General features: G+C 37.6%; 3 protein-coding genes, 1 long non-coding RNA gene and 2 pseudogenes across 22 annotated transcripts; 2 read left to right on the top strand and 4 right to left on the bottom strand.

Moving 5' to 3' along the window:
• Positions 1-59,228: 59,228 nt before the first annotated feature.
• Positions 59,229-73,848, bottom strand: SYCE1L (synaptonemal complex central element protein 1 like). 9 transcript variants are annotated; one of them, XM_055366617.2, is made up of 11 exons: positions 73,758-73,788; positions 66,818-66,934; positions 65,112-65,171; positions 64,842-64,916; positions 64,237-64,284; positions 63,909-63,963; positions 62,104-62,167; positions 61,178-61,247; positions 61,008-61,095; positions 60,731-60,803; positions 59,229-60,540 (listed from the first exon to the last, which is right to left on the bottom strand). In XM_055366617.2, exons 6-11 carry the CDS (start codon positions 63,941-63,943, stop codon positions 60,235-60,237), a joined length of 636 nt encoding a protein of 211 aa, XP_055222592.1. In that variant the 5' UTR covers positions 63,944-63,963; positions 64,237-64,284; positions 64,842-64,916; positions 65,112-65,171; positions 66,818-66,934; positions 73,758-73,788; the 3' UTR covers positions 59,229-60,234. The 9 variants fall into 9 exon arrangements, with proteins under 9 accessions (XP_055222592.1, XP_055222591.1, XP_063556416.1 ...); XM_055366616.2 differs by having other exon boundaries at positions 64,842-64,911; XM_063700346.1 differs by lacking the exon at positions 73,758-73,788 and adding an exon at positions 72,207-72,284 and having other exon boundaries at positions 66,875-66,934.
• Positions 73,617-83,673, bottom strand: MON1B (MON1 homolog B, secretory trafficking associated). Of its 4 annotated transcripts, none has more exons than XM_019012677.4 (6): positions 82,328-83,673; positions 81,620-81,786; positions 79,480-79,806; positions 78,118-78,937; positions 77,590-77,737; positions 73,617-75,160 (listed from the first exon to the last, which is right to left on the bottom strand). In XM_019012677.4, exons 1-6 carry the CDS (start codon positions 82,510-82,512, stop codon positions 74,960-74,962), a joined length of 1,848 nt encoding a protein of 615 aa, XP_018868222.2. In that variant the 5' UTR covers positions 82,513-83,673; the 3' UTR covers positions 73,617-74,959. The 4 variants fall into 4 exon arrangements, with proteins under 4 accessions (XP_018868222.2, XP_018868221.3, XP_063556414.1 ...); XM_019012676.4 differs by having other exon boundaries at positions 79,468-79,806; positions 82,328-82,352; XM_063700344.1 differs by lacking the exon at positions 82,328-83,673 and adding an exon at positions 82,004-82,318 and having other exon boundaries at positions 79,468-79,806.
• A 145,637-nt stretch (positions 83,674-229,310) lies between these two features.
• Positions 229,311-709,310, bottom strand: LOC109023603 (uncharacterized). 6 transcript variants are annotated; one of them, XR_008672812.2, is made up of 5 exons: positions 708,576-709,310; positions 694,088-694,165; positions 654,093-654,219; positions 643,737-643,836; positions 638,657-639,130 (listed from the first exon to the last, which is right to left on the bottom strand). It is a non-coding gene; the product is annotated as an uncharacterized lncRNA (long non-coding RNA). The 6 variants fall into 6 exon arrangements; XR_010131592.1 differs by lacking the exons at positions 638,657-639,130; positions 643,737-643,836; positions 694,088-694,165; positions 708,576-709,310 and adding exons at positions 229,311-232,664; positions 554,381-554,543; positions 654,566-654,717; XR_010131593.1 differs by lacking the exons at positions 638,657-639,130; positions 643,737-643,836; positions 694,088-694,165; positions 708,576-709,310 and adding exons at positions 385,188-386,407; positions 554,381-554,543; positions 654,566-654,717.
• LOC101144325 (mitotic spindle assembly checkpoint protein MAD2A-like) lies at positions 392,348-407,024 on the top strand (annotated as a pseudogene).
• A 20,124-nt stretch (positions 709,311-729,434) lies between the features above and the next one.
• CNTNAP4 (contactin associated protein family member 4) lies at positions 729,435-1,010,454 on the bottom strand. 3 transcript variants are annotated; one of them, XM_004058016.5, is made up of 24 exons: positions 1,009,919-1,010,453; positions 970,827-970,937; positions 931,830-932,023; positions 859,141-859,288; positions 838,424-838,627; positions 837,685-837,869; positions 836,779-836,922; positions 833,879-834,140; positions 824,550-824,699; positions 819,136-819,307; positions 810,631-810,737; positions 807,125-807,244; positions 796,829-797,026; positions 791,646-791,802; positions 788,019-788,146; positions 765,734-765,904; positions 764,790-765,008; positions 752,851-753,090; positions 750,301-750,525; positions 748,801-748,934; positions 747,863-747,950; positions 735,157-735,375; positions 734,751-734,822; positions 729,435-730,182 (listed from the first exon to the last, which is right to left on the bottom strand). In XM_004058016.5, exons 1-24 carry the CDS (start codon positions 1,010,001-1,010,003, stop codon positions 729,989-729,991), a joined length of 3,927 nt encoding a protein of 1,308 aa, XP_004058064.5. In that variant the 5' UTR covers positions 1,010,004-1,010,453; the 3' UTR covers positions 729,435-729,988. The 3 variants fall into 3 exon arrangements, with proteins under 3 accessions (XP_004058064.5, XP_055222587.2, XP_018868366.4); XM_055366612.2 differs by lacking the exon at positions 752,851-753,090 and having other exon boundaries at positions 1,009,919-1,010,454; XM_019012821.4 differs by lacking the exons at positions 838,424-838,627; positions 859,141-859,288; positions 931,830-932,023; positions 970,827-970,937; positions 1,009,919-1,010,453 and having other exon boundaries at positions 836,779-836,917; positions 837,685-837,772.
• Positions 1,010,455-1,052,496: 42,042 nt separating this feature from the next.
• Positions 1,052,497-1,053,078, top strand: LOC101142250 (large ribosomal subunit protein eL18-like; annotated as a pseudogene).
• The last annotated feature ends 21,131 nt before the right edge of the window (positions 1,053,079-1,074,209 follow it).

The raw sequence follows: 1,074,209 nt of genomic DNA, 5'->3' as shown, positions 1-1,074,209 counted from the left end.
TACAGATGGCTAACAGGCATGTAAAAATGTGATCAACATCACCAATTATCAGGGAAACATAAACCCACAATGAGGGTTTGATACCTCATACCTATTAGAATGGCTGTCAAAAAGACAAAACAGTAAGTGTTAGGATATGGAGAAAAGGAATCCTTGTACACTGTTGATTAAAATGTAAATTAATACAACCATCATAGAAAACGATATACAGGTTCTTCAAAAAACTAAAAATAGAATTAAATATTTGATCCAGCAATCCCACTTCTGTGCATATATCCAAAGGAAATGGAATCAGTATGTTGAAGAGATATCTGCATTCCAATATTCATTGCAGCATTATTCACAAAGCAAAGTTATAGAAGCAAACTAAGTGGCCATTGATGGATGCATGGATAAAGAAAATGTGTTTATATATACCATGGAATATTCTTTACTCCTAAAGAAATCCTGCTATTTGTGACAGCATGGATGAACCTAGAAGACATTGTGCTAAGTAAAAGAAGCCAGACAGAGAAAGGCAAATACTGCATGCTCTCACTTATGTATAAAATATAAAGTACTTGGATACATAGAAGCAAAGAGTAAAATGGTTGGGGTGAGGGACAAGGGGAAATTGGGAGATGTTAGTCGAAGTATCCAAAGTTTCAGTTATAAGATGAAGTTATAAGTTCCGGAGATCTAGCATACAACATGGTGATCAAGTCTACAGTTTATATTATAGACTTGAAATTTGCTAAGAGGGCAGATCTTAAATATTTTCACCACATAAAAGAAGAAAAGGAAAAAAAGAAAGGGAAGGAGAGAGGGCAAAAGGTAGGAAAGAAGAAAAGAAAAAGGGAAGAGAGAGGTAACTAGATGGGTGATGGATATGTTATTAGCTTAATTGTGCTGATCATTTCACAATGTGTACATACATAAAAAGTCAAGTCATACATGTTAAATATATACAATTCCTATTTGTCAATGATACCTCAATAAAGCTGAGAAAGAAAGAATTTTATGGTTTTGAAGTTGTGCAGGAAATAACGATAAGCAGGTTGATTCGTGGATGAGATTTTGTGAGGCCTTGGATCATCCAACCTCAGCTGCCAACCTCTTGGCACAGGTGCATGGCTGAGGTCCTCAAAGGACTGAGAGCTGGCAGCCTGGGGAGTGGTCAGCTGCCAACCCTTTCCTCTCTGCAGAGTGGGAAGAAGTTGGTTCCTGTGCGACCATTAATTAAATCCTGAATGGGTGGGCACTTTTAACGTCTTTTCCAGTGTCACGGTCTTGCTAGCAGAGTTCATAACTGAACTGCAGCCAACCTCAGTCAGGGAACAGGAAACAAACTGTGGCTAGGGCCAAAGTACTTGTTCTCCATCCAAATGTAGTCACCCAGGTAGAGGTCTCAGTTGGAGGTCAGCCTGTAATTCTCAATGGATCCATTGTTTCCACCCATCTCCCCTCTGCAATGTCCGGAAGACATGAAATAGGATTTGGGGCAAGATTAATGTGCTGCTTTACTATATTGTCTCTCTGGAAGGCACACTTTGGGTATTGTTTGCTAGCACAAAGAGTCTTTCAGAGTCGCCTTGTAAAGGATTGCTTTTTGGAAGATTATATTTGAGAGTTAGGTGTCTCAGTATCAACAGGATAAAGTGGCAGAGAGATTTAGCAGTGATCTAGATAATCTTATCAACCCAGATAATTCAGACTTTGGTTTTACTGCCTTCAAATGCAGTAGCCAAATAATCACCAGCTAGCTTAATTCCTTTCCACACAAAAAAAGAGGGCTGACACTTACTAAGCCCCAATTATGGGCCCAGATACTCTCCTAGGCACTTTATCTGTACTCTTTCCTTTAGTTCTCATATCAAATCCCTTATTGTAATTTCCTCCCTTTTAAGTAGGAGGAAAATGAAGTTCAGTAAAGTTAAATAATTCACTTAAAATCACACAGAAAATAAACGATGTAACTAGGTTTAGAATTTAGTTTTTCAAGCTAAAGTAAAGGTCTTTCTACTTAGAAAGGAAGTAGAAGAAGCCAACTTTTAAAATAACAAGCCAATAATATGATCTATTTAGATATTGTCTGTGGCTGCTACTTACTATTTGATGGTAGAAGCTTCCTGCAAACCTACTCCTAAACAGATAAAGTTTAGCTAAAACATGGGGGGGAAGAAACCTACCTAAAAATTCTAGAAAGTAAATATAAGCAGAAATGTTGAGAAAAGTCAAGTGTGGAGAAGTAAAGTGCAAAAAGTTTTCTTTCTTCTCTCTTTTCTTTTTTCTTATTTATGGCTTTATCTTGAGGGCAGGTTATACACACAGCACAGCATCTGGATGAGGGGGGCTAGAATCCCGATAGAATTTCTGGATGAAAGAACTAGGGAAAGGAACCCCAAATATCAGATCAGGCTCCCAGATAAAAAGGGAGGAATCCCACCTAAATGGGCGATGTAAAAAAAGGGCATTCCCTAATCCTCAATATGAATTTCATATAAATCTCTGACCTGGAGAACACCATGCATGTGTGGGAAAACTCAAAGCATCACAGCAAAGGCTTAAAGAATTAAATTGAAATTTGAACTAATAACCACAGTAAATGAAACAGAGCTTATACTTTGGGTCTGATCTAATGAATTATCTGCTAAAATAAAATCATTGTTCTTCAGAGGAATGTAACAGAACCCAGAGGCCTTCACATTATAACAGTATGCTAAGGATCCAATCGAAAATTACTCAACAAAGAACTGACTAATATGAATCATTTCTATAGGAAAAGATGATCAACATATGCCAACCCCAAAATGACCCAGATGTTGGGAGAATCCATGTGTTTAAAGTTACATAAGAATTTTAGAGCAGATCATAGAAACATCCTTGATAATAACAAGAATGCGTTCAAAATGAAAAAAGGATAGAAATATTATCAGGGAAATATAAAATATAAAGAACCAAATGAATATTTTAGAATTGAAAAATATTAACAATAAAAATTTACTGCCTGAGCTTAATGAAATAATAGATATGACAAAGGAAAGAAACAGTGAACTTGAAGATAGATTAATAGAACATATCCAATCTGTAGACAGAAAGATAAATGATTTAAAAAAACAAGGAGCTGGGATAATGGTGGGGTAAGGACCTCCAAAAATCACTTCCTCCATAAAAGCAATGAGTGGGGAGGGGCCAAGATGGACGAGTAGAAGCAGCTTCGGGCTGTGGCTCTCCCTGAGAGGAAGGAAAATGTCAAATGAATTCTCCACCTTCACCTGAGGTATCCAGGTTCTCGCATTGGGACTGAATAGGCAGTTGGTACCACCCACAGACAGTGAGGAAAAGTAAGATGGGGTGACAGCCCACCTGGGGGTGGCATAGGGTAAGGGGAGATCTCCCTCCCCCAGCTAAAGGAGGTGGTGAGTGAGTGTGCTACCCCACCTGAGAAAGCACACATTTCCCATGCATCTTTGCAACTCGTTGATCAGGAGATCCCCTCGTGAGCCCATGCCACCAGGGCCTTGGGTCCCAAGCACAGAGCTGCGCAGACTCTCAGTGGCTGCTCAGGCAGCCAATGAGACAGGGGAGTTGTTTTGGATACTCCAGCCCTGGGACTTCTGGTGAGGCAAGAAGGCAGCTGAAGCCAGGGAGCCAAGTGGTATCATTCAACAGGCCCTGCTCCCACAGAACCTTACCAGCTAAGATCCACTGGCTTGGAATCCCTGGCTGGCCAGTAGCAGCAGGCTGGAGACTGCCTAAGATGACCAATTTCCAGGGGGAGGGGTGGCTGCCATCTCTGCAGCTCCAGTCAACTGTTTTCCCCCACCGGTGCCAAGGAAACTGGGTGGTTTGGACGGGGAGGAATTCCCCACAGTGCAGCACAGTGGCTGTGCCAGATTTGGACAGACTGCTTCTTTAAGTGGGACCCTGATCCATCCCTCATCATCAGGTGGGGCTTCCCCACCAGAATTTCAGCAACTCCAGCCAGGGGTTCATGGACAGATCTTTGATCTCCCTGGGACAGAGCCCCTATTCAGAGGAATGGCTGCAATCTTCGTGGTTCAGCCTATTTAATCTTTCCTGCCAGCTGGCTCTGGAGAGTCCGGACAGCACAGAGCACCCACTCTGCCAAGGGGCAGCAAGACTGCTTCTTTAAGTGGGTCCCTGATCTAATTTCTCCTGTCTGGGTGAGACTTCCCAACAGGGGTCTCCAGATACCTCACACAGGAACGTTCCAGCCAGCATCAGGTAGGTGCACATATGGGACAGAGCTCCCAGAGGAAGGAGCAGGTGGCCATCTTTGCTGTTTTGCAGCCTCCACTGGTGATACCTCCAGGTGTGGGAGGGCCCCAGGTGAATAGGGTCTGGAGTGGACCCCCAGCAAACTGCAGGAGCTCTACACAAGAGGAGCCTGAATGTTAGAAGAAAAAACAAAGCAACAAAACAAAACATCAACAAAAAAAGACCTCACAAAAAAACCCATCCAAAGGCCAGCAGGCCTCAAAGATTGAAGGTAGATAAGCCCACAAAGATCAGGGAAAAATTCAACACAAAAATGCTGAAAACTCAACAAGCCAGAGTGCCTCTTCTCCTCCAAATGATCGCAACACCTCTCCAGCAAGGACACAGAACTGGGCTGAGACTGGGGTGGATGAATTGACAGAAGTAGGCTTCAGAAGGTGGGTAACAGTGAACTTCACTAAGCTAAAGGAGCATGTTCTAACCCAATGCAAAGAAGCTAAGAACCATGATAAAACATTACAGGAGCCGATAACCAGAATAACCAGTTTATGGAAGAAAATAAATGCCCCGATAGAGTTGAAAAAACACAACATGAGAACTTTGCAAGGCAATCACAAGTGTCAAGAGCCAAAAAGAAAAAGCAGAGGAAAGAATCTCAGAGCTTCAAGACTATTTTCCTGAAATAAAACAGGCACACAACATTAGAGAAAAAAGAATGAAAAGGAATGAACAAAACCTTTGAGAAATGTGAGGTTATGTAAAAAGACCAAACCTACGACTGACTGGGGTACCTGAAAGAGATGGGGAAAACAGAACCAACTTAGAAAATATACCATCCAGGAGGACTTCCCCAACCTAACAAGACAGGCCCACACTCAAATTCAGGAAATCCAGAGAACCCCAGTATAATATTCCCTGAGAAAATCAACCCCAAGACATGTAATCATCAGATTCTCTAAGGTTGGAATGGAAGAAAAAATGTTAAGGGCAGCCAGAGAGAAAGGCCAGTTCACCTACAAAAGGAAGTCCATTAGACTAATAGCAGACCTCTCAGCAGAAATCCTTCAAGCCAGAAGAGATTGGGGGCCAATCAATATTCAACATTCTTCAAAGAATTTCCAACCAAGAATTTCATATCTGGACAAACTAAGCTTCATAAGCAAAGGAGAAATAAAATACTTTTCAGACAAGCAAATGCTGAGGGAGTGCATCACCACCAGGCCTGCGTTGCAAGAGCTCCTTAAGGAAGCACTAAATATAGAAAGGAAAAACCATTACCAGCCACTACAAAAACACACTGAAGTTCACAGACCAATGACACCATGAAGCAACTACATAAACATGTCTGCAAAATAAACAGCTAGCATCATGATGACAGAATCAAATTCACACATAACAATATTAACTTTAAATGTAAATGGCCTAAATGTTCCAATTAAAAGACAGAATGGCAGGCTGGATAAAGACCCACCAGTGTGCCATATTCAAGAGACCCATCTTACGTGCAAAGACACACATAGGCTCAAAATAAAGGGATGAAGGAAAATTTACCAAGCAAATGGAAAACAGAAAACAGTAGGGTTTGCAATCCTAGTTGCTGACAAAAGACTTTAAACAAAAGAAGATCAAAAACGACAAATACATTTATTACTAATCATAAAGAGATCAATTCAACAAGAAGTGCTAACTATCCTAAATCTAAATGCACCCAACCCAGGAGAATCCAGATTCATAAAACAAGTTTTTAGAGACCTACAAATAGACTCCCACACAATAATAGTAGAAGAACACCCCACTGTCAATTTTAGACAGATCACTGAGACAGAAAATTAACAAAGATATTCAGGACCTAAACTCACCTCTGGATCAAGTGGACCTGATAGGTATCTACAGAACTCTCCACCTAAAAACAATGGAATATACATTCTTCTCAGGCCACATGGCACTTACTTTAAAATTGATCACTTAATTGGAAGTAAAATACTCCTCAGCAAATGCAAAAGAACTGAAATTATAACAGTTTCTCAGACCAGCACAATCAAATTAGAACTCAAGATCAAGAAACTCACTCAAAACCACACTACTACATGGAAATTGAACAGCCTGCTCCTGAATGACTCCTGGGTAAATAATGAAATTAAAGCAGAAATCAAGAAGTTCTTTGAAACTAATGAGAACAAAAAGACAACATACCAAAATCTCTGGGAAGCAGCTAAAGCTATGTTAAGAGAGAAATTTACAGCGCTAATTGCCCACATCAAAAAGCTAGAAAGATCTCAAATTAACACTTAACATCACAGCTAAAAGAACTACAGAACCAAAAGCAAACAAACCCCAAAGCATGCAGAAGATAAGAAATAACCAAGATCAGAACAGAATGGAAGGAGATAAAGACAAAAAAAAAACCTTCAAAAAAAAAATAAATGCATCCAGGAGCCGGTTTTTTTTGAAAAAATTGATAAAATAGATAGACCACAAGCTGACTAATAACAAGAAAAGAGAAAAGAGTTAAATAGACACAATCGGAAATGATAGAGGATATCACCAGTGACCCCACAGAAATACAAACAACCATCAGAAAATACTATAAACACCTCTATGCAAATAAACTAGAAAATCTAAAATGAACTGATAAATTCCTGGATACATACACCCTCCCAAGACTGAACCAGGAAGAAGCTGAATCCCTGAATAGACCAATAACGAGTTCTGAAATTAAGACAGTAACAAATAGCCTACTAACCAAAAAAAAGCCTAGGACCAACAGATTTACAACTGAATTCTACCAGAGGTACAAAGAGGAGCTGGTACCATTTCTTCTGAAACTATCCAAACAATTGAAAAGAAGGGACTCCTCCCTAATTCACTTTATGAGGCTGGCATCATCCTGATACTAAAACAGGGCAGAGATAAAACAACAAAAAAAGAGAACTTCAGACAAATTCCCTCATGAACATTGATGTAAAAATCCTCAGTAAAATACTGGCAAACCAAATCCAGCAGCACATTAAAAAGCTTATCCACCGTGATCAAGTCAGCTTAATCCCTGGGATGCAAGGTTGGTTCAACACATGCAAATCAATAAATGTAATTCATCACATAAACAGAACTAAAGACAAAAACCACGATTATCTCAATAGATGCAGAAAAGGGCTTTGATAAAATTCAACCTCCCTTAATGTTAAAAACTCTCAAACTAGGTATTGAAGGAATATAACTCAAAATAATAAGAGCCACTTATGATAAACCCACAGCCAATATCATACTGAATGGACAAAGGCTGGAAACATTCCCTTTGAAAACCAACATGCAACAAGAATGCCCTCTCTCACCAATCCTATTCAATATAGTATTAGAAGTTCTGGCCGTGAGACAAGAGAAAGAAATAAGGGGTATTAAAATAGGAATAGAGAAAGTCAAATTGTCTTTGTTTGCAGATGACATGATCCTTTATGTAGAAAACCTTATCGTCTCAGCCCAAAAGCTTAAGCTGATAAGCAACTTCATCAAATCTAAGGATACAAAATCAGTGTGCAAAAATCACAAGCATTCCTATATACCAACAACAGACAAGCAGTGAGCCAAATCATGAATGAACTCCCACTCACAATTGCTACAAAGAGAATAAAATACACAGGATTACAGCTAACAAGAGAAGTAAAGGACTGCTTCAAGGAAAACTATTGCTGAAGGAAATCAGAGAGGACACAAACAAATAGAAAAATGTTCCATGCTCATGAATAGGAAGAATCAATATTGTGAAAATGGCCACAATGCCCAAAGTAATTTATAGATGCAATGCTATTTCCACTAAAACTACCATTGATATTCTTCACAGAATTAGAAAAAACTATTTTAAAATTCATATGAGACCAAAATAGACCCTGTATAACCAAGACAATCATAAGCAAAAAGAGCAAAGCTGGAGGCGTCATGCTACCCAACTTCAAACCATACTGTAAGGCTATAGTAACCAAAACAACATGGTACTGGTACAAAAACAGACACATAGACAAATGAAACAGATTAGAGAACTCAGAAATAAGACTGCACATCTACAACCATCTGATCTTCAACAAACCTGACAAAAGCAAACAATGAGGAAAATATTCCCTATTTAATAAATGGTGCTGGGAGAACTGGCTAGCCGTATCCAGAAAATTGAAAGTGGACCCCTTCCTTACACCTCATACAAAAATTAACTCAAGATGGATTAAAGAATTAAATGTAAAACCCAAAACTACAAAAATCCTAGAAAAAATCCAGGCAATAAATAGACACAGGACATAGGCACGGGCAAAGATTTCATGAGAAAAATGCCAAAAGCAATTGCAACAAAAGCAAAAATTGACAAATAGGATCCAATTAAAGAGCTACTGCACAGCAAAAGAAACTATCATCAGAGTGAACAGACGACCTACAGAATGGGAGAAAATTTTTGCAATCTATCCATCTGACAAAGGTCTAATATCCAGAATCTACAAGAAACTTGAATTTACAAGAAAACAACCCCATTAAAAACTAGCCAAAGGACATGAACAGACACTTCTCAAAAGAAGACATTTACACAGCCAACAAACACATGAAAAAAGCTCAACATCACTGACTATTAAAGAAACACAAATCAAAAACACAATGAGATAACATCTCACACAGTCAGAATGGCAATTATTAAAAAATCAAGAAACAACAGATGCTGGCATGGCTGTGAAGAACTAGGAATGCTTTTACACTGTTGGTGGGAACATAAATTAATTCAGTCATTGTGAAAGACTGTGGCAATTCCTCAAAGGTCTAGAATCAGAAATACCATTTGACCCAGCAATCCCATTACTGGGTATATACCCAAAGGAATAAAAATCATTCTATTATAAACATACATGCATGCATGTGTTCATTGCAGCACTATTCACAATAGCAATGTTATGGAATTAACCCAAATGCCCATCAATGATAGACTAGATAAAGAAAATGTGGTACGTATACACCATGGAATACTATGCAGCCATAAAAAGGAATGAAATAATGTCATTTGCAGGGACATGGATGGACCTGGAAGCCATTAACCTCAGCAAACTAACTCAGGAACAGAAAACCAAACACCGCATGTTCTCACTTATAAATGCGAGCTGAACGATGAGAACACATGGACACTGGGAGAGGAACAACACACACTGGGGCCTGTGTGGGGAGGGGGGGGAGGAGGGAGGGAGAGCATCAGGAGAAATAGCTAATGCATGTTGGGCTTAATACCTAGGTGATGGGTTGATAGGTGCAGCAAACCACCATGGCACGTGTTTGTTTACCTTTGTAACAAATCTGCACATCCTGCACATGTATCCCAGAACTTAATAAAATATTTCAAAAATTTTTAAAAAGCAAAGAGAACATTGGAAAAAAAATGGAATCAATCTTTTCAGAACTCAAAATTAACCAAAGACTTGCAGCAATCCAGTGGCCATTTTATTCAAGAAAAATAGCTGAATATTTGTAAGAACAGTGAGTTTTGTAGCATTTGACTTGTTCTATTCCTATTTTTCTCTCCCCAGCAACATGGTAGCCTTGAAAACCAAGAGTCTGCAATCATAATGAAAACCAACAACCTGGTCACTGGAGGCAACAGAATGGCACTGGGGATCCTTCCAAGCACAATTCTCAGAACTGTTATCATTTGACCTGACTAGTGGTGCCTTGGAAAACCCCATTCACAGGACTTGTCCCTAATTGACCTGACTCAGATCATTCAATGCAGTCTTTTTCTTGGAGACACTTGTAAAAAAAAAAACAATCATTAGCAATTAGTTAACATTGTGGCTGCGTGAGATGTTGGATAACATTTGGGGAAAACAATTGGCTAATCAAAAGTCTTAAAAGAAAATTTATGAGGAATGAGAGGTCCATAGGAGCTTTGAAAAGCTCTAACATATTCCTGGAATTCAAGAAGGCCATGTACATGTGTAGGGCTGAGCACATGCCCACAGCTGCACATGTTCAGGAAATACCTAAAAATCCATACCTAGACTGACATGGAGGCTCTGCATAGGCAGCAAGCAAAGGCTAAGGCAGAGTTGTAAACTGCCTTGCTGAGTACGGAAAGCATACTGCAACATGAAAACAGAGCTCTTGGCAAAAACAGATATTTGTATTTATTGTTTACATGCATTTAAGAAAATCTCTGTCCAAACATTATCTGACCACTAAACAGTGCAGAGACTTCAGTGGCCACACATGAGAAAAAATACAGTCTTACAGAGTTAGTTCAGAAAAGTTATTAAAGCAAATAGCAAGAGCAACAAAAACAAATAGCAAGAGCAGAAAAACAAACCATGGAAAGTGGGAGAAATATGATTTTCAGACTGCCATACTATATTTTTTAAATTGTAAATTTTCCAATGACAGCAACCACAAAATACAAAACATTTAAAGAGCAAAAAAATATAGTTGTTGCACTGGGGAAAAAAAAAGGATAAAAATTGTTCATGTGCACATATTGAGCTTAGTAAAAAAAGTCTTTAAATCGGCAATTTCAAGTATTTCAAAAATGAAAAAAATTATATCAATAAACAAAAGTATGAGAACTATAGTAAAATATGAGAATGATGTCTCACCAAATAAAGAGATCACAATTATTTAAAAATAGAAATAAAAATTATAGAGTTTAAAAAGTCCAATAAAAATTTACTAGAAAGACTAGATAGCAGAGTTGATCAGGCAGGATAAGAATCAGCAAACTTCAGCTGAACATAAATCAACTGAAATTATTTAGTCTGATAACAGAAAGAAAAAAGAAAAAAAATTAACAGAGCCTCAGAGACTCATGGGATACCATCAAGCATACCAATGAACCCATAATGGAAATCCCAGATGGACAGGAGAAAAAAAGAAAGAATATTTAAACAAATGATGGCTGAAAACTCCCCAAATTTGGTTTAGAAAAGTAATTTACACATTCAAGAATCTCAGTGAACTCCACGTAGGAAAAACATCTATATACTTAATAATAACATTTCATAGTTAAAGCCAAACATAGGATCTTAAAAACAGCAAAAAGGAACTAACTCGTCACATACAAGTGATCTTGAATAAGATGAATAGCTGATTTCTCTCTAGGAGTTATAGATTTCAGAAGGCAGTATGAAGGCATATTCAAAGTCCTGAAAGAAAAGACTGTCAACCAAAAGTCTACACCCAGAAAGACTATTCATCAATAATAAAGGAGAAATTAAGGCACTCACAAATAATAAAAAACAAGCATATTTTGTCACTAGCAGACCTATTCAACATGAAATATTAAAGGAAGTACTTTAGGCTAAAATGAAAGGACACTAGATAGTAACCCCAACTCTTCAGAAGAAGAGTGCCATAGAAACATACAGGCAAATGCAGAAGACTACTACATACTTTTGAAGTTAAACTGATATAAATCCAGACTAGATTGTTAAGATCTCAATTACAATCTTCAAACCCCTAAGAAAATTATTCATAAAATATAGTGAAAGAAATTACAAGAGAAATAAAATGGCACACTAGAAAATATATGTTAAACACAAAAGGAGGAATTAATAGAGGAATAGAGGAATACAATAATACATAAGCTACACAAAAAATAAACAGCAAAAAAGGCAGCTATAAATCCTACCTAATAATTACATTAAATATAAATTGATTAAATAGCCAAGTAAAAGGAGAGATTGGCTGAATAGATTTTAAAAAATAATGCAACTACAAGCTATCTACAAGAGACACATTTTAGATTCAAAGATACAAATAAGTTGAAATTAAGAGGGTAGGAAAAATATTCAAAGGGTAACAAATGAGAGTTGGAGTGGCTGTACTAAAATTAAATAAACAGACTTTAAGAACAAAAAATGTTACTAGACACAAAGAACATTTCTGAATAATAATGGATATGTCCACCAACAAGATATGAACATTGAAATCATACAGAGTATGTTCTCTTACAAAAATGTATTACATTAAGGTAGAGGACCATAAGATATCTATGAAAATCCCAAATATTTAATAATTAAGCAACACAATTCTAAATAATACTGGTCAAAGAACAAACCACAAGAAAAATTAAAACACATTTTGTGTTGAGTTGCATTGCTAAACCAATGCTTAAAAGGAAAGCAATGGCATTAAATGTTCATATCAAAAAGAAAAAAGGTATAAAATCATAAACCAGAGATTACATTCTGGGAAGCTAGACAAAAGAGAGCAAAGTGATCCTACAGTACAAGCCATGAATACAGTATTAAATAAAAAGCAGAAATCAACAAAATAGAAAACAAGTAATTAAGAAAATTTAAAAAGCCAAAATCCAGTTATGTTAAACAACAAAACTAACAACCCCCCTAAACAAGCTGATTAAGAAACAAAAGAGAAACACGAATCACAACTGGCAGAACTAAAAGGAGGGATTATCACTACAGATGCTAAAGAACACTGAAGGATAATAAGGTCATATTTGTGACTGACTTTACTCCAAAAACCCAATAACTTAGATAAAATTTCTAAATTCCTTGAAAAACACAACCTACCAAAATTATCACAAATAGCCTTTATCTTTTAAACTGATTGAATTTATTAGCAAAAGCCTTCCCACAAAGAAAACTTGAGGCCCAAGGAGTTTTACTGGTGAATTCTAGCAAACTTTCAAGGAAGAAATAACACTAATAGTACACATTTTAAAAAAATAGAAGAGGCTGAGACATTGACCAATTTGTTTGAGGAAACTTACAGCAATAAACACCTATGTCAAAAAAGCGAGAAAGATCTCAAACAACCTAATACCTCAGATGAACTAGAAAAACAAATTAAGCTCAAAATTAGAAGAAATAAATCAATAGAATTGGAACAAATAAATGGAGACTAGAAAACTAATTTAAAAATTAACTAAGAATTAGATTTTTGAAAAGATAAAATCAGCAAACCTTTAACTAGACTGCTTTAATAAAAGAGATGACTCAATACATACAATCAGAAGTGAAATAGGAAACATTATAAGTGATACCACAAAAATACAAAAGACTGTAAGAGATTACTGTGAACAACTGTATGCCAATCAACTGGACAGCCTAAAAGAAATGGATAAATTACCAGACACAAGTAACCTAGCAAGACTGAATAATGAAGAAACATAAAATCTGAACAAATCAATAATGAAGAAAAAGACTTAATCAGTAATAAAAAGTCTTCCATCAAAGAAAAGCCTAGGACATGATGACTTTACAGGTGAATTCTACCAAACATTTAAAGGAGAACTAATACTGCTCTTTCTGAAATTCTTTCAAAAAATTGAAGAGGAAGAAATACAGGTTGTGTGTCCCTTATCTAAAGTGTTTGGAGGCTGGGCACAGTGGCTCACTCCTGTAATCCCAGCACTTGGGGAAGCTGAGGCAGGTGGATCGCCTGAGGCCAGGAGTTCAGGACCAGCCTGGCCAACATGGTGAAACCCTGTCTCTATTAAAAATACAAAAATGAGCCGGACATGGTGGTGTGTGCCTGTAATCCCAGCTACTCGGGAGGCTGAGGCAGGAGAATATCTTGAACCCGGGAGGCAGAGGTTGCAGTGAGCCGAGATCATGCCACTGCACTCCAGGCTGGGCGATAGAGTGAGATTCTGTCTAAAAATAAAATAAAATAAAATGTTTGGGACCAGTGGTGTTTCAGATTTTAGTTTAAGAATTTGGAATATTTGCATTATACTTAGCAGTTGAGCACCCCAAATCAGAAAATTCAAAATCTGTAATGTTCCAATAAACATTCTTAGAGCATCATATTGGCGCTCAAAAAGTTTCAGATTTGGGAGCACTCAACCTGCACTTTAAAACTCCTATTACAATGCCAGCATTACCCTGATACCAAAGCCAGACAAGGACATTACAAGAAAATGATAGGCCAAAATCCATGATGAACATAGATGCAAAAATTCTCAACAACATACTAGTAAACTAAATTCAACATCATGCTAAAAAGATCATTCACCATGATCAAATGGAATTCATCCCAGGGTTGCAAGGATGGTTTAACATACATGAATCAACAAACATGATATGTCACATTAAGAGAATCAAGGACAAACATAGTAAGTCACATTAATAGAATCAAGGACAAACACCATATGATAATTTAAATAGATGCAGAAAATGCATTTAATAAAATTATTCTGCGGAGCAGTTGTATTACTCTGTTCTCATGCTGCTATGAAGAAATACCCAAGACTGGGTAACTTATAAAGCAGAGAGATTTAATCAACCTGCAGGGCTGGAGAGGCCTCAGAAAACTTACAATCATGGCAGAAGGGGAAGCAAACACATCCTTCTTCACATGGTGGCAGGAAGGAGAAGAATGAGAGCAAGCGAAGGGGAGAAGCCCCTTATAAAACCATCAGATCTCATGAGAACTTACTCACTATTGTAAGAATAACTTGGGGAAAACCACCGCCATGATTCAATTACCTCCCACCGGGTCCCTCCCACCAGATGTGAGGATTATGGGAACTACAATTCAATATGAGATTTGGGTGGGGACACAACCAAACCATATTAGCAGTCTAGGGAAAAAAAGAAAAAAAACCCTCAACATGTCTTCATAAAAACTCTCAACAAATTAAGTATAGAAAAAGCACACCTCAACACAATAAAGGCTGTATATGACAAAACCCCAGCTAACATCATAAACAATGGGGAAAAGTTGAACGCTTTCCCTGTAAGACCAGGAACAAGTCTAGGATGCACATGCTTTCCACTTCCATGCAACATAGTATTGGAAGTCCTTGACTAGAATAGTTAGACAAGAGAAAGGAAAAAAAAAGGCATTTAAATAGGAGAGAAAGAAGTAAAATTGTCTGTTTGCTGATATCATGATATCATGATGTTTTTTATAGAAAATCCTACAGATTCCACAAAAATATGTGAGAATAAATGAATAAAGTTCCAAGATATGAAACCAACATAAAAAATCAATAGCATTTCTAAGCAAAAAAAAAAAAACAAAAACAAAAACAAAACAAAAAAAAAAGGGGGTTGCAATCCTAGTCTCTGATAAAACAGACTTTAAACCAACAAAGATCAAAAGAGACAAAGAAGGCCAACACGTAATGGTAAAGGGATCAATTCAACAAGAAGAGCTATCCTAAATATATATGCAGCCAATACAGGAGCACCCAGATTCAATAAAGCAAGAACTTAGAGACCTACAAAGAGACTGAGACTCCCACACAATAATAATGGGAGAATTTAACACCCCACTGTCAATATAAAACAGATCAAGGAGACAGAAGATTAACAAGAATATCCAGGACTTGAGTTCAGCTCTGCACCAAATGGACCTAACAGACATCTACAGAACTCTCCACCCCAAATCAACAGAATATACATTCTTCTCAGCACCACATCACACTTGTTCCAAAATTGACCACATAGTTGGAAGTAAAGCACTCCTCAGCAAATGTAAAAGAACAGAAATCACAACAAACTGTATCTCAGACCACAGTGCAATCAAATTAGAACTCAGGATTAAGAAACTCACTCAAACCACACAACTACATGGAAACTCAACAACCTGCTCCTGAATTACTACTGGGTAAATAATGAAATGAAGGCAGAAATAAAGATGTTCTTTGAAACCAATGAGAACAAAGACACAACATACCAGAATCTCTAGGACACATTTAAAGCAGTGTGTAGAGGGAAATTTATAGCACTAAATGCCCACAAGAGAAAGCAGGAAAGATCAAAATCAACACCCTAACATCACAATTAAAAGAACTAGAGAAGCAAGAGCAAACACATTCAAAAGCTAGCAGAAGGCAAGAAATAACTAAGATCAGAGCAGGAATGAAAGAGATAGAGACACAAAAAACCCTTCAAAAAAATCAATGAATCCAGGAGCTGGTTTTTTGAAAAGATCAACAAAATTGATAGCACTAGCAAGACTAATAAAGAGGAAAAGAGAGAAGAATCAAATAGATGCCATAAAAAATGACAAAGGGGATATCACCACCAATCCCACAAAAATACAAACTACCATCAGAGAATACTATAAACACCTCTAGGCAAATAAACTAGAAAATCTAGAAGAAATGGATACATTCCTGGACACATACACCCTCCTGAGACTAAACCAGGAAGAAGTTGAATCTCTGAATAGACAAATAATAGGCTCTGAAATTAAGGCAATAACCAATGGCCTACCAACTAAAAAAAGTCCAGGACCAGACAGATTCACAGCCAAATTCTACCAGATCTACAAAGAGGAGTCCGTACCATTCCTTCTGAAACTATTCCAATCAATAGAAAAAGAGGGAATCCTCCCTAACTCATTTTATGAGGCCAGCATCATCCTGATATCAAAGCCGGGCAGAGACACAACAAAAAAAAGAGAATTTTAGACCAATATCCCTGATGAACATCGATGCAAAATTCCTCAATAAATTACTGGCAAACCGAATCCAGCAGCACATCAAAAAACTTATCCACCATGATCAAGTTGGCTTCATCCCTGGGATGCAAGGCTGGTTCAACATATGCAAATCAATAAATGTAATCACTCACATAAACAGAACCAACAAAAAAAAAACCACATGATTATCTCAATAGATGCAGAAAAGGCCTTTGATAAAATTCAACAGCCTTTCATGCTAAAAACTCTCAATAAGCTAGGTATTGTTGGAACCTATCTCAAAATAATAAGAGCTATTTATGACAAACCCACAGCCAATATCATACTGAATGGGCAAAAACTGGAAGCATTCCCTTTGAAAACCGGCACAAGACAGGGATGCCCTCTCTCACCACTCCTATTCAACATAGTGTTGGAAGTTCTGGCCAGGGCAATCAGGCAAGAGAAAGAAATAAAGGATATTCAATTAGGAAAAGAGGCAGTCAAATTGTCCCTGTTTGCAGATGACATGATTGTATATATAGAAAACCCCATCATCTCAGCCCAAAATCTCCTTAAGGTGATAAGCAACTTCAGCAGTCTCAGGATACAAAACCGATGTGTAAAAATCACAAGCATTCCTATACACCAATAACAGACAAACAGCCAAATCATGAGTGAACTCCCATTCACAATTGCTTCAAAGATAATAAAATACCTAGGAATCCAACTTGCAAGGGATGTGAAGGACCTCTTCAAGAACTACAAACCACTGCTCAATGAAATCGAGGAGGACACAAACAAATGGAAGAACATTCCATTCTCATGGATGGGAAGAATCAATATCGTGAAAATGGCCATACTGCCCAAGGTAATTTATAGATTCAATGCCATCCCCATCAAGCTACCAATGACTTTCTTCACAGAATTGGAAAAAACTACTTTAAAGTTCACATGGAACCCAAAAAGAGCCCACATTGCCAAGACAATCCTAAGCAAAAAGAATAAAGCTGGAGGCATCATGCTACCTGACTTCAAACTATACTACAAGGCTACAGTAACCAAAACAGCATGGTACTGGTACTAAAAGAGAGATATAGACCAATGGAACAGAACAGAGGCCTCAGAAATGCACCACACATCTACAACCAACTGATCTTTGACAAACCTGACGAAAACAAGAAATGGGGAAAAGATTCCCTATTTAATAAATGGTGCTGGGAAAACTGGCTAGCCATAAGTAGAAAGCTGAAACTGGATCCCTTTCTTACACCTTATACAAAAATTAATTCAAGATGGATTAAAGACTTAAATGTCAGACCTAAAACCATTCAAACCCTGGAAGAAAACCTAGGCAATACCATTCAGGACATAGGCATGGGCAAGGACTTCATGTCTCAAACACCAAAAGCAATAGGAACAAAAGCCAAAATTGACAAATGGGATCTAATTAAACTAAAGAGCTTCTGCACAACAAAAGAAACTACCATCAGAGTGAACAGGCAACCTACAGAATGGGAGACAATTTTTGCAATCTACTCATCTGACAAAGGGCTAATATCCAGAATCTACAAAGAACTTAAATTTACAAGAAGAAAACAAACAAGCCCATCAAAAAGTGGGCAAAGGATATAAACAGACACTTCTCAAAAGAAGACATTTATGCAGCCAACAGACACATGAAAAAATGCTCATCATCACTGGTCATCAGAGAAATGCAAATCAAAACCACAGTGAGATACCATCTCGCACCAGTTAGAATGGCGATCATTAAAAAGTCAGGAAACAACAGATGCTGGAGAGGATGTAGAGAAATAGTAACACTTTTTACACTGTTGGTGGGAGTGTAAACTAGTTCAACCACTGGGGAAGACAGTGTGGCAATTCCTCAAGGATCTAGAACTAGAAATGCCATTTGACCCAGTAATCCCATTACTGGGTATATACCCAAAGGATTATAAATCATGCTACTATAAATACACACACACACATATGTTTATTATGGCACTATTCACAATAGCAAAGACTTGGAACCAACCCATATATCCAGCAATGATAGACTGGAATAAGAAAATGTGGCACATATACACCATGGAATACTAAGCAGACATAAAAAACGATGAGTTCATGTCCTTTGCGGGGACATGGATGATGCTGGAAACCATCATTCTCAGCAAACTATCCCAAGGACAGAAAACCAAACACCGCATGTTCTCACTCAAAGGTGGGAATTGAAAAATGAGAACACTTGGACACAGGGCAGGGAACATCACACACCAGGGCCTGTCATAGGGTGGGGACTGGGGGAGGGACAGCATTAGGAGAAATACCTAATGTAAATGACGAGTTGATGGGTGCAGCAAACCAACATGGCACATATATACCTATGTAACAAACCTGCACGTTGTGCACATGTACCCTAGAACTTAAAGTATAATTTTTAAAAAAATCAATAGCATTTCTAGACACTAATAATGAACTATTAGAAAAAGAAATCAAGAAAATAATTCCATTTACAATAGTTACAAAAAATAAAATACTCAGAAATAAATTTAACCAAAGAGGTGAAATAGATCTACAATGAAAACTATAAAACATTGATGAAGAAGTTAAAAAAGATACAAATAAATATCAAGATATTCCATGTTCATTGATTGGAAAAATTAATATTGTTAAAATGTACACACATACCCAAAGTGATCCACAGATTTAACGCAATCTCTACGAAAATTCTAATGTCATTTTTCACAGAAACAGAAAAATAAAATCCTAAAACTTGTATGAAATCACACACACAAAAAACACCCTAAGCAGCCAAGGCAACCTTAAGGAAAAAGAACAAAGCTGGAGGCATCATACTATCTGAATTCAAAATATAATACAAAACTAAAGTAATTAAAATAGCATGGTACTGTCATCAAAATACACACATTTAACCAATGGAACACAATAGAGAGCCCAGAAATGAACCCATATATTTATGGCTAATTGATTTTTGAACACACACAATGGGGTAAGGACAGTCTCTTCAAAAAGAGTTGGGAAAACTTCAAATTCACCTGCAGATGAATGAAATTGGACCCTACCCTATTTCACACCCTATTAAAAAAATCAACTCAAAACAGATTAAAGACTTAAATGTAAGTCCTGAAATTATCATACTAGAGGAAAAAAGGGAGAAAGTTCCATTACATTTGTCTAGGCAAAGATCTTTTGGATTGACCCCAAAAGCTTTGGCAACAGAAGTAAAACTAGAGAAATGTGATTACATCAAACTAAAAAGCGCTACACATCGAAGAAAACAATCAAGAATAAAGAGATGGCCAGGCATGGTGGCTCGTGTCTGTAATCCCAGCACTTTGGGAAGCCGAGGTGGATCACATGAGGTCAGGAGTTTGAGACCAGCCTGGCCAACATGGTGAAACCCCATCTCTACTAAAAATACAAAAATTAGCTGGGTGTAGTGGCATGTGCCTATAATCCCAGCTACGTGGGAGGCTGAGGCAGGAGAAATGCTTGAACCTGGGAGGCGGAAGTTGCAGTAAGCTGAAATCAAGCCACTGTACTCCAGCCTAGGTGACACAGTTAGACTCTGTCTCAAAAAAAAAAAAAAAAAAAAGACTAAAGAGATAACTTACAGAATGAGAAAAATTATTTGCAAGCCATACATCTAATAACAGTTTAACATCTAAAATATATAAGGAACTATAAAAACTCAACAGCAAAAAATCCAATAACCCAATTTAAATTACTGAATAGACATTACTCAAAAGGTGACATAAAAAATGGCCAACAGACATACAAAAAAACACTCAACAGTACTGTTCATTAGAGAAATGCAAATTAAAACCACAATAATCTATCACCACACACCTGTCAGAATGGTTATTATCAAAAAAGATGAAAGATAGGTGTTGATGAGGATGTGGAGAAAAAGGAACTGTTGCATACTGTTGGTGGGAATGTAAATTAGTACAATCAATATAAAAAACTATATAGTGGTTCTTCAAAAAACTAAAAATAGAATGATCATGAAGTCCAGCAATCCCATTTCTGGGTATATATCCGAAGAAATTAAAATCAGTATGTTGAAGAGATATCTACACACCCATGTCATCGCAGCATTATTCACAATGAGCCAAGACCTGGAATCAACCTAAGCATCCATGAACGGTTGATATTATACAAGAAAATATGGTATTATACACAATGAAATATTATTCAGCCATTAAAAGAAGGAAATTCTGTCATTTGTGGCAATATGAATAAACTTGGAGGACATTATGCTAAGTTAAGTAAGAGACACAGAAAGACAAAAACTACGTGGTCTCACGTATATGCAGAATCTAAAACCAGTGAAGTCATAGAAATAGACAACAGAATAATGGTTACCAGAGGCTGGGGGAAGGAAGAATGGGGAGATGGTTCAAGGTACAAAGTTTCAGTTAGGAGAAATAAGGTTTTTTGAAATCTATTGCATAGCATATTAACTGCAGTTGATAATAATGTATAGTTCAAAATTGTTAAGTAGATTTTAAATGTTCTCATTACAAAAATGAAAAGTATTTGAGGTGGATATATGTATCGGCTTGATTGAATCATTACACATTATACACACGTATCATATTACTTTGTAACCCACAAATATATATAACTTATTTTATGATAAAATAAAAAGATTACTGACACATGCTAAAACATGTATGAATTTTTAAAACATTTTGCAAAGTGAAAGAAGCCACATATCATTTCATTCCTATAAAATGTCCAAAATATTGAAACCTATAGACTCAAAGTAGATTAGTGGTTTCCTAGGGATAGGAAGAGCCTAGGGGTCACGGGGGTGATAAAGTATACAGAGTTTCTTGCTGGGTGATGAAATGTTCTAAAATTGAGTTTGAAGATGGTTGTGAATGTATCAGAATCATAGAATTTTGCACTTTAAATGGGTGAATTGTGTTTTTAAAAAAAGTGGTCTCTGGAGATCGCTAGTACAGGGGTTTTCATCTAGGGGTGCATATTAGAATCACTTGAAAATCTTCTAAAATACATGTTCGTAGGCCAGTGTAGATTTTCTACACTTGATCTTAGCCAAAAGGCCGAGAAGTGATCCAATGTAGATTTTCTAAATACAAGTATCTGGGAGTGAGGTCAGAGTTTTTGACTCTTTTAAGCCTACAAAGGTAATTCTAGTATGCAGTCAGGATAGAGAACCCTGGCCCCAACCGAATGCCATTCAACCTAAGTTGCCTGGCTAGCCTAAGGCAAAGCTGACACTAGAACCTGATTTTCCATGACTTCTAGTCTGATGGCTTTCTATGGACTACGCTGTCTCTCAAAAATCATCAATTCAGCCCACTTCTCAACAAGTAATGGAACCCAATATTTTGTTGTCTGAGGATCTTGGATGTCTGAGGGTCATTACTCAAAGAAAAAGATCTTAAGATTTACTGTCTCGGTAGGGCACAGCGGCTCAAGCCTGTAATCCCAACACTTTGGGAGGCTGAGGTTGGAGGATAGCTTGAGGCCAGGAGTTCGAAACCTGCCTGGTCACCAAAGTGAGATCCCATCTCTACCAGAGAAATTTAAAAAAATAGCTGGGCTTTGTGATGTGCACCTGTAGTCCTAGCTACTCAGGAGACTGAGGCAGAGGATTGCTTCAGCCCAGGAGTTCAAGGCTACAAGTGAGCCATGATCCTACCATTGTACTCCAGCCTGAGCAGAGTGACACTTTACCTCAAAAAATAAAAACAAAAATCATCTCTACTTTCTGAATTGAGTAGATATAATTAAGTACAGTAATTACCAGGTACATAACCATAGTACATTGGAAAGAAGACCATATCGGAAGCCAAGAAACCTAGAGTTTAGACTTTGCACTAATTCTCTGTGAATTTGATTCATTCTCATACCCTTTTTGAGCCCTGGATATCATTAGAGCTTGTGCTTCTCAACCCCAAATGTATATTATAATAACCTGAAGATAATGTAAAAAATATGCCCATGCCCCACCGCCAGAGATTCTGATTCCTCTGATTTGGGATAGAGCTGTAAATTCCCCAGGTTATTCTAATACTCAGTAAGGCTGAGAATCTTTGGTTTGGTTCCAGCAACATTGTAGATGAGTCATTTAAGGGCTCTCCCAAGCCCCTGAATCTTCGATAATTCTATGATGATTTCCATTCTCACTGAAAATCTTAGAATGACTTCAGCCTATTGTGTAAGTAGCCTTAAAGTGCAATAGCTAAAGCTATTATTTATCTGCATTGGGTGGGTTCAGCAAGCAAAGATTGAAAGCATCTGTGCTCAGTATTAGTTGCTGCAGTGACATGGGACACAATGAGGATGAGCAGAAGTGGTCTTCAGGGAACCTGTTGGCCAACTCAGACTAAACCTTTTAGATGTCACTGATGCCATGCTAGCAGCAAATGCCCTGCCTACACCTTGGTGGTGAGTTTGGTGCAGTGAGGCTGTTTGCAGTAAAGTTCTCTTAATCCACAGATAGCTTATTTTCCTTCTCACTCAGGAACATCTGAAAACCCATGCTGATACTGGCACAACTGCCAACAATGAGAACTACTTGCACCAATTTTAGACAGTGATGGTCATAGAGAAGTGAGACTGGGGACTTAAGTGAGCCCTGATCTACACAGATTAAAAAAAAATACAGCTTAAATTCAAGGTTGAATTTTAAAAAGTCATTGTTCTCTCTCTGTCCACTTTCCAATTCCATTTCTCACTCCCAGTTTTCTTTTATTATTTTGAGATGGAGTCTCACTCTGTCACCCAGGCTGGAGTGCAATGGCACGATCTTGGCTGACTGCAACCTCTGCCTCCCGGGTTCAAGCAATTATCCCGCCGCAGCCTCCCAAGTAGCTGGGATTACAGGCATCCGCCACCACGCCCGTCTAATTTTTGTACTTTTAATAGAGACAGGGTTTCACCACGTTGGCCAGGCTGGTCTCAAACTCCTGACCTCAGGTGATCCACCCACCTCGGCCTTCCAAAGTACTGAGATTATAGGCATGAGCCACTGCGCCCAGCCTCACTCCTAGTTTTATAATAGAATATTGATCTTCAGCCCTCAGCAAAGCCTTTGCCATTGCATTTATTTTTCCTTCTCCAGGAAATATACACCCCTCTCTGGAAGTTAGGATCTTGCGTGGAGAATAGAAAACACTGGAGTTCAGCAAGTAATGAGGCTTCCTCCAAGTGTTCCCTTTTTTTAAAGAGCTCTTGTCTACCCATACCTGGTACCAAATGCCCGAGTCTTGTTTTAATGTTTCGAAGTCAACACAGGAAGGGCGTGGTGGCTCACACCTGTAACCCCAGCACTTTGGGAGGCAGAGGCGGGCGTATCACCTGAGGTTGGGAGGTCAAGACCAGCCTGGCAAACATGGAGAAACCCCATCTCTACTAAAAATACAAAATTAGCCGGATGTGATGGTGCATGCCTGTAATCCCAGCTACTCAGGAGGCTGAAGCAGGAGAATAGCTTGAAGCAGGAGAATCGCTTGAACCCCGGAGGGAGAGGTTGCAGTGAACCAAGATCGCACCACTGTACTCCAGCCTGGGTGACGAGCAAAACTCCATCTCAAAAAAATATATATATTATATATATATATATTTATATTAGGAAAGCCCACATATATATATATATACACACACACACACACACACACACATGTGCTTTCCTAGTCACTTCTGGCACATTTAAGCCATTCATTCTATATTGTTGTTCTTCAAGAAAGACTTGAGTGATGAGGTTAGAGATTGAAGATTATTAAAGTGACAAAAGAATAAAAAGAAAAATATTCTCAAGCAATTTAATTCTCTTGTTTTTATCAAGGTTAATTAACTCTCTTATCTAGTGTCTTCCATGAAAAGTATGTGTTAAAATGAGGCCTCAGTTTTTCCCATTTGCTAAACACTAAATTTGGGCACTGTAATTTCCAGTGCTTTTTACTGTTCTAATAGTTGTAACTTCCATCTTATCCCAAGTTTTTCCTATAGAAACTCGTTTCCTATTAAAAGTAAACTTATTTTAGTGTTTAATTTAAAAATAGATATATGATGCCTTTTACTCTATCTTAGGTGCTGTTTCTACTTTGGTTTTTATTAGTATCGATTTTGGCCCCGAAACAAGGTGAGGGATAATGAGATGAGAAAAATGAGAGTAATTCATTAAAATATTCCTTAAGTACCTGTTATTTGCCAAAATTTAGAATTAAAAACAGTAGAGAAGATGTGGCCCTTTATTTTACATACCTCTTGGTAGAGAGATAGACTTTGTACTTTACAATAAAAATGCATCTTTTTATAAGAGTATATACAAAATGCTCTAGGAAAACAAAAAGAAAATGATTAGTTCTGTTTATAGATTCAGAGAAGGCTCCACAAAGTTGGTTGCATTTGAGATGATTCTGCAAGGAGGGACAGGATATTTCTTGGTAGAGAAGAGGCAAGAACAATCAAGGCAAAAGGAACAGCATGTTCCAAGTTATGGGCATCACAACTGGCTTCCAGAAACTCCCTCAGTGACCTCTGTCTCCTGGTATTCATGCCTTTGTGTAAGTTCCCTCTCACACTGAAAAAAGCTGACCTGCATAACTTATAAAATATTGCTGAAATAATTGTGATTTCCAAGGCTAGGCCACAACAAACATTGGGCTTTGGCCTTGCTCCCTCTTGGACTTTAGACTCTACAGGAAGCCAGTTACCATGTTGTGATGGTCCTCAAGCAGTCCATGAAGAAGAACTGAGGTTTCCTGACAACCACTGGGCTATGTGAGAAAGCCTTCCAGAAGCAGATTCCCCAGCCCAGCTGAGTATTCAGATAACTACAGCCCCACCTCCAATCTTTCTTGCAGCCTGATGAGAGACCTCAAGCCAGAACCACACAGCTAACCATTTCTGAATTTCCATGCAATAAATGCATAATGTTATAAGCCACTATGTTTTGGGTTAATTTGTTACACAGCAATAAATAGCTAATATAGGTGGCATCTAAGTTTACGTCATGCTCTAACATAAGGAGGATGAAAAGGAGCGGGGTCAAAAGGGAAAGAGGAAGATCATGTTGGAAAGGTTTTGTAGTTGGAATGAATCACAATAACTATAAAAAAAGCCATCGTTGATTTTGGCAATTAAGTGATACAATCATACTTATGAGTTAGAATAAATGCCTAGACATGACAGCATAATCTGAAGAAAGGTGCTGGCAAATGTGGAATTATGAACAAATTATAATGAAGTTTTTTTCTCTTGGATTCTTTGTGCCTACCTTAAGGTCAACCTTAAAAGTTACAAGGAAATGTATAGATTCCCACCTCCTTTTCTCTACAAGACTCTCATCCACAGCCTGCTTGAGTGATTACTTTCTTGCCTGTTTCAGCAGCTCCAGGGATGGGAGCTCACCGCCAGTTGAGCCAGCCCCCAACATGTTAATTTCAAGAGCTATATTACTCCTTATAATTATAACAGACTACCAGACTGGATTTTAGGCTTGTCTTTTCCACTCAAGAACTGGTGACTCTGGGACTAGAATTTGTAAGATCAGTGTAGACTAGGATGGGATTTACAATTCTGGTGCCAGCTACCAATCTTCTTGTTCTTTTGAGACAATCATCATCTTCATCTTTATTATATCTGTAATAATGTAATTATTCTGAGCTCAATCTCGACAGATACTTATTAGCTCTAGGCTGGTGTCTGAGAAATAGAGTAATTGAGACTATTTTTACCACCATTTCTAAATCTGGCTTTACAAAATTGAGCACTATATGGCCAGGTGCGATGGCTCATGTCTGTAATCCCAGCACCTTGGGGGGCCGAGGTGGGTGGATCACATGAGGTCAGTAGTTTGAGACAAGCCTGGCCAAGATGGTGAAAACCCATCTCTACTAAAAATACAAAAATTAGCCAGGTGTGGTGGTGGGCACTTGTAATCCTAGCTTCTTGGATGGCTGAGGCAGGAGAATCACTTGAACTTGGGAGGCATAGGTTGCAGTGAACTGAGAGAGCACCACTGCACTCTATCCTGGGTGACAGAGTGAGACTGTGTCTGAAAAAAAAAAAATCAGCACTATAATCATCAAAACTCATCTCAGTCTCCCTCTACTTGACATCTTTTTTGCAGCTTTTAAAAAGATTTGAGGGAGCATTGGATTGAAAGGAGAAGTTCGGTATTGATTTGTAGTTTTCTGAATACTCCAGAGAATTTATACTGTGCCAGATCCCATGTCATTCCATCCTGATAGCCCTCAAGTGGCCATCAATGGAGGAGGTTGAAAGGGTGCAGTCCCAGGATGTCTATGATGGAGATGAGGTCACGGCTAATCAAGACTTGGCTTAGACCAAGCCCCGCTAGAGGAAGCAGAAGCAGCAATCCAGCGTGTATTAATGCCTTGCCTCTCCAGCCTAGGGTTACAACACTTGGCAACCATGAGAGCCTGTTAAGCAATTTGGAGGTCCATACAGTTGCTTAATCAGTGGGTTCAATCATCTGGGATTTTAATAACTGTTAATCATTCAGTGTATTATATGATCCTTGTAGGTCCTGCCAAGACAGTTTCATGAGAGAGGAAACAGTAATGGAACCAAGACTAGAAGGTCACCTTGTATCTTGTTTTACAAAGGACCTTAAGCTTAATGTCGTATTTATGTTGGTATTATGCTAAACTTGGTCATGCATTTGATCATTAAAACTTTATTTCAGAATATATAACAGGAGGCCCTTTAAGCTTCAAAACTGTAGTAGAAAATGGGCTTTAAAGTCAGACTGACCTACCTTCAAATCGGGGATTTGTTGGAACATCTAGATTAAATGTGGCAAGGAATACAGTGAACTGACAACTTCCAGCTGCAAGGCCTTCAGAACACACCTCAGCTTCTGACCTCCCCGCATGATACTGGATACTGGAGCATGACTATTCTGCCCAGTTTCAGGCACTTCTAGTGGGCACTTTTTCCTCTGGAGATCCCTGTTGTATTGGGCAACACTTCCTCAGATGTGCATCATGTTTCTGTGGCTATCCTCGCCAAATCCTGTATCCTCATCTCTTTCTCTTTATATGCATCAGATCCACATTGCAGTCTGAAGCATTTTGTGCTTAATTCTGGTTCCTTCCTGCTTTATCTTTCAAAAGCATCACTTATGCAAACAATAAACCACTTGCACTCCTGACTCTGTCTGGGTGTCTGCTTCCCAAAAGACCCAACTGACCACAGTAAGTTACTTATACTCTGAGAGTCAATTTCTTCCTCTTTCAAACTGCATTGCTACCATATACATCATTCAAATTAGAAGAGGTTAAATGAGGTAAAATGCCTAAAGTGTCCTGGCTCATAGTAGATCATCATCAAGTTTTTTGGGTTTCTTTCCTGCACTCAGTTCACTAGTGGCATCTTTTTTTCTGGTTTTTGTTTTATAACCACTTATATTAAAATAAGATACATTCTTCACTTTCGTTCACCAACTATAATATTCCTAGAAGAGCATTTGCCAACAGAGTATGCGATGCTGGAAACACACAATTACAGAAGAGTCTGTAAGCATTTTGAGGGTGGGGCTTTGGGTTTTCCAAGTGCTATGATGAATGTAAATGCAGGGCATCTGAGGGGCATGGAAGAGTGGCATCTATCCTGCCATGTCAAGAAAAACCACCCGGGATGAAAACACTTGGTTTGAATGTGGAAGGAGTGTAAGTTCATCAATCAAAATAATAGGTTGTCACCAGAAACAGGAGCACCCTTTGCCAATCCTCAAGGACATTGGAGAACAAGGTGAGCCAGAGAAAGCCAAGATTGCCCACAGATGTTTTAGGGCAAATTGGGGAGGGGAGAAAAGGTGTCCCAGCTGAGCAGTCCTAAGAGAGGTTCATGACTGGAGTTATCGGCTTCATTTCACAGAAGGAAGCTGAGCGGTACCCGGGGGGGCAAAACACTTGGCCCAAGTTCACAGAGTAGTAAAGTCACTGAGCCGCCCTGAGACACAGTGCAGGTGTTTGATGGTCCTTTACCTGCAAGTGTATGGACCCCTTTTCCCCAAAAAGGGGGTTACTGATGTGATTCAGACACATCACAAATGGGTCCTAATTAGCTGATCCCACATGGGAACAGGGAGATGAGTGCAGTAAATAACCTCAAAATCAATGCTTAAAGCTTTTTCTGGGGAGAGATTCCCCGTGCTCAATAGTTCAGGGAATTGGAGCTGCTTTAAAACACTTCTGGAGCAACAGAAGCCAATGTACACATTCACAGCTTTCAGTTCCCCCAAATCAATTATGCTTAAGTGATGTTAAGGGCCTGACAGAGCCACAAAAGCAAAAACAGTCTTTAGCCTCAAAATGGAAGCTGATCCTCGTGCCTTAATCTAGGCCAGTGTGACTGGCCCTATTTGCAGGCCCAGGTCTGATTCTCATTGCTCTTGTGGATTTAAGTAAAATCCTTCACATAATGTAAATTAGGGTTTATGTCAATGCTATTTATTTTAATATAAGAAAAAGAAAGAAAATACCCAAATCCCTAGAATCCAGGACACAAGACTGCCTCAGCAGTAAGAGTATTTTCCTGAAGAATGAGGGTGACATTGATGTTGGCATGAGGGGTGAAGTGCAGCCCCATTAAAAGAGCCAGATGGGTTTGGGCTACTTCCAACCCCTGATGGTGTTCATTGGTGCAAGGAAGCTAATGCAAACCATACAAGACCAGAGGCTACTACAAGAGGCTGCAGGCCGGGCATGGTAGCTCATGCTCATAATCCCAGCAGTTTGGGAGGCCTGAGACAGGGAGATCACCTTCAGCTGTTTGAGACCAGCCTGGCCAACATGGTGAATCTCCATGCCTACTAAAAATATAAAAGTTAGCTGGGTGTGGTGGCACATGCCTGTAGTCCCAGCTATTTGGGAGGCTGAGGCAAGAGGATCTTGAACCCGGGAGGTGGAGGTTACAGTGAGCCAAGATCGCACCACTACACTCCAGCCTAGGTGACAGAGCAAGACTCTCTCCGCCAAAAAAGGAGGCTACAGTGATAAACTGTGGAACTACTGCTGGATTAAAAGCAGGTACTGGATTAGTGGATGCTATTCATCTAGAAAGAAACATCATCTCATGCTGGGTAAGAACACAGAGACCAATCTAGCTTCACTCTTTCTTTCTTTCTTTCTAGATGGAGAAATGCAGGCAGAATTAGATTCCAAACTTTCTGGTTTCCAGACCGTCAGTCTTATTTGGTTCCCCTACTCAGAGGGCAATGAAAGGCTTCTGTTTCCAAGTTTTTCTCTCCATTTCGGTGGCAAAAATGGGATACAATACCCGAAAAAAAGGCTGCCCTGTGAACAGAAGGAAAATATGGCATTGGCAGCAATAAAAATGTTGCAAAGCACATTTTAGATTTTGCAGATCATCATCTTCTTTCCTCATATGAGGATGGGTATTTTACTCACATGGCTCTATGTAAATGTAGATCTGTCAGTTGCTCATGCCAGGGGGCTTAAAATTGACAGGTGCAGCCTCTTATCAACAAAGGGAGCACCGCCCCTTATATGTGATGCTGAAACTACAGAAAGAAACACTGAACACAGCTGATGTGAGTAGAGAGAAAAAAAAAGATTTTCAAAGTGGAAAAGTCTCTTAGGAGATCACCTAGTTCAGTATGTTCCAAAGAATATTCCAGGGGATGGTGATTTGCTACTATAGCGGGAAATTTTAGTTTAATCCAAATTAAACAAGTTTCTTCACTGCAGGACTTCTCAGGGTCTTTACTATAGTATGTATTGAAGATTTCCACAAAAAAAGAACATAAGATGCAAAGTTTCCCAGACTTCCATGTCCACTGACACCCTTTTCATATTGAAGACAATCTCATGGGCCTAATAATGTTGATCTTCTCCAAAATCAGATGAAAACACAAAACAAAACAACGTGCACGTGTATGATCATTTGTAAATAGTGTATGTAAATAGCACTATTTACAATAGCAAAGACATGGAATCAACCCAAATGCCCATCAATGATAGATGAGATAAAGAAAATGTGGTACACATATACCACGGAATATTATGCAGCCATAAAAAGGAATGAGATCATGTCCTTTGCAGGAACATGGATGGAGCTGGATGCTGTTATCCTCAGCAAAGTAATGCAAGTACAGAAAACCAAACACTGCATGTTCTCACTTATAAGTGGAAGGTGAACCATGAGAACACATGGACACAGGGAGGGAACAACACACACTGGGGCCTGTGTGGGGGAGAGGGGCAGCGGGAGGGAGAGCATCAGGAAGAATAGCCAATGGATGCTGGGCTTAATACCTAGGTAATGGAATGGTTTGTGCAGCAAACCACCATGGAACACTTTTACCTATGTAACAAACCCACACATCCTGCTCATGTACCCTTGAACTTAAAAGCTGAAGAAAAAAAAACTAAAAAGGTCTGAAAGAAAAAGTTACTTTTCCCAGATCACAAAACCCATCAGTAACAGAACCAGGACTCAAACTCAGACCTCCAGGCTACAACCAAAGAACCAAATCCCGTTCTTCCTGCTATATCCCTAATACTGTATGTCTAATAGAGTTATCAATAAGTAGTAAAGCAGTGACTAGTAAATAATTGGCAAGTGCTTTATCTACATTATCTTATACGAACTCAGTTAAAATCCCAAGAAAATACTTTATTTAGAAGGAATAGATACATTGTTACCCATTTTACAGATAAGGAAATGGAATCTTAACACAAATAGCCATTTGACCTTAGTCAAGTGGTAGTGCCAGAAAAGAGTGAATGGGGCTGGGCGCGGTGGCTCATGCCTGTAATCCCAGCACTTTGGGAGGCCCAGGCAGATCACGAGGTCAGGAGTTTGAGACCAGCCTGGCCAGTATGGTGAAACCCCGTCTCTTCTAAAAATACTAAAATTAGCTGGGCGTGGTGGCATCTGCCTGTAGTCCCAGCTACCTGGGAGGCTGAGGCAGAAGAATCGCTCGAACCCAGGAGGCTGAGGTTGCAGAGAGCCAAGATCGTGCCACTGCACTCCAGCCTGGACGACCGAGCGAGACTCCATCTCAAAAAAAAAAAAAAAGAAAAAAGAAAAAAGAGTGAATGATACAGAAGACACTTTTTACTACAGATAAAAATGACTACCCCCAGTAATTCCTGAAAAGAGGCGGCTACAGAGATAAAGGAAGGAAAATAAAGTAACATGGCTTCCTTGTGGCTGTGGCAGAGATTCCTCTATCAAACTTGAGCTGAAGACAGACCCTGCCATTCACACCCAGACCCAATAGCTTCATAACTCAGTCCGTGACCAACACAGTTTGTGCACAGACTAGAAAAGCTATGCAGGTCTTGCAACGTAACCTCATTCTGAGGCTGTATGATTAAAGCCTGAGAGGTCGCATCCTGGCTACATGGAGGGCATTAGCCCAGCCCTCCCACGCTTCCATTGTCTCTTGAAAGTTGCTCAAGTCTCTTCTGCCATCACAGAAATCTCGTGTCTTGGAACTTCAAATTGTTTACCATCCTTGCCCTTAATTCTGTGCTGTAGTCTCTACTGTTTTTTTTTTCTTTTTTCTTTGTTTTTGAAATGGGGTCTCACTTTGTTGCCCACGCTGGAGTGCAGTGGCACGATCATGGCTCACTGAAGCCTCAACCTCCTGGGCTCAAGCAGTTCTCCCACCTCAGCCTCCCAAGTAGCTGGAACTATAGATGCCTGCCACCACGTTCAGCTAATTTTTGTATTTTTTATACAGGTGGGGGTTTCGCCATGTTGCCCAGGCTGGTCTCAAACTCCTGAGCTCAAGTCATCTACCCACCTTTGCCTCCCAATGTGCTGGGATTGCAGGAATGAACCACTGTACTCAGCCTGTGCTCTAGTCTCACCATAGAAAATCCTCAGAATTTAAATCCAGAAGACCTGGCACTGGAACCAGGCCCTGGGCTTTACATACTCTGTGACCTGGGATAGATCACGCGAGGGTTAAGAGAACCATTATTATCATCTTCACTTAAGTGCTTATTGTTGGCTTTCCCTACCATTACCAGTTTCAAGTTTCACAATAAACTACTAGGGCAGCTGTTATTCTTCACTTTATTTATTTATTTATTTATTTAGAGACGGAGTCTTGCTCTGTTGCCCAGGCTGGAGTGCAGTGGCCCAATCTCAGCTCACTGCAAACTCTGCCTCCCAGGTTCAAGCAATTCTCCTGCCTCAGTCACCCAAGTAGCTAGGATTACAGGCACACACCACCACGTCCGGCTAATTTTTGTATTTTTAGTAGAGACAGGGTTTCACCACTTTGGTCAAGCTGGTCTCGAACTCCTGACCTTAAGTGATCCACCCACCTCGACCTCCCAAAGTGCTAGGATTATAGGTGTGAGCCATCGTGCCCAGCCATTGTCCACATTTTATAAATCAGGCAATATGGCACAGGTTTTAAATGTCTGACCTTTGGCAGGCAGCAGAGACAGATTTTGAACATAAGCAGTCCGACCTCAGGCCCACTGGTTAACCACCACTGATAACACTGCTGAGGCGCCAGGCACTGTTGGTGTGTGCAGGTGTGAATGAATTCTTCTCTGCTGTCACAAGCCTATGACGTAGGTATTATCATCCCCATTATAAGAAGACTGAGTCTCAAAGAGATTTGAGGTTTAAAAACCTGCTGAACGTCACACCGCAAATGGATAGTGGAGGTGGAATTGGTGCTGAGAGCTGGACGTCCACAAAACCCAAGCTCTACTGACTCTTATTCCGAGGTTTCCAAGCCAGTTTCCTTGTTTGCAGAAGAAGGTAATAATAATGCCTCCCTCTCAATGTCTACAGTGAGGATCAAAGAAAATCATGGTATGTGAAAGATCTCATCAACTGTTTGCCCCATTGTCGTAACCTAGTCTCATCTTTATGCAAACCAAAATCAGGAGTCTCTCTGGCTGGGTGCCGTCTGCTGACTCTGGGTTCATGTGTTGGCTGGACATTTACAGTCACTCACCTAATTTTTTAGGACCTTGTAAAACGTATGAGATAATTTGTCTTTGTTAGTGAAAAGATTCAGGATGAATCCACCCTGCAGCAATAATTAGCCCCAGGCCTGTCTGTCCCTGAGGGGATCCTTCCTATCTTAGCAAAATACAGGCAACCTGATGCTCAGGGGCACGTCATTTTACAGAGCCTAGCTGATCTAACACAAAATGCGTTGAATCAACAGATCTTTATTCCTGCCACCTCAAAGAGACTCCAGTTCTCCCCAAAGCAAAACAAAGGAATGGTTTTTGCCAGCATTAAGGTTGATTAAATAACACAAATTCCGACTCATAACTATGAAGAATTGCTGGACTCTTGATTTGTATGTCTACAGTTGCTTCTTTGGGTTAAAGGAACAAAGAGGTACCCTTAGGAAGCGGAAGATACTTGTTATGCTTGGTATGGCTTCAGGAACATGCTTCTACTTGATTTCCAAAAGACTTTCGAACACAAAGGAGAGGGGGTTGTCGGTTCACCTCAAAATGACAGAAGGATTTGCTTAAAAGAGAGCTTGCAAACTTATTTGAGACTGAGTCTTGCTCCATCACCCAGGGTGGAGTAAGGTAGCGTGACCTCGGCTCACTACAACCTTCTCCTCCCAGGTTCAAGCAATTCTCCTGCCTCAGCCTCCCGGGTAGCTGGGATTACAGATATGCACCACCATGCCCGGATAATGTTTGTACTTTTTAGTAGAGACAGGGTTTCGTCTTGTTGGCCAGGCTGTTCTTGAACTCCTGAGCTCAAGTGAGCTGCCTTGTATGTGAGTTTTATGACCCGGGCCCCCAAATACCTTGAAACACCCTCCGTTACCCTTTTGAAATGCTCCCCTGAGACCATGATAAAACAAACTGTCTAGTCTACTGGAGGATAAGAGGCCAGGTGGAGAAGAATGAAAGTGACTCAGAGAATGCCAGCATCCACTGCCAGAAACTTGAGGCCATCTGGACCATTTACCCAAGTTGACCTAACATATTATGACAGCCCTACGTGGGGCCCCAGGTAAGCCAAGAGAGGAACCACCCAGACCCAGACCAAGCTTCAGAATCATCAGCAAATACATGATCGTGGTTTTCAATCACAAAACTTTGGGATAGTTTGTTAGGACATCTTTCTTGGTGTTTTGGAAAAGTCACAAGTGTATAGGAAGTCACAGATACCTTTGTGTTTGGGAAGGCAGATTATTCCCATGGGAAAATCCTCTTTCTCCCACTCTCTTTATCTAAGTCACTCCTATTCACTCACTTTGCAGGTCACAGATTAGACAATCTTCCCCTGGGAATTATTCTCTGACTTCCGCAGTTATACTACATTTCACGCACCCATGCTTGTAATGCCTGTTTTTCCCATCAGACCGAAGCCCTGGGAAGGCAAGGACAGAGCCTGCCTCGGTCACTGTCATACTCCCAGCATCTACTTTAGCACGTACCATCCGTGGAAAGAATTTCCTGCTTATGTGTTAATATCTCATGAGTCCTTCACGTGTTTACTGATCCCTTAACCAGGCTACCCGTTTCACTATAGGATCATGCTGTGTGTGACAATGTTTCTCCTTAAAGGATATACGCTCTGCCTCTGTGTCTACCTTCTGTTCATAGCTCTACACCTGATCACTAAGAGCCCTTCAAACCTCCCCCGAGTATGTGCGTATTTGAATACAGGTGCAATGCCCTCTGTAAATCATCTCTTCTTCAGCCTATAGTATAAAAAACAGCTGAGGGCCCTGGGAACATCTGGCCTGGGGTAGTACTTCACCATCCAGAGCCTTCTCCTGCCAATTTTTCAGTCACTCAAAACACCTTCAAAGTGTAGCATCAAAAGCTCAGCACCACCAAGAGTGGTCTGACCAAGGCAGGTTAGAGAAAAATTGTTACATTCATGGCTTCAATCTTTTTTCTTTTGTTAATGTCACTTTAAGCTCATGTTGATTTACCAGATAGCTTTGTTTTGCTGATTATAAAGGCCTTGCAGCCAGCAGTCACCTGTGTAAAAAAGACTCCTGGGTCGGCACTCATTCACATCTCACCTCGACCTGAGAACATGCACTTTGTTTTACTTATTAACATTTTAGGGAACAAGCACAGCATGTTTCATCTACTCTTGTTCTATTTTACTTTTCTTTTGAGACAGAGTCTCACCCTGTTGCCCAGGCTAGAGTGCAGTGACAGGGTCTTGTCTCACTGCAGCCTCAACATCCTGGGCCTGAGTGATCCTTTCTCCTCAGCTTTTGCCTCCCGAATAACTGGGACTACAGTCGTGTACCACCACACTCAGCTAATTTTTTAATTTTCATAGAGACAAGGTCTCCCTATGTTGCCCAGGCTGGTCTCAAACTCCTGGCCTGAAGCGATCCACTTGCCTCGGCCTCCTAAAATGCTGGGATTACAAGCTGTGAGGCCTTAGCCTTACTTTAGAATGTATATGGTAATTGGACTTTCTAGGTGCTATTATGATTACAAAAGACTGTAATATGCAATGCTCCTGAGACTCTACATGAGGCCAGAATTCCATATTATATTTCACTTAACCAGAACTTGCTTTTGGTAGAAAAGCTTCTATTTAGCCGTTGGTAAAATTATTTAGTTCAATAGTGATCTGTTTGGAAAATTTTTAAAAAAAGCCAGGCACAGTGGCTCACGCCTGTAATTCCAACACTTTGGGAGGGCGAGGCAGGCGGATCACCTAAGCCCAGGAGTTTGAGACCAGCCTGGGCAACATGGTGAGGTCCTGTCTCTACAAAAAATAAAAATAAAAATAAATAAATTAACGGGGCATGGTGGTGTGTGCCTGTGGTCCCAGCTACTTGGGGGTTGAGGGAGGAGGATGACTTGAACCCAGGAGGTCGAGGCTGCAGTGAACCAAAATCGTGCCACTACCCTCCTGCTTGGGCAACAGAGCAAGACCCCATAAAAAAAATAAATTACAAGTGACACTGAATTTAATTTTCGAAGGAATTTTCTCTTGTTCCAGCGTTGCAGGGGGAGTGAAGGCTTTAACAAGAAGGGATGATTTAGAATTAGACAAATTTGGGATTGCATCTCTTTTCTACCAACCTGTAAATCAATCACCCAGAGTATTAAGCGGGCGGGGTAAAGGATAAAGGTAAAGGATAAAGTTACTTTCTTATGTTAAACTACACATCTGTGTAGATAGATATGATCTTTTAGTGTGTGCATCTGTGCTGAGTATACTGAAGCATGCATGCAACTCGTCCTAGTTCTTTGCTTTTTCCCCCTCGGTGGCTTAAGTCTAAAAGAGGTGCTAAAAAGATGGCAGCTCCTTCTGAACCTTGCTTGGAATTGGTGGCTCAGTGGCCTTGCCTCAGCTTGGGGGCGGTGTGTGTCTACGCAGAGTAGTCACACCTACGTGGACAGTAACAGGGCGCTCTTGGTGAGTAGTTGCACATGTGGGTCGGGGAGCAGAGACAGGAGGCTCCGCAAAGAAAGCCTCGGAGCCAGCCCGGCTCAGTGCCCAGCCGCGAAGCCGTGGCGCTCTCTGGTGTTCCCTGAACATATTGCATGGCGTCACAAGGCGGTTGGGACCGCTTGGAGCATCTCTGAGCTGACGCTGCCATCTCCTGGTGAGAGTCGCTTTCAGCAAATCTCCAGACCATTCAGCGTTCTAGGCTAGTAGCCACAAGGACCGGGCCACTTTCGCCCGAATTCCCAGGGTCCACTTTTGGAAGGCATGAAAACACACAGGAAAGACAAGTTGGCTGCCAGCAGAGCCCATGATGACTTCAAAACATCCTCTGGGCCCGCCTTCCCCTACACAAATCTTTACCACTGTACTTCTGTATGTTTGGCGAGGGGCTGGTTGGTTTTTTTTGTTGTTGTTTTATGATTTTGTTTTTTTGAGACAGGGTCTTGCTCTGTCACCCAGGCTTGAGTGCAGTGGCACAATCACAGCTCACTGCAGCCTGGACCTCCCTGGACTCAAGTGATCCTGATGCCTCAACCTCTTGAATAGCGGGGACCACAGGTGCACACCACCACGCCCAGCTAATTTTAAAAATATATTTTGCAGAGGTGGTGGGGGTGAGGGTCTCGCTGTGTCGCCCAGGCTGGTCTCAAACTCCTGGCCTCAAGGGATTCTCCTGCATCAGCCTCCAAAAGTGCTGGGATTACAGGCATGAGCCACAATACTCACGCTGCTGCACTTTACAAACCACCCTGTGCTGCTTGTTTTCTTTCTGGTCTTTGAGGCCCCTACATGATTCTGAAGCAAATTATGTGAAGATGTTGTTGTCAGTGGTAGGAATTAAGCAACTTTACCAGAAAGTAATTTTTCCATGTTATTTATGCATGGAAACAAATATGTATTCTAAAGCAATATATACTGTTATATTTACTGTTTAACCTCATAGAAACCTTGCAAAATAGAAGCCACTTAAAGCCACACACCCAAACGTCTATTGGAACCTTTTCACTTGGCTTTGTGTGTACTTATAGAACAAATTAAACACATAAATACTAAAAACAAAAAGCAACTCATAATCCTCTCCTTTTGTCCTTAAAAAAATTATTTAAAGGCTTAACATGTATTAATTTAAAGGGAAGGGCAGGAAATGAAGAAAATGTCTCCTCATCCTGTCTTCCCAAGGGAATCCTGTGTAAATCATTCCTCAAACATCCTCCTAGGTTAAAATGAAGACACCTGCCATGTATATGTAGACAGTATGAATCTCAGTCCACACAGGTGTGAAAAAAGCTACACTCTTTGTATCAGTCCGTTCTCCCATTGTTACAAGGAACTATCTGAGACGGGGTAACTTATGAAAAAAAGAGGTTTCACTGACTCACAGTTCCGCAGGCTTAACTGGAAGCACGGCTGGGAAGCTTCAGGAAACTTAAAATCATGGCAGAAGGTGAAGGGGAAGCAAGCATCGTCTTACTGGGGCGTCTTACCAGGGCAGAGCAGGAGAGTGAGTGAGAAGGGGGAGGTGCCACACACGTTTAAAGGATTAGATCTCCTGAGAACTCAGTATCGTGAGAACAGCAAGGGGGACGCTGACGTGCAAGATCCAATCACCTCCCACCAGGCCCCTCCTCCAATTCGACATTGAAGATTTGGGTGGGAATACAAATCCAAACCATATCAGCTTTAATTTTTATAACTAACTTATTTTCGGGTGGCCCACATTTTGACAGGTGGGTGGTAATTATATGCTCCAACTGTTATCGGAGAGGGGTCCTGATCCAGACCCAAGAGAGGGTTCTAGAGTCTCCCGCGGGAACGAATTAGAGGTGAATCCATAAAGCGAAAGCAAGTTTATTAGGAAAGTAAAGGAATAAAGAACGGCTACTCCATAGGCAGAGTAGCGGCTTGGGCCGCTCAGCTGCTCAGATTTAGTGTTACTTCTTGATTACATGCTAAACATGGGGTGGATTATTCATGAGTTTTTTGGGTAAGGTGTAGGCAATTCCCAGAACTGAGGGTTCCTCCCGTTTTTAGTCCATATAGGGTAACTCCCTGACATTGCCATAGCATTTGTAAACTGTGATGGCATTGGTAGGAGTGTGTTTTAGTATGGCAATTCATTGTAATTAATGTATAATGAGCAGTGAGGACGACCAGAGGTCACTTTCATTGTCATCTTGGTTTTGGTGGGTTTGGCCAGCTTCTTTACTGCAAGCTGTTTTATCAGGAAGGTGTTTGTGATGTTTGACCTCCTAATCTCATCCTGTGACTTAAAATGCCTAACCTCCTGGGAATATAACCCAGCAAAGTCTCAGCCTTATTTTACCCAGCCCCTATTCAAGATGGAGTCGCTCTGGTTCAAACGCCTCTGACATAACCTCTAAGGGTGATGTTAGGAGTTACGGTGTGGAGGTTCGTTTGGTTCTTGGCCATCTATTCTACCAGGTGATTTTTGAGAGATCTCTGAATTCTGGACCTTTCAAGAGGTCCTTGGCCATTTCCATGGTGTGCACAGGATGTGGGGGGTGGAGCTGGGTGGGGGAGGCTCTTTGCCAATCCCATGTTTGTATAAATATGCCACTGGGCAGGTCTCTTTCAGTCCTGCAACTTGTTTGTAAACACCACATAAACCTGGGACTCCTCGTCCAAGTCCAGGGCTTCCCTCCTCCCTCACTCCCTTCCCAATCCAGAGGAAGCTCCTTCTCATCTGCGAGAAAGCATCTCTTTTTTATACTTCACTTTTGACAAAGTAGCCCTATTTTCATCCATACCCGAGAATCTTATTTACTCTGTGGCTTAAGATTTGGGCAAAAATATAGAAGGATTAGAACGATCTCATTTCTTATTTGCTTTGTTTCTCGTCTGAGGCCATAATGAGAGGAACAATTACTTGTCTCCAAGAAACAGACATCAGAAAAACATCCTGTTTTTTTCACAGAAATTAAGTATATCAAACTATTTTTGTGCTCTATTTTCCCATTATCTTTGTGGTTATGAGAGTGGCCTGAATGTGGAGCATGTTGATTTCAAACTCTAATTACAGTGGTTGTTTCCGGTTTGGGACAACTATTAATAAAATTTGCTATGAACATTTACGTATACTTTTTTTTAAAAAACGGAGTCTTTCTCTGTCGCCCAGGCTGGAATGCAATGGCGTGATCCCGGCTCACTGCAACCTCTGCCTCTCCAGTTCAAGCCATTCTCCTGCCTCAGCCTCCCAAGTAGCTGGGACTACAGGCACCCGCCACCACGCCCAGCTGATTTTTTTGTATTTTTAGTAGAGACGGGGTTTCACCGTGTTAGCCAGGATGGTCTCAAACTACTGACCTCGTGATCGCCCGCCTTGGCCTCCCAAAGTGCTGGGATTACAGGCGTGAGCCACCGTGCCTGGCCTTAACGTATACTTTTTAATGAAGCTATGTATTTTCATTTCTCTTGGGTAAATACCGCAGAGGGGAATTTCTGAGTCATATGGTAAATATGTGTTTAAATTTAGAAGAAACTACCCGTTTTTCAAAGTGTTTGCACCACTTTGTGCTTCTACCAGCGATGTTTGAGTGTTCCGGTTATTTTACAACCTCCCCCCAATGTGTATTAATATTTTTACACATTAGTGAGCCTGTAATGGTATCTCTTTGTGTCTTTTAACATTTTTATTATAATAACATCTATTTGCTTATAAAAGAAATATGTACTTAGTGTATTTCAAAAACACAGAGAAGTAGAAAAAAGGAAAAAAGTAGCAATTGTCATTATTTCATAACTATAGCACTCTAGGAGGCTGAGACGGGCAGATCACCTGAGGTGAGGAGTTTGAGACCAGCCTGCCCAACATGGCGAAGCCCCGTCTCTACTAAAGACACAAAAAATTAGCCAGGCTTGGTGATGGGTGCCTGTAATCCCAGCTACTCGGGAGGCTGAGGCAGGAGAATCACTTGAACCTGGGAGGCAGAGGTTACAGTGAGCCAAGATGGCACCACCGTACTCCAGCCTGGGTGACAAGAGTGAAACTCCATCTGGAAAAGAAAAAAAATTAGTTTATTTCCTTTTCATTATTTTGCTGATATTTTTACATATTTATAATTCTGCATAAGCAGTCTTGATTCTTGCTGTTTATATTTTAAAGAATCCTCATTTTTGAAATTTATTCTTCCAAGAGTTTTTTATATATTGTAGATATTAAATCTTTATCCATAATATATGTAACATATTTTTTGAACATTTATGGTATTTCTTTCCATGGAAATTTTTTTATGTAGTCAAACTTATCACCTCTGGGTTTTGAGTCATAGCCAGAAAGCCTTTTCCTACATCAGAATAAAAAGAAATTCACCCGTGTTTCCATCTAGCACTTGTATGCTTTCATATTATTACATTAGACCCTTTATTCGCTTGTTCTTGTGGTGGATGGTGAGACATGGGCCTAATTTTAACTTTTTCCAAATAACGATTTAGGTATAGAGCTATTCAGATTTTCTATTTCCTCCTGCATCAGTTTAAGGGATTTGCATATTTCAAGAAATTTGTCCATCTCATCTAAATGTTTTAATTTGCTCTCCAAAGTCATTTATCTCACAAACACACACCCTTTTATTGTTCTTTTAATGTCTATAAGACCTATAATGACACAATGGGAAAAGACCATACCCAAATGACTGATGCTTATGTAATAACATTAAGCAGAGGGCCTGCCACTAAGCACGTGAGTGATTGCATTTTATTTTTAAATTCCATAATCTTCAGATGCCTGCAAGTGAATTGAGCAAAATTACGTTTGACGACATGACTGTTGGGAATGATAGCACCATGTAGTGCTGTTGATAGAGGGAGATGATTTTTTAAAAATCATGGTGAGTTGGTTAGATGCTCCAAAGATGCTCTCCTCTTACAGCAATTACTCAGTAACTTGTTATACTTATTATTCTATGAGATAATATGAAAATTAATAAGGTACAACCTCATTTCTTAGAATGTAAGCTCTCAGCCAGCACACGAAGGTGTATAACATCAGTGATCATACTTCATCTAGACATGGTATAAGTAGTTTGATAATCAAACACAGAGGAAACAGAGGTTGCTCTCAGAGAGGTCAAGGAAGGCTATATGATAAAGGGGCACTTAAAAATGAATAGCTTCTGGTGTTTGAAGATAAAATACAATCAGAGTAAACACCACGCAGGGAGAAAAGTCATATTCGAAAAGAAATCTTGCCTTGCATGAGTTGCGGGTGGACAGGGAGGGGTCCAGAATGGTGAGAGGTAGTAGTGGGATGTACGGCTGGAAAGGTAGGTTCACATAAGACCATCAGAGAGGGACTCGCATTCTGGAATAAAGTTTTCGGATTTGACCCTGTAGTTCATGGGAAACCAGAGAAGTAAAGAGCTATGAGTGAATTAGTTCTGACTACAATGTGATTGACAAATGGAAATGAACAAGACTAGAGGCAGAGTGGGAAATGAAGTTCTCCCGTAGCCATGCAAGTGGCAATGCCAATCTGAGCTAGGATATTGGCGCTCCAGAAAACACAAAGATGGACGTGAGAACACAGCCGGCAGATATGAGGAAATAAGCAATAGGAATTTAACACAGTATTATAAGTTCTATTTCAAAATTTCAAAAATACTTGCCTTTGCAATGCAAACTGAAAGAGCCACTATAAAAATATCAATTTTCTTCACAGCAGGACACCTGGGCAATGTCCGGAATGAATGAGCCTCAGTGAACCATTCTAATGGCAACCCTAGTTCAGCAAAATGAACAAAGGACTGTGAAGGGTGATCGGAAGCCAGTAATTCCTGGATCCCTTCATGGAAAAGGGCCTTTGGAATTTTAAAAGTGACATATCAGGCCAGGCGCAGTGGCTCACGCCTGTAATCCCAGCACTTTGGGAGGCCGAGGCGGGCAGATCCCCTGAGGTCGGGAGTTCGAGACCAGCCTGACCACCATGGAGAAACCCTGTCCCTACTAAAAAAAAAAAAAAAAAAAAAAAATTAGCCATGCATGGTGGCACAAGCATGTAATCCCAGATCCCAGCTACTCCAGAGGCTGAGGCAGGAGAATTGCTTGAACCTGGGAGGTGGAGGTTGCAGTGAGCTGAGATTGTGCCACTGCACTCCAGCCTGAGCAACAAGAGTGAAATTCTGTCTCGAAAAAAAAAGTGACATATCAGAGCTAAGGAGCCATCAATTTAATTTAAAAATTTGAAATGGATGATGTGCATTTGTTAGAGAAGTCTCGCCGTGGTCTAGCTCGTGAATAATTTTATAGCATGGAGGTCGTTAGTATATTTTGGTAATTGTTTTTCAGCTTCATTTTTGTAGAAACCAACAATTCAAGGCCCCTCAGGCTTAAAGGGAATTAAAATAGGGTATAAGCTAAAGGTCATTACTCTGTAAAGCTATAGCTTCCATTGACTCAAATGTAAAATGTCATTCCCCTAAAGACAGTCAGAGGACTCTCATATGATATAGTAGAAGGTATATAGATTTTGGATCCAGGTGGGCCTCATTTGGCTTCTTTGAGCTGTTTTTTGACCTTGAACAAAACACAGAATCTCTCAGAAATTAGGTTTCCTCACCCATCTATTAAAAAAAAGGGGGGGAAAGACTGGGCGCGGTGGCTCATGCCAGTAATCCTAGCACTTTAGGAGGCCAAGCCAGGGTGATTACCTGAGGTGAGGAGTTCAAGACCAGTCTGGCCAACCTGGTGAAACCCCATGTCTACTAAAAATACAAAAATTAGCCAGGTGTGATGGTATGCAACTGTAATCCCAGCTACTCAGGAGGCTGAAGCAGGAGAATTGCTTGAATCCAGGAGGCGGGGGTGCAGTGAGCCGAGATCACACCACTGCACTCCAGCCCGGGCAACAAGAACAAAACTCTGTTTCAAAAAAAAGGGTGGTGGGGAAATGGCAAACAATGCACACAATTCTTGGTAGAATTAAATAATGTGAAACAACGTCAGTCCAAGTCACATCAAAAAACTATTTCATGCTTATAATTGTACCAAAAAAAATTTATAAGTCCCTATAGTATCTGTGCAAGCCTCATTTTCATTTGTTTTTTTCACCGTGTGGTTGCCAATCAGGCTTTTCTTTCTCTCAAATATACAAATATCCTTTCTGCTTAATGCTGTTAATTCTGTTTAGAATTACCCCGTCTCCCATATACCCCCCTCCTTTAGTCTTTAGGTCTCAGATTAAATGTCACCATGTTCAGAGGATCTTACTGATTTCTCTAAATTAGACTAGACTCCTGTGATCTCACTGGTAGTGCCCTGCAGTTCTTCAAAACCCTTCTCATAAAGTCATCACATCATTCTTTATGTAATTATTTGTTGATGGTCTTTCTTCCCTGTTAGCTCATTGAGGGCTAGAACAGAATCCTTCCTCATTACAGTAGTTCTAGTAGTGCCTAGTGCACTCACTGCCACGTTGCTGGTGGTTAAGTATTTGTTGAATGAAAGAATAAATGAATGAGTACAGTTCAGTAGCCAGACCTCTTATTTATTTGAACAATTGAAACAGAAGACAAGCCACATGGGAAGATGCAGAGCTGAGATTTTGCAGCTGACTGCTGGAGCTGACTCTGAAATGGAGATCAGCATTCTGAATGTTGATTAGGGACTGATCTTGGGATCAACTCCCATGGAAGAGAAAGAAAGGGAAAGGAAGGAAGCAGGATTGAGCAGAGGGAGAAATTTCAATGGAAGCATTAGCCACCCTCATGGAGAGTTTTAAGATGGGTTGGCCATTCCAAGCTGCCCCATGTTCAGCCACGAGGGTCAGGCCTTCATGACCCATGGGCTTTTTTACACTTCTAAGCCAAATGGTTATTGCATGTGGCCTCCCCCAAGAAGAGGCATAACTTTAACGGAGTTGACCCTTGCTGAGGGGGTTCTTGAAGGGGACTGACACTGAGGGCAGCTTTCCAGCAGCAGCAGCACTGCTAGCAGCTGCAGGAATAAGCCCTCTGTTCCCAAAGTGGGATCCAGGTGGTGCAGTGCAACATTCACCCTGATTGACAGCATTTCGGTACAGATGTTCTCTATCAGGTATCCTGGGGGGCTTGACTTGGCATTGGGTTTGGTAGCAGGGACTTCAAGCTCTCTCTCCCACACCAGCTGCTGGTGACTTTAGCCACAGACCCATTCATGAAATATACTTTTGTGGCTTCTATCTGGGTTACAACCCATGAGGAAGCAACAACAATGCAGAGCTGGAAGGGAACAGAGTTCAGCATAAAGCGTGGCATGGGGTTGAAGATCAATAGACTTGAGTTTAAATGCAGTATTAGCTATGAGAACTACAGAAGGCTGCAAAACTTCTCAGAGCCTCAGCCCCCTCATGGGCAAGAGGATGACTCAAAGTGTTAGTAAGAGTCTGTAACACAGCAGGTACTTTCCATATATGAATTCCCTTTCTACACTCCCCCCACCCCAACACACACATGAACTTCAATCAGGCCTTTACCTTAACATCCCAACCATCATCCATACTGGCTCTGGCACGCTCCTTACCTGCTGCTTTCCCTGTTGGATTGCCTCTGGTTTTGGAGCTTGCCCCGTCCAACGTGGCTGCTGATTCTACTGCTGGACAGTGGTATCTGTTAGCAAGTCCTCATTTGCCTCTCTGGTTCTTTTATCCCATGATATATGCTCAGATATATAAAGATGATATTTAGTACCCAGGTATCTCTTCTTCAGAATAAATATTCTTAAATCCTTCAGCCTTAGCTCTCGTAATCTACACTTCAAAACCTCTATCCTACTAGCCCCTTCCTCCATCTGAATGGGCTTTATTTTGTTAATATTCAACTCAAACTGAGTTTATTATAGTTTTATAAAATGCCCTGAGCAGGGACAAGTTGGCACAACCATGATCTCCTTGTTCTGCATACTAGAGTTCTATCAATGGTTTAAGGTGCAAAAACCAGTTTTAAAGAGTTATCAAACATTCCTGCACAATGTAATCTAAACCCTCAAGATCTGTTTCACAGGAACCTCCGCTAAATTGTTTATACCCTAACCCTGGTATTTCGGCATCATATATATTATTCACACTTATCCCATAAGAATGTTGACTCTGACCTCTGTTTTCAGAGTTTCCGTATACCAGTCCTCCTCTCTCCCTATGAACTATTTAAGGCTGGGATTTCTGTTGCACACGTTGAAGTATGGAAAACAGTGACATTGATGCATGCCTTCATTGGTCACAACTTTGTAGTGTGTTTTAAGCATTCATTTCAGTAAACTGATTGTTAAATTTATTTTTAAAACATTTTTATTATCATATATGAAAACCTAGTGCTACTTGTCTGCAAAAGAAGGTAAACAAATGTATTAAAGTCTAGAAAAATATATTTGCCTGTCAAAGGCTTTATTTTAAAGGGGACATTAGAAATTTAGAGATGTGCTTCAGGCACTTAAAACTAAAATAAGATGTTTTTAAAAAATGTATTTAAACAATTTTTGGAAATTTTTGAATGGAGAATAACATTCTACCATGTGATTCAATGCTATTGAGCACCAGTGCCACACAGATCACAAGTGATTTTTGTCCCACACTTTGGGGAAATATCTAAGCCACTGATAAAAAGTATTACATTGACAGACTATTTAGTATTCTTAGCTGGGATCCAGGGTGAACACATAAATATGCTTATCATTCCCATCAAAGCACAGACTTCATAATCCCCTTAATGTGGAAGGGAGAGAAAGTGACATCTTATCTTCACAACAACGTTATTAAAACTGGGATTATCTGACTTTCTAATTTACAAGTGATGTAACTGAAGATTAGAGAGCAAAATAATTTGTCCTGGGTCACACTTTTAATTGTGAGGAAGATTCCAGGTTTGAACCCAAAATTCCTGACTCCAAAGGGTATTTTCATTTTTATTCCATCACAAAAAGTGGGAAAAATTCAGGAACTCTTCCTTGTGATAGTTCAAGAATTCTCAAATCTGGGCATTAGAATCACCTGGCAGGCTTGTTAAACCCAAATTGCTGGGCTCTGCCCCAGTTTCCAATTCAATAGATCTGGGGTGGGACCCAATAATTTGCATCTCTAATAAGTTCCCAGGTGATGCTGATGCTGTTATTCCAGGAATCACATTTCCAGAAGCACTATCTTAGTCAATAGGTATCCTTTTATGTCTGGATAAATGGTTTGCAACTCCAACTGCACATAACCAACTGAAAAATTTTAAAATAAATATACTCGGGCATTATCCCAAACTGAGTGAATTATACCTTCTGAAAGGGATTCTGGGAACTTCGTAGCACTGCTATTGATTGTAGCATGTAGTGCAGTTTGAGAATCAGTGGGTGACAGCAGATACACAGGGGTTCCAAAGCTTGCAGTTACTAACACAAGTGTATTAGTCCATTTTCACACTCATAAATACCTGAGACTGAATAATTTACAATGAAGAGGTTTAATTGACTCACCTTTCTGCATGGCTGGGAATGCCTCAGGAAACTTACAATCGTGGTGGGAGATGAAGGGGGAAGCAAAGCACTTCTTACATGGCAGCAGCAGGAGAGAGAAAGAGAGAAGGGGAAACTGCACCTTGTAAACCATCAGATCTCATGAGAACTCCCTCACTGTCACACTAACAGCAAGGGGGAAACTGCCTCCATGATCCAACCACCTCCCTTCACCAAGTTCCTATCCTGACACATGGGGATTACAATTTGAGATGAGATTTGGGTGAGGACACAAAGCCAAACCATACCAACAAGTGTGTTTCTGATGCTTATTACTTTTGTTCTCTAGCCTTTCTTCAGATGAATAACTGAACTGTTGAGATTTTCCTCTAATTTGCTCTTCAGGCCTCTCTGGAGAGTGGCGATAAAGCTTGGCCCTGCTAGGGCTCCAGGGGAGATGTTCACAGGTGTTTACAGTGTGTCTTTCACATGATGCTTCTTTATCCTGATTGACAGCCTAATGCCTGAGTCTGATCCATAGCCAGCTGTCTCTCTCAAAGGAAATCCAGCAGACACGCTTTGTGGCTCTTGTCTGATCTGTGTCCAGTTTATTTCTGCCAAGATAGCCACTCTCTAGGAGAGCGTGTTGTAAGTGATAACACTCCTGGAGCCTCTGGACCTTGCATTTTGGTTTCCTATTCTCCTTATGTCCTAGTTAAGGTTCAGGTGTGCCAGTCAGGAGAGACAGAAGGAAAATGGGAAAACGAAATGCATGACATGAGAGATGACCAGCAGGAGCACGCCTTTATCAAGGTCTAGGGGCTCCATGAGTGTTCTCACTTAGGCTTTCCACAGGGGGTTGTGAATTTGCTAGTTTAAGGAAAATACATGTGAGAAAGGGAACTTACCTACACGACTCTGGTGTTGGCCATTGGGTTTCATCACGGTCAGCAGCTGTGGGATATGTTGGGTTTGGGTTCAGTGGAATGAGGAACAAGTGGGCTATATTGCAAACAGCCACATGGGGAGAGGAAGTTTTAACTAGGCCAAAGGTGACAGGGTACAACTGGACTTCAAACAACTTATGTCAGGCCTAACAATGGATGCCAAGGCAGCAACTGCATTAAACAAGTTTATGACATAGACATAACCCAGAAATGGGCATCTCTATGCATACGCTTAGCTTGCATGGGAATAGAGATAGAATAATTGCTACTTCATGATCCACATCAGAGAAGGAACTGTTCTTTTGATAGAACCTATTCAAATGTATGTTGACTTTCTGCTTGGCATCTTGGAGCAATAGGAAGGTGTATATTTCTATTGCTGGAAAGCCCTCTCGATCTCACATTCAATCACCAGGTGCATTCAGGCCTAAGCCCCCTTTGGGGTGTGTAGGTAATCTCTATTTCCATGCCAGCACTGGCCTAGTTACAGTACTAGGAATTCGTTCTGACCAACTGCAACATTCCTGACTTCCACCTCCTTCTAGACTCCCAGGGCTGTCAACAAGTCGTATCTTTCATCCTCATCACGTCCTTTTACATTCCCACAGCAAGAAAGGAAAAGCAGCCCATGATGTATTTTTTTAACAAGCCACTGGGGACACCCTGGAGCCAGTATAAAAAAAGCACGCCTGGCTGAGCACGATGGCTCACGCCTGTAATCCCAGCACTTTGGGAGTCCAAGGCGGGCGGATCACTTGAGGTCAGGAGCTCGAGACCAGCCTGGCCAACATGGTGAGACCCCCGTCTCTACTAAAAATACAAAAATTAGCCGGGCATGATGGCACACACCTGTAATCCCGGCTACTCAGGAGGCTGCGGCAGGGGAATCACTTGAACTCGGGAGGCGGTGGTTGCAGTGAGCTGAGATCACACCAGTGCACTCCGGCCTGGGTGACAGAGTGAGACTCCATCTCAATAAATAAATAAATAAATAAATAAATAAATAAATAAATAAATAAATAAATAAAAGCATGCCTCAAACTTAACTCCAGCCAAAGGCCAAAGGAGCTGGAGAATTTATGCACAGTAAGAGTCCAATCAAGGGAGAAAAACTATGCAATAATTTGAACAGATAAAGTTTAAAATACATCATTATTAACTAAAATGGGATATTGGGGCAGTGAGGGGTTGACTAGGAAAAAGCAAAGAGAACTCTAAAGAATACAGAAAGAGCCGACCTACGCAGCAGCTACTGCCTGCAGGGCTGAGCTGGAGCGTCCAAGGGAGACCCTCTACCCACAGGGTGAGGTCAGGTCCTAGTTGGACAGGTCATGGCTGTGACTCACTGAAGGGCAAAGAAGTTGCTGTAGTGCTGCCTTTGTAGAACTTTCTGGAAATCTGCCCTCTAAACCTTGCCAGAAATCCATCTTCTGAGGTGTTGGGGAACGTTGTTCATGGAGAGGTGTCTCACTAGAGTCACTGCTACAAAACTACCGAAGGTGGTGTCTTGGGACGCTGCTGACTGCCATGCACTACAGGAACCTGCGCTGGAGAAGTCGTCCACCCTGCAGAAACCTACCTAGCCTGAAGACCAGAACCAAAGCGGAAACGTCTCCCTGGCGCCCTCTACTGAGCAAAGCTTAACATCGTGTCAGCTGGCAAAGGAAACTGTTTCAAGGGCCTGATCCATTTTCACAAAGCAGGTGGTAAAGGTGAATTTGGAGCTGAGAGGCAATACATTGTTAACTGGCATATACACCCAATCCTATCGGTCAATAGAAGAAGGCTGTTCTGAGGGTTAGGGAGGCAGAAATTCATTCTGCAACACTTCTAGCCCACCACACAAATAGGCCAGGCATACTTCAGCATCCATGTCATGGAAAAATGTCATGGAAAGGAATTTATGTCCTGGCAGATGGAAGCTGGCCTGGCGTGCAATGAGGTGTAAGACAAGTGAGTACAGGTAGGCGCTGACCCTATCTGCTAGAATCAGTATTCCATTTTCTACCTGCAATAAGATCATGATTGTGTTCATGCACAAGCAGGCCAACCCCAACCAGAATCCCATAGGAGGATGTGTTTCCTGGCACTTCTCCTGGTAGCAAGATTGTCAGTCAGGGTCTAATCAGATAAAAAGATAGAATTTATTTACAGCAGAGGGAATATAATTGCAGGTGTGATGGCTAATTTTAATGTGTCAACTTGACTGGGATAGGAGACGGCCAGAGAGATAGAAAAATATTACTTCTGGTTGTGTCTGTGAGGCTGCTTCTGGAAGAGAGTAGCATTTGAATCAGTCCACTAAGGGAAGAAGACTCACCCACACCAGCGTTGGGGAGCATCATCTCATCTATTGAGGGCCCATCTAAATAAGACAAAAAGCCAGAAGAAAGGTAAATTGACTGTCTTTTTGAGCTGGGACATCCATCTTTTCTTGCCCTCAGACATCAGAGCTCCTGGTTCTCAGGCCTTCAGACTCCAGGGACTTAAGCCAGTGCCTCCTTCAGTCTCAGAGTGGGAGTTATACCACTGGCTCCTCTATTTCTCAGCTCTTCCAACTTGGACTGAATTACACCCTGACTTTCCTGGTTCTCCAGCTTGCAAATGGTATATCGTGGGACCTCTCGGCCCATGTGACCATAGTCACATGAGCCAATTCCCATAATAATTCTCCATATGTGTGTGTGTGTGTGTGTGTGTGTGTGTGTGTGTGTCTTTTTGGTTCTTTTCCTCTGGAGAACTTGGACTAATACAGCAAGGAGTTGCAGGTGCTGGAGGATCTGAGAACCAAACATGTGAATAGCAGTTAAAAAGAGATTATCATTGGGAGGCCGAGGTGGGCAGATCACTTGAAGTCAGGAGTTTGAGACCAGCCTGGAGAACATGGTGAAACCCTGTCTCTACTAAAAAAGAAAATACAAAAATTAGCTGGGCCTGGTGGCAGACATCTGTAATCCCAGCTCCTCGGGAGGCTGAGGCAGGAGAATCACTAGAACCTGGGAGGCAGAGGTTGCAGTGAGCCAAGATCATGCCACTGCAATCTAGCCTGAGTGACTGGGAGACTCCATCTCAAAAAAAAAAAAAAAAAAAAAAAAAGAGAGAGAGAGAGAAAGAGAAATTATCAGGGAGTCAGAGTTACCAGTGCCCAGGGCCTGGGATCACTCGATGGAGGCTGCAAGCAGAATAGATTTGTCTAGGAGGAGGTAGAGGCACTGAGAAAAAGCCACCATTATCCTAACACTGCTTCCTTCTGGATGACTCCACTCACAACCCAGATGGCTGGAATCTTAGGCAATAGAGCTTACAGGGGAAGGGAAAGGAATGTCCGTGAAGGCAAACAATCTCCAAACTGGAAAATTAGGCAAGATTGTTGGCTGAAGACACTGGGTTATGTAGGTTGTTATTACATAAAATGGAAGAGAAATGCTGCATGAAAGATTACATACACTGAAGAAAAAGGCATGGATGGGAAATGTCCGTAACATTCACACTATGAAACACGATAACTGAGGGTGGTATTGCTCTTAATTCCTTTAAAGATATGAGACTGACTTTATCTTCGGAGGTAGTGAGCTTGATTCAATTATTAACTTGCATCTGATTGTGATAATAGTGAATTTTTAAATTCAGGATGTCGCCTCTTTTTTTTCCCCCTTTTTTGAAATAAACCTCTGGAATTCTTACTGCTTCCAGAACCTATTTTAATCTTCAGACCTTGGAAGGTATTCATATCTCATCTTATAAGAATAATGTAATATATGGGGGCAAAGATGCAGCCAAGTAGCTCAGCACTGGAAGCTAAGATGAAGAAGAACTCCATGGCTTCCAGGACCTTCCCCTTGGTGCTGTGGTCGACAAGGAGGGAGGTGACCCAGGCACTGCAGAACACCAGCATGCTGAACATCAAGAACTTGGACGTATTGAAGGTTTCAGGCAAACCCATGGCCAGGAAAGCCAAGGCAAAGCTCCCCAGGGTCAAGGAGCCCAGGTATCCTAGGACATGGTAGAAGACAGTGCTGAAACCTCACTGCATGTGAGAACTACAGATCCAAGCTTAGAGAGTGTGTCTGTGTCAATGAAAGGAGGAAAGTTTCTCAGCCCGAGCTGACAGATCAGGAGATAGATTCCACTTGGATCAGGGAGAATATAAAAAGGACAAAATTAGGAGATCCTGATACCAATCACCATTTTATTCTCCCTGGCATTCTGGCCTTCAGAGCCAGAACTACAGTGATGGTTTTGGTCAGAATGATAGAAATAGCCATAGTAAACACAACTCCAAATGCTATTTGTTGGAGTCACCACGTAGCTGTGTGGGGGTGGCCAATGCATAGGGCAGAGCAGAGGAAGCACAGTGTGACGGAGGCCAGACTTTCAGCAGGGTGCAGCTGAAAGCCCATGTACTGGCTTTAACTGAGGGGATTTCCTGCTGCTTCACAAATACCCCAAGGACCATTGTGGTAAGGACAGAGAGGCAGGGCTGTGCAGGCCAGAGACATCCCCAAAGGGCCTTCAAAAGCCAAGAAGTTCACATCCTTTGGAAGACAGTAAATTCTCTGAGTATTCTGATATTGATCATCTGGACACTTCTTATACTGAATAGTATCTGAAAAACAAAGCAATGGTTTTTTGTTCAAGGTTCATAAATCCTTACTGATTCCCAGAAACAAAAAAGTCATTTTTGGCCTTGTAGGGCACCTTGTCCATCTCAGTGCTATACTCAAATGTCATGCTAAAAGCATGTTACAGAAGCAATAATTTCAAACTAACATGCCAATTCTCTCCTTGGTTTTATTTCCCAAAATAACATTTTCTCTCATTGTTCATTTCTCCACATGCCAATGAATTCTTTTCCATTTTCTTTCATAATGAAAGCATTATACTCCCTTAAAAATTTAAATATCCATTCTCTAGGCCAAGAGTCCACAAACTACAGCCTACAGGTCAAATCTAGCCATTAGTAATTTTATAGGGCTTATAATCTATGAATGTTTTAATACTTTTAGATGGTTGCATTTTAAATGGTTATACAAGTATTTACATATTTTCAATTTCACCTCTTGGCTTGCAAAGTCTAAAATATTTACTATTTGGCCCTCTAAGAAAAACATTTTCTGACCTCTGCCTTATCCTGGATTATTTACACAAATGACAATTATTTTCTGAGAATTTACACTGAACCAGATGACTTATTAAGAATGGGGACCTGTTCAACTTTTAACAGGTATCAAAGAGCCCCTCAGGTTCTAATAGCTAAATATTTCTTAGTGTATCCCTTCCACATTTCGAGGTAGAATTCCATCAGCTTGATGTGGCAGGAAAGGTCTTAATCATCTTGTTTGTACATAGGTTTCTGGCCTTATCTTTTGTCATAAACTAAACACTGGATCAAAAGATTCTGATGTAGAGATTTATGTATCATACTCACAGTGCTCATGCCTTCTCGCTTTGCCATGACCTTCTTCTACAGGGAGTTTCTTTTGCTCTCTTCTTCGCTTGACTAATTCCTACTTGCCTTTAACAATGTAGTCAACATTACCTGCATTAGGATGTGCCTGCATGCCTCCCCACACTCTAGTATGTGCCTGTGTCTTTGAACCCTTTGTCCTGGGTTGCCTTCCTCATTAGGCTATGAATTATCAATGACAGTATAGTTTTATCAAACAAACCCTGAAAAATTAGATACCTAAATAGACAGTCAAGTAAAGAAACATACGAAGAAAAATATTCCTAAAAATACATTTATTGTCCGGGCGTGGTGGCTCACGCCTGTAATTCCAGCACTTTGGGAGGCTGAGGTGGGTGGATCACCTGAGGTCAGGAGTTCAAGACCAGCCTGGCCAACATGGTGAAACCCCATCTCTACTAAAAATACAAAAAATTAGCTGGGCATGGTGGCAGGTGCCTGTAATCCCAGCAATTCGGGAGGCTGAGGCAGGAGAATTGCTTGAACCCAGGAGGCAGAGGTTGCAGTGAGCTGAGATAGTGCCACTGCACTCCAATCTGGGCAACAGAGTGAGACTCAGTCTCAAAAAAAAAAATTATTGTAGCAACATTATTATCAGGTAAAATAGAATTCAAAGAGATATACAGAGGAGAAGAACACATAAAATAAAAATTAGGCCAGGTGCGGTGACTCACGCCTGTAATCCCAGCACTTTGGGAGGCCAAGGCAGGCGGATCACCTGAGGTCGGGAGTTGGAGAACAGCCCGACTAACATGGAGAAACCCTATCTCTTCTAAAAATACAAAATTAGCTGGGCATGGTGATGCATGCCTGTAATCCCAGCTACCCAGGAGGCTGAGGCAGGAGAATTGCTTGAACCCAGGAGGCGGAGGTTGTGGTCAACTGAGATCACACCATTGTGCTCCAGCCTAGGCAACAAGAGTGAAACTCTGTCTCAAAAAAAAAAAAAAAAAATTAAACAGATAAAACAGACTCTTTTCTCCTTTAGAAGGCTCAATATAATGATACTAATTTCCTGCATGTTAATGTATATATTTCATTCAATACAAATATCAAATAATAATAGGGGTTTTTTGTTGTTGTTGCTGCTGTTTAATTTTTTTTGAAACAGAATCTCACTCTGCCACAAGGCTAGAGTGCAGTGGCGTGATCTCTGCTCACTGCAACCTCCGCCTCCTGGGTTCAAGTGATTCTCCTGCCTCAGCCTCCCTAGTAGCTGGGACTACAGGCTTGTGCCACCACGTCCAGCTAATTTTTTGTATTTTTAGTAGAGACAGGGTTTCACCATGTTAGTCAGGATGGTCTTGATTTCCTGACCTCATAGTCTGCCTGCCTCGGCCCCCCAAAGTGCTGGGATTACAGCTGTGAGCCACTGCGCCCAGCCAGGTTTTTTGTTTTTTTGTTTTTTTTTTTGGAAATAGACAATATGATTCTAGAGTATGCATAGGAAAGAAACTATCCTTGAAAAATTCTGAAACAGTAGGAAAATGTGGAGGAGGTCTCACCAAGTGAGTTTCATAATATTATTTAAGGGTATAATAATAAAAAGTTTAGTATTTGTGTATAAATAGGTAACTAGATAAAGGAATAGAATAAACAGTTCAGAAATTGACCAAAATAGACATGATTATTTGGTATATGGCGAGGATGGCATTGCATTTGGGGGGATACATGTGCTATTCAGTAAATTCTCTCCAGATTATGTACAGACACAAAATAAATTCCAAATAGTTCAAATATAAACTAAGTTATAAAAGTATTAGGGCCCGGGAGCAGTGGCTCATACCTATAATCCCAGCACTTTTGGAGGCTGAGGTGGGTGGATCACCTGAGGTCAGGAGTTTGAGACCAGCCTGGCCAACATGGTGAAATCCCGTCTCTATTAAAAATACAAAAATTAGCTGGATGTGATGGTGGGTGCCTGTAATCCCAGCTCCTCGGGACGCTGATGCAGAATTGCTTGAACCCAGGAGGCAGGGCTTGCGGTGCGCCCAGCCTAGGCAACAGAGCGAGACTCCATCTTACTAAATAAATAAATAAATGTATTAGAAACGGTGACTTAACATATGGTGGGCAGGAGGGTGGGCAAGTGGTCTCTTCAGGGCAGGGTCCTCGCTAGTGCTGTGGGCACCAGAAGGGGAAGAACAGCCATGTGCTCTCCTCTGGGTAGTAGGATACTGAAATTGGGATATTTTGGGGTGTATGTTTTTTGAAGCTTTGACTGTGATTTTTAAACAATAAAATGTTCTAAAAATATAAAGGTAATCACTGAGAAAGATATTTAATCTCAGAGTGGAAGAGAAATTTATAGGTAATGGGCATTTTAGATAATGTAGGTTTAATAAGACTTTAGAAATAAGAAGACACACGGAAAGTAAAACAGGCTTTCCAAAAATCAGGCACAAAATATAAAGACAATGACTCCAGAAAAGAAGGTCATTAAATGCCTACTGGCTTTCATAAGATACAATTGGAAGGAATCTTTATAACTCTTAAATAGGTCTGATCACAGAAGTAAAACATGACTGCACACACTTGGAAGAAATCAATCAATTTTAGCAGGGCATGGTGACTCACGCCTATAATCCCAGCACTTTGGGAGGCCAAGGTGAGTGGATCATTTGAAGTCAGGAGTTTGAGACCAGCCTGGCCAATATGGTGAAACCCTGTGTCTACTAAAACTACAAAAATTAGCTGGCCGTATTGGTGGGCACCTGTAGTCCCAGCTACTTGGGTGGCTGAGACAGGAGAATCGCTTGAACCCGGGAGGTGGAGGTTGCAGGGAGCCGAGATTGTGCCACTGCACTCTAGCCTGGGCGACAGAGTGAGAGTCCATCTCAAAAAATAAATAAATAAAAATAAAAAAGAGATAAATTAATTTCAGAGTTAACACCAAGGAAGGACTACAAGACAAAAAACAGGCACCTACGCTATTCAAATCATCTCCATCTAATAATGACTTGATAATGAAAGGAAGAAGAATGGAACTAATGTAATCTCTGGGTAAATGTTACTCAAGATCCCAATGAGAAAGATTACGGTGAGTAATAGGTCACAAAAACAGAGTTTGAGTTTTGTAGGAAAATGGAAAATGAAGTCTAGGTACTTGTGAATTTTGTAGGTATGGCAAATATGTTAATTCTGCCACTGACCAGTCCCTTAAAACAGCTGGTAGATCAGCAAATAGAATATGCATGGACCTCTCACTGTTCTACTCACTGGTTAGCATCACTGCTTAACAAGATCCTAGAATGGAGAAAAGTAAGAGCTCAATATCCAGGTTCCCAGGAAAAGGTGGCCTGGGATTGTATTCACCTATACTTGATGTTTTGATTGCTGTCTGAAATCTAAATGAACACATAATTGAGAGATCAAAAAAGAAATGGTGGATACCTTTGATTCTCTGAAACGTAACATGCTACATGTCCTCAAAACCTTATGAACGGCCAGTCACGCTGGCTCATGCCTGTAATCCCAGCACTTTGGGAGGCCAAGGCGGGTGGATCACTTGAGGTCAGGAGTTTGAGACCAGCCTGGCCAACATGGTGAAACCCCGTCACTACTAAAAATACGAAAATTAGCTGGGCGTGGCGGTGGGCGCCTGTAATCCCAGCGACTCGGGTGGCTGAGGCAGGAGAATCCCTTGAACTCAGGAGGTGGAGGTTGCAGTGAGCCGTGATCTCGCCATTGCACTCCAGCCTAGGCAACAAGAATGAAACTCCATCTCAAAAAAAAAAAAAAAAAAAAAAAGAGGGAATTTAAGTAACCTGAAGTTACACAGCTAGTATGCAGCAGAGCTGGGATTCTAACAAAGACAGTCTGGCCCTGGGTTCTGTTCTGCTAACTAGTGTGGTCTATTAGGTAGTAATATTATTATCCTCCGGGAGATTCTACTGCAGTCACTTTGGCCACTCTCTCTTCCATGCCTTGTCTAGCTTGCTACTCAGGATGTGCTATGTTTGCATCTCTTCGGGCCCCTCCTCTGACTCCTCTGTTTTTCAGTGGGTTTCTTTCTGGCTTACTTTTTTCAAGAATGTCCTGGCCGGGTGCGGTTGCTCATGCCTGTAATCCCAGCATTTTGGGAGGCCGAGGCGGGCAGATCACGAGGGCAGGAGATCGAGACCATCCTGGATAACACGGTAAAACCCCGTCTCTACTAAAAATACAGAAACACATTAGCCGGGTGTGGTGGCGGGCACCTGTAGTCCCAGCTACTCTGGAGGCTGAGGCAGGAGAATGGCGTGAACCTGGGAGCCGGAGCTTGCAGTGAGCCGAGATCGCGCTACTGCACTCCAGCCTGGGCGACAGAGCGAGACTCCGTCTCAAAAAGAAAATAATAATAATAAAATACTACTACTACTACTAATAATAATAAAAAGAATGTCCTTCGGCCTTTTGGCAACACTGAGCTCCCCCAGGCTCATTCACATTTGAACCTGAACTACAAGCTAAGAAGCTTGAGAATTATGGTAATTGAATGCAAGCCCTGAGAAACGCTGTTACAGGAAGTGAGTGAAGACTTCCCAGGCAGCTGTCAGTTATTTCAATGAAAGGAGAAGTAGCCCTGCCAGGAAGGTCAGTTGAGTCAGGAGAACACAGGGCAAATCAAAAGCCAAAGTCTCGCTCTGTCGCCCAGGCTGGAGTGTAGTGGCGCCATCTTTGCTCACTGCAACCTCCACCTTCCGGGTTCAAGCAATTCTCTGCCACAGCCTCCTGAGTAGCTAGGATTCCAGACACCCGCCACCACCAAACCAAGGGGTTTCACCATCTTGGCAAGGCTGGTCTTGAACTCCTGACCTCGTGATCCACCCGCCTCAGCCTCCCAGAGTGCTGGGATTACAGGTGCGAGCCACAGCACCCAGCTGGTCATTGAGTTTTAGAGACATTAAGCAATTTGCCTGAGGTCATCCAGCTGGTGAACAGGGAAACCAGGACTTGAATCCTAGGTGCCCAGTGGTAAGTCGGCAGAATATCCAAGCTGACCCCATTTGTGTGACACAGAGAGGATGACAAAGACGATACTGAAGTTCCTTAGAGATTCCTGGAGACTGGCCTTAGCAAGTAGGTGGTGTCAGTGGGGCAGGGGACCACAGCCTGGGCCTGGAGTCAGCTCTGCCCGGATGCGAGTGGTGACTCGGGGACTAAAGCTCCCTGGGCCTCATCTGTGGACTAGGGATAATAATGGCAACAAACGTGAGACCCAACATTTATTGAGGGCTTACTGTACAGATTCACTATCTCAATTTTCCTCATCGCTAAATTGGGAATAACAACAAGAATAGCAGTGAGAATAATAAATGATAGATACCATTTATTGAGCATTTATTTTATAAAAATCTCTGTTCTGAGAGATATACACACCTTGGTGTTCCTCATCTGTAGCCTGGGAATAATAATAATAAATCATATGAACCACTTACTGATCACTTAATGGACAGAAGCCTCTGATCTAAGTGAGTCACACGTCTCAGTTCCCATTCTCTAGGGACTGGGAATGGTGAATCATCCCAACAGTATGTGAGAGCTGGCATTCACTGAATACTGACTGTGTGCCAGGTCCTCTTCTACACACATTAGATAGTGTCCAACTTGACTGGTCCTTGGCAACTCTCCAGTGTCGTCTCCCATCCCACTCTACCTCATTCCACTCTACCACGCCGGCCTCCTCCAGACGGCTCCTCAAACACAGCGAAGTGCAGCCTCACCTCCCGCCTTGGCATGAGGCATGTCTTCTGCCAGGCGCACCTTTCCCCAGACACCCACAGGGCTCACCCCCTCGCTTCTCTACCTCGCTTCTCCGCTCAGATACCACTTCCTAGGTGAGGCCGTCGCTGACCTCGCTGTTTAAAATCCAGGGCTTAGAACAGTGCCTGGTACCCAGCAGGCAATCGGCAAATGCCTGCTTAGTCAGTACATGCTCAGTCAATGGCAGCAGCCTGGTGCTGGGTGCCTTTAGATTTGGGTCCCAAAGGCCGGCCTCCGGAGTGGCGGACACATTTAACAGATCTGAGGTTGCCTGGGGGATGTGACCCCAGAGAAGGACCAGTAGGGCGAAGGCCCCGAGGGGACACGTGTTTTGGAGTGTTTGAGAAGGGTGGAGAGGCAGCTTTGGCTAGAACCCAATTTGTGAGGGGAGCTCAGATGGGCGGGCATGTCCCAGAGCCAGCGCGAGTCTGCGGGTCTTGCAGAGACTCTGGGTTTCCTGAGACCACCGGAGACGCACAGGCCCCGAGGACCGGAATGGGTTAACACCTGCCCTCTAGCCCCTGTTGACAACATAGATGGTTTGGGAACTCGAGATGAGGCCGTGGGGCGGGGGATCCTGACACCCACTTACTCTCTCTGAACTCAGGAGCATTTACTCAGCCTCTGTACGGCGCCCGGGGCTCGACTGGTGGGCGGGCTCCGGCAGAGGCCCCGCCTCGAGATCCCAGGACGCCCCGCCCCGCTCCACCGTGTAGCACAGACTCCGGGGAGAACGCGAGCATGGTCGGAAATCATCGCCTTTATTTCTTGGCGGGTCTCGAGGGAAGGTCGGGACCGGACGGGTCCTGCTGGCCTAGAGGGCGTCAGGGGCAGCCACCGGCGGCTCCGGATCCTCCTCGTCGCGAGCGCGGGGGAACTCAGGTCCGGCCTGCCGGGGGCTGGGTGAGGCTGCGGACCAGGTTCCCACGCTCCTCGCGTCCGCCCGCGTCTGCCCTAGGCCTCCACCGCGGCTTCCTCTGTCCCCGGGGCCGCCCTGCTCCCCACAGACCCCACTCTCGGGGGCCGCTCCCAGGACCCCCGCCCGCTCTCTCCTGACTCGGTCCCTGCCCGCCCCGCCTCCCTTTCTCGGGCTCCCTACCTCTCCCTCGCCGGCCCCGACCTCGGGAGCGCTCTGGACCTGCTCCCCGAATATCTCCAGCTCCGCCTTCAGCCTGCGGAGAAGGGGCCGAGGAGACAGGAGGAAGAGAGCGAGAGTCCAGGGGACGAGGAGGAAGCCACGGAGACGCGGAGACCCGACGACGCCGAGGGAGGCACAGGCCGGGGAAGGGGCAGTCGGGGGCGGAGCAGGGGACCTGGGCGGGTTCCCCTCCGCCCTGCCCCTGCCCTCCTCGCCCACGCCTCCCTTCCCCTCTCACCCGTCATTCACCGCCACGGCGCCCTCGACCTCAGGTGGCGAGCGCAGCCGCCGCTCCACCTCCCGCAGCTTGGCGCGCACCAGCCTCCCTGCGGGTGGGCGGGCGTCAGGGGCAGGGCCGAGGCCCGGGCACATCCCCCTCCCCCCGCCCACCTGGCGCGGGAGGCTCACTCTCCGAGAGCAGCTGCTCCTTGCTTCTCTCCAGGGCACGGATCTCCCGGGCCAGTCGCTGCTCCAGCATCTGCGAGGACAAAGAGGAGGCCTCCCCGTTTGGCCGTCCTCTTGGCTACACGGCCCGCCCCTCCCCTTTTGTGCTTCTCGCGAAGTCTTCACCTATATTAAGTCATTCATTCATTCATTCAACTATTTATTAACTCAAGTGCAGTTCCTGCTGTGGCTGGAGACCCACCCACCTCCCCCTAAACGCTCTCCATGTCTCCAGGCACCTCTCAAACTTGAACTCTTCCCACTCTCCTCATCCTCCACTCCCCAATCTGCGGCTCCTCAACGGTTTCAGGCACCGTCCAGCCCCAGGGCCTTCCTTCTCCACCGATACCTGCACGGCTTCTTCCCTCACTTCCTTCATCTCTGCGTTGAGATATCACTTGCTTATAGGCCTTCCCACTGAAGTTCCACGATCTAGCCACTAACTTTCTTGGTGCCTCCACTGTCCCCAACCAGCCTGGGACAGCAAAGACGTGGACTCTTTGATCTGCTACCCTCCCTCCCTGCCTCAAATGCTGACCGGTGCAACCACTGACATTAGCTAAAGGAAGGAATGACCTGACCATGGCTTTCCCTGGGCTGCCATTTGCCACTGCAAGGTGAACATATACTAGATGAGCAGGGGGAAAGCAGGATCACAATGGTACTGCACCCGTCTGGGCAGGTGATGCTGGGTGTGGCAGTGGGGCATGGTGAGACGTAAGTTGATTTTAGATAAAAGCTGAGGGACTGAATAGGTGGGCAAGAGGAAGCAAGGAATCAAGGACTATCCCGCGGCATTGGGCCTCGGCAGGGGTGGACTCTGGGCCAGTCAGTGCGACACTAAAGCCAGGGAGGAGTGGCTTTGGTTGCAGGCAATGATAATGGCTCACGTGGAATTCCCAGAGGTCCTTGTGCTGGCCCATCAGATCCTCCAGCTGTCCTTTGACATCCAACCTGGAGGCCGACACCCAGGAATAAGAGAACACATGCTAGGCCTGACACCCTGCTGGGGGCTCCTCATGCACAGGCCTTCAGATCCTGCCCATGCTCCCTCTGCTGGGAGCCCCTTCATGGGTTTTATCCTCTAAGCTTTGGTTCCCGTAGCACCTCTTCCAACAAACTCTCCCTGATGCAAGCCCTGTTCCCACTTTCTATACAGTGGCCTGCCAGGCCCCAGGCTTGGGAGTTACCCCAGATTCCTCTGTTTGGGACTCTGAAACCTGAGAGTTATGGGCAAAAATTTGTGCCATGCACTCTTGCAACATTTGCTTCCTGGGAAGGGAAAGACAACCCTCAGTCATATTCTCTGAATGACCCATCATTCACTCCAGCAGGAGTGGGAGTTGGGATGTCTGTTCACAGCATTCACCTTTCTTGTTTCTCCTGTTGAATGAGAACCTTCATGGGCCTCTGTTGAGAACATTACCCTGTCCATCCTGTCCCCCATGGAATGAACTCTGCCTTCCCAAGAAAGCTTTGTGAGGCGTGTGGTAATTTGGCACCATAGATTCTATAACATCCTGGCTTGAAGCCTGATCTGTTACTTCACCGTGACCCTGGCCAAGTTACTTAACCTCTCTGGGTCTCAGTTTCCTAATATGTAAAATGGTGGTAGTGATGGGAGGGTGACATTAGCCTTAACTCCGATAATTATCATTGTGAGGATTAGGTACATAAATGAGCATAAATGCTCATCATACAGTGTGAGTAGTGTGGTTAAGTATCACACATTAGCTAACATCAGGTTTCCCCATGCAATTAAAATCATGGTGCACCAGGATGAGAGACCTCTGGTAACAGGAGTGTGCTAAGTAAAGGTTCAGAAGATGCTGGGTGTGGTAGCTCATGCCTGTAATCCCAGCACTTTGGGAGGCCAAGGTGGGCAGGATCACCTAAGGTCGAGAGTTCGAGACCAGCCTGACCAACATGGAGAAACCCCATCTCTACTAAAAACACAAAATTAGCCGGGCATGGTGGCACATGCCTGTAATCTCACCTACTCGGGAGGATGAAGAGATGGATGGATACAGGTTGGATAGACAGTTGATTGGATGTGTGAGTTGCTGGCTGGAGAAATGATAGCTGATTAGAGAAATGATTAGTAGAGGAATAGTGGCTGGATAGAGAAAGAAAGGATTGCTAAAAGGAAGGATAGATGTCTGGATGGATGTTTGGCTAAGTGAATATATGATGGAAAGAATAAAGACAGGATGAATGCATGATTGGATGGATGGAAGATTGTTAGGTGGAAGGCTGGAGATAAAATAGCCATCTGGCTGGATGACATGGTTGGATAGATGGATGAATGGATGAATGAGTGAGTAGGTGAATGGCTAGATGGGTGGATAGATGAATGGGTGGGCAAATGGATGACTGGGGCTTAAAATAAGCAGGCAAATAAGCAAGTGAATGGATATCAAAGGAGCTGGATAGCCAACAGAAAAAGACTGAGGCTAAGACCAATGGAGGGAATATATTTGATAAAGAAATTAGTAACGAATAATTAAATGAGTAAATTAATCTTAACACAACCATTTAACATCAGAGATAACCAAGGAAATCTTTTGTCTGGCTGCTCTATTTTATAGAAAGGTAAAATGAGGCTTTTGTGTCCAAGATTCATTTCCACAGCTCTTGCTCCCTCCTTTTTCAGCTGGGGAATGAGGTAGGGAAGAGCTGAGGCAGGGCCTCTTACCTCTGAGCCTCGCTTTCCTTCTCTTGGCAGTGCATCTGGAGGATCCTCAGTGCCTCTGTGGGGAAGGAACCAAGGGGACCCTTTGAGAGCTCTTGGGGAGTCAGGGTTGGCCAGAGGTAATGGGCCCCACATCATGTCAGGCATTGGAGGGCACTGTGAGGACTTGGGTGTTTACTCCCAAGTGATGTAGCAATCCAGGGAGAGATCTGTGCAGAGAGGGAAGCACCCTGCCTTAGGTTTCAGTGGGATTACTCTGGCTGCTCTGAGGAGCATAGACTTTTGTGGGGTGGAAGAGTAGAATAAGGAAGACACATCAACTGGTAAATACCTTGCTTTTTGCCCAAGACCTCCTCTAGGTGCACTTTCTCTCCATTCACTGGAAAACACAATGACACTTTCTGCCTCCAGGCACCCCATTGCCATCCCCAGTGCAACTTCATATAAGGGGAAAGCCACACAGAAGGTGTAGTACAGCCCTAGGAGAGGTGAGGTATCTTCTTGCCACCCTTGCAACCATCTCCCACAAGGACCATCCTGATCCAGCTTCTCCCCCTCTATGCCCACATTCCTTGTAAATGTTGAAGGAGTGAAGACCCTGAAGAATGTACAAGGTTTACACTGAGGAGAAAGATGGCTATAAAGAAATACACACACAATGTCAGGTGGACATAAAGGCTCTTAAGAAACAAATCAGCCAGGGGCGTGAGAATGACCAAGAGAGGGCGGGATTCTATTCTTAGATGAGACCATCAAGATAGGCCTGTCAGGGTGAAATCTGAGCTGAGAGCTGAAAGATGACATGAGACAGTGAGAGGCAATACAGATTATGTGAGCTAAGAGCATTGTAGGCCAGGGAACAGCCTGTGCAAAGGCCCTGAGGTATGCACAGGAACATCTGCAGTGTTGATGGGTCCCTCTTTTGGCCCCACTTACAGGAGTCTAATTCCCTACGCAGGTCCTCCCAGAGACTGTGGGTCTCTCTCAATTCCTCACTGGATTTCTTCTTTGCTGGGCCAAGAAGGGAAAAAGACACTGTATGAGTGTAGTCTCTAGCCTTGCTGTTCTCTCACAAATATGACATTGCATAGTCATCTTCAAACAACCCTAGAGGGGCCTAGATTTTATAGATGAGGAGATGGATTCATTATAAATCAAGTCCCTTCCTGCTCACCCCAGCTGGCCAGTCTAGGTCCCCAAGTTTACCTTGCTGAAGCTCGTTAATCCGGCTAATCAGGTCCTCTATCTGTGGCTCCAGGCTTCCCTCTGAAGAAAGAAAGGAAGAAAGACTGAGCCAGAGAAGACTGGTGTCTGGCTGTCCAAGGCAGACAGAGAAGCACTGTGTCTGCTGCTATCAATTAACAGGCATATATTGAGCACCTGCTGTGTGTTGAGCTCTGCCAGAGCCCCTTGAAGGGCTTGCATTCTGGGTTGGCAAGACGGACATTGAGCAAAGATAAATAAATCAATTCAGGTGGCAGTAACTGCAGTGAAGAGAAATAAAGTGAGGCAAAGTGTTGAAGAGCAAAAGGGTAAAAGGCATGTCTGGGGATATGGAAAGACCCCAGATGAGAAGAAGGAAGCAGGTCCTGCAGTTCTGTGGGGGTAAAGAGTGTGGAGGGGGGACCCATTCCAGGCAGAGTGCAACAAGGCAGAGGGAACAAGTGCAAATTCCCTGTAGTGTGGTAGGAGCGGGTGAGACACGTGTCCAAAGTAACAGTGAGGGGCTGGTGTGGCTCAGGTCTAGTGAGCAAGTGGAGAGTAGCAGAAGGTAAGGTGGGGGAAGTGGGAAGTGATATCACTAGGGCCTCTTGGGCCACCGTAGAAGCCTTTAGATGTAACTCTGAGTGTGGTGTGAGCCAATGGAGACGTCCCACCTGCCCCGCCCTGTCAAAAGCCAGGCAGGAAGGGTTGTCACTCTGTCAGTCTGGGCTCTGGTACTGGCCTCATCTGAGAAATGGGGAAACCCTGCTTTTACACTGCTGATGGCAGCTTGCAAGTTTCCCAGTGACAGGGTGATCACTATCCCTTTAGGGAGTCACCTCTAACTTCTCATAGCCCATTTCAGTGCTCTGTACGCAGAAGACTTCCTTCTCATCCCTCTCCGGCTTCAAGGTTGCCAACACGGAACTGGGGCAAAAAGCTGCCCAACCCTTGCCAGATCTCACTGCTGATCCCTCAGACACTCTGGGGTTAATAAACTCAGACCATGGATTTTCCAAGGTCACCAACTCCAGCTTCTGTGATTTCCAGGAGAGTGGGTGCTCTCCACGGTGCTAAGACTGACAGAAATCTCTGGGGGTCTTTGTTTTACTGGAAATGATCAGGTTGGGTCACTGCATTTCTGGCCCTGCAATTTCTCTCCCTAATTTTACCGCAGGCAGCAGTCCCAGTGCACTTCTTCTGCAAGCAGCCACAGAATGGGAGAGGGGGAGGCTGCTGCTTTTGTTTGGAATAGACTGACGTGATAGTATTTTAAGATGAGAATGGGCTGGGGGTCTAACCTCTGGCCAGCACTGCCTCAGCTCTGATGTAGATACTGGGTGCACGCTGGCTCCCAGGTTTCCCGCAAAAAGCAAAGCAAGGTGCAAAATCAACTGCATTGCCATTTGTGTGTAAAAAGGGAGGACAAAAAATATAAAACCATGAATGCATTTTTTAAAAATCTCTGGAAAGATACTTAAGAATTGAAAAACAATAGCTGCTTGCCCATGAGTCAGGGAAATGGATGACTGGTGTGTTGGGGGAGGGAGTAGGGATGGCGGGGGAACTGGTTTTTCCATTCCTTTAAGCTTCTCGAATTTTGAACTGTGGGACTGTATTCTTGGTTCAAAGAATTAAATTGTATAAGAGGGAGAAAGTGCAATGGGACAATTTTCTGAGGTTGTGAGTTGAGGGGGCTGAATTTGTACCATGTCTTTCTGACTTGAAACCCCAGGCTGAGGCTCAGAAACAAAGAGACATATGACCTTTCTGCAGCTTTATCACCATTGCCAGCAAGTCTTCAGTCTTCAAAGACTTGGCTTGCCCTGTAGAAAGGAAAATCAAAATTACAGGACACAGTGAGAGTGAGAGGGGAGAGAGAAGGGAGGTAGGAAGTCCCAGTGGGCTCTGCAGACACCTGTGGGCTGGGGCTGAGGATGGGATGAGAGACAGGTTTCCATCTGAAGCAGGGTCCCTGTCTCTTGCCCTTGAGGTTTATAGTGTGTGCCAGATAAATCAGGACCCCTAAGGGTCAGCTTCTCCCTGAGGGGTTAAAAGACACCATCACAAACATCCCCTTAATGAAACTCAGGGGTGAGAGAAGAGAATGCATGTTTGCTGATGCTGCTGTTCAAGATCATTATGAAGTTCTAACCAGAACAACAGGGCAGGAAGATTTCATATGAATTTCTTTGAAATAATTATAGCTCATAATTTATAAATTCTTAATGAACTGATAGATCTAGGTAATAGTTACTAATGGCTACTAACATCAAAAAAAGACAACTGGATATTATAAGCCTCTCTCTTTTTCTTTTTATACCCTGCAGCTCCAGCTCAAAGGATTTTTATTTTTATTTTTAATATAGAGAGTTTATTTCAGCTAAGTTTGAGGACTGCAGCTCAGGATGCACTTACAAGCTGCCTTGGGGAGTGCTCCCTATGAGCCTCTAGATGAAGGAACACAACACGGCTGATGAAGGATTTTTGCCCCAAAAACCCCCACCAAAAACAAAAAAGCCTGATGGAATCTCATCAGGTCTCCACATCTAAATACGAATTCAGAGGAAATACAAAGGGCAGGAAAACACATTAAATGACACCACTGGGGATGTGCTCAACATCATGTGGACTGTGGGAAACTGCACAAGAAAACCTGGTTTCTTCCACAAATAAGGTGTAAAGAAGAAAATGAGGGAGAGAGAAAATCCTACAGATTGAAAAAGACTTGAGGCATACATCAATCAACTAAATGAACAGACCTGATTTGAACCCTGATTCACCACACTTTTCACCATATATACTCGTATGCATACATATATATATATTTACTTCTATGTATATTTTAACATGAGCCTGTGTTACTTCTAAAATTCAAAGAAGAAAAACCACAGGAAAATATTAACATAAAAAAAATTCTTAAGTCGAAATCAGTGGTAAAAGTCAAATCTCAGTGACCTACGCCTCTCTAAGGAAAATTGAAGAGAAGACGAAAGGCAGCTCACAAAACATGATAGCCAAAAAGTTAATGAAGAAATGCTTACCCACAATAGTATACAGTGAAAATTCCCTCTCCCTCAGATTTTAAATTCTCCAATTCTCCTCCTCAGAGGCCACTAGCATTACAAGCTATGTGTAGGTACCTGGAGATAATTCAATGTATATACAAACATACCTCCCACATCATCTTTTTCTTTTCTTTTTTCTTTTTTTTTTTTTTTGAGATGGAGTCTCGCTTTGTCACCCAGGCTGGAGTGCAGTGGCACGATCTCAGCTCACTGCAACCTCTGCCTCCCAGGTTCAAGCAATTCTCCTGCCTCAGCCTCCTGAGTACCTGGGACTAAAGGCGCACGCCGCCTCACCTGGCTAATTTTTTGTATTTTAGTAGAGATGGGGTTTTACTGTGTTCCCCAGGCTGGTCTCGAACTCCTGAGCTCATACAACCCTCCCGCCTCAGCCTCCCAAAGTGCTAGGATTACAGGTGTGAGCCACCGCAGCCGGCCACATCCCACATTTTCTATGTAAGTGGTAGCATGTTGTACATGATGCACCCCATCTTGTATTTTTCATTTGACAATGTACACCAGTGATCTTTTTATTCTTTTTAGTGGTTGCATGGCATTCCACTGTGTGGATATACCGTAATTTCAAAGCAATATCCTATTGATGATATTTAAGCTGTTTATTTTGCTGTTACAAGGAATGCCACAACGATCATCTGCATTTGTGTTGTCAGGCTGCCATAACAAAGTACCACAAACTGGGTCTTCCCTGTCTGTGTCTTCACCTGCCACTCTCATATCTTTATGTGTCTATTTTTCCCTCTACTTATAAGGACACCAGCCATTGAATTATGGCCCTCCCTAATCCAGTGTGACCTCATCTTAACTAATCATAACTGCAAAGACCCTACTTCCAAATAAGTCACATTTCTGAAGTTCTGGTGGACATGAATTTTGGAGGCACACAATTTAACCTAGTACACCATCCTTGTACATTATTCTTTGTGCTTGCATTAGAGTGTATCTACTGGGTACACATAGAGTACTACCTAAACGCTACCTGGTGGACCAAAGGGAATGTATATTATGGAATTTGGCTGATAGGAAATTGCCTTTCACCTGTCTCAGGCCCCAAAATCATACTCTTACCAGGCAAGTATGTTTTTAATCTTCTTCATTTTTTTTTTGCCAACTGGACAGGCAAAAACTGTTTTATTTCAGACTTTCTGATGAATAAATACCAAAACCTTATTCATTTCCTCTTGATCAGAAATTCCACTCCTAGGAATGTGTCTTAAGGACATAATTAATAATGGTGGGCGAGATGTTTTTTCACTGCTTATAATTTTAAACTTGGAAGTAACAGCCGGGTGCAGTGGCTCACGCCTGTAATCCCAGCACTTTGGGAGGCCGAGGAGGGTGGATCATCTGAGGCCAGGAGTTCGAGACCAGCTTGGCCAACGTGGCAAAACCCCGACTCTACTAAAAATACAAAAATTAGCCGGACGTGTTGATGCACGCCTGTAATCCCAGCTACTTGGGAGGCTGAGGCAGGAGAATCGCTTGAACCCGGGAGATGGAGGTTGCAGTGAGCCGAGATGGCACCATTTCACTCCAGCCTGGGCAACAAGAGCAAAAAACTCCATCTCAAAAAAAAGAAGTAACTTGAAGATACCTTAGGGGATTAATTACAGCATGTTTGCAGGCTGAAATTCTTTGCAGCCATTAAAATCCATGTTGTAAATCAGGGTTTTTTAACCTGAGCTTATTAGATTTTTTTCGAAATATTTGGTGGTATGTTCACCTTCTTTATATCTTTTTGTTTGGCCTGAAATCCTTTACAAATTAGTATGTATTAATTTGCATTTTAATTTTTACATTACATAATAAACACATGTAGAATAACTTACATAATAAACAAACGTGGAAGAATAAAATAAAAAGGAAAAGTCTCCCCTCACCAGCAGCCCCTTCTCCAAGTCACTCCTCTTCCCAGAAGTAACCACTGCCAGCAGTTCGGTGACAACACTTGGTCTTTTAGTAAAATACATTTCATGTATTGCTTTAATTTTTACTTTCTTATTCGAGTAAAATTCTAAGAAAATTCAAACAAAGAAATATGTGATGTAAAAAATGAAATTTTCTCTTCTCTCCTTAATCCTAAATCTCACTGCTTCCCCGACACAATCATTTTGAACAAGTTGGCATGTCCCTGCCTGAGATTTTTTTAATTTTAAAAATATTCTTAATATTTTGGAAATAAGACAAAAAAGTAAAGCTACTTTAATAACAAGGGGAGGTGTTTGTGATTGTTTTATTTTTAATACCTTATTATGAGAATTTTCAAATGCACATGAGAGTAGAGAGGATATTATGATTAACTCTGATATGCTCATTGCCTAGATCTGACAATCATTAATATTCACCCTATTTATTTCAGCTATGTTTTTCCTGGGTTGAATTATTTTTAAGCAAGCTCCCGGCTTCTTGACATTTTATTCCCAGATACTTCATTAGGAGTCTCAACTACTTAAGGACATTTTCTTAGATGACCCCAATCCTATAATCACAACTGACAAGATTAATACTCATCAGGTAATATCTCCTAATACCCAGGCTATACGTTAATTTCCCAATTGTCTCATCTTTTTTACGGCTGGCATTTGCAACCATTTCTGCAAAAGCTCCATCTGTGTTTTTCCTTTCTCTGCTTTCTAGTGCTAGTCATGAAATAAGGCCAAGAGTGGGTAATAAGTAAATCTTTTAAATAATCCAACTAACATTTTGACACACACACACAAAGTCCATTACAAAAGAAAATGGCCAGCACAGTAAGAGCACCCTTTTAAACATTTTATTTTGAAACAATTTCAGATGTACACAAAAGTTGTAAAAATAGGCCACAGTGCTCCCATTTTTTCCTTATATCAGATTCCCCATTTGTGAGTGATTCTGAACAATAAGTTGCAGACATCTTGACCCACTACTCCTTACTATTCCAGTGTCTATTTCCTATATACAAAGGGAATCTACCAGGTAACCACAGTACAACAATCAAAACCTGGATGTTAATACTGATCCAATATGAATATAGGATCCTCAGTTGCCATTCAATATTTTGCCTCTTCTCCCTTATATTTTAAAATTATATATGACTAGTTACATTTTTCTAGAAGAAAAATAGAACAATAAATCACAAAAATGCCTCTACCTCTGCACTACTCCCAAAAATCGAAATCCCTTGTCCAGAGTTATCACTTAGGCCTTTACCATTCAGACACTTTTTCTGTACAACATACACAGGGCTATACCACCCTCTATTTTTGTTTCAATCCCAGCTGGCTTGTCTCTAATAAAAATACGATCTCTTTTGGAGCTCCTTGTGTGTCAATAATAATCCTGTCAACTTATAATTTAATTTTAATACATTTAAATTAGAACTTATAATTTAATACATTTAAATTAGAATTTATTTTTTTCTGCCTCTTAAAAAAAAATCCGCCACAGAGACACTCCACAGCATGCACACATAAACCTAGACTTAGCAATTTCTGTGACTACTTCTTGTGTTGTGCCTACATCAACACTCCAGTGACCATTACTGGTCCATACACTTATGTATTCTCTGATTACATCGCATGGTCACTGCCGAAGTGGAAGAGCATTTTAGATGCTAAAAATACTCTGCCGACTGCCTCTAGCAAAGCCTTTACTTTGAGTCAGCTCTCTTCCCTGAGGCAGGAAAAGGCCTGTGTCTCTACAAGGTCGTCAATACCAGATACTATGCTTCCCTTTATAAAGCCAATTTGATGGGCTAGAAATGGCAACTTGATACATCCTTCAATTTTTCCTTTGCTGGTGAAGTTAGTCATAACATTAATTTTGAGGAATTTGAAAGGTTGATACTAAAATTTTTTTTTTAATTGCAGTGGCAGCTGCATTACACAGTTAATAAATGAGATCTATTTGCATCCGTCTTATTTCCGTCTGTCTTTTGTTGAATGCTGGCACTTAGTATGTGCCTCTAATCTAAAAGAGCTCTCTGCTCTTGAAGTTATTTCATTAGTCACACATTAAAAAATTACTGAGCACTTACTTTACACCAAGCAGGCATTGTTTTAGGTGCAGGGGAGCGAGAGGTAAACAGTCTCTGTTCTCATGGAGCTCACATCCTAGGTCAGGCAATAAGCAATAATCATTACTTTGATGTCTGTATGGGTAGGTCTGGCAGGATGCAGTCTAATGTGTTTGTTAATACAGTGGTTTAAAGAGTGTGCAGAAAGGGGTGTTCGAGATAGATAAAAGTGGGGCAGAAAGGTGACAACAGTTAAAGCATACTGATAGGTACACATGGGCTTTGTTTAAAGATATTTTCTCTACGTTGGTACACTTTGAATATTTCTATAACAAAAAAAATGCTAGTGGCATACAAATGCATTACTGCCTTGGGAGATTTTTTTCTTTTTGTTTTCTTTTTCTTTTTTTTTTTTTTTTGCTCACTCTGTCTTCCGCGCTGGAGTGCAGTGGCGCAATGTCAGCTCACTATAACGTCTGCCTCCCGGGTTCAAGCAATTTCCCTGCCTCAGCCTCCCGAGTAGCTGGGACTACAGGCGCCCGCCACCATACCCGGACAATTTTTGTATTTTTAGTAGAGACGAGGTTTCGCCATGCTGGCCAGGCTGGTCTCAAACTCCTGACCTCAGGTGACCCACCTGCCTCGGCCTTCCAAAGTGCTGGGATTACAGGCATAAGCCACCAAGCCCGGCCAAGGGAGAATTTTTTCTTTTTTTGAGACGGAGTCTCACTCTGTCACCCAGGCTGGAGTGCAGTGACATGATCTCGGCTCACTGCAACCTCCGCCTCTCGGGTTCAAGCGATTCTCCTGCCTCAGCTTCCTGAGTAGCTGCGATTACAGGCCCACGCCACCGCGCCCGGCTGATTAGTATATATATATAAATACACATACACACATATGTATATGTATATATAGTTTTTTAGTAGAGACGGTGTTTCACCATGTTGGTCAAGCTTGGCCTCGAACTCCTAACCTCGTGATCCGCCCACCTCGGCCTCCCAAAGTGCTGGGATTACAGGCGTGAGCCCCCGTGCCCGGCCTGAGATTTTTTTTCTTTTGGATGGAATTTCCAATAGTGTCTAGGCCGACACCCCTCCACCCTCCTTTGCCTGTCATTCAAGACAATACCCTTGAGAAAAGAGGCTGTGGGGAAGGCCATGTTCGATTAGGAGGTTTAAAAGTCCATCAAAGTGTCATATGTGTTAGGTGTGAAATGGCGACACTGGGAATTACTGTTAATAAGGGGTGGCTGCAGCAAGGTGATTGTTATGAGAACATCCCCACCGCCCCACTTTTGTTTGAAGACTTTCGTACTGAACTACGTGTTGTTTACTTTCAACAATGTATACACTACAGTTGACAAAAGTTAATCTCGGTGATAAGAATATGCCTGTTAATTTATCTCCACTGTGCTGAACGGTTAAAAAATTGTTTTTCTTCAATAACAAAAGGCTTAACATTTTATTTAAAAAAAATTAGAATATCATTATTTCATTATTGTAATGGGACAAATCCTTCCTCCTTTCTGCCCTGGTTGGAGAGAAAGGAGTGCAGCCCACTTGCCCTCACTACCTTCAGCCTCCTCAGCGGCTTCTGGCGCCTCCACATTCAGAGGTTTCAGCTTCCCCGCCATTTTCCAGCGCGGGGCCTGCGCGCGAGCCTCGCTTGATGACTGGTTAAAAAAGAAACCACGTGAGGGTGAAAGGCTTTTCAGCACGCATGCGTGCAACCCCCGGTTATGCCAGCGGTTAAATCAGGAGTCAGCTCTGAGCAGGCGCGGAACACACTGCGGCCCTGATTGCCAGCACGCATGCTACACCCTTGAGGCTGTAACTCCACAAACAAGGGCAGAACTAGGGTAATGGCCAGTTGGGGAGTGAGGGTAGTGTGCACACATACAAAACCCTAGGGAGGTCTCTCCTGCTTTCGGCTGCTTGTCTTGTGCAGGTTGTCAAAGTCTGGGACAGACGTGCATGTGCTATGTGGTGGTACACGATAGTTCGAGTCTGTTTTCGTTTACAAATCCTCATCAAAGAGTTCATGAGAGAGGGTTACTTATCTCTGTTTCACAGATGAGTAAAATGAGGCTTAGAGGCTAAGTGCATCTCCTATGTAAAAATGCTGGATTTCAGCCACTGTGTGCAGTCAGGTGCTGTGTCCTGGGTTCCACAGGTGGACACTGGAGGCCACCTCATTAATGTTAGCAGCAGCCAGCATTGAGGGCGGGTCATTTCTGGCAGGGTAAAGATGAAGAAAAGTACAAGAAGGGCAAAGGAATATCTTTGTGGGTCTTACTTTTAGGCCTTTTATGTAGTTTTTTTCTTTAAAATACCCTCATGCCAGTCCCAAGCATAGCCTGGCCCTGAAGTGCCAATTCCAGCACCCCTGTGGGCCACGCTAGACACCTTGGCCAGATCTGGACACTCAGGGCTGAGATTCAACTAGGAGGCAGACCACGGAAGCAAGTTTGGAGGGGACAGTCCCTGACAGAGGCTAGAGCATCATCCAAGTGGAGGAGATGAGACAGAGGGAAGGGACAGGGAGGCCTAAGGATTTCCCCAGAGGGGGAGGTGCATGACCGGGCAGGGAAAGCAGCCTGCTCGCCTGGCGGCTGCCACCATCTCTCTCATCGGCGGGCCCTCAGACCTTGCCCCATTGCTTAGGGAGACAATGACTGGCCACAGACACACCCCCACACACATTTCCAGGGTAGACAGAAGGTAAAAAACAAAGGTGGTTGCTCCCAGCACTGCCTGGTCTGGGAGCTCCAACTATCAGAGTCCAGTGAACAAGCCATTATGGGCAGCTTGGTCCGTAGAGGTGGCTGGTGGTGTGGAGTACTTGGGTGGGTAACGAATGAAGAGCCGGTCCTCCTCTTTCTTCACCCAGCGCAGGAGTTTGGTCACTACCAAGATTGCACCTGCCTTGGTCACCAGAGGGCTGAGGCAGGTATAGAGCTCGAATTTGGAGGTCACCTGGGGGTTTGGGAGGAGACAGAGTCAGATGGGCCAGAGCTGGCTATGGACAATCCTGCCTACCCCAGTGCAGCTGCATGTCTGCTTCCTGCAACCTGGAACCTGTACCTGGCAGCACCTCCTACCGGGTGCTGCCTAGATACTGGGCTAAGGTAGGTAAGCTGATATTGTGCAATTTCAGCTGGACCTAGTGACTTCAACTGGGTGATGCTGGTTGTGTGTGTGGGTACTCTCTAGACCTGTTTGCTCATTGGGAACTGGGGAAAACAGTAACAATGTTTAATATTCTGTCAGTAACCTATTGTGTACAAGGTCCTGCTCTAAGCTCCTACAACTATGTTTTCATCATCTACAGCCAGGGAATAATATAAAGAGGAACTCAATTTATGCCTCATACCACATGGAGAGGCCTGACCCCACAAGGTCACTAGCGCCTTTCCTGTGCCACCTCCCAGAGCTCTCCCCTTCACTCCCTCTGCTCCGGCCACTCTACCCTTTCCTTACTATTCCTCAAACACAGCCAGGCTTGGTTCCACCTCACAGCATATCAGTCCTTTCCCTCTGCCAGGTGTACTCTTCCTCCTAATATCCACGTAGCTCAATACCTCCCTACTCCACTCAGATGCCATCTGCTCAGGGAGGCCACCCTGATCACTTGGTTTAAAATTCTGCTCCTAACATACATTTTGTTTTTGTTTTTTTATTTTTGACATAGAGTCTTACTCTGTTGCCCAGGCTGGAGTGCAGTGGCACGGTCTCGGCTCACCGCCACCTCCGCCTGCCAGGTTCAAGGGATTCTCCTGCCTCAGCCTCCCGAGTAGCTGGGATTACAAGCGCATGCCACCACACCCAGCTAATTTTTTGTATTTTTAGTAGAGACGGGGTTTCACCCTGTTGGCCAGGCTGGTCTTGAACTCCTGACCTTGTGACTCACCGCCCACCGCCCCCCCACTCCCACCCCCACTCAGCCTCCCAAAGTGCTGGGATTATAGGTGTGAGCCACCATGCCTGGCCCATATCTTGGTTTTAAAACTCCAATCTCTACTAAAAGGTACAAGGGCTCCATGGAAAAATGGCTGAGTTGAGGACTGGAATAGAGAAAGTCAAGTAAGATGTGCTCACATAGTGAAGGGGACGTGTCAGAGACACAGGGATCAGCCTGGCTAAATCAGGGTACCCACTGGCTAAATCAGAGGCAATTTGAACACCAAAATAAATGCTAGAGAAGGATTTTAGCTCACTGAATTAAAGAAAAATCCATGAGACAATATTGATAGAAAATTAAAAATTCAATAAATAGGAGAAGGAAAAGTTATTCCTTTTTTTTTTTTGAAATGGAGTCTTACTCTGTCGCCCAGGCTGGAGTGCAGTGGCGCGATCTTGGCTCACGGCAACCTCCGCCTCCCAGGTTCAAGCGATTCTCCTGCCTCAGCCTCATGAATAGCTGGGACTACAGGTGCGCACCACCACGCCCAGCTAATTTTTGTATTTTTAGTAGAGATGGGGTTTTGCCATGTTTGCCAGGCTGGTCTCGAACTCCTGACCTCAAGTGATCAGCCTGCCTCAGCCTCCCAAAGTGCTGGGATTACAGGCGTGAGCCATCACGTCTGGCCCCATGTTACTCTTTATAGTAAAATCCCAGCCAATAAATGTAGAAAGAATGATGGAGTTACGAAAACCACCATCTGACCAGGCGTGGTTTTCACTATGCCCTTTATAACTCTTTATAAATATAAATATAAAAACTCTTTATATTGTTTTTGCACCTTCTTTCTAAGTCTAAAGTTACTTGAAAATGAAAGTTAAAAAAATTTAAAAACAAAATTCTTAGCCTAGGACAATACCTGATCCACAGCACTCATGCAATAAATTAATAAATATGCATTACATGGCACGTGCCATTTCTGATGAGGCCCCCTTCACTGGCCTCCCTTAGTAGCTGACCTTTAGCAAACCCATAGGAAGTGAGGGCTGGAGCCCAGAGGAGACCAAAGGGAAGGATACCCCAGGTGGAGGGCACAGCAAGGGACCACGCCTGTAGTGTCTGAGGAGTGCTGGGGACTCATGGAGTCACAATGAGCTGGTGATGAATGGGGTGCCTCCAAACACATGGATTGGGCTACTGGGGAATCGGCAGGCACAGCAGTGGTAGTTAATGGGGCCTCTGGAAAGTCAAAGACACTGTCCTGTTGCTAATCTGGGAGAAGCACACAGGAGGGTGAGGCTAATGTCGGATTAGAGACACGGTCATTAGTTGTTAGGGGCTTCAAAGATGTGTGTGTAAAGGCAGGGACAGTGTCGCAGGCAAGGCACAGCCCAGCCAGAGGCCTGCTGTGTTTGGTGGAGGCGCTATGGCTGGAGGGGATACAATATAGGGAAAGGAGGCTTGAAGTGGGGAATTAATTCACTCAGAGCCCTGCCCAACTTACCCAGGCCAGTAGTGTCTCCTTCTCAGCCACGTGGTAAATGAGGCGCAGGGGTCGGGAGGTGCTGTGGAGACGAGCATGCAGGCGGTGGTACAGGTCCGACAGCCGCTGCCGCTCCTCCTCTCTGCTGTAGGGGGCCTCTAGCTCAGGGCTGCCATGATGGAGGGAGGTGGAGGGCAAGGTTAGTCCAGGGCCTTCTTGGCTGGCCCATTTCCTCCCTCAGTCTAGAGATTTCAATGAAGTTAGGGAGCTGAGCCTCTCCCATGAGACTTGAGGATTCTCAGGGGTTGGAGGCTGACCTTCCCTCTTCAAACTAGGGGATTCCCTGAGTACCAGGGCCCTGCTGTCCACCAGAAGAGGGGGATTCCTTTAGGTCTGTGGCTGATGCTCCATCATCAGACAGAGACTTGTTCTCTTCCCTCTTTCTTAAGCATGGCCGGTTATCTCTCCTGAGTCACATCCCTGAGATGCTGAATTTCCTGGTTTGACAGGGCTTCCCACCCAGCCAGTTGCCTTAGGGTCAGGGCCTACCTGGTAAACTGGGGCAGTTGGCGGTGGTGGTCAGGGATGTCCAGCGGCTTATACAGGAAGTGCCGGAGGCCCGGCGCCCCGACAGCCTGCACGCTGTAGGCAGGAGCACTGGCTGATGAGGCATTAGAGAAGCTGGCAGCCTCCCCAAGGGCACGCATGGCACCGAGGGCATGCATCCCATCTTCGACCAGGCGCCGGCAGGCGGCCATGGCATGGAAGGCTTCACGTTGGGTGCCAAGCAGCAGCAGGCAGACAGGCATAGCATCCAGGCGGGCCACGTAGGCGTAGAAAAAACCATCAGGGTTGAAGCGGGGCAGGCACACAGGTGCCCAAGCCTCACCCGCCGCAAAGGCTGGTGCACCCACCCAGTCGAGCAGCAACTGCAGGTCAGCTGGGTCCAGCCGGCACTCGGCCAGCACATTCCGCTCCTGGGCTGCTGTTATCAGTCGACCGCCCACTGCCAGCACTGACAGCGCCAGGCCAGGCGCTGTGCAACGTCGGAGGAGCGCACCTAGTGCGTCTCGCAGCGGGCGGGCAAGGGGCACACAGCGCACGGCACCCAGAAGCAGGGCTCCTGGGTCCTGCTCCATACTGTCCAGAAGTCTGTCCAGTGTGCGCTCTGAGCCAGCCAGCAGGCGGCGGAGGTCATAGTTCTGCTTGTGTGCGAAGATGCGGGCGACACTTGCACGTGTAAGTGTGCTCACGATCTGTGCGTGCACAGCTAGCAGCTCCCCCCGCAGCTGGGCTGCTGACTGAGAAGTCCGTGACATGGCCACGAGCAACAGTGGGCCCTGTTGTAGGAACACCAGCTTGTGGTCCTCTGGGGAAGGAAGGGGTAAGAAGGGGGGGTACAGCTGGATCAGGAATGACCAGAGGGAGACAGTGGGCCTACCATACACACACCAGGCCTGAGTCCACATGCTCACTCTGTGGGCACCTGGACTGGCGTAAGGACAAGCTGGAGGAATCTGGACATTTGCAGAGACATGATGGGATGGACAAAGGAACAAGTAGGTTAGATACACAGCACAGACCAAGGGCAGGCGGGTAGAGATGGTACAAGGGCTGACACAGAGCCAGAAAGACACAGCTCAGCCACACAGCCCCCACAGTTATCCTCTCAGGCGACATAGAAGTATCCAGCTAGTCACTCAGATCCCAGCAAGTCAGTCATTAAGAAACCAGCAGGCCAGAGATGAACCCCCCCACCTCCCGCCACTGACAGTTAGAGCCCCGGATGACCATCCACACACATGGACCCAACCCTGGCTGGCTGGATAGTGCCTGAGGCAGACAGACCTACCCATGCCAACCATATTCCCAATCACTGTGCCCCATTCTGCCTCCCACCTGTTTGCTCACCAGCGTAGATGGCACGGATGGCATCTCCCGCACTCTGCACAAAGGACACCAGGGCGGTCATTACACCCATGGTAGCCGACAGCGCCTCCACACTACCATACCGTGAGTAGATGGGCTTGCCAGCCTCACTCAGCACAAACACATGCTTCCGCTGGCTGCGCCACTCCTCATCACTGGGGTCCCCGCCCTGGCCTCCAGAGCTACTCTCAGGGCTACGTGTGGGACTATTCTCAGGGGCTGCAGGACTCCAGAGCCGAGAGGTGCTTGACAGGGCCTCTGACTGGGGCGGTGGTGATGGGCTGGGTGGCTGGTCCTTGTCCTTGGATCCTGAAAGGGAGCCCCTGGTTGGTCATCTGCATGTGAACTCCTAACTAACCCCACATCCCCAAGGACCCACCAAATATCTACTAGCCCCTCCATGACCCCTGCATGCTGACGCAGAACTCCAAGTGTCTCCTATGCCCCTCAATGACCCGATGACTGCCCTAGGACCCCGCAATGATCTCCACTAACATTTAGGTTCCAATGATCTTCCTAAAACCCTAATAAACCAACATATTCTCATTGTTATTCCACTGGACCTGCTATGTTCCTACAGACCAATTACTTCCCTTTCAATAACTGTCATTCCAAAGTCTTCAAAGCACCCCATTGACTCTGGATGACGATTATTCATCTTCAATGATCCCCCATTAACTCCTCTGACCCCTATTTTTTCTCCTGATATCTGCTCACCCAATGGCCACCATTAACATCTATTAATATCTTAAGTGTTTGAAAGCCCCACCCCCTGCCACTACCCTATCAGTGATGCCCACTGATACCTGATGACCCCTACTAACTCTCCTGGTCGCCCATTTATATTCTTGGTAATGTCCACTATTTCTCCCAATGACTGTCGTTAATATCCACTAACACCCAGATATTTAGGACTCCCCTAATCCACTATTCACTCCCACTGTGGTTCACAAACACCCCATGACCCCACATTAACAATCATTAACACCTGGTTTTGCAGTGACCCTCCATGACTGCCCTGATTCACAATTTATTCTACTCCATGTCTACTCCTCCCTACCCCCAACAATGACCATCATTAACCTCCACTAACACCCAGCACTTGAGAGACCTTCAGTCACTCCCCTGACCACCTTCAATCTCATTGATATCCACTCCCCTCCCTACAGTAACCATCATAATATCCACTAACACACAAGACTTTAATGACTTCCATTGCCCCTACCCATGACCATCATTAACATTCACTAAAACCCACAACTTCAACGGCCCCTACTGACACATCCATTTATTCCCATTGATTTCCATTCATCCCCTAATGACAACCATTATTATCCATGCGCAACTATGTCTCAATAATTTTCCCATAAAATCCCAATAATTGCATATTCTGTCACTGACATTCACTGACACACCCATGTCCCCAAATATCATTACTCCCTCCTAATAACTGCTCTTACCTGCTATTAATTCCCAAGTCCTCAACCTCCCCATCCACATTTATTCTCAGTGAAGTCCACTGATCCTTCCCAATGACTCCATTTACATCCACTAATTCCAAAGTGATCAATGGCACAGACTTCTCAGTGACTTCCATTAAATCCCAGATGAAAAACTTTACACATCCACTAACTTGTGGTTCCTTAAAGACTTCCCCAACAGTCTACCAGTGACTTCAATGATGTAAATACTCTGAGTGCCCATCGAACTCCACTGATTCCCCTTCCCACTTCTATTATTTAATAAATAACACCCTACTCATCAAAAACACTAACTTCTCAACAGTCCTCCTCGGAGTCTAATGCCTTTCTTCATCTCATTCTTTGACCTAAACACTCTAAATCTTCAGTGACCCTCTTTGGTCCTAACAGCCACCTTTCTGATTCCTCAGTGACCTAAAGTCACACCAAACCCCCAGTGAACATCCGTTGACACCCAATGACTTCCTCAATGATGTAAACTACACCATGTGTCCACAGTGACCTCCTCCTGACCCGGCGATGGTTTAAGCCACTTCTCTTGAGTCCCAAGACTCCCTACTGGTCACCCACTGACCCTTCCCCCGTCCAACAATGACAACCCCTAAGGATTCCTTTTAAGACCCCACTAAGTGGAGTCATACCTGTTTCCTCCAGGCCCTCGTCTTCGGGATCCGGCGGGACCGCGTGAACCCCTCCACCTTCTCTAGCTTCCTCACTGGGGAACTGCGTGTCCTCCGTGTCCTCCAAGTCCTCCGCGCCCCCGGGGGCCGGGGCAGCAGTGTCTCCTCCGACCTCCATCTGCACATCCCTGAGGGGGAGGGGAATCGAGGGTGACGGGCGGTGAAAGAAACTTCTGAAAAGCCCTTATAGAGTCAGGCCCCCTTGGACACACTCCTACTGCTCATTTCCCCACGGATTTCAATAGGACACGACATTCAAAATCCTGCCCAAATACGTCCCCCCTCCAACACTTTCCGAAAAGAGGAGACTCTACTGGGCCTCAGGAAATAGAGATATACAAACACCTGTTTTAACCCCGAATCTCAATTGGCCGGATACCATTACTTCTCCGTAGCGGCGGTGGCATCACACTTCCGGGTGCGGCCGGGGAGGTGCCACATTTCCGGGTGCGACGCCTCCCAGAAAACACTTCCGGTTGCGGAGCTTTATTGGCTCCTCGCGGAGTCCCTCTCCCGCCGCCTACGGGTGTCCCCTCATAGTTGAGATGGCGCGGGCCACTTCGGATCTACGTCAGGTCTGTTCGAGAGCGCAATGAGACCTCTCTGCACTCCTTTCAACGGATCTAGCTACGGCTGCTAACCCGGGAGAGCGAGGCCCACTTCGCTTACCGGTGGTTGGCGTGGGGGGGCGGGGGGGGCGCGGCTCGCTCTAGCCAGTCCAGGAGTACATAGGGCGCGACCGCCTTCTTTCTGGGCCAATCGAGATAAGCCGCCTCATTTCCCCGCTGTCTACTCCCCCCGCCAAATCCTAACCAATACTGTGCGTTGTGTTGCGTTTGCACACGCCCATCCATTGATTGACGTCTCCCTCGACCCAATCGAAGACTCGAGCCTATTCCTTGTTTTACAAGAGGACTTTTGCAGCCTAAGTCCGGATGGATACCTGTGCCGGCCCCACAAATGGGCTCTCCCAGAACTGAGGCAACTCCACTTTCTCTTATCCCTTAACCCTGCCAAGAAAGTCAAGGGAGGGGAGAGGCGCGAATGCTTGACGGGCAGTCGCCGCTTCTAATCGGCGTGCCGCGCCAAGTCTGGTCAGTTTGTAGGACTCGGATCCTAAAATAAGAGGCAGGTCTCGCAGAAGGAACTATTCGTTGGTCTCTCCGTGTTCACCCAAAGGGCTCGGCGGCCTTTGGAAAAAAGGAAGCGTGAGCCACGGACATCCTCGTGGCGCCTGGCTAGGGGGTTGCCAAGGCAAAGCTCAGGCTGATTTAGATTTGTCCAGACCCGCAAAAAGCCCGGCTGACCTCACTTGCGTGGGCAGCGTCAGCAGGCAGAACCGTGCAGAGGAAAGCCCAGGCCCACCGGGGGTGCGTGTGTGGGCGCGGCGAAGAGGCTGCTGAGTCCTGACTGGCCGAAGACAAGGCCGCGTCGTTCTCCGCGCGTCGCCCTTGGCTAGCGCGACGGCCCCTGCAGCTGGGGCCCGTCCCCTGTAAGCTCTACTGTTCCCTGGAAAGTAGAGCGCAGCGGCTGGATAGGATCTTACTCGGGTGTTGCCAGCAGCCGCAACCTGCAAGCTGCCAGGGGTTCGGGCTGCCAGCGGAAGGAAGGCGGTCCTAGCTGACAATTTTAGCCTGAGGGCGAACGCGGGTGTAGACGCGCCTGGTCTAGGCAGCCCATCTCGTTTGCTCTAGGCGTCTCTAACTCTGTCTCTTCCTGCGACTCTCCGAGCCTGTCTCAGGGTGTCTGCCTGCGCCCCCGTCTCTTCCTGTATTTGTGTCTCTGAATGTGTAAATGGACACCTTTACTCATCCACGTGCGCTTTCCTTCCTCATCTCCCTACCTCCGCCTCTTTCTCTAGGTCTCGGTCTCTGGGTCGTTCTTTAGCTTTCTCTCCGGCATTTCACTTACTTCCCACCCTCTCTCCCAGGGCAGAACAGCGGCGCCCCAGGGGCCCTCGAGGGTCTTTCGGATCCCGCAGCTCCGTACCCTGCCGGGTTCCCACGTCTACCTGCAGCTGGGGGAAGAACTCTGCCAGCCCAGGGCAGGGGCGGGCACTCACTTGGACCAGGACCTGCCCGACGCCCCCGGTCCGCCGGGCGAACGGGTCGTCACTTCCTGTGATCAGTTTGGGAAAAGGCCTGGGGGCCCTGCCACGGGCGAGTGTGGGAACCCAGGGTTCGAATTCCCGCCCCGACGCTGCTTCCGGACCGAAAGCCCTCTGAACGCCTTGCCCCAAGTGCCCTGGGCCTCGGTTTCTCCACCAGTGAAACAATGGTGGGAATCGCTTGACGTGAAGTGAGTGGAGGTGCTGGCACACTTCGAGTGATTGCTAAGTGGAAGCCTTTGGTACTAGTTAGGATAATTATTTTAATTACAGTATAGTTAGGGTAATGAATTCCAAATACCAATGTAGCATCATGTGCCTTATATACAATAGGTAATCGATAAGTAATAAATATTAAATTTATATAACAGAAACAATAGATAAATTTATGTGCATACAAAATATATTTACCTAATACATTTAGAAGTACATAATATATAATAAACATGTAAAAAAGTACAATAAAATAACATCTCATAAGCAAACTTATTTATTAATCTCGCTGTGTTACCCAGGCTGGAGTGCAATGGGGAGATGTTGTTGACTCATTGCAGCCTCCGCCTCCCGGGTTCAAGCAATTCTCCTGCCTCAGCCTCTGGAGTAGCTGGGATTACAGGTGCCCGCCACCAAGTCCGGCTAATTTTTGTATTTTTAGTAGACATGGGGTTTCGCCATGTTGGCCAGGCTGGTTTTGAACTCCCGACCTCAGGTGATCCACCCGCCTCAGCTTCCCAAATTGCTGGGATTACAGGAGTGAGCCATCATGCCCAGCCCAGCGCTACACACTTTAAACAACCAGATCTCGCAATAACTCCCTCAGTCACTGTCACCAAGAGGATGATGCTAAACCATTCATGAAGGATTCACCCCCAAGATCGGATCAACTCCCACCAGACCCCACCTTCAATAGTGGGGATTACCATTCGACATGAGATTTCGGTGGGAACATAGATCCAAACCTTATCAGGGGAGTAGAGGAATAGTCATGCCTTCATCTAGCTTTGTCAATCTGCATTTTTACCTCAGAGGAAGCAATCAGATATGCATTTGTTTCAGGTGAGCAGAGGGATGACTTGGGGTTCGCTCCTTTGTCTCGCACCTGTGAAGATAAACTATCAATTTACATTGTCAGGGTAAAATTCAACAGAACCGTTTTAGAGTAAAGATCTTGCGGCCCACAAGGAATCCCTAGAGTGCAAATTATGAGGGAAGTATGTAGCTTTCTTATCTTTGTAGCTATCTTATTTAGGGATAAACTGGGAGGCAGATTTGCCTGATGCAGTTCCCAGCTTGACTTTTACCTTTGGCTTAGTAATTTTGGAATCCTGAGATTTATTTTCCTTTTACACCTGCCTTGTATTTCAACAAAACCATATCACAATTAGGCTCCTTTTAAAAATTCTTGCTGACGTGCTCTGTGAACTTTAATGATTGTTTTCCAGGGAAAATGGCAGAACTAAGAACAATTGTCACACAATCTCTTATCTGAAACCCTTAGTGCCAGATGTGTTTTAAATTCACACTGTTTCCTGATTTTAGAAATGAAATTAGGTGCATGTGCCATATATTATATAGAGCCCAGCAAGGGACTGGGAAACACCTGATAACTAAACTGATTTTTTCTGAGTGAAACTTTTTATTACTCCCACTAAGAGAAACACTAAACCGTCTTATGTTAGTTTAGTTCAGGTTTTACCTCCAAGTGAGTTTTTAAAAATTATTTTTCTGGAGCTTTTTGGATTTCGAAACTGCAGACATAAGTTTATGGAGCTTTATTAGCATTCCATATTTGATGATTTGCTACTCTAAACAATTTCTACAATCAAAGATGAGAGATGGGAACAAGTGAAGGAACATACAGCCATCTCTGGTGTGTCTGCCTTTTTTTTTTTTTTTAAATCAGAAAAGCAAAGACCAAAAATATCTCAACAAACCTCTCCAGTAGATTTTAAGTTATGGCTCATGGCTTGAACTGCAGAGTGTTTACAAATTGTAAACACACACACAGACACAGAGTTTTTTTCTGTTTGTTTTTTTTAACAGATCAAAGATGTCTTTGTGACATTATATATGTTTATACTTCCTGACTTTATGGACACTGTAAGTCCCAGGTAATCCCAAGCTACAGATGAGTCTAAGCAGGTGATAGAATTGCCTGATCATCTTGGACATATCATAGTCCATCACCTAGGGCTATTGACTTGGCCAATGTCTTTTCTCCGTAACAGTCTACAAGAATCACAAAAAGCAGTTTTCTTTTATCTTGCAGGGCCAGGACTATACATTCATGGTATTTCCTGAGGCCTATAGTTCACCTGCTATCTGCCATAATATAATCCTCAAAGATATTGATCATTTTTTTGAATTTTGAATATTTATTATCTTTGTAGTTTAATCTTTTATGTATATATGTATGTAAGTATGTATGTATGTATTTAATTTATTTATATGTTTTTTTGAGAGGGAGTGTTACTCTGTCACCCAGGCTAGAGTGCAGTGGCATGATCTTGGCTTACTGCAACCTCTGCCTCCCAGGTTCAAGCAATTCTCCTGCCTCAGCCTCCCGAGTACCTGGGATTACAGGCATGTGCCGCCACGCCTGGCTACTTTTTGTAGTTTTAGTAGAAACTGTTTCACCATGTTGGCCAGGCTGGTCTCGAACTCCTGACCTTGTGATTCACCCTCCTCGGCCTACCCAAGTGTTGGGATTACAGGTGTGAGCCACCGTGCCCAGCCCTAATCTTTTATTATTCACAATTTCAAACACATAAAAGTAGAAGGAATAGTATTATAAACCCCTACTACTCATTACCCAGGTTCAACAATTATCAATATATTGCCAATACTGTTGATATTATCTTGACATTCTACAAAACATCACAGTGATCTACTACACCGATGTTATGTTGAATGGATCTGGTGAGCTTGTACATGAGATGTCTTAGACAGCCATATGCAAATGACAGGGTAGGAAACAAATGGCATGTCCCCTCAGTAAAGTTTCTGGGAGTTCAATGACCATGACAATGTCAAGTTATTCCTCCAAGAAGAAAGACAAATTACACCTCTCACTATCTACCACACAAAAAAAGATGCACAATGCTTGTGTCTTAGTCATCTTTGGCTGCTATGAACATAGACTAGGTGACTTAAACAACAACAAAAAATTATTTCTCACAGTCTGGAGGCTGGGAAATCGAAGATCAAGGTGCCGGCAAGATCAGTTTCATTCTGAGGCCTCTTCTTGGCTTGGAGGCAACTGCCATCTCCCTGTGTGTTCACATGACTGTTTTTGTTTGTTTTGTTTTGTTTGTTTGTTTTGAGACTGAGTCTCGCACTGTAGTCTGGGCTGGAGTGCAGTGGTGCGATCTCGGCTCGCTGCAACCTCCACCTCCCAGGCTCAAGCAATTCTCCTGCCTCAGCCTCCCGAGTAGCTGGGAGTACAGGCGACTGCCACCAAGCCCAGCTAATATTTTGTATTTTTAGTAGAGACGGGGTTTCACCATGTTGGCCAGGATGGTTTCAAATTCCCGGCCTCGTGATTCTCCCTCGTTGGCCTACCAAAGTGCTGATATTACAGGCGTGAGCCACCGCACCTGGCCTCACGTGACTTTTTGTGTGTGTGCAGGGAGAGAGTGGAGCAAGCTCTCTGGTGTCTTTTTATAAGGGCACTGATATCATGAGGGCCCCACACTCATGACCTAATTACCTTCCCCAGGCTCCATGTCCAAATACCACCACATTGAAGGGTTAGGATTTTAACATATGAATTTGAGCCTGATATAAATGTTCAGTCTATAACGCTTAGTAGGCTTTTTTATATTTTGGAACACTTTTAGATTTTGGAGGCAACACATACCACATTTCAGTGTGTGACTTTGACTCATTTACAGAATTACCTGTAGATTTCAAGAGAGAAGAACAAAAGAAAGCGAGTTCAGACTGCAGGTTAAGCTAATCCACCACTTGGGGCTTATGATCCAGCAGACCCATAGATTTTCAAACTGTCCATGGCAAATAGGGATGCTCTACAGAGCATCTGGCAAGCAACAATAGGAAAAAAAAAACACTACACAGATGTGTAAGATTTTGAAATAAATCTATCCTCTCTTCTGTAGTTAATGATTCTTCTTTTGAACAGGTTTGGGACCAGGCCTTGGTAAAGAATGAGCACCTAACCATGGGATGTCAGGTGATTGCACAGCCTGAGATTTTGATCATGGGCTGGGTGTTGGATACTCACCTAGCTATGAGGTTGGGTGCTTTATTTATTTATTTTATTAATATTATTATTATTATTTTTGAGATGGAGTTTCACTCTTTTGCCCAGGCCGGAGTGCAGTGGTGCGATCTTGGCTCTCTGCAACCTCTGCCTTCTGGTTTCAAGCGATTTTCCTGCCTCAGCCTCCCCAGTAGCTGGGATTACAGGAACCTGCCATCACGCTAATTTTTGTATTTTTAGTTTCACCACGTTGGCCAGGCTGGTCTCGAACTCCTGATCTTGTGATCTGCCCGCCTCGGCCTCCCAAAGTGCTGGAATTACAGGCATGAGCCACTGTACCCAGCCTGACATTGGACGCTTTATTATCAAACACAAATGGTACGTAAGAGATCAAGCTCAGGCTCAACATGAGGGTCTAACTGAGTTCCTGTCCTTAAGTCCTAGGCACTATTTTGTGTTTTCCTTTACGTCCTTTGCTGTCTCATTTTGTCCTTTCTCCATATCACTATTTCCTGCTCCCTTTCTGGTATCTCTCTCTCTCTCTCTCTCTCTCTCTGCCTGTCCATCAGGGCTCCTTCTTCTTTTGTTTTCTTAAGATGAGCTGGAATTCTGGTGAAATTCCAGTAAGCAATGTCCCATAATTCCACATATAGGTGCATCTTTGCCTCCTCTGATGAACTAAGTAGGTTGAATTCCAATGTGCAGACTTTTAGAGAAACCAAACAGTGAAATAACCAGTACATGATAACAGATGTTTTTTTCATGAACTCACATGACTCTCCTTGGTGTCTTATCCTTGCAAATGGACCTACTTAAATTCCAGTCTTCCAAGTCTTTATGATCCTTACACTTGCCCATAGCCTGTTGAGTAAGCCTTTCCTCAAGCTCAGCAGCTGCTCAAGGTCACCAGCTACATCCTTCCCACAGTTTCCTCCATGCCATCGAATTCTGATTATGAATGCTTGTAATGTTCTGTTTCTTGATCTGTGTGTTGATATATAAAATAAAATAATACAGCATCTTCTCGGCTTAATTTTTATAAATTAATGGGCATATGAAAACCAGGAAAATGAAGTATTTTGTCAAGAAAAAGTAAAATCAACCTAGAGCAACCACAAGATGAACCAGATGTTAAAAACACAAGCCAAGAATTGTAAAATAATAATTATAATAATTCTTAGCGAAGCAAGGCAATATGCTTAGCATAGAAATAAAAATTCTAAAAACAAATATATTGAAAACTCTGGAATTGAAAACTATATTATATGAAGTTTAAATATTTACTGGATTGTGGCCAGGTGAGGTGGCTTATGTCTATAATCCCAGCACTTTGGGAGGCCGAGGCAGGTGGATCACCTGAAGTCAGGAGTTTGAGACCAGCCTGGCCAACATGGCTAAACCCCGTCTCTACTAAAATTACAAAAAGTAGCCAGGCAGGGTGGGGCCTGTAGCCCCAGCACTTTGTGAGGCTGAGGTGGGGGGGATCACTTGAGGTCAGGAGTTCGAGATCATGCCACTGCACTCCAGCCTGGGCGACAGAGCGAGCCTCTGTCTCAAATAAATAAATAAATAAATAAATAAATAAATAAATAAATAAATAAATAATTTACTGGATGGACCAGCTGGTGAAATGAGATGATGAAAAAGTTAAAAACCTATTCTCCAAAAAAATGGTACATCAAGTTCCTTTTGCTGCAGGGAAATTGAATCAGAAACTTAGATCTTTTGAAAACTAAAAGCACTGGGAATACTTGGGGAAGCATTGGAAATGCTAGATATCTTGGTAAATGCAAGAGACACTTTCATTTTTTAAATTCTTTTTCTCTGAATTTCTACACAAACCATATAAATGTTTAAATAAAAATAACACTGTGCTGTGATGTTTATAATGTATGAATATGTACTACATATAACATCTACTAAATACAAGTTTACAGTTTTAACTATAATATAAAAGTTTAAAAGGTTAAAAGTTGTGAAACAACTCTCTAAGAAGGGGGAGCTCTGCAGAAAAAGGGCTCTGAATATCTGCAGAGTGGGCTCCTTGAATATTTGCTGGACATAAAGCTGAATGAGCATATGGGATCAACCATTAGCTGGGCAAAGAACAACTAGGGAGCTGTAAGATGACCATCTCACACAGTTAATGTGCTCATGCATTTGGTTGAATAGTCAGAATGGAATGTCCTTGTTAATTACCTAGGGCATTGGTGTGAGACTGCAGAACTCACGCCACAATATAAGTGCTAAACTATCCCAAAGTCATAAGAGATTAAGCTGATCTCCAAATAACTGGTTTGCCTGACAACACAAAGCCTAACACTCAAAATAAGAAAACAAATTCGAGAACTATACAGCATAATATTTTTGATGTCAAACATCCAATTAAAATTATTAGTCATGGAAGCATGAAAGCGTGACCCAAACCAGGAAAAAAAATTAGTCTTTAGAAACGAATACAGTTAGCAATATAAATATGGCCAATATATCCAAGGATATCCATGAAAACATGAATAAAAATGAAGAGAAATGGAAGATATTAAATCACCAAATGGAACAAGCTATAAATGGAAAACGCAATATTTAAAAGAAAAGTTCAATGAATAGGATTAACAGCATATTAGACACTGAAAAAGAAAAGACTAGTGATTAATAATACAGAGAAAAAAACTAAAAAGAAAGATAAGTTGTGCCTTAGTGCATTTTTTGACAATACCAAGTGGCAAATATATATGCAATTGAAGTCCCAGGGTAGATTAATTAGGGGGTACAGAAAAAACTTTTTAAAAATAGCAGATAACATTTTCCAATTTGATAAAAATTAATTCACATATTCAAGCAGCTTAACAAAATTCATGCAGACAAAGAATCTCACCAGGGCATATTCTCAATAAATTGCTGAAAAACAGTGAAAAGCAAAATATTATAAGTAGTCAGAAAAATAAGACACATTACAACAAGAAGAGCAAAGATAAGAATTAAAGCAGACTTCTTATGAAAAACTATTCAAGCAAGAAAAAAAAGGGAACATTATTTTAAGTGCTATAGAAAAAATTAAATCTATTAACCTGAATTTTATACATTTGATAAAAATTTGGAAGTTTTCAAAGGCTATTTGAAAGTATTCCTAGTGAATTTTCTATTAAAATTCTTTGTCTATTTTTCTATGGACAGGTTAGTATTATTCTTATTGTTTTGTTTGAGCTTCAGGTAGCAGGAATTTTAAGGATTTCTTTTTATACCCTGTAATATTTGCTTTCAAAATGAAGGCAAAATAAAGACTTCCAGACAGACAAAAACTGTGAGAATTTTTCACAAGCAGATCTACACAATAAGAAAAGTTAATAAAAAATTTTGAAAATAAAAGTTAAATAATAGTTGGAAAACTGATGTATGTAAATGAATGAAATATACCAGAAATTGTTAACATGTGGATAAATAGTAAAGTATATTTTCTCATTTAAGAATATAATTGACTATCTAAATGCAAAACCGATGTATTGTGGGGTTTATAATGTTTGTAGAAATAAAATGTGTGGCAGCAATAACACAAATGACTGAAGTTATACATGATAGCACATTATTGTAAGGCTCTCACATTTTACATGAAGAATTATTATTTGAAGATATATTGTGAGGAATTAAAGAAGCATTTTGTTAACATGGGGAAAAAATACAGAAATGCCAAAGAAATTTAATGCCAAAGAAATAATAGGCCAAGAGTTGAGATAAAGTGGAATACTAAGTGTATGCCATCCAAAAGAAAGATGAAAAAGAGGAACAAAACAATAAAGAGCAGATTGGACAAATAGAGAACAAACAGCAAGATGCAAGACACTAATTCAACTATGTTAAAAATTGCATTAAATACAAATAAATAGTAGAATTAAAACAGAGATTGTCCAACTGTATATAACATCAGGGCCTAAACATAGGCTCACTACAAGATCTCAGTGTAATTATGTGGTCTGTAAAAATATAAATGGGCCAGGCGTGGTGGCTCATGCCTCTAATCCCAGCACTTTGGGAAGCTGAGGTGGGTGGATCACTTGAGGTCAGGAGTTCGAGAAGTTGTATTTGAGGACTGGAGTGAAATTCTCGTCCACCCACACCGACCAGATGTCGAGCGAACACATGTGGAAAACAGGGACTCGTCTCCTTCCCATATATCATACTCACAATTTGTTTGTTTCCACGTACAGTCTGTGACATCAGGTTCAGGGCAGGTGCGCCAGCAGAGAAGGCAGGGCAGAATCTGGAAGTGAAGCGGCGACAGTATGCTTTTGTTGGCATTCCCTTCCCACCTCCTGTTAACACACCCCATCCTGGAAAGATAAGCCCACCAGGGGTCTGGGTACTGAGTGATGCTACCTGGGACAGTGACGGGGCAGGGAACAGGAAGGCCTGGGATAGGAAGAAGGCAGGAGAGAGCAGAGGCCTGTTAGAGGGCAGAGACAGCAAAATGGATCTGGGAACAGGGACAGGGTGCAAGAACCAGTGCCCAGGCATCACGAAAACCAAACCAACATGCTGAGGCATCCACTCACTTGACAGTTACATCCTGCACTGTACACTCACTGGAAACCTAATTGCTGATGTGGCGTAAGCCGATTCCAGAAATAAAACAGATGGCATCTTGTGAAGCGCACCTTCCCCCTGGTCAGGTAACCTGTGGCAAGCAGAGGGCATGGCCTGAGAGTCAGTTCAGCAGGGAGGGTTGACCCTTGGGAAGGACATGCTATGGCTCATAGGTAGTCAGCCCCAGAAAGTACAGAAGCCCTAAGGCGGATACAGTCAGCCATGACTGGCTGGTCTGGGGTTTCCTGGGAAGAATCTGTCAGACCCTGGAGAACGAGTTTTCCTTGGTCTTTGGTGGTGCTAGAGTTGGGGAGAAAGATGGTGCTTTCAGGCGGAGGTACGCGGTGGAGGGGCTGTGTGTAAATAGGAGTGCTCACCTGCAATAAGTAATTGTGATTGGTGAGAATTCACCACTGTGTAACCACAGTCCTCCACTCTGCGGGGTGTGTAGATATGATGGATTTCAGGGGTCCCCTTGGGAGACTTCAGTATCTGTGATGGGGAGGGAGAGGGTGTTACGATCGTGTATTTTTACAGAAGTTCTTGGACTCCAGAAACCAACTCCCTCAGCAAGAGCAGATTGGAGAGATTTCATTTCTGGGGAAGGGGCTAAGAAGAAAGGGGCTATTGGATATACCTTAGTGACGTTGACTTTGAAAATTCGTCTAGTTGCGGTGATTTGTCCTGGTCCCAGTATATCAACAATTATGACTTGAAGGAAGAAGAAATGGGTCAGGGGACATAGGGGTTTACTGACTTAAGATTCTCTCATCCTAAAACCTCCGCCACCTCCGCAGTTCTATACCCCAGTGGTGAGACCATCTCCTTGGTAGACTTCCCTGGTGTTTCCCTAGACTCACCGACATCCGTCATGCAGTAAACAGTCTGGGGGTGCAGTAATTTACAAAGACAAGCATTACAAGGTGGCAATAAAGCCAGCAGCAAAGGAAAGGCCAGCAGGAATGAAGGGTCCATGGTGCGTGCTAGAGGGACACAGGGCGTAAATTGAGGCATGAACATTTTCTATCCCAGCTTCCCCTCCCCCTTCAGTTCTAGACCAGAGCTGGGCTGGATTTGAGAACCCACCCCCTTTCTTAATGTCCGGGGACTTGGGGGGGATGGAGTGGTCTAGCTCCTCTGATCTTGTGCCCCACATTTGAAATGACTCACCAAAGCCAGTCTCAGCCAAGGCATACCACAGCTTTTGCAGAACACCCAGCCCCACAGATGGTATATAGTCGTTTGCATGCCCTTTTCAACCCTGGGCCATGTCCTTTACCAAGGTACGGTGTGATTACCAGGTGTACTTGTTACTTGGAATGTTCATCTCTCATCTGCATTTTCTTTTCATCCTTCAAGCATATCAATCAGGCAGGTACAATATCATTACTGGGTGAACTTGCCACTTGGAATCCTCTTTCTCTGTATAGTTATACAAAAGGCACCAACTCCACTCATTCACGGATAATGTTATGAGCTGAATCATGTCTTTCCTTCACCTCCCACCCCAATACATGTATTGAAGTCCTAACCTCCAATATACCTCATAATGCTAGTGTATTCGAGATTGGATCATTAAAGAGGTAATTGAGGAGAAATGAGGTAATTATGATGGGTCCAAATCCAATATGACTGTGTCCTTTGTAAGAAGAGGAGCTTTAGGAAACAGACACACAGCGTGAAGACCATGTGAAGACAAAGGAGGAAGACAGCTACGTATAGGCCAAGGAGAGAGGCTCTTAGAAGAAACCAACACTACTGACATCTTGGTCTCAGACCTCTAGCCTTCAGAACCTTGAGAAAATACATTTCTGCTGTATAAGCCACTCAGTCTCTGGTACTTTGTTATGACATCTCTAAAAAATTAACAAACTCCTTTGCTTCATTGAAAAAAATATATAATATATATACATTATATATAATATATACACATATTATATATACATAATATATATATAATGTAGGGGCTTTAAACAACTTAAACTTGCATTAGGAATTTGAGATAAATAAATCACCTCCAACACCAAATGTATAAAACCAGATTTATTCAGTCACCCAACTTCTCTTCACTCTCCATACCTCCGTTCTCTGTCTTATTCCTATAGATTTTCATTTATTATGACTTATCCTCCATTGCTCTTTTAATTTTAAACATCTATAAACATAGCACCATAAACACACACATCTCCTTTTTTTTTTTTTTTTTTTTGAGATGGAGGCTTGCTCTGTCACCCAGGCTGGAGTGCAGTGGCACAATCTCGGCTCACTGCAACCTCCGCCTCCTGGGTTGAAGTGATTCTCCTGCCTCAGCCTCCCAAGTAGCTGGAGCTACAGGTGCCCACCAGCATGCCTGGCTAATTTTTCTATTTTTAGTAGAGATGGGATTTCACCATATCGATCAGGCTGGTCTCAAACTCCTGACCTTGTGATCTGCCCACCTTGGCCTCCCAAAGTGCTGGGATTACAGGCGTGAGTCACTGCACCCGGCTGCATCTCCTTTTTAGGTAAAATTGTAGCACACTTTATGTAGCTCTTGTCACCTCATGTTTTTAATTTTATAATATATCCTAAGATGGTACCATAGTAGTATATACATTCTTCATTCTTCATACAGTTGTATAATACTCCATGTTGAAGTGCCTTAGATTATCCAACCTATTCCTAATTATTGGTCCTTTGAATAATTTTCTGTTGTTTGCTCTTACAATAGTACCGCAATGAATAGGTTTGTGAGTAGAGTTGTCTCTCGATATATACTGGGGTTTGGTTCCAGGACTGCCCACTATACCAAAATCAGCATGTCCTCAAGTCCTGCAGTCAGCTCTTCAGAACTTGCCTCTATAAAAATCAGACCTCTGTATATGCGGGTTTCACATCTTGCAAATACCATATTTTTGATCTGCATTCAGCTGAAAAAGATCAGCATATAAGAGGAAGCGTACAGTTCAAACTCATGTTGTCCAAGGGTCGACTGTATACCTTTTCTTACATTTGCAAATATGTCTTTAAAAGTGATTCCTAGAAATAGGGTTGAGTTCAGGGCCAATTGCAGTTCTTTTCTGTGATTTGTCCGTATGTCATGCACTACTTTCTATAAGGTTGATTGACTTTTCCTTTGATTTTAGAAAATATAGTTTAAAAATACTAACTCTTTATGACATGACTGTAAATACTTTTCTCAGTTTGTCATATAACATTTACATTTCTTGAGTTAAAAATATATGTATATTTAATAGGATCTACTTCAGAATTAAGGATCTATTTAATAGGATCTACTTAAGGATCTACTGCCACTGGAATTTGACTCATAGTACAGAGTCCTCCTACTAACAAGGATTAGAGGATTTTACCCATTATTTTTTCCCTATTTATGCAATTTCTTTTTTAAAATTTAGACCTTTAACCCATTTGGAATTTATGTTGGGGTTACTGTGAGGCATGTGCACAATTTTATCTTTTTCCTAATTAATGTACAATTAACCAAATACCACTAGCACAAAGAGATCCTTTCCAAACTTAATTAAGCTGTCCTCCTTATTATATACGAAATTTCCACATGCATTTGAATCTATATCATGATATTTTATTCTATTCAGTTTGTCTATGTGACCATTCCTGCACCAATGCCACACTACAGAGACCTCTGAAAATATTTTATTATATTCTAAACATTTTGATATTGTTCTAGAGAAGACTCTCTTTTTTCCCTCTTCCATCAGCTAGATGTTGCTGGCATGCATTGGCCCATGACCCCTTCCATCTTTAGTCTAGCCACCAATGTCTAGTCAAGTCTTTCTCACATCATATCATAGGACATGGACTCTTCTGCCTTCCTCCACATTTAAAAGATCTTTATGATTACATTGGGTCAACCAAGGTAATCCAGAATAATCTTCTTTTTTTCTTTTTTTTCAGACAGAGTTTTGCTCTCGTTGTTCAGGCTGGAGTACAGTGGCACAATCTCAGCTGACTGCAACCTTCACCTCCCAGGTTCAAGCGATTCTCCTGCCTCAGCCTCCTAAGTAGCTGGGATTACAGGCACCTGGCACCACTCCCTGCTAATTTTTTGTATCTTAAGTAGAGACGGGGTTTCACCTTGTTGGTCAGGCTGGTCTCGAACTCCTGACCTCAGGTGATATGCCTGCCTCGGCCTCCCAGAGTGCTGGGATTACAGGCATGAGCCACCGTGCCCGGCCCATAATAACCTCTTTAAATTGGCTGATTAGTAAGCTTAATTCCACTTGTAACTTAACTTCCCTTTGTCTTTTAACATAACATATCCACAGGTTCCAAGGAAAAGGTCATCTCTGGTGGGCATTATTCTGACCACCATGGGGTGGAATTGCATTCAATGTATTAATTTACTTAAGAAACATTGAGATATACACTCCTATTCCAGGACTTAGAAAATCAGAGCTCCACTAGACATACTCCATCCCTTTTACCCTTTGTGAGGTTCATTACAATCCTATCTCCATGCAAATGGAGCCACATTGCTGTGAATTGCACAGTTTGTGTGGAAAGTGAAAGGGCAGGATGTTTAATCCCAGCTTTGGAAAGACCATTTGCCAATGAATTTCAAAGAGCACAGAAAACCAGGTGCACAAGGTCAGACGACTCTGAGGCCAGACTAACACACTAGTACCCCCTGCAGTCCAAGCCTGAAAACTGCTAACGATGGTATTTTAGCCGCAGATTGTCCACTGGCTTGGTTCCCTTTCTTGCCCTGCTTCTTCAACTCTCTTGCTGCTTTTATCTGCAACACGTCCTTCATAAATAACGAAGGCCTTAGTCTTCATTTTAGAGCTTAAATCTGGAGAACCTCAGACATGCTACATCTTTCCAGTCATTCAAGTTTATATTTGTGTCTTTTGAGACTTTATAGTTTATTTTATGTGTTTTGGAACTTCTTATTGAATAACAATGTTTTTACCTCTTTAAAAAGTGCATGCACAGGCTAATTTTTGTATTTTTAGTAGAGACGGGGTTTCACCATGTTGGCTGGGCTGGTCTTGAACTCCTGACCTCAAGTGATCTGCCCATTTTGGGTCTCCCAAAATGCTGGGATTACAGGCATGAGCCACCATGCCCAGCCGAGTGCTTTCTCTTTTGAGGTCTGTATTTGTGAAATCTACTAACCTTACATGTGTAGATTCGTTTCTGCACATTTTGTCCCGTAATCTACACATCTATTTTGAGATAAATACTACACTTTGTTACTGTCAGTTTATAAAATAATTGAAATTTGATAATGTAATTCTTTCAAATTTGTTCCTTTTCAAAGCAATCTTGGTTGTTTCCATTGCATGTAAATCCCATTGCATATACATTTTATTATTTTTGAGACAGAGTCTTGCTCTGTCACCCAGAGCTGGAGTGCAGTGGTGTGATCTCAGCTCACTGCAACCTCTGCCTCCCGGGCTCAAGCAATTCTCCTGCCTCAGCCTCTCGCATAGCTGCGACTACAGGCATGTACCAAGCAACCAGCCTACATATATATATATATATTTTTTGAAACAGAGTTTTGCTCTTGTTGCCCAGGCTAGAGTGCGGTGGTGCGATCTCGGCTCAACAAAACCTCCATCTCCTGGGTTCAAGCGATTCTCCTGCCTCAGCCTTCTGAGTAGCTGGGATTACAGGCATGCACCACCACACCCGGCTAATTTTGTATTTTTGGTAGAGACAGGGTTTTTCACGTTGGTCTGGCTGGTCTCGAACTCCCGACCTCAGGTGATCTGCCCTCCTTGGCCTCCCGAAGTGCTGGGATTACAGGCGTGAGCCACCGCACCCAGCCTGCCTATACATTTTAGATACTGCTTGTCACTATCTGCAATACTCTGAGCCAGGTCTTGACTAGGAAAAGGCTGGTGAGACAAGGTCCTGTGTTGAGAGGTCAGTCTGTTGCCTACAGGCCTAGGTTGTCAGCAGGTTACCCTGCCCAGCCATCTGGTTATGGAGAACCTGCTGAGGGGTTTCAAGATCACTAATAACATAATCAAAAGGCACATACAGAATACTGTTTCAGAATTTCTCTTCATGAAATGAGGAGGATGAGCAAATGTAGTTCACATGTCACAGATGTGATAGGGAAGGAAGGAGCCATGTGCAACCCATGGAGTGTATGGGAACTTGAGCAGGAGACCTTCACCTGCCTCGGTGCTTATATTGTAGAAATGGGTCTCATCAACATTTTAGGTTCAAACAAGGACACGTATAACTGGTATGAGTTGGAAGGCTAGGAACTATGGGCAAAGCCGTGGTGAGAGGATTAGAGAGGAAGAGAAGCCTTCTACCTCTCAGCGTTCTGGTTCTCATGTGCTCCAAAGTGCAGGAGATGAGAGCTGTCAAGTTCACGAATCAGGGTGACTGATGGCAGGGTGGTATCCACAGAAATGCAGTAGGGAGGAGGATGGCCAAGGTTTTGTTAAAATAATTTTTAATAGTAAGTTAATATAAAATTATTTTAACAATAAAATATTTTTTCTTTAAATTATGTGTAGACACACAATTTAATTAGAAGAATTTAAGCATAATTTAACTAGAGGAATTTAAGTGAAAGTGAACACACTGGCCGGGCGCGGTGGCTCACGCCTGTAATGCCAGCACTTTGGGAGGCTGAGGTGGGCGGATCATGAGGTCAGGAGATCGAGACCATCCTGGCTAACACGGTGAAACCCCGTCTCTACTAAAAATACAAAAATTAGCCAGGCGTGGTGGCGGGCGCCTGTAGTCCCAGCTACCTGGGAAGCTGACGCAAGAGAATGGCATGAACCCGGGAGGCGGAGCTTGCAGTGAGCCGAGATTGCGGTACTGCACTCCAGGCTGGGCGAGAGAGGGAGACTCTGTCTCAAAGGAAAAAAAAAAAAAAAAGAAAGTGAGCACACTTTACATGATTGGAAAAATATTTAACCAAATAAACTTTGTGTTTTCTCTCATAATGCAATAGTCATAACATGCAAACAGTCTTTAAAGATCTGTTTTTTGGCAGGTATTTTAAAGTGGAATTTTCATGAAAGGAACAAGCAATTAAGGGGGTTCTCAGCTTCCCATAATTGATAAACTTCTATTTTAATTTACTACTACTACTATTACAACAAATATTAGCACTATTATTATCTCAGGATGTTAAAAGATTAATTTTTGGCAGGTGTTTAATTTTTAATTATTTCAAAAAGGGATAATCAGTCAGCTGTCTTATTTTTCGACTTTATTGCATAAAATATTCAATAATTTCTCTTAGTCTGTCTTGCTTTTTTCTTACAGCATCCTTTGAAGAGCAGAAGTATTTTATTTTAATTAAACAAAAGTTAAAAGAAAAATATGTCATGCTTTTTTTTGGTCCCATCTTTGCTTACGCCAAGTTTGCAAACATTTTCTACACTGTTTTTCTCTAGAAGTTATACATCGTAAATTTTTACATTTGGCCTGTGATCTATTTCAAGTTAATTTTTTTGTGGTTGGTCTGAGGACAGGATCAAAGCTAATTATTAATACTTCCCAGATGATATAAATTGTTGTGGCATCATTTTTTTGAAAGAACCAGTCTTTCCACTATATCACTCTAGCTACTTTGTTGAAAATCAACTGAGCTTACATGTGTAAATTTGTTTCTGGATATTTTGTTTCATAATCGATACATCTAAATTCAGGCTAATACCATAACTTGTTACTGTCGCTTTATACAATAATTGAAATTTGATAATGTAATTCTTTCAAATTTCTTCTTTCTCAGAGCAATCTTGCTATTTCCATTCCATGTAAATCCCACTGCATGTATATTTTAAATACTGCTTGTCAATATCTGTAAGAATGCCTGATAGATTTTGATTGGAATAGATTTGACTCGAGAGAAGATTTTAAGGAAAAGTGACACCAATATTGAGTCTTTAAATCCTTGAACATTTTATACCCCTTCATTTATTACATCATTTTATATTTCTGTCTGGCAATTGTTTAGCATCTTCAGTGTTATGACTCTTGCACACATTTTGTTTAATTTGTTCTTAACTATTTATTTTTATGCTATTGTAACAGATATTGATTTTCAATTTCAGTTTGTAAGTGTTCCTGTCATGTAGAAATACACATAAATTTTGTACATTGTTCTTGTCTCATAACCTGACTAAATTCACTCATCAGTTACTATAGGTTTTCTTTAAATTTCTCAAGAATTTTTACACATATGATAATGTCATCTCTGAATAAAGCCAGTTTTCCTTCTTCCTTTTCAATCACTGACTTTTGTTCCTTTGAATTGCTCTATAGAATGACTATAGAACCTTTGTTATAACCATGAATAGAAGGAATAAAAGCAGAAAAAATCTTTATCTTGTTACTGATCTTAAGAGGAAATCATTCAGCCTTTATGACTAGTATGATGTTAATTGTAAGGTGTTGTACATTTTTAAATAGGTTAACAATGTACTTTTCTATTGCTATGTTTCTGAGAAATATTAAGAATGGACGTTGAATTTTTGTCAGATGTTTTTCCTTCGTCTGGTTATATAATCAAATAGATGTTACCCTTATTTGGTTAATGAGGTGAAGTACCTTGTTTGTTTGAGTTTCCTAAAGGTAAACCAACTTTGCTTTTGGACCTAAATCCCAATGTTACTATTGCTGGATTAGTTTGCTAATATTTTCTTTTGGGATTTGTACATATGCTCTTGAGTAACATTGATGTTAGAGGGTATTTTTATGTATTTTCTCTGATTTTTAGTATCAGGATAATTTTTTACTGATTAAATATTTGAGAAAAGTTTATTTCTCTCTTTTTTTCAGATGAAGCCTCATTCTGTTTCCAGGCTGGAGTGCAGCTGCACAATCTTGGCTCACTGCAACCTCCGCCTCCTGGGTTCAAGCAATTCTCCTGCCTCAGCCTCCCAAGTAGCTGGGACTACAGGCCAGTGCCACCATGCCCAGCTAATTTTTGTATTTTAGTAGAGACGGGGTTTCACCATGTTGGCCAGGATGGTCTCGATCTCTTGACCTCGTGATCTGCCCGCCTCGGCCTCCCAAACTGCTGGGATTACAGGTTTGAGCCACCGCGCCTGGCCTATTTCTCTTTTATTTTCTTAAAGTGTTTGTGAGTGTATTATTTCTTTCATAAGTATTCATTTGAATTCAGTTAAACAAACTATTTAAATTGTAAAACCAATTCAATATGCAAAGTCTGTTTCTTTAATGATTTCCATGCTATTGAAATTTTGTATTTATTCTTGAGTGTATTTTGGTAATTTTTTTTTTAAATTTTGTTTGTTTGTTTGTTTAGATGGAGTCTTGCTCTGCCACCTATGGTGGAGTGCAGTGGTGTGATCTTGGCTCACTGCAGCCTCCACCTCCCAGGTTCAAGCGATTCTCCTGCCTCAGCCTCCTGAGTAGCTAGGACTACAGGCAGTCGCCACGATGCCAGGCTAATTTTTAAAAAATATTTTTTAGTAGGGACAGGGTTTCATGATGTTGGCCAGGCTGGTCTCGAACTCCTGGCCTCAGCTGATCCACCTGCCTCGGCCTTCCAAGGTGTGGGATTACAGGCATGAGCCACTGCATCTGGCCCTCTTTTGGTAATTTTTATTTTTCAAAGTAAATTTGCCCAATTCATCTAAGCTTTCAAATTAATTAGCATAAAAGTTTTCTTAATTTTTTATTCTACTTTTATGTATGTAAAATCTGTAGTGATATCCTTTTATTATTCCAGATAACGGTCATCTGCACCTTTTCAAATTTCTCCTTGATTAATAAACCTAGTGGGTTGCCCTTTTCAAAATATAACCTTTTGGTTTAACTGAAATTCTCTAGTTTTCTCTCTTTTGATTTATACTCATATTTATCTTTTTCTGAAATTTCGTTATAATATATACTTCGTTTCCAACATCTTAATGTGACAATCTTAGGGTTGCTAATATGAAATCTTTCTACTTTTTCTAGTTTAAGCATTTAAAGCTATAAATTATACTCAACACTGTTTTAAGTCCTATTCCACAAATTTTGAAATGTTTTGGTTTTTTATTCAGTACAAAATATATTCTAATTCCCTCTGTGATTTCTTCTTTGTTTTCTGTGGGTTATTCAGAAGTGTGCTGTTTAACTTGTAAATTTCCGAACACTTTCAAATAATTTCAGTTATAGATTTAATTCTCTGTGATTAGACAGCATAGTCTGTATTATTTGAATCCTTTTATATATTTGAAATTTATGTCATAAAATATCATCCCTATTGGAGAATGTTCCATTTGCAAAAGAAAATAATTGTTATTCTGCTGTTGATCATGTTGATTGTGTTGTTTATGTTTTCTAAATACTAAGTAATTTTCTGTTTATTTTTATAAGTTACTGAAGGGAGAAGCTGAAATATCTGATATGTCTAATATATTTAATAGGATATATTTCAGCAAACTCAGGTTAGTAGCTTGAGATTGGCAATGAGATGATGAAAGTATTTACACCATAGAAACTGGCAAATTGTAAAATCCAAGGCTGTCCACTCCCATTCTTGGGACTGCTGATTGTTAACTAGCACGGCACTGGACAATTCCTACAGAAAAGAAAGAGGAAACCTCACTTCCAATTGCCCCAAGTCACCATGCTTCTCCTTACTTGGTAACTTTTAGGGTATGTGTAAGACCTCTCAGATAGTGATCCGGCCTGGGCCTGTGATGGCAGGCGAGAGAGTAGTAGAATGAGCAGACGTTCACTGAGCACTTATGTTGCCCTCCCAGTGATATTAACAACAGTAAGGGAAGGCTTGGATTCTTGTTTCTCCAACACATTAGCTTCTTTCAGTTCTCATTATGGTAGTGTGGTATTGCGTAGTATTTTATGTAACACTTTTTTTTTTTTTTTTTTTTTTGAGACAGAGTCTTGCTCTGTCACCCAGGCTGGAGTGCAACGGTGCAGTCTCGGCTCACTGCAACCTCCACCTCCCAGGTTCAAGCGACTCCTCTGCCTCAGCCTCCCAAGCAGCTGGGACCACAGGCACACGCCACCATGCCCAGCTAATTTTTGTATTTTTAGTAGAGACGGGGTTTCACCACATTGGCCAGGCTGGTCTCGAACTCCTGACCTTGTGATCCGCCTGCCTCAGCCTCCCAAAGTGCTGGGATTACAGGCATGAGCCACCGTGCCCGGCCTTTATGTAATACTTCTAAGTCGCCTAGTAATCCTTGGTCTTTGATTGCCTCATATGGGTGCATTATGCAGCAAGAATTATCTAACTCTGGTCTACTTGTGCTTGTTCCCATCAGCCACGAATTTTGGAACCAAGACGGATGGGGACATTTTGTCACACTGGTTGGGCATATGTACTAACTTGTCACTGCATCATCTAATGTCTCATCTACTAGTTTGAGTGTCAAGAATTAGCCTTAGTTGCACCACAAAATTGCTTTATGATAAGGAAGACTTTCTTATTCAGTTCTTTTCTAAAAAATTAGGAGGGATTTTTTTTTTAAGCTCAGAGAGGGGAAACATCCCTTTATATCTATTGAATATATAACTATTGAATATAAAACAAAGTTAAACACAGGTTTACATTCAGTAAAGCTGGTTTTGAACACCTAAGCTCAACTTTGAGTTGAGAAACTCAGATTTGACCATTTTGCTATGCTTTACCTAAGGAAGAGTAATTAAGGTAACAGCAAAATTACTAATTAATTGTGTAAATACACTAAAAGGTGAAGAGTGTTAGGATGTTTAGATTGAGTGACAGAGTAAGTTTTGTTTAATGACTAAAACAAAAACATGAGGGAGATATGAGTAAAGAAGTTTTAAATTTATTTTTGGTTTGTATTTTTACATTAAACTTTTTTTCATTTTCTTCGTTGACCATAAGAATAGTGGCCATACATCAGTAAATAATTAAAGTGTAACTTATTAAGTGCCTAATATAAATCAGGCCATGAGGAGCAGGGAACAAAGGCAATTTTTGCCATTAAAGATTCCAAGTTAATGGAAGGGCATGTGGGTGGTGGCAGGTGGCTAGGAAGTATATCATCTTAGGGTCACAAGTGCAGTGGGGCATAAAAGAGAGACATTTTATATGGTCTTGGGGTGGGATAGGGCATGAGAGAAATTTATTCTTTTTTTTTTTTTTTTTTTTGAGATGGAGTCTTATTTTGTTGCCCAGGGTAGAGAGCAGTGCCGTGATCTCGGCTCACTGCAACCTCCGCCTCCTGGGTTCAAGTGATTCTCCTGCCTCAGCCTTCCGACTAGCTGGGATTACAGGTGCCCACCACCATACCATGCTAATTTTTTGTATTTTTTAGTAGAGACAGGGTTTCGCCATGTTGGCCAGGCTGGTCTTCAACTCCTGACCTCAGATGATCCACTATCCTTGGCCTCCCAAAGTGCTGGGGTTACAGGTGTGAGCCATCGCTCCCAGTGAGAGGAATTTATTCTAAGCTTAAAATTTAAAGAAATATGCAAAAAGTTGTAATAAGAGTTTAATAGCTAATCTTTAGTTTTGGTGGAATCAGCTCTAGAATAGGAGATAAAATGGACTCCATTTCCATTTTACCTATCTATAAAATAAAAGGAACAAGTGAACAAAATTTGACATCTTGTTTCTTTATAAAATATTTTTTCTATTATAAAAGACATAAAAAAAAGACACATCAGAAGAGAGGATTTTATCAGTCAAAAGATAATAGGGACCATGATCATAACAAACAAGAACAGGTGAAAAAAAGTATTAAGAAAACTTAACATTCAAAATTTAGAAATAAAGCAAAAGATGAGATCCTGTATTTTCAGTGTCAAATGAAGGTCATTGTGAAGAGGTCTCATCCAAGGATTATTTATTTAAGACAATGCACCTATGTTTAATTTTGTTCTTTATTGTTTGATGGGAACATTGATAATATAATTTTGTGCGTTAAGTTTTAGATTTGTTTGATCAGAACTCTAAACGCTAAAGGTGACTGTTTCATCATCTTTAACATTAAGCGGGTTTGTATCTATTAACAAATTAATTTTCACATTCCATTGAGTGACTATTTAAATTTCTGTTCCTTAAATTCTAAATTGAAGATGAGGTGTACAAAGGAATCTTTGTATGTCTTTATTTTATGTTTATATGAAAATCCTGGTTTTAACTTTTTGAAATTATCCTTTGACAAAAGTCATTACTTTGTGAAGTTCAACAAAAAATACTAATGTTTTTAGACTATTTGGTAATAGAAAACTCACATCCCCTCTGTTCCTCTGAAAGCCTAATTTGCTATTGGCTCATAAACTGAACCAAAACTTTAAAGTTCCCAATGGACTCTACCTCAAAGATAAGGCCCTAGAGATAAAATGGTCCATCATCTCAACAAGATCAAGCCTTAATGTCGAGTCAAAAGCTGTTATTTTGTTCTAAAACTAATTTTATATGTACACAAAAATAAATTTGAGAGTATAATTACCATATCATAGAGCAAGAAGTTATAAAATTCTAAGATACTTTCATTTCCCACTTTATACAATTGTCATTTAAATATTTGAAAATATATTTGGTTAATATTCAAAATATATAAAGAACACATACAAGTCAATAGCAAAAAAAGCAAATAACCTGATTTGAAAAGTGGTCAAAGGTTCTGAATAGCCGTTCCTCCAAAGAAAACATACAAATGGCCAACAGGTATATAGAAACGTGCTCAACATCACTGATCATCAGGGAAATGCAAATCAAAACCACAATAGGATATCACCTCATACCTGTTAGGATGGCTGCTATTATGTTTATTGTGGCATTAGTCACAATAGCAAAGACTTGGAACCAACCCAAATGTCCAACAATGATAGACTGGATTAAGAAAATGTGGCACATATACACCATGGAATACTATGCAGCCATAAAAAATGATGAGTTCATGTCCTTTGTAGGGACATGGATGAAATTGGAAACCATCATTCTCAGTAAACTATCGCAAGAACAAAACACCAAACACCGCATATTCTCACTCATAGGTGGGAATTGAACAATGAGATCACATGGACACAGGAAGGGGAATATCACACTCTGGGGACTGTGGTGGGGTGGGGGGAGGGGGGAGGGATAGCATTGGGAGATATACCTAATGCTAGATGACGAGTTAGTGGGTGCAGCGCACCAGCATGGCACATGTATACATATGTAACTAACCTGCACAATGTGCACATGTACCCTAAAACTTAAAGTATAATTAAAAAAAAACCCCAAAAAAAACCCAAAACATAAATGTTGGTGAGAATGCAGAGAAAATAAAACACTTGTACACTCTTGGTGGTAATTTAAATTGGTCCAGTTGTTATGAAAACCACTGTGTATATTCCTCAAAACATTAAATATATAACTACCATATAATCCAGCAACGCCACTTCTAGGTATACATACAAGGGAATTGAGATGAGGATCTTGAAGAGATATCTGCATTCCCAAGTTCATTGCAGCACTATTCACAATAGCCAAGAAAAAGAAACAACCAAAATATTCACTGATGGATCAGTGAATTAAAAAAACATGGTGCATACCTACAATGCAATATTATCCATCTTTAAAAAAGAACAAAATTCTGCCATTGGTGACAACATGAATGGATCTGAAGGGCATTCTGCCCAGTGAACACCAAATACTGTATGATCTCACTTACATGTGAAATTTAAAATAGCGAAACCCTGAAGCAGGGAGTAGAATGGTGGTTGCTAGAAGTTGAGGTGAGGGGTAGTTGGAGAGGGAGTGGTTAATGCCTACAAGGTTTTATTTATACAAGGTAAGTTCTGGTGAGCTGCTATACACGATAAAACCTACAGCTAACAATATTGTATTGTATACTTAAAAATTTGCTAAAAGGGTAGGTGTTGTGTTCTTACCACCAAAAATAATAATAATGAAGACAGGAGGAAATTTTGGGAGGTGATGGATATGTTTGTGGCTTGGTAGTGGTGAGAGTTTTATGGGTATATACTTATCCCCAAACTCATCAAGTTGTATACTTAAAAATGAACAGCTTTTTATATGTTAAAACATATTTGAAAATGAGTATACATTAACTTTAAATAACAAAACAATAATTAAATCCTACATTAAACAATGCTGGTTTTCAATAATGTTTGAATAATGTTACTTATCTATGACATTAATTCCTACTCTAACCCTTTGCCATCATCATGGGTAATTCAGTATTGACTAACTCACATAAATGTTTTCTTTCATTGGATACTTAAAGGATAGTAAGAATAATAACACCACTGCCACCACCACCACCATCAATCCATTGAGCCAATATTGTGTAATATATATAGAGAATGTCTGATATATATACATTATATTATATATTATGTATATATTACATATATACATTATCTTATATATTATGTACATATATTACATATAGATACATTATCTTGTTTCATCTCCAGAACAACCCTTTGGAATGGATATAGCCAACCCGTTTTAGCGTTAAAGTACACAGATGTTTAGAAAGTTTAAATTATTTAGCCAAGTCAAACTTGAATTCGCATCTGAGATTTCATGCCACCCAATCCCACGCCTTATCTACTATTCCTCCCCATTTTAGCTCTCCCTTACAGTGTTCCTATTAAAATGCAAAAACATGAGCAATTTCCAGGCCACAATTATCTCAGTATTCTTTTGGATAAATCTCATCTGGCCACCAAAAACTTAGATGGTGTAAATTGCAGCATGATGACGGATGAGTAGCTTTGTCTTCACAGGTCTCCAGATCTGTTTTCCCTGTGGAAGTAATGAAGCCCGTCAGTATCATCACTCTTCAAAGAATTAGGAAAGAAGAAGGAGCACAAAACCATTTCCAAGTTACCTGCTGCCAGCAAAATAAGATTTGAATGGGTTTTCTAATGTTTCAAACTACTTCCTTTCAGACGGCTAAGAAATTCATAAAACCAGCCATGAGAGTTATATTGCCTGCAAGTGTAAACAGTTTTGATAGAGGAGTAACTGCCTACTCAGAGAGCCTTTTGAGAAGAGACTGATAAGACTTTATACATCTCAGAGAGAGAAGAGGGCCTTTTTGATCATTCTCATGCAAATCTCCAATAGCTGACAGAAAGCTGCTTTAGGTTGTCCCATATTTTCTTTTTAAAATGCATATGGAACGCGTAGCTTAGAAGTAATGCTTTCCTTTTGAAGATTTTTTTTTCTTAAATTTGAAACAATTATGGGTGTTAGACTTTTCCTCTTTAAATAGATATTTTCCTTATAACTTTCCCCCTGGAAAATTCCTTTAGCATTAAGACAACCAACCAATGCAATTGACTTCTGGATTTGTTTATCGGAATGGGTCAAAGTCACTTCTTCCTTCACTCCATCTTGTATGTAATCAGAAAAAAGAAGCCCATAGCATCAGCACTATCTGCCTCATTTCCCCTTCCTTGGATTTCAATAGAGACACACTTAATGGTCTCCTGAGTCAGCTGAAGGAGGTAGAAAGTTGTTGTTTAGAATCTTCTTTTTAAAAAATATTTTAACATATATATATGATATCACATATATCTTATTTCGATAGCTTTTGGCCCCCAAATGGTTTTTGGTTGAGTGGATGAATTATATAGTGGCGAGTTCTGAGATCTTAGTGCACCCATCATCCGAGTAGTGCTTATTCTATCTACTATGTAGTTTTTTATCCTACACCCCTCTCCCACCTTCTTCCTTCTGAGTCTCCAAAGTCCATTAAATCACTCTGCATGCCTTTGCATCTTCATAGCTTAGCTCCCACTTATAAGTGAGAACATATGGTATTTGATTTTCCATTCCTGAGTTTCTTCACTTAGAATAATGGCCTCCAGCTCCATTCGAGTTGCTGGAAAAGACATTATTTCATTCCTTTTTAGGGCTGAGTAGTATTCTATGATGTATATATGCCATATTTTCTTTATCCACTCATGGGCCAATGGGCACTTAGGTTGGTTCCACATCTTTGCAGCTGTGGATTGTGCTACAATAAACATATGAGTGCATGTGTCTTTTTTATATATGACTTCTTTTCCTTTGGGTAGTGGGATTTCTGGATTGGATGGTAGACCTACTTTTAGTTATTTAAGTAATCTCCATACTGTTTTCTATAGAGGTTGGACTAATTTACATTCCCTCCATAGACATTTCTCAAGAAGACATACAAATGGCCAAAAATAATATAAAAAAGGCTCAATATCACTAATCATCAGGGAAATGCAAATTAAAACCACAATGAGATTCCATCTTACTCCTACAAAAACGGGCATTATTAAAGAGAGTCCTCTTTGGCCGGGTGTGGTGGCTCACGCCTGTAATCCCAGCAGTTTGGGAGGCCAAGTCGGTGGATCAAGAGATCAAGAGTTCGAGACCAGCCTGGCCAACATGGTGAAACCCCGTCTCTACTAAAAATACGAAAATTACCTGGGCGGGGTGGTGGGCTCCTGTAATCCCAGCTACTCGGGAGGCTGAGGAAGGAGAATTGCTTGAAACCAGAAGGCAGAGGCTGCAGTGAGCTGAGATCGCTGGCCACTGCACTCCAGCCTGGGCGTAAGAGAAAAACTCCGTCTCAAAAACAAACAAAAAAAAAATTCTTTTTTTGTTTAATTATCTGTGACCTATTTCTCCAACCACAGTCCCTTCGGTGTAGCCTCTGATTCTCTGACCACTCTGATGGGTCATTGTCAGGTGAAGTGGGATCTCTTACTGGTAGTATTACTCCAGTTCTCTCCTCAGTTTTCTGAAATAATGGTATGATTCTGTACCCTACAAGTGGTATTCCCCAGTCAGATAGGGAGCAGGAGTGCCTTTGCTCAAGCCCTTCCTCCAGGATGGGGTACTCCTCTCCTTCCAAATAAATATTACAAGTACAGCTTCAATGCTGCCTCCTCTACTGACAGAACTCATTCTCTCCAGCAGGCATCTCAGAATTTTTCTGAACATTTGACAGACGTAATCATCAGGCCCAAAGAGGAGACTGGGACTTCACTGTTCTCTAATTATTTTTGGGTAACTTATATTTCATTGATTTTATTTTCTTATTATTAGAATACATATTTATTGGGGTCCTGTGGGAGATGATTGAAGATTTAGAACCCACAGTCCCTGTCCTTAACAAGCTTCCAGTTTTCTGGAGGATGCAGACAGGTCAACGTTTGCAGCTCAAAAGGATAAGTCTACTTAAATTCAAGTTGTTCCAAATGGAAACTCATCTCCTTTTCCCAAACTTGTTTCTTCTCTTAATGTTACCAGAAGTTAGCCCCACAGTGACTTATGTCCCTCACCTTGGGGTCACCCTTGCCTCTGCCTTCTCCCACATACCTAGGTCCAATTATTAATGATCAACTCAGGACTCTCAGAACTTGGATGAGTTCTTAGAGTAAACCACACTGTCTCTTCTGCCTGAGTATTCTCCATTAGTTTGGCAAAACTGGAAGAAAAGCATCTATGAAAACTAAGGTGAAACACATGGAAAGGTTTCTTGGAACCCACATGAGCTATAGATTTTATTAGTATTATTATTATTTTAAATTGCAGAAAACCCAACTTAAACTGCCTTAAACAATGAAAACACTTTATTGGTGAGTTGAAAAGAAGGTGAGGGCAATCTTCAGGTGAGGGTTGATCCAGGGCTCCAATGATGTGGCCAAGATTCAGTTTCTTTCTTCATTCCTTCCTCTTCTTCCTTGGTGTATACTCCATTTTCTAGCAGTTTCTCCCTCCAGGTCTCAAGAGGGCTCTAGCTGCTTCTGTGGCTACATATATGTCTTGCTTTAAGTCCAGAAGGGATGGGAGAGAATCTATTTCTCAGAAGTCTCAGTGGAAATCTCATTGACTCTGGTTGGATATGTGTCCATGCCAGAACCAATCACTATGGCCAGGAAATGATTCATTTAGAATGGGCCAAGGCAATGAAGGTTCACCCTGGGCTTGAAAGTGAGGCCAAGATCACTCAAGTCATCATAAGGAGTAATTTTCCAAAGGAAGTTCAGGTTGTTGCAGCTGCTGGGAATCTGAATGCCCAGGAAGCAGGAAATAAATTTCTCTCATAGGCCCTGATCAAAGAATGCCAGGAACAGCATGATACAGTTTTAGACTGAAGGATGGTGGCAGGAAGCCAGTGGAATCTTTGGGTACAAGTATGGCAAACTTGAAAATTGCTAAGAGAGTAGATTTTAAGTGTTTGTATTGCAAAAAAAAAAATGGTAAGTATGTGAAGGTAATGCATATTTAATTAGCTTGATTTAGCCATTTCACAATATCTATACATATATCAAAACAGCATGTTGGACATCATCAATATATATAATTTTTATTTGTCAATTAAAAAGATGAATGAAAAAGATTATTCTCTCCTGATTTTTGGATGGAATAACGATGAAAGGAAAGAGATTTTAGAAGCAGGTGGGATGCTAATGAGAATATGTCAGTCCTTCGAATAAAAGCTTGGGAGGACTTAAGCCATTTCTGTGGCACGGAGAATAGAAAATTGTGATTTAAATAAATCCCATCAAATAAACAGATTACTGTCCATTATTAGTGCGATGAAAACCTTTTGATAATTTGTCAAGGAGTATCTACATATTTGAAATAAACAACTTGCTCATTGATAATTTGCATTTTACTTATGGACTTTAGGATAAATGAAGCCATAATTCATACAGTCTCTACAAGGAAATTGAAAAGGAAAACCTTCCCCAAGAGGAAGATGATGTCAGAAACATTATACTCAACTACCTTATCACTGAGTTGTCCTAGGGAATAGTAACTTCGTTGTCTAGATGTTATAATTTCTCCTCGATTTACTTTAATTAATGAGGCAAGTATAGATATGCTTGTCCAAATAAAGATTTAAAATTGGAGGGACTCAGAACACCAGAGTATTAGAGCTAACAGGGACCCACCAGTGTGATTTATCTTATAGATGAGAAAACAGTTTGGGGAAGGAAAAGTGACTTAGCCTGCAGCCACCCAGAGAATCAGTGGCTCAGCTAGTGCTATTCTAACAACTTATCCCAGCTTTGTGCCTCCCTGAGGACTAGGACCTTTGCTTTTATTCCAATTTCAGAGGCAATTTTAGGGGAACTCCCTGAAAAGCGTAAACTGAAAAAGATGCCTGGGAGCCTGTGAGGTTCCTATGTAGTGCTCTAGGTGGGAAACCTTTGCTCACATAAAGATGACTGTCTTTATCAAAAGTGGCCACTAGATGGCAGAAAAAACCCATGTACCTGATATGGAAGCACCTGTTCCAAAGATTTTGAGACTGAGTATTTCTGAGACCAGCTCATCTGCCTGGTGAATATAGAAAATTAGGGATCATTGTGATATCAGTCCACCCCCATGTAAATCCCCCAAATCTGTACCTCTCTCAAGAGTCCTGTGGTTAATCTCATCCTTCTCTTCATTAAAACCCATAAAGGAAATAATTTACTTTGAAAACTATTTTATAAAAAGCTTGAATGACTATTAAGTAGCATTTTATGGTTTCTACTAGGATTTTCTGCATAACAATAGAAATTATTTGACAACTCAAAGTGTGAATGAATCTCTGGTGGCCAGAGTGGTGTATGAAATAATTTTGGATAAGGGAGAATTCATCTGCCTCTGAAATCCAGTCAATGGGGAAAGCCAGGTACTTCCAGTAATAAAAAGAGCTGATATTTACTCAGCACTTTACCATGTGCCAGGCACTGTGCTAAGCACTTTATAGGAATAAATTTATTTAATCGTCACAATAATTATATGATGCAATGCTCAGTAAATCTGTTTTACAGAAAAGTACACAGATCTCCACAGAGTTCACATAACTTGTTCAAGGTCATATGGTTAGAAAAATATACGTGGCTATTTTCTTTTTATTTATTTATACTACATGGAATTAAAAATATGGTGCTTTATGTTAGTATAATAAGAGTTTTATGAATTCAGATGAAAAGTAATTGCTCTCCTGACCCTGTGACACATGTGCTAAAAATCTTCTCATTATTAGACCATTAGAAAGAGTAGATATGGTAAAAAATTTTTAGCTGTGTTACAGCAACTGTGACCATAAATTAATGCTTAAGGAAACGCTGTGACGATAGCTAGGACGATGTTAGCAGAATATTCTAAACCAGCACTATCCTGCTAGCTCCAGGTTACGTGACCCTCTGTAGTGCCATGGGGTGGCTAAACCCATGTCCTAGGGCCTTCAAGGGATCCAAGGCTATCCTCCACCTCCTCCACAGGCAAAACATCACCCATATTTTTCCAATCTGATGTCTTTTTCTGCCGGCATAACTTGATGTTCAAGAGCTTCCTGCAGCAGCTCAGCATCCCTGGGAGGAATGAGCTTTGTCAGTGCTGGGATGTCTGTGTCAGGGTCCTGTGCCCAGAGAACAGCCTCCCCACTCACTGGCCCATTTCCTAAAACCCACTATGGTGGTCAGGATTCTTGGTTGAAAGTAGGAGAAACCAATCCCAGGCATCTCATTGAAAAAGTGGCTATGAAATCAGTTAAAGTTAAGTCATGGCGGGCAGGATGGAAAATGGCTGAACTCCAGGAAAAATGGAAGCAGAAACTGGAAAGAAAGATTCTGAAAACTCTTTTTCTCTGACACCCAACCCCTGCCTATACTTCTCTCCATGCATCATTATTCTTGTTTCTTTGCCCACAACTTTTCCTGCTTCTTAGTAAAATTCCTGGCCATCCACAGCTCTAAAAATTCCCATTAGGTATTCTGCCACACAAGAAAATCTGACTTGGCCCCCATTCCAGGTTCCTCAGGAAAATATATTGCTAGGCTTAGTTCTGGGGCAATGTTATGCAAAGACCTTAATTTTTCTTTATCTCAGGCCATGCATGATTTAGAAGTTTTTTGTTTTGTTTTTCTGTTGTAATGGGGCTGTTCTTGCTCTCTTTAGATAAGGCTGTATCAGCTCTTTATAACCTGCTAATTTCAAGGGACTTAATACGTTGGCTGTAATTCACATTTTCAGAATTGGGAAAAGCTGTGTCTTTTGAGATAGAAGTGTTCTTTTTCTTTTAATTCCTGTTTTGTTTTATTTTTTTTCCTCCCCAAATATTGGCATACTATTTTTTCAGGTGTCACATAGCTCTTTGACAACAGAGATTACTTCAGTTTTTTTTAAATGAACATTATCTCCAGCTTCTCAGCTGCGAGAAGTTTCTTAGTTTTGCAATTTTTAGGGGTGTTGAGAGCCTCCTACCCGATGTGCCCTCAGTCTGAATCACTGATGCTTTCCTGGGTACTAGGGATTCTTGATTCTGTACTTCAGGGGGCGCTAGCACTCCTCCTTTCTCTAAGCCTGTGAGCAGGTAAATCTGCTGGTGAAACTGACAAGTGGTCACCATATATATTTGGGCCTCAGCTACGTGTTTTTACTGCCCTTTCTTCCTTGTATGCCCACCCAAGCATGATGGGAGGTTGACCTGTGACACTTGTCTGGTGTCCTGGGAATTGATAAATGGAACCCAGAAGCAGGTATCAGAGACCAAACGACTAGGGTGAAACCCTAGACCCCTAGAGAAGTCTCCAAGTTCTCTGTGCTGCCTCAATCATCATCCAATCCTTATTTCCTGCCAAGCTTATATGAACAGAAGATTAGAAAGAAGGATCAGGGTGTGATGTGGCTCTTCCCACAGTGAAAAGCCCATACTTCAACCTTTTAGAGATTTTCAGGACCATCTTTTATGATGGATGAGTGCTTCAGAAGGACAGATAGGCAATCTCTTTTGCTGGCTGGATGTGTCTGCTTATATAGGAAGCTTGAAGAGTGGGAAAGAGAATTTGACACAGGCAGGAGGAAGGAAGGAAGACAGAGTGCTGTGGCAACCTGGTAATTTTGGAGGGGCAAGGTCATGACTGTCTCATGAATCAAAAAGAGTCTACTGAACAATTAGGTGGTCTTGAGTATTTTGCTGGTTTTGTCGTATAAATATCATTAATTATTATAAACTCCCTTTCCCATACCGTAAACAAAAATCAATTCCAGATGGGTTGTAAATGGATTTTCCAGATGGGTTGCTCACTGTGAGAGAGAAAGCAATCATGATTCTAGACAGGATTTAGGAGAATATCTTCATAACTTGGTGACTGGCAATAATTTCTTCAATGGGCCACACCCACATACAGTATGCATCAATGCTATACAGTGCAAGGTGTTTTACATAGTTTAATTTTCTACTTACACAGTCCTGTGAGGTAAGAACAACTCCTTACTTCTGAGTCTTGGAAAATTAAAATTCCATATTTGACATTTTTAGGGAAACTGAGAAGCCTAATGGGAGCCCTCTTCTAAGCTCCTGTCTCAACCCACAGTTGGCTGCAACAATATTTGTAGTTAAAATCAAGACTCTTTTCCAACAGAAGTAATAGATATACTCAAACTAAGAGGAAAAAATATAATATTCATTAAGCTCATATTATGTCAGGGATTGAGCTAGCTTATTTACAGACACTACCTGGCTCAATCTTTATAGCAATCCATGAGGGAAATATAATTATGCCCATTTTTATAACTGATGGAACCGATAGACAGGTTAAACCTCCTACCCAAGGTCACAAAGCCAGCTACCAGAGGAGCCAAGACTGAGATCCAGATAGTCATCTTCATTTATTCCCCATGAAACCAAAATGATGGAGATTATTTGGCTTACACCTTTTTCAGAGCACGTTATCTGCCATTGGTCTCCACTACAAGACAACCTCAGTTTTCTTTCCATAGAACTGCAGAACTTCCATGTTCTTCCCTTCCAACAGCCATCCAAAAAGGTTATTTTTCAATTAAACTGAGAGATGACTGGGGCTAGACTTATTTAACTTTTGGAATTTTCTGCTGAGTGATTTTAAATGGTATGTCTGGCTACATGACTATAGGTATTCTGTGCTTGATATTCCAGAGTAGTGATCAGTGCTTCTTTTAGAAATGGATTTGAATTTTCAATTTTATCATAGAATTGGGACAAATAAGATATAGTACCATGGGGCATAAGTATAATACACATTTTGCTGTTTCAGGAAATATTTTTCTTTATTGTCCCTCTCCCCCAAAAAAAGGTTCAGAGGCAGAGAAAATGCAACTGATGAAGATCATTTATTCTATTATTTGATTCAAGCCTTTGTATTTTTTTACCTTTCCTTATTCCCCTCCAAGATTATACAACACACACTTTTCTCTAAAATTTGTCATTCTGCCTCTCCTTCCCTCCTTCCCTCCCTTTCTCCCTTCTGCCTCTCTCTCTCTCTCTCTCTCTCTTTCTCTCTGTAAGCACCAAAGACTCAAGCCAAGAAGTACTTGGTAGACTGCACTCAAGCAGGAGCCCCTTCTTTGTCTTTCCCTGTTCCACTCCTTAGAGATGATTAGAAATATGTGTGAAACCTAATAAGTCAATCTGTAGCTATATTGGAGGACCAGAAAATTGTATGCGATCCCTAAAAGTCTGAAATCAGAAAGGATCATATTGAAGTGGTGATAGCAAAGCAAAATGCGTTCAGGAATATTAACGGGAGCTCAACTACAAAATATGGGTATCATCCATACTCTAAACCTAGAAATTAGGGAAGCTGGAGCCATCTGATGGGGGGAATTTTAGGGACTACATACACAGGAGCAATCAGAGTAGTTAGTCCTTGTGCATCCCTCCCCTCCTCCCCTCCATTGTGTCTGTGTTTAAGTCAGAACAATACTGGAGGTAGAGACAGTTCAATGGCCCAGGTGGCCAACAATACCTTGGAAAATCAGAAACGGCCATGCTGAGAGGAAAAGTCACCTGAAACAGCCTCTACCTAATAGCCTGCTCCGTTGTCACTGGAAACTGTGCAGGGCACAGGTCCGTAAGTTACTTCTACGCTTTGCTTCCTTCAGGTGTCTACAGAAGCGGGGGCAGGAAGAGGAAAATCGAAGGAACTATCCTTGAAAGATGAGTTCACTATCAAGAATCACTAAAATACTTTAGTACTAATTCTAAAAAGAGAATCTACAAACTGAATAAGAAAGGAATTTATAATGAGGCAAATGTTGGTAGAACAATCAGAATAAGACTTTTAGTATAATTAGTATCCTTAGAGGGTTAAGGGAGAGTATCACCATAAAATAGAAAGAGAGGATACAAAACACGAGCAGAAATAGACTGCTCTGAAATAGATGCAATGAAAGAGCCAGGAAACCATCGCATTGCAGTCCAGAAAATAGCCACTCTGAAAGGAAACAATTCTTATCCAGATAATTTTGGTTTTGTTGAATTTCACTGGACTTTTAGGAAATGTGTGGACTTACCATAAGATTTACAAGACCTGCACTGTGTATCCCTATCCAATATTGCTGTCATTGATTATCTTATATCCTTGATAAAGAAGACACAGGATCCCACCCAATTGAGAGGCTATCCTGAGAGCTATGTGGTTTCCTAACTCTGTCTTTTATTTTATTACTATTATTATTATTTTTGAGGCAGAGTCTCACTCTGTTGCCCAGGCTGGAGTGCAGTGGCACCATCTCGGCTCACTGCAACCTCTGCCTCCTGGGTTCAAGCAATTCTCCTGCCTCAGCCTCCCAAGCAGCTGGGACTACAGGTGCGTGCCACCACGCCCGGCTAATTTTTTTTGTATTTTTAGTAGAGATGGGGTTTCACCATGTTAGCCAGGATGATCTCACTCCTGACCTTGTGATCCATCCGCCTTGGCCTCCCAAAGCAAAGGGATTACAGGTGTGAGCCACCACGCCTGGCCCCTAACTCTGTCTTTTAATGAAACACAAAAGACACTATGTGCAATGGTGTGATTCGTTAACATTAAGTGTCAACTTGACTGGATTCAAGGATGTAAAGTATTGTTTCTAGGTGTACCTGGGTGTTGCCAGAAGAGATTAACATTTGAGTCAGTGGACTGGGAGAGGAAGGCCCACCCTCAGGAAGACCCACTCTCAACGTAGGTGGGCACCATCCAATCAGCTCCCAGTGGGGCTAGAAAAAGTGGGCAGAAGAAGGTGGAAGAAGCTGACTTGCTGAGTCTTCCAGCCGTCATCTTTCTCCAGTGCTGGATGCTTCCTGCCCTGGAACATCAAATGCCAAGTTCTGCAGCTTTTAGATCCTTGCACTTACACCAGTGGTTTGCAAGGGGTTTTCAGGCCTTCAGCCACAGACTGAAGGCTGCTCTGTTGACTTTCCTACTTTTGAGGTTTTGGGACTTGGACTGAGCCACTGCTGGCTTCCTTGCTCCTCAGCTTGCAGATGGCCTATCGTGGGACTTCACCTTGTGATCGTGTGAGTCAATTCTCCTTAATCAACTCCCTTTCATAGATATATATATATCCTATTAGCTCTGTCCCTCTAGAGAACCCTAATACAAATTGGTAACTGAGACTCTGGAAAATTCCAAAGGAATACACGATGATTTTTTTCTCTCTCTTCATTATAAAAGTTATATGTAGGCTGGGCTCGGTGGCTCACGCTTGTAATCCCAGCAGTTTGGGAGTCTGAGGCAGGCAGATCACGAGGTCAGAAGATCGAGGCCATCCTGGCTAACACGGTGAAACCCCATCTCTACTAAAAATACAAAAAATTAGCTGGGTGTTGTGGTATGCACCTGTAATCCCAGCTACTCGGGAGGCTGAGGCAGGGGAATCACTTGAACCCAGGAGACAGAATTTGCAGTAAGCTGAGATCATACCACTGCCCTCCAGCCTGGGCAAACACAACGAGACTCCATCTCAAAAAAAAAAAAGTTATATGTAAAGGAGTAACAATATTTTTTAAATGTTTTATTTTGGTTTAGTTGGCCACAATTTAAAACGTTTTTATTTCTTTCCATATATTTATACCACAATAACCTTAAAATCCTCAGTAGATGGCTGAATAATATAATGGACATACTTGATTAGTGAATTGAATCCAGCTCCTAGAAGGGAGGGGAAATGATACTTACAGGGTAACCCAGATACTGGGCCTTTTTCATTCCCAGACGAAGCTTCCATCAAGATATGACAAGCAAGAAGTTTGGCCTTACTGACTGCTTTTGAATTGTCTGTCCTTTCAGGAGTGCAACCTTTCCCCAGTTTCTCTGGACCACACTGCCTCTTCTCTTCCCCCAAATACTTTTTTGTTTGTTTGCTTTGTTTTTTTAAACAGAGTTTCACTTTTGTTGCCCAGGCTGGAGGGCAATGGCATGATCTCGGTTTGCTGCAACCTCTGCCTCCTGGGTTCAAATAATTCTCCTGTCTCAGCCTCCCGAGTAACTGGGATTACAGGCACATGCCACCATGCCTGGCTAATTTTTATATTTTTAGTACATAGTTTTAGTGGACACGGGGTTTCATCATATTGGTCAGGCTGGTTTGAACTCCTGACCTCAGGTACCCACCTGCCTCAGCCTCCCAAAGTGCTAGGATTACAGGCGTGAGCCACCACACCTGGCCCCACCAAATACTTCATATTTTTCTATTTTTTTTTCCTCACCCATGGACTCAGGTCAAACCCCAAAGACTTCTTTCTTTGAGTCTTTCTTTGCAAATTTTCATACATGTCTCTCAAAGCAGTATTTTAACTTCTGAGTCCTTCATCCTGTTAAGTAAGATTTATGGGAGGTCACTGCTTTGGACTGAATTCCATCTCAACAGACAAGACTGAACCAGAATGGAGTCACTCATGCTAGGAGCCACAAAATCAAACAGAACCTAGAAAGTGCCCATTTTCCAAAAACCAGGAGATTCAGAGGAACCAAAGGGGGTCTGTCAACCTCAATCAGCATGATAAGAAAGTCCCCTCTGCTTGAACCCATTAAGGAAATTAACTTTAAAAATATCAATCCATTTTTTTTTGTTTCTTGTTCTTTCTTTCTTCAGCCATTTCTGTCTATAAATCTCACCCCCCTCTGCTCAGTTCATTGGAGTGCCTTTTTATTTCAAAGATTCAATACCACCTGATTTATGAATTGGGAATGAAAGCCAATTAAATCTTTGAAAATGAATATGTTAAAATTGTATTCTTTGACCGTCCCCACTAAGTCAGAGCCATCAAGACCAGAACACATGGAGCTTTTGTTGAAGATCACTATAGCCTGTGATGCCAAAGGCCTATGGAGGGGCCAGAGGCAGCCACAGTACTCTAGGTCACCTGGCCTAGTAGGCATTCCCAGGATGAGGTATACTTTTTACACTCTAACCACAGAAAGCCTCAGGCTTCTTTTACTATTAGACTTTTGCAGCAAGCACCTGCACATCTATCAAGGGGGAACAGGAATTATCCAGAGAACAGTGTAATCTAAGATAATATTGGTATCAATGAGCAAGGTATCATGAGCATTTTTTCATGTTCTATTTCATGTCTGCTGGAATAATATAAACTATATTATCGTTTAATGTTTGTTCTTTTCCTCACCCCAGATAGGGCTCTTATCGGCCATTCTAATGAGGTCTGCATTAAATTGTTTTGTTTCTTCACCCACCTTTGATGAGGAACAGATGGAACACTTTGCTCCATTACATAGGAATAGAGGGACAAAGGAACATTATATTAGTTTTCTATTGCTGTATAAGAAATAGCCACAACTTAGCAGCTAGCAAAACAAAACAAAGTAAAACATTTATTATCTCATATTATCAGCTCAAAACTCTCGTGGGCTTACCTGACTTCTTTGCTCAAGCTATTGGCCAGCTGAGTTCACCTAGGGTTCAAGGTCCTCTTCAAGCTCTGTCATTACAGGAATAGCAGAATTTATTTCCTTCTCAAATTTCCACGTGGCCCCTCCAACTTCAAGCCAGCAATCATGCATGTAGTTCTTCTCAAACTTCAAATCCCTCTTTTTCCGCCTCCGATCTCTGCTTTGAAGGGCTCATGTGATGACGCTGGACCCACCTAGAATGCTCCATGATGATCTCCCTATCTGAAGATACTATTCAGGTCAACTGATTGCTAACTTAATTACATCTGCAAAGTCTTTTGCCAAACAACGTTTCTTATGTTTGTCTTAACATTTTCTCATCATATTCACAACTTCTGAAGATTCGAGAAGGACATCTTTAGGGGGCCATTTGAAAAACTCCCCTTAACGCAGGCATGGAAACCCAAAATGGGGGGAATATTAGAGACCGGCCTTGCAGAAACTGCGTGGGCAGGCAGAGCCCCTAAGCTGCAAGATCTCAGCCCTCAGTGCTGTGTTACCCACCTGACTTAGTTATGCAACACACCTGATTCTTCCCTGCCTATCAGCTGCTCTCCCAGCCCGCCCTGATTTCTGCTGCCCAACTTTATTTGCACATCACATAGCCTACTGATGTGGACCTTATCTATAATTAAAACTTTGAACCCAAAGTCCCACCGCTTCTTGGAAAACTCTTTGTATCTTAGTTCAAATGTCTGAGTGAGAAGTAGACTGGTTCAGCTCATCTTTTCGAGCCAGGTCTTCCAGGACATGGGGAGCTTGTCCACCTTTGCTTGCAGTGCTCACCCAATCAGCTGAGGTCAGGAGCATCAAGGTAGTGAAACATGGTGAACCAAGGGTTATGTCATGGTGGGTTAGAGGATACTCTCTACAGCCAGAATGCCTGCATCCAAATTCTGACTCCCCTTGATATGTTGTTGTTTTTAACTCTCAGGTGATAATCCATTTATGACTCTATTGAGAAATAACCATATATTATAATAGGATAAGCCCCCATGTATGACATTATTAGAAAATAACCATTTAACTTAGCATTTTGTATTTTAAGTTATTTCAGGTGTGTGGCTGAAAGTCATGAGACTTTGAGAAGTGGTACATCTTGGATGGAGAGCCAGAGGATGACTAACAACATCATGTAGTTGCTCAAATATTTATTTAAAAGGAGGGGGATCTGGTCCTGAGAAGTTTAGAAACTTATTATTGCAGGTTTGGGGGCTGCAGTGAGGTCCTTTTGGCTTCAGCTTAGTTTAAGCCTCAGGGAGAAACCTGGCAGGACAAGCCTAGGGGCAAATTATGTTCAGATGCTCTTCATGAGGAAGGACAGCCAACAAGTCATAGAATGCCTGCAGGGGACACTGTCCCTTGATCCAGAAACTCTGGGCAGCAGGACCTGGGAAAGTATGCCAGGTTTATTTTATCTGTTTTATCTGTTCAGATAGAGGATAATGGCTTCTCAACATCAGCTTCAGTCTGATGCTTGGGAACTGGAGATAAGTTTTAAAAACTGGAACCTGACATACTGTTTTGGTTTAGTGTACCTATCCTTGATGAGGGGTCTGTTTCTTTCACTCTTGTTTCACATTTTACTTAAGAACATTTTACTAAATGTTCTTACTAGCACATAACAAACAAGGTAGGCTTGGTAAAGTTTTAACTTTTTTACTAAAGTTAATTTTATTAAACAGCAACAGTAATAACAGCCATATAACAAGAAGATCTGATAGAATTAACTAAAGTTGAAATTACATGTTGTTGGACTTTGAAACCTCAATTGGCTATATCTTAGCTGGGTGACTTTAGTCACATAACTTAATTATTTTGGTTTAGTCTCCTCATCTGAAAAATTGGGGAAACAATATTTAACTCTTAGAGTTTTTATGTCAAAAAAATGAAATAATAAATGAAAAATCCTAGTTCAGTGCCTGAAACTTAGTATGGAAACAAAAAAATTTTTGTATAGACGAGTATTCAGTATCTCACACACATCAGGGAGTTAGAATTACACCTGAGTCCTTTCCTCCTGACTGGAACCTACTTTTCTAGCAAATATAGAACCTACAAACATAGGGCTCATGAAAAAAAACAACAAATTCTTGAGATTTATTTTGCAAATGCAGTGTATTTCAGTGACGGCAAATTCACTGCTCACAGTTACAAAATGTACATGAAATCTTATATAGCCCCCTCTCTTCTTCCCATCAAAAAATTCTAAAGAATTTATATTGGGTAACAATTAGAATCAGTGAGAAACTATGACCAAATTAAAAAAAAAAAACCCAAATAAGAGGAAATTTGGGTACCTTTGAGAGGAAAGAAAGCCCTTCTTTACCTCAATTAACCAGGAAATTCAGGCAAAACCACTGGTATTCCGCCAGAATGACAAAAGTAATTGAAGTTACATATATATGTTACAAGAAAATAGATGCTTCTTTGACGATGAAATTTAATAAGTACCTTAAAGATGATTCAAAGATGTGTAGCTTCAGGCACAACATCAGAATTTGATTTCATAAGGGACAACCTGAGTGTGAAGAACTCACTATAGTAATGTTTCAAAAGTGAAAGTTTGGGGAAATCCAAGCCATCCCACTCCGCTTAACTCCCATTTCCCAGAGCTCAGTCCCCTGCCATGGAAGGGAGGTCTGCAAGGCATTGGTGGGACTCAGTTCTACTCTTAGCCGAGCTAGCTCAGGACCCGGTCGATTGCAGTTTTTGCAAAGACAAAGCTGATGGCTATATTGCAACCAATGTATCTCTTTATTCTGTCTTATTCCTGTTGGTACTCATATTTGCAGCCAGGGATAAAGGTCCTTAAATACTTTTTGTAGCATTTCACTGTTTTGCAAGATCAGAATAATAGCATAGAGGGCTGTGAGTGCAGATAACAGAATATGACTCTGGGTAGCTTAACTGCAAAAGGAAGATATTTCAAGACTGCTGGGTAGTTCATTAGATCAAAGGAAGAACTGAAAAGTAATTAGGGACAGTATCAAGGGCCCCTCCAAGAATCCAGTAGCAAGAGCAATTGGTCCAGTCTCCTTTGGACACTGATATTAAAATGGCTTAGCTTCACCTCCATTCTCATTATGTGTAAATTTTCTTGAGATTTACATTCCGGGAAAGGGAGTTGGATTGTCTTGAAAATCCAGTGGGGAAGGGAAGGGTGTCGGACACTGTGATTGACACAACCAAAGGAATTGATCAGTTGCAAAGAAAAAAACAGAACACTGTTACTTAAAGAACATTGAAAGTATTCTGAGCAGGCAAAACCTGTCTCTACCAGTCACATCACGCTGGTGGGTAATGATGTCACCTGGAGTTAAGCTTTCCCAGTAAATCAGCTGCTAATGATAAAGGAAATAGGGCCCACTAATGATCTCTCTGACACCTCTCTGCTACTAGAGCTCAACAACAGCAGATGACTTTGGCATAAATAATCTCAGAAAAAAGGAAAAAAAAAAGAGGAAAGAGCAAAGAAGAAGAGGAAGAAGAAGGGGAGAGAGAAAGGAAGGGAAAAAAGTGGCTCAAGTCTCAGCTGTTGTAACTTGAAGAGTCCTAGGGTGGTGGAGTACCATCAGTCCTTCCATCTGCCCTATGTCAAGTGCACTTCACAGAGTGCTCTCCCCATGCCATATGGTGACTGGGAGAGCATGCAGAGAGTGCCTCTCTCTAGATTTTTTTTTTTTTTTTGAGATGGAGTCTCGATCTGTTGCCCAGGCTGGAGTGCAGTGGCACGATCTTGGCTCACTGCAACCTCTGCCTCCCGGGTTCAAGCAATTCTTGTGCTTCAGCTTCTGGAGTAGCTGGGATTACAGGTACGCTCCACCACGCCTGGCTAATATTTGTATTTTTTTAGTAGAGACTGGGTTTCGCTATGTTGGCCAGGATGGTCTCAAATTCCTGGCCTCAAGTGATCCGCCCACCTCGGTCTCCCAAAGTGCTGGGAATACAGGCTTAAGCCCCAGCGCCCAGCCAAAAAAAAAAAAAAAAAAAAAACTTCCTCTAGATCAGCACTATCCAATAGAAATATAATGTTGGGCACATATATGATTTTACATTAGAAAATGGAAAAGATGCACGAAAAGTAAAAAGCAACAAGTAAAATTAATTTTAATAATATATATTTTGTGTAATTCAATATATCCAAATTATTATCAGTTAAATAATCAATATAAAATTATAATTAATGATTTTATATTTTTTCATACTACATCTTTGAAATCTGGTGTGTATCTTACACATCCAGCATGGTGTGGGTGGAATTGTTTCCCTCTAAAATTTATATGTTAATGTTCTAACTCCCAGTGCCTCAGAAGGTGACTTTATTTGGAAACAGGGCTATTGCTTCTGTAAAGGTGACAGTCTCGCTCTGTCACCTAGGCTGGAGTGCAGTGGCGCCATCTCAGCTCACTGCAAGCTCCGCCTCCCGGGTTCTCGCCATTCTCCTGCCTCAGCCTCCCGAGTAGCTGGGACTACAGGTACTCGCCACCACACCCAGCTAATTTTTTTGTATTTTTAGTGGAGATGGGGTTTCACTGTGTTAGCCAGGATGGTCTCGATCTCCTGACCCTGTGATCCACCCGCCTCGGCCTCCCAAAGTACTGGGATTACAGGCGTGAGCCACCGCGCCCGGCCTGCCTATGTAATTTTTAAGATAAAGCCATACTGGAGCAGGGTGGGCCCCTAATCCAATATGACCGCTGTCCTTGCAAAAAAGGGTAATTTGGAAATAGAGACATCCATGCAGGGAGAATACCACGAGAAGATTTGAGTTACGTTGCCCTAAGTGAAAGAAATACCAGAATCTAGGAGAGGGTGCCTGGAACAAATCCTTACAGTGCCTTCAAAAGGAGCATTTCCCTGCCCACACACTGATCTCAGGCTTCCAGCCTCCAGAACAGTGAAGCAATGAATTCCTGTTGTTTAAGCCATTAGGTTTGCTACATTTTGTGAGGACAACTTGGCCAACTAACATACGGCACATCTCAATTTAGACCAGCCACATTTCTTTAATTTTTTAATTTTAATTTTTTTAACTTTTAACTTCCAGGGTACATGTGCAAGATGTGTAGGTTTGTTACATAGGTAAATGTGTGCCATGGTGGTTTACTGCGCAGATCATCCCATCATCCCATCACCAAGTTACTAAGCCCAGCATCCGTTAGCTATTCTTCCTGATGCTCTCCCTCCCCTCAACCCCCAACAGGTGCACAGTGTGTGTTGTTCACCTATGTGTCCATGGGTTCTCATCAGTCAGCTACCACTTATAAGCGAGAATATGCGGTGTTTAGTTTTCTGTTCCTCTGTTAGTTTGCTGAAGAGTAATGGCTTCCAACTCCATCCATGCTTCTGCAAAGGACATGATCTCATTCTTTTTTCTTAGACTAGCCACATTTCAACATCCTCATGTGGCTGGTGGCTGCCAACACTGACTCAGAAGATTCTGATATTCTGGGCTTTGCTTTGAAAACCTCTAGTTTTCCTTCATATACAATTGTAGTTTATCTGGAGTGTGTATGAGGGTGGGGTGTTTTGGTTTTCTTTCACTTTATGCAAAAGTAAAGGCAAACACACTACACTTTATTTCCATTCCATGATTACCAAGCTAAGATGCTGTGTGTTTCTGATTTACAGTTGTAATTTTTTCCAGTTCCTATTCTGAGCTGTCGACGTTTTGTGAAACTTCAAAAATGCTTACTTGGAGACAGAAGAGAGAACAGCAATACAGATCAGGAATTTGAAGCCAGGGGAAAGTAGATAATTTGCCGAAAGACTGCAGCTGGACGGCTGCAAAGCTGGGGTTGGAGCCTTATTTGTTCCATCCACAATATGGTCCTGAGGTTTGCCTTGCATCAGACCTCCTGGGAGATGGTCAAAATATAGCCTCCCTGCACTGGGATGGAAGAATTAGACCGTGGATAAGAGGATGCTGCCTGCACTTCCTCCCTGTTCAGAATAACCTTAGTCTAATCTGTGCAAAGGCAGTTGCTTATCCACATCTAAAAATATTTTGTCTAAGGACTAAATGTTTGATGATAAACATGTGTTAAAGTTTCATTCTCTTGGTTACAGGGAAGCTATCTCTGGGGCATAGCAGGGCTTGGAGAATGACTGGTGCTTTCTTTTCTTTCTTTCTTTCTTTTTTTTTTTTTTTTGAGATGGAGTCTCACTCTGTTGCCCAGGCTGGAGTGCAGTGGTGCGATCTCGGCTCACTGCAACCTCCGCCTCCCGGGTTCAAGCAATTCTCTGCCTCAGCCTCCCAAGTAGCTGGGATTACAGGCACCTACCACCACGCCTGGCTAAGTTTTGTATTTTTAATAGAGATGGGGTTTCACCATCTTGGCCAGGCTGGCCTTGAACTCCTGACCTCATGATCCACCTGCCTTGGTCTCCCAAAGTGCTGGGATTACAGGCATGAGCCACTGCTCCCGGCCATGACTGGTGTTTTTATTGGACTCACTTGGCTCCCCTTGACTTACGAGCCAGTGTAGGTAATCTGTAAATTTTTTTAACAATAGGTTTCTTTTTCTCATTTTGACAGTAGCATATAGTTAACATAGACAATTTAGAAAAAGATAGGTTTTTCTTTCACAAGTATACAGTTGACTCTTGAACAACACAGTTTGGACTGTGAACATCTACTTATACCCATTTTATCAACCTAAGGTGGATTGAAAACCTGTGTATATGAAGGGCCAACCTTTCTCTCTCTCTCTCTTTTTTTAGACAGGGTCTCATTCTGTCAACCAGGCTGGGTGGGGTGCAGTGGCACCATCACAGCTCACTGCAGCCTCAACATCCCAGGTTTAAGTGATTCTCCCACCTTTAGCCTCCTGGGTAGCTGGGACCACAGGCACACACCACCATGCCCAGATAATTTCTTTGTTTGCATTTGTTTTTATAGAGATGGGGTCTTACTACATTGCCCAGGCTGGTCTTGAAATCCTGGGCTCAGGCAATCTACCTGCCTCAGCGTCCCAAAGTGCTGGGATTACAGATGTGAGCCACTGTGCCTGGTCTCCAACAGTTTTTTATACGTGGGTTCCATAGAGCTGACGGAAGAACTTGAGTATGCATGAATTTTGGTATATGTGGGGGTCCTGGAACCAATCCCCTGAGTATACTAAGGGATGACTGTAAGTAAATATCACCTATATTCTTAGAAGTCGAGGGTGGGGAGAAACTCAAAATTTGGATATGTTTTCTTCTAGTATCTTTTCAAAACATATGAAAATAACTTGTGCATTTTGTTTTAAGAACAATGTAGTTATATTGTATAATTTATTTTATAATCTTTTAAAAAATTTATTAGTATTTTTATTTTTTATTTACTTATATTTTACTTTAAATTCTAGAATACATCTGCAGAACGTGCAGGTTTGTTACATAGGTATATATGTGCCATGGTAGTTTGCTGCACCTTTCAACCGGTCATCTAGGTTTTAAGTCCTGAATGCATTAGGTATTTGTCCTAATGCTCTCCCTCCCCTAGCCCCCACCCCCCACAGGCCCTGGTGTGTGACATTCCCCTCCCTGTGTCCGTGTGTTCTCATTGTTCAACTCTCACTTATGAGTGAGAACATGTGGTGTTTGGTTTTCTGTTCCTGTGTTAGTTTGCTGAGGATAATGGTTTCCAGCTTCACCCATGTCCCTGTAAAGGACATGAACTCATTCTTTTTTATGGCTGCATAGTATTCCATGGTATATGTGCCACATTTTCTTTATTCAGTCTATCATTGATGGGCGTTTGGGTTTAACCTGCTTATTTTTACCCCTTGCCCCATTGCTTCCTATGGGTGGCTTTGGGTTTCTGGTCATTCTTCTGGGTCACCAGTTGCTTCACATAAGTCCTTTCTGTCTGGCCCCTGATCCAGTTGGACCTGGGCCCGCTGCTGCAGGTCCCTATAGAGAGAGAAAGTAGAGGGAATGTGTAGACCCGTGCTCACAGTGGCTTCTGGGCCCACCAGGCTATGGGACAGGCCCAGAAAAGGAAGAGGCTGGGGGACTCTGAAATTGACTAGCCACTCCCACCAGCTTCCCTGAAGAGCCCCAGGACTGAGTATTCTAATAGATTAATTTTTTTAGAATGCAGAAAAGCCTGTTTTGGCCTGCTGGACAGTTCTGAATATAGCTAGAAGTGTGTCTTAGTGCTTGCGGGATTGAAAGAAGGTATTTAGCACTCTGGGACTCAAGAAAAGGTTTTAGAAGGAAACAATGAGTTCAGCGCATGGGTGTGAATGTGCATTCTCAGCTCAATGTGCGGTGGGTACACTCAGTTACACAAAATCCAGGACCCTGACATTTAGTCAGCATGGGCTCGGGCCCCTCTATCCCCCAACACACAGTCGTATCAGCAGTCCCAAGTAAGTCTCAGCAAACAGACACCAGGCTTTGCTTTCCCGACTTTGGGGATATAGAGCCTAGATGGGCCTTGCGACGAGGCGTTGGTTGTCCAGGTGGCTGTGTGGGGACAGTGGGCAGTTGATGCATGTCTGCCCCCCTGAGTTCATGTTCCTACTCACCAGACCCATTTGGCTGGAGCTGAGAGTTTATTTTCCACCATGGGAGAGGTCCTTAACTCCCTTCTCCTAAGAATCAGGAAGCAATTAATTATACTGTCACACTAACAAGCAGCAGCACACATTTCTCTTACTAGTTTTTTTTACAGATATATTTGTTGACCTATAGCCAAAACTTATCATAACACATTGTGCTGATGACTGCAATAGAGAAGAGAGTGAGGAGAGATTATTTTTTAGCTTGCTAAGATATGAGCAATGGAATCTCTGTCTTTATTTTCTTTATTAATAAAATGTACTTTCTACAAATATAGAATATGACAGGAGTGTATGCATAGATAATTATAGGAATTCAGCTCTCTGTTTACCTAGGGAAATCAGCTCTGTTTCAAAGAAGATTTTTAAAAAATGCTTTCTCATAGTACTTTTTCTCCTGTTGATCACCTTCTGATTGTTGACAGTAATGTTTGCAATTTCTTTTTCTCAGAAACTTTGTGCTCATGTCAGGATTCTCTCCACAGTGTTCCTGCAGGTGTATTGATTATTCTTTCCCACAGTAAAAGAACAAGTCCACCTTCAGTGAGGCCACTCTGGCTTAGAATGATCAAACATTCTACCATGTACACTCTGTGTGGATCTGGGCAGATCACACCCACTTCATGGGCCAGATTTCTCACCTGCTTTGTTGGAATGATGAAGTCTACCTCACTGGACTGCAGCACAAATACATCGAGATTCTAATTGTGAATGCCCCTGAGGAAGTGTGTGGCTTATTAAAACACTCAGTGGGCTGGGCGTGGTGGCTCATGCCTGTAATCCCAGCACTTTGGGAGGCCAAGGTGAGCGGATCATGAAGTCAAGAGATCAAGACCATCCTGGCCAACATGGTGAAACTCTGTCTCTATGAAAAATACTAAAATTAGCTGGGTGTGGTGGCGCATGCCTGTAGTCCCAGCTACTTGGGAGGCTGAGGCAGGAGAATCGCTTGAACCTGGGAGGCTGAGATTGCACCACTGTGCTCCAGCCTGGCGACAAAGTGAGACTCCGTCTCGAAAACAAACAAAAAACCAAAAAACACTCAGTGAGCATTCTTGTCCTTCTCTTCCTCAAAACAGAATAAGAATTCCTCCCATGTATTGAACATGTGATGTGCACTAGGCATCCAATCTTCATGTTCTTCTGTTATCCTCAGCACAATATGAGGTAGGCACTACAAATTCATTTTGCAGATGAAGAAAACGAGAGATTTAGAGATTTGACTTTAGTTTCTTAATTATAACAGGAAGAGCCAGAATTGGAAGCCAGATATATCTAACTTCATAATGGATTAATTCAAGCACCACACTAGCTCCTCCTCAATCCTCATAGAGAGATGGCTTGATATGTTGTACATAAGCTGGTTTGGGTTATATGCATGTTTTACCACTTGGGAGTCACATATGTAATGTCAGGCACTGAAAAATCCTCCCCTTTTCCCACAATGAGACACTGTTTCCCATATCTCTGTATTCCAGAGCAGTAGTAACCAAATAGTGCCACACATTTCCTTCTGCCTGGTGAAGGATTCCCTTTCAGAGGAAAGAGACTCAGAGCCTCAGGTCCCTGGATATCTTCTGTCCTTCGGAGGCAACTGACCTTTCATTTTGTTGTTGTACAAACTCAGAAACTCATTGCAGACTCTGCAAGCAGCGAGTACCCCTTGCTAACTTAGAAGGGTTTTGAGCTAGCCCTGGAAGATGGTCCTTCTCCATGTCTTCAACAACACCTGGAAGCTGCCTCTTTCTCTGTAGTCTTAGCCCACTTGTTATGATCATTCTACTAATGCACGGTGGCTTCTCCTGCCACAACAATGCTTTGTGAATATTTTCATTGGATCTGTGAATTCCTTCGTGGACCAGGTCCTACGCTAGAAGCTGGGGATTCAGAGAGGCCAAACTATAATATGCGAGGAGTGCTACACTCTCTGACCAGAAGAACAGATATTAAAACAATATTCCAAGTAAGTATTTGCAAGAGATCTATGCATAGTTAAGAGAAGCACAGAGTCCTGTACAAGCATGAGACAAAGGGCCTTGAAGAGCCTGGGGCATAAGAGTTGAGAAGTATAATAGTTTCCTGTTGCTGCTGCAACCAATTACCATACAACTGGTGGCTGAAGACAAAACATATTTATCATCTTACAGTTCTGGGAGCAAGAAGTCCAAAATTCATCTTAAGGGGCTAAAATCGAGCTCTTGGCAGGGCTGTATTCCTCCTGGAGGCTCTAAGGGAGATCCCATTTCCTTGTCTCTTCCAGCTTCTGGGGGCTGTCTGCATTCTTCAGTCCCTGGCTCTCAGCCTGCAATCGATCACAACATCTGCTTCCATCCGTACATCCCCTTCTGAAGGAATACTACTCAGCCATTAAAAGGAATGAATTAATACTGCATTCACAGTAACCTGGATTGGAGACTATTATTCTAAGTGAAGTAACTCAGGAATGGAAAACCAAGCATTGTATGTTCTCACTCATAAGTAGGAGCTAAGCTATGAGGATGCAAAGGCATAAGAATGATTCAGTGGACTTTGGGGACTTGGGGGGACATAGTGGGAAGTGGGTGAGGGATAAAAGTTGACAAATTGTGTTCAGTGTATACTGCTCGGGTGATGGGTGCACCAAAATCTCAAAAATCACCACTGAAGAACTTACACGTGTAACCAAATACCACCTGTTCCCCAAAAACCTATGGAAATAAAAAATTAAATTAAAAAAATCTTCTGACTCTCCTGTCTTCTCTCCTTGATAAGGACCCCTGTGATTATATTGGGCCAACTGGCTAATAGACAATAACCTTCCCATCTCAAGATCCTTAATTTAATCACCTCTTCAAAGCCTCTTTTGTTGTCCACAGATTTCAGGGATTAGGATGTAGACATCTTTGGGGAGGCCATTATTCTTCCTACCACATGGAGTAAAAAGGAGTTGAGAAAAAGGCATTAGGAAGAGAGAGCTTTCAGAAAAAGACGTAAAGGTGAGTAGGAGGTAAGTGGGTGTCGTGGGCGGCAAGAACACGCAATCCAGAGTGTCTTATGGAAAGCGCCAGAGGTGGGATGAGATTTAGCAGGCTGGGATTGAAAGGGCCCTGGACAGGTGGTGTAAGGAGAGGAAAAATGAGAATGGATGAGACCCAGAAAGATTTGATGTGTCTGAGAGGACTGGGGAGGAAAGACTTAGGCAGGGAAGGCATGGACCTACCTTTGTGTGTTACAAAGATAACTGATGGTTCTCTGGAGGATCAGATTAGAGATGGCAAGATTGCAATCTTGGGTGCCACTGCAATAAGAAGGAAGAGATAGTGGTGGCTAGTCTAGGACTATGGGGCCAGATTCAGAAGATATTTAAAAGGTGAAGTCCACTGAGATGGGTGATAGACACCACTGAGTGGGGGAAGATGAGGTGTCATGGGTGACCCCAAGACTACAGGTGTGAACACCTGGATGACTGGTTGTACGTACATGAAGACAGGAAACTTGAAGGGGTGGCAGTGTGAGGAGAGTTCACGAATAAAGTTTGGGACCTAGCTTGAGTTACGTAAATGACATTCACGTTGAGCCATGGAGCAGGCATATTGGTATGGAATAAAACTTCAGTCTGGTCCTCTTTTAGAGAAATTTATTCAGGAAGTGTGACATGCTATGAAAAAAATACTATTTGAGTTTGCCTGAGCTGTTTTTCCAGCAACTCTATGTGACTGGGTCAAGCCAGACAAATCCATAGTGCTTCAGTTTCCTCCTCCTTAAAATTGGTAGAACTTTTTACTCTGCTAATAATACCAGATCATTCTAAAGATTAAATTAGAAAATAAATATAAAAGTGCTTTGCAACTTTTAAATGCTTTATAAAGATTTTTTTTTTGTTTTTTGTTTAAGAATGATTATTAGTATACCTCAATCAAGAGGGGTATGTTACCATTACTGATTACATAATTATTTATTTATGTATTTACCTATTTATTTTTTGAGATGGAGCCTCACTCTGTTGCCCATGCTGGAGTGCAATGGGACAATCTTGGCTCACTGCAGCCTCCGCATCCTGGGTTCAAGTGATTCTCCTGCCTCAGCCTCCCAAGTAGCTGGGATTACAGGTGCGTGCCACCACGCCCGGCTAATTTTTGTATTTTTAGTAAAGACCGGGTTTCACCATGTTGGCCAGGATGGTCTTGAACTCCTAACCTCAGGTGATCTGCCCACCTTGGGCTCTCAACGTGCTGGGGTTACAGGCATGAACCACCGCACCTGGCCAATTACAAAACAATTTAAATTACATTGAATATTTTTCTTAACCTTCTTTCTACATGGACTAAATAACTTCTCATATTTTCTTTGAGATTCCATGATATAATCATTTGGTCATTCCTGTGGACAGAACTGTCCCTGGACAAAACTGCCAGGAGAGTGGGGGGATCTGGGACTCTCATGATGAGGTGGTGGCACAGGCAACTGGAGATTGCTTGCAGGAGAGGTGGTCAAGAGAAGGTTTTTTGCATGCCTGCCATCTGTGTGTATCTCTGAATCACCTTACAAGATTATTTCCATTTTGTTGATAGGGAAACAGCATTTTCAGCAAATTCATCGTCTTTGTCAAGGCCACTCAGGCGGTGAGTGGTGCAGCCATCAGCATCTGGAGCCCATGCTCTCTGGCCATGCCCAGAAGCCTCCTATGGGACTTTGGTGCCCTTTTCCCCCTGGAGGTGCTCATTGAGCTGACACTTTCCTGGTTTAAAAACATGAATCTGATTGTCTGATACTTACTGGTACTTTTAACTTAGTGGTGAGCTCCTCATTCCAGAGAAAAGCTTCTTGAAAATGGAAACTCTCTCTTTCATTGTTGCTTGTTAATACTCCGAGAGTATATAATACATATTTCTTGAACTGAACTAAATGGCTCCTCTCAGTGTCATTTCTATTATTTAAAAAAAAAAAAAAGAGTCAGAAATGGCGATAGCTCCCTTTGGCAGTATTTCAGATGGAGAGAAAGTCTATAGGAGCAATTAATGTAGTGCACTCTGAAGTCTAAGGGGGCGCCCTCAAATATGGCTTCCCACTTCATTGGCTCATAATTCTCGCTCCGGCTGAAACTCTCCTCTGGAAGGCACTTACTCCAGTTCTCCATCTGGCCCCTGTTTAATTCTTGGTGAGCACAGTGAGACCCAAGTTCTCTAGTCTGCCCAGGATACAGGGTAATATTTTCCATTTGCTTTCTTTCTCCAGGAAAATGAGTCAATGCACGGAATTAAAAAACGTAGCAGATACATGCATTGTCATTTGTAGTGGCAAAGTCTGGAATATACACCCTTCTCTGACAATTAGGCTTCTTGCTTGTTCACTTCAAGCTCCAGTAACATCTAACACTTTGACATGATTTCCGATGTGATATTTTTCTGTACAGATGAAAGATAAGACATTGACACTCACTTTGCATTTGAGAGGAAGTTGTTACTACAGCACTTACAGTTCAGGAAGATATAGGAAAATATTTCATATTTGCATGATTTATTCCCAAGACCCATTATGACAAAATGCTCCTGATAATTTCAAGTTCATATTAATTTTCTGCCATTCAGACAAAGGACAATTTGGGCAAATAAGTGCTCATTAAAATTTATTTAGAGGGAATATTTTCCATTAGGGTGTTTTATTATTTAAGAAGAAAACAGAAGCTCATGCAATAATGCATAATGCTCACAACAACATGGCATTTCAGATAAATTACATTTGGATAAAGATGAACGTGTCTGGGTTTGGGAGGCCAATTGATTCTAGCTGGTACCATAGTTGCATAATGATAAGCCAAGTTGAAAAGAGTTGCTATAAACAAAGATGAGCCCAAAGAAATCCACCACCAAGTGTAGAGAAAATTGTTTCATGCTGGTCTAACTTTTGTTCCTTTGGAACTGAAGTTTTGGGGCTCTATATCAGTGGAGCAGGCCCATCCGTGTGAATTGCTATGACTCTGTGGGTAGGTTAAGGGGAGATGGAGGTGGTATGCAGGGTGAACAGGGAATAGTGGCACCCTGAAGAATACAGACACTGCCCAAGGCACCATGTTCCATTATTTTTAAGGCAAAGGAAGACTTAGGCCAGATTTGGGGTGCAGGCCACCAATGTATAGCCATGGAATTGTAGTAACCACACCTTCCTCTTAGGAGTTGCATTTTCCACCTACAAGTCTGGTTTCTTTCAAAAGGCCTCATGGCAGCTTCTCAAGATGTCCACTTTCTGCATCAAGGCTCTTTGCCCAGACATCCCGGATGATTTTAGCTTTCTCGCCATCTCCCTCCAGGTGTCTTCAATTAGCCCCCTTTCCTGGCTCCACATCTTCCCCAAGTGGCATACTCTGCAAATAGCTGCCATGTTTACTCTCTCCCATCTTTCTATCTTTCCCACAGCTCCTGCAATCCGACGTTTTTCACAAACTTTCACTTAGCCTCTCAGGAGGCATGTGGATATATCTACCTTACTTCTCAGCTGCAACTCCAGATCCTTTCTCACTTCCCAGGCCCCATGGCTGCTTCCTGCTGAGCCAGCAGAAAAAAATGAGCACAGCACAAGTAGGGAGAGCACTGCATATTCGCCACAGCTTTGGGACCTGGGTCAAGAAAACCCGTCAACTGCCCTAAGACTCAATTTCGTCATGTATGAAATGAGCACAAGAAGTATCTTACAGGGAAATTTTGAAGATGAAATAAAATAACATATAGGAAAATGCAAGCAAGTTGAATTAAGCAGCATTCTATGTACTGTACACTACACAGTATTTCCTGATCCTTGTTCTCATTGTGTCCACAGTCTGCTGTCTGGAATGTGGATGGCAGTTAATTAGTGTTAACAGAGAATGATACTACCAAGAAAAAAAAAAACCTCACAAATATGTCCTTTATTCTGTGCATTGAATGCTTAACAACTTCTTTACTCAACTGTGTATAAGATCAACATTCACTAACATTTCTGAGTGGATTATCTGCCATGGTTTGGAACTTCTGAATGACAAAAGCCAAATCAGGTTTTTATCTTAGTGAAATCAATCATCCTATGTCATTAAGCATATATAAAGAGCAAGCCTCATATATCTGATACATTGAATGATGTCCAGCATACTTACGGTAGGAAATATGTGCTCACCCAACTGAAATACATAGTTACCAATAAGTTAAAAATTGGTACCATTCTCCCTCACATTATTTCACAAGTTAACTAATTGTGGCTAACTTGAACTTCTGCAGAAATAACTGTCAAAATTTGCAAGGCCTATATAGTAAAATGGATTTTCCTTCTAAAAGATCACCAATGTCTTCTTTTAACTTGTTCTACATTTTGTTTTGTTTTTAACCATCTTTTATTGTGCTTACTGAGCAGCTCTGTGGTAGCTGGTATTACCATCTTTGAATCCTCAGAGAAGCAAAATTGATTGCAAGATTTAGATATAAACTTTTCAGAAATAGCAAGATAAAACAGAGAGGGGGGAATTAAGACATTTAATTTATCTCAAGGTATTTCTTGGGAAGCCTGAAGCTCTAGGTCTCATGCTTATAATTGATGATTCCTTATATCTACACATTGCCGCCCTGCTAAGGATCTGGGTTCACATTCTCATGTTTTTCGCTGGATACAGGCTTTAGAGAAATAATAGGGAAGCTCCAGACCTTTCCTATAAAGTAGGTCAGTGGCACATTTTCTGTCATGGATGCCTGAGGGCATCTTCAGACACGTATATTTTCAGGTAACCTAAACCCTCCTAACCAATATACATTTAGTGTCAATTTTAAAGCCTTAACTTTAGAATTCAGACTGAGCTTTATTCTCACATGAGCTGCTCATTAAAGTCAAGTGTTGTTTATTTTATTCCTGGGAAGTTGTGGTTTGTAGTTCAACTTCAGAACTTGACATTCATCCTTGTTAACATTCACCTCAGTTCATCTCATTGTGAATGCAGACAGAATGGTGAATGGGGAATTAATAGAACAGGTGAGTGTACGTTCTTGTTTGTAACAAACTTTTATTTCTCTTTAATCCTGAGATTTTTAAAAGAATATAGCTTCATTTTATGACACCCAGATAGCTGGCTGCATGGTTGGAAAAGAAAATGCAGATTTGGATATTGTTCTACACAGAATTATAGAGAAAGCATAACTGGTATAACCTGGCAGTGGTCAAGTTAAACTGTGTTGTTCTGCTACCACCAGTTATGTGTGTCTTATGTTGACTTAAATAAAGAGCAGCAAACTTAATAAGAATAAGATATAAGAACCTAGAAATGAAAAAACAGTATTGTTCCTTCAAAAAATATTAATACTTTAAAAGTACGTGAACCACCAGGTCATTTAGTTTGAGAATCCATAATATCAATAGCATGTGAATAAGGACATATGTATTAGGGCAAAGCTGAAATAGACTCAACCTCATACATTCTAAAAGTGGGCCTCACTGGAACAAAATAATCTGTTGGCACTTTTGCTGCCACCCAGGATAAAAGTCAACACTCTTTGGAGAAAGACAGGATAAAAAGAGTCTCACCCACAATGCTCAGCATGTTAGTATGCATGACGAGAAGCAAGAAAAAGTGTACAAAAATAGATAAAATAGTCAATAGAAACAGATGTGGAGATGATCTACAGCTGGTAGGCAAAAGCTTCAGAAAACTGGATACTACATGAAATAAAAGAGAAGAAAGGATAAAATTAATGCAATATGAACTACATAAATGAAGAATTGAGATATGTAAAAACAATCAAATGAATGTTCTATAATAAGAAAATGTAGCATTTGAAATAACGAACTCACCGAGTGAGTTGAACTGTAGAATGGACACAACAGAAGATAGGATTAAGAAACCTGAGGAAAGTTCAAAGGCCAATGTACATGAAGAGCAAACAAAAAACAATAACAAAAAGAAACAAAAATGAGCAAACAGGAAATATGGGACACTGTCAGAAGGTCTAATATACATGTAATTGGGTAACCAGGAAGAATGGAAAGAAAGATATATAGAAATGATAGCTGAAGAAATAAGAGCCAAGATTTTTCCAAATCTGATGACAGCCATTACTCCATAGATCAAGAACCTCAATTATCACCAAGACAAATAACTGCAAAAAATGCAACACCCATATGCATCATAGTCAAACCACAGAAGTCCAAACATAAAGAGAAATTCTTAACAGTATAAGAAACAAACATTACTTTCACGATAACAGGAATAAAAATAATGGCTAACATTCTAAAAGTATAGAAATAATAAGAAATTGATTGGACATGGTTGGAAGGAGGGGAACAACAGACACTGGGGCCTACTTGAGGGTGAAGGGTGGGAAGAGGGAGAGGTTCAGGAAATAAAACTACTGGGTACTATGCTTAGTACCTAAGTGATGAAAAAAATCTGTATCTCAAACGCCCGAGTCATGAGTTTACCCATATAACAAACCTGCACATGTACCCCTGAAATTAAAATGAAAGTTAAAATATTTTTAAAAAATAAAAAAGAAAGAAATTGGTTGGGATACTTAAAGTGCCAAAAAGAAAAAAACAAACATTACAAACTTAGAATGTGAAATTCAGAAAAACAATGCTCAAAAATAAAGACCAAATAAAGACATTTTCAGCCTAGAAATTGAGCATTTATCACCAGGAGATCTGCTTGCTCTATAAGAAATAATAAAGGGAATTCCTCAGGCTAAAGGAAAACCACCCCAGCTGAAAACAGAGGCGTGCATGAAGGAATCAATAGCCCTAGAATGAGTAAACAGAAAACAATGAGAGGTTTATAACAAGTATAGGAATAATATTTGTAGTGACAATAACAAAAACAACAACCAGAAAGCCACAAGGGGAAATGGAATTAAACTTTTAATGGCCTCAAGCATAATTCAGACTATGATAGAATAATCAGTTAAGGTCTGCTGTAATAAGTACAGTGTATGTATTGTAGTCTTGAGTGTAATGACAAAAATTAATAAAAGGTAGAACAAAAACCAGAAGATTATATAGTTAAGTTAAAAAAGAACACACAATGAGGTGAAAAGATATGAAGAAAGAGGACTAATGGAATAAAGAACAGAGGACTAATGGAATGTTCTTCTGGGTTTTGATATTGTCCCAAAGCTCTTTGATATTTCATTCACTTTTTTTCACTTTCATTTTACCCATTTGTGCTTCAGATATTTATTTTTAGTTTCGCTAACTAGTTCCTCAGCTCTGCTGAGTCCTTGGATGGGCTCCTCAAACTTTCTTTATTCCGACTTTTATCTCATAGTATGGACATTTGGGTCGTTCTAATGGTTTTCCTCTCTCCAATGAAGTGTTTTACTACAGACTTTAATAAATTAATTACATATGTATATATAAACAAACATGTGTGTGTATATGTATATATATATATATGTATATGTAATATTTTTCCCAATTCCCTGGCTGTTTGGATAACTGAGTCATCTCTGAATATAGTTCTTTTGATTAGTTTGTTTTTTAACAGATTTTTTATTTTATTTTATTTTATTTTTTGAGACAGGGTCTCGCTCTGTCACACAGGCTGCAGTGCAGTGAAGTGATCTCGGCTCACTGCAACCTCTGCCTCTGGGCTCAAGCAATTTTCTTTCCTTAGCCTACCAACTAGCTGGGACTACAGGTGAGCACCACCACGCCCGGCTAATTTTTGTATTTTTACCAAAGACGGGGTTTCTCCTTGTTGGCGAGGTTGGTCTCCAACTCCTGGCCCCAAGTGATCTGCCCTCTTCAGCTTTTCAAAGTGCTGGGATTACAGGCATGAGTCATCATGCCCAGCCTGACAGTTTTTTTTGTTTGTTTGTTTGTTTTGTTTTTTAGTCTTCTGTTTTTGTGTGTGTTTTTCACACTTTTTTGGGGGGATAGAAAACTGGCCACCATGTGGATAGTAGAGATGGAATAACACTATGTTGGGAAATGGCCCACCTCTTCTTCCAGTACACTTTTAGTAAGGGGTTTTGGGGCAATCTAGTTAGTGGGTAAGCTAGGTCTGCATTTTGTTGTTGCTGTGGTTACTTTCAGTTGGCCACCATCTTTGAATTCTTCCAGCTTTACCTTGTGCCTAGGGTAGAGCTGGGTAGCCAGAGGATTTTTCTCAATGTTCTTGTTCAATTCTTAACCTTAGGCTTTCCCTGTGAGCCAAAACCTCAGAGATGGTCTTTCTGCACACTCTTGCTCCTCTCCATGTGACAGACAGCTCTTCTTTTGGTGACTCATACTCCCTGGCCTGGTTGAGGGTACCGGGCTGGAGAGTTTTCTCTGGTTTTCCTTCTTTAACCTCAGTCTTGGGCTTCTACTGTATCCCTGGGTCTCACTGGTGGAGCACATTCAGTGATCCTGCCACTCCTGCAAAGGTCATAAATTTCTGGTTTTCTGACATTTTCCTGACAGTAGTGGATTTTTTCCTTTTTCCTTTCTCTGGCTGCAGTGGGTCTTTGCCTATGTTCTGGGGTTGACAGTTCTTGTTGCCTTTTGCCCAACAGCCTAAGGCTTTTGTTCCACAGGGGAGAAGGATCTGGGTGGAGCTTTATGCCTTCTGTATCACTGTGTTTCCCATTTGACTTCTAAGTTCCCAGTGATGTCAACTGAAAATAACCATTAATTGGTACAAACTCCCCTTGTGTCCGAGTCTCCCAGGGGTTCCATATTCTCACACTTTCCCATACTTAGCCTTCAGCAAGTTATTAAAACTTTTAGTTTAAATCTTACTTGTAAGGCTCATAAGGCCTGACTTGGTGAAGAAAGTAGAATGATTTCCTTACTCTAGGCAAAGTTCTGTCCATATCAAGCCTTTCTCTGATTTCTAGAAGCCTACCTTTCCCTACCCTTCTTCCCTACCCCAAGATCCAATGCCAGGCAACTCTGGTGTTTGGATGGTGCCCATTCTGGGAACAAAGGACTGTGGCTCTAAGCTATAGATAGATTCTGAAAACGATGTCTTTATTTTATGATTTATCAAATTTTATAGTCTTTCAGATTCATAGTAGTCCGTTAAGTTCCCTAGGAAACTTCATCTTCTGTAGGTACATGTAGAACAGAAGAAATCTTTTAAGACCCTTACCACGCAAATTTGTACCCAATATGCATGGCCCTAAACCACAACTCACACTGAAACACCATGAAAACTGATGTTTCTGGGGAAGGGCACTCACTGTAAGATTTGCCTTGAGGTCTAAATTTTAGAATTACTTAAAAAAAATCAATAGGGCAGAATACTTATCATAGGGAGGAGGGATCCCTTTCACCACATTGCCAGAACTTACTGGTTGTTCATACAATAGCCATTACCTCATTTTTTTTTCTTTTTTAAAGCCTTCTGGTTTTGCTCAAGTATGTACCTTTCTTCTTATGATCAGATTTTTCATTAGGCCTCTCTTGGTCATCCCATTTCTTTTGCCAGGGACTAGTCTAGAAATGAAAATGGGAAAATTATGATCATGAAAGGATGCATATGTGTGTGTATTTGGAGAGGTCTCCTGGATGGTCTGCCAGTTAATATTTCTTTGGAGGAGACATTTTGAAAGTAGCCCCTCTTTTTTCACTGAATTTCATTGGGTCTTCATATAACAGCTGCTACTGCAGCAGCCAATCTGTATCCTAACAGAGCAGCAAGAAAGAACCCAGATCTCCTTGATGGTGTTGTCAAGGCAGTAAGATACAAATAACTGAACAATATGATTAAATAATTAAAAGAAATACAGATAACTTAAAAGTATGTACCATATTCTAATTTAATTTTAATTAATAAGTATCTTAATTCCTCAATAGCAAGATGAAAATATATTCTTAGTGGAAAATATATTCTTAGTGGATACATGTAAGACAAAAGCTGATCTACATAAACAGAACTATCTCGTTACTCCAATCTTTCTTAACTGGGCCCTGTCTCACTCCCATCTTCAGAGGTAACCACTGGCCATTGTTGGATATGTGTTCTTCTCATTCCTTTATCTTGCATTTAAGAACTAATATATGGCTGTATAGGCACATATAGTTTTCTTGTACAAAACAGATCATAGTATATGTCTTCGAAGTGATTTTTTCACTTAATTTTAATGTCTTTAGGTTACATTTCCAAGTCAACACTTATAGTGCATATTTGTATACATATATAAGAAATTCAGTAAGACAAGACTCCTGGAAGAGGACTTACTGCATCAGTGGCTATACCTTTTTAAGTTTTGACTGATACTACCAGATTGCTGTCTAAACCAGCTTTACCAAGTACACTTCTCCCAAAAGTGTATATGAGAAAGAAATTTTGTATTTTCTAGAAGACACTTTTGGGAGCAAAATACAAAATAATAAGTAGTTTTATTATAGGTATTAGATTTTACAAGTGTATGCCCTTTGACACAGCAATTCCACTTCAAGAAATTAATCCTATAGAAATAATTACACACATGGACAAAGATAGATCATAGGGATGGCAAATATAGCATTACTTACAATCTTGAAGAATTGTAAATTCTTCAACACTAAATGTCTGGCAAAAGACAATTGGTTAAATGAATTATGATATAGAGAGACTATGTGCTTGAAAAGAGATATTTAATATGTCAAATAACCACCAAGCTCAGGAAATAAATGTTCAAGGATCATAAAACCTAAAATCCAATGCTCTTAGTTCCAGCAGGCTCTGGGCAGCTCCATAAACGCTTACCCCACTGGTAATGGGTTAAGATGTGGCAAATGTAGTAATAAAATACAGGATTTCAAATTTATATTTTCAAATGTTTTAGTATAATTTTGAAAAAAGACAAAAATTCATAAACTCTTTGGCTTCAGAACTTTAAAAATCAGTATCAAAATAAACTACTAGATATTAGGAAAAAATAATTGAGATGAAGGTTGAAAGCTATAAAAATTAAAGTGTAAGCAAAAGCAGAAATATTTGCTAGGATGTATGAAGTTGTAGCAGACACTTTTAACTTCTACCCAGTAAACATCCTCCTCTCATTTAGTAACAGAACTTCGATTTTTTTTTTTTTTTTAATAGAAAGCTACTCAAGCTGCATTCCTAGTTCCCCATTGTCTCATGTTCTGGCTCTGTGACTAAGTCATGGAAGATGGCGTAGGAACAAAGGTATGGTCTAGAAAATCTGAGTAGAATAATAATGGGGGCTAAATTGCTGGTGAGGTGATTTTTTTTTTTTTTTTTTTTTTTGAGACGGAGTCTCGCTCTGTAGCCCAGGCTGGAGTGCAATAGTGCGATGTCACCTCACTGCAAGCTCCACCTCCCAGGTTCACGCCATTCTCCTGCCTCAGCCTCCTGAGTAGCTGGGACTACAGGCGCCCGCCACCGCACCCGGCTAATTTTTTCTATTTTTAGTAGAGACTGGGTTTCACCATGTTACCCAGGTTGGTCTCGATCTCCTGGCCTCGTGATCCACCTGCCTCGGCCTCCCAAAGTGCTGGGATTACAGGCGTGAGCCACTGCGCCGGGCCTTTCTTTTTTTTTCTTTTCTTTTCTTTTTTTTTTTAGACGGATTCTCGCTCTGTCGCCAGGCTGGAGTGCAGTGGGGCGATCTTGGCTCATTGCAACCTCCTCCTCCTGGGTTCCAGTGATTCTCCTGCCTCAGCCTCCTGAGTAGCTGGGCCTACAGGCACCCGCCACCACACCCAGTTAATTTTTGTATTTTTAGTAGAGATGGGGTTTCACCGTGTTGGCCAGGATGGTGTCAATCTCTTGACCTCATGATCCGCCTGCCTTGGCCTCCCAAAATGTTGGGATTACAGGCATGAGCCACTGCACCTGGCCAGGTGATTCTTTGATCTTTCTCTTCTTCTACCTGCTGCTTGCCAGGAACACAGATCTGATGACTGGATCTCCAACAGTCATCTTGAATGATAAAGACCACAAGGATGGAAGGCAGGCATCGGGAATCAGGGCATGAGATTGAGTCTAGATCCCTGAGGATGCTGAGGCACTGGCATATCTGTCTCAGACTGCACACCTTGGTGTGTCTCTTACTTGAGAAAAAAATAAACGTTTATCTTAAGACACTGTTACTTAATTTTATGTAACATACTGTATCTTCTATGTTGTGCAAAATACAAATTTTATTTCTGATAAGAATACAAAAGAAAATCCCAGAGAAACGTGTGTGTGTGACAAATGTATGAGAGAGTGAGTAAGTGAGAGAGAGAGAAAGAGAGGAGAAAATAAATATACAAGGATACAATGTTAATAACGAGATGTCATCTTCAAATATGGAAGAGCTTAAAGATTTATATTAAAGCTTCTTATACAAACCAATGACAATAGGAAATCTTGGAGAAATGGCTAACTTGTTGTCACAATGTAAAATACCCCATTTGACCCAATATGAGAGAAAATCTGAACAGACCAATAACCATAGCCAAATTTGGTGGCAGGCTCAGATGGTTTTACTGCTGAGTTTACTCTAAATTCAAACATCATGTAATTCCTGTGCTATTTAAATAATTCTAGTCCACAGAGAAAGTTGAAAGATCCTTAATTCATTGTATAAAGTATCATGAAGATACGACACAAGAGAAAATTAGACAAATTCCAAGTATATAGAGGTAAATATTTCAAATAAATAATCAGATGTCTGAATCCAGATATTTATTTATCAAATTATATGACATGAAGAAATGGAATTAATTACAGTAACACAAGGACTTAAAAAATAGGAACTTTATCAACACATTTGATTATATCAGTGAACCAAAGGATATCAATAGATGTTGAAAAGCTATTCAATACAATGTAGAGCTATTGTGAATATTACAAAGAAAGTAGGATAAGAAGGAAGCTAAAACATACAACTGTTATTTACTAAAAATAGCAAACAATATTTTAAAGGGTAAGATATGAAAGACATTCCCATTAAAAACTGAGATTAGATTCTATCATTACTCTATTTTGATCTTTGTTTTTGGAGCAGCAGTTAATGTAATATAAACAAAAAGTGAAATATTTACAATACTTATTGAAGAAAAGAGACATGTTGATATGTTTATAAAGGTAAAAACTCTAAACTATGAAAGTTAAGAGAATTGGATAAAGCATTGAACAAAAGATATAAAACTCCTTTTTTATATTTACAATACTAAATTAAAAATAAAAATCAGAAAATAAATCCTATTCAGAATAGCAACAAAGATGTAAATTCCTGGGAATTAATATAACCAGAAAGTATAAGCAAAGAAAACCATAAAGTCTTAACAGAAGGACTTAAAAGAATTCCAGGACAAAAGGAAAGACTGATCAAGATCCTAGATGGAAGAACTTAACCAACCAAAAATATTAATTCATGTCACGTTAAGAATACAAACCATGGCCGGGTGCGGTGGCTCACGCCTGTAATCCCAGCACTTTGGGAGGCCAAGGTGGGTGGATCACGAGGTCAGGAGATTGAGGCCATCCTGGCTAACACGGTGAAACCCCGTCTCTACTAAAAATACAAAAAATTAGCCAGGCGTGGTTGCAGGCGCCTGTAGTCCCAGCTACTCGAGAGGCTGAGGCAGGAGAATGGCATGAACCTGGGAGGCAGAGCTTGCAGTGAGCTGAGATGGTGCCACTGCACTCCAGCCTGGGTGACAGAGCAGACTCCGTCTCAAAAAAAAAAAAAAAAGAATATAAACCATCAGTTTTCTCAGAATCCTAATACTAATAGAACTTTTAAAACATTGGTCATGTCCCACGCATATGCTCATCACTGCAAAGACATGGAATAGCAAAGACATGGAAGCAACCCAAATGCCCATCAATGATAGACTGGATAAAGAAAATGTACATATACACCATGGAATACTATGCAGCCATAAAAAGGAATGAGATCATGTCCTTTGCAGGGACATAGATGGAGTTGGAAGCCATTATCCTCAGCAAACTAATGCAGGTACAGAAAACCAAACACTGCATCTTCTCGTAAGTGGGAGCTGAATGATGAGAACATATTGACACATGGTAGGGAACAACACACACTGGGGCCTGTTGGAGGGAGAGCATCAGGAAGAATAGCTGATGGATGCTGGGCTTAATACCTAGGTGATGGGTTGATAGGTGCAGCAAACCACCATGGCACAGGTTTACCTATGTAACAAACCTGCACATCCTGCACATGTACCCCGGAACTTAAAATCAAAGTTGAAGAAAAACAAAAACATAAAAATAAAAATAAAACTATTCTAAGTGAAAAAATGGTTGGGCATGTCTGAAGCCTAATCTAACATAGATATACAGTTCTATCTAAACAAGGTAAATTAAATGTTCAGTGAAAAACTACAGTTTTATCTCAGTTATTATAATTGTTATGTGAATTTGTTTTCTTAAAGTACCAAGGAAGGAGACATTTCCCTTCTCAAGAGGAAACATAAAATTTTATAACAAATGAATTTGTGGCAATACCATCAAACTGAATTCCTCTGTCAGATAAGAAAGTGCATTTGGGCCTGGAAGGAGCCATTGGTTTATGAATGCAACATTTATAGAGATCCTCAGTATGTCTGTCCTCAGGGATCTTACGTGCTCACAGGCGGAAGAGAAAGTACAAAAATGTTTTCAGTGTGTGACAAACCACAGATAGGAACACATGTAACAGAATTAGTATAGAGAAGGAACACTGGAGGGTGGGGTGATGGCTGATGAGTAAGATTATTCTAGAGGACTACCCAGGAGTTTTCCAATACACACAATGGAAAGGGCATTGGTAGGCAGAGCTCCCCACAGGAGCAAAGGCAAGGAGGCAAGACACAGCATGGTTTGGGCAGGCCCTGTACTTCAAGTCAGCTGGTAGGGCTGGAGTTTAAGAGGAGAGGCAGGGAGTGGCAGAAGAACAGGAGGACAGGCTGATCGTGGCTGGAGGCAAAAAAGGACAAAACTCTCATCTTGCTAATGTAGTCCAGATTTTGGTGTGTCATTAAACCAAATCAAGGACATGACCTGACCTTTTTTTTCTTTTGTAAAATAAAACTTGAAGCATAGAATCAAGAACCTGAAAGGAGCCCTGTGGAACACGAGGTTACTGAGCGTTTAATTGCCAAAGAGTCAATTAATTTAATTGCCAACTTGTCTAAGCTGTAAGCTGTAAGCCTAAAACCATTCGTAGGCGGCAGTGGACAGAGGAGGAGTTTGAATTTAGGGCAGTCTGACCCAAGAGAATGCCCTTTTTCTTACGTTATACATCTGTTTTTACCATTCTTTACCCAGCTAATGCCCACTTACTCATTGAAACTCAGCCTGTTTCCCTTTAGCCTCTTGGCCCCACAGTCCAGTTGAGACAACTCCTGCCTCCCATCTCCTGGTTTTCAACTTTTATTTTTTCAGTGGCCACACTGAACTGTCCTACCCTATCCTATAGTATCCTATGGTATCTTATACTACACTACTTTTTCCTTCCCTTCCCTACCTTACCCTGTTGTACCCCACCGTGCCCTACCCGATTCTATTCTAGCCTATCCTTTGCTATGTAGACTGTACTATAAGAATTGACTTACTGATTTACTCTCTGTATCTTCCAATAGGTTGTAAATTCATTGATTGATGAAGTCCTGCCCTTTTAGATCGTATATCTTCAGCTCCAAGAATCATGTTTGGAACATAGTAATAGGTAGTCAGAGGGTATTCTGATGTATGGACAGACTGGCTCACTGAATGAATGGAAAATGGGAGGCTGTACTTCATCAGCTGATGCATGAGTTGGCATGGGGAGGGAATTACAGATTTGAGAAGAATTTGAGGTGGCAGTGAGAAAAACTTTAATATTATCAAAGGTGTTTCTAAGACTTGAATTTATTTTTGTTTTACTACTTTTTCTTAATGAAGTTATTTTATTTTGTATCTGTATAAACCATACAATGTTTTAACAAGCAACTTCCAGATTTAGGAAAGGTTATTATTTTTATTTTTGAGAGATTCTTGCTCTGTCACTCAGGCTGGAGTGCGGTGGTGCGATCTCGGCTCACTGCAACCGCTGCCTCCTGAGTTCAAGCGATTGTCCTGTCTCAGCCTCCCGAGTAGCTGGGATTACAGGCACCTGCCACTATGTCCGACTAATTTTTGTATTTTTAGTAGAGATGGGGTTTCGCCATGTTGGCCAGGCTGGTCTCGAACTCCTAACCTCAGGTGATCCACCTGCCTTGGCCCCTCAAAGTGCTGGGATTACAGGCGTGAGCCACTGTGCCTGGCCAGATATTATTTTGAATTACTTTTGCTGTGGACTAAATATCACATGTTCAGCATAGAAAAATGTAGGACAACGGGAGAGGAGCCTCAGCCTCAACTTCATGATTTCTGAAGAGCCCAGGTCAGAGCATACCATGATGGGATCAGCATGAGATTCACGTATGACCATGGCTGGCAAATCACCTTTCTGAGCCTCAGATCCTTTTCAGTGATGAGAATTTAGTACTTATTTCACACAGCTGTTAGTAATGAAATAGACTAGGGTAGAGTCTGATCTATGAATTTGATCTATGAAAATTCAAATGTCTATTCTAGTCTATTTTGCCACAAATCTGTCCGTTAGGGACCAGACTCAGGATTGAGACTCCTAATCCCACTCTCTTCAATGTGCTTCTTTCTAAAATCCCTAAAACCAGGAGCTCAGGCTTTCTTCACAATGAAATTGGGCATAACAGGAGGGGTGCCCCCTTGCCTCCCCAGAGCTCAGGCCATTGACCATAACTGCCCTTTGCATCTGTGGAGGCTCTGGGACCATCCTGCCCTCTGTGGTCAGGGCCCTGTTCCATGTTCAGACCACTACATCCACATCCATCTCGATTCTGTGGCACCCACTCTGGTCACTCACTGAATTCCAGCCTTTAGATTGAACTTGGTTTTTTGCCTGCTTTGCTGACCATGGACTAGACCCAGTGGGGAAAGTAGAGAGCATTACAAATTATTGTCTGGTGAGAAATAAACCTGGAGAAGAAGGCCTTTGTAAGCCAGGTAAAGAATTTGGGTTTATATTGCTGGGTATATACTTGAAAGAATATAAATCATTCTATTATAAAGATACATGCATGCTTACGTTTATTGCAACACTATTCACAATAGCAAAGACATGGAATCAACCCAAATGCCCATCAGTAATAGAGTGGATAAAGAAAATGTGGTACATATACACCATGGAATATTATGCAGCCATAAAAGGGTCATGTACTTTGCAGGGACATGGATGGAGCTGGAAACCATTATCCTCAGGAAACTAACACAGGAACAGAAAACCAAACACCACATATTCTCACTTATAAGTGGGAACTGAACAATGAGAACAATGGACCTAAGGAAGGGAACAACACACACTGGGGCCTGTCAGGGGAACAAGGGAAGGAAGAGCATTAGGATAAATAGCTAATACATTCAGGGCTTAACGCCTAGGTGATGGGTTGATAGGGGCAGCAAACCACCATGACACACGTTTACCTATGTAACAAACATGCATGTCCTGCACATGTATCCCAGAACTAAAATTAAATTAAAAACAGAAAGAGTAAAAAAAAATAATTTGGGTTTATTCTAAAGGCAATGGGAAGCAACCAAAGGAATTTAAGCAGAGAGATGACATGATCAGATTTGTGCCAAAATTCCTGCCTATTGCTTCCCAGAAGCCAGTTGAATAGGCTCTTGTAGGTGCCTGGGACTTGAGAGTTGGCTGACTGGTGGACTGGGAAAAGAATTACCTAGATCCTACTTACTGTGTGCAAGCCCTCATGTCTCATGGCTTTACATTGCAGAGCAGGGAGACAGACAGGGAACAAGTAGATCAGCAGATGAGGAAGATAACCATGAGAGTAACAGGTGTTATGAAGAAACAAATAGGATAAAGCAGGTGATGTGATAGTGACAGGGGACTCTGGGAAGGTAATGTTTATTCTGACATCGAATAAGAAAGAGCGCTGGGACCCCTGGAGACTGCTGCAGCTGGAGGAAGCTGCAAATGCAAAGGCTTAGAGTCAGGAAAGAGCTCGGTGTGGGACATAATATTGGAAACGCAGGCAGAGCCCTCCTCTTGTAGGGGCCTGAGAGATTTGAAATGTATTCTAATGGATTTTCAGCAGGGGATAGTGATCTGATTAGGGACCTAGTGTGTGACAGACCGTGAAATGTGAGAGAAGAGAACAAAGCCAAAGGTGGTGCTCAGGACTGTGTCCTGGGTGCCTGAGTGAATGACAAGGCCATCTCCTATGTAGTAAATACTTGTATGAGCTGGCCCCTTGTTGCTTAACTGCCACTTGGATAGTATGGTCTGGGTGCATGTCATAACAATATAATTTGTGTCTATACTTATAATTTTTTTAAAAAAGTTTGATATATAGAACCCAACAATTCATTTTATAGAATAGAAAGGTCCTTTGCAGAACATCTGCAAATTAATTCCCTTTCACCTCACTTATGACTTTTTGTTGCCAGAGAAGATAATAGACCAGTTGTGGCTTAAAACCTGGTTGAAGAAAAGATAATTCGGTTGACCTTTGAACAATGTGGGTTTGAACTTTGCCGGTCTGCTTATATGCAGGTTGTCTCCCGACTCCACTACCAGAGACAATAAGACCAACCCTCCTCTTGGTCCTCAGTCTACTAAATGTGAAGATGATGAGGATAAAGACCTTTATGATGATCCATTTCCACTTAACGACTAGTAAATATATTTTCTCCTCCTTACGGTTTTCACTGTAACATTTTCTTTTCTGTAACTTATTGCCTACAGTATACAATACACAAAATATGTAGTAATCAACTATGTTGTCGGTAAGTCTTCTTGTCAACAGTAGGTTATTAGTAGTTAAGTTTTTGGAGAGTCGAAAGTTATACGTGGAGTTTTGACTGTGCGGGTACCGCTACCCCCTACGTTGTTCAACGGTCAACTGCACTCTCACTTTTTTAAAAAAATTGCCTTTTCAAAGTAACACAATCTCACTTAACAAATATGTATCGGGACTCCTCTTATAAATTAGGTGAACCAGATAGACAAGGCAACTACCCTTAAAAGCTTAAACCCTAGATTTGGAGGTTGGTGGGGGCAAGGAGGCACATGATAACCAAGTTAGCAAGATAATATCAGCTAGTGCTAAGTGCCTCTTGTGTGATAAGTACTAAAAAGAAAATAAAATTAGCTGTTGTGTTAGATTGTCTGTGAGGAGGCTGCTTGGTTCAGAGTGGATAAAGAACATGTTTTTGAAGAGACGACATTTTAGCAAGACCTTGAACCATCAAAGCTCTCTTGCCCTGAGATGGAGAATGAGTGTCAAATGCCACACTTTGAGATATCTGCAGTCAGTGGTGCATGGGTTCGGAAGAGGAGGAGGAGGAGGAGGGGGAGGAGGAGGAAGGGGAGGGGAGAGGGGGAGGAGGGGGAGGAGGGGGAGGAGGGGGAGGAAGAGAGGGAGGGGAAGGGGGAGGGGAAGAGGAAGGGGAAGGGAATGGGGAGGGGGAGGAGGGAAAGGGGAAGGGGAAGGGGAGGAGGGGGAGGGGGAGAGGGAGGGAGAGGAGGACCTCCAGGAAACAACATTGTTTTTAGGGCAAGGTTGGAAAATACTCGCTGCAGCCAGAGGAAAGAGGTCACTGTGCTCAATCACAGAGGAACATCTCTTCCTGCTTCCAGCCATTCTACTGATCCCGGTGGACTTGTGAACCATGCCAGGAAATGGGAATGGCTCTTTACAAACCTCAGGTTTATTCAAACTCCAGGGAAGAACAGGCTCCTCTACCTGAGCCTGCTGGTCTTGGGTATGTTGGAAAAATTGTTTGTTTAGCTGCAAGGAAAATATAGAATTACTATAGCCAAAGTCCACCAGGAACAAACCTTTAATGCAACGAAATATATTTATTGACTTTCGGCAATCAGGGAGGGTATGCTAGGTGAATCGTGAAGTGTCTCTTGGTAAGAAGAGATGGAGAGAATTTTCTATGGAGCTGTTTCTGTGTTAGATGAGTCTTAGGAAAGGCTAGAGAAGCATGAATCAGTTCTGAATTGTTTGCTATTATGAAGTGTAAATTTTTGGGGAGGTGGAAGTTGCAAAGCTGGGCTGGGGATGCCTTTTTAAAAAAAAATCAGTAGTCCTCAAAGAAGAGGGTCATTTTGATATGCTATCGCTGCAGCATGACCTTTGGAGAAATACTCTCTACTGTTAACTTTGCAGTTGCCTTTATCTGTGTCTGTTATCACAATCTGGTTAATAGCAGGCCTGGTATTTAATACCTCAGAGGAAAAGTGTAAAACGTCTATGACATTTTTAGGAAATCAGGGCTGTAATCAATGGTGTTTTTAGCCCCACTGTGCTGAAACTACAGAATAAACCTAGAGAATAGATGCAGGCTGCCTTATGTTAGACTATCTTTCCTTCAAGCCAGTCTGGCCTCTGTTTAGGAGCAGAGCTTGAATTGGAACGGCCTATCTTGCTAAATTGAAATGAATCTAACTACTTATATTCTTTTGGAGACAGGATCTTGCTTTCTCACTCAGGCTGGAGTGCAACAGCAGGATCATGGTTCACTGCAGCCTTGAACTCCTGGGTATAAGCACTCTTTCCACCTCAGCCTCTTGAATATCTGGGACTACAGGCATGCACCCCCATGCCTAGCTAATTTAAAAAATATTTTTGTAGAGGCAAGGTCTCACTATGTTGCCCAGGCTGGTCTTGAACTCCTGGCCCCAAGTGATCCTCCTGCCTCGGCCTCTCAAAGCGTTGGGATTACAGGTGTGAGCCCCTGTACCTGGCCTTAAATACTTATTTTTTATTGAAACTCTCCAAAAAATTGCCAAAAATATTACTCAAGGCAAAACAATCTAACAAACCAATTCAAGTGAAAATTTTGCCATCTTGCTTTTTACAACCGTGACATCCATACACTGTCTGCTTGAGTTAGTTAAGAACCTTTAGCATGGATTTTGCAGAAAAGCAATCTGGTTGGAAATGTCTGGAGGAGAAAGAAAGGATATCAACATACATCTGGAGTTTATTAAGCAGAAGCAGAGTGCTTGGTCCCTCCCTTCTTCATCCTTCTCTTCATAAACATCATGACAAACATTTTCAGATGCCTTTCCAGGTGCTGGAGAGACGAAGAGGAATGACACTGCCAGTGTTTTTCACTTTACAGAATTATAAACCGAGGTCCAGAAAACTTAAATCAACAAAGAAATACACCTGGTAATTGACTAAGCTGGGATTTCAATTCATGCCTGTCTGAACACAATTCCAACAAAGAAATCCTTTGTTGGAAAGAAACCAACACTTTGGACAACCCTAGGCAACTATTAAAGTGTCTCTCAGGTATTTTACGTTCACACAATCATCTTTAAAGTTTTTTTCTTCCTCACCTCTGCACCTCCACCCAAAGGCCCACTGTCCTTTTGTCATCCATATTCACTTACAAGTCCAACATAGATTTGTATGAAGGAAGGGCATTCTTCTTTTTGTCCCAAGAAAGAGGCATCCTTAGCTTTCTCTGGGTTCAAAGGGAAAATTAGGCTTCAATGGAGGAACTGGAAATTGACTGAGCTGATATGTGACTTTCAGCAGAGGAGGCTACATATTTTCTTGGCTCCAGGCTTCTTTTCCTCTACTTAAAAATGAAAGTTCATGAAACTCACCTCCCAGTGAGAGCTTCTGCCCTCGAGACTGATAAGAACCCAGTGGAGGTGGCACAGATATTTCAAAGAGCATAATCATTGAGCAACCCTGCAGCTTTCAATCACGTTACTGGGAATGTGACTATCAATGTAGAAAAAAAAATCTTGGAATGGCCACTCAAGAGTTAGGTGGCTGACCTGGGAGACTAGTGAGGTACCAGATGGTTACTATTGGAAGAAACGCCATTTCTTATTTTCCTCTCCTAATAAGACGTTTGAACACATAAATGAAATAAGAAATAGACTCAAAGCACTGCTTTTGAAGGCTTCCAATCTTACATTTGCATCCAAGGTGGAGAAAAGAGTAAGACTGTAATATGGCAGGAAGGTTGCCTCTGTGCTACTTTTTTTGTTTTGTTTTGTTTTGGTCCTGAGGTAAAATTTAATGAGGGGAAAAAATGCAGGGGAGTGACAAAATATATGACTGATATTTTTCTTTACAGTGTTCCTTTTTCCTTCCACTCCATCCTGTAAGTGGCTGCTCACAGAGAGAAAGAGAGAAAATTTAATGACCTATGGCAACAGATGCCTGCTTTCCTAGGCAATTCTTCAGTTGATAAAGTGATAGCAAACCTGAGGAGTAAACAGCATTTTTATTTAACTAATCTAGAATTGAGGGCACTTATAACAGCTTTGAAGGAAAGGCAATCCTCTTTGGACAAGGATGATACACGGGTGGATGAAAATTGTTTTATAATTTTTTAAAATAGATGGACCAGGTAATATCTGGGGCACATGCAAAGAATCTTAACAGTGTTCATTCTTGTGTCTCTTACGGTATTCAATATTCTTATATTTAAACTGATTAATATATACATCCAGCTGTTATGCCTCACTCTTTGCTGGAGAAAACTAATTTACCAAAATATATCTGAGTGCTATAAAAAAGATGACTACTCACTTTTCTGAATATTTTGGAAAGATTTTAATTTTTAGTAAAGATTTATTTGTTTAGGTTGCATATAACTGGAAAGTAGTTATATATTGTGAGCTCTAGACACTTAGAATTTTGGCTGCTGCAGAAAACTCCATACTTATAATGTGAAGCAACCTGTATATACCACATTTTCAAACGAAAAATAAACAGCTCTTGGTTCATCTTTAATATGAAGATAACACTCTGACAAATGCGAAGGGTTCCTGTGATTTCATTTCTTAAGCACTGCTTTTTATGCTTTTCTCTGATTATCTTTCATCGTGCTTTCATCATTCAGTTGTAAAGATGTAGAAGGCAGGTGTTTTGTAAACACTAGTTAATGTCAAAAGCACCATATAAACCCACATTCAGAGGGTAAATTTGGGAAGAGATTCACTTGTTTCTTCTTAACAATGATTATACGAAGATAAAGGCACTTCTCTGGACACACTAGCGACTCTATTTTAATGTAACTCTCCTACCAAAACACAGTAGTTTTCAGTGTGATTTTACCTCCCTAAGTTTATTCCTACGTATTTTATTCTTTTTGATGCTATTGTAAATGGGTTTTATTAATTTTTTTCTTGAAGAGCTCATTGTCAGTGTATAGAAATGCAAATGATTTTTGCATGCTGATTTTACATCCTGGAACTTTGCTACTAAATTTATTAGTCTCTCTCTATCTCTCTCTGTCTTTCTCTCTCTGTCTCTCTGTCTCTCTGTCTCTCTCTCTCTCTCTCTCTCTCTCTCTCTCTCTCTCTCTCTCTCTCTCTCTGTGTGTATAGAGTCTTTAGGGGTTTCTACATATGAAATAATGTCATCTGCAAACAGAAATAATTTTACTTCTTCCTTTCTGAGTTAGATGCATTTTATTTCTTTTTCTTGCCTAATTGCTCTGGCTAGGACTTTTAGTACTATGTTGAGTAGAAGCGATGAGAATGGGCATTCTCATCTTGTTCCTGATCTTAGAGGAAAAGCTTTCCATTTTTTACCACTAAGTATGATGTTACCTGTGGACTTTTCATATATGTCCATTATTATATTGAAGTCATTTCTTGTATTCCTAGTTTTTAAATTTTACTTCTTAAAATCTACCAAGGAAAAGAACACATATATCTGCACAAAAGCTTACAAATGAATCATAGCAACATTATTTATTATTTTTTGTATTTTTTTTCAATTTTTATTTTACGTTGAGGGGTACATGAGTGGGATTGTTACAAAGGTATATTGTGTGACACTGAGGTTTGGGAAATGATTGAGCCCATCATTCAGGTAGTAAGCACAGTACCCAGGAGGTAATTTTTGAACTCTGTCCCAATCTCTTCCTCCCATTCCTGTAGTTCCCAGTGTCTATTGTTCCCACCTTCACGTCCATATGTATCCAATATTTAGCTCCCACTTAGTAGTAAGAACATGTGGTATTTGGTTTCCTGTTTCTGCATTAGTTTGTGTGGGATTATAGCCTCCAGCTCCATCCATGCTGCCATAGCAGCGTTATTTATAATAGCTAAGAACTGTAAACCACACAAACATCCCATTGGTTGAAGATGAATGAACAAAATGTGGTATATTCAGGCAATGAAAGACTACTCAGCAATCAAAAGGCAAAAAATACTGATATATGCAACAAGAATGGATTTCGAAAGCATTTACTAAGTAGGCAGGCACGCAAGACTACATATTGCCTGATTCCATTTATGTAAAATTTATAGAAAAGGCAAAACTACAGAGACACCAAACAGAGCAGTTATTGCTTGGATTTACTAAAAATGGACATGAGGGAAATTCTGGAGTAATAGAAGCATTCTGTAACCATACAAATTTACCGAAACTCACCAAGCTGTGTACTGAAAGAGGATGAATTTCGTAGTGTGGAAACTACACCTCTGTAAAGCTTAGTTAGAATCGGCTAACGAAGATCCAAAGTGACATTTCAGAGAGGCATACTGATATGGTTTGGCTGTGTCCCCACCCAAATCTCATCTTGAATTGCAGCTCCCATAATTCCCATGTGTTGTGGGAGGGACTCGGTGGGAGATAATTAAATCATGGGGGCTGTTTCCCCCATGCTGTTCTCGTGGTAGTGAATAAGTCTCACGAGATCTGATGGTTTTTTAAGCGGTTTCCCCTTTTGCTTGAGTCTCATACCCTCTTTGCCTGCTGCCATGTCTTTCGCCTTCCATCATAATTGGGAGGCCTCCCAAGCCACATGGAACTGTCAGTCCATTAAGCCTCTTACTCTTTATAAATTACCCAGGCTCAGGTATGTCTTTGTCAGCAGCATGAAAACGGAAAAATACACATACACGGAGGACTTCAGGCATAGTGATGGGTAGTTGTGACAGACTTGCCTTCAAAGTGCAGGTATCTCTATAAAGGTCAAATTTCTCTATCTTATATAACAACAGTATCTGTATTGTTATTATTAAACAAGAAGAAATCACTCATCCTTAGATCAATGTCCAAAATATGTGGGGCTTTTATGCTGGAAGTAACACTGTCTTTAAACTTCTCACTCTTCTGCCTATACTTTCCTGATTATAGAATTAAGGATTATGTTCTAATAGGTCAGACTCTTCTCATTCTCCTGACAATGGATTCTGGGCAGAACGATACTCTGCAGAAACAAGCAGCACAGCAGGATAAGAAAACCCTGTGTGTGTGGTTATGTTTTTCCACTGGACTGTAACTTGAAACATTCTTCCAGATCAGGGAAGAAAAAAGATATTCTGCAGAACAGAACAGACACACTGTTGAGTTTTTAATTTAAAAGGGAATGAAAGCAGTGCACCTGTTTTGAAATGGCAGTTTTTTACCCCCTCTTGGTTGGGTACACATTTTTAAGCTAGGACTTTCAGCAAGAAGGCTCACCAGTTCTTTCTCAAAGGAGAGAGCTGTGAACGGGGCTTCCAGGATCCATGTAGAACAGCTGAGAGACTTCATCAGGGTTTGTTGGAAAATATCTCACCACAATAAAAAATAAACTCAATTCCCCAGGAAAGAGACTACATAGGGCCAGTTCCAGGATTTATGCATACAATTAACTCTTTCAGGAAAGGAAATCACTTCCTTCTTCAATCCCAGCACTGTTAGAACAGTGCCTTGCAAACCTGAGGATGTCACCTGCGGACCCTGTTGAAAGGTATATTCCGTTTCAGCAGGTGTGGGGCAGGGCTCCTAGGCCACACTTTGAATCATGAGGAATTATAGAGGGTTTTGTGAATTTTGGAAGAATAGAGTACAATTCATTTGAACAGTAGCTCAGGAAGAAATAATTTCTTTTTTCATCAATATTCTTATCACAGACAATAATAGAGATTTTTGTGAAACTCGTGAAGCTGAAGAATAATAATTATTGTTATGGAAGACTTTAGAAAGAGAAAGAAACCTCTGTTTTCACTTAGCCAATGGGCTAACCAAGGTCAAGTGATATTTCCGGGGCTTACACTGAGTCTTTTTTTTTTTTTTTTTTTTTTTTTTGAGATGGAGTCTCACTCTGTCACCAGGCTGGAGTGCTATGGTGGCGTGATTTCGGCTCACTGCAATCTCTGACTTCCTCGTTCAAGCGATTCTCCTGCCTCACCCTCCTGAGTAGCTGGGATTACAGGCATGCACTACCATGCCCAGCTAATTTTTGTATTTTTAGTACAGACGGGGTTTCATTATGTTGGCCAGGATGGTCTTGATCTCCTGACCTTGTGATCCACCTGCCTCGGCCTCCCAAACTGCTGGGTGGGATTACAGGTGTGAGCCACAGTGCCCGGCCTACACTGAGTCATTTAGCCACAGTGTCAGGTAGGGTAGTTCTGAGAAATACTTCCATTTAGGAAGCAACTGTCTCTGGGAAGATCAAACTTCTTTTATTTATTTATTTATTTACTTATTTATTTATTTATTTTTGAGACAGAGTTTTGCTCTTCTTGCCCAGGCTGGAGTGCAATGGCAAGATCTTGGCTCACCACAATGTCTGCCTCCCAGGTTCAAGTGATTCTCCTGCCTCAGCCTCCCAGGTAGGTGGGATTACAGGCATGTGCCACCATGCCTGGCTCATTTTGTATTTTTAGTAGAGACCGGGTTTCACCATGTTGATCAGGCTGGTCCCAAACTCCCAGTCGCAGGTGATCCACCCGCCTTGGCCTCCCAAAGTGCTGGTATTACAGACGTAAGCCATTGTGCCCGGCCGAAGATCAAACTTCTTTACCTTCTCTATTACTTTTAATATTGTTTGCATTGTTATTATTAAAAAAGAGGAAATTACTTATCCCTAAATCAGTGGCTAATATTCCTAAAAGATAAGTTATCATAATTTAAAATTCTATGGCACCCTGTCAGAGACTTTTCTAAGCAGTATGCTGCATCTATGGAAGTCCATTTAACTTTCACAACAATCCTATAAAGTAGGCGCAATTATTATATTTCAGAGATGAGGAGACTAATGCTTAGAGTGTGAGTATCTCATTTAGATCACATTATCTGTCTTTCTTGCTTCTTCCATAATGCTGCTTCTGAACCACTAGACTCTACCACAGGGCAGAGATTTTTAAATCTGGTTACACATTAGAATTACTGTCATAGTCAGTTCAGGCTGCTGTAACAAAAATACCACAGACTAGGTGGCTTACACAACAGAAATCTACTTCTCACAGTGCTGGAGGATGTGGAGTCTAAGATCAAGGTGCTGGTTTATTCAGTTCCTGGTGAGGGACGGCTCTTTTCCTGCTTTGCATATGGCCACCTTCTTGCTGTATCCTCACAAGGTAAAGAGAGATATCTCTCATATCTCTTTTTAAAAGGGCAACTGATCCCATTCTTGAAGGGTCTCTCCTTACAACTGGATAACCTCCCAAAGGCCCCATACCTCCAAATACCATTATATCAGGGATTAGGGCTCCAATATATATTTGGGGGGAATATAGACATTCAGTCCACAGCAATCACCTTTGGGCTCTCCAAAATATTGGTGCTTAGACCCCACCAATACCAATGGAATTCCTCATTGAAGTGTAGGCAGAGATTTTTTTTAATATCCCAGATGATCACCATGAGCAGTCAGGATTGAGAGACTACCATAAGGCACTTTTTATAGAAGTGTAACATGGTCTGAATTCAGTTAAGTAAGTCTTCTCGGGTAAGGCCCAGGGCTAGGCATAGGAATATGATGATAAGTAAAGACAACAAGTTACTGAAACAGTCCTGCCACCAGGGTGCCCCTTCCCTTCTTTGTGTATTGATAAATACCAATTCCTTTCTAAGATCCACTTTCCCTTCCACTATCTCTTCATCCATGACATCTTCCATGAATCTGACTCAAAGCACAGCTGGCAGAATCTCTCCTCTCCCAAGTACGCCCACTGTCCCTAATGCACATCCCTGCTATGGCTTCCATCCCACTGTATAGCATGTCTTGTCACTTGTAAGCTACCCAAGGGACCACAATTTCCTCTCTTTTTGCTCCTGTAGAATGCAGTGCCACACCTATTAGCGGACCTCAATAAATATTCCTGGAACAAAGGAGAGAACTTTGGATGGTAATAAAAATGAATAAAGAATTACATTTTACCTCTTTCAAGATTTCAAACAAAATAATCTATGTAAAAGCATTTAGAAAACTGATAGCTGCAATATATGTAATAATACCAGTAGTGCTCATTAACTTAAATGAGTGTTTTTTCAGACTCAACTACACTATAGAGGAATCCAATCTGAGAGTGCACTAAACTATAGGGTGACCTCATATTGCTAGAATGTCTACAAGGAGCCCTAATTTTGGCCCTTGAGGAACTAGGTGAGAGGACTTTGTGATTAAAAGCATATAAAAGCTGGGCACGGTGACTCACGCCTATAATCCCAGCACTTTGAGAGGCCGAGGAGGGTGGGTCACGAGGTCAAGAGACTGAGACCATCCTGTCCAATAGGGTGAAACCCTGTCTCTATTAAAAATACAAAGATTAGCTGGGCGTGGTGGCGTGTGCCTGTAATCCCAGCTACTTGGGAGCCTGAGGCAGGAGAATCGCTTGAACCAGGGAGTCGTAGGTTGCAGTGAGCCGAGATTGCACCACTGCACCCCAACCTGGGTGACAAAGTGAGACTCCATCTCAACAACAACAACAACAAAAAAAGGCAAAAATTAGCTGGGCGTGGTGGCACACATCTGTGGTCCCAGCTATTCAACAGGGAGGCTGAGGCAGGAGAATTGCTTGAATCCGGGAGGCGGAGGTTGCAGTGAGCCGAGATCATGCCACTGCACTCCAGCCTGGTGACAGAGCAAGACTCTGTCTCAAAAAAAAAAAAAAAAAGCATATAAAAGGGTTGATATCAGAGGCCAGATATTGTCATTTCACATTTTTCTTCAGTGAACAATAAAAAATTGGGACAAAATCTACAAGAAAGGAAGTAAAAATCAACAGAGAACACAGATGACCAGCAACCTGCAGAAATCACCTGCTGATATGGTTTTGCTGTGCTCCCACCCAAATCTCACCTTGAATTGTAGCTCCCATAATCCCCATGTGTTGTGGGAGAGATCCCTTGGGAGGTAATTGAATCATAGGGGTGGGTTTTTTCCCTCTGCTCTTCTCATGATAGTGAGTAAGTCTCATGAGATCTGATGATTTTATAAAGAGGAGTTTGCAGGCACATGCTCTCCCTTGCCTGCTGCCATGTAAGATGTGACTAGCTCCTCCTTGCCTTCTGCCATGATTGTGAGGCCTCCCCAGCCATATGGAACTTTGAGTCAATGAAACCTTTCCTTTATAAATTACCCAGTCTTTATTAGCAGTGTGAGAATAGACTAATACACCCGCCTTGGATGCAAGTTAGAAATGGGCTGCAGCTGAGACCAGCTAGGATCTGTGCCAAAGCCTGTGTCTCAGTCCTTTTGGGCTGCTATATCAAAATGCCATAGACTGGGAAGCTTTTAAACAATACAAATGTATTTCTCACAGTCTTGGAGGCTGGGAAGTCCAGGATCAAGGCACTGGCAGATTTGGTGTCTGGTGAGGGCTCACTTTTTGATTCATAATTGGTGCCTTCTCGTATGTGTCCTCCCATGGTGGAAGGGGCAAACTACGGTTTCTTCAGCCCCTTCTACAGACAGCAACTCATTCATGAAGGCTCTCTGCCAAGCCTGTCCAGTCTGTGGCCCACATGCCACTTGCCCAGGATGGCTTTGAATACGGCCCAACACAAATTCATAAACTGTCTTGAAACATTACAAGATTTTTTTGGCAATTTTTTGTTAGCTCATCAGCTATCATTAGTGTATTTTATGTGTGGTGCAAGACAATTCTTCCTTGGCAGCCCAGGGAAGCCAAAAGATTGGACACCCGTGCTCTATGCTTATGACCTAATCACCTTGACAATATCATCACATTGGGGCATTAGGTTTCAATAAATGAATCTTGAGGGTTGCAAACATTCGGTCCCTAGCTCCTGGAGAAACAGTTCTCAGTATGGTTCCCAGGCCAACATCAGGAGCACCAGTAACTTGTCAGAAATGCAAATTCTTGGCCACACTTCAGGCCCAGTGAATCCAAAGTCCTGAAGGAGGGCTCTGACAATCTGGATTTTAAAACACTTTCCAGGTGATTCCAATGTCCTCTAAAGTTAAAGAACAACTTATCTATTGTACTCAAAACCTTTATTGTCTTCTCTCTCTCTCTTCTGTACAATGTTACTCTAGTCACAGGGTTCATTTATTACATCACAGCTTCTGCCTGGCCAACAGCAATCAATCGTAAGATGCATCTAGATTTTAGAGCCATTGAGATGTGAAAAATCTGTGTCTTCAAATCACTGACATATGGTGGAATACAGAGTGCGTCTGCATTGCCAGTCATTTCTAAAGGAACCCTAAAGGGAAAAGGAAGGAGCTACATGTTGATTTTGCCCCAGAGGTCTGTGGGATTCCTGTTTTCACTTCTTTTGTTGGTGATACGATACTGGTGGATGAAGTCGGTAGAGGGACTAAAGGTGCCAGGACTCTGGTGCCTGCTCCTGACCCCAGGACACAGACTAGCTCACTTGGATGATGGATAATCAGGACTTAGCACAGGACATCTCCAGCTCCCTCCTGGCCTATCTCCCCTGAGTAAGGAATTCTACATGGAGGTCTAAATTGATTATCTTGAAGCTCAATAAAGTTAGATTTTAAATCCTTCTTACCACAAAAGAGGTAACTTTTCTTGGAAATGTTAATTACCTTTGTGTGTGTGTGTGTTTTCACAATCTATACAAATGTGTATATATTGTGTTTTCACAATCTATACAAATGTGTATATATTGTTTTCACAATCTATACAAATATATTTGTGATTTCACAATCTATACAAATATCTAAACATCAAGTTGTATATCCTAAATATATACAATTGCTATTTGTCAATTATACCTCAATAAGACTAAAAAAATGAGGACAGTCCACTAAACTATTGGTAATAATTTCCTGTTGGTAATAGTGCTCCTGGAGGCTAGAAAAGAGGGGTGGATTTCACTCTCAATGCTACCTATAAAAGATACTTATGTTTAGTTTTTTCTTTAATTGAAAAAAGTTAAGGAGAAAATAGTTTGTGTAGAATAAGTGCACTGATATAGGAAGCTATTCATATCTTAAATGAGAAAGTGATTTAAAAAATAAGTAGACACTATACCATTTCATTTTGTTAATTATACACACACACATGGAAGTTTGTAAGGCTAGAAAGCAGTATATTAACAATGGCTGTCACTAAATAAGAAGGTTGTACATAAAAAAAATTAGCACCCTGTTAACAGAGTTTGCTTAGTTAAGGCCTGCTTATTTTCTCAGGGATTAAGTTGCAAACTCCTAAGCATTCTGATAGTCAGAAGTGAGTTCTGGTAAAGAAGATAGAAAAAAATCTTAATTCAGCCCTCTCTCTCTCTCTTTCTCATTTTATAATAGACTGTGACTTCATTCTTTAACAAAAGCACTCTTCCAGTGAAAAGACCCTTTTCTGTATGTGGAGTTTTTTTTTTTTTTTCTTTTTGAGATGGAGTCTCGCTCTGTTGCCCAGGCTGGAGTGCAGTGGCACGATCTTGGCTCACTGCAAGCTCTGCCTCATGGGTTCATGCCATTCTCCTGCCTCAGCCTCCCGAGTAGCTGGGACTACAGGCGCCCGCCACTACGCCCGGCTAATTTTTTGTATGTTTAGTAGAGACGGGGCTTCACCGTGTTAGCTAGGATGGTCTTGATCTCCTGACCTCATGATCCGCCCGCCTCGGCCTCCCAAAGTGCTGGGATTACAGGCGTGAGCCACGGCGCCCGGCCTTATGTGAAGTTTTTTAACTGATCACAGTAGAGCTTCAGACCAGTGATAAGCAAAGCAGAGATTTGCTATTATCTTAAAACAAGGGAGGCTTGTTTTAAGTAGATAGTCATCACTGCGTTAACTAAGCCCACAGAAGAAAACACATTAAGAGAAAATGAAAAATGAACAAAAACAATTGAAATATTCTTTCCGTGAATTAGAAGAGTGTTCTTAAGCAAAAGTAAAGTAAGTGAATTAAAATAAGCTTCATTGGGAAATATTTTTTCACCTTTAGAGTTTATGCTTATTTGGATACAATGAAAAAATATTATTTGTTCAGTTCTCTACAGTGATGAGAAACAAATATTTTTAGAATATTACATAAAAATGAAAAGGACAAATAAATGTTTCTTACAGTTTTCTGAATGATCTCTAATACTAAACTCATAATAAATGAAGCTTAATAAATGAATATATTAAGCTTAAAATATAAATATGGAGTCAATGTATTCATCCATAAAGCCTATCTTTAAAAACAGTAAATATCCTTGTATATGGTAATTGTCATATCATTTGTAGATTTTGATTTAGTGTTGCAGTAGGTAATTATCCTAAGACCCTGAGAGTAATTTATCAGTAAGACAGAAAGAGAGTGTATGCTTACTTTAATTAAGAGGGATGCTCACACATGGAGCTCAGTTGATTCTAAGTGTTTAAAAAATACATGATTGGCTCTCAAATCTAGATGACCTCTGGTCATAATTAGTGTGGTGACCCTGGAATAATTTCCTATGAACACTAGTGGAACAAAGCTTTCTCTTTCTTTTTACAGAACTGAAGACTTCAGATTTTAGTGAAGCTAAGTCTTAACCTCCATGCTTTTGAAGGTAACTTATTTGGACTCTGGGATGATTGTACCATGACATAAGATAGGAAATTACAGGTGTTCCCATGACTCTCTTTCCTTGGCCTGGGCCATGACAACAGTGGTCGGGTGACCCTGAGCAGGGCTGACCAAAGCCTTTTCCATGAGGACCTACTCTTGCAAGCAAGCAGGGACCATGGCAGAAAGCTGAGCTTCCCCTTCCCTCTCCCCCAGGCCTGGCAGCTAGGGGTAGAACTCCCAGGATTGCCCTACTGATTTTCAAACTGACATATTTACAGTGGTTAATTCCTCATCTTAAAAAATCACAGGATAGACACTAGTACACCAATGTTCAGAGAAGCATTATTCACAATAGGTGAAAAGTAAAAACAACTCAAATGTTCATTGATGATGACTGCGTAAACACAATAGGGTACCTACATACAACAGAATATTATTTAGCCTTGAAAAAGATGAAGCTGTGACATACGCTACAACAGAAATGAACCTTGATCACTTACCACATTGTGCAAGGTAAAATAAGCCAGATACAAAAGGACAAGTACTACATGATTTCACTTATATGAGGTACCTAGAGTAGTCACACCATAGCAAACAGAACGGTGGTTGCCAAGGGCTGAGAGGAGAGAGACATGGGGAGTTATTGTTTAATAGGTAGAGTTTCTGTTTGGGAAGGTGAGTTCTGGTGGTGTATTTCTGGAACAAATACACACACAAAAAACAGGTGCTTTCCTGGATCCATTTACAATCTAGGAAATAACAGGAAACCAACAAAAGTATTTGTAACATAAATAAAATACTCTGAAATCGAATTTTACAGTTTCATACCAGACACTCCATATTTTTCCCTTATATTTTTACAGAATCAGGTGTGTATAGTGGAAAGAGTATTGGTTTGGAACTACACTGTTGACTTTTAGTGTTGTACCCTTGAACTTCTCAGCCTCAGTTTACTCACTGCTAGATTGGGAAAAATGGTACTGACCTTTCAGAGTTTCTTTGCAGAGTAAATGAGATAAGGAAAATGCCAAACATAAAAGACTAACACACAGCAAATATTCAGTAAATTCTGGCTTGTTTCCTTTCTCTCCTTTCCCCTTTCACATTTAATCAAGATTTCGGAAGTGCAGGCATGAGGTTGGAAGGAATAGTGTAGAGGAGTGGGTAGGAACGTGAGTCATGATGAATGCCAGCTGTCAGGAACGGAATCCCAGTGCAGCAATCTGCCAGCTGTGTAACCTCAGGCAGGTTTACCTAATCCCTCACTTTTTGCAGAAATATAATTTAGCCTAGGAAATTATAAATTCACTTTACATTTTAAGTGAAAACAGTATGAAATGGAATTCATCAGAATTTATTTGTTTGTAAGGCACACTTCTATAGTAGTATTGCAAAAAAAAAGATACATCTGTATGTGAACTTGCATGTTTAAAAAACACCAACTATGACACAGGGAGGGGAACATCACATACTGGGGCCTGTCGGGGGTGGGGGGACTAGGGGAGGGAGAGCATTAGGAGAAATACCTAATGTAGATGACGGGTTGATGGGTGCAGCAAACCACCATGGCACGTGTATACCTATGTAACAAACCTGCACGTTCTGCACATGTATCCCAGAACTTAAAGTATAATTTAAAAAATTCAACCAACCATGTTAGAGGAAAGATAAAATTATTCTATTCTTTTTAGAGAAAGTGGAAACACAGTTGTTGTCATATGAGAAAGCAATAAAAAAAATACAAGCCAAGAAAAGTAGGAAAATATTTTCTGGAGATGTGTTAATAAAAATGTGAGTCCAGATTTTGTAATAATTGTGGTATTTTTCAGCTTTTTATAGATTTCTGTGATTTCTTTTTTATTCCAAATAAACACACACATTTGTACATAGTTCTGTCTTTTTCATTTTATATTCTTTCTCTTAAATTGAGCACCATAGTTGGTTTCTGGAATTGCCTCTTACCATATCTTGTTCAAGTGAGTTAAGAAGGAAGTAGAGGCTGGGGCAGAAGTTTCAGGGGTGTGAGAGACAGGAAGTCCACCTACAGAATCATGTCCTCTTTGTGTAATTGTCCTAAAAACTGTGGTGAAAATAAATATAAGAAGAAAAACAATACCCATAACTGCTTTTTGAAGATCTATTATTATTTTCATATTTTGAGACTTTTTTTGAGATATGAAATGGTTGAACTAATTTACATTCCCACCAACAGTGTAAAAGCATTCCTATTTCTCCACAGCCTTGCCAGCATCTACTGTTTCCTGACTTTTTAATAATCGCCATTCTGGCTGGCGTGAGATGGTATTTCATTGTGGTTTTGATTTGCATTTCTCTGATGATCAGTGATGTTGAGCTTTTTTTCATATGTTTGTTGGCCACATAAATGTCTTCTTTTGAGAAGTGTCTGTTCATAGGCTTTACCCACTTTTTGATGGGGTTGTTTTGTTTTTTTCTTGTAAATTTGTTCAAGTTCCTTATAAATTCTGGATATTAAACCTTTGTCAGATGGATAGATTGCAAAAATTTTTTCTTACTCTGTAGGTTGCCTGTTCACTCTCATGATACTTTCTTTTGCTATGCAGAAGCTCTTTAGTTTAATTAGATCCCATTTGTGAATTTTGGCTTTTGTGACAATTACTTTTGGCATTTTTGTCATGAAGTCTTTGCCCATGCCTATGTCCTGAAGGGTATTGCCTAGGTTTTCTTCTAGGGTTTTTATGGTTTTGGGTTTTATGTTTAAGTCTTTAATCCATCTTGAGTTAATTTTTGTATAAGGTATTACATTTTCTTCTAGGTTTTTTTTTTTTGGTTGTTTATCTGGCATGTACTTTTTTTTTGGTTGTTTATATGGCATGTACATTTTATGAAATCGAGGTTAGGCTATTTAGAGTTTTTCATTATGTCTTTTCACCTCATATTATATTATGTTCAAAAGTCTTCAAAATGTGATGTTTCAAAGATATATTCTTTGAAAAATAAATCTATTTTAAGTTTAAAAATTATATCCTATTAGACATTTTGATTATTTATATTTCTGCCATATGAAATAAATAATAGGACTTACTGGCTGAAGGGATGTAGGGAAATCTTGTTCAATCATTTGTTGACAATCTGCTTAGTGACTTCCATAGTCACATATGACAAGGAATACAGGCTGTACAGAATTAGGAAGGTAAACAAGAATCAACAACATCAACATCAACAAACTCTGGGGAAGAGGGAGATCTGATTTGATAGTTGATGCATTATATTATATACAATGTCCGGTCCTCAACAAAAAATTTATCAGATATATGAAAAAACAGAATAGTACATCTGACTCATATACAAGGAAAAAAGCAGTCAATGTTCCCAAGGAAGCCTAAATGTTGACTATATGAGACAAAGATTTAAAATCAATTATTATGAACATGTTCAGAGAACTAAGGCAAACCATCTCAGAAATCCACGCTGAGACACATCATAGTCAAATTCTGAAAAACCGAAGCAAAGGAATCATGAAAGCAAAAGAAACTTAAGATACTTAAGGTATTTTTTCCTTCTTCCAGATAGGAAAATATACATATATACTGGGAATGCTCAATAATTTCAGTATTTACTGCAAAGTAATGGAATATCAGTGTCAAGGCATTGTATGAATAAAAAGCCTTTCCTAAAATTGCCCAGAAATAAATCAATAGGACAGTTTATCAGGATTTTTAGGATCCAATAGACTGCAAGCACAGGAATCCAAGCTGTAGTGGCTTAAAACACAAAAGAAGATTAAGAAGTCAATGTTAACAGGGTTATTTAGCTCATCAGTGGCATCAAGGCCCCGGATTCTCTCCATTCCGCTTCAATGAGGGCCCTTCTCATTTCAATGCTGGTTGTTTTATGGTCACAGATAACTACAAGGCTACTCATACAGCTGCATTCTTAACAGGAAGGAAGAGTCAGAAGTAGGTGGGATCTTTCTTCTGATCTGAGTTCCCCCTTATGTCTGCTAGCCAGAGCAAGCTCACATGACTACCTGTAGCTGCAGAGGGGTCTGGGAGTGTGTGTTTCTAGCAGAGGGAATACAAGAGACATGACATGAGTAGCTTAGACCAGTCATGATTCATCCCTTATAGCTTGGCACATTGTCATCCTGGACAAAGCTTAAGTTCTGTTAGCAAGAAAAAAGGGAGCGGGCCGGTCGCGGTGGCTCATGCCTGTAATCCCAGCACTTTGGGAGGCCGAGGCGGGCAGATCACGAGGTCAAGAGATTGAGACCATCCTGGTGAACACGGTAAAACCTCGTCTCTACTAAAAATACAAAAATTAGCCAGGCGTGGCGGCGGGCGCCTGTAGTACCAGCTACTTGGGAGGTTGAGGCAGGAGAATCGCTCCAACCCGGGAGGTGGAGGTTGTAGTGAGCCCAGATTGTGCCACTGCACTCCAGCCTGGTGACAGAGCAAGACTCTGTCTCAAAAGAAAAAAAAAGAAAAAAGGGAACAAGGATGATGGCTGACTAGGTAACTAACAGAGTCCATGACAGATGGGAAATCACCTTTTTGGACATTTTGTTGGACATTAAAAGTAATGGCAAAAGCCACAATTACTTTAGCACCGGACTAATAGTTGAGAGTAAGAATTATCCATTGTATATCTCCCAACTTCATATTTCTTCAGTGCTCAGTAGAATGCTTGTTGAATGGTACCTGCTTTTTAGCTGTAGGTTGGATATATAATGACTAAATAAAATGCTTGGTCTTTGATAACTTGTACTTTGGGCTGAAAATTACTCAATCCATTGATAGAAATAGAAAATCAGGAGCAGAGTGTCTGTACACTGAAATTTTGTGCCCAGAGAAAATTTTTAGTTATAACTGAAGAGAATCTAAAGTACCATATTAACTAATTTTCTAGCTTTTACATAAATAGGAAAGCTCTGCAAGTGTCAAAGATTTAGTATCCCTTAGCAGTGCTTGAGCCTCAGAGGCAGACGCAAATGGGCTCTTTGCCATCTTCCCACATAAGCAGGAAGCACTGAGCAAGTGTATGTTTCAAACCTCTTTCCTGGAAATGCTGCTGTAGCAAGACAAAATCTTCAAGAGTAAAAAGGCTGATCAATGAATTGTTTGCAACATTCTTACTGGTGCTGTGCTCAAAAGCAGAGCTTTCCCATAATGGTTTCCTGATGAAGTTGGGAGTGTGTGTTCAGATGCGTCATTCTCTCTGTGTGTGAATTGGAAACTTGGGACGTTACAGATGATTTTGTGTGACACGTCTGAATAATGTGCAATGAATTTTTTCTGTTATATAAAATTTGGGATTTTAAAAGACAAGAATCTGAAATTAAATTCTTCAGGAACTGCAGGGGAATACATTTTCTACAGCAATGTACAATTTAGATAATAAATGTCAGTGTAAAACCCTCATAATCCTATAATCAAGACACTTGCTGCTAACATTTTGGTGAATTTCCTTTACTAGTTCTAATTTAATGTCATTTAAAAGTATAAAATTAATGTACATTCACTGTAAGAAATAAGAGTGGTACCAAAGGTAGAAATCAATTTGCTTCTTCAAACTCCACGGACTACTCTCCAAAGTTAACTCCTGTTAATGCATTACAGCTTATCCTTCCAGGCATTTCAGCATGCTTATTTTTAAAGCTCAGAAAGCATTCACCACCCGTCATCTTATTCCATGAGAAATAGAAGAGTTAGATTGTGCTTTATGTAAAGAGACTCTTCTGAGGGTCCTGATAGATAATGCATTCAACTTGGATATGAAAATCTTTTATTTCCAGCTCAGCTTAAGACTCACTTCTGAAAGTCACTTAAGTTCTTTGCGCTATTTATCCATTTACAAAGTGAATAATGCATAATTCAATTATTTCATACATATTTATAGCATAACTACAATGTGCTTGGCATAGTACTGGGTATTTAGAGGGCTGTGCAAAATTTGGTGCTGAGCCAGATTTGTGTATGCAACGCAAAAGAAAGAGCAAAAATTTTTTGACTCTGATTGTTTTAGTTATCTGTTTACATAGCAGATGCCCTTAATACTTAATGACGTCAAACAACAACAATAATCAGGTTATAAACATGTGATTTGGGCAGGGCTTGGAAAGAAGGCTTGTTCTTGCTTCATATAACATCAGTTAAAGCAAGTTGACTTGGGCTGGAGGATGTACTTACAGAATCCTTATACTCACATGACTGGCAATATGATCCTCGCTGTTGGCTTAGAGTTCATGGGAATGAGTGCCTGGACCTTGTTTCCTTTTTGCATGGACTTCCCACAGATGTTTCTGTAGCATTGTGTTTGGTTTGCAAGAATGAGCCCAAGAGATAGGATAGCTGCCAGTTTCTTAATTCTTTGGATTGGAAACTGGACAGCGGCATTCCCGCTATATTCTAATGGTCAAGCAAGCACAGAACCAGGTTCAAGTTCCAGGGACTTAGACCTGCTTCTCAATGGGAAGCATGTTAAAGGAACTTGAAGCTGTACTTCTTAAGTGGATATGTGTGTGTGTGTGTATTTAATGTAGCATTGTCACCCTTCCTCTGATAAGATAATTTGTCTCTTTATGGGGAATTTGTTCATCTTTACCATCCATTCCATAGAATGCTGGTGGTTTCAATGTTTTCTATCCACTGACCACAAGGTGGGTATATGATCTCAGTCTGGCCAATGGTAATACCTATACACATGGCCACAGTGATCGATGCTTGGCCCTAGGTAGACACATGCTCCATTAGGCCAATCATATTTCTTCACTGGTACTACTATAAACAGAACGAAAGATAGAACATTCTTCCCTGATTCTTCTAGTATTGCTTTGTGGTGATGGTAAAAGCCACACCCTTGCCACATGAAAGAAGCTTGTCTGAAATAGATGTGGATCTCATATGCCACGTAAATGCTTGTACATAAAAGACAACTTCGCTGGGTGTCAATTTCCTCTTTAGTAATACTATCTACTTTGCAGTGTTGTCATAAGGACTAAATGGGACATGGTAGACACTCACTAAATGTATAATTATCATGGAATTATTAATATAGATATAAATCAGTGAAAATATTGAAGTTCCTTAAAACAGAAGTTTCCACATGTTTGAAGGCATATAGCCCTTACCTTTTGGAGGGCATGACAACTTGATCAAAGGAACAGATGTGAATGAATGATGTAAGTTAGCAAAAGTGAACATACACGTAAAATGTGCACTGAATTTCATCCAGGGGTACGTGTTATAGGGTTTCAAATAACAACAGTTATTACAATAATTAGACATTACAAATATATTTCATTCTGCATTTATTTTTCTTATCTACAATATGATGAAGAAAGTAAGCTTTACATGCATGCTACGACAATGGTAGCATTTATTTTCTGTAGGCAGCATCCCTTCAAAGACATCTAGGAGACATGCCGTATTAATGAGCATGGAGGAGGAAGTATAATATTAATAGACAAAGATTGGCTTCATAAATGGTATCCTCACAAAAGTTCCAAACGTAAACATTTCACAAAAATGGGACTGTACCTGCAATTGCAGATACACATGCAATTAAATTACGACTAACTTGTTTTTCTGATTTCTGCATTTTATAAATAAAACCTTAGGGTTTTACCAGTGATAGACCACATAACTCATCTGTGATAAATTCTTTTCAGTTTTGAAACCATATTACTTAACTGTATATTAATATCTTCCTGAAAACTGAGTGTACTTTCTTTAAAATGGAAAGTATGTGTCAAGACATAATAAGCTTTGGTGGAATGCAGAAGATACAAGAAGGGCTGAGGTTAATGGCCCATTGGTGAAAATGTCTGTCTTGGAAGAGTTGTGCAATATTTTTTCCTGCCAGAGAGATCTGTCACCCAATTCAGTTTATCTAGTTAAGGAAGCAGGTGTAACAATTCAGATATTATGCCCAAATTAGGTTTTAAGAGGCCTTAATTGGCTCTTGCATTATCTGAGTGGACTGCCCAATGTTATTCTTCTAGGCCTCTACTTTTCCTCCCAAACCATAGGGTTGTCATATTGGGTCCTTAGATTTGAGCCAAGATGAAAAATACACACCCAAACACACCCAAAATGAAGAACTAATATTACATTTGTAGAAAAGCTTATTGTCAATAAAATTTTCTCAACATTAACTTAAGCTATGAAAGACGGTGTTGATGAAGTAAACTTTCTTGACATCTGTCCCAGGGTATGTAAAATAGTATAATAGACAGAATATCTGATTACCAAGGGTGTTTCCATTTTCCGACTCTTTTCAATGTTTATTTTCAGACAAAAAATACGTTGTTGCTCATTTTGCTACATTAAACACTGTATTATCAGAATTCCATTTTCATATTTGCTACTGTTACTGGCATATACATTTGTTTTTGCCTTAGGTTCAGTAATATCAATGTCACTTTGAAAAAGTCACCAATATGGCAGTGTCTGCTGATGCAAAACCAATAAAATCTACTGACTTTATGTAAGCATAAGGAAATAACTTGATTAGAATACCTGATGCTATATTCCAGGCTAACCAAGTAATCTGAATGTCCTCTGTTGATTCACACTGCATAAGCCACCCATTACACCAGATTAAAACAATATTTGACATCCTTTAAAGCAGGGATGAATACACTACCCCTCCATTATTTCATTAGAAACTATTTTTAAAGTACCTTTAACTTACTGAATATAACATTATAAAATTGAATATAAAGCTGGAAGATTTCTAACAGTATCAGGCTCTGTGTACTTTCCTCCCCCTTTTATTATTTTTATACATTATGGGGACAGAAAAGCTGTACAATCTGCATGGTGGAGAAGCTGGAGTCAGCTTGGCATTAAACAAATACCCACAGATCATCTTCCTAGTTACCTTTCAGCTTTCTCCCAATGCTAAAGTTGAACCAGCAGTGTTCCCAAACAAATATATCTTAACCACAATTTAAAGACAGTTTTAAAGGAAACAATCTTTCTCGCAGGTATAAATCATTCTTGCTTAATCGCTACCTTCCACAGAGTGGGTTTTCAGAACAGTTTCTGTTGCTCACAGCACCGCTGGAGGAGATAGAAGGTACAAGCAAAGGATTATTAAACACCTGCTGCAGTGGAACTCCACATCATCCTCACACCTGCCAAAGCAGCTGGCTCCTTGCTTGGGGACAAAGACACAAAGAGCCCACTTTAATGAGTTACCTCTTTGAGTCTGAAGAAAATTTTGTATATTGGAAAAAAAACTCAGAAAGGTCTTAAGCAAAACTGTAATATCTATAGATGGGATATAGCTTGGTAGATATTAGCAATGATTACAGTGGCATAATGATGACTTTCATGTTTTTTTTCTATTTCCATGAGCTTTTTATATTTTCGACAACAAATATCAACGTATTTTGTAATCACAAAAGCTATTTAAAAATGTATGCTTTATCCAAGCTCTCATATTTACTTTTTATTTTTGTTTTCTTTTTAAAGTCAGGAAGAAACTTTATTCTTGAAGATAGCAGTTTCAAGTGTCACGGCATTCATTTAATTTGCAAATACTTAATATTCAGGCATCATGAAAATACTTAAGTTAATATAGAGCATTTTGTTTGTTTGTTTGTTTGTTGTTTTTTAGACAGAGTCTCACTCTGTTGTCCAGGCGGGAGTGCAGTGGCTCACTGCACAACCTCCACCTCCTGGGTTCGAGCGATTCTACTGCCTCAGCCTCCCAAGCAACTGGGATTACAGGCATGCACCACCATGCCTGGCTAATTTTTGTATTTTTAGTAGAGACAAGGTTTTGCCGTGTTGGCCAGGCTGCTAGTCTCTAACTCCTGACCTCTGGTGATCCGGTACCCTGGGCCTCCCAAAGTTCTGCAATTACAGGCGTGAGCCACTGCGCCTGGCTGGTTAATATAGAGCTTAATCAAACACAGGTCTTTTTCTGGAAAAGTTTGCCATGGAGTAGATAGCTCACGTATGCAAATAGCTTGCCGAATGAAGTGGGACGTGGGGAATACCACATGAAGGGAGCAGGTAAGTCTCTAAATGTTCCCAAACAGAAGGAATACTGAATACAGCATCTCATATTTAAAAGGATTGTAGAATAGCAACTCATATTTCAGTATTTGGTGATAATTTATTTTCTGGAGTCTTGTTTTTGAGATAGAAGTCCATAAAAGCATCTCCAAAGCATTTTCTCTCATGAGAACCATTCTTACCCCAAATTTGGGAGGAGACAGAAACTACTTAAGCATCTCTCTGGCAGTCTTGGAATATTCCCAGTTATGCGGTGCTGTTTCTTTTCCTTTTTTTGTTTTTTGAGACAGAGTCTCACTCTGTCGCCCAGGCTGGAGTGCAGTGGCGTCATCTCGGCTCACTGCAACCTCTGCCTCCTGCGTTCAAGCAATTCTCCTGCCTCAGCCTCCTGGGTAGCTGGGATTACAGGAGCCTGCCACCACGCCCAGTTAACTTTTTGTATTTTTAGTAGAGACGGGGTTTTGCCATATTGGCCAGGCTGGTCTTGAACTCCTGACCTCGGATGATCCAGCCACCTCAGCCTTCCAAAGTGCTTGGATTATAGCCGTGAGCCACCATGCCCGGCGTGGTGCTGTTTCAGATTGGTTCCAAGGTAAGACAATTTTCAGATCTCTGTGGGGAAACAGGTGGGCCACCTGAAGTCACAGGCCTGATGGAAAAAACGTAAACCTAGCAGGAGGAATGTTCACTAAAAGCAGATAATAAATCACTCAACTGGTAAAAACTGACTCAACTGGGTCTAAGAGCCATTCATTACTTTGATCTATTCCTCAGCTGCTTAATTTACTTTTGGGGTCAGTTCTGGCTCTGTGGGTCTTGGAACTAAAAAAATAGACTTCCTGATAGGTGAATCCTTTTGAAAGATTAGGTGGAGAGCCAGTTGTTATGTTCACAGAAAAGCGCTTCAGCTTTTCAAAAAGACACATGAGAAGCTGGCAAGAGTTATTGCCTCTACAGAGGGGACTTGGGATTCTGGATGCGGGGGTGACCTACTTTTCCTGTATACCTTTTATACTATTTGTAATTGTCACTATGTCCTTGTGCTGCTTTTTCCATTAAGCAGCAACTAATTATGCAGAGTTCAAACTTGTGTTTTCTGACTTTTCCCGACATGATTTAAAAAATATTCTGCTGGAGATGGCATCGCTATAAATAGGTAAAACTTTTTTTTCTAGGAAAGAAATATATAAGCAGGTTCCTAAAATAAATATTTATGAAATATTCTTGGATATTCTAGGCTTGCATTTTCTTTTTGCCTCATCCAGAGGGTCTTGTGTAGATCACTATCCTAAGGAACAATGTTTTTATTGTGTGAGATGTCATGAGATATATCTTTTTTGTACTTTTAGAAGCGGATGGAAACTCGCCATGCCTTTTCTCAGCAATGGTTTGGTGTCATCATCTGCAGCCTCATTACTTCTCTTACTTTCTAGATATGGCCTGCAAGTCACACAGGCAACTCACACCCAACTTCTTTTTTTTCCCTGCTTATTCATTCAAGCAGAAGGCTGGGAGTCACTCCTAATTTTCTGTACATTTTAATTACTCTGCATCTCCCTACTTTTCATAGACATGCAATCAGCCACTAAGTCCTGAAGCAGCTACCTCTTTGTTTTTTTGTTTTTTTTTTTTTTTTGAGACAGAGTCTCACTCTGTCTCCCAGGCTGGAGTGCAGTGGCCCGATCTCGGCTCACTGCCACCTCCGCCTCCTGGGTTCAAGCAATTCTCCTGCCTCAGCCTCCCAAGTAGCTGGGACTACAGGCATCCATCACTATGCCTGGCTATTTTTGTATTTTTAGTAGAGACGGGGTTTCACCATATTGGCCAGGCTAGTCTCAAACTCCTGACCTTGTGATCTGCCCACCTCGGCCTCCCAAAGTGCTGGAATTATGGGCGTGAGCCACCATGCCTGGCACAGCTACCTCTTTAAGATCATCTCATCTCATCTCATCGCTTTCCCTACTGTTGACTACTCTAGGTTATTTTCTCACCTCTTTCTAGCCTCGATGCAAAATCCTTTCGTAAGTGCTCTTGCTTTTAGTCTGGTCTCCATTGCATCCATCTTTCAACTGGCTGCCAGGTGTTTTATGTAAGATGTGCTGAGACCAGCTTGGTCAGTTGGGGAGACCGTAACCCAGCAGCGCTAGAGGAATTAAAGACACACAGAAATATAGAGGTGTGGAGTGGGAAATCCGGGGTCTCACAGCCTTCAGAGCTGAGAGACTTGAACAGAGATTTACCCACATATTTATTGACAGCAAGCCAGTGATAAGCATTGTTTCTATAGATTATAGATTAACTACAAGTATTCCTTATGGGAAACAAAGAGATAGGCCAAAGTAAAGAGATGGGTCTGGTTAGTTATCTGCAGCAGGAGCAAGTTCTTAAGGCACAGATCGCTCATGCTATTGTTTGCGGTTTAAGAATGCCTTTAAGCGGTTTTCCGCACTGAGTGGGCCAGTGTTCCTTGCCCTCATTCTGGTAAACCCACAACCTTCCAGCGTGGGCACCCTGGCCATCACGAACATGTCACAGTGTTGCAGAGATTTTGTTTATGGCCAGTTTTGGGGACAGTTTATGGCCAGATTTTGGGGGGCCTGTTCCCAACAAAAATGCATAGGCCATCTTGTTGCTTTCTATTTAAAAATCCTTTAATGACGTGCCTTTTTTTTTAGGATATTGTACTCAAAGTGGTTTGTGACCTACTCTGGGTAGAAAGCTCCACTCTCATTCCTCAGAACTCTTTTATACTATAGCCATGCCTGATCTCTTAAAAATGTTCTCAGTGGGGCATGCTCTCTTTCTCTGATGCCTTTACACATCCTGTTTCCTTGGCCAAAATAGCCTTATCTCCCTCGCTGCCTTTCAGTTCTTCTTCATTCACAACATGGTTCTAGTCTCATCTTTCCCAGTCCTACTCATCTATTCCCTTCATGTGCTCCCATTGGTCCTCTCTACATACATCTACTCTTACTCTTTTTCTGGAATTATAAATATTGCTTTACTTATTGCTTTCTATACCAGATTGTAAATTCCAATTTATAATTTGTGGAAGGAGGGCAAGAGTTTTTAGAGAAAACAAGAAGGATACAAATTTTAAAGACTCACTTCTTTATCCCCTTATTATTAAGGGTTCAACTCCATTTTTCATGTTTAATACTGATGTCTTTTAATTCTCATCACACCTCCTTCCCCTTTTGCCCCACATTTGGAACAATAAAAGAGCCCAATTACTCCCTCCTTTGGCACCAGCAGGAAGTTCACACAATGCAAGTCCTGACCCTTGTGTAGGAACCCTTGTCCCAGCCCCATCCTGTAACAACATAAAACCCTAAGCTAGTCTTCTTCCTCTGCTTATTCGAGGAATTCTTTTCCTAGACTTGCTTGGGAGACCACACAGCTTTCCACAGAGAGCTTTACTATGTGAACAATAAACCTCTCAAATCACAAGTCTCCAGATCCAATTAATATTATATTGTATGCACATGATACTCATATAGTATTTATTGCATAAACAGAAGTAAAGAAGACATTCCCAAGCAGACCCACATGTAGGCTGCTCCATTCAGACAGAGAAGCTTGGTTTAACATTTTTTTTTGAGGTGGAGTCTCGCTCTGTTGCCCAGGCTGGAGTGCAGTGGCATGATCTTGGCTCACTGCAACCCCCGCCTACAATGGGTGAACTCCAATGGCGTTCATGCCATTCTCCTGCCTCAGCCTCCCGAGTAGCTGGGATTACAGGCACCCGCCACCATGCCCGGCTAATTTTTTGTATTTTTAGTAGAGACGGGGTTTCACTGTGTTAGCCAGGATCGTCTCGATCTCCTGACCTCGTGATCTGCCTGCCTCGGCCTCCCAAAGTGCTGGGATTACAGGCTGTTTAACTTTTTATCTGGATCATGAGAGGAGGTGAGTGATGGAATATAAACATTCAAACACCCCAAAGAAACTTATAGATATGAACTATTTTCATTGCATTATATACACTTGTTTCTCAAATCATTATTTTGTGAATGTCTATAATGGGTGTTTCCACATCTCACAGAATAGAAATACATTTTAGGGTATTCCTTTTGCTACAAATGTCATTTAACCAGTGGGATATTTTCCATTAAAGTTATTTTTATAAGAACAAAGCCCTGCCCAAGAGCTCATTTCCTGGCACCTGCCAACTTCCATGAATAAGCGGGCAAGGCTTTAATTCTAGTGAGCTCACTTCCATAACCAAGCAGCATCAATTCACATCAACCTATAAAGTCCTGTGCCCTGTGAAAGGAATAGGCTTGAAGGGCGGATGAAGGATCTAAAACCCCTTGTTTGAACGGTGGTATCATTCAAACCTAGGTCTTCCTCTTTGGGGATTTTCAAGGTCATGGTGGCCCAGACTTTAAAGAACTCAGAATAGCGATGAATTCTGCATTTCAAGCCACATAAAAATTGGTGTTAGTAACTAACAGAACATGAAGACTCTCACTAAGTAACTAATCCCAATTCAAGCACTTTGAAACTAGCTATAATGAAAATCACACCAGGAGAAGGACATCAGACGTCCGTTAGCAAAACAAAGCATAATGAAACCCTTTACTTTACTCTATTACGAGTACCCAAATCACGGGGTACTGAAGAGACTTTATAGAACACCATTTCTTTCTGTCTTCCTTTTTCAAAAATGTTATTGATGTAACAACACAAAGGAAATGTCAAAAATAGAAAATGTGTCCTATAATCCAACTCTTCAATATGCATCATTACTGTTCAAGCCTTGTGCTAAAGATTATATATTTTTAAGTAGGTAGGCATAAATCTTTCACGTTCTATTTTAATATATAATATTTTTTCCTTTTGGAAGCTCGGTTTTCAAATGGTAATTTAAAAATAACTGCATGACAATATAGCTAATTAACAAATTACCCTTTCCAAAACTAAATCCCTTTGGTCAGGCAATTAAAAGTTTTCCAATGTTTTCTATTATAATTACATGCAACAATAGTTTTTAAAGATGTTGAGCCCATCTATATGTTAAATCTTTTATAGAATCAGAGCGAGCATCTCTTCATTGGGTCTGTGTATCTGTATCTTTATAAACAGGAATAGGAAACTGAAAACAGATTTTATAAACAGTGGTACTAATACAGTTAAATTCTTCTGGACCAAATGATAAAGTTGGATTTAGTTGTAAGTATGATGTTTCTAATTTTCAACAAGCATAGCAGATCTGTTACATGCTCTTTAGTGCTAGAACACAGTAGTACTAAACAGTACAAAAACTATGTCATTACTCTCTAATACAGAAGGGCTCATTTTCAACATAAAGACATACTTGGAAAATAAATATCATTAACATCTGCAGTTCACAAATATTATTCTTGAGGAAAAAAACACATCATGATAGCTATACTTGACCCAAAGATTATCATTAAAAAGAACACAATAGAGCAATAAGACAAAGACGAGTTTGGTTTCTTTCCTTGGGAAGTGACATTTTAATGCAGGTGATGGACAAGAAAAGAGGCAATGAAAATGTAAGGAGCAGCTAGGCCAATCCTAATGAGACCTGCCTTTTTTTTGTGGTCAAGAAAAATCTCTGGGCTGGGCACAGTGGCTCATGCCTGTAATCCCAGCACTTTGGGAGGCCAAGGCGGGTAGATCACTTGATGTCAGGAGTTCAAGACCAGCCTGGCCAACATGGAGAAACCCTGTCTCTACCAACAATACAAAAATTTAGCCAGGGGTGGTGGCGGGCACCTGTAGTCCCAGCTACTTGGGAGGCTGAGGCAGGAGAATTGCTTTAACCCAGGAGGTGGAGGTTGCAGTGAGCAGAGAGATTGTGCCACTGCATTCCAGCCTGGGCCACAGAGTGATACCCTATCTCAAAAAACAAACAAACAAACAAAAAAAGCATAATCTCTGAACTTATGACTGTAGGAGGAAAGCTGCTAGTAAAAAATGGGAAAGACTTTGAAATGAGCAAAAATGATAAATGGATGTTCTTTCTAGGGTACGCTTCCAGCTTAACTGGGTCTTTCATTGGCTTTGAGCTATTTACAACTCTCTAAGTTGTAGAAAGCTGATGGTAATGCAGATGATTATTGTCCATAGAAATGTGAATACATTTTGTCTGGTACTGAATAATTGATTGTTGCTTTGTGACTATTCACCAGTTTTGCCTCTGTTTATGAATTCATTTTAGTATTCCAGATTGCCTATTTATATCTATCTTCTCAGAATTCTTTGAACAAATTTTAACTTCTTACTGATGCCCTTGTTAATTAATAAGTTAAATAAAATCTTTTACAAGCGTTCATTTTCTATCTGTATGACAGTCATGAGTTCAACATTTTTTTGGAAGAAATATGTCTTAACACTAGGGTACAATAGCTGCTTAGTAATTCTCTCATACAACCTTTAGTAAAGGCCACATTTGGCATTTCACAGGTTTTCTAACAAGACTGACTTTCAGTGACATAATTTTGCAATTATCCAGCCTAATTCATGTCCACAAAGATTTACTGAGCCTTTGTTCCATGCACGTGTATCAGAGATCAGTAAGATCCACTTGGGTCCCATATAGTTCACATGGGTACAATTACAGCTCTAAGCTTGATGATGCTATGTGTTATGTTATGTGTAATAATAGAATCCCATGCAAAATGTCTGGGGAGACTGAAGAAGCAATGAATTCCAATGAGACAGAATGTGCTATACGTTATGAAGGAGGCAGCATTTGAGTTGAGTCCTGTAGGGTAAGTAGGGTTTTTACTGAAAGAAAAGAGGAAAGGGCAAATATTTGAAAAGGCAGTGGGGCATGGAAGGGCATTTTGGCTGGAAAATTATCTCCCAGGTAGGTGGATGTGGGTGTGGACATGGGTGGGGACATCCCTGCAGGTAAATGGGAAGATGTGAAATTTGGGACAGGACCAAATTATGAAATCCCTCAATATCAAGCTTTGGAATCAGGCCAGAGCAGTTAAGACCTATCACAGGTTTTAAAGCAGAGAATGATGTCATTAGATCTTAATGGAAGACAGAGAGTTGACATTGTGGTGTCTTAAAATATCCTAGCTGCTAAACTGCTAGAAGAGATTTGTGATATAATCAGTATATTTGGGTTATGTTTACACTAGACAATCTGAAAGGGTATACTAGCCAGAATACCCTCTTATTATTTTTGCTCATTTTAAAGTCTTTCATATATATTTCTGACAGTCTCCCCATCATGATCTTGATATTCCCAAGATATTTTTAATCATGCATTCACAAAAAAAGACTGGTCTCCCTATCACAATTCTCTTCCTATCAGAGAGTCTGGGAAAGGTCATAAGTATTTTAGAAACCCTGCTAAAGGGACATTAATTCGGAGATACATTTGGTTAGTATTAATGTCATATATTTTATGGCTGTTACTTCCATGGATAATTAAATTAGTACTAGCCATATCCGTATAGGAATGTCTTTCAGGAGTATTCTTACTACCCACCTTGCTGACCCATCTTGCAACATGATTTCAAAGTACAGGACCAGAAAGTCTACAGTGATAGAAATGTATCTTACAACTCTTGGCACTATAAGTAGTAGGAGAAGCAAGGTATAAACTGTCCAGAGCAGATGCTAATATCTGGAAAATGACTGGTTTGGGTGACGCTATTAAAAATATTGTATTTTTCTGAATATTTTCTGATTTGACAGTTGTTATTTCTTATTCTAACATAATTTTAACAACTTTCTGATTTTTTTCCTTAAAGAGAGATTCCCAAATTGGTATAAATTTTGGCTCCTATAAAACCGGATTCACTCTTGGGTATATGCCAGTAGATTTATTATAATAAGTTTATGCAACAAAATGTCTGAAGATGACCTCCAACCCCACTATTGCACTGAAAATCTTGCCATTTTTTTTTTTACCAATGACTTAATGACTATAATACCAATGACTATATTTGGTGGGTAATTTTCTCATTTAAAAGTGATAACCATAACTATGTGTAAAAAATGCAGAAATTATATAAATGGTTAAAGTAAGAAGTATAAATTTTCTTTCATCCCACTCTGCTTCCAATTCTACACACTTCTCAATGTGTAATCACTATTGACCATTTGGAAGATTCTTCTGCACCCCATTCTCTTTGCATTTGTGTGTGCATCTATGTGTTTATGTGTGCATATATATATACTTATATTTATGGTATGTGTTTGTGTTTCTATATAGACAACTAATATTTTATGTTTTTTACATTATGGAGATAATACTATACATATTCTGCAATATGCTTTCATTTAAGAATATCTATTACAGCAGCAGTCCCCAAACTTTTTAACAGCAGTGGCTGGTTTTGTTAAAGACAACTTTTCCACAGACTGGTTTCGGGATAAAACCGTTCCACCTCAGATCATCAGGCATTAGATTCTCATATGGAGCATGCAACCTAGATCCTTTGCATGCACAGTTCACAATAGGGTTTATGCTCCTATGAGAATCCAGTGCCACTGCTGATCTGACAGCAGCCAGAGCTCAGGTAGTAATGCTTGCTCACTTGCAGCTCACCACCTGCTATGTGGTCAGGTTCCTAACACGCAACAATGGTCTGTGGCTGGGGGTTGGAGACTCCTGTATTAGAGATTTTCCATGTTGGTATAAACAGAAGTACTTCCTTCCTTTTAGTATTATTAATAATGCATAGGATGAAGATACCATAGATTTATGAACCATTACCTTATTGAGAGACAGGTGTCTTCAAATTATTTGCTAGGGTCAACAATGTTGCTTGCATGTGAGCATCCTTACATATACAATATTATGTAAACATATGTTCATTTCTATAAACTCATAGAAGCAGAATTCCTCTTGACATTGGAGAATAAGGAGACATATTCACTCATACAATAGGAGGCAAGAATAAAGAGAAATGAGAAGCTGAGAAACAAGAGTTAACTGGGGATTAGTCAAAATGAAGAAAGGAAAATTACAGTGAAATGTAGGCTATGTGTTCAAATAGGTCTGGAGGCTAATGAGGGGGATTGAGAAATGTCATGATATTTGCTCTGGATATTTAAATACCAGCCTGCCTCCTGGACTCAAAGACTTTTCAAAGAGCTCTGTGTTATATTGTGCACCAGGGCCTGGAGAATATCCTGACAATCCGTGGGAAGTTTTGCACAGTAATGGGGGCCTTGAGGAAAGTGGCATTTGGCAGATTGTGACTTTACAGGGAGGAAATACTAAGGGAGCCTTTCCCAGAACTATAGAGCGCTGATCTCCCCAGGTCTCACACACTGCTTGGTAACTGAGAGTGATTGTAAGTCTTGCAGTCTTACAGAAATAATTGCAAAGAAGTGACTGAGTGAGGAAAAGCCACAACATCGTGTTAACCAAATCAGTGAGATTTTAAGGGAGAAGATGAGGTCTCCTGTGCCCATAAAGCAGTGGTTCTCAAACCCTCGTTGTTCATTAAAATGACCTGGACAACTTTAAAAAATCTTGATTCCCAGGCCACTACCCTGACTAATTAAAATTAAATCATAATCTTAGAGGGTGGAACCTAGCATCAGTATTTTTAAAGCTCCCCAGGTAATTTCAAGGTGGCTTAAATGCTAATGAAATTAGAAATTACCAGCAATCAATATTCATGAGTCACAAGGAATTATAGTTATGGATTTTGCCAGTCATGTTCAGATCTGGAATATGCCCTCAAGTTACATAGCATTTAGCAAAGATGCTTTTCCTAGGCTATCCCATTGCAATTGATTCACTCTCTGATCTTAAAGACTTTTACTATTAGTAAATAAATATATCTGTAGGTACTAAATCTATGGAATATATTTACTGAGTAAGAATCCATTGCAAATTGCAAATGGAATAACTGGTTCCCGTTAGCAGTATTTGTCAAATGTGCTTTTCCTTGGGTTTTGCTTTTGGGTGTGAGATTTCCTTGCAATGTCATAGTGATGAAAGCATTAGCATTTCACTTAGGGTGTCCTTGCCTCTCCGTATAATTCATCATCTAAGGTGGGGAACTGCCTTGTGTTCACCTGCAATTATTTCTTGTAATTAGAGCTGCCCCCACATGTAATGCTCTCCCCGTGAGATCCCAGATAATACATTTCAGGGCAAGGATTATTTAATTCTTCCCTGGTGAACTGATCCATCACCAAAGTGTTTCAATTTGTATTGAAAAATGCTACATGGGGTCAGTTCCTAGATGAGTATATCTTGTTCTGTCATTTTGCTGTAAAAAATTCTTATAAAAATTTCCTTTAAGAAAGTTGGACCTATGGCAGTTAAGGAATGAGAAAATACCTACATTTTTTTTCTGATGTCTATTTTCCTTCAAAGCAAACTTCACCAAGTTTTACACATAACGTTTCCTTAATTTATTGTCAAAGAGATTGCGTGCCTATTATGCATTTCTTTCCTCTTTTATTTCAAAGTTTTCTACATTTCACAATATTTTCTGATTTTTTTTTTTTTTTTTTGAGACAGGGTTTCAATCTGTCCCCCCAGGCTGGAGTGCAGTGGTGTGATCTTGGTTCACTGCAACCTCTACCTTCCAGACTCAAGCAATCCTCCCAATTCAGCCTCCCAAGAAGCTGGGACTACAAACGTGTGCCACTGTGCCTGGCTAACTTTTGCATTTTTAGGAGACAGGGTTTTGCCATGTTGCCCAATTTTCTGATATTTTTTAAAAAAATTCCTAAACTTTTAAACATTATTTAAATTTCTCTATAAAAACATTCTTTGGGTCGGGCACAGTGGTTCATGCCTGTAATCCCAGCACTTTGGGAGGCCAAGGTGGGTGGTTCACGAGGTCAGGAGTTCAAGACCAGCCTGGTCAAGATGCTGAAACCCCGTCTCTACTAAAAATACAAAAATTAGCCGGGCGTGGTGGTGGGCGCCTGTAATCCCAGCCACTCAGGAGGCTGAGGCAGGAGAATTGCTTGAACCCAGGTGGCAGAGGTTGCAGTGAGCTGAGATTGCACCACTGCACTCCAGCCTGGGCGACAGAGCAAGACTCTGTTTCAAAAAAAAAAAAAAATCTTGGTGTCATGATCCTAAAAAGTTCTCATTCTTTCTCCCTCTGATTGAGGTTGGATTTGACTTGACTGTCAACTATAGAACAACCAGTGATGGTTTCCAAAAAGTCACAACTTTGAAGTTTAGAATTTTTAAACCCCTTATTGTGATACAAAGTTCTCAGTACTTGGAAACACCCGTCATCGAGAAGTTTCCCTAAACCTACACTGACGATGTGTGCACCTTTTGTAGTTTTTCTCTGTAATCGTGAAGGTAGAAATCGAAGGTTTCTTCTAAATTTGTTAAAAGAAGGACAGCTGAGAGGAGGTGGTGATGAGGAGCAAACTCAGAACAAACTGGAAAGAGGCCAGTTAGATGGGGCGTGTGACTCCTTGAATTACCGCCTGCAGGCAACACCCTTCATTACGGTGGTAATTGGACTGAACTGTCTTCATGTCAACATAATGATGTCTCCAGACCTCAGTAAGAAGACCTCTGGGTGCGATTTGTCATAATATTCTCTCTTCTCAGCCTAACCCTTTTGAGTGCCCACGTTTAGACCTTTCCCCACAAATCAACTTTCTTTCCACTTCCCAAGATACTTGGGTAGAAGTTTCCCAGGCAATTACTTTATCAAACAGTGCCTAAGTGTCCAGTTTCCATGACTTGTACCCTCAGTTGTCCTTTCCCAAAAATCACCTCTTTGCAAACTGCTTGGTCTTTTGTCTGTCTATAATCAAGGGGTGCTTGGAATTGGTTCATTTTTACTCATTCATTTACTTAGTCTTCAGTGTTGATAAACATTTTATGTATTTGATGACAAACCCTTAAGTTTACCGGTTTGCAGAAGAAAAATACTCATTTTAATCTCTAAGGTGGTTATTAAGACCATGACAGAATTACAGAATTAGGTTAGTGTTAGTTTTTCTTTCTTCTTCTTCTTCTTTTTTTTTTTTTTTTTTTTTTTTGAGACAGAGTCTCACTCTGTCACCTAGGCTGGAGCACAGTGGCACAATCTTGGCTCACTGCAACCTCCGCTTCCCGGGCTCAAGCAATTCTTCTGCCTCAGCCTCCCGAGTAGCTGGGACTACAGGTGCATGCTGCCACGCCCGGCTAATTTTTGTCTTTTTAGTAGAGACGAGGTTTCACCATACTGGCCAGGATGGTCTCTCTCTCCTGACCTTGTGATTCGCCCACCTCAGCCTCCCAAAGTGTTGGGATTACAGGCGTAAGCCACCACGCCTGGCCTAGTGTTAGTTTTTCTGTTAGTACTAGCTACTTAATAGGAAGTGGATTTCAGCACTGTCTTTATGTGCTAATAAATAATGTGTAGAGATGGACATAGTGTGGAAAAATAGACTTTGAAGACTTGGATGGGTGGGACAGGGGTAGGGATGAGAAAGTATTTAATGGGTACAATTTCTGCTATTCAGGGAATGGGTATAATAAAATCCCAGACTTCACCACCACACAATACAGCCTTGTGTCAAAACTGCATTTGTACCCCCCTAAATTTATACAAATAAAAATTGAAAAATGAATTTTGAAACATAAAAGGCAATTCTTCTTACATAATAGATGATTCCCTCAAAATTTCATCACCATTTACCAAGTATTAGCTTGGTGCAAAAGTTACTATGGGGTTTTGTGATTAAAAAGGCAAAAACTGCAATTACTTTTGCACCAGCCTAATAATTACTCACTCAGTACCAGGCACTGTATGATTTTTCTTTAATCTTGAAAACAATTTTTTAAGCTAAAGTTGATGAGGACCCTGAGTAAGCACACAGATAGGTTTTTAACCTGGGTCACAGCATAATTAAGGAGATGAAAACCAACATATGGTCATGCTATGGCCAGTGTCCTGATGCTTCTTTGCACATTTCACCATCTGTGAATGCATACATGTGAATGTGCTTGTGTGCAAACATACATGAAATAAAAGCTTCATAAAACATTAATGTTTAATTATTTGGTGCATTCTGATAATGTATATTATTTAGAAATGGTGGTTAACATTTACCAAGTCGATTCGATGATCCACTGACGTGAGTTAAAATCATGCATTGCATCAAGTGTGTTCATGTCATTTTGCTCTTTCTTCCCTTAATGTTAAAATTTTTAGCATTATGAGGACATTATTTCAAGTCATATGCATTTCCAGTACCCTTGAAATAACAGCAGCAGCATGATCAACCATCTGCATACTTACATATAAGTTTAATGGTTAATTCAACATAATTCAATGGTTAGTTGTTGATTCAAGACAATAAACTTATAGTGGGAAGGCAGGGGTCTGGGCCTGGCTATTGTCTCTCTTCCTGGGCTCAGCTTCCTTCAGTTCCCCATCTGTATCACATAGTTTAGTCTTAAAAGCAGGTTGGTTGTTCATTTTCCATTTGTTTGGTTTTTGTTGAGACAGGGTCTTACTGTGTTGCCCAGGCTGGAGTACAGTGGTGCAATCATAGTTCACTGCAGCCTAGACCTCCTAGGCTCAAGCGATCCTCCCACCTCAGCCTCCTGAGTAGCTAAGGCTATAGGTAAGAGCCACCACACCTGTTTTTTTTTTTTTTTTTTTTTAAACTTTAGTAGAGACGAGGTCTCAGCCTGGGCAACAGCCCAGGCTGGTCTGGTCTCAAACTCCTAGGCTCAAGCAATCCTTCTGCCTCCCAAAGTTCTGGGATTACAGGTATGAGCCACCATGCCTGGCTCAGAGGTTGTTTTTTTTTTTTTTTTTTTTGTTGTTGTTTTTTAACCCCCACTAGTCTCTTACTACTATGGCTTTGGAACACTTGCCACCATTATCAGCTGGGTTAAATCCTAGTTATCTTCCAAGGCTCAGCTCATAAGATGAGCAGTCATGATTATTTGAATTAATACATGGATGAATTGGTAAATAAATCCTAACATCAAAACTTTCTATCTTTGTCCAGTCCTGGCAGTGTGAGGAAGGCTGCTGAGGCATCTTACTTTATTTCTTCATTTTGGAAATAGCATTTCCTCATCTGTAAAACTGGAAATATAACTTCCCAAGGTTGCCATGAGAATTAAATGAAACACTAAGTTTGAAGAACTTGGCACATAATTGTTCTTAAATTTTGCAAAAATATGGCAATACCATAGATTGGACACAGGTGCTAGAGATGGTTAATTTGAGAGAAACAGTAGTTGAATTTTTAGGAATTTTGTAAGCTGATTAATAAACCATCAGTAGCTTGATATTAGGCACAGTGGGTGCATTTATGCCACAGAACTATGGCAAATACTATAGATCAGGGCTTTCCTGCCTAGAGCTGCTTCTTGCCATTTTCCAGCACACCACTGGCTAGAGACTTCAATGGGATGAATACAGGGGTGGCCCTGCTTTCTTTGGAAAGCAGATGCTAAGAGTTTAGTAAGCAGGAGCCTTAATAAGGAGTGAACTTAGGACAACACATGTTGAAGGGAGGGAAAAATTTGGAGTTCGGGAAGTTGAGCTACAGTTCAGACCCCATATGCCTTGCCTGAATGCATGGAGAGGTCTGCGGCTAGAATAGTCATTCAGAACTGTCCTGAGTCATCCTGGAAGATTAGGACTTCAAACTCCTGCATCCATCATCCATTTGACACAGGCCACCCCAGGCAGGGGTATGACCTGGCATGAGGCAGCGCTGCAGCTGAGGCAACCCCTAAAGGTTGAAAGCACTCCCATCTGCTGGGAGAATGAATCTTCCCTTGCAGGATGATCTGGACAACACATCACAGGGTCCATCAAAAGGGTAAAGGAAATCTGTTCTTGTATTTAGAAAGCTCATGGACTGGTGAGCTAGACAAAAGAAAAAAAAATCCTTGAATATATTCTATGGGTCAGTGCTAGGACTGAGGAAGACAGGTTCCTGAGGATACGGGTTGTATGAGAATGTGTACATGAAGAGGAAAGAAGGGGGAGGGAAATAGAGTGTTAAACTAAGCTCTGCTCTTCGGCAGGCAAAGTTGCCATAACAAAGTCAAGAAGTCATTTACTGACTCTGATGGACCGGGAAATGTTATAATGGGGAAGAGGGCAGCAGCTTAGGATGGTGTCGAATACCTATTTGGTGTTCATCAAATAATATAGTGATGGGTCAACTTGAAACTGTTAGAACAAGGTGGAGGCCAAATAATTCCTTTAAAGGCATGTGCATCTTGCTAGATGGACGGGGCAAATTGGGCATGATTTTTCTTTTCTTCCACATTCCCTAAAAAACAATAACATCTTCTGCAGTACAGCAAAGTACAGAATGTAATAAATACCCAAACCCAACAAACTCCTCTTCCTTACCTTCAGCACCATTGATCTGAGCACAGCTGCCATGGGGAATTTGCGGCCCAATGGCAATGCTTGTCAATATAAAAGCCCGAGTCATTTTCCTGCTGACACATGCCCCACTTTCTACCTTCTTGTAGCTAGGAGGAGGGGTAGATGAGAAAACTGACCATGGAGCAGCTGCTGATTTATATTTCTTTTCTGGACCAGGGAATTCATATTGATTAGTTGGATGAATGAGTCCGTCCCTTTGTTTTAAAAGATTGGAGTGAGTGTCTGCCCTTGGAATATAGCACAGCTCCATTGCGACATAACGAATAAGATCCACTGTGTGTGTTTTTTTTTTCTGTAAATCTCAATGCCTTTACTATACTTATGAAATACACCTGTCGAAGATGCTTAACCTGGTTATGGAAAAATAGGTCTATAGGGAGTTCTGAAGAATCTGCCAGCAAAGACATCAAAATGTGTTGTCAGATTCTGTCTTTGAGCTCTTTCATGTTGCTTAATATAGTTAAACTGAATTTGTCATCAAAGTAGTGGATGGCATATTTGTTACTCATCTGTATTCCATTTTCCTCTTATTATTCTGTTGTGGGAGCTCATAATTGATCAAGCTCATGCAAATGACTTTGGCTGAGTTCCTCTTTTATAAGACTCACTTGCTTACTGGGGGGCAGACAGGGAAGGAGGGATTTGCCGGGTGGGGGGACTACCACAGAGCATACATCTACATTTTAAAGGGATATTTGTCTTTAACATTTATAATTAACATGTTTATAAAAATACATTCAACATTTATGTTTTCCAGGAATACTCTGGATGAAGGTGACTATTTGGAGGAAATACTTTTTATATTGGTCCCTTTGCTCTATGTTGATTTTTGAAGGAAAAGATTGACTTTTTAACAAAATTGTATTCAATTTTAAAGGGTTAGAAATAAACTTATTCCCTTGTGCTCAGTTTTGTCTCCTTGAATTTTTCCCTTGGTGCATCCTGGGTTTTTCCTCTGGAGGAGTTCAAAACAAATGTTCATCCTCTTCAACTTGGTTATCCTTCAGATGGTGAAGACAACTCTAATGTTTTCCATCGATTTTTCTCTTCCTCAGATAGACTATCTCTAGTTTCTTCAACCACTCATAAATTAGTGATTAGTATTTCTAGGTGCTTAAGCCCACCCATTGATACCCCCACCAGTGGTCAAGGCTGCAGGAAAGTGCTCAAGGCTCTCCCCACCGCATCAGCTGGAATTCACCTCTTCCTCTCCCTTGCTCCTGAAGAAGTGTGTGCTTTGGTTGCAACATTGCTCCTGTGCTTTCTGGGTGATTTGCGATTAATTTTAGCTCCCCTTCCAGCAGAAGTCTGAGCCCCTCTTTGTCTTCCAAGTGACCTGGAGACACCTCTAATCCATTTGACATTTCCATCTCAGTAAATTCATACATGGACGGGAGAGAGAACAGAGGCAGTGGTGAAGGATGAATAAAACGTAGTAGAATACATTTTGAAAAGGGGCCATCATTTTTGTTGCAGTGCTCTTTGAGAGTCAGTGTCTCTCACACAGAGATTTTTCTGAGTGAAAAAATGTATACTCCAGATATGATAACTTCTAGGAGCAATTCAACTTCAAGTAATGCTTTTTTCCCCACAGTACTCAAGACTTGAGATTTCAGTTCTATTCTCGGCAACTTCCTGGGTGTGTATAGAACATTCAAACATTTCCACACATGTTCCCAACTCAGACATAAATAATCATGTTAGTGCTTCATCATTGTAACTCTCCATCTAATGTATTTTTACGAAATTTATAAACTCAAGTCAGGGAGCACCCTGTGCCATAAGCTGCCTTTTGTCCACTCATTGGGTAGACATTGGGGTCATTTCACCACCACTTCAAATCCAGAACACCATTTACAAAGGTTCCACTGTTCTTACTTTTAATTATTGGCATGCACCTCTATTCTAGCCTTGCTTTCACATGTTCACAGGGCCCTTATCTTTTTATTCAGTGAAAGGTTCATGCTATACAGCACATATTTTGATTTTGTAAATATTGGATTTTTAAGATAGGGCATTCTCTTAAAGAATCAGAATGCTATAAGTTTATAGGTCTCTTCAGTTGCCATCAGATTAACTTCTCAGAAGGTGCGATTATCAGGCTCCGTGTCCTCTGCTGTTCTTGGCATCTTCACCCTCTAATGTTCCTGTTGGATCACTCTTTCTCACCTTCTCCACAGTATCATATTCAGTCAATAGATGGCAACTGCGATTAGTGTGAAGCAAAAACTAGTGCCAAGCATCCAATGGATAAAATAAAACAAACAGGATTGAAAGCAGATGAGGCAATCAAAAAGCTCAGATGAGTGAGACTTGCTGAACACTAAAAATTAAAGATGTGAGGACACATAAAGCTGGAAAATATGGAGCTGTCTCTGTTTCCCTCACCATGCCCCTGGAGAAATTTGAAACAAGTTTTGCCCAAAGCCAGTCTCATTGACAGTGTCCAAGGATTCCCAATGAGCTTCCCAGATATCCCAATTCTTAAAAGCTTTTCCTGTCCCAATTGCAACAATTGACTCAAGCTCTCTTTGCATACTCGGCTCTCTCCCCCTAACCTTGGATTCTGGAAACTCAGAAGACCCCGAGCCTGCCCTAGAAGGTCACAGTAATTCCTATTCACCCCTTACTTCGGATATCTCCTAGAAAATGCCAGCTAATTGCTTGAGTTTTCAACCTTAACATTACTTTCTGCTATGGTTTGTTTGTTTGTTTGTTTGTTTGTTTATTGAGATGGAGTCTTGCTCTGTCGCCCAAGGCTGGAGTGCAGTGGTGAGATCTCGGCTCACTGCAACCTCTGCTCCCGGGTTCAAGTGTTTCTCCTGCCTCAGCCTCCTGAGTAGCTAGGACTATAGGCATGTGCCACAATGCCCAGCTAATCTTTTGTATTTTTAGTAGAGACAGGGTTTCACCTTATTGGCCAGGCTGGTCTCCAGCTCCTGACCTCAAGCAATCCACCCACCTGGGCCTCCCAAAGTGCTGGGATTACAGGCGTGAGCCATCACTCCTGGCCGGTTCATTTGGTTTTAATGCTGCTCTGGATCATGAAGTGACTCTGATCTTGTCTCAGCAATGTGGGTCCAAAGTGGCTCCAGCTATCCTGGCTTATGTCAAGAACAGGTCTGCAGTTTAAGAACCCCAGATTTTCTTGCTTTTATTAAGACTGCAGTGCATGTCAGCCCACTCAAAAGTGAGCTACCTTAGGTCTATGACATGTGTACCTGAGCACTTTGAGGGAAAACCACAAGGACCTCTGGTTTTATACCACTACCATCCTATGATATAAAGTGGGTGAAATGAATCCAAACAGAAATTAAACTCTGAGTGTAGGGAGAGGCTATGAAGGGTCAGACACTGTCTAAAAGCTTGTGGAGGAGTGTGAGTCATGGTCCTTGGCCATCACTGTGCTTATAACCTAGACAAGGAGATAAGCCATGAGTGGGAAAAGCAACAGCCATGTATTAAAACAGCAGTAATGAGGAGGTACTAAGGAGGGAGAGACGTGGAAGAATTATGAGCCATCTTTATCAGTGTTATTTAACCCTGATTTATGAAAAACTTGTTATCTGTAGGAGTGAACTTTTGCAATCTGGCTGATGAATGACTAGGCTTTGTGATGTTACAAATGCGAGCTTCCTTGGTAGGAAGGATCATTAATAGATTAATGCAAAACACATTTTCCAGTGAAAACATGCTAAAAATGGTGGTTAGGCCTCCAGAAACCAATGTAACTCAGAATATAACTGAAATATTATGATGTTGTATTACAGGTTTTCATTCTATACTGAAGGACTAAGCCTCCCATATTTCAAGTCACTTGGTTGCAGTTTTTTTTGTTTTTTTTTTTGAGATGGAGTTTTACTCTTGTCACCCAGAATGGAGTGCAGTGGTACGATCTCAGCTCACTGCAACCTCCGCCTCCCGGGTTCAAGTGATTCTCCTGCTTCAGCCTCCCGAGTAGCTGGGACTACAGGTGCACACAAACATGACTGGCTAATTTTCTTATTTTTGGTAGAGACGAGGTTTTACCATGTTGGCCAGGCTGGCCTTGAACTCCTGACCTCAGTTAGGAGTTAGGAGTTAGAGTGTTAGGAGCACTCTATATGTCTCAAACCTCAGGGTTTACTCTTCTTGCTCCCCAGTCATGAAACAGTATTATTTTTTCTCTCTTCCCTCTTAGGCCAACACACATTGTTTCTGGAGGTAGTGGAAACACTGGAAGAAGGTTTTTGGTTATTCAAAAACTGGAAGGTTACTGCAGAGGAAAGGTTGGGGGTAGTAGAATGAGTTAACTTCAGTAGTAACACAGGATCTATTGAGTTGAGAGTGATCTAAAAAGTAAGGTCACATATTTCAATAACAAATAGTTATAAGCCATAGCTCTCTGTTTTCTCATGTCTCCAAAAAGTCAGAACATTTCTGTTAATCTACACTTTTCCACTTTTAAAAATGACTTAATACCTATTTTGTTATCTCATTTAGTTTAATGGGTTGATTGGGCTCAACAGGGCAGTTCTTCTGCAGCTCTGGCCTGGGATGTCCCATGCAGCTGTTGTCACCTGGCAACTGAGGCTCTACTCATCCGGAGGGTTGATGGAGGTGCTGGGACAACTGGGCTTTTCACCATCTATATATAATATCCCAGCGTTTCCTCTCCAGGTAGCATCTCTACGTGGTTTCTCCAAGTGAACTCTCCAGCAGAATATATTGACTTCTAAATGATGTTTCTGGGCTCCCAAAAGGTAAAGCTGCTAGAACTCTTTAAGACTTTGGGTAGCTTTTGTTGCATGGCTTCAAGTTCACTGATCTCGTCAGTGTCTTACAGCAAGAACAGGTCTGAAGCTTGGGCAACCCAGATTTCCCTGCCATCAGATTAATTTCTCATAAGGTGTGATTGTCGGGCTCTGTTTATCTGTCATTAAACTCATTGAGTGAACTGTTCATTTCAGATCTGGCATTTTTCATCTCTGAAAGTCCTGCTTGGTTCCTGCTTATCCATTTCTCTTTTTTATTATCTTTTTCTTTAAATTCTCAGCCTGTCGAATAGTTATAAAGGGTGTTTTAATTGTCTTAGACAATTCTATCATCTTCATCATTTATGGTATTTTGTTGACTGATTTTCTGCCCAATATGGATCCCATTTTTCTGTTTATTTCTAGTATATTTTATTAGCCAATGGACATTATGAGATTTTAATTTTTCAGTGCTTATTTTTTTTTCCTTAAGAAGTGTCAGACTTTAAGGTGGACAGTTAGACTACTTGGGAATAAACTGAATCCTTTTAAGGCTTATTTTTAATCTTCTTAATGGTAACTCCGGAGTAGGGTGACCCTTTGTCCTAATTTGTCTGGGACTGAGTGTTTTTCAGAGATGCAAGATTTTCAGTGCTAAAACTTCAAAAGTTGTGGGCAAACCCAGGCAAGTTGGTTATCTTCAAACTCTAGAATAGACCTTACTAAACTTCTGAAAAAGGTATTTAGAAAGTATAATTTTTGAGATTCTATAGACTAAAAGTGCCTTCATTCTACCTTGTACATTCACTGGTAGTAACCTGGGCATAACGCTAAGTTAGGAATTTATTTTACCTAATAATTTTGAAGGCATCGTTTTGTTGCTTTTAGCTTCTAGTATTGTTACTAACTACACTGGAACCTTTGGACGTGACCAGTTTTTGTTATTTGCTTTGCTCTTCTTGGAGTCTGTAGGTTATTTCTTCCTCCCCTCCATCACCTGCCAACCCCTCCCACCCCTGCCCACCCCATCAATAATATGTCTTGGTCTGAGCCTGTATTCTCATTATCCACTTCATCTGGCAATACGTATCCTTCAGTTCTAGGGAATTTTCTTGTGTTTATACACAAATTCTCTATCTCTAGCACTTCTGATCACATGTTAGTCCTCTTGAACTCTTCTAATTTTCTGATTTTTTTCAATATTTCCTCATTGAAGTGTTCTAATTTCTGAAAGATGTCCTCAGCTAAACTTCTAAATTTTCTATTGAGTTTTTCATAAGTATTTTTGGGGACCTTCCATATGTGTTTCCTTTTTCATACCATCCTTGTTTCCCGGCTCTACTGTTTTCTCTTGACTCTCTCAGGATAACCATGAGTGTTTTGATTTTAAATTGTACTCTCCTTGTATTGTTTCCCATTCTTCTCAGGAAATATAAAGTGTTAGTGTTTTTGCAAGTATGTGGCAAGAATCTGGATATCTATCTCCTTCTTGAGAGTTTCAACTCATATTCCTACTTTTACCCCCATCCTTTCATGTTCATTTTCTGGCAATGTGGGCATTCTGTGTCTAAATTCCATTTTTCTCCATTTTCCCCAGTGCTGTCTTATTCAGCTTCTCAAGCATGCCAAGTTCATGAACACTCTTCCTGTTTACCAGCCTCCGAAATATGGTTGTTGTTCTTCCTTTTTCCATCCTCTAAGTTCCTGTGTTTCAATGTCTAAAAATATCTTCACTTTTATTTTAATGTAATGAGAAAGGATGCAAGTCTTTCTGTGTGTTCAATTCATTATCCTGTTTGTTTTTGTTTAACATTATAATCTATATTTTTTTCTGTTAGCCAAAATACTTATAATGTTTAATAGATACATCTTAGATATTTTATTTAAACATTGTTTGGGCTTACCCTCGATGGGAAAGTAAAAAACAGATTCCTAAAGATCTTAAATACACTTTTACATTTCTATAGAAATCTGAAATTATTTTTGATTTCTATAAATTCACATCTATATTACAAATTAAAAGTCATGAATCAATATTTAACTGCAAATGGGGAGTATTGTAACAGAAATATTATTATAGTCAGATAATAAAAATCAAGTTAAATGTAAAATACAAATTACTTGTAATTCCAAGTTACAAGTATTGGTGTATTTTTGGAAATCATGATTTTTTTTTTTTTTTTTTTGAGATGGAATCTCACTCTGTTGCCAGGCTGGAGTGCAGTGGCGCAATCTCAGCTCACTGCAACCTCCACCTCCTGGGTTCAAACGATTCTCCTGTCTCAGCCTCCCAAGTAGATGGGACTACAGGCACGTGCCACCATGCCAAGCTAGTTTTTTATATTTTTAGTAGAGATGGGGTTTCACCATGTTGGCCACGTTGGTCTTGAACTCGTGACCTCAGGTGATCCTCCTGCCTGGGCCTCCCAGAGTGCTGGGATTACAGGCATCAAATCATGTTGCTTAATAGGAGTCTAAACTCATTGCATAGTTTCAAGTGTTAAATTCTTAAAGTTAAACTGTTTTAGTTGTGCAAATTAAACTAATCTACCATCAGGAAGGATACAAAGCAGCTGAAATGTATTTTCTGATTTGTTCTTTTCTCACTATGGACACTGCTAGTAACATATTCATTTGGAGAGAAACATTACAATGTTATTTCTTAGTGATGGAAATCAAAGATGCAGGAGACAGAGTTGAAAGCTGGAGCAGGATGCCTTTTGAGATGGCCAGACTGCTGAGTAAAATGGCTTATTGCTTTTTAAATTGCCTTATATTTTCTCCAAATTCTTAAACAGGCCCTAGAGAACAATTCATCCTATGTCTTTCAAAACTAGCTACTTTAAGAAATGCTGATTTAGTTTTTTAGTCAAAGTTGCAACAGTTGGAGAAGATGATGTAAGATTTTGACCTTACTGTTAGTGTGTGGCCTTACTGTTAGAGGCAGCAGCCCTCTTTGGTTTGTTCCATGTGATACCAAGAAACTCTGAACAGGTATAGGAAAAACAATTCAGAGATGATCATTCTTTTCTTGTAACTTTCTGGGTTCAATTCATTTCATTCTTTTTCTGAGTGCTTCTCTATTTTTTTTTTCTTTAGTGTTCTGATTTATACCTTTTATTTTATTTGGGTCAATTTCCCCCATCCAAACCAATTCAGTCCAATTCATTCTAACCTAACCCAAATGAGTTAAATAAGCATTCCTGGTGTCAACCTGACCTTCACTTCCAGTTAGAGAAAATCAGATGGGAGCTCACATATGTCTGGGTTCCAAGTGTTCATATTTACTTTAATTTGTACTTGTTCTGTCTTCCTTCTCTCTTGGGAGGATAAAGGAGCCACCTGTTTGCCCATCTAGCACTAACGCCTCTACCTGTGCTGGGACCTTTCATCTTCTCCCTTGGCTGAGAAACTTTATCTTCTTTACCTTGCCTTTGCTTATACATTCATCTTCTCCTACTCAGTTGGTCCTTCCATCAGCTTCTATATGTGCTCAGAATTTTTTCATGTGAAACAAAAACAGAAATATTCTTTCCCAGTTCCACTGTCTTGATAGAGCTTTGCCCTGTTTGAGTCCACTCATCTAGAATGCATAGTCTGAAGTTGAGGTTTCCACTTTCTATCCACCCACTCAGTACTCAATCTAGCCCAGTATGTCTTCTGTGCTCATCACTCCACTGAAGCCACCAATATCGCCAGTGTCACAGGATCTAGTGGGCATTTTAGGTTCTGTTCTTCTTGACTTCTCTGCAGTATTTCACACTGATGCCCACTCTCTCCCTGAAATACCATCTTGCCTTGGCTGCCTCCTGCTGTTTTGCCCTTCTCTCCCTGTATTCTTTGTGCACGAATTTGGAGGAATATATGTCTCCAAATATTCCTCATGGCATTTCCCGGACCCCCTTTCTTCTCACTTTGCACACTCTTTCTCAGTGGTCTCATTCAGGCACATAACTTTAATTACAAACTGCATAGAATATACTCAGGTTTATACCTGACACCTAGGCTTTCTGCGCCCTTCAGATCCATGTGTCTAATTGCCCATTCATCTCACTGGGAATGTAAATCAACCTGCCCACAATGGAATGCTTCATCTTCAGTGATTAAGTAAAATTCACTTTTTACATTGACCCATCTTCATAAAAAGCCTGTCCTTCTACCCAGTTGCATAAATTTAGGGTCTTCTCAGTCATCCTCAACACCCCCTTCTCCTGCACTCTCATCTACAATCACTGAGGGCTCTGAGTTTTAATTTAAAATATTTCTTGAATACACATACTTCTTTCCATCTCTGCTGTCACCTGTTCTGCCCCTCCAATACTTCTTTGTTCAAGCAAACATCATCTCTTTTGTCTGGATAGCAGCAATAGCCTTCTACCTCTTTGCTCACATCCTCTTCAATGTCTCATTCAGTCCCAATCCTTGAGTCAGAATAATCTTTTGAAGGATAAATCTTACCATTGTCATTCCTGTACTTATAATGGTTTAAGAGTTTCCTGTTGTTCTTTGAATAAAGGTGACATCCTTACCTCTTCACAAAAGCTCTGCATAATCTGCTCCCACGTCCACACCAAGCACTCATTGTGCTTTCTGCTTCAGCCACCCTGGCTTTTAAAATTCCTCAAACATAACCTGTTAATCATTTCACAAATTATTTGCGTGTGCTTCTTCCTCTCCTTAGAAAGCCTCATTGCTCTTCTTGAATGGTTAAATCCTTCTCCTCCTTTAGATAGCAGATTTATCATTATTTCTTGAGGAGCACCTTTTCTTAATCCCTTTGATTTGGCACAATTTCCCTATTTATGTCCCTGTATGCAGGTAATGCAGTGGTGCACTACCAAGATGACCCCTCAACTAACAGATGAGTTACTTCCATCTGCTGGGAATATTGGCTGCTAATGGCTCCCCAGCTGCCCCTCTTCAAGCCTTGCCCTCAGCCAAAGGGTGCTATACCATTCAAGATTATACCTTACTCACGGAGACAAGCCCATGTCCAGCAATAGGTCAGTAGAGGAGCAGGGGTTATAAACTCTTGCTTCCTTCTCTGAATTTGGAACGTCTTCATAAGATCATCCTAGCTCTAGTCCTGCCCATCACATTGGCTAAGGCCTCTGCTGTGATTGCATAACTGTTCACTATCTCCCTCCTCTCATTCCTGCTTCTCAGCCTCTTATGCATGTTGTACCAAGAGCATTCTCCAATAAACCTCCCATATACATATCACTTATCTCCCATGAGACCCAACCGAAGGCCCTGTGTGTTTCTCCTTCCCAATGTCTATCATGTCTGTAAATATACAACATTAGACTGCCTGCCTTTGAATCTTGGAGGTGCCACTTAATAGTTCTGTGATCTTGTGCAAATAACTTATGTTGCTTCTGTTTCAGGTTCCTTACCTATTTCGTTGTGATAATTAAACTGCTTAGAATAGCATCTAAGTCAGTTAGGGCTGCTTAACCAATTACCATAGGTTGGATGGCTTAAACAACAAACTTTTTGTTTGTTTTTTTTTAATGGTTCTGGAGACTAGACGGGCCATTAGAGATCAGGGTGCCAGCATGGTTTGGTTCTCACTGAGGGTCCTTTTCCTTGTCGTGTCTCCACATGGCCTTTCCATGGTGCATGCATGAACTGAAAAAGATACTTGCTTCTCCTCTTTTTTTGTAAGGGCAGTAATCCCATCATGGGCACCCCATCTTTATGACTCATCTGACCCTAATTACCTCCCAAAGACCCCACCTATAAATACCATCACATTGGAGGTTAGTGTTTCTACATAAATTTGGAAGTGGAGGACACAAACATTCAGTCCACAGCAAACGGTATGTTCAGCATATAGTGGATTCTCAGTGATAGCTACTAATATTACTATTATTCCAAAGGAATTTGTTGCTTTTATCTGGAGAGAATCTAAAACATAAACAAGTTTAGGAGGTGCCACCTTAAAACAAAGTTTCACAAGTGTGTTATTGCAAAAACACTGATCCCATGAGATGAGACACAGATGAAGTGTTCTTTGTTTATACAAGTGTGAGAAGAGCTCACAGATCTCACACCTGGAGACTCAGGGCATTGAAACTCCAGAGAAGTTTAGAAAAATAATGTGCTTCATCTTTTATAATCCAATGGTCCCAACATTCAGACTATGGGGACATTTCCTCAAGTAACATCTATTAATCCTTTGTAAATCAACTAAAGCTCTTTGGCAGAAATTGAATAAGGCAGGTTTAATGTGATTGTAGGGCAGGGAGGGACAAGGGAGCTAGAGGGGCTAATTTTGCTCGTTGATATGCCCTGCCCTTCCCTGGCCTTGCCAGTGTCCCTGTGACCCACTCGAATGTGACTGCACAGGCCATCACCAGAGACACCTGCATCCAACATAAGGCAGCAGCCCAAGGCAAGATAAATTACTGGATGAGTACTTGGTCTTCTAAAGCCACAAATTGCCTAGGATCTCCTTTTCTCAACGTAAGCAAAGGCATCCAGCAGAGGGGCTTGTTACGTCCTGCTGCTGTGGACAGTGTGTGGTGCCTGTTCTGGGCTTGTTATCAACATTTCCTGATCACAGTGACTGATGAGGCACTCCGTACGAGTCTGGTTTGTGCTGCAGGGAATCCCACACCCAACTGACAAAGCTTCCTCATTAAACAATTACTTTTAATAAACTCGACTGACTTAAAAACACACACACAGAACTTTCTTTTGGATAAGCAAATCTCCCTTTTACTGAATAAGAGAACAGATATGAGTAGTAATTTGTGTGTGTGTGTGTGTGTGTGCGTGCGTGTAACAGAGACGAAAGAAAATGGAGGAAACAGAGAGAAATGCAAAAAAGCACTAAAATATTAGTGGGTGGGTGACTTACTTCTAAAAATTTTGAAAGCCTGTTTTCCCAAAAGTTTAAGAATAAAAGGTTATATATACATACAAATCTCAACTGAATGTGTCACCCCAAAATTCATATGTTGAAACCCTAATTTCAATGGAATGACATTTAGAAATGAACCACTAAACCACTTTTCTAAACCACTTTCATAGGTTTAGAAAAGTCAATGCTTGGCTTCAAAACTTCAAAGGAAAGCCTGACTGTCATGTTTGGGGCTAATGCAGTTGGTGACTTTAAATGGAAGCCAATATTCATTTACCATTCTAAAATTCTGGGACCTTGGGAATTATGCTAAATCTGGGTGGGACACAGTGGCTCATGCCTATAATCCCAGCGCTTTGGGAGGCCAAGGCAGGAGAATTGCTTGAGACCAGCAGTTCAAAGTTATAATGAGCTGTAATTGGGCCATGGCACTCCAGACTGGGTAACAGAGTGAGAAGCTTCCTGTCTCTAAAAGAAAAAAAAATATGTTAAATCAACTCTATTTGTGCTGAATAAATGAAATGAAGCCTGGATGACAGCCCATCTGTTTACAGCATTGTCCACTAAACATTTTAAACTCAGTGTTTTGATTTTTAAGTCTTATTATTTAAGAAATGTATTTTGTAAGGCTGTAACTTCAAAGTCAATTGAAAGCCTTCTGGAAATAATTCTAGATGCCATTAAGAACATTTGTGGCCGGGCATGGTGGCTCACGCCTGGAATCCCAGCACTTTAGGAGGCTGAGGTAGGCAGATCACGAGGTCAGGAGATTGAGACCATTCTGGCTAGCACGGTGAAACCCTGTCTCTTCTAAAAATACAAAAAAAATTAGCCGGGTGTCGTGGCAGGCTCCTGTAGTCCCAGCTACTCGGTAGGCTGAGGCAGGAGAATTGTTTCAACCTGGGAGGCAGAGCTTGCAGCGAGCAGAGATCACACCACTGCACTCCAGCCTGGGCAACAGAGCAAGACTCTGTCTCGAAAAAGAACATTTGTGATTCATAGGAGGCAGTCAAAATATCAGCATTAACAGGAGTTTGGAGGAACTTGATTTCAGCCCTCATGAATGACTTTGAGGGTTTCAAGACTTCAGTAGACAAAGAACTGCAGGTGTGGTAGAAACAGCCAGAGAACTAGTTTTAGAATTGGAGCCTGAAGATGTGACCGAATTGCTGGAGTCTCATAATAAAACTTGAATAGATGAGGACTTGCTTTTTATGGATGAGCAAAGAAAGTGATTTCTTGAGATGGAACCTACTTCTGGTGAAAATGCTGTGAACACTGTTGAAATGACAATAAAAGATTTAAACTAATACAGAAACTTAGTTGATAAGGCATTGGCAGGGATTGAGAAGATGGACTCCAATTTTTAAAGAAGTTCCACTGTGAGAAAAAATGCTATCAAATAGCATGACATACTGCAGAGAAATCTGCTATGAAAGGAAGAGTCAATCAGTGTGGCAAACTTCACTGTTGTCTTATTTTAAGAAATTGCCATGGCCACCCCAACCTTCAGAAATCCCCACCCTGATCAGTCAGCAGCCATCAACACCAAGTCATGACCTTCTACCAGCAAAAAGATTAAAACTCACTGAAAGCTCAGATGATCATTAGCATTTTTAAGAAATAAAAGTATTTTTATAATAAAATTAACATATGTACTTTTAAAAGACTATAGAGTATAAACATAGACTTAATAGACTGTAGTAGAGTATAAACATAATTTTTTATATGCACTGGGAAACCAAAAAATTTGTGTAATTCATTTATTGTGATAGGTACTTGATTGTGGTGGTCTGAAACCAAACCAGTATACCCTGAGGTATGCCTGTACCTGGGCTTTTGTTGATGCTAGGCATTATATTATTTTATTGTTGATACCACAGAGTTCCAGCTCAATTCTCTCTTAATTTCCATGGAAAAGTCCTTATGGGAAGGCATTGATTCTTCTCTTTACCTTTCTAGAGCCCAGTTAATCCAAATCCATAAAAAAGTCATTATATCTTATGAAGGGCATTCTCCTCCCACCATCTGGGCTTTTACTGAGATTTTTCTGTAGGACACTGACTATCTTGGTCTTGATGGCACTTTGTGACTAAATAGACCTACATCTCAAGTTTTTCAGTTATATTAACTTCCTTTTCAAATACTTTTTGAAAAAAGTTTAATTTTCCTTACAAGATGGATTTTTCCCCTAATAGTTTCATAGCTGCTCTCTCTCCTTTATTCTTCTAAGTATAAAGAGTAACAGTCTAATGGGCATCTGGAAATCAAAGAAATTTAAGTCTGTAAGATTTCTTCCCTGATCCCAGGGAAATTTTTTTTATTTTTATATTTTTTTAAGACAGAGCCTGGCTCTGTCACCTAGGCTGGAGGGCAATGGCACCATTTTGGCTCACCACAACCTCTGCCTCCTGGGTTCAAACTATTCTTGCGCCTCGGCCTCCCGAGTAGCTGAGATTACAGGTGCACGCCACTACACCTGGCTAATTTTTGTATTTTTAGTAGAGATGGGGTTTTGCCATGTTGGCCAGGCTGGTCTCAAACTCCTGACCTCAGGTGATCCGCCCGCCTCAGCCTCCCAAAATGCTGGGATTACAGGCGTTAGTGACTGCACTTGGCACCCAGGAAGATTTAAGCAAATCAGTATTGGTCTTAAGGAAAGGGAAAGTGTAACATAGACTGGTGCAATCCATCAGTGTGAAAGATGATTCCAGCTATTCCTCAAAAGGAATAAGGAACAGAAAAGTGTGAGGTTGGGGATGGAGTTCTCATGCATCAGGATGCTTTCCAGTTCAGTATAAATCTGGGCTCTTCCCAGAAGTGCAGTTGGACCTATTACATCCATCCATTCAACCTTCTGTCCAACTGTTTGTCCATCTGTCCATCCATCTACTAATTCATTCATTCCTTCAAATCCACATGGATTGAGGTCAAAAGCAAATAAAACTACATTTTACATATTCAACATTTTCAGCTATGAAAGCTGGATTTTTCCACTTTTTCACTGTTAAATGTTGAGTAATCAAGAATTGATAGTTGATGAAGCATCCTAACTACAGTTAATTCTTAGAAAAAGAATATTCTATAGAAAAATATTTATTATCCACCTACTGACTTCATGGGGTGGCTTAAGGCTTTCACATGATAGAATAGCAGTGAAAATAATGTTTTGGGAAATGTCAAGCACTGCTAAATAGTAATCCAAGCATTGAATACAACCTGATGTTTCAGAGTCAGGCGGGGATTTTAAATGAAAAAAAAAAAAAAAGAGTAAAAGACATGTCATCATGGAAAATTCTCTTACTTTCCCTGATCATCACCAACATTTTTCTAATAACAGCTGAAATAATTGACCTTTCCAAGACTTATTGGCATTTCCAGGTGCTAATATAATAGCACTGAGAAACTTACAGGTTTCTTTTCATATTAAAGTCAGCTTGCAGGTTCATAAGAACTCAGCTCATGAAGTGTCCACCCTCATCGCTAGCAAGTATTGATTTCTCTGTTTCAAAGAACAGTTATTAAAGTGTGGACTCTCTTACTATAAACTTCAGATAGTTTCCTTTTTGTGGGATTAAAGGATATCTAAATTAAGGCTTTTAAAAAAACTTTCCATTTGGAGAATATATTCTTGTCTTCTATATCTTGTTAATTATGAACAAAACGCAGTAGAATAAACACAGTAAAGCAAAGGAAAATAAACCATAAAGGATTAAAAAGGAAAAGAAAAAGAGGCAAACTAAAGAACAGTTTTGAAAGCAATGTTATTTTTTATTATTTGGTGCAGAAAACTGTGAAGCACATAAAACAATCTACAGGAAGTGGGAAAGATTTCTTCTCATTACTGGCCTTGAGGCCATTTTTTAAGCTGCCATAAACTGACAGACAGACATGATGGATATCATTATAAAATACACTGAGTTGGAAAACGGAGCACAGAATGAAATGGCCCACATCAAAGGGAGAAAAAAATAAGTCCCACAGAGTTCTCCACACGGTGAATAGCTCCGAGACCGTTAAAGACCGGCATCACAAAATTAGCCCTAACCTTGCATGATTTTTTCTTTTCTGGAAGATCATATGACCTTTTCTTTATTACTTATATCTTGTGGTTCCAAAATTCATGTCAAGACTTACTAAATAAAATTAAGGCTAGTAGCCCCAGTCTTGTACTTTAATAGACAATGACTATTAACGAATTTCCGTCCTACTTAGATAAAGCATGTCAAGGGAAAAAAACACTAATGCTGATTTCCTCAGTGTTCAAACCCATTGTGGGTGGGGATGGGGAATGTGTGTATTAACTCTTTTAGGCCTACCAGAACCATTATGTTCGTGAGAATGCCAAATTATTCCGAAAGGGTGAACCGCAGTTCCTCTAACATATCTATGCACCCCTTTTGTACTGAGGCCTCATAGTCATTGGTCAGTCAAGGGCCAGTTCTACAGAACTCACTCCTCAGTTCCCACAGCAGAGCAGATGGGACACAGCAGACACAGACAGCTGTGCAGTCACGGCAAAACTGTGATGTGAATCGAAGACAACTCTGCTTCAAACCCCAGCCCTGCCCTGTGGGGAGGGCTGAACTCTGCAGACTCTGGCCAGATCACTTAAGTTACTGGCACTTGCATTTTCTCATTAAAATGGGTAAACAAAGTCTACTTCACATGATTATTGCATGAATGAAATAAAATAAGTTACATATCAGGGGCATAATTATTACCATACGTGCAACTAAGAGTGTCTTTAATAGGATGTCCATGGTTCAGGGTTGCATATAGTAAATAGTCCCAAAATCTATAGATTTATGAAATACAGCTTCCCAGAAAAGATTAGATAGGGCTGTAAAGTGGAGTTGCTTCATAACTAAACATTTCCTCCTGTGTGCAATAATATGTCACTGACCTCAGAGACTTCATCTTTTCTAACCAGAGAAAGGGTGTCCTACAAAGGAAGGAAGGACCTAGTGGTAGGGTGGGGTAGTTGCCCTCTTCCGGTGTCACATACCTGTTCCTATTTTGTTGGAACATCTGCTTGTTCACCTTTTTTTTTTTTTTTTTTTTTTCTTTTTGAGATGGAGTTTCACTCTTGTTGCTCAGGCTGGAGCGCAACGGTGCAATCTTGGCTCACTGTAGCCTCCGCCTCCCAGACTCAAGCAATTCTCCTGCCTCAGCCTCCCGAGTAGCTGGGATTACAGGCATGTGCCACCCTGCCCAGCTAATTTTGTATTTTTAGTAGAGACGGGGTTTCTCCATGTTGTTCAGTCTGGTCTCGAACTCCTGAGCTCAGGTGATCTGCCCTCCTCGGCCTCCCAAAGAGCTGGGATTACAGGCGTGTGCCACCATTCCCAGCTGCTTATTCATGTTTTCAAAAGTATTAGTAAAGCTTGATAATGGGTAAGAGCTTCAGGTCTCAGTTTCCATTAATCTAAATGGGACTAATAATGCCTGCCTTATTTATCTTAATTCTTTTCTGGTGGAAATTGTACTAGAGATAAAAGTAGTTTAAAAAGTCGTAAATTTTACCAACACAGACATATTAAAACCAACATTCATAAAACATATACAAATACTGGGTTGCAAGAAAACTTGTCATGGTGGACTTTCCTAATCTTAACACTTTCTTCCTCCCTCTGTTAACTATTCCCATCAGATTTAAAACTTTTCTTTTTTAGCTTTTTCCTTCTGGTCTTGTATTAAAGTGAGACCAGCAAACATGCCCTTTTCATCTCTCATTTTTCCAGTACCTACAAAAATACCTCATTCACAGTGGGGCTCCAAAAATGCTTTGAAAATGGAACATTTTTACTGGAGTGTTTCATGTTAAACACCTCACACTTCACAGAAATCCTCCTGTCTGGGATATTGTTTAAAGGAGATCTTAATAGGTGCCAAGACAGTGATCATGCATGGAATTTTCTGAGCTAGAGGAGAACTTGAATACCATGAATTCTGCACTATTATTTTTTAAGTGGTTAATTCCCAGTGAGAAGGAGTGGATTACCCAGAGTTACCTAACTAGAAAACGACAGAGCCAAGACTGAAAATTAGCTACCTTCACTGCCATTGTTGCCCCTTCAGTATTATTATCTCATATAAGCATTTAGAAGTTTGATAGGTAAAGCATGAGATACCTGTCAGGTATTTCTAAGAGTGTACGGTAAAAATGAAGAAAAATTGTGGAATCTAATATATAAAATATTTTACTTTTGGACAATATTAAATTGTTATTTATTTATTTATTTATTTATTTTTTGAGGCAGAGTCTCGCTCTGTCGCCCAGGCTGGAGTGCAATCGTGTGATTTCGGCTCACTGCAACCTCCACCTCCCAGGTTAAAGTGATTCTCCCGCCTCAGCCTCCAGAGTAGCTGGGATTATAGACACCCACCACCATGCACAGCTAATTTCTGTATTTTTGTAGAGATGGGGTTTCACCAAGTTGGCCAGGCTGGTCTTGAACTCCTGACCTCAGGTGATTTTGCTTGCCTCGGACTCCCAAAGTGTTGAGATTACAGGCCTGAGCCACTGAACCCAGCCTAAATCATGATGATTTAGATAAAAGCTATACAATGTGGCCATGGGTACACTTCATTACCTGCATTCATTGGATAGTTGATTGCATTAGTCAAAAATCACAAAAAATTTCCCTTGGACTAAAGTACTATTTCAAAATTGGGCAAATACAATTTCTGGTGCTTTTGTCTAAAAAATAATATAAACACATATACACACATTTATACTTTTTTTTTACAATGCAATTTTTTTTTAACTTTTAAGACAAACATACATAGTTTTTAAATGTGCTATTTTATTTGGCAGGGCACAAACTGTCATTACAACCAAACCTATAATGAATTAGTTTTGCTTGTTATAATTCATTTTTAGGAGTTTCTAGATCTCCAGTGTCTAATGCTGTTTGTTGAAGAGTCATTATCATTTTTCCATTGAATTGCCTATTGTACCCTTGTCTAAAATGGCCATATGTATTTGCATGGATCTATCTCTCAACTTTCTATCCTGATCTTTTGATATATATTTCTATCCTTTCACCAAGACCACCCTCTCAAGATTATTGAAGCATTATATTACGTCTGAAAATGGAAGAATATGTGTTCTACAACCTCATTATTCTTTTTTACATTTTTGAATTATTATTCTCATTTCTTTGCCTTTTCATACCAATTTTATAATTCATTTGCTAGTGTCTGTAAAAGCTCCTGTTTTGATTTTGAATGAAATTGCATTGAATCTACGGGAATAATTAGCATTTTCTTGGTTAAATATTATTTTCCATAAACACAGTATGTCTTTCTTTTTTTAAAAGGTCTTTGTTGATTTATTTAATCAGTTTTACAGCTTTCAACATACAGATCCTGTACACGTTTTGTTAGTTTTATAGCTTAGTATTTTATTCTGTTTGAAACTATAGCAAATGGTATTTCAAAAACTTCAATTTTCACTTGTTCATTGCTAGAATATAGACACGCAATTGTGTATATACTGTGTATATATTGCACTTATACTTTTGCTAAAGTTAAACTCTGCTAAACTCATTTATTATAGGTAGAAGTTTTTTAGTAGACTGTTTGAAATTTTCTGTAGAGATAAATTATGTTGTCTACAAATGAGGCCACTTTAATCTCTTGCTGTCCAATATGAAAGCCTTTTATTTATTTTTTATGTCTTACTACACTGGTTAAAACTTCCAGAACAATGTTGAATAGGAGGGATGGAAGTAGACAACAGACATTTTTGAATTTTTTTTATCTCGTTAATGGGAACACATTCAATCTTTTGCCATTAAGTATGGTGCTAGCTGTAGGTTTTTTGTAGATGCACTTCATTAGGTTTGAGGAAGTTCCCTTTTATTCCAAGTTAATTAATAGTTTTTAATGATTGATTGATCTTGACATTTTGTCAGCTGATTTTTTTCTGCCCCAAGTGGTAAAATATTTTTTTCTTTATTAAACTGTTAGTACTGTGTATTTCACTGATATTCTAATATGAAAACAACCTTGCATTCTGGGAAGAAACTAGACTTAGTAATTTGTGTTGTATTAGTCAAGGTTCTCCAGAGAAACAAAACTATAAACAAAACAAAACCATAAACATTTAGGATTATTATGTTAGTGAATTGAGGTTTTTCTCCATCTTTAACTTGGCAATTTTCTTTGCTCTGAAGTTTACTTTGTGTGATATTAATATAGCCACTCTAAATTTCTTTTGATTAGTGTCCATATGGTATTATCTTTTTCCATTCTTTTACGTGTTTTAATCAATATTACTTTTCACATTTACATTGTACTTCATTTAATCCTTCTTTGATGCTCTTCTTTTTGATCCAAATTTCTGACCTATATTATTTTCCCTTTCCTTGAAAAATAAACTGTATTTATCTATCAGTGATAACTTTAGGGGTTGCAATAAAAGTGCTTAACTTTTTACAGTCTACCTAGAATGACTATTTCGCGACTTCAGATGTGATGTAGACATTCTTTCGCCCTGCAGGCCTCTCTACTCTCCTGCTTTTATTGTATAAGTATTTATCATATCTAGATAGATAAAAAAATTCCATGAGACGATACTATAACTTTTTTTCAGCTCTCAAAAATATTTTTAGTAAATTTTAGGTATTTAGTTAAATATTTATTTTTAGGTACTTAGGTAAATATTATATTTACCTACATAATTGACATTTCTGTTCTTCCTTCCTTTCTGGTATTCTACTTCCTCTTGGAATAATTTCTATTTTGTCAGAAGAGCTCTCTTCCAATCTTTTTTGAACAAACTGTTTCATTTTTCCTTCACGGGCTGAATTTCTTTCATTATACTTTTTTTTTTTTTTTTTTTTTTTTGAGATGCAGTCTCGCTTTGTTGCCCAGGCTGGAGTGCAGTGCCATGATCTTGGCTCACTGCAATCTGCACCTCTGGGTTCAAACGATTCTCCTGCCTCAGCCTCCCGAGTAGCTGATATTCCAGGTGCATGCCACCTTGCCTGGCTATTTTTTTTTTTTTTTTTTTTTTGGGATGGAGTCTTGCTCTGTTATCTGGCCAGGCTGGAGTGCAGTGGCACAATCTTGGCTCATGGCAACCTCCACCTACCAGGTTCAAGCAATTCTTCCGTCTCAGCCTCCCGAGTAGCTGGGACTACAGGCACGTGCTACCCTGCCCGGCTAATTTTTGTATTTTTAATAGAAACGGGGTTTCACCATGCTGGCCTTGCTGGTCTTGGACTCCCGACTTCAGGTGATCTGCCCACCTTGGCCTCCCAAAGTGCTAGGATTACAGGTGTGAGCTACTGCGCCCTGGCTAATTTTTGTATTTTTTAGTAGAGATGGGGTTTTATCATATTGGCCAGGCAGGTCTCAAACTCCTGACCTCAAATGATCCACCTGCCTGGGCCTCCCAAAGTGTTGGGATTACATGCATGAGCCACTGCACCCAGCCTATTGTAGTTGTATTCCTGGATGATCCCTAGATATAGAACTCCTAAATTATTGTACTTTACAAAACAAAACAAAAATCTTCCAATATTTTAAATAACTTAAGTATGTTCCACCTCCTTCTAGTATCCTTTTATTTTTTATGAGTAATCAACAGACACTTGAATCATTGATTTCCCCATGGAAGTAATGTGCCATTTTTCCCTGGCTACCTTCAAAAATTTTTTTTCTTGTCTTTAGCTTTCAGCAGTTTGATGATGATGTGTATGGCTGTGAATTTCTTAGGGCTTTTCTTTTTTTAATAAAATTTTATCTTAGATTCAGGGGGTGCACGGCATGTTTGTTAAACGAGTATATTACATACTGGCAGAGATTAAGCTTCTAGTATACTCATTATCCAAATAGTGAACATTGCACACAGTAGATCATTTTTCAACCTTCGCCACCCTCCCAACTTTCCCTTTTGAGGTTTCCAGCGTCTATTATTTGCATCTCTATGTCTATGTGTGTTAGTCCATTCTCATGCTGCTAATAAAGACATACCCAAGACTGGGTAATTAATAAAGGAAAGAGGTTTAATGGACTCACAGTTCCACATGGCTGGGGAGGCCTCACAATCATGGCGGAACATGAAGGAAGAGCAAAGGGACTTCTTACATGGTGGTGGGCAAGAGAGAGCTTGTGCAGAGGAACTCCCATTTATAAAACCATCAGATCTCATGAGACATATTCACTACCACTAGAACAGTGTGAGGGGAACTGCCCCCATCATGCGCTTATCTCCCACTAGGTCACTTCCACCATATGGGGGAGTTACAGCAGCTACAATTCAAGATGAGATTTGGGTGGGGACACAGACAAACCATATCACTATATATACCTCCTGTTTAGCTCCCACTTATACGTGAGAACCTGTGGTAGTTGATTTTCTGTTTCTGAGTTAGTTCACTCAGGATAATGGCCTCTAGCTCTATCCATGTTGCTGCAAAGGACATAATTTCATTCCTTTTATGGTTGCATAGTATTGCATGGTGTATATATACAACAACATTTCTTTTTTTTACCCATAATACAAAAGAACTCATGTTTATTGGTTTCAAGTTCTAAAGGTCAGGATTCTGAGGCTGTGACATTCTTTGCTTTCATAATTTTTGTCAATTTTGTCTATTCTGAATGATTTTGCTCCATTCCACACTTGGCTGGCTGCCCCCCATCCCCTATCTCCAGCAATGGGTAGCAGGAAAAAGAAGTTAAAATACAGTGATGGGATTACTGGGCAGGGAAATTAAAACCAATAATAAGCTGATAAAGGAAACCAAGTGAGGTTGAATTTCATGAATAAACCTAGATTTATATATTTTAAACCTAGATTCTTAATAACTGTCTTGATTATAAGGAGTATCAGCTTTATGATGGGATTTCATTTTTGTTTACAGTTACATAGAACATTTTGTTTATCCAGTTAACTGTTGATGGACACTTAGGTTGATTCCATGACTTTGCTGTTATGAAGAGTGGAGGGATTTGTTTAGAGATCATAAGCTTCTTCAACCCATAGGTTCATATTTTTTGCTAAATTTGTAAAGTTTTCAGCTAATATATTTGTGTGTGTGTGCACGCGCACATATGCGTGTATGTGTACTGCCTTCTGCACTCCCTCTCCTCTCCTTCTGGAATCATTAGAGCTATTGGTACTGTCCAATGGTTTTCTGTGACTTTATTCGTTGTTTTTTGGTCAATCTTTGTTTCCTTCTGTTGTTTTAACTGGACAATTTTTGCTGAACTATGGTGAAGCTCACTGACTCTTCTTGGTCATTTTTGTTTGCCTATTGAGCCCATCCAGTGAGTTTTTAATTTCAGTTATCGTGTTTTAGTTTAAAAATTTCAATTTGATTCTCCTTTGTATTTTCTAATTCTGTTCATTAGAAGAGTGTTTCCTCTTATTTCTGAAGGATTTTTATAATAGCTGCTTTAAAGTCTTTTTTAGAAAATTTCAATATCTGTGTCATCTTGGCATTGTCTTTTTTTAAATTACCTTTTTCCACATAAATTCAAAGTTTCCTGGTGAGTGATTTCGAATTGTATCTTCAACATTTTTAATGTTATGTTATTAGATACTGGCTCTTGTTTATATCCTATAGACAATACTGATAATTTTGTTTTAGCAGGCAATCCACCCAATTTTGCTCAGGCCACAAGTTTTGACTAACTTTCTGTGGATTTGGGCTTCAATGGCAATGCCTTTGCAGTGCTATTTGAATATTCCCTCTGTGGTCCCCATCACTAGCCAATCTGGGACACGGACAGTGGTCTATCCTATAGTTTAGTTCTCAGAATCTGTGTATGTCAGGTTCATGCAAGTGCAGCTCAGAGTGGAGCCTAGGAGTTTATAAACAACTTTGTTATGTAGATTTCGTGCATTCCTTCCTCTCCACATTCATGCCATTACTTAATCATTTTCTCGAGATCCTCTTTTTAGTCTTCTGGACAGAAAGATGGAAGTTTTATTTCCTCACTCTGCTGCTCACCTTCTGCAGCTGTGCTCAAGTCCAGCACCAGCCAGCAAGAGGACAAAGTTTAATGGATGATTACCCCTACCTGTTGGTGCCATTGCTCTCTGATCAGAGAGAAAAGCTCTTGGGCCACTGCAGGCTGGGCACGGGAAAACAGAAATAAAAGTCAGGGTATTTCTCTCCCCACCCTCAAGCATTGCAAGACCCTTTTCTCACTCTTCATGCTAGACTAGAGGATTTCTCCTGGAACTCTCTCTCTGTCCCAGTGCTCACTTCTGTCATTGCTGAGGAATACTGGAGATAAAAAACAGTAAATGTACCAATGGTTTGATAATTCGAATGCTGTTCTCTTGCAAATTATTTCTAGGTACTTTTCAGAGTCCTTGAATAGCTTCTTTCTGTCTGGATTTTATAGCTACATATACTGGGAGAACAGGGATATACATGCTTATTCCATCTTACCTAGAGCAACAACCATGGGTCTATTAATAAAGTACTTAAGACTATATACAATTAAACATGAAATTCCTCAGTTACAGAAGACATAATTCACGTGCTCAATGGCCACATGTCTAGCGGTGATTGTGTTGCACAGCACAGATACAGGACATGTCCATCATCACAGAGAACGCTATTTGTCAGAAATATTCCAAATTAACAAACAAACCCAAGTGGAAAAATTACTCTTAAATACGTCCAAATAGTTGCAAACAGGCTTTGTTTTCCAGGCAGAAGAATTTGGAAAATGCTAGAAATCATATCTCACACCTATCTGCAAAATTGCAATGTTATTTAGAGTAAGGATGTTCTGACTTCCTCTTCGTGACAAGCAGACAGACGTCTCAGGAAGCACTCATGTAGCTGGCTGCTTCTGGGAAGGAGTGGGGCAGGGCTCCTCTCACATTTACAGGACTGTTCATTCACATCATCTCTTATGGATCATGGTGCCTCAACTCTACCTGCCAACATTAATAGAAAATGACAGTTGCCCTTTGCTCCAGGAGTCTCTGGTCTTATGGCTAACTGATGCTACTTTCAGAAACATTATCTACCTGTAACAGGGAAAGGTGTATGGAGTTTTTGTTAAGGTTTATGTTGTTATTCTTTGTTAAGAAAAACTGAGCCCATCCATCAATCCCTTGTTACATTCACAGATTAATTTAGTTTGGGATATATGGCCAAATTTAAGTCCTCAAACTTTTTAAAAATGATTTTCCGCTTATCCATTGTTACACTTTTAAAAAAATTAAAAATAGGAGAAAGACTACAAAGAAGAAAGGAAGGAAGGCTTAAAAATAACCACATGGCCGGGCGCGGTGGCTCACGCCTGTAATCCCAGCACTTTGGGAGGCCGAGGCGGGTGGATCACGAGGTCAGGAGATCGAGACCATCCTGGCTAAGACGGTGAAACCCCGTCTCTACTAAAAATACAAAAAATTAGCTGGGCAAGGTGGCAGGTGCCTGCAGTCCCAGCTACTCGGGAGGCTGAGGCAGGAGAATGGCGTGAACCCGGGAGGCGGAGCTTGCAGTGAGCCGAGATGGGGCCACTGAACTCCAGCCTGGGCGACAGCGAGACTCCGTCTCAAAAAAAAAAAAAATAACCACATAAGCTCATTAATTTTCCCTTTCATAGACTGTGTGTGGGTTGGGGTTGTTCTCTAGTACACACAAGGGACATATTTAAACTCTCTTCTCACACTTTGTGCCTAAAATATCATGCACAGGAAAAGGTATCATTAAGCAGTATTGTTGTAATAAGACCTGGTGTTTCCTGAGCCAGGTTTTTGTTCTAAAATATAGAATAGAATACAGCTGCAATCAGATATTCATTTTTTAAGCCAATACAAGTTGAAAATTTTACAAATAAGTATAATTTGCTTCACACAAAACCTGTGGGAAAACCTGCCTCAGTCTGTCATGATGTCATAGCTAAGTTTCCCAAGCTTTTAAAGATGACCCACTGGAGAGAAGGATGTGATGGTCAGTGTTTAGCTGAAGAGCACATAGTTACTCCATAATTTAAAAATGTTTTTTACAAGTTTCCTAAATCTTTGATGCACTTGGAATTTATTCTGTTGTATTATTTGAGGTATGGCTGCAATTTATTTTTTTTTTTTTCTGAAATGGCTCTCCAGGTTTCTGAAAGCCATTTATTTACTAACCCATGTTTTCCCCACAGCTTTCACATGCTGGCTTTATTGTATGTTACAACCATTGGATTTTAAGCGAGGGAGGGGCATACTACAATCTTTCATTCATTTGTGTCTGAGGTAGAGCTTTCTATTTTTATGATTCCACCCACAGAAAATTGCTATTCTAGACTCAAGCCTGCAAAATGTCCATCCACATTATTTGTAGGTTGTAAAAAGTCAGACTCACTTGCCTTCTGAACAGTCTATATAGGTGGTAAACATTTACAATGGAAACCAAATGCTTCCAGTAGAAGACAGGAATAGATGCTTTAAGGTTAAGAGAACTTTAGAGTTAAACTACAAATATTCCACTCCTTGTTTGAAATGTTTCTAATGTTCATCATTGTATTTTCTCTATTCAGGAAGTAGACAATATGGAAGATAATTTAGTGTTTGAGTTGCAACATAGCATAGCACTTAGGGGCATAGACTGTACCATATACCCTGGGTTTCAACCCTTGTGATATTGAGAATGTTGCTAAATCTCTGTGTGCCTCAGTTTCTATCAACATTGAAGCAGAGGTAGGACATGGTTTGGATTTGTGGTCTCCACCCACAACTGGTGTTGAATTGTAATCCCCAATGTTGGAGGCGGGACCTGCTGGGAAGTGATTGGCTCATGGGGGCGGATTTCTGCCTTGCTGTTTTCAAAATGAGCACATTCTCACGATATCTGGTTGTTTAGAAGTGTGTAGCACCTCTTGCTTCTCTCTTCCTCTTGCACCTGCCAAGAGGTGGAGCCTCTTCCTCCACCAAGGAGCTCCTGCTCCTTGCTGGCTTCCCCTTCGCCTTCTCGCATGATTGTAAGTTTCCTGAGACCTCCAGCCATGCTTCCTGTACAGTCGGAACTGTGAGCCAATTAAACCTTTTTTTAAAAATAAACGACCCAGTCTCACGTAGTTCTTTATAGCAATGCGAGAACAGATTAATACAAGGTGATAATGGTAACCTCTTGCAGGGTCTCTGTAAAGAATAAATGGTTATACACACGAAGCCCAGTGTCTGGCCCATGAGCCCTTCTGATTTCCTACGTGATTTATGGTCTGGTGGCATCCCAAGATCATGCGCTTTTATTCCACCAAACTGTTAGGGCCATCAGGACTTTATCGTATAAACTTTGGCATCACACAGGCCGGTGTTTAAATTTCAGTTCCTTGTCTAAGAGGTGTAACTGACCTGTTTCCTTATTTGTAAAATGGGAATAGTAACAGTGATTACCTTGAGGTGATGTTGTAGGGATTATATCAGATGATGTGGCTATAGAGTCTAGCTCTGTACCTGGCACATACTAGGCTCCTACAGCTGTTAATTCTCCTCCTCCTTCCCTTCACCAGTCCCTGGCTGTGAGAACCTGCTGACTTCTCTAGTCAGTCAGCAACTTCCTGATCAGCCACTCTTTTAAAACTGCCTTTTATTCTAGCAACAGGGCAGCAAAGAAAGGCAAGCTGTTTATTAGCTATTCTTCCAGATGCTGTTCCTCCACCTACTCCCACCCCTACCCTCTGACAGGGTCCATGGTGTGTTGTTCCCCTGCATGTGTCCATGGTCCATGTGTTCTCATCATTCAGCTCCCACTCATAAGTGAGAATACATGGTATTTGGTTTTTGGTTCCTGCATTAGTTTGCTGAGGATAATGGCTTCCAGCTCCAGGTGATGGAATGATCTGTGCAGCAAACCACCATGGCGCACGTTTACCTATGTAACAACCTGCACGTCCTGCACAGGTACCCTGGAACTTAAAAGTTGGAAATTAAAAGAAGAAGAAAAAAAACAAAGGTAAGCTGTCTAGTCTTCACTCAAATTCTGGGAAGCTCTTGGCCACAGTCTCCCAGTGGTGGTTATCCAGAAGAAAATGGGCTGAGTGGGTTCCTGCCTCTGAACAGCCTAGACCTAGGGTATAACTCAATTTGCACTGGTTTTTCTTTTTTTTTTTTTCTGCAAGGAAAATGCATGCATTTTTTCCCATGCTCTTCCCGCCCCCGGATCTCTCCCTCCCATAGGGGATGATAATAAAAAATTATTTAATAATATTTTAAAAACATGGTAAAGTGGACTTTATTCAAGACCATTGGGATAGGTATAGGACCCACTGCGATGGGCAAATGGGAAGTTATAGCCAAGCGACAGGGTGGGGTTCAGTGGATAGAAAATTACTAAAAAGAAACATCAAGGATAAGAAGGATTTTGGCTAAATCTTCCTAACAACTTTTGCTGAAGACAGGCCGGGGTGAGCAGACATTCCCTGGAGGACAGACGAGGATGAGGAACCTGGTCAGATATTGAGGGTGATGTGATATCACAGGTAGGGAGTTCTTGCTAAAATGAATTAGCAGGATTCTCTGCTAAAACTGAATTTTATAAAGAATTGCATAGATGGGCCTAGCAAGAGCTCCAAGAGCCTGACAAAAGTTTGACCAAGCAAACAATCTTTATATAAGGACAAACACTTGTTTTCCTCTTTTGCTCTCTGAAGTGGACGCCTTTGGCTTTGCCAGCTTTCTGGCCGGTTGACCCACCAAACACAGCAGTGCCTCCCCTTGCTCACGATTTTCCTGAGGCCACTCCCCACCCTCCCAGGCTCTCATCAGCTAAGTTGCTTTCTGCCAACTCTGCTGTGTCCTCTTGGCCTGGGATGGCATTTCTGTCTTGGAGGCCTGATTAGTTTTTGCAGTAGCATAAGCTTCTCTTTCAGAGACTGCATGGCTCTCGCCAAATTAAGTTACTGTCACAGTACAAATGAGAGGTCTCTGGAGACAAATTTTATACTGTTTGGTACCAATATGGTAAATATTATGCCCAATATCTAACCTAGTGCTGCAGAATTGACCACTGTTTCATAATAAAAATTAACTTTTCTCCAGCACAGTGCCAGGCTGTGTGCTCAGCACTTAGCATGATTTTAAAAAAATTAACACTAAACCCCATGAGGTGGATACTATTATTGTACCCATTTTGCAGATAAGGCAGTGCTTGAGGTCTAGAGAGGTGAAGTAGCTGCAAAGACGATTAAGTCAGAAAGTGACTAACTTAGGATTGAAAATCCATCTGCCCTACACAAATGTTGGGGCCATGAAAGTGTCTATTGATATTTCCTTTTTTAACTTTGAAGTTCAGGGGTATATGTGCAGGTTATTACATACGGAAACTTGTGTCCTAGGGGTTTGTTGTACAGGTTATTTTATCACCTGGGTATTAAGCCTAGTCCTCACTAGTTATTCTTCCTGATCCTCTTCCTCTTCCTACCCTCTACCCTCTGATAGGCCCTCGATAGTGTTTATTTTCTAATTCTTGATCTATTAGTTAAGGAGGATGGATGTTTCTTGGTGGAAGAGTATTTTTTGCCTTTCTCAGGACAGGTGGGTTCTGGGCCTGGCTGGTCAGGGGCGAAACATGGGTGTCACACACAGGAAGACGCTGAGGGCCCAGTACCTGGAGGAACTGTGAAGGGGCCTGGAGACAGCCTGAGGCACCCTGCAGTCTTCCTTCCTTAGGCTCCCCTGGGAGGGCCTGAGAGCACAGAAAGACGTAGGACTCCGGGGCCTCGTGTAGTCAGTTTACTCTTCAGCGGAGATCACTGATCCTGTGCCCCACACGGCACAGTCAGAGCTGCAGGGTGCTTTGCAAACTCAGCTTTCTTTTGAATCCCAAATTACTGGGAAAAAACTTATCTCAATTGTCTTTGTCAGGATGTCCACAGACCTCTAAATGGTATTTACCATTAAGTACTGTAGTCTCCCCAGAGTGCCCTCGAGAAGATGACTCTGCATGGCCAACGCCAGAGGTGGGAGGGATTCTCTGAGGTCATTTCCATCTAAAGGGCACACCCGCTGGTGTGAACATGCTCACATAATAGTGCTTCTTTGCACAGCTCAGGTCTGCTCGCAGGCAGGTCCCGCAGTTCCCTGGCTGGTCAGGGTAGGACTTGCGAGAATCCCAAGATGACAGGAAAAAGCATGGGGCTACCTGGGACAGTGACCTCTCCCACACTTAACAAACGCACGGTTTTTTGCTCCTTCCCCAAGGTATTTCCATTCATGGATACAGGTCTTTTATTTCCCTCTTCTTCCCCTTCTGCATGTTTTCAGAGATTTCAGACATAGGGATAGCCTGAATGGTATTTACCAAACCCTGGGGCAGGCTTCCTTTAAGTAAGAACAATGCAGAGAGAACAATAAGGAGTTGGATTTTTTCCTTCTAGCATGGGACTGCCTGACTTTGGCTCCGGATGGCACACCTCCAACAGGGATAATAGCAGCTGAACACAGATGCCTCTGGCCACCACGTGTTAGTTATGGAAGCCACTGTGTTTATTGTGAAGCTGACCCACTGATCATCAGCCAGGTCAAACATACCAAAATCAGAGTGGATTCAAGGTTATCTCTGCAGCAGTGTGCTTTTGAGGTGTGCACAGTGTACTACCCTGGGTCTACCCGTGGGGGTTTCTTATGTGGGATATTGTCCTGTAGGTGTGTATTGCAGTTAGGGAGGAGAACAGATTGAGAATAGCTGATAGACTCTGCTGACAACACAAGACAGAGTGAGCTACAAACAACCTGCCATGAGACCGCAGGGAGAGGAATGATTAAGTCTGACATGAACCTCATACACAAATGGGAAACAACAGAAATAAAACATAATTGGAATCGACAACTGACCTTGAACAATAAATAATGCATATCGATGAACAATCTTTGTGCTGGTCTTTGCAGTATCTCTTGGATATCTGTGTGATGTCACCATTCATTCAATGTTTTCTGTAAACTCACTTCTGTGGATGCCTAGTGAACTAATTTTCTTATTTCTTAGTGTTTAGCCAGATTTCTACTCTCTGAAGCTTAAGAGTTAAAGTATTTATCTTTTTATGGTCAGGCATGAGTGTATGTAGCAACAATAGCTCACTTCCTCCTGTTTATAAAACTGCGACAAGAAAGCAATGCCTGCACAGCCTGCTGGAGAGATTGATGAGGACGCTGGGAGCTGGCAGTGACACAGGGAGCGGAGAGTCCTTAATCTTCCAGCAAAGCCACAGACTCCTTGGGTTTTCTGCATCCAGTGCACCGAATGTTCTAGCAGCAGCAGCCCTGTTAACCTCTCAGGAGAGGCATTTGAATAAACGCTTTTGAACTCATGTAGTATATTTTATCTGTAAGGACGGAAGTACATAGTTCACCCTGACATCCTGCGTATTTCAAATTACTATCGATGAGCGCTAAGATGACAGGTTTTGGAGGATAATTTTCCGGAAGCTAAAAATAACATTTTAGATGCTTTTTGTAATAGTACGTGAAATCGGTCCAGGTATTATCCTTCTTTTTGTATGATATGAAGGCAATGGCCTCAAAAGAAAATGCATTTGAGGAGATGTCCTCATAGTTGCTACCCACACTATTCATCCGGCATTTTCCTATCAGAATGGCATGTTTGCATTTCTAAACCCACTTAATAACTGCTAGTGTATTTTATTTAGAGAAAGGAGCAGGATGGTTATTATTATCCTTTTATAGAGACAGAAATTGAGGACATGGAAGGGATCCATGTTGGGAGAGCCAACGTAGAACACATGTGTTGTATTTCCCCTTTCAGCCAGGATACAGAAGGTAGTAGAATGAGTGATTGAGTCAAACACACCGTCACTTTGTCTTGCACAAATAAGGCAGCTTCCACAAAGGCAAATCCTGCTGGAGAGCACTTTTAGGAAGACTTGTGGCCAGTGGAAATCTGTCCACGGCCCTCTAAAGGCTATTGTAAAAAGGGATGTAATCAAGAAACTGTATTCAAATAGCAGCAGGATTCAACACGAAGGGAAGTTTGAATATTACTTGTTAAGTACTTAGAACAGAAAAAAAAAATCATACCTGGTGTCATGAAAGCAGACTCAGGATGATTTAGTCTTATTTTGGACAGAATCAGGTGCTGCGTGTGGTTTTTTTTGTTTTTTGTTTTGTTTTGTTTTTCCTTTCTGAACTCCCACTGCTAGAGAGAATACATTTAATATTCTTTTGAAATAACTGTGAGATTACACCATCCTTAAAAGGAATTTTGCGTGTTTAAGAAGTAATTTAAAACTCATTATAGAAAACCTGAAAAGCACGATGAGTTGATAAGTGCAGCAAACTACCATGTCATGCGTATACCTATGTAAAAAACCTGTGCGTTTTGCATATGTATCCCAGAACTTAAAGTATAATAAAAAATTTTTTTTAAAAACCCATCAGATTCACTCCTGTTTGCCCTTAGCATTTCATGTCTGGACGATAAAGGCACTTAATAAATATTTAATGACTGAATGGAATGAACCCACAAAACTACCCAGAAATAATCTGTTCATATTTGGCATACAGTGTAAAATGAAAATAGTTTTGTGTATTTTTATATAAACATATATAATATATATAGTATATATATACTATATATCCATATAGCATTTTCTCTATATATGTATATTATATAAATCTATATTATATACAGATATAGTATTTTATATATACATACACACATATGTATCATATGGGCACTCACAAAAGATAACTAGATTTACTCCACAATGAACGCTGACTATGAAGTACTTTCTACTCTTCTTTTCAAACTGAATTCTCCATTGTTTTCTGACATCAACGGGGGAACAGTTAAAATGTAGTATTGTTGACAAAGCAAGCACTTCTTTCTCCCATTCTCATTCACATCCAATATTTAATACCACTTTTGATATATCCTGAGAATATTACCAGTGTCTACCCCTTTACCACATAACAGGAAACATTCTTTAAAGGGTTTATTGCAAGGAATTGCTTTATGTGATTGTGGGGACTGAACTGGCAAGTTGGAAATCTGTAGGGCAGACCATTAGGAAGAACTGAAACTGCTCTCCATGGTGATATTTTTTTCTTCTTCAGGAAGCCTCATCTCTGGTCTTCAGACTCTTCAACTGATTAGATAAGGCCACCCAGATTATCTAGAAAAATCTGTGTTACTCAAATTCAACAGATTATGAACTTTAACCACATCTACAAAACACCTTCACAGTAACACCTAGATTTGTGTTTGAGTAACTGGAGACTGTAGCCAAATTGACATGTCAAAAAGAACATCACAGTCATCAATACCTTAATCCAAGCCAGCACCACCTGTCATATAGACGGTGACATCTTTCTGCTTCCACACTTAGACAGCTACCATCTATTCTCCTTTCAGTGGACCACAATGTGCTAATAATATGACCGTGTTTTCCTCTCAATTTCCTGCTTAACTAACTCAGTTTCAGCCACATCACACAATTTTGGTGTTTCTTGGACATGTCAAGCATACCCTTGATCAGGGTTTTTGCACCCTTTGTTCCCTCTGAAGCAATCTTCCTCCAGATAATCACATGGCTGACTCTCTTGCTTAATTCAGGTCTTAGCTCAAAGTCACTACCTCAAAGTCATGGAAAAGTGTTAACATGATGATTAGGAACTTGGACTCAAGCCACACGGTCTAAATTTTAAATAATGGCACCACTTTCTAGTCACGTAGCCTTGGATAAATGACTAAACTTGCACACCTATCACATACTATTTTTGTGAGGATTAAATGTTTTAATATATAGAATAATAACTATGTAAGCACTAGCTTTATTCCCTGGCCGTCTCATCTAAAGTTGCACTCCACTGCTGTAATCCCCATGCCATCCATGCTTTGTGTTTCTTCCTTGTACTTCTATATTGTATTGTAATCTATGATTTATATAAATTATCATTTGTTTTCTCTACTAGTCTTCCATGAGGACAGGATCTTTGTCTCATTTATTGTTCTCTCCTCACTGCATAGAGCAGTTCCTGGTACATTGTACACATCTGGTAGATGTTTGTTGAATGCATTAACGAATAAATGACTGCCAAATATAATTTATATAGTAAATTATATTTAAGTAAAGCAAATTGCATTACATCTTTTTTTTCTGTTTATACAGGTTGTAGTAGTTCCATTTTATCCAGCATTTCTAATGTAACCTTTAAAATCTAGCATTCTGTTTACGAATCTCAAACTCAACACTTAAAGCTCCTATCTTCTGGCCATTAGAAACCCTCCAGTTTGTATAGGCATTGTGCTGATTCTGATTTATGCATCTACACAGTCACCCACCAAGCCAGTGTGCTCCAGCCCAGATCTCTGGTATGGACCCCTCTCTCCTCCCTTTCCAAAACGTGGTTCAGAATTCTTCCAAACAGTAGCCTTCCTCTATGTCTTTTTTGGTCCGCACTATGTTATTTTATATATCATTGCTTCCTTAATTTAAAATTTAGTATTTTGGACCTCTCAAAGACTTCTGTGTTATTTGTTTTTTTCCCCCCTTTCCTTTATTTTGTATTCTAACTAGATGAAGCATGTTGAGAACCATGCATATGTTTCTTGAACTTGGAATGCTGCCCTTTTGTTTGTAGATTCTCACTCAATCCTCCTCCAAGGACTTGGCTCCAGTCCCAGACCTTTCATGTTGTGGCTGTGTGACTTTAAGCAAATCACACACATAAACAATATCTGTTATACAGTTACCTCATAGGGTTTTTATTCTTCTAGTAATTTATCATCCAAACTTTTTGGATAAAACTCTTTGAAGTAAAAATTTAAAATAGTTAAACATCTCAAATTAGGCCAATATAATGACCTATAGTTTATCAGTCAATAATACTATTAGGTCATTATATTGGATCTATAATATAGTTTATGTTGAAACTATTTTCTTAAAACAGTATCTATAAAACTAAGAATAACACATTGCTTAATTCATGCACATTAAACAAAACTCCTGTTTGTTGGTTATTTGAAAATTTAGGAAAAGGCTAAGTAGGATGTTTCTTGGTTTGTATTCATGTATTTCTGTCAGTTCCTTACCTATCTCCTTAATGATGTGTATCACTATTTCCTAAATTCTCGTTTCTAAAAATTATTTTCACTTTTTAAAAAGAAAAGTGCCTGCATTTTGCTTCGAAATTGTATTTAATTGTTCAAATGCCTGTTTTACATAAACCACAATACTTTGAAACCTTAGGAAAACATTTCAAAATATTTACATGCCTGATCACCAGGTAAAATCAGAGCTAATCATGCTAAATGGGAAATATCCTCAAGTTTATTTGTTTCACAATTGAAGCATATAAATATTTCAGCCCAAATATTTTCATAGGCACTGGCTTTTTGCCCTTATATAAAGTACTGTTGTTTGTTGGTCAAATATGTTTACAGACAAAACTTGTCAACAAGTTGTTTCTACTTGTGATTATTTTGAATATTTTGTCAAACTCACATAGTTCACCAAATTATAGGCTTTCTCAATATAGTTCCAGCACAGAATATAAAATTTATCCAGTTATAAATAGGAACTTGCAATATTCTCAAACACGATTATAGAAGTACAGAACTAAATCTCATACACCATTTTAGCTCTCATCTGTCAATAATTTTGGGTCTTTTATTTTGTGAAGGTGATTATTCTCTTTGTAAAATTTGCATCGATAATTGCAAGTTCTTGAAAATTTCCAAAACTGCTAAAGCTTCAGCTTGTTAGGTTGCCATGGATAAATGATATGTACCACATGGCCAATTTTAAGTACATTTCTCATCTTAACATTTCTTAATTTATTAAGAATGTGGCTTTTACCAAAATGCTATGCTCCACTAAAATTTCTGACTGCATTATTGCTACAAAATCAAAATGTTTTCTTAAAAATGAATTTTAATGAATTTATAACTATTTGCAACAATGACAGATAGCTTCCACCTGAATAAACTTCTCCAAGCTTAAATTTCATTTCAATAACTGGATGGAAAAATAGAATATTTACTGAAATATAGTAACAAGTAATTTTGCATTGAAAATATGTGATAGCCCTGATATAAAATGGCATCATTTCAATTTAAGGGGTTGTTGCTACCATTGCTACTGTACTACTTCTATTATTATTATTTGGCAAATAGAGCTAACATTAACAGCAAACGCTTCACTTTTTATGTGTATGCAAAAAATCTGGAATCAAAACTAAGCAAAATTAATTTAGTAAAACGGTTACTTGATCTAAATGAAACATTCAGCACTTTCTGCAACTGAATGAGGACTGTGACTTTGGGCCACTGTCTTCTCTAAATAACAACTGACTTTGTAATAGATACTTCTTAGCAAGTTTGCATCTCTTGGTTTTCCTGTGGTTGATGAAATCTAGACACTGTACACATGCATCATCAAATTTCTTGGTTTTAAAAATTAAATGTGTATTTTTAAGCTCACTGGTGTCAAAGATTTACCTCATAACAAAACAAAAACCCATTAAAATACCCAAATAACAAAAGACATTTGCACACGCAATAAATGATAAAACCTCGGAAGCAAGAGGATTCAAGCTTTTGCTTTTATGTCTTGTCACACCTATTTCACATACCTAACTTGTAATTTCCTAACCTGTCATTCTCATGTTCCCCTCTGTTCCCCTGCCTGGTAGCCCAGCTGCTTTGAGCTCCTCCCAACACAGACAGCAATCAGGTACACCAAGTGACCAGCAGGGGCAGAGCATGTGCCCTCCTTTCACCACTGTCCAAGAGTCCATGGGGTTGCTGTCCCTACCTGCCCCTGTCACAGAGCCTTAATTTTATCTTTGAGTGCCCTGCATGCAGTCCTTGAAAGGGAGGTGTTAATTACCTGGTGTCTGTAAAGTGCTTGGAAAAGAGAGAGAGGTCACAGCCAGTTAGTTGTCTTGTGGGTTTAACCACGTTTCAATAAGCACTCTGTTTCCCTGCACCTGTGACTCAGACACTTCCTTCGTAGGTTCTGGAAGAAGCTCAAAAGACAATACTGATCTACCAAATCCAGCTTAGCTTATGTTAGTGCAAGTATTAAAGTAATACTTGATTAAAATATGGAAAATCCAGGCCAAATGTTGGCCAAACCAGATAAGATCAACGAGTATGCTGGAAGAGCAAGGATAAACCAACACACATGGCTACTCTATTTATGAGGATAAAACTACACATGAGAAAATTTTATTTGGGGAGAAAAAGGAATGCTTACATATGGTTGGTGGGAGTGTAAATTAGTTCAACCATTGTGGAAAGCAGTGTGGCGATTCCTCAGAGACCTAAAAACAGAACTGCCATTCAACCCAGCAATCAGGTTACTATGTATATACCCAAAGGAATATAGATTGTTCTATCATAAAGACACATGCATACATATGTTCATTGCAGCACTATTCACAAAAGCAAAAATATGGAATCAACCTAAATGCCTGTCAATGGTAGACTGGATAAAGAAAATGTGGTACATATATGCCATGGAATACTATGCAGCCATAAAAAAGAACAAGATCATGTCCTTTGCAGGAACATGAATGGAGCTGGAGGCTACTATCCTTAGCAATTATGCAGGAACAGAAAACCAAATACTACATGTTCTCACTTATAAGTGGGAGCTAAATGATGAGAACACATGGACACAAAGAAAGGAACAACAGACACTGGGGCCTACTGGAGGGTGGAAGGTGGGATGAGGGAGCTGATCAGGAAAAATAACTAATGAGGACTAGGTTTAATACTTGGGAGACAAAATAATCTTTACAGTGAACCCCCATTACATGAGTTTACCCATAGAGCAAACTTGCACATGTACCCCTCAACTTAAAAGTTAAAAAAAGAAAATTTTATGTTGAATTATAAATGAATTACCTATAAATGATTGTAGCTATTATTTCGGCTTAAGTGAAGTCTCAGATTTAAAGAATCGTTTATTTCTCAAATTCAGATATCGTTATTTTCATTAAAGGGCTAAGTAATTTTAGTACTTCACATCTTTTATTTATCCATTTATTCTACATAAGCATCAAGTATTTTCTTTACAAAAACATTAGGTTGCCTACAGAGGTAAGTAGAGCAAAAGAATATCTGTCCTCAAGGTTATTTTTAATAATTTCAATGTTTATTTTAGATTCAGGAGGTACATGTGCAGGTTTTTTACCTGGGTATATTGTGTGATGCTGAGGTTTGGAGTACAACTGATCCGGTCACCCAGGTACTGAGCTTTGTATCCAATAGGTAGTTTTCAACCCCTGTCCTCCTTCTTCTCTCCCCTGCATTGGTCCCCAGTGTTTATTGTTACCATTTTTATGCCCGTGAGTAACCAATATTTAGCTCCCACTTATAAATGAGAACTTGTGGTATTTGGTTTTCTGATCCTGCGTTAATTTGCTTAAGATAATGGCCTCCAACGGCATTCACGTTGCTGCAGAGGGCACGATTTTCTTCTTTTTTATAGCTGCGTAGTATTCCATGGTGTATAGGTACCACATTTCCTCTATCCAATCCACAGTTGATGGGCATCTAGGTTGATTCCATGTCTTCGCTATTATGAATTGTGCTGTGATGAACATATGAGTGCACGTGTTCTTTTGGTAGAACAATTTGTTTTCTTTTGGATATATACCCAGTAATGGGATTGCTGGGTCAAATGTTAGGTCTGTTTTAAGTTTATTGAGAGATGTTCAAACCGCTTTCCATAGTGGTTGAACTAATTTGTATTCCTACACACAGTGAATAAGTGTTCCCTTTTCTCTACAGCTGTGCCAGCATCTGTTGTTTTTTGACTTTTTAATAATAGCTATTCTGACTAGTGTGAGATGGTATCTCATTGTGGTTTTGATTTGCATTTCTCTAATGGTTAGTGATGTGGAGCATTTTTTCATATGTGTGTTGGCTGCTCATAAGTCTTTTTTTGAGAAGTGTCCATTTATGCCTTTTGTTCAGTTTTTAAAGGAGTTCTTTATTTATTGCTTGTTCAATTGTTAAAGTTCCTTATAGATTCTGGAAATAAGAACTTTGTTGTATATGTAGTTTGTGAATATTTTCTCCCGTTCTGTATGTTGTCTGTTTACTCTGTTTATAGTTTCTTTTGCTGTGCAGAAGCTCTTTAGTTTAATTAAGTTCCACTTGTCAATTTTTGGTTTTGTTGCCATTGCTTTTGATGACGTAGTCATAAATTCTTTCCAAAGGCTGATGTTCAGAATGGTGTTTCCTAGGTTTTCTTCTTTAATCTATCTTGAGTTAATGTTTGTATATGGTGAAATGTGTACAGGTCTTTTTATGTCAGTTGTGCCTCAGTAAAGCTATCAAAAACTGTAATAAAAGTTTGCACGTGGTTAAGTTTATCCTTGTGGTGTAAAAAATGCATCAAATATGCATCAAAGTACCACATAGAACAGTTCTATCACCCTAAAAATCCCCTTGTGTGGCCACTTTTTAGACAGCTCCTGCTCCCTTGAGAGGCAACCAGCCCTTGGGAACCACAGATCTTGGTATGTTTACCTTTCCTATAGTTTGCCTTTTCCATAATGTCACATGAAGTGTGACATACAGTGTACAGCCTTTTGAATTTGGTGTCTTTCATTTAGAAAAGTGCATTTAAGAACCATCCGTGTTGTTGCCTAAATCAAGCATCCCCTCCTCTTCTATTTCTGGGTGGTATCCATCATATGGCTGTACCAAAGCCTGCATCTTTAACTACAATGTTATGAAAACATCATACAGTCTGCTAAAATGATAGGATTCATTTGAAAACACTGTCTGTGGTGACCAAGGAACCGGACTTTGTCTTTTTATGAAAGTAAACTTTAATAAATAGCTTTCTGTAAGTAATAAAAGATACACGCCCACACACACTTGCGTGTGTCTGTATGTATGAGTGTATAATTGAATTCTATGTCAATTTGGTTTCTATATCAAATTGACCTCTGTAAAATATACATGAGTCATACTGACATCTCCAGTTGGTCTTAAAGAGCATTTCTATAACCTGGAAAATAAGAAAGTGATTTTTAATTTCTATCTGCATGAAGCTTTCTACAACTAGCCTCATTCATTTCCTGAGGGTCAGTAGTGATTCACAACTTTTCTCTTTGTAGAGACTCATTCAAAATTCCAAATATTTCCTTAATGGCTATAAAATAGAGAAATAACATTTTGTAATCTGTGGGTGATGCCTCCAAAGAATATCGCTTACATTGAAAATTAATTATGAAGTCCTCTAAGACAAAAAACAATTACAATTTAAAAAACAAAAATTAATCAAGCTCTTAAATGACCATATTCTTCTGCAACTTTGTAATTGTAGTTCAAACCCTTTCATTGTAATAATACAAAAATGTATTGTAAAAAGTGGGATGTTTTCAACAAAAATGAAAAAAAAGGAGAAAATTTTGATTTATTGGAAATGCATAATTTATGTAGAATTTAGACGAAATAAATCTTTTTCCACAAAGCCATATCTTTGTCTTCCTATAAGTGAGTAAAAAAAATGCAAGTATTCCACTCAAATATATTGCTAAATCAAATGTTATTTAAATATGTTTCTTTAGGAGGTACTGTGCATACTTTAAAAATTTATGAATGTAAGCATGGAAAAGAAAAAGTAATAAAGGAACATCTACAATGGAATGTTGCCTTCTACAGACTTGAACATTGTGCTTTTCATTGTGATGATTTCAAAACATTTGCATGACATTTGGGTTGAAAAAGTATTTAGAAAAATAACCTTATAAAACAGAATGTAAATATGAATTTTGAAGCAAAATTCGTGATTGAGGGCAGTGTAATTTTTGGAAAAAAAGATTTTCTTCTCTAAGAAGGTTATTATTATAATCATACTACAGATGCTAGAAAATATGGCACAAAACACTTAGGTGAAGTAATTTTCGTGATGCATTAAGTTAATAGCAAGATTTGCATTAGTTTTCTTCTCTTCCTAGATAAGTTAAACCTTTTCTGGAATTCACTTTCTTTTTGTGGGTAAGGAGTCTAGACTTTCTCCCAACACACATAAACATACACAACACACATACAAAAAATTACTTGTATGGAAGTTAGTGCTTCATGGAGCAAATGAGTTACACATTATACTACAGTTACTAAAACCCACTACTCTCTGATGAATTATGGAAAGATTTATCTCTTTTTATAAATAGATGCAAAGATATTTTAGCAATTACTAAAGATTGAATGTACATTGAACTGTCATCTTCCCTTGTTTTATTATTATTTTTATTTATTTTATTTTACTGTACAAGGGAGAGAGTCTTGCTCTATCACGCAGGCTGGAGTGCAGTGGTAAGATTATAGCTCACTGCAGCCTTGAACGCCCAGGCTCAAGCAATCCTTGCATGTCAGCTGGGACTACACATGTCAGCTGGCACTACACATGTCAGCTGGGACTACAGGCATGCGCCACCACCCCCAGTTAATTTTATATTTTTTGTAGAAACAAGGTTTCAATATGGTGTCCAGGCTGGTCTTGAACTTCTGGGCTCAAGTGATCCTCCTGCCACAGCCTCCCAAAGGGCTGGGATTATCTGTGTGAGCCACTGAGCCCAGCCCATTTGCTTTATTGGAGAATGCAGTGCTCTTGGTAAACCTCTCTTCTTCAAGAGGTGTAAAAAACCAGCAAAACTAAAACCAACCCAAACTTCTGCAATTTTATTTTTTTTTAATTTTAATTTTAATTTTTTGAAACAGAGTCTCGCTCTGTCACCCAGGCTGGAGTGCAGTGGCGCAATCTCGGCTCACTGCAAGCTCTGCCTCCCGGATTCGTGCCATTCTCCTGCCTCAGCCTCCCGAGTAGCTGGGACTACAGGCACCTGCCACCACACCTGGCTAATTTTTTGTATTTTTTAGTAGAGACGGGGTTTCACCGTGTTAGCCAGGATGGTCTCAATTTCCTGACCTTGTGATCTGCTTGCCTCGGCCTCCCAAAGTGCTGAGATTACAGGCATGAGCCACCGTGCCCAGCCATGATTTTTAAAACTAAAGGAGAAAGCTCCATGGACAGAACATGGAGGAACATGGAGAATAACAAGTACAGGCTAAAACATGGTTCGTTGAAGCAACAAAAGGGAAAAAGACAAAAAATGCCAAGTGGTTTACCCAGTTTGTCAGATAATTTCTGTTGTTCTCTAAATAAACATTCTAGCCACTCTGAGTTCTTCCTTGAATCCTCCCAACATTCCCCCTGTAAGTTACCTTGGTGTCTTGTTTGGGATCTGAACTCACACCTAACTCACTGGCCAGGCCTGTCCCGCACATCAGTAAAAGAGATGGTCTCCTGTGTACTCTTGAGGTGCTCTCTATCCCACACTATTTTATTTCCTAAAAAACACAAAACAAAACAAAAAAAACACTCATCTTCCAGAACTTTTATATTCTGATCCTTTAAAAAAATTTTTTTCCATAAGTTATTGGGGTACAGGTGGTACTGGTTACATGACCAAGTTCTTTAGTGGAGATTTGTGAGAACCTGGTGCACCCATCACCCGAGCAGTATACACTACACCATATTTGTTGTCTTTTATCCCCTACCCTCCTCCCACTCTTCCCCCCAAGTCCCCTAAGTCCATTGTATCATTCTTATGCCTTTGTATCCTTTCAACAATTATTCCTATCAAAGTTCAAAAATCATAAAGAAAGAGAAATGGGATGAGAGGTAGAATTGAAGCCTGAATTAAAGCTTTTCTTGGGAAGTTGTTGCTGTTGTTCTTAAACGTATTTTACTTTTAAAGACTTTCCTTAACATTTGCTATGTGAGAATAGTATGTGTTCATTGTACTAAAATTAGAAAATTCTGAACCTCATTAAAAAGAATAAAAGCCAAAAAAGTGATATTTATGTAGGCTTGAGAAACAATCCAGGGTAATTTGTGATAATTAAAGATAAAAATAACTTAAATCCTAGAGATATTATCTTTTTTTTCATTCATGTCTCTTCTGTTGATTCTCAACTCACCTTATTGCCTCAGAAAAGAAACAGGAAATGCCCATATTTCAGATGTTTTATATTTGGGGGTCAATGTAGGTTCTATAAGTTTATGTTTCAGTATGTAGATAAGGTTTATAATTAAAACATAGAAATATCAAATTCAAAATAAAATTAATGGTACTCAACTGAAGTATTATTGGATGGCCTGAAAACCTCCCACTTGAGTATCAAGCTGTATGTTCCGAACGAAAAATTTAGAAGCTTAAGTCATTTATGGTGGTATGATGTAAATTACAAGAGAAGAAATTATAGTCTACTGCCTTTGCTGGGTGATGGACTTTAGCAGCATGCATAATTCATGGAAAAGTACTGTGTAAAGGAATATGGAGTAACCTTCAAAAATAAATCAAGAAAAACCAGCTACTAATCTACAGAGTAGTTTACCTGGAGGAAGGTAATGCGAAGGAAAACAGTCCAACATTTCGCAGAGCTTAATGCCATCCCTGATGAAAGTTACCCAGGGCTACATATTACATATAGAATAGAAAATATTTATGCCCAAGTATCTGCCTCTTGGAAAGAAATCAGCCAAACATTGATAAATGAATTGGGCAAAGTAGGTATTACATTAAGCAGATAAATTTCACTTTGATTTTGAAGTTCAGCCAGAGGGGAAAAGCATTGGAAGAAGGAAGTCATAGCTGGGAGCTACCAAGCCTGTTGATGAGGGGCAAGCACCTCATCAGGCATTAGGATTAAAATTACCCAACTGTCCATTCTATACATGAGCAACTATGGGCAGTCCAGTTTTCTTGATAAATGGTAAATCTCCAGACAGTGATGGCGTAAAATGCTCAAAAAAAATGTACCTGTCTAAGGAAGACTTTGGTTTGAAGAGATTTCCTATTTCATGTTAACTTCTGGTAACGTATATAGATTTTGAAAATGTTTGCCTCAATACCTGTAAAGGGTATCAGCCTAGACTTTACAGAAATTTCACTTGATTTATACAAATATAAAACGGCAACTAATGTAAATTTTCAAATTTCCTTTTTTTTTCTTTTACTGAGACAGGGTCTCTGTTGCCCGGGCTGGAGTGCAGTGGCATGATCTCGGCTCACCGCAACCTCCGCTGCCTGGGCTCAAGCCATTCTCCCACCTCAGCCCCCTGAGTAACTGGGACTACAGGCATGTGCCACCATGTCTGGCTAATTTTTGTATTTTTTGTAGAGATGGAATTTTGCCATGTTGCCCAGGCTCATCTCAAACTCCTGGGCTCCAGCAATCTGCCTATCTTGGCCTCCGAAAGTGTTGGGATTATAGGCATGAGCCTCCATGCCAGGCCAAGTTCTCAAATTTCCAATTCTCTTATTTACAGATGAGTTTCTATGAAAGTGAAATACGGCAGGCTTCAGGAAGATATGAATAATCTGAGGACCAAACCTGAAGTTTATACTGTGTTTCCAAAAAAACATTTTCTATTACCATGCACAACACTTGGCTTTGATGTGCTTGAGAACACTTATGGCCTGCTTTTGGTTACTTGTGACAGCTGGACAAAAAAATGGAAGGAAGGGATAAAGGAAATACATGTCATAGCATCCTGCTATGTCCATCAGAATTGTCTTTGCAGATAAGGGAGAAAGTTCTTAGGAGAGCACATGTACTAATGCCCTATAACATGCTGGATTGCTTTTTGCCTATTCAGGATGCCGTTATCAGAGGAGCGATTAGGGGTGGAGCAGGTTCTGTATTCCCTGATCTGTTTCTTCCCTACCCAGGCTTCCATGGACAAACACTGTAACAATTTTAGTTTACCCAAAGCAGACCTTAAATCCAAGTAGTTTATTTGGAAGGTAATTCCAGGGAGCATTGACGGGGATAAGGGGAAGAGAGGCAGGGACATGCAGGAAGCCAATAAAGGCAGTGTTTATGAAGTGGCTTGCCACTAGGATATAGAAGCTGAGCCTGTGCAGAAACACTGAGATTCAGTGACAGATCTCAGAATTATCCAACCCAGGGACAATGGGGATGAGACATTTATCCTGAAATTTCTTTTCATCCTTCTTTCACAGAACTTTCATCTGGTCTTCCACGTAGGGGCTGCAGAGTCAATAGGACAATTTTGCCATGTGCTGTGGTCTTTATATTATATTCTTACTTGGGAGATCCACTGCCATCTAAAAGAAAGTTAAATTTAGAGTTTATTTTCTTATTCTAAAATCCAAATTTATACCATTAGCATTTTGACTTACCAACTTGTGTTCTTAGATTTAAAAAAAGAGGTCATGTGCTAGGTGCAGACAGCATTTGCCACATATATATGTGTGTGTGTGTATGTGTGTATGTGTGTGCGTCTGTGTGTATTTCTATGTTAACTTGGAGGTTTCCTTGATAATTATTGATACTTCCTTGAGGGTTGACTTAAACAACAGGGATAAAGGGAAGCACAAATCAGGCAATCCTGTCCAGTAATAATTTGAAATAGTTTACTCCCAAAGGTAAGAACTGGGGACAAAGATTGGATTTTAAGAGTAGTTTCATGCATTGATCCTAAAGGTTGGATTTATCTCCAACTTATCTACACTTTCATGAATGTTTAGCAATTTGAATTCCATAGAGAAAAGTAGAAGGCCATAAAAGCATTCATGGATTTTAAGAGGAGCTCGTTGTGGAAACTAGAGGTGGTGATTTGCAAAGCGATTTGTTCATTTTAATTGCATTGATTGTACTCTTGTCAATGGACTAGACTTCCTGAAAATAAACCTCTTCCAAAGAACTTAAAGAGTGTAGATGAACATGGTTTCCTGCACTTTATGAATCAGGCTTTCTCTGGATACCCATCAATTAGAGGTGAAGGCAATAAAAGGAAAAATTTGCCTCATCTGGATCTACATAAAACTCCCCAAGAGCTTTGACAAAAAGTCTTCTCTACAAAGAGCAGCCTGATCTCTGGGGAGGCATTTGTTTTTCAGGCTTGTTGAAATGCTTTTTCTTTTCAGGGACGTTATTTCAGTAGAGCCAGATGAGATGCACTTGCTATTTTTGTAAGTTTTTAAAGGCTTAAGCAGGGCAAATATGTCTCTTCAAGCTGCCTTCTGCAATAAGCCTGATGCTAAAGCAGCTTTATGTCCCATAAAGAGCAACATTAGCCTCATGGAGCTACAAGCAATTTCTGATAATCTTGAGGATGATTCCACAGTATCAGAGTAGTGTAGGAAAGGCTGTTATTATTTTTCAATTTTTAAAAACTATGGGTATAAAATAAACTATATTTTGACCAAAATAGTCTTTCAAAAAAATTGACCAAGTTAAGCTTTGATATTCGATATTTTTAATAGGTTTAGGAATTCAAGCATTTGAAGATAATTGTTATATTCAAAATATGGCAATCTCTCTGTGTCTGGCCCTGACCAATTAATGTTATAATTGGATATTTTGCTCTTTTGATGTTATATCCTTACCTGGGAGACTCACTGCCAACTAAAAGAAAGTATTGAGTCTGCTTGGTTCAGTTATTCAATAGGCATTCAAAAATTTTGCAAATTGTCAGCACATGTAAGAACTTTCTAAAATCCAAATTTATACTGCCAGTATTTTATCTGAGTTAGCAACTTGTGTTCTGAGATTAAAAAAAAAATTCCTTCATCCTTGTGTATTGAGTAAAATCTTCAGAGTTGCTCATTTATTTTTTCATGAAAATCCTTATGGGATTCCTGTTTCCCAACCATATGTCCAGTTCACAGCGACAGTCCTATTTCTGGCTTTCTCACGACTCCAGATTTTTCCACCTTTAATCTGTCCTACTTGCAGGAGCAAGATTTATCAACAAGATAAGTTTTGATCATGCAAAGCACTTTTTCTTTGTAATTTTGAAATGGCTTCCAATTATCTCTTGAAATTCAGGAATGTAGTTGTTCGTATATTGTTCACCATTTCTCCCATTATCCAGTTCCCTAGGTTTTCTCCCATCCTTTGTGTTGTTCTCTATTTATGTAACAAATCATGCCATGTTCACTTGCTAGCCTCTGTCCCTGGGCGTGCTGGAGATAGTATCTGCATATGGACATCCCTGTATTTGCCACCTCTGTCACATACAAATAGGTGTGCGCGCACACACACACACACACACACACTCTCTCTCTCTCTCTCTCTCTCCTTCCATTTTCTTCTTCTGATGACTGCTTCAGATTGGACCCTCCCAACCCTGACACCCAGAGTCCCTGGATTACAATGTCAGGTCTGTCACTAATTTATTGTGCCCTAACTTCTGTGTTTCTCACTCTTGTTGCCAATAGAATGAAGGACTTGAAAGAGATACATTTTAAGGTGGATTCCATATTGAGCCTTTTATGATTTTCATTAACCACATCTGCCTAGAATCATGCTAGTCACTCACACCATTTCTGCGATTGTTTAGTGCCCAGCTGTTTACGTGCAGTTAATGTATGTCTTTGTCACTTATTCCTATGATTACATTGCAAGTTCTTGGAGTCTGCCTGGTTCAGTTATTCAATGGGCATTCAAAAATTTTGCAAATTGTCAGCACATGTAAGAACTTTCTAATTCGGTTGTGTTTCAAACAGGTTTCTATATCCTGAGAAATACAGGTATGAATGATAATTATTCCCAATAATGACTGGCTGGAAAAGCATAAGCTTGCATTTAAAAAATGTGCTATTTTCTTATCTCTTAAACAACAAATGCTAAATTCCAACAACATTCTCTGTGAATGGGAGTTCTTTGTGCCATAACTTCTCTTAAGTGTGTGCCCCCAATGAGCTGAATGATAATACATTGAGAGCTAATTTCTCCTCCTCCACTTCTCTGCCATATTTTATTTTAAAAAATCCCACATCATACGGCAGTGCCCAATGTGATCATTAAATAAAACTATAATTAAGGTGACATCGGCACTTTCAGTAATTAGAGTCTTGCTGTAACTGTAAGAGTGAAAATAACATTCCCTGGCGCTGAGATGGGGCAGCTGTGGCTCATGCTGATAATGTACCTTGGCAATTTAACATGACTAATTGTATGAGCTCTTCTTCACAGGGAATTGTATTCCTCTCCAAAAGTTCTTCTATCCCCGCAGTTTGTCCAAGTGCTGCTGTTTCTCCCTTGCTTCCTAAAAGCCCTCACATCCAGTTTCATAGTTCTCAGCTGAGTTTTATGGAACTCATTCTTATGACTGCCTTGATAGCTGCCAACTGGGAAACCACTTAGCAGCAGGCAGGCAGTGGCACACAGGGTGATCGTTTGGTGGGACCTGTGAGAGCCTCTTGTCAACTTTTGGTTCTCAGGGAAGTATTCTGAGTGTTGGAATTTTTAAGTGTGTTGTACAAAGTAGACAAGTTATTAGGTTTTTCATGGTTCCCAAATCTGGCCATCTATCAAAATCACCAGAAAAGGGATTTTTTCCTCATTATTTTGAACCTGACTAAGAACTATTCTCTTCATTTCTATTGCCATCCACCTCATTTTCACGCCCATAGTTTTTAGGTCTTCCAGACATAGCTGTAACCTCAGCAGCCTTGTGAAAGACCCATCTTGGTGGATGGGATTTTCATTATCCCAGGAGGCCAAGTAGAAATGGGGGGTCTTCTTGATCTCCTTGACTTGATTCCTTCCTCATCCTCTCAAGTCTTCATCATTGATATCTTGAATAATCTTCTCTTCTATTTTTACTGCTACCACCATGGATGACACAGTCTAAACTCTTTTCTGTCTTTGGTTTCTTGCTCTTTCCAGCTGATTCTCTAGGCTGATATGAAGTCAGTCATTCTAACATGCCCATCTGAAATCACGTTTCTCTCCTGATCCACACTGCACTTGGCTCCACTTTGCTTTGAGGATAGAGTCTGATTGCATTCCAGGACATAGAAGGCTGTCCATGATCAGGTCCTCACCTGCCTGTCCAGTCTGACCTCTCACTATTCCACATCCTTATCTCTAAGTTTTCAGTAATATTAGACTATTTGTGGCTCAATATCAGGACTTGAACAACCCTGTGATGCTGTGAAGTGCGCATCCTAAGCACCTCACTTTCCTGGCCTGAGTCCTGGCCCTGCGCGATGGCAGCCAAACCTCTGTTCAAAAGGATTGATGCTGCTCCAGCACTCTGCAAAGCTCCGATGGAGGGCATCGATTAGACTTCATGAAGGCACAGAGAGGCAAAAGGTCTCAAAAGAGGGGTCTGAAGAAATAAATATACAATTACTATTATTATTTTGTAAAAGAAAATAAATTAAGTGGTTAGTTGCAGAAAAGTATGTCACAATTTCCACAGAAGCTAGCTGGGAGTTCAGGGAAAAGGGAGAACAACAGTCCTACAACACACTCTTATAAAACAGTGGATTAAAATAAAGGTGAGAAAATGGTTTTTAGGTAAGGGAAGCAGCATGAACTAAGGCAGAGAGAAAGATGAGTATAACTTATTGTAGGAACAGAGAAGCTATGCAGATAGATACAAACATAGATAGATAGGTATATAGATGATAGATAGATGGATAATTTGCATCACTCAAGACAGACTAAATTACGCTGCAGAGCAGGAAATATACCTAAATCTTGGAGGCATAATATTATCAAGATTCATTTGAAGCCAGATCCTATCCCCCAAGAACATTTCTTCTAAGTCAAGAAGAGAAGAGAAAACTCAGCACAAAAAGGGCAGCATGGGTGGGGTGTATACCCAGGACTTCTGGCCAAGTCAGTGTGCTTGGCAGAGCGTGCTATCGGAGAAGCAGCAGTGTGGTCTGGGACACCTGCAGCATCTTTGGAAAGAAGATACTGCACCATTCGAGTCTTATATGATAACTCAGATTTTAAAATTATAATGTGTTGTGCATTATGTTTCTGTTGGACAGTGCTGCTCTAGCATTTATCAGAATAAGTGGTAATGTTTAATTAAATGTCTCCCTCACCCACTAGACTTTAAGCTCCTTGAGGGCAGAAACTGTAGTCTCTTCATCTTTAAATAGAACTTGACATATAGTAAACACTCAATAAATACGGGAAAAAAGAAAAGATCCAAATTTTAAATTTTATAATTTAAAATAAGTTATGCATTTATCATTTAAAATTATAAATCACATTTATAAAAGTTTCTGATAGCAACATTAATACAGTAAAAAAGAAATGAATTTAGTAATACTTGTACTTAATTTGTATATAAAAATTATCATTTAAATATGTAATCAATATAAAAATAAGAATGAGCTATTTCACAAAATTTATCATATACCAAACCTTCAAAATCTGGTGTCTATTTCATAATTATGGCACATCTTAATTTGAACACTAAATCTTCCTTAGAAATACATGAGCTGTATTAAGATTTCATAAAATTTGCCGTTGAAAAGTAGATTTGCAAACTCATGCTGTTCCAGTTATATTTAAAATATTTTCAATAACTTAAATGAGCACTGATTTTTGAATTTAAATAAAAATAAAAAATGTGTTTTCTCAGACACACTAGCTCCACTGAATGGCTTAACACCCACATGTGGCTAGTAGATAACATTAGGGACAGCACAGGTCTAGAGAAGATTTATAAAGTGCTGTGGTGGAGGATGCAATGGAAGATTAACTCGGTTAATAGAAAAAGCTTCACTCTCAGACTCTTTTCACTCCCATTTATAATAGATTTTAAGTTCCTTGGGGCCAGGGACTGTGTCTTCTTTTCTGTAACATCTATAATGTCTGAAATCTATGACTTATCATTTTGACCATAACTATACACCCAGCTATCATTATATGCATATATAATATGTTTTAAATCAAAATTCAAGTAAGATCAACCCACTGAATTTGGCTATGTCTTTAAGGATGTATTAATCAGTAGGTTTCCGTATTTATTATTTTTCTGTAATTTATTTGTTGAGGAGTCAAGATTGTTGGTCCTGTGGAATATTCCACATTCTGAGTTTTGAGGATTGCAATATCATGGTTTTAGTTGGCATGTCCCGCTCTCCTTGGTGTGTTATATAAACTGTGGTTACATCTAAAGGCTTGATGAGATTTAGGGCCAATGTTTTGGCAAGAGCATCCTATAGGTGGCATCATGGCACCTTCTATTGTAACACATCGAGGGACAATTAATGTCTGGCTTCCTCTTTCATGATATTTAATGAGTAAATTCTAGTGATGTCAGCTTGATCCATCCATTATAAACTTCTCCATTTTTTATGTAACATATTAGTTATCACTGAACAGTCCCTAGAACCAATAGTTTTATCAAGTGGAAAAACAATAATTGTTAATTATAACTTCTGTCTTAACAACTGGAATCACATATATATTTATTTATCTAATCAGCTGTTCGATTACATTGAGGAAATCAAGTCAAGGCATAATAATTGTTATGTACTTCCTCTTGGCTTACTGCTTTTCAGAATAATAAGCTGATTCCTTAGCATTCTCCAAAAGTAACAATTGGGTTTTTAAATTATAAATTTTTAGATTTAACATTTTGTGTATGTTTTCATGCATTGCAGGTTATTCTTTCTGATGCCAAAGTGTCCCATCTTTGTTAACACATGTGATTTCTCATGTAAAATGCTCCAGACTCACCTGAATCAGCTACTTATTCCAAATGTCTTGGTTCACTTTAGTGAGAAATGATATGTACATTAAAAAATCTGGGTGCTAGGGGCTCACTGTTCCTGGTCTGGGTAATTATTTCTAGGCTTTTTCAATGGATGTAGTTAGGAATATGTTTTTGTTTTTTCCAGAGGGGAAAAAATATGTTCATACTGATATTTTGAATTTAAATGTAGAATTATACATTTTAACTTCTTTGATTATTTATATATATTTACAATAAAATATTAATATTATCCCTCGCTTCCTTTATTCAACTATGTGTATGTCTAGGTGTGCTTGTGTGTATATATCATAGTTTCAGATTAACCATATCAATATTATTACAACTGGTATTACTCAAAACAATCTAAGATTTCTTAATTTTGCTTTTATCCTAAGGACTTATGCCACTAGTCAGATTGCTGTCTTTTAAATTCACTTGAAGTAAATACTTTCTGGGTTGTCAAGCAATCACTTTGGTAGTTAGGTTTGTCTGTTTCACTTTGCTTTTGACTTGTAGGGATTAAGTTACTTGAAAGCAGTTTGATCCCTTCAGATTAGCTTTTATACTTTATTAAGCAGGAACATAGCAGCATTTAATAAAAAGGTAATTTTATCCCACTACTAAGGTCAAACACAAAATTAATGTTCATGCAGTTCTGTTATGTCTTGCTAGATTTTCTTGTATACGTGTTATGCTATTTTTCATCCTATTAATATTTTCATTTCATTAACATTTTGATTCCTACCAGCAATGTTTCTTCAAATCTTGTCAACCAAGTGAGTGGTCAAACCCTCTCCCCCACCAACAGGTGATGGAAAGGTGATGATAGGTGATAAATAATATTACAAAGTATTTTTAATGTGCATTTATCTTATTTTTGAGTAAGACTGAGCATCTTTATTTTTAAGGGCCATTTGTATTAGTTTTCCAGTGAACTCTTCGTGCATGCCTCTTCTCCATTCTTATCTTACAATGTTCTCTATTTTTGGATGCTCTTCATATACTAGGTACATTGACCCTTTGGTCTAATATAAGTCACAAATATTTTCCCAGTTTTTCATTTGTCATTTCATTTGCTCTGGCATTTTTACGTGATTTTTTAATGTCAGCACTTTTATTTTTCTTTCATCAAATTGTTCCTAGATTTCGGGTCATATTTAAGAAAAGCTTTTTCTATTCCTAGCTTATAGAGGAATGCATCCATGCATTCTTCTACTATTGGTACGCTTTCATTTTATCTTTCTCTACACTACTAAGCAATGATCTCATACTATTTTTAGAAAAGAATTAATCTTTTTCTTTTAAATTTCTCTACTGCTTTGACATGAAGCCTTTATCACATACTAAGTTTCTATATTCATTAGCAACTCTGGCAATATCCTTTAGTTATTTAGCAATATCAAAATGAAATGAAAAACTTTTAAAAGGAAAATTAAAATAATCAATAAACATTAACCTAGTGATATTAGAGTTGATTACATTGATAAAGTCTGGTTTTTGTGCATGTCATATAATGGAAGAATTTCAGGAATATTAAAATGATAATCAGTTGAACAAACAATATTCAAATCCCATCTGTGAAACGATATTTATCACTACTATGATTATGAAGCAGTACAGCGCTATTGAATATGGCTTTGTTAAAAATCTCATTCCTTAAGTAGCATGATTATGCTAGAATACTATGAAAATATAATTCTTCAACCTGAAATAAACTTTTTAAAAGTTCTAGTATGTAAAACGTGCTCTTTTTGAAACGTAGCTTGCAACTAAAATCTTCCATTTTTTAACAAAAGCTCATTATTGGATCCACTTTGCTAATCTTCACTAGATAACTTTAAGCCACAAGACTTGTGTAAGATGTTGGATTTAGAAAGAACATTCTCAGATCTCTTGCTCCTTGGTTGCCAGCCTCCACAGGGTTATAATCTGCTTGCCTTATGATTGCAGCCTTAGTTTTTCTTCAGACTCTCCTAAGGCAATGTCACCACTAATGTTAAAAGTTCTCTATTTGCATATTAAAACTCCAAGTAAGATAACGTTTTCATACATCAACTTGAATTTTTTTAAAAAAGTACTCATTTATTATTGACTCTGAAGAAATAGCATTCTTAACCTGATGCTAGGAACAAAAGTGTCTAGAATTTTCCTGGGGGAAAACGTGCTTATTTAGGACATAACCTTAATTCACCAATGTCATTTGTCTACTCGGCCTTACAGCTTTGGTTCAGGAATCGTCTTCTCCAGGAAGGGGTTTTCTGACCACCATTCACTTAACATACAAAGTATCCTGTTATTCCTTTCAGAACATAGACCTTCCTTTATTGAAATGCCCTCTTTTTAGGCTTTTGGCCCCAGTTTGGCAATGCATTCCTTGATGACTAGGATGATGTTTTATTGAAATATATATTTTTGTATCTCATACTCCTCTCACACTGCCAGGTATATAGGAGGTAGGGAGCACAAAATAAATTGTTTTTTCACTTGCATTTTTCCACACGCCAAAGAGGAATGTCTTTGATATGTAGTATTTTATTATTTTGTTATGTCCTTTGCCTCCTTCTACATTACAAATAATTACTGAATTTCTGTTACTGCTCACTTTGTTTTTCTGAAACCAGGGACTTTTAGGGCACTTTATACCTGTGCCACAGTGCAGAATGCTAGTTGGTGCTGAAGATATAGTTGGTATATAATAAACTTGAGCGATACCCTAATCAGAATATGCTGCTGCTGAGATCTGTTATCCAGGTAAAACAATTAACGTACTATGAATATTTCAGAATAGTCACAGACAACACAATTGCATGACGAGTAATTACGCAGTAAAGATAAATCTTTGATTGAAAGCCTCTCCCCACATTGAAGGGCATAGCAAGGGATGCCCAGCTTGAAAGGAAAAGTCCAAAAAAAAAAAAAAAAGAATAAACAAATTTAAATACATTCCTAACCTGAAATTAGAAGTTAAGAAGCAGAAAATAATTTAAAAAAATTACTGAAATTTATGAAAATACTCGTGTTGGCAGTAGTGACTCCCTCTTCAAAATACACCAAGGCTGTAAAACGTTATTTGGTCAGTGTCAGACTCTAGAAATAATTGTCTGGGTTTATTCATGTTTAGTCTATGAGTCTTCTCCAGAAAGATTTTCGAAATACATGCTGACTTCCTTTTGTTTCCTGGTACATTTTTAGTGCTCATTGAGCCTTTTCTGAACAAAATGTTTCCAGTAAGGTTGGTTGCTTTGTTTTAGAGACAGGATTTAGAAAAAGCAACTGGAAATACCACAACTCAATGACGCAGAGCAAGGTGGCAGAATAGAAGGCTCCACCAATCATCCCTGCTGCAAGGGTACCAAGGTAACAACTGTCTACAGAGAAAAATACACCTTCATAAGAACAAAAAATCAGGTGGGCCCTCATAGTACCTGGTTTTAACTTCATATCCCTGAAAAGATAGCAAAAACACTCCTGAATCATTGATGCCACCCCTCTCCCTCCTATACTCCCAGCAGCAGCAGTGGCATGGTGTGGAGGGTATCTCTGGGTGCCACGGGAGGGAGAGCACAGCAGCTGTGAGGCATTGAACTCAGTGCTATCCTGTTTGAGCAGAAGCGAAAACCAGACCAAAGTCAGCCACCCATGGAGGGAGCATATAAACCAGAGCCAGAGGGGAATTGCAGAATCTCTAGCCAGAGGGGAAAACCTTTAGCCAGAGGGGAATTGCAGAACCCAGCAGTCTGAACTTGAGTTTTTCATAAAACTCACCACCAAGGGGGTAAATTGCTCTGAGTCTCCAAGTAAACTTGAAAGACAGTCTAGGCCACAAGGTCTGAAACTCTTAGAAGAGTCCTAGTGTTGAAATCGGCCCAGAGACAACGGACTGTGGGGGCATGAGACATATGGAGACACCAGCTGGGGCAGCCAAGGGAATGCTGGCATCACCCGTCCCCAAATCCCAGGCTGCACAGTTCACAGCTCAAAAATAGACCCCTTTCTTCTGCTTGAGAAGAGGAGAGGAGAAACAATACTGGGGAGGACTTTGTCTTGCATCTTGGACATCAGCTCAGCCACAGCAGGATAGGGCATTGGGCAGAATCCTGAGGCCCTCATTCCAGGCCCTAGCTCACAGATGATATTTCTAGACACACCCTGGGCCAGAAGGGAAACAGCTGCCTTGAAGGAAAGGACCAAGTTCTGTCAGCATTCATCACCTGCTAACTGAAGAGCCCTTGAACCAGGAATAACCAGCAGTGATAACTAGGTACTATGTCAAGGGCATCGAGTGAGCCTCTGAGACTTGCTGGCTTTGGGTGAGACTCAACACATTCCCAGCTGTGGTGGCTATGGGACAAAGCTCCGTCTGCTTAAAAAAAGCAGAGGAAAAGTAAAGGGGATGTTGTTTGCACCTTAGATACCAGCACAACCACAAGGGGGTAGAGCATCAGGCAAGCTCTTTGGGTCCCCAGTTGTAGAATACGACTCTTGGATGTCATTGCTGGACCTGCCCTGGGCCAGAGGGGAGCCCACTGCTCTGAAGGGTGAGTCTCAGGCCAGGGAGCATTCACCACAAGCTGACTTAAGAGCCCTTGAGATTTAAGAAAATACCAGCAGTAGTCTGGCAGTACTCCTCGTGGCCGGTGGTGGTGGCTAAGGGGGTGAGGCTCCTCTGCCTTTGGAATGGGGAGGGAAGAAGGGGAAGGACTGTGTCTTGTGGTTAGAGTGTCAGCTCAGCCTCAGTATAACAGAATACCAAGTAGACTTTTAAGGTTTTCACTCTAGTCCCTGACTCCCAGGTGGTACCTCTTGATCCAAATGGGGCCTAGGGGAACTCATCACCCTGAAGAGAACACAAGGCTGACTGGTTTTGCTACCTGCTGATTGTAGAGCCCCAGGGCCTTGAGCAAACAGACAGTAGCCAGGTAGTAGTTACAGGAGGCCTTAAGTGAAACCCAGGGCTGTGCTGGCTTCAGGTCTGACCCAGTGCAGTCACATTGGTAGTGTCCACAGGGGTGCCAGTGTGACTCCACACCCAGCTTTAGGTGGTTCAGAACAGAGAGAGATACTGTTTGTTTAAGAGAAAGTAAGGAAAGAAAACAAGAGTCTCTGCCTGTAATCCAGAGAATTTTCCGGACCTTGTCGAAGACCATCAAGGTGGTAACTCTGTGAGTTGGCAAGAACCACAGTGTTACGGTGCTTGGGGTGCCCCCTAAAGCAGATACAGCTTAGACCACCACACCCTTTCAAATATCTAGAAAGCCTTCCCAAGAAGGATGGGTAGAAACAAGCCTAGGCAGTGAAGACTACAATCAATATCTAACTCTTCAGTGCCCAGACACCAAAGAACATCTAACAGTATCAATGCCATCTAGGAAAACAGACCTCACCAAATAAACTAAGTAAGCCACCAGGGACTAATCCTGGAGAAACAGAGAGATGTGATCTTTCAAACAGACAATTCAAAATTGTCGTGTTGAGGAAACTCAAAGAAATTCAAGAAAACACACAGAAGGGATTCAGAATTCTATCAGATAAATTTAACAAAGAGATTGAAATAATGAAAAGAGTCAAGCAGAAATGTTGGAGCTGAAAAATGCAATTGGCATACTAAGAGCGCATGAGAGTCTTTTAATAGCACAATTGATCAAGCAGAAGAATTAGTGACCTTGCACGCAGGCTACTTGAAAATACACAGTCAGAGGAGACAAAAGAATAAAAAACAATGAAGCATATCTATAGAATCTAGAAAACAGCCTCAGAAGGGAAAATTTAAGACTTATTGGCCTTAAACGGGAGGTAGAGAAAGAGATAGGGGCAGAAAGTTTATTCAAAGGGATAGTAACAGAGAACTTCCTAAACCTAGAGGAATATCAATATCCAAGTACAAGAAGATTATAGAACACCAAGCAAATGTTACCCAAAGAAGACTACCTCAAGGGATTTAACAATCAAACCCCAAATATCAAGCATAAAGAAAGGATCCTAAAAGCAGCAAGAGAAACAAAACCAGTAACATGCAATAAAGCTCCAATGTATCTGGCAGCAGACATTCCACTGGAAACCTTACAGGCCAAGAAAGAGTGTCATGGCATATTTAAAGTGCTGAAGGAATAAAACTTTTACCCTCAAATAGTATATCTGGTGAAATAATCCTTCCAATATGAGGGAGAAATATAGACTTTCTCAAACAAAAGCTGAAGGATCTCATCAACACCACAGCTGTCCTGCAAGAAATGCTAAAGTCCTTCAATCAGAAAGAAAAGGATGTTACTGAGCAATAAGTAATCACCTGAAGATAGAAAACTCACTGGTAATGGTAAGTACACAGAAAAACAGAATATTATAACACTGTAACTGTGTTATGAAAACTACTCTTATGTTGAAAGATTAAATGATGAACCAATCATAAATAATAACTACAGCAACTTTTCAAGATATAGACAGTACAGTAAGACATAAATAAAAACAACAAAAAGTTAAAAAGTGGGGTGATGAAGTTAAGGTATAGAGTTTTTATTAGTTTTCTTTTTGCTTGTTTGTTTATGCAAACAGTGTTAAGTTATTATCAAGTTTAAATAATGGTTAAAGATAGTACTTGTAAGCCTCATGGCAAACTCAAACCAAAAGTATACAACAGATACACAAAAAATAAAAAGCAAAAAACTAAATTGTATCACCAGAAAAAAAATCGCCTGTGCTAAAGGAAGACAGGAAAGAAAGCAAAAAGGAAAAGAAGACCTCAAAACAACCAGAAAAAAAATAACGAAATGGCAGGAGTAAGTCCTTACTTATCAATAATAACATTAAATATAAATGGACTGAATGCTCCAACCAAAAGACATCAACCGGCCGAATGGATGGAAACACAAGAACCATTGATCTGTTGCCTAAAACAAACACACTTCACCTATAAATGCACACATAGACTGAAAATAAAGGAATGGAAAAAGATATTCCATGCTAATGGAAGCAAAAAAAAGATCAGGAGTTGCTATATTTACATCAGACAAAATAGATTTCAAGAAAAAAACTGTAAGAAGTGATACAGAAGGTCACTGTATAATGATAAAGGAATCAATTCAGCAGAAAATATAATAATTTTAAATATATATGACCCAACACTGGAGCACCCAGGTATATAAAAAGCAGCTGTTATTAGAGCTAATGTGAGAGGCTCCAACACAATAGCTGGAGACTTCAACACCCCACTTTCAGCACTGGACAGATCTTCCATACAGAAAATCAACAAACAAAAGAAAGCAACATTAGACTTAATCTGCACTGTAGACCAAATGGATCTAAAAGATATCTACAGAACATTTCATCCAATGGCTGCAAAATGCACATTCTTTTCCTTGGCACATGGATCATTCTCAAGGATAGACTATGTGATAGGTCACAGAACAAGTCTTAAAACATTCAAAAAAATTAAGATAATATCAAGCATCTTTTTGACTACAATGGACTAAAACTAAAAATTAATAACAAGAGGAATCTTGAAAACTACATGAATACATGGAAATTAAACAGTACACTCCTTAATAACCAGTGAGTCAGTGAAGAAATTAAGAAATTAAAACATTTCTTAAAAGAAATGATAATGGAAACATAACATACAAAAACCTATGGGATACAGCAGTAAATCAAACCTCTTTCCCTTATAAATTACCCAGTCTTGGGCAGTTCTTTATAGCAGCGTGAGAATGAACTAGTACATGGGTATATATCCAAAAGAAAAGAAATCAGTACATCAAAGAGATATCTGCACTCCCATGTGTGTTGCGGCACTGTTCATGATAGCTCAGATTTGGAAGAAACCTCACTGTTCATCAACAGATGAATGGATAAAGAAAAGGTGGTACATATACATAGTGGAGTACTATTGAGCCATAAAAAAGAATGAGATCCTGACATTTGCAACACAACATGGATGGAACTAGAGATCATTACATTACGTGAAATAAGCCAGGCACAGAAAGACAAACTTTGCAGGTTCTCACTCTGCATCTCCATATGAAATGGTTCAACTCTATTGATAAACTTTGTTTAAAGACCATTGTACTAGTCCGTAAAATAAAAACAAGAATATTTATGCTAACAGCTGTAGAGAGCTGTCACAAGGAACTTAAGCAATGATGCATGAGAAAGTACATGCCGGCCATGGAAACTTAGGCCTAGGTATGGTGAGAAGATTATACTCACAAGCAAAACATTCATTATAAGGCTATCAGTAGCAAAGTCAGTTACTTTGTTGTTTTTCTTTTTTGGTTCTTTTAAATGTAAAACATTGAAAATCAAGTAGAGCAAAATTGCAATTTCTGCTTCTGCCCAATTCTAGTTCTAACCCCAGAAGAAATTACCGCTAGTAGTTTACTATATCTACTTCTGGACATTTTCTACAGGTTATAGAATGTGTATACACATTCTATAATTCTATAATGTGTGTCTGTGCATGTGTGTGCATCCATGCATGCACATGTATTTACAAGAGTGAAATAATGGCATACTGGTTTCATACTGGATCTCAATACCACACTTGGAACAAGCCATAAAATCATAGGCACACATATTACAGAACGGTTTGTCTTTGCAATCTGGCCTGTCTGTGCCATTTATGTTCCATTTTGGAATTGTTGATTACAAGAAGGAAGGTAGAAGATATGGGTTAGCATCTTGGTAGTGGGGGCAAGGGGTTCAGCATAAGTTCAAAGCAGAAAATTTTACGGTTCTACAATATATTGTTTTGCAAGTATATATTAAATATTATAGCTTTAATTCATTAGCCATATGTACTTTTAGATCTAAGGATAAAAATATAAAACAGCTGAAGTCAACTATAGTATTTATATTAGATTAACATAAAAATAGTAAATCTGAAGACAGCATTCTTAGTCAAATTTTTATAAAACTTAAGATTTCCTACATATATGAAATCTGTACCTTAAGATGCTATTTTCATAAAAATAGAGCAGCAAAGTTGTTCATTTTTAGTCATTTATGCTCCCCCCACCTTTTTTTTTTTTGGCAAATGGCGCAACATAGCTTCCTGTGGAAGTCATTTATTTCCAGGTGTTTTCCTATCAAACATTTAAGTAACAAGAACAGCTGGTCATAATTGCAAGGAGCCATTAGGGAGAAAGCAGCAACCTCTGAAAATGAATGGAGTTTATAAGCAGAAATAGCTATAATGGTAATTTTAATTTTGTAGTAGGTTAAGAACATTTGTATTTGGTAGGCACATTTATTTTTATATTATTATCATATCACAAATTTAAATACGGATTCAAGGGAAATCCTAGGTCTTATTTTGCAAAGGATAGGAACATTCTTGTTCAGCAAGTGAGGAAGGATAACGGCATCCAAAGCAAAATTGTTAATTTTTCCAAAATCTAAGTGCAGGTCATACTCAGTTAAAAGCTTCAATTCTGTGTTGTGAATATCACTGCTGCATTTTACCTAGAGATAACCAGAATTATAGCTCTTTACCTTAAGATGACAAAAATATTAAAAGGTTTCTGGACCAATGTGATATTTTTCTTTGCTCACTCAAATTTCATATAAAAGAGAATTAAACATTAACATAGCATCATTATGCGAAATAAAACTCTGAATGGGTTTAAATAAGTTACACATAGGTATAGAAACAAGACTAGATGTCTAATGTGAAAATTACAACGTTCTGTGTGTGAAAATTTTGTGAATTTAGGGCAGTACTGTCACTCAGTCTTTGCAAATTTTAATCCTGCAATTTACTTTGCTTTAGGTTGTAGGACCACAGAAAATTATGCCCAGAGATTTGAAAGCCTACAAGACTTCTAGGCCTGCTAGTTGCAATAAAACAGCATAGTTTTCTCAGAATTGCAGTCTAGCTATTATGAGAACACCACCAATATTTCAACCTGCTAATTTGCCCAGAATGTGACTAAATTTTAACTTTTTATGAATTAGGTACCATTTATTTTGTCTGTGACAGGGGCTACCTATTAAATAGCTGCATTCTTGAAAGCTAGTATGCTCATTTTATTTTTAAGATGGTTGTTTCTTTAAGAGAACAAATAAAACTAAGTGTACTTACATTCCCATATGAATGGATTGACAGCTAAATAAAATGTTCTGTAGGAGTGCACCCTTGCTACAATGAAGCAATCGTTTCATATAAGTGTCTGAAAAAAACTTGGCAACTATAAAATTGGTAATTACAGACTATCAGTTACTTCAGTTAAAATTTGAATTATTCTCTACTGGCATTTGAATGTTTATAGAGACAGAATAACACTTAATTAAAATATGACAGCACCTCCCAACCTGCAAACACACCATCCTCCATTAGCATAATATAAAGACTGAGGGTGGGCGTGGTGGCTCACTGCTGTAATTCCAGCACTTTGGGAGGCCAAGGTGGGAGGGTCCTTTGAGCCAGGAGCTCAAGCCCCAAGCCCAGCCTAGGAAACATTGTGAAACTTTATCTCTACAAAAATACACACACACACACACACACACACACTCTTAGCCCAGTGTGACCGCATGTGCCTGTGGTGCCAGCTACTTGGGAGGCTGAGGCAGAAGGATGGCTTGAGCCCAGGAGGTCAAGGCTGCACCGAGCCATGATCACACCACCGCACTCCAGCCTGGGTGACAGAGTGAGACCCTGTCTCAAAATAAAAAAAGACTGAAGTGGGTGTTTGGCTGATTTTTATAAAGACAGAGGATGTAGATGCCTGAATCCTATCAAGGACAAGATAATAATTGGTAAGTCAATGATAATTCTGTCTCATTTTCAAGAATTTTATTATACTCTATAATATTAGGCTACTGTATATATTTATATACATGTATATCTACATATATGCACACACACAGTGATGCTTACTAAATGGGCTGGTCCAGAGGAGGACAACCAAGTGTGAGATGCTCACAGGTAAGCCTTGGGAAAATTCTGGTATACTTTAGCTGGAAAAGAGAGGAGCTGGGGCCTGGAAGGGAAGAGGATGTCTTCACATCTTAGAAGAACTGTCAATTAGAAAAAGGAATTATTTTAACCCAACCCAAAAGGAATAATAATTGAATAAACGTAGAAACAAGGAATGATGATTAGAAGTCATAGAGGTGCAGATTCATATCCACACAGATAAGTGTTTTCTAACAAACCATTATCATTGTCCAAAAATGGAAAGCACTGTCTTGAGAGGAAGACTGAGGCTTTCCCTCCCTAGCTCATGCTGCCCTGAAGAGATCTGATAACAGTTCAATGAGTCCGTGGTTTTAGTCCTTTGGCCACTGGTAAGTTATTATAAGCAAAGAAGACGGTTTTCCTTGGACAGAAGAGTGGTGGAGCTCAAATAAAGTCTGTTTTTCTTGTGCTTGAAACTGCTTTGTAGTATTATGAAGTGCCCACCTGTCAGGAGATATAGGAATTCAAATGAGCTAAGTGGAGGGAAAAAACAAAGAAAGAAAAGGCATGCCGAAGTCCCACAGCGCACAAAAGACGGCATCAAACTGAAATTGATGTTGATAATCAATGTCAAAATATCTTAGAGTACTATTGACAGAAGGTATGGGGATGAAAGTTAATCCAAGAAGCTTAATGAAAAATGTAGAACTGAGAGAGAATTGACAGAGGAAATACAGAAAACAGACCTAGAGGATATTTTAAAACATAACTTGAGCAACGTTTGACTTATTTCTAGGCTCTCTCAAATGTATTTTCTAGTAAGGGCAAAGCAGAGAAATCAACATCAAACAGATTCTGCTTATCCATGTTTGTTTTACTTTATTTGGAAGGACCACAGAACACCACTGATGGATGAATTAGTTATTAACATTATCAAGCCTACACTAATTTTTGAGGCTTTGCATTGTAAACTCAACAACCTGGTGTCTTAAATGTTGCTTTATGTGTGCAAATGATCTCTTCATCACACGGATGTGGTTTTAGACATTCTCAAGGGAATGATCATGCATTTCTTAATACACCAATATTCAGCATTAGCACAGTGCTGTATCCTTGGATTAATGGCCCTATAATAGCCATGATAGGAGTCATGAACCTCCTATAATTAGATTCAGGCAGAGATCTTTTTTAAAAGAGATATTAATACCAAAATTAAAAAGAGAAGCCTTCTTTTGATCTCATACCATCTGGAATAGACCAGAGAATTTGTTATCAGAGTCACTGAATACTTATCTTCTCTCTGAGGATCACTCATGGCAGACACCCATCTCCTGCACACCTTAAAGGAGGGTTTATGAGTTTGCATTATATACTAGCAGTTACATAGATGCCAAAGGACTTTATTTTACCCTGTGCTTTAATTATGTGCAACTTTTTATTTTGCTGTAATTTCAAATTTACAGAAAAGTTGCAAGAATAATAACACAAAGAAGTCTTTTATATCCTTTTCCCAGGTTCACCAATTGTTGATTGTTTGCTTCATTTTCTCATTCTCTCTCTCTCTCTCTTTCTCTCTCTCTGACTCTCTTGCTATCTCAGTGTAGCAGTTTTCTATTGCTATATAACATATTCCTTAAAAATATAGCAGTTTAAAGCTACACAGATGTCTTATCTCACTGTTCCAGAAGACAGGCATGGCTTAGCTGGGATCTCTGCTTCAGTCTCAAAACGATGCAATCAAGGTGTCAGCAGGGCTGCATTTCTCCCTGGATGCTCAGAGGAAGAAGTATATTCTTCTTCCAAGCCTCTATGGTTTGAATGTGTCCTCTCCAAAATCCAGCTGTTGCCAATGTGATAGTATTAAGAGGTGGGGACTTTAAGAGGGGGTAGACTATGAGGGTTCCTCCTTTGTGAATGAGATCAGGTGTCCTTGCAAAGGGGTTTGGGAAGGGAGCTGGCTTTCTCTTGCCCTTCTGTCATGAGAGTATATAGCAGAAAGGCCCTCAGCAGGTGCCGGCATCTTGATATAGGGCTTCCCAGCCTTCAGAACTGTCTGTTCTTTATAAATTACCCAGTCTGGGCTATTCTGTTACAGCCTCGCAAAGGGACTTAGACACATGCTGGCTCTAGGTGTCAGCAGAATCCAGTTCCTTGCAGGTGCAGAACTGAGGTCCCACTCCTCACTCCATGGCTGCCAGTGGCTGGTGGGGAGGTCTTTCAGCAACTTCAGACCATGACATTTATCTTCTTGTGGACTGTCTTCTGAACAGCAACAGTATGTTAAAATCTCTCCAACTTTTTCTTCTCACTTTAAATTTCTCCAACTTTTCCTTCTTCAACAGCTGGGAAAGCTGTTTGCTTAAAAGGACCCATGTGATACCCCCAGGTTACCCCCCTATTTCATAGTCAACTGTACCATATGGCATGACACAAGCGCTTGGCTGCGTTACATGGGAATAATGATGAGAGTGACATCGTTTCATATTTATGGCTTCCAGGGATTAGGGTGTGAAATCTTGGGCGCCATTTTTAGAGTTTTGCCAATCACAGGAAAAGATTAAGAAAGTAGTGCTTTGTACCTTCGGCCTTGTGTATACAGCTCTGTGCTTGCAGGTTGGGAGATATCTTAAGTGACGATGTGTGTCTGGAGGAGGGGTTTAATATTGACCAGCACCACTGAATGAGAACTTAGAAGAACCAAGAGCTTTATGTCAGCTCCTCAGCTTATCACAATAACACTTTGGGATAGGCATCGATCCCATCTTCAAACTGAGAACACCAAAGCATAGCAAGAACTGTTCAAAGATTTGTTTAATGTTGCAGGGCTTCATGCAGGTAGCAAACCCAGGTGTCAAAAGAGATCTGCTTGACTTCAAGGCCCTAGCTCCTGCTCAGACACCAGCCTCCACTTGGAACCTGAGCTGTCTTATTCTTTTGATAATTACATGTTCCGGGCCTTTCTTGGCCCTTTCCCCAGAAAATCTCAGCAAAACTTGTCTATCTTGTATCCAATTTATTTGAAGATTCACTTTTGTCCTACTGACATGTTTGCTAAACAGGACGTTTACCCATGAATCGAATGCCTTAGGGCAGGGCCTTCAAGCCTCTTTCAATTCAAAGGATGACACAACTCACTCTCAGGATGCTGTTTCTGTCCTGGTACTGACCAGTGGTGGGAAATAGGACTTTGACACATCCAAATCCCTGTGGGCAGAAATGGCCTCATTTTGGTAGCACTTGCTTATATAGTACTTAGTGGGCTTAGTGAGTTGAGAATGTTGCTGCTTCTTTAAACAGAAGAAAGACCAATATAAAACCTACTGTCCTCACTTCTTATTTTTAGAACTAGGCTTATCAAGACCAAACCAGAAACTTCTACCATTTTTGTAGAAGTTTATTTTTGTAGAATGTTTCTTTTTGAAACATTCAGCATAGACCTTGTGTTTTCTAGTTAGGGAAAATGGACACACAGTGAAGTCAAAATGCCCACAACAGGGCAAAAGAAAAAATAAATTCAGCCAAGAATAGCTGCTAACTGGTTCCTCAGACAGGGATGTTTTCCAACGGAAAATACACATTTGTTTATAGGGAGTCACCAAGGAGCTGGCTTTCTCCAGTGCATTCATCAATTCCTAGCAGCAGGAAGAATATGTGTGCCAGGTGATAGGGTGCCAGAGTGATGATGAAGCGGATCACTGCCACAGCATGTTCTGAATCCTCAGGGGTCCCTAAGGAATTGATCAGGAAAGAGGGTTGGGGGGATTGGCAAGGTGGCTCACGCCTGTAATGTTAGCACTTCGGGAGGCTGAGGCAGGCGGATTGCCTGAGCTCAGGAGTTTGAGACCAGCTTGGGCAACATGGTGAAACCCCGCCTCTACTAAAATACAAAAAATTAGTCAGGTGTGCTGGTGCGTGCCTGTAATCTCAGCTACTTGGGAGGTTAAGGCACCAGAATTGCTTGAACCTGATTGCAGTGAGCCGAGATCACACCACTGCACTCCAGCCTGAGTGACAGAGTGAGACTCTGTCTCAAAAGAAAAAAAAGAAAAAAGGAAAGATGGTTGTGGTATTTTGGGAATGTGAACAAATCTAGCCCATGTAGTTCAATTCTCTTGTACTTAATTTTATAAAAGGTTATGTCTGCCATGGACAACTGCAGGCGATTTTGTTGGAGACAGAGTGTAAGACTTAAGTGAGTAGAGATTATATTTATTTGATAGTGAGAAAGAATACTACAATTAAATAGAATTCATATATATCAAAGACGTGGACTCAACCTAAATGCCCAGCAATGATAGACTGGATAAAGAAAATGTAGTATACGTACACCATGGAATACTATGCAGCCATAGAAAAGATCAAGATCATGTCCTTTACAGGCACATGGATGGAGCTGGAGGCCATTATCCTTAACAAACTGACACAGGAAGAGAAAACCAAATACCACATGTTCTCGCATATAAGTGGGAGCTAAATGATGAGAACACATGGACATAGAAGGCAACAACACACACTGGAGCCTTTCAGAGGGTGGAGGGTGGGAGGAGGGAGGGGGTCAAGAAAAGTAACTAATGGGTACTAGGTTTAATACCTGGTTGATGAAATTACCTATACAACAAACCCCCACAACACAAGTTTACCTATGTGCCATGGGTAACAAACATGCACTTGTACCCCTGAACTTAAACGTTTTAAAAATGAAATTCACATATATCTAGCAGATAAGAACAAAGTTTTATATATATGTACATATCAAGCCTCCTTATAATTCATATATATAACACATCATATATAATCACATAATTATTTTCTATAGAATACATGAGTTTTATGTAATATATACTTATGTATGCATATATAGAATTATGTGAGTATGTGTATATATTCCTGTGTGTATATATACATATAAGTAATACGTATGGTATTTTTTGCTCAAAAACTTTTACATAGGAGTAACTTTAAAGTATAATCCTAAAATCTGTTTTCAAAGCCATCATTATAAGCTAAGGGAATCACACTCTCAGAGAACTCTAAATTTTATAATCACATTATTTTTAGTTAAAATCAACACTGAAAACAAAATGGGCATCCCTGGTGAATACCACTTTTATTTACCTTTTAAAAAGAATATTGCTGTCTGGGTACAGTGGCTCAAGCCTGTAATCACAGCACTTTTGAGAGATTGAGGTTGGTGGATTGCTGCACCCAGGTCTCTCCTAAAAACACAAAAACTTAGCTGGGCATAGTGGCACTTGCCTGTAGTCCCAGTTACTCAGGAGCCTGAGGTAGGAGGATTACTGGAAGCCCAGGAGGCAGACGTTGCAGTGAGCAGTGATTCTCCACTGCACTCCAGCCTGGGTGACAGAGTCAGACTGTTTCCAAAAAAAGAAAAAAAGAAAAAAAAGTATTGCTTAAGAGCTGACATTTTAACCTGTGTGATCAAAATGTTTCATGTATACCTAATGTCCCTGAATGAGTTGTTTTGGTAAAGGCTGCTACATTTGACTATATCTTTAGTTTAACTTGGTTTGACTGTGTACATTTGATCATTCTCTAACCTGCTCCTCCATTTTCTGTTTGGGGCTTTATAAAATTATTTGTTTTAAAAAATCTCTCTCAGAGTAGAGTTACCAAATACAGAAATGTTTTGGCGCAGCAAAATAGGTATGGGAAATCTGTGATGCTACAGTTAAAAGTATAAGCTCTGAAGTCTGATGGCCTGAATTCAAACTCTCTCTCTCCAAACTGTAGGAATTTGGGAAAGTTGCATTCCTTACTTTCCTTGAATATAAAAGTGGAGGCAGTGATAAAATCTACTTCCCTGGATGGACTCTTGGCAGAAATCAGTGAGACAGCCCATGCACAGTAAGTAGCAATGTCCCTAGTATTTTGTGTGTAGTTACTAATATAAAAACAAATAAATAAAAACAACAAAAACCAGAACAAAAAATGCTCTAATTGGTTTAAATAATCTAGGAGATGTATTGACTTATATAGCTGAAGTATTTGAAAGTAATGGAATTCAGGCATGACTTGATCAAGGCTCTATATTCATTTTTCTGTGATCTGGTTGTTTTTGACCCCTGTGTACCAAGAGGATGTTAGACTGTTTCCATGCTGAGTTCCGTGCCAGGATTACAAGAAGGAATTTAAGAATCATGATTGCTCATTCATTTATCTTTTAGAGAAATGGAATTTTATTTTCACAATTATTGAATAAAATTTGAATGGACCATTCCTGCACAAGTTCTATAGCCAATGAAATGTCCTATGCTGATTAGCTTATGCCTGGGTTGCTATGTTTGAAATACTCTTGTAAGATTGACGGAATTTCCCTGAATGTAGACACATCATTACTCAACCTTCCAGATAGGGCTGGGGTCATTCCCACCAAAATCATAAAGCTGCAAAGCAATGAAAGTGGGTGGAGGGGTTTTTGGAAGGTAACCACAATGTCTTATACCATATTTTCATTGATATCAGTTATAATTCTTAATATATATAATGATTATTGACAATAATATAATAATCATGACAATAATATTATATTTGCTCACAGGGCAGGTTAATATTCCTGGCTTTGTATCTGTATGCCAGAGGGCAAAAAGTTACAATCTTTGCTGATTTCTTTGACTTCCAGATCATGTTGTGTATTGTGGTGTAGACATTCATATGTCATAGTATGATCTTTTGGGGAGTTAAAGCGAATTAAATATAGCCTGAGAAGGACTCTGTACTTCTGTATTTGAATATTTGTGGACAAACTGTAACCTAACTTAATAGGCAGATAAAATTGAAAACCTAATTTAGGAGTACGTGCCTATAACAATAGCTGAGTCTTGGCCAATCTCAGCAGCCATACTTCAACCACTCATACACTGCTGAGTGTTCAAAGTGTGTTCAAATAAGGCAAATGCCAACCTGTAACCAATCCAGCTGTTTCTGCCCCTCACTTCTGATTTCTGTGTGTCATTCCCTTTCTTTGTCTATAAACTTTTCTGACCACGAGGCATCCCAGGAGTCTCTGAATCTGCTGTCATTCTGAGACTATCTGATTCATGAATCATTCATTCCTCATTTAAACTCCTTTAACTTTAGTTTGGCTGAAGTTTTTCTTTTAATAGGGGGTAGTAATGTGATTTTTAGCTGGAATACTATTGTGTGCTGGAAGCAGTTACCTCTGTCACTCCATATATTAGAATGGATTTTTAAGGTGTAAAAATCTGTACGATCATTGTGGCCTGTTTGTCCTTAGAACCTTTTTCATCTCTTCTGTGATCTGCTCAGTTTACAGGGATTTGACTCCTGCAAATTACCTTGCCTAGGCTCCCTTGCCAACCAGCTATCAACTAAGGGCAGTCAATGGAAAAAAAAAGTTATGTCCCTGTATTAGCCCATTTTCATACTGCTATGAAGAAATACCTGAGACTGGGTAATTTATAAAGAAAAAGAGGTTTAACAGACTCAAGGTCCACATGGCTGGGGAGGCCTCACAATCATGGTGGCAGGCAAAAGAGGAGCAAAGGCATGTCTTACATGGCGGCAGGCAAGAGAGTGTGTGCAGGGGAACTGCCCTTTATAAAACAATCAGCTCTTGTGAGACTTATTCACTATCACGAGAACAGCATGGGAAAACCCGCCCCCATGCATGATTCAATTAACTCCCACTAGGTCCCTCCCATGACATGTGGGGATTATGGGAGCTACAATTCAAGATGAGATTTGGGTGGGGACACGGCCAAATCATATCCATCCCCATTTCTCTTCACTTCATATGGCACCTTTAGCTATAGCTATATCTCCTTTATGATTCTAGTTCCCACCTGGCAGCGCTGACCTCCTTCTTGGTCTCTTTAGGTCTCTGTGCCATAGGTAGTGCAGTCCCAACTGCTGTTGTGAATCTCTGGCTTGCCCCTCTTCCTCATTTGCCTGTTCACATCTTCCAACATGATCGTTACTCGTGCTCCATGTTAATTTCCCTCTATTGAATTACCTGAGGTGACCTCCATATTCCTGGCTTGACACTAACTGATAAAAATCACTGCACTTCAAAATCCTGAAATTCTAACCTTACTAATAAGATTTTCCAGGAATAAATCCTGTTATCTACAATGCTAATATGATTTATTTTTTTCTAAAAATATAGATTTTTTTTGGTTTAAAATAAAAGGTAGGGGCTTTCTTTGAAATCTGTAGTTCCTAGGATGATTTAATTTCTCAATTTCAAAAAGGTGTGTGTTGAGATATATTAAAACCAATTATAAACAGGTTATTTTAAAAACACTCTATTTCAACTCCTTGAGATCAAATTCCACTATTGGGTCATATTTAAAACAAAATTACAGACATCTGTTTTATGAAAAGTTAGTTATTGAGGTGGGAAACCATATTCTCTTAATCAAAGCTTGGAGTGTTTCTTGAAATGCACATATTGAACAAAAAGCACTTCAGTAAACCACACAAACTGCAAAACTTGATAGCCATCTAGAGCCGTTAGAGAATTGATCCTTTTTGATAACTGGACTGTTTTTCAAATGACTGGGATTTTGCCCATTTGTCTCAGTGATGAATTGTTTGGTCACAAGGAAGAGAAATTCACTGCAACTAAGTTGGGCCAAAATAAATAAATAAAGGAAAATGACTGGAAGGACACTAGGGGGCTCCAGGACTGAAATCCCCCGGGGGTTCTCTGGAGGGAGTGGGGTTGGACCTTCAAAGCTATTTAGAACTCAGGCCTGAGTCTGAAATCTTGGCTTCTCTTGAAGAATTGCTTCATCTTCTCTCAGTGCCCACATGTCTGCCCCGAGAACTGATGATAACCTGCTTAGCCTAGTCACACATCCCATGGTGCAAACACAAATGTCCAGATGGGGGGGCTCATGGTCAATTTCCTTCCCAGCAGGAATGGAGAGAGTAGCCTAATTTGCCAACATGTCCACTACACTGCATATACATCCACTTTTATTTTTCTTCAAGTTAGGCTTTTTTTTTTTTTTTTGAGACAGGGTCTCGTTCTATCACCCAGACTAGAGTGTGATGGTGTGATCTCGGCTCACTGCAACCTCCGCCTCCTGGGTTCACGTGATTCTCCTGCCTCAGCCTCCCAAGTAGCTGGGATTACAGGCGTCCGCCACCACACTTGGCTAATTTTTGTATTGTTAGTAGAGATGGGGTTTTGCCATGTTGGCCAGGCTGGTCTTGAACTTCTGACCTTATGTGATCCACCTGCCTTGGCCTCCCAAAGTGCTGGGACTACAGAGTGACCCGCCATGCCTGGCCCTAAGTTTGCCTTTTCTCAATGATGTAAAGTTTTTCTATAATATGTTATAAACTCATAAAAAGAATATTTTGAATATAACTTAGTCATTTCTCAATGACATGTAGTGATAGTCACTGGTATAACAGTGCCTGCCCACTAACGACTTTTGACTACTAACTGTGTTTGTATGTGTGATAGATACTGCATTTTTGTGTAATATATTTCTTGAAATTTCTCCTTTGTTGTCAGATGTCACTTGTCATTGTTGATTGGTATTTGCCACTTCTAATTTGTAACTGCTGTGTTATCTGGACTTGGAAACCAAGTAACCTTTATTGCACTTGCATACACAATAAAGTCAATTAAATTTTAGCGAGAAGGTCTTTCCACTGAGAAAATACTCATGAACCTAAGGGCAATGCACTTTGTAATCTTATGTTTCTGACCATGTGTGGGAAGTCAAATCACTTGTTTAAACAGATGTGCTTAATGAATGTGGAGTCACTTCATGGAGTCCCCAGAACCATCTAGTTTTAATATCAATTTCTTTAATTCCATTGTCATGGGCTCTCTTTAATCAAACAAATTATGTCTTTGGTAGGCAGAATTATGGCTCCCTGACATGCTCAAGTCCTAATCCACAGCATATGTTATCTTACAAGAGAAAAAGAACTCTACAAATGTGATTCAAGTTAAGAGCTCGAGACACATAGGTTACTCAGGATTTTCAAGATGGGCTCAATCTAATCACATGAGCCATGAAAAGCAGAGAATTTTCTCCATCAAGGATCAGTTGGGGAAATGCGATGGAAGAAACGCAGGAGAGATGAGGTGTGAGAGTGATTGTCACTCACCATTGCTGGTTTTGAAGATGGAGGAAGAAGCCATGAGCCAAGGAATTCAGGGGACCTTAGAATCTAAAAATGGACCTCAGCTAGCGATGAGCAACAAAGTGGGGACCTCAGTCCTACAGTCACAAAGAAGGACCTCAGTCCTACAGTCACAAAGAACTGAGTTCTGACAAAAATCTGAATGAATAGGATCCCTGAGTCTCCTTTAGAGTTTTCAGAAAAGAGAGCAGCCCTGATGACACTTTGATTTTTAGCCTGGCGAGACCATATTGCATATTGGACTTGTAAACTGTAGAAGTGCAAAAAAATAAATTTTTGAGCTAATTCCTCATAGCAGCAAAAGAAAACTAATAAAATGCCAAAGTCTTTGTTTTCTCCCAATAAACTGGAAATGATATCTCAAAATCATTGGGGGTCTCATCCCAACCAGCTTTTAGGAGATTGTATTTTTTTAAAATCAGCTGCAGTTTTTTTTTCACCCATTTGCTCTTGAGAGCTTTGCCACATCTTTATGAGGAGGGGGAATCTGTTCTCTTGAACTTCGGTGGCCTTTTGTGATGACCACCACAAAAGGAATGACAGAAGTGATGCTGTATGACTCTTAAGACTGAGTTAGGAAAGGCCGTGCTGCCTGTAATGGTTTATCTTGTGACACTCACTCTGGGAGCCTTTAGCCGCCATCTAAAATCAGGCTGCTCTGAGGTTGCTATATGGATTGATGACTCAGACTGACCTCTCGAAGATAGAGAGGGATGCCCATAGGGGCCCAGTCATTCTAGCCCCCAACTGTCTAAGCCTTCCCAGCCCAGGTACCAGATGTGTAAGCGAAGAAGCCTTCAAGAGAACCCAGCCCCAACCACCATCTGCTTTGTACCTATGGCCACACAGAGAAACTGAGCCAGAACTTTCTAGATAAATCTAGTCAATTCCAGATTCTTGAGTAACATAAATTATTATTATTGTTTTAAGCCACTTTGAGAGGAGTAATTTTTTATGGAACAATAAATAACTAGAAACATATTTTGGGCTATGAATGTAATTTTAATGAATTTTATGCAAAGCTGTGTGATTTTAATACTAGATGTAAGAAAATCCATATGGCTATTATTCAGTCAGTAATTACATTGCATTTAACTTTAAGACAACAGTTTGCGTACCAACACTAACCGATTTTGCTCTTAGTTATCCCTTATTTTTTGCTTCTCACTTTCTTGAAACGATGAAGAACTTTTCTCATTTTTCTCCTGTATTCCATGTGCACAGAGACAGGTGCTCTCTGGAGTCCACATACACTTAGAGCTGGGGATGCTTTCAGTTTTTTTAGTGAGTCACAGTTTTATTATATACCTCAGCTTCATTGACAGAAGAGCATTTATGCATTATTTTTTGCTCATTGCCTGGGAGACCTGGAATTGGCCTTCCAAATCCATTACTAAGTTCTTGAAGTGGATTAGATGAATCTGTTTTCAATTTATATTGATTAAGGAGAAACGATGGAAAAATATTTAAAACTTACCCAAACTAAAACTTGCTTTCCTATTCCTTGATGTAGCTCATAATAGGTAGCATCTATTTCTGCAGTTTTTGAACATTTCTTGCAGGTGCATAGTATGCAATAATTAATAACAATTGAAAACTTATATTTTCTTATCTTGTCTGAGGATATATTGTATGGTGTACTAAGGACATTAATAATGCCTTATTTTAATTGCAACTTATTTTGAGAATTCTGCTATAGCCTTTTTTTCCCCAATGCACACTGTTATAAATCACACATAAGATGACTTTGTGGATATAGAATATTTTAATTTCATTTTGAAACAGAATAAAAATTAGAGAACTAAAAAACATGAGAGATGTAAGAGATGCCAGGGAACATCTAGTCTAATCCCAGCATTTTTAGGTGTGGCATCATTAATCCAGAGAAACCAAATTAGCTGGTGGCAGAGCCAGAATTAGAAAATTAATTTATAGGAGTGTGTCCAAGACATTCTCCTGTGAGGCGCGTTAAGATTCTGTGCTGATGGCACTGCAGCCTTATTAAGCTGCAGAACCCAACAGGTAAAATTCTCTTCAAGATAATTTGTTTATTGGGTTCTCAAGAGAAGCCATGACATAATTGGCTGTCTAGAAAAAAAATAAATCTTTTAAATGAATGATTCTCTCTATTCATACTGCTAGTGTGGCCGGATACTATTTTCAGCATGCTATTTTTTTTTAAACCTTTGGGTTCTCTATCAATTTTGGTCTTTTGTTTATTCACTTGTGACCCTCTCATACTTCCCTTTTGGTCATCGTCAGGATACTGCAGGCTCACTGGTTCACGGAAGGGATAAAGGCAGAAGGCAGGGAAACAGGAGCCTTTTCTTGTCTTCTAACTTTCAAAATTCCAGGCTTTCCTTTGTCATATGTTAGGATTGGAACTTCAAATTTAGAATCTGTCATGACTTTCCACATCCAAAGTCTTCTCTGGAGTAAACAATGTATTCTGATGTAAGGAAGATGTTTGTTATCAGGAAAACCAATCTCAGACCCTATTTGCTCCTGCAGAATTAAAACTAGAGAATACACACATGCAAACATACATACATATTCATCGTAGGGATTGATTTATGCTAAGAATTTTTATCTTTCTGTGCCACACTGCTGTTTCACATGAGGTTCCTTTTTGAGAGTTACTTTTGAACTTTGACCCTACTTGAGTTTAATCTTATATATAGCATATTTCATAATAACTATGTTATCTTATTCTTGATTGGTTGTGCTCTAGTATCCTTTAGAAAAAGCTTTCAGCACTTTGAGCTACTTCTTTAAGCACTTTGAGCTATTTCAATGTACTCATTTTAAAGTTTTTGTCCGACAGTTCTAAAAATGTGAATGTCACCAGGAGGGAATTCCTATTTAGAGTACTGGATGTATTGGCTCTCTTCTTAGCATTAAATTTCTTTATGTGGTTTTAGAATTTGGGTTTGGATGTATATTTTGTGTAGGTATTTCTTTTATGTTTTGACAATTTTCTCTCTCTTTCTCTCTTATGTGCCTTTCACTCTGTGTCCGTGGATTTTGCAGTTGACCTATCTGGGCCCTTCCAGGCTGCCTTTCTAAGTCTGGGTATGCTGGTAGCCATGGGGAGTTACTGCTTCAGAAGCTGTGGGGCTCACGGCAAATTCATCTTCAGAGCCTGGAAGCAGCTGTGCTCAGATTGTACCTATGTCCTGTGTCTCTGCCTCCTTGGCACTATGAACCCCAGTCCCAGCTGGAGTTCAAGGGCAGTTGTGTTATGCCTCCTTTGCTTAAGTGCTGGATATATTCCTATCCAAATGCTGTTGTAACAAATACCACAAACATCGTGGTGCACACAACACAAATTTATTATCTCATTGTTCTGGAGGTCAGAAGCCACCACTGGAGACCAGCAAGCTGGGGTCTTAATACCTGTTATCATTTTGGAGTTTTGTTCCATTTGTAATTCAGACAGCCAACTATTTCGTATTTTAGATTACCTATGTCTTTTCGTGACTTTCCATTTTTATGTTCAATCTTTCTTTAAGAGTCTAGAGCAGTGAGGGTTATGCAGTATAAACATGCCTTGCCATCTTGATATGAAAGTCCTCAATTCTTAGTGGCTCAGCCTGGAGCATTCAAATGCATCCTTAGAAAAATTTAAAATACCTGGCAGATTGTCAAAGGAGAGCAAGGAAGGCCATATGGGTTTCCTGGGGCTGCCATAGCCAAGTAACACAAACTTGGTGGCTCGAAACAACAGAAATCTGTTCTCTCACAGTTCTGAAGGCCAGAAGTTTGAAATCAAGGTATCTGCAGGGCCATGCTCCCTCTGAAGGCTCTAGGGGAGAATCCCCCTTGCCATTTACGGCTTCTCATGGCTCCTGGCATTCCCTGGCTTGTGGCAGTATCACTCCAACTCTGCCTCTATCTTCCCATGGTCATCTCTCTGTGTGTCTCCTTTGTAACCCTGTGTCCAAATCTCTCTCTCCTTTCTCTTATAAAGACAGCGGTCATTGGATTTTGGAACCCCCCCACCCCCTTATCCAATATGACCTAATTTCAACCTGATTACATCTGCAAAGACCCTATTTTCAAATAAGATTACACTCACAGGTACTAGGGTTAAGATTTAGATGTATCTTTTGGGAGGACACAATTCAATCCACAAAAGATGTATTAAAATATTTCATGCCAATTTGTTTTACTTCTTATTTGTAACTTTTGCATCCGAAGTATAGAGACTGAGTCTGTTTTTCCTTCCCTGCCCCCTTTCTCCTGCCTCAGTGTTTTCTAGACAGTAGCTGCTCCATAAGCACCTGCTGATTGACAGGGTGACTATTTGCTGTAACATGACTACCCTTCCAAGACCTGCTAAAAAAGCAGAGGCAGACATGGAGTTAGCAATATTCTCCAAAGCAGCCGTGTTTCTAGATTCGTATGGAATGAAAAACTGTCTCAAAGGGAGCTTTTGTGGAATGCAGCATGAAATGAAGGAAAGAAAGCAGAACTAGAAGATTCTGACATTGAAGAGCATTGGCTCTGCATTTGAGGGGTGGGAAAGAGCTTTCTAAGAATATTGCTAAAGATGAAAACCATAAAGGAACCTCTCAATAGATTTGACTGTCTTTTTAGACTTCATTGTGTCAAAGATGATAATTACCAAGTTGAAAGTAAAGTAAAGGACAAGCCAGGGGGAAAAAAGCAGTTAGGAGAACTGATGTCTCATCAGTTCTGAGTGATAAAGTGAGCTTGGAAATTTCCTGACAGAGGACTGTTGATATTGCTGTAGTGTGAAGGATGCTCATTTTTGGTTTAATAAGACATGATGTTTCCATTTGATTTGGTAAAAACAACCAAATTTTTTTTGTGATTGCATATTTTATCTTACCTTTAAAACCATGACTATTTTAAACTCACCACTGTATTAAAAAAAAAACTGTACTCTGTGTGTGTGGGGGTCTGTGTATAAAACCAGATTGCGTAGAATTTACATTAAGATAAAAAAGTAAGTGAATATTCTTATGGGAGTGAAGAGATTATATGTAAAAGTTATTTAAAACTGATTTGGTATAAAACAATTTCACCAAATTTATAGGGCCTTTTTCCTTTAAAACTAAACCGCAAGGTTTGATTATTTCTTTTAACTCAATTAACAGTGTATTTCATTTTGGCTATAACTATGCCTTTCCATGTGAAGAAACTCACAGTTCCTCTGAAAAATGTCTTAGCCTCTTTGTCTTCCTTCTCAACCTAATCCTTTTAATTTTTTCTTCTTGGCACAGCTCCTTCACAAGGGCACTGCCGCTGCATATATGAAGCAGAGATGTTACCACGGCCTTAATGTCCTCCAGTTAATGGCTTCTCTATTTCTCCCCCTAGAGTGTCATCTTTATCAAAGTCAAAAGTCCAGGATTTGGGGTTTCAATCAGATACCAGAACAAACTGTGGGTTACCCATTTGTCTAGGACATGGAGTAGTTATTTGCCTTTGGAAGCGGGAGTGTGGAAACTTGCAGGGTATTTCGATTTCCATCTACTCTCTGCACCTTCTGAAAAGAATCATGGCACAGAGTTTTGTAGTATATTTCAGACTTGCCTGGACATACGTTTTGCCTAGTGGGTGTGGTGAACATGTAGATCCCCTGCTTTCAACACCCAGGGATTTTTGGCCAAGTCTGGAGTGCACTCAGGAATCTGCATCTTTAAAATGAGTGGACTCTTTTGTCCAGAAAATTCTGGTGCTGGTGGCCTGGGCCAGAATTGAAGAAATTTTGACAAGAATGAAGTATCAAATAAGAACAATGAGGAGAATTGGAGGAATTTTGATAAGAATGAGGTGTCAATGAGAACACCACTCCAAAGTGTTCCTTTCTTTCTCTCTTTTTGAATCTCTCTCTGCTTCCTCCCCTGGTTAGTGTTTCTTCCTTGGTCTTTCTCCTTCTGCCCTTAGATTCCTCCATTTTTCCTTCTCCTCATTTTCTTCTCCTCTTCCCTGTCTCACTAACATATTTGTACATTTGGATAATAATAGGTGCTAATAATTACAGTATCAAAATAATAGGACTCATTTGTTGGTGCTCACTTCACTACTTGTGTTGAGTGTTTTTCACATACAAACTCATTTAATTCTAGGAACCATCTCATGAGCAAGTTGTAATCTCCACTTCTCAGAAAGAAGCTTAGTGCAATTCATTAATTTTCCTAAAGTTACATAAATGGCGAGAAATAGAACCAAGTAATCAGGCACCAGGAGGAGAAAACAGAGCTACCCTCACTTGGAAAACTGAGCAGAATCAACAGAAAAAGAGGGAGATGATAAAATATATGAACTCAGTTATACTACTTCGAGGCAGTCTAATAGACTCAATGGGTATCTTATTCTGTTCGGGCTGCTATAACAAAATACTTTAGGCTGAGTAACCTATAAGCAACAGAATTTTATTGCTCACAGTTCTGAAAACTGGAGATTTCAAAAATCAAGGTGCCAGCAGATTCCATGTCTTTTAGGAGCTTTCTCTCTGCTTCATAGATGGTACATTCTTACTTTGTCTTTACATGGTAGAAGGGGTCACGAGGGCCTCTTTATAAAGGCATTAATCTCATTCATGAGAGCAGAGCCCTCACATCCTAATTGCCTCCTAAAGACTCCACCTCTAATAGTATTGCACAGGGAATTTAAACATATGAATTTTGGAGGGACACAAACATTAAGACCATACTAATGACTCAGCACGGTTCTTAAAAAAAAGTAAAAACAGAAACAGACTTGGGTTCAGTGACTGGTCCACGCATGCTGCACTGGAACCCACCCATCCTGTACTGCCATGCCCTAGATTTATTTACTCTGATGTTTCTTTGTGAAACTTGTGGTTTTTGATTTGTGATTCTCACCCTTGCCTTGTCCATGGCCAAGGAGACAGTCCACATATGACCTGGTCTTCCTCATAGTACCTATATAAGACACCTCTCATGTTTTAAAGTAATTATTGTTGGAGCATGCTTTAAAAATACGGCTGTGTTAATTTGCTTGATGGGTCACTGAACGGATAAGAAGTAGAATAGAGCCTGAAGGTTTGAGGCTTGAACATCCTGTGCCCCTGATTTCCTTTCAGTTATATGAATCATGGCCTGGCTGAGAACAAAGGACTCATCTGACTGGTGGGAATGAGGATGTTTTTAGGTTCATAAAATTTTTAGAAAATCTGTTTTAATGTTTGGGGCTTTAAAATATTGCACTTAGTCAAGAAATTATTTTGGATGAGTATTAGATACTGCTCTGGCTGAGTAACTCAAATATACGTAGAATATTATTTTGCATCATCTTGGTAGCAGAAGAGCAAGGAACCTTCCAGGGAATAGAAAAATGGCTACAAATAGAGGTTACTTGTGCTAGGGAAAGGCACAAAACCGAAAAATTGCAGACTATTTTGAAGGTAGTGAGCAACAACATGAATGAAGAAGACTACTGAAATGGAGCTTTAGGGATGTATGGAAATAGAGCTTGGAGGGGTTCCACTCTTACGTGGTCAGGAAGACAGATGGCCCAAATCATGAATTGACACAAGGGCCATTCAGGGATAAGAGCTAGAGTTAAAAAGCACATTCCCAACATTGATAAATGGCCCTTATCTCACCAATGAGGATGTCATGTTGTCCTGGTTTTATGAAACCCACAGAAATAGTTGTTCTAAATGGACAACAACCACAAAAATACAGTAATTAATTCTTCTCTAGTAACTCCACGTGTGGGCCTGTGGGGATGAACAAACAGGCTGTCTCCATCTGGCGCTGTACAACTATCCCATAGTAAGCAGAAGCTGAGCTCACCAGTCCAGGCTGCCTTCTGAGCTACTGCATTTTATGAGGTTATTCACTTTTTTTCCAAAGGCAGTGTCCTGTTCCCTTGTGATCAAACAGTCTGAAGACACAAAAGTGAATCTGAGTATTTATTTAGAGTTTTAAATCTTTATCTTTTAACTTATTTGGAATTGAAGCTAAAGAATAGGAAACCAACTAGATTAAAAAAAATACCTACACATCAGTGACTGTACTCTGCAGCCTCTTCTCGTAGAACGGTATCAGAGGAAAAGAGCTTTACATGCCTTATGAAGTACTTATGGAGAAACATTGTTTTGGGTACTTGGAAAAAGTTGAGTTGGGGTATGTATATGAATGGTTGGATTTAATATGTTTCTTCGATTGATTAAAGATTATCCATAGGCAAGATGAACAATTGTTGGATATGACATAAGAGTAAGTGTGGTGTTTTTGAAAGTGATAACTGCTACATCACATATAAAAATGGGGAAGCAGGAAAGCACAAGAGAGTGAACACCCTTTTGAGAGAGGAGGAAGGAAGAAACCAGTCAGGCAGGGAGTTAGGGTGGGTCTCTGGTAACCCAAATAAGAGCAAGCCCATGTCTTTGAATGGAAACACCTACTCTGTAAACCCAGAAGAACAAATGCCACTCCTTTTTTGGACACATTTCTCTCTACTTGGTACATGCCTTTATCTCTTACTTCTCACTTTTTTTTACATATGCCTACCTTTCTGTGTTTAGCTGTGAGCTGAATCTTCATTACATAGGGTGAATCATCACTTCAGCCCCTGATTGGTTCTGGGCCAAACCTTCATTTCAGCCCCCAGTTGGTTCTTTTCACTGTAATATCTCTTTCTAAGTGGTGCTTTCTCCAAGACCACCTGCAGACCAGTCAGCACACTCTTCCCACTTCCCAGTCCATAAAAACCCAAAACTTTGCCCCAGAGCTGGTAACCCTCTTTCGGGTCCCCTCTCCATGCTTAGAGATTTTCTGTTGCATAATAAATCCAACTCTGTTGGACTCACTCTCCAGTGTCTGCGTGCCTTATTCTTCTTGGTCATGGAACAAGGACCCAGAGCTCGCTGGCTGGCCGTGGGATTAATATAGCTATAACACTCCCACTCACTCACCAAACGACAGGGATGAAAAAGCTGCAACACTGTCATTTAGAAACAAAAGGCCAGTACTCATATCCAAGTTCTGCCATGGCTACTAAATTTACCCATTCTGAGCTTTTCTAAGAAAATCTACCAAAGAGGAGTGATAACTCCGGTCTTACTAATATCATTGTATCCTAAGGCTACAATGCTAAGGAAAAGCATATCCTACCCTTGCCTTTGTGGGTTTACAATGCAATGGGAAGAAGGAGAAATATAATGATTAAATAATTTAATGAATGACTTTAAAATTACAGATCTGATAAGTGCTATGAAGAAAAGGGACATGGGGAACATAGCAGAAGGCTCTGAGGGTGTGCTATTCAAGACAGAATCTACTAATAAGGCGGAGGGTGAGGAAAGGGAGTTGTTAGGTTTTATAACAAAAAAACTGATGTATTGAGTGGCCAAGGGTATACAGTGTGTCCAAGGAGTAACAGAATGTGACAGGGAGGGAGGAGAATGTAGGTCAAGTCGAGGTTTGTGAAGGTGGACAGGAGACAGACCATGCCAGTCTGTCTGTCCAAAAAGGCCATGATGATCATTTGATTTTTGTCTGTTTTTGTTTTTTTGTTTTGTTTTGTTTTGTTTTTTGAGGCAGAGTCTTACTCTTTCTCCCAGGCTGGAGTGCCACGGCATGATTTTGGCTCACTGCAGCCTCTGTTTCCCAGGTTCAAGCGATTCTCATGCCTCAGCCTCCCGAGTAGCTGGGATTACAGGTGCCTGTCACCATGCCTGGCTAGTTTTGTATTTTTAATAGTTTTAGAAACATGAGGTTTCACCATGTTGGACAGGCTATTCTTGACCTCCTGACCTCAAGTGATCCACCCGCTTCAGTCTCCCAAAGTGCCGGGAATACAGGTGTGAGCCACCACACCCAGCTAATTTTTGTGGTCTTAGTAGAGATGGGGTTCTACCATGTTGGCCAAGCTGATTTCAAACTTCTGACCTCAAGCGATCTGCCGTCTTTGCCTCCCAAAGTGCTGGGATTACAGGCATGAGACACCATGCCCGGCCCATTCTGTCTTTGTTCTAAGACAAGCAGGAGCTTGGCTTGCTTAGGCCACCATTCAGGAAAAGCTCGCTCTGGCTGGGCATGGAGAAATGATTGGAGGAAGAAAGTGTAGATGAGGTAGGCCACTCCAGGAGATCACAATAGTTGACAATAGTTTGGATCAGGAAAGTTTTGATGACCGTGAAGAAAACCAAATGGATTCAAGAAGTATTTAGGAGGCAAAATGGCAGACTCAGAGTGGGTCAGACAAGGGGATAAATGGGTGAATGTATCAGAGAGCTCCCCCATTTCAGGTTGGCATGACTGGAGATGTAGCAATGTTGTTCCTGACATGGGAATTCTTGGAGGAGGGAGGACAGGAGTTCCGTTTGGGATGTTTTCAGTTTGAGGTGTTATGAGGCATCAGATGTATGTGGTGGGATACATACGTCTGGTATTGGAAAACGGGTCAAGCCTGAATCTGAAATAGTGAATTACTAGCTGTATTTATTAGTCAGGGTTCTCCAGATAAATAGAACTTATAGGCATATTGGTATACCTATGTGATACATAGTATAATATGTATTGTATATTAAATTATATTTTCTATAGGATACATATTATATTGTATAATATATAAAGCATCCATTATATATTTTATTATATATTGCATATATATTGAGAGAGAAAGATTTTTAAGGAATTGGGCCATGTGATTGTAGGAGCTGGCAAGTTTGAAATCTGTAACCCTGCGGGCTGGAAACTCAGGTAGGGTTTCTATGTTGCAGCCCTAAGGAAGATTCCTTCTTCAGGAAACCTCAGTATTTGCACTTCAGACCTTCACCTGATTGGACAAATCCCACCCACTTTATGGAGAGTAATCTGCTTTACTCAAAATCTACAGATTTAAATATTAATTACATCTAAAAAATACCTTCAGCACCGTATCTACACTAGTGATTGACCAAACAACAGTGCACCATAGCCTAGCCAAGCTGATACACAAAATTAACCCTTACACCAGTTAGAGCAAAATTTTGGTGACATTTCTATTTTTTTTTTGAGACGGAGTCTCGCTCTGTTGCACAGGCTGGAGTGCAGTGGCGCAATCATGGCTAACTGCAAGCTCCGCCTCCTGAGTTCACGCCATTTTCCTGCCTCAGCCTCCCAAGTAGCTGGGACTATAGGCGCCCGCCACCACACCTGGCTATTGGTAAATAAGTCATGTGATAGTAGGTACTGAAGGTTAAAACAAAATCCAGGGGGGCATCCTTCCAGGCTTTGTGAAATTCAGTGGGGGAGACAAACCTCTAATGACAGTGCAGGCGGTTCAGTGCTAGAGCCCTTGGGGGTCCTGTGAGCTGAGAGAAGGCACCTCTAAACCGGAATTGGAGGTGGGGGAGAGTTTCCTAAGGGTGGTAGTCAAGGGAGGAAAGAGACATTTGAAGATTGCTTCTGGGTCATGGAGAAAGAATAGAGATTTGTTCTGAATGATGGTAATTAACTAGGTTCATTAGGGAAGTAAGACATATTTATAGAGAACTTGCCATTGTTAAGTGGTTCAACTTATTGTGAGAGGAAGAGACAGTGTCCCAAACATGGGAATACGTATACTAACAACATGAAACTCTTCTGTCTTTACATGTATTATTCTAACAGTTTTATAATCATAATTTGTCTTTGGAATTCTGAAAATCCGAAAACTAAAGGCCACTTTAACCTTGTCTTTGGAAGTCAGAATTATTTCTTTAGAGTCATGCCTTACCAAAGGGCGCCTCTACAGAATACATTTAACATTGATATAAAGGCTCAAAACCATACAGACCGTCTTGCCTTGGCTTCTGGGTTCTTCTGTCTGCTTCAAGTTAGTACCACAAGCTTTTTATTCATAAAAAAAACCACAAGATTTTTACTCAAGACACTCAGTTTCAAATTCAGGCAGCCTGCCTTCACTCAGATAACAATCCTCGGAGCATGAACCACTATTGTGCGAATTTTAAAGAGGCACAGGGAAGGACAAAGCAAACAGGTAGGGATTGTCCTGTGATGGTGGCATTTGAGGACTGCCCCTTTGATGGCTGCTATCAGGCACGGTGCAGAGCTGGCCAGGCTCCAATGCACTTGGTGTAGTGCATTCTTGAGATAACATCGCAGGTAGGAATCAGGACCATGGCCGGTCTTGCTACTGAGTTTTTTCCAGCTGAGCAAAATGTTTAACAGAGAAGTTGAAAGCCTGCAGACTAAAGAACCATAAAATGAAGGTCTGTTTATGTTTTGATGATTTACTTAGCCTATTTTTCCCCTCCTGTTAGTGCTGTAGGTTTTAGAGATCTTATGTCTGATGGTTTATTAGGCATAGTTTTACCTTTATTGTATAACTAATCACTTTCCACATATCTGGGAGACTCTTTCCCTTTCATCATCATCACCTTGATACTAAAATATGTTTGATTTAGTGTCTTTATTAGGATTGTCTGACAACAGTTATTTTCCCTCCCCACCTATGATTAGCTGGCATTATGTAGTTGGGCACCTGCAGTGCATATCAGGGTCCAGCTATGTGAATTTCTCTCTTTCTCTCTTCACCAGGCAAGACACTGTCATCAATCAAAAGTTGACTAAATTTACTCATGTTACTGCTGGCAAATAATTCCCCTTCCACACTTTATAATAGTCTCATTCCATTTCTTACGGACACAGATAGATGAGGAATTTAGCCACATTACCAATTTTCAGAGCATGGAAATAAACATTTTTTGAAACGTGATTGCAAGAAAGAGAATTCTAAGGATCATTCTTATCTGAAAGGAACCAACTGCAAAATCATGGCAAACCACATTTGTAAGAAAAAAAAAAACCCTCAGCATATTGCTGAATGAAGTTCTATAGGAATTCTGACATGCCAAGGACTCTTCCCACAGTTTTTCCTGCTCTCAGTTGTAAAATTCTCCATAGTTGAGAAACCCCATCTCTACCAAAAATACAAAATTAGCTGGGCATGGTGGTGCATGCCTGTCATCCCAGCTGCTAGGGAGGCTGAGGCAGGAGAATTGCTTGAACCCAGTAAGGGAGGTTGCGGTGAGCCAAGATGGTACCATTGCACTCCAGCCTGGGCAACAAGAGTAAAACTCGGTCTCAAAAAAAAAAAAATTCTCCATAGTTTATTTCAGTGTCTGCTTTTCAGTAACCCAAGTAACTCACAGGGTCTTGTATTTTTTCTTTGTTTAAAATATCAATGTTGCAAAAAAAAAAAAAAAAAAAAAAGCAGGGGCACCAGGATGCTCTGATTATATTGTAACTGGTTCACCTTTAAAAGTCTTTGTACTCTTTAAAGAAGTCTGAATGTCTCAGAAATTTCTAGAAAATCTTATTGCTCACTTAGGGTATTTTTTTTCCAGCATAGACCTTGATATCATAGTCATTAATGGCCTTATCTTTTTTTCACCTTTGGCACTTAATTGATTAGAAGCTTCCCAGACACATCCATCAGCACCCCCAGGAGGAAGATGTCTGAGCCCCCAGAGAATCAATACATGGAGATCTCCGGAGGGATTCCACGGGGTAGAAACATCGACAAGGACTTCGGAAACACACCACTTGAATACCTTCAAGGTGACGCTTTTTAAAAATTTTTCTTTTTCCTGGGCTGCTTTTCTTCTTATTTTTGCAAGAAAGTAAAGCAAGAGAAAGAATATTTGCCTTTGTCTCTGCTTCATGACTTTTCATATAATGATTAAAGTTCTAGCATGTATTAGTGCTTGTTATTATTAAAATGTCTTCCTCACAACTAAACCTACAGCTAACATGTGGCCTTTTTGAAAGATATCACAATATAGCTTATAGAAGAAAGCATAGGAAAATATTTTCATGACCTTGGGGTAGGCAAAAATTTTCTATAATTGGACACAAAAAGCACTAGCTTTAAATGAAAAAGTTGATAAACTGAACTACATTAAGAAATTCTGTCCATCAGTAAACATCATTGAGAAAACGAAAAGGCAAAATACAGCGTGGAAGAAGTCATTTGCAATGCATTTATCTGCCAAAGGACCTATACCTAAACTGTATAAAGAATTCCTACAAAACAGTAAAAAAAAGAAGAATCTTTAAAAGTGTACAGGCCCTTTATAAAAAGATATTCAAATGATCAATAAATGTGAAAATATGTTCAATGTCTTTTATTCATTGATAAAACAATAAATATAAAAATAATAAAAGCATAACATTATATAATCTATATGCCTACCAGAATGGCTAAAATAAAAATCATACTAATAAAAATCATACTAAAAACATTCAAATGTTGGTACGGAAATGGAGCAACTGGAATTCTCATACACTGCTGAGAGGAATGTCAATCAGTATAATCTCTTTGAAAACTGCCAGTAGCCCTTAAAGTTAAATAGTTGCATATCCTACAGTCCAGTCCTTTTTCTTCAGGTGTGTATATATCTCTTCACCAAAAGACATGGATACAAATGTTCTTAGAAGCATTATTTCTGATAGCCCCAAACTGAAAACAACTCAAATGTGTATCAACACTACAAGGGATAAATTGTGGTAAATTTATTTAATGGAACATCATACAATAATGAAAAAGAACAAAGCATTTTTACAACACAATGCTGATCAACTTCACATACATTATGATGAGTGAGAGAAGTCAGATAAAAAAAGAGTACATAATTGCATGTTCTCCTTTATATCAAGTCCCAAAACAGGCAAACCTAATTCTATTTTTTTTTTTTTTGAGACAGAGTCTTGCTCTATGACCCAGGCTGGAATGCAGTGGCCCGATCTCCGCTCACTGCAATCTCCACCTCCTGGGTTCAAGCAATTTCCTGCCTCAGCCTCCCGAGTAGCTGGGATTACAGATGCCTGCCACCACACTTCGCTAATTTTTGTATTTTTAGTAGAGACGGGGTTTCACCATCTTGGCCAGGCTGGTCTTGAACTCCTGACCTTGTGATCCACCAACCTTGGCTTCCCAAAGTGCTGGGATTACAGGTGTGAGCCATCGTGCCCAGCCGCAAACATAATTCTTAATGTTAGATGTCAAGGTAGTGGGTATACCTTGTGGAGTAGCAACTATAAGGGTACTGTGGGGGTTTGAAGTTATAGTAACCTTTCAGTTGTTGAATCTCATGGAGTTAGGGGAAGAGAAAAATATACTCAAAGATAAAAAGTCATGACATTTTTTGAATCCTGCAGAGATATACTATGCAAGAAAATGTCAACTAATATTTACATTTTTTAAAAAAGCTAATTAAGTCAAGATCTTTATTTTTTATGAGAACAGAAGGCACAATTAGGCAGAAAAGAAGCATTTTATAATAAAATTGTCTAATGTTTCCCTGGAAATCATTGAATGGCAAGCAAAGATCAACATCTAGACTTACAGCATGAGGCTCTGAGTCTCTTAGATTCTATGTGGAAGAGACTTCTTGGTCCTGTTCCTGAGCTCACTAGATTTGTTGCTCCCCAACATTTGGACTTGTCAAAATTTCTTCTAATGCTTCAGGTCATTTTCCATGTGATGTGAGAAACAGTTATTCACAGAGCAAGGTTTTTCTGGCATACCACTGAACAGATCTCAAGATCTTTTACAAGGCCAAATTTTGAGGGCATCATGATTGATCATCTACGACAGGGCAGAGGGAAGAGACCATTACGACTCCCAGATTTCTGGGTTGGCCATTCAAGTGGATGGAGGTATCCTACACCAAGGCAGAAAACAGGAAGAGCGGGAAAGACTTGCAGGCTACGAGAGCACGCTATTGTACTGAGTCTGCATTCTGGGTGCCTGTAGCCAAGTTGGTTTGGAATCTCTAGAGAGTGATTTGGGTTTGTGCTACAGAATATGGAGTAGTCAGTAAATTGGTAAGTCTTAATACTGCTAATATGACAAAATACATTATTGTTACATCTACACATTGTTTTAAAAAATATTTTCTGTGGCAATGAGTGAACTATAAGTTAGTAGATTCAGTGTCCTAACTTGGCCCCCAAGCTTCATAAACTTTCAATGAAGAATTTTGGATTTTCATTTACTTTCATGGTAGGTGATTCATCTTAGAAATATCTTAAAAGGAGCCAATAATTTGCTGTATTGATAGTCAGATTCATTAGACAGAATGAAACAACTGGACTTTTTAATATATACTTTTTTAGTTAAAATTATTATCTTCTAATGATCAAGATTATGGGAGAATTGAAAAGATAGATTACATATATGTTCTTTTCATTGTACAGGAAAGGGGGTACTATATGATGCCTTAGGGTGTTGAGTATATTTTAAGGATATTTTAAATGTGTTAGTAGTAAACGTAAAAATTAAAATTAGCATTTGTAAACTCAGAGAAGAAACCAATGTATGTGGAGTTTCTCAATGCAAGCCCAAGCATTTGTATTTAACGGTAATTCAGTGATTCCAACACATTCATCACAAATTGAGTTTCTGTTAATAGTTTAGGTGGGGAACAATGCTAGTGGGCTTTTTTTTTTCTTTTTGCTAATCTTGCTTGTACTTATGAATCCTTTATTCTGGTTGATTCTCTGCTCTGGTTTATTATGTAACAAGTCATTTTTTTGCTCTTATGGTTTAAAAAAAACAAATTATATATATATATATATATATTTTTTTTTTGAGAGGGAGTCTCGCTCTGTCGCCTAGGCTGGAGTGCAATGGCCCGATCTCGGCTTACTGCAAGCTCCACCTCCTGGGTTCATGCCATTCTCCTGCCTCAGCCTCCCGAGTAGCTGGGACTACAGGCGCCTGCCACCATGCCCAGATAATTTTTTGTATTTTTGGTAGAGATGGGGTTTCACCATGTTAGCCAGGATGGTCTCGATCTCCTGACCTTGTGATCCGCCCACCTCGGCCTCCCAAAGTGCTGGGATTACAGGCGTGAGCCACCGTGCCCGGCCGGTTTAGATAAATATTGATATAACTTTTAAAAAGTTGAAATGAAGATGATAAGTCATAGAAGTACAACTGTAAACACCAAAACTTTCAAAAATGTAAAGGGCTTAGAAAGTACAATTTCACCGGTTTCTCTGTCAGGAAACATTGGCTATACACACACACACACACACACACACACACACACGAATTATGCTTAGATCTGCCTTTTACTTTATTGATGCATAATTGTACATATTTCTGGGCTACATATATTTCATTACATGTATAGAACATGTGATTATCAAGTCAGTGTATTTAAGGGGTACTATTTTTATTGATTTATATTGCTGTTAAATTTTAAACCTTATTTACCTTGCATGAAGATGCAGAATATTTTGATCACAATATTGCAAAAGCATAACGTATTTCTAGTCACGACTGTATTTTATTGTAAAGTCCTATTCAACTTTTGCTTTTTTAGAAGAGCCATTTTCTCAGATGTTCCTTATATGTCAGCAAGTCATATAAAAATCACTACCAAACTGTTGTTGCATAATTCTCTAGTCCTGGAATACTTTTGTGTTCAGGACAAAATAATAGGAATTAAGAGGAGCAAAAAAATCTTGATCTGCAATCAGAAAGATTGTTAATTTCCTTCCTAAGTGACCAATTGATTTGAACCAGCCATTCAAAACTTGGATCTTGGAAGAAAATGTGCAAAATGGCTTTGGGTCTTTAAAAAGAAAACTATTTTAAAAAGAACAAACTATGATTGATTGCGCATTGATATAAACATGCACATGGGGCTAGTTCTGCAGTCCAGAGATGGAAATATTCCTGTTGGAATCACAGAAAAATAGATGCGTTTAAAGGGAGCCGAAGGCAGTGGAAGCAAGAGAATTGAGGGCTGGGAAAACAGCTTGAATTGCATTATTTGAATGTTATTAGAAGTGTATGTGTCTGTGATGCAGTTTTAGTAGTTTATTTTAAGGCAAGGTGGCCTGTAGAATGCAAGATAAAATCAGCAGAAGCCAGTGGTATAACCTTGGACTTCCACTTAGACCACAATGCGGACTTGAGAAGCGTGCATGCATTCCTGGGTTTTCCAGAAACAGAGTTAGACATTATTAATTAGGAAGAGCACAGGCCTGACTCAAGAGACAGATTCTAGCTTCAGTCTTGTCAAAGAGCTTGCTGGACTTGGGCCCAACACTTCACCTCTCTGGACTTTATTTCCCTCAGGGGTGATTGTCCACATGTTCTCCAAGGAACTTCCAATTCTAACACCCTGAGACTAGTTGTAGGCTGATGTTTTGCTGTGTGGAAACGATTCGTCAAAGTGTTTAAACAAAATCATGAGAAGACAGGACATGAAGTAAAAAACAAAAATCACTGAGTGCTCTTAAATCATGTCCTCAAGGCCATCTGCAAACACTGTGCATTCATTTATTCACCAACAGATATTTATTGGGCAAGGAGCATGGCCCAAGCCTATGTTGGGTGCTGGGGCTAGTGGAGTGAAGGCAGCATCTGTCTGTCTGCCCTTACAGAGCTTATGCATAGGTGAACAGTTATTACGGTAAAGGCTTGTTGCGAAAAAGCTTAAGGTGCTGTCAGTGTAAGGCAGGGGCATCTAAACTGAGAGTAAAAGGAGGTGTTATAAGAACGAGATTGTGTTCTTTGCAGGAACATGGATGGAGCTGGAGGCCATTATCTTTAGCACGCTAACACAGGAATAGAAAACCAAATACCTCACTTAGAAGTTGGAACTAAATGATGACAACACATGGACACATAAAGGGGAAAAACAGACACTGGGACCTATCTGGGGGCGGAGGCTGGGAGGAGGGAGAGGATCAAGAAAAATAACTAATGGTTACTAGGCTTACCTGGGTGATGAGATAATCTGTACATCAACCCTTCATGACAGAAGTTTACCAATATAACAAACCTGCACATGTACTGCTGAATTTAAAATAAAAGTTAAATTTAAGAAGAAGAGGAAGTGTTACTCAGTGGGGTGGCAGTGGTGATGATGGCTAGGGTGTAGGCAAAGGGAATGGCTGTGCGAAGGGAAGACACCACGATGAGGTCCAGGGACACAAAGACCTTCAGCTCAGTTTGGAGGAGGGCTAAAGTGAGAGATGAGAGAAGAAAAGTAAACCCAGGCAGACTGCCGAAAACCTGGGTGTTTGTCTGCCTCTCAGCAGGTGGATGGGGCTAGGCAGGGGCAGGTGTGTGGGGCAGGGAACTCAGCTCTATGTCTGCTTCTTACTCTTGGCCCATCAGGCACTCTATACCTCTCTAGCCCCATCCCTGTCCCCTCCTACTAGGAAAGGGGATACCTTCCCACCCTTGAGGGGTTTGGGGTGAGGATGAGCAGCTGTTAACACAGGAAGGTGGAAGGGATAGAATCCAGGAATGGGTGTGTTCTCTGTATCCTTGAACTGTGTCTTTCAGGCTTGCAGCTCCTGGGGTGGAGCTCTCCAGCTCAGTTCTACCCAAAGTTAGGACCATACCTGGGTCTCAGGAAGAGGACAAGTGAATGAGCAGTACCTTAGGAGACCTCATCTTTTTAAATTTTACAAATGAGCACCTGGAAAGATGCCTGAGATTTGCATATGAGGAGGTACTAAGGGGAAGCCAGAAAGATAACTTGAAACTTTGGGTTGAATTGTGTCTCCTCCCCGAAATTTATATGAAGTCTTGACCTCCAATACCTCAGAATGAGACCTTATTTAGAAATTAGGATCATTGCAGATACAATGATTTAATATGGCGTGATATGGGAACAGGGTGGCTCCTAATCCAGTATGACTGGTGTTCTACAAAGGGGAAATCTGGGGCAGATACGCACACAGGGAGAACGCCATAAGAAGTTTAAGGTAGGGTTAAGGTAGGGATGGGGCGATACTGCTACAAGCCAAGGAATGCCAAAGATTGCCAGTAAACCATCAGAAAACTGAGGAAGAGGCGTGGAACAGATTCTTCCCCATAGATCCCAGAAGGAACTGATCTTGCCAGTGCCTTGATCTTGGACTTTTGGCCTCCAGAACTGTGAAAAATAATTTCTGCTATTTAAGCCACTCAGTTTGTGGTACTTTGTTACAGCAGCCTTTGTACACTAATACAGTATGGCAATTGAAAGAATTTATAGTTTATGTGTTTTGTGGGGTTATTTCTTGTCCAACTGCTTAAATTTATAATAAAAATGTAGCTATATGCCTCTAATGAGGTCACTGAAGCCTCATGGTTGTTTAGCTATTAATAAGAATATGAGATGGGTTATTAATTTAAATTCTGGTTTGAGACTAGCACTTGTATTGATAGGATCGACTTGCACACAAATGTTAAATGTGAAATTAATGTCAGCATATTTTTTTGAGCTTGAAAAGAGTGATATCAGGGCTATTTCTTTTGTGCAATTTAGAATTATTACTAAATACATGTAGATATGCCTGTTTATCCCTAGAGGAAGATACACAGAAGCATTGAAGAAATGCTATTACCTACAAGTGACTTTGTTGATGTTTTATTATTAAGTCTTTGGGAGTTAGACATAACGGCATTAAAAATCAGCAGAATGGAAATTAAGTTTTTTATTTTATTTCTGACTCATCAGTGACCTAAGGGCACCCACTAAATTAATAGTTATATTCAGTTTCTCCACATGCAAGCTAAAGATGAAAAATTACCTTTTATTTTATTCTCTTGATTTTGTTGAGAAGATTAGGGATAAGCCATTTTTTTCTTAAATACAAAGTACATTTGTGTATATAGCACATTTCAAAGACAACATTTAAATATGTTCTATTAGATGCCCAAAGGAGTAAATCTTGCCAGTTTAATTACGTGATAAATATTATGACTGTTTATACCTAGGGAAGTGAACATAATTATGCACTGGATTTTGTTATATTATTAAAAAAAAGCCTCAGTGCATGTGCTTTGTGTTTAAGAAGATATGTGTGATAATGACATATTTCAAACAAGTTACAGTCATCATCCTTGAAATCATGAATGTAGAGGTCTATTTGTTAGAGTTCTCCAGAGAAATAGAACCAGTAGGAAGTATAACGATATGCAGAAAGATATTCATTATGAGTGATTGGCTCAGGTGATTGTGGAGGCTTAGAATTTCCATGATCTGCCATCTGCAAGCAGCAGGTCCTCGAAAGCTGATGGTATAGTTCCAGTCCAAGCGTGAGGGCCTGAGAACCAGGAGCACTGACTCCAAGGGCAAGAGAAAATGAATCTTCCAGCTCAAGTGGAGAGCAAATTCACCCAATTCTGCACTTTTGCAAAATGCATTGGGATGATACCTACTGACATCGGTGAGGGTGATCTTCTTCACTTTACTGATTCAAAAGCTCTTCTGTCCCAGAAGCACCCTCATAGATACACCCAGAAATAATGTTTTACCAGGTATCTGGGCATCCCTTAGCCCAGTCAAGTTGACACTTAAAATTAACCATCACAACAGATGTATTTACTTACAAGATTTTATTTTAGCTTTTAAATCAAATCCATTAAAACCGAATTTAAGCAAAAGAAACTAGCCAAAAAGTATACAATCCTACGAGATTCTAAAATGATATACCTGTATAGCCAGCACTATAAGCAAGATACAGAATATTTCCATCACCCAAAAAAGTTCCCTTTTATAACTTTACAACTTCCAGCCCCAGACAATCATTGACCTACTTTCTGTTACTATAGTTAATGTTGCTTGTTCCAGAATTTCATGTAAGTGGAACCATACAGTATGTGCTATTTGGTGTCCAGCTTCTTGCAGGCAGCATCTAGTTTGAGATTCATCCATCGCATATATGAGTAGTTCCCTTTTATTGCTGATCGGTATTCTATTCTATGGTTATGCAACGTTTGTTTATCATTTCACATGTTGACAGACATTTGCTTCTAGTTTTTTGGCTTGTATGTATAAAGATGATATAAACATTGTTGTATAAGCATTTTATGTTTTTATTTTTCTTGGATAAAGACCTATGAGTGGAATTTCTTCAGCACATTATTTTAAATATACTTCCCTACCTAGTTAGATTCAAATAAATCTCTGAACATTACTCATGGTATGCTTCCTCACAGTATCATAAAATGTATTTTTTGAGGGAGATTTTAAAAACACTTTTTAAAACGCAGACTACAAACATTTTGTGAAAATTCCAAATGTAAGTGGTATAATTTGAGCAAAGTAAAGAAGGCTAGAAGAACATTTTGTGGATTTGTGTACTTTTTAGTGAAAACAGTGTGTAGCTTTTACTGGATTTTCAGAAAACAGAGGTGGTCAGGACCCAGCGTAGGGTAAGGATGCTGCTTTAGTGTCTCCAGTTTTTATTTCTGGATTAAGGAAGGCCATCTAAATTTTATTTTTATTTATTTAATTTTTGAGATGAAGTCTTGCTCTGTCACCAGGCTGGAGTGCACTGGCGCAATCTCAGCTCACTGCAACCTCCGCCTGCCGGGTTCAAGCGATTCTCCTGCCTCACCCTCCCAAGTAGCTGGGATTACAGGCACACGCCACCACACCCAGCTAATTTTTTGTATTTTAGTAGAGATGGGGTTTCACCATGTTGGCCAAGATGGTCTCGATCTCCTGACCTCATGATCCACCCGCCTCAGCCTCCCAAAGTGCTGGGATTACAGGCCTGAGCCACCATGCCTGGCCAATTTTGTTTTTTTTTTTTTTTTTTTTTTTGAGACACAGTTTCACTCTGTTACCCAGATTGGAGTGCAGTGGCGCATCTTGGCTCACTGCAACTTCTGCCTTCCTGGTTCAAGCAATTCTTGTGTCTTAGCCTCCCAAGTAGCTGTGATTACAGGCACAGGCCACCACGCCCAACTAATTTTTGTATTTTTGTATTAGTAGTAGAGATGGGGTTTCACCATGTTGGCCAGGGTGGTCACGAACTCCTGACCTTGAGTGATCTGCCTGCCTGGGCCTCCCAAAATGCTGGGATTACAGGTGTGAGCCACCATATCCCGCCAAGAAAGGTTAACTAAGTTGTTATTGAGTGCATATTTTCTGCATTTACTTCCCCATGTGTTACATTTTCTGATCTTTTCTTATGGGACTAACCACTGTTCTTCTAACCACATTTCCCACCCCCCTACCCACATTCTTGCCAACACTTGACAACTTTTGAACTTCAGCCATTCTTTTAAGCAGATAGTGGTATCTCATGGTTTTAATTTCCCTGATTACTAGCGAAGTTGATTTTCTTTTTGTGTGCTTATTGGCCATCCCTACATCTCCTCTGGCAAAGTGCCTATTCAACTTTGTGACAATTTTAATTTATATTTTGTCTTATTCAGTTGTAGAAGTCATCTATATGATCTGGACACAGATGCTTTGTCAGATACATACATTGCAAACATTTTCTCCCATTCTACGTCTTGTCCTTTTATATTCTGAAAAGTGTCTTACAAAGAAGAAACCTTTAGGTTTTTAATTTTGTTAATATAATCCAATGTGTCCTTTTTTTTGACTGTATGTCAAAAAACTTCCATAGTGCATACACAGTGACTACCTGTCAAATAAATGAAGTAAATTAATGGGGGCCAAACTGAAGTGTAGGCCATTCATAGCCCCATGTGTAGGTTGTGATAATGTTTGCTAGGATTAGGGCCTATGAGTCTTCAGCTGTCATACACACAGGAGAAAATCACTCACAGACACCAGGACTGGGCAAATACATCTTCTTTTCATCGTCTGCTGAAATTTTAGCTGGCTCAGATATAGTAGCCAATTATGCCAGTGCAATATTATGGAACTTTTCCTTGTGAATTGAGGCAGACTAGTCCAACACAAAGAGTGAGAGATACTGAAGAACAGCCAAAGGAATACTGTGATTCAGTATAAATGCAGCCAAACATCTAGAATTTACAGTGCTTTGAATGACTATCATCATAGAGCTAGAAAAATTTAGAGTCAAGAAGCATTCATTGCTTGAACTCACTAGATGTATTTACAAAAATGATATTAGAAATGGTCTGTGATCTTTTAATATTGTTCCCATACATCTAATGGGCCCATTGGTAATCAGACAATTTAACTGGTAGGACAATTGTTAATCAACATTTTTTATGTATGTTCAAATCACTGTGTGAGGCTCTGTGAGGATAAAAGGTTGACCAAGATATAGACATTTTCTTAGTATTTATGGTGATAGAAATGCAAAGTGGATTGTAAAAAGTGCTACACTTCATTCATCTATAACATGTACTGCAAAACTGCTCTTGGCCATGCATTGTTCTAGGCATTGTGGAAAGAGGAATGAACAAAACAGCTGATGTCGCTGACTTCATGGAGCTTACATTCTAGTGTCCTCTGAAGCAAGAAGGCAACTAGCATGAAGCAGAAGAGATGGTAAAATTAGCTCCCCTGGAAGGATGAGAGATTTGAAGCTGAATGTGATATTTGAACTCAAATCCATGGCATGGAAACCATGACAGGTGGAAATGAAGAGTTGTATGGAGATAGGGACCTTCTGAATGTCAAAACACTCTTAAAGCGGGGAAGTCTAGGGTGTCTTCAGAACATTTCATTTTGGCTAAATAATTAAGCATTCTGGCTTCCAAAACCTCATCACAATGTTATCTTTTATGTAAAAACCTAAGGCCATATATTGAATGTTTCTGAGTTTGCTATCAGATTTTACAGATTCTAAATTATACAAGTTTTGACAATAACATGACATCTGTGAATGCATTTAGTAAATGTGGGAATATATTGGCAACATGATCACTTTCAATTAATAACAATTTTTAAAATAGTATATTAGCCAGGTTTTGCTAAAGTTTTAGACTGACAATATTTACAATTTAGAATAAAAATTTATGTTTCTCATTCATGTTGCATTTTCACTGCAGTGGCTAACACTTAGGTATGCTTTTGCTCTATTGTGCCAGCATTCAGTTTAAAGGAGCTACTATTATTTGGAACATGTTGTACTCATGGCATAGGAAAAATGGCAAAGGACCAAGGAGCAACAAATCTCATGGCTTCCAACTTGACATAGAGTTCACAACTTCCGTTATGTTTCATTGCTAATACGGGTCACAAGACCAAGCTTGTCATCTATGGGACAAAGAAGTGTATTACTCCAATTGAGAGATATTGTATGTCACATGACAATGATTAGGTGTGTAGGAGAGTAACTAACTGGGAACAATAATACTATCTATTGCAATTACTCTCAAATGTAGCCTTAGTGTGACTTGGATTCTGGGGTATTTAGAATATAGGGTTGACAGAATTACTTTATTGAAGTAAAATTTATAAGCAAAGCCCCCACATTTTTCACAGTTAAATGATAAAACTAAAAGAAACTTGTTGTCACAGCACTGGGTCCGATTCTAGAGGTAGTTGTCTTAAAGATTCATATAGTCTGGCTGGTTATACAGGATGTAATTCATTCATGAATTCAGAAAGGTACAAAGCCTATGAAAACTTCAGTTTGGGGATGCTCCTGTCACTTGGTAATATACTTCTAATAGAGATGTGAGTGTCTTTAATACATTTTTATAGACTCATCCAAGAAGAATATCTTATACTTGTCTGAGAGTTCAAAATATGCACCTTTTCTGAGTAAGAAGCCCACAATGCCATTCTCTATTCTAAGCCTGAATAAAAATTGTTTTTGGAGCACTTAAAAATTCAATACTGAGATTTATCTAGCATTACTAAGCACCACTGTATTTGCTTTTCCAGAGCTCTGAGATTTCTGTAGTCCAGATACTGACAACAGATTCGCAGTCCCATTTTCTATTCCAAAGAGGCAGTAGGGTCTAGAGAGAGCACCTGTTGTTATCCATAATTCCTCTCTCCAATTAAATGAAATATTTAATGATACATGGGCAATATCTCAAAGGCTAGTGGTTTACTTCTCATGTCACCTCAGCTTTTTAAAAAATATATTCCAAGTAAGCATCAATTATCAATTTAAAACAATGAGTACACATCTGGTCTTAACCTTGACATTATTCTCCCCAGGTGGCTATTCCTGAAAATGTCACTTACAGCATGTGACTAGAAGAATACTTGGGGGAAACCTAGTCACTCATGAAGCAGATCTCTGTATTTACTTTTAAAGCTTTTCTATGAAAATAAAGATCATTCACATCTGCTTTGTAGCACTATAACATCCTTTTGAAATTCTCAGCTCCTATAACCTCTGTATGAACTGTTACGGCCCCTCTGGTAATGTTTTATTCTTTTGACAAAGTCTAACACATATAAAAAATAAATAGTGGTTTTTGATGCCTCTTCTAACTTCCATCAAGTAGGGATTTGCAAGTTGATGTAACATTTCTATATCATATAGTATATTTTAATTAAAATCAGAATGCTGTGTAAGATTGAGCAAATTGCATTGCATTTGAAGAATTAAAGAATTACTTAGGCTTGGCAGCATGATCTGAAATTCTAATTCCAAACTCTGCGATGAATGCCAGGTGCACAGAATTCTTATTGTCCATCAAATACCACCTGGAAGTATTTATCACAACAGAAGGAAGAAGCTTCTAATATCTTTTTGGAGAGAGACTTTTATTAAAATTGGCTTCTTTTGATATTGTCCACATTTACAACGAATGACATCCATGAAAAGTCCTTAACTGTAATCAGAAATGCAGAACTGATTACAGTGTTTTAGTGATCACATAAAAGATAAAACCCTAAAAAGATTTTGCTTGAGTGGTAAATCGACTTTTTACGCACCAAAGAGAAACACAGAAGCAGGTAGAAATTTGGCAAAACAGCCCCATTTGTCATCAACCATCCCAAAAGAAAATAGTTCAAAAATATTTTCTCTTTTTGGGAGAATACCAGTTAATTTGTACTATGGAGTTCTGTACAAGTTTAGGAAGAGAAAAGCACAAGAGTTCTTCAGCAAAAACACCTGCTTTTCATGGTTTTACCTTACACATTTCAATAGCAGTTAGAAACTGGTATTAGTATTTCTATAGACTTTTTGTTTTTTTAAAAAAGGATGATGCATAAAATGATGTCTTGAACCTGAAAGGAAGTTGGTTATATCCTGTCCTGAGGATAGAACCTACCTGATTCGTATCCTAAAATTGATCATCCAACGTGATAGAAAGGGTTTTTTTTCCCAGCTTTCCTTAGAATCTATTATTTTACTTAACATAGACTTGAAGTTAGGGAGATTAATCAAATGGTACAAATTGATTCCCAACCTATTTCCCTTCATAATGATATTAAAATGACTTGTCAGAATTGTTTCTGATTCCTAAAATTATTCGTCTTCCCTTTCTTCTCTCCTCTCCCCCTTCCTTCACTCCAGGGATATTTACTGAGTATCTACTACTTATTTGGCACTCCGCTAGGCATTTGGAAAATGCCAGTAAATAGGACAGATGAAAAGCATTGCTGCCATAGCAGTTACATTCTATTGGATGGAGACAAGTGAAGAATAAATTTAACAATTGCACTTCACAAGTATTTCTATACATCAACGCAGGGTGATATCTTCCTGAGAAGTAGGTGATTGTTTAAAAGTGAGTTTAGGCCAGGCGCGGTGGCTCATGCTTGTGATCCCAGCACTTTGGGAAGCCAAGGCAAGTGGATCACAAGGTCAGGAGCTCGAGACCATCCTGGCTAACACGGTGAAAGCCCGTCTCCACTAATAAATACAAAAAAGTTAGCCAGGTGTGGTGGCGGGCGCCTGTAGTCCCAGCTACTCAGGAGGCTGAGGCAGGAGAATGGCGTGAACCCGGGAGATGGAGCTTGCTGTGAGCCGAGATCACACCACTGCACTCCAGCCTGGGTGACAAAGCGAGACTCCGTCTCAAAAAAAAAAAAAAAAAAAAAAGTGAGTTTAGTGACTTTTTTTTGCCAGATGAATATTACCTATATCTAGCCTAACTTCTTTCCATATGCACCTTATTTATTTACTCTTTTCTTGTGGAAATAGAGAACAATCCTTATTATGCCTTTCTGTTAAATGGTCCAGCAAAGACCATGCAGACAGTGACACAGTTTGAACCCTTACTCAATTCACTGAATCATGCTTGAATTTACTGAATCATGCTTGCATGTATCATGACGGAAAACTATAGAAGCAGGTCATGGAATGTTCAAGCTTAGTGCCTAAAGTGGTAAGTTTCATGGACAGATCTCCCGGATCAGAATCTCAGTTCTTTTAAGCAGGATGATACTAGGCAGAGCAGCTAACCTCTGAGCCTTGGCTGCTGCTTGGCCAAATGTTCTTCCTAGTAGTATCTTCATCTGGAGCTGAAGTGATGAGGAAATAATGTATGTAAGCCACTTAGCACCAATACCCTTCAAGAAATGTGGTGGTTATAGTGGTTATATGAGCCCTATTTTTTTTCTTTTTCACTTTTCTTTCTTTAGCCTTGAGAATCTTGGATCCTTTCTCATCATAGTTGGCCATATCCATTGTCATATAGAGTTCTTTCTTAACTTGTAGCATTATCGTATTTCATCAGCACAATGAAAAGAAGTTCATCAGGCTTGTTTCCAGTTATTGCTCCAGTCTGCTCAAGCTAAATTTGTTAAATGCCAGGAAAATGCATCTTCTGGAAAAGGGGAGAAGATGCCACCCCAGAGTAGGGTAGGGACAAACAGTAAGCTATGTGTATAGATAGGAAGAACTTACTGAACTTTAAGCAACATTAAAATGTCTACAAATATCTAATAGTACATTAAAAGCACATTAAAAGTAAAACCACTAATCAAGTATCTTTAACTGTATTGACTGCACTGGGGGTTAAATTAATCAGCCCAGCCTCTGCTTCATTTCCTGCTGTGCTGGTCAAAGTGATTTTGACCACTTTGGTCAATGATCAAAGTGATTTTCCTTCACATGCTAGGTCTCTGTGTCCCAGTTTTATGTGTTAAGAATTGCCCTGGTGTCTAGTGGACAATGACTTAAAAAATAACTCAGACTGTGTAAGATGGATAGGGAGGCTGGATCAGCATTGCTGCATCTATTGCTTCTTCATTGTCTTCCACATTTAGCCTCTTGGATGCTTCCATGTGAAATACTGAGCCACTTGCTCCTCTTGCTTCATTTGGGACAATCCTGCCTTCCAATAGGGGTTTACTGGACTTGGGGTTTCACACTATCTGTGTTCAAAAAATAACTTCTACAAAGTCATCCTCAGCACCTATGACTGCATCTTTTATTTTTATTAGTTTCTTGATTGTAACATGACTCAATTTCTTTGCTGTATTTGGACACAGGGTATAGAATAGTAGAGTATAACCCTTACTTTAAAAATATACCTAAACAATGTTGCCTACCTCCACAGAAACAACAAGTATATAGTAGGACATTTATGGTTTCATTTCATTAATCATTTTAAAATGAGCAATGTGGTTTACAGAAATCTGCTTGTTATAAAAGTAAAACTGCTTTTTTTTTTAAAGTTCATAAAATAGGTGTTTCATAGAACATGGGTTTTATTAGCCAAGTTCCAAATAGGAAGAAAATTTTAAATGTGACGATTTTGGTTTTCAACATATTCCTGTGGGAAAATATTAACGAACATTAATGAACCCAAGGCGAAACAAGATGATTCTTAGATTTGCAATATGTGCTGGACAAAGTGGGAATGGGTGGGGGAGATAGGATAAATATATATAGTTCTCTAAAATCTTATAAGATTATTTTCTTTTTGTTTCCTCATTGGTTTGTAACTCATGAAGATGAAAGCTACAGCTAATTATCAACAATATCAATATTTTATCTGATAAGTTGTAGAAAAATGATATGAAATGCAAAAGGAAAGATGAATATTTAGCACTTCCTGTTATCTGCTCTTGAAGACACAGATATCAAAAAAAAAAAGAATGAACAGTCCTTTGAGGTGGTAAGCTCCCCATCTCAGGAGGTATTCAAGTACAATGTGACCATGACATGTATAATTCAAGCATCTATTTTCTTCATTCTTCAAACAGCTTTTGAAAACTTGCCTTGCGTTTATCACTGTTGTAGGCCCTGTGCTTGCAGTGAGAGAACAAGGCACGTAGAACCCATTGTCAAGGATTTCGAATCCTTATGGAGACTGAGAAAATAACACGAAGTTAAATAAAAGAAGTTCATAATAATAATATACATTAAGACAGACGCAAATAAGGCATATGACAGAAAGTAATGAGAGCAACTGACGAGATAGTTTAGACAGGGCAAGCCTCCAAGAGGAGGCAGTGCGTAAATTTACACCAAAATAAGGGGAAGAAGCTATCAATCTAGACAGTGGGGACAAGTTTTCCTGGCAGAGAAGAGAGCAAGTGGAAATGATGGGAGGCAGAAACACCAGTCTGTTTGAGGAACTAAAATGAGGGTGACATGCTTGGTAGCAATGAAAGGAGTGGCTAAAATGAGCTTGGAGAGAAGGGTCTTGGGGATCAAAGAAGGATATTTGGATTAAAATAAAATGTAGTATTATATATGGATGTTAAAATATGAAAAATAGAGCAGATGAGTATTAATGAAAAGCAAGAATGCCTTGCCCTACCTTTTTCTATTTATAGTTCTGCTCTGCAGAGGAATATAACTTCAAATTTTATTCCTTCTGTTTCATTTTAGTTCTGGTGGTTGCCTACAGGTAATTAAACAATATGATTTCCAGGGTTTCTTGCTTTATCAAATTCATATCAAATCTATTAATCTTCTTCATGAGTAGTGCAGTGAGCAAAATAGTGGCTCTCCGAAGATGTCCATATGCAAATCCCCAGAACCTGTGAATGTGTTACCTTACATGGCAAAAGGAGAATTAGGTTGCAAATGGAATTAAGGTTGCTAATCCGATGATGGTAACACTGTAAGAAGCAGAAGAGGAGAGAGGTATATGGTCAGAAAGATACAATGCCATTGTCTTTGAAGATGAAAAAGGGAGGACCATGAGCCACAGAATGTGGTCTCTAGATTTCGGGAATGGGGAGGAAATGGATTCTTCCTTGCAGCCTCCAGAAAGGAATCCAGCCCTGCCTATGCCTTGATTTTAACCTACTGAAAATCATTTTGAAATTCTCATCTGCAGAACTGTAAGATAATAAGTTTATGTTTTTTGTTTTAAATGCTTAAGCTATTTCCTCTAGGAAAGAAATTTTTGTGTTTTTAGTCATTAAGTTTTTGGTTGTTACAGCAGTAACAGAAAATTAACTCAAGTAGAGAATGATTTAGCTCAATTACATATCAGTCTTCTCTATACCCAGCAGTTGAATAGTCATATTAGTAAAATGCCTTTGCAAAATTATGACAGTAAGAGAAATCCGACATAGCTGGCTCCATCTTGCTTCTAACCTCCAAGCTGTCCTTGTTCATTCTTAGGTGTAGGTCAAGCTAACATAGTGGGTAATTTATTTATAATTTAACCTTAAAGCAAAGTGGCTAAGTGCACAAGAACCATTTTCTAAAACTCTATGATTTCATACCCAATCAATCAGCATCACCCATTCCTTAGCCCCTTGCCCACCAAGGTATCCATAAAAACCCTAGCCTCCTAGATTTTGGGGACACTGATTTGAGTAATGAACTACTGCTTGGCTAGTCCTGTGTCAATTAAACCTTTTTCCTACTGCAATTTTGCTGTACCAGTGAATTGGTTTTGTCTGTGCAGCAAGCAAGAGGAACCCATCAGGTGATTACATTAGTATTTTTAATTTCTTCTTCCAAATTTAGGGACTCGGTTTCTTTATGTCTACTTGCCTTTATGTCTTGATGCCTTTCTCTCATTCTAGACAATAGGTTTCCTTTCTGCATTCTCCTATACTTAACATTTCCTGTTCAGCCATTTCTTTCGGTTTGTTTTTGAAATGATTTTATTGTCTTTGTGCAGGATATCAGTACGTAAAATTGATTCAGTTCACTTTGCTCCTCAATTAGATGAAATGTATTATTGCTCTAAATCTTTTATTTTTGAATCCCACTTTGTGACATTTTTATTCTTATTGCCAACTCCATTTTTTCTCCCTGCCCTAATGCCTCCAATTCACGGTTTTAATATCCTCCTAATATGTATATATTATGTTACGTTGCTTTAGAAATGTGCATAAATTATATTATAGTTTAAATATTATGCTGAAATTTGCTTGTTTTACTCAAGATTATGTGTCTATATTAATGCATACATATTTATTTCATTGCTTTTGCTGCTCTATGGTATTTTGCTTCATAAATTTGGCAAATTTCATTTCCCCATTTCACTTTGTTGTCCATTTAGTTTGATTCCAAGTTCTAGCTATTTGAAACAAAAATGAAATGCACACAATTGGATACTTACATGTATTTTCAGTTTTGTCAAATGCTGCTCCAGTGCTTTGCAGAGTGCCTGTACCAATTTACCTTGCAGAGAACAATGTGTTAGGAACTTTTATTTCCTAAAGACTCAGGAACATTAATTGTTATTTAACAATATATTGCAGGAATAGTGGTATTTTACAATTTTTATTTCATTAATTATTACTGGTGGATTATCATCTTTTTATGCTTTTTTGCCGTTTTTTTTTTTCCTAAGAGATGGGAATTAACTTTCTCCTCCCATCCCTCTATATTGCAGTTTTTTATTATTGTTGATTTTTAGGATATTTTTGGTAGTCTAATCCTTTATGAAATATATGTTTTGCATATCTTCTCAAGGCTGCTACTTTATGTCTGTGGCATTCACAACATGTTGCTAATTTTAACATAGCTAAATCTAACAGTCTTTTCTTTAATACTCATGTTTTCTTCTTTAGATTTAAGGAATCTGTTCTTACTACAATGTCATTAATTTTTATTCTATAGTTTCTTCTAATCTTGCAGAGTTTAACTTTTCACACTAACAGGTTTAACCTATCTGAAATATATTCTTACATATTGTGTGAAGGGGGATTTAATTTTTCCCAAAATGATGCATTTCTCTGCCTGGTTTTTTAAAATAATTATCATAATCTAAGCTCTTTACTCAGTTCCATTGATCTGTTGTTTTTGTTTCGGTGCCAAATGCACACTGTTTTAATTACTGTGACATTGTGAGTTTCCCTGGTTTGATTTCACTGTTCTTAAGCTACTTTCAGACTATTACTGAGACAATCATTTTTTGATGTAAAATATACCAGCACTTTGTCAAGTTCTCAAGAAATGCAATAGGATTTCAACTGGGATTGCATCCAATTTTCAATTAACCAGAGTCTCCACATTAACCAACATGTTATCTTAATAGTGTGGAGTTTTCCTCACTGGAAAACCACTGGAATATTCCTAATGGAATATTTTTGCATTTATTAAGGTAACTTTTATGTCCTTTAAGAAAGTTTCAGGATGTACTTCATAAACATTTTACACAATGTTAGTTTAGTTCTCAATATTTTCAAATTAATTTTCGGACTGTGATTTTTAAAATTACATCTTCCTGTTTATTTTTGTGGGTAGTGTTCAGCAGGAACTCTTCTATAAGTTGTAGTGTCTTGGTTTTTTAGTAGGAACAGACACCCAAACTTCCATGGTATGATATTGTCTTCAGTACAATATAATCTTTTTATAAAACTTGCATGTTAATTGAGTCTCTTAGATGACTGTACTTCATTTGGTATACATTACTTCTAAAAGTGAATAAATGGCCTGTTTTTCTTTTTTTTAAGGACATAGAGCTTCAAAATGTTATCTTCAACTCTTTTTCCCCTAGGCCCAAACATAAACGGGCAAATTGCTGAATGTAGTGGAGTCTTCATCATTAAAAAATTCTCAGGAGGTATTTTGTATTATTATGTGGATTTTGAAAGTTTGTTAAAACATGTAGAACTACACCAGCAAAGTGAGTTTTGGGAAAGAACATTTATTACTACTTATTTTGTGATCTAGTCAAATTTTCCACTTCTTAGGTCAATTTTGAGTGTTAATTTTTAAATCAACATTATTATGCATTTTACCTAAATTTCAAATGTATTGACAGATAAAAAGTATTCTTTTATTTCTCAGAACACCTGAGATTTTAGAGTTATGTTATGATTGATTTCAAATTTTACTGCAGTATGATCTAATAGTACAGTGTTTATAATTCCAGTTTTTTAAAATTGAGAATTCTGTTGTAATCTAATACATGGCCATATTTTTTAAAAGATGAGTTTAATAAATGTGCATTTTCTGTTGATAAGGTGTGAAATTTCAGTCTTTAAAATCATGTTAACCAAACTGTACTGTTACTTATTTTTTGTCTGCATGTCTCAAAATTTCCTGAAAGAATTACTCTGGAGTATACAACACTTAAAATGAAATCTCTTACTGCATACTATGGGAGAGAAAGAAAGCTTAATATGTGGACATAAAAAGGATTGGGGGTGGCATGAGAAGACGGCATTGTCATCCCTGCTGTATTATGTGGAAAGTTTATAAAAGATGTAATAGCACATTACTGGGTATATACCCAAAGGACTATAAATCATGCTGCTATAAAGACACATGCACACGTATGTTTATTGCGGCATTATTCACAATAGCAAAGACTTGGAACCAACCCAAATGTCCAACAATGATAGACTGGATTAAGAAAATGTGGCACATATACACCATGGAATACTATGCAGCCATAAAAAATGATGAGTTCATGTCCTTTGTAGGGACATGGATGAAATTGGAAACCATCATTCTCAGTAAACTATCGCAAGAACAAAAAACCAAACACCGCATATTCTCACTCATAGGTGGGAATTGAACAATGAGATCACATGGACACAGGAAGGGGAATATCACACTCTGGGGACTGTTGTGGGGTGGGGGGAGGGGGGAGGGATAGCATTGGGAGATATACCTAATGCTAGATGACGAGTTAGTGTGTGCAGCGCACCAGCATGGCACATGTATACATATGTAACTAACCTGCACAATGTGCACATGTACCCTAAAACTTAAAGTATAATAAAAAAAAAAAAAGATGTAATAGAGTTAGCCTACCTTCAGAAAGAGTTAATGTTTTAGGCTTTGTGGATAAAATTCATGCTGAAAGCAATTTCAAAATAATATAGAGCCACATAACTAAAATGTATCATTATTTCTTGTGAAAAGTTAATTTTGGATTTCAGGAAAGGAGACGGGTAATTAACATTTGTATTTGATAATCTAGGCTTTGAGAGAATTATAGGGTATTAAACAGAACCTTGAAAAGAGTAAGAATTTTAGAATCATGGAGAGGAAGGATGTGATGGTCATGGTTAAAAGAGAAAGAATAAGGGAAGACCCAAAGCCAGCAGTATCTGTGAGTTTGTTTAATCTGTGCTCATATGGTTCAATATCTGAGTAGAACCTGGTCCAAAAATCATGGCCCAGCAATCAAATGGTTATTTGAAATTCATGTAACTTCGTTTTTATATAAATCTTGACCATTTAGTTTTTAAAAATATGTTGATTAGAAGAAAAGGTGAAAAACATCCCAACATTTCAGACTTAGATTAGGAAAAGGGTAACTGGAAGGTTAAAAATGTTAAGGTTCTGAATCATCACCATCACTATGAAGAGGAGACAAATGTTTCTTCATAATGAGGCAGGAGAATGGAGTCTAGAGATAGGGAACCTAAGGCCAATTCACACTGACTTCCTAGAACTAAATCAGAAGGAGAAGTCCAACTTTCCATGCCCAAATAACAAAAGGATCAGAGGCTATTCCCTTTGCAACCCCACCCACCTTTGTAAATAGCAGGTAAAAATGGAAAATGCCTCTGATTAGTCCCCTCTGGCAAACAGTCAGACTGGTTGTAGGCCTAGTCTTCATTTGCATAGAGGTATAACTTTGTAATTTCACTTCAGCCTCTGATTGGTCACCTTGTGCAACCAATCAGACGGGTCAAGGGTCATTCCTTCAGGTACCCAGAGTGTAAACCAGGTAACCAATGGGAAACCTCTAGAGAGCATTTAAACCCCAGAGAATTCTGTAACCAGGGCTCTTGAGCCGCTTACTCAAGCCTGTTCCTACTCCGTGGAGTGTACTTTCGTTTCAGTAAATTTCTGCTTTCGTTGCTTCATTCTTTCATCGCTTTGTGTGTTTTATCCAATTCTTTGTTTAAAATGCCAAGAACCTGGTCAACTAATAGTCAAGACCCTCCACAGTAACAACAGTACTATGGTTAGACATCAATGAATGAAAATTAAGTCCTAATGGTATAAGAGTACATTTTCCATCTCTAGGATCCAAAGCAACCCTTTATAAAAGGGTCTTGCATCATTTATTTATTGAAGGCAATAAATAGTTAAAATGCTACTGTAATGGCAATCATCCTTGAAGTGATTTTTATAGATAAAATCAACACATGTGGCAGAGAAGCTCCAGTAATGATTGTTTTTTGACTGCTTAATCTTACTTAACCCTATTGAGACACTGCTCAGATTTTTAGCTGTAGTACAGGAAAAAGAAAAACAAATCCTTTCCAAATACTTGTAATTTGGACAGGGCAATGTGCATTTGCAAAATTAATTTCACAAAGAAAAATTGCCAGATACAGAAAAGCTGTTTCAGCTATTTCATCACGCTGAAGTCAATTTGTTTGCCACATTCAGGGAGGGCAGGACTTTTCCCCACTGAAGAATGTAGAGGTGCACTAGCCATTATTTGTAAAAGCAGATGGTGCTGACTTTTGGCTTTTTCTTTAAGGCTGGGAATACAGCCACGTTCTAAAGGATGAAAGTGTGTAAACAACACATGTATTTCTTCAAAGCCTAAATGTTCTCTCTTTTTCTGAGTTGATTTTCTCAACTTGAAGCTTTTTGTCTTCTGCCAGGAGCCAGAAGTCTTGGAAGTAAAAAAAAAAAAAAAAGTTAAGCTGCAACATCACTGCAAACAGTCTGGTCAACTGGACAGTGGCATTTCAGGCTTCTGTGGTTTTAAATTCTTGGCCAGACAAATGTGTCATTGGGATGCTCTGCCACTGAGGCTTTGCTTCCAAGATTGTTTACTTCATTATAATGTATTTCTGTAAGGTTTTTTTAAATTGAAATTTCTATTATAGAAATCTCTTATGTTTTACTGCCTCTATGATGAGCAGAGATTAGCTTCGCATTTGCAAAATTAAATTACTTTCCCAAAGTATTTCTTAATTTTCATGCAGATGTCACTGAAAATTCCAAGACAGAAAAAGTTGTTAGCTGCACTTTAAATATGAGAAAATCTCTGTGTGGGAAGGGGAAGGGAAGAGGGTGAAATTACTTTTACTTTAAAATTAAACATAGGGGTATTTGTTTTGCAGGATACGCACCTGGAGAATAAGTACCTAAGGGGAAAACAGTTTCAAAGTTCAAATTTTGAACATTTTTGGTGTCAAACTTTTGGATCAATGTAATCTACTAAGGAATATAAAAATGGAATTAAAAATGAAATGTGAAAATCTGGCACCTCCACAAGAAAAGAATCAATCCTGTGCCCATCTCAAGCTTGTTTCAGAGAATGAGACTTCCCAACAATTTTATAGATGCAGTGAGATCTTTCATAACAGTACCTCTCTGATGTCCTTCCAATTTCATACCCCCTTCCCTTCTCCAGAGCAGCATATTCTAGAAATCTCTAAGATGCTGCTTTGTTTTTCTGTATCCTCTTAAGTTTAATAACTAAGACCTGAGAATTAAGTGGACAAAAGACAAATTAACAGGGAAAAAAGTGAATCCATTTGCATACAAGAGCCAACAAAAGAAGTAGCTGGCTCATTAAATGGTTAACATTAAAGGCTTATATATCTGAGCAGGGGAAAGGGAGAGGGTAGAAACAGCTTACAAATAAGTTTCTTTAGAAAAGACAAATGGATTTTTAGCAGACCAAATTAGAGATAAAAATAGTTTGTGATGATATTGGTCTATACAAATATGAATAGTCTTTCAGTCTTCTTCAGGGCCATAAATTCCTTCAGAGAAGGGGTTTAATGATTAGTTTACTCTAGGTTTCTCTTCTGGTAGTAGAAGCTGCCCTAAAGATGCCATCCACACTTCTGAGAAGTTTCTGTTTTTGGTCAGATAAGAAAATTTCCAAGAAGGCTTCCTTCTCTCTCTGTTACATCTCAAATATTTTCAGCTTACAATAATCTTTATACCAACCCTGGAGTTCCAAGTAGTTCTCCACACTTTGAAGAATCTATTTCAAAACTTTACACCTCAAATGAATACAAATTAACCTCTGGTCAGTAGACCATAAAACTTGCAGAGAAAAAAAAAAGAACAACGATATTATTCTTAACCACTTTAAGCCTGAAAAGCTCAATTATGGTATCTCTGTAAATAAACTAGCTGGTTAAATGACAACTTTGAATTTTTGTCAGTAAATTATTGACATAAATGGTTATCTAATTAGGCACCAGCTCTGAATAAATGTCACCATACACAAAAATCAAGTCAAGATGGATTAAAGACTTAAATGTAAACATGAAACTATAAAAATACTAGAACAAAATCTAAGGAAAACTCTTCTGGATATTGATATAGGCAAAGAATCATGACAAAGACCTAAAAGCACAGGTAACCAAACTAAAATTAGACAAATGACAATTAATCTAAAAAGCTTCTGCACAAAAAAAGAAACAACCAACAGAATGAACAGACAACCTCAAGGATGGGAGAAAACATTTGTAAAATATGCATCTGACAAGAGTCTAATATCCAGTATATACAAGGAACTCAAACAACTCAACAAAAAAAACCAAAATCATCTGATTACAAAGTAGGCAAAGAATTAAGTAGTCATTGTTCAAAATAAGACCTACAAATTGCCACCAGGCATGTGAAGAAATGCTCAGCATTACTGATCATCAGAGAAATGCAAATTAAAACCACAATGTGATATTATCTTACCTCAGTCAGAATGATAACTATTAAAAAGTCAAAAAAAAAAAAGATGTTGGCGAGGATGCAGAGATAAGGGAACTCTTTCACACCATTGGTAGGAATGTAAATTAGTAAAACTTCTATGGAAAACAGTATGGGGATGTCTCAAAGGACTAAAAATAGAACTACCATTTGATCTAGCCATCTCACTAATGGATATCTACCCAAAGAAAAAGAAATCATATCAGAAAACACCTGTATTTGTATGTTTATTGCAGCACTACTCACAAAATCAAAGGTATGGAATAAACCTAATTGTCCCTCAATGGATGATTAAACAAAGAAAACGTGTTATATGTATAAAATGGAATATTATTCAGTCAAAAAAGAATATAAGCATGTCATTTGCAACAACATGGGTAGGATTTGCAGCCATTATCGTAAGTGAAACAAGTCACACAAAGAAGATTGCACGTTCTCACTTATAAATGGGAGCTAAATAACGTGTACACATGGACACAGAATATGGAATGATAGAAGGGTAAGGGGGTGAAAGAGGGATGAACGATGACAAATTACTTAATGGATACAATGTACATTATTTGGGTGACAGATATCCTAATAGCCCCGATTTCACCAAGATACAATGTATGCATGTAACAAAATGCACTTGTTGTTTGCCATATATTTATCCACATTAAAAATAAAGTAAACATTTGATCAACAAGCAAACACTGAAGATAGCTGAAACATAACTTCTGAGTTTTACTGAATCCCTTGTCATGTGGCATTTTCTGGCAAACATGTAGATCAATAACAAACATGGGCAACATAAAGCCTTAATGAGATGATTTGCTTCATAGTGAGCATGTAATTATCGTGTGCATTTAGATTTTTCACCAAGTTTTTGCCTCTGTTATAGGAAAATGAATAGATTCACTGTTGATGCTATAATGAAAGTCAGGGATTGAAAGTTGAATTTTGTTCATTATTCAGTTTGGAATTTTTTATTAGAGACTATATTTCTAAATCATAATGAAAATCAATGGCAGAATTAATCAATATATAAGATTATCTTCATATATATTGGAGAAACAAATCTAATAGGTAAAGTAAAATCAAACTCTACTGATATTTTGTCACATTTATAAGGCAAAATTGATAGCTTTAGGATATGTGGGTTTCTTGAGAGAGGTATTTATCAAAGAAAAGATGGAGATATTGCCAGCATAAGTAAACTTTGCTTTTTCTTCATGGTTAAAGCTTCAGCACTGGAATGATAAACAGCATGAGGTCCTTCTAATAAGTTATCAAATGTCTTGCACTTTTGCAGCCTTCATATTCTCAAATGGTTTTCTGGATGGAAAATTACTCTCTTATCCATTGAGAAAATAATGTCATGTTTCAAGTATCCAGTGTTCTAGAGTTGAATGGGCAAAAGACTCAATTGATGTATCAGGTTTGTAAGTTTTATGTTGATACCCGAAGGTACAGACATTGGCTATCTGAGTTTTATGTTGACACCCCAAGGTGTAACATTGGCTACCTAATGTGTTTGCTGGTCTGTGGCTACTGAAAACAAACCATCTTCTTTCTACATTAAACTATGAGCTCCATGACGAGGTGGAGTCCTTGTGGAATCCTGCTGCCAATACACAACATACCATACATGTTAGCCTCTCTCTCTCTCATTCTCTGCCTCTGCTTCCCTCTGTCTTCTCCATATATATACATATATATACACACATATACACGTATCTATACATATCTATGCACATCTATACATCTATACATCTATATATATATATATATATATATCCTCTTCATTCTGCTACTCTGGAGAAATGTGACTCATACAATAATTCAAGGGTCTACCATTGTAGTTTATTTCAGTAAAATTGTTTTGACGGTGTCATCACAGAGCCAAACTGCCTGGCTTTGAATTTTGGCTTTTCCATTGAATAGTCCTATGCCTTGGAATGCCATACAACTCTTCTATTTCTTAGGTTTCCTATCTGTAAAGAGGTTATTGATAATAAGCACTCATAGGGCTTTTAAGTATTAAAGGATAGATTATTTTCTCAGTAAACACTAAATGAACATTAGTTAATATGATGAAAGATTTTCAGGCCATTTTCAGAGTTAGATTTTATTCTGTGACATAGTAACTATAAACTAAGAAAATGATGATCAATGCTTCTCTTGTGAAATTGTGGGTTTTTATAAATATTTGTTTATATTCACAGAGAGAGAGAGTGTACTAAAACTACCAACAATTAACACTAATGAGAGCCACTTCATTCTTTGTCATGGAAGATACTCTTGAGGAATACACCAATTTACCTACACTAATAAACTTATAGTTATCCAGTTACACAGATAGGCTGGGAAGTCTTTACTACTAAGAATTGTAATTTATTTTCTGTATCACATATTTTGGCAATCTAAATTTACTGAAGGTTTGTAGGAATAAATTCATACTTTTCCATTGGCTTTGATTGCACTAATACTAAAAATTACCATTTTGATCCAATTCTATGGGACAGGACCTTTGCTGAGAATCTCATTCAGCCTTTTCACCATCTCAGGGAGTAAATGAGTTGTTTCCACTTAACATCATCTTTCTGGAAGCCAAGGGACCTGCCCAAGGTCATATGGCTGATCAGTGGCAGTTAGAATGTAAACACAGTTTTGACATGCTCCAAAGCCAAGCAGCAACTCTACATTCAGATTCACAGTCAGGTGCTAGTCTTTTCCTTTCAACTCTTTTCATAAGCTTCCATCAGACATATTTATTCTTCATATAAATTAGGTCTATAATGATTTGTATCTAGATTATCACTTAATTTTTCAACAGATTATAAAGCCTTTTCTCTAGGGACTAGCCATAAAACATCTTTTAGAAATCAGTTTCTAAAAAATGCTCTATCATCAATCCCATTTTTAAGAAGTGTGTTTTTCACATGGAAAATATTTATTAAATCAGAAGAAAATAAACTTGTGGTTTCCATTTGGTGTAAAGCTCCCATGATGGCATAAATCAACTGTAAGGTGACTTCGTTTGGATAATTCTCTAAAGCAGGTAACCAGATGGCCACTTTAATTGGTCAGAGATGCATCACTATTTATTGCTATAATTTCATGTATTCCTCTATGTACCATCTTTTTAGTGATATAAGGAGAAAGAGATGCCCAAATATTCTAATTGGAAGAACTCCAGAATATTCTACCCAAGAAACTTTGCTCCTTCCCCATCTCCATTTGGTTTAACAGGCACTGTGTTGGAAGCTTTTTCACTAAACACATTTGTTAGGATTCAGTGGCTGTGGTATCACTGACAGGGCTACTAATGTTATTTGAAATTCTAGTTAATTCTAGTTTGGTTGTTATTTCTATGCTGGCTGAAATGAGACATTGTAATACATGCTCCTCAAAGATTTAATTGCAAACTTGTAGGCAGTGTTATTTGTCTAACATTCTCTTTTATAAACAAAAAAGTAAGACACATCATCACTATCACCCTGCCTGCTGCCTGCATCAGGGTCGACTCAGGTGCCAGCTTAATCAAATTCTCATTTATCATAGTGTATTCATCACTCGAACAATCATAACCATTATCACCATCTACCCAGCGGTTGGCCTGGGTTTTGATGGATATTCATACGTATGTCTACATGCACATGCATATGTGTCCATTGTTAACGCACCGAGGCATGCACAGAGTAATTTTCAGTGTGTTTAAGACTTGCCCTGATCTAAAAAAACTTTGACGATAAAAATATCGTAAACATCAAAAAATGTACATATTTACCTGTTAAGGTCTCACTCTACCATTTTCTGACCTCACAAAAATCATGGTTTTAGAAATATAAAATGTCACAGCAGAGTGTCAATTGAATTCCTATGACTTCTTGGAGAAATTTTAGCTATCTAAATATCCTCACCATAGTGTAGATGAAAAAAAAGACAATCATAGGGATAAAAAAAATTCATTTAAGTTCTTTATCATCAATTATTTATTGTTTTATGTTATTTTTTGATTAGTAACGCATCACTTTCTATTTCTTTGATGTAGGGTAGTAATAACATATCAACAAAAATAATGACAATGGCTAATATTTTTTCATTACCTACTATATGCAAGGCCCTTCTTCAGCACTTACACATATTAACTCACTTAATCCTAAAAAACTACTCTGTAATTAGTGACTTCTTTTGTCTTTGTTTTGCAGATTAGGAAGCTGAAGCTTAAAGAGGTTGCATGCCAAATATCATTTAAATATGAAGTGGCAAGGTCCAGGGATGAAGCCTAGGTCTGTTTGATACCCAAGTCTGTATTCTTAACTATTCACTCTATCATTATATGTCATAAGTCTCAACATATGCAACTTAAAAATGGAGGTATCATGTGTTACCATAAGGGTTAAATGAGAAAAAAAGGCAGAGGACAGTGTTTGGGACATAAGAAAACTTACATACTAATAGGTCACATTTCAGTTAGAAATGCATATTGCTGCAAGTGACGATAAATCTGAATTTGATTGTTTCAACAGATAGTCAAGGATCTAGAACCAGAAATACCATTTGACCCAGCAATCCCTATACTGGATACACACCCAAAGGATTATAAATAATTCTGTTATAAAGACACATGCACATGTATGTTTATTGCAGCACTGTTCACAATAGCAAAGACTTGGAACCAACCCAAATGCCCATCAATGATAGACTGGATAAAGAAAACGTGGCACATATACACCATGGAATACTACGCAGCCATAAGAAAGAATGAGTTCATGTCCTTTGCAGGGACATGGATGAAGCTGGAAGCCATCATTCTCAGCAAACTAACACAGGAACAGAAAACCAAACACCACATGTTCTCACTTATAAGTGGGAGTTGAACAATAAGAACACATGGACACAGAGAGGGGAACATCCCACACCGGGGCCTGTTGGAGGGTGGGAGGCCAGGGGAGGGAGGGAGAGCAGTAGGACAAATACCTAATGCATGCAGGGCTTCAAACGTAGATAACGGGTTGGTAGGTGCAGCAAAACACCATGGCACATATATACCTACGTAACAAACCTGCATATTCTGCACATGTATCCCAGAACTTCAAGTAAAAAAAAAAAAAGAAAAGTAATAAATAAATACAATAATACTTTGAAAAAAAAAGTTTCAAAGGTAAGCAGCTACTGGAGTTTGTTCAGCAGTTCAATCACGTAAAAGCTGACATTTGTAAGATTTGTTTGGTGATGTCTTGTGTTTGCAAAATAGGTGCTGCTGCTACAAATACTATAGCTGCCTTCAAAGTTGAAGGAGGAGGGTAGGGGCACAGCAGGTCCCCCTCTTATGAGGAAGATGAGTCATCATTCTTTACCCTGCAGGAAACAACTAAGTTCATGGCCACTTTCACTGCCAACGAGACTCAGAACATATATTTTGATGCTTTTTATTTTTCTAGTCTCTATTGTTGCAGACAGAAGAATGAAGGGTGTCATGATATCTTTTTTTTTCTCAAGGAAGCCTAATTTTTTTTCACATTTCTACCTTTTTCACTTTTATAATTTCTCCCATTATAAATTGGTACAGCTGTTACATAAAAGGGGCCCCGACCCAGACCCCAAGAGAGGGTTCTTGGATCTCACCCAGTGAAGAATTCAGGGCAAGAAAGAATTCAGTAAAGTGAAAGCAAGTTTATTAAGGAAAGTAAAAGAATAAAAGAATGGCTACTCCATAGGCAGAGCAGCCCCGAGGGCTGCTGGTGGCCCACTTTTATGGTTATTTCTTGATTATATGGTAAGCAAGGGGTGGATTATTCATGCCTCCCCTGTTTAGACCATATAGGGCAACTTTCTGACGTTGCCATAGCATTTGTAAACTGTCATGGTGCTGGTGGGTGTGTAGTGGTGAGGATGACCAGAGGTCGCTCTCATGGTCATCTTGGTTTTAGTGGGCTTTGGCCGGCTTCTTTACTGCAACCTGTTTTTATCAGCAAGGTCTTTATGACCTGTATCTTGTGCTGACCTCCTGCCTCATTCTGTGACTTAGAACGCCTTAACCATCTGGGAATGCAGCCCAGTAAGTCTCAGCCTCATTTTACCCAGCTCCTATTCAAGATGGAGTTGCTCTGGTTCACATGCCTCTGACACAGCCATTATGGAAAACAGTATAAAAGTTCTGCAATATGTATACTGTCATGTGATCCAGTAATCCCACTTCTGGGTATATATCCAGAGGAACTGAAATCAGGATCTCAGTGATATGTGGGAAATTTGGTTTATACATACAATAAAATATTATTTTGCCTTAAAAAAGAAGAAAATCCTGGCATTTGCAACAAGATCCATAAAGTTTCAGGACATTATGCTAAGCGAAATAAACTGGAAACAGAAAGAAAATCTCACTTATATGTGGAATCTAAAAAAAGTCATACTCATAGAAACAGAGTTGAATGGTGGTTACCAAGGATCAAGAGCTGGAGGAAATAGGGAGATGTTGCTCAAAGGATACAAACTTGCAGTTATACAATGGATACATTCTGGACATCTAAGGTATATCCTGGTGACTATAGTTAATGTATTACAGTCTTGAAATTTGCTAAGAGGCTAGATATTAAGTATTCTCGTCACACACAAAAATGTAGGTATGTGTGATGCATACTTTGTGTGTCACACAGATGAGGTGATGCATATGAGGTGATACATGTTAATTAGCTCAATTGTGGTAATCATTTTTTTTTTTTTTTGAGGCACAGTCTTGCTCTGTTGCCCAGGCTGGAGTGCAGTGGTGTGATCTCGGCTCGCTCTAACCTCTGCCTCCTGGGTTCAAGCAATTCTCCTGCCTCAGCCTCCCGAGTAGCTGGGATTACAGGTGCATGCCACCATGCCCGGCTAATTTCTGTATTTTTAGTACAGATGGGGTTTCACCATATTGGCCAGATTGGTCTCGAACTCCTGACCCCAGGTGATCCACTGGCCTCGGTCTCCCAAAGTGCTGCGATTACAGGTGTGAGCCAGGGCACCTGGCCAGTAATCATTTTTATGTACCTATATCAAAACATCACATTGTACACCTTGAATCTGTATAATTTTTAGCAATTATACTTCAATACGGCTGAAAAAACAAAAATTCATTCCAATACTAGGTTATTTTTCTCTCTAGGTTTAATAGCTGGGTAAATATGCTCAGCTGCATGTGTAGGTAGGACAAAACCCAGACAGGAAACAGATCCTCCTTTAGCAACACTGATGCCACCACATGAAAGTGATATAAATCAGTAGTGAAACTTTCTGAACTTTCATACTTGATCTGTGAACTTGATAAACCATGAGATGGTACAGAGCACAGTGATAATTCATAGAATATCTACTAGCTATGTAGGACTTGAGAGTATGATAGATGAGGTGCGTGGAGGGAGGTCATCATGTCCCTTTCAACTTTATTAAAATGTGGTTTAAGTAGTTTTAATCATATTCTGTAGGCAGTTGCTGAGCAGGCAACATGAAGAACCAGCTGAGTTCTCCAACTTGGAAAGAGTATTTACATTTTGCTCTATGGATGGAACCACCTGGGGTATAATTACGTGAGTAGTGCCCCTTTGAAGTTGCATCAGGGAATTATCGGTGTGACACAATTGGCTCTATACTTGAAACACAAATTAAAAAAACATACTTTCTTTCTACAAAATGTTTACAAAGGTGGGAGGATAATCCTTCTGAAATACAAAACAAAAGAATATGATAAAGGAGCATAATCATGGCTCAAAGTGCTTATTCGGCCCCTAGTGTGAGTAATTCTAAGGCTTTACAGGGGAAATGTTATTTTTAACTGGAAAAGGTTAGCACACTTGGCAAGTAGAAAATAACGAGGGGAGATGTTGAGTGGGGAGGATGCAGGGCCTAGTGAATGAAGTAGGATGACGTGGCTTGAATTCAGGTTCTATGAGTCATGAAAGAATGAAATGTTTATTTGGAATCAGAATTTGGAAGGTGATAAATGACTTGCTAACTCTTTTTTCTTTCTTTTTTTTTTTTTTTGACAGAGTTTCACTCTGGTTGTCTAGGCTAGAGCACAATGGCAACACTCACTGCACAATGGCAACACTCACTCTTGGCTCACTGCAACCTCTGCTTCTCCAGTTTAAGCGATTCTCCTGCCTCAGCCTCCGCAGTAGCTGGGATTATAGGCACCTGCCACTACACCTGACTAATTTTGTATTTTTAGTAGAGATGGGGTTTCACCATGTTGGTCAGGCTGGTCTTGAACTCCTGACCTCAAGTGATCCATCCGCCTCGACCTCCCAAAGTGCTGAGATTACAGGCGTGAGCTACCGTGCCCAGCCAACTTGCTGACTTTTAAATTTAGGTTTCTTATTCTGGTAGTGATAGTTACCAAAGATTTTATTATCATTTAGAGTGAAGTTGGAAATCATTATCTTTGTGGTATGTGCAGAGGTAAATTAGTCATTGTGAAAGACACATTGGAGACCTGATGGTTTAGAGAAAGAACAGGGAGGTTGTTAAAATAATGCAGGCATGTGAAATGAAATAAGAGTACAGGGTAATGAGTATAACGGAATTTAAGGTAGAAATTGTCTTTTATATTTTTAATCGGAAAATTGAAAGAAAAGAAAGATTGTGTGTGAGGACCTAAATTTATTCAACAGATATCCTCTGAACCCTACCTACTATGTTCAAGGTATTATGTTAATAGCCATAAAAATGGGATCTATGTCTTTCAATTTCTTCACATGAGAGTTGGGAATAAAAAGTATATGAACGACTTCTATTAATGGCAAAGTAGTTTTATTAGACTAAACTTCCAGCAGACAGCAATTATAACTCTGAACCAATATAAGAAAGTAATTTGAATGCACTAGAAAATGGTCCAAGCAGTCAGAAACTGTAAATATTTTTTGAATATAAGAGAAACGCACTGTATAAAATTTGCTGTACCTATTATGTTTTATATGGCACCCAGGCTTCAAGCAGAAAAACACAGACTTCCTGGCTTAGAAAGTCAGGGAAATGGAGTTCAGGGCTTCCTGAGTGGCTAGACTGTAAGGCGAGAAACCTATTGAAAAGAAAACACAGAAAGAGAAGCCCCCTCAAATCTGCGCATAGATCCCTAAGTCTTTGGCTGACTTGGACTTTGCATGTACAGGAAAGATGTCAAAGTGGCCACTAAAAAGCAACTGCTCAAAAAACAGATTTTTAGCTGCTGTTCATCTCAGGGAGACAGAGTTAAAAATTTTAGGCCAGTCAACTTAAACAGTTACTAAAAATTAACACGTCAAGGGAAGATAAATTTCAGAGCCTTCATAACATATCATTCATAATAGTGTGGCTATAATAAAAACAAATGCTAGATCTATGAAAAAATAGGAAAACATGACCCTGAGCTAAGGTAAAAATTGTACATGAAGACCCATCCAAAGATGACTCCAACATTTTAATTAGCAAACAAAAACTTTAAAACATGTATTATATTTTCAAGGACCTAAAGGAAATTACAGCCATTCATGAAGGACTAAAAGAATGTAAGCTGACAATTACGAACTGTAAATAGAATCAAACAGCAATTCTAGAACTGAAAAGTAAAATATAGTGAGATAGAAATTGTAATTGTTGGACTTAGCAAACTGAAAAAAAAGCAGAAGAGTAGGTCAGTGAATTTGGAGAGCGAACATAGAAATTGTCTACTCTGAAGAGAAGAGAGAAGGAAGATTAAAGAAATGAACAGTGCCTCAGTGACTCATGGAGCACATGAAGCAATGTAACATTTGTGTAATTTGAGTCCCAGAGAGGAAGGAAAAAAATGACACAAAAATTATTTGAGAAAGTAATGACTGTAAATTTAAAAAATTTGGTGAAAAACACAAAATTATAAATCCATTATGTTCAGCAAACACCAAGGAGGATGAATATAAAGAAAAGCACAGCTAAGCGCGTTATAGTCAAACTGCTATAAACCAAAGATGAAGATAAAATGTTAAAAGCAGTGAAGGAAAAATGACACATTACATGAAGGGAACGAAAATACAAATGATAACTGATTTCCCTTCAAAAAAAAAATGCCAGAATGCAATGTGACATTTTAAAAATGCAGAAAGAAAATAACAGTCCATCTAAATTCTATACATTCCAAAGATCTTCAAAAATCTAGATGAAATGAAGACATTTTTACATAAATAAAAACTGAGGGAATTTTCTGCAGTTAGATCAGCTATACAAGAAATACTAATGCTCTTCTGGGTAAAGGAAAGTTACAGTAGATGGAAGCTAATAGTTGTAGGAAGGAATGAAAAACTCTGGAAATTATAAATATGATCAAACATAAAGTTTTTTATTCTCTTAATTTTTCAAAAAGGAACCTAAATGTTTAAACGAAGTAATGCCATCTTATTAAGAGGATGATAATGTTGCTGCAGTAATATACACAAATAATACAATAATAACACAAATGACGGGGGATAAATGAAACTCTGTTGTTAGAGCATCTTTATGTTATATGAAGAGCAGATTGTGATTAAGGGAAAATATTGTAGCTCCTAAAGGAGTCTTTGCTAATCATAGTCCATGAGATAATAAAATACTACAGAAAATATGTAGGGGCTATTTTTTCAATTGCCCCCAAAATGTTCCATAGCTATTGTCACTCTAATGCATATATCATAAGTTAACTCCTTACATTCGATGGATATCTTTGGCCTTAATTCTTTAAGGTTTGCATGAAAGACACAGACTATCAATATAAAGGATTCAAGAAGAGATATTACTACATATAATGAGAATATATTTTAATACCAATAAATCTGAAAACCTATAGACACATTCATAAAAGCCAGAACTTACTTATCCAACTGACACAAAATGAAATTGAAACTCTGAACAATGCCCCCACCCCTACCATACACAATAAATTGAACTTACTACCAAAGAACCTTCAAACACACACGTGGACAGGCACATGCACACTGTGAACCCATGTAGTCTCACTGGTTAAATTCTATTAAACATTTAAGTTAGAAATAATACCAATCGTACAAATTCTCTCTCAGCAATAAAAGGAGGGAAAGTTCCCCAACTTGATTCATGATGCCAGCAATACTCTGGTATCAAAGACATTACAAGAAAATTATAGACTACTATGTTTTCTAAACATAGCTATATAAATCCCTGATGGAATAGTAGCAATTTGAATCCAGAAATATATGAAAGGGATAATACTTAATGAAAAGTAAGTTCTAACTCTGGAATGCAAGGCTGATTCAACATTAAGCAAATCTGTTAATATAATTAACCATTTTAATAGACTAAGAATTTCTTTTTCTCCAATCACCATTCCTGTCCTCAGAAACATGAGGGATCATTCCAGAACAATAACCTGTTTATGGTTCAGGTGGGGAAACCTATTATGAAAATGATTGTATCTAACTAACATTGCACTGTTAACTTCTAGGCAGTGCTGTCTCTGTCAATGCCAAGACCTAGGTACCCAAGAGAGGTGCTGGATTTAAGCTGAAGGAAACCTAAACCATAACCATGGCTTATGACATGAAGGAATGACTATTTTAACCACAAGGTTTTTTTTTTTTTAATATTCCATTGTGATTTTATGTTAGTTCTTTTGAAAACATTAGTATATTGTTCTATATTAAGAATCACAGGGAATCCAAGGTGATTAAGAATCATGGGGAATCCAAGATCAAGGTTCTATTGACGATTTCACAAGTTTCAGAGACATTAATATTTTCCAATTATTAGAGCACCAATTTGCAGAAGACTCCTATTTTCATTCCCAAGTTTTCATTTTGCTATATGGTGTGTCATTGGAAAAATCAAAAAGTTGAAGCTATAAAAGTACAGTTGGGTCTGCCGGCTGTTATGTACTCACCAAAGCTATTTTTGTTTTTAGAAATACTCTCATGTATTGTTACAGCATGTAATCTACTTTCTAGTTTGAGGATTGGTAAATTCAAGGTGAAGCAGCTAATCGGTGGTAGGGTCTGAAGAGGAGTCACATGTCCTAACTTCAAGGACATTGCTCTTCTGTCCACATCTCTCATCTACTAGAGTCTTATTTCCAACTCCATTTGGACCCAGAACAAAACATAAACATGATGTTCTACACATTCCTCCAAAAAAACAATATTCAGGTATAAAATATACTTTTAAAGCCTTCTTGTAATGATAAAATTTTATTAAAGGTTTTTATTTGTACTAGAAGAGAGGAAAAATTATTACACAAATTTCTTATTCATGAATAACATAAAAACTACGTATGAATCCAAAAGTGAAGATTAATTAAACTAAAAGTATAACTTTAGGGCATTGTAAAAAGGTTATAATATTATCACAAGTTACAAAAGCTGACACTGTCCTTTTCATTTTTATTTCTTCCTGCTATATATTTCTTGAAGTTAAACTGTATTTTAAAACTTGGATATGTCCAATAAAAAGCAGGCACTCTTAAAATAAGTTTTATCACATTTTTCCCTTTCAAGAAAATGCTGAAAAAGTTAATTTTTTAAATACATAACTCTAATAATGCTTTCTTTTTCGAAGAGTTTTTAATGCCTTCCCTTTTGTGCCATCTAAAATAAAGTTTCTTAGCACTGCTTTAGGGCTACCATACACTATCCCCTTTTCCCCATCTATTAATATATCTGTCTTTTTTCTCCCACTATTCCTCAGCACATACCTGTACTTTATCTTGTTAAATTACCTGTTTCCTGAATGCCATGCCTCCAAGGTTTTACTTATGCTGTCACCTCTGCTGCAAATGTCTTTCCATCTTGCCTACATAGTGTTACTTCTAATGTTACTTCTAATGTTACTACTAATTCCTCAATGTATTTGCTTAAATGTTACTTCCTGTGTCTAAATATCTCAGGCAGGATCCATCACTCCTCTATGATTCTGCCATTTATAAATGTCACCCTCAGGACTTATGTCTCAGTTATATAAATTATATATTTATGTAATTATTCTATTTGATGACATGTTGCAAAGTAAATTGGCCACTAGCCTGTTTTTGTAAATAAGGTTTTATTGGAGCACAGCCATGTTCATTTATTCATGTACTGGCTCTGACTGGTGTCATGTTAAAATGGCAACGTTGAGTAGTTGCCACAGAGATTGTATTGGCTCACAAAGCCTATAATATTTACTATCTGGGCCTTGAGAGACAAAGTTTGCCAACCCCTGTGCTAAATTGTGACATTCAGGGGTACAGAGACAGAGATTTATTCATTCCTGAGTCCCTGACACTTTGCTCCAGCTCTTACTTGTTTAACCAGCTATGAATAAGTACATGGCAGTGCTGAAGAGCAGAACCTCTGAGACCCAGGCATCTGAGTTCTAATCTTTCCACATTCTAGATGTGAGACCTACAATAAATTACACCATTCATCTTTACTTCAGTTTCTTTTTCTGTAAAATGAAGATAATGATAATACCTATTTCACACGGCTAAGGTAAAGATTACATCTCGTATGGGCAACCCTTAGCTTAGCGACTGATGTGTATCAAATATTCAATACATACTATTGTTATTATTCATAGTTAAAACATGCTGTAGTGCTTTAATAATTAATTTAAGAGCTCCAGGCATCATTTTCTCTCATAAGGTACAAAAGGAATTTTCCTCTCATAAGGTGCAACAGTTAGCTTCCTAAGTTCTCTTATACTTCTATAACTTCATGCTGATATGATCCGTCGATGGTTCTCAGTGCTTCAGAAGAGTTTCATAAGGAATTATGGAACAATGAAGATCAAAAGTGACATCAGCTCAGTCAACAAGAGGAGTTGACTCAGCCACAGCCTCCAAATTACTCTCAGGCCAAACAGCAAATCACCACTTAGAGCTTTAGCTGGGCAATGCGGCTCATGCCTGTAATTCCACCATTTCTAGGAGGCTGAGGCGGGAAAATTGCTTGAGGCCAGAAGTTTGAGACCAGCCTGGCAACATAGTGAGACCATGCCTCTCCAAAAAATTAAAAAAATTAGCCAGGCAAGAAAATAGGCTCCCATACTTCATGAAATTAAAGACTTTATGGTTCTAGCTCAGCTAAAGCTGGACCAGAGAACTAACCATCACCCCGAAAGGTAACTAACCATCACCCCGAAAGGTTTCAAAACAAACAAAAATATTCTTGCCTAACTATCCCCCAAATCTCTGATATATGTTTAGATGAGTCATTCTGATATGATTATAACTCCAGAGTCAGGTTTGTTTTTGTTCTACATGGCAATTCTGTGTTTCAAAATGTTTTCTAAACTACTTTATACTTTATACAGAGGTTTTATTTAAAAATATAAGCATAAAACTTAAACATCAAAAAGTGACATCATAATTATATTTTACTGTGTTTCTGAAAGTTTCTTTTTCAGCTTCTAGTTATCAAGGAAGATATATAACCTCAGATCCAGGACCTTTCAAAGAACGGACAAAATCTGACTGAGGTGCAAGAAACAGAAAAAAAGCAAACATGCTTCAAAACCTCTGAGAAATTGTGTTGTCAATCAAATACAATGACCTGATATTTAACTCAATCCAGAAGTGAACTCCTTTCTCTTGGTAACAAAGAGGACCTTGCATGCTGAACATGACAGGGAGCTCTGAAGACATATTTCTAAAAGGTTATTTCATACGTAAAGACAATCAATGTCTATAGTGAAGACCAACAAGGATGATTAACTTATAGACCCTTAAAAAACAAAAGAGGCCTGGCGCGGTGGCTCACGCCTGTAATCCCAGCACTTTGGGAGGCTGAGGCAGGCAGATCACGAGGTCAGGAGATCGAGACCATCCTGGCTAACACGGTGAAACCCCATCTCTACCAAAAATACAAAAAATTAGCTGGGCGTGGTGGCGGGCGCCTGTAGTCCCAGCTACTCAGGAGGCTGAGGCAGGAGAATGGCGTGAACCCGGGAGGTGGAGGTTGCAGTGAGCCGAGATAGCGCCACTGCACTCCAGCCTGGGCGACAGAGCAAGACTCCATCTTAAAAAAAAAAAAAAAAAAAAAAAAAGAGTTCAATAAATAGGAATAGGGGAATATATTTTGGAGTACATTTATTGCTGAGAGTGAGAATATCAGAATAAAATACTTTTTCTAATCACTTGTAATATTGGTAATTTTTTAATGAAAAATTACAAAGTAACATAGATGACCACGAAATATATTGGCTTTTGTTACTTGATTGTGATCATATTCACGTCATGTTAACATTCATCATACCGCAAAGTTTACATTTTAAACCAGAGATTACATTTCATACTTACAATATATTTTCATTCCTTTGAGATTTGTTTTATGATAGTTAAATAGCAAAAGTGGTATCCATAGATACCCCTAAAGTTTAGCAATTTTTTTGTGTTTGTGTATGTGTGTGTGTGTGTGTGGCACTTACCAGTGTCTATCAGAAAAAGAACATAGACATTTCCAAGACTAGGAATTTTCTCAGTACTTTAAACAGAAATGCACAGGTTGGATAACTTGTGAAACATGTAGAACTTTATAAATTAAAAACAGACAAACACCTCTGCATCATTTTACTCCACATTGTTGGCAGATAATAATTACATGTTTTGTCTGTTCTTTTTTTAAGGACTGTGAATTTGAAATAACACTCTTCTCACCTCAATGTGAGAAATTGAGTCTCTATAATCAGCTCGAGTTATTCCTACTTTACTCCTACCTCATTATTTAAAGCATAATCTTTTCAGTAATTATTATATATTATCTTCCCTGCAATTATTTTTCTTTTTCTGCATCACTTATTTTAGATGTCACAATCGCACTTAGTTGAATAATAGATAAAAATACATTGAGTTGTTGCAATCTTGCCTCATTACTCTGCCCTTCCATTGCTCTGAGTCTTTTTTCTTTTTCTTTTTTAACTTCTTGGAACTCCTTCCAATTCATCTCCTCTTTTGTGTCACTTCAATGAGCTAAACTAAAGGCCTGAAGCAGCCTCTGCAAATAAAGGCAAGAACTTCACTGCCCTGTAAAGGAAGGCTAATTCATAGCAGTGTTTTAGGGTGGCAAATACTTGTTAGAACCTTTCTTCACTTACATCTCTTGCCTTCAAAGTCTCCAAGGCGAGACTCTTAAATTTCTTGGCCATGCTACCATGCATAATATGCTTTATCTTCAGTAGGGTTATTATAAGTGTCCAACCATAGTTAAAACCAGAAGATTCTCTAAATTTCTGAGCTCTATATGGTATATAGTACTGCTAAATTTGATTCATCATAATCTGTGTCTTAATCATGATTCTGTGTCCGCTGCCCAAAGACAGTACCTGGCACAAGGAAGATGCCCCGCCATAGTATTCAGATGCTGAATAGTAAAGGAATGAAGGCGATCTTTAGAGCAGCGATGTGATGTAGACATTAGCGTTATGTCAGTCAGAGTCCAATTAGGAAACAGAAGTAACACCAGAAATTTTGATCTAGAGATTTTTTAACTCGCTGTAACAAATTGTTTGCTAAGTAACTAAAAATGCCACCAGAGAAAACTGAGCTATCACACTAATTTCAGAAAGCAGTTATCACCACTTGGACTGAGTTTAAAATTATTAAAATTGGAGGCATGAAGGACAGACTCTTGGGGTAGATACTCAGGCCTCCAAGGAAGAGTCACTGCTCAACTGATGCTCATGTCTCTGGTAGCATAGCATGAATTCCACAGGACTCCTGAGGTCTGAGGCCAGGTATTACTTTTTGATGCGAGTGTCTCTGATGGAGAGGGCTAAGACGAAGCTGACACTGCAAACACTGGAAAAACTCCACACTGGATTTAGTTGCTGATGTAGGAATGAACTGCCTCTACCAGGGTGAAGCAGCAAGGCTAAGGTGATTGATGTTCACATGAATAGGAAGGAGACAGGCTTGCCAGGGGAAATAACAGGAAGCAGTAAGAAAGTGGGTCCCTCCTTTCTCCTCCAGCCTTGCAGTCTCTCCCTAGCATCTGCTTTTGCAAAACTTAATAAGGAAAAGCTGGCTTAGGGGGAAATGTGGATTACAGTCCCAGCCCAGCTGGCCTAACTGGTGGTGTTCTGATTTTACAGATAAGGTACTAAGACAGAGATAAATTAAATAACTTAAACATAGTTTCCTAAGTTCACAGTTATGAGAGAAAGAGGATAATAGCCCACATCTCAGTCATTTCCCAGTGAGCCATATAACATGATATGGGGTTGTATTAGTCCATTCTTGCACTGCTGTAAAGAAATACCTGAGACTGGGTAATTTACAAACAAAAAAAGAGGTTTAATTGGCTGACAGTTCCACAGGCTATACAGGAAGCACAACGGCTTCTGCTTCTTGGGGGGCCTCAGGAAGCTCCTAATCAGTGTGGAAGGCAAAGGGCAGCCAGCACTTCACATGTCTGGGAGGTGCTACGCACTTTCAAACAACCAGATCTCATGAGAACACTATCACAAGAACAGCACTAGGCAGATGGTGCTAAACAATTCATGAGAAACCACCCCCATGATCCAATCACATTCCACCAGGCCCAGCTCCAACATCGGGGATTACAATTGAATATGAGATTTGGGTGGGGACACTGATCCAAACCACATCAGGAGTTATGATAAATATATATTATAAATATACTTGTTATATGATAAATATACACATTATAAATATTCAAATAAAATAGAAGAGATTTCAGGCACTTGTGTAAAGCTGAAAAGGAAATATTTTTACTCATATTAAAATGTGTCAAAGTTTTACCTCTTGCCACATCAAGTCACTAAAGTAAATGTCTAGGAAGGAATGACAAATCAAACAATTCTGTTTATCAAATAATTATTTTTTGTTTTAATTTATACTATTTTCAGAGAATATGCTTTCTCATATGGGTCTGCACTTTATTTTACGGCCATGTTTTTAAGTAGTCATAATTACTTCATTTAGGAAAAACAAACTTAAGAATAGAACAGTAATTTAGCAGCATCTGTTATCACTGACAGAGTTAGAAATCTGTCAACAGGTGTTTCTAATTGTAAAATTTTCCCTAAAGTTAAAACTGAGTACAAGATAATTGCATAGAAGCAATTTTCTGCTACTAAATAAATTTTGTTTATATTGATTCGGCTGTTTTTAGCACAGGCTCACATTAGTCTATGCTATTGACTAACATTTACTGTTGAAAAATATTTGCTAGTTTGGAAACAAAAGGGCGTTCAAAGAGGGATGTGCTTACTGGTGGCTTGGACAAGAAGCCCAGAAGACATCACTGTTGGATACGTGTGAGCCCAGGCTGTGTGCTTTACCATTTTAATATGAATCATAATAATTCTCACTGATACAATGACTGCTTAACAACAGCCCTCCGGGAAATCTAGTTGTCTAAAAATCTCCACTAGTCAAAAGAATGTTTCTGGTAGAATTGGGTGATGATCTAGAGTTCCAAGTCTAAGATTATACCCATTATTCAAACACTTTTAAAGAAAGCATAAAAATGATAAATGGGCCTAAGAAGCAGTACACAAGTTACGCCCATTTCAAGAGATTCTCTTGTGTTAGGAAGACAGACTACTTGACATTTACAAAATATTAGCAAACATTACTTTTTTAAAATGTGATTTAATCATTCATGTAATGAGAGCTTATTAATTAAATTCTCTATTTTTAGCATTGCTAAACGCCAGGGAGTGCAAAAGATGACCAGGATGGTGACCGCCCTCACAGAGATATCAATTAATTATAGAGATATTTTTTACTCAGAAAACAAGTTGAGAACAATTCAGGGCACTAATTAATTACAGCTGACTTTTCATAGTAACCAGGGAAATGATCTATAGTGGGGTCAGACTGGAAGTGAAAGTTATTTCTAATTATTTTTGGTTGGAAAGCTCTAAAGTGCATGGGGATTCTTCCAATCTTTTCCTAAATATCTCTTCCTTCAGAATGACTTTCCTGACTCTCCCTGCAAACATTTCATTCCCTTCTACCTGCCCAACTTCTTGAGATTATGTCATGTGTCCTTGTTTTGATTCTCTATCAAACTCTCATTATACCCTAATGCAGACTTTACAATATTGAAATTTCTGTTTTTGTTTGCTGTTTTTGAGGGCAGGAACAGAGACTGCCTTGCTCTCATGGTCTCCCTGTGCCCCATGCAGTGTCTGCTCACAGGCAAGCCAGCTGACTCATGATAACTGGTCCTGCTTCCCCTGTCCATTCTGTGCCCACTGTATCTGCTATTCTGGTTACATGAGCAGTTTTCAGGCAGCATCCAGACTTTTGGGAAGAGAACTTGGTCCCTAGGCAATTTTGTGGGAACCTGCCTCTTCAAAGTCGACACTTCTCAGGAATGGAAACTGGACTGCCCACACATCATCACCAGAATCTTCTTCCAATCTTTTGCAGAGACAGTGGTCATTTATGGGAAAAAATTAAAATCATGCACAGGTGGAGGAGAGAAATGTCAGGCAAAGTCCAGTTGTTGGCCAAGACTCATGTCCTATGTCAAAAGCATGAACATTTGGTTTGGCAGCAGCAAACACCATCTTACTCACCTGGGAGGTAAAGTTCACAACCACTGACCTAGGGCCAAGCTCAGTGTAGAAAGTGGATCCCTGGCCAGATATAGGAATATATTGTAAGCCTTTCGTATGTGTATCTGAGGGGCTCCAGGATCACCTGGGCTTTCCTGAAGGCCTGGAACCTTTATTCCTGGGCTTAATACCATCTGGCACTGCCCCTAGGTGGCCACAGTGGTTCCCACGTTGCCTGCACTGTGCCTGATGTGGGTTCTGCCTTCATTGACCTGTTCTGGCCAGAAGAGACATTCTAGAAGATTCTTGAGTCATCAGAAGACCCTGAATCTTGCCTCTTCCCTCTGAGAATGGATCATAGTAGCTTTCTTCCTGTCCCTTCACAATTTTTAAGATCGAAACAGTATATACGATTTTAACACATCATAATTATGATAGTAATTGATTCAAATTAGTGACAGAAAAGAAATACCATTATTAAAGCACAGGCAACATGAAACAAACACATGGAATACGTCATACTAAAAACTTTTGCACAGCAAAAGAAACAACAGAGTAAAAAAAGGCAACATACAGAATGGAAGAAAATATTTGCTAGCCATGTATCTAATAAGGGGTTAATCTCAATTACATAAGGAACTCCTACAACTCAATATCAAAAGACCTAATCAGCTGATTTAAAAAAATGAGCTAAGGACTTGAATAGACATTTCTCCAAAGAAGGCATACAAATAGCCAACGGGTATACTAAATCATCAGGGAAATGCAAATCAAAACCACAGTGAGATGTCATCGTACACCTGTCAGGATGGCTATTCAGACAGACACACACACACGAGAAGCATCGCTGAGGATGTAGAGAAATTGAAACTCTATGCGGTTGGTTAAAATGCAAAATGGTGCAGCTTCTATGGAAAACAGTATGGAGGTTTATAAAAAATTAAAAATAGAACTATGTTGTGTTCCAGTAATCCCACTTCTGGGTATTTAACCAAAATTATTGCAATCAGGACCTAGAAGAGATATTAGCACTCCTGTGTTAAGAGCACTTCTATTGATAATGGCCAAAATGTTGAAACAATCTAAATGTCCACTGACAGATGAAGAGAGTATGATATAAATGTGCAATGAAATACTGTTCAGCCTTAACAAAAAAAGAAGGAAATTCTACACTATGTAACAATGTGGATGAAACTTGGGGACATTATGCTACATGAAGCCAGTCACAGAAAGACACATACTGCATGATTCCACTTATAAGAAGTATCTGAAATAATCAAATTCATAGAATCAGAAAGTGGCATGGTGGTTTTCCAGGACTGGGAAAGGTGTACTTGGAGAGTTACTAATCAACACCATAAACTTTCAGTTAAATACAATAGGTAAGCTCTAGAGCTCTTCTGTACAACACTGTATCTATAGTCAACAATAATGTATTATACACTTAACATTTTGTTCATAGGTTTGATCTCATGATAGATCTTCCTATCATGATTAAATAACTTAAAAAATATCCAGTGGGCACCAATTCTTACAGGACACAGAAAACTGAAACCCTATGATGTCTGAAGTGACTATACTATTCACATGGAACCACAGGGAACGAGGGACTCTCCAGTGTAATCTCTCAAACATGGGCGTTATCCCACGTTTTTCCATTTACCATTTCTTTGTGAGTAAAAACATAATGTAATGGATTATATACATAAATTATATAAACTTCTTTACATTATTTAATACAATATTAAATTATATAAATTAAACATCTGAGAGTGGTCTTACCAAGCAGGCTTTTAAAAGCTTCACTACTTGGCACCAGCTGAACAAGAATAATTAGAGATTTTTATTATTTAACTAGCAAAAATCTAGGAAAATGCATTTATTGCATACATTACCCATTTACTGAAATGATATGCCATAAATATCCTGAACTGCTAGGTAAGATATTTTCACAAGCAATATCTTTTTTTAATCACTAACAAACTAATTCATAACTAGTGATTTGGAGTAAGAAATAATATGATAGAAGTAAGATACATTTCATTATTATTTACAGTCTTGACCATTTGCATCACCAAAACATACATTTTTAATATTTTCTACAATAAAAAGACAAAACCAAAGTGAATATAATCTGTAGATTATTGGTCTACATTAACTCAACAGTTTTAAAAATTTTTGAAAGCTTTAAACAAACCACAATATCTTGCTCTTTCACTGAGGCCTTATATCCTTAATCTTGGTTCAGATGGGATTTTTATACAAGTGCTACGAAGCACTGAAAATAGGATTTTTAATGGACAGACTCTTAGGCTCTTAGTTGCAGAATATGGTGTGCAGTGCTATAACTTGGCACTTATATGGCTTTTGTACATTTTGAAATAGTTTGTTTAAAACTGTTCTAATGTGTTTATAGCTCTTTTTCTATCAAACCTGATTTAAACAGTGCCTTATCAAGTTTTTACTGCAAGCACGGGGGAGGGGGAAATGGTTTGTATAATTCTTTAGCTGAAGTGCATAAAGAAGATACCCACAGTGCAACTGTAGAATTGTATTGGATTTATAATAAACTTTAGAAGGCTTGAGTCACTGTAGACTAATGGCAAAGTACCCTTCCTGGAATTACCAAAGTACTAAATAAAGGGAAAAGTAGAGGAGGGAAAAGCAAGAAAAAAACAACACCCCCCCCAACCAAAAAAAAAAAAAACCCACAGAATACATATCACAGTCTTAGGATCATAGGTCCTGCTTCAAAATCCATTCTATTGAAATTTGTTATTGCAAATGGTAATTTTTTTCTAATGTTTTTGAATATGGTGGTCTTGGACCAAATCAGGAAACTGTTTAAAACTCGAAAGGTTAGAGTTTGAAAAATTTCTGCTTGTTTTACTATTAAAGACCCTACATCCTTTAATGTCACAAACCACAAACAAGTCAACAATTTTGAAGCTTAGTAGTTATTAGAGAGATTATGTTGGCAGTTCATAAAGGATTATATAAGTGTGTTTACTGACTACCTGGAAGGCTGTCTTCACGCATTCAGCCAACCCCATGGGCACTATGGAAATAAATAGGGAAAATTATATAATAGCCTAGTCAAGATGGTCAAAACTGGAAGCATAGCTGAGATGTCTGATTTCATTTATCTTTTACAATTGCCTAAATGATCATACAATATGGCATATATCTATATACAATATATACACAACATATACATTATATATGCCATATTTTATGATCATCTAGACAATTGTAAATGATAAAATCAGAGATCTCAGCTGTGCTTCCAGTTTTGACCATCTTGAATATGCTATAATTTTTTAATTAAAAAATATATTTTTTTATTTTTAGAGACACAGTCTCCCTCTGTTGCCCAGGCTGGAGGGCAGTGGTGTGATATCCGCTCACTGCAACCTCTGCCTCCTAGTTTAAGGTATTCTCCCACCTCAGCCTCCTGAGTAGCTGCAATTACAGGTGTGCACCACTACACCCGGCTGATTTCTGTGTTTTTAGTAGAGACGGGGTCTCACCATGTTGGCCAGGCTCGTCTTGAACTCCCGACCTCAAGTGATCTGCCTGCCTCAGCCCCCCCAGAGTGTTGGGATTACAGATGTGAGCCACTGAGCCCAGCCAAATATGGCTTACGTTTATTGGACTATGACCCAGTGGGTCAGATTGATCTCAGATATTGGGTTTGGTGTCTAAAATGAATAAATATTTTCATGATTATATTTTTCTAACAAACATTGGGATTCCACTTCTGTTAAATATAGTGGAAAGAAAGGACATACTATTTGAACTTGGGGCAGTCATGGAATTTGGGAGATTTCTTTCCATACTATTTTGTATTCAGTTTCCAATTATCTAAGACACCTTCCAAATGTACATTATAACAAATATTAGAGAAAGGATATTAGAAAATAAAATATGAAGATAAGTAAAAGCTAGGGCTACCTCTGATAGACACAATTCATGCATATGTTTAAGTTGGTGCAATTTAGCATCTTTTAACACTGTCATTTCCAGCCACCAGGTCTTTATCCCTATCTTTTCTTCCCTCTGGAATGCTGTCCATTCCTTCTTCAACTGCTGGCTTCTTCTCATCTTTCAGGTATCCACTTAAATGTGACAGCTCCCTTGAGGTCTTACCTATCTTAAATGATTCTAAGCTAACTAAGGGTGGCTTAATTAAAGGACAAGGAAGTCCCAGGTTTATCAGGCCAGAAGTGCAATCCAGGACCTGGCCCTGTTCATCTTTCTGCTCTGCTATCCTCAGCATGTGGCTGGACACAGAATCTTGTTACTTTATGATTGATTGGAAGTTGTTTGCTGCAATTTCAAGCATCTCCGGCGTTTATGGTGACAATCACACCGAGAAGAAGGGGCGTTTACCTCTGTATATCTTTTTTTATTAGGAAGACAAAACACTTCCACGAAGAGGCCCTGCAGGTTTCCCTAAGGTTTCCCTGTACCTCTCATTGGATAGGGTTGTGTCTCATGCCCAGGCATGGCTGATTCAATGTACAGGGGATGGCATAACCGTGACTGGCTTAAAGCCATCAACATTTTCCTCCTGGGACTGGGATGAGCCATTTTCATGGATTACATGGAGACATACACATCTGAACTAAAGCAGACAAGGGAATATGAGGGAGGCTACCCAATCCGCTCCCACACCTCTGCTGTCCCACGGAGCTAGAGTAGCCTCCTCCTGTTACTCTTCCTGGCATCTCCCAACTCATTCCTTTCCTAGCACCAGAAATCCTCTGTACTTATTTGTTCATTATTTTTTGAAATTTTCTTGCCAAAATGGAAACTCTATAGAAGTAGGGATCTTCTTCACTGCTGTATCATTAGTACAAACCACTATGGAGATGATTAGCCAACATTTTTATTGATCAAAGAATTATAAACATATAATTATAAAATTCACAGTATCAAACATTAGCCTCTTTAATTAGGAGAAATAAAGCCTACCCTTATACCAGATATAAACATTTTTACCTCATAAAGGAAGTATTTTGTAGTAATATCTTACTGAGAGTATGTTATTCCCAAAGTCTTGGATCACACTGTTTACAGCTGACTTGCTATTCACAGACTCAACAACTGTATCAGTCAGCCTCCTGGTAGGAAATAGATGGCACTTTCTGAGTGAATTGAACAGCGTTTAATGGAGAGACCAGGTGTACAGATAAGCTAAAAAGCAAGCAGTGGTAACGGTGGATCTCTCAGAGTCTGGTCACAGTGGAGAGCTTTTTACCATTCCAAGGCCTGAGGGCAAGAAGGAGCTAGTCTGGAATGCTGTACAAGCTTCAGCAATGGCAAGAGCATTATGTAACAGGAGCTATGGCTGAAGGTGGACAGCCACAGCCAAACTACAGCCTAGTTGCCAGGGAGCCAGTAGAATAAATATCCCAACCACCCTGTCTTCTCACCTTCGGATTGTCAGGACCAAACTGAAGCCAAAGGGAGAGGGAGCCCAATGGCTATTTTCTCCTCCAAGACACACTCAGAAAGAATAGTGTGCATCTGGGAAGGCAAACAGAATTCCCAGCTCAGTTCCCCCATATTTCAATTCTAAATCTATTATTGCCTTTTGCTTGTTGTACTTAATTTTAAACAAAACAAAACTAAAAAACTTACATCCCCAATGTGGGGGGAAACACAAAATCCTCACTAACTACTGTATTATTTCAAGGGATGTGAATTCAGTCATATGTCAACAGAAATATAACCTGCCCTCTCCAGACACTCAAAGCTTGCATTTTCGGGAGCAAGAAATATAAACTGCATCAGAAGGTTACCTGGTATAAGAGCGAAATTTTTCATATCCATTTTAACCATTAGTTTCCTGACCAAGGATACCATATAAGAGCTGCTGGTTTAACACCACTTTGCATCCTGTACGAAAGCCAATCAGCCTTGCAGGTTACGGCCCACTAATTGCACTGTGGCTGAGTCTCCAGTAGCCATTATATCATTCTATTAAATACACTGGTCTTACTTTGTGCCTTATCTTACTTTGTGCTAATAAGGCACAAAGTAAGACCAGTGGGGTGAGCCTGTTGCTGCACTACCTTCACCATAAAGTAAGTCCCTTGGGCAGAGGCAATATTGCTCAGTATACCACGATGATAAAGAAGACATGTTATGGTTTTAGCAGAATCTTTGTGAATAGGGAAGAAAAATCCATACGCAGACTCAATATCTTTTTTTTTTTTGAGAAGACAGTTATGTTTTCATGAGGAAGTTAGCCCCCATGCCTCTAAGTTAGCCCCACACTGCCTCTAACTGGTATGGTTTGGATGTGTCCCCACCCAAATCTCATCTTGAATTGTAGCTCCCATAATCTTCAAGTGTCATGGGAGGGAACTGGTTGGAGGCAACTGAATCATGGGGGTGGGTTTTTCCTGTGCTGTTCTCTTGATAGTGAATAAGTCTCATGAGAGCTGATGGTTTTATAAAGGGCAGTTCCCCTGTACAAGCTCTCTTGCCTGCTGCCATGTAAGATGTGCCTTTGCTACTCCTTCGCCTTCTGCCATGATTGTGAGGCCTCCCCAGCCATGTGAAACTGAGTTCATTAAACTCCTTTCTCTTTATAAATTGCCTCGTCTCAGGTATGTCTCCATAGCAGTATGAAAATGGACTACTACAGTAACTGGCTGCCACATCTGGGGAGTGATGCCATATCAGACTTTAGTGTTGACTTCTGCTGTTGGGAGATTGATATTTAGCTTTAGTAGCAGCCAGATCGGGTATGGAGAGGAGAAATTCATGCTACTGGGCTCATGCAAAGGCTTATTCTTGCTACCAAGACCATTTCATATATGGGACAACTGAGCAAGCACCCTGGTAGCCACAGAAAGAGCACACCTTATGGCCAAAGAAGTAGGCCATCTGTCCCTCTGATTATTGAGGGTAGCCTCAGAAAAACTTGTAGAAGATAGTGTTAACCTCATAATGAAATATTTATACCCCTTTTGAAAGTCATATCCTGTCCCTTGCAGGGTACAGTGAGGGGTGGCTGAGCAGTTTGCATATATTAGGTCAATTCCCCAAGCTGCTGGCCCCATTCATTCACAATTTACCTTGGAAATTTCATATTTTAACCTTTATTGTGGATGTCCATTGATGAAAAAATTAAATATCAATCATGGTGGCTGCTAACAGCTTTTCCAGTTGCTTGAGTCAACTTATTAAGTACCAAATCCCCAGAAAGCACATGCAGATAAATAAATGTAGCTCAAATTTAATATTCTATTCCTTCATTTGCTTCTGATGGTGAAAGAGGGATATGAACTTTCTGAGCACTCAACCTCAAAAGTATGCTTTACCTAATTCTGTATCCCGAGTGTCAGGATTCTACTTCTTTTAACTAAGGCTTTACCTTCGCATAAGAGACCTACAAGTTGCACATTTGGCTCTACGGGACAGACATGGTTGAACATCAGACTGTAAGACTGACAAGGATGCAGTGATGAATGCTATGAATTAATGAGTCAATGCTTTGCAAGCATCTCCCTCCATGTGCACATTTCCCAGGGCAGTCAGGGATAGTTTCCCCACCTCATTATCTTGGTGAATATCACTGTTGCTTTGGTAACTAACTACCAATCTTGCCCTCTACCTGACCTTCACCTCACACTACCAGCAATCTTGGATTGAGTAACAGTGATGGCCCTGCAGGCCACAGATTTCCAAGGTCTATTTTCCCCTTCGAGGAGGAATTCTCTGCGTTGATGAAATATATGACATCTCTATCCTGTTATCTTACTTGGAAGGTGTGCTTTGGGACTACCTCTGGTACTCATTGCTCAAACAATCAGGGCTTTCTGCAGGATACAGTTATCACAATCAGAGTCCATTGAAGAGAGTTTCATGACATGCTGTTAAATCACCAAAGGGACTAGTAACTGCAGAAAGAACTGCAGAAAGCTACCTCCGTCAGGCCTGAAGATCTGTGGAGGGGAAGCTGTTACTGGAGTGAGAAGGAAGCTGGAGCAGAGGGGGAGCCGCCACACCAAGTCAGGGGCTGTGGATAAAGGAATGCAGTGACTGCCAAAGTTATAATCTGGCAGGGAAGGAACAGGAATGGAGATGATCCCTTGACTTTTCCGTCTCCCACAGTTCATGTTCCTGCTAAATCTACTTGGTAGTCGGAGGGTAAGAAAGCCTGGGAGTTATAGCCTGGAGATGTCGGCCTTGCAAGGCACGGCACAGAGCAGAAAGGAAGGAGAGAAAACATGAAATTTAATCAGAACACCGTGTTTATTTATTGTCTCTTGAGAGCAGGAGAATATAAACAGGGGTGGAGAACATTTTACGTGTTTCTGAGAGTACTGTATTTATAAAATGAATTAAATGCTGTTGAGTTATGACTTTGTAATTACGTTATTTTTCTAAAAGCTTTATGGGGAATTGAAATCAGCAAATTAGCAACCTTGTTTTGATTTTTCTAAGGTGTTTAGATATATATATATATTTATATGTATATTTATATATTTAGATATATATATGTATTTGCTATTGGGCCAATGTCAAGGTTCTGAAACACGAAGCTTGGACATCATTGTTCAAAGTATGCTATGTCAAATGGATTTCAGTTCATTGCCAGTAATTCTAAACAGTGAAACTCAGTGAAAGAACCTTTGGGTTCTTACTCGATTAGCTGGTCAGCCACAAACAAGGGCGGACAATAGAGAAATGGGACTTACCGAGACAGTGTGGCAGAGCAGAAAGAGTTAATTCCTGGGACCTGTGATCTGGTTTGTGGATCCTGACTTTGTCAATTGCAATGTGAACTGAGGAAATTATTTAAATTCTGAGTCACAGCTGAGTCATCTATGAAATGATAATAAAATCATAATCCTCTTAATATTAGAGAATACAAATGAAAGTAAACACATTACAAAGTGTCTAGCTTAGCACCTGCAATATGCAGGCTCTGAATCATTGCATCTCTTTTTCTCCAGCTTTTTCTCCACTTCTATTCACATTTTCTGAGCTGTCTCAAAAACTTTTGGGAACTAGCAGGGGTGTCTGTTTCTGGAAATGAGATGAGGTATAATATAAGCAACACATATTTTCTGTTTCAATGCATTGTTCTCCGGAGTGGAATGGGGGGGAAAAAGAATGGCTGAAAGAACACAGCCTGCCTCATATAAGAAGATATTCAGGGCAAGAGGGCATACTGCCGTATTATTTCCCATTCCCATGGCATGACTGGCAACCAGAGACTCAGAGTTAATAATAAAGAAATAACTCTTAGGTGAGAAAGCTTCGGAATGCATTATAAAGGAGACGTGGTCAATTTTTCATGCAGACAGACGTATAATGTTCCCTTGCTAGCAGTTACATTTAAAGCTGGCATGAAGTGAACGAGAACATAAAATTTTGATATCAGATTACAAAGGACTGTAGTGGTGACTTCATTCCTTTTTTTTTTTTTTTTTTTTTTGAGACAACATTCCTAGGTGCTAAGATGGGAGAGAGAGAAAGAGGGAGAGAGTTTGCTACCACAGGTATTGGCATTTAGTTCATGGTAGACTTGGCAAGTCTTGCTAGATTGGTCAATTTTGTTTGTCTCCCAGGACTTTCTCCAAATTTTGCAGGACCTTATGGATTATAAGCATCATACAGATATTCCTGTGATACTGCAACTTGTAGTATTGTAATAGAATTTCAGAGGGGAAATAATTTTAAATCTAAGTATACCAAATAGAAAGTTAAATAAATTCATCCAGTTTAACTTTTTAGCCCAGTATCTATCATCACACTTATCCAAATGCATTATATTGAAAAGTATTTTCAAATTTTTATTGTGGTATTTGGTCTACATTTACTGAAAATTTTCAACTCACAATAAACTGCATTGTCAGTTCTGAGTTAAAAAAAAAAAAGGTAAGGTAAGGTTATTTCTTCCAGAATGTTTCGATGTAGTAATATATTTAAATATATCCAAACTATGCATCTAACATACATCTTCTACTGTAAAACTGAAATATTAAAATGTATATTTAATCTGCTTAATTTGATGAAGGAACAATTATAAGATAAATTATCTTATTTTTTTTTTCTTTTTTTTCTTTTATTATTATACTTTAAGTTTTAGGGTACATGTGCACATTGTGCAGGTTAGTTACATATGTATACATGTGCCATGCTGGTGCGCTGCACCCACTAACTCGTCATCTAGCATTAGGTATATCTCCCAATGCTATCCCTCCCCCCTCCCCCTGCCCCACAACAGCCCCCAGAGTGTGATGTTCCCCTTCCTGTGTCCATGTGATCTCATTGTTCAAGTCCCACCTATGAGTGAGAATATGCGGTGTTTGGTTTTTTGTTCTTGCGATAGTTTACTGAGAATGATGATTTCCAATTTCATCCACGTCCCTACAAAGGACATGAACTCATCATTTTTTATGGCTGCATAGTATTCCATGGTGTATAGGTGCCACATTTTCTTAATCCAGTCTATCATTGTTGGACATTTCGGTTGATTCCAAGTCTTTGCTATTATGAATAGTGCCACAATAAACATACGTGTGCATGTGTCTTTATAGTAGCATGATTTATAGTCCTTTGGGTATATACCCAGTAATGGGATGGCTGGCTCAAATGGTATTTCTAGTTCTAGATCCCTCAGGAATCGCCACACTGACTTCCACAATGGTTGAACTAGTTTACAGTCCCACCAACAGTGTAAAAGTGTTCCTATTTCTCCACATCCTCTCCAGCACCTGTTGTTTCCTGACTTTTTAATGATTGCCATTCTAACTGGTGTGAGATGGTATCTCATTGTGGTTTTGATTTGCATTTCTGTGATGGCCAGTGATGATGAGCATTTTTTCATGTGTTTTTTGGCTGCATAAATGTCTTCTTTTGAGAAGTGTCTGTTCATGTCCTTTGCCCACTTTTTGATGGAGTTGTTTGTTTTTTTCTTGTAAATTTGTTTGAGTTCATTGTAGATTCTGGATATTAACCCTTTGTCAGATGAGTAGGTTGCAAAAATTTTCTCCCATTTTGTAGGTTGCCTGTTCACTCTGATGGTAGTTTCTTTTGCTGTGCAGAAGCTCTTTAGTTTAATTAGATCCCATTTGTCAATTTTGTCTTTTGTTGCCATTGCTTTTGGTGTTTCAGACATGAAGTCCTTGCCCACGCCTATGTCCTGAATGGTACTGCCTAGGTTTTCTTCTAGGGTTTTTATGGTTTTAGGTCTAACGTTTAAGTCTTTAATCCATCTTGAATTGATTTTTGTATAAGGTGTAAGGAAGGGATCCAGTTTCAGCTTTCTACATATGGCTAGCCAGTTTTATACACCAACAACAGACAAACAGAGAGCCAAATCATGAGTGAACTCCCATTCACAATTGCTTCAAAGAGAATAAAATACCTAGGAATCCAACTTACAAGAGATGTGAAGGACCTCTTCAAGGAGAACTACAAACCACTGCTCAAGGAAATAAAAGAGGATACAAACAAATGGAAGAACATTCCATGCTCATGGGTAGGAAGAATCAATATCGTGAAAATGGCCATACTGCCCAAGGTAATTTACAGAGTCAATGCCATTCCCATCAAGCTACCAATGCCTTTCTTCACAGAATTGGAAAAAACTACTTTAAAGTTCAGATGGAACCAAAAAAGAGCCCACATCGCCAAGTCAATCCTAAGTCAAAAGAACAAAGCTGGAGGCATCACACTACCTGACTTCAAACTATGCTACAAGGCTACAGTAACCAAAACAGCATGGTATTGGTACCAAAACAGAGATATAGATCAATGGAACAGAACAGAGCCCTCAGAAATAACGCCGCATATCTACAACTATCTGATCTTTGACAAACCTGAGAAACACAAGCAATGGGGAAAGGATTCCCTATTTAATAAATGGTGCTGGAAAATTATCTTCTTTTGTAATTTCTTACGTAGGAAAAACGCATTGAGCTTTAAGAGTTGGTGTATGTAGATTACCAATAGACTAATGGCATTTCTCATGAAAGATACTCATTTGAACATTTCTTCTGACTGGTAGGAATTCAACTTAATAACTCTTTTGAATAATTTATTTTAGAACATAGAAAATTCTGTTGTAGATCATTGCTCTTTTCAGTGCAAACCTTTAATATTATTATGAATAAAGCATGAGTTACAAATAAAATTAAGTATGTTAATTGGGAAACTAGTACACAGCCTAGAACATTTTTTATGTTCATTTTTTTCTTGGACAGGGTGCAGCTTTTACTTAGCCTGTTCACTGGTAATACAGAGCAGGTAGTTGTGTCTGATACACTGCTCAAGTGCTAGTTCAGCAAAAGCTAAACCCAGAACTTTCATGTGTGTATATTAAAAACATGATCACATTTGGTTTGTAATTCCATATTGGAAATAATCTACCCTTAGAACTCTCAAGTAATTTTTCCAGTATCTTTTCTTTTTGGTGTTTGAGAAGCCTGATGCCATGTTGATTTTCAGTCTTTTCAAAGATTGAAGTCATGTCCCTCTGGACACTTGGAAATATTCTTGTTTGATTGCCTGCCTGATGTGGTTTATGCCTTGTGCTGGGTTTTGATGAGCCTTCTCAATTTGGAAATTCATGTCAGTTTTGTGGAAATTTGTTGAATGATTTTTTGAAAATTTCTTCCATTTAATTTTTCCATTTTTTATTTGTGGAAATATTACTTGAATTTGGATCTCCTGGATAGATTTTTAAATTTTCTTGTCTTTTCTATTTTCTATTTCTTTGGTATTGTCATTGTTGTTTTACTATCTTAATGGAAAGTTCCTTTGGTTTATCTTTCAAACTTCTTTTTGCGTTATTTCTATTATCATATTATAATTTCCAAGAGCTATTTAGTGATTTACGTATTTTTTAAATATATTCTCCTGTTCTTGTTTCATCAATAAAATATCCCCTCCAATAGCTTTGAGGATATCAATGACATTGTTTTTTCTACTTTTCTTCTCGAAGCACCAATTTTTTTCTTGTTTTGGTTTTGTCTCTGTTGTTATGATAGAAGCTTTATCTGAATGTCCACTGGTATTGCCTATCTACTCATACTTACGAGAAAGTTACTTAAAAACATTTGGAAGCTCGGGAGTGGGGATAACATGAGCATTGTTCCCTAGTGGCCCTCGTTTTATGGTAAACCAACAGAGATACTTCACAAGGGACCCCCAGCTGTCTGCATCTTGACTTGGTGTATCTTCCAACGGTGTTACTAGGGCTTTCCCCGCCTTAGCTTTACATGATTCTAAAGTACAAACCAGTGTTCTGAGTTCAGTGGCTTAAAACAATAACAATGTGTTATTTCTCACAATTATTTGAGCAGGCTGTGTGTATGTGTCCTTCTGCTGGTTTTGCACACACGCCTGTAAGATTGCCTAGGGAGGGGCTTCACTAGAACAGTTGAGCTGGACTTTGTACCTCCATCTCTGTGTGGACTTCCATAACCCCAGGAATGAAACTGGTCTTCCTCACATGGTAACAGCCTCATTCCAACAGGGCCCCAGTGCCCCAGTATTTATTGAGCTTCTGTTTACCTTAAATTTGCTGATGTCCCATTGGCCACACAAGGCACATGACCATGCCCAGAGTAAACGAGAAGGTAAATGGCAGTCATGAAAGTAACCATTTAGGCTCAGTGATTGCACCAATTTAAACTCCCACCAGCAGCATAAGAGTATTCTTGTTCCATAGCCTCCCGCATCTTTTCTATTTGCCATTTTTAGTGCTTTCACCATTTTTATCGAGTCTGGTGTGAATGCACTCTTTTCTCCTTGTGATTTTTTATTTTGATGCCAGTGAATAATACGAAATGCCTCTTTACATACTCATATTGTTTCCTATTGCTGTTGTAACAAATCACCAAAATTTAGTGTCTTCGAAGAGCAGACATTTATTATCTGATAGTCCTGTAGGTCAGAGGTCCTAAAAATCAAGGTGCCAACAAGACTGCATTCTTTCTGGAGGCTCCAGAGGAGCCTCTTCTATCTTCTAGGGGCTGTCTGCATTCATTGGCTCTTGGCTGCTTCCCTTGTGTTCAAAGCCAGCAGCATAGCATCTTCCTTCCTCTCTTTCTTCCTCTTCCTTCCTTCTTCTTTCCTTTTTCTTTCTGATCTCTGCTTCTGTTATCATATCATCTTCTCTGATTCTGACTCTCCTTCTTCTATTTCTTAAGCTTCTTTGTGATTATTGGACCCAATCAGATTATTCAGGATAATCTCCCTACCATAAGACCCTTAACTTAGCCGGACCTGTAAAGTCTCTTTACTAGGTAAGGTCACATATGCACAGGTAATGGGAATTAGGATATAGTTGTCTTTGGGGAGGCAGGTGGAATTACTCAGCCTACCACGATACTTTTTTTGGCCTATTTTGATATCCTCTTTTATAAATAATGTTTGCCTTTGTCCATTTAAATTAATGAAAATAAGTTTGACCTATGTATTTATAAAACATTTATATTTGTTAATCATGGCTTCCATGGAAACCAGAAATTTAATGTCAATTTTGTCTATATAGTAATGTAGCCTATGATAATTTGGTAAAAGGAAAAATCCAATGACAAAATGAATCACTTTTAAAGTCTTTATTGAATCAAACTTTAAAACAATGGCCAGCATTTTCTCTATGGCTTCCTACTTAAAATAGCCTGAAAGGGTAGCCAGTAGAATTGCAGGTTCCTCTCATTCATCAGTGCATGCAATTTCTTTTCCCCAGCAGAAATAACATAAGAACTTAAAGAGTAGGAATGGAGTGACCTGGATCTGTCGTGGTCTTTCTTCCAGGAGAAAAGGATTAATGATTGTTTGTTGACTGAATTAACGAATGGTTAAAAATACTGGTGTTTATTTTCTGCTTCACCACATTGATTTCTTGTGTGTCTTGCTTTAAATATTTAGCTGCCTATTCCGCTCTTCCAAGGTAAATATTCTTCTTTAATTTTTAATTATGTCTTATCAGTTCATACCTATGCTAATCTTTCTCTCTCAATTCCTATCACATATCTTTCAATTGTGTATAAACTTTTTTTAGGGGCCCAAATATTCATTCTTGAAACACTTTTAAGTTCCTTGAAAATAAAATTTCTCACTTTTATGCATCTTATAACTTGCATGTTTAACATTTTGATATGGTTTGTATCTGTGTCCCCACCAAATCTCATGTTGAATTGTCATCTTCAGTGTTGGAGGTGGGGCCTGGTTGGAGGTGATTAGGTCATGGAGGCTGATTTCTCATGAATGGTTTAGTACTGTTTAGCACCATCCCTCTCGATACTGTCCTTGTGATAGTGAATGAGTTCTTGTGAGATCAGGTCATTTAAAAGTGTACAGCACCCACGCCCCTGCTGTCTCTCTCTCCTGTCCCTGCTGTGGTCATGTCACATGTCTGCTCCCCTTTTGCCTTCCACCATAATTGTCAGTTTCTAGAGGCCTCCCCAGAAGCTGAACAGATACCAGCATCATGCTTCCTTTACAGCCTGTGGACCTGCAGAACTGTGAGCCAATTAAACCTCTTTTTCTTTCTTTTTTTTTTTTGAGACAAAGTCTCGTTCTGTCACCCCGGCTGGAGTGCAACGGCACGATCTCAGCTCACTGCAACCTCCGACTCCCGGGTTCAAGTGATTCTCCTGCCTCAGCCTCCCAAGTAACTGGGATTACAGGTGTGTACCACCATGCCCAGCTAATTTTTGTATTTTTTGTAGCGATGGGGTTTCACCATGTTGGCCAGGCTGGTCTTGATCTCCTGACCTCGTGATCCACATGCCTTGGCCTCCCAAAGTGCCAGGATTACAGGCGTGAGCCACCACAGCCAGCCCTCTTTTCTTTATAAATTACCCAGTCTCAGGTATTTCTTTATAGCAATGCAAGAATGAATTAACACATATTTCTTGACATTTTCTTAGGAAGTCAGCATTTGTCTACCTATCTATCTGTCTATCTGTCTGTCTATCTATCATGTATTCATTTTTCCCTCTTTCTCTCCTTTTAGGTGTGATATGTTTTTGCTGTTAGTATTCAAGTTTCAATTTAATTTTGTAATTAACAAAAGTCACCAAATTCATTACAGAGCCATTCATTTGCAATAATTTATTTGAAATATTGTATGATAATATTAGTGATGAACTGATTCAGAGGAAAATGGCTTGGTGTTGTACTCTCTTGACATACACTCTCCTATAGAAGGGCATCAACTAGTCTGGGCAGAATGCCTTAATTGTTGCTAGTTCATAATTTGCATTAATGTATAAAAATCCTCTAGTGATCATATTTGTATCAAGCTGCTTGGGATTTGAGGAAAACTATGAGACAGAGAAGGAAGCAATGACAGATGGGTAGAGAGTCTCAGTTATTGGAAAGAAACATCTTTTCTCATGAATGTCATTTTCTATTTAATTTCATGTTGTCATTCAAAGACCCTAATGCATCAGTTGAAAGAAACGACTTGTAGGAAATGACATTGGGGAGAGAGCCAACACTACACACAACCCGAGGCTGCAAATGCTGGTCTGTTTGGCAGCTGCAAGGAGAGCAACTGTTTGGCAACAAATTACTTGGTACAAAGCCCCTAGAATCAGCAAAGGATTAAAAATAGAAAGAGGGGATCGGTTTCTGTGGCTTTGGAAAGAGAATTCAGCTCCTCTGGCTGCAGGGATAAATCTGCAATGCCAGAACATTTCTTAGAGTTTATATGCTGCAGTGTTAGATGACAACCAGGCATGGCCCCAGTAAAAGACGTAGTTAATTCTGTTCTAAATCACTCTGCCAGTCACGCTCCATGACCTTGCATATTACTTAATTAAACTATATCTGAATTGGCTCATAGCATTATAATGCTATTTCTCCCTCATAGGACACATTTCAAGGCTATTTAACTATAAGATGTGGGACTGATCATCTTGACTTGACTTTTCCATAAAGCAGGATCCTCAGTCTACGGTTGATTTTTTTTTTTTAAATTGGTTGGTTTCCTATATTCTTGGCATATATTTGTATTTATTTTTCAGAATTTTCTCTCCTGTGACTAGAAATGCATTTCTCTATTACAAAGCCAAGAGCATTATTTTCTTTACCTTGTTCTTCTGAGAGTGCAATTGGTAATTGCCAATGAATCACAGATCCATGCTTCTCAAAATTTAATTTGCAGATGAATCACCTGGGATCTTGTTAAAAGACAGATTATGATTCAGTAAGTATGGTGTGAGTCTCTCTCATTGTTTTCAGTTTTTTAAAAATGCAAACTAGTGTCACCAACCCCTCAATTTCCCACCCTTTGTCTCCATGTGGTGGTCTCCCAGGATCCACAGATCCTAATTTAGGGGGCTGAGACTATGGTGGCGATTCCTCTTGCATTTTGGTTTCCTTGCATCTGGTGACCAACTGGATTAGATTTGGTTGAGGTGGAGAGCATGCTAGATAATTGAGCCAAATTCAAAACATACTGTCAACAAACTGAAGGTGATTCATAGCAGCCCTGGCATATGACTCAGCAGCAGTTGTTTTACAACATCATCCTCTTCCTGTCATCAGAATCAGTGCCTGTTTCTCTTATCTCTGTCCCCCCACGCTTGCTGCATCAGAAAACAGGACTTGTGCACTTATTTCCAAATTGAATTTCCTGTGGACTAAACTGTATTGTTAAATGAGACAAAATTTGGTAATATCATGAAATTATTTTATAGTCCACATAAGGTGATTAATAGTGCTTTCTTATAGTGTTTGTATTATAAATTCATAGACCAAAACTCTGTCTCTTTCCTGATCACCTAAGGTTTGATAATTGCATGCAGAATTTCAAGAAATTTACTACATAGGTATAATTAACACTATTTTTTTCCATGGGAAATAATTGAATTTTATGTGTTAAAGTTTTGTAGAGGTAAACTAATTCAATATTCAATATGCTATGATATAGTATGAAAACACAAATCCCAAATAAAGTAGGTTTCTATAACTGTTTTCCCTTAAAAATTGTATCAAAATTGGTAAAAGGGGCTATTTATTATTCCTGATCCAGACAACTGAGCTTGTTAGGACAGTTGTTCTTTTCCCACTATGTAGTTTGGGAGTCAAAATGTGCATGTTTCTTTGCTCCTTGTCTAAGATATTAGATATTAGGGGTATCACTCAGCAATACCAACTTTAGGTATTTTCAACGGAAAGGTATTTACATAGGGAATTTTATGTTAACAATTGTCGGAACGACTGTGGAAGCCATCAGACACTGAAGCTTGTTTTCAGGCTTATCACTACAGTTCTGGTCCAGAGAGTCAAGAAGGTTTTGGTGCTGCCCAGATAGGAAAACCATAGGAAGTCCCTGCTAATGGTCACTGAAGTAAATCAGTAACAACCTGTAGGGGACAAAACCGCTTATCTGCCACAGCTAGCCTTTACTCAACAGAGCCAAAGGAAGAAGAATTTTACGGCACCTGTCATCTGCATTTTCAAAATCTCTTGGGAATGAATCTCACTGGCAAAAAGCAAATTGAATCCTCAACCTTGGAGTTAAGGGAATCTGAGAAACCTAACACTCGGGTGACACTAGGGAGAGCCAAATTATGGAGTCAAATAAACACAGTTGTCAAAACAATATCCATTACACAGAGAATGAAGGGTTTACTAGTTGTGGGGCTTAAGGTGATAAGATAGTTTGTGTGATGTTTCATGGATTCTATGGAAATTGAACCAAGGCTATCAGCTCTATGAGCACCATTTTCTGAGCATCCAAGCTAACCTTCACTGAAATAACTAAACTTTATAGTTTTCCCTGCATTAGTAAGTGTATTTATAAATTATGTTTATAGTCTCTAGTAGTTAAGGGAAACTCTTGCTTCTCATGGTGACCTATATAGTGCAGAACAATTTTCGAGAGTTCCAGGTTCAGGGGCTTTTCTTCCTGATGTGACAAGGTCTGCTGGTAAATGGTATTCACTCAGCTTTACAGGCTCAGAGGAAATGCTGCAAGTAAATCTGTCCTCCAGGCCAGAAGCACTGTTCCTATAGTGCCTGGCTTATCTGGTGGCCAGGCTTCTGAGAGATTATGCCTCATGTTAATATTTACCAGTTTTCTCCTCACCAGATCATAGGTTCATGATATTTTTCTTGTGGATTTGCTAAAACAAAACTAATAATCACAACCACCAGTAACGAACATGAGAGATAATATAATTTTTTAGTCAAAAGCCTATCTAGGCCAGGTCCGGTGACTCCCCCCTGTAATACCAACACTTTGGGAGACCAAGGCGGGTGGATCACTTGAGCTCAGAAGCTGTGCAACATGGCAAAACCCTGTCTCTATAAAAAAAATACAAAAATTATCTTGGTGCGGTGGTGTCCACCTACAGTCCCAGCTACTCAGGAGGCCAAGTAGGAGGAATGCTTGAGTCTGGGAGGCAGAGGTTGCAGTGAGCCAAGATCACACCACTGCACTCCAGCACTTGTCTCAGAAAAACAAAACAAAAGGCTATCTAATACAGTGGGGATAGTAAACATGTTAGTAGAGACAGGGTATAGTTTATGTTGACTTGATATTATTATTGTCCTATAACTTGATACTTTTCCTTCCTTCCTCTCTTTTTCCCTCTCGCCATCCCTCCCCTACTTCCTTCCTTTTTTTCTCATTTCTTGCATATTCAACAATGGGTCAAACACAAGACCCCATTTCCTTACCCAGTCCAACTGCTATCAGGAAAAGGAGTTTTAGAGGTTGGTGCCTGCCTGCTGGTGGGAAGTGTAGAGTTTATAATTCCTGAATGCAATGATCCTTTATTTTTTTTTGTTTATATCATTTCAATCTTTTCTGTTGTCCTGGAGGCTTTAATTATCCTATATAACTTTTCTCTATTGTTTGCAGTGAACAGGCAGTCAAATATTGACTATATTTCAGGCAGCAGGGAATTCTGGGAGTACCTGCGGTCTTTTGCCACTGTGACATCCTATGAGGGCTCTTGAAGTAGAAAAGTAAGAACGTACAACTTTCATGGGTACAAGACTTCTATGTTTTTATATATTGCTGAGATTTCTTTCCCCCAGTGTATTTTTTATCTTAAGAGCCAGGGGCATTACTCTTGTTAAGAAGATAGGGCGGAGGTGACATCCTGGGCATATGAAATGGCAGATGCTAGGTTTTCTTTCTATATTATCTATATGCACATGGGTTTCAAGTGTTTCTGCAGACCTTGTGAGAAATACAGCTTGTTGGGTATTTCGCTTTATTTCTGCACCTGAAGTAAGTTCTTCTTAACCATCAATACTTGAAATACTGCTTTCATTTAAAAAGGAACTAAAATCTACTGTTGTAACTCTTTTCATTGAAAGAACCATCAGAGATTCTAGCGTGCATGGTCACATGAAAGCATCTCATTGAAAGGCTTGGCTCAGTGAGGAGCAAGAATTTGTTATATTTGCCTCCTCATTTCCTCCTTACAAAATTTATGAATAGCTTATGAATGGACACCATGGGCAACAGATGCACATTACAGAGATGACTTTTAAAAACTGTAATTATCTTTTGGCTTCTGGCCAAAGACAAAATGCCTCAAAACTGCTTAAAGGTACATGCTAATTTTTCATTGCTGAACTCCAAATGGCTTTGCTTTTTGTGCACTTTTCTAAGTGTATTTGTGAAATTGAAAGAGGAGAGAGAGAAAGGAAGAGGAGGAGGAAGAGGCAGAGGGGGAGAAGGAAGAAAGGAAAGTGAAGGGAAGGAGAGAAGGAAAGTGAAGGGAAGGAAAGAAGAAAGGTAAGCGAAGGGAAGAAGAAAGGGAAGGAAGGAAGGAAAGAAAGTCTTGCATTCAGGATACCAAAAATAATAATAATAACAATCATTTAGTAAACAGTGAACTTGCTAGAGAGACCATGAAGTAATTCTTGTATTACTCATGCTCTCAGACCCCATCCTAAGGGTGAACTCAATAAGCTCTTCAGGGTGACTTGGAAGAAGTTCAAAACCAAAACAGGGTTGAAAATATACCTTCATCCCGGATTCCAAACAAGGAATTGGAAAAGAACTGTTACCAAAAATTCAGATATATGAATTCGAGAAATAGAATTCAATCACAGTAACACTTTGGCCTGTATAGCATCTCTTACAATGAAGTGCTTTTATTTATCCACGATCTCATCAGATTCTCAAAATGATACTGTAAAAAAGGAAGATGTAGGAGAGACTGCGATTCCCATTGTAGCAGGAAGAATTCTAAGATGACCCACAGTGATCCAACTCTGTCATAATCCATCCTCTCAATTCCGAGGGGGATCTATAGATATGACAGAATATCACTTCATGATTAGGTTATGTCATTTGGTACAGCTGACTCTAAGAAAGATTGTCCTCCATCTGCCTGACCTATTCCTGTGAAACCTTAAAAGAGATTGGGCTTTTCCTGGCAAGAGTCAAAGCAAGGGAGGGACTCAACACAAAGGAAATTCTCCCTTGCTTGCTTGAAGCTAGAGGGGGAACAGGACAAAGAATGAGGCAGCTTCTAGAAGCTGAGGGTGGGACTGGCCAGTAAGCAAGCTTTTCAGTTTAATTTGCACTACTCGTATTTTCTCCATAAGAGTTAGAAAACATTTCTTATAAAGAGCCTGGTAGTAAATATTTCAGTCATTGCAGCTACTTATGAAGGCCGGCTGGACTTCCTTCCTTCCTTCCCTCTCTCCTTGTTTTTCTTTCCCTCCCTTTCTTCTCTCTCTACTCCCCCTTGTAGCAATGCTTTAAAATGTAAAAATAAAATAATTATTTGTTCAAGTATTAAACCAAAATAAGTTATATCTGGTTTGCCAGCTCTGGGTTGAAAAATTAACAGAACATTACATCGCAGTGTTTGCTGATTTCTACCATAACTGATCTGAAGCTACCAACATAAAATTTCTTCACTGACACAAAGAGATGTGCGGTAGTATGCCATTATATGGTGTTTCTATATACTCACAATAGAAGTAAATAATAACCATACAAAAATAGCAGTAAGATGTATAATTAGGAAGGGCTGAGTTTTCAGTACCTGTTGCCCTCATTTTTAATATAATTGTAAATTTATTTAATTTTTAATAAAGGTTGTGTTTAACAGCTCACACATTTCCTGAAAATTGAACAACTGGCCCTCATGAGCCAGTGCAAGCCAGCTCTAACACAATGCTGAGCATGCCCATAAAAGAAAGAAGTACTTGTTTCACTCCACTTTTTTCCTTTCTGTCAGCTGGAATGTGGATCCAGCAGATCCAGCAGAATGTGATGATGGGCCACCTACCCCAGACAGACTCGGCTATGTCACTGGCTATGTCACTGGCAGAACAATGAGTTCCTAACACTAGAGCTTCCATATCAGGGGCATGGGTTTCTTAAGCTCTTGTTTCAGGAATAGAGGAAATAAATTTTTGCCTTGCTCTGCTACTTTTATTTTGGGTTTCTGTCGCAGCAATTGGTCCTATAGCAATACAGTAGATATTAGTATTAACATAGCAGATATTAGAATTCCCTTGTTTCAGTGAGGAAACTGATGACTACAGCGGTAAAATTCCTTTCCCAACATCACATGGCTGAAAGTCTCTTACTTAGCATTGTAAGCCACAATTCTCTTTTTTAATTTTTTTTAATTTTTATTGAGACGGAGTCTTGCTCTGTCACCCAGGCTGGAGTGCAGTGGCTCAATCTCGGCTCACTGCAAGCTCCACCTCCCGGGTTCACGCCATTCTCCTGCCTCAGCTTCCTGAATAGCTGGGACTACAGGCGCCTGCCACCACACCTGGCTAATTTTTTGTATTTTTTAGTAGAGACGGTGTTTTACCATGTTAGCCAGGATGGTCTTGATCTCCTGACTTTGTGATCCGCCAGCCTCGGCCTCCCCAAGTGGTGGGTTTACAGGCATGAGCCACCGCGCCTGGCCATAAGCCACAATTCTTAATTCCAAGTCCTTTGTGATTTCCATTGTATCATGTCACATATTAGGTCAATCAATGAAATATGTATTCATTCATTTATGTCATCAGTACTGACAGATATCTTTTACATATAAATGTAAAACATTTTGTATTGTAAATGTATATCATTTACCACAAATGATGTCATTTGGAGAAGGCAACCCCTGAGGGGCAAGAGGAAAAGAGGTCCTATCTGGGCAGTCAGGGAAGAGGACAGGTTGCAGGAGTATCCTTTCATATTTGAAACTTTATCGAACAATGAACTCATTGCTGAGCTACATGCCATGGGGATTATAGAAACACAGAGGGAAAAGTAACCTGATATCCAAATGTTTGCCTATCCCACATGCATGAGCTTTTTCTCATATTAGCATGCCTCAGGATCACTTTTGACTATTACCATCTTCCAAGACCATGTGTGCCCTTAGGACCTGACTCATTCATAACCCAAAGATTGACACATAGAAATGCCTTATAATCATTTCTGAATCAAAATTTTCTAGATTCTAATAACACAAATACATGTTAATTAAAATAATGTTATCAGTATTTTCTCATGCAATTAGTATTTCTTATTCAAACTAGCATTTCTTTTCCCAGTGAAATGGTAACAGCTAAAAACATTGTGGCATCACATTTAGTATGGATTTTCCTTGAATTAATGCTTTTTCCTTGTCGTGTGTAGGTATATATTTATACATCAAACACAATATTGATCTTTTCTCTCAAAATAACTACTTTCAGACATAAAAATATGTTTTATGTTTTCTATTTTGTCTTAGTCTGGTCAGCTTAACTAAAATCCTCAATCTCAGGGGGTAGATTAATCTAATTTTCACTGTTTCTCTATAGTCACACCAGCCGGAGACAAATGGTTTAGGAGGTAACGTTTTTAAATATTATAATTTTTATTTTATTCATTCTGTTGGGAGGGCAGGTGGCTACTTATTCCCATAACATAAATTCTGGGATATACAGCTTTCTATTTCTACTTTTGCAGGAATTTAATTTTTTCAAGATGCTTTATTTTGTTGACTTTCATTTATCTCTTTTCCCATGTTAAACTTGCATAGGTCACATTTCTCCTGGCCTCACTCTGTCATGGGCTACCGACTTATTCATGGAAAGTCTCAGCTTTTATAGCAACCTCCAAACCACAGCCACAGACACATTGTCTAATAGCAACACAAGCTACTTTGTCCTCCCCCAGAGGACGGCTGGCTTCTGGAAAGGACTCTTTTTTTTTTTTTCTAATCACTGGATGGGAGACACAGAAGCTCCAGCAGGAAGTTTTCACCTGATAGACTCACTGAGACTGTGACTCTTCCCACCATTTCTGGGCAGCATGTAGTGCCATGCCACAGGAGTGCCCTACGGCTTCACCAGTGGGTACCTGAAAGGCTCAAGTGACCCATGTTGGAAACGGGGAGGGACTCACTCCTAGTGGGGCAAACTTTGACCAATGAAAGAGACAGGAGATGAGAGAGAGCTGGAGAATACATTGTCCTCTCTGTCCTCTGATACGTTGATCTGAGGTAGGGAGCTGCTGTACAGACAGCACAGAGATGCCCTGTGTGGCTGATGACCAGCTGCCTCTCAGTTATGCACCGCTTTGTCTTTGCTTCCTAGTACTCCTTGCTGCTCTTCTTCCCCCCACCTTCTTTTTTCCCTGAGATTGTGTGTTAATTTTTTTGAGAAGATGCATTTTTTTAAATTAAGAAACTTTAAGCCTTATTCTGCATATTTTAAATCATCTGGGCAGAGACAACAGAGAATCATTGGGAAACAACTTCTTAGTTTTCCTTGTGAATGTGGCAGAAAGTGAAAATAAGAAACTGTATGTGATTACATTTCAGTTCATAGCACATTGGTATTTATGAGTTGGAATTCACATGGAAGACCAGAAATAAAAATACAGTCATGTGTCACTTAGAAATAGGGGTATGTCCTGAGAAATGTGTCATTAGGTAATTCTGTCATTGTATGAACATCATAGAGTGTACTTACACAAATGTAGAGGATAGCCTACTACAAACCTAGAGTATATGGTATAGCCCTCTACTCCTAGGCTACAAACCTGTACAGCATGTTGCTGTACTGACTACTGTAGGCAATTGTAAGGCATGGTGTACTGCAATACAAGGGTATTTGAGGGTACATCAAAATACAGTGTCATAAGCTTATGAGATCCCCATCGTATATGCAGTCCACTGTTGACTGACACATTATTATGTGGTGCATGACTGTACAAGCAAGCAGCATAGGAGATGACCTGAAAATAACACTGGTTTTAAATAACAGATTAGAGGAATCCAGTTGCCACTGTACAGGTATTTACAAAGTTGGATTATGAGTACAGAGAACATATGTTGAAAAACGGGACGAAATATCGTAAAACCTAAGTTACAGAGAAGAATCAGCCACTGAAAACAGCAATAGCAGAATCTATGTTTCTGCTTATGGTACAGTTATACTGAAATCTTCTTTATGAGTTTCAGTCAACTAGAAATCACTGGTTCTTATTGCCAATGAAGACTACTCAAATGAAAACAAGCAAAGGATAGTTATTTAGAGCGTGCTCTAAGGGAGTCAGCCACCATCATTTGCAACTGGCAGAGATTCAAAAGCAGGTGAAGGAAATTTTTGTAATGGAAAAAAGACAAGGCGTTGGCTATGTCCTGATTGGAGGCTGTTGGCACGGGTAAGCTATAAGCGGGTTAACCACAGTGGGGCATCCTGTGTGATTGGTAAGGGTGCATTCTCTCACTGCACTCCCATTGGCATTAAGTGGGAAGCTGGGTCAACAATTAGATAATCTGTCAGTTATTAATCAAGTCCTGGCTTTTTGGGGGCAAGTGTTAGGGGGTTGTTGTTTGGCTTCCTGAACTGGTTATTGCCTAAAGTGAGTTGGTAGTAGCTGTAGATTATGGCTCAGAGTTGGGAGTTGTGCAGATTGTAGGTGCTGCACGTTGTGGCTCAAAGATCTAATTTTATATATCTTCTAGCCATTGTCCATTTGTGTGTTCCTTCAGTCTCTCCACCACAAGCACAATGAAGTGGTCAAGAAGGAAAGGGATGGCATTTAAGTGCTATACAAATGAACGGATTTGAAATAGTGAAGTTAGACCATAATCTATTTTTAATTATGTCTCTGGAAAGATACATCCTCAATTTTTGCTAAAAATGGCTTTCAGAAAAAAGTAAATATTGATATTATTTTAAATAAAAAAGAAGGGATGGGTGAGTTTGGTGAAGCTAGATAAAAAGATTAGAAAGTTACCAGGGACAAATTCCATCCTACATAGTATAGCAGCTACATGATTGACAAGCAAAAAGGCAAACTCAATCTGAAAAATAAAACATTTAAGCCATGGAGTAACGTAGGTTGACAGCAATTTGCACTGGATTTGTGATATTTAAAAAATTTTGACCGGGCGCAGTGGCTCATGCCTATAATCCCAGCACTTTGGGAGGCCAAGGCGGGCGGATCAAGAGGTCAAGAGTTCGAGACCCACACAGTGAAACTCCATCTCTACTAAAGAAAAAGAAAAAAAATTAGCCGGGCATGGTGGCGGGCACCTATAATCTCAGCTACTCAGGAGGCTGAGGCAGGAGAATTGCTTGAACCCGGGAGGCAGAGGTTGCAGTGAGCCAAGATCCCACCACTGCACTCCAGCCTGGGTGACAGTGTGAGACTCCATCTCAAAAAAAAAAAAAAAGAAAGAAACATTTAAAAATTTAAATAAGGTATTATTTTTTTCTTAGCTATAGAAAGGTTTTTCTTCCTGATTTTATTATATAAGGCTCAAAAATTAGAGATTAGTGAAACAATACAAATCACTTCAGAGGTTTGTTTTGGTGCAAAGTCAGTGAATGACATCTCAATTGTTCAATTTCAGGTAATTACCTAAATGTTTACAAACATGATCCTTGTACCCAGTGATTTTATAATAATTTTGACAAAGGAAGGACATTTGGATAAGAATATAAGAAAACAAATTGAAGTCTAGAGATAAATTTAGAAGGAATCCCTATATGTCAAATAAAAGCAAGCATAACATTCATATCATTTGCAACTGAAAATGGAAACTCATGATTTAATCTAACCACTAACCATGATTCTGAATTCCCACAACTTTCAGATTCCCCACAGAAAAATCTACATTACATATTTGAAGAGACACTTGAGTAAAATATTTGGCTTCATGAAGAAATTTTTATTAGTAAATAAAAATTCCCTTATATAAGATGGTGCATTGGTTTCCTAGGGCCCTTGTAACAGAACTACAAACTGCACGGCTTAAAACAACAGAAATGTATTTTTTCACAGTTCTGGAGATGTGATGTCTGAAATCAAGGTATAAGAGTGGCTGTTGCTTTCTGGGCTTTCTAGCTTCTGGTGGTTGTAGGTAATCCTTAGTGTTCCTTTGTTTATAGACACATCACTTCAGTCTCTTCAATCTTCCCATTGCCTTCTTAGTGCTTCTCTGCGTCCTTTTCTGCCTCTTATAAGAATCCTCGTTGGATTCAGAGCCCATCCTAATCCAAGTTGATTTCATCTCAATCCTTAACTAATGAAGTCTGCAAATACCCTATTTCCAAATCATTTTGAGGTTCTAAGTAGATGTGAATTTGGGGAAGACATTATTCAACCCATTAGAGATGAATTGTATGAAATAATGATCATGGGAAAAGACTCAAACAAGACACAACAAGGTTCTTAGTTCTAATTCTGGCTCATTATCTAACTGGGAATATGACGTTAAAGAGCCAATCTTGCAAATCTCTATATCTGGATTTCTGTCTCTGTGAAATATAAATAGTATTGAATTATCTATCAAAAATGTGGTTATTAGCCTTGAATGAAATTCTAATTTTAAAAGTTCTTTGATAAACATAGAATACTATTAAAATAATGAGCTTAATTTTGCTATTATTGTTAATTTTACTTATTTTCTTCTGTTTAACATAAGCCAATCTCAAAAACTTTTGGACATGCTTCACCATTTTGCATATTTATGTAAAATTTTAATTATTCAGTAGCTGTTTTCTATTCTTCTGTTTGCTTATTTTCTTACATCATTGATACCATCAGAGAAAGAAAATGTAGAAAACTCAAATGAGTTAATCGTAGTCCATTCTCAATAACTCTGGGAAGTGGACTTTTTATAAAGGACCAGAATTATTTGACTCAATAGTGGTTTTCCTGTTATTTGTATATTCGGTCATTTTTGCTGTCTTCAGCCCAGAGAGGCATGGATAATTTGACTGACATAAGCTTCTTTGAGTTTCTCCCTAGATCCACTCCATCATTGTGGCTTAATACCATCTTACATGCTGTCCAGACCTTTTCTGTGAGCCCCAGATACATATATTCAGCCATTTACTCAGTATCTTCTCTTTGACATCTCAAAGACATTCCAATTTCAACAGGTCTAGAATGAAAACCATGTTCTTGGGCCCCATCCTTTTTCCTAATCTCTACCATAAAACCTTGTCCTTGCATGTGTTTCCTCTCTCAGTGAATGACATCCCTGTTCCCTCAGGTATGCAGCCTGGAAACAGGAGCCAACCTTGATGCTTCCATCTCCTGGTAACCTTCATACCCCCCATCACCAATGTCTGCCACTCTTATCTCCTGAAAAGCCCTTAATCTTTCTCATGTATCTTCATCTCCATCAGCATTCCAGTATAGCTTCAACAATTATTAATTCACGGCCACTCTTGATTTATTTGTACCCCCACACTGCCTGCTCTATTATTTTTAAAACATTCCAATGTGTATATTATTTCATCTCTAAATATCTCTACATACTTATGAAAAAATCTTCTAGAAAACATATCTGCAATTTTATTGTCACAACTTAAATACGAAAACTAATTCCTTAATAATATAGTAGTCCCCCCTTATCCATGGGTGATATGTTACAAGATATTCAGTAGACACCTGAAACGGCAGATAGTATCAAATGCGTTCTCTCTCTTGCTCTCTCTCTATATATATGTTACATATTATATATATGTTATATATTATATATGTTATGTATTATATATATGTTACATGTTATATATATGTTATGTGTTATATATATGTTATATATTATATATGTAGGCTTTTTTCCAGACATATATACGTATGATAAAGCATAATTTGTAAATCAGTCACAGTAAGAGAGTAACATTAGAACAACTATAACAATATATTGTAATAAAAATTATGTGAATGTGGTCTCCTTCTCTGAAAACATCTTATTTTACTGTACTTACCTATTTTCAGATGCTATTACTGCGAATAACTGAAACCACGTTAAATGGAATGAGGGGGAACCACTGTAATACCAGTATTTATTAACTATTTAAATTTCTCCAATTGTTTCTTTTTTACTCTTATAATTTTTTTGACTCAGAATTTTTTTTTTTTTTTTTTGCAAGCAATGATCACAGCAGCTACATGATTAGATCCCTTCTATGTGGCCATTAGTCTCAGAAGGAATACGACCCTCCTTGCCAGCACCCACAGGAAAATCAGACTTTGGATCCTACATATACTTTCATCCTCACTTTGTTTTTCACATCCTCTGTTCTCTCTGCTTCAAAAAGGCTGGAATTTTGTCAGTTATCATTGACTTAGTATGTCTCTGCCAAAAAGCTTTACACAAACTATTCCTTCTGCCCGGAACATCTTTCCCTTCTTTTTTCACCTGTTCCTCACCTGTGAGATCTCAGTTCAACGGTGCATGTTCAGAACCACTCCCCTGACTTCGCTGCTGAGGTCTAGCTCCTTAGCGTACAGTCGGTGTCATGGATTTTTCCTTTGGAGCCACTTAGACACAAGTTGTGCAAATAACTGTATGCCTAGTGCTTGATTTTGTTACGTCTCCTCTTACTGGCTTTATTCTATTTTCAAATTGGTCTGTAATTTTAGAGCACTAGGTTTCTTTTTAAAATGTAACCATGTCTTTAAATATGTAGGGTTGTTTTCAGCATCGTTGGAGACCATTTGCACAGATAAGAAAATAATGTTATTAGGAATAATGTAAAGAAATAAACATCAGCAAGTTTCTCAACTCTTTAAAACTCTTGGTGATTTGTAGTTAATATTCAAAAGCTTATTTAGGGACAGTGAAATAGTCATCTGTTTTCCTCAGAGGTCCTAAAATCTATGACATTCTAGATTTTGAGGTTCGACAATTCTAATAACTCTTAATATTATGACACAATTTTATCCACAGTTTATCACATTCCAAATGCCAGAAATGATGAATTAAATCAAATTATGTATATTTACTTTAGGATCAACAGAAAATTCTAGTATGCACTAAAAGTAAAGAAAAAGCAGCAAAACATAGACAGGTATTTTGAAGAAAACAACTCCCCAGTTTTTTTTTTTGTTTTTTTTTTTTACTTTAAGTTCTGGGATACATGTGCAGAACGTGCAGGTTTGTTACATAGGTATACATGTTCCATGACGGTTTGCTGCACCTATCAACCCGTCATCTAGGTTTTAAGCTCCACATGCATTAGATCTTTGTCCTAATGCTCTCCTTCCCCTTGCCCCCCACCCTCAACAGGCCCTGGTGTGTGATGCTCCCCTCTCTGTGTCCATGTGTTCTCATTGTTTAAATCCCAAACCCCCCCCAAGTTCTGTAGTCATAGCAACCCTACAAAACACCAGCAAGATATTAGAATGGCCATAAGCAGAACTTAGTTTACATAGAATCAAACATACAAACAACAACAAAAGCTGGGGAAAAGTTTTGTATCATATAAAGCCAAGGAAACTGAGGAAATACTATTTCTAAGAATGGTAACGACTTCTTTATTATTTCTAAGGACTGTAACTACTTATTTTTTAAACTTTGTAAAGTTTGTATACTAATATCAGAAGAGAATTTAAGGGAAGCTCATATGTACTTTGAACCATGCATAAATGCATCACCTTATGTATACAGGTGTGATAAGACATACGTCTAAAAATTATTAAATATTACAACCTGAAACTTAGTACACAACAGAACCTCAGTTCATTGCTTTCTGGAGCCTTCACATTTGTTGTTTTACAATAGAAATTGCAAGTCAAATAAAATTATCCTATGATAAGTAATATTTAGTAAAAGAAAAAATGTATCTTAGAAAACTTCTATTTGTATACATGTGTTGAAACCAGTCATCATGCATATTATTGTGGTATGTATTTAGCCACCAAATGGCCCCTTAAAATGTAACAGCACTTGCTCTATCATAATTTTAACTTTTTGGAATAAATCTCTTATCTTTATTTCATCAGATCTTTAATGGAAAGAAAATCTCAACACCTTATTTGATCTGGAAACAAAACATGGAAACACAGGAGGAATGTCAGTGGCTAAACAATACTGCCATGTGACAACAGGATATCTAGGGAAATTGAAATATATGTGAGAGGGAAATAGAATAGGCTAAAGAGAGGGACAGAGAGAAGGGATTCTAGCACTGACCTAATTCATAATCATATCTTTAGTTTCTTAACACAGTACCCTGTCACAGATCAAGCACACATCAAATATATGTTGAATAAATGCATGATTAAAAGATGTTATGTTTCAAGAGCATGTCAATGATCAAGGATGACTCTAAATGAAGACTGGGTATTGCTAACCAGACAGATGGCTCACCAGATGAGTTCCAATCCCTTCAAATGCTCCATTGATGATTCTCAAGCACAAAGCCTTTTGAAATTCTTACATTTATATCAGGACTTGAGAACCATTGTTTTGAATGTTCCCAATTATATTATCTTTTTTCTTTCTAAAATGGAAAGTTTGATGTTTTGTAAGAAGCTAAAAAGCCATTTCAGTGACTCAAAAGGAAAAAACTAGACCATGTTTTCTTAACTCTAAAGTGGAACTATACAGCAGTGAGTCATTTCTGCCTCAGAATGAAATTAGGAAAAAGTGTGTTAGCATTGATTAGCATTATTAAAATAAAGACTTCAAAGTTTGCTACTTAGAAGGTCCTGACAGAATGTTTAAGAATCGCTTTATTCAAAGACTACCATTTAAAAAAAAAGTGGTTTGTAATATTCTATGTAGAGGTCTTACATGGCGTTATAATAGATCAATGCCTGCTTCTATATATTTTGATTTTATAAATTTCTACATTTTTGTTTTTATTGTGTGTACATAAACTGAATTTGCTAAACTGACATATTAATTAAAATAGCTTATATCTGACTTATTTTGGACATTATATTGCTATCAAGTCATCTATAAATAATGGCAGTTTTATTTCTTCATTTCCTAAGCTTGCCTTATTGTGCTACCTAGGACTTTCAGTAAAATATCAGGGAAAATTGGTGATGGCAGGCTTCCTTGTGTTATTCCTAATCTCAAGGGAAACTTTCAATATTTCACAATGAAATGCAAGGTTTGCTGAAAGATTTTTACAGATATTCTCTATCAGATTAATGAAGTTCCCTTTTATTCCAAGTTTGCTAAGAAAGTTTTCATTAACAAAGGCTGAATTTTCTAATTGATTTTTCTGCATCAATGATGATGCTTTTATTAATTTCTCCATTATTCTGTTAATGAGATAAATTAAATTGATTTTTTAGTGTTATCAATGTATAACATACATGCAGAAAAGTGCAAAAATCTTAAGTATATAACTCAGTAAATTTTGACAAATCTAGAGTGACCAACTCTCAAAAAAAAAAAAAAAAAAACCCAGCCATTACCAGGACACCTGAAACATGACTCCTTCCAATATAGAGACTGGGTGACCAGCATATTGACGACTTCTTTTCTTTGTTGTTTTTTTTTTTTTTTTTTGAGATGGAGTCTCACTCTGTCACCCAGGCTGGAGTGCAGTGGTGCGATCTTGGCTCACTACAGCCTCCACCTCCTGGGTTCAAGCGATTCTCATGCCTCAGCCTCCCCAGTAGCTGGTACAATAGGTGCACACCACCATGCCAGGCTAATTTTTGTATTTTTTTTTTTTTTAGTAGAGATGGGGTTTTACCGTGTTGGCCAGGCTGCTCTTGAACTCCTGACCTCAAGTGATCTGCCTGCCTTGGCCTCCCAAAGTGCTGGGATTATAGGCATGAGCCACCACGTCTGGCCACCAGTATATTGACTTCTAATGCCATAGATCAAGTTTGCCTTATTTTGGGGGAAGGGAGCATCTGGTTTTATTCATTCAACATCAGGTTTGTGTGACTCATCCTTGTTATAGCAAGCAAGAAGTTGCAGTTCGTTTATTCTCACTACTGGATACAATTCCATTGAATGAGTATGTGTAAGTTATTTACTCATTCTACAGCTTTTGGTTTCCTTATTATGATTTATTCTATTCAAGATTCACAGACAGGTACACACACACACACACACCCCTAAGAGTGAAATTTCTGGGTCAGAGACTGTAGATATATTCAACTTTAGTAGATACTTTCTAATAGTTTCCCAAAGTGATTGAAACAATTTACATTGTCAACAACAGTATATGAGAGTTCACAGTGGATTCTCACTAAATAGGTGTTATGATTATTAGTAAAGAATATCCTTCCTCCTGTAGAGGCGACAGAGGGCAGTAAAAAGTAGTAGGGTTGGCCACAGGTCTCATAGAGTGAATTATGTAGTGTCTGGTACTTATATTTTCCTTCCATGATGTTGAGTGTATTACCTTGCCACAAGTAGCTATCAAGTAAGCATCAATTGAATGGAAAAATATTAGTAAAGATCAGCTTCATGACATCTGGCTTCCGGAGTGAGCAGGTGTATAGGCAACATATTGGTGAACTTGGGAAGCCTGTAAGCATCCTCATAGTTATGAATCATGGGGGAAAAAGAAGAGTATACAAATATATTATGGAGGGACCTTCAAGATATACTTCCTACCTTGATTTTTTCTTAGGGCTGTTTGTGATGAATAGTCAATGCTGATTATTCCATATATTTTTCTTATCATAGAATATTGTTTTAAAATGAATTGTTTGGGGCTGCGGGGTAACCTTAGAAGGATAAGTGGGAGGTCCAGTATGCAGGAATTCACGTCTTCCACTTTTTCTTCTACCCACCGCTACTCAACATAATCTGCCAGGACATTTCCACCCATTTCAATGGACTACCATAGAGAATTTTAACTGACAGTTTTGCTTTGCAAAAAAGATAAAGAAATCATTGATGTGGTAATATTTTTCCTGATTAATGCCCAGTTCTCTATTTCCTGTCTTGACTACATGTTGACCATTTGTAGTTGTTCTTTTCAATTATCATATACTAATAATGCAGGAGTATGTTTTTCTTGGTACAAGGGTCATTCTGACATTGTTTTAGTGTCACAGCAGGCCTTTGCTTTGCTCATACTGTCAATGCATATCTAGTCTCCCAGTCTTTCAGTGATACCTGATTGTGGGATATTTTTACTATTTCTCATATCCACCATTTTTTGCACCATCTTTATGTAAAGTGCTCACATTAGTCAAAGCTCCATTTTGAGGCTTCACACTATTCTTGTTTCAGAATGGCAACCTCTGACAATGGTTCACCATGTTTTATGGTAGAGGTTCCTTCAGGGAGTGAGAGGCTTCAGGTCAGGCGGAGGTTGCAGTGAGCCGAGATCACACCACTGGACTCCAGCCTGGGCAACAAGAGCAAAACTCTGCCTCCAAAAAAAAAAAAATTCTGACTTTCCTACTTAACCCTGCTTGTTTTAGCATCTTTCCTGACCCAAGCAGAGGACACACCTTCTCAACATCATTAAGATTCTGCCTCTCTTTATGGCAGAAGGAGAGGAAGACAGGTGTTGTTGGAAATTCAAGTGGTGGTCCTGGGAATCATGGAATCCCTTAGATGAATGCCACTGTATTTAAAAGTTAAAACATCTTTTCAAATCATCAGCTATCTGTTTTCTCATGGGACAGTGTGGTATTTGCACAATCTTTCCAGCAAATAAATTGATAAAATCTACACATGTAGTATTTGCAGAATAAGATTGCTTTGCTATTAACATGCTGCAGAGTGAGCCCACATGGTACATAGGTCTGTGTTCTTTCTCTCCGGGGGATTGGCCAGCTGGCCATGAGAGTATTGTTGGTGCCACAGTTTTAGAACTTTCTCTGCAGCGGTGGTAGTGAGGTGCGTGGAGGGTTATCAAAGTGAGCCGTAGGTATAGCTGTGACCCTGCAGTGGTGCAGTTGTCTGGCTAGATGAGTGCCACAGCAAGAGTGGCCAAAGCACTATTCGTCCGTAGCAGAAACCGAATTTTTCTCTACCCCGTTTCTTCCCTCACTGCATTCAGAACAACACTTGGAATCAGTTTCAAAATGTCATCTTCCAATTTTGTTTTCTAATTTTGTTGTGGATAGGTAATAAGGATTTTAAAAAATCTCAAAGGATCTTCACTTCTTTCAGGGCATATTTCCTTCTTGCAGGGTTACACATGTGCCCAAGGGGCCTCACATATTTAAAAAATACATTTCCTTTTCAGTTTCTTAAATCACATTTTTCCTTTGATGGAGCTGTTTAAATCTTCACTCTACCAACTCCTCAAAAAAACAAGAGTCTTCGCTTTTCCACGGCTTCACTTTCCAGTTTCGGTTACCCGCGCTCAACTGCAGTCTGAACATATTTAATGGAAAATTCCAGAAATACACAATTCATCAGTTTTATAGGGTGTGCCATGCTGAGTAGTGTGATGAAATCTCATGCTGTCCTGCGCCATCCACCTGGGACGTAAATCATTTCTTTGCCTGGCATATCCATACCACCTGCCAGTTGGTAACTTAGCAGTCCTCTGGTTATCAGGTTGACTGCCCTGGTATCACAGTGCTTCTGTTCAAGTCACTCTTACTTTACTCACTAATGGCTTCAAAAGGCAAGAGTAGTGATGCAGGCAGTTCGAGTATGCCAAGGAAAAGCCCTAATGTGCATCCTTTAAGTGAAAAGGTGAAAGTTCCTCACTTAATAAAGAGAAATGAAATCACACACTGAGATTGCTGAGATCTACAGTAAGAATAAATCTTCTATCTGTGAAATTGCAAAGGAAAAAGAAGTCACATAATTTTATCACTATGGCCTGTGCTTTCAACATCCATTATTGATTAATTCAGCAGAGCTTCAAAATTAAAACAAATAGACATTAATTAAAAATGACTCAATGGTTTAAAAATATATGACTTACCATTTCAACTATCTAAAATTAACATCTAGGCCATTACGCTCGGGGAGCAATTATGAATGTTTAAGTGTGGAGTCCACACAGAGGCAGCATGGATTTATTTTTAAATCAGCTTAATTGTTGCCAATAAAACAAAGGGAGGGGAGAAGACATTTATCTTCCACGCACAGAGTAATTCTAGTGTTCTATGCCACTCTTCATGAAGCAAACAATTCTAGCTTCTTATTAGTTCCAGAGAAACTACCCAACCCCCCTACAGAACTACACAGTTACAGACTGAAGAAAGATGACAGTACTGGTGATATCCTAGGTGATATCATCATCCAATTGGTCTCGGCAAACTTCATCATGGGAAATGGAGGGAAATGGAGAAATTTCAGTTATTGAGAAAAAGCATAAGGAAATGGACCTATTTAACACTGTTGAAGGTATTTCCAGGCTTGTCTTTGTCTCTGGATCCTGTTTTTTCTCTGTTTATGTATTATTGTAGAAACTGGAGGACGTGGAAACCAGTGATTTAATTTGCTTCATATAATGCAGTTCTGTAAAGAGTTTATAAAAACTTTAAATTCAATTTTTTTAATATAAAATAGAATGTGGAAATAGAAACGGGTAGCGGAAGCAAAAGAAAACTCAGATGATGGAAAATAAGCTAGGAGTCAAAAGGAGAGGAGAAGAGACAATAAAAAGATGACTCACAAAAGAAGATATAACATTTAAACTTAATCATGAAAAATCCAATACATTCAAATTAACATACTATTCATAATTTTACTAACATTTATTTAGAGCTTAGCTAATATCTAACACCATTCTGTGACTTCCTATGGATTCATTCAGTGAGTACCAACTATGGCCCTCTGAGGTAACTGCAGTTATTATTCTTATTGCCAATATTTAATAAAGGAAGGTAATACACCTGGTTGGAGAAAGCATGGTGCATTTGTAATTGATAATGGAAAGTAGAACAAATATTTTGGAAAGCACTTTGCTAACAGGCCCAGAGGAACTTAAGAATGATTGACCCACTAATTTCCAATTACATCAACTCGCCTAAGGAAGCAATCTTGGATATAATAAAGTTTCCATAATTTGAAAATGTTTAAATTAACACACCATAACAGCAAGCCAGAATGTTATGCAGGCTTAAAAAAATGGCATTTAAGAATAGTGCAAGTTGTGAAAATGAGTGCGGCGGGATAACTGAAAATGGGAAATACATATAATTATAGAAACAAAAAAAAGCAGAAAAGAAATACAGCAGGGTATTTTTTCCCACATAGTTAAATATAGTGAATTGTAAGCCTTTCAGAATTGCTATAATTTCTACCATTAAACAAAGAAAAATTAGGTGGTATAGACTGAATGCCTGAGTGGCCTCTAATGGTCATACTTCCCCCATGTGCAAACCTTTCCCTAATTCTGTCCCACACTTATTCTGGACTTACGTAACTTGCTTTAGCCAATGGATCACAAGCAGTTTGAAAGCAAGCAGCGGTATGAAAAATGTTAGTGCATTTCTGTGCTCTTGTATGTTTATCTGGGTTCACCACGAGAATACTCCATGATAGAGAGGTGTCAAAGAAATATGGAGCATTCCTTTATCCCAGCCAAGGCCATCCTAGATCTGCTAGCTTCCAGCCAACAATGCAGCTAACACAGACACCAGACACACGAGCAAACTCATCAGGCAAGCCTGGCCCAGATCAGCAGAACTGCCAGCTGACTCCTAGCCACATGGAAATTAACAAATGACTGCTATTTATGCCACTAAGACAACGTAGGGTCTTTTGTTATGTAGAAAGAAGTAACTTATAAAGGAAGGAATTACATTTCAGCGCTTTACTGAGTAGGAAATCCAGGTTTAGAAGCATTCCTCAACAAATATGTATACGAGATATTCCATTATTAATTTTTTTTTAAAAACTCTCCCTTTATATGTTGCAAGGTAATCTGGCTTTATATCCTCTATTAATCGGCTACCTTTATTATCTTTTTCTAACCACTGCATTTATGATTCTTTTCAAGGCACCCTCAGCTTTCTCTAATAACCTGGGCTGAATGTTATCTAGTGAGCTTCATGAAATTCTCCTTGGTCCCCAAACCCTTAAAATTCATAAGGAGAGCTGATTCTACTTAGCCTTTGCCCTGCTTGCTACTATGTGTTATGAGCTGACTGTGTTTACTTTTCATCTGAAGAGCAGTGGGACTTTGGCCACACAGACTCTGGCTGTTTCTTCTCTAACTTGAGCCATCACTCTGTGACCCACTGTCACACTCCAGTGAGCTGATATCTGCATTTCAGGCAAATCTTGTTCCCATAACTGACATTCTCCTTGACCTCCCGTTACTGCCCCTGCCCATCTGTTTGCCTTTCCACCCTCCCTGGATCTCGAGCTCCATTCCACCCTCTCTCATGCTAGTCCCTAAAGGGCCCTCACTCTAGTTTCTGCCTCACGTTCTTTACTTCCATTTGACTTCCACAGTCTTAGTCAACCATCCACTCCAATATTCCATACCATATCATGCAATTATCTGCCACACACTTACAAAGTATTCATGAGATAGGCAGTTTTATGGGCTTTGTGTATGAGCCTGAATAGTGAATATTTCCCGATTTAAAAAAAAAAAGCAAAAGTCCAAACCTGATTTGAGCAGAAATAGAGGCATAAGCACACAATTTGGAAGCAATATATTAGTACTGGTCAAAGACATTTATAAAATTCTACTTTCATCTTTCATCTCTATCTTTCACCTTTCCCTTCACATTCACCGTGTGTGTGTGTGTGAGTGTGTGTTTGTGTTTGTGGTGGGAGGCTACTCTGATTGCAAGGCAGAGAACCAATTATCATGCTGCATTTTAGAGTGTGCGAAGCTACCTGGTCTTGGGCTGAGACGGATGTGCTGGTTGAAGCAAGGTCATTTACAGAGGTGGCGGCAGTGAGAAGTATATATCATGAAGCCTAATCAGCTATGGCAATAATTAATCATTGCCTAGTTACGTGAAGAGAGAATGGGGTCAGCAAGGACATCTAGGTGTGTTGAAGGAAGCACACCGGTGTTTTTTGTTGTTGTTGTTGTTTTTTACTGAGGAGTTGAGCACAGTGATCCATCCTCCTGGGTCTGCCATCTGAGTTTCCATAAGCTAGCTTGTGCTGCTGGGTCTATGAGCTTTTTTTTTTTTTTAAGATAGGTCAATTTGCTTCTACTTGGAGGGAAAAATTGCCCAAGTCAAATAAATTCCCTCAATGGCACTCTTCAGAGCAAGCCCATTAGGTGCCCTGGGTCTAAGGGTGAATAAAGCTCATTATGACCTTTCCAAAATTCCCTTTTATAGTTGAATAACTGTGGTTCTTACCACTTCATCAAGAAGCAGGGAATTTCCAAATGGTCCAGATTGTTCCCTTTAGATCAATTAACTCAATGGATTATGTACATGTGTGCACGCAGACACATCCTAAGCCAAATTGACTCCGTGAGAGTGTGCTTTGGCCTTATCTCACAGAATTTTATTTGCCTATGGATAGATGACTGCTTTCATGTGTACTTTTTGTGCTTGGTGTATCCCCAGTGCTTTGGAAAAATGTTAGAAAGTATCTCACTACGCAGAACTATTGCTTCTAGTGTTAACATAGTATCCATCTTGCCCACAGTTCTCAAAAGTTAGTTATTAAATTAAGTGAGAAGTAGAAATGTCATATATGACCATCTTAGGTGAGCAGATGCACAAATTAAGATAACTTTAAAAAATATGCATGATAGTTGTATGAACAGGATATACTGCTCTAGTTCTCCAAGGGCGGTCTCCAGGTAGTAGCATCAGAATTACCAAGGAACTTGTGAAAAATGTACGTTCCCAGTTCCCAGTCCTACCCAGAGAACCAAAAGCCCTGGGAGCAGGGCCCCACAAACTGGTTTTACAAGCTCTTCTGTGATGCACACTCAAGTTTGAATCTTCCTAATTTGAGTGATTAGAATCTCTTTGTAACACAGTTGCAAAATTATTTACTCTAATATTAAGTTTCTTCACTTTTCCAAACGAATGGAGAATGTGTAATTGACTAAAACTGTATTAAACATGTAAAAAAAAAAAATAGTCCCAATTCCTCAAAAAAACATGTGACTATCTCAACAGGCACAGAAAGGCCTTTGATAAAATTTAAAATCCCTTCATGTTAAAAACCCTCAGACTAGGCATTGAGGGAACATACTTCAAAATATTAAGAGCCATCTATTACAAACCCACAGCCAACATCATACTGAATGGATAAAAACTGGGATCATTCTCCTTTGAAACTGGCACAAGACAAGGGTGCCCTCTACCACCACTCCTATTCAGTATAATATTGGAAGTTAAGGTCAGAGCAATCAGGCAAGAGAAAGAAATAAAAGACCTCCCAATAGGAAGAGAGAAAGTCAAACTCTCCCTATTTGCAGATTATATGATTCTGTATCTAGAAAACCTAAAAGCTCTTTAAGCTAATAAACAACTTCAGCAAAGTTTCAGAATGCAAAATTAATGTACAAAAATCACTAGCATTCCTATACACCAACAACAGCCAAGCTGAGAGCCAAATCAGGAATGCAATCTCATTCACAACTGCCACAAAAATAAAATACCTAGGAATACAGCTAACCAGAAGAGTGAAGGATCTCTATGATGAGAATTACAAAACACTACTCAAAGAAAAAAAGAGATGACACAAACAAATGGAAAAACATTCCACGCTCGTGGATAGAAATAATATCATTAAATTGGCCATACTGACCTAAGCAATTTACAGATTCAATGCTATTCCTATCAAACTACCAATAACATTCTTCACAGAACTAGAAAAAACTATTTTAAAATTCATATGGAACCAGAAAACAGCCCCAATAGCCAAAGCAATCCTAAGCAAAAAGAAGAAAGCTGGAGGCATCATGTTACCCAACTCTAAACTATACTACAGGGCTACAGTAACCAAAACTATATGGTACTGGGACAAAAACAGAAACATAGACCAATGGAACAGAATAGAGAGCCCCAAAATAAAGCCATACAACTATGACCATATGATCTTCAACAAAGCTGGCAAAAACAAAGCAATGGGGAAATGATTCCCTATTCAACAAATGGTCCTGTGATAACTGGCTACCCATAGGCAGATTAGATCCTTTTCCTTACACCATATACAAAATCAACTCAAGATGAATTAACTGTGAAACGACTTAACTGTGAAAACAAACTATAAATGACTTAACTGTGAAAACTGAAATGACTTAACTGTGAAAACAAACTATAAAAATCCTAGATGATAACCTAGGAAATACCATTCTAGACAGAGGAACAAGCAAAGATTTCATGATGAAAGTGCCAAAAGCAACTTCAACAAAAGCAAGAATGGGCAAATGGGATTGAATTAAACTTAGGAGCTTCTATACAGCAAAATAAACTACCAACAGAATAAACAAACAACCTATAGGAGAAACTATTTTCAAACTATGCATCTGGCAAAGGTCTAATAGCCAGAATCTATAAGGAACTTTAACAAATTTACAAGCAAAAAACAAATGACCCCATAAAAAAGTGGGCACCAGACATAAACAGGCACTTTTCAAAAGACATATATGCAGAAAATAAGCATATGGAAAAAATGCTGTACATTACTAATTATTAGAGAAATGCAAATCAAAACCACAATGAGATACCATATCACACCTGTCAGAATGGGTGGTATTAAAAATAACATAACAGATGATGGTGAGGTTGCAGAGAAAGGGGAATGCTTATATACTGCTGGTGGGAGTGCAAATTAGTTTGGCCATTGTGGAAAGCAGTGTGGTCATTCCAGGAAGAACTAAAAACAGAATTATTATTCAACCCAGCAAATTCATTATTGGGTATATACCCAAAGGAATATAAATTATTCTACCATAAAGACACATGCATGTGTACGTTCATTGCAGCACTATTCACAATAGCAAAGACATGGAATCAACCTAAATGCCCATCAATGGTAGACTAGATTTAAAAAACGTGGTGCATAAACATCATGAAATACTATGCAGCCATAAAAAGAATGAGATAATGTGCTTTGCAGCAACATGGCTGGAGCTGGAGACCATTATCCTTAGCAAACTAATGCAGGAACAGAAAACCAAATACCACACGTTGTCACTTATAAACGGGTGTTAAATGATGAGAACACATGGACACATAGAGGGGAACAATATACACTGGGGCCTACGATAGGGTGGAAGGTGAAAGAAGGGTAAGCATCAGAGAAAATACCTGTCGAGTACGATGCTTAGCACCTGGGTGATGAAATAATGTGTATCACAAACCCCTATGACAGAAGTTCATGTATATAACAAACCTGCAGGGGGGAAAAAGCTTATAGATATTTTTAAAAATTGTCCCAATTCCCAAATCCCATTATCCATAACTTATTTAAGTATATGAAGGTGCTTAACATCTCAACAAAATTTACAACGAGTTTTATAAGATACAGTGGGTCAACTGGAAATATTTCCAATTGGTTTAGATTGCTTATTAGATAATGTTATGAAACTATTGTTAAACTAATTTCTGATATAGCATTGCAGATGCAGAGATGTGCTGGAGCACACTTAAATGAAAGCATTATTACTATAAATACACTCAAGTCAGATTACATGCAAAGTTGTGAACTTTAAACATGATATCAACACGTTAATGGCTTTGAGACATAATAATTAAATTATTCCAAGTAAGTAATATAAATCAGAGTAAAAACTTCAAGATTCTGAAGTTTAAGAATGTCACTTAAAAATTTAATATAAATAAAAGTATTACTAATATTCAGGTTTTAAGTATATGCCTAACAACAATAATCATTAATGTTTATCTGTTAGATGTTATTCTGCATGTCATGTCAGAATTTGTGCCTTTTTTTATCTCTAGGACATATATTTGTTGCACCCCTGGCTGGACACATGGTGAAAGTGTTATACAGAGAGATAATTAACTTGTTAAAAATCTTTTAGCCAATAAGAGGTCCCATCAGGATTTATGATAAATTATCTTAACAATAAACATTTCCCTAAATATTTTTTAGTTATAGCTATGATTTGAGATTGCAGAATCAAATTTCTACGGAACAGATTCTTTCCATCTAATATGCATCTTGAAAAAGGGGCTCATCAGAAACAGCTGCACCTTTGGTTTAAATGCAGTACTGTTGCCAAGAGTAATTTTGGACACACGAAAATAAGCATATACATATAGCTTACTTAATTGGGGTTGGTGGTAGGGGTGGGATTCCAGGGAACAAGCAAAACAAAGTCCTTAGGAATACGTAGTCTATAACATTCCTGGGGAACAGACAGATGTCAAGGCCCATAATCTGGAGAAAATTATCATCAGCAAAATGCTACCATTTTTGTAAACGGACACAAGGTCAAATAGAAAACACTAAGAGGCTGGACGTAGTGGCTCACGCCTGTAATCCCAGCACTTTGGGAGGCCAAGGTAGGAGGATCACCTAAGGTCAGGAGTTCAAGACTAGCCTGGCCAACATGGCGAAACCCTGTCTCTACTAAAAATACAAAAAATTAGCCGAGCTAGGGAGACTGAGACAGCAGAATTGCTTAAACCTGGGACGTGGAGGTTGCAGTGAGCCGAGATTGCACCACTACACTCCAGGCTGTAACAGAACGAGACCTCATTTCAAAAAAAAAAAAAAAAAATACTAAGAATGAAATCTAAAGCCTTTACCATGGCCTCCAAGGCCCTACAACAGCTGGCCCCTTCCTATCTCCTGGACTCCTTTTTAATCTCTGTCCCTCTATCTGCCCAGCTCCTATCAACTCCCAGGCAGACAATGCACCTGCATTAGGGCCTTTGCACATGCTCTTCCCTCTAGATGCCCACAGATTTTCTACTTCACTTATGCATCTGCTCAGCTCTAATCCCTCAGAAAGTCCTTCACTGGTGACAGAAACTAGACCAGCATCCCTACGTTTCTTTATTCTTCACCCTGCTTTAGTTCTTTTCTATGTTCATCTCACTACCTCACACTGTGTGACATGTTTAGCTGACCATGTGTTGTGTTTTTCTTCCATTAGAATATGTTACATGAGAATAGGGACTTGTCTTTATTTTCCTCTTTATCAAGAAAAGTGAAGTGATGAACATAAATATTTGTTGAATGAATGCACAGACTATGTCAATCAACCTATGAATGAATGTTGCGTATGTGGTGTGGACACTTCACTGGCCCTCCTCTCAATGGTCAGAAAACCAGGAGTCCAGAGCAAAGTCTGGGTTCATTTTCTTGTCTTCCAAATATGTTCCTTTTTCTTGGTCGGCAAGCTGCCACCCTCTCAAACATCTGCAGCCTTCAACCTTGGAGTAGCATTCCCCTCTCTTTCTCCTTCACTCCATTTATAAAGTCCCACCAATTCTGCTTCTTAAAGTAGCACCTCATCTTTATTCCCACTGCTGTGGGTACCTTTCAGCTACTGTATTTGTCTATTGCTCAGCTTCCTGTTTCTCTAACAGATTGAATTTGTTAGATTAAATGTCAATTAGTTAATTAACAGACAAGGTAAATTATCCAAAAATAACTGCTTGCAGGGAGACTTTTCTCCAATAAATAGGTAGTTATTTTCTCTGTAATTTGCTAGGTGTAGCAGAAAAATTTTCTGTCAGTGAAGACAAAGGGAAATAAAATGAATCATATATTTCTTAATTAGTCAATAAAAGGAAGCGTTCCATTTTATAAATAAACTTTTTCTGGTGCTAAATTACAAAAATCCTTACATGAGGGTGATCAAACTACACCATAGACAATGTTTTGTACAAGAGCTTTAACAGAAAGGGCAAAAGCATGTTCATATGGCTGCTTCCTTAACCTTCTGCAGCCAAGCCTCATATACGGCATTTATTTAGAATAAATAGGAGAATGGGTTCCAATAAACAAATATGCTTGTACAATATATCAAGAGGGCAACTTAGATGAAATAATCATTCTCAAAGTATGAATCTTTTTATCCAACTAATACTTGCATATATGATGACTGTCATGGGTTGAATAGTATTCCCCCAAAAATGCATGTCTACCCACAACCTCAGAATGTGACATTGTTTGAAAACAGAGTCTTTGCAGATATAATTAGTTAAGATAAAGTGATACTCAGGTTGGGTCCTGGATTTGACATGACTGATGTCTTCATATGAAGAGGGAAATATGGGGACACACACACACACACACTTACACACACAGAATGCTATGTGAAGACAGAGGCAAAGATTGGAGTGATGCAGCTACAAGCCAAGGAACACCAAGGTTTGCTGGCAACCACTAGAAGTTAGAGAAGCATGGGACAGGTTCTGTCAGAAGCTTTAAAAAAGAACTAACCTGCTAACCAACCAGGATTTTACAGTCCAGCCTCCAGAACTGTGAAAAAATGAATTTCTTTTGTTTTAAGTCATACAGGTTGTGAACATTTATTGTGGCAGCCCTCACAAATGAATACAATAACAAAGCAAAAAAATTCAGAGGACTTATAGGAAGAACTAACTCCCCCCTTTCTAGGTCCCCAGCCAGTATAATCTTTATCACTGTTTCTAGTTATTCTAAATAATACGCAGTCATTCTAAACAATATGCTTTCTAGTATACTTGGGGCAGCCAACTAGGTAAGATTAAACAATTAGCACTCCTATCCTTTCCTCTACATCTCCTCTCCTCTTTTGTGGTTGATAATATTTCAAAATTGACAATATTCGTATCTTATTCTGTAACCCTAATTTGCCTTTCGTGCTTTGTCTATTAGCAGATTCTAGACATTATAAATCAACAAATATTATTTACATAGTTAATACTATGTAAATAGTGTTTAAGACAAGCTAAAATGTTTGTATTTATTTTTCATCTCAAAGAATCCAATTTCTGACTCTTGCACTGTTTACGATAGAGTGCTCCTAAGATCTAGATCAAAGAGATTCTCTTTTCACCAGTTTTTAAAATTCTTAATATATTTTGTTGGTTTTATATGGACAATGTTGTACTGAGGTAGGAGGTGGAATTTGACTGCAGATGCAGGCTTGACTCTGGAGGTGGAGCTCAGACACTGGACCAAATTGAGGACTAGCTAAAACATAGACAAGGTTGAAGCACCTTGCCATGAGACATGCCCACCAGTGTGCCATGCCAGTTTGCCATTGTCATGGCAACAGCCGAAGTTACTGCCCCTTTCCATGCCCCTTTCCATGACTCAATAACCCGGAAGTTACCAACCCTTTCCTAGAAATTTCTGCATAATGATCTCTTAATTTGCATGTAATTAAAAGTGAGTACAAATACAACTGAAGAACTGCTTCTGAGCTGCCACCCTGGCCACACTGCCTATGCAGTCACTCTGCTTTGCAAGGAATGGTATCTCTGCTGCTGCTGTACACCATCGCTTCAATAAATGTTGCTGTCTAACACCAGCGACTTGCCTTTGAATTCTTTCCCGGGTGAAGTCAAGAATCCTCAGGGCTAAGCTCCAATTCTGAGGCTTGCCTGCCCTGCATCATTACTTATCTAATTTTTTTCCAGAAATTCTAATTGACCTTTTGTTTCTGAAGACAAGCAAATACATACCTTATTTGCAAAAGCACTCTGATCCCTCCATTTTTCACTCCTGCCATCTATTGAACACAGTACATTCCATTATTCTCAAACTCACTCTTTTTACTGTCCTCTGCTTTCCTGTTTGTTTATATTTAGGTGGATGTCTTCTTGGAATCTCCGTTTAGCAACACCCCAGACTAGCTTCACTCTTTCTTATGATAGCCTTGTCTTGTGTGTGTGTGTCTTAGGGTGGGTAGAGAGAAGTCAATTTTCTGAGTCCTTGTGTGTCTGAAAATATCTTTGTCTATCACACTTTGTCAGCTGGGTATGGCATTCTATGATGAAAACAATTTTGCTTGAGAACATTAAGGAATTAATTCTGGTGTCTTTTAATAGCCAGCCAGCGCTGATAATGGTGAGTCTGACGCAACTGATTCTCATTTCCTTGTAGGTGTCTTCATTTTCCTTTAACAACTTTTTTAGCATCTTCTCTTTTGCTCTGAACTATGACAAGATTGTGTGAATGCAGGGATTTTTTTTTCATACTTAGTAGGCCCTTTTGATCTGAATATTAATGTCTCTTTTCAGCCTAATAAATTTTTCCGTGTTAATTTTTATTACCTTTACATCCTCATTGTCTTCAGTCTATCTTTCTAGAAATCCTATTAGTGGAAATAGGAACCATTTGAAATCATTTTCTGTTTCTCTTATCTTTTCTCTCATATTATCTTGTTCTCTTTCAGTTTTACATACTGAGAGTCATCCTTTGCTTTGTATAGAGTTTTTTAAAATTGAAGTTTGTTCATTTTTTTTTAGATGACATGTTTAATTTGCAAGAATTATTTTTTTGTCAGTTATAATCCCCTGGGGTTTTAATTTTCTAGTGAAATAACTTAAGTGGTTCAAATGATCTAATTAATTAATTATAACAACCTTCCAGGATTATCACTAATAAGCCATAAAACATTCCTAAACTGTATACTACAGAAGTCTTATAGTGTACAGCTAATAGGTACCTTTATGTAAAAGCGTTTGGAGCTTAAATAAGCTTCAGAAAGAGCTGCATGTTGTCTACCACTCTTGATGACTTAGCTGCTGCGTAAAGGTTCCAAGAAGTGCTACTCTAAAAAAAACTAGTTAAATTTGTTTAATTCAATATTTTTAATATTTAATTGTGAAACTTCTTCCTGCATATTTTGTTGTCATCTTCCATGGCATATCTGTTTTGGGCATGTGAGATCCAAGTCAACTAGCATGACCCCTCACCATGAGAAGCTGCACAAAACTGTCTGAGCCCCACATCTCAAGAGTCGAGTCTGCCTCTGGAGTCAAATTCGCCCTCCTATCTCAATACAACATTGTCCATATGTAAAGCCAACCAAATATTATGAATTTTAAAAACTGGTGAAATGAAAAGAGAATCTCTTTGATCTAGATCTTAGGAGCACTCTATCGTAAATGGTGCAAGAGTCAGAAGCTGCACAAATATATGTATGTGTATGTATGTGTATATATATGTATACACACATACATATATATATACACACACACACACACACACACATATATATATGGCTAGATGTTCCTGATAGTTTACTTCTGATGCTGTTAAAGACACACTATTTATAATAAAAGCATTAGGAATACATATTAAAGTCAGATGGGCCAAATAATTGGGTTCTTAGAATCTGAGCAAATGACTCAATGAGATGTAATTCAAAACAATTCTCTCCAATATCATTATCTTAGCTTTATTTTCTACATGGCATTGGCAACAGTCAGTTAAGAATTGAACTCTGTGACAAGTGCCTGAAGTCCTAATTCCTTATCTTATTGATTATAGAAAGTACTCAAAAATCAGATGGGCTACTGGCTAGGCCAGCCTTCTGTTATTCCCATTAAGGACTCCGACTTTGTGCTTGGTAGACAAAAAACTATCTGCTCCATTTTAAAACAGAGGAGAGCTGTGAAGTGCACATGGACAGAACCTGTTTTTAATCACATTTCAAAAATGTAGTTTATTAAACATTTAGGGGAAACATGCTTAACTTTTCCCTAATATATACATACAGGGCTATACACTTCCTTTAAGCCTGGTTATAATTGCATTTCTTAGGGTTTTCAAAACAACTTTAAAGAGGTAAAATTGAGATACACTAAAATGCACATCAAGTATACAATCTGATAACTTCGAATTATATTTATACCCATGGGACTATCACCACAATCAAAATAATGAACATATCTATCTTCCCATTCGTGTTTTTAGTCTCCTTTTAATTCCTTGATAGTAAAACTTCCCACCTTAACTCCCCATACCTCCATCCTTGGGTAAATCTTTATCTGATTTCTGTAATTATAATTTGCATTTTCTAGAACTTTTCATAAATGAAATTATGGAGTATGTACTCTTTTCTTGGTGGGGGAAGGTTCCATCTTCTTTTGCTCAATGCAATTATTTTGAGATTCTTCCATATCATTGCATGCATCAGTAGTTAATTCCTTCTTTGGCTGAGTAGAGTGCCATTGTATGAACATATCAAATTTTGTTTATTCATTGACCAGTTGATAGACATCTGGGCTATTTCTAGTTAAAACTACTTTGAACATTTATGTACAAGTATTTGTATGGACATATGCTTTTATTTTGGGGGGGGGGGTAAATACATAAAATTGGAATGCCTAGGTTATTGGTAGGTGCATATTTACCTTTTTAAGATGGTACCTGTTTTCCAAAGTGGCTGTACCGTTTTACATTACCACCATCAGAATACGAGAGTTTCAGTTGCTCCATATCCTCCCAATGCTTAACATAAAGTCTTTTTAAATCTACATATTGTAATAGGTGTATTGTAGTATCTAGTGATTTTACTTTATGTTTCCCTAAAAACTAATGACATCTGTATCAGTTTTATCCATAAGTACTGTGAATTTTGATGTTATTAAAATATTTTTATTTATTTATTTTTGAGACACAGTCTCACTGTCGCCCAGGCTGGAGTACAGTGGCACCATCTCAGTTCACTGCAAGCTCCACCTCCCGGGTTCACGCCATTCTCCTGCCTCAGCCTCCCAAGTAGCTGGGATTACAGGTACACGCCACCACGCCCAGCTACATTTTTGTATTTTTAGTAGAGATGGGGTTTCACCGTGTTAGCCACTATGGTCTCCAATCTCCTGACCCTGTGATCCACCTGCCTCGGCCTCCCAAAGTGCTGGGATTACAGGTGTGAGCCACCGTGCCCGGACCAATATTTTTATTTTTAATATCAATTGTTAGTGCCTAGTAAGTAGAAAGGTACTTTTTGTTTATTGATTTTTTAGATCAACTTTGCTAAACTTAAAGTTTTAGGAGTTTTTTTTGGATTTTGTGGCATGTTCTATATAGACATGTACATTTCAGAATAATGTGTAGTATGCTATATTTGGTGTAATGGTCTATAAATGTCAATTAGGTCAAGTAGGTTAATAATGTTCAGGTCTTTTATGTCCTTCTTGAATTTCTATGTACTTTTTCTATCAATTTTTGAAAGAGTATTTAAATATTTGACTAGAACATGTGGGTTTGTCTATTTCGCTTGTAGTTCTATTAATCTCCTTATATTATAAAGCTCTGCTATTACTTGAACTAAGGTTTAGGATTATGTGCTCTTGGTGAATTTTTTATTATGACTGCTTTATCATTATGACCCTCTGTCTCTAGGTATATACTTTCTGTAAAATCTACTTTGTCTGACATTTTTTCATACTTTTAAATTATTTATATTTAATGTGGGTTTCTTGCAGGCACCCTGGAGTATTGTTGATTTTTGTCCCATCTGAAAATCTGTGTCTTCAATGGTTTAACGGTTAACCTGTAATGTGATTATTGTGGTTGGGTTTAAATCCACCATCTCGCTTTTGTTTTATTTAAGTCTTACCTAGTAACTGCTTATTTTTTACTCTTTTTGTGACTTCTTTTGGATTGATTGTGTATTTCTTCCTTTCATGTTATATCCAGTTTTTTTATGAATCATTATTTGCCTTGTTATTTTAGGGTTGCTTAGGGTAAGTAACGTGTATCTTTAAGTTATCTTGAACTCTCAAGTGATATTATAGTTTTTTGAATATTATTTAGGCATATGATAGCTATACCAGTTTAGAGATATAGAAAACTGAAACCTAGAGAAGTGAGGTGACTTGTCCACGGACAGAAACCCTGGTTAGGGGCTAAAATAGGAATTCTAGTCTACTGACTTCAGACCTGGTGTTTTTCCCACAGTGTAATGCTACGATGAGAACCAGGGTACTTTCTTTGGAGAATACCAAGTCACCAAAATTAGGAATTATACTTACAATCAACAGTGCGGAAAGAGATGACATTTTTGTTTTTCTTGTTTAGGAAAATGTAAGCTTGAAACATCCAATAGAAAATCCCTAAAAAGTTCCCTGAAGACCACTTGGGTAAATATCACACATGGGAATCAATCAGGTCAACAGCAAAAGATGAATCTGTGAGCCAGCATTTCAGTCAATCCCCTGGAGGAGAATTTGGATTCCTTTGGCTCTTCGCATTAGTCACTCCAGGAGAGCAATTCACATCCCATAAATCACATTCAGACTGTGACTTGTAGGGTTGTCTAAAACTGTATTTACTCATCTTATTCCATGTGCCAGAATTAAAGAAAATCTGAGACCATCAGTGTGATAGGTATGTCTACCTGGGCCTGCTTATGTAAATATTGAATGCAAGATGCATACATTTGTAACATGAGGATTGCACAATTGATCTGGTAATATGCTCAATTTGAGCAAACCAGATTATTTAGTTCCCTGTATCATCACAGGAATAAAGAAATGTGTCTATCAATAATATAAAGGAACATGTCAATGTTACTTTTAAACTCAAGTATGGCATAAATACAAACCAATGTTGTTAAGATTCAAAATAAATGTTTGAATTACCACAGTTCTCTTAGATACATTGTCCTTTTTACAACTGCGTTTATGTCCAGCTTTTTTCCCAGTATTATATATTTGTATAACATTAAAATAAAAAGTTCTTCTAGGTATTTGCATGCTATCATTTTTTCTCATTTTCTCATTCTTATCCATGGGTATCTACTATTTAAAGCTCAATCTCTAAACCTATGAAACACAGTAAGTGTAATCACTTGTTATATCTAGTCTGATTCCTGTTTTTCTATGAAGAAAACCAATAGAATTCTTAGGCTGAAACTAAGTTTGTCAGACCTAGAATCAAATCAACTCATTTATTTTTCCAGAATCTGTTTTTAAGGACTATTGACGCCAGAATACCTGAATTTCTTTCCTATATTTAGAAGAATATTATATAAAATAGCTTCAAATAGCATTTTGACTATATAATCAGAATTGTCACACTTACTTGTTAAGGCATTTCATAATATTCACTCAGCTTCTCCTAGCAGTTTACAATGTCCTTAGACAAAGAAAAGAATAATCACTGTTCACTAGTTTTTCCTGTAAATGCACAAGAACGGCTACATGTGTGCAGGCAAGCAATCATCACAAACATAATCCACCGAAGACAATAGTAAGAAGAGATTCTGTGCTCAGTGCATATGAAAGGAAAGTGGAAAAAGGTGAACAGTGAAAATGAGAGGAGAGAAAAACAAGACCACTTTTTCCGTCCAATCACTTTTCCTGTATAGCTATGCAACTTTTTAGCCTACTTGCAATTCTTTACAGCCTTTCCTATATGGTTTAATAAAAACAAGAAATATCTCCAGCATGTAGTTGTCTATGGAGATAGATGTTTACCTGGCAGTTTCACTCTGAGATGTTTACCTGGCAGTTTCACTCTGATTTCTTTAAAAGAGACATTTTCTTAGTGCTCTTTTGCATTTCAGTTTCAGGAAATTGCCTTATTTCATGTGGCGGCTATTTGCCGCATGAGACCTGATGATAACATGATGACATGTTTTTCCCCTGTATGTTCACTGAAAGCAAATATGATGAGTCCCATCCTGGGAAAGGCTTTGACTTCATTCCCTAATATGTGCTTTGCACAGGCTGATCATTTGGGTGAATGATGACACAAAAAATCCATAAAAATTAAATGTTTGCTCAGGAAAAGTAAGAATGGAGAGTGAAATTTTATAAAGGATTTTAGTAAAAAACTGGTTTTGATTAATGAGATGTTTATGCATTCATTTATTCAAAAATATTTCTGAATGCCTTTCATGTTCTAGGCACTGTATTTTTTTGGTAACAAGTAAGTGAATAAAGTACATATAACCACTGCCCTGAGCTCAAAATTAAATCTAGCAGTCAGTTAATAAACAAGTAAATAAATACAAATTTAAAATTTATATTACAGTACAATTATATTTGATGAGTTTTTTTTTGACAGGGTCTTGCTCTGTCTCTCAGGCTGCAGTGCAGTGTTGCAATCACAGCTCACTGCAGCCTTGAGCTCCCAAGCTCAAGCGATCCTCCCACCTCAGCCTCCCACGTAGCTGGAACCACAGGCATGCACCACCAGGCCTGGCTACTTTTTCTTTTTTGTAGAGATGGGGTCTAGGTATCTTGGTCAGGGGCTGGGGTCAAACTTCTGTCCTCCAGCAATTCTCCCGACTCAGACTTCCAAAGTGCCGTAATTACAGTCATAAACCATTGCACAGGGCCCTTTAACAAGTGTTTTGATAAAAAATAATTTAACCGGGCTTCTATTCAGAAAGTGTGGTCCTGGAAATTCCCTCAAGTGGGTTGGTATTTAAACTAGGACTCAGTGAGATGACTAAACCACCATGTGAAAATTGGGCAATATCATTCTAGGGCAAGAAAATACCATGAGCAGAAATCTGGAGATAACCAAAGCTTAGCCTAATTATGGACAAGGGCCAGTGTGCTGAGAGAGAGGGAGAACTGCAGTTGGAGAATGTCATTTGGATTATGTAGATCCTTGTAATTTATAGTAAGGTTCTTGAAATTTATACAAAATATGGATGGGTATGGAAATTATATTTCTTCATTACTAATTAGTATTTTTCCATTATTCAATACAAATTATTGAATAAAATATTATATTATTTAGTACAAACAAATAGATATCTCCTTTTATCCTGAAAAAATATGATTTCAGACCATGGAAAAGTAAGTATTGTGACAGGACTGACATGCTGAAGAATGTGGTGATGACTATGAAATGATATGGACTAAGATTAAGCAGTGGAAACAGGTTTAGATCTCGATTCATGGTTAATTTTTAACATGATTATGTTGAACATCAATGGATTAGAAAATAAATCCTGGACTTATTAATGTATCATGATATAATGTATTACATGCTCGATGGTAAAATCGTATGACAAGCAGGATTCAGGAATTGATAATGTAACAGAGATGGAATGGGTTTCTAATTTGGAGCTCTATACTTTGAAAAGAAGATGAAATAAGCAGAAACAAAATATTATGAATATAGCGCAACATATATGTGTCAGGAATGTTGATATGAAGAGCTGTACCATGAAATGTCTCAAATTATGTAAAGCATTCACTTTACTAGAGTACTGAGGTGAAAGGCATGCAAGATGGGTCAATACTGTGGATAAATAAGAGTTTTCATCAAAAGCATGTTTCCAGTTATTTGTTTGCCCTCATTTCAAAATGTTTTATTTATTTATTTTTTAACCAACTTTCCTTCATGTCTTCCTAACCCTCAGGCTCTTTGTTTTTGAGTTCTTCCAGGAGTGTTCTAACATATCTTCACACAGTAGTTTGCTATTTATTATTTATTATTATTTTTGTGAGGCAGAGTCTTGCTCTGTCGCCCAGGCTGGAGTGCAGTGGTGCGATCTCTGCTCACTGCAAGCTCCGCCTCCCTGGTTCACGCCATTTTCCTGCCTCAGCCTCCCGAGTAGCTGGGACCACAGGCACCCGCCACCATGCCCGGCTAATTTTTTGTATTTTTAGTAGAGACGGGGTTTCACTGTGTTAGCCAGGATGGCCTCAATCTCCTGACCTCATGATCTGCCCGCCTCAGCCTCCCAAAGTGCTGGGATTATAGGCGTGAGCCACTGAGCCCAGCTGGTATGTCACTTCTGAGATTAAGTTACAAAACATTGCACCTTCTATCTTGGTTGTTTGATTTTTCTCTCCTGGAACACTTGCTCAGGGGAGAGTCAGCTACCATGACATAGGTAGCCCTATAAGTAGGGTCTACATAGTGAGGAACTGAGGACTCCAGCTAAGCCATATGAATGACCTTGGTAGCAGATCCCCAAACTCTAATCGAGCCTTCAGATGACCACAGTTCTGGCCACCATCTTGATGGCAACCTCATGGGAGAGCCAGAACTAGAACAACCCAGCTAAACAGCTAAACTGCTACTGGATTCTTGATTTTTATAAACTGTGTTAATTTGTAATGTTTTAAGCTGCTAATTTGGGGGAATTTTTTAGAAAACATCAATCGATAGCTAATGCAATCCCTAACATGTAGAATAACAAATAATTTTCTATATGTTAGAAAAGATTTCTATACCTAGAAAAGATTCTCAATAAAGGCTTAAAATGTTTAATAAATAAAGTACAAACTAACTTTTTAAGCTATTCACCAAGAGCTATTTTCTTTTAGCTTAAAATATAGCTCTCTCTGGAGAGCCCAAATTATGTTTAAGTATTTTTTTTACAAGTTAGTAAGGATCTTCATTCGAAAGTATTCAATGCACAACTAACTTCTGATGTGAGTCCCTGACCTTCAAAATACAGATGTTGGCTGTGGGATAAGATTTAGTTTTCAGCAGCCAGTTCTATTTTATGTAGAAGGCTATTGTGCTATTTTTGCTTACCACATACAATTTTTATTTTATTCTTAAGAAAACTAGGAAAAAATGGCTCATGAATATGTTGACTTCTAAATGCAAAATTCCTAGGTAAACATGTAAGCAGAACCACAGAACTCACTGTTTGGTTTTGCCAAACATTTCTCTTTGCTTTCCATTATCTTTAAAAGTTCCTTGTCATGAGTTTTTCTGATATCAAACTTCAAATATTATGTGTACATAATCACAGTGAAATGGAGACTTTGGACATTCTGCATGTCTTAATCAACCCTTTAATTTTAATATTTAATACCGAGATAATTGATATATATGTGTGTTTATAAGTTATCCACATAAATTAGTGTGGCAGACCCTACAGTGATCCCCAGTGATTCCCACTCCTGGATGTTTATGTCTTTACATTATCTCTTCTCCTTGAGGGCAGGCAGGGCCTGTAAGATGCTTCAAACCTATAGAACATGGCAAACCTGATGGGCTGTCACTCCTGTAATTACATTACAGTATCTAAGACTCTGTATTAGACAAATGGAGCTGGAGAAGTCTATATATTTCCCTGATCTATGATACTACGATATCCTTGAGGGCAGGAATATATTTGCTTTTCATTCTCTCTCTAGGACCTTTCTTCTCTTTTTTCTTCCCCACCACTTTTTCAGTTGCTATTGTCAAGTCCTAAAGTTTTCTTGAGACAGGGTCTTGGTCTGGCACCCAGGCTGCAGTGTAGTGGCTCACTGTTGCCTCTACCTCTTGGACTCAAGGCTCCCATTTTCAGCCTTCTGAGTAGCTGGGACCACAGGAATGTGCCACTACCCCCAGTTAATTCAAAAAAAATTGCAAAGATGTGGTCCCACTATGTTGCCTAGGGTGGTCTTGAATTCCTGGGCTCAAGTGATTCTCCTTCTTTGACTTTCCAAAGTGTTGGGATTATAGGTGTGAGTCACAGCACCCAGCCAAGTGTCCCACTGGGTACCCCCAATAACCTTATATTTTAGGTAACATCATTGCCGATTTAGAAGTAGGGCAACTGAGGCTTAATAGATTAAACATTTGAAGCCCTTGGCATTGGAAAGATAGTTGGAAAAAGACAAAAACAAACAAACACACACACACACACACACACACACACACACACACACACAGAGGAAGGAAAAGAGAGGTAAGTTATTTTAAAAAAGAAAAAGATAGTGAGACCAGTGATAGTATGCAAGAGATTTTTAGAGCCCTGATCTAGACTCTGTCATACCAAGTATATTAGTCTGTTTCAATTGTTAATATTGTCAAAATAACTGAGATAAATATACACTTTCTATGAGAATTACATAAAATCTTTAAAGTTCTAGTTATTCTTTTGGGTTATCTTATGTGGGCATATGCATGGCTTACTTGAATACTTAACATCTGCTTCTTGAGGGCAGGATCTATGAAGAGTTTATATTTGTATATATTAAAGTGCCTGCCACAGGCTACTAAACATGGTGAGATCTTAGTATTTGTTGAATAGTCCTGGGATTGAGGTTGAAAGGAAGTGAATTATATGAAAATGGTTGAATTAGAAATTACCTCTTGATGGGAAAAGGAAGTGAAGTGTTGAAAACACAGCTGGGGGACAGACACAAGAAATCAGGGTTGTATGGGTTTCATCCTATAGTCCGGAGCCACCATTGAAAGTGTTTTTGAGCAGTAGAGTGTGGTAATGAACAGAACTGCTCTTTGAGAAATATAGTTATTCAGGTAGTTAAAGGAGGTAGGATGCTATAATAGCTTAGGAGGAGGTCACAAGGTCTAGTCCAAGCAGTAGGAAGAAGAAAGAGATGACAACAATAAGATCCTATGAACAAGGGTAAAGAAGTTAAATTCTAATTCCTTAAGCCTCTCTTAAGTGTGAAAATCAAGTGAGTTATTTCTGTTGTTGACATCAAGAATGAACCTCATGTTACTTTCCTTTGGTGGAACAGGTGTTGAATTTCAGTATGTCGATAAAATGTCATTGATCTTGTTTAGCCTTTCACAGTCCTTGAGAGCTACTCATTTTCGGTAGAATGTAGCATAGAAGAAAGTGCTCAAATTTTGGTCAGACTACCTAGGTTCAAATCGGTGCCTTCCCACCTGTGTGACTTGAGGATAAAAGTTACCCTCCTCTCCAGTCTCAGCTGATTTGAGAGCACATTAGGTTAGTGGGCAGCGTGAGTATAGTATGGTCCCTTTGAGGATTGAGGGGTATCCGTGAAGCACTGAGTACGTAGTAAGTGCTCATGCTCACTAACTGGGATGCCAGTTGTTATCCAGATTCATGTTTCTCAAATTCTGATCACCACATTCAAGTGACAAACCAAGGAGCATCTCATCTCTCTTGACACAGTCAGCCTGTGTGGATCATGTTCTCAAATACTGGACCTGCAATTATTTTTACAATGGGATCTATTAAGCTCATTTTTCTAAAGAACAAAATCGGCACTGCCCATTTTCAGTGAACAAAATACAAGATTCATTTTAAACAGTCTTTGGAGTAAGAGGAAAATTTCCACAAAATGGAAACTATAAATTTAAGTGAAAGAATACACTTTGGAATTTACAATAGATGGCAGACTGTGTTCTTAGTCTTCTGAAGGTGTGAAATTACAGTTAATTGCTTTGTTCTCAATTTGAAAGAGCAAAGAGTTCATAAATAATAAGCTCAAGTAGTGGTTTGCAAAGGCTCTAAAAAAATCTCTCAATGCATTTTTCATTGCCAAAGATGTAATTCTTCTGGGTGTTGATTATTCCCATGAATTTAAAAATACTCAACAGAGTCTAACTACAGAGGAAAATTATCTCTGAATTCCATGTTAATAGAGTTGTATGTGTCAATAAGAAACCTTTGGTTTCCTGACACATGCATCCTTTAACGGGATATAATACTTCTGAGAAGTATAATGTAGGGTGCTATAATAAAATTACTAGATTATTAGAGAGATTATGAGACACAGAATCCATTTTCTTCATATCTTGTAGTTATTTTGTTCATTGAAAATATCAATCATTAAGTGATAACATTTCTTCAACATCCTAATTCTTCTGGGTTATAAAGTTCACCAAGAAATTTAAAATGCTTGTGTGTTTAGTATTATACTACCTTCAATAGGATAAATAGACATCATATTTGTCCCATTCCCACCAAAAATGACCACAAATTACCTCATGAAAACCCCACCCATCTGAGGTATCTGAAGTAAATATTAATTTTTTGAAAACCCCAGCACAATAAGATTAGTTGAAAATTTCAAGGCACTATCTTCCTGGCCATATTGTATCATTGTTTTGTTTTATTGTCCAGGAAGGTTTTCTCTTAACAAAAACCTCCAGCTGTAACAACGTAACCAGAATCCTTTTTTTAAGTTATCATAGGTTCAGCAGACACAATAACAGTAGCAGGTAAATAATTAAGCAAAGAAACCAAACCAAGACATGGGTAGAACAGTTGTTTTCAAATGCAGCTCCCTGCTCTGTGAGTCTGTGAAAGGGGATAATAAGGTTTGTTCCACTTAAATTACTAAGAATCCCACTTTTCACTAGATTCTTCAAACCCTACAATCTCCCACACATATAATTAGAAATCAGACTGGAAAGCATGGTTCAGAAAGAAAAAACAAACAATAAATTACTTAGTCTGTTTCTTAGATTTAAGATAATTTCAACCATGTTTTTGTCTCTGGGAAATTGCACAAGAGGAAAAAGTAAATTTTAGGTCACATTAAATATTGCAATGGCCTTACCATGGGTATGAGGATTTTGCAGAAGAAAGTGGCCAGTACTCAGGTTCTGAATACGGCATTTGTGTCCCACCTTGACCACACAGACACCTGCATCATTTGGCTTCGCTTCCTTCTTTTAATAATGTTTCCTTGATGAGGCAAATGCTTGAAAATGGTTTGTGATTTTAAAATGCTATGTAAAGTCTAACCACTCATTTTTTCTAATTTCAAAGTCTTTTAGAAGCTACCTTTTAAGCTCAAACTGAGTGTGATCCATCCTCATTTGATATTTCCACTTTAAAAGTATTAATAACACCACTCATGTAGATGTTAAAATAACACTTACGTCAAATAGCTGACATATCTGGCACAATCATGAGTCATTTCTATTTCATTAGACTCTGTAGAAACCAGGCTTAGAAGCAGCTGCTTTTCTTTTCACTCTTAATTTCTTTTTCTTGGTTTAGTCTAAATGACTGTTAGAGGATGTACTGTAAAGTATACTGGAAAATTGTAAGATGGTTGTCCTCCAACTTAAAGTGTCTCCATCTTATACATACAAGTTCTACCAAAAATCTTTATGAAAGAACATTCTTCTATGTCATGCTAGGTTACTTCAAATTTAACTAGTTGTAATGATTCCATGACAATTAATTTTATAGGACAAAACCATGCTGTATACTTTATTTTCTTGAACCTGTATCATCTGACAATTTTTGTCTCCAAAACAATCAGACACTTCACTGTTTGCACTTGTAGGGAATAGACGACTAAAATAAGATTTGTTCTCTTTTCTGGTATTCATCAGATTCTAAGTGACAAGTTCTTATTTTCCTCCATTTTCCTGGGTTTTGAACTGCTTCCTTCATCAAAAACAAAAATAATGTCTTAAATAAAAACTTGCACTTTAAAGCTTATGAAGTTTTCCTCATAAAATACCTAAAACTATCTCATCTCCCCAAGTTATAATATATGCATATATATGAAAAAAAGTTCAAGGTCTAGAAAAAAGAAACAAGAATTGTGGAATAAATAGGATACCTTTCTGATTTCCCTGAAACCAGGATACCTTTCTCGCTAATTTACACCAATAGGTTTGGTCCAGCTTTCCCTTCTACTCCATGCCCTATAGAGCAAGGGTGCAGCTGCAGCAGCATATAAATTATAATATGATTAAAGCAAAAAAAATTGGGACACACTGTGACGTTCAGCATAAAGGGACGGAATTTCACTTGTACTTTAACAAGGTAGAAATAGTTTTGGCCTGTGGCCTCTCCACTCCTATTTTATAAAAGCCTCATGTTGAGCCACTAAGGACATAGGGAAGTTGTAACCTTTAAAAGTAAGTAGAGTTTAGTACACATTTTATACATATCTATTTATTAAAATATTTTATAAAATTAAATAAGAGAAATTGTTTTACTCACTAGGATTCACCTATGCTGATTGTATATGTCTTTGCACTCAAAAACCTCACGATAGCTTTTATTTATTTTGAATTTCTCTTGCTTGCAGAATTTAAAAGCACATATGATACATTTAATCAGATTATTTCTAATTGGTCTGTACCAAATATTGACAAGTTGCACACCTAGCCTGTGCAGCTTCTCCAAAACTTCATTATCATAGATGTCCTTTGCCAAAATGATCTTGCTTGCAGATAAGACAATATTGTGATTATATTGCCTACTGTTACACAAAGGTTATTTTCTGACATAACACTTGTTCAGAGGGGGTAGTTGGCTTCAGGTCTTGGTAATGCAGCCTGTTATTGACATCTTCATAGACTTCAAAGCCTTCTGTTTCTTTACTCTGTCTTCTGTTTTTCCTAACAATTTCTCCTCATATGTTGTAGGATGGCTACACATTCCTGGTATCACAAAGACAAGTTAACAATGACTGAAGAAGAAAGGCATTATCCTTCCTTGAAATTTTTTTAATTTAGGTTTAAATGACCTTTGCCAAAGCCAGCCTGTGCTGCACTAGGCTGTAGCAGCTTGCACCACCTCCCAGGATACCTTAGAGAAAGCATTTGCACCTGCATCATCTCAGCATCTGCCATCCTTGCTCTAAGCAAAGCATTTCCAGCATTTTCAAACAACTGCAAATATCCACTGTGGCAGCTTCTGCCTGCCTGCCTGCCTGCCTGCCTGCCTGGGCATTAAAATTTATCTCCATGGGAAACAACTATATTTTTTGTTAGTATTCTGGCAACAAGGTTGTATAGACATGGGAACCTTATTTTTCCCTATGATTATTTAAGTTTGGAGAAAAGTTGCAAACACCTAATAATTATAAGCAACAAACTTTTTGTTGGAGACAAGATTGGCCAACGAATGCTCAGATTAGTGGGTAAAAATTTAAGGACAAGTAGGTTACTTGTATAATCTCAAAGCATCTCCCTTAAGATATTAATTGCAAACGAAAAATTAGTAAATTTACTGTGGAGAAACTCACCTGAACCAAGTAATCAAGATTAGCATCTCTAGGAGGAAGATATATTTACATCATGTTCCCCCCAATAGGATGCACACTTCTATTGTATTCCTGCCCCAAATGCGTAACTTAAAGTTAATAATGTAAAATCAACATACAAACCCAATTAAGAGACATCATACAAAATAACTGACTAGTACTTCTCAAATGTATCAGGGTCAAAGATAAGGAAAAACTGAAAAAACTGTCACAGATTGGAGGATATAAAAACTAATTGAATACGCAATTGTGGATTGGATCCTAAGACAAAAAAGTACACTAGTGGAAAAACTTGAAATGTAGAGGTGTATTCTTTAATAGTATTGGAAAATTAAAGTATTGTAATTTGGTTAATACTGTTATATGGGCATTAATTTTTTGGTTGGTTTTCATCATTGTGCTTACAGTTATATAAAATGTTAATATAAATGGGAGCTGGGTGAAAGGTCTATAAGAATTCTTGTTATTTTTAATTTGTGATTTTGGAGAAAATATTATGTCAGGGGTCTACAAAATATTGCCTCTGGGCCAAATCCCACACTCAACCTGTTTTTTTGTAAATGAAGTTTTATGGGAACACAGTTACATCTGTTCATTTGCATATTGCCCATGGCTACATTTGTGCCACAATGGCAGAGTTGAATAGTGGCAACAGAGAACCCAAAATATTTACTACCTGGCTCTTTACAGAGAAAATTTGGCAACCCCTGTATTATATCATGCGTAAAAAGCCTATGCATTGCCTTGCTGCTCTAAAGTGGGAGTCAGGCTGTGCCAGCGGGAAAGAAAAGGCTGCGATGACTTTGAATTCATGGCTCTGTGCCACCTTCTGTTTCTTAAATGCATAGCACCTTCTCAGTCTTTGCCATAAGTGACCTGGCTGGGTAACATTGACTTTACCACACCTCCAGCTCATGGATCTCCTCCTGACCTTCCACTTGCTCTTCCTAGTTTCTGGGACAGGACCCCTTCCCACTGCCCATTTTTTAAAGGCCAGTGTCCCTCAGGGTTCTCTCCAAGTTCCTCTCCTTGACTGGTCCCCAGCTAGTACTTCTTAACTGGAGTCTCATCAGAATCACAATCACAGGGATTTGCTGATAAAAACTATAGTTAAGTAAAAATGTCTAATAAACCAATTGCCCATGTTTCTCCAGGAATATCATCACTTCCATTTACCACTATCCTAACATCACTTAAACTTGTCTTTCCTGCCCACAACTCCAGTATACAACAAGCTTTTCCTTTTCAACGAAACATGTTTCAGATGCACTTTACCAGCACTTCTCAGAAACATGAATTTGCTTTCATGTTTCCCACTTGAACAAATGGTATCATTAAAAATCTATGGAGTGTCCCAAGCCTGTAATTCATTCTTAATTCGTCTTTCTTCTTTACCTCCAGATTACATGAATTATTGAGACCCGTTCCTTCTATCTGCTAAATGCATTTTCTTTTCTCTATCAAACTGGTCCTTGACTTAGTCTAGGCCACTCTTATCTCTTACTTGATCTGGAAAAGCCTCTTAATTTGAGCTCTTGGCTTCCAATATACTTCTTTCTGAGAAATAATGTCTTTACATGAAATCTATAGAAAATTTTGAAAAATCTATACCAGATCTGTCACTCCTCTGTCTAAAACTCTATAAGGAAATACTCTTTGACCCTGAGAGAATTATTTAATGTGGTTTACATATTACACACGGTTTACAAGACCTACATGTGCCAGCCTCTGCTTAAGTCTCCAGAATCATCTCTCCCCATCCCCTTCTCCCCGCAACATTCTAAACCTTACAACATGAATCTTGCATTTTTAGCTGAGCCTCACTCCACACAGAGGCATTTTTGTCTCTGAATGGACCACTTCCCCTCATCTCTTCATCTCATTAACTTCTACTGGATCTTCAGATCTAGGCAAGTGTGTCATCCCCATTGGAAGCCTTCTCTGATTCCTCTGTGGTAGCCCCTATGTTTCCCTAGCCCAGCACTGATCATTCCATGGTAGAATTTCTTGCTTAATCATCTCTACTCCCCATCAGATCTTAGGATTCATGTTGGCCAGGCTGTAATATGTGTCTGGCATAGAGTAGTCAGACAGACAAACGAGAAATAAAAGAAGAAAATGATCTTATTCTTTGTCTTGTCTTATCCAGAACATGCTTCTTTCTCTCCTTGCTGTTCTCACTTTTAGCTCTGCTTTTAACACTATCTAATTAATCCCTTCTTTTCTGTTCTACTAAGATATTTGCATTTTCACAATGAACACTTGAGGATCAAAAGCTTTTAAGTAACAACTAGATTAATATGTTGGGGAATTCCAGAGCTTGCATACTAAGGTCACATACTAAGATAGGAAACATTTACCAGTCCACTCAGAATGTATCCTCCAGGTGGCTGCCTGTTGGTAAGGCCACGCTTGATACAAGTTCTTTTTTTTCTCCTAAAATGCAAATTAAGTACCACAAGTAACTCAATTTTTATTGCTTAATACTATCAATTAATTTATTAATTCCTTCAGTTCATTTAACAACTTCATATTTAGAATCACTTTGTGCTAAGCTACATGTTTGAAACTTAGAACGTGAAGTTGAAAAAAGAAACAGCAAACTCAGACTTTGGCCTTAAGTTAATAAGCTACTAGAATGACAAATATAGAAAACAAAATTCCAATACAATCACATAATTGCTACAATGGATCACTGCACAGAGCACAGGAGGAGCATATGGTAGGAGCGTCTGTTAGAAGTGCAGGAAGAGGAGGAGAGTACTAGTTCTATGCATATTAAATTATGAAAACATCAATTTTTGAAACTGGATAAGTATTTGAGGTCATCTGGTGTATCCTTCCTACATTAAATTCACACTTTTTTTAATTAATGAAAAATATGTGTCTAGGGAGATTATATGGTTGTCTAAGATTGCCAAACAGTGTCAGAATCATAATTACCACCCAGGCTACCTCTCCACAAAATCAAGCTTTAAATTAAAAAAAAAAAAGTTTTCCTGATCTTTAATTTGTCTTAGGAGTCATGTCTTTGCAAACTGCCAAGCTTTAAAAATCTTCCATTTGTATTCACGGAAAAAAAAAAAAGTCAAGGCTGTTTGTGCAGTCAAGGGCAATTTACTCTTCCTTTCTACAAGTGAGTTAATAGACCAGAGAAACTGGCCTTAAGCACTGTGCAAAAAGAAGAAAATGTTAGGATTTCAGCCCAGTGTGCCAGAGAGATCTAGAAATCTCAAAAGAAGAGTTCAGGTAGCTTTCTTATGCTTGTCAGGATAATTGATGCCCATATAATTAGGAGGCTGGTTGGAAATTTTACTTCTTGATTACATTAGGCATATACACCTAACTATATATACTGTTAGATATATAATTGTACATAAGTATACAAAATTATACATGGCATTAATTAAAATATTCTTTTTTTATTCTGTCTAATTAAAACACAGATGTTTATCCAAATTGTTGTTGTAGTTCTGAAAGTATAATGCCTGAAGAAAACACAGGTTGAGGAAACAACACAACGTAATGCACGCGTTCTGTCCAGGTAATCATGTCCAGTCAGGGTGCCCGTGCTTAAGAAGCATTGCCACACAGAGGTCCACGTAGTCATCTTGCGATTTAGCGTCCTGAAGATGTTAACATGACTTTCTTCCACATATTTGAAGTGTTGACTTCTCCCACGAAGGACTTCTAAAAGGACATGTCATTCATTTCTCTAGTACAGAAATTTTCAATTTTGCACAAAGCAAAGTGAGAAGGAGGATGCAGCCTAAGAGTGTAACTATCTGCACTCACATCTCATAGAACACTCTGGAAAATGCGGGTATTTCAGTAGAAAGGTCAGGAGTCTTAGACAATACCAGTGTGTGATGTAAACAAGGATATGGATCCACATGGACGTTTAAGCCTTCTCTATTCTGCTACCCTATTTATTTGTTGCTTATATATATTTTTATTTCAAGAAACATGAAATTTTTATGGCACATTATTTTAAGACCATTTGATAAAGCCAGAATTCCACCATCACCACCCCCCACATATACACAGGATTCCGGGCAGGAGAAAAAGTGAGAATTGGATTGAAAGGCGAAACGGGCCTGCTCGTCTTCTGCAAAGGCTGTGTTTTGGGTTGCAAGTAAAGATCCTATAAAGGAAATCTGTGCTTATCACCTCCTCTCTCTGGCTGAGTCGTTATTAATATAGTTGCAGTCCTTTTGTGTTAGGATTTACCCTTGTAATATCATTATGTTTGGCAATAGAGAACCTGCCACTTTACACTGGTGCATTTCTTTTTTTTTTTTTTTTGAGACTGTCTCACTGTCACCCAGGCTGGAGTGCAATGGCATGATCTCGGCTCACCGCAACCTCTGCCTCCTGGGTTCAAGCAATTCTCTTGTCTTAGCCTCCCAAGTAGCTGAGATTACAGGCGCACATCACCACGCTGGTCTAATTTTTGTATTTTTAGTAGAGACAGGGTTTTGCCATGCTGGTCAGGCTGGTCTTGAACTCCTGAACTCAGGTGATCTGCCTGCCTCGGCCTCCCAAAAGTGCTGGGATTACAGGTGTGAGCCATGGCACCCAGCCACATTGGTGCATCTTAAAGCTATCCTTAATGCCAATTTATTGACAGGGGCTGCCACGGGCTGTGGCTATGGGTTGGACTGGGGAGAGTATTTTGAGGATTGATCCTGTATTAAGGGTTTTTGCCAGAAAGAGGCAATGGGAACAAGCCCTTTATTGGAGGGACACCTGAAATCTCTTAAGAAGAATTTGCTTGCATCCCAGGGTATTTCAGAGCTGACACCAGCTTCAGTTACCTTGAAAACTGCCCACATGACTTCTGTGTCACTCTGTCATGATTTCCCTATTGTTCAACAAATAATAGTGTGAGACTTCACTGAAGGGCATCTGTGCTTTGAATGAAAAGTCCTCCAATGTGTAAGGGAAGCAACATCAGCTTCTTTGAATCTCTCCTTGCAAAAAGTTGGTTTATAGACATTTTTATTTTAGAATTAGAAAGCAGCCTGAGAGATCTGCAGTAGAAGAATAGAGTTTGCACTTGGACAATCATAGTTAAATTCCAGTTTTGCCACTTACTGGGAACGTGACTAAGGGTGTGTTACTACACCTAATAAGCCTGTTAGCTCTGTTTTTTTTTTCTTTTTCCAAATAGCCCTTTTGGCTTACAATTACTATATAATTCATTCATTCAAAATGTGCAATTTGATGTTTTTTAGGAATATTTGCAAGGTTATACAACCATCACCACTATCTTACAATATTTTGTCTCCACCTCCAAAAAAAAAAAATGAAAAACAAAAAACAAAAAACCAGGCCCATTCCATTCCCTCCACCCCAAGCCAATAGACAATCACTAACTGAATTTCTAGATCTATAGATCTACAGATTTGTCTATTCTGGACATTTCATACAAATGGAATCAAATAATATGTGACACTTTGAGACTGACTTCTTTCACTTAGCATGTTTTCAGGGTTAATCCATGTGGTAGCATGTGTTAGTACTTACTTTTCTTGCTGAATGATATTCTGTTGTATGGATAGACCTCATGTTGCTTATCTATCCGTCAGTTAATGGACATTTAAGCTGTCTCCACTTTTTGGTTATTACGGATAATGCTGCTATGAACATTTGTGTGACATTTTTTGTATGGAATATGTTTGTAATTCTTTTGCGTATATACCTAGGAGTGAAATTGCTAGTTTCACATTTCGAGGGACTGCCAAACTGTTTTCTGAAGTTTCAGAATTTTACATTTCCACCAGCAAGGAATGAGGGGGCTCCAATTTCTCCACACCCTTGACAATATTTGTTACTGTCTGATTTGTTTAACTGTAGTTGTGTTAATGGGTGTGAAGTGGTCTCTCATAATCTTATAGTAGTCTTGATTTGCATTTTCCTAATGACAGACGATATTTAGCATTTTACCACGTGCTTATCAACTATGCATTTATCATTTTTGGATAAATGTCTATTCAGATGATTTGTCTATTGTAATTGCATTATTTTTCCTCTTATTGAGTTATAATAGTTCATTATATATTCCTCATATAAGATCCTTTATGTCTCATATACATAATTTATAAACATTTTCTCCCATTCTGCCAGTTGTCTTCACTTCACTTCCCTGTTTCATTTTCTTGATGTTTCAGAGGACTTTTAATACATATAATTTTATAAATATACAAAAATACATTATACAAATATGAATAAGTATATAAATATATTGCAGACTATATAGTTTTATATATTTCAATCTATCATTTGTTTCTAGTGCTTATTGAAAGTTATTGAAGTTTCCAACTATTACTGTTGAATTATCTATTTATTCCTTTAATTCTAGCAATTATAACTGCTTCATCTTCCTGATGGAGCGACTTATTGTAAAATGCCCCTTTTGACCTCTAGTAAGATTTTTTGCTCTGCCTGATATTGGTATAGCAACCGTAGCTCTTTTGTGAATGCTATTTGCATGGTATGGTATAGCTTGTTTCAACTTTCTACTTTCAGCCATTTGTATCTTTGAGTATAAAATACGGCTCCTGTAGGCAGCATATGGTTGGTAATAATTAAAAAGACTCTTGCTTTTATTTAATATAAAATGATAATCTGTTTTTTATTGCGTTTTACTGTTATATTGTATGGTTACATTTATATCTGAAATTTTGCTTTTTGTTTTCTACATGTCTCATTTTTTAAAAAATCCCTGTTCATTCATAATTGTCAAGTTGACTGTTCTTTTTAATATATATATTTATTATACTTTAAGTTCTAGGGTACATGTGTACAATGTGCAGGTTTGTTACATATGTATACATGTGCCACGTTGGTGTGCTGTACCCATTAAGTCGTCATTTACATTAGGTATATCTCCTAATGCTATCCCTCCGCTCTCCCCCCACCCTACAACAGGCCCCAGTGTGTGATGTTCCCCTTTCTGTGTAGTGTAACATTTTAATTTTAAAAATGTTTAAAAATAATTCGGGGTTATTTTACTGGTGGCTGTTCTAGGGCTTACCATATACATCTTTTAACAAAATCTACTTCATATGTATACTAAATTAATTGCAGGGATGGCTCTATTCTTTTTTTGTGCTATTACCTGTGCCATTATATCTATGTATGTTACAAACCCAACAATATATATTTTGATAGTTATTACTATAGTTATAGTTATTGGATGCATTTTAAAAGAGCTGAGGGGCAAAAATAGAGTATATATTCACAGAGTTTGTTCTATAAACCTTATTTACTTTTTCCAGGTCTGTTCATTTATTCACGGATTTGAGTCTTGCATAATTTTCTTGTTCCAATGAAGCTTTTCTCCAACTTACCTCATTTTGGTCATTGTCAAATATATTACATTTTTTTAAGTTAGAGGCTCATACTATAGTCATATACATATACCAACATATAGTCAGTACATAGACAACATATATAAATTATTTTATGCAATTACTTTTTAAATAAGTTAAATGAAGAAAGAAGAAATATACAATTAAACCATCATTTATAGTTATCTTTGCTGGCAGTCTTTAATTTTTTGTATAGATTAGAATTATTTTCTGGTGTCCCTCCTTTTAGATTGACATAGTTCCTTACAAATTACTTGAAAGGCAGGTCTGATAGCAACGCATTCTGCTTTCATTTACCTGGGAAGACTTTTTTGTCTTTTCTGAAAGGCAGTTTTGCCAAAATAACACTTTTGGTTGGGAGGTTTTCTTTTTTGTTTTTGCTTTTTACTTTCAGCACTTTGAATACCACTTCTTTCCATCTAGTCCCACAACAGGGGCCATCCCACTACTTTCTGGCCCCCATTGTCTCTGATGAGAAATCAGCTGTTAAGCTTGTTAGGTATACCTTGTCTGTGATGAGTTTAAGATTTTCTTTATCTTCTCATCATTGACTACAATGTGTTTGAATGTACTACTTTGTGTTTATACTACTTGGATTTTGTGGAGTTTCTTGGATGTGCAGATTAATGTTTTCTCATCAAATTAGGGAAGTTTTCAGCCATTCATTCTTCAAATATTTTTTTCTGTCCCTTCTTCTTTTCTCATTCTGGCATTCTCATTATGCATATATTGGTATGCTTAATGGTATCCCCACATTTCTCTGAGGTCCATTCATTTGTCTGTTTTCTCTCTGTACTTCAAATTGCTGAAACATTATTAATTTGTCTTCAAGTTGACTGGTTCGTCCTCTGCCAGCACAAATTTACTGTTGAATACTAGTTGAATATTACAAGTGAATTTTTTATGTCAATTGTACTTTTCATGCCAGAATTTGTATTTGGTTATTTTTCAAAGAATGGTGCTTTCACTTCAATAATATTTTCTATTTTGGTGGCATTGTAACCATAGTTCTTTCCTTCTTTAAATGTGGTTTTATTTTTTACATATATTCATAATAGCTACTTTGAAGTCTTTGCTACATTGACAGTGTGGGTCCCTTCAAAGGCTGTTTTTATTGCCTCTTTATTTCCTGCATATAGGCCACTTTTTCCTATTTATTTGCATGTCTCATACTTTTTTCTTGAAAACTTGACATTTTAAATAACATGTAGCAGTAATTTCAGATAGCAACCCTACTCCACCCCTAATAGTTGTTCTTGTTGCTTGCTCTTTTTTTTTGATTATTGGCTTAGAAACTTGGCTTAATTCTGGGAAGTCTGTTTTCCCCACAGTCTGCAACCTGTCATGTCCTTGCAGAAACTGTTTTACTCCCTTGTTATCACCCTTCATCCCAGCTACTTAGGCTTCTCCTGGGTAGAATAAGCCAATACTGGTCCAATGCCGTGCTTAAATATTCTTTGTCAATTAGTTATTTTTTACCTTTATCATTAGATGTGTCTATAGCTTTGAGGCTATTGTAGTTAAGAGTGTTTACATATTTTCCCTCATCTTTATTCAGGAACTGTGATGAGCTATGTGTAGCTTAAGGAATGCTTTCAAGACCTCCCCACAGCCTGTTCTGATTACTTCTGAGTATAGTCTAGTATAGGTGCATACTCTTCCCAAGCTCAATAATTGACAGTGATCCCAAGATCTTGGATGTCTTTTTTCTGGGCTCTGTGTTTTAAAGTTCTAGCTGCTCTACCACTTTTATTGTATTATGGAGTTACTACGTTTTTATAAATTGTGCTCTACCAAGATCTCCATTGTTTCTGACAAAGTTCTTTGGCAGGAAGTTCTCCATGAATGATTCTAAATAAAGTCAGTCCCCTCAGGCTTACATAGGTCTTGGCTTATGACCTACCTTTCACTTTTGACAGAACCTCTAGTCACTGTACTAGAGCTAGGGGTGGGGAACTGCTTTTCCCGATGATGGTAGCTTATGGTCTTCCTGGCTTGCCCCTTTGGAAATGGAATATTTGCCCTAGGAGTGAAATAAAATGAGGATGATTGGGGCCCCAGCATTCTTGGCCTGCAGGGCCTAGAGTTAAGCTTCCACCCTGTGGGAGTGAGGGGGTTGACAAGTGAAGGGAGATTGGTCCTCTCTTTCTCACCTAGAATAGAGACTCTGCAACATGGGATTAAAGTGAGGTGAGAAACACTGAGATCCTGCTCTCCCAATGGTGAGGTCTGGTTCTGTATCCCCAGAAGACAGATGCGGGAAGAACGAGCTTTATTTTTGGCCACTGTTGTCCAGAGTACAGTACCACAGTTGAGATGGTGGGGAGCACATCATGACTCACATGCCACAGACTCACTGTTCTTACTGAGATTTAGCAGACTTCCTTGAAAGCATGTTTCTCTTTACTGTATACCCTTAGGACAATTTTAACAATTTTTACGATTAATTCTCACCATAAAATTGTTTTGCTGAGGAAAGGTTTGCTGAGCTCCTTACCCTACCACCCTTGAAGTTTTAACTCCTCTTGAATCCATTAGCTTTATCATAATGTAGGAATAATGACATTTTACTCAGAGTATTTTTAAGAATTAAATTAAATCATATATGGTCAACATTAGCAATAATTTGCATATAATGCTCAGAAAAAATATCATTTGCTCTCTCTAGGCTATAAAGTTGGCTACAGTGGTTAACTTATGGATGTTATATGTTCAATGAACAAAGATCTGTTGCAGAATTTATATATGTATATTACATATAATTCACAAATCAACATATCATTCATTTGTATATGTATATATTATATATATTGCATTAGGTTGTTCTTGCATTACTATAAATATCTGAGACTGGATAATTTATAAAGAAAAGAGGTTTAATTGGCTCACAGTTCTAGAGACTGTACAGGCAGCATGGTGCTGGCATCTGCCTGGCTTCTAGAGTGGCCTCAGGAAACTCACAGTCATTGCGGAAGGTGAAGGGAAAGCACATACATCACATAGCCAGAGCAGGAACAAGAGAGAGGGGCAGAGGAGGTGCTGCACACTTTCCACAGCCAGATCTCATGGGAACTCTCACAAGAACAGCACCAAGGGGATGGTGCTAAACTATTCATGAAGGATTCACTCCCATGGTCCAATCACCTCTTACCTGGCTCCACCTCCAACACTGGAGATTACAATTCGACACGAGACTTGGGCAGGGACACAGATCCAAACCATATCATACAGCTATGTATATAATCAAAACTAGAAAGCAGTGGTACAGTTTTTGTTTTTAGAACCCACGTAACCTTTTCTTTCCTCCTCTCATGGATCCTAAAGAGTCAAATCAATAGGCGCTCTCTCTATATATCTATATATACTTTTTTCCTCCATATATATATTTTTTTAACTCAACATACAAATGGTGAAAAACATTGGAAGGAACTAATGCCTATTTAATATTGCTGAGGATATTAATGCCTTTAATGACTGTAAATTTAGATCTGATTGAGTTAATTCGGATTTTCCTACAATTTTACAGTCATCTAGTACAAGGGTTCTGTCCTTGTTCTTGACACAACAAAATTCAAATCATGGAAGGTTGTTTCTGAGAATGGACCCACTGAGCTATCTTTGCTTAACTCTTTTATCATCTGCCTCCTAAATGGAGTCTTTGATGTTCAATAAAACAATCTTATTGAATTTTGCTTTGCATCTTTTATGTATAAAAGTAAATTTGTTTGAAAAATATGACAATAGTGATTTTTAAAAAATTTGATACCTTCTTACAAATACACTTCAAATGATTGGAGCTGGGTCTTTTATGTCTCAGTGTGCCATCAAAGTATCAACATTGTATGTGGATGTAAAGTATCAACATAGCATAGCTTTCTGGTAAAAAGAGAAAAATTCCCAACCGAACACCATCCAACTATACCGGTACCAACAAGTCATCCAAAAAGAAGGCCCAAATCCTTGTATCTATCACTGATTACATGAATCTGTTCTTATAGTATTACAGCAGAAAGTCTGGTCAAGAATAGAAGAAATGACACAGAAACAAGAAAATAAACATTGATAAGGTGCTGGTTAGAGGAAGCAAAATACCAATATACAAGATGAAATTATCCTTACAGGCACAGATATTTTCACATCATTCTGTCAGAAAAATAAGAGCACATGCTTCAGCTGAGTCTTTGGAGGATCCAGAGAGAAATACTGATGCAAAGAACAAACCACGTATACATAATACTCCTTCAAAACTGATGCAGATCACGTTTAAACACCAATGGGTAAAAATGTCATGTCATTCATATGAAGCTCTTATATTGTTTGCATTGTACTTTTTTGTGAGCCTTGTCATGTTCTCAAATAAGGTAGCCTTTTCAGGAAGACCAGATATATCTTGCATAGCAACAAGAGCTAATGTTGCCAAACTCACTTGAAAGTTGATGTGCAAGTGAAGAACAGGTGTGCCTGTTCCTTTACTCCAAAAATAAAGATAAGTAATGCTTCTAGCTTGTCAGCATTTAAATTTGACTAGAAGAATTGTTTTATTCTTCATATATAAAGAGACATGTAATTGATAGTTACATACACATATGGTTATAGTCACATATATGATACTGTTTAATATTTATGATATTGCTTTATATACATGATATACATATATAATATACATGATATATGTGATGAGAAGAGAGTTACTTAAGAAAACACTCAGATGGTATTGTATTGCTTATAATACAATGGATAAATGCTTGAGGTAATGGATATCCCATTTACCCTGATATGATTATTACACGTTGCATGCCTGTATCAAAATATCTAATGTAATCCATAAATATATACACCTACTATGTACCCACAAAAATTAGAAAGAAAACACTCAGAAAATTATGTTCAGGTTATTCTTAATGATGGATTCTTTTCTTCTTCCCACTGATCATACTTAAAAATTAGAGCAATTACGTTAGAAGGATAGCAAAACTAAGAAACTATGGAAAATATTAACTGGAAAGAAAACTAAAGACAAAACTAGACACAGATTTTTAAGTGTGTTTTACATCTTGAACAAGTTCTAATCTTTTCATTTACAAACGAAAGTGACTCAGGACAACTTACAGCAATATAGTTTAAATTTAACATTTAATATTTGTGGATACTCATGTGTAGCATGTTATGTTTGTGGTCTGCATGTGTCTGAATTTTGTGTGTTATGAATATGTGTGAGTGTATGTTTTATGTGATGTGTGTGAGTGTGAGAGTGTGCATTAAATTTTTTTTTAAATTTTTTTCCAGGAATGTCTCCTGAGCATGAACTGATGTTTTATCAGATGGGTGTCAGTATGTACAGTGATTCTAAGGGGTCACCTACCATCCTGCTATATGAACCAAATGGGCTTCACTGGGAAGGTAGTGCCACAGCCATGATCCCCTTACCATGGAGGGGGCCCCATGGAGGACTGAAATTCTCTTTTCCCATAAGATCTTCAGAATAACTATAGGGCTTTGAGTTTGGAACCAAGAGAATAAAATTAAACAGCTTCTTACAGATGACTTGAGAAATGAATCTCCACTTTGTTTCCTTAGCTTTGCACAGCTGTTATGGAAGAAGGTATTTCTTAGGAAGAAAGTGGCTGTTCATTACAAAACAACCTATCTAGACAGCTCTGTGTACCTGGAAAAACAGTCTCAATGGAAGCAAGTTTCCTAGTTTTAGTGACTTTTTCTGCTGGTGGCTACATTCACCGAAAGTGAACATAATATTTGCTCTTGTTTAACTTTGGCTACAGGACACTAAGGAGTTCCTTTTTATCAACACTGAGATTAACTGTCTCTCCAGGAAGAGAGAAACCAAGTTACTCATGATTTGGTCATGTCAACTTTTTTGACTTTCTGGCCAGGTTCTGCGCATGTTAAATTTTCAGTCTCAGACTGGGACCAGCAGATTTTCTCCCCCAGGCCCCTAGGGCTGTGCTTGATAATGACTCTGCAATTTGTCTCATGCTTCCCAGAGATAGGAGCATTTTTCCCCCCACTGTTCCATGCTATTTACAAAGCACAGGTATTATGATTTATTTCCTTCTTCAATATTTATCAATATTAATGAGTATCGTGTGCAGTTATTGGATGAGGCACTTATTTAAGTGGAAAGAGATTAAAAGTGGTGCTGTTATTTGGTATCAAGGTGGTTTAGGCCTTGAGGAGAAAGCTACCTGCTTCGATTAGCCTAATGAGACAACTTAATGAGAAAGTGATCTGCTTCAGCTATATTCTTATCAATACAAACAAATGGCATAGTTAGGATATTTAGCTATATTCTTATCAACACAAAGAAATGGGATAGTTGAGACATTTGTATGTAGCTATTTTCAGTATACATACATATTTATTTTGCTTTAAGTTCTGGGATACATGTGCAGAATGTGCAGGTTTGTTACATGGGTATACATATGCCATGGTGGTTTGCTGCACCTGTCAACCCGTCATCTGTGTTTTAAGCTCTGCATCCATTAGGCATTTGTCCTCATGCTCTGCCTCCCCTGGCCCGCCCCCCCCCACCCCCGACAGTCCCTGGGTGTGTGATGTTCCCCTCTCTGTGTCTCTGTGTTCTCATTGTTCAGCTCCCACTTATGAGTGAGAAGCGGCAGTGTTTGGTTTTCTGTTCCTGTGTTAGTTTGTTCAGTATACATTTTTATTATTAAAATTAGTTGTACTGTGAAAATAAATACTTATAATGAATTAAATACTATAAAAGTACATTGTCCAATCTGGTAGCCAGTAGTCACATGTCACTACTGAGCACTTGAAATGTGGCTGGTCCACACTGATTGACTATAAACTACACAATGGAGTTAATCATTTTATATTGATTACACAGATAATTTTGATGTAAGTTAAACAACATACATTTAAGTTAAATTTCACCTGTTTCTTTTTTAAAATGCAACTACTAAAAATTTAGAATCACATGTGGTTCTCACATTTTGATTTGTATTGAAATGGTTTAGAAGGATGCAATAAATAAAATCAATAAAATTAAAAAGTGTAAACATAAAAAGTTCTATTTTATCATCTCCTCCCAACCCCAATGTCTCCCCTGAGAACTGAGATTTCTTCTGCATTTAAAACTCCGCACACATATGTACATAAACTATGAAATATATATAAAGCTTTGCAATTTGCCTTTTACTTTTAAAAATATATAATGGAGGTTTTTTCATAAAATCTACTTTTTCAAATTTGCTCTTTTCATTTACATGTGCAAGGAAACCAGCAGGCCTGAGGAAGAGTGCATTTAGTGCCTTGGGGGCATCTTCCCAGATGGCCCTGGCCCTGGCAGTGGATCCTGCACTGTGTCTACTGCTGTACTCCCAGGGGTTTCAGTCACCTAGCCTGGTCCCACATTTATCTTCCCCTGTTCCCAGCCTAAGGCACCCAGCTCCTCCATCACCTTTCCTTCCAGAGCAGCCTCCTCTATGAGACCCCCTAGAATCTCAGGCTGTGTGTGGAGGACTCAGGTTCCTGGTGAATCCTTCTACACTGCCTCTGAGAACAAGCCCAGAAAGCTTTTGTATTTAAGGTCTCTACCAGGCCAGATACAGTGGCTCATGCCCGTAATCTCTGCACTTTGGGAGACTGAGGTCAGAGGGTCACTTGAGCTCAGCAGTTTGAGACCAGCCTGAGCAATACAAAGAAACCCTGTATCTACAAAAAATAAAATGAAATAAAATAAAATAAAATAGCCGGGCATGGTAGCATGCACCTGTAGACCCAGCTACTCAGGACATTGAAATGGGAAGATTGCTTGAGTCAGGGAAGTTGAGGCTGCAGTGAGCTGTGATTGTGCCACTGCCCTCCAGCCTAGGCAACAGAGACCCTCTATTAAAAAATAAAATAAAATGAAATAAAATAAAACATAAAAGTGTAACTCTCAGTGCCCCTGGAGTAACAAAGTTTAAGTAAACTTAGAGAAGCCACTGGAAGAGTGGTTCCAAGTGTCAAAAGTATAGTCAATTACTACATCAGTTAATCATATAAATGCCTCCCTATTAAGAGAATTTGTATCTAAATATTTAATGAGACTGCTAAAAAGAGACTTTAAGCTCTGAAGCATCAGATGGAAATGAGGGTAATATGAAGGGGTTTTACTGAAAATTACCAAAAATAGCAGGATGCTTGGTTCCCAGTATTTTAGAGCCAGATTAGCGCTGCCAAGGCAGGAAGATTGGATGATTCCTCTTTGAGGAATTAGGTATTATTTTTTTAACATGTAAGCAGAGGGTCTACTTAAAGTCAAGAATAGGCTACCCTGTGAGCCCTGAGGAGTGAACAACCTACCACATCCTTGATGTTTAATTCAGGATTGAACACGTCAAATCGTAAGGTGATTCCAGGGTGATGCTCGATTTTGATAATTGAAAAATCAGGGTTCCTTAAAAAGATAAGCTACCTCATTTTATGACAACACTACTTTTGTTATAGGCTTGTCCTCTCGGGAAGTTTCCTATCAAGGAACTCTTCTTCCTTGCCTCTGACAGCAGTGGAGACTGAAGCCTGTGCTTGTCCAACTCCCATTGTCTAATCAAATGCAGGTTTTTCCTTTGGATTAACCACATTGAGAGTGTTTGCTTTGGTCCCCAAGGCAAATATTCAAGGACATTAAGTAATAAAACTTAATATAGGAACAATTAAAATATGGAATTTATGAAATATTAGAAACCAAGTTGAATGTTTATTGTCACAAATGTTAATAAAAAGTTAATTGTGCCCTTTAGCAATTAATTTATGCACAATTATCTCAAACTGTTACTGGGCCTTCTGAACTAATTATAATTATATCGAGGTATTAAAAGAAAATGCCCAAGTATCTACAAAATAGCTTCATAAAAATCTGTGTGCTTAGCTTGATGTGGAAGCCCTTAGCTAAGTAAGTATTATTAAATGAGTTAAGACTATACCCCAATTACTCTATAGGAGTTGATTATTTAAAATTAGTATGCTGTGGTTGGGTACATTTAAAAAGCTTTAAAAGCAGTGCAAAGCATTCTAAACAATTATTGCCTATTGTACCTTTTATTTAAGCACAAACTCAGTCTTGTATGTTGTAGCTCCTATGTTCTGTTTAATAGATGCTAAATTAATGCACTGGAATAATGTAGAAATATGCAGTACTATCTTCATAGCTGCATTTTTTTTAGGCTTCAAAGTTAAATAAAAATTAGGCAGCGGTTTTCAATTGGATTCATTATAATACTATATTATTCATGGAGAACCTATCAGGTGTCATGTATTTTACACGTAACAAAGGACAACTCTTGGCTCTGACATCATGCTAGGCTCTGTTCCAAGCACCATTATATATACATATGTATAGAGCCTATTTTAGTAGTAGTTCCATTTGCCTTATTCTCTCTCTCCCTGTTCCCCTTCCTTTCTCTTTCAATCTCTCTCTTCACGTACACACATGCTTTATTTTCCGAGTCATTTGGCCATTTATAGAGCAAGTTGCAGCTATGGCACCCTTTTATCTGTGAGTACTTCAGTATGCGCTTCCTAAGTTCAAACATATTCTCTTAAATAAACACATTTATTAAAGGAGGAAATTTAATGTTGACGTAATATAATTTAGTTCTCCGTCTATAATCAAATTTCACCAGTTTCCAAAAAAATGTCCTCTATGACTATTTTTGTTCTCAGCCTAACATCTAATTCAGGCTCTTGCTTTCCATTTAGTTGGCATGTCTATTATCTTTCAAATCTGCAACAATTGCTCAGCTGTTCTTTTTCATGACTTTGAAATCTGGAGGTTTAACAAGCCAGTTATTTAAATGTGTTTGATGTTTTCCTCATGATGGGATTCATGTTATGCATTCTAGGCAGGAACACCACAGCAGTGATGCTGTGTTTTTTCTCAGTGGATTCTATGAGCAGGGAATGATGTCAATTTGCTTCATTATTGGTGATGTTAACTTTGACCATCTAGTTAAGGTGGTATCCACCAGGTATCTCCATAATATAGCTACTCTTTTCTGTAATTAATAAACATTTTGAGACTATGAAAATACCCCATTCCCCAAACTAATACTTAGATAAATAAACATAATGTGTTAGCAAACTAGGACAATTTTGTGAAATAGATGATATGTGATAATTAATTGATGGAGAAAGCAAACTTACTCAAAGCTAATATTTAAGACATCTATGTACAAATAAACATGCATAATGCATTATAACAATATACAGCGGTGTTACATGCAAATATAAGCCATTTTCCAATTCATTTAGGAATTTTGGCAAGTCAGGATTGTACAATTTAATTACATTTTTAGCCTTCAGATGGGCTAAGAAAATTAAGACCAGGAAAAACAGACAGAGGGAGGAGAACAGTTTTCTCCTCAGAGTCTAAATCTAACAAATCTGAGAGAAGGAATAACCAATGTCCCTTAGTTTTAAATCCTTCTATCTTCTGCTCGATTATTTTTATTGGTTTGTGTGTTTGTATATTTAAATTAAGTTATAGAACAAAATATTTCCCAACATATTCTGCTTTTTAAATGGTCATGCAGTGTCTAGACAAATAATCAGGTCACTTTTAGAACATAAAGGGATATTAAAGATCATTTCATCAACCTTAGAGATGAGAAAAGTTGAAACCGAGATAAATCTGAGTAAGTTAGTTGCAGAGTACTAGGAACTAGAATTCTGATTCTTGACTCCTCCATCTGATGTATTAACCATGAGATAACCTTATTTCTTGAAGACATGCTGCTTCATTACAACTGAGGATTTAAAAAACAAAACACTGGGCTGAATTTATAGTAGTGTTTGAGTATTCCTTCAAGTACATACTTTAAATAGTATGTGTCCTTGCCTCTCTACTCTAATAGCTTCTCTACTGGGACTAAAGGGGCACAGGTGAGACTTTGTGACAGATTCTTAATGCCATTATTAATTACATTGTTTTCCCTTTCTATAGTGTATTGTCTGATGCTAGGGAAATATATACTCTTGACTGCCCAATCCTTTTAATGAAAAACTGTATCCCCTGAACCCATCATATAAAATCCTAATGAATTTCTCCAAATAGATGTAGGTCACCTCAACTTCTAATGTTATCTTCAGTTTATGAAAATCTCTAATGCAATCTGGATTATTTAAAAAATATCATTTGGCTACAGAGCTTAATAATCCTTTTAGAGCCCAAGGTACTTGAGTCTCCTTAGGTCTCAATGGTACACACTTTCTCCTTGGAATTGTACCAGAAAATCCATTTAAAATCAATATTTTATTAGAAGCAACATTACTCTCATAATTTGCCTTACACCCAATTTGTTTGGAAAATTGAGAGCCCGTAAGAGAGGATCTGTTTGTACTTTATACGTCTTCTACTTTTCCAGTTGGATGAGACTTTTATAAATGCATGAGCACTGCTACCAATAAGGATTTGTCATTTTGACTATTTTGTCAAAGTCGTCACACATAATTTTTATTTTGAGTGAGCTTTAGATTTCCGTATACTTTTCCCCTCTTTGGCCCCACTGGCTTAATGTTTTAAACTCTAGAGTTATGATAATATATCTTCAAGTCCCATTTCTAAATCCATCAATAACATAATCCAATTCTGCAAAAGAAATTATTAGTCAATGCCTGTATATTAATCATTCAAAAGCAATAAAAATAAAATTGAGGGCAGAACACTAGTTGCCTTGAAGTATTGAATCAGCAAACTCCTATGAGAGATTTATCATCAGGATTTACAATTATTTTCCCTGATGAAATTGAGCTTTGTCTGTTAGAATTAAAGTGAAGATCACCTTTCTTGAGTCCTGTAACCATAAAAATACAGTCTTGAAGAGAATATTTGGAACAGGAACCACCTATATTTAGTATGATTTCTTTGTGCACCTTTTCCATTGGTCAATAAGATAGAACCTATTTCTTATAAATACAGTGATTGCATAGATATTAATTTATCTGAGTTTATTTCAGCCGGGGATTTTCTGATGAATGAACACACACCTTAATTAAAATAATCAATGAATTGAATAAAACCGTCTACAAACAGATGTCAAAGACTAATGATACATCACTGTACATCCTACTGTATAGAATTTCAAATAAACATTTAATATCCAAAATATACCTTCTTTTGATATACAATGTCAAATTTATAAATTACAAGTGCAGGGTCAAAATTCTTTAATTGCAAGCAATAGAAACCAAACGAGGCACAGATCAGGTGACACACACAGGAAGGCAAATTCCTATTTACATAGCTGCTCCAAGGCAGATGGTTTCGGCTTTAGGAGCATTGAGATCCAGAAGTGCCTTCATCTTTTACTGTGCATCACTGAGCTCTGCTTTTGCGTTCTTGCTTCCATTCTTGGAATTTTTCTCTGTGATAATGAGTCCCACCATCTAGGCTCATGTTTTCATTGACTCCAGAGAGTATATGGAGAGGCACTGTCTCCTAGAATCTGTCAAAAATCTCGTGAATGTTCCATTTGGTCCTGTTTGGTCACATGCTCCCCCATTAGGCTAATCACGGTAGACTCAAAGGAGACATAGCACAATGAGTTAAATCTGGGTCAGAGGCCATGCTTTTGCCAGGAGACAGAAAAAGCATTGTGATTGACATTACCACCTGAATTACATGGGATAATGAATGGGCGGCTGTGCAGTTGAAAAAGGAGTACTGGACAGAATATAATGTCCAGTAAGGTAATACTACCTTCCATATGTAACCTTTATTTTTTAAAAGAGCTGTGTAATAGTTACTACCTTGTCTGCTATTGACATTCTCAATTGTAAACAATGCATCATCCGAATGAGCCTCCCCTTGCTCAAGCAACTTGAGTGAGGCTCTTTCTCATAATTGGGCAGACCATCTAGAAGTACTGGAGGGAGGTTCTTCTTTGTACTTACATAGACGGCCCAGAACAACAGGGACCTCTCTTCCATAGAGCAGTGCTGCTCAACTGTACAATCTCTACTTTCTATTTCTTTAGAACCCCTGTTTTTAGGGTATATAAATGTGGGGAATAATAGATTTTATCCATTATCTTTTATACTCAAATCAAATTTGACAGTCAAAAGCTCAGGAATGATTGATTTAAGCTCATATTTTTTCCTTTCCCTTATTGTCCTTCTGGGCAGTTTCTATAGCTCTCTAATTTAACAAATATGAACGCCCATACGAAATCAACCAAAAAAGGTATTCTGGTTACGCTGACCACAAGAGCACTGGAATACAACTTAGGGAATCTGGATTTCTTTTCTAGGCCTATTTATTAGGAGAAAAGCTTCAGTAAGTTTTTAATAAACTCTAAGAATCTGATTTCACATCTGTGAAATGAAGAGTATATTTTATTAATATGCCTTGAGCACCTAGTATATCCCAGGCACATGGTAGAGGTGGAATACAGCCACAGGGGGGAGAAAGAGGCTAGAATGCAATGGTGCGATCATGGCTCACTGCCGTCTCAACCCCGTGGGCTCAAGCAATCCTCTTACCTCAACCTCCTGAGTAGCTGAGACTACAGGCACACGCCACCATGCCCACTTAATTTTTTTATTTTTAGTTTTTGTAGAGACGGGGTCTCACTATGCTGCCCAGGCTACTCTTGAACTTCTGAGCTCAAGTAATCCTCCTGTCTTGGTCTTCCAAAGTGTTGGGATTACAGGCATAAGCCACTGTGTCTGCCTCAGAGAAGCCTCTTTATATTTGAGCTGAGACTTTAATGATGAAATTAAGCTGGTCATGTGCAAAGGTGCTAAGTTGGGAAGAAGCTGGGCTAATTTAAGGACGATTAAGAAGGCCCATGTGTTTAAACCATAACGAATGATGCAGAGAACTGAAGAGTAGAACTCAGTTCTGGGAAGCTGACAGGGGCCATCGTGGGATGAAAATTCATTGCATAGTTTCACCAAGGTTGATAGTTTCAGGGATGGTATGATCCAATATATGGTTTTTGTTTTTTGTTTTTTGTTTTTTTTGAGACGGAGTCTCACTCTGTCGCCCAGGCTGGAGTGCAGTGGCGCTATCTCGGTTCACTGCAAGCTCCGCCTGCTGGGTTCATGCCATTCCCCGGCCTCAGCCTCCTGGGTAGCTGGGACTACAGGCGCCCGCCACCACGGCCGGCTTTTAAATTTTTTTTTATTTTTAGTAGAGACGGGGTTTCACAGTGTTAGCTAGGATGGTCTCGATCTGACCTCGTGATCCGCCCACCTCGGCCTCCCAAAGTGCTGGGATTACAGGCGTGAGCCACCGCGCATGGCTCAATACATGCTTTTAAAACAACTTTAGCAATTGCTTCTCTGCAGGGGTTGGCCAGGGAGAAATGGTGAGTTCAGTCAATGGGTTGTGGTAACTGCTAATTAGGGTAAGATGTGTCGGTAGCTTGAAACAGCTTTAGAATAAAGATGGTGATAAGTGGTTATATTTAGATTTTATTATTTCCAGGGTTTTGTTCCTGAGCACCTGGGTGTATGATGGTTATATTAAATTATAGGAGGAAGACTGGAGGATGAGCAATTGGGGCTGGGCCTTCTTGATATAAGATACCATAATTACATGACTGACTTTGAATTTATAATGAGCCTTGGGCAAATAAAGGTAGAATTACCTCTGTTCTGTCTCTCCCTGATCATTCAGGAAACAACAAAGTAGAACAAACATTCAAGAGCTCAATGCTTTTCAACACTCGAGCCCAATCGTATGGTAGATTTTTGACAACAAATATGCAAATGTCAGATATCCTTTTTGGCTTGCTGCCAGATTTTTTTTACCCCCTTCTATAATTTCTCCTGTTTCTAAATTTGTAGGCAGACATGAATTTGACAGTTGCTATAGAGATGGGAAAATTATAAGATATGATGAACTTCTCAGTGACTAGCTTTATCTTTGAAATGCATTTTCTCTACATTCTTGCCTCCTAATTAATTACAACTTTGAACATTTAGGTAACAGATAAATTGACAGAAAGCTTTTCCCCCTCTGGCTGAAATGATCATAATATAATGAATAGTTCTTCAAATCATGCAACCCCAAACTGTGATAAGTAGAAGTGTGCTTTTCACAGCAAAAAAGGCAAAGTACTTCAAAATACCCTCGACAGTACTGAGATTGTAACAGTTGTATGATCCTGACGAAGATAGCTAATAGTAAAGATTTCTGTTGGGTAGAAAACATATAAAAGTATCTTTAAAAAGTTAATAGAATTCAGTGTTCAAGGTAGCTTATAACTGATAACCTTAAACAATGTTTACTTGCATGCTGTTGTTTGCCATTAGGTTCTTATAACCAGAAAATTCAGGTATGGGTGAGAAAGGGGGAGAAGAGTTCTCTGAACTATTAAAATGTGTAAGTACACGTATCATTTTATATATATCTGTTAACATCTAGGTTCCAGAAAGGAACACATGAAAGCGAGTGTTGGGGGATGATTAGCAAAGAGGAAAACAGACCCTGCCACTCAATTTCTTCCCCTTTGAGAATTTATTCTGCAGAACAAAATAGGATCAAGGTTTCCAGGGACTGTAAGCAATACCTTGGCAACAAGGTGGACTCTGCACTGTGGATCCAAATAATGTCAATTGCAACACCAAATTAAGGCAGTGGGACTGGGCTGAGATTGATGACACACCAGCATTGCTGGATGTTACCCGTTTCTGTACTGTGAGCCTAAGGAGCGCAAAACCGTCTCACACCAATTTCATTCCCATGTCCTGGCTTGCTGTTCAAGCAAGACATGGTTGCATGGGTTTGACATTCTAAATTTATTTTTTGAAATATTTCTTTGTGTCCTTTGTCCTATTTTCTATCTTTTTAAAAATTGAAGAACCCTTTATAATTTCAGAATATTAATCATTTGTGTAGCATAAGTTATAAATATCTTTCCTGGCTTTGCACACATTATGTAATTTTATGGTCTTTTAAATATATAGATAATTTAGTCTGTATCAAGTCAAAACACACTCTTCTCCTTCATGGACATATTTAGGGACTTATTTAGGAAGCCTACCACCAATCCAAGATTCCAAAAGTATTTACCTGATTTCAGTCTAGGCCAGTTTTTTTCTTTTTTTGTAGCATAATAACTATTGTTATTTTATCATTCCATGATTGACTGTAATGCAAGGTGAGAAATAAAATTCAAATTTAATAATTGTTAAAAAATTATTAACCTGGTAATTTTTGAAACAATTGGTCAAGAGCTGCAGTGGGACCTGTGAACATTGTCTGCCAGGTAAAGGCATGTATCTTGGTCCATGGGCCTGCCCATGCACTAAAGCTTTCCTGGGAGAAGGATATCACCTTGTGCAGGAGTGCCAAAATCGTGGTCAAGTTCTTCTCATTTGGCATCAACAGCATTTTATTTCAGCATGGCATATATCCATCTGGAACATTTACTCCAGTGTGGAAATATGTGCTCACCTTGCTTGTAACCACTAATCTTGAGCTCATGAAACACCTAAATAACATGGTGGAACAACTAAAGCATAGGCTATACAAACGTTCAGGTCAGAAACTGACTGGAGTCATCTCAACAATTGAAAGTGATGAGGTCCTTCAAAGATGGCAGTTTGACTCTAAGTGTGATAAGACTGCAAAAGATCATCTTGGGCCCAGAGAATAGTTGCAGAAAACTATCCAGGATGAAATCTGTTTAGTAATCAGATCACAGCTACAGTGACATTTCTGCCACTGTTGGAAGTTTGTTCTTTTAATCTACTGATTTATAGAGATTTCGTTGTACTTGAAAAATGGGAAGAGGAATGACCTTTTTCTTTTGATCTACTGATTTATACAAAGATTTGGTTGTACCTGAAAAAATGGGAAGAGGAGTGACCAATTCTGAGGAAGTCTGTCTTTCTGCATTTACCATCTAGTCCACAAAGTAAATAGCATGGTGGCTTACAAAGTTCCTGTCAATGACTGAGGATGAGATGAAGAAAATAATATATCTGTAATTTTCAAATGATTTTCCTGAAACCAACTCAACCATAGTTGATGTCATATTTCACTGGTTAATTTTTAGATGGGAAAAACCAACATTGTACTTTACTAAACTGTGTGTAATTGTTCTGTTCTTTGGTACTTGTTTGACCTACCTTGGAGTTAATGTAATGAATTGATTGCACATTGTTGAAAAAGAACCGGTAGATTTTTGTGAGCATTGTAATGTTACTTCCTTTGCTGACGGTAACTGTAGATGAAAAAACTTTTGCTATAAAGCTAAATCTTTTCGTAAATCAGACATTTTTACTAAGTAGCTTTACTCCGTACAGGTAGAGCAATATATAAATATAAAATACAACAACAGAAGTCTGAATACTCAGAATCTTTGTTCAGATCCTAAAACTAATAATTCACAAGCTGTGAAATGTTCTGGGTAGGTAATTTTGTCATGTATTTCATTGTATAGTTTCCATGTTGAATAAATTTTCAATTATTAGATTTTTATTTGTGTAACTTGAATCTATGAAGCAGTGGATTATTTATACCATTTAATTTCTTGTGATACAGAACTCTTAACATTTTTGTGTGTTTGTGTGTTTTATAAAATTAAGCTTTAAGTAAAAATGAGGAAATGAAGTTAAAGTTTCTGTATGTTTAAAAAAACAGTTTTTAAACAAAACTGGTTAACCATATGAGACCAGGGACTTTATGTCTCAAGACCTGATGCAATGTGTAGCACATGGTGGACTCTAAACACTAACTCAAAGAATGAATGAAAAATAGCACATCTAGCACCTAATGGCTCCCAGTGGTATACAGGAGTCACAGACTTGCAGGTTGATAGTAATCTGATAACTATTCGGTTACAGAAGGAATTCTGAGAGATCTATAGTATTTAGTAAAAAAAAAAAAAAAAAAAAAAGAAACCTTAAAAATATAGGATCTAGATACTATATGGATTTTAAAGGCCTTTTAAAAATAAAAACACATGTCACATTTATTCTAAACAAATAGCACAACATGGAAAGCGGAAAAGCTGAGTGAGACATTCAGGTTGAAATTCTAATCTTCTAATCTCTTGTTTTATAATCTGAATTTAGTTACTGATCTTCTAGACTTTTTTTTTTCCATCTTTAATGTGGGAATAAAATGCTTTTTCAGGAAAGTCCTGGGAACTACACGTTAACATATACAAAGCACTTAATGCAGTGTCTATTAGAATAGATCTTGTATTAATTCTAATGGTACTTTTTCCAAAGCTTTTCTCTCTAAGCATTCTTCTAGGGTTCTGGGAATTTGAGAGTGCTGTCATTATGTGACAGCATGTAAATTTCAAAACTTGTGTTCCTTATATAAACTTTAATATGTGGGTCATTTTAAACTATCAGTGTATTACTCTCTCATCTACCATTATAGACCAAGTGTAGAATTAGGTTGAATTAAATACAGACTACAAAGTTTCAGGTGCTTTGCAATTAAATATGTTGTTTTGCAAATTACTCTATCACTAATGAAGTTGTGAGGAATCCTGGGCAACACCACACTGCTACAGGCAGATATGTCTGATGCTCCAATTAAACAAATGCATATTTTCTACAATATGTGGACAGTTAGCAATGTTTAAATATGGCTTTTGAATTGCCCCTTTTCAATGAGGCAGTTATATGTTCACATGTTCACATAAACTAAGATGTTCACGTGATACTCTGTTGCCCAGGGAAAATGCTAAGTTAATTGCTAAATGATCTGAAGTATAACAAAAATCAAAAGAAACTAATTGTGTGCCTACTGGATAGTTGTGATACAGTCACTGTTGATAACATGTGCCAAAGAAATAAATTACACACTAAAGCGATTTCTCTTGTTCTTCTCCATAGACAGATGGACCAGTTGATATTACCCTATAAAAAGCATATTGCGATTAGGAACGAACAATATTCTTACATCCTTTTTCTAAAAGGCTCAACGTGGTTCTTTTTACATAAAATAAAAATCTCTAACAAATTAATGAAATAGAGAAAAGAAAAGAATATCATCAGGATTAAAAAAAAATACTGACAATTTCTGTCACTCTTCCTGCTGTAGATGTCAACTGTTAAACTTTCAAAAGGAAACTTGACAAGATTAAATGCTACCAGAAATAACTTAGACAAACCAATCTAGGCTTCTGCATATTTTACAAAAACATCCACTCCCAAGCAAAACGTTGAGCCAATCTAGTTTTCATCTTCTGCTGCATTTCCTTCCTTTCAGCTATGTCTGCTTTCCTTACAAATGCTTACAACTCACTTCTGTAGGTAAAAAAAGGTAATTTGTTCTACTTTGATTTAAATTAACTTTTCCACTGAAACCTGCACGTGTTTGCATTTTTTTGAGATTAACAAATTAAGATCTTAATAAAAGCTACCATCCCAAATGGTGGAATGCTGGCATTGAAAAAATATTTACAAACATTTTTGTTATTCTTTATTTTCTTTAGATATAATTTGAAATAGTGGAGAATTTAAAAGTATACTCAATTTTATACGAAATATATTAACATATTTACTCATTAGTCAGCATGATTGTTTTTATAACCCTTATGATATTAATATCATATGTTAAACTAGTACATGATATTTGTCAATCTGTTTTTCATGCACATATGATATTAATGTTTTAAGGGTCATCAAAAAATAGTCAAAATTTCTTTTTTTCACATTCTACTACCTATTTAATTGAGATTATTTGGTCCCATGTTAAAGTATCAGGTTTCTCCAACTGGATTATCTGCAGGTAATTATTGCACATAACTGGAAGAACACTTAAATAAAGAACCCTACAGGTGAATAGTATTCATAGCATGAGATCATATAGTAGTATCTTTGTATTAGCTTAAGACTAATGTTTATGTATAAACTTTCAAAAAGTGAATTTGACCTTTCATTTTTATGTCTTTATCTCCTACCACATTTCACACAATGTCTCGCACATAATAGGACGGCCATTTGTGTTGAATGGATGAATGAGTGAATTAAGAAAACACAGTAAGCCCCAGCCACTTTCACAATCTTTGGTCTAAGCTAACCAATATGACCCATTCTCTTATTCTGTACTGTATCATTTGGTAACTAGATATTTGCCAGTACAGGAAATCAACTTCAAGTGCCAATAGGCAATTTCATGTACTTTTATTCAGAAAAACAATATAGAAACTATGTTTCTTTAATTAATATACTGTAATTTTAGCTAAAATCGTTATAACATGTTTTTAACGTTCATTCTATTTTTTTTCTTGAGCCTAACCATACAAACCTAAAACCAAACTTTTAAAAAGTGGGACTTTCTTTGTTTCAACAATATGGTGGAAACTGAGCTGTAATTAAGTGAACTTTCTTCCCCATTTAAAGAAAGTCAGTAAAATAAACAAAACTATTAATAATTGACATTAAAATGTACTTGTCTAGATGAGTGTATACACACACACACACACACACACACACACACACACACACACACACAGGCACTGCCATAAAAGTTACTTTTGAGGAAAGGATTCTCAGCAAATATATTAAACTACATTTCAGCTGAGTTCTTATTTCCTTTGTGGTTTTACCATGAGCCATGTAAGAATTCTGATCAAGGTGCTTGGTGACATGGTGCTGAATCCCGAAGCCCCAGCACAAGGTTGGTAAGACTTTCTAGTGCCCAAATACAGACAGTGGCTTATGGTCTCTATTATCTGAGTTACACGGGAGTCCAGAAGAGCTGCCTTTGTTGATATCTCTGGTCTCAGCTGCCTTCTCTACTGCTTTTTCTTCATGCTGTGATGAGCACTGTGTGTCTTACCACCGCCCAACAAGCCCCGGTATGTGATGTTCCCTTCCCTGTGTCCATGTGTTCTCATTGTTCAACTCCCACTCAGGAGTGAGAACATGCCATGTTTGGTTTTCTGTTCTTGTGTTAGTTTGCTGAGAATGATGGTTTCCAGCGTTATCCATGTCCCTGCAAAGGACACGAACTGTTCACAATAGCAAAGACTTGGAACGAACCCAAATGCCCATCAATGATAGAGTGGATAAAGAAAATGTGGCACATATACACCGTGGAATACTACGCGGCCACGGATTTTTCACAAGGGTGCCGAGGCCTCTGTGGAGGGCTCTCTCATTCTTCTCACGGGTAAAGATACTGCACCCGAAGTCACCCAGCACCGAGTCCATGGCGACGGTCAAAGAGGATCTGAACCCAGAAGTGCCAGAGAGAAACTGGAGAGTGTAGTTTTGCTTCAAGAAATAAAAGGTACCAAATTCAGCCACAAAAAGGACCTATTTCCTCTACAGAAGCAACCACACTTCTGGAGATGACTGTGAATTGAAATCCGTCCCTGGGAAAACCTAGGAGCCATGTGTTGAAGATCACAGGGACACATGATAGACACATCTTGGGTCACCAAGTCAACACTAAAGAGGGGCAGCACCGTCCAGAAGCACTTGGTTCAAACTAACTCTGGGGAAAAAATCAGTGAAATTGTGAGATATTGCCAATTCTGACTGATTTCCCTCACATTCTTGCAGTGGAAATCTAGGTCGGTGATTGATATTTTCACCAAGGTCCTTCAGGCCACTGCCCCAGCCACCTGGACTGACAAATACAAATGAGAAATGGAACCTATAAAAGAAAAAGAGATTTCTGGGAACTTTGCAGCCGGGATCCAGCTTCTAAGCTGTGGATGGAAACTTTCAATCAGAAGAAGGAGGTGCCTCATCCAGGGACCTAGGCACAGAGAGTTCCTTACTGCAGTGCCCCCCCACAAATCTGCCCTGACATGGTCGTATGTGGATAATGGTGATAGCATGGCACTGCTTTGATTCACTACAGTCTTTGTAAGACCAGGTAGGACCTACAGTGGTTAGAAGTCATGGTCATTTTTTTCCTGGCAACCACCAGCTGTTTCTATTTCCCCAGTACACTGTACAAATGTTATGCCTTTCTATTCATTCACTGACCAGGGCAAAGTTGGAGAGCACAGTTTCATTGAACCTGACCTCCCAGTTGATGGCTCTCAACTGAGCACAGCCCTTGGCTGAAAAGTACTGCCATGTTTAACGTAGCATCCCCTCTGGAAACAGCATGCATTCAGCAACTAGTCTATGATTTGATAGATTCATCCCAAAACTCAAGGTGGGAAAACTCAGAACCCTCTGATTCCCCACTGTAGATCTCCTAATAGGATTAGCTGAGGTTTTTATTGCAAATGCATCACAGCTCACTTTCTCCCTTTCCTGGTCTTACTTCCTTCCCAGTGCTATAAGAACAGACACCAAGAACCCATTTCAAATTCGTGCAGCAAAGCTGTTTTATAGCCTGCATCCCAGAGAGTCCGACTTAAGCAGACAGGAAGCACAAATGGACTGGAGTAGGGGGTTTAAATACAGGAGCTGAAAGTAGCATCAGGCATGATCTGGCGGCCCTGTCAATTACTAGCTGTGTGCTTTTGTACCAAGTCATTTAACCTCAGTATGCCTCAGTTTCCACGACTGCAAAATAGAAATATTAATAGCACCTAGTTAATTGAATTATGAAGATTACATGATATAACAACAAAAAATAAAGTAAAAATGTCCTGGTCCATAGCAAGAAGTATAATTGCTTAATTAAATGAGTTAATAAAATAGAGTAGAAGAGATCTGTTTTTTCTGTCCTGCTTTGTCCTCTGTCTCTCATCTCTCTTTGCCTCAGGGAAAATTCATTTTCTATTTCTATTTATACTTTTATATCATTAGCCCTTGATATTCAGTTAATATCTTTATATTATACTTTCCTTTGATTACCATGAAAAGCAGAACATAGAGGGGGGAAAAACCTTGCTATTGAAATATTCCTCCTAAAGGATACAATAAAAAGCATTTATTCATGAAGTTCAGAATACCACTCTTTATAAATTATTTCTTTGTAATTGTCTCTTTTTTCCATAGACATATAAAGAACACTAATGCTATAGGAAAAGAATCAACATGCATTTCTTCTTCGCCATTGAAAAATAACCCAATAATGTGTCATGTATCTAAAAATGACCAAGTCTTTCATTTGCATTAGTTCTCAATGAGGAGCAATTTTGCCACCTCACTCCAACGGAACATTCGGCAATAGCTGGAGACAATTTGAGCTGTTGGACTGGGGGAAGGTGCTAGAGGCCAGGGATTTTGCTCAACATTCTACAATGCATGGGACAGTCCCCTTACAATAAAGAACTATCCTACCCCAAAGGTCAACAGTGCCAAGGTTGAGAAACTCCAACCTATATGGAGCATCTGCATAATTTATGTTTACTCCCTATGAATTCTGAAGAAATTTATTCACTTTGACGACTATCTTTTAAAAATGAGAAGATATGCTGACAACATATTGAACACGATTATGTCAATTTTCTTTATCAAAGTGCTAATGGCTCCAGTCTGATGTCAATATTGCCTTCTGTCTAGCTGAACAGGTTTTTCTGTCTTTTTCCTTTCCTTAAATGCAAGGTAACCCCTTAAATTGTAGATTCTTATCTGCTATGTGCTGTGCAAGCAGAGATTTGAGTTGATTTGAATCACATGGACACACAAATTGGAATGGATAGAGAACCTCGCTTGACTTGATAGTGTTGTATGTACAGTCTGAAATGTCAAGAAAATCTGAAATGTCAAGAATATAAATACTTTCAAAAGACAAGCATCAAAAGCCTTCTTATCACCTCTTTTATAACGCCAATCATGGATTGCCACATTTGAGCTGTTATGATGTGATATGGCTGAATGGAAAAGACACTGGCAATGTTCTAACTTGCTCAGAGGTCATATATAAAACCTTCGTGGATGCTCTGGACTCATTCTTGAGACAGGACATCCTATGGTGTCCCTGGGCATTATTAGCTTCATAAAATTACCCTAAGACTCAATTATTTTGCACTCTGTCTTAAGATAGGGCCATCCTATCTCAGAAGATATTATCACCTAGCCTATCCCAGATCACCTAGGTATTACACCCCGCATGCGTTAGCTATTTATCCTGATGCTTTTCCTCCCCTCGCACCCCCAGCAGGCTCCAATGTGAGTTGCTCCCCTCCCTGTGTCAATGTGTTCTCATTGTTCAGTTCAATTCTTATTTTATCTTGATTTTTTTTTAATCTAAGAGAAGACAGTCAAGGACTTTAAGCAAGAGCATGATATCCCTGGACATTATTTGTTTCATAAAATTATCCTAAGACTCAATAATTCTTCTCGACTCAGTGTTTAAAGTATGCTCTTAGGGCATACTTAGGCATGCCCCAAGTTATCCTAAGAATCAACAATTCTTTTGGTTTCTGTCTTCTCTATAATAAGCTGGGTGTCTAAGAGATAGACAGTATATGGTGGTAGAGGGAAAGGATACACTGGTGCCAGGAAAAGCAGGTACAGGAATTTCATCTATGATAGTAGAATTTGGGGAGACTGAATAGTCCTTAATCAAATTAGATCATAGCATTTTGTAGGTGAAGAAAATGAGATGCATCTACCCTTTTCTTTCAGTCAAAATTTAATAGTTCATTTCTAGTACGAATTTTAATTTAATTTTATGTTGTGAGATACATGTGCAGGACATGCAGGTTTGTTTCATAGGTAAACCTGTGCCATGGTGGTCTGCTGCACCTATCAACCCATCACCTAGGTATTACACTCCGCATGCATTAGCTATTTATCCTGATGCTCTTCCTCCCCTGGTGCCTCCAACAGGCTCCAATGTGTGTTGTTCCCCTCCCTGTGTCCATGTGTTCTCAATGTTCAGTTCAATTCTTACCTTGATTTTTTTTTTTTAATCTAAGAGAAGCCAGTCAAGGCCTTTAACAAGAAGTGGGCAGCAGTGGAAGATGGGTAACTCGACTTGATTTTTATTTTCCAGGAACATGGTAATAACCCTATGAAGAAAAGTTGGAGGAAAACAGGACTGGAGGTGGGGAAATGTGTTATATGTTCATTAGAGTAATCCAAATAAGAAGTGATGGAGGCTCAAACTCAAGTAGTTGCAGTAGTAGTGGAGAAGAAATAGATTGGGAAGTTATTATAGAATTATAATGTATAGGTCTTGGAAATCAGTCAAATGTAGAAAGTGGAGAAAAAGAATGGATATGGAATGTGAGGAGGCGACGAGGCTGAGACTGGCTGAACAGGCAAGATGTAATGCCACTTATTAACCAATAGAAATTGGAATAAGCCTAAGGACTGAAGGGAAAATGACAAGTTGAATGGAGACGTTGATGCAAAGGTGACTATGGAACCCCTCAGCAAAGATAATGGAAAACACAATTCAATAAGCAGCTTTGCTACTTAGAAGAAATGACTTTCAAAGTTCCTATCCCAGACATCGATATAGTCATAAATAAAACCAAAAGGTATTAATTTACTCATCAAGGTCTCAAACCATTATAGACTAAGACTCCTGTTTCTTGACTTGGCTACAACTCTACACAAAATAGCTAGTGTTACATTTACAGAAATATTAAGAAAATATAGGTCTATGCATTAAACTCAATTTCCGCTTCATATTCTAGATATATTTGAGATTGCCATATATCTACATAGTTTTAAATATTTAAACCTAAGTAACTACTTAATATTCAATAAATGTGTCACATTTTATCTTGTCTTATATCAGATGTTTTGCTGTTAGTTTGTTGCATTTTATCATTAATGTAATTCATTTTCACAGAGTAATGCCTACATTCATAAAAAGAAAAATCACTACTTGAAAGACTTGATGTTGTCATGTTTGTTCAAGAATGTTCCTGAGACAATCTTGGAAATGTGAGTGAGAAGTGGGATTTGGCAGAATCTGGAAAGTTGGTCTTCAATCTGATTGTAATCCGCTTGGAAAGAAGAATATCAACCAGTGAAAGACTTAATGCATCTGCATGAATGGAAATGAATCAAACAGGTATTTAAGAAACTTGTTCCTTTGCTGCCATTTCAAAAGTCAATACCATGTAATATTCTAGAATCGGTCATGACAAAGTTCAACATAAAAAGAAATAAAGTTTTATTAAATGCATAAAGATTTATATAATTTAAGGCTTTTACAAATGTATAGTTTTCACAATGATGACTTGCATATTATAGATTTGTGAAATTTTAAGTTTTAATTTAATCACAAATCTATAATATGCAAGTCATCATTGTGCTTTTCAGCACTAAGAAATCTATTCTTCCACTGATGTGTGAAAGATTTAAGTGACCAGAAACTCCTAACAGTAATAGCTTTGCTCTTTTTCCCTCATGCATCTGTACCAGATATTATTGCCCAGAGGACTCTGAGCAGTGTTTCTGTGCACATTTAAGAATTAAACGGTAAAATTCTACTAAATCATAATGCCAACATGATAAAATATCTGCAGTAATCATGTCCATCAGATAATGACAATAAAACATTCTTTATTATTCCATTAAAACTAAGGAGAGAAATCAACTAAAATTTGTATGCAGGAATATTAGTTCTTACACATTTTTAAGAAGCATTTGTTTACAAGTGCTGGTAATTTTGAAAAAGTTAACTAAACTGCTTAAATTGTATTAGTAACAATTTCAGGTTTACTAAATTGTTTATAAGCACCGCAGCTTTATCATTTTTAACCTGGGGTTGTAAATATATAATATAAACATGTAAGTGTGTTTGTATGTATGTCTGCTCAGGTGATAAAAAAGTAAACAAGAAAAAAAGTCACTTGACCATTTCTATATAAAGCAGTAATGTCAACTGAACATCAGGATAAAATCAAGCAACAAGAAGACAGACTGTCACACAGGATATGTATTATTTGTATCTAGAGAGAGTATATTCCCTTCAAATCTCTTTGGGATGACAACTTCAGTCATCCCTAGAGAACACAGATTTCACAGCACCAAAACTTCTGCTGCCAGAGTGTGTGACGTGGAGGCAGCTCCATGTACTAGAGGAGAACATGCCTACTGCAAGGTGCACTCCTGCCCATCCCTCCATGCCAACACACTGGGTCACTGTCTCTCATGTCAGTGAGAACTGCTTAAGAATAAACCCTCTGAGGACAGCATGATTCTCCTCTGCATGGAGCAAACTAGGTTCTGCTGTCCAGAATTATGTCCACAGAATATCCCTGGTTCCTCCAACATTGAAGGGCCTAGTTGAACTCTAGAAAAGAAAAAAAAGTAATCTTTTAATCCAATCTGCTACCTTCCACCAAAAGACAACTGAGAATGATAGCAGGGAAGAAGAGGGAAAAATACCTGTAATATACTCAAAACTCTTGATGGGAAGCCAGCATCGTGCAAGGCATGCAACATATTTTAAATCTATAACCACATTGAACCTTCATAAAAACACAATGAGATGGGCATCATCTCCATTTTCCACACGATGAAAACTAAAGCTATGAAAGTTAAGTAGCATATCCTGTTTATACAGCTAACTCAGGGCCAGGGCAAACTCAAACTTTAGATCATCTGGCACCAGAGCCCATGTCCTTTAAGTTTCATTGTTTTGCCAACACGTCAAGTGATTTTTTTAAATTTTAAAATAATATTATGTATTTTGACTTGAGTATGTTACTCAAAACAGAGCCTTGTATGTGGGATAGTTTAAAATTCCTGCTTGTTTTAATACTTTTATGCACATTAACATTTGGGAAAAACAGCCCTTGCCACTTTGTCTCCATATTTGTTGCCTAAAGATGACTTGAATAAATTTAACTCTCTGCTTTCTCCAAGTGTGAAGCCATCAGCACTGCTAATAAGTGATGAGGATGGCAGATAGTCCCTTCTGTCAACAGCAAGCTGCTTAAATTAAAACCACTCATTTCCATCTGAGGCCACCCTCATCCACATGGGATATTCAGCTTTCTCTCTCAGCCAGGGATTCAGACTCAAACCTGCAAGTCACTTGCATTGATTTTGCCTTGTTTGCCAATTTACATGTAACTTTGGCCCTGGACTTCCAGTAATGACAACAACATTATGCTTTGATGCTATCCATTTTCTTGATTTATGTGGGAATACTTTTCTGATTGTCTCTAAGACGCATTATATAAGGTGTGTGTAGCCCAGTCAATTGGCAAGGGTACCAAGATATCAATGGGATTGAAGAGTTTTCCTTCTCCGGTTATTCCCTGCAAGTGATGAAAAAAAATATGCATTTTCTCCTAGTGCTCTTTCCTAAAATTCCGGGTGAAATATAAAATACTTTGTTTTTGCCAACTTAGATTTATGGACTCTGCTCGAGCTCCAAACAAAATTTTAATTTGGTCTAATCTTTATTTCCTAGGTTTTTATTAACCAACTATATGTCTGAGATAATTTTATAGCTAATTGTTACAGTTAGGGGAAGAACACAACAACAAAAAAAACCCAGTCATCTCATTTAGACACCAAGATCTGCCAAGAAATATTTTATTAAAAGCAATAACTTGTGGTTAATATCACTAACCGTCCTGGTAAATAAAAAGATATGCAGGAATTATATGAAGAGGATAGTATAATAGCGATGATTCTATTTCAGAGATCTACAATATGCACTGTAATATTTTCCTGATAAGTCAATATTGATACTATAGCAAAAACATAATAATGGAGGTTATCAAAATGTTTGATATGGTCTGGCTCTGTTTCCACACCCAAATCTCATCTTGAATTATAGCTTCCATAATTCCCACATGTTGCAGGAAGGACACAGTGGGAGGTAACTGAATCACGGGGGCAGTTTCCCCCATACTGTTCTCTTGGTAGTGAATAAGTCTCATGAGATCTGATGGTTTATATAAGCACAGAAACCCTCCTCGCTTGGCTCTCATTCTCTCTTGTCTGCTCCCATGTGAGACATGGCTTTTGCCTTCTGCCATAATTGGGAGGCCTCCCCAACCATGTGGAACTTTGAGTCCATTATACATATGTAACAAACCTGCACATTGTGCACATGTACCCTAGAACTTAAAGTATAAAATATGTATATATAAAACCTTTGTCTACATAAATTACCCAGTCCCTAGCATGTCTTTATCAACAGTGTGAAAACGGACAAATACAATGTTGTAGGCCAGTTGTCTAAGCCTGGTATTAGGAGTTTAATGTCTCTATCCTTTGAGAACTTACAAATATATAGGTAGAAAGGTATATATATATATAAATCTTACGATGAACCAGATATATACTTTAGAGAGTCTAAGTGAGAGAAGATGATGACTTGACCATAGAATTTCAAGCTATGAATTTGCAAGCTTGAAAATGGAAGAAGGGGACCCCTTCTTTCCCTCCCAGGCAGCCTTTAGAAGCAGAAAAAATCAAGGAACATTATGGACACACACATGCATATGTATATATATATTTATATACATATAAAAATAGATATATTTCATCCAATCTATAGATTAAAAATTTTTGAATGAAAATATATTGCTGGAAGTATGAAATCTGTGGGTATTTGCTTTTTCGAGTGAAAAAATTATCTGTCTTAATTGCTGTGGTGGTAAACCACATGCATATATTTATCAAAACTCAGATTATATATTTTGTAAAAATCTATGCATTTTATGAATGAAAATTTTACCTTAGAAAAAATATTGATAAAGCATATTCAATAATGTATACTTAGACTTAAGTCTAATTTACATGGTCACAAAGGGGCAACTGAAATGCTCTATTAGTCATCTTATACTTTTTTCCTTATGCTCACTAATGATTTGAATGAGAATCTCCATCTTTAATTCTCTTTCCTCTCCACACTTTCCCCTCTTGCAATCTATTATCCATGTGCATTATAACTGCCTGTGATGTGGCTGGCAGCATAATGACCCCCAAATATGTTTGATACGTTTATCTGTCTCTGTGAAATTTTCTTTTGAATCCTCAGAATCTGTGATTATGTTACCTTACATGGCAAAAGGGACTTTGAAAATACAATTAAGAAACAAAATGGGGACATTATCTTGGACTGTCCAAGTGGACCCAATGTAATTACAGGGGTCCCCAGAAGGGAGAGGGCAGTAGAAGAGAAAGTGAAAGGTCTGACCATGGAATCAGAAGTCAGAGTGTTGCATTGGAATCAGAAGTCAGAGCGTTGCATCTGCTAGTTTGAAATTGGAGGAAGGGGCCATGAGCCAAGCAATGCAGGCAGCCTCTATAAACAGGAAAAGCAAAGAAATTTCCCCTAGAGAGCTCCTCCCAGCTTTCCGAAGGAACACAACCCTGCCAGCACACAGATGTTAGCCCAGCAAAACCCATTTCAGACCTCTGCTATCTGGAATCCTAAGATAATTAATTTGTGTTAAGTGACGTTGTGAATTAGGGTTCTTAAGAGGGACAGAACTAACAATACATATACATGTATATATGAAAGGGAGTATATTAGGAAGAATTAGCTCACATGATCACAAGGTGAAGTCCTATGATAGGCCATCTGCAAGCTAGAGAAGGAAGTCAGCAGTGGTTCAAAGTCCGAAAGCCTCAAAAGCAGGGAAGCTGGCAGTGCAGCCTTCAGTCTGTGGCTGAAGGCACAAGAGCCCCTGGAAAACCACTGGTGTAAGTCCAAGCGTCCAAAGGCTGAAGAACCTGGAGTCTGATGTCCAAGGGCAGGAGGAACCAAAGGAAACATCCAGCATTGGAGAAAGATGAAAGCCAGGAGACTCAGCAAGACAGCTTATTCCACCTTGTTCTGCCTGCTTTGTTCTAGTTGTGATGGCAGCTGACCGGATGGTGCCCACTCACATTCAGGGTGGGTCTTCCTCTCCTATTCCACTGACTCAAACATCAATCTCTTCTGGTAATACCTTCACGGAGACACCCACAACCAATATTTTACCAACTATCTAGGCATTCATTCAATCAAGTGACATGTAATATTAACCACCACACTAAGTTTGTACAAATTTGTTTCATCAGCAACACAAAATATATTGCCCCAAACTTTAGAAAATCCATTCTGCCCTGACAATTATGACACTGAACTTTCCTAGGTTTTACCTTTACCTTTTGTTACCCTCTGTCTTTGTTAAATTTTCTTTTGGAAGAGGGATTTTAAAAACCCTAGAAATCTAATATGGGATAATTTGCCATCACTTCAAACACAGCATTCCAAATCTTATCTTTTTATATATTTTTAAAATTAGAGCCCCTTCAATCTTCCTTATTGCTACGGTTTGGCTGTGTCCCCACCCAAATCTCATCTCGAATGGTAATCCCCACGTGTCAAGGGAGGGACCTGTAATAGGGATTCTTACATGGAGACCTTTAATCTTCATGTGTGGAGAAAGGGAGGTGTGGATTGTAGGGGAGGTTCCCCCCTGCTCTTCTCATGACAGTGAGTCTTCACAGGATCTGATGGTTTTATAAGGAGCTGTTCCCCCTTTGCTCATTCTTCTCTCTCGCCTACCATATAAGATATGTCTGATTCCCCTTCAGCCATAATTGTAAGTTTCCTGAAGCCTCCCCAGCCATGTAGAACTGTGAGTTAATTAAACCTTTTTCCTTTATAAATTACCCAGTCTATTTTTTTTTTTTATAGCAGTGTGAAAACAGACTAATACACTCATTCTGTAGATGGCACTATCACTTATCATGGTTAGGACAAGCAGCAAAGCACATGGCCCCGCCTCTCTTGACATGGGCTTCCTGTGAGAATGGCCATGTGGTGTCACTGGTGATGGGGAGAAGAGTACTATGTACAAAAGGGTATTTGTCACTATGAAATAATATAAAAAGAGAGGCCTAACAATCATGTGAAAACTCTCAGCATTATTATTTTTTTGTGCACATATCTTGGTCCTTCTGTTAAATAGATTTCTAGAGGTAGCCTGTTCGAAATATGCAAATAATATGGATATCTGGAAATTGCCTAGTGATTTGCATTACCCAGATCCCAGGCATTATTTTACAAAACGTTTCTATGATTATGCCATAATTTTATTGCAAGATTATGTGAGCAAAATAAATTTGTATCTTCCCAAAGGATTTCAGAGATAGATTCTGTGTACTAAAGAATTTTTCTTTCCTTTCTTCAGTAATGTTTTAAAATAAATCATTCAAATGAGTTCTGCTGCATAATGTGTTTTTTATTTAGCTTTTTACTTTTTTTCCCCCATAAGCCATGCTTGGATAGATACTTCTAGAAGATTTTAGCAGTTGAAAAATATTCAGAGCAAAACTGGAAAGAAGCATTTGCCAGCTTCCTCCATTAATTTGCCAACTTAATGCTGGGGTGTCTGAGGAATATTGTTAAAGAAAATAAAGGCCTCTGAAGCTGATAATTAGAGGACTATTTCTTGTTTCTTCACTTTTTTTTTTTTTTTTTTTTTTTTTTTACTCAAGGTCATATTCAAAGTCTTAGCCCACTGACCGCTAATTTTTGTCTTGAGTACATACTACCAAGATTGTGATTAAGAAATATCTACAATATTCATGACAATAGATTGGTCCATCAGGAAGCCAATTTTATCATTTTAACTGAGTAGTAACAGAGCTTATCAGAGACCCTCATTCAATTTAATGTTCTGAATGCATTGCCTTTTTTGCGTTTCATTTTCAGGTAACTGATAATTTTTAATATTTTCTAAATAAAGCAATACTAGCACAGTCCTTTAGGATAATATAATTTGCTTAAGTTATTCTACTTTCAAGAATACTCTAAATATAAGTTGTAGCTAGTTGTTTGACTTTTTTAAAAAACAATCTCAAACTTACACAAACGCTGTAAGTACATTTTGTGGATTTTTAAGTTTTTCCTACAAGTATGTGTAAGTTGCTGCCATGATGTCTCCTCATCCTCCAACACTTTGGTATGCATTTCTTACATTAAGTACCTTATTCTACATAACCATAGCACAATCAACTACATCAGAAAATTAACACTGATGTTATAACCATTGAATGCTCAGACTCATTCAAGTTCTGCTAATAGATTGGAAGGTATCCTTTATAGCAAAGGTAATCAGTTTAGAATTTAGTTCTCCTCTCTCTTTATTCTCCTGCAACATAGTATGTTCTTCAGTCTTACTGTGTCTGGAGTTTGTTCCTGCTGGTACGTTCGTAGTCTTGCTGACTTCAGGAATGAAGAAGCCGCAGACCTTCGAGGTGAGTGTTACAGCTATTAAAGGTGGTGCAGACCCAAAGAGTGAGCAGCAGCAAGATTTATTGTGGAGAGCGAAAGAACAAAGCTTCAACAGCATGGAAGGGGACCCAAGAGGGTTGCCGCTGCTGGCTGGGGTGGCCAGCTTTTATTCCCTTATTTGTCCCTGCCCATGTCCTGCTGACTGGTCCATCTTACAGGGTGCTGATTGGCCCATTTTACAAACCTCTAGCTAGCCACCGAGCGCTGATTGGTACGTTTTTAGAGAGCACTGATTGTAGCTAGCCAGTGGTTTGTAAAACACACCAGAGCGCTGGACCGGTGCATTTTACAAACCTCTTGTAAGACAGAAAAGTTCTCGAAGTCCCCACTCGACCCAGGAAGTCCAACTGGCTTCACCTCTCATTACCTTCCCATATCATGAACCTACTACTTTTGAAAATCCAGGACAGGTGCATTAGAGAATGTCCCTCAATTTGGATTTATCTGATTATTTCCTATGATTAGAATTAGACTCAGGGTAGATATCTGTGGCAAGAATGTCAAAAGCGGTGCTGCAATCTTCTCATTGCATCTTATCACTTGATGTTCGCTTTCTATTTGTGCCACTGCTGGTTGATGTTCACTGGATCTCATGGCAAGATGGTGTCTAGCTTGAAGTATACTTAGTTTTCCCTTTACAATTCGTAAGTATGTAACGGGGTGTTACTTTGAATCTGTGCACATATAGAAAGTTCTATAAGAACTGGACTAAGAAATGTATTTATTCATTCAAAATAAAGTTTGGATTTGTTGTTTCATTTTTTATTCAATGGATAAATTTGTTCCTTTCATTACCTATGTTGATTCTCAAGTTTTCCCATCAAATAAGCCTTCTGTATCCTTCTATGAAATTATTTTTATGTCAATAGATTTAGGGGTACAAGTGGTTTTTGGTTACATGGATGAATTAAACGGCGTTGAAGCCTGGGATTGTAGGGCAACCATTGCCCTAGTAGTGTACATTGTACCCAACAGGTACTTTCCATCCCTCGCCCCCACCCTCGATTCTTCTGATCTATGAACATATGATATATTTCCATTTGTTTGTGTTATCTATGATTTCTTTCTGTTGTATTTTATAGTTCTTCCTGTAGAGATCTTTTACCTCCTTGGTTAAGTATATTCCTTTTTTTTTTTTTTTTGTAGCTATTGTAAATGGAATTGAGTTCTTGATTTGATTCTCAGCTTGGTCACTGTTGTCTTATAGCAGTGCTACCGATTTGTATACATTAATTTTGTAACCTGAGACTTTACTGAATTCATTTATCAGATTTTAGAGTCTTCTGAAGGAGTCTTTAGGGTTTTCTAGGTACAAGATCATATTACCATCAAATACAGTTTGACTTCCTGTTTTCCAGTTTGGATGCACTTTATTTCTCTTGCCTGATTGCTCTTAGGACTTCTAGTACTATGTTGAATAGAAGGGGTAAAAGGGCATCATTTTCTTGTTCTACTTCTTAGGGGGAATAATTTCCACTTTTCTCTGTTCAGTATAATTTTGGCTGTGGGATTGTCACACATGGCTTTTTATTATTTTGAGGTATGCGCCTTCCATGCCTAGTTTGTTGAGGTTTTATCATTAAGGGATACTGGATTTTATCAAATGCTTTTTCTGTGTCTATCTTTTGAGATCATATGGTTTATATTTTTAATTCTGTTTATGTGATGAATCACATTTATTGACTTTCCTATGTTGAACCATCCCGGCACGCCTGGGATGAAACTCACTTGATCATCATTAATTATCTTTTGATGTGCTATCGCATTCACTTTGCTACTATGTTATTTAGGATTTTTGCATCTAAGTTCATCAAGGATATTGGCCTGTAGTTTGGGGGTTTATTATGTTCTTCCCTAGTTTTGGTATCAGAGTGATACTGGCTTCATATAATGAGTTAGGGTGGACTTCTTAATCTTTCGGAATAGTTTCAGTAGGATTGGTACCAATTATTTGAATGTCTGGTAGAATTTGTGAATCCATGTGGCCCTGGGCTTTTTATTGTTGTTGTTTGCAATTTATTTATTACTGATTCAGTCTCATGGCTTATTTGTCTATTCAGAATTTCTGTTTCTTCTTGGTTCAAGCTAGGAGGGTTGTATGATTCCAGGAATTTATCAGTTTCCTCAAGATGTTCTCGTTTGTGTGCACAGAGATGTTCATAATAGTCTCAAACGATCTTTTGTATTTCTGCGGTATCAGTTGTAATATCTCAATTTTCATTTCCAGTTAAGCTTATTTAAATCTTCTCTCTTCGTAATTGAGCTAGAGATCATTTTTGTCTTTCCAAATAACCAATATTCTGTTTCATTGATCTTTTTTATTTTTTTGTTTCAATTCCATTTAGTTCTGCCCTTATCTTTGTTATTTCTTTTCTTCTGCCAGCTTTGGGTTGGTTGGTTCTTTCTCCACTTCCTTGAGGTGTGATGTTAGGTTGTCAATTTGGGATCTTCAGACTTTTTGATATAGGCACTTAGCGCTATAAACATTCCTCTGAGCACTGCTTTTGCTGTATTCCAGGTTTTGATAACTTGTCACTGTTTTCATCTAAAAAGAACTTTAAAATTTTTATCTTGATTTCATTGTTAACCCCAAAATCACTCAGAGCAGACAGTTTAATTTCCATGTATTTGCATAGTTAAGGGTTCCTTTTTTAGTTGATTTCTAGTTTTATTCCACTGTTGTCCGAGAAGATACTTTATATAATTTTGATCTTAAAAAATTAAGACTTATTTTGTAGCCAAAAATATGCTCTGTCTTGGAGAATGTTCCATGTGCTGACGAGAATATATATTCTGCAGTTCTTAATGTTCTATAAATATTTGTTAAGTCTATTTGTTTTAGAGCACAGTTTAAGTTCAGTGTTTCTTTGTTGACTTTCTGCCTCAATGATCTGTCTAGCGCTATCAATAGAGTGTTGAAGTCCCCCACTATTACTGGTTGTTGTTTATCTCTTTTCTTAGTTGTAGTAGTAATTAATGAATATGGGAGCTCCAGAATTAGGTGCATATCTATTTAGAATTGCAATATTCTCTTTTGAATTGATCCTTTTATCATTACATAATGACCTTCTTAGTCTTTGTTTTATGATTGTTGCTTTAAATTCTGTTTCATCTGACTTAAGAATAGCTGTTCCTGCTCACTTTTGGTTTATTTTCATGCAATATTTTGTTTCACTTCTTTCCCTCAAGTCTGTAAGAATCCTTATTACGTTAGGTGAATCTCTTGAAGCTGGTCAATATGTTCCATATTGACCTTTTGTTGCAAAATTTAGAATTCCCTTTATCATTTCTTGTAGGGATGGTCTGATAGTGACAAATTCCCTTGGCATTTGCTTGTCTGAAAAATATTGTTTCTCCTTCATTTATCAAACGGTTTTGCTTATACCAACTTTTCACTTACACTTATTCTGTTTAAGGAGGCTAAAAATAGGACCCCAATCCCTTCTGGATTGCAAGGTTTCTGTTGAGAAGTCTGCTATTAGTCTGATAGATTTTCCTTTATAGGTTGGCTGATGCTTTTGTCTCACTGCTCTTGGAATTCTTTCCTTCACATTGACTTTAGATAGCCTGATTAATATATGCCTTGATGATATCCTTTTTTAAAAAAAATCTCCCAGGAGTTATCTGAGGTTCTTGTATTTGGATGTCTAAATCTCTAGCAAGGCCACGGAAGCTTTTCTCAATTCCTTCAAAGGAGTTTTCCAAATTTTTTTTGTTTTTCTCCCTTGGGCATACCTGCAATTCTTAGGTTAGTCATTTTATGTAATTGTCTATTTTATGGAGACTTAGTGCAATTCTTTTAATTCTTTTTTCTTTTGTTCGATTGGGTTAATTCACAAGACTTGCCTTTCTGCTCTAAAATACTTTCTTCTAGTTGGTCTACTGTTAAAACTTTGCATTGCATTTTGCAGTTCCCTAAATGTGTGTTTAATTTCCAGAAGTTCCGATTAGTCTTTAAGACAGCTATCTCTTTAGAAAATTTTCACTCATACCCTGAATTGTTTTTTAAATTTCTTTATGTTGGTTTTCACCTTTCTCTTGTATCTCGAATAACTTAATAATCAATCTTTTGAATTCTTTATGTGGTATTTCAAATATTTCATCTTGGTTTGGATCCACTGCTGGAATATAGTGTGATCTTCTGGAGCTGTATAGAACCTGGCTTTTCCATTTTGCCAGACAAATTTTTCTTGTTTCTTCTCATTTGGGTAGGCTATTTCTAATTATTTTTAACTTATTGTTGATTGATTGGAATTTTTAAAAACTTTTTTCCTTTTGAGGATGTGACTTTAATGTTTACAGCTTACTGTCATCTGGCTTCAGCTCTGTTCTTTCAGTGGTGAAAACTCGGTATGAGTTCTTGGTTATAGAGAACCTGTGTGGTGGCTTTCTCAGATACTATCTGTAGTAGCAACATGCTGGTTGTGTGCACAGCTTCACTGCATCCTGTGGGAAGTTTTCTGCTTCGTTTGTGGTGTAAACTGCTGCCTGCTACCCTTTCAGAGGGTTTAAGGCTTCTTTCAGTTTTTAAGTTCTTGTGTTGCTTCTTGGAAAAAAAATTTATAGTGGGAATTTCTACACACTATTTTGTCTTTCCAAGTGGGAGAAGAATGCTAACAGTACTTCCAAACCAGCCTCTTGGAAAAAACTGTAGTTGGTTATTTCACTTTATGAATTAGAGGGCACTAGGCCCCTCTAAATAAGTGCTAGTTTCTAATGGAAGTAATCAGAAGAGCTGTGAGAAATATTAGAATACATGTAACTTATGATAAATAATCTGGTCTTAAGTATATTTTTGGAGTTTTAATTAGCTTTATTACTTTTTCACTACTAAAATTCTGTATACCATGTAACACACCAACTATGTGAAGAAGTAAAAATTAATAACATGAAAAGAACAGTGGAAGAGAGTTTTAGATCTGTTGCGATTTTAGGAAACCTCTGATATGGGTTTATTGTACAGATAGAGAAGCTGAGATTCAGAGGGTGAAATGCATGGTCCCAGCTGGTTTTTCCTACAGGCTAAATGTTAGCAACCTATTATCTTAGATTAGTGACTAGATCCAAGGATGTATCCTAGAGGTCTAGAGGTAGAGAAGGGAGCCCGATATTTATCTATCTTCCATTACGGGTGAGCTACTTCAAGTTCACACTTATGCATCATCTTACATGATAGTTTAAAAAAAATTCAAAGGAAGAGCCTCTGTCTATTTTCAAGTATCCACTTTAAATGGGGAAACAAACTGAAAGTCTGTTACTGTGAACCGAATGTTTGGGTCCCACTAAAATTCATATATTGAAGCTCTATCCCCCAGTATTATATTTGGAGATAGGGCTATTGGGAGGTAATTGGGTTAGATTAGGTCATGAGGGTAGGGTCCTCATGATGGGGTTAGTGGCCTTACAAGAGGAGGAAGAGAAATCCCAGTATGTGTGTTCTCTTTCAATCTCTCTACCATGTAAGGATATCGCCAGAAGGAAGTCATATAAAATCCAGGAAGAGAGCCCTTGCCAGAACCCAACCATGCTGGGACCCTGATCTTGGACTTCCAGCCTCCAGAACTATCAGAAAATAAATTTATGCTGTTTAAGTTATCTGGTCTATGATATTTTGTTATGACAACAAGAGCTGACTAATACATCTGTCAAATAAGTCTTCTAAAGTGTCAAAAATAAGTGCTGAGTAAGCTTCCATAGCAGATGGATCTCTACGCACCACGTCAGTCTGTTTCTGGGGGCTTAGCAGTCATGCTCTGAGAGGCTGTTTAGCACTTTCTGTGGATATTCATCACTACTTAAACTATTATGTCATTGTAAAAATAATAACACAAGTAAATTGACTCACATTTGTAAAGTCTCTACTATTGCCAAACATTATGCTTAATAGTTTATAAAAGTTTTCTCATTTAAGGTAACTTCTTGATTTTCCTACTTGTAGTTTGTTTTCCTCATTCTAAAAGATGGCACCTTACTTCTACTTCAATAATTTATCTTGTCTGTTTTGGGGTGGGGGTGGAATTACAATAGGGTCTCTAGGAAAGAAAACAGTTTATTCATAGCTACAGATAAATATCATTATGATTTTCTTATAAAAACACCCTGTGTGCTGTTATGAATTTGTGTAGGTAGTATTTCTTCAATTAAAAAAAAAAACTCTACTCTTTAGTACATTTTAGTGTTTACTATGAGCCATAAACTAGGAGAAACTGGACAAATTATAAGATTTATTCAACATGTATAATTGTGAATAAGTAATTTCATTTCTTGATCTTCCCCAATTGTACTATCCATCTATGGCTGTTTCTTATAAGAGATTACATAAAAGAGTACAATACTGCATATAAATGTTTAGCCAGCATCTTTAAAATAGTGTTTCAGAATAGCCACTGAGGAGTACACCAGTGAAGGAAGACTTTCCACACAAAAGAGCAGAGAGTCCTATGCTTGGCCACTCCTCATATCTTTCCTCTGCCTGTGTTCAGGATTAGCAGATACACCTCAGGGCAGCCCTAGGCATCCCAGAAAATTTAAGTAACCTGCCTGGCAAAGAAGCCTTTTAACAAGTTCCTCACTAGAGCCTGCAGAGATAAAAGGCTGATTAAAATGAATAGATAGAAGAGACCTAAACAGTGTCCATAAGCAAAGGAACTATGATTTATGGTGAAGAGTAGAGATTCGCCCATATATTCAGCACATACGCATTGGTATTATATCAGGAGCTGTGCCAGCGGCTGGTAAAGATCGATAGTGAAAAAGGCATGACCCCAAAGAGTTGTGGTCTGTTGCAGCATTTCCCCAACAGAGTTCCGCAAAAACCTGTTTAGGAAGAGCTGCTTTCTCATTCTTACCTGTTGGGAATAAGACTCATAAAATGATTCCTGTGGACTTAACAGCATTCCAGTTTATACCCTGAGACAGAGAAGGTTAAACAGCATCATTTAGGAGGATGAGTTTTAAAATCACGGTATTACATGTGAGATATTGAGATAGTTAAATATCCTGAAACTTCAGTTTTTCTCCATGCAATGTGGATAATCCAGTTCCAGCCTTTTGCTTTTGTTGAGAAGATTAAACAAGATGGGTGTTAAATGCCTGTGACTGTGGAGATATATATTATACATTCTTGAAAAAAAGACAGTGCTACTATTGGGGTTCTTATTATTGGCTGAAGCAATTTCCCAAAAGAGACAAGATAGGAAGAATATCGCTGCCTTACTTTGGGTTGCCCCAAAGCAGACCCTGAGACTCTGATTTAAGGGCAAGTAGTTCATTTGGAAATTGATTCCAAGTAACATCGAAAAAGATTAGGGAAGTAAGATGCAGAAGGGAAGGAATTCAATAGAAAGGGTATTATCACGTCTTTCCTGTGGGCCACTGGAGTTAGCCCTGCCAGAGAATGCTGAACACTAATGAGAAACACACGGCTCAGCATGTGTATGAGAGAGCCGGGGTATGTATCTACCAACTGTGACTCCTCATCTACCATCAATTCCGTGGCAAATAGTTATGCCTTATAGCCTGCTAGGGCAGAGCGGGCTCTGGTGGCCACAGAAACCTTAAGAGAAAAATATGTGACACTGCCAGCTGGAGGTTGGTCTGAGTATTGGTTTTCTACGAAAAATAACTACAAATTTAGCGGCCTTAAAACACCAACCTCTTATCTCACAGTTCTGTAAGTTAGAAGTCCAGGGACAGTGTGGCTCAACTGTGTCCTCTACTTAGAGTCTCACAAAGCTGAAATTGAGGAGTCAGCTAGGATGCATTTTTTCCAGAAGCGCTATTAATAGTTTACATGTTCATTCAGGCTGTTAGACAAATTCACTCCTCTACATTGTAGAAGTTCCCTTTGCTCCTGGCCACACATCCCTTCTTAATCTTTCCATGAAGCTTCCCACTGGTAATGGTGGGTGAGGGCCTCTCTCATGCTTTGAATCACTCTTTCTCTTCTGCCCCATCTCTCAGACCACAGCTGGATAAATTTCTCTGCTTCTTTTTAAAGGCTGATACAATTACATTGTGTCCACCAAGATAGTCCAGGATAATCTCCCTGTTTTAAGGGATATTTAGGGTCTATAACCTTAATTATATGTGTTGGGTCCCTTTTTTCATGTAACATAATATACACAATGGTTTCAGGGATCACCAAGTGAACATCATTTTACCAGTGTCATGCACTGAAACGGTCAGGCCTGGGCAACTGCAATGTTTGAAAGTTCTAGTAGACGCTGTTTGTGAAATGCACTTATTTATGGTGATACAAACAGCAGCTACTAGGTAAGTACGTTCCACAAACAGCCATCTACTAGAACTTTTAAACATTGTTCGAGTATCGGTATGTGCTTAAGCTTTGAGGCACAAGGGAATACTATCAAATGATATTTCAATAGGGAAAAGGGTAACAAAATGTGGTCTTTCAAGTCTCTCTGATTAAGAAAAAAAATAATTTGCAAAAAGGAATATAGCAAATGACTCTTACATGGGAAACCTGGGAAGACAAGGGTCTAGAATTCATAGAAACGTACACTTTATTCCTAGTTTTGTTGCTGGGAAGCAGTCATTGAAAATGTCAAAATGGAAGTGGAGAGAATCCATTCCAAGATGTTTTCATCATAGAACCTGGGGTAGGATACATTGAGGACCACCTCTGTGAATTCTGACAGGTATTTCTAGAATAGATTTATACCACATGTTCTAACAAGCTGAAAATAAGGGCTGACCCACTTGTACCCATCTAATTTGTCTCCATGAACGTTTGCTCTCTAGTTGTGATCACTTGAAGATGTCTTATCCAAACCTATTGGTGACTAGGATAATGTACAACAAAACTCTCCCCCACCTTTCTGTAGGGGAGGAGGACCAAGTAGAAATTGTTTGATCTTTGAGCATTTTTAAATGTTTTACATGCAAAGGTAAAGAGTGGGTTAAACCTTTCTTATTTCTTCTCACTTATAACTATGCTGGACTCAAAACACCACTGAGACTTCATAAAAATGTCCCAGGGACTTCAGAGTTCCAGCAAAGAGAGGTATCGTGTAATAAATAGCATGTCACTATAGATTGATTATCCAAATGGGTGAGGGACAAGAAAAGTCTTGAAGAGTATGAGAGAAAAACATTTCCTGCTGTTTGCTACTGCTGGAGACTCACTTTACTCCCTATTTCATCTGACTGCACCAAAATGTAGCCTCTGCAAAATTTTTATAATGCTTTTAACAGCATAGTTTTGACACACAAATGCTGGTTAGCATTTTCATACCCATGTGTAAACTGGTAGAAAATATAAAGCTAACACTATGTTTCACTGTGTATCTGAACAATTTTGTACATATCATCAATTCTGTTGACCTTATATTTGCTTCTAGAAATATACTAAGAAAGATGTCAATGGTTTTTATCTAAGGCCTCCTATGGCTTAACACTTTGCTGGAAACATTCTCTCATAATACAGAGTTTATTCTGTATGCTCACTTATCCTTCCTTAAGTCTCTGATGTATACTTATTTACCAGCTTGTTTGGTTTGCTTCTTTCTTATTCCCCCTCAGGGGAGAAATCTAGACTAGAACCACCACTGCAGCAATAAGTACAAAGAATAAACACAGATAAAACTTCAAACCATGAAAACATTGCCAAGTTCCCAGCTAATTTTATCCCAAAAGGGAAAACAAAAAGAAAAACTACCCTTAAAGTAGAATTAAATACAACACCAGAATACTGAACAGGAGTTGGCTTAATAATTTGCCTATTTGTCCATAAGCTTTGCTTTCACATATGTGGAGGTATGTTAGCAAGATGCAAGTGCTGCTACTAAAAAACATTCACTTTCTAGCATAATAGAGTTCAGATTTCCTTTTGCTGTCAGCTTTATTTCCAAACAGTGTAGTCTCTGATTCAAGATGCATATTAAAACAATCCTATGCTTGTTTTTTACTCCTTTTATTTTTTTCAACATTATAATGAAATGTGCCTCCGAGCCAGGGTAAGTATGTTATCTACAATCAGATTGTTTATACTATAAGAAAGCTTTAAAGATAATACTTATTGTAATTAACTAGATTCTTTTTAGAAATTGAACTTAATTAAAAGAATGCAAATGGATTCACAGGTGGAAATACTACCTCGATCAAGATGAAAACATCATAGATGTATCCCATTAGAATGTGCTTTCTTTTTATCAACTTTCCTGAGCAGCCTGATTTATTAGGAGTTAACAGGTAGCCTAAAAGAACCTATAATACACACATGTTGTAACATAATTTGTGACCCATTCAAAGAAATGTCCCTGGATGGGAAGCTGTTGAGAGTGAAATAAAGAACTGGATATATTTTATGTCACCGCATGCGAAGTAATTATTAACCAACATTTCTCTTTTCAATGTTTTATAATTGATATTTTTTGTATTTGCCAAGTTTTTAATCATTCATGATCCCTTAAGGGGGAAAAAGGAAGGACATTGAACATGGGTCCCTTGCTGAGAAGTAAAAGTACAATCGCAAAACCCTCTGGCTACACCTGTTCTTTCATAATTTTTTTTTTTTAGTTACTCAGAACAAAACTTTCTCATTGACATACTATTTTATATTCAAGCATGGCACATTTCTGGGTGAAAAATAGGAATGCGAACGGTAAAGGACGAACGTATTCTAATAATTAATATGGTCAGTCCTCCATCAACCCTAATTTGAAGAACTCAGGTTTCCCTCACTTTCAAATTCCCTGCATCTGCTGGCTTTCTCCCCCTTCTCTAATGGCATGTAGTATGTGGTCACTGCAGGACTTCCACCGGTGATTATCCTAAAATTTAGCACCAGAAAATATCTTTTTTTAAAAAAAAAAAAAGAGCAGACATGCTCTCCTTAATCAGATAATTAAAGAGTCCACCTGAAAATTATCAGAATCATATTAGACTGATAATCTCATCTAAATTTACAGTATTTCCATCTACTTCTATTTTTTGTGCTTTTACAGTGAGTAGTAATCTTGTACACATATATATAGAGAGAAAGAGAGACAGAGAGAGAGAGAAAGAGACAGAGACAGACACAGACACAGAGATAGAGACAGAGAGACACAGAGCGAGAGACAGAGCCAGACAGAGAGACAGAGACAGAGAGACAGAGACACAGAGAGACAGACAGAGAGACAGAGAGATCTTTTGTTGTAAACCATTTTAAGATCAACTTGAGGTTCTGTGAATTGCATGACATCAGGTACCATTCTCCACAAATTGAGGCTTCCAGAGCAAACAATTGAAGGCCAAACACAAGAACCACATGAGGGAATCCACTTTGGATTAAGAGCCGTCTCGCCCAGAAACCTGCTGCTTTAGAAATTAAATTTTGAAGAACAACAACTGTTATGTTTGACTGGGGCCTAAACTTGAGCCAATTTAGCACTAACTCAGCTGCCCTTTTTCTCTCAAAGCAGGTTGATAGAAAAGCTTGAGATGAATGTTACCCACGTTCTTTGAAGAAGGTAACAAGCCGAACTAAGCACAGAGATAAAAGGAGAACTCTTAACCCATGCCTTCCATAAAATAATCTGTGGTGTTGATCCGAAGTCAGATCTTGCAAAATCTGAAGCTTTTCTTTCCTATTTGCTTTTATCTTTGATTAAGAGTTAGATGTGACCTATATTTATGGGTGTATACAATACCACATCAGCGAAGGTGGGTTGTGCTGCTGATGGATTCATCTCTTTGAAGGTGATCGTGTCATTGGGGTCAGGGAGCTATTGTGATAGCAGGTGTGCTTCTCGAAAAATCATTTCATGTGCATGTTTGCCAGTGACCACTGTTTAGGTCAGAAAAGGAAATAAAATGTTAGAATAATCACATTTGCCTTAGTCCTCCTCTTTGAGCTCCAGGCCTAGGTTCCAAAATCAGCCATGCTTAATGAAAGTTAGGGCTCCCAGGCCAGCCATCACCAAGCCTTCTCTTTATGATTTCAACACTCTTATCTTGCTGCACAGAGCTTTGCTACCCACCTAGTAGCCCTATGCAGAAAGTTGGGCAGCCTCCTCAGCTAAACTTCATTCAGCTCCTGAACCCAAAGGGCAAAACCCAATGAAAAATTATGTGTAACAGAATACATTCCTAGTGGACCAGTGTATAAATTAGGATACAAATGTCTTAACGACATGATGTGGTTTTGAACAGCATCAGGTTTAATCTGATTATTCTTACTCTGTTTATTCTATTTTTATTCCCTCAACATTCAAAGCTCAGTGATACTATCTCTATTTTCAGCCCTTTCTTTCCTGTCTCAATCAAGTAATAATCAAAACTATATCTTCGATCTTTCCTTTTATGTCGAATCCCACTAGGCTGGTTCAGGGCATTATCACTGGATGGTTGGAGGAATGTTCTGGCCTCACAATGGTTCAAGACCTTCAGAGATTTTCATTAACTTTGGAATATTTAAAAAAATTATTCAACGTTATATTTTTTGAGCAGTGATCATCACATACCATTCCACATACTGGGGATAAAGTAAATAGATAAGAACCCCAACTTCAAGGAATATTAGCAAGTTGATAGCTTTGAATATACTCAGGGGAATAAATATTTTAATATAAGATTTATGATGTAGAAGTTGCACACAAATTTGGAAGTTGAGCCTGGAGTATTGTCAGGGAAGAATGAGAACAGAACGGGGACTGAGATATCTAGGCAGGTAAGAAGCATTGAGGAAGTGCCAGAAAATTGGGTGGAGGGGCCCAGGACACTGGGTGCCTAAGATGGGTCCTACAACGGTGATGTGGGGTACTGCAAGGGATTTAAAAAGTTAATACTATTACTTTAAAATGTTACTATCTTCTCTGCCTATGCCCCCATTCCTGCCTGAAATTTCTGGTTAACATTAGCTGGAAAATCTAACAAAGCCAAACTGAGTTGAGCTCCTTATTCCTGAGAACAATGTCATGGAGAATCTCAGGTCATTCCCTCTGTCCTCTGTGTGGCAATGTCAGCTGTGACATGGGTAATTACTGCTGACAAGGATTTGGGAACAGTCATCAGCATAATGAAGCCCTCAGAAGCCATTAGGGAGATTCACCCTTATGTTCTTTTACTATGGAAATGTATTTAAGTTAAATGTTAGTTTATAGATAGATGAAGTTGTTTATCTAAAGCCAGCCCATCAGAATTACAAGGAGCTGTCAAAATCAAGTAGACCCATATTTTTTCATGGTTTCTCCTACATTAGCACAGAATAAAATTAGACAGAGTCAAACAAAAACATAGCTTTACCAGGAACTTCTACCTCCAGTGCTTTTCAAGACTCTGACAAGTTTGCTGGGGACTCAATAGAGTATGTTTGTGCATATGGCTTCTCTTCTTCACTCCCAGAACTGCCAATGGGACTTCCATTTTAAATTGTCTGGGGTGCAGAGATCGTTATTTCTGCACTATCACATCTTAAACATGTGAAATAGCTTTCATCACAGCTCCAAAAATAGAGCACCAAAAATGGAACTAATGAGACCGTAGGCATTTTGAAATTAGGAGGAAAAAAAATGAAATGGCTTATTTTGTTAAAATCAGAAGGACTATTTAAAATGTTTCCTAGGGATTTGGGGGGGGGGGGCTCTTCAGGTTTTTAAAAAAAGCTTTATCCCTTTGCTTATTTTTGTGTACAGTTTATAAATCAATAAAGTTTTTGTTATTATTTTCGCAGATACTCATTATATTTATTCAGGTTTTGGCTGAGAAAAATCAGATTATTTTTCAACAATAAATGTGTGTCATGTACTTTTCACAAAAGTAATCACCTCATCAGATTTTATGATTCATATTGTGGTGGGCAAAAGAGACAAATAGATATCAGTTTTAAAATAAATTGTGCTGGCCTCTGTATTCTAAGCATAACTCTGAAAGGGGAGGAATCGTTAAAAGATATGAATTTGTGTGTTTGTTTAGCCATTTTGAGAAGAAAGCATCTATATTGAAGCCAGGTCTATGGAGCTGATATTTGGGGTTTACTGATTAGCTCTCACCAACTCCTCCTGCTCTGCCATCAGACCCTACAAACCCAATGGGAAAAGGAGAAAAGTAATAAATAGGGAGAAACAGCAGAGATGTATAGAAGTAGAAACGTGTGTCTGTGCTTGTGTGTTTTGATGCTGGGATGGTAAGGATTAAATAAAAAACCACTGAATAAAATAAAAGGAACTCTTTCACTCATCTCATTTCGGACCTTGAATAAAAAAGTGCATTGTATGTGAAGGGCTATTTACTTTGTGAATCCTGGTAGACTATAAATTATCTGGGAACAGAAAAAGGTTGGTGGATACTTTGGCTTACACCTGTGTTCCCAGCAATTGGGGAGGCAAAGGTGGGAGGATTGCCTAAGCCTATGAGTTCCAGACCAGCTTGGGCAACATGGGGAGACCCTGTCTCTTAAAAAATAATAATAATAATAATGTTCAGACCTCACAGAAGCTTGTATCTGGTCTGCACACAAATACCAAGAAGACTCAATTTACATAATAAAACAAAGTTTGGGGGGTAAAAGGTTTGGACTTTAACGTTTTCTTTTAAGTTGTATAGCAGAAGAAAATGGTTAGGAAAAGGGCTTTGCATTTTAGGAGGACATAGTTTTGCCAAGAAGTAAGTCAAAGGCAAGAATCTGGTACTTTTTTTTTTTTTTTTTTTGAGACGGAGTCTTGCTCTGTCACCCAGGCTGGAGTGCAGTGGCACCATCTTGGCTCATTGCAAGCTCCGCCTCCCAGGTTCACACCATTCTCCTGCCTCAGCCTCCTGAGTAGCTGGGACTACAGGCGCCCGCCACCACACCCGGCTAATTTTTTTTTTTTATATTATTAGTAGAGACAGGGTTTCCACTGTGTTAGCCAGGATGGTCTCTAACTCCTGACCTCGTGATCCACCCGTCTCAGCCTCGCAAAGTGCTGGGATTACAGGTGTGACCCACCGTGCCGTGCCTGGCCCAGGTACTTTCTTTTTGATGTGACCATCTCATCCCTTTATAACTTCACTTGCCTATTTCCCCCAAGACAATGACCAGAAAATGATTGAGGGGTGTTGGAGAAAAACACCTTTTAAGACTTGTCTTTCATGACAGCCAGGCTCATAGTACCACTGGTTGTCTTACTGATATTAAAGTGCAGTGTAACTTTTTGGCAAGTATCTTTTTCTCCCTCTTTTTCCATTTGGTCATTAAGATGTCTGTGTGTGTGCATGTGTGTGCGTGTGTGTGCGTGTACATTTAAGAGTGCACACTTTTTCTCAGACAAAGATTATTAGCTGCCTGAAGGCCAACTACATGACCAAAAATACAAGGGACTAGACACATTTCCTAGAGAAAGGCTGGTGGGATGAATGCATTCTTGAAACTTCCATCTTACATTTATTTTTCTACCAGTGATAATATACTGTTAATATCATCTAAACTGTTGTCTGCTCAGTTGTATTGATTAGTTATAGTACTATTTGGAAAAATTAAACGGAAACAAGGAATATCCACAAATCACATATTGAGAGCCAACCACCACTTAAAGTATCTGCAACAAAACTTAGGTAATATATTCAAAAAAGCTGTCTTTAACCATTATCCTTCAACTGTATAATCCTAAGGAGGGCATAATAGGATTTGTATATATTATCAGTATTTCTTTGTAAAGAGTTTACATTAAACATACATCCTACAACGAACCTCCCCTTTGGTCATATATTAAACCTAAAATCAGAAAAGAATTATGATGTTCACGTCTCATTTCATAACTGATCAGGAACTGATCACTTACATAGATCACAACTCATCTATACACATATATACCAATATCCCACATCCCAATTTATATCTATTTATCTTCTCTTCAAGGAATAGTTTCTTGAAAACATTACAATTCAGTGAATAATCTTCAGATGCAAATTAGAGACTTTAATTTTGTCATGCTCTGAAAGCAGCTGAAATATGTTTTGACCTAATTGCTTTTGTGCCTACAATCACAATAACTAAAGAACTTTGAATAACTGCTTCCAGTGCTGAGTTTCATTGTTTTTCCTTGAAAAGCTACACATTTAATGTGTTTCTTAGCACTTAATGAGCTATCTTTATCAGAAAAGTTTTTCCAAGATAATATTATAGACCAAATGCTGTAATAACTCCTCTAATCATTTTAAAACTGGGTCTGTGATGCTACCTGCCAGGATTCTCTGGAAATGAAATCTTAGACATATTTTTGAGTTCCCTTTCCTCATTCAGGATCTCAGATTTTCTGGGAGCTTTCCTGAGTGAAAATGTGCGATAGACCTGTTGTTATAGTTTACAGTGTGACTGCCACACTATTGATTTTTGTGCCAAAGGATGAAAACTCCTGTCCAATTTCCATCTGCCCTTTGTATTTATCATAGAAATCCCACAAAAATCAGATTAATCCAAAGTGGAAGTACCACATAAAATTATCCCAGCTAATACCTTGCTGAAAAATATATTGTAATAAAAAATGCATGGTATTCCCAGAGCCTGGTTTTACCTTCACTGTAATGCGTTTATCACAAACCTCAAAGATGGTGGACCAGAAAGATGCATGGAGAGTTGTTGAATCTCTTCATTAGCTCATTTACATTACACCTCAAATGTATGTTTCCATGGGTGAAGTTTGGAAGAGCCATCAGCACTAATATATCTATATCAAGATTTCTAGAAAAAATGAGCATTCACTAGCAACTTTGATGGTGACATCTATTGTCTTACTTCTGGGAATGAGTCTAGGAACTAGCATGCCACTATGATGTACTTATAACATACTCTCTGCTTGTTTTATATTATATACATATCGGACAATATCCCAAGTGATTATGTATGACCCTTTCTCAGACAAGGTGTGGACTTACTGTAGGCAAGCTGGATGAAATATATACATATATGTGGGTCTATACAGAATAGACCAAGCTGAGAAAATAATCTTAGAGTTTGAATACCAGTTCTTTGAATCAATTCATTCAGACAAAAAAAAGAAAAATCTGCCAGGAAACAGGATTATGTAAATAAGCCAAACCTGCAACTCATTGATGCCCATGAAAGAGGGACAGAGCAAGCAACTTGGGAAATATATTTGAGGATATTGTCCATGAAAATTTCCCCAATCTTGCTAGAGAGGTCAATATTCAAATTCCCCAACTTGGAGAACCCCTACAAGGCACTGTGTCAGAGGACCATCCCCAATACACGTAGTCATGAGATTCTCCAAGGAAAATGCAAAAGAAAAAAAATATTAAAGGCAGCTAGGGAGAAGGGGTAGGTCACCTACAAAAGAAAACCTCATCAGGTTACCAGTGTACCTTTCAGCAGAAATCCTACAAGCCAGAAGAGACTGGGGGCCTGTACTCAGCAACCTTAAAAAAAATTCCAACCAAGAATTTCATATCCAGCTAAAACAAGCGTCATAAGCGAAGGATAAACAAAATCCTTTTCAGATAAGCAAATGCTAAGGCAATTTGTTACCACCAGATCTGCCTCTTACAGAGTGCTCAACATGGAAACAAAAGACCAAACAAAACACCATTACTGGCCAACACAAAAACATACTGAAGTACATCAACTATTAAATTTATGAAGCAAATGCAAAATTAAGTCTACATTACAACCAAGTAACAAGAAAATTATAGTATCAAATCCTCATATCAATCTTGAATGTAAATACACACCCCAATTGAAAGGCATAGAGTGGCAAGTTGCATAAAGAAGCAAGACCCAACTGTACGCTGTTTTAAGAGAACCATCTCAAATGCAATGACACCCAGAGGCTCAAAGTAAAGGGATGGAGAAAAATATATCAAGCAACAGAAAACAAGAGACAGGTTGCTATTCTAATTTCAGACAAAACAGACTTTAAACCAACAGTGATCAAAAAAGACAAAGAGCATTACATAATGATAAATGGTTCAATTCGACAAGACTTAATCTTAAATATATATGCACACAACATCAGAGCACCCAGTTTCATCAAGTAAGTTCTTAGAGACCTACAAAAACACTTAGATAATCACACAATAATAATGGGAGACCTCAATACTCCACTGACAATATTAGATAATTGAGGCAAAAACCAAGATATTAGGGATCTAAACTCGACTTTTGATCCAATAGTCCAACAGACATCTATAGAACATTCCACTCAGCAACAACACAATATGCATTCTTCTCATCTGCACATGGCACTTTCTCCTACACGGACCATGAAACAATTCTAAGCAAATTAAAAAAAGTGAAATCACACCAACCATACTTTAGGATCACAGTGCAATACAAGAAGATATCAATATAAAGAAGATCTCTTAAAACCGTACAATTGCATGGAAATAAAACGACCTCTTCCAGAATAACTTCTGGATATTCAACGAAATTAAGGCAGAAATTAAGACATTCTTTGGAACTAATGAAAAAAATACGAAAGACTAGAATCTCTGGGACACTAAAGTGGTGTTGGGAGGAAAGTTGACAGCACTGAACAACCATGTCAAAAAATAGATCAAAATTAACCTAACATCACACCTCAAGGAATAGAAAGACAAGAGCAAAGCAACTCCGACTCCAAAGCTAGCAGATGAAAAGAAATAACCAAAATCAGAGCTAAACTGAATTAAATTGAGGTGCAAAGAAATCATACAAAAACTTTTGGAATGGAATTATACAATGAAACCAAAAGATGGGGTTTTTTTAAAGAATAAATAAGATTGATAGATGACTCGCTAGACTAAAAAAAAAAAGAGAAGATACAATACAATCAGAACTGACAAAGGGGACATTACCACTGACCCCATGTTAAATATAGAAAAAGAAAAAACCTTCAGAGTATGAGAAAAACCTCTACGCACACAAACTAGAAAACCTAGAAGAAATGGATACATTCCTGAAAACATACAGCCTCCCAAGATTGAACCAGGATGAAACCAAAACCCAGAACAGACCAATAACGAGTTCTGCATTTGAATCAGTAATAAAAAGCCTAACAACCAGAAAAAGCCCTGGACCAGATTCACAGCTGAATTCTACCACGTGTGTAAGGAACAGCTGGTATCAATCCTACTGAAACTATTCCAAAAAACTGAGGAAGAGGGACTCCTATGAGGCCAGCATCATTCTGATACCAACGCCTGGCAGAGACAAAACAAAAAAAGAAATCTTCAGAACAATATGCCTGATGAAAGTAGATGAAAAAATCCTCAACAAAATTACCAGCACACTGAATCCAGCATCACATCAAAAAGCTAATCCACCATAATTAAGTAGGCTTTAATCCTGGGAGGCAAAGTTAATTCAATATATACAAGTCAATAAATGTGATTCATCACATAAAGAAAAAAAACACATGATTATCTCAATAGACTCAGAAAAGGCTTTTAATAAAATTCAACATCCCTTCACGTTAAAAGCCTCAATAAACTAGACATTGAAGGACCATACTTCAAAATAATAAAAGCCATCTGGAACGAACCCACAGCCAACGTCATACTAAATAGGCAAGAGTTGGAAGCATTCTGCTGGAGAGCTGGAACAAGACAAGTACACCTACTCTCACCGCTCTTATTCAATACAGTACTACAAGTCCTAGCCAGAGCAATCAGGCAAGAGAAGGAAAGAAAAAGCACCCCAACAGGAAGAGAGGAAGTTCAACTGTCTTCACAGATATGGTTTCATATCAAGAAAACTCCATAGTCTATTCCCAAAGGATCCTAGATTTGAAAGACAACTTCAGTAAAGTTTCAGGATATAAAGTCAATGTACAAAAATCAGTGGCATTTCTATAACCCAACAACATCTAAGCTGAGAACCAAATAAAGAACACAATCTCAATCACAACAGCCACAAAAAGAATAAGGTATCTAGGAATTCAGCTAATCCGAGAGGTGAAAGATCTCTACAATAATTTAAAAACTTAAAAAAATCATAGATGACACAAACAAATGGAAAAACATTCAGTGCTCATAAATAGGAAGAACCACTGTTGTGAAAATGGTCATACTGTCCAAAGCAACTTATAAATTTTAAGAAGAGACTGAATAGTCAAAGCAATCTTAGCAAAAAGAACAAAGCCAGAAGCATTGCACTACCCATCTGCAAACTATACAAGGATACAGTAACCAAGACAGCGTGGTACTGGTACAAAAACCAGATACGTAGACGAATGAAATGGGTTAGAGACCCCAGGAAATACAGCTACATACCTCCAACCATATGATCTTTGGCAAAGTCAACAGAAACAAGTAATGGGGAAAGGAATCCCTAATTCAATAAATGGTGCTGGGATAACTGCCTAACCATATACAGAAAATTGAAACTGGACTCCTTCCTTAAACTGTTTACAAAAATTAACTCAAAATGGATTAAATACTTATATGTAAAACCTAAAACTATAAAATCCCTAGAAGACGACTTAGGAAATACTATTCCAGACATAGGCCCTGGCAACGATTTCATGACTAGACTCCGAAAGCAACTGCAACAAAAATAAAATTGACAAATAGACCTAATTAAACTAAAGAGTTCTACACAACAAAAGAAACTATCAACAGACAACTTGCAGAACGAGAGAAAACATTATCAGACTACATATCTGACAAAAATCTCATATCCAGAAATCTATAAGAAACTTCAATTAACAAGCAAAAACCAAACAACTCTGATAAAAAATGGGCAAAGGATATGAACCGAAACATCTCAAAAGATATACATTCAGTTAACAACTATATTTAAAAAACTATCACTAATAGAGAAATGCAAATCAAAACCACAATGAGATATCATCTTTCATGTGTCAGAATGGCTATTTTTAAGAAGCCAAAAAATAACAGATGCTGGTGAGGTTATGGAGAAAAGAGAATGCTTGTATACTGCTGGTGGGCATGTAAATTAGTTGTCACTATGGAAAGCAGTTTGAAACCTTCTCAAAGAACTTAGAACTCCCATTTAACCATATATTGCCAAAGGAATATAAATCATTCTACCATAAAGCCACATACATGCATGTGTTCGTCACAGCACTATTCACAATACAAAAGACATGGAACTAACCTAGATGACCATGAAGGGTGGATTAGATAAAGAAAATGTGTGACATATATACCGTGGAATACTATGCGGCCATAAAAAGAACTAAATCATGTCCTTTGCAGGGACATAGGATAATGGTCTCCAGCTCCATCTAACTACAGCAGGAACAGAAAATCAAATACCACATGTTCTCTCATATAAGTGGCAGCTAAATATTGAGTACACATAGAAAGGGAACAACAGGCACAGGGATCTACTTGAGGGTGAAGAATGGGAGTGTGAAGATTCAAAAACTACTTATTGGGAACTATGTTTATTATTATCTGGATGATGAAATAGTCTATACCAAGCTCCTGTGACACGTTATTTACCCATGTAAAAAACCTGTACATGTACCCCAAGAACTTAAAATGTTGGAATGAAAAAAAGGCAACGTAAAGCATTTAGCAACAGTACCCAAAAACACAGTAAGTCCTTGTTGAGGAGCAGTAGACTTTACAGTTACTTAAGAGACTATTTGGGTTGCTGGAAATGTCACAATGACATTCGGTTGAATTAAGAACTATTTGCATAATTTAACACTTTGTCAAATCTGAGATTTCAATCTATTTTAGTAACACATTCTATGAGTTTATTATCAATGTAAATATTTGCCTTTTAGAATATGGTAAGCCTTTATAAAGTGTTACATTTATATCCTAAAGTACATATTTATTGTATGTTAGGAGGGTGATAAAGCGTGATGGGGAGAGAAATCCACAGGAAATAAAAAGAGGTAAAACTCATTTTGTTTTCTTTTCAATATCAATGTGAAAGGGGATACACTATTGATCTTTAATTGTCCTCTGCCAAAAAAAAATTACCTTTTATTCACATATCATGCTCCCGAACTTTGTGTAATATTCCCAAATAAAAAGTAAACAACCTTTTAACTTCTCTTACATTGTTTATCTGCAATAAGTTAACATTTCTATTACATAATTTGTATGTGTTACGGCTATTGGAAGACCCTGAAAGATACTGGTTTTTTTATTATCATTCTAAACAAAATGTGTCTCCTAAATCTCCTAGCAGGATTTAGCACCCAGTGGATTTCTGCTTGAGGCATGTATTTTAGATTCGAGATATTTTAGATTTAAAATTCAAGTAGAAATTAATTAGGAACCTATCAGTTATTCTAAGATTTAAACTGACCTCAATTCAAATTCAAGCTAATGATTAACTTAAATAAAACACACTGATGAGTACATTAAAAAAATAGTAATAGCTAGTTACCAGGTAGACATTAAGGTATAATTGCACTTTCAATGACAAATGGTCAAGAAGTCTTAATTCTACACATATCTATATTTAATTATGAAGTTTTTAAATTTTTGAACCATAATTTTGAAATCTTACTTTGTTCTACAATTGATGACTTCCAAGATAATCATTTCATCCCAATATTTTTTCTACTTTGAGCAAGTATTCCGCAGTTCTGTATTCCCTGGAAGCTAATGAAATCTCTCAGGAGTATAGTTTTCTATGATGACTGGTGTTAATGTCTGGTATTATTTTGTATTACTGGTTTCATGTATTTGACCTTATCCTTTCTGCAATGGTTAATTCCAGCCCTATCTATGATGTGTGACCAATGATGGACCATTTGATTATTGGAAAACCTACCCAGCTATTCATGTGATTGTGACAGTGAAGCAGGTTCATTTTCACTTAATTTAATGAGCAAACCTCATTGGATCAGAAAGATTTAGCTGACTTGCTATGCTGTGCAATGGCTGTCCTTGCTTACAACCTAGCCATTTATAATTTCCTTTTATCTATTAATTACCACTTTTTAAAATTCTTTAACTCAGTAGAAACACAATGTCACAACACATTCCATTCATTTGGTATGTGAATTGATGGTTTCCATTAGAATTCACTGACTTGAAATTTATAAAGCACAAATAATTGGAATCAGAAATAACAAGGTTGGTGGGAATGTAGGTCATACATTGCTGGTGGGGATATATAACAGCATAGCTACTTTGGAGAACAGTTTGGCAGTTTCTTAATAAAGAAATATGTACATTTGTTATACACCTCAGGAATTCTACTCTCAAGAATCTACCCTAGAAAAGAGAAAGTTATCTCCACACAAATGCTTGTATGCAAATGTTTACAGCAGCATTATTGTTGACAGCCAAAAAGTAAAAGCAGTCTAAATACCCATCAACTGAATGAACAAACAGAACACTATTCAGCAATAAAAAGGAAAAAAAATACTGATGTATGCTGCGATATGAACGAACCTCAAAAACATTATGCTACCTTAAAAGAATCAGAGGCAAAAGGCTATATATTTAGGTAAGTGAATAATTTTGGAAATATTTTAGAGTTAGACCAATACATTGGATGTAGGAAACGACAGAATAAGAATGTAGATGACTTCTAAAACATAGCCAAAAAAGGCAGATATTGAACCCATTTAATGACATGAAGACAACTGTGAAAGGTAGTTACACCTAAAAGCAAGAAATTTGAGATGCCCTACAGAGATCCAGGTGAGAAGTCACAATGCAGCCGGCCTCCAGCTGTGATGAGTCATCAGGCCTGAAAATATAGCGATGATATTTAGAGCTATGACTTTTTTTTTTTTTTTTTTTTTTTTGGTGACGGACTCCTGCCCTGTCTCCCAGGCTGGAGTGTAGTGGCACAATCTCAGCTCACTGCATCCCCTGCCTCCTGGGTTCAAGTGATTCTCCTGCCTCAGCCTCCTGAGTAGCCGGGATTACAGGCACCCACCACCACACCCAGCTAATTTTGTATTTTTAGTAGAGATGGGGTTTCACCATGTTGGCCAGGCTGGTCTCAAACTCCTGACCACGTGATCCTCCCGCCTTGGTCTCTCAAAGTGCTGGGATTACAGGCATGAGCCACCCCACTCAGCCCAACAGGACTGATTTTTATAGGAAATGTATAGCTGGAAAGAAAGACTGAACCCAGAATCTTAGGACAGACCAGCAGGTAGAAGCCATATGAAGAGAAGTCAGCAAATGAGAGTGAGGAATGAACAGAGGTAAAACCTGGGTCTAGTGGTAAATAAAATAAAGAGAAGACATTTTAATGGAATAGAAGAGAATAAATACAACTATAGAAGAGTAGAATTCTGCTACATTTATTTTAATTGACTAATGTGTATTTCATTATTTCTTACTGGTAAATATATTCTGCTAATTAAGCTTTGCATTTTGACTTCTTTTAATTTAACAGAATTTTCTCCGCATTCATAATGATGCCATAAGCCTGTTTTAGAAATAAATCATATGCAATGATTATTATTACAAGTATTTGAAAATTCCAAGCAGCTGTAGTCAAAAATTCTCACCAGTCTAAAGCTTCAACAAATTATCAGTTCCCTTATTTACATAATGTATTCAAGAAAAGGTGCCAGTATGACAATAAAGCAATTCCTGTAGAGAGGGCAAGAGTAGATGAGAGTCTTAAATGAACTGGGAAGTCTATTGAAGAAAAATTTATCTTGAATGTTCATTAAATTTTTTAGATTAAAATGCATATACAAATGAAGATCAGGGCCGGGCGCGGTGGCTCACGCCTGTAATCCCAGCACTTTGGGAGGCCGAGGTGGGCGGATCACAAGGTCAGGAGATCGAGACCATCCTGGCTAACACAGTGAAACCCCGTCTCTACTAAAAATACAAAAAGCTAGCCATGCATGGTGGCACATGCCTGTAAGTTCCAGCTACTCGGGAAGCTTAGGCAGGAGAATGGCATGAACCCGGCAGGTGGAGCTTGCAGTGAGCCGAGATCACGGCACTGCACTCTAGTCTGGGCAACACAGCAAGACTCTGTCTCAAAATAAAAAAAAACTACTACTATTACTAATAAAGATCAGTGGATTTCTTTTATCTTTCCACATACAGTTTTTCAGTCAGCTACTGTCTAAACATGCAATTAAGTTGTTATAGGCTAAAAAGCCAGTAAACAAATGCACTCATAGGGAAGAGGTGTGGTCTTTCTCCCTTCATTCCAGTTCCTTTCTCTGTGCCTGGTATAGAATGCCTAGGTCCTTCTTGCCCACCCTCAGAATCAAGAGACGATCATCACTGATCAGGGAGGAGCCACCTGATGTCCAGTCCGTTCCCTTAACCCTTGGTTCAGTTCAAGAACTAGTCACTTGGTTTTTCCATGGAATGATCCACATGAAAGTGTTACATTCTTGTTATTTTTAACCATTTGAGCTTAGCAACAACTGAACAAAGAGTAACCATTAACTAGTTCTGGTGAAACAAAATTATGATACAAATTCATGAACTCTAGTTGCTTGTTACTGAGCAAAAGCAGCTCTTAACATAATGCATATGTCCGACAGTCACCACTGAAAGGAAAAACAAGAGAACAGAGAAAGCAAATTGTGTGCCTGAATGTGTTATTTTCCTGCCTTATAATTATTTCCCCAGAAACCCACTCCAGGATAAACTTACGCTATGAAACACAAATTGTTTGGCATATTATATTTTCTAGAATACATATAAAATTGGCCCTTATGGCTCCTTGGAGAAATGTCTGATTGTATGTCTGAGGCAGGAAATATAAGATGAGCCTGGAGCCTGGAGCATCTAGCAATGCCAGAAAGTTAGAAATTGCTAAAGAAAAATATGAGCCACGTCAAAAGGATGTAGGAGTCAACCTGAAGGAGCTCCCAATGGCCAAAGCTGAACAATGTTGAGCAATAAAACAAATTATGATAGCATTTTACTATAACTCAAAGAATATAAAAAATCTCTAAGTCAATATTGGTATAAATAAATGATTGGATAAGTAAATGTCAGAAGGGATAAATTTTCCTTAAAGAAAAATTCTAGATAATATATGTAGATTTATTCCCTCCAAGGGGTATGACGTAATTCCCCTCCCGATGAGTGAGGGCTGGATTTATTCACTAGTTTCCAAAGAATAGAAAGAAAAGGAAAAATAGAAACATTACAACGAAAAACCTTGGCAATGACCAATATTAACATCACCATTTAAAAGTCATGTTGATGTCATTTGCCCCGAGATAAAGCAATAAGCGGGCCACCTCACTCCTGTAATATTCTCTTTCCAAACTCATAACCCCAGTCTAATCATGGGAAAACATCAGGAAGTCCAATTTGAGGGCTAGTCTACAACATATCTCACCAGCACTCTTGAGAACAGTCAAGGTCATGAAAACAGAGACAATCTAAAAGTCAACAGGAGCCTCAGTGTAATGTGGCATTCTGGGTGGAATCCTAGGATAGAAAGAGGGCATTAATTTAAAAAAAATGAAACCCAAATAATCCTTGTAGTCTAAGACGATTGCATCAATGTTAATGTTTTAGATTTAACAATGTACCGTGTCATGTAATATGTTATTTGAGAAAGTTGGGTAAAGGCTGTATGGAAATTTTATTTGCAACCATTATGTAACACTAAAATTATTCCTAGTTTATTAAAAAAACATGGCTTTATATACTACACATAAATAGATGTTTGTCAAGAAAGTCACAAGAGTCCTTATTTCACTTTCTCTGGGGATAAAGGCTGGCAGGGAGTAAGGAAAGGAGAGAAGCAAAAATGCGGTCTCAGGTGAAGTCTAGCCTGGCCTCCTCCCAGTGGATGGCACTGGGGCATGAGTCACCTTCACACAGCTGTCTCCACCTTGTATCAAGGGGCTTGGCCTTTCGTACACCCCCTATCAGGTGGCAGTCATTGGCCATTGCTGCACCTGGGAAGTCGTGACATTTCTGGCAAGATGGCACCCATCACTGAAAGAGTAACTCCCCTTCTCTAGAGTTACCCAACACCTTAGAAGCCAACATTTACAGCAGCCAGCAAAGGCTTCCTAAGGTGATCAAGAGTCTGGGCTGGGCTCCGCTAGCTATACAGAGATCCTTTTCTCTCTCACATGAACTTCAATTCATCCAGGCATAGCTTCTCTGAAATCCTATTTGGCTGTAATACTTATAGAAATTTGTAAGAGTAGAGTGGGGCAAACAATGGTCCTATTGCTGCAGGTGATTCCTAAAGCTGTAACTGATTCTTATCTTCCTCAATATCTACTGGTTGGAGTAATTGCCATTTTGAATCAAAACCAGGTGTGAGAAATGCACTCAGATTTTATTAATCTGTTGAGCAGAAGAGGCAAATAATGTCATAAATAATGAACCAAAGTTGATTATTTCGACATTATATTCAAATTCTATAGAATAGCCAAGACACCTTAAGACCATAGTGTGATGGACAGAAGAACTAACCTCCTGGAGGAGGCAGCTCCCAGCTGAGAGCCATACCCAGGAGGTGAGCATGTCTGATGCCTGAGTGGCCAAAAACAAAAGTGATTGGGAGATGGGTGCACTGGGGACCTGGAAAGGCACCAATTATACCTACCATGAATACCATGAACAAAAAAGAAACTAAAGAAAAAAAAAACATGGAACAAGAAGAAATGAATCACCATGAATTAAAATGAGAAGATATTTTGGGGAAACGAGTGACAACATTATAATACCAAAAAGAAGAACCACTTGCTTGTGGTTCATTGAGCCATGATGAATTTCAAGAGGTTTCATTTATATTTACACTTGTAGAACGTGGATTGCATATGACTTTTTTTTTTTTTTTTTTGAGATGTCTCGCTCTTTCACCCAGACTGGAGTGCAGTGGCGCTATCTCGGCTCACTGCAAGCTCCACCTCCCAGGTTCACGCCATTCTCCTGACTCAGCCTCCCGAGTAGCTGGGACCACAGGCGCCCACCACCACACCCGGCTAATTTTTTTATTTTTAGTAGAGACGGAGTTTCACACTGTGTTAGCCAGGATGGTCTCGATCTCCTGACCTCATGATCCACCCACCTGGGCCTCCCAAAGTGCTGGGATTACAGGCGTGAGCCACCACGCCCGGCCGCATGTGACATTATTTTAATGCTGATAACTGGAATGAAAATATCAAACAGGATAAACAGTGAAGTTTTAATAGTTCAGTATTCCAGTGGCAAATATTTAGTATTTTGAAAATCCTGCTGCAAAGATAAACTCAAATTGTCAAGACACATTTTAAAGTGTCCAATACCCAGATCAAAGACCTTTTTTAAAGTTTGTATTAAATATAACCCTGAGATAATTCTTCATAAAGTTGTTTTAATGGGAACATCACTGGAAGGAGCACCAATCGGGCAGAAAGGATCAACTCTTTGGACATTTTAAGCATTGAGAAAAAAGTAAGGTGACTCTTGAAATGTGCATGGCTTGGCCACAGGATGAGAATCTGGGTGCTAAGTATTAATAATTTTCTAATTAATACTGACCATGTTTACAGGGTTTGTTGGCCATTTTAGTGAGCCGATTAGATAGCACGCATGAACTCTACTGGAGCCGCTGGGATTTTGCAGGTGATTGCAAAGCACTTTGTAAAGATTTGTGTGACATCCAAGCCACAGTAAGCACTTTGGCCTATGAAATGTTGGCAAAAGGGAGATTGCACAAAGTCAAGCGTAGGCCTTAAAACACCTGTCTCTTTACTCGTCCTGTCCTTTTGTGTCTGCCCTCACCACGAGAGGAAGATGCTATGGTCCACCACCATTCAGGAAGGATGGAAGACATGTGGAGCCAAGCCACCCCAGTGGCTGCAGCATGCGGCAGAGCTCCTCAGCTGAGCCCAGTCTCGGTCAGCCAGACCCCAGCTAACCTGCACATCCATGCAAATAGATGTGTATTTCCATATGCCTCTGCAATTTGGTGTTCATGTTTCATGTGGCAAACACTAACGGAGTCAGCCGATTTTGCCCATGTCTACTCTCCACACAGGTATCTTGCTATGGATCTAAGTTTCTGTCTCTTTCAGCCCTGCCTCTGTTCCAGGTGCAGTAGCACCACTGGGAATGCAGCCATCTCAGGCCTTCTGATCTCCCGTCCTTTCTGACGACCCGATATTGAGGCCTGAACCTGGTATAAATTATGTAAGTCTTCATAGGAATTAGTTGCAGAGAGAACTGTGGTGATTATCCAGTAAATACGATGCTAAAGAATACTTTTGTTGCCTGTTGCCTGTTAACCTGTGTGGGACGGGGAAGTAAGTAACATTTAATGAATACCTACTATTGATGCATAGGTTATTTTATGGTGGGTTCTAACGCCCAGTATCTCCTGCAATGTTTTTACTAAGTGTTCCCATGGGTATCATCACCCTCAGAAGGGAATCAAAACTCAGAGGTTATATTATCTGGTAAAGGTCAACCATCTGGGAACTGCTGGACTGAGCTGCAGACCCAAGGCCATTTGGTGCTAAAGTGCATTCTTTATCCACCATTCCAGTGTGGAACTTCACAATGACGTCCTGATTGTGGTTTACCGAAGTCTCTAATACATTGACTTGCAAAAATCTCTTATAAGATAGAACAGGAAAAATCTCCATTTTGTTCTCTAAAATGACATATGAAAATAATTTATTCTAATACCTGGTTCCTAATTTGCTAGCTATCACTAAGGGTTAGCCCTCAATATTGTTGCTAATATTGTTAACATAAATTCAAATAAAAATTTGGGAAGAAAAGTCTTTTCCCATGTTGTCTCCCTTTGACAACATGACAAATACACCTGATGATCTAACATCAGGATTTCTCTTTGGAAGAAACGTTTGTTTATAAAATATTTACCACTCTTTCCTGGATAGAAGAAAATTCAAGGACCTGAATGTTAACAGAACGCTAAGAGTGCACAAAGAAAAAGCTATATTATTCTACATGGAAACAATGTAAAGTGATAACTGACACTAGCATGGCACTGGCCACGTGCCAGGAAATGAACTCTGTGTTTTGTGCTTTAACTCGTTTGATCCTCAAGTAGACAATGCTTTAGGTGGACTTTTACTTACTCGCTTTTCCAAATTGGAAAACTAGTCACAGAGAAGTTGAATAACTTTCCCAGGGGTATACAGCTACAAGTGGAAGGATTAGAACTGAGAACCAGGCACCCAGCCCCTGCTTCAGAGATTGTTACTCACATAACTACTATTTGAGTTGTCTCCTTGGGAATGAACTTTTTGCAAAAGGAGGCAGCAGCGGCAGGGGGAGAAGAAGAAAGAGGAAAAGGAAGAGAGGAAAAAGGCAGGAGTAGAGATGGAAATTGTATCTCTACGGAAGAGAATATTGAAGAGCTGAGTCAGATAAAAATAGTTAAGAAACACTTGATAGCTGAATAGATTTAAAGTATGAAAAGCACAGTAAAAATCACTGGCTAATATAAACTTGGGTTTTTTTTTCTATGATACAAACAGAAAACTTGGTAAATTCTATATATGCAGTTGCTTCTCTTAAAGAGTGTTAGTTTGTGAAGAAATTAAGTGAGATGCTGAATTTCCTCTTAGCTTACATAGCCTATGTAAACAGTGATTCCCCCTCCATGCCGTAAAACATGCATAAAATAACGTGAAACTAATACAATGTGTGGCAATACTTCAAAAAAAAATAAGCTGAGGTGTTTTGAATGAAAAGAGTATGAAACCAATGAAAACATTTCCCTCTCATCTCACTGGGAATAGATTAGAAATAGGTTTTTCATATGAAACAAGTCTGTTTTAGGAAATGGTTATAATCTGAGATAGAAGAGAACACAGCTTTAAAGGAATAATAAAAATCTGGAGGAGAAAGGGAGGAAAAAAGATCACACGAAACCCTTAAGAGATCATATAGAAAAATCATTGGCAGCAGGATAAAACAAGACATGACAGGGGCTCATTCCTCAAGAATCTGGTATTCTCTACTATGTATCTTCCACTTCTCAAGGAAGAATTTCTGTTAACAAGGAATTTCAGAATAGTTCCTGCTTACACAAAGATCTTCAGTGGCAAAGGCCATCAAATATTCTTTCCTAAAAATTTCAGAAGGGCAGAAGTAATTCTACATTGTGGGTGAAGCAAAGTTTTCCCCCAGGCATATCTGTGACCACACAGATGAGACAGCTGATCCTTCCCGCCACATCAGTGCTCATAGCGCTTTGTAAAGAAAGGGCCTTCAATAAGTGGCCATGGGTGAAGAGGACTCCATGCAGTCAGTTAATTCTTTTCTAAGTACAACATCACTAAAAGCAGGCAGAATCATTTTAACTCCTTATTCTGATTTCTAAGGGTGATAGAGGCAAATTATGCCCAAAGTGAAAATTCTCATTTCTCAATTTTTAAAGCTTAAATTTCCCAATTCTGCTGACACTAATTAGAGGCAAGTTTTATTCTGCCACGAAGGTAGTAAATTAAGTCAAATCAGCACAAACCATCCATATGTTGACTTTTCCAATCTGACCTTCTGTATTTTGCTAATTAGTAATCTATAATCCATCATCAGGGGATTCCGTACATACTACACTCAACCACTTTCAAATATATGATCTAATTTATTTCATCTGGAGTCAAAAGGCTTATGTTTAAGTTGTTTTTTTTTTAATCATCTAGGTTATAAAAATCTACTTAAACTGACAATGCTAAACACCACAAAGATACGAAGCAACTGAAAGCCTCACACATTGTTGGCTGGAATGATGCAAAATGAGATAGCCGCCTTCTAAAGAGTTTGGCATAGACTACACATAGGATCCAGCAATGACACACTTAGGTGTTCATCTAAGAAAAAAAAGACATATGTCCGTAAGAATATTACGTAAGTGTTTATTGCAGTTTTATTCACAATTTTGAAAAAGCTGAAAACAACCCAAATGTCATTCAATGGGTGAGTGGTCCATACATGTAAGTCAAACACTAGTCAGCAATATATAGGAATAAACTTTTGATACACACAGCTGTCTGAGATACATTTCAAAGGCCTTATGCTGAGTAGAAGTCATACTTAGGCTACATATTTTATGCTTTCATTTATGACATCCTGGAAGAGGGAATATCAAAGGAACAGATCAGATTGGTGTCAGACTGAGGAGTGGGAAAAGGGGACTAGCTATGAAGATTTTAGGAGTGATATCAAATTTCTTGATGTGGTTGATATTGTATCACTATACAAGTTTGTCAAAATTCATAGACCACAACAAAAAAATGTAATGGCTCTGTACTTACCCACTCTAAATATTTCTCTTTTCATATAGGGAAAATAAAAGACATTTTAAACTTCAAGTTTCTTCCTCTGGGGGTTACCCAATGGTAACTTCACAAGATTGTCATGAGAATCAAGCAGTATGATGCCAAAATATTTCCTAAACATACGTTACATGCAGCATCTGTTACCTGGGTAGACAGCAGGTCACACATTGTTGCCTCTTTCCCAGAGGAATTCTGTTACTTGCCCATCTGCACTTACAGGTACAGTCTGTCGTTTGAACTAACCTCTAGATTGCATTTCTATGAGTTAAATATTTTCTTTCCATATTTTTGTTTGCTTCCATCGTATGCAGTAAAAAATAACCCAGTAATTTTCAATCTTAATTCCTTTGAAAAAGGATATTTTCTCCATAAAATTGAACATATAAACTTTTATATTCAACTATACATGTTCCACAACAATCCTGGGGGAGCCCGTTTGCTTGGTTCTGTGTTGTTCCTTGTAAAGTAGTCCTCTCTTCACAGCTGTTTTCCTTTCCATGGTTTCAGGTACCCATGGTCAACCACAGTCTTAAAAGAAATGGAAAGTTCCACAAATCAATAGTGTGTAAGTTTTAAATTGCATACTTCTGAGTGGGTTGACGAAATCTTGTGCCATCTTGCTCCGTCCTTTCATCAAAAGAAGCATAAGGTATCTTGAGAGGGAGGCCAGATTCATATAACCTTTATTAGAGTACAGTTATAACTGTTCAATTTTATTACTGTTCATTTATTGTGCCTAATTTATAAATTGAACTTTATCATAAGTATGCATGTATAGGAAAAAAACACGGTATATACAGGGTTCAGTACTATCTGTGGTTTCAGGCATCCACTTGGGGTCTTGGAACGTATCCCATGTGGATAAGGGAGACTATCGTACTCATGAATCCTCCCGTCTGATGGAAACACACTCTCATATCCATTTTAGGGAAAGACTTCCCCCTCTTTCACCCTAATTTTTTGTGGTAAGGTGACTTAACATGAGAAATATCCTCTTCTCATCAAATTTGCAAGTGCCCAACGCAGTATTGTTAACTATAGGCAGTGTCTTAAAGCAGATCTCTAGAATTCATTAATCTTGCATGACTGAAACTTCATACCTGTGGAACAGCTACTCCTATTTGCCCTCCCCTCAATCCCTGGCAACCACCTTTCTACTTTGTTGTTATGAGTGTCACTATTTAGGTGTCTCATCGAAGTAGAGTCATACAGTATTCATCCTTTTGTAACTGGCTTATTTCACTTGGCATAATGTCTTCCAGTTTCATCCATGTTGTAGCATATGGCAGGATTATCTTTATGGCTGGAAAATATTCCATTATCTATACCACATTTCTTTATTCATTCATCTGTTGATGGACATTTAATTGTTGCCATACCTTATCTGTTGTGATTGATGTGGCAATGAACATGGGAGTACAGCTATCTCTGGGAATCTGATTTCAATTCCTTTGGATGTATATACAGAAGTAGAATAGCTGGATAACTGCTAGTAACTCTCGCTTTAAAAACTGCCATTCTGGTTTCCATAGTGGCTCTACCATTATACATCCCACCAATGCTATGCAAGAGCTTGGCAATCATTTCTCAGATACGACACCAAAAGTAGAATTAGACAAGTAGGACTTTATCAGAGTATAAGCATTCTACAAAGAACAGAGAGAAAAGGCAACTTACATAGTGCGGAAAAATATTTACAAGTCATAATCTAATAAGGGATTAATATAAAAGTATAAGGACTCCAACGACTCAACAGCAAAATAATAATGACCTGATTAAAAATGAGCTAACAACATGATAGGCATTTCTCCAGAAAAAGATGTATAAATGGTTAACAGGTACATGAAAAGATACTCATCACTAATCTTTAGGGAAATAAAAAACAAAATCATAATGAGATATCACCTCTCACCAGTCAAGATGGGCATTATAAAAAAATACAAAAGATCAAAAGTGTTGAGGAGGATGTGGAGAAACGAACTCTTTACCCCACCTTGAATGATGTGGTTTTCCTAGGGATTGGCCAGGAGAGAGAGCAGGTAAGGAAGCCCTAGGTTTTTCTAACTAGAAATGAGGAGACAAGGAGCCTCGATTTTAAAGCCTTTGGTGGGGTCGGGGGTGCTGGTGTTCACAATCTACCCAGAACAGAGCCTCCTACCTGGTAGAAAAAGCCAGGAGAGAGAAGACAGGCAAGCCTGCAGACCATGGAGGAGAAACCCAGTTCTGAGAACCTGAGTTCTACACCATTGCTGTCCTGCACTTCACACGGATGACACACCCAATGAAGATTAGGTCCGTGTCCTCTCTTTAGAATGATTTTATCATGAGTTAGGTTTGAAGAGAGTCTGTTTTTTGTAACTGAATGAACCTTGATGAATAGCCTATAGATCCATAATAATCCCCGACATAAGTCAGAGAGTCGTGAACTCCTATACTGAAAGCTAAGATGTTCCATGCAATCACCTATCATTAATTTTAACAAAAAACCCTGGAAGCCTATAATTATCTCATTATCACATAATATAAATAGCATAAGCAGGATTTTAATCAATTGATTTTCCTATTCTTCCAGCAGTGCATATAAGCAAGGAGGAGCATGTGTGTCACCTCAGCCTCTGAGGACTCAGCAGGTGATAACAGTCTGTGCATAATCTCTTGTCCCTTGTTGCTAGTAAGGTTTTTTAATTAGGAGAATTGGAAATTGGGTTCTACATGATCTGGCTCCGTTTCCTCTGATCTCGATTCTGCTACCCTTCAATTGCTCACTTCACTCTAGCCACCCCATTGTCTGTTTTACAAACCTGCTAGGCATGACCCACCTAAAGTCCTTTTCATTCCTTGTTTCTTCTTTTCCAAGTTCTCTGCCATTAGTTTTCCTCTTGGCTCACTCCCTCATCTTCAGCATTGTTTTGCCAAATAAAGGCTACTCCGGACATTGCAAATAATGCAGATTTCCCTCTAGTTTTTCCTGTTCTCTTCCTCAGTTTTGCTCTAGAAGATATCATTCACATCCCTCACTTCTTATTCCTTGTCTCCCACATTGGAGTGCAAGCTTCATGAGGATAAATACATTTGTCCATTTTGTTTATTGCTATAACCACAGCCCCTAGGAAAGTGCCTAAAACATGAGGCATTCATCAAAAAGTGGTGAATAAATGAGTAAATAATGAATCCTGCATTTACATTACAATCAGTTTTTGTTCACCGAATACAGAACTCACTGATGAAATATTTGAGGGTTTCATATTAGTTCTAGTAATAGGAAGAATGCAATTCTACCCAAATTCTACACAGTGAAGACTATCTTTATGGGCAGGAATATCTGTGGAATCCAACGACAGAATACAAAATAGGTCCTGGTCTTACGTGGTCTGTTCAAGGAAACGGAATACATCAGGACTGAAGCAGCTCCGCTCCCTGCCCACAGCCCATTCCAGAGCCTCAGGGTCTCTCACTCCATTTCTCTGTGTATACGTCCCACTGTCTGCTTCTTGGTAGGCGAGTTTGCTATAGTTACTCCTAGCAGGTTCATAGAACAACAAAAAAGCCAAGTTGTTGACTTCCATTGATCAGGTATCCAGTCCTGTGTGATCATTGATGACCAGCACTGGGGAGAACGAGGGAGAATCACAGGAAAAAATAGGAATGCCTCTAAGGAAGGTGGGCAAGTCACATTCCCTACAGAGGACTATGGGCAGATCTGAAGACCTGACAATGAAAACATCCTGAAGCATATTGTCATTTATAAAGTCATTGATGTAATCCAAAAATACAAGTCGGTGATTCTCAGCTGTTTGACGAGGTGGAAAAGACCTCAATAGATGACATGCATTTTCTCTTCTTCCTATGCAAGAAAAGGAATTTCTAACCCAGACAAGTGCTGAATATCAATGTTCTCACATTACTGAGCTTGGCCATTTTAAGAAATTCACCTAAATATCTTAAAAGGTCTCAGTTTATTAGTGAAATACGAATTTTTTAAAACTAGCTTGAAATGAATTCAAAAAATCTTTCCCACCCTTCTCCCACTATTTGTCTTTGAAAGACACTATTTTCCTCTATTTTCCCATGCTTTCCACCCCCCAACCAATAATTGAAATAAAAGTCTTAATTTTTTAACTGGTGAAAAAGCTCAGGAAAAGCAGTTCCAGAATACAAGGAAAGATTTTGATTAAGTAAAGGCAAGTGTAGGAGTTTCACACAAATGAAACAAGAGTTTGTCAACACTTACAAATACATATCCACAAATATATTCACACTCTTAACATGATTCTTTTGTGAGGAAAATAAATCAAATGTAGTCCCTACAAGCTTTGTTTTGATTTGCAGGAGCAGGAAATAAATGTTTTTGTGTCTTTCCTTGAGATATATCTATTTAGTTTCCATTTATATTTATATATACTTTATTCTGTGTATTTTTTTCTTGCACACATTTACTCCTATATGCCTCTTAACAAAATCACCAAGGACACTTAAAAGGAAAGCTGCTAAAATGGCAGGCACTGCATAGTCCTTAATGCAAATCAACTTTAAAGAATGATATAATGAAAAAAAAAACCTGATTTCAATGCCATGAGGCAATCTTGAATCCGATTTGTCTGGGGGGAAAAAAAAGAATCACAGAAGCCAAAATGAACTCAACAGCTATGGTTACAGCTTAATAGACCTTTATGCAGACACCAGGATATTTCTTTGCCAACAGTGATACTTTTGACCACTGTCACGTATTACTGAACTCTGAAGTTGTAAATATTTTTCAGACTGTGTGCACCTTAAAAATAATTAGATGTTGACCTCTTAAAAATATTAACCCATATATTTAAGAAAAATAAACTGCTTAATTTCACATGTTTCCCAGTTACCTGAGAGGTTACACATATGAACATTTACTTTCCCTGAGTTACTTTGGGTATGTTACCTAACCTTCTTGAACCTAAATTTAGTCAATTCCAAAATAGATACAAACTGTTGAGAGTAATTCATATTTTATATTCAGAAAACTTAACACTGAGCCTGGTACATAGTGGTCAATATTTGCTGTTGTCATTTCTATAATTACTATAGCATTAAGATATTTCTGTGGAGTCAAATGGTCTCTAGCAATGAAATTTCTGAAGGAATATTGTTTCAGATTATAGTTGGAAAACTAAAAAAAATAATTTCTCTTTTTCAGTGGCAATGAACAGTTTTGAGTTACAAATTAACATATGTCTTGAGATTACAAGGAGGATGTCGGCTTTAGTGGAGAATGAACACATATACTATGATCAGGACTGCATTTACACACAAAATACATGGCTGAGTTTCTGCAGACGGACTAATGTGGCCATGGCAAATGATCTGTTCACGTTTCAAGTCACAGCTGTAACAAACTTGCCTTGATGAAACAGAAGTTCACATTATTTAAGAAATTTACCCATGTCAGATCATTCCGTATTTCATTTCATCCCCATAGTGGACAAAGCACTAACTGCACACCTCTGAGATTTTATCTCTTCTTCTACTTTGCATTTTTCTGAATTCTGTAAGGAACTTAATACATGAGTAGCTTAAAAATAGTCAAAACAAGTTGCTACATAATCCTGTCCTTTTTTGTTTTTCTCATGGCCATCTTTGACTTGGATAACAAATCACTTCGAACATTTATCAGTACAGAGTGGTCAATCGAGGGCTAGTGGGGGGATCTGTGTTCGTAACACAAGTCATTACCATCTCCATGGTTCTTTCTAAAACAGGATTTGGTTCAGTTTCTCGCTCTTCCCATTCAGCTTGCTCCCATGCTGAATCACTATTTGTAGACTACATGTATACAGTATCTCTCTACTGAAGTTTCAAAGATAAATAAGAATGACTCTTACGTGACATATTTCTAGACTATAGAATTTGGGGGGAAAATATAATCTAAAATCAAAACAAAAAGAAACTGAAAGAGTAACCACTTCAAAATCTACCCTGCCAATTTCAGAAAATGTCTTCATTTCCCTTCAATGATAAAACCAACAAGAATCCAATCTGGATGTGTTTATTAAAAATGTATAAAGACTAATAAACTTTTGTATTTAAGAACTATCTTACTTTTTGGTAGAATGCACTATATTTCCAATACTCCTAACATCCTACTTTTCTGATATATGAGAAGCAAAATTGAATGCATACCCATATCATTAAGATGATATTTGATGCCAATGTCTCTAAACAGGTAGACATTACAGGCAATTACATTCCTGTAAAATATGCCATAAGTTATTTGTTATAGCCTATGTAATTTAGTTGCCACAATAAAAAGACTCTTAGGGCTAGAAAATTTTGCAAAGAGCTGTAGGCTAAAGCATCCAAAAATACAAAAGAAATGTAAAACATTTAACATTTCTGTTTGCATATGCATATTTAAAATACACAGTCAGTTGGTCAAATCAGAAAGAGAAGTTGGTACACTTAGAAAAGCAAGATGTCATCTCAGGAGTATACAGACCCAAGAACAACACTGAAAGCATGTGTCTAAATATGAAGATTCAGACTAGGGCTCCCCTGCTTCTCCACTTTGCCATCATGTTTTTACCAGGCCACAGAAATGTTCCAAAAGCTGGCAAACACTGAAAATGTCTTCCATGTGGCAATACAATGTTTACCAAGAAATGAAAAGGAGTTTGTGCCAATAATCAAGTAAACTCTGGCCAGGTACAGTGGGCTCATGCCTGTAATCACAGCACTTTGGGAGGCTGAGGTGGGAGGATCCCTTCAGCCCAGAAGTTTGAGATTGGCCTGGGCAACACAGCAAGAACCTGTAACTACAATTTTTTTTTTTTAATTAGCTAGGCATGGTGGTACATAACTCTAGTTCCAATTACTCTGGAGGCTGAAGTGAGAGGATTGCTTGAGCCTGGGAGATCAGGTCTGCAGTTAGTCATGATTGTGCCACTGCACTCCAACCTGGGCAACTGAACAAGATTCTGTCTCAAAATAAATGATAAACTTTGTTTGGCAGATTGTGTCAAATTTTCCAAAGAACTAGTATCAAATCCAATGGGTATTTTTGCTTCATATTTTAAAGGGTTGTCAGAATACTATTAGCTCTTTTCTACAAAATGGTTTTTTCATGCATTACCCAGTATCAACAAACAAATGGAAGAAAAGGTTATTCTTTCTGTAGAATGCCAATTCTAATATTTCAGACTAGCTTAGAAATAACCAATGCAGAAAAAAATTCATTACTGGATGTTAAAACCATTAGGTGAAAGTTGATTTCAGAACAGGATATTTTTGCAGTTTCAAGATTTTTCACCACGGAGAACTTAACAAAAGGCACAATGTATCTTTAGTGGAGAAATTTGGTGAACACCACTTTTACCACTGGTGGGATAAAATGACAATAGGTGTTTCCTGATATGATCTACTAGGAAGGACACATATCACTTAAGCAGTATTCTGCTAAAAAATGCGTAACTCGAATTGAAACAAGAGGAAAGATTCAGCTAAACTCTGAATAGACCACAACACAACTAGACTATACTCCTCACAAATATCACTATCACGGAAGACAAAATGTCTGAAGAACTGCCCCAAATTAAAGCATATAAAACATGGCAACTCAATGTAGTATGTGACCCAGGTTGGACCATGGGCTGGAAAAGAAAAAAGTTGCCATATAAATAGAGCGTAATTGGCAAAATTTGAATATGGAAGTATATTGATAACATCACTGAATATTTATTTTTCTAAATTTGATAATTTCACTGTGGTTATGCAGAAAATTGCCCTTGTTCTTTGATAAAACATGTTGAATTTACTGAAGTCATGATCTCTACAACTTTCACATGTTCAGCAAAAATACTGAATAGAGAAAGCAGATATGACACAATGTTAGCAATGAAGGGAGATGTGGAAATCCAAAAAAAGTGCTTATGAAATTTTCTGCAGGTCTATTTTTTCCAAGAAATTAAAACAAGGCCAGGTGCGGTGGCTCACGCCGGCAATCCCAGCACTTTTGGAGGCTGAGGCGGGCGGATTACCTGAGGTCAGGAGTTCGAGACCAGCCTGGCCAGAATGGTGAAACCTCATCTCTACTAAAAATACAAAAATTAGCCAGGTGTGGCAAAACACGCCTGTAACCCCAGCTACTCAGGAGGCTGAGGTAAGATAATTGCTTGAGCCCAGGAGATGGAGGTTGCAGTGAGCCAAGATCACGCCATTGCACTCCAGCCTGGCCGATAGAGGGAGACTCTGTCTCAAATTAGTTAATTTCAATAAGAAAGAAAGGAGATTAGTCAACCACTTAAGTTAATGTTGCATTCTATAACCTGACACGTTGGAAACCCAGAAAGAATAGAAATTGACACTTTAAAAAATAAACAGGTTATTTAACCTCCATTGTATCCTCCTTCGACCTGATAAAGCTAAAAGAAAAAAAAATTAAAAATCCCTTATAGATTGTCAGATGAAAGTGCAGGCTTCTGATGGGCAGGACCATGGAGAGACGGAGCTTCCTTGCAGAAGCTTTTCATTGCCAACTAAACATCTTCCTGAAGGTAAAGAGGCAGCTGCAGCAGCAGAGCCTTCTGGATCTGACTTCTCTGGAATGCAGTTTCCTTGTTCAATTCTCCACCAGCAGTGGCAGCAGCTTGTTTCCAGCCTAGGTCTAGGTGCAGCCTCAGTGGTTGTTACCCTAGAGCAGTAATTCTTATGGTATGGTCCCCTAGATCAGCTGTATCAACATCACTTAGGAGCTTTTTGGAAAAGCCAGTGATCGGTCTCACCCGAGACACGTTGAGTAAGAAACTGGTAGCATGATCCAGCAATTTGTTTTAACAAGCTTTCCAGGTGATTCAGATGGAAAGTCGATTCAGATGGAAAGTCAGGTTTGAGTACTATGTTACATCTCATAGAGTCAGTATCCAAGAGATTGTGAAGGACTGGTTTTAGTACCCCCTTTCCCAACCCATGGATACAAAATCAGAAGATGTGTAAGTGCCTTATATAAAATGGCACAGTATTTGCACACAACTTATGCATTTTTCTGTATACTTTAAATAATCTCTAGATTACTTACGGTACCTAATACAAAGTAAATGCTATGTGAGTAGTTGTTACACTGTAGTGTTTAGGGAATAATGGCAAGGAAATAAGCCTATATGCAATCGGTGGACATAACCCAGTGTCCCATGGAAACAGGGATACCTGTATGCTGTGTACTGTTCTTCAGATCCTCCAGTGGATTTGTAAACTCCAAAATCCTTGCATTAAATTCCATTCTGTTTAAAATCAGTCCAAATATATTACTATTTTTAGAACAATTGTGTAAAGTAGATACTATCCTATGTTCATACATTTAAAAAATAATGAATTTGTTAGTCATGTTTGGCTGCGTTTCCACCCAAATCTCATTTTAAATTGTAAGAATCCCCATGTGTCAAGGGCAGGGCCAGGGGGAGATAATTTTATCATGGGGGCAGTTTTCCCTATCCTGTTCTCATCGTAGTGAATAAGTCTCACGAGATCTGATGGTTTCATAAATGGAAGGTCCCCTGCACACACTCTCTTCCCTACCACCACGTAAGATGTGACTTTGCTCCTTTGCATTCCACCATGATTGTGAGGCCTCCTCAGCCATGTGGAACTGTGAGTCAATTAAACCTCTTTCATTCCTAAATTACCCAGTCTTGGGTATGTCTTTATTAGCAGCATGAGAACAGACTAGTACAGTTAGCATACAATTACTATGTATCTATATAAGGCTGGATTTGATCTATATTCTTATATCCTATGTATTATGTCCCTTATATTTTCTACAGATGATCAATAAAGGCTGGAGAGTATTTTTAAACCTACCGTGCTTCCCACTTGAATACAGCCCTTCTTAGAATAGTGGTAACAGATGTAGATGGAGGCATAAGAACAGATCAGGTGCATTACAGATAAAACATTAGCCCTGGGTTTCTGTAGGCCTTTATTTGGTTGGTGATAACTATATTACCCGTGAAAAAAACTAACATTAGTTTTGGGTGTGGTGGCTCATGCCTGTAATCCCAGCACTTTGCTTCCAGGAGCAAAGTGGGAGAATCACTTGAGCACAGGATTTTGAGACCAGCTTGGGCAACATAGTGAAGGCTTACTCTCCATGAAAAAATAAAAATAAATTTTAATTAGCTGGGCATGGTGAAGGTGGAGGCTGCTGTGAGCTGCGATTACAGCGATGTTCTTTGGCCTGGGTGAAAGAGGCCATCTCAAAAAAAGAAAACTAGCATTAGAAAATTGTAAAGCAATCAACTCAACTACCCATATCCTTAAATAACTGGATATTTTTGTCATTACTTCATATTCATAGGAAGGATCTACTGCTAATATACAAATTATCAATATTTTGGTAAAAGATCTTGCTATTCTTATTTGATGCTCAATTTTAGAAAATAAAAATTTTCTAACAGTAATGATTTAAAGTGGGACTGCTGGGTTTATTTTTTTTAGATGGAGTTTTGCTCTGTTGACCAGGCTGGAGTGCAATGGCATGATCTCAGCTCACCGCAACCTCCGCCTCCCAGGTTCAAGTGATTCTCTCTGCCCTCAGCCTCCTGACTAGACTAGATGGGATTACAGGCATGTGCAACCATGCCCGGCTCATTTTGTATTTTTAGTGGGAACGGGGTTTCACCATGTTGGTCAGGCTGGTCTCTAATTCCTGACCTCAGATGATCCACCTGCCTCGGCCTCCCAAAGTGCTGGGATTACAGGCATGAGCCACCGTGCCCGGTGCCTCATTATTCTTAAAGATTTTTAATTGCTTTCAGTGAATCATTTTTCAATAGCCTTTAAAGTTGTTGCCAAAATAAACTGACACTTAATATGTGTATGAAATAAAAAATATAATTGTAAGAGCCCTTAAAAGTGCTTTACTGAAACAAGAAACCATCACTTTACCTGGGACAAGAGAGACAAATTCAACTAAATGCAGCTTTCCTTTTACACTGAAGACTATTTTCTGGAGATGGGACTGTATGTGTATTTTAAGCCCTTATATACCCCCAGACTTCCTAACTGTTCAAAAAATGCTCAACTCCTTATTTAGGCTGGATTTCTATTAGCCATCACACACTGGGAAAGGGTGTGCATTAAATATTTTGAGAGTTAACGAATTAAGAGAGGTAAAGAGAGGAGATTAAATAAATTACAATGCATTATGAAGGCACATCTAAGACCTTTTCTGATCATTAATGTACTGTGACAGCTGATTTTGATTTACATCTCAGTTTAATCTATATGATCTCCAGTGAGTGGTCCCAGGAGTTTCTACTTAGCCTGGAAGCAAAAGAGACTCTTTCTGTACATTCATGTGAGGAAGTTTTCTAGTTTTGCTCCTGTTCAATGAAAATGGTAGGAAAGAATATAAAATCTGAGCACATATGTTCTGACCTTGAATCCAATGACTGCAGTCTAATGGCAGGCTAACAGCTTAGTTCCTAATATCTGCATCTGTGCCTCCCCACATGTTAGCTTGTTTTTAATTCTTACATTGATTAGGTATGATCACAGTATGATTCCTCTCCTGCAGACTACTCATTTGTATTGCAAATTGTTAATAACATCCTAAATTCCAACAATATTATCACAGAGGCCCCCACAGCCTTCATATTCACTTCCGCATTATTGAACTAACAAGCAGGGATGCTGGGACAGCTGCAGCTCCTGGTGACGCTTATGCAATCAGCACTGACTTTTCCAGTGGGGACCTCGAACTATTAAAGAATTGTAACAAATTCGGTGAATCTGATGAGTAGAGGTGAAAGTGTTTGCTTCATTTGTCCTTTTTGCTGGTACACACGCTATCAGGAATGCTGAAATTTCCTCGAGAAGATGAAAACATGCCATTTACATTTATATTTATGTACATACCCACTAGTTTCCCTCCCAAGCTAACTCTGGGTAAATTTATTGAATAGTATATACAAAAGATGTGCCTTTGGGCTTTGGAATCAAATACACTTGATTTGAATTTTGGCTGCTCTATTTACTACAGTGTGCCTTTAAAACAAGTTTCTTTTCACTCTTTGCTTATTTTCTCATCTCAAAAATATAAATAGCAGTAATCCTTGTGTATTTCATGAGTTGTATTTAATGAGAATGCAGATTAAAGTGCTTGTGAACAATAAATAACAGCTACCACTAGAGCTAATTAGGAAAGTGCTTTCTGTGGCAAGAATATGCTATTTCTTGGATTTCAAGTGAAATAAATATATTATGCATTCAAATGCATTAAATATATACTAATACTTTCTAAATTATATCTTTCACGTTGGGATCTCGAGGGGCCAAATTAATGTAGCTCCATGAGTCATTTCAATTATCAAATCAGCAAATAATCTCATTTGAAATGTGGTCATACATTGACTTCAATATTTTAGATTGATGGTAATTTTGTCCTATCAATCATGTTCTTTCATTTTTAGGGTTATTTTTGGACTCAAGAGTGTAGTAACTGAAGATTTCTGCTTCTGGTGATGATAGATTAGTTTGCAGCTGACCAAAATGTATGCCAAGAACACTAGAAAAGGAAGTATAATAAGAAACACATTTGTGAAGGTATCAGAGAGCTATCAAGGCAGTTAGAACTTCTGGAGCCAAGAACCTGGAGAGAAGGAAAGCACATTGGAGATGAGCCCAACATTCTATATTTTTAGTCAAGACATTTGCAGATTGTTAAACAGCATAGGGTAGGATGTAGAAAAGCTGAACAGAAAGTAAGCAGCTAAGCAGTGTTTGACAGTCTTATAGGAGGCAGATTCGAAGATCGGGCTCAGATTTTTTCAAGTAGGCAGGACTTGAGGGGCCAGATCCTGCAGGGAAGGGAAGAGGTGCAAAGTGAACCTGGCCGCTCCAATTTTCATGTCTGAGCTGTTTGTCAATGGAAAAGGGCCACAGGGTGAGAGGCTAAGCGAAGATTGGTCTAGATTTCTAAGAATCAGAACTTTGCAGTTTCACAGCATAGTAAAGTACAAAACTAGAATTTAGTTTCCCTAAGTAGCAAGGCATCCTGATAAACAATTTTTAAGTAGAGTAACTAGAAAATAGGCCAGGTTTTATAAAAAATCTAAACCCACTCTCAACTCTGGAATCTCGGCTCCCACAGTGATGTTGTAAATTAACTACATGCAACTTTAAAAAAAAAAAAAGACTGGGGTCTCACTCTCACTATCTTCACCCAGGCTGGACTGCCGAAGTGCAGTGATCATGGCCCACTGCAACCTTGATGTTCTGGGCTGAAACCATCCTCTTCTCAGACTCCCGAGTAGCTGGGACTACAGGCGTGCAGCACCATGCCCGACTTTTTTTCTTTTTGTAGAGATGGGGTTTTGCCATGTTACGTACACTGTTCTTGAATTCATGAGCTCCAGCAATCCTTGTTTTGGCCTCCCAAAGTGCCAGAATTACAACAGGCATAAGCCACTGTGCTGGCCATTATCTTAAGTGAAACAACTCAGGAAAAAAAGTCATACCTCACTTGTAAGTGGGAGCTAAATAATGTGTAGATGTGGACATAGAATGTGGAATAACAGACACTGGCGACTAGGCAGGGCGGGCAGAAGTGGGGAGGATAAGTTACTTAATGGGTACAATGCACGTTATTCAGATAATGGACACACTAAGAGCCAAGACTTTACTGCCAGGCAATACATGCATGTAACAACACTGCACTTGTACTTTAAATTCACACAAAAGAACCCTGCCAGTTTCCAGGAAGGAATATGGCATCTGGAATCTGGAAACTTTTTTTCATACAAAATGAACATTTTATTTAAAAGAAATAGTTAAGAAAACAATATCAACAATAGTAAACATAGCCTGTGATCAACATTTTGGAGTTCACATAAAGTTTAAAACTGATTTATCACAAAAATATTGGGAGAGGAATTCTGCAGAGAACTGGAATCCAAAAAAATGTTTTTCATGATTTTGGAGTAAGCAAAATTTTCTGAAACTAGATGCAAAAAGCAGTAGTCCTACAGGAAAAGTTTGACAGATGGGATTTCACAAACATTAAGAACATTTGTTTATTAAAAAACACCAAAGAGATGACCGAGGCAAAGCAGAGTGGGAGTAATTAGTAAATAAAATTAGTAAATAAAATTAGTAAATAAAATACTTTCTATCAATCATACAAAAGTGCAAATTACATGACCACCAGAGTGGATACAATTGAAAGGATGGCCATATGTTGGAGAGAATGTGGGGGAAGTTAACTGGTATTCTCCTGGTGGAAAGGAAAATGCTTATTGGTACTTTGGACATCTCTTTGGCCGTGTATACTAAAAACTATATATTTTCACATTTAGTGTATATATATATTTCATGACCCAGCAATTCAACCCCCAGGTATATAATCAACCATTATACATAGAATATATGTATTAAAAGATATACAATAAGATTCATGGAAACATTTATAATAGCCAAAGCCCCAGATATCCACCACCTGTAGAATGGACAGATAATTCATATTGTATTTATGCCTTTGAATATACAAAACTCTAACTCAGCTTATACTTCAAGGAACAACTATAATCTCACAAATTCAATGTTTAACAAGTTTGACACAAGTTTAAGTATGTCATGACATTTGTAAAAATTTCAAAAACAAATAGTCAATTGGTTTAGAAGTCTAGATAATGGCTTCGGCTGGTAGTTTTGAGCAGGAAGAGCCAAGGAAGGATTTCTGTGGTCATGGTACTAGTCATATAGATATGCTTAAATGAATCAGATTGTACACTTGTGATATGTGCATTAATATCTAACAGAACTCAGTCCCTGAGTCCCTCAAACTTGCTTTTTAGTCATTAATTTGTAATGCATCAAACCAAATCACCAGTTTTTGTAGCTTATCTTTGCATATAAAGAACATTTTTTCTTCCTATCCAGGGTTTATCTATTTCTTAGCTCCCACTAAGTGAAGCCTGCTTTATAACCTTAACTTTCTGAACAGAGAACATTGGGAATTTCACCATCGCTTATGTTAGAATAATTTTTACTGTTATATAAAAGAACTAGTATATGACATGGCCTGCTGGATGCAATATGAGATGGATTATGACATTGGTTCTTCTGATTGCCTGAATTATGCCACTCTACTCTGAAGCTTTCTCACAGCTTTTCCTTCATTTGCCAGTTTCATTATTCATCTGCCTACAAAAATCTGGAAGAGATGTCCAGGTGGGGAAGGGTATGAATACAGGGACACCAAATTCTCCCCACCACAATTTTAACAAGGACAATGATTTTCCTAAATTTCAACTGTTGCTTATTTTGCTAAAGATCCAAGACTCACCACCAATTATCAGCAGAGTCAACCTAAGCTAACATTAACATTCATATTCCACCAGTGTGGTTTTGTTCTTGCTTTTTAAAATATGTTTATTAGGGTTAACATACCCTTGGTTCTATGCAATAACACTATTTCTCCCCAAAGAGAAGTTAATATGCTCTACGAAGATGTTACTGTTACTATTTTTTTTTAGATCCTCCAACAATCTCATCATGCTTTATCTATTCTTTTACTTTGCAGCTTTATTGATTCTTACTGTAAATTATTACTATCCTCACTATCCATATTTTCTGAATGTTTTTACTCAAAAAATAGTGCCTTAATTGTCAGCAAACAATATTGCAAGACAGAAGCTATTATCACCTTGTCTATCTGTGAATCAATATCCAGGAGGTATTGTAGCTCAAATCAAATGAACTCTGCAGTCTAGTTTTTTGCCTGGGGAGAAGAGTGAGATGCAGGGAAACAGGCGAGACCAGCCAGTGAGTGGCTCCCTTCAAAAAGCAGTGTGTGTCTAAACCCTCTGTCCAATCTTTTAGTTTTTAAAATCAGAAAAGGGAAGTTCACTTTATAATGGCAGACTAGTTTGTGTGTACGGTAGTACTGTAATGAACTGGACCCCAAATCCTAAGAAACAAAAATGTTTGAAGATACTAGAGAGCTACCTTTAAGGGCATGAGTATTTGTAGGGCCAAGATCAGGAAAAAGAAAAGTCAAGGGATGTGACTGACACTTGGTTCCATCTCCACTCAAGGCAATGCCAGTTCTGAAAACAGTTGCTAAGGGGCTCAGAGGAGTAGAAATGGCCACAGTCCTATGTGACTGGGAGGAGGAAGCAAGGATGGGGTTTATATTCACTCAGGAGGAAGGGACTGGGGAAACCAACCAGGCTTTTTGTTGGGTTCCTGAAATCACCTAAGGTTATAAGTGAACCAGTGAACCAGATAGCAGTGCTCACCAGTGTTGAAACACCTCATTTAAAATAGACTCAATTCTCAAAAAGATTAAGGCAACCTACTCCTAATTAGATATTTGCTTGAAGCAGAAATAAATCCTGAAGTCTTGTAATTAATGTAAACATACAGAATTCAATATAATTTGACATCAAATACGACTTGACTAAAAACCAAAGAAAAACAATAACAAAAACAGGTGCAAAAGAAGAAAAGCAATGAAAAGATCAGATATGTACCCTGAAATAACAATTAGTCCTGGCATAGTAGCTCACACCTGTAATCCCAACACTTTGGCCGAGGGTGGGGTGAATCACTGGAGGTCAGGAGTTTGAAGCCAGCCTGGCCAACGTGTCTCTTCTAAATTGTCTCTTCTAAAAATACAGAAATGATCCAGGCATAGTGGTGGGCACCTGTAGTCCCAGCTACTCAGGAGGCGGAGGCAGGAGAATGGCTTGAACCCGGGAGGCAGAAGTTGCAGTGAGCTCAGATCGCACCACTGTACTCCAGTCTGGATGACAGAGTGAGACTTCATTTAAAAAAAATAAAATGTGTAGACTATTAAAAGACAAGATAGACTGGGTGCGGTGGCTCACGCCTGTAATCTCTGGACTTTGGGAGGCCAAGGCGGGAGGATCATAAGGTCAGGAGATCGAGACCATCCTGGCTAACACGGTGGAGCTTGCAATGAGCGGAGATCACGCCACCGCACTCCAGCCTGGGTGACAGAGCGGGATTCTATCTCAGAAAAGAAAAAAAATTGGCAGAAAACTAGAAGCTTTAATAAAGTGTAAAACCAAAGTTCTAGAAATAAAACCATATACAATGAAACTAATTGCCAAATGAATGCATATAGTGGCAGTTTAGACAGTTTGTGAGAGTTTAGATGGGTAGGCGACAATACCAAGAATAAGGAAGAGTTTAGAAAATATGTGGTATGAGTAATTTAAAAGATAGTGAACATGGGTAAAATTCTGACATACTGTAGCTGCAGTCCCAGAAAAGAGGACAAAGATAAGGGGTAGAAGTCATGTTTGAAAATATAATGGCAGATAATTTTCCAAAATTAAATACATTAAACCACAAACTTAAGGGCTATAAACATGAAACAGGATACTTACCAACACACACACACACACACACACACCACCTTAACACTGCTAAAAAAAATAAATCTTTAAAATTAGCCAGAAAAAAGAATATGTATTAACTTCCTAACAGTAAGAATGGCTGGATTTTCAAAACAAAGCAATGAATGCCAAAATACAACTATTTCTCATTTCTCAAAGGTACTAAAAGAAAATAAGTCAATATAAACATTCAATATAGATTTCCATATCTAGTGAAAGATTCTTCAGAAAATGGAAGCAAGACATTTTGAAATAAAATTTGAAAGCATATGTCACCACAAACCTTCACTAAAAGTGAAGGTTTACTAATTTACTAATCCTGTAAAAAGTGCTCTCAGAAGGAAAATACTAAGAAAAGAGCAGTAAGTGCAACTAAACAGATAACTGAGTAAAAGCAAGTGATTACTGATTGTATAGACACGACAATGCCTTGTGAAATTTAAAAGTCACATAATATATTTAACACCAACTGTCCATGAGTTAGGGAGAAAAGTTTGTTAAGGCCCTCACATTGACTAAGACGGGGCAAAAGTACTAATTTAAATTAGCAGCATGGATTCTGGATTAAAAGTCTATCTCTAAAGTAACATCTAAAAAGTAAGAAAATAATGTACTATGTTATAAACAGAGGAGGTAAATGAAAAAATAGTAAATCAAGCTATCTTATTGTCAGTTCCTCCAAAAGAAAGGCCTTTGAAAAAAAAGACTAGTGAGCCAATAGTTTTTGTGGGGACATTATCCCAGAGAGCAGAGCGATACAGCAGAAATTAAAGTCAGGAAAGAGTTACTACAGGGATGTGCTACTGACTTAGCCACCATGATGGACTACAAGGATACATCCTACCAGGACTGTCTGAAAATTTTAGTGAAATGTCACGGGTGTGTACCTAGGGAATGACAGGGAGGAAGACAGATTCATCCTCCGATTATTGCTCAAGGGTGGTCTCATGGGCATTAGCTTCCCTCCACCCCACTTGGATTCTTGAAGGTATTTCAATTTGCAGTTTCAGGGAAGCTTCTTCTCAGGTGGTAGATTGTGCAAGCAAGTTCAAGGCAAGGCATTCCCGATAGCACCTGCAGAAAGCTATCAAAGTCTTCATGGAACTGACATACGAAGGAGTGGTTAGAAAAAGAACTGGGGTCAATCAGATTTTTGAACAAGTATACAAGAAGCTCCGTTGTAAGATTTAGGATGTTGTTCCTGGATAGCCACCAAGATTTGTTCTTCAGACCCCAGAGATCCTGTGAGGTACTCAAATTTTTCTTCAATAATGCCTTATTTACATGATCGAGTGTGTATCTCTTTATGCAACTAAGAATCCAACTGATGGGAAAGAATACTACGAATATTTAGGCATAGTCTTGACTTCAAAGAGCCAAATACTTTAAAGTTTATCTCCAAGAAATAATCAAGACTCCCTAGCAGAGAAAGACATTGCTACAGAACATAGCTTTATAAGTGTTACTTGGATCTTACATTAAATGAGCTCAAAGTACTTAGAATTTTGCAAACTGTAAGGAGTCATTTAGTGAAATCAATGTTTCTGAACAGAGAGCCATTTGAGCTCAGATTAAAATATGCTCTAGATATGGGAAGCAAGATAAAGTGTTGATAAAAGATACTTCATCCTACAGAAACAGTATCACAGAGGCTCCCACTAGAATGTATCTAGGCTTATCCCTTTTATCTAAACAAGAAAAGATGTTCTAAAAGTTTCATACGACAAAAAACACACTTGAGTCAGGGTGGAAGCAATGTGTTAAAAATAGAAAGCTGAAACTGGATCCCTTCCTTACACCTTATACTCAAATTAATTCAACATGGATTAAAGACTTAAATATTAGACCTAAAACCATAAAAACCCTAGAAGAAAACCTAGACAATACTATTCAGGACATACACATGGGCAAGGCCTTCATGTCTAAAACACCAAAAGCAATGGCAACATAAGCCAAAATTGACAAACGGGATCTAATTAAACTAAAGAGCTTCTACACAGCATAAGAAACTACCATCAGAGTGAACAGGCAACCTACAGAATGGGAGAAAATTTTTGGAATCTACACATCTGACAAAGGGCTAAATATCCAGAATCTACAATGAACTCCAACAAATTTACAAGAAAAAAAACAACCCCATCAAAAAGTGGGCAAAGGATATGAACAGACACTTCAAAAGACGATATTTATGCAGCCAACAGATGCATGAAAAAATGCTCATCACTGGCCAGAGAAATGCAAATCAAAACCACAATGAGATACCATCTCACACCAGTTAGAACGGTGATCATTAAAAAGTCAGGAAACAACAGGTGCTGGAGAGGATGTGGAGAAACAGACACTTTTACACTGTTGGTGGGACTGTAAACTGGTTCAACCATTGTGGAAGTCAGTGTGTCAATTTCTCAGGGATCTTGAACTAGAAATACCATTTGACCCAGCCATCCCATTACTGGGTATATACCCAAAGGGTTATAAGTCATGCTGCTATATAAAGACACACGCACACATGTTTACTGTGGCACTATTCACAATAGCAAAGACTTAGAACCAACCCAAATGTCCAACAATGATAGACTGGATTAAGAAAATGTGGCACATATACACCATGGAATACCATGCAGCCATAAAAAAGGATGAGTTCATGTCCTTTGTAGGGACACGGATGAAGCTGGAAACCATCGTTGTCAGCAAACTATCACAAAGACAAAAAAACCAAACACCACATGTTCTCACTCATAGGTGGGAATGAACAATGAGAACACATGGACACAGGAAGGGGAACATCACACACTGGGGCCTGTTGTGGGGTCAGGGGAGGGGAGAGGGATAGCATTAGGAGATATGCCTAATGTTAAATGACAAGTTAATGGGTGCAGCACACCAACATGGCATATGTATACATATGTAACAAACCTGCACATTGTGCACTTGTACCCTAAAACTTAAAAAAAAAAATAAAGACATGAAATGATATATGCTCAACTTGCTTTTCCCCTTTGCATCAATTGTCACTAACCTTTGAAATGTAAAGATAAAAATATTTAAGTGAAACTGAAAGCATAGGAGATGTGATAAATTATTATCAGGTACAACAGTCATTTAAGTTTCCCAATTCGTAAAATAGTTATCCTAAAAAAACAAGTTGTGTTTATGGTAATTTAGGGAAGAAAGTTTAGGCAGAGTTTCCCACAAATGGCAGTTCATCCAGAAGACCACAAATAAGATGGAAAGTTAGAAAATTCAGGGAGTGATATCGTTTGCATTTGTGTCCCCACCCAAATCTCACGTCAAGTTGGAGGAGGAGCTTGGTAGGAGGTGACTGGATCATAAGGGTGAATTTCCCCCTTGCCTTTCTCATGGTAGTGAGTTCTCAAGATCTGATGGTCAAAACCTGCGTGGCACTTCCCCACTACCATGTGAAGAAGGCCTTTGCTTTTGCTTCCCCTTCACCTTCTGCCATGATTCTGTTTCCTGAGCCCTCCCAGTCATGCTTCCTGTTAATCCTGGGGAACTGTGAGTCAATTAAACCTCTTCTTCATAAATTACGCAGTCTTGGGTAGTTCTTTACAGCAGTGTGATAATGAAATACAGGAAGAAACTGGAAGAGCTATCAACATTTAGGTTACAGCATAGAAAACTAGAGATGGGGAACAAATACACAGGGGGTCTTTAAATGCATACGAGATTGCCACATGCAGGAAAAAGTGCCCATTTTTTCAATTGTGTGATATAAATCCTCTAGATTTCTCGGAGTTATTATGTATGACTGAGAAACTAGATAGAGTGGAAATGTGCACTTTTCATAACACTTTCATGTTATGTCTCTTACCTAAAGGTTGGCTTTCCCATTGCCAACACAACGATGCTCTGACGATCTGCCACAATTCTCCTAGCATTGATGCTGGCAAGGAATGGATGTGCATGTGTGATCTGAGGTCATGCTTGAAGAACGGAATTGCTTATTTGCCTTCACGTAATAGCCATAAGTCACACCCCATCCCGATTATAACTCCAGAATAAATGTGCACATTTAAAATATATGTAAAGTACCTATAGCTGATGATACTCTCACCTCTTTTGACCACTGCATGCCATGGATAGCAAAGAACAGAGTTATTGATACTTGAGTATAGAGTTTCAGCTTGGATCATGACAAAAGTTCAAGACGGACAGTGGCGATTGTTGCAAAACCATGTGGCTACAATCAATGTCACTAAACCGCACACTTGAAAATGGCTAAATTTTGTTATGTTTTACCATGATTTCTCTCATACTTGAGGTGCACTAACATACACTAAGCCTCTGAATCTCAGAGAAGCAAGGAGGCAGTTCAAAGAGAAAGGGGAATTCCTGGAAAAGAATATCCAATCCTCTTAAACTGGGCCCTTTGTGGGTTTTCTCACCCACATTGTTCTGTTATACTGTGTCATATGTACTGTGCTGGATTTTTTCCTACAGTATTCCAGTCATGGCTTCCGATCCATTTCCACATGACAATTTAACTTAACTGCATGCAGAGACCACTGTGGAAATTTCTTAATGGATGGTTTGGTTTAATTACACAGAGAATTGAGTATACGGCAAAGGGCCAATCCTGCTCTCGATTATTCAAAGGACACTTCTAACTCCACTGTGAGATTGTCATTTCTACTGCTCGGAGTTGAACTGTTTGGGCAACTGGAAATAGGTTTGACCTCTAAAATGACAGATTTCAGATAAAGTTTAGCCTAGTGTTACAGAAATTTAGGGAGTACATAAATTAAACTAGATGGAATATTTATCTTTTAACTAATTCTTACACACATTTATTTAATCCCACGCTAGCCCTTATTTTTAAAAGGTAATCACTTCCACTCTTATTGTAGAAAATTAATGTCTGCATGAGTTATGGGAATTTTCCACAAAAAAGAATTGCTTTCTTCAGGTATAGAAGGCAGTTTAAGTAGGTGCCTGAGCCTTCGAGCCAGGTTGCCTGCACTGGTACCCATGGTCTGTTTATCAGCTGTGTGACCTCAGCAAAATTAGATGAATTCTGGATGTCTGTTTCCTCGTACTTAAAATGGGGATAATAGCATACCCTTTTCTCAAAGATGAAGTGTAATCCTATGTGTAAAATGCTTAGAATCAATTTCACTTCTAGGTATATTCCCAAAGAATTACAATTAAAGGCTCAGATATTTGTACACCCATGTTTGTAGCAGCAATAGCTAAAATGTAGAAACAATCCCATGTTCATCAATGAATAAACGAAATGTGGTATGTACCTACAATGGAGTTATTATTCAGCCTTAAGGAGAAAGAAAATTCTGACATGTGCTATAATGTGAATAAAGCTTAAGGACATTATGCTAAGTAAAATATTATTCCACTTTATGAGGAATCTATAATAGTCAAATTCATAGAGACAAACTAGAATTGTGGTTGCCAGGGGTTGTGGGGAGAACAGAGTTATTGATACGTGGGTACAGAGTTTCAGCTTGGATAATGAGAGTTCTGAAGATGGATGGTGGCCATAGTCACACAACCATGTGACTAATCGATGTCACTAAACTACACTTGAAAATGGTTACAATGGTAAGTTTTTGTATATTTTACAATTTTTGAAAATGCTTACAATAATGCTGGAAGAGTGGTTCTTCAAATCTGATGCCTAGCTCAGCAGCATCAACATCAACTAGGACTTGTTAAGAAAGAAAATGCTTGGGCCCCACCACCACAGAACTACCAAGTCACAGGCTCCAAGTATGATGCTTGGCATGAGTTTTAACAATGCCTCTCGGTGATTCTGAATCGCTTGCAAGTTAAAGTTTATGAGAGGAGATAAGTAGCTGACAAAGATTAGCTGCAATAACATCACTTATCTTTTTATATATTCTTTAGGCCCTTCTGGAAAATAAACCAAAAAACATGAGTTTTTACTTAAATTCCTCATTTGCCTTCTTTTTAATACCTACTCTATCTTTTATAGCCAGCATGTCTAACAGGAGATGTTTGGAGATAAAAGGACAGCAATTTATTTGCAAAATAAGGGTTATCTCCAAGGCTTACCTTTTTAAAAAATATTGCACATATTTGAGGTTTAACATGGTGTTTTATTGGATACATACACATACATACATATAAGGAGTACAATGGCTACTATAATGAAGCGATTAACATACCTGTCACCTCAGTTACTTTTTGTGTGACAAGAGCAGCTAAAATCTACTGAATAAAAATCTGCAATACAAATTAGATATTTGTACCTTGAGAACTATCAGACATTAATGAAGAAATTGAAGATGTAAATGAAAGTATATTCCATGTTCATGGAAGGGAATATTGTAAACATGTCCATTCGCCCCAGAGCAATATACAACTTTAATACAATCCCTATCAAAATTCCAACTGGATTCTTCACAAGAATAGAAAGAACAATCCTAAGATTTGTATGAAACCACAAAAATCTCCGAGTATCTGAGGCAATACTGAGAAAGCCAAACAAGTTAGTTCCACCATACTTCAATTTAAAATTGTATTAAGTTTGATAGTAATCAAAACCATAAGGTATTAGCAAAAATACACAAAAATCGACCAATGGAACAGAATAGAAAGCCCAGAAATAAATTCAAACTTATACGAACAACTAGTTTTTGAAAGGACAACCTAAAGACTGGGAAATAATTGCAAGTCACATCTGATATCTTTATCCAAGATTTATGAAGAACTCCTACAAACTCAATAGCAGAAGAACAACCCAATCAACAAATGGGCAAAGACTACTTACAACAGCAAAGTCATAGAACTAACTTAAGTATCCATCAACAGTTGATTGGATAAAGACAATGGTATCTATACATCATGAAATACTGTGTGGCTACAAAAAAAAAAAAAAAAAAAAGTACAAAAGTCATGCCCTTTGCAGCAACATGGGTGGAGATGGAGGTCATTATCCTAAGTGAACCAACCCCAGAAGCAGAAGAATCAAATATCACATCAAGTGGGAGCTAAACAACTGGTATAAAGAGAATACAGCATGAGGACTATTAAAAGTATTGAATGAGGGTTGAAAACTTACCTAAGTGGGTACAATATTCACTATCTGTGTGATGGGTACACTAGAAACCCAATCCCTACCATTATGCAAGTAATACCCATGTAATAAAGAAGCATGTGTACCCCTTGAATCTAAAATTTTTAAAGCTGTCTAACAGGCAAAGGACCAAACAGACATTTCTCCAAAGATGTTAAAAGGGCCAACACATATGAAGATGTGCTCAACATTATTAATCGTAAGTGAAGTGCAAATTAATACCACTATGAGGTATTACTTCACACTCTTAAGGATGGCTGTTATCAAAAAGAAAATAAGTATTGGCAAGGATGTGGAGAAAAGTTACATACTGTTGGTGGAAATTTAGGTTGGTACAACCATAATGGAAAATGGTATTGAGATCCCTAAAGAAATTTAAAAATATAACTGCCATGTGACCCAACAATCCATCTCCTGGATAATACCCAAAGGAGATAAAAGTCATAGCCTCAAAGATACCTGCACTCATGTTCATTGCAGCACTATTCACAATAGCCAAGACAAAGAAACAACCTAAATGTCCATCAACTGACAAATGAATAAAATTGTGATATATATATATATATAATGGAATATTATTCAGCCTTAAAAATGGAGGAAACCCTGCCATCTGTTACAACATGAATAGACTTGGAAGACATTATGCAAAGTGAAATAAGCCAGACACTGAAAGAAAAATATCACATAATCTTATTTACATGTGGAATATGTGTATGTATGTATAGATACATAAAACACAGCCCAAGGATTATCTTTTATGTGTCTGAGTAACAGACCAGAGGCCATTTCCATAGCAACACATACTCTGCGATTTATCAATTGCAGTATGTAGGAGAGAATTGAAAAAGCCTGTGGAAACTGAAGTTTTTCAAAGAATGTTAATACCCAAAATGGGCAAGTTCCCTCTCATGATAAAACAGTCATTTAAATAACCCTAACCTCTGTGTTTAGGTATCTGGGGGGGCTATTGTAATTCTCATTAAACTTCCATGAACCATAAAGACCTCCTTAATCTTAAAATGAACATGCTGTGAAGAAAGTCATTGCAAAATACCTAGACTGTGACAGACATTAGCCTCTTACATCAATAGCATCTACTTTCACCGAACTCCAGTAAAGCTAGAAATTCTCAAGTGGGAGCATTTTTCCTTCTGCAATGAAGTTTGCTTTTGTGAACCTATGAATCTAATCTCTTTCCCTCTTCAGAACAAAACCTAAACCAGATAGTTTCATTTTCATCAGGGCCCCAAACTGAGTAAACTCTTTATCAACAAATTGAGTAGCTAGTGGTTGTTCCCTTAGGAAAGCAAGCACACAGAAGATGTGACTGACTCTGGTCAAAATGTTCTTTTTCCTGTAGGAGTTGACCTGTGCATGATATTCTCAGGTAATGACTCCATAACGGATGTTTATAAATGGAATTCTCGACCCAGTCTGTGGTTTTGAAAGCTTGTGCATTTTTAGGCCACTTCCAATGATGTGCCTTAAAGTGTGTATCTTAGGGCTCTGGGCTACAACCAGGAGAACTTTGAGGCTCTGCTGTGCTATTTACAATCTGACCTCTCTCAACTCAACAGTTTCCCTAGGCCTTAGTTTATGTATAAGATTAGACTAGAAGCTCTCTAAGGTTCTTTCTAATTTTAAATGTTCTATGACACTCAACCCTAGCCCTCAAGGAGAAGTTAACTCAAGGGGAGCAGTACGTTTGTCATAAATGACTAATGACTCAGAGAAAATGAAAGGAATGGCTCCTGACTCACCATCAGGTTTTACTATTAGTCACCCTGTAGGAGGCAAAATGAGAAAACCAGAATTGTCTTTCAAGGATAATTTGGCTTTATGAGGGACTTTGAGTGTTAGGTTTGTAGAAACTTCCAATTGAAAAGTGAGCTGTACACACAGGGACTCCACAGACAGAGGGACCTGCAAGTGAAGGCAGATGGTGGTGACTCCATTAAAGTAAGAACTAAACAACGCAAAACTGCGAGTTGTTCGTTGCCCCCCCTCCCCCCACCCTACCCCACCTGTTTTTTGAGACAGGGTCTCCCCTGTCACCCAGGCTGGAGTGCAGTGGCGTGATCTCGGCTTACCGCAACCTCTGCCTGCTGGGTTCAAACCATTCTCCTGCCTCAGCCGCCTGTGTGCATGTTTTATAGAGGATTCAGATTTCAATCCTGCTTTAAGTGAAATGGTCAACAAAAGCAGTTTTTAAAAATGTTTTGAAAAATGTTTTCTATAACTTGCTCCGGAGACCAATAGTATTCTCCATGCCATGAGTTGTTGGGAGCCCACAACATGACTAGAGATGAACCATTTCAAGGCAACCGTTTCTTCCAGGTCAAAGTTCTCTCTCCTGTTTTAACTCTGGTTCATTGGGAGAAAGTGCCGTCAAACTTTAAACCCTCCTTTCCTGGCTGTGTCTCTATAGTCTGTTTTTCTTTCCCCTTCCTCTCAAGAAGACTGCTGGGTGAAGACAGACTGGCAAATCTTAATGATGTGTGTGAAGTCATTCACTGGTCCCTCTAGTCTCCTCTCTGAAGTGAGTGATCTGGCCTGTTATCCCAGAGCTTTGGGAGGCTGAAGTGGGAAGAACCCTTGAGCACAGAGTTCAAGGCTGCACTGAGCTACAATCACACCACTATACTTCATTCACCCTGAGCAACAGAGCCAGAACTTCTCTCTATAAATAATGTGAATGATCTGGTGAAATTTTGGGGGTACCCTGCTGTACGGTCAGCCTTAGAGTGGCTGATCATGCTTCCTATTAACAGTCTGGCACTCACTTCTACTTCTGTTTCTAGTCATTTGCCTCCAGTGAGAAGTTCCCCACTCTGCAGTCCCCTGTCCTTCTGAGGCCTCCGCTGGTCATGAGCTGTGTGTACAGCTGGGTATTCTCCTGCTCAAAGCACATAGAAACTCCAGGTATTATAATTGACAATGCCATCTGTGGGGGTTTATTAGTCTGTTTTCTACCTGAGACTGGGTAATTTATAAAGAAAGGAGGTTTAATTGACAACACAGCTGGGGAGGCCTCAGGAGGCTTACAATCATGGCAGAAGGCGAAGGAGAAGCAAGACACATACATGGTGGCAGGCAAGAGACAGTGAAGGGGGAAACTACCACGTTTAAACTAGATCTTTTGAGAACTATCACGAGAACAGCAAGGGGGAAATCTACCCCCATGATCCAATCACCTCCCACAAGTCCCCTCCCCTGACATGCGGGGATTATGATTTGACGTGATATTTGGGTGGGGACACACAGCCAAACCCTATCGGGGGCCTGAACTCAGCACATTATTTCAAAAACCTTTCCTAAGAGACCATCTTCCCCCTGTGCTTTATATGGCTTTCATGCCATCCAGAAAACGATATGAAGGTGATGCCCTCATTGGGAGGGTTCTTACACTCAAAGATGAATGTGAGCAACAAACTTAACTCTCATGGGCATGGCGTGCACTGGGTCCTCTCTCTAGGTCCAGCTCCAGGCACTGAACCCAGATAGGCCATTACCACTCTCTCCTTGTACTCCCTAACTTCCTTTTCAACAGGAAACTTTGCTTTCTCTTTCTGGATAATAGAACCATCTACAACCTGCCCATCCTATAGTATCACTTACGGTGAAATCCCATACTCTGAATCATCCTGGCTTAGGAGGCAAGGTTTGGAATTTAGCATATCCTTTTATTGCCAGAATCTATTCATCTGTCAAAGCTATTTCATCACTGAACTTAAAAATTTTAGTTCAAAAACAAAAGCAGAATACTAATGCTGATTCTTCATCTTTTAACAATCGCAGTTTTCCTTTATGCAGCAGATGCCTTTGGTGACAGGGAAAACATGGTATTGATGGGGTGCTTACTGGGTGCTAGGCTTTGTTTTAAAGCAATTTATGTATTTACTCAGTTAATTCTTTCAAGCATCCTAGGAGACAGGTACCATTATTACCCCCATTCTGTAGAGGTGACTGAGGCTTAAATGGCTTAGACAGCTTAAGTGCAGTCATCAAGTGATGGAGCTAGTGTCTTCAGGAAAGAGGACAATGGCAGCAGCCACCCAAGAGCCAGAATGACCTCGTTTGTTTCCCATATGTAGTTTACTATATACTAAGTGATTAATTAGCTAATTCTCATCCTTTGGGCTTCACACTTTTAAAGCAGAAAGGGCACCTTCATTCATCTCTTGTATCATAAGCCAAACAGGAGCTACTCAGGTTGAAGAGGGAAAGGGTGAGGGGGTGTCTGGGGATGTCTATGAGTTTAGGATACAGACAGGTCCAGTTTACCTCCTCCAAAGCCACTCTGCTGAGCCTAATTCTTTTCAGAATTCAGTTTGAGTAACCCCTCCCTGTGGGTGGCCTCCATATTATCAAAATACCTCCTGAGCGTATGTCAAAACCAGATTGCCTGCACTGAGCAGGATCATAGAGCATCCAGTTCAGTGTGAGTTGATGGGGTCCTGGTAGTGCACATTTTAGCGGGTTCTAACTCTAATTTCATTCCACTTGCCTCTGCATCTCCCTCCACTTTTGGAGGCCTACAGGGATCTTTTGAAGCAGAGAGTACCAAGCAGAAATAAACACACTGACTTTGTTCCAAGGGCACATTGTTTAAAACTGTTGTGTTGTGTTGTCTTGGTTTGCTGTTTTGCAGCAGTATGTGTTTTTCTCTGTTCACCACAGACTAAACCCTCTTTTCCCTTGAGCTATGAACTGTTTAGCCCCCTGACAGCTTTGTGTCCATCTGACCCAGTCACTTCCTGATAAACCTGATGTTAGAATCAAAAGTGTTGGCTCCCAACACATTAGAAGACCGCATGCTCTGTGAGGGCAATGACTGTGTCTTGGTCCCTAAATATACCCCCAGCACTTGGTACACTTTGAGCCATATAGTAAGCACTCAACTTGTACTTTCTTGAATTAACTCATGGCACTAGCTTATGCTTTTAACAGATGATTTAAATGTCAATACAGTAATTATCCTGAAGAAACAGATGTGGTCTTCGATGCATCATCTACAAGAAGGAGATCTTGATCATCATGGATTTTGTTTACAAATCTTAAAGTAGAGGAGTTTAGTGATTTGATGAACCATGGAATTGCTTGCTCTGCCCGATTTCAGTTACTCTTTTCCAGTGTGTTAAAGATGCCTGTGGCAGTTTGACACTTTGTTTTTTACGTTTTAAGTAAGTCAACTCTACTTCCATTGTAAACCAGGAACCAAAATGGTTCCATTTGATAGGGGAAATTTAGTTACCTTAAAATACGTATCCCAAGGTATATAAGCAAACTCAAAGCAAATTTATAACCTAGAAAATTCAAGTTTTCCGTATTTCCCAATATAGTTTTATTTGAAAATAAAGTCATCAGCTGCCAATGTTTTTATATCATTAAAATGTCAAGTGATATGACGAGCTACTATTTTTAGTTCCTCTGGGGAGTCTGGAGACTTTCACTAAACTCGTATCACGAAGTACAGCTCCCTTAAAACTAAAATGCAAACACTTTTGTTTTTGTTGCGCTTAGTTGTCATTATAGAAGTTTGTGAGTTAAGTGCTCTTAAAAAAAAAAAAACTCAACCACAATGTTATTTTAAATATGTCAATTCAGAATTCAAATGACTTCAAATCCTCAAAATGCTAGAGGTAATAAATAATTTCAATGTGAAGTTGTGTTCAAGTTTTCTACATCCTAATATTTAGGTCTGCCTTTTCACTTGCACTGGATTTGAAAGAATATTATCAAGGAAAATAAAAAGTTAAAATACATGAGATGTTTGGACCTTATTTTGTTATGAAGAGTTACCCAAAATAGGAACACCATTCTTTGAGAAAACAATGTCCCTCTAATGGCACTATCTACTTGACAATTATCATATGGTGTATTGATTTCTACTTTTTAATACATCATTTCTCCAATATTCAGTGTTCAAGTAACAACTAGGTCGATACTATAGCAATTAAACCCAACTTTCCCACAAACTTACCTGGGCAAAGGGCAAGAGAAGCTGAGTCGATTCAAAACCAAGTTGTTTGGATTTCAGTATCTGTGGTTGTTCCTTTTAGCCATTTTGCTGCTACATACAAATTGTTAATTCACTGTTTAATCATGTCACAGGTAAGCTGTGCGTTAAATATTTTAACCGCTACACTGATTCACCCGTTTTGTCATATAGTGGCTGTATTAAATGCTGCAAGTTTATTTTGAAAGAAAGACATAGCTATATTCTTTGTGTACCACTAATTCCTTATAATTTTTTCCAGCCATTTAATTACTACCCCTGGGAAAGGCATGATCTTTCCTATAAATACCTTGAAATCAGAGGAACACCATTGCTCTGCAAAACAAGTTTTCATTAATAAGATTGGCCAAAGGAAAAGAAAAAAAAACCCACACTGATCTGACTTTCAGTTGGTATCTCTAAAAAAGCTACAAAGCTTTATTTGCAATTTACGATGTCTTTTGAAAAGGCCACAATTCATCAAAATGCTACATTCAGAGTTTTTTTTTTCTTCTGATGACTTTTAGAAGTTGAATGTTTTAGAATTTCTAAGACAAGGGGCTCCAGGGCATTAATGTGGCCACACACACTGGTAGTTTAGGACAGCGACTCTGTCTCTAGAGGGTGGAGCTCCCTTCTGCTTTCTCTTTCCAGAAGCCCTGAGGGGCAAGGAAAGCAGCAGGTCAGGAGGTACAGCTGACTTAGGAACACTGACAGAGAACTTAAGTTTCTCTACGTTTCGGCAGTGGCGAGTGGAGTGAGTGTCCATCACTTCTTGGAAAGCAGCCTGCACAACTCTGGGATTCTCCTTTTTGTGTGTTTTGTCATCATGAACATATTGTTTATTTTTAATTTCATCTTTCTAGAGCCAGCGAGTAAATGTGCATGGGTATATCATGTGATGCTGAAGTTTGACATATGAATGATCCTGTCACCCGGATAGTGAACATAGTAGCAAGTAAACGCACAGCCACTGCACTTAATCTCTATAAAAAGGTGTTGAGAAATAAATAATATACCCAAATATGCGAGTCAGGGGATGGGGTATTTTACCCAAGAGAAGGTGAATGAATCCCAAACTCTAATCATATCCCTGTAACATTCAGAAAGCAGAGCTGCATTTAACGTTGCTTTCATTTTTATTTCATGAGCGATTTCACTAGGATCCATAGATACTGTTCTATTATGGACCAGTACTTCCAGGGGAAGTATTTGCATGGCGGGATTAATAAATGGTCTGAAATCCCTAAAAGACCCTGCCCATACCAACATCATCTCCCTCTTTCTCATCCACAACTTTCTCTATGTTCTGGTTACAATCCTTTTCTTCCCTCCTACTTCTAAACTGTTTTAGCATGTGATATTCCATCAAATTAGAGGACACTTCCTTATTTGTCTTAAAATTAGATCTTAAATGTTACTTCCTCAATGGAAATGACAAACGACAAAGTCACGTGCAACCCCATTATTTGCTGTTGTGGTACCATATGTGGTAGGCAGAATCTTTCGTTACACATAGATCAACTGTCATTAATGGAAAGTTTAATGCCTTCCTCCACAACAGAATGTAAGCTTTGTGTAGAAGGCTCACCATCCATGTGTTCCCATCACTGCACATGTTTCCACCACCCGAATCCTCTTAATAGTATATTGGATAAGCTCAGTACTCAATGTCTTCTAACTATGCTGTGGGACAGGTGAGACTAGGGCTTCCTTGTCCGTAGCTTTATCCTGTCATCCAGGAGTGGGTCAGTCATTGAAAGGAGTAGATCCACAATGAATATTTAATGAAGGAATGTGAAACTTGAACTCAGGCTCACTGCAGCTGCCATAGGTTCAGACCTTAATGGTGTATTGGAGGACTGAAGGATCTTCCATGCTCAGCACTATTGACATTTAGGCCAGATATTTGCTTGTGGTGTGTGTATGTAGGGGGAGGGAGGCCATTCCATTGATTGTAGGTTGTGTTAACTGTATCCCTGCCTTCTATCCACTCAATGCCAGTAGCAGCTCCCTCCAATTCTAACAATGAAAAAATGTCTCTAGATATTGCCAAACATGATCTTGGGTATCAAAATTTCTCACTCAAAAACCAGTAGGATAAAGCAATAATCTGATATTTGTCTTCCTCCTCCTAATATCTCACAATGCCAGTGACAATCTTTCTAGAATGAAAATGCCAATAATGCCAATAATGACTCTGCCTAGCTACCTTTTACTGAGTTACTATATATAGAATTTGTCATTTGCACTTTAAATAATGGTATTGTCAAAAGCAGGTCCTGAGAAATTAGCACTGTACTGTCTCTGCCATGAATTGCTACTATTTCAGCAAGTGCATTGACCTCCCTAGATTCCAAGTTCCTCATTTCAAGAGCTAGGCTCAATGACTTAAAATATTCTTTACACTCTAAAAACCCTCAGATTCTTTATGTAATTCAGTTACCCACACAAATTGGCAAACAGTAAACGTTTGCATGATGTTCAGACCAATACTCTATCTTTAGGTACCTAAAATCTTATCTGCTCTAGAATGTTTTCTAAGAACTCAGTCTAAGTATTCTTTTGGGGTACTGTGAAACCCTATACAAAATTTTGTACACGTTATTTTGAAAATAAAGTTAGTTTTAAAGTAGATCTTAAGTAGTAGAGTGCTGTGTCGTTAAGAGACGAGATCCTGAATCTTAGTATCTCACTGTTTTGTGACCTTGGGGAAGTGAATCAAACTTCCCTAAACCTAATTCTCCCCATATGTAGATTAGGAATAGTATGTGTGATGTTGTGAATTTTAGGATTTGACGATACCTGTTGCATACTAAGTGTTCAATACATTTTAAGGTTTCCCCTAATTCTAAGCCCTTTTTAATAGTGATCACAGTACTGTAAATCAGAAGCTTCTTTTTCTTTGTAGCACATATAAGAATTGTTCACCTTGCAATCAATGCCGTCATGGAACTGGAGGCACTGTAGTATGAGCTTTTCAGTGGACACATCTTAGGGGTACCCAACAATACAGGAGCTCAGTATAAATTGAGCTATCACTGGTGTACATGCACACGTATGCAATAGGTACATACCTTGTGCTAACTGATGAAAAATCTAATTTTATTAGCCTACATAAAAACCAACAAAGGTGACTTCTTATGATCTAGATGGAAGATTTAAAAAACAAACTTATGCTAATTTGCATACCATGTCCTTTAGTTGTAACATTTAGTATTTAGAACTCAAAGGTGCTGAATAATAAAATGTCACTATCTGATTTGGCCAATCCCAAAGAGGCACACATTTATTCAGATTTTCCAAAGAAATTAAGGCCTGAAGATGCTACAAGAGAACCTGGAGCTATCTTTATTTTTCCCCAGGCTGCTAATTACACTCTTAAAATATGATTAGTTGAAGCAATTTCTATGCAAAGCACATCCTAGCATACAATGCCTTTACGTTATTGTCATGTGGTTACTTAGCTCACATACCCCAAGTTGTTAATAACCCATTATTAAAGATGTGGGCACACAATGAATGTTGATTCAAAATGTGTCAATACATTCAGAAATGTTAATGTCACCACGGTATTAAATGCAATTTAAAGAAGAATTTATTGAATGACTAGTTCTCCAGTTGGTCTGAACAACAGATCCAGGCATTTTAAAACTTACCAATGGCCTCAGCTTATACCAATTAAATGAGGGAAAAATTTCTGCATAGCTATGTCTAAGCTGTCCAGATGATTTTAATATCAGCCAAGGTTGAGAACTAACGAGCTAAAGTTCATATAAATAGGGTTTTCAGGAATGCAGAAAAAAGGTACCCAAATCTAAAATATATACTGTGATCAAGTTTCCGTAGTAAAGGAAATTATGCCCATGGTGTTAGGTGTCAAGGGAGACTAGCACTTGTGTTTGCTGGCTTGATTGTCTAGTATGTTTGGGGACAAGCAGTCCACTTCAGTTTTAAAACTTTTGCTAACTCTTTAAAGAGATGAACTTTTAAAGTTTCCTGGCAAACTGGTGTAAGTAGAGCACTCGTGACAATCTGTGTGTCTACATTCCCAAGTTTTAAACCCGAAAGACAAACATTCGTCATTTGTGGATATTTAAAATACAAGCCTCCAGCTTATTTGGTATCGTTTTTCACGGGAAATCTTTCATTGTTCGGCAAAAAGGCAGAAGTGCTATTTCCCTAACATTGGTATGATTTCAGCTCAGAAAACACGGTGAGAGCTTACCAAAGGGACCTGAGGGAGCAGAAATAAGAATTATGTAACAAACCACAGATTAAAGGCAGCCACACGCTACGCACCTGGCTGAAGAGATTTGGATGCTGGTTTGCTTACTGCATGTTAAAAAATCTCAGAAAGTTTGCTATTTTTTGGTGTTAATTTTATTATTATGAACTGTAAAGATAGCCATGGGAAGCTAATTTTATGATTTAGGATTATTTGGGAGAATTTTATAGGAGGCATACTTTAGAGTAATGCTAAAAAACTTGAATAACAGCAGTTAGTCACCTCATTCGTGCAGATGGAATTAAAATTAGTCATGTTTTCACTCATTCTTTTACGAAGTATGAAAAGGAATCCGTATACATTGTATACAGCCAAACTACATAGAGTGAACTAGGTATGTTTAGTCTAATTCACACTTAGCAATTATACAAAAACACTTGCCAACATTGTGCATTTGATTATTCAAGAGGGATCTTTCACAGTATAGGATCGATACAGGCTCTTTGAGTTAATTACAGCAGCAAATAGGTCAGACTGTTGGAAATCGTGGGGAAAAATATTTGACCTGAACTCTTCTTTTGGTTATGTTGTACGGCCCAGCCTATTAGCCTTCCTGCAGTACTATGATGGCAAGCTTTGCACCGATAAAGGGCTTTTGAATCTGCTAGCTTGTCTCTGGCTACTTCACGTTATTTCAGCTCTCAGCTCAGAAACAAGCTCTAAAGGGCATCCTATCTTATTAATTTTTTCCATAGCAGTTATTCTGATGATCCTATTGGTTTATCCTTTTTTATGCTCTAGCTCCCCCTACTAGAACGTGGTCGCCAAGAAAACACGTTTTGTCTGTCACGCTCACAGTTGAATTCTAAGACTTCATATATACACACGTTTACATATAATTTGCTGGGTAAATAAGACACTCCTGCTGTAGTAGAGTGAAAAAGCAGCTATAAACATTCCCTTTCCTTTATCTACATCCTTTTTCAATGCGTTTTTGCAGCTCTTCCCCCCTCTTGTGAAGTTCAATTATTTACCTATTGCTCGAATCTGGGCTGGTCTTATGACTTGCTGTAACAAATAGAAGTCACAGGAAATTAAAAGAAAAAGACTCACTCAGAACCCCTCTGTCCCCTTAAGAGCCTGAGCTAGCCTGTTGCAGAAGAATTCAGAGAAGCAGTATACAGCCTGTAGCTAAACAAAGCCGAGAAGGAGCGCGCTGACTACTTCACTTGGAGTCCCTGTAAACAGATGAGAGTAATCCAGCAGAGACCAGAGAACCACCCAACTGGCTCACAGATTTAGCACACCAACAAGGCATTGCTTCAAAATGCTAACTTTTGATGGGGATGTGGGATGCTACCATAGTAAAAACCCAAGATATGTGGTATTGAGAGGTAGGTGAAAAGTTAGTAAGGTCACTATTAGCCAGAGCTGGGTGGACGGGGGGCGCGGGGAAAACTGGTAAGAGACTTGGTAAACAAAACCTGGAAAAAGCGGTTAGCATAATTTTATCAGATTCCGGAAAAGTGGCCTGTGGTTGAGTGAAAAAAACAATTGCCAAAGCTGTCACCTGTGGTGAATGGAAAAATAGCGTTGGTCAGGTATTAGAAAATTAATGCAGGAACAGAAAACCAAATACTGCATGTTCTCACTTATAAGTGGGAGCTAAACATTGAGTACACATGAACACAAGGAAGGGAACAATGATCACTGGGGGTTAGCTTGTGAGTGGAGGGTGGGTGAGGATTTAAAAGCTACCTATAAGATACTACGCTTATTACCTCGATGATAGAATAATTTGTACCCCAAACCCCAGTGACGCACTATTCATCCATGTAGCAAAACCTGTACCTAACGTATGCCCCGTGAACGTAAGCTATAAGAAAAAAAAAGACCAAAAGACGAAGAAAAATGTCACTTGAACTTTTTTCTGAATTTGAGAAGCTTCGGCAAGAATAAGAGACGCGGAAGGTAAATTCAGCACATCTGAATGTGAATTCAAGTCATATACATTCTGATACTGGTCAATCACAGCTGACAGGCTTTGAGGGAGATTGAATGATCAAATTGACTAACATCAAATTTGACACGCTTTTAATTTCATACGTATTTGGAGTTCTGTAGACATTAGCCTTAAGGCTCAATAATCTATCAACTTATTTAATATAGTGTGTTGTTTAGAAATTATGTTTTGTTTGTATTTATCAAGTGACTTCAATTGTTTGAGCATCTGAAAACCTTTTTCCCCAAGCAGTCCTTCATTTGGTTTTGTACAGTTATTAGTCCTAAGGTGACCCATAATACTTGTCTACAGCTGGAAAAGTTTTTTAAAATGCACTAGATTTTTTACTCCCTATTCAGTCAGCCATTACGAGGATTACAAAAGTTGACATCTCCCGAAGTTGGGTGTAGTATTAATTTAAGGATTGGGGCGGCGGGGCGGGGGGAAGCACTGAATGTAAAGTTTCAAAACTTAATATTTTCACTACCTCTATCTGTTACCCACAGGTATTCTATGTTATACAGCAGCATATTAAACAATTGATTTCTTTGGTGCCATTTTGTCTCTATAAAAACTAAAGGCATATAAATTGAGTATCTTTGAAACTTAACAAAATTAAGTATTGTACTGATAAGTCAATGTTTCTTAGATTAAACAGACGAATTCAATTCCGTATGAACTCACTATAGTTAAGATAAATAACTTCTCAGTATTTACGTAGAGCAGATATGCCGTTTCAAACACCTATCTGCAAAACTGTTTAAATCATATAAAAACATTAGTGTTGTCCACATTTGTTTGCTAATATAAGATAGATATGTAAGCTATTAAGATGCTTTCCTCATACTGTTACGGGAAAGAAGGCCTTGAGCGAGTTGTCTGCGTCCTTGGCGTTTGGAACGAAGAAAGTAGTGGCATGTGCCTACAGACCCAGCTATATTTGAGGGTCCTGAAATAGGAAAATCGCTTGAACCAGGAAGACAGAAGTTGCAGTCAGTTGAGATCGTTCTGCTGCACTCCAGCCTGGGCCACAGAGTGAAACGCCAACTCAAATAAACAAAAAACAAAAAAACCCCCCACAAACAAGGAATGACATGGGAGGAAGCGGCCGAAGCAAAGATTTAAGAAGTAAAGCACTCCACAGCGCAGGAGTGGACCCAAGCAAGCCGCCCAAGAGCCTGGGTACGAAGTTTTCCAGGTTTTAAATACTCCTTTTGAGGTCCCTATCGACTACCACTTATCTGGACGAGCGATTTGTTCTGTGGCTCCTAAGAGGCTGAGATGAACCGATGCCCTATAAAGATGAAGGGATAGCCTATGTGTGGTCCGTGGCCAATCCAGATCACTTTCCATCTGAGACACAGTGGAAGCGGGAGGGTTATGGAGAGAATACCTTTGGTTTTTTGCTTTTTCAACAGGCCAGGGGGACACAGAAATTTCCTTTGATTTAGCTTTGGTGTTAATTGGTGCTAGGTCCCCTGCCTAGAGACCCAGGTGTTTTCCTTTTGATCCAGCTTTGCAAACTCAGCACTAATTGGCCTTTAGTTCCCTGCCTCCGGACCTTATTTTCCTGCCTCAATACGATAGAAATCTGGGATTTTATCTACAGATTGTGTTTGCACATAGTATTTTTAGGGTGCTTAAGGTGTTTCGTCATCCCAAACACCGTCCCTTGTCTAGAATAGTACCTATGTGCTCCATGAATATTTGAATTAGAGGTTAGAGAGGAACTTATCTCCCATACTAGGAAAAACAATAACTTGTAATATTAACACTGACAACAGGAGAATGACGCTTTAGAGGTTAGATACGTAATGCATTGGAAGCTGTGTCTTCCCTAGGGGTTGGCGATTCTGGATTTTACTCTGGCAATCTTCACACTCCTTGCTTTAACCCTGGTCACTTTAGTCACCGGAGCCTCAAGCTTCGTTTGTATTATGAAAGTCAAAATTTAACGTTCAAGTATTGTATTATTTCTGGTATATACCTTCTGACAAACCTGATTCTTTTTAGGATTATTACATTTACATCTAATAATCTTCTTAGAGTTTTACTTCCTTTTTCTATATATATACTTCTTTTAACTACTGTGGTGTACCAAACCCCTATCAACTCCACTGGGGATAACACCAGGTTCAAGAGACCGAAAAAGAGACCCCAAGCTAGCAAACAATACCCAGAATTTTACGTGAAAGCTTAACAGAAAAGAAAAACCCAATAGAGGCGAATACAGCAGAGAAACCCGCAAGTGCTTACAGACGGCATGCGGTTTATATAGCTTTGTCACTTAGTTCCCCCACCCCACGCCCCCCATAACAGCCTCCACCTGGCAACCTTCATTTTAACCCAAAACTCAGCGCCTCCATCCCCTGTATGGCCCTGTGTTCTAACGCAGGGCCCAGGGGATCAGGTGTTCCTCATAGACAAGGAACGAATCTCGGGGCTGGCCTCTCCTGGATTCCCTAGCTCAGAGCACATATTTAGGTACATCTGCCCTGCAGGGTCATTCTCAGGGTATACTTAAGTTATTGCTATCAGGTGCATTTACCATACTTCGTGTAGGAGTCTTTTTTTCTGAAGATTCTGCCCTGACAATAGTGTTCTTGCTAACATCAGTATCAGCTATTAATGTTTGCAAGAAATCTTCCAGATGTTCCTTTCCATTTACTCATTTTACCTACAGTCTGAAACTCTGAAACAACATGAATTGTTGAAGTTTTCACATTGGATTGATAGAAAAGCCATGATTCTTGGTTTTATGATTTGCCACAGAGAGAGCTCATTCTACTCCTTTTGTCAACAGAAACCAAGTTTTTTTATTTAAGATTTAATTAACATCGTGCTTTCTTCTTTCTGTCACTTGCTTTTTTCCCCACTACCTGGCCAATATTGTACCCCTCAATCAACAATGACCAACCTAGCAGTAAGAGTAAAAAAATACATAGTAGGACTGTAATATGGTTATAATTGGTGAAATTTTCTTTTAAAATAATTCAACAATAACCAAGAGAAGATTCTGTTTACAAAAAAATTTTGGAGGGAACAAGTTAGATACAAAAAGTTTGACACAAAAAAAATTTTTAGTGTCTGAGTTCAACTGTTATCCACGTAATACTGAAATGGTCTTAGCATAGACAAAACATATTATTCAATTACTGGGACATTTTACTTGCAGGAAAGTGAAGGGACAAAAATAAAATCTCACATCTTTCTTCAACCACATGAATCCCTCTGTTCTATAGAAATATGTGATCAAAACCCACGAAATGTATCTGTTTCTTTTATTAATATCACTACAGTTTGTGCATTTTTCCCCAGGTCTGAAAGTAAATAGCTATTTGACACTTAAAATTTTTACCAATGGCAGCTATTTTTATGAATTCGCAGCTCAACACGATGGGGAATGTTGCTATAGTCTCTAATCATGAACTGAATCTGTCAAAGAAAATGATGAGCAGCTGTTGGTAGCAAACATTATTTGCCACACTTGGTAGCTCCTTCCACATGCTGCTACCTGATTGTAAGTGGAGAGTCAAACAATTGTTGAGTCCAGCCACAGTAAATCAAGTAGAATGCTTAACCAGAACTCTTCCACATCTGCGAATCATTGAAAAAAAAGCATCATATTTTCCAGCTAGCAGTGATCGATATTGGTGCTAGAAACGGTTCATTAGGCAGGAAAATACTAAATATTTATAAAATATCAAATATCATGAAAATATTAGAAATTTTACTCTTGAAAATAATTGTGGGTTAAAACACCTTTGTTTTATTCTGCAATGAAACACATATTTTACATTTCTATGATACCTGAGCCTAATAATAAACAGTAAGCCAATTAATGGAAGCATCAATCAATTTGATTGAAAGTGGCTCAGATTAGCATCACAGTTGTCACATAAAATAAAAAAAGAAAGGTGATTACCAGCTAAAAGGGGCTTACCGGATAAAAGTTGGGCTTGATTATAAATCCAAGCACTAAATATTTTGCAGTCACCTGAAATCCTTGGTCACACATCTTTCATCATTTCCTCCCCTGCTGTTTAAGCAGACATCATCTTTCTACTCTCTGAATTCCTAGTTTAAGTTCAGTACTTTAGCTTTTAATTTTTGCTGCATTGCCATTGCACAACAGAATGTCAGCACTTGCAGGAATCTTGCTAATCTTCTAACCTAACCTCCTTATCTAACAGAAAGTAACCCAGAAATGGTGATTATTACACTATCATGCAGCCAACATAGAGCAGCATTGAAACTATACTCAAAGTTTATTAATGGTACAAATCTGCCATCTTTTAAAAGGTGATAACTCTCATCTCCCCAGCCAAATTGTAAAGTCCTTGTGTACCTAGAAAAAAACTATGCATAAAGCAGGTATTTAATATGTGCTTTGATCTAATTCTGCTTTGTCCAAAAGTATGTTAAAGTTAGAGGCAACGGTTAGAAAAAGTCACTTCTGTCAACTTTATCATTGACATAAATCCTGTTGTGACAGATTTTTTTAATATTTAAGATATCTGGAAAGTGTGGTCATTGTTGTAATGTTTGACATAATCACATAGATTTCAAAATCTATTGTCAAATATAAAGCAATAATTTGATAAACACAGATTATTTGGATTATCCTACCTTACCAAATTATTGTGAAAAAACTCTGTTCACTTAAAACGGAAAATTATTTCTCCTAGGCATCTATGTTTCTAATGCTCCTCTTTTAATGAAATTATACCTGGAAATTCTTTTTCCACATATATAAATCTCTCTCTCTCTTTTTTAATTTGTTGCATACAGAGTATAGACTTGAGCCTTTTCCAACCAGAAGAAATATAGGTGTTAGAAATCATAGGCTTTGCTTGTTGATTAATTATACATTTAGATGCTAATTAAAAATTTAGGGGTTTTTTTGCCATTGTGATAGGGATTAAAGCAAATTTCAGATTTATATATTTTTTGAAACTATTTCATAAAATGTTAGTTTTTTCCTATCAGTTAACTCTAATAATGATTGCTTCTAAAACTAACCCTTTCCTTCACTTGGGGACCTCTCATAAGAAAGGATACAACATTTCCATCTGAACTCTGAAATTAATAAGGCCGAAGTTCACTTCTATGACCGGGAAGCTTGTATCAGACTAAACTTTTTCCTGAGAATATCTGTCTAAGATGGAAATAATAAGTAAAATGACTGTTTAAGGCATTGGAGAAGAGGGAAGGCGGCCAGAATACTAGTGGTCAAGAACTTGTGAGAAAGGAACTACGCTGAGGTGAATGTTGCATTGACCTCAGGATTTCATCTTGTGTTATTTTCTAATTCTTAGGCCAGGGTATGTGGTCCAGCAGAAACCAAGGGCCTAAGACTTGCTGTACTGTCATGGGGTGCAGAGAAAAAAGTAATTCTGAACTGCTTTGTGATCAGAACTTAAAGGAACGAGGCCTAGAGATGAGGAACCATCTGATCTGGATATAATTTCCCCAGAAGACTTTTGCTCATACTAAGCTGTGCGGGTATCACACTAGATATCAAGAGAAAAACCTTAAATGCTGCAACCGAGAGTCTGAAGGGCTAAGCAGAAACTAGAAGGGATGATGAGGAAGAAGTATAAACTTTTGGGGACTCCAGGGGAAAAAGACCCTTGCGATCAGCACAGATTTTACCTAAGATCCCAAAGATGGTGGCCCCTAGGACAAAGAGCAAACCAGATTACAAACTATCACTAAGAAAGCTTGCATCAAGGGGATGTGCCTGCACCATATCTGCCTGCCAGAAAAAAATATATATATATATCACTCTGGAAGAAAATAAAGCACCCACAAACCATACACATTTATTTTTATAAAAAATGCATAATATTCAATAAAATGTAATAGGTTTGTCAAAAAGAACAACATGGCCATAAGCAAAAAATAAAAGGGAAACAACTTCTCAAGTAATTTAAATATTGCACTTGTAAAAGAAGAAACTAAAAATTATCTATGGTAATATATACAAGAACAGACAGGAAACAAAAATAAAACATTATAGGCCGGGCATGGTGGCTTATGCCTGTAATTCCAGCACTTTGGGAGGCCAAGGCGGGCGGATCACCTGAGGTCAGGAGTTCGAGACCAGTATGGCCAACATGGCGAAACCCTATCTCTACTCAAAATACAAAAAAATTAGCCAGGCATGGTGGTGCACGCCTGTAATCCCAGCTACTCGGGAAGTTGAGGCAAGAGAATTGCTTGAACCCAGGAGGCAGAGATTGCAGTGAGCTGAGATCATGCCATTGCATTCCAGCCTGGGTGACAGTGCAGGACTCCATCTCAAAAATACATAAACAAACAAATAAATAAGTTAATAAAACATTGGGAGGGAACTGGAAAACAAGTAAATTAAATAAAAATTATGGAACTGAAGAATGAAATAAAATTGAATTAAATTATGAATTCAATAAATTAATAGATTATGCATGACAGAAAGAAGAGATTATAACATCAAGTATCAGAAACAGAATAGGCAGAATCACAGAATGGAAGGTGATAAAAAAATGCAAAACATGCCATAAGAGACATATAGAATATCATATCATAAGAGGTCTAAGATATATGTAATTCCCTGAAAATTAAAGGCAAAAGAAACTGTATACAAACAGTGTACTCTGGTTGTTAAAATTGCTTCTCAAGGAAGTATGGGTTAAGGGTTCTGAAGCCATCATACATGTATACTGGAATAGAATAATTAAGTAAATGGATGACAGACGATTGGAACCAGTTTACTCACCGTCTGAATGACAAGTTTCAGAAATCAAGAGGAAGATGCTAGAATGATCTGTGTGGTAGTGGATTAGAATAGGAGACATGAGTATGGACTCCTGTTAAGTTTAATATCAATACAGGTGGATACTGTGTTAGGCTGTTCTTGCATTTCTATAAAGAAATACCTAAGACTGGGTAATTTATAAGAAAAGAGATTTAATTGGCTCATGGTTCCGCAGGGTGTACAGGAAGCATAGTGCTAGCATCTGTTTCTAGGGAGGCCTCAGGAGGCTTTCACTCATGATGAAAGGCAAAGAGGGAGCTCGCACATCACATGGCAAAAGCAGGAGCAAGAGAGAGAGAGTGTGGGGGAGGGGGTGCCCCACATTTAAACAACCCAATCTTGAGAGCTCATGCACTACCATGAGGATAACACCAAGCCATGAGAGATCCGCCCTCATGACCCAAACGCCTCCTGCCAGTCCCCACCTCCAACAGTGGGGATTACATTTCAACGTGATATTTGGGCAGGGACAAATACCCAAACTATATCAGATACATTGAGAAATATGTATAGATATGTATATATACATGGTTCAGTATACATACACATATTCTCTCGCTCTGTTAGAGGGTCTAAATGCAAAGACACCGTAGTACCAAGTGTTGTACCTAGTATCCATATCCTGGTTTCTAACACCATTCATCCATCAAAGGGTTCAATGATCTTTGGAGAAATACTAATTATAAAACTGGGTAGAAAACTTACAAGTTAAGCCTGGTGCATCTTGTAATGTCAGAAAATAAAGAAGTGCTAGGAAAAATAATAAATAATAAATAAATAAATAAAACCTATGTTGAGAAAATATGTCAAAGGGACACAGGAGTGAACTGAATAAAAGTGTTCCTAATGGCCAAAAATGAGATAATTGCAACAACAAAATAAAGTAGCACTGGATGATAACATATCCAATAAGGTATAGAATAAGTATGCATCAGTTAATACTGATACTAATAAATCACTGAGTAGATGAATGGGAGAGAAGAGACAGATCCGCCCTGCAGAAGAATTCCAAACATTTTATGTAGACACTCTGCCCCCAAGGAAGTGAAGCAATATCTCCTTTCCCTAAGTGTGGGCTACACGTAGTGACTTCGTTTCAAAAACTACAGTACAGAAAGAGAACAAATCTTGAGTAACTTTGCAGTGGAGAAACCTAACAAAGACTACCTAAGTCAGGTGGTGAAGTTTAACATCAGTAGTGATAAGTCACATCGATTTGTGTACCCCTGATATGATGTGATTAGAAAGGACACTTTAACCCTGTGTTCTTCCTCCCCAAAACCTATCATTCTAGGCTAATTATAAGAAACATATTAGTAAAATTCCAGTAGACTGTCATTGAAAGAAACCCCTGGCTGCTACTAGTCAGAACTGTCAAGGTAATCTATAACAAGGAAAGTCTGAGAAAGCTTCATGGTCCAGAGTAGCATAAGGAGACACAACTACTAAATATAATGTGGTATCATGAATGGGATCCTGTGACAGAATAAGTACAAAAGGCAATAAAGTAAGAAAATTGAAATAAATATGGGTTTTAAGTAAACTTTACAAATGTACCATACTAATAGAAACTATTAATAGTAGAGGAAGGTGGGTGCAGGGATTATGGGAACATGCTCTACCCTGTTCGCAGGTTTTGGCCAATCCGAAATTCTTCTTAAAAAATGTTTATTTAAAAGAAAGAAACTAACAAAACATTTGAATACACAATTTACAAAATTGAATATATAAACTGCTATGAAGCATACGAAAATATGCTTCACCTCATTAGTCATGAGGGATATGCAAATTAATACTACAGTAAAATACTACTGCACATGGTAATACCAAAAATGGTGAGTAGATGCTGAAATTCGAACTCCCCTGCACTGCTGGACAGGAGGTAAAATTGTAAAGCCATTTAGAAAAACAGTTTGAAATTTTCTTAAAGAGTTAAGCATGCAACTTTTCTATAATCCAGAAATTCGACTCCTAGATGTTTACTCATGGAAATTGAAAACATATGTCTACACAAAGATGTACATAAAGTGTTCACAGAATCTTTATTCATAAGAGCCCAACTCTGGAAATTAGTAAGAAGTTTCTTATAAACAAATTGTGTTCAGTAATGAAATGATTACTCCATATTTTTCTAATAATCTTGCTTTACTTATTGTCTCCAGAATATCAAGATAAATGTTATACAAACACGAAGATGATAATCTCATGTTTTATTTAAGCTTATTATCATTTATTCATATCTGTTCAAGGGTAACCAATCTATTTTTAAATAATTCCTCCTTATAGAATTCCACTTCATTCTAATTACCCAATCATGCTCAATAACAGTGAGGTGACTTCCTTCAAATCACAAAAAGTAAGATTCCTTTTCAATGTGCTTTTCAGCTCTAGGTATTATAGTTCAAGTCAGATCTACTTCAAAGGAAGCTGCTTGTGATTTTTCTTTCATGTGGGAATTTGGTTTTCTAAGTCAGAAAATACTTTGCACTAATGGAAAATGGCTACATGCATGGTTCTATATTATTTTTATTTATCTCCTACTGAATGTGTTCAAACTTTGTTTCCTTCAATATTACATTCTGAACAAAAATGCAAAATTAATGCACTGAATTTAGTTTCTTATAATATTTGTAATTGTGGCTATTTTTATACAGTAGCAGCCATTTATATAAAAAGTGAAAATACATGCAATAATTCAGATATTTTGGTTTTCTTAAAGCATCTAAGCAATGATTTAATATTTTATATTTCAAACCTCAGCTGTTGCCTTACAGTCATATATTTTTATGGTTGAGTAAAGGTAAAACAGAATTATTAGAGTCAAACACACTTAACTACCAATTTTTAATTCAATAAAATGTTCTGCTGAGTTTATTTTTCTCATTTACTTAAAAACATAGAGGTAGCCTCTACTAAAATTAAAAGAAGAATCATCTCTAAATTTTTTTACTGACATTAATATTTCAGTGAGGAATATTTTGTCTCTGATTTAAGATTCTAGTTATTGGCAATGAAGATAATCACTGGGACTTGTTTCTTATACAGAACTTTCCTAGAAGATATATTGCTTTATTATTTATGTATTATTTATTGCATATTTCAAACTTTAAATTGTTTGGAGACAAGAAATACATTTTAAAATATTCTTTAGGTTCAAATTCTTCCATCTTGTCCTGAAAACAAGGAGAGAGTAAATCATGCCTTAGCAGCATAGTAAAGGCAAAATAAAGGGCAAAAGGGACATAAAGTTATTTGCTAGAACAGTTCTGGACTATGCCCCAGCTAAGGTGCCTTCGTGCCTTCACGCATATGAGAACAGTCTTCAAATGCATAGCTTATTTTTACCAATGTAGTTTTCATAATATGGAGGTCAGGGTTTCCTCAGGAGCAATCATACGGCGTCTAAATATCAGTGCCAATGCAAGAGAAAAATGCGTGCGTCCAAATTCCTATATTCTCACCCTCCTTTTCCTCCCAAATCAGGGAATAACACAATTTTCCTTATATTTGAGCAAGGCATTACTCTAGGATATGTTCTCGACATCTTCTATTTGCCCCAAGTCTAATCAGTCACCAAGCCATGCCAAATTTGACCTCCAAACATCTCTAGGAAACTATCCACAGCTCTATAGCTGTCATTAGTCACCTAGTTCATGTTACCACCTTCTGAATTACTTCAAAGTCTCTGACTTTCCCATACTGGAAGCATAATTATCCTCTTATGATAGAAACCTGATCGCCTAATTTAAAACTGCACTAACTGCTCAATTGCTGAAGGGATAAAGAACACTTTTAATGGAGGTATGGACAGCCTTTCATGTTTTAGCCACAGTTTCAGGCTTGCTCTCACGGTCTGCTGCATTCCTATACTCAACAGACACATTGGGCTTCTCTTAGCTATATGACTGGGCCTTTCTCGCTCCTGCCAGAGGCCCTTAGCGCAAGCTGATCCTCAACCTGAAATGCCTCTGTCGCCCAAAACACCTTTCACACGCCCACGTCTCTACAGATGTCAAATCTTCAGAGAAGTGACTCACAGTTCCCCAGAGGAGCTCAGAGACCCTGTTTATATGCGTCTTCTTTATAAAATCCATGCACATTTTATTGTTCTATGTTTAATAATGCATTGGACACATGTAAATTTGGCTCAGCATTGTATCCTGAGCCTCAAACACTGTGAAATAAATATTTGTTAATGAACAAAAAAATACTAAGAAAGCACCTACTTTGTTCCTGGCAGTGATCTGGCTGCTTTAGAAATAACAGCAAGCTCTATGGAGACAGACTGATAATAGATAATTATCAAGTGCCAGAAATGTGTAGAAATACTATTATGATTAGTGTGATTGATAAAAATAAAGCACATTAAAACAGAGTTGGGAACAGAGCGACAGCAGGGTGTGGTATGATTTTATGTCCTCTGGTAAGAGACAGTATCTCTAAGGAAGTGACACTGAAGAGACTTAAATGACCTAAGGGAGCAAGACATTCTGCTTTCTGGCCACATCACATAGGATCCTGCAGGCATGTTGCTTTAGAACTTTGAATTTTATCCTGAGTGAGATGAGAAATCATCAGAGACTTATGAGCAGCGGGTGATGTGGTCTGACTCAGTAAATAAAGTGATGTGTTCTGAATAAATAATAAAAACTCACTCTGGATGCTCCATGGAATACAGACTTTTTTATGGAACAGGTGGAAGCATGTACATTAGTTAGCGGGTTCCCACAAACATGCAGGAGACAGATGTTTGGATTACAGATGTGTTTTGAAGGGAGAGGTTTCAGAATTTGCGGGATGAAGCAATGGGATTTGTGAAAGAGAAGGGTATCAAGATGAGCTCCAGAATTTTAGTCTGAGATACTGCAAGAAGAGGGCCAGGGAGAGGTGCAGGTTTGGGATGGGCGGATTAGGAGAGGGAATCAAGGGTGAGTAATTATTTTTTTAAAAACTCAGTTTTGTCCATTGTTGAAGACATTTCAACATAACAAATAACTAACAACATTAGAAACTCATGACCCAGAAATTACACTCAAAGGATTCTGCAATGAAATTCTGACATTGTGCCATGAAGAAAGTTAAAAAATATGTATGGTGGTAATTAATTTTTAAGTTCTTTTTTTCAAGAAGTGGCTTATAAGGCCAATACAGGGCCTGATAAGAATCCCCTTAGATGGCTTAAAATCTATAGTCTTAAATGACTGTAGCAAACACACTGTTTAATTAACTAACTCTTCACTATGTTAATTTATTGTAACTAGATGATGTTTGTTGAGGTTCCCACTATATTATGCTTTACTAAATTATTAGAGTAAGTCCACACTGGCCTCTAATCTACACTTCAGTTAATTGCCCTTTCTAATCAAATTTAATGAAATAATCCATATTTCCTTAAACCCTGATTTGTGTAGGTTACTTGATTAATAGGTTTACCTATAAAATAAAGCCCATACTTCTAAGTCATTTATGTCCCCACACAATGGGCTTCTGCCTATTTTTAAAAATGTGTCTTGCACTGTTCCTTTTTACTGTTCTCTTTTAGAGTTGAGCTCACCCTGGCCTCAACACACCATGTGTGATTCCACCCTGGAAGTTTCAGTGGTATCCATCAGTCTGCTCTATAGTATATCATTTCTCATTTAGATCCCCATAGACATGCCCTTACCTTAAAACTTTAGTCCCATAATCTCCATAAATTCTTTCCTAAAATTGCATCTTTCTTCTCTGAAATGTTGTAGCACTGATAATCCCTGACACCTGAAATGCTATAATAAAAGTTGGCTTTAGGGAAAAGTTACAGAGTTCACATTCAGCCATGTTGAATTTGAAATGCTTGGAGACATCCTAGTAGATATTTCTAATATTACCCTTGCATTTTAGGAGCAAACAAGGGAATCTGCATAGTTCAGGTTGTGCTAAAGATAGAAAAAGAAATCTCCTAAATATTTATAAGCACAGGCATGCCCTCATATGCTTTACGGGTTTGAATTCACACTACTATTATAATTAGGAAAAACACAGACTGATAAATAAATTTAAAGTTGTCTACAGTTGATACTGCACCTGCTGCCTTGCAAAGGTAATAACATATTTGCAAAAGAAGAGATACTTCATCAATCCAAGATGTTGATTTTCCGAGATAGACCCACCAAGGATGGGCTTATAATTCAGAATTATAAGACACATAAGGAAAAAAGACACATTAGCAAAAGTTTCCAGAAAACCTACCAACAGCATTAGAACCTAAGAACTATAGATTACGGAATTATTGGAAGTAAAATATTTATGAATGTTAAAAGGTGTATCAAAACATGAGAGAAGAACGAAACATCAGAAAAATACAGCAGAGTAGGTGATGTTTATAAATCTAACATGTAAGAAGCTCAGAAATTGTTACTTCTGTCTTTACAACAAGAAAACATATGAAAAAACTGAGTTGCACACTTGAGAGAACTGAGGTGGCAGGATAAAGTCACCTCAAAATCTCAAGAAAAAAGCAAATACAGAGAATTGCAACAAGACCAGGTTACCTGGAAGAGATATCTCTGGAGCCATAAATTGGACTCTAATGGAAAAATATACAATATGCAAGAATAGATGAATAATGTAAACAGAGAGATGGAAACTCTAAGAAGGAATCAAAGGGAAATACTAGAATATGAAAGCACTGTAAGGGAAATAAAAAATGACTTTGATGGGCTCCTCACTTGACTAGCCATGGCCAAGAGAAGAATCAATGAGCTTGAAGATTTGTCAATATAAACATATTAAACTAATAAGCAAAAGGAGGAAAAAATGGGAAAAATGCTTATAATAGAATATCCAAGAACTGTGGGACAGTTTCAAAGAGGGTAATATATGAGTGACTGGAACATCAGAAGCAGAAATAGAGACTAGAACAGAAGAAATACTTGATGTAATAATAGCTGAGACATTTCCAAATGGAATTAAGACACTGAACCAAGATCCAGGAAGCTCAAGAAGACTGAGCCGGATAAATACCAAAAATCTAAACCTAGGTATACTACATTCATACTGCAGCAAACCACAAAACAAAAATTAAATCCTAAAAGCAGCTATGGTCAGGAAGAAATTGCCTTACTTCCAGCGGAACAAGGACAATAATTAGAGTGGACTTTTCATCAGAAACCCTGCAAGCAAGAAGAAAGTAGAGTTTAGTATGTTTAGTGTTCAAGGGAAAAACAACAAAATACACCAACCTAGAATTTTATATCCAACAAAATTATCCTTTAAGAGTGAATGAGAAATAAAGACTTTCTCAGACAAACTAAAATCAAGAGAATGCATTGCCAGCAGAACTACCATGCAAAATAACATTAAAAGAAATTTTTCAGGGGAGGAAGAAACTCAGGCCTACATGAAAAAAAGAAGAGCAATAGAGAAAGAATTCATGAAGGCAGTATAAAATTTTATCTTATTCTTAACTGATCTCATAGATTAATATGGATAAGTGAAATGAATGACAACAGTGTTATAGGGGATGGGAGGGCAGAATTGAGAATAATCTTTTGTATGTTATCTCCACTACCCATGAAGCAGTATAGTGTTATTTGAAGGTGTACTTAGATTAGTTATAAATGTATATTATAAGTTCTAGGAAATCATGGTTTTCTTAAAATAAGGCCTATTTGGTAAAAATTGAACTTCTTAGAAGTGAACAATGTATTTGAAATATATCACAGAAATTAGAAACTAAATGGATGAGTTGAAAAAAGAAAAAAAGATTTGACACAGGTTAAAATATTTGAAGACATTCTGAAGATATAGCATAGAGGTCTGGAAAGTTGAAAAACATGAGAGAGATGTTGGACAGAATGCAGGCTGTGGCAGGGTCCAGGCTTTGCCTCTGGGGAAGGTTACACAACCTGTGGTTTAGGATGTGATCATATTTAAGAACACAAGAATTGTACAAATAGTTCCTGGGCCCTTCTGGCTGCAAAACAAATAAAAAGACAAGGCCAGGTCAGCTGAACAGATCTGAGTAGGCCCATAAATAAAGCCTTGCATACTTTGATGTAAAATCACTCAATCAAAAATTATATAGTATTAACTATACAATCATATATCTGGTAAAAATGGAAAAGTGTAGAATAATTGGAAAATACATATAAACTCATGTTATTATAGTAAAGTAACTAACATCTTCATCATGGCTCCATTATGGGTTCAGCTGTATTATATTGGCAATATTCCCATCCTTCCATTTCATGACCAAGAACATGGGGTGATTGAAATGAACTATTTCTAACATAGATGAACGCATAGTATGGCAATAATTTTATGATGAAGTTCTATTTATAAGTGATCACAAAGAGCAAACAAGAAAAACATGAATGTATCAATGGGCACGTTGATGTATTTTTGTAGATTAATGATATACTACGAATATCAAATATTTTAAAGTGCTTTGTAAGGATTTGAACTGGTACAAGAATATTAGGGAATCCAGTACTATGAAAGAGAGAAAGAAAATATGTAAAAATTTAAACAATATTTCTTTAGCCAGGCACAGTCTGCTCTTCGATAGAAGAAAAAAAATAAGACCAGCCTATCTATCCATCAGCTGAACTCTGTAGATCACGTTGCCATGATATGCTTCTGGAGAAATGACATTTGCTGGTTTGTTTTATTATCACTTCTAATTATATCTCAATCATTGTGCACTTTTAATTATATCTGAATATCTGAAAAAATGTATTCTCCAAAATAATACTAGAGATCTGAACTACATAATCTGCAGCAAACTTTTAAGTTAGCTTTTACATCATTTCTGTCTTAATATTTTATAGCTGAGAAGAAAAATTAGTATTTATCTCTGTGTTTGGTTCTTAAAGTGTGTTCAATTAAATGAAATGTTTGGTAAGAATGATTGCTGACTTCAAATAAATATTTTCCTCCTGCCATATTTATAAAGATATTCTTTTAAATAAATTTCTAATGATTGTTTTTATTATAGACTTCATTATCCAGAAAATGCTTAGGAGGCATTAATAGAAAAATATTTAAAAAACTGTTTTATTTACATCTGTTCATGGATTCTAGTGTATAGGTATCTGATCTATATTAGTGAGCTCTATAGACTTAAATGATGAACCTAGTATATGGATGGGTCATGTACTTCAAGTAATGCTCAAGATATCACTTGAATGCATGATCTGTGAAAACAACCTTCCTAAAATCAAGCTGAACAAACCCTGAATCTGGAAGTAGTGTGTAACACAACAGGAGATAAGATGGTAGACTCTCGGGTATGGTGGATTATTTTTTGGAGGAGATACTTTTGATAAAATATTTTTTGAGATGGCTTTTTATATTAAAAAATGAAAATATACTACTGACTACTGCCAGAGAACATAGTCTGAATTTGAGACAGTGAATCATACACATTTTCTTTCCAATGTACTGAAATTCATCTAGATTTTCTAAAGTTAATTCCATCATTTAAAGATAAATAGCTAATGCACGTGGGGCTTAATACCTAGGTGATGGGTTGATAGGTGCAGCAAACCATCATGGCACACGTTTACCTATGTAACAAACCTGCACTTCCTCCACAGGTATCCCAGAACTTTAAATTAAATTAATAAATAAAATTACCAGTTAAATCTGAAGTTCAAAAAATTAATGCCAGCTCATGATGAATTGTAAGTAAGCAGACATGAGTAGAAGAAACACCGAGATTTTACCACACTGTAACAGTATTTTTTCAGTGGCTTGGGAAACCCCAGTAGAGGAGAAAATAACTATTGTTAACAGACCTGGTTAAATATTTCAAAAACACTAATGAATGAAATGATAATTGGGGCCACCTCCCATATGTTTCCTATGAGCAAAGGTAATCATTATTGACCATAAATTTATGTTAAATAAACAAATATCAACCATACTGAAGTCTAAAGATTCTGTGGGTGCCACAAAATTAGCCAAGATGACTCACAGTGGCCCTTGACAAATAGGCTTGAATCAAAGAAACCAGGCATGTAAATGGTAACATTTTAAAGAACGAAATGGAGAGTGGTCTAGACTACATATCTCCATTTTCTCTAAGTCTTCTGTTTTCCTACCTGCAGTTGTCTATTTAAAGAGGTGGTAATAGTTACGGGACAGAGTAGCTAAAATGCAGCAGTTTGCAAAACACTTCAGTGGGTCCCAACTTTGTTGTTTTTTTAACCTGTTCCCTAAGCTTCTGAACCTTAAAGAACAATCTGCAAAGCTTCCAATGACATGGTAAAAGAACACTAACAGCCCTGTAATGAATTGGAAATCAATAAAGCATTAAAAATGCAAATACATTCTTGTTAATATGATATAATTGTGAAGAACTTCCAGGCAGTCAATTACCATTTAACACAAAAGCCTATAACGATTTAATTAGGAATCCTTCACCTAATTGAGGTCAAAATTGTTAGCAGTGGATGTCTAATTAGCTTGCTTACTGCAGCTCTTTTCTTTGAAAACAGCCTCAGTAAAATCCTTCCTTAAAAGATATTCCTAGCACCACCACGAACATATAAAAGTTGTATGTAAAAGTTGGTAAAATCCAAATGCAGTCTTTATCTGAGCAAATAATATTGTAGCACCATCAGATTCCGGTTTTGACAATGTATTACGGTTATATATTATCACTAGGGAGAACTGAGTGAAGCTAACAACTTTTGCAACTTCTTACGAGTGTTACACCATTTCAAAACAAACCGTTTCTTAAAATGCACCCTTTTATTTCAGAAGGGCAAGACAGGACTTGAATTGTCTACTTTTTCTTTTATGGTTACAGTGATTATTTTAGACAATAATTGGTTCCATGAGTTAAGGCATTTGATATAGTTACAGTCAATACTAGGTTAACCAATCCAAAATTAATTGATGACTCAGATCATAGTAGCACTTCTAAGAGCCGGAGAACATTTTTTTTTTTGACTGTTTATATTCCTAATTTGCTTTTGACCAGATTATGGTCTTTCAACATCTAGGTATAAAACTTCAGCTTGAAATATAGTCCAAAATAAGGTCATCCAATTAGTTTCCTTTACCTAAGGGAAGAGCCCATCTAATGTTCTTTAAGACTAAGGCTTTCAAAATTATTTCAATGGAAAATACATTAAAATAAATGATTTCATAATAAGCTAACAAGAATCAAGGGAGATTTATTGTTGTACAGTTTCCTGTCGCAATAATGACCACATTTTCTTCACTGAAACTCTAATACTCCAAGGTAGTTTAAGATTAAAAAAAAAAAAGCAGTGACCATATCAAATGTATAATTTCTTATGTACAATGCATATTTCCATGTTTGAAGACCCGAACATTTTTTGGTTTATACTCAGCATATACTGAGTAAAATTTGGCCTGAGAATTGTTTCTAAAATCTACAATTAACATTTAAAACAAATGTTCTATAGAACATATGTTGGAAATAACTAGTATAGAGAAGTACACATCCTAATTAAGTCTAGTATCAACAGCCCAACCTAGAAATGTATAACACACATAGCCCTGGGGTGGTTATTTAAAAATTAAAAATTGGTCACTCATTTTAATGACACCAAAGTCTTTCAATTTTTGTTAGTTACCTCACTCACCCCATGTTTTTATTTTTGCATTTTAAAAATGACATCTTATAACAGCACAGGTGAAACATTTATTTTTATCTTGGTTCTAAGTCATGAAATTCTTAGACCAAGATGACCAACGTGAGTTGTCACACTTTCTTTGAAACCAGTAATATCCGTCCATACTGCTGCAGTTCAGTTCTTTGAACACACCAAGTTCTTCCATGCCTCAAGGCTTTGTCTCAGGCTGTTTCCTCCATTGCAAATGCATTTCCCTCTCTCCTGTATACAGCACTACCTTTGTATCATCCGTTCAGTCATCATTTAGATGTCACTTCAAATGACATTTGAAGATCTAGGACATCACACAGTATTAACTTTAAGTAGGGAAGTTCTCTAACATTCAGTGGGGATTTTCATACTGGAGAGGAAAATCTATCCAAAATCTTCCAAGTCTGGATACGTAACCTGTGTCCAATGCATATCCTGTCTATATCCCACTACTACAATGAGCATAATTTCTTCAGGTCGTCTCAGAAACATGGGTCACAGTGAAGGTAAATTTTATCAGGGGATTCTAATGTGGTCATCTACAGTCCTGTGACTAGGTGTAAGGCTCAGACTGAGAAAATGATCAGTAGAATAATGCTAAAACTGTGGTATCTTTGTATTCAACGTCTACATTGTTATTCCTTCAGTCTGTTAGGCTAGAAATGTACATCGTTCATATTGTTTTTATTTTTTCCCACTTCACACTACAACAACCAGCCTACACTTAAATTTATCGTAAGCTGTGTACCTCTTTTAACTATCCTATGCCTGCAGTGGCAACCACCCCCTTAGTATGTTTTCTTTTTCTCATTGAGAATTGAGTTAATTCCACTGCTTTTATTTTACGGAAAGCAACTATGTCGGAGAAGAACAGGTAAGAAAGGGAAAAAGCCAAATTTTTGATAGAGAAATAAAAAGATAATATTTTTGTGATTGAATGAGTTTATTCATTCACCAAACACTTATTACTAGCTATCTCTGTTGAATGAAGATAGGCTGGGATTTATGCTAGGAACTTTTCGTTCCAAATGTGAATATTTAGCTTTGCTACCCTTTGGTAGAGAACTGTAGTCCCTTTATAAATCAGGTGACTGATTTATCAACCAGTCCCACCTCTTGACCTCTCCACCTGTTTTTCAAGACTCTCAGTCAGTAGCTACTACATGGACCATATAATTTTAGACACAAAGATTACAGAGAGTACTACTCTGAATTATGTGATATTTTAAACATTTACTCGTTGACCTTGACATTTTTATGAATATATTTAAAATTAGGTCCTCCTTCTCTTCATTTTAAATTTGATTCTAAATAAGTATTGATAGAAAACTAAAGTGTGAGTAAAAATATAAAATGAGGCATGAAAATACAGAAGTATAGAAATACGCTTATTGAAGTAAAAAATGTTTAAAAGTTAACGTGAAAGTCCATTTTAAAAAGCCCTTAAAATTGCTTGAATCAGTTAAAGTCTTATTCACAGTAATCAAAAAAATGGCATTTTTATACAATACCAAAGTTACAGTCATAAAAGAGGAAAGTACTTCTCAACATATTAGAAATTGTCCCTTTCAAGTTAGCTGTCTATGCACAACAATTATGTGGTAATCACATTCACTAGAGATTTTTCTGACTTCATCCCTTCCAATAAACATAGTAAGTCTATTATGTAGAATGTGAGTGATGAACTAGAATCAGAAAAAGGAAAGTAAACAGCATTTTGTGCCATAAAAAATAATTTAGTTTTAAATCAGAGTCATTCCAATGAAATCTGGCCTAAAACAGTCAGCCTAGCTGATGTTACAATTCTAGGAGCTTCTGAGAGCAAGAAAAAAAAAAAGGAAGCCAACTCTTTGGTTATTTGAAGAAGCAACATGTATTCAAAAATCTTTTACACAGAATGCCAATATTAGGTAAAATAAGTCATATATCATGGATAAACTGACATATTTTAGCAGACTTTTTTGTGTTAGAAATATTCAAATACACTTTTACAATGAAGAATTGGTAAAGTTTTGATTTTCCACAAAATTTATATTAGCTTCTTAAAATATTGAAATATTTTTAACATGGTCTGCCTGATAATGAACGTAAATGGAGGCATATTTCCTACCAATAAAATACAATTATTTTCAGAGAGAATAGAAAATTGTATACTTTTCATTTTAATTTAAATGCAATAATTATTTCTTTGATTTTTATACTGCTCTAACAACCAATTATGAGTCAACATGTGGTCACTGTGTTTATTCTTTCATCCACCCATTTTCTCCCAATTCTTTTTGAATAAGTGAAAAATCATACTATGATTTGGTCTATGTCATACATTATTTTTATAAATAAATTCTCATCACTACATACAACTATGAGGAGGATTAACTACCAACTGTTTACATTTCAGAAAGATGGAGGATGTTTTGCAAATCTTGACATTCTCTTTCAATTTCTTTCTTTCCTTTCTCTTTCTTTTCTTTCTTTCTTTCTCTTTCTTTATTTCTTTCTTTTTTTCTTTCTTTCCTTCTTTCTCTTTTCTTTCTTTCTCTTTATTTCTTTCTTTTTTTTTCTTTCTTTCCTTCTTTCTCTTTCCTTTCTTTCTCTCTTTTTTTTTTTTTTTTTGTGAGATGGAGTCTCACTCTGTCACCCAAGCTGCAGTGCAGTGACATGATCTCAGCTCACTGCAACCTCTGCCTCCAGGGTTTAAGCAATTCTCATGCCTCAGCCTCCTGAGTAACTGAGATTACAGGAGTGTGCCACCATGGCCAGCTAATTTTTGTATTTTTAGTAGAGATGGGGTTTCACCATATTGGCCAGGCTGGTCACAAACTCCTGGCCTCAAGTGTCTGCCCACCTTGGCCTCCTAAAGTACTGGGATTACAAGTGTGAGCCACTGTGCCAGGTCATGAATTTCTTTACCTAAGACATGTTCAAGTGGATATGAATCTAAAGCGACAATAGTTCTCCAGGAACAGCAAGAAGGGGAATCACCTTTATTTGGGCAACTGAGGAAGGAGTACAGAAATGGAGAACTGATTGTTATTGGAGAGATTTTATTTTTTTAGGTGGCAAGAAACAGATATAATCAGCTCAATAGTTCGGATGAATTGTTAGGAATCAGTGCAAGCCACCCCAGAATCTATATACCCCAAAAGCCACATGGTCATCCTGGCATTGTGGCCTCCTATCTAGTTGAGTGGGGCTCCCCCTGGAATTTATGTCCAAACCAAGGCTTTGTTTTTACCTTTGCCTGCAACTTGTACATTTGTTCCATAGCACATAGTTCTATTTCTATTCTACTTATTTTGAATAATTAGTTTCCTCAAGTATACAGTGCTTGATCCACAATTTTTTTTTTTTTTTTTTTTTGAGATGGAGTTTCGCTCTTGTTGCCCAGTCCGGAGTGCAATGGTGCGATCTCGGCTCACGGCAACCTCCACCTCCCAGGTTCAAGCAATTCTCCTGCCTCAGCCTCCCCAGTAGCTGGGATTACAGGCATGTGCAACCACACCCGGCTAATTTTGTATTTTTAGTAGACACAGGGTTTCTCCATGTTGATCGGGCTAGTCTTGAACTCCCAAACTCAGGTGATCTGCCCACCTTGGCCTCCCAAAGTGCTGGGATTACAGGTGTGACCCACCTCTTCTGGCCAATATTAAGTTATTTCAATGCAATGGTGAGCTCTTTTTAAAAAAAATAAAATCTGTAATTAGCTTATTTTATGGCTTAAACTCTTTTATTGCCATATTCTCTCTTTGTTTTCAATTTTCTTGACTAATGATCACTGTTCTTTGTCTGACACATATATCTGAAGTAGAGCTGGGAAAAGAAAAAATAAGAGTGAATTGTGATTGGAACATAATTTTAGGAAGGTAGGATTGAGATGTGGTATTGAGATTTCCTCAGCTGGAAAAGGGGAACAACTTTGGGATGATGTAGGGAGTAAATAAGACATTATGTACCAAGTATGCATGTGTGTGTGTGTGTGCGTGACCATGCCAGAAAGGTAAGATTTTACTTGATGCATATTAAACGCTCTTCCACACATATTTCCTCTCTGTGTGAAGACTTCAATTTTACCTTCAGCTGCCTGAGTAAAAGATCCTCAACAAGTATGTATCTAAAATTTTAAAAGGAGTTAGACATAAAAGAACTTTAAGGAGTCTATAAAGACTTATAAAGACTTTAATATCTTTGTGGTGACAATAGAAGCAGCCAACTTTCATCAGGGGAGTCAGACATAAAATAATTTTAAGGAGTCTTCAAAGACATAAAGACTGTGCCATCTTTGTGGTGAGAGCAAAAGGATCCAAACTCCATCAAGACCACTCTGCTCTCCAGTCCTGCAACTGCACCCATTGTCTCCAGACCTTCCTATTGTTTCTTCTTGTCTTAGGCCCTGAAAGGTATTCCACCCTAATGCAGTGTCTGAAAGTGAAATGGATAGAGAGAGTGGCTACTTACAGTGGCCAATCTTTTTAAAGGCAGGGAGCCCTGCTTTCTTTCACAAAGTGATCATAAAAGTTCTGGGCATGTCTACACCAGTTTGTAACACAGTTTGGCTGCGGTATTTGGGAACACAAAATGACAGCCCTTAAGCCAATGAATAATTTGAAATCATAAGGGGCAATTCAGAAGTGAGACGAAGTAAGGGAAGACACATGAGTTGGTAGTAGCCACCCAGATGACTTTAGTTCTTAAAGGCTGAGGAACTAAATAGGGGCGAAACAGGGAAAAATCCCTCATGATAGTCATTGAAGAGTATTTTAAGAATGTAGGTGTCTCAGAAAGACAAACATGCATGTTCTCACCTGTGGGATCTAAAAATCAAAACTATTAAACTTAGGGACATAGAGAAGAGAAGGACGGTTGCCAGAACCTGGGAAGAGTAATGGAGGGTTTCGGGGGAGGTGGAGATGGTTAATGGGTACAAAAAACTAGTTAGAAAGAATGAATAAGATTTGATAGCACAACGAGGTGACTATAGTCAATAAGAATTGTACATTTTAAAATCACTAAGAGCGTAATTGAATTGTGTGTAACACAAAGGATAAATGTTTGAAGGGATGGATACCCTATTCTCGATGATGTGATTATTACGCATGCATGCCTGTATCAAAACATCTCATGTACCCCATAAATATATACACCTACTATGTACCCAAAAATTTTTTTAAAAAAATTTTAAAAACCCAAAAGATTGACTCGGCGATGCGGGCTCTTTTTTGGTTCCATATGAACTTCAAAGTAGTTTTTTCCAGTTCTGTGAGGAAAGTCATTGGTAGCTTGATGGGGATGGCATCGAATCTGTAAATTATCTTGGGCAGTATGGCCATTTTCACGAGATTGATTCTTCCTACCCATGAGCATGGAATGTTCTTCCATTTGTTTGTATCCTCTTTTATTTCCTTGAGCAGTGGTTTGTAGTTCTCCTTGAAGAGGTCCTTCACATCCCTTGTAAGTTGGATTCCTAGGTATTTTATTCTCTTTGAAGCAATTGTGAATGGGAGTTCACTCATGATTTGGCTCTCTGTTTGTCTGTTGTTGGTGTATAAGAATGCTTGTGATTTTTGTACATTGATTTTGTATCCTGAGACTTTGCTGAAGTTGCTTATCAGCTTAAGGAGATTTTGGGCTGAGACAATGGGGTTTTCTAGATATACAATCATGTTGTCTGCAAACAGGGACAATTTGACTTCCTCTTTCCCTAATTGAATACCCTTTATTTCCTTCTCCTGCCTAATTGCCCTGGCCAGAACTTCCAACACTATGTTGAATAGGAGTGGTGAGAGAGGGCATCCCTGTCTTGTGCCAGTTTTCAAAGGGAATGCTTCCAGTTTTTGCCTATTCAGTATGATATTGGCTGTGGGTTTGTCATAGATAGCTCTTATTATTTTGAAATACATCCCATCAATACCTAATTTACTGAGAGTTTTTAGCATGAAGGGTTGTTGAATTTTGTCAAAGGCTTTTTCTGCATCTATTGAGATAATCATGTGGTTTTTGTCTTTGGCTCTGTTTATATGCTGGATTACATTTATTGATTTGCATATATTGAACCAGCCTTGCATCCCAGGGATGAAGCCCACTTGATCATGGTGGATAAGCTTTTTGATGTGCTGCTGGATTCAGTTTGCCAGTATTTTATTGAGGATTTTTGCACTGATGTTCATCAAGGATATTGGTCTAAAATTCTCTTTTTTGGTTGTGTCTCTGCCTGGCTTTGGTATCAGAATGATGCTGGCCTCATAAAATGAGTTAGGGAGGATTCCCTCTTTTTCTATTGATTGGAATAGTTTCAGAAGGAATGGTACCAGCTCCTCCTTGTACCTCTGGTAGAATTCGGCTGTGAATCCATCTGGTCCTGGACTCTTTTTGGTTGGTAAACTATTGATCATTGCCACAATTTCAGCTCCTGTTATTGGTCTATTCAGAGATTCAACTTCTTCCTGGTTTAGTCTTGGGAGAGTGTATGTGTCCAGGAATTTATCCATTTCTTCTAGATTTTCTAGTTTATTTGCGTAGAGGTGTTTGTAGTATTCTCTGATGGTAGTTTGTATTTCTGTGGGATCGGTGGTGATATCCCCTTTATCATTTTTTATTGCATCTATTTGATTCTTCTCTCTTTTTTTCTTTATTAGTCTTGCTAGTGGTCTATCAATTTTATTGATCCTTTCAAAAAACCAGCTCCTGGATTCATTAATTTTTTGAAGGGTTTTTTGTGTCTCTATTTCCTTCAGTTCTGCTCTGATTTTAGTTATTTCTTGCCTTCTGCTAGCTTTTGAATGTGTTTGCTCTTGCTTTTCTAGTTCTTTTAATTGTGATGTTAGGGTGTCAATTTTGGATCTTTCCTGCTTTCTCTTGTGGGCATTTAGTGCTATAAATTTCCCTCTACACACTGCTTTGAATGCGTCCCAGAGATTCTGGTATGTTGTGTCTTTGTTCTCGTTGGTTTCAAAGAACATCTTTATTTCTGCCTTCATTTCGTTATGTACCCAGTAGTCATTCAGGAGCAGGTTGTTCAGTTTCCATGTAGTTGAGCCGTTTTGAGTGAGATTCTTAATCCTGAGTTCTAGTTTGATTGCACTGTGGTCTGAGAGATAGTTTGTTATAATTTCTGTTCTTTTACATTTGCTGAGGAGAGCTTTACTTCCCAGTATGTGGTCAATTTAGGAATAGGTGTGGTGTGGTGCTGAAAAAAATGTATATTCTGTTGATTTGGGGTGGAGAGTTCTGTAGATGTCTATTAGGTCCGCTTGGTGCAGAGCTGAGTTCAATTCCTGGGTATCCTTGTTGACTTTCTGTCTCGTTGATCTGTCTAATGTTGACAGTGGGGTGTTAAAGTCTCCCATTATTAATGTGTGGGAGTCTAAGTCTCTTTGTAGGTCACTCAGGACTTGCTTTATGAATCTTGGTGCTCCTGTATTGGGTGCATATATATTTAGGATAGTTAGCTCTTCTTGTTGAATTGATCCCTTTAACATTATGTAATGGCCTTCTTTGTCTCTTTTGATCTTTGTTGGTTTAAAGTCTGTTTTATCAGAGACTAGGATTGCAACCCCTGCCTTTTTTTGTTTTCCATTGGCTTGGTAGATCTTCCTCCATCCTTTTATTTTGAGCCTATGTGTGTCTCTGCACGTGAGATGGGTTTCCTGAATACAGCACACTGATGGGTCTTGACTCTTTATCCAATTTGCCAGTCTGTGTCTTTTAATTGGAGCATTTAATCCATTTACATTAAAAGTTAATATTGTTATGTGTGAATTTGATCCTGTCATTATGATGTTAGCTGGTTATTTTGCTCGTTAGTTGATGCAGTTTCTTCCTAGTCTTGATGGTCTTTACATTTTGGCATGATTTTGCAGTGGCTGGTACCGGTTGTTCCTTTCCATGTGTAGTGCTTCCTTCAGGAGCTCTTGTAAGGCAGGCCTGGTGGTGACAAAATCTCTCAGCATTTGCTTGCCTGTAAAGGATTTTATTTCTCCTTCACTTATGAAGCTTAGTTTGGCTGGATATGAAATTCTGGGTTGAAAATTCTTTTCTTTAAGAATGTTGAATATTGGCCCCCACTCTCTTCTGGCTTGTAGGGTTTCTGCCGAGAGATCCGCTGTTAGTCTGATGGGCTTCCCTTTGAAGGTAACCCGACCTTTCTCTCTGGCTGCCCTTAACATTTTTTCCTTCATTTCAACTTTGGTGAATCTGACAATTATGTGTCTTGGAGTTGCTCTTCTCGAGGAGTATCTTTGTGGCGTTCTCTGTATTTCCTGAATCTGAACGTTGGCCTGCCTTGCTAGATTGGGGAAGTTCTCCTGAATAATATCCTGCAGAGTGTTTTCCAACTTGGTTCCATCCTCCCCATCACTTTCAGGTACACCAATCAGACATAGATTTGGTCTTTTCACATAGTCCCATATTTTTTGGAGGCTTTGCTCATTTCTTTTTATTCTTTTTTCTCTAAACTTCCCTTCTCACTTCATTTCATTCATTTCATCTTCCATCGCTGATACCCTTTCTTCCAGTTGATTGCATCAGCTTCTGAGGCTTCTGCATTCTTCACGTAGTTCTCGAGCCTTGGTTTTCAGCTCCATCAGCTCCTTTAAGCACTTCTCTGTATTGGTTATTCTAGTTATACATTATTCTAAATTTTTTTCAAAGTTTTCAACTTCTTTGCCTTTGGTTTGAATGTCCTCCCGTAGCTCAGAGTAATTTGATCGTCTGAAGCCTTCTTCTCTCAGCTCGTCAAAGTCATTCTCCGTCCAGCTTTGTTCCATTGCTGGTGAGGAAATGCGTTCCTTTGGAGGAGGAGAGGCGCTCTGCTTTTTAGAGTTTCCAGTTTTTCTGTTCTGTTTTTTCCCCATCTTTGTGGTTTTATCTACTTTTGGTCTTTGATGATGGTGATGTACAGATGGGTTTTTGGTGTGGATGTCCTTTCTGTTTGTTAGTTTTCCTTCTAACAGAGAGGACCCTCAGCTGCAGATCTGTTGGAATACCCTGCTGTGTGAGGTGTCAGTGTGCCCCTGCTGGGGGGTGCCTCCCAGTTAGGCTGCTCGGGGCTGGAGGCATCATACTGCCTGACTTCAAACTATACTACAAGGCTACAGTAACCAAAACAGCATGGTACTGGTACCAAAACAGAGATATAGATCAATGGAATAGAACAGAGCCCTCAGAAATAACGCCACATATCTACAACTATCTGATCTTTGACAAACCTGAGAAAAACAAGCAATGGGGAAAGGATTCCCTATTTAATAAATGGTGCTGGGAAAACTGGCTAGCCGTATGTAGAAAGCTGAAACTGGATCCCTTCCTTACACCTTATACAAAAATCAATTCAAGATGGATTAAAGACTTAAACGTTAGACCTAAAACCATAAAAACCCTAGAAGAAAACCTAGGCATTACCATTCAGGACACAGGCATGGGCAAGGACTTCATGTCTAAAACACCAAAAGCAATGGCAACAAAAGACAAAATTGACAAATGGGATCTAATTAAACTCAAGAGCTTCTGCACAGCAAAAGAAACTACCATCAGAATGAACAGGCAACCTACAAAATGGGAGAAAATTTTTGCAACCTATTCATCTGACAAAGGGCTAATATCCAGAATCTACAATGAACTCAAACAAACTTACAAGAAAAAAACAAACAACCCCATCAAAAAGTGGGTGAAGGACATGAACAGACACTTCTCAAAAGAAGACATTTATGCAGCCAAAAAACACATGAAAAAATGCTCATCATCACTGGCCATTAGAGAAATGCAAATCAAAACCACAATAAGATACCATCTCACACCAGTTAGAATGGCAATCATTAAAAAGTCAGGAAACAACAGGTGCTGGAGAGGATGTGGAGAAATAGGAACACTTTTACACTGTTGGTGGGACTGTAAACTAGTTCAACCATTGTGGAAGTCAGTGTGGCGATTCCTCAGGGATCTAGAACTGGAAATACCATTTGACCCAGCCATCCCATTACTGGGTATATACCCAAAGGACTATAAATCATGCTGCTATAAAGACACATGCACACGTATGTTTATTGCGGCATTATTCACAATAGCAAAGACTTGGAACCAACCCAAATGTCCAACAATGATAGACTGGATTAAGAAAATGTGGCACATATACACCATGGAATACTATGCAGCCATAAAAAATGATGAGTTCATGTCCTTTGTAGGGACATGGATGAAATTGGAAATCATCATTCTCAGTAAACTATCGCAAGAACAAAAAACCAAACACTGCATATTCTCACTCATAGGTTGGAACTGAACAATGAGATCACATGGACACAGGAAGGGGAATATCATACTCTGGGGACTGTTGTGGGGTGGGGGGAGGGGGGAGGGATAGCATCAGGAGATATACCTAATGCTAGATGACGAGTTGGTGGGTGCAGCGCACCAGCATGGCACATGTATACATATGTAACTAGCCTGCACAATGTGCACATGTACCCTAGAACTTAAAGTATAATTAAAAAAAAAAAAACCAAAAGAACAAAAACAAAAAGAATGTAGGCGCCTGATGTTCAATTTGATGTCACATTTGTTGTTCCTATATGCACCCCACTGTCTCTCCGAAATCCTAATTCTTCAAGTGGATGACTGAATACATAACTGCTATAAGTAAGGCTTTGTTGTGTTTCAGTGATTATGTAGAAGTTGAGGAATTTTTCTGAGTTGATACCATGAGGACCAGAAACCAGTACACCCGGGCCCAAGAGATCATCTGAACCTATAAAGGATGACTGGAGAGGCTGGCCAAAACACTTACTGCTACTCAGGAAGCAGCACATATTTTGGAAAGCATTTTGAACATATGAAAGCATAGGGTTTTGTATTTTAAGCCAGTTTTTCTGGCAGGAATGAATCAGCTGACATTTAGATTATAGAGGAAGTGGTTAACAGAAGAGTGGTTTACATGATAAAATGGAGTCATCAAAATTAAAATGAGACTGTGTGGTTACTAGCAGCCCAGATTTTAGAACAGAAGGGAGTTGAGTAGAAGCCAGTGCTAGGGGATTGGCAGCCAAGAAGCAGGGAGGAACTCAGTCACCTGCCAGGAGATGACTGGAGGTTGGGGGGAGAGGAAGGGGGTTGACAGGGAAAGATGGCGCTGCTCCATGAGCTGTGTGCCTTGTCACTCACTTCTTGTCTGCTGTCACTTTTAGTGCTTTGCAAGACACCTCCCTCTCCTGCCCATGCCTGCTATTGTCATGTTCCCTTCCAGTCCCAAAGCTTGCACAGCTTGACCATCCTTGAAGGTAAAAGATAGTTGAAAGGACAATGAAGTATGCAGTGGGCAATGGGACCAACCTCATGGCATAAAGTCAAGGTCAACCGTGACCCTTGAAAAAAACTCTCTACTTGACCAAACATTGGTTATATTTCTCTGTGCACCCTTTTCGAGAAGCCCTTGACCTTGGTCTTCAGTGTCTGTTTTGTTCTTGCCCGACTTACAGGGCCTAGACTTAGCAAGAACCCTGTTAAGTCAGTTAAGCAATAATCTGCCCTCCCCTTGATCAATGTTGATATTTGATCACTGCTGACATCAACCAAGTCCTTCATCTCTCAGCTTTGATATGTAGCTCCTTGGACTGTCTTAGCAAGAATCCCCCTATTCTTGCTGTTTCTTCTTAGTAATCCACTGACTCCCTCCCACTTCTCATTGGCTATAAATCTCCACTTCTTCTTATTGTATTTGGAGTTGAACATAATCTCTTTTCCCTATTGCAATACCTCTTTTGCAATGACCTTAAGTAAAGTCTTTCTCACCATTTTAACAAATGTCAGAATAATTATTCCTTAGCACCCTACATAAGAGAGCCCTGCAACCAGGTGTGGTGGCTCACACCTGTAATCCCAGCACTTGTGGGAGGCTCGCTGAGGTGGGAAGAGACTCTATCTCTAGAAAACAAATTTTAAGAATTAGCCAGGTGTATTAGCATGTGCCTGTGGTCCCAGCTACTAGGGAGGCTGAGGTGAGAGAATTGCTTGAACCCAAGAGGTAGAGGCGGCAGTCAACTATAATTGTGCCACTGCACTATAGCCTGGGCAACAGAGTGAGACCCTGTATCAAGAGAGAGGCAGAAACAGCCTTTTTCTTGCACCAGAGCAGCCCCTGCTCTCTTGGGAGAACAGGAGCTGTTTTTTTGTCTCTCTTAGATAGAAGGAGGCAAATAAGCAAGAATTGTAGAACATTCCAAGTGGCTCCTGGACCTGTGGACTGATGAAGTCTGTGGTCATACCTCCACCTGCTAGGACTGTGTTCTACAGTTTGGTGCAAAAGTAATTGCAGTTTTCACCATTAAGAGTAATGGCAATAAAACGCAATTATTTTTGAACCAACCTAATAATAGTTGGACATACAGTAAGATGTGCCAGTTCTAGAATTTTCTCCTCTGCTCCTGGCATTGAAAGGTCCATCCACGACATGTCTCTGGTTCAAGGAATTGGCATGATAAGCGGTTTGGAGCCTGTCCCAGGCCCTGGGATCCACCCAGAGGTCCTTTGAGCACCAGGCAGCATCAATGAAGGGTGCAGAGGTTGCTGGCTGGGGAAGCTGGGTCTTTTTGTGCTGCTCCATCCCCTTTTCAAGCCATGCCTCCATGCTGGGCAATACACCTGGTGTCCCTACTCCAGCAACCCTGTGGAGTTCACAAGATTCAAAGACATGTTATCAGACATGGTCATCTCTGTTACCAATAGGAAAGGCAGAGGGGAGAAACCTGGGTCCAGGACCCAGGCAGCCCTAAAGGAGTGTATTGTTTACCATATGCAGTGGATGGAAAAGGGAAGGAGAGTATAAAGAGTTAAAAGTGCAGTTTCTGAAGTGTGTGGATTCTCACTGCGGTTCAGTGAGGAAGCTTCAAGGCATAAACTGGTGAGAGAGTTCACAGGGCAGTGGACGCCACCTGGTTGCAGAGCCTCCTTCCTGGTGAAGAAGTCAGGAAGAAAAAAAAAAGAAAAACAACTCTCAGGGCATAGTCAGTCAACCTCCAACCTCCACACCTTTCCAGAGCTATCCTCTGAACCAGAGATCCAGACTCCACCCAGCTGACACCTGTTCACTCTCTTGGGCTGCACCCTCTTCCCAGACTCTGGTCTCTTCACCCAGTCCCACATCACTCTGAACACCAGGGAAACTGCTTTGAGCAGTGAAATCAGGCCTCTGGAGAGAGCAGGGCTTTCGGATGAGAGGGATGGCCCAGCCTAGGGAGGCAGAGCCCTCAGAGCGCGAGTGACAGCAAAGCAGGCTCTGTGATGCACATGACCCGCCTGCCTGCTGTGTCGAACTGGCAGTGAGCCCCTTTCCAAGTGCATGAACAGTTAAAATATGCAGCGCTTTGAAAGTCACCGTGTTTCTTACAACTTTCAGAGTAGTTAAACATATTGATACAAATGGAATCCTGCCTCTCCATAATTAATGAGCTTTCACCAACCTGGCTTCTTGGAAACAGCCATCCTGTCTCTGTTTAACGTCCAGCATAAAGTCTTCTCACCACAGTTAGTTGAAATAGCTCATAAGAGTAAAGTATTGTTGTAATTATTCCTGCTGTGAATTGTGGTGCCCACTTAGAAATACAATTTTACTTTGCAGCATTTTCTGAATTGCCAGATCTCAGTCTGTTCCTAGGCACACACCCCTGAGCTATGGGACAGGAGCGTGAGTCTGGTCCTCACCCAACTCCTGGAAATATTTGTCTCCTCCTTTTCTCAGAACACATACTTCTTGGGAATGAGGAGTCCACCGCTGTTGCCTTTCACTCTTGCCCAGTAAGTATCTATGCCTATAATAATGTGTTGGTACAAAAGTAATAGCAGTTTTCACAATTAAAAAAATGCAATTAAAAGTTTTTAATGGCAAAAACCGCAATTACTTTTGCACCAACCTAATGGATACTTGAATATCACTCATTATAAAAACTGAAAAATAAGTGGGTGGAATTGACTATACTCTTAAGAAGAGAATTGTAAATGTCCTTTGGATAAACTTTTAAACAATTCAGATTTGGAAAGAAACCTTCAATAGTGTTTTCATGTGTTAACTCATTCATGACAGGTTCATTTATCTGCTGATTAATGTATTCAAGGCTGATCAATCCAAAGCCTAAAATGTCACACGGTTCTTCAGTTTTTACTTTTTGATTAATCATATTCATCATATATCAATTTTTTTAAAAATATATTTTCAGGATGATTTTTGATATACAGGAAAACTGAAGATAGTACAGAGGGTCTCTATATAGCCTATACTCAATTTCCCTGAATATTAACACACTATATTAGTATGGTACATATTTTACAGCCAATGCACCAGTATTGATACATTTTTATTAAGTAAAATCCATACTTCTTAATATTCCCTTAGTTATTACCTAATGTCCTTTTTCTGTTCCAGGAAACTGTCTGCTTAGGCTACTCTTGGCTGTGATGGTTTCTCGAAGTTTCCTTTTTTTTTTGATGACATTGACAACAGTTTTTAGGGGTACTCGTCAAGTATTTTGTAGAATGTTCCTCATTTGGGTTTTATCTACTGTTTTTCCTATGATTAGGGGCTATATGTTTTGGAGAGGAAAACCATAGAGAAGATGCCATTGTCATTACATCATATCAAGGGTGCATCCTATCAATATGATTATCACTGTTGAGGTTGATGAGGATCATCTGCCTAAGAAAGTGTTTGACAGGTTTCATCACTTAAAGTGACTCTTCCCCTGTGTCCTTTCCATACCGTACTTTGTAGGAAGCCATTATGCACAGACCACACATTTAAGTTGTTGAGCTATTCTCCACCTCCTGTGGCATGGCATATCTACATACATTATTTGTAATTCTTCTGCACAGAATTTTTGTCTCTTCTCATCTGTTTATTTATTCAATCATGTATTTATATTAGTATGGTATCATGGATGTTTATTTTATATTCTGGGCTATTATACAATATTACTTCATTTTTTGTGTTGCTCAAATTGTTCCAGCTTTGGCGATTACGAGCTCTTTCAGGGTAGTTGGTTTCTACATTCATCTGACATACTCCCAACTCTCTCTCTCTCTCTCTCTCTCTCTCTCTCTCTCTCTGTGTGTGTGTGTGTGTGTGTGTGTGTGTTTGAGCACTTTATTACTTTCTGGCACTACAAGATGTTACAAGCCTGTCTTATAAATTTGTTTAACCCCAGGCTAGAATCAGGCATTTCTCCAAGGAGCCTTGGTTTCTTTAAGGAAGAATGATATTAGAAACCAATATCTGTGTGCTTGTGGCTACTGAATGTTTCTTCTGGATGCTCTGAGCTGACAGGATAAGGAAATAGATGAGTGTACACTAATTCATGTATATACACATATCTATACACATTTCTATATGTAACCATCATATCTATATAAAGCTAAGTCTGAGTTCACACCAATGTATCCAATGCTAACCCATTACCACATGGGACTTTCTGGCTTCTTCTTGCTTTTCTATAAACTCCCATTCCAATAATGAGAAACCTGAATTTCACTATTTGCCATCTATTTACTTAATTGTTCAATTTCAGTATACATGGATGTCAGTATCAGAATTCTTAACCTGTGTCCTCATGGGAAACAACTTTATTAACTAGAGTAAAATTCTTATGCAGTTTCTTTTGCATTTAATTTTATAGACTTCTTTCACATCCAAGGTTGCTTACATCAGCAATATTTTCCCACACTCCCTTTGGTGAGATTGTCCTATCATAACATTTGTAACAGATTTAGGTTGTTTTGTTACATTTGAATTCAATCTTAGGATTCTCCTGATGTCCTAAATTATTTATATACATTAAAGCTCACATTTTGTAGTGTAAGGCTGAATAGGTTTTGATAAATGCATAGTGTCATTAATTAAAAATTACAGTATTATACAGAAAAGTGTCACATTAAATTTTTCTGTGCTTTACCTACTCAACCTGAGCCATACAGTATGTAGCCTTTTCAGACTGCCTTCCTTCACTTAGTAATATACATTTGAAATTCATCCATATTTTTCATGACTTCATACAGCTCTTTTTTATTGCTGAATAACTTTCTATTATATGGATATACCACAGTTTGCCTACTCACTCAGTGAAGAACAGCTTGTTGCTTTCAATTTGGGGAGGTTATGAATAAAGCTGCTACAAACAGTTGTGTGCAGGTTTTGTGTGGGCCTAAGTTCTTAAATCTGTTTTGTAAATACCTATGAGTGTGATCGCTGGATCATATGGTAAGACTATGTTTAGCTTTGTAAGAAGCTGCCCAATCTGTCTCCCAAAATGACTGTGTACTTTGTATTCCCACTAGCAATGAATGAGAGTGCCTGTTCCTCCTTCTTGCCAAAAATTGGTATTGTCAGGGTGTTTTTGTGGGGCTTTTTTGGTTCTTTTTGGACTTTAGCCATTTTAATATGTGTGTGATATTAGAACATTTTGTTTTAATTTGCAATTCCCCAAGGGCAAATGATATTGAGAATATTTTCATATGTTTATTTGCCATCTGGGTATCTATTTGGTGAGATGTCTGTTCAGATCTTTTGCCCATTTATTAACTGGGTTGTTTATTTCCTTATTTTTGAGTTTTATGTTTTAGCTTATTTGGATATTTTGGATACAAGCCTTTATTACACATGCATTTTCAAAATGTGTTCTCTTAGTCTATAGCTTTTCTTTAATTTTTTAAACAATGCTCTTTCGCAGAGCAGAAATTTTTAGTTTTAACAACATATAACTTACCAATATTTTCCTTCATGGGTTTGTTTTTTTTTTTTGGTATTACATCTGAAACTCATCACCAAACACAAGGTCACCTAGACTTTCTAAGTTTTCTTTCAGAATTTTCATAGTTTTGCATTCTCCATTTAGGCCCATGATCCATTTTGAGTTAGTTTTTTGTGAAAAGTGTAAAGTCTAAGTCTAAGTTCAATTTATTTTAGGATATACACAACCACTTGCTTCAGCAGTATCTGTTGAAAGACTATCCTTTCTCCATAAAATCTCCTTTGGTCTTTTGTTAATGAGTAGTTGGTTATATGTGTGGGGGATCTTTTCTGGCTTCTGTTCTCTTCCACTGGTCTATGTGTCTCTTCATTGTCACTATGACATTGCCTTGATTACTGTGGCTTTATGTACATCTCAAAGTCAAGTATTATGTGTACTCCAAGTTTGTTTGTCTTCAGTATTTTGTTGGCTATTCATGATCTTTTGCCTTTCTGTATAAACTTTAGAAAGAGTTTGTTTATGTCTACAAAATATCTTGCCAGGATTTTGACTGGCATTGCATTGAGTGTCTGAATCTAGTAGAAAACAACTGGCTTCTGACAAATCCTAAACCTTCTAATCCATGAACATAGACTATCCATTTATTTTTATTTGCTATGATTTATTTCATCAGAGTTTTGTGATTTGTATAGAGATCCTGCACATATTTTGTAATATTTATGACTAACAATTTTATTTTTTAGTGCTATTGGAGGTTGTATTCTTTTTTCTAATTTTAAGTTCCAAGTGTTTATTTCTAGTCTATATGTGTATTAGTCTATTTTTTTATATTTGCATTGTGACAAAGAAGTACCTGAGTCTGGGTAATTTATGAATAAAAGAGGTATAACTGTGTCATGGATCAGCAGGCTGTGTAGGAAGCATGGTGCCAGTATCTGCTTGGCTTCTGGTGAAGCCTCAGAAAGCTTTTACTCACGGCAGACGATAAAGCAGGAGCAGGCATGTCACATAGTAAGAAAGGGAACAAGAAAGAGAGGGGAGACGCCACATTCTTTTTAAAGAACCAGATCTCTTGTGAACTACCAGAGTGAAAATTGACTCATTACTGTGGGGATGTCACCAAGCCATTAATGAGGGAACCACTTCCATGATTCAATACCTCCCTCTAGGGCCAATCTCAAACATTGGACATCACATTTCCACATAAGATTTGGAGGGGACATACATCTAAAACATATCAATAAGAAAACAATTAATATTATATATTATCATTGTATCCTGCTACCTTGCTATAACTGCTTATTAGTTCTAGGAGTTTTCTAGTTTATGTGTAACATTGATAATCTAGCCAAGTGCGGTGGCTCCATGCCTGTAATCCCAGCATTTTGGGAGGCTGAGGCAGGTGGATCACCTGAGGTCAGGAGTTTGAGACCAGCCTGGTGAACATGTTGAAACCCCATCTCTACTAAAAATACAAAAATTAGCCGGATGTGGTGATGGGCACCTGTAATCCCAGCTACTCAGGAGATGGAGGTTACAGTGAGCCAAGATCGTGCCATTGCACTCTAGTCTGGGCGACAACAGTGAAACACCATGTCAACAACAAACAAACAAAAGAAAGACAATATTTTGTGAAAAAAAGAAAATTTTATTTTTTTCTTCCCAGTCTGTATAGATTTTATTTCCTTTTCTTGTATTATTGAACTAGCTGGAATTTCTAGTACAATATTGAATAAGAGTGGAGACAGAGGATATACTTATTCTCATTCACAGGAAAAAAAGCATTGATTTTTGTCACGATTAAGTATGATGTTAGCTGTAGGGTGTCTTTTATTAATGGATTCTTTTCATCAAATTGAGAAAGTTTTCTCTGTCAGTCCATTTTGCATTGCAGTAAGGGAATACCTGAGGCTGGATAATTTGTAAAGAAAAGAGGTTTATTTTGCTCATGGTTCTGTAGACTGTATAGGAGGCATAGTGCTGGCATTTACTTCTGATGAAGGTCTCAGGAAGCTTCTACTCTATTTGGGAAGCTCTGCCCCTTTGGCCTTGCAGGATGCAATGCTTGTTCTCAGGAGCTGGAGTTGAGTGCCTGCAGCTTTTCCAGGCTCAGTATGCAAGCTACTGGTAAATCTATCATTCCAGGATCTAGAACATGGTAGCCCCGTTCCCACAGCTCACTAGGCAGTGCCCTGATGGGGACTCTGGGATCTTCAACCCCACATTTCCTGTCAGCATTGCCCTAATAGGGTAGAGCAGGGTTCTGCATGGGCACCCAGGCTTTCCCGTACATCTTCTGAAATCTAGATGGTAGCTGTCAAACTTCCTTCACTCCTGCATTCTGTGTGCCTACAGGCTTATCACTTTGTGGAAACCACTAAGGTTTATGGCTTGCACTCTCTGGAGTGGTGGACCATGCTGTATCTGAGGCTCTTTGAGTCCTAGATGAAGCTGGAGTGGCAGGGATGTGGGGAGCACTGTCCCAAGGCTGAGCAAGGAAGTGGTGCCCCAGGCCTAGCCTATAAAACTGTTATTTCCTCTTAGGCCTCTGGGACTGTGGTGGGTGGGGCTACCTTGAATATTTCTGAAATAATAACAGGCCTTTTTCCCATTGTCTTGGATGGCACCTGGCTCCCTTTTAGTCTTGCAAATGTCTCTAGCAAGTGGTTTCTCCACAGGCCTCTTGAATTCCTCTCCTGAAAGTGTTTTTTACTTCTCTAGTACATGGATAGATTGCAAATTTTCCAAAGTTGTATGCTCTGCTTTCCTTTTAATTATAAATTCCAACTATGTCATTCCTTTGCTCCTGTATCTCATTGTAGGCTATTAGAAGCAGTCATACCACATCTTTTTTTATACTTAGAAATTTCTTCTGCCAGATACCCTAGGTTGTTGTTCTTAAGTTCAGCCTTCCACAAAGCCCTAGGACATGGACACAATGCAACCTAGTTGTTTGCTAAGGCATTATAAGGGTGACCTTTGTTCCAGTTTCTAATAAATTTCTCATTTTCATATAAGACCTCCTCAGCCTGGCCTTCAATGTCCATATTTCTATCAGCATTTGTATCAGAACCACTTAGCAATCTTTAAGAAGTTCTGAACTTTCCTACATCTTCCTGTCTTCTGAGCCCTCCAAACTCTTTCAACCTCTCCCTTTACCCAATTTCAAAACTGCTTCCACATTTGAGATAATAGCAATGCCCCACCCTTCAGTACCAAATTTTGGTTTTAGTCCATTTTGTGTTGCTATAAAGAGATATCCGAGACTGGGTAATTTATAAAGAAAAAACGGTTTATTAGGCTCATGGTTCTGCAGGGTTTATGTACAGAAAGCATAGTTTTGGCATTTGCTTCTGGTGAGAACCATAGAAAACTCAGAAGGTAAAGGGGAAGCTGACATATCACATGGTGAGGGAGAGCAAGCCAGAGGAGGAAGAGGTACCAGACTCTTTTAAACAAGCAAATCTCACCTAAACTATCAAAGCAAGAATGCACTCATTGCCATGGGGATGGCACCAAACCATTTATGAGCTGTCTGCCTTCTATGATCTAAACACTTCCCACTAGGCCCCACCTTGAACACTGGAGATCACATTTCAACATGAGATTCGGAGGGGGGCAAATATCCAAACCATATCATTGCCTTTGTTTCTATTTTACTGAGAAATTTTATTATGAACATATGTTAGGTTTTTTCCAATGGTTTTTTTCTTTCTGCATCAATTGATATCAAATAATTTTTCTTTTTTAGCCACTTGATGCTGTCAGTTACAATGGTTGATTTTTGACTATCAGAAAGTCTTGCTTACTTAGAATAAATCTCACTTGGTTGTGGTGTATAATTATTTTTTACATATTGTTGGATTAGAGTTGCTCATATTTTGCTGAGGATTGTTGCATGTATATTCATGAGGCATATTGGTTTGTAGTTTTCCTCTCTTACAATATTTCTTTTTTTTTAATTAAGGTAATCTTGGGTTTATAGAATAAATTAGAAAGTGATGTCTCACTTCTATTGTGAGAAATAGATGCTTCTGTTTTCTTAAGGAATAGAAAACAGATGCTTCTATTTTCTAAAGAAAATCTTAGAAGAATTGGCTTCATTTCTTCCTTAAATGTTTGGAAGAATCCACACTGAAGCCATCTGAACCTGGTGCTTTCTTTTTTTAATGTATAACTAATTATTGATTCAAGTTCTTTAAGAAATATAGATAATCTAGTTCTATTCAGATAACCTAGTTCTTATTTGGTAAATTTTAATAGTTGCTTTCAAGGGATTGGTTTATTTTATCTAAATGATGGCATTTGCGCCATAGAATTCTTCATAGTATTTTTATCCTTTTAATATCCATAAGTTCAGTAATGATAATTTCTCTTTCATGTGTGATGTTGGTAATTCTTGTTTCCTTTCTTCCTTCCTTCCTTCCTTTCTTCCTTCCTTCCTGTTATCATCTCTCCCTCCTTTCCTCCCTCCTTCCCTTTCCAGTTGTTTGCCTCTCTTTCTTTTGCTTGTGTTTTTTTCTTTTGATTAGCCAGCCTAGAGGTTTATAAATTTCACTGATACTTTTTAGGGACCATATATATAAGCTGGTCCCTATATATATAAAAGCTAGCCCATATATATATGGCTTGTTTTAGGCTTAAATAGCTTTCCCTTGCGTTCTATCAGAAAATCTGTATTATTGATTTTAGATCTCTTTCTTTTCTGACGTGTGTGTTTAATGCTATGCATTTACCCTTAAGCTGTGCTTTTGATGCACCACACAAATAGTCAGTTATATTTTTACCATCACTAAAAGTTCAAAATAGTTTTAATGTCATTTGAGATTTCTTTGACTCATGAGTTATGTAGAATCATGTTGCTTAATATCCAAATATTTGGAGAATTTATAATTTTATTTTTTTCCTTGTTTTTTCTCATTGTGTTCTAGAATATACTTTATAGGATTTCTAAATTTTTAAATTGGTTATGGTGTGTTTTATTATCTAGAATGTGGTCAGTGTTGGTGAATGTTCGATGTGGCTGCTATATGAATGTGAATTCTGCTGTTTTGGATTAGTTGATAAATGCCAATTACATCAAAGTGACTGATAGTGCTATCGGGTTAACTATATCCTTAATGACTTTCTGCCTTCTTGATCTATCAATTCCTGAAAGAGAGGCATTAAAGTCTTCAACTGTTTGTTGGATTTGTCTATTTTTCCTTGTAGTTCCGTAAGTTTCTCCTTCATATATTTTGATGCTCTGTTGCTAGGTGCGCAATTATGTCTTCTTGAAAAATCAACTCATTTATTATTGTGTAATGTGTCTTTTTGTTCCCCATATTTTTCCTTGTACTGAAGTCTGCTTGGTCTGAAATTAACATAGCTCCTCCACTATTACTATTAACAGCAGAAAAACAATACTAAATATTAAGTATTAAAACATAAGAAAATCTTTGAAATTAAAAACATTTCTTATTAGAATCCTACAACTATGCAGATCTTTTTTCTTTCCAAAAACATTAATTTAAAAATGAGCGTATCTCTAGAATAACTAAAATAACTCTGAAAAAGAAAAATGAGGACTCATATGACCTGATTTTAACACCTACTATACAGTTAAACTTCACAAAATTGTGTGGCATTAATGAAAAAATAGACATTTAGATTATCGGAACAGAATAAAAAACTAAGAAATAGGGCCATACAGTGGGCAACTGGTTTTTGATAAAGAGGCAAAGATAATTTAGTGCTGAAGGGTATTTTCAGAAAATTGTACAGGAATGACTGGGCATCCATATGCAATAAAAATTAATCTAGTCACCTACCTCACATCTTTTGTGAAAATTACTTGGAAAAGGATTATACATCAAAATGTAAAACATTAACTATAAAACTCCTAGTATAAAATACAGGAGAAAAGTTGGATGACTTGTGTTTGGTGATGAATTTTTAGATACTTTATCAAAATCACAATCTATGAAAGAATAGTGACAAGTTGGACGTTACCAAAATCTTTTTTTTTTTTTTTTTTTTTTTTTGAGATGGAATCTCGCTCTGTCGCCCAGGCTGGAGTACAGTGGCACAATCTCGGCTCACTGCAAGCTCTGCCTCCCAGATTCACACCATTCTCCTGCCTCAGCCTCCCAAGTGGCTGGGACTACAGGCACCCACCACCACGCCTGGCTAATTTTTTGTTTTTGTATTTTTAGTAGAGATGGGGTTTCACCGTGTTAGCCAAGATGGTCTCCCTCTCCTGACCAGGTGATCTGCCCGCCTCTGCCTCCCAAAGTGCTGGTATTACAGGCGTGAGCCACCGTGCCTGGCCCAAAATCTTTTAAGTCTCTAAAAACATTCTTCAGAAAATGGAAATACAAGCCACAGACTGGGAACACATTTGTGACAGTCATACCTAATAAAATATCTGTATCCGATATACGAAGAATTCTTAACCCTCAACACTAAGAAACAACCTAGTTATAACATGGGCGAAAGATCAGAAAAGACACTTTACCAAAGAATATGTGGATGGAAAATAAATACATTTAAAAAAATCCTCAATCTCACATTTCAACAGGGTATTGCAAATTAAAACCACAGTGTAGTGCAACTACCCACTTTTTATCATGACTAATATCCAAAAACATTGACAAATGCTGGCATGAATGCAGAAAAAGCAGTTCCTTCATTCACTGGTGGTAGGAATGCAAAATGATAAAGCATCTTGACAGTTTGGCTCTTATGAAGTTAAACATAGATTTATCATCTGACATAGCAGTCATGCTCCTAGGTATTAACTCAACTAACTGAAAAACTTAACTTTCACACAAAAATCTCCCTCTGATTGTATGTAGCAACTTTGTCCATAATTGCCAAAAACTGAAAGTAACTTGGATGTCTATCAATAGGTGAATAGTAAATGAATTGCAGTATATCCATACAGTGGAATATGATTCAGCAATGAAAATGAATGAGCTATTAATTCATGCAAAACCATTGATGAATTTCAAATGCATTTTGCTAAGTGAAAGAAGCTAGAATTAAAAGGCTGCAAATTGCATGACTACATTTATATGACATTCTGGAAAAGGAAAACCTATCAGACAGAAAACTGACCAAGGGTTGTCAGAGGTTTGGACAGGGGACAGTGATTGACTAGAGAAAGCATAAAAGAATTTTTACAGTGGTAGAACTAACCTTTATGACCTTGTAGAGGTGGATACATGATGCTATGTATTTGTCAAGTCCATAAACTGCAAATCATAAAGAGTGACCTTTAATGTATGCAAACAAAATAAATCAATCAGGAGATTTGGAACCCCAGAATGGAATGCAGACTGTGGCAAATGACTCTCCTAGTAATAAAAATGTATGAAATAATCTCAGTGAAATTGATGTAAAGAAAATTAAGATCTAACATAGAAAAACATAATTTTGAAAAAGAATGGTTTGACGAGAAATTATAAGGCTAAAGACCAAAGGAACTATATACATAAACACTGCATTCCAGCTGGTAAACTTGTTTCCCATAAGGTTGTACTTTAATTTTGAAAATGTTTACATGTACTGGGTTTGGACAAATATGCAAATAGGTAGTGGATGGTAGGGGACAGGTTTTTCTGCTAGAGAGTGAAATTATAGATTAATAAGTATGAAAAGCTAGACTGAACACCATGGTATGGGATAAGAGTCAGAGATATCAATATGGACTCATTTTATTAGGTTGGTGCAAAAGTAATTGCAGTTTTTGCCCTTACTTTCCATGGCTAAAACCGTGATTACTTTTGCACCAACCTAGCAGCTTACCATATATGTAGATGAATACTTACCGAAATAATTATAAATATGTGTATAGGCACGGGTTAGTATCCATATACACCACCGGCCTTCTATGATGGCCTAGAAGCAAGGACTCAAAGTACCAATGAGCACAGCAAGTGCTCCAATATTAGCCTCAAAATACGATTTCCATTACAAGGAAATCAAGTTGCTTAGAGAAATAACTGATTTTAGAGATGGTGCAGAGGAAATACAAGATGAATCTGGAGGATCTTGTAGTAACAGGAAATGAGGGAGTGTTAGAAAAACAGAAACATCGGAGTATGTCAAGGGGATACAGGAGCCGATGTGAAACTGAAATAAAGCCAGAACTAAAATAACTTCGGAAAGAAAATAACATTTTATTAGACTGTAACCCCAAGTATAAGTATGCATGTGTCATACTGATACCAATGAATAGTTGAATGGATGAATAAATGTGCAAGAAAAAACTTCCTTACTGAAATATTCTAACTATATATGTAGATAATCCCCCCCTTTTTTTTTCAGGGAAACTTATCCTTCCCACCCGAAATCTATTGAATGTAGATTTAGTTCCTTTCTGCCAAAGAATCCAATAGGGAAAGATAAATGGAATAATTTTAAAGTGGAGACCTGCCAAGCCCTGCCTTTATCAAATGATGAAGGTTAGTGTCAAAGTGAGGTCATATCGTTAATATGTACTCCCTGATGTGAGGTGATGAGAAATGCACTTTATATCTGTGCTTGTTTTCCCCCAAACCCATGAACTCAATCTAATCATGAAAAAAACTTCAGATGATCCCAGATGGGGAACATTCTACAGGATACCTGGTAGTACGTCTAAAGTCCATGAAGGCCGTGAGAAACAGAGAAAGGCTAAAAAACTGCCACAGATCAGAGGACACTGTGAGCTATGATGACTATATATAATGCGATATCCTAGATTGGATCCTGGAATAGAAAATGGGCAGTAATGGAAAAACTGATGGAATCCGAATGAAGTCAAGACTTCAGTTAATAGTAATGTTCCAGTGTCAGCCTCTTAGTTTTGACAAATGTACCACGACAACATAAGGTGTTAATAACAATGAGGGAAACTGGACAGTATATGAGAATTGTCTATACTATCTTTGCCACTGTTCTGTGCATCTAATAGTATTCCAGTAAAAGAAGTTTATTTTTTAAAAAAGAAATTGGTGTTTCGAAATTTCAAATAAATAGTCTCTTAAGGAGGATATATATTCAGCCAGTGATAATCAAACAAATGTGGACTAACTGGAATGACCATATTTCTATTAATGAACAGTGTAAATCAAAAGTAGAGAAATATTTCTGACCTTCAAACCTGAGGAAATCATAAAAAGATTCAAGATCTCATTATTTTTATGCAAACCAAGATATCAAGCAGAATTTCTCTTATTTAGAGCGGATGGTATTCCATATTTCTTTCCTGAAATTCTAGATTTTGTGAGCAAGGCTGTTTTTGAATTTAACTGAAAGAAAAAAAGAACACAAAAGCTTAAAATGTATTAAGCTTGTTAAATATTGGTGGTTTCCCCAATCATACTGGATAAAATGTGAGTTATTTTTGCCATGATTGGTGGCTTACTCTTGAAGACATTAAAGCTTAAAATAAACACAGTCCAAGAAAGCTACAGAATGTGTTTCCAATTTTGAATTACTCATAGAGAGAATACAGCAAGAGTAACAATCACACAATGTCTAATCTCCCACTTTATACTTAGTTCATACTGATATGTTGTATTATGTCTCTAAGTAATATTTAAAAATACATATTACATCAATGCAGATGCACAGAAAACATGATAGTGTACTAAACTATATAAAAGTATGATTTCTATTATAAGAAAAATGCAATTAATTTCTTTGTATTTTTAGCATCTAATAAGTAATAGATAGCTCTGAATGACAGAATACCTAATTTTGATGTTATCAATACTATGTATTAAAATCTGTGATGAAAATAGATAATCATATGAATTTCTTAAATTTTATAATAACAATCATATTCCATTTGGAAAATAAGAACTTGCATTTTAATTTTCTTTCTTTCTCATAACAATTTTCTAGTATTTGGCATGAATTGCATCTCATTAATGGAAGCCTAAAATTGAAAGTAGAACAGCTGGAGTATTGAATCAAGAAGCCTCAGTAACAAAAGTCAAAGCCTTGTATTTAATTACTTAATATAGTCTGCTAATTATTACAGAAACCACTTGGTTTAGAACAGTATGAATTATATTCTATTTTATCTTATATGCACATAGTGTAAAAAAATCTAGAGGAGGATGTGATGCATATTCATTTTTTCCCTTTTTAAATACTTAAACTCCTTTCCAATTCAGTTAAGAGAATGAAGCATAAACCACAGTTCAGGATGAGTTTGGCAACAGAGAAAGCGACATTATTCTGCCCTCTTGTAACTAATCTACTTATATTAAAGGGTAAATTTGACATTCTTCCAACTACCACTAAAACTGTCAGAAAATCCTTGAAAACAGCATTTAAAAAAATCAATAGTGCCCCTTCACATCTCTTAAATTGGTCAATTTTGATTGGTCAGTTCCCTGAAATTCTTTGGAATTCACTGGAGTATAGATGGCCTAAGCCAGTCATTATGAAAGTCATTAAAGAGAGATACCAAATTTAGAGATCAAGATATTGTAGGAACATATTAAAATATATCCTCAGGTGCTGCTTATGAGGGATAGCATGATTTCTTCAATGTAGTCATCTTTCAAATCAGTGCCAATTAATATAATATAATGAAATATAAATGTTTGGCTTAAACATAGAATGTAGATTTGCAAACGTGTTTCTTCTATAGGGTGATATAAAACAGATGGAGAAAACCATCTATGATATCTAGTGAAAGATGGTATGTACACATAGGACTCTCCTGGATCAGGAGCTCTACTAAGGGCTGCCTCTCTGACATTGCATGTTTCTAGTCTCAAGACATAGGACTTAGAAGGATCCTGGTGGGGATACTCATCTTTGTCTCCTGTATTTGTCAGATAATGGTATCACCCCCCTACCCCCATAAATAACTTGAATGGTAAGTTTTCTGTTTTGTTTGCACTGAGATGATATCTGTGCCATTTATATTTCAAGTTAAACTGATTCTAATTAATTTCCTCTTAGGGTATGGAGGAGGGCATCATTCCAGTGTCTTGGTCATTCACTTTCTATTGTGAACAGTGATCTATATCTGCAACACCTGATAGAATAAGATAGGGGAATTTTATCCCCAAAGATTCCAATTACATATTCTATAACCTTGAGCAAATTCCACTAAGCCAGAATTTTCCCTTTGTTAGATGTGGGTGATGATGGAATGTTACTTTGTAAGCCGAAAGAAGGTTTGCATAAGAGATACAGGAGGACTAGTGACAGTAATCTCCTTGCAAGTATAAAGAGCATAAAGATGCTGAAAGTAGTGTAAGAGAATAGCAGCTGTCCTTGAGAACCCACATAGCAATGATGTTTTCAGCTTGATCCAGGAAGCCGCCATTACTGTATTTCCCTCTTATACTTTATGTCTTGGTTTGTGGGAGGGTAATATTTTCAACACTCATTTCTGTGAAAAATGATTTTTTTTTTACACACAGAGAGTTGTGTTTTCAAATAGGAAATAAGCAGCAGAAGCAGAAATTCTTTAGAAAACATTTGTTATTCCTAAGCAAGTGTATACACACATTTGTATAAGACACAAATTAATAATAAATGGAGGAATAAATAGTATATGCTAGATATGTATGTAGTCTAGAAACACACCATTTCAAATTGTTCTAGTTGCCCTTAAAATGTCATTATTCTCCTAGTTGTAGAGACTTATTTGCTATTATGTGCTCTGTATACTATTGCAATCATGTTAAAGGAAGACCAAATGTCACATGTGTGCAGACTGTGTCTCTCAACAATGAACTTGGCTTTATTCTGTAAGGTGGCCTATGGGAGAGGCTTGGTAGCCCATAGCTTTAAATCTTGCAGTGGAGTTGGGGCTGGGGGACTCTAGTTCTGGAAGACAAGTTCTGAAATGTTTCTCCTTGTGTAAGACCCTCAAGATAGCTTGCCCAGAGAGGGATATGCATGCACTATGGCATAATTTCACACACTAAGACATCACAGGGAAAGCTGGGGTCTAGGCCACTGATCCTAGCCAGCATCCCTTCATTAAATTACCTGTGCATGTGAGATAGGGATAGCAGCGTTGTGCTCTGACCACGCCATGGGGGTTGAATGCTTAAATAAGGACTCACTATTGTAGAACATCAGGAACCCTGATGCAGTAGCCTGGATGGATAAGTGAGTAGCTTCCTGTTTGGCAGAATCATCAGTCAAAACTTCTTAGACATGGAAGTGTGTGAGGCTGCTGTGCTCTGATGGTCTGAGGCTTTACATCCCTAATTCCACAAAGATTCCTTCAGATCCAAGGAGAGCAGGGTCTGAGAGCCATGACCAACTCCTCTATCCACATGCCTTGGGAAGGTCTATCTCTCTCCCTCGGATGCTCCTTCACTTAGCGGTTAGGGAACCCTCCTGCCCCTTCTCCTTCTGCAGTTCGCTGGCCACTCCGGACATCTAGGAGGTACTGTCTCCAGGTGACCTCACCTACCACCATCTCAGCAATACTTGGCTGCCTAGATGGAAGAATTTGCACTCCTGCTGCATGGACTTCTTCAGAACAAACTTTCCCTCCTCTTAGGAAGGAAATTTTTTTCATTTGTGATTACTATTAACAAGAACAGGATCACGACAAGGTACAGGCATCTGCCAAGAAATTTCTTGAGTTGCTTTGCAAAGTGACTGCTGAAAACAATTTCTAGTGCCGTGACATCTGATTAGCCAATAGATTTTAGGGGATATGCTTTACTTGACTGATTAAAGAGAGGCTTTATAAGACAAATAGCTCACCCAGGTGGAATGAGCAGGAAACTGACATAAGCTCAGAATGCCTGGATAGTCAATTGACTTCAGTGTTCAGGGATCTTCTAAAATAAACAATTAAATGATTTAAATAGAGTTGGTTAGTCATTTTTGTGTCTGTTCATGGAGTTTCAGGCCTGCGAGACATATGCAAATCTAAACTGTAGCCCACACTGCAAGAAATAGCACTGAATCAAGAACATAGCCATCTTATGGGTTATCTCTACTGATAACTCTTTTTTTAAACAACTGTTTTTTTTTTCTATGAGCTTGCTTCAGGGAGTAATATTTGCTTGTTTGATTATTTGTTTTAATAAATAAGGTTATTAGCAGCAGTCTAATTGTCAAAAACTGGAAACAATCCAAAATTTGTATCAAGAGTAGAAAGAATAAATAAATAATGGTATGCTTACATAACATATGCTATTCAGCAGTGAGAATAAACAAGCTATAAATAAATGCAAAATGTGGATAAATTTCTCAGACATAATATTGAACAAAAGAAGCTAGATACAAAAGAACATACACTGTATAATCCAATTGTTTTGAGCTGAGAAAAAATGAGATCTCTAATTTATGTTGAAAAAAACCAGCATCAGGAGTTGGAAACTGGAAGGGAACATTAGAGGAGATTCTGAAATGAAGATAGTTTATTTCCTAATCTAGGTTGAATATCATCAAATTGCATACTTAAAAATTGTGTCCTTTTTCTGAATATGTGCTACAATTCAACAAAAAATTATTAACAACAACAAATGAAAAACAAGCCTACTCAGTGCAAAAGTCCAATCCTAACACCCAAATCAACCCCAGCCTTTTCTCCCTTCCCCTGTGCACAAGCCAGCAAACCCATCATTCACTCTGGTGATTATGAGACTGTTTGTGGTTCATGCAATTTCATGTCATAAACAGCACAACCGCGGAGACGAGAGTTTCATCCTTTAACTATATCATAGGTAATTTCTTATTTCTTTACATGTCTCATAATTTTTCAACCTACTGGACATTTTGAATAGTACAATGTGGCAATTCTAAAACTCAGTCTTTCCTGTCAAGATGATTTGTGGTGATTGTTTGTAGACATTGTTTTGTGATTTGTTTGTTTAGTGACTTTCCTGTACAGTTTGTATTCTTCATCATGTGTGACCACTGAAGTCCCTATTGAGTTAGCTTAGTGGTAAGTAAATGATTTCACAGTTTTCTTAAATGCCAAGAACTACTAAGTACCCCAGCCTTTGTTGAGGGGCTCTGTATACCTTATAAGTTAAGAAATGTTTCAACACTCAGGCAAGCAGTTTATAATTCTGCTTTAGTCTTCACTTCTGTTCCTCAAGAGAAACATTGAAAAACATGCACAACCTCTCAGAAAAACAAAACAAAACACCTTATAAGAACTCTGGAAAACAGTAAAAGATTTGCAACACAGAGATGATTGCTCAATCAGGAAAAAGATAAAATAACTGCTTGCATAGAACCTCAAAGTCATCCAGAGGTGGCTACTTGGTGCCTTCTCAAGCCTTCTCTAGCATACTCACAATCCTAGGCATATGTGTGGCATTCTAGATTCCCAGCAATACGGCAAAGCTTTCCAAAGCCACTTATGTACATAACTGTTATCACTATCTCAGTCACTCAAAATCTTAAAAAAAATTGCTGCTAGGTTTTGTTTGTTTGCTTGCTTTTGATAAACGTTCTCATGTAAAACGCTGTTCAAACTAAATGAGCCAAGTCAGGCCAAATGAAGAAGAGCCCTGTTAGTGGGGGTTTCTGCAGAACTACTAGGCAGGTCAAATAATGACAGTTCTCTGAGAATCGTGCTTGAGGGCAGTTCTAAACTTATTCTGCCCCCTTTGGTGTCTGCTATGCTGCTGCTTCTCACTGCAATTGCAGGACTGTTGGTTTTCAAGGTTGCCATGGAATTTGGGAGAGGAGGATGGGAATAGGGAAAGTTAAAATGTGACAAAGCTGACTGTTCTTGCTGAGATTCAGCTGTTTTTTCTCAAATAAATATTCCCTGTGTTAACCTTTTTGGTAAATTTCCAGAGTTCTGAAAAACTTGGTGTTTGTCAATTATGGCCAGTGTTCTTATTGTTTCACTGATAAGAGGATGTTTGAATGTTCTTACGCCACTATGCCTGCTGATGTCACCTCAGGTCATATACCAGTGTTTTTTAAAGCATGATTGCAGCCTTTTTCTTTACTTTTCTTACCATTATTTGATGTTCAACCAGAGGTTATAATTACCCACACGATTCCACTTTGTTGAATAAAGTGACAGATGGCTTTGTTTGTTAAAAAAAAAAAAAAAGGTAAAAAAAATCCATAGTGTTTTCCCTTTAACAGTAGCACACAATAATCTCCAGCTGTTCAACACTGTCACATTTGATGAAAGATCTATTAACAATAGAGTATAATTTGTCTTCTATATTTTTTAAATGGACACACTGTCTCAATTTGTGCAGGTTTTCTCTTTTTTGTAATAAGTGTTCACACAAGGCTTTTGATAAATAAATCTAACTGGTCTATTCTTGCTTTCATTTTTTTTCCAAGTGCTAGTGCAAAAATGAACCTTATTTCTCAATTAGTTCCATGATTCTCATGGCATTTCTATTATTTCAGGGATGCCTCTTGTCACTGTCACTGCTAAAGGGGAAACATCTTTCCCTGAGAATTGAATGGCTGCGATTAATCTTTTAGCATCTCAAAATAATGCTGAATGTTCCCTCCAGTCTTTACTTCAAAACATTGATCCAATCTGTGCATGTTTACTTATTTATGTGTAAATCAAATAAACCTAGCTTCTTCTGGTCTATGAAATCTTCAGATTTTTGAGTGCTGTCATAATATGCATCCAGTCTTAGAACCCAACTGATGTGAATGATTTCTGTCTTTCTGTAAATAGTTTACCAATAAAACATTACTTAAATCTGTTAGTCATGGAATAGGCTATTTAGAATCTCATAAGGGTGTAGCTTTTAAAAAATATTCTTCACAAAAGATCTGAAAAATACCTCTTTGATCCATTACATGTTCTCTTTGTTAGTCTGTAAATATTACTGGGTATATTATTTTTAAAAAAAGCAGTTTTTTAAGTAATAGTATTGATCTTATCTTTCCTACAGTTTACTTTTAACTATCCTTTTTGAATTTTGATATGATTGATAGTGATGAAAAAATACCAACAGTCATCTGAAAGTTAAGAATATCTCAAAATGCCTACAATGTCGTCAAGTAGGGTCAGAGTGAGAAGAGAAGTTAAGCAGGAGACAGAAACCAGTCTTAAGTAATTGTGATTAAAGTATCTTACTTCTATAAATTTTATGGAAACATATCATTAGTTCAGACCACTTCCAGAGCCTTAAAAGCTGTCTTTGCAACTAAGGCATCTAGAAACTTAGGTACATTTAAACCTTGAGCCCCAGACTTTTCTTCTCACTCTTAGATAACAGAAATTCCTGTGGCCTCCTTAAGGTATAAAGAATAGTCAGTAGTTAAAAGAGTCTAGTCAAAAACATTAATCAACCCTTCCACCTTTACCGATCCTTTTTCTCCAGGTGGGCTGATACAAATGAGAATCTATCTGGAAAGCATCGAGTAGGTTTTTCTCAATGTCACTCATCTCACCACTCCATGCAAGCCACTACTTCTGATGCCAGTAGAACTAATGAAAGAGAGCCAGTACAGAAACAAGCAGTAGGAAAGCTCTTACTTAACCAGCACTGTTGTGAATTGGCTTCACTGTCTCTAGACCCAGAAAATATTTAAAGCAGGCTCTCTCTTTCTTCTTTTCTTTTTTTCTTTCTTTTTTTTTTTTTTTTTTTTGAGACAGAGTTTCACTCTGTCATCCAGGCTAGAGTGCAACGGCGCCATCTTGGCTCACTGCAACCTCTGCCTCCCAGGTTCAAGCGATTCTCCTGCCTCAGCCTCCCAAATAGCTGGGATTACAGGCACCAATCACGCCTAGCTAATTTTTTGTATTTTTAGTAGAGACAGGTTTTCGCCATGTTGGCCAGGCTGGTCTGGAACTCCTAACCTCAGGAGATCCACCCTCTTCGGCCTCCCAAAGTGCTGGGATTATAGGCGTGTGCCACCACACCCGGCCCAGCAGACTCTCTCTTTCATGGGTGCTTCTGTGACTCCTTCAGAGCTCCCCTTTCTGTCAATTGGCTGGTTGTGCCCAACTGCAATCCGGGTGATGTTTTCTGTGATATCCCTTGCCACTCCTCTCTCCACCCCTAGTTTTCTGAGAGTTCAAGCCACAGAGACTCTCTGTTAGAGTTTCATGCTCTTCCAGGTAGTTTACTTGCTCAGATGTCATAGAGGATCCAGGCTGACTCTCACTATCTCAAGGACCACGTCTGGCTCATGAACAATACTCCTATGTCTTTTGTACCTCCTCAGTAAAAGGGCAGGGTAATTACTATGTAGCAACTTCTTTTCCGCTCCTTTGGCACTGTCTTCACAACAGTGTTCTCTCTCTCTCTGCTTTAGTTTGTTTTGTTTTGTTTGGTAGACCTCTAAGTTTTAAAACCAGAAGTCAGGGGCCAGGCGTGGTGGCTCACGCCTGTAATCCCAGCACTTTGGGAGGCCGAGGTGGGTGGATCACCTGAGGTCAGAAGTTCAAGACCAGCCTGGTCAACAGGGTGAAACCCATCTCTACTAAATACACAAAAATGAGCCATTCATGGCGGCAGGCACCTGTAATCCCAGCTACTCAGGAGGCTGAGGCAGGAGAATCGCTTGAACCCGGGAGGCGGAGGTTGCAGTGAGCCAAGATTGCACCGCTGCACAAGCCTGAGCAACAAGAGTGAAACTTGGTCTCAAAAGAAAAAAAGAAGAAGAATAAAAAGAAAAAAAAAGTAGAAGTCAGATCTCATTCCACCTTTTTTCCCCATTTCAGGGAGTTTGAAGCAAGCTTTCCATGTGGTTCCACGGAAGCCTCACCTTCTACCCTTAAGGTAATGGAGGTAGATAAACCCTCACCCCCACATATACACACAGACACATACTTCTACTATCTCACACACTTCACACGCTTTTACCTCTTGCATGTTGGTGGGTGGAACAAATAGAACAAATTTCCCTGAAAAATTTATCTTCATAAAATTATTTACAATTTTCTACCCTCAAAGTGAGTGAGAATTAGCTATTGGAATTTCTTTTTGATATCTACATTTTGATCTGACTCACAACACACTTTATTATGGAATTTCGTGAATATCTGAGTGTCTCAATAAAAACTTTCAATATGATGCTATTTACTTCTGGGTGACCTTAAAATAATAGATTCGGAAAGTCTACATAATCATATATGTATATAATCCATTATATATACATATAATTGGCTTGAAGATTATTTCAATATGACTGGAAAATATTTGCCCAAAATGTAGACCTTAGTAGGTCAAAACTGAACTTGCAACAATTACTGAATTTGAAAACATAATTGTGATGTTGTTTTCAATCAATCAGACCTTTTCTTTCTAGAATAGTACCTTATAAACATAAGTAAAAATGAAAACTTGTTCTTTGTCATACCTTTTTATGGCTTAAGTTATAAAAATTACAGAAACTAAGTCAGGTATAAATTTTAACTTATGTTGAAATAAAATTTTCTTCTTGCCATCTCTCTCTTCCTCATTTTCTCTTTCCACACACACCAACAGGGACTCTTCCTCCTTCTGATGCTCTGTTCCAACTATGGAGACTCCTACTTATTTGGATAAGATTGAGAGCAAGATTGAAACTAAATTATCTGAAATCTCTACATATTCTTAACAGCCAGTTTTCTCCACACTGCGTTCATGCTTAGTAGAAAAAGTAGATTTAACTAGTAAAAGTTAAAAACAGCACTGCACAAAAAAGTCATTTCCAGCCTTTTGTAAATCTATAAAAGATGAAGTTAAAGAGCCAGTTTTGTCTGTAATAATGTAAACCAGTAAAGGTTGGTTTATTTATTATAATTGAGGAAAAACAGGAAAATGCTGAATAAATAACAATAATTCAAATGCATAAGCTCGTCTACGGCCATACCACCCTGAACACACCTGATCTCAAATGCATAAGCTCGACTTATAAGATAAAATATCTCTGTAGCCCCCAAACAACTAGACAAATAAAAGGATAATACCTCCTTGATGAAACTGTGTCAGCAATCTTTCTTATTTGCTATCTCTCCATATCTTCTCATCTGCAAAACAACTTTCCTAACTAGTTTGTTTCCTTTTAAAAAATGTTTTCCCGGAGTAAAATACACTTTAGAATATTATGTATTCTAAATATTTCTGTTATGTATTACATGGGCTTTATGTAAACTGATTACGTCCTTGGTAATTCCAAGGACCTTAAGTGGGAAGATCTATATTCTAAGTCTGAAAAGGTAGCAAATACCTAAATACAAGATTCAAGATGAACTTGGGTACTGTGGCACTCATTGCTGTACTACTTATAATAGCAAAAAATTAATAGCAGCCTAAAAGTCTAATTAGTTAACTAAATTATTGTATACTCATAGAAGAAAACTCCCTGCCACCACTCACATCACATTATTCAAGCATATTTAATAATACAGGAATTTATCTCAGTGTTTACATGCTTAACTAATTAATTAAGTGAAATTATCCAAAGTATTCCTTTTAAGGCATTAGCAGTGTTTTAACAAAGCCTTAGCAAAAACATTTGAAATGTATCTACCTATGCACCATTTAACCAGCCAACCTATACTTGAGCATTCATTCTTATTGGAGAGTCATTCTTAATGGAGAACTGTCCTCATTCCACCTCTTCTTTAAGAACTATCATTTCCCTTGCTGGCTTATATACTGACACTTCATCACATCTTCACACACACACATCTATTTTTCTTTGTATAGAATGAATAATAAATATAAAGTAAAATATTTACTGGACTGACATCAATGAATTGATAGAGTAGCCAGTTCCAAGCTTCTGTTCCTCAAGAGAAACATTGAAAAACATGCACAACCTCTCAGAAAAACAAAACAAAACACCTTATAAGAACTCTGGAAAACAGGAAAAGATTTGCAACACAGAGATGATTGCTCAATCAGGAAAAAGATAACTTAAAGATGATAGAAAAATTTTCTGCCATTTTTTACTTGCCCTTGCCTCAACATCTCCCCAGCCTGGTGACACTATAAAAGAAGGCAGGCAGCATTCTCAGTGTGGGGTGATGGTCCCTGCTTCTGGACAGAACAGAGCAGGTCCTATTTGCAAAAAGTTATGTATGTCTATTCTAACCTGTCGGGGGATGACACAAGGTTCCCACCTCTGTCCTTCTGAGCTTGAAACCCACTGAGGTTGGAAAAGTGAAGGGAGTTGCTTGAAAACACTGTAAAGCAAGCAAACAACCTACAGATACCTGGGACAAAAAATTATGGTGAGACAGAACATAAAGTATCTAAAAGTCCATTAGGAAATGCTATGGAGTGGTATTTTGAAAAGCACTGAAAATCACTTATATATATGGGATAATTTAGAAAGTCATACACACATCAGGGAAAGACACACGCTCAGAAAAGCCTTTCGAAGACATAAAATATTCCCCTCAGGCTGAGCCCTAGGCTTAGAGGTAAACTGGCTATGCTGTGAAAGAAAGCCCAGCACAGATCCAAACAGCAGAATGAAAGTTTTTTTCTTGGTTTGTTTTTTAACTCCTGGAATTCAAAGAAATCCCTATCAAAATACTTCTTGAATATGAGCTAAAGGGACGGTCAATGCAAAACTAGCTTGAAAGAGGCACTAAGTAAATGTACTACTACAACCTTCAACAACTAAAAAAAGTAAATCCTGGAGGAAGTGGAGAATCTTTAGAAAATTACATTATAATATTCAAATGTGTCCAATTTCAAAACTTAAAATCACAAGTTATGCAAAGAAATAGAAAAGTGTGGTCCATTCAAAGCGACAAAATAAATGGACAAAAACCATACCTGAGTAAGCCCAGGCATTGGAATAACTAGAAAAGACTCTATAATAACTGTCCTAAATAGTTTCAAAGAGGTAAAGAAAAATAGGGGCAAATAAAGAAAATCAGAAAAATGAGAAAGGAACAAAACAAAAATGCCAATAAAGAGATAGAAATTATTAAAAGGAACTACACACAATCTGGAAATGAAAAGTTAAAAACGGAAATAGAAAAATTCATTTGAGAGGGGTCAGCAGTGGATTTAAATAGGCAGAAGAAAGAATCAGCAAACATGAAGACAGGGAAATTGAAATTATCCAGTCTGAAAAGCAGAAAGAAAAATTAATTAAGTAAACAGAGACTAAGGGACCCATGGAATACCATCCAGTGGACCAACATATACATTATAAGAGTCTCAGAAGGAGAAAATAGACAAAAGAATGTTTGCATAAGTCATAGGCATGTACTTCCAAAATTTGGTGAAATACATGAATTTATATATTCAAGAAGAACAAGTTCCATTTAGAACAAACTTAAAGAGCTTCACCTCAAGACACATTACAATCAAATTGCCAAAACACAAAGGGAAAATCTTGAAAGAAGTAAACAAAAAGCAACTCATTATGTATAAATGATTCTCAATATGATTAATAGTTGATTTCTTATCCAAAACTATGGAGGGCAGAAAACGACTGAGTGACATATTTAAAGTACTGAAAGGACAAAGAAAGTCAACAAAAAATTCTACACCTGGTAAAACTGTTCTTCAAAAATGATGACAAAATTAAGACATTTTCACATAAACAAAAGTTGAGAGAATTTATTACCACTAGAACTATTCTGCAAGAAATACCAAAGTCTGTTTTATCTGATATAAGAATAGTGACTCTTGCTCTTTTTTGTTTTCCACTTGCATGGTAGATTTTTCTTCAACCCTTTACTTTGAGCCTGTAGGTGTTATTACATGTGAGATTGGTCTCTTGAAGACAGCACACAGTTAGACCTCTTTTTTTTTTTTTTTAATCCAGCTTGCCACTCTATATCTCTTCAATGGGGTATTTGGATAATTTACATTTAGGGTAAGCATTAACATGTGGGATTTTAATCTTGTCATCGTATTGTTAGCTGAATGTTTTGTAGACTTTATCACACAGTGGCTTTATAATGTCTGTGGACTATGTGCTTACGTGTGTTTTTGTGGTAGCAATTGTCATTCTTTTATTTCCATGTTTAGCATTGCTTTAAGAACATTTTGTCAAGCTGGTCTAGTTGTAACAAATTCCCTTAGCATTTGCTAGCCTGAGAAGAATTTTAATTTCTCCTTTACATATGAAGCTTATTTGGTAGAATATAAAATTTTTGGTTGAAAATTCTTTTTTAATAAAGCTGAAAACAGGCCCCAGTCTCTTCTGGCTTGTAAGGTTTCTGCTGAGAGGTCTGCTGCTAGCTTGATGGGGATTCCTTAGTATATTACCTGACCTTTCTCCCTAGCTGTCTTCAACATTTTTCCTTCTGCATTGATCTTGGTGAATCTGATGACTATGTGCCTTGGGGATGACCATCTTGGATATTATCTCACAGGAGTTCTCTGTATTTCTGGAATTTGCATGTCAACCTCTATAGTGAAATTGGGGAAATTTTCTTGGACTGTGTCGTCAAATACGTTTTCCAGGTTGCTTGCTTTCTCTCCTCTCTCAGGAAAAACAATGAGTCACAAACTTGGTCTCTTTACATAATCCCTTATTTCTTGGAGGTTTTGTTCATTTTTAAAAATTCTTCTTTATTTTTGTCTGAGTTGATTCAAAGAATCAGTCTTCAACCTCTGAGATTCTTTCCTCAGCTTGGTCGATTTTGCTGTTAATGCTTCTGACTAAATTGTAAAATTATTGTAGTGGACTTTTCAATTCCAGAAGTTCAGTTTGATTCTTTCTTAAAATGGCTAGTTGTCTTTCAGCTCTTGTATTGTTTTATTGGATTTCTTGAATTCCTTGGATTGGGTTTCATCTTTCTCCTGAATCTCAGTGTGCTTTTTTGCCATTCACAATCAGAATTCTGTGTTGTCATTTTGGTCATTTCACTTAGAACCATTGCTGGAGAGCTAGTGGGCTCATATGGAGGTAAAGGGGCCCTCTGGCTTTTTGAGTTGCCAGAATTCTTACGCTTGTTCTTTTTCATTTGTGTAGGCTGATGTTTCTTTAATCTTTGAAGTTCCTATCCTCTTGATGATGCTTTTAGCTTTTATTCTCTGTAATGCCCTTGAGGGTTTGACTGTGGTGTAAACTGGGTTTAGTTGATTGGCTTTATTTCTGGATGTTTTCAGAGGGCTAAGACTAAGCTCAGTACTCCTGGGCTGCATGCTCTAACTCTGAGGGGCTGGTACCAGGCCATGGTTTTCTTCTCTGGCCCCTCAAGGTCAAACACTACCTGCAGCGGGGGAACCAAGGTTCTGCTGACAATAGCACTGTCAGGGGCCACTGGCAAATGAACTCTGGTAGAGCAGGGGGTGGGCCACAAGTGAAAGTGCTCCAAAGGAATGGCAGGGGGCCACAGGTGAATCTCTCTGGCAGGTGGGCAGGGGACATACACGCAAAAATAAAATCCTTCAGGTGAAAATATAAAGATACTAAATGGTAATTTGAAGCCATGTAAAGAAATAAAGATCTCTAGTAAAGATAACTATATGGGCAAATATAAAAACCAGTATTATTGTATTTTATATGTGAAACTCTATATTTTCTACAGTATTTAAAAGACAAATGCATAAAAGTCTATAGGTTTACACTATTTAACATACAATGTATAAAAATATAATTTTTGACAACAATATAAAGGGGGAATAGCGATATAGGAGCAAAGTTTTTTATATGCTATAGAAGTATAAATTCAAACTAGATTTTTTATTAATTTAAATTATAATTGTAATACCCATTATAATCACACGCACACACACACACACACACACACACACATTATATACACCAAAAAATGAGAATAGACTCAAAACAGCTCACATGAAATACTGAACTAAAAACAAGACAGGGAAGGTAAGAAGGCACAAAAAGAAAAGAAACGGATACATATACAGCAAACAAATAGCAAAAGAGCAGATGTTCTTTCTATCAGCAATTGCTTTAAGTGTATATGAATTACACTCTTCAATTAAAACGCAGGCATTAGAGAAATGTATAAAATTATCCAACTATATGTTCTCTATTAGAGACTCACCCAAGATCTAAAACGTGCAGACAGATTGAAAATGAAAGGATGAAAAAAAACATTTAAGACAATCAACCTAAAAGAGATCTGGGGAGGCTACACTAATATCAAGGAAAAAATGACTTTAAATTGATACTGTTCCAAAGACAAAGCAGAACATTTTATCATATCACTGATAAAATGATAAATGTATTGAGAAAAATGTAACAATTATAGTCACATATGTGCCAAAAAGCAGAACACCAAAACACGTGACAACTCTATTAATGAAGAAAAGGTGTTAGACAAAAACCAACACTCTGTTATGATAAAAACGCTAAGAAAACTAGAAATACTTCCTTACCACGATAAAAAGAATTTATCAACCTCATAGCTAATATATACAATGCCGAAAACCTGAAAGTTTTCCTTTAAAGTATAAACAAGACAGGATGCCCATTTTTACCACTTCTATTCAGCATTGTACTGGAAGTTCTATCTATAGCGATTAGATAAAAAGAAGAAATAAAAGTCATTCAAATTGGAAGTAAAGAAGAAAAGCTATCTACATTCAGAGATAGCCTGATCCCGTGCATACAAAAAATTTTTAAAATTCCACAAGAGAGCGACTAGAGCTAATAAATGATTTCAGCAAACTTGCAGGGTATAAAGTCAATGCACAGAAATAATTTGTGTTTCTATACAAAATGCAATGAAAAATTTGAAAAAGAAATTAAACCCATTTCATACCATCCGAAACAATAAAATACTGGGAAATATGTTTAATCAAGGATGTGAAAAACTTGTAAACTGCAAATTAAAAAAAAATCTGAAAGAAGCCAAAGATGAAATGTATGGAAAGGCGTCTTATGTTCATGGGCCTGGAGGATGTAATATTGTTAAGATGTCAATTCTACCCAAAGAAATCTACAGATTTAAAATGATCTCTTTCAAAATTCTGACACCATTTTTTTCAAGAATGTAAAATCTGATTGTCACACTCATGTGGAATTTGAAGGGGTCCTGCATAGCCAAATAATCTTAACATAGAAGAACAAAGATGGAGAACTCACACTTTACAATTTTAAAACTTTCTACAGAGCTACAGTGTGGTACTGTCATAAGGACAGACAAATAGAGTGACTGAACAGAATTTAGACTCCAGCAATGAAACCCATATATTTACGGTAAATTAATTGTCAATAAGGGAGCCAATTCCACTCAATGAAGAAATAATAACTTCTCAATAGATAATCCTGTAACTCTTGGATTTCCAAATGCAAAATATAAACTTTTATCTCAACCTCACACCATTTACAAAACTTAAATCAAAATAGACTAACAATCTAAATATAAGAGCTAAAACCACAAAACTCTTCGTAGAAAACATAGGGGTAAATTTTGTATGATCTTGGATTTGGTGATAGATTCTCATACATTACACTGAAAGTATGAGCAACAAAATAAATAAAACAGACAAATTAGAATTCATCAGTGTTAAAAACTTTCATATAAAAAACAATTATCAAGAAAGTGAAAAGAAAGCTTACACATGGGATAAATTATTTACAAGCCATATATCTGACAAAAGTTTAATATTGATAATATATAAAGAACTCGTAAAACTCTACAACAAAAAGACACACAAATTTAAACACAAAGGACTTGAATAGATATTTCTAAAGAAAATATAAAAATGGCCTATAAGCTTATGAATATGCTCAAAAATCATTACTCATTATGGAAATGCAAATCAAAGCCACAACGAGATTTCACTTTACACTCACTAGATTGGCTGTAATAATAATAATAACTGAAAATAATTGTTGGCAAAAATGTGGAGAAAGTAGAATACTTTTACATTCCTGGTAGGAATGTAAAATAGTGGAGCCACTGTTACAGTCCCTCAAAAAGTTAAACATAGAGTTACCATATAAACCAGATATTCTACTTCTAGGTATATGCCCTAAATAACTGTAAACAGGGATTCAGATACTTGTACATGAATGTTTACTGCAGCATTATTCATGATAGCCAAAAGGTGGAATCAACCCAAGTAGCCACCAACAGATGAATGGATAAACAAGATGGAGCATATGCATACAATGGCATATTATTCAGCCATAAAAGGAAATGAAGTTCTGTTGTATGCTACGACCTTGAAAACATTATTTAACTGAAATAAGCCAAACACCAAAGGTCATATATTCTATGATTCCACTCTTGTTCAAGATCCAGAATATACAAATTCATAAAAACAAAAAGGAGATTAGAGATTACCTGGGGTTAGGGAAGGAAGGAATGGAGAATGTTGCTTAACGGAAACAGAGTTTCTTTTGCGCTGACGAAAAATTTGGGAAATAGATATTGGCAATGGCTGTCCAACACTGTGAATATAACTAATGCCACTAAATTGCATACTTAAAAATAGTGAAAATGGCAAGTTTTACGTTGTATGTATTTAACCACAATTTAAAAAATTTAAGAACACCAGTGGTCCCTCTGAACCAGTTTTGTCTCTAAGAAAAATTGATACTTTTCCCATCCTGGTATTCTTAGATACCCCAATTCCTGCTCAATTGTGACTAAAAGTTATACTGTTGGTGAAATTTTTTTTAAAGGGACACTCTTCTAGTTCTCTATCAGTGGCATAATACACATTTGATTCTAGCTTAAACAATCATTTGAAACAAATGAAGGACCAAAAATAAATCCTGCAATTAAAACTGATAGCTTGTACTTGTCAAGTTTTGAATCATGAAATTGTAACCACAACTGAACACAATTCTCTAGGATTATTTAATGGACCTTTCATCAGTCAAAAATGTTAAAAGACACTGAAAATTTCCCAAGGCAGTTTCCATATTACGAGCAGCACTCTACCAATCTACCATCATCTCTCATAGGCAAGAACCTCTACTGGTCTCTTTTCTTCTGCTTTTGACAGTGTTTCATCCTATTCTCTGAAGAGCAGCTGGAGTTATATTTTAAAACACAAGCCCCTGCTGGTCATGTGGTGGTATGCCTGTAATCCCAGAAGTTTGGGAGGCCGAGGCAGGAAGACTGCTTGAGCTCAGGAGTTCAAGACCAGCCTGGGCAACACAGTGAGACCTTGTCAAGATAAAAAAATTTAAAAACTTGGCCAGGCATCGTGGTATGTGCCTATCGTCCCAGCTACTCCAGAGGCTGAGGTGGGAGGATTGCTTAGGCTCAAGAGGTCGAGGCTGCAGTGAGAACTGATCATGCCACTGCACTCCAGTCTGGGCAACAGAGTGAGACCTTGTCTCAAAAAAAAAAAAAAAATTTAAAAGTTAAAATAAAATTAAACCCACAAATCTGATAATCTCATTACCAATTTTCAAACCTTGCAGAGGTTCCCCATTTTAATTTGAATAAAAGGTCAAATTCTTACCAGCAGGAGCTTGAGGCCCTTCATTAGGCAAAGGTCTGTGGCTCTTCACAATTTATCAGAAACACAGCAGACTCTGCTCAGCTATGCAGACCACCACTTGCTTGCATTAACGCCTACCCTCCTGGGAAGGCCCTCTGGAGGCTGGACATTGATGAAGCTAGGCCTGTGAGGAAGGATGAGAACATCATTAATCCCTCCCCTGCAAAAGTGGCCCAGTCATCAACCCTGCCTCAGAAGATACCACTGACCACATACTTTATGAGTTTCAGGAAATCTTTGACTACAAAGTAAAAAGCAACAGTCATCATTAGAGGAGATATGTAACAGACAGGTCTAGCAAAGAGAATTTTTAGTTTTCTCAAGAATGTAATATATATTTCTGACTGCATATGCATAAATACTTTTAAATGCAAACCTTTCAGAACATGGTTGGATACCCTAGGTTATCTGTCTCAGTACCAGCATTCTCTAGCTGCTTTTGGGCAGGTGGGAGTTGGTGGGGTATGAAGTTGGAAGATTGCTGGATCCATTCAAGGTTCTTTACCCTGTAAATTGCTATGAGATTTCTGTGAGGCAATCTTTGATAATTTCTAGAACCTTAAAATTGTTTATTTCCTTTGACCCTACAGTTGCTTTGCTAGGAGTTCATTTTTTTAATTAATTAGAGAGAAAGTTTATTTATCAGAGTACACATAGAAGCATTATTTATAGAAAATGGTGAATAGAAAGCTCATTTTCTAAATTCAAGTGCACAGGTAATTCCAACTTTATTTTTTTCCGAAACTGAACTTTATTTCTTTTTTGAGCTTCTATTCTTCCAGGCATTGCAAAGTTGATTTGATTTAATCTCATCTCCCCCTAACTCCCACTCCTATAACTTCCCTAAGTGACTTATCTAAGTTTTAAGTGTCAAGATGTTGAAAAGAGAAGCTATGTATAAGGGATCGCTGCTAGCTATTCCTGCCAGCATCTTCTGAGATGCCCATATTCCATACCAGTCTATAGTTATTCGTCTAGAGCAGTGTCATTTTCTTAAGTCCCCAAAGCATCATTTCAGTGTGTCCATCTCCCTATCTTTGCCCTCTAGGGCAAACTGGAAATTAGTTTTGGTATGTATCGTGCTGAGCTGCTAGAAAATCTATAAAGCCCTATAACGTCCTGACAGTATACACACAACTCAACCCCCGTACCATCAAAGAGACTTGATGATTTTTTTACCAGGTCCTAACTGGATTCTCGAAGCCAAAATTTCTTGTTTTTTGTTGGGGGGATGGTTCTAATTTTGAGACAGTAAACATAGAAAACTCTGGTGCCTGAATAGGAGCAGAAGGACCACTGGCAGTGGTTCGCTGGCCCCAGTTTTGATTGGCAGATTGAGAGATCATTCCATCTCTTCATTTAGTGGCATGCTGTTGGTAATGTGAAATTGACCATGGTGGAATTATTTACACCAGAGAAACTAACAAATGCTACAAAGGACAACTTTTTTGTTTCCTTTTGGCCACAGGAACTAAAAAGTAAGGGAAAAATATATAGTTGTTAAAAAAGCAAAGTGTTATACCACAATAAAGGTAAAATAATATAAAATTGAAATTTCTAGTAACTACAAATAATGTTTTGTTCATATAATGAATATTGTACAGCCTTAAAAATCTCATCTTTAAAGATTATTTAATAATGTGAGAAAATATTTATGACATGTTAAACAAAAATAGCACAATGTTCACATGTATAAAATAAATATATATGCATAGAAAAAATCATTGAAAGACATCTATGAAAATGTTAAAACATTGCTTTATCATGGGAGGTGGGGATACGCATATATTTTTCCCTTGTTATAAAGGGAAAAGTTTCTACGATGGAAACTATAATCTTCAAAGTAGAGATACAAATAACTTATACCTCTAAGAATAAATATAAGGGCTATAGAGACTTCAAGTAAAATAAGGATTGGACAGAATTCCTTGGCTAAGACATTTAGAAAGTAATTGGAGAACTTAACAGGAATATTTCCAGTGAAGCTGATGGGGGTAGAAGTCTGTTTACTACAGATTAAAATTTTAAATGAGACACTAACTATGTTAGTTAATTTAAGCCATATAGTAAACAGCTTGGCTATAAAATGAAGGAAAAAGATAAAGCAGTAGCTAAAGAGAAACATTAGGTCAGAAGAAGGATCTATATTTAATGGAACATACTAGAATATACACACAGGCTGTGTGGGAGTGAGTAGAAAGGCAAACGTTTTAATTGTAGGTTAAAAGATCCAATTTTCTCTGTGAAGAAGCAGGAGAAACTATCCGTAGAGAAAAGTTACTGTTGGTAGAGTAGATTTTTGTGAGGGGAAAAATAAAGAATTGAAATAGGTGCTACGATGAGCAGCACAGGTAATGACCAACGGGCATAGCAATATTGCTGAGCTGCATTGGGGCCCAGGTGCCACTGGGTTCCTAGAAAGTGTGATGACACCAATCTGCTCAAATGCATGATTTAATCTAACAGTTTGCAGGAGTCAGAATGCACTACAAAAAAAGATGGATAGCTGGATTGGTTTTGAGTTGAGAGATTGGGAGTTTGGTCAGAAAAATGAGACAAAAATTATAGTTCCTGTGCAACTTCAATGACATGGAGGCTGACAGCACTGGAGTGAGAATTATTACTCTATAAAGGAGTCAAGGTGTACCAACCAGATCAGATAATGTATGGTCTGATGAATGTAGGTCATTGGGTAATCTTGGGTCTCTTAATTGCTAATGGATAGAGTTTATCATTATTTGGTTGGCAGGGTTCTATTGCAAACATTATCTAACTGGGGAATATTTTTCAGACTTGCTTTCTTGTACTTATCTTTCTTTAATTTCATATGATTTTTTGAATAGTCAGAGACACGACAAAATTTAGTCACACACAGAAAAAATGAGTGGTTGTTGAATACAGAGGATAAAGTATCTCAGATGTGCTGGTGAGTTTGCCTGTGACCTGTGCAAATAACAGGGCTCCCAGAAAGAAAGCAGACCCCAAGACTCTGCATTTTGACAGTTCCCAGAGGTGTGATCTTTCTGTGATTATCTTCACAATTATTGGGTTTTGTGTGAACTATGAGCAAACATATGTGTGAAGACAGAAAGTTAGTATTTTTCTCTATGATTAGAGAAAACAAGATAGTATCTTTAAAAAATATGTAAATATATATTTTCTCATTAGTATGATATAATAATTCACATAAATTGCCATCTCATGCTTTCCAATTACATTAGAAATCAGACATGACTTTTTTCCCCTATCATCAAGAAAATTACTTTTAATCATTGCTACTACAGCATCTCTGAGGCTGTCTGGCTCCTTCTAATCACATCATCAGTCTAATCACATAATAATCATAAGCAGCTACATAGTAGGCTATAATGAGCTAGAAGGTCAGCAACTGTAAAACAGGTCCCAGATATACTACAGGATAAATTATGACCTCAAAGTATGAGAGCATCTCCTATAGTATTTTATATATAATGATTAGTGTTAGAAAGCAATTCTTCTGTGTGTATTTATGGACTCCTTTGCAACTCTATTCGGTGGTATAACTAACAATATACCCCTTGGGTTTTAAAAATTAGCTACATCCTGTGAATACAATTAATAAATGCTGTACAAGCAAGTGGAGGAAAAGGAAAATATCACATAAACTTTACCATATTTAAATCATTATTTGTACCAAATTTCCACAAATAGCTAGCATGTGTCTTGGAAAGTACCCCTAAAAGTAATTACTTCTTAAGAGAATTGAATAATGATGGCGATATTTATTGAACTCAGGCTGTACCTTGCTTGCACTGTTCTAAGTACTGTTTATCTGTTGTCTCATTTAATCCTTTTCTTAGCCCTACCAGGGAAGTATTATTGTTGTCACTCTTTTAAAGGGAAGTAAACTTAAAGAAAGAGAGGTCAACTCTCACGCTAGAGCGTATACTCTCTGCCACCACCTCAACACCACTTCCCTATGCAAGATTTTATATATCATTATTTGTTACAATAAGGTAACAAATTAAAATTAATTTATTGTAAGTTCTACAATAAATTAATTATTGTAAGTTATACAATAACATATTATACAATGACTTACAATAAGGTCAAGTTGTTACACTGCATGATTTCTAAGAATAATCAGAGTTTTTATTGGTGTATTCAATGGGATTTATTATTTTTGCTTTTCCACATTGTGTTATTACACTGAGCTTCTTTACTATGTAGAGGCATACTGTTTCACACACTGCACTGATACAGGCTGCAAAAATCTTTTGGTTAAACTTTTTAATGACTGTGTATCAATATCATCAATTGAGTGGTAACTGGAACCGGATACACCTCTTAGTAAAGAACAAGAGTCTATACCAAAACTTGTCTGTGTTAAATATTAAAACAATTACCGTTCATACATTCTAACATTGACCATAAAAATAGTTTGGTATTAAGTTTGGTTCTGATTTTATTTAATTGGATCCATCTTATCTTTGAGGTTTCACTAAATTTTAAGGTACATCAATGTAGTACAGTGCACATATTATTTTCTAAGCATCACTGAACACAGTCATTGGATTTTTAAAAACATATTTGTAAGAAAGTGTGTGTTTTGATTTATTTTTATTAAACCTCTGCATGCCATACCTAAATTACTCTCCTGAGGAGCACATGTCAAATTTACACTTTAAAGCAGTTTTGCAAGTACAAATTAAATGTCATTTCACACAGACTAAAGTCATTTCTATGAACATTCTCCACAGGGGACAATAATGTTTATATAAAATGGTGCAAAGTAACTGATTAGACCTCAAAAATTAGGACTGGCCCATTATTGGGAAACATCAAATTGTTTCTCTATCAAATATTGTGAACTAAACCTGAATCCTTTCCTGATCCAATCCAATTTGTCTTCCCCTATCACAGGTCCCCAGTAGAAGACTCTTACCAGAATTCCCTAATACAGCTGGTCTCTGCATTTATTCCAAGAGGAAAGAAATGTTTAAAAAGGAAACTTGGCCAGGCTTGGCGGCTCATGTCTGTAATCACAGCACTTTGGGAGGCCGAGGTGGGCTGATCACAAGGTCAAGAGATCGAGACCATCCTGATCAACGTGATGAAACCCCGTCTCTACTAAAAATACAAAAATTAGCTGGGCATGGTGGCACGCAGCTGTAGTCCCAGCTACTCTGGAGGCCGAGGCAGGAGAATCGGCCATACTTAAATATTCATCAGAGTGTTATTGTTTGCTTTCATCTACAGGATGACAATTAAAAATAATAACATTAAACTATATGAGCTTTGGGAAACTAAAATTGATATGTATTTCACCTTCAAGTCAGTGAGAATTTTTTTTAAGAGCGGTCTGTGATTAACAGAAATAAAATTATAGGCACACCTCAAGCAAAAGCATTAAAAATGTAATAGCTATAATTCTCATAATAAATGGAGCCTTGCATGTATAGGCAATAAATAGGCAATAAATACCACTTGTTAAAAAATTACTCTTTGTCAGATATTCTTCGAAATGTTTTACATGCATCACCTTATTTAATCATTACACTAACTTTATGATGTTAGTAAAGCCATTAGTACCATTTTACTGGTGACAAAACTTCAGCTCAGTAAATATGCATAACTTGTTCAAAGTTGCAAGGCAAATAATTAGCAAAGTCAGGATTAAAACCTCACTTTCTAAATTGCAAAATGTGAGTCATCAGTCACTAGCAGAGCTCCCTCCCTCTGCCCCTTCTGGCCAGTGCTGTGCAAGAGCTGACTCCAGTGGCTTATAAGATGCAATTGTCAAATTGTCAGGAATTTTATGAGGTGACTGTTAAACACAGTCTAAAATCAGCCACAGCGGGAATATTTACATGGCAGAAATTGGCACATGTTATAAATCAGAGCCCCACTCCCTGTCACCAGAGCCAGTTGATAAACACTAACCAGCATCCAACTGAATTAAGGTTTCTTGCTTCCCAAAATACATTAGCATCCTTTGTAGGATTACCTTAAGCCTACTAGTGTCTTGGCAAGTATGTTTTTGTTAATCACTCTTCGGCCAATTCTTAATGTGTCACTTTTTTTCCTGCTTAAGACACATTTAACCGATATTTGGACTAACAGCAGCTTATTCTAGATTTCAATACTTAAGTCATGCTTTAAAAAATTGAGCCATGAATGACATTTTTGAGTCATCTGAATTTGTAATATGAATCATTAATATATTAATGCCTTCCTTCTGCCTCTGGCTTTCTTTAAAGGAGATTTCCTAGAGGATACTACTTTTTTTAGAAGTTGAGTTACCACCTTCCAGTGAGTCATTTCTAATAGCTTGATCGTAATTGAAACATTTGGAATGTCCACTGGGCTTGATAACCATTCTCTGTAATAACCTAGAATGCTGTTAATTTCTAAGTCTGTTCATTGTCAGCTCATCTCTCATTTATACATCTGCACGTTTATCACCTCTAGCATGAGTGAGAAGTCATCATCATTGTTGAAGGGTAGTTTATTAAGGCTGCAAGTGTTTTTTTTTTAATACTGTTCTGTCATCAATTTCCACTAGCTAAATTTATATATTGTTCAATTTTCTCTATCCAACTTATGCAGTGAACGGTATCCAACTTTTAAATGCATACTTTATGGCCCACAGTATATTAACATGAATTAATCAACCACTGAGAGACAAAAAAGAGACAGACATAAATAAATTAAATTATAAATTTATAATTAATAAATTGATATTCTATTCCATTAAAATTAATCTTTATATCTGAAGAAAAGTACAGAACAACTTTAGGACATGCTGTCATAAACACATGGCAAGAGTAATAGAATCAATTTTTAGTGACCTAACTGCCTTTCCTCTCATTCTCCTCAACCCTTTCTTGAGATGAACTGGCTTTGGGTATCATGTGCAACTGAAATTCCTCCTTGGTAACTGCAGAAAAATGAATTTTTACAGTAAATTTTCATAGAGCTTTTAGCTACAAATACAGGAACAGTCTAGGATGAGAGGCTTGTGAGAAGAGGTATAGCAAGGTTTTGTTTTCAAATAAGTTTCAGGAGAACAGTAAATAAATACTTTGCACAAATACTATCTCCCAAAGCTAAAATTAGTCTATCTTAGTAATTAAATTACTGTTGAATGAAGTTCTGAAAACCAAACCTCATTCACAGAAAGCAAACCTGAACCACTACTTTTCAAGAGCATTCCTCTCAGAACTTACCTAAAAAGGCTTAAAACAATGTGTTAATTAAACTCCTGTTTAATTTCTTGCAATTTCAATTTTGAGGAAAATAACTAGAATATTGTTTAGCTTTGCCTTTTTATTCCCATTCTAAAAATGCTGATCTTACTCTTAGGGGCAAAAAAGGAATGATCAGAATTTTAATTGATACCAATGCTATCCGCACACATGTCCTTCTAGCTGCTATTGAAAGCTAGAAGCTAATTTTAAATGCTTTTTAAATTCCCTCAGAAGCAAAAGAGAAAATTAAAAGAAGCAAACCATAAAATATAAATAGAGATAACACCTAGTACTGTAGTCAGGTTTCAATTAGGCAAGTTGTTTATTTTGAATTATGCCATCTTAATGTTTGATAATCTCTATAGAAATAGGCCATTTTTAACGATGAAAATTTAATATAAAGTTTATCCTTGGGAATTTTGTTCCAAATAGAAGTGATGACTTTCATTGACTGAAAATATTTATACCTTATTTACAGAACGAGATGTAATGCTTGACTATTCTAATATTCTAAAGAAAAATACTTCATTGCAATATGAATAGTTATTTTTATGCCATATGAATAGTAAATGCATTAACTTTTCTCTCATGTACAAGAAATGTATGATCCTCTAGATAGTTTTACTTACCCAAAACCACGTACCCAAAACCAATTCAAAGTGACCTCTGCTTTTTTCTAAGTTTAACTTAAATTCAGAATTTCAAGTAGAATGATAATTTTATCTAAAATTACATTACCTAGGGATTAGACCCATCAGATATATACGATGATGTATAAATTATTTAGTCTCATATAAATCACATGAATGATTTAAGTCTTAATATTTATTAAGATATATACATAATTGTAACTTTATATAATACATGTTATACAAACTATATTGAAAATACAATTTTTTAATTCATGTATCAAAAGATTTAGTGTAACAAATTACTCTTACAATTATGGTATTTTAAAATTATTAATATCAATTTGGCTCAGAAACAGGTACTAAAAACTTACAGTGTAATTACATATAAGAATTAGCAATTTTTTCAGTTACTTTACTTAGTCTTAACATTGCAACATTCATGATTTTTAAACACATCAGAGAAAATCTTGTCATGGCTGAAAAAATATATCACAAACTGACCATTTCTTGTCTAAGGACACTCACTTTTCCTTCCTCACCAATTCATGTCCTCTAGTTCATGAAGATCCCCAGATTTACCATTTTTGTACCTTTCCATAATGTCTAGCCTCAGCCTGAAATAAATGCCTTCATTGTTTTATAAATCACGTCCATTCTCCCATTCTAGAAATGTTAAATTAATTTCCTAATTAATTTACAGCTTGATCCAAAGTTACAAGAATCCTCTTCTGGCCATGTCTATGTCTTTGTGAGAACTTCATGGACTATTCATATTTCATGTTGGTGAGCCTTTCTATCTCTTCTAGTGAATCGACAAGCCCCTGCAGTATATAAAACAAGGCTAGCTATTGTGTAAGGGACCTTAAGCTGTAAGCTGCCCTTAATATTCCAGTTGGTATTTAATAATTACTCTGTCAAAGTTCTATTGAGAAAAAAATCAGTATTTTTATATCTAACATCCAAAGTCATTTAGGTTTACTATCTTATCATGATGATATCTAGAGTGTTATTACTAAATAGAATTTCCGGTGAATATTAAGATAAAGACACTGAAATGTATTTATTCAAATATCTATCAGCATGTAACTATATCCGTGGTACTGTGCTTTGGGAGTATTGGTGACTTTTTAACCTCATGGTAGCATGTATCATTAAAAAGCAAGATAGATTACAAAAAAAACCAGCAAATCAATATATCACATAAGATATTAGACATTGATAAATGCTATATGAATAATGAGAACAGCAAAGCAGAGTCAGGTGTTTAAAAAATACGGTGTGGGATTCTTGGAGGTGGTGGTAAAATTCTAAATCTTGTGGGCATACTAGGATGTATTGCAAACTTCATTCTTTCTGGGAAAAGGCATTCATATCAGATGAAACAGCCAGGTCCAATGGCCTCAAGTGAGAACATGTTTGGAGTGTCCAAAGAATAGTAGTGAGGCCAGTTGTGGCTGGACTACAGAGAGCAGGTGGGAGAGTCAAGATGAGGTGGGAGATGGTGTTGGGGGCACCCTGAGAGCTTCATGAGCCGTGCAAGACCCTGAATGAAATGGGCAGACACAATAGAGTGTGAAGAGCTAGTTTTTATATTTGCAGAACCACTCTAGTGGTCGCGCTGAGAAGAAATTGACGGGAGCAAGACAAAAGCCAAAGGCTGGATGTTAGGAGTCTACTACAGTGACGCAGGCAAAGAGAAGGCTACTCAGACACTGCGGGCAGCAGGGAATGCTGGTTTCTGAGAGTGGCTGGTTTCTGGGGTATTATGACACATCGCTGACAGATTATGCAGACAAATTGAATGTAGAGTATGATAGAGAAACAGGCATCAGGGACGACCACAAGGATTTTGACCTGAGCTATTGGAAGGATGGAGTTGCCTTAAATTAGGAAAAATTTAAAAAAGATGTAAATTCTTGCATAGCAGTAACAGGTAGTGAGGAAGTAATAAAAGACATCTTTGTGTTGGACTGTTTCCTTGAAAATTTTAAATATGAAATATAAGTGACATGCATTTATAAAGAATCATTTAAATGTCTTCATTGTTAAAACATATAATAGAAAATAATACGTGAAGCAATGAAGACATTCAAAAGCAGCAACTCCTAAAATTTCCACCCTCTGAAAACAATGATATAGTATATATTTTAAGGCTTCCAAAATATATTGCAGAAATCTTATTAAATTTCAAATGCCATCAATAAAATTATTATTTTACCCCTTCAATAATTAAACAATGCAAGTATTTTCACATGATTACTTGACTCAGGAGCTTGCAAAATCAATGAGTTGGATACTACATAGAAAGGTGTTCGCTAAAAATGAGTTTATTAAAACAATTCCAAGAAGACCATGCCTACCTAAAAATTATTGGCTGTGATTTTTTTGACTAAAAGTTGCTCATTAAAACTCTTGAAATGTAAAATTCTAATCTAAAAATATTTTAATTTAGAAATGACAAAACACTCAAAGAAATATAAATGAACACACCTACTCTGAAAGTCAGTCAATAAGAGCTCTCACAGGTCCTAATTTACTTCCAAGGGTATGTGATTTAATTCAGAGAAGTTCAAAGGTTTTATGTAAATCTGCTTTGAGCAACAATTTAAATGTATATCGAAAATTTTAAAGCAAATTAAAAAGCCTTGTTTACAAAATTAATTGCAGATCCACATGAAGTGATTTCTAACCATGGGCAATGGGGTATCTCAGAAATTAAAAATTCCCAAGTGTTGTTATAAGATTCCATGTTTTATTCTGTGAATATCAATCTTGCATATAATTATACCAATATAAATATCTAAGTTAGAGTAATATGCATTTATACAAAGAAATTTACAGATGCAATATATGTATGTGTACTAGCTTCTGTGTATGGATGTGTACACATACACATATTGAACTAGCTAGTAAACACCCTCTATTTTTAGAATCAGTAAAATATTTTTCTAAATATATATAATCTTTAGACATCTCAATTCCAGTTTTCTCTTTTAAATGCTTTAAATATTTTAAAGCAGTTTCTAGGAAAAAACTTTGCATATCATTACATTTTTATGTAAAGTGATTTCTATGTGAAGTATTTTATATCATAAATCTACTCTTTCCAAACCTACTTATAGTTGTCTCCCTGTTGAATCTGCTGGATCATTCCCAATCCTGATCACTGGCAGGATTTTTAATTTTACATACATCATTATGTAGTAGAGATTCTGAACACTTTGATACCAAGTGGTATAAAATCATTTTTTCATCTTCTTAGAGAATCTGTTTTGTGTACTATCACATCTTTTCTTTATGGTATTCTCTTTAATACTTATTTTTCTGGAATCTGCATAAATATGTGTGTATGCATACGGATATGTGTGTATATGTATGTTATTTTACTTTGTCATTGTTTTGTGTGAGCTCTTTGCAAATCAAGAAAATAAATCTTCTATGTGTTGCAAATTTTTCCAGTTTATTATTTATCATTTAACTTACATTTTTTGTCTGTAATTTGTCTATATATATTTGTTCTCTGTACACACACACTTATATATACACATATATACATATACATATACACGTGTGTGTGTACAGAGAACAAAAAGTATATGTAGATTTAGATTATTAAAAATATTCTGTATGCATTTATTGATTTTCTTCTGAGTGTGGCTTTTAATACATTCCTTATGGTTTTAGAATTTCAAACAAGTCTAAATTTATAAACCAATTATGTCATAATAAAGGGTTTTGAAAAACAGTTTGAAATATTTCACTGTGAAATGTTTACTGAAGGTATTGAAGGGGAGAAGAAACAAAAGCACCAGGTCCAAAATGATACTAATTTTTAAAAGATACATGTTCATTTTTGTTTTATATCACAGAGTGTGTTGCATGAAGAATTAAATTCAAATCTTAAAGTGGCAGTTACATATTTTTAAACTAAAGGGAAATAAAACTAGTGAAAGCCTTGCTGGCACAAGAATAAAGGTCAAAATAAGTTTCTTCAGTGTGGCAAAGTAGGACCCTGATGCCGGTCTCAGAAATTCATCTGCCAATTACATAGTATTTGGTAAGTCATTTAACCTCCAGTCTTCCCATTAATAAAACAAGAAACTTAGGACGGTCATACTGATTTCCAACCGATGTTTTGGAAGACTCCCAAGAACTTCAAAAAATAATGGAGAGAATCCATAAAGAACAAACATACAAATAAAACTTTGTATTCAACCATACCTACAACTGGAACCTCATTTTAACCCTTTGATAAATGAGAAAGAAAACCAAACTTAAAAATAAGTGTTAGCTCTACCCTTTTCACCCAATGTATGCCAGCTGCAAGTAAATATACTGTGTAACGCGCTTATGAGTATGCATGTACAAATCGACAGATACAATTTTTCCACAATCATCTAAAGACTATACTAAAAGGGTTTAAAATTGCACTCCTGTGTGATAGAAAAGGCCTTTGATATGCCGGTGTGGTGCCTCATGCCTGTAATCCCAGCACTTTGGGAGGCCTAGTCGGGCGGATCAACTGAGGTCAGGAGTTCAAGACTGGCCTGGCCAACATGGCGAAACCCTGTCTCTACAAAAATACAAAAATTAGCCAGGCGTGGTGGCGGGTGCCTGTAATCCCAGCCACTTGGGAGGCTGAGGCAGGAGAATCACTTGAACCCGGGAGGTGGAGGTTGCAGTGAGCTGAGATCGCACCATTGCACTCCAGCTGGGGTGACGAAGCAAAACTCCATCTCAAAAAAAAGAAAAGAAAAGAAAAGGCATTTGATATTGATGTAATTTCTTACATAAAGGAACAAATTGGCTTTGCTAAATTCACTGACTTTTAACTCCATCTCCAAGTTTCTATCCTTTCAAGGCTGTCTTGATTAAGATGTGGGAGGGAATTAAGTTTATTCAAGTTGGATTAATGAAACGTTGATTTGAATAGAGTGCTATTTCACAATATTGAGTATTTCCTTGCTTTGCCTTCCCTTTTAAAAAATTATTTTTCCTTACTCCTTGTGTTTAATACATGATTATTTTACAGACAGTGCTCATATAGAGTGTTTCAGAATCACACATGTAGCCATTTTATATTGGTTGCAATATTTTGAAATTATGGTTTCATTATCTCTTGGACTGTTATTTTCAGAGAGGAAAAAATATATGTATCAACACTATTATATGCTTTGGAGGCTTTGAAACACTATTGAGATTGAAGTGCTATGCTTGCAAAAAAAAATTGATTCTAACAAACAGCGTGCTTTGAATTTTCCTTTCTACTGAGTTTTTATTTTTTATTCTCACATGGTGTTCTGAAGCAGTTACAATGAATCATGGTGCTGAATTCGGCTTTGCAAATAAATTAAAAGAAACTTTCAGGCAATTCACTTCATCTAGAAATATCACCCAAGGAAAAAAAAATAAACCTTTGGTAGCTACTGTTTCACAAAGAGTAAAAAGAATTGAATCAGTATTACTGTTTTCATTTGACAAGCACAAAAATTGTACCATCTCTGAGAGAGGAACTATTTGTAAATTTCTTTGAGCATAGTTATCTTTGTATTCATTATTTACTGAGACCCAAAATGTTCCTCAGTAATATTGTATTAAATACCACTGTGCTTGAACATACACTATGTGCTTTGAGACACTGATGACGTTGGTTAAATATTTGCTACGGGAAATGGAGTGGCCTGATGGATTGATTTTCAAAGTTAGTAGAAACTGATACATAAAGTCAGGACCTACTGTCACATTTGGATGAAATGAAATGTGTTGATCCTGTAAATATTCTCCAGTCAATTTTATAGATCACATGAACAGCACCCCAAATGATGATTTCCAATGTCTCCATCCATAGGTGGTGGTTTACAAATCATTGCCTACATGCTGCTTCAAATTCTAAATGTTATGAATCAACTTATAAGTAAGAAAAGCTTTAAATAGGTGGTCTCCTTCTGACAGCGTATTCTACATTAATTGTGAAAAATATCAAGTTGGCTTCTCCAGACAGTCGTATTTTCTGTGTTGTCATTATACAAGCATATTTGCTTATCCGCAAATTTCCTATAAGCCACTTGAACTTTGTCTTTCCAATCAAAGGATGATGAGAAGAAAGGAGGGTAGAAGTTACCTGAGACTGGTTAGTGCCTTGCTTTCAGCTCTGGGCAAGTTTATGTGATGGTAGCTAAACCACGACCTATGGTGAGGTTCAGGGATTACTTATCCATTATGCTAGCTATATTTTTGATTACCATGGATAATAACAAACTATGTTTTATTCTATTTTGAGATAATGAAAAACCTTTTAAATGTGAGTTAGCACGGAATCTGACTACATCCTACCTATTAATTCAGATCTCTGCTGTTCAGACTTCCCAGTACATTCTTATTCTATGTATAATTAATACATTGTGCATATTCAGTGATAATATCAATGTTAAGTCAATTTAAAGGAACTTTCTCTACCTTTTGCTGAACACTTCCACTATTTTCTTTTTTTATTTATTGACAATTTATTATTTTTCCATAAGGTTTTGGGGTACAGGTAGTATTTGGTTACACAGTTCTTTAGTGGTGATTTGTGAGATTTTGGTGTACCTATCACCCAAGCAGTATACACTGCACCATATTTGCAGCCTTTTATTCCTCGCCCCCTTCCCACTCTTCCCGCAAAGTCCCCCAAGCCCATTATAACATTTTTATGCCTTTGCGTTCTCATAGCTTAGCTCCCACATATCAGTGAGAACATATGATGTTCGGTTTTCCATTCCTGAGTTACTTCGCTTAGAATAATAGTCTCCACTCTTACCCAGGTCCCTGCAAATGCTGTTAATTCATTCCTTTTTATGGCTGCACAGCATTCCATCATATAAAATATATGTATATATTATTATATATTATATATTGTTATTGTATATTATTTTATATATTATAGTATACATATATACATATATGTACGTATACTATATGTTATATACTATATATGTATACATTATATATATACATATACACAGCTGTTTCTTTAGCCACTCATTGATTGATGGGAATTTGGGTTGGTTCCATGATTTTGCAATTGTGAATCGTGCTGCTATAAACATGCATGTGAAAGTATCTTTTTCGAATAATCACTTCTTTTTCTATAGAACTACCATTTGATCCAGCAATCTCACTACCCAGTAAAAGTAGAACTAAAAGTAGAACTACCATTTGATCCAGCAATCCCACTACCCAGTAGTGTGAGATTGCCGCATCAAATGGTGGTTCTACTTTTAGTTTAGTTTAGTTTTGTTTTTGAGACACAGTCTCTCTCTGTCTCCCAGGCTGGAGTGCAGTGGCACGATCTCAGCTCACTGCAACCTCCACCTCCTGGGTTTAAGCAATTCTCCTGTCTCAGCCTCCTGAGTAGCTGGGACTACAGGCGTCTGCCACCACGCCTGGCTAATTTTCATATTTTTAGTAGAGACAGGGTTTCACCATATTGGTCAGGCTGGTCTCGAACTTCTGACCTTAGGTGATCCACCCACCTCGGCCTCCCAAAGTGCTGGGATTACAGGCGTGAGCCACCATGTCCGGCCCCACTTTTAGCTCTTTAAGGAATCTCTGCACTGTTTTCCATAGTGGCTTTACTAGTTTACATTCCCACCAGCAGTATAGATATGTTCCCTGTTCACCACATCCACGCCAACATCTACTGTTTTTTGATTTTATTATTATGGCCATTCTTGCAGGTTTTGATTTACACTTCCCTGATTGTTAGTGATGTTGAGCATTTTTTCGTATGTTTGTTGGCCATTTGAGAACTGTCTATTCATGTCCTTAGCCCACTTTTTGATGGGATTGTTTTGTTCTTACCGATTTGAGTTCATTGTAGATTCTGGATATCAGTCCTTTGTCAGATGTGGATTGTGAAGATTTTCTCCCACTCTGTGGGTTGTCTGTTTACTCTGCTGAGTGTTTCTTTTGCTGTGCAAAAGCTCTTTAGTTTAATTAGGTCCCAGCTATTTATCTTTGTTTTTATTACATTTGTTTTTGGGTTCTTGGTCATGAAATGCTTACCTAAGCCAATGTCTACAAAGGTTTTTCCAACGTTATCTTCCAGAATTTTTATAGTTTCAGGTCTTAGGTTTAAGTCCTTAATTCATCCTGAGTTGATTTTTGTATAAGGTGAGAGATGAGGATCCAGTTTTATTCTCCTACATGTGGCTAGCCAATTATCCCAGCACCATTTGTTGAAAAGGTGTTCTTTCCCCACTTTGTATTTTTGTTTGCTTTGTTGAAGGTAAGTTGGCTGTAAGTATTTGGGTTCATTTCTGGATTCTCTTTCTGTTCCATTGTGCCTATCTTTATACCAGTACCACAGTGTTTTGGAAACTATGGCCTTATTGTATAGTTTGATATCAGGTAGTGTGAGGCCTTTAGATTTGTTCTTTTTGCTTAGTTTGCTTTGGCTGTGTGGGCTCTTTTTTGGTTCCATATGAATTTTAGAATTGTTTTTTCTAATTCTGTGAAAAATGATGGAGGTGTTCTGATGAAGATTGCATTGAATTTTTAGATTGCTTTTGGCAGTATGGTTATTTTCACAATATTAATTCTATCCATCCGTGAGCATGGGATGTGTTTCCATTTGTTTGTGTCATCTATTATTTCTTTCAGCAGTGTTTTGTAGTTTTCCTTATAAGGGTCTTTCGACTCCTTCGTTAGGTATATTCAATTTTTTTTTTTTTTTTTTTGCAGCTATCGTAAAAGGGGTTGAGTTCTTAATTTGATCCTCTGCTTGGTCACTGTTGGTGTACAGAAGAGCTACTGAGTGTGTACATCAATCTTGTATCCGGAAGCTTTGCCGAGTTCTTTTATCAGTTCAAGGAGCTCTCTGGAGGAGTCCTTAGGGTTTTCAAGGTAAACGATCATATCGTCAGCAAACAACGACAGTTTGACTTCCTCTTTACCGATTTGGATGCCCTTTCTTTCTTTCTTTCTCTTGTCTGACTGCTCTGGCTAGGACTTCCAGTACTATGTTGAAGAGGAGTGGTGAGAGTAGACATCCTTGTCTTTTTCCAGTTCTCAGAGGGAACACTTTCAACTTCTCCCCATTCAGTAATATGTTGTCTTTGGGTCTATCACAGATGGCTTTTATTACATTAAGGTATGTCCCTTGTATGCCTATTTTGCTGAGAGTTTTAATTATAAAGGGATGCTGGATTTTGTCTAATGCTTTTTCTGCATCTATTGAGATGAGCATGTGATTTTTGCTTTTAATTCTGTTTATGTGGTGTATCACATTTATTGACTTGTGTATGTTAAACCACCCCTGCATCCCTGGTATGAAACTTACTTGATCATGTTGGATTATCTTTTTGATATGTTGTTGGATTTGACTCGCTAGTATTTTGTTAAGGATTTTAGCATCTATGTTCATCAAAAACATCAGTTATGTAGTTTTCTTTTTTGCTTATGTCCTTTCCCGGTTTTGGTATTAGGGTGATGCTGGATTCATAGAACGAATTAAGGAGGGTTCCTTCTTTATCTATCTTGTGGAATAGCGTGAAAAGGATTGATACCAATTCTTCTTTGAATGTCTGGTAGAATTCTGCTGTGAATCATCTGGTCCTGGACTTTTTTTGTTGGTAATTTTTAAATTACCATTTCAATTGTGCTGCTTGTTACTGGTCTGTTCAGGGTATCTAATTCTTCCTGATTTAACCGCTGTTGCTTTAAAGTTTGTTTTGTGTGATAAAAGAATAGCTACTCCTGCTCACTTTTCTTAACTTTGGATAACCTGATGACAATGTGCACAGGCAAAGATCTTTTTGCGATGAATTTGCCAAGTGTTCTTTGTGCTTCTTGTATTTCGATGTCCAGGTCTCTTGCAAGGCCAGGGGAGTTTTCCTCGATTATTCCCGCAAAAATGTTTTCCAGGCTTTTAGAAGTCTCTTCTTCCTCAAGAACACCGATTATTCTTAGGTTTGGTCACTTAATATAATCCCAGAATTCTTGGAGGCTTTGTTCATATTTTCTGATTCTTTTTTCTTGTCTTTGTCGGATTGGGTTAATTCGAAGACCTTGTCTTTGAGCTCTGAATATCTTTCTTCTACTTGATCAATTCTATTGCTGAGACTTTCCAGAGCATTTCTTTCACATTTCTAAAAGTGTGTCCAAAGTTTCCTGAATGTTTGATTGTTTTTTCTTTAAGCTATCTATTTCCTTGAATATTTCTCCCTTCACTTCTTGTATCATTTTTTGGATTTCCTTGCACTGGGCTTCACCTTTCTCTAGTTTCTCCTTGATTAGCTTATTAACTGACCTCCTGAATTCTTTTTCAGGTAAATCAGGGATTTCTTCTTTGTTTGGATCCACTGCTGGTGAGCTAGTGTCATTTTTTCGGGGGTGATGAAGAGCCTTGTTTTGTCCGTATTACCAGGGTTGGTTTTCTTGTTCCTTCACATTTGGGTAGGTTCTGTCAGAGGGAAGGTCTAGAGCTGAAGGCTGTTGTTCAGATTCTTTTGTCCCATGGGGTGTTCCCTTGATGTTGTATTCTACCCCTTTTCCTATGGATGTGGCTTCCTGTGAGCTGAACTGCAGAGACTGTTGTCTCACTTCTGGGTCTAGCCACCCAGCAAGTCTACCTGGCTCTGGGAAGGTACTGGAGGTTGTCTGCACAGAGTCCTGTGATGTGAGCCGTCTATGGGCCTCTCACCTGTGGATACCAGTGCCTGTTCTGGTGGAGGTGGTGGAGGGCACAGTGGGCTCAGTGAGGGTCCTTAGCTTTGGTGGTTTAATGGTCTATTTTTGTGCTAGTTGGCCTCCTACTAGGAGGTGGCGCTTTCCAGAAAGCATCAGCTATAGTAGTGTGGAGATGGCCTGGCAGTGTGTGGGGCCCTAGAACTCCCAAGATTATATGCCCTTTGTCTTCTGCTACCAGGGTGGATATGGAAGGACCATCAGGTGAGGGTGAGGCTAGGCATGTCTGAGCTCAGACTCTCCTTGGGCGGATCTTGCTGCGACTGCTGTAGGGGATGAGGGTGAGATTCCCAGGTCACTGGAGTTGTGTACCTAGGAGGATTATGACTGCCTCTGCTGAGTCATGCAGGTTGTCAGGGAAGTGGGAGAAAGCTGGCAGTCGCAGGCCTCACCTCGCTCCTATGCAAACCAAAGGGCTGGTCTCATTCCCACTGTGCCCTCCACAGCAGCCCTGAGCCTGTTTCTAGGTGGAGGGTCAGCTGGGCTTGAAAACTTGCCCAAGACTACCTACCTCCCAGAGTATTTGGGGTGTCTCCTGGGTCCTGCAGGAGCAGTCCACTTCCTTCAGAGGGCCTGTGGGTCTTCCTGGGATTGATGGTTTGCTCTTGCAGTCAATTCGGAGGTAAAATTCACAATGCAAGCCTTGCATGCTGCTCTGTCCAGAGCTGCAATCTAGTCCTGCCTCCCATTCGCTATGATCCCCTCACTTCCACTCTTGTAATAAATACTCTTTGTTATTCTATTTTCATTAAGAGACCCAAATTTCAGGTAAAATAAGATAACTGCTATAGGAATTAATTTCCTTTTTGCTTGGCAAAAACCCCTACTTCCTTAAATAGATATAGACAGACACAGACATAGGTATAGAGATAGATAGGCATTCATGTACATATATAATTAATTGAGCATTTGAGTCATTGCTTTAGCTAAAACTGTTAAGTTTCTATAGCTGAAAGTTACCTTATCTGTGGTAACTTTAATTCCTCTCTCTACTGTCTAAAAAGTCAAGTCTCTACAAAAATTCAGGATGTGTTTCTCTATCTCCCTTCAGGATAAATTAATGACTACAATCTGATTACAGATATACCACTTTCTTCAATCTCTTGGAAGAGGTGGGAATACTAGAGGAAACAGACAACTAAAACTAAATTGTCAAATTAAAGGAAAAATGTGGAACTCTTGACTTGCATAAATAGTATTATTTTTTGTAACAGTAAATTTGAACTCTTTTTTAAAAGCTGCTTTTTAAAAACCTGCCCTTAAACTGTAAGCTTTTATATCATTAAACATTTATTTTCTTCAAGTACATCAAGAATGTCATTCATACAAGACCTTATATTATCTTTAATCATAAAACACAACTAGGCTTATTGAATATGAATAAATATTGTAGTTTGATGTATTATAAAATGTGCTCTGCTTTTTTGAAAAAATTTCTTTTCAGACTAACTTTGGCTTATGAATATTATAACAGTTCTTCTGTTCACATTCAGTGAGCTGAGACAACCTTCAATCTAGTATTTGGAGACTTCTTCCATGAATTTCTCTTATGACAATGCATATTCAATGGCTGAAGGTCTCAGAATAAAAAGCAATATGCAAAGCTCATGACCTTTATGGGCACTTTGGGTTTTGTTTCTCGTTTTTAGTATATCTCATGCCAAAATTTTCATGGGTTCACTTTTCAAAGAAAGGTTATTTAGACTTCATAATCAGAATATATAATGCTATTTTTTTCCTCACCAGAAAAGCTTTATTTTAGTATATTAAATACATAATAATTATCTTCCTCAATTAACAGCCCATTCTAAATATTACTGCCAGTTTGTCAATGTAAGTATTTGCCTTCTGAATCATTCAATCTTTTATCTAGAAAACATTAGGTTTTCTTTTAAATCACTGAATGAAAATAATGTTATTGTGTTAAATTAAACATCGGAATTTAGACGTTGTAAATCAGAAAATATTCAAATATTAGACAGCATTTTTAAATCTAGGGTCAAACTGCATACGAACTTTTATTATGCTTGAGAAATACTTTCTTGCCTCTTACTGCATTTGATAGTACTGTATATTACTGCTAAGTATAAAGTAAAAAAATGTTGCTGATAGCTAATTAGCAAACGTTTATGGGTCAAAATATTGCTAGTATATAAAAACAAGTAAAAAATATAATAAGGATAGAGTTAGTATTAAAACACCATTAAAAAAAAACTTTCTCTAAAAGCACCCATCCCCAACATTTTCACTAATTATATACTATTTTTAAAGATCACCTAATTGTAATGCCATTTAGATGTTATCATTCAAGTGTTAACACTGATGCCAAAATCTGATAATTATTGTATGTAAAAGAAAATGACAGACAAATATTTATGAATATTGATAGAAAATTTCTAAAGAAAATTAGCAAAATGAGTACACGTTTCATTAAAAATTAAAATATCATAACTGATTTGAGTTTAACCAGGATTCACGAGCTACTCACTACCAGAAGTTTTATTGTTGTAACCTAACATATCTATACAGCCAGAGAGAAAAAACATTCATGTCCACAGGACCAGAAAATATACTGGATAAAATTCAACAGCCATCTGTGGTCTAAATAAATAAATAATGGAAACCCTCAATAAAATAGGAATTAGTGGATACTTCAAAAGCACAACTCTTACTCAATAGGAAAACAATAAACACTTGTTCACCAAAATCAGGATCAGTAAAGTGATCCCCAATATAATTATCACTACTTAACACTGTATACTGAATGGAATTTTAGCCCAAGATATTAGCCAAGATAAGGCAATTAGTGACATAAAAATTGAAAGGAAGTAAATTGTATCTATATGCAATTGATATGGTAATGTATCTGGAAACCCCAGAAGAATAAATAGAAACACTAACATAATTAATGACACAATTTACTAAAAATAGAGTTAAAAAAATTAACTTAAAATTATATATACAAACTAAACCCTTTCTATATGCAAACAAGAATAAGTTTAGAAAATATAGTGGAAGAAATGACTAAATTTACAAAAGCTAAAAAACCCAATAAGATCCCTAATTGGAACTTTAACTAAAATGTTCATAACATAGATGTGGAATATTATTGCTCACTTCCAAAAGACACAAATTAAATATAAAAAATGGAAAACATACTATGTTCTTAGAGAAGATATGAGTTAAAATGGAAATGACAACTTAAATTTACAAAGTTTAAATAACAGTAACAACAAAAACCTCAGGCTTTCTCTGGAAACAGATGAGATAATTAAAAAGTTTATTTGTAAACACAAGTGAGTAAGAATAGCTAGACAAAAATCCTGAGAAAATCGACTTGTAATTCCAATTTCAACAATGATGTAATAGCAGGGAAAAAAATATGTCCCCACTGTAAACTATAGAAATGTAAAAGAAACAAAACATTTACAGGCATTATATCAAGCCATAAAAGACTGTAATATCTTAACAAAAAGTAACAAGTAAGATGAGTTGTGTAATTATATTAAACTTCTGTTGGAAGTCATTTTCTAAATCAGAACCCAAACAAGGCTGCATATCCTCCCTTGGATGAAGAGATCAAGACCAGAGCTTGGGAAAGGGTAGATTGCTGGATATTATGAGGCAGGGATCCAGGAAAGAGGGAGTTATGGAGAACAAAAGCTCCAAAAAATATATAAGGTTGTTCTTGAGTCTTGCTAAGATCCAGGCCTTGCATGTATAAAGGGAAAGTCCATAATGTTGGGCTCATGGGGAACAGTAAGCAGAATAATTGTGAGAGCCCACATAGTGTGGGAAGATATTAATGTCCAACCAGTCAGATTGGAGAGAATGTGGTGACTACTGGAGATATTCAGTAAGCCTAATGTAAGACTGAACTATCTCTGGATTCATGTATAAACTAGAACTGCCCTAGCTTGGCATAAGAATAGGCCTCAGGTGGATCACATGATCCAAAAGTAACTTAAATGCCTGTCAATATTCTTCAGATAAAGATAACAAAATTCAGATAACTCAACAAGATAGCCTTCACAATGTATGGCATCCATTAAAAATTATTAAACATAGGAAGAAGCAGGCTACTATGCTCCATACCCAAGAGAAAAATCAGCCAATATAAATAGACACAAAAATGAAAGAAACTATGACACCAGCAGATGTATATTTTAAAACGGCTATTATAACAATGTTTAGATATTTAAAGGAAAACACGAATATAAGGATAAAAAAATGAAAGACATTTTTTAAAAACTGGAACCGCTAGAGATTGCAGAAGAAAAGATCAGTGAACTTAGGGCTTAACAATGAAATCTATTTAAAGCGAATCACAGAAAGATGAAACATTGAAAACCAACACAGACTCAGAAACTATTTTAAAAAGCTCTATTTCTTCAAATATTGTCTTCCAACTGTCACAAAAATAAAGATGATTTTTTTCCAAATTTAATAAAACTATAAACTCAGAATTCTAAGAATGTCAATGAAAATCAAAGAGGACAACTATAATGAAAACCACACCAAAACACATAATAAATACATTGCTGAAAAATGTCAAAGAGAACATCTTAAAATTAGAAAGGAAGAATATATTTCATACAGAAAAACAAGAACATTAGAAAACAGAAGATTTTTCAATAGAAACTATTCCCTCTCAGAAAGTTAGAAAAGGAAGCACAAAAAACTAGAACCCAGTGGTAATACACAGACACACACACGCAAATATACATATGCACATACATACATGGATATATATCTAAATTATTGTAGATATGTGTGAATAGTGTTTCATATATATATATATAAAATATATATATAACCTACTATCATTTGTTGAGATATATATAACCTACTATCATTTGTTGAGAGGGCTTAGAATCAATGACATCCCCATAGAAATGGGAGCTCCTACCTGCCAAATCTTGGCTTTCAAATACCATTCACTAATAAAAGGAACCAAGGCTCCTTAGAGAAATAGTTGATTCTAGGGCTGGAGCAGGAAATATGTAAGATGAGACTAGAACATCTTGTACTACTAAAATATAGAGATTGTACTACTAAAATATAGAGATATACTCAAAAAATAAAAGAATGGGCTGTGTCAAAGGGATATAGAAGCCAACATCAAAGAGTTCCCAGTGGCCAAAGCTGAAATTATTTGACGAACAAAATAAATAGTATAGTATTAGATTATAACCCAAAATATATCCATGAATTTAAATGGACTTAAAGAAATGTTTGAATAAATAAATAAATAAATTAGGAAGAGGAGGCAAGTCTTTCTTTTAGAAGAATTCCAAATAATGTACAGAGACTATTTTCTCTATTTTCACATTTGTTTGAAATTTTCAGAATTAAATGTTAGAAATAAACACAATCTTCTTTTTTAATTCATTCTTTTATGTCCTGCCAAAATATTTGCTCACTGAGAGTTTAGAAACTTTCCGACTAAGAAAGGTAGGGTAATACCTACATGAGCACATCTGGAGAAGTTTGTCTACTTTAAAGTATTTAGAATTTTTGAGTTGTTTTATCAGCATTATGATCCTTCATTTGTTGCACGGAGGATCCAGAGCAAAATGGAATTCAAATGATTTATATTTTGATAACAATGTAACCTATGGGGAAGACTCCATCTTATGCAATGGAAAAAGTACATTGTTTGAACCCAAATAGATTTGGGTAGCTTTTCTAGGTAACATTGGTCAAGTTATTTAACCTCACGGAAGTTCAGCTTCCTCATATCTAAAACTGTGATAATTATATATGTAGCATAGGGTTGACTTTACATTTAAATTAGACAAATCACACAACAATGTCTAATACATGTTTGGCACTCACTCATAATAATATAGAACATTTATTGAATGGTTATTTTGTGCAAGACACAAAAAAGTACCATGTTTACTGAGTCATATATGTTACTTTATTAATTAAATTATCATTCTTAAGTTTTAAATTTGTATTAAAGATTTTATTGTCTCTAAAAATTTATCACACACCATGATTTGAAAAGAATTTACTTTCCCCAGGAAGATGCATAACGTAAATTGTTAGAATTGAATGTTGTTACTTACAATTTTAAAAATATGCTACATTTTAGCTTTATAGCACTTAGATAATTTCCACATCCATAATCATTAAATAGATACCTCTCCATAAGATCATTTAACACTGTATATCATTTAGTGATTTAAAAAAATAAAACTGAGTTGTATTCTCTGTTATTTCAATACTGTGAGTACCTACAAGTCTTTTTTGAAGGAGTCATTATACTTACACAAAAGATCACTAGACTGGAATCAGGAGTTCTGGGTTATGGTTCTGTTAAACTTGAAAATGTCATGATGCCTCTCAGGACTCAGATTCTTCTTCAGTAACAAGAAAAACAAATGCTGAATGATTCCACTCATTTGAGGTACCCAAAATAGTCAAGTTCATAGAACCAAAGGGTAGAACAGTGGTTGCCAGGGGTTAGAGGGTGGAGGAAATTGGGAAATTGATCAAAGGGCATGAAGTTTCAGTTAAGCAAAATGAATAAGCTCTAGAGATCTGCTGTGCAGCACTGCACCTCTAGACAACAATGTGATGTGTGCTTAAAATAATGTGATGAGCACTTAAAATTTTGTTAAGAGAGTAGAATTCATGTTAAATGTTTTTACTACAATAAAATTAAATGAAAAGAAAAACAATAAAATTATAATATACAATCTTAGCCTGGATTCCCTAGAAACAGACTCCAAAGACAGAGAGTTCCATGCAGGAGGCAAAATTCAGGGTCTTTGTTTCCCCACTTCAGCCAGTCATTGTCCACAGGCAGTGCACTAGGATCTGAGGAGACAGATTGAGGGGTGCTGCTGTGAACCGCCAACAATTAATATATCCAGCAGCTGATGGATAACTGCCTTGGCCCTGAAGTGAGCATCTGATTGGAGCACTGCAGTATCCATCATAACCATGAAACTATGGGAGTCCTTCCATTTCGGAGACTCTGGAGCATGTTATAAACAAGACCAAGTCAACATACTTCTAGAGGCATTTAGATGTTTTCCTTAGACCACAGAAAATAAACTTTTAGACTCCTGCTAAATGAAAACGGGAGTATAAGTGAGATGGTTTGTCTTCATTACAGAACTATGTATCTCTTGCAGGAGGAAACTGTCCCACAAAATCCTGGGCTGGAAGCCATCCTGAAGTTGTCTACCTTGCAGTGACTTGATTTCAGCTTTCATCCACTCCCCTGGCTGGATCTGTCATTTTCAGTATGATAGCCTTAATATTTTTAGCTAAAGCCTCCTCTTTCAGCATCACAGGTGATTTATGAGGATAGACTTTTTTTTATATGGACATATTGAAGAGCTGTCAGATTGTGTTGATTAAGTATTCAGGCTTTGGAGGCACACTGCCAAAGTTGAAAACAAGGCGGTAAAGCATACCACACTGGAGTTTGTTCAACGATTTACCAACTTTTCTGTGCTTCAGTTTAGTTTCCAAAGAATAAAACAGAATGATGATAATGTTGTTGATGATGATAGCAACAATAACAGTACCTATATAAAATCAGTCTGTATAAGATACATTAACTACTATAATTCTCTAGGTAGATATTTTTTACATGTATATATATATATATGTAGACATTTATATGTATATATGTACATATTTTATATATACACACACATATATATGCATGTGTGTATTGTTTAATTATATTCTAAAATAACTTTACTTGCACATAATAACCAATAGTCATACTCAAAGCGTTTTATAGCACCTCTGAACAAGAAGAGTGATCACAGAGATTCAAAAATTAAAGGTGAAGTCTCAGGCAAGTGCAGATTTCTCCTCTATCTCCTCTCTAACCGCTACACAAATCAACACAGGGTAGGGGTGAAGGTCTGAGAGCTCAAAGGAGAGCCCACAAACCAGTCTGGCAGTCTAGGGTATTCAGAGGAACGCTGAATGAAGAGGCAATTTCTGTGCTATGTTTTCTAGGTTAGAATTTAGTTTTCTAACACTAACACAAATTTCTACAAACTTACTGGCTTAAAACAGTATGAAACTATTGTCTTAGAGCTGTGGAAGTCAGAAATCTGAAATGGAGTCAATGGACTAAAATCGAGATGTCTGCAGGTTGTGCTCCTTCTGTAGACTCTAGGCAATAATGCATTTCCTTGTCTTTTCCACATTAGAGATACCTACAGTTCTTGGCTCACAGCTCCTTCCTCCATCTTCAAAGTCAGCTAAGATAGGTAGATAGAGTTCTCACATCACATTGCATTATTCTGACCAACCTCCAGTCTCTATCTTTCCATTTTATTTTATTTATCTTCCCTTGTTCTTACATTGGACTTACCTGAATAGTCCAAGATAATCTCCATATTATCAAGTCAGTTCATTAACAACATTAATGTTATCTGCAACCTAAATTGCCCTTTTGTCATGAAAGGTGGCATATTCACAGGTTCTGGGGAATAGTAGATGGCCATATTTGGGGCGGTCTTCATTCTGCCTACCACTGAAGGCTAAATGTTAATCCAAAGAACAAAATGGAAGAGAAAGTAAAAAATGCAACACTGAGGATTGAAAATGTGTTTTAATTCACAATGATTCAAAAGGAGGAGATACCACACACACAGAGGAAATTCTACATAACAAGGATTTACCAGGTCAGTTGCTTCAATTTTCCCAAATAAACTGTATGACTGAAATGCTTTCTTTTTTATTTCTGTGAGAGTCACAGGGTGTAATAAATTCACCTGATCCTATGATTGTTTGCAAAATAAAAGAGGGAAACTGAGGAATAATTTCACCTTTGCTCGCGTAGATTTTGTTCACATGCTATTGGCATTCATCTGCATGTTTCACATCCTTTTTCACTGCCCATGAATTCTTACCAGAAAAAATAAATTGATCTTTTACATTACCAATAAAGTCAATCTAAACAGGAATAAAGAGAGAGCGAGAACAAGGGGGAGAAGTAGTATTGGTTATATTTATGCTTCTCTACTAATTTCACCTTAATATGGAATTATAAGGTAAACACAGTACATAATTATTTTTTAAGTCAACCAGGACATAGGGTGTGTTAATTAATAGTTCACAAATTCTCTAAGATTCCCAATTCCAGTCCTAGTTTTTTTTAACTTTCTGAATTTTTTATTTTTGTGGGCACATAACGAGTGTATATATTTATGGGGTATATGAGATTTTTTTTTTTGAGGTGGAGTTTTGTTCCTTTTGCCCAGGTTGGAGTGCAATGGCACAGTCTTGGCTTACTACAACTTCCACCTCCTGGGTTCAAGTGATTCTCCTGCCCCAGCCTCCCAAGTAGCTCGGATTACAGGTGTGTGCCACCACGCCTGGTTAATTTTGTATTTTTAGTAGAGACAGGGTTTCACCATGTTGGCCAGGCTGGTCTCGAACTTCTGACTGCAGATGATCCACCCGCAGATGGGATGTTTAGATACAGGTATGCAAAGCTCAATAATCACGTCATAGAGAATAGGGTATCTATCCCTTCAAGCATTTATCCTTCAAGTTACAAACAATCCAATTATACTATTTTAGTTAGTTTTAAATGTACAGTTAAGTTACTATTGACTATAGTGACTCTGTTGTGCTCTCAAGTCATAGGTCTTATGTATTCTTTCTAACAATTTTTGGTACCCATAACCATCCCCACCTCCCCCTCAACCCCTCACTTCCCTTCCTAGTCTCTGGTAAAGAGCCTTCTCCTCTCTATGTCCATGAGTTCAACTGTTTTGATTTTTAGATCCCAAAAATAAGTGAGAAAATGTGATGTCTGTCTTTCTGTGCCTGGCTTATTTCACTTAGGAAACTCTTTTAAGGATAATTGTGATTAATATTTGGTGTGTATCTTTTCAGATGTTTTTATGTATGCACATGCACACATTAAGAAATCAGGAGATATATGTGTGTATAAGTTTGTGTGTTTATATATATACTTATACATGTGTTTACATAAATATATAATACATATTTATACTTATATATATTATTCTGAAGCATGGTATGTGTATTAGCCTTATTGCTAGTTTAATATGACATAGTTTAATTAGGACATGCTTATATCTTTATGATATTTATACATATCCAGGAAGAAGAGATATCTTTCCACTATTTTAGGATGTTTTATATACTTTAGTTAACTCACTAAAGAACTTAGAACTCAGAGCTTTCTACAGAAGAACCAGACTTTTTTTTGTTAGACTTATTCTTAATGCATTGTATTTTTGTTTCCTTTTTTTAAAATTAATGATCTCGAAGAAGAGTGAAGCCCCGAACTACAAGCCATGACCTACGACATTCCTCCCTTTGGGAAGTGTTCCCATGTAACATCCTTGAGTAGGTTGTCCCCTGGTTCTGCATTCTGCCTCAGTGACACCCATCATCTATATCTGGATTCCTTATTATTGTCTTCTACGTAGTTTTAACAACGTTGTGATTAAATTTCTCATGCTTTCAGGAAAGTCCATTGATGTTTTATGCTTGGTAATTTGTATAATTTCTAAGTTTTTTCTCATGTACCACAAGGTCATCCTCACAGGGACACCTCAGGAATTCTACTGCTGGCTCAGCTATTACCTACTTTTACAACCTTTGATAAATAATTAACCTCTGTGGGTTACTGTTTTCATATCTATAAAGAGGACCAACGAACAGATTGGTGGTTCTGAAACCACATAGGATCCCTGACATACTGTGGGGTAGACCTGGGATGGAAGCTGGGGTGGGGAAAAGAGACCAAAAGAAGATTGCCTAATTCAGTTTACTCATATTTTACAGGTGAAAATAATATTTTGTTTTGTTTGTCCTATAACAGAATATTAAACAAACTTACTGAAAACCACTAGACTAACATCTAGTACGATTCATTCTAATTCTAAACAACTCATCAACATCTTTGAGAAGATACTATAGAAATCTCATGTTTATTGACTAGACACAAGATATCTGTGGAACTTACCTAAAATTGATTCAGCCAAGTCCGAATTTCTGCTCACTTTGATTACAAAAACACGAAAAAAAAATATTTGCTTCTCTGCATTTTAGTAGATTCGACTACTTTTAATCTGATATTTGTATTATCAAAAAGCAAATCTTTGCAAAAACATTTTAAAACTGGAACACATTGTCATCATTGTAAAAATTTGTACCTGGTTTCGGAACTCCATGTTCTCTTTCCTATCAGCGATTTTCTAACCCATTCTACTTTCCCAAATAAGATTAATTTTTCCCAGTCATGGAAATCTACTGGCCCCAAACCACCAGAGGTAAATTTCTATATTTACTTTATAATTAATTTTAGTTGTGTTAGACTAGGGATGGTGCGGGGAAAAAATTACAGATAGAATAATTACCAAGAGTACAAGTAGCAGGATTCTCTGGCCGTGTGTGTGTGTGTGTGTGTGTGTGTGTGTGTCTGTGTGTGTGTGTGTCTGTGTGTCTGTTCCTTGCCCTGCTGCAACTATGGTGCTTTGGGTAAATTAAGTAATCTCTACATATCACTTTTATTGGAATCTCGAAAAAGGTTTTTATGAGAGTTAAATGTTATCGTTTATACATTATTCACTTGACACAGTGCCTACTATACAGTAAACTGCAATTGGCTGATAATATTGAATTGTGGGGTTGGTTGGTTGGTTGGTTGGTTGTTTTTGAGATGGAGTTTTGCTCTGTTGCCCAGGCTGGAGTGCAGTGGCACGATCTCACCTCACTGCAACCTCTGCCTCCCGGGTTCAAGCGATTCTCCTGACTCAGCCTCCAAAGTAGCTGAGATTACAGGCACCTGCTATGACGCCTGGCTAATTTTTGCATTTTTAGTAGAGATGGGGTTTCACCATGTTGGCCAGGCTGGTCTCAAACCCCTGATCTCAGGTGATCCACCTGCCTCAGCCTCCCAAAGTACTGGGATCACAGGCGTGAGTCACTGCACCCAGCTGGATAATATTGAATTGTATGCTTTCTGTGTGTCATCTCAAGAAAATAAACACTTACCACACAGTTCAAAATGATATATGTATTTGCATATATATATATATATATCTTATACATTTTATTATTGTTAGTGAAAAAGGATAACTTGGAATAACTACTTAGGTATTCCTACTTTCTATATTGTTTAATGAAATGTTAAAAATTCATGAAAGTGCATGATTGTTCTCATTGTTTAATCATGGAATATATAATCCAAACAAAATAACGAAACACAGAAAACACTATGGAGTAAATAATACAGTATTTTTAGAACACTAGGGGAGACGGAGCAAATACAGGCTAGTATAAGAGTGAACACTTCCCTATTCAGCAGCCATAGTAGACATTGAAAATTAATAACACTCCTCATTTCAAATATGCTAAATGTCCTACTATTCCAGCACACACTCCAGGCAGCCACTACCATACCAACCAGAAATGCATACAGGATGAGTCTTATTTACCACTCTTGCTCTAATATGATATTATGAAGAGATGCTCAAAAATACATAAAGAATGTCAAGAAGTATATTTCCTCTAAGTAAACATAATAAAGCATAAAAGCAACAAGTAACATGAAAAACTTCATGTGACTAAAACGTCTTTAGTAGAATATTTCTAAAATGAATAGTCAATATAATGAAGGAATAAGGCTATAAATAAGAGATACTGAAATTATTTAAATTTGTGTTTCAAAAGAATAATTTTGGCAAAACAGAATAATTATGAAGCAGTGAAGACTCAGTACAATACATATAAATAATATACAGATTTGAATGTGCATATAAATTTATAACCAGTATGGAATAAACATTTAATATTCAAACATGTAAATTCCTAAATATTACGGTTGTGTTTAATAGTCTTCAAGTTCTGTAAACAATTCTTCTAAAATACATTCTGATTTAAATAAATTCAGATACAATTTTCTTTAAAGATGCATTTTAACAGCATATTTATCTAGTTGCTAGATGTTATACTGGAAAAGCAAGAAAACAGAGCCACTAAACTCAAATAAAGTAAATTGCACACCCATTTCCAGCTACAGAATCTAAGACTATTGGAGGGAACAACATTTTTAAGAACTCGCTTATGCAATCCTCCTCAGCCTTGCCTTTATTTGTTAAATCTCTCACTATTATTTTCCCTTTATCAATTTTTTTTCTTATTTACAAGAAATACATATTATTTCTCATTATATATTACATTACAGAATATGAATATATATTTCTAGAAAATATCTAAGATTCTTTTTAAAACAGGATAGGATATAAATTAATTTGTCCTCTTTCTCTCTATTGCATGTTAAAATGAAGCTTAGAGAGCTCATCTTGCTTAGCCAAGCACTTTAACCAGACAGTCAGAAATTAGAGGTCCCTGAAGATGGGGCTTTTTGAAGAGTTTGTCATTTGTTTGTTGTCATTGTTGTCAGTCAATAGGAAACTTCAGCCAATTAACAATGCATAGAAACTTTTCATCTATAAAATAAAGCCATAAATAATACAAAATACTATGTTTTAACACATAATATGTCATGTTATACATGCATAAGTCTATATACATAGAAATGATATGAGAAAATTTCACAGGAAAAATACATAAGTGAGTATTATATTGAAATCCATTTTGATTAAATATAGGAAGAAACACCTAATGTCAGGCTGCTGTAAACTAAGGAAAATCGTGTTAGCATCAGAAGTTATATCGATTAAATTTGAATAAGTACTAAGATGAATGTTATAATCCCACTTGAAAACAGGTGGAGCTTTTCCATGATAGCTTGCCCCCAGTTGTCTTCCTGGGACCATTGGTTTTGAAGTAGGCTGATGAGTGTTTCAATGGAAAGGGGTACTTTGTTCAAATACATGTGTAAACTACTTGGTTAGACAACATTATCCAAGTCCCACTGTCATATATGAGTTCAGGTGTGTTAGTGTGCAGATAGGACCAATGCATCTTCCAAAGGGAAGGTAGACAGGTTTTCCCCATTCTGTTTGACCATGAGACTGTTCTGTAACAATCTCAAAAGAGTTGTGTTCCTTGGAAAATCTGTTCAAAATGCTGTTTTACATTATGTTATCCACACCTATCACTGTCATTTATTACATGTCATATGTGATGTGTACATTTACTTTCACAAGAGGGGTGCCCAAAGAACTTTGAAAGATGTGAAATATGCAATATAGAGAATAAAGATATTGATGGATAGATAGCTACAGCTATATATTTAAATACGGTTTTTAGATAGAACCTTTATTTTTCTCCATAGTAACAAATCCCTTGAGTCAAGACTTACCTTCACAGTAAAAGTGTAATTTTGACTTGACCTCTGTACATGATAGACATTTCTTAAGGATGAATCACATAAAAAATGGTAGTAAAACATTGCAAGTTATTCCAGGGACTCCTGTGTTATCATTGTTCCCTCTACTTAAAAGCTGAATATTTATAGACATGTTAAAGTTAAATCAATTAATTACTTGTACTCAGGTCTTGACTTCACACTTTGAGAAAAAGCAGAATATTATTTTCCAACATTGTTTCTTGTAGGAATGTCTATTTGAAAATTCACAATCACTTTTAAGAATACTGTGTACATCTTTAAACATTGTATAAAATGAGCAAATTTGTGGGGAAAAATTATTAACAAACCAACTTTCAGAAACAAGAAATTTCATGAAATCGTGTCCCTTGCAGCAACATGGATGAATCTGGGGGCCATAATCCTAAGTTAATTAACACAGAAACAGCAAACCAAATACCTCATGTTCTCACTTATAAATGGGAGCTAAACGGTGGGTACTCATGGACATCAAGATGACAGCAATGAACACTGTGGACTAGAAGCAGGTGGGAGGGAGTGGGGCATGGACTGAAAAACCACCTATTGGGTACTATACTCAGTACCTGAGTAACAAGATCTGTACCCTAAACCTCAGCATCATATAATATACCCATGTAACAAACCTGTCAATGTACCTCCATATCTAAAATAAATATTGAAATCACTAAAAAAAGAAAAACTGGCATTAAGCTAAATTAGTGGTGTTCTCCAAATGCAAGCTGTATTTTGGTTCTCTGAAAACAATTTAATACCATTGTTCTTGTTTACTTGCATTGATCACCATTTAAATTGCATCGAAGTAGTTTTTACTCCTTCACAGAATACACTTGGTAACATTTATCTTACCAGCCAGTTGTATGTGTGCTGACACATACCAGAGTCAGAAATTAAACACATACCCATTAGAACAGTGTATTTCTGGTAAACACATTTGCATTCTATCCCTACCATTGCATTGTGTCTTCTATAATTCACACTGTATCACAGACTGTTAACTCAAGTTGCACATAAAATTTTGAGGTACTTATTTTAGGAGTTGACTTTATTTCTGGGTACAGCTGTAAACTCATAGAACGGAAGATTCAGATGCAAGGAACTAAAGTTCTAGACTGTCCAATATATTAGCCACCAGTTGCATATAGCTATTTAAATTTAAACTAATTCAAAGTAAATAATGCTAAATATAATTATTCAGTTGTAGAGACCACCTTACAAGGGTACAATTGTCACATGTCCCTTGTGGCTACCGTATTGAACAGTGCAGGTATAGAACATTTACATTTTCACAGAAGGTCCCGTTGGACAGCCCTATAGATCTTGCTGTCCCTAAATGAGATCCCAAGCTATATGGAAATTACATCAATAAAATTCTTCTTTTTCAAATTTAAACCTTTGTCCAAAGACATCAAATGACCTATTCAACCTCATATCACGTAAAAAACTCAATTTAAAGAAATCCAGCTCTGTGTGTAACTGTGTAACTGTGTGAGTATATATATTGTTGTGATCCTTGCCAATCAAACTTATACAAGGTCCAGCCTCAGGCAACCACAAATGTGCTCTGCCAAGATGGATTAGATTTGTATTTTCTAGAATTCAAGAGTCATTTATATTTAATGTACTCTTTCTTGTTTTGTTTAAATCCTATACATTTGTTAAACTCATTTATTTGTTCTGGTAGATTTTATTTAGATTTTTTAGGAATTTCTACATAGCTGATCATGGCATTTATGATTATAAATACTTTTATATCTTCATTTCCAATCAGTATTCCTTTTATTTCTTTAGTCTTATTTATTTGCCTAGAATTTCTAGGACAATACTGAATAGAAGTTATAAGAGTAAGCATTTTGTCTTATTCTTGAATTTAGAGGGAAATAGCAATCTTTCACCATTAAGCATGAAGTTAGCTGTAAGTTATCTATCTGTATATCTATCATCTGTCTATCTCAGGTACCTGACCTTACACAATTGTGGAGGATGACTAAGCAGTCTCTGTCTTTGTATATGATGGTCGAGATTGAACTCAAAGGAATAGGCAGTCAAAGAGGAAAGGTGAATAGAGTTATCATGGATAAGCTGTAATCCATAAACACGAGCTGGAACCTATGAGGAAGGAAGAAACCTATGTTGGTTTTCATTTTTCTCAATCTTAATGATGTGGGTGTCTTGCAGGAGAAGCTGATGCCCTTCATTCAATATCTTTCATACAATAGCAAAGCAATAGCAATTGCAAAGCTAAACACACACCTGGCCCAAAAGTCAATGAACTTGAAGGAAGAGTCAGCAGAAGGTACTGCCATTGCTGGTCTTGCTGCTGTCCTACTTAGATGATGTGAGTCAATAGAGCAATGAGTTGTATCAGCTATGAAAGTGCCTGTTCCTACCTTCCTAGCACAAGTGAAACATGATGACTTATTCACACCTGACCTCCAAACTTTATGCACATTATATCTCTTCTGGGCCCAATGTTACTGGAAACATAGAGGAAAGAGAATGTGGGGAAAAATTATTGGTCTCTAGTCAAGGTGACATATTACAAAGCTACCATACCTTCCATTTCTAATTTGCTCAGACATTTTATTATGTACAGGTGTTGAATTATTTCAAATGAATTTTCTGCATCTGTTGAGATCATCATGATATGAATCTTTATCTTTGTTCCAGTTATATAATGAATTACATTAAAATATATTTGGATGTTAAATCAGCTTTGCATTTATGGAATATTCTGCACTTAGTCATTGTGTATTCCCTTTTAATACATGGATGAATTTGTTTTGTTCATAGTTTGTTAAGGACATTTATTCACCCGCCCCTGAAAGACACTATTCAAGAGTTTTATTTTTCTTTTAATGTCTTTATCAGGTATTTCTGGCTTCATAAAATCAGACTGAAATTATTACTGCTTTCTCTATTTTCTGAAGTAGTTGGAGTAAAGAGTTGCTAGTCTTTCTTCCTTAAATGTTTCTTTCTTAAATGAATTATCTAATAAAGCCTCCTCATCCAGAGTTTTTTTTTAATATGTGGAGGCTTTTAATTACAAATTTATTTTTTTTACTTGTTGGAGAGCCATTCAGGAGTTTTGTTTACTTTTGAAAGGTCTTTAGGAAGACCCTTTGAAGTGTCCACTTTTTTGCAGGAAATATAAAACAGTCTCTCAAAGCTAGTAAGTTCATCAAGGAAGCAGTCTACAAGATGAAAATTGCTTTTCCATATCCTAGTAATGAACATGTAGACGCCAAAATTAAAAATACAATACTATTTACATTAGCTCAAAGATGAAATATTTAAGCGCAAATCTAACAAAAGAAGTACAACACTTGAATGCTGAAAACTAAAAAAAATGCTAATGAAAGAAATAAAAAATAAAATCAATAAATGGAGAGACATATTAAGTCCCTGGATTGGAAGATTCAATATAGTAAATACGTCGATTATCCCCTAAATGATACATAGGTTTAATCCAATTTCTATCAAGATTCTAGCCAGATACTTTTGTAAGTATTATTCTAAAATGTATATATTAATTCAAAAGAATTAGAATAATGAAAACAATTTTTAAAAGTAAAACTAAGGTAGAAGGAATCAGTCTATCCACAATCAAGGATTATCATACAGCTACAGCAATCAAGAGTGTGTGGTATTCGTGGGAGGGTAGATACATGGATCAGTGAGACAGAATCCAGAATCCAGAAACAGACCCACACAAAATTTCAAATGATATTTCACATAAGTGCAAATGCAATTTGATAAAGGAAAGACAGCCTTTCAACAAATGGTACTAGAACAATTGACTATCATTAGGCAAAAAAAATGAACACTGACCTAAGTCTCACACATCATAAGAAAAATGGATCACAGACTCAAATGTAAAATGTGAACTACAATATTTTAGAAATAAACAGGATAAAATCTTCAGTATCTATGGCAAGGCAAAGAGTTCTCATATTTGACTCCAAAAGCCCTATTCATGAATAGAAAAAATACCTTTGACTTTATCAAAATTCAAAACTCTGCTCTAAGGAAGTCTCTGTTAAGTAGATTATGAGGCAAACGACAAAGTTGGAGGAAAAATTTGTAAACCATATATACAACAGAAGACTATTTTCTAAAATATATAAAGAACTCTCAAAACTCAACAGTAATTAAAAAAACTCTAATTAGAAAATGAGCAAAAAAAAAAATCCCACAAAGAAACATTTAACCAAAGAGAATACACAAAGAGCAATACCTGAAAAGATGTTTGACACCAATTAAATAACAATGAGGTATCACTAAATACCTTTCATAATATCTAAAATGAAAACAGTGATAATGCTATATATTATGGGGATTTAAAGAAAGCGGCTCACTCATTTATTGTCAGTCGGATGTAAAATGTGACAGCCACTTGGTAAAACAATTTGGAATTTTTTTCAAAAACGAAATATGGGACTACAATATGACCCAGTGAGTTTACTTCTGGACATTTAACCCACAGAAATGAAACCTTATGTTCACACAAAACTGTGTACATGAATATTGGTAGTAATTTTATTTGTACTAGCCCAAAAATTGAAACAGCTTACTCACATATCCTTCAATGGGTGAATGAATGGTTAAACACATGATGATAAATCCATACCATATCGTGATGCCATAATAAAAACCTAGTAAAAAGCTACGGTAATTTTGATGTAGCATTTAGGCAAGACTAGACAACTGAACATTGAAAGTAATCAAATGTCTATAAGCAAAAGGAGGAGGTTTTCAACAAATACCTCTGGGTTTAGTGGATCACTGTGTTGAAAATAAACAATTTATATTTACCTATATCTTACTGTGTATCTTATACACAAAAATCAACTTCTGGTAGTTTGCAAAGCAAAATATGAAAGGTAATCAAATAAAGCTTTTACATGGATACCTGGAAGAATATTTCTACGACCAAGAAGAAGTAAATACTTCTTAACTAAGTCAAAAACAATTTAAGAAAAAATGGATAAATTGGGCAATGTCTAAATTAAGAGCCATTCATATAAAGACACCATTAAGAGAATGAAAAGGCAAGTCAAAGAGTGTGATAAAATATTTACTATAAACCCATCTGAGAAAAGATGTGTTTAGAATTGCTGGAAAATTATTTGGGTGGCGTTGGACTGACCTGGTTCTCCCCATTTTCTCATTTGCAGATCTCAAAACTAACTGTACAGTTTTTGCTGGGAATGCAATATCCTGAGATAAGAGGGAACTGGCTAGAACAACACAGGCTTTGTTCCAGCTTCCCCCTAGAATAGGATGTTCTCTAACACTTTCGCCCACTGTGCCCTGTTTCTCCTGAGGTGTAAAACCCCGGGCAGGCTGCTTTTCAGGGTCTTTCAGCTGTGGTACAAATGGGGCATGTGCAGTGAGACTCTATCTGCCATGTGCAGCTTTCCAGAGCCTTCAGGGACTGACCTGCAATGAATCCTGGGCTTCTTTTGTTTCTTGCTATCTGTAAATAATAATCACTTTTTATATAACTTATGTGTGTGGGTGTTCTCTCTCACCAGCTTCCAACAAGTTGTTAACCAGTGCATAGCCTGCTTCATAAAAATATATGCAGAATTTCTAAAAACAATAAAAGACAAAAAAATAGACAAAATTACATGGCTGGACAGTTTTAAATGGCCAGTAAACATGGAAATCTTCAACTTGATCAGTCATCAGGTAAACGCAAATTAAGATCACAATATATTACATCTACATGTCTACCAAACTTACTTCGGTAAGGAAAAAAAGTGTTGGCAAGATTATGAAGAAACTTAAACTGCCATACACTGCTCTGAGAGGATAAACTGATGCCATCAATGACTGCTGGTGATACGGACTAATAGTGAACACAAGCAAACCTAAATTACGTACCAAGTCCACTCCTATGTATAATATCACAGAAATGTGTACATTTGTTCACCAGAAGACATGCGCTAGAATATTTGTTATCACTTTTCATAGTACTCCTAAATTATGAACTATCTAAATGCTAATGGATTTGTAAAATGTGCCATTTTACAGGTAAAATACCACAAGGCAATAATACATTAACACAGATAAATAAATAGATAAATATCATAAATGTAATGTTGAGCAAAAGAAGGCAGACACAAAACAACATATACCCTATGTTTCCAGTTACACAAAGGACAAAAACTGGCAAAATGAATCTCTGCTCTTAGAAACTAAATAGTGGTTAGTTGTCACTGAGGTTTAATGCCTGTGAGGAGTCATAGTGGGGGCCTTCCAGAATGTTGGTAATGTTTTGTTTCTTGATGTGGATGCTGGCAATATAAATGGATTTGGTCTGTGACTGTATATCAACCTGCACCATTATGAAGTGTGCATCTTTTTCTGTACATGATATGCATCAATAAAACATTGTGAAAAGGCAGCTTAAAATTCCATATCATGATTTTAAAAAGAATTCATTGAAGATTAAGTGAAAAATAAATTTTTTTAAATATATGAAAATCGAGACTTTTTGATGTTTCTATTCAACCTTCCTTATGCTGTGTATGTGAGATTTTAGCTCCATGTGGTAGGCTCAGTACACTCTCATAATATTAAGGCTTTCTACCTCTAGATCTCTAATAGCCTAAGATCTAATCTCGATTAGCTGCAAGACAGTCTTATACACCCAGGCTATGGTTAGAGAAACTCATTATCTTCCCAGTTATAGTCTATTTTATATTTTATCAAATTATAGTAGAGATTTATCTTTGATTAGATTTTTCCCCAAATTCCTGCAACCACTTTTCTCTCTGCATCACCTTGCATCTAACATACACATGGATCCTGTGGTTTATTTCCCAAGCACAATAGACATGAGTCCATCTCTTATGAGTTTTCTAACTTTATTGTAAGTTTTTCAAATAATGGAGGGAGTTTAGAACATGGAATGGAAAAAAGCAATCTTAAAGTTATATCAGAAAATGTTTCTTCCTAAAGTGCATTGGTCACTGTTTTGTTTTGTTTTTAGAATTCTAGTAAATTTATTCCACAATTTTTTTTAATTTATTATACTTCAAGTTCTGGGATACACACGCAAAACATGCAGGTTTGTTACATAGGTATACACGTGCCATGGTGGTTTGCTGCACCATCAACCCATCATCGATATTTCTCCTAATGTTATCCCTCCCCGAGCCCCCTAACCCCTGAAAGGCCCTGGTGTGTGATGTTCCCCTCCCCATGTCCATGTGTTCTCATTATTCAACTCCCACCTATGAGTGAGAACACGTAGTGTTTGGTTTTCTACTCTTGTATTAGTTTGCTGAGAATGATGGTTTCCAGCTTCATCCATGTCCTTGCAAAGGACATGAACTCATCTTTTTATGGCTCCATAGTATTCCATGGTGTATACGTGCTACATTTTCTTTATCCAGTCTATCATTGATGAGCATTTGGGTTGGTTCCAAGTCTTTGCTACCGTGAACAGTGCCACAGTAAACATACGTGTGCATGTGTCTTTATAGTAGAATAGTAATAGGACTGCTGGGTCAAATGGTATTTTTCGTTCTAGATCCTTGAGGAATTGCCACACTGTCTTCCACAATGGTTGAACTAATTTACACTCCTACCAACAATGTAAAAGTGTTCGTATTTCTCCACATCCTCTCCAGCATCTGTTATTTCCTGACATTTCAATGATTGCCATTCTAACTGGCGTGAGATGGTATCTCATTGTGGTTTTGATTTGCATTCCTCTAATTACCAGTGATGATGAGCTTTTTTTCATTTTGTTGGCTGCATAAATGTCTTCTTTTGAGAAGTGTCTGTTCATGTCCTTTGCCCACTTTTTGATGGGGTTGTTTTTTTTCTTGTAAATTTGTTTAAGCTCTTTGTAGATTCTGAATATTAGTCCTTTGTCAGATGGATAGATTGCCAAAATTTTCTCCCATTCTGTAGGTTGCCTGTTCACTCTCATCATAGTTTCTTTTGCTGTGCGGAAGCTCTTTAGTTTAATTAGATCCCATTTGTCAATTTTGGTTTTTGTTGCCATTGCTTTTGGTGTGTTAGTCATGAAGTCTTTGCCCATGCCTGTGTCCTGAATGGTAATGCCTAGGTTTTCTTCTAGGGTTTTTATGGTTTTAGGTCTTATGCTTAAGTCTTTAATCCATCTTGAGTTAATTTTTGTATAAAGTGTAAGGAAGAGATCCAGTTTCAGTTTTCTGCATATGGCTAGCCAGTTTTCCCAACACCATTTATTAAATAGGGAATCCCTTCCCCATTGCTTGTTTTTGTCAGGTTTGTCAAAGATCATATGGTTGTAGATGTATGGTGTTATTTCTGAGGCCTCTAAATGCCCACAACAGAAAGTACGAAAGATCTAAAATTGACACCCTAACATCACAATTAAAAGAACTAGAGAAGCAAGAGAAAACAAATTCAAAAGGTAGCAGAAGGCAAGAAATAACTAAGATCAGAGCAGAACTGAAGGAGACAGAGACACAAAAAACCCTTCAAAAAATCAATGAATCCAGGAGTCGGTTTTTGGAAAAGATCAACAAAGTAGATAGACCACTAGCCAGACTAATAAAGAAGAAAAGAGAGAAGAATCAAATAGACACAATAAAAAATGATAAAGGGAATCTCCTGGCCGATTCCACAGAAATACAAACTACCATCAGAGAATACTATAAAAACCTCTATGCAAATAAACTAGAAAATCTAGAAGAAATGGATAAATTCCTGGACACATACACCCTTCCAAATCTAAACCAGGAAGAAGTCAAATCCCTGAATAGACCAATAACAAGTTTTGAAATTGAGGCAGTAATTAATAATCTACCAAACAAAAAAAGCCCAGGACCAGATGGATTCACCACCGAATTCTACCAGAGGTACAAAGAGGAGCTGGTACCATTCCTTTGGAAACTATTCCAAACAATAGAAAAAGAGGGAATCCTCCCTAACTCATTTTATGGGGCCAGCATCATCCTGATACCAAAACCTGGCAGAGACACAACAAAAAAAGAAAATTTCAAGCCATTATCCCTGATGAACATCAATGCAAAAATCCTCAATAAAATACTGGCAAACCAAATCCAGCAGAACATCAGAAAGCTTATCCACCACAATCAAGTCGGCTTCATCCCTGGGATGCAACGCTGGTTCAACATATGCAAATCAATAAACATAATCTATCACATAAACAGAACCAATGACGAAAACCACCTGCTTATCTCAATAGATGCAGAAAAGGCCTTCGATAAAATTCAACACCCATTCATGATAAAAACTTTCAATAAACAAGGTATTGATGGAACATATCTCAAAATAATAAGAGCTATTTATGACAAACCCACAGCCAGTATCATACTGAATGGGCAAAAACTGGAAGCTTTCCCTTTGAAAACCGGCACAAGACAAGGATGCCCTCTCTCACCACTCCTATTCAACATGGTATTGGAAGTACTGGCCAGGGCAATTAGGCAACAGAAAGAAAATAGTATTCAAATAAGAAGAGAGGAAGTGAAATTGCCTCTGTTTGCAGATAACATGATTGTATATTTAGAAAACCCCATTGTCTCAGCCCAAAAACTCCTTATGCTGATAAGCAACTTCAGCAAAGTCTCAGGATACAAAATCAATGTGCCAAAATCACAAGCATTCCTACACACCAATAATAGACAAACAGAGAGCCAAATCATGAGTGAACTCTCATTCACTATTGCTAAAAAGAGAATAAAATACCTATGAATACAACTTACAAGGGATGTGTAGGACCTCTTCAATTAGAACTACAAACCACTGTTCAAGGAAATAAGAGAGGACACAAACAAATGGAAAAACATTCCATGCTCATGGATAGGAAGAATCAATATATTGAAAATGGCCATACTGCCCAGAGTAATTTATAGATTCAATGCTATCCCCATCAAGCTACCACTGACTTTCTTTACAGAATTAGAAAACACTAAATTTCATATGGAACCAAAAAAGAGCCCATATAGCCAAGACAATCCTAAGCAAAAAGAACAAAGCTGGAGGCATCATGCTACCTGACTTCAAACTATACCACAAGGCTACAGTAACCAAAACAGCATGGTACTGGTACCAAAACAGATATATAGACCAATGGCCAATGTTTTAAAAGAGATCTTTTAAGAGAAGTTTTAGATTCACAACAAAATTAAGTGGAAGATACAGAGATTTATCATGTACTGTCTGTCATCATACATACAGTCTTACACGCTGTCAAAATCCTGCACCAAAATGATACATTGTCACAATCAAATAACCCACACTGACATATTATTATCATCCAAAGTTTATAGTTTCCATTATGGCTTTCTCTTGGTGATGTACATTCTGTGGGTTTTGGCAAATGCATAATGACATGTGTCCACCATTATAATATCATAAAGAGTAATTTCACTGCCTTAAAAATCCTCTGTGCTCTGCCTATTCATCCCTTTCTCCCCCCAAGATCTGGAAACCACTAATATTTTTTCTGTCTCCATAGTTTACCTTTTCCAGAATCTTATATAGTTGGAATCCTAAAGTACATAGCCTTTTCAGATTGGTTTCTTTCACTTAGTAATGTGCATTTAGGATCCCTCCGTGTATTTTCATGGCTTGATAGCTCATTTCTTTTTGGTGCTGAATAATATTTCATTGTCTGGATGTACTATACTTTATCAACCTACTGAAGTACATCTTGGTTGCTTTCAAGTTTTGGAAATAATAAATAAAGCGTCTATAAACATCCATGTGAAGGTTTTGGCGTGAATATAAGTTTTTAGCTCTTAGCTCTTTTGCGTAAATACTAAAGAGCATGACTACTGGATCACATATTAAGAATATGTTTAGATTTGTAAGACACTTCCAAAGTGGCTGTATCGTTTTGCATTCCTATCAGCAAAGAAAGAGAGTTTCTGTTGCCCAACATCCCCAACAGCATTTGATGTTATTCATGTTTTTCTTTAAATTTTGTCCATTCTAACTGGTGTTTCATGGTATCTTATTGTTGTTTTAATTTGCAATTCTCCAATGACTTATGATGTTGAGCATCTTTTCAAATGCTTATTTGCCATTTGTATATCTTCCTTGGTGAGATATCTGTTCAGGTCTTTTGCCAATTTTCAATCGGGATGTTCATTTTCTTATTGTTGAGTTTTAATGAGTTCTTTGTAGATTGCTTCTTTCACTGTGCCAAAGCATTTTAATTTAATATAATTCCACTTATTTTTTCTTTTGTTGTTTGTGCTTTGGTTTCATATCCAAAAAAATTCATTGCCAAGACCATGTCAAGGAGTATTTACCTTATGTTTTCTTCTAGGAGTTTTAGAGTTTCAGGTCTTCCATCTAAAGCTTTGATTCATTTTCAGTTGATTTTTGTGTATGGTTTAAGATAAGGGTCCAATTTCATTCTTTTGCAGGTTGACATACAGTTTTTTAAACACCATTTATTGAAGAGATTATTCTTCCCCAAACTGTATGCTTGGTGTCCTTGCTGAAGATGTTAGTTGACTATATATATGTGGATTTATTTCTGGGCTCTCTATGTGGTTTAATTGTGTCTGTCTATGTGTCTGTTTTTATGCCTGTACCATACTGCACAGGAAAGGAAAAAGTCAACAAAATGAAATGGCAACCTGCAGAATGGAAATTTATTTGCAAACCATATATCTCATACACGGTTAATATCCAAAATACATAACGAAAACATACAACTTAATACTAAAAATACAAATATCCCAATTTAAAAATGGGCAAAGTACCAAAACAGACACTTCTCAAATAAGCAAAATTAATATGGCCAACAGGTATATGAAAAGGTGCTCAAGACATCTAATTATCCTACAAATGTAAATTAAAACCATAATGAGCTATCACCTGACATCTGTTAGAATGGTTATTGTCAACAAGACAAAAGATAACAAGTGTTGGCAAGGACATGGAGAAAGGGGACCTTTATACACTGTTGATAGAAATGTAAATTAGTAACGACATGGGAACCAGTATGGAATTTCTAAAAAAAATTAAAGTGGAAATACTGTATGACCCAGCAATCCCACTTCTGGGTATATATATCCAAAGAAATGGAAATCAGGATCACAAAGAGATATCTTCAACCCAGTGTTCACTGCAGCATTATTCACAATAGCCAAGTTATGAAAAGCACCTAAATGTCCTTCAGTGGATGGATGAATAAACAAAGTGTGCCATAAGCCAGATGCGGTGGCTCTCGCCTGTAATCCCAGCACTATGGGAGGCTGAGGCGGGTGGATCACAAGGTTAGGAGTTCAAGACCAACCTGGTTAATATGGTGAAACCCCATCTCTACTAAAAAGTACAAAAATTAGCTGGGTGTGGTGGCGTGTGCCTGTAGTCGGAGCTACTCAGGAGACTGAGGCAGGAGAATCACTGGAACCTAGCAGGTGGAGGTTGCAGTGAGCTGAGATCGCGCCACTGTACTCCAGCCTGGGTGACAGAGCAAGACTCCCATCTCAAAAAAAAAAAAAAAAGAAAGAAAATGTGCCATATACATGCAATGGAATATTATTCTGCCTTAACATACTGCCATTTGTGACAACATGGAGGGAACTAGAGGACATTATGCTAAGCTAAATGAGAAAGATACAAGGCCGGGTACAGTGGCTCACACCTATTATCCCAGCACTTCAGGAGGCTGAGGTCACTTGAGGCCAGGAGTTCAAGACCAGCCTGGCCAACGTGGTGAAACTCTGCCTCCACTAAAAATACAGAAAAAAAAAATTACCCAGGCATGGTGGTGCATGCCTGTAGTCCCAGTTACTTGTGAGGCTAGGTCACGAGAATTGTTTGAACCCAGAAGCTGGAAGCTGTGTGAACTGAGATCACACCATTGCACTCTAGCCTGGGCAACAGAGTGAGACCCTGTTTCAAAAAAAAGATACAGAGAAATGCTGCATTAGCTCACTTATATGTGGAATCTAAAATAGTCAAATTCACAGCAGCACAGAGTAGAATGATGGTTGCCAGCAGCCAAGGGAATGGGGAAACCAAGTAATGCTGATTAAAAAATGCAAATTTCAATTATGCAGGATGAATAACTTCTGGAGATATAATGTACAACATGGTAACGATAGTTAGCAATACAGTATTGTATACTTGAAATTTGCTAAGAGAATTGATCGTAAATGTTCTTATCATACACACGTTAACTATGGAGGTGAGGGATATGTCAATTAGTTTGATTAGAGTGATCATTTCACGATGTATACATATATCAAAACACGACATGCACACCATAAATATATGTATAATTTTTATTTCTCAATTATACCTCAATAAAGCTAGAAAAACAAAACAAAACAAAACAAACAATAAAAAAAAACTGTATCCTTTCTAAAGCTGCACTCACGCTGACTCCAGATATAGGCTGCTGTGAGCTGGAGGAGCTGGCTTCTAGGAAGAGGAAGGAGTGGTCTTCCCAAAGGCAGACCAGGCCACACCCAGTGGTACCTTGACTTACAAACTAGCCACAGTGACAACTGACTTTTCAGATGCTCTTAAACCTGCAATCAGGAAGCAAATGCTCAGCAAAACACGTAAGAGTTAGACTTGGTTACAGTTCCTAGGTGAGTATCCAAAGACTGATCAGAGCCACTAAAGACTGACCTGAAATGGAGAAGGCTTGAGTTTTATTTAGTTTTTTTTTTTTTTTTTCCTAAGCTCTGCTCAGTTTTTCTGCCGGTGTCTTCTCTGTAACAGCTAAAATTAATGGCTAACAACATAACTCCACACTTTACTGTGTTTCCTTCAGAAAATGACTGAAACTCTCTAAGCCCCAGTTTTCTTATCTTTAAAGAAAACATAAGGTTGCTGTGAGGACTAAATAAATGCACGTTAAGCACTATGCATGCCACAAAGTAAGTGCACAATAATTTGGATGCCTTTGTTTCTGTTGTGGTGGTGACAGTAGTGGATCTTAAGTTAAATCTTCTCACCACTCATACACGCACACATGTGGTAACTATGTAAGAATGGTGGATGTGTTAATTAGCTTAATTGTGGTGATCATTTCATGATACACATGTATATCAAAACATCCAGTGTTACACCTTAAACACATATAATTTTTATGTCAATGATACCTCAATAAAGCTGTTGAAGTTATTTGTACATTTTGGATAACAGTCATTTATCAGGTATGTGTTTTGCAAATCCTTTCTCCCTCTCTCTGGCTTGTCTTCTCATTCTCTTTAACAGTGTCTTCTGTGGAACAGAAATTTTTTAATTTTAAAGAAGCTCAGGTTTAATTCTTTCATGGATCGTATCTTGGTGTTGTGATAGATTACATTAATTGATTTCCAAATGTTGAAACAGGCTTGAATACTTGGGCTAAATCCCACTTGGTCTTGATGTAGAGTTCTTTTATACATGGTTGGATTTGATTTGCTAATATTTTGATGAGAATTTTTGAAGCTATGCTCTTGTGTGATATTGGTCTTTAGTTTTCCTTTATTATAATTCTTTGTCTGGTTGGTATTATAATTCTTTGTCTGGTTGTTCTTCTTGCTCAGGATCGCCTTGGCTATTTGGGCTCCTTTTTTGTTACATATGAATTGATATAAATTATTTCTTAAGTGTTCGATAAAAATCACCAGTGGACAAATTTAGGCCTGGTGCTTTCTGTTTTGGAAGTTTATTAATTATTGATTCAATTTCTTTAGTAGATATAGGCCTATTCAGTTTCTCTATCTCTTCTTGTGTGAGTTTTGGCAGATTGTGTCTTTCAAAGAATTGATTCGTTTCATCTGGGTTATCAAATTTTTGGACATAGAGTTAGTTCTTCATAGTTTCCTTTGATTATCATTTTAATGTTCCTAAGATTTGCAGTGATATCTCCTCTTTTATTTCTAGTGTAGTAATTTGTGTCCTCTCTCTTTTTATCTTAATAAAAGCTTAACAAGACACTAACAAATTACAACATTAATCTAGGTGTGCACCACCACGCCCAGCTATTTTTTTCGTTTTTGTATATTTAGTAGAGATGGGAATTCACCATGTTGGTCAGGCTGGTCTCAAATTCCTTGGCCTCCCAAAGTGTCAGGATTACAGATGTGAGCCACCGTGCCCAGCCTTCCATCCATTTACTTCTAATTTATACGTGTCTGTTTAAATTTCAGTGGGTTTCTGGTAGACAACATACATTTAGGTCTTGTTTTTTTATCTAATCTGATAATCTCTATTTTTTAATTGTTGTTAAATTTAGACCATTGCTATTTAAAATGATTATTGATATAGCTGGATTAATATACATTTGTTACTCTCTTATATTTTTGCCTTTGTTCTTTGTTCCCATTTTTGTCTTCTATTCTCTTACTGCTTTTTGTGGTTTTAATTGAATTTTGTATGATTTCGTTTCTGTCCTTAGCATATCAGTTATATTTCTGGTATTTTAGAAAACTTTTTTTGGTGGTTTCCCTGAAATATATACTTAAAATGAATCCATCCCCACATTCAAATAAAACTATAGCACTTCATAGATAGTGCAAGTACCTCACAATAACAAAATAATTCTTTCTTCCAGCCCTTTGTATCATTGCTGTCACTCATTTATACATAAACATATATATTTTAAAATTTCATACATCTATTATCTAATACATTGATTAAGCATTAAATACATTTTTGCTACTGTAATTTTGAAAAACTTCTTATATGTTACATCAGTTAAGAATAATAATAATGTTTTTATTTTGCTTTCACTTATTCCTTCTCCTATGCTCTTGCTTTCTTTATGCAAATTTGAGTTTTTGATCTTATATAATTTTCCTTTCTTCTGAAAAATTTCTTTTAATATTACTTACAAGGCAGGTTTACTGGCAACAATTTTTTTCAATTTTTGATTTTTGGATAAAGTATTTATCCTTCATTTTTGAATGATAATTACACAGAGTATAAAATTTTATGTTTTTTTCTCCCAATACTGTAAATATTTTGCTGTGCTCTCTTTTTGCTTATATGATTTCTGAGGAGAAGTCAGATAGAATTTTTATCTTTGCTCCTCTACAGGTAAGATATTTTTCTCTCTGATCCCTTTCACAATTTTTCTTTGCCCTTGATTTTCTGAAGTTTCAATATGATACGCCGTAGTATACATGTTTTCACATTTATTCTGTTTGGTGTTCTCTAAGCTTCCTGGGGGTATGGTTTGTCAGATGACATTAATTTGGGAAAATTAACAGTCATCATTGTTTCAAATATGTCTTTCTTTTGCTCATTTTTCTCCTTCCAATATTCCCATTATGCTTAAATTGTACCTTTTGTAGTTGTCCCACACTTCTTGGATAATCTATTCTGGGTTTTTTCAGTCTTTTTTCCCCCTTTTTTTTTTTAGTTTTAGGAGATTTTATTGAGATGTCTTCAAGTTCAAAGATTATTTTCTCAGCATGTTCAGTCTATTAATGAGCCCATCAAAGGCATTCCTCCTTTCCTTTATATTGCCCACCTGTTCTGGCATGCTGTGCACTTTATTTATTACAATCCTTATCCTATTAATTGTAGTTGTATTAAATTCCTGAGCTAATAATTCCAACATCTCTGTCATATCTGAATTTGGTTCTCATGCTTGTTCTGTCTGTTCAAACTGTGGTTTATACCTTTTAGTATGCCTTGTAATTTTTTTCTTGATAGCCAGATGTGATGAACTAGGTAAAAGGAACCTGATTCTTTTTACAGTGGAGGTTTCTGCCTGTAAGCCTCTGCTCTAATAAGTTGTGATTCTTTGTGTTCAACAGTCTTTTTCTGACTTTGAGGCAGAAATCTGCCTTGTGACATCACCTCTCTGACAGACCTGAGATGAGTGGCTGGTTTTTCAGATCGCTCAAATTTTACTTGTTGTTAGGATGAAGTGATGACTTTCAAGCTCCTTACATGCCATATTGAACACTGGACCTCCACTGACTACTTTTCTTTACAGGGCATTAAAAAAATCAAAGTCCATTCATACAGAATAAAAATTACAGGACTCCTACTATAACTAGCAGAGACATGTTTTTAACAATCTGTGAGATTAAAAAGGAAAACGAAAATATATCTTTTCTCCAAAATTCCACTTTATATTAAATTTGGAGAGCAACTTAGTTCTCATATAAGTCTTTTCTTTCATAAACAAAAATCCCACTAAGATGTTGATCCCTACAAGGGCACAGAGTTCTGTTAAGGGAAATATTACTGTTAGTATGAGGAAATCAATACAGGAAGCCTTTTAAAAAGCAAATTTGTCTTCCCACTCTAACCAAAAAGAAAAAACAAAAAAAATCCACGCCGGTCCTAACTACAAATAACATAAAAGTCTAACTTTTGAATATGTTTCATTGGGGTAAATGTTGTACTTGTCTTCTTGTAAGAGTATTTCTTGACTTGTTACGTTTTTCAATTAAGAAACTATTGAATGAAGTATTTAAAATAGTAAAACTTAAACAATATTTAAGAGTATGTAATGAAATATAGAACCTTCATTTGCATGAGTATATTGGAATGCCTTTTCTTCCTAGCCCTTGAGGACAATAGGAGATAAAACAGAACTCTCAAAATTATATGTAACTCATCCATGAGGGAACCATCAAGAACACAACAAAGTTCACTTATGGAAGAACTGAGAAAGAAGGGAATTTGTCCAGCTAGTCAAGAAAGAAATGTCTAAGTATGTCTAAATAAAATGGCTAAATTATGCATAAGACGGACTCTCAGAAGTGCAGTAAATTATGTTATCAATATTTGCTGGTTAACCTCCAACTTTAAAGAGCCATAAACTACTTGCACATTTATCAGTTGTGGGTTGTTAGTCAAATCTGCTGTGACCACAAAGTTACACCTCCAAGAGTATTAGATGAGAGTCAAACAGAATTTTTATAAAATGCTCTGACATATATCAAAAGCAATCATTATTTTGTCTCTTTCTAGATGCAGCTCCATAGGTCACCTTGTTTTCCACCTGAGTATGTTTTTTTGGGTTCAGAGGAATGAAGTGATAACTCCAATCCCCTGCACATCCTCACTGGAGGTTTATTTACAATATACAACCCAGACACACCAGGTATAGAATACTAAAAGGTTTTCTTAGGTAAGAAATCGGTATATAGCAACCCCAGAAGGCCCTCGTTTATCTTCCAGCTAGTAAAGTCCGTCAGTATGTTTAAGAGAGGTCAAAGCTGCCTGAGATGTCCCTAAGGAGGATAAAACAGAGTTGCAAGCCCCCTACTAACCCTATTCTCCCCCTACAAATAGTGCTTCCATAAATATTGCAGCATTTATGATGGTGGTAAATGATATATTCTTTAAAAGGCAAAATCATGAATTCCATACAAATATAAAAATAACACATGCCAAAGGCATATATAACTCATTAATGAATTAACAAACAAGCAAAATATTTGTTTGGCTCAAAGGAGAATTCAAATACACCATATATAGGAAAACAGAAAGGCTGAAACAAATTAATAAGTAAATGTTAAACTGGTCAGCATCAGCCGGACAACAGTAAGTTGCATTCCACAAGATTAAATCCATTAGCCTTTCTAGGAAAAAAATAATAATGTACAGCATAACATTTCCTACACCCTCTAGAGTTATAAAATAGCCCCAAACCAATAAATTAGAAAACCCAGAAGGATAAGCCAGACAGAAAACACAGTAATCTTTTGTGTGGGTGTATACGCATTTTTAAATGTCATACAGTTTTTCCTGACAGTGGACAATTTTGTCAAGCATTTACCTAGAAGTGGATTTGCTGGATCAAGAATATTCATATATTCTAATTTAATCGATATTAGCAGATATTTCCCCCAAGTGATTGTGCCAATTTACACATTCATAAACCATGTAAAGTTCTTTTTATACTTGTAAAAATTAGGAAATCCTGAGCCTCAATTTAGATCTACCAAGAGTTAATCTTTGTAACATCCCCTTTACAGTTTTCACACATCTTAAGTCTTTGGAGCTATTATCTGTGATGTAATAAAGAATATCTCTGGTCTTTGTCTCCAGTTCCAGGCACAGAGCTTCTAAACCCTTATAATAGATTGAGTGACTGGAGTTTATTTTTTATACAAATGAGGTGACTCATGGGAGACCTGTAAATAGCATCAGGATGGGGGCTGGTCTTTGGGCTAGCCTGACCTCCAGGGAGGGGATGAGGGCTAGGGGTTGAGTTCTATCACATGGCCAACGATACAATAAGCAAGCCTCCATAACACAACCCCTATAAAATCTCTGGACTCAAAGCTCAGTAGAGCTTCCTGATGGGTAAACACACTGATGTGCCAAGAGGGCAGCACACCCTAAATCTATGGGGAAAAAACATGGAAGGTATGTCTTTTTCACTCCCAGCCCATGTTCTGTACGTATCCTTTATAATAAAACTGTAATCATAAATATAGCATTTTCTATGAGTTCCCTAAGTCATTCTAGCAAGTTACTGAACTTGAGGGGTGGTCATAGGAACCTATACATTGGTAGTCAGTTGGTCAGAGGAATGGGTTGTCTGAGGACACCACTTGTGGCTGGTATCTGAAATAAGAGAAGTCTTATGGAAGCCTGGGCTCTTAAACCTGTGGAGTCTGATACTAACTCTTAAGTAGTTAGTGTCAGCCTTAAATTTCAGCACACCCTGGTGGTGTTTTACCAGGTGAGATTGAAACAAATCACTAACGACATGAAGAGTAAATTCTACTATTAATCTGGAATTTTAATACACAGAAATATGAAGCTGGAAAGCTAAAGATAAGGAAGAGAGATATAAATTAAATCATCTGGGCTTCCATGCAAAGAAGTCGATGTAATCATGGCAAAAGCACTGGGGAGACCAAAGTCAGGAGGGGCCTCACAGAGTCATAAAGAGGAAGACAAACATCTTTGTGCCTTTTTTGTGTGAATTTATGGCAGATTTAAATAAATTTAACTGTTATTCAGAAAAAAAAGATACAAAAATAGCTCTCAACTGACAAGCTGAAGGAGTAATGAATTATTAAAGAGAAACCAAATTAAGCAAAAAGTGTCACATATACTACAAGTCAGAAATTACTAAGTTCATATTATATTAAATTCTGTTCATTAATCATTGTAGATTACTAGTCTAGAACATTCAATTTTTATCATTTTACAACATTACTATCACCAAAATTAATCTACAGATAATTAATAAAAAAAATTACTAAAAGATAAATAATATAAACAGAAACTCAGGGGCACACACACACAGAGAAAATAAAATTAGGCAATTGTGGAATATAACATTGTTCACTGGCTCCCAAAACTTTGTAAAAATTAATGTTAAGACGTTTATTGCTAGGAATTAGAGTAAGAGAATGTATCTTATTTATGCGTGTTCTTCTAAGTCACTGAGAGACATCTCTAAGGTAAATTAAGTTTTCAACTTAGAGTAAATTTTCTTATAAAATATTTTCTACCTTTTTACTAGCAGTCTCTTATTTTGATATTGCTTTTAATGTCAAAATCATATTCAAGTTTCTTATCAGAAAGCCTCTTAGAACCTCCTTGGGTGTAAGTAGATGTAAATAAACAATGAATGAACAAATTTCAGAATAATGAATAATTTTTATTCATAAGACCATAAAAAGCAAATGAAGAAACAAATGAAGTACGAAGGAGGCAAAAAAATAGCTGAAAAGTTAGCAGCAATCTGTCAAATACACAAAATACACAAATGAAGTATGAAGGAGGCAAAAAAAATAGCTGAAAAGTTAGCAGCAATGTGTCAAATACACAAAATACGTTTTTAAGATGTGATATGGTCACTGTGTCTTGATTTTTTTCTACAAATTCAGAGCCAAAAGAATGTATCCTGCTCCGTGGCAATTTCTCCTCCCGCTTGGCAATTTCTCCTGCCTTTTTTGGACATGACAAGCATTGTCTGATCTGATCATAAGCCAGTGTCATACCGGCCAAGCAGTAAAGTGTATTGTTTTTTGTTCCCATTGGAAAATACTGCTATCAAATGAAGCCTTATTATATTCCTAATCATGAAATGCTTGACATATCATATCTTCTTGTAAAACATACATATAGAACTTAAAATGCCTGAAATTAAACAAATATTTAGCAAAAACTTTGCTTTAAAAAGTACTGTTAACAAAAAATTAACATACAATCTAATGTCTTTTCTCAACTCTTTTAACTTGTTTCAGAGCCGGGAAACTGTCTTCCTGCCTCTCCATTTTCAACACGTGGAACAAAGCTTGCAATTTACCAACTATGTTAAATTTATCTGATGAACAAGTAAATGCACTCGTTCTAATGCACTCCATCTAGCCCTTGAGTAAATCATCCTGGAAGCATAAATTCTATGAGCATGGGCCAATCATGGTGGGCCTTGACATTTTCTGTTCATCTGGACAGATTCTAGAAAGTCCTGACTAAACAGTGGGAATCTTGTTGTGTATAGGAGGGCTATATATTACCATAGAAAATGACATCTGCTAGCACAGTAATTTTCTGTTTTAAAGTTAGTCAAGGCAAATTGATCATCCAGCTGGTGGTCCGCACAGTGGACATTGGCTTCTCCAGTAGGATTAATTAATAGGAATACAAAGGAGGAGAGTAAGTAGAGCAGCAACTTGAAGTGTGATTTGCATTTCTTTATTTCACAACATGAGGAGGGTTCCAGTCTGTAATTCATAAGGGTTTACTTAACTTGCGAGGCTTAAATCCAACAGAGAAAAATATATAAATATTTCATCTCAGGGGAATTAGATTAACTGAAGAAGAAAAAAAAATCTAAAGAAACTAATATTAGGCATTCACCAGTAAGTATTCACATACAAAGTAGTATCTTGCAATATCAGAATGACACTTTAGCCTTCATTTCCTAGATTTATATAATTTTGGAAAACTACAATTCACATAGAACTCTGTTGGACTTGGGATATTTGGCTAAAACATGTGGTTTTAATCCTTGTTCACAGAGGGAGAGTTGAGAAGTTTTGACCAATGAAATGCAGAGGACAAAGCAGTGCTACAGGGAAATTAATTTAACAATAACCAGATGAATTGAGAGATGTAGAACAAAGAGAGATAACTGACATTCATCACATATAGCTACTAAACTTTCCTAGATCATTCATTGTTTTACTGTAAACTTTTTAACTTCTGGAATTACACTATTTACTTCTTCTGTATACAGTGTGGCTTAACATCATAATTTTAATAAGCAAATTTAAGTTCTTTTCATTAGCAGGCAGCTATGTTGTTTCTGAACAATTAAAGAAATTTAAATATTTCATATAAATCTCATTGTTTGAAGACTGTGGCCAACTTTTAACAACTTCAATATTAAACTCAAAAAAGAGAAGCCTCTTTGTTTTACATTTCCATAGGTTTTTGGGGAACAGGTGGTATTTGGTTGCATGAGTAAGTTCTTTAGTGGTGATTTGTGAGATTTTGGTGCACCCATCACCCAAGCAGTGTACACTAAATCCAATTTGTAGTCTTTTATCCCTCACCCGCTTCCCACCCTCTCCCCCACAAAGTCCCCAAAGTCCATTGTATCATTTTTATGCCTTTGCACAACAGGAGCCTCTTTATATTGTAATTTGCATCAGGAAAAGCTGAACAGGGAAGAAAGAATTTTTTCAAGTCTATTGCAATAAAGGAGAGAGGCCAGAATTCGGTCTGAGCTCGACTCCACTGAAACAAAGAGTGAGAGAAATTTTACGTTCTGGGATGAGAGAGAAAGCATAGGTTATATGTGTTTTCTAGCTGACTTTACCCATTGAAACATAAATTTTCCACTCTCTTTGTGACAAAAGGGTAGTTTTACAATAGGAACAAGGCAGCCACCAAAGTTAGGCTCCTACCCTCCCACAGAAACCAGGAGATAGGGGTGTTATCTCCCTTGATATTTACATTCAAAGAGTCACGTTGTAAAACTACTAAGAGGTTTTTAAAAACAAAAAAATTCACATCTCAAAGGGGCAGAGAAAAATTTACAATTATGTTTTCCAAAGTAAATGCTGTACAAAAATGGAGACCAGGGCCCTAGAGTCAGGAAGAAACCTATGTAAAGTGTAGTCAAGCTGAGGGTAATTGTAATATATTTAAGTATCTTGGCCAATGTATTTAAGTCTCTTAAAACATACTGAAGCAATCATAAAGAAAGAAGAGTTCTTCAGAAAAACATAATCAATAGGATTCTATATCTATATCAATCTTGATATATATCTATATATGGATCTACATACCAATATATGATAACAACGTATATAGGTCTAGATATAGATTTATATAGATTTGGGTAAAACTAGAGGGAGAGGGAGATTTATTTAATGGAACTGGTGCATAAAGGTGTGTGGGCTGGCAAGTCTGAAATTTGCAAGGAAGGCTGGCAGGCTGGAAACCCAGGGAAGAGTTGATATTGCAGCTGGAATCTGAAGGGAGTCTGCTGGCACAATTCCCTCTTCCTCAAAGGTCCTCAGTCTTAAGACCTTCAACTAATTTGATAAGGCCCACCCACATATGGAGAGCACACTGCTTTACTCAAAATTACTGAATTTAGGGTTAATTTTATCTAAAAAATACCTTCCCAGCAACATCTAGACTGCTGTTTGAATAGACAGCTGCATACCATGGCCTACCCAAGTTGACACATGAAATTGACCATGATAGGCAGTGAGCCTGGGAGACAAAAGAATCCTGTAAAGGACTTTATGAAATTCCAATAATGTATTTCAGGAGAGTGACTATCTCTAAGAAACATTCATATACTACTGTTATTGAATAATCTAGTTACCTAATAGGGGAAAATCAGAAACTTGACACAAATGTTCTTGTAAATTTTTATAGTTTCAGAGAAATGGAAACAATCATAATTTTTTCTTCTCTGTATAATAAAATTTGTTTTGAAATATGTGAATATCAGAAGAGGCAAACAAGATGCTGCTTTTAAAAAAAGGATCCAATTTGGAAGCAGGAAACTGCTTTCCACGGCCATACAGGTAGGCAGATTCTGACCTTCTGATGATAACTGCATTATTTCTGTAACTGCAGGGGACCCAGAACACGATCTCAGAGGTAAAGAGATTTGCAATTTACATTTGCACTGAGATATAGCAAAAATGAAAGACGGAAATATAGCTTTTCTTAGAGTTAGTCTACGTTGGAAAACTACAACCCATGATAAAAATTAGATGTAGTTAGCCTTAGAAATGATAACTTTAGATACTGTGTAGTGCTTAGTACTTTGAGAGAGTAGGAGATAGGAGAATAAAATAGAAAGATGCATTCAAGCACTAAATAGAGATGTTAAGAAAGCTTGCAGCAGATGAAGTTATTATTCACCTGATGTGTTGCCATCTCTCAGATCATTTGATATACACCTTAAAATGCAAATTGCTTCTTTCTAGATATTGCCTTTTTTTCTCTCTCTCTATTCAGTAACTGAAGATACTTTCGGCTGTACACCTAGGGCCCCGTTTGCCAACTTCCTAAGTCTTCTACAGGTAAAGTTATTTTAATCCATTCCCACAGGTTCCTCCTTTTTTTGAAGACTTTATTATTCTGTACTATTCAGCTCTAAAGAATCTACTAATATAATGGTTGCCTCCAAATTGAGGAAATTAGCTAATGTAGGGCACAGATTTATGGAAATATTTTTTAGCTATTTAATCATTTCTCAAAAATCAACAATCTGCATAATAGCACTGAATAATTACCTTAGTTGTCAGAGCCTAAACCCTAGTTTTCTTTTTCATATTCCACCCCTTCCTATTTTTTAACTTGTATTTAATACTAAATCTTGTTTTCACAAATTCTGCATTCCTTTTTCATTCTCTACTAACAATACTATTTAGTTTTTTGAGTTTATTATATTATGAAAATAATAACAGAGAGACAAGATTTCCAAAGGGAGAGTTTATTCAGGAATAGCAGACAATTGCAATCTGGGATGTACACGCTATGGTGAACCACAGGCACGTCCAAAGTGGCTGGGATACAGGGAAGCTTTTAAAGACAAAAAGGAGAAATCCATGCAAGCTTCTTTGAAACAAAGACCATTCGTTCTTGCAAGAGTTGACATTAGCTCATTGGCAGAGACAGCCATTGATAGGCAAGCATCCTCGTGCAAGTGGCTTATCTGGAATACCACATTTTTAAGGAGTTCCTTGCATAATTCCCATCATAGGCATATAGGCAGAAAGCTCTTATAACTCCAATTATAGGCATATGAGCATGAAGTTTCCTTCTTCATGACCTCCCAGCTCCATTTCTTTAGGGCTTCACATAAGTGACTCCATTTTGATATTAATAACTTTTACAAAAAATGCCTAGTTTTTCATATTGCTAAGATCTTATCAATGGTATGTCACCTCACTGACTTAATGACAGTCCCGAAAAAATAAACTATCACATAAAAATAAAATTGTAGGTTTAAACCTGATTTTAAAGTCATAAAACCCAGAGAATTTGTTTTGGAATGTATAGCTTACAGCGAAAATCAGGAAATTGCACATTATCATGAGTGGTGCAAGGTCAGGCATAACCAAGTACATGAATATCTGTTTCTTTCCACAAGGTCAGACCTGTATGAATGCTATTTCAATCATAAAAGCCACGAACTACATGGAATTCCCAAGGAGGCAATTCTTAGTACTACCCATTCACTTGGTTGCCAGAGCTGTGGGCAAACAGGCTCAAGCCATTGTCCTCTAGCTTGCCTTTCTATAATTGCTCATTGCTCAAGAATCATGTAGCTGGGGAGTCACAGGATTTTCAACTTCCTCAATTGCTCCTATAGACAACATCACTATTGTCAACATCTAAGACTTGTCTTTGAGATATTTTTCAGACTTTTGCATTCTGGTGACCAACTGACTCACTCAGATTCCTAACTCACACCAAGGAACTGGCTCAACCAGTTCTGTGACTCTCACCCAGAAGCTGACTCAGTGCACAAAGACAGATTAGGCAGTCCTATAATTTCATCCCCAACTAAGTAGCAGCACCCATTCCCTAGCCCCCTGCCCACCAAATTATCCTTAATAACCCTACCACCCCAAGAGCTTTCAGGGAGGCAGACTTGAGAAATGGCTGCTGTCCTTCCCCTTGACTGGCCCTGTGATAATTAAACTCTTTCTTTGCTGCAATACCTGCTATTCTCAGTACATTGGCCTTTTCTGGGCAGTAGCTTTCTGAGAAGATGAACTCATTGGACTGTTATATTCCTAGGTTTGTGCTATGACCTTTATGCTCTGCAAATATCTTTATTATATATATGTAATATTATGTTCTGTATATTTACACATATATGTGTATATGCATATGATGTGTATGGGTGTATATATACACGTATACATAATTTGTAAATACATCAATTTGTGATGGCTGATTTATATGTAGCATAAGCTATTACCAACCCCTTAAGATTACTTTCTTTAGCTGTTGTTTATGTAACTCTTGGATTGAACTGCTTTTGAAATACACATTCTCCAACTAAATTTTGTTGGAAATAAACACATTTGACAATATTACATGATATTACTTCTGCAAGATCAATCTGCTAGAAATCTTCCTTTAAATTATAATTATATAAAACGAAAGTATTCCCTTACAACAGCATTTGCCCAGGATATATTAAATGAAAGCACTATCATTAACATTATTCTAACCAACTAGCTTTGTTAAAGAATCAGGCTTTGAGTGACTTCCTGTAAAACAGTAAGAATATAAATTTAGTCTCTGCTCCCATTTCCTGGCACAAAGGCCCCTTGGAATCTCTGCAGCGATAAGTGTCTTTTTATCTGGAAGTGAGATGACTGAGCCTGCTAGATAGCCTTTGGATGACAGTTGGCTGCCAGGGGAATGTGACTAGAGGGTTGTAACTTTCACTGAAGGTTGAATTGATCATCAATGGTTAGTGATGTAATTTATCATGTCTATGAAATGAAGCCTCCATAAAAATCCAAAGGATGGGGTTGGTAGAGCTTCTAGGCTGCTGAACATGACCACTGCCAGGAGGGTGGCCCACCCCAACTTCATGAGCACAGAAGCTCCTGCTCTCAGGATCCTTCTGAACCTCCCCTTATAAACATCTCTTCATCTGGATGTTCATTTATATATTTTCAAATATCGTTTGTAATAAACTGGCAATAGTAAATAAAATGTTTCCCCGAGTTCAGTCATTCTAGCAAATGACTGAACCCAAGGGGGTTACAAGAACCTCCAATTTATAGCTAGTAGGTCAGATGTACTGGAAGCCTGGACTTGCAACTGGCATCTGAAGTAAAGTCTCGTGGGACTAAAACCTTAGCCTATGGGATCTGGCACAAACTCCAGGTAAGCAGTGTCACAACTGAATTGAATTATAGGACACCGAGCTAGTGTGGGGGAACTGGTTAGTGCAGAAGAAACGTACACACATACATCCAGTCACAGAAGTGTCCTGTGTTGTGTGTTGAGAATATGGCAGGTGAAAAAGGCTTGTCTTCTCCTACTATACACTCCCCCTCCCCCACCGTGCGCTAGACTGCCATTGAACCTAAATGAAGACTCTTTTCTCACCAAGAAAAAATGTCATTTCTTTTAACTAATCAAACACAGAACTATGGCTGCATCCTTCCTATCCTGAGAGCTAGCTTTCAGTCCTGAATCCGAATGCCCATGATGAAATGCCTTTTTTAACGGTTGAAACCCATGACTTTCCCTCTCCTCTAACTACTCAGTGAAATTCTTCATGGGTATATTCTTAAGGGTGGCATAAAAATGAACCCAGACTTAAGAAAAAAAGTTTTGTTTTATACCAGCTTCAGTTGCTTTCCTGGTATCTTTGAAATCTGTGTTTAGGATACTAATTTAATTCCTTATTCATTTAGACCTGAAAATAAACTAATCAGAATAAAGCTGACATAAACTTAAGCCAAATGTTTTATCAAATATTAACTCCTCTGATTACAAAATTGTTATCGTCATCTTTCTTTTACAATTTCTTAGAATAACTGTCTCATCTTTGATATTTTTATGTCATAACAAATTCAGAAACAGGATTTTTCCCTTTATTTATCTTCCTTTTACTTTTTGTGCTCATGACTATAATATCTGTACTCTTCAGACAAGGCTTGTTTTGTGTTTTGCTGTTGTTGTTTGAGCTTTTAGAAAATCCTTTGACAAAACCTTTGTTTCATCCTCCACTGCATAGTGTACATATCCTGAATGTATCCAACCGAGCTTGATTACATGAAACATAGCCTCTAGAACTTGGGAAGTACTTTCTTTTCTACCTGCCCCACTCAAAAAAAAAAAAAAAAAAGAAAGAAAGAAAGAAAGAAAGAAAGAAAGAAAGAAAGAAAGAAAAGAAATTGGAATTTTTTTTTATGACTTACTGTGGGCTTGCTGAGGACTGTGTGGCAATGTGGTAAATAAACCAAGGATTTAATTGAAATTTTCTTTCTGGTAATCCAGCCTCTATCCAAATTGGTTGAACACTACAACCATCATTGTTTCCATTTCATTTACTGCCCATAAAAATGAATTCACTTGAATTCAAAGGCTACAAGCTCAGAATATTTGCAGTGTAATTTTGCTGGGCTGTAAGACTGATCTCTCCACATTTTTTGTATTCTTATTTTATTAGAGAACATTTACATAGGAATAAAAAGAAGTAAAGAAAGTTGTTCAGAATTCCATTACAAATTATTTTCACGTTTCTTGCCACTCCACCTTCACATGTTAATTTTATACCACTATCATTAATACTTTTTATATGGGTATGTTAGCATAAGCATTTCTGCAATTACCATATGTATTTTATAAACATATTTTGTGGATAGCCAATATTATATAAACCTGATTTAGTTTTCTTAATCAATCTTTTATTATGGGAAATTAAAATTGTTACTACTTAAATGATTAAAATTAACCTGCAGTTCAATAGTTAGGCAAATAGATTTTTCTCCATTGTCATTTTTTTAGAACAAATACATTTTATAATATGTAGTGGCATTTCTGGGTCAAATGCTGTATGCTTTTTAAATGACTTTTGTTAATCGTGTGTGTATGCATATATATGTGTATATATATATTTTTCTTTACATAATATACAACTATGTACTTCTGAATGATTTGAATATAAGTCATAGACATCACATCCCTTTTTCCACAATAAATTCAGTAACTATTTTCTAAGAATTTGTATTTTCTCTTATGTAATTGCAGTATAATTATCAAAATTAGAATACATAACAACAATACAATAGTATTAGCTATTCTATAGTCTATACTCAAATTTTACCCATTGTCTTAACAATGTCTATCATAATAACTTTTTTAGTCACAGTCCAAACCAGAATCACATTTAATTGTCATGTATCTTTATTCTCCTTTAATAGAAAACAATTTTCAGACCGTTTTTTGTTTTCCATGACCTCAAGACTTTTGAAGAGCACAAGCCAATTATTTTGTAAAATTTCCTTCAACTTGTATTTCCCTTGTGTTTCCTCATGGCTAGATGCAGGTTATGCATTTTTACTAGGAAAACTGTATACGTGATGCTGTGCTCACTGGACAGCATTATTTTAGGAGACACAAAATGTCAGTTTGTTTCTTTACTAATGATGTGAAGTTGATCTATTCATTAGTTATTGTACACCAGGTTTCTTCCCTATGAAGTCACTATTTTTTGTGTGTAATTAATAAGTATTTGAAGGAGACACTTTGAAGTTATGTAAATATTTTGTTCCTCATTAAAATTTTACCCCCTATTATAACAGCTATTAATGATCCTTGCCTGAATCAATCATTATATGATGGTTGCAGGAAGGTGATTTTATAAGGAATCATTAGTTCTGCACTCACTAGTTGGTCTTCTGCCACACATAACAGCTATCTCTTTTCCACCATTAATGTATTTATATCAGTACAGGTTCATATTTGCGTATTTTATTCCATAAATATTCTGTTACTCTTATTATTCTGATGCTCAGATTGTCACAGATTTTGCCAGAGGGAGCCCCTTCAAGCTGACATCTGACATGCATTCATAATATTTTAAGTACTACTGTAGTTTTGGGCACAAGACGTTCAAGGTTTAGCTTCCACTTTTCCTACCCCGACATGGAAATCAGCCATTTCTCCAAGAATCTCCGATTCCTTTAATGGGTCATGGTTTATAGAAACCAAGGTCCAGGCACTAGGTACGCTCATCCCAGGATGTCGATGCTTCTAGCTCTTATCAGTAGAATCCAAGAACTATGAACACGAATATAAATATAAGTAGCGAATATATTGATCTATCATCCATATATTAAAAGGCACGAGTCCATACCAATTTCTCACATTTTAATTTCAACATGACTGGTTATAATGTTTTCTTTCCACTTACTAAGAATTAAACTATAATTTCTATCCATTGTTGGCACACTCTAAGTAATTGATTACTTAATCTGTATTTATTTTTCATTATACAAAATCATCACACACCCAGAAAATACCTGTTTCCAAAACTCCAGGGTACCTTCCCGTCATATTTTATTTAATAAGTTTCTTTACAACTTGTTACAATATTTATATCTATTTCTGAGCATGACAAATTCCTCTTTAATATGACAGTATTTAAAAATCACACTTTTTAAAATATATGCCTTTATATTTTTAATGTGTAAAAAGATTTATATGTTTTACTGGAAACTGAATCACAGATTAATAATAGGAAGTTTGCAGCATAAAGGTGAAATTATTATGAACACAAAACATAATAAAAGAAATTTGCTTTCAGAATGGTAGGACCCACCAGACTCTCCAACAAAACAATCATTTAACTGGAGGAAATTATTAAAAACCCCCTAAGGTATCTGGAAATTGTCCTAAAGTTATACAGATAATGGAGAAAGATCTATTCAAGAAAAATCTACTAAGCAGTGGTAACAACAGTGAAAACCTATGGCATTTGAGCCACAACCTACTCCCTCCCCTATCCCTAAGCTCAGTGTGATGGAAGTTTTACTCTGTGTCCTGTAGCTGGAAATACAGTCTCTTCTTTCCTCAGCTCACAAGCTAAGACTGCAGGTCAACCCTAAAGAGGTACGTAATTAACACTTGTCATTTCCTTCAGGTCTCTGTTGCCCAAGCTCTACTTGTGAAGGCTTGGTTGACAGGGCAGCCCCCCTTCTCCTGCACAGAATAGGAGCTCTACTCCAAGCACAGGAGACCAAGAATGCTTGGCACTAATTGTCCTAGCCCTGGCTGGCTCTTGAGAGAGACAGAAGTTGTGTGCTGGAGAAGAAAGCCAGGAAGCCTAGATGCTGCCAACCTCCCAGCACCTGCTTTCAGAGCAAGGTGTCACACTGGAAGCAGCATTCACACATCCATTCATTCTGTAATCCATGAGGAGCTCTTTCCTGATAGGATGGACTTCGCAGAAGAATATGGAAAAGTCCATGCCTAAGGACACTGTCAAAACAACAGAGATTCTGGTGGAGAATGATTAAGGGGGAGTGCATAGCTCCATGATAATTGTAATAACAAATAAAAGGGCAGAGCACCTGGATGTTTAGCAGAGAGAACCAAGGAAAGAGAAAGCCAGTAAGAGCCGAGCCATCCTGGGTCCTCAATCATCCCTGGGGTGATGGGATCGGGAAAGCTGTATACAGTGATAGGATGCACCCACTTAGGAGTAATCATAACACAGGGTGACACAGACTTAAAATCATTCAACAAGTCACGTGCAGATCCAGCCACAAAGGGCAGAAGTCTCACCGTCACTAGGAGATTAAGCACAAGTTCTGACCCAAACACTGGGCAAACAATTAGCAACTCCGACTCAGATGAAACTCTAAGGAAGCTGGGCTTTAAAATAAAATCACAACAATCTCTGGCAGTCTGAAATACTGTGTGCATGCCCAAAGCTATATCCCTGTAGGAGGGATTGCAGGAGGAATGCCAAGCTATGAGTCCCTGGCTGAAGATGGGGGCAGGAACCTAAACTTTTTAAACCGTAATCACAGCCTCCAAGCCATGATCTCATCAAATGGTAAAGGCCAAACTCTAGTGAGCTAAGAGGGCTTAAGCACAACATTTGACCAAAATGTGGCTTATGCTGACTCAGGGTAATGTCTACACAGCACTGGACATGGTGCAGAGATATCTGTCTATCCACATACAAAGTAATGAAGTTGGGCCCTTAACTCATACCTTAAACAAAATTAACTCAAGATAAATTATGCAACAAGCACACGAGTTATAAGTGTTAAAAACTCAGAAGAAAACATAGGAGTAAATCTTTGTGACCTTGAGTTACGGTACAGTTCCTCAGATATGACACAAAAACCACAAGTGACAAAAGAAGAGATAGATAAATGACCACATCAAAATTAAAAACGTGCTACAAATGATACCATCAAAAAAGTGAAAATATAGTCCATAGAATAGGAAAAAGTATCTGCAAATTGTATTTCTGATAAAAAAGTGTGTATATACACACAAATATGCACAAATACACACACATATGTACCTGTATATATTTAAGTCCCTTATCAGATATATGAATTGCAAATATTTTTAGTACACACATACGAAAGTGTATGAATATAAATCACACTTATAAATGAATAATAAAAAGACAACTCAATTTTAAAAGCAATAAATGATGTACCTGAATGGACGTTTCTCCAAAAGAATATACAAATCCTCAATAAGCATATTAAAATTCTCAACACTCAACATCATCAGACATTAGAGAACTGCAAATCAAAACCAAAATGTGACTTCATACTCACAGGTATGACTATAATAAAAAAGAAAGACAAAAACAATGTTGGACAGGTCATGGAGAAATTAAAACTCTCATTCATTTTTGGTAGGAATATAAAATGGTGCAGCCTCTTTGAAAAATAACTTGACAGTTCCTCAATGCTAAACACAGGAATATCATATGACTCAGCGATTCAACTCCTAGGTATACATTCAAGGGAAATAAAGCATATGGCCTCGCAAAAACGTACATGCAAATGTTCATGTAACCATTACCTACAATACTGAAAAAGTTGCAACAATCCAAATATCTGTAAACTGATGAGTGTGTAAATAAAAGGTCACAGATCCATGCAAAGAAAATATCTGGTTATAAAATGGTATGAAATAGTGATACATGTTACAACATGAATGAACCTTTAAAACGCCATACTAAGTGAAGGAAGCCAGCCACAATAGCCTACATAATAGAAAATTATATTTACATGAGACGTTCAAAATAGATCTATAGAGTCAGAAAGCAGAATATTGTGCGCCCAGGCTGGGGGTGGGATGGGGAAATGACTGTTAATGGCAAAATGGTTACCTAGGGGTGATTAACATGTTGTAAACTTAGATTTTGGTGATAATAATTCCCTAACTCTGTGAATACATTAATAGTCATTAAATTGAATACTTTAAAGAGGAAAATTTTATTCTATGTTAAGATCAATAAAGAGGTTTAACATTAAAAATAATAAGCAACTTTTTTATATTGCTTAGCAAAATATCACAAATTTATTGGCTTAAAACAACACACATTTGATGTGATGATATATGTGCACATTGTGGAAAAATTAAGTCGAACTAACATATCCATCACCTCACATACTTATTATTACTTTATGGTCATAACATTTCATAAATATATAAATTATTACTTCTCAGTTTAAAATACAATTAAATTTTTAATAAAACAACAGAAGTTTATTATCTCACAGTTTCCATGGGTCAGGAGTCTGGGCACAACTTAGTGGGCCCTCAGCACAGGGTCTCAGAAGATTGTAATCCAGACATAGACTGGGATGAATGTCCTGTTTGGTGGCTAAATTTCACTTCCCTGTGCTTGGAAGACTGAGGTCTTCCTTTTTTGGCTGTCAGCCACGGCTGTGCTACCCTCTAGAGGCTGGCCACAGTCCTTTGTCACATAGCCCCTTTCACAGCATGACCAAAAAATTTTGAAGGCTGCCAGGAGAATCTCTTTTAAGATTTTCCTCTGATTAAGTCTGGCCCACCCAGTGTCATCTTCCTTTTGTTTGTTTTTATTTATTTATTTATTTATTTATTTTTTGAGATGGAGTCTCACTCTGTCACCCAGGCTGGAGTGCAGTGGCACGATCTCGGCTCACTGCAACCTTTGTCTCCTAGGTTCAAACGATTCTCCTGCCTCAGCCTCCTGAGTAGCTAGGATTACAGGCATGTGCCACCACGCCTGGCTAATTTTTGTATTTTCAGTAGAGACAGGGTTTCATCATGTTATCCAGGCTGGTCTCAAACTCCTGACCTCAAATGATCCGCCTGCCTTGGCCGCCCAAAGTGCTGGGATTACAGGCATGAGCCACTGTGCCCAGCCTCATCTTCATTTTGAATAACTCATAATCAACTGATGTGGGGCCTTAATTACATGTGAAAAGTCCCTTTATGTTTGCCATTTTCCATTGGCTAGGATCAAATCACAGGTCCTGCCTATGCTGAAGGAGTGGGAATTATATAGGTCATGAACAGTAGGCGGCACAAGCTCCTAAGTGTCAAGGCCCGACTACTACAGAGAATACAGAAAAACAGAAATTGAGTGTCATATCAAATGCACTATTGTTCTTGAGTCTTCCCGCTATGAATTTTTGGGCAAAGAAGGTGATAAAATACATTCACTCAGGGGACTATAGGAAATTGCAATATCCAATATAAGTAGCCCTAAGCTTAGGATGTAGCAAAATGTTTAAATATGGATTTTGTTATGAAGACGATGCAAATGTCTGAAGATCAGTGTCTCCGGTGTGAAAAATTCTGGGTAACTACTGAACGAAATCAATATGTTGCCACAAGGAATCACAAATATAGAAGAAAAATTAGCAGAATTATTAACAACAATGAACAAAGATGGCTTGTTTAGGAGTAAAGAAACCCAACAAATTAAGCATGCAAAAAACTGAGGCTTTTTAGAATTCCACTTAATCTGAGAAAATTTGTTAAAGGGATGTGCCATATATACGCTAAATCAGTTTTGGATCTAAAAGAAATAATTCATCAAAAAAACATGACCTGGGCAGGCGTGGTGGCTCATGACTGTAATCTCAACACCGGGAGGTTGAGACAGAAGAATCACTTGAGCCAGGAGTTCAAGACCATCCTGGGCAACATACATAGTGAGACCTTATCTTTATTTATTTTTTTTTAAATCAGCTGGACTTGGTGCTCGCCTGTAGTCCCAGCTACTCAAGAGGCTGAGGTGGGAGGATGCCTTGAGCCCAGGAGGACGTGGCCGCAATGAGATTAATGGCGCCATTCCACTCCAGCCTGAGTGACAAAGCAAGACTGTCTCTAAAATAAATAAATAAATAAAAAGCATGGCCTTATGAAAAGAATTTGTCCAAGTATACACTTCATTGTGCTAATAAACACACACTCACAACCTAGAAAAATTAAAAGCTGGCTTTTTAATCCATTTAGAAGTTGGAACAATGGGTAAAAGTCATACTATTGCAATATGAGTCCGATTTCCTTCATTGAACAAAAGCCTTCTGAGTTTTGTCTTTCACTAATTGATGATAAACAGCAGTTGCCTCTTATAACCCTATGTGTCCCATACAGCCTCTATGCTCTTTCACTGCTATTTCAGGCCATAGTTGGACCAAACATTTTCATCACAGAATAAAATGAATAACCACTCTTAGAGCCTTCAATATCAGTTTACTTTCAGTCTGACAATTAACTATTACACTGTTACATATATTCGTTTTCACTACAGCAGGTCCTTTTTCCAGGTATCATTACTTACAACAGTTAGGATAGGCCAGGTGTGGTAATAAATAACCCCAAGTCTCAGTGCTCAGAACAACAGAGTTATAGTTTCCCCTAGCACAGGCAGCAGGTGGCTCTGCACTTCACAGTGACCCAGGGATACAGGCTGATGGGACAACCATCATTGAAAACATTCGCAAAGGGGAAAAGATCTCTGGAGGATCTCAAACCAGCAATTAAATGCTCTGACCAAAGAGTCACTGGTCACTTCTGCTTACAGGTCATCATAAGTCACATGACTTCAATAAACTGCGAGCTTCAGGAAATGCAATCATTTTGGCGCCTTGAAAGCAAAAAGCCAGGAATATTTTGTGAACAGTATTAGTGATTATCACAAAAACAGTCACCAGGATTTCAGAAATGATGATTAAAATGGAAAACATTTTTTCTATAAAAGCAAAGCATATTGGGCAAAAATGTATGCAGATGTCCATGGCATGAGAAAAATGCTATACAAAATATGCCGAAAATAGAGTGCAACCTAAGTGACACAATATGGGGGAACAAATATATTTCTATTTCAATTTCAATGTATTATTTCTGCTAGTCCCCTCTGCTGGACACATCACACTATAACCATACCTTACATCATTTAGCAACATTTTCCTTCAAGTGTCAAGATTAATTATAACATTTTCCTTTCATGTAACTGAAGTCCCTGCTACCTCAAGTTTGCTATGCCTGCCACACAGAGAATTAGCAAATAATATACTTAAAAGGATTTTAGAGTCATTTAGCGGTATAACTCTACACATAATTGATTTTATTAACTGAGCTGCAGACTGCAGAAGGCAAAAATCAGCAGAATTACAAGTCACTACCAGCTGGTAATGCTGGGGTTAAAAATTAGGCAGTGTAGCAGCATCAGTGCTTCTGATTATACATTCACTTCCTTTGCACGCTACACTCAAAAGCAATGATTAATTACAAAATGTAATTTTAAAAACCACTCTCCTTTATAATAGCAAAAGAAAAACACTGTGAGGTAACTAGAAACAAAAGTTTAAACTGTTACCTACATTTTAATGGAGCATGGTATTAATATGACACAGTCAAAGAGACAAGATGAGAGAATATTGAGCACAGACACATACTCAGGTGTGCCTGGAAACCTGGCTTGTGAAAAAGGGAGGCATTACAAATCAGTGAGAAATGATGGCTTTTTACTAAATGCTAATGGGAAAACTGAACATCCATAGGAAAAATATATCCCATGCTCACATCACATACCAAAGTCAAGCTCAAATATACTAAACATCCCAATGAGTAAAGCTTATCTAAAATGTCTAGAAAATATATAGGTAATTATTCTTGGGATATCAGGGTAAAGAAGACTTTCTTAAAGCTGCACAATCACACAGGAAATACTGCTACATCTATGCAATAAAATAAATCATAAACAGATTCAAAACACAAGACACAGGCAAGGAGTATCTTTATAGCTTATTCAGGCAGCCAGTATAAAGAAATCCTAAAAATCAATAATGCACAAAATATGTATGAGCAATCATCTGAAAAGCAATAAACACGTGGAAAGAAAATGTTCAACCTCACTGGTAATCAAGAAAAATGCAAATTAAAGTCAATATTTTAGTCTCACACAGGAGAAACAGTAGTATATTTTGAGGAAATTGATCTTAAGAATAGACCAACATATTGTGTTGTTAATGACTAATATGACAAGAGAGATAAATACATATTCTGCTTTGATATTATTTGCAGGCTCTTTTTTTGGGGCTTCCTTCACGACATCAATTTTTACTATAAATAGTTCAGAGACAGACAGCAAAGGGGATATAATCAAAGCATGCCAAAAAATAATGTGTGCTGCAGTTTTAAAGGAATTTAGAGGCTTGTAGCATCATTGAGTTGACAGCCCAGCAGAAAGCACACACCTACACAAGAAAGGTAGCCTGAAGTAAAGACACTCTTGGCATATAATTTATCAGGGTGCTAATATGATGAACAACAACAAGAAACATGCCAAGAAGATACTTTTGGAGGTTATTAAAATGCAGAATGGAGAAGACAAAATGCTAAATATCCCCATTTGAAGTCAAGATGTTTAGTTACACATTGCAGCACAACCTCCCACTCCCAATGTATTGGCTTACACAATAATTTAGTGTTATTAGTCATAGTAACGAGAGTTGGCTGGGCTTAGCTAGGTAGTTTGCACCGGAGGTCTCTTATACCGTTGCCATTAGATGGTGACTGGAGCTCGAGACTCACTTGTCAGGTACCTCCACTGGGATGGCTGGAACAGCTACGGGGTGATCAGGAATCTTCTCTCTCCAGGCAGGCTTTCCATGAGGCTAGAGGGTATTTCTTCATAGCATGATGGTCTCATGGTTATCAGACTTCTTACATGACCCAGTTTTCCCCCAAACAAGACTAAGGAAGACATAGGAAGCTGCCACCTTCCTATGATTTGCTTCCAAAATCCCAGAAGATCAATTCCATTGCATTCTACTGATCAAGCCAGTCGTTAAGAGCAGCCCAGATTCAAGAGGTCTGGAAGTGGATTAGACTTCATCTCATGATGGAAGCAGCTGAGTGGAGGTGCACGGAAGGAGTAACAGGTGCCTATCTTTGGGTATTATCCACCACACAAGATAATTTCAACATTTCTTCACTCCTTACAGTGTGTTACCAAAATGATTATGAAAGATGCCTTCACGTATTAACATTATATGTGAAGGGATCAAGCTTGTATCCCTAGGCACAGCATGGACACAGGCCAGAACCAATTTTAGTCTTCATCATGAGTGCCGGCATAAGAAAGAGGCTGTGCTATCTCCATGTTCCTAAAATAACATCCTATAGCAGATCTCATCACCTGGCTGTTTCTGGGAACTATTGGAATCACTGATGCCAATCAAACCAGACCTATGGACTCAGATCAATTGCGTGGAATCGGATTGATTAAATGATCTTCTAAAAATACCACATGCCTGAAGACGCTTTATCCTTAGTAGTATTCCACTCATGTAGTCCTTACTTTCCTTAAAGTCAGATAAAATTGGTTTATTTTACAGTAAAGCAATTAATAGGCCAGAATGTGTATTTCATTCTGATACTTAATACTATTTCTTTCTTTTTCACATTGTCTTACAAGTGAATAACTAAGATTTCCAGCTAATACTATGTGGTGTTAGCTTTTATCATCAATAATTAATTGAACTGATTTTCTTGATCATGGTATTATATAATTTCCTGTTTAAACTTCACACACTACCACAAATTCTTCTTCAAAATCAATTTGAGTTTTTTGTTTGAATAAAAACTATCATTTGTCAGTCACTAGATGTATTTACTTTTTAAAAGTATTTTCTAAATACTGTAAGTGACCATTCTTATAAGTATTCATAATTTCAATTCGTTAAAAGTCTTTTTGCTCTCAGAACCTTTCATTTTCTCATGAAATTCAAGTATTATACTAGAAGTTTAGCCAAATAATTTAATTTTTATACATCCCTATCTTCTGGCTCCAACTTCTGTCACCTGGAAATTCTGAGTTCAAAATGATTTTTATTGCTTGATTTATTTTTTGCTATTAATCAAGGACCTCTTTTCTACATTATAAAAGGCTATGCTGTAATTCTTTCCTGATAATGGTTGCTATCTAGTTCTATCTTCTAATTCCTTCCTCTTCTGCCTAAAGCTTCATATCTCAAATACTAAAATAATATCCGAAGTGTCAAAGTGCCATTTAATACTTTGCTCTATTCCTGGCATGAATAAAACTACAATGATCACATCAGTCTCATCATGTGTCTATATAATTCAAAGCAATTTCTCAAAGCAAACTAATGAACTAAAGAAATAATGAATCTCATTGCTCAATCTTTTATCTATATTTTAAAGTGTTAGCCAACATTTTTTTCCTAATCTTATGGTGTCCAATTATTTTCTAAAATGGTCATATAAAGTCCCATGAGCAGTGAATAAGAATTCCTGTTACTTCACGTCCTCATAAATACTTAATATTGCCCAATTTAAAAAATCCTATTCTAGTATTAACTATGAAGAAAAGAAATTCTCATATATTGTAATTTACTAATTATTACCTTTATTATTTTCATTCTTTATATGTTAAAAGAAATATGTATTTTAATAAAATTTAGGGGAAAATTGATATCTAAAATATCAAGAATTTTGCACTGTTGGTTTTGCAAGTGTCCTTAAATGCTCACACCATCTTAAAGCAATGCCATTTGCATATTACTACTATATTTGGTTAATAACACTATAAGAAGTTGAATATCTAAGGATCGTTCCAAATAACTCGAATCACTCGATCTACCCACGCCATCCACAGATCAATCAATTCGTATGACAACTATCTTGAAAGGTGCAAAGGTAATTCTGTATCATGGAAAAAAAATAATTTACCTTTACATTACATACAAGTGTTTTTGTTTTGGTTTAGTTTGGTTTCTTTCACAAAAAGTACAGTAGTTTACTTTTAAAAATTTGCATTTAGGGAGTATCTTGTCCTCAAAAGTGATGGAAGTTGTCATAGAAACAACCATAACTACAAGAGATACATTTATCAGAGAGGAAAATATTTACCCTGATCCACTTTTTCCTTGTTGCGAAAGAAATAAGTCATTCCTCAGGAGTGACTTTTCTCTTACAGGAATATGCAGAGGATACTGACCTTCTCGGCTTTCCATTCCCAGGAGTCCTTTTTTTCAGGCATCATGAGGCTTAATTTGTCAGAGACCTGCATCCTAAACTTGTTTCTGAAGACTAGAATGTTTCCTCACAAGACTTTGAATCACTTGGTGAAAATGTCAGAATGAGATTTTAGAAATTATGTGACTGAATAGAACAGGCTGTTATTTGTGTTTGAGGAGGAAAAAAACACCCATGATATTTCCCAAGGCAAGTAATTATCTTCAATAATATTTATCCTTGGTGTATTCAGAGTTAACAGAAAAATCACAGGAGTAGAAGCCGAAGAGACATTTGTAAATACCTCATTTATTTTTCCCTGCCTGAAACTGTACCTGTTACTTCCCTAACAAAATAATGCCTCTTCCTTTCCTGGTAATGTTTTATGTTGTTAACCTCTTCATAATCCTAACTCTATAACTTTGTCTTCAATATCCCTTTATAAATATCTTAACAGTTGGGTCCAATGCTTATAAAAATAGATATAAATTTTAAAAAATATATTATAATTTGCAATAAATTAATGTATTATAAGCCATGCCATAAAGCATTCATATATTCTTTACTATCTATAAAAATAAATATTTTTATATTTTAAATCCTTTTGTTAGTATTTTATTTTTATTTTTAAATTTCGACTTCTATTATTGAGTAAAGGGTACATGTGCAGGTTTGTTACATAGGTTAACTGAGTGACACTGAGGCTGGAGGTCCTAATGATTCTATCACACAGGCAGTAGGCACAGTGCCCAACAGGCAGCTCTTCAGCCCATGTCCCCCACCCTCCTTTCCCCATCTACTGCTACCCACTGTCTGTTGTTTGCAGCTTTATTTTATGTGTATTCAATGTTTAGCTCCCATTTATATGTGAGAATATGTGGTATTTGGTTTTCTGCTGTTGTGCTAGGTTACTGAGGATAATGACCTCCAGCTCCATCCATGTTGCTGCAAAGGACATGATTTCATTCATGTTTTGGCTGTACAGTATTCAGTGAGGTATATGTACCACATTTTCTTTAATCAACCCATTGTTGATGGGCAGTTAGGTTGATTCCATGTCTTTGTTATTGTGAACAGCACTGCAATCAACATATGGGTGCATACATCTTTTTGACAGAGTAAGTTATTTTCCTTTGGATATATACATCTAGTAGTGGGAAGGTTGGGTCAAATGGTAGTTCTGTTCTGGGTTATTTGAGAAGTCTCCAGCTACTTTACACAGTGGCTGAACTAGTTTGCATTCCCACCAACAGTGTATAAGTGTTCCCATTTCTCCACAACCTTGCCAACATTTGTTGTTTCTTGACATTTTAATAATTGCCATTCTGACTGGTGTAAGATGGCATCTCATTGTCATTTACATTTGTGTTTCTCTAATGACTAGTGTTGTTGGGCCCTTTTTCATATGCTTTTTGGCCACTTGTATGTCTTCTGAGAAGTGTCTGTTCATGTCCTTTGCCCTAAATGCAGATATTTTAGAAGTATTGAACATATTTTATATATTTTCCCTGGTATTTAAATATTGAATAATTTGTCCTAGTTTCTTCCAAAAATGATTTCCAGCAACTTTCAAAATATATGGATTAGGGTGACTATAGTTAACAAAAATGTATTGTACTCAGGTAATGGACACATTAAATACCTTAACTTCATCACTACACATTATATACGTGACGAAATTTTACATTTACTCCATAAATTTGTATAAGTTGCAAAATAATAAAAATATTTTGAGTATGATATTAACTGTATAATAAGAGTATAGTGAGTTTAATGAGAATAAGAACTACTACTTATTAAAATAATAAAACTTAAGTAGTAAAGATCAGGTAAAAATAAAACAAACATACAGAATACAACACAAAACTTGGTCCATAGAAAATTACCAAAAAGGACAGCTGAATTGATTTCATTTTCTCCTTCAGTTTGTGCAGTGAAGGCAGCACATTCTCCCTCCTGCTTGGTAGTGTCCTAATGATGTTAAGACGATGCTCAGAGGCAACAAAATTATCCTTACATCTGCTCAGAAAACCTTCCCTCCCACGGGCATCATTAAACACATTCCAGGTAAAGCACTTAACTTTTTCAACAATACCTTATACTAAATCACACAGTGTTTATCTTGTTGTATGGTAATACACCTCTCAAAATTGCAGTGACAATGATGGAAAATTGTGTTTTGGAGAAAAGGTTATCCCATATTGTATCAGAATACTGGGTTCATGACTAATTCCTCCTCGGATTAATAAATGGATGGAATTTAAGGCAACCAGAAAAACAGACAGATTAAATCATTTCAAATGTAATGTACTTTTTCACACCACTAGAATCTGGTTTCAATGAATTAAATTAAATCCACTGGTAATTATGGAAGTGCAGGTGTTCTATTTTAACATTTGTAAGTAGATTCTACCAACTAGGCATAAGCAGAATTGCATTATTTGTCAGGGGAAAACCCTGAAAAAGCCACAGGCCATGTACAAAGCCTTCTTCCTGCCCATGGAAGACTGACTAGTAGGCAAACCCTTAGTGTTATACACACACACACACACACACACACACACACACATTTAATGTATTTGTTGAGCACCTACTATGTTCCTGGGACATTCCTAAGTGTTTCAAATTTTTCTGATATTTAATGACAAACAGGATTCCAAATGAAATGTTTATTATTTAGCTCAGTTTGCCCTAACCTCCAAGCTATTGATTTCCATTTTTTTCATTAAATATCTTAGATAACAGTCTCCAATGATATCCAACAGAATGACTTGACATGGTTTCATCAAAAAAGGAAGATTTGCTGGATTATCCTTACAATCTTAGTTCAAAATAATCCAATCTCTGCTAAATATAGCAGAACCTCCTCAACATTATGTCCTTTTATTTTTTATTAGCCCCGAGGTAAGTTTACATATATCCTGAACACATTTTGAATTGTTTTGGTAACTTCCACCAGAATATGGGAAGCAGTAAAAAGTAGAGAGAAAATCAGTTTTCCTGCTAACTAGATCGCCTTCAAAAAATTCCACAAAAGTATATAGTTAATTAAAGAAAATCTTTCAAACTAAAACATGATAATTTCATATTTTAATATCTTTAAAATGTAAAAGCTCAGTGAACTTCAAAGTTTAAATATAAAAATAATGCTAGAAGGTGAATTTAGTGATCTGAATGTCTTGCTATCTCTATACTTTGCAATGAGAATAGTAATTTAAATAGCATTCTTTTGCTTCTGAGGGATTTGTTTTTCAAGAGATTGCTATTGCATGATTCCTTATAAAACTGATAAAAGCTAAAATATAGAAACATCCAGTATGCTAAAATATAGTTATATTTTTCCCACTTATCTTTGTCTCTTGGATGTGCATGTGTGTGCGTATATACGTATATATACGTGTATATATATACATATATATGTATATACATATATATGTATATACATATATATGTATATACATATATACGTACATATATGCACACATATATATATATACAGACACACACACTTTTTTAAATTTCAACTTTTATTTTAGATACAGGGCATACATAGGCAGTTTTTTTACACGGGCATATTGCACCCAGGTAGTGAGCACAGCACCCAATAAGTAGTTTTTCAACCCATGCTCCCTCCCTCCCTCCCTCCCCACTCTAGAATTCCATAGTATCTGTAATTCCCATGTTTATGTCCATGTGTGCTCAGTGTTAAGCTCCCACTTACAAATGAGAGCATGCAGTATTTGGTTTTCTCTTCTTGCATTAACTCACTTAGGATAATGGCCTCCAGCTCTAATTCATTTTAGGAATGTTTCTTTGCTCCCTCCCTGAATTTCTTTTCTTTTTGGGGGGTAGAGGTGCTGAACTGATACCCTCCTGCTCACAATGCAACATCTGGTATTTTTAAATTGCCAAGTCTATGGAATCTCTGCTTTTAATTATAAACCTCAAATCTTTCAAAGGAATGTTAAGTTTCCTCCAGGATTCAGCCTAAATTGCACTTATACCCAAAGCCACTCCTTCCCCTCAACCTCCTGGTCTCAAGCAATCCTTCTGCCTTGGCCTCCCAAAGTTCTAGGATTACAGGTGTTAACCACTGCATCCGGCCAATGAGACAGTTTCTATGAGTGTTACCTGGGCTATCTCCTTTAGAATTTCTCATAAGGCTGTAATCAAGTTGTCAGCCAGGGCTGTGTTCTTGTCTGAAGTTTTGACTGGGAAAGGATCAACTGCCAAGCCCACTTATATGATCATTGGCAGGATCCAGTTCCCATGAGCTGTTGGGTTGAGGGTTCATTTTCTAGCTGGCTGTTGGTCGGAGGTTGCCCTCAGTTCCTTGCCATGTGGACCTTCTTGATAAAACAACTTGCCTCATCAAAGCCAGCAAAGGAATACATTCTACTCGACTATATCATGTAACCTAATCATGGGAGTGACAACTTTTGCCATATTCTGCTGGTTTGAAACAAACTACTCAGCCAGCACCCATTCACAGGGAAGGGACAAAGGCCTGGACGTGGAGGCAGGATTGCTAGGGGCCATCTCAGAAGCTGTCCACTGCAGTATCATTACAGGGAAAAAAAAAATTGAAGACATCTGTGTCCACGACCAGCTTATAAAAAGCTTTGTCCATAGGCAAGTGGCTGTTTTCACACAGGAAAACATCTGTTTCCACAGAGGCAGCAAGCACGGTCTGGGCCTTATTCAAATCTACAAGCTTTTATCTGCTTGAGAAGCATTACAGAGCTGGCTGCTGCCAGTGCAGTTTTCCTAAATTGACCTGGCTGAGGCAAGAATTAGATTTCAGAGACAATCTTTTCACATAATGGCCTTTTAGATATTATATGAAAGAGTAACCATGGGCCTGTAATTTATTCCTCCCTCCTTAGGGATCTCTGAAGAAGTTTTGACTCTGACCAGAATTCTTTGCAAATATCGACTGATGGAATACACTAACATAGAAGACAAATGAGGGTCCTGAAACGGTTGGCTACGCGCTGACTACTGATCTAGAAATCATTTCAGCATTACATCCTGGTTTATTTAGACTGCTCATATTAAATTATCCTGAAAATCATGGGAAGCTGAGCTGAAGCATGCAAGTTATACATATAACTAGAGCAAGACCATGTGTCTAGTGGAACTCCAGAACTCAGCAGCCTCCATGGCTAATGTGTCCCGTGTGCTTGTCATACTTCAACACCAAAATATGTCTAACATAGGAAAGGAAGCTTAGGAAGCCTTATCTGTGGATTAGGAGCCTCCAAGATGCTGTGTATATTGCTTCTTCTGTCTCTTATCCATTGATAATTATGCACAAGCTTGGAGGTTCTGAAACAGTAGAAATGATAAAGGTGGAGGCAACTTTAGATTGGTTAAATGGCAATTGGGGTGATACAGCTACAGTTTTTGACAGCTTTGAGATATAATTGACATATAACAAATTGCATATACCTTAAGTTTTGGCATATGTATACATCCCTGTAATCATAAATACAATCAAGACAATGGATACCTATTTGATACCACTGACCCAAACCATGATAGATGCTGTGATTTATGGGGATCCCTAAATTTGTGCTTGTTATGTTTCATAGTTTTAGTTAGTGGTCAAGAAGTACTCAAGAGACAGTAACCTCAGTTATTATGTATGGGATTAATTGGTAGCAGAAATGTTCATGCTTCCCGAAAGAAAGGTGAGACTAAAGAGGGAAATTATAAAGAAGAAGGAAAGTAGTGATCCTTGACCTACTCTGCTGGAATTGTTCCACTGCTGTTGAAAAACAGGATGAAAAAGGGGGAATTGAGAGGATTATTGGTAGGGTTTTGGCGGTATAATCTTGAAGCTTGAGAGGTAAAAATCCAACTTCATTGTTGGCTATGACATGCATACCTTAAGAAGCCCCCTCGAAGTCTCCACATATAACTTAGCATGAATAAGTACAAATCCAATCATAAGGATTATGATTTGGAATGGAAAATACTTAAACAGGCTGAATGTAATCCCTCAGTTAAAGCCATATTTCCTTTTTATGTAAATTAAATAAGGATTTGGGATCTGCCCACCCACCCCTCAGTGAGGGAATCCAAAGAACTAGAAAGTGATGTGGATGGAATGGACTGAGGGCAATAACAAAAATATGTGGAATTATTAACTCTTGGCAATCAGTCTATGGAAATCCACATAGGGGCTAGGAGGACAGTCTAAGAGGTCTAAAGGTGAAACTTGGAGAACGCGGAGATGCTGTGGTAGACAATAACAACATAACAGTTAAACTCTAATTTGGAAAATACGACTGGAGAAAGTATTCTCTCATTTCATCTCCCTTACCTAAGTGTATAATGGGAATGGGTGTCACAGGAGAATGGAGGACTCTGCTCCTACATTATTACACTGCGTGTGTTCCATGTTCCATAGTCACCCTCCACCTGGTGTCACCTGAAATGATATATTACAATCTTTGCAATTGCCTAAGACCTCCTCTGTAGAAAATACTAAATAATACAGAGTTCCAGGAGTAAAAGAGAACATTAATGCTTTAATTAGCATTAATGATTGAAATAGTGATATTGATCTCCATTAATTATTTTCCTTAATTGATAAATGAAAATTATTTATATTTATGGTATACAATGTGGAATTTTAATGTATGTTTGAATGTAAGTTAGTATAGCCACCATAGAAAACAATGTAGAGGTTCCTCAAAAAACTCTAATTAGAAGTACCATATGGTAGTTTCAGCAATCCAACTTTTTGGTATATATCCAAAGGAAGTAAAGTCAATACAGCAAAGAGATAGCTGCACTCCCATGTTAATCACAGTATAATTCACCATAGCCAAGACACGGAATCAACCCAAGTATCCATCAGCAGATGAATAAAGAATACGTACTATGTATACACAATGGAATACTACTCAATCTTTAAAAAATCAGTAAATCCAATAATTCTCTTTTAATAGCCCTTACACACCAAAAAGGCAAAGCAGGTTATCTACACATACTGATAGTGGACCACTGGGAGTTCATCTAGGTAGATCCACCATAGCGTTGGATGTGCTATAGATATAATTCAGAAAAACAAAAAGCAAAACCAATACAATTGCACCAACGGGCAATGGATCAAAGGCGAGCATTCAGTATAGATCTTAGCTCATGTTTTCTTTTGTACACCTATTTCAGAAGTCAGTCAAGAACACTGTCTCCACATATTAACAGGGCTTGCAAAAAGACATTTAAGCTAACCAGTATACTATCACAATCTAGTGTAGCTGCACTTGATCTTGATAACCAGTAGGAGTAAGTTGATAACATCAATGATATCTTAATTGCCTCCTCAGAGGAAAAAGCAAAGTATACTTTAGAGACTGTGTCACCCAGCTGTCAATAAAGCACGGCAGATAAACCCCAGTACAATTCAAGACCTGCCCCAGTCCCTGAAAATTTAGAAAAGAACATGAGCCAGATCACAAGAGGCTTTCCTCCTATCGTAAGAAATAATTTAGAATCTGATCTTGACCTTGTTACTAAACAGCCCAGAGACTGGAGAATCTGTTTGAGTTATGGCATAATCACATCTTCCACTCTGGGATATTGTTAGTCCTTTCCACAAAGTCACTAGAAAGAAATCTGAGATTGAATTGTGGCCTGACAGAAACAAGCAAATAAAAGATTTATAAAGGGCTGTCAATCAGGCAGTGTCTCTTGAGCCTTATGACCCGAATGCACAAATGATTGTAGAAGTGTCAACAACTGGAACACACACAGACTACGGCTTTTGGCAGAAATCAATATTGCTGCTCAGTGGAGACGGCAGAGATTTTGGACTTGAAAGTGGTCTGATGCAGCTGCTCAATTCAGCCCTTTAGAAACGTAATTGTGAGCTTGTTGTTGGGCACTGGCAGAAATTGCTCCTACATCAAGAGACCCGGCAATCCTGAAACCAGAAACACCCATCATGACTTAGGTGATGTCTGTGAAACATTCAAATTGAGGAAACACCCCAATGGAGCACACTGTTAAATGGAAATGGTTCTCAAGTGTACACTTTAGCTGGGGGTTCCAAAGTTCACAGCATTTATGAATAGATCTATCCCTTGCATTTGCAGCCAATAGTAACCCTCCCTATCTTTTCCAGCCCATCCTGATCCACAGCCCAAAGATCTCCCTGCTGTAGCTGCTGAATTATCTAAGCCTTTAAATTCTCCCCCGGCCATACAAAATAGCTGCTAAATGTACTGATTGGATTTCATGAGGCTGTTTCAGAAATTCAGTGGTTACCTGTCCTACATATGGTAAATCCTTAGTGGGAGAAGAAAAAAGGCTGAAAGGGCATTTACATCATCCTGAAATCGACTCACTAACTCAAGTAGAGACACTAGAGGGAGCCATCTTTCAGGAGACGGGCTATGGCTGATGAAGCAACCTGAGAACAGATCCTATGCATTACTAGACTCATCAAACATCAAGCTTGCCAGCAACTCTGGGAAACAGCATCTGCCTTTACTCAGGGGACGTTTTAATAATAATGAAATCAGATATATTTAACATACACTGGTGCTAATGACAAGATGTCACTAGAAGTGTGCAGTCCAATAAGGTAGCTGCAAGCTACATATGACTATTGAGCATTTGAAGTGTGGCAAGTCCAAATGAGAACTGTCATATGCACAAAACGCATATGGGATTTCAAAGACAGTACCAAAAAAGTGTAAAATGCCTTGTTAATAATATTATACTGATGACATGCTAAATTAATACTATTTGGATATGTTTAATACTATTTGGATATGTTTAAATTGTACTATTAAAATTGATTAATTAAATTTTATCTACTTCTTTTTCCTTTTTTAGTATCCATCCAGAAAATTTAAAATTAATATATGTGGTACACATTATATTTCTCCTGAACAGTATGCTTCTAGATTGCTTATTACAAGTTACCCTATAATTTATGGGCTTTGGCTGGCCTGAATTGTGGAAGGTGAATGTGCAGCCAGAACAGATTTATCACACACACACACACACACATACACACACACACACACACGCACACACAAGACAGAGAGACAGAGACAGAGAGATTTATAATTAGGAAACTTTACAAAACTAGTTTAAAAAATAAGGAGATGAAACAAGATTTCAAAAGCACAAGTGGAAAAAGAGAAATTTGACAAATATCCTATCATGAAAACCAGGTTAATGTTAATTGAATGCAAACCAGAACAGCTGTATTTTCTTCACAAAGGAAAACATTGTGGAATAATATTGACAGAATCATCAAAAGGGAAGACAAAGGAAAGTAATAATATATTTTCAATGTTAAACCATAATAGAAAATTAAAACAAATTATTGACATATCACTCTGATTTTAACTCACATATTGGTAACAAATCTCCTCTCTATATACATTCATTCATTCTTTTGAATGTATTTATGTATTCAATGTATTTATTTAATATATTTATGTATTTATTAAATATATTTATAAAATGCCTACTAGTCCAGGCACTGTTCTTGTCACTTAAGATACATAGTGAACAAATCGGACAAAACTTCTGTTTTTAAGTGTTTATTATACTTACAAAAATGAACAAAAATAAGATTTTGTATATGATGAACATATTTAAAAAACTAAATAAAATGGGTAATTTTCTTCCCTAATAAAAAAAATCTAAATTGACAGTTGTACTAGTTCCCAAGGAGTGGTGTTACAGGGTATCACAAACTGGGTGACTTTCTACAATATAATTATATAATTATATATAATATGTATTATATAATATATAATATTAATATATTGTAATATCTAACATTATATTATATAATATATAATAAAATAAAATTATGTTATATATAATGTTATATAACATTATAATATATAATTATATTATATGATAATTATATTATATATCATATATAATTATATAATTATATTATATAACATAATTATATAATTATATAACATATATATAATTGTTATATAATTATGTTATATATTATATAATATATTAAGTAATGCAATATATTATATTAATATTATATATTATATAACACATATTATATATTATATATAAGGGATTACATTCAGCCTGTTTCATATATATAACATATAATTATATATAATTATCTAACATATAATTATAATTATCTAACATATAATGATATATAAATACATAACATAATTATATATATTAAAAAGCCACCTAGATTATTTATATTATATGATATATATATAATTATATATTATATATATTAAACAGGCTGAATGTAATCCCTTATTATATAATTATATTGTAGAACATATATATTATATATGTAATTATTATATAATTATATAAAACATACAGAATATAATTATATAAAATATACAGAATATAATTTATTCTGTCACTATTCTGGAGACTAGAAGTCCCAAATCAAGGTTTTCAAAGGGTCACGCTCCCTCTGCAGCCTCTAGGGCTCAGGGGACTCTTTCTTTCCTCTTCCAGCTTCTACCTGCCCCAGGTGCTTCTTGATTTATGGCAGTATATCTCCAACTTTTGCTTCCATCTTCATATGGCCTTCTTCCCTCTGTGTCTGTCTCTCTCTCTCTGTTCTCATAAGGATTCCAGTCACATTAGATTAAGAATCACTTTAATTCAGTATGACCCTATCTTAACTTGATCACATCTGAAAAGACCCAATTTCCAAATAAGGTCACAGTCACAGTTACTGGGGGCTAGGACTTAAACACATCTTCTTGGGGAAACACAATTCAACTCATATCGATACTCTAGTAGGAATCCCAAATAGACTAACTGTGTCAAGGGTCTTCAAGACCAGCGCCCAGTTTAATGATCATTAGAAGAACTCACAAGACTCATGGCCAAGGTTTATTACATGGAAAGGATACAAGGAAAAAAAAGATTATGGGGAGAAGTCGGTAAGAATCAGGTGCAAGATTCCTAGAGTCCTTTTCCAATAGAGTCATGCAAGGCATGCATAATTACTCCAGCAGTAAGTTGTGAGAACACGTGTGAAATATTGCCTACTGGGAGTCTTTTTGGAGACTCAGTGCCCAGGGTTTTTATTTGAGGCTGGTCTTGCAGGCACCCACTGTTTAGCATACACCAAAATTCCAGACTCCCAGAAGGAAAGGAGATGTTTAACACACATCCCATTATTTGCATAGTCTAGTCACAATGAGTCATCCTTATTATTTAAAGAAAGTTTATGTCAGTGGAGAGAACTCTTGATCACCTACATTCCCAGATGACAGCCAACCTTGTATGCAGGCTTTTCTAAGGATGGTAGTATCAGGTTGGTTCTTTTAGTGTCACACTTTTCTGCACGCTGACAAAAGAGAAAAGTCAAAAGTTATTTTTAAAAAAGTGTTCTCCTTCTCAAAAGCCACCTGGATTATTTAGTTAAATCATACAAGGATCTTACAATGTTCACATCATAACTATTCTATGAAATAGAATATGTTAGGCAAGAACTGGGTAATTTAAGCAAATAGCCATGATATCAAAATTAATCAACATCAAAGGTGGTCTTTTTTATTATTTGATATTATAGCTATTAAAAACTTCTATTTGGGATTCATTTTCATAAATCTCTTTCATATTAAGTCATATTCAGAATTGTGAAACACTTACATGTCTTATTGTATAAATTAGAGCTTTTATAACACAATAATCTAAATCACAGGTTCTCTGTAGGGGCAATATCTCACCCAAGGAAGAAAAAATGGTTCTTGGAGAAAAAGAACCTTATTATTTTTATGTATAAAACAATAGATATGCATCAATACACACACAGATAAATAGATATATGTGGTATTAAAATTCCATGGTGGGAGACAGTTAGGAATAAAACAAGTTAATAAATTATCTCATATGACTTTTCATTTATTCTATTTATCTATCTTCTAGCACTATATATCTGGAAGGACTCAAATCAAGTTGTTACTATTACATCTGACTAGTGGGGTCAGGGTAAATATAAGAAAAGACTAAATTTTTACACTTTGTGCTTCCTTTTACAATGATCATTGGTATATAATAATGTAATAAACATAAAGTCATTTAATCAACTGAAAGAATCAGCAAAATACACAGCCATTTGTCTTGAAGAGACATCCATTTCAGTTATACACATGGTGAAATTTAGAACTTCTTAATCAAATCAATGAATCCATTTGAGGTGAAAAAAAATCAATATGGAGTTTCCTAGTTGAAGGAAGAGACTGACTAAAGAAAAGCTAAAACCCAAGATAGAGTGCAATCAAGTGAGGTTGTATTTTGAAGAAAAGATCTGTCAAATATTATCTATTTCAAAAGTGTCATTGGGTCAAGCTTCACAGATGAGACCAGATTTTCTGTTTAATGTACACACACACACACACACACACACACACACACACGGACTCAAGAAATTGGCTGGTGGAAATATGAAGTAAAGTTTTAAGATAATTGGCATAAAAGTAAAACTTTCTTGGATCATTTTTGAATTAACTTAGTGATGCAGGAGTGCCAGGAAGGAAAGAGCATGGTCCCTTTAAATGATATGGAAGGTGGGGAAGGGAAGTGCTGGGTAGAGAAGGGTGGGTCCTTAACTAGGGCTCCACCCCCAGGGACCTAGGTGAGGACAGGCATTTCCTGCCCAAATGTTGCATTTCCCAAGACCACCCTGGCCTGCCACACCCCCATCCTGGGCCTATAAAAACCTGAGACCCTCACGAGCAGAAGCGACTGGACATTGTGAGGAACACATGGGAGAAAGAAGACACAACTGGCTGGCTGGGGCAGTCGGAGGAGCTCAGCAGCCCAACTCCAGGGGAAAACCATCTCCTTTCTGGCTGCCCCATCTGCTGAAAGCTACTTCTACTCAGTAAAACCTTGCACTCACACTCCAAGCCCATGGATCTGATTCTTCCGGTACATCAAAGCAAGAAACCCCGGGATACAGAAATCCCTTTGTCCTTGTGATAAGAAATGGGGTCTAATTGCTGGTTAACACAAGCTGCCTATAGACGCAAATTAAGAGAGCACCCTGTAACATGCGCATACTGAGGCTTCAGGACCTGTAAACATCCTCCCCTATACACTGCTGCGGGTCTGGAGCCCCACAGCCTACCCATCTGTATGCTATCCTAGAGGTTTGAGTAGCAAGGCACTGAAGAAGCAAGCCACACCCTCATCGCATGCCCTGCCAGGGGGACAAGGGAACCTTTCCCTTATCAATAGTAATATCTATAATTGTCCATCATTTGACCGTGAGATAATATATAAAATCTTCTGGAGTAACCCTAAACATTTTTCAAGATAACAACAAAACTCAAGGAACTATTGAAAAGAGGAGGAACTGGAGCTTTGGGGATTGACTATTTTCAAGGGATTTAAAATTTGTAATAAGATTCTCATAGCAAAGAGGTTTTGGGTCTCATCACGAGAAAGTAAGACAGATAATAGAATATGAAACTGCCCACATAGTAAATTACCGACTGAAAACAAACCTGAGTACAAGTAAGTAATTTTCTTCTTTCAAATTCAGGGAAGGGTGTTGGAAACATTACAATTAGGAGAATTATTACAAAGCTTATGTATTCCAAAGCTCATCCAGAGAATTCTGTTTAGAAAGATCTTTCAGATTAATTCACCCTATAATAATTGCATTGGTACTTTCAGCATTATTTACAATTCCTGGTTTAATTAAATGTGTATATTTAATTAAATATATTTATATGTATTTATATATGTCTGTATTGAATCTTTAGTTTCTTTATGTGTACTATTAAAATAAACTTTGTGTTTTTTCTTCCCCCATCCAGAAACTTTCCATATTCAATTTTTTGTACACACTAAACACTAATTGTTCTACTTAACAATCATTTTTATTGTGTATTTTTCTCTTCCACTTATCAACACATTTTATAATACCAGGATTACACCAAAACAAGCCAAAAATACAATATTAATAGAGTACAGGCCAATCCCTCATATACATAGAAATGAAGCATCTTTTCAGAATTTTAAAGGGCAACTGTGAAGAATTTACAGATAACAGCATTCCCAGCAATGAAAGACTCTGGATTTTCCTTAAGATCAGTAACAAGGCAAGAATTTCTCTTTTACAACCTGTATTCAACATTGCACTGGAAGTGTAACCAGTACAATAAGGCAAAAGGAAGAAAAAGAACACAGAGAATGGAAAGAAAGAAATAACTATCTATAGATGGTTGCCTGTCTTCAAATGGCCTTTTCTGAAAGAACTTTTAAGTTCCAATAAAAATTTCATGGCAAAATAGGTTATGGGTTTTATCATTAGAAAGTAAGACAGAAATGAAGACAGAAGACATGATTGTGTATAGAGAAAATGCTAAGGAAGCTATTTTAAAAGCTGCTGCTAGAACTAATATGGGAAGCTAATAATGTAACACAATGAAATACATATATATTCTTATAAGAATTGTAAATTCAAATTTAAAAAGAATGGTTTATTGTTAGCATCCAAAAACTTAAAATAATAGGAACAGATTTAAAATTGATATAAGAACTGCGTTTTGAAAAATGGAAAAAGCATAGTGCACAGAGAAATGAAAAAAGATGAAAGTAAATGGAGAGATACAATGTTCTTGAGAATCAGAAGGCTAAGTATTATTAAGACCTCAGTACTCTTTAAACCAGTCTTTACATTCAAGGCAATTCCATGCAAAGATCCTACAGACTTTTTAATAGGAATGGATGAGCTAATTCTAAAATTTATATGGCCTTTCAAAAGACCCAGAAGACGCAAAAAACACCGTGTACAGTAAGAACAAAGCGGATGGACTTACACTATCTAATTTCAAACGTAACTGTGTAGCTACATTAATCAATACGGTGTAGCATTGGTGTGAAAAAAAAGTGTAAAAATAGATCGGTGAAAGAAAATAGAGTGTCTAGGCCAGGCATGGTGGCTCACACCTGTAATCCCAGCACTATGGGAGGCTGAAGAGGGTGGATAACCCGAGGTCAGGAGTTCGAGAACAGCCAGATCAACACAGGGAAACCCCATCTCTACAAAAAATACATAAATTAGCTGGGTGCGGTGACACGCACCTGTAGTCCCAGCTACTCGGAAGGCTGAGGTAGGAGAATAGTTTGAACCCATGATGGGGACGCTGCAGTGAGCTGAGACTGCACCACTGCACTCCAGACTGGGCAACAGAGTGAGACCCCATCTCGAAAAAAAACAGAAGAAGAAAAAAGAAAAGAAAGTGTCTAGAAATACACCCATGGGTATAATATAAAAATTTTCAACAAAGTTGCCAAGAAAATCCAATAGGGAAAAGCTTTTCTTTTCAACAAATCCAATGAAAACAATTGGATGTCCAAATGAAAAATAGAAGAACTTTGTTTCTTATCTCATATCGTACACAAAATTACATAAAAATAGATACCGTTGAAACTTTGAAAAGTAAATTATAAAAACAACTTCTACAAAAAATTATATAATATCCTTGTAACATTCATGAATGCAATGACTTCTAAATAGAACACAAATCATTTTAAAAATCTGGTATTTGAAAAGCATAAATAAGTAAATGAATCACAAAATAAAAAATTAGATTTTACAAAATTTTGTAAGTCTAAACTTCAATAAGACAGTAAAAATTACATAATTGGCATATCAAGAATAGATTATAAATTACATTATAAGGTAGATTTATATATTATTAGATTTCATATCAAGAATAGATGATGCATTACATAATTGGGCATATCAAGAATAGATTAATAATCCTGACAACCATAACTCAATAACAAAGCAAACTACCCAACTTTAAAATGTGCAACTTGTTTGATCAAATAATTTACAAAAGAAGATTTATAAATGACCAATATATGTGAATATGATCAATATCTGTAATCATCAAGAAAATGCATATTAGCATAATGAGATTTCTCTAAGATACCTGAAACTTAGAAGTCTGGCAATATCGAGTGTTCGGAAGCATGCAGACCAACTGGAAATCTTGTACATGTTTTATAAGGATGCAAAATTGGAGAACTACTCTGAAAAACAGATTGGCAGTTTCTTATACATATGTTTACTATATGTATAAATACCTCATCAGTTTTACCTCTAGAAATCTACCCAGGAAAAAATGAAAACTTACGTCCACACAAGTATTTCTACATAATTGTCTACAGCACTTTTATGCATAATAGACCAAAATCAGAAATACTCCAAAAGTTGACCAAATGGCAAATAAATAAATACTAGTATATCAGAACAATGGAACACTTTTTTACTTAGCAATAAAGAATGGACTATGGATACATGAGAACATGAACCATCTCAAAAACATTCTGCTGGAAAAAAGAAAGCCTACATTAAAAGTCGTTATCTTATAGTTCTATTTATATAAAAGTCTAGAATAAGATAAACTAACCTATAGTGACAGCAAGATCAGTGCTTGCCTGGAGTCGAGGGGGGTGACTTTTAAAAGGCATAATGGAACACTTGGGGATGACAGAGATGTTCTACATTTTGATCATGATAATGGCTTCGTGGGTGTATGTATTTGTCGAAATTCATCTAACAGTATATTTAAAATTGGTGAATTTCGTTTTATGTAAATCAACTGATTTGGTTTAAAAACTGCAATAGAAAGGGTAGTGAAACTGTATCTGAGGCATTGAACGGAGTAAACCATTCTTTCTTCCATCCTAGAAACTCCAGGAGTAAAAGAGACCCTGCCTTTAGTGCATGAACTTGTCCACACTTATCAGTTACTGGAAATATTTCAGAAACAGAATCTGAGGAAAACTTTGACTCTCTGATAGTGAAAGGAATGTTTTTGCACTTGGAGATTTGGAAACTTGTTGCAAATCTAATATTAGGTAGGGCAGCTTGACAAAACATAAAGAATGTGTTGCCTGGGCAAAGTGGCAAACGCCTGTAAATCCCAACATTTTGGGAGGCTGAGACAGGAGGATTGCTTGAGCCCAGGAGTTTAAAACCAGCCTAGGCAACAGAGTGAGACCCTATCTCTGAAAACAAACAAACAAACAAAAAAGGTTAACATCAGTTATTTTCTTTACCCTCATTGATTAGTAGTAAGTTCATGTGCAGAAAAAAATTAATTTGTAAACCGGGAAAAAATAATGTTATTATTGCATCTCAAGTTGTACCTGGCAGTTCCCAGGTCAAGTTAAGGAACATTCTCAGGGGAAGCCTCCTGTCTTTGCCTAAATTACACCAAGATATTTCATGCCTCGGCTCCCTCCACATGCGTTGCTCTCAGGGCCTGAAAGTTTTTTCCCTTGTCTTTGCTTGGTTGGCTTCCACTCATTCTTCCAGACCCAACTTAAAAATTGATTTTTTCAAATCACCATTCTGTTTCAATGAGTTGTTCTTCATTAGATTTACTCATTGCACTACATTTTACTCATTCAGAACATCTACAATATTTGGATATTTGCGTATTTATAAATGAATTTTTTTTGGCTTATTGTCTGTCCTTTCTCTATTCTAAATTCTATGACCTCATTCCTTCCTAGTGCTTACAAATGCTGTTGATTATTGGAATTGTTCAGTACTTTTGAATTCCAGAGATGTGTACAGGAGGGTCAAAGTTTTCATACAATCAGAGAGAAGATCTCATTTTTTATGTGATTTTTCCTAAATAGCTTCAAAATGTGGCTTAATCTGAATACAGGTTGCAGGGGTTTCAAAGGCATGGACTCTAATTCTGTCCAATTTTATATTTCTGGTTTCTAGAGTACCAAAAATAATAACAACCACAACATAGTAACAAGCAAACAAATTTAAGAAAAAGAATATTCTTTGAGGACAACAGGAAACTGAATCATAGCATAAAAAATGGTAAATAAAGGGAAAGTATCAAGCATTTATCCTGCCTCGTCTATAGGAAGTACCATTAGGTAATTAATCAAAGAGTAGCCCATAAAAAGTGTCTTCTTATAAAACATCACAGCAAATTAAAAAGAAAAAATCTGACAGAATTTAAATGCTGTAATTTTTCAAAAATAATTAATGAATCTAATCATTGAGCATTCTGCTGCTAATATAACAAAGAGTGAGGCAACTAGATATCACGTACCTCCTGATTAAAGAACACAATACCACCTACAGTCTTTCCAATGGAATGGAACATGAGCCTGTTGAAGCCTGAGATCCAGCACCAAGTATTTAAAGAAATAGCAAGGATAAAAAACACGTTAAACCACAGCATTAGTACATAACAAGTGAAGTCCAAACCATGGAAAACCTTACAGGACAAATGTCCAGGGTTGATGAACAGATAAGTGGCAAGGTAATAAAAAGAAGTGGGGGGAAAGCCTGTCAACATTTATTTTAAATGGGCAAGAAAAAACTATAAAAATCACTAGCAGTAGTTCTTTACAAGAAATTCTACAGAGATTATTTAAGGCTGAAATAAAAGGAGGCTAGAGAATAACTTGAATTCAACGAAAGAAATTAAAAGCACGGGAAAAGTAACTTTACAGGTAAATAGAAAAGAGAATATAAATGTATTTTGTTATTAACTAATTTTTTCCTCATAAGGGATTTAAAAGATAACTGTATAAAACAGTATTTATAAGTCTATGTTGATGGACGTACAATATATAAAGGTGCAATTTGTGTGACAAAATAGTACACTGAAAGAGTAGGGAATGAGCTTTATGAGAGCAAAGTTCTTGTATACTATTGAAATTGGGTTGATATTATCTCAACTAGATTTTTATAAGTTAAATGTTAATTGTGATCCTCAGAGCAATCACTAAAAAAACTCAAAACCATATTAAAAGAAATGACAAATGAATTAAATGGTATGCTCTAAGTACCTAACAAAAGAAGACAGTAATTTAATGGAACTAAAAAATACGTAAGGAGTACATAAAAGAAACACAAATATGGCAGATGTGAGTCCTGTCTTATCAGTAATTGCATTACATAATAATGGAGTAAGCCCTCAAATTAAAAGTAGAGACTGGAAGAATGGATAAAAAACATGAGTCAACTATAACCTGTCTACAAAAGATACACTTTGTATTCAAAGACACAAACAGGTTAAAATTAAAAGGATGGAAAAAGAAATACTATGCAAACAATAGTAAGAGAACTGGTGTGGCTATACTAACATCAGACAATATAGACTATAAGGCAAAACATTGTTATTAGATACAAAGGTGATTTTATAATAAGAGGTTAATTCATCTAGAAAATATAACTATTAAAAACATATAATAATCAAACATTAGAGCTCAATATACATAAAGAAAAACTGCAGATTTGAAGAAGAGACATGTCAACCTTAACAGCTGCAAAAATCAACCCCCCTTTAAAGAATAAATTAAAAAACTGGAAAGAAATTCAAGAAGGAAATACAACATCTAAACAACACTATAAATGAACTGAAACTAACATCTATAAAATACTCCACCCAACAGAACAGACTCCAGATTAGGCCCTATGGTAGTCCTTAAAACAAAGTCCAATAAATTTAAAAACATTCAAATCATACAAAGTATGTGTTCTGGCTATAATGCAATTAAATTAGATATCAGTAACAATGAAATACGGAAAACTCACAAAAATGTGGAAATTAACAATACACTATTCAATAGCCAATAGGTCAAGAAGAAATCCCAGGTAAATTAGAAAAGACTTGGAAATAAGTGAAGGAAAACACAACATATTAAAATACATGAAATGCACCTAAAACAATACTTATAAGCAAATTTATAGCTCTAAACTTCTCTTAAAAAAATAAGACATTTTCAAACTAATAACCTAACTTTGCACCTTCTTCAGTAACTAGAGTAAGAGGAAACTAAAGCCAAAGTAAAGAGAAGAAAGGAAAAAATAAAGATTACAGTGGTAATAAATGAACAAGAGTAGGGAAAATAACCAAAACCAAAAGTAGGTTCTTTGAAAAGATCAAACCAAATTGACAACCTATAAGACTGATAAAGAAACAAAGATAGAAGATGCAAGTTACTAAAATCAGAAATAAAAGAGGAGGTATTTTTACTTATATTTTACTTATATTAGAAATTAAAAGTATTGTAAAGGAATACTATAAACAATCATATAGCAACAAATTAGATAACCTAAATGAAATGGTCAAATCCTCAAAATGACAGAAACAATAGACTCAAAAAAAGAAACAGGAAAAAAATTATAAAATTGGAACAGACCTATAACAAGAAAAAAGACTGAATTAACAGTGAAAAACTTCCTATAAGAAAAAGCACAGGACCAGATGGCTTCACTGGTGAATTCTACCAAATGTTTAAAGAAGAATCAACAACAATCTTCTACAGACTCCTCCAAAAAAATAGAAGAGGAGAGAGAGAGAGACACTTCACAACTCATTCTATGAGGCCAGTATTATCCTGAAAACAAAATCAAAGAGCCCCACTCCCCAACACACACACACACACCACACCAATTTCCCTCATGAACACTGGTGCAAAAATTCTCATCAAAATACTAGTACAGGTATAGTAACATATGAAGGATTAAGCACAATGAATGAGTGGGATTTCTCTGAGGAATGCATGGTTGGTATATCACGTAAAAATCAACAAATACCATAGGATGAAAACCATATGACCATCCCAGTAGACAGAAAATAAACGTATGACAAAATTCAAACCCTTTCATAATTAAAAAGAAAAACCTATTGGCAATAGGAAGGAGCCTGACAAAGGACATCTATGAAAAGCTCAATGCTAACTTCATTCTCAGTGATTAGTGACTGAAAGTTTTCCTCCTAATATCAGGAACAAGACAAGAATGTCAGCTTTCATCCATTATATTCAACATGGTACTACAGGATCCAGTTATGGCATTTAGGCAAGAAAAAGAAACAAGGTAATAATATTTGAAAGGAAGAATGAAACTACCTCTATTTGCAGATGACATGATCTTTCAGAGATAAAATCCTAAGGAATCTATAAAAAATTAGAGGCAGTAACTGAGTTATTAGAAACTCAGTTTCTAATGTTTGAAGGATACAAAATCAATACATAAAAATCAGTTGTATTTCTAAAGACTAGCAATAAACAATCTGGACATGAATTTAAGAAATCAATTCCATTTTCACTAGCACAACATGAATGGCACACCTAGGAATAAATATAACCAAAAAGTGTAAGATGAGTACACTAAAAACTGCAAAAGTTTTTGAAATTAATTTACAAAAATACAAATAAATGTAAAGACATCTCACATTTATAGATTGGAAGACAATCTTTTAAAGATGGAAATATTTCCAAAAATGATCTACAGATTCAATGGAATCACTATCAAAATCTCAGTTGCCTTTTATGCAAAATAAGGTGATCTTAAAATTTAAATGGAAATGCAAGGGACCCTGAATAGTCACAATAGTACTCAAAATGAAAAACAAAGTCAGAGGACTCACACTTTCCAATTTCAAAACTTAATACACAGCTACAGTAATCAAGACTGTTTTGTACCAACATGAGGACAGACATACAGATCCATGGAATAGAATTGAGAATCCTGAAATAAAGACATACATTTATGATCAGTTAATTTTCAACAAAGATGTCAAAACTTCAAGTAGAGAAGAATAATCCGTTCTATAAATGGGCTGGGATAACTGGATATCAACATGCGAAAAAAAAAAAAAGATTGCAGAACTCGACCATATAATGAGGTAAGAGACTGGCACGACTTGTTTTCTGGTCACAGCCCTGCTGATCAAAACAGGATCTGGCCCAAACAGGATAACGTGAAGAAATTAGCAGGAACCAGCAGATGGCGATGAAAGTGATCCCTAGTTGCCCTCATTGCTCATTGGCCTGGGATACTCCCACCAACGCCATGACAGTTTACAAGTACGATGGCAACCACCCAGAAGTTACCACCCCTTTCCTAGAAAGTTATAAATAAACTGTCCCATCAATTTGCATTGACTCACCCATCCATGAAATTGAAAGTGAATGTAAGGGAGTATAAATACAGTTGCCAAGAGCCCATAAGTTGGTGACTCTGGGTCCACTGCCTATCAGTTAGGCATGCTCTACAAAGAACAGTACCTACCATTCTATAAGAGATTGCTAATAGCACTGACTCACCCTTGAATTCTTTCCTGTGCAAAGCCAAGAACCCTTCTGGGCTGAACCCAAAAGTCGGGGCTTGCTTGTGCTGCATCATCATCTATAAAAATTAACTCAAGTGAATCAAAAACCCAAATCCTAAATATAAGAGTAAAAACTGTAAAATTCTTAAAAACATAATTGTATATTTTGGTGACCTTAGATTAAGCAATGATTTACCTACATTTGACAGCAAAAGCACAAGCAACCAAAGAAAAACAGACAAATTAAACTTTATAAACTTCAAAACTTTTGTATTTTAAAGGATATTATCAAAAAAGTGAAAAGATAACACACAAAATGAGATAATTAAAAATGGGCAAAGGACTTTTTCAAGGAGATTTATATCTTCAGTGAATCAGGGTTTCACAAGAGAACTGTAGCAAAGACATGAGTGTCATCAGATCATAGCTCATGCAACTTACATACACATTGTTGGACAATCATGAATCATTTGCTATATATATTTGTAAAGGCCATATAGATGCTCATTCAGCATGTGCTTAATTTGTTGACTGACAACTCATTTATTCCCAATGCAACTCATTCCATTTAAGAACATTTTAAACCATTCTACAATGTAAATGTATTTCAAAACATCATATGATACACAACAAATACATGTTTTGTCAATTAAAAAATAAAAAAGAACATTCACAAATGGCACAAAAACAAGGAGAAGCAAAGGATTTCAGTGGACATTTCTTCAAAGAAGACATATATGTGACCAATGTTTAAAAATCTTCAAAATCAATAGTCGTTAGTGAAATGCAAGTTAAAACCTCAGTGACATACCACTTGACATTCTCCTAGATGGCTATAATTTTAAAAGGCAGAAAACAAAAAGTGTTGGCAAGGATGTAGAGAAATCAGATCCCTGATATGGTGCTTGTGTGAATGTAAAATATGCAATTCTCCTTTGGAAAGCAGATATTGCTTTAGAAAGTTAAATATAGAATTGCCATATCACTCAGCAATTTTACTCCTAGGTATGCCCCCAAGAGAACTGAAAATATTTGTCCATGCAAAAGCTCGTACATGAATATTCCGCACAGCATTGTTCATAATTGCCAAAAAGTGAAAAATTCCATGTCTATCAACTGATGAATAAACAAAATTTGTTATATCCATAAATTAAATATTATTCAGCCATAAAAAGGAATGCACTACTGATTCATGTAAGAACGTGTACAAACCTTGAAAACATGCTAAGTGAAAGAAACCAACCACAAAAGGCTACATATTGTGTGATTCAAATTTATATGAAATGCCCAGAATATACAATCCCACTGAGACACAAAGTAGATTAGTGGTTGCCAGTAGCTGGAGGAGAGGATCAAGGAATGGCTCTTCTAACAGTAGTTGACAGCTTTATAAATATATTAAAAATAAATTGTATACTTTAAAGGGTAATTTTATAGTATGTAAATTGTATATTATATGTCATTTAAAATTTAACTAAAACCTGAACCATAATAATGATATCGACTTAATATTTTAACTTCAAACTCATAAATGTATATATTTATCCCCTAATAGTGTTTGGAAAAATATATAAGGCCTTTCTGTGACTGTGATCCAATACCGTGTCTCTAATTTTCTCAAGATCCAAATAATGCATAACGCATCTCTTTAGAGTCCCAGTTCCACATCATTTCAAACCGAGTGAAAAATGAGACATTTTTTGGGTCATTCTGAGGACTAAATTCATCCAAATATTTTTCTGGTCTTCTACAGTAATCTCCGCAACACCTAATTTCGTGAGATTTTAAATCTACTCTTTAGAGTCTCTCTGAAGCTTCTAATTTCATTTTAAATTGAACCACAAACTTCCTCTACTTTAAACTCATTTAATCATATTTTTGGTATTTAATTAAAAGAAGTAACCACTACAAGTAGCAAAAGCAGTTTTGAAGAGAACAGAACCAATTCTTGACAAACATGTAATTCAGCTGGTGTAAATGGAAGGACAAAGGCAGGAAAAAGGAAGATCATCTAAGGCACAAGTCAACAGATAACAGAAAAAAACACTGAGAGACCAGTTTGTTCAGGACATTTGTATACAGAAGTTAGATTAAATAACTGCTATTATACTTAAACATGATAGTAAGGTATGGATGAGTCTGAATATGTGAAAAGGTCATTGCACGCATATATTAATATGATAGCATGGGCCACAGAACAGATTTTGGAGAACATAAAAGCAGAGAAATTTGACTAGTGTTTATCCACCCATGTATAACCTGTGCCCTTAGTTGAGGATAAAATATCCTTCAGTCCAGTTTATAGTACTTTTACTGCAAAAACAAAAAATGGTGATCACTAAACTTTGAAGAAGATAAGCATCCCCACCCACATAGAGCCCCACCTCTGTGTCTCTGCTCTACTCATTATGGATTCTAACTATTGCCTTGAAACAGATTATACACCCTGGGTCTAAATAATGTCCTTTTTAGCTTTGGAAATGACTTTTCTCATCTTTTAAATGGCTACAATGATTGCTGTGTTGGTAGATAGTGGGCACCAAATATGTCCACACCCTAATTTTCTGTGAATATACTGCCTTATACCACAAAAGGAACTGTGTAGACAAGAGTAAATCTTCCTGAGATGAGATTATCTTTGATTACTAAAGTAGGTACAATCTAATCACATGGGTTTCTAAAAGTAGAAGAACAAGGCAGATGAATATGTCAGATGCAAAACAAAGACTTGACCAACTCTAGGTGGCTTTAAAGATGGAGAGAGAGGCCATGAATCACAGAATGCGGGTAGCTCCTAGAAGTAAGGAAATGAAGACCTCAGTCTTACAACCACATATAACTGAATTCTGCCAAAAATCTAAATGGGCAAAGAAAGACATTGTCTCCTAGGGCCTCCAGAGAGAAACACAGCCCTGGCCACACCTCAATTTTAGCCCAGTAAAACCTGTGCTAGACCTGGATCTACAGAATTGTAAAATAATAAATTTATACTGCTTTAAGTCACTAAAATTGTGTTAATTTTTAATAGTCACAATAAAAAAACTAATAAAATGAACTCGTCCTCACAGAATTGGGACTAATTTTAAACTAGATGATTCATGTAAAAAGTATATACCGTTCCTGATACTAAGTTGTTAGTAGTTTTACCATTGCTCTTCTGTTACTGTTAGTCTCACAGCACTTTGAACATGAGGCTTTGTTTCATAGATATATTTTTCAAAATAGATTGGATGCCCCTTGATGGCAACAGTCATGCCCAATTTATTTCGGAGCACTCATGCTAGCAATACCATTGTAGGTTTTAATTCTTTTGTGTATGTGTGATTAAATTAACAATTGGACAGTATTGCAGGATTTTGCATTTCCAGATACTTAGAATTCTGTGCTAAATAATTACAGGAACACTTGGGAGTTGCTGCTCTACCTAACTGATGTGAAACTATGGGAAAAGGAGAAAAAATGAAAGTAAACTATCTTTTGTAACTGGTCTTAGATAGGCAAGAACACGGCCAAGTGAATTAAGGACTGAAAAGCATTACAGAAGACTAAATGGGCTGCAACATTGGTAGCTTTGGCATAGCTGCTGTTAGAGACAAATTTTATGAATGACAGTATACGTAGTCTACATGCATTGCTTATGTGATGTGTATTAGGAGTTATTTTCTTCTCATTCTGCTCAATAAGACTTAGGAGAAAAGATGAACAAGCAACAGTAAGAACAGCTCTTTCATCTCTTCTATAAGTTTCTTACCAGTCAGTATTAAAATTGTCCCAAATTTAAGCCTGTTTGTGTTACCATATACACAGAATACTCATCAGGGATTATACCAAAGAATATTAGAATAGACAGAAGCTTTAAGAATTTGAATTGAATTACAAGACACCCTGATACTTAGGCACATTTTTTTCTAAGCTTATTTTTTTTTTGCTCAAAGTAGCATCTCCAGAGCTGCAAAGCACAATTTTCACTGCTTTGGAAAATAATGTTGTATTTTCTGAGAGTCAGTATATCTGGATAATTACTTATTTGAAGTTTACAAACACAACTTTTGATATACTGAAAAGCAAACATGTAAGGCTAAAACAAGAAAGGTATGTGTATAATATAATATTGTTTTGGTTTAGGTATCATTTTATCCTTAAATCTTTGAGCATATATAGAAAAAACACAATCTAGAGACTCACAGGATTTGTGATCATCTTTCTGCGGCAGACAGACTATAAGATGGCCCCATGGTTTCCATCTCGTGCTTTTGCTCTTGCATAATCTTCTCCCTGTGAGTGTGGGTCTGACTTGTGACTTTGTTTTAACCTGTAGAATACAGCAAAAGTGACATGCTATATGTAATTATGACATGTAAGATTTTAACAGCTGTCTTCCTAGAAGACACTATTTCCCTTGCTGGCTTTTAAGAAACCAGCTGCCACTGGTGTATTTCCAATGTTTTCTTGCTTTTTGTCAGTTTCAAATTAACAGAATGTGAAAAATAAACAAGTCTGAAACTAACTTCAAGTTTTAAGAGTGATAAAGTACTGTGAAAGTTAAAGAGGCGCACCCTGCCGCCATTTTGTCCCCTGGTCCGGGCAAGACATTCTGACGGCCTGCGCCCCAGCGTGGACCAGTCCGGGTGGGCGCGACGCTCCTCGTGGACACTTACCCCTGGCCGCCCTGCACAGTTGCGGGTGGCTCAGAGCCTCCCGCCAGGAAAGGAGCGGAGCGAGGCCGTGAGCTCTCCAAGAGGCGGGGCGGCTTCCCGGCGCACCACGTGACTCTCAGCGCGGCCGCGCAGCTCCCGGCTGCAAGCTCCTTGTGGCCCGCGCGCAGGCGCACTCCGGTTCGCGCCACTGGGGCGCACAGGCGGGAGGTCGGAGCATCTTGTGAGTTAGAATATGGAGAGGGCTACATGACAACCAACTGAGGGTGGCCTCTGTCCAGCAGCTGGTAAAAAAGTCATAACCCTCAGTACGATAACCTGCAAGAAGACTGAATTTTGCCAACAATCACATGAGCTTAAAGGAAGTTCCTTCTTCAACTGAGCCTTAGATGAGACTAGTACTCTGGCTAACATATTGATTGCAGCTTTGTTAAACCCTAAACGGGACCCAAACTAGATTATTCTTCAACTCATGACACAGAAAACATGAGATAATAAATTGTATTGTTTTAAGCAATAGCTAATATACTAGGTTTCAAAACCTTTTCTGTGCAGGTTGAAAAAAGTTTCATAATACGAGCTATTTCCTCATATTTCTTATTTAAAGTATTAAATACTAAATCAACACAATAACATGAGTTGACTAATTATGATACTACATATATGAACTGACAAGTGAAAACTTTCATCTTTAGGACGTTTCAAGACTGTATATAAAAAACCGGTTAAATGTTTAACTTGGGTGTCCCATTAATTTGCTATAAAGCTTTTTTAAAATCTCTTTTTTCTTTCTTATCTCTGCAATATCTACTAACCAAATTAGGCAAGTTCACATCATAAATATTTCTAAAATGCATCTACTTTCCTTAATTCATAGTCATGAGCCCTGATTTGGGAGCTATCATATCCCACCTTTAACTGTATCAACTTCATTTTTTTTTTTTTTTCTTTTTGAGACGGAGTCTCGCTTGTCACCCAGGCTGGAGCGCAGTAGCGCGATCTCGGCTCACTGCAAGCTCCGCCTCCCAGGTTCACACCATTCTCCTGCCTCAGCCTCCCGAGTAGATGGAACTACAGGCGCCTGCGCCTGCCACCACGCCCAACTAATTTTTTTGTATGTTTAATAGAGACAGGGTTTCACTGTGTTAGCCAGGATAGTCTCGATTCCCTGACCTCGTGATCTGTCCGCCTCTGCCTCCCAAAGTTCTGGGATTACAGGAGTGAGCCACCGCGCCCAGCGTGACTGTATCAACTCCATTCTGATCTCCACACTTCACTCTCACTCTTTTTCCCCTCCCTTCATTTTTACCTAAAACCAGAGTGATATTTCCTATATAAACATGTAATTACATGAACCAGATTCTCTATCTGCTTTCCAGAGTCTTTGGGAAAAGGCTAAACTCTTTAGTATAACTCATCTTATGCCCCAGGTTTTATTAATTTCATCTGTCTAGCTAAAAGAAACACATATTGTTTCCCCAAGGGTAAGGGTTACGCATCACTTATCACTTTATTCTCAGCATTCTGCATCTTTGATTCAAGCCTGAAACAAATTTGGCAGTTAATATTTGTTGAAGTAATACATGAAGCAATAAATAACATATTTTTTAATGTATGTCATCAGAACACGAATCTCATATACATTTTGTACATTTATTTTCTGTACCTATTCATCATTAAACTTTCTTTTGTTTGTTTTTGAGACGGAGTCTCGCTCTGTAGCCCAGGCTGGAGTGCAGTGGCGCGATCTCGGCTCACGGTAAGCTCCGGCTCACGGTAAGCTCCTCCTCCCGGGTTCACGCCATTCTCCTGCCTCAGCCTCCCGAGTAGCTAGGACTACAGGCGCCTGCCACCGTGCCTAGCTAATTTTTTTTTAATTTTAGTAGAGATGGGGTTTCACCATGGTCTCGATCTCCTGACCTCGTGATCCGCCCACCTCGGCCTCCCAGAGTGCTGGGATTACAGGCGTGAGCCACCGCGCTCGGCCTAAGCTTTTAACAAAACATCTGAAAGGTATCTATAGAGGTGATGTCAGCAAGATGGCAGGAAAGGAGTTTTCCACCCCTGAGACAGCATCGCTCAGTGCCGAGAGGCACCCTACTTGTTTGCTGTTTCTCCCACAAGGGAAAGTTACAGCATAGTGAGAGATCATCTGACTCCTTCAGCTACCTGGAGTATTGCTCAAGAGGCCCATATTTTTCTCATCCTGCCCAAAATACTGAAGTAATCAACATGTTTGAATGGTTGAGAGGGACTGGGAGCACAGAAGTGAAACTCCAGACCCTACTAACCCCTCCACAGACTCCATCAGGAAGCCCACCCATCAGTCACTTAGCAGGCGTCACCTGTGAACTCCTTCTAACTGGCCAGCAGGCTCCTCAAAGGCTCAATGTGCCTCACTCTTTCACCCAGGACAGCTCATCAGAAACACCCTTGTGAATGACAACTGCAAGCAGCTTGTACAGACATCCCAACTTTGCATGATTGGGAAAAAGTACGCAAACTTGAGTATTTTAGGGTGCCACCCCCAAAACAACAGGAGGGTATCAGCACCAGCTTTGAAGGTTCAAGAGAAGGCATACGGTATTAAGAATTCTCCCTCATAGAAAACAAGACGTGTAGAGCAGTCACATCTATAGAAAAGATCTGAAAGAGCCTTGAAATTCCTGAGATGTTTGGTGAAGGTATTTCTTTCCTGTAGTCAGTCAGTAAAAACTGGAGGAGATGACTTCTTTAAATGTGAATAAAGCAACACAAGACTCACAGATCAAGAAAATTCCAAAAGCAAGACACCACCAAAAGAACACAAAAATATTCTACTACTTCCAAAGAAATGGAGTTAGACAAATTGCCTGAGAATTCAAAATAATTGTTCAATGGAAGCTCAGTGAGCTACAAGAGAACACAGATAGGCAAGTCAATAAAAATGGAAAAGCAATATGTAAACAAAATTGGAAGTTCAGTAAAAAGATAGATATCATAAAAAAGAACCAAAGAAAATTCTGTAACTGAAAAAGACAGTCAATGAAATTTAAAATGCAGTAGAAAACATTAGCAGCAGACTTGACCAAGCAAACAAAAAGAATTTGTGAACTCAAAGGCAGATCATTTGAACATATCCAGTGAAAGGAGAAAAAAAAGAATGAAAAGGAATGAAGGAAGACTATGAAATTTATGGACACCATCATTACAGCTAACTTTTGCATAATGGGTGTATAATAAAGAGAAGAAAAACAGAAAGGGCTAGAAAGCTTATTTAGAAAAATAATGGCTGAAAACTTCTGAAATGTAGGTAGAGGTATGAGCATCTAGGTATATGAAGCTCCAAGATTTCCAATAAGCTTCAATCCAAAGAAGACTTTACCAAGACATAGAATCAAACTCTAATAAAAGATTACTAACACACACACACACAAATCAAATATAAAGAGAGAATTTTGAAAGCACCAAGAGAAAAGAGGCTAATGATATATAAGGAAATTCCATCAGGCTATCAGTGGATTTATCAGCAGAAACCTTGCAGGCCAAGGAAAAGTAGGATGATATATGTAAAGTGCTAAAAGAATAACAAACTGCCAACCAAAAATGCTTTACCCAGCAAAACTGTTGTTCAGAAATGAAAGGGAGATAAAGACTTCTCCAAACGAACACAAGCTGAGGAGGTTTATCATTACTAGAGCTGTTTTACACAAAATGATAAAGAGTTGAAAGAAAATGACACTAACTTGTAACATAAAAACATATGAAAGTATAAAACTCACATGAAATGGAAAGTATATTGTCTTAAAAAACAAATGTATTAAAAATAATTATAGCTATGATAACAATAGGTACACAATCTAAAAAGATATAAATTGTGATCTAAGAAGCGTACTATTGGGAGTGAGTGCAGTTTTTATATATGATTGAAGTAAAGCTATTAGCTTAAAATAGCTCTTTATAACTCTAAAATGTTTTATGTAAGCCTTACGGTAACTACAAAGCAAAAATCTATAGTAGATACACAAAAGATAAGGAGAAAATAATTGAAGGATAAGATTAAAAAGGAAGAGAGCAAGAGAGGAAGAAAAGAACAAAGAATCTACAAAGCAGCCAGAAAACAATTATCAAAATGGCAGTAATACCTATCAATAATGTAAAGAGATTAAAATCTCCAATAAAAACATTCAGTGTCTGAATTGATAAAATAATAAGATCCAATTATATGACGACCTTAAAAAGACTCAATTCCCCTATAAGGACACACATAGGCTGAAAATGAAGTAATGGGAAAAGATTTTCCAAGCAAATGGAAACCAAGAGAGCAGGAGTAGCTGTACTTATATCAGAAAACAAAATAGACTTTAAGTCAAAAAGTAGAAAAAGAGATAAAGAGGGCTGTTATATAATAATAAAGGGGTCCATTTCTCAAGAGGATATAACAATTGTAAATATAGATGTACCTAAAATAGGAGCAAATGAATAAATGAAGCAAATATTAAGATGCCTGACAGGAAAAATACAGTAATGCAATAATTGTAAAGGATTTCTATACATCACTTTTAACAATGGATATATCATCCAGACAGGAAAATCAGTAAGAAAACATTGGACTTAAACCATACTTTACACTAAATGGAACCAACAGATATACACAGAACATAACATCCAACAGCAGTAGAATACATATTTATCTCAAGCATACACAAAACGTTCCCCAGGATAAATCATAGATTAGGCCACAAAACAACTCTTAACAATTTAAGAAGACTGAAATCATAAAAAGCATCTTTCCCAAACATAATGGTATAAAACTAGAAATCAATAACAAGAAAAATTAGAAAATATATAAATATGTGGAAATTAAATAACACAATCCTCATCAATGAAGAAGTCAAAAAAGAAATCAAAAGGGAAACTTAAAAATATTTTGAGATAAATAAAATTCAACACACAAAAGTTATTGGATGCAACAAAAGTATTTCTAAGAGGGAACAGTAATAAATGCCTACATTAAGAAGGAAGAAATATCTCAAATAAATAATATTACACCTCATGGAATAGGAAAAAGAACACACTCAGCCGAAAGTTAGTAGAAGGAAGTAAATAACAAAGATCAGAGCAGAAATAAATGAAATACAGACTGAAACACACTATAAAAATATAAACAAAACTGAGGTATTCTTTTGAAACATAAATGACATTGACAAAACTTCATCAAGATTAAGAAAAAAGAAGACTCAAATACATAGAATTCAAAATGAAAGAGAATATATTACACCGATACCACAGAAATACAAAGGATCATTACAAATTACTAGGAATAATTATATGCCAACAAATTGGATAACCTAGAAAAATAGCCAAATTCCTAGAAACATATGCCCTACTAAAAGTGACTCATAAACAGAAAATCAGAACAGACTAATAATGAGTAAGGAGATTGAATCAGTAATCAAAAGTCTTCCATCAAAGAAAATTCCAGGACTTGATGACTTCACTGGCTAATTTTACCAAACATTTAAGTAAAAATTAATACCAATCTTTCTCAAAGTCTTCCAAAAAATGAAGGGAATAAAACACTTCCAAACATATTTTACGACACCCATATTACCCTGATACCGATACCAAAGCCAAACAAGAACACTAGGAAAAGAAAATAACAGGAGAATATTTCTGATTAACATAGATTTAAAAAATCTTCAACAAAATCCTAGCAAACAAATTCAACAGCATAGTAAAGGTATCATTATTCATAATCAAGCAGAGTTTATCCCCAAGAAGCACTGATGGTTCAAGCTATGCATCAACAAATGTGATACACCACATTAACAGAATAAAATATAAAAATTATATGATTGTCTCAATAAATGCAGAAAGAGCGTTTCAAAAAAATTTAATATCCTTTCAGGATAGAAACTGTCAACAAATTAGCTATGGAGAAATGTGCCTCAACACAATAAAAGTCATATATTATAAGCTCAGAGATAACATCATACACAACAGTGAAAATTTGAAAGCTTTTTCTCTAAGATCAGGGACAAGGCAAGGATTCCCACTTTTGATACCTCTATTCAACAGGAAGTATAACCAGATCAATTAAGCAAGAAAAAGAAATAAAAGACACCCAAATCAGAAAGTCAGAAGTTAACTTGTTTTTGTTTGCAGATGACACATTCTTATATATAGAAATCCTAAATACTCTACCAAAAACAGAACTAACATACGAATTCACTAAGTTGCAGGATACAAAAATCAAAACACAAAAATTAGTTGCGTTTCTATACTCTATCCCTCCAAAATTAAGAAAATTATCCCATTTACAAAAGCATCAAAAAGAATAAAATGCACAAGAGTAAATTAACCAAAGGGGTGAAAGATTTGTACACTGAAAAATGTAAACATTGATAAAACAAATTGGAAAAGATAAAAATGAATGAAAAGATATCTCATGTTCATAGACTGGAAGAATCAATATTGTCAAAATGTTTATACTAATCTTTATAATCAACAAAATCAATGCAGTACTTATTAAAATTATGATAGTATTTTTGACAGAAATAGAAAAAATATATCTTCAAATTAAAATTATGAAAGATCTCAAAAAGCTAAAATAATCTTGATTAAGAAGAACAAAAGCAGAGGCATCAGACTTGTTTATTTTAAATTATATTACAAAGGTATAGTAAAACAATACATCACTGGCACAAAAACAGGCATATGGCATCAAGTATACACAATGGGAAATGTATAATCTCTTCAGTAAATAGTGTTGAGAAAACTGAATAGCCACACAAAACAAAACAAAATAAAATTGAATTCTTATTTTATACTGTACACAAAGATCAACACAAAATGGATAAAAGTCTTATCCATAATACCTGAAACCTTAAAACTCTTAGGAGAAAACTTAGAGGAAAAGCTCCATGCATTGGTTTCAGCAGTGAGTTTTTGGATATGATACCAAAAGCACAAGCAATCAAGCCAAAAATAAACAAGTAGGACCACATCAAACTGAAAAGTAGTTTCTGAACAGCAAAGAAACAATCAATGAAATGAAAAAGAAACCTACTGAATGGGAGAAAATATTTGTGAACCATTTATCCAATAATGAGTTAATAACAAAAATATGTAAGGAACTTATACAACTCAACAGCAAAAAATAAATAGCCTGATTAAAAAATGGGCTAAGAATCTGAAAAAAACATTTTTCTAAACAAGACAGAAATTACCAATATTATATGAAGAAATGCTCAACATCACTCATCAGTAAAATGTAAATCAAAACCACAATGAGATATCACTTCATACTTGTTATTATGGCTACTATCAAAAGGTCAAAAGACAACAAGTGTTGTCTAAGATGCAGAGAAAAGTGAGCCCTTTTCACTTTGGTGGTAATGAAAATTTGTGCAGCTGTTATAGAAATTAGTATAGAGGTTCCTTTAAATTTTAAATATACAACTATCATATGATCCAGTAATCCCACTTCTTGGTATATACCCAAAGGAAATAATATCACTATCTTGAAGATATATCTGCACTCCCAGGTTCTTTACAATATTATTTACAATAACCAAGATATGGAAACAACCTGAGTCTGTTAAAAGATGAATGAATAAAGACACATGGGATGTGTTCTACAATTCCATTGTACATGTGTGTACAATGGAACATTGGTTGGTCTTAAAATAGAAAGACATCCTGCCATTTGCAACAACAGAGTTGAACATGGAGGACATTATGCTAAATGAAATAATCTAGACACACAAACATAAATACTACATGATCTTACTTATGTGCAGAATCTTAAAAAGTTGAACTCATAGAAACAGGACAGAAAAGTGGTTACCAGGGGCTGGAGTTGGGAAAATAGTTAAATGTTGGTAAAATTGTACAAACTTTCAGTTATAAGATGAATAAGTTCTAGAGACCTAATGGCATATTAATAATAATGTATTTTATAGGTGAAATTTGCTAACAGAGTTGATCTTAAGTATTCCTACCATAAATATGTTAGTTTGTGGCCATCCTTCCTCAATGTACACATATATCACAACATCATGTTGTACACTTTAAATATATACAATTTTTGTTTATCAATTATACCTCAGTAAAGCTAAAAAACACAAAAATACATAAAAAGCATGTGCCTTCACACATGCTCATACCCACATATTTCCATATATTCACTTAGATCTCATTACATCCATGTGCCAATAGGAAGGATAAGAGAAGAGAGGAAGCAGAGTAGAGATATATCCAGGGTAGTACCTACCATGCAGCAAGAGAATGATGGTGAATTGCTGTGAATATCTGCTCTCTGTAGCACACTCTGTACTCTTAGTCTGATCTAACATTTAGCTCACCAGTGCTCACAGACAATTCAAAAATCACATTTTTATACATATGTAACCAAGTAAATACAAAGCTTTAAGAGTTATTCACATAGCTATTTTCTTAACAGAAAGCCAATGGCACAGGGACAGATTGGTGAACCAGCCATTGGATTTCTCTCCAATCACGATTCTACTTGTCTTCATGGTCTGTACTGTCTTTGGAGCTTTAGCCACTGATAATTTATAGACATTGCACACAAACACGAACACACATGTCTCCTTGGCTATTTACATATTGTGAATGGCTAAACTGGACCACAGAATTTTATACAAACATTCTGTTCAGACTTTTCCTCATCTTTCCACCCCTCTGAATGACACACAAAGAAATGAAATGATCAAAAGTCACTGGTTTGCATCATGGTGATAAGAATTTCTAGGAAATGTGAAAATGGAGCCCGTTTGCAGGTCATGGCTGGAATTCAGGCAGAGAGAATGTTGGCAGAGCGGTGAAACCACAGTTCTCATAGCTGTAGGTATTCATTCTAAGTCACAGGCTCTACAACAACTTATTCACTGGTGGTTTGAAGGTATTTAAAAAGCCATTTAGTGATTTTGGGCCAGGCGCGGTGGCTCACGCCTGTAATCCCAGAACTTTGGGAGGCCGAGGTGGGCGGATCACAAGGTCAGGAGACTGAGACCATCCTGGCTAACACGGCAAAACCCTGTCACTACTAAAACACACAAAAAATTAGCTGGGCGTGGTGGCGGGCGTCTGTAGTCCCAGCTACTCTGGAGGCTGAGGCAGGAGAATGGCGTGAACCCGGCAGGCGGAGATTGCAGTGAATCGAGATTGTGCCACTGCACTCCAGCCTGGGCGACAGAGTGAGACTCTGTCTCAAAAAAAAAAAAAAAGCGGTTTAGTGATTCTCTGTTAGCCAAATATCAGTTTCTTAAAGCAAGAAAGAGAAAAATATCTGAAAGTAGCGTTGTTATTTTCCCTGGTGGCACTAGGTCTGCCATCCAGTATGGTAGCCCTTAGCAGCATGTGGCTACAGTGGATATGAAATGTGGATAGCCCGAATTGACATGTACTGTAAAAATAATCATTGAATTTTGAACATTGAATATAATTGTTTTGTCATAAAATATTTCATTAATAAAGTTTTACATGTATTACATATTGAAATGATCACATTTTGAATACCTTAGTTTGAATAAATTATTAATTCCATATTACCTGTTTCTTTTTACTTTAAATGTGGCTACTAGAATTTTTTTGCATCAGTCTTGCTCTGTTGCCCAGGCTGGAGTGCAGTGGCACGATCTCGGCTGACTGCAATTTCCACCTCCTGGATTCAAGCAATTCTCCTGCCTTGGCATCCCAAGTAGCTGGGATTACAGACATGAGCCACCACACTCGGTTAATTTTTATATTTTTTAGTAGACACAGGGTTTTTCCATGTTGGTTAGGCTGGTCTCGAACTCCTGGCCTCAAGTGATCTGCCTGCCTCGGCCTCCCAAAATACTGGGGTTACAGGTGTGAGTGACCAAAGTACAGTGGTTCTAGACCACTGCACCCAGCCAGAAATGTTTTAATTACCTGTGTGTCTCACATTATAGTTCAGTCGGTCAGGGCTGCTCTACATAGTTATATTCTTCAGTAGTCAAAAGGAAAAAGTGAATTGGGACTTCTCCTTTACATCTCATCCCCATGGGCAGACAATTCATCTCCCCTACACTTGGACAAAGCCCAGTCACAATAGGGAGGGCAATCTACTCTGCTGGGTCTACTAATTCAGGTGTTAATCTCAGCCAGAAGCACCCTCAAAGACATACCCAGAATAATGTTTGAATGAATGTCTGGGGACTTGTACCACAGTCAAGTTGACACATAAAATCAAACATCACAGTGAGACCTTAAATATTTTCTAATTCCCTTAAAAAGCAGTTGTGTTCTTTTAAAAATCATTTTTAGTCACTCTGTTTGCTCTGATACCCCTATTACTTGTCCTGCAAAATGCAAGTTGTAGCTAATAATTGTTAAAGTCCTTATACTGATAATTAACTTGCATGCACGTAAGTTCATTTTACTCTAGTATGTCATCATTACATTATTTTATCAGTAATGCTTCTTGGTTGTAAGCAACTGAAAACAACTCTGGATAACTTAAGTAGAAAAAATAAGGCCTAGGAGGGAGATCTGAACGCCTTCAAAAATGCCTGGAAGGTTGGAGAACTGTCAGGAACTGAAAGAGAGGACAGGCAGTAGGAAAAACAACCAAGACGACTCTTTGGATGTGAACACCTCCGTTACTGAGTAATTAATGACATTGACGTTTCCATTCCTTCTGGACTTATGTCTCTCCCTCAAATCCTACGTGGGTGCATTCAGTTGAAGAACCCAAATCGCACATGGCTGTGCCTTTGCCACCACAAGAGGATTAAGCTGATTTCTTGCATGTTGAAAGGCAGGACCCTGCCCACCTGACACAATAAGGCCTGCCACTAATTTGAGAAGGCTGTTCAGATTCTGGGTAACATTTTTAGTGACAAATATCCCACAGATTCCTCCAGAAATATTACTTCTGTGGTATATAATAACAGATTGGCAGTAGGGTTTACACAGAAATTAGAAGCGTATATTTTCAGTAAAATAAAAGATGCTAGTGTATTAACTATAGCATAGTTTTAAATTTAAAATAAACTTCATAAAAATGAACTTTGCGATATCACAAAAATTTCTCGTGCCTTCCAAAATTTAATTGGCCCTTCCAATGAGTCTCTAATGAGGATTGAATCCTAGTTTCAGAACCTTTCAATTTTTTCAATCTACAGACATTTATTGACCTATTAGTCTTAGTTCTCCTAGAATAAAAGATCAAAGAACAGCAGATAATTACATATGGACATTCCCATTAAAGTGCACCATGTACGTTTTTTTCGCAATTGTTAATGGTGTATTGACACTATGAGAGTAACTCATTATATTCTTGACTTTATATATAGCTATGTGTATAATTAGCTATTCATAGATAAGAGTGCTTATTTAATTGACATTATCAAATTTTAAAATTCCATTTTTATTTACCTAAAAATATACACCATTGAAGCAGTTGATGCACATGTTAAAAATCAGTAGTGCCAAAGGACTTGTCATGAAAAGTAAAACTCTTCTAACCTATAATTTTATGTCCTCAGTGTCACCTATTTTAACCATTTTTAGTTTTAATTATCTTGGAGATTACACATAGAAGGCTAAGTGAAGTGTTCATATTGCAATCTTTACAATCTATTTTCTATGCAAAGGCATTGTATGACAACATTTCCTGTTTGTATTTCATAGTGTATTGATCCCATATCGTCACCAACAACTGTAACTGGTGGAGAAAAAAATGAAGGTAATTAGGAGGATAACAATGGAGGAATAAGATGGACTGAATCAGAGATATTCCAGTTACTATATTCTCCTCAGAGTTGGCCTTACCCTGTCTCTCAATGCAAGGAAACAATCTGGGGTAAATTGTTGAGATGCCTGGACATTCATTATTTGAGTCTTTGAGAATGGAGAGAAGCACACCCTTCATCCCAGGTATGCGATGATAGGCCTTGAGCTCATGTGTGTCCTGGGGCTGTTATGCCATCCTTGTGTAACCACCGGAGCAAGAACTACTCTATTCTCAAACTTGTTACATAGTTTGTTTTTGGTCTGGTGACAGTTCGGCAGTCAGAATGCAGCTGCTATTTGCAGCTTGGTTTATTTTCCCCTAGAAAACTCAAGCCAAGAGAAAAATGTTAAGGAAGCAGAACATTTATTTTTGGCACTTGTTCATATATTCAGTATTTTGATGTCACAAGTGAGAAGAATCTGAATGACAGTCCATACCAAGCACCAAGGTCTAGATGTGAAAAATCAAATCAGGGGGAAAGTCATCTATTCTTTGAAGTGAAAACTAGAACTTCTTCAAGTCTAAATGCTTTTATGTTATTGTTGTGTGTGTGTTTTATTTGCAGTAACATGTGTGCATGCACACACACATTATTGGTAGAGATAGTTTTCTACTTAAATAAGTTTTGTATTGATATTTCGAAGCACACATAAATGAATATGACTTCCACATCTTAGACCACCTATTTAATGTTCTAGGCAATAAAGCTTGGAAGCTGATAAGAATTCTACCCTCTGACACAAAACCTGATTTCTTGTGGTTTCTCCCACCTTAGTAAATAATATTGCCATCTTTTCAGCTGCTTTGGCCAAAAACTTGGAATTATCCTATAGTTCTTTTTGTTTAAATCCATTTTATTTGCCACAAGCCACAACCAATCCACCAATAAAACTACTCAGCTGTCCATTCAAAATATCTTTGGAATCCAACCACTTTTCAGTACTTCCATAATTAACTTCTTGATCCAATATCATCTCATTGGATTTTTGCAGTAGTCGGCTAACTACTCATTCTCTCTCTGCATTCTTCATTCCCTTATGTTTGTTTTCCATAAAGCATCCATTTTTGTATTATAAGTCAGATCATTTCATTAAAGTAAAAGTAAAACCAGAATACATATTTGTGGCCCATGGGTCCCATGTAGACTAGCCACCTGCTACTTTATAACATCATTTACCATCACATTTATTCCTGCCACTTCATCCAGATCATCCTTCTTGAAGATACATTGATCATGCTCTCATCTCTATGCATTTGCACATGCTGTTCCATCTTCCTGGAAGGCCCATTGCTCTGATATCCACATGTTATGTTTCTTCATGTTCTCAGGTCTCAATTCAAATACCAATTTGTGACCATGGCATTTTTCTGATAACTATAAATAAAATAGTAATCTTGACCCATATCTCTGGCCCTTTATCCCTCTTACCCTTTTTATTTTTCTTTAAGATTTGCGTAACTATCTGCCCTTTCATTTATGTGTTTATTTCTCATGTGTTTTCCTAGCCTCCAACCTCAAAACATAAGATCTATCCTCATAGAGATTTTATTTTTTGTTTGTTTACTATGATACCTTAGGCATTTGAATATTGGCTGGCTTGAAGTCAGCATCCAAAATTATTTGTTTGACTCAATGGATCAACAAAAAATAAAAAAATGCATAAGAGATGAAAATTTGATGCTCAAAAAAGGGGTATGGCTATATAGGCTTGACAGAAACGTTAATTAAATTCAAGCCATAAGTGCAACCATCAAATTTGGCGATCTTGGGCCTCTATTAACTTAAGGAGGGTAGATTTAATGGAGTTGCAGGCTTGCTATGTACTCCTCTGTAATCCCATCTCAGCCCCATCATATCTGTGTATTTGAGAAGAATGGTTCAGATCCGATGTCTTCTGTAAATGTGAGGCTGATACTTGAAAGTCTTCCCCAGTCTAAGGGTAGAACAGGGGAGGGGCAGGGTCAGAGGAAATCCTTCAACCATCATGGATGGTGACTGTGAATCCTACTAGGATGTGGAGGTGAAACCACAATCAGGCAGAGGAAAACAATGGTAGGATGGGCAGTGAGTGCAGATGCAACTATAGTAGCGTGCCTAATGCTAGACCATCCTCAGGAGTCTTGTGCAGGAAAATACTTTTAAATTACATACAATCTCTCTTAGTTGAACTCATCATGTTCTAAAGAACATGTAGCACTAGGCCTTGGTGATAGTTAGCGGTCCTGGGTCTTTACTTCAGCATTCAAGCTATTGCTCCTGCTTTGATGCTGGAAGATTTTTATACATTTCTTTATTCATTTAATAAATATATTATGCTTCTCCTAAAGGCCAGATGCTATTCTAAAATCTGGGTAGAAAACACAAATTGAGCATGGTTTCTGCTTTCAAACCACATACAACTGGAAGCAAAGTTCAGAAAAAAATGTTTCATAGTATAAGTAACACTGACATCCACTGGACTCTCAGCCTTTACAATGGGGAGAGAGGATTGTGTTGTAGTTTTAGTTAAGAAAGAAACAAGCTAATGGTAAATAAAGCATAGCTTCAATATATTTACATATGTTAAGAAGGAAATGCAAGACTCCAGATATCTACTTTTGGATTTATTTGTCACAAAACATCACCACCCTAATGTCAGAAAATAGAAAATATACTTTCTAGGTGCTTAATTTGATTATTTTCTAGCCATATTGAATAATGTCTATATATTCAACTATAAATAGCTTTTTGAACAATTCTAGTGAGATCTTTAGTTAAGGCAATAAGACAGGGTTTCTTCCTTCTAGCATATGTTTGACTGAAGCCCTAGTTGATCACTGTATTTTCTTTCTGAGTGGATACTACACAATTTAGAATTTCATAGACTTATTTTTATACGCTGCTTATGTTGGTATGTCACGTGAGCTTAGGGAAAAATTAGTTTGTTGCATAAAATAATGTATTTAAATTGTTTGAAGGATTTCTTAATAAATAAAGATGGCATTTTAAATATTCATACCATTCCACAATGGAGTCAATGTTTTATAAAGGGTGTAATTTTTTGAAAAGTAAGTAAACATATTACAAAATATTGTTCTCAGTACATTAAATATCAACGTTCAAGAGGATTTTTAAATGTGCTCCAGAGAGATAATTACCACAAAAAACAACCCTGATTACTCCTTCTATTAGACTTTATTCATTTATTTATTTCTTTATTTATTTTACAAATTTTCTTGTAGCATCTATTGTGGGTTAGGCATTACAAAGTGCCCTAGGAACTTAATTATGTGTTTAATAAATATTTATTGAATCAACATTAGGTAAGTGGGAGAACAAAACAGTACTTCATGTCTAGGCTTTTGCAGTCCACAGAGAAGTTGCCACCATGAATTGTCTTTCATCTGAGACCTGAAGGATGAGCCACGAAACAAAGTTCATTGGTGCTCTGGTTTATGATGGATGACTGGACCCTTCCCTGAGGTAACGGGTGATGCAAAGCACAGGGCAGGGCGTTTATTGCTCTCCTAGCACTGTGATTGCAAATGCTTTGCTTGTTGGTTGAGTGGTCTCTGTGCCATGTGCTATCTCAGGTGACCTGAGGTGGTCTGGGTGATTAAGAAGTTACTTGGGAAGCCTTTAAGCCACTCCTTGGGAAAGTTCAACCTCTTAGCTGAATCTGGCAGCTAGGAAGTTGGCTCTGGAACTTCGAATGATGACTACTGGAGAGAGAGTTCTTTCTGGCTTGGGTTATTTGTCTATCTGTTCAGTATCTTGTATCTCTTTCAATTAAGTCATTCTTATCAGCATTCCAATGCACTTTATCATTTCTAACTTGAAAAACAATCCACACCCCTCCAGGTACCACTGTATACTCCACTTCCCTCTGTTGGTAACTTTTTTTTTTTTTTTTTTTTTTTTTTTGAGATGAAGTCTCGCTCTGCCGCCCAGGCTGGAGTGCAGTGGCGCTATCTCGGTTCACTGCAAGCTCCGCCTGCTGGGTTCATGCCATTCCCCGGCCTCAGCCTCCTGGGTAGCTGGGACTACAGGCGCCCGCCACCACGGCCGGCTTTTAAATTTTTTTTTATTTTTAGTAGAGACGGGGTTTCACAGTGTTAGCTAGGATGGTCTCGATCTGACCTCGTGATCCGCCCACCTCGGCCTCCCAAAGTGCTGGGGTTACAGGCGTGAGCCACCGCGCCCGGCCCTCTGTTGGTAACTTTTTAAAGGAGTAGTCTACACATGGTATCTTCAGTTCTTCGTCATTCATGTCTCACTCCAATCTGGCTGCCAAACTCAGATATCCATTTTGTAACGTACAATAGGCATTTTTCAGTCCTTATCTTACCATAGCCAACAGCATTTGATTCAGTTGTTACCCCCTTCCTCCTTATACTCTTCTGACTTTTACATCACCACCCTAACCACTGCTGCTCCTAAAACTGAAATTCTTCTGAGTCTGTCTCTCTTTCAAGGTTCTCTTTTCATATGGTCCCTAAAATATTGAATGTTTGTAAGGCTCAGTCTAGGATCTCCTCTTTTAACTCTCTATTTTCCTCCTAGGTGATAGCACTCATTCTCGTGGCTTTAAATACTACCCTTATATCAATAGCGTTAAACCTTACATTTCCAGTACTAATGAGCTTCAGGTCCATTTAGTCAAATGCCCAGTTAACAGATACGAAGATTTCAGGATAGCTCAGACTTCACATGCTCAAGAGGGGAACACTGATATTATTGATATTCTGATAGTAATCTTAATAAAAATAACTTCCACCCACCCAGTTGATAAAGAAATGTCCGTCTGTACAGTTTTCCCACTCTCACCTCCAACACACTAGTAATTAGAAAAACCTTGTAGTTTACATAAAAATATTTTCTAATCTCTCAGTTACCTCTGCCCGAAGGCCACCTTCCAAGCTGTCCCAGTCTCTTACACCTGTTCTTGACAGCTATGCTGTGACCCATTGCAGTCCCTTTTCCACACATCACACAGGTCAAAATTTAATATGTGAACCAGGTGTATCATTTAGTTACTTCAGCCCCATTATGAACATCCTCATCCATCAAGGGCTATATCTTTCCTGTATATTCACACAAAGCAGTACTACAGAGGAATAAAGGGTGATCAATTAACGTCAGGTGCAACAACATGGGTATATCTCAGAAATGTAATGTTAAGTGTAACAAGCCAAACATAAAAGAGCTCTTACCTTATAATTTTATTCATATAATGCTAACGAAAGAAGTCACACTGATCAATGCTGGTAGAAGTTAGCATTGGAGGCTGGGTGCGGTGGCTCACGCCTGTAATCCCAGCACTTTGGGAGGCCGAGGTGGGCGTATCACAAGGTCAGGAGATCAAGACCATCCTGGATAACATGGTGAAACCCCGTCCCTACTAAAAAATACAAAAAATTAGCCGGACGTGGTGGCGGGCACCTGTAGTCCCAGCTACCTGGGAGGCTGAGGCAGGAGAATGGCGTGAACCCGAGAGGCGGAGCTTGCAGTGAGCCGAGATTGTGCCACCGCACTCCAGCCTGGGCCACAGAGCAAGACTCCATTGCAAAAAAAAAAAAAAAGAAAGAAAGAAAAAAAGAAAAAAAAAGTTAGCATTGGAGTTACATATGGATACATATTAACTACAAAGAATTGAACTGGTAATGTTCTGCAGCAGCTCCCTGGATATCTTCACTTTGTGAAAATTCATTGAACTGTATAGTTAAGGTTTGTGCCTTTTCCTTTATACAGGTTATGCCTCAATAGGAAGCTTTCTTTAAAACTCAAAGAGTGTTTGGGTCTTTCACTTCTGTTGTTGTTACTAACCGCTCTGTGTACATTAAAACTAAGAAATAGAAATGGTAGCATTTTCTGCTGGGTAATTATTGTGTATTTAGAAAAATGCCTAATTATATATTCAACTAACACACAAGAATGATTTCAGAAAGCTTTGGATAATATGAAAACTATGTGTTCCGAATAAATAATATCCTGTTGTCAGAAAAGTAAATAGCCAGGCCTATGATTAAATAATGTTAATACAACTATGGTAAAGAAAATAAATTAAAAACATAAACAAAGTCTAGAAATACAATATTAAAAGTGCCATTCTGGTTATTAAATTGATAGGAACAATAATACTATTCTGTTTCAATGGGAAAAGCAACACAGAGGAGCTCTGAGAATCTATGTTCTACAAATCAAATTTACAATATGAAAGCTGTTCTTGGGACTGTGAGGTTTCTTAGTAATCACTTAAGGTTGAAATTTTTATTTCAGGTATCTAGATATAAAAGAACTATGACACTGAATTCAGTTTTAGGACATTGGAGTTACTTGTATACAAATTTCTTATTTTTTAATTTCATGGTCATTTTTGAGACATACAATAATATGCATTTGTGGGTCAAAATTATCAAAGCCAGTAAACAAGACATATTCTGTTTGTAAAAACATACAATAATAAATTGGTTTTGAATTTGCAAGACAATATTATTATATTGACTTTCAGAACAAATTCTAACCCTTGAAACTTCTCAATCAATCATACAATATGAGGTGAAATATAAAATAGAAATAACCATTCAAACGTGATGTAAATTATAGCATCAATTATTTTTCTTCGGTTTGAGAGTTATGTTTATCTGGACTGAAGAATGAAGACTAATCTGAACTGAAACACTAAAGACTATCATTTGGAAGTATGATGTGAAAACTATTAATATGATTAAGCAGTTCAATTAAAACATAAATTATTCACTACCCTTGAAAACTCAGCTTTACTAAATCATTAAAAGTTCTATACATTAAAGTTAAAATTACAAATACATGTATTATCTGGTTTATGATGGATGACTGGACTCTTCCCTGAGGTAACAGAAAACATATATTTTCTGTTTTATCATCCTTATTATTTGAATGGAAGATGTTAAAGTTATACAGTAATGTGGCTTTCCTCTTGTTTCTCTTCTGTTATTTTTCATAAACTTTTATGACAACTTTAGCAGCAAATCAGAATTTTTACTGATTCTCTACAAACTTAGGCAATCAAGCATATTCCTAAGATATATTTGCATACAATTTTTAGTAGGTAAGATTTTGTAATGTTTTAATGTTTCCAGTGGGGGAAAAGTCTCCAAAACAAATAGGAGTTTCATTACCAGTCTAAAGACAACTTCATTTTCCTATTTTCAAATGATTAAGTCCATTTTACAGCAGCTGATAAACATCAGCCTGAATGAGATCTTCTTTGTGAGCATGGGGGCTTGGGTAGAGAGCTGGGCAGATGGATGTTTCAGTCAGTCTTGAGCATGGAGCACGACCCCTTCAAATTCCATTTCACGACTCACTTCATGTTCAGGGCTGAATTTGCATGAAAATCAAATTCATAAATTCAGCCACGGCTTTGATCAGAAATTTTTCGGTTGTTATCATTCTTTTTGAATTGTTGTAAAAGTCATGGCAGATGGTATGTTTCTGAAATGTCTATTGATGCTCATCTTCCTTTTCTCACCACAGCACAGTACTAGAAAATCGTTAGCACCTTCCTAGGACAAGGCCTTCTTAGAACCTGAATGATCCTTAGATAACACCTTCATTTCATAAATGAGGAAAGTAAAGTTACAGTCTGAAACAGGACCTGTCTCTCTTCCTCCCAGCCCAGTGACCTTTCAGATACACCAGTGTGGTCTCCAAGAAAGTGAGCAGTAAAGCCTGGGAAACATTGTGAGTAATGAGAAACTTTGCTATAGAAATGATCAAGAGAAGATAAAGCAATTTACATACACACACATACACACTCACACACACAGACACATATCTATGCAACTTATGTGTTATATATTTATATAGTATATTTATATTTACATCTACATATACTTTATAAAATTATAAAAGGAAATAAATCAATTTACATACATTTTCAATTGCTTTATATTTCTTTTATGTATGATTAATGCATATTTATATATAGATCTCCCTATAAATTATATTTACAACAATTAGCTAAAATAACATGTTATATGAAAGCACGGAGTTTGGAAAGCAGAAACATTTGAATGCCAGATCTGCCACCTAACACCTCTGTAGCTGTATGACCTTGGACATGGTATTTAAAATTTCAGAGACTCAGTGTTTGTTGCTGCTTTTAATATATATGGGGCTGGAGTGTGGACTAGATAAGTTAATGTTTATAAATGTTTACCATTTATCATGCCTGATGCATGGCAGTTAAGATGCTTATTTTCCAAGTTTCAAAAAAATTTCCCATGCATGCAAGCAAGTACAATAACCCATATCATTTGCCAGGAAATAGGCCAGTTGCTTTTTTTTTTTTTTGGCATAGGATCACATTTATCATGCAAAGTTGGTATGACTGACATCATGGTTACAGATAAGGACATAAATCCTTAGAGGGGTGAAATGGCCTGCCCAACGTATACTGAAAGTGACTGGTATAGCTCTTATCTACGTCACTAAACAGATGGAAAAGTAATTTCAATTTAAGCCACACAAAAAGCTCTAATTGAAGGACTGCAAGTGTGTTTGCCTCAGTAATCCATTTTCCAAAATTAACCTCATTCTTAAAATTTCCACTTTCCTGAAACATTAAAAGACTTTAAGTTTCTACTCTGATATTTATTGCTCAAGTGAATATAATATAGTCATGAGATTATACAAAGACCTTCAGATCTGTTTTTGCCTGACATAACCTATAGACAGGTTCTTAAACAATGATCAGCAATGCAATAAAGAGAAATTAGATACCTATAAGTTGGAACTTTAACCACACACTATACTGTGATCTGAAATCTCCATAATCATTAATACATTTCTAGGCCAGGACCCAAGATTCTATTTAGTACCATAATTTAAAAAGCATCTCTTCTGCATTTAACATATAGGCAACATGCCAAGAAAGGAAACAAAAATGGTCTTGATTTGTTTGCCAGCTGGCACTTTGGGCTGAATGGCCAGCTACCAAAGAACTCCCATTTGTCACATAGGAAAACAAAATGAATTCCTTGCTAAGTGTACATACTTCTTACTGTTGAAAAATTATCCTAAGAATAAACTAATTGCCTCTGTAAAACACAAGTTCATCTCACCCAGCATCCATCTGGAAACTCTGAGAGAGACAAATATAAAATTGCTGGCAGTAGGGATTTTGGATTTAATACAACTATTGATATATGGCAATTAATAACCTTTTTCTGTTGAAATTGTTTCAGTAGAGTTAGTACCCCATTTTTACTGTAAGTAATTTTCTTTTATGAATGCTGTTAATTAAATAGGGAAATTATATGGCTGTGTTATATGTATGTATATAACAAAATCGCGTGTGTGTGTATATATATAATTTAATTGGCACCTGAAGTACATATATATTGTAAAATTACTTAAAACCCACAATAGTCTCCTTCATACAATTATAATAAATAATTCCTGGTCATTTTAATTAAATTATTTACAAGCATCAGAGATATTTAGAAACACATGAGACTTGCTTTTGAAAATAGGATTTGAGATTGAATTCATGCAGGTAAAACACTAAAATTTAGTCATATCCATAGGCAAAACAAAAAATGTAAAATGTTGAGCAGTTATTTTCTGGCTACCACTAGTTAACCAGTTGTCATTCCAAGTATTTAGCACAGGTTTTTCTCTGGAAGATGTGTCAATTTGGAATTTCTTATCTCTTCCGACTCTCCACATCATTCATCTTGAAGTTTGAAAAGGAGCACTGACATAGAAGATTCCACACAAGTAGATATTTTAAAATGGGTAAAATCTTACGAGACGGCTTTAATAATTGTCTAGTGCATTAGGAACTATACAAGGATATGGTGCAGCAGCATCCATTACACGGAAACCTTGCATCTTAACATTCCCAATTGCCTTCTTTACAATGTTCACTTAACTCTTAAGTAATCACACTTGAGCTGTAAAGAGATCCAGGTCCAAAAATTCCACTTCATGATCATTCTATTCATAAATTATATGGGCCAGAGTGAGGGAAGAAGAGCAATTTGGGCAAATTTTTAATTAAAAAAAAATAGGCTGGGCACAGTGGCTCACACCTGTAATCCCAGCACTTTGGGAGGACGAGGCGGGCGGATCACCTGAGGTCAGGAGTTCAAGACTAGCCTGGCCAACATGGTGAAACCATGTTTGTACTAAAAATACAAAAATTAGCTGGGCATGGTGGCACACGCCTGTAGTCCCAGCTACTCAGGAGGCTGAGGCAGGAGAATCGCTTGAACCCAGGAGGCAGAGGTTGCGTGAGCCGAGATCATGCCACTGCACTCCATCCTGAGCCACAGAGTGAGACTCTATCTCAAAAAAAAGATAGAATTTTGAAATTTCTAATGAAAAATACAAATACTTGTATAGTTAGGCAAATTTTTATATTTAAATTTCTTTACAGTTGCTTATTACTTAATTATCTTTACATTGTAAGAACCTGTTTGGAATCAGGAATCAATCAGTGGTTCATTAAACTTCTATTTTATTCAAGGAATACTTTCCTACTATTAAGCTGTGTCATTTGGATAAGCATAATGTTAGTGGATATGTTATTAACACTGATTATAACTAAATCTGACAAGCTATGCTGACCTGGAGAAATAAAATCAGAAAACTCCCATTTGATTCATTCCAAAGGAATTGAAACCCTAATTTGAAGAAATGCTCCATTTGCATCTACATGCAGCTTTATGATTTATGACGTGAGAGTTTTCAGCTAAGATAGAAAGTTGACTCTCTAGGAGCTATTATCTGGTGGAAATGAAATTTCCTAACCTATTTAGATGAACCGGGTTGTGCATTATCTTTCACACTGGTATCTCCTCACTGCCTTCATTTCAATAACTGCTGCTGCTATTCTCTGCCTACTGAGGGGAGAAGAAGATAAAAAAATGTTACTCCATGAGAATGTAAAATATCTCATCTTTATTATATTTAGATAAAAAAATCTGCTTGAAGAATAATTTTATATATATAATAATTCTATTCCTGAATTATCTTTTATTTGTTGCAATATAGAAAGATGTGAATAGCACATTTTACTGTGTTCACTTGTATTAGTGACATTCCTATACACGATAATTCAAAGAAACAAAAAAAATAGGATTTTGAAAGTTGGGTAGTGAGGGCCAAATGTCATAAACGTTTATGAATCTTCACAATAATCACTTTTTGTATTGATGAGCTTCCTCAAGTTGTTAAGTGCTAGTATTTTTGAGAGTTCTCATGATTAGCAAACTACATTATAATTTTGTGAGTTTTTTAAATGTTTTCTGTCTTGTCACTTTGAGAGACTTTATTTTCCCGTTATATTGGGATTGCAACCAAAGGAATTAGTAAACTAGTGTGTTCAACATGAAAACTTTGGAAACATCCTTTTAAATTACTCTTTCTAATAAACATTAAAATGTATTGATTAATTTTTTTATTTCTAAGTTCTTGTTAAGACTGGAAAATGAAAAATCACTTACATTGTAAAACTCTATCTTAGCTGAAAACTCTCCCTGTCATAAATCATAAAGCTGCTATAGATGCAAATGGAGCATTTCTTCAAATTAGGATTTCAATTCCCTTCACATTATAGCACTTGCAGATGAATGACTTTCAAAGATAGTTCTTTTCAAGAATTTCCAAATGTGGCAGACAGTGCACAAAGAGATGCTACGTGGAGATTTTCCATAAGAATGTGATATCCCCTTTATCATTTTTTATTGTGTCTATTTGATTCTTCTCTCTTTTTTTTTCTTTATTAGTCTTGCTAGCGGTCTATCAATTTTGTTGATCCTTTCAAAAAACCAGCTCCTGGATTCATTGATTTTTTGAAGGGTTTTTTGTGTCTCTATTTCCTTCAGTTCTGCTCTGATTTTAGTTATTTCTTGCCTTCTGCTAGCTTTTGAATGTGTTTGCTCTTGCTTTTCTAGTTCTTTTAATTGTGATGTTAGGGTGTCAATTTTGGATCTTTCCTGCTTTCTCTTGTGGGCATTTAGTGCTATAAATTTCCCTCTACACACTGCTTTGAATGTGTCCCAGAGATTCTGGTATGTTGTGTCTTTGTTGTCGTTGGTTTCAAAGAACATCTTTATTTCTGCCTTCATTTTGTTATGTACCCAGTAGTCTCTCAGGAGCAGGTTGTTCAGTTTCCATGTAGTTGAGCAGTTTTGAGTGAGATTCTTAATCCTGAGTTCTAGTTTGATTGCACTGTGGTCTGAGAGATAGTTTGTTATAATTTCTGTTCTTTTACATTTGCTGAGGAAAGCTTTACTTCCAAGTATGTGGTCAATTTTGGAATAGGTGTGGTGTGGTGCTGAAAAAAATGTATATTCTGTTGATTTGGGGTGGAGAGTTCTGTAAGGACCTCTTCAAGGAGAACTACAAACCACTGCTCAAGGAAATAAAAGAGGATACAAACAAATGGAAGAACATTCCATGCTCATGGGTAGGAAGAATCAATATCGTGAAAATGGCCATACTGCCCAAGGTCATTTACAGATTCAATGCCATCCCCATCAAGCTACCAATGACTTTCTTCACAGAATTGGAAAAAACTACTTTAAAGTTCATATGGAACCAAAAAAGAGCCCGCATCACCAAGTCAATCCTAAGCCAAAAGAACAAAGCTGGAGGCATCACACTATCTGACTTCAAACTATACTACAAGGCTACAGTAACCAAAACAGCATGGTACTGGTACCAAAACAGAGATATAGATCAATGGAACAGAACAGAGCCCTCAGAAATAACGCCGCATATCTACAACTATCTGATCTTTGACAAACCTGAGAAAAACAAGCAATGGGGAAAGGATTCCCTATTTAATAAATGGTGCTGGGAAAACAGGCTAGCCATATGTAGAAAGCTGAAACTGGATCCCTTCCTTACACCTTACACAAAAATCAATTCAAGATGCATTAAAGACTTAAATGTTAGACCTAAAACCATAAAAACCCTAGAAGAAAACCTAGGCATTACCATTCAGGACATAGGCATGGGCAAGGACTTCATGTCTAAAACACCAAAAGCAATGGCAACAAAAGCCAAAATTGACAAATGGGATCTAATTAAACTAAAGAGCTTCTGCACAGCAAAAGAAACTACCATCAGAGTGAACAGGCAACCTACAGAATGGGAGAAAATTTTCGCAACCTACTCATCTGATGAAGGGCTAATGTCCAGAATCTATGATGAACTCAAACAAATTTATAAGAAAAAAACAAACAACCCCATCAAAAAGTGGGCAAAGGACATGAACAGACACTTCTCAAAAGAAGACATTTATACAGCCAAAAAACACATGAAAAAATGCTCACCAACACTGGCCATCACAGAAATGCAAATCAAAACCACAAAGATATACCATCTCACAGCAGTTAGAATGGCAATCATTAAAAAGTCGGGAAACAACCGGTGCTGGAGAGGATGTGGAGAAACAGGAACACTTTTACACTGTTGGTGGGACTGTAAACTAGTTCAACCATTGTGGAAGTCAGTGTGGCGATTCCTCAGGGATCTAGAACTAGAAATACCATTTGACCCAGCCATCCCATTACTGGGTATATACCCAAAGGATTATAAATCATGCTGCTATAAAGACACAGGCACACGTATGTTTATTGTGGCATTATTCACAATAGCAAAGACTTGGAACCAACCCAAATGTCCAACAATGATAGACAATGTTGGATTAAGACAATGTGGCACATATACACCATGGAATACTATGCAGCCATAAAAAATGATGAGTTCATGTCCTTTGTAGAGACATGGATGAAATTGGAAATCATCATTCTCAGTAAACGATCGCAAGAACAAAAAACCAAACACCGCATATTCTCACTCATAGGTGGGAATTGAACAATGAGAACACATGGACACAAGAAGGGGAACATCACACTCTGGGGACTGTTGTGGGGTTGAGGGAGTGGGGAGGGATAGCACTGGGAGATATACCTAATGCTAGATGACGAGTTAGTGGGTGCAGTGCACCAACATGGCACATGTATACATATGTAACTAACCTGCACATTGTGCACATGTACCCTAAAACTTAAAGTATAATAAATAAATAAATAAATAAATGAAACTCACTTAGTTCAACCATGCGTTCTGATGCTTGCAGTGTTTCTAGAGGGAAGCTCACTCTGGAGCTTGGCTACATGGGTTTTAATCCCAGCTCCTAGCTTTCAGCATGGGGCAGTTACTTAACCTGCTAGAGCTTCATTTTCCTCATGTATAAAATGGGAATGACAATAATAGGACCTGTTGAAAACATTATTATAAGGATTCAATGATTTATTACATATAAAACATTTAGAATCATGCCTGGTTGGGTGAATCACCAGAGGTCAGGCGTTCAAGACCAGCCTGGCCAACATGGTGAAATCCCATCGCTACTAAAAATACAAAAAATTAGCCGGCGATGGTGGCGGATCCCTGTAATCCCAGCTACTCAGGAGGCTGAAGCAGCAGAATCGCTTGAACCTGGGAGGCTGATGTTGTAGTGAGCCGCGATGACACCACTGCACTCCAGCCTGGGCAACAAGAGCGAAACTCCACCTCAAAAAAAAAAAAAAAAAAAATTCATGCCTGATACCCACCCATCCCGCCTCCTTTCCCATACTGAGTACCTAGTCTTGCTTGGGTCATCTCAAAGAAATCTATTATGTTTGGTCAGCAAATATTATTGATGATGTCTTTCTGCTATTCAGTCCAGAGCTATCTGCTGACTGTTCTAGTTCCATCCCTTGGAATCAGGCAGAAGAAAAAGGCTTACTCTCAACATTCCTTGAGTTCTCTTTCAGCATGGGCTCCAAAATTAGACAGACTGGGTAATGACTTGGTTATTGACTGAGGCTAGTAACCGAAATCATTTAATACCATATTTCCCCTTGGGCTAGAAAGAGAGAGAGCAAGAGAGAAAGGGAGATTTAAAAGAGACAGAGAGAGGTGTTTTAATAGTGCCAACATCTTAGAGTAGAATGTACTTATGTGCTTAGAATTTAATTAATGGTAATAATGGGAATGATGATGGCAAAGAAGATACTAATTCCCATTGTAGGTTAAATGTGCCTCAATCACCTTACACTTGTCAAACTGTTTGCTCAGAGCTTTATTGCATATCCCTGACTACCACAGATTTTACATGACTGCAAAGTTACTCTCATGGCTATACTCCTCAAACAGTTTTGCTGTGTATAAGTTCTGATTCTGTAGTTCTGACAAAAAAAAATCTTGATAATATGCTTCACCTATTTTATTGACAAAAGATGTCTTTGAGAGTTTGAGTATCTTATCAAGACCAATTATTTCCCCTAATATAGACACACTGCAGTCAATTACGTGCAAATTTTGGACAGATACCTTGATATTATTCTGTTGCAATTGCTTATTAGTTCTCATGTTATATTCCTGCACTGCACTTAATTTTCATATTGAAAATAGACATCCTCCTGCTCAAATTTCCTTAAATGAAACCATATTGCTCTTCATTTCAGGAAATATTTTTTTCATGTTTCAGGTACTGTTTTTCCCTGAATTGTTTGTGTTTTCTAAGCAATACCAAGAATGTTGATAAAACAAAAGATCACATCATCTCCCACTGAAAGAATGATGATGGCCTTATCACTATGGTTTTGCTTTCACCATTCATCGCTTCTAATCTACAAACAACTGCCAGTCATCTTTCTACAGCATAAATTTGTCCTTCATTGATTAAAATCTTCTATTGCACAACATCAGCTACAGAATGAGGTGCCTTTTCAAGACATACAAAGCCCTCTATTATTGCATTAATTTCTTCACCAAATTCATTTCCTTTATTTAAGTTTCTTGCATTGTGTCTATATCTCATCTATACCACTACATGGAATTTACCAACTGATTCAGGCTGCTTTGTAGCTTCCCGATATAATACGTGATGTTCCGGATGCATAGAAACACTGCCTACCCTCACATTAACCACACAACTTACACACACACACATAAACACACACACACACACCCCATGTTTATCTTGAAAATTCTTCCTTGTTCTTTGATTACCATCTCAAATATTTTCTTTGAAATGTTTCCTAGTTTCCTGTTTTTTGGTGTCAGGATGTTAGACTAATTTGTATCGTTTTTTGGAGACAGCATGTTAATTTGTCTAGCTTTTTATGACTTGTATATATGAGTTTACCATAAAATAATTTATTTTAAATTGTAGAACAGACTTTATTATTTGAATGTACTTTTTTCTATCTATCTATTTTGCTTTCTGTACCTGTGTTTTTTTAAAGTGACTAGAAATTTTTCCTCCAAATGTAAATAATTATTCATTTTGGATGGTGAGATTTGGGGAAATGCCTTTTTTCTACATGTGCACTTTTTTCTTTTATTTTTTTTTAACTTTTAAGTTCAGGGTTGCATGTGCAGGTTTGTTACATGGGTAAATTTGTGTCATGGGGGTTTGTCGTATAGATTATTTCACTCAGGTATGTATTAAACGTATTACCCATTAGTTATTTTTCCTGATACTCTCCCTCTTCCTACCCTCCGAAAGGCCCCAGTGTGTATTGTTCCCCTGTATGTGTCCATGTATTCTCATCATTTAGCTCCCACTTATAAGTGAAAATATGAGGTATTTGGTTTTCTGTCCTTATGCTAGTTTACTAAGGATAATGGCCTCCAACTCCATCCATGTCTCTGCAAAGGATATGATCTTATTCTTTTTATGGCTGCATAGTATTCCATGATGTATATGTACCACATTTTCTTTATCTAGCTTGTCACTGATGGGCATTTAGGTTGATTCCATGTCTTTGCTATTGTGAATAGTGCTGCAATGAACATACATGTACAGGTGTCTTTACATTACATTAATTTATATTCCTTTCGGTATACATTGCTGGGTCAAGTGGTGTTTCTGTCTTTAGATCTTTGAAGAATTGCCACACAGTTTTCCACAATGGCTGAACTAATTTATGCTTCCACCAACAGTGTATGAGAGTTCCTTTTTGTCCACAACTTTGCCAGAATCTCGTATTTTTTTTTTTTACTTTTTTAATTGCTTGAATTGTATGCATTTGTCATGAAAATAATAGTGGGAATCTTTTACGTGGAAAGATTTTTTTCAGATTTTTCTCACTGCTTTGAAAATAGATGTTTAAAAATCAACAAGGTGAAATACAATTACTCTAATTACATATCAAATTCTAAAGACTGTAAGATTGAAATTAAGTAAGCAATTGTATATAATTTTTAGAATCCATATAATCATTTGGCATAGATGATAGAAACCCAGATGGCATTAAAAAGAAGAGGAATTTTCCACTTTTTTTGGTGCCATTATGATCTTTCTACCATAAAATTTTGACTCAAGAAATAAAAATATTTATTATGTAGTGAAATAATTTATACAATATTTAATTGTGAAGATATTATGGAAATTGCTGGGTAGTCAAATGTAAAAGGAATTGCTGTGTTTGCATGCCTGATAAAAACATGCCATACAAGTTTTGGCATTCTTTATGCTTTTCCATAGGCAAAAACAATTATGATAATCCTTTTTAGAGGTTCTTACAGTAAAAAATACATTTTTTAAAATAAAATAAATTAACTGAACTCTACAGGCAGAGAACGTTTGAGTGATGCTGACTGGCTCTGCTCTGGCTGTCTTTTAAAACACAGGAAAGAGGTAACATTTCAGCTTTTAATAGCTGGTTAACATTTGGCTCATGTGAGTTTGCAGACAAATAATATCAGCTTCGTCTCATCTAACTACATCTGACTTCAGGCAAGGACAAGAGGATCAATTCTCTCTATGATGGTAGAATGCTAAATCAGCTCCTCAAAACTGGTTTTCCAAGATATTAAACCATAAATATCATCTTGCTTGCAGATGAGCTTCCATTTCAAGCCCCTTCAGTAATGCTTTCCTGTCCTTTCTTTACTTCTTTCCTTGAGGACTGGAAAACTTCCTAAGTATCTGCTCACCCCACATACCACAGAATTTAAAAACTGGGTTTTACCTTTACATTCAATAAATAATCAGCCAAACCAAAAGACATAAGTAAAGCCAAAAACAAACAAAGCTTCAAATATTCAACTATTCATATGAAAACATTTCTATGAGTCTGATTTACCCGGGTAATTCCTTCCTTTTTTTACTTAATAATACATGTGTAAATACAATTAAGATTTCTCTGATAACCACAGGTGATAGATTAAAAGCAAAAATAAAATAGGAACCTAATAAACGTTTAGTTCTCTAAGTAATCTACTTGGAAAATTTAAGTACTTTTCTTAAATGTCTAAAACATATATATATATATATAGGCATTCAGTGCCACAGGTAGTAAAGCATTAGTCTCTTAGGAGTCTCAAATCATCGAGTTTAAGTTACTTCCTAACTATAAATCCTTGGGAACAATATATATTCACTCTATAACTGAGTTTTCCCACATTTAATTTGGGCATATGGCACCTGTCTCATTGTAATGGTGAGTAGTAAATAAGATGATGAATTTTGATTTCTAAGCAAAGCACCTGAAAATAAGAGTGTGATGTAAGTGATAATAATTCTTTCCGAATATGTTATACATAAGCATTCTTTTTTAAAGTGCTAGGTTCTTTCATGTCTAAACCTGAACCCTAGAGAAGGCTGAAAGCTCATTAGGGTATTGAAGCACTAATTCCTACAGCTCAGAGTTCAAGTACCTAAGTCAACCGCTTTGATTGCTGATTGAGCTGAGTCTCTACAGTAAGTTTTAGGTAACTTCCAGAATTCCTAAGTTTAAATCGATTTTATGTAAGCTTAAGAAAGAGCATGATGGTATTTATATGTGGAATGTAAAAAAGCCAAACCCATAGGAATGGAGAAGAGTGGCTACCAGGGGATGGGGAGGGGGTGGTGGGTGGGGGAAAATGGAGAGATGTTGGTCAAAGGGTACAAACTTTCAGTAATAAGATGAGTAAGTTCTGGAGATCTAATGTACAGCATGATGACTACAGTTAATCATGATGTATTTTATTCCTGAATGATGTATCTTATACAACTCAAATGTTTTCACTACAAAAACATAAAATGGCAACCATGTGAAGGATGGACACACTCATTAGTGATTGTGGTATTGATTGTGGTAATCATTTCACAACGTGTATGTACATCAAAGCATCACATTGTGGCCAGGCATAGTGGCTCACACCTGTAATCCCAGCACTTTGGGAACCCAAGGCAGGAAGATTGTTTAAAGCCAGGAGTTGGAGGCCAGCATGGGCAAAAAACCAAGATCCGATCTCTACAAAACATAAAAAAAAAATTTCACTGGACATAGTGGTGCATACCTACAGTCCCAGCTACTCAGGACTCAGGAGGCTGTGGTGGGAGGATCGCTTGAGTACAGGAGGTTGAGGCTGCAGGGAGCCACAATCATACCACTGCACTCCAACCTAGGGAACAAAGCAAGACCTTGTCTCAAAAAAAAAAAAAAAAGTATACCTTAGATACATACAAATTTTAGTTCTCAATCATAGCTCAATAAAACTGAAGGGAAAAGTGAAATACTGTGATGAAAGAAAAAAGCAGCATTTTCCGTGTTCCCTTTGGATGTTAAAGAGTAAACAAGAGTTGATGCCTTTTACACGGAGGAAAACATCACGACTGTGGCACAAGATATCTGGGCCACGATGAACTCCCTCCCAAGGATTACCTGTGCCTCCAAAGGTGGCTTATGGTGGTTGCCAACCTCACCACCAGCTCTCTGCAATTACTTCAAACTGGCCCCTGGTTCGACAGCTCTCGATGCCGCTAATGGCATAAATTCTCTGGGGAATCCACTGCCCCTTCCATGTTTATCTAAAAAAGTGTTTGACTTCTGAAAGAAATGATAATGTTCTTTTAACCTGTCAACACCACCTCTAGAGGACAGCTAACTAGTATCTCTGTGATGGGAGGCACAATTTCTATGCTGCAATGTCTTCAAAAAATGCTTCTTAGTGAGTCTGGCTGAGGCTGTTTAGCACCTTCAGGGAACCAACTTGATGCATCAGGGGAGTAAAGCACCTCGGCATCCCCGCTGTCCATTCTTCTGTGCCTTGTAGCAGAATACAGGCTCATTGATCAAGCTAAGCAGGCCCAGCCTTTCACCACTGCCTTGATGATACATGAAAGGGGTGATTTGTATTTGCCTCGTCAGAGCTATGTGCTTGTTATTTCAGTATTCACTTGCAGGACCACCCTCATCACCTCTGCTGGCTTCCACACATCGGAAGGTCCTCCCAAAGATGTGTTTAGAATAGGCATTGAGGAAAGTTACAACAGGAAAAAAAAAAAACCTGTTAAGTGGCTAAATCAGAAAAACACATATAAATGTCAAGGCCTTGGTTTTCTGATGCTCAAAGCACCACCAGGAGGGAAGAGAAATCTCTTTAAAGTCTATCAAGGGGGAAAAAATGTTAGATTTAGGAGAAATAACAGTAACATTTATAGGTTAATGAGATGGAGGCTAAGTCGCAGCTGAATTGGACCTCTATGCTTGTACTCTTTTAAAATTGGCTTAATGTTGATATAAATAATAAGAGTTGATAGTTATATGCTATGTTTTGCTATTTCTAATAAAATTTTTATGATGGAAAAACCATTATTACCTGCCTAATGTCTTAATCTATTCTCCTGATTTCTCCACACACAGAAGTAGCCTTTGCCAAATGATTAATGGTTTTTATGGTCACAATTAACTGTAATTCAAGCCATGCATGGAACTCAGAAGGAAATGAGAAATCCCTAATGTGCAGGCTTAGAGCCCATAAAGAGTCAGTAACACAACATGTGCTGGGCCCACTTAGACTCCTTGCATGTGGATTAAGACCCATTCTGTGGTCACCATTACAAATACAATGCTATTGGCATTCGTTTTCTTCTTTTGACAAGGTTTAAAAGCAGAGGTATTCTGGAGCCAGCTTGTACCAGCTCACATGAAAGTCAACTCTGTGAAGTATTTTTTTTCAATTCTTCATTCAGTGATCGTCAAGTAGCAGCTTGAAATCTACTACGGTGGGAATGTTTACACCATGGATATGAGCAAAAGTTACAGATCCAGAGCGGGTTGTTGCTTTATTCTCTCCTCCTTCTTCTCTTTCTCTCTTCTCTCTCTGGAGAGAGAGAGAAACCAACATAGGCCTACTTAAAAGAGTAAATTTTAAATGTACTTAAATCAGAGCTTCTCTTAGAAAGGTATTTGGGGTTTAAAAGTTGCTTAAATAAATGCAACAGTTATCTGAATAAAACACTGATTTTTATTCCTTCATTCTGTTCTCATCTTATTCGTTGTCCTACCACTTACAAGCTTTACTTCCTGACAATTATATTTTATCTTACCCCGCTTTTTAAATTTTCTGTTGTCTACCATTCTTTGTCCAAAAATGTTCATCTACTTTTACTGATATCTACTTCTTGCTTTTAATAACCACGCATAATTTATACACCATTCAATGTAAGGTTCCCCTCGATGTTGGAAACAGGTTTCTCACTGACAGCTTGATGTGTAGAAAATTAACACATTATGAATGAGGAAATTAGTAGTTTGGTGGAAGTAAGAATAAGAAAGGACTGGCAGTAGCAACAAAGTAATAATCGGTGTCATATGTTGCCTGGTCTGCTCTATGCTGGATGTTACTGTTGAAAATTTTTACTTTTTAATAGCAATCCTGTTAAGCACCTTGTATGGTTGTAATGATTCCCCCATTTAAATAGGTTTATGACTTTTGATAATGTCACACAGTAAATGTGTGGCAGAACAGAGATTTGAACCCAGGTTTTACTTATGATTCCTCTCATGTTTATGGTGGCTAGTGATATGATTGAGACCATGTGTTAGTGTCCAAGTTGAATATGGTTGAAGGCCATCTTAGTGAATTGTGGCATTCAAGAAGAAAGGATAGTTAAACATACCTAGGGTGATAGACTGCTTTAAAACTGGGGAATGACAAAATATACCCTGAACTACCCAGAGGAGAAGAAAACTAAAAGAGGGGTGCAGGAACTTATATGAAAAGATATACAGTCTAATCTGAGACCTGGATGATTTTTTACAGAGTTCAGCATGACTTTATCGAACTTTGTAATAAAAATGATTCAATTGCCCGTCTAATTAAAAATTGAGTTTAGCGTTAAGCCCGCTGGCAGTAAAAGGATGCCCTTGAGAGTGAACAGCTAAGGTCTGCCTACTAAAATTTTGATTCCTCATAATAAATAATTTACTTGGAATTTTATTTTACATCTCAGATATCTGTATCCCTGTGATTGCTGGTCAGACCCAAGAGAATGATAAACCTACGGAGCAGTTCTAGAATTGTCTGGGACAAGACGGCTCTAAGCTAGGACCTAGACCAGCCTAGATTCATTTTCTATTTCAAGTTAGAATCACATCCTGTAGGAGGCTGAGACTCCCCCAAGCCTGCATCATATACTCCAGAGAATATGGACTTTTGAGTCTTACAGTTTATCACACTATTGCCTGTGTCATTTAAATTGTAAGACCCATGAAGTCAAGATAGATATCTGTCTTGCAGACAACTGCATTCCTGCTATCTGGTGTCTCAATGAATAAGTGTTGACTGACTGAATGAATAAATGAGATCCTGAGTGGCCACAGAGGTACTGTCATCCTGCACAAAACCCAATTTGTTTAGTCAGCTAGACCTCTTTATACCTCTAATTACAATACAACCTATTGCTTTGGTCTGAATGATTGTGCTTCCATCAGATTCATACGTTGGAACCTAATCCTCAATGCAATCTTATTAAGAGGTAAGGCCTTTAGATGGTGACTAAGTCCTCAGGGCTCTACTCTCATGAAGAGGCCCAAGGCAATCCCTTTTTCAATATCCACAAAATAAAAATACCTAGGCATAAATTTAACCAAAAAGATGAGAGGTTTCTACAAGGAAAACTACAAAACACTGATTAAAAAAACTGAAGAGGACCCTAACAAATGAAACATATATCCTATGTTCCTGGATCAGAATTAGTATTATTAAAATGACACTACCCAAAGCAATATGCAGATTCAATGCAGTCGCTATCAAAATACCAACATCATTTTTCACATAATTAGAAAAAAATTCTAAAAGGAACAAAACTGGAGGTATCACATTACTTAACTTCAAAATATATTATAAGGCTATAGTAACCTAAACAGCAAGGTATTGGTATAAAAACAGACTAATGAAACAAAATGGAGATCCCAGGAATAAAGCAATGCATTTACAGGCAACTGACCTTTGACAGAGCTGCCAAGACCATACACGTGCCGGGTCCGACCCACAGACCCTGCATGAAGGACGGATGAACAAATGCACTCAGACACAGGTATCCAGTGAAACAGCGGGCTAGGGAACTGGGCGGCTCACAGACACCAAGGATGGTCCTGTAAAGAGTCAGCAGCGGCAGCCCTAACAAGCTGCCGCTGAGAGCATGTATTCATTATAAATTTAATGACAAAGGCCTTGAGTCAACCCACTTGTGGGCAATTCACATGATGCCCACCTCACGCTCGCAGATGGTTAAAGGCCAGGTTCAGAGGCCTAAGTAAACTAACTTATGTAGATCAATTCCCTTACACTTCCTTGTTATCTACTCTGAGAGAATTCAGCTGCCTTTAGCCAAACCCTCTTCTGAAGCTATGCAAACCTCTGGCCTTCTGAGAAGGTTTGCGTTCTTTTCCTATAATTTCTCCTACCACCCTGACCGATCTCCTACATACATGGGTCAAGGACACCCTCTTCAATAAATGGTCCTGGGAAAACTGGATAGCCACATACAGAAGAATGAAATTGCACCCGTATCTCTCACGTTATACAAAAATCAACTCAAAATGGAATAAAGACTTTAAATAAGACCAAAAAATATAAAACTACTAGAAGAAAATATAGATAAAACTCTCTAGAACATTGATCTAGGCAAAGATTTTATGACTAAGACCTCCAAAGTACAGTCAACCAAAACAAAAATACACAAGTGGGACTATATTAAACTAAAATGCTTCTACAGCAAAAGAAACAACAGAATTAAAAAAAAAATCTACTGAATAGGGAAAAATATTTGTAAACTACTCATGTGTCAGGGGACTAACATTCTGAATGAAAGTACGGAGTAAAATAATGAATACCAGAGACTGAGAAAGATGTATGGGAAAGGGGAGGTGAAAAGAGTTTAGTTAATGGGTACAAGCATACAGTTAGATAAAAGAAAAGGGTTCTAATGTTTGACAGCAGAGTAAGGTGACAATAGTTAACAACAATGTATTGCATTTTCAAACTAACTGGAAGAAAGTACTTGAAATGTACCCAACACATAGAAATGATAAACACTTAGGTGATGATACCCTAAATACACTGACTTACCGTTCAGGCCATAGGCATGGGCAAGGACTTCATGTCTAAAACACCAAAAGCAATGGCAACAAAAGACAAAATTGACAAATGGGATCTAATTAAACTAAAGAGCTTCTGCACAGCAAAAGAAACCACCATCAGAGTGAACAGGCAACCTACAGAATGGGAGAAAATTTTCGCAACCTACTTATCTGATATCATTCTGGATATTAGCAAAGGGCTAATATCCAGAATCTACAATGAACTCAAACAAATTTACAAGAAAAAAACAAACAACCCCATCAAAAAGTGGGCAAACTATATGAACAGACACTTCTCAAAAGAAGACATTTATGCAGCCAAAAAACACATGAAAAAATGCTCATCATAACTGGCCATCAGAGAAATGCAAATCAAAACCACAATGAGAAAGCATCTCACACCAGTTAGAATGGTGATCATTAAAAAGTCAGGAAAAAACAGGTGCTCGAGAGGATGTGGAGAAACAGGAACACTTTTACACTGTTGGTGGGACTGTAAACTAGTTCAACCATTGTGGAAGTCAGTGTGGCGATTCCTCAGGGATCTAGAACTAGAAATACCATTTGACCCAGCCATCCCATTACTGGGTATATACCCAAAGGATTATAAATCATGCTGCTATAAAGACACATGCACACATATGTTTATTGTGGCACTATTCACAATAGCAAAGACTTGGAACCAACCCAAATGTCCAACAATGATAGACTGGATTAAGAAAATGTGGCACATATACACCATGGAATACTATGCAGCCACAAAAAATGATGAGTTCATGTCCTTTGTAGGGACATGGATGAAGCTGGAAACCATCATTCTCAGCAAACTGTCTCAAGGACAGAAAACCAAACACCGCATGTTCTCACTCATAGGTGGGAATTGAACCATGACAACATATGGACACAGGAAGGGGAACATCACACTCTGGGGACTGTTGTGGGGTGGTGGGGAGCGGGGAGGGATAGCACTGGGAGATATACCTAATGCTAAATGAGGAGTTGATGGGTGCAGCACACCAACATGGCACATGTATACATATGTAACAAACCTGCACATTGTGCACATGTACCCTGAAACTTAAAGTATAATAATAATAATAATAAAAAGAGTATTAAACATTCTATGCATGAAACAAAATTTCACATGTACCCCATAAATATGTACAGATGGAATTATCAAAAAATACTTTAAAAATTTTTTAAAAACATTGAAAAATGAGACCCAAGGATGCTTGATCATCCTTTCCACCACATGAGGATGTGGCAAGAAGGTGCCATATATGAAAACATAAAGCAAGTCCTTACCAGACACAGCTTCTGGCACCTTAATCTGAACTTCATAGCCTCCTGTACTGTAAACAGTAAGTGTCTAGTTTTCTTACCCAGTACAGGTATTTTGTTATAGCAGTCCAAATAGATAAGACACCTACTAATGAAAAATATTTTATAAGAGGTAAGTTTAAACAACAAATAGATTGTTTTAAAAATAAGTTAATTTTATCCTGGACATTTATAACCTATTTTCCCAGAAATAATGGTATAAATTATTGTTAGATCTTCAGTATAATTTCAGCCAGATTAAAAGCAGATCAAGTGTTACAAATGAATTTGAAATTTTAGGAAAAGAACATTCTCTATTTTTGTTCTCTTCTTTCTGATCCCAAAACTGACCTCATCATGGTTTCCTGGCCTCCAATCAAAACATTTCAGGCAGCATCATGGGGTCATATGAATCACTTCCACAGAAGGCAGCATAATTATCAGTGTATAAAAATAATCACTGGTATGTTAAAAATCCTACATAACTGCAAACTTCTACTTGTCCTCAATCAGCACATTTGAAAATAGAGGTGGGAACAGATCGTTGGATCCATGATGCATAGGAATATATGATATAGTGGCCACACAAGGTTGGAAATACAGGAAAATAATAGAACTGCAAAATGTGGCCCTAGATAATTTGAATTAGATTAAGGCCACCAAAAAGAAACTTGCAAGGCAAGTAATGATAATCAATAAAATTGATATAAATAAAAATTTCTCCATTAGGAATCAAGTTTGTTGTGTAACTACAGAAAAAGAGTCTTAATGAAAATACTTTCAGTAAAATATAATTAAATAATGTAAATATTGAAATAATTTCACATTAATGTATAGAATGTCAATCACTGAAATGAGTTGCATTAATCTAAATAAATCTAGAACTATTTTTTACAAATCTGTCAACATTGATACACATTTAATTGTGTGTGTATTTGTAAGTATTGATGCACGATTCAGGAACTAATTGATCACTTCATGCAGAGATGCATATTGACTGTATTTTATTCTTGGAAACAATAAGAACTTCATTATTCATTTTAGTGGATGACAGTGATATTCTTAAATATTTTAATCTATAGCTGTATAAAGTAGACATACATACTTGGTTAAATAAATACTGGGGTATCTAAAACTATTAGACAATACTGGTGCTCCGGTGTATTACATAATTTATGGGATAGTTGGTTAAATTCGAAGTAAATCATTTTATTGAAAGATTATGGTGGGAATTGAACAATGAGAACACTTGGACACAGGAAGGGGAACATCACACACTGGGGCCTGTTGTGGGGTCGGGGGAGGGGTAGCATTAAGAGATATACCTAATGTAAATGATGAGTTAATGCATGCAGCACACCAACATGGCACATGTATATATGTAACAAACCTGCATGTTGTGCACATGTGCCCTAGAACTTACAGTATAATAAAATATACATATAAAGATTATTTAAGAGTATATGATATCTCTTCTACATTAATGGAAGTAGATTTTGATGGCACCTATTTTTAGTAGATTAATGATAGCCAGAAAGGTAACCAGTTGTTCTTGAGAAATAACTGAGATTTGTTAACAAAAGTCCTCAGTGATTCAATCTACAGATCTAGCATTTAAAAACACATTTAAAAAGTTAGTTTTGTAAATTTACTTAGAGAAGTATGTCGCCTTAGCCTGTCAGAGGTCTTAGAGACATTTGGTTTTGTGATATGCTCCTTAAAACCTAATTTACTAGTGACTGTTGGTGACATTTTCAACTCACACAAATAATTTCAACATGAATCATAGTTCACAAATGCTGTATAGAACCTGTCAAAAAGTTTATTAAATAGTTTAATCATAACTTATTTAGCAAGTAAGTTGAGTAAATCAATTTGCCTCAAATGACTTTAATTTTTTAATGACAGAACCAACACTTGAATTCAGATATAAAGACTCTTAATTATAGAACTCACTTTAAGAAAATCAATTACTTACATATTCTAACTTTATAACTTATTTTTAAATTTTCAATACATTTGCCAATAATTGATTATTGACTTACAGATCTTGTTGGTCTCAATCTTATTTCTTTCACAGCTCATCTCTATACGATGTCACCATCAAATTCAGAATTATCAACCTTTCAAGTGCAAAATAAAAAAGATAAATCAGGCTGGCCACGGTGACTCATGCCTGTAATCCCAGCACTTTGGGAGGCCAAGGTGGGTAGATCACCTGAGGTCAGGAGTTCAAGACTAGCCTGAACAACATGGAGAAACTCTGTCTCTAAAAATACAAAATTAGCCGGGCATGGTGGTGCATGCTTGTAATCCCAGCTACTCGGGAGGCTGAGACAGGAAAATCATTTGAACCAGGGAGGCAGAGGTTGCGGTGAGCCGGGATTGCGCCATTGCCCTCCAGCCTGGGTAACAAAAGCAAAACTCCGTCTCAAACAAACAAACAAAAAAGATAAATAATCAAAAGAGTATTTAATGTATCTACTACACCACTACTATGTGCATTTTGGAGGAAACTGGCTGGTCATATTTTGCTTGTTTTAGTTTTCAAATAATTCAAAAGAAGAGCGCTTCTCAGGGTAAAGCAGGTCAGTTATACCAAGTTATGGAGTTTCAGATTGTACATCATAAATGAACCTGCCCGCCTCCGTGACTCTTCCAATTTTTTCTTCCCTTATTACACAAAGCCTGTCAGAGGTCTTAGAGACATTTGGTTTTGTGACATGCTCCTTAAAACCTAATTTACTAGTATTTATTTTCACTTCATTTATTTGGTAGATTATTTGTTTGATCTGCTCCATGGAACCATCAAAGAAAACTATTAGGATCAGTTCCAGGTGTTGTTACTAAAATGTTTACTCTTGAATTATGGCAGAGTGTGCTCATGTCAATGAATCATGCCATATTTGGTTTTATATCTTACACACACACACACACACACACACACAGAAGCAGCAGTACAAAACCCTCAAAATTCACCCCTACTCAGGCATCCCTAGTTCTTGTTGATATGTATTTTTAAGATCCTCAATCCATTTTGCTTTGTTGGCTGTTTTTTTTTTTCTTTTTTTTTTTTCCTGAATGCAAGGCTCTTGCCTCCTTGTTGAGAACTGACCTTGGTTATTGACTTGGAAGCAACGAAGGCCAGTGGGGGCAGAGCAAGTTTTATCCTGCAAGAGACCTGCTTTTTATTTTTCAGTAAGGGCTTCACATGGTCTCCAAGCAAGCAAGGGAAGCCAATATCCTCTGGCAAGGAGGGATACTTTGAAGGGAACTTTGAAAATCAAGAGGTGTTGTGTTTAGCCAACCATATATCCCCAATTAAGTCTGAAGGACCATTCTTTTTTTTTTTTTTTTTTGTCAGGACTCTCTTTTGACACAGGAGATCTACTGGGGTTGTACATTTAGATTTTCTGGCAACTTTGTCATCTTTATATTCAGAACCTAAGCCTGATTCTTAACACCTTGTTCTTTGAGGGTACAGGAAAGTCTCCCTCAAGGCTGTAATTGAGGCCCACTGGCTTTCAAAACATGTCTTAAATTGGCAGTTGACTGTCCTGAAATTGTCATCTATTTTTGTAAGTTCCATCAGAAGCCATCCTATTCCATTATCCTAGTATACAGCAAGACTTGCTTGGTCTCTGAGGGCACTGCTGTGAGCTAATACTTCCTTCTAAGTAAACCCAGCGACTGCATGCTAGGGATCATTACCACCCTACTCACCAGTCACAGTGACCAACAATGATTACTTTCATTTAAGTGACTGTCTGAATCCTAAAACCCGTCTTGAGGATATGCATCTTTAAAATACTTCTATTACAAATAGTCTTAGCCCAGGAACTTTAGAGAACAGGGCCTAAGGAAAGGATATTCTGCTAAAATTTTACTTAGGTGGTACAAGCCTACAGCAGAGAAAGTGAAGGGAAAAGAAAGGGAGGTTAAGGAAGATGCTGTGCAATACGACAGCTACTGCTTCATGCTGTTCCATAAAGTGGCACAGCCGGTCACAGGAGTGCTCACGCAGCACTTGAGGATTCTATAAAAATGTTCCAACAAGGAATCTCATCCTGGGGAGAAGAAAAGGGGAATTTACCCACCTGGCTCCCTCCTGTCTCCCATTTCGTGTGGGTTAATTTTCACCTATTGGCCAGCTAATTCCCTCCAAACCACATGAAAGACACATAGAAAACCAAATTTCATACCCTGAAGTGTGAGATTCACCTGGTTCCAAAAGTCTGGCATAGAAGAGATGAGAGCCAAGAAAGAGAGAAAGATGGACATTTGGGGGAATCTGAGAAGGTATATGAAGACTGTGTACCCAAACAACTCCTGGTTTCCATTTATTCACCAATCCGCTTATGCCCTCCCTCATTAACAGGTCCCATCATAAAATGTAGGGCCTCTATTTGTCCATGAGAAAAACATCAATGCATCATAAAGACATAGTTCATGTTCATAGGCTTTCTAATTTGATTGAAGAGCACGCATATGAGAATAAGAGAATCAAGAAGGCTTTCAGTTTTAAGTGATACATAAAACAGAGTATGATTATAGAGTAAAGGGGTAGTGAGGATTGAGAAACTGGTTAATTGGGGAAAACTTTCTGAAAGGTTTGACATGTTTGGTCTACTTTTTTTAAAAGCAAAACTTTCAAACAGAACTTCTGTCTCTTGCATGTCTTGGTCCACTTTCACCAAACAATATACGGCCTAACTCCCTCTCATGCTATATTGACATGAACATCAAGTCCAGTCGGTTAATCCAGCAGAGTCCAGACACTCCAAAATCATCTTCACATATTCAAGCAGCTTGAGAATTCACATAGCTAGATACATCTAACTTTATTTCTTATTATTATATTTTATTTATTTATTTATTTGAGCCATGGTCTCTCTCTGTCACCCAGGTTGGAGTACAGTGACATGAACACAGCTCACTATAGCCTCAACCTTCTGGGCTCAAGCAATCCTCCCACCTTAGCCTCCTGTGCAGCTGGGACCACAGGTGCATGCCAACAGGCCTGGTTTATTATTATTATTATTATTATTATTATTATTATTATTATTATTTTGTAGAGAAGGGGTCTCCCTTTGTTGCTCAGGCTGATCTTGAATGCCTGGGCTCAAGCAATCCACCTGCCTCGGCCTCTCAAAGTGCTGCGATTCCAAATGTGAGCCAGGCTTTACTTTATTTTTTAATATAAATAATATATCTATCACAAACTGTTTATCCATCTTAAAAAGTCAGAGGTATCAATGAATGTAGCTAATTCTTTAGAAAATTTTAATAAGAATAAAAACTTGAAAAAAAAGATTGGTGATGAAGAGAAATGATCATATCAGGGAGACCATTATCTTTACAATGTTTGTAACTGTGAATGTTTAATTCCTATTCAAATCACATATTTAATCTAGTAGCAATTGACATTGAACACATTTTATATAAATTGAATTTATATTAAATTATCATAAGGCCATTAACAGACAAATTGCTTCCCAAATGATTAAGTGCATAAAGATGAATACATTCCAAAAGTAAATGTATAATGGATAATTCAAAGATTCTTTATTACATTGCTTCTTTTAAATTTTCTTTAAAAATGGGCTTTATTAATATTTTGAGTGCACAACATTTGAAACTTACAACAAACCATACCCAGATGAGTATGACACACTAATGGAATATATTTATTTATTATAGATACAATTATAACAATTTTAAATCATTTTGAGTAAAAAATATAATGTATTTGAATTTTATATGACTACTACACACAGACACACACACACACACAACACCTCTCTATAAATATCCTATACATCAAGAATCTTGGCTGTGTTTAATTATAATAACTTGATCATAGGACATGTTTTGGGTCAATTAATTGCCTCTGTTTTCTTCCTTTCTTTTTTTTTTTTTTTTTTTTTTTTGACACGGAGTCTTGCTCTGTCTGCCAGGCTGGAGTGCAGTGGCGTGATCTCAGCTCACTGCAAGCTCTGCCTCTGGGGTTCACGCCATTCTCCTGCCTCAGCCTCCCGAGTAGCTGGGACTACAGGTGCCTGCCACCACGCCCGGCTATTTTTTTTGTATTTTTAGTAGAGACAGGGTTTCACCGTGTTAGCCAGGATGGTCTTGATCTCCTGACCTCGTGATCTGCCTACCTCGGCCTCCCAAAGTGCTGGGATTACAGGCTTGAGCCACTGTGCCCAGCCCATTGCCTTTATTTTCTTAAAGCCAATTAATATCATTAGGAAAAAATACAAAGTAATTTAACACTATATGAGTTAAATAATATATTCTCAAAGATTAGATTTTTATACGCTTTCTACATAGTGCCTACATAATTAATTAGAGTAAAATACTTAATCCACATAATACAGGATATTGTTTAAGACTCCAGTATATTTACACTCTTTCCTTTTTTTCAACTAATTTTTAATCAGTTTGTGGTTCAACATTTGCCATACTTCAGTGATGACTTGAATAATTTGGGACAATTTAGTCAATGGAAATACCTTGGTAATCGCCTAAAAGAGGGATGCTTTGAAGCCTTACTGATACTTTAATTCACATACATTTTTATTAGTGTTTTACATGTGCCAGTTAATTATTTCATCTCCATGCATTTCTTCTGTTCTCTGTAGCAAAATTTTTTAATTGTGAAGACTGACACTTCTACATTGGTTTGATAAATATAACTTCTACATTTGTATCAAATTTTATTGTTGTTTTGTTAAATTAAAAAACAAAGCCTTTTGGCAAATTCATCTAGAATGTGTGTACCTAACCATGTTAAGTCAACAGACCCCTTTGACAGCCTGGTGAAGTTCCATTAAACTTCACCAAACTGATCATACTATTTTAGATTAATATTGGTATACAAACATTAAAATATTTTTTAAATTATGTAATAATATATGTTTATTATATTAAATAACAAGCTCTAGCGGTAGGGTAATAACCACTGTAATATCTAGAGATAGATATTAACTAAATTTTGATATATCTGCAACAACTATAAGGTGACATAAAAATACCAGATTTTTTTTAATGAAAATAAATCACAAGTTTATTGGCTATTTTTCCAATTAGAATGTAAACTCCAGAAGGTGGCACCCTTGTCAACCAAGCACCAGGTTGGGAGAGTGTAGATGTAGATAGTCAAATAGGAATAACATACATCTTCTCTGATGAGGAACCCATGAATCCTTAAAGTCTCTTGTTTGCCTTTTGAGGAAATGGCCCCTTCAGAAGGCACTTGTCTGTCTCTCCTTTTACTAGAAGGGACCTGACTTGCTGGACCAGTCTATGATATTTCTAGTTACTCTCTCTTCTTTGATACCATGAACAATTTGATATTTGCTTTCTTTCTTTTTTAAAAATATTTCTTTCTGGCCGGGTGCGGTGGCTCACGACTGTAATCCCAGAACTTTGGGAGGCTGAGGCGGGCAGATCACTTGAGACCAGGAGTTCAAGACCAGCCTGGCCAACATGGTGAAACCCCGTCTCTACTAAAAATACAAAAATTAGCCAAGGGTGGTGGTGCATGCCTGTAATCCCAACTACTCGGGAGGATGAGGCAGGAGAATCGCTTGAGCCAGGAAGGCGGAGTTCGCAGTGAGCCGAGATTGCACCATTGCACTCCAGCCTAGGCAACATAGTGAGACTCTGACTCAAAAAATACAATACTAAATAAATAAATAAATTCCTGTCTACTCATCTCCACCCACAAAGCTGACCTTAGCTTTTTCCAAAGTATTCCTAATGCTTGCTATGAACACAAGTTGAACCTCAGCTCTGCTGGTGATAATTTTGTCCATGAGAAGTTTAATTTTTCAAATTAAAACAAAATAAGTCTTTAGGCCTCATTCTCTAGCAGACTTTGCTAGCCTAAGTTGTTTTTTGCTTTTAAAAAAAATACCTAATTTCTATTGGTGGAAATCACAAGCACTATTAATATGACTATGGTTAGTTGCTGATAAACATAACTATATGGAAAGCTACATTTTAGTTATTAAATCTGGATTTTAAAATAAAGTTGATACCTGATTTACAGTGAGATGAAGTAATTAATTAACACATTTTGTTTAGCATTATAAATAGCTATGACTTCAATTAACTTATCTATAATCCAGTTTGCTTTTCATCATTCCCATAAATATGTTGTGAGAGTTTAGTAAAACAAATCCTGAAATTAAGTGTCTTTCAACATAGCTTTGAATTATAATATTGCACTGGAATTTCCAAAGAACCAAAGGCATTCGATTTCATCTCAACATTTTGTATGCCTATGTTCTGCATAGGAGTTGCTACCATTAAAAAGATCTCCAATTTTCAAGAGGTAAATTCTGTAGGAACAGTATAAGTGACACAATTCTGCTTTGTGCAAATTGTAGTAAACATCGTACTGAGAGAACAGGATAACCTCTGTTCGTTAAGCACTAATATAGATACCATGTTCCTAACACATATTAACATTTTGTGCAAACACAAAATTATAAGTGTATCTAATATTATCATGTAAGATTTTAGTAAATGCAATTCCCACAGGCAGTGCTATTTGTCTTTTAAAATAAACATTATCTTTACAGTCTCAATTTCTTAGTTTTCCTGATGTTGGTCCCTAAGTAATTTCCCCACATCATAAAAATAATTTAATTTATATTTAGAAATCACCATCCAACCAGCTAGTATACCAGTGTTACCCAGCCTTTGCATCATTGAGACATATTTCATTTGAACATACATCCATCAAATTAGCTCCATATGTCAACTCAAGGAGCATTAACTTTAACTTTCACATGGACAAGAGATTCTATAAAACCAATGCTGACTAGGTAGTTTCACAGTTCTTGTTTTCATGTGAAACTGAAAAGTTAATTTAAATGCATACTGGGGAAGCTTGGTTTATTGAATACGTGGGATCTATGGAACATACTATTATAGCGTAACATCTGCTGTGTTTGGATGTGAGTATGGGTGAGCATTGTGCACACGAGCGTGCCTTAGCTCAGCAGTGATTATTGAATTCCAACAGATTACAGGCAGGAGAAAGCATTCCCCAAGATAAATGCAAAGGAGATTTGTGGGAGGGAAGTCCAGATGCAGGATGGATACCAGAGGTTCCAACAGCCTCAAAACTTCACTTAAGCCTGGCAGTTAGCATTAGTTGCCACCTTATTTTCTTTGCTGTATCTTAGCCTCAGCACTTGCAAGCTTTCTTCTGTTTAAAGGATGAAATCTTGAAGGTTCAAAGGATTCTTAAGATAATTTATTTCAAACCCCCATTTTGTCAGTTGGACAGATGATATTCAGAGGAAGTTGAGTTTATTACTTAAACTTTTCTTTTTCCCTTCAGAACATAGCTGATAGTTATGCTCTAACCACGTGGTCGTGGTAAAAAAAAAACCCTGACTACTAGGTATTTGGGAATAAAAATAACTGTATCTCAAAGGGGGAAAGAAAGAACTCTGGAAAACAACCTACCATAGTAGCAAGTGAAAGAAACAGGAACAGAATAGACTTCAGAGATGAGAGGATCATATTGGAAGGAAGACATGGCCTCAGGTTGCAGACAAGTAGGACTCTGTGGAATTTTCAAGGTGAAAAATTAAATGAAGCATATCAGCTCCTTGGACTCTAATCCATTTTCCTCCTGCACTGACTTTCCTTTGGAATCTTCACCTTTCACCCTAAATTGTCAGTCTAGATACTCTTTGCATCTGTAGATTTTGGACATAAACCAAATCCTAGCTAATCACAGTATAATTGCTGTAAATGCAATTTTAAAAAAATACCATTCCATTTCTTTGAGTATTTTATGTTTTTAAACATTTTTATTTTCAAACACCTCATTTTTTATCAAACAATTTTGCAGCTTAGTCACAAATGTCCTTTAAGAGAAAAACAAAAAAAGTACCCCCAGGCTCAAACTTTCTACTTCTCTCTCTCTTTCTCTCTCTCTCTCTCCCTCTCTGTCTGGCCTGCCTTCCTGGGTGATCTTATCATTAATAAGATCAAGTATCATCTCTTGATTCATGACTTCAAATATTATATTCAGTCCAGAACTCTTTCTGATCTCCAGATTCATGTATCTTCAAATTCACTCTGATATCTGCAACCAGCATCTCAAACTCAGGCTTTACATGTCCAAAAGGCACAGGAGAAACTTGAATAAAAAGTCATTGCTTCTCACTCTTCTACTGTCACACAAGCAACTATTTTATTTTTTATCCTTCTAGAGATATTACATGTATGCAATCACACACACACACACACACACACACACACACACATTGTTGTAGGCAGCTTCTAAGATGGTCCCAAATGACTCCATCTTCTGTGTGCAAAGCCCTTGGTAATCCCTTACAAATCCACACTCTTTGGCTATCTTGCTTCACACAAATAGAAAAAATCCACTCTGAGTGGATCCCACCTCTGTGATTAGGTTACCAAAGACTGCAACTTGGGTTTGGCTAGCTGATTCTACCTTGCTGGCCTTGATGAAGCAAAACAAAAGTCAAGTGGTAAGGAACTGAAGGCAGTCTGCAGCCAACAGACAGTGAGGACATGGGACCCTCAGTCAAACAACCCTTGAGGAGACGAATTCCACCAGCAAGCATGGAAGTGATCTTGGAGGCAGATCCTTCTCCAGTTAACCTTAGTTGAATCCCCAGCTCTGGTTGGCACTTAGACTTTAGGCTTGTAAGAGGCCCTGAAGTAGAAAATCTGTGCTCTTATTTCCAACCCACAAAAATTGAGAGATAACAATTCTTTGTTGTTTTAAACTGCTAAGTTTGGGGAAGATTTACTATGCAACAATAAATAATCCACATACATTTGTACTTTTAAAAAACTGATCTTCTATACACTCTTCTATATGCATAGAAATATACACAAAGTATGTGTTAACCCTCAGTTTATGTTATCTGTAAGGCTTCCCATCAACAATAGAGAGATAAGAGATAAGAAACTGAGAATGTAGGATGGATTTTCTTAGGTATAAATCTATTTCAAGGATATGCAGATATTTATCTTTTCCTTAACTACTCATTAACAGGCAGTAGATTCAAAAATATCAATGTAAAGCAATTTTTTATAAACAAATAATTAGGCCTAAGGGCAAAACAGTTACAATTAACTTCCTAGCTAAAACTGAAATGAAGTTATGGGATTCCACCATTGATCACAACCTACTTTCAAACAGATCTAGAAGGCTGTAATTATCCTGAGACTACAAGTTTCGAACAGTGCTACTGCCAATATCGGCAATTATGATGATAGATGGCTTCATGATTCTAAAGAGGTTGAATGCATCAATATTTCTTTTCCCTGAGTCTGCTCTATTTCTGATAAAGCTTCATACTTTACTTCTCAAGATCTTAATTTAGGCATCAACCTTACTGTCTTCAGAGATTTTCATTAACAGGTTCATTATTACAAGGTACTTATTTGCATGTAGATACATCAATAATTCCTGGTGATAGTCTTTCCTTAAGCTTACCTCTTGTTTTGTTTATTTTTAAGTTCCTAAGTCATTATACAGAAGTAAATATATGTGGCTTTGGTAAATCACAGTCATTTCTCCAAAATAAAAGTTAGATTAGCAGAGGAGTAATTTCTTTAAGAGAAAAGGCAACTATCCACAGTACCAAAGACATGGAGTCAATCTAGGTGCCCATCAACGGTGGACTGGATAAGGAGAATGTGGTATATATACACTGTGGAATACTATGTAGCTATAAGATGAATAAAATCATGTCCTTTGCAGCTGCATGGATGCAGCTGGGGGCTGTTATCCTAAGAAAATTAACGTAGGAACAGAAAACCAAATATTTCATGTTCCAACTTATAAGTGGGAGCTAAGCATTGAGTGCTCATGGACATAAAGATGGCAATAATACAAACTGGTGACTACTGGAGGTAGGGGACAAGGGCTGAAAAACTAAATATTGGGTACTATGTTCATCATATGAGTGACAGGATCAATTGTACCTCAAACCTCAGCATTACATAATACACAGAATAACAATCCTCCACATGTACCCTCTGAATCTAAAATAAAAGTTGAAATTATTTTAAAAAGAGAGAGAGAGAGAATAGGTAACTAAAACTGAGAGGCAGTGACATGCCTAAGGACCCATTTTAAGTGACGGTGCTCTAGCAGCTTTCTAGTTCTGAGTCACTGCCGTTAGGACACCACATCATCCTTTATCCTTGTGTGTGGCTGGAGGAATGTCAGAAAATGCAAGTCCAAATAATTACAGCCATCAGGGGCATTTGCAACTGGCTTGAATTTATAACGGGGGCACTAAAATGCAAGTTGCTGAGCAAAAGACTTAAAAAGCTACTGAATAAAATTTCTTGGAATCTCATCTTTCATTTCATTTGTGACCTGAAGGGTAGTACCGAGTTTCATTTAGGGAAAAGAAATGAACTTGTTTGTTTTCTTATATTTTTACATTTCAAGTCTTGAAGTCCCCCCTGTCAGACACACTCATCCTCTTAAATGTGGTTGCCATTTCTTGGTTATTGTACATGGTTTCATCTCCCTTGTTTCCACGATAGTAACTGCTAGCACATTGAAATCCTAGTTACATATTGCATGCAGTAATTAGGAGATGCTAGGCTAGAGAGTTTTTAGCTCTACCATTGTTGTCTTGGATTATACCATGAATGCCAGACCATCTGTCAGGAAAGTGCTGCCAAGAGTGGATATTTATCTGGCTTCTCTGTCAATTTAAGAGGACTTAGCAAGTTGGCCACCTGCCAGCAGCTACAGAACCAACCTTCGGAGAGATGACTGCTGAGGAAATGACTGAAATTTTACAATTTTAATCTCCCTTTTCATTTATCCAATTTTTCCACATCTGCATGTAATGAAAGGAGAACTGACTGAACCCCCTGTGCACCCCCACGCTGACTTGTGATGATTCTTTCTCTTCCTTTCCATCACTTTCTTTCTGTCAAAATCTCATCCATCCTTCAGGATCCAGCTGAAATTACAGCCACAGGTAGAATCAAAATATTACTTCTACCTTTTGTATTCTTCTTGGCTGTTGGCTTAACACATTTATTAAGCACCCATTACACCTTATGCTGTTGTTGCCAGATACCTAATAGATTGTGCATAGCTCCCTAGCGAGGAATGCAAAAGTCTGTGTAACTCATTAATCTTCTAGAGAGTATCTAAGTAATTATTGCAAAAAAAAAAAAATTGAATGAAGAGGCAAATCTCCAAATTCAGGGGTGGTGGAAATGTTCATGAGAAGTATTTATTAAGTTTTCCCATGGGGTCAAACATTGAAGATATAATGACAAGCCAGCAAAGGAGATTAAAACTCAACACAGTAGACAGATAACTCCCATTCCAGTGTAACAGATATATTTACAATGAGCAATAGAGGAGTGAAACTTCCAAAAAATGATTTGAACTAAGATGCATATATATTTTTTCTTGTTTATTGAGACAGAGTGTCACTCTATCACCCAGGCTGGCGTGCATTGGCGGGATCTCGGCTCACTGCATCCTCTGCCTCCCAGGTTCAAGCAATTCCCCTGCCTCAGCCTCCCGAGTAGTTGGGATTACAGGTGTATGCCACCACGCCCAGCTAATTTTTGTATTTTTAGTAGAGACAAGGTTTCACCATGTCGGCCAGGCTGGTCTTGAACGCCTGGCCTCAAGTGATCTGCCCACCTCGGCCTCCTAAACTGCTGGGATTATAGGCGTGAGCCACTGCGCCTGGCCAAAATGCATATATTTAATAACTGAATTACCTAATGTTTTGTCTCTTATGAATACAAATTAAAAAATAAAGAAATTTAAATAGGAGCTTCACAATATGTTCCTATTTTAATTTCTCCTAATGGGAAGAGAATGAGTTACAGATTTTTGTGTGTTTGTTTTTCCATTGGAAAAATCTTTGGTTGCAAAATATGGCTATAAGTTTGGCAGATTGTTTTGGCATAAGAAAAAAGTTTTGAAGAAAAATGAAGACCACAGTCATAAGATTTGGTTTATTATCATAGAAGAATGGCTTTCCAAATGTCCCTGAAGATAATTATTTCAAATGAAAACCTGAAGCTTCTCTCTGGAATTAGGTTACTGGCTTTGAAGAAGAGCAAGGTAGGAGGTAGATCAATCGTTAGAGGTGAGGGGTTGTGAGAAATTGTCATGGCAGTGCTGAGTCAAGTTGACTTGCAGGCCTAGTGCTTAGAGTGACACTGGTATTATCAGCCTCGCCTGGAGTCTAGAGGGTTCTTTGGAGGAGTATAGTGGATATGACTAGCAAGAACATGGATGCCATGTGCATGTAATGAGGAAAAGTCTCTTAGAACATGGGCTCTGTATTAGTCTGTTCTTGGAATGCTATAAATAAATACCTGAGACAAGGTAACTTATAAAGAAAAGAGGTGTAATTGGCTCATGGCTCTGCAGACTGTACAGGAAGTATGGTGGCTTCTGTTTCTGGGGAGGCCTCAGGAAACTTACAATCATGGTGGAAGCGCAAGAGGAAGCAGGCATGTGTTACATGGCAGGAACAGGAGGAAGGGAGAGGAAGGGAAGGTATGACACACTTTTAAACAACCAGCTCTCACAAGAACTCAGTATCACGATGACACCACCAAGGGGGCATAGTGTTAAACCATGAGAAACCACCCCCATGATCCAATCAGCTCCCACCAGGCCCCACCTCCAGCATTGGGGATTACGTTTCAACATGAGATTTGGGTTGGGACACAGATCCAAACCATATTAGGCTCTTGTACTTGGCTGATGGTGGGCTCTCCAGGAAGTTCAAAATACCAGCGCATGGGTCCTTCCCCAGGGATTCTAATTTTATTGGTCTAGAGTATAGCCTAGGCTTGGGGATTTTTAAAAGACTTCAAAAAGCTTGAAAACCACTGTTATAGAAGATAAGGTGATTCAGGACATAACATTAGGGTAAATTGACACTCCCCCTCTTAATCCTGAAAACAGATACACAATATAGCACAAATCAAGAACCCCAAGATATCAAATTGCATAGAAAATTAATACATGTGAATACACAATTGGTAAAGTGGTATTCCTATGGAAGTGGTAGAGGACTTTTGAAAGAGAATGACAAAATACCATACAGAGTGATGGGCAAGCATGGAGCAAACGCAGAAGTCATTCAAGACCCTGTGTCCAGCGGTTAAGGACCAGAATTGGTACAAGAAATGTACAAAGAGATGAGAAAGGGCAATTTTGACGAGACTTTACAGCACCAGGAACTCATCCCTTAATCCTCATTGGTAGTAACACAAGGTCACTGTTTTATTAGATTTGAGAATATAAATGATTTCCATAGGTTTGCCAGCAAATATGCCCATCTATCATCTACCATGTATCACTGATGTCATTTAGTATTTCTTAGCTACTTGTTAGCTTGTAAAGTACTAAGTTAAATAATTATTTTATATACACTAAGCCAGATGTATTTGAATTTATATATGGCCAACATTCTGAAGGTCATCGGGTGAGGGGAGAAGGGGTGTATTAGTCCATTTTCACACTGCTATAAAGAACTACCTGAGACTGGGTAATTTGTGAAGAAAAGAGGTTTAATTGATTCACAGCTCCACAGGCTGTATAGGAAGCATGGCTAGGAGGCCTCAGGAAACTTATAATCATGGCACAAGGGGAAGGCGAAGCAAGCATGTCTTACCATGGCCGAGCAGCAGAGAGAGATAGATAAGGGAGAAGTGTGACACACTTTTTTTACATCAGATCTCATGAGAACTCGCTTACTATCATAAGAACACCAAGGGGAACATCCACCCCCATGCTCCAATCACCTCCCACCAAGCCCCTCCTCATATTTGACATGAGATTTGGGCACAGATGCGAATCAAAATCATATCAGGGGAAAAGCCCCATTCAATGACTATCACACTTGCCTACCCAGATGGGAAATGTTACACAAATGCAGGGACTTTACCGCAGTTTTGGACCACAGGGACAAAGTCACTTCATGTTAAGACACTGTTTTATTGGATTCATCTTAGAGAAATAACTCGTTTAGAAATCTGCAATAATGCCTATATACTTTTCACATACTATAAAAGAAAGTACATTTTTTTAAAGACACCCAGTAACAATCAACATGAACTTATGGCTACAGCTGAGGGAAGTTGGAGCTGTAACACCGAAACCTGGATTTAGTTTTAACAGAAAACGCTTAAACATTTTATTTTTTACAAAAAGTAGATGTTTTAAGTCTTGCAAAATAACAAGACTTTTACACCTGCTTAAATTTTAATGTGAAATTTGCTAATGAAACTCACAGTATGTATCTCTGAAGCAGAGGAAATGTATGACAAAAGCAAACAAATACAAATGTGGTAGAAACTTCCCATTATGCAAAGTGATGCATGTCCACTCCCAGAGTTTTTGCACCTGGGGATTTCTAAAATCTAAAAATCTCAAAGATTTTTTACTCCTTCAAATATTTTAACACTTTTAACTTAAATATTTTCCCTCCCAGATTCTACCTAATCAACTCTTACCTCCAAACATCTGCTTCTCTGCTGAGCAGCATCAGCTGGATCTCAGGACTGCGTGATTTCAAGAACTGGCTGTTAATTAGCGACTGTTCTCCCTCATGCAAAGTCTCATGGGAGAAAGTCTCATGTTAGAATAAAAACTTTAAATTAACTTTAGCAGAGTTCATTTCAGCAAAGAAGGATTCATGAATTAGGCAGTACTAAGAACCAGGAAGAGTTCACAGAGCTTCATCCAGCAAAGTGGGCAGGCATTATTCAGAGACTGAAAAGGGTCATTACTTAACAAAATTGATTCGTTGGGGCTTGGCATTTCCCTTATATAGGCACGCCCTGATCAATTGGCCACCTGTGATTGGCTGAAGCTTGAGTGCTGTGATTGGCTGGCACTCAGTGATTCGTTACTTACTCCTGTTCGGCTGTGGTTTGTTTACATATCAAGTTAGGTTGCCCTTCGTGACAGACAGGGAGCTTTAGATCAAATTTAATTTAACATTCAGAAAAGATTTATTTCTATAAAACTATATATCCAACAAGTAATGACATAACTCTCTGATTTTCCTTTGCGTTCTCTCCCCAACTGGTTGTTCAAAATATAGTTGCTCACGGACGTGTATGCACTCAATTTAAAATATCACTATTCAAAGTGTGGTCCACCAACCAGCAGCATCTGCATCCTTGGAAGTTTGTTAGAAAGGCAGACGCTCAGGACCATCCCGGGACTTTCTAAATCAAAAACAGCTTCAACAAGATCCCCAGTGATTTGTGTGTACATTAAAATGGACAATTATGGCTATCCATAACAACTTGCCCTTCAAATTCCTCGAGACATTTACTATTTCATATATTTAAAGCTTTTGTTTTCATGTTTTAAATCATAATTTCACAAATGGTGATTTTTGGAAAAAGTTCATAGGAAAAGCAAACAAATGAGTAAATGATTTCCTAACTGTTCTATTTCTATCTTATCATTGAGTTATCTCATACTCCCTGATAACTTTTATAATTCTTTCACAAATTACTTCCCTTTTTACCTGTCACTCCTACCTCTTTTGATATCCAGATTCAGATTTAAAATACGCTTATTGGATACGTTCATCATGATAGGCCCACAACAAATTTTTAAAAAAAGCAACTGGTCTAAATTTTTTTTTTTTGGTACCCATTAACCATCCCTGCCTCCACCCCAACCCTCTTTGGCCTTAGTTTCCCTCTTACAAATGGTTAAATATAATAATAAAATAATAATAATAACGACAACAAAAGAGATTTTCATATGATTCTGATGATTAGACTGGTTTAAAAAATTTAGACCTAAGAGCAAAATAACTATCGCTTCCCTCCTTGAAAGAGGCATCCAACCTTTTGAAATAAGATATCATTATCCCAGTCTATATCTGTGTTATATCTCAATATATTCCTTTGTTTTCTCAGCATTCTGTTTCAAATTCTAAAGTTGGGGTCTGGCCAGGCACCATGGCTCATGCCTGTAATCCCAGCATTTTGGGAAGCCAAGGAGGGCGGATCACCTGAGGTCAGGAGTTCGAAAGCAGCCTGGTCAACATGGTGAAACCCCATCTCTACCAAAAATACAAACATTACCAGGCATGGGGGTGGTCGCCTGTAGTCCCAGCTACCAGGGAGGCTGAAGCAGGAGAATCGCTTGAACCCGGGAGGCAGAGGTTGCAGTCAGCCGAGATCACACCACTGCACTCCAGCCCCAGCGACAGAGCTAGACTCTGTCAAAAACAAAACAAAACAAAACAAAAACAAAAACAAACAAACATTTAGGGGAGAAGGGCTATCTTCTATCAGCAGTAATATAAGTATATAGGTTTATTATTCAATTATAAGTCAGAAGCCCTATAAATTCTAACGTATATTCTTGGGAATTCCAATTTTCTAAATTGCTTTTGAAGAAATAATTAGAACTTGGGTCTTAACTTAATAATTGCAGCAAAAAAATAAATATTTTGCTTCTACACAACTTTGAGAGCATGTCCATATCCCTAGGTAAAAAGCTTTGCTTGCATTCATATTATTGCTACTTTTGTTTAATTCCTGGAGACTAGGGAAACCTGATACATTTTCCAGCTCAGAAGATATTCAACTGGAATGAACATCAGGCTACTTGGCACACTAGGCATTCACTCATGAACTTCAAAGGTGTTACATTATGCTTGAAGTGAAAGCTGAATGCTACATTATCTCTTGTATTCAAGTTTGAAAATAAATAGAAACAGGAGAGTGAGAAAATAGTGTGCAAAAAAAAATCATTTTAATCATAAAAAAATATGAACCCGTGGTGTCTGTTCACATCACAAACCAGGAATGAAGGAGTTCGGTCAGTTACATTTAGAAACATTAAGTTGAAAATTGCCATTGATTAAAAAAAATAGATGTTGATATTTTAGCTTTTTCTTAGATGGTGTGATAGTGCTGTGGGGTGTGTGCACATTTTGAAAACACACAGTTAAAATTTATTCCTTTTCCTGAGATCAATACTGAGATGACTTCCTTGTCAATAAATGCAACACTGAATCAGATGAGGTCAAATGTATAAGTTGAGTGGTTTCTGGCTTACTGAGAATGAGAACGCGGACTCTCACCAAGTTTCCCCACAGTGATTCTGCCTCATCACCTCCTGGAAGTCACCTGCTCCCCTAGGTCCGCTACCCCCACAGGCCGCTGCTTTTTATAAACATGCCCAGTTCCATTTCCTGCAGCTCTCCCCACTTGTCTTCCTCTATACAAACAAGCAAAACCTAAGAAGAGCTTCCAAGCCACTGACTCCAGTTCTGCCTTCTACCAGCAGGAAGATGTTAGATGAAAAAAAATAAAAATAAAAATTCCTGTTACTCACACTTAATCAGAATGTCTTGACATAGGGGCTAAGAATACACGCCTGAGATGACTTTTATTTTCAAGAAATTTTGAGAAGTATTGCATCTAACACAGAGAGAATGTGGATCAAAGTCATAGAAATCCCTAACATTTGCCAGTGTCTCTATCCTATCTCATGAAGTGGTTGATAGGAAGGCTGCTTTGGAAAAAGACAACTTGGAACTTATCCAACAACTACTGTTCTCCCATATACCTTGGAAGCTACTCGTAGTGTTAGAATTTATAGCATGTACTTGCCAGGCGTCTGTGATGAGAGGGCTTTGGAATATATGTTGTTAACTAGGTAAAGCTAATTTGGAAGACAGAGGCACTTTGAAAACTCAGCAGGCCAAATGAGTCTACAAAACGATGTTTCCTTTAACCATCTCACTTGGAAAATAGTCTAACAACTTTTATAAATGTCCAGCAAAGCAGAATTTTAAAATGTCTTTTGGCCAGGTGTAGCAGCTCCCAGCACTTTGGGAGGCTGAGGCAGGCGGATCACCTGAGGCCAGGAATTCAAGACTAGCCTGGCCAACATGGTGAAACCCCGTCTCTGCTAAAAATACAAAGAATTAGCTGGGTGTGGTGGCACATGCCTGTAATTCCAGCTACTAGGGAGGCTGAGGCACGAGAATCGCTTGAGCCTGGGAGGTGGAGGTTGCAGTGAGCTGAGATTGTGCCATTGCACTCCAGCCTGGGTGAGAGAGAGAGACTCAGTCTCGAAAATAAAAAAGGGCTTTTATGATTCAGACAAATGACTATAAAAGGAAAAGCCAAACATACAGTGGACATAAAACATACATAAGCATATATGTACACATAGGCACACACACACACAGTACACATACATACAAACACACGTGGTACATAAAATACAAGAATATATATATATGTGTGTGTGTGTGAGTGTATTTGGGGTTTTATATAAATATGTATATAAACGTGTTTTAAAACACCCAAAGGAAAAAATTTGGTCCCTTAAAAAATGTAGGTGCACAAAATACGTTGTACCATCTGAAATACTCTAAAAATGTCAGACGTCTGCAAGTAACTGCAGCCGCAGCGCAGAAAAGCAGACAGGAAGCGTGGCTGGAGAGCTCTCTTTGTATTGGACACGTACTTACAGGATGTAGCCAGACTGCATGAGGAAGGGGTAAAAAGCTGTGTGTCAAAACAAGGTGTTCTTAAAAACAGATTCAGAAACTTTAGAGCTCTAGTGTTTTGAAAATAAAATTGTAAGTACATTTCTGTGTCAATTAGGACAAAACAATGAGCACCATGAAAAGGATGAAGAGTCAGAAGGATACGGCAATGTAGACTCTTTTTAAAACCCAAAACAAAAGGGGAGCCACAAGTTACTTCTCTCTTCAAATGGGAAGGAGAGGATGGGAAATTTGGCTTGAACTAAGCTATGTTTAAAACCACTGAAGCGAAGAGAGAAACGTGTTTCACATAGAGAAGTATAGTTGCTTATTTTTGCTCCATTAGGTACTTTTCTTCTAAAAATGTACCAACGTTAAATATTTGTGGCTAAATACTAGTATCTATACTTCAATTTATTTAACAAAAATCCACCTGACTTGATAATGTGATACACTGTATCCATCCGAAAGCCACAAATGGAGGTCACTAAGGAGGCCAAATGTAGAGCAATTTGGGCAACAAAGTAAATGGGCATCGCACTGGATTACAACTCAGGAATAAAGTAAATATGCACATTTCCTTACTAACACACATAAATAAATTAATTTATAATTAAATGGTGGAGAGGGGCAGCTCTTCCTTATAGAAAATAAAAATTAATAAATTCAGAAAGAGTGAGGAAAATCCAAAATCACTATTAGGGATATACCACCATAATAACTGGTGTTAGCAAGATCCACTGATGGATGTTAAAATGAGTGAAGGAAATTTTGAAGACAAGCAATCAGTGTAGGCTCAAAGTAACTTTACAAAGAAATCTGTCAGATACCACACTGACCAAGAGTTCAAGGTCCGTTGCACACGTAATAGGACATATTGACATAAGCACTCCAGGATATCATATACTGAGAAGGCTACATCACCTCTGTGGTGTTCTTGCCAAACAATGCATAAGTTTGATTTAATTATGAGAAAACATCAGGCAAACCAAAATTGTGTGACATTCTACAAAAGAGCTGATCAGTTATTTTAAAAACTTTGAAGTGTCAAGGTCGTGAAAGGTGAGGAAACGCTAACGAAGTGTGACAAATTGAAGGATATTAAAAAGACACAAGGACCAAGTCCACCCAAACTGGATGTCAGAACAAAACTGGAGGAATTCGCATTAGATTTGTAGGTTAGTAACTCATGTTAACTTTCTGGCTTTGATGTTGAAATCAGATCATGTCAGCTGTTAACATTATAGAAGCTGGGTGCAGGGTAAATGTGGGCTCTCTGTAACAGCTTTGCAACTTTTTTGTAAGTCAGAAATTATTTTAATAAAAATATTTTTAAAAGAGAGAAATGTAGCTTTTTCCTGTGGACCTGTCCTTCCTTGTGCTATTTGCAAAGTAAACCAAAAACATTACTGAGGCATTTTATCTCCCTCCTGGTACACATTTGAGTTTATTCTTCTGAAAGTTGCTAGTGGTATACAAACGGACATCTCCTCCCATGTAAACTGCCAGGTACATTGATGAGTCAAAGTCCAGCCCAATTACTAATAAAATGCATTCACAATACACGTAGTTATACCTTTTTTTTTTTTTTTTCTTTTGAGATGGCGTCTCGCTCTCGTCCAGGTTGGAGTGCAGTGGCGCGATCTCGGCTCACTGCAAGCTCCGCCTCCCAAGTTCACACCATTCTCCTGCCTCAGACGTAGTTATACTCTTTATACATCTCAATAAGTAAAAGAAAATTACTAATCAATATAGCATGCAAAATGAGCTGTTAATTGCCCGTAAGTGTTATTGTGGGTAAATTGGTATTGTACATGGGCAACATTTTTAGCACTAATATGTATAATGTGACTAATTTAAAACACATTTCAGTACCCCAAAAATAAAATTTAGTAAATTTAGGGCATTGAGTAATTGGCTTTTATTAAGGTTTTCTTAATTAGATACTTGCTAAATAGGTTTACTAGTGATCACAAAATGAATCTATAAAGCAACTTGTAAAAATGTAGAATTTACTGTGTAATGGCCAGTCTATTCATTGTTATGACTATCAAGAGAAGCTGGGCATGTGATAGATTGGCTATATTTTGCTTAATGTTTGCTTTGAGGTATTTTATTGTTCTAAATAGGTACTAAATGTCCATTTAAAAAGAAAAACAATAGTCAGCAAGATGCATAAAAAAATAACTGAAGGGCCATCTATGTTTCTACCAGTTTTAATCAAGTAAGTGAAAGCAATCACCCTCAATCCTTCTACAGGCTAAAGTCACTTATAAATGGAGTCATACTGACTCTCATGTAAGCCACAGCAGGTGGGTTGCATTCCAGGTCCTCAGGGCTAAATACATTGAAGCAAATTGCAGCATCCAGTCCAATAAAAGTTCATTCCCTCTCTCTCTCATCCATCCAAGTGGATTTCAAATCAAACAATTAAAAACCAAATAGAAATGGTGACGGCTGATGTGATATGTCGGTTCTTGTCTTCTTGGTTTAAAAGAATTTAAACAAGAGACACACAGCAAAAGAAGTTCAGCACAGTAATTATTGCAAAAGAAAAAGAATATTTTGAAAGTTAAGTACAGAATAAACAGTATGCTGAGAAAGGAAATTTGGGGTGGGCTGCTCATAAGGATGAGACAGCAGAGACTGGCACTTAGGGAGACTCCCTTTATGGTAGCCTTAAATGATTATTCATAAGGAAGTGGAAAGAGGTGTTACTAGTAAGCATGTTCTGTGTGGTATTCCGGGTCCCCTTGCGCAGTAGCTGTACATGCTTGTTCATACATCACATGTCACATTAGCATCTTAAATCTCCACCCAGGGGTGTGTTTTTACTATTATAATGAGCAAAGAGTCAGTTCAAAGACAGGTAAAATCAAAATTTGCGTGCTCGGCCGGGCGCGGTGGCTCACGCCTGTAATCCCAGCACTTTGGGAGGCTGAGGCGGGCGGATCACTAGGTCAGGAGATCGAGCCCATCCTGGGTAACACGGTGAAACCCTGTCTCTACTAAAAATACAAAAAATTAGCCACGCGTGGTGGCGGGCACCTGTAGTTCCAGCTACTCGGGAGGCTGAGGCAGGAGAATGGCGTGAATCCGGGAGGCAGAGGTTGCAGTGAGCCAAGATCATGCCACTGCACTCCAGCCTGGGCGACAGAGCGAGACACTGTCTCAAAAAAAAACAAAAAACAAAAAAACGAAATGTGCATGCTGTCTAGAAGGCAAAGTCCCTACTGAAGATCGCTTTGCTTGCATGAGCACAATTACAATGCGAAGGCTGAAGCTTATTGTGTTGACTGAGTGGTCACCATGGTTGCTGCCTCCCAAGAGAACATGGTCACTTCCTTGAGTACCTATCCTTTCTCAGAACTGTATTAGAAAATATGATACACCCAAGAACTTATGTAAGACCACTGCAATATTGAAAACTCCCAAATTTTTCCAATTCAAATGCACTGCCTAATTTATTATTAGAACTGTATTAGAAAATATGATATACCCATTGACTTATCTACGGCCATTGCGATATTGAAAACTCCCAATTTTTTCCAGTTCAAATGCACTGCCTAATTTATTATCCTCCAACTATACCCTTTTTCTTTTAATGAAAATACTCATAACAGTGTTTGTAATATTCCCCTTCCTGTGTCCATGTGATCTCATTGTTCAGTTCCCACCTATGAGTGAGAATATGCGGTGTTTGGTTTTTTGTTCTTGCGATAGTTTACTGAGAATGATGATTTCCAATTTCATCCATGTCCCTACAAAGGACATGAACTCATCATTTTTTATGGCTGTGGGGTGGGGGGAGGGGGGACGGGTAGCATCAGGAGATATACCTAATGCTAGATGACAAGTTAGTGGGTGCAGCGCACCAGCATGGCACATGTATACATATGTAACTAACCTGCACAATGTGCACATGTACCCTAAAACTTAAAGTATAATAAAAAAAAAGTGTTTGTAATTGTCAACCCACTGTGTGTGTCTTTGTGTGTGTATATATATATATATATATATATATATATATATATATATCACATGTTATATATATATATTACATGAACTCAAAAGAAGAAGGTTTTGCATCAAATAATTATTGAGCAACCAGCTGCCAATTCTACATGGTGGCATGATTACTGCTGAACAGGCAAAAATAAATAACTGATTATGACAGCATGCTTTCTTAAAATGTGAAAAATTGGAATGGAGGCTAGCATATTTTATTAAGAGCAAATAAGAGATACAAGGGCTGGACAATATAAGAATTATAACTGAAGAACAAAGTTTTCTGTGCATCACACTTCAGGGTGCACCAGAAGTACTTTATGTATATTTCCCATTTTAACACACAGAACACTGAAAAGACTTGCAGTCAAGGGTCAAGCTTTAATTAAATGTATAATTTTTACAACTTCATTAAGGATTTTTTTTTTTTTTTTTTTTTTTGAGACAGAGTCTAGCACAGAGTCTAGCTCTGTCTCCCAGGCTAGAGTGCATTGGCGCGATCTCGGCTCACTGCAAGCTCCGCCTCCCGGGTTCAGGCCATTCTCCTGCCTCAGCCTCCCGAGTAGCTGGGACTACAGGCGCCTGCCACCGTGCCCGCCACTACGCCTGGCTAATTCTTTTGTGTTTTTAGTACAGACGGGGTTTCACCGTGTTAGCCAGGATGGTCTCGATCTCCTGACCTCCTAATCCGCCCGCCTCAGCCTCCCAAAGTGCTGGGATTACAGGCGTGAGCTACCGCGCCCGGCCACATTAAGGACATTCTTAAATGAGTTTGGCTATTTTTTTTTCTTTCTTTTTTGCTTCCCTGTAAGAGAGGTAAAAGAAGGTTTATCTTAATTATGTTATCATATTATATATATGATACCTTGATTAATTAAACTTTATTAATATATTTGTTGATAAATAGAGTGGTGTGCGGGAGGGGTAAATCTGTTTTGTTAATAGCAGAAGTCGCATTTGAGCATAACCGGGGTGCTTCAAGTTCTGGAGGTGAAAGTAATCAATTATTCCTTATTCTTTGCACTGGTACTTCCTTCCTTTTTTATGAGATGCGACACCAGAAACTGACCCTTCAATTATATGTGTACAGAAAACAACTTATTTTTCATCTTTATTTGACCAATATTTACTCAATTAACCCTGTGCTCAGTGCTGGGGACTGAATGTAAGACACAAAAAGACACATCTCCTGACCTCATGGGGTTTAGTTACAGTCGTGTTACAAAATTGTGCCTTCATCCTAAGAACAAGGAGAAAGTGCTAAAGAGAAATAGTGAGTGAGAGATGACATAAAGACAGGCTTGCAGAGTAGAGAATGGCTACCATGTTGGTGTATTAGTTTGTTCTTACACCGCTATAAAGAAATATCTGAGACTGCATAATTTATAAAGAAAAGAGATTTAAATTGCTTCACAGTTCTGCAGGCTATACAGGAAGCATAAAGGCTTCTGCTTCTGTGGAGACCTCAGGAAACTTCCAATCATCGCGGGAGGAAAAGGAGGAGCAAGGCATCTAACATGGTAGGAGCAGCAAGAGAGAAAGGTGTGTGGGGGGGGGATGTGGGGGGGGGTGCTACACACTTTCAAACAACTGGATCTACTGAGAACTCAGTCACTACAGCAAGGACAGTACCAAGAAGGATGGTGTTAAACCACTCAGGAGAAACAGCCCCGTGATCCAATCACCTCCCACCAGGCCTCACCTCCAACATTAGGGATTGCAATTCAACATGAGATTTGATGAGGACACAGATGCAAACTATATCAGTTGAGAAGTTTACAGTCCTGATATGATAGGCTAATTAGGCAGCCACTTCAGTGAACTATCCAACAGATGGCAATCTTGAATGGGAATTTTTGGAGAAAGAGATATGGGATAGATTTATAATATATTTAAGAAATAAATAGACAGATTGTGGAGATGGATCACATAGGGAGTGCGATGAACGTGGACTCCTGGCTTGTTTTTAACTTTTCACAGCTAGGTGTATAGCATTGCTCTTCCATGAAATGTGAAACGCTGGAAGACACCAACAATGGGGGGTCGCAGAAAGATGCATTGCTGGAGTAAGGCGTAGAGCAAGAAAAATGAGGTTGCTCTTCATGTCAACACAGTGGTGGGTCTACAGAATGTAAAAGAGAGGGTATGTCAGAATCTTCTAGCTGGTACTCTGCAAGGATGAATATTCCATACTCTGGGGAAAAAATGCACTGTCAAACAATATGATTTTCCTGTCAATGTCTTGGAAGCTAGACCCTATCCTGTGTCTGAGTAGAGGTTTCCACCAAGAGTATGATTGTCACTGACACTAGGGCAGAAAGAAATCAGGCGTTGACTAGAAACTGCCCTTTCTTTTGGACTGTGGCCTTTATGCTTGGGGGTGAGAATTGTGCCACCTGGGCAGGGCGACAAAAGTACTGAGGACTAAGTAGGAGAACCCTTGGAATGGCGTGATTGGTGGATTCTAGGAAATGTGATAATGGATTTCCAACTGAATGCACTTTTTCTGCATATATAGTCTGTTATTTCAAACCCTCCATAATTTTTATCTTAAAAGCTGTGATGTCATCATCACTGTATCTGGTGAATTAAGAGGAAGACCTGAGCTTCAGCCAGAAGCAGCTGGTCATGAAAAACAAGGGTAAGCTAAACTCTAGTTTGGTCACTAAGTAATCTAATGTGGGCCAATTGGCTGAAGTAACTCATAAGTACAAAAATGAGTTAGTTGAATCTGACACCATTCTTTTAGGATCTCTAGAAAAGCCTAGGGGAGAGAAGATACCTACCTAGAAGATCTAACTTTCTGAAGTCTCAAGACAGGATCTCAAACTATTTGTATTTGGGTTTTAAAGAAATGGATGGTATTTGAAAGCTGTGTGAATTAGGCTGAAGTTTGCCTTGGTTTCACTAAACTGCCTGGAAATCAGTAGGAGATTCTACAGTTCTCCATAAACCACTCCTTCAATGGGAATGCATTTGTATAGCAATAAATCATTGCATGTGTATAACTATGATTCATTTTGGCAAATTAGTAGCAATTTTTAAAAGAATATTATTAATATCTCAAAAAATATTTCCCTTCAAATTGTGAATTTCAAGAATAAGGCTAACTCTAAGTTTATACTGTGTCTTATAGCTTAACTTCTGTACCTAAGCTTCAGTTTCATTACAGAAGCCAACAGAAAAAGCAAAATTGCTACAAAGACACTTTTAGGAACATTTCAACACTCTATCAGTTTCATACATCATGAAATTTCAACTATGGTAAGATCAAATGGGACTGTATTTCCACCAAGAAAGCCTTCAGAAAAGATGAGAGATTTTCTTTAGTTCATACAAATCGTAGGTAGAAAAAGGATGTGTGGACAGAAAATGTAACACCATTCAAAAAGTATTACCAACATTATCACCAATAGTTCTTGATATAAAGATTGTGCCTAATTTGAAATTAGCTTGGTCAGTGTTTTCTTTTCTGTGTGTTCTGTAAGTTAAAATAGAGTACTCTTGCTACATGTGTTTTTTTTTCATATAACTACAATCTCATTCCAGAAGATGCTATTCTCCAATAATTTATTTGTGCTATAAAAAGTTTGTCAGAGAACTCCAGCAAATGAGAAAAGTTTGTCAGAGATCTCCAGCAAATGAAAAAAATTATTGCAAGAAGTGTTTCAATTGTCATAGTCATTTGTAACCATATTCTTTTAATATGTATTTTGAAAGAACAGGTCATTTCACTGCTCAATTAAAAAATTAATTTGCTCCACAGGAGCAAAATATAGAGAAACATGAATCATTTATAACAGCCTATTTTGAATGAAAACATGAATTCATTCAGCAAGAACATTCTTTACCTGAAAGTTTATCAAATGAACAGCTTGGAAGCAGATGTGCTGGTTCAATAGGCATAAATTCATGTCCAGTATCAGCACATGAAATAAGGAAATCATTTATCAAGAGCAAGCCCAAGTTAGTCTGGTATGACACAAAGAATTATGATAAGAACTGGTGTTGGTAGTGCCTGCCTTGATAAAATAGATGTTCATAATGTAATGATGCCTCAAAAAATTATTATTACTGCTTCTGATTTTCAGAAACAAGATGAAGGCACTAAGCAACTCGAGTTGTGAGAGTTTTCGGTCCTTTTTTAGGAGAAAGAGGGAAGGGTTAGCTGGCAGCCAGAGCCATAGGAGAAGTCTAAGTTTCATTCCGGTGAGATTCACTATTTGCATTTTCTTCGTATAATAAAAGTCAGTCAGATCTATAAAAAGAAATGGACTACACATGATATACCTGACTCAGGAAATATGCGCATAGGCAGTTACTGCTCAAGAATTTTGTACATAGAAAAATAAAGAGACACCTGAACACCAGTTTCTGGAAAAGTTCAAACAAAAAGGTTCTGAAGTGACGGATCTCAGGCCTAGTTCAATGAAGCAAATTACAGGGAATGGGGGTGTGGTAAGCAGAATAATGACCTGCAAAGCTGTCCACATCCTAGTCCCTGCAACCTGTGAATACCTTCCATACATAGCAAAGGGGAACAAGGTTGCAGATGGAATACAGGACACAAATCAAGTGGCATTAAATAGGGAGATTATGCTTAATGATTTGATTATCTGGCTTGTGGTCTCAATGTAATTACAAGTGTTCTTAAAAATAGAAGGAGAAGGAAAAAGAAGAGGTTTCAGTGATGCAGTTTGAGAAAGACTTGACCTGTCATTGCTGATTTTGTAAATGAAGAGGCTCGATATGGTGGCTGATGCCCATAATCCCAGCACTTTGGGAGGCTGAGGTAGATGGATCACCTGAGATCAGGAGTTCAAGACCAGCCTGGCCAGCATGGTGAAACCCCATCTCTACTAAAAATCCAAAAATTAGCCAGGCTTGAGAAATCTGGCCACATCAGACAGTCTATGCAAATAATGTTATTTATGGCAAAGAAGCTTTTACAGAATAACTTCAGCCATGCAGGCAATCAACCATATCTCTGTGACCACGCTCCAGTAAAAAACTCTGCACACCAAGACTCACATAAGCTTCCCTGGTGGGCAATACTTCATGCATATTGCACACATTGTTGCTGGAAGAACACTGGGAGAGGACAACTGAAAGTTCATGCTTAGAACTCTACTAGATGCTGTGTCTTTTTCCTATGGTAACTTTAATCTGTAACCTTTTGCTGTAATAAACTATACTGCCAGCATGGTAGCTTTCTGGGTGTTCTGTGAATCATTCTATGCAATTATTGAAGCTGAAGGTCATCTTGAGGATCCTCAAACTCACAAATGGTATCAGAATCGAGGGATTTCTTGGGGACTCTTGAACTCTTCAACTGTATACCTATGAGAGGGACTTAAGGAACACCCAAAACATACAAACTGACAATATTAAATGTTGAAAATGCAGACCCACACAAACTCTCATTCATTGCTGGTGTAAACGCAAACTAAAATAGCAATTTTGGCAATTTCTTATAAAGTCATATATTCCCTTACCATATGATACAGAAATTCCAATTCTAGGCATTTACCTAAGAGAAATAAAAATTTATGTTCACACAAAAAACAAAATGGGAATTTGATAGCACCTTTATTTATAATTGCAAAAACTGGAAACAGCCTTGTTTTCATCAACAGATGAATGAAAAATCCGTGATACTTTCATATAATAAATATTATTCAGCAAAAAAAAACATGGAATGGGTCTTTCCTGAAGTGAAAGAAGCAAAACTCAAAAGATGGCATACTGTATGGTCCCATTTATATGGCATTCTAGAAAATGCAAAAATGTAAGTATGGACAACAGATAAGTGATTACCAGAGTAAGGAAGTGGGGAGAGGGGCTGACCACAAAGAAAAAGCCTGAGGGAATTTTAGGGAGTGATGAAATAGTTCTATATTATGGTTGCATAGGTGCACACATAATACTATGCACTTGTATAAGCTCACAGAGGTATATATCACAAGGGTTAATTTTACAGTATTCAAATGAAGAAAAACATTTAAAAAATAATAAAAAGGAAGAAATCACAAAGAAAGATCAATAGACTTTACAAATGTAGTTCTATCATTTAAAAATAAAATTCAGTGGTGCAATGCCATAAAAATTCTGAAAGCAAATTAATTGCAAATTACAATTATGTATTTCATAAATCTGTTGATCTAATGTGAAAATAAATATATTTATGAACATAAAAGTTCTCAAAATGCTTGCCTCCTGCACATTGCTTCTCTGGAAGGAACTGCAAGATTTATTTCATCAAAATGAGCGAGTCAGTCGAACATGAGAAAGGCATAAGGAGGCAGACACTGGGGATTCAACAGATACATCAGGAATGAGAGGGAGGGAATTCCCAGCATGAGAAGAAAGGAAGCCTTAGGTTGACAGCTGTGAAGCAGTCTTGAGAGAAGCAAGTACAGAATGCATTGAGACAGTGGCAGGCTCACTAAAGTGCAGCAGAGAAATGTTGGGACCTGCAGTTGGAGGATAAAGGTGAAGTAACCTTACAGCGGAGAAACCTTACAGACCATGTTTATCAGAGTGACCATCATCAGTTATTGGACAAATTGAAATTATGCACTGTACTCCCTGCTAGGATGCAATGAGAAAAACACAGCACCAGTTCAGTGCTATCATTGACTAATATGAATAAACTGAATGCAATCAAGAGGAAACGTCAGCCAAACCCAAACAGAGGGCTGAGATACTAAGTGGTCTATAACCTTTACAAAGATATCATGGGTGTGGAAGTCAAGGAAAGTCTGATAAACTCCTTCAACAAAAGCAAACTAAAAATAGATGACAACTGAATGCCATACATGATTTTAAAGTGGATTCTTTTGTTATAAAATACGTCATTGGGACAGCTAGTGAATCTATGAGGTCTGGAGATTAGATGGCAATAATGTATCACACTTCCAAATTTTCTGTAACATGTTTATTGTCTCAAAGTTTGTTAAAGTAACAATCCTTTGTCTTTAAACATGAGTCAGTTTTCAAACCTAGAAGTCACTGTATATAAAAGAGGCTGCAGAAATGTTTGCAGGGAGATCTGCAGGGAAAAGGACCCTGCAGCATCCCCATGAGTGTAGATACTAGTGACTCCCCAGGGGTTTCCAAAGGGAACTGGGACCATTTACTACAATAACTGTACATTATGTGGAGAAAGGAGAATAGACAAACATTTCAAGGACAATTGGACAAAGGATCTGAGTTGACGCTGATAACTAGAGCTTTCTCCTGGTCTATCCCCATCCCTCATGAGAGTGCAGGTATATTGGCACCAGGAAATGGAGTCCTGGCTCAGGTCGAGCCAATGGACCCAGCAGTAGTCATTTCTCTGCTCTCCAAATATATAATTAGAATGAATTTGCCTAGTGCTGATACTGCCCCCACTTTGGTTCCTCAGACAATGAGGTGACATAAGAAGAGCAGTGACAGTAAAATAATCCAAGTGGCAGAAATTATTCCCTCCCCAGCTCCACTGTCCAAAATGGCAAATCTATGCTGGGGGGCAGAGGGACAAAAATAATGCTATCCTTAAGGATTGAAAACATGCAAAGTCAGTGGCCCCCATGGTACCTCCAGTTAATTTTCTGATCTAGCCCCCGAAGGAACCAGAGGATGTTGAGAACAGCAATGGGCTGCCACAAACTTAAACAGGCAGAACTCCCAATTGCACCTGCTGTATCAGATGTGGTTCTTTAGCTAGGACATGTTAACATGGTCTCAGGTATGTACTAGATGACTAAACAACCTGAACAATATATCCTTTTCCAAACCTATCAGAAAAGAAATTTAGAAACAGTTTGCATTTACCTGGAATGGACAGTCTTGCCCCAAGGCTACTCCCTCTCTCTGTCCTGATACAGTCTGAAGAGACATGTGTCATGTGGACAATTCTGCAGAAAACACTGGTCTGCTATATTGGCCGCCCAATCAGTTCAATTATTAGACGTCCAGTGGTTTAGAGAAGACATCAGAAAACTATGGCTTGTAGGCCAGATCTGACCCACCACCTGTTTAGTGAATAAAGTTATATTGGAACAGAGCAATGGTCAAAATGATGCTATGTAGACTTCACTGGAAGTCACCAGTGGGAACATCACATTGAAAAACTCAGGGAACTATAGCAGTGCCAGGTCACCTGGCGTAGAGAAACACAACTTTCTAAAAAGGTTCCTGGCTCGCTATTGGGCCCTGCTAGAGACGAAATGCCTTACATCACATTGGCACAGCAAATATGGGCAGAAATGCCCATAATGAGCTGGGTTCTGTCAGGTCCACCAAGTCATAAAGTTACCTGGGCCCAGCAGGAAGCCATCATCAACTGAAAATGATGCATCTGGAGCCAAGCATGAGCAGGTGCCAGCAAGCTGCATAAGCCAGTAGCCCAGACCCCTGTGATCCACCACTGTCCCAACACTACCTTTCCCTCAGCTCACACCTAGGGCTGCATGAAGGGTCTCTTACAATCAACTGCTGGAGAAGGGAAATGTCTTATCTTGGCATGGATGGGTTGACTTGGAATATGGGTGCAAGGTGAACATGGAAGATGCCACCACTACAGTGCCAATTAGGGTGGCATCACAAGATGGCAATGACGGAAAGCCCTCCCAATGGCAGAACATTTGCATGGCACCCATGCTCATTCACTCTGCATGAAAGGAATAGACTGAGGTTATAATTTATATATACATATGAAATTATATTACATGCTATATGGACTTATGGGCAGTAGGTTGGTCAGTTTGTCAGAGACCTAGAAAGAGATTGGAAGATTGGAAACAAGGAGGTCTGAAGTAGAAGCATGTAAATGGACCTATGGGAGTGGTCATAAAACATAAAATTCTTTGCCCGCCATGGAAAGAATCATGGAAGAATCACTAAACAACAATTAGTAGATAGAATGACCTATGCATGGTTGGCATTAACCAACTTCAATCACTGGCCACCAAAGTGCTGGGGCAATGAGCATATGAACAGAGTAGCCATGCAGGCAGGGGTAGGAGCTACTCATAGACAAGCAGTGAGCATTCCCGCTCATCAGGACTGATCTAGCTACTACCACTCCTGAATGTCCTAATGATCAACAACAGAGACCAGTGTTCATCCCCCAAAATAATTTCTCTCTACCAGCAGATAAATTCTGTGGCAAGGTGAGTACATCAGATCCCTCTACTCTGAAAGGGACAGAGATTCATTGTAGTAAGAATTATGACTTCCTTCAGGTTTGGGTTGTCTTTACTGCCTGCAAGCCATCAGCCACCACCACCTGTTGAGGGTCTACAGAGCCCCTCTGGTGGTGTGAAACGTGACAGGACCAGCATATCTCATGGCAATGTGCCCACTCCCACTTATCCTTTGCTGTAATGTGGATCTTTCACCGATTCAAGATTTTCTGAGAGGGTATGTGAGAAGTAACTGTCTGTAACCAACAATAAGTGAGGGAGCTGAAATTACACTCTGAGGAAGGGAGAAATGTGCTTTGCATGTTGATACTTCTTTGATCAATTTTAATGGTAATTGCAAAAGTACAGCAGATATACCCTGAGAAGGTCATAGGAGACAAGGGTTCAAACTCCTTGTAGTGTTGTCAGCTGGTGTGGATGGTAGAGGAGGAAAAAGATGAGTACAAGCTACAACTGAGAGACTACCTGCAGTGGTAGGGTCTGTGGTTTATTCCATACTACTCCCTCCTGTCCAAGATATGAAGCTCACTAGAATTCTGAAGGAGCTGCTCCCAGAACTCATATGAAGCAGGTGGATCTGGTTAGCACAAGGGGGAACCTCGGAGATGCTGTACTGCGCCACTGAGACTCCTATTTCAGGACTCAGCAATTTATTCTTCTCGGCTGCTAGTGATGTTTGTCCTCCCTGTTCAGGAACCACCTAAGCTGAAAAGAGCCATTTGTCCAAGTTCATGCCCACCTCATCAAGAAGTTAACATCCAATGCCTGGTCAATGCAGAAGTATAAATTCCCATTTCATCCACCCTAACTGTGTATGTCACTAAAGGACCATGTCAGCAGGGTCGGCTGATCCCTTGTTGTGACCATACCACAGCTTTACTTCTCCATCCGCCCCACCCCACATCATCCTTTCTTCAACAGGCGTTGATCTCTACAGTAGCCCCTAACAGATTTCTTCCAGCATAATCTCTGTCTCAAAGTTTGCTTCCCAGGGAACCTAACCTGTAGCTGCTGGTTATTTATAAACACAGAGACAGTGAAAGAGACAGTTAAAAGAGTTTTAAGTGTTGGGAAGGGGATCTGGCAATGGAAAGCTATTTTTTGTAAGCTTTCTTGAGCTATTTGATTTTTTAAGTATGTGCATGTATTTTTAATAAATAAAGACAATGTTAAAATAGAAAAACAGATTTTTTAAAGATTGTACTGGAAAAGTCATTATACTTGTAGTCAGATTTATTTTCCATCCCCTTTTATTTTTATTTGCAAATCTTCAAAGCCAAGCTCCAGCTTTCTTAATCACATTGTAAGTACACTATGTTGTTCCCTTATCTTCATTTCTTATTATTTGTTGCACACACAAATGTGCTCACCCACCCACATCCCCAACACAAAGACATTCAGCTTCTGAACTTTTTCCTCCACGTTACCACTCTCTCCCATCCAGACTTTGGAAAAGCGAAAGACAACCAGAATACATTGAAGGTATCTAGTCGATTTGTCATTTAGTTGATACATGAGTTTGAAAATCAAACAATTCGCTTGAACATGCATTGATTTAGAATGTGTCTAATTTATCCTTCTATCAGGAGGAAAATATTTGATGATTCCCTCAGTGACATCTAATTCCTATTGTGGATTTCACAAAGCCTATATAAAAGTGCTCCAGCGATAATAATTGTCTCTCCTGCAGTCAAGGGTCATAAACCTACCAAATATTTTTAAAAGAAAGCCAAACCTATCAACAGCAATGACCTATCAAATAAAGGTTGATGTTCATTTAGAAAAGATAATGGATAAGCTATAGAACTATAGATCATTGTGGACAAAGAAAGTATCAAGATCCTTCAGATTTTTCTACACCACTAAATAATTGTCAAAATTCCAGGTCTTGGAAGATCAATATCATGTGGAGTAAAAAAGGACATTGTAGTCACAACTTCAACACTTACACACTGATACATGTCCCCTTGGGAATGTCAATTGATATATCCACATCCTGGACTTTTCATCTGTAAAACTGTTCGCACTAAATCATGTCAGTGCTGTCCAATTCTATGAGTGACTCTGTTATTCTGAAGGACAAAAACATCTACTGAAAGATAATTTTGAAATGATTGACTTCTGTTTTGCATTTTAGTTCAAAAATGCATTTTATTAATAATAAGATAAGAGATTACAAATCAGGAAATCAAAGTCATGGCATAGGATGTGTCAATGCATTTTGATGCCATAATGTTGAGTCTCTAGCAGTGCAGACCACAGAGGACTGTGAGGCTTCACCGATAAACCTCCCTAGAGTTCAGCTACCAATGAGGTTAATACAGCTACTAAATAACATGAACATCTGCAAAAGATTCAGAGCTATAATGATGTTTGCATTCAGCTTTGCATCGAATAAATAATGTCATTTCTATGTTAAATCCTTCCCTTGTCACCATAGATCTTCCAATCAAACAAAGAGTATACCATTTACCAACATAGGTCCTTAGTCCTTCGTAAACTACTATGTTAATTCAGGTTCTTAAGATTTAGTCAGACATTTGCAGAAACATCAATATGGATATACTGCTATGAGAAAAGAGAGGCAGGTTTTATAAGAAGAGTTAACAAGGAAAATATAGAAAATAAGATGATAGTAATGCTAAATTTACATATTTCCAGATTCTTCTGGTGTAGACAAACTAAGAAATCCAATATTTACTTGGGAGGCACTTGAAGGTGTGAGTATGGATAATAGAGTGCCTTTATTGTATGATTGGCTTGCAGAATTCAAAGATAGTTCCTTGTATGCATGGTCTCAAGATTAATTACTGTAACAGTTCCATAAGGTTATTGATCATTCTTTGATCTCCTAGTGTATAATACACCCTAATCAGAATGTACCATTCAGCAAGTTGGATTGATTCTTGGTAATTTTTGAGAAATTCACCCCACCGTTTCAGACGAGAAGTGTCTGGAATGACAAATTCACAGTAGATCATTTAATATGCTATCTCCCCTTAGGGTGTGCATTCTTTAATTATTGATTGTGTAGATCACTGATGGTTGCAGCTCATATTTCAAAAAGTATGTACTGGAAATCTATGCACAGCAAAATGTACACCTAAAGGGGTATATATTTCAGAATGGGAAATGGGGCTCTATACTTCAATTTGTCTCTTTTTTGGTAATATATGATTCGTGAAGTATAATCATTGAAGATCAAGGTGAAGTTTGTGATAAACTTCAGAAAAACAGAAATGTAAACCAATAAAGGACTGATATAGGTTTGGGCAAAATATTCTCATATTTCATTTGAGGTATTACAGTTGTAAATTAAATAATAATTTTTTGCTGTGTTAAGAATTTTTTTAATATATCAACAGTTTAGTTGAAAACATTTTACATTCTTTGGGAAATTGGCATTACTCAGGGTCTTAAGTACTGTCACCATCAAACAATGGTAGCAAATTAATTGGAAAACTTTTTTTAAAAGGAAAGACATTACATACTAACAACCACTGCACTTTCTGAGTCTTGTTAAATACAACTCGTATGTTCAGAGTTGAAGTCTGACACTCAAAACCAAATGTATTCAACATTATTAAGAAGAGACAAATAGAATAATGAGCAATACAAACAAAGCAAAGACAGCAAAACATTTTTCAAGACTATTGATGTATTGTATTGAATATAATACAGAGAAAGGCAAAGGGGCTTTATTATGCTTGTGGCCACTGAAGATGCAAACACCGGCCAAACAGGATCTGAGAAGCATTTCCAGGTCTATGAATAACACCACGGGGAGACAAAAGCAAACACAGCAAATGTTCTCAAATAAAGCAAGGACATTATAGTCCAAATTTAATTTTTACCTCTAACAAAACTTATGTATTACATGGTTAAGAGACCAAGGCTACAGTTTTCACATGTAAAAACTGTAGCCATTAAGCAGGTTAAACTTGTTTAGATCATACCAGAACAGTTGAAAATTAACAGCAATATCTAATTTCTTGTTCCATAGAATGAATGCTGTGAGAAATATACCACTGGACGAGGCTTCCTGGAGCCACCCCAAGCCTGGACATGGCAAGATGGCAGTGCTGCAAGACCATTGCCTGTACATTCAGTGTAAGAGCATTCGTTTGTCCATTGAGAGCCCCTGGCTACTAAAACAAACTATCATAATTTTATGTTAAATCATAGCTGCCAATCAGAAGAAGTACTCTTTCTGATTTTCATTGACTGCATTTTGTATATTAAGCTCACTTTTCAGAACAGCCTCAGCACTGTCTACATTCTCTGACCTTTTTGCCTCACTTCTTTTATATAACCTTTTCTGCTGATAAATGCGAACAGCTATGGCAGTGATGCAAAGCAAGATAAAAATCACAACAGCTATCAGACCTAGAGAGAGAAAAGAAATATAAAGTCAGAATTTCTGTCCAAATAGAAACTGTGCTGACTTCATTGCTTAGTAAGTCATCATAACACTATTTTCCACTTTAAGCATCTACTACATATAAATTGGAAATATAAAAACTTCAGGTATTTCTGGCTCAAGCAGTATCATTGTATGTTGAGTTTATTTCTGAGTTCTATCAGCCTTGTGGGTTCACCTACATTTATTCTTAATGCATATTATATCGGATTTACTTGGTGCATTTATATTTCACACAAGGTATTAACTATATGTCTCTCGGACCATGTGGCCATGTGGCCACTTCATATTAGTTTTAATTATTTTGAAATTATGGAGTAGTAGCAACATCATAAAATGATTAAACTGTTTTGTGATTAAATCTGTAAACATTTTAACGAAATTGTTATTCAATTATTTGTTATACTGCTGAACAGCAGAAATGGGTTATGTAAATAAATCATTCTGACCAATAAAACATATACAGATATGCCTAAATTATTTCTATATGAGGAATGTTGTTTTAACACTACTAGTTGTAAACATAAATTCTAAGTACTGCGATTCTTAACTATGTCAATGGTTACCAACGCTGGCATTATATTAGGTCAGTAGTCCTCAAAGTGTGATCTGTAGACGTGTAGTGGTCCCTGGGACACTTTGAGAGGGCACAGGGGCTCAAAACTATTTTCATGATAATTCTAAGATGTCTTTTTCACTCTGTTGACATTTCCATTTCCATTTTAATACGGAACCAAATTTGGTATAAAACAAGGTTAGGTAAAATTCCTGGTACCTAGTACAAATTAAGGCAAGGACACAAAACAATAATAATAATCACTGAATTCATGAAGTAGAAAACATTACACTGCCAGACAACTGTAGGAAAAGGAATAAAAAGCCAAATTTACTTAAGAATCTCCTTAATGAAGCTGTAAAAACTCTTCATTTAATTAAATCTTGACCCTTGACTGCAAGACTTTCTAACATTTTGTGTGTTAAAATGGGAAATAGAAATAAAGTACTTCTGGTGCACTGTGAAGTCTGATCATTGTCTCCAGGAAAAGCACTTACGTGAACCTTTGAGTTGTGAACTGAATTAGTTGCTTTTTGCTTCATGTAACACCATTTTTATTTGAAAGAATGACTAACAGACAAACTATGGTTGTTCAGACTTGGGTATTTGGTGGGCATTTTCTCTAAAATGAATGAAGTAAATGCGTCACTTCAAGAAAAACAATTACACAGCATATGTTGTGAATGATAAAATTCAAGTTTTCAAATGAAAAATTGAATTTGGAAAACTCTTTTCTGCCGCCAAGAGTGTGAGAGTTGCCTAATACTTAAAGAATTTTCTGATAAGATCAGTGAAGGTACAAACTAATGTCATTTTCTTAAGACAAAAATAGGTACTATGAAAATAGCAATGTGAATCAAATCTCATATGGTAAAACTAAGACTCCATTCTAAAGCAAATGTATACAACTGTAACGGAGTGCGAGGAAGTCAAAGATTTGAAGGTTTTTATTAATCACAACAGATTCCTGTGCATATAACCTGCTAGGCCGATTCACCCTGGCCAATTAGAGCATGTCCAATAGCCAAGTCAATTTTTGGCTAGGTCAGCCTTACCTGAGAAAGGTAGAAAATCCTTGCTGATTAATATAAATGTGGTAACCAAATTCTGTACATGAAATCTGAAGAATTCATTAATAAATATGATTGCTTTTCTTATTAGTCATTAATTAATGAATAACTTTAATCAGAATATTTGTTGTTACATATTTTGCTTCTCATTTTAGAAAAAATAAACAGTTGAATTGCTATAAATATTTCTACAGGCTAGTTATAGGCCTCTGGCTTGAAGAGAAAGATTCTGAACAATTTCAATGTGAAAAATTCTGAAATATGATATAGACAGCAGACAACTGCAATTATAAAATGAATGTTACATTGGCCTAGACAGAATATCCAGACAGTCAAAATCAGGGATGGCCTCTGGAACTTGTTTGTTCCATGTATGTAATTTAGCACTTAATTTGGGGAAAGTGCTATGCCAGGATTTGTTGTGCTCAAGAAAAACTTTGATCACACGTGTTATACCAAAAATATAAAAATAAAAAATAAATTAGTTATTATGAATAAAATGTGGCCAGCCTCTATGATGCTGCACCTAAAGCACTGTGTGAATCTGCTTTTATGAAGATGTGTATATATAGCTTTCTCTCTGGCTAAATCTGTCTATCTGTATCTGGGTAGCCTGGCCAGAAACCCCCTACCACATCTGGGTCACCACTTTTAAATGTATTATTAAATAAATTATCCCATCTTATACCATTCATTTTGCAAGTAAAAAAAACTCATCTAAGATGTAGAACATAGGGGGATTAGCCAATTTGGAAAATCCTTGGATGGATTAATTATTATTACATAGTGGGTGCAATTTATGAGTGACTAGACAATGAACAAAGGATTCTACCACAGTTCTACCAGATTGTGTAACACACTGGAGGACGATACATTATGATTTAGCAGATAAATTGTGTGTGGCCCAGACAAGGCCTTCAGAGGTTACATGGCCATTACCAGATGCTTTGCTTCCGAAGTTCAGTCTCTGCAATGACCAAAACCAGACATCACTAGTTTCAGGGACCCTGGCAAGCCCCTGAACTACAAACGTTCCATATTGTTTCTGTCCTGTGAATTTGAGCTAAGTGAGAATTTCACAGATGAACTGTAACTTGTTTCTATTCTAGAATAACTTTAGGATGACTTATCAACGCACTTCTTGTTTAACTCTGTAAATCTTGCCAATGATGTTTGAGCAAAACAACAATAGTCTAAAGGTTAAATATTTTGTTCTAGCATTGGCTTGATGACTATACACCACTCTATATTTCTATCTATCTCTGTATCTGTATTTACCTGAATCTATCCTGGTTGAATGTCTGGAAAAAGCAATATTATAAGACTGAGACAACTTGCTTGACCAGGAATTCTAGCTTAAACTCTTGGACACATTGTAAATACTGTAGCTTTAAGTGAGTTTTTACTGTATAACGTATTTCTTTTAGACATACAATTATTAACTCCTCTTCAAATAGAGTTTTTTTGTTTGTTTTGGGTTTTTTGTTTTGCATGTTTGGTGATTAAATGGGAATCCTATTTTTTATAACTTTAATTTGTACATCATTAATTTGAGAAACAGAAAAGCAACTGAAATAGCATGGGGGAGTTAATATCCACACAAAGATTTGACTGGTATTATTTGCTGTCCAAATAAAATACTAACTACTTGAAAGCAATATATGTCTAGATGAATAGAAAAAATACATCCAAATGAATCAGGTATAAAGCCACATAAGTTGCCCAAATTGAAATGTTAAGTGGTTCACCTTTCTTTACACTCTGAATATGATATGGATATAGAAAGTAAACAATTATCCTGTTGCATTGCCAGGGAGATACAATTTTAAAGTTTTTATGCCAGTAATACGATTATTCATATATGATATGAATAAATAAGAAGTTGAGCACCTAGAAGAGAAATGGGAAAGAGAGCTAAAAGCTAAACAAACAAAACCAACTTTAAGAAGCCATCTTGAGAAGGTAGCCTGAAAGCCACATGAGAAGTTTTCTAAATTCCATGGACAAGCTGGGTTTGTGACCGAATAGAGGAAGAACTCTAAGTCACCTGCAAACGAAATATTCATATTTCATATATGAATAATCATATTACTGGCACAAAAACTTTAAAATTGTATCTCCCTGGCAATGCAACAGAATAATTGTTTACTTTCTATATCCATATCATATTCAGAGTGTAAAGAAAAGTAGACCACTTAACATTTTAATAATCTGATTAATAACATTCTTAAGAGCATTAATCAAGAAGAAAAAAAGCTTGTTTTTTCAGTTGCTTTTGAAAAAAAATATCAGAGAATATGCTGTCACATTTCCAGGGAGATACACTTTAAAAGTTTTTGTGTTAATTCTGCAATTTAAAGTTACTACTAATCACTTTTAGTTCATTAATCTAATATTTGATAAAAATACAACTGAAAGTGTAATATTTAGTTGATAGGAGCATCTTTAAATAGTTTAATACCAGATAGCAAATATAAAGATTAACACCTGAGTGTTAATCTCAGGTTTTTCCTACTTTTTGCGTGAACCTTTCCAGAAGCAGTGATATGTCCAAGAAGTGAAGAAAAACGAAATTTACTCAAATATATTCACAATTCTCTAGTGACTACCTGCTGCTATGTTCAAGCTTGATAATATTCATTATTACGCATGTTAGCAATTAATCTTTGAGTGCCATGCTTCAGTGAAATTGTCAATTATTTATACTGAAAATCTCCAAGGAAGCAGAGAATTCAGAAAGATTCTAAAGACAATCCAGTACAAATAGTAAATCACCCCAATGACCTCAGGATTCAGTGCCTGGCACTTGGAGTATGTGCAGATTCTTCACAGTTTCTACAATGCTAAATATTCACCATCATTATTAATAAGAACAACCAAAGAAGAGCTCACTCATGCTTCTTATTACCTCCAATTACTGCAGAGTCACTTTTGATTGCATTAGCAAGGGGCTCTCTGTCATCTATTGTTCCAGAATGATCTGCAGTTAAAGCACAACAAAGGGGGAAGGTGATATAGGCAAGTAAAAGAAGAAATTTTGAAAACATCATAAATGTTTTAAACCAGAGAGAATTATGGAGGCGAATGTGGGATCTCTGTTATTTTCAATTTAAGCAATGTCAATGGCATTGACCCCTATAAATAAGAAGTTGAGCACCTAGAAAAGAAATGGGAAGGAGAACTAAAAGCTAAACAAACAAAACCAACTTTAAGAAACCATCTTGAGAACGTAGCCTGAAAGCCACATGAGAAGTTTTCTAAATTCCATGGACAAGCTACGTCTGTGACTGAGTAGAGGAAGAACTCTAAGTCACCTGCAAATGAGTGTGTCCTTTCCCTTGACGTGGCATCAGTGCCAGGCTGGGCCATACAGCTGGACTCGGTCACGTGTCCTGTAACAGTGACAGGGTCTGGGTGGCTGGGGTGCAGAGCTGCCTTCAGAGGGGCCACGTGGCTGAGCTGCACTGCAGAGAGGCAGCCTGTGAAGCCCTGCGCACCTGCCAGTGCAGTCTCCTGGTCCACATCACTGTGTTCTAGAAATTCAAAGAAACACGGAAATATTAGTAGTGAAAAGTGAAAATAGGCAATGATGCAGAAATTGAGGATTCTGAGTTAATGCAATGGGAATAAATATAAAGTTACTAAATTCCTTTTTAATTTTATCTTTACTAAAAAGATAAAAATCCATTATTCTTTCCACTACTATTGGTAAGATTTCCAATGTTAATGAAGTCAAGTTTTTAAGCATGGATTCTTAAAAGTGATATGGTAAGCTCTCTAGAAACAAAGCATAAGAATGGGTCAGGTTAAGAAGTGATGAGGGTGTCATGATATTTTTAATTTAAATACAGATTATTGCAATGTATTTACAATAGGGCTTGTAGTCAATATCAAGAGGTACATCCTGGATTTGAAAACAAGTTCAGTACAGGTTTCAAGACTTATGCCATGAAAGCAGCAGAAACTAGAGAGAAAATTGAGCCTCTGGTCTTCTGTTATCAGATGCCCAACCCGACAATTTGTTCTGGCTGAAAGCTTTCTGATACTTTATGGCCCCACCCAAACATACCAGGAGGATGATACTATCATGCAGTGGAGGTCATACCTCGAAGTTATTAGGATCTCTCCCTAATTACTCATGTACAGCAATAAAACCCTCTATACCCCTATGTCTTTTCTTCCTGTTTTAATGACAACCTGTCACTGGGACAGAAATATCTGTGCCCTATAAAGACAGATAATCTCTTCCTCCTATTAATAAGAATTTAGTTAGTATGAGACTCTTGTGGAACAGAAACTGGTTTTAATGCTGGGATATTAATTATAATTTTACCTTAGGAATATATTATACATACTCCTTGCTTAGCAAGCATGAAATCTAAACAAGGGAAATTTATCATAGGCTTTGAAGGCTCAGACGTCATCAAAATACAATGCATCCATCCACCCAGTGTGATAAAAAAAAAATAGCACAACTATTGATATGGTTTGGCTCTGTGTCCCCATCCAAATCTCATCTTGAATTGTAATCCCCATAATCCCCACGTGTCAAGGGAGGGACCCTGTGGGAGGTGATTGGATCGTGGGGGCAGTTTCCCCCATGCTGTTATTGTGATAGTAAGTGAGTTCTCATGAGATCTGATAGTTTTGTAAGTGTGTGGAAGTTCATCCTTCGTTCTTCTCTCTCCTGCTGCCATGTGAAGAAGGTTTTTGCTTCTCCTTCCCCTTTGCTTTCTGCCTATAAGTTGCTTTCTGCCTGTAAGTTGCTTTCTGATTATAAGTTTCCTGAGGCCTCCCAGCCGTGCAGAACTGTGTTGATTAAACCTCTTTCCTTTATAAATTACCCAGTCCCAGGAAGCTCTTTATAGCAGTGTGAGAACGGACTAATACAACTATTCTCCCCTGCACTGTATATAGGTAGGGAAAGACAAAATGTGCACTTTAGTCTTTCTTTTGAAAATATAATAATATGGGAGTGTGTATTCAGGGCAACTTGAATCTACGTTCCCAGGAAGTTAAGTTAAATTAAAAGTAAAAACAATGCAATGGATATTAAGTATATATGAGTGTATATTATGTGCTAGCCAGTGTTCTAAAAGATTTGCATGCTACCGATAAAACTTTACAGTAGACACTGGAGTATATTATCCAAGTCACACAAATGGAACAGTTAAGTTCAGAATTTTAACTATTCACCTGAAGTTACACAGTTGTTGGCATTACTGGACCTCTGGCCTACTGTATTCCAAATTATGAGCTTCTTTTGTTATAAACCACTCTCTGGTTGAGATACTCTTTCCTTTAGTCTGCTTTCAGCCTCTGTAGTGGCTTTTATTTATTTATTTTTTAAATCATCTTTGCTTGAGAGCTAGACTTTAACCAACCCTGGGCATCTGAGCTCTAATTTTTTTTTTTTTTTAACAGAGTCTCGTTCTGTCACCCAGGCTGGAGTGCTGTGGCATGATCTCAGCTCCCTGCAGCTTTCACCTCCCAGGCTCAAGGAATTCTCCTGCCTCAGCCTCCCAAGTAGCTGGGATTGACGCCTGGCTAAATTTTTTGTATTTTTAGTAGAGATGGAGTTTTGCCATGTTGGCCAGGCTGGTCTCGAACTCCTGGCCTCAAGTGATCCACCCACTTCGGCCTCCCAAAGTTGCTGAGATTATAGGCATGAACTACCGCACCTGGCCAGTTATATCTAAGTTTTTAAACAATTTTGAGGGGCTCTATTTTCATTCACGTTTTCTATGTAATAATAAAAATCCTGATACAATGTTTAGTATTTTGAATATCATCCTCTATAAAAAGAAAATGGAAAATCAGAGCGATTATATCACTTTCCTGTTGTGAGGGATCTGGTATTGAGCCATGTTCTGACCCACCTTGCTCTTCTTCATTACCCAAAGATAGCACTGAGGGAGCATCACTCTGCTGCTTACATACGATACTGTGAGCTCCTCAAACATAAAGATGACTGCCAACATCCAGCATAACGTCATTATATAGGAGGCAGTTCATCAATGTGTATGGAACCAAAGAAATCATTTAGTCCACCTTAGCAATCATTCATTTGAATATATGTAGATTTAAACATATATACATGAAAAAGACCACATTCTTGATTTGGAGTTTTTTTTTCTTTTTACTTTAATGAGAAATTAAAAAGAAAATAAAAATTAAAAAGAAAAACTCTCATAGGAGCATAATTGGGAGAGTGCTTTTCACATTTCTTCTACAAGGTTAAAATGTTGAATAAAATTTCCATAGCCCTTTAACAAATCTTCCCTTTTCAGCCCCACCCCGCCAGACAAGATTTACTTCTCTGGTAATAGTCTGATATGAGATATATTTTTAAAGCCTCACACTTACAAATTGAAAACATTTTACCTAGTTCAAAATTATTGTACAAAAACCATGACCGCTAAAACTCAAAATGGACACATGGTCAGTTAATATTTATCCTTTTATGAGCTAAAGAAACAGAAAACAAATGCCCTGATGTTTGAGTATTTTACATGTTAGCGGGGAAAGGGAGAGAGACAATAAACATAGAAACAAAAACTAAATGAGAATTTTAAAGACTGATAATGCTATGAAGAAAACAAATTAGACAATATGATGGTTGTAACTGGAACAGAAAATTACCCTGATGGATTAGGTTATATTTATGTTTATTTTAAGGGTGACATTTTTTGCAGCCCTATTCCCTTGGTACACTACGGATATTATTCCAGCATCTTCTGGCTGTATTACTTCTTTTTCAAAATTTGTAAGATATCCTATGATTTTTGAATTTTCATCAGATTGTCCCTAAGTGTGTATCTTATCTCAGTATTCTGCATAGAACATGATAAGCCCTTTCAATCTGCAGACACAAAGTTTTTATTTAGCTTGGAATTTTTCATATAATCTGCACACTACTGCTGTTTCACCTTCATCCTTTTTATTCTCTTAGAATGCCAATTTTTCACATTAGGTCTCCTGTATATATTCTCTAAATTCATTTTATTTCCATCCTGATTTCTATTATTTAAGACTTATATCTCTGTGGGTCAAATACTTCATTCACTTGATCTGCCAGATGCAAATTCAAGTAGCAAAAAAGATCATTCTTTCCTGTTATATTTTTTGTTTGGGAAAAAAATCATATCTTTTTAGATCCTCAAGGTCTTTTTCTTGCTTTATGAGAATCTCCTTAAAGTACTCTTACTAAGCCTCATTCATGTTGTTGTCTGTCTCCTTGAATAGCTTTATTTTGATAGAAAATCATTTTGGTTTAGTTTTTTTCTCCTTTTATTGATGTTGAATGGTTTTAAGTCTGGAGTTGGTTTGTTAGTTTACTTTTTAATCTGCTTGCTGGTGCCCAGCCACTGATCACCTTAGGTGGCTCACACCCAGGGCGCGTAGACAGTGTGGTGGTCTGGGTGGACCAGGAGCAGAGCTGCAGGCCACAGCCCTAAGAGGAAACCTCTCCTCACTCAGCTTTGGGACAGAGAGGGCATGGCCCAAATTTCAGGTCATCTTGGCATCTTGAGAAACAGAGAAAATGGGCACACTAATATTTTCTAACGCTTATCTTTCCCGATGGGGCCCAGGGACCTCTGTAAGGCAAGCAATCCCCAAGATCCAAACAATTCAAATCCCCCCCTGAGATTCTCCTAGGCTGGCCCCCGGACTTCCTTCCAACCCAGAAGGTAGGAAGCCCCACAAGAGCCTCCTCACTGGTTCCCTCCAGGATCCCCCTGCCTGTCCGCCTGGACCAACAACTCATTTCAGAAGCGTCGGTGGGGTAGAATTCGAATCGGAAGTGGAGGGAAACTACAAGCAAATCAGCCGCCGTCCTCCCAGAATTGAGTCCAAACAAAATTAGCAGCTACATTAAGTTGCTCATAAGCAAAGCTGGCCTTAGAAATACACAGCATCAGATATCTGCTTTGACAATTGTGCTAATAAGCCAACGGGCAAAAATATAAGTTTTTCTTGTTATCTGACTCCCAAAAAGCCAACATAGTGTAATGAGTTAGAACAAGGTAGGTGGAGGGAGAGACTGATGACAAATGTCTCCTGCTTCACAGAAATCTGGATAAAACAGTCATGTTTTAGGTGTTTCTTGTCATAATAATCCTTAACTGACTCGGATTTCTGGGTGTTTGTGCCTGTTAAAAAGTAACCTCAAGTGCATTTTCCAACAAAGGGAGTGACTTCTGCTTGTCAAAAGGAGAAACCTTTTAACAAAAGGCCTGCAAGAAAAATGGAGTACCGAGAAATTAGAATTTGGTGAAGTGCCCTTCTATTACAGAGAAACGACTGTTTTTTTGAAAGATACGACAATACATGCAAGAACAATTACAAGGAGTGCTTTATGAAATTTCCTGTGGCGTAAGCAAAAAAATAAAAACTCAGAAAACGAAGTACTTTATATGTCCTACCTATGAGGAGTCATTTAAAAAGAAAGATCTCAATGTCTGGAATCCATTAAGAAGGCTTGCCAAAAAAAAAAAAAAAAAATGGTGCAGTGAATCAAGAGAGCCAGGGTTGGAACTGAATGGTGCACTTTTACTATTTTACACAATTCCACCAGGGACTCAACACAAAAAAGGGTTAGTGGGAAAGTAAAATGGCAAAGCAGACAAAAAAAAATACTATGTGGATAAAGAGGCAGTTTATCATAAAAGGTATTTGTTTGCCAACCAAACCTACTGTACTGAGTTATAAACTTGAAAGCCTGATTAATGCACAGGTTATGTACAGGCAGCTATCTTACAGTGGCAGGTATTTCCCTTTTGCTTTCAACATAACCTGTCTCATTTTAAGTGTCATTTTACAAGATGTTTGCAAAAATCACAGTGTACTTAGGTAAACTAATTAAACTTTCTTTTGTACCCCTTTGGCTTCGAAGCTGGTTTTACTTAAAATATCCTTGAGATGGAAGATTGTCTCTAAAGCTCTTCTGGGGAGAGTCAGTAGACATCCTCTTCTCTCAGACCACACATTTTATTTACATCTGGCCTAAATTGCCACTGCAGAAACCTGAGGTGTGCTTCCTGAGCTCTGCGGACTCCAAAGAGATAAATGATCCCTATGGGTCATCGCCTCTAAATATACCAAAGCTACTACTCGGAACGAGTGAAAATAATCTCCAGGCTTATAGAAAACTCCTATAACATAAAAATGAACAGAACTCAGAACTTAAATTTACAATGAGTTTTGGAGATAAAAAGCAAATGTAGCACACCCTATTAATGATGGATGAATGTCAACCAAGTTAATTTGATGCAACCTGGTTTTTACTGCTACCATCATGAATTATCAATACATTATTGTTAGTATTCTTGTGCCATTATGTATTTGACACAAAAAATAACAAATAGTAATTATAAATTTCATTCAACTTTTGAGTAGTGATTTTTTTCAGTCATTTTTACTGTGTGTTAAATTACATCATTATTCAAAATGTGGGCATATTTTCCCATGAGAGGTTTTATACAACTTTAATAAGATTATGTAAATATCTTAACTGAGATCTTTCTTTTTCCCCATGTGGTGGAATTGTGATCCAGTAATAGCTTAATGAATTGGCAAAACAACTTTGTATCTGTATATTTCCTTTAATTAATTACATCCTAGAGAGATTTCTTTTTCTATAATTTTCTAGTAAATATTTATGTTAAGGAAGCTGATTGACAAGTCAGTCACTTTGGCATTGGAATTTATGTACATTGTGAACAAAGTACTTAGACATGACATCAGACTATCTGCCTTTTCACAGGGAAGACCAGAAAGAAAGGAAATGCTTTCTTCCCCATCCTCTAGTACTCATTTCTACAAATGAGGATGAACTATAGTGACAATTTTTCACTCCAATCATCATTAGCAAGCATTACAAGCAGATATCAAGCAAGGGGGATAATTTTTATGTAATAATATTAAATTGTACTATGATGGCATGAGAATCATCTCTAACATCCCATTACATTTAACAGACAATGCTGGTAGCATTCAAATTTCTCTGCTCTGATTCTGATTAGTCCTTTGGAATATCATCAGCCTCAGTGGTCCCCAACCTTTTTGGCACCAGGGACCAGTTTCAAGGAAGACAGGTTTTCCACAGATGGGAGTGGGGGGATGGCTTTGGGATGATTCAAGTGCATTACATTTATTGTGCACTTTCTCTCTATTATGCATTGTAATACATAATGAAATAATTATACAATTGGCCATAATGTAGAATCAGTGAGAGCCCTGAGCTTCTCTTCCTGTAACTAGACGGTCCCATCTGGGGGTGATGGGAGTTGGTGACAGGTCATCAGGCATTAGATTCTCATAATGAGCACACAACCCAGATCCCTCACATGTGCAGTTCACAGTAGGGTTCTCACTCCTATGAGAATCTAATGCTGTGGCTGATCTGACAGGAGGCAGAGCTCAGGTGGTAATGCAAGCAATGGGGAGCAGCTGTAAATACAGATGAAGCTTCGCTTGCTTGCCTGCCTGCCACTCACCTACTGCTGTGCAGCACAGTACTTGTCCATGGCCCGTGGTTTAGGAACCCCTGATCATACTGATCTTGCAGTATCTCCTTGTTGTGGCTGCATAGTGCCCTCTCTCTACTTCACAGGTTCCATGTTCACACCCCAGGCAATCCCTTCCTTTCTCTTCCTTACATGGATGACTCTTCTTTAATAAATTCACTCACATATTATCATCAGTGCCTAATCGGGGCTTTATTTTTTACTTATTCCTGGTGTGGGCACTTTTTAGTTTTTCCTTTTTTTTTTGAAATGGAGTCTTGCTGTGTCACCAGGCTGGAGTGCAATGGCACAATCTCAGCTCACCGCAACCTCTGCCTCTCGGGTTCAAGCGACTCCCCTGCCTCAGCCTCCTGAGTAGCTGAGACTACGGGCGCATGCTACCACGCCCGGCTAATTTTTGTATTTTAGTAGAGATGGGGCTTCACCGTGTTAGCCAGGATGATCTCAATCTCCTGACGTCGTGATCCATCCACCTCGGACTCCCAAAGTGCTAGGATTACAGGCGTGAGCCACTGTGCCTGGCTGGGTACCTTTTAAGGCATGTTAGTAATTAAAGAAATAAACAATCCCTTTCTCCTTTTTATTTTTGAAATTCTTGTTTTATCATTGTATGAAGGTTTGTAGACTTGAGGCACCTGAAAATATATAATTTTGGATTGGTGACTCTTGCTTTTATCATTTGATATTTTTTTAAGTGTAACTAGAGCTCTATGTGTTATTATGCTTGGCTGCCAAATAAAAAGCTTTGCAGGTGACATCATTGTCAGAGGAATACACTTGCCCACCCCACGGGGACCACCTGCCTATGACTATACGTGCTTCTCACAAAATCTCAACTTCCAAGTTATCATTTGTTCTACTATTAAAATCAGGTAATGTGATTCTTTCAACATCATGAATACTTTTTGGATTTGGAACATGACACCTCTGATCTACTTTCATGTATTATGATTACAAGAATAAGCTTCTAGGTATGGCCAGCTCAATACAGTATGGCTAACCCTGTGGAATCGACTAAAGCCTTCACAAGAAGAAAGTCATGCTACGCACTGAAGACAGTCTATGACATTTTAATTATTAAAAAAATTAAAAATCAATGGACCTGATACATTTTTTTAAAAGATTGTAAGATAGATTTTGATTTTACTTTTCTTGCTCTAACTTGCACTTTCCTTTTAAAACATGCTTTTAAAATAACCAATCCATTATTTTGAAAGTTATTTCATGATATATTTATAAAATCACAGTTCCCTTAATTTACCTAGGTCACCTTTTGTCTCACCTCTGAGCACTGAAGCAAGTTTTACATAAAGAATTTCTGATACATTGGAGATTTCTCTTATAGCTCATCAGAGGAGATTGAGTAGACTTCCTTTTCCTTGCTGCCTACACACTTTATTTACATCTGGCCTAAATCTCCACTGCAGTAATTTGAAAGTACATCTTGGCTCTGCAGCCCCAAAACAGAGAAATGATTATTATGGACCACCATATCTAATATAGAAAAGCTATATGCTGAGAAAGAGTGAAAACAATCTCTCAGTTTTTACCTAAATAAATCATAAAACTAATCTAACATATAAAAGTGTCCAGGAATAGAACTCAAGAGCTTAATTTTACAGTAAAATTAAATATAAAAAGCAAATGCAATGTAGTCTGCTGATTATGAGAGGATTTGAACTCAGCTGTTTAACTAAAACCTTTGTCTTCCCACTATAGCTCTAAACTTTCAATATATTATTATTGCCAAAGTTATTAAGTACTTCTGTATTTTAATTGTAACAGGTAGTTAGAAATGGTTACCATGTCATCATAGTACAGTTTGATACTGTTTCTTAAAATTCACCCACCTTTCTCAATATCTGCTAGTAATGTTTTTTAACAGGGTCAGCAATTCAAAATTACCCCTAGAATGTTTTCTACATTTAAGAAATGAGTACTGGAAAAATTCAAGAGAGGGAAAATATTTCCTTTATATCTCTTTTTCCACCTGAAAAAGCATGGGATAATTATATACTTAAGTCGTTTGTTGTAATTGTAGGCAAATTACAACTCCAAAAAAAAAAAGGCAATGTTTATGTGCTACTCCCTTAGAAGAAATATCCAGACATTATAAAAACAGAAGAATTTTAATATATTTTAACTTGGAGGGTAATTTGGGACTACTTTATCTAAAGCAATATTGGGGCACATTACACTCATGTCGATACAAAGGCACGTTTTGTTATCATGATTATCGAAATCCCCACTGCCATAAGCTCTGTAAGGGCAGATGTAACGTCTACCTTGTTGAGTGGCATTCTCTGTTTACATGGTAGGTGATCACAAGGTATGTATTTAATATATGAATCAAGGAGTCACCTGGGCTTACAAAAATGCAAAACATATTTGATAAGTGCAGAAACGTGAGAATGTGCCTCAAAGACCACGAACTACAGGGAGATTAATTGACCAAGGGTCCCCACTGCTGGGCTCTGAAATCCATCCTCATGCTTGTACCAAGGCCATGATTCCCAAGGACTGCCCCCAGGCAATGGCAGGTCACAGCAGGCATTCCAAGACAGGCTCATCCCTGGCAAACGAGGGACTCCTCTGGAGGCTGACTTTAACTTAATGGCTCCCCGAACATTGCTAAATCTTTCTTAGACTGCACATTGGTCTGAGACACTTCTGTGCTTCTGTCTAATTTTCCCTCTCTTTCTCCATCCCTGTAGACAGAGTGTCATGGACATCTAACGGTCCTGTCTGCCTTAGCCAGCTCCTTCACATTTTCTCTTACATGATTGTTCCCTTAATAAAATCCTCATATGCTTAATCCTGTCTTCACAGCTGTTGTTTGGAGGACCTGGACTAACACAGTAAGTGACTTCAAGACAGAACAATCCTCTTTGAAATATTAATAACTCTTGTTCATCTATTTCACTATAAATATACTGCATTAAAATATAAGGATATACTATGTAACATGTTGCTATAAATTCATATACCACACAAAATTTGACCACAAGTTATCGGTTTCCTTTGAATTACAAATGATTAGTCCCTAATCAAGATCCATACCTTAGACATATGCCAAATAAATTATCACTTATACTTTTAGGAGAGTTAGTTGACTGAGACCATAAAGTTCATTGCTCAGTTTGGACTTTCACTTTTCAGCATATATGATATGCATATTTGGATAATATGCAACTCTCGAGTAAAAACCTTAACATCTTTAATTCTATAGGAATCTCCCTTATTCATTTACAAAAAGGGAAATGAGAACTTATATAGTGAATGTTATTCTACTGTTTGGTTAATACAATCCTCCTTATAGGATGAAAATCAGCTTCCCAATTGTTTTATAATATATTGAATATATTTCTACTCACAGTGGTATAATATCTTGCACAGAAAACCTACTTAATATTTCTTCTTGACATCTTGACATAGTATCAGCTTATGATTCCACTCATTAATGGCATCTACTGTACTAGTGTAGAGTTTGGGGGATGAGGACTCTTCCAAATCACAGTTGCACATATTTTTAATTCTGTAAATAACAATAGTTATGTGCGCAGGTAGGCTTAAGTGAGGACAGAATAAGGAGCTGAGTCTTCTGTGAGCCTGATGTTCAGCAAAGAGGTTTTTAGACAGATTGCCTCATTGCAGAGGTTGGGGCTCCACCCTATGATCCCTACATCTTTGCCTCATCCTGGGTCTCTCTGGGGCTCTCATCCCTTTCCCAGCCACCTGCATGCTTACCTCCCCCAAAGCTGAGAGCCATCTGCAGGGAAGTAGATGGGTCCCACAGTTAAAACAGTTGAGGCTTTGTTTTTGTTGCTGCTTGTTTGTTTAGACTTTTACAATTCTCTTTGGCTTCCTACGCTATGCCATAGCTATACATGGAATAAGACCCTATAATGCTATTAAAAAATAATGTTCAGAAATACCTTAGTCACATATCCAAAGCTAAATAGGCAGAGCTAGATAGTTACATACCCAGAGCTGAATAGTCTCCTGGACACTAATGTTCTTACCTCCGCAGTGGCCTGAAATAGCTATAAATATTTCCCAATACTAAATATGAAATAACAAAATATATTCTCTTTTGTTTTTAACAAAGGGAGAGCCTAGCCATGTTTTTCTATGCATCTGAAGTTTTGTCTACAGCTAATACCCATGTGCACAGACTTAAGAGTGCACACTGTCTTATCTGTTAATTATACATCAGGGGACAAGATTTGAATCAACAGAATAAAGTAGAATCGTCATTTCATGCTAAATATGTTATTGGCTATGTACATATTCTTAGAGCAAATGATACACATGTCAGTCTTAAATAGCTGGATTTATGTAATAACACTGTGAGACTCCCTTGGAATTTTTCAGTTAAGCTTCCAAACATCTAAGAAGTACTTTGCACATATTTTTTTCTGTCCACTATAGATAATGGAAGAACATTGCAATTCATGGTATTTCCCCTGTTTGTTTGGAGAATAAGAACACATAATCTTGGTGCTCATCATAGCACTTGAAAGCCTATAAATATTTATTTGCTGAACTATTAACCTTCTCAGGGGCCAATATTTTGATCATTCACCTATGGGTTTAATCAAACATTCTCAAGATTCTGAGATTAGCTACAGGCAACATAAGGAATGATTAACTGAGGTACAAATAACTGCAAAGGTCAAAAAATAAAATTCCGTTTACTATCTTGGACAAAATATTTCAGATTAGTGTCAAATACCAGAGTAGGAATAAAAATTAGGCTACAAGAGCCCCCCTCTCCTCAAATAAGGTGAAATTCCAATACTCTTAATGATTAATGTATAACTAAAAAAGAAATATCTATTAAAATTTACTTTTCAATTTAATCCTTGTTGGCAAGTGTAAAAAAATGCAAACATATTCTGATGTTAAAATGGCAGCAGTGCATTTCTACTCCAGTGCTGTAATTAAAGGTAATTGATGGAAATAAATAAGCATTATAAGGCATTTAGATTGCATCTGAGCAAGCGTGGCTGCCAAGGGCAACATTGCAACAAGGCAAATAGAATCCAAGTCATAACCTGAAACATATTAACTAACTAGAATAAAAAGTAATTGTATTCTTCTTCCATTTTTTAAATCTAATCTTAGTTTTATCATTAGAGGAAAGTTTGTATATTTGGCACCTAATTAATACATACTTTGCTATTTTTTATTTTCAACTATTTAATATTTTTGAAATGTGAGAATAATACCATATTTCATTATACTTTATTGAGACAGGACTGAGACCAGAGTGACCTTACCATCAAAGGAAGATGCTTGCTCATCACACAGGACGCCCCTACTCATGCCTGCATATGCCTCTGTCTTGATTATCACTCACTTCATAATCAAAATAGGCAAGGGATTTCCTTTGCCATGACGAAGTGGGTGTGTGTAATATGACTTTTCTGATCCATGTTTATGTATCATGATTAGCAAGGTTAGGGGAAAGCTTGTTTCTTTCACTTACCTAAAATCCTGCCCAATACCAGAGATTTGACTGCACTGAATTCTGTGCCTGATGACAGGTGAACTTGTCTCCTTGTATTACCGTCAATCTACAAAATTATTACACAAGATAAAAACATCCATATGGATGACGTTTTATTGAGAAGACAGGAAGCAACAGAGGACAAGAGAAAAAGATACATCAAGCAGTTGTTAGCATGGCCCCAAACATTTAGAAAAAAACAAAATTTAAAAGCTTAGCCACTTAGAAAGGTTTTTCTAAGTGTTATTATATAATTGTTAATATATAATATAATATTAGTATTATTTCTATACTACCCTCAGATGCCAGTGCACCCTATCTTCTATCCCCTTGTATCATTTTATTTTTCTCCACTGGATAAGGAATCCAAAATTGATGAAGCCAACAAAAAGATACAAAAGGTTATTTTTCACCTTAACACTTTTACTTGGTATTTTTATTTGAGGTAGGCAGCTAAGAAATTTTCTTCTAGGCAGAGGACCAAAAAATTATTAGTGCTTTTCTTCAAAAACTGGCTCCATGAATAATTCCACTTTCTTTGCTGTGACTCATATCATTAACAAAAATTCTGATATTACAATCATTATTTTCTGATAGATTTATTACTGCATTTATCTAAAGTAAACCAGTTTCATTAGCATAGCGATGGTCCTACCAGTAGCACACTATGACAGCATTTTCCTTCTGAGCAGAAACAAGTTAGAAAAGATTGACATTTAAAGTATCTGATGTTAATAATATAATGAACAAAATCGTATTGCTTAAAAGAATCCTGACTACATTTGAGGTCTATTATCTATAGAAGAAGACCACTGAAAGTGTTTCTGCTCATTGTGTTCATTATCAAATTTCTGCTTGAGATCCTTCATGCTGGAGAGTCATTAAAATGATTGCTTCTGCTGAATTTACTACATTACCTCTATAAAGACCACTCCTTCTTCTCTGTTAATCATTATGTGGTGAAGTTGTCCATCAGCCATGTTTTTAAAATCAAAGTTAACAACATCAGGCTCTTGATATTTATTTAACTTGTACCTGATCTGCAAACTTCCTAGAGTGGGGAAAAATTGTGATTCTTTTAGTAAAAATCGTACTTTGAGAACGGCTTACTTAAAAATCAGAGTCATTTTTTGTTGCTATTTATTCATTTCGAGGGAAAAATTGGAAGATACCTTTTTATAATCCCCAAGAGTCAGTTTCCAAGTGAAATTGCAATAATGTATTTTCAAAATCATGACCAAGTATGTTGCACACAAGCACTCTCTTTCCTGCAAATCTTTAATTTAACATCAACTCAGATTAAGCATATGCAAATCTCTGCACTTGCCTCTCACTTAAAAAATAATATTAAGTATTTCTGAAATGCCAACCTATTGCTTAATACTGCAATAATATTCTGTTCCTATATTTAAAAAATATATCTCACACTCTGGAAATACAACAATTAATGAAATTATTAAACGCAAATGTAGTTTTACTAAAGAGAAGAAATATGTCCAAGTGGTCATGGTCACAGACTTTGAAATGAAATAATGGTAAGATGAATGATTTTAAGCCAAATTTACCATCAGAATTAGTACTACTCATTTAATTGCCTGCAGAGATGTCAGTTAATTTATTTCACAGGATATCTTTCAATTTGACAAAGAAAATGCCCTAATATATAAATAAGCTTCAAGCTCAAAATGCGCAGTAAGAATAAATACACTTATCGAACAATCTTATTTTTATTTTGGTGTTCAGTACAGTACCCTTGGGATATATTTGAATCAGTTGAAATGATATAGTCACATGTTTGTATGTTTGCTTTTCTTATCCAGAGAAGTTATTTCCAAAATTTTTACCTTTAATCTAGATGTGGGAAAGAGAAAAATAGCAGTAAATGGTTTTCTGTAGGAACCACATTTCCTAATCTACATTCCCTTAACACTGCATGGATATACCATTTTTTTTCCCATGATGATTTTTTTAACTAAAAGGTCATCTTGTGGCCATATTCTTATCCATAATGCTGGTTTATTAACACTCCCTTAATGTTTCTTTACTTTGATTTGCAGGAAATACTTATGTACAACAAGACACCTTATTTCAAAGTGAACTACAAAACAAATATTGATATTCATATGGAATAGTCAAGGAGCTTCTAACAATAATATAATAAATGTTTTATATAAATAAAATTATACATTGAATATGTAAAATTATCAAAATCATAAAGAGATAAAGGCATCTTAATCATTTTAAATAATCCTTTTAGATTATACTTATAGGATAGTACTAAAAATATGAATACAAAAAACAGGCACATTCAATTTTTCTGTTTGTAGCTTGAGAAGCCAGAACACAAGAATGATCCATATTATTAGAGAGCTAGTGTTCTAATTTAATTTTCTCTCTCTCATCTAAAAAGAACTCACCATTTTTGGCAATGATCACAGAAAGGTATTCTTTGTAAAAGGAGCTCACAAAAAGCAGCAAGCTTGGTGTTCGTGTTGTTCGGAAACTAAATTTGATCATTTCTCTGCTCAGCTTCATATCACCATGAAATGAAGCAGCGTGGGAGCTGGAGTTTTTATTTAAAAGATAATTTTCTTGAAAATTGTATATCACGGATGAGCCAGATCCAAAATATGCAGAAATCTCTGAAATAATATATATATTTTTTTGTCAAAAATTTTAAGTACAAGGATCTTGTTTTAGTTACAATAATTATATTTTAGTTTCTTTAAATAATGAATTGCATAGATAGAAGAACCAACCCCAAACTAGAATCAAATAATAAAGTAAGTTAATAGAGCTTTCATAATGATCTTTGAAATGCCTTTCTGTTAAAATGACATATAATTAATGCACTAGTATAATTTTACAGTTGAAAGTTAAATGCTTTCTTATCTGAGTTCAAACACAAACCAGGCTTGTCTTCTATCTCCTTGATCATCTACTTTTTTATTTAAATTTTAACTCCCATCTGTTATATTGCAGATAGTACAATCTTAAATGAAGTGTATCTTAAAGGAAGTCTAGGGCATCCTATCTACAAAATAGTTAGGAAGGAAGGATGTTTGAGAGACTCTCTTCTTTCCCAGGATCGAGAGGCAGAAATTTTCCTTTATGTCTAAACATTTTCTCATAGTTATTGTGTACTATAAAAAGAAAGCTAAGTCTAGTATTAACGTGATACAGGGAAACAGGATCAAAAAACAGAACTAACCAACCTCTTTTAAATCATTTTACAAAAGTGTAGTATTTTCCTGGTATGAGATTAATATCCCAAATTCTGTCTTCCTCTCTCTCTCTCTCTCACACACACACACCAAATACATATGTATGAAAATGAAGAAGATGGCAGAAGAAATAACTAGTTTTAAATCCCTGAATCTGCTTCTCTCCATTACTGAAAATGGTTACTGAATACAAGTTGTAGATGATACTTACTGGATCATACAGTAATGTTTAGGCTCCCTTGACATTTTAGAGTTTTTTTATTGTTTCATTATTTATTATCTATAACATGCATTTTATATTCAATATAATATGTGCATACAGAGTAACATTTACGGTTTCACTTAGCAAGATGAACTGGAAATTATTTATATCCAGAAAACGAAGACATGTTATTTTAATGAAGTGGTCTTAATGATCACTTTAAACATGAAAAGTGTCCTAGAATGGTACCAGCAGTATATGATTATGATCACAAGTTGATTTGTAAATTATAGATTATTCCTGAGAAAAGCAGATGACTTGAAAAGAGCATTTGGCCAATTTTTTATTAACTCATCCCCATGCTTTCTTTGTAAGTCAGGAGTTGTTTTAATCTGGAGCCAAGTTTTGTTAGCCTCCTTCAGGAAAAGGTTCAATAGCCAAGAGACACTTTAAGTAGTTGAATTTAAATTGGATGTCAGTCTTCTATGAGGAACTATGAAAGAGTAATAAATGTTTGTATATTCATGGAAGTCTGTCCAGAACACTTAATCCTACAACTGTTCTTTTCTTCTCCCATGAGGCATATCAGATAATGAGAGACGCTGAAAAGTATTCTGCTATTTTATTTCACCAGCAGATATTCAACATATCATACAATAAAATGTATGATTAATGTATAAGTGTGTCTATTTTTGTAATGCATCAATATTTAATGGTATATTGTTTATATTTCTGGAAAAAATATGTCTGAAAAACTCAAATAAAAAACAATGCATCTTAAATATGCTTGCATTGTTGAATATCTTCAACAAATATAATAGTAACAGGGCCGGGCATGGGGACTTATGTCTGTAATCCCAGCACCTTGGGAAGCTCAGGTGGGTGGATTACTTGAGGTCAGGAATTTGAGACCAGCCTGGGCAACATGGTGAAACACTATCTCTACTAAAAATACAACAACTAGCTGGGCATAGTGGTGGGCTCCTGTAAGCCCAGCTACTCGGGAGGCGGAGGCAGGAGAATCGCTTGAACCTGGGAGGTGGAGGTTGCAGTGAGCCGAGATTGCGCCACTGCACTCCAGCCTGGGTGACAGAGTGACAGAGTAAGACTCAGTCTCAAATAAAAAAAAAAAAAGTAATGCTTTAAATGATTTTAAAATAAAGAATTGCCCCATGGGGCAGGTTGCTGACAGCCATATTATTTAAGAGCATCAACACTAGGTAGAAAAAAGCAGATTGAGCAACTAACACTTTAAAATACATAAAGGTGACTATTAATGGATTTACCATCAACAAACACTAGCTTTTCATAAATGAGTCAAATATTTAAGTAATGAAATATGATGCACTCCATCTTTGAATATATGATGCTGTCTCATCACCAGGATCTTGTACTCATTCTTTACATTCAATAGATACTTTGCCAAAGAAATCCAGAAATTGAATTTTTTTTGTTTCAAATAGCTGCAAAGAAAAGAACGGCCAGACATTTAATTCACATTGAATAAATTTTCCTCTTACAGTCTTCCATGCCACACTTACCATTTGAGCAGAATGGCCCTGTGTATGCAGAGAAAGTGCAGTCACAAAAGAACCCAATGGGTCTTTCTCTGCATTTCCCTCCATTGCGGCATAACTTCCCATAGCTGCTGCAATGTCCCCTACAACCTGGCTGCACTTCTGGAGTCACCTGGGCTCTTTCTTCCAAATCCAGGGTCATCCCATTCAACTGCAGAGACCGAATGCAGCCCAGAAAGCCTCTCTGTCTGGTGGCCGTTCCACCTAAAAGGGAAATACTGCAAATGGAAACATGTTCCTAGGTGTTTTATTCAGGATTTAAAGACCAAACAAAACTGAGGCCTTACAGAGAACGGCAAAAAAAAATGGATGAGCAAATATAATTTTGGAAACACAATTCATGGTCAAATATAGACTCCAAGAAAGATACAACTTTAATTCAATTTTTTTAAAAGTTGAATATGTTACATTTTTTTCTAAAAAATATTTATTGATCTTTAAATTGAGGAATAAAATAGAGGTCATACACTACTCTCATTGAAAATAACAGTGACATGTATCGTTATTTTAATGTAGAAACTACTTTCTGGGAATTTGAATAAGTATATATTGCTGGGTAAGTGTGGTTTGTCCTTCATATTTAAACCTGATCTTGATTCTGGTACAGTTTTAACTTTGTGAGAATTATGAAGGAGTCCTTGAGATCTTCTGATGGTGCATTGATATGGTCCTTTGGTTGTTATCCATTCATTGAAAAGACGGTAATTGAATGTCAGATTATTTGTTTTTGGCTGACATATTTCCCAGTGATTGTTTTTCTAAAGGTTAGTCTAGTGTTCAGTGTTTTATGCTTGGAAAGATTCTTAACAAAATTGCAAAAGGGGATCGATACAGAAATAAGTGATGTAACGGTAACGTTTATTGAATACATAACCATATGTACTTATCAAGTCACCCTTGAAGAGGTCTACAATGTTGGGTTGGAATCAGACCCTATTATTCTAAGGTAGAGGTTCTCAAACTTTAAGAAATATGGGTAACACATAATCACATGTAGAGCTTCTAATAAATAGACTCGGTAGCTTGCTCCAAGAAATACTGGTTATGTGGTCCAAAAATAGGGTTGTGAATCTCAACAGTTAACAAAGCTTGCAGGAGATTCTAATTCAGATGATCACCAGACCATCATTGTATAAGCACTACCCTGATAGAAGTGTAAGCCCTGGGTAGATTCATACATAAATTTGTGTCCAGGAATACTCTTAAGTTAATGCTCAGAACTTGAAGTGGGAAAAGAGTACCCTAACCTAAATAACCTGGCAATTCTATTGAGAGGCAATTAGATGGTTATGAGGCCTCTAAAAAGAAGCTCCATCTTTGGATAAATGATGGTGTCTCATCACCAGGACCTTGTATGTACTCTTTACATATAAATTCTCTTTTCCTAAAACATGTTCACTTTTTTTCTTCCAAATCATTTAGGTAGCTCCTTAATCTAGCCTTCATTCAACAAGGGCTACTTCAATTGCTACTGTATATCCAGCACAAAGAACAGTGGTAGACAAATAATTTCTGTGTTATAACTATGAAATCCATCCATTCATTTGTTAAACCACAATATACATAGAAATGGGAGAAATGGGCATAGTGCTTCAAGGGTAAAGGGGGACTCTTTTTGCCCCACAGAGATGCTTGGGTCTCTGAGACTGAGAATGAGGCCCGAATTTAATGAACATTTCTAATAAACTAATGATCTCTTTGCAAATAATGAAAGACTATGAAAAGGAACCTCAAAGAATTCCTGAGAATTCTGGACTTACGGACACTAACACTATTCAGAATTCAGATTCATAGCTATAACTATATCCAAATTGCTGTATTTAAATATCTATTCAAAATGTTTCCATTTACATACTTGGTTTCTCCTCAGTGAAGGATGCCAAGGTCTTAAGGGTGTTGGCTGTTCTATTTATAAATCTATTTATAAATCTAGAGAGTGTCAACATATTGCCATTGTCACAAGTGGGCATGGTAGGCGTGGAGTTAATTTCATCACAGAGTTTTGGAATGCCTGGAAATCTTCTTGTTTAATTCCTCCTACATTTACATTTACTTCTGCCATTTTTTTTAAGATTTTTAATATGGGTGCCCAATTGAGTTGTTTATTCCTTTTTGTTGTTCTGTTGTAAAAATTAATAGACACATAATAATTGTTCATATTTATGGTGTACATAATGTTGTGATATACATGATATGTAGTGATCAGATCAGAGTAGTTAGCATCACCATCACCTCAAACATTTATCATTTTTTAGTGTTGGGAACATTCAATATCTTCCTAGTTATTTGAAACTACATATTATTGTAAACTATAGTCATTCTACAGCGGCATACAACACTAGAACTTTTTCCTCCTGTCTAGCTGTAACAGTGTATCCTTTAACAAATCTCTGTGCCCCTTCCCTGTACCCTCCCCATCTTCTAGTATCCTCTGTTCTACTTTTTACTTATGAGATCACCCTTTCCTTAGCTTCCTTATATGAGTAATATCATGCTGTGTTTAACTTTCTGTTCCTGGTTTATTTCACTAAACATAATGCCCTTCAGTTCCATCCATGTTGCTGTGAGTGACAGGATTTTATTCTTTTTTATGCCTGAATTGTATTCCATTACATATATACACCACTTTTTTTAATCGATTCATTTGTTATTGGACAACTGGGTTGATTCCACATCTTGGCTATTGTCATTAGTGTTGCAATAAACTTAGGGGTGCAGCTGTCTTTTCAATACACTGATTTTCTTTTCTTTGGATAAATGCCCATTATTGAGATTGCTGGATCACGTTGTAGTTCTATTTGTAGTTTTTTGAGGACCTGCCATTCTTGAAGTCTCTCTTCTGCCCTTATCCTCAAGATTTTTCTTTTTCTTCCTTACCAGAGCTGCTACTTCTTTATCTTCACACCTCCCTATTCTTCCACTCTGTTGACTCAACTCAGTGAGCTCCCAGGGCTCAAAGTCTTTGGCCAGGATTCTTTTGGCGTCCTTGTTGGATATTTCTTCCCTGGGTAAGGTCCAGCTCACATCTTGGTTTTCACTTTGGCACAGGAACTTTTTGCAGGGGGGCCACATTCTGTGAACTCTGAATTAAAGGTGTGCTCTTGGTGTATTTAATTTACTTTGTATTATCCCACATTAAATCATGGTATACAGTCTACAGTATACAGTAACATTAAATCACATTGTTATACATTTGCTGCTCTGAAACATGCACAGTCTCCCTAACTCACAGGCTTATCTCATTCTGCCAGTAACAACGTAACTGAATAACTTGGGGTCCAACAACTGACTAAAGTCCATTTCCAGCTGTTCTGATTTTTTTTGTGTTTGTTTAGTTTGTTTTGGATGATGGGAAACTAGGGGCATAGAGAATTTCAAAGATTGGCCCACAGGTCCATCTGAGGAAATACTAGAATAAACACATTGTAGTTAGAGGCAGAGGCAGGATTCAGATCCACAGATAGCCTTCCATTCCAAGGAAGTTTCTTTGCACTTCACACCACTATCTGGTAAAAGAAGACTTATCTGTTTTCTTGTATGCATCAGCTCATCTTTGGATTGAACAGCACTTCAGCTCTCCAAGCTTTATTTAGCAGCTCTTTCTGGGCACTGAAGGTATGAAACTATATGAAATCAATCTTGCTGACAAAAAACTCTAGTAATAAATTTAGATGGGGAAACACAAGATTACCACAAGATAATAAAAATAAATACACAGTAAAGAAGAAAGTCAGAGTGTGGGGTGAGTAGCAGAAGAAAATAAATGTATATACATGTGAAATATGTGCTTAGATAATATTTGTAAGAGTGAGAAGGAAATCAGTACACAACTTTAAAAACATGACATCTTAATTCTGTACTTTTGTTATTTACCTAACCAAATAGTTTTAAGCTACACTCTAAATGACCAGAAAACATAATGTCTAATTAGACACAAACCGTTGTGTCATACATGTATTTAGAATTTTTCCTTTACTGTTAGGTTTCAAGTCAATAACTTTATTTTCAGATGTAACTATTCGAAAAACGTGGCTAATGTAAATAGGATTGGGCTTGAAAGCTTAATTAAAGATTCCACTGCCTTTTCAGGGTTAGAGTGTGTCCAATTAAAATGAGTTGCAGTTTGGTTAATTGATTCTGGATGTTTCCACTGAGCTATTACGTTTGGAACTGTCTTCCAATTAATTTTCTATCAATTTACCTGCCATGTTATATCAGATATAATGAATTTCGGGACTTCACAAACACTGAGTATCTTGTGAAACAAATGCCCAACCTTTCCATGTTTATTGAGTTTAACTGAACCTGTCCACTTATGCAATGGTATTGAGGGCCTGCATCTGAATAATTTGTCCGGGTGCTGAGTAGAGACCCAGCACCAAACCCTTTCCTCATGTTTATTATTCTCAGGAAATTACTATAAGCGACAGACGTTAATGTCATGGAGTAGAAGTTGGTTCTTTCCTATGCCAATTTTCCACTATTTTTGTGGCAGAAAGACCTTTGAGATTACACTTTAAATTTTTAATGGCAAATTATTCATGCGCTGTGCTTGAATATTATTGAGAATTAATTGGGAACAACTGCATAACTCACCCACTCACCCAGGGGCCTTACAGAAATAAAGAAATCAAGATCCTCAACCTTCTCTTCAAAATTCAAAGCTATAGAAATTTGCCTGGCACAGTACAAGGACACTCCCTGACTTTGACACTATGACAAAGAAAAACAGGCAAAGCCCCAACCACAAATTAACTTGGGGCAGAATAGTGACAGGGCATGCAGGCTGGGCCCAGGACCAAGTCAGGAGATTGAAGGGAAAAAGTTGTCTTCTATATGTCAAGCATTGGACCGTCAACCCTGTTCGCTTCCTGGTGGAAAACTTTGCCTTGCAGAAATAGTGCTGTTGGTTAACATAGAAGGCAGGGAATCTGGAGGCCCAGCTCTAAGTTTGTCACGCAATGTTCTTCATTAAGCAAAGTCCTGGAAAGGAGGGGAGGAAGAGGACTATTCTTCCTCGTGTTCAAAGAACTATCGTGGTTCAAAGAGGCAGCTGTTGCAAGTGACTGTCATGGGCAGAAAATTCAGTCACTTTTCCCTGAACCAAAGTCAGGGGTGAAAACGTGCCCCAGTCGTAGAAGCAGCAGAAAGAATGAGTCTATTTAGACTTCTCACACACTGAAGCCAGAGCGAGTCTCTAGTTTGACCATGCTAAGGCCTATTTTAGAGAAATCAACTGTTGTTCACTGATGAATAATCACATTCTCTTATCCCCAGACATCCCATCTGAATTCTGACCTCAGTCAATGATCGCTAAGATTTACCTACTGGATATAGAAAAGTACACTCGGGGCGTCTTAGGCTAATCATGAAAAAGATGCCTCAAGGATGGGAGAAGTGCGTACTTAAGATAAACGATTTGATTATATTAAAGAGAAATGAGACCTCTATTGTACTGAATTCAAACCTAAGGCTGCTTGATATTCTCTTCCCATAACTACATTTTAGCATATCAAAAACCGAAATTAAAAAAATAATAATCTGGAATATATTGTAATTAATAACGTGTCCATTCAAAGACACTATTAACAATATGAAAGCACAATCAACTCACAGAGAGGTCGAAGATCTTATAATAAATTTATATGAAAAGGACTCACCTGAAATATACAAAGAATTCTTATGAAGTTTTTTAAAAAAATAAGACAATCTCGTAGAAAACGGGCAACAGATCTGAACAGCCACTTTATAAAGGAAGCTATCCAATGGTGAACAGAGATATGGCACTATTTCCTGTGCTTAGCCTATGCATATGCCGTGACCTAGAAATTTCGCTACCAGGTGAAATCACAGAAATACACACGTTTACACACACACACACACACACACACACACATACACACAGCTGAGATTGATCACTACAGTCTCAGAGCTTCAATATGTTTAGAGTTCAACATCAACCTTTGCATGTGGTTTTTAGAAATTGTTCACTTTAAAAAGTCGATAAATATTTATAGATTCCATGCAATTCGAATGCAAAGCAAGTTACTTCTATGTCAGGGGTCCTTACTTCTCCTCCAGGTGAGAGTCACAAAGTACTGAAATAAAGTTAGCCCCATTTGAAAACCTGTCAGTAAAAGAATTGAGACTGGAAACAAAAATTGCGGAGCTGGTTGAATAAAAATCAATTCAAGGCTAATTTAAGAAGCTTCTATGAAAATGCTGAGTTTACAAACCAAAATAGAATATGACCACTGTCACATTTCAGCTTTAAAAATGATTGATTCTTTTCTCTCCATCATTTCTGTGGCTGGAGAATGTTTGTGAGTCTACGATAACAGCAGTGACTGGATGCTAAGTCCTCGGTGTTAGCAAGTCAAGGGCACGCGTTCAATACACTGATTAGCATTAGGTCCCAAAATATTTTTTAGAAGACAATAAGAGGCAGTTCTGAATAGGACTCTTTAAGATAGGCATAAATCACACACACACACACACAAAGGACAAAGTGAAAGAACATGAAAAGGATAGTAAAGACCCAATGTCACAACTAAGAACAAAAATGGAGAAAGACAGGCTACAAACAGAAGGCGAATCCATTTTATTATAAAAAGCAATGTAATGTGATGGCTGGAATTATCTGGAGGAGAGGAGGAGATGTACATTGCGTTGCTGCTCATTGTGTCTAATCTATTGCATTACGCTGATGTTAATTCTTATCACTTAGTCATACAAGGGTTTTGTGCATTATTTTATTCTTCCTTTACTTTGCATGACATCCTACAGTTTAGATTAGTTGAAGCTAATTGTTCTAATATTTGAAACGTCAGGGATTGCTCAAAAGCCTTCTGATTTGTATTGCTCGGGTGATGTGGGCTAAGGCTAGCTGCATCTCTGAAACTCCATTTATCATTTCCTTATTCCTATTTCAGTTGTCATATATAACTGCTGCCCAACTGGATCACATTTTTTAAAAGTGCTTTCTATTTATTTTTACTGATTTTTCTCAGAAATTAAAGCATTAATCTTTCCTCAGAGTTTCACTCTGAGATGTGAACACACTTTATGACCAGCTTTTAGCAGAGAGGGTGAAGAAGCAATGGAGAAAATACATTGTATTCTTTCACGTGGTCTCATTGCAACAGCCACTTCTGAGAGATTACCAACAATGCTAATCTGCAGGTGAGGCGTGGTGCCTCACACCTGTAATCCCAGCATTTTGGGAGGCCAAGGCGGGTGGATCTTTTGAACCCAGGAGTTCAAGACCAGCCTGGGCACATAGGGAGACTGCGTCTCTACAAAAAATACAAAAATAGCCTGCTGTGGTGGCATGTGCCTGTGGTCTCAGCTACTCTGGAGGCTGAGGCAGGAGGATCACCTGAGCCTGGGAGGCGTAGGTTGCAGTGAGCCAAGATTGCACCACACCACTGTACTCCAGTCTGGGTGACAGAGAGAGAGATCCATCTCAAATTTTTAAAAAATGTTAATCTCAAAAAACTTAATGCTAATAAATATTACCAACATAGACCCACTTAGTAAGATGGAGACTATAATTTAAATCCAAATTATATATCCAAATATCCACACATTTTATTTGCAGGTAAAGTGTTAAACATAGTATCTCAAATTAATATATTTCCATGTTATTGAAATTTCTAACATTTCATATTTATATTTTAAAATAACTTTGTTATTTGAAATATTCCACAATAGGGTTCTACCAAATTTGTTTACCAAGAAGAAGGTACATTTTTAACAAAACTACTTAATGCTGGAATAATAACATCATCTATCTTAGAATGAGTAACACTAACAGTCTTTCAGTCTTGTCCTATATTATAAAAACAGTGTTTCCATGTAATTTAGTCATTTTTAAGATAAATTTTATTGTGTATATTTGAGCTTTACAACATGATGTTACAGGAAACACAGAGGTAGTAAAAAGGTTACTGTAATAAAGCAAATGAACAAATCTATAATCTGACATAGTTACTTTTTTGTGACAAATCTACTATATTTAACAAAAATCTCAAATACCATACAATTTTATTAACTATAGTCCTCCTGTTGTATGTTTAATCTCTAAACTTGTTTAAACATTACTATCATTACCATCAGTCTCTGTATTTAAAACATTCTTATTAGAAGAATAAAGTCATGCCGAAAACTGTACTTACTTTTCAGAATCACGTTTACCTCATTCATTTGCCCCATATCCAGATACAAAGGATAGTCGATATGCACACTGAAAATGCTGATTAGCTATAATTATCTTTAAGATGGACAGATGAACCACAAATTAAATTCTTGAACTTGCAAGTAAGGGGAATTAAATTACCCTTTAAAACTGTAACCAGAAAATCAATTATATTGGATTGAAGTAGAGATTACCAGTCACGCACGGAGTCACCAGCTCTGAGAATAAAGCAAGACTTAACCCTAACATATTTCAGGGTATTAATATGCGAGGGAATGGGAGAAGGGTCCTTCTACATATGACATGTGCTGGAACAAAATCTATAAACAAAGAAGCCCAATTTACTGGTGAGAATGTGATTACAGAGCAGGTGGGTCTCATTAAAGGAGAGGAAGAAGATTAAATATTTTCTCTGGCCTGTGAAGAAGGACCAGAGACTCTTTGCAGCCTGGCAAGCTTATGGTAGTTTATAACTACATGTAAACTATAAAACTATATATAGTTATATAAAATCTTTTATATATACAAATAGTTCTTTTTTATTGGCTGTCTATTCCACTGAAATATGTAACTATGTAACTATAAACTATAAAAACTATATATAGTTATATATATATTTTTTCTCTATATTATATACATTTTTTTCTCTACATATAGAGATTTTTTTCTGGATAGATGGATAGACAGATTTTTTAAATTGCTTGTCTCTTCTCTTCCACTGAAATATATTCTCAGGAAGACACAGAACTCTTTGGTCCTAGTAGGTGTTTTATTAAATTAGCTCTAATTACTACTGATTTTTTAAATTAGTTTTTCACTCACCATACTCTAATTCAGTATAACCTTTTCAATTGTAATGTGTCTTTCACTGAGTCTGCCTACAGGGAAAAAAAAATATCTCCAGTTACAATTTTTCTTAAATTCTGATCTGTGTGATAGTAATGTTGTAAATTGATAAACGAATATTTTGTCTTGCAAGCATTGCTTTATCAACCTGATTGAAGCCCTTTCCTAACAGACTAGTTCACTCTGGTGGAGGTGAAGATAAACCCAAGCCCCTCATGTGGTGTTTTGACAGCCAGTGATTTTCTCTACCCAAGACTACAAGTGTGTTTTTTTTTCTTTTTTATGAGCCCTTCCCTTAGTATCACCACACTAAATCACGTCAGCTTGCTCACAGTTGTCTGTGAGCAGGAAGGAGGAAATTGCATAAACAGATTTTTGTTAACAGTATATGCCACCTTTTTTCACAAATCTTTATGTTGCCTCATCTTTTTTATTTTCAGTGACTTGACTTAAATATAATCAACAGTTATTTTTTATAAAACATTGGAATAACACCCATCCTTACATTTCAACACATATAGTGAGGTCAAAGGCCTAACCAATTGCCTCCATGAAGACAAAATCTTTCAGATCCTTATTAAAATTGTATCACACGATCGATGCTAAAAGACTCAAGTCTATTTTAAAGCAGTTTTCCGATGACATACTAGTGCTTCATTTCTGTCTGAAATCAAGTTAAGGCCAGGATTCCTACATGGCACAACACATAGTCACTCCATCTCATGAAGCTGAAATTCATACCAAGAATGAAAGGTCATCCACAGGCAAACTGCAGCATATTTCACTGAAAAATTTGAGGACTACTTCAGCCTCTCAATTTCCAAGAATAGTAAGGCTATTTCCAAGCTACTGACAGATTTTAAATTGCCATACCTTTTGTTGTGGCCTTCTCTCATTTTTTTGTAATTCAAGAAATAGCTTTGTCAATTTCCTGACTGAGCTTCTAGTGTGTTATTAAAAGTTATATATTTCTTCTCATACATTCTTTATTATTTTCATACCCTTAAGTAAGTCAATCAAGTGGTCACAAGATCATGATTAGATTGTCTATTATAGTGCCTTACTCATAGAAGCTATTCATTAAATATTTGAGTAAAGGAAATAATAAATTATCTAAACAGTAATTACACAAATATATTGGAAATCCCAAAAAGGTCTTCCTCAAATATGTTAAAAATATGCTTCATCCTTTCCAGTGACAGAAGGTTAATAAGATCAGACTCTTAAGAAATAAAAGGTGTAAAGGGGATCTGATCAAATTTTTTCAAAAGTGTAACTCTTGAGAATTCTTGAAAAATAATTTCTTTGTTGTTGTTGTTGAGACAGGGGCTCCCTCTGTCACCCAGGATGGAGTGCAGTGGCGTGATCATAGTTCACCACAGCCTCTAATTATTGGGTTCAACCATCCTCCCACCTCAGCTTCTCGAACGCTGGGATTACAGGCGAGTGCCACCATGCCTGCCTAAATTTTTTTTATTTTTTACTTTTTGTAGAGATGGATCTTGCTGTGTTTCCCAGGCTGGTCTCAAACACCTGGCCCCAAGCAATCTTCCTACCTTGGTCTCCAAAAGTGCTAGGACTACATCATGCCTGGCCTTGAAGTGCAATTTCTAATAACTTATCATTTATTCTGCTTTATAGTGTTTTATGTCTTCATTTATGTTAAAATATATGAGAAGTGATCAAGTAAGAGATAATTCATGGTCCATAACTTCTACAAGCTAATTAGCAAAGATTCAAAGTAAAACAAACACATCCAGAAGGATTCCACTATCAAACCTATAAATGCCACATGAATGGATTTAGGAAATAAAGGAACAACATTCTGATATAAATATTAAGAAGGTGACCAGAAAATATCAGAAAAAAAAATGGGCAAAATGAGGGAAAATAGCAGAGGAACTGGTGAAACTGTCAAACATGAATTCTATACACACTGGGTATCTGTTTTGTTTTCTTTTCTTTTTGCTATTGGCCTGTTTTCAATGTGGTGGTTGGTGGGGCAGGGGGTCGGGGGAGTGTTCAATGTTTGGCATCGGCTGGATGATTTCCTCATCAAAGAAGGCTTCCTCAACAATTCTGAGAACAGAGATAAACATTCCTGGTATCATAATAAAACACTAAGAGAATAAATAAATAAGCTGAAACCAATCATGTAACCTGTAATATTAAGAAAGCAGGTAAGGCTGGGTGCAGTGGCTCACACCTGTCTTCCTAGTACTCTGGGAGGCTGAGGCAGGTGGATCACCTGAGCTCAGGAGTTCAAGACCAGCCTGGCCAACATGGCAAAACCCCATTTCTACTAAAAATACAAACAAATTAGCCAGGCGTAGTGGTCGGTACCTGTAATCCCAGCTACTCGGGAGGCTGAGGTAGGAGAATTGCTAGAACCCTGGGGGCGGAGGTTGCAGTGAGCCGAGATCGCACTATTACACTCCAGCCTGGGTGACAGAGCAAGACTCTGTCAAGAAAGAAAAGAAAAGAAAAGAAAAAAGGAAAGAAAGGAAAGGAAAGGAAAGGAAACGAAGAGAGAAAGAAGGGAGGGAGGGAGGCAGGCAGGCAGGCAGGCAAATAGGAATTACTTAAACACAAATCTGAATCTCATTTATGAGATGAATTTCTGTAGGCAAGTCAACCCTGGAAGATCAGCTATCTCATCTGTAAAATACGGATAACACCCATTTCACAGGCTGATTATGCAGAAGAAATGAAGCATTTGGACACAGCTTGTGAATCCATGGTGATTTGTTATTATTGCTTGTTGTTATTATCCTTGTTTTTATAGTTGGTATTATTTTATCTTGGGCCATTTCTGAACATATATCATACAATTAAATGATTGCTTAAAAAGAGAACTTACCCACGAAGAGCTGACTGTTGAGCTGTAACAGGACATGCCCATCAGCGGGGGCGGGCTGTGTCTTTGGCGTCAGCTGATCCACTTGAAGGGAGGCCTCCTTCACGTTCCTTTCAACCCTCACATGGTGCCACTGGTTGTCGTTGAAGTGGGTGGGTGACTGCACTGAGATTTCAAAAGGCCCATTCCCCACATCAAATGAAAAAGTCACTACTGTCGGAGCTGGAAATATTACACAAAAAGATTGTTCTAGTGAGTTCCTATGGTGAAGTGCCAAGTCTCCAGTATACTTAGTAACAGCACTACAGCGTAACAATCGCTGAATAGAAAGATAACGAACATAGATGGTTTCAATGCTATTGTTTGAAACTCATGACACTGACACAGAGCTAGGTCTTCTGATGTGAAATGAGACAGTTAAATACATTCACATTTTTGGAAAAAAAATGGTATTCTAAGATAGTCCTCCTCAGAGCTAATTTTTCCTATTGATAAAAAGTAAAGCTATTTATCCAAGGCAAGGAAACTAAATAGCAACTGGCATTGTATGTAAAAATAATTGTTACAGTAACTCAAAGTTTACATAATTTTTAAGGTATGCTATACACATTTGATATTAAGATAAGAGCAGCTTAGAAGTATATCAAAATGAGTGGTTAAGTAATTTGTAATTAACTAAAAAATTGTGTTTTAGTTTTAATTAACTGGAATTAAAACTGCATTTAAATTGGTACAAGAAACTACCAGTTATTTTCCCAAATTATCACATGTTAAGTATCAAATTATTTTCTTACAAACAGGATAAGTTAATATTATTGAGTTTTTCAAAGGGGTGCAATGAAAAGAATCAGATGATAAAGTAGACACATGAGTAGTTTAAAAATCAGTTAAAAGATTTACTACTAAATGATAGAATCTCATACACTTCTCTGGAAAAGGAGACTTACAGCGAAGCTCTATCCGTATAAAATCAGTAATCCCCAAGTTCTCTAAAAATACCCCAGATGAAGCTGTTGTCTTAAAAAAGAAAGATACATCCGCGCTAAGTTCTCCGTGGAAGGTAGGAAAATGAAGATATGAAGCCTCGGTATCAAAGGAAGCTGAATTCCAAAATGATCCTGTTTTGTGAAAAAAAAAGAAAAAAAATTCAGAAAGAAAACAAATTCATGAAATAAAATGAATGACAATTACATGTTCTATTTTTAGGATTTTTGCTATTTAAAATGTTATTATACAAATCTGCTCTTTTTTTCTGTCAACTATGTAGTATACAAGATATGAGTATATCATAAGAGATTTTACAGGAATGGAAATCCTGGATTTTTTCCAATAGAGAGGAAGAATGATCATTACAGAAATGGTCTAAATGTTATATTTTATATGGAACAAATATCCTCAGCCTCAATAGTATATCCTCCACCAAAGTGATATTATATGATCTACCAAACATTGATAAATAGGCAATCTTTTATAACTTCAAAATTAAAACACTTACCTGCTTTAAACAAAAACCCCAGAGAAGCTCACAGTATTTTTTGTTCTAACACTTCTAACACACACACTTCACAGAGTTATATAAACTGTTTTCTTTAATGGGCCTTGTGATTTTCTAAACTGAGACCGGCATTCTAAATAGTCTCATCTAATTACAAACCAACAAACATACAACTTAATCTGTCCAAGCTGATATTCTCATGAAAATGCTCTTTTTATTCAAAATTATCTCTTACTTTGCCAATAAGAATGAAGTAGATGACAGCAAGTTAAAAGTGTTCTCAAAATGTTTACAAATGTTCAAAATGGGCAGAAAATGTTGAAAAGGTTGGGATATAAATTAAGAGATCTGAAAAAAATGTAGACTATAAAGTTAATTATAATTGCTGCACAAATACCACTTATCTTTACTTTCTCACTCCTTTTTTCATATCTACAACTTTCCTTTTGAAAAAATATTGTGAACCATATATAGCAAAAACTATGGAAAATCAAATATAAATGCAACAGCATGAGCTGACAGGAGTGAAATCCGACTGGATACAGGTGGTTGATGAGTAAAATCAGAGAAACAAACTCTGTATTGTCTGCTGCCACTAGCAAGTTCTCTGCACATCAAATACAAATATACATCCTTAGTTTTAAGCAACTGCCTCTACACACCTTCCCTACATGGATAAAATTCTATTTAAATTACCTTCCTGGAAGAAAGATGTGTTGATCCTCTGATGTTGGAAAACAGCAATTTCAAAACAACAGTTTGTTATGTTAGCAGAGAACAGATACCAAGATACAGAGTTAAAAATCACAAACTTGACTTTGCTTATACGTGTTTCTTAAATTTTAATTTACTTTGTATAAATTCTAGACCAAATAATGCTTCTATTTTTGTTTGTTTTTCTTGTGGATCTGATTCAAAAGTCAATTCTCAGCTTGTGTGTGGACAATTTTAGAGCTGAATTTATTCAACTAATAATCTACTTTTAAGTTTTTCCTCCCAGAGTCAAATGAAACCATATATTATCAGAGTCACATCAAGCCTATTCCTTTTGTCCCTTTTACAGCTATTCCTGTACTAGACCTTTGGATCTCTAGGACAAAATAAATGCAAGAAAATGTAAAATATCAAGTCAGGGATAACAACACATTTGCATTCTTAGAAGTTCTTAGCTGATCTGTTTTCAGAAGGAATTAGATGCCTTTTTGTTTAAATGTTATATATTAACATAAAAATAAACTTCACATTATGGAATGTTATTAAATCTTATTTTGTCTGATTAGAAAGAGGAACATTCATAATTACTTAAAGGTTTACATTAGGTAATATTATGACATAACATTTATTTTTTTCATATTATATCATAACTAACTCAATAAAGCATCATATAGAAGGCTTCAAGGAAGTGCTTGAACCAGATGAACAATTCTTTGAATTGCTGCTATCTGTACATGAATGCCTTTATAGCAATGAAACCAATTTATTACTTTAGGCATATTCAGCACTCTCATATACATAATAATGTCTATTTCATTTAGTTAGGAGACCTCATTTTATACATTCACGAAAGGTAGAAAATGAGGTAAGGAAGTTTTATTGGGTTAAGAAATTGCTGCTAATTCAAAACAATTATAAAGAAAGCAAAGGCCAATATTTCCATGATCAAATAATGTTAATGGCATGTGGTATTCCAGCCCTTTACCCGCTGTGCTAAGAGACACCCACCAGAATCTGGGCCACCTCAGAGAAAGGAAGGGCAAAGAGAGGGAGGAAACAGAGCTCAGCAGGCAGGCAGCAGCAGGAGCTGCAGGCTTTTGAAGACAGCATTCTATGGATTAGGTGGTTTAAAATTCCCTAATCTCATGGAGGGGGAGAGGAGAATGATAGTAACCAGAGGCAGGAAATGGCGGAGGGGGAAAAGAGGAAGAGAGATTGGGCAATGAATACAAAATTCCAGTTAGATAGAAGGAATAAGCTTCATGTTCAATAGCAGACTGGGGTGATTACAGTTAAGAACATTGTCGTTTGTATTTCAAAATAGCTAGGAGAAAGGACTCAAATGTTCCCAACTCCCAGAAATGATAAATGCTCAAGGTGATGGATATCCTAAGTCCCCTGACTGGATCATTACACATTCTATGCATGTAATTCTATGCATGCACATTCTATGCATGTAACAAAATATCACACGTACCCCATAAATATGCATAAGTATTATGTATCTAGAAAAAATTTAAATAACAATCATAAAAAAGTAAAAATAAAATTCTCTAAACTACATCATTGTCAATTCAATTCAATATAGGGTACTAGAGATTTCAGAATAATTTTTTAGGCCAGGCATGGTAGCTCATGCCTGTAATCCCAGCACTTTTGGGGGCTGAGGTGGGCAGATCACTTGAGGTCAGGAGTTCGAGACCAGTCTGACCAACATGGTGAAACCCTGTCTCTACTAAAAAAGCAAAAAATTAGCCAGGCATTGTGGCAGATGCCTGTAACCCCCACTACTTAGGAGGCTGAGGCAGGAGAATCACTTGAGCCTGGGAGTCTGAGGTTGCAGTCAGCCCAGATTACGCATCTGCACTCCAGCCTGGATGACAGAATGAGACTCTGCATCAAAAAATAATAAATAAATAAAATAATAATTTTCTAGAAACCCTACCTTTTGTCTTACCAGAATAAAGTAAATTATATAAAAGAATAAATCCATATAGTCATTCACGTAAAAGAGGAAGATGTACTAAGTATTGAATTTCATATAGAAAGTTAAAAATGAAGTCAATTTAGGAAAATTAACTTAGTACTATGCTAGGACTAAAAGTACTTTTAAAAATAATTATTTTGCTAAACATTTATAGAATTCCTTTTTGAAAAAAACAGACTTATGGAGACAAAGTAGATTTGTGGTTTCCCAGGGTTAGGGAGATGGAGCGATTGAGGGAGAGCAGTGGCTCAGAGGGGTAAGGTTTCTTCTCAGGGTAATGACCATGTTCTAAAATTGGTGTGGTCATTGTTACACAATGTAGATATACTAAAAGCCATTGAATAGCACACTTTATATTACTGAATTGTGCAATATATGAATTTGATATCAATAAAGCTGTTTATAAAAGAACAGTATTTAAAAAAACACATTGTTTTTCAAGGTAATACATTGTACTTTTAAAATCAAAATGCATATAACATGCTAACACTACCTTTCTTAAAAGCAAAATAAAATGAAATATACAAATGCCAAAGCAAGGAATCATTCACTATTCAAATGAGTCTTTCTGAATGCTTAATAATCATAAAGAAATAAGCCAGAAATATGGATTTAATTAAAATGTTTATTTCCAAATGTTTGTAGATTCTTACACAGGTGTAAGAAATAACACAGAAAGATTCCATGCACCCTTTATCTAGTTTCCCCCATCATCATACCTTACAAAACAACAGTAGGATGTCAAAACCAGGATAGTGACACTGATGCTAAGATGCAGAACATTTCTATTGCCACAGTATTCTTCATCCTTCCCGCGCACAGCTAAACCCGCTTTCCTCCCTCCTTACCCCTTCTTTAACCTCCTGGCACAACTAATCAGTTCCTCATTTCTATAATTTTGTCATTTCAAGAATGCTCTCAAATAAAAGCATAAAACATGCAGTCTTTTGAGATTGGCTTACTTTTTAAAAAAATCAGAATTACTCATTTTTGTTTTTGACAGATTCTTGCTCTCACCCAGGATGGAATGCAATGGTGCAATATTGGCCACTGCAACCTCCGCCTCCTGGGTTCAAGCGATTCTCCTGCCTCAGCCTCCTGAGTAGCTGGGATTACAGGTGCACACCACTATGCCTGGCTAATTTTTGTGTTTTTAGTAGAGACAGGGTTTCACCATGTTGGCCAGGCTGGTCTTGAACTCCTGACCTCAGGTGATCCACCCACCTTGGCCTCCCAAAGTGCTGGGATTACAGGCGTGAGCCACCACTTCTGGCCCAGAATTACTCTTTGAAGATTTACTCATATTGTTTTCTGTATCAATAGTTCATCTCTTTCTACTGCTGAGTAGTATTCCATGGTATGGATATATTAAAATTTATTTAACCATCTACCTGCAGAAGGACACCTACGTAGCTTTCAGCTACTACCAATAAAGCTTTTGTCAACATCTGTGTACAAATATTTTGTGAACATAAGTTGCCAGTTCCCTGGGGAAAATGCCCAAGAGTACAAACACTGGATTGTATGAGAGTTGCAAACCATTGTGGAAGACAGTGTGGTGATTCCTCAAGGATCTGGAACCAGAAATACCATTTGACCCAGCAATGCCATTACTGGGCATACACCCAAAGAATTATAAATCATTTGCACATGTATGTTTATTGCAGCACTATTTACAATAGCAAAGACTTGGAACCCACCCAAATGCCCATCAATGATAGACTGGGTGAAGAAAATGTAGCGCATCTACACCACAGAATACTATGCAGCCTTGAAAAAGAATGAGTTAATTTCCTTTGCAGGGACGTGGATGAATCTGGAAACCATCAGTCTCAGCACACTAACACAGAAACAGAAAACCAAACACCACACGTTATCACTTGTAAGTGGGAGTTAAATAATGAGAATACATGGACACAGGGAGGGGAACATCACACATTGGGGCCTGTTGGGGGGTGGGGGACAAGGGGAGGGAGAGCATTAAGACAAATACCTAATGGATGCGGGGCTTAAAACCTAGATGACGGGTTGATACGTGCAGCCAACGACTGTGGCACATATACACCTATGTGACAAATCTGCACATTCTGCACATGTATCCCAGAACTTAAAGTAAAATAGAAAATTAACAAAAAGAAACTACTAAACGGTTTTCTAGTGTGGTTTTGTTATTTGACATTCCTACCAGCAGTGTATGAGTGATCCAATTTCTCAATATACTGGCCAGTATTTTGTGTTGGCACTATTTTTTTTTTAATCTTAGTCCTTTTGAGAGGTGTAAAGTGGTGTCTCATTGAGGATGTAATATGCATTTGCCTAGTGGTTGATGATGCTGGGTATCATTTCATGTGCTTTCTTGCCATCTGTATACCTTCTTTGGTTGAACCTCCCTCCACGTCTTTTGTCCATTGTGTTAGTCTGCCCAGGCTGCCATAACAGAATCTCACAGGTCAGGTGGCTTAAAAAACACATTTATTTCTCACAGTGCTGGAGGCTAAAAGTCAAAGATCAAGGTGCTGGTAGGATTGGTTTCTTGTGAGACCTCTCTTCCTGGCTTGCAGATGACTGCCTTCATCCTGTGACCTTACATGGTCTTTCCTCTGAGTAAGCACAGAGAGTGGGGTCTCTGGTGTCTCTTTCTTATAAGGACACTGGTCCTATTGAATTAGGGCACCACCCTTACAACCTCATTTACCTTAGTGATCTCCTTAAAGGCCCTGTCTTCAGATATAGTCACATTGGGGTTAGGGCTTCAACATAAATTTTGGGAAAACAATTTAGTACGTAACACCCATATTTTAATTGTGTTTTTAACTGTCAACTTTTGAGGATTCTTCATATATTCTATATACTAGTCCTTTCTCAGATAGGTGGTTTGCAACTGTTTTTTGACCAGTCTGTAGCCTGACTTTTCTTCCTCTAATGGAAGCTTTCACAAAGTAAAATTTCATTTTGATAAAGTCTCATTTATCAATTTAGCCTTTTAGGGATTGTGCTTTCGATGTCAAGTCTAAAAAATCTTTAGATTTTTAGATTTCCTAGCCCTATAGGAAATTTTATATGCATATAAAATTCCAACAAGCCTTTTCTTAAAAGTAAAAATGCTTTAAATGTTGAAATGCTGATGTGAAGAATATTTTAGTAATCAATGCATCTTCTAAACACATGAATTATTTTAAAATAAGCTGAAAAATATAGATTTTAACAGAAATAAAATAATAAGATTAAATTATATGTTATATTATCAGAACACAATAACCTATGTATTGGTTTCATAATTCACTGGTTCCTCTTTTTAGCACATCTATTATTGTTTTCAACTATTTATTAACCTCAATAAGGAATCAATATAAGCAAAATAAAAATGAAGAAAATAAAATCTGGCTGGAGATAATTATAGCTTGTGGTTTGCAGAGCAATATAAAAGAGAACAAAGCTGTTCATAGATGTTTCCATAAACATCCCCAACCACCCCCACACATGCACATACAGTAAGAGAGATGTGGCAAATGGAAAGTGAAAATTCCTCTTATGAAGGCAGAGCAGAACTTGTTTTTATAATCAAAAGATCTTACAAACTATCACTGAAGAAGATCTTTCTTGTCATTAGTCTTATACTAGTTTTGCACAAAACTGTTTTGATATTAATAGCAAAGAAATAGACTTCTGTATTTAATTATTCAAAGACATACACACATATAATTTTATTTTAGAGAAACTGGAAGAACAGAATTTTGGAGCAACATCCCATTATTTTTAGTCTGGATATGAGAATATATAAAATAGTAAATGAGATGACTAACACTTATCTAAGTTTGCCACTGCATCATCCCTCAGTCATTCCTATGAAGGTCAGAGTGACAACAAAGAGGTGTGGAGTTGGGCATCAGACGAGAGAGCCTTCCAAGCGTAACATCCTTATTCTATTTGAAGTAACCTATTCTGAATTAACAAATGACGATCATTTAATATAAAAGGAGAACATATTATAAATTCAAGGTAAATCTAGTCAATCCAAGATTGATGACCTCCATGAACACACATGATCATGCAATAAAATTTGAGTCCAGTTATTTATCAGAGAAGAGGACCAAATTCATTTATCCAAAAAGCATGAGATAGAGCGATTCTGATTTCAGCAAAACAAAATAATTAAGTGCCCAATCAGCATTTTGAGCTTTTTATTGGCCATTTACTAACAAAAGTGCGATTCCTTTATTTATACGGTTAAAGTCAAAAGTCACTTGATATTCAGATTATTGTCTTTTAAAAAATTATTTTAACTCGGCAATTAACAGTAAGTAGAAGGGTTCTTAATAACTTCCTGCATTTGCACACTTATAGTCTTTACAGTATAAACATTACTGTTTTTAAGTAGGCACATCTATACACTGGTCTGTTACAGCCCGTTTGTAATCTGGCATGTTGAATATTTTTCCATGTATAGAAAATATATTTAAATATTAATTAAAGTATTAGACCAAAATAATTGAAAATAAAAACTAGTAAATTATTCATAATATACTTATTGCCTGATACCTGCATACAGAACTTAGTTACAAATCCTTATGTGGGACTGTGTATAAACATCGGGTTTTAAAGAACACTACAGGTAAGTACACGTGCTGTAATATGAGGCCAACTGTGCACACTCAATGCTCCTCTGCAATCACACTATACTTCCCTCATGCCTTCACTGTCCCATGCTCTTAGAGGATTACTTCACACTTCCTCTCCCCAATAATACATCTCATTTCTCATTCTTTAACTTCTCTAGTAATCTCTAAGAAAAGAGCAGAAGACAGAAGTGACCTCCTCTAAGCACCCACCACCACACCTGTTCACCTTCCTGCAACATCACCTGTGTTCTGCATTTTCTCCTGTCAGAATGAATTAACCGTCCACAATGCAAGGATTTATTTACTGGATCTCTCTTACTAACAAAGACATGCTATTAATTCTCTCATCTCAGAAACCCCACTCTCGTCATCATACTTTCTCCTCCATTTACCATTACATTTTCCCACATTTTTTTCCTCCCGCTATTCCTTGAATCTATCTCAGGCTTTTATCCCCAAACACTTGACAAAACAAACCATCATCAAGGTCGCTATAACATCCACATTGCTAAAGCCATTATCAGTTCTCAGTTTTATCTTACTTAAGCTAACAACATTTAACACAGTTGATTGCTCTCTCCTCCTTGAAACACGTTCTTCACTTGGAGTCCAGGATACCCACACTCTTCTTTTCTCATAGGTGATATATTCTCAGTCTTCTTTCTTGCTTCCTCTTCACCTCGTCAATTTATCCATACTTAATTGCCCCAAAGCCCTGTTGTTATTTCTTCATCCACAATAACTCCTGCTGTTCCGTCTTGTGGCTTTAAATATGCTGAAAACTGACAACTCCACATCTCTTCCTGAATGTTTAATGACATCTCAACCTTAATATGTCCTAAAACTGGGCTCTTTATATTTCTCTACAACTCCTTGACCCCAGCAGCAATCTCCCCCATTTCAATTAATGCAAGTTCTTTCCCTCTAATTGATTAGATCAAACACCTTAGTGTTATTTTTGACTTTTCCTTTCGCAAACTACAACAATTCATCAGGAAATTTTACTGGTTTTCCTTTAAACTCTACCCACACCACAACTCTCAACATTGCACCCATGGCTCAAGCTACCATAATTTCTCAGCTGGGTTGGTGATATGGTCCCCTAAATGGTTTCCTTGCTTTGAGCTTTCCCTATTTAATCTCACTAAAACCTGAGTTAGATCATATCACTCATCTTCTCAAAAGTCTCTAATGTTCTCCAATTTCATTCAGATTGAAAATGGATTTTCAAAATCTTTCATGATCTGACCACCAGGTTTCCCTCTGACTTCTACCACTCTCTTTCTTGCCCACTCTGCTCCAAACACTTGGACCATGTGGCTGCTCCATGAGTATACCATCTACACCCCATTTCTGTGTGGTTTATCTGGCCTTTCCCTCTGTGTAGAGTACTCTTCCAAAGGTAGACATGTGCCTTGCATTCCTGTTTTCTTCAAATCTTTATTCAAATGCCACCTTCTTCCTGAGCTTTAAATGATCATCCTATTTAAAATTACCCCACTCCTGCCTCAACTTTGTTTTCTTCATAGCTCTTACCAGCTTCTACTGTACCATATATTTCAATTGATTATTGTCTCTCTCTCTCTCTCTCTCCAAGAGAATATAAGCTCCAAGAATACCGATATTTTTTCTCTATTTTGTTCATTGCTCTCTTGCTCTTTCCCACAAGTGGAAAGAGGGAAGAAAAGCGGAAAAACAGAGACAAGAGAAGAGGAAGAAGAAGAAAAAGAGGAAGAGAAAGAGGGCACAAAAAAGTGAAATTGAAAAAGATAAACCCAATAAGATAAACTAAAATATAAAAGTTAAAATAAAAATGTTATAATAGAGAATTATCAAGCATAGTGGAGCTAACAAAGTCACATTATTTTATTATCTGTTGAAATGGAATTGATCCTCACTTTTTTAAATGGTTTATATGTAGTCTGCCAAATGGAAGAGAACTCTGTCAAATGAAAGAGAAATTAACCAAATCACTAGTCAATATCTTTTTCCAGTTGAAGAGTCTCACTTCTGCAAAGTTATTTATTGCCTACATGCACCTTTGATTATTTAATGCACTCTGGGCAGCTGTGATTTCTCAGACAGCTGTACTAGTCGATGCCGACAAAATGAAGAAACTAACTCCAGTGACTCAAGAATTTTTTGGAACGAGAAACTTACAGCAATCCTTTCTAACTATGAAGGCTTCAGGGTGCTTTGATTAAACGTAAAATTTCAATGTAATGAATTACCTGAAAAGAAATACATGTGATAAAATGGGTTGAAAAATTCAAACGCCAAAGAGTTAAAAACACTGCCTTGCTCAGATAGAGAGACTGAGAGCAGAAATTCAGACCACATTTGCAAAAATTTTAACAACTTATAAAATGTGTATATACCTTTTATCACATCACTTCTATTTCCAGAAAAAGTAATACCTAATGAACAACATTCAGGTACATTCTTGTTAAATTAGTGACCTTTAAGGATAATTGTTCCTTCGAGTATTCAGACAGAAAAAGCAAGTCACATACAAGGTGAAAAAAAATCATTATGGCCTCAGAGTCCTTCACAGTATTCAATGGCATAAAATAAAGGAACTCTGTCCATAGATTTCTGAGAGAAAGAAAATTTATCCAGTCTAGTTTACTTCTGAAGTGTTAAGGCAATAGGCAGACACTTCCAAGTTTGAAAGAATTCTGAAAATAAAGCATACAAGAGCACTGTTGAGAAAATTTTTCAAAAACAAAACCTATATTCATAATGAAATATAGTCAACCAAAAAGACATTTAGAAAAGCTGTAGAAGACAAGACAACCGCATTCCTCAGCACAGACAAGTATGGGATCATATATGCAAACTACTGAAGGTTACACAGCATGCCACATAAAAATTATGCCAGTTCCTAAAGAGGTTAAATGTAGGGAAATTCTACTCCTAGGTACATCCCAAAGAGAAATAAAGCCTTTGTCCGCAAAAAAAAAGCATACCTGGATGTCCACAGAAGCCTTATCATAATATCCAAAAAGTGGATCCAGCCCAAATGTCCATGAACTGATGAGTGATTAAACAAAAATGTGGTCTAGCCACAGAATGGAGTATTATTTGGTCATAAAAAAGAATGAAGTGTTGATGTATTCGACAACACTGATGAACCTCCTTGACAATATGACGCTAAGTAAAAGTAGTCAGTCACAAGAGATCACATATCTTGTATTTTTATCTATATGAAATATTCAGAATATGCAAGTCTGTAGCAAAAAAAAAAAGCAGGTTACTGGTTGCTTAGGGCTGGGATGGGGAGTGCGTGAAATGGACAGTGTCTGGAAAATGGGAGCAGGTCTGCTTTGGGGGTGATAAAAATGTCCTCAAAATGATTATGGTGATGGCTGCTCAAATCTGTAGAGTACACTAAAATGATTAAATATACTAAACTTGATTGAACTGTACACTTTTAAAAGGGTGAATTATAGGCTGTGAATTATATCTCAATTAAGCTGTTCCCAATAGACAATATAAAGTTAAAGCATCAGAGTTTTAGAATCCTAAGGCAACAAATATTCTCAAGCACATACAAAATCAAAAAAATGCAACCCTCAAGAATCTTTCTAAAGACAAAAAAAGGTAAAATATCAACTACCTGACAAAAACAAATTAATCAAAATAAAAAGCATTGGAGAATAGAACTAGTGGTTAGCCTTTAAAAGTAACAATATACAAATAATAGCATAACTAGCAAAAACTGGGAAGGGGGAGATAAAGAAGGGGAAAGAAGAAATGAGTGCTAGCTTTTCCATTTCTCACAGTAGATAAATGCTGCTTATAATTTAAAAATACATTTAATATAAAATGTAGTGACTCTACAATCTTTTAAAACACGCATAATCTTTTTTTGTAAGTTTAGCGGGATCACTTACATTGAATATACTTTGTTAGATATATAAATTTCATGAGCCATCTTGGCTTAAATTTGCTGTTTTCCTTCTCAATTTAAATGAATAAAGTTTTATAAATTCATTTCTCAATCTCTTTTTAAAATTATTTTGTCTAAAGTGGTGATTCTCCACCTAGGGCAATTCTTTACCCAGGGGACATTTAGCAATGTTTGGAGACATTTTTGGTTGTCACATTTGGAGGAAGGATGCTACTGGCATCTCTTGGGTAGGAACCAGGGATACTGCTTAGCTCCAATAATGCACAGGATGGTCCTCAACCACCATGAGGAATTATCCAGCCCCCATGTCAAGAGTGGTGAGACTGGGAAGCCCTGCACTAGAGATATCTACCAACATGTGGAAAGATATTCAATTGATATTAATCATTATTTCTGAGTTATATGATTCTTGGTGTCTTTTTTACTTGCTTTTTTGGTATTTCTATACAGCTTTAAAAAGTTATGATTTTGGCCAGGCATGGTGGCTCACGCCTGTAATCCCAGAACTTTGGGAGGCCGAGGCAGGTGGATCACAAGGTCAGGAGATCGAGACCATCCTGGCTAACATGGTGAAACCACGTCTCTACTAAAATCAGAAAAATTAGCCAGGCGTGGTGGTGGTTGCCTGTAGTCCCAGCTACTCGGGAGGCTGAGGCAGGAGAATGGCGTGAACCCAGAAGGCGGAGCTTGCAGTGAGCCGAGATCGTGCCACTGCACTCCAGCCTGGGCGACAGAGTGAGACTCCATCTCAAAAAAAAAAAAAAAAGTTATGATTTTGTATCAAGTCAGTCATTAATATTTAAGACAATTAACTAAAGGTATGCATATGTATAAAATTCCCCCAAAAGGATACCATGGTCCTGACAACTATCAGGGTTCCCAGTTCCAAAGTGAAAACCTTTTGAAAGTACTAAAAACAATTTTTGTTCCCTCACATTTATCAAGTTTCTTGCATATAAATTATTGGTTGGTAATAAATGTTTTTCCAAGTGAACAAAAAAACAAAGCAAAATAGACCATAAAATAATCTATTTTCCAAGAAGTGGCAATCATTTCAGTTTAATAAAGGCACTGTATTGAGTGAAAAGTTAAAAAAAAAATATTAACTAAAATCATATTCTTATTTGAAAGTACTTTCACTATTACAACTTCAGGCATATTGATGAGAAATGGCTTAGATGGAAGCAGACATTCTTCTACTATGTGATTTTTTATATCAGAGTCAATAATTCAATAGAGTCTAGACTCCTTTCAGTAAAAGTATATATGTACTTATTTAATTGCTTATAGAAGCAAAAATGTATTCATGTCTCTTACTAATAATTCATAAGCTGTAGGTTTCTTTACATGCATATATTAAATCATTCTCTTTATTTCATGAACGGTTATTCATTGATTATCTTTTGTGCAACAGGTAATACATTAGTTATCAGGAACACAAGAATAAATGAGGAATGTACCCTGCTCTTGAGGGGCTCAAAAATAATTAAAACCCAGTATGAGAAAGACATCTTTGTAATATGCTAAACATGTTTTGAGAACGCAGAATGACTATGTCATCTAGAAATCATGGTGGAAGAGTTTTAATCTGAGTGTGAAAGGGTTTGGTAAAAGAGTTAGGGAGATTTTGCAGATAAGGGAGAGTGAGTGACAAGGACGCGGAGCCAGATGCCATCGTGGTCCAGGAGCTCCCTTTGTGTTGCAAGATTCACTGAAGTAGCACAAAGTCTCTGGAGACGTCTTCTTGCTGTGTGTCAAGAAAGTAGGTTTAACCCTGTGTATGAATGCCTGGGCTTCTACTCTGAAACTCTGTTTCTGGTTCTGAACATACTGCAACTACAGTTAGAACACTTGGGCAGGCCCTATGTCAGCACCATTGGTCCACTTCATACCCAAACTTTCACCTAGAGCTGTGAGTCTTAAACTACCTATATAGAAAAATGTGCTTTTTTTCACTCTTTTTATTTCAGCCATATAAAACGAGATTCCGTCATTTGCAACAATATGGATGGAACTGGAGGTCATTATGTTAAGTGAAATAAGCCAGGTACAGAAAGACAAACATTGCAAGTTTTAATTTATTTGTGAGGTCTAAAAATCAAAACAATTTAACTCATGGAGACAAAGAGTAGAAGGATGATTACCAGAGGCTGGGAAGGAGAATGGGAGGCCAGTAGGAGGTGGGGATGGTTAATGGGTACAGAAAAATAGTTAGAAAGAATAAGACCTTGTATTTGATGACAAAACATGGTGACAACAGTCAATAATAATGTAATTGTACATTTTAAAATAACAAAAACAGTATAATTAGATTATTTGTAACACAAAGGATAAATGCTTAAAGGGGTGAATACCCAATTTTCCATGATGTGATTATTACACGTTGCATGCCTGTGACAAAATGTCTCATGTATCCCATAAATATATACATCTATTATGTACCCACGAAAATTTTACATTTTTAAAATTAAAAATTAAAAATGTAAATTGCTAGAAAAATGAATGGGAAAAGCAAAGGTATACAAAATACTATCTCCAGTCCATCTTTTATTACTATTATGTCCAACAGACATAAATTACTCTGTCCAAATGGCAGAAGTCATTCTGAAATACTCTATATTTTTGTACTAGCCTCCTCACAGAATGGTAGCAAAGAATGTGCAGACCAGTACAAGCCTGTGAACCGCACTGGCTGGGGGCAGCACTACATGGAGTGCTCCATGGACCGGCAGCAGCATGTGGAAGCCTGTTAGCAATTCTCATACCCAGGCAGGTGGGGTGGCTCATGCCTGTAGTCCTAGCACTATGGGAGGCCGAGGTGGGCAGATCATTTGAGGTCTGGGGTTCGAGACCAGCCTGGCCAACATGATGAAACCCTGTATCTACTAAAAACACAAAAATTAACTGGTCCTGGTGGCACATGCCTGTAATCCCAGCTACTTGGGAGGCTGAGGCAGGAGAATCACTTGAACCCAGGAGGCGGAGTTTGCAATGAGCCAACTGCACTCCAGCCGGGGCAACAGAGGGCAATTCTGTCAAAAAAAAAAAAAAAAAAAAAAGGAACGGAAGAGAAGCGGAAGGGGAGGGAAGAAGGGAAGGGAAGGGAGGAAGGAAGGGAGGAAAGAAGGAAAGAAGGAAATGAGGAAGGGAGGAAGGGAGGGAGGGAGATAAAGAAAGATTCTCCTACCCACACCCCCTGAATCACAGTCTCTGGGATAAGGAGCGGAAATCTGTGCTACAACAAGCTCTCCAAGTAATTTTTACACATGCTAAAGTGGAGGAACTGTTGGTCTAAAAGACTCTGGATGGTTCCTCAAAAATAAATACGTTCCCACTGCTCTTGGCAGGCTGATTACGTAGGAAATATATAGGTGACTCCTCCTACTAATGACTTTTCTGCTAACTGGTAAACCCAGATGTTTTCCCTTGATTCTTTCCTTTGACTCTTTTTCTAAAGTTTCTAAAGTCAATATAAGTTAGAAACATATTCAGCACGATTCCAGAAATGTGCTGGAGAATTGGAGAATATCCATGTTACTGAAATCTTTACTGTTCCCTGAATTTACTTCTAGTGGTCGGTTGTTTCTCTGTTTGTTTTGATGACCCAATTTTGTTTTGTAAGAGACAAGGTCTCACTCTGTTGCTCAGGCTGTAGTGCAGTGGTGCAATCATAGCTCACTGCAGCCTCGAGCTCCCAGTCTCAAGCAATCCTCCCACCTTGACCTCCTATAGCCCTGGGATTATAGGTTTGAGCCACTGCACTCAGCCTCCAATTCTTAAAATTAAGCAACTATAGCTATGCAAACGTTATTAACGTTTTTGTTTTGTTTTTCAGTCAGATGTGTTGAATAAGACATCATTTATTATTTATTAAAATATATTAATAAATTATGGTAATTTATATAGAGTACAATTCAGCCTGTTTTTGTGTGTAGCTCTAGAAGTTGAAAAGGACCTGAAACCATAAAAACACCACCACCCTCAAGATATGGAACATTTTTTTCAACTGACAAAGTTTTCTTGTACCCCTGTGTAAAATTCCTCTCACCTCAAAGTTCTTGCAGCAGAGATCCTTTTTCTGTTCCTATGGTTTTGACTTTTCCAGAATATCTTAGAAATTGAATCATTCAAAGCATGTAGGCTTTTTAGTCTGGCTTCTTTCACTTAGAGTAATGCAGTTGAGATTCATCTATGTTGTTGCACGTTATCAACAGTCTATTTTTTAATTGTTTAGTAGTATTCCACTGTGTATTGTGGGTACACCACAGTAAAATAGAACGTGTATCCTTTCACTAGTTGATAAACATTTGAGTCGTTTTCATTTTTAGGGGACTATAGAATAAAGCCAATAATAATAACAAAAAACTGACTATATGCATATAGATTTTCCTCTTTTCTTGGATAAAATCCTAAGATGGGGATTGGTGGGTCATATGGTAAATGTGGGTTTAACATTATAAGAAACCAAATTCTTTTCCAAAGCACTGTGTACCATTTTGCCTCTGTAGTGCAATGTACCAGAGTTCTAGTTGCTCTAAATCCTTACTAGCACTTGTTATATTTTGGGGTTTTTTTGTTATTATTATTTGTTAAATGTTAACAGTTACATATTGGTATCACATTGTAGTACTAGTTTGCATTCTCCTAATAACTAATGATGCTAAGGATCTTTAATGTGCTCATTTAAATCCATATTTTTTCTGTGACGTGTATGTGCAAATCTTTTGCCCATTTGTAAATTGATTTTTCCAATATTATTGTACCACAAGAGAGTTACTTTTATATTCTGGGTATTAGCCTCTATAAAACATGTATTTTGCAAATATTTTCACCCAGTCTGTAGCTTTTCTTTTCAATTTCTCAACAGTGTCATTTTAAAAGCAGACGCTTTTTAGTGAAACCCAATTTATTATTATTTTTATTCTATGAATTATACTTTCAGTGTTGTATCTAAGAAATCTATGCCCAACCCAAGGCCACTAAGATTTTCCCTTGTATTTTCTTAGAGCAGTGTTATAGTTTGTGGTTTTAGATTTAAGTTTATGATTAATCTTGAGTTAATTTTTGTATCTGCTTTGAAGTATGAATTGACACTCTTTTTTTTTTCATTCTGCTTTTCTTTTTCAATTGGATTCGAATTGTTCCAGATCTGTTTCTTGAAAAATTCTATCCTTTTATCATTGAGTTCCCCTGGTAGCTTTGTAAAAAGTCAAGCAACCATGTATACATGGGTCTATTTTTGGGCTCTCTATTCTATTCCATTCATGTATTTGTCTATTGTAATGTCAATATCACAGTTCCTTGAATATCTGTTAGTTTTATAGTAAGTCTTATAATCTGGTAGTGTATCTCAAACTTTGTTTATATTTTTCAAAACATTTTTGCTATTCTACTTTCTTTGCATTTCAATATACATTTAAAGATAAGCTTTCCAATTTCTACTCCCCCCCCAAAAAAGAGATTGCTGGATTTTAATTGGGATTGTTTTCAGTATATATATAAATTTGGGAAAAAATCACATCTTATCAAATCTTTTAATTCATAAATTTTAAAATATAATTTTCTTAATTTTTTCTTAATAATTTGTTATATTTACACCAAACTATTTTATGTTGTTGGTGCTAGTATAAAAATGGTACTTTTAAAATATCATTTATAATTTTTTATCATTAGCATATAGAAATATAATTTACTTTTGGAAACCATCATTCTCAGCAAACTATCGCAAAGACAAAAAACCAAACATCACATGTTCTCACTCATAGGTGGGAATTAAACAATCAGAACACTTGGACACAGGAAGGGGGACATCACACACCAGGGCCTATTGTGGGGTGGAGGGAGGGGGGAGGGATAGCATTAGGAGATATACCTAATGTAAATGACGAGTTAATGGGTGCAGCACACCAACATGGCACATGTATACATATGTAACAAACCTGCACATTGTGCACATGTACCCTAGAACTTAAAGTATAATAATAAAAAATATATATAATTCACTTTTGAATATTGACCTTGAATCCTGTGACTTTGCTAAACTCACTTTTTAAAAATATAATTTGAGATTTTCTACCTAGAAAGTCATGTTACCTGTAAATAGACATTTTATTTCATTCATTCTGACTTAAGGTTGGTGCAAAAGTAATTGCAGTTTTTGCCACTTCTTTTAATGGCAACCTGATTTGCCATTAAAATCAGGTTGATTAACTTTTGCCGCAACTTAATAAATGCCTTGAATTCCTCTCCTTGACTTATTACATGTGCTAGGACCATGAGTAATAGATTGAATAGGAGTAGTGAGAGCAGACATTCTTCTTGCCTTTATCCTGAACTTAAAGGGAAAGCAGTTATATCCTTGACTATTCAAAGTATGACATTAGCTATCAGATTTTCACAGATGTCCTTTATGCCATGGAGGAAGTTCTCTTATTTCCTAGTTTGCTAGTTGATTTCTGATATCAACAATAATAGCAGCAGTAAATGAAATTGAAAACAGAACGAAAAGAAAGCTTTGAAAAAAGACAACATAAATAAATTAGGGTAACCTCATAACCGGTACTAGTAGGTCCAACAGTCATGTTTTATTTGTCCTGCTTTCCCACAACTTCACCTTCTTTCCTAGAAAAACATGGCTGATCTACATTTTTCAATATCTCTCGTTTGTGTGAGAAAATGAAAATATTACTTTTTTCATTCTCACTTTTTTACTTTTCTGTTAAAAAAAAAAAGTGTTAATCTCCTGTCTCAATGAATGACACTAATGGCTTTATTGAAATCAGAAAGCTGGAGATCATCCCCAAGGCTTTAACTCTCAATCTTACATCTAAATCATATCGAATTTACCTCGTAGTTGATCCCCCTTTTAAAGCTCCATGCCAATCATTGCCTAGTTCAAGCTCTCATCTTTTCCTTGTCTTACATCAGAGGAGGTCACTTTACTGATCTTTAGATTTATAACTGATCGTCAGGCTTTCAATTGAATCATGAGAATTAAGTTATTTCTCAGTCTTAAATTATTCAATGTGTAGTCCTGATGCCTTCAAAGTAATGTCCATGCAGCTTTTCTCTGCTTATAAGGCCTACCGTGCATGATCCTCTATCTGTTAGTCCTATATCTGTCCAGTGAGCCTCACTTGGAAATGAAAAAAAAAAAAGTACCTATGGCGTTGTAACTTAAGTGGTACAGATTTCCCATATGGAAAAAAGGAGTATTCGCTGTTCTGAAGCCACTGCTCATCTAACTGAGAAAATAAAGAACGCTTCATGCAGAAAATAGTCCTTAGTCCTTAGTCCTTCATGCAGAAAATAACCTCACGTGAAGATGAACCTCAATGCTAAAAATAGATACAGGAGGCAAGAAGACCAATCACTTGATTACTGTTTAATTAATAAGTCAGAGATTAATTAGCGGGTCTCTAAATACTTGAAACTATTTGTAAATTCTTAGTGCTAATGTAGTAGCTCCCCTCTGTATTCCCATGGTCACAGTAGTTCAAAGCTCTAGTTTCTCAGCCTCAGTACTACTGACATTTGGGGCCAGATAATTCTTCTCTGTGGAGAGCCGTCTCATGCATTGTAGGATGTTTAGCAGCAACCCTGACCTCTCCCACTACATGCCAGTAGCATCCCGCTCCCCAACAATGTGATAACCAACAATGTCTCCAAACACTGCCAAATGTCCACTGCAGGGCAAGATTGCCTTGGATGGAGAATCACTGCTCTAAGTGGAATGATGTTGTGTGCTTAAAATGATGACAGGAAGTCTGGGAGAAAGAAAGTCTAAGGGAGAGAGTTGGTAGGGACTTCCCTTAAAACATACAAATACGCAGGGGTTTTGGCTAATGAAATAAGGAAGGCAGAGGAAGCCAGTCTGGGTCCCTGCAGGGTTAAGATCAGAGCAAGCAGTGAAAGGTACACGTGATGTATAAAGCAACTTCTCTGCAGCCATGAAAAATCGTTACACTCTCCTGGATGCATCCGAAGTTTACAACCTCATCTCTTTGCACATAATTTTTCTTCCCATGAAATATCCTATGTCATCTTCATGGGATTGTGTAAGGCTCACTGGTAGAACAGGAAGTAGAGGTGATACATATCAGAGATGGTGAGTATAATGGTAAACAGTATTTACAATGTGTATATAATTTTTAAAGGCCAGTATCATCTTTACTTTTTAACTAAGCAACTTCTGCTCTGTGTCTCCATAAATCCACTGAATTATCAGATTCCCTCTTATTCTGTTGTGCCCCTAGCATAAAATTTTATTTTAAGGTGTGGTGTTACTGTAAACAAATATTTCATCTATTTCCATTTTAAGTTCTGGAAATACTAAAAGCATACATATTTAATGCACTAGTCTCTAACCTAACTCTTTTCAGAGAGGTTAACAACCTATAAATGAATACATATGCTCATTTCATTCCCTGATCAAAGAAAATATATATATATATAAAACATATATATGTATATATGGAACATAAATATAGTGGAACTATATTTGAACTTTAAAATTCTGGTTTAAAATGTTAATACATTGCATATGCAAAACAGCATGTACCACTGGTTTAAAGTAAATGCACACAGACACACACACACACACACACACACACACAAACTGGAAAAAAAAAAAAAGAGATTTACAGTTGAAATATATTTGGGGTTAAAATGACATGATTCCATTGACATTCTAATTTCATCCCAGGCCTAACAGTAGGAAATTCACATGAATTATTAATAACTGTGTTTAGCACTGAGGCTTTCTTATGTGGGTAACAGCAATTAGAAATTCAGGAATGCTGGAATGTACTCATGAACTAATCAAGTTGAGATGCCCAGTGGTTTCTTTCTCTTAGAACCTTAACGAGGTTTGCCATCATAGCTTTGTACTTCATAGGAGTACTTATTTGTTGACTGACTGAAAGAGTATTTCAGACCGTACTTAAAAATGTTCACAATACAGCCCCCGCCCGGCCAGCCGCCCCGTCCAGGAGGGAGGTGGGGGGCAGCCCCCACCCGGCCACCGCCCCGTCTGGGAGGTGGGGGGCACCTCTGCCCGGCCGCCCCGTCTGGGAAGTGAGGAGGCCCTCTGCCCCACCGCCACTCCGTCAGGGAGGTGTACCCAACAGCTCATTGAGAACGGGCCATGATGACGATGGCGGTTTTGTGGAATAGAAAAGGGGGAAATGTGGGGAAAAGAAAGAGAGATCAGATTGTTACTGTGTCTGTGTAGAAAGAAGTAGACATAGGAAACTCCATTTTGTTTTGTACTAGGAAAAATTCTCCTGCCTTGGGATGCTGTTAATCTATGACCTTATCCCCAACCCCGTGCTCTCTGAAACATGTGCTGTGTCCACTAAGGGTTAAATGGATTAAGGGCGGTGCAAGATGTGCTTTGTTAAACAGATGCTTGAAGGCAGCATACTCCTTAAGAGTCATCACCACTCCCTAATCTCAAGTACCCAGGGACACAAACACTGCGGAAGGCGGCAGGGCCCTCTGCCTAGGAAAACCAGAGACCTTTGTTCACATGTTTATCTGCTGACCTTCCCTCCACTATTGTCCTATGACCCTGCCAAATCCCCCTCTCCGAGAAACACCCAAGAATGATCAATAAATACTAAAAAAATTTAAAAAAATAAAAAAATAAAAAAGAACTTGGAGTTTTAGCTGGAAAATTAGCTCTATAGAAATAAACAGCGTTGTAATAAATTAGTAGGAAGTCTGGCTGAATTACCAAATCTAATAGCCATATTGAGGGCAGTGATAGGCCTTTTCCATTCTTAACTGGTCAGTGTCATATTGAGGTCTACAGTCTCAATTAAACAGGGGTATAGTGGCTAGAGAACATTCAGAGGTGAGTGACCGGAGGTATGAATGGACTCTAATCATGTCACGTGAAGAATGGTTGAAGGAAATAAATGTGTCTACTCTGAAGACTATTCCAAGGGTCATGATAGTAGCCTTCAGATAGTTAAAGAGTTTTTTTAATTAAAAAAATTGTGCAGGAGGCTGAGGCAGGAGAATGGCGTGAATCCGGGAGGCGGAGCTTGCAGTGAGCCAACATCGCGCCACTGCACTCCAGCCTGAGCAACAGAGCGAGACTCTGTCTCAAAAAAAAAAAAAAAAAAAAAAATTGTGGTAAAAGATACATAAAATTTGAAATTTTAACCATTTAAGTATACTTACAGTTCAATTACATTATGTCCATTCACACTGTTGTGTAACCATCACTAAAACTCATCTTTTCATCTCCCAAATCTCTGTACTCATTAAAGTGTAACTTCCCATTCTTTCCCGTCCCCACTCCCTGGAAACCACCATTCTACTTTCTGTCTATGAATTTGACTACTAAAGGCACCTCATATATGTGGAATCAAAAAAAAAATGTTCACAATAGAAGTCTGATTAGTTATTATATGATAGAAACATGATGCTTAAGTGATGGTACTTTAAGTCATGGTTCTTTTCTCAAATACGGTTTCAACACATTGTAACCACTTACTGTCTCCCCGGCAGAGCAGAGGCCCCAGTTTATAAGCTGCTTCTGAATGCAGTCGGCCTGTGTCTGTAATCACGATCTTAGTTACTGGAAGATGTTCTTTATAAGCAAGCAATCCAGTGTCATTGGTCCTAAAAAACAATAGCAACAACAAAATTTTTAAGAACTTTTAATACTCCTTATTGCATTGCAAAACCAAGATGTTCTGAACTAAATTTGCACCTACAAAAGAGTAAGGATCCAGTCACTCATTGGAGCACATAAAAACAGAATGACAGTTGATTTATTTATTATTATTATTTTGAGACAGGGTCTCACTCTGTCTCCCAGGCTGGAGTGCAGTAGCACAATTTTGGCTCAATGCAACCTCCTCTTTCTGGGTTAAATCCATTCTTGTGCCTCAGCCTCCCAAGTAGCTGAGGTTACAGATGTGTACCACCACACCCAGCTAACTTTTGTATTTTTTGGTAGAGTCAGGGTTTTGCCATATTGGCCAGGCTGGTCTTGAACTCCTGGCCTCAAGTGATCCACCTGCCTCAGCCTCCCAAAGTGCGGGGATTACAGGTGTGAGCCACTGGGCCTGGCCAAAACATAATGACATTTAAATGTCTCTTGTAGAAAATATGTAACAGAGAATATAAAATATAGCATATGTTAAAAATAGAACACAATTGGAGATTTTTTAATTCAATGGACAATTTTCTATCTTTTTACTGGAATTGGTTAATACATTAACATTTAGTGTAATGATTGATACTGTAGTTTGAGGTCTATCATTTTGCTATTTCTTTTGTTTCCCCCATATGATTTCTTTTTTATTTTTTGAAATGTTGTAGCATTTTATTTTATTTTATTATACTTTAAGTTCTAGGATACATGTGCAGAACATGCAGGTTTGTTACTCAGGTATACACGGGCCATGGTAGTTTGCTGCACCCATCAACCCATCATCTGCATTAGGTATTTTTCCTAATGCTATCCCTCCCCTATCCCCCCACTCCCCAACAGGCCCCAGTGTGTGATGCTCCCCACCGTGTCCATATGTTCTCATTGTTCAACTCCCCCTTATGAGTGAGAACATGCGGTGTTTGGTTTTCTGTTCCTGTGTTATTTTGCTGAGAATGATGGTTTCCAGATTCATCCGTGTCTCCACAAAGGACATGAACTTATCCTTTTTTATGGCTGCCCCCCATATGATTTCTTGTACTTTCGTTTTCCTTTGCTGCCTCCTCTTGGTTTATTCCATATTTTTTGTATTTCATTTTATTTTCTTTATTCACATTTTAGCTATATTTATTGTATTTCAATGTTTGCTTTACAGATTACAAAGTAAATTCTTAATTTATCACAGTCTATTTAGACATTATGTTTTTTAACAATGTGAAATGTCAGAAGCTTGCTAAGACATAATTCATTTAACGCTGCTCCCCTCCACACACATATTCTTTCATCTATTGTTGTAATATATTGTAAATCCATATGTTATAAACTTTATAATAAAAATAAACAGTGAATTTAATTTTTTAATTAAGAAAATAATTTAAACACTGGCTTTTATATTTACCAACATATTTGCAATTTCCAGTGCTTTTCACTTCTTCCTGAAGATCTGAGTTTTCATCCATTATTTCTCTTTAGCCTGAAGAATTTCTATTAGAATTTGTTATTTCAGATGCTCTTTTCTATTCTAAAATTTACATTTGGTTCCATATTATAGTTCTCACTTACCTGCTTAAAATACCCTTTGTTTACACATTGTGATTATTTTTACCTTTAAGTCTTCAAATATTTTTATAATAGTTGCTGTAAAGTTTCTTTCTGCCAATTCAAACATCAGTACCCCAAGGTTGGTTTGTAATAACTGCTCTTAATTTCTTGATTTTAGATGAAAATGTACTCTTTTTTGAATATTCAGTAAATGTTATAACATGCTGGATATCATGGATACATTGTAAAGATTCCAGAATCTTTTGTTATTCTTTAAAGATTTCATTTTTGTTTTCATAGGCAGTTAAATCACAGCCTTATCACAATAAATTGCCATTGCTTGGTGTGATAGTTCATTAGGTGGAGCCTGTGTGAATTTTGCTTAATTTTCAATCCTATCTCTATATCTGGAATATTGTCTTTGCTGTAAACACATGGGCAGTTTCTGCCAACATTTGGTTACTTTCTGCTTATTTCAAGTAGTTGTTTTTATAACATTTTTTTCCTGGATTTACAACAATTATCTGAGAAGGGTTAGCTCTATGCAAGTTACTTCACCATTAGCGGAATTTAATATGAGAAGTTTTATAATCTTATTTTTAAAAGTCATTTTTAATTAGCAATATGTTATGGAGGCATTGGAGAGTTATTAATGATTAGGTAATTTTTATTGTTGTTAAGCATTACTACTAGCATTTTATTAACATTTTAAAATACAGTATTACTGTGTAGGTATTTTTTTGTGAAGGTAGTGATAAGAAAAGGGTGCCTTCCAAAGGGAGTAGAAATTTGAAAAATGAGAGTTTAAGTAAGAGAGACAATATTCTTCATACCAAACATGTAACACTTTTTAGTATGACATGCAATTCTAAAAGAAATACACGCACACACACACACACAACATAATCTTGATGTTTATGATATAACATAATCTTGATGTATGATATAACATAATCTTGATGTATGACATAACATAATCTTGATGTTTCCCAACTAATTGAAATATTAGTTTCCCAACTAAATGATGTTTAGTTGATGTGATGGGATTTAGTTGATGTTTCCTAACTAAATGAAATATTATCTAATTCAAATTATGACCTACATTAACAGATTTATCACTGTAATCAGTATGCATTGTGTAACAAAATCACTCATATTACATCCAGATTGACTACGAATATTTGTTAAAAATAAGTCTTCTGTACAGGTCTAGTTGCTTAGCATGTAACATATACGTTATGCTGAAATGTAAATATAAACATTTAAAATATTTTCACTTTACAAATAATAAATAAGAGCAGTGTACATGCCAACTCTTGTCTCAAATACTATCAATGTCTTTTTTAAACTTTTCAGACAAAGAACACAAGCATAAGATTCTTCTCTGCTTAGAGGAATATTTTAATTCGATTTCAAAATTCCTAAAATGTTACAGATCTATTTTTTCAAAATATAATCCACAGAACATTAGTTCTTTGTGGTATGATTTGTCTTTTTAAAAATATAAAACAATTGCATGTTAAAATAATTGTAGTAAATTCTAAGTTGATAATTTTAAAGCTTTTATAGGTAGACTATTGAAGAAATGTGCTTTGGCTGTAAACATATTTTTAAGATAATAGAATATCTACTTATATATAGTTTTAAAAGGAATAATAATTAATTCCTCATGTAACAGGTGTCTCTGTTTGATTATAAAATTAAAATATACATGACTTATGGTCCATTACAGAAAATAACTCAAAAAGGCATTTACTTAATACTAAGGATTATATTGACTATACCATGTTTCATTAAAACAAACCTTTATTTAATTACTTCATTGCACTAACTTGTTCAGTATCTGGCTAGCTATACATACTTCGAGTGATTAATTTTTTTAAATGAACTTTTTCTTGCATAAAGAAATCATATGGAAATCACCATTCATTCCGGTCAGCATCACAATTGCAGTAATACTGAGAATCAATGCAGTTTCCCTCTAATCCACAAGTACATTTTTGAAGATCAGGCGAAGAACCTCCCCAGTAGGTTTGCGTTTCATTGGTTCTTCCTACCCACCAACTCAGAGGGGTTCCATCTGAAAGAAAAACGTGAAAATCTGTTTTATGTTCCACCACCTTCTCTCCCAATATAATTCCTTTTCTTCCAAAATCATTAAAAAGAATAAAAGGAGAAAGATTGATTGGATTTAAGGATATGCAAAACAGTATGATTGCTGGCATTTCCTTAAGAAAACTTTTTTGATAAAAAAGTTATTATTTAGGCTTAAATGACCAATACATTTGTTTTTGGGTAGAAAAGAAACCAGCAGTTCCTATTTAATTTAGGCATGATAGTAAAAAACGAATTGAGAGCAGCTCACATATGCAATTTCTTTAAAAATAATTTTGAAACAAGTTAGCATCAAAATATAAATCATAGTAATTAACATACCAAAGCAAAATTGATTTGAAATCATGAAATGCCCATTAAAGCATTATGGAATGTTATGTAAAGTCCCTGATTTATCTCAATAAATTTATTCTCTAAAAATATCCTAGCTGTTAAAAAACGTTAGGCATGATTTGGCACTCCCTTGTCATGATTTAAGATTTATTTGGAAGTATATATTTTATCTTCCATTTAATGGCTTGGCTATTTATTTGAAGACTACAGAAATAACACTGAAAAATCTTCATGCTGGAAGCGAATATTACACTCAACAGAAGTTTCCCTCAGCCAAATGCATCTCTTCCTACGATAAATGTTCAGCTACCAGCTCCTTCTCAGAGTTAAGACTAAACGTGATGCCAAGGAACTAGAGCAAGGAACAGAGAGAACATCTAGGCAAGGATTTTCAGAGAAGGATGTGAAGCATGTAGCCAATCTATCATGGAAAAAAAAAAAGTATGGAGGAAAAATTGTAGTCATCTGAGAATCAGGGCATGAGAAGAATGTAAGCAACATAGAATCAGTCAGTTTCTCAAAGGTGCTTTACCATTTTTCTGTCGACTTTCAAACTTTTAAGTTGTCACCATTAGCCCTACTGAGAATCTGGGATTTTTACTAATTTCTCCCTTGCTTATAAATGCCAATGCTCATTTTAACTTACTATTAGATAGCCCCGTGCTAATGCTGACAATCTCTCTCCCAGGGTTACTATACATGCCAGTCTGGCCACGTCAAAAAAACAAAAACAAAAACAAAAAACCAGCAAAGAGTTATTAGAAGCTGTGTTATGCATAAACGCATTAATATGAAGAATCTTCATCTTTTTTTCATTACATGATTAGCCCTTCACCAGAAGGTGAAAATTGCTTGAAATACTTAATAAATATATTTCAATATACTGCTTAAAACATTATGTTTTCATAGATTAAAAAGAAAAATAGTTATTCTTAAATACTGAGCCATATTCCCACATCTAAATTTCATGTCTTCCCTATAAAATAGAAATCACTGAATGTTTTTTAAGGTATCAGACTTTGGTTCAATCCAAGACTTTAAAAAAAAACATACTAAAGAATTTAAATAAGTAAAGGAATGAATTTTTGAAATCCTGAGAAATAAAAATTAAAGGTAAAAAATACCCCTGGATATGGTAGAACATTCCACCTCCCATAATTAATATCCTAAATGACTTGAGCATTCCCATTGATCACCCTTCCTGTGTGCTGAGTCACAGATCCTCAGCAGCAGAAAACATATTTTCATACACATTTCACTTTATTCATTCACATATGGCATCATTATCACTTGACACTAAATCACCAAGATCTGAAACTCCAAATATAGCTTGTCTGAAAACAACTTCCTGTTCTACCCCATTATGTTTCTTATTGTGACCTCAGAATCCAATTGTTCTGTCTCTTTTAACTCTCTCCACCTCAAATCTATTCCACACGAATCATGAGGTCACCAATCTGAGAAAAACTTCTGTATTTAGTCATGTTCCACGCCTTTCTAGATCCCCTCTTCCATGCCTTTCTGGAATTGACTTTCTAAAACTGGTTATTGAGCCTGAAACACCAGGGAAGCATTAAAAAAAAAAAAAAAGTGTGCAGGCAAAACTGGCCTTAAAGGTGGGGATTCCTTCACATTCTGTGTCAATCCCTGTATTAGTCTGTCTTCATGCTGCTAATAAAGACATACCTGAGACTGGGTAATTTATAAAGAAAAGAGGTTTGATGGACTCATAGTTCCATATGGCTGGGGAGGCCTCAAAATCATGGCAGAAGGCAAGGAAGGGCAAAGCCACATCTTACATGGTGGCAAGCAAGATAGCTTGTGCAGAGGAACTCTCATTTATAAAACCATAAGATCTCATGAGACTTATTCACTGCCATGAGAACAGTTTGGAGGAAACTGCCCCCATGATTCAATTATCTCCATCTGGCCCCGCCCTTGACACGTGAGGATTATTACAAATTCAAGGTGAGATTTGGGTGGGGACACAGCCAAACCATATCAAGCCCCTTTACTCTGTGTGGTCTTTGCTCAACAGTCTCGCAGGGATTTTGCTTTCTGGTTCTGTTACAGCTTGACTTCTTCGTCAACTTTGATAACCATCCTTCTTTTGTATTTTCTTACATTTTATTTTTCAGCTTCGCAATAAAATTGACAAATTAAAATTGTACACATTTAAGGTGTGCAAAGCAATGTTTTGATATACACTGAAATGATTACCACAATCACACTAATTAACATACCTACCACTTCACATAGCTACTTTATATTTTTATGGTGAGAATACCAAAATCGACTCTCTTAGCAGATTTCAAGTACACCATACATTGTTGTTAACTATAGTAATCATTCTGTATACTATGTCTCCAGAATATATTCATCTTACAACTGCAAATTTGTACCCTTTGACCAACATCTCCACACCAGCCCCCTTCCCTAGAAATCACTCTTTTACTCTGTTTCTATGAGTTAAACTTTTTTAGATTCCATATATAAGTGGGATCATGAAGTATTTGTCTTTCTGTGTCTGACTTATTTCACTCAGCATAATATCCTTCAGTATCTTGAAGAGATGTTTTCACTCCCATGTTCATTGCAGCTTTATTCACAATAGCCAAGATACGGAAAAACCTAAGTGTCCATTGATGAATGGATGAAGAAAATGTGACACACACACACACAATGGGATATCATTCAGCCTTAAATAGAAGGAAGTCCTGCCATTTGTGACAACATGGATGAACACGAAGGGCATTATACTAAACAGAATAAGCTGAACACTGAAAGACATATACTGCATGACCTCCTTTTGTCTCTCTTTTCCACATAAATGACCTGAGTTCATTTTGTTCCACAGCATTCATTTACTCCTCCATAATTACCATTCTTCTTCTTAGAATACCCTTCCAGATTTGCTTATCTGTTTTTTTATTCTAAGATGAATATTCGCCAACAATGAACAACCCATTACAAACTAAACTGTGTATGTTCACGATGGCCACAATGCCCTGGAGAGCTGGAAATGAGGGGGGCTCATGCCATGCACTTTGTACATGCTATGCCACCCAATCATCACCGCAACCCTGTGAGGCTGGTATCATTGGCCCCATTTTGGAGAAAAGAAAACGAAGACTGAGATTCATTAACCATTCATCCATTTCATGATCAAGGTTTCATCTATCTATGTTCTAGATGCACCTAGCCAATGAGAAACACACCCACACCTCCAGCTGTAAATCCTATGCTGTTTGCACTACAACTGTCTGATCCTCATTTGCACACAGAATTGAGGTTCCAGGAGGAGGTAAGTTTTGTGTGGGTTCCAGAAAGATGGGATTGGAGGGGTAGAGGCCAAATGAAAACATTCTGAAAAAGGAAAATGAGGAGGAGAAAGAGCAGAAGAAGGGCAAGGGGGCAGTCAGTCACAGGAGAGAAAATAATCTGATTTTTAGTGGGTAGAGAATAGAGAGAGACTTAATCGGAAATGCAGGGTTCAAATGTCAGAACGACAGTTCAGCGTTTTTGCATGATCTCTATGACATATGCTATTTCTATATGAAACAAATTTCTTTTTAAATTTTTGTCATTCTATCTGAAACTCCAGCCCTTCTTAGGACAAGCAGGAGGGAACATGAAAGAAGTAGCGTTATTGTACAAACGTCTTAGAATTTTATCTAATATGTAAAGAAAAATACACCTCAATGCCACTGCTACAAAATATGTGTTTGAGGGTGGCACGAGGGTTGTATAAGCAGGGTGGACACAGAATACGCAATTCCAGGATCCAGCAGAAGAGGCTGTGTTGGACAGACAAACAACAGAAAGGCGGGAGAGCTTCTTAAATAGAACTGTGTTTCTTAAAAGTGGGGGCAGCATTTCTTAAAGGTTAATTTTCTTCATAGAGACTAATATTTTGGATTTTGCATTGGATGGTTACAAGATGTGAAGAGATGACAAGCTAGGAGGCCAGCTGGAAGGCTCTTGCAGTGACTTCAAGAATTAGCTCATTAAGGCTTACTGTAAGGCAGATGTGGTGGAAACAGAGGCTCTGACATAATAAGATGCCCTAAAGAAAGAAAACATAAGACCAAAACCAGAACTCAGGAGCAGACTGGTTATTCACAGCAGAATAAAATAAAGAGTCAAGATGGTTTTCTGATTCCTCCTTGAACTAGTGAATCAACTGTGTCTCTGGCAGCCTTTTCTAATTTTCCATTATACCCAGAGGCTGTCAACAATCCATGAGAAAGAGGCACGTAGAATACTCACTTTCAGAAAACTAAGTCGTATTTTTATTAGCTGTTTTCCATGATAAAATAAACCTTATGTGTTACTTGCCCTTTATCAGGGATAAACACTGTGCATTCACTGAGTATCAGAAGGAGGCCTTTGCTGTACAGTTATCCAATTAATGCCAGGAAGAGAGTTTAAAAGCAATCAAGGCTTTGAATAAAGCTCAGTGTAAATTGACCTTGTTCTTCTCTTCAGGCAGAAGCATCTTTGTGACTTCCAGACTGTGACATGTTTACTAAGTATGTGAGATCATATACCCTCAGTGGCTAGACACCACCACTTTGCAGAATTAAAATTCTCAGGAGCTAGTTGAGTAAGTGCATGATGTGATGTGTGCAACAAGACAGACACCATGGTTTACTTACCTTGCTTATTGACCAGCCGTGACTTCTTGCAGTAATAAGTAAACTCCTGTTCACAGTGCTCCGCACGGTTAATAGTGGCCTGAAGTTGCTCCATGCTGGCCACATACTCGAAAAACCCAGCATATGGGTTCTCTGGATTAGTATTTCTGACTTTTGTTAAGTCAGAGCTGTTGTGCTGTATGATGGTCCATGCAGTTTCTTGTATGCAGAAATGGGGGGAGAAAGAGAGGAGACCATCACTAGTCTGCAAAAGTTAAAATAAATAAAGAAAATCAAAATCACCTTTTATCTGAGTCAAATTTTTCTAGTCATCAAACTTCCCTGAGAGGTAGAATCAACACAAATGGATTCTCGGAATTTTTAAGTTATGGTAAGTGATTATTTTTCCTGAAATATATACTATTGCCATGGATTTACAGTAATTTTATTTAACATTTTCATATAATTTAGCCACACAATATTTATGATGAAAAATATTAGGAAATCTGATTATTTTTTATGATGTATTTTATTTCATTGAAATTGATATTCCATCTTTTTAAAGATGCATCATTATTTTATTTCTCTGCAAGAAAGGAAAAATGCTGCCTATTATAACTACAAAACATTATTCATCAACACACCCAAAATCCAGTGATATCACAATATTTAAAAAAATGTATATTAGAATTCAAGAAATAATTTATATTACATAATGTAAGCAGCCCCTTTTCTACTCTTAACAACTATTCGTGGTATCAGCAAAAATAAAGTCAAAATTTTGTAGCCCTCTATATACCTCTCCTTAATCAACATTTAATTATGAGTGTGCATCTTTTTAAAATTAAATTTGAAATACTCATTTTGATATCATGTCATCTGGACAGTTAGGCAGTTCAATAGGAAGTTACTCTTTTGAACTGAATGCATCTGACACTGCATCTCAACTAACACAAAAGTAAAATATCTTTGAGTGACTTCTAGAGTTATCACTATTGGTGCCTGAATGTCTGTAAACATTTCCATCATACTGATTATCAAAATTTCCTAGATGAAATAAAAATCTCACAATGTTTGTAACAGATGATAGGCATGTGATATCTGCCCTTCAACTTTACCAGCAACAGACTTTATACTATATTTTCTGTGATATATGCAGACACAAGAACAGATAAATCAAAAAGCCTCTGATTTAATAGACAAAAAACAGAGTGAAAGTTGTCAAAACTCTACTACATATGTGCTGTTAAGTCATATAACTCTTCTGTAATACAGAGGAATATCCCAAATTGGAGAAAAATAGTAATAGTAGGCAAAACTTTCCCCTCTCTTTTTAGCTAAGACATTCACATGGATCAACAATCCAAATAAGGAGGTATACTTTGAAAATTTCATTCCTATTCCTTTCCCAGTCATCGGAGTTTGGATTAGACAGGCAGGCTAAATGAGGCTGGACTAACTTCACAGAATTATTGCCTTCCACGTGTGGATTATTATTTTTCTGCGAAACAATAGCTGTTATTTTTGTATTTCCCCCTTGCATTTCAGTTCACCCTTCAACAGTAGAATGCTCTCAAACAGAACTTAATCTACCAGCCAACGAAATTACGGGTGGTCAGCAGGATAATGTCGAAGTCAATTAAGAGATCTGAGTTGCAGATCTGGCATGGATCTTGTGCCCTTAGGAAAGTCAGGTAAAATCTGAGTCTCCATTTCCAAATTTGGAAATTAAATTGGCAGAACGAGGTCTGAAATTCCGTAATTTCAGCCAACTCAACCTTGGCTATTGGAAGTTTAAGGTTATTATTAACTAGACAAATCTGACAGCCTAGCCACTGCTGGACTCTGTTTCTTTTGTTCAAAAAAACTATTCACCTTTTCTTGTGGTAAATCAATGGCATGCAAGAAGCAGCTAGCTACCAAGCAAGGCGGACAATATACCTGCTTGAAGCCTTTGTCTCTTTCCCTTCTGGATCACACTGAGTGAGACTTCCCTGTAGTTTAGCATCCACTGGGTCACAATTAACACCTGATTCTAAAGGTATTTAAAGGTGTTGCAAGAGATTCAAGGCCATAGTGCATGGCAACCATTAAAGAGTAGCTCATAAAAACGTTTCCTTTTGAAATTCTAAAATATTTCAATATTATGATAGTCCCTGTAAGTGATTTTATTCTCTAATAAAAAGCACTACAAGGTATGATGTTAAACAGATGCCACACTTATCAGGCCATCTAGATTTCCAGGGCAGAACAGACACAATTAAATTGTCACAACAGATTTTGAGCAACCGAGATAGGTGCCTTAAAAGCCAGGTTCCAAACCTCATGTGCTTCATTAATCTGGAAATCTCTGAAAAGTCTCAAATTAGAGCCTCTTTACTGTTCTTTCAGACATGATTGAGTGATCTGAAGTTTCTACAAACACCTATTTAGGCATAAGAGTGGTAAAAGACATGCACTTCATCACAATTTGTAATTCAGTACTTTCTGGTTGACTTTATTGGTCTTTCCTACCAGTCTGCAAGCTCTATGAGAATAGCAATAGTTTGTGATCTGGTAACAATCATATCTCCAGCACACAGCACAAGGCTTGATACAAAATGTAGAAGACATTTGTTGAAGAAATGAGGGAATAAACAAATGAATGAATAAAAACAACGCATTGTCTAGATTAGAGCACAACCTCCTAGGTTATCTGATTCAGATGCTGCGGTGGCTCTGACATGTTCGTTGCTTTGAGCTGTTATATAATTCTATACATTGTAGATAACTAATAGAATTGCTAAATAATGTTAAATCTGAAACTGTGATGGGCCCTGAGATGTTGCCCTACTTGCAAGTTAAAGAATTATCTTGACAATACACAGCTTATATCTATCTGTTTATGATCTATCTACTACCTACCTACCTGTCTAATCTATACTAACAGACACAGAGGACCTCTGAATCAGGGACCATTCACTCATAGAGAATCTCATCAGCATCAATCTCTCATACCTCAATTTCCCACCTGCAGATGCAGTGAGTGCTAGATAGAGCTGTACCTGCTGGACTTGCACCACAAGAGGAGCTTCACAAAATTATGAGGCTTGGACTTACAGAGGGTGCCTGGCACATTCTCTCCTCCTTCCCTCCATACAGTGATAGAGAGACTTTGGCTCTGGAATGTCACAAATTTTCTTCAGAGGAGAGAAGGTACAGTCCTTAGGTTTTTATTACTCTTAGAAAATAAGTAAATGCATCTGGGGGAGATAAGCCTTTAAATCTCTTCAGAGCAATTCTCTATCTCTAATTTCCAAGACGCATTTAATCATCCTTTAACGTAGGTTGCCAGACTTTTTTTTTGTCTTTGTCTAGAAATACAGGCACTGTTTCCTTACAACAAATAATTCTTGTCTTGTCTGTAGACAAGCAACTTCTACCTGGTTGAGGTTCTAGTGACTTCCCTCCTCCACCATGGATGAATCCAGTGTTGCCTCCGTATGCACATTTGTTTCCGTGTTCCTAATGTGTAGATACGTCTTTTCTTTGGATTCTCCTTTGAACTGGTTGTAATATCTTTCCAATTTCTTCATTAATAATTCATTTTAAAAATCTTTAAAACTTTTTAACTTTTATTTTCATATCTGTATGAGAATCATGATTTTACTTTATTACAAATTATCTTTTCCTAAATGCAAAAAGAGTGGTAGGGTAAGGAGACAGGGAAATGAATAAGAGATGGCTGAAATAGGCAGAAAATCTCCATTGAATGGTAGTTTGGGTCTACTCACGTCTCTCCCTGAAGAGATTTCAATATTTGTAAATAAAGCAACTGAGTAATTAAGAACTTGATTTACCTTAGGCTTGCTGCTATTTTTTAGTGTGATAACAGTGCAAAGTGAAAACATGCTGTTTAAGCAATACACTTGCAAAGCTTGTGTTGCTTCATGCTGAATAGCTGAAGGTGATAGATGTGATAAAGACCCTAAGAGCAGGTAGGAAGTGCTGTCTTAAAGGAAAGCAGAGGAGACAGAAGAGGAGAGAGCCAGCCTTCTGGAGCAAAGCTTGATGTAAATAAGACTGCATTTGAATAATGGACAGTTATGTATTAACCCTCATAGCTGTTAAGAAGGCCTTTATTATTGAAATCTCTAAAGTAAAAATAATTATGCTATTGTAAGTCTTATGCTCTCCAGCTTTCTCCTGAAATGGGCTCAGGAGCTCCTATCTCAGAATCACCTGGGGTACTTGTTAGTAATGCAGAGACCCAGGCCTTGTGTTCTAAACTTACTGAGTCAGGGAAACTAAACCCAGGAGTCTCAGTAATGGGGCCATGAGAAGGGGTGAGTTTAACCCATAGAGTTTTCACTTTTAGAAAAACTTGAAATTCTCTGTTCTGGCACTCATCAATTTCTCCCCTCTGGAACAATCATCCTTACAGTGCAATATTTGATAACGAGAAACTTCTTGAACATAAAACAATTTCATTATAGAAAAAGCAATGAAGGCTGGGCAGAGTGGCTCATGCCTGCAATCCCAGCACTTTGGGAGGCTGAGGCAGGCGGATCACCTAAGGTCGGGAGTTCGAGACCAGCCTGACCAACATGGAGAAACCCCATCTCTATGAAAAATACAAAATTGGCTGGGCGTGGTGGTGCATGCCTGCAATCCCAGCTACTCGGGAGGCTAAGGCAGGAGAAATGCTTGAACCTGGGAGGCGGAGGTTTAGACCAGCCGAGATCGTGCCATTGCACTCCAGCCTGGGCAACAAGAGTGAAACTTTGTCTCAAAAAAAAGAAAAAAAGAAAAGAAAAGAAAAAGCAATACGGACAGCCCCTGGGATTCATCTTATTCTAATTAATTATTTTTAAACTATGTTTGGAAAACTGTTTACAAAGAAATTTCAGCTTTTAACATCGTTTAAGAAATTATCCATTCAAAATAGAGATTTTTTTTGTAGATTTTAGCTTATAATGCTTAGAGGTATTTTAATACATGTGCAATCACTTGACACTAGTTCTAGACAAACAACTGGATTTTTTAATAAGACACATATTTGCATGTTGGTGATTCAGCATTTTGTCTTATTTTCAGCAGTCATTATACCTGATCTATATAACTAGAAGATATGCTATTGGCTGCAAGCAATGAAACATTGATAGAAGGTAACTCTTCCTAGTGGAAAAACTTTCAGGCTGTGAGAAAAGAGACCAGTGCTTGATCTATTCCTACCAATATTTTCACCCTGCTACACTTAACCTCCCTGAGCCTTGGTTTCCTTATTTGCAAAACCAGATCAATAAGGAGAGTTTCAAGCTATACCTCCTACACTTAACCTCCCCCATTCTTGGCTTCCTCATTTGCAAAACTAGATCAATAAGGAAAGTTTCAAGTAGTAACACGTATTTCTCACTGGGTTGCAATACTCTGGGTTGTCACTTTTGTTTGAATATGTTCCAATATTCCAGAACTACTGGAGACATTTAGCTGTCTCTGGGTATCTGTGTTTCTGAACATCTTGCTATCCACGTGGCTTTAAATTTTCTGAATGTCCTCTTTTTCATCAATACTTTTAAATAATCTTGCTGAATGAAGCACCTTTCATCTCTGCATACTTCCAGTGACTCCAGTCTTTTTTTTTTTTTTTTTTCCATTTCTCTCCTCTTTGGGATCTATGACCCATCTGACCTCATTTCAAAATCTAAGCTCCTAAAACATGGAATTTGTTCTCTCTCTCTCTTTCCACACACACACATACACACTCTTCAGGTCTCTTAGAATCGTTTAGTCTTAACTACAATTTTTTCCCCAAATAATTTGCTTATCAAAGATACATCTTCTATAATAACGTACATTAATTTGCTATGTAATATAAAAAAGGAAATGTTGATTTAATTTAAATAATATATTCAATAAAATAAAATTGATAATTTCATTATCATTTAGTTAATAAAAATACATATGGCCTATACATTACTAAATAATTGCCCATAATAAACATAAGATATATAGTTGATATTCATTACACACAGATTCTCATTACTTGTGAATTTGCCTACTTGCTAAAATTTATTTGTAACCCCAATGCTTTCACAGTCATTTGTGAACACAAACAGAGCTGCAAAAATTTGGCCTGCCTGACATTCACATACCCCGTTAGAGCTGAACAAGGAAACATTGTTTTCCTGTTTCAGCTCTCATACTATAAACAAATGTCTCATTTGTAGTCTATTAAGTGCCACATTTTTTTGCATTTTTGTGCTACTCGTTGGTGATTTTGCTGTTTAAAATGCCCCCTACTCCCAGAAATGTTGTCGAGTGTTCCTAAGCACAGAAGGCTGCACGCACTGAGCCCTAGAAAGAAAACACGTATGTTAGATAAGCTTTGCTCAGGCGTGAGCTACAGTGCTCTTGGCCATGAGCTCAATGTTAATGAATCAACATTATGTATTAAATAAGGTGTCTTTTAACCTGAAACACACATAAAACAAGATTATGTATTGATTGGTGAATGAGACCGTTGTGACCAGAGGCTTGCAAGAAACTAATTGTACTGTGCTTCCCCCAGGAGTAATTTGTTCAGTGTTTCCCAATCCAGTGTTCCTGGTTACTTTACGGAACGTTAATGACTGCAAACAATAAGAATGGATGGTGTGTGTGTGTGTGTGTGTGTGTGTGTGTGTGTGTGTGTGTTTCTTAAAGCTTCAAAGACTAGAGATATTTATCAACCTATCGCTGTCTAATTTCAGAATGAAACTTCCTATAACATGTGTATGTGTATAGCTCCGGATGCATTTATGGGAACATAGAATTTACAGGTTTGCAGTGGTGGATTGTTACATAAATCTCACTCACAATCCAACCTATCCAAGCTGGAAAAAAAAATAATAAAACATTTTGGCACTGGAATTCATATCTTACACTTGTAAAGTCTTCTCTCTTTTTTTCTCTGTAAAGTCCTCTCACATTTGTTATGTTGAATTCTCGCATACCAGAGTTGCCAGTGCATACTGAAGTTTGAGAACCATGAAGTCTAAAACAGTGATTCCCAAACCTAAGTACACATAAGAATCATTTGGGAAGATCCATGATGATATTATTTCCATTGGCCCAACTCAGTGGTTGCACTGGATGAGAAGCACCTGCAGTGCTGTCTGGGCATTTGTACTGTACAGGCAGGAGAGCTTCATTGAGAAGACACATATGCAGGAATACCATTTGTTTGGGCTGTTTTGGTGTATGAGGCAATGTCCTCAATGGTTGTGAGACAGATAGAAGCTACCAAGTTGTGTTAAATGAAAAACCTTTGAAGATACAAATTTGTAGCAATTTCTGCCAAAATATGTGTTGGCACAGAGTTTGCCACCACCTGCAGTTTTTAGGACTAAACATTCATTAGTGTAAAGAAGCGGTTGCTCCCACATTCAAATGCCTCCTCAGAATCTTGTTTGAACGTGGAAAAACAGACATCTCAAACTAAAAAAAAAAAAAATGTGTAAAACAGAGCTTATGATCTTTCACCTTAAACCTTTTCTGATCACATCCTAAATAATGACAACTCAAACACTCAATTACCCAGGGCAAAAACTGTGTCGTTATTTTTGGCTTTTTGTTTTCTCACACCTCATAGCTATGCAAAGAGAAAAATCTAACACGTTTCCTCCAACTACAGTGCTATTATCTGGTACAATCAGTCCTGGATTTTTGCATTACTTGAAATGGTCTCCCAACTCTTACAAAGTACAATAAGCATAGTCTCATCACTCCTTTCCACCCATGCTCCTGAAGAAGCATTCCCTAACCCAGGAGCAGTTGCAATCCAACTAAAGGAAGTCAGATTGCATCCCACTGTTTCTTAAAACTAAAGTATAAAAAAAAAAAAAAAAAACTCCTCAGTGTCTTCTCATTTCAGAGTAAAAAACCAAAGTTCTTACAACATTGTCATGAAGCCCATACTCTTCCCCTCCCCACCCAACTTGCCTCTCTCCTCTCTTCCTACGCCCCACTTACTCACCATACTCCCGCTATCCTAGGTTTGTTGCTGTTTTCTGAACACACCTGGTAAGATCATCTGTCTCAGAACTTGGTACTTTCTGTTTCCTCTGCCTGAAAGATATGTTCTTCAATTTTAAGTACCAAATCTCCCCTTGCAACACCCTCTGCCTCAATGTATAATAATTTTGCCCTTTTCCTTTGGTTTTGCTCCATAAAATATTGACTTCTAACACTGTTCATTGTAACTTTCAGCAAATGATAAGGTTCTACATCTACAATGATACACTCCATACTAGCCCCGGGAGGCTATTAAGCAGTTAAAATGCAGCCAGGGAGACTGACAAAGTAAACTCAAAACAAGAAAAATAGAGATGGGGTCTATGTTGCCCAGCCTGGTCTCGAACTCCTGGGCTCAAATGATGCCCCCGCCTTGGCTTCCCAAAGTGCTGGGATTACAGGTGTGAGCCACTGCACCCGGCTGTAATTTAATCCTATTTTAGTTAAATTTTTAAATTTAAGTTTAAATTTTTAAAATGCAGTCATTTTGTTTTGTAATTCATTTTAATTAAATTAGAATTCAAATAGGCACTTGCTAGTGGCTACCATGTTGGACAGCACAGTTCATCTAGAATCTATTTTGTGTGTGTGTGTTTGATGAGGAGGAGATCAATACTCCTTTTACTGACATTTAAGTACAAATTCCATCAGCACTACTGGTTGAAAAGACCATCTTTCCTTCATTACATATCAATGCCACCTTGGCAATAAATCAATTATCCATATATGAGTGAGTCAGTTTATAAATTCTCTATTTTGTTTTTATTGGTTTATTTGTTTATCTTTGTGACAGCTATATACAGCTTTACATAGCCAATCAGTATAATGCCTATATCCAGTAGAGTTGAATCCTTCAAATTTGTTCTTCAAGACTGACTGACTTGGTTCTTCTTGCCTCTTTGTATTTACTCATAATTTTAGAATATGCTTGTTGATTTTCACCAAAATAATCACACCAACCTACAAACAAACACCCTGCTTGAGTTTTAATTTAGGTTTGCACGGAATCAATATCTAGTTTGGAAGAACTGATATTATACAATATTGAGTCTTCTAATCAACGAACATATTTTTTTCTTTTTTTGAGACAGAGTCTCACTCTGTCACCAGGCTGAAGTGCAGTGGCACAATCTTGGCTCAATGCAACCTCCACCTCCCAGGTTCAAGCAGTTTTCTTGCCTCAGCCTTCCGAGTAGCTGGGACTGCAAGCGCATACCACCATGCCCAGCTAATTTTTGTATTTTTAGTAGAGACGAGATTTCATCATGTTGGCCAGGATGGTCTCAATCTCTTAACTTCGTGATCTGCCCACCTCCCAAAGTGCTGGGATTACAGGCGTGATCAACGAACATTTTATATTTCTCCATTTATTTAGGATATTAGTTCATCGAAAGGGTGTTTTCTAATTATCTGTGTAGAAACCTTGTACATCTTTCATTACATTTACTACCATGTGTTTGAGGTTTTTTATGCTATTGAAAATATGATCTCCTAAAAGTTTATTTTCTAATTTTTATTGCTGATATACAAAAATAAAATTAATTTTATGTTTGTTGTTCAACGACAATCCTAATAGTTTATCTGTAAATTGTTTAGAGTATTTTAATACATAACCTGATTATCTATGAATAGTGAGAATCTTGGTCTTTTTTTTCCCCAATATTTATATTTTTCATTTCTTTCTCTTGCTTTATTGCACTGTCTAGGACCTCCAATACAATGGTGACGAGAATGGTATTAATGCCGGTAACGGGAAAAGCTTTCAAATTCCACTATAAACTAATACAGGCTGTAAAGTTTTCTGGTCTTTATCAAAATAAGGTAACTTCCTTCTATTGGTAATTTGTTCAGTGTTTTAAATGATGGATGAATGTTGAATTTAATCAAACATATTTCCATGTTTATTAATTTCTATTTAAATTTATGTAAGAATACAAGAAGACGTAAACTTTATGTTTACATACATTTAGAAAGTAAATATTCTTCAAAGCTTTTACATGTATCAATCTTCTCTCATAAATAGTCTATCCTTTTTGTTTGGGGACATAATTGGAAACATTTATTATTAGATGTTTTACACAGATGCCACATGCATTAAAAAAGACATTTAAAATCATTACCATTTAATTATTTTTTTAAGATTTATGTTCAGTTTTTCTAAGGAACAATACATATTTTAATCAAGTTGCAAATTAGGTCAACATTCTGCTTATTTCATTTTAATTTTGCCTATTTAAAACATGCATGCAAATTTAACTGTAAAATAAAAGCTGATTAACTCACCAGTCATATTGCAATATAGAAGAAATGGTTCCAGGGGACCACTTCCATCTGAATCTATATAGTAAAACCCTGAAGTATTTCCTCTGTGCTTATAGGCTTCACATGACTGCTCATAGATAGCTTTAAGAAAAAAAATCATCATTAATGGAATAGCATGAAATGAATCTCTTAACTTTTAATTTGGACATGAAATACCGCAAATCTTGAAATTTAAAATGTACATTACTGACCAGGAGAAAAGGCAAAACTTACTTTAAAACAAAACTCATTCTTTTTTAAAATTAATATGGATGAAAGTGATTTGATAGCAAAAAAAGAGGCTGATTTTATGACTTTTTTTAATCACTAAAGGAAAATGAAATTACTTGGTCAAAATCAAAATTTAGCTACTTTGACATTATGAAGAACAAGGAAGAGAAGGTAGGTGTTTAAATGTTGGAGCCTTATAAGTATAATGTCATAACTTATCTTGTGGCACACATTTTGGAAATTCTAGTAGCACCTTGTAATAACCTAAGGTCTGAAGCACAACAGTGTAACTTCCTTAAATAATCTGCTGTTAGCCAATAATTATACAACAGAAACATTTTAAATCATGTTATAACTATATTCTCACAGAAAATTAACTATAAAATATTTTTTTCATAAAACAAATGGGATTCACAAAGCTCATCAATAATTTTAAGTAATTTACAAAAGAAACTCCCACCAATGCTCCGTAATGAGAACTCAAGATAATTAAAATTCAAAGCAGAAGAAATACTTGTATGAACTATGCCCTCAAGTGGTTTCAATGTGTTTAGATCCATAATCGGATGTTTGGATGTTTTTAATTGTGTAATCCTAAATTTGCCATGTACAAGGTTTCATATTAATACACTTGTGTATAATGCACACCTCTCATTGAACACTTGGCCAAATATACTGATAACTTCTGTTAAGCATTTTATTCTGTGAAATGAGAAATAATCCCCTGAATATTTGTCCCTGAATCTATTTTACTTTTGAAAATTATGTTAATGAGTGTTTAAACAACGTGAAATACCATGGCTAATTTGTTCAATGTTACCAAAATTTCAAGTAATCATGTAAATTTACTTCTGCACTTCTCCACAGTGTGACAGTTTTATTTTGTTCCTATAATATCTCATGCTGATAGAGATAGAAGCATGGTTCATTTTCCAGTCACATTTGCATTTTGTGCACTGAAGAGGGTACGTAAAAATGACTAGTTTATACATTTCTATGTACATATGCATATGTTCATAAAGTCCTTGAAAGAGCTTGGCAGAACATCATAACTTTGTGGTGGGACTGGTTGTGGAAAAGGATTGGATGAGAATACTTGGAAGGACTTCTGATTTATGTGTACGGCTTGACTTTTTATAACATGACTGTTGATTTATGTGTATGACGACTTTTTAAAACATGACTGTTTAATGATTATTTCCTAATAAGGCTTTTTAACAAACTCCATCTCCTGCCCTCCACTATAACCAAGACTGTCATTCTGGCTTCATTTCTCGGAATAGTTATGGGCAAAAACCCTTCAGTTCTATTACAGCTGTCTTCTCAAGAACCTAATAAATGAAACTCAATTATTGTATCAAATTGTGGGTCACAGATGAAAGTAACTTTATTTATTATCTAATTTTTGTCTTCCGAGTTGTTTGGTTTATATTTAGATTCAGTCATTGATAACAATTAAAATGAATAGTCAATGAAAACAATGAATAGCTTTCTGTTTTGAGTTAGTTACTACATGGGGATAATGGAGGATGTAAAAAATTAAAATATACTGTCCCTCCACTAGCTGGGTGTCCTGGGTCAAATAACGTGGCATGTGAGTACAGGTGAGGTGTGGCTTTATTACCAGCCAATATTCTTCATAAAAATCTTATGAGGCACCTCAGTATACACAATTCATGCCCAGAAATGACTCCAGCAACAGTGGTAGAGCTGGGAGATTCTCTTGGTGATGTCTTCCCCAGCACCGAATCAGGGCTTCTGAGGGTCCTCTGTGCAGGCTCCCAGAGCTGGGAGCCCAGGATTCCAAACACTGGCAGGAGCACAATGCAATGTATAGTGTAATAGACCAAGGATGGTGAGACTGAAGGCTTTGTACCTTATACTCATACCTTAAATCAAGGATATAGGAGGTAATACTAAGAGTTCAGTTGCTCAGAAATGTCAGTTATAATCGGAAAAAATGGGGGGAAAATGAGCATTTTGATCTTCCCATTTGTGCATCAGAACAACTGGACAATGAAATAACATGGGCCTTACAACACATGCAAGCCATTTCATCAGAAAAAAAATTCATGATTTGTAATACAGGAAAAAGGGATATTGGTTGTTATCCCAGGCTCTAGAAGATGATGTCACATGTTCACATCCTCACTCTGCCTCAACTATTTTAAGTAGCCTTGAACAAGTAGATTAATATCTATTTCTTTATAAGTAAGTTGCACATAATAGTATTCACCTACTAGGGTGACCATCAGAATTAAATGAGTTAGGATATAGAAAATACTAATCAGTAGCTGACATTTAGAAAGTATTGAATAAAATTAACTATTTATCTACCACCATAATTTAATCATTATCTACCACCCTTTTCCTTATCACCCTCATTAAATAGGGTTGCAAGATAACATAAGGATTATCTAGTGCAACAGACTGAAGGTCTGTGTCCCCTCAAAATGCGTATGTTGAAACCTAGTCCCCAATATGGTGGTATTGGGAGGTGGGGCCTTAGCGAAGTGATTAGGCCATGAGAGTGAAGCCCTCATGAGTGGGATTTAGTGCCCTTGTAAAAGATTTCCCAGAGAGATCCCTCACCCCTTTCACCATGTGAGGACACAGTGAGAAGATGGAAGTCTACGAACCAGGAAGCACACCCTCACCTAATCTGCTGGCATCTTGATCTTGAACTTCTCAGCCTCCAGAATGGTGAGAAATACATTCCTGAAGTTTGCAAGTCACCTAGGCTATGGCATTACGTTACAGCTACCCAAATAGACTATGGCATCTAGTCTCTATTGGATATCTGAATCTTCATACCACAAACCATCCCACCCCAGTCCAACCAGGGCTGTTTCTGATAATCTCTTTGTTTAATTGTATGAATAGTAAGAATTTGGTAACTGAGCATGTTTCCACTTGTACTGCGCCTTCTAGAAAGTTTAGTGTCAAAATGCTGGCCCAATTTGAGTAACAGAACAAGATAACAAAATTCACGTTCTGCATTTTACTAGTTTTCAACCCTTAGCTACCTTTCATCTTCTATATGTATTTTCCCGTTGCCAAGTATCCTACTGTCTTCTCACCTGTTTCATATTATGTACTTCTATAGGCTATCTTGACCACTTTATGAAATGAGATGTGGATTAACAACTGGATGCTGAGTTTGCACAGAACAGACATATATACACACAGCAATGAAAAGGGAAATGGGACAAAGAAACCATCACAGGGGCAAGAAAAAGCAGATGTGTTCCGCTTACAGTTATGGCAAGTAGCTCCTCTGTAACCGGTGTTGGTACAGTTACAGTGAAAGGTGCTCCAGGACTGGGAACACTCCCCACCGTGTTCACAATAGTTGGGCAAACACCTAAAAGAAGGTGCAGATACAATCACCAGTTTCCATTTTTAGATAGCTTAAAGTATTGACCATTTATACTTGGTCATGAGAAAGACAGATGTCAACTATAACATAATGACTAATGATGCTTCAGTCTGTTGTTAATCACTTTAATCACAGAACTAAACCTTAGATCAATAAATTCATCAGATTTCAGCCAATTCTCAGGTAGTTGTGACTGCTTAATTTTCAACATGTCCCACTATATCAGAGCCCTTCATTTTCCCTAAGTGACATAACACGAATTCAATATGTTGGCAGAAATATCAACAGCATACATGAAATAACATTTTATCACATTGAATTGCTACATTGTTTGAACACTGAAAGAAGGAATACAGATAAAAGAAGAAAAGAAAAAAGGAAGACAGAGGAATATCTTTCCTCACTTGAGGTATACTTCCAGGAATGTAGGAGAATACACAGTATAGGCTCACAAATTTCAAGCAGTGTGTTGGGGTGCTCTAAGGTGCAAAACAGAACTCACAGGGACTCCCAGGATAATTTAGGTCTTCAAGAGAAATATCTGTTATACTCAACATCTATCAAACACTGTGTGACTAACTAGCTTGAGGTAGTTTAGTTTCAACATTAGATCATTATATATTCCCTTTAATCACATCCTATCTTTGAGGAGCAGAGTTTTAGTAACTGATTTTTTAAAAAGCAAGTACCATGCGAAATCAATATTGAACAAAAATATGAGGCTACTGGAGTCTCATTTTTTTTTTTTTTTGAGACAGCTTCTCACTCTGTTGCCCCAGTTGATGTGCAGTGGCACCATCTCGGCTCACTGCAACCTCTGCCTCCTGGGTTCAAGCAGGGGTTCTGCCTCCTGTATTCTCCTGCCTTAGCCTCTGGAGTAGCTGGAATTACAGGCTTGTGCCACCACGCCTGGCTCTGGAGTCTGATCTGGTTTCAAGTCTTGAGAAACAGTGCTGTGTTCAACAGGTACACATGTCCAAATACTAAGTAACTGTGTTTAATTAAAAATAATTTTTTCCAAATCATGTATATTATTTTTTTCAAAAGGCTCCCAAGTTGTTATGGCATTGTTGAGTTTTTTGGACCTAAACCACTTTTTAAGGTTAGGGATATATTACTAGTGTTAGGAAAGTCTTTTGGTTTAGCAGCACAGTGAAAATTACTGAGACACATAGGGCACCATAGATGAAAAAGTTTGGAAAGTTTTGTTATTGACTCAAATAGCCCTAATCAGATTTTTGATGCCTTTTAGGATTTAGAATGAAAGATACACTGAGATCAAGACTTTAAATGCCCTCATTCATTACAGATTAACGACTAAATAAACTACAAAACCTGCAAGAACATATTTGTGATGGGGTTTCTACCGTCTCCTTTATTAAAACTAAGGATGAGAACTTCCCGTTTTGCTTATAGAATTTTTCCAATTTTATCTGAAAAAGATATTATGGATTTTTTTTTTCCTTATTGTAAGGACTAAAATGGTACTAACATTCCCCTCTGCTTAACCACAGTTTAGATAGGTTTCTTGCGGACTACAGGCCCTTGACCTGCCTTATCTTAGAGCATTTACTTTAGAAAACTTTCAGTGATCAATTCTTTCTTTGTCCCCTTCAGATGTAAATCTTCTCCCAGCCACTTGCCACTTTTACAAGTCACCCCTTTGAAATGTAAGCATTAAGAAAGATACAGCCCCTGTCTCCCAATCACTGGGGAGGTAGGAGCCTAACTTCTTTAAGCACCAAGAAGCAAACACAGATGGCCTCATCTCACTGTTAGCCAGTTGTAAGGAAATAAACACTTATTAAGTTATTTGTAGCTAAGCCCCTTATAAAATCAAACTGTTAGGTCTATCTTTTGGCTTACAGGTGCAGCAAAAAGTTACTGAGACAGGCAGAGCACCATGCACAAACAGCTTGGGAACTTCATCAAATAGCCCTGATCAAATTATTGATACCTTTTAGGATTCAGAATGAAACATACCAAGAGACAAAGGTTTTAAGTGCCCTCATTCATCCCAGATTAAAAACAAAAAACAAAAAACAAAAAAAAAACTACAAAACCTGCCAAGAATATATACATAATAGGGTTTCTGCAATCTCCTTTATTTTTATTTTTTTGGGATGGAGTCTCACTCTGTTGCCCAGGCTGTAGTGCAGTGGCGTGATCTTGGCTCACTGCAAGCTCCGCCTCCCAGGTTCATTTCATTCTCCTGCCTCAGCCTCCCGAGTAGCTGGAACTACAGGTGCCTGCCACCACGCTTGGCTAATTTTTTGTATTTTTTAGTAGAGACGGGGCTTCACCATGTTAGTCAGGATGGTCTCGATCTCCTGACCTCGTGATCCGCCCGCCTCGGCCTCCCAAAGTGCTGGGATTACAGGTCTGCCATCTCCTTTATTAAAACAAAGGATGGAAACTTTACATTTTGCTTATAGAATTTTTTCCAATTTTAACTAAAAACAATATTATGTATTTTTCCTGATTATAAAAAAAGAGATGTTCACTGTACAGAAATTAAACAATCCAGGAAAAAATAAAAAAGAAATGTCACTGACAATCTCACTGTGTATGAATGACCACTACAAACATACAGATATGTGTGTATATCCATAAATACAATCATAAAGAAATGATACTTTACAATCTGCTTTTTAAGAAACCAACAATTAATAATGGGCATCTCTTCATATCCATTAAGTTTATACATATTTAGCTTTTTTATAGATTCACAGGAATTCATTAAAAAATGTGTCATGATTTATTTAATTTTAAGCATTTCAAATCAATGACAATGTGTAAAAACAGGGAGATTTTAAAATATTAAAACAATAAAAATTCTAGTTGGCAATCAAACCAGAAAGGACATTATTCAGAAAAGGCTTCCCCCCCCCGCCCCCCTCACAGAGTATATTTATGTCTTTTTGTTTTTTTAACTCTTATTTTAAGTTCAGGGGTAACTTCCGAGCAGGTTTGTTACCAGGTAAACTTGTGTCATGAGGGTTTGTTGTACAGATTGTTTCATCATCCAGGTATAAAGCTTAGTACCATTAGTTATTTTTCTTGATCCTCTCCCTCCTCCCATCCTCCAACCTCCAATAAGTCCCAGTAAGTGTTGTTCCCCTTTTTGTGTCTATGAGTTCTCATCATTTAGCTCCCACTTATAAGTAAGAACATGTCGTATTCATTGCATTAGTATTTACAATGGCAAATAGACGGAATCAACCTAAAATGCCCATCAATGATAAACCAAATAAAGAAAATGTGGTACCTATACACCATGGAATACTATGCAGCCATAAAAAAGAATAACATCACGTCCTTTGCAGGAACATAGATGGAGCTGGAGGCCACTATCCTTAGCAAACTAATGCAGGAACAGAAAACCAAAGGCTATTCTATAGCAAACCTCAAACCATGTTTTAAAAAGAGTTCAATATAAGTGGCTTTGCCTAAAATCCAAAAGAATGACTCTTAAATGGTTGTGATACATATGCTATTTCTATTTGATCTGCTTCAAAAAGACCAACTGAGTCAATTTTTCTTGATTCTTGTTAGACTAGATTTTTCCTATTTTTAATTCAAGTGTGAAAGATTAAATTGTGAATTTTATTTAAAGTCATTATATTATTGTAATGTTTACTACTAGTAACCTATGGCAATTTAGGTTCTATAGTACTCATTCTCACCAAATGTTCTAAACCATTGTATTTTACACTTTTCTCCTCCCTACTCACTCCAATACAAGATAAGACAATTGATTAACCCATTTTCTCTAGCCACGAAAGCTTTTCCTTGGACATTGTCATCCTTTCCATTGCTTGTGAACTTGAACAAATGCTTACATCAACATACCCAAACCTAAAGTGATAGTAAGATTTTGATTTCTCATGATTCCCTGTCCATTACAATGTAAATTTCAAAAACTTTCATACAATGTAAAGATTTGCTGGAATTAATATTGAAGTAAACTCTATACAACATTATCACATTTAGGGAAATAAACTTAAGTGCCAATGAGCGCTAGGATAACGGTCACCACCACAATTCAAATCTTACATTCTTCCTCAAAACTTTGATATTGACAAGAACCAACCTCCTCATATCCCTAGCCCTCGCCTCCAAAAGGGCCATGCCTTCAGTATTACAGGAGGCAGAATAACACCACAACCTTCAAATCAACTGGAATAAACCCTGTATGTGAGTATAAGGAGCAAAGGGCAGGCTTGGGGCTCCATGGAGAAGAGGGGAGGGAAGGTAGGCAGGTAGAAACTCCACCAGAAAGGAGGAGGAAAACAACGGGCCTGGATGGAGGACGGTGCCATGGAGGCTGGAGGCCAGAGCCTGAAGGCTGGATAGTAGGGGTGGATTGGAAGGACAGGTGACGGAGGTGCAGAGGCTGGAGGCAAGGAAGCCAGGAGGTGGGTGCTGTGCTTGCTAAGGTCACAAGGTGGACATTGTCACTCAACAGCCTCTTAGTTCCTGTCAGGGGTCTCTGCAGCCCCAGTGTGCTTTGATACCAAATGATATACTAAACAATTTCCTTTAATAAGTGTTTCACGTCCAAGCAACTTCGTAAAAATTGTTGTCTTAGTAGCCATCACTCCTGCCCCAGCCCTACTCACATTTCGGCCCCAGATGTGGGAACTTGGATAGCAGCTGCCTTTTCAGTTCTGTACTCACCCCTTAGCCACCCCTCTCCGAAGTCCCTGGACTGAGGGCCACCCCGCTGCATGTCCACAGAGGACAAGGGGAGGGCTTCTAAGAGTGTGTGTGTGTGTGTGTGTGTGTGTGTGTTTGTGTGTGTTTGCATAGGGATTGACTGTGTAAGGAAGATGTGAATATAAGAAGTCTGGGAAGGACTTATGAGTGTAGAAGTGTAAAAGGATAGTTGTGTGTGAGTGTGCATGAGTAAGGATTAATATGTGAGGAGTTGTGTAAACGTGTGTGAGGATGGTGTGTGAAAGTGTAAGGAGCTTTGGACTATGTGAATGAGCATATGAATGTGTCCACGTGAGAGAAACGGGGTGCAAAGGCCACATTGGTGCATGTGTGTAGACTGTGTGTGAATAGCCATGTGGTATGAATGTGAACATGTGTGTGTATTTGTATTTACACCTTTATCTGTAGGTTTGAGCCAACTTAAAGTATTACAGTTTTTTTTTAAAAACCTGCATCGTTTTAAGTTCCTGTCAGATTGTTAATGTTTTTAATGTTACTTCCTGGTTTTTTGTTTGTTTGTTTTTGTTTTTCGAGATGGAGTTTCACTCTTGTTGCCCAGGCTGGAGTGCAATGGCACAATCTTGGCTCACTGCAACCTTCGTCTCCCGTGTTCAAGCGATTCTCCTGCCTCAGCCTCCCGAGAAGCTGGGATTATAGGCATGCGCCACCATGCCCAACTCATTTTTTTTTTTTTGTATATATTATTAGTAGAGACGTGGTTTCGCTATGTTAGCCAGGCTGGTCTTGAACTCCTGACCTCAGGTGATCCACCCGTCTTGGCCTCCCAAAGTGCTGGGATTACAGGTGTGAGTCACCGTGTCTGGCTGGCTGTTAATGCTTGTTTTTAATTATAGTTTATTGAACCATCAAATGATACATTTATTACGCATGGATTAAATACTAACCACCCCAAATGTTAACTTGCACCCAGAGGGGCTGCATGGCATGGCAGGCAAACATTTCAGGGAGACATCCCTGGATCCAGAGTGCTGGGGTTAGAGGCTGGGCTCTGCCTTTTCTTAGCCATGTCATTTTAGCCAACTTATTCTCTCTGTACATCTGTTTCCATATTTATAGGAAACAAACACTATGAAGAACAGGTTCTAAGAGATTTTGTGAGGCTTGATTTAAATGCTCACTCATGTTAAGTGCTTAGCATAAGGCCTGGTACACAGATTTTTTTTTTAAGGCTCCATTTAATTCTTGGGATGCCATCCATCTTGGGATGTCATGTCAGTAGGTATAGCATATAAGACCAAACTAAATATACATCTTCTTCTGAGTATAAGACAACAGGCTTACAGATACACTTGGAAATTTAAAAAGTATGCAAATGTTACTTTGATTTTTGCTATATTTTTAAGATTGTTAGGATTACTGTTAGCCTAAAGCATCTTTTAAAACGAAACATGTACAGTCAAGATCTATCCATAATTTGCTAACTATTTCTGAAAAGCATTTTTAAGGTATGGCACTAAAGTGATGGGTTCTCCAAATGTGCTGATGGTCCTCTATTTTACAGAAAGTATGTACCTTCAGAAAGTAGGCAACCGGGAGTCCTTGTGTGAAATGGCAACTCCAGAACATGTCCACATAGGACAAAGGGTAGATACACTTGTACCAAATGAATGTTCTGCAATCTGAGATAATCAACATGCACTACCACTCAGAGTGTGTGTGACTGAGCCTCTCCCTGCCAGTTTCCCTGATGGCTGCTCCCCATCAGGGGTTGGGGAGTCCCTGCCTCTGTGAGCAAGTCTCATATTGAGAAGCCAGGCCCAGGAAGCCTCTCTGCGTGCCCTCTCCTAAATCAGGTTTTAGGTTCCAGAGCTGTTAAGGTTGTAACTATGGACAAGTTCACAACAAATGGACCCAAAAGTCATTCAATCCCCAAATCTAGCCAGTTGAGGTTTAACGTCTAAATTCTCTCTTTTCACATCATCTTTCATTATAGAAAGAATTGTTTTCTCTGCAAATCGTTTTAAACAAATAAATGAGTATTTGTGGGGAGGAAATTATGTCCTTCCACTCTTATTGCTGAATATGGTTATTATTACTGTTTTCTAGACATAATGAAGTATTTATTAGTGTTCAAAATAGGATTGACAAATATTACTGAGTGGTCCGTTGGATATAAATAGAAGAGTCTTTTTGTTGACAAAATGTCTTATAAAAGTAAAAAGTTACTTTTGATGCTCATAATGTATGTATTTATTCAAAATACATATTGAACATTACTACACGGTAGAGGCTAATTTGGTCACACTGTTTTAAAAATTGTTTAATCTGTAATGGTTATGGCATTCCATTAAACTCAATAATTAAAATTAACAGCTTTGATATTAAAGCATGACTGGCAAGATGACTTAGCTATAGTTGCTCATGCCTAACCACAGGTTTCAATTATTACTATTAATTATTATTTTTGGCTGGGCACAGTGACTCATGCCTGTAATTCCAGCACTGTGGGAGGCTGAAGTGGGCATACAACCTGAACATGGCAAAACCCTGTCTCTACAAAAAAATACAAAAATTAGCTAGGCCTGGTGTTGTGTGCCTGCAGTCCCAGCGACTCAGGAGGCTGAGATAGGAGGATGGCTTGAGCTAAGGAGTTGGAGGGTGCAGTGAGCTAAGATCGCACCACTGAACTCTAGCTTGGGCAACAGAGCCAGACCTTGTCTCAAAAACATAGTATTTATTTATTTATTTATTTTGAGCCAGAGTCTCGCTCTGTCACCCAGGCTGGAGTGCAATGGCGTGATCTTGGCTCACTGCAACCTCCGCCTCCCTGATTCAAGTGATTCTCCTGCCTCAGCCTCCCGAGTAGCTGGGATTACAGGCATCCGCCACCAAGCCCAGCTAATTTTTGTATTTTTAGTAGAGATGGGGTTTCACTAGGTTGGCCAGGCTGGTCTCGAACTCCTGATTTCAGGTGATGCACCCGCCTTGGCCTCCCTAAGTGCTGGGATTACAGGCATGAGCCACCGCGCCAGCCAAAAATATATATTATTTTTCAGGTTATTTGTCCTCCACAATTGACTCTCAAGTCCTGCCTTGTCATGTCCTGTACTGATGCTCTTGTTGAAACTCTTTGATCATCCTTATACCTTGACCAATACCACAACCCCAAGCTTCTCTAGAGAAGTTCATTTTCATTTTGCCTCCAGAGAAGATGGCAATGGGTTGTTAAAAAGGCACATTAGGAGAAGTGCAACCAGTTGAATTCCCCTGCCTTGGAAAATATTCTGCTGTCAGGGTAGCAAATGCCAGTTTGATAACTAACTACATAGTCTCAAATTTATTGGTACCTGATGATCAATTTTACTATTCAAGTGCCTTAATATATTGAGTTTAATGACATATTTTTAATACATCTATACTTGTCTAAAATTATAGCAGCATCAACATTATCTTTGGCGAACTGGTAGCATGTGTACATACGTGGCCATACATAACATGGCCAAGTCTTCCAAATTTTGTCATTTAAAATATGACATTTAAACAAAGGGTGCATTTTTTCTTATTTCTAATGTAAATATAATCCATTTCCTGTGGAACAGATAATAATGGGGAAGAGGAAAGAATAATTGTTCATCTTATACATAAATTTTAATCTGATGCCAAAGTTTGAAAGTAGGTCGAAATGAAGTGAGATTGCCCTTACCTGTCTGAGATGCCACATGAGTCTATCTGAAGGTCACTGAAGTTCCCAAGGGACCCCTGCTGAACTGAAATCAGATCTACCACTTTGCCGCTGATAGAAATGAGCCTCATACATCCCTGAAATCCACCAAGTGGACTTTTACATTTGGATCCAAAGCTTTTGTCAGGACAACCTGATAAAAACAAAATAAATCCAGTATGCATCATAATGAATCAGAATTCAGGATCATAGACAACTTCGTTTAAAAAATAAAAGAAAGAGGCATATGATTATTTTCTGTATTAAAGGAGGGAATAATGACTGTAGTCATTATTAGTTTGATCTAAATTACAAACTGAAATTCATACAAAGAATTTTTATTTACATAGCATTCCCAGGAAGTCACTAGTATTATAACAATGTGCAAGGATATTAACTTGATCTAGATTTGAAAAATATAAACATTAGCTCCAGAATCCTAAACATGCCAGCCAGCAACATTAAACTATATCTAACTTACAGATGGGAACTTAGTATTTTGAATTGCAAAATTAAGAACATAAAAGATGAAAACATGTACTATGTATAAGAAAAGATACATTAATAATGATGAAATATCTTTGTATTTATAAAGCTAACTATTTGGAAAATGGGTTCTCTTGGCTTGGAATAAAATTACCAACTGTTTAATTAATTATTGTATTTTCCTATACATAAAGGAACCACATACACAAGGATTTTAGTAAGTCTTGATGGCTTAATATCAAAAATATTTCACAGTTTGATTTTATTCTTTGCCTCATAAAAGGATGTTTGATCTATATTGATTTTTTTCTAACATTTATATAAGGCTGGTGTACAATTATTTAAATAATAAATATAATATTAACCATTATTGTCTGTGGTCTAATGACATTCTAAATGTTTCTCTATCCAAGTGGAATAAATAAGTTTATCGAGTATGAATACATATATTACATTTTTTCAATTTTTAATTTGTATGGATACATGGTAGGTGTATATGTGGGTACATGAGATATTTTGAAACAGGCATGCAAAGTGAAATAATCACACCATGAAGAATGGGGTATTCATCTTCTAAAGCATTTATCCTTCATTTTACAAACAATCCATTTAAACTATTTTAGTTATTTTAAAATGTACAATTATTAATGACTATAGTTACCCTCTTGTGCTATCATATAGCAGGTCTTATTCATTCTAACTGTATTTTGTACCCATTAATGATCTCCTGCTTCTCCCCAAACTCCACTACCCTTCCCAGCCTCTTGCAACAACATGGATGGAACTGGAGATCATTATGTTAAGTGAAACAAGCCAGGCACAGAAAGACAAACATTATGTGTTCTCATTTATTTGTGGGACCTAAAAATCAAAACAATTGAACCCACGGAACAGAGACTAGATGGGTGGTTATTATTTTTTTAATTAATCTTTATTTGCCATGATAGTCATCAACCACTAACACAATTTCAAAGAATAAGAAGTGAGTCAGCAACTTTTTAATTCCTGTATAATCCACACTAGTTTTCTACTTGTGAATTTCCACTGTAATTAAACTGTTTGACCGGTAATATTTTTCCTTAATGCTTTGTTTTGCTGACAAAATACATTTACATGGCAAGTAAAGGACAGCATTCAAATTTAAAACTATTATCAGACACATTGAAACATTTTATTTTAACCTAATGGAGACTTTGAAGTTTCAAATTTAATATATCAAGAAAAATTCATCAAAGCTTTTTGAGTGTTAATTTATTGTACATGGTACTACACACATTTCCAGTGCTTAAATTTCTTCTGTAGTGTAAGACATGGTTACCATAATCTCAGTATGTATTCTGAATGACTTATTAGCCAATTAAGAATGTTAGGGTAAAAACTGAAAGGATAATAGTTCAATAATATTTTGAAGCAACTATAATATGCCAGGCATATAAATAACTCTGCTAATCTTCTTTTCTCCAGGTGGCGTTTCCTGACACATCTCAAACTAATTCAGAATAAAATAAATTGTGCAATATGCCTGTAGGGAACAAAGCTAAGCAAACCCAGAGTCACAAGGAAAGATCATGGAATTTTACAGAAAGCATACTATCCTATCATGAGGCAATTCATATTCCTAGCTACAATGTTCAATAAGCAAGAGATTCTATGAACAAAGGGGGGTTCAATCCAGGTTAGCCTCATTAGTCTATGATAAGAGGCAGCAACAAGTTAATATAATGCAATACCAGAGAGAAGCTCAGCACTGAGCCCAATTTGAGATGAAAGTCCTAAAATAGGAAGATTTCTGAAGAATACTTAATGCTGAATTAACGGATGGATCCATTACTGGAGGCAGTCAGCATGTTAAGCACCACCGAGGATAACAGATAAATTATCGCTATATGTCACTGCAGCAGAAGTGAGATGTCGGGTTAGACTTCACAGTGCTGTAGTCAGTTCATTGGATGGAGAATGTTTGCTTTACACAAGGGAGGGGGATGTGAGAATTTTGCACACAGTATCCCCAGATTGTGCTGCATGTTGTGTTAGGCATTGCAAAAGATTCCATAGGGGAATGTACAGAAATCAGACACCCAGCCACTCTCAATCTAGAGAATCTAAATTTAAAATGTATAATTTATAAATGATAAAAGCTGAGCAGAATGTACCACCACAATACAGTCTGACTTTGTGAAAAGCACCTGTTGGAGGGTGGAAAAAAAAGTACAGAGTAAAAAGTGATGGATGGGTAATAGAAGTCTGGTGTGGCATATATACAGTGCTGCTAGTTCAGGAGCAGCCCACTCTCCCAATATGACAGCCACTGTCAAGACTGGTAAAGAGTGGAGGTATAACCCGGGCTATTGGAACAGCCCAGATAAAATAACTGGAAACTTGCGGTTAAATTTAGAGAGAAGGAGAACTGATGAGACGTGTCTCACAACACGGAATAACTTTTTACTTGAACATAAACTGGCTGAAGAATTATCTAAAAAACACTTTCCACCTAGACAACACAGATCCTAGTGATAGAGAGCAGCCTCATCTACATAGAACTTTCCAGGGGGAACGACTGTCACAGTTCCCCAGGACTGGGGGAAGGAGGTTGTTCCCAGGATGAAGGTCTTTCAGCTAAAGTTGGCAAGAGTTGATCACCCCACTGCCTGTACCAGCCAGGTCCCTGTGGCAGTCTTGCACTTTAGGACCCTACTTTAGCCCTCCTCCAGTCATGTTCTTGCCCATGGTACCAAAAGGCCTCACAAGAAAAGATGATGTGTCCACTTAGAATCCTTTCCCCTCTAGTTCACTCCCAGGATCCAGAATTTTCAGCCCAAAACCCCTAAGTGGGCTTCCTGGAAGATGGATCACCTTAACCTGGTTCTGGAAGCACAAGGCTGGGAAGTGCAGGGCAGAGTTTGGCAGCAGGTCTTCTGCTATCATCCGGCTCCTTGCTTCCAGCCCTGGAACTGTTAGGGTGGCCTGGATTTTGCAGGGTTTGTATTTAATGACCAATAGAATCTCATGCCAAGGTCAAGCATATTCTGATGTGAAAGAACAACAATTGAAAAAATGATTGAATAAACAGAGATACCTAAGTAAACTTGAGATTCGTAATTTTTTTAAGAAAGCCCTGAAGTTGGAATTTTACTGTGGAAGTTCTTACAATATATTATTTAGAAACACCTTAATAGATGTAAAATTATAATACACATGAAGCAAGAATAAAACCCAAATTCAGGAGAGCATTTACATAGGAGATCAAAAGACATGATACAAGGGACAGACATGCATTGATCATCTTTCTTTAGCAGAGAGACACATGGGTAGGTGTATACTTAAGAAAAATTGTTAGTTATCTTTAAAATGTATATATTACGTAAGGTGTGAACAATAGAGGAAACTGGATGTCAGGTGTGCAGGAACTCTCTATATTTTTGCAACTTTTCTGTAAATCTAAAACTATCCAAAAATACTTTTTAAAAAGATGATGCATATCATATGTATCATAATAAAAACAAGCAAAATTACAGAGTACATGTGTGATATATTTTACTATAAAATTACATTACAGTATGACTAAAAGCAATCACTAGAGTAAAAATTTATATCAACTAGCTAGGCATTGTTAAACCTGAACATGAAGGACATAAAATATGTGAAGAATGATTATTCTATTTTCATGATTTACAAACAATTTTATCCAGTCTTTTATTTTGCATCATTTAACAATATGTGTATTTTTTTCCTTATCTCTTTTAGTGCTTCTGAATCTTTTCCTTTGAAGTGAAAGCTCTTGGTTAAGTTGTTCTATATATCTTACTATTTATTAAAAGAATGTGTTACTATGGATTGCCATAAAATCAATCATATACTCCAAAAGGTTTTATAAGCAGCCTGGTTTAAACATCTCAGTAAAGGAAACAAGTATATATTTTCAGATTGTTGGCCCTAAGCAGCCTTTCACAGTAATGGATTATGTAGCAAGTTTTTTTGTTTGTTTGTTCTTTTGCTTTTAGAATCCTATAAATTGATTCATGGACTGTGTGCTCACCGTCAATACTTAGAAAATAATTTGTATTTTATTAGTGAATAATAGAGACTCAGCTACCTCTATCAAATTCAAAAATGATTCCAGATACAAGCAATTATTAAAATGTAACATAACGACGACAAAACAACGCTAATATAAGCAACACCTCAACATGATTAGAAGTGAGTCTTACTGCTGGCAGTTTTAAAACATTGGATTTCTAACGGAAAAGAACATTTGTTTTAATTTGCCAGTGATAAAAAATTCATTTCCATTTTTTAGGTTTTCTTTTCCAGGCTTTTAGTTCAAACAAACATCCACTGGGCGGGTGGATGCTTCATTTGCTTTTGTTCTCTAAGGGAGATGAGCTGGTGTCGAAGGCTGATGTCCTGATTTCATCAAATGTATCAGTGCATTATGCTTAACAAGGAGAAGAGGTTGCTGGGGCTGATTAAGTTAAATTATTTGTCCTTTGGCATAATATTGTCCTTCTGTACTGGACAGTAGGGAAGCAATAAGGATGCTCTGAAGGAGCTAAGAGGCATAATCAAGAAAATACTGCAATTAAATCAGCCCATAAAATCAGAAGAAGACATATAAGGATCATTTAACATTAGGAAAATATAGCAAGGTTTGAAGGTAAGAACTGAAGAGGACAGCCTACTTAAAATCAATCTCATTATAGAAACTGTAAACAGAAGTAAGTCCACCTTGCAGAAATGCATTTCAGGTCAGAATTTTTCGACTTGATCCACCCAAAATGTCCATGATCAAAGACAGTGAAAAATTATTCCTTAGTATTCATATTAGTTAAAACATGATGACTTCACCAAGACACGGGGGCACTAATGCAAATATGGTTCAGTTGCTCATAGAGCCTGGCACCTATTCTTACCTCCAAAATAATAGGTGCCACCTGAATAAATCTGCTCAGGCCCCAGCAGAAGAGCAGCAGAAGCCATCTGGCCGTCCACCGCCACACTCAAGTGATTCTTTTTAGCAGATAAAGAGACAGAATGCCACTGCCCATCATTTAATCCGACACCTAGGGAGATGAAATCAGTTAGAGATCGCTCTCAATAGTGAACACTATAAGGAGTTGGTTAGAAACAGCAATATACACATCACTCAACTGGCTACAGTACTTAACTCTATTAATTAAAAACAATGACATTAACAAGGAAAGGGAGACAAATTGGAAATGAGCATCCTTTATGTGGAAAATGGGGCATTCCAAATTCCCAACCCTGGACAATCCTGGATGGTTACAATATTTCAATTATCTGTCATAGGTTGATTTCAGCTTCCATCTATGTAATTTCCTTCTTAGGGAGGAAGGGTGTAGGAATTCCCAAAATTCCAAGATATACCCAATAAAATGGTTTACCTGCTACTTGGCACTTTTTTATAACCACCTTTTTATGGTAGGATAATAGAGTATTTAGCAAACTATACCATCAATCATTACAACAATATTGGAATAAACTATTAATAAATAGTGAAAGTTTACAGGTATAATGTAAAGTTAAAAATAAAGCACCATGGAAAGCCATGTATATGCAATTGATCCTCGTAGTTTGTAGATTTGATATTTGAGAATTTGCTTCCTTACTAGAACTTACTTGTAACTCTCAAATCAATATTTGAAGGGGCGTTTTCAGTCATTTGAGGACATGTACAGAGCAGTAAAGACCTTGAGCGGCCCTGTCCACATTTCCTGCTGAGGTCAAACAGGGCAATGCTCTCCCTTATTGCTTTAGCTCTCATACTGTAAATAAAGTTTTTTAAAATTTTTGTAAGTTTGTTTGTGATTTCACTGTTTAAAGTGGCCCCCAAACATAATGCTGAACTGTTGTCTAGCATTCCTAAGAGCAAGAAGGCTGTGATGTGTCTTTTGGAGAAAATACATGTGCTAGATAAGTTTCATTCAGGCATGAGTTAGGGTGCTGTTGGCCATAAGTCCAATATTAATGAATCGACAACATTATACCAAAGAAGACGTCCTTAAACAGAAACACACATAAAACAAGATTATGTATTGACTGATTGAGAAAATGTTGTGACAGAGGCTCCCAGGAACCTAACTCTGTATTTCCCCCATGAGCAAAGGTTCAGTATTCCCTAAATCAGTGTTCACAGACTTTTTAGAACATAACTATAGTAAACAATGTGAATAAACTCTCTATATATTTATATACAATTCTAAATATATATATATATATATATATTTTTTTTTTTTTGAGACAGAGTCTAGCTCTGTCACCCAGGCTGGAGTGCAATGGCATGATCTCGGCTCACCGCAAGCTCTGCTTCCCGGGTTCAAGCCATTCTCCTTGAATGTAGCTGGGACTACAGGGGCTTGCCACCACGCCTGGCTAATTTTTTTTTTGTATTTTTAGTAGAGACGGGGTTTCACCGTGTTAGCCAGGATGGTCTCGATCTCCTCACCTCGTGATCCGCCCGCCTCGGCTTCCCAAAGTGCTGGGATTACAGGCGTGAGCCACCGTGCCTGGCCCTAACTATATTCTTATGTAAGTATGGGAAGGGACTGAACAGAAATGTTCTTACATAGAAACAGTAGTTTTTGGCCAGGTATGGTGGCTCATGCCTGTAATCCCAGCACTTTGGGAGGCTGAGGCAGGCGGATCACCTGAGGTCGGGAGTTCGAGACCAGCCTGGCCAACATGGAGAAACCCTATCTCTACCAAAAATACAAAAAATTAGCCAGGCGTGATGGCACATGCCTGTGATCCCAGCTACTGGGGAGGCTGAGGCAGGAGAACTGCTTGAACCTGGGAGACAAAGGCTGTGGTGAGCCGAGATTGCACCATTGCACTCCAGCCTGGGCAACAAGAGTGAAACTCCATCTCAGAACAAAACAAACAAACAAAAAAACCAAAAATAAAAAGAAACAAATAAAAAGTTTTTTTTATAAAGGAAAAATGTGATTGTTTCTATTTACTTACATATTTTCCAAGTTTATATATATGTATATATGTATAAAGTCAAAAGTTGCTAAAATCAAAAATCGAGGTATTCTTATCACCTCTAAAAAGCAATCTCTAGTCCCTCCTAAGGAAGCCCCAGTGTCATGAATCCATCAGAATGCATAGACTTTTCCTCTTACAGACAATCGATTCTACAAGGAGCTGTGTAGCTAAATGTTGAGCAGAGATGTGAAATCTAAGCGTCTTTGCCGTGAATTTACCAGTCAGGTTTACATCCATTTGAATAGTCAACTCTGTGTGATTCTGCAGATCAAATTAAGAAACAAAAAAATAAGCAATCTATCAAAACCAAACAGCCTCTTTTCTGATATTGCATGTGATTTCTTTACTGATTTTATGTAAACTTCTTTTCTGATATATGTGATTTCTTTTATTGTCCCGAGCAATTTCTACCACATACATTTGGATCAAAAATGCATCAAAACTCCCTTAGGTGATTACATGTCTTTGCCCTGGACATAATTAGTCTAACACAAATTTTAGCCAGGGCACAGAAGCTCACTTTTACATCACATCCATGAAGCAAAAAAAGATTACTGAAGACCCACCTCTGGTTTGGTTTGTGTAAGATAACAGGAAAGGCCTGAAAACTGGAATGGGAAGAATGTAGGTTGGATACATTTAGACACATTTTCTAAGAGTGGACTCTGAAATAGACAGCTGAATAGAGTTATGTAATCCTTGATGGTACAGGACTGGATTAAAATAAATCAGATGTCCTAGATTTGTCATCCAGTGCTTCCTTTAAGATAGATTTCACTCATTTAGAGAGAAATTTCTTATACACTCTCCGTGTCACGTGTATAGTCTACCCACCTGCCCCTGGCATTTCTCCTACATCTCATTCTCAAAGCCCTGTGTGCAAGACTCTACTTCTCTTATTTCATTTTAGACTTTCCATTGGTATCCAACAGTTCTTCTCAAACTATCTGTGGGGATTAACATTTTATTATCTGATCTATTGCAAATTGATACTTTTATAAAATATGATGAAAATAAATTACTAAAAAAATAGATTTTGGCAAGGCTACAGAGAAAAAGGGGGAACTGTAAATTAGTTCAGCTTCTGTGGAAAGCAGTTTGGAAATTTCTCAAAGAACTAAAAATAGAATTACTATTCGACCCAGCAATCCTATTACTGGGTCTATACCCAAAGGAAAATAAGTCATTCTACCAAAAATAGGCATCCCCAATCCCCAGGGCCATGGACCAATACCAGGTCTGTGGCCTGTTAGGAACTGGATCACACAGCAGAAGGCGAGTGGCTGGCAGGCAAGTGAAGCTTCATCTATATTTACAGCTGCTCCTATCACTTGCATTACCACCTGAGCTCTGCCTCCTATCAGATCAGTGGCAGCCTTAGATTTTCCTAGGAGTTCGAACCCTATTGTGAACTGCACATGCGAGGGATCTAGGTTGCACACTCCTAATGAGAATCTAATGCTTGATGGTCACTGTCTCAAATCACCCCCAGATGGGTCAATCTAGTTGCAGGAAAACAAGCTCAGGGCTCCCACACTGATTCCACATTATGATGAATTGTATAATTATTTCACTATATATTACAATAATAATATAAATAAAGTACATAATAAATTTAATTTGCTCGAATCATCCTGAAACCATCCCCCAACATTACAGTCCATAGAAAAAATTGTCTTTCATGAAAACAGTCCCTGGTGCCAAAAAGGTTGAGGACCACTGACCAAAAAAGATGCCTGCATTCACGTATTTATTGTAGTATTATTTACAAAAGCAGAGACATGGAATCAACCTAGGTGCCCATCAGTGATGGGTTGGATAAAGAAAATGTGGCACATATACATCACAGAATATTATGTAGCGATAAAAAAGAATGGAATAACATTGTTTGCAGCAACACAGATGCAGCTGGAGACTATTATCCTAAGTGAATTAACACAAAAACAGAAAACCAAATACAGCATGTTCTCACTTGTAAGTGGGAGCTAATCACTGGGTACACATGGTCATACAGATGGGAACAACAGGCACTGGGAACTTCAAAAGGGGAGAGGGCATGGGGCAAGAATTTAAAAACTACCTATCAGGTACCATGTTCATTATTTGGGTAATGGGTTCAATTGAAGCCCAAATCTCAGCACCATGCAATATACCCATGTAACAACCTGCACTTGTACTCCCAAATCTAAAATAAAAAAAAAAATAATAAAATAACAAATAAATAAGACATAAAATACAAGCCCACTACCCACGTGCTTAGATGTTGCAGTGATCTCTTTTTACCAGTTTCTAGGAGTTTAATCTCAATTTTAACATTCATCTCATCATAAATCAGTTAAAAGTATTTCACTGAGCCAGTGCTGGTTCAGGGACCATACTTTGAGTAGCAGGGCTCTGGGCAGTCATTGGATGGGCATGCAGAAGGATTAACTAAAAGGCTTGGGGAGGCCTATTGTCCACATAGAAGCAAAAAATAGATCAGGAACAAAAGACTGCCAGAGTAATTGGCCACTCTGTAATTTGGCACACATTTAAACACATTCATCTAACAAGCTAGCAGGTTACAGGTTGTGAATAGAATGAAGTTGTGCCAAGTTTGTGGGGGAACCTTCAGAAAGCTTTTCCCAAGCCTCCTTTGTAACAAACATTATTTGCCTATGATGAGGAGACTTAATACCTGTCAACTGGACTTTATTACTCAAATCACAAAATGTCCCTTTAACTCATTTCAACTAACTCTACCTAATTTTAAATTAGATTCTAATCGTTTTGTAGCTATACAACTCCTTTCCGTTACTAGGTCTGATAATAGGTTGGCCCTTTTCAAGGGCCACACGACTGTGAAACAGGAAGGAGAAGGAGAAATCATAGAATTTGAATTTGTTTTCTTGTTTCTGACATTGTGTAAGTAAAGGAAAATTCTATGCACCCAGTCCCACTACTCATAACTTTTAAGTCTGGGGAGGAACATGTTGTCATAATAATAAAACAGTAATTTTATTGAGGTATTACTTATAACAAATACTGGGAGCTTTCTATGCATAGTATCATTTAATCTTCACTATAACTTATCATTCTCACCTTAGATAAGGAGAAAATGAGGCTCAGAGAGGAAAAGAAACTACCGAGGTCATATCCAGCTGCTGGATAGCTGAAGGAAAACAGAAAACCAAGACTGACTCCAAAACCTACACTCTTCCCTGTCTGCAAGACAGGTGTGTCCCTTACTTTATTTTATTTTATTTATTTTTTGCTCATATTAAACAATTAACTGTAAGAAAAATAGGCCCCAACAGCTAGGACACAGCCTGGTACCATCAGTGAGACCTTGGTGTTGTAAGAATCTGGCTGGCACTGAGGGCTGGGCTTTGGTGTTCTGTTGAACATCAACAATAACACAGAACACCAACATCAGACAAGGCCATTCTGTGACTATAATGAAATGAAGGTGGGGAAAAATCATGACTACTTATAATCTTGTCTAAACACAGACAGAAGCAAGGCTATTGTACAAACCTCAAAAACACGAAGTTCTTTCTCTCCTGATACTTATGAATGACCAACTGTTTTGTTCTGTATTTACCAATTACAACTTTAGCCTTACTTCATTCTTCCATCCTTCTAGATAAGGTTTACAAAGATATTTAATCATAGAATTACCCTCACTTCGTGACAGCATTTAGTCTACAGCAATTTTTCACTTCCTTGAAACCTCCCTCAAATCAGCTAACACAACCCCAAATCCTATGCCATTCTAACAACTTTGTCTTCAGACAACCGTTGGTTTCCAGGGTGTGTTCTCTGTGTTGCAATAAGCAATAAATTCAACTTGTTTAACTCCAGATATGTTAATTGCAGTCTTTGGATGGAAAACATTGACAATGCCAATTGGAATAATGGAAGGATGGAATAGTAGATGGAAGTGTTTGCAGTTACACGTTGGAGACCATGAGATTATGGCCTAGAACGTTCTTTCTCTCTTTCCCTTTCTGTTGCTCTCTTTGTTCTGTCTTCCAGCCTAAACCACATAAACATACAAAATACAGCAGGAGAAAAAAGATTTACATCTACTTCCTCTCTATAGATCGTCTTCTAGTTCCAGTCCTAAATTGCATCAGAAACATGACAGCTTAGTTGTCATCACCCTCTCATAAGACTACAACACATATCTGTAGTGCACAATGTATAAGAAAAGAAATTAGCCTGCCATATAGGGTAGGAGTTCAGCAAAGGTGCAAAAGGCAATTATACCTAGGCCATTCCTCACGGAAAAACCAAAGGGTGTTGCCTCTTTCCAAGTGTATTTCAGCGCACTAAAGTGCCAGACATTCTTATATCCACTAACCGTAGTCACTAACCAGAATTAAGGATTCAGATTACTAGATAGCTCTTGTCAAGATGAAAATATGGAGGTGGATGGTACCCATCACTTTGGTGGAGAGCAGGAGTTTAAAAGGTGACAGGTTTACAGCCCGAAAGTTAGGAATATTTCAACAGTGAAAGGGAGGAAGGGGGATTGACAAAAATGGCTCTCCCGGGTGCAGCAAATCAAGGGGGCTGCTTCATTGTCAGAGGCACAAGAATTGAGAATGCTTAGTAATAGAAAAATGCAGAAACATCTCAAATACTGCAAGCCTGCCTCTGCCAGGCCCTGCCCATGGGGACAAGAGGCACGGTTATAAGCCTGATTTTCACTGTTAAGCAAAAACAGCAGCAGAAATGCTAAAATCATAGCAGAAATCTCAAATTTGATATTAAAAACTTTGTTTTAAATGGGAACATAAAACTGTACTGCTCATTGATTTTTGCTTTGACATTTATAAAGGTGGCAAAGACTAAAAATATTTTGTGTCATAAGGGATTTTATAGTGATGCTAATATGTTTCATGATTTATACTAATATAATGTGTTGAATATTTCAAAAATGATTTAAGCTGACACAATATTTTTGAATAATTCCAAATCACAATTTGCAAAACTGTACATCATATTAAAAACTTAGTCTGATAATTCAAGCATTTGCACAATTCAGTTCTTTCTCAATACAATTTAATCTTAATTTCATTATAAAATATATTAAAATGTTGAGTTTTTCAAACATATAAGATTTGTAAAATATATCTCCAGTAGCTAAGAAAAATTAATCCATCCTTATATAATGAAAAGATTTAGTACAATGTGATAGCAATCCATCAATAAAGACATGGTTCTCCTGAAAGTCATTATAATACATCCTGACAACTGGTTTAATTATCATCAAGTGTCGCATACGTAAAACATAAATGGAAAGTCTTCCCCTTGGGAGAACAAGCTGACCTCCCACCCAACTACCATTTAAATACTCTATTTTCAAATGCAAAATGTACTTGCTTCACGGGAACTAGCAAAAAATAATATTGTGAAAGAAACTGAAAAAAAAGAGTAGAGAGAGTTTTTAAATGAAATCCTACTTGTGTTATCTTCAGTGTACTGACATTCATATTTAGTCTAGTATCCTTATGATTAGTATGAAAATAATCATACGAAGTCAGATGATGTCATAACAGATTATATTATACATGAATTTAAACATACATTTAGAAACTTTTAAATCCTTCAGGGTATTCTATGAGACTTATACCTAGTAATATATTAACTATACATGCTTGTAAAGTGGTTAGAAATGGACTGGCTTCAGCCTGATCAACATGGAGAAACCCTGTCTCAACTAAAAAATACCAAATTAGCTGGGTGTGGTGGCACATGCCTGTAATCCCAGTTACTTGGGAGGCTGAGGCAGGAGAATCACTTGAACCCGGGAGGCGGAGGTTGCGGTGAGCTGAGATTGCACCATAACACTCCAGCCTGGGCAACAAGAGCAAAACTCCATCTCGGAAAAAAAAAAAAAAAAAAAAAAAAAAGAAATAGGCTGACTTCATGGAGCTCCCCAAAGTAACGTTGCACTGAAGCGGTTTCTTTAAGATGCTGAAAATTAGGGTATGAATATAACCACTTCAGAAGATGTCAGATACATCACAATAAATGCCACATTAATGGCAAGCTTACATTTTTAGACCTTCATTTTCAGGGCCTATTAATTATTAATATGAGACTGATTAATTTATTTCTTTTTGTCTAGCCAGTAAATCTACCACATTTTGAACACTAAATAAAAAGTCAAAGAATAGTATCTCTTTAAAAATTATAACTAATATTGAATTCTCAGTTCCATATTTAAACTACAATAGTAGTACAGCAACAAAAAGACATATAAATAATAGGCGTTTGTATATCCATTTGTATACTTGTTTTCTCGTATTTAATTTTCAACTGTATTTTAACTTTTCATTTTTTTCTCCTCTCCAAGTTACATTCCACTATTTTTGGTCATACTTAATATAGAGGAGTAGTACAATGGAATCTTTAAGTTGTTTTTAAAGATTATTTATTAAATTAATGTAGTAATTTACCCCAAGGCAACCTCTAGTTGCTTGGCTTGGATGCTATTGTACATACGTAAAAATGTGATGTAGAGCTTTTGCCAAGAACTTTATAATTTTAATGAAGAGACAAAAACATCCCTCACTCAAAGCACTGGCCTAAATTAGACATTCATTATCCAGATACTCATATAGTCACCTCAAGTATATTACTTCTAATCATTAAAACGATACCGTGTTGCCTAGAAGTAGAGAGAATTTCATTTGGTGCCAACTGAGGAATCTTGCATAAATCTTTGCATCCCCTCAAAACGTATTCAACTCTTTACATAAGACTTCGGCAAATAAAGTTACCATTCACACTGTACACTCATACAGAGATACAGATATAGATCCCAGAAAGACCTCTCCCTTTTTCTCACAGACCAGATAAGACTAACAAGTGTGTTAGGAAGAGTCTAGTTTTCCATTGAAGGACACTTAAACTTGTTGGCCTATTTCAAGGTCTTCATGTTTTCCCCAAAACACATCACCTTAGGATATGTTCTTTGTCTGGAGTGGGAGACAGGGTCATGAAAGGAAACTTCAGTTCCCCAAAACTATCATTTTGGTTAATAAGAACTGCTAGTGTTGGAACCATATTTAAAAGAAAATTGGAATCAAGTTCCTCTAAGGAAGAGTACTTATAATCTTATTAACCTGAGTATTCATTTATTAAGCAAATATTACATTTTTGGTTATGCATAAAATTTGGCCACAGAGATAATGAAATCTTTCAAATCCATATGCTTTGCCCCAGGGAAAACATTTATTACCTGCTGTGATGTCACTGGGTAATTTTCCTGGCTGGTAGAGATTCGACTTAAGTTTTCCATCACTCAGAAAGAGGAGGATACCCCCTGAAATCAGCTGAAGTTCACTGAACAGCAGAAGCCCTGCCTTATTCCAAGTTCGAAATTGAAAAGTGGCAGAAACCTCCTCCTCTCCAGAGAAGTCTGGCAGTGCTAAATAACTCCTGGAGCTCAGAAAAGTCACGGGCATAGATTGTGGTTGTGAACAAGAAAATGACACATTTCCCTGAGAATAAAGTAAAAGAAAAAGCTTTCAGAATGTTATTCACATCACATTAGTAACAGAATTTGAAGGCTGCTTTTCAATCTCACATTATCCGCGATTTAAAACAACTGCCTGCTATCAACATGACAGTCCAAACCACTGCCATATTTCTTAAAGGTTCTTCAACCCTTTGCTCTGCTCTTCTCTCCATTTCTCAACTTGAATATAAATTTAAAAGTCAATGAAGTCAAGCTTATTTAGAAGAATACACATTGGAATAAAACATTTAGTCTTGGTCAAATGAAAACATTTGGCTCTATTATGAATCTGTGAAAAGTGAATTCACTTTTATTATAAACAAATACGTTGTTCCAATGAATGAAATAACAAAAGCTGAACAGCAAACTACACTAACCCATATATGTAAAGGCAATTTTCAGACTATCAAACCTAGGGAAAAAAAAAAATTTTTACCAGCTGCAGCTTGGTCTTTTTTCTTAGTGATACATAATAGTTGTACATATTTATGAGGCACATGTGATATTTTGATACACATATATAATGTGTAATGAGCAAATCGGGATAATTGGGAAGTCCATCATTTCAAACATTTATCTTTTCTTTGTGTTGAGAACATTACAAAACTTATCTTGTAGCTATTTTAAAATATACTATAAATCCTTATTAACTATAGTCGCCCTACTGTGCTATTGAAAACTAGAATTTATTGTCCCTCTTCTTTCTAATCATATTTTTGTACCCATTAACCTGCAGCTTGATCTTATGCATCATTTGGATAGCTGCCTGATAGCTTACCAGCAGCAAATCCTCTTGCCAATGAAGAGTGAATGGTCCTTGCAGTTTCTAGAAACTCATTTTATGGATAAAATACACACACACACACACACACACACACACCTATCTAAAATATTTTTATTTTTATTTTAAATAATTTTGCTTTTATTAAAAAACTATTTTAAAATCTTGCTGGCTGTTATGGTCATATAAATACCACCAATTCACATAATTAGAAATAAAATGCTGTTTAAACAATAAATACACTTGTGATGCGCTTTGGGATTTGCTGACATGTGAGCTTAAATCTACCCACTTTGGATTTTAAGCAATGAAAGAAATTCATTCAAATCAATATGTGCCTGTATTTTATTATCAAACTGGTAAAGCTAGAAACCATGTTTCCCCAAATTCCCTTACTTGTCTGCTTCTGAGTAAAAGCCAAAAAAGAGAGCTTGGGTGATACCTGACAGTTAGAATTAAAACACCAGCAACACATTTTGCCCCTAAGGTTTTTTTTCTAATCATGTGCGATGAGGGGTGGTCACACAGCGGCTGGTTTGTTCCAGTCTGTCCTTGCTCTCCTGCACTATGGCCCATCTCTTCTTCCTGACAGCTGGCCCAACCGACCGACAGCAAGCCCAGGCCCATCGCTGGATGCATGGCTGGGGACACACAGGGGTGGTGGCTACCCACAGGCAACAACTGCCAAAGTTCTCTTCAACCCTCCTAGGCTGAAAATGTCTGTAAGTTCCAACATGCCTCCACACATCATTGCTTTGGGCAGAATTAATGACTTCTCTGATCTTCGCACTTCCCCTGCCAGGCCATTCACTTTTTAGTTCCTCCGAAAATTGCTGAGGTCCAAGTCCTAATATAGATCCACTGTTCACAGTACTTAGCATTGGTGCTGCTTCCCTAACTGAAACCTAACCAAGACAGCTATATTTAAATTGTCCCCATTTCCATAGAATTAGAATGTAATGCAGTCTGACCAACATTGCCATTTGGACAGATTGGCCGATGCAATATTGTAACACATCCTGTATTTGCTTGTGGTAGTAAGATCTCTTGGTGCAGATTTCCTATGTGTGATGTTTCTTACATGCTGTTGTCTATTCGTCTCTTTTATTTATCATGAATGACTATGGCAAAACACAAGTTTTTCAAATGTCTCCCTAATATACATGGTTGTTATCTGATTCTAGAAACTCTGTATGCTTATCTGGTAAGTTTGTCAGGGAATATCTTATTTAAAAAATCAAAGAGCAGGCTGGGCATAGTGGCTCATGCCTGTAATCCCAGCACTTTGGGAGGCTGAGGCAGGCGGATCACCCAGGGTCAGGAGTTCAAGATCAGCCTGGCTAACATGGCAAAACCTTGTCTCTACAAAAGATACAAAAAATTAGCCAGGTGTGTTGGCAGGCACCTGTAGTCCCAGCTACTCAGGAGGCAGAGGTAGGAGAATCGCTTGAATCTGGGAGGCGGAGGCTGCAGTGAGCCGAGATTATGCCACTGCACCCCAGCCTGGGTGACAGAGTGAGACTTCATCTCAAAAAAGAAAAAAAAAATACAGATCAAAAGAAATTAGGCTCCTGTGAGTAATGACATCACAATAAAATTAAAATATCAACCATAAAAACACTGCTTTACTTCATATAAAAATAAAATAATTATGCCCCCAAAATTATAATTCCTTCAGATAGAACCAGTCTTTTACATGCATATTGCCAATCAAAGAAAAATATTTAAATAAGAGTAAGCTCTAAAACCCCACGTCAAATGGGAACCTAAAATGGAGGAATTTTACTGTGTGGAAAAAAGAAATATAGTTTTACTAATGTCTTCGCATAAAGACTCTTACCATAGCAATGATCTGTGGTTTTTGCTGCTTGGCCAAATCAATGATATCCACTCCATTATAATAGAGATTTTCTAAACATCCATGAAAATTTCTATGTGGGAATGACACTGATTTTCCAGGTGCTGGAATCCCTCCAAAGCTGATCTTAGAAAGAAAAATGGCATCAATAATATTGTTTAGTGATTTTCTAAAAATCTGCTTAATTATGATTAGCAAGTATAGCTATAATCACCACACACAGATCAATTTTTCATAACCCTACACACACAAAAATTAAGATATAGATTTAAAACAAATTTATGTGCATTTAGCTTTTATTTACACTAGAACTTTATTTTTACAAGTTGCTAATCACATCTGGCTTTGATATTCATTGGTTGATGAAAAATACATCTTTATAACATGGTAAAACTTGATTTGTTTAATACTATAACCAATTATAATATTTTATTTTAGATATGCTTCTAGCACATATTGATATTTGAGCATTTGAATCCATTGCTAATGAATTAATTAATCAATTTGTTGGTACATTCTCCTTATAAATCTATACTGCTCACAAATACCCTAGAACACAAAGAAGTCATAGCAAACATCCTATATTTACTTGTGGTAATAAGATTTTTTGGTGCAGAACATCTCCTGCATATGATGTTCTGTGACTACATATTTTAGGTAAAAAAGATCATCTCCCGCTATAACAATAAATTTACGTACTGTGAGAAAGATGAAGGTACAAGTACGATATGCCGAAAGCTGCTACTGTGAGTTAGACTGCCTTGGGAAATGCTTCACCTGTTCTATGATTTACTGAAAAGGTGGGTTTTTTATAGTGTATTTTCCTTTGGGAGATTAAACCACATATACATAATAAAATCAGCATTAATTGAAACATAACCATCACACCTCATAATCAAGATTCATAAGATTGAATTCTCCCTGTGCGTGGAAATGATGCCTGTGTTCGTCCACTGTGAAGTTGACTTGTTTGCCCAAATGCTGGATGAGCACTGAATGCCAATGCTGATCATCTAGCAGGCTGCCCAGGGTGAGATTGACCAGGGTGGAAGTGGAAGGCAGTTTAGCTTCACCTTAGAAGAGGAGAAAAATAACAGCACCATTATTGCCAGTTTAAAGAAAAAAAAAAAGTTTCCCTTCTGTGGACCACCATCTTTCATAATCATTGCAATCTCCTTCTACACATTCCATTTCAAATACTAGGATGGATTTCCCTCAAGTTTCAATATAATAATCTCTCAACCTTGTTGTAATTTCCTCCGTTGTTAATTCTTTTTGTCATTATTACTGATTGCATGCTCATTTTCTATGTAAATTTTATCTTTGCTACAACCTCATTATTTTTACTACCTCAACATTTTTCAATGACCCATCCCTTCCTTTATGATGTTAGAAAATAGCTATACGGTTCTATCAGCACTATGTAAAAAAACACTGAATGAAGATTTTGTGCAATTTGCAAAATATGAACCATTTTTACATGAAAGAGCAATATTGACATATGTACAAGCCCTTGAATCTGAAAATAAGGCACTCTGACTGCTAAAAGATAAGCTATAAAAGCATAAAGTTACTTAGGTGATATCTAAATAATCAGATTTTTGAGCACTTCACCAAATAGTTTTACCTGAATTAATAAGTAAAAAGAGTCTTCCTCTTCTTAATTGCAGTGTGATGTGATCTCCATTTGGCCCTTCCCTGTGGAGTAGAATCCCATCACTCTGCATGGTTTTGAATTTCAAAGAAATAATGTCTTTTATTGGGCTCAGGGATTTTTGATCAAATCTGTAGAGAAGGGAACTTTTTCCATCAAGATCAACCACTTCTGATCCTAGAGACAAAGATATTAGAAGGCATTCTAAGGATAAATATCTTTTCCATTAAATCATTTTAAATGCATTAGGCAGTATATGTACTCATACACATGCATATACAGATGCTCCTCAACTAATGATGGAGTTATATCCTGATAAACCCATCTTAAGTTAAAAATATTGTTAGTTGAAAATGCATCTAATACACGTAAGCCACCAAACCTCATAGTTTAGCCTAGCCTACCTTAAACATGCTCAGAAGAACACTTACATTAGCTTATTGTTGAACAAAATCATCTAACACAAAAACCATTTTATAATAAAGTGTTGAATATCTCATGTAATTTATTGAATACTGCACTGAAAGACAGCATGGCTGGATAGGTACTTGAGGCATGGTTTCTACTGAATGCATATTGTCTCTACACCATTGTAAAGTCAAAAAACCGTTAAGTTGAATCTCTGTAAGTCAGGGACTGTCTGTGTAGTTCAGCTTCTGACCAGTCAATAGTAAGGGAAAATATGACCACCAAACATCTAATTCCCTATTGACACATGGGGTTGATTTCATTTTAGTCTTTACTAACCTGTTTACAAAATTCATGATCTAGAAATACATTTCTAAATGTATTCCTAAATTTCTCATATATATATATAATTTCATATATATATAATTTCATATATATATAATTTCATATATATATATAATTTCATGTATATAATTTTTCAGGCAGAGTCTTCTTTGTCACCCAGGCTGGAATGCAGTGGTACTGGCACTATCTCGGCTCACTGCAGCCTTGACCTCTGAGGCTCAAGCGACCCTCCCACCTCAACCTCCTGAGTAAGTGGAACCACAAGGGTGCACTACCATGCTCAGCTAATTTTTTTTATTTTTTATGGAGATGAAGTCCTCATTATGTTGGCCAGGCTGGTCTCGAACTCCTGGGTTTAGGCGATCTGCCTACCTCAGCCACCCAAAGTGCTGCGATTAAAGGCGTGAGCCACTGTACCTGGCCTTTTTCTCATATTATTAAAGGCTATTTCTTCTTATTCCATGAAACAAAGTTATAATTAATATACATTAAATCACTTTGCATATTTCACAATCAATGTTTTTTAATGGAGTTCTTGGAATTCTAAAGTTAAATGTTTTTTTGGCTCCAGAAAAAGTGGTTTTGATATCTCAAAATTCTTTCATCCATACAGTATGTTAACGAGGTCTATACACAAATATACACACATAGCATAGACTCATCAAGTGCCGCCTTGAGTACATATTAAACTGATCTTTGTGTTTTGTCTTATTTTACGTCTGTGGCTAAGTGGTAGTATTTAAGGGCAATACTATTTTCTGTCTTCTCAAGGACATTGTTGGAAAGACCCTGACTTAATGATATTGTAAGGTCTGTTCTGTGGTATTTGCGGCATAACTGTGACATTGACATGTTTTTTTCAACTTTCTGTCTTATCTATTTATTGTCAAAATCACTCTTACTCATTTCATCTGAAAAAAGATGTCATGTTATACCAGTAACCTAACAATACATCTGTCAAAATCAGTTGCACCTGAACAGGAGACATTAAAAGGAACTCATAACACTTGGAAATCCTGACGGTATTGTCTACATTTCATAAGTCAAAGATTTTTTTAAGGCAATTACCCTTGAGAGTGCACTTACGTAATAAATGAAGAGGCTCAAAAAATACAATAAAATATGAAGCGATTTTTCAACTGGTAAGCTGGCTTCTTCCAGTCAACGAAATAACATTCCAGTTTACTCATCTTGTTTCATTTGACAAAATTATTATAGCTACTTGTAAGCCCAAATATGCATTTGATTCAGATTATCCATCATATTTTATGTGAAATGTCTATACACACCACCCTGCAAATTTTTTTCAACTATTTTATGCAGCCATCTTTTGAAGACTCAGAGGTTTTATTTTTTCACATTTTGCTAATGTGCTTATAGAGAATTCATTCACCAAGTGCACAGGAATAAATACTGCATTCTGTAGAAAGAATAATGTTAGCCTAACAATCCTTCCTTGTTACATAGCTGAATGAATGTGCATGGTAAAAATATAACTGTGTCAAATACAAATAATACATCCTATGATTATTAGATTACAATAAATTAAGAAAAATTCCAGTAAGACAGACTTTAAATGCTGACACATTCGGAGCAATGCAGTTATCTCCGAGTTAATGTATCACTTAAAGGCAACTATGACAGTAATGATTTCATTTTAAATAAAGACTATTTTTGAAATTAGCTACCAAGAGAATTTTTCCCATTAAAGGTTTAGCTTGTGTTACTTTAGCTACTAGTACTTTTTTTTTCTTTTTCGCTACTGTTATTATTACATTATAATGATGATATTTATCTTCTGTGTCACCTAAAGCTTTTGTGCCTGGAATATTTCAATCAGCAAAATGGCATAGAGAAAAACATATAAAACCATTAATGCCTAAAGCAATTGCATACTCTTAAACCAAGGCCACTTGTCATTTTCTGTCATTCTTACTGTCTCCTTGCTTCACAGGTACACGACAATGCAGTTCTATGAATTCATTCAATAAAACTTTATTTGACCAACACGTTTGAATCAGTGTGCCAGATTCTGGGATTAAAAAAAAATTCAACATAAATATGGCCCCTGTCCTCATGGAGTTTCCATTTAGTGAAGACAGACAATATTTAGCAAGTAAACAACTAAGTTCATAAAAGCATTACAGGTTCTAACAGGCATTCTGATCCAGAGTAACAGAAGGCTGGATGGAGTCACTTAAGGTAGTTGATAAAGGGCTCTCTCAGTTCTCAGGTCTAGAAACAGGAGGCAAAGGGAGATCTTAATCAGTAATCTTGCCACCCTCTACAGTCTTCAAGTCCTATAACTTGTCCCCATAAACTAGGATTACTCTTGGAACACTTAATTTCAAGAGGCCTAGACATTTTCCCAGCACTGTCCCATTCACTGTCATAAAAGAAAGCTCTGAGGATTGCTGAGAAACTACAGTGACAGGAAATAATTTAGTACTCAGAGTAGGAGTGAGGTTGGCTCACCTTGAAAAAGGGGACCTGAAAGGAACAAAGTACAGAAAGAGGGAAATCAACAAACTGGCTACAGTCGCATCACAGATTTCCCATGCAGGTAAACAATACCCTTCAGAGAAAAAAAGTTCAGTATAATTCACAATGCGAGTACATTATCAGTACAGGAAAACTTCAAAGGATACACATTTAATATATAGAAACAGACTCTCAGGAAATGAAAAAAAAATTCTGGATGATTTTTAACAGTATTATTTTAGATACAACACTCATTGTAGGTCACTTTTTATAAGCAATTTTTATAAAAAGTTATTTGCACCCATTTGATATACTTTAAAAATATCTTAAACAATTACAAAATACTGAGTTATGTGGCATAAAGTTAATCATATAAAAACCTGAAAAAAATAATCTTTTGAGGGAGAGAAGGAGCATTTCAATTCTATATATTTTGGACAGTACTCAGCTGTCCAAAAATGCTGGTGACAGAGAAAGGAGTATAGATTCTCTTGAAAGCGATCTTACCACTGTTAAGAAAAATTAGAAAAAAAAGTGGAAATAAAGCAAAGAAATAACTTCACATCTTCTTCATGTCATAGTAGAACATCTTCTAACAGGTAAAGATTATTTAATTCTAGGTGAATTAATAAATTCTGATGTTACTATTTATTACTGAATGAATAATAATTAAGGCCAGATTCCATAAAGTTAAACATAATCTGTAGATTTTTGCTCAGTAGAGATGCAAATTGCTTCTGTCTGGTATATCTCCAAAGGTTATGGGTTTACTGTCCTGTTGAATATTAACTTCTTGCGTATCTACCTAGTAATATTATTCTAACATGCTTTCCTGGATTCCTATATATACACTCAATCTCTTGAATTTTCTTTGAAACTAGTTTTACCATCCTTCTGATTCCTTCATTAATGAATCAAATACTTCTTTGATATGTGTATATTCTGTATTTGAATGGAAGTTATGTTTTTATGTTTTGAAAATTTACTTTAACATTGCGAACTGAAAAAATACATTTGGATTTCACATCAATGACCAAGAAAGCAACATATCAAATCTTAGCCATCACCAGAATTTATTTTCACTATTCCACAAAGATTCTCAGATATTTGAGCTCTTAAAAAAGCAACAGCAATGCAAACAGATACAAAAATAAAAAATTTCAGGGTGATTCATAGCAATATGTCTTTGTATTGTACTAATCTATGAAAGATATGAGTAAATAGAATTGCTAAAATTAGTACAAATCAATATTTATTTTAGAAACACTAAATTAAGCATCCAAAATAAAATTAATATTTAAATTTACAGTCAATATCATACTTATTCCTATCTTTTGTAAATACCTTTGGGAAAATATTTTTTTTGGACAGGGTCTCCCTCTGTCACCTAGGCTGGAGTGCAATGGCATAATCTCAGCTCACTGCAGCCCTGACCTCTGAGGCTCAAGTGAACCTCCAACCTCAGCCTCAGCCTTCCAAGTAGTTGAGACTACAGGAATTTGCCACCATGTCCAGCTAATTTTTTGTATTTTTGGCAGAAATGGGGTTTCTCCATGTTGCCCAGGCTGGGAAGATAATCTTTTTTACATAGTTGAATTGTATAAATAGGAAAAGTAGAAGTATTATAAAATTGACCATAGGAAAAATGTGAAATCTGAAGTTAACAAAATTTGTAACAGTAAAAGGCCTACAGTCTAAAGATGTAAGAGGAGACTTATTGCTTAACTGAAAGGAAGAATAAGAATTATTTTTCTAACTTTGAATTTTTTTTCTAACTAAGAATTATTTTTCTAACTAATGAATTTGCTCATTAGTATGCTAATTAACTGAGGTTTTATATATTTAAGTATATATTATACATATTTTACATTATATATTTTAAATGATTGGGTTATTATCGAGATTAATAATGTGGCTCTGTCATACACTGGCTCACTATGGGCAGGGTATGAACTCTAGTTCTCTGACCACAGTTGCAAATTGTTCTGACAAATTCCCCGCTTTTTAGTCTAGCCCCCTTTTCAGCCATTTCTAATAATATATATTTCATGTTGGCATAGTAGTTAAGGCAACTAGTCTGTGCTGGTTTGAATACTCACTCAAACTTGAGCAAGTATATTATTTTCTGCCACGGTATGGATGTGGTTTGTCTCCACCAAAACTCATATTGAAATTTGTTCCCCAGTGTGGCAGTGCTCGGAGTTGTGGCCCAGTGGAAAGGGTTTGAACCATGAGGCAGATCCCTTATGAATGGTTTGTGGCTGTTCTCAGGGTAGTGAGTGAATCCCTTCTCTCATGAGACTGATTAGTTCTCATGAGAATGGATTTGTTCTTGCAAAAGTGTGTTGCTATAAAGCAGGACACCCCTCAGGTTTTGCCTTTTTGCACTTTTCCACATCCCTTTTGAACTTCTCCACTGTTTTGACCCTGCAAAAGCCCTCACCAGAAGCCCAGCAGATGTTAGCACCATGCTTCTTGAACTTCCCAGCCTGCAGAACCATAAGCTAAATAAACCTCTATTTTCAATAAATTACCCAGCCTCAGATATTCTGTTATAGCAACATAAAAGGATTAAGACAGCTTCCTATTATTGTTGTAAAACAAATAACCACAAACATAGTCTCTTAATATATCACAAATTTATTATCTTACAATTCTAGAATTCAGAAGTCCTAAAATCAAGGTGTTGGCAGGAGCTTTTTCCTTCTAAAGTCTCTAAAAAATAATTCATTTCTTTGTCTTTTCTACCTTTTAGAGACCACTTGGCTCGTGGCCTCTTCCTTCATGTGACCAGTGTCACAGCATCTTCAAATCTTCCTTTCTTTCCCTCTCTCCCTCCCTGCCTCCTACTTCCTTTTTTTAAGGATCCTTGTGATTACATCACGTCCGCCCGGATAAACCAAAATAATCTCCCCATTGTAAGATCCCTAAGTTAATGACATCTGCAAAGCGCTTTTGCCATGGTAACACAACATATTTACAGGTTTCAGGGACTAAGATATTAGGGAGGTATTATCCTCTTTATCACAGTGAGTTACTTAACCTCTTTGTCCCTGTTGTCTCATTTGTAAAAGGAGAATAATAGTATAGTCTTCTTAGGATTGTTGTATGCATGCTTATCTGCCTAGTTTTTAGAAGTTGACACACAATTAGCAATAAATGAATATTAACAACTACTAATGCTAGCACTAGGATTTATTGTTAGAATATTGGGCAGGAAAAGGTGCATAGCAAAAAATAGTTTAATAAGTACATTTGGTGTATTTGTGACTCTTTAAATAATAATGAATTGCTGAAGTACACAAGAAACCCTTAATTATCAATGTCATTGCCAGGTTATGCAGCAAGGGTGATTTCAAGCCATCTGTGGGTTCTGTGGCTTTTTCTCTGTCTGTCAGCTCCTACCCAAGCTGACTTACCACAGCAATTGCTGGTGACCTGATTCCCCCTCAGTGAATACCTCCATCTCAAATCTTCACATTTAGAGCAAGAATCGAGGAAAGAAGAGACTCAAAAAGATTGTACGCCCTACTCTCATATCAATTCTCCCTGTGCCCGTAGGTATAGCTTGCTTTATTTACACAATTCAGAAATACAATCTCCCATAGAATTAAGAGCTTTGCAATAGAAAATATTCAAATATCTTTCAGGGAGTTGTGTCAGATGTAGTATTCTTGAAATGTGTCTTCTGCCTTTTTTCCTGCAGCAAGTATTTATGGAGAGCTTTCTGTGAATACCGTGGAAGACACAGTGATGCATAAAAACAAAGAACGCTTTTTGTTTTTTTGAAAGAGCTTATAGTCAATTGAGGAAGATACACAACCCTGAGATGCAATTATTCATGCCTGTCTTCAGAGTTCCGCTTTGTATCACGGCTGGGTATTGAATGATTTCTAAGACGTGCAGGAGAGGGAGTTGATCCGCTGTAGCCTCTAAGAAGGGTGTCAACTAAATTGTAAAAACGCTTTACCTTCTTGAGCAGCAAACTTTTTCTACCACTGCATATTTCACATACACACACACCCCTCATGGCAATATATTCCAGTTTTCCTGGTATCTTCTCCCCACCCCTGCATCCTAGCCCTTCTCCAGAAGTTTGAGGCTTCTCAAATTTTGAGGGGTTGTCACTTGAAAAAGCAATGTCCTCCCCACCCCCAAGTGAATTACTAAGAAAAATATTCAAGATCATGAACTGAGCTCTATGGTCCAGTTATATTGGAACCAATGGAAAAGAATCCCTTGGGATCTCCATAAACATTCAACATTCTACTTCCTGGGCTTGGCCTAACGTTCACCAAATTAGAATCTCTGGAATTCTAACCTGGAACAGGAATACAGGTCCCTAAATGATTCTGAGGCAGATGGCAGCATGAGGGTTGTTTGACAGGAAGAACAAGTAGGTTCCATAAACCTATTCTCTGAAAATAAATAACCCCATTGCATATTGAATTGTACCTGGAAATGAACTGTACCATGGAAATGAATGTTTTATTTATTTATACTGTGGGTGGTGCTTGCCGATAATTGTGGAGGTGGTAGAGATTTGTCCCTTGAAGATGTTTTCGGGATAAATTGATTCTGTGAGTTAACCTATGAATCATGGAATTTTTGCTGAGGTCAGATGACTAAAAACTTAAAAGGGAAAAATTGGAATAGAAAATGTGTAAATTAGAAAATCAATTTTTAAATAATAGAAAATTAACTGTATTTGAAGGTCATGAAAGAGTGATTGAAAAAGACACTAGAGTCTTTTATTAATTCTTTAGGAATCTCCCCAAAATGTAAATAGAACTAGAATGTTTCCGTCAAAGATCAGAGAGAAAAAAAAATATAGCTATTTCATCAACTGGAAAGGGGTATAGACCAAACTCTTCTTAGTTAAACATGAAGTCAGCCTTAAACACTGATCATACTGTCTATTTATTTGAAAGTTATTGCCCATAAATTACTAAACAAACAGAGGTCCAATTTTGACTTCTAAGAAACACAAATCAGACTGAGTCGCTGTTTAACTATTATATAGTGAAATATTAAAGTAGCAGCATGATAGATAGGCACTTGAGACCTGCATTACTGAACTGGTTTTTTAAAGCAATGGAGAAGAGAGACCAAGTACTCAAGAAATCAACAGGAAATAGATTATACTATTTTTGCATGGTAGCATAACAGAATACAGAATGATTTAAGGACTCTTAAGTTTAAAACAACTAAAATTAATACAATAAAAAGGAAGAACGCACAGAGATCAAGTGCTATATATAAACACAGGGAAAAGGTGACCTTAATATCTTTTTAAATAGACCAAGTTAAGGTCAGTAACAACACACCAGCAGGTTATGGGAACAAACATGATCATTCTCACTTAATTTTTGTCAATGTAAATTAATCTTTTAAACAGATTTGAAATTAGTAATATCCACTATGTCAAGGACACTTGAATGCATCACCGGAGGATGTAAGTTGCATTTTTGTCTCTAATATTCATTTGCAACTTTTGCAATGTCACAGAAGTCACCTAAATGTTGATTCTCAGTTTCCTTATTTGGCTATGTACAGAAAAATTCCAGCCTCTCATACTACACAAAGATGCTAGAGGGATCAAATGGAAATATCAAAATGCCTCAACATTGATTATTTTGTATACTGTTATGATTTTAATAATAACAACACTTGAAATCACATGTTTATCTCAAAGTTATCTCTCTTTTGATCAACTACTGCTGTGTGAATGTAATACATTTGTGATTTTTATGTATATATGATACCATTTACATCATGGATAATCAGATTTTTTTTAATTCAACCATTTAACCAATAGTTATTGAATGCTGTGTCAAGTGCTACGGTGGGAGCTGCTGTTGCTACAGTGAACACACCTGTCCTCAGGGATGCTCCATCCCGAAAGAAGAGAGCAGGCAAATCCTCCTGTGTGTACAGACATATTACACATTATAATGTAAATATGTACATTTACAAGTTGGTAAATATGTACAATTACAATTGGTCTATTTAAAAATATAGTAAAGTAGTAAAGATATGTAATTGTACATATTTACAATTTGTAATTGTACAAATGTACATATGTACAGACAAATGTACAAGTTCCAAAGCATGGAATGAAAGGACAGGGTTACTGGAGAGTTTTGAACATGGAGATTTAAATTTGTTTGGTGTTCAGAAATAATATCTCCAAGGAAGTGCTATTTAAGCTGAGTAGGTAACCCTATATGTCAGCAGCGGCCAGGAAAGAAGGAGGAAGTGGGAAAAGGGAGAGTGTGGGTATGGGAGGGATGAGTACTGTTAGGAGTGTAGGAGAGACAGTGGCGGGCTGGATGGCACTGGTGGGAAGTAAATGGCAGTGGTCCACAGGGAGGTGAATTACTGGCTGATCACCTAGACCCTGTGAAGCCTTAGTTTCAAGTTTTGTTGGATAAGTCTATGTTGGTTTTGTCCTTAGCTCTAGGATATAACAATACGTCCTAAGGTACAGTCTTTACTCCCAAGGCAGTACTCTTGTGGGATTTCTTTCTTCCCTTTTTAAAAAAATCTCTATTCCTGTGACAGATTACCTTGTGGCATTTCAGTAAAACTCCAAGGTGTTTAACAAATTCCTCTAAATTGGCAGGACTTGAACTCCAAAGGTGGTCCCCTTCCAGCCCTAGGTAGATACTGAAATCTTTAGACTTTTAAACCTCTTTCTCGTGCTTTCTCCAGGGCTGCTTGGCATTTCACCTTGAGCATGTGAGTTACAAGAATTGGTCAAGGATATGAGGGAAATGTGTCTGCAGGAGCAAGGACCCTTGCTCTCTGATCTTCTTCTGAATATTCCCTACTCAATTTCTAGCCTCTCTGGCAACTTGAACTCTGACCTCCGTCCCCGCTTCCTAGTAAAATCTAGCTATTTTCTGCTGGTCCTTTGGTAAAAGCAAGATAAATGTGGATTTCCCAAAGTTTACTTCCCTTATTCCAAGAATCAATTCTGCTCCAGTTTCTTTCATTTTATTAATAACTTAAACTTCAGAACTCTGAAGCAGGCTTTTAAAATATACTTTATTTAACACTTATAATTTTATGGACAGCAGTTTAGTCCAATAAAAGCTACAATGCCATGACTGATACTGAAAAACAGATCTTCTCCCTTGTTGTGAACTGTCATAGTTAGCTTGAACCAGTCATTTATTTAGGGCTGCCAAATAGACATTTTCTAATTCTATTATTCATTTTTATTTATTACCTAAAATATTTAATTAAAGAGATACTCCTCTCTTCTATCTGGTTACCTTGAGGTTCAAGTTATATAGGAAAATTAAGATATGGTTCGTGTTTCCTCTATTCGTTTATTAGTTTTCAAAATAAGGAGTTGGGTCTTTATGTCTCTCATAGGTGATCAATGGGGCTTTTTCAATTATTATTATCATGAACTCATTCACTCAAACATACTTAATTTGTTGCAAAACTTAGCAGTTACTATCCTTATTGATACTAAAACATTTTCACTTTTGGTCAGTGAAAGCCTCTTCAACTGATGCTGAATTCTTTTGCCATGACCCTGACAGGTTTTCATAGTTTCCTTATTTTCTAGTATCTTAATAGCTAATCTTATTTTAATTTTAATATAACTCCATGTAATGATTAATACTGAGTCTCAACTTGATTGGACTGAAGTATGCAAAGTATTGATCCTGGGTGTGTCTGTGAGGGTGTTGCCAAAGGAGATTAACATTTGAGTCAGTGGGCTGGGGAAGGCAGACCCACCCTTAATCTGGGTGGGCACCAACTAATCAGCTGCCAGCAAATATAAAGCAGGCAGAAAAACATGAAAACGCTGGACTGGCTTAGCCTCCCCGCCTACATCTTCCTCCCATGCTGGATGCTTCCTGCCCTCAAACATCAGACTCCAAGTTCTTCAGCTTTGAAACATGGACTAGCTTCCTTGCTCCTCAGCTTGCAGATGGCCTATTGTAGGACCTTGTGATCATGTGAATTAATACTCCTTAAAAAACTCCTAGATAGATAGATAGATAGATAGATAGATAGATAGATAGATAGATAGATAGATTAGATAGATAGGTAGATAGATAGATATTCTGTATTAGTCAGATTAATACTGACTAATACAGATTTTGGTACCAGGAGTGGCTCTACAGGAACAGAATATTAAGGATGGAGTTCTTTAGTTGTTCTGGGGTTTCTGGAGTTGGCTACTTAATATGATTAGACCCAAAAATGTTAAGGACTCTACTTCTAATAGTATGGAGAACACTGATAGTCCTTGTCATGAACTGTTTAGAGAGTTAGGCAAAATTAATGCATTGGACACTCCTGATTTACCACTTGTGAGAGGTAAGGAGTTTAGTGACTCTATACATAATACCTTTGACCATATGTGGAGAACCAAGGAACATAATTAAGCTGGTTGGTTGCTCCTCAGTTCACTGGACAAAATGATGAAAGAAAATGATGAACTCAGGGATTCTGTCTCCTGGCTTCAGAAGCAGGTAGTGGGTCTGAAATCTTCTAAGATTGACCTGAGTCAGAGTCTTATCTCCTTTAGAGAAAGAGCTGAAATTGTGGAAAATCAGACATGAGCTCTTATCATGTGAGTGGCTGACCTGCAAGGAAAGGTGGATGCACAGCCTTGCCATGTCTACTGTTAAAATGAAGGCATTGATTGGAAAAGAATGGAACCTTGCAACTTGGAATGGGGATGTGTGGGAGGACCCTAATGAAGCTGGGGACACTGACCTTGTAAACTCTGATGAACCTTTCTTGCCAGAAGAAACAGCTTTCCCATCCCCAGTAGCGGCAACATCCCCTCCCTGACCCACACTGCCATCAGTCTTTCCACCTTTGTCTGAGGAGATAAACCCTGCGCTGCCTAAGACAACAGTGATGGCCTCCCCTGAGGCAGTTGCCAGGCGAGACAATGTTGATTCTCCCCAGGAACCAACCCCAACACCCCTGTTTGCTTCTATACCTATAACTAGACTAAAGTCCTGGCGGGCCCCTAGAGGTGACATTCAGAGTGTGACCCATGAGGAGGTGCACTACACTTGAAAAGAACTTCTTGAGTTTTCTAATTTATATGAAGAGAAATCTGGAGAACAGGGGTGGGAATGGATATTAAGGGTGTGGGATAATGGTGGAAGAAACATAGAATTAGATCAGGCTGAATTTATTGATTTCAGCCCACTAAGTAGGTATTCTGCATTTAACGTTGCAGCTTAGGGAGTTTTAAAAAAGGTTCTAACAGCTTATTTGCTTAGTTAGCTGAAATAAGGATTAAAAGATGGCCCACTGTGAGCAAGCTGGAAGCCTGATGTCCCTTGGGTTAATGTAGAGAAAGGAATCCAAAGGCTTAGGGAGATGGGGATGGTGGAGTAGATTAGTCACTTTAGACCTACTCATCCCAGCTGGGAGGGTCCAGAAGATATACCCTTGACCAACACCTTGCAAAACAGATTTGTGAGGGCAGCATCTGCATCTTTGAAGAGCCCTACAATTGCTCCTCCCTGTATGTCAGATCTAACAGTGGGAACCACAGTCACTCAACTACAAAATTTAAATAAAATGGGAATAATTGGATCCTGAGGTGGCAGGAACCAAGTGGTGGCACTCAAACATCAAAGGCAAGGCAGGCGTAGCTACTGTAATGGACAGCAGAGGCAAAACAGCAATCACAATAGTCTGACTTGTATAGAGCTCTGGCATTGGCTAATTAATCACAGTGTTCCTAGAAGTAAAACTGATAGAAAGCCTACTGCACTCTTGCTTAATTTATATAAGTAGAAAACTTCTAGGTTGAATTGACAAAAGACTAATTTGAATTATAAAAACAGAGAATCACAGCCCTTCAGTCAACTTCCAGACTTGAGCCAGTTTACAGACCCAGAACCACTTGAATGAAGGAGAGGACAGGTCCCTTTGAGGAAGGACCCTACTACCCTACTGACAATTTATGCTGTTAATCTTTCTCCCATCCTTCCCCAAGGAGACATTCAGCCTTTTACCAGGGTAACTGTGCACTGGGGAAAGGAAAATAATCAGGCACTTTAGGGACTACTGGACACTGTCTCTGAGTTGATGTTGATTTTAGGGGACCTAAAACATCATTGTGGTGCTCCATTTAAAGTAGGGGCTTATGGAGGTCAGGTGATTAATGGAGTTTTAGCTCAAGTGTGACTTATAGTAGGTCCAGTGTGTCCCCAGACTCATCCTGCGGTCATTTCCCCAGTGCCAGGACGCATAATTGGCACAGACATACTTAGCAGCTGGCGGAACCTCCACATTGGCTTCCTGGCTGGTAGGTTGAGGGCTATTATGGTGGGAAAGGCCAAATGGAAGCCCTTAGAGCTGCCTCTACCAAGAAAAATAGTAAATGAAAAACAATATCACATCCCTGGAGGGGTTGCAGAGATTAGTGCCAACATCAAAGACTTGAAAGATGCAGGGGTGGTGATTCCCACCACATCCCCATTCAACTCTCCCATTTGGCCTGTGCAGAAGACAGATGGATCTTGGAAAATGACAGCGGATTATTGTAAGCTTAACCAAGTGGTGATTCCAATTGCAGCTGTTGTACTAGATGTGGTTTCATTGCCTGCTCCAATTAACACATCTCCTAGTACCTAGTGTGCAGCCATTGACTTGGCAAATGCCTTTTTCTCCATTCCTGTCCATAAGGCTCACCAGAAACAATTTGCTTTCAGCTGGCAATGCCAGCAATATACCTTTACTGTCCTACTTCAGGGGTATATCAAACTCTCCAGCTTTGTGGCTTTGTGTCATAATCTTATTTGGAGAGACCTTAATAACTACTTACGATAATACTTAATACTCAGTAAACTACTTAATAATACTTAATAAACTCCCCTTTATATATATTCGATATTTCAATATTTCTAGTATATATATTTATAAATATATATTTTAATATATATAAATATATCTTATTAGATATATATCCCTTTGTATATATAAATTTCTATATATGTGTGTGTGCATATATATACAGAACACACACACACATATATATATTGGTTCTGTCTTTCTAGAGAACCCTAATACACTCCACTTGTCATCAAACTTAAAATTATAAATTTTGCAAAGAATTAGAGAATTTATACTCTTTGATTTTAGGCCAATCAGAGTCTATCTTCTTTTCAAACTTTGACATAAAACAGTATTTCTCAGCTACTATATTAGCTGATAGATAATCTGAGTGTAAGAACTATCTAATTCACCTTACTCCAGCTTTTAGCAGTTAGCATGTGGGAGTTGCTCAATAAATAGGTATTGAACTCAATTATAACTATCATTTTAGTAAATCTAACAAATTTATTGCTTTTCATTCTTCCCCCTAACCAGACAGGTGGTATGAGAGATTAGCATCCTGAATAGACAGAGACTATTATCTAGCTGTCTTTCAATGTTTTGTTTTCCTCACCCAGGTAAATGTCTGTGCTTTTATAGTACTTTTTAAATTGTCCTCTTTATATGTTTTCTAAACTTAAATCTGCTGATGGTTATAATTCCAACTTTATAGTTCATTATGTAAAAAAATTGGAAATTTTTTAAATAATAAAGTGTACATTCCTATTATGTGCAAGTTAATATGTTTTAAAATGATTGATGTTTTATTTATTAAATATGATCCATAATTTTCTCTTAAACTGTCTGCATTGAAGCAATTAAACACAATGGTTTAACACACCTGTACATTTGCTCATCATGTCCAATCTTCTCCCTCAGTTCTCGTGGTAGGCTAACCTTTATTCCTGATCTTTAACAAGTTGAACACTAGAATGATGGAGAAAGCATTCCTGAGGCTTACTAAGCTTGCCCCCATTCATTCATTCTTCATTTTTGTTATTAGTCTTTATCCAGAAGACTAATAACAAAAAAAGAATGTCTGGTTGCAACCCAGTATAATGTGGGCATGTCATGATTGGGAGAAGAAAAGCTGTTCTACAAGTGGGTGGAAACATTCCCAGATTTGAATGTGGGGTATTAGAGAAGTTGTCAGAAGCAGAGATTTCTATGCTGAGAAAAGAAGAATGAGTAAGAGAGTTATCCAAATAGAGAAATGAAGGCTGGGTGGGTACGTGGTGATTGCCCTAGGCATCATGCAGAAACCCTAAGGCTAGAAAAATCATAAAATCATGGCTAGCCAAAGAAACAAATTAGTTGAGTATGGCTTGACAGTTGGATGTTCTTATTCTGTTGGGGATGAGGAAGAGATGATCATAGGCTGCAAAATGAGGATGTTTATACAGTAACTAGAGAAAAGGAATTTAGAATTTACACTAAGGACAACTGCCTCAGCAATTCATCCACAATTAAAGAACATTATCTCCTGTGGTTTAATTGCTGCTTCCTAAGGACATTGCAGATATATTCACTTTCACCCATTTATTTCCTTTGTTCACCATTGTTTACTTCTCTTTGAGACATGTAATATTGTTTCTGTAGCATCAAACATTTTCTTTTCTTTTTCTTTCTTTCTCCCACCAGTAATTTATTTCTATACATTTCTTCTCCAGATCTGCAAACATGATCACTACTGCTATGGCCAACATATTGGAAATTTATAGTTTCTCTTTGATCCCATAAAATTTAGCCTCTACTTCTCTCATTACTCAGGAAACAACTTCAAGTTTACTGACATAAAAGTAGAACATGCTCTTTGATATGGATTTTCCATTCACTTGATGTTCCTTCATAACAAGTTACTGCCCTAACTTGTTGGGGTAAACGGCAATTTATGTGTGGTTTTCACAATAGCCATTTTCCTGTAATAATCACAGGATAGGCTTGCATCTATGACTTCAGCAAACATGTATTAGGCACAAGGGGAGCCTGGTATAAAAATATTTATTCCACCTAAAAAATAGTACAAAGGAGCTGCTTTTATTATGGCAGAAATGCATTCCCATTTTTCAAGACATGAGTAGTCGTTCAAACATAGCACTTCACACATTTGTTATTAATAGTAGTACAATAAGTAGAATACTTTATGATTTACTAACAATAATGATATTTATATAGGTTTTAATTCTACATCTTCAACTCAGAGGGCTTGGAGTTCCAATCTTCCATATATCAAAGGCCCTTGAACTCAATGTGTCAACAACAGGATTAATTATTTCTTGTTTCCTTCCACAATCTATTTATTGTCTCATTTCCCATCTTAGTAAATGACAGCCCCTTCCAGACAGTTGTTCAAATTTGAAGGAAAAAAAAAGGATCAACGGAGGAAAGAAAAAAAGCAAATTTGATAACTCAGTGTTCCCTCACATACAATGACCAAGATATCTTGATTCAATATCCTAAGAATATTTTGAATCTGCTTACCTCCCCCTTTACTTTTGAGACAGAGTCTCACTCTGCTGCCCAGTCTGAAGTGCAGTGGCATGATTTTGGCTCACTGCAACCTCCACTTCCTGGGTTCAAGTGATTCTCCTGTCTCAGCCTCCCAAGTAGCCGGGATTACAGGCGTGCCCAGCCACGTCTGGCTAATTTTTGTATTTTAAGTAGAGACAGGGTTTCGCCATGTTGGCCAGGCTGGTCTCGAACTCCTGACCTCAGGTAATCCACCCACCTCCACCTTCCAAAGTCCTGGAATTACAGGCATGAGCCACCGCGCCTCGCCCTTCCTCCCCCTTTACTGATTGCTGTTCCTCTAGCTTGGGGTTCTACCATCACTTGTCCAAACAAGAGTGAAAGCCTTCTAATGAGTTGCTGCCTCCAGATTTCACCCTCTAACCCATAGCCCTAATTTCAGTCTGAATGACTGTACTCAAATAATCATTCCAGCAATCCTCTTTCCTGTGCTTGACTGGGGTACAGCACTTTTCCTATTTGGACCATCCTTTCAGTCTCCCATGTGAAAATATCTGCAACTTTGTTTCAAAATCTACTGCTATAAACTTTCTTATACTAACCACAATTTATCAATCACTTTATCCCTCACACCCTATACTCATTCTACAATATTTTATACTTAGTTCATATAATTTTTCCAACATTGCACATGCCTATCTTTATTAAGAAAATATTTATGACTTTAGAATATCTCCCTATACCCAATACCTAGTAGAGTTCTTTTTGGCAAGTACCAATAAATGGTTAAAGGCTCAATACATGTATGATTCACATAGCTATCAAGGGCACTGGCTTAGGAAAATGAGACAGCTGATTTTAAATCCTAGATCTAACACGGGTTGTGTAGTTCTGCAGAAGTTACCAATTTCTCTTAAGTTCACCTTCTTCTATGTCAGGAGAGATGAAGCAGTCTGCAAGGTGTGCTGCACTTGAGTGAATGGCTCAGGCAAAGCACACCTGAGTCACGCTAATTTGGTGCAGATGAGGAGGCACAGATAGGGGAGGATGGCTGGTTGCATGCAATCCTTCAGGCCTTCCTCAAGCTCAGGGGAAACCTACTTTGTTGGGCATGGATGAATGTCCTGTGGCTGTGATTCAGTAAAGAAACCCTACCCACTCCCCAACACCACTTTTTCTTTTAATAGGGATTTTGGGAGAACGGTCTTTTGTGTCTGGGGAAAATCCAATCTGATCTTGGGTCTGTGCTACTTAAGGGAGTTGCAGACAAACTCTTGCAACAGGATACTTGTGATGATAGCAACTACAGCCCTTCCTTCTGAGGGTAGGGAAAGCCAGTAGTCCTAGCTATTTCTTTGCCATGCCACCCAGAGCAAGCTGTATGTCTTATTCAGTAGATAATTCTGCTTGTCTCCTCTGACTCCTGCATGAAATGGCAATATTAATTTGCCTGCTTCCCTACATTACCAGGAACAAATCAGAAGACGCTTATTCTTTACAGTCTCTGACACATATTAACTTTAATAAATGATGACTATATAATATCACGTTTTAATAAATATATTGCAATGCCAATGCTATGAATAGGTGGAAAATGTGAGCATGACTATGGTGTAATTGAGGTGTAAAAGTCAATTTGATCAAATACATTCCCATAAGGTACTCATGCCCAACCCATTCTTTGGTTATTTTCTGATTATCTACAAGAATGTTTATCCATTAAGTTTATTACTTTTTCTCCTTTAATAATGGTTTAAAGTTACACAACCATCATTTGTCATTAACTCCTGCCACACTATTTCACTATATGTGTTTAAGTTTGAGTTTAAAATCCTGCTGGCTTCCAGTACTTCTACTTCAACCATGGGTCAATGTGAAAAGAATATTGACCAAATACAGGGACAGTATGCTCACCCCAAAGATAGCAAATGAAGTTGCAACAAAAAGAACATTCCAGAGAGCTGCAGATCAAGACAGGTGAGGGGGAGGTTTGAGTTATCATTAGCCACAGAGCAGCAGATAACTCAAAAGAACCTGTACCTTAGCTATCACCACCATGTGGACATTATACCTGGTGCTTTAGAGCCAGCAAAACAGCATAAACAGTCCCACTAAACTGTTGCTCTTAATGTTAAATTTGTTAATATTGAGTTTATATCCTAGGTTTAATGCATACTAAGGGTGTGGTACTGAACAAATTGCTTAATGTTTCTAAGACCCAGTTTTCTCTCTAATAAATGGGTGGTTTTGAGGATTAAATTATTAGTAGAATGTCTACAAAAAATACACGCACAATAACTGTTAGCTATTTTTATGCTGTGATAGACAAGTACTTTGCAAGGTGGATGTTCTGAATAAGTGGAGAATATAACTGTAAACAGGAAGCACTTTGAAATTGGTTTTACTAGTTGTCCATCATGTGGCATGAGCTTTGCTAAGCTCTACGATCCAAAGACAAATAAGACTACTGTCCAAGTTCTAGTTTGCAGGATCATAATTGGGGGTAGGATTTTTTTAATGCGTGATTTTATTCAGGTATACTAATTGTGACGTGAGGAACTAACATGGTGTAGCTAAGCTGGATTGTTGAAGCCATGAAAGCCTGCAATTAAGGTGGACAGATAGTGAGAGGTTAGTTGGCCACTGACTCATCTCCGTTATTCAACAACTAGAGGAAATGTCAATATAAGCTTGCTTTCTGGAGTTTGGCAAACTTGGCTGCAAACCCAGCTCTGCCACTTCCTCTCTGTGTGGCTTGAGCAAGTCAACCTCTCTAAGCTTTAGCTTTCTCATTTTCAAAAGAGGTAAATGGAGTAGTTACCCAGTAATATTTATCGGGGCTATTTTGAGGAATCGTAAACTGCTTAGAATAGTGCATATAATAAGCACTAAGGAAACGGTGCTATTTCTAGAGTTATAGAAAGGAATGCTATTAATATTACTATTAGTGTTACTGCTATTATTGCTATTAATATCATATTAATACTTTTATTAGTATTATTCTGTAGGCCCTGGAGGAATCAGGTTTGTCAAATATGTTTGATGGTAGAGATGGACACTGAAAACATCACGAAATACAGGAGAGTACCCACGCAAACCACGCAATGTGATCTCTCTGTCGGATAGAGTTTAGACAACTTCAACAAGTCACTTGATCTCTTTATCACCTGCTTTTCTTTTATGTAAAGAAAGTGAATCAGAACTTAACTTGGCTTACATCACAAAGTGACAGTGTATGTATGAAAAAAGCTTTAGTAGCTAAAAATAAATGTTTACTAGAGAAAAAAAAAAACGATGTCGTGAATTGAGCAGTCCTGGGTTCTCTTCAAGATTATTTCATATGTGAGGCTCTGGGCAAATTACTGAATCTCTTCAAACCTCACACTGTTAGTCTGCTAATTGTAAATCATATTAACTAACCCACTGTTCTATAATAAAAGTGTATCTAACAGGATAATGTGGCTTGAGGTGCACTATCAATAACTCTCAGGTCCCTTCCTCACAAAAAATATATATAATAAAATGCTTCATTAAGAGGAGACTAAGAGAAATCTGTGGTTTCTAACTTTTTTATGTGAAAGTATTTTAAACACATATTATATTCAGGCAGAAGTCTTTTCTTTTTCTATTAATTTATACTGACAGCATAGCACATTTAAAGGTGAATTGCATGATATTGTTTTTAGGCTAAAGAAAAAAATATTTTTTGGTTCCATAACATGACTGGTTAAACTAAATGGAACACTGTCCCTTTTATTAGACTCAGGATACCTAAATGAAATATCATCAAATATAACTCATGAAGGAAACTTCTAATATTTGAAAGTTACAACATAGTCAATAATATTCTATTTGAAGAAATACATTCACATGTATCAGTAAATATGTATCTATCCATCTATCAAGTGCTTCCATCTCTGAATTAAAATGTTAAAGTTGAACATGAAAGTCAATATTGGCATGTACAGGCATGCACAAAAAAGCTTTCCACAAAAATTATTCCGATTTTTTTATACCTCTTTACATAGCTAAAAAGTCCATTTCAGTTTGCAGTTTGGCTTTTAAAACATCTCTTTTGATATCTATGTCAGTGTATTGGATAAACAAACACTTACTGTATGCACATCCGAACACTTCGATTCGCATTCCAATTCTGCCCTTGGGGTTCCATTCCAAAGGGATGAAGCGCAGAAATCTGGCTTTGATAGAAGGCTGGAGTCTATAGTACACAACACTGTCTGCATTTGCATTTCCTGAAAAACCCTAAAAGAAAAGGGAAAGAAGGACATCAATGTATCTGGAGAACATCCATTTCAGCTTGTCACCTATAATGTCTATGAGCAATGTGTGATCTGCATTTTACTATGAATGGTGCTACCTTCTATAAGAAAATCACATTAACAGTTATGTCATGATGTCTCTGCATCCAGAGAAATTACTGTTGCTTCAACTTCTCTTTTTTCTTAAGAGAGTTTAAATTCTACCACCCCATTAAACCAGTTTTCAACCATGATACCTGTAATAAAAATTGCTTCTGTAAAGTGTAGATTAAACGTAAAAATGTGCCATGTCTGTAGCACTTAACATTGTGAATAGCACCAAAAAAATTGAGAAAATATTCTCCAAGGGTTGAAAAACTATCATCCGAGTCAACAAAGAAGTTGCTTACATCATTGATGAATGAATTAAGCTATGACGTGTTTTGGTTCTTTCACCTTCTCGTCTTACTCATTAACATAAAGAAAAGTACCACACAACATTCAAGTTGGAGCTACACTCAGATAACAGGTTGTTAAACCTCAGCAGCACAATGCCAGATACACACATTCAAATTGTTAAGGGAAATTGGAAGCAATAGTAATTTGGAAAGACCTGTAATTAAACTTACGGACTTTAGAATTTGAAAGCTAGAGAAATCTCGGGAATTGATGCTAAGCTAGCACAGTCAAATTGCAGACAAGGAAATTAGAGGTCAGAAAGGAAAGAAAAAAAAATCCCTCCAGTGTTTGCAACCATTGCAACCACTATATGGTAGGGCCAGGAGCTATGTTTCTTCCATAAAATCAGGATGCATCGACATAATAGGTAGCTTACCTGTAAAACCCACATACTGCAGCACCCAACATCTAAGCAACTTTTGTTTTCTTCCACACAACACACTGTTAAGACTACAGGTGGAGAAGTCAGCATGAAGCAGAAGTTGTTCTCAATAATTTACATTTCATTTTTATTTCTCACCTTCCTTGTCATGGTCCTCCTTCTCCTCTCCTCCATCTCTTTCTTTCATAATAAGGGGACATGCAACTACATTTGCAGGTTCATGGTAAGTCCCTTGCCCATGACTGGGTCAACAAATAAGATCAACCTCATGTAGACTGCACAAGGCAAAGATAAATACACTAGAAACACCAGTACCCAGGGTATCTGATCATTTGCCTGTTTTTCTTTCTAATTCACAAATATCCCTTTATTATCATTGACCAAAACATTTTCTAATACATTTTTAAAAGATTGGGTGTTTTATAGTTAAATTAATTTGATTACCCTTGTCAATCAATCCCCTACCTCCTGCCCCCACTCCACCAGTACCCCATACACTAAATGTTCAAGCTCACATAACACAGGAACAGCTGTGATGGCATCTCCAAATTATATCCAAAATCGGGGCATCTCTTTATTTCAATATGACCACTCAGTTCAACAAAGCATCACCTCACCAGAACTTCCCTGACAGCCTCTTCCTGGTCTTTATTATTATTTTGTTCTTTGCCATCACCCCCAATGTCTTCCCCTCTGAGCACATAGTAACAATTGTAGAGGTAAATTAAACTATGCCATCCCCAACACTTTCCTTTCCACTTAGAACAAAATCTAAACTCCTTATCCAAACACAGTCTTTAGCAACCACTTCCATTATGCTCTAACCACACTGGACCTCCTTGAACAAGCCAAGTTCAGTTCTCTCAGGGATTCGCACCAGCAGTCCATTCTGCTCTGAAAGTTCTTTCCCCAGATCTTTGCATGCCCAGCTTCTCTTGTCCTTTTAAGCTTTGACTAAAATATTACCCCCAAGACAGGCCCTTTTTGATCACAGTCTCTAAGGTACCTGTGTACCTGACACCCCCCATAAATATCTTGCTATTTTCTCTGTATTTCTCTTTATTTTAAGAGGGGTTTCTCTTATTTGATCATTATCTGCCTGTTTATCTTATCCTCCTAGAAAACAAACTCTACTAAAGCAGGGAGGTTTATTGTGTTCCATCCATAACACCTAGAACATTGTTCAGCTCAAAGTGGTTCTCAATAAAATATATGTTGAATGTGTATGTTTGAGAAAGACTGAGCTTAAAAACAAAACAAAAGTTCAACGGATGTCTCAATTACAGGGCCTCTCAGAGCATGTCATGTACTAATGTGCAAATTGCAATGTATCAACCCATGGCAGGGACACTTAACCTAGCGCATCTCAAACATATAAGGCCAGAAAACTGCTCCCCTCTGTTTTTGCTGTTGTTGCTGCTGTTGTTTTGCAGAGCAAATTTCCAGACTAGTGTTTTCCAGAACATAAATAGGAGAACATTGTTTAATTCCATGGATATTTGGACTCTGATAACCAGACCCCTGAGAAGGTTCCATTCTGTTCCACTGGTCAAAATTTTTTACTGAGGTTTGGTAAGAAAGGTTAGCTGTTTTCTACATTGCACTAACCAAATCTTATTCCCACCCAACCTCTAGAGCACTACAGTCTCAATTTTTATGGCAATCCCGATGATTCGCCTAAAAAATCGATTATTTCAATTTCTTTTAGGATGGCTGATATAGGGCAATGTTTCCCGAACTTAGACTGCACATTAAAACTCTCAGCGCTCATAGCCTGAGCATTGTTTTTGTTCTCTCTTTCTCTTTGTGTGTGTGTATGTGTAAGCTTACGTCTTTTTTTTTTGTTTGTTTTTTGAGATGGAGTCTCACTCTGTCACCCAGGCTGGAGTGCAGCGGCGCAATCTCAGCTCACTGCAACCTCCACCTCCAGGGCTCAAGCAATTCTCCTGCCTCAGCCTCCCAAGTAGCTGGGATTACGGGCCCCAGATACCATGGCTGGCTAATTTTTTTTCTGCATTTTTACTAGAGATGGGATTTCACCATGTTGGCCAGGCTGGTCTCAAACTCCTGACCTCAAATGATCTGCTCGCCTCGGCCTCTCGAGGTGTTAGGATTACAGGCGTGAGCCACCGCACCCAGCCTGTATGCTTATGTCTTTACAAGCTTTCCAAATTAGAGTAATGTGCAGCTTTGGTTGAGGACCTTAGATCTTCTTATACTTTTGATTCTATTTCCTAGGTGCCACTGGCAGACTAACATAATCCCTAATATGATTTCTGCAGAGTGAACAGCTGGATGATTAATTAAATTACCCTCCAAAAGATCTCACATTTGTTTCAAAATTAATGTGAGTTCAATGATTTTGGGGTCTTAAGGGACTTGGGAGAAAAGATGCACAGTGGCAGAGACAGCCAACAGGTAAATGGAATAAGACATCTGCAAATGACAGCCTTTCACTTTTCACTTGATCAATTTATGAGCTATTTAAATTTTGAAAATGTTAAGAATAAATATAAGATACAGTTTATATTAATAATAAAAATATCATTGTCATATTCAAAACTTTTAGCAATTATCTCTTATGGAAGGTAAGGAAAATTGTGAGGTTGGGGATATGAGACTTACAGCACATTCCAGTCAAATCTAGATTTTTTAATGGGCATGTATTAATTTTATAATAATAAAATAATGGAGACACACATAGGAAGAGTGTATAGCTATACAGCAGGCAAAAGCATTACTTAGTAGCACTCTGGATACTTTAACTTTCTAATGCCAGTGTCACTTGGAAAAATATGCAGTTACTATTTATTATATTTATTAACTGATCAATAAATTTGCAATTTTTGCTCCACTTGTTGACATTTTTTCATACATAACCAAGATTCTGCTTTGGATTTTAATATTTAATGGAAATTTTCAGAATGTTTGTGAATGATGCATATGATTGATGCTACGTTACTTTATAAATGAAAAAGTCCAGTGCATGCTATTGAGTTTCAAATGTATTCCTTTGCCTAGGAAACTTTCCTCAATTTGCTATGAAGAATTGTTACCATAACAATTCACAAAGGAATGCATGGATTTAAATATCTCTTTATCTTTTTTAAAAAATAATAATTTTATTACAGGGACATTTATGTCTTCCTTTAAAGATTCAGAACTTTAGTATATGTCAGGATTACTTGAGGTGTTTTTTTAGAAACGAATCTTGCACCTGTGTACTAAATTTGTGGGGAGGGTCCTGAAATTTGCATTTTGAATGCATGCCAAGCTAATTTTGTGCTTTGGATCTTTGTTTCACTCTTAAAGTACTCCTCTGGTTTGTGTATAAATCCTATTCTTTTATGTTCCCTATATTATCTCAAAACTTTTCAGAGAGAAAAACATATTTTAGAAGGTCTCACTTCAAAAGTCATAAACTGAGTATCTTATAAACAACAAAAATTTATTTTTCACAGTTCTGGAGGCTGGAAAGTCCAAAATGAAGGCACCAGCAGATTCGGTATCTGGTGAAGGCCTACTTCATGTTTCATAGAATGCCACTTTCTAGCTGTAGTCTCACATCGTGGAAGGGTGAATGAGTTCCTTTGGGTCTCTTTTATAAGGAAACTAATTGCATTTCCATAACAGGACTCATGACCTACTCAACTCCCAAAAGGCCCCACCTAATACCATCTTGTTGAGGGTTAAGATTTCAATACATGAAGTTTGGGGAGACACAAATATTTGGACCATAACAACTAGTGATTGGGTTCTATGTTACCAATTTAAATGTTTTCAACATGAAAGTTAGGGGCTCAGCATCAGACATAGCAGAAACGTATTAGCTAGCTTTAATATTTGCACCAACTCTGTGAAGTAGTTATTTTTGTACCCACTTTACAACTGAGGAAAATGAAAATTATAGAGGTTATGTGCCTAAAGTCACACAGCTAGAAAGTGGCAGAGCAAGGATTTAATTCCAGGCTTTTCTGACTCCAAAGCCCATAATTTAGCTAAGCCATCAAAAGGCATCACTTCAACAGAACATGAAAGCAAACAACTTACCCTAGAGGAAATTTAATATTTTATCTGAAGCTTTTTTCATTTTTCCTCATAATTTATATTTAAAACCTTTTACACATTTTAGAATAATGCAACTTAGGTTATTGTTGAACTGGGACTCAGCTCTACCAGCTGACTTTTATAGACAAAGAAATTTTCTATTAAACTTTATATCTTCCCAAAATTATTGGAGTCAAATAAAAATAAATGATAAACATTGAATAATCAATAAGACTCTTGCATATAAATAGTAACCTCCTAAGAGACACAGAATATATGTTATATTATTAAGTACATAAAATATCTAGAAGTAAAATGAACTTTATATGTCTTACATGATAAAAACCAAAAAGCCTTCATTGTATTTTTCTTTTCTTTTAGACTTGGTGATTTCCAAACTCAATGAGGTGTTCATAGACGGTTTAGGAATGTATTTTAACCAAGGAAATTTATGGAGTTAATGAATTAAAGTTTCTCACAGGATTTTAAGTATTTCCAAAGTGATTCTAAAGTTTATGAAGAGGCATAATAGCACTAATTTCTTTTTCAAATATTAATTGAGCAACTCATGTATAAAAGCCAAGAAGTATAAAGGGAGATGCCCATATGGCAATTTGTAAGAAGCTCTAAAACGTCACTGTTATAAATCAGAAACATGGGAGCCGTCACACATAGTTGCATAGCAGACTCTGCAATTATATAGAAATCAGTCCAGCTCCATCCAAATAAACAGCAGCACCAGTAGAAGTTCAACAAAGAAACAGGGAAACATGAAAATCCCCTTGTCATTAATAACCTCCCTTGTTGTGAGAATTCTTGTGACCTACATGTGTCCTACACATGACCTATTTTCAAGTACAATTCATTTTGACACAGTCAGCTGACATTCAGATGCTAAATAAATCATAGCAACATGCTGTCAAATAGAAATCACTTTTTAATTTTATGATGTCAGGTATAAATCTTTACTAAATGTGCCTCCCAAAAGGTTATCTAGTCTAGAAAAGTATATAATAAAAGCAAAGAGAAGTAAGAACTACCGAAAAGTGGAAAATTTGCTAACATAAACCCAGATGAGAGTAACTTTTAAACATATGTTGAACAAGACATCAGGACTATATCTTACAAAGTTGATTCAGTCTTGATTATGAATGTAAAATTCATTTATTATAATAAAGAAATAGCAATGAGAATCCACTAATCAAATTAGAATGTTAAGTTTTGAGCTGCACGTATAATACATCTCAATTTTCAAAATTAAAGGGAATGGAATTTTATTTAATAAAGTCTACCACCTTCCAAAAATACTGAATATTATTAAAATATTTATTTGAAGGAACACAATTATTAACGATAACTTTATGAGACCCCTTGTGCAAATCATTATATTAGAATCTATGGAGATACAAGTTATAAAATATACCGTTTAGTACCTTTCACATAAAAGGGTTTGAATTCCCAAGACAGATCAAATAGCCAGAAGAGAAAAAGCACATGAAAGATGCAAACTTGGCTGTAATCTGTAACTATTGTTGAAACACAGCAATAAATTGTTTTATGAGAGATATGTGGACAAGTCATAAAGCTTACATTTATATTAGGATATTATAAGTATGATTTTGTGGAAGACTAAATTTTTATTGAGATGGAAAATAAATATAAAAATTCACATTATGGTACTGCTAGACTGGAAATTCTGAACCCTCCTCTTGGAATAAAAAAAAAAGGTGAAGAGATAAAAATATAATAAAATATTAAATGTCCAAAATCTAGAAGAAGAAAACCCAAAGAGGTGAGCCCAGCATTTGAGGCTTTCTCTTTAGGGATAACTAAAGGATTTCTGAAGAGGAGAAACAGAAGGTGGGTAGTTTTGTTGTTGTTGTTGTTGTTGTTTTTGGTCATGGTTTTATGAGCAGCTTTCATGGGGTTAGGGACAAAATTTTAGTTCTAGAGCCCTCAAAGAAGAGAATATTTTACAGGCTTCCATAGGCTTTTTGTAAGAATTTAGAGGATCTACTTTTTAGGATAAAGGGAAAGCCAGAGATGGGACAGCCCCGCGTGGAGATTAAAGGTAAACTTCCCATCTTTCCAATCTGTGGGGAATTACAGTGAGGATGTCAGAGACGTTCAGTGCTTCTGGTTGCCTGTAAAAGTGAATGAAATTACACTTTGCAGAAAGATAGCCTTCTAGGCCTAAAATTGTCTATTCATTTTTTTCTTATGTAGTGTCCTACGTACAATAAAAAATAAAATAGCAGCAAAAACTGTTCTTAAAGGGAAATTAATATTTATCTCCTATAGAATATACATTATTCTAATATATATTCTACAGAATATATATATTATTCTGTTAGAATATATTAGAATATCTATACACACACACACAGTACCCATCTCAGAGTGAAACATTGCTCTACACTGCACCACAAGAAAAAAGACAAACAAACTAGAAATCAATCACTTTTCTTAGACTCATCAGAGAACTGAGCTTTCGTGGTGCTATAGAATAAATTGCACCCTCTCAAAATTCATACGTTGAAGCCCTAACCCACAATGTGACTGTATTTGGAAATGAGGTCTTTGGGAGGTATTCAAATTTTGACAAGGTCATGAGGTGGGGTCTTCATGAGGAAATTAGTGCCCTTATAAGAATAGGAAGAGAGCTCAGACTTCTTTTTCTTCACCAGGTGCAGACACAGCAGAGAGATAGCCATCTGCAAACCACAAATAGGACCCTAACCAAGAAGTGAATTGGGTAGCACCTTGTTCTCGGACTTTTCAACCTCAAGAACTATAAGTAATAAATGTCTGTTGTTTAAGTCACCCAGTCTAGGGTATTGGTTATAGCAGCACAAGCTAGTACACATGACACACCACCATGCTGAAATCTAGAGGGATGGGACCATCCAAAGAGTCAGAGCTGAGATCCATCCACCTGGAACAAAAGCCACTGGCACCAGAAACTGACAGGAAAACTTCTATGATAATTTTGATGAATCTCTGGAAACTGAGTGTAGACTAGCATGAGAGTGAGAAGTTCCTGACCACAGTCTTAGAGGGCTCCACATTTCTGTGGGCTTTACCTCCAAGAACCCATCCATGCATTCTATGAAGATGAGAAAAAGATTCCCTTCTGGCTCTGTCAGGAAGTGGGAAAGGGAATGACTGTGAAGTATGCTCAGGGTTTTCTTCATAACAAAGGGCTATTCTCCTGAAGAAAAGACTTTGCCAGAACCTCTCCCAACTGGGGGGCAGTACTTCTCCCATTCCAGCCTCCGTACCTTTCCTGTCTTACCTAAGGAAAAAAAAGCCACAGGAGTCAGAGCATCACAGAAATAGACTGGAAACCTAGTAGCCAGGAAAGAAAGTAGCTGGCAGGAGGGAAAAAAGCTATACCACTAGAGATATGCTTGTGAAGGTCACAGCTCTGAGACAACAACCCACTGAAACACTTAAAATTGAGTTGGAATATTACAGAACATTGCTCCTCTTACACATCGAACCACCACATAACAGGAGTCCAGTGCAATAATACTGGATAACAGTTGAAAGACTTAAAAAACAAAGACCGCCTCTGAAGAGAATTTAAGTCAAGAGGAGGAATAGAAACAAGTGCATTAGATGAACCGGAAGCATCTGGTACCTATAGTACCTGTAGCAAACCTAAACTGTAACCCATTTCTTAGCCAGAGTAATGTAAATCTTCATAGTAACAACCTATTTGTCTTAGTTTCTATTGTCATCAGATATAGCACATTTTGGTTTCAACAAAATATTACAAGGAATGGCAAAAAGTAAGAAAAAAAAAAACCCCACACTCTGCAGAGACAAAACAATTATCAGAACAAGACTCAAATATGCCACAGATGTTGAAAATCAGACAAGGGCTTAAAACAACTATCATTAATATGCTAAGGGGTCTAATGGAAAAAGCTCAAAACATGCAAAAACAGATGGGTAATGTAATCGAGAGATGAAAACTCTGCAAAAGAATCAAAGAGAAATGCTACAAATTAAAAATGCTGGAACAGAAGTGAAGAATGCCTTTGATGGGCCCAACAACAGATTCAATACAACCAACAAAAGATCAGAAGATTGTGCACATGTACCCTAGAACTTAAAGTATAATAAAATATATACATATATAAAAAAGAAAAGAAGATACAAATTTCTCAAGCTGTAATAGAAAAAGAAAAAAAAAGCTGTAATAGAAAAAGAAAAAGAAAAAAACCTGTAATAGAAAAAGAAAAAGAAAAGCATAAGATAGTATCAAGAATTGTGGGCAATTATAAACGTTGTAACATATGCGTAAGTGGAATACCAGAAGGAAAAGATAATAGATCAAAGAAATATTTGAAGTAATAATGGCCAATAACTTTTCAATATTAATGACAGACACTGAACTGTAGATCCAGGAAACTCAGAGAATAAACATGAAGATTAAAAACCAAAATAAAACCTATTCTGAGTCATATCAGATTCAAATTACAGTAAACCAAAGACAAAAACAAAATTTTGGAAGAAGCAGAGAGCATCGAAAGGTAGCTGTATTACTGATAGAGAAAGAAAGATAAAACTTACATTGGACTTTTCATCAGAAAACAAGCAAGAAAGCAAAGAGAGGAGTAAAATATGTAAAGCATTGAAAGAAGTAAAAATAAAACTACAACTCTATATCCAGAGAAATTATCCTTCCAAAGTCAAGGAGAAATAAAGACTCTCAGGCAAACAAAAACTGAGGGAATGCATTGAGAGCATTCCTTCCCTATAAGAAATGTTTGAAGAAGTTATTCAGACAAAAGGAAAGTTATATAGCTCAGAAATCTGGATCTACATTGAGAAAGGAAGAACATTAAAGAAGAAATAAAAGAAGTAAGATCATTTATTTTTCTTACTCTTAGTTAATTAAATCATTAGTTAAAAGATAAATGTTTAAAATAATAATCATGTATTGGGTGCTTATAGCACATGGATAAATTAAATGAATTCATTTTTTATTGCAAATTAATATTACATTCACCTAAATTACAAATGAATGTTGTCAGCTACGTAAAGGAGAAGTTAGAAATACTCTGTTATAAGGGAACTGCACTATATAATAAGTAGAATAGTATTATTAATATTTGAAAATGGACTTTGGTTTAGTTTAAGGCAGCCACTGACAATTTTTAAAGTATAATTGACACAGTAAAAGAGGAGATAAAATAGAATCATAAAAAAATTTCAATTAAAATCAGATAAGGAACTTAAAATGGGGCAAAAAATTAAAAACAATTGCAACAAATAGAAAACAGTTAAAAGCATGATAGATATTAATTCAAATATATCAATAATCACTTGAAAAGTGAGCAATCTAAATATACCAATTAAAGAGATTGTCAGAGTATATAGAAAGAGTAGGCCCAGCTATGTTGTCTACAAGAAATCCACATTAAATATAGACTAATGTACATTAAAAGTAAATGGATGAAGAAAGATATATCACACGTTAACACTAATAACAAATAAAAACTGAAGGAGCTACATTAATTTCAGACAAAGAAACCTGCAGAACAAGGAAGATTATTCAGGATAGCAAGAAACATTTCCTGAAGACAAAGTGCTCAATTTTCCAAGATGGTGAAATAATCCTAACTGTGTAGACAACTAACAACAGAGTTGTTAGATGAGGCAAATACTGATAGAATGGCAAGTTAAAAACAGAGAAGTCCATTATTATAGTTGGAATAATTGATGTATCAAGGAAGCAGGAAAACAGTAAGAATACAGAAGACCTGAACATCACTATTATTCAACTAGATTTAATTAACATTTTGAGAACATTTCACCCAACAACAGCAGACACACTCATCTTAAGCTCACATGGAACATTCACCATGTATTATGGGTCATAAAACATACTCATGCAAATTTATAAAAATAGAAATCATACAATGTATGCTCTCAGGTCATAAAGGAATTAAACTATAAATCAATAACAGAAAAATAACTAGAAAGTTCCTAAACATCTGAAAAAAATTCAAGTTAAAAATAGAAGTTTCATGTGAAATTATCTAGAATGTTTAAGTCTATATGAAAATGAAAATATAACATCAAAATACACAGGATAGAGCAAAAGCAGTGTTTGAGGAAAATTTGTAGCATTAAATGCATATATTAGAAAACAAACAAAGACCTAAATAAATAATGCAAGTTTTCATCTTAGGTTATTAGAGAATTTAGAATTGAAGCCTAAACAATGCAGAAGGAAAGAAATTTTAAAAATTAGAGCACAAATGAATAAAACTGGAAACAGGAAAATATTCGAGAAAATAAGCAAACTAAAAGGTGGTTCTTTCAAAAGTTTGCTAAGATTGATAAACCTCTAGTTTGCTATCTATGGGGGAAAAAAGGGAAAGAAAAGACCCAAATTATCAATATCACAAATGAAAGCAAAGTCACCAATATTGAGCCCTTGGATATCAGAAGAAGAAAGGCAGAAGATAAATGAGTTAAGGATAGAAGTTAAGACATTAGGGGGAAAAATACAGCAAATTAAAGCCAAAAATTAAGAAATATTTTAGAAAATAATGAATAATTGACAAAAATAAGGCAGAGTTTAAAAAAAAACAGTATATCTATACAATGGGAAATTACTCAACAATAAAAGACATAAACTGATGATGTACTCAACAACATAAAACAATTTATTTATTTATTTTTTATTTTATTTTATTTTATTTTTTATTCTTTTTTTTTTTTTATTGATCATTCTTGGGTGTTTCTCGCAAAGGGGGATTTGGCAGGGTCACAGGACAATAGTGGAGGGAAGGTCAGCAGATAAACAAGTGAACAAAGGTCTCTGGTTTTCCTAGGCAGAGGACCCTGCGGCCTTCCGCAGTGTTTGTATCCCTGGGTACCTGAGATTAGGGAGTGGTGATGACTCTCAACCAGCATGCTGCCTTCAAGTATCTGTTTAACAAAGCACATCTTGCACCGCCCCCAATCCATTTAACCCTGAGTGGACACAGCACATGTTTCAGAGAGCACAGGGTTGGGGGTAAGGTCATAGATCAACAGGATCCCAAGGTAGAAGAATTTTTCTTAGTACAGAACAAAATGAAAAGTCTCCCATGTCTACTTCTTTCTACACAGACACAGCAACCATCTGATTTCTCAATCTTTTCCCCACCTTTCCCCCTTTTCTATTCCACAAAACCGCCATTGTCATCATGGCCCGTTCTCAATGAGCTGTTGGGTACACCTCCCAGACGGGGTGGTGGCCGGGCAGAGGGGCTCCTCACTTCCCAGACGGGGCGGCCGGTTAGAGGCGCCCCCCACCTCCCGGACGGGGCGGCCGGACGGGGCGGCCGGACGGGCGGGGGCAACATAAAACAATTTAAAACATATTTTGTAGAATGAAAAATGCCAGAAATAAAAGTGAACACAAGATGATTTCATTTACATAAAATTCTAGAATAGTGAAAATACTCTATAGTGACAGAAAGCTGATTATTTCCAGGGTCAGGATGTGATGAGGATTGTCTACAAAGGAGCATGAAGGAACTGTTGGGTGATGGATACATTCTGATTCCTCTTTGTGGGGTTAATTAAACAGGCGTTTACATTTATAAGAACTCATCAATTTCTGCACTTTATTTGGGTGCATTTTATGGCAACTAAATACTTTCTCAATAAAAATGATTTTAAAGGTAATAAATAGTATTATACTATAAAACGTATTAATTCAACGTATTATTAGACTTTGAATTCTAATTCAAATAATAAATTCTAAAAAGATATTTTTACACTACAAGCAAAAGTCAAATAGCCTATGATTATTTTATGACATTACAGAACTTATAAATTATGTTAGATATGCTCATTTTAAGTTCTATTTAAAAACAAACTCCTTATTGATTATAAATATATTTTGTAGAATCTTTGAAGAAGGTCATGCAATATTAAATATGTTTTAAAATAATCTAAGCAGGGAAGTAGTAAGAAGATGTACAAATGAGGAAACAGCAGTCATATGTATCAAATAGCATTCAGTATAATTCTATATTTCATCTGTGTGTGTTTAGAAAACATACTTCATAAATACATTTGTGTTATAAATCTGAAAGAATATACACAAAATTTGGGGGAATGGTGTTTATCCCGAATTTTGGAAATTCAGACTATTGTAATTATTTTTCATTTTGATTTCTGTATATTCTTCTTTCTACGAGAGGTATTATTCCCCATGATTAAAATACATATGAATAATTATCAAAATTAGGGAAAAAAAAAACATAAGTTGGTTTTTGAAAAGAACGTTTAAGTTAACAAAACCCTAGTTAGGATTGATCCGGGAAAGAAAAAAATAGGAGACATGAATAAACAATATTAGTAATGCAAAAGAGCATCTTATGATGATCCTATACACATTAGAGTGATAATCATATTTCGAATTATGCCACTAATTTTACAAATTTAAATGAAATAAATTCCAAACCAATCGCCACTTACCAAAACAGATGAGAACAAGAAAACCCGAACTGCCCACATCTGTTAGATTACATGCATAATTGTAAACATATTCACACAGAAAATTGCAGGCCTCGATGTCTTTCCTAGTGAATTCTTCTAAACATTTAAGGACAAAATCAAACCAATATTAAACAAGTACCTTCAAAGAGCAGAAAAACAGAGCATGCTTCCCAGTTTGTTTTGTGAGGCCAGCATAACCCTGATATTAAAATCTGACAAGGAACTTGCAAGAAGGAAAATAAAAGTCAATCTTACTGATGAATGCCAATCCAAAACTCCTTAAAAATAGTTTAAAAATGATTTTACAATATAAAAATATAGAAAAAATAATAAATCATATCTCAATCGAGTTAATTCCAGGAATGCAAGAATTGCTTAATATTTAAAAGTCATTCAATGTAATTTATCACATTAAATAACATATGATTTTCTCACCAAATACAGAAAAAGCATTTCATAAAAGGTAATATTCACACATGATTAAAATTCTTAGCCCAGCAGGCAATTTCTAACTCTGCAAAGAGTATCTGTAAAAATCATACAGCAAGTATCATACATTATAGGAAATGCTGAGAGCGGCTTTGTGTTTGAGAATGTGACAAGTATGTTCTGTATATACCCATTCATTAAACATGTAATGAACTTCTAGTTAGTGTAATAAGGCAAGAAAAATATTTAACAGGTAGTAGGATTGGAAAGGAAGAAATAAAGCTGCCTTTATTTATAGGTGTATGAGTGCATATGTAGGAAATTTGAAAAATCTATAGAGTTAGTTTAGCAAGTCTGTTAGATAAAAGTCTATATATAAAAATGAATTAAACATTTATACAAAAGCAACAGAAAGTGAAATTTTTGAATGACATTTACATTAGTATCAAACTATATTATTTAACTGTAAAAAACTAATAAAATATATTTAATGCCTTTACATGAAAATTATAAAATATTATTGAGAAAAATTTTAAAGGTTTATAGTAGAAAATACATATTGAAAAGATGTCAGTACTCCTAAATTAATATATAGATTCTACCAAATTCAAAGCAATGTTTGTGTGTGTGCACAAATTACAAGATAGTTACAAATTTTATGTGGAAATGTAACAAAATGGAAATCACCAAGATACTCCTCAAGAAAAACAAAGTTGGAGGGTTTTTTTTTTACTGGATATTAAGTCTTATAATGTTATAAAAAATAAGAGAATGTCATATTGGCAGGTTCTTCAAACAGATCATTGGAACAGAACAGAGAATCCAGAAACAGATTCAGCATGTATGGAGAGTGGATTATTAACAAGGTTTGCCATGCAGAGCAGTGGGGAGAAAAATAATTCTTTTAAATACATGGTGCTGTATAAATTGGATATCCACATTGGAAAACAATTTAAGAAGAAAAATCTAAAAATCAAAAAAGTTGAGTTCATGGACATAGAGAGTAGACAGATGGTTACCACAGGCTAAGAAGTGTAGTGGGGGGCTTGCAGGGAGGTGGGGATGGTTAACGGGTACAAACAAACAGAAAGAATGACTAAGACCTATTATTTGATAGCACAACAGGGTGACTATAGTCAATAATAACTGTACATTTTAAAGTAACTTAAAAAGTATACTCGGATTGTTTGTAACTCTAAGGATAAACACTTGAGGGAATGGATATCCCCATCCATGATGTGCTTAGTTCACACTGCATGCCTGTATCAAAATATTTCACGTACCCATAAAAAATTAAAAACAAAGAAATTTTTAAAGAAGGATTGATCACTACCTCAAACCGTATGCAGAAGTGAATTCCAGGAAGACTGTAGACATGAATGTGAAAGGCAAAACAGTAATGTTATAGGAAGATAACATAGCTGAATATTTTCACGATTTTAAGGAGTTCAACGATTTTCTTAACCATGAAAGAAAACTGATGTCAGAATACATTAAGAACTTTGTTCACCTAAAAATGTTATAATAGAAAGAAACCACAGAATGGTAGAACCTATTTTTCAGTATATTAATATCCAGAATACATAGCGAACTACAAAGCAATGAGAGAAAAAAACAGAAAAAAATATTTAAATGCCTAACAAATCTACGAAATAGTTACTAATCTTATTAGACATTGGACAATGCCAATTAGAACCAAAGTGTGAGAGTTCTGCACACCAACTAGAATGGCTAAAAATGAGGGTAACAATAAAAATCTAAAACAAAAGAAAATTAATACCAAGTGTTTTCAAGAATGTGGAACAAATGGAAATTTAATACACTGCTGTTGAGAATATAAATTGGTATAACTTCCATTAAAATTAGTTTGCATTTTCTACTAAAATTAAATATATACATTTTTTATGAGTTGGCAATTCCACTCTGAAGAATGATGTACCCAGCGCAAAATCAGGCAGTTTTCCAGCTAGCAAAAGACATGTATGTAGGTGAATATTTTTGAAGCATTATTCATAATTGCCCCAAAGTATAATTCACATGTCCAATTATAGAATGGATTTTTAAATACTGGTATATTTTTAAATTATATTTTTTAATTGTGTTGTTTATACTTCTATTTATTTTCATTACTGTAGGACATTTCATTATATAAAAATAAATCAGTTATACCTATGTAGACACAACATGGGTGTTTTTCATAAGCATGATGTTAACCCAAGGAGCCAGATATTTAAAAGTTCATATAGTATGATTCCTTCTGTATATAATTCAAAATAAGCAAAACTAATCTATGGCAATAGAATTCATGATCATGATTATTTGGTGGGAAGAGGGAGGTAAGAGTCAACAGTAAGGGCATGAAAGTTACAATAATATGCTTGGCCTACATAATATTTACATAGCATTTTCACTTTTTGATAGTCCAATGAGTTGTATATACATTTATGCTTTTTGTCTTTTTCTGAATGTGTATTGTCTTTCATTATAAAAAGTTACATGAAAATAAGCATGCTAACTATGAAAAAGAAATAGGTCCTTGGCACTTTAAAAAATAGTTCATCAAAGACAATCAAGGTTTAAATTTTGCACGTATTTATCCAAAAGCAAAAATAGAAGATTTTTTTAAGAATACCTCATTAAAATTCTATTTTTCACTTTTGTGCTTTTTTATAGATCATTAAGAACACTATGAGAAATACCTTTCAACTTCAGATTTTAGATATCACATAATTTATCATGAATTATACCATAAAGAGCTCAATTAGCATCTCTCATTTTACCATTAATATTACTAAGAATAATGGCATTCTTATGACCATTACCATCAAAATCACTATTGTTCAGTGCTGAAAGAAAACTACTGAATTCCCCACTAGAGACATTATAAAATTTAAAGTAAATTATTCCTCATTTACCTGTATATTCTATTGTTTTTATAAAGTCATTCTAATATATTGATTAGCCTTCAGTCTACTTCAAAACGTCATTTATTTATTAAATTGCTAATTGTTTTCCCAAATGGAAACTTAAATATGTGCTTTAGAAAGAGACTCACAATCAACCAACATTTCTAAGCAGATAAAAATAAATATCCAGTTTATTATATTTAATTTGAAAAATTAGAATGTTTAAAAAGTTTGGATAGAGTTGAATCAGACCGTACTGTTTCTTAGAGTTCAGAACTGATGACCCTCATTATGGCCTCTGAAGCCATATATTATTTAATGTATATTAATAATGATATTAGTGTATGTATGGATGTACATTAATGTATACTTCATATTGTAATGTATATTGTGATGTACATTAGACACTATACATCTTATTTAGCTGAGTACCACAGTATCTTTATGTAGATCTTAACCTATACTTTCATAGAAGCTAGACACTGGGAGAAACTTGGTAACCTCTGAGACATGCCCAATTGTAATATTAAGATTTAGTGAATATAAAAATTAATTATCTCTACAGTATTATTTTTTAAGTTGCCGCCAACTTTAAATTTTACCAAATGTTTTTAGGACACACAGAGAAATGTACGATGGTGTGTTATTTTGGGTTGTTTGACCTTCAGATTCTGTACAATTTAGTCACATAATTAAAGTTTCATTATACAGAAAGTCAAAAGAGAGAGTATTTTATTTAGTAATAATGTAATCAGGGCTTAACCTATTCTTCACAAAGACAAACTCATCTGTCATTTGGGAGCAGAGGGTGAATAAATGCATGCAGCGGACACTGTTTTAGACTGGTGTAAACTGTTTATTTCAATCAATAATAACACCTGCCCACTTGCATTACCTTTTGAAACACCGCCAGATGTAACAAAACTACAAAACAAACCAGTAAATGGCTCACGTACCCATGGGTATCTTGATATAGATAAATGGAACAAGAACAGAGAAAGCTGGAAGGCTTTAATACATGTTCTCCATTTTTAATGCTAGGATGTCTGAAATTTGGGAAATATTTCTTCTACTCAACATAGATGACAAAACCTCATTTATTTCATGTTCACAAAAAATCTTCTTAATCTTTGTAGACAACATTTTTTTTCAAACATCAACAATCATTATTCCAGCAACAAGTGAAATATTAATACTCCAAGCCCTTTCCATAAAGAGAAATTAAGTATGCTCATCCAAACTTTTGTACTGGAGACCTTAGTATGACCTGGAAACAAAATAAACAAGACAACCCTGGCTCTTAAAAGATGGGGATCCATCACTTAACAGCTGGAAAATCTTGAATCAGATTCCTAAACCTCAGTTTCTTTATCTATAAATTGGAGATAAGAATACTTACTTCCAAAGTCTGATATCCAAATTAAGTAAGATGAAGAGATTAACATCTGCCTCCTTCATAACAAGCCTCAATAACATGCAGTTGTGATTGTTGTGTTGTATAGTGATTAAGTCTTCACAGATGGCACAGTGTTACAGACAGTTTTAGTCTCTGAATCTCATTACTTCAGTTTAACATCCAAGTCACCCCACTGAAGAGTAAAAGGAGAAATAGCAATGCCTCTCTATATACTTTGATCAAAGTGACAATTCCATTTGGGAAATAAAGCCAAATAATTATTTAAACGTAGTAAACAATATTTTTAACCTCAAGACGAAAGATACCGATAGAATACTTCCTAGGAAAGTTACTTCAACAAAAATAGTTTTAATTTCTTTACTGTAGAGTTTTATTTTCTTTTTAACTAGTTTGCCTTTGCATATAATTTTTGGAAATTGTACTTCAGCCAGTGTAGTTATAGCACCATGCAGCAACCAGAAGTTCCTAAATATCCATATTGTTTCTATTTCAACGCAGTTTAGATTGGTTGATCAACATTTTTAAATTATTTTAAAGGTGCATACATAACTTTTATAGATATTTGTATGCATCCTCTGAAGTCACTTTACAAAACATATTGCATGTTATTTTAATGATGCTGTATAAGTACTTTAAACTCTGCTTATTTTAATTTTAAGAAAGTAAATTATTCATAATATATAGAATAACCGTAAGTGTTTCTGTAAGGAACCAGATAAAACGCCTCACTGCTCCCTAAAGATTAAAAAAATTAAAATAAATGTATCTGAGGGGGAATTCTTTAGTATTCCAATGACACAGTATTAGGGCTTATTTTACACTTAAATAATATTTATCTTAATGCCACATGTAGTGTAAAGCCTATTGTGCCATAGATTCCAATTTTCCTTTGAATTCTTCCAGGACAGTGACAAAATCTTAGGCCACAAATGTATAGTAATGGAAAAAAGAATAACAGACACAATGACTCATTGTGGCTTTGTTCCCGCAGGTTTGAAAACCATGGCTCTGTAAGAATAGGAATAAGCATCTTCTCTGAATATATGTACCTTCAGCAATTCCTCAGGGACTCAAATCTTGATTGAGTGGCAGATAGTGGATGAGGTAAAACTACACAGAGAACATGTTCAGAGAATGGACTCTGAAATCAATAGTCCTTACTAAGAAATTCTCTTTTGTATCATATTGAGGTCTTTGGAAAGTTGTTGTCTTAAAAAAATAGTAATAATAAAATGCTGTTTTCCAGTTAACTATTGAAAATTTGAAAAACAACTGATTACTTGATGGTGCAAATAAATTATTGTTCATTTCTTTAGATTCTATTTTAAGAAAATAGAATCTTAAATTTCAGGAATTTGCACACAAATATTTAAGGATATAAAGCTAGGAAGTTTTAAATTTGCTTCAAAATAATACAGATCATGGGCAACGTAAGAAAGAGTTGCACAGGGGAGAAATGGCAATGGGGTTGATGCTTGGGACCTCGGAATGGGTACAAGAGGGTTGATTTTGCTACTCTGTTTACTTGTGTGTATCTAGTGAATGTGGGTGGTGGTTGTTAATTGTTAATTAATAGATTAACAACTGTTAATTGTTAATAGATTAACAACTGTTAATTGTTAAGCAACAGCTTAATTAAATTAGTTCTATGTAAGAAGCTTAGTAATTTACAAGCTAATATATTCCTTTATAACATTTCTTTACTTATCATAGGTACAGACACCTCAGAGGTACTGTGGATTCGGTTCCAGACTACCACAATAAAGTGAATATTTTGCAATAAATTTCATCACATCAAGTTTTTTGTTTCCTAGTGCATATAAATAGTATCTTTATATTTTAGTAAGTGTATAATAGCTATATGCCTTAAAAATGTATATGCCTTAATTTTAAAATACTTGATTGCTAAAAAAATACTAATCATAATCTCAGCCTTCAGTAAATTTTAATCTTTTTCCTGGTAGAGGTTCTTGCCTCGATATTGATCGCTGCTGACTGATCAGGGTGGTAGTTGCTAAAGGTTGGGGTGACTGTGGGGTGAATTTTTAAAAATAACAATGAAGTTTGCCACATTGATTAATTCTTCCTTTCATGAAAGATTTCTCTGTAGCATGTGATGCCATTTGATATTTCACCCATAGCCAAACTTGAAAATTAAAGTCAATCCTCTCAAACCCTGCCACTGCTTTATCAACTAAGTTCATGTAATATTCTAAATCCTTTGTTGTCATTTCAACTATGTTCATAGCATCTTCACCAGGAGTAGATTCCATCTCAAGAAACCACTTTCTTCTTTCATTCATAAGAAGCAACTCCTCATCCATTAATGTTTTATTATAAGATTGCAGCAATTCAGTCACATCTTTAGGCTCCAATTCTAATTCTAGTTCTCTTGCTATTTTCACCACATCTGCAGTTCCTTCCTCCACTGAAGTCTTGAACCCCTCAAAGTCATCCCTAAGGGTTGGAATCAGCTTCTTCCAAATGCCCATTAATGCTGATATTTTTACCTTCTCTCATGAGTTACAAATGTTCTTAATAGCATCTAGGATAGTGACTGCTTTCCAGAAGGTTTTAAATTTACTTTGCCCAGATTAATTGGAGGAATCAGTATCAATAAGAGCTATAGCCTTACAAAATGTATTTCTTAAAAAACAAGGGCTAGACACAGTGGCTCTTGCCTGTAATCCCAGTACTTTGGGAGGCCAAGGCAGGCAGACTATTTGAGCCCGGTAGGCTTCAATAGTGGGTTTCAAATATTCAGTAAACCATGTTGCAAACAGATGTGCTGTCATCTGCCTGTGCTTTACAGAGAAGAATTTAGCATAATTCTTACGTGTCCTAGGATTTTCAGAATGGTAAATGAGTACTGTCTTCAACTTAAAGTCACCAACTGCATTAGTCTCTGACAAGAGAGTCAGCCTGTCCTTTGAAGTCACACATTGACTTCTCCTTTCTAGCTATGAAAGTTCCAGATGGCATCTTCCAAGAGAAGGCTGTTTCATCTGTGTTGAAAATCTGTTGTTCAGTGTAGCCACCTTCACCTATGATCTTAGCTACATCTTCTGGATAACTTACTGCAGCTTCATCCTAAGGATTTGCTGCTTTACCTTGTACTTCTATGTTATGGAGACAGCCTCTTTTCTTGAACCTCATGAACCAACCTCTGCTAGCTTCCAGCTTTCTGCTACAGCTTCCTCACCTCTCTCAGCCTTCGTAGAATTGAAAAGAGCTAAGGGCCTTGATCAGGCTTTGGCTTAAGGGAATGTAGTGGCTGATTTGATCTTCTATCCAGACCACTAAAACTGTCTTCGTATCAGCAATAGGGTTATTTCACTTTCTTATCATTCATGTGTTCACTGAAGTAGCACTTTTTATTCTCTTCACAAACTTTTTCTTTGCATTCACAACTTGGCTAAATGTTTGCTGCAAGAAGCCTAGCTTTCTGCTTATCTTGGTGGACAATGTCTTCCTAAGCGTAGTCATTTCTAGTTTTTCACTTAAAATGAAAGACACATGACTCTTCCTTTCACTTGAATACTTAGAGGCCATTGTAAGAGTATTAATTGGTCTAATTTAAATATTGTTGTCTCTCAGGAAATAGGGAGGTCCAAGGAGAGAGAGAGATGCGGGAACAGCCAGTTGGTGGAGGAGTCAGAACACACACATTTATCCATTAAGTTTGCTGCTGAATATGAACATGGTTTGTGGCGTGATATTACAATAGTAACATCAAACATCACTGATTGCAGATCACTGTAACATATAATAATTTAAAAGCTTGAAATATTGCAAGAATTACCAAAATGTGACACAGAGACACAAAGTGAGCACATGCTGTTGTAAAATAGCACTAACAGTAACTAGGACTACAGGCGTAAGCCACCACACCCGGCTAATTTTTTTTCTTTGTATTTTTTGTAGAGATAGAGTTTCACCATGTTGCTCAGGATGGTCTCAAACTCCTGAGCTCAAGCGATCTGCCTGCTTCAGCCTCCCAAAGTGGTGGATTATAGGTGTGAGCCACTGCACCCTGCCCAACTTAATGGCTTCTAATGCAGCACAAAAACATATTTCATTTAGTAATTGAGATTGATTATGTTTCATAAAATTATGTTTCTATAAGTCATATTCTTTAGCTATGTAAAAAAAAAAGGAGACAATTTACATGCTATGCATACGTTTCCAAAATACAGTTGACCCCTGAACCTCATGGTTTTGAACTCTGAGGGTCCACTTATATGCAGGTTTTCTTCTGCTTCTGCCACCCGTGAACAGCAAGACCAACCCCTCCTCTCCCTCCTCCTCCTCAGACTACTCAACACGAAGACAATGAGGATGAAGATTCTATGATGATTCACTTCTAGTTAATGAAGAGTAAGTATTTTTTCTCTTCCTTATGATTTTCTTACAATTTTCTTTTCTCTAGCTTACTTTGTTGTAAGAATACAGTATATAACTCATATACAAAGTACAAAATAGCTTCCAGTCAACAGTAAGCTATTAGCAGTTACCTTTTTGGGGTGTCAAAGGTTATACATGAATTTTCCATTGCATGGGTTTCCCCTCCTCCCTGTGTTATCCAAGAGTCAACTAAAATTTATTTAGAAATTGATGATTTGGAAAGTTGCAATTCCCTGTTTTCTTTTACTTAGTAATTATAGTGATCAGATCTAAATAGCTACTGGGAAAGAACAATTACAATACTCGCATGGTTTTAAGATGGTCTCTAGAATAATGTAACCTAATGTTATGTTTCATAGCAAGGGTTAAGTGTTTATAGTCTCATAGTGAAAACAAGTCTATCAATGAGAAACTCTTTAACAACTACATTACAGCAATCTTAATTCTGTGTCATTTTCTATTCAGAGTTCAAGAAATTAAATGATTTTCCTTATTTGAAATACATGCATTTATCATACATTTGTCATAAGTTCTTTTTTGAATTTATCTATTTTAAGGTTACAACAAATAATTGTGCATATTTATGGGGTACAATGTGATGTTTTGATTTTTGCATACATTGTAGAAAGAGTTTATCAAGCTAATTAATATATCCATCACCTCATTAGTTACCATTTTTATGTTATGAAAATATTAAAAATATATTATTTTAGTAATTTTGAAATATACAGTATATTATTATTAACTGTGGTCACTATTAAATTCATTAGGAGAAAGCCATTATCATAAATTTTGAAGATCTCAAAATGTGAGTGCTTAAATTCACAATTTTTGTATTAAATCTTTACTATGTCTATTAATTTTATAAGCAATTTCATGTATTATTCATTGCATGCTCACGAAGTTGTTTACAGAATCTTATATAAAGACTCTATATGTATTAAGAAACTTAAGAGCAATTTATCAAATTTTCAAAACACTCACATATGCTGAGAGATTCTAATTCAGACCCTTGGTGAGCCCTACTTTAAGTTGTTTAACTTAAGAAGTAGAATGACGTTGTATTAAGAAAGTTCAGTGCAGAAAGAAGTCCCAGTATTGACCTCTTTGTGTGTGTGTGTGTCTGCGTGTGTGTGATAGCATTGCTTTATTGTTCTCTTTAAGAGGTCACCAAACTAGAGTAGACTGGGATTTATTATTTATATTCATCTTCAGGGAAGTGTATATTCTGAAACTACTCTTGGTGATCCTGATATGCTTTTTTGTTATTGTTATGTCTTTTATTTTTTAATTTTTTTGACTTTAGTTTTTTTCTTTGTGCATTTACATTTACCTTTTTAATTTCATGTCAAATTATTATACAACATTTACTTTACTGAATTTTTTTTAACTTTTAAGTTCAAGGGTGCATGTGTAGGTTTGTTATATAAACTCATGTTGTACAGATTATTTTGTCACCCACGTATTACGCCTGGTACCCAATAGTTAATTTTTCTGCTCCTCTCCATCTTCCCACCCTCCACTCTCAAGTAAGCCCCAGTGTCCGTTGTTCCTTTCCTTATATTTATGAGTTCTCATCATTTAGCTTCCACTTATAAGAACATACGGTATTTGGTTTTCTGTTCCTACATTAGTTTGCTAATGATAATGGCCTCCAGCTCCATCCATGTTCCCATAAAAGACATGATCTCATTCTTTTCTTATGGCTGCATAGTATTCTGTGATGTATATGTACCATATTTTCTTTATCCAGTCTGTTACTGATGGGCATTTATGTTGATTCCATGTCTTTGCTATTGTGACTAGTGCTGCAATAAACATTTGCGTGCATGTGTCTTTGTGGCAGAATGATTTATATTCTTCTGGGTATATACCCAGTAATGGGATTGTTGGGCCAAATGGTGGTTCTGTTCTTAGCTCTTTGAGGAATTGCCATACTGTTTTCCACAATGGTTGAATTAATTTAGACTCCTACCAACAGTGTATAAGCGTTCCCTTTTCTCTGCAACCTCATCAGCATCTGTTATTTTTTAACTTTTTAATAATAGCCATTCTGACTTGTGTGAGATGATATCTCATTGTGGCTTTGATTTGTATTTCTCTAATGATCAGTGATATTGGGATTTTCTTCATATGCTTGTTAGCCATATATACGACTTCTTTAGAAAAGTGTTCACGGCTGGGCGCAGTGGCTCACGCCTGTAATCCCAGCACTTTGGGGGGCCGAGGTGGGCGGATCACGAGGTCAGGAGATCGAGACCATCGTGGCTAACACAGTGAAACCCCATCTCTACTAAAAATACAAAAAAATTTGCCAGGTGTGGTGGCAGGTGCCTGTAGTCCCAGCTACTCAGGAGCCTGAGGCAGGAGAATGGCGTGAACCTGGAAGGTGGAGCTTGCAGTGAGTCGAGATCGCGCCACTGCACTCCAGCCCGGGAGACAGAGCGAGACTTCATCTCAAAACAACAACAACAACAACAACAACAACAACAGTGTTCATGTCCTTTTCCCGCTTTTTAATGGAGTTGTTTTTTTCTTCACCCAAAAACTACAGAATATATGCTGTTATCATTGCTACATGGTACATACTCTAAAATTGATTGCTTAATTGCACATAAAACAATCTTCAGCAAATGCAAAAGAATCTAACTTATACAAAACACACTCTCAGACCACGCACAATAAAAACAGAAGTCAAGACTGACAAAAATCACTCAAAACCATGCAATTACATGGAAATTAAACAGCATTCTCCTGAATGATTTTTGCATAAATAATGAAATTAAGGCTGAAATCAAGAAGTTCTTTGAAACTAATGAGAACAAAGATACGACCTACCAGAATCTCTAGGACACAGCTAAGGCAAAAATTCATGGCACTCAATGCCCCATCAAGAAGTTATAAAGATCTAAAATTAACAACCTAACATCACAACTGAGATAATTAGAGAAGCAAGAGTAAATCAACCCCAAAGCTAACAGAAGACAAGAAATAACCAAAATCAGAGCTAAACTGAAGGAAATCAAGACACGAAAAGCCATTCAAAAGTTCAACAAATTCAGGAGGTTGTTTTTTAATTAGTAAGATAATAAAAATTGATAAGATAGGTTGCTAGCTAGATTAATAAAGAAGAAAAAAGAAGATCCAAATAAACACAATTACAAGCGACAAAGGAGATACTTCCACTGACCTCACAGAAAAAAAAAAAAAAAACCATCAGAAACTACTATGAACACCTCTACACACGCAAACTAGAAAACCTGAGATGGCTAAATTCCTGGACATATACAGCCTCACAAGACTAAACCCGGAAGAAATTGATTCCCTGAACAGACCAATAATGAGCTCCAAAATTGAATCAGTAATAAATAGCCTACCGACCAAAAAGGGCCAGACGGATTCACAGCTGAATTCTACCAGATGTACAAAGAAGAGCTGGTACCATTCCCACTGATATGATTTCCAAAAAACTGAGGAGGAAGGACTTCTCTCTAACCTATTCTATGAGGTCAATATCATCCTGATACCAAAACCTGGCAGAGATACAACAAAAATAGAAAACTTCAGGACAATATTTTTGATGAATATTGATACAAAAATCCTCAACAAAATACTTGCAAGCTGAATCCAGAAGCACTTCAAAAAGCAAATCCATTACAGTCAAGTAGGCTTCATCTCTGGGATGCAAGGTTGGTTCAACATATGCAAATCAATAAATGTGATTCATCGCATAAACAGAACTAAAGACAAAAATCACATGATTATCTCAATACATGTGGAAAAGGCTTTTAATAAAATTCAACATCCTTTCAAGTTAAAAAATCCTCAATAAACTAGGTATTGAAGGAACATACTTCAAAATAAAAGCTATCTATGGCAAACCCACAGACAACATTACAGTGAATGGGCCATAGCTGGAAACATTCCCCTTGAAAACCAGCACAAGACAAGGATGCCCTCTCTCACCACTCTTGTTCAACATAGTATCAGAAGTTTGCCATGGCAATCAGGCAAGAGAAAGAAATAAAAGGTATCCAAATAGGAAGAGAGGAAGTCAAAGTATCCCTGTTTGCAGATGACATGATTCTATATCTAGAAACCCCCATCATCTCAGCCCAAAAGCTCCTTCAGCTGGTAAACAACTTCAGCAAAGTCTTAGGATACAAAATCAATGTCCAAAAATCACTAGCTTTCCTATACACCAATAACAGCCAAGAACCAAGCCAAAAGCCAAATCAGAAATGCAATCCCATTTGCAATTACCTCAAAAAGAATAAAATATCTAGGAATACAGCTAACCAGTGAGGCAAAAGATCTCTACAATGAGAGTAACAAAACACTGCTCAAAGAAATCCGAAATGACACGCACAAATGGAAAAACATTCCATGCTCATAGATAGGAAGACTCACTATCATTAAAATGGCCGTACTGCCCAAAGCAATGTACAGATTCAATACTATTGTTATCAAACTGCCAATGACATTCTTCACAGAAGTAGAAAAAACTATTTTAAGATTCATAAGGAACCAAAAAAGAGCCCAAATAGCCGAGGCAATCCTAATCCAAAGGAACAATGCTGGAGACGTCATGTTATCTGACTTCAAACTGTACTACAGTGCTACAGTAACCAAAACACCATGGTAATGGTATCAAACAGACACATAGACCAGTGGAACAGAACAGAGTACCCAGAAATAAGGCTGCATACCTACAACCACCTGATCTTTGACAAAGCTTACAAAAACAAGCAATGTGGAAAGGACCCCTTATTCAATAAATAGTGCTGAGATAGCCAGCTAGCCATAGGTAGAAAACCGAAACTGGACCCCTTCCTTACACCATATACAAAAGTTAACTCAATATGCATTAAATATTTAAATGTAAAATCCAAAACCAAAAAAGCCCTTGAAGACAACCTAGGTAACACCATCCTGGACATAGAATGGGCAAAGATTTCATGACAAAGACATTGAAAGCAATCATGACAAAATCAAATATTGACAAATGGGATCTAGTTAAACTTAAGAGCTTTTGCACAGCAAAAGAAATCATCAATAAACAGACAACTTACAGAATGGAAGAAAATATGTGCAAACTATGCATCAGACAGAAGTCTAATATCCAGCATCTGTAAGGAATTTAAACTTACAAGAATTTTTATTTTTAATTGACAAATAATTGTATATATTTATGGAATGCAATATATTATATATTTCAAACTTGCTAAATGAGTGGATTTTAAATGTTCTCACCACAAAAAATATGTGAGGTGACGGATATGTTTGATCATTCCACAATGTATATAAGTATCAAAACATCACATTGCACCCCAGTATTGGCTCTTGCAAAGGTGAGATCTAAAGGCAAATTCTTAAACACATAGCCTTGACTGGTTCCTTCATCTGTAACATAACAGTAATACCCAGACGGTCCAGATCACAAGGCTGCTTGAAAGTGTTTACTCTCTATGGGGCTGTACAAATATAAGGTATTATTAAGCACATTGCTATACACTAAGATATGTTAACCTGTCTAAATCCATTTGATTAAAATAGTTTGTATTAATAATTAATCTTTTACATTTTTATAGATACTGAATTACTTTCTAGTCCAGAGCACTAAAATATAATTACCCCAGCAACATGTACTTGATGGAATATTATGAAGCAATTAAAATGACTTATGCAGAGACTATTGAAAAATTAGCATGCTCTCTTCATTAGTTAAGTGTGATACATGACTAATGTGATCAGCATACTTATAAATTATTCAAAGTTAAGCACAACAAAAGATGCATCAAAGTTTTAATACAGCAGTGCTTTTAAGTGATAAGATTATAGATTTCTTTTTAATTTCTATTACCAGTTTTTAATGATATGATACATACACACTAGAAACTGTAAATGAAAGAGGAAATGCAAAAGATACTCTTTTTTAATCTACTATTAGTGTCTTTCCTTTACCAAAATGCCCTTAACCTGGACATCATCAACTGTGTAGGTATTCTTGATCTCTCCCTGTGGGTTCCAAAAATCTCATAAGAATATCCCCAAACTGAATTCTGATAATTGACAACTTTCTTATAATTCAGTTGCCTAAGTACTTAAGAAAAATTTGCCTTTTGAAAATAATATTTTTAACCAAATCCCAGAATAAAAACAAATAAATAACTATTTTGGTAGCTTAGTGCTTTGCAGAGCTCATGTGAATTACTTTTCACACATCATCTCATTTCATGGCTTTTCTATCAGAGATACTTAATTTTTCTTCATTTTACTGATGAGAGAACTGAAACTCAGAAAGAAGTGAATTATCCAAGACTACACAGTTAGCAAAGTGTATTAGTCTATTTTCATGCTGCTAATAGAGCCATACTAGAGAATGGGTAATTTATAAAGGAAAGCAGTTTAAGGGACTCACAGTTCCACATGGCTGGGGAGGCCTCACAATCATGGCAGCAGGCGCAAAGGCATATCTTACATGGTGGCAGGCAAGAGAGCTTGTGCAGGGGAATTCCAATTTATACAACTATCAGATCTGGTGAGACTTATTCACTACCACAAGAACAGTATGGGGGATACTGCCCCATAATTCAATTATCTCCACCTGGACCCGCCCTTGACACAGGGGGGATTATTACAATTCAAGGTGAGATTTGGGTGAGGACACAGCCAAACCATATCACAAGGTGAGATACATATGTAAGTATATATATGTACAAATATATGTGTCTATGTATATATACAAGTATATATGCACCCAATATTATTTCAAAAGATAAAAAATATATCACTTTGTGCTTAAAAAGCTGGCAAAATCAGAAAGTTGGATAGTATCATGTGTTGGCACAAATGTGGGGATATAGGAACTCACGTATTGCTGGTGGGAGTGTACACTGTTATAACTCTTTGACGGCACCCCTTATGTTATGTAGCAAAATTTTTAGTATTTGTATACCCTACTACCTAGTGAATGTGTCTCCAGTTACCTATCTCAAACTAGTTCTGACACAGGTGTATAAGGGACGTGCATGTAGCTGCTCTTTGCAGTGCGGTGGCTGAGAATTGAAAGCAACCTGAGTGTCCATGGCTGGAAAAGTGGGTAGGGAAGACAAGGTAGGTGCACAGAATGCAGTATCACGCAACACTTAACAAGCCTTTGGATGATTCTGATGTATTGTGATGGTTAATATTGAGTGTCAACTTGATTGATTGAAGGATGCAAAGTATTGCCTCTGGGTGTGTCTGAGAGGGTGTTGCCAAAGGAGATTAATATTTGAGTCAGTGGACTGGGAAAGACAGAACCATCCTCAACCAGGGTGGGCACCATCTAATCAGCTACCAGCATGGCCAGAATAAAAGCAGGCAGAAGAACATGGAAAGACTAGACTGGTTTAGTCTCTGGCCTATCTCTTTCTCCCACGCTAGATGCTTCCTACTCTCAAACATTGGACTCCAGGTTCTTCAGCTTTCGGACTCGGGCTGGCTTCCTTGCTCCTCAGCTTGCAGACCTTACCTTGTGATTGTGTGAGTCAATACTCCTTAATAAACTCCATATATATATATATATATATATATATATATATATATATATATATATATATATGTCTTCTATTAGTTCTGTCCCTCTAGAGAACCCTAATATATGTATGCTAAACAAAGTTAGAGAACCTAGGCAGTCCATGAACTCTAAGGTTTCCTTTAGCATGAAATCTCTTTCCTTCGCTCTACACACACACACACACACACACACACACACATACACGACACACACACAGACACACATACATAAAGCTTATAATGCTGCAATTACAAGCATGAAATTTTATTCATGAAATGACAGATTTATGAATTGACTGTAACACTATTACTTTATGGTCCAGGCCTTATTATTTCTAGCGTACAGAGAGGTTCTCTAACTTTGTTTAGTATGCATCAGAATCATCCAGAGGCTTGTTAAATGTTAATTGTTAAATATTTACTGCTACCATTAGGTATGTAACAGTTGCTATATATTCAGTTCCTAGAAATGCATAATAATGAAAACAAACCCACCCACTGCATATCCGATGTGTGCTGTCTCCACACTCCAAAGCCTCTTTCCCCTCTGTTGCACGCCTTCAGCCCTCTAACTCCTTGAAAAGGGGAAAATGGTCACTGTTTCTGCTTGTCTCATTCTCACTGAAATTTAACCCTTTATGATTTAATCCCTCTCCTCATAATTCTCCTGACATTGGTAGCTCGGGGATCACTAGCATTCTTCTGACTGTCATACCCAACAACTTTTCTCAGTTCTCATTGTTCGTTTTTTATCTTCTACCAACCAACCCCCACCCCAACATAATCCATGGATTCTTTGCTTGGAAACTGTTCTCTGCCCTTTGGACTCTTGGCTCAGCTATCATCTGTGACACAAAGCCTTCCCTTATGACCATGAAAAGTTTGTTGTTCTTTCTCTTGTAGGCCCCTGGGTCTTTGTTCACGTTTACCCAAACAGAAGCTAGAATGCTTCCCTGATGCCACCCACCCATGGGACCTCTTTATGAATTCCTCCCCATTGCTTAAGTCCAAAGCAATTGAGTTCCATAAGTCTCTCTGGTTCCCCTCAACCATTTATGTCTCTGCTTCCTTTAAAGCTTCTTGTTGTTTCTTGTGTATTTACTTATTTACCTAATTATTCTTGTGATAAATAGCTTTAGTTCTTTTCTGTGTGGTCATAGGCAAGCTACCAGACTTCTGAGAGATGTGGATGTTTGATGTGCACATTGGGAAGAAGGATGCCTCCTATCTTTGCAGGAAGTGTTGAACAGTCAGCGATGTGTGTGCAGGCCTGGTAGCACTGGCTGATGCACAGTAGGCATGAGGTGAAGGATGCTGACAAAGATGGGAGCAGCTCCTGACCACTGTCAGCTTGAGTGTGGATGATGTTTTACTATTGAATATAAGCAATTTCACAGGACAACAGCATCACACAAGGTCATTCTTCCACTGTAATGGAACAAAACAAAAACAAAACCACTCTGTGATCATGTCTGAGTGAAGATCAAAACTAATGTCTAAACCAGCAAAGTGACTGGACATCCACCTCTTTGGTTAGCATGAGTAACAGCTCTCTCTTCACCACTTACAGCTTTAGTTTTGCCCCATTCTTCCTACCTCCTTGATAAAAATTAGGATACTCACATAGGGTGCCTCCTGTCCCTTGCACCGGGTAGTATGGCCAACTTAGTGTGCCTATAGGTGTGTTTCTGGTGGTGTCTGGCTTGTGAGCAGCAGCAGTAACTGTTACTGCAATCAATACATTTGCTGTTCTTTATTGAATTAAATGGCAAATGAATATGCATAATTCAAGTGAAGTCATCCCCTTGACTTTTTTAGCTATATAAACGCCTAAGGTTTAATAAAGCAAAATTTGGAAATGAATGCCACATCCCAAAGTCATTTATAAATATCTGTGTTTTAGTTGATGTTGAGATCTTTCCTTATTTATGGTCAAGATTATTTTATTTTTCACCATTGTTCAGGTTAATAAAAACCATCCAGGCTAGACACAGTGGCTCATGCCTATAATCCTCGCATTTTGGGAGGCTGAGGCCAGCAGATCACCTGAGGTCAGGAGTTTGAGACCAGCCTGCCAAACATGGTGAAAGCCCATCTCTACTAAAAATACAAAAATTAACCGGCCATGGTGGGACACACCTGTAGTCCTAGCTACTAGGGAGGCTAAGGCAGGAGGATCACTTGAACTCAGGAAGTGGAGGTTACAGTGAGCTGAGATCACGCCACCGCACTCCAGCCTGAGCGACAGAGCAAGACCTTGTCGAAAAAAAAAAACCATCCAGAGATCTTTTCAGGGGACACAGTGATGCTGGTGACTGTTACCGATTTGTGTGACCAAAATAGAACTGCCTAATGGTGTTTATATACATTGATTTTTACTGAAGATACTTATAAAATATTATTTTTTCCAATAAAATAATTTATTACACCCTATTTTAAGAATCTTTGGCTGGACGCGGTGGCTCATGCCTGTAATACCAGCACTCTGGGAAGCTAAGGCAGGTGGATCACAAGGTCAGGAGTTCAAGACCAGCCTGCCAACATGGTGAAACCCCATCTCTACTAAAAATACAAAAATTAGCCCAGTGTGGTGGCACGTGCCTGTAATCCCAGCTACTCAGGAGGCTGAGGCAGGAGAATTGCTTGAACCCTGGAGGCAGAGGTTGCAATGAGCCAAGATTGCGCCATTGCATTCCAGCCTGGGCAGCAGACAGAGACTGCATCTCAAAAAAAAAAAAAAAAAAGAATCTTTGGCCTGATAAGTGGTAAAGTTAAAAAAATTTAATAACATCAAATCCGCTGATGCCCTCTAAGCAGCTTCAAGTCTGATTTAAGCAGCTTCAAAAGGTCGTGATCTCTCTGAAGCCTGGCTGCAGTGCCTCCCAATTGGCTTCCATTGATTGTCATGATGGTCATTGGGAGAGTCACGTTTTGCCATCAGAAGTAAACCGTTTCAAACATACAACTTTCTTTGAAAAAGAGGAATGTTTAAGGGCTCTGGTCCCACTGAATTGCCTAGTTGTTCTATTAATTCTCCATCAGGAGAAAGGTATTCATCCTGGTATCACCTTGGTAAAAGAGGAGTCACATAGCCCTAAGTAAACAGGACCTATGACCTGTTAGTTTAGACTGGGGGAGAAGACATAAAAGGATGATTTCAACTTGAGCACTTTTCAAGAAAGGAAGATAGGAATGATGTATCACTCATCACAGAAATCAGAGTCCTTCTAAGTTCTACACGTTCATTTATTGACATTGCCTAGGGCTTCTTTGGTAATGATTAACATTTTAATTGAATTAAACATTTAAGTAGGTATCAAAATATTTAAGTTGAATTTCAATAAAACTATTTTCTTTCAAATTGTAATTTATGTTTAAATAAGTGAAAACTTTCATTATAAACCTCACTTAAATACGTTATAGAAATTTGGGGGAAAGGAGAAGGGGGAAAAAAGCCTACTCATAATCCCATCACTCTACGAATTAGTGAAAATTAGGAAATTATTTTCTTTGTCATGTATTTAAAGTTATATTCTCATCTATTAAATCATTTTGTAATTATAATTCAATACCAGTAAATGCAAGATTTTCCATTTTTATCACAGTTAATTAGCATTTAGAGGACATATTTGCTTTTTTTAGACTTTTCACACTATGAAGTGTGTATGTGTGAGTGTACTTCCAGATCCAGCCTTTCCAATATCAATCAAAGTAAAGGACAGAGCATCTGTGATTTACAGAATAAACCCCATTTAAACACACTATTTAAGTAACTTGCTCAAGGCCAACTTCCAAAATAAATAAACATTCCTGACCAACTCTATTCTACCACCCAGATCAGAGTCTCTCACGATGAATGCCAAATGATAAGTTGAATTTTTAAAGATACACATTTCCTCATGAATTTTAAGATGTTGTAGAAGCCAGAGCTTGCCATAATAAGTAGGCATAACTTTTCTCCCTGTTCTATTTGATTTTCTTTGGCATGCTTGTTCATCCCCATGAAGACACATATCCAAAGGAAAAACCAGCAGGGAAAATATTAGACACAAAAAAGTGTTCACAGTCTAATAGAGTTTCTGTTGGCGAAAATGAAATAAAGCAATTGTGTTGACTATATTTTTCTCTGAATTCATTGAAGCCCCTAATGTTTAAGCTATTTTATAGCTAAGTGGTAGAGCCAACAGTTCTCTGAAGAGGCATCGAGGACCTCTAGATTTTAGTGCATGTTCTCATAGCACCGCAGGCTGAAGTCTCTTCTTAGGAAAGTGGGGAACACAGCCCAGGATGCCCTCTGCCCCACAATGGGAGTCTTTCAATTTTTTTTTTTTCTGCCAGGAATGTCTGCATCCTCCTCCTCTCACCCACCCCCCATGAAGTCCTTGCTGATGCCTGCTTCATCCCACAGGCAGTTAGGGCGTTCTCTGTGCTGGGTCACAAGGATCTCCATTCATTTGCAGGCCTCTAAGCCCCAAGAGGCTGTGAGCACTTTGGGGCCCAGGACTGTGTCTCATTCATCTCTGTACACTCAGCAACACATCATAAATGCCCAGTGTTCAGTACAGACTGACTGAATGAATATATAAATTCCAAAATGATAGTCTTAAGCAATGTGGGTTGCTATCATTGTCAATGGGGTAAATACAAGTGTAAAGTAAACGACAGCATATAAAGGAGGGAGGATTTGTTGACCCCCACCATTCCCATCTTGGGATATGATTAATGCCACATCTGAATTTCATTAATCAATTCATCACATTTCCTATATAGGACATAGGCCGGAGCTTTTCAGTGGGTATTAAAATCATCATCGATGGCTGAGAATAACCATAGCAACCATAAGATAAGGCTGGATAGGGGTTTGTTGGTTTCCTAATGGAAAAAGTTGTAATGTAGTTGGTGAATTTGGTGGAGAATCTATGAGAGTCATGTTCAGAAAAATAGAGGAAAGACTAGCTCGATGTCAGAATACAATTTAGACAACTGTGCTTCTTGAAGTCATTAAAATACTTACGATAAAAATGATAAGCCCATTATGCTAAGAACCTACCTCTCAGGTGAGGCAAGAAGCAAAGGGGTAAAGCATGGCAAGGTTTAAAGCAGGGACTCTGGTGTAAGCACTTTGACTTCGCTCCTGCAGCTGCAGCGACCTTTCATTCATTGACAGGCATCTTCAAGCTGTGAGACTCGGGACATCTTTGCACAAGAAATGAATCTGTGCCCAGGTAATGAGGACATGTGCAAGCTTTAAAAATCCAAATTCCACGTCCCTTTGTTATTTCAAAAAAGAGCTCCTCCCTAAAGACTCAACACTCCAAGAAAAAATTATGTTTTCTTTGTGTTTGACTGAGGCACATTTCCCGAATGACAGTATGTACTTGAGCAGACCTGCTAGTGTTCGCTAGAAAATAAATCTCTGCACTATGTGTGGTGAGGGGACATATTTCCCTCCATTTCCTCAAGGACGTGTTCCAATCATTCGGAGTAGTCTTACATTGTCTTCTTGAAAAAAATATATATATAATGAAGTAAGAAGTAGATTTGCTGAAAGTAGATTTCTGTATCCTTATTTCTCTAGTAGCTATTTTTCTTTCTTAGGACTCATGCTAGATACTTAATATCCAGGTTTGTGGCTTTCCAATGATTTGGGAGTTCATATCGGTTTTTCTTTGGGGTGTGTTACGTTTAGGAACATTTTCCTAACATAACTCTCCATTTAAAACACATTAGGAAGACCCAGGCACAGTGGCTCATGCCTGTAATCCCAGCACTTTGGGAGGCCAAGGCAGGCAGATCACTTGAGGTCAGAAGTTCACAACAAGCCTGGCTAACAAGGTGAAACCCCATCTCTACTAAAAATACAAAAATTAGCTGGGTGTGGTGGCACAAGCCTGTAATCCCAGCTTCTTGGGAGGCTGAGGCAGGAGAATCCCTTGAACCGGGGAGGCAGAACTCGTTGCAGTGAGCCGAGATTGTGCCACTTCACTCCAGCCTGGGCGACAGAGAGAGACTCTGTCTCAAAAACAAACAAACAAACAAACACATTAGGATACTTACCTACTGCTAATTATATTGAATAATTTGATACATCTTATTATTTATTGACCCTGAAAATACAAGCTAAGTCCTGTGGAACAGAGCAATTCAAACTTGGGTGTGCACGTGAATTACCCAGGGATCTTATTAAAATGCAGATTCTGACTCAAGACGTCTGAAGCAGTGACTGAGATCCTGTATTTCTAACAAGTTTTGTCTCTCTGATGATGCTGATGCTAGAACCACACATTGAGTAGCAAAGCTATAGAACTGTGTTACTCAAGCTTCATGTGAACATCAAACATCACATGGAGGGCTCCTTACAACACTGCTCCTGGACCCCATACCCAGAGGTTCTGATTGGGTAGATCCGAAGTGGGATCTTGGAGTCTGCACTTCACACAAGCTCTTAAGTGAGTTTGATACTGCACGTGAGTTGATTAGATGTTGAATAGCATACAAGACAACCTGGTTGAGCATAAAATGCCAGCCAGATCTTTATTTACTAGGCCAAGCACAAAGTTTTGCATAACAGGACATTTTAGATAAATAAATGTTAGCATGCTTTGGAACATTCCAAAAAAAGAAACATTAGCAATTTCTACAAGTCAGTTACAAATTAGAAAGACTGTGGCTGGTGGGAAAGAACATTGGAGGTCGGTTGACTTTTCCAGCAGAAAATAATAAGAGATGTGAAATGTCAAATGTGAACATGTGAGTTCATATGGAGGAAGTGTTTACCACATTTGACTCTTCATCATATGCAAAGGAGCGGGAGAAATCTTTACACTTTGGCCAACAGTCAGTGTGATTTGCTGTCGACATCAATAGATAAAAGATTGGGAAGGGTAGTGGGGCGCTAGGTAGGGATAGTTAATGGGGACAAAACCATAGTTAGAAAGAATAAGACCTACTATTTGATAGCACAATAGGGTGGCTATAGTCAATAATAACTGTATATATTAAAGTAACTTAAAGATTGTAATTGGCTGGTCTGTGACTCAAAGGATAAGTGCTTGAGCGAATGGATACCCCATTCTCTATGATGTGCTTATTTCCCATTGCATGCCCATATCAAAACATCTCATGTACCCCATAAATATACACACCAATTATGTACCCACAAAAAATTTAAAAAAAAAAACAGTTAATGAGAATTAAAAGAAATTCAAGACTTGAGGAGGGTAAAGTCCTATAGTGCAAACTCAGAAGTGCTTGAAAGATTCAAGTTAGCTAAGAGAGCCAAAGAGGACTAAGGATGAAATAAAAGTCCTAGAATTGTTTCATAATAATAAGGGCAGGGACAACCTTGGTGAGTAAGCTACCTGTGAAGCCACATTCCAGGCTTTCAATTTGATTCAGTAATGCAATGATGAGAAGGAATAATGCCTACTTAAAACAAGAAGGGCTTTTTTTTTTTTTTTACCTGTTATTTATGGGGCCAGAAGAGAAAGCATTAAGTTGCAGTTCATGAACAGATTCCCTGGCTGTGAACACCTGATGAGACAAGAAACACCAGCTTTTCTCAGAGGAAACAATTACATGTGGGGTTTTTAGGAGGAGACAAGTGTCCGGGCAAAAGGATATAGTCCAGACCCCAATCTTCAATGTATAGCCCAGCTCACAAAGGCCTCTAAGGAAAGGATAAAGAAAAGAACTGAAGACTTCACCAGATTAGCTACAATAGATAAGTTACAATTAGTTACAATAGATAAGTTACTGTAGTAAGAGATGCCCACTCTTCACCATATACCTGAAGGTTTTGCCATTTTCAGAAACATCTTGCTGAAGTCCAGCATCCAGTAGTGCACAAGTTTACCTGACGGCTTTGTCCATCTCCCAGGGATGAAGGCTAAGTCCTCATCCAATGACTGCCTGGAGATGGTGGATAAATACCCCAGCTCCCTTGCTCCTCTGATGGATACATTGAGACATGGTGAAGTACACTGGCTCCTAGAATTCCCCAGTGGGGCTAAGCTCCAGTTGCTCAAATTGCAAACCTTATTAACTACTTTCCCTTCTCTGTCTCACTTCCCTCCCCTCCTACTGTTATTTCTTGAAATTGCCTTCCAAATAAATAACTTGCACTCAAATTCTTGTCTCAGGTTCTGCTTCTAGAGGAACCCAAACTAAAACATGTGGGTTTTGGTAGCATATTAGAAAGAAGAATTAGAATATCTGAGGACAGAATAGGCCACTATTCTGAGATCATCGGGTTCCCATAAATAGCACTGTTGGCTGGATGTGGTGGCTCACGCCCGTAATCCCAGCACTTTGGGAGGCTGAGTCAGGCAGAAGAGCAATTCAGGACTGGGAGTTCAAGACCAGCCTGGACAACATGGCGAAACCCTGTTTCTACCAGAAGGAAAAAAGAAAAAAAAATAGTTGGGCTTGGTGGCACATTCCCATAATCCCCGCTACTCCAGGGGCCGAGGCATTAGAATTGCTTGAACTCGGGATAAGGATGCTGCAGTGAGCTGAGATCACGTCACTGCACTCCAGCCTAGGCAAAAGAGGGAGACCCTGTCTCAAACAAAAACAAAACAAAAAACGCAAAAACAAAAAAAACTAAACAGCACTGTCAAAGCGCTGAGTGGAAGAAGAGCCACAAGCAATGTTACCAGAAACGCTGCCAGAAAGATTTCCATGACATTGATTTGACATTAGTTTCACAGGCAGATACAAATCAGACTAAGATGCCTTAGTTGATATGTGTATACATGCATGTGTATGAGTCAAGACACGTACTTAACATCTGTATGAGACAAATGGAACCATTTGCATTGCCTGAGCACACATACAGAAAGCTTGTTCTGCTCAACATGCTGGGGACTAATTTCCTAACATTTGAGTTTATCTAACATATAGCAATATCCATTTTCCTTATTTCCTACAGTGACAATATATTTACACATACTTATACTCTATTATATACTAGACAGTGTTCTTTATAATGACATAATGTTTTGGCTTAGTCATATATAACATTAATTATAAATGTACATGTAAGTTTTTCTCCTTTTTTAAAGAATTACTTTCCTTTTCTCTAGAATTACTATAAGGACATAGAACTCCTTGTTAAATATTATGATTTGAAGCACACAATGAACAATTCTACAATGGAAGCAGAGCATGTTGGGACAGACTTGTACTTTGGAGTCAGGTACTGCCTTAATTATATGACCTACAAAAGTCTCTGATTCCCATTTCCTTGTATGTAAAATATCAATAAATAACATTTCCATCATTTAGATTTACATAAGAAATATCTAGATGCATCTAAAATGTCTAGAACATTTCCTAGCATAGACAGGCAATAAATCAATAGATGTATATGTGTTTATAACAGGAAGTACTATTATATATGAGACATTATGCATAAAATATTATTACAAATCACAGTATTACACGAGATGACTTTTAGATAGCTTAAGTTTTGTTTGTTTACTTTGTGTTCATTTTACCTTGTGTGAATTGACTGATACATTAATGAAAACACTAGAAATCCATATCAATGTTTCCTTCATTTGTTTCAAATCCATTTACTCAATATTCTACACAATGCTCATTTTCAAAGGTTTCAAAACCACTTCATTACTGCCTCAAGTAAGAAAGAATGGCATTTTGCTGTGTGGAGAAAAGTTGTTTTTTATTTGTTTGTTTTTCATTTTGATTATGGTACCAATGTTTGAAAAACACTGACTTCCTCTGAGAGTGAATTCCTGGCACTCCACGATGCTGCTGCCTTTCTGAGGATGGATGAAACGAACAGCAGTGCTGTAATGAACTCTTTGGGTAAATGTCCCAGTAATGTCTCTGACACCACAAGATGCTGATCTGGCTAAATCCACAAAGTAGGAACTTGTAAAGTAATCGCAACCCACCCACACTTAAGGGTGATTTTCATGTATTCTCTCAAGTCAGTGACTGATAGTAAAATACAAAACCCTTGAGTATGGGGCAAAATAGACTGGCAAGCACCTGTTAATGACAAATATTTACATAGTATTGTGTTTCAGCAGACATTAATACTTTTTAAAAAATAAAATATTTTCACCAGTCTAGAAAACAAAAGAGGGGAATAGATCCCTTCTGTGTTTGCATTATAATAACAATGGCATCCTCAAAAATAACAGCAATCACTTTACATTTATTGAGCACAGCCTATATACTAGGAAGTAAAATAAGTATTCTATATCATCTTATTTCTTATGACAACATAACCACCCTTATCTAAACCACTATTAAATCATGTTGACTGACAATATGCAATTAATATTTTGTCCATGTTCAATGGTTTTTAAAACAACATTAATTTTCATTTCTTCTTTGCTGATTATTTCATGAGCATTAATTCTGAAGTTTCAGAGGGCAATTGCTTTTTTGGAGTACTGTAATATTGATCTTACCATATTTTATCACAAAGCCTGATTATAAACATTTTATAAATACCAAGCTATTACTTAGTACATGATTTAAAATATATAAAGCTCTAATTTATCTTGCACTCAAAAATGACAAAATAATGAGAGAAAATCAATTATTTTAGCCCTAAAGCAAGAGAGACCATTGGTTGCAAAGGATTTACAAAATCAATCAATCAGTTTTATGAATAGCTGCCAAATTATATAATGAGATTTGAGAACTGAGAATGAGCTTCTCTCAAAATATCAGTTCCAGTCCTCACCATAATGTTTGACATTAACATATAAATATTCATTGCTGTGTGTCCTAATGGATTTTCAAATTTGTGATATCACATATCGGACTATAAATGTCATGTGGTAGGTGTATCAATTTTCTCAGGCATGGAAGTGTACCAAATTGCCAAAAATTTGTGGGTAAAAACAACACAAACTTATTATCTTACAGTTCTGTGGTCCAAAAATCTGACACAGGTTTCACTGGGCTGAAATCAAGATGTCAGCAGGATGCATGCTTTTTTGGAGGCTTTATGAGACAATTCATTTCCTTGTCCTTTCCAGCTTGCAGAGGCTGCACAAATTCCTTGGCTTATGGCTCCCTTCCTCTATCTTCAAAGCCAACAAAAGCAGGTTGAGTCATTCACAGATTGCATAACTCTATTCTCCTTCCACATCCTCCTCTCCCTCTGAATCTCGTTTTAGGCCTCCTTTGACTTTTAAGGCCCTTGGTGATTACACTGGGCCCACCTGTGTAATCCAGGGTAATCTTACTATGATCATCTGATTAACAACCTAAAATCCATCTACAATCCCAATTTGCCTTTATTATAGAGATACCATACCTATAGGTCCCAACGTTAAGGTTGTGAACATCTTTGGAAGGCCATTCTACTCACCACGGTGGGATATATATTACTGATGACGTGAATTCACTTATTGTGCCTAAATATCTCCTGAGTACCTACTATGTTTCTAGCACCAGGTTAGGCTCTGGAAAATTAATGTAAATAAGACAGTAATCAGCTGTACTTATCACACAGCTCTCACTGCTCTAAATAAATCTGGGAAAGTCTGGAGTAAGCATAAAGGCAAATCAACAAAATGCATGATTCTTATCTTTGGAAGCTTGCATTTTAAATTTCGGTCTTATTAACCCCAAACTGAGAGCAAGCAAATCAAATTTTAAAAAAAAATGTGTACCACTGAGAAGACAAAGGGCAGTTTCCAATTTTAAAAAATTGCTCATTTTACTATTTTGCCCGAGGCTAGTTTTTATAAACAGATTATAAAAGACGTGGCAAGAATATAATAGAGCTATACTATACCCATATGGTATTTTTTAGGCAAATAGTAAATCACAGTTCATTCTCATTATTCATAGATACTGTATTGCGAATTTGCCTACTAGCTAAGATTTATTTTTAACCCCAAATCAAAGCTTTATGTGCTTCGGTGGTCATTTGTGAATGTGCCCACAGCAGTGAAGACTCTGGGCTGCCCAACGTACCTGCTTCCAACTGAGTTCAAACAAGTGGCACTCTGCCTTCCTGTTTCAGCTACAATACTGTAAACAAGTGTTTTTTTCATTATCTATTCATTTTTCACATTTTTGTGCATTTTTTGGTGATTTCCCTGTTTAAAATGGGCCCCAAACGTAGAGCTGAAATACTGCCTTATGTTCCTAAGTACAAGAAAGCTGCCATGCACCTTACGGAGAAAACATGTGTTAGGGAAGCTTCATTCAGTCATGAGTTATAGTGCTGTTGGCCATGAGCTCAATATTAATAAATCAGCACTACAGACTATATAAGGTGTCCTTAAACAGAAACATACGTAAAACAAGGTTACGTACTGATCGGTGGACAAAAATATTGCAGTCAGAGGCTCACGGGACTCTAATTGTGTATTTACCCACTACTCTCTAATTCAGTGTTCACAGGAACTTTATAGAACATAATTTCCATGCATAATGAGAGTCAACTCACTCTCTCTACACACACACACACACACACACACACACTTCTAATTAAAGTCTTAATTTTTGTATAAATATGAGAAAAGACTGAAAGGAAACATTGCTATATATAAATAGTTTTTGTATGAAGAAAAATTATAGTTGTTTCTATTTTTATATTTTCTCTGTATTTTTCAGGTTTGAATTTATAATCAAAATTGCTAAAATAAAAAAACAAGGTATTTTTATCCTATCTTAAAAACAATCTCTAGTCCCTCCTAAGGCAGTCCCTGTGAGATGACATAGCATAGCAATGGTTCCGTATTTGATAATTCATTGTTCATGGAAACTTTATAAAACATAACTGTCAGGGAAAGTGAGAATCAGCTGTACTTATCACATAGCTCTTGCTGCTCTAAATAAATCTGGAAAAATCTGGAGTAAGCATCAAGGCAAATCAACAAAATGCGTTATATTGTTTAAAAAAAGGATCTTTAAATATTTATGATTATGCTCCTGTCATGTAAACTGTTTCATACTTTATAAGTTGCACCTGTCAGGTGTCAGAATAATTCATATGTATATCTTCACTATATTTATACCTTAGGCTATTTTCCTTCAAAAAATATTGTAACCGGTTGAATGCTGACTGTAAATTAACTCCTTGATTTTTTAAAAATTTTAAATGCTTCACATTTGGCTCATGTATTAAAAAATATGATTTCCCTGTTGTTCTTACTTTCTAATTTTACCTTATATTAGGTATTTTGGGGGAATTAAACAACAGAGCTATAAATATGGATAATTAACTGTAGTAAAATAAAAGCTTATTTGAAAATGTGTTATATATGCTTGTAAAATTAATTCTTAAAGCCTGGCTATATGACAACTGGTGATTTCGAGGTCATGATGAAGCATGACTAATAACAAGGCCACTTCCAATCGCCTACCATGACTGCTCCTGTGAGAGCAGCGCGGAATCTCCTAAGGTAGGTACCAAGGAGATTAATCAACTCATCAGGGCCTCTCCATCCCATACTCTCTGACTGCGGGAGAATGAAAAGCAAGTCAGTCACAACCAAAGCTACATGGCACTTTATCAGAGCTGGCTGAATCCTCGCTTGGATGTGGGTGGCCTCCTTTCATCCCTTACTGAGGCAACCAACTTCGCATTCTTCTTGATCCTTTATTCAGCTTGGTCCTTATGGTGCTCATTACTGCCAGCCTTAACTTATTGCAAGTAAAGTTGTATCGTATAAGACTGGAAACTTGGCTGGGCGCGGTGGCTCAAGCCTGTAATCCCAGCACTTTGGGAGGCCGAGGTGGGCGGATCACAAGGTCAGGAATTCAAGACCAACCTGACCAACATAGTGAAACCTCATCTCCACCAGAAATACAAAAATTAGCCAGGCATGGTGGCGCATGCCTGTAATCCCAGCTACTCAGGAGTCTGAGGCAGGAGAATCGCTTGAACCTGGGAGGCAGAGGTTGCAGCGAGCCAAGATAGTGCCACTGCACTCCAGCCTGGGCAACAGGGCGAGACTCCGTCTCAAAAAAATAAATAAATAAATAACAAAAAACAAAACAAACAAACAAAAACAAAAAACAAAACAAAAAACTGGGAACTTTACTAAAAATTTAAAGAGGAGAAAACATGTATCTGTCATTAACATTTTTATTATGGACATTTTCAAACATAGACCCAAGCAGAGAGAACACAATTTAAAACTCACACACATCTACCTTCAGAGACGAACTCAGGACCAATTTTATTTCGCCTACACCCATGTCCCCTCTAAGTTTATCAACTTTACAACTCGATTATTTTAAATTCAGTCCCAGACATCATATTATTTCATGCATAAATATCTCAAAGTGTATCTTTAAAGAATGAGAATTCCTTATAAAACAAAAACACAATTATCACATCTAAAATTTCACAATAGTTCTGTAATATCAGCATCCTGTGTGGACTGCTTATCTCTTAAAAGTATATGTGCATATAAGTGTATGCAATATTGTTTAAATCAGGATATCAAAATTTTACATGTGTTGCATTCGATTGTTGTTTCTCTTAAAACTCTATTTATGGATCACTCTTCCTTTTTCTTTCAATCATCTATTGAAAAAAAAATGGCCATTTGTTCTATAATGTTTCCCACCTTGCTCATTGTTCCCCTCTGTTGTTACATGATACGTTTTTTTTTTTTTCTGTTCCTGTATTTATTATAAACTGGTAGTTAGAACTTTGGCTTGATTCTTTGGCAAGAATCCTTCGAAGCACACATTGTCTACTTCCAGGTACCTCCTACCTTGTTGTCTCTGATTCAATGTGAGCCATCACTGATGTTCTCTAGGTACATTATTTCACTGGAGTTTACAAAATGGAGTTATTCTAACATTCTTAAATTTTGTGTGCTGACCTGGAGTGCTTCCAAAATGGGAAAGTTTCTTTCATTAAATATTTGGTTACCCTGAGATGCAGTTTAGTAATAAAAAAAAAAAAGTAGGATAAATGCTTGATTTTTCCTTTTACAAACCAATGTTCAGACTAATGAGTTGATTCTCTGGCATCTTCCCATAAAGATGGATAAGAAACATTTTGTTCTATAAGGCATTCATTAATGTTTAACTTGATGTTTCAGTCCATTTCCGGTATTATTGATGTTTCAATTACTTCATTTGGCCAGTGAAATTCTTTTCAAGTTAACCACTGAGTCCTTTTGACATCACTCCAGTAGTCTTTGACAACATACTTGTTTTCTGGTATAAAGTAATCCCAATTTATTTGTATATTTGATGGCTCAGTTTGGATCCAGTCTTTTACTGCAAGGAATTCTAGATCCTTTCAGAGGAAAGTGGTATTTGTTGCCCTCAGTCTAGGTGCTAGGAGATATCATTTTTCCTTGATAATTTCTTGATAAACATAGTCATGGTTTTTTGATAAACCAAACTAGGAAATAGTTCTATTTTTCTTAAGAGAAAATATATTCAGAGTTCATATTGACGTATCTAATTCAAACACAGGGTTATATGATATCTACTTAATCTTTCTGATTTTAGATTTGCTTCTTTTTTCTCTTAAATTGAAAATTATTACTTCCAATAATATCAATATAATCACATAACTGCTTTATCAGGATAAGTTTCCTAGTCACAACACAATATTTTAAGTAAAAAAATGGCTGTCATTAGCAAAATGTGATCATTGAAAGGAGCTTAAGATTTGTTTGGCAATGGGATCTAAAACAGTAAAATACACAGATTACTGTTTTAAAGTCACTTTAAATAATTCCTTTCTATGTATTTATGCCTTCAACTTAATAGTTGAAATAAACAACAAATAGTTTATTTGTTCCATTTTACTTTTGCTTTTTAGAAATGGCTTTATTATATTTAATTTTGTATACAATTATTAAATTGTGTATATTACTCTATAGTAAAATCTGAAAAACAAGGTATGTTAAAAAAAAGTCTAGCTTCTGTCTCTGTTCTATCCCTCCCCTATAGTTTATCATAAAGGTAACTTTCTTTTTTTTTTTTTTTTTTTTTGAGACGGAGTCTCGCTCTGTCCCCCAGGCTAGAGTGCAGTGGTGGGATCTCGGCTCACTGCAAGGTCCGCCTCCTGGGTTCACCCGCCATTCTCCTGCCTCAGCCTCCCGAGTAGCTGGGACTACAGGCGCCCACCACCACGCCCAGCTAATTTTTGTATTTTTAGTAGAGACAAGGTTTCACCGTGTTAGCCAGGATGGTCTCGACCTCCTGATCTCGTGATCCATCCACCTCGGCCTCCCAAAGTGCTGGGATTACAGGCGTGAGCCACCGCACCTGGCAGGTAACTTCCTTTTAAAAAATTATTATCCTCCCATTTATTTAAAAAGCATAAGAAAATATGTAAATATATGTGCATATCTCCGTTCCCTTTATTTAAATAAATAACATACCCTACACAGTTTCTTCACTTTGTCTTTGTGAAGGTGATTAAACAAATGTGGGGGGTAGAGGTAAACCACATGTTAATTCTCTTAAATAGATTTTACCCTTGAAGGGTTATCTAGATGAAATTGATGATCACCTGAAGGAAGTAGAAGCTGAGTCCTAGACATCCTACAGTAAATTTCAGAGGCCTTTCCAACTTAACTCCTCAGGTATTCCTGGTCATCTGCATTCTCTTTCCACTAGCACAGTATCAGAATTATCATTGTGACTTCTCCTAGATAGAGCCATGTGTCTCTCAGAGTCTCTTCTGGGAAAACACTTGGGTGGGAGGGGGCACTGGGAGGCTACTGTGTGATGGTTCAATGTCAGGTTTCGGGACTCACTCCAAAGACATGTCAATAACCTCTGTGTTAATGTCTCCAAGGGCTGCTGAGGTTTGGAGAATGGCAATTCACATACACACACAGAAAGATTCTCATCTTTAAAGTTACTAGATTCTAAAATTCAGTCCATCTGATTCAATCTATCTAGAGGAAGATAGTGTGAAAGTATTAATAACTTCCTAAAAAAGTTTTATGCAAAAGTAATTGTGTGTAAATGGTAATGGGAAATAGAGGAAAGAGTTTCAAAGGTATGGAGAAAAAACTTGGGAAAGTGCAGAGCCTGGCGACAAAGGAGAATACTAAAGACTAAGATCCAGGGAAGTTCAATAATCCTAAGATGATAGACAACTAACTTAAAAGAAAGTAAATGAGTTCATGATAGGTCATAATTTTTTCTTGGCATTCTAAGGTACACATATCGACGCTTGTGGTGTGGAAGAGGCATCCTATATATATGACTTCCTGAGCACGCAGTGGTTCCACCCTCGGTAACTGCTGACATAATCACAACCTTTAAATATTTATGGATGGTTTAAGTACGTGGTGTTCTGTTCCAAGCACCGTCTAATGGTAAGAACACAGCCCTTCAGCTATATAAAGGTAGTATCGCTACTTACAAATAAAAAAATTGGTGAATGTTTTCAAGAAAAAGAAAACCACTCCCCCGATCACATTTAGTTTCAAACCATGTCTTAGTCATCTTATTGTTACACTTTGCTTGAATCTATTCAAGTAATCACAAGCATTTTTAAAATGGGGAAAAATGCAGAAAAAAATAGAGAATACAAAAATGCTCTAATAATTTCCCTTTAAAGTATAGCAATACTGATTTCAAAGTAATCCTGGAATCTGAAGGAAAGCATTGGGAACTTAATCCCCAATTTATTTTTATCAATGAGACTGAGAGACTGATTATGCGATACGGAGAGACCTGGAGTTTACCAGCACATACAAATACTGGTCCTATACGCCTATACCAGAAACAGTATACTTCCCTGGACAATCACAGATGTCTGTCACCTTCTTCAACTTCACCTGATTTCCATATTAGCTACTACAAAGCCTCTAGTTATTATATCTTATTCAAAATGAAATAACTTGAGTGTATGCCACTAATTCTAAATGCATAGGGCCTTTATGAACACATTTTCCAGCATAATATAATTGAACTCTAATATCTTGAAATACTGCAATAGACTTGCGTTTTATCTGAAAAAATTAATTTCTCAAAAAATATTCAGAACATTCACCACATAATTCTGACATCCTACATCAAGATTTATGCAAATGTCATTAAAGTAGATAGACATAAATACTCGTAGTCAAGGACTTCACACCCTGAGGTCATGAAGATCCACACTATTATCTAGAAGTTAAGCATATCTTTGAAAATCTGAACTTAAGAGTAGAGAAATCCTTCACACATCATTAACCCAAGAACAGAACGGGAAGCAAGAATATTACGGATCCATGAATCGATTTAAAGAAAAGATAAGGACCATTGTCCTGGTCAGAACCAGCTAAGATCAGTCAGTAGTGATTGAAACTGAGGTGTACACCTAACTACTAAATCAGAAGCAGAATATAGAAAGTCACTCAAAAGATAGTGTCACAGCTTGGTTAATCACCAGTTTCAATGGGAGGAAAAACTTGATTAATTGGTGCTTCTCAGATTAATGATAAAATGGCATTTGATTAATTAGGACGTGACCTCCGGCTGCAATGTACAAAGTAGAATGATAATATTAAGACAAAATCAGCTAGAGAAAGAGTAGTACATTTTGGAATTGACTCAGTTAAAGGAGGAAAAAGAACATAAAACTAACATCAACTCTAAACCCCAAAGTTTAAACGAGAATATATATTTTACAAATTACAATTGTAATGAAATGAAAAATTATAAATAGAATGAGAATTAGTAGAGGAAAACTACCTAACCTCTAGATTGTAGGGAGGTGGGGTAAGATACAAGAGTTTCTGTGAATCTCATTCTCTTTCAGGATGAACTTCCCTGACATGCTTCTATAGCCACAGCCAACAACCATGATTCTCTCGCATTCTTTCCTCCCATTTCCCATGTAGCGCTGTGAATTGGAGTCATTTTTAAGTACCAGAAAGTAGGACTCGGATTCAATTAGACCCTATGACACCCAAGGAATGGTGCAGAGCAAAAGGCATCCCATGAGCATGGATCTTTGAGTCCAGGGTAACCCTAAAGGTCACATGAACCCAGAGGCCCTAAGTTTACAGAAGAGGAAACTGAGTCTCAATCACATTTTGAGCCTGAAGTCACAAACTTTGAGTCAAAGTCACAAATCAAGTGAGTTGTAGAAGTGGGCATAGAACTGAAGCCCTCTCTCTGATACATAAAGTTTCTTCACCACACAAAGATGGCTCAGGTTCCTCAAACCTGAACTTGATGCACAGGCCTCCTCTTGGCCGACCCTAGGTGAGAACAGCTGGGCCGGGTTGTCTCCCTCACTGACATGGAGGACAGACTTTGCAGGAGCACAACATCCCTCAAAAGCTGTGTTCTATATGGAATCTTAAGGAAAGTATGCGAGATGCACCTAGAAAGCTGGAGTGTGGTCAGGGCTGAGACTGCAAGAATACACTGGACACAGACCATTTACAACAGTGAGGCCAGGGATACCCCAAGACTTACACCAAGGTCTACTCAGAAAGGTCCCCTTGTCTGTCCTTTTCTAAACCCAGAACTTCCATGTCATGACCTGTGATATGGACAGACCTGGAGTTTACCAGCACATACAAATCCTGGTCTTATACACCTATGCCAGAAACAATATACTTCCCTTGACAATCACAGATATCTGTCACCTTCTTCTACTCCATCTGACTTCCGTATTAGCTACTGCAAAGGCTACTACAAAGAACATGTGGAGGCCTGGTTTTCCAATGCTGTCTTCTCTTTCTTCCAACGATCTTTTTTCTGCCAACCAGGTTCCTCATTATATTTTTTTATTTTTTAACTTGATAGATTTAGGGAGTATAATTGAAATTTGTTACATGGATATATTGTGCAATAATGAGTTCTGGGCTTTTAGTGTCCCCATCACCTGAATAGTGTACATTGTATCCCATAGGTAATTTTTCATCCCTCACCCTCTCCCATCCTCCCTCTTTTTGGAATCTCCAATAAACAAAAGAAACTCTCTTAATATTGTTATAAAATGAGAATTGAGCGTGATCTCTGGATTCGAGCAGCCTGGGTTTCTAATCCAGACTCCAGCAGGTACTGGTTGGTAGTTGTGAGAAGTGTGTAACTCCTGAAAATTTTAATTTCTTCTTCTAGAAAAATGAAATGTGGGACAATGCACAGACAAAGCTTTGCATAATGCCACTAGCATGGTGAATTCATCCCACCTGAAATCCAAATGAACATTCTGGGACCTAAGGTGCAGTGTGTTAACTTTTCCCACATGCTATATTTCCATGGAGTCATTAAGCATTTTTATAGTTCTTCTGTCAATTACAGAGAATTTTTATTTCTTCCTTATAAAAATGAGGTGCCAAAAGAAAAAAATGAGGGAGAGAAAACACATTTATTCTCCTTTTTTATGAGTGTCAGCTGGTGATAGCAAACTTTGCCCCTCCAGACTGGGGCCCTCTGCCAAACCACAGGTCATTTCTTCACACCCCTTGCAACTCTCTGCTTCAAAAGCCTTGTGGTTGACTCATAAAACACCCTAAATGACTTTCACAGACTCCTCTTCAACACTTCCCTGCCCACACCTTCTTCTTACTCATTTCCTAGCATTGCACCATCTTTGAAATTATAAACATGTATATTCTATTCTTCCACCATAGACCACTGAATCCTTCCAACTCTCTTCCATCATTCCATTTTTATTTGCTTTTCAGCCTCAGTAACTCCATGCTTCCTTAGACACTTTCCATCTTTGTGATGGTTAATGCTATGTGTCACCTTGACTAGGCTACCATACCCACACATTTGGCCAAACATTATTCTAGATGTTTCTTTAAAGGTATTTTTAAACGAGATTAATATTTAAATCCATAGACAATAAGTAAAGCAAATTATCTTCATAGTATGGGCGGGCCTCATTTAATCAGTTGAAGGTCTCAATATATGAAAAAAAAGACTGACTTCCCTGGAATAAGAGGGAATTCTGCCAGCACACTGCCTTTGGACTTAAACTGCAACTCTGCCCTGAGTCCTAAGCCTGCCAGCGTACCCTGCAGATTTTGGACTTGCCAAGCCTGTCGATTGCACCAGCCAATTCCTTAAAATAAATCTCCCATCTCTCCCAACCTCCATATATGTGTGTATATGTGTACACACACACACACACACACACAAACCTTGTTAGTTTTGTTTCTCTGGAGAATACTAACTAGTACAATCTCCTATCAACCTCACCCTCCCTGACTTCACCTCCTTTTCTACATGGTTCTGACTCCATAGTACTTCTCTTCCTCCATGCTCTTGCCAGCCCCTATATGTCCTTGTCCTAGTGTCCTACCATCACAGTATCCCTGTGGATTCCAACCCTGGGTCCTAAATGTCTATGCCCTCAGTTCCTGTGTATGCACAGTTGCACACAGCTGCAGAAGGCCATATCACAGTCTGCACAGGTGACCTGTTCATGCCCTTTGGCCAACGCTGGGCTCTCCGACTGTGTGGGGATTCTTTTCCAAGGAGGTACCATTCTCACACCTCCGTCTTTGCTCTCAATAAATATATGATCTCTTTGCATATGAAAGGTCCTTTATATAGACTGAAGTCTAAACCTGTCTTTACTTTTTTTCTTCCTTTATAATAAGAAGACACGTCTCTTCCAAGCCAACTGTGATTTGAATCCTCTCACTCCATCACATACACTCTCGAATGACCTTTATGTTAGGCAGTCCTTTCCCTTTCTCTTGGGGTAGTATTTGCTGTTTTCTCTTTCCCACTCCACATCAAATTTCCTTTCCAAAAACCGCTGCACTCAGTGAGACATCTACTCTCACCTTTTAGCTGAATTGCTGATAACCTCAGATCTATGTTAATTTTGCATGAGTTGTATTTTTTTGCATTTAATTGCATAAAGGTTTTCTTCCTTGCTTGCTTTTCTTTATTTCCCTCTTTTTTCCCTTCCCCTCTTTATCCCTTCCTCACTCTTTCTCTCCCTCCCCCTAACTCTCTCCTCCTCCACCTCCTCCTCTTTCTCCTGCTCCTTCTTGTCTCCTTTTGTATTTAACTTTCACACAAACTCTTTCATGTGTATAGTATTGCTACGCTTATTTTACAGAGGAGGTAAAAGCAACTGCCCAAGATCACACAGCTTGTATGAGATGGAGCCTGCATCTGAATGCATGCAATCTGATAACAGAGATGACATCCTTAACTGCTATTCATCGCCTTCCATCTCATCTTTCTTTTTAGTGCTGTGGCTCCAGCACTGACCTTGAACTGACAATCTGACTATTCAAGTCACTCTTGGCTCACACAACAGAAGGAGGCTCACTATTTCCATATAGCCAATGTAAACTTCCCTGCAGAAAATGAAACAACGTGCTGATGATGTTTGCTACCCTAGCCCCAGATTATTAGCTCTACTCACATTTACTACACTTCTGATGCAGGAGCCTCGGGGTGGGGACTTCAATGGAGGAGAGAAGAGAATGATTCACAAGGACTTTTCCTGGAGCAAAGGTAAGAGCCAACCTTGTTCTACTGTGTGCTAGAACGTGAAAAGTTGCACAGCTTTCCTACATGACAAAAGACCCCAGTGCAAAGCCCTATGCAATATTCAAAGTAGGACGAGATAGAATAAATATATTTCATAAATTTATGCCTTTTTCTTTTTTGAGACAGCCTTGCTCTGTCACCTAGGCTGGAGTGCATTGTCGTGATCTCAGCTTACTGCAACCTCCCCCTCCCAAGTTCAAGTGATTCTCTTGCCTCAGCCTCCCCAGTAGCTGGGACTGCAGGCACATGCCACCACGCCTGGCTGATTTTTGTAATTTTAGTGGAGACAGGGTTTCACCAGGTTGACCAGGCTGGTCTTGAACTTCTGACGTCAAGTTATCCACCTGCCTCAACCTCCAAAAGTGATGGGATTACAGGCATGAGCCACTGCACCTAGTAAATACGTGCCTTTAAATCACACAAATAGTACTTTCTTCTTGGTGAAAATTTCTCTTAAAAAAAGTTCTGCTGGCCGGGCGTGATGGCTGACGCCTGTAATCCCAGCATTTTGGGAGGCCAAGGCGGGCAGAGCCCCTGAGGTCAGGAGTTCGAGACCAGCCTGGCCAACATGGTGAAACCCCATCTCTACTAAAAACGACAAAAATTAGCCAGGCGTGGTGGCAGGCACCTTAATCCCAGCTACTTGAGAGGCAGAGGCAGGAGAATCATTTGAACCCAGGAGGCAAAGGTTGCCGTGAGCCGAGATCGAGCCATTGCACTCAAGCCTGGGGGACAAGAGCAAGACTTCTCTCAAATAATAATAATAATAATAATAATAATAATAATAATAATAATAATGGCGTCATAGTCAAGTATATACTTTATTCAACTTAGATGGATTAAATGTTCACAGATTAAAAATTTCGAAAAACGCAAACTAAGAAAGTGAGAGTAATGTACATGGAAATTCAATGTTTGTGTGTACATAAATACAAAGAATTTGATTTTATGACAACAAGAAGGCTGGACAGACCAATTTATTTCCAATCCAGACAAATTTCATTATTTACCTATCATTGTTCACATAAAGAGTTTTAAGGTGAGCACAGTTCCCTGTGAGTTTAATTAATTCATGTATATTCTGATTTAAGGATCAGAAATTGATTTTCAAAGTGATATATTAATTTTTTTACATTTTATTATTTCAGGGTAGAGTAGAAAGATGGAATTAGTAACATAATCGCTTTGTAGCTCTTGGGATAATTTTCTGCAACTTTCCACAAACTCGCTAAAATAAACAGAAGATTTTTTTCTCTGAAACTGATATTCTCTAGCCCGCCCCAAATTCATGATTATTCTGAACATAATGTAATAAAGTGATTGCCTCCTGAGGATGTCTTTTCACTGCTCCAGCAATTTTTCTCTCCTCTCTCACTTATTGAAAAAGAATCCTATTATTAGGTACTTAAAATGCTCATGGCTTCAAAAGGGAGACAACATTTCAGTATGAGAAATTAACATGAAGCAACCCAAAATGAAAGATCGGTATTCAAAGCCAATTACAAATTTTATTTGTTAGACACAAAACAAGTGATTCATTTTGGACTGTATCTCTTATCTCTCTGATTTATAGACACAATTCTGTAGGCTATGTCTCAGTATTTTGGCTTCCTGTTTCCTTTCCTTTTTTTTTTTTTTTTTTTTTTTTTTTTGTGAGATGGAGTTTCACTCTTGTCACCCAGGCTGGAGTGCAATGGCGTGATCTTGGCTCATTGCAACCTCCACCTCCCCAGTTCAAGTGACTCTCCCACCTCAGCCTCCCAAGTAGCTGGGATTACAGGTGCCTGCCACCATGCCTGGCTAATTTTTGTATTTTTAGTAGAGATAGGGTTTCACCATGTTGGCCAGAATGGTCTTGAACTCCTGAGCTCAGGTGATGCACCTGCCTCGGCCTCCCAAAGTGCTGGGATTATGGGCATGAGATGAGCCACTGCGCCTGTCCAGTTTCCTCGTTTCATACTCATAGCTACTTCTGGACAAATGTCCTAACATTTGAATCTTTTCCTAAAACCATGGCTCTTCTAAGTCACCCAAAGTATTTTTTGTGAACATTTCTGAAAGGAGTAAATTTAGTGCAGATAATAATAAAAAGAAAAAATCTTAGACAAGGCCAATTTAGAGGTATGACTTATAAAGGCAATTGGGAATATGGATAGATAAAGCTATGTAGTTCAAGTCCTGGTTTTTATGACGAAGAATGTTTCTTTTACATATTTATGTGAAATATATTCACATATTTATGTGGAATATATTCACATATTTATGTGGAATATATTCACATATTTATGTGGAATATATTCACATATTTATGTGGAATATATTCACATATTTATGTGGAATATATTCACATATTTATGTGGAATATATTCACATATTTATGTGGAATATATTCACATATTTATATGAAATATCAGATGTACACCCTCATAGTCTCAGTTTGTACAGTGACCCCTGTGCTGTAAACCAGCAGACACATCAGATTATTGTATTTCAGATTCAAGGTAATCACAAAAAGTGTTTCTTTATACTCAAATAATATTATCAATATCTCTTCGAAACCACATTAGCAACAAAGCATGGAGTTTCTATCTTCTGGGAATTCATAGCTTTAAGAAATAGGTATACTTTTCAATAAAGATAATATACACAGTATGCATTTTAGCCAGTAGCACTTGAGTAATTATTTATGTCAAAGGTATAATTCGAAACGAGGCCAATGTATTAGTCCATTTTCATGCTGCTGATAAAGACATATCCAAGACTGGGTAATTTATAAAGAAAAAGAGGTTTAATGGGCTTAGTTCCATGTGGCTGGGGAGGCCTCACAATCATGGCAGAAGGCATGTCTTACATGGTGGCAGAAAAGACAGAATGAGAGCCAAGCGAAAGGGGAAACCCTTTACAAAACCATCAGATCTCGTAAGACTTACTCATTACCAGGAGAACAGTATGGGGGAAACTGCCCACATGATTCAATTATCTCACATTGGGTCCCTCCCACAACACGTGGAAATCATGGGAGCTACAACTCAAGATAAGATTTCGGTGGGACCGGCAGGGCACGGTGGCTCACGCCTGTAATCCCAGTAGTTTGGGAGGCCGAGGCAGGCAGATCACGAGGTCAGGAAATGGAGACCATCCTGGCTAACACAGTGAAACCCTGTCTCTACTAAAAATACAAAAAAATAAAATAAAATAAATTAGCCGGGCGTGGTGGCAGGCGCCTGTAGTCCCAGCTACTCGGGAGGCTGAGGCAGGAGAATGGCATGGACCTGGGAGGCGGATCTTGCAGTGAGCCGAGATCGCGCCACTGCGTTCAAGCCTGGGCAACAGAGTGAGACTCCATCTCAAAAAAAAAAAAAAAAAAAAAATTTGGGCTGGAACACAACCATTATCAGCCAACATATAAGTAGAATGAAATAGAATGAAAATAGATGGGTGAATTGGAAATTCGGTTGATTAAAGTTATACAAACCCTGCAAAGCAATGCAGAGACTCCCTGGAAATAACACTATCACAGATGTCATTGGAAGTAAGAACTTAGAGATGATTAAGTGAATATTGGAAAAGTGAGGGGCAAAAGTGGACCTGAGAGGTAAGTGACTTGATTGTGTTTGGAAAGCCCTGATTGAAAGGGATGAACTAAAGCTTGTTTGGCAGACATGCCTTAGATAACTGAAGAGTATGACCCAGAAGAGAAATAGGAAAGTACAAGAAACTTTGGAGAATGTCTTAAGAGCAACAATTAAACACCTGAGCTTGGAGCTGTGTTGCACAAGGAAACCATCAGTGAAATATGCCAAGGTTAGGACTGGACAGAGCCATAAGATCTTCCAGCTAAGCAAAACATTTCAATAAAATTTAGTAATGTGCTTTCCTTTGCATATCAAGTGTGTGTTGTAACCTTGTCCCAGAAGTGACAACGGGCCAGGTGTGGTGGCTCATGCCTGTAATCCCAGCATTTTGGGAGGCTGACGTGGGCAGATCACCTCAGGTCAGGAGTTCGACACCAGACTGGATAACATGGTGAAACCCCGTTTCTACTAAAATTACAAAAATTAGCCAGGCGGGAGGCATGCGCCTGTAATCCCAGCTACTCGGGAGGCTGAGGCAGGAGAGTCGCTTGAATCCGGGAGGTGGAGGTTGCAGTCAACAAAGATCGTGCCACTGCACTCCAGCCCAGGCGACAGAAGAAGATCCATTTCAAAACAAAACAAAACATAACAAAAAACGAAAACAGATGTGTATTAAGGTACATATATACCCTGGTCCTCCTCAGTGAACTCTGGAGCTCATCTGTAAGATGTATGATGTTTGATCATCTGTAAGATGTTTGCTCTTTTTTCCCACATAGAAAGCAAATCTATGTTTTGAACTCTAACACATATTTTGAGAAATAAAGAATTGAATCGATAATTGATTAAGGAGAGCATCACTCTACTTACTCAGTGTAGATTATGTGGCAAAAATGACCCTAAACCAATGGTTCAGCATTTTTCATGGATTCCCTTCTTTCAGGACATTGAAAGACTGTTCTTGCTAGCTTTGCCTACTCATAAATATTACCAGGAGAGAAGAGAGCTAAATGTAACATTTTATACATGTGGCACTAGTTAACATAAATTTAGGGGGAAACTTATCTTAAATCTCAATTTCCTCAGTATCAAAATATTGATCTACTTCCTTTATGGGTTGATAGGGAAGCATGAAATTTCAAAACTGAAAGGGAATGAGGAATCACTCAGTAAGTACTTGGATTCTGCCTGCATCCTCTTCTATAAGCAAAGAAAAAGCAGCTCATAGAGGCAATTTGTCTTTAGTAACATACCTTCTTCAGGCTGTCCTCATCGTTCTGTTTCACTTAGAACCACGTGTCACCCTTTCCCTGCTCTGACCTAAAACATTAGAGGGCTGAGTGACATGGACTGTGTCCCAGGCTCCTGTATTAAGGAGCTTCCAGCTGGGAACTTGAAAAAGATCTGCAAGTGAAAGGAAGGGAGGAACCAGGGTATTTCTTCCCACTTTTGCTCTGCCTCAGGCTGCTACTTGGTAGTGGCTGAGCCTTTTACAAGGCTCCAGCCCCCAAAAGATACCCACTGCTTCCATAATTCTATAGGGCATTCCTTGCAGAAGTTCTAGCATTCTGAGGTAACTTGTTTCTCTGATGGGGCACTGGCGCAGAGGACAATTTAGAACCAGAACTAAGGATTTTTTTTTTCTGTCAGAATACACTCAAAGACTAGATGACATGCTGCACAAACAAAACCCACATAAGAAACCCACACAGCTATATATATGGATTTAAACTGCTACGAAAATATTGAACAATAATCTGTTGTGATGCTTTGTATTGACAACCAAGGTAGGCTTTATTCTATCAGCAAATGTTACCAGATATTATCGTATAACAAGTAGGAGATAGCTATTGTTTATGTGAGGGTTCATCTGATATTACCACATGACTAGGTAAAGGTGTGCCCAGATAGCTGGCAAAATATTATTTCTGAGTATGTCTGTGAGGGTGTTTCCAGAAGAGATTGCGTTTGAATTGGTAGACTGAGTAAAGAGACCTGCCCTCACCATTGTAGGCAGATATAATCCAATCCATTGAAGGCTAAAATAGAACAAAACGGAGGAGAAAGCGCAAATCCTCTCTCTCTCTCTCTCCCTCCCTCCCTCCCTCTCTTTGAAACAGGGTCTCACTCTGTTGCCCAGACTGGAGTACAGTGGCACAGTCTCGGCTCACTGCAACATCTGCCTCCCAGGCTGAAGCGATTCTCCTGCCTCAGCCTCCTGAGTAGCTGGGACTACAGGCATGCACCACCACACCTGGTTAATTTTTGTGTTTTCTGTAGAGATGGAGTTTCACTATGTTGCTCAGGTTGCTCTTGAACTTCTGGGCTCAAGTAATCCTCCCACCTTGGCTTCCCAAAGGGCAGGGATTACAGGCATGAGCTACTGTGCCTGGCTCTCTCTTCTTGAGCTGAAGCATTCATGTTTTTCTGCCTTTGGACATCTGAGCTTCTGGTCCTTGGGTCTTCAGACTTAGACTAAATTAGACCACCAGCTTTCCTGGTTATCCTGCTAACAGACGGCAGATGGTAGAACTTCTTGGTCTCCATAATTGCATAAACCAGTTCCCATTTCATGTATATGCTTGGTTCCATTTCTCTGGAAAACCCTGTCTATCTTGTGTTAAACAGCAGTAACCATAATACCATTGGTGTGATGCAGTAGCTTAAAAATTTTAAAGAAAAAGTATATGAAATGAATAACTTAAAATGAAAGAACGTATTATTTTGTTATATTGCAGGCATTGGAAAATAATGTCTAAAATATTGCAGTTTCAAATATTTTCATTCCAATCTTTTAGGATGTGTTATTTCTATTTTGAATGAGGTTGAAGATACTTTTATATATTTATATATCATTTTTTCCTTTCTACGAACTGCCTGTTTATATAATGGCTCTTTTTTTAACCAAAAAACAAAAAAAACAAAAAAAAACTAAGGCTTTATTTTTTACTGTTTTTTAGAAAGTTTCATACTTATACTATGTTGAGAATTTTTGTGATGATGGAAGTGTTCCATAACTGCTCTGTCTAATCCAGTAACCACTGGTCTAACGTAGCCACTGAGCTCTTCAAATGCGGCGAGTGTAAACTGAGGAGCTTTATTTTTAATTTAATTAATGTAATTTTATTTTTTTATTATACTTAAGTTCTGGGATACATGTGCAGGATGTGCAGGTTTGTTACATAGGTATACATGTGCCATGGTGGTTTGCTGCACCCATCAACCCATCAACTACATTAGGTATTTCTCCTAATGCTATCCCTCCCCTTGCCCCTTACCCCACAACAGGCACCGGTATGTGATGTTCCCCTCCCCGTGCCCATATGTTCTCACTGTTCAACTCCCACTTATGAGTGAGAACATGCTGTATTTGGTTTTCTGTTCCTGTGTTGGTTTGCTGAGAATGATGGTCTCCAGCTTCATCCATGTCCCTGCAAAGGACATGAACTCATTTTTTTATGGCTGCATAGTATTCCACAGTGTATATGTGCCACATTTTCTTTATCCAGTCTATTATTGATGGGCATTTGGGTTGGTTCCAAGTCTTTGCTATTGTGAATCGTGCTGCAATAAACATACATGTGCATGTATCTTTATAGTAGAATAACTTATAATCCTTTTCAGTGACCCTGTGTGGCTAGTAGCTATCACATGTAAAAGCAGAGATTTGGATATTAAGAAAATTGTGTCATTGTTATTGGGAATATAGAGTTAATCTCTAAGCTGTAGCTTTTTTCCTACTCTTTATCTTTAGCCAAATCCTTCTTGCAACATTAACTCAAAGAATGTGCAGGAGAATCTAAGATGAATGGATATCCTGCTGGTATGTTTTGTACTGAACTAAAAACCTGTACCTGGTTGTCAAGATTACTGAGCAACCCAATGTTTCTCATACTTTACGGCTAATTGAAATCACTTGGGAATATTTTTAAAATTCTAATTTAAAAATCTGGGCTCCCACCTCTAGACAGTCTCCCTAGGTACCAGAATTAGAATGCACAGTGAAATTTAACTATCACAGACATAACCTGGAAATCAGTGAATAGCCTAGGATTGATAAGATACCAGCTACATTGGAGAAGAGTTGGCAAGTATCCCTGAGAAGTTACATCACTATTGTAATGTAAGAGCTGAAGGACCCCTGGAGCTGATGGCTTTCCTGATGTGTGGTGGCCACACCCACAAAGCCAGTGACAGTTATTCAGATATTTAAAAGTTGTTCAATAACACCCACTAAGCCAGTGACAGTTATTGGGATATTTAAAAGTTGTTCAATATAGCTGAACATCAATTATGCTGTTGCTGTGCATGCTGTGTGGTTGCCTGCCCTTTATTATTTTTAAATCTAAGTAAATATGTAGCTGAATGAAGCCTATTCAATCAGTCGGAATGTCAGTCTTAACCAAAGACCACTGCTGCTGCTGAATAAATGTGGGCATTGCTATCATATAGGCTAAAAATATTTCCCAATGTATACCCTTTCTTTTATGTTATGTATGTTATATTTTTATGCAGCCTTCCATATATTATCTAATTTTTCATCTTTTCCTTTATGGCATTTGGGTTTGGTTCCCTTTGCCTAGAAAGACAGGCCCCGTCCAATATTACATGTTTATCTTTACATTGTCCTATATTTTCTTTTAATACTTTTTTCTGCATCTGTATTATTTTTAAATATTTATCTTAAATCTATTTTGATATAAACAAGTTATCTACTTTTCTAGAAGGCTATGGTTTCCATATTGACTAATACATATTTCCTTAAATATGTATTAAGGTTTTCAATGCTGTATCTATCGTATGCAAATCCCTAAATGTATTTGGACATAGTAATAGATGGCCCATGTGTTCTTATACTATATTTTAATGTGCCAGTATCAATAAGTTTTAATTAATATATATTTATAAATTTTTTGTAACATGTAAATTCTCCTTACCATTATTCTTTTTGCTAATTAACTTAGTTATTTCTCATATACATTTTTCTATATGACATTCAGAATGATCTCATTTATATGGATGATTTTAGGGAGAATGAATAGCTTTATAATATTATCTTTTACTCAAAAGCAGATACATCCTTGCATTTAATCAAGTGTTCTTCTATGTCCTTTAGTAATATTCTAAATAGTTCTTTTTTGTTTCTTGTACATATTCTATTACATTTTTTTCCTTGATATCTATTCATTTTTTGGATTACTTATACACTGTTGGTGGGAGTCTAAATTAGTTCAACCATTGTGGAAAGCAGTATGGCAATTCCTCAAAGAGCTAAGAACCATTTGACCCAGCAATCCCACTACTGAGTACATACCCAGAATAGTAGAAATCATTCTACCACAAAGACACATGCACGCAAATGTTTACTGCAGCACTAGTCACAATAGCAAAGACATGGAATCAACATAAATGCCCATCAATGAAAGACTGGATAAAGAAAATGTGATACATATGCATCATGTAATACTATGCAGCCGTAAGAAAAGAATGAGATTATGTCTTTTTTGGGAACATGGATGGAACTGGAGGCCATTATCATTAGCAAACTAACGCAGGAACAGAAAACCAAATGCTATATGTTCCTACTTATAAGTGGGAGCTAAATGATGAGAACTCATAAACACAAGGAAGGGAACAACAGACACTGGGGCTTACTTGAGAATGGAGGGTGGGAAGACAGAGAGGAGCAGAAAAATTAACTATTGGGTACCAGGCTTAGTACCTGGCTGACAAAATAATCTGTACAACACGACTTTAACTATACAACAAACCTGCACATGTATCCCTGAACCTAAAAGTTTAAAAAAATTTCAGCAAATTTTTAATAATTTGACACGAAACTAAAAAGGTAAATGTAAATGCACAAAGAAAAAAAAACTTAAAGTCAAAAAATTAAAAAATAGAAGACAACAATAACAAAAAAGCATATCAGGATCAACAAGAGTAGCTTCAGAATATATATTTCCCTGAAGATAAATTATGCAAATCAATAAATAATAAACCCAACTTCCAATCTAATCTAGTTTGGATTCTATTATAAATGGGGTTTGTATTTCTTTTACATTGTCCATCTAGTTATTTATATCTAGGAAGAGAACTTAAGAATTTAAAAATTAATTTTGTTGTTAGAAGCATTACTGAATTACCTTTATAAAAAGCAATTATCCAGATGATTCTCTTAGATTTTTTTTTTTTTTTTCTGAGACGGAGTCTCACTCTGTCCCCCAGACAGGAGTTCAGTGGCGTGATCTCAGCTCACTGCAACCTCAGTCTCCCAGGTTCAAGCAATTCTCCTGCCTCAGCCTCACAAGTAGCTGGGATTACAGGTGTCCGCCACTATACCCGGGTAATTTTTTGTATTTTTAGTAGAGACAGGATTTCACCATGTTGGCCAGGCTAGTTTTGAACTCCTGATCTCAGGTGATCCACCCGCCTTGGCCTCCCAAAGTGCTGGGATTACAGGTGTGAGCCACAACGCCTGGCCAGAGTTTTTAAGAAATATAATTGTATCCACTTCAAATCTTAGTTTCTCCATTGACTTTCTTCACAGAATTAGCAAAAACTACTTTAAATTTCATATGGAACCAAAAAAGAGCCCACATAGCCAAGATAATCCTAAGCAAAAGAACAAAGCTGGAACCATCACACCACCTGACTTCAAACTATACTACAAGGCTACAGTAACAAAAACAGCATGGTACTGATATCAAAACAGATATATAGACCAAGGGAACAGAACAGAGGCCTCAGAAATAAAGCCACACATCTACAAGCATCTGATCTTTGACAAACCTGACAAAAACAAGCAATGGGGAAAGGATTCTCTATTTAATAAATGGTGTTGGGAAAACTGGCTAGCCATATGCAGACAGCTGAAACTGAATCCCTTTCTCACACCTTATGCAAAAATTAACTCAAGATGGATTAAAGACTTAAACGTAAGACCTATAACCATAAAAACCCTAGAAGAAAACCTAGGCAATACCATTCAGGACATAGGCACGGGCAAAGACTTCATGACTAAAACACCAAAAGCAATGACAACAAAAACCAAAATAGACAAATGGGATCTAATTAAACTGGAGAGCTTCTGCACAGCAAAAGAAACTATCATCAGACTGAACAGGCAACCTACAGAATAGTTGTAAATATTTTTTAATCTCATCTCTATTTAAAATATACTTAATAAAGTATATAAATTAAAGATGGAAAATTAGCAAAGTGAATGGGAAGTATTAGTTTTGTCTAGGTCCTAAGGAACAATGAAGAAACACTTCAAAAGGACAGAAGTGCTTCCAAGATTGAAAAATGCAAAATGTAGCCTCCTGGGGAATGAAGCAGCCAAAAAGCAGATGTCTAAGACACAATATCGCAGCCATGGTAAGAGGGAATAGAGAAAAGGGAGTGATGTTGTCATTGAATTGTCACATGGTAGAATGTGAGATACAAGTTATCAAGTGTTTTAAAAATGTTGTTCTCAGGTTGATTATTTGAAAATGAACTGGAATGGGGGTGTACACTCTGAAGAGGCACCAAATTAAATTCCCTGCTAACTCTAGTCCCTCTCTTCAAATAAATTTTTTGCTTGCTTACAAACAGATCCATTTAAAGACTGTGAAGCAATATCACAATTTATCTCACATTGCTACGTGTATCTACAGCTCATAAGAGTTCATATATTTTTTCTTTTCTGTTTTTTTTTTTTTTTGAGATGGAATCTCACTCTGTTGCCCAGGCTGGAATGCAGTGGCATATCAGCTCACCGCAACCTCCACCTCCCAGGTTCAAGTGATTCTCATGCCTCAGCCTCCAGAGTAGCTGGGATTACAGGTGTGCACCACCATGCCCAGCTAATTTTTGTATTCTTAATAGATACAGGATTTTACCAAACTGGCCAGGGTGGTCTCAAACTCCTGGGCTCAAGTGATGCACCCACCCCAGCCTCCCAAAGTGCTGGGATTACAGGCCATATGTATTTTCTTGTATATTATATATTAAGGTAAAGCTCCAATATACATGCACCTCACAGAAGTTTATGAGAAGGGATTGATGTAACATGCTATAGAATGTGCACAGATGCAAAGAGATGAAACAGACCCACCGACACTACTTAATGAAGAAGATGCCTAGCAAACTAACTGTGTTGACTTGTGATTGAGGTCATATTTAAAACCCAAATGCTTTTTTAATATTAACTCCCTATCAGATACATGGTTTCCAAATATTTCTCTCATTCTTTAGGATGCCTGTTCACTTTGTTGTTTGCTATACAGAAGGTTTTTGTTGATGTAGTTCCACTTGTTTATTTTTCATTTTGTTGTCTGTGCTTTTGGTATATTTAAAAATATTTATGCATTACCAAGACCAACGTCGTGAAGCTGTTTCTATATGTTTTTTTCTAGCAGTTTTACAGTTTCAGGTTTTCCATTTAAGTCTTTAACCCATTTTGAGTTAATTTTTGCATACGGTATAAGGGTCCAGGCTGGGCGCAGTATCTCACGCCTGTAATCTCAGCATTTTGGGAGGCCAAGGTGGGTGGATTGCCTAAGGTAGGTAGTTTGAGGTCAGCCTGGCTGACATGGTGAAGCCCAGTCTCTACTGAAAATAAAAAATTAGCTGGGTGTGGTGGCACACACCTGTAACCCCTGCCACTCAGGAGGCTGAGGCAGGAGAATCACTTGAACCCAGGAGGCAGAGGTTGCAATGAGCCGGGATCCACTGCCACTGCACTACAGCCTGGGTGCAAGAGTGAGACTCCAACTCCCAAAAAAAAAAAAAAAAAGATAAGTGTTTAATTTCATTGTTTTGCATGTGGATATCCAGTTTACCCAGTAGCATTTGTTGAAGAGACTATACATTCCCCATTGTCTATTTTTTTTTTAATAGAGCATGGGTCTTGCTATATTGCGCAGGCTGGTCTTGAACTCCTGGCCTCAAATGATACTTCCTCCTCCTCCCAAAATGCTGGGATGACAGGTATAAGCTGCCATGCCTGGCCCCCATTGTGTATTCTTTTTTCCTTATTTTATTAACTTCTATTTTAGGTTCAGGCATACATGTGCAGGTTTGTTATATAGGTAAATTGTGTGTCACAGTGGTTTTATGTACAGATTATTTTGTGACCTAGGTAATAAGCATAGTACCTCACAGATAGTTTTTTGATCCTCACCCTCCTACCACCCTCCACCCTCAATTAGGTTCTGGTGTGTACTCTTCCCTTCTTTATCTCCATATGCACTCTATGTTCCCATTTGTAAGTGAGAACATGCAGTATTTGGTTTTCTGTTCCTGTGTTTGTTCTTGACACCCTTGTGAAAGATCAGTTGACCGAAGTTGTATGGGTTTATTTCTGGACTTTATGCTGTTTTATTGGTCTATATGTCTGTCTTTATGCCAGCACCATATTGTAGCTTTGTAATATATTTTGAAATCAGACGTGTGATGTCTCTAGCTTTGTTCTTTCTCAGGATTGTTTTGGATATTCAAAAAAAAGTTTGTGGTTCTACCTAAATTTCTGTTTTTATATAAATTTTAGGATATTTTTTCTATTTCTGTAACAAAATGCCATTGGGATTTTGATAGGGATTGCATTGAATCTATAGATTGCTTTGAGTAGTATAGACATTTCAACAATATTAAGTCTTCTAATCCATGAACACAGAAATTTTTTCATTTATTTGGTTCTTCTTTCACTTCTTTCAGCAATGTTTTGTAGTTTTCAGTGTACAGCTCTTTTGTTCCCATGGTAAAGTTTATTCCTAAGTATGTTATTCTTTTTGATACTATTCTAAATGAGACTATGTTTTAAATTTCCTTCTTGGATCATTTATCGTTAGTATGTATAAACTAAATATATAATAATGGTATAGTAAAAATACATCAGTAACTTCCCCAACTCAATAGCATAAAAAGCGGAAAAAACCTGATTTTAATATGAGCAAAAGCATTGAGCTGACAGTTCTCCAAAGAAGATATACACATAACCAGCAGGTAGGTAAAAAGATACTCAACATTTCCAGTCATCAGGGAAATGCAAATCAAAACCACAGTGAGATATCACCTCACACCTGTTAGGATATCTGTCATTTAAACAATGAAAACAAAAGATAACAAGCATTGACAAGAAATTGGAGAAATCGGAACCCTAGTACATAGTTGGTAGAAATTTAAAATGGTACAACCACCATGGAAAACAGCATGCAGTATGGAATTTCCTCAAAAATTAAAAATTGAAATTCCATGTGATTCAGCAATCCTGATCCCAGGTATTTATCCAAAAGAACTGAAATCAGGATCTCAAAGAGACATCTGCACCCTCATACTCATTGCATCATTATTTACAACAGCGAAGAAGTGGCAACAACCTAAATGTCCACAGGCAAATGAATAGATTTTAAAATTGTGGTATTTACATGAAATGGAATGTTCCTCAGCCTTAAAAAAAAGAAAGCACATTCTGCCTCAAAATTCTTTCAGCACAAACTTTGACGACATAACGCTAAGTGAAATAAGCCAGTCACAGAAGGACAAATAATGCATGTTGCCACTTTCATATGAGGTACATGTATCTAAAACAGTCAAATCTATAGAGGCAGAAAGTTGAATGATGGTTGCCAGGGGATAGGAAAAGGGTGAAATGAGGAGGTGTCATTCAACAGATTAAATGTTCCAGTTAAGCAAGATGATTGAGTCCTGGAGATCTGCTTTACAACACTGTGCTTATAGTGAACAACATTGTACTGTGCACTTAAAAATTTGTCAAGACGTTAGATTTCATGTTAAGTTTTTTTTAACACAATTTAAAAAAATGGGCCGGGCGCGGTGGCTCATGCCTGTAATCCCAGCGCTTTGGGAGGTCGAGGCAGGCGGACCACGAGGTCAGCAAATCGAGACCATCCTGGCTAACGTGGTGAAACCCCTTCTCTACTAAAAATAAAAAAAAAAAATTAGCCGGGTGTGGTGGCAGGCGCCTGTAGTCCCAGCTACTAGGGAGGCTGAGGCAGGAGAATGGTGTGAACCCAGGAGGTGGAGCTTGCAGTGAGCCGAGATCGCGCCACTGCACTCCAGCCTGGGCAACAGAGCGAGACTCCATCTCAAAAAAAAAAAAATGCAGCCATGTTTTAACCATGCATTAGCAGGTTAATCATTTTCAAAAGCTAGAGAATGTGGAGCTAAATGGAAATATAAACAGGAAACTTCCTGAAGATTTAGACTAATAATGTAGACTTTCATTAAAATATGTTTTGGATCAGTCTCTTGAAAGATAAAAGCAGCTGCAGGCACTCTCTAGGCATTTGCCAAGTACTAAGCAAGTATTGCAGGGCATTAAGTTTGACAGCTTGACATGTTCACACACTTGGCGTTAGTATTGCTACAACTTCTATCACCACAAATGCTGCTTGTAGGCTTAGGTCAAGAGAATAAGGGCTCAACATAAGGAAGGAAAAATGCCACTCACAAGGAGGAGAGTCACCTACCCTACAGCGTATATCTCTTTTGCACTTCTGCCTCCTCAGATTTTCTATTAAACTATCCCTAGGCCCTTATTTGACTTAAAACAAATGCATGTGGAAATCTTTGCAGGTAGTGTTTCTACCCTGTCTGGCTTACAGAGTTGACACCTCAATCATTCACGGTGATAATAATGGCCTGAATATTTTGTGACAGGTAGTACTTCTGCCTCACTGACTATACCATGCCACAGGGTCTCTGTGTCTTTCACCAGCCAAACCCAGAACCATGACACTAGACACTTCTAGTTAAAGAACAAAAAACAAAGAGATACTAACTTCATACAGGCAATAAAGGTTTTTGTTTGAAAAATCAAGTACAACTGAAGTCTATTTTAAAATAAAGCAAACTATTCTTGTGTTTAACAATCATATTTACTCAGTTTATAAGATTGGTACCAACCCATTCATTGCCCTTCTAGTCTGCAGTATAAAAGAATCTTAGGCATTTATGATAAAGGATTTGGAGAATTTGCCTGTAAAGTTCCCGCACATGTTATCTATTTAAAATAATTTCTAAGATGCTGATTTCACGATATCTCAGCAATTGTTCTTAAGTGAGTGAAAATTATACCTTATGTTTACTTTTTCAATCATGTACAATAAACTGAAGAGAATCTTTTTATTATAGATGTTGAGGAATTTTGTGTTCAGTCTGAGAGGAGGAAGTTTAGCTTGCATTTTCTGAATTTTCATCAAATATTTGTTTGCCATTCAGCAGAATACTTTGTATAAATTATATTTTATGAACATTGCACTATAAATTTTTCACTGAAGAAATATTCCAATGTGTAATATTTTAAAATATCACATATCTATCAAGTTTGCATTTCTATTAAATGATCTGTATAGACTGTAAAATATTCTGTCTTTCCTCTTAGGGACTATTTGTAAGAAGTGGCAGAGCATTTTATTAATTATTTTAGGTATGTAGAAGTCATTGTACTGCCTGGCATTCGAAGTGAGACCAAATGAGGAGAGAATGAAGAATTTTCCCTGCAGCATTTCAATCCGTGTTGATTGTTTTTATTGCGTTTGTTCCTAAACCAATAACACTTGTCTTTTGTTTTTCTATCACATACTTGTATAATGCCTTATGTGTTTCCTAACTCTCTTTCGTAGACTTATTTGCATCATCTGGAGCAGATTGTGAAGCTCTTAAAGGAAATTGGCATATTTTGTATAATTGGTATACACCCTATAATATCTACAAAAACTGGGCCAGAAAACAAAAAGTTGGGAAATACACATTTGTAAAATGTAACAAAGGGTTAAGTTTTTTTATGATGTACATCAATTTGAAATTGTTCTTCCGCTTAAAAAATGCAAATTGAAGTGGTCTGTGTTCTTCCAGGCAGAAAAGTCAAGAGACAGGGCACAATTCACCATATTTCAATTTTCCTGCTTCAGCAATTAGCGATTCACAGAGAGCTTCCTTTAGAGTGGGACCAGAGTAACTATGGAATAGAATAAAACTTTGAAGCTACCTAGGATTAACAGGAAATACATACACATACATACATATATATACACACACATACATATACACATACATACATATATACACATACATACATACATATATATACACACACATACATATACTTTCAGAGACTTGGGGTTGTTTTATCTACACTACAACTTAGCTATGTTATGTGTGGTAATGGTGTCTATTGTACTAAGTCTTAACTTTGATCTTGACATTTAAAGTTATCTGTCAACTTTCTTTGCCAGATCCAAAATTATCTTCCAGTCTTTCCAAAACTTGATAGTCCAATGTGACCAGTAATCTCACTAGTTATTACATAGGAAACCATAACTCTGGATATTCCCAATGTCCATGCTTTTTTCACACCTTTCCAGCTTCATAAAATAGCCTCCTTAATCCTTCCATAATCTAAACTATAATGCTTTCTTCAAGACCTATGTAAGCCTTACTACTTTGACAAATTCAGCTTACAATGATCTCGCATATTCTGTCCATTTCCAAATGCTTAGGAATCTGTATCTAATATTTGCATGTTCTGCTTAATCTCTCTTTGGTTTGCTCTGATATGCCTTATCTCTTCAGTGATTTTGTTGTTGCTGTTTGTTTTGTTTTTGAAATGGAGTCTTGCTCTGTCACCCAGGCTGGAGTGCAGTGGCGCAATCTCAGCTCACTGCAACCTCTGTCTCCCAGGTTCCAGTAATCCTCCCATCTCAGCCTCCCAAGTAGCTGGGATTATAGGCACATGTCACCATGCCCAGCTAACTTTTTTGTATTTTTAGTAGCGACCGGGTTTCACCATGTTGGCCAGGCTGGTCTCGAACTCCTGGCCTCAAGTGATCCTTCCACCTTGGCCTCCCAAAGCGCTGGGATTACAGGTGTGAGCCAAAACGCCCAGCCTTCTTCAGTGAGTTAACATAAACTTTTGATACCTTCCAGAAATTTGGACAAAGATAGGCACAGATTAGCAGACTGACATACTCAAATCCATTCATTTATTGGTCCTTTCACCTATTTAAGCAACAAAAGCCATGTGCCACACTGGATGTTGGATACCAGAAATGCTAAGACTAGAAAAAGAAAATCTCGCCCATAAAGAAGTTCAATATCTATAGGGAAAAGAAAAATGTGCCATTCTAACTGGCATATTAAATTGGTATTAAATAGAATATAATAAAAAGAAGAGCTGATGGAGGCAAGAGAGAGTCACTTTTAGAGTGATCAGAAGAGTATTCTACAAGAAAGTGCATTTTATTCACCACTGCTTCAATAAACATTTAATATTTGACTGTGACATGCCAGGTGCTCTTACACTTTGGGGATATCGAGATAAAAGATCGCAAGGTACAGTATTTACAGAGCTCACACTCAAGAAGGGAAAACACTGAGTAAATCAACAAATTACAGCAGAGTCTAGAAAGCAATGCTACCTTAACAGGATTATGATAGACGCCATGTTTTTACTTTTACTGGTTTGGATTAGTAAGGATATCATTCATGCCACCATTTCATCACGAGTGCCTCAACTTTAATAAGAGTAAGCAAGTAAGGTAAACGGAAGTGCCTGCGTTTGGCTTTCCCCAAGCTTGCTTAACAGAAGTACAACAATTTTCTTGATTGATCACTTTTAAAAAAATACTTTTTAATTAACATACCTAAATATTAGCATGCATTAGCCACTACTTATCTAGGCTAAATTCCAATGCTTAATTCAAAAAAGAGCAGAAGATAATCCAAACATCTAGTTAAATAAATATTTCATTAAGTTTTTATTGTTATTGGTTCATAATTACTGTTTATTTTATCCCTAGTTTGAGTGGCTTTCATGGAATTAGTTGAACGTAATACCCAGTGTTTGGAGTTTGGGGTGTGTGTGTGTGTGTGTTTTGTTTTGTTGTTGTTTTTGTTTGTTTTTTCCTCTTACAGCTTCAACTTGCTTTGGATTTTAAACAGCTTTTCTTAAAACTGCTTATAGGCAACTTCTTCTAGTCCCACTGTTGTTCCCTCTAGAGAAAGAGCAGGGCTACTTCTCTCAATTCAATTTACATCAATAAGCATGGATTGAATGGCCACCAAGAGCTTTAAACATACAAAGGTGAGTAAATCACAGTCCATTTCTTCAATGAGTTTATAATGTATAACGGAGTTCTATGAAGTTTCAAAAAAGAGGCAACTGACTGGTCAAAGAAAATTATCATTATGTGCCCAAATAGGCTTCCAAATTATCTGTGTGCTAAGAATGACGCTTCATTAAGTAACCCATTTTCTCTGGTTCCAGCAGCTCAGCCAGAGGGGGGAGAATAGTTCTTTGATTGCACTACATTGTTCTTAGCCCACGTAAGATCCAAACAAATGTTTTTCTGCACTAAGAAAGAAGTCTTTTCTTTGTTATCAAACAAACTTCCTTTAGGTTCTTCTTCCATCAGGTGTTTATATGCCATATCCAGGTTTATTTATCAATCAACTACAAATATCACCCACTTTATCACAAAATGCCTCTTTCCCAGTCTCCCTCTTATAGGAGCTGCACCACTGTTTACAACACACAGCAATTTACACATGTATACACTTTACAGAGACTAGAGAAGGGTTTATAGATAAATCATATATATGCATACATGTGTATGCATATACATACATATACGACTCCACATATTATATATATAAATCCCCATATACCAGAGAAAGAAACAGGGTTTCAAAAATCTCAGTTATCAGAAGAAATAAAAGGAACAAATTATTTTGACTAATTTTAAATAAAGACAATGCAGGCTGGGCTCAGTCGCTCATGCCTATAATCCCAGCACTTTGGGACGCCGAGACAGGTGGACTGCTTGAGGCCAGGAGTTCGAGTCCAGCCTGGCCAACATGGTGAAAACCTGTCTCTACTAAAAACACAAAAATTAGCCAGGTGTGGTGGTGGGCGCCTATAATCCAAGCTACTTGGGAGGCTGAGGTAGGAGAATCGCTTGAACCTGGGAGGTAGAGCTTGCAGTGAGCCAAGATCGCACCACTGCACTCCAGCCTGGGTGACAGAGTGAGACTCTGTTTCAAAAATAAATAAATAAATAAAAGACAATGCAAGACTATTATGTTTTTGAACAAAAATTTTTTTTATACAAGTCTTATTTAGTTCTTAGACTCCCACACTATTTAATGGACTAATAGGGTTTATTTTTCAATTTTTGAGAACCCTGTAATATAAATTTACCCTTAGTATTCTCATAAATTTACCATAAAATGTATTGGAAAATGATTATTTACCATATTTTCTCTTGGAAAATGTTTTCAATGTAAGTCTGCAGATTCTGTATTTCTACTTAATTTAAGAGATTAGTAAACAAGATGCAGTACTGATTATACTTCTTTCCCCGAGAGACTATGTCTTTTGTTAAAGAACATACCCAGATGCTGTCCTCTTGGCGATATTGTTTCCAGTTCCAGCCACTATCACTGAACATCAGGAGGTAGCTGGTCACCCAGTTGGAGCTACCATATCCCCCTTGAGTGGCCACAGCGGTGACCTCCATTCTCTCTCCAAGGTCAATCTGCAACCACTGGTATTTGTTAGACACAAGTGGAGACCAGCCACCAGCTCCTTTTATTAAAAATAGAAACAGGAGAAAATTGAGAAAGGAAAGTTAGTTAAAAATCTATGTTTGTAAAGTAGAAATGCCAGTAAGACTGTATTCCTCTATGGAACTTAAATTTCCAAAATATGAAACTTCTTATAATTGTAGAAAAATATAGAGGTAAGAATTTAGTATAATTACATGATGTCTATGTTAATTAATTGTATTCATTTCTAGATTTTATAGCCTTCTAAAACTGGGAGAACTAGGGGTCTTGCTGAATATTTAAAATGTTTAATATGATAGGTGAACATTCCTGCCAACACTGGGAACTTACTAGCATGTCTACTGCACACATGTAATGGTGTGCTCTACTACCCCTTTGGCCAGGACTGGAGGTAAGGAAGTAACTTCAAGCTATGAAGGAACTAAAGCTGTGGTGGAACTAAAAATCTACTTGTGATCATGTTTAGACTTAGAGAAGGGAGTACATTGTTAAGTCTGGGAAAACAAAAGTCAAGAAATAGTTCCTGCCCTCAAGATGTTTACAGTCTTTTGGGAGGGACAGATGTTGAAAACCACGTTTGAAACACACATTAATGACGGGGTGTTTGCAGGAGAAAATAACACAACTCTATCCAGTGGTGGGTTGGAGCTTGTTCCCAACAGTTTGTGAGAGACAATCATTAAATTTTCAATTTTGCAAGCTAGTTATTAAACATAACCATCTTTGCAATTGGCCATGATGAGAGTATTTAAACCACGGAAACTGCAAACTCTGCAAATAATCACCTGCCCCCACCCCAGCCAGTTTACCAGCACACCACTGATTCTATCCTATATGGGAGCAGGGTGGTGGGTAAGAGGATGGGGGAAAAGAGAACCAAGGAAATCATAGAGCAAGCTGTGCTTGATCACTCAGAAGTAAAGAATACAAGTTGTGATGTATGTTCAAAGAAGTAATGTGCACAGCATAATTTACTGTGTTATATTTGATCCAACACACACCAAAATACTGTAGAGGTGACTCCTGTATATCTTGTTAAGATGCTTCATTCTTCCAGTTTAATATAATAATTTGGGGAATTATTTTGAGAATTATTTAACATTGCTGATTATGTAAGTAACATATAATCATTGTAAAAGTTATGAAATAGGGTTTGACCCATCCTTGAATCCATATTATCTAACATTTAATGTTTATTAAAATGCCACATCAATTATATAGCACCCCAAATAAGAATGTTAGCACATTTTCTTCCCCCATTCTTTTGCTGCTCACCTTGAGGCTCTGATAATAAGGTCTGGAATTTTAGATACAGATTACCATCAATTTATATAGTTTTGATTCAAGCATTATTCTTGCCATACATGACCCATTTTATGAACCTCGAGTACAAGACCTAATTCAAACAAATGCTCAATAAATGTTTGCTGTTATGGTAGGGCGTATGCCATTGTAGGACCTGAAGGCACACACCAGTGTTGACAAGTACTTTATAAGACTTCAAGATTATTTTGATGGTGGAACACAGCATAATGATACTCTGACAGATGAATGGCAGAACTCTGCTACTTACAACTACTAACAAGAGAAGACGCCAGGCAGGACCACACATGGGGATGCACCAGAGGACAGGATAAGGGCAAACTGGAGCTGTAGGAGGCAGCTTCTGTATGACAAGCAGGGTAGGGCTAGCTAGCTAGGCTTGGTGAGCTTCCTGTGAATTGGCTAATCTGAACAATTTATCTAGGAGGCACTAGGACACCCCTAGTTGTCTGGTGCCTGTCCCAGCAATGATGCTTAGCGACCGCAAACGGTGAGAACCTAATAAAGGAAGTGGTCAGAGTATGGACATAATCAGCTGCTAAGAAAGGAAAGTGACCAGTCCTGGCCGGGGTCAAAACTGTGTCAAAGCAGCATTTAAAAAAATTGTATTACAACAAACTGCACATGTACTCCTTAATCTAAAATAAGTAAGTTGAAATTCTTTTTAAACATTATATTACAAGAAGCTGCTCTCTTGATGGCATCACACTAATGACTGCTTGCATTCAGGTATAATCCCTGTTTCTTACATACTGTCTTTAGAATTAGACACATCATCAAATTTCCATCTTTCTTCAAGTTAATCATTGTTCAAAAGTGTATTCCACTCCATGTGTCAAAAGCACAATGCTCTTCCTCTTTTGTGGATCCAGAAATTTTTTACATACTACAAGTTTTGTTTATGCATTTTGACTTTTAATTTTCTCTGTATTTGTTCTTAAAGAACCTGTGATTTGGGGTGCAGTTTCGTTGTACACCAATATTATCTACCTTTATGCTTATAAAGCAGAATATTCTCATCTTTTAAGCAAGAAGGCTTGTTGCATAGACATGGGCCCTTGGTGTCTTGGGGTCATTTGTTTAGCATGGCCCTGCTGTCCGTGAAGGGTGCTTCCTACCCTTGCAGACTGTTATTTACACGGAATGTGTTCTTGAATGATCTGAAGCACACTTTAAATAGCACCCTCCCACAAATAGCTCGGGGAGTTCTTGAACTCTGCGGGAACTGCTCCTGGGGCGTTATTCTAAAATTTGAATCAATGCTTCCTCCAACCTTCATTTTTCAGGATGTGATGAAACACCATCCATCCTCCTCTACTTATTCTAATACTGATTACTTCACATTTGCTGAGCAAGGGAGTCCTTTGTGTCAGGCACTTTGTGAAGGCCTTGTAAATTAATTCTCAGTGCAGTCTACATAGGAGATGGTGCATCAGATACAAAGAGTTTGAACACTTTGCCCTCATCCATGGAGCAGGCAAGAGGCACCATGCCCCTAACTAGGACACCACAGTGCCTCTCATAGGTCAGGATGCAAAGGTGGGAATCAGTGGTTCCCAGTGGATGTAGAAAAGACTCACTGATGCTCCTGGAGATCAGGGAACCTCAGGATTAAGCTACCAGGCAGTAGGGTCAACATCCTGCCCTGTAGTTTACAATGGACCGTGTCTTTGAAGTATAGGCACATGATGGACATGGCATGTGGATGAATATTTCTCTCCACTGTCCTATCTAATTTTATTCTTTCCCTCCAGGCCCTGTCAAAACTTTAGAAATTGAAAGTCTTCTAGGGTCTGGTGCTAATCAAGCATCTTTAATTCTCTTATTGCTACAACTGCATATCTCTCTGTATTTTTGTCATTTTTTTTGTTTACAAGGGAAAGTTAGGAAAGGGTGAATGAAATGCCCCTATAATGTCACCCTCTCAGCCTGGAAATTCCACACTTCGAATTGCATCTGTGTCAGCTAATACCTTTGAGAAAACACTGATTAGTTTCCTTCTTGCCCTTTCTAGTTAATTGTAATGGTCTAAAGCCGGAATTGAGAATATGTTTTCCTAAAATCCAGAATTTCATACTATTTCTCTTGCATTTCCATGCCTCTACAGGCCAGTATTTTAAAAAGTGAACACATGACAGAAACGCAGCAAGGAGAAAAGAATCAGTGTGATTCTAGTGAGTTAAAATCGGATCATCAATTCTCATCAGGAGAAAGAGGAACCCCTCACTGACTGCTCCCTCTTCCTAGCGCTGCTCACAGTTACAGCTGCACCAGCCAACTTGAAACATTCACAGTTAATTGACCTTGAACATTTCAATTCCTTACCTGTGGTGAAAAGGTACTACTGGTATGCAAATTAAGCTATATCATTAATGAGGTACACTGATAAAGTAATGGAAATTCAGAGGCTTCTAGGCTATACCAAGTAATTTCAGCCAGATAAGTTGGCCAGAGGGAATCCAAATATCTCTACCGGGTTTTAAGCTGCGCAGCTCTGCAGATGCACATGGTATTAGCGTGTGATAGAGTGTTAGGCTTGTTCTAATTTTAAGACAAATGCTAAATAGTAAAATGGAAGACATAAGCTAGACAGATAGACTGAGCGATAGAGATAAATTGATTATTCTTCGCGGATTTTTTTTTTTTTTTGGCCAGCCTATGATGACAGCTAGTGACATGAAATGCGAACGTAACTGCAGCTGAGGTTAGACCACCAGCCGTATGGCCACCGCCAAACCGCATAGCCCTCGGAAACACACTATTGTAATATTTACTTTGTTAACAGAGAAAGTGATGACTAACTCCAGCAAATTATAAACTCTGTATTACTATCAAATAAAATGTATTTATTTTATTAACAAAACCTTTTAACTGCTAGTTAAGTGTTATTTGACCTCATGATTTTAGTATGCCAATATAGTCAATATCCTAAGAAACCAATTCTTATGAAACTAAAGACCATCTTTTCTCAACCCCATCTCTTCCATGGTTAATGATAATTTACGCACAAAACAAAAACAAGAGTCTTGCCCCCACCAGTTCCTATTTGTCCCCATACTGCAGGTTTCCTTTACCTGTTCCACCGTCCTCTTTCTCCTACCTTAACAACTTTGTTACTGAGACTTGGCATAATAGTGACATAAATCTATTCGAATGGAAAAATATCTTAACTTTTCATATTACAGCCTGAAAACTCACATTTAAAAATAAAAGTTCTCCCCATTCACAAGACTCTTAAATGCTGTAGTATTGTTATGAGAATTAAATTTTAAAAGCATATTAAGTGCCTATTGATTTCTCCCACATTCAACAAACATCACAGTATATGGCAGTTAGTGCTTTTTGAATTACAAAAATTATTATTGCTATTAGCTCCAAAGAGAGTTATGATCACAGCAAAGTTGAGCTTTGAAAAAATTTTGTAACTGATTGACCACAAAACACAGCATCTCTTTTATTTGTTGCCTACCACTTTTCAACATCAGATTTCTGAGGGACTTGCTTCCGTAACATGTGTTGCTATGAATTGTAAGAAAAGCAAACTAAAAATTATCCATTGCCTATTATATACTAAGCACACTACTAGAAATTGTATACGTTGTATTAACTTAATTATTAAAATTATCTAGTGAGATGAAGTATGCTTTAACATCTCTTTTAAAAAGAAAAAAAAAACAAAAGTATTTACAGAGGCTAAGTAAATTTTCCCAAAACTATGCAAATATTTTAGTGCAGGTGAGAAATTACTTATTTTTAATACTATTTTAATCAGTGGGAAGATGTCACTTTACAAATCACCCCATTTTTCATTCTTTACCCCTGGAGTAATTACAACTATCTTTGCCTCATAGTAGTATATTTTATCCCAAGAATATGTTCAAATAATTTATTCTGTGTGATTTAATTATAAATTACCTGGCTGGCTGAATCATGTTTAAGACTCATATATCCCATCTACTAAATATCACCAATATTTAGTGCTGGTAAGGGAGACACATCTTAAAATTTCAGGGAAGTAAAAGGAAAAAGTGAAGAAAAAATACTCTTAGTTGGAGCTTTAAAATATAGATAAGAATCACCTTTATCCCGTAGTAATATTAAAAATGGCATGACAGACATTCCTGGTGGTCATCAGTAAAGGCGACGTGTCAACTTTATTCAAGTAGAGACTGCAGAGACAGAAGGAATTACATTTCTTCCTCGAGATTTTAAAGTGTAAAAGGACACAGATGTTCAAGGACACAAAACACAAGTGAACATAATTGAATGATGGTTCTAGCCACCATTAGGACATCTAAATTCCTAGAAAATAATTGGCTTAATTAAAATTGTCATAAGAAAGTTTCCCTCCAAGATAATTACTTTTTTTCAAATGTGATTTCATCTAGATTTCCCCAAGAGTCCAAGTTTGCCCAGATCATTTTCATCTTGACATAAAATTATAATAATGTAAGGAAATGGAAAGAACGTGGTACCAATATTTGTTTGGCTCCCTTAAATGGTGTGCCGTGTCCCCAGGCCACCATTTAGAGCCTTTTAATAGCTTTGTGTTTTTACCAGTGTTGTTTGTTTCAGCTGGAAGATAACGTGACTCTACTGATGCTGTGTATGTTGCTGTTGGTCTGTTCTCACGTTCACTTCTCCATCTTGACCTTGCCTACTTTGATCACAGTGATTGTTTCAGGGATGGGCAGGTGACCTTGAGCCATGACCATGGAGCAATTTCAGGATTTTGTGAGGACAACTGGAGAACAGACTCTTTTCTGCTATTAATGCTGAGAAGATAAGATACAGGCATCAAGCTGTAGGAGGTATTGTTGTGGAAAGCCTGTCTGAGTGAGGCCAAAAGAGAGAGAAGGAGAGTTGAGAAATGAAGTGAGACCAAGTTCTGAAAACAAGATCAGGACCGCTAGGTCCTGCTGTGCCTGCAGAGTGTTTGCCGTGCTTTCTAGTTACATAAGACATTCGTTGGGCCCCTTACTTGTGCTGATCCTTCTCACGGTCACCGCTTTAGCAATTCTCCTCTTTCTCCTGCTTCATTATTTTTATTTTCTCTTTAATGGATAATTCCCATCAGTACACTGTTACATCAGCATGCTCTTATTTTTCTCATTTTAAAAGAAAAAAAAAAACTTATCTTGACCCCATTCTATTTTTTTTTTTTTTTTGGCTTCTTTTAATGTTAACAGTCTTCAAATAATATAGGTCCACATTACTCTCCAATTTTTCTCACCCCATTCTTTCTTGGGCCGACTCCAATCAGATTTTCACTCCCTGCCACTCAACTGCAACTGCTCTTGTCAAAGTCACCAAGAACTCCATGTTGCTAAATCCAGCGTTCAGGCTTCAGTCTCCTGTTCACATGGACAATCTGTGGCATTTGATACTAGTGATCATTCTCAATGCCCAAATAGACTTTGCTCACTTAGCTTCCACAAAAGCATCTTCTCTTAATTTTCTGGCTACCTAATTGTTTGCTCCTTCTTGCTCTCATTGCTGGTTTCTTCTTTTATCTCACATGATCTTTTAAAGTTGAGACTCTCCAGGTCTCAGACCTTTGCTCTCCTTCTTTTCTCTCTGCATTCACTCCTTGTTGATCTCTCTTAGCCTGATGAATTTAAGCATTACCCACGTGTCAAAAATTCCCTCATTCATAAATCTGCCTACACCCCTTCCCTGAACCCAAGACTGAAGAATTCTATTCTACTTGATCTCTTTAACATTTCCAAAACTGATTTTCCATTCTCCTTCTGAATCCTACTCTATTCACATCCTTTCCCAGCCCCATATAATGGTAATCTTATCCTTCCAGTTTCTCAGTACAATAAAAAAAAAAAAAATAGAGTCACGCTTGGCCCCTTTCTTTCTCTCATACCACACTACCAAACCACCAGAAGATGCTGTTGGTGCTGCTTTATTATTAAGAATCCTGCTGTTTTTCTGCCTTAGTGGATGCTCCTTTGATTCAGGCCATATTATTCAAGCCTGGATTCTTACAACAGTCACCTAGTAATTCTCTCTTTCTTCCTGTGCCCACTGAGACTCTATTCTCTACACAACAGGTGTGAAATATTATACCTGTGCACAAAATACTGCAATACTGCAAGAACTCTCAACTCTACAGAGTGAAAGACAAAGTCCTCACTGTGCCACCTGCAACGTCCTCAATGATCTGCCCCTTAAACCACCCCCATATCGTCTCTACCTTCTCTCTTTTTCTTCTTCCCAGTTCACTGCCCTCCATTTACAATGGCCTCCTTGCTGTTCTTTGAATAAACTGAACATCAGTCATTTTCCATCTCAGAAGCTTTATTAAGCTCTTGTTTCTGCCAGGAATGCTCTTCTCTGAGACACTCTGGGCTAATACCTTTGCTGCCTATAAGTCTCTTGCTCGAATATTACCCGCTCTTAGAGGCTTGTATCTCCTGACCTCCCCTATTTAAAATTCCTTCTGCTCCGCAGTCCTACTCCCATTTGTCTTCCCCTGAACCACTTTTTCATTTTTGACAGAAATCTCCATCTTTTGATACAGCATATGATTTTTATGTAGTATATTTAGTGTTTATGTATTATATTTATTAGAATACAAGCTCTATGAGACCAGGGGTCTTCACCTGTTTTATTCATTGATAGACCCCAAGTGTCTAGCACATTGCTGGACACATAGTAGGTGCTTAAAAAAGTATTTACTGCATATAAGATTGAAATAAATTTGTAGTCACATGGGTATAACATGGTCTAAATTTATACAACCTACTGAAAAAGCTGGTACTGTACCCAAACTGAAGGCACAGAATACTGTTCTTTGATGCACAGTATCTTTTATGAAGTTTTCAAACAGAAGTTTAAGCACTCAACTGAGATACACGCACACACACACACACACACAACCAACTGCCTCACACCTACACAGCTTAATCACTTGTAAACTACATTTCAAAGATGTATGTATTGCTTTGTTTTGGAATTTTTGATACGATGAAAAAGAGATGCTTTTTCACTTCAACTCCCCAGCAAGGTTCTTAATTAATAATACCTCACTAAATTGTCTTCTGTTTTAGTTCTTTGCTGTCAATCAATATTCCCTCATGGCAAACTGGCAGACTGACTTTCAGTCTTACTTCTTGTATTGCCAGACTGGACATTTCTGAAATCTTTAATAATGCAGTGCTTTGAAAAGGAAATATTTACAAGCTTTATCTATGCAGGCATTTTGATTTGTATATTTGATTTGCAAATTTTATGACAGCCAAGTTTCCCCTGGAAGACTAGAAAAAAGTTATAAATATGCCAAATTCTGTGCCTTAATTTTGTTTTTACCAAAGATAGGTTTATTTCATTCAAACTAGTAGTTTTGGAAAAATGATTTTTAGCACATAACGTCTGGAAATTCAGATGATAATCAGGATCTGCCCATGTTTTGCTTTCTAAGCCCATTATAATACCTTTCTGAAAGTTTTGATTTAGATCTTTTACAGGAAGGCAGGTCATTTCAGTAAATGACATCATGCATCAGAGAGAGCCTACTGGCAATATCCCAGAAATTTAAAAACCATTTTTTGCTTCTCTACCTTCTTTTTTTTTTTTTTTTTATCTTCCCTAGCCAGACTGAGATGATAAGCTGTCATGAGCCAAATATTCTCATATCACTCCTTCTGGGTCAACAAACTGAAGTCACTCTCCTGTACCCAATAGACATCATTTCCACTTAATGGTAGAAAAACCAGCATTACTAGGGCATAGAATATCAAAAAGGTAAAGTGCAAAACCAATTTCAGACATTCGGTTGATTAAATCATTTAATATTTCCCCAATTAGTAAAATGCTAGAACACATTCGTATAGCATTATGTTCCCAATCCATGAGATCTGTTTACCTCTGGGCTTAAGTATTTGTTGAATTCGGTCTTGAATACACATATCTTATAGAATTACATGCTTTATTTATTTATTTTAAACAACAGACATTTATTTTTCACAGTTCTAGAGGCTGAGAAGTCCAAGATCAAGGGGCTGGCAGATTCAGTTCCTGGTAAGGGCTTGCTCCCTGGCTTGTAGACAACTGTAACAATTTTTATTTCACAGCCAAGAAGGGACATTATTAGTGATGTATGTGATGAAGACAGCCTTAACATTGCCCTCAACTCAACTATAGACGAGTTTCTTTCTGACTTTAAGCTCCTGACCTCCCTTTTCCTACAGCATTTACTTTATAAAACTTATGATTGTAAATTCTGTCTCTGCCCCTTGAGGTGTAAATCTTCATCCAGCCTCTTGCCAGTTTTACAATCCAGGGATATCTTTCTCAAGGACCTGGGAGCCACCCCTTTGAAATGTAATCATCAAGAAAGATAGGACTTCCATCTTCCAGGCTCTGTGGGAAGGTAGGAACCTAACTTACATAAGATCCAATTAGCAAACACAGATGGCCTTATCACATTGGCCAAATCCCCCCCGCATCCCCAATGTCCTCCAGTGTATTTCCACTAGCTCAGCCCAGCGCTTCCACGGAATTGTTTCAATGGAATTGAGTTCAATCCCTCTCCAATACTCTTGACCTCTGTTGCAATACTTTTGAATAGTCTTCCTTGACTGCTTCACTCAATTCAGTGCAATTTTTCTTTGACAGGAAATCACTGTTTTGTTTTTTATTAAAACGATGTGTTTTCCATGATTCTGCCTAATGAATCATATTCCCCAGTAACCTAACCATTCAACAGTCAGAGCCTAAGAGAAGAAGCTGAAGAGCACTGCCTAGAAGTCAATGTGGGTCTGGCTGGGAGCTAGCCAGAGGAATTCTTCCTGATAAGTGGCAATACTCAAAGGCTACTATACAATTGCTGCATCCATTAGCCAAAAGAAAGTCACAGCCAGCTTCAGGAACTCTGAATAGCCAACAAGAAGTATCATGGGGCCCAGCCAGTAAAAGGTGTCTTTGCCAAGAGACCATTCAAAGGAATAGATGGGTCACTAAATGTCATAGTGTATATCAATAAATATCCAGTGTTAGGATCAACTCAATCAGACTCAGATGTCACTGTCCTGGGCACAGAGATCCAACCAACAATCTTGTGGTAGTCACCAGCAAAATAACCAACATTAGCCAGGGGAGCCCCCATCTAATCGCGCCATGACATCATATGAGTACATTATATACCCACTGCCATTTTGGAAAAGAGTAGAAGGTTAGGAAATCAGAAAATCTGAGTATTTACCTAGAAGGAACTGACACAACCGAAAGAGGTGACTTTATCTAGCAGAGGCTAGGGATTTTGAGATGATCTCATATATGATCATACACGGAAAATAGTCTCTGGACTAAACAACAAATAGAATCTCTCTCATCTTGACAATATTCATAACTGCTAAAGTTTTGACAACACTGAAAAATATGGGGTATTTTGTGTTATTCCTCAACTATTAATCTAATATTCAGACTCAGTGGTTTAGAACTGGCCTAAGAAAACAGTTATCAACCAATATTTCAGATCTGAATGATTAATACACCGTAGTAGTACTATAAGATATCTCACTGTATGTGCATGAGTATTTTGTTTGGGTGCTTAACATCCCCAAATCTGCTAATACATTTACATATTATGACTTTATAAAATGGTATGTGGATTATCAAGAATAATGCTGTTTGCCTGTATAGATAGGTGGTCAGAAGAATTAATGCATCTATCCAATTCAAAAAGCATTTTGCCATATGTATAGCATTGGTACAGTCACATTCACATTCTGGGGCAGAATCACTTCACATTCATTGGGCATCACAATGATTTTTACTACAAACTAGACAGACATAAGCAAATATATATATATATATATATATATATGTATGTATTTTCACAGTTCCCAGTGTACATATACATACATACATGCTGGCTTTAACAGATATGTTCTACAATAGACTGATAGGGTGGTATGCAAAGAGAATTCAGAGTTTGAAGCTAGCAGGTACAATATTCTCCTATGCATGCATTCAATTCTAGAAATGCTTTCAATTGCAGACCCTTTTACTACACAATGAATTGCTTCCTGTAACATCCGTGCACCCTGGCTAGTTCCATCTGGCTCCTGGCCTACAAACAAATGAGAGGAATGCACAAGGGTCATGATTTTATGAAAAACGTAGAGAAAAGATTTGCTATTATGAGGTTTATGTCAAAATCATGATACATTACCATTACTTTTGCCGGGGACTAACACATTTAGATTTGTTTGCCTTATTCTTGATTATTACACGTGTTTTAAATGATTTCTTTACCTTGTCAGACAAAAAAAAATGAAGTTTCAACATATTTGATTTTTCAGTATCACATAGTGTTAAAATGGGGACGAAAGCAAATGTAAGCAAATGTAACAAACCATTGGGGGGTGATTTTTCCAATCTAGGCACTTTTATTTATTAATCTGATTTTAACCTGTGGCTATAAACGTGTAATTATCCTTGTTGTTGTATCTCCTAATCCAAGATTTAAAACTCTTCTCAGATTACATGCTACTAGTTATTCTATATTAGAAAAAGCAGGCGAATGTTTCCCTGGATTTGCCAAGAAAAAGATCAGTCAGGGTTTTGAGGGAGCATGATCAAGTCTGTCAGGATGTGAAAGATGCACAAGTGAGGCAGAAGAGGGAAAAAACACATCATTTTGCTCTGTTTATCTCCATCTTATTTCTATTTGTAATGTATAATGGAAAGTTCTAAATTGTCCTTTTTGACAAAAAGAAAGTCTCACAATGCAACCTCATTTCCACTCAAACCAATGAGGCCTTTCATCGGATTGTCAGGCCACCTATCATAGTTCATGGTTCCCAGTGTATATTGATCCATTGAGTCATAATAAAGTAGTGCTTCCAGCTGGGAATGAGAGTTAATGCCAACATTTTCTGGATCAGAAAAGGTGGACCAAAAAAAAAAATCGGTTGTGCTTCTGCCTAGCCGATTTCAAATTGCTTCTGGCAATACTATGAATCTTATCCACACCCTTGCATGTTCCTGCACACTGTTACCACAGAGAATGTGGCAGCTGAAACATGGCGTCCCAGCAGAAGCAGCTCAATGCACATTCGTGATGAGAGCTACAATAATTGTGAAAAGCAAATACTTTTGATAAGCAAAATGGAGAATCTATTACTAGCATGAATTACGTTGCAGTTGTTATTGCTTTTCTGTTTTCTGAAAATTTGTAACCCACAGATACTTAGGAATATAAAACAGGTCAGTTCGTCATTGTTTGAAATATATGTTCAGAGTTCAGAATTTTACTTAAGAAATTAGCAATTTATGCCAAGGCGGGCAGATCACGAGGTCAGGAGATCTAGACCATCCTGGCTAACACGGTGAAACCCCGCCAGTACTAAAAATACAACAAATTAGCCAGGCGTGGTGGCGGGCGCCTCTAGTCCCAGCTACTTGGGAGGCTGAGACAGGAGAATGGTGTGAACCTCGGAGGTGGAGCTTGCAGTGAGCCGAGATTGCACCACTGCACTCCAACCTGGGTGACAGAGCGAGACTCCATCTCAAAAAAAAAAAAAAAGAAATTAGCAATTTATAATTTTAGGAAATATAATATTTGTAGAGTCAGCCAAACTCAATAGACAACCATAAATGTAAAAAACTTTGTTTTCATTTAATGATGCCAGTTTTTCCTTCAACAGATGCATAACTGAGAAGAAGAATATTGTGTTATATAATTGCCCTTTGTGAAATTTTTAAAATCCATCACTTTTGCAAAATTAAATGCAAGCCTGGATGTAATATTTCTAGCATTTTATGCTCCTTTATATAAAAATGGGAGGGACAATATGACAGCCAGGGGCATTATATTAGGGGAATTCCCAGATGATCTACATATAGAGTTTCCATAATGAATTTCTGATTTGCATGATTCTTGAGGGATGATACTTTCAAAACAAAGGAACAGCACCTTTTTGCTTCCGCTATGCTGACATACTGCATCTGTAGAACATCCTTCTATGTCAGTAAATGAACTGAGAGAAAACTCATCAGCAAAAACATCTAGATCAGAAGTCATGACCAAAATTCTGTCACTTCGGGCAAGCTCCTCCTTCTGTGACTCGATAGGACATGGCAACTTCTTGGGTTTTTATCTAAACTTCCTGACCAGCCTTTTTCAGCATCTTTCATGGACCTATTTTTCTTTACTTTCGCTAAAAAGCTAACACAACTCTCATTTTCTCTTGCTTTACATCCTCACTGAACTACATATCTCATGCTTGTGGCTACAGTGATTTTTTTTTTTGGATGCTGAAGACTAAATCTATTTTTCTAGCTCTGATCTTTCCTTTGAAAGCCATATCCCAAATCCTGAATGCCTCCCGTATATCTATTCATGGATGCCCTATAGACTTTTTAAACTTAACATTTCAAAAATGGATGTTTTACCTCCTGTCAAAACCAGATGGCCACATAATTCTAGCCTTCCATTCATTCGGACTGAAAATGTTAAAAATCATTTCTAATTACTCCCTTTCAGTAATACTGTATAGAAGTTGCCAAATCTGGTCAGTTTAACCTTCAAAGTCATTTCCATTACAGCCCTTTCCTTGGCTTTGTCCCTACCTTAGTTTGAGTCCTTATTAGTTCAACAACTCAATTAAAAAATAATTTCACTGTTTATCAGCTTGTCACTGGGTGGGAGGCAGAATTTGTACATTTCAATGGAACACCATCTAGACATAAAATATATTGTATTTGTCTGAGAAAAATGCATTTGTGCTAGGTGGAAGGACAGGTTTAAGATCCTAAGTTAAGAGGCACAGAAAAGAGGTAAAGACTCTCAATGAAAAAGTTGAGGAAGATGTCAGGGAGAGCTGGCATCTACACTTAGTACTGAAGGACTAACAGGAATGACCTAGGAGGTGAAGAAGGAATAATGGCTTTCCCATAAAAAGAGCAGAGGCAAACTCCAGAAGTGTGAGAGGCTGTAGCACATTAAGGAGCTTCAATTTGTCCGAAGTAGTTGGAGCAAAAATATAAAGTGTCAGAAATTGGACTGACTGTGGAAAGATGGGACTGAAATGGTGAGCAGGAGCCAATCTTAAGGGCTATAAAGGATATACTAAACAGTGGAGAAGGGAAAATTAGCACCACTGGAGGATTCTAAGGAGTACATTGCTGATTGGCAGTGCAGACATATCTCCTTGATCAAATTTTAGCAGAGAGAAAAAGAGTAATCTTGGGGTTGTTGTATTAATCACAGTTAGGAGTTCTCACGCTTGAATAAATATAATGTTCTACTAGCAGGCAAACGCCACGAAAGTGAGCAAAACAGAAGTAAGTATCTGCCTTCCTGATGTTTGCATGCTAGAATAGGTGTTGGCACATAGGAAACTCCCTATAAATATGTATTGAATGAAGACATGAAAGCATCGGAGAAAGTTTAGTGAGGTAGAATTGGCAGGACTTGGTGATATGGGTAACCCATAAATAGTAGGCATTGGGAGCGCAATCAGATGTTGGAGAGGGATAGGGCAAACTCCAGGGTGGTCGTTTGAAAACATTCTGGGTGGTGGTGCTGAGAGTCAAGAGTCATTAGTACAAGGGAAATTTGAAAAATGTAAATTGAAGCAACAGGAAACCTGAGCCACTACAAAAGATTTAGGATAACCTGGAGTGATTTAATTTAGAATACAGGGACAGCTCTCCTTGGGTGATGAGAATGAAGGAAGCAAGGCCTGTGGGATTTGGGTAAGCATATAGGATTTGGGGGGGAACTTGGACAGCTATGTTCCTGCTTCATGGCCTTCCCTTCCTACAGATCTTTAATACCTGCCTCTTAAATAACCAGTCTCTTCTCACTGTTGTTTCCAGAGTTGTTTTGGTAAAAGCAGGTTGGATGGTATTTTTCCTGGTAGCAAAAGGCATCCTCTTGATGCAGCATGTAACACAAGCCCAATCTGACAGTGGAGCCTAAGAAAACTGTGCATTTTTCTATGAAACCTGTTCTCATTCTCCACAATTTTATTTGAGTTATACATGTTCTTATGCCTCTCACTCAGCCAGGACTTCCTTCCCTACACCTCCCAGCTGCAGTTAAAATATCAACTTTCCCATGATTTAGCTTGTTATATAAGAGCTTTGTAATATAAAAGAATGCAGTTTGCTTTTGTTTGTTAAATTAATAGCTAAGAATCAAATCTCGTATTAGAAAGCCATGGACATATTTGAATGGAACTTTTACCAAAACTTGTGAACTGCTCAAACATAAAAGTGAGGCTTCTCATTAGTTGAGCTGTTATTGTTCTAATATGGCCAAATTCAGAGAAATGGAAATAAATTAGACAGATTCTGAGATAACTTCAGAAGGTCAAAGGGCTGTAAGAGCTTTGTCTTTCCCATAACAAAAGTAAAATGACAGACCTTTGTAATGAGCAAAGGTGACATTTCAAAGGATCTTAAATTCTCTTTGTGTCATTTCTTTTCTAAGAAATAGTTTTGATTAATTCCCATCAATCTTCTCTAGAGTGTCTGAAACGTGTTTTGAATTCCAATGAATAAATGAGTATTTGCTGAATATTAATGTAATCTAGTATCTTAACATAAATATCTTAAAATTTAAATTAATGTGGTGTTTAGATTAAGTGTTTAAAGTTTATATTTTTCAACAATCTAAACACTATGTATAACCTATCCTAGTAGCTTTTTAAGCTAGGAAGGAGGCAGAAATGAGATGTTATATGTTGAATGGGGAGGGGCTGACTATGCACTTTAAGACATTTCCAATTGTTAATAAACATTATAGAAACTCAGTGATCTCTAGCAGCACAAGACATTAGACAGTTATAAAAGACCACCCTTTTAAAAATCTCTAAATGTCACCTTTCATAGCAAAGCATATAGAATGTATCTCCCTAATCGCATATTCTGATTACAGCTTTTAGGACTAGATCACACACAAAATTTCAAACAGAGAAACTACTGTGTCCAAGGGCTTATTAATATCATTCTAATCACTACTACTACCCTCAATTTTCATCCTAGAAGCCAAACCAAAATGTGATCAATATATTTATCAGCACATAATCAAAAGAAATGCTGGGAATGACTCTGGATCTGCTGGCTATAAACAGAGATCACTTCTGTATTCTACAGTGTACTAAGGGCTTCACTGTCCTAATTTGTTTGATTTTCACAATAATCTTACACAATGGAAATTTTTTTTCCCCACCTTAAACATGAAGAGAGTGAGCCAAAGGGTTGTAAAGTCACTTATGAAAGGTTACAAAGATCTGGTAAAGTCAGGCAAACCCTGAAAACAGTCTGTCTCCAGGGTCTGTTCTTCATCTCAGATGATGTCATTTCCTCCTGGAGTTCATCTTTTATGAAAGAGTAAGACAGCACATCAGCAGGTGATGCAGATTACAAGAGGGACTGAAATGGAATGAGCACTTGAGAAGTTCAGGGTGTGGAGAGCACTGCTGGCTGAATGGTTAGGGAAGCAGAAACATTTCACTTGCGTTCCAGGGTGGGACACTGAAAGGCCATAGTGAAGGACTGGAGCCTTCCAAGCAGAGGAATGACATGAGGGCAAACCAATGTGAGGCACATCTTTCAGCACGGCAGTAATTGGACTGAAGGGAGTGAAGGGAGTAAAGGGAATAGAGGGGGCAAGAGGAGGGCAGTGGTCATCAAGGCAAGAAAGGAGAATGGAGCCAGATTGTTATGGGAAGTCAGGGACCCCGAACGGAGGGACCAGCTGAAGCAGCGGCAGAAGAACATAAATTGTGAAGATTTCATGGACATCTATCAGCTCCCAAAATTAATACTTTTATAATTTCTTATGCCTGTCCTTACTGCAATCTCTGAACATAGATTGTGAAGATGTCTTGGACATTTATCGCTTCCCCAATCGATACTCTTATAATTTCTTATGTCTGTCTTTACTTTAATCTCTTAATCCCGTCATCTTTGTAAGCTTAGGATGTATGTCACCTCAGGATCCTGTGATGACTGTGTTAACTGTACAAACTGTTTGTAAAACATGTGTGTTTGAACAATATGAAATCAGGGCACCCTGAAAAAGAATAGAACAACAGTGATCTTCAGGGAACAAGGGAAGATAACCTTAAGGTCTGACTGCCTGTGGGGTCAGGCAGAATAGAGCCATATTTTTCTTCTTGCAGAAAGCAAGTAGGAGAAATATCACTGAATTCTTTTCCCAGCAAGGAAGAACCCTGGGGAAGTAATGCATTCCCAGGGGTAGGTCTATGGACGGCTGCTCTGGGAGTGTCTGTCTTATGCAGTTGAAGATAAGGGATGAAATACGCCCGCCCTGGTCTCCTGCAGTACCCTCAGGCTTACCAGGATTGGGAAATTCCAGCCTGGTGAATTCTAGTCAGATCAGTTGTCTGCTCTCGAACACTGTTTCCTGTTAAGATGTTTATCAATACAATGCATGCCCAGTGGGACATGGAACCTCATCAATAATTCTAATTTCACCCTCTGCCTTGTGATCTTCTATTGCCCTCTGAAACATGTGATCCCTGTAACCTACTCCCTATTCGTACACCCCTCCCCTTTTGAAATCCCTAATAAAAACTTGCTGGTTTTGCGGCTCAGGTAGGCATCACAGAACCTGTCGATATGTGGTGTCACCCCCGGAGGTCCAGCTGTAAAATTTCTCTATTTGTACTCTTTCTCTTTATTTCTCAGACCGGCCGACATTTAGGGAAAATAGAAAAGAACCTACACTGAAATACTGGGGGCTGGTTCCCTGAATACCAGATGGTAGAAAGTCTTTCATTCAAGGCTAAGGAAACCTAACTCTCAGTCTTTCAGCATCCAAAAACCGCTTAGTGTGTGTTTGGTACACATGTTGATCACCAACTTTAGATAAATAAAAAGAATCCATCCAACATTTAAAGTGTTCAGAATAAATAATATTTTAAGATCACTACTAATATTCATGAATATTTCAGGTTGTTTTATGAGAAGATAGTTTAGTATTTGCAATCTCGTACCAAGATATAACCAGCTTGATAGTGGTTAGTTTGATCTGCATGGGTGGCTTCCAAAGCAAGTTGATTTAACTTCTTATTCTTGATATTAATTAAATAAAAAAATTTAATTCATGAGTAGAGGTCACTGAGAAAAACAGAAATTCTGTGGCCCTAACAGAGATTTCTGGATATTTTGATCAAAGATAGACATTGAATGAAGAAATGTCCTCCTTTAAGCAAAAAAGCAAACAACTTATCAACCAACATGTCAACTCAAAAGCTGGAGGTTTAAATGTGTTAACTTGGAATATATATTCTTACCACACCTAGTCGCTGTACACCATCTGGAAACAAGTTATTTAAGCTATGCTAAAGAACTTATATGTGCATTGTGAATATACACAGTAACAAATTCCTAACTTTACTTTTTAAAGCAACAAATAATGAAGTCCTGGCAACCTGGTTCAGGTCTTTTACATCACAGTTCAATTTTTAAAATAAAGCCTAATATCTTTTATCCAACATCATTATATTTTGGCTCATGAGTGATAAATTCCGATCAGTGGTATGCTGGTAAGTGTTTAATAACTTCTTCTTTTGGGGGAAAAGTCTTGCTTTGTGGTATTTGTCAATTCCCGTGGTGTAAATGCTCCTTCTGTGGAAGATTTCAAGCTAACAACTTGATAATGCTGAGCTGGGAAGAGATGTTCACAGTAGGCTCCCACAAGCCAGCAGATTACTGTACATATCTCTGAGATAAGCTACTTAAGCAAAGCAGTTAGAATAATATTGCAGTTATGAATTTCTCAGTTACAGCCTCAAGTGTGAAAATCTGCATTTTTTTTCCCAACCCAATCTAATTTTCTATTTTTAGTTCCTATTCTTTCTCATGTAGAAAATCAACCTAATCATCCCAGAGGAAGTCAGTCCAGTTCACAGATTACTCAGTCAATTCAGGATTATATTTATGCCACCTTCAAATTTAACATGCCTACAGGGATTTGTCTACCTTTCCATCGACCCTGGAGTTAGTCCTAGGAGCAGTTGTGGTGGGGGAAGGGTCACACTTCTTGGTCTTCTGCCTGGACAGTGAACAATCCTATGATAATCAAGCAGCTTCCATTCTGCTCTGTGTTGGTCTGTTTCAGGTTAAGGATGTACTTGGTCATGACATTCTGATATCTCACACCCATTCCAGGTGTGAGACCTTGCCAACAGCACTGCCTCCACCTCCTGTGCTTCTCGGCACCCCCAGCAGCTTTTAGTCCTCCTCACATGCCCTCTGGGGCTGATAAGGGGTTCTTGTCACATGGCAATCTCTACATGGCAGCAACAGAATGACTTCGTGACTTTTCTTTGTTCAGGCAGTCTTTTCTCCAAGCTCGTACCCTAAGCACATCTTTCACATTCAGATAACTGAATGTGAAAGGAGGATTCCATACAGCCTCTCACTCTGGACTTAGTTTGAGGACAGGGCTTCAGAGAAAGTGATTCTTTATACTTGCTTGCTCATGTCTTACCCTCATCCTTCCTTTCCAAACTCTCCTTCCTCTCAGTAGGAAAGGGATAAAAGGGATGCCTTCTGCCTGCTCATCTTCCCTTTCAAATCCTTTATGTTTTAAGCCTTAAGGGTATGCAATGAGCTTTGTTCCCAAGCTGTGCAGTGATCTTCTTTCTCTTAAGCATTGAGTGACTCATGCCTGTCTGAGCTAGGTGGGAGATGAAGGGTTTGCAGAGATATCGTGTCTATTTCTACATCATCTCACACATAGAAATAGCCTCTGAGGGAATTATTATTGTCACTTAAGATGTTTTTATCTCATCCTTCCTTGCAGAAATGTATGTGCTCACCTTTTACAAGATCAACCAGCATACTGTCATGCAGAAAAGCAGAATCTACTGATCACTTCACACATTACAATGAAAATAACCCACCTCACCCCACCCCATTCCCCTGTGACCTCAGTTTGATAACCGTCTCCCAACTCTCTTCTGTGAATAAAGCTTCTGGTGTCTATCGAGTGCTTGCCTCATTCTGATCCACAGCATTTTCCAATCTACAACACAATACACCAAATGATCACAAATACTAGAAAAATTCAACCTTTCCATCTGGTTAGCCTTGATGGCTCCTACAGTATGAGCTATCAAGGTTAACCAGATGGAAAGGTTGAGTGTTTTGCTCTTATCTAGGCAGGAGCAGAATTAAAACTCAGAAAATAAGTAGCTCTCATATTGAATAAAGCAGGAGTCACTAACACTTACTCAGAATATTGTTTCCTGCACATCCAAAGCCACTAAAAAATACATGGGTTTTGACAGTGTCTTTTGATAGATGGATTTTGCAAATAGCATACTGTACTTTTTCCCAAAGGATAACATTAATAATGAGATGTGTTTTTGCTATTACAAGTACAACTTTGTATATATGTAGTTCTACTCCCATTATAGAAAAAAAGTATAAAATCCTTATTAAAAAGCACATTTTGTGTTTTATCTAGAAAGGTTTAACTGTAGTATTAGAGTTTTGTTTGAAGGACAATTAAAAGTCTTGTAAGGTTCATTCTACTTTTTCATCAGAGACATAGTTTGGGGATTAAGAGTGAACGTAACTTACAGGATTATGTCTGTGAGCAGCAAGTCGAAGATAAGGCAGAGCTTTATATGGCCTGGCTAAGTGGTGCCCCAACAGAGAGCCAATCTGCAAAAACTGGGAAGGGCTTTGGTTTCATTTTGGCTTTTTTTCCACTAGTTTCTAAGGAAATCTTTGTCAAAACGCTACCTGCCCACAAGCTGAAAAAAAAAAATAAACCTCAAAAACTACACATGACAAAGAATATGCTTTATTATTATTATTATTATTATTATTATTATTATTATACTTTAAGTTTTAGGGTACATGTGCACAACGTGCAGGTTTGTTACACATGTATACACGTGCCATGTTGGTGTGCTGCACCCATTAACTCGTCATTTAGCGTTAGGTATATCTCCTAATGCTATCCCTCCCCCCTCCCCCCACCTCACAACAGTCCCCAGTGTGTGATGTTCCCCTTCCTGTGTCCATGTGTTCTCACTGTTCAATTCCCACCTATGAGTGAGAACATGCGGTGTTTGGTTTTCTGTCCTTGCAATACTTTGCTGAGAATGATGATTTCCAGCTTCATCCATGTCCCTACAAAGGACATGAACTCATCATTTTTTATGGCTGCATGAAAAAATGCTCATCATCACTGGCCATCAGAGAAATGCAAATCAAAACCACAAAGAGATACCATCTCACACCAGCTAGAATGGCAATCATTCAAAAGTCAGGAAACAACAGGTGCTGTAGAGGATATGGAGAAATAGGAACACTTTTACGCTGTTGGTGGGACTGTAAACTAGTTCAACCATTGTGGAAGAATAGGCTTTTTTAAAGTAATAGAAAAGTCACCAAAAAAAAAAAAACCTATAACCCACACAAGCAACAAAAACAAACCCTTTATGGAGGAAGAGATCATCTGATTTTTGAGTTAGTACATTGTAATATTCAAAATGTCTAGTTTTCAACAACAACCAAAAAATATGATGCATGCAAAAAAAGGAATGTATAGTCCATTCACAGGAGAAATTAATAGAAACTGCCCCTGAGGAAGCAATGATATTGGATCAACTAAACATGGATTTTTAAATCAGCTATCTTTAATATGCTCAAAGAGCTAAAGGAAACAATGCACAAACAGTTAATGAAAAATAGGAGAATGATGTCTCAACAAATAGAGGTCATCAATAAAGAGATATAAATTATGAAAAGGAATGAAATAAAAATTCTGGAGTTGCAAAGTACAACAACTGAAATGAATTCACTAGAGGACTTCAACAGCAGATTTGAGCAGAGAGAAAAAATATTCAGTGAATGTAGAGATAGACTGAGCATATGTATCAAGAAACGGAAAGCATAGTACATACAAGAGACACATCATGGCTATAAGATTAATGATAACTCTAAGGTCCACTCAAACATCTCATGGGGCCTACATCATGTGTCACTTAGTGGTATGACACGACCTGACCTGGGGACTACTAACCCTAGCCCAGAGATTTCTAGGTGACAAGACCACCTCAGCACAGATGTAACCCTCATAAACCTTAAAACAAACCTTATCCTTACAAGAATAGTTTAACTTCCTTTATGAAAGAAACATCTGTCAATGAGTGTAAAGTGAATACAGGTGTAAGAAATGGGAGTAATTCCCAAAACTCTGGGAATGGTCTCCAGACACAGATCTTCCTGGTCAGTCCATCACCTGACCCCTTGACTGTATCTGGCCCGTGCCACTAACCTGCTCCCACTTTCCATTCATGTACAAGTGCTGCCAGAATAAACTGCTTGAACATCAGATGGTATCTAAGACTCACCTTTGGCCCAAACTGAACTGAAGTGGAAAATTCATCCCTGGGAAAGCTGGTTGGCTAGGATCACCCAAGATCCCTGAATATGATAAAAAGGAAAAAATATGATAAAAAGAAAAAAATGAACAGAATCTAAGAGACCTATGGAAAACCATCAAGTTTATCAATGTATGCATAATGGGAATCTCAGAAGGATAGGAGAGAGAGAATGGCTGAAAGAATATTTAAATAAATAATATTATGTCCATTGATGATGTATCAATAAAAATAGTTTAAAAAGTGAATTATAAAAAATAATAATAATGGCACTTTGGGAGGCTGAGGTGGCCAGATTGCTTGAGCCCAAGAGTTCAAGACCAGCCTAGGCAACATGGCAAAATCCCATCTCTACAAAAAAAAGACAAAAATTAGCCTGGCGTGGTGGTGTGTGCCTGTGTGGTCCCAGCTACTCAGGAGACTAAGGCAGGAGGATCACTTGAGCCTAGGAGGTGGAGGCTGCAGTGAGTTATAACTGCACCACTGCACTCCAGCCTGGGCAACAGAATGACATCCTGTCTCACAAAATAATAATATTGTCCCCAAACTTTCCAAATTTGATAAAAGACATGAATCACCACATCCAATAAGGTTAAACACAAAGCCAGATAAACCCAAAGAGTTCTACACTGAGACACATTACAATCAAACTGTTGAAAGTCAAAGACAAAGAAAAAATCTTAAAAGCATCAAGTCAGAAGATGTCACCTATAAAGGGTCCTCAACAGCAGATTTCTGGGCAGAAACCAGGGCGGCCAAAAGGCAGTGGGATGATATATTTAAAGTGCTGAAAGAAAAATAAAACTATTTGCCAAACATTCTAAATCTAGTAAAACTATGTTTTTTAAATGAAGAAGTGACATTCCCGAATAAGCAAAGCTGAAGGAGTTTATTGCCTGTAGGCCTGTCCAACAGGAAATGCCAAAGGGAGTCCTTTGGACAGAAAGAAAAGGGCACTAGACAGTATGCAAAGCCACGTAAAGAACACTGTATGGAAACTACATAAACACAAAAGAAAGTTTTATTTTATTGGAGGTTTGTAATTCCCCTTTTCTTCCTATATAATTTAAAAGACAAATGCATAAAACAATAATTATAACTATGTTTCTATGTTAGTGCATACAATGCATAAAGATATAATTTGTGAAAATCATACAAAAGAGGAGAGACAAAGCGATACAAAAGCAGAGGTTTTTGTATACCATTAAAGCTAAGGAATATTAATTCAAAATAGATCATTACAAATTTGAGAGATTATTTCTAATTCCCAAAGTAATCACTAAGAAAAAAAAAAAACTTGAAAGAAAAAACAGGCCGGGCGTGGTAGCTCATGCCTGTAATCTCAGCACTTTGGGAGGCTGAGGCAGGTGGATCACGAGGTCAGGAGATCGAGACCATCCTGGCTAACACTGTGAAACCCTGCCTCTACTAAAAAATACAAAAAATTAGCCAAGCATGGTGGCGGGCGCCTGCAGTCCCAGCTACTCGGGAGGCTGAGGCAGGAGAATGGTGTGAACCTGGGAGGCAGAGCTTACAGTGAGCCGAGATCGCGCCACTGCACTCCAGCCTGGGCAACAGAGCGAGACTCTGTCTAAAAAAAAAGAAAAAGAAAAAACAAAACAAAACAAAAAAAATGAGAATGGAATCAAAATGGTAGACCACAAAAAAAAAATCAACTAAACCTATTTTGAACATATTTTGGAACCTAACGAATATAGTGATTTCAAAAAATTGTGAAATGCCACCAAATTTTATACTTTACAATGGTTAATTGTATGTTATGTGAATTTCACCACAATTTTTAAAAACTTTAGTAAAATAATCACTCATCAAATAAAGTCCAATTTTTACAGATCTATCCAGCACTATTTAGATGCTTTTAAAAATTGCCACATTCAAATATTCAAATATCCCAGTTCATATGTTTTATTTGCCCTAAAATTATAGTCATTCCTTATATTTATGACATTTTTCTGAATTTCTATTTCTTACTGTTTTTCACTTATGCTTTTCTGCATCAGTAAGCTCTTTCTGTATTTTTACTAATCATAGAATTGATGTCATGTAGTGCTAAGAGCAAAAGAGCAAATCTAATAAGTATAAGAAATAGCACACAAATTAAGCAAAGACGGGCTAGCTAAGAGAAACTATACTGTTAGTGAATGGTAGCCAATTCATAAATTATCTTCCAGTTTAATTTGTAAAATGTTTGTGAATTTTTATACCTTTTTCTTTGAAACTACCAAATTATCTGTTCAACCACTGCAGAATATTAGCTGGATATTGGCAAGTGCATTCATAAACACCAGTATAGGCAATGGAGATGGGGTTGAAAGTCATAAGCAGGCACACAACAAGGCCACAATGATGCTTTAAATTTTATTTATTGAAGAAAGCCTCAAAACTGCACGGCCCATTATGGTCCTAAATAACCTTGCATAGAAATCAAAGAATTGCATTACAGTAGTAGCAATGGAAATATAAAAGGAGTTTAAGAGAGAGAGATTACAAGCCACGGATACACAGAATTTATCACCTTTTTCAGAAGGAGGGATCAAGGGAGAAATGAAAGGTGATTCTAAGAATTTGAAACTATGGTGATTTAAAAAACCACCAGGAACCAGAAAGAAAAATAATTACAAGCAGCAGCTGGCTTGGAGGTGATGTATTTAACTTAAGTTGATAAAGTGAGAAAAAACACCTTGCAGGCAGCTGGAAAATTCAAGCAGGCAATTAAAAATTCCAGAAAGACTGTTGAGATGTGTTTTTCCTTTAGCACAGGTGTGGGAAGTGTCTGCACAGCACTTCTCCCGAGGCTCTGGCGAAGGACAGGCACATTTAAGGAGGACATGTACAAAGTCAAGGTCAATGGTGAGACTTGGGAAAAACCCACATAAACGTTCTCTTTCTGGCACACAGTCTCTGACCTTATTTTTCATTTTAATACAGTCAGATATTTTTATAGCCTATTATAAAAGTCAGTTGTGTTTTATACAGCCAATTATATAATCTATTTTATATGTGTCCATTTTATTTTATATTGTTACTATTAATTATATATCAATCTTTTTAAAAAGAGATCAATGAAAAAAGTAGCAGAAAATAACAAATAATCCTTATGTCACTTAAATGTGGTTTTAAGCTAGCTTTCTATTTAAATTATTACATATTTAAGGCTAATAACTCAATTCCCACTGAGGAAGAAAATCTTTGATAAAATGTCTTATTTGAGAATCAAAAGAAAGACTTTATAAAAATCACACAATTTTTTCTATGGCTTTTCTCATGGAACTACATCTATAGAGCAGCCTTTGGAAGGGCTGCAGTTAAAAATCAAAGGAGATAGTGCACGGGAACAGATTTTAAATTATAAAACTATAAATAGTAAATCTATAAACAAATAGAAAGTATTACTACTGCCAGAGCAAACAACTCTTTCCAATGTCATCATACTCAGAATCTAATTAATTGGGAGAACCAGAGAGACAAAGCAAGCTCCACTGAGGCTTTGATGTTTATTTCACAGGCCTCCTGACATTTTGGATAATTATGGATGCCTAAACACCCATCACACTAACTGTTAAGTGACATTCAGTCCATATTAATTTTTGCATTGCATTTTCACATTCCTTTCCCTCCTTCTCAAATGAGTTTTTACCATGTTTTATTATACAGGCACACACAAATATTCTTTTCATATTGCCATTTTGCATTTCGTATTAACAAAGCTGAAGTATTTGCATGTGTTTTTAACAAACTTTTTATTTTAAAATACTTTTAGAGTTACAGAAAAGTTGCAAGAATACTACAGAGAGTTCCCAAAACACCCTTTGCCCAGTCCCCTGTCCCATTAATACCTTACAGGTGCCAGGCACAGTGGCTCACACCCAGCACTTTGGGCGACTGAGGCAGGTGGATAACCTGAGGTCAGGAGTTTGAGACCAGCCTGACCAAAATGGAGAAACCCCGTCTCTACTAAAAATACAAAATTAGCCAGGTGCGGTGGCAGGCGCCTGTAGTCCCAGCTACTCAGAAGGCTGAGGCAGGAGAATCACTTGAACCTGGGAGGCGGAGGTTGCAGTGAGCCAAGATTGCGCTAATGCACTCCAGCATGGGAAACAAGAGCGAACCTCCATCTCAAAAAATAAACACAACTTACAGGCATATGGTACATTTGTCACAACTAATGCATCACTATTGATACATTATTATTATTAACTAAGGTCCATGCTTTATTTGGATCTCCTTAGTTTTTACTAAATGTCCTTTCTGCGTTCCACGATCCCATAAAGGTTACATCATGTTCATTTCATGTTGTTGTGTTTAGTCACGTGAATCATGTTACATTTAGTCATCATGTCTCAGACTCCTTTTGGTTATGACCGTTTCAGGCTTTCCTTGTTTTTTGACAACCTTAACATTTCTGAGAATGGCTGGTCAGGTATTGTGTAGAAGGTTCTATACTTCAGGTAGGTCTAATGTTTTCCACAGAGGTTTTTGAGAGCAGGACCACAGAGGTAAAATGCCATTTTCACTGCATCAAATCAAGGGTACATACTATCAATATAATTTATCACTGATTAGCTTTGATCACCTAGATGAGGTGGTGTTTGTCAGATTTCTCCACTGTAAAGTCCAATAATATACAGTGTTGAAGTTGTTATGCACATCTTACACTTCAGAGGTAGAGAATTATGATCTACTTCCTTGAACGGAGAAACTCTACATAAATTATTTGGAATTCTTCTGAGCAGAAATCAGGAAGCATTTCATTCCACTTCACTGGGTGATGAGAAGCATGACTTTGAGGCAAAAGTTTGAGCACTCACATTGAAGAAGTGACCCCACAGGACAGATGTGGCATGCAGGAAGGGGTGAAACAATAATGACGGAAGGCCAAAGCAAATGTGTTATTGACTTGGACGAAACTACAAGCTACTGGTATCCAATGCCACACACACTTCTGAGCAGCCTTATCAGATGCATCTCAGAATTTCCATTCTGAGAACAAAAGCAGAAAGCTTCTGTCCATCAGCTCTCATCCTCTTTGGCACGTTTAGCCTCACAGGCAGGCACTGCTCTTCATCCCTCACTACTAGAATAAGTCCAGTGGACTCCCAGGGGAAGGCCATCCATCAACATCAGGGGAGCCATAGGGCAAGAAGCTACAGGGAAATGATACAGCCCTAGATGAGACCCTATCACACCTGTGGAAAGCTGGACTTGGTCACTGCAATTCTGGCTGAGAGAGAGACAGGGTTTAGAGGATGTAAGTGTCACACAAAAAGTGTCCATATCACAGCGCTGGTCACAACAGCAAAGACATGGTATCAACCCAGGTACCCATCAATGATGGATTGAATAAAGAAAATGTGGTATATACACACCATGGAATACTACACAGCCATAAAAAAACAACAAAACCATTTCCTTTGCAGCAACATGGATACAGTTAGAAACTGTTATCCTAAAAGAATTTATACAGAAATAGAAAACCTAATACCACATGTTATCTTGTAAGTGGGAGCTAAAATATTGGGAGCATATGGACCTAAAGTTGGGAACAAAAGACACTGAGGAATACAAGACAGGAGAGGCACTGATGGGGCAGGGGTTGAAAACTACCTATGGATACTATGCTCACTACCTGGGTGAATTCAGTCATACCCAAAACCTGAGCATTATGCAATATACCTTTGTAACAAACCTGCACATGTACCTCTGATTTTAAGATAAATGTTGGAAAAGAAGACATGTCCAATCCACATGACACATCTTAATTTTAACCAGCTCTCATATGGGTGAATAAGCTTTTTTGGTTTTCTTTTTTTTTTTTGTATTTTTAAAATTTTATTCTTACTATACTTTAAGTTTTAGGGTACATGTGCACAACGTGCAGGTTTGTTACATATGTATACATGTGCCATGTTGGTGTGCTGCACACATTAACTCGTCATTTAGCATTGGGTGTATCTCCTAATGCTTTCCCTCTCCCCTACCCCCACCCCACAACAGGCCCCGGTGTGTGATGTCCCCCTTCCTGTGTCCAAGTGTTCTTGTTGTTCAATTCCTATCTTATAGTAAGAACATGCAGTGTTTGTTTTTTTGTCCTTGCGATAGTTTGCTGAGAATGATGGTTTCCAGCTTTATCCATGTCCCTGCAAAGGACATGAACTCATCATTTTTTATGGCTGCATAGTATTCCATGGTGTATATGTGCCACATTTTCTTAATCCAGTCTATCATTGTTGGACATTTGGGTTGGTTCCAAGTCTTTGCTATTGTGAATAGTGCCACAATAAACATACATGTGCATGTGTCTTTATAGCAGCATGATTTATAATCCTTTTGCTAGCTTTTCCCATCTCTTAGCAAGATCCGTCCATCCCCTGCTGGGCAAGATGCTCAGGACACACATGAACTGGCATCAGGCAAGAAAGCTAGGAGTCCTGGCTTTTGATATTTCTGTGGTTGTGCCACCCACCACACTTTCAGAGCACATGTACATTCCAGCTGAGGGGAGGCATTCTCATTCTGAGGCAGAGTCTGAGGCCCTTCACACATGTACGCTAATATTTTGTTTAGGCATTTTGCATTTATATTCATGCGACAGAGTGGCTTTTAATTTTCCTTTCTTGTTTGTCCTTGACACTGTTTGGTATCAAGGTTATGCTGGCCTCCTTGAATGAGTTAGAGAGTATTTTGACTTTTTTTCTGTTCTCTGGGAGAGAATGTGTAAGTTTACAGTCATATCTTCCTTAAATATGTTTGCAAGAAGTCATATTTGAAGGCATGTTAACTTGTAGTTTTCTTTGTTGAAACATTTTTAATTATAAATTTTTCTCTTATAGGTAGAGAAATATTTTAATTTTATTTATTGAGTGCAGTTTTGTAGGTTTGTTTTTGAAACATTTTTTCAATTCATTTAAATTCTCAAAATTAGCAGAAAGTTTGTTAAAGTATCCTTATATTTTTGTCTTATTTATTGTATTACATGCTTGTTTTCCATTTTATTAATTAATGCACTTTGGGTTTTTTCCTTCCTTTTGCTTATTTTTGGCTTAATTTGTTGTTCTTTTTGTAGTTTTTTGGGATGAACGCATGGAAAAATCATTCATATTTAACCTTTTTTCTTTTGTAATATTTGTAATTAAGGCCATCAATTATGGTCTAATCCGCATCTCACAATTCTGATTTGCAGTATTTTCTTATCATTCAGTTAAAATGTTGTCTCATTTCCAGTGAGATTTCTTTTGGAGGAATGTATTAAATTCCACGCCTTTCTGGCTTTTCAAGTATTCTCTAATTAATGATTTCTAGCTGAATTCCACTATAGCTAGGGCACTTACTCTGTATGATTTCAATCCTTTGAGATATATTGAAACAATTTATGGTCCAGCATAAATTTAGGTAAATATTCTAAGTATACTTAATAAGAATGTGTATTCTGCAGTTGGAGATATACTACACAGAGTATATAAATAACTACACAGAGTATATAAATATACATTACACAGAGTATATAAATATACATTACATATTTTAATTTTTTGTTCATCTTTTTTATTTTCATTTTTTTGCCTACTTGTTCAATAAGCTACAGAATGATATACATTAACAATTTTGTATTTCTGTATGTACTGTCTACCTCTATTATTTCTGTCCATTTTCCTTTATATATTTTTAAAACTCTGTTATTTGGTACAGAAAATGTCAGGCTCACTACATGATATATCCTTTTTGGGGGGATCTTTGTCCCCGCGGGCTGGCTGTCTTGGTTTCTCTCAGGTATGTCAAGTAGTTAGTTTACTAGTTTCTGGAAATGTAGCCAACTACTATGGGCTGAATGTTTGTGTCCCAACAAAATTCATAGGCTGAAGCCCTAATCCCCAGTGTGATGGCATTTGGAGAGGTGGCCTTTGGGAGGTAATTAGGTTTACATTGTCACGAGGGTGGGCCACTCATGATATGATTGATGCTCTTACAAGAAGAGGAAACAGAGAGAGAGATTTCTTTCCATGAGTATGTACCAGGAAAGGTCACTTAAGCATAAATTGAGGAGACAGCTATCAGTAAGCCAGCATAAGGGCCCTAACAAGACATCAAATCTGCTGCCAGTTGTATGACATGGCAGCTAACATTTCTAAATTAATTATTCATATAGCCAGACACCATGCTAGACTCCACCGTCACCTTGAGGTAAGGCAAAGTCCAAGGTAAAATTTATCCCTCAGAGTTTCCTGAGAGATTATGCTGTGCCTGAGATTTCTGAAATTATTTGGTTTCTTCTTCCTTAACCTGCTTCCCCCATGCTCTGTTTTCTCCTGGCAGCTATGCCCTCATAAATCACTTGTACCTCAGACATTGCTCCAGGTGTGCTTCTAGGAGAACGCAACCAAAGACACCCTTGATTACTTAACTCATTGTTTATTCATTGCACCTGCCATGTAAAATTTTCCTACTCAGCACTCTGAAAATATCAGATGGATACTAAAAGAAAAGTTTGTGCATTAGTGATAATGTTTAATTCTGTGAATATATTTTAATTGACCAAATTTGAGCCACTGTATCAATTTCAGTTGGGCCACATTTATATTTTGAATTCCTTTATCTTATGAAAGCTGAAGACATCTCCTAAGGCAGGAGCATCCTGTGTCATCTTGTTGGAGGAAAACTTAGAAGGATGATCTGCCTTAAGGTACTCCCCTCACCTTCTTATTGAGGGGCTACCAATTTCTCTTACTCACATGCTTTAAAGATTTCTAAGAGTTAGAAACAGAAGATAGCTACATTGCCAGTAGAATATTACACATAAGAAGAGTACGTTGTCATAGAATTTAGAGATCCTCAGATTCAATCCTCTACCCAGGGGGGAAAAAAAGAGAGGTAATGTCATTTCCTTAAGGCCATTCACAATTTAGTATTATAATCTAGTTTCCCTGATTTCAGAACTACACATTACTTAGGATTAGCTACTTGGCGCATTCCCACGGATGACACCATCAGATTGATTTAGAGCTGAAGACTGTGGGCCATAGAGCAGACAAGGACGATAAAGGGTAAGATGGAAAACGCACCAAGACGCTGGCAGGGAGATCAGAGAAGCTGGAGCATGTTCTAAGGAAGGGGCCAAGGAGGGAGGGCAATATCTAAAGCCAAGAGGGAACCAGCCAGGCAGGTGGACAGTCATCTATGGTGTTAGATCAAATAAATCGACACAAAAATAGAAGTGATTCTATATTAATCTCAGAAGTGGTAGCAAACTCTCCACTGCTTTAACAAATAGAAGATATCAGCATATTTAGAAATAAATGTGTAACCCTTCACTTATTTTTATTTCACCTTCTCAAGACTGGTATACAAAATATAATTTATCAGTGCAAGTGATACATCACTGATTATAAAATTAATCTGGAACTTTATTTTCCAACCTTTATCAAAATGTTAATGTTTTAGTAAGTTTTTTTTAAACTTCACAAACTAAATCCAGACTGCTAAGGAAAAAAAAAAAAAGGTAAAAATATTTTAAATAAAACCATCATATCACCCTAATTCACAGATTTTGACTAAGGATATATCAGACTGTTTTAGCTTTACTTCAATCTAATAACAAACATAAAAAAACTAATTCTTTGACTCTGTTTTGCTTTGTAATTAATCAGGAATATTGCCAGATACAGTGGCTCAGGCGTGTAACCTCAGCACTTAGGGAGGCCGAGGCAGGCAGATCACGTGAGGTCAGGAGTTCGAAACCAGCCTTGCCAACATGGTGAAACCCCATCTCTACTAATAATACAACAACAACAACAAAAATTAGCTGGGTGTGGTGGTGCGTGCCTGTACACCCAGATACTCAGGAGACCAAGGCACGAGACTCGCTTGAACCCACAAGGCAGAGGTTGCGGTGAGCTGGGATTGTGCCACTGCACTGTAGCCTAGGTGACAAAGTGAGACTGTCTCAAAAAAAAAACAAAAAATAAAAAATAAAATAAAAAGGAATAAATTGACTCTTTCCAGCATAGTTCTGTGGAGGTCAGAATTCTCTGAGATTACCTTTATATAAATGAGTATATATATTTAGTTTGCTAAAATGGGGTTAACTGGCAGGACACACTTTGAAACTGGTTAAAATGTGTACAGCACTGTGTTTTTGTAATTTATGTGGCCCCATCACAGTGCCACAATCATTTTCAGAAGGACAATACCATCTCACTGTTATCCCTGCTCTTCCCATAGGAAATTAAAGTTTGGTGGTGAAATATCTTGCCAATCCTTAAGGGAGTAAAATGTAGTAGTGATTAAGACCCAAGAATAGTGAATTAATTCCAGATATGTCTAACACCAAAGAAGTCGCTCTTCAACTAAAATTTTATGATCTGCAGGAAAGAATATGAAAGAGAAGAAGGAGAGTGGAAGAGCTGAAGTTCAAGCGTGTCTGGGAGGCTCAAGTTCTGTGACTGTTAGGGATGACTATTCAGAGTTTCAGTCGTATTAGCACCCCCATCTCAATGTTAAGAGCTGTACACCTATGAATTTAAGACAAGGCCCAAACCCAGAAAAAATTAGGGCACAAGACAGAAATATCAGGCAGTGCTAATAAATCACATGCCACAGCCTGGATCAGCAGGAAGTTAGGGGACTCTTGCAATTCACGTAATTCTTCAGTTGCCAAAGGCATACTCTCAGCACATCGGATTCTGGATATCATGAGTTGGTCTAGAAGCAAATAAATTGCTGGCATGTTCTGTTCTCCAACAAACTCCAGAAGTACAGGGCATCTCCAGTGCAACAAACTCAGAGAGTGAAGTTCACCTGCCCCAGCCTGGTCATGGGACCTCTCAGGCAAATTTCAGACTCATACCAATTGTGCCAGCCAGGTTGCCCTTTCTCTAGGCTTGAGATTTTTCAATCCTGTACAAAAGTTATATCTTACTCTTTTTTCAGACAGAAAGTATTGGTTATTAAATATATTAATACTATCATTTTAAAAATTTAATTATTATAATTTTTTTTTTTTTTTTTAGACTGAGTCGCGCTCTGTCACCAGGCTGGAGTGCAGTGGTGCGATCTCAGCTCACTACAACCTCCACCTCCCGGGTTCATGCCATTCTCCTGCCCCAGCCTCCTGAGTAGCTGGGGTTACAGGGACCCGCCACCACGCCCGGCTAATTTTTTGTATTTTTAGTAGAGATGGGGTTTCACCATGTTAGCCAGGATGGTCTCGATCTCCTGACCTCGTGATCCACCGGCTTTGGCCTCCCAAAGTGCTGGGATTACAGGCGTGAGCCACCACACCCGGCCTATATAGGTTTCTTTAAAATATAATACGTTTAACACCAGGAAATATCCAACTCATAAAAAAGCACCTACTTTTTTTTATCTTTAGGGATCTATCCTCTTAAGCACTGACATGCAACATGCATATCTTGGAAGATTTATTGAAGCATAATAGTTGTTTGCAAAGAAGCATAACAATTTAGGGCAGTCAAAATTGCCAAACAACGCTATATAGATTGCTATAATTATTCTTATAGAGATCCATCCAAGAATGGGAGTTATCTCTGTCAATTAACCAAGTAAGCTAATTCCTCTACAGATAAGGGCTTGATTTTAATATCAAATTCTATAGGTATTGGGAAAACATTGCTTAACAAGCATTTAGAATAGAAGGGTGTAGTTGTGGTTTAAAAAATAGCAAATGGAAAAATATAGACAAATATCCAATTTTTAACATCAGGAAATATTATGATAGATAAATATCCAATTTTTTAACATCAGAAAACATTGTTATCTTACAGAAGATGTGAGTGGAAACTCACAGTATTTGTCAGCTATGGAAACCATCTTTTATATACTTAAAGAGGTGTACATATGTATGTTTCTACTCACACATATAAATATATTATTTTTGCTTTGGACAATCATTTTATTTACTATTGTATTATTTTTCCTGTACACAAATGTATCAATTTGCAATCACTCATTTCCCAGGTTGTCCAAGTACATTAAAATAAAGACTTACGTTCAGATTATAACACTATAAAAGATGTGGTTTCTCCATATTCTGGATTCTAAATGTACTAAGGACACATTTAGACAACCAAATGGGACACTAGAACCTGTTTGAACTCTACATTGACAACACTAAGAGTCAATGTACACTTAACTTTAAATTGCCCATTAAAATTTAAGCTATACTGAAACTCCAACAATGAAAATACTATGCAGCCATCTTTTCTAGATAACCTTATCTCTATTCCTGGATTCCTGTTGGATGGTTGATTGGATTCAAGAGTCACATACCTAATCTCTTTAGCAAAATCTGTCTAACCCATCCTTGATATTCTCTTCAGAGCATGCAAAATTTCCCATCTTCTGCAATATGAATAGGCCAAGAATGTTCCAAACCATCAAGTCTGATTGCCTTTTTTGCTTATCAGTTTCTTTCTCAATGTATTTCTTCCCTCACACATTTTACTATAAGCTTCAAGGAGAAACAAAGGTATACCTTTTCTATTTTGCTTGGAAAGCTCCTCAGGTAATTATCTAAGTTCATTGTTTACAAGTTCTAATCTCTACCCAGCATTAGAACACAATTCGACCAAATTTTCTACCACTTTTTAACAAGGATTGCTTTCCCTCCTATGTCCAATAACATGACCCTCTTTTCTTTCTGAACCCTTGCCAGATACACTTTAAACCTTTGTATTTACACCAACAGTCTTTTCAAGGCAATCTGACTTTTTTCTATCAAGTGCCTCAAAATTCTTCCAACCTTTGCTCATTACTCAATTCCAAAGCCACTTCCATATTTTAAGGTTTTTATTCCAGTGGCACTAAACTTCTAGTACCAAAATCTGTATTTGTTTTCAAGGGCTGCAGTAGCAAAGTACTACAAACAGGGCATCTTAAAAGAATGCAAGTTTATTCTCTCACAGTTCTGGAAACTAGAAGTCTGAAATCAAAATGTCCACAGGCAGGGCCATACTCCCTCTGTGGGCTTAGAGAAGAACCCCTCTTTGCCTCTTTCTAACTTCTGATGGTTGCTGGCAATCCTTCGCATTTCTTGGTTTGCAGCTGTATCACTCCAATCTCTGCTTCCATCTTCATCTGGTCTACTCTTTCTTTCCTGTCTCTGTATGTCTCCAAATCTCACACTCCTTATAAGGACACCAGTCATTGGATTGAGCCCCCCACCCCTTAATCCAGTATGGCCTCATCTTAACTTGATGAATACTGATAAGACCCTATGTCCAAATAAGGTCACCTTCATCGGTATTTGGGTTAGGATTTCAATCTTTTAGGGGGACACAGTTCAATCCAAAACAGCACATATGTGGCAAAATTAAATAAGCATACTTCAAATGGAAAGTATGTTTAATGGTAATCCTCCCCTCTCCTCCCCTCCCTCCCTCTCTTTTGAGACAGTCTCACTCTGTCACCCTGGAGTGCAATAGCACAATCTTGGCTCACGTTACCTGCACCCCCTGGGTTCAAGCGATTCTCATGCCTCAGCCTCTTGGATAGCTAGGACTGCGGGTGTACACCACCATGCCTGGCTAACTTTTTTGTATCTGTAATAGAGACAGAGTTTCACCATGTTGCCCAGGCTGATCTGAAACTCCTGAGCTCAAGTAATCCTCCTGCCTCAGACTTTCAAAGTGCTAGGATTACAGGTGTGAGCCACTTTTAGTAGCAATGGTAGCCTTTTTTTGATCCCCTTCCCTCATTACTAGGGCCCAGCTCATTTTCACAGTATTACCCTTGACACTTCTTATCCCACAGATGGAAAATAAGTGGGTAACTTTCTCATTTTTTTTACTCTATTCTTTGGCTCTAAGTTTTCATAATTCTGTAGGAAAGAGGTCATTCTGTGTATCTAAGATACTAGGACCTTGATTTGCTGGTTTAGTTTATTTACATATGACTGCAGACTTGGATGAACACTTTTTCCCAGCCTGACTGAAATATTACGAGAAATGTTTCAATACTAGAAATAAAATACAGCCTTTAATAAATCACCGAAAATCTGATGTTCCTTTGTGAAAACTTCATGTAATTAACAGAAGAAAAAAAAAAAACCTAAATCAAAAAGAAAAATGTAACCAAGTAGGTTTACAACCAGCAAAAGATAATTAAAATGATCCTGTTTTGTGTCTCGGTTTCATTAACATGTAAATGAGATTCATGAAGTTTGATATTGTGTTTTACCAAGAGCCATAGAAATGAATTAAGAATGAAAATGAGTCCCACTGATGGAGACTCCTGATGAGTATATAAATTAATGAAAAATATGATTTGATCTAATTAATAACATATTTTTCTGATGTATTGAACCTCAACAAAGGAAATCAAGATAAATAGGTAAATTAAAATGTTGTGTTCCTTTCACTGGCCCACATTCTGTGAAAGCTTTTATGACTCAAATGAAGTGGTGGTAAATGTCAAACTCTGTTTTTCTTTATAAAGAAACACAGAATGGAGACCTTATTCTAGGATTAGCATTGCAATAACAGCATTCCTACTGCTGGGTCCATACGTACAGGGTCTGGAATGGCCATCAGAGAGGCTAGGAAAGTCCCCTGATGGGTCAGGGACTCAGAATTGCAAAGAAGAAGAGACAGTCCTGTGTGACCAGTAACTCTCACTGCAAGTCACTCAAAAAGAAAAGGCTAGCATTATCTACACAAATATATTCAAGCACCCCCCAATTTCCCATTTGACAGAAGGATCTCAGTTCTCACTCCCCATTGATACCTTCACATTCAGAAGCACACAAAAGTAGGTATCTCCAATAATATGAAATGAAATTTTAAAATAAACTTAAGCTTAAAATCGTGTTAAAGTGTTATATCTATATTGTAATTAGAACTATGTGTGATATATATTATGTATACCAGATGGCAAAATACACACAAACACACACACACACACACACACACACACACACCTATTTGTCATGTCCAATGTTCAGTGTGCTCAAGCATTAAGCACATATTAAGGATAACATCAAAGAGTAAAATTAGAAGCGACTGACTGATGTTGCCACGAGAGGAGAATAATAAATGGGAGAACCAACAACATCATGCATTAAAACTTTTTATGATTGTTAAAACGTTTTATGTATTAGTATTGCCAAGCGTGTTTTCCTCCAATGCATGTGCAGATGAACTTTACCTTAGTATGTTATGAAAAGAGATCACAGTGATACTCTGTCTCTAAGTACACAGTGTTTTTGAAATTCTGTCTTATTTCTACAGCAAGGTGCCATTTAATTATCTTCAGTTTCCTTTTAACATATTCAAGTGATCAAACACAAACTAAGATGAACTGAGTTTTTTGGGGTTTTTTTGGCTTTTTTTTTTTTTTTTAAGACAGGGTCTCACTTTGTCACCCAGGCTCTAGTTCAGTGGCACAATGATAGCTCACTGTCTCCAACTTCTGAGTTCAGTGATACTCCTGCTTCAGCCATAGCTGGGACTACAGGCATGCATCACAGGTGAATTTATTTTTTATTATTTTGTAGAGACAAGGTCTTGCTGTGTTGCCTAGGCTGGTCTCCAACTCCTCACTTCAAGTGATCTTCCCACCTCAGCCTCCTAAAGTGTTGCCATTATAGGCATGAACCACCACACCTGGCTGAGTACTCCTAAAGGACCATAAAAATCTTATTATGTTCTTATTCTTCAGCCGATAAGAAAATCATGTCAACCACATTGAGAATCCAAAACACTGAGGGATTGTTATTTTTAAATAATTAGCGTTTCTGAAAATTACTTTTTTAACTTGAAACTGAAGGCCAATTAAGGTTTCATCACTAATGTGTCCATAAGGATTGTATATTATTGTAAAAAATATTTAGTAAGATATATAAAAAGCTTGTCAGATGGAAGGAACTCAATTCTTTGTAATATATGATGTATCCCTTTCACATTCCAGAACAGAAGCTAGATGTCATATACATCTCATGAGTTTTAACCACTTGCTTATTTAGAAATTTACTTTCTTTTACCATGTATCATTCATAATGACTGTATGCAAAGATAATGAAAAACTAGTGAGATTTTCTATGGGCCAGTCAGAGGAGAAAAGCAGACTTACCATCTCTTCTATTCAGCCTTGCAAATCCAGGACCATGACTGCTGGAGAGCTCGGAAGAACTGCTGAAGGATGCCTGAGGCAAGGCAGACACAAGAGGATCATCACAGTCATCTGCCAGGAGGAACAATGCCACGTTAGGGTTAGTTAGTGCTGAGGCTTTCATGGAATCAATAGACAAAACAACAAACAAGTAAAACAACAACATCAAAAACTAGGATCTAAGATCTCTAAAAATATGCCTACTACTTACAGGGGCTATTCTACTAGAAGTCTAGTAAGTTCAATGAGAAAAGAAAAAACTTAAAGACAGGAGAATATGAAAATACTTTAAAAATCATAAAATTATATAATAAAACAATATCTTAAGGTAGAAAAGATTATACCTCATTATAAAAGATTCACAAATTTAACTGTATGAAAATTAAATACTTAAGGTTTCCAAAAGACACTGTAAAGAAATTAAAAAGAAAAATCACAAGATGGAGAAAGTACTTGCAAAACCTATAACCCAGTATACAATTAGTATTCCAAATAAAGGAAAATAAAACACAAAATAAAGTAAAACAAAAACCACCTTTAAATCATGACACACATTAACAAAAATAACACAAGGCACGATCAGACTTCACAGCACAGCCTGGCGTGGTGGCTCACACCTGTGGTCCCAGCACTTTGGGAGGCTGAGGCAGTTGGATTACTGGACGTCAGGAGTTCAAGACAAGCCTAGCCAACATGGTGAAACCCCATCTCTACCAGAAATAAAAAAATTAGCAGGGTGTGGTGGCACATGCCTGTAGTCTCAGCTGCTAGGGAGGCTGAGGCAGGAGAATCGCTTCAACCTGAGAGGCAGAGGTTGCAGTGAGCCGAGATCGCACCACTGCACTCCAGCCTGGGTGACGGAGTAAGACGCTGTCTCAAAAAACAGACTTCACAGCACAGACCCTATATAAATTGATCCTCAAATATATCAGCAAAAAGAGATGTAAACTGGGACTACAAAAGGATACTAGTTTATGGACATTAGACTAGCAAAATGTAGGCCAAGAGAAGCTCTGACACATTGCTCGTGGGAGTATAAACTTGAGCAACTACTTTTATAAAAACAACTTGTCATTAGATGTATATTTGAACTTTCCCATACCCTATGTTCCACCAGTCCCTTTGATATACGTAGGTCCTCCTATGATGAACCCCCAGCCTCAAGGAGTTTTGTCTTTTTACCCAAAGGTGATATATAAATACTAGTAATTTTGTGTCCTATGGAAATAAAAAAGTACTCAGAGGAGCTTGCATTTGTGCACCAGGAGACATGTATGATTTCTAGCAACGTTGCTCATAATAGCAAACAAACAAAAAAATTAACGACCAGATATCCAATGGCCAAAGAACAAATAAAACAGTGCTTTTCACAATAGAATAATACACGCCAGTAAAAGAAACAACAACAACACAAAATAGTTGAATCTTAGAAGCGACATTTTTGAGGAAAACAAAATCAAGTTATAAAATAATATGTAATATGTTGATCGTTTTGAGAATCTTAAAAAGCAAAGCTAAGTAACACTGTATGTTGTTTAGGGACATATATGAGTTTAAAAAACTACTTTTACAAAAAGAAATGAAAGTTATAAAATTCAGGATCTTGGTTACCTTGAGAAAAAAGCAGAATCAACACAAATGTATACAGTTTTAATGTGATGGAATGCTGTAATTTGGGGATAAGGGGTGTCAGAGGTGTTAGAACCAGAGTGACACCATCTTGAGTGAGGGCTAGGAAAATGAGGCTGAGACTTGCTGGGCTGCATTCCCAGAAAGTTAGGTATTCCTAGCCTCTAGATTCTTATGGTTAAGGGAACAGATTGATAACGTTTACTTAACAGACCCAGACTTAGGCGTGTCCTGATATCCCAATAATTTGAGAACAAAAGCATCCCTAATTTTGCTTTAAAGATATTAATTGATTCTTGCCAAATGTAGTAATTAAGAAAATTAATCCTTTATCACAAACCCTTGTAGCAGAGCTCATCTCCCCATGATCTTTTCTAATCCTATATATATGTGTGTATACACATATACACACAAGTATTTTGTACCAAGGGTGACCGCATTATTCGTCTTACTTTCATGAATGCCCTACTCTGTCTATCGAGTCACTGAACTTTCACCACTTTACTTTCTTAAGAAACTTGCTTTTGCTTTGCACTGCGGACTCGCCCTGAATTCTTTCTTGGGCAAGATCCAAGAACCCTTTCTTGGGCTCTGGATTGGGATCCCTTTGTGGTACTAGTGACATAGTCACAGGCTTATAATTATGATGTTTCATATAAAATATATTACACATGCACATACATTTACATATGTATCAATATGTATACATACATATTAATTCATATACATATTTATCGTCTATCTACCCTTTTATGTGTATCACATATATTGCTTCTAATATTAAAAGATAAAGCACAAAGAGCGAGGGAAAGTATAGAATAATCTCATGTGTATCATGAAATCCATACATGTTTAATTTATTCAGCCAATTCTTCATTCGATGTCATCTTTAAAGCATTTGCCTTTTATTTTATACTCTTAAGTTGTTCCCATTTTTGCATTAATCAGAAAAATATTTCTCTAGTTTTTAACATATACATTCCATAATTTAAAATTATACAGGGTTATTGTCCCAGATGTTTTCATTAATGGTAAGCAATTATTTAAATAAATCTAAGAATTATCTAGATTCACCTGAAATTTTATTAAGTTTATTATACATGAACCTAATTTGTTCTTGAATGCCTTTCCCAAGAGCTTACCTGAGGTAGCATTTTACTTTTCAAGATTGTCTCATTTTCATTCAAAGTCTACTTTTTCTTATTCTTACCTTAAATCCTTTCACCATTACGACAGACAGCTCCGGCATGTCTATTGACTAGCTTAAGTACTAACGCCAGCCAATCCAGTTGTAATTCAAGAATAAGGAATATAGACATAAAAAGATATACAACCCATGGAGTGGTGAAGGAAATTCTGATTATTGCCAAATACAGGCAACAACAAAAATGTTTTAGTATGCTCTGGAAACTGTGGCATGTATGTTTACACACACAAGACAGTGCATTAAGTATATGGAAGGAGGGCGCATATGTGGGTGTGTGTTTACTAGAACTAGGAATTTTTAAAATCATTTTCAGCATGCAGGTGTAAGTGTGGTGAAAAAGGTGTTTAATTGCAATTCAAAATCAATTATGTAGATTCAGATCGATGTTTTGGATGTAATGCCTCTTTGGCACAACCACTCTAGGGAACATACATTTATTGTTCATTTGTTTTTGCCAACTATAAATTAAGAATCAATATTGTTCTACCTCTAGCTTTAAAAGAGTGGAATTAAAACAAAAGAAGGGGTACTTTTTACATTCGTGAGGAGAAAGACATGTAATATGGAAAACAGAAGGGCACACAGGAGGCTTGTGATATTTGGTCAAGTTTTGGTTGTTGGCCTTGGTGGTTACATGGCATTATTATTCTTTACCATGGGCATATACCTGCCCCTACAACCTGTTGTATGTTTATTTTACAATGATATATTGTAGTTATTCTTACAGAACTAATAATAACTAAGACACATTTAGAGAGCACTCTGTGCTAGGAAGTTATAACCCTGCCACACATAGTAACAAATCTTTACCCCTCCTTGTTGATATATTAATGTTACTCTCTTACAGATGAGATCATTGAACACAGTTCGATTAATTTGCTCTTCTCATTGTGATAGAACCGTATCTATAACGCGAGTTGCGGTCCAGAATCCACTATGTAAGAATACCATGACTATAATTATTATTTCTTTAGGTTTGAAGTGTAGGAGTTCCATCAGACACCATAATAGCATGAATAAATTCTCTCAAGGAGTGTGTACTCCAGTTCCAGGTTTGCCATGCTATTTTTTTATTTCCCATTTGATCTTCAATAGTCTTGACAACAGAGGAAGAGAACCTCAAACAGTAATAATCAGTCTGGAGTAAACATGATATTTTTCTCTACATATAAATTAAATTTGGAATTCTGGATTAAGCATGAGTCTCCTGAGTTTAATTCCAGAAAACCAGTTTTCTCTGACTGCACCAATAAAACACAGGATCTAGACTTGCAAAGCTAAGGACCACACTCCAATTCAGAGGTTCTCAACCAGAGGTAATTTCACCCTACTGCTCCCCACTTCCAAGAAATATCAGCAATATCTGAAGACACTTTTGTCATCACAACTAAGAGAGGATACTTCTGGCATCTACTGGGTTGAATCCAGGGGTGCTGTTAAACATTTGACAAAACATAGGGTAGCCTTCCACCACAAAGAATGGTCTGGTCTCAAATGTCAATACTGCCAAGGTTGAGAAACAATATTCTAGAATCTGGTAAAGCAACTCAGCAAACTAGTCTTCTCCTGGAGTAATCTCGCAGCTAGAACTTTCAATGATTATTAGCTCTAATTTACAGCTAATTTTCAGATGCAAATAAAGATTACTCAGTGCACGTGAGTATACAGGCATTTAAGTAGGGGGCTTTTCAGATTGGAAATAACATTTTAGCTATTTCAGCCTAAAACATAATTGCATTTTTAAAAAATTAAGTACTATATCAGATTGGCATATCATCCTGGTCCCTTTACTGCTGAGCCAGACAAGATTCTTGGTAAAAAAGGGCACAGGAGACCATGGACGTCTCCATTCACTAGTGAAATTTAGTAATCAAGTAACCAAACATTTCATGGAAGTTTGTACAATTAAAAATGCAGCTGGGTATGTTGAGTTCATCATTGTTTCTTTCAATTAGAGAAGAAATGAACATCACTCTCATTACTTCATGCTTATCCAACATTGTATTACATTTTATTTGACTTTTCTCAGTCATATTAGAATTTCCACATTAACCTTGATATCAGTTGGAAGTAGTAAAACTATAGCTTTAGTCTTTTCGTTAAAAAATGTATATATACTAGTTACATCTACAATATGTTTTAATGAATTCTGTTAGAATATCCACATTAGAAAAAAATATGCTGAGTCATTTTCATATGCATACACCATATACATACAAATCTATGGCTTTCCGTTCAATATCTCAGAAAAGTCACCATTTACTCTTTACATGACAGAAAAACTTACCATTGTCATTAAAAAGTAAATGGTAAATTAGATCTCTGGCAGATTGTATATACAAAAAAACTCAATAGCCTCCTTCACTATAGCTTGCATCTTAATTGATGCAAGGTATACTGAAAATATTTTAATATAGCTCAATTAATGAAAATTTTATTTTACAAATGGCTTTCATGCATAATTCTCATAAGCAAATAAAAGCTGTTCAGTTTTTAATCAAAGTAATTCAATTTTCTTAATCTGTGTGTAATATTACCTGTACTAAGATAATAGGTATATATTATTAGATGCTACGTTCTCAGTGCTTTACATGCATTAACTCATCTGATCCTGATAAACACCCAATATATTCGATATTATTAACTCTAGGGACACTTGAGGAAAAAAGAGCACAAGAATTAAATAATTAAATTAGGAAAATTAAACAATTTACCTAAGGACCCATGACTAATAGGTGGTAGAAAGTGTATTTAAACTCAGGCAATATGGTGCCAGACCTTCTATTCTGAACCAGTACTTTGTTGAAACAAGCACTGGTAACCTAAAATATACTTGTCAAAAAAAAAAAATAGGGCTGATTTTCAGCAGTATTCAGCTTAGTTGCCACTGAGTAGTCATCTTCTCAGTTATTTGGAAGACATGCCAAAATCAGTTGCATGCCTGCTAATGAATCGTATGTCCCAAAAAAATATCCATCAGATGCTAGATGACGAGTTAGTGGGTGCAGCGCACCAGCATGGCACATGTATACATATGTAACTAACCTGCACAATGTGCACATGTACCCTAAAACTTAAAGTATAATAATAAAAGAAAAAATATATATCCATTAGAGAATAGACTAGAATAGATAGAATAGGTAGCAAACATAGTTTAAATCATCAAAAATCCTCATACACCAGAGGCAGGGTGAGACCTTTGACAGGAAGCTTTGGAAAGATTGGAGTCTCGTTCCCATCAGAAAACAGTTTATTTAGACCTATTCCAAATAGTCCATTGACAGATTCAGGATTAAGGAATGGCCTTCCCTTCAAGAAATCTATTTTCCTGAACAAAACATTTTATTCCAATCTATATTACAATTTCCATCCAGTTAAAATTGGAAATCATCAACATATTTAAGAAAGTATGGAATTATGTTTGCATATATCAAAAAATATTATTTGTTAGTCAAGATTTCATTCAGAAATTTTGACAATGACATTGTACTGTAACCATAAACCCAGTCTGGGCTACTGCTACAAATTTCAGGTTCATTTCAGGATCCCAGGTGGCATCTTGTCTCCTCGCCCTAGCATGACACACAACCCAGTACCTGATGCACCTCTGTTTCCTGCCCAACGAGAGACTGAATACACAAATGGGAAATGGCCAGTCTACATGCAAAAAACAGAACCTGTAGCAACTAGCCCAGGAAGCCAACCTGCTATCTACAGGAGCCAGTCCAGGAAGCCAGACTTCTGTCTGAAGCAACCAGGGCAAGAAGCCAAATAATAACTCCTGTAGCAACTGGCCCCTGTATTAGTCCGTTTCCATGCTGCTGATAAAGACATACCCGAGACGGGGAAGAAAAAGAGATTTAATTGGACTCACAGTTCCACATAGCTGGGAAGGCCTCAGAATCATGGCGGCTGCAAGAGAAAATGAGGAAGCAGCAAAAGCGGAAACCCCTGAGCAACCCATCAGATCTCATGACACTTACTCACTATCACGAGAATAGCACGGGAAAGCCCGGACCACCCCCCCACGACCCCGCCGCCCAAACCCCATTTCAATTACCTCCACCTGGGTGCCTCTCACAACACGTGGGAATTCTGGGAGATACAATTCAAGTTGAGATTTGAATGGGGACACAGCCAAATCATATCAGCCCCAAATAGCCAGGACTTAATAACTTACAGCTTCCCTCATTTTTGCCCGTGTTTCCAATTTAGAACCGGCTGAATATGTTTAAGAGATATTTAGAAATTTTACTAAGTATAGAGAAAGCCAAATGTATACCTCTAACTAATCCCATAGGATGCCCCACTTCTGGTCAGCCTGCCTACAGCCTCCCCTAGCCAAGGCCTCCAACCAGGGCATACCTGAGCCTGCCCCTTTACTCCAATGTAAAGTTTCCTCTCCTCTGCCTGCCTTTGAGTCTCTGCCAAACTCAAATTCTGGTGGCCAACCACCTTGCTGCAGCAAACTCTAAATAAACAGCCTCTGCTTGATTTCCTTTGGGTGGGCATCATTTATCTCCATACCCTGGAGCTTTCCCCCAGCTCTGCCATCTCATCCTCACAGCTGCAGCTGTACGGTCTACACTCAGCACCAAAAAAGAGCCACCAAAGTCCATTTTAAGCACCCAGAAGACACAAGTATGTTTAAAAAGCAGCATCAGCCACCTGGTAAAAAGTATTATAGGCCAGGTGTGCTCGCTCATGCTTGTAATCCCAGCACTTTCAAGGCCAAGGTGGGAAGATCTCTTGAGGCCAGGACTTCAAGATCAGCCTAAGCAAGATGTCAAGCCCCATCTCTTTAAAAAAAAAAAAAAAAAAAAAAAAAAATTAGCCTGGAATCCTAGCTACTCAGGTGGCTGAGGCAGGAGGATCTCTTGAGCCCAGGAGTTTGAGGCTGCCGTGAGCTATGATGGCACCACTGCACACCAGCCTGGACAACAGAGCAAGACCCATCTCTAAAATAAAATTAAAAATAAAAATAAAATTCTATGGCTTAGCTCCAGGTTGCAGGGTTGTCGCATCTCTGTAGTGTGCATCTTCAGTGATTCATCCTAACTGCCTGGTAGCATCACCTCAGGGAGATGTCAAACTTCCCATGATTGTGTCCCACAGCCAGAACCATGCTAGTCTGGAAACCACTAAAATAGAGCTGCAAATTAATTTCTGTCCAGTGATGAGCATTGTTCCTTTCATAATGTCCTTATGCTTTCCATACTGTTTCACGGGACTGTGAAGGAATACAGTCCGAAGGACTGAAGGAACTTTTGTGGTGTCACACCCCACCCCTCTCTCCCTATGGAGTAGCCATGGTGCCTGACGGTGTGTGGAGGAAGCTGCTGCACTGTCACATTCTGATGAGAAAAAGAATAAGTTTAGGGAAAACTGACAATACACCTAGGATTGAATAAAATATAATTTTTCTAAGCATAGGTGATGAAATATGAGCCAATCCTGGCATCATCTCTCATCCTCTCATCATTACCTAAAATGATATTTCAACTCGATTAAATGCCATGAGTGTAGACTACTATGCAATTCTTTAGCTTCTTTAAGTATTAATTTGACATTGACACGAAAATTAACATTTACTTGAGAATCCTGGTTTTAGATATTTGAAATAACACAAACATGAGCTTCTAATTCTGTCAGTCATTGGCTTAAATCTAAAAAAAAACATGTTCCTGCAATTTAAAACAAGTAACTATCAGTATGTTTTCCTAGAGCTAAACTAAAGACAGGGATAATTTTCTAATTGTCAAGTAATTCATTTAGACAGCAGCCTATAAATTTCTATGCATTTTCTCTTATAGGAGCCATGAGTAGATTTTATATATAATTGTTAATTCTCTGTGATGTTATTGAGCTAAGCTTTCATTTGGAGGCAAACACTGGCTTACATGCTCCAAGTTATAGCCTGAGTTTGAATAGCTTTTCCACTTAATCTTCATAATTAATGGATTAATGGGAAGGCAGTTAACTTCTAATGACAGAACAGCCAGGGGCTGATTGATTTTAGAGGTTTAATAGCAACTATTTAAAGTCCAGATATTAAGACAAAGAGACCAATCAAAGGTGAAGGGGTAGAAGAAATAATAATTTTTTAGAAAGTAAAGAGAGCATCAGAGATCTAGAAATCTGCACACATTACAGACTTTTATTGACAGATAATTTGGCCATATGTGACACCACGTCACCTAATTTTATATCAGGAATAGTGAAAAGAATATCTTTATGGGGTAAGCATTTCTTTAAAATAGATACCTAGGAGAATTAGAGGATCAAAAGTTAATTTTAAAAAACATATCCAAAGATGTTGAAACATATTTCCATTTTTTCCACAATGATAATATCAATTTAGTCTCCATTTCATCACACACACCTCAGCTAGGTTTGCTGATTCACTAAGTGAACAAATTGTAGTAGTTGTGTATTTATATCGTTGCTTTGATTAATGCAGTCAAACAATGTTTTCCATATGTTGTTATCCATTCTCAATACCTGCAAATTGTCTGTCATTATCCTCTGTTTTTCCACTTAGAAACATAATTTAAATTAATTACAATATTATATACATTGTTGGCCAAACATATTTGTTTCAGTTGCTTTTTCTGTTTTTATGTTCATCTTTAATTTTGCTTATGCTTTTTGTGTTATTCAGTGAAGTACTTTTGTTACTGTTAGGCTATGGCTGTGTGCTTAACCATCTATTGTAATCAAACATTTGTCTGTTTGTTAGTGATCTATTTAAGAATTGTGAAAACATGGGCTCTGGATTCAGAGAGGCCAGTCCTCAAATTCTTGCTCTGGTACTTCCCGAGGTCTGATACATACTGCTTCAACTTGATGTACCTCTGCCTATAAAGTGCAGATAAAAATATCCCCTTCACAGCAGAACTGCAAGAACTTCATGTTATGCCATACATAACATTTAAAAAGTATAGAGTAGGTACTTAAAATAATCCATCCCTTCTTCTTATACCTCCCAATACCATTAAGCAAAGAAAAGTGTGTTCTCATCAAGGATTTTTCATATGCCTGTCTTTAATGCACCACCTCAAAAATTAGTCAGTGTGATAAATTGATTTGGAATTGTGGAAACAAAATCTTCGTATCAAGTACTGTACCTGTCACTGGAGATATGCGAATCATCTTGACTCCTGCCTGTGACGTCTCACGTTCAAATCCTCTGACTTGAGCACCAGTTAGATTTTTCACTTTATGCTTTCAACATTTTGCTTTCTATAACCAGTCCAACTAAATATTCACAGTTTCAGAGTGTAGGAGCCAATCATGTTTTATTGCATTCATGTGGGATTTTGTTTGTTTTTGTAGAGACTGGGGAGTCAGGAAAGGGCATATTTGCCACTGGATGTAAAGGGCCCACTGTTGATACACAGTGGAAAACAATGAGAAAAGACAGATCTTCAGAAAAATATCAAAACCAACTAACTGCTTCAAAATGAAAGTCTATAACCTTATTAAGAAGGATGGGTTCAGCCACTGTAGAAAGCAGTTTAGATATTTCTCAAAGAACTTAAAACGGAGCTATTTGATCCAGCAATCTCATTACTGGGTATACATGCAAAGGACAACTAGACCTTTATACCAAAAAGACACATACATTCATATATTCATCACCATACTGTTCAGAATAGCAAAAATGTGGAATCAATCGAGATGCCCACCACTGGTGGACTGGATAAAGAAACTGTGATACATATATACCATGGAATATTATGCAGCCAAAAACTAGAATAAAATCATCTCCTTCACAGCAACACAGATGAAGCTGGAAGCCATAACCTTAAGTAAATTAATGCAGGAAGGGAAAAGCAGTTATCACATATTCTCACTTATAAGTGAGAGCTAAACATTGAGCACACATGGACATAAACATGGGAACAGCTGACACTGCAGACTACTTGAGTGGAGAGAAAGGGAGGGGACCATGTGTTGAAAAACTACCTGTTGGGTGCTAGTCTCACTACCTGGGTGCAATATACCCACGTAGCAAATCTACACATGTACCCCCTGTATCTAAATAAAAGCTGAATTAAAACAACAACAAAAAAGAATGATGGGTCTTGCCAGACTGCCAGGCTCTGGACACCCTCAGTTCCTTCCCCACTGCTAAGCCAAGTAAACCCACTTCCCATGGTCAGGTTGGCCCCAGTTCTCAGTAATAGCTAAATTAAGGATGGGGAATTTAGAGCCTTAAATTCAAAAGCCTTAGATAATTTCTTTATTAAAAATGGCCAATGAAAATAAATTACGTAGCACTCAACTTAGAAAAAACAATGAAATAAACATCAGGAAAGCACAAGGAAGGAATTGGTTTTAAAAAAAAATGCCAGCTAATCAGTTAGAAAATGCAATAACAACAAAATCAATGAATCTACGATCTAGTTCTTCAAAACAAAAAAGACAATAAATTATAACCAAAAAATCCCACTACCTATTCTTATGGAGAAAGTATAAGTATACAAAATGAGAATTAAACCAGGAAATTGTCACAGACATAGAGAAAATTGAAATAACTATATGATCACTTTTCTCAAATACATGAAAATCAATTCACAAATTTAGAGGAAAGCAATTTAGCAATTTCTTGTAAAACTAAATGTGCAATTTTCATATGTCCCAGCAATTTCATTTAGGCATTTATTCCAGAAAAATAAAAACTTATGTTCACACAAAAACCTGTACACAAATGTTCATAGCAGTCCATCCTCACTTCAACAGGTGAGTGATTAAACAAACTGTGCTACATACATATCACTAAATACTACTCTGCAATAAAAGTGAACAGACTACTGATGTACAATTTGGATGGATTCCCAAGAAATGAGATTGAGTAAAAAAGTCTATCTTAAAGGTTACAAACCGAATGATTTTAGGGATTAAGATATGGACATCCTCGGGGGACCACATTTCTGCCTACCACTGTTGCCAAACTGTAATTGCAGAACCAAACAATTAATTTTTTCAGATTTTGTGCCTCAAAATATTGCCCACTGATTGGTCAAAAGCAGTTTTGAAGGCGGATGTGGCGACACACATATATTGCTTTAGTGATGAGACCTCATATTCTGACAGAGCCATTTAACAATGCAGTCCACATGTATAATTTTATTTTGAGTTAGACAAAACTGGATCCCTCCCAAAGTCACTTGGAAGATTATCCCAATCCTCCCTTCAATGCACAAAGCTGAGAAATGTTCTTCCCTTCTTTTTGAGCCCTTGGGGATGCTCCAGGCTCAGCCACAGTGCCCCCTTTTCTCTGACACCTCTTGAGAGCCCTCAACCCTCCCATCCTACCAGGAAATTCTTCCTTAACTTGAACAGGCTTCTATTATGGCACTTCTGTAGTGGTCTGGGTCTCTGCTTGCTGAGATGAAAGTGACTGGAAGATCAATATCAGGTTACCTGTCACCTTGCACTGAAGCCAGAATATTGTGTAGCATAGTGATTACAAGTGTAGCTCTTGAAACCTCCTCTGTGGGTTCAAGTTCTGCCTCTGCTAAGTACTACATGATCTTAGGCATTTTATTTAAATTGCCTTTCCTATCTTGAAATGGGGATAATGATGGTACATACTAAACAAAACAGGGATTTCTGAGAATTAAATGAGTCAGCAGATAAAGAGTAGTTGGTACCTGGTGTATAAAAAGTACTATGTAAGTGTTTATGATTGCTGCTTTAAGTGTTTATTATAAATTCCAAAGATGGAACTCAATAAAAGTAAGTTGAATAAAAGTGAACTGAATAAAAGTTTTGTAGATATGTCTTACAAAATCTTATAAGAATTACTCCTCAAAGAGAAAGACAGAAATCAGCATTCAACATTCCTAACCACATGGCTATCCTTCCCTCTTTAAAAAAAGGGGGATTTTACTGAATTACTTAAAAAGAAAGTAAAACTGTCCTTATGATGCATTGTTTTCTCATTATGAAATAATTTTTGATGTTCCAAAAGACCATAGTTTTCTTCACATCTCTTGAGCTTCAGAGCTGTTTGTTTCATTTTCTCCAGAAAAGCAGAATTTTAAACTGCACATGATGCAGAAATCAAACAGCCACAATTTATTAAGAAAGAGAGAAAGGAATTCAGAGAACATGGGCATCTCTTTATTTGGACACCTTTGATGATATAGTTAGAAATTCACACTGTGCCAACTAAACCACATGTCCATGAAGTCACAGCAACAATGTCCTCCTAAGTATGTGCTACTTCCATTACTGATATTTTCAACCTGAAATTGCCATGGTTTTGACTTTGATTCCTGGAGGGAAAATTCAGTAAGTCTCAATTCATTTCTTATTCTAGTCATATTAGATGATATTTCAACATCACTGAACAAATGCTCCATTTTATTACTAAATTATTTTAAGAATTGTTATTTGTATCTCAAAGTATCACACTTAAAGATGAAGGCTGAAATGTTTCCTAGTGATAAGGAATTTTCCTGCAGATAAATGCGTTTTAATAGGGGAGTCCATAAAGCTAGTTTAATAAATAGCTATTTCTCACTAAAGGAAAAAAAATCAAGCCAACTAGAAACAATAAGCTTCTCTGAGCAATAACATGAGATTAGATGCAGAATATTTCCATTTCATTAGCTAAGATTATTGTGTTTGATTTCATAATCAAGCAAGGAAAAAGTTTGGCTGGTCTCAGAGGTTCATTTCCACTGTTTTAGAAGCTTGGCTAAAAGCTGGCAGAGTCCCAGCACTTTGGGAGGCCGAGGCGGGCGGATCACGAGGTCAGGAGATCGAGACCATCCTGGCTAACATGGTGAAACCCCGTCTCTACTAAAAATACAAAAAATTAGCCGGGCGTGGTGGCGGGCGCCTGTAGTCCTAGCTACTCGGGAGGCTGAGGCAGGAGAATGGCGTGAACCTGGGAGGCGGAGCTTGCAGTGAGCTGAGATTGCGCCACTGCACTCCAGCCTGGGCGACAGAGCCAGACTCCGTCTCAAAAAAAAAAAAAAAAAAAAAAAAAAGCTGGCAGAGTACGCGTGCATTAGCTCAATGCAGAAGAACTGATAACTGTTCTAAGCTCTGGACTCTTTCCAACAAGACTACACCCCCTACCAGGGACCTATCACTATTACAAGGACACTCAAATGTTTCCAGCTCCTGATCTCCCTAAACAACATGCAGCATCGTGGCATAGAGCCCTCCCTTCTAGAGAGACAGTCAGGTGTATGAGCCCCTCAGTGGACAGAATTCTAAGATGGTCTTCAAGATTTCAGCCCCTTATGTAGGCCTAGGATAATCCCCTCCCCTCGAGTGCAGGCAGAATTTGTGAATATGATGGGGTATCAGTCCTGTGCTTATGTTATGTTATACAGCAAAACTAATCTTGCAGATGTAATTAATTAATTGAGGTCCTTAATTTAATTACCTAAAAAGGGTATTATCCTGAGTGGGTTGGCCTAATCAGGGGAGACCTTCAAAAGGTCTAAAGGTCAGAGACACAAAAAGTCAAAGAGATAAGAAGCATGGGTGAAATTTATCTTACAGGCCTGGAGGGAGAAAATCACCGTGTTATAGAAAGGGTCACCTGTCAAGAAACGGCGGACAGCCTCTAGGACCCGAAAATGGCCCTGAATTGACAGCAAGCCCATAAACGGAGGTTCAGCTCCAAGGAAATTCTGCTAATTAACGTGAGCTTGGAGAGAATCCCAAGCCTTAGATGAGATCATAGGATTGATCCTTCATATTTCTAGGTCCTTCAGCTCTTTTCAAAACTATTGTGAAGTGAAGGGTTAATTTTGTCAGATCTGCTTGCCCTGCTTGCTTTTTGTCACTTTCTGTTTTTTGTTTTTTATTTTTCCTTTTTCTATGAAGCTGAAGGCCGTGGTAGCTGAAGGCCTCGCCACTGAAGCTGAAATTGTACCTTCCCTGGCTACTTATAGGTGGATATCATTCCTAAGTCACCATGGTAATGGTCGCTTCGGTTGTTTCTCAGAAACTTGGGCCAGCTGCTGTTCAGTTCAAACCAGTAGAGACCACTGGCCTTTCAACTGGGCCTGTGCAAGTGCCCGAGAGGTGGCTTTTTGATGTCAGAGAGCCAAAACTCCACCCTCAGATCATGCTAACGCCACCATTTTCTGTACATATGTCCTATGAAATGCCATGAACTCTGACTATTCCTGCGCAAAACCAACCTATCACTTCATTTTTCCCCACTGCCAATCACCTTCCCCATGCCTTAGATCATGCCACTTCCTCAACCCATAAACATCCCTAAGCCTCATCTTCAGGGAGGCGGATTTGAGAGCTGTTCTCCCACCTCCTCACTTGGAGACCTTGCCAATAAATCTTTTCTCTTTTGCAAAACCTTTGTCACAGTGATTGATTTACCCCGTGTAAGCAGAACAGACCTGGACCAGGCCAGTAAAAATTGTAACCCTCCCAAAGTCCTGATAACATTTCTTCATTACTAAACCAAGTACTGGTAACTCATGTACTTCCAGGTCTTTCAGTATACATGAGTTCACATACTGTTTGCAAATACCACTATATTAATTGTGAATATTATCTTAGGTGTTAATGTACCATGCCTTGAATTAGATCATAAATTATTTTAAAATAGAAAACACCTGTTTCAATTCAATTCGTTTGCATATCCCACCATGAACCATTTTTGGCCTCAAACACAGTTTTTAAAAAAATTATGTTTAAATTTTTGTTTTTGGATTTTAGAACTTAAAATCATCAGTTGAAAGTAACCCTTGGAGCTATTAATATGATGATGGCTTTACAAGTAGCCACCATTTGTCATTTTGTTTTTCAAGACAGCTGCTTAAAAATTGATCATTCCCATAGTAAAAAACAAAGATCAACAGTCTCATTCAAAAATGCTCTTTTTGTGTGTGTTAATTTTTTATACACTACTCTTACCCACAATTTCCTGGAATTATGAAGACTATGGTATAGTTTTTCTTTGTTTTCATGTCTGTAAGTTATAATTTCCATGTTAGTTCCTATAAAATACTGTTGAACTGACCAAGTATGTACTTGTTCATCACCTAGGCACTCTTTTATAAAAGTAACCTAAAACTTAAAGTATAATAATAATTTTAAAAAAAAGGAAAGTGAAAAAAATAAAATAAATAAATAAAATAAAAGATAACCCTTCCTTGACATCCAGGTACTTCCCTAACACATGTCATAGTGTCTAATGTACTGCAAATTGATTTCATGTTTATCAATGAAGACATGAATAAAATAAATTGATGCTTGCCAATGTGCCAATGTTTTGACTGGAGCCCTCTAGAGAAAAATGTTAATAATAGTTACGTGTATTGCATGCTATATCTCAACCACGTTAAACCTTTACTACAACTTTGTGAGAAAGATATTCTATTTATTTTCTATATGAAAAATTGAAGGTCAGAGAATTTTAATTTCTTGCTGATGACTTTGGTCTCATTTATTTGCCATTCAACATCTTTGTTTTTAATTTATAATTTTTTATTATACTTTAAGTTCTGGGATACATGTGCAAAACGTGCAGGTTTGTTGCATAGGTATACACATGCCATGGTGGTTTGTGCACCTATCAACCTATCATCTACATTAGGTATTTCTCCTAATGCTATCCCTCCCCTAGCCTCCCAACCCCCGACAGGCCCTGGTGTGTGATGTTCCCCTCCCTGTGTCCAACAGCACAGCTCTCCCATTTTATTGCTTGAACTAGCTATTTCAGCAAGTATTTGAGGACATTGTCCTATGTGGACATGATGTGGGATAGGCAAGATATCTGCTTATAAGCAACAATGGAATGTGTTCTCTTTAAAAGTGATACTCTTTAAAAGTGCATCAGTGATATTCCAGATGTCACCTGCAAAAAGTTGCTTTAACTTCTTTTTTTATTATTATTATACTTTAAGTTTTAGGGTACATGTGCACAACATGCAGATTTGTTACATATATATACGTGTGCCATGTTGGTGTGCTGCACCCATTAACTCATCATTTAACATTAGGCATATCTCCTAATGCTATCCTTCCCCCCTCCCCCACCCCACAACAGGCCCCAGTGTGCAACGTTCCCCTTCCTGTGTCCATGTGTTCTCATTGTTCAAGTCCCACCTATGAGTGAGAACATGAGGTGTTTGGTTTTTTGTCCTTGCGATAGTTTGCTGAGAATGATGGTTTCCAGCTTCATCCATGTCCCTACAAAGGACATGAACTCACCATTTTTTATGGCTGCATAGTATTCTGTGGTGTATATGTGCCACATTTTCTTAATCCAGTCTATCATTGTTGGACATTTGGCCTGGTTCCAAGTCTTTGCTATTGTGAATAGTGCCACAATAAACATACGTGTGCATGTGTCTTTATAGCAGCATGATTTATAATCCTTTGGGTATATACCCAGTAATGGGATGGCTGGGTCAAATGGTATTTCTAGTTCTAGATCCCTGAGGAATCGCCACACCGACTTCCACAATGGTTGAACTAGTTTACAGTCCCACCAACAGTGTAAAAGTGTTCCTATTTCTCCACATCCTCTCCAGCACCTGTTGTTTCCTGACTTTTTAATGATCGCCATTCTAACTGGTGTGAGATGGTATCTCAATGTGGTTTTGATTTGCATTTCTCTGATGGCCAGTGATGATGAGCATTTTTTCATGTGTCTGTTGGCTGCATAAATGTCTTCTTTTGAGAAGTGTCTGTTCATATCCTTCACCCATTTGTTGATGGGGTTGTTTTTTTCTTGTAAATTTGTTTGAGTTTATTATAGATTCTGGATATTAGCCCTTTGTCAGATGAGTAGGTTGCAAAAATTTTCTCCCATTCTGTAGGTTGCCTGTTCACTCTGATGGTAGTTTCTTTTGCTGTGCAGAAGCTCTTTAGTTTAATTAGATCCCATTTGTCAATTCTGGCTTTTGTTGCCATTGCTTTTGGTGTTTTAGGCATGAAGTCCTTGCCCATGCCTATGTCCTGAATGGTACTGCCTAGGTTTTCTTCTAGGGTTTTTATGGTTTTAGATCTAACATTTAAGTCTTTAATCCATCTTGAATTAATAAGATGTTGTAACTAATGAAGTTAGAAGTCCCTACCAGGTTCTAGAGAACATCAAGTCACAATCATTAAAGAGGAACTGATTTAATACAAACCACACTTGAATCATTTCTGCCCTACCTGCCCCCACCCAACTCACTATTGGTATTAAACGTCCACCACCCACATATTGTTTTGCTCCACTCCATGGCTTAAAAAGAAAGAGACTGAATGTCTCAGGAAATGTGCCCGTTGATAAGAATGGGGTCTGGGAGAGGATCAGCAGTCCAGTTGGCCAGCATCCCTGCAGGCAACTGAGCCCTTGGAGAGCTCTATATGGCTGCAGCCACCCCATTACTTTAAGGGTGTGCTTACTCCACTTGTTGGCTTTCTGCTTTCATTTCAGATTCTAATGAATTCTTCCGCTTGGGTGGACCCTAGAACTGAGACTCTGGCTGCTTCTCAGCACAGCCCCTTACCTCACACACACACACACATACATGTACACAGCTGTGCACACACAATGAATGGGGTAATCCAAAGAATCTAATTGCCATTCATAAAACCTAGACTGTTAATTCTAAACTCATTTTCAATTCTACTTTCTCCCACCCAATCAACCTTTCACATGGCTGCTCCAGGAAAATTACATTTTGCTTACTGCATTTTAGTTAAACTTGACTGTTACATTTTGATTAAACACACAGTTCTATTCAGGTTCACTGAGATTATCAGCTGGGAATGGCCTCCAGATGAAGACCTACTGGCTAACCTCCTTGGGCTTAAGTGTCCTCTTTGTCTTTATGGCACCCTGTGTAAGACTCTAGCACAGGAATTAATAAAACATTAAAAATGTGTGCTCAGCTGTGTAGTTTGAAAGACTGTGGCAGTAGAACAAAAGGGATGGGGAAGATGTAGGGACACTAAAGATGCAGCCACAGTAATTTGTGACTATGTGAAGAGATGGGTGAAGACAGCAGAAAAACAGAAGGATCTCTTCAGGTTTCTGATTATGGGTGATAAGAAAAAAATAATATGTTTGACATAAAGAGTAGATGAGGAAAAGGAGAAGCAGAGACTATTTCTGATTCTAATTTAGTATCTGGTTTATCAGGTCTTCTTTTATGAAAAATGAAAAAATAAAAGTTTTTAACAGACATTTTTTAATGCTGCAGATGCCAAACAAAATTAAAGAGAGTAAATTACCTGAAGTTCTTGGATAAAGTATTCTGAAACAGCATGCTGAAGGATTTGCATATAACCAGTAGCCAAGTGAAAGATTGTGTATCTATCTATCATAAGCTTCTGAGCTTCTTTTTGTATAGTAAATGTTGATAAATTTAAAAGATAACAGATTATGTCATAGCCTGAGAATATATATTTCAATGACCCCAGGGGAAATTTCAGCAATAGATTATAATCAAGTAAAGTCAAGTAAATCAAATAAAATTATCTTCTTCCTCAGTACTAAGAATTTAATTTTTCACTGTAACACAACTCAGAGTATGCACATTTGAAAAAACAGCTCCTTTTAATTCTTTAGGGCTGCAACATAATAAATTAAATACATTATTATGATTGAACAAAAATAAATATAAATAGTTATCTTTTATTTTAGTTCATTCAGCACCTCAAGTACTTTGTGATGTGGGGAATTTATATTGCTAGGATCCAAATTCCCAGCCAATATGATTTCGAATACATGTTTATTGGTTTCAAGCAAAATTAAATTGAATAATAGTGTTTTATAAATGATGAAATCTAAATGCCCAAGAAGATTTAGCTAAACAGTGTCATCAATTAAAATAGCTTTCTAAAGAGCAGTTGTTTGTTTTGTTGTACTTGCAATTCTGATGTCCAAAACGCTAAAAACACTTTTTGAAAAAGAGATTTCCCTCTTATGTTTAAGTCTTTTGAGTTCACTTGTAAGTTACTAAAGGTTACTTCTTTACAACTTTGTTGAGTGAAAACCTTCTGGGATTTCTTCATGGCTGGATATGTCCAGGGGCATATTTTAAACATGTAACAGTTGCCAACAGAGAGCAACTGGAAGCCTCAAATGTTTCCTGCCATGGATTTTTAAATCTCATAAGATTTAATGCTACAGAACACACTGGAGAATTAAAGCTCTCTGGAGGGGCAATTATTTCAGCTCTTCTCAATGCTTGGGGTATCAAATATGGTCAATAATTCAATAGCATTCATCTTTGGTTGCTGAATCCTTAGATACAGCAAAAATACTGGATTCAAATTGATGTGGAATTTCCAAAAGTAGTACCATTTGTACCATCATGATTAGCTATACCATTTCTCTTTCTTCTCTCTCTCTCTCTGCCTCTCTCTTTCGTCCATTTTCAGATCAGCATCTATTTATCTTTATATGCCTGTTTTCTAGAACATACTTCAATATGGCAGGCACTTGGTAAATGTTTGCTTAATTAAATTGAATATAACTTGAAGAACACATTATAAAATTTTAAACTTGCTTTTCCATTTTATCATTTTACCAAATTCTCTTTTTACACATCCAATGATAAATATATAAGCCCTAAATGTATCTTTCCCAAAGCATTGAAATAACTCAGCTATAGGAATTCAGTCTTCTATCATAAGGCAGATGTATTTAATCTTTACTATTTAAGTCAAATGGGTGGGGTGGAGGTAGGTATTTGAATGGAAGGCAGGAAAACATTATAATGCTCTGTGTTGCGGAAGAATCACCTATGAAACCTTCAATTCAGGATAAATTCTTATTCTTGCCAAAAGCAAAATATTTCATTAAAATGCAACAATACATAATGTTAGAAAACATTTTGTATCAGCCTTATTTCAGAAAGATTTTACTCAATACATTACCATGGCATATTCCTCAAACATTGCATTGTAGAAATCACACACAATCTCAAAAAAGTTTTTAAATATGATCCTTTGTAGAGAAGTTTAGGAAGAGAGTTTCAAAAAATGAACACACTTAAAATTTCTTATTCAGTAGCTGGGCATGGTGGCACATATCTGTAATCTTAGCTAGTCTACTTGGGAGGCTGAGGCAGGAGAATCGCTGGAACCCGGGAGGCAGAGGCTGCAGTGAGCTGAGATTGCACCACTGCATTCCAGCCTGGGGGAAAGAGCAAGACTCTGTCTCAAAAAATAAATAAATAAATTCTTATTCAGAAGAAAAGCAGCTACATACAAAAAGCATAGTAAATCCTTTGGAAGATATAAGCACATTTATTGTAATACAATAAAAAGCAAAAGCCACCAACTTGAATAGGCCACTCCTTGCTCTCACGTGTCACTACTTTCTGACAGACATGACGTGCTGTCAGTCCTACATGCTCATGTGGAACAAGTCTGTTGTTGCCTGTTCTTTATTAGCATTGTCACTGTCTCTGTTTTTCTGTAGCTCTTATTACTTTCTACAGGAGTTAATTCACCAGCTTAATATCTAGTCTCTGTGGACTCAAGTTAGACTCCATTTCCTGCTTTTTATCATTCCCATCCTTCACCCTCCTGAGAATTTTAAGTTTATAAAAAGCAAATCTAATCAGTGTCACACACATGTGCATGCATAACACTTATAGTAATAAAATGACCCCTCAAGATTCTGGATCAGATCCTTAGTCCTTAGCTTTACCTACAGGATTCCTTACGACCTGGCCACTTCTGAACATTTTTGTCCTTCTGCACTACTGTGGTGCATTCAAAGACTCCATGCTTTTGTGGATCTCGCTATGATGGGCATGTGTTTCCGCCTTCTTTCCTCATCTAGCTGTCCTATTCATCCTTCAGTAAACACCTTTCACTGACTCCCACTGCTCACATCTGATGTTCTGCCTGTGACCACTCCAAATATTGTGTATGCCTCTCCCTCACTGCACTTACCACACTGTGCTGTTTTTCTACAGGACCAGGAAGTGGCAAGGCTGAGCTTTAAGCCAGGGTGAGCTGTAAGAGCACAGCCTCTGAGCACGTTGCCTGTAAGAACACCGGCCCCCCTATAAGCACCTTAAACAATACAATACACTTTGTCTTAAGGAAAAAGCAAAACCTTCAGCATAAAATGTGGTCACAAAAGCATTGTGTATCTGAAAGTCGAAACTTCTGTTCTCAATTGCGAGCAAGAATTTACTGATTGAGACCATAATAACATTTCAAGAAAACTGGTGCTGAAGACATGTGTAATGACAGGTACCACAATGTGGAGGCTTACTAACTATTTGTTGAGTGAATAAATGAATGAAATGAGCAGAGTAAGGTGAAACCCCAAGAAGTTGCAGAAATTACTATGTTTTGGAACACTTTAATAGACTGAATGAATAATAGCCCAACCCAGAGAAGAGTGAGTGTATGAAACCAAAACTATCCAAGGAATGTAAAAAACATTTTACTAAGAAATTTTTTAACATATTTAGTTTCTTTCGTTCTTAGATATAATTCACTGAATCATCAGTGTCAATGGAAAAATAACCAGAGTCCCAAAGTGTGCTATTACAGAGTACATTTAGCATGAAACATATTCAGCCGGTGTAATTCTTGGGGATAAAATTTTAAACTATCACTTCATAGGTAGGTGAAAAATATAAAAACCCATCTGATGTCAACTCTAGTGATATTACTGGTTATTTATTGCTTTTTAAGAGAAATGAGAGGAAACACACAGGTTACCAAATAAGTCAGAATTGTACTAGATCAGGAATCCATACTGAAGTGTAGTATGGATCACAGTCTGCGTTTTGTTAGAGTTACTTTTTGTCTTCTCCATTTGCTTGTGGGTCCCTGAATAGCAGGGATTGTGACACATTTATCATCATACCCCACCACCCTGACTAGAAGAAGAAACTCACATGTAGCTGTTTCAGAAGTTGAATGAGCGGGTTTCTTACTCGCTCTCCAAAATCTCTGATAATTTATTTTCTGTATATCATACTGGAAGTCCACTTAGAAATAAGAAGTGTCCCTGAAATGGAAACTGGATAGACAGACAGGGACTTTCTCTGTTTGCCTCTCTTGCTCTGAGAAGAATGGATGTCTTAGGAAATGACTGTAGAACATAAAGAGAAAGGCTAAATACAATTCTCAGTTCAAACCACACTACTAAAAATGCTACATTCAGTCACGGGCATCAATTATATACTTTTTAAAAAAAAAAAGCAGCTTGTTCTTAGATGCAATGATTTTCAACTCTAAGATCAGCCACTTGCTTGTACTATTTCACCTGATATTTTGCCTAGCATCTGAAATGTGATTAAATTCTTTTATTTTCAACAATGCCCAGTAAGTTCCAAGCAAAGAGCTATAAAACTATGAAGAGATGCTCTGTCAAGTGATCCCTTAAGTGCAGTCACTCAAATCCACCTAAAAATTGATTATACAAATTAAGAAGAATTCATTTCAGAACAAATTAATTAATTCCCTCTGAGATCACTTTCCCTTAATATTTTGTTACTTGTGTAAACCATACACAAGTAAATAGACAGGTAGATAGGAAGAAAACTAGAAAACAGCTCATAAATATTGTTATATCAAAGAAAATATCATTAAAATTATGATCACATTGCTTTGTTTGATAGAGCAAATGCTTAAAGGTGCTTGTGAATAGTGAAAAAGGAGATCACGAGGTCATCAAGACCATCCTGGCCAACATGGTGAAACCCCGTCTCTACAAAACATACAAAAACTAGCTGGGCGTGATGGCACATGCCTGTAGTCTCAGCTACTCAGGAGGCTGAGGCAGGAGAATCGCTCAAACCTGGGAGGTGGAGGTTGCAGTTAGCTGAGATTGAACCACTGCACACCAGCCTGGCAACAGAGTGAGGCTCCAGAAAAAAAAAAAGAAAGAAAGAAAGAAAAAAGAAATATTAAGAGCTTCAGGCATAACTATAAAGAGAGCTGGGCTATACAGGTGTATAGGGGTTAACAGTCTAAGAAAGAGTGAGGTAAAACGTGGCCTGAAAGTCTCTGATATTTTTCTTTTTTGAAAGTGGCTGGAATTAATAAGTAGCACTACTCAAAAGCATATTTGATATTTTACAGAATCATATTCACTCTCCAGGAGACTGGCTTAAGTAGTACTGGTTCTGGTTTAGCAATGGAAACAGACTTCTCATTCAAAATTCTAAATCTGAAGTGTTTTCTTTTTCATTTTGATGTTCATTAAATATAGGTTGCTGTCCCTGATAAGCAGAAAGTAGAAGTATTGAGAAACACTAGTCTGTTTTCTTAAGATGCCTTTTTTTTCCTCAAAAAGACAGAAAAAAAATTTTTGATAAGGAAGACAGAAAACTCTATGATGCCAGAAGGAAATCAAAATCAGTACCAAGAGAAGAATGATACAGCAGTTAGGAGGTCCTACCCGTAAATAGTAAATCATGCCTCTGGAGAAGACACTAGGCTGATGATTACAACCGAAAACCTGCATTTGCAGCAGCCCATCAGAGGCCACAGGCACTGAGCTCCAGAGAGGAACACATGTAGGGAAGATTGGTAATGCCGCTGAGGGCTGGAGAGACAGCTGTGCCTATAAATGACAAGACCAATTGATGAGTGAAGGGGTTTCCTGGAGGGTGACAGATGCACTTCTGAGATCCGTCATACATGACAGTCTGTACCCACCACCACAGGTTCATGGTTGAACAAATGATAGTGCTCGAAGAGGCACGGAATTATCTTCAAGTGCCATAAATTCTTGAGCAGGAAGGGGAGGGGTGCAAGGAGACAGTGGTAACGTTAAATTTCTCCTTCCAAAAGAAATGTGGACTTTTGCAAGACAAAGTTGGATGACATTGAACAGTTCATGACATTGACATTTGCAAATGGGTTAAGATACCGTTATATTAGAGAAATACAAGAATCTTAAGGGAGCCATATACTACTACAAGCAGATGCTGATAGACTGAGAAATCAAAAAATAAGTCAATGGACAACCAATGAGTTCAAAATAGAGGAATGTTTAAATAAAAGTATATCCACTTGATGGGCTACTATGAAACCTTTGAAAAGATAAATCCAAAGGCTAGTTAGCCACAAGAGAAATGCACTGGAAAGGATGGGAAAGCATGCGTATGAGAAAACACTGGGCATGAACAGATGCTGTGCTAAGATTAACTGAAATAATGTACGGCAAGCATCTGTCCCAGCTCCCAATTCATGGAGGGCATTCTACAAATTTAAAATTAGATGATAAATTTTAAACTGACTTTTCAAAACTTACTAGAAAGATTGTTTGTTTGCTTTCTTTATGTTTTATTTGTTTGTTTTTGACTAAGCATAGAATGTATCACAAGAAGAAGCAGGAGGAGGAGCTGTGCGTGCTGAGATTTACTGATTACGAAGTGGGAAAGTGCCAGATAAAACAAACTGCACCATCAACTTTTGAGGAGGGGATATGAGAAACACACAGAGCAAATCACAGCACAACTGGAGCTGGGTAACGTACAGAAGAAAGTACTTTGGAAGGGGATAAAATAATACTTGTGATAACGGCTATGGAAATGTTGGGATATCAGAAACTCTTGGGTACTAGAGGCACTTAGAGAGCACCAGCTGCAGATAAAAGCAAAGAGAAAAAGAAGGGATAGATAGTGGTACCCCCATGGCCACCAGGCAGTGGTGGCTGATGGATGAGCATGCCATGCCATTGATCTCAGCAATGCACCGAACCAGGATTCAACTTCAGGATGGCTCCACTCAGCTGTTAAGTTTTAATCTGTAAAAGCAATGTATCTACTGTTGAACTTTCAAAAATTGTTTCCCAATACTGAAAAAAAGCATGTAATTTAGACAGTTGCAACAGTGAGAGCACCTGTTATGGACTGAATTATGTCCCCCCCTCCACAATTAATATGTCAAAGCCCTAATCCCCAATGTGACTTTATTTAGAGAGAGGGCCATAACTGGAGGCAATTATGTTTAAATGAGGTTGTAAGGGTGAGGCCCTAATCCAATAAGACTGGCCCCTTATAAGAAGAGGAAGAGACACCAGAGATATCGCTCTCTCTCTCTCCCATGTGCACAAAGGAAAGGCCACAAAAGACACAGCAAGGAGGTGGTCATCTGCAAGTCAGGAGGAGAGGCTACACCAAAAACCAACCTAGATGGCACTTTGATGGACTTTTGGCCTCCAGAACTGTGACAAAATTAATGTATGCTGTTTAAGCCACTCATTCTGTGGTATTTGGTTATGGCAGCCATAGAAGACTAATATGGCACCAAAGGGAATATGTCTCTGAACTTGGGGAAGGAGTGAAGCTTTTATGGAGGAAAGGAAAAAAACTGGTAGAATGCCTTGGTCAGGCAGTGCTGCAATCTTGCAGAAAGGAGTTGGATTTTCTTTGTGATTTAGGCTGTTTCAACCACTTACCCTGTTCTTGAAATTGTTGACTCAAAGAAGGAATTTAGAGGAAGTGAATAGGTCTTTGGGTACCAAGAAGCAAGCAGGACAGCGTACACTCAGAGGAGAAAACGTTAGTTATCTACATGAGCGAGTGCCTGCCACTTCACTCTGACTAATCAAAAGGGGCTTGCTGTTAAGATGAAAGTGACAGATCCTTGGAAAAAAGAGGAAGGAATGAGCATATGTGGTATATGGGTTCTTAGAATTTACTATCGTGCCACAGCGAGAACCTTGAGAATGAGCATGTGTGGTTTTGATATTCAGGAGAGGAGATTTCACAGATGCAGGGAGAAGATGGGCACTTTCCATTTCAAAGAACAATGGATTTTGGAGTCATTGGGTCTAAGCCTCATTTTTATTCTTCCTTACTCAGTAGCTTTGGAAGCACCTTCTAAATTTGTTTCCTAGTTTGTAAAATAATCATAGTAACACTTGTCTCACAGGCCTGTGTGAGAATAAAATAAGACAGGGCACACTTCACCACCTTGGAGTCCACAGAGCCCACTGCAAAAGGAATATTTGTCATTATTAATGATAACATATGTCAACATGCATGAAAAGTTATGACTATAAACTTCTGGCAATAAAAATCACAAATGTGTACCATGAGGAGGATGAAACATGAGCAGAATCTAAATACAAGTGATGGGTTTTACCAGAAAATAATAAAAGGAACATATGTGCAATTAAGAGAGGAAAATAAGGACAGGTGCGGTGGTTCATGCCTGTAATCCCAGCACTTTGGGAGGCCGAGGCGGGTGGATCACTTGAGTCCAGGAGTTCAAGACCAGCCTGACCAACATGGTGAAACCCCGTCTCTACTAAATGTACAAAAATTAGCCAGGCATGGTGGCAGGTGCCTGTAGTCACTACATGGGAGACTAAGGCAAGGAGAATTGCTTGAACCTGGGAAGCGGAGGTTGCAGTAAGCCGAGATTGTGCCACTGCACTCCAGCCTGGGAGACAGAGCCAGACTCTGTCTCAAAAAAAAAAAAGGCGGAAAATAAAAGTTTGGAACTCATTAATGCTGGTAAAAAAAAAAAAAAAAATTGCTAAAGGCAATGAAAAGAAACATCTTGCATATGTTTGTAGGCAAAAGAAGGGCAAGGAGGCTGTGGTCACACTCCTTTGTAAAAGTTAATAATGAAAAGAAAAAATAGAGAATGAATTTTATTTTTCTTCTACCCTATGTGAATGAGGAAAGTCTTTAAAGAGAAAACGGAAAATAAAAACCAATACAAAAGACTTGAAGTCCAAACTGGATGGAGTTGAAAATTTCTACTCATAATGTGGAGAGTAATTTTCAGTACTACTTTCAAATTGCTAGAGATGATCGGGCATGTGCTACAGGCATAGGAAGACATGAGGATGGACTGGAAGTAGCTGATGCTGTTCCAATTTTATTTTATACTCATGACGTATTTTTTGTTTGTCTATCGAGAGTCCTCAATCCAAAATAATTTGATGTAGTGGCCTATCAAATTACATTTGCTATAATTTTTTTTTGAAAAGGCGAGAAGGAAAGGAAAAGAGAGATAGTGAGAAATAATAAGAATAGGTTGACCAGGAGAATATGTACCATAATGGATTATGACAGACTAGAATAAGTATGCAACCTAATGAAATGAAATGGAATAGAGTTAAATACAAAGTCAAAGTTTTAAAATGATAGCAAAAATGAATGGGATCCTAAATAAAAAGGACGTTTAAATCACCAAAATAACACAATTTTCCAATTTGTCTAGCCTGATTCTGTTCATCTTCTCTGTTTTTGGTGTTTCAACTGAAAAAAATACAAATTATCATCCATCAACGTATTGTTTTCCCATTTACTGAATATGCTCTTTATTCCAGGCACTGTGCTAGATGTTGCAGATACTGAAGTGATTAAGATAATACTTCTGTCTTTCAAAAATTTCAGTTTTGCAAAGGAAACTTTTAAAAAATCCATTCTGATAGTCTATGATCAGGGCAGGAATAAGCAAACGTTTGAAGTGCTATGAAATTTCTGCTAGAGAATGATTAAAGTTGAGGTGGTGAGACTCCACAGACAAAGGAGATGAGGCTTGTTTTGGGTAGACATTTTCCAAGAGGTTTTAGAGTGAAGTATTTGAGGGTAATTTACACAAAGGGAACAACAGATGCAAAGGCCAAGAAATGAAGAGTAGAGGACACAGGGGACACCAGTATTGAAGAAGAAAAAGCAGTGTATTAGTTTGCTCTCATGCTGCTATGAAGACATACCTGAGACTGAGTAATTTACAAAGAAAAGAGGTTTAATTGACTCACTGTTCTGCATGGCTAGAGAGGCCTCAGGAAACTTAAAATCACGGCAGAAGGCAAAACAGGCACATCTTACATGGTGGCACGCAAGAGAAGACTGAGAGCCAAGTGAAGGGGAAAGCCTCCTATAAAACCATCATATCTCACGAGAACTCATTCACTATAACAAGAAAAGTATGGGGACAACCACCCCCATGGTTCAATTATCTCCACCTGGTCCTGTCCTTGACACGTGGGAGTTATTACAATTCAAGGTGAGATTTGGGTGGGGGAAATAGAGCCAAGCTACATCAAGCAGTAAAGACAGACAAAAGTGGAAAGATCAGCAAATACTGAGTAGGAAGACATTTGTTTGCCATGTTCATAAGCCTCAACTTAATGTTGGATGTGCCTAACAATGAAATATAGCTGCAAGGCAAAACTTGCTTTTTCTTAAAATCTTTACCTTTGGTGAAATACAACAGTACATTATGTCAAGCTTACCTAAAACTACAATAATATGTGTAGTAGGTAAAATATTGTATGATATAAAATGGAGTGAATCAGGGTCACAGGGAGCAGTGAGGAAGGAAGAGGGAACAGCTGCCTTACAAGCCATCTCAGCCAAATCAACCCTGGCCATCGCTAACATGACAGATGTCACAGCCAGATCATCCGCATATCCAGGAAAATGAAAAAGGAAAATGATCACAGGAGGCTCGATTTTGCTAACTCAGAAAAACAGAGAACTTCCTGACATCTTCTCTAGAGAATGTTTCAGTGATTAATGGTACTACCTACATACTTTCATGCTAATCTGGTTCATGTTGCAATTATACATAAATATAAAGAAACTATCCCATAGGCAAGCACATAGCAAAGCTTCCAAGAAACCAATGTGATCATTTACAAAAAAAACAGGTTAAAAAAATGAATCAGGCTGTTTTGCATGTTAAGCATAGAAAATTATGGTGATCACAATTTTATTTTTGTAGCTAAAATTCTACATTAGCCTTCTTTTACCATTCCTCTAGTATGTATTTGACCATGAAATGTTTTGTTTTATCATGTTTCATTTTGTGATAAAGGATGCTAGGAGTTTAAGAAACTAAATGTTATCTACAGTGTTTGCTCTTTGCTTTCTTAAATGTACCCTAGTTCTTTCCCCAAATTAGTGCTATTTTTTGTATATTTGTTTTAGAAAAGCTTACATCTTTTGATAGTTAAGAGGTAGTGTTATGAAGCTGTATGTGAGCATGAAGTTTTCTTAACAGGATTGTGACACAGTTGTCATGTTAAAGTACAACAGTTCAAATAAGCACAGAAATCATACACACTATGAAACAAAAGAGCCTAATTGAGCAGCTTTATAACCTTGCATAGAATTCCCTCATCACCAATTTAGATAGAATTGCTTTTATTTTAGCAATGTTGTTTTAATTAAGCCCTAAACATCTAAAACATGGCAAATGTAAATATGTATTATAAATCCTTAATTATGAGGATCACTAAGCATTCTTGCAGCTTTCTGCCTTGGACATAAATTCTTTTTGTTTAAAATCAGCCAAAATTGAGAGATAAAAGTGAATGATGTGAAAAAATGTTCAACTTTGTTTATCATGCCCTTCTCTTGCCACCCATATCACTTTACCACATTGTCTTCAGGAGTTAAATTATGCTTCAGTTTATCTAGTGATTTTTAAGCCAAAATCTCTCCCAACATATTCTGCTTCATTGCTAGGTTCAGAAAGACTAGCACCCAGGGTGGGAGGAGAAGTTGAGTTAACTACGTGGGATCCTGAGGTCTTTACACCAAGTCCTAGAAAATAAAGATCTCTGAGATCACAAAAGGGTAATATCACTTCTCTGTTTGGGTGAATTTAAACTAGAGCCAAGAAGACCTCTTGCTAATTTTTAATCCCACATACTGGTTTAAAAGCATACTGGAGACTACTCTGGTATGGATAGCAAATAAGCAGCAATCTTATTCTACATCCCATCACTATTTAATTCAAAATGTGCCACCTAGGGGCAACGCTTTCTATTTCCCCTACCAAAATGGTCTGTTTTCCAATTCCCACCCACAGTTATCTCAACACAGACACACACACACACACACACTGATAATTCTATCTCAGCAACTCATTTCCCTTAAAGACCACTTTCAATCTAGTTCCTTTTTTGTCCTTGGTCAGTCATCTGCTGACCAGCAGATTTTAAAATACCAGTACATAGTATCTTTGAAAACTGAAGACAAGTCTTAAAGATATAAATCTACATGCACTCTTTTAGAGCAAAGCTATTAGCCTAGAAATTTGACTTTCTCAGATTTTCCAAGAAATCCCTCTTTTGGGCCTGGTATAGCAAAGGCAATTGCTCTATATTGATGGGAAAATGTGGGGGTCTCTGTGGTGGGCCAAGGGAATCAAATGTCTGTTCAAGGTCATCCAAGCAACTATCAACCCTAAGGCTTACAACCAATTGCTAAGAGAGTTTATCCGTGTCCTTATTCAAAGGACATTGAAAAAAATATTTTCGTAGGTCATAAATGCAGAGTAAGTCCATTAATGAAATTACAGGTTATAATTTTTCTAAAAAGTATACAATAAACGTAATTTAGGAAGGCAGGTGAATTTATATATTTACATGGTGCTTTTAAAGTAATATCAACCTATGACCCCATTTATAAGTATCATAATTGCCAGTGGGAACAAAATGGTTACAGAAACAAATATGTCTTTCACGATTTAGAAGCCCATAATATCTTATTCTAGAGCACTGCCAAGTAATGAGAGGTACTTAATAAAAAAAGCAATTAGAGCTATAGGCCAACTGATAATATCACACCATTTTTTTCCTTGGTGATTTAAAAACCTTGGAGATAAATTTCATCATTGCTCTATTAAATACTTATGGCATTAAAAAAATTTATAGTTACTAATTTTGAACTACTTAAAATGTCAAATGTTTTCAGGCTTCACTCACTTCTCCAATTATTACATCGGAATGACTCATTAACTGTAACATAAACAGGCTCATTTTTACCTCCTGTTATGCTATTTTCCCAATTTTATTACTAGAGTACCACTTTTCCATGAACCATAATGAAAATTCACTGGAAGGAGGGGAAAAAAAACCCCAAGCATATCCACTTCCTCTTCCAAATACCAATGTTCCACGGGCAAACTCAAGCAATAATGATAACTTGTAATGCATTTGGCAAGTACATTCTTTATCATTACACAGTTCTGTAGTTTTTCACTAACTACAGAACTATGTAACTATAGTTAGTAACTATGAACTAACTATGAAGACCCTAACAAAAGACATTTTGGAAAAAATCTTTGTCCTCCAAAAGTCGATTAAGAAACAAAAGTATCTTTGCTTGTGCAATTATATGTCAGATTGGTCTTTACCAACACAGAGCCATCAGCCCCCTGAAGTAATCAGCACTTTGGAGAGCCTAAAAATCATAGATTAAAAACAAGGAAAGCCAGTTTCAAAAGTCAAATAAATGCATGCATACACATACAGGCATGCATATCTAATTGAAATACACAGACAATCACAGCTTAAGAGCTCATGGAAGAAATTTAAATGTTAAACTCTTAGACATCAAAATTTTCCCCAAAAATATCAGAAGACAATTGAACAGTCAATGACATTTTTGTTATTTAGAGATACAATTTGTTGTAACTTAAAATTATGGGTAAACTATTATTTCTTAAGATTTTAAACCCTGTTTTTCAAACCCTGAATCCTTCCAATTCCAATGTTAATCTTCTGGGTAAACTACTTCATTTCAGTGTTTTCAGTTAATCACAGGGTCTCCAAAACTCCATAATTTTTGTCTGCATGAGGTTTGGGGCATTTCTTTCACTTTCTGAGATTTTTCTTTTTAAAGTGATCAAAATCAAACTGATATTAGCATTTGATGCTACAACTCAAGACCTGTTCTTGAAAATCTGTTAAAGAGTATTCCTAAATATTCCTAACTGAAATACCCATGAAAACAATCATGCATACATTTTATAAGAATTTGCATGCCACCACCACCCACAACATAGGAACATCATGCAACAATATAGGAAACATCTCCTATTTAAGCACATACACTGTGATGGGTCAACCCTTCCCTATCATACTAGTTAATTTGAAAAATACAATTTCAATGATTATAGATAAATTCTAAAGTTGAGGTCAAAATTATTGAATGAATAAAAATGAAAAATAAGCTATAAATAATAATTGAAACACTAGAGCATGGAAGACAATCAGGTCAAAGTCTGCATGATTTAATATTTCATCAGATATATTCAACTAACAATCTGAACATGCACATAACAATGTTGGATACATTTTTCTTACTCTTCCTACTGTTTTCAGGAGCTAGATCATTCTGTAAACTTTCAGTCAGTGAAAACAAAATGAAAATATTTTTTAAAGGATAGTGAAGGACTTCTTTTGTTTGTTTAACTTTTATTTTTTAAGTTCAGGGGTACAAGTGCAGGTTTGTTACATAAGTAAACTTGTGTCATGGGGGTTTGTTGTATAGATTATTTCAACACTCAGGTATTAAGCCTAGCACCCATTAGTTATTGTTCCTTATTCTCTCTCTCCTCCCACTCTCCATCCTCCAAAAAGCCCCAGTGTGTGTTGTTCCCCTCTATGTGTCCATGTGTTCTCATCATTTAGCTCCCACTTATAAGTGAGAACATGCAGTATTTGGTTTTCTGTTCCCTTGTTAGTTTGCTAAGAATAGTGGTCTCCAGCATCATCCATGGCACTACAAAGGATGTGATCTCATTCTATTTTGTGACTACATAGTATTCCATGGTGTATATGTACCAGTTTTCTTTATCCAGTCTATCACTAATGGGCATTTAGGTTGATTCTGTGTCTTTGCTATTGTAAAGAGTGCTGCAATGAACATACATGTGCATGTGTCTTTATAACAGAATGATTTCTTAAACAACCTGGGACTAATTGGCAACCTAAAGGCCATATGATTCATTAGTGAACAATATTAAGGCCTCAATATTGATCAATCTGAAGTAGAATAGATTTAAATTTTAAACATAGTATTTAATCAAGAAAAATGGGTATTTGTAGAGCAGAGCTGATATTCTATTTTTAAAAACTCAGAGCCATGTAATGCCAGTGTCATTATCCCTAATCGTTGTCTACTTACAGTGGATGATCACGAATCTCATCACAATTCCTTTGACACTCAGAGAAAGTCATATTTCAGTTAAGCTCTTTGAGACTATCCTAGTTTTTTTGGGGGGGGGTTATTTTCTTTTTGGAAATTGGCCTTTTGATGAGACTTAGAAATCTTCATTTAAAGCTGAACCACTAAAAACAATATAATGAAAAAATAAACTATTTTAACAAGTGACCATTTGTTTTGAAAAAAAAAATTGCTACATAGGAATAGGAACGTCAATGAAAATCGGTTTTTAAATGATATTATATCATATTTTTAACTTAATTTTTCAAAAAACTGTAGGAAAAAGTATAGCGTAAATAAAATGGGGCCAAAGATCAGTTCCTGGAATTATAAAGTAAATACAATTTCAATTACACAAGTCATTTACACAGAAATTTATTATTGACATGGGTAAGTGAAAATCACTAGCTTAAATATAATGAGCTCTTAGTGGGCAGTGCTTAAATGAAAATCTATTTTTCAGTTTATTCTAGAAAGTTGGCCAATTTCAGAATTTTTAGAAAGCTGCTGCTTTAAAAGTCACAGGGGCAAAAATACTCTTCTATCAAAAACATTTTCCTCATATGATCTTTGATTCCAAATGTAAGTTGCTGATTAAGATAGAGTGGAATATTTTATACTCATGAATATGTAAAATAACAGCAGAATTTTTGTTCAAAATATCTAAGTTGCAATTACTTGTACAGTTCATTGAACTTATACTACTTATATACTTCATTGAACTTATATTACTTATATATTTCATCAAATATCTTATCCTAACAACATTTCTTGAGATTAAAACTGTGGGAATTTTGCAAATAATTTATACCCACTGAAATATCAAGATTTTTGAACAATGAAGGCTTTAAGAAAAAACATATAAGGAAGACATTAACTTGAAGATATCCTCTGTTACAGTTCCTGGCAATAATAGCATTGCGTTCAGTACCACAACTCTGCAAGTATATATTTGTGTGCTAAATAATTAAGACTAAATTTTATCATAGAAGTATAATTTATACACTTTTCATGTCTTATCATTTTTTTGTATATTATTTAAATCAGGGTCAATTAACTTTTTATATAAAGTGCCAGAGAGTAAAGAATCTTATGTAAGTAGTTACATAGTAAGAGGGTAAACAATCTTAATAAAATTTAGTTGATAAAATTCAAAATATAATACTAATATTTGAGTAGAAATTTTTGTCATGCAAGTTTACTAATAAGTGGAAGAATAAAATTTGAATTTCATATAATTATTTTTTACCATGAAGAATTCTTCTTTTAATTTTTTTCAGCTAAAAATGGAAGAACTATTCTTAGCCCATGGATCATACAAAAAACAGTTTGGGCCACAGTTTACCAACCTGAGTTAAATATCTTATTATCTTACAATAGATGTTATACAATTCTATTAATCTATTTTCTTTAACAAAAGTCAATTTAATCTTGATATACTCATTAGCTCCAATACAGAAATTTCTTATATATGATATAAATTCCAACATTAATTTTAGAAGACAATAATCTTTATTGCCTAGAGTAAGCACCAGGTATTATGTGAAAGTTATGTTTGATCCCCATGTTGGCCCATGAGTCACATTATCTCCAGAGCTAGAGGCTGCCTTTATCAGAGATTATTGAGATGCACGTAATAAGAAGTGGAGAAAATGGACTGAATAGATGAAAATAAATCACCATTGCTATTAGAAAAGTGAGTCAAAGTACATGCTGATCTTTATAAGGGCTAGCCATTTATGCATTACCTCATAGAATTATATTTTATCAGTACTTTACTATTGCATTCTAGTTATTTTCTGCTATGGGAATAAATATGGCGGGGGGAGGAAAAGAAAGTAGCTTCTAGAAAGAATTACAAGGTTGAGTTTTAACAATGTGAGAATCTGTCCAGCTGTCTCCCAGGGCCCACGAGAGTGATAATCTACTCAGGCAATTTGCCTTCATCTATCCTTCAGTGCTTCTTTTAGGGTAGGTATCAGATACAGCCTTTATTTCCATCAGAGAAAAGAAAGAACACAGTGAGATGTTAACTTCTAATTAAGTCATTGGTGAGCATTAATTATTCTCAAGAGTAGGGCTCAGTATACCAGTGACTAGAGAGCCTCCCTCACATGATCTGCGAGAGTTAAAATAAAAGCAAACTCTTATCAGCCTTACTACTGTACCCATTCCTTCTTTTGGGTTAAGTTGACCCCATCTTCAAGCATGTCTTAATGTTCAAAAACTGGATTTATAAGAGCAATTAAAAAATAGAGAAATGTCTCTGTTCTTAATGCATGTCTCTTAGTAGCAAGCAAAGAAACCAAGAACAGCCAGTGCAGCTTCTCAAAGAGCACACCCTTCTACAAGGATCCGTCTCTAAACTTTGATGAAAGGGACACTTCAATATAATTGTAAAAGCTCATCTTGATGAGAACAAAGAGAAAAAAATAATGGCTAGTCCACTGCTTTTGAAATGTCAGACAGGATACTAGCAGGCAGAGAACACGGTTCATTCAACATATTTCATCTTTAGACAGATAAGTACTTAACAGGGCCACCAAAAATATGCAAGCACATGAGTCTAGTAGTTTACAGATATCTACATACACATATACATATATACAAATGAGCACGAGTCTAGTAGTTTACAGATATCTACATACACATATACCTATATACAAATGAGCACATATACATATATGTGAACATATATGTTTGTCTTTGAACAGAATCCTTCTAATGTAAAGTTTCCCTGGTGTTTAATTGGATCAATTAACATTCAAATTAAAGTGCACCTAATCCCTGAGCTGTACTGGTTTTGCAGAGTTCTGTCCCATGAAAGCTTTCAAATTGGCAACCTTGAGCTGACTCTGTAGATGACAGATTTGCTCCTGGCTCATCAGCTGTAAATAAAGGGGAAAAGTCTTTCTAGTCCTTTAATTTTATTTATTTATATTCAGTTATTTCCAATATTACTATTGGTAGTCAAGACTGACTCACTTTTTCTTAACATAAAGTCTTGTCCAGAAGAATTATTGGAGTCATTATAATACTTTAGAAATGCATATGCTGGTTGATAGTTGCTTGTCCTTACACTAAATTCCAGTCTTGCTGGGAAACATATATACACTTGTTCTTCCAAAAAGGATGAAACATATGAAGTACTTTCCACCATGGCTTGGTACAAGTAGACCTTGCTTCCTCCAAAAAGAAAATACTTCTTAAATATTGAAAAATGAAATAGAAATTGAGAAATGAAATATTTTCTTTTACACATACTGCTGCAAATCATATTGTCAAAATATTCACAATAAATTACTAAGTGCAACTTTAATTATATAAGGTCATTTCATTTTATTTTTGACACTTGAAGAACAGTCAACTCCACATGCATGGTAAGCAAGAACTCCAACTTTAAATGTTTTTTATAATGAAAAATCGTATAGGTTTTGCAAGTTCATCAGATGTTTAAAAGAGCATTAGATTACTTCCTTAACAAACCAAGGCTGAAAGAATATAGAACCAGCACTGAAATTTTAAGTGTCAGTGAGGGATCCAACCAGAGCCAAGCAGACATAAATATTACACTCTCCTCAGATCTCTTTCAGCACCTTTTCTTTCTAAGAAGATATATGGTAAAAGAAAGCTATTTAATGTTAATGTACACCCTACACTTTTTATTGAGCTTCAAGAAAACAAACAAACATAAACAACCAGCAGCCCAAATAATTAGATTAATGTATTTTAAACCCAACTACAGGCAGTCTAGTGGAAAGACTGAACGGAGTACAGGCCAGATTTCAGCTCTGCTTTTCTTGAGGGAAGGATGCTTGGGGTGATGTGCTTTACATTGTAAGAGTGACCTCTAGTGCTTTTCTTTTTGGTTGAACTTCAGTGGTTGGAAGATGAATTACTCATGCCTTTCCTACAGAACTTCCATTTGTGTGTGGGTGTTGTTGTTATTGTTTGCTTGTATGATGCAATGTTTGTCAAATGCTACCATTATAAGATTCCAAGGTTTTGACTAGGTGAAATTATACATTTTATTGACTTATGAGATTATCACAACAGTCAAACTGAAGTTGAATCTGATGTGCAGCACCTGAAGTGAGGTTCCTTCTTTCAGAGTGATGGATACCCTGTGACATTAAATGAGCCCATTCTGAACTGAAACACGAAATCACGGGAGCCAGGCACTGTGAGGGGACATTTGACTGGTGCCCATGAGTTTGTCATGTTTTTCCCACATCAGAACTCTTTAGCATAGTGAAGTGATATGCCATAGCAAATGCCTGATTACTGCTTCTGTTCCCCAAATCTAAGCCTGATGATACAGCAGCAACATAAATTCCTGGACAGGCCTCATAGCCATTTCTTGGAAAGCAAATGAGCTTTTCCTTTAAAATCCAAGAAAAAATAAAAAGTTGTATTTGCCAAGCTTGTTTGTCATTAATCAGGAGGGGAAAATTCTCCCATTTAGAGAATTTAAGCCAAAGATAACTTTTGAAACTTTTTCTATCTCTAATAAAGAGTGGATGAAGGGAGTCTGCCAAATTATTATGGATGATATCTAAATAATAAATAAGATTTCAATCTTCCCTAAATAGGTTCTATTTCATCAGAACATTCAATTACAAATTTATGCAGTTAAGCATTCAACCACAAAGGAATCCTACTTTTGAAAGACCACCTGACTGGTTTTCCTTTAAGCAAAATGTAGGAAGAGGCTCCTCTTTCAGGAGAGCGCTAAGTCTCATTCTCTTAGCAGCGAAGGCACAGCTCTTAATACTGAGACTCGCCTCAGCCAGTGCTGGTGCTCCTGAAGTCTGCAGTACATTTCAGTTATTAGCCTGCATCATTTTAAAGATGCAAGCAGCTACTGGTCTGCCCAATTGCAAACTTCAGAAATCTAAGCCAATGCAGCATAATGTAAAGTCTGCCAGTTGTTTTCCTCTTAGACATAATTCCAATAAAATTCAGTAGTTCTTTAAAAAAGAGGAAATGAAGATATTCACACGCTATTCCCCAGATAAGATGCTAATTTCATGTTTTACTAGAACTTGGGCATTCTCAATGAATATTCAAAGACCAGAGGGTAAGATCCTGCGAGTAGACAAAAAGAGAAATGACACTTTGCCTATTTTGACCAGACCAAGAGGAGAGACAAGTGTTAACCGGTCACATTGGCAAGATTTTTAAGTGATGCTTCGTTTACAGCAATACGCTTTGCAGCAATCCCAGCTGCAAATAATCATCATCAAAACAACAGAATCAAAGTTTTGCAGAGAGCCCCCCAGCAAGTTTTAAATCATTTGCTGTATACTTACAGGAATTCCCAGCTTCGACTCTGTTCCAATTTTGAGTAGATAACAGAAGTAGCGTCTTGAGGACAGCTCCCGTGACAGATCCCATGTTCACATTTATTGGGCTCCCCCAAAAGATCTTGAGAGGCTCTCAGAGCGCTCCAGTCCTGTTCTCAGTAGCTCTGCCAGCTCTGTCTGGGTCTTCAGCCCCTCTAGGTCTCTGTCTCTCCCCCTCCCTTCCTCCTCACCTCCCTCCGTCTTTTCTTCTTCCCTCCTCCCTCTCTTCTCTCTCCCTCTCTCTCTCCCCGTCTCTGTCTCTCTCTTTTCTCTCTCTCTCTCACACACACCGCCCTGACTCCTCACTGAAAAGCACTCAGCATCTTTCCTAACAAGCATCCACACCGCCGAGGCCACGCCCACTCCTCGCAGCAGCGGTCCCACAAATTGGCAGCAGCATCCTTCCTTCCAAACACACAACAGCGCTCGAGCTCCACTGCACCCAGAGGCGCAGCCTCCCGTTCGTGGGCCTCCTTGGGGCTCCCTCCCTTCTCTTCTATTTTCCAATAATCCTTAACCCTTTTCTCCCAGCTGGAGGTGTGAGTGGGGGAAGGGAAAAGGCGGTGGAGCCTTCTGATTTTCTGGAGGTCTTGCATTTGGCAGAGCCAGAAAACACACTGAGCCATTCCTGATTATCCGGGAGTGCATCCAGGTAAAACTGCATTATGTTTCAAAACAAAAGCATAAAATAAGACAGAAATAACTAAGCAGCATTGGGAAATTGTAGCTAAAACCGTCCTCAGGGAAAATACTTGCGCTGTTTTTCTCTGTTTCTATAAAACTGTACTCTTCAGCGAGGGTGCCAGGATTTTATTATGGAAATTCCCCACATGGGAACAGACATTCCTGCTTAGCAGATATTTAAAATCATCTGGTAATAGTCTGCAAGAAATTAACATTTCTTATTTTAATGCTTCAGGTGTATAAATCCACAAATGAAATGCTTTGGCTACATTTATGTTGATGAATGCATCATGCTGTGAATATGCAGTACCATTCTATAATCAAAATTTTTAATAACATTTCCAAAAAGGCCCAAAGTAGGAAATGAGGGAATACTGAAGAAAGGGACCTCCACCACCACCACATACACACACGCATACACATTCACACCAACACTGAACAATGTGACGATGTAATTCAAGTGACTTAAAGGAGAGAGGAGTAAAGTTGAATTTGGAAGGTCAATGATTAAAGAAAAATTACTCTTTGAATGGCTGGTCCATGGATACAACTATTTCTTGAATGGAATTTTAAAATGTCTAAATAATGGAGTTACTATCACATAACAAGAAGCATGTCACATGGTTCATAGCAGATAAATAATCTATTTAAAATAAATGTCAAGATGTTTTACTGATAATGTGCTAGATTTTATAGAAATGGAAATCCTGGAGTTCTTAAGTGCCTCTTGGTAATCACAAATTGGAAGACACATAAGCCTTTAACACCACTTTCTTATGGAATAATGAAAGAGTGGGTTTGTCAAAGATCAGATAGGTTTGTCAAAGAGTGAGAAAATGACAGAAATACCCGTAAGAACTAAACATGCTTGTTTAGTTCACGCCTGCAAACAAAGCAGAATGCATCTTTTTTCTTTTCCTGTTTTACAAGAGAAAACAAGAACAGAGAATTTAAATGATTCGAAGAGGTCATAGAGTTAGTAATAAATGCTGAGGACTGGACTTGGCTTTTCTGATTCCAGTTTTACTGCTCTCACCCTAGGACTTATTGCCCCTAAATCAGAGCATACCTCCTTCCTGACCCTTGTCAGTGGCAGCAAAAACCTTAGGCCCTAGGAAAACACAGCAAACACTTTGGGAGGCCAAGGTGGGCAAATCACTTGAGGTCAGGAGTTCGAGACCAGCCTGGCCAACATGGTGAGATCCCATCTCTACTAAAAATAAAAAAATAGCAGGGTGTGGTCTCAGGCACCTGTAATCCCAACTACTTGGGAGGCTGAGGCAGGAATTCGCTTGAACCCGGGAGGCAGAGGTTGCAGTGAACCAAGACTACACCACTGCACTCCAGCCTGGGCAACAGAGCGAGACTCTGTCTCAAAAAAAAAAAAGGATAAATACAATAAAATAAAGAAAGGTCATGGGTTGAGTGTTTATTCTGTGTTCCTAGACTTGCATTCCTGATTTTATTTTTTCAATCATATGCTAAGTAAAAGCAGATATAAATTAACAGTTTACGTTAACTAATTATTGAAGGAGATTAAATTTTATTGAACACATACTATATGCCACTTGTTATCTAATTGAATAATTATATCAGTCCTTTGAAGAAAATATCATGTCTGTGGGACAGTTGTGGGCTCTCCAGAAGAAAAAAATTGTCTCGTTGTTACAATATTGTATTTAATTGTTCTCATAAAACAAATTAGAGAATGCATCTTAAATGGATAAGTACACATAGCAAAAATGAAAAATAAACATTTTATAACAATAATAACTTCTTTGGGACAATGTATAAATTATTATAGTGACCAATACTGGCGGATTTTTCCATATCAATGGGCTACAGTAATAGAAGGAATTGGGGGCTGGCCCTCAATAGAAGACCTAAGCATTTCAAGTCACTGCAAAACCTGTCTCTGCCTGATGGCTGCAGAGGGGTAGAGAGTTGCCTAGACAAATGAAACAGTGAATGCTTGAGATATGGTAAACAGAGAGGCCTCAGCTGGGTGCGGTGGCCCACGCCTGTTATCCCAGCCCTTTCGGAGGCCGAAGCGGGCAGATCACAAGGTCAGGAGATCGAGACCATCCTGGCTAACACGGTGAAACCCCGTCTCTACTAAAAATACAAAAAATTAGCCAGGCATGGCGGCAGGCGCCTGTAGTCCCAGCTACTTGGGAGGCTGAGGCAGGAGAATGGCATGAACCCAGGAGGCGGAGCTTGCAGTGAGCTGAGATCGAGCCACTGCACTCCAGCCTGGGCGACTGAACAAGACTCTGTCTCAAAAACAAAACAAAACAAAACAAAACAAAACAAAAAAAACAGAGCGGCCTTGATACAAATTCAGCTTCCACTGTTGTTTTGATTAAATGACTCAATGATGCTGACCTTTGGTTTATTTATTTTATGACCAAATAGGAGAATCATGACCAAAGAGTTACTGTGGTATAACATATGACAACTATTGAATGCCTTGTGCTTAGTGGGCCCTCACTTACTTCCCAGCTTTAGATCTCTGCATTAAAATTGTACAGAGAATCGGTCTAAGCAGGCAATGTCAGAGCTTGGCCGCCCAGGTTCAGTGTCTGTACAGGTTCCACCACCCACTAGCTGCATGGCCTTGGGCAAGCTGCATCAGGATAATAATCCTTGATCCTTAATTTCCTCATCTGTGCACCAACGATGAGTACCGTATCAACCTCGTGGTTAAGACAATGTCCTGTGAAATGAGCATGCCTAGGAGGCTCATGATCAATGTTCCTTTTGTAATCATTGTATTAGTACAACTCACACGGCACAGATAAGAAATCTGATGAGCAGAGGGATTACAGCTTGTGGGATATGACCCACTCGTGGCAGAAAAGGCTTCGTCTCCAAGACCTACTAACTTATGCATCATTTCTCCATTCCCTCCAGGATGGTGTTTAACATCAGAAAATCGAAGGAAAAGTCAGAAAAGCGTGGAGATCTAATTTTGCACACCTGTACTGCTGATTCAGATTCCTTTAATCACTTCTCCCTGTGTCTGTATTTTGGTTATGTTTTCCACCAATTAAGAAAAGACCCTGGTGTTTAAGGTCTCCCACGTCCATACTATAGGTTACACCCTGCCTGGCAAAAGCCATAAAATGTTGAAATTCATAAAATCAGGCTTTGAATTATTTTCTTGTTACAACTTGCCAGAGAACTGTATGTCCCACCACAGTGGTCCATGGAGGATCCTAAACTATAGTTTAGACTAGAAAAGGGCCAGAAGGCAATAGTGGAACTATATTACATTGAAAGACTAGAAAGAAATTAACATACAATGTTTTTGTTTCATTTATTCATCTAACAGTTATTTTACCCTACATTTCTATTATAGGAATCTTTTCATTTCAAATCTGGGTAATCATTTCATTTTTTTTACATTGTTTGATTTGTCTTTATATCTTCAAAATGAAATGGATACTTTTTAGACATTGTGCTTTTACCTTCATTTTTATTGTAGTTAAAAAAAATACAACATTAAATTTACCATCATAATCATTTTTAAGTATAGTTCGGTAGTGATAAGTATATTCACATTGTGATCCAACAAATCTCTAGAACTGAAACTCTATACCCATTAAACATTAACTCCCTCTCTTCCCACCCCTCCTGCAGCCATTGGCAACCACCTTTCTACTTTATGTTTCTGATTTTGACTACTTCAGATGCTTCATATGAGTGGAATTACATGGTATTTGTCATTTTGTGACTGACTGACTTTGCTTAGCATGGTGTCCTCAATGTTCATCCATATTGTAGGATGTGACCGGGTTTCCCTCTTTTTAAGGCTGCACAGTATTCCATTGTATGTATATACTGTATTTTCTTTATTCACTCATCTGTCAGTGGACATTTGGAATTCTTCCACCTTTTGACCTTCGTGAGTAATGCTACAAAGAACATGAGTGTGCAAGTATTCCTTTAAGATAATGCTTTGAATTATTTTGGATACATATCCAGAAGTGGGATTGCGGGATCACATAATCATTCATTTTTAAAGTTTGAGGAAACTTTATACTATTTTTTATAGCAGCTGAATCATTTTACATTTTTACCAGCAGTGCACAGGGCTTTAATTTCTCTGTATCCTTATTCGAACTTGTTTTCTATTCTTTTGATAGTGGCCACACCAATGGGTATAAGATGATATCTCACTGAGGTTTTGATTTGCATTTATCTTGATTAGTGATGCTGAGCCTCTTTTCACATGCTTGTTGTCCATTCTTATGTCTTCTTTGGAGAATTGTCTATTAAGTTATTTGCTCATCTTTAAATCAGGTTATTTGTTTTTGGTATTGTGGAATTGTGGAAGTTTCTTACATAGTCTAGATATTAACTCCTTGTAAGATACATTACTTGCAAATGTCTTTTTCTATTTTGTAGGTTGATTTTTCACCTTTTGTTTCCTTTTGTGAACAGAAGTTTGATGTAGCCCCATTTGCCTGTTTTTGTTTAGTTACCTGTGCTTTTGATGTCATATCCAATGAATCATTGCCAAATTCAATGTCGTTTATGCTTTCTTCCGGGGATTTTATAGTTTTAGGTCTTAGGTCTACGTCTTTATTCATTTTGAGTTAATTTTTGTCTGTGAGGTAAGATAAAGCTCAAACTTCATTCTTTTGCATAGGACTATCCACTTTTCCTACATCCTTTGTTGAAAAGACTGTCCCTTCCTCCACTGTGTGGATTGGCATCCTTGTGGAAGATCATTCGGTAGTATACACCAGAGTTCATTTCTGGACTCTGCATTCTGTTCCATTGTTTTATATATCTGTTTTTATGCCAGTACCACAGTAAACTTGACTATTGCTGCTTCGTCATATGTTTTGAAAGCAGGATTGAGGCCTCCAATTTAGTTTATTTGTTTTCAAGATCATTTTGATTATTCAGAGTGCCTTGAGATTCCATATGAATTTCAAGTTTTTTTTAATTTCTGAAAAAAAATGTCACTTGATTTTGATAAGAATTGCATTTAATCTGTAGATCACTTTGGGTAGTATGGATATTCTAACATTAAGTTTCCAATCCACAAACACAAGATGTCTTTCTGTTTATTTGTGTATTCTTTTATTTCTTTTAGCAACGTTTGATGGCTTTTTAGTGTATAACTCTTTCACTTCCTTGAATTTTGTTGCTAGTTGTTTTATCTTCTTTGATGTTACAGTAACACTCTAATTTCTTTTTTGAACTGGTTATTGTTAATATATACAAATGTTGCTTATTTTGTGTGTTGATTTTATATTCTGTAACTTTGTTAAAATCATTTATTTTGGATGCATTTTATTTCTTTTTCTTGTCTAATTGCTCTGGCTAGGACTTCCAGTACTATGGTGCATAGTAGTAGTGAAAGCAGACCTCTTTGATGTGTTCATGATCTCAGAAGAAAAACTTTCAGTCTTTCTCCATTGATTATGATGTTAGCTGTGAACTTTTCATATATGTATTTTATTATGTTGATATAGTTTCCTTCAATTTCTAGTTTTAAGTATATTTATCATGAGAGAGTATTGAATTTTGTCAAGTAGTTTTGCTGCATCACTTGAGATAATCATGTGTTTTTTCCCCTTCATTCTGTTACTATGATGTAGTACAGTAATTGATTTTCATATTTTGAAACATCTTTTCATTCCAGGCATAAATCCCACTTGGTTATAGTGTATAATCTTTTAATGTGCTATTCAATCAGTTTACTAGTATTCTGCTGAGGATTTTTGCATCAGTATTCATTAGAGATATTAGTCCACAGTTTTCTTGGTGTGTCTTTGTCTGGTTTGGATATCAGCATAATGCTGGCCCCATAAAATGAATTTGGAAGTTTTCTTCCTCTTCAATTCTTTGGAAGAGCTTGAGGAAGATTGCTGTTAACTCTTCTTTAAATGTCTGGTAGAGTTCTCCAGTGAAGCCATCTGGTCCTGGGCTTTTCTAGGTTGGGAGGTGTTTGCTTACCGCTTCAATCTGCTTACTAGGTAAAGGCCTGTTCAGATGTTTTGTTTCTCCATGATTCAATCTTGACAGGTTGTATGTTTAGAAAAATTTACCCATTTCTTCTTGGTTTTCCAATTTGTTGGCACGTAGTTGTTCAAGTAGTTCTCATAAAACATTTCCCTTCTCACTTTAATTGTAATACCTCTTCTTTCATTTCTAATTTTAGTTATTTGAGTCTTCTCTCTTTCTTCATTGTTAGTCTAGGTAAGGGTTTGTCAATTTTGATGAAATAAACTCGGTTTTATTGATTTATTTCCATTCTTTTATACACAAGTTCATTTTTCTCTTTTCTAATTTTTATAATTTTCTTCCTTCTGCTAACTTTTGGTTTAGTTTGTTCTTCTTTTTCTAGTTCCTTCAGGTGTAAAGCTGTTTATTTGAGATTTTTCCCTTTTTAATTTTTTAATTTTTATGGGTATATTTAGGTGTATATATTTATGACACAGATGAGATACGTTGATACAGATATACAACGTGTAATAATCACATCAGGGTAAATGGGGTATCCATCATCTCAAGCACTTATCCTTTCTTTGTGTTATAAAAAATCCAATTATACTATTTTAGTTATTTTTAAATGTACAATAAATTATTTTTTATGATAGTCCCTCTGTTGTGCTATCAAATACTAGAATTTATTCATTCTTTATAACTATATTTTTGTACCCATTAACCATCCCCACTTTCCCCCACCCCTCCCCCACCCTTCGCAGCCTCTGGTAATCATCATTCCATTTTTTTATCTCCATGTGTTCAATTGTTTTAATTTTTGGCTCTGACAAATCAGAGAGGGCATGTTAAGAGTGTCATTGGGTGCCTGGCTTATTTCACTTATCATAGTGACCTCCAGTTTCATCTATGTTGTTGCAAATGACAGGATCTTGTTCCTTTTTATAGCTGAATAATACTTCACTGTGTATATGTACCACGTTTTATCTATTCATCTGTTAATAGACACTTGGATTAAATCCAAATCTTGGCTATTGTGAATAGTACTGCAATAAACAGATATCTCTTTGATATACTGATTTTCTTTCTTTGGGGTATACACCTAGCAATGGGATTGCTGGATCATATGGTAGTTGTATTTTCAGTTTTTTAGAAACCTCCATACTGTTATCCACAATGGCTGTACTAATTTACATTCCTACCAACAGCATATGAGGGTTCCCCTTTCTCCATATTCTTGCCAGTATTCATTATTACCTATCTTTTGGATAAAAGCCATGTTAACTGGGGTGAAATGATATTTCATTGCAATTTTGATTTGCATTTCTCTGACAATCAGTGATGTTGAGCACCTTTTCATAAATCTGTTTGCCATTTGTACGTCTTCTTTTGTGAAATGTCTATTCAGATATTTTGCCCATTTTTAATTAGATTATTAGATTTTTCCTATAGAGTTGTTTAAGCTCCTTATATATTCTCTTTATTAATCCCCTATCAGATGGAAACTTTGCAAATATTTTCTCCTATTCTGTGGGTTGTCTCCTCACTTTGCTGGTTGTTTCCTTTGCCATGCAGAAGTTTTTTAACTTGATGTGATCCCATTTGTCCATTTTGGCTTTGGTAGCTGGTGCTTAAGGGATATTACTCAAGAAATCTTTGCCCAGACCAATGTCCTGGAGTGTTTCCCCAATGTTTTCTTTTAGTGGTTTCATATAATTTTTCGTATTTTTTTAATGTGAGTGTTTGCCACTGTAAACTTTCTTAGTACTTATTTCACTGTATCCCACAAGTTTGGGTATGTTGTGTTTTCATTTTCATTTGTCTCCAGATATTTTCCAAATTCCCTTGTGATTTCTTCTTTAACCCATTGGTTGTTTAAAAGTGAGTTAATTTTTACATACTTGTGGATTTTGTTTTCTTTCTGTTATTGACTTCTAGTTTCATTCCATAGTGGTCAGAAACTTACTTTGCATTTTTTCAGTCTCTTTAAACTTGTTAAGACTTGCTTTGTGGTCTAACATGTGGTCTGCCTTCAAGAATGTTCCATGTGCAGTTGAGAAAAACATGTATTCCACAGCTATTGGGTGGAGTGTTCTGTATATGTCTATTAGGTCTGATTGGTATATAGTGTTATTCAAGTCCTCCGGTTTTTGGTTTTTTGTTTTTTTTTTTACTTGACAGATGAAATTATATACATATAAATTTATCATGTACAACATAGTGTTTTGAAATATATGTACATTGTGAAATGGCAAGATAAAACTCATTAACATGTATATATCTTATCTTAGCCCATTTTTTGCTGCTGTGACAGAATACCTGAGACTGGGTAATTTATAAGGAACAGAAATTAACTTGGCTCACTGTTCTGGAGGCTAGAAAGTCCAAGAGCATGGTTCTGGACTCCGGTGAGTGCCTACTTGCTGCATCATCCCATGGCAGAAACAGGAAGACTAAGACAGCAAGAGAGGGCCAAACTCACTTTTATAACAAGCCCACTCTCATGATAACTAATCACTTTTGTGATTAAAAAAAAATTAACCCATTCATGAAGGCAGAGTCCTCTTGACCTAAACACATCTTAATAGGCGCTACTTTCCAACACTGTTGCATTGAACAGTAAGTTTCCAACATACGAACTTTGGGGGACACATTCAAACCATAGCATGCATTACTTCATATAGTTGTCATTTTGCGGTGAGAACCCTTAAAATCTACTTTCTTAGCACTTTTCAAGAATATAGTACACTGTTGTTAACTACAGTCCTCATGACGTATGTAACACATATCTTGAACTTACTCCTCTTATCTAATTGAAATTTTGTAACCTTTGACCAACATTTTCCCAACCCTCTTCCCCACTGCTTCCCTATCTTCTGATGAGCACCATTTTACTCTCTATTTATATGAGATCAACTTTTTTAGATTCCATATAGGAGTGAGATCAGGCAGTATTTATCTTTTGGTGCCTGGCTTATTTCACTTAACATCATGCCCTTCAGGTTCATGAATGTTGTTAGAAATGACAGGATTGCCTTCTTTTTTAAGGCTGAATAGTATTCTAATGTGTATACATATACCATATTTTCTTTATCTACTAATCTGTTGATGGGCACTTAGGTTGATTTTATATCCTCACTATTCTGAATAATGCTGCAATAAATATGAGTGCAGATATCACTTTGACACAGTAATTTACTTTTTTTCTTTTAGATATATATCCAATAGTGCTAGATACAAATTATATTTTTAACTTTTTAAGAAACTTCATACATTTTCAATTAATGGCTGTACTAATTTGCATTCCCTCTGTTTTTTAATTGTGCTTCTATTTGGTTGTTTTATCCATATCTGAAAGTAGAGTATTGAAACCTTCTACTACTATTAACTTGCTTTCTGTTTTTCCCTGTATTTCTATCAATGTTTGATTCATATATTTGGGAGCTCTAATGTTAATTACATGCATATTTCTAAGTGTTCTATCTTTCTGGTGAATCTGGTTTTTTATAATTACATAATGTACTCCTTTGTCTCTTGAGACAGTTTTTGTCTTAAAGTTTACTTTGCATGAGTTAACTATGGCCACCCCTGCTCTCTTTAAGTTTTTATGCATGGAATACCATTTTCTATCCTTTCACTTTTAACCTATGTGCATCCTTAGATTGAAAGTGAGTTTCTTGTAGACAGCATATGGTTGAATCTTGTTTTATATCAATTTACCCAATCTATGTCTTCAAATTGGGGGGCTTAATTTATTTACATTTAAAGTAATTACTGTTATGAAAGGATTTACTATTTCCATCCTGTTAACTGTTTTCAGTATATAATATAGCTTTTTGTCTCTCCTTTTCTCTCTTGCTGCCTCTTTCTGTGTTTTATTAATTTTTATAATGACATGTTTTGATATGCTTCTCATTTCTCTTTGTGTATATTCTACAGACATTTTATTTGTGGTTACCATTATAATTACATAAAACATTTAAAAATTGTAACAATATATTTTAAACTGATTATAACTTAATTACATATAAAAACTCTACTCCTTTACATCTCTGTTACTCCTGCACTACATTAATGACACAAATTAGCTTTTTATATTGTGGGTCTATTAATATGAAGTTATAATTACTATTTATGCTTTTGTTTTTTTAATTCTACAACACATCAAAAATTATTTATGCACCTGCATTATAATACTATAGGAGTCTATATTTTTCTATATATTTACCCTTACCAGAGAGTTTTACATTTTCATGTAGTTTCCTGTTGCTATTTATTATTCTTTCACTTCATCTTGAAAGACTACCTTTAGTTTTTCTTGTAAAGTAGCTCTAGTTGTAATTAACTCCTTCCATTTTTATCTGGGGAAGTCTTCATTTATTCTTTAGTTCTGAAATGCAGTTTTGCTGGATATAATTTCTTAGTTGGTAGTTTTTCTTCCAGCACTTTGAATATATCATCCCACTTCAATCTAGCCTGCAAAGTTTCTGCGACAATCTGCTGATAATCTAATAGAAGTTCCCTTGTATATGGTGAGTCACTTTTCTCCTGCTGCCTTCAAAATTATCTTTGTGACTTTTGATGGTTTGATTATGATGTGTTTTGGTGATATCTCTTTCGAGTTATCCTAGTCAGAGCTCTTTCAGATTTTGAATTTGTGTGTCCATTTCTCACTTCAGATTTGGGAAGTTTTTGGTCAATATTTCTTCAAGTAAGCTCTCTGTCCCTTTCTCTCTTTCTTTTCCTTCTCAGATTTAATAAATGCTTTTGTTGTTTCACTTGATGGTGTCTCCTAAGTCCCTTAGTCTGTTCTTTTCTTTATTTTTTTTTTCTTTTTGGACTTCTGCTTCAGTAATTTTGAATTTTCTATTTTTGAGTTCACTGATTCTTTTTTCATCTGTTCAAGTCTGCTGTTGAGTCTCTCTAGTGAATTTTTCAACTCAGTTGTCATGTTCTTTAGCTGCAGAATCTCTGTTCAGTTCTTCACAATTTCTCTCTGTATTGATATTCTCATTTGGTTTATGCCTTGTTTTCCTTATTTTATTGTTTATACTCTCTTATAATTCATTAAGCATCTTTTTGAAGATTATTTTGAAATCTTTGGCTAGTAATCCATATATCTGTTTTTTTAGGGGTGATTTCTGGAGAATTAGTATGGGTCTTTGATTGGGCCTTATTTCTACTGTTTATATGCCTCCTTATCTTCTGTTGAGACTTGGGCATTTGAAAATCAGCCACCTCTCTCAGTCTTTGTGATCCAGTTTTGTGCAGGGAAGACTTTCAACAACCAGATGGGGCTATAGATTCTGGAGACCTCTCAAGACTTTTCTGAGGCTATGTCATCGTGGGTTTGCCTGTAATCTAATTACAGAGGTTTGCCAGTTCCTACTCAGGAGCTCCCCTGGTGACTTTCTGTGGTACTGCAGACTGGCACTGAACCAAGCCATGTTAATTGCCTTTGTTCTCAGCAGCCCCAACCAGGCTCCCTACTCCTGTCAGTACTTAGAAAAGATAGAAACCAGTTCCTCAGGAAGCCCTATAAAAATTCAAGATAGTTAACATACCTTTTATTCTAACATATTTTTTCCTCTCCTATTTATCTTCCCAGAGAGAAGTTGGAAATTTTCTCCTAATTGCATTGCACTGTACTAGGAGAAGGGCTCTGAGAAGTGAGTATCATAAATTTTCCTACGAGAATTCCATTCAGTCGGCATTGTGCTTGCCTGGGGTGCACAAATCTCCTACCTGGTTTTGTGATTTTGCACAAAGGCAATTGGATATATACTGTTGTTAAACTGACATCTCTGGGGGAGCAGGAAAATCTGAGTCTTCCTATTCTGCCATTTTGCTGATGTCATTGCTCAAAATTGATGTTTTTTAAACTAAAATATAGTAGAAGTAATAAAAATTTTGCCAAAACCCTGTTTCCACTATATTCTGAATAATATGAACAATGCTTCCTATATTACCAGTAAATATACAAAAATAGTCATTGTTGGGTTTGAACCTTTATGCATTAATATATTATTAATGACATTTACTTTATCTTATGTTGCATATTTAGTTAAGAGACTTGACTTTCAATAGCATAAATGCATTTTATTAGCAATTTTTATATTTCTCTAAGCACTACTATTTTGTTTTCTCTTTTAATCTGTATATTACAGATAGTGTAAGTGATGACTTTGATAATAACACATATACTAAGCTTTGCAATTTTACAAACACCCAAAACTCTAGCAGCACACTTTTTCTACTAACATCTCACCTGACACAACCCTTCCATTATAAAGAATTACTTAGTAAATTAAGATAAAAAATTATAGCCAACACTGGATGTCCTCTTCAAAAATATAGTAATAATAAAAGATATTTATGTTTCTTATGTTGAATGGCAGCTTTACTTCCTTTTCTTTAACATTGTTAAAGAAACTTTGGAATTTTTGCTTACCCAAACAAATTATACACATATATGTATATATGTGTGTATATATGTATAATATAAAAATATGTATATATATTACACACAAGTTCAGTAATCTCTTAGTCTGCCATATTTAATATGCTATCACTTTCAGAATTTTTTATATCAGGTATTGTATCTTTTAGTTGTAAAACTTCAACTCACATCCTTTTCATTTCTTCCATGGTACTACTTAACCTTTTGAGCATATAAAAAATAATTAAGTCTCTTAACATCCTTATCTGCTCATTCTATATCTTTGTTAGATTATAATAATAATATTAGATTATTATGGATTATTTTCCTCATTATAGGTTGTATTTCTTGCTTTTTTGCACGCCTGGCAATCTATAATTAGATGCCAGATGTTGTGTAAAATTTACATTATTGGTTGCTAGATTTTCGTGTCCCTACAAACATTCTTGAGTTTTGTTCTAGGCTGCAGTTAAGTTACTTAAAAATAATTTGATTCATTTAAGTCTTGCTTTTATAATTTTTTCAGGTGAGTATGAAGTAGTTCTTAACCTAGAGCCACTGAGACAAGACTTTCCTGAGTATTCTATCCAATGCCCTACGAATTATGAGTTTTTCTTGTCTGGCTAATAGAAATAAGCACTATTCTCAGCCCTAGGAGAGTAATAAAACCTCTTCCTTCTAATTGTTTGTTTGTTCATTTGTTTTAGAAACAGTGTCTTGCTCTATCACTCAGGCTAGAGTGCAGTGATGCAATCATCCCTCTAATAGTTCTTAATGTTTGTTCCTGGTCTCAGATAGTTTCTTTACACACATGTGCTGATTAGTATTCGGCTGAGTACTCAAGAGGAACCTTCCACAGATGTATAAGTTTCTCTCTCTATGCAATTCGCTTCTCTCTTGTACTCTCCTGTGAATTACAGCAGCCTTCATGTTCCAAACTCACAGATCCATCTCCTCAACTCAGGGAACCCATCAGACTCAATCTAGGTTTCCCCTCCCTATACCATGGACTGGAAACTTTCTACAGGCAGCAAGCTAAGGCAATTAGAGAGATCACGTTGTTCCTCATCTTTCAGAGATGATTGTACTTTGTCACTTGAAACATAATATCTTAAAAGTCATTATTTTATACATTTTTGTCTCTTTATTTTGGTTATTTCAATTAAAAGAATAAATCTGATCCCTGTTCTTCTATATTGGGTGGAAGTATTTTTTTAAATGATGGTTTTATATACTTCTATTTTCCATGGGATGAAAAAGGTGTGACATGAAGAGTATTCTATCTAAATTATTTCCCTCCAACAAACGTTGGTTAACCATCTCTGGGAAGTTGAAAGAGGAGAACGTAGATTTTAAATTTTTTTCTAAAATAATTAGAAAATAATTTTTCTTTTTAAAAACAATTTGCTTTAATATTTCTGTAAAATAAGTACTACATGAATGTTATCATCTCTAATTTAATATCATGAGGCATCATAACACCAATATTCACTGTCAACTATGTTTCTCTATATGATTATTCTTGATTTAGGTGTCTTCTTTGGTATAGAAAAATAAGTCTGACACTAAATCGAGGTTTAACTTAACACATAAAAAGAATGCATACATAAAACTGGAGTAAGATTTCAGGAATGAGAAAATAAATCATTGATTTCACCAAAAGGTTTTAAATACATTTAGCATAAGACAAAACACTTAACCCCTTAAACAGAGATAACAATATGCTTAAAATTCGAAAATACTGAAAAGGGGAGATTAGATCACCCATATTTGAACCTCAAGATTTTCAGCCATTTTTCCAGGAACCAGTCATGATTCATGGGAGGGCAAAGATTATCTGATGCAAGAAAGTTGAACAGAAAAGAACATTTAAAAAAGCAGAATGGGTAGAGTATGGTGAGGGGAATGGGACTATGAAGACAGGGATAATTAAGGTGTCAAAGATGGGTTTGCCTCCTGTACATTTTTGTCTCCATGAAACCCGGTGACTACAGCATTCAGAATTTCACCTCCCTGATAGAAAAAGCTTATCCCAGCAGGAATGAATAGTGTTAGAAAATAGCATGCTTAGATTTGTGATGTCTTTATAGTGAAGTGATTTAAGCTTAAGGGAACACAGTTACTATACAAAACAAAGAATTCAATAGATGAGGACTTTGAAAATTTTATATATCTACCAGCATTTATGTTTTAGAACTTTAGACTGCCTCATGGAATGTTTCCATTTCTCAGAATAATGAAGCAGAAACAATTTTGGCCTCAGGCAGGTCCAGGGAAATCAAATCCACCTACCACCTAGATCTTCAGATCCACAACACACAGCAAGTTTCATGCCTGTCAACTGATGTGCCTTAAGGGAGCAATTCTCCAACTCTCAGGTAGAAAACTACTGTTATAGAAGAGTGAGGATAGCTGGGATTAATCTCCTACAAGTAAAATTGGTTGTTACTTTTGCAAACATGGCAGTGGTGCCATCTTTACAGTAGCAGGAAAAGGAAGAAAGCAGTTACAGAGTTCACTTATCTTTTGAAGAGGCTAGCTCACTTTATGTGTACTATCTGAGCACTTCCCAGTTAGAGACTGGGGAGTAAGCCCTATAAGGTAGATACATGCATGAAATCTTTTCATCTTGACTTACTTTTCAATATGGTAGATACTAGCCATATTAGAACTAGAGCCAATTGCTCACTCACACTGGCCATATTTCAAGGGCTTAATAATAATACATGTGGCCAGCAGCTACCATATTAAATAAAGCAGATACAGAACATTTTCATCAAAGCAGAAAGTGGTACACTAGATGCCTTTAAAGCTGGGTAACATTATTACAAATTGCCAATGTTTCAGTAACTAATTTCTCCTTGAAAAACATTTAACAGCAAGTTTCCTTCCAATCTTACTGAAATCATGTACATTAAATTTTTAGGTCATACAGTCTCAAAAGAGAAAAAATGTGCTTTGCTCTTTGTGGATAAATATTGAACTCAGTGAAATAAACCACCTAGATTGCTCACAGATAATATTTTCCTGGTGTATATTGATACATCATGGTGGTAAATAAAAGTGAAAGATTACATGCAGGGTACCTTACTAAGAGTATACATTCAATAGTCCTCTGAAACAAATTAGTGTGCATGCTTCCATGTTCATTGCAGCATAATTCACAGTAGCCAAGGTATGGAATCAAAGTGGTCAGTCACCAAAGTGACCATCAACAAATGAATGGATTTTTAAAATGTGATCGATATACACAATAGAATACTATTTAGCCTTTTAAAAGAAGGAAATAGTGGCTCATGTCTGTAATTCCAGCACTTTGGGAGGCCGAGGCGGGTGGATCACAAGGTCAGGAGCTCGAGACCAGCCTGGCCAAGATGGTGAAACCATCTGGCAATTTTGTCTCTACTAAAAATACAAAAATTAGCTGGGCATGGTGGTAGGTGCCTGTAATCCCAGCTACCTGGGAGGCTGAGGCAGAAAATTGCTTGAACCTGGGAGGCAGAGGTTGCAGTGAACTGAGATCACACCACTATACTCCAGCCCAGGCAACAGAACAAGACTCCAAAAAAAAAAAAAAAGAAGAAGAAGGAAATGCTATCATTTGTGACAACCTGAATAAATCTGAAGGACGTTATGTTAAGTGAAATAAGTCAAACACAAAAAGGCAAATACTACATGATCTCACCTATTTACAGTCTAAAAAAGTTGAACTCAAAAGCAGACAGTAGAATGATGGTTACCAGAGGCTGGAGAAAGGAGGGTTGAGGACATGTTGTTCAAAGGACACACAATTGTAGTTAGACAGGAGAAATAAGTTCAAGAGATCAATTACACAACATGGTGACTATAGTTAAAAAAAAAGTTTTTTTTTTCTTAAAAGATGCTCAGAGAGTAGGTTCTAAATGTTCTCACCAAAAAAACATGGTACATATGTGAGGTAAGGCATCTGTTAATTAGCTTGATTTAGCTATTCCAAAAACATATACAAATTTTAGAACATCACGTTGTACATAAGTATATACAACTTTCATTTGTCCATTTAAAGTAAAAATAAATAAATGAAAAAAATAGTGTGCACACTGTGGTCAAAATTTCAAATAATGTGGCATGGATATGAAAAATAAAAGGAAAAAAATTTCTAGCAAAACAAGGCCTAAATGTGGAACAAAAATGATTACAGTGAAGATTTACTGAGCAAATGGCCTAGGTGAATAAAATTGTGAAAAGAATGAGACTGAGAGCAAAAGCTTTGAATTTCAACTCCTCTCACCCACTATAGTAAATCATCAAATCTTTCTAAACCTTGGTATTTGCACTTCCCTTCCAGGTTGGTTGTGAATATTATGTGAGAATAATTAATACTAAGTGTCTCACCCAATTTCTGTAACACAGTGAGGGTGTAATAAATGAGTGTCATTATTATTAATATAAAAATAAACTCAAGAAACTTTTTTAAAACTTTCAAATACATTACATACATAATCATACATAATTATCATTATAAATGTATTTGATGTCACTAAGCATTTATCCCAAACCAAAGGTTTAATATACTCAGCCTTAGATTTTTAAAACATATATCATAGGTATGATATTTTCCAGAGAGCAGTGTTGTAGAATATTTTATTTGGTCCTTCCAAATTTCTATAGTATATTGGTATATTTTTGGATGATGTTACCCCAGATCAATTTTTACACTAAAAAATTATATTATTGAAATCCATTATATTCATGCTCTCTTTATTAAAAAGCTACCCACAAAGGGTACTGGGAGGGTGGGGAGGAGGTGGGTATAGTCAAAGAAAAGTTTGAAAGAATGTACAAAAAATAGTTCAAAAGAATGAATAAGACCTAGTATTTGATGTGAACCTTTTTCAACTACAAAGTTCTTGCAAAATTATTTATGCCATTGAATGTCCAGGTTAAATTAAGAAAGTTGAAATTTTCCTGCAGAAGAACTTCATTTAAATACCATTGAATATAGATCCTCTATCAGATTAAGATTATTACTTATTCTATTTCATGCGATTGTGCTTTTTCTTAACTTCTTGTTTCTTATAAGTCATGAGACATTATTTATGACATGTGTGAGACATTATTTATGATATATGTGTTATAGATAGATAGATACAGAGTATGTATATCTGTATCATTATATATAGTTATAATTTAGCAATTTTTCAAGGACTTTAGATCTTGAGTATATAGTTTTATAGGTATCTTCTCTTCAGTTGACTCATTTTCAAGAAAATCAGTGACGTGGAGCCTCCCCAAAAGGATGCATATGTAAATCATAAAGCTTCACATTCTTGAACAAATTGCACTTTTACATAATGATTCTGTTAATTTTATTTAATACATAAAGGAAAATTTTATAAAACTCATGGATTATCTTGAAAATAACTCATGACATTATATGTTGTCAAGATTATTGGCCTCCTTATTAAATAAGCTATTTTTCTTGCCAATATGAATCTATATTAGGGTTCACAAAAAACTCATAAAAACTTGCACATTCCTCTTGCCTTTCAGAAAGTGAGATTTATGACCATGGCAAAGATTTGTTCATTTATAGAATATTGTCCAAAGGAAATATAAAATTGGTTATAAAATTATTTGGGATGGGTAAAATATCTCATTGTTAATTATTTTGTAAGGCAAAGAGCATCATCTTTAAAAGAAAACAAAAGTAATGATTACAAAAATGTTGCAACTCTTTGTTAGTTATTAAAATAATCGAAAACTGAAGCAAATATTGTATTTCGATCAAACTTTGCTGCATAAAAACGACCCCAAAACTTAGTACCTGAAGACAATAGTTTATTATTTCTGACATTTTGATAACTAGTAGGGCTAGAAAATCCAAGATGGCCTCTCTCATATGTTGTTAGGGACCGGATGTAGCACTTTAGTTCTCCTTCACATGATTAGAGTGTCTTCTTGACATGGAGATCTTTGAGCAGTGGTCAAAGAGGATTAAAGGTGTCAGCTACAAGATCTCTTGAGGCCTCATCTCTAATGGTCACACCATGTCACTCCCACCACATTCTATTCAACAAAGCAAATCACAAGTCCAGCACAAATGGAACAGAACAGAGAAATAGATTTTACTTCAGTATGAGAAAAGTGGCAATGTCACATTGCAAAAAGAGATATATACTGGAATGGGAAGAATTTGTAGCCATTAAACTATCGATCTCATGCCAAGTTTTTTTTTTCATCTTTGCATTATTTTTCTGACAAATTTGTATGACAGCAGAAGACACTGTTTGCATCTGTCTGACTTTAACAACATAAATACAAGAGGTAAATTTCTCAAAAATATGTTTGGTCTTCATCAATTTTTTCAAAGGCTTTTCTTAATCTCTTGATATTCAAATCATTATCTTTTGAGGTTTGAAATAAATTTGCATTTAATTTGCTATATACAGATAATGTTGACAGCATCTTATACTCAACAATGAACTAACCTAGAAATGACCTAACACAGGAGTGAGGGGCGTCTATGCTAGTGTAAGCAAGAATGACCGTTGAGAAGGGCCTGATTTTATAAATAATCAATGTATTAATAGCTGTTTTGCTATAAGAATTTTGTGACTACAGAGTCTTAAAATTGCAGACCTTGGATTATATTTAGTTAGTAAGGACCTTCTCTCATCCAAATTATTTTTAACTCCTTATTTTGTATTCAACATTGCACTATTGCCCTAGTTTCAACTATGAATAAACAGAACCATTCTATGAATTTCAAATACAAGGAGGTTAATATGGAATTTTCTTAGATGGGTATTGAAAGGGCCATGGGAACAGAAGCCAAGATTATCCGAAGATTAATAACTGCAGGAAAGCATTACCATGTTTGGATTGGAGAAGCAAAGGAGCCAATAACGTTACCCGGAGCGCACAGCACAGTGCTCCTGGGGATCCACAGTTGGAGCTGAGCTGCCTGAGCAGATACTCAGAATACTGCCCTCCCAGCAATTTCACAGTTGCTCCAGCCTCCATCATTCCTGGCAATGTCCCATGTGGCTCTTACCAAAAAGTCCAAGAAAGGAGTAGTGTCTCCCCTCTTTCTATCCGCATTAGCTGAACCCAGCAGAAGCTACAAGTTACGGGACTCAAAGGAATGTAATTCACAGGTTCATAGACTCCCACAACACAGGGCAGAACACTGAGAGGCAAGAATGGGGCTCAGACCAAATTGGCTAACCATCTGCACAGTGAATAAGACAGAGTACCTGCCTTCCTGAGGGCCACAAAGCCATGGTAAACATGCATATTAGCAACCCTCAAGCAAGTTCTATTGCCATGAGTACTGTGATAAGGTAATAATGTGGTGAACTAATTCCAGGAAAGAAGCATAATGAGTTGGGAGATCAGAGAAGGTAAAATATTAACTGCAATTTAAATGTTAGGCAGGAGTCTGAAAAGTTGCTATATGGGCAGGAGAAGGGATTCGCAAAGAGAGGAAATGACGTTGTTTTGTTTATAGGCAAGACTACAACATAAATTTGAAAGCCTGATGTTTCTTGGATTGGATAGCGTTCAAAGGGCTTACTCTTTATTAATAAAAATAAGACATTTTTTACAAGTTGGAGTTAGATTTAACTTGGGTTTCCTAAAAAGCGATATCTCTTTTCAAATATATCAATGAAGCATTTTAAACCTTTCCCTACTTAAAAATAGGCAAGAACTAAGCATATTCCCAATTACATACCTTTATACTTTAAGTGGTTGCTAATTTACTTCCCTTCCCTCCTTAACTTTATGAAAGTCTACCTGAAGCATTAGGGGGATTGGCCCTGTGGGGTAGCTGCTAAATTCCACTGAGATTACACTTTGTAGAAGCATAGCAAATTGTGGTAGAGCTATCTCCCCTGTGAGGAATACAGTAGAATATTTGGCATTCACTTTCTCTTTCTCAAATTGCTTCTAAAAGCATTATTCTGTGTGGAATGACGAAAATCCCTTGGGTCACTGGGTCAGGGCTAGAAACCACCATGGGATTTAGACACCAGGAGAAGTGACCTTGAGTCTTGGCTTGGCTTTGAACACTGTCACCTTGGGAACTTTATCTGTAAAATAAGATTTGAATAGATGATCTCGAATGCTCCTTTCATCTCTGATAAAGTAAAAATATTATGAAAAAGGTTGAAAAGATGCTTGAGTCAAAGTGAATGGTAGAATGCACTACAAAATTTGCTTTCAGTATATTCTAAATATGTAAAGTGTCAGTTCTTTTCTCTGCATTTTGGTATATCTGTTTTCTTATTTCATTATTTTCAAGCAGATGCTATAAAACTATGAGAAGACATAACATTCTATAAATTAGACATAAGGGTCTTAGAGAACCATGTTACTAAGGAATAAACACCTGTAATTTTGTCAGGAATAAACAGCTTCTGTAATTTTAGAACCTGTGTGCAGAGTGATCTTAAGGAGCTACTCTGTTCTATTCTGCTGTTCTTTGTGGTACAATGATATGATGAAGGGATATTGGACTTAAACCTCACTGACTAACTTCAGGCTTTATGCCTTTGTATTTATATGATGTTAGACACAGAAACTGACTTTCTGATCTTTAATTTCTTTTCTCTTATCCGACACATAAAATGATATTAGTCATTATCTTTGGTTCACAATTCTCTATCACCAAGAGTTTACATATGACTCTCTTTATTTTTATTTTCAGTCTATTTCATAATTTTGAAAAAAGTAATGAGTATAAGATAGTGAATACAAGGAACACCCATATACTTTTTTTTTTTTTGCTTATTTTCAACGTTATATAACAAGCCATATTGAATAAAGTCTGGCTTTCGTTTTCACTCCACAAGATATTACTGAGAATAATCTATGTTGCTCTGTTGCCCTTGGTAGTTGTATTAGGCTATTCTTGAACTGCTATAAAGAAATACCTGAGCTTGTGTAATTTATAAAGAAAAGAGGCTTAATTGGCTCATGGTTCTGAAGGCTGTACAGGAAGCATAGCAGCTTCTGCTTCTGGGGAATCCTCAGGAAGCTTACAATCATGGCAGAAGGCAAAGAGAGAGCAGGTGCTACATGTGGCAAAAGCTGGAGCGAGAGAGAGAGAGAGAGCTGGGTGGTGGGGAGGTGCCACACTTTTAAATGAACAGCTCAAGGGGGGGTTCCAAGATGGCAGAATAGGAACAGCTCCAGTTTACAATTCCCAGCGTGAGCAACACAGAAGACGGGTGATTTCTGCATTTCCAACTGAGGTACCAGGTTTATCTCACTGGGGCTTGTCATTCAGTGGGTGCAGGACAGTAGGTACAGGACAGTGGGTACAGCCCACCGAGCATGAGCCAAAGCAGGGTGAGGCATCGCCTCACCTGGGAAGCATAAGGGTTCAGGGAATTCCTTTTCCTAGCCAAGGGAAGCTGTGACAGATGGCACCTGGAAAATCGGGTCGCTTCCACCCTAATACTGTGCTTTTCCAATGGTCTTAGCAAATGGCACACCAGGAGATTATATCCTGCGCACGGCTCAGAGGGTCCTACGCCCGGCTCAGAGGGTCCTACGCCCACGGAGCCTGGCTCATTGCTAGCACAGCAGTCTGAGATCAAACTGCAAGGCGGCAGCGAGGCAGGGGGAGGGGTACCTGCCATTGCTGAGGCTTGAGTAGGTAAACAAAGCGGCTGGGAAGCTCAAACTGGGTGGAGACCACCGCAGCTCAAGGAGGCCAGCCTGCCTCTGTAGACTCCACCTCTGCGGGCAGGGCATAGCCGAACAAAAGGCAGCAGAAACCTCTGCAAACTTAAATGTCCCTGTCTGACAGCTTTGAAGAGAGCAGTGGTTCTCCCAGCACACAGTTTGAGATCTGAGAATGGACAGACTGCCTCCTCAAGTGGGTCCCTGACCCCCAAGTAGCCTAACTGGGAGGCACCCCCCAGTAGGGGCAGACTGACACCCCACACGGCCGGGTACCCCTCTGAGACAAAGCTTCCAGAGGAACGATCAGGCAGCGACATTTGCTGTTCAGCAATATTCGCTGTTCTGCAACCTCTGCTGCTGATACTCAGGCAAAAAGGGTCTGGAGTAGACCTCCAGCAAACTCCAACAGACCTGCAGCTGAGGGTCCTGACTGTCAGAAGGAAAACTAACAAATAGAAAGGGCATCCACACCAAAACCCCACCTGTATGTCACCATCATCAAAGACCAAAGCCAGATAAAACCACAAAGATGGGGAAAAAACAGAGCAGAAAAGCTGAAAATTCTAAAAATCAGAGCACCTCTCCCACTCCAAACGAACGCAGCTCCTCACCAGCAATGGAACAAAGCTGGATGGAGAATGACTTTGATGAGTTGAGAGAAGAAGGCTTCAGATGATCAGACTACTCCAAGCAAAAGCAGGAAGTTCGAACCCATCGCAAAGAAGCTAAAAACCTTGAAAAAAGATTAGACGAATGGCTAACTAGAATAACCAGTGTAGAGAAGTCCTTAAATGACCTGATGGACCTGAAAACCATTGCACAAGAACTACATGATGAATGCACAAGCTTTAGTAGCCAATTCGATCAACTGGAAGAAAGGGTATCAGTAATTGAAGATCAAATGAATGAAATGAAGCGAGAAGAGAAGTTTAGAGAAAAAAGAGTAAAAAGAAATGAACAAAGCCTCCAAGAAATATGGGACTATGTGAAAAAACCAAATCTACATCTGATTGGTGTACCTGAAAGTGACGGGGAGAATGGAACCAAGTTGGAAAACACTCTGCAGGATATTATCCAGGAGAATTTCCCCAACCTAGGAAGGCAGGCCAACATTCAAATTCAGGAAATACAGAGAACACCACAAAGATATTCCTCGAGAACAGCAACTCCAAGACACATAATTTTCAGACTCACCAAAGTTGAAATGAAGGAAAAAAGGTTAAGGGCAGCCAGAGAGAAAGGTTGGGTTACCCACAAAGGGAAGCCCATCAGACTAACAATGGATCTCTCGGCATAAACTCTACAAGCCAGAAGAGAATGGGGGCCAATATTTAACATTCTTAAAGAAAAGAATTTTCAACCCAGAATTTCATATCCAGCCAAACTAAGCTTCATAAGTGAAGGAGAAATAAGATCCCTTACAGACAAGCAAATGCTGAGAGATTTTGTCACCACCAGGCCTGCCCTAAAAGAGCTCCTGAAGGAAGCACTAAACATGGAAAGGAACAACCGGTACCAGCCACTGCAAAAACACGCCAAATTGTAAAGACCATCGAGACTAGGAAGAAACTGCATCAACTAACGAGCAAAATAACCAGCTAATATCATAATGACAGGATCAAATTCACACATAATAATATTAACCTTAAGTGTAAATGGGCTAAATGCTCCAATTAAAAGACATAGACTGGCAAATTGGATAAAGAGTCAAGACTCATCAGTGTGCTATATTCAGGGGACCCATCTCACGTGCAGAGACACACATAGGCTCAAAATAAAGGGATGGAGGAAGATCTACCAAGCAAATAGAAAACGAAAAAAGGCAGAGGTTGCAATCCTCGTCTCTGATAAAACAGATTTTAAACCAAAAAAGATCAAAAGACACAAAGAAGGCCATTACATAATGGTAAAGGGATCAATTCAACAAGAAGAGCTAACTATCCTAAATATATATTCACCCAATACAAGAGCACCCAATACAGGAGCACCCAGATTCATAAAGCAAGTCCTTAGAGACCTACAAAGAGACTTAGACTCCCACACAATAATAATGGGAGACTTTAACACCCCACTGTCAACATTAGACAGATCCACGAGACAGAAAGTTAACAAGGATATCCAGGAATTGAACTCAGCTCTGCACCAAGCAGACCTAATAGATATTTACAGAACTCTCCACCCCAAATCAACAGAATATACATTCTTCTCAGCACCATATCGCACTTATTCCAAAGTTGACCACATAGTTGGAAGTAAAGCACTCCTCAGTAAATATAAAAGAACAGAAATAACAACAAACTGTCTCTCAGACCACAGTGCAATCAAACTAGAACTCAGGATTAAGAAACTCACTCAAAACCACTCAACTACGTGGAAACTGAACAACCTGCTCCTGAATGACTACTGGGTACAAAATGAAATGAAGGCAAAAATAAAGATGTTGTTTGAAACCAATGAGAACAAAGACACAACACACCATAATCTCTGGGACACACTTAAAGCAGTGTGTAGAGGGAAATTTATAGCACTAAATGCCCACAAGAGAAAACAGGAAAGATCGAAAATTGACACCCTAACATCACAATTAAAAGAACTAGAGAAGAAAGAGCAAACACATTCAAAAGCTAGCAGAAGGCAAGAAATAACTAAGATCAGAGCAGAACTGAAGGAGATAGAGACACACAAAAAAAAAAACCCTTCAAAAAATCAATGAATCCAGGAGCTGGTTTTTTGAAAAGATCAACAAAATTGATAGACCGCTAGCAAGACTAATAAAGAAGAAAAGAGAGAAGAATCAAATAGATGCAATAAAAAATGATAAAGGGGTTATCACCACCGATCCCACAGAAATACAAACTACCATCAGAGAATACTATAAACACCTCTATGCAAATAAACTATAAAATCTAGAAGAAATGGATAAATTCCTGGACACATACACCCTCCCAAGACTAAACCAGGAAGAAGCTGAATCCCTGAATAGACCAATAACATGCTCTGCAATTGAGGCAATAATTAATAGCCTACCCACCAAAAAAAGTCCAGGACCAGATGGATTCACAGCCAAATTCTACCAGAGGTACAAGGAGGAGCTGGTACCATTCCTTCTGAAACTATTCCAATCAATAGAAAAAGAGGGAATCCTCCCTAACTCATTTTATGAGGCCAGCAACATCCTGATACCAAAGCCTGGCAGAGACACAACAAAAAGAGAGAATTTTAGACCAATATCCCTGATGAACATCGATGCAAAAATTCTCAATAAAATATTGGCAAACTGAATCCAGCAGCACATCAAAAAGCTTATCCACCATGATCAAGTGGGCTTCATCCCTGGGATGCAAGGCTAGTTCAACATATGCAAATCAATAAAAGTAATCCAGCATATAAAAAGAACCAAAGACAAAAACCACATGATTATCTCAATAGATGCAGTAAAGACCTTTGACAAAATTCAACAGCCCTTCATGCTAAAAACTCTCAATAAATTAGGTATTGATGGGACGTATCTCAAAATAATAAGAGCTGTTTATGACAAACCCACTGCCAATATCATACTGAATGGTCAAAAACTGGAAGCATTCCCTTTGAAAACTGGCATAAGACAGGGATGCCCTCTCTCACCACTCCTATTCAACATAGTGTTGGAAGTTCTGGCCAGAGCAATCAGGCAGGATAAAGAAATAAAGGGTATTCAATTAGGAAAACAGGAACTCAAACTGTCCCTGTTTGCAGATGACATGATTGTATATTTAGAAAACCCCATTGTCTCAGCCCAAAATCTCCTTAATCTGATAAGCAACTTCAGCAAACTCTCAGCATACAAAAATGAACGTGCAAAAATCACAAGCATTGTTATACACCAATAAGAGAGAGCCAAATCATGAGTAAACTCCTATTCACAATTGCTTCAAAGAGAATAAAATACCTAGGAATCCAACTTACAAGGGATGTGAAGGACCTCTTCAAGGAGAACTACAAACCACTGCTCAAGGAAATAAAAGAGGATGCAAACAAATGGAAAAACATTCCATGCTCACGGATAGGAAGAATCAATATCATGAAAATGGCCATACTGCCCAAGGTAATTTATAGATTCAATGCCATCCCCATCAAGCTACCAATGACTTTCTTCACAGAATTGGAAAAAACTACTTTAAAGTTCATATGGAACCAAAAAAGAGCCCGCATTGCCAAGTCAATCCTAAGCCAAAAGAAAAAAGCTGGAGGCATCAAGCTACCTGACTTCAAACTATACTACAAAGCTACAGTAACCAAAACAGCATGATACTGGTACCAAAACAGCATGATACTGGTACCAAAACAGAGATATAGACCAATGGAACAGAACAGAGCCCTCAGAAATAATACCACACATCTCCAACCATCTGATCTTTGACAAACCTGACAAAAACAAGAAATGGATAAAGGATTCCCTATTTAATAAATGGTGCTGGGAAAACTGGCTAGCCATATGTAGAAAGCTGAAACTGGATCCCTTCCTTACACCTTATACAAAAATTAATTCAAGATGGATTAAAGACTTAAATGTTAGACCTAAAACCATAAAAACCCTAGAAGAAAACCTAGGCAGTACCATTCAGGACATAGGCATGGGCAAGGACTTCATGTCTAAAACACCAAAAGCAATGGCAACAAAAACCATAATTGACAAATGGGATCTAATTAAACTAAAGAGCTTCTGCATAGCAAAAGAAACTACCATCAGAGTGAACAGGCAACCTACAGAATGGGAGAAAATTTTTGCAATCTACTCATCTGACAAAGGGCTAATATCCAGAATCTATAATGAACTCAAACAAACTTACAAGAAAAAAACAAACAACCCCATCAAAAAGTGGGCAAAGTATATGAACAGACCATTCTCAAAAGAAGACATTTATGCAGCCAACAGACACATGAAGAAATGCTCATCATCACTGGCCATCAGAGAAATGCAAATCAAAACCACAATGAGATACCATCTCACACCAGTTAGAATGGCAATCATTAAAAAGTCAGGAAGCATCAGGTGCTGGAGAGGATGTGGAGAAATAGGAACACTTTTACACTGTTGGTGGGACTGTAAACTAGTTCAACCATTGTGGAAGTCAGTGTGGCGATTCCTCAGGGATCTAGAACTAGAAATACCATTTGACCCAGCCATCCCATTACTGGGTATATACCCATAGGATTATAAATCATGCTGCTATAAAGACACATGCACACGTATGTTTATTGTGGCACTATTCACAATAGCAAAGACTTGGAACCAACCCAAATGTCCATCAATGATAGACTGGATTAAGAAAATATGGCACGTATATACTATGGAATACTATGCAGCCATAAAAAAGGATGAGTTCATGTCCTTTGTAGGGACATGGATGAAGCTGGAAACCATCATTCTCAGCAAACTATCGCAAGGACAAAAAAACAAACACTGCATGTTCTCACTATAAGGTAGGAATTGAACAACAAGAACACTTGGACACAGGAAGGGGGACATCACACACCGGGGCCTGTCATGGGGTGGGGTTGTGGGGGGGATAGCATTAGGAGATATACCTAATGTAAATGACGAGTTAATGGGTGCAGCACACCAATATGGCACATGTATACATATGCAACAAACCTGCACGTTGTGCATATGTACCCTAGAACTTAAAGTATAAAAAAAAAAGAACAGCTCTTGCAATAATTCACTATCACAACAACAGCACCAAGACATGAAGGATCCACCCCCATGATCCAAACACCTCCCACCAGGCCCCACCTCCAGCACTGGGGATTACAACTCAACATGAGATTTGGTTGAGGACATATATCTAAACCGTATCAGCAGTGTAGTTCATTCATTTTCATGGCCATCTATATTGTGAACATACTACGATTTGTTTAAAGTTAATTAGGCCATCTCTGGATTTTTTATAATTACAAACATTGCTGCTATAAATTGCCTTCTTTTTTCATGTATTTATTTTACTTTTAAATTGACATATAATAATGGCATACATTTATGAGGTACATAGTGATGTTTTGATGTGTACACTATATATAGATCAGATCAGTATAATTAGCATACCTATCATCTCAAATATTTATCATGTCTTTGTGTTGAATACATTCAATATCCTGCCTCCAGCTATTTGAAACTATATATTACTATTAACTATAGTCACCCTACTGTGGTATAGAACACTATAATTTATTCCTCCTATTTAGCTGTAATTTTATATCCTTTAACAAATCTCTTCTTTCCTAGTGTACCCTTCCTCCTCATACCCTTCCCAGCCTCTAGTGTCCTCTGTTCTACCTTTTACTTTTATGAGATCAAATTTTTTTAGCTTCCACATATGACTGACAACATGTGGTGCTTAACTTTCTGTTCTTGGCTTATTTCACTTAACATAACACTCTCCAGTTCCATCCATTTTGCTATGGCAGGATTTCATTCATTTTTATGACTGAATAGTACTCCATTGTTCATATATACCACATCTGTATTATCTATTCATCTTCTGTTGGACAGTATCATAGTCCATTTGTGTTGCTATAAAGAAATACTTGAATTCAGGTAATTTATTAAGAAAAGAGGCTTATTTGGTTCATGATTCTGCTGGCTATACAAGAAGCATGCTGCCAGCAACTGCTACTGGAGAGGGCTTCAGGCTGCTGCCACTCATGGCAGAAGGGGAAGGATACCTTGCATATGCAGAGATCACATGGCAAGAGAAGAAGCAAGACAGGGAGGCGGAAGGCACCAGGCTCTTTTTAACAACCAGCTCTTGCAGGACCTACTAGAGTGAGAACTTGAGAACTCACTCATTACCATGAGGATGGCACCAAAGTAATTTATGAGGAATCCACACCCATGACCCAAATACCTCCCATTAGGCTCTATCTCCAATATTGAGGATCAAATTTCGACATGAGGTTTGGGGGAATAAATATCTAAACTATGGCAGACACCTCGGTTGATTCCATATCTTGGTATTGTGAGCAGTGGTGCAATAAACACGGGGTACAGATGTCTGTTCAATATACTGATTTCCTTTCCTTTGGATAAATGCCCAGTAGTGGAATTGCTGGATCACATGTTAGTTCTATTTGCAGTTTTTTGAAGAACCTCCATACTATTCTCTATAGTTTACATTCCTACCAACAGCATATAAGAGTTCTCTTTTCTCCACATCCTCACCGGCATATGAATTATTTTTTTGGTTTGGTTTTTTTTGTTTGTTTGTTTTTGAGACGGAGTCTCGCTCTGTTGACCAGGCTGGAGTGCAGTGGTGTGATCTCAGCTCACTGAAACCTCCGCCTCCCTAGTTCAAATGATTCTCCTGCCTCAGCCTCCTGAGTAGCTGGGATTACAGGCGCCTGCCACCATGCCTGGCTAATGTTTTGTATTTTTAGTAGAGAAGGGGTTTCACCATGTTGGTCAGGCTGGTCTCGAACTCCTGACCTCAGGTGATCCACCCACCTTGGCCTCCCAAACTGCTGGGATTACAGGCATGAGCCACTCTGCCTGGCCTGGTCTTTTTTATAATAGCCATCCTAAATGGTGTGAGATGATACCTCATTGTGGTTTTGATTCGCATTTCCCTGATGATTAGTGATGTTGAGCTTTATTAATTAATTTATGTATTGTCATTTGTATGTCTTCTTTTGAGAAATGTCTGTCCAGATCATTTGCTCATTTTTTATCAGATTGTTTTTTGCTGTTGAGGTGTTATGAGTTCCTTGTATATTCGGAATATTAATCCCCTTTCACATGAATAGTTTGCAAGTATTTTCTCCCATTCAAGAGACTGTATCTTTACTCTGTTGAATGTTTTCTTTGCTGCACAGAAGCTTTTTAGTTTGATATAATCCCATTTTCTTTTGGGGTTTTTCTGCTTTTGTTGTCTATGCTTTTGAGGTACTATTCACAAAATATGTCTCCTGGTGCAAGGTATAACATTTTTAATAGATATATAACTAAAGATGGAATCGCTGGGTGTGTAAATGTTCAAATTTATAAGCTAACGTAAAACTAGCTTTCAACATGGCTATGCCAATATAAATTGTTGCCAGTAATCAATAATAAATTTCATTGATCCATAACCTCTCAAACACTGTATATTTTCCCTAGTTTTACTTTCTACTAATTGAATGAATACAACATAGCAGGTCATTCTACATGTTTCTGATGACTAGTGACTTTTTCGTCAAATGTTTACTTATTAAATATACATGCTATCTCTTAGGAAAAATGCCAGTTGATATTTCTATTCATAATTTTATATCACCACCTTTGGACTTTGTTACTCTGTTGGTCAATTTAAAAACCCCTGTACTCACAGCACATGATATTCATTATAATCATTTTTAAAATCTTGGTCTCTAAATAAGACAAGTTTCCCATCATTATCCATCCTCTTGCTCAGATATGCCTTACCTTTTAGGACCATTAAACTTCCACATAAACTTTAGAATCAGTTTGTAAAGTTTTAGGGAAAACTCCTGGCAGATTTGTACTGGAGAAGTCTTGAGTCTATAAATCAATTTAGGGAGAACAGACATCCTCAGAAAATAAGTGTCTCCATTTACTAAAATTGTGTTTAATATGTCTCAGCAAAGTTTTTAAAATTTTCATGTACAGGGCTTGAACATTTTTGCAAGATCTACTTTTAGGTCCCTTATGATTTTAATTGTAAATGATATATTTAAAAGATGCATATACACATATACATCTTTCTGTCTTCTAATTGTTTGTGATGGCACATAGAAAAACGATTCACTTTTGCATACTGATCATGTATCTACTCTCATTGCTTAAGGACCTTATATGAACCATTGTTTCTCTATCTATAAAATTCCTATCACACATAGTTACTATAGAAATAAAATGGGGAAAAACTACTGACAACACACACCATTTTACACACATGTACTATTACTTCCTATTGCCTTACTATGTTAGGAAGACAGTAAATAAAAGAAAGGGATACAGAGAGAAAGAAGGTGATAGGGAATGAACTCTACTGCTATTTTAGCTTACCAGTACTTTATTTTTTTGTTATATTTTTGTATATTTGGTTGCATAATAATTGTACTCTATTGGGTTAGTAAAATGCCAAGTAGATAACTGCATAACATTATTTTAAATCCAGGGAAAACAGATGAGCTATTCAACATGAGCTATTCAAGCCACAGTCACAATGGAATGGCTTAAACATTGTTAAACAGGTTATATACAAAAATAAAACATACTGAGATTCTTTAGGTTTACTTCATTTAAAAAAAAAAAAGACAATGGGCCAGGGGTGGTGGCTCACACCTGTAATCCCAACACTTTGGGAAGCCAAGGTGGGTAGATCACCTGAGGTCAGGAGTTCGAGACCAGACTGACCAATATGGTGAAACCCCATCTCTACTAAAAATACAAAAATTAACCGGGCATGGTGGCATGCACCTGTAGACCCAGCTACTTGGGAGGCTGAGAAAGAAGAATTGCTTAAAACCAGGAGGTGGAGGTTGCAGTGAGCCGAGATTGTGCCACTGCACTCCAGTCTGGGTGACAGAGCGAGACTCCATCACAAAAACAAAAAACAAAAACAAAAACAAAAAAAGATATTTTATATTTTTGACTATACCTCTATTATATGTAGTAAAAACTAAATTTTTGATACATGTTGGGCTCATATGATTTTTTTTCCTGCCTTTCTGCCTTCTTTTCTTCTTTCCCTCCCTCCCACTTCCTTCTGTTTTTCTTTTCTTTCTTCCTTTCTTATTTTCTCCTTTCATCCCTCCTTTTTCTTCCTACCTCTCATTCTCTCATCCATGGTAAATTTAAGATGCTTTGAGTCCTGAACTAAACTTGAGGGATAATGTATGCATGGTTTTAGACACAGACTTGAAGCATTAACCTGTCATTCACCTTGACCCTGGGGGTTAGAATAGCAATTCATGATGATGTCACCTTGGATGAGCATGCTTATTTTTCAATATTTCATATGTTCACATAAATGTAATATATTCAAATATTTAATATTAGTTTGTGAAGGAGGTATTTCAGACCCTAATATTAGAGAAAGAGATTTTGAGATTTTAAATGTTCACACTATTAAAATCTCATGTCCTGAAATACTGATTAAGATCCACTGTGTTTGTAAGCCAAACATTTAGGAAGTTTTCTCAATAGATATGCCGGAAGACTACATTTAATAGTCTCTAAACTGTGGAAGAACACCTATAATAAAGTACATAAATGACCTCTAATTAGGAAAGTTTTGCTTCAATAAGCTTGGAATGACTCCTGTTTTTGAAACTGTTGATCCATATGCATGAAAAGTAAATCTCCACACCAGAGTAGCTGAAGATTTTTGCTTACTTCATCTTTTATAAAGTTATAAATAGTCGAACGAGGTAACTTAAAGGTGAACCAGTGAAAATTCTAACGAAATGTATTTTTTACATATTGACTCATTTTTAGCATTATCCATTTTAATCTCTGTCCTCAAATAAGAGATATTTCTGGAAGAAAATAAACATAATTATTGTTCAATAAAGCCCCATATGCACATATATTTGTATGTACCGAGTCACTTAACAAGAGTCATATACAATACATATAACAAGAGTTATATATATTATTTACAGTAGTAAAATGCCATTGGAATACATTTGACAAGAATAATTCTACTGTTAAATAAATGTGAATCTAAAAAATCTCTTTTGTAGTCAATGTTGTCTTTCCTTCTACTCTTAAATTTTCATTCCAACCATCAGACATAATGATTTTTAAAAATCCATGTTCATGTAAAATGGACAACTCCTTCCTGTGCAAAAATATCTCTTTTGAGAAGTCTAATATATGGTTTTTGTACTATGTATAACTTTAAAAATTCATCTCCTCTCCCTTGTTTTGCCTTCTCTTGGATTGGCAAAATGTGAAGTAAATAATCACATTGCATATATTCAGGGAAAGCAAAGAACATAATCAAGAATGAAAGTCATGACATGATAGCTTCATCATTTTAAAAAACATTTTATATTTTTTAAAAACCTACCATGAATTATGCAGTACATTACACAGGAAGTAGGGGTAAAAAGTGCTCCTGAGTTGGAAGATACTGATAGTTATTGAGGATGCTTACTCATCAAAATTTTCAGATGGTTGAAGGTGAAGTTTGTCACCACAGACAAAACAAATTATGGAGATTTAGATTCCCATAACAGCAGAATTAAATTACATATTTTATTCTCCTAATAACAGAAACAAAAATAGAGTATTTGGTGCCCTTTTCCCATCTCCCCAAGAGAGAAGTTTTTGTGTGTAACTGTACGAAGAAGCCACTTTGATTATGATAAACTCTAATGTGAAAGAGCAAAGCCATGTTGCTTTTCATATAATTATATATTAGTTCAATAAATATTTGTCATTTCAAACTCTATTAATCAAGATTCTTAATTCTCACAGGTAATTCCAATGTAAGTAAGAGTCTCTAACACATAATTGGATAGCCTGCAAATGACCTCAGAGGTTTGATTTCTTTATTATTAGATATAACAGGTATTTTTTATTTATTTGGGGGAAGTTTGTAGAGATATTTGTAGACCTCATCTAACTTACACTACACAATCCTTAAGGCCTCATTCAAATCCAAGGTTCTATGAGATGAATAAAAGTTTATGAGTGTATAATGTTTTTGATTACTTTTGAAGAAAATTATGAAAAAATGATCTTTTAGGAAATAACATTAGTTCCTCTGGGGTAAAAGTTAAAATGAAGTTAATTTATTTTACATTGTTCCCAGTTTTATCTGATCAGACTTTAATTTAAAATTAATTCAGTCTATTTGGATAGGTGGTGCACAATTCAATAGAAACAATTACCTGAGTCGTGTGTAAATGCAAGATTTGCCAAAACCCCCACCTATGTTTCTGTTTCAAGGTGCCTGACATTTCTAGATAATGTTTACAAAAAGGAGTTCTGGCCAACACAAAGTCCACTTCCAGAAATGTTACCTGGTATCACAAGTCAACATAAAGCATTATTGAATCTCTTCAGATTCAACGTTCTCACTATTAAATTTCAAGAACATAATATTGCAACATAACAATTCAGGGATATTAATTCAAGAACACTTAATTTCTTCAAAAAATAAAAGTTAATAAATCTTTAGTAGCTGGAACATTTTACATAATTTTAATATTCATTACATTAATAAAGGTACTTATTTTAAAAGTGAAATTTCATTGAAAAGTTTACAATGCACAATAGCACTCTCCCACATCTCCCATCCCTCTATTTATTAATTGGATAACTGAGATCAAGTCATTTGATATATTTTTGTTCCATTTTCTTCATCTCTAAAGTAGAAATAACTACTTTCTTCATCTGTAGGCTGGAGATAACCCTACCTCTTAGGGTTGTTGTGAAAATCAAATTAACAAATATGTACAAAATAATGTGCACAATGCCTTGAATATGGTAAGTGCAAAATAAATGTTAGCTATTCTTATTATCACCCCTACCTCTCCTGTTTTGATTCTCTCAGCTGTCACTCTCAATCTTTCCCCTGGCATTTACCTCTATATTTTTTTAAATGATGTATCACTTTTGTACATTTTATTTGCTTTTGACTCTGGCAGACTAACTTTGTGTGCCCACACCATCCCCCAGTATCTCTCAAACTACCCATATAAAGTTGCTATTTCATAGTTCTGATTAAGTCAAGAATCGTCAGTGTTAACATTTTCTTTACATTAATTAGAAATTTCACAGACACGTAGTAATAAAGCCAACAACAGTGATTTAAACAAGCAGAGGCTCTATTTTTATCTCACAAGGATTCTGGAGGTAGATGGTTACTATTCTTCCCTGCTGTCCTCAGTGTTTTGCCTTTTATTCTTACAGTTGTCAAATAGCATCGCCTGATGGCTAACTTAGCTCCAGGCAACAGGACCACCTTCAAAAGCATGAAGCAGGGGCTGGCCAGGGTGGCAAAATCCTTTCATCTCCTCTGGACTGTTCTTATTAGGAAGAAAAACAACTTTCTAAGAAGTTATCCAATACAATTTCTCCTGCATCTCATTGACCAACACTGAATCCTGCAGTGGCTCCCAACTCCAGGGCAGGCCGTGGCAGTGAGGATATTACACAAAAGAATGGCATCTCCTTAATTGGCTTAGACCAGACAGTCTCAAACTTTCTCAGTTCACAGCGCCATTGGTATCCATGTGATTATTTTCATTGTGCCAAAGGCAAAAGAAATATCAAACAATCCCTTTTTATAAGTAAGTTGGTACCAAAGAATGTAGTATGTATTTATATCCCCAACAACTTAGTAGCCATTTGAGTAAATACCAAACATAATTGTAAAAACAAAAAGAAAAACAAACAAAACAACGAAGTTCACTTTTAAATGACTACAATTACTCACTAAAGGGAAATGTGTGCCTTCTGGGCACTGCACAACTTCGCACATTTTAAAATCAGATTAGACACCAACACCCTCATTTCCTATTCCACATTGATTTCCATTTAGCACTTTTTTTTTTCCATTTAAATCACATCAACCACTGAAAATCCTGCTTCACAAAGATAGGCTTCACAAAGCCTATCAAATGGCTACCTAGAAAACAAGGTAGATGGAACTAAGAGTGGAGTCAGGAAGTGCCTTTAGCTAGCTCCACAGACTAAACCTCCCATCCCCTGCATACCTGTACATGTGTAATGGAGGAGAATTTCCTTTGGTGTCAGTGGTCTGTCAACAGAATTTCAGCCAGTTTTTCTCTTTTCAGCTCAGTGTTTGACCCCTACCTCCAGGAGTACTGGAAATCCCTAAGCACTAATATTTTCAGGGTTCCTCTGAGACTAATGATTTGACTACTCACCCACATAAGGTTCTGGGTTTAGTTACTCTGTTTTTTTTGTTTGTTTGTTTTTGGTTTTTTGTTTTGTTTTGTTTTGTTTGTTTGTTTGTTTGTTTGAGAGGGAGTTTCGCTCTTGTTGCCCAAGGCTGGAGTGCAAGGTGCGAACTCGGCTTACTGCAACCTCTGCCTCCCGGGTTCAAGCGATTCTCCTGCCTCAGGCTACCAAGTAGCTGGGATTACAGGCACGCACCACCACGCCTGGCTAATTTTTTGTATTTTTAGTAGAGACGGGGTTTCACCATGGCCAGGCTGGTCCTGAACTCCTGACCTCAGGTGATCCGCCCACCTGGGCCTCCCAGAGTGCTAGGATTATAGGCGTGAGCCACTGCATCCGGCCTAGTTACTCTGCTTTTAAATTAGTCACCATTCCTCAGTCACCTTCTGATTCCCAGTAAAGCTGTCAATATCTTTATTCAGTGGTGGACTCTCAGAACTCTTTTCTTTTTGCATGTTAGTTGATGGTTTGATTTGGTTGTGTTTTTATTTTAAATTAGTAGACTTTATTTCTTAGAGAGGTTTTCAGTTTACACAAAAATTGAAGAGGAAGTACCGAGTTCCCATACATTCTCTATCCCCAATACCCCTCCGCAACACCAGTTTCCACTATTTTTTTTTCCACTGTATTTCTTTTTTAATTTAACTTATTTTAAGTTCAGGGGTACATGTGAAAGTTTGTTACCAAGGTAAACTTTGTCATGGGGGTTTGTTGTACATATTATTTCATCACCCAGGTATTAAGCCTAGTACCCAATAGTTATTTTTCCTGATCCTCTCCCTCCTCCCACCCTCCACCCTCCCAAAGGCCCCAGTGTGTGTTGTTCTCTGTATGTGTCCATGAGTTCTCATCATTTAGCTCCCACTTGTAAGTGAGAACATGCAGTATATGGTTTTCTTTTCCTATGTTAGTTTGCTAAGATAATGGCCTCCAGCTCCATCCATATCCATGCAAAGGACATATCTCATTCTTGTTTTATGGCTGCATAGTATTCCATGGTGTATATGTACCACATTTTCTTTATCCAGTCTATCACCAATTGGCATTTAGGTTGACTCCATGCTTTTGCTACTGTGAATAGTGTTGCAGGGAACATACATGCTCATGTGCCTTTATAATGATAAAATTCCATTTCTATTATTGCAGTGGGGTTTTGAAAAGAGATAAAATTCCATTTCTATTATTGCAGTGGGGTTTTGAATAGTGTTGCAGGGAACATACATGCTCATGTGCCTTTATAATGATAAAATTCCATTTCTATTATTGCAGTGGGGTTTTGAAAAGAGATAAATCAGGTTGATCAATGCAACATTTTTAACTGGAAATTCAGACTGGATTCTGAAAATGACTCAATTGTGGCAAGGTTAGGGATAAAAGTAGAGAATCTCTGGTATTGCCCATATGAAGGATATGGATATGCTGTTATTAGACAATTCATGGTCATCCATTGTCTATACCAAATACTGAGAGATTGTGTATTTTGGACCTCACAAAACTTCCTTTGCTGCCCAGGTACCCAATATTTCAGGATGTTCTAAGGTTCACCACAGTGCCACTTCTTTCCACAGCAAGGCTGCCCTAATCAATGGGGAGATTTTTTTTTAAGTCGCCCATCTCCTATTCAAAATATCCATTCATTTCTTCACAGTGACTTAGTCTCTACACTGATGGGGAATGCAAACAAGTTTTACCCAGGTAGTAATTCTAGGTGATTTGCAGTGGCCAATAGTTTTGCCTTTGAGTTTTATCAACCTCCAATTCTGCAACTTTTTACATTATGAAAAAATAGTACTTTTAAAATACCTGAACAATTCTGTATCCACTTTTTCTATTCCTAGATATCATTTTCAAAATCAAAAATGTTTTCTTATTCCTATTAAGGAATAAGATATAATATGTTATTTTGGAGAAGACATGATATAGTTCCAAATTTAGTTATAGATTAAACATTATCAAATCCAAAAAGTTCCTATATTACTCTTTCTACTCAGCTCCCTAAAAGACTATGAAATTATTGTTTCTTTGAAAGTTTTAAATGCCAGAAATCTTAATATTTGTGAGCATGTAGCCATGTTTCACTATTGAACCTGGATTCAGAGTTGGCAGTTAAAACTTCTACTTCAGATGAAATTTGCAGAAACAAACAATTGTTTTTATTTTATATTCACACAGGGTATGTGTTGAGTTCAGATTTTATAAAGGAAAAAAAAAGCCTTAAAAATACCTGTTTCATTGTATTAAATAGAAAGTAATGCTTATGCCAGCAGGAACATAGATTATGTAAACTAATCTTTGCAATTGCTCATCAGCACATTTGGAAAATTAACTTTCCAGTCTTGTAGAAGCTTGAAAAGACTTGAATAGTTAGTATTTAAAATGAAAAATTTTTATCAGATATTAAAATGCAGGAGAAAAAATGGATGGATTTAATTTTTATTGCAGAAATTAGTCACTGAATCCTAATCTTAAAGCTTCTTTTCAAATTATATTTGTTACCTGGAGACAGCAGTTCATGTTTTTTTTAAAAAAAAATTCTGGATTGGGTAGCTTCAAGAAAGTTATATATATGATTATTTAAAAAAAAATTTACACACAAATGCACACACACCATTGTTTTGCAAGCTTTCCCAGTAAGAGCAAGGCCACCATATGTGAAAAACTGTTTGGTACTTTGTTGAGATGCCCTGAAATTCTGTATTATCTTTTGGTTTCTTAATATGCATATTGGCCGCGCACGGTGGCTCACGCCTGTAATCCTAGCACTTTGGGAGGCCCAGGAGGGCGGATCACGAGGTCAGGAGATCAAGACCATCCTGGCTAACAGGGTGAAACCCCGTCTCTACTAAAAATATAAAAAATTAGCCGGGCATGGTGGCAGGTGCATATAGTCCCAGCTACTCGGGAGGCTAAGGCAGGAGAATGGCGTGAACCCAGGAAGCGGAGCTTGCAGTGAGCTGAGATGGCGCCACTGCACTCCAGCCTGGGCGATAGAGCAGCGAGACTCCGTCTCAAAAAAAAACAAAATGCATATTAACACTCATTATTTTATTATGATATATGTAGCACTTTCCATACTGATTCACCTCCGTCTGGAGACTGTAAATTTTTGGAGGCATAAGCCATGATTTTCCTTAGTAAATAAAATGGCAACATCTGCACATTACTAAAACTATAGTAAACCCTTAAGAAATATGTGCAAAATATTTTTCAAAACAAGAGGTCTTGGTTACAAGCAAAAGAAACTGATGCTGGTGACCATAAGCAATACAGAAATATAGTAGAAAGATAATGTCAACTCCAAGGGATTTCCAAGGACTTAGGTTAGAAAATGCACAGAATTCAAGGCAGCTCTGAGGAGCCAAGAATGTGGACCTAGGTGTCCCCTTGCCTTTGCTCAGTAGCACCAGGCCTGAGAGTGGAGTAAGCAGTCAGCCAAATATTAGATGCATGCCCACATGCTGACTGCCAGAGTCAAGGAGGGAGGTGTGGCCCTCTGGCAGCCATATTGGTAGGCAGCCCTCTGCTTCTTACCAGTTAACTCACTGGGGAATGCCCCAAAGCCACGATTGGGGTAAATTTTGAGTAGGCAAAAATTTACAAATTGAACTTCCCCTTAACTTCACACATGACTTATCTCACATGATATTTCTAAAAATTTCATTTTATAAATAATACTTCTCTGAATGTAATGGAATATATTCCTTATGAATAAAATTGTGTATATTGATTCTGCAAGGAAAGTCAGGTCTCATCAGTCTAGAATCACAGTATCATGTCCATTTATTCTGTGGAATCATTATGTTCTATCTCCTTTTTTGTCATTAGAGTGCTACTACATACACAAATTGATGAAATTGCCCATAAAAGATGATATCATATGTCTTAGGTTTTCTCTCTATTCTGTAACAGTTTATAGAAACCTTGATGTCTTAGTTTATTTGTATTCAAACCATCTCAATTTTTTAATTCCAAAAAGTCCAGTTTGGCTGGGAAGTATCATCTCTCATTTGTTTTTACTAAATGTGTATTTATACTAAAGATCCCATGTAGTTACTTTTTTGCAAATGAGAAAATGAGTGATTTCAATTTTTTTAACATTGCTTTTTGAATAGTTGAGACTCTACAGCAAAAGTCAATATAGTTCCTTATACTTCTAAAAGAGTAGTTCAGGACAGGTGCAGTGGTTCACACCTGTAATTCCAGTACTTTGGGAGCCTGAGGCAAGTGGATCACTTGAACCCAGGAGGCAGAAGTTGCAGTGAGCTGAGATTCCGCCACTGCACTCAGCCCGGGTGACAGAGTAAGACTCTATCTCAAAAAAGAAAAAAAAAAAAGTAGCTCCTAAAGTAACACTTAAGTAGGCAGTAAGTTCTTGCGTGATTCTTGAATTCTGATCACCTTTAATAGAACCACAGTGAATTAATTTTGGGGAGAATGGGATTCATTTTCTTATTTATTGTACTTTAAGTATGATACCATTCTTTGAAGCCATGAATTTATAATCCCCTCAACATTTAAAAAATGATGAGTTGGACTGGATGCAGTAAAAAGAGAGAACTTTTATGAGTTGTCCAAAAACTCCCTAGCCTGGAAGATGCCCAAATTCACAACACCATAGTTACAATTTTTTAGGACATAAATTACTTTTCCAAATAATTACTGAAATAGACAAAAAGAAATCATGTTAAAACCTTTTAAAATAAAAATCCTATTAAAAAATGTTATATAGTACAATGTTAGATTACATGCGTATTTTATAAAATTGAAATATGATAATTGTGTGGCCGGGCGCGGTGGCTCACGCCTGTAATCCCAGCACTTTGGGAGGCCGAGGCAGGCGGATCACGAGGTCAGGAGATCGAGACCATCCTGGCTAACACAGTGAAACCCCGTCTCTACTAAAAAATACAAAAAATTAGCCGGGCGTGGTGGCGGGCGCCTGTAGTCCCAGCTACACGGGAGGCTGAGGCAGGAGAATGGCATGAACCCGGGAGGCGGAGCTTGCAGTGAGCCGAGATCGCGCCACTGCACTCCAGTCTGGGCGACAGAGCGAGACTCCGTCTCAAAAAAAAAAAAAAAAAAAAAAAAAAAGAAAATTGTTTAATAATATTTTACTTCACTAGAAGCCTTTAGGTTTATCTAATGTCTATTTGGAATCCGTTGTGATGAGTAGAACTTAATTAAATAGTTAACAATTTAATAAATTTTAAATGTGAGTGTTTTTCTTTTCAGTCCTATTTTGTAGTATATATTTCAGCAGACTTACGAATATTTCAGCAAAGCAAAATAACAGTGGGTCCTACCTCACAGAATTATTATGAGAATTGAATGAGATAAGGCATATGAAGATATTAACAGAAACAATTTTAATCATAATAGTAATATTAATAGTGCTCTTATTCCTCTTACTGCGTTTAGGAACAAATATGCTTTACTTTAAGATTTTAACCTAAAAATCTTGATATATACTGTAACTACCACAATGACATGCAGTGTGTAAGATTTTAGAATTTAATAAAGCATGTTCAAAAATCGGTGCTAATGCAGGACCACAAAAGTATTCCTAAAATTATGCTAAATTGAGTAGTATGATTTTTTGTTTGTATCATAGCAATCAGAACAAGTACTTTATGAGTTCGAACATATGGGGAGAATTTAGCAAATAAACTTTTTATCTTAAAAGTTAATAGATTCTCCACATGTAGCAATGCATTAGTGAATCTATTATCTCGGAAAGATTAAAAAATAAAGACACAAATGGATGGAATTTCTGCAAGAGAGAGGGGAAAAGAAAGGGAGAGAGGAGAGGAAGAAGTCTTAATAGAAAATGTGCACATTGGCCGTTCTCTCTTTCCGTACCTGGCCGAGCAGGAGATGCCATCATGGGAGCTGACATCTGCCACAACAAGGACCGAAAGGTTCGGCGCAAGGAGCCCAAGAGCCAGGATATCTACCTGAGGCTGTTGGTCAAGCTGTGCAGTTTTCTGGCCAGACGAACCGACTCCACATTCAACCAGGTTGTGCTGAAGAGGTTGTTTATGAGTCGTACCAACCGGCCACCTCTGTCCCTTTCCCAGATGATCCGGAAGATGAAGCTTCCTGTCCGGGAAAACAAAACGGTCGTGATTGTGGGGACCATAACAGATGACGTGCGGGTTCAGGAGGTGCCCAAACTGAAGGTGTGTGTGCTGAGTGTGACCAACCTGGCCCGCAGCCGCGTCTTCAGGGCAGGGGGCAAGATCCTCACTTTTCGACCAGCTGGCCTTGGACTCCCGCAAGGGCTGCAGCACCGTCCTGCTCTCCGGTCCTCTCAAAGGCCGAAAGGTGTACAGGCATTTTGGCAAGGCCCCGGGAACCCCGCACAGCCACACCAAACCCTACGTCTACTCCAAGGGCCGGAAGTTCGAGCGCGCCAGAGGCTGACGGGCCAGCTGAGGCTACAAAAACTAACCCTGGATCCTACTCTCTTATTAAAATGATTTTGGATGCAAAAAAAAAGAAAAGAAAATGTGCACATTGACATTACAGTGGGGGGTGAGAAAAAGTCTCTTAAGTAGCGTTTCACATGAGGTTCCTCATTGTTGGTTTACTCCAAATGTTGTCAATCTTCACGGTACATGAGAATTGGCTGGAGGGCTTAATAGAACGCAGATTTCTGGGTCTCACCCCCAGATTCTGATTTGTAGTTGGGTAGGACCCCAGAATTCAAATTTTAGGTTGCCAGCTGATCTCATCCTGCTGGTCTGGCGAACCTCACTTGGAGACCACTGGTCTAGTTTGTAACAGATTGACAGACTACTGCTTCATTCTACATGTCGGTAAGGAAATCTAAAAATGTTTTCATGAATACTACATAGGAATGATACAATTCGTTTTCTCAGATTTTACCTATTATTGTTAAGAATAAGCTGTTAAAGTTTGTTACACATATAAACAATTATCCCATATCCTGAGGGTTGCATGTAAATATAGCTATCCCACAAACATATTTAAAAGCACAAATTAGACACAATAAGCATTTTTAGCCATGGCCAATGAATAAGAATAGAGAACATCAATTAAATTGATAGAAATTAAGGCCAGGCACGGTGGCTCACGCCTGTAATCCCAGCAATTTGGGAGGCCGAGGTGTGAAGATGGCCTGTGCCCAGGAGTTCTAGACCAGCCTGGGCAACAAAGTGAGACCCCGTCTCTACAAAAAATTAACCCGCATGGTGGCATGTGCCTGCACTCTCGGCTACTTGGGAGGCTGAGCTGGAAGGATCGCTTGAACCCTGGGAGGTTGAGGCTGCAGTGAGTCATGATCACGCCACTGTACTCCAGCGTGGGTGACAGAGTGAGACTCTGACCCCTCCACCAAAAAAAATTGTACAAATTGAAACAACAATGAAACACCATTTTTCCCATTTCAGAAAGGGCTTCTGAAAATGTTTTATAATATCCTTTACCTTGTTGGTGGAAGTCTAAGGTCATGCCACCTAGAAAAAGGATGATTCCTGAGTTTATCTAGGTGGTGAGATTCGGAGTCATTATTTATACTTATTATGGTTTCTTATATTAAAATAAAACTATAACATATAAGTAATGAAAAATGCATTATAATGTTTTAAAAACCAGTCTTCACTATGAATCATGAATATGAGTAAAACATATTTTAAAATAAAATTGTTTGTCTTCTTCATAAACATCCTCTCTTCCATAGTTATATTTGGTCACTTTGTAAACAATGTATTTAGTAAGTCGATGGTGGATGGTAGTGAATTGGCACAGGAGGAGAAAAGGTAGATGCAGATAGGCAGCAAGGTAACACAGAGAAAGGGATTTTAGTTCTGGAGTGGAGGACTCATGATGCTGACCACTTGTGTTGTACAACTCATATGTCCTCACTAGATAGTTTCTCTCTACAGAAATATCCATTAGTTGATTAACTGCTCCCAGGTCTGCAACTGCTCTGACCATTCAGGTTAATAGCATTGCTCCTGGACTAGCTGATGTTGCTATATTCTCATATTCTTAAAGAACCATATACCAAGAAAGCACAGCCCAAATAAAGCACCCATATTGCTTAACAGGATACTCCAACTGAACGCCCCTGCCACATTTGTAGTGTTTTTTATTTCCTTAAACAAATATCCTTTATTCACAGGATAAACTCTTCCTTAGCAACATGAAGTAATCTTTCCTACATGTCATCAGCAATTATACAAATATGTACATGTATATATACCTATATATGTATGTGTGTTTATATATTTGTGTATATATGTGTGTATACATATATACACACATATCAAAGTAGATTTGTAGGTAAAAGAACAAAAAATGGCAAATGTCAATATCAAAACCTCTATTGCTGTAGCTCCTAAAACATATGAAATGCATTAGCATTTTCTGAAAGTTAATTTTCTTGATATTTAAATCATATAAAAATATTAGGTGAACTAATCATGTTATACACTAAAAAGGCTAAATGAGGCTGGGAAACATAAAGAAATTAATCCACATTCAGGACTAAGTTAACCCGTTTTGTAAGCCTCTGGGAACCACTTAACAGAAATTGCATAATCTTGCATAATAGCAAATCGACGGAATACTCTAGAAGTTTGCTGATCTAGCATTTAATTCTTACAGAGCAATTATTGGGAAAGGATGTTCTGTCTGATAATAACATTGCTACAGTATTTAGATTTTTTAAATCCAGTGGAAAGATGAATTTGATGGAGATATGATCTCTGTCACACACACACGTGCACGTGCACACACACACACACACACACACACATCCTCCAGTGGTATAAGAAAGCCTCATACTTTAACTATACTAATTTCTTTTCATGATACCAGTTGACCCAACTATGCAGTTCGATGTTGACTAACGGATGAAATGCATGGCTCTTCCTTACACATCAACCAAAAGTTTGTACAGATTGTTTTTCTATTTTTCTGTTTTGTAACATCACAAACAGGTATCCTTTGGTAAAATCTAGATACATGAGAGATACACCTCCCCAACCCAGGTAACTTATCTAAGTTGATAATTTTTAAATTTTTGTTTTAGTAATTAAAAACAACCAACCTATAACAAGAGGACATAGGAAATAACAATCTCCCTTTTTTAGAAACCAGCTTTTCTTACTCTTATATTTTAATGACTTCAGCACTGGACTTGCCCTCCCTACATACTGATTTTTGAATCATCTTTCTGCACGTCAACTGATTAGAATTTACAGCTGTTCAGAAACAACAGATGCAACTTTGGTTGCAAAATGAAATTCGAACTCTTTAATAAGGACACAGCCTGATCAGAACTTTTCAGTGTGGCCTCTTTCTCACCATGTAATTCCACATATCCTTTTAAAAATCCCTTTTGGCCAAGCACAGAATCTCACGCCTGTAACTCCAACACTTTGGGAGGCTGAGGCGGGTGGATCACCTGAGGTCAGGAGTTCGAGACCAGACTGGCCAACATGGTAAAATCCTGTCTCTACTGAAAATACAAAAACTAGCTGGACGTGGTGGTGGGTGCCTGTAATCCTAGCTACTCGGGAGGCTGAGACAGGAGAATCGCTTGAACCCAGGAGGCAGAGGTTGTGGTGAGCTGAGATTGTGCCATTGCACTCCAGCCTGAGCAACAAGAGCAAAATTGTCTCGAAAAAAGAAAAAAGAAACAATGGCTGGACGCGGTGTCTCACGCCTGTAATCCCAGCAGTTTGGGAGGCTGAGGCGGGTGGATCACCTGAGGCCGGGAGTTCAAGACCAGCCTGACCAACATGGAGAAACCGCATGTCTGCTACGAACGCCAAAAATTATCCGGGTGTGGTAGTGCATGCCTGTAATCCCAGCTACTCGGGAGGCTGAGGCAGGAGAATCACTTGAACCCGGGAGGCAGAGGTTGCAGTGAGCCGAGATCGCACCATTGCACTCTGGCCTGGGCAACAAGAGCAGAAGTCTATCTCAAAAATAAATAAATTAATTAATTAATTAAATAAAATAAAATCCCACTCATTCCTGTAAATCTGGGTGACACCTGTTAACTAACTCTCTCTTGTCATCCCCAAGGATTAACCTCTACCGTCTCCACCATCTCCACCATCATCAGGACTCAGGTCATCTGTTTACAACTCTCTCTGTGTCTGATAACTTTGACCCATGTTAGCCTGGAGCTCCAGGATCAGGGATCTTTCTGAGGTCAGCACAGTGCCATCACTTTACAGCCTTGTTCCCAGTTCCTCAGTCCACCACTGGGAGAAAGACTGACTGTGAGAGATAGACTTTATTGGTGGTTAAGGGGAATCTAAAAGAAATTACAGTATAAATGAAACTTAAAACCCTATCTTAATGTAATTGTTTACAGAGTTCAGGAGAAGAAAAAAGACCAAGTTCTTCCCACGATGTCTTCAAAAATGGCCCCCATTGCTATTTCCCATTATCTTTGTTATTTACTAGTCACATACTCCTTGATAAAAACCATGATTTTGAAGCCCAGCAGTCTAAACCCTAATTCCTCTTTAGAAAAATTCAACTCCTACTGTCAGGGGTTAAGGTAATCCTACTATCTTTCTCCATCTTCTCCCCGAACCAGGACAGCTTAGTGGACACAATAGCTCAGTAGCAGCATGTTTTCCAGAGTCTGAGATATTATTTCAAAAATTGCACCACAGCTGGACTTGGGCAAGTGCTTCAGGATGGTTCAGAACAGGCCCTGACAGACTACATAATTATCTTTGAGTTCTTTGCCCATGAGAAGGGAAGACATGACTCTTTCTTCTTCCTGTGGTAGTCCAGCCTCTTTTTGTAGGTTACTCTGGAGGGGATGCATCCGAGTGCACGCGTGTGCACACACAGACAGAGATGCATTGTCCTACATTCATTCATTCAACGGCTATCTTTTGAGACCTCCCACATTTCAGCCACTGTGATAAGAAATGTGTTTATAATAATAAGCAAAGCGGACTTGGAGCTTACAGTCATGTGAGAAAGGCAAGTCATGTCAAACAGAAATCTTAACTAGTCAGTGTGATAAGCACAGCAAAGGAAAATTGTAAAGCATGCTGAAATTGCTCAGTTGAGGGTCCTGACCCAGTGTTGGGGTCAGAGAAGGTGTTACTGACGAAGTGACTCTGAATTTCTATCTAAAGTCTAAGTATTGATTAAGTGAAAAAGGAAAACTTGTGACCAGAGGAAGCATGTCTTAAGGCTTAGAATTGGTCCAAATTGTACCAGACAGTGTAAGACTAAGACAAACCCATCACTCCTACAAAACATAATTCCAATAATATACTCGTGATGGTGCATCAATAAAATTCTATTTAAACACGAAGGGCTATATTTTTTAGGTCCTGATGTGGCTAGATTTAAAAGTAAAAATATACATTTATATCTGAAAAGCTCATTCTTTCGACATTTTAATATCAGCCAGTGCCAAAGTTATCTTTGGAACCATTTTCCTTTGATCACAGAAGCCTCAGTGGCACTTTATCTTCTGGCAAATAATAGAATGATTACATACATTCGCTTTAACCTTCTGAAATTGCTGGGAAAGAGCATATCTATAAATATACAGTGATAATTGATGGTCAAAATGCCAGTCTGGGTTTGAGCTCATTGAACAATTTTAGGCTCAAGAAAGAGAACAAGTTAAAATTTCTCTGAGCTTGTATTGCTTCTAAAGATTCTTTCCTTTATGCACTGTGATTTCTTAATGGGCTCTAGTGACACTGTTACACATTTATAATGTCTCTCTTCTGAGTAGTCAAAATGCAACCATTATGTTTTCTTAACCTATTAATGCAGTAATACTTGATTAAATGCACAGAGAAAATGAAAAATTCAAAAAATAAGTACTCCAAACAGTATAGAAGGCTGTTAAGTAAAAGTAAAATAAAATAAAGTCTCCCTTTCACCTTCAATCCTTAATCTCACTAGCAGAGTTTTCATACTATCAGCTATAGTATATCTTATTTTTTTGTCCTTAACAATACTTCCTTTAACTGTTTATATATAGCACACAAGAGTCTTCCCCATAGTATTCCATCCTCTGATTGCATTTAACGTGTTCATATTGGTGATCATTTGGGTCTTTGTCTTTTGTTACTGTGACAGAGCCTGCAGTACTAGATACAAACACTGCCATAAACAATACAAACACTTCTGCAAATATATGTGTATAATTGCATTAGTCCATTTTCACACGGCTGATGAAAACATATCTGAGACTGGGTAAGTTACAAAGAAAAAAGGTTTAATGGACTCACAGTTCCACATGGTTGAGGAGGCCTCACAATCATGGCAGAAGGCAAAAGTCACTTCTTACATGGTGGCAGACAAGAGAGAATGAGAGCCAAGGGAAAGGGGTTTCCTCTTATAAAACCATCAGATCTTGTGAGACTTACTGACTACTAGGAGAACAGTATGGGGGAAACCACCCCCATGACTGAATTATCTCCTACCATGTTCCTCCCACAACACATGGGAATTACGGGAGCTACAATTCAAGATGAGATTTGAGTGAGGACACAGCCAAACCATATCAATAATATTCTATTAATATTATTTTAATTAGGTAATTAACTTAGATATTAAATTAGATAATTAAGAGTATTAATTGCCTAATATTCTCCAGATATTTAATTTTCTCCCCTACACGGCTAGGCACAACCATGCAACCTTTGTGTCCAGTGACATGGCCAGTGAAGATTTACAGTTTGATCTTCCTTGCTTTTCCTGTTCTGCCAAGATGACTCAGGAGTCTCAGTATTCCAGAATGTTCAGCTACAAGATTGTGGAGTTTCCATCAGACTGGTTATGTGAACCAGAACCTTCCCCCAACTACTTAATTGAAACCTGCACTGGACCTCCAGCAGGAGTGAGAAATAACTTACCAGCTATCAAGAAAAGTTTTAATCTTTGTCATGATATTTTTTCCACTCAGCCTCCATGGGGTTCAAGCACTCACTCAATAGACAGCCTATACTGTAAATATAATTCTGCCCCTATAGCTCATGCTTATTTATGTAAATTGTTTCTCCTTATTTGGAAGACCAGGAAAATTTATGCTCAGAGCTTAAAAGTCTCCCAAGTAAAATAAAATTGGTATTAAAAATCTTGTATAAATCTTGTATGTGTATGTATAATATGCATTTCAACCATAGTTTTTATTATAAGGCATTAGGTTTTGTGTGTGTATGTGGTTTTTTTGTTTGTTTGTCTAGACGGAGTTTTGCTCTTGTCGCCCAGGCTGGAGTGCAATGGCGTAATCTCGGCTCACCACAACCTCCGCCTCCCAGGTTCAAGCAATTCTCCTGTCTCAGCCTCCTGAGTAGCTGGGATGTACCACCATGCCCGGGTAATTTTGTATTTTTAGTAGAGATGAGATTTCTCCATGTTGATAAGGCTGGTCTCGAACTCCGTACCTCAGGTGATCCGCTGGCCTCGGCCTCCCAAAATGCTGGGGTTACAGGCGTGAGCGACCACGCCTGGCTGTTTTGTTTTGTTTTTTGCTGTATTCACCTTGCTTGTGATAGCCTGTGGATTGATATCTTAACCTGACCCCCAGTATTTCCCTCTTGGCATCTTACCTGAAGCCAAGAGATTGTCTGCTTCCATGCATAACTGAGATACCTGTCCCTTGATTCCAACAACCTATTCCAATACTCTGTTGAAATTTCATGAACACTCCTTTGATTTATATGATAATATGAGCATCATTGTCATAAGATACATGTGTGGTTATACTAGCATACATATTAGAACCTGCTTCCTTGGTGGGGGTGTCTCTACCATAAAACTTGTCTTCAGAGGCTGCGTGCGGTGGCTCACGCCTGTAATCCCAACACTTTGGGAGGCTGAAGCAGGCGAATCACAAGGTCAGGAGACTGAGACCATTCCTGGCTAACAGAGTGAAACCCCATCGTTAGTAAAAATACAAAAAATTAGCCGGGCGTGGTGGCAGGCGCCTGTAGTCCCAGCTGCTGAGGAGGCTGAGGCAGGAGAATGGTGTGAACCAAGGAGGCGGAGCTGGCAGTGAGCCGAGATCGCGCCACTGCACTCCAGCCTGGGTGACAGAATGAATGAGACTCCGTCTCAAAAAAAAAAAAAAAAAAAAAAAAAAACTTCAGAACCCATGTCACAGTGGTTAATTTCATATTTGTTTGCATGATTATGTAAGTATTCTATGACTCCCCTCTACTTCATGAGGGGCAGGGATCCATTTGTTTCATTTCTCTGCCCCCAGCCCAAACCCATGGAATAGCATCTGGCTCATTTTAGTTGTTCAACAAACATTTTTAGAATACTGTTTTTTGTTTAATTATAATGAATGCTTTTATATTAACATAGTAATATTTGAAGCAATTTCTCTTCAAAAAAAGAAAACTTGGAGCATAAATACATTATTTGAGAAGATTATTGTCCCTCTTAACTTTCCCTGATAGGGATTGCACCAAAATTTTGTTTCATATATTTAGTATTTAAATATGTTGTTTTGTATGTGATTATATGTGCCTGTATACCCTGATAAAGATTGAATATACAAATGTGTAAACATACATACACACAAGCACGAATGTGTAAGTGAACTTTGTAAATTATTAAGTCAATGGTTCTCACCAGGGACAATTTTGCCCCCTCCCCAGAAGACACTTTGGCAATTTCTGGAGACATTTTTGGCTGTCACAACCCATGGGGGGATAGCTACTAGTTTCTAGTGAGTAAAGATCAAGAATGCTCCAAACATCCTACCACACACCAGACAGCACCCCTCCCACCCACTTCAAAAGAATTATTCATCCCAAAGTGTTACTAGTGCCAAATTGAGAAATCCTGACTTAAATGATGACCTTAAAATTTTAAATACAGAAATTGTGTAACGCATGTTTTTTCTGAGTTGACATGGGCGATATATGCCATTATTCAGGGCACATTATGTACTGATTTCTTTTGTTGGAACTGAAATGTTTAGCTTCATCAAACTGTTGCAGTCCTTACAGGCTAGATGTCATCCTTGAAGCTGGAGGAAAGTGAAGTCAACCTGTCTTGATCACATAACTCTCTGGGCAAGGCCTCTCAACGCTGCCGCCTTGCTACGATACACGCAGCTCTACGTGATGCGCCAAATGTGGAGGACCCAGTATCCGGATCTGTAGGGTCCGCTGTTGGAAGACAGCGAATGTGAACTAATGCCTAATCCCAAAACCCACTATAAACTCTGCCTTTATAAATACTCATTCGCAGTGTGTTTATGTAAGGGCTTACTCATCTCCGGTATTAGCAGCAAGCGTAATTCCCTTGTGTGCCCAGAATGGATAATGTGAAAGGTTAAACAGTATTTTCTATTCCCCACGGGAGGTGATCATCTTTATGATGCCCTAAGCTCCTCGATTAGCCTTTTACAAGGGAACAAAGTAAGCTGTTCTACGTGTGCCTCAAGCGGCAACTCTCTCAAAACAGATTTACCCAAAACACTTTGAAAACAGTTTTACCATTCCTTCACAACCTTGGAGAATTTAATAATTTCGAGGTCTGCACATTGACCATTGAAATATTTTGTCATTGAGGTTTCCATTAAATTATAGTTGCTTGAAGTCAGCATGGGGTTGAAATTCTTTCCAGTGAATACTCCGATTTCTTTCACTCATTTATCAAGGATGTTTATTGACAGTTTGCATGAATAGAATCCTGCCTTTGGACATTATTTTTACGAGAAAGGAACAATCGTAACATTGACTACGATTCTTTGTGAAGGAAAAAGAAAGTTGCACATCAATAAAAAAATATATTTCTCATCAGCATTTCTTTTATGCACTAGAAAATTTTCTACTCAACTTATCTGTGAATTCAATGGAAGCACTATTAGACAAGCGAGATTTCAGATCCCATTGGTTAACTTGCTCCTGCCCTTTGACTGAGGCCTAATGATCAGGTTAGGAGGTTAGGGGAAGGGGAAGGCTGGGTTTTCTCAAACTCAGAACAGCACCTCACTTAAAGGTCTTATTTACCTCTTCCTCCCTCGAGTGGAACAATAGAAATGCGATGATAAATTGGAGACTGTGGATTTTCAGCTAGATGTTTGATCAGAATTCAGAACATTTAATAGATATTGATTGAGCTTTACTATGTGTTTAATAATAAACTCCCTGTTAGGTTGCTACAAGAAGAAACATGTTTTTAGTGTGAAGAATAAAATGCTACATATTATTATAAATCTAAATGATTATATTATATTATTATTACCATTGTAAATGATAAATTAGTGTTAAGTAACCCTATGCTGTAGGGAGGAGTTGACATTTCAGCTGATAGTAGAACAAGAGAGGCAGGAAGAAATGGAAGAGAAGAAAGAGACCAACAGAGACCAAAATGCAGAAGAGCAATAGCCCAGGCACTGGGAATAGGGGAAATTTGGGCCTCTAGAGCCTTGCCAACCAACAGAAATATAACACGTACCACATGTAATTTTAAAATTTCTAGTAGCCATATTATGAAAAATAAAGCAGATGAAATAATTTTAATATTTAACCCAATAGATTCAAAATACTATCATTTTTAAAAATTATTTTATTGTTTGTTTTTTAAGTTCCGGGGTACATGTGCAGGATATGCAGGTTTGTTACATAGGTAAACATGTGCCATGGTGGTTTGCCATACCTATCAACACATCACCTAGGTATTAAGCCCAGCATGCATTAGCTGTTTTCATTAATGCTCTCTGCACATCCCCCCACCCTCTGCTGACAGGCCCCAGTGTGTGTTGTTCCCCATCCAGTGTCCATGTGTTCTCATTGCTCAGTGACCACTTATAAGTGAGAACATGGAGTATTTGGTTTTCTGTTCCTGAGTTAATTTGCTGAGGATAATGGCTTCCAGCTTCATCCATGTCCCTGCAAAGGACATGATCTTGTTCCTCTTAATACTATCATTTTAAAAAACAATCAATATAAAAATTATTGGAGATATCTTTACATTATTTTTATCACATTAAGCTTCTGAAATTTAATGTGTATTTTGCAATTACAGCACTTCTCATTTTGGACTGGTCACATTTCAACAATCAGCAGTCACATGTGTCTACTACTGTATTGAACAGTGCAGCTCTAGAGTTTTGAACAAAAATGCCCAGGCTGTGAAAAACTGGAAACAAGCTGAAAAATATGAACATGCATATCTCCACTCTGGACTCTGTCTGCAATGGAATATATCCAATAGGCAACGGGATGCATGACTGCATTTTGTATTCTTTGGACTATTTGTGCACCTGTCTGACTTGCAGTAAGGGTAATACGTTGCACCACTCCTGTCTTCTGTGGGTGGTGTGGGGGCCAAAGCTCTTGGTCCCCTAAAGGTTCACTAAAAATCACTGACATAAGGCAGATTGATTCACAGGAGAAAAGACATCCAAATTTACTTAATGCATATACATGGGAGCCTTTAGAATGAAGACCCAACTTCCCAATAAGTTACAGAAATTTATATACCATCCTGAGGCCACAGTAAAGAATGCAGATTCGGACCACGACCAGAAACAGGTAAAGACAGGTTAAGAGAGTGAAGAATGGAAGAAGCTTGGCTAGCAAACGTGCCCTTGATACGTAGATGATGCCTCCCTCAGAGATGATCGGTGGTAAATGTTTCTTTTCAGACTTTAAAAGGTGTCAAACTCTTAATCTCTCCTGGCTCCTGGGAAAAGCGTAGAAACGGGAAGGACTCTGGCTGAATTAATGTAAATTCTCAACAGATGCAAATTTTCCCCACCAAAGACAGCTTTACAAGGCCAAGTGTCAGGATGGCCAAGTGGCAGCATTTCAAAATATGTCAAAGAAATATATTTTGGAGTAAAATATTTCAATTTCCTTCACTGGAGTTACCTTCAGGAGATAAATGCCTAAACACCTTTAGAGCCTGGGGAGAGAGGCCCTGGGAGGAGGGACTGTGTCTTAGCTATTTCAGTGTTTGTTATAAGGGGCAGGCTAATGAATTTTGGTTCAGTAAATGATGATGGAATTCTACAAGCTGAAAAGAAATTAAGAACACAGATAGAAGATTACAGACTGGAGTGAAATATTTATATTCACTCATGTTTGTATGCTACAGAATTTATATTCAAATATAAAATATGCAATGGATACATAATAGATGTAAACATTAATATTTGAAAATTAACACACACTTAACCAAGATGGCCTTAGAGTTCCCCCCGCCCCCCCACCCCCCAGCTTGACTTAACTTTAGACAGACTTCTTCTTGACCACAGACCTCCCTATTCTTAGAGCAGTTACTTTAGAAAATGTCTAATTGTAAATTCTTTTCCTGCCCCTTTGAAATGTATGTAAATCTTCTCCCAGCCTCCTGACAGTTTTGCAATCTAGGCAGTGTCTTTCTCAAGGACCTGGGAACCATCACTTTGAAATGTAAACACCGAAGGAGATAGCACTCCTATCTCCCAATCTCTGTGGGAGGGTAGCAGCCTAACTTTGATGGCTGCCAATTAGCAAACACAGGTGGTCTAATCACAGAGAAAAACATTTGCAAACTCAGGAATAATTTATGTGCTCAACACATACCATTGATCAACTTCTCCCTTAACATCCCTGGCTACTTTTCTACTTGCTCACCTTAGCCTTTAAAAACCCTCTCACCTTTGTTTCAGTGGAGTCACGTTCAGTCTGTCTCCCCTACTTCAATAGACTGAATGAAGCCTTCCTTCCTTTCCTGTTTTACTTTATTTGGCACACTTGGTTACAGTATAATTTTCCTTGTTCCAAAAATAATGCAGGAAATAAAATAGAGCTAAGTAATAAGCATGAAGTATAGGATTTAAAGAAAAAAGAGAAAAATAAAGATTAAGACATATAATGGTGCCAGCCAAACTGCCTTGGAAAGTCTGAAAGAGGTGACTAAGAAAAAAAAAAAAGTCAGCTAAAACATGAGTTAGGATGTTATGAGCTAATTTAAGGCAATAGTATTTTTGTGGGAAAAATGAGTTAACAAATATTCCCCTGAAGTGTATAACCTTATTTATAAATTGAGAAGGTCCAGGCATCTCACTCCTTTTTAATCTGCCTAGGATGTCTTTCAATTTCTCAGGAATGTCCTAATTATATACATACCCTGTCATCTTGTGACTTCCTCACTATGTCCCTTTCACTCCGATTGTACCATGTGCTATTTGCTTTCCTGGCTGTCTGTGAGCATTCTGACCTGGACTTCGGGGGTTGACCTCTAGCCTTCTATTAAGTGCTGATTCATAGGTCAGCGTTCTTCATCGTCTTTATCCTCTACAAACTGTTCAGGGAAGTTATTCTTTTTCTGGATATTTCCTCAAACATGAAGATATAAAAGCTATCTCTAAAAGATCTAAAATGTGTAACATTTATAGGAGTCGGAATACTATTTCAGATGGATAGATCATTAGCCTGTGGAGTGTGGCATTTAGAAATGTTTTATAGTCAAACATCTGATCAGAACATTTATGAGTAGTGCTCACATAAATCCTTTAGCAAATTATATCTATAAATACAAATAAAAACATCTTCGAAGCATATTTTCCATCATTAATCATAAATATGTTGCTTCTGATAGTTATGAATTCAGCAAAGCAAGCAGAGTTTTATATAACAACAGATCTTAAAACACTGTTAGGTAAAATACAAGATATGTAAATTAAGATATTTAGCCTAGCCAAACAATAAAATCATTGGATATAGCAACAGTATAAACAGACATCATTAGAAACTAATAATCTTTTCCAAGTCACCAGAGAAGAATCATAAGATTATTTATGTGAACCAACAGTCACTAGATTTATATCTCAAAAAAAAATCAGCATACATAAGGAAATATATGTGTAATTGGGTGTCCATTTTAGTTTCTGAAAAGTTAGCTTATTACCTGTCATACATACTATAATATTAAAATAGACACTGAAGTTTATAAAGAATATTCACATCAGTAGTTATTGGATTCTAACAATTATAGATGGGTTGGAATTTTTTAAACTTTTGACAGTGCTTTTTTGCCTCCTTCCTCAAGTAAGCTCAGAACTTTTCAGTTTGGGCAAATATACTTTAGAATTCTGTAAGATACAAGAATAATGGATACAACCTGGCATTTTATGAAAAAAGAGATGCATTCTCTAGTTTTTCAAAAATGTAAATGCTGCTTCTCTGGAACTTATCATTAGATTTTTATTTAGAAAACACAAGGAGAGACAAATGAGAAAAGAGCGTGGGTTTTTTTCGTTTAATATGCACCTGAGTCAACTCTGAGAGTACACATATATTTTAAATAAACATTATGTATTATTAAAATAAATTTCATATCTGTATTTTACTGCCCCTATGAAATATTTTCCATGTGTCTGTGATCAATTGTTCCTATTCCAAATAGGTCCTATTTCAATTAAACTATTGGATTTAAATGTAAATGTATTGCACAGTTAAGAGTATTCACTAAGTGAACTATTATACTCTTAAGAAATTATTATTTGTAAAATACACCATCAAATTACGCAAACTAATCAAAAAATGATAGAAAGATAAGTGCTTGCCAGTAGTTACAAGTGCAAAACAACTTAAAGGATAAGTTTCTTTGAGTTTTAAGTCACACCATTTTAAATGCAGAGAATGAATCTATTCAAAAAAAATCAATTATGAAGAGAAGCATAAATCAGAGTGGAAAAAAACACTTCAACATGAGAAGAAATCGTACTGGTGCTCTGAGACAAACACATTTCCTGAACTGACCTCGTGTTCCAAGTGGAGTGTTTTATTTGTTTGTTTTTGCTTAGTTTTGTCCTTTTATTTCTTCAAATATTTAATATCTCAAGTGCTTCAGCATCTTTGCAAAGTGAGAATTACCTGAAGAGAGGTGAGAGCATGTGGCAGGGTACATCGATTTTTCATTATCTGTTCATTTGCTGGTGTACTGTATTGGTGTGTAGAAAAAAATTAGTTAAATTATTGCAAAGCAGAGATTTGTTTATGAAAAGCTGGAGACCCAAACAAATGCTCAGAGCCATTGTGTTATTGACTTAATGGTCTGTCTTAATGAGCTGTAGAACCACCCTCTGTTACGAATGTTGCTGGTTTAACTAATATCACATTGTTCTCTCCTTTAAATGTTTCAAACATTGAAGTCATGGAGTAATTTGAATCCTTATTGACTGCAATCTCCTTGAGCTCTCTCCCAAGCCTTCCCTTGAAGCTGGTTTTCCCTTGAAGCTATTTTATTATGTTTAAGTAACAAAATAAAGGTGGCCACTAAAGGTGAGATGTGCTTTATTCTTCCTGGGGTCAAAAAAAAAATCATAGTATTTGTTTCACAAAAATGTCAGATGCATTTTTCATTTTCAACCAAGAATTAAAAACACAACATGTTGTATTTGTTAAAGCTCTGCTTGAGACCCATACTTTGCCCTAGTTTCCCCATGATCAGAGTATTTTTCACAGAGACGAACTCTAACCAGACCCAGCATTCAGCGCTCTTTTTGAAAAGTTTGAATCACTCTTCTTAATGTTAGTCATGCCTGTCTCCTTTTAAAGAATTATAATCCAGTGTGCCTTTGAAGTAAAACTTCTAAAATCTGTCTAGAATAAAATGCTGGATGATACTCTGGATTTATAAACAATAATGACAACCTAGATTGATTCTAACTCAAATATCCACTCAAAACCAATTTTCAGCAATTTTTGTTCATCCCGCAATATGTTGGTTCCAGTTCTCTTCTGGGCTTGGGATAGGGCTAACATGTCTGCCCTCATGAGTGTCTATTATATCACACAACAATTTTAAATACACACATGCTTTCTAGACTTGTTTAAGTGTGGGTGCAGTGAAGCTATTGTATGAAAGTGTTAAATATATAGATGTTGCCACTGTGTGCTTGAACTCTAGACTACTTCATCAACTACTAGGTGAAATGTTTTGTTTTCACAGGATGAGGCATGATAATATATTTACAATCATTGACACATAGTAAATATTTAACATATGGCAGCTATTATTACTTTTGCTAAATATTTTAATTACAAAATTTCAATTGAAATTTTCATTTCAATTAAAATGAAAAAATTTTGCTAAATTTTTCATTAAAAATGTTAAATTTTGTACAAATCATACTCTATATACAGAAAAATTCACATATAAATACTTCACGGCTCAATGAATTTTTGAGGCTAAAATTTAAACACCACAGCTCAACTTCTGAATAAAACTCTTTTATTTTACGTTACATTTATTTTGTTTTCTTTTGTTTTTATTTGTTTGTATAGATTCAGAGGATACAGGTGCAATTTTGTGTTTTATCCTCATGTAATCTAAAATCTGAGAAATGTTGTCAATACCATAGAATTCACACATATAACAATATGAGCTTAAGGGTATAGTTTAACTACGTATACATTGACCTGAGCCTTTGTTCACAAAGCAATATAAATATAATCATTTTTCTTAACTGGACATTACCTATCAGAGATTTTTTTCCTTATGTGTGTGTATAAGAGGTGCATAGGATATAAAGATAAAATTAAGGCCAGGCATAGTGGTTCACATCTGTAATCCCAGCACTTTGCAGGACTGAAGCAGGATCATTTAATGCCAGGCATTTGAGACCAGCCTGGGTAACATAGCAAGATCCTGTCTCTACAAAAAAAAAAAAAAGTTAGCCAGGTGTGGTGGTGCATGCCTGTTCTCCAGAGGCTGAGGCAGGAAGATCACTGGAGCCCAGGAGTTTGAGGCTGCAGTGAGCTATGAGCATGTCACTGCACTCCAGACTGGGCAATAGAGCAACACCCTGTCTCAAAAAAAAATAATAATAATGAAATTAACTTGTATTGAGTATCTGTAAATTACAGGCACTGTGATAGACATTGTAATTTTGTTTTTCCATACAGCAGGAATACTGGATCCTCACAATATGGCTATCAACAGAAATGTTTAAGTTTATTTTAATCTCAAATTTGTTGCATTGAAAAATTTTAAATATATCTATTTATGGTGCACAACATGATGTTTTGATACAGATATACATTGTAGATTGGACAAAATTTCAGTTAGGAGGAATAACTTCAAGAGGTCTACCATACATCATCAATGACTCCAGTTATTGAGATATTATATATTTGAAAATTGTGAAGACAGTAGATTTTAAGTCTTCTTACCACAAAAAGAATATCATTTATTTTTATAGATAAGGAAAATAAGATACAGAGGGATTGAGCATCTTGCCCAATACCACCCCTGGTAAATGAATTACTGGGATTCCAATGCAACCCATGATCTTTCCACCATCCCAGTTTAGAGGTGGAAATGGGGTGGCCCTGTTCCTGCCCATCATAAAGGGTCACAGCCAACACATCTATAACAAAAGACAGGTGGACAAAAGGAAAGCATAGCAAATTTATTAACGTAAGCACTTCATACAAAAAAATATGGAAACTCAAAGAATGGTCAGATGGTTGAAACTTAAATAGCCTCTTCGTTGGAAAGAAGGAAGTGGAGAACCGTAGACAATTTAGAGGGGTAGTCAATGATTATAGGAGCAATGAATGGATCCAAGAAACAGAAATGAGCTTGTCAATTAGTCTCTTTGTAAATTGAATGGGATCAGAGAACAAACATGTCTGGGCTCTAGGTGTGGTGCTTAATTTTCAGGATCTTCCTCTGTGATATCAGTTTCAATCTTCTCTGGTTGATGGAATTTTAGGAAACGGACCAAAAGCAATCGTGTTCCCCTTTGGAAGGTCCAGTTTCTAGGTAGATAAGGAACTCTCACAGAATGACCTCATCCTGTGTTTTAGGAGAGACAGAGGGTTGAGAGACAGGAGTGGGGGTGGGGGTAGTAGTCAGTGAGAACTTCAGGCTGCTTCCTTAGTTCAGTATGTCTCAGTGCACATTTTGGGGTATTATTTTCTTTGCCCCAACACCAGGTTTCCACTGACATTGAAACTGCGTCTCCATGATCAGATCATTTGAATGCAGTAGTCCCTCAGTTCCTTTTCAGACACTACTACTAATGAGTTTTACCATTACAAACGTTATTCTTCACATCACTCACAGACTTTTTAAAAAAATTTCAGGCTCTACTTGATAGAATTTTATCTTATCCATAGGCTAATAGAACACTTCATTAAAACCACATACTGTCTGTTTTTTGTGCTTAGTCTTGTATGTCCATCTCTCGCACTACTAGTCAGTTTCAGAGAAAGTGAGCCAGAGAGGAATTCAAACACATCAGCTAAAGCAAATCAGAACATAAAATTGATCGACGTCCCTCGGTGCATTTCTATCGGGAAAATCTGAATTCCATCTTCTTATTTTATTCCATTTCTGCATGATTAATCTCGCACTGAATATTTCTCTTTGGAAATTCACATTATTTATTTTTTACCCTACCACACGTTCATAATTGTTCTTTCTCGTTTGTGTTTCTCCCCACTCATCACCTACTTTTAAAATCCTAGATAAACGTTTGACTTATCTTTCTTCATTCCCCTTTGTCCAAAAGGTTAATAAATTCTGCGGATTCTGTAATTGAACTGTCCTGCCTCTCTCTCTCTTTCTGTCCCTCTCATTGTTTCTCACTGGACAAAACAGTCTGAGTGCTTATAGACCAATTCTTCATTAACCTTCCATCTTCTGGTCTACTATTTCTATTTATCCTCTGCCTTAAGCTATTTCAGTTAATGATCCTATTGCCATGGTCTTCCTTCTGCTTAACTTCTAAAGATTCCTTCTAAAAAACTAAATAAGCAAAAATAAAGTTCCTTCTGTTTTCCAACTATTAAAGTCTCACCTTGGTCATCCAAGCTCTCCCTAATCTGGTTCATCTGGTCTTTAAGGCACAGGGATTCTAATCCTTACCTTTGTTGATCTTGCATCTCCCCACAAATACCTTACATCCTCTTTCCCCTTTGTATGTAAAGAGAAGCCACAACATGATACTCAAAGCAACTTTATTCACCATTTCAGCATTGTACTGAACTAAGAACAACATAATAGGTATGCAAAAATTAGAAAGACTAGTGAGCTATATTAATATTTATTTAATAGCATTCAAGATTTTTCCTTAAAGCACCAAAATTATATAATTAACTAATATAAGTTATTTGTATACCCTCTTTTAAAACAACTATACTTTTATGAAAATCCATTTATTCTCCATCCCCTAGAGGTTATTAAGTTTTCAATCTGAATGACAAGGCAGTTGCTTTAATATTAAGCCTGATTCCTCACTTTAAAAAACTCCCCAACTACATCTTGTTATATGCATGAAGTTCATCATTTTATTATCAAAAGCCTCAGTTTTTTCCTTTTTTTAGTATTTATTCTCATTATTAATTTATTTTTTTCTTTCTTTTAGTATTTTTTATTCTCATTATTAATTTCTTATTTCAAGCACCATGTACTACTTTTATTTCAACTTAATTTCTATCTGGCATTGTATTAGTTTCCTGTGGCTGCTGTAACAAATTACAAAATGATTTTTTCTTTTTTTCTTCTTTTTCTTTTTTTGTGTGGTGCCCCAGTGTCTTCAAGAATTGCCTAGCACATTGCAGATGCTCAATTAATATATGTGAAAGGAATGAATAGGTGTTGTCTCTATTTTCACCATGATGTATGCAGTTTTTTCAAGGAATTATGGCTGGCCAGCCACTCCATGTACTGCCTTAGAGACAGTGAGCTCACTGCCTCTAAAAGGACTCAGGTCCTTGATGATCAGTTAAAAGGGAGGTTATTGTACTGGAAGGATTCCTATAGTAGGAATGGAAGTGAACAAATGAGTTTTTAACCCACCTCCAAACCTGATTCCACACTTCTATATACAATAGGGAATTGGCCTCATTCACATTCCTACATGAACCGATTAATGGAGTATTCATTTTGTTGTCTTTATTCCCCTCTATTTCTTAAGATATGTTTCCATGCCATGTGGTAAATTTACACTAGTTTCCTGCAGTTACTGTAACAAATTACCACACATTTGGGACTTAACAGAAATTTGTATCTCATTGTTCTGGAGGGCTGAAATCTGAAATCAGTATCACTGGACCAAAATCAGATGTCAACAAGGGCTGGGTGTGATGTCTCACACCCGTAATCCCAGCACTTTTAGAGGCTGAAGCAGGAGGATGGCTTGAGCCCAGGAGTTTGAGATCAGCCTGCACAACATGATGAAACCCTGTCTCTACAAAAAAATACAAAAATATTAGCCAGACGTGGTGACACATGCCTGTGGTCCCAGCTACTCATGAGGTTGAGGTCGGAGAATCACCTGAGCCATGGAGTTCAAGACTGCAGTGAGCTGTGATCATATGAGACCCTGTCCCAAAAAAAAAAAAAAAAATTTAAGTCAGTAGGGCCGCATTCCTTACAGGGGCTCTAAAAGAGAAGCTGTTCTTTCAGCTTTTGGTGGCTGCTGGCATTCCTTAGCTTGTGGTTGTATCATTCCACTCTGCCTCCAGGGTCACATTGCCTTCTTGTGTGCACGTGTCTTTTCCTCTTCTGTCTGTATCACATCTCCCTCTATCTTATAAGAACAAGTCGATTGCACACTGATAATACAGGATAATCTCAAGATCCTTAACTTATTCACATCTGCAAAAACCCTTTTTCCTTATAGGTTCCAGGGATTAAACTTGCTATGTTTGGGTAGCCATTAATCATCCTACTATGGGCATATATAAAATTACTGTAAGCCACTATATCTTAACTGTTACTCCACATATGTACATTTTAGTACACAAATTTTTATATAGTTGCAATTAAATGATAACCAATAGGTTTTATTAAAAGTCAGAGTCTCTCAAGAAAGAAGAGTTTAGAAAATATGTTGCTTACAGAATGCAAGTACAGATGAAAATGGGGATTATAATTATTTTAGAAATTATTTAAAATTTTAAAAGTACAAACGTTGTAAGCAACCTCTGTATAGAGCATTTCACTGATGAATAATTTTAATGTCCTCATAAAGGAAAAAATATAAAAAATAAAGACTACTCATAGATAAAACGCCACAATTATTTTTTAAGTTAAAAAAGTTAAAAAATAATGTGGGAGAAAAGGTACATTACAGGAATCTGAAAAGTGGAGGGGAAAAAAGCCCTTCAATTCTAGAATGTAATGTCATAGAAATATGTTAGGTTAATGAGTTTTCCTGTTTAACCATGAGCAGGCATAGGGAATTCTCATTGCACTTTTAGTTAACCATTTTTAGAAAAATGTGCTATTATTTAAAAAGTTAAGTGTCAGTGATTTCCAATTACAGAGTTTGAGGTCCAGGATTCTCAGATTTCTGATGGCTTTTTAACATGATTTTTCTACCATGAGATTTCCAGGCTTTTCTGTTTGGGGAGTTTTTCCTACAAAACTTGGAAGTATTTTAAGAACAGCTTTTGGTAGTAATTCAATGCTTTCCTGGCTGATATTGATTGAAATAATACACTTCAGAAAGGCATGAAAATTTAAAGAACTATTTTAAACTGCAAAACTCTTTCCATTTGATTTCAGGTTGACAGTTTAAAGTAGATCTCTCTTTTTGTCTTTTTTTTTTTTCAACTTTTATTTTAGATACAGGAGATACATGGGCA

This window comes from Gorilla gorilla, chromosome 18, assembly GCF_029281585.2.
Source record: "Gorilla gorilla gorilla isolate KB3781 chromosome 18, NHGRI_mGorGor1-v2.1_pri, whole genome shotgun sequence".
Classification (NCBI taxonomy): Eukaryota; Metazoa; Chordata; class Mammalia; order Primates; family Hominidae; genus Gorilla; species Gorilla gorilla.
The sequence above is the reverse complement of the archived record's forward strand: the minus strand, read 5'-3'. Positions and strand labels throughout refer to the sequence as shown.

Coding starts and splice junctions, on each gene's coding strand:
- SYCE1L (XM_055366614.2), bottom strand. CDS start 73,818: ATGGCGGGGAAGCTGAAACCTCTGAATGTGGAGGCGCCAGAAGCCGCT. Junction 64,917..65,111: donor GATTAACGAGCTTCAGCAAG/GTAAACTTGGGG, acceptor TTCTTGGCCCAG/CAAAGAAGAAATCCAGTGAG. Junction 61,096..61,177: donor GGAGCAGCTGCTCTCGGAGA/GTGAGCCTCCCG, acceptor GCCCACCCGCAG/GGAGGCTGGTGCGCGCCAAG.
- MON1B (XM_019012677.4), bottom strand. CDS start 82,512: ATGGATGGGCGTGTGCAAACGCAACACAACGCACAGTATTGGTTAGGA. Junction 81,787..82,327: donor CCCCCCCACGCCAACCACCG/GTAAGCGAAGTG, acceptor CCTCCCCCTCAG/GGATGTGCAGATGGAGGTCG. Junction 77,738..78,117: donor CAACTGCCCCAGTTTACCAG/GTAGGCCCTGAC, acceptor CCATCATGGCAG/CCCTGAGCTAGAGGCCCCCT.
- CNTNAP4 (XM_004058016.5), bottom strand. CDS start 1,010,003: ATGGGATCTGTCACGGGAGCTGTCCTCAAGACGCTACTTCTGTTATCT. Junction 765,009..765,733: donor TATACGGATAGAGCTTCGCT/GTAAGTCTCCTT, acceptor TAATATTTCCAG/CTCCGACAGTAGTGACTTTT. Junction 730,183..734,750: donor TGACTCTGCAGTAATTGGAG/GTAATAAGAAGC, acceptor TTCTCTCTCTAG/GTCTGATAGCTGTTGTGATT.